The sequence below is a fragment of the Canis lupus genome, chromosome 2 (assembly GCF_011100685.1).
Source record: "Canis lupus familiaris isolate Mischka breed German Shepherd chromosome 2, alternate assembly UU_Cfam_GSD_1.0, whole genome shotgun sequence".
NCBI classification, from domain to species: Eukaryota; Metazoa; Chordata; class Mammalia; order Carnivora; family Canidae; genus Canis; species Canis lupus.
Window position 1 is genome coordinate 76,783,625 of NC_049223.1, and position 1,134,811 is coordinate 77,918,435.

Sequence of the window (1,134,811 nt, forward strand, 5' to 3'; positions counted from 1 at the left end):
GTTTTGGCTCACAACAGGGGATGCTTTGCCTGCGAGGTCTTTTGCCTGATTTAAGAGATAAGCTGGAAAGAATATAATTAATTAGAAAATACAGACTGAGGTCAAAATGGAAGTAGTCGAAGTCCTCTTTCATTACTACTGTAATTACCAACTTAGCAACTTATAATTCTGGAGGTCAGATGTCTAGAGAGGGTTTCTTTGAACTAAAATCAAGGTATTGTTGGCAGGGCTGCAATCCTTGTGGGCACTCCAGGAGAGAATCCATTTCTTTTTCTTTCCCGGCTTCTAAAGAGTGCCTGCATTCCTTGGCTTGTGACTCCTTCCACCTTCAAAGTCAGCTGAGTAACATCTTCTCTGGCTCTGACCATTCTGCTTCCCTCTTATAAAGACCCTTGTGAGGGGATCCCTGGGTGGCCAGCGGTTTAGCACCAGCCTTTGGCCCAGGGCGTGATCCTGGAGACCCAGGATCGAATCCCATTGGGCACCTTGCTTGGAGCCTGCTTCTCCCTCTGCCTGTGTCTCTCATATTCTCTATCATGAATAAATAAAATCTTAAAAAAAAAAAGACCCTTGTGGTTACATTGGGTCTATTCAGGTAATCCAGGATAATTTCCATATTTTAAGATCTTTAAATCTCATCTGCAAAGTCCCCTTTGCCACATAAGATAACATATTCACAAATTTTGGGCACATTTGTCTTACTCTGAGCTTCCATAACAAAAATACCATGTTAAAATAGAATAAAAATAAATAAAATACCATAGACAGTGTGCCTTAACAACATAATTTCTTATAGTTCTAGAGGCGGGGAAGTTCAAGTTCAAAGTACTTGAAGATTTGGTCTGGTGAGAACTCAGTTTCTTGGTTCATAAAAAGCTGTCTTCTCAGTGTCCTCACATAAGTAGAAGGAGCAAGGGAGTTCTCTGGGGTCTCTTTTATGAGTGCTAATCCTCCTTCATGATCTAAGCACCCCCAAATATCATCACACTGGGCATTAGGATTTAAGATGTGAATTCTTGGGACGCCTGGATGGCTCACTGGTTGGGCACCTGCCTTCGGCTCAGGGCGTGATCCTGGGATCAGGGATCAAGTCCCACATCGGGCTCCTTGCGGGGAGCATGCTTCTCCCTCTGCCTGTGTCTCAGCCTCTCTCGGTCTCTCATGAATAAATAAATAAATCTTAAAAAAAAAAAAAGATGTGAATTCTTGGTAAATGAAAGCATTCAAAATATGTCAATAGCTTTGGGGGAGGGCATTATTCTGCCTACTATAGTCCTATAGGTCATGAAAAGTTTAAATTTTGTCTAAAGTGTGAAAGGATGACAGAGTGACATAATCTGATTTCTTTTTCTTTTTGTTTTTTTGTTGATTGATATAGAAGTGGGTCCAGGACAAAGGCTGGCAAAAATCCAGCTGTGCTTTATAAGAAATACTTGTTTAGTCTTCCTCCATTCCCAAAGTTTCTAAACCCTTGAAATTTCCTAGAGTGATAAAGTTGTCTTTTGTTATTTGTAACAAGCCCCTTCCAACCACACCTGACTTCCTGTTAAGGAAGTGGCTTTTGGAAAGCCCCTGGGTAATAATCTAAGAATGGAGACTAATTGCCAAGAAAACCAATCATGTTTAGAGGGCTGGAATTTTCATCCTCAGGCCCATCCTCCCCCCACCCCTGGGGAGTGGAGATAGCGATCAATAATCAATGGCCAATGATTTAATCAACTCCCGCTGCGTAATGAAATCTCCATAAAAACCTAAAAGGATGGGGTTCAGAGAACTTCTGGGCTGGTGAACAGTGGAGATGCTGGGAGTGTTGTGTGTCCAGGATGGGTATGAAAGCTCTGTGTCCCTTCTTACATACCTTGCTCTATACCTCTCTTCTATCTAGCTGTTCCTGTGTTACATCCTTTCCTTTTCTTTTTTTAAAGATTTATTCATGAGGGACACAGGCAGAAGAAAAAGAAGGCTCCTTGCAGGGAGCCCGATATGGGACTCTATCCCAGGTCCCGGGATCACGCCCTGATCACGAAGGCAGATGCTCAACCGCTGAGCCTCTCAGGCGTCCCCGATACATTCTTTTCTAATAAACTGGTAGTTAGTATGCTCTCCTGAGTTGTGAGTTGCTCTAGCTAATCAGTCAAACCTGGGGAGGGGGTGATGGGCACCTCTGACTCAAAGCCAGTTTGTCAGAGACACAGATGAGAACTTGGATTTGCCATTGGTGTCTGAAGGGGTGTATGTGTATATACAGTCTTGAAGGTCTGAACCCTTAACCTGTGTGATCTCAAGGTAGTCACAGAATTGGGTTAAATTTGTAGGACATCTGGCTGGTGTCACAGAATTGCTGATGCGTGGAAAACCCATACATCTGGTGTGAGAAGTGAAGTAGTAATGTCATGTAGAGAAAACAGGGAGAAGTTTTTATTTTATTTTTTTAAAGATTTATTTATTTATTTATGATAGAGCGAGAGAGAGGCAGAGACACAGGCTCCATGCTGGGAGCCCGACGTGGGACTCGATCCCGGGACTCCAGGATCGCGCCCTTGGCCAAAGGCAGGTGCTAAACCGCTGAGCCACCCAGGGATCCCGGGATAATATTTATTATTTTATTTTATTTTATTTTATTTTTTTTATTATATTATTTTTTTATATATTTTTTTAAGATTCCATTTATTCACTCATCAGAGAGAGAGAGAGAGAGAGAGAGAGGCAGAGACACAGGCAGAGGGAAAAACAGGCTCCATGTCAGGAGCCCGACATGGGACTCGATCCCAGGTCTCCAGGATCACATCCTGGGCCGAAGGCAGCGCTAAACCGCTGAGCCACCAGGGCTGCCCAAGTTTTTATTTTAAAATAGCATTTAGAAAACCAACAGAGGAGGAGGCAGCAGCAAAGAAGACAGAAAAGGAATTGCAGCTGAGGAAAATGGAAAACCAGGAGAGGATAATGTCCAGAAACCAAGAGAAGGACATTTCAGGATGGTAGGAGCAGTGACTGTAGAGAGCTGAGGACTGAGAGAGGACCCCTGGATTAGGTAACATGGAAGCTAACCTTGATAACGTAGAGGAGTGATAAGGTCAAAGGTCATAGGCCAGATCGGAGTTGGTTGAAGAGTGAATAGGGGGGAACTGATCCCGGGACTCCAGGATCATGCCCTTGGCCAAAGGCAGGTGCTAAACCTCTGAGCCACTTAGGGATCCCCAAGGGTTAAGTATACTGTTAAAGTGAACTTCACCTCTTTTTACTTTTTATTTAAAGATTTATTTATACTAGAGAGAGAAAAAATACACATACACACACAGGCATGTGAAGGCAGGGGGAGGGGCAGAGGGAGAGGCTCCCAAGCAGACTGTGCTGAGCTCAGAGTCCAATGGGGTCTCAGTCTCAAGTCCCCAAGATCATGACCGGAGCCAAAGTCAAGAGTCAGATGCTCAACGAACTGAGCCACCCTGGCATCCCAGATTCTCCTTATGTCTAACAGTTGTTTCTTCCGGACCTTCCTTCTAGGGTCCTTCCCCTGTTCCCAAAATGTATTAGGTGAAGGAGCAAGCCGTGTGGCTGTGCACAAGAGAGTTCCAGGCAAAGCAAGCCGCCAATGCAAAGGTCTTGAGGCAGAATGGTGCTTGGGTAATCATGCACTGGGAGGAAGGCAGGGTTGGTGGAGCAAAGTTGGGGTGAGGGAGAGTGGTGGGAAATGAGGTCTAGGGGTTAAGTTGCAGAGGAAAGGGCCCTTGTTTATTATTAAGGGAGACAGGAAGTTTAGAAGGTTTTTAAACCAAGGAGTGTCCATCTGGCTTATGTGCAGACTACAGAGAGGCAAGGGTGAAACCTGGAGTCCAGTTAGGAAGCTTTCTAATCCAGGTGGGACCAGGGTGGTAATGGTAACTGCAGAGTGGTTGTATGTATTTTGATGGCACAATTGACAAGATTTGTGAAAGGACTGGATGGGGGTGTAAGAGAAAGACAGGTTAAGCCTGCCTCTAAAGTTTCTGGCAGGATAGAGTTGCCACCTGCTGAGATGGCCATGTTTTAGAAGGGTATTTGGGGGCAAATGCAAGTAGAATAAGGTAGGTTTTGGACATGTAAAGTGCAGAATACCTACTGCACATTGGAGATGCCAAGTAAGCAGGAGGGGATATACAAATCTGGCATTTTAGGAGGAAGGTCAAATCTAGAGAAATGAATTTGGCAGTCATGAGCACACAGCTGGTATTTAAAGCCACAGGAGGAGATCAGATCATCCAGGGAGTAAATGTATTAGAGGAGCGGTCCAAGGACAACCCTATGCCACTCAAATTTACAGATGAGAGAGGAGAACGGACCAACAGAGGACACTAAAAAAGAATGACCAGTGAACCATGGGAAAAGCAGGAGAAAGTGGTGTTCTGTGACTTAAGGAAAAGGTTCCAGGGCAGAGGGTGAAAAATGAGTCAAAAGCTTTGGATAGGTCAAGCAAAAATCAAGTGTGAGCCTACCAACAAGATTTCACAGTGTGACCTTCATATGAGTGGTTGTGCGGGTATTAGAGGCAACAGCCTGATTTGGAATGGGCTTACCGGGGATAGGAAGAGGGAACTGGAGAAAAGTATAGACAACCCTTTCTGGTTTTGCTATAAAGGGAGCAGAGAAATGGGACAGTAGCTTGAAGGGGATGTGGGGGTCAAGAGACGGTTAAACTTGGGAGAAATCACAGCATATTTGAATGCTGACGAGAATCATCCAGTAGAGATTGAAAAATTCATAGTGTAGGACAATATATCCCACAAGACTCAAATTCCTGTCTGCTGTTATGGCATGTATGTCCCTGATGGATTAGAAATCGCCTAAAAAGCATGAAGTTGAATAAAAGTCAAAATAGCTGCACCAATGCTTCGGCAAAGCTCAATTTTAAAGTAACTTTCTTCCCTCTTCCATAAACCTCCCCTACCACCCTAAAGACAGGATGAGGAGGCTGGCAGCACAACACAATTCCTTTCAAAACCAGCTATAGCCTGTATTTCCCTATAAAACACCCTAGCCCCTTCCTCTGGGAGGACTTCCAAATTTTTTTTTTTTTTTTTAAGATTTATTTATTTGGGAGACTGAGAACATGAGCTGGGGGAGGCAAAGAGAGAGAAGGATAACATTCCCCGCCAGGCTTGGAGCCCGCTATGGGTCTCAATCCTAGGACCTGGGCACGATGACCTTGAAATCAGACACTCAACCTACTGAGCCCCTACAGGCCCCCTCGAGGGCTAGTAGTTTTTGAAGGCCGTAGCCCGCTGTGGGGCCTCCTTTGCCTGGCAAAGCAAAAAACTATTGTTCCTCTTTATCCCTAACTCTGTCTTCCTGTTATATTTTGGCTCTGAATCATGGAAGTCTCTTTTCGATAACACATCTAAAATGCAATACAGTTGACTCTTGAACACAGATTTGAACTGTGTGGGTCCATTTATACTTTTCTCGATAAATACAGTACTATTTTTTTTTTAAATAATTTTTTATTTATTTATGATAGTCACACAGAGAGAGGGAGAGAGGCAGAGACACAGGAAGAGGGAGAAGCAGGCTCCATGCACCGGGAGCCCGACGTGGGATTCGATCCCGGGTCCTCAGGATCGGGCCCTGGGCCAAAGGCAGGCGCCAAACCGCTGCGCCACCCAGGGATCCCTAAATACAGTACTATAAATGTATTTTTCTCTTCCTTATGATTTTCTTAGTGACATTTTCTTTTCTAGCTTAAGAATACAATAAAAAGGGGATCCCTGGGTGGCTCAGCGGTTTGGTGCCTGCCTTTGGCCCAGGGCGCGATCCTGGAGTCACAGGATTGAGTCCCACGTCGGGCTCCTGGCATGGAGCCTGCTTCTCCCTCCTCCTGTGTCTCTGCCTCTCTCTCTCTATCATAAGTAAATAAATAAATATTAAAAAAAAATACAATAAAAAATACAGTCTAAAATACATAGAACATACAAAATGTGTTGTTATCGATAAGGCTTCTGGTCAACAGCAGGCTATCCGTAGTTATGTTCTTGGAGAGTCAGAAGTTATACCCAGAATTTCCACACCACCGGGGGTCAAGGTACAGCACATGGTTCAAAGGTCTACTGTATATTAAAAATTGAAGCCATCTCTCTTCTAAACCTGCTGCTGCTTCTGTAGTTCCTATTTTACTAGGGATAAACTCAACTACCAGGTTAGAAAACTGCATAGAGTAGTGACAGCATGGTGACTAAGATCACTATTTCATCATGTGCCAAGGAAAGGGCTATGACCCAGAATTGAAAGTCAAATAACAAGGTGACTAGACAAAAAAAAAAAAAAAAAAAAAAACCAAGGTGACTAGACACTGATTAGACCAACATCAAGTTATAGCAATTCCACATCCTAAATATCTTTCAAATTTGTCTCCTTATGCCATACCTATTATGAAATAGGACTACCTCCATTTTGACCTTAGTCTATACCTTCTAATTAAATTTGTTCGTTTATCTTTCAACTCGTGCAAAAGACCCTGAGGGCAAAGCATCCCCTGATGTGAGCCAAACTATCCCCTCAAGCCACAAGGACTGCCCTGGGCCAGCAAGATCCAGAGTGATCCAGGTTAAGATGGATGTGACCTTCACTGCCCGCCTGGATGTATTGAGCACTGTCCCACATATTCCTTATATAAACCTGGACGTATTTTCAGCACTTGGGAGACATTCTTGGAGACACTAGTCCACAGTGTTCCCGGTGTCGGCCTCACTGATATAAACTCCTTTCTTATTTCACCACTACTCATGCTCCTGCTTTGGATTTTGTCAATGGTGAGTGGCTGCACCTGGTCTGTATGGGTCCCCTAGAGCCCAGGTGTTCTGAAACCCCAGCCTAGTTACATCTCCCCAGTTGAGGCCTTCATTATCTCAGACCTGTGTTACTTCAATAGTCTTAGTAGAGGTTTCTCTGCCCTTGACCTTGGCTGAGACTGAGGAAGCCGTACAAAATGCAAATCTGCACTTTTATCTCTCACCAGCTTTAAACATTTCAAGGAATCTCTTAGATAAAAGCAAGGTCTCAGCCTGCTTCTCATAGCTTACTTCTCCCTGTCTCAGAATTTGTTTTCTGACACCAAGAAGTTTCTTCTGTGCCTTTTCTCTTTGTGGTTCCCTTTTGTAATGGTGCCTTCCCCGCCCCGCCCCCCCCCCTTCCTGGCTAAGTTCTACTCAACTTTTAAAGATGTACTTAGACAAAAAAAAAAAAAAAAAGATGTACTTAGAGATAAGGTCTTCCGGTAAGCCATTTCCCGAGTCCTGCAAACTTCCAAGGCTGATAAGGGGATCTCTCTTTCTACTGCACTCCCCTCGCCCACCCCCCAAAGGCGGGGACCACGTCTTATCTACGTCATGCTTTCTGCAAATGTTTGTCACTTTAAGCATCAAGTCCAAGGTTATCCAGCTGGTAATTAGTGCTTAAACCCCCGGCGGGCTCTCATTCAAATGCAAAGTCCCCCAAAATCTTCCCTCTAGCAGTGCTTTTAATAGTTTGCAAAACACTTCGATGAGGCTAGTCTTCATATCCTGGGGCAAGACTTGTAAAGAGGAAATGTTTCTAAACCCGGGAGCTTCAGGAAAGTACTAAGCAGTCATCAAGAAAGAGAGAACAGCAGCCGGGAGGGTCGGCCAGCTGCAAAGAAGACCCTCCCAGCCTGAAAAACCGCACCCAGCAGCCCTCACCCGAAGCCCCCTCCACCTCCAGGACTATAAATCCCAGCATGCCTAGCGTCCAGTGAGTGACAGCACGCAACGCACGCCGGGAAACGTAGTCCAGCCCTAGTTCAGGAAAAGGCCAGAACGTCCCGTGACGTCAGGAGGGCTCGGGAAAGGGGTCGGAACCGGTCCAGGCTCAAGTTTAATCATTTTGTAGCGAGCCGGCCCTGGTTTTCTTTTCTCTTTTTTTTTTTTTTTTTGGTGACCCGGTTTCAGGTCCTACCCCCGCAGTCCAGCGGCCCTATGTGCGTTGAGTAGCTTCTCGCGTGACTCCTTCAAGGTTAAAGGGGAAGTAGCAGAGAGCAAGAATAGGCAGCCTTTTGCTCTCGACGCGCCGACTCGTTAGGATAGTGGTACTCAGGACGCTGGCCTGTGCGAGAGCTGAGACGCTGCTTCCCCAGCAGCGCCGGTGAGGACGTGGCAACACTAGCTCGAGCGGCCGCTTCCTTTTCCTCTCGGCGCGTCCGGCGAGAGGCGCGAGGAGGCGCGAAGGCTGCTGGGAACGCGCATGCGCTCACAGCGGCGGAGAGTACACCTCCAACGTCTCCGGGCGCGGGGGGTGTCGGGTGTCGGCGGCGGCGCTTTGCGGCCGGTCGTGCGGGTCGGGCGCGGGCGGGCGGGCGGGCGCGGCGGCAGTGGCGCGCACAGGTGATTGACTGGCCAGCTGGCTGAGGAATCGCCTGGTCCCGGTTGCTGGCAGGTGGCGGAGCCCACTTGGGCGGCGGCAGCGGCGGCAGCGGCGACGGCCCGGCTCGGGAGGCGCTCCTCGGGCCAAGGCCATGGCCCCACGGCTGCAGCTGGAGAAGGCGGCCTGGCGCTGGGCGGAGACGGTGCGGCCCGAGGAGGTGTCGCAGGAGCACATCGAGACCGCCTACCGCATCTGGCTGGAGCCCTGCATCCGCGGCGTGTGCAGGTGAGGCCGGCGCACCGGGGCCTGGCGCCCGTCTGGCTCCGGACCTTGGAAAACTGGGCTGGGGCCCGGGGGTCTCGCCGGGGGAGAGGACGAGGAGAGGACGGCGGGCGGCTGTGCGCTTCCAGCGGGCGCGGAGAGGGGGCAAGGCGGAGGCTTCCTTCCTCCTTGACGCGTCCGGGCGACCCGGGCTCGCCGCTCGGAGGTGATGCTGCTGAAAAGCCCTTTGGGAAAGGTTCTGGCTTCTTATCTAGAAGATGGCGGTGGAAATGGTTGCAGGCAGGAGCGGAGAGCTTAGCAGACGTTGTTGGCTGTTGCATGTTGGCCACGGCTCGGCCTTTTCCATTGTAGGAAGGGAACTTGGAAGCGAGTTTCATCCCCCGGTATCTTTTATTACTGTGGACGCTGGGCTTGGTCACCTTCGTATTAGTTTTGGAGACGGCAGGTTTAGAAAAACGTCTGGGCAGCCTACGTCATCGGTACCCTTCACCCCCAGTTGACCTCCCCTCTCTCCGTTCATCTGTTTTAGCCCTTTTTTTTTTCTTCTTTTTTTTTGGGGGGGGGGCAGGGGGTTGCGTTCCGAGTGCGCCACTTGACCCAAGTTCGAAGTTTGAGCTGTGTTGGTTCTGCCCTTCACGTCTGCTCAGCCCCCTTGAACCTTTGCCTTGCCTTTTAGTTGGAATTCTCAGGCATTGTTCCTTGTCTCTTCGGATTTCTCTGCCTTCTTTTAACGCGGGAACTATAGTTTTTTTTTTTTTTTTTTCTTCTTCTGGAATGTCTTGTTGAATCGACTTGGCCGAGCCGGGCATGCTCAGTAGCCTCACTTCAGCAGGCGTTTAGCAAAGGCTTTCTGGAGTTTTTACACTCCGCGGCGGGATCCGGAAGGCATGGAAGTCCAAGGTCTCAGCTCTGGAATTTATAAAGTCGGGTTTGAGAAGTGATTCCAGGTAGGGAGCTTTCATAAGGCAAACGAGTAATTCCGAGCTCTGGGCGTCCGGCTCGCTAGGAGGGCGCATCTGACTCCCAACAGTAAGTACTGGCATGACAAGAGTCTGTGCGTAATAGAATGTATGAAGTTGCAGTTAGTTTCTCAACGTAATTAGATTCCAGAGTAACCAAAGAAACAACAACAAAAAACAACAAAACTTTTACACTGTTGCGATCCTGATTTTTTTTTTTTAAACACAGGTGAAGGAGTAGAAATGGGCTGGAACCACTATAAGAATAATGTCAGTTTTAAGTTGCAGTTGCAAGGTTTATATCCAAGCAGGGGTTTTTTTGTTGTTGTTGTTGTTGTCGTTTTGTTGTTTTGGCATTGAGATAGAATTCATATATTGCGTGATTCACCCATTTAAAATGTACTGCCCAGTGTTTATTTGTATATTCATTCACAGGGTTCAGCTATCACCACAATCTTAGTTTAGAACACCCCCCCCCACCACCGCACCCCTAACTCTTTAGCCGTTAGGTTGGCACTTGCCCATCGCTGTGCACCACCACCCCAAGCTCCAAGCAACCACTGATCAACTTTCTGCCTCTAGATTTGCCTGTCTTGGACATCTCATGTAAATCGAATTATAAAACAGGTGGACTTTGGGGGATTCCTGGGTGGCTCAGCGGTTTCGCGCCTGCCTTTGGCCCAGGGCGTGATCCGGGGGTCCCAGGATCGAGTCCCGCCTGGGGCTCCCAGCATGGAGCCTACTTCTCCCTCTGCCTGTGTCTGCCTGTGTCTCTGCCTCTCTGTCTCTCATGAATAAATAAATAAAATCTTTTAAAAAGTCTGTAAAATATGCAACAAAACTTACTAAATGTATAATTAAGTGGCATTAAATACCATTACAAGTTGTACAGTTGTCACCATTGTGTAGTTCTAGGGCTTTTCCATCACTATAAAAGGAGACTATCCGTTACACTTTGCCTTTCCCTCCTTGCAACCCCGGGCAACCACTGATCTTTCCATCTCTGGGTTTCTGTATTCTAAATATTCCATATAAATGGAATCCTACAATATAGCTTTTTTGGTCTGGCTTTCACGAAACCTGTTTTTCATTGTCTTCCATGTTGTATTATTGATCAGTACTTTTATTCCTTTGTGTGGCTGAATAACGTTCTGTTTGAATATATACCATATTTTGTTTACTCATCAGTTGATGGACTTAAACCCCCCCAACCTTTACTGAGAAATAGTTGACAAATAGAATTGCCTATTTTTTTTTTAATATTTTATTTATTTATTCATGAGAGACAGAGAGGCAGAGACACAGGCAGAGGGAGAAGCAGGCTCCATGCAGGGAGCCCAATGTGGGACTCGATCCCGGGTCTTCAGGATCACGCCCTGGGCCAAAGACAGGCACTAAACCGCTGAGCCACCCAGGGATCCCCCAGAATTGCCTGTTTTTAAAGTGTATTTGATAGACCTATGTAGTGGAATGAGTACTAAGATCAGGGTGGTTAAACACATGTCACCATAATAAACTCGATGAGCATTTTTGTTATATCCATTTGGCCTGTTGTGCTGCTATGAATATTTGGCTCAAGTTTTTATTAGAATACTTGTTTTCAGTTCTTTTGGGTGTATACCTAGGAGTGAAATTGCTAGGTCATGGTAATTATGTTTAACTTAGGAACTGCCACACTGCGTTCTACAGCTGCTGTGCCATCATTTTAAATTCCCACCAGGAATGTATGGGGGTTTCAGTTTCTCTCCATCCCTTGCCAACATATGCTATACTTTCTGTTTGCTATCCTCGTAAATTTTTTTTTAAGTTTTTATTTATTCATGAGAGACCCAGGGGGTGGGGGGCAGAAACAGGGAGAAGCAAGGCTCCATGCAGGGAGCCCGATGCAGGACTTGATCCTGGAACCCCAGGATCACACCCTGAGCTGAAGGCAGGCGCCAAACCCCTGAGCCACCCAGGGATTCCCCCATCCTAGTGAATTTGAAGTGGCATCTCGTGTTTTTGGTTTGCATTTTCCTAAGGACTAATGAATTGAACATCTTCTCATGTGTATGTTGGCCATTTTTCATTTATTGCCGAATAATCCATTTTATGTATTTTCCACATTTATATATCCATTCATCAGTTGATGGACATTTGGGTTTCCACTTTCTGGCTACTATGAATAATGTAGCGAAGAATATTTGTGTAGGGGTTTTTGTATGGATGTATTCATTTATTATCTTGGGTATGTATGTAGGAGTGGGATTGCTGGGTCATAAAACGATGTTTAACATTTTGAGGAACTGACAGATTATTTTCCAAAGTGGCTGTGCTATTTTACAGAGCATGAAGATTCCTATTTCTCCAAATTCTTGCTCCTGTATTTTTTTTCTCGCAGCCATGCTAGTGGGTGTAGGTGGTATCTCATTGTAGTTTTGATTTACATTTCCCTGCTGAGTATAAAGTTCAGCATCTTTCATGTGCTTCTTGGCCTTTCGTGTATTTTTGGAGAAATTTCTCTTATAAAATCCATTTTAAAATTATGTTTTTCAGGTGTTTTTGTTGTGAGTTTTAAGAGTTCTTTATTAGATACAGGGATCCCTGGGTGGCGCAGCGGTTTGGCGCCTGCCTTTGGCCCAGGGCGCGATCCTGGAGACCCAGGATCGAATCCCACGTCGGGCTCCCAGTGCATGGAGCCTGCTTCTCCCTCTGTCTGTGTCTCTGCCTCTCTCTCTCTCTCTCTGTGTGACTATCATAAAAAAAAAAAGTTCTTTATTAGATACAAATTCCTAATATTTGCAAATACTTTCTCATTTCTCTGGGTTCATATTTTTGATGGTATTGTTTGTAGTAAAAAAGCTTTTAGTTTTGTTGTAGTTCAGACTGGTCTTTTTCTTTTTTCTTTTTTTTAAAACTATTTATGATAGTCACACACACACACACACACACACACACAGAGAGAGAGAGAGAGAGAGAGAGAGAGGCAGAGACACAGGCAGAGGGAGAAGCAGGCTCCATGCACCGGGAGCCCGACGTGGGATTTGATCCTGGGTCTCCAGGATCACGCCCTAGGCCAAAGGCAGGCGCTAAACCGCTGCGCCACCCAGGGATCCCCATCCACCTGTTCTTAATTGATGTTCAGTTCAGCGGCATCTTCTTTCTTAGTTGGTTCACGTTTAAAGACTTAAGAGAGTGCTTGTGAGTGCCCAGGGAGGGGCAAAGGGAGAGGGAGAATCTGGAGCAGACTTCCAACTGAGCAGAGCCCAACCTCCTCCATCCCACGACCCAAGATCATGACCTCAGCCGAAACCGAGAGTCATTAGCTCAACTGCCTGAGCTGCCCAGGTGCCTTTAAGGCCAATTTAAAATATGCATAGTAAGCTGAGAGGATGGTACCCCCCTGAACCCTCTCCCTCATTACCCAGCTTTAACTTGTTAACTGATGATCTCAATCATTTGTTTTATTTTCACTGTATGTTTTTTTATTTACACAATTTTAAACTACAAATTACCAATTTTATGCATCTTATTTGTTTAAATAGGTATTTTTTGTTCTGTGAAACTTGAGTCTATTTTTGTTCATGATTACAGATTTTTCTGCTAGCATTTTAACACTCGGAGAATACTTAGTCCTTAATTTTTGTGCAAAGTCAAAGCCCCTCCTTAATCTCAGGCTAACTAACCATTGTTAAAACAGTATAAATAGGGACACCTGGGTGGCTCCATAGTTACATGTCTGCCTTCGGCTCAGGTCCTGGTCCTGGAGACCTGGGATGAAGTCCTGCATCGGGCTCCCTGCATGGAGCCTGCTTCTCCCTCTGCCTATCCCTATCCCTATCCCTATGCCATTCTCTCTCTCTCATGAATAAATAAAATCTTTTTTTAAAAAAGTATAAATATTGGTATTTTTTTATCTTTTAAATTCAAAAAAATTTTAAATTCAGATATTTAGTGACTTATACCTTCCTGGAGTAAATATTCTTTTATTCAACAAATAATTTTGGCACTTACTATGGGCTTGTTGTAGTAGTCTAGACTGGCTCTGGGATAAAGCCCCAGAAGATGCATTTCCTTCTTTCAGGTGCCATGTATTTTACAAATAAAGCAGAATATGATTAAACAATGTAATTGTTTTAGAAAAAAGAGCAGTCACACTGCATACTTTTTGCAACTTGTTTTTATTTGATAACATTTTCCATATTAGTGGATCTAGAAAATTTACCTTATCTTTAATACGTATGTAATATTTTCTGTAACTGTAGATGTATTATAATTTAACCATTTCCCTGTTGATGGACCTTTGAGTTTTCAGGTTTTGATACTATATAGACAGTACTTCTGTGAACATCCCTCTATGTATCTTGGTTGAGTGAATGTTTTCACTTAGGTTGTAAGATGAGAAAACAGAAAAAGGTCACTATAACTATATACAATTTTGGTAGGCGATAAAAGGTTATACTGTTTAACACTGCATCCTATATTCACCCTATTTCCCACTCTAGCTAGGCATTCTTAACTGCAAACACCAACGTTAATAGTGAAAAATAGCAAGTTATTTTCATGTGCCTTTTAATTTTTGCTAGTGGCATTGAGCATCTTTTATATATGTTGGCCATTTGTATTTTTCCTTTGAATTTTGTGTCCGAATTGATTGTTTTCTTACTAATTGTCAAGAGTTTGAGTATTTCTGCTGAACATCCTTTTCCTACATTTTTTAAAAGATTTATTTATTCAGAGAGAGTGAAAGAGAGGCAGAGAAGCCGACTCCATGCAGGGAGCCCGACATGGGACTCGATCCTGGGTCCCTGGGATCACACCCTGGGCTGCAGGCAGCGCTAAGCCGCTGCGCCACGGGAGCTGCCCTTTTTCCTACATTTTTTAACTTGACTTCGTGGTGTTTTTTTTTGTTTGTTTGTTCCTTTTGGTACATTAAAACTCATGTTTATGTTGTCAGATTTATCATTGTTATTAAGGTTGCTGGATTTCCCCATTCCAAGATTATAGAACTATTCACTCATTTTTTAAAAAAATGTATTAAAGATTTATTCATGAGCAAGAGAGAGAGGCAGAGACACAGGCAGATAGAAGCAGGCTCCATGCAGGGAGCCTGACCTGGGACTTGATCCCAGGTCTCCAGGACCAGGCCCTGGGTTGAAGGCCGCACTACCAGGCAGCACTAAACCGCTGAGCCACCTGGGTTGCTCTCATGTTTTAATACTGATGGTTTTATCCTGTGTATTCAATCTTTGTGCTCTACAGTTTAATTTGATTTAGGGTGTGAGATTTGGATCAAGCTTTATTTTTACTTTTTAACCAAATTAGCTACTCAATTTTCTCCACTTATTTATAAGATTTTTATTTATTTGTGAGAGGGAGAAAGCAGAGACCTAGGCAGAGGGAGAAGCAGGCCCAAGGCAGGACCCCAGGATCAGGCCTTGAGCTTCTGGAAGGCAGACACTTAACCGCTGAGCAACCCAGGTGTCCCGGCTACTCAATTAATTTAAGCCATTTATTGAATAATCTAGTCTTCGCCCTGTAGTTAAAAAGGCCACCTTTATTATATGACAAGTTATTATATGTACTTGGGTTTGTTTCTCACCTATTGATTTGACTCAGTATCTTGGTATTATGACCCCAGTTCAAATTACTTAGTATTTTAAAAATATCTGATAAGGCAAGACCCTCTTAATTCCTCTTAGAATTATTCTACTGTTCTTAACATACAGAAATGAACACAAATCATAAACATTACTCAAGGTGAATTATCACAAGGGGAACATATCTGTATCTACCACCACGGTTAAAATGTTGCTGGCATTCCAGAACACACCCATCTTGAGTTTATTGCCTCTCACTGGTTATTAACATCCTCCTCAAGTAACCACTACCCTTACTTTGGACACCAGAGACTTTGCCTATTTTGAACTTTGTATACAATTAATTATACATTGTAGTTCATTCTGTGTCTGGCTTTTGCTCAGCATTGTGTGATTTGTCCACATTTTGGGTAGCAATGTGCTCATTTTTAATGCTGTGCAGTATTTCATTGTGTTACAGTATACTTTATCCTTTCTGCTGGTAATGTTCATTTGGAATTTTTCCAGTATTTGGCTGTGAGGAATAAAGCTGCAGTGAGCATTCTTGTACATATATTTTGGTGCCATATATAGACATTTTTTTCGTTATATGCCTTTTTTGATAAAAGAGGACTTGCTGGGTCATAAATATTTAGCTTATTAGATAATGCCCAAACTTATCAAAATGATTATATTTATCACATTCAACTTTCATGAGTACTATGTGAGAGTTCATTTGCTATGTATTGTCACTATGATCATTTTAATTTTAGCTATTATGGTGGGTGTTGTGGTATCTCATTTGCAGTTTTAATTTGCATTTCTCAAATGACCAATAAAATTGACCTTTTCGTATTCAACTGTTCACATATCCTCCAATGAGTTACTTTTTTAAGCCCCATTAACAATTTTTTCATTTATTTTTTAAAGATTTGATTTTTTTTTTTTTTTTTTAATTTTTTTTTTTTAATTTTTTTTTTTTTTTAATTTTTATTTATTTATGATAGTCACAGAGAGAGAGAGAGAGAGAGAGGCAGAGACACAGGCAGAGGGAGAAGCAGGCTCCATGCACCAGGAGCCCGATGTGGGATTCGATCCCGGATCTCCAGGATCGCGCCCTGGGCCAAAGGCAGGCGCCAAACCGCTGCGCCACCCAGGGATCCCAAAGATTTGATTTTTAGGTAGTCTTCTCCATACAGCATGGAGCTCAGACTTACAACCCCAATCAGTCATGCTGTCAACTGAACCAACCAGGTGCCCCACCTTATATATATATATATATTTTTTTTAAGATTTTATTTATTTATTCATGACAGAGGGGGAGAGAGAGAGAGAGAGAGGCAGAGACACAGGCAGAGGGAGACGCAGGCTCCATGCAGGGAGCCCGACGTGGGACTAGCGCTAGAAGGCAGCGCTAAAACCGCTGAGCCACCAGGGCTGCCCTAGCATCTTTCGAATGAACCATAAGTACTGATTACAGTATAGTCCAGTTTATCAGTATCTTTCTTTGTGGTGATTGCTTTTTTGTGCGCATCTTATTTAAGAAATCTTTACCTTCCTCTAGGTCCTAAAGATACTATCCTCTGCAAAGTTGTATTTTCTTTCAGAATGAGATTTACAGTCCGTTTGGAATTATTTTATTCTTGTCATTTGGGCAGTAAGGGCCTGGAAGAATTTAAGGGTTTCCTGTTATTTAGCAATGTAGACTTGTTGAATGACTACTAGTTGTAAAGATCTGTGATAGAAAAAGTAGAGGTTCCAAGGAAAGGGAGGACATACATAGGGGAAAAAATAAAAATTAACCAAACGAGACATGCTTTTTGTGAATCTCCTATATTTCTCCTGGTTTACAGGGTAACGATTTAATTATTAAGAAAAATTTTTTTGTATTTGGGACAATTTTACAAAGGAAATAGACGAAAAAATTCATGGATTTAATTCGTTTTCTGTGTAACATTAAAAGAAATCCTTTAACTTTTTAAAATTTTTTTTTGTAAAACAAATTGAAATTTAGAGTCCAGGATGGCACAAGATGCTTTTCTTGTGGCTTTATTTATTTATTAATCCTTAGCTGATGTGAGTTCCAATTTGAGAAGTATGGATAAGCTAAAATGAAATGTAGTTAACAATGGGCTTCTAAGGAGTCTGAGCTCACTGCTAACTTGAACTCCTCTCAAGTAAAAGCCACCACCCAGAGAAATATGTTGTAATATTTTTCGTAGTAATCCCTTTTGATTTTTCTGCATGTACATAATAAAAACAATGCCATCAAAAAAAAAACCCACCAAAAAAACAATGCCATCATGTTTTATGTGCGTTTTGAAAAGTTACTTTTGAACTTAATACTAAGAGTCCCCAGGGCATTACAGAGTTTATAAAATACTAATTTCTAATCGTTGAATATATTCCATTTTACAAGCCTGAAAGTATTTTTCCTATTTGCATTTGCCTACTTATTCTCCTTCTCCCCTTCTACTAATTTCTTTAAGTTTTTTAGGAGCTTCCTTATAAGGAAGTATTTTTTTCTATTGTTCATTTTCTTAAAATAAAAATTGTAGAAGTTTTATGAAGATTCCTTTTTTGGGTAAGATTTTATTTATTTGAGAGAGTGAGCCAGCAGAAGGGAGAGAGAATCTGATACAGACTCCCTGCTGAGCTTAGAACCTAATGAGAGCCTCCATCCTATGACCCCTGGGATCAGGACATGAGCCAAAAGCCAGAGTTGGACGCTTAACTGACTGAACCCCCCAGGCACCCCAAAAGTTAGATGAACATTCTTAAGGTTCTTTATTTACTCCCATCATCTTTGTACAGTACCTGAATATCCCTGTCTTTGTGTCCTTGCCATCGAGTATGACATTTTAAAGACTTGTGAGTTTAATAATGTATCAGTGAAGTTGGAAGGTATTTTTTTTTCTCCTTTTTTAAAGATTTTGTTTATCTATTAGAGTGTGCACAAGTGGGAGTTGGGCAGTGATGGAGGGAAAGGGAGAAGCCCCACTGAGCAGGGAGTCTAATGTGGGGTTCGATCCCAGGACACTGGGGTCACCACCTGAGCCAAAGGCAGATGCTTAACTGGCTGAGCCACCCAGGCACCCTGGAAGGTATTATTTTTTTCAAACATGAAGCCATTTCCCAAATTGTATAAAGAAATGTTTCAAGTCGTCCTCCTTAGAGAACTAAATCCCACTGTAAGAGGGGAAAATTCTGAATTGTAATGGTTCACTAAGCCTATCCACATAGGGAAAGAGTTGATTTGCCAGTCAGCCCATCCTCTGTCTTACCTCCCAGGGTTTTTCCTTTAATACCAATTAGGCGGAAAGTAGATTCATTAGAAAGTAGAGTCATAGTATTTCTGAGTTGGCTCACTTTTTAAATCCATTTTGCTTGGCTAATCTCTTTCTCTAATAGAAGTTTGAATTTCAGGCCAACTGATTTAATATGCTTATTACAAGAGTATTTGGTAAATTGGTAATTTTTATAGGGTGCAGTGTTTGAATCCCAATTTAGTGAGGTATAACTTAGGGTTTGGAAAAGGAAGATTTTTCACTTTTGTTAGGTGGTAGAGCCTCAAAGGTTGATTGGATTCTAAAACTTAGAGTACATACTTAATTTTAAAAAATATCCAATAAACTATTTAAAGGATGGCTAACACTATAGGACAACTTCCATCTGGAATATTTAACGTAGGTTTGGTGTTGAATTTTATTGACTTTGTCAGTTGCGTCTCAAACTTTTTTTGCCTAAGTTCTAGAAGAGGGGCACACATACCAAGGGACCTGGTTATAGTTGTTTTTTTATTTTTGCCTACCTGGTGTATGTATAATACCCTGAGACCTTGATACAATAATGCCATGAATAAAAACACTAACATTTTCAGTCATTAGAACCTGGAGTTTAGATTATCTTGTTCCTCGTTTATTTTCACTGCTTCAGGAAAATAGGTACTTTAGTAACATAAGTAAACAAGTTTGCTTGGTAAAAATTTAAAGTAAAATAATTTTATGTGAATAGTTGACAGTCGTATAGTTTTATAGGAAAATGATTTTCATTTTTATTTCTAGGTATTTTGTTAGGAAAATGATCTTTAAAAAGTATGCATTGAGGGATCCCTGGGTGGCGCAGCGGTTTGGCGCCTGCCTTTGGCCCAGGGCGCGATCCTGGGGACCCAGGATCGAATCCCACATCGGGCTCCCGGTGCATGGAGCCTGCTTCTCCCTCTGCCTGTGTCTCTGCGCCTCTCTCTCTCTCTCTGTGACTATCATAAATAAATAAAAATAAAAAAAAAAAGTATGCATTGAGAATGTGTATTCCCATGGCTGCCCCCATCATCCCATTCTTTCATATCCTCTGTAAGGAGCAACCTTTTTCTGATTCTTTTCAGTGTTCATAAAAGCAGCCACAGACATTTTCTTAGACAACATAGCATTGCATACTGTTCTATACTTGTGGAGATTTTTCTATCAGTAATTAAAAGCTTCCTAGTTTTTATTAAAGGAGTTGAAAGCTTTATAGACAATTGAGGTAAAAGTATACATTGAAATGTTCCTGTTCATTCAGGTTTTTCAGTAGATTTTATTTTTGTGTTTTGTATTTAGGGGCTCCTCTTTGGTTTTTGTTTCAAGTAGGCTCCATACTCGATGTGGGGCTTAAACTCCTAACCCTAAGATCAAGAGTTGCATGCTCTTATTTACTGAGCCAGCCAGGTGCTCCCTAGACTTTTTTTTTTTTTTTTTTAGAGAAGTTTTAGGGTCACAGCAAAATTGAGTAAAGTACAGAGCTTTCCCATGTACCTCCTGCCCCATACATGCCTAGTTTCTCCCACTATCAGTGTTCCCTGTCAGAGAGTTTCTTCTTTTTTTTTTTTTTTTATTTTTCTTTTTTTTTTTTAAGATTTTATTTATTCATGAGGGAGAGAGAGAGAGAAGCGGAGACACAGGCAGAGGGAAAAGCAGGCTCCAAGCAGGGAGCCTCACCTGGGACTCTAGGATAATGCCCCGGACTGAAGGCGGACCGAAGGCCGTGCTAAACCACTGAACCACGAGGGCTGCCCACATTTGTTATTTAGAGATGGAGGGAGGGAGGGCCAGAATCTCAAGCAGGATACCCCTCCTCGCCCCCCAGATCATGACCTGAGCCAAAATCAAGAATTACACAACAAAAGCAACTGAGCCACTCAGGTACACCCAGAGGGTTACATTTAAGTCCATGAACACCTGTTCCCTCCTTATTAATCACCCAATGTCTATGGTTTTTTGTTTTTTGTTTTTTTAATTTTAGGTTTTTTTTTTTTTCTCTTCCAACACTCAGTTACTTAAACTGGTGACACCTGGGTGGCTCAGCAGTTGAGCATCTGCCTTTGGCTCAGGACGTGATCCAGAGTCACAGGATCAAGTCCCACATTGGGTTCCCCACAGGGAGCCTGCTTCTCCCTCTCCCGGTGTCTGTCTGTCTCTCTCTCTCTTATGAATGAATAAATCAATAAATAAATCTTTAAAAATAATAATAAAAAAATAGTAAACTCTACACTCAATTTGGGGCTCAACCCAAAACCCAGAGATCAAAATTTACATGCTCCTACAACTGAGCCAACCAGGTGCCCCAGTATTGTTTTCTAATACTGGAAAAAAATGTGGCATATGGTAATATTCCCATTCTTTCCTGCTGGACTTTTTTTTAGGTTTTTATTTAAATTCCAGTTAACATGCAGTGTAATATTAGTTTCAGATGTACAATATAGTGAAATAATTGAACTCCTTAATCCCCATCACCTATTTAACCCACCGCACCCCCTGTCTCCTAACTTTCTGGTAACCTTCACAATGTCTGTAGTTTACATTAGGATTTGTTCTTGAGTGTGTACAGTCTGTGGGTTTGGACAAATGTATAATGACCTATCGGCCATTATAGTATCATGGAATAATTTTCACTGGTTAAAGTCCTCTGCCTTGAGCATTCATCCATCTCTCCCTCCTGCCATCCCATAACTATATTTTTACCGTCTCCATAGTTTTGCTTTTTCCAAAATGTAATATAGTTTAAAATAGCACATAGCCATTTCATACTGGCTTCTTTCAATTAGTAGTATGCAGTTAAGCTTTTTTCATGGCTGGATAGCTCATTTCTTAGTGCAGTATATTTCATTGGATGTACCACAGTTTATCTGTTATCACTTACCCTTTATCACCTACTTAAGGATTTCTTAGTTACTTCAGAGTTTGGCAATTAAGCCTAAAGCTGTTTTTTTTTTTTTTTAAGATTTTATTTATTTATTCATGATAGTCACAGAGAGAGAGAGAGAGAGAGAGAGAGAGAGAGAGAGGCAGAGCGAGAAGCAGGCTCCATACACTGGGAGCCCGACGTGGGATTCGATCCCGGGTCTCCAGGATCGCGCCCTGGGCCAAAGGCAGGCGCCAAACCGCTGCGCCACCCAGGGATCCCCCTAAAGCTGTTTTGTAAAGATTTGCAGGCAGGCTTTTGTGTGGACAGGTTTTCAACCCTTTTGGATACCTACCCAGGACCACAATGAGCATGATTTTTGTATGGCATAAGGAGTATGTTTGAAATTTTAAAATTTTCTGGTATTCTGCCAATGTATATAAAATAATTGCTCTTGTGATACAGAAATTTGTGAAATGAATTCAGAGAGGTAGATGTTAAGGACTGACAAAATATAATTTTTCTTTTTTTTTTAAATTTTATTCATGAGAGACACAGAGGCAGAGACATAGGCAGAGAGAAGCAGGTTCCATGCAGGGAGCCCGATGTGGGACTCTGATCCCAGGTCTCCAGGATCCCACCCTGGGCCAAAGGCAGGCGCTCAACCACTGAGCCGCCCAGGTATTCCAAAATAGAAGTTTATATAGTATGGCACGTGTTCTAGGGATAAGCTTTTTTAAAATAATTTTTTTAAAGAAATTTTATTGAGAGAGATAGTGCGAGTGCACAAGCAGGGGGAGAAGTAGGACAAAAGGGAAAGGGAGAAACAGACTCCCCACCGAGCAGGGAATCAGACATGGGACTCGATCCCAGGACTCTGGGATCATGACCTAAGCTGAAGGCAGATGCTTAACTGACTGAGGCACCTGGGCACCTCTAAGGATAAGCTTTTGTACAGGCTACAAATTTAAATCTTTTAGATATTCACTGTTTCATGAAGAGTGATGTAGAAAACCATCTGAAGATTCAGTTTACTACAAAAAGGAACAGACTTTCTGATGTCTGAAGGGATTCATACTTGAAGATACCCAGAGAGCAGGTGGTGTGTTGGGCATTCTGCAGACAGAACTGTTTCAAATCTGCAAGCTGTCTGGGAAACCTTCACTCCAGAAAGAACTGTTGAACCACTTACTTAGCAGCGATGCTGGAGGAACCAGACATGGTGCCTGCGAGAGTGGGGCAGGTTCAACTGTGTGGGGATCAGTGGAGTCGTGGGTCCGCTGGGACAGACCATGGAGCACCCCAGAGGGTGTTTCATTTTGTAAAACTGAACAGAACACCAGACTGTCTTTTCATAGTGGCTGTATCAATTTGTATTCCTTCCAGGGACCAAAGTTCCTGCTGATCCACATCCTCACCAGTGTTTGCTATTGTCAGGGTTACGGATTTTGGCCTTTGTAATAAGTGTATGGTGGTATTTACTTCGTATTTCCTTGCTGTCACATGACAGGGAGCATCTATAGTGATGTGTCTAAGATTTTTGGCTCATTTTTTGAAATTGGGTTGTTTTTCGTTATTTTTGTGTTTTAAGAGTTCATTGTATGTTTTGAACAACATCCTTTATCAGATGTCTTTTGCATATATTTTTCTTTTTTAAAAAAAATTTATTCATGAGAGACAGAGGCAGAGACAGAAGGAGGCTCCCCTCAAAGAGCCATATGAGGGACTATCCTGGATCCCCGGATCACACCCTGAATGGAAGGCAGGCACTCAACGGGTGTGCCACCCAAGCGTCTAATTTGCATATATTTTTCTCTCAGTCTGAGGCTTGTCTTTATTCCCTTGACAGAGTCTTTCATAGAAATTTTAATTTTAATGAAGCCCAGGTTATTTCTTTTCATGGATCCTATAGTGGTGCTATATCTAAAAAATCATCACGAAACCCAAGATCATAGATTTTTCTGCCTAAGTTATCTCTGAGGAGTTTTATTGTTTTTTGTTATTTATGTCTGTGATCCATTTTGAGTTAATTTTTGTGAAGGGAGTTCACTAAATTTTAATATGTAATCACCAGCCTAATCAATAGAACATTTCCATCACCCCAGAAAGTTCCTTCATAATTCTTTTCCACCTAGTTCCCATCTCCCTTTAGGATCAGAATCATGATTCTGATTTCTTTCTACATAGATTAGTTTTGTTTGTCCTTGAACTTCATATTGATGGACTCTAGCTTTATTACCTTATTTGTCGGGATTCTTTTGCTCAACATCACACTTTTGAGAATCACCCATGTTTCATGTGTCAGTAGTTTTTTGAGGGTGAGGGGTGGAGGGGTATTTTATCATAATTTGGACGCCTGGGTGGCTCAGTGGTTGAGCTGCTGCCTTTGGCTCAGGGCCTGATCCCCGGGGTCAGGGATCAAGTCCCACATTGGGCTCCTTGTGGAGAGCCTGCTTCTCCCACTGCCTATGTCTCTGCCTCTGTCTGTGTCTCATGAATAAATACATAAAATCTTTAAAAAAAAGAAGTTATCCTAATTTGTTTGTTCTGTTGGTGGACATTTGGATCATCTACAGCTTTTTACTGTTTAAGTAAAAATTGCCTATAAACTTTCATGCATAGTGTTTGGATATTTGCATCCATTTCTTTTGGGTCCTCTTTCTACATACATTTACATTGTATGCTATATGGATTTTCCATAGCTTATTCAACCAGTTCCCTATAAAGGACACTGGGCTTATTTTCAGTCTTGCTGTTAATAACAATGCTTCAATATATTACTTTTATTTTAAATTATTTTCCATGTGTGCAGACAAATCTGTGGAATAAATACCCATGTGGGATTACAGGCTGTCAAGGGTAAGTGCATTAATAATTTCAATAGATGCTGGAAATTGTTCTCCATAGAGATCATTCCATTTGTTAGACTCAGTAGCAGGGTATGAGAAACTGCCTGTTTCCCCATGGTCTCGTCAGGCTCTTTGACTTTGCCAGACTGATAGGGGAGATGAGACATATCTGGGATGGGGCTAGGTTATGCTGTGGGAATAAATAACTCCCCAGTCTCAGTGACTTAAAACAACAAAGGCTTATATCTGAGCTAAGCTATGTGTGGATTACAAACTGGAAGTAGGTTGAGTGGAGGTGAGGTGGCTCCTCTTAGTCACTTGGATAACTGACACTGGGTAATAGCCGCCATTTGAAACACTCTCTGTACCACTGGAAGGTTTCAGTGTCCTGAAGTTAAATGCAAGCCTTAAAATTACACACATCATTTCTGCTCACAAATCATTGCCCAGAGCTTGTTTCTTGGTCCCACCAAAGATCCAGAAGGTAACTAGGAGGAGAGGATTGGTAGGTAAAATGCTCTTGGTGGTAACCAATTAAGGTGTCTCAGTCTAGTTTCATTTTGTGTTCCTCTTGCGGCAGAGGTTGAATGTCAGGGCCATTTGCATAGTTTTGAACTTCCTGTTAGGTCATTTCTGTGTTTTTATATTTTTAGTTTATCAGTTCGTAGGAGTTCTTTATGTAATGAGATTTTTGTGTGTGTGTGGCATGAGTTGCAAAACTTTTTCAGTTATTCTTTTTCTGCTTTGCTTATATGTTTTGTATACAGAAAGATTTTTTTTTTTTTTTTAAGATTTTATTTATTCATGAGAGACGCAGACAGAGGGAGAGCAGGCTCTGTGCGGGGAGCCCAATGTGGGACTCGATCCCGGGACTTAAGGATCATGCCCTGAGCCAAAGGCAGATGCTCAACCCTGAGCCACACAGGCATCCCATGGAAAGTTTTTTAAGATTGAATTAATGTAACTTTTATAGCTTCTGAGTTTTGAATCCTAGAAAAGTCTTTCTCATGCCAAGATTATAAAGAGATTTGTTGATGTTTTCTGTGTTGTGGTTTCAATAAACATTTAAGTCTTTGAGTCATTTGGAATTTGTACTGAAGCATGCTGTGAAGTGTGTGCCCAACTTGATCTTCTTCCAGATAGCTACTGCTTGTCCCAGCCGCTACTTATTAAAAATTCTATCTTTGAATTCCCTCCTGATTATCCTTTTAGGGGTTTCATTTTTGAATTTTTGCTCTAATCCATAGTTTGCTTGATTTGATGAAATTCTAATCATTGTATAAAACTTAAAATCCATGAAGAGGCACCATGTGTATTCCGTGGCTGAGAATAATGGGAGGTGACGTGTGTAATGAAGTTTAAAAGATTTTATTTATTTATTCATGAGAGACACAGAGGCAGAGACACAGGCAGAGGGAGAAGCAGCCCCCTTCGGGGAGCTCAATGTGGGACTCCATCCCCGGATCCTGGGATCAAGCCCTGGGCTGAAGGCAGACGCTCAACCTCTGAGCCACCTAGGTGTCCCTTTTTTTCTTCTTTTTTACAAGCAGGAGCTAGTACCTTGAGGTTCTCCCTACTGCCTTTCAGTTTGAAATCATGATGATGGAAGGAGGAGGGGCTCTCTTCAGGGGTCTGGTAGGCTGCCCTTTGGCGACTTTTGACCCTCTGCTTGGACACTGAGCTATACTTCCTACAAAAAGATTTACTGACATTGTCTTAATTATTTGCTTTGAGGGTTTTTTTTTTTTGTAACTTGCCCTGAGAAATTGAAAACTTTGGATGAATGGCTATTTAATAGCAGCTTGCATCTTAGTGGGATGAAAGAGATAAAACTTTTGGGTACAGTCTAACCTTAGGACTCTCAAAGGAAAAAAGCTACTACAGAGCCAGTAACCTCACCTTAGAATGGTAACTGCACATTACAAAACATGGTGAGCAAGGATACTGAAGCCTTGTCTGTCCTGTTTGCTGCATGCTGATTATCTCTTGGATCCTTTTGGTCAGATTTCAGAATTTCAGATGAATATCAAATTGTTAGATGAGGGGCGTGATCCCGGGATGCTGGATCCAGAGTCTCACATTGAACTCCTGGCGGGAGCCTGCTTCTCCCTCTGCCTATGTCTCTGCGTCTCTCTGTGTGTGTTTCTCCTGAATAAATAAAATCTTTAAAAAAAATTGTTAGATGAGGGAACATTTCCCGAATTTCTAGATGTGAGTATTCTCAAAATATTTATTTCCATTCTTCCTTTGTTTTTTAAGGTTTTATTTATTTATTCATGAGAGAGACAGAGACCTAGGCAGAGAGAGCAGCAGTCTGATGCCAGACTCCATCCCTGGACCCTGGGATCACACCTTGAGCCAAAGGCAGACACTTCAACCACTGAGCCACCCATGTGTCCCATCCATTCTTCCTTTAAAAGAAAAAAGGTTTTAAATAATCCTGCATTCATAAAAACCTGATTTCTTTTTTCCCCTGACTCCCCTCACCAAAAAATGATCAGTAACAAGTGCTATTGATTTGAATTCTTACCTGTACTAACCTCTTATTTCTCATTCTCATTTGTTATCTCTTCTATTGTAAAAGCATCCCCTTTAAATTTATCTTGGTGTATCCCCCCGCCCCCGCTGCTGTGCATGCACACACGTACATGAGAACACGAGTCAAGAGATTATACTTTGAAAAAAATCTCCTATTAAAGAAAAATAACTTAGAGGCTTAAAATTTGTTAAGCAGCAGGAGGAGGGGCACCTGGGTGGCTCAGTGGTTGTCTGCCTTCCATTCAGGGTATGATCCCTGAGTTCTGGGATCAAGTCCCACATCAGGCTCCCCTTGGGGAGCTTGCTTCTCCCTCTACCTGTGTCTCTGCCTCTCTCCATACCTCTCATGAATAAATAAAATCTTATAAAGCTCTTCTTTTTCTTTTTTTTTAAATTTTATTTATTTATTATAAATCTCAAGAGTCACAGAGATAGAGAGAGAGAGCGGCAGAGACATAGGCAGAGGGAGAAGCAGGCTCCATGCACCGGGAGCCCGATGTGGGATTCGATCCCGGGTCTCCAGGATCGCGCCCTGGGCCAAAGGCAGGCGCCAAACCGCTGTACCACCCAGGGATCCCTCTTTTTTTTTTTTAAAGAATGTTGTTCATTGACAAAACTTGGGGAATCTTCAGGTGATTCTTACAAGTCACTAGTAGGCATAATTAGAGGATCTTTTAAAAAGTGCAAATCTGATTATTTTTCTTTTAAAAACCTTATGCTGGCTCCTTGTTGCTTCCTGGATGAAGTCCAAACTCTTACCACATTTTTTTTTTGCAGTGTTCTGTGAACTAAGCTAGCCCCTGACTTCTACAGCCTCATTGTTCCTCCTGCCTTCTCCAACAGCTGCCAGTGGCAGGAAGACTTCTTCATGCTGGAGCATGGCAGGAGAACCTGCATTTATGTCCTCTGGCTTGCTCCTCCAGCCTTCTTTGTCCATAAAGCTCTCTGCTGCAATGATCTTTAGTCCTCCTCCCACATGGATTGAGTTCCTGAGCGCCCTGGAGATGCTCACCTTCACAGCACTGCCACCCTTCCTGTGGCATCTCAGCTGCGGAGCTCCGTGCTTGATGCCACACCGCATTTGTCTCTGAAGCTCTTTTACCTGTCGCCTCATGAGCTCTGAGCCCGCTTTTGATGCTTTTGATGAGTTGGTCTTTCATTTCAGGATGCTTAGGCCCTATAATTATCTAAGCATCTGGTGATAGAATGTGTCAACCTTGTGAAGTCTGGTTGCTTTTATGAGAGGGTAGGTTTGGTTCTATAAAATGATAGTGTTTACTGTTAACTCATGTTCGTTGTGACCTATCTAGTAGACATTTATTGATAGCAGTTTGAAACTGCCATGCAGCAGCCCTTTGAGCATCCTGGTCTCAGTCAACATCTAGGACCCAGAGCCTCTTCCAACTTGTTTGCATTAACTTCTGCTCTGGCTAGAGGTTAGAGAAGCAGAATGGTCTTATTGCCATGTGTATTACTCAAATGTTTTATAAACCTGAGGCTTTTTAAAGGATTTTATTTATTCATGAGAGAGACACAGAGAGGCAGAGACACAGGCAGAGGGAAAAACAGGCTCTATGCAGGGAGCCCTATGTGGGACTCAATCCTGGGACTCCAGGATCACACCCTGGGCTGAAGGCAGGCGCTAAACCACTGAGCCACCCGGGGATCCCCTAAACATGAATTTCTAAGGGGATTCAAATTAATCATGAATTACCAAAATATAAAGTATCTGTCAAAATTTGGTTTGGTGTTCCTGATATTTGTGATAACAAAAACTGGGGTAAATATGACTTGACACCAGTTTTGGTTTTTTATTTTAAGTAAACTATACCCCACACATGGGCCGCAACTACCACCTTGTGGTCAAGAATCATATGCTCTACTGTCTGAGCCAGCCAAGGACCCAGAGGCTGATTTTATATATATCTATACTTATCTATCTACCTAAGCTTTAAATGCCATAATTTCCCTTACAAGCACTAATTTAGTTTTATGGTTTTCAAAGTATATTCTAATTTCTCTTGTGAACTCTTCTCAAACTTTTTGAAAAATATATAAAAAATATCACTCCTGGAGCACCTGGGTGGCTCAGTGGTTGAGCATCTGCCTTCAGCTCAGGTCGTGATCCCAGGGTCCTGGGATTGAGTTCCATATCAGGCTCCCTGCAGGAAGTCTGCTGTCCCCCTGCCTATGTCTCCCTCTCTATCTCTCATTAATAAGTAAATAAAACTTAAAATCACTCCCTCTTTCGAAAAATCAGTCATAATAGAGTTCTAAATCAATAGGATAGAAAGTTGTCTTGAGCAAGGTCATATGTCTCAAAGTATTGCTTGAAAAGAGTTTTATTTTTTTTAAAGATTTTATTTATTCACAAGAGCGACACAGAGAGGCAGAGACCTAGGCAGAGGGAGAAGCAGGCTCCCTGCAGGGAGCCCAACGTGAGACTCGATCCCCTGGGACTCCAGGAACACGCCCTGGGCTGAAGATGGCGCTAAACCACTCAGCCACTGCTGAGTCACTCTTCAAACCACTGCCCTTGAAGAGTTTTAGTGGCTGCATAGTATTCCATCATGACTGTACCGCTGTGCCATGGTTGAACATTGTCCCTGTGGTTGCTCAGGTAGCTTATTTCTAAACCAGCCATTTTCTCTTATAGAAAATACAGATGACTTTCCTGTGTTTGGGCAGATAGCTTATTTAGTGATGATTACCTTTGAAAGTATTTGTTTATCTATGTTGGCTTAGGATATGTTCTTTAAAATGGTGGTTCTAGGTCAAAGGACGTGAAGACCACTATTTTTTTTATAGTATTATATGTATACTCAAATCGTTTTTCAGAAAACTTGTGCTGCTTAAGCAAAGCTTCGGTATAGACAGATCTTCCCTCAAAGCAGGAAAGTTGGCATGCCTGGGGCATCTGTGTGAAACAATGTCCTAAGAGCTAAGAAACTAAGAGATGATGAGGAAAAGCAAAGGAATAGCTCTTTAAATGGGCTGGGAGCTCTACCGCTTGCATTCAAATAATGGTTTTTCTTTCAACTGCATAGCAACTATGAAATGTTATGAATTTTTGTCCATTGTGTTGTGAGATAACTCTTAAATGGCAGATCCTTGGAGATCTGTCAGAACAGCTCAAACTTCATGCCACTCTTTTAAAAAAGATTTATTTTTGAGAGAGCACATATCCCCTCCTCCCCCAGTCACACACACAAGGGGCAGGCAGAGGGAGAAGCCAGCTCCCCACTGAGCAGGGAGCATGATCACGACCTGAGCAGCCAAAGGCAGCCACTTATGAACTGAGCCATCCCACACGCCCTCAAACTTCATCTCTTAGCTGTGGTTAATACTGAAGGAACGTAGTGGTTTGTACCTTAGATATGTAGTCTGTTTTCCAATCCTTTAGCTAAATAGTTTTTGATTTGTGGAAAATTGTTTCCTTTCTTTACAGTTTTGGGCATTACTGCAAACCCCCCCCCCCCCCTTTTTAGATTTTATTTATTTATTTGAGAAAGAGCAAGCGCGAGTGACAGGAGGGGCAGAGGGAGAAGCAGGCTCCCCTCTGAGCAGGGAGCCCAACTTAGGGCTTGATACCAGGCCCCAGGGATCATGATCTATCTGAGTCAAAGGCAGACGTTTGAAAGACTGAGCCACCCAATTGTCCCTTTCTTTCCCTTCTTCCCCCCACCATCTAAGGGGTCCTCAAAGTATTGATTTCCTCTCATAAACTTGAGGTTTCTTGCATTCTCATTGCCATTAATCTAGTTTAGGACATTATCCTCCACTAGGATTGCTGCCAAGGTGTTTTGCTGGCCTAAAATCACGCAAGTCCTGTCACAGCTGCTTAGCATGTCATACCAAACATTTTGGAACCTATCCCTTGTCTACCACTTTAGCCACTTGGTGTTCTTCTATCACATGCTTCTGGAAAAAGTATCTGTTGGGATTCATCATTCTGTTTAATTGCCAGAGTGGTGGTGTGTATTCTGTGGATATATGGCCAGGAATAGAATTATTGAAACAATATATTGGTGTCATTTAATATTTTGAGACATTTTCTCAAGTTTTTCCAAAAGGGTTGTTTGCACTTCCTGTAGTTGGTGAGTGCACAGTGGCTCTCACTTTATCTTGGCTCATCATTGGAAAGTTTTTGCTGATTGTGTAAGAGAAAACCTCCTTCATGACTTTTAACCTTGCATTTCTTTGGATCTGAGTGTTTTCTTCCTCTGTTTGTTAACTAGTCTAAGAAAGTTCAGAGGAAGAGAGCAACCATTTTTAAGAATTAGGTCTGGGATCCCTGGGTGGCGCAGCGGTTTAGCGCCTGCCTTTGGCCCAGGGCGCGATCCTGGAGACCCGGGATCGAATCCCACGTCGGGCTCCCGGTGCATGGAGCCTGCTTCTCCCTCTGCCTGTGTCTCTGCCTCTCTCTCTCTCTCTGTGTGTGACTGTCATAAAAAAATAAAAAAAAATAAAAAAAAAAGAATTAGGTCTGACAGAGACTGACGTGGTTTTTGGAGCATTAACCGGAAAAGCTTTAGTTCATGTTTGTTACTCTGAGACACAGGTGAGAGAACTTGAAACCAGCATAGCTGAAAGGAAAGTAGCTTAGTTAAGAGATCTAGAGAGGTTTTTTGTGATTTTTGTTTTCAATTCAGGAAAGTTTGGACAAATAAGTCATGGTAAGGCAGGGATCTAGGTGGGCCAAGGAGAGTTTCATGAACTTCCTTCTGTTTCTGCTTCTCAAGCAAATCAGCATGTTGATTCCTTCTTACACAGTCAAGTTTTCCAAGTCCCACACCATCCAGAGGTGTCTGCTGCCACCTGAGAGGGACCATTGTTGTTTTTCTTGCATCCCTCACTTCCCATTTGGAATATCTTATGAGATTTTTGTTTGTTTTGGTGATGGATTGGAGCTGCATTTTAGCTCTTGCTAGTGTAGCCAGGACACGGGTGCAAGAGCACCTGGCTGCAGGGATCCCAGACAGACCAGGTTTGGCCATTCGCCACCGACAATCCAAAGGCAGAGACAGTAATGGTAAAACGAGAAAGGAATTTAACTGAGGCCAACACTGGGAAGTCAGGGGACTAGCAACTCAAAAAATTCTCTCAAGTACCAAAAATACTCCCCAATTTCTGTAAGGAAGATAAGAGGCAAAGATTGGTGGGTACCTGCAGTGGGGGTGAGATTTTATTGCTTAGAGAGGGGCTGTGGTTCCCATCAGGGGATGCTTTTCCTATAAGATCATTTACCCGAGTTAAAGAGATAGATGGAAAGAAGAATTTTATCAATTAGAAATTTCAAGGTCAAAATGAAGGTAGTTGAAGTCCTCTTGCCAGAACCACAGGACACGAGGAAGTTTGTTCTCCTAGGAGGCCACTATAGGGAAGAGGTAGATGAATGTAGAAACTTAGCGCATACAATAATACAGCAGTAGGCATCTGCCACATAAAATAAGCTATTTTTTCTTTGGTCTCTAGACCCAGTGTGGGGCTCAAACTCAGAGCGTGAGGTTGAGTCACACTCTCTACTGACTGAGCTAGCCAGGCGACCCTAGAAACCTGTTCTTAAGCCAACCGATGTAGAAGTGTAAATCAGATGGAAGAGTAGGAGAGAGCCAGAGAAGAGCCAGGTTGACTGCTTGCTCTTACTTGGTTTTTGTGATTCGTTCTATGTTCCCCCTGTAGGCAGGAGGGATTTCTGAGAAGACCTGTGGCGAGTGGGTAGAGGATACAGTTAGTTATAAGGTTGTAGAAGTTTCTGTTACAAAGAATCTTAGTGGCATCACTGTCTAGTTTAAATCAGGGACACTTATGATCTTGAAAAGAGTTAACCTGATTTCTAAGTCAGCGGAAGCACATCCTGCTTTCTTTGGCCAAGCAGGTAACATAAATGAGTCAAATTGGCTGGGGTATTTACACAGTAAATAGGTGAATCTTTCCAGGCAAATGTATACCTGTCTTAGATCGTAAAACGCTCAGCCTTCTTGATTTCTTTCTACACAGGCTGATAGAAGTAAGTGCAGAAATTTTTTCAGTGTGAGAAAATTGATAAAAACATGATGAAAAATGATACTTGACACCCGTGGCCTACTCCTCCTGTGGATAAAATGAAGTTTGCAGTATTGGAGTCTGATGAATGGGAGAGGTTTTCTTCTGTAGGAGGAGTCTAGTCTTCTGTAATGGTATTCTGTTCTGCTTCTTAGGTTGGCTTGGGAGTAATAGCTTGTAATTAGAAATGTTTTTACAATTTATACTTCTTAAATAGATTCTCTACTTCTCTAAAAAAGACAACAAACAAACAATACTGGGCTCATGTGCAAAAGGCATAGCCACTATTTGGAAAGCTTTAATCCATTAGCTTAACTGCTTTTGTTGCAAAGCACTGCCACTGGTTTTTTTAGTTCTTATCTGAAAGTGTGGCCCTGGAGACCCATAAGACATGGGGCTGGTGCTTTTTCACTGCTTCATCTCATCTACGTGGTGATGGTGTTCTAGGTATTTGAACACTTAATTCAGTAATAACTAGCCAGCAATTAATTTAAGATGTGTACAAATAATGCCAGCACTCTAGAGCCAAATGATACAAATTGCTTTCAACTTCTCCCATCTATTTTGAAAGTCTTTTCAAAGTTAAACCCTATTTTCTGGAATTCTTAGGCCACAGCTGGAGCCAACTTTGGACCAAGTTGAATGTTCAAGATTTTGGGGTGGGGACAAAGAAAGACTACTTTTTTTTTTTTTATAAGTTCAGAATCACCAGAGCGAGAGAAGGAATGAATTTTTAGCCTGGAAGCACAAAATGTTTCTGGAGACAAATTGAGGTGTTTTTAAAAATTATTTAAGTAAACTGCCCAACATGGGGCTCAAACTCAATACTCCAAGATCAAGCATGATGAGCTCCTCCTCCTGAGCCAGCCAGGCATCCCAGGAGAGCCTACTTTCATGTTTCTCTTTTGCTGCTGGGAATAGGAGACTAAAATCCAAATGGTTGCATAAGAACCATCTTCTGAGAATGTGTCTGTTGAAGTCACAGGAGAGTGCCTGTGTGTTATTGTGATGGATGACAAATGGTGGTTTTCTGATTTACTTCTAATTTGTGAATTGACTTTCTATAAGGAGGGAATTTTCCCATCCCATGTCCATCCGTTTCACTATGGATTCCTATTTTATTCAGTAGATCAGGATTCTATCATTAATGTTTCTTGTTTCAGATTTTGCCACATGGAATTTCCTTCAAGTTATCCTTTTAACATGCCACCCCCCCAATCATTCTTTGAGTACATCCTTATTTGGGGGGCATACCAAGATGTTCCAGGCTCATCCTGTACTCTATCCAGCCTCAGAACCACGGTTTCTCCAAGGAGTCATGGATTCTTTGGGGAATACTTAGAAATCAAGACCTGGTTGCTAGGAGTGCTCATGTTAATGCTCGTAGTCTCTTAGCTGAACCATCTCGTTGGCCTGCCCAATTAAATTTAATTTTAGACAACATGTATTATTTGGTAAATATATCTTTTTTTCTGAAATTCAAGTAACTAGTGTTCTGTGGTTTATCTGCCTACAAGTTTAGACTTAGGTCTTTTATTCCTGATCCAGTACTGTAGGCTTCTTTTTCTTCCATTATTATTATTATTTTTTAATTTTGTACTTATTTATGATAGTCACACACAGAGAGAGAGGCAGAGACACAGGCAGAGGGAGAAGCAGGCTCCATGCACCGGGAGCCCGACGTGGGATTTGATCCCGGCTCTCCAGGATCGCGCCCTGGGCCAAAGGCAGGCGCTAAACCGCTGCGCCACCCAGGGATCCCCTTCTTCCATTATTTGTAACTCCCCAAGTCTACGTTTCCTTTATCCCCCATATATTTACTTATTTGTTTAAATATAGAATATACAGAAAGAAATTTTTTAGAATTGTTCAATTCTAAGGGAGAAGAAATGTGTGGGAAATGTCAGAAAGGGAGACAGAACATAAAGACTCCTAACTCTGGGAAATGAACTAGGGGTGGTGGAAGGGGAGGAGGGCGGGGGTGGGGGTGAATGGGTGACGGGCACTGAGGGGGCAATTGACAGGATGAGCACTGGGTGTTATTCTGTATGTTGGTAAATTGAACACCAATAAAAAATAAATTTATTATAAAAAAAAGAATTGTTCAATTCTCAGTGAAAAGGAAATTAAGACTTGCTATTCCTTTTATCTTTTGCCTGAGGACACTTCTGAATGAGCTTGCTAATTAATGACTGAGATCTGGTTGTTAGTTCCTCATCCCCCTTCCCTTCATTGGGATATGTTATTTAATTGAAATGTGTTTGTTGGGCAGCCCCGGTGGCGCCACCTCCACCTTCAGCCCAAAGGTGTGACCCTGGATTCCCAGGATGAGTCCCTCCTTGGGCTCCTTGCATGGAGCCTGCTTCTCCCTCTGCCTGTGTCTCTGCCCCCCGCCAATCCTCTCTGTCTCTCTGAATAAATAAAATCTTTAAAAAAATGTGTTGGTTTTGGGCTTAGGGTCCCCAAAGTGTGTGTGTGTGTGTGTGTGTGACATTCACACAGGCCCTCCCACCCCCATTCAGCGGTGTATGGAATGGTATATTCAGGAAAGTGTCACACACCCCTCCAGTTTTTATGTAAACCCACTCGTGTTCTGAAAGTAACCACTTTTAGTCTCTGGGTAACCCTTTTGCTTTCTTTCTCTTCATATGAGCAGATACATTCATATATTCTTATCCCCCATCTTTCTTATACCAGAAATCGCCTACTAAAAAAAAAAAAAAGAAAAGAAAAGAAATTGCCTACTATACTGTTTTGCACACTGCTTTCTTCTGATACATCCTGGAAACAACTCCAGAGGTTTGTCATGTGGTTTTCACCTTAGACTTGCATAGTACTCCATTGTGCCGAGAGATAACCATGTCTGCTGTGGGGTCATTTGGCTTTCCAGTTGTTGACAAACAGTGCTGTAATAAATATCTGAGACATTATTTATACATAGGTTTGAACTTTTAGCGGTGTATCTTCAGGGTGAATTCTGAAAGGAATTGCTAAGTGAAAAGGTATGTGTTAGTTTTGTTACAGATTACAAAATTCCTGTCCCTAAAAGTCCCACCAGTTTGTATTCCCTCAGGAGTAAATGAGTTCTGTTTCCTGACAGCTGCACAAATTGAGCGTGGTGTTATACCTTTTACCTTGTCAGTTCTCTTAATTTTATACATACATGAGAAATAGATGAAATTTGGTATATCATTACAGCTTTAATCTGCATGTTTCTTATGGAACTAAGACATTTCTTAATCTATCAATTTTTTTTTTTTTTTTTTTTTTTTTGTAGACGAAACTGCAAAGGAAATCCGAATTGCTTGGTAGGGATTGGTGAGCATATTTGGTTAGGAGAAATAGATGAGAATAGTTTTCATAACATTGATGATCCCAACTGTGAGAGGAGAAAAAAGGTAAGCCATCCTTTTAAAAGTGATTACTATGTGGTATTCCTCTGGGGTTTTGCTGTTTTATTTTGCGTCTGTCATCAGAAACTATTACTGATTTGGAGGATCCTATGCAGTTTGAGGATAAGGAATAGAACTTAAATTGCTTGCATTGGAACGGTTTTTTTGTTTTATAGTTGGAACAGTTTTTAATGGTAATGCTTTAAAACAGGGATCATGTAATCCAGCAAGCCTTCAATTGATAGTTGTAGTTTATTTTTTTTTTAAGATTTTATTTATTCTGAGAATACACAGAGAGGAGAGAGAGAAGCAGAGACACAGGCAGAGGGAGAAGCAGGCGCCATGCAAGGAGCCTGACGTGGGACTCGATTCCGGGTCTCCAGGATCCCTGGGCTGAAGGTGGCGCTAAACCACTTTAGCCACTCGGGCTGCCCGATAGTTGTAGTTTAAATGCTGATTTTATGTTTGCTTTCATACTGCATGGTTTATTTTGAACTCATTTTTAAAAATCTCTTTAAAGGAAGTGATAAATCAAGGAAACAAGCTCCCATGATACTACTTTGGTGTCCTAGGCTTGTATTTTTATATACATGTTGTGTGTGTGTGTGTGTGTGTGTGTGTGTGTTTGTGTATACACACACATACATACATTTAACAAAACATATGTGTATATATATATATACATTTTAACAAAATATTTAGCAAAACATATTGTTTTGCCTTTTTAAAAGTACACATTAATATTGTATAACCAAAAAGCCTGGTGTCTAATATTGTCTAACGAAGTAGCTACATTGATATTTTGTGCATTAAAATGAATGATTCTAAGTTCAAGAATCCTCAGTCGTTAGAACAAGTTGCAACCAATTCCCCATGCTCTATTCCTTCCTGATCTATGGGATAAAAAGGAACTTTTGTGGAAGTTTTACTATGTCATTCTCCTTGATTTTAGGACTATTGCAAATGAAAACCCTATGTACACATGTTTGGAACAGATTTGTCATTGAGCCCACCATTTTAGTTTTAGCTATAAGAGGCCAGAGAAGACTAGAAGATTGGAGATGAGCTGTCCTAAGACTTTTCCACTCCTGTAGCCAACCCAGATGGGTATTGCGTAGAATTATGTTCTACACGTGGCCTTTTATAATTTTTTGTGTAAAAGGAAATTGATCTTGTAATTGTAAATTTTGTATTTTTGTAGAACTCATTTGTGGGCCTCACTAACCTTGGCGCTACTTGTTATGTCAACACATTTCTTCAAGTGTGGTTCCTCAATTTGGAGCTTCGGCAGGCACTATACTTATGTCCAAGTACCTGTAGCGACTACATGATGGGAGATGGTATCCAGGAAGAGAAAGGTTAGTGGGGTGGATGTGGTGCGGGCTCACTTCACAGCATATTGCCAGCTAGAACACTCTGCAAATGCAGGAAACAAACTTCTGAATGCTCAGTATGTGCCAGACATGATGATAGGTGTTTCATAAACATTGTAAGAATTCAAAATAGTTCCCCCCCCCCTTTTTTAAAATTTTTATTTATTTATGATAGACACACAGAAAGAGAGAGAGAGAGAGGCAAAGACATAGGCAGAGGGAGAAGCAGGCTCCATGCACCGGGAGCCCGATGTGGGATTCGATCCCGGGTCTCCAGGATCGCGCCCTGGGCCAAAGGCAGGCGCTAAACCGCTGCGCCACCCAGGGATCCCAGTTTCCCCTTTTTCTATAAATTATTTATGCACTGAAATGGTTCATATTCAATTGAAGGAAATACATTTGATTATTATGTAATTTATCACTACAGTGTCTCTATGTAATGTGTTGTGATTGTAGTCCATTTAATTTATAGTGATTTATTAAAAACCAGTCAATAAAGCAGAAGAGTTTGAGAGACTTAATACTTCATTGTGACCACAGACTTTTGTCTTGATACCCAAATATGCTGGCTACATTGATAGCCTCTATAAATTCACTAACCTTGGCAAAAATCAATCACCAATAGCAAAGGCACTCATTGCAAATTTAGAGTTGTTGTTTTTTTTTTTTAAAGATTTTATTTATTCGAGAGAGAGAGAGAGAGAGAGAGAGGCAGAGACACAAGAGGAGAGAGAAGCAGGCTCCATGCAGGGAGCCCGACGTGGGACTCAATCCCAGGTCTCCAGGATTACGCCCTCGGCTGAAGGCAGATGCTGTCTGCTGAGCAAACCAGGGATCCCAGAGTTTTTGTTTTTAGATAGAATCAATTTCAAACTGTTTCTAATGGAATTACTTAGTTTATTTCACATACAGTATGTGGATTAGTATTCCTGAAAGATACTATCTATTTAGAGATTCTCTTTGAAGTGGAACTTTCCTGGAACAAATCAGATCTTATCTTTTTTCAAAACGGGATTGAAGGCAACAAATGTCTGAAATTATGTAGGTCTGAGAGCTCTAAGTTGGGAGCTTTGACTCTTGCTCCCATCTATAAATCCTGTATTTGAGAAAGAAAAGATAGAGGACTCATAAGCCCCACATCTTCTGGTAGCCCCATAGACAAGGGTAATGTGTTAGAGTTTTGGTCCTTGTTAATAGTGACCTTTGCTTCAAAAACACTGTGTTTACGGGCAGCTGGCATAGAGCATGTGAATATTCATCTCGGTTAGAGACCCATGTTGGGTGTGGAGCCTATTTAAATAAAAAGCAAACACAGGACTTAAAGTTTTTTCCCACCTCCCCATAAAATTATTTCCCCCAAACATTATTTTTATAGTTTTGAATATTTAAATCTAGATTTAAAGATGAAGGTAACATTGTGTGTAAAGGATGATTAATGTAAAATTGATCCTTTTTGATGTTTAGCATTATTTTGCTAAAATATAAATTTACCAGGGATATGACAGCTACATAACAAGTGAAAACTAAATTTCTGTTTTATAAAATGATGTGTCATGGCCTTTTGGGTATTGTGGCTTTAACATAATCTTGAAAAATCTCTCTTTTTTTAATTTCTAAGTGCATGGATTTTTAATATTTCACCAAAATTGTTCCCTCACTTCATTCTGAGTGCACATTTCTACTACTATTTTAATAGACACAGTGCAGTAGAGTGCAAAGGCTTTGTGTTGGATAATGATGGAATCTGGGTTCTGCTCACAGCTCAGTCACTCCCTTATTTTATACATGCGAAAGCCAGGGGCACTTGGGTGGTACAGTCGGTTAAGATTCTGACTCTTGGTTTTGACTCAGGTTGTGATCTTGGTCATTAGAACAAGCCCCACATCAGGTTCTATGCAGAGTGTGAAATCAGCTTGAGATTCCCCCACCCCCACCCCCACGCTCATACTTATGCTTTCTTCCTCTCTCTCATTTTAAAATAAGTAAATCTTTAAAAAATAAAGGAAAGCCAGCAGAGGAGTAGTTATTATTATTAATATTATTATTATAATTTTAAGAGCATGAGAATGGAGAAGTGCAGAGGGAGAGAGAAACTCAAGTAGACTCCACACTAAGTGCCAAACCAGTCACAGGGTTTGATCTGACAACATTGAGATCATTATCTGAGCCAAAATCAAGAGTTGCACCCTCAACCACCTAAGCCACTCAGGTGCCCCAGAGGCGTTGTTATTTTGGAGTTATAAGTATGGAGTGTCTAACCTGTGATATAAGAGACTTGCAGTAGAGATAAATTTACTTGAATTGATTGAGGGTCCACAAAACCTTAGTACCCTAGGAAGTAATATTTTTACATTTATTTTATAAACGAAATGTTGACTTCCTGAAAGTCACAGTTGTTAGTAAAGAAATAAACTATTCAGTGTCCAAATAGGAGACAGAAACAACACAATAGGTTTGAACATAAAGAACAAGGAATTACTATTTTATATATATGTATCTAAAGTTTTTAAAATTATTGTTAAGTAGTCTCTACAGCAGTGTGGGGCTTGACTCCCAAGATGGAGTCATATGCTGTTCTGACTGAGCCAGCCAGGTGCCCTGGATTAATATTTTTATAGCATACAGGTAGACTTTTTATTAATTTTTAAAAAACATTTATTACTTGAAGATTTCTTTGTAAGGAATCTTATTGAAGTATAGTTTGACAAAATACATTTAGGGTGTACTGCATAGTGGTTTGATAATTATATACAAGGTGCTCACCAAGAATACAGAATTATTAATAAATAATAAATATTAAATAATAATTATCTAAATATTAGAGTAATGGAGGATTGGTTAGTGAGAATTAAAGAGGAATTGAAGAAAACAAGAATAGGAGATACAGGGAGCAGCTGCTACCTCCAGGGCAAAAGAACAAACACCCAAGGAGGAGTCTCACTCCCCATTGCGCAAGTCTGAAATGACTTCTGAAGAATGCCCTGCACAGGCTCACTTGATGGCTGAAAAGGTCCTGGGCTGTTTCCTCAGTGGGGAACCCTCCTTGAAAGTGTGTACAGGGAAATCCTAGGTGTCAGAACCAGGCATCATAGTAAGTGACCTCAGAGGGTCCCTGCGGGGTCATTCACATAGTGGTCATTTGAGAGAACGTGCTGCACAAAAGACCACTTACCACCGTGCCACCAGAGGAGGTGCTGGAGGAAGTTGCTAGACGCTGTTGGCTGCCCAGGCCTGGTGGGGCATGCACAACTGAGCCCTCCAGTGCCCTCTGCTGACACGACTGAATGTTGCACAGGCTGGTGAAAGAGAGGTGGGCCTTAGCTGATGGATGTTATCAAAGAGCAGGCAATGCAGTGTGGTGACTGACACAGAAGATAATGCTCAAGTCCTTTGGGGCTCTTGAGATGCACATTTCTTATTTACAGTACCTTGCCCTGACCCACTAAAACTTGGCACTCTAAAATACTAGGAGCTTAAAATTATTCATTCAAGTTTGAATCGTATCACTGGCTTAATGTGTGGCAAGTTCACATTAGTGAGATTAAAGTATTTGGCCATCTTATGTAAATGGTAAATATAGCCTGCGGTTTTTATATTGCACTCAACATTTCAGTGTGATTTGACCCTAGAAAACTAGTCCTGGTTGCTGTTGTACATATAACTCTTGCCTCTAGGGGATGTATATGGAGAGTCATGGCGTCATTACTTCCGAAACAAATGTGATTACTAATTTGTTTCTATTAAAGTCTTTAAAAATAAGGTGTTTAATATTCTGTGAAGAAATACATATTTTAAATAAAAGTAGCAGTTTTTTAAAAACAACATGTATTTTCCAATAGATTATGAGCCTCAGACAATTTGTGAGCATCTCCAGTACTTGTTTGCCTTGTTGCAAAACAGTAATAGGCGGTACATTGATCCATCAGGATTTGTTAAAGCCTTGGGCTTGGACACAGGGCAACAGCAGGTAAGAACTTTTAAATTTTATTTATTTATTTATTTATTTATTTTTTTTTTTAAGTTTCCTTATCTTTTTTTTTTTTTTTTTTTTTTTTTTTAATTTATTATGATAGTCACAGAGAGAGAGAGAGGCAGAGACACAGGCAGAGGGAGAAGCAGGCTCCATGCAGCGGGAGCCCGACGTGGGATTCGATCCTGGGTCTTCAGGATCGCGCCCTGGGCCAAAGGCAGGCGCTAAACCGCTGCGCCACCCAGGGATCCCTTATTTATTTTTTTTAAAGACTCTTTAGAGTAAGAGAGCACAAGCAGGGGTGGGGCAGAGGGAAAAGGAGAGAGAGAATCTTCAAGCAGGCTCCCCACTGAGAGCAGAGCCCGATGCAGGGTCCAATCTCAGGATCCTGAGATCATGACCCGAGCCGAAATCAAGAGCTAGATGTTTATCTGACAGCCACCCAGGTACCCCAGACACTAATTTTTTTTTTAATAAGTGGTACCAAAGTGTTCTTTAGAATGTTTGTAGGAGGAAATTAAGTGAAATGCGCCTTTTTTAGAAAAAGATTTTATTTATTCATTAGAGGCACAAAGAGAAAGGCAGAGACACACGCAGAGGGAGAAGCAGGCCTCCAGCAGGGAGCTTGATACAGAACTCGATCCCAGGACACCCAAGATCATGCCCTGAGCTGAAGGCAGACGCTCAACCACTGAGCCACCCAGGTGTCCCATGAATTAGAGCATTTATTTACTGTCCATTTTACATTTTACTTGATCCGATTTCTGAAAATTACATATGTGGGCACAAACTGGTTCAGCATAGCTCTAGTCCTTATCTGAAAATGCTAAGTTCAAAATGGAGAGTTTCTGGAACATTTCACTTACTGCTGTTTGTATCAGAAGTCGAAAAGCAAGGTATTTTTCTTATTAATCCCAACGTGTGTTGTAGGATGCCCAAGAATTTTCAAAGCTGTTTATGTCTTTGTTGGAAGATACTTTGTCTAAACAAAAAAATCCAGATGTGCGGAACATTGTCCAACAGCAGTTCTGTGGAGAATATGCTTACGTAACCGTGTAAGTGTGTTTCAGCTTCCCGAGGTATACTGTATTCTAAGACTGTTGCTCGCCTGCTATCTGATTTTTCAGTTCATGTTACAGCTCTTGTGGGCTGTCATGGGGCCTGTAATATTTATACTAATTCATTTCCATGGGAACATGTAAACAGCTGACGTGGTAAATGTAGTTGAACTCATTCAGATGTTGAGAGCTGTGTGTGGTTGAGCTCTCACCATGTAATTTATGACTGTGTTGCGAGTTCAGAGAAGGAGATTGGAGTCCATGGAATACTGAAGTAAATGTAAAATTCCTCTTGAAATTTTTCTTAATCGTAAGCTACATGCCTCACCAATCACTTTGTTTTTATTTTTAATATGTAGCGTAAATAATTTCCCTGAAAGAAAACCAAGGAAATAAATGCGTCCTTCCATAGTTCTGAAATGTAATACAATGGAACTTGATTGTTTTCCCTTCTTAATTTTATCACTCTGTTTTATTATAGTTGCAATCAATGTGGCAGAGAGTCTAAGCTTTTATCAAAGTTTTATGAACTGGAGTTAAATATCCAAGGCCACAAGCAATTAACAGATTGCATCTCAGAATTTTTGAAGGTATTCAAATTTTGGTGTATGTTGTTTCTGCTCATTATCGTTAAGTACTATTCTGAATGGTTTTGTTATTTAATGGCCAAATTCATCATGTTAGCCTTTTCTACATATGAAGTGTCTATTTCTGTAATGATCTGGAGAAAACTTTGTAAATTTTAAAGTGGTGAAGCAGGCTATGTGTTAAAAACAATTTGGGGCAGTTTCAGTTATGTAAAGTTATGTGTTAAAAACTTGTATAATTAGGGAAAAGAAACTTGTATAATTAGGAGTGGCAGAGGGTTTTAGGAAATGTAAGCTCTACTACTACCAGGTTAATTTGAATTTGATTTCAGGAGAACGTGTGGAATGTGTGTTTGTTTTTTAAAGCACTACTGTGGTCTTCAGATCCTCCACTCCATATTTCTCCTTTCAGTGTATGTAGATGCATGTGGAGGAAGGGGGGTGGCTCCCTTTCTTTCTAAGTTAGAAAAGCTTTTAGGGGGAAGCCTCTTACCAAGTGGGAACAGGCACGTGGCATGATAGATGAGCTTATCCTATAGCTTCCTTTCTTAGCACAGCCGTTAGCCTGCTTTAGTCATTTACTGAATTCAGTCAGCTAGATATTGGTTGAGTGCTTAACTGTGTTCAGCCACTGATTCAGTGGTTAGGGATAACCCTAGTGGTTGAAACAGAAAACTTGCCCTACAACATAGTATTGTGGGGGACCGGGGAAGACAGTACAATACATCTAAGTAAAATATTTAGTGTGTCAAGTATTATAAGTGCCGTGGAAAAAAATAAATCTGGGAATGGGGATGGAGAATGTGGTGGGGTGAGAGTGGGATTGGTTGCAGTTAGAAATAAAATGACTGAAAGTGAAGGAGTGAGCCTTGTAGGAAATGGAAGTACAGCTGCTCCAGACAAGAATGTGCCTGGTGGTTTGAGGAGCAGCAGGATCTGTGTAGCTGAAGTGAATAAGCAAGGGGAGACAGATGTTGTGGAGGTAACCAAAGAGCATATCAGATGGAGCCTGGTGGGCTTTTGCTAGAGGCTTGACTTCGAGTGCAGTGAAATGCCATCAGGGAATGGTAAGCATAGGAGACTTATGGTCTGCCTGTAGGGGAGAACTGAGGGCCTGTCTTGAGAATTGGCTGAAGGTGGGATGGGGCAGACAGAGGAGTTGATGCTGGCTTTGACCAAGGGCTAGATAAGAAGGTGATAAGTAAGTAGTATTCTGATTTTTGATATATTTTCAAAGAACTGATACAGTTTACTGACTGGACCTGGAAGTGAGTCAAGGATTACTAAGCTTTGGCCTGAGTTCTAGGTAGGATGGAATTGCCAAAACTGCTCTGAGAAGGGCTGTGGGAGAAATAGGCCTGGGAGAGGGATTGGGAGTTTGTTTGGGGGTGTGTTACATTTGAGACATGGTTCAGGGGAGTTGGGGCTGGATGAAATCGGGATTGAGAGAGACCAGGACCAAGGATCAAGCCCTCAGACACTGAGAGGCTTAGGGAGGTAGGAGTTGCTGACAAAGGAAGCTGAGGAGGAGGAGGACTGGCCAGCGAGTTAAGAGGAAAAATTTAAAAAGAAACCACCAAGCTATACCACTGAATTTCTCACAATCTTTTAGCTTTACCTCATCAGCATGATTCAGTAATTTTAACTGTGTGATTTTTGTATATATGTAATTTTGTATTCTGGTGGCCATGTGTAATTTCAACCCATTTTTCATTGTCCTTAAGTTATTTTTGTTGCATCAAAGTACATAATGGTCTTTGTTTTTGGTAGAACCTGCTTTATAGTTCTTATAATTCCCAAAGTGGGATTATCAGGGAAAAGTTTTTTCAAAAGTATTTAAAAAAATTCTACATCTTAAGAGGCACATCAATTTTAAATCATTGCATACAAATTAATAATATCACTGCTACGTAGTACCTTTTATCTTACGTATCCTTCATTACTTATAGTGGCTTGATCTTCAACAGGTGGGGGGTCTGTTACTTGAAATTATTCTTTATATCATAGATTAGGATCTTTTTACTAATCTTTCTTCTAATTCTTTTAATATAATGTCTTATTTGTAATCAGGAAGAAAAATTAGAAGGAGACAATCGATACTTTTGTGAAAACTGTCAAAGTAAACAGAATGCAACAAGGAAGATCAGACTCCTTAGCCTTCCCTGTACCTTGAACTTACAGCTGATGCGTTTTGTCTTTGACAGGTAAATATGTTTGAGCAGCAGTATTTGTTCATTTGTTCATTATGGACTAATGTGGACAGATTTTACCATAGATCAAGTAATAGAACACTTTGAGACTAGATTTGGAAATGAAAGTTGTAAGTGGGACTTGTCATTTTGAAATGCCAATATTTCCTGATTTTATCACAAAATTCTTAAGGATGCCACCAATATATTAGTGACTAGAAATTAGTGAAAGAATCCTTGTTTTAATTCTATCAAAAACGGCAAAGGAAAACAAACATAGGTAAGAACTGAATTATCTTCAATGTTTATATAAGAAATAAATTCCTACTTGTTAATCCTCCACCCCTAACCCACCCCTAGGAATAGATTTTTATACTATAATTAAAGGAAATGTTTGCATGAGCACATTACTTAAAGCAAGGTCAATGGCTCTCTTGTGATTAAATTAAAACTTCTGAAAAGTTCGGCATCAACCATTTAAATTCATACTTTTAACCTATTTGCCACCAATTGTCACAGCACTATGTTGACTTCTAATTATACAAGTTTTTGAGTAAGATTGCTGAATGAAACTTACCTAGGTGCCATTGAGTTCATTAAAAATAGCTGATAGAGCTTATGCATTGTTTTATGATTGTTTTATATATAAATGTAATTAGCTTTCTTCTTGGTTAGGCAAACTGGACATAAGAAAAAACTGAATACGTACATCGGCTTCTCAGAAATTTTGGATATGGAGCCTTATGTGGAACATAAAGGTAAAACTTTTACCAGGCAGTGATAATTAAGATGCTCAGAGACTGTAACTTTTGGTCAACCTTTGAATACAGAATAGCAGCTTATAACTATTCTTTGCTAAACTCTGTCTGGGAACAAAGACTTTTTAAGTGAGCTGAGATGTTACTTCCATTTTCTTTTTTTTTTTTTTTTTTTTTGTTACTTCCATTTTCCATGAGTAAGTATACCACAAAGATTAGATGGCTCATCAGTATCTACAAAAGAATATAAAGGGGAGAAGGTACTATACTGTATGAACCCAAAAGTGGTCCCTTAGGTCAGTGCCATATCTGTAATCCCTCATAAAATTAAATCTTTTTGAGCTGCCTCCATGTGTTTTTTTTTAACTTTTTATCAAAAACTTTTGTTGGCATAATTCCAATACTTACACTGTAATTCTTCCCCTCTGTGACCATTGATGAATCCTAGGATGGTGTGACATATTTTCAAGAAGAAATCATTGATTCCCTATTCCTCTTGATGGTCATCAGCTTACCATACAGGGCGGTGCTTAATAGAGAAAAACTTCTGGCCCTTTTGTTTCTCTTGCCCTAATGTGGAAGGACTGCTTCACCTCTTCCTTAGATTCATCTTCCTATTTATTTAATATAGAAATTACATCATAGTTTTTTTGTCTCTCTCCAGAAAAAGCTTCTGGAGGCAACTTAAAATAGACAAAAACCTTAAAAACTGTTGAAAGAAATCGTTGGGGGGCTGCCTGGATGGCTCAGTGGTTGAGCATCTGCCTTTGGCTCTGGTGGTGATCCCGGGGTCCTTGGATTGAGTCCTGTGTCAGGATCTCTGCAGGGAGCCTGCTTCTCCCTCTGCCTATGTTTCTCCCTCCCTCTGTGTCTCATGATTCAAGAAAAAAAAAAATTTTTTTTTAAAAAAGAACAGTCTTTGGGTTGCCTGGGTGGCTCAGCAGTTATGCACTTCCCTTTGGCCCAGGGCGTGATCCTGGAGTCTCAGGTTCAATGCTGAAGTCCCTTTGCTCATCTAATCTTTAAGAACCTGATATATGAAGACCAATCTAATACCACAACACCCCCCAATACTCTTTCTGTTGCTCTGTCCATGGCTAATCAGTTTTCTTTATGGTTTCATGAGGTTGGGGAGATGGAAAGGCTTTTTTTTTTTCTTTACTGGTTCACCTTTACTGTGAAGTAATGGGAGAGGGCTGTGGCAGAAAAAACAGTAGGTAGGTGAGTCTTCGTAAGCCCTAAAATGTGGACTGTGGACCAGCGCACAAGGCGAATGCAGGTGGGCTGTTTATATCGCTATTTTATTCTTTCTAATTAACCTAGAAATTAAAATGGGCACATTTAACTCTGGAGTTAATATCTACATCTAAATTCAGTACATGGGGCACCTGTGTGGCTCAACGGTGACCGTCTGCCTTAGCTCAGGGCATGGTCCCAGAGTACTGGGATCAAGTCCCACATTGGGCTCGCCTGAGAGCCTGCTTTTCCCTCTGCCTATGTCTCTTGCTCTCTGTGTCTGTCTCATGAACAGATAAATAAAATCTTTAAAAAAATAAAAATCAGTACAAGTACTGTGGGGTGCCTGGCAGTCTTGCTTGGAAGACCACATGCACTTTTGATCTGAGGGTTGTGCATTTTAGCCCCACATTGGTTGTAGAGATTACTTAAGTAGGAACTTTAAACAAGGCTCTCAAACCACTGAAAACTCAATCTTCTCCTAACTTATTTTTAATATGTATTTTTAGTTCAGCTCTTAAAAATTAAAGGAGGACTTCTTGTTTGTACTACTGTTGGTGTTCAGTTTTTCAGCATTTTGGGTTTATCCTTCATTCCAATTTGCATTCTAGACCTCCTATCTGCAGTAACTTTTTTTTAAAGATTTTATTTATTTATTCATGACAGACACACAGAGAGAGACAGAGGCAGAGAAACAGGCAGTGGGAGAAGCAGGCTCTGCGCAGGGAGCCCAACATGGGACTCGATCCCAGGTCTCCAGGATTACACTCCGGGCCAAAGGTGGCGTTAAACCTCTGGGCCATCAGGGCTGCCCTGCAGTAACTTATAAATATTGAATTAGAGCTTATAAAATTCTTATTGAAAGGGCTGCTGATGGCAGATTGTTTTCACATGCCACTATCTGAAAGTGTCTGTATTTTGTTCTTGAAAAATTTATTTCCTCTGATGTGGGCAGTTATTTTCATGCAGGACATTAGAGACTTGTTGTCTCTCAGGGCTTCTGTTGCTGGCAAGGAGTTGGTGGCTAAGTCTTTTTTTTTTTTTTTTTAAATTCTTGTGAGCAACACAGAGAGACAGATATAGGCAAAGGTAATACCAGTTTCCCTATGGGGAGCCTGATGCAGGACTCGATCCCACGATCTCAAACTGAGCAGACAGAGCTCAATCACTGAGCCACCCATGTGCCCCCTTAGTCTTTCTTGATGTGTGGCCTGTTTTGTCTGATTTTCTTCCTTTGGGTTTTTGGGGTCTTGCACTGTCACGCTTAGTTATTGGGGTAGGTTTGAAACGTGTTTTTCTTCCTGGGAAGGACAGTAAACAATTCCTTGTCAATTACCTCTTAAAATGTCGTTTCATTCATTTTGTTTGTCTCCTGAAATTCTGCTAGGTGTGGGTTAAGACAGTTCTCCATGTCCCCTGACTCACTCGTTGCTTTCTCGTTTTGTCGCTTTCTCCTTTCTACTTTGTTCAGCTCTATCTTCTACTTTATTGATTCTCCATTCAGGTGTTGACTTTGAGTTGCTTCAGTTTGGTTCTTTATCATATGATTGTCATGTTTTATCCTTTTAATTCTAATTATTTATTTAAACATACTTAAGTGTTCACTTGTCTGTTTTCCAGTAGCTGAGGAGAAAAATCCTTATGCGTTTTGTTCCACTGTCTGTTGGGTAGGCTGCCTCTCAGTTGTAGTGATGCATGTTTTGTGTTGCAGTGTGTGACCGCATGTGTTTGACAGAATTCACCTTCCTTAGAACCGTCACTCATCCCAGGACCACATGTAAATAAACTCTTGTGCACTTTTTAGACTTTGTAGGTAGTGTGAATTGTGGTAGATAGAAACATGAGTCTAGCATCTCAAGAACGTGTAATATTTGGGGTTTTATCTCCCTTCCTCCTCCTCCCCAGTGTCAGCTATAAGGCAGATCATTTTTTCCTGCTATTTCCTGTGCTTGACAGGTTTGTTTTCTCCACATTTCTTGAACTGAGGAACCCTAGTTTCACCCTGGGAGAATCTGGCTAGATTCCTCTCAAACGGACTTCAACCACTCTCTTTGGCCCCATGTGCATGTGCAGAATCATTCTAGATTTCTTAATGTTTTCTCTCCTGATAGTTTCTAGTTATCTATGCCAGTACCTATTTTGACAGCAATTCGCCTTTAATGACGTTCCTCCAGTTTTTCCTAAAACATTTTCTTGTTTTATTCTAGAAACAATAGCTTTTTAGTTTCACTCTCCCATCTGGTTAGTTTGTGTAATTTTGTAACGAGTAAGAGCAGCTGATACTTGCTAAGGATATAGCTGATAGGCAAAGTCTACAACAGAATAGCTTTGTAATCATGACTTGGGTGCCCAGAATGTCAGAGCTTTCCAGCTGTATATTTTAGAGAAGAAACGGAGAGTTAAGGTAGCGAGCTGCTTAAGACAGTGTCGGCTATATTACTGTGTAAAACTAGATTTTTTTTTTTGGTTAAGTGACGTTCTTTTTAAGGTGACAGGCCTTTAATTCTATGAGATGTGTAAACAATTTTAATCATTATAATTCAGACTGAGGATATAAGAAGAAATATTGTTCTGCAAACCATCTTTCACTTTATCCCTTTTTCTTTTCCAGGTGGGTCCTATGTGTATGAACTCAGTGCAGTCCTCATACACAGAGGAGTGAGTGCTTATTCTGGCCACTACATTGCCCATGTGAAAGATCCACAGTCCGGTGAATGGTATAAGTTTAATGACGAAGACATAGAAAAGATGGAAGGGAAGAAATTACAACTAGGGATTGAGGAAGATCTAGGTAAAACCTTTAAGTTGTGAGTGCCCTTTTAAAATATAAATTTTTCTTAATGGAAATCTTGGTACTAAATACTTAGGGCCCAAGATTGTTATGGGTTATCAAGGATATTTGCATTTCTTAATCACATAAAAAACATCTTAAGGAATTTTTCTCCCAGAGATGATTTTTGTAATAGTTCAATGCAGTTTAAAGGCAAATACTCAATTACCAGTTTAATTATGGATGGGATGGGGAGAGGATAGTGGATTTTAGGTGTAAAATGAACAGAGCAGTAGATTTAACATAGTAGGATTTGTAATCCTTTTCTTTGAGTTAGAAAATATACTTTGAGGAAATAATTTAGCAGGAGTCCTTTGCTCTTAGAATAGTGCCTACTCCTCCTTGCTAAGTATCATACCCCATCCCTCAAATGTGAGCAATGTATCTGGGGAGTGTTGAGGTCTACCCTTAGGAGTATTTGAATATCTGTTCTCCATGTTCTTGAGCCAGAGTACCCACTTACTCCCTAAAGAACGAATACGCAAGTAAGAGCTATTTCAGCTGAGCTTCTTTTCACTTTATTACCATGCTTTGATTTTTGGGTAAGGTTTGGACTGTGGGGCCTAAATAAGAGAAAAGGAATGGGAACAGGTATGTGTCTTCTGCCAGTGTTCTTGATGCATCAGAGCTACTTTCCCAAGGTTTCAGGGAGGAGCATGGCCTTTGGAGTTGGCTTTTGATGTGTATAAGGGAACCTTTCCACAGATGTTTAAGTGAGACCGTATTGTAATTTATAGAGAGTTTGTATTTTTAAATCATGATTAGGTGTTTATAGATATTCAGCAATGTTATTTCCTCATTAATAATCAGGTTCTTAGCATTTTCTTATATATATCTTTATTAGACTATTTCTCAGAAGAAAACAGATGTGTCTTTAGGTCTTCTCTACTGAGGTTTACTATAGGATTAAAAGCATTGCTAAGGTGGTCTTATCTTCTACATATAGATAGTCCTAAATTTTAAAACAGTTCAGGAGAAAGAGACTCCCTATCACCCTATCAGGATCCCATTCCATACTTTTAATGGCTCTTATGCTGTATGCAACATACACTATAAGTGTTATCTTTCGTTTTCTTACCAAAAATAGAAAATCCTTGTTCATTAAATTCTGTAAGTCTTTTATTCTTGTATTCTATCATGCACTTTGAATTGTTTTATATTCCATCTTACACAAAGTATTGAACATGTTGGGCTTGTATGGCTCATTCAGTTGAGAGTACAATTCCTGGTTTCAGCTCAGGTAACGATCTCAGGGGTGAGATCAAGCTCCACATGGGACTCTGTTCGGCATGGAGTCTGCCCTTTGCTCCTCCCCCTGCTTGCGCATGCCTGCTTTCTTCATAAAAACTCTTTTAAAAAATATTAAACATGGTAAATCTTAGTACATTTTAGTTTGAAATGCCTGACCTCCTCTTCACTGTACATGCTCATGCATTTTTAAGTCCACGGTAGTCTTCAAACTTTTTACTCCTGTGTTCTCTAAAGAATACTGAACAAATTTGAGTTCCTTGCGTGTGCATACACAAGTGGAGAGTAAGAGAGAATTCTAAGCAAGCTCTGCACTCTACCTGGCTCAGTGTCAGGCTCAACCTTAGAACACTGAGACCATGACCTGAGCTGAAACCAAGAGTCAGATGCTTAGCCATCTGACTGAGCCATCAAGGTTGCCCCTCCTTGCACTTTAAAATCCAATTTTTTTTAAAAATCATAATTTTAGCTACAAATAATGTGATTTCTGACTTAAATAGGAAAACTATTAAAGCATAACTCTTTTTAAGGACATCCAAATGAAATTAGAGTCAGTACCAACTTTTCAGAGACACATAGATGGGTCTTTCTTTAGAGCAGGACATTATTAACTGTTGCCCTTTCTTCCTTGGTAGTATTTCCACTATAACTGACCATATGGGATTTTGTTCTTATGGAATGTACTGAGGATGTCTGTAACCAGAAATCTCTAACTAGTTTTTTTGGATTGAGCTTTTTAAAAAATTTATAAATACCACCACATAATCAACCAATATAAATATGTTAATAGACTTGATTTAAACATAAAGCAAAAAAATTTATTGGAAATATTTCTTCTAATGACACAGCAAAAACCTTTATTTTCTGGGTGAGAGGTTATATCTTTTTTTTGTAAACTGGGCAGATGACTGAGAAAGGCACAAAACATGAGTGGAATCTCACCCTTGAGGCAGATGGATTTTAGAAAAGAACTTATTGAATCGAAGGGGGTCTGGTCCTTGATTTCCCCAGAACTAAGTAGGAACTCCTCTCCTCACAAGTTACTCTGGGATACACAGCACCATTTTGAAGATCACATTCAAGGACAGACTTGACATGGAAACACTTAACATGTCTACTTGCTACTGAATTCATAGATATTAGTGACTGATCTTTATGGTCATTAGCATTTCACTTTATTGAACATGCCATTTTGTTTGGGCAATTAAATCTAAATTTTAAGAATTATTAAATTTTTATTTTAATTCCAGTTGATTGTGTTATTAGTTTCAGGTGCACGATATAGTGATTCACCACTTCCATATGAAACCCAATACTCATCACACCAATGCACTCTTTAATCCTCAACACCCATTTAACCCATCTGCCTCTCTGCTCTATTCTGGGAACCATCAGGTTTATTTCTATAATAATCTGTATTTATTTTTATAATTTAAGACCAACATAGAAATACATGGATCAGTAATACCTTTTTTCTGTTTCTAGCCTTGTTTTTGTGAAAAATAGTACTTTCGTAACATCTTTTAAAAACGTATTATGGCACACAATGGAGTTAGGGTACTAAACCTGTTCAAATATTCAGACATCTAATGGGCCTCCTGAATTTGTATTACCTTTTGGTGTTTTAGATCCCTCATAACATAACTTGAATGTGGGGTGCTTGGGTTGATCCGTTGGTTGGGCGTCTGACTTGATCTAGGCTCAGGTCTTGATCTCAGGGTCATGAGTGGAAGCTCCGAGCTGGGCTTCACACTGGGTGTGGGTCCCTACTTAAAAAATAGTTAAGTGAATTAGTATCTTAAATGTGTATTGTAGGAATTATGTTCTCTGGCCTTCCTCTTGTCCCTCCCCAACAAAAGCATGAGTGGACTATAGGCATTCTAATTTATTTTATTTCTCGACCTCAGCAGAGCCTTCTAAGTCCCAGACACGTAAACCCAAGTGTGGCAAAGGAACTCATTGCTCTCGAAATGCGTACATGTTGGTGTATAGATTACAAACTCAAGAAAAACCTAACACAACTGTTCAGGTACCAGGTAAGCAATTTTCCAAGATTACATAAGGCAAATACAGTAGAATTAAAATAATGGAGGCTTAACAGAACTGTTCCACTGTCCCCTCCTAAAGAAAAGCAAAAATATTTTTAAAATTCTGTAGGTAATCAAAACATGTATTTTAAAGAGCCATTTGGTTTTATTTATAAAGCATACAAATGTATTTTAGCCACTTTTAATTTTATAGATATTTTTTTCAAGGAATAGTTGCAGGGTACCTTGCTGGCTCAGGTGGTAGGGCATGTGACTCTTGATCTCATGGTCGTGAGTTTGAGCCCCACCATGGGTGTGGAGCCTAATAGAGTTACTACTGGCCTAAAGGCGATCTTCGTTGGTATTTTACCTAATACTGCTCTTTGCTCTGTGGCTTCCTCTTTTGAGTGGTATTCCTAAGCCATTTGATGGCTCCAGTTGGCTGGTGACATCATGGAGAACCAGGTCGGACATCACCCGGTATTGTTCTAGTGGCTGTTTTTTCAGTTTTATTTTTGCCTTCAGGGTGGAGGTCTGTCCCTGAAAGGGAGTCTTCAGGAGAAAGTTGCCACCACAATCCTAGCCAGTCTTTGGTATAACTCAGAGATTGGCATGGTTGTGTTTTTGAAAACAGGAAGACGTTATTTTCTTTCTTTGTGTTGAATAGCCTTTCTTCAAGAGCTGGTAGATCGGGATAATTCCAAGTTTGAAGAGTGGTGTATTGAAATGGCCGAGATGCGCAAGCAAAGTGTGGACAAAGGAAAAGCAAAACATGAAGAGGTTAAGGAGCTGTACCAAAGGTTACCTGCTGGAGCTGGTCTGTAAGATATTCTGGGACAGCACTGTTGCCATGATGTGCCTTTTTTCTTTCATGTTCACAGATGTATATGAACAAACTTTCTCCCACCCTTTCTTATAATCCACTTAATGCCAGCTCAAGCACTACAAAAGTATTGTGTAAACCAGCAATAATTTGATGTGTAGCATTCCATATAATTTTCATTTTCATGTACTTTTAAAAACGGGAAGCTCTTAATAAATTACAAGGTTTAGGTCAGCACTCTATGTATATGTGAGTCCGATAGATGTTTTTATTTTGTGAGATATTTGTTCTTAAGGAAAAATCTGATGGATTATGGAAGCAGCTCACTATGTTGTTTCCTTCTGCACTTTGTGCCCTAACAGTATTAACAGGCATTGTTTTCTATGAATTCTATTTTTATGATACTATTACCCTAATTTGAAATTTAACATCAAATATTATGCTAAGAATAGGAGAGTTTACTGCTGACACCTAATTTCTTAAGAATTATCCCACATGAGCCAGCTCATCCCGTTACCGTGTGTTTATTCAAGTTTACCTAGGGCCTTAGAGAAAACCCCACCATTTCAAGGTTGCTAGGCCATTAGTAATGATACACTGCTGTCTTTTTCGTTTCAAAGACAGAAATCCCCATGCCCAATTCCTGCCTAAAGAGGCAATTTAATCCTAATTTTAGAAAATAAATACTCAAGCATAACTGTACTTGTTTTGTCTATTTCATATTATCAATTACTGATACGAGTATAAATTGCTAAATATGTAAGAATAGGTCTTAACAGTTCTTTCTGAACGATATCTTACTTCATTTTGATCTTTTTTATAACCTGTTAGTGTCACTCTGTCCTAAGGTGTGGGGTTATTCTAAAAAATTAGACTGACCTTACCGGAAATGATTTGGAAATGAGTATGATTCAAATCTCCAAATTTATTAAAAGGAGTTGAGACCCAGAAATCTATTTTTTGAACTGTATTCCCAGTTTTCCTGCATTCACTGAACTAGAGGAAGGGACTTACTGAATCTAACATTAAAATGCTGTTTTTGAACCACTCTTTAAGACTAGGGCATGGCCCAAATATGTAATGTTTCAGATTAACACATACTTGGGCCACCTTAGCTTTTTTACTCAGTCTATAAGAACCTGTGCTTATGTCTCTTTGTTAGCAATACTTTTACCAACTATGAACTTACAATTTTTTTCCCATTTGAAGTAAACTTAAATAGAAAATCTGTTATGCCAAGATGTTGAAAAATCCCAAAGTAGATAAAGAAGGTTTTGTGCTGCCAATCCAAGTCTTTGTGATGCGTTTTCTAAACCTTACCTGTGTTTGTGAACATATTTAAAGCAGACTCACTTACCCTAAAATATAGGCCTCATAGGGAACACAAACACTTTTAGCCTTTTTTATTGAAATGAATTTTCTCTAAATCTTAAATTATCTATAGGTGGAGTGTTGAAAGTATTTTTGATGCCACAGTCTTTCTACGTTTTCAAAACTTCACCAAAGTAAATTCCTTATGTTCAATCCAGGCATTTAAAAAGTTACAAGTAACTTTTAATCAAAATGTACATTTTCCTTAATAAATATTTTAACATGCTTTCCTGTTTTACCAAATGCTGGGATATTTTACCCTTTGATATCTCCAAATTTGTGAATAGAGTTCTCATTCCTTTGCGGTGTTCATTACTCATGCCTTCAGAAGGCAGTGCTCAGGTGATTTACAGGATCACATGTCTTAGAGAACCTGCCATGAGTCTATCTCTAGACCAGTAACATCTGTAGTGTAAAAACTATTCAGCAGATCTGCCTTAACTGTTGAGCCTTGAGCTCAATCCTGATACTCGGGGAAACTCTTGTCAGAGATTGACATAACTCTTTACAGTAATGGAGATTGAAAAATGGAGACAGACCTGTGTGATCACAGTAACTCGTCCTCCAGCACACTAAAACTGGCACCCTGAATTTAGAAATATGGCAAAATAAGTAATATGTATGGTATTACATCAGAATCCCAGGCCTGCTCTCTGCTGTCTTTCTCCTCTTACTATAAAATCAAACATGATTTTTCCTATCTTGTATCTTAACATTTAATTCCTATGAAATTGCTCAAAGCCCAAATAAGCTTAACTTGGAAGTTTTCTGTGGCACACTAGTAGGGGATTGGAAAATGTTGCGTGGAACAGACTGCCTTAAGCTTCATTGTTGTCAGGCATAGCCACCCGAGGATTTGAATTCCAGCAGACAGCCCAGCCCTTGCTTTTGTGCATTTGCAGTTTTCTTAGGTTCCTTTTCTTGTAAGAGTCAGGGTCCTTACTGCTTTTTCTTTCAGTTAGCAATGGCAGGTGTTGTCGGTTCTGCTCCCATTCCCAGGTTCTTGGGGAAATGAGAACACCTGCTGAATCATTCTTGAATGTTGCTCCTTGTCGCAGTTCTGTTTTGCCTCTTTTGATGGCCTTTAGGTTAATAACAATTTTAATCTATGTGACTGTATTTGGGAAGATATTAGGTAATGCTAAAACTCTGATTTTCCTTTCTTGGATAGAGATCGTTTATCTTTTCATAAGATACACAGTGTACTCTATCCCTGGCAGATTAAACTTGATGAATGGCAAATAAAATTGGGAGGTATTTTGAATTTAACCCCACACCATTATATATTGTAAAGTGCCATTACCATGTTACCTATACTGAATCTTAAGGTCTCCTCTTTATATATTATGTGAATGTATGATTAACTTTTCTATATCTCTTTTCTTCCAAAAAGCTCAAAATGCTTCACATATCTTATCTTTTACATTCAACAACATCCCTGTGAGGTAGGTAGAAGGCAGGTATTATTACCTTCATTTTACAAATTAAAGACCTGAAGCATAGAGAGTTTAAGTGACTTGCTCAAGTTCAGTTTCTTGGTGGCAGAACTTGGATTAGACCTTGGTCTCAACTTGCAGTCATGAGCTCTTCCTCTGCAGCTTTATTAGGGCTGACCACTCTGAAGGCTTTCAATTGACAATGTACAGTCTTAGCACAAATAAGGGATGTGACTATGCTGAATTTTGTTATTGTAAAAATTGAAATGTTTCAAACTAAAAATGGAAATTAGCTTTTTGGACGTGTAGTATAAAAGTGATCAAAATGGGCTTTGATTTGAATTGTCTATCCCTCAGATCTCATCAGAAGTAGTACATAATACAAATACGTAAATTCAATCTCTGTATGTTTTCTTCTATGTTTTATGCTGGGACTCACTGGAGATCTTTGTAAGTAATCAAAGCTGGCCCTTTGTCTTTAATTTTGACTTTTAGGGAACTCTGGGACTGTTTTCCCAAATGAAAACTCAATTTGAGGTGGCTTGGTTTTGTCTTAATTTTTGCAACTTCAAAATCAATAACAATTATACTGTACTTCTTCCTGAAATTTGTTTTAAATACCTTACTTTCTTGAAATAACAATGTAATGAATAGCTCATGATACAGATTGGGGTGGGGAAATCAAATACGTTTTAATTGACATGATTATTAACTTGGATGAAAAAACGTTCAGCGGTTGATACTGGCTTATAAAAATATGATTTCACCGATGAGGTTAAATTCTAACTTGGAACTCAAGAATTTTCATTTTCATTTCCAGATGTGTATCACATAATCCGTGAAAAGTGTTTATGAAAATCATTTATGAAAAAGCATAATAGGGAAAGAGGTTATGTGATTTGCAAGCCATTGTGGAGCATGGCTCGGAGTTAACGGTCGTGGGTGTCCTGATCAGAGCTCTGCTGTGCTGTCAAGCAAGACACTTCTCTCTGTGGATGCCTCTTTTGTAGAATGTGGTTAATAATACCAGCCGATCTCATAGGGCACTGTACAGTCTCGTCCCTATCGTGCACTGCTCCTTAAACCAGAAAAGGGGTAGTTACATGGAGCTTTGTTGTACTCCTGAAACATTTTCCCCGAACAGCGATTCGTCTGATTGTGCTAACTTTGGACATTTTGCATTGTTTAGGAAACTGAATGTATCGCTGAGTCATAATCTGTAAAAATACATAGACTCTTTAATTTGCTTTCTTGCTCAGAGCCCTATGAGTTTGTGTCTCTGGAGTGGCTACAAAAGTGGTTGGATGAATCGACACCCACCAAGCCTATCGATAATCATGCCTGCCTGTGTTCCCATGACAAGCTTCATCCTGACAAGATCTCAATTATGAAGAGAATATCTGAATATGCAGCAGACATTTTCTACAGTCGTTATGGGGGAGGACCAAGACTTACTGGTAATTCTGGGTGTCTTCTCTGCTTACTAAGTAACATGTCAAGTCCTCACCCTGAAGTCTCTAATTGACTGAACCAAACTGCCAGCCAGACCAAATGTTCTGCATACTTTGCAGAGAGGATTTGCTAAGGAAAGAAGTTATGTAGCATTATACACCAATTTTTGTTCCATTTTGGTGTTTTTTTATTTTCCCCTCTCCAAGTAGACAATTTTCTTCTTTTGAGAAAACCATATGGTAGTATTTTGTTACTTTGTGCAGTAAACTTCAAAGTACATGAGCAACAACAAAAAATACTTGAACCTTGGTCTGGTCAATTGCACATGTATTGTAGATTGTTACCTAGCTTATAAAAGGAAGCTACTTGATTCTACTTTGAATATAGAGCTATATAATACCACCCAGTATCCATAGTCTCTTTGGTTCTGGTTTTCTTTCCTCAAAACCTTTTTCTTTTTAATGAGCAACTGATAGCACAAGCCCCACCTCCAATCTATAGGTGAGTCTATAGGTGCTGTCACCCTCCTATCTTTTCCTAAATTAAATCTTGTTTTCTGAAAGTACATTGTACTGCATAAATACTGGCGTTTAACTGTATGATCCAGGCCTTCTCTTAAACACATTTGGAACTTTGCTTTCTAAATTTGTTTTTGATTCTTGATCAATTAAGTAGAGATAAAAATCTTTCAAAGAATCACATTGCATATGATTCCTACAACTGAGTTTTAAATTGGCCCACAGTGGATAGTACTGTGCTTTGAACTGTTCCAATATGTGATACTCTTAAGAAGATTTCAATTAACATTATTTTTAGACTCCCCCACCTTAGAGCCTTAATTATTGAACTCTAATCTTGCACAATATGCATCTAAACCCTGTAAAACACTATACCTGAGGCATAAGCAATTTTAGCATATTATGACATTTCACCTCTCATTGTTCTTTATGCAGATAGCAGTATTGATGTCTTGCAATTGGTATCATTAAATAAATTAGGATGTATACCAGTTTTCTGTTTTGTTAAAACTTGTGACTTTGGTTTAGAAATCTGTGTTCTGTGAACTTCTAACAGTTTTGTCACAGGTAATCTGTGTGCAGGAACTTCATTTGCTCTCCTCTCTCCCCTCTAGTGAAAGCCCTGTGTAAGGAGTGTGTGGTAGAGCGCTGTCGTGTGTTGCGTCTCAAGAGCCAACTAAATGAAGATTATAAAACTGTTAATAATCTACTAAAAGCAACAGTAAAGGGGTATGTTACACAGTGTATACTGTTGATGATAAACTGAAATGGTTGCAAGAGCTAGTAACCAAATGACAAAGGAGTTAGCGTTTTTCAAAGAAAGATTAATGACACGCACTACAGGAAGGTTAGATTTTTGCAGTGATTGCCACTGTGGCAAAGATGAAGAAAGCCGAGTCACCCAGCCTTTGTGACTGTATTCCTTCCATAATTAGAAGCAGAGGTATGCTTCCGACCAGGGCTGCACGTTAGTTTGTGTTCTGGCATAGGGGTGTCCCCTTTAGAAAGGCTGAAGTATGTTAACAAATGGTATCCAGGGGAGCATCCTTGGCATAAATACCCAGCATACTTGAGGTATGTCAAGCACCACTGTATATGAATATAATTTTAAGATTTTATTTATTTATTTGTGAGAAACACACAGAGGCAGAGGGAGAAGCAGGCTCCCTCCAAGGGACTTGATGTGGGACTCGATCCTGGACCTCAGGATCATGCCCTGAGCCAATGGCAGACGCTCAACCACTGAGCCACTCAGGCGTCCCACATTTTATATTTTCCAAATAAAGATCAATTAAGTTCACTGCTTTTTGATCATTCTGCAAACAGCCTCATGACTCCTTAAATGTATGTTTGTATATAGGCATGGATCTATGTATGTGAGGACCTGTCTGCATGAAGGCACAGCTGTATGTCATTAGGAACAGCAGTCAGCTGAAAGAAAGTAGCCCATTGAGTTGTGTTTGGCATGAATGTAATTTAGGAAATAGGATAAGATTTGGGATGGGAAAAGAATCTGAGATACCCACATTTCAGTAGTGAAGAGTAAAAATGGCCCCAAAGAGGGAGTGGGTTAAAAATTGTGTGCACAGTAGCAGTTATTGAATGTTTCTATTTCATTGTAGTTGTGGGCTTTACAAGTTAAGAAGGGTAGAGTAGGTATTAGGAAATGATTTCACACGGTCTCTATTCCACAGCAATGATGGATTTTGGGTGGGGAAATCCTCCCTGCGCAGTTGGCGCCAGCTCGCTCTTGAACAGTTAGATGAACAAGATGGTGATGTAGACCAAAGCAACGGGAAAATGAACGGCAACACATTGAGTAAAGGTAACATGTAATGCCTGTGTGTTTGGTCATGTCTGGTCAATTCTGTGCCGCAGAATTCCCATCTGTGCAATTTCAAAGGCCATTTTTATTAAAGCTCCCACATATGTCTGAACAAATAAGATTTTTAAGTTCTTGAAATTGAGCAAGGGGTCCGCAGGCACACAAATGAATTCCTTTGACCCTGGCATCCGTTTTGCTCAGTCTCTAGTTCATCACGTCCAAAATTCTGTTTAATTCTGCTCTAGGCTAAAAATTTTTAAGGTGAGTCTGCTGCCAGTTACACGGTATATTGTCAGCTTAGTGTGTTTGGTTAAAGATTATCCGCAACACTGAAAAGCCGCCTTTGTCAGAAAAAATGGAGCCTGTCCTGCATTGTTCATCTAGGAGAGAAGGCAGCTTATGAATAACATTTAGATTATAAATTCTTTGGAATTTTCTGAAGCTAGGAAATTATGTGCATATAGGTCAACTACTAAATTGAATATTATAATCATTGTTTTAAAGATACAGTGAAAATTAGGGCTCTAAAATTATTTGTAGGTTTAAAATGGAAGCTAGTGGTTTGATCAGTCTATTTAGCTGCTGTTTTCACCTAATTTTCTTATTCAAAAATCTACACACACACATATTACTTACTGAAATATTCTGAATGTTCATGGTTTGGCTCTCCCCAGATTACTACCTTTTAATATTGTGTGTCTGTGTGTGTATATATTTTAAGATTTTATTTATTCAGGAGAGACACAGAGGCAGAGGAAAAAGCAGGCTCTCTATGGGGAGCCCTATGTGGGACTCAATCCCAGGACCTTGGGATCATGCCCTGAGCCAAAGCAGACATTCAACCACTGAACCACCCAGGCGTCCCTATTAATTTTTCTAATTTTATTTATTCGTGAGAGACATAAAAGACAGAGAGGCAGAGACAAAGACAGAGGGAGAAGCAGGCTCCACGCAGGGAGCCTGATGTGAGACTTGATCCCAGCACTTCAGGATCACACCCTGGGCCGAAGGCAGGCTCTAAACTGCTGAGCCACCCAGGGATCCCCGGTATTTTATTTTAATAAATGTACTATAGTTATTTTCTGAAGAATAATTAACATACAATATCAAGTTAGTATCAGTTGTACAACACAGTAATTTGACAATTGTTAAGAAAATATAAAGTCTGAATCCACTATTTGTTTTATGCTGTGATTTTCAACGTTTTTAAATTTGAAGAGCGCTGTGGGCAGCCCAGGTGGCTCAGCGATTTAGCACCACCTTCAGCCCAGGGTGTGATCTTGGAGACCCGGGATCGAGTCCCATGTCGGGCTCCCTGCATGGAGCCTGCTTCTCCCTCTGCCTGTGTCTGTTTCTCTCTGTCTCTCATGAATAAATAAAATCTTTAAAAAAAAAAAAAAAAAAAACTTGCTGTGCTGCTCAATTCACAGACATCATGTTAGTTGCAGTGTTACTGACCAATCATTTAAAAAATAAATGTTTAACACATTGCGTCATATGACCCTTCTAAATGCTTACTTGGTGCTGTTTTAAGCTGCTTTATGTATTAGTGCCCCCCCCCCCCACCTTTTAAATAAAAGCCCAAGTAATCTCTATACCCAACACATGGGGCTCAAAATGACAACCCTGAGACTGAGTTGCATGCTCCGTCAGATGAGCGGGGCAGGCACCCCAATGATCCTCCACCTCACTTTTAAAGATTGTGTTTACTTATGAGAGACACACAGAGGCAGATTCATAGGAAGAGGGAGAAGCAGGCTCCCTAAGTTAACCTGGACCCTGAGCCCGAGGGAGATGATCAACCACTAAGCCATCCAGGCGCCGCAACCCTTCCTTTTCAATAAAGTCAGCTCCGTAGTAGAAAGTATTTTGATGTTGGCGTAGCTTGAAAGTAGTTTGAAAGTAGTTTTCATGTTGCTTTGAGAGGTATATGGTTCTCTTCTCTCCCTTCCACCATTCAGAGATTGTAAGAGCCTAAATCAGTATAGAGGTAACAACAAAGTAAAATCTTCAGGCTTTCCACCAGATTTAATCACTATAAATAGGGTTGTTTTTTTGAAATAACGGTACTCCTATAGATGCAGTTGTACATTTTTCTGTTAGAATAAATAGTTCTTTTTATTTAGTGGCTATATTTCAGCATATGGAGGTATTATATTTAACTGATTCTTTTCAGTTTTGTTCAGTTATTAGATAAGAAAAGATAAAGTGAGCATATTCTTAAGCTTGTATCAGCTCTTTGCGTAAAATTCCAAGAATTTTTGGATCACACAATTCAACCTATTTATGTCCTGACACGTATTGGTTTTTTCCAGAAGGCATATTGGGGTTTTCTTATTGTATGCTTTTGCCAACATAAAGAGTATCCTTTTCACATCAGTTTTAACTATTCTGACGTGAAAAATGACTTACTGGCAAGGCTTTGCCTTTCAAAATCATCGATCAACCATGGTTGTTTATTTGAGAAGTTGTATTTATGAAAAAAACTTTTTTTAAACTTTTTTTTAAAAAACTTTTTTTAAAGTTTTAAAGTTAAACTTTTTTAAAAGTTGTATTTATGTATATGAGCATATCCATTCTTTGCTTGGTTTTCTACTTTAGCTTTGTAATGATTAGTAGTATTCTTTAAATGTTCTATTAAGTGTATTCAAAATATCTTATGTGAAAAAAAAAAAAAACAAAATATCTTATGTGCTTAAACTGAAACCATGATAACTATTCTACTCTCCTTAGACTTAAGGCTTTCATTTGATTGTTTTCCTGGCATATACAACTACAAATTCATGGTGACACAGTGTAGACAAATAGGAAAAGTGGATATTGGAAAAGAAATTTTAACGGGAAGTTTTAAGAATTCTTAATATACATGTTCCATGTTAAAGGTTAAGTCCTTATTTCTCAATAGTTTTTTTCTGAAGCTTTCTGTTCAACCCTTAAAAGAATCAGTGGGTGAAAATGACATGACATGTAGATGATTAACTTGGTTTATGATCCTGTATTCTGAATAGCTTGACTAGAATTAATGGAAGGAGATGTATTTTTCAATTAGACGAAAGGAACATTTTCTTGCATAATCTACATCTTGAAAAAGTAAAGCTTGCCATTCGAGTATTTTTCTTTCCTTTTAAGGGAAAGAAATATAACACTTCCTAGCAGGAGAATAGGAATCACGTGGGTCTAATTTTTAGAATGTTTTTAAGTTTTCTTTGGTCAAAATTATGCACTGTAGTGTCTCTGCTACTTTGAACTTCAAATACAACAGCTAGAGTGGCTATTATTCATCTGTATTTCTTTTGATTAGATGAATCAAAAGAAGAAAGGAAAGAAGAGGAGGAGGAATTAAATTTTAATGAAGACATTCTTTGTCCACATGGTAAGCTAGAAGCATTTTTTTTTTCAAAGTTTGCCAGTCTGACTTTGGCATATCATAAATGTTTTGTTCATTGTTTAATGTGTTTCTTAGGGATTGGGCCCTGATATGGTCGCCATGTGGAGTATCCACTTTTCTTAACTGTGCTTGAATTTTAAAGTTTGTTCTCTTATCCTTTTTAACAGTTAGCTGCTTAATGCCGGTTTTCATTCCAGTGTCTCACATATCTTTTTGTCTTTCCTTGCAAAAAAAGTTTAAATAGGATATTTTGATATTTAGAGAAGAAACTTTTTGTCACTTGCCATATTGAAGGACTGTGTTTAAAAGCAAGAATTTCAATTATGTCTCATGACTGAGTCTTTATTTGACTTATTTCAGTTTTTTTCAGTTAATATATTAGAAAGATATATACAATGTATTTTAATATAATGTATAATATATATGACTTATGTCAGTTTTGTTCAGTTAATATAAGAAAAGCATTTTCAGAATATTGTTTACATATTTCTTAATATTATCAGGGTTATTTCTTGTTTCACTTCTTAGGCATTTATTGACCAGCTACTTTGTGCTGCGTACTCTTAATAAAGTCTGGTTGTTTATTAATCCTATATATTGTTTATGTATTTCTTATTTGTGTCGGAGTGCTGACTTCTAATAAGTAACTTTGCAGGGGAATCATCGTATATGTGACATGTTTTTCCATTCTGTTTGTGCTCTGCAAGTCAAACAGGCATCTACATCTCAAAGCCATGTAACTGTTTAAATCCCCATCTCCCCTACTGTATCCAATTCTTATTTCACTAGTTAATTACTAACTGTGCATCGTATCTCACACCTACCCTCATGCACACTAGTCCTTTTAGATCATTAGTCCTTGAGGTCAGTAGTGATAATAGCTCTCACTGGAGTGGTACTTGTATACTGATCTTTGGGACATGACTCCACTGTCTTCAGCTTATTAGTTGAGTGACTGAGCTTGCTTGCCTACTGGCCATACAGTGGTAGGAGGGATCATGGTGGGATGTGGATTTGGGTCTCTGTTGGTCCCAACCTCATGTGTCCTTCCTGTCACTTCACTCCCCCCCCCCCCCCCCCCCCCCAGTAGTAGCGCACAAGAGAAGTCCACACAGAATACATGAACTTGAGCGGTGGACAGATCGAGTAGGTACAAGAAGGTAAAGTGACTAGCCAAAAGTGGATCAGGTTTTCTCATGATGCTTTCATACCTTTTTTGTTTTGTTTTGTTTTTTGTTTTCCTTACCTGTCATAGCATGCTATAGACAGTGAGGTATATTCCTCCCTTTTGAGAGTTGAGGATTCTGTGGCACAATGTTGAGTTTCCTGGTGACTATTTAGAGGCTGCTTGAAATAGTGTTAGATTGTCATCTTACTCCTTACCTCACTGACTTATGCTGTCTTCCCACCTCTTGTATCATCTTGTCATTTCAGTATTACAATTGGGACAAAAAGCATGGCAGAGCTGAATGTGGTTTCAGAATTTGAGCTGCGCTCCTCAGCAGAAAACTTGAGCATGAGCTGTTTTTTAGTGCTTTAGCTTGATCTTAACTTAGTGGCTGTACTTTATCTTGTATTTTATTATCATTTTTCCCTGTATTTTGTACAGTCACATGGAGCTTGAACCCAAGACCTTGAGATCAAGAGTCTCGTGTTCCATTAACTGAGCCAGCCAGGCACCTCCACTTTAGTATTTTTAAAGAGTTTCTCAAAGCCTCGGTATATAATTGTTTGAAACCATTTTTTTTTTTCAAAAACCATAAGGAATGCTTTGTGTTTTAGTAGACCATTTCTCTAAAGCTATTCTTTTTAGAATACATTTTTTCTTCCATTTCTGACAACATGTAAGATTCTTGTCTCCTGCATTGTGACATCTCACCCCAGTCTGCCTTGGTGCAGACTCTACCTCATGCATTGTGTTGAATGCTCTTTGGCTGCCGTGTGTGTGGCAGAGGCTGTTGAGGCTGAGCTTTTTGCTGTTAGGGTGCCCTGGCGGGCCCGTTGCTCTGGGGTGTTCCTATTGTTACCTGCCCTTGGGCCACTCAGATTTCTCCATGAACATTTTCCATTTTCCTGCTTGGAAAGTGCAGACTGGGCTGTAAGTGCTCTGGGGTCATGAGAGACAGGGTGCCTGGGAGTCTCTCCCTTCTGTGTGGAAACATGTACTTGACTCAATCTCAGCTCCTGACCATATTCATCTATGCACCATATTCATCCCTGGCGCAGAGGCCTGAAGTGACCTGTCGGCAGCAAAAGCCTGTGGTATTCTGTGGTTAGAGAGGCCGTTATCTAGAGGGCCTAGAGAAAGGAAATGAGAATTTTAACAGCCTCCTAAATACAGACTTGGTCTATTCTCTTGTGATTTAATCCCTTCTGTACTTGTGTGCTCCCAATTCCTGGGCTAGTGGGGGCCGTTCTGCAATTTAGTAAATCTGGTTACTACCTGACTTTTGCTAATTTTAAATTCATTTTCTTCCGTCTCATCCATTTCTTCCTACGTTTGAAAAATTTTTGTTGGCATTGCTCCTTCTGTGTTGTCTTTTTCATCGTTATGATTTTAGAAATTTTTAAAAATCCCTTTCCTCGGGATCCCTGGGTGGCGCAGCGGTTTGGCGCCTGCCTTTGGCCCAGGGCGTGATCCTGGAGACCCGGGATCGAGTCCCACGTCGGGCTCCCGGTGCATGGAGCCTGCTTCTCCCTCTGCCTGTGTCTCTGCCTCTCTCTCTTTCTCTCTGTGTGACTATCATAAATAAATAAAAATTTAAAAAAAAAAAAATCCCTTTCCTCTGGGGGGCACCTGGGTTGCTCTGTCATGTAAGCAAGCACCCAACTCTTGATTTTGGTTCAGGTCATGATCTCAGGGTTGTGAGATAAGAGACACTGTTGGACTCTGCCCCTGGCAGGGAGTCTACTTGGGATTCTCTCCTTCTGTCCCTCCCCCTTCCACTGGCACAGTCTCTAAAATCTTTTTTAAAAATCCCTTTACTCAGGTTTAATGGTATTTGAGGAGGCACTGAAACTCCAGTTTGAAAGTGTCATTTTTATCTGGAAACCTTTATTTTCAATTTGGATGTTTTCATAGTAAATCCCAATGTATCTATAAAGCCCTATGTATATTTAATCAGAGATTTATGTGAAATAATCATCAGATTATACTGCATTGGGAGATTTACTACTGATACAGACTTTGGTATTGATTGCAGAGAGAGACAGAGACAGAGAGAGAATGTGCGCTAATGAGCCGGGGAGGGGCAGAGGGAGTGAAGCAGACTCCCTGCCGAGGACAGACTAATTCCCCACTATATGCCCCATGGGACTATAGATCCCAGGACCCAGAGATCATGACTGATCTGAAGTCAGGTATGAGACAGTTAACTGAGCCACCCAAGTGCACCTAAACCTTTCTAATTATACAGTTTGCTTAGCCGTTGGGCAGTTTTTGTGTTTTTATGTGTTCTTCAGAGGTTTTGTTCCCCACCTTATTATAGTTTGAACTAGTTTTTTTTTGGATGAGGGTATTTATACACATTTAACCTCCTTGTTTACAAGATTTCTGTGTTTAGCAGAAGAATAGCTGTGTTTAGGTTCTCCAGGACTGTTTGAATTTAATCTTTCATGACTGATTCAATCGAGTGTTGGGAGATGAATTTAGGTGATTGGCTTTTTTTCTTTTATAAGTTAGGAAAGTGATACTAATTACAGGATACACATCTAAAATATACAACAAGTGAAATTTAATGATCATGAGATCATATAAAGTTTCAGATATGTTCAATCATCGTGTTTTTTAAAATGTTATGCTAAATTTAGAAACATGATAAAAAGTACAATGGAAAGCCTTGTTTCTTACCAGTGAAAGTGCAATAAAATGATTCTGACTTCAGAAATATATTTTTCTTTTTATACATCCAGCATTAAGGCTAGTAAAAATACCCTCTCATCACAACAAGGGCAACACATCCCTAGTGACAGCAAATCCTATTAAAGTGTGTGTGTTTGTGTTACTGTTTCCTCTGTTCACATACCTTTTCTGTACCACGCACATACAGGGATAGCACATATATACTCTTCAGTCATTTTTAGGTAGGGTGAGGTGGGGGGAGAAAACCAGTTTAAAATTATAATTGCCTCGGAGTTCTTTCTAAATCAGATTGTGGAAATCCGCTGTCCTCTTTGTTTACGGCGGCATTGTATTTCACCATAAAGATGCAATAAATTAGAGTCTGGTAATCCAATAAACCTTAAAAAAGTTCCCTGCTTGTATCTGAGGATAGACGTATTGGAGTAGGTCTTCATGACCTCCTGAAATTGAAGTCAACAGCCTACTCAGAAAGAAATTTAATTTTTACCGTGTGATCTGTTTTTCTCTGATAATTTTTTCTAAAGCGAAGTAATCTTGTGATTATTCGAAGCTGAAAAAGAGAGGGTAAGCCAGTGCCTTTTGAGGGGTTAGAGGATTTGAACAAGACAGAACTGAGGTTGTATCCCAGCATCATCATAAACAAACTATAGTAGGGACTCATTATGTCAATTTTTTTTTTCACTCAGTTTGTTTATTACATAGAACCTATAAAGTAAAAAATGATATGGTATTTTGAAAAGTTACTGGCTTTATTTTTCTTAATTAAAGGGGTAGAAACAAATGTATGGCCTTGAAACCTTAGAGATGGTTTTTAAGGTAATAACTGCACATAAGTACAGTTCACTAATTTATCAACTGGGAGCAGCTGAAACAACAAGTAGAAGGATAAAGGGAGAGAAGGGTAGAGAAGGGAGATGGACCCCCGAAAGCTGGATGTGAGTATGAAACTATAAACCGGCGTTGGGCCCATGAGATGGTGGTCACCACTGCTTGGGCATTGCTGTGGTCTGAAAAGAGCAAGAGTGGTCCTGACTAATATTCTCTCCCTCTTGGATTTTTTTTATGATTTAAGTTATTTATTCATTTTTAAAGAATTACTTTAGGAAGAAAAAAAACGAGCATGGGGTGGTAGTTTCCCACAGACTCCCTGCTTGAGTGAATAGCCTGACTCGGGCTCAATCCAGTGACCCATGAGATCATGACCTGAGCCAAAACCAAAGGTTAGAGTCTTAACTGAGCCACCGGGGCATCCAGGCCTGGGAGTTTTAAAGATCCTTAGGGATTGGGGTGAGGGCTGTAGCAAGGAAACCATTTGGATTTTGACTCCGAGATGGTTTTCTGATTGAATGGAGCTTGCTTTATTAAACTTTGATAATGTACAACAATGATTCTGGTAAGATTGGACTCAAACTTGAAAATTATCTCTCAGGTGGGACAAAAGAAAACGTGTAGATAAGTGTGGCATTTTGAGTGTGACTCGAGGTACATTGCCCTTGAACAACAACCTCTGCCCTGGCAAAGGTTACTAGGATCCCCAGAAGCCCCTTTAATTGCTTCCTTCAGTGGCAGGAAGAAAGATGGGAAGTGCATGGCTCTAGTCCCCTGTATTTTTAATTGCTTGGTTTTCAATCACAGATGTAGATTAAGGACCTATGGCAATGGCTAGCTTCTTTAGAATTAAGAACCTTAAAGGTGAAGTTTTGACATTTTTGAAACTAAGGAAACAGATAATCATAGGAAAGAAGAATACATTTTTTCTTAGTTCAAAGGAACAGGAAATAAAATTTTAGAAGGGTCTATACTAACCTTGTTGAAGTTTTAATTTATTTAAAAATTTTTTTTTAACTCAGGGGAGTTATGCATATCTGAAAATGAAAGAAGACTTGTTTCTAAAGAGGCTTGGAGCAAACTGCAGCAGTATTTTCCAAAGGCTCCCGAGTTTCCAAGTTACAGAGAATGCTGTTCACAGTGCAAGGTACTGGATGTTGAGCTGCCCTGTGTAGGAATCACATGCCGCCCCCTGGATTGACTTTCCCCCAGAGAACTGACATTGTGCTTTTGTAGGGAGGAGTAGGGAGGGGGCAAGTCCTTTAATGTCGGTAGGGGGTGGCTGATTGCTTCTTGTTTCATTCTCTTGCAGATTTTAGAAAGAGAAGGGGAAGAAAATGAAGCCTTACATAAGATGATTGCAAATGAGCAAAAGACTTCTCTTCCAAATCTGTTTCAGGACAAGAACAGACCCTGTCTCAGTAACTGGCCAGAGGTATAGTGATCCTCACAAAGGAGGATGGAATGAATACATTTTACGTTTTGAAGGTTCTTGCCAAATTCCCAGTGAACTATTGCAGAACAACCAAGAGCATCTCTCTGATTCTCATGGTTTAGTTTTCTAATTGGGGGATTTATTCTAGACTTTGGCCTCTTGACAGAGGTCTATATTTGGGCTAAATTTATAAAACTTGAATAAAGGGAATCATAGTATATGAAAAAACATTTTGCCTAAAAGATTTATGCTAAGGGTACAGTGAGATAATGGGCATTTGTGTGTGGTTCTGTTCCAGGAAACGGATGTCCTCTACATTGTGTCACAATTCTTCGTAGAAGAATGGCGTAAATTTGTTAGGTAGAGCTCCAAATTTTCCATTTTTATTGTTGTTTATACTAGGATTTTTAAGAATTACAGATTCTGATCACAGTAACTTTGGTTACTTTTTAAGCATGTACTAAAAGCTTTCTTTTATTTACATTAAATGAATGTTCTTAAGAAAACACATTTAACTACTAGACTATCCTTTTAAATATATCTATTATTTAAAAATACCTTAAACATCTTGAGTGATTGCTGTAGTGAAGCAATATTGCTCCTCTTTGTCTCACTTGAGTAGAAAACCTACAAGATGTAGTCCAGTGTCATCGGTTGGAAACAGTGCTCTTCTGTGCCCCCATGGGGGACTCATGTTTACATTTGCTTCCATGACCAAAGAAGATTCTAAACTGTGAGTTTCTTCTCTTGTGATTTATCTAGTGAATTAGAATGGTAATTTTGCATCTGACACAGTGTATGTGCGGGATCTAAGCCTTTGCTGAATTGTGGGGTTTGTCCTTTGATAAGCTCTGCTAGAGTGAGCACTTCTCTAAAAAACAAAAACAAAAAAAACCAACTCCTCTTCCCTACAGAATGCTAGAAGCTGCCCAAGGCAGCTTTGCTCTTGGTCTCTACCTTCCCAGAGCCCTGGTTTTCTTCATCCAAGTTGTGGACCTTTTGCAGCATCCTGTAATCACCATGCTCTCTGTCGTACTTGCTTTTCCTGCAGCCGGCAGAGCAGAGCCAGTGAGATGGTCATCTGCAATTCTGGGGTCTTAAAGTTAAAATATTTGTGCCACCCACTGTTCAAGTGCTTCCAAAAGGGCTGACATCTGAAAGTCACCTGATGTTCCCATTTTACCTTTTCAAATAATTGAAAACTATGTAAGAGAATATATAAACTCTCTCTGACATTGCTTATAAACAGTGAATATTAAGAACACAAGTAACAGTTCCTTTGGGACTAAGCTCAGAGGTAGGGTGTTTACGATTTATGTTGATAACTGTCTCATAATTTAGGGAAGCTTACCATTAATTTTTCCTTGTAAGTTCTCCATTAGCTCTTTTTTATCCCTTCCTTCCTCTTTGCAAGGAGTGTTGTAAATGGTAGACACCAGGAAAATATCTATAATACTCAGAAAAATGTATGTGCCAGCTAATTTAAAAAGTTAAACAATTCAGATAAAACTGAAGGCCCCTCAGTCTTAATATATCTTCTCTTCCTCCTCTTCTCTATGTTCTCACAATAACTGAGTCTGAATTTGAGGGTTATCCTGCCCAGAAAGTACTACTTAAAAAGTAATATTTTGCATATTAAAAATGTTTGCTATAAATGGACATCGTACAGTATTTGTCATTCTGCAACTTAGTTTACTTTCATATTTGGGATTTAGCCATGTTGATTCCTATAACTTGAGTCTTGCATTTCACTGCTATAACACCCTCTTATATGAAGAAAACTGTTCGTTATTGAGGATGATGCATCTTTAACTTTCTGTATTAAATATTGGTCTTGGGAACTTGGGATTGCTCTCAAGAGACTAATGGATTATGTTAGTTGTCTTAGTTTCCATGTGTCTTAAGGCATGTTGTGTTTTTTTGCACAGTATAGCTCTCATATGGCCCAGTGAGTGGCAGATGATACAAAAGCTCTTTGTCGTGGATCATGTAATTAAAATCATAAGAACTGAAGTGGGAGATGTAAACCCTTCAGAAACACAGTATATTTCTGAACCAAGTAAGTTTTTTCATAAGGAGAGTATGTCACTGTTGTCTTCCCTACTTAAAATTAAAGATCATGTGTGAGTCCAAACTCATATACCCTGGTTGGAATTACGTATTAGACATCCTATTATTTGTATGTTCATTAGTTGATAATAAATGAATTTCTTTACTGGTATTCTTTATATACAAAGGAATAAAACAATAATAGAAAATAAGAGTAATAATTATTGAATACTCACTGGTAACTTTGCTGTGTGTTTATAGACTTTTGGTTTTGTGAAATTAATTCCTCAGCCACTTCTGTTTTGTTTTTTAGAACTCTGTCCAGAATGCAGAGAGGGCTTATTGTGTCAACAGCAGAGGGACCTACGTGAATATACTCAAGCCACCATCTATGTCCATAAAGTTGTGGATAACAAAAAGGTACCAGTCCCTTTCATGGCCATGACTAGTAATAATTGAGGCCTACCTGGGCTCACATTTTTATTTCCTTTGAGCTACTCGACTTAAGAATTCAAACTGAAGTTATATGATTTTATGTGGATTTGGTCAGTTATTAATTTGATACACATGACAAAGAATGTAAGCTGTGTGCCACGAACGGTCTTGATATTGAGGGACTATGGTGGTAAAGCAGAGACACCAGGTACCTGACCTCAAGAATGTATGTTTCTAATGAGTAAGATTAAGAACAAACCCAAAAAAGGGTGGTGGTTCAATATGGCAGGATAGGAGGATTCTGAACAGAACCTTTTCCCAGGATACAGCAAATCTACAGCTGTTTACTGAATAATTATCTCTGAAAAGAACTTGAACTGAATATACAGCTGTTCCACAAAGGATGAAGGAGTCACATCAAGATAGATAGGAGAAGCAGAGATCTCAACAAAAACACCACCCCCTATTACTAGCACAGCAACCTGCCATGGGTAGGGGTCTCAGAAATATGGAACTCCTTCTTGAGGAGAAAAGGCATTGTGAGAACTATACCAGAGAGAATTCATTTTCTAAAAATTATTATTTTTAAAAGTTTTTATTTATTCATGAGAGACGCAGAGAGAGGCCAAGACCCAGGCAGAGGGGCAAACAGGCTCCCTGCAGGGAGCCTGGTGTAGGACTCAATGCTGGAAGCCCAGGATCACAACTGAGCCAAAGGCAGATAGATGTTCAATCACTGAGCCACCCAGGTGCCCCTCATTTGTTAATCTTAAAGTATCTGTCAAACACAAATGCTCATTGGGACTCTTCAGGAACTGGGGCCCCATGTCAGGACTAGTTTTTACTTTCTCCACCTTGCTATTGCCCACAAGAATTCTTTTTTTTTTTAAGATTTATTTAGTAATTTCAGAGAGAGACACAATTCATGTTCAGAAGCAGGGAGCAGAGGGAGAAGCAGACCCTTCCTGAGTAAGGAGCCCAATGCATGGCTTAGTCCCAGGACCCTGATAGTATAGCTTGAGCTAGAGGCAAATGCTTAACTGACTGAGCCACCCAGGCACACCCCCCCCCCAAAAAAAATTTTTTTTTAATTATACCAGACATTCAGGAAGATTTAATACTAATCCTTCTCACATTCTTCCAAAAAATTGAAGATGAGGGAGTGTTCCCAAACTTACTTTTCAGCCATCATGGGTACCTCCTTAAAAAAGTTTCAGGCCAATATCCCTTGTGGACGTCAATATAGAAATCACCAACAAAAGATCTGCAAACCAAATTTAACAGTATATTAAAATGAACTTCCGCTGTGATTAGATGGGAATTATTCCAAGGATGATTCATCTGCAAATCTCTCAACATGAAGCACCAATAAATAAAATGGATAAAATCATGATCATCTCCATATATGCAGAAAAGGAGTTGACAAAATTCAATTTCGCTTTATATTAAAAGCTCTCAACAAATTCCTTAGAGATGGAACGTAATCCTATATGATACAGGTCCCATATTACCCGCCCACAGCTAATATTATACTCAGTGGTGGAAGGGAAACATTAGCCTTAAGATTAAGAACGAGGATGTCCATTGTCACGGCTTGTATTCAACATAAAATGGGAGGTCCTTGCAAGAGCAGTGAGGTGGCAAAAGAAATTTAAGCATCCAGCATCCAGACTGGAAAGGAAAAAATTATACTCACTGTTTGTACATGATTTGATTTTATATATGGAAAACCCTAGAGTCTTCACCAATAAGTACTAGAAGTTATAAACAAGTCAGAGGAAACAAAAATTAATACATAAAAAAATCAGTTGCAAAGAACCTACCCTGGTTCATTTCCAGACCATGTGACTCTTGATCTCAGAGTTGTGGATTCAAGCCCTACCTTGAGCATAGGGAAAAAAAAAATCAGTGGAACCTGGATGCCCTAATCTGTTAAATTTCTGCCTTTGGCTCATTTAATGATCCTGGGGTCTTGGTATCGAATACCATGTTGAGCTCCCTACTCCACGTGGCGCCGCCTCCTGCCTAGTGCTCCCCCTGCTTTTTCTCTCTCACTTTGTCAAATAAATCTTAAAAAAAAAATCTTACTCTTCCTTTAAAAAAGAATGGCTGCTCTAAAATAAGTCGTGCGGGATCCTTGGGTGGCCAGCGGTTTAGCGCCTGCCTTTGGCCCAGGGCGCGATCCTGGAGACCCAGGATCGAATCCCACGTCGGGCTCCCAGTGCATGGAGCCTGCTTCTCCCTCTGCCTATGTCTCTGCCTCTCTCTCTCTCTCTCTCTCTCTCTCTCTCTCTCTCTCTCATAAATAAATAATAAATAAATAAATAAATAAATAAATAAGTAAGTAAGTAAGTAAGTAAGTAAGTAAGTAAGTCGTGGGTATATAGAGCATGTAATCTATGTATATAGTGGTAGCTATAGTCAATAATATTGCATAATTGAAAGTTGCTTAGAAAGTAAATCTTTAGCGCATCCCTTTGGCGCAGGGGGTGATCCTGGAGACCCAGGATTGAGTTTCTCATCACGCTGCCTACATGAAGCCTGCTTCTCTCTCTCTCTCTCTCTCTCTCCCTCTCCCTCCCCTCCCCCCCCCCCCCCCCCCCCCCCGTCTCTCATGAATAAATAAAACCTTGAAAGAAAATTTTTATCACAATAAAAGAATTTTTAATGGTAACCATTACTCTGGTGATCATTTTACAGTGTACACAAATGTCACACCTGGAACTGGTATAGCCTGATACATTAATTATACTTCAATTTCAAAAAGATGTAGAACATCCCGTAAAATAAACAAACAGGAATATGCTCATAAACTCCTAAGATGACTAAACAGGAATGAATGTTTTTGAAGGAAATCTAGCAGGGTAAAGTGGGGAGAGACTAATCAAGGTGAAGGTGGAAGTGTTAGATGGGAAATGGAAAAGAAATGCATCTTGGGAGAGTTATTTTACTCATTTCCATAATTTCCCCTCTGTACCTTTAATGGACCTCTGTACTTCTGGTAGAGTGGTAAATCTAATGTACTGAAGCAATAGAGTTATGTGTAGAGCAGCACTGTCCAATCCAGCTTTCTGCAGTGATAGTATTCTGTCTTCGCTGTATGCTGTGGTAGCAATAGCCACAGATGATGTGAAGCACTGAAAATGTGGCTATGGTGACTGAGGAACTGAATTTTTAATTCATTTAAATTTAAAAAGCCAGAGGTGCCTGCCCCGGTTTATGATCTTCAGGTCTTGGGATTGAGCCCAACATCAGGCTTCTTGCTCAGCTGGGAGTCTGCTTCACTGTCTGCCCCCCCCCCCCCCCCCCCCCCACACACACACAGTTCCCCACTCCTGTGTTCTGTCTCTCTCAAGTAACACTACATTACACTAGTATTCACGAGTGTTTTTCCAATGAAGGATAGTAAAATAGGGCAAGGACTAAAAGCTATCATAGTTTGTACATCATACCAAGGATTCTAGGATTCTGAGTTATAGATTCAAGTCACTGGAAAGTTGCAAGGAACGTCGTGGTGCGAATGGTTTTGTGCTCTAAAGATGTCACCCTCACTGTGTTTGTAATTGGCAAGAGCAGAACAGGAATAAGAAAGGCCAGTTTAGAGCCCCTTGTACTCTTCTCTCAGAGTAGATGAAATAGACAGATTTTGGTGTATTTTGGGAGCCAGTGTGTTAAAACTTGCTGTGGGGCAGCCACCGTGGCGCGGTGGTTTAGCGCTGCCTGCAGCCTGGGGTGTGATCCTGGAGATCAAGTCCCACATCGGGCTCCCTGCATGGAGCCTGCTTCTCCCTCTGCCTGTGTCTCTGCCTGCCTCTCTCTCTCTCTGCCTCTGAATAAATAAAAAAAATCAATCAATCTTGCTGTGGATTGAATTTGGAACATTTTATTATATATATTAAGAATGGATCTTAGGTAGATCCTGACCCAGATCTCTGGGCATGTCATTAATTTGATTCTAGGATTCACGGAATTCAAGACTAGACTATATTGTATTTGATGACTGTTAACCAAACACATTGTTTTAGTGGGATAATTCATAAAGTGTGCTCTTGAAGCTCTTTGGTTCTGCTTCACACATTGAACTTTATTTCTTTCCTGCTTTGCTGAGAAAATGAAGTTAGTGTCAATGACTAGTCTTGTGCCTATTAGTCCTTGTATATATTGGTATCTAAAATCATTTCCAACTTATGAAAGGTTTTATTATTTATTTTGAGTTCTTTGGGGAAAGATTGCATTTATTTGAGAGAGCTACCAAGAGAGCATGAGCAGGAGGGAGAGTGGGTAGTAGGAGAAGCAGACTGCCCACTAGGCAGGGAGCCCAACATGGGCTTGATCCCGGGACCCTGAATCATGATCTGAGCTCAAGGCAGATGCTTAAGTGACTGAGCCACCCAGGCACCCCTATTTTGAGTTATGTATTTCATAACATAAATGAGTCTTTCCTCCATCCTTCCCTTTCTCGATCTTAAGGAAATATTGTGGTTCCCAATGTCTAAATGGTTTGATAGTTCCTGTGCTGGGGACTTCTTTGAACTTCTGCAAAATAACATTGTAAAGGCCTAATAATAATAATAATAATAATAATAATAATAATAATAACTTCTGCACATACTGCTTTTGTTTATGGCGACCACATTACACATGAGCAATTCCTAGGATAAAAAGTAAATACGAACATGTTAAAAGACAAGAACCAGCCACTGGGTCTTGAACTTCTGCCCGATATATTATCCCACCATTGATAAAGCTCCCACACCCTGCAAGTGTCTGACCCATCTTCTCTTTGTTTGCATTCAGGTGATGAAGGATTCAGCTCCAGAGCTGAATGTGAGTAGTTCCGAAACAGAGGAGGATAAGGAAGAAGCTAAACCAGATGGAGAAAAAGATCCAGATTTTAATCAAGTATGTGTCAAAGCTGCTTTTCATTGTCCTACCTTCTGCCATTCTGAAATCAGCCACTTTGTGTCCCTAGACATCTCTCTGTACCTTCCGTGGGACTTTTGATTCTCTGCTCCTTTCTTTGTTTCCAGTCTTTCCTTCGTTTTGATGGCACACAGTTGTAACCTTGATTTCTCTCAAGCATCTATAAGCTGCATTATTCCAGAATTAATATATTTGTTGCCACTGAGTTAGGTTAACATGTAATACAATGATTAGTCCTTTAGCTGGGAAAGAAGACTAAAATGAGAATCCTATATATCTCGGTTTATTGTTCAGCCATGGATTATAGAAGTATGAAAAAAAATTTTTTTTTTATTTTTTATTTTTTATTTTTATTTATGATAGTCACAGAGAGAGAGAGAGGGGCAGAGACATAGGCAGAGGGAGAAGCAGGCTCCATGCACCCGGAGCCCGATGTGGGATTCGATCCTGGCTCTCCAGGATCGTGCCCTGGGCCAAAGGCAGGCGCCAAACCGCTGCGCCACCCAGGGATCCCAGAAGTATGAAAAAATTATCTTAGTTTTCTCATTACAAGCAAAATATATTGTTATCTTACTAATGGAGTTTATAGAAGGGATTTCTGGGTCTCTGAAGTGTCAGTTAAATGACCAGCTTAGCATTAGTATTTTTGTATTTCATCATGATAAATTTTTTTCTGTTAAAATTGCCTATTTTCTGTGTATTTTGTTAATATTTTTGTAATGATTTTCCTATTTGGTTGCTTGATTATATTCTGTGTATTCATAGTGATATTGGAGAAAAGTATCTTAAAAACATGAAATAACATGGGAATATGGTTAATATATGGTGTAGATATGTTTCAGCATCTCAAAGTCAGATGATGGTGGCCTTTTTTTTTTTTAAATATTTTATTTATTTATTCATGACACACACACACACATAGAGGCAGAGACACAGGCAGAGGGAGAAACAGGCTCCATGCAGGGAGTCTGTCGTGGGACTCGATCCTGGGACCCCAGGATCAGGCCCTGGGCTGAAGGTGACACTAAACCAATGAGCCACTGGGCTGCCCGGGGTGTTCTTTTTTTTTTTTTTTTTTTTTTAAAGATTTACTTATTCATGGGAGATACAGAGGCAGAGACATAGGCAGAGGGAGAAGCAGGCTCCATATAGGGAGCCCAATGTGGGACTCAATCCCAGATCCTGGGATCGTGCCTTGAGCCAAAGGCAGCTGCTCAACCACTGAGATACTCAGGTGTCCCTCCAGGGTGTCTATAAATACTTTAAATTTCATCAAATTTCTGTCCTAAAAAGAGTGTAGTTTTAACTGATGAGACAATTTTCTTTATTTACTGCTAAAATGCAGTAGTCACGTTATGATTAACTTTCTTCCTAAAGGAATAAAAGTGTTATACGGGCCATCTGCTATCTCCGTCTCTGTGCCCGAGGCAGAACTATCTGGATTTGTTGTGCTGTCTGTATACACTGATCGTGTTACTTAATTTTCAACATTTAAGAAAGCCTGAAAAGCCCTCTTATCTTGAACCTTGGTCTCTGTGATGTACTTGTTACTAGTAGTTTTCCAGCTGGTACAGAGGTATCCATATTTTTATTTCCTGGCTTTTTGGAGCTCCTAAAATGCTCCCTGTGAATACCTCTGGAAGGAGAGTAACAAGCACTTTGTGCATCACCCTGCTGACCAGGACCAGCCACTCCAGTCTCCTTTGTGCTGCGGGTAGCACTGGACTCCCCCTTTGCTTTAGCAATAAGGCAGAACCATACGTTTTACGGTAACGCAGACCAAATTTTGACGACATGTTATAAATACTGTGCTTAATCAGACCACTGAAGATGTAGGTCTTCAGTTTTTTGGGGATGGTTTTTGAGATTTCTTTTTTTAAAGATATTATTTATTCATGAGAGACACAGAGAGAGAGAGACATAGACAGAGGGAGAAGCAGGCTCCAGGCAGGAGTCCCAATGTGGGACTCGATCCTGGGGCTCTGCAATCACGCTTGAGTTGAAGGCAGAGGCTTAACCGCTGAGCCACCCAGGCATCCCCCTGAGTTGATTTCTTGATTGGAGTTTGGAAACATATCTTTTGTGGTCAGCTTCTAACCGTGTTTGTCATCAACTCTTCTCATGTCCCCATTGTCCCAGCCCATCCATCTTGCAATTCACAGATCCGCAGACTCATTTTGCTCATTTTAGTTGCTGCATTAAAATCATAGGCATGGGCAGCCCCAGTGACTCAGCGGTTTGGTGCTCCCTTCAGCCCGGGGTGTGATCCTGGAGACCCGGGATTGGGTCCCACGTCAGGCTCCCAGCATGTAGCCTCCTTCTCCCTCTGCCTGTGTCTCTGCCTCTCTGTCTCTGTCTCTCTCTCATGAATAAATAAATAAAATCTTTAAAAAAAATCATAGGCATGTTGGTTCATGAACATATCCATCTTCTCTTTCATTGCTTGGCTGGCAGTATGATACTGTTTCAATGATTATCTCTTGGAAGTATGGTTTAATAATTTGGAAATCTCATCTTTTTTCCAAGTCCGTTGTCAGTGACTCATTTTCTGTTCTTCTGGTAAACTTGGTAAATGTTCACATTGTCCTTAGCTTCTGTTATTTCAAGCTTTGCTTTTCACCCTGAGTTGTTTAAAACACTCTTTATATTTTCAAGTGATTTAGATTTTTGGGAAGCCAGTTTTTTTGAATGTCTAGTTTTGTTCATTGTGGTTATAACCACAGCAATTTTTACAGAGTGGATGTGGAATTACTTTTCTCAGTTGTGGATGACAACAGATTTCATATTTACAAATAAGACAGAGAATGTTGGGAAACATTGCTTTTTATGCTGGCATTTCTTTTAAATATACATTATAATTTTCTCCTGTCTTCTCTCTCCTTGTTTGGATATTGTAAAATACTCTGGAATGTTTTAAATATTTTAGTCCTCAAAAAAAAAAAAACTGAAGTGTGTCCTTCCTTTAGAAGAGGAGATGGTCCCAGAAGAATGTCATGCCTTTCAGAACTTCAGCATCCTGACATTATCTTTGTAACGTGTTACAGTATCTTAGTGCGTGGTGACTGCAACTGCTGTTTTAAATCCCCATGATAGGACATGGTGCATCTCTGTGTATCCTTAATGGGGAGAAACAAATCCCCCTCCCCTTTTTTCTAAGCTAGATCAACCCAGTCCCTTTGACTTGGACATTTTCTACAATACAGGTTAATGATGCATCCGGGGTTGGATATCACTTAGGTAATTGAAAGCCATCTAAAAGCAGTCAGCTGTTTTTTGTCAGATAAGTTGGATTTAAATTCTATGTGGTATTTTTTGTTTTTCTTTTTTGGAAAAAAATAATTCTGGGAAAAGCTTTTAGACCTGTTTAAAGAGCCATTTAAAAAGTATATATCTTGCTTAATGTCCAGGGATTTGTCATTTGGTTGTGTTTTGTATGTCTACAGTACAATTTTGTTTTGTTGCAGCTATTTTTATCCTTCCTAATTGTGGGATTAGTTGCAGCTTCCTTTCAACCATTGAGATTGAGGAAAATGATAATACCTTTTTGTTTATTTTTAATTCCCCCTTCTGCACAACTTTTTCTTAACAAATATTAGAACCATTTGCGACCCTCTATATAGCCAGGGCCAAAGCCAAACCTATCTTTGTGCAGTGAATAGCCAGCGGGTGTCACCCTGAGCCAGTGCTCTTCTGTGCTTGCTTCCTGATCCTCCTCTGCTGTGTAAATCTCTGGAGCTCTGTTAGTAATGAGGATGTGGCATGTGTGTCCATAATGACCCCTAAACCGCTCTCCTTATGCACAGCTAACACTCAATGACAACTGCAAAGAACAGAGCCATGGCCTGGGGGTTACCTCATCCAGATTTAATTAAAGCAGGGGAAAAAATTTGTTTAAAGAATCTTGTTTCTCTCATTCCTTGGCCTGGTTAAAAGAAGACTCTTGACAATGAACCTCTTTATGGGAGTATTTTAGGAAGACAGTTGAGTCTTTACCTATAATTTTTTTTTTGGCCTGCTACATTTTGAATTCTGTACTCATGTATACCTGTACATTTTGTATATCTTTGGGTAAATGGTATTCATCATGACTTTTCACTTTTAAATACTTATATCAACCTGTAACTAACCCAGTGTTCTATATTACCCATATTCAGATATTTGCAACTATCACAAATATTTTCCTTTCAAACCAGCATCCAGTCAAAGTATATGTTCGTTATATCTAGAATATTGGTCCTACCTCCTCAACTCCTTTGTTTTCCTCTTTGTTATTTAAGTAGATCTCAGTTTCATTTTTTGTAGATTGTCCCACTTCCTGGATTCAGCTGATTGCCTCCTTATATCACTGATGTTAATTTCTCTGTTCTTTATATTTCCTGTCCATTGGCAATAGAATATAAATGTTTGATTAGTCTCAGGTTTCGTATTTTCCAAGATTTCACAGACAAAGCTACTTGGTGATCCTGTCAGGGAACAACATGCCATCCTGTTTTTAGTTAACCAAGTTTGATTCTTTATTAATACTGTCTTTTGTTTTCAAGTCCTCAGCTGTTTACACTTAGTTTCCATGCCACTCTCAAAAGGGAAGGAGATTTTGATACAATGTTAGGATTCACAAATCAAATTTAATAATCTTAAAGGTTCTTTAGTTTATCAGATGTATGTTTTTCTGATTTAAGGTCAGGCTTAGCATTTTGCTTTTAAATGTCTTCTTGTAATGATAGCCTGGAGCATACATGTAGTGAGGTATATCTCCCTCAACTTTTTCCCCCTCCAATTTTGTGTGAGCTGGCTAAGTATGAAACCACCAGTAAGTTTCTACTCCTTGTTGACACTGATTTCAAATGGTCGAGACCAGTAAGTAAACTGCTATTGCCTACGTAATGAACTTAGCTGCGTGGGTCACAGAGTGGGTAATTTCAGTGCTTTGTTTGTTTTGGATCTTTTATTACAGAGCAATGGAGGAACAAAGCGACAAAAGATCACCCATCAAAATTATATAGCCTATCAAAAGCAAGTTATTCGGCGCAGTATGCGACATAGAAAAGTTCGGGGTGAGAAAGCACTTCTTGTTTCTGCTAATCAAACGTTAAAAGAATTGAAAATTCAGGTGAGGAAAATACAACTTTTGTTTTAAATATGCTCTGGACCCTGAGGACCTTCATGAGTTCCTGCTTTCCCCTATGTTTACGTATTTCTCTCTGTTTTCTTTCACAGTCGGCCGTGTTAACCTCTGTCTGCTCATGGTATTAGTCCACTCAAAGGGGGTTCTTTTGATTTCACAATCATGCCTACAGGGCCCCTAAATTGGAATAACCCTTTCTTTTAGAAAGACTCAAAGTTTTAAAAATATCCAAGAATCAAGGGTGCCTGGCTGGCTCAGTCTGTAGGGCATGCGACTCCGGGTCTCAAGGCATGAGTTCAAGCCCTTTGAGTGTAGAGATTACTTGAAAAAATTTAAAAATTGTTTAAACCACACAAAATCGCCAAGAATCTTTCTGTGAAGGTGAAAGTGATTTGAGTTCTGAAAACTTGCACAAGTTCTGAGTAGCTTTCAAATCATGAGAAACATTGAGATTCATTGCACTTGCTGCCCAGAGTGTGTTTCCAGGATAGTCGGTCCCTCAGTCCTCATGCTGTGTGTTTTCCTTTGACCAATTGATAGGTATCAAGCTGATTACCATGATGTGCTGTGAAACGTAAGGGGAATTAAAAGGCAGCGACTTCATTGTTTATACACTCCAACGAGTCTGGAATTGTCACAATATTTTTGGTATCAGATAAATCTACTTGATAGAATTTTATTTTTATTTGATTGATTGATTATACCGGGAGTGGGGTAAGATTGATAGAACTTTAAAGTTACCTTTACCTTTCTTTGCAGTGGTGTTCTCCAAATAGTGTTTTTAAATACTCATTTTTGATTATTTACCTCCTTACTCCACCCCCCACCCCACAAAAAGCAAGCGTTGGTTTCCACATCAGTTCACTGAATGCAGTGTAGGCATCATGAAAATGCTTCATGATGCACTAATTCCTTGGTATCAATACTGAAGTAGAATAAACGAACATGGCAACGATATGTCTCAAGACCTAGGCAAGAGGGGCTGATAAGTTCAAGATGTCCATGAAGAAAATTTGGCTCCTAATCTGTTTCAGGCACTGATATATATCCAAAAAGTTGACCAAATTTCCCTCTTTGCTACTTTCATGTGGCATAGTTTACTGTTTCTGCATTTTTTTCTTGCTGATATTTATCATTGTAATTGAGGCAAAAGTACAGGCTTCCTTTGAGGGTGTTATATGTTCCAGATTGTCCTGGGAACAGTATTTCCCTTGGTTGAACCCGTAGCTCTGAAAATAAACGTGTTGGCATAATATCTTTACTCTGTTATTGTACCTTTTACATCTGAGAAAGCTTGTTTCTGTCACCGGCCTTTTGCCTGTCAGTGGTAAACCTCGAACATTCAAAACCTTTAAATTACAAAAAGAGCCCCTGTGGATAAAGACATTCAAAAAGCCTGTGCTGCTTTCTGCTTTTATTATGGGCTGCCATTTTTAAAGAACAAATCAAAAGTCAGCAGAAATCTCTGTGTAGGAGCATGTTACCTGCACCGAGTTGCTATGAGAAGTAAGCAATAGCTCAAAGGAAACCCCCGATGTGCTCTTCTCAGATGGGTCCTTTCAGTGTCCTTCCTCTCGCCCCTCGCCCGGGCTTTGAGGTCACTGTGATCCAGACTCAATACAAAGGACCATGCAATACAATTTTCTGTCGCCTCTTAGTAGTGGTAGCTTTGAATGCTTGCACTAGATGTGGCCTTTTACCTGGCAGCCTAGCCAGCATTGGGGTATGTAATGGGTATGCCTGTGACCCTCAGTTAGCAGTGGTGGGTGATTTTTTTTTTTTTTAAGTATGTAATGCCCTTTTTATATTTGATGGAGCCTTTCCTCTCAGGGATATTGCATTTCCAAATTAATAAGAGGACAACCTTTATAAAATTGTAAATGTTTTATTCTAGACAAGCCCATTTACAGTTGCTTAAAACCTTAAGACGCTTGCTTTGCCTGATTATTAATTCATCCACCTCTTCTACCGTAAAGTTAATGGAAGTACAATTGATTCATCTCCTTTCACAGATGTTCAGTGTTTAATTGTATTATTTCATTTTCCCAAAGATAGGTTTTGAGCGGGTGTTGATGCGCGTCTTATGGAGGAGGAAACGTTAGCACCGAGGTTAAACGGCTCCCAGCTGAAGCTGCTGCCTCTGTGTTTCCTTATTTTAGCCTCCACCGCCTCCCTCACCCTGCTCCCCAGCATTATAGCAAGCAGGCCAAAGCTGCTCTCCTTTAGGGAACCGGGTCTCGTTCCTGGTGTGCTCCATAGATCATGGATGCTGCCCCTACTTCACAGACACACATACGTAATAGTGATTATACTTGGGCATTTTTATGATTTTTGAATTACCAAAAGCCTCCAGGCCTTTAATGGTCCTGTACCTCATTCTGAAAGAGCGTTTTCTCCTTGCTTGTGAAGACTTGTGTATCTTTCGTAGCACCTCTGCTACAAACCTGTCTCAGCCTTCAGCTGTAGAACTGATGCTTTCCTCTTCTCCTCCTCAGATCTGACAGGTGCCTTCCTCTGTCACCATCTCCATGACATGGTTTGCCCTTGCCGTCTATACCCCCTCCAGGGTGGGTTTACTCCCTGACTTTCCTATTTCCAGCCTGAGGAAAGCATTCCAACTCACAGTGGCCTTTTAATAAAAGCTTCAGTAGTTGTTGAAAGAAATTAAATGCCCTTGTGTGTATGCTCAAAACATAAAGTACTGAGCATGAGCCCCACAGTGAGGGTGCTGTCTGGAGGTATTATTTGCTTTATCCAGCCTCATAGAGGTGATGTGGAGAAACTTGGAAAGTGTCCCCACAGTCCAGTAGCTGTGACATTGCCCACATTCAGTTGGCACTAGACACGTCCACTGAAACTCTTTCTTCCTCCCAGGTTCCATTTGATAACCTGGGGCTGGTTACTTTTGCCTGATGCCTTTGCAATGGCCTGGCTTAGGTAGAAGTGTCCTGTTAGTACTAATTGCTCAGCTGAAATACTTTAGGGATTCACAGGCAGATCATTGATATCAATGCACATTAGCCATAGATCCATCTGTTTGTTTCATGGGAGCTGATGTCATTTTGTGAAGTCCGGTTAAGATTTTCGCCTAACAGGGAGGAGAGGCCAGTGTTTGTTGTCCTGGTTCTTATTTTTCTGTATGCCATCATTAAAGTCGCTTTTTTGGTCATAGTCTTCTCAGCATGGAAAGCTCTTGAGCCCTATTATTCACACAGTTGGCTCAGGGCTGCTTAATCCTTTGACATTCTGAAGAGTAGAGGAATAGGGCGTGTATAAAGTTAGAATAGTTTTCCTACAACATCATGGATATTGGGGTAATAAAACATACATGTAATAAAATACATGAAGCAAGACATTTTATAATAGGGTACATGGTCCCTTCCCTTAATTCCTATTTGGTTCCTGGAGAAAAGACTGAGAAGTTACAGCGTTCCCAAGGTCTGAATTATATAGTCCAGGCTTGATGACGGAATTAAGACTGAAAGAAGAAAACAGATGTCCTGCTGGTTAATTTAAAGATGGTTTTATAAAAGAAGTTGGACTCGACTTGATAATAGAATGTGGGATCTGGGCATGATGAGAATGATAGTGATGTCCTTGCCCAAATCTTAGAACCAGAGGAGATATCAGCCTGGTCCACCTTCTGCTCCTTGGACAGCCCACACCACCACTCTTGGGGAGGTGGCAAGGTGCTGAACCAAGGTTCTGTGGGTATAATTGTTCTCTACCAGACCTCCTAAGGATGTTCCCACATGGGCTGGGATTAACTCCCTTTTTTTTGGGCGGGGGGGATTAACTCTCAATGGGAGTGTTGCCAGTGTGCTGAGAGTAGTGTCTTTTGTACCCTGAAGACTTGTTTTTTGTTTAAAGAACCCATGTGTTCATTTATTCAAATAGGGTATAAATATCAGTGTTTTGCCTTATACAGACTTTCTTTTGTATTGGCACAGATCATGCATGCCTTTTCAGTTGCTCCTTTTGACCAGAATCTGTCAATTGATGGAAAGATTTTAAGTGATGACTGTGCCACTCTCGGAACCCTTGGTGTCATTCCTGAATCTGTCATTTTGTTAAAGGTAGGTAACGGCTCCTTACATGAGGAAATTCTACAAGGTTTTGAAGACCATGCATGTGTAGACGCTGGTTAAGATCGCATCTAGTCCTCGGCAGGGTGTGGTAATGAGTGACTGCTGGGAGTTTCTGCTGGCCTCTGGATTCCAGCACTGGCTGAGCCACAAGAGACTGAGAGGAGGTCCAGATATCGTTGGTTCTTGTGGGGTTTTCATAATATTTGTTAAAAATCATAGATGTTGCCTCCACCCAAACTTCTGGATCAGCAGAATTACTTAACCATACTTCTGTTAAAGCATCCTCTTTCTTCCTTTGGCTCAGTGGTACGGGCCAGTCAAACTAGGAAATAAATGTTAGACACGAGGTTTGGCTACAGCAGTCAAAATACTTCTGGTTGTCTTAATAGGATTTTTGTCCAAGGCATGGAAATAGGCTTTAGGTAGAGTAGATTTAGGAGTAGTGGGAAGTGTTTCAGAAAGCAGGGGCTTCGAGAGTTCATCAAAGAAGAGTCACTGAGCAGGCTGCATTAGGGGCTGCGTTTCGCCGCTTCCCTCTGCCTCATTGGTTTCTCGGTGGCTAGAAATATCCCTACTTTGAAGTACCAAACATTACTGCATCAAATTCACACTGCTTCCAGTGTCATCCATGCAGTAGAATATTTGTCAGGTATTTGAACTGCAATATGTACTTTTCCTACCCTGGACCCTCAGTTCTGGTGGCAGATCCAGTTAGGCCCCTCAGTGAAGCACATCCATGCCCAGTCCTCCACACATCCATGTACCCTCCTCCTAACCTGCCCCCTCCTCGTGTTCATTTTTTGCTTTTCTTGGCAACCGTAAGTTCTGTGGAATTCTTCTAAAAGCCCAAAGTTGGGGCACCCCTGTGGCTCAGCGGTTTAGTGCATCCTTCAGCCCAGGGCATGATGCTGGGGACCAGGTATCAAGTCCCACATCGGGCTCCCCACATGGAGCCTGCTTCTCCCTCTGCCTCTGTCTCTGCCTCTCTCTCATGAATAAATTAAAGCCTAAAGTTGCCCCGTCCTTAAGGACTCTACGTCCAAAAATTCTCCAAGCAGCTCTTATCAGTGTAAGCATTTGCAGTGCCGCCAGGCAGGTAGAGTCCAACACTGGTTGTTGGCCTCTTTGCCCATGCAGCTTCTCCTGCCATAAGCTTGGACAGCTGCTGACTTCTGTCCTGAAAGGGGAATGGGTGTTTTGTTCCTTGTGGCAAGGGGGAACAAAATGTCTTTTTCAGCTAACCTGTTTCTAGGGGACCGGCCTGACTTGGTTTCCACCTAATTCACACTCACTGTCACCACTGGCTTCCTAGCTCCTATAATTCAATCTGAGTTTAATAATCTCTGTTGATCTAAACATATCCACATCGAAAAGTGTTTTTAGGAGTGGGAAAACAACGCCACAGATAATGTGTAGTTTGGGCAGTGATGAGTCTACAAGTGCGTCATTGTTGGGATGGGCATCCTCTGTTATTCCTGGACGTCACTGGCTGTGGCTTGAAGCCCATTCTCTACTAGACAGTGCTTACATCTGTGTCTGATTGTAAAATACTCATTGACTCAGGTCCGACCCGTGTGAGGGTCTGGCATGCTCCTGCTCCAGGCTCCCGCTTCTTAAGGTTTTGAATTGTCTTCCTTTGTCTTTCTAGGCTGATGAGCCAATTGCGGATTATGCCGCAATGGATGACGTCATGCAAGGTAAAGAAACTTGTTTGAGGAATGTGTTGCTTAACGTGTTAGAACTAGCTAACATCTAACTAAGCTTTTAACTTTGAAAAAGGTTCTACATATTGATAGATAGCCTGATATGTTACATCATTTATCAGAGAAGCTCAGAAAAAGAGAAATAGGCCTGTAACAATTGGGGAAATGGAAAGCGGAGAAAAGAGTAGTAATTAACTGCCCTGAGGAAATTGAAGTACAGGTAAGTCTGCTGATGGAAAAGGTCTGCAAGGACCCAAGTTAATTCAGACTCCAGAGCCTGAGACCAGAAGTAGTGAGACCGCCCCTCCCACAACAACAATCACTGCTCCTGTCACACCTGTGTCCCGGCTCTTTGAACAAATTAAACCACAAAGGTGAGATTGAGGCTGTTTATAGCAGATAGAGCTCCCTTAGCTTTTTGTTCAGATGCTGGCAGCCGCTTCTGCCTCACACAGGAGGGCGGAAAATACCACTTGGGAATATTGGCCAATTGAAGAAAGTCACCTACAGACGGGTAAATTTCTAAGTGCTTCATCCTGCAGGTACCCTTCAGGAAAGCCTTCTGGTGCCCCCTGAATAGTCCTCACACGTTAGTCGTTAGAAACAGGCAGCTCCAGACCACCAGACATGGAATGAGAGCACAGAACTGAAAGGTGTCTGTCAGCAGATTAAAATAAGCAACCCAGAGAAAGCAGTTGATTCAGGAATCATAAGAAAGTTTAAGTATTACTATAAATAATACGGAGATACCACCTAGGTAGGGAACTAGATAGAAGGAACATTCAGGGAACCGAAAGGGATTCACAAAATTAAAACGATTACATGGACTAATGTAGTCAGTGAAAACCTAGGGATTCAAGGATCCTAAAAGCATCCTTAGAGGTGAAGGAAAAGAGTCCCATTCACAGGATGAATAAAAAGGTAGACTGGTGGATTCAAGCTGTTATCCACAGAATTCTAGGAACATTGAATTCCGGTCTAGAATCCTACAACTAGACAGACTTTGTTTTACCCTCACACTTAATGGTTTTTCGAGAACACATGTGAGGCCTCAAAACATTTCTCTCCCATGCACCATTTGCCAAGATACTATGGAAGGGTGTGCTCCTCTTAAACAACAGTGTAAGTCAAGATGAATTATAATGGTTCAACCAATTAATAGAGATCCAACATGGGGAAATGCCCTAGGAGACGGTGAAGGGATATCCCAGAAGAGAAGTTCTGTGTAGGCAAGGTGAGCACCCCATGTCCAGATCGAAGCCAGGGGCACAGGCTTTGGCAAAGGATGTCCATGGGGGCAAAGTGGAAGTGATGGATGGCTGTCTGCAGGTTTACCCATCTTTAAAAGAGCTTATGATTGATTTGGAGATGGTACAGAGAAAATGGAAGACATAAATAATGCAGCAGTTAACAACTCCAGAAAGATGAGACAAGCCCCACCAGACAGGAAATATAACCAAGACGCACGAAAGAGTCCCGACTGTCAGCACTGTTCATGGAATAAAAACAACGTGAATATCGGAGCCTGACTGGCTTAACAGAGAATATAATTGTCAGGAGGATAGATGGTCTGGGGGGCAGGTCCTATATAAGCCGTGGTAGAAGAACTGGATTTTTACTTTTCTTTGAGGAAGGTATTAGATAGCATCTAAGTAAGGAGATAACAATACAGTTGACCCTTGAACAACATGGCTTTGAATTGTGCAGGTCCACTCATACATGGATTTTTTTTCTTTAAGTGCACGTACAGCATTGTAAATGTATTTTCTCTTATGATTTTCTTCATAATATTTTTCTTGGGGTGCCTCGGTGATTTAGTTGGTTAAGGGTCTCTTAACTTCATCTCAGGGTCCTGGGATGAAGCTGTACTCAATGGGTTGTCTGCTCAGGATTCTATCCCCCGCCCTCCTTGTCTGCACTCTCTCAAATCTTTAAAATGAAAGAAATAACACTTTTTCCCTCTAGTTTACTGGATTGTTATAATACTGTCTGTAATACGTGCAACATAGAAAATATGTGATGAATGACTATCTTTGGGAAAGCTTCCAGTCAACAGTAGGGTATTAGTGGTTAATTTAGGGGAGTCCAAAGCTCTGTAGATTTCCAACCATGCTCTGGGTCAGTGCCTCCATCCCCACGTTGTTCAAGGGTCATCTCAACACATTATCTGGAAATAAAAACCAGAAGAAAGCACTATCCAAATCACAAGTGGTTCCTTCTAGAATGTGGAAATGGCAGGAAACGGGAGACTCGGCTCTCAAGGACACGGGTCGCCTGGTTTTCTCCAGGCCTCCCCCAGTGTCCTGCAAAAACTGGCTCCAGTTACTGTGTTTGGACTTTTTTAATGATGGTACGTGTGCTGCTTTGATAAAAATAAAAATCATCATCTGTTTATTCTCACCCAAAACTTCAGAGGTAATCATTATGGGTGAATATTTGTCTTTAGACATCGAAGTGATCTTACTCTTGTGTATCCCAACAGTCTTTTCATTTTGGAATTTTTTTCTCTTTTTCTTCTTCTTTTTTTTCTAGTATGTATGCCGGAAGAAGGGTTTAAAGGTAAGTTACATTTGTCATGTTTTGCTCATGAATGTCAGAGTCCTACTGTAATTTTCTCTTAAAGCGAAGGCTGTAATTTGATTTTAAAATTTAATTCAATCTGAGTCTCATGACTGAAATTAATTTTAGTTAAATGCATTTTTTATTCAAGCTTCTTCATTATCTTTTTCAGCACTCAGGCCTCAGATAGGGCCGTGTGTTCAAAGTATCTACTGCCAGATGTCCGTCTTACTTTCCCTTTCTCATTTGGTGGAGGGGGGCGGGGTGGGAGTTTAAGGGATTAGCTAGTGGTGTTTTGACATTTACATTTACCTTTTCCCAGTTCCTTCAATCAGTCCCATCTTAGCGGAAAACAGATTGTGTATCACTGTTAAGAATTAGAGGAAAGGAATTTGCTGAATTATATCTGGTACAGTGAAAAGGTTTCGTTAATCTATTAAGAATGCAGGCATTTCTTGGATTATTACTTTGGATGGAGACACAGTGGTGTGTTGTCACATCATGGCCACTATAGTTCGGTGCAGCAATACTTATTAACTCATCAGATACAGACCTTTGACATCTACAGATATAACTGTTGCCATCATGATTCTTTTTGGCCTACTCCAGAGGTCCGAGGCAGCTGGTGATTCTGCCAAGAAATGAGCTTGAATCAGATACCAGGGGTTATTTGCTAAAGCAAATGAGTGAGCAAAGATACTGGCCTAAATAAAACCCTCCTCTCAATGCAGCTTTGTTGTCTACACGTTACTACTACAAAGAAACTCCTGATGTGGTTAAAACAAAAACAAAGCAAAAAATTTCTTTATGAAAAATGGCCATCAAATGAAAGCATCAATAGAATCTGATTAACATGTGTGAAGATACCACGTAGGAAACACATGGCTTTCAACAGAAATGTGATTTAGCTGAAAGCCTGGAGTCTGCTGATATTTTTTTTTTTATCCTTCAACGTCAAGGGGCTGCTGTGATCATTTATTAAGTTGGATGTTCCCTGTTGATGATGCATTCTTGGCAAATGGAATTTTCGGTTCCCAACTGTACCTCCACGTGTGTTTCTTTTCCCAGGTACTGGTCTACTTGGACATTAATCTCTTGAACAATTGCTGACTGCTAAAGAAATGACCAGAAGGGAAGAGAGGAGTTTGGCATGTTAGGGCATTAACAATAACGAAAAGGTGGATTTAAGAATCAAACCATTCTATGACTCTTCCAAAAAGGCGGAGAACTATTTCCGAAGTGACTGTCCCAAATGCCTTATGTCAAATAAAGCAGATTGCACTGAAGGACACCAGACTTGAAGGAAATGTTTCAAATTTTATATTTAAGGGAGGGTGGTGGGCGGGAGGGGGGCAAGTGAAGATGGAACCAGTTTAGTAGCAGTAACCGTAAATCATGTTTACATACGAGATTTATAGTCACGGGAGGGAATAAAGTTCTGTTATATTTCCTTGCTCGAGTTTCATACCAGATGCATTGGTCCATAAAGGATTTGTATCACAGTAGATGGGACAACATTCTGCTCTGAACTAAAAAGTAATTCTTAGAGACATAACCTGCTTACCAATACCTGTCTTTGATTCATATTTTACTTTCAATAAAGCATGAAAGTGAAGAACTTGCCGTAATTGTGGAAAAGTGTCTTCAGATTAGATGCTCCGTGTTGGCTCCAGCGTACCCTCCTTACACACCGTCCCATGGTCTTAGTGTTGGGTCCAAGAGGAGGCACCTGCATGTCTCCTCCAGGGAGCGAGGGATTGTGTCTCAGTTTGGGGTTCAGTGCCTTGGCTTTCATGCATTCCAAAATGATGGCAAACATGTATTGCATGTGACATTCCTCTCATGCAGTTTTGCTATTAATTCAGAATCAGGAAATCAAGTACTCCTTGCACTTGCGAAAAATCTGACCACCTTATCAGAAGAGGAAAGTGGACTGAAGTACATTTGGATAACATGAGGTTTTTATAAAAGTTATTTCTTCCCATCCTCTGAGTCTACCATTTCTTGGATCTCGCTTCCCTTTTTGAAAGCATTCTTCTGAAATGCCCAGAAAGGAGCTTTCAGATCACTTTGTTTCAACAAGAAGGAAAAGTGTGTGGAGGAGGTGTATTTTATCCAACATTCTTAAGAATATTGGGGTGCTTTTAAATGGAACCTAAAATGTGTTGGTTTCACTGTTTTCTAATGAGTATGTACAGGTTATGGCAGAGATGCTGACTCCGGGTGTCTCTCTTGTAAACACTTTTTTAAAAAGCCTTGGGGTCAGTGCTATACTCTCACCGTTTGTCCCCCTGAAAATTTAAACTCAAATGTGTGGGGGAGGTAGGTTTCAATTTGAGGACTGGTAACCTTGGCAGATCCCTTTTGTGAATAGCTCCATTTATGAGAATAATTGTGGCTGTTTGGTAAAATTACAACTTCTTGTGTTTTCCCCTCTGTTTACAATGTCTCCAGTCTGTGCCCCCTGATGAGCCAGGGGGCGTTTAATGAGCCTGTGTGGGAGAGTGAGAGCCGCACACAGGACCCTTGAACGCCATCCTAGCAACCAGCTGCTAACGCCTTGTCGGTCAGCACAAGGAAGGCACTCAGTTGAGATTGCCGATAGCTAATTGTGAGTTTTAGGTCTCCGTCCTTTATTTCACTCCAAAGAAGTGAAGCTGCAGCATAAAACTTAATACCAAGCAACTTGTTCTTGCCCCAAGGTAAAGACTTGTGAGCGAGTTCACTTCATACTTCACAGAGCAGTTTCCCTTTAACCTACAAAGACAGAGACATGTCTAGCCCCAGAAATGATTTTTCCCCCCAATTTGCTGTTTATGACAGTTTTAAAATATATTACTTGAGTCTTTTCCCCTTATGCTATGATACAAAATATGGCTTTTGGGGAGTCTTTCAATATGAATAATCCACTCTGTGCTGTAGTGGCTCCTTTATTAACTCTGCCCAGCGTTGGGAGTGGGCCAGGTCCAGCAGGAGCCAGCAGTCATGCAGACGGCGGTCGTCTTCCTGCCCTGACAACTTACCTTATCCGACCCGCACTACTCATCACAGCAGCAGCGCTGCAAAGCTTTATGAGAAGTGCAGGAGCTCAGGGTGGCACCTGGCTGGCTCTGTTGGAAGAGCATGCGACTCGATCTCACAGTCATGATTTCAGGCTCACATTGGTTGTAGAGATGACTTCTATATGAAAGGAAATGTAGGAGTGCAGGCCCCAGACACACAAGACTTGCATCCTCACCCACTCCTGTGGTCTTAGGGGTTGAGAAACCTTGGGCTGGGTCCTGGGACCTCTTTCCCACCCACAATAGGGATTGTTACCAAGAGACATATGCATGTTAGTGTCCTTGTATTGACCCCCTCCCCACTTGGCACAGGGAAAACAGGTGCAAGGTATAATGTAAAACCCAATTCTTCCTGTGTACTTAACAAGTATTTGGAGACCAATTGTCCGGGCTGTGACCACACTGAAGCACAGAGACTCCCATCAGATTTTTTTATGCCATGCACGAGTGATTCTTGGTAGAAGGGAACATGAAGCCTCAGATCCCCCCCCCCCCCCCCTTATATTTCTGACCGCTCCTTAAGCCCGATCTCATGTGTACTACAGCCCTGCTGGTACAGTTTGTTGACATTACCTGAAATACAGCTTGCCATTTGGACATCTTCATTCCCTGGGGGAATATTTCTGTGTATTAATAAACCTTGTTGTTTAGAATTATTCTTACCTTTCTGCAAAATTAAAAAGAAATGAGTGTCCCTTTATTTCCACGAAATCCTAAGCCAGAGTGCATTTGTTACCTTCAGTTTCCAGGCAGTGGTCTGTGCGGTCACGGCCTTGTTGATCAGACCCTGGTTAATATTTGAAGCTGATGCTGGTACTGAAGAACCTGTTTCAAATGCCCGAGGGATGATTTATCTCTGTCCAAACAAGCTGCTGAAGTGAAATGAGCATTAAAGCCTGTCCTTCCTGTTATGGAATCATGGAGTACCCCATCCTTTCTCTTTGGCATTTTAATGTTCTGTTTGCTCAGTGTTACAGGGGACTGGGAACAGAGTTCAGTCCAAGAAAGCATTTTCATTTTAAGGAGATTCTCCCCCTTTTTCCAACACCCTGAGCCCCACACCCATCTCCAAGGCACAGCGTTGTCACCAGCCACATCTCTGATCCTGAAGGCTAACAGTTCACCGCCCCCAAATCCCAGACATCGTGCAGATACCAATATTGCTGGGGATTTTAAGTCTGGCTGTTGAGTTAATTGGGCTAAGGAGTGCGCCAGCTGTTCAGTATGGCACATGTGTGTGTGGGTGGGTGTTGAAATGGCAAGTTTGGGATGTCAGGTCACCTGGTAATTCTACCATTTACCTTGTAACTAAGCAAGGTTACTTTGCTTTGTCTTAGTTTCCTTGTCTCTCAGAAGGCGGTAGTATTTGCTGCCTCGTTTACCCTCCCACACCAAAGATCAAGCAGTAATAAGTGTCGTTGGGGGTAAAATACTTTACATCATTCTTTGTAATTAGAAAAACCCCAGTCTTTGTGAGGGAACGCCATGGAACCTTTCCTGCAAGTCTCCCAAAAGGGGTGATGGAACCACACCCACACCCCTTCTCTCGGAACTTTAGCGTGCACCTTATGCCGGAAACCCTTAGAGCTAAAATCATGACTGGACAGGTGTTCAACCATCCTGTTACATAAATCTTTCCTGTTGGCCGGTAAGGAAAATGAAGCTAATGGCCAAACCGTAAGCTGCCTTGATTCCGTTTGTTTGCAGGGTCATGTTGAAAGGTATTTGAAACACGTTCAGAATGCGTGTGGAGGGTTTATGTCTTTGTGATGGGCAGGTCCTGCCCTAGAGGGGAGCTGCCGATGTTTTGATTGTCATTGCCAGGATCATCAAGAACAGGTGCCGTGAGCTCCAGAAGCCGAGCTCTGTGGGCCCCGGGGAGCACGGTGCAATGCAGAAGCATCACGTGCTTTTCATTTTTTATTTACCTATTGAGACTTTAGTGAAAAATATTATTCAAGAGTAGAGTATGTGAGACCGGCGTTTCTGTGCTTCCCCTTCTCTAACAAATAAACCACAGGACCAGTTTTATCAAGTTACTGCTAACCAAAGCACATCACTTTTTAAAAAATGCATACGTTTCAGACAAATTGGTGACATTTCTTCATATGGTAAGATTCAAGTATCTCTTCATGAGATTTTGGGAAGAAGGAGGTCGCAGCATTCATCTCCTGGTGACCAGCCAGGAGTGGTATGACCTCTTGTAGTTGACACTGGTTTACCTTTAGAACTGGGATCTCCCGTCACTGCCTGAGCCTTTGCTGTAACCCACCCAGGAGAGGCAAGATCATGATCCCCAAAGAGGCAGATCCTACTGCCAAATGGCCGCCATCCCACAGGCATAAGTGACATGTTGGCTCTTCCCATACTGTGTTTTCACACTTTCTCATTCATGAGAGGCTGTCTGATTTTTCCTGAAGTCAGTTCTTAGAGCTTGTCCAACATAATTACTGTATTGATTTCAGAGGGCATCATCTGTCCCACCCTCCCCCACCCACCCAACAGACCCAAGGGGCTTGGGGGCATCCCTGCTTTTCCAGGACTTGGCTAGGACTGCCTGGGTCAGGGCCTGTGGAGTGAAATCATCTCAGCCAGAGCAGGAGCCAGGCTTCTGACAGCAGCTGGAATGGCAGCTTGATTTCCAGATCTGTGTTAGTACTGCCAGAGGAGGCAGGCCCTGGGCCTCAGGAAGTGGGGGACACACCCCAGGGCAACCATAAGGCCTAGGCAGCCACCGCCTGGGTTAAATCATTGCTAGTTGGCACATTGACCTCTGCACACTTGTATCTTGATTCCCCTCCTCCCCTCCATTCTCTGGTTTATTTGTGTTTATAACCAAGGGAACACTTAACAGCTATGAGCTCTTTTTATGTTCCTGGACAGATATGTTCCCCTTTGGGCCCAAGTGTTCTCTCTGAAAGGAAGTTGGATGTGTAGAAGTTGTCAAACATGAACTAGGCGGAAGGAAACACTGGGGCCTCATCTCTTGGGCTCCACTCCCACACCCACCTACCCTCTTGAGGAAGCGCTAGGGAGTGCTTTGGGAAAATCCCCCAACTCTACCGCCTTTAAGGACGTCTTGTCTCGTTTTATCAGTCTGCGTTGTCACCTCTTTGGTTTCTGCCTATGGTTTTTGCCGCATCTTCTCCCACCTGCAGCACGCACTGGTTCTCTGGAGGAGAGAGAACTATGCCAGACTATCTCAAATTCTAGAACTAGAGTGAAACATTTATTTTTGTCTTACTGGGAGCTAGAGTTAGAGCTGGGCTGGATCTTAGGTCTGCATCAGAAAGCACTCGAGTCTCTCAGAAAAGGCATCAACCTAGTTAGTACCAGACTCCAGGCTCCTAGGGGCTCTGGCCACCTTTTTCTTCATCGTAGCCACAGTAGCCACATGATAATGTTTGCAGCTAGGAAAAATGAATGAACAGCTCAGGATCCACTAGAAGCTCTTCTGTGACAGTAAGACCCCTGGAGCGAGCTTTCTAGTGCTTTGGTATGACCAGGGCTGCCCCCACCTTTGGGCTTGCCTCTTTTGTCCTCAAAGAGGGACTCCCTAGCTATGTTCACATTCATGATCCAAAGACTTCTGTAACCCAACACTGAGTCCCTCAGGGCAGCCTAGCATCAGCATGGCAGCCTTCCACCCACCCTGTCTGTCCTCTCTGGGCTGGAACTATCCCACCAGCCACCCTTGCAGGCCACCCTCTCGTTCCCCAGCCCCTCCTAGAGCTTACTCAGTGCTCCATGGATAGCAGACCTTGGGGACCCGCCACTTTTGAGTTTTCTTCCCCTGCTTCTGCTGGGCCACCCCATCCCCATTTTAGGGGGCGCATTTTAGGTTGGGGGGGGCACAGAGTTCTTTCAGGAGGCAGCTGCCCAATATTTGGACTCCCTCGTGCATTATTCTGAGTCTAATGTGCCACCCACATATTCATTCTCCAGGCTTCTTAGATGTCAGATTTTTTGAAGCCAGCTTTCATTTTTCAGCACTTGGGAGGGCAGGGGTGGTGGCTAGGTTGCAACGTATTAAGTGTTTGAAAAAGAAAAGGCTTGTGCCCAGAGGCAGCCATGCGTGAGCGGTCAGTCCTGAGTGGTTTGGATTGAAATAGGCCAGGGAAAGTAAAGCTCTGGGGCCTTTGTCCAATCTTCCCTTCAGTACCTAGGCTCCATGCCAGGCTGCGTGCCCAGCCCCCTACGGCACGTGTTGCCTTCACCCCAGGAGCCCTGACAGTCTCAGAATGGTGCCCCCCAGAACACACTGGAGATTATAAGCCTCTTGCGTTGAGGTTTTCTGTAAAGAGGAAAATGCTGTAATCGAAAGCTCCTTGATTATAAAGAAGGACTAGAGAGGCTTGGCACGGAAGAGCCTTCGTTCTTTGGCCTGCTCAGGGTCGGTCACGTTCAGTCCCCCAGTGCCAGTAGGCCCTTGGGCCCTTGGGGATCTTGGAGTCTGCTAGCCCAGACCATGAAAGGTCACAGCTGTGACTGCTTGCTTCGTGTGTTTTCGCGCCACTGCTGCCTCTGCCTGCCCCTCTTGCTCTGGTTCAGTTGGGGCCCCTTTGTGTCCACTCACGGTCTGGAGTGGTACCATTAGGCAGAGTTGGGAGCCCATGGTCTCTGCCTCCCAACATGGAGGGGGAGAGAGGGCTCTTTGTGGGAGTATTTGAAGCAGGAAAAGACACTGGGATTGTGATTCGAATTGAATTCAAGGATCCATCTGGCCCAGCGTACAAAAAAGCAGGAGAATGTGAGGAGATGTGCCTCCCGGAGCTCTGGGATTTGTGTGTCCCTCCTGAGATGTGTGAGCCCAGGCCTACTGTAGGCAAGCCAGCCGAGTGCATGCTGCCCTAGAAGGCTGTTAGGCTTTCAGCCAGCCTGTCTCAAGTGGGATTTTATTCCACCAAGCATCTCCCAGGACCAGTGCCCTAATGAGCATACCTGTCTGGGGCAGTTGGCACAATACAAAATCCCTTCTGCACCATCCCCAGAAGTGCCTTGACCAACCTCATTGAACTTTTCTCTCATTACAGCTTTGAACCAACTATATACCCCGGGGATCCAGGCCCAGGCCCAATGCTGGGCAGGAAATGAAGGGGTCCTGCACCCGGGGCTGGGGGCGTGAGGGATGGCTCAGAGTAAGCAGGTGGTGTTCCAGGTTTCTGGCCTCTGGCCTCTGTCCCAGCAGTTGTCTTCTGACTGCCCGACAACCTCATTGTAGAGTGCCGCCAGAAGTGTAGTCACTCTGTGGCCCGGCAGCACCAGCAACACCGCGTAGCTTTATTAGAAATGCAGGAGCTGGGCAGCCCGGGTGGCTCGGCGGTTTAGCACTGCCTTCAGCCCAGGGTGTGATCCTGGAGACCTGGGATCGAGTCCCGTGTTGGGCTCCCTGCATGGAGCCTACTTCTCCCTCTGCCTGTGTCTCTGCCTCTCTGTGTGTGTCTCTCATGAATAAATAAATAAAATCTTAAAAAAAAGAAGAAAAAAAAAAAAAGAAATGCAGGAGCTCATCAGACCCTCTGCATCAGTATCAGGCCACTCCTATGCTGTTCAGAGTTTAAGGAGCCCTAGGCTGGGGCCTCTTTCCCACCCATGGCTGGCGAGGGCTTGCAGGAGGGAGAACTTGACCCAAGGACTGGAAAGAACTGATCCACACTTCCCCTCTGCCTATTCGAATGTGCAGATGGGACTGGAGGTGGAATGAGGGTGAGGCATATCCTGTTATTCACCATTAATTTGAAGCTCTTAATTTGAAGCTCTTCTTGGTTGGGTGAGAGTCTTGGTGGAGAAACATGGCCCTGGTCCCAGCCCTCATGGCACTGAAAACTCAGGGGGCTGCATGTTTCCTGCAGAGGCTGATGTAAGGGATGCTGAGGTCCCAGATATTTTCCTTAATGAAATGCAGTCCTGGTGGCTGGAAGGATGGTGGGGGACTGGGAAGGGGTTTTGGGGTGAGGTGGGGAGGTGGATCTGACAGTCCCTTGTTAAGCACAGCAGGTGCTTAATAAATAAGCTGAATAAGTGAATAGAGGCTTGAGTCCTCCCTAACCTGTCTGTGAAGTGGGCCAATTGGACTCTGACCTCAGAGGGTCCTGCCGGCTTGATCCATTAATTCTCGAGGGTTGGTTAGATGGGACGCTTGTCTCTACCTCTTTTGCAGACTCAGTTTCCCCAGTTATTAGAGCAAAGGAGTGAGATCCAGAGGTCTCAAGGATCCCCTCTAACATCAATGTTATATGTGGCTTGGGACATGGTCACGGGGCCACCAAGCATACCCTCACCCATCGTCGCCCAGAGCTCTGGCCCTGATGACACCCGGCCACTTCCTCCTGGAGGTGTGTGACCCCCACGGCGTCCCCCTCGGTGAGGCTGGCTTGCATGTGACCTTGGGCAAATCTCTTCCCCTCTCTGGGCCTCAGCAGGCCGGCTGGAGGGATCCCCGTGGCTCCGGCCTGGGTTTCAGCTCTTGTCCTGACCCTCCTGCTTCCCGCCGCTGTCCCTCCCCCCACCCTCACCCCCACCCCCGCCCCCGTTCCAGGCTAGGCTGGGAGTGGGGAGCCAGCCGCGCAGCCCGCAGCCCGGGGCGCAGGTCCAGAGGCGCTGACCGCGGGGCGGGGGGGCGGGGGGGCGGGGGTGGTCACGACGCGGCTCCTGCTCCTGCGAGGACTCCGGCAAGCTCCCCGGCGCGGGGGGCGCGCAGTCGGGGCTCAAGCCTTTTCCTTCCTCGCCGCCCCTGCGGGCCCGTGTCCCCCACCTTTCGCGTCGCCCCCTCCCCCGTTGCCCCAGAAGCTGTCCCCCTCCCCTTGGGGCGCAGGCTGTTAGCCGGGCCGCTGGGTGCTCGCCCGGGGCGCGTCCTGGCGCGCTCTGGTCCTCAGTTTCCCCACCTGTGAAATGGGGGCACGGGCGGGCGCGCGGGGGCCGGCAGGGCGGGGGCCTCCGCCGCTCCCGCCCGCTCGCCCGCGGCCCGGGCTCCGCAGTGACGGGGGGAGCGGCGCCGGGAAGGAGCGCTCCGCGGTCACGTGAGCCCCCCCCCCCCCGAACTGCGGCGGCGGCGGCGGCGAACGCGGAGCGGCGTCCGGGCAGAGCTGCAGCGGCGGCCGCGGGCACCGGAGCGCGGAGCCCAGGACGCCCGGCGCAGGCCCGCGGTGAGTCCGCCCCGCCCGGGGGCTGCGGGGGGCGGCGGGGGCGGGGGCAGGCCTGGGCCGAGCCCTGAGCACCCCTTCCCCGCGGGGCTCGCTCGGGCCGGGGCTGGGGCCGCGGGTGCCTCCCCCTGCGCGCAGGCCCGGGGAGGGGGCGCCTCGGGCGCGGAGGGGTGGGCGCGTCCCCGTCCCCGTCCCCGTCCCCGTCCCCGGGCAGGGACCCCCCCCCGCCCCCGGCGCTCCGGGCCTCGGAGGACGACGCGGGGGTCCTGGGGGCAGCGACCCCGGCCGAGAGGCGGCGACGTCCTCGCTTCCCGGGGACGGAGCGCGCCCCCACCCGCGGCGGAGCGGGGCTCTCGCGTCACGCAGCCGGGCGCCCCCTCGCCGCCTCCCTCGGGCTCCGCGGGGTCTGAGCCCCCGGGGGAGTCCGCAGGGCGGTCCCCGCGCCCCGCACACGCCCTGCCGCCAGCCTTGGGGTCCTGCGCGTGCACACACACACACACACACACACACACACAGGCGCGCGCGTGCACACCAGCCCCGGAGGCCCGCGCCGTCCCCGCTCCGTGGTGAGACCCCCCAACCTGTGCGTGACCTTGTTGGGCAGTTGTTGGGGTCCTTGTTGGGGTCACAACACAGGCCTGAGGGTGGAGTCGGGAAGGACACCCCAGCCTCACGCCCAGCGCATCGGCATCTGTCCTGGAGCGTCATTCCCTCCGTCGGGGAGTCAGGGGCCACCAGGAAGGGCCACTGAGGAGCTGGGTCAGGACGGAGCTGGAGAGAAAGGGGAAATGAGGCGGGAGGTGTTGTTTTCTTCCAAAAGGGAGCTGGGGCCCGGGGCCCTTAGCCCACCCTGCTGGGGGCACTGGTGTCTCCCTCCTGTGTGTCTGTGCGGTGCGGGTGGGGAGGAGGGTCTGTTTTCTAGTAGTGGGAGGAAACACCACCCCAAAGTTGCCCTTGAATGGGGAGGGGGCAGCCGCTGCGTGGGAGTGGGGGTGGTCCTGCCCAGCTGGCCACAGAGGTCCCCCCATTTCTCCATCCAGGGCCTCAGCCACCCTCTGAGCTCCTCTCTTGCATGTGGAGGGTCCAGGGGAGTGGAGGGGCGCCTGAACAGCCTCAGAAAGGATTCTAGGTAAGATTAATCCCCAGGTGGCTTGAGCACCTTCCCCACGCACAGCAGTATTTCAGGTGGGGTGCGTGGGCATGTGCACGCGCACTGAGCTCTCCATTGCACAGATGGGGAAACTGACGCTTAGAGGGGCTACGTGGACTGCCCAAGGTCACGGCGTCGCCCTCTGCTGGGGCTAACATCCCTTCTCGGACCCCTGATCTGGGTAGATCTTTGTGGGGTGGGGAGGGGGGTCTGTGACAAGTGGAGCGGTCTACAGGTGACCCGCTCCCTGAGCTGCTTGAGGAGGTGAGGGTGCCTCTGGGTGGAGGTGGGGAAGGTGACTCAGGTTAAGGAGAAGCCCTCCACCTCGCTTCAGGGTCCAGAGCTCAGACCTTCCTTCCTCCTCTCCCAGAGCCCCGTGCTTGCTTTGCTGCCCCTTCCCACAGCCAGGATGGTAGTTCCCACCCTGGGACTCAGCTTTCTTTGGGCAAAGGCCGCTCCTCTTCCCCGGGTGCGGGAGACCCCTCTCCTGGCTCTATGCACCCTCCACCTGCCATGATGCTATGAGACCAGAGGGAATCTTCCTTTGGCCTCTTGAAATGTAGTGTCTCCTTCTTGGCTCGGAGATCTTTACTGCTCAGGCCTCAGGACCCCGCAGCCTCCGCCCAGGCCTGGAGTAAGGGAGCCCGAAGCCCCTGCCTTAGCCCTTAGCTCCCTCTCCGCCGGCCGCACCCCTTGCCTGGCTGCCACGTTCCAGAGCTCAGAGGCCCTTTGAGGACTCCTGAGGCAGGTCTGTCTTCCACACCACCTGTCTGTCTAGAGAGGCTTTTGTCCCGGCTGTCAGAGGCTGCCGAGCAGCCAGCCACACATGCTGCAAGAGCAGCCGAGACCTGTGCACAGCCAGACACAGACGAAAACACCGCTCGACTCACAAAAACCCCGAGCCTCAAACACAGGCACACGCAGGCACGTGCAGGCCGAGACCCCCGCTACAGACAATGAGGCGCACACCACCCAGTACGGGGATGCACAGAGGTGGAGGTCGTGGTCCACACGAAGAGCCTCCTCAGAAGCCCTCATCGAACTGATAGTTCCTGGGCACACGCGTGACCCCTACATACATAGGAAAGGGCACACGCGTGACCCCTCCACATGCAGGAAAGAGCACAAGAAAGCCCCACGCCCTTTTTAAAAATTAACCTGGCAGATATGCACCTGTACCCACCCACACCCAGGCCACCACAAGTGCACACACGTGTGCATTACATCAGCTTCCTGCGTGTGGGATGTGAACTCCTCCTCACCCTGGGAGGAGGTGGCACAGGCCCCTCTGACCTCCCCCAGCAAAGCCTCACCTTGTTCTGCTTCACGTGAACCCAGGACCCTGAGACTCCTGGGAAAGTGCCTGGTGTTACCCCCCTCCCTGGACCCTCCTCTCCCGTCTTCCCCCCACCACCTGCAGGGCGGCCACAGGAGCTTCTCCACTCTGCTGCCCCCTGGTCTCTGGAGGTGCTGCTCCACCGGCCCCTCCCCACACAGGACAGCCCCCAGCCCCAAGCAGCCCGGGGTTCCCTTTCCTTTGCCACTTTGCCAGGAGGCTTCACCAAGTCCTGGTTTCTGCTTTGCCCTCCCAGCAAGGCTGGGGGCCAGCTGGTGTGAAGGGAGGGAAATCTCTGAGATCCTCCACCAGGCTGCGCCCTGGCACCCTGGTGGTACTGGCTGTACCCCCTGTGAGGCTAGTATTGCTGGGAAACAGCTTCTGAGGGGTGCTTCTGTGGGCTCTGATAAAGTCTCCAGGGCTGACAGATGCTAGAGCGGGGCAGCGAGAGGCTCTGGGCTTTGCCATTCTCATTTGGGCATTCATCCTAGGCTTGCCGGAGTGCTGGTTCTGAGTCCAGGCCTGGCTGTGCAATCCAGGCAAATCATTTCCCTTCTCTGGGCCCATCTCCAGCTCTGGGAGGCAGCTCAGCCTGGCCAGCAAGTGCAAGGTGTAAGGTGGCAGCCCTTGTGCCAATGAGGAAAGGAAGTTTGGCTCTGCTGCACATCATGGGGCAAGGAGGGTGGTTCCTGGCTAAGGATGTCCAGCAGATTGAGAACCCTAAGTCCACACTGGGTGAAGCAGGGACCATCAGTCCTGGGACTTCATGGAATGGCCACCCTGGGGTCATCAGAGGGGGGACTTGAGGGCAGGGGGCGCTGACGCAGTGTAACATCTGCAGGTATTTCTATGCCCCCAAATGTGCTCTATTTTTAGGACTGAAGACTAGCACTTACAGGCAGTGACTCAGAGAGGAGGAAGGGAGAAGCAGAGGGGTGCTAGTGGAGAGACTCCCCAAAACAGGGGGGTCCCTATGGTGCTCATGCTGTGTGCTGGTACAATGGCAGGGACCTTGGTGGCACACTCGGTAAGCATTTGTTGAGCGTAATGTGTGTCTCATGTACTGTGACAGGCACCAGGGACAACAGGGATGAGCTGGGCGTGGCATCATTTGGTCCCTTCCACAGCCCAGTGTGATGTTACTGGGGCCACATCTCAGGGCAGGGAATGAGGCTCGTGGAGGTGAAGTGATGTGCCCAACCCCCTAGTCCATACCTCTGCCGACACGAGCCACCCTCCCTGGGCAGCCTTTTGGAAGCAGAAGGCCTGAGTTCAAATTTTGACTTCGCCACTGAAATAGCTGTACGATTTAGGGCAGATGATTCTATCATCTCTGAGCCTCTGTTTCTTGATCTGTAAAGTGCGGATCCCCTACTTTATTTGCCTGATGGGGGTGTTTCAAAGGTTTGGGAGGCTCACGGAGGCAAGTACCCAAGGCAGCAGGCAGCTTGTGGTGGGGATTTGTCAGAGACCAGAAGGAGATGGGCTGGGAGTCGTCAGGGATCCAAGTCCAGTCTCCGAGATATGACTTCGGAGAAGCCACTTACCCTCCGTGTGCCTCTTCTCCTTCTCCATCGAACAGGCATGATGCGCCCTCGTTCGCCTGCCAACCTGGGAGTGCGGTCTGTGCAGATCAGACCTGATGGCCAGGGGGCTGCTTTGCAAAAACACAGAGCTGCACTCAGAGATAGGAATGCACAGAAGGAAAAACAAACAGCAGAAAAACACGAAGAAAAATCTATTTGAGAAACTTCAAATGTTTTATTATCGCGAAAGAAAAAAATAAGCCTTTTTCTTCAATGTTTTGAGGTCATGGTGATTTTCTTCCCCATAACTTCACATTCCCAAGGCAGTTGGCATTGCGATCGCAGGAGATGGGTGGTTTCCTCCTCGACGGGGCCAGTGCCTGGCACACGGCAGACAGTCAGGGGTAATGGGGGCTCTTCGTGGGATTACGAGCTGCGCGGTGATGGGGAGTGAGGGTGCTTCTGGTGACGTGGCTGGCGACAGCGTGAGAGGCGGGCATCTCGACACTGGCTTGGCTCTGGTGCAAGGTGTGTGTAGGGACCAGCTGGAGTCCTCTCCTGGACGGCCTCGAATGCCAAACTGAGGAGTTTGCCTTTCCCTGAAAGCCAGTGGGGAGACCATCAGAGGGACCAGCTGAACCCTCTGTGGGCAGGCCTTGGGGACCCGCTCACCTGTGCAGAAGGAGGAGCTAACCTGGCACGGTTCTCTGCCCTGCCCCATCGTGGAAGAAAGGCTCCTTTGCCTGTTTCCCTGAGTCTCCTTTTCCTCATGTGTGCAAAGGAGCGTCTTCTATTCGCAGGACAGGCGAGAGGACCGAGGCACCGGCTGCTCAGGGAACTAGGGGGCTGCCATCTATGCTGGAAATCAGGAGACCTATTTCCCCCTTCTCATGCCACCCCTACTCGTTAGGTGACCTCAGGCAGGTCACTGGGCTCTTCAAGCCTCTCTTTCCATCCGTGGAATGGGTGGATGCAGTTTCTGCCTTCGTAGTGTGGGTCCGATCAGACTTAGCTGGTGACGGTACTATATGTGGCTCAGGTGTGTTGTGTCTCTGGGGGAATCATGCTGTTTCTTGTAGCTACTTGTTCCCCAGGCTCTGCTGAGAATTTGGGGCTGCTAAGATTTGGGGTAGACAGCGGACGAGGATGGATTCCTGAATTTTCCGGTCACTGGCCGGAAATGCTGTGACCTGCTCAAGGCCACAGGGGCCACACGCCTGCTAGGCTGTTGTGGGAAGTGGAAGGGTGGGACTTGTGGGTTCAGCCCTCTGCCCTGCTCCTGAGTTCTTGGCCCCAAGTCTGTGAGGGAAAGATACCCTGAACCCCAGCTCGGAGGACAGCCTTCTCCAAGGTCCCGCTCCTCTAAGTCGGGGCTTTCGCGGTGGGGTGGAGGTGGCTGATGGGAGGTGACCTTGGGAACTTTTCTGCTGCTTGTATGCTCAGTGCCAGAACTGCTGGGCCTTGATTCCCCCAAAATAGGGTGTGTCATCTCCCTGCAGGGGACTGCCAGGACGAGGCCCATTGGTAGTGGAAAGCTTCCCATCCTTCTGCCTCTTCGAGGTCCAGAGAGAGTCCATCCACCCCTGGCAGACTGCCACAAGCCCTCCCGCCAGCCCTGACAGCAGGCTGTGGATACCAGGGCTGAAAGCTCTGTGTATGTGGGCTCCAGCCTTGTCCCATTCACCACCTGCTTCCACCTGAGATACTGGAGCGTCTCTAGGTACATACATGTCCCTTCCCCAGGACCTCAAGCCCCCAGAAACAGGACTGGACAGACACTTGCGGCAGAGCCTTCCCCTGTCCCCCTCACCAGGCAGGCCCCCAGACTTCCCCGGCTGGGGCAGTATGACCTTTTCTGGTCCTCTGATGGGCAAGAGAAACCTGGGACCTGTCTCCTGTCCCTACACCCATGCCCCATTGTTGGGAACTAGCTGGCTAGCTCAGGGATAACATAACAACCACCTGGAGGGTTCTGGCAAAGGAGAAGCAGAATAGAGGCTGAGTGATAGAACACAGGTCGGTGGGGGGGGGGGGCATTAATTGAGTACTTGAGTATGTGGGCCTCTATGCTAGGCCCTTCTCATGGATCTCATTGAATCCCCAGAACAACTGTTATTAGACCTATCGAGGTTCAGAGAGGCTAAATGGCCTGCCCAAGGTCACCAGCTGGTGCATGGCTGGAGCTATTTGAATTATGGGCTAACTCCACTTTTCACCACTTTGGCCTACTGCATGCAGAATTAGATGGGGTTAGGGGAGGGGTGCAGTAAGGAGGAAGAGGCTGAGCCCTTAGGGAATGACAGCAGTTCTGGGCAGGGGTGGAGAGGGGGTTCACACTCTGGGGCTGTCCCCGCACTTTGAGGACATGGCCCTGAACCTCCTCCTCCCCTTCCCTGTGGCCTTCCCTCAGCCCCCAGGCTGGCTTGGGAGAAGAGGATAAATGGGGAGATTCTTTTGCAGAGGTTCCAGGGTATGTAGAAGCCCACAGACCCTGGCTTCTCCTGGCCTGTGTCTCCCTGGCTTCTCCTGGCCTGTGTCTGCATAAATTCCCAGCTTGGAAACCGAGAAATCCTCAGCATCAGAGCTGGAGAGGAGCCCATGGGATCAGCTGGTCCAACCCCCTTGTTTTACAGATAATAATTATTATGATTATGCCCGATGGTAGCAATTCACAAAGGGCTTCCACATCTGGGTTGCCTCTTATGCGCGCCAGAGCCCTTGGGGCTGGCAAAACTCGGGTGGTGGTTGTTATTCACCTCCCCGCTTGGCAGGCGAGAAAAACTGAGGTTTAGAGAGGCTAAGAGATGGGCCCCAGCTAACTTTGGTCCTGTGCTCCAGACCCAGATCTCTCCTCCCCCTGGGCCCCTTGCACCATCCTGGGACCCCCGAGGCCCAGAGCCCATGTGGTACGAGGACAACCTCTGCATTAGGGGCAGGGCAGGGGGCAGTGTCTGGGGGGGTGTGGCTGGTTCTGTTCTGAGATGTGTGGAAGGGGGAACAGGACAAGTTGCAGTGATGCCCACCTTCCTCCCTGCATGGGAACGTACTTTCCTTCTCCAAGCCAAGGGACAGAGCTGTTCCCCAGAGACCTCCCGGCCAATGTGCCAGGCTGCCCCAGAATATCAGACTCAGAAGGTGCCTTGGAGAGCCCTCATTATACAGAGAAGGAAACTGGGCCCAGAAGGGTAGAGACCTGCCATAGTCACACTGAGCCAGCGACAGAGCTGGGCCTTGGGCACGAGTCTCATGACTCAGTGTATGGCTGTGCTAGCACATGTCCAGCAACAGTACCAAAGAGAATTCCTACTTACTGAATGCCTACTGTATGCCAGGGCTGAGCACTTTACACTGAATCCTAAGAACGACCCTATCAAGAACTTTTACTATCATTACCATCTCTTTTACAGATGGAGAAAATGAGATCTCAAGAGGTTGTGAATGTGGCCCAAAGTCACAAACCAGAAAGTGACAGAGGCGAGGGTTCAAACACAGGTCCATCCAACCCATGCCAGTGTCAACTCCCATATGTAATAGGATAGGAATAAAATTGATTTTATCTTTCTTCTTGCTCAACAGCCAACGTAGGACATCATTCATTCATTCACTAAACATTTACGGAGTACCTACCATGCTGAGGAGACCAGGAGCTGATCTGGAGTCTGAGGTGGGGAGTTGAGGGTCAGAGATGAGACAGTGAGGTTGTGGGTCTCCAGACATTCCTAAACCCCCACCTCCATGTAGGATGGCTTCCTCTCCCCACTCCTCCTGCCCCCTGACCCAGCTACAGACTTGCCTATGGGGTACGTGGCAGCCTGATTTACCCTGTGGAAATGGGGACATGACTCAGCAGGGGTTTCTGGATTTTGTACGTCCCAAAGAAGACCCTCCCTGCTGACAATGGCATTAGCAAGCCCTCTGTGGGCACAAGGCACAGTGCTAAGTATGCATCACCTCTTGTACTGTGCATCAGCACTCTGTGAGCTACCAGCTAGTGTATCTCCATTCTCTGGATGTGAGAAGGGAGGCTTAGAGTCACACAGCTCAGGACTGGACTGGAGCCCCACTCTCTGGCTCTCATGTCTGTCCCCCACCCCGTGGCTCATGCTGCCCTGCTCCGTGTCCAGGCTCTGTGCCCTGGCAGTTGTGGCTTTGCATTTAGAAACCTGGTTCCTGGAAGGCAGGACTTCAGCCAAGCAGCAAGTATTTATTAAGCACCTAATCTGTGCTTTGGGGAAATGCTTTGTGAGGCTAAATTTCGTGAGGATGGGGAGATAGGAGTTCTTCTGTGAGGAATGGGGGTTCCGTGCAACCGCCCCACCCAACTCCTGAGGTACCGGAGGTTTTTGGGCCTCCAAGGGTGTCACAGCAGGGCAGCAAGTGGTGTTTGAAGGGCTTTCTTCTTGACAGGAGCGTTCCTGAGAGTGACTCAGAGCATAGTTCACACCTCGGAGAGTCTTTACAGTCGACTTCTGCTCCTATTAACCCTCGGGCAAGCCCCTCAGGGGCTCGGTTTCCTGGTCTGTGAACGAGGGATGATAATTGCACCTAATTTACAGAGTGTTCACGAGGACTGAACCAATGAGAGTGCCTGGTACAGGGCCTCCGGGACTAGTCGCTGCTCTTGCTGAGCTGGGGTGCATGCATGTGTGATGGGGGCTGAGGCCTTGGGGAGGGGGCGTCAGAAGCCAGCTCCACTCTGTTTGCGAGCCTCAGTTTCCCCATAAGTCGTCGCTGACATAAAAGTCTTGCATGATCTGGGGCTTTTGTGGGGATCCCGGAGGTCCCAGGGCGCGTAGGTGCGGCCCTGTGATCTGAACACGGAGAGAAAGGGTCCCAGGGGGAGAGGGGGCGGCGGGAACACGGTGGGCGGCGGCACAGGTGCCACTATTGTGGCGGGCAGGTGTGCCATTGGGGGCGGGGAGAGGCGCGGCCGGTTCGCGCTAGGGGGAAGGGAGAGGGCAGTCTCTGGGGGCCGCCTCCGCACTAAGGGAGGAGCGAGGAGCGCGGGGGGTGGCGACTCGGAGCCGAGGACGCAGACGTTGCTCGGGGCGCCTGCAGGGTCTCCCCTCGCGCCGGGAGAGGCGCCGGGGGTGCGGGCCCGGGGCGCTGTCCCTGGTGCTGGAGGCCGCCGGGCCCTCGCCCTGCAGTTCCTGCGATGGCCAGCTGGGGGCGCCCGGGACCGCGGAGGACCCCAGCTTGGTTAGAAAAGGATTTAAAAGCGCGTTATTTTCCTGTGACGGTATTCCTAGATAATAAGCCTACCTACACGCCTAATTCAAAAGCCAAACAATATACTACCCTAAGAGGAGTAAAAGCCCTCACTTCCATAGATAAATCCTCTGGCATGATCACACCACAGGACCTAATGAAGTAACCAAATGCTTGCACCTGTTTATGTATAGACATAGATATAGATAGATAAGTATATATATGTGTGTGTGTGTATAGGTATAGACATGTGTGTAAATATATGCATACGTATTTACATTTAAGGGCAGAAAATATCGCTATACTTGATTTCGGAATGGCTTCAGTAGTTGCATCTTTGGAAGACTCAGTATGTATTAAACCCACACTAAAAATACTCAAATGTAGGGGTACCTGGGTGGTCCAGTCAGTTAGCCTGACTTGATCTCAGCTCAGGTCTCGCTTGATCTCAGGGCATGAGTTCAAGCCCTACATTGGGCTCCACCCTGGGCATAGAGCTTACTTAAAAAAAAAAAAAAAAAACCCACATATGTAAACTGGACTTAGGTTCTAGGCTGAGGGTTTTCACCCACATGAATGTTTGGAAGGATATTTGATGCATGACAGGTTTTCTTTAGATGAGAGTCTCCTGACAAAGCTCTCCTGGCTGCTACCCACTGAATGAATTGCTAAAGACCAAAGCCACCCTTGTGTATTTCTCTATGGCTCTTTAGGGGGTAGAGCCACGGTTGTTGAGAATCACTGTCATTGTGAGGACCTTGGCCAGGTGAAGGGGGGTTCACAGAGCCCCAGACTGGCTCAGTGGGGAGGGTTGGCACTTTAGGGAATCTTCAGGGCACCCTATCCCCCATCTTGGGACCAGTGGAAGTCCCAAGTGGGAAGGAGTTTTGCTAGGCAGAACTGGGGGGGGGGGGGGGCTCAACCCAAGTCTCCTCCTGGCACAGGGTTCAGTCAGCTCAGCTGCCCTGGGTGGAGCTCTGGGCATCAAGCAGTCTCCCTTCCAGTTCAGCCCTCCTCCTCCTGAAAATGCCCTTAGCAGGGGGGTAGGAGAGGAGGCTGGCTGGATTCCAGCCTATAATATGTGAGAGGGGCCTTAGCCTCCCCTTTCCTTCAGGATGCAGCAGTTGCACACCTCTGGACCCATGCCCCCCCCCCAAAGCCATCCTCTCTCCAACCTCTATTTCTTCCCAATAGTTAGCTGGGCACTCTATGTGTGTGTGTGTGCTGTGTGCATGTGTGTCTGTATATCACACGAGCAGAATGTGATCTAAGGGTGTGTGGGCCTGTGACATCTATGCATGAATCTGTTGTCATTGGTGTGTGTTCACAAACACACACATGTGTATACAAATGCAGCCATAGTCAGTAAGTGAGTGCACACTGATTTGTGTGTGTTTGGGGGGGCTTGGCAATATAGAGACTGATGTTTATGTTAGCACATGTGCGTGCATTTGATCTTGATATGATCTGTGTAGGTGTGAGTTAGATGTCTCTAACTTGCATAGTACAAGGGCAAGTGCATATGTGACCTCATGGAATTTCTGTGCAGGGGTGCATGCAGGTTTACCACAGATCTTATCTGTCTTGTTCATCCACTATCACTAGTGCCTAAACAGGGTCACTCACACAGTAGGTGCTCAATGTGTATTTGCTGAATAATGGAAGGAAGGAAGGAAGGAAGGAAGGAAGGAAGGAAGGAAGGAAGGAAGGAAGGAAGGAAAGAAGGAAAGAAGGAAAGAAGGAAAGAAGGAAAAGGAAAGGGTACCTTCACATGTGCCTGTGTTTCCAGAAGGACTTTGTTTTCAGGCCCCTCGAGGCACATGGTCCATAGGGTGAACAGAGACACATCCTCAATGATGGGGGTCTGGGTGAAGGCATTTATTTTGGTCATTCTGGCCAGGCCAGATCTTCCTAGTCTCAGATGGGGACGCTTTGAGTAGGCAGGGGTCTCAGGAACCTATTGAATGAGACCGGGGTCACAAAGCCAGGATAGAGGATGCCTGGGTCAGAAACCTCCCTGGGAAGCTGCTTGGAGAAAGGGTGTGAGCCAAGCCACACACACTCTTCTCTCTCTTCCCAGGACCAGGGGACCCCCCAGGAGACTCCTCTGGGAGTTCAGGGCTTAGAGCATCTTGGAATTGGGTGGGTGTGGCTTGGCTAGAAAAGCCTCGAGCTAAGGATAATGATGCCTTGAGTCCATGGAATTCTCTCAAGGCAAGTGCATTTTTCCATTATTATGTCTTTAACCCATCAAAGTGAGAGTGGGTGTTTTAACAGATGAGCAAACTGAGGCCGAGGGAGGAAACCTGATTAATGCAGAGCCACACAGGAGGCTGCCTGGCTGGGCAGAAAGCCCAGGACCGCGCTGTCTCCTGCCCAGGAGGTTCCAGGCAGATAGCCTGAATGGGAAACAAGAATGGACCCCGCCAGCTCCATCTGGAGCCTGGGCTAGAGATCTTCCCAGGAGGCTGCCTCTTCCTATTCCCTTACATTTCTCTGCTGATGGTTGAGAAGTGGGAGGTGGAAGCAGGTAGGTGGAACTCCCAGAGGTCAACCCTGGGTGGACTTGGAAAGGGAGCTCTGCAACCCTCCACCCCTGCACCCTTCCCTCCTCCTTCGCACAGTCTGGCACCTGTTTGAACAACTTGGGTGCAAATCTAGGAGGCCCAGAAGTGGAAGCTTCCTCCTGGAGGGAAGGCCTGAACCTTGGGGGGGGAGGGGGGAGCCTGGCTCTGGTTTCTAGGCGAGAGGCTGGAGGGAAAGGAAGAAGGGAGCTCTGTCCCTCCCCAGAGGTGGAAGGTCCTTCCGGTCTCAGTCAGGGAGCACTGGCTCTGTGCTGCCCTCAGAGTATTGAGTTCTCAGTGGAGACCAGATGTCTGGGGGGGGTGTTACATAATGTGTTTGGGGTCACACAGCTAGGAAGTGTCAGAGCCTGGTCCAGCACCAACACCCTTACTGCACTGCTTCTGTGTGTGTGTGTGTGTGTGTGTGTGTGTGTCTTGGAGGTCATCCCACGTGCCCACACACAGATCTGCCCCATTCTTCCCAACAGCTGCATGGTACTGCATGGTATACATAGACCTTAATTTACTTATCCGGTTCCCTCTGGATGGCCATCAGTTTGTTGTGGAATTCCTACTAATAAATCTTCACCACCTTTACAAAAATAGTGACTTCAGGTTCTTCAGACTAGTGAACAGTGACACTGCAGCAAGTGTTTTATGCAACAGACACTAGCTCTTCAAAGACTATTCCCAGTACTTATATAACTATTAACTTAGTTAATTTTTGGCAAAACCCTTTGAGCTGGGTACTGTTATTTTTGTCATCAGCCCATTTTGCAGATGAAGAAAGCGAGGCACAGAAAGGTTAAGTGACTTGTCCAAGGTCACACAGCTGACAAGTGGGTGAGCTGGGACTTGAACCCTGGGAGAGTTGAAGGATGGAGAAACAAGCACCTGCCTCCCTGTCCCTTTGTCCCTGGCCATCCATCCATCTTCAGGCTTCCTTGCCGTGAAGTGGCAGAGGGTAAATTCTTGGAAGTGGTCCTACAGGTTAAGACAGCACATTTAAATTCTGCAGTTGCTTGAGGGACCTGAAGCTGGCCAGGGAGTGTCCTGCACATCCCCGGCAGAGGGACTGTGACCCCCACCCCCACCCCACCCCCAGCTCTCTCCAGTGAGGCAGCTGCAGCTGGTCAGAACCCGAGAGGCCGGAGCCCACACTGAGCTCTTTGTCTTCGGTGGGAATCCTGCAGCCCCCACAGCCCCTCTCAAGGGCCCACTGTCCCAGCACCAGCAGGGCCTCCTGGGGGCCAGGCCCGGCTGGGAAACTTGGCACATTGGAGACTACTTGGCCACCCTGCCAAGTGGACATGGAGAGCCCACTCAGGAATCATTCCCACTGAAAAGACAGACTGAGGAGGCTGAGTGTCATGACCAAGGGGGTGCAGCAGCCGTGGGTCCCAGTCCTGGCACTGCATATGCCTCCCCCGCACCATGGCCCAGGCCCAGCTCCTGGTCCCCCATCTCTCCCAGCTTTCTGGGCACCCATGTGCTCCTATCACTGAGGAAAGGAAGACTTTCCCCTACTCGGGCCAGCCTGCGTGTATCTAGGGCTTGCCCCTCGGGGGCCCTCCTGGAGTGCCCTGTGAAGAGGGGGCTTCCTACACTGGCGTGGCTGGTCCCTCCACCCAGGAATCTCTGGCCCTGCCCACGCAGAAGGGACCCAGCCCTGGCTAGCACCTTGCCAAGAGGGAGCCAGACGCTCCTCTAAAAACCAAACCAAGGGGTTGGTTCTGGGCCTGAGGGAGGGGATCTCCCTTGCCCTGCTCGGCCTTGGAACAAGGGGCTCCACTCATCAAAGTGTGTGGAGAGAAGGGGTCCAGGGCAGAGGCAGGGAGGGGAGCTGGGGGCTGGCCCCCCAAGAGAGATGTAATTGCTGTGAGCCAAGGTCTCGGTTTCTTTATGTTTGAAATGGGGAGACCGGGGCATCACCTCCCTCGGCCCGCCCGTGTGAGGTGAACTGTGAAGGTCGGTACCCAGACACTCACTTCCCAGGGGAAGCTGGAGCGAGCCGAGCCCTGGCCCAGGGCCCAGGTGGAACAGTTCCTGAAAGGCTTCGGAAGAATCCCTGCCGCCCTGTCGCCCTGGCCTGCTGGTGTACCCTCGCCCTGGCCTGCTGGTGTACCCCCGGTCGTCCTCCCCCGCCCCCAGTGTACTGCATCCCTGCATCCGTCCTCTGTGCATTCCCTTAGAAAATGCCATAGAAAACCTCACTGCTCTGAGCGCCTCCCGTGGGGTAATCCCTTCCTCTTTGGGGGCCAGAGTGGGCATTCTGGACGGGGGGAGGGTGACCTAGGGGCAGGACCAAGGTCCTGTGTCTCCTGACACATCTTCAGTTGGGGGTGGGAGAGACAGCTTCCTGTAGGGTGGAACACTGGAGGGTCAGCGCTGGGTGAGCGGCAAGCGGAGGAGGGGGGCAGAGTGTCGGTGAGCGCGTGAGTGACCTGCTCTAGGACTCAGAGCCCGGTTCCTCCCCCCGGAGGCTGCTGAGCCCGGGCACCTGGTGGCCACCTCCATTCCTGTGCGCCTGCCCCTCCGCTTCCTCACCGGGCTGTGGGGGGCACCCAGAGAGGGGGATGAGAGTGGGCAACAGCAGGGCGTTCTGGGGATTCTTCACTCATCCTTCTGCCAGAAGAGAGGAGCTTTTGACTTGCGGGGAGAGACTTGCAGCAGCGTTTATTGAGCGTTTGTTGTGTGCCAGGCCTGGGCCTGGGCGCTCGCGTGAATCAACGCCATCACCCCAGGGCCTGCATGTGCGTGTGCGTGAGTGTGTGTCTGTGTGGGGGGGGTTGTTCCATTTTACAAATGAGAATTTTGAGGGACAAGCGAGGGCAGGGACTCGCCCACAGAGCAGCCCACTTTGACCCTGGTTCCCAAGTTCTTGCCGGGCCCGCTGCGTGCTCCCCCTCGCCATGGGGGCTGGCGGGGGGGGGGGGGGAGGAACAGGGTGTCGCCCCCCGAAGAGGGTCTGCAGCCCGGGCCCCCCTCACCCACCGAGGCCCCGTGCGCCCCGCGTCCCCCGCCCCCGGGACCCCGCTCGGAAAGTCCCGCGAACCCCCGCCCCCGGCCGCGGCGGCGCGAACAAGCGGCCCTTTCTGCGCGCGGCGCCCCGGCAGCTGGCCCTGGGCCCGCGGGGGCGCGGACGGTCCCGGGCTGGTGGCCGGGGCGGGGCGGCCCGAGTTGCCAAGGTGACCCGGGCGCGGGGAAGGCGGGCGGCGGCGGCGGCACCATGAGCGGCCGGAAGCGCAGCTTCACCTTCGGAGCCTACGGCGGGTAGGGGCGGGCGGGGGCGCAGCGGGGCGCGGGGCGGGGGGCGGGCGGGGGCGCGCGGGGGCGCAGTGGGGGCGCGCGGGGGCGCAGCGGGGGCGCGCGGGGCGCGGGGCGGCGCTTCTGCACGTGCCCGGCGCGCGCGCTCCTGGGGCGGGGGAGGCCGGGCAGGAGCCCCCGCTCGGCCTGTGCAGTTGGGCCCCTCCAGTGAGGCGTTGGAAGAAGGGAACCTAGAAGCCCGCCGCGGGCCAGGCCCACCTCCCCGCCAATTCCAGGGCGCCCCGGCCGCCCCTGTCTCCTGCCACCCAACTCTCAGAACCCCCCCCCCCCGGGGGGCTGCTTGCTGCCTGGGCTTGGAGACCTAGGGCCTGGAAGGCAGAGCGGTGGCTGGTCCATCTTGGGGCACTGTCGCTCCCGACCCCAAGTGTCCACCGCAGAGGGGGGCCGAGGAGGGCTGGGGGATTCTTGCCTTGGGCCGACATTCGGTCAGTCGGTCAGTCGGAAGGAAGGCTGGGTAGAGAGACTGGCGCGGGAGCCCCTTCCCTGGCCAGCCAGGTAGTTGGATCACCTTGCACTAGGCCCTGCCTCCTGGTGCTCAGGACTCACCTTTGGGGTGCAGAGCGATTGAAGCTCACACACACATGTCGTTCTGCTGCTGCTGCTCTCTGAGGTGCAGGGGTTGTGTCAAGGTGCCACCCATCGCTGACTGCCCTCCCTCCAAAGGCACCCTGGCAGAGGGGCCAGGTGGGGTGGGAGACAGGCTTCCCTCCCTGTCTGGGGCCTGCCGGCCACCAGGTGATGGGAGGAGGCTGGGTACGCCCTGAGACCGCAGGTCACTGACACGGAGAGGCCGCCCAGGGGGTGGGGGAGTGGGGCTGGCTTCTTGTAGGAGCAGGGCAAGCCCCGGCCTCTCTGGCCTCACTTTCCTTGTCTGCAGAGTCCACAGCAGTCCCTAGGACACCCCAGCCCCGCCTCCCCAGCTGGCAGCGTCTGGTTCCGGGCCCCTTCCCCACTCTCCTCTGGCCTCTGGGCAGGAGGCAAGACTTGTTTGTTGTCCCAACAGCTGCCCTGCCTCTTGGCCCCCAGCTGGGCGGGATGGTGGAGTTCTCTCCAGCCCCCACCCCAAACCCAAGGTGCCCTCAGAGGACTATGTCCACCCCCTCTCTCTGACGCTGGACTTGGAGGGATTTGGGGAAAACGAAGCCTGGGGGTGGCCCCTGAACTCCGGGGCTTGCGTTCTTCCTCTGGCTCTGCTTTGAGGGCCAGGGTGGGTGTGTGCTGGGGGTGGGGTGGGAGAGGAGGGTCCTCACGATCTACTCCCAGATCCCCTGGGTGGATATGAGTGAGCTCCCGCTCTGGGATGGAGGCAGGCTGCCAGGAAAGGCGGCCTGGGGGGGGGGGGGGCGGGGGGAGGGTTGATTTCTTCCTGCCTACCATAAACTGTAAACACCCACATCCTTTAATCCTGGCTGAAAACACTCTAAGCTGGCCTCTGCTGCACCCGTAGGTCCCTGCTCTGACCCCAAGCTGCTGTAGTCAGTGTCCCACTTCGCCTGTTCCGAAACCTCCCACAGTGACCCCCCTTCTGCTGCACCCCGTAATCTAGTCCTGGGCCCCTGCTCCCCTATCCCTGTGCCCCCGTTCCTACCTTTTTTCCTTACTGTCTCACTCTACACCTTTCCACGTCCCTAACCTGATATCGGGGGCCCCCCGCAGCCTCTGGGGGATGGTGACAATGCATCAGGCCCCCAAGAGGCAATACCTCCTGCAGCCCGCTCAGGATGGGTGGTGGGTCGTTGGGGTTGCCCTGATGTGCCAGGCTGGCTGAGAAAGGGCTGCCCCCTCATTTGCTGCCCCTCTTGCTCTGTTTCAGAGTGGACAAGTCTTTCACCCCTCGCCGGAGCGTGTGGTGAGTACTGGGAGCTCTCAGGAGGGGCTGGGCTGCTTGGCTGAGGACACTCCCAAACCATTACCACCCCGTATCACAGACCAGACCCCACCAGTCTTTTGGCCGCCGTCCCCAGGTGATGGGGTGGGCAGACCCTGTTACCGGTTCTTCCCCCATCTGTCTTCCCCAGTTCTCTCTAGAGCTCCAGCTTGGAGTCAGGCAAGTCAGGTTAAATCTTAGCTCGGCCCAGTGCCTGCGTGACCTTAGTGATTCACTAACCTCTCTGACCCTCGGTGTTCTCATCTGTGAAATGGGGATGAAAAAACCTACTTGACAGAGTATAAGATTGCAAAAAAACCCGAAACACCTAAAAAGCAAACATAGGGCCTGTTATACTCTAGGCCCTCACCGAAGGTGCTTCCTTCCTCTCTCCCTTCCCACATCATGGCCCCTGGGGGGGCTGTGCGTGCCCTTCGCCTTTTGGCTGACCCACAAGTCCCCGAGTTCCACCCCATATGTAGCCTTCAGGACCCCTTCCTGCAGCCCATTGCTGAAGTCTGAGGCCTCCCTCTCTTTGGAGGAAGAGGGGGCAGCTGTGTCTACAGCTTTCTCAACACCGAGAGCAGTGAGTGGAGGTGCAGCCTCACCTCCAGGTTCACAGCATCCCTGATGCCCTGCAGGCGGGCGCCTCCCAGCTTCCCCAGCACCAGCATCACACGGGCCCAGCTGGCTGCTCCTGCTGCTATTTCAACTCCAGCGGGAGAGCTCATGCTTCCCACCCCCGCTGGGGGCTTCCTGGGGTCCCCGGGCCCCGCAGTATGCCCCCCAGCTACTAGACGACCCCAGTCTGGCACCATCGCCTCACCAGCTGCAGCGCTGCCCCCTCTAGGAGGCCACACCTGGGGTGCAAAGCACATGGGTGCCCAGGCTGAGCTTCAGGGCCTGCCCTTTTATCTTCCTTTGATGCTCTCTGTGCAGCTTAGGGCCAGTTTCTCCCCCTCTCTGGGCTTTATCTCCTGCTGCTGTGCCCAATTTGAGCCTCCACCAGTGCAAGACCATGGACTAAGCCCAGAGCAGGGTGGACTAGGGGAGATACAGGTGGGTAAGTCGAGGAAGATGCCATCCTTTTCTTCAAGGACTTTATTAATAATCTCCTAGGACCTGCCACTTGTCAAGCACCTGCTGCATACCAGGTACTGTTAGGTGGCTGAACTGTATCATCTCACGTCATCCTTACCACATCCCTGAGTTAGGGACTCTCATCTCTAATTACACTTGATCTTAGCCAAAAGGCCGAGAAGCGATTTCTCATCTCTAATTACAGATGAGAACAGTGATGCACAGAGTTGGGGTGAGTGACCTGCTCAAGGTCATACAGCTATTCGGGAGCAGAGTTGGGATTTGAATCTAAACCTTCCAGACTCTGCAGAGCCCAGAGTCTCATGCACTTTGTCCCAGGGCCTCCAGACCACACGGTGGGTCTGAGCACTTGAAGGGAGACTTGAAGATGGAGGGGTGACCCAGAAAGCCTACTCTAGGGAGCCCTGAATGAAGCTTCAGCGATGAAGGCCCGGGACTTATGGTAACTGACCAGCTGTGTGACTTTAGGCCAGTCCCTTCCCCTCTCTGGGCCTCAGTTGACTAACTTCTGGAGTAGGATTTTGGAATCACCAGGATCTGTCCATTACCCACAGGGCCTTGCCCCAGGCCCTCCTCCCCGGAGATGCTGTCCAAGGTGCTAACCCCAGTGGCCCTCCCTTCTAAACCAGTTGCTTAGCTCCCAGCCTGTACCTGGCACATAGTTACTGCTCTGTTAATGGGAGTCATTTTGATTATTAATTATGGTTTCCTGGTCTGTGATTCGAGGCCTATACCCACCTGTCCTTTCCAGTCTGGAACTCACTTCTCTTGTGAGCTGCATTTCTGATCAAAGGGACTATGGCCCCTGAGAGCACCATCTCCATACCTTTGCTCACATTTCCCCATCCCCTTGGCATGGCCTCCTCTCCCGTTTCCACAACCCTCACCACGCCTCCAGCCTACCTTTATTGCTGTCCGTTGAGTGTTTTCTTTCCCGATTCCCGTGCTCTTTCTCTCCTTAAAATACCTCCCTCTGCTTACCATGCCTGTAGAGCACATATTCGTGCTCGTTTCTGGGGTCGTGGATCTGCCTCTGCCACATGATAGCAGTGTGACTTTGGGCAGGTCACTTCCCCTCTCGGAGCCCCACTTGATGCTCAGTAAGTGTTGAGTTGGATTTCTGAGTTGAGTGTATCCATGTACCGCTGTGGTATAAGGCAGGCTCTGAGGTCTTTGAAAGCGGGGGTTCCTTGAGTTACTTTTGACTTAGGCCCATTTTCTAGCACGAGTCACCAAAAAGTTGGGCTCCATTCTTCTCATGTCTCTCTGTCCTCCACACTGTCTTACACAGCTGCCCAGTAAATGCTTAATAAATGCCTGTGAATTGAACTAAATGGGTCTAGAGGGTAGAACAGTTGAACCTTGTCAGGTAGGCTGGGAGAGCTTCCTGGAGGAGATTTGGTTTCCTTTTTTTTTTAATTTATTTATTCATGAGAAACACACACACAGAGAGAGAGAGAGAGAGAGAGAGAGAGGCAGAGACACAGGCAGAGGGAGAAGCAGGCACCATGCAGGGAGCCTGACATGGGACTTGATCCCGGGTCTCCAGGATCACACCCTGGGCTGAAGGCGGCGCTAAACCCCTGAGCCACCTGGGCTGCCCGAGATTTGGTTTCCTACACCCCTTTTTAAAAAAGGATTAAGAAGTTGGGGCTTAGCTTGGGGAGCAGCAAGGCCTGGTGTAGGCCAGATGTGATCATGGCTGGATTCCCCTACCCCTCCGCCTCTGAGCAGCAGGTCATCTGCATTGCAGAGGCTCAGAACAAAAAAGGATGAGGCCCAGTGGCAGGATTAGGAGCTAGTGGGACAGGTGGTGGCTCTGGTTCTGCAGACCTCACAAAGATTGGACATTTAGGGGGGATTCAGGTGCTGGGTCGAGGAAGGGGGGTGGAGCGGTGCCAGCGTGGGGGAATGGCTAGGTAGAGTTGTGCAGGGGAGGGGTTCTGGAAGAGGACTTTGAGGCTGGGAGCCTGGGAGGGGGAGGCAGGACCCAGCAAGGATTAAGTGCCAGGCGTCGTGTCGGGCACTTTCGTACCCGGTGGTCTCAGTTGTGATGATAGTCTTGTAGGTTGGCCTTAGTGTCTCCATTTTGGAGACAAGATCCAAGACAGAGCAGAACTGGTGAGGGCTGGATTTTAATCCAGCCTTTTCTCCTGTCAAGGAAGGGCCGTTGGCCAGACAAGGAAGCCATAGCAATGAGGAAAGTTCTGATTATGGGGTGAGGGAAGAGAGGGGGATGAGATGAATGAGCACACCGAAAACGGGTCACTGCCCAGCCCATGTGTCCCACCAGGAAAGCCCATCTGGTACCCAGATACCTCCAGTTGACAGTAAGGGTACCAGTTACTCACATACATGAAGCTTTTCCTGGGTCTCGGACCCTGGGCCGAGCTCTTCATCTGAATTATTCATCCCATCCTTATACCAGCTTTACAAAGTAGAGACTATTAGAGACTATTACATCCATTCCCCATTTTACAGATGAGCAACCTGAGGCTCAGGGAGGGGACGTGGCTGACCCAGGGGCACAGTGAGTGGTGATCCAAGACTGGCGGTGTGGTCAGCCTGAGCCCGTAACCTTAGCCCTTGCCCTCCTGGATGCTGTGTGTGCTGCGTGTGGGTGGCCCCTGTCCTCAGGTGGCTCCTCTCTGTAACCACTGAGCTGGAAGCCCTGGGGGCCCGTGTGCTGCTGCAGGAAGCATGAGGCTGGCCTCATTAGTGGCTCTGAAATGCCAGGCAGGCACAGCCCGCTGGGCCTCCTCATCTATTATGCATCTGGTGGGCAGGCCCCCGGCGGGCAGCTGGCACAGCACAGGACGGGGGAGCCAGCAGCTGCTTCCTGAGCCCACACCTGCCACCATACCTCTGGGCAGGGATTCCCCCAAGGCATGCCAAGGCAGCTCCTGCCTCATTGCCCCGGCCCCCCTTGGGTAAGGGAGGCCCACTGTGGACGGAGGCATGGGTGCTGATCCCCAGCTCGTTAGCCTGCCCATCCCAGCAGCCACTTCTGGGACTGCGCTGGGGGTCAGTAGGGGCTAGGGTGGGCAGAGGCAGGCTGAAACAGAATCTTAGGCGCATGGGCTCCTGGCTACACAGAACCTCAGAGCGATAAGGTTGTGGTCATTTATTCATTCAGCCACAAGTAACTAGTGAGCAACTACTGTATGCCAGGGACATTTCTAGGGACTCCGATTCACTAGAAAATGGGACAGGCACAGTCTCCATCTTCAGAGAGCTTGGTGAGGCCAGAATTTCACCACTTGGAACCTCAATTTCCTCATCCATAGAATGGGGGCTAGGGGAGACCTAGTCTATAAATAGATAAGAAACGAACCTCAATGGTTGTGCTGAAATTTAAGGATTTTATTTTTAGGCGATCTCTGCATCCAGTGTGGGGGTCAAACCCACAACCCTGAGGTCAAGAGTCGCACGCCCACCACCTGGCCACCCAGGCATCCCAGTGGTGCTGAATTTTAAAGCAAGGGTTCATGCTACCAAGAGCTGATCCTTACCTAGGTCTTACTGCGTGCGGGGCTGTTCCAAAACACTTTCCACAGATCGATGGATTTAATCCTCACAACCGCCTCATGAGGCAGCTACAGTTCCTGGTTTAGGGCTGAGGAAACTGAAGCAGTAGAGGGGTTAAGTAGCCTATTCAAGGTCTCTTGGCAAGACTCAGATTTGAACCTAAGCAGCTGGGCTCCAGTTTGCATATCGCCCGGTGCCGTACGGCAGGGAGGATGATCGAGGGAGTGATGGAAGGGCTTTCCGAGGAGGTAGCATTTGAGCCAAAACCTGAAGAATAAGATGAGCTGGAGATGTAGGAAGAGTTAGCCGGGGGAAGGAGGCGTTCTTGACAGAGGGAACAGCAGGTGCAAAGGCCCTGAGGCAGGAACAAGCTTCGCGTGTCTTGGAGACAGAGAGGAGGCCCGTATTGGTGGAGGGAAACAAGGGAAAACGAGGTCGGGGTGGGTTTGCAGACAGGAAGAGGTAGTTTGCAGGAGGAGATAGATTGAGCACTGCCTGGTAGGAGTATGGATGTAATGTCAGTGACTGACGTGCAGAACGATTGTGTCTCAGACTCCTGGCTTTGTAATATCTTAGAATCAGAGAATTTGGGCCTTCTGGAGTCTTTGAAGATGGAAGAGACCTTTGAGATACCGTCCTGTGATCTCCCTCTTAGCAAGGAACCTTTGCCTTGGTACATGATCCCTTTGAGTATCGATCGGAATGAGGCTTTGGGGGGTCTCCTGAGAAGAATGCACTTTTAATTTTTTTTTTTTTTTATGATAGTTACAGAGAGAGAGAGAGGCAGAGACACAGGCAGAGGGAGAAGCAGGCTCCATGCACCGGGAGCCCGATGTGGGATTCGATCCCGGGTCTCCAGGATCGCGCCCTGGGCCAAAGGCAGGCGCCAAACCGCTGCGCCACCCAGGGATCCCCAAGAATGCACTTTTATTTTCAAGACCCTCTGAAGCCCTCCATCCCTGGTTGAGACCATCATGACCTCTGAGCAGCTCCTTAGCTAGCTCTTCCTTGCTCACTCCTCATGACAGGAGGCTCACTACCCTCAATGTAGTCCATTCCAGTGCTGGATATCAAAAATTCTTCCATACTTAAAACCAGCTGACTAAGCCTAGATATAGCCTCTGGGTCCTCCCATCGCCCACAGTGGCCCTTTGATGAGATAAGGACAGGGATCATATCTCCACCAGCCTGTTGTTTCTGGACTCAACAGCTACTTGCCCCAGCCCTTTCTCATGTTTACCCTCTGATCAGCTCACTCTTACATGTGTCGAAGCGCTTTATCTTCCTAGATAGAAGGGGGCCAGGCAATGCCCCCTTCTAAGGAAGGCCATGTCCTTCTGGGGAGGATGCAGCTGGCGGGGGGCTCCTGGGAGCGACCCCAGACCAGAGAGGCCTCCTCTTCCAGGAAACAGCCCCTCTAGCTTCGGAGATAAGAGAAGATCCCCTCCAGATGGGTTTTGGTCCTGGGACTGCCACTGTTTTCCTGTGTGACCTTGGGCAGTGAGTCCCCATCTCTGGCTCATTCCCCCATGCCTGCCTTCGGCCCAGTGAAGGGACAGAGGGGGTCCCTAAGGACTCTGAGGTTCTCAGTCTGGTGGGCTCTGTCTGCCTCTACATCCCCAGCAGTGATCAGCCTCAGGTCCCTTCGTCGGTGGTGCATGGAAGGATTTGGGCTCTGTTTTTAGGCAGACTTGACTTCAGATTCCAACTGCTCACAGTTTCTCTTACTTGCTGTGTGGCCTTGAAATTGCCAGTCCGCCTCCCCGAATCTCAGATTGTCCACAACAGTGAGAGCTGTCTTGCTTACCCCACGGGAGTCTTAGAATGAAAGAAGTCCAGTGTGTGTGCTCCGTGGATGTTTTCCCTCTCCCTGAGCATTTGCATTTTGAGAGAAAAGCCTCATTAAGCCAAAGAGAGACTCATTAAGATTCTAGTACTACAATTTTCAGCACTATTGAGGTGGTTTGGTGGAGGAGCAGTGGTTATCAAGGGGACTCTTCTAATATTCCCAAATCCCCTAAAGGCTGTCCTCAGTTCAGGGTCCTCCCCAAGATAGTCATTCATTCATTCATTCATTCATTCATTCAGCAAATTAGTTCAAACAAATATTTGGTGTGGGGATGCCCTCTGAGGGCCAACCAGACCCTGGGGACATGGCACTGGAGATGACAGACAGGGCCACTCCCCTTGTAGAGTTCCCGGTCCAGAGCAGGAAATGAGAAAAGAGGTGGTTCCAGTGGAGGGATAAGTGTCAATTGCAAAGATGTGGGGAGTTCTGAGGAGGACTCCTCCCCTACACCTAGGTATCAGGGGGGGCTTCCTGGAGGAAGCGACCCAGCTTCAATGTGGAGGAGAAAAGCATGTGATGGCATGAGCCAGATACAGGACAGAACTGGACCTGGCAGCTGCAGGTGGGAGGGGTGGCCATCAGGTCATGTTGCTGCAAGCCCCACTGGACTTCCTGTGGGGCTTGCAGGGGCCTGCCCCCCACCACCACTGGGTAGAAGCCTGCTGGGACCCCCATCACCCACTCTCCTTCCCGCTCCAGGAACTGCTCTGTGCTGTGACGTCTAGTGCTGGGTACACCGTCGGTTCCCTTCTCTGGGTCTTGTTTTTTTCACCTGTAAAATGAAGAAAACGAAAGCACCTACTTCAAAGATTATTGTGCATATTAAATGAGATAACGTGTGCCAAAGTGGAAAACCAGGGCCGGGCCCGGAGCGAAGCCAGCGATCGTGGTTATTGCCATGTCGTCCTTATCTGCTGGGCCCCACAGAGGGGCAGATTTGGGTAGACTCTGCCCTCTGGAAGCTCACCAACTGCCGGGAGGTGAGAGCTGCTCATGAGCCTGCTCCCTGGCCAAGGGCACCAACCTGACACATTGGCCCTGAGAACACTGGCTTCTGTAGCCAGACAGGCCTGCACCAAGTCCTGGCTGGGTGACCCCCTGCGGTGCCTCTCATCACTGATCCGTGGTTTCTTCCTTTGTTCAGTGGGGGTATTAGTATTCAAGCCACATGCTCCAGGAGGGACAAAACATTCTGGGCCCAGGTGACCTGGAGAAACCCTCACTCTCTGAGGCTCGTTTCCCTACCTATAAAATGGGAAGATTGGCTACAAAACACTCTGATGTGCTGGGTTTCTAGCAAAGTCAGATAGTCCCTAATCTTGACCTGGTTTGACTGTTGGCTGCGTGATCTTGGGCTAGAGACTTAACCTCTCTGACCCTCAGTTCCCACACCTATAAATGGGGACAATCTTCACTTCACCATTCTTTCATGGCTTCCATTAGCCATGTGTTCGTTCAACATTCATCGAGTCCCCACCATGTGCCAGGTAGTGTCTAAGAATTAGGGATACAGCAGCAAATCTTGTGGACGTGGTATCTGGCCTCATGCAGGTTACCATCCAGTGCAGGAGACAGATGCAAAATGAGCTGACAAATTAAGTAATTTCATATGAGTAATGGGTAATGAGTGACGGGGCAGGTGGAAAGGGTCCCCTTTTTGCTAAGAGTATCAGGGAGGGCCTCTCAAGGCCTGAGTGGGAAGGAGCTGGCCGTGGGAAGGGTAGTCCAGAAAGAGGGCAGAGTGAGTGAGTGAGTGTAAAGGCTTTGAAGCAGGAACAAGATCCCTTGCCCTACCCCAAATCTGGAACATTCCAGATCCTCTCTTGGCAGCAGGTGGAAGGCAGCTGAGCAGCCAGGGGCGATGGAGGTCTACCTTCTCTCAGATCAAGAATGGCTGCTCAAGAGGCAGGTCTAGAGGAGGGGGTGGGCACTGTGGGCAGGCATGCAAGACCAGGCTTGGGTTGGGCCCCGAGTGAGCAGGACGTCCTCTGAGCTGGCGGGGTGGAGCCCTGGTGCCCACCTGGCTGCCCTCCCGCCCAGAAGTATTCTGGGGTCTGGCACAGAGAGTCTGGGCCTGGCTGTTTGGGGAGGGGTTCGGGGCAGGGGAGCAAGGGAAATTATGCTTACTTTCTCTCTCACCCCAGCCACCCTGGGTCTGGGCACTGGCCCAGATCTGGCCCATCCACAGGGCCAGAGTGCTTTGAGATGACCCCGTCCTATGCACATGCATGCGCACACACACACACATACACACACACACGCACACTTTCCATACTTATGCTCATGGACTTGCTCATGTCCAGACAGCTTGGTCATGAACCGAGTTCTGTCCATACAGTCACTCCTGGAGCAGAGTGTAACTGACCCTCGACTAAGTGCTAGGCCCCCAAACAGATCCAGTCCTCACCTGAGGAAGCTCCGTTTCTAGAAGGAGAGATTGACAGTGATCTGGGTCACAGCAGGACATGTGCAAAGCAAACTGGTCAGTCCACAACGGCCCAGGCCCCGGACAAGGCCTCTGGGGAAGCCCGTCAGGGTGGGCGTGGCCCGACCCAGCGTGAGGTGGGGGCTCTAGGAAGACGGGAGAAGCGATGGGGGGGACAGGGAGAGCGTAACAGGTGGGGAGCGTGCTGCGTGCAGAGGCCCGGAGGTGGGCCAGGCGCGCGGGGTCTCGTGGGCCGCGTGAGGCCTGCATGCGGTGAGAAGCCACCCAGGGCTTTCAGGCGGGCGGATGACGCGACAGATACAAACACGCTCGGAGCTCGGATGCGAACCCCCACACGGCCCAGACACGAACGCTTTCTCTCCCACCCACATTTCACGTTCCTGCCAGGCCTCCATCTACATCCTCCCCCGCAGAGACACACACCCTTTTGTACCACCAGGCAGAGCTGCAGAAACTCCTGAGCAGGCTACTAGCAAAGTGTCAGACGTGTGCCCCGCCCGCTTGTTGATTGTGTGTGGCAGGGGGAGGGGGAGGCTCGGATCCAGCCAGGATTGACCGTGGCTCACTCCACATTTGCACGGCCGTGTGCCTGCCTGCCCCCTGCACGTGGAAGGTGGCTTCTAGCTCAGGGAGTACTTCTACATGCATTATTCCGCTGAATTCTCCCAGCAACCCTGCAGGAAAGATTTATCAACACCCTTTCACAGCTGAGGAAACAGGCTCCAGAGAGGTGAAGTGACTGGCCCCAGGTCACACAGCTAGAGTACAGCATTGTCAGGATTTGAACTCAGCTCCATCGAACTTCTAGATGTGTTCAGTGGCCCATCTGAACTCAGGCACACGTGGATGTGCTTGCCCCCTTTCTAGGCTGTCACAGAGAATGTAGCAAGTGACCCTTTAATGACAGATTCTTCCAGAAACAGGTGGATCAACATGGAAAGTTATTTAGAGCTGCCCCCACCCCCGCCATGTGTGCCCACCTGCCCAGTGACCCTGCAGCCTCTGGGGGTAAGGTCGGTGGTGGGGCTGGGCACCTGCCAGGCTGCCAGGCTGGGGCAGCGCAGGGCATAGAGCTGAGGCTAGGAGCCCGGCCTGCATTTGCATTTGCAAATGAGGCAGACAGCCCTGTCTCTGAACTGGCTAACTAACCCCAGCTGGCCTGGCTCCCGGGACATGACAGCTGAGGTCCCGGGGCACGGCCCTGTGCCCAGCTGCCTGGGGTGCTTTTCTCCGGCCTTCTCTCTTCCCTGACGCTCAGAGAAGGTTGCCTAATGCTTAATGTAGGGGAAAGAGCGTGGGCTTCAGAGTTGGCCAGAACCGGGGACACAGCCCAGTACTGTCACTCCTGGCTAAGGGACATTGGCCACGATGCTTAACCTCCCTCAGGGTGTGCTTCTCCTCCTTGGAATAAGGAGTGAAGAATATCTCCTTCTCAAGATGATTGAGAAAGGTTAAGAGTCAGCTACTTAGCTGACTCATAGTAAGTGCTCAGATTTTCTTAAAGAAATCTCCACCACCCCCCCACCGTCTCGATTACAAAAATAATACGTGTTCATTGTAAAAATCCAAACAATGCAGAAAAATACATCCTGTAGAAGGCAGGAGCTCCTTGTGGTCCTGCTGCCCAGAGATAACCCATGTGAATTTTAATTTTCACAAGTGAGCTTTCTGTTGTACAACCTTGCTTTTTGTAACTTAACAATATGCCTCAAACCCCTTTTTCCATCAGGACAAGAGGCCTCCTTTGCGATCACTGTGTGGTAGTCCATGGTTTGCGTGGGCCCTGATGCATTTATCCAGCCTCCTTTTAGTGGACGTTGGGGTGGCTTCCAGATGGTGGCTATTGCGAACGCTGCTGCAGTGAATGCCATTTGTTCATATATTTTTGTGCATTTGTGTATAAATGTCTAGAAATGGAGTGGCTGGGCTAAAGAGTATACACGTTTTCGTTTGTTAACAGGAGTGGCCAAAACCCCTGCAGAGAAGTGGTAGCGATCCATGTGCCCCAACAGACCAGAAAAAGTCCACTTCCTCAAAGTCATGGGAATTTACTCACTGCCTCTGCCGCCCACCACAGGGACCCTAGAGCCATCAAGAGGCATAGATTCCCGAGAAGGGAAGGCCAGGAAATGCTCAGGGTTAATGTTGATATACTTTGCATGGATGAACTGACCCAGTCCTCATGACAGCCCTTTGGAGGTAGGCATTGTTGTTACCTCCATTATATAGACTAGGAAATTGAGGCCCAGAGATGTTAAGTAACTTGCCCAAGGTCACACAGCCATTAAATGGCAGAGCTGGCTCCAGAGCCCACCCCTGTGATGTTACACGGCTTCTCCGGGCAGGAGCTTGTGATTTAGTGAGCACTTACTATATACTCAGCTGTAGGCTAGTCAGATGGTGCATGTAACCTCTGATTTATTCTACACAACCACCTGGTGAAGTAGGTCTTACTATTTCATGTTGCAGATGAGGAAGCAGGCTCAGAGAAGAGAAGCAGCTCGAAGGAGCCAGAGGCCTCCTTCCCAAACCCCCCCGCCCCGGGGGCAGAGCGAGCCCACCTGGCTGCTGGTGCACCCGGTTCTCAGCTGACTCCTCCTGGAGGATGTCAGAGCTGGGCCTTAGCATCATCTAAGCAGAGTCCCAGTTTCCAGTGGAATCTGCTTGGAGGTGACTTAATCCTGCCATGTGGTGATTTAGAGGCAGAGCCAGGGCTTCTCCTTGTCACTTGTGGTTAGGAGATGGCAACCCTGTCCCTCCTGAGCAGGCTACTAGCAAGTGAGGGGTTTTACCTTGGCCTGGACAGGGACTTCTGCTCACCAGCTGGGCCTGGGGCCCACACCTGGTGAGCCTCTCAGCTAGAGAGGGAGAGGGATGAATTACACAAGGTCTAAGCACTGGAAGGTTCCATGTCTGGGCGTTGGGACCCAAGGAATGCCGAGAACAGCTAGAGAGCAGTGGGGAAGGTGTCCCTGGGGCTTTGCTTGGAGGTGGGGGAGGCCTGGCTCACCCTGCTCAGATGCCAACACCCCACACCACCGTCTGGGCCAGAACAGGCGGCAGGGTGTGAACCCTGAATGAGTGACTAAGCGTAAGAGAGGAGGGCCAGTGGGGGAGTGGGTAGCTGATGGAGCGTGTGAGCGAAGGAATGTGTGGACCTCGGGAAAGGGAGACTGACTCCCTGGGCTGCAGAGGCGGGGAAGGACAATGAAGTTAATGACGGAGACGGGGTGTAGGTGGCATCGGGCCCCAGGCCGCGGTGCTGGGAAGGGCCCTGCTCACAACCTCCTGGGCACTGCGCTGGGGCTGGCGGCCTGTGGCAGGCTGGTCAGTGGGGCTTGTCCTGCCCATGGGGAAGGAGTGGAGCAGAGGGCTCGAGCTTCAGGTGCAGTACCTCGGGCATGCCACCATCCCCATCTTGGCCTCAGCTCTCTTCCAGGTGGAACAGAGATAACGTTATCTGCTTTAGGGGCCTTGGGAGGCTGTTGGGAAGGCCTAGCGCGAAGAAGGCAGTTTGTAAAGTACGAGGCTGGGTCAGCACACGTTGTCATTACCCCAGCGGGAAGAGGCCCCGTGGCTAGGTCATCTCAGTGTCACCCCCCGCCCCACGCCGATTTCAGGGAGGAGCTGGTTCCAGGGAAGCGTGAGGGTGGGGGTCAGGCCTAGGCCACAGCCGAGCTCTAGCCACCTGGGCAGGGCAGGCCCTGGCATACAGCAGGTGGATAGGAGGCCCAGTCCCTAGGTGCCGTGCCCCCGGGTGGGGGCCGGTCCCATGACCTCCTCTCGGGGCTGCCAACCTGTTGTTTGCTCAGGAGGCCACTACCTGGCCCGGCTCCGGCATCCGGGTGTCTTGGCGCTCAGCCAGTGTGGAGTGAGGGTGGGGGCCCCCAGTGCTGCCTTCCTGCTCAGCCCCTCTGCCCAGCCTGGGGCCTGAGGGCTGCTCCTCCCCCTCCAGGGTGGGGGTGGCCCTGCCAACTCTACTGTGTGGTGGTTGTGGGTCCCCTGGCCCATCTTGCAACCTCGCTGAGCCTAGGCTTCCTTGTTCTGCAGTGCTTGATAACGGCAGCCCTGTCAGGGTTGTTGTAAGGACTATATGACCTCACAGCGTGTGGCTCCCCCACCCCCAGGTTCCCTCTGGAGTCCTGGTAGAGGTCAAAGGCGCCTGGGGAAAGGAGAGCCAGGAGTGACCATGTCTGTGTCCCTGCCCTCCCTGTGGGCCTTGCGGGGAGGGGGCCAGGCTCCCTGGGCCTGGCTTCAGAAACTTGCTCGCCGGGCTGTCCTGGCCACCTTCCCTGGCACCTTGGCAAGCCAGGGGCAAGTGGTGGTGGGCGGGGTGGGGGGGGGAGCAGCAGCAGTGCGGGGTGGTTGAGCACTGGAGACAATGGGCCTCTGTGGCCCACGAGGGAGGGGGCAGCCCCAGGGCAGCCTCTAGTCTCCAGTTTCAGGAGATTAGAGTCCCCTCAGACCTGATACCACAGCCAGGAGACCTAGGCAGCCCCCCAGCCCCACCCTGAGGGGCCTCTCTTAGGGGGTGAGGGCCCACCGGCGTGGCCCTCCACACCCGCGTTTCACCTTGAGGTCTGTATCCTCTGCTGCCCCCCACCTGAGTCATGAGGTTGGTAGAACCAGTTGTTTTCATGGAGACCAGGGAGACTGAAGGGATCCTGGCCTCTGATGACCAGCGCTGAGCTGGTCTGGACCCCTGAGGCCCTGTCCTGGGCTAGCCCCCCACAAGTGCTTCTCAGCCCTATGTTCTTTGGCTAGCTGAGTAGCTGCTCTGCCCTCCCAGCCCCCCCAAGTCTAATTTCTCAACTTGTGTGTGTGTGTGTGTGTGTGTGTGTGTGTGTGTGCCATCCAGCACCTGCCCAGCACCCTGCTCCCCGTCACAGGCTTTCTACCTTGATGGCCATGTGTCACCGGCTCTGGCCACCAGGGTTTCACCATTTAAAATGAACTTTAGGGGCGCCTGGGTGGCTCAGTCGGTTAAGTGTCCACCTTAGGCTCAGGTCGTGATCCTGGGGTCCTGAGATGGAGCCCCATGTCGTGTCAGGCTCCTTGCTCAGCGGGGAGCCTGCTTCTCCCTCTCCCTCTGCCCTTCCCCCTGCTCATGCTCTTTCTGTCTCTCAAATAAATAAATAAAATCTTTAAATAAATCAACTTTAAAGCACGAATAGTTTTTACCAGGATGCAAAGAATGAAAAGGGAGCCCCCAAGCAGAGGAAACAGCCTGTGCAGAGGCTCAGCAGGGAAACAGTGTGTCTTCTTTGGAAAACTGCTGGCAGCCCAGCCAGGCTAGGACAAGGCCACAGGGCAGGACAGGAAGGGGGTGTGTGTGGAGATGCGGCTAGGAGAGTCACAGGGGCCACAGCGCCCTGGGGACCTCCATCCACCCAGGGCACCCATCTTTGGGGGGCCATAGGGCCAAGTCGTACCCACAGGACAGCCCAGCCACTGACTGCTCTGGTGCCCCGAGAGGGTGGAGTTCTCCAGGAGAGTGGCTAACAATGAAAATAACAATAGCAAATGCTTCTGTAGTGCTTACTCTGTGGCTCACAGCAGCCTTATGAGGGCGTCTATCGACTGTCATTTTCAGAGGGGGAAAAAGACAGGACCCTCCCACCAACTCTCCAGCTGGCTAATAGGGGGGAAGCAACCCAGGAAGGCACCTGGGCAACTGTCCTCAGCCTTACCCATCTCCTTCCACGGTGCAGGCATCTGATCTGCAGTTTGGCAGTGGGTGGAGACACTGTGAGATGCCCCCGGGCCCCAGTGCGGCCTCGGGAGCCCCTCATGGAAGGCCTAGGTTCTGGTCCCGGTCTGCCTCTGCCTTGTTGGGACACCTCCAGGGTGGTGGTTTAACCTCTCTAAGCCTCAGTTTATCCTTCTGGGAATTGGGGATCCTAGCGACTGCCTTATCTCCCTCTCCAGTTCCGGTGAGACTCCCAGGAGTGAGCAGATAAAGAGCACTTTTGAAAAGTACAAAGAGCTGTACTCACGACAGTGAGATTATTATTGTTACCTCGATGTGGAGATAAGGGATGGGAGGAGGTGCACTGACAGTTGCCAAGAAACCTGGGAGCTGTCAGCAAGTGGCTTCCGGCCTGGCCCATCCCACTCGGGAGCTGGGCCACCGGGGCCCTCCCCCACTCCCCTGCTATGCCCTTTCCCTGGGGGAGATGGGTGCTCCGGGAGGGTGGGGAGCTGGGGCCAGCTGGCTGGCGGCCACGTACCTCCAGGGCCTGAAGGTGACCCTGGAATGTGCCTGGTCCAGACGCCAGCTTGGCTCAGACTTTCTGTGTGACCTTGGGCAAGTCACCTCCTCTCTGACTGACACCTTTTCCTGTGTACAAGTGTCCTGTACCTGGAGGCAGGTGTCCAGGCCAGACAGAGCAGGATTGGAGCGCTGGGCCTAGGGAAGATGCTTGGTGGTGGCTGCTGGAGCCGGGGGAGGGCTGCCATGGGGCGGCCACTGGGGGTCAAGGTTAGGCAACCGGACTGACTGGGTTGAGAGCAGCTGTGATGTGTGTAGTAGAAGAACCTTGGGCTGGAGTTTATCCTCTGCTCTGCCCTTTCCCTGGTGGGACCGTGGACTTCTCACTTAACCTCGCGCTGATCCTTAGTTTTCTTATCTGGAGAAAAGGTGAATAATATCCAACCTCATGAAGTTGCCATGGTGCCCAGATGAGACAATAGACTGTAGAGTGATATGCAGATAGGACTTTGGTCACAGCAGGGTGAAGGGAAAAGAGGGGAGAGCTCCCCATGTCCCAGCACGCTCCCAGCACCCCTCTAGCTGCTGTGTGTGCAGAGAATCCGAAGCATTTTAAGCTGAGCCAGGCCATAGGGTCAGGAAGGTTTTCAGAGAAGTGGGGAGGGACAGACCCCGTGGGAAGAGAATGGTGAAGACCAGGAGGAGACCAGGGTGGGACAGAGACTGTCGGGCGGGCGGGGGGGGGGGGGGGGGGGGAGGCAGTGGAGAAGTTCAAGTTTACAAGAGGGAGGGAACCAGCCAAGTTGGTGGGGGTCTGGAGAGGCCAGAGGCAGGAGGGGAATGGGGGAGCCAGAAAGAAGGGGGTGAGATGGGTACGAGATGCGGGAGGCTGAGAAGGGGAGGGAAGGCAACAGGACTTGGGGGGGGGCAGGAGACAGGCTGAGTTTACTCATCCCTGCCAAAGTATTTATTGAGCAACTAGTATCTAATCAGAGTCAGGAGACTGTGGCATTAGGGCACCTAGACCCAGATGGTTGAGGGTTCCGGTCCTCTGTGTTTCACTTGCTGTCAGTGTGACCTTGGACAAGTTGCTTAACCTGTCTGAGTCTTAGTGTCCTCCTTTGAGAGACTGAATCCAAGCAAAGCAGTTAGAGCAGAGGCTGCCCAGGGCACATCCGGTATCAGAGGTGGCTGTCCTTGCTATTACTGTTATCATTGCCTCTCAGATGGGACCTGCTGGGTCCGCCCATGTTATGAAGTTCAGATCTTGGGCTCTGGAGTGACAAACCTGGATTCCAGTGCCTGCTCTGCCTCCTTCACTGTGTGACCTTGGGCAAGTTAACATATCTTGCTCAGCTTCAGTCGCCCCATGTGTAAAGCAGGCAGTTTTGGGGCACCTGCCTCCCTGGGTTGCTGTGATGATTAAGTGAAATCAAACAAGGCAGGCTGGCTGTGGCTTTTGTGATTGCCATCCTTCTGTTCCCTAGGGCTGGGATGGATGGGGGCAGGCAGGGCCAGAGCCTCCAATTCCTGCTCTGTCCCCTGCCCTTTAGGGCCTCGAAATGACCTTGTAGGTGGAGGAGTCGCCTGGCAGGGGGAGGGGGCTGGGTACTGCCTGGGAGGGGCCTACTCTAGCCAGCCAGGGACTAGAGAGTTGAGGGCCTTGGGGCAGGGTCCCTGATAGAAGTCAGACCCCTATTTCCCCCTTGTCTTGAGAGGCCTCCCTAGTCCTGTGCCAGCATGAACAGTCCTGTGTGTGGGATGGGTACCCGGACATGCAGAAGCTCAGACCCAGAGGTTCTGGAAAGGGAGTGTGTTAGGGAGCTGTTGCCAGACTGACCTGCAGCAGCCACTGTCCGAGCCTGGGGGCTGAGGGGGCAGATAGAAGACCACCACCCGAATAGCTCCACCGGGCCACACCCAAGACCACTGTCCCCGTGGCCCCACCACTAAGGGGACCCAGCTTCACCTGGGCTGCAACGCCAGCACTTCCTGCCCCTGGGCAGCCTCTGCTCTCCTCTCCACCCCGCTGGCACTAGCCTTGCTCATTCCAGGGCTGGGGGGGGGGGGGGCGGCACTTTAAATTCAGGCTTTGGCACTGACCTGGTGGGGGAAGTGGCTTCACCTCTCTGAGCTTCAGTGTCTCCATCTATAAAAATGGGGATATTATTTTTATAAATAACTCTCATCTCCCAGCACTGAAGTGAGGGTGTAAAAATGCTTGACACAGTTCCAGGCACGTGACCCAGGTCTCAACAAAAAGTCCTCAGGGCAACCTCAGTGGAATTTGCCTGGACCACGTCTGTGGGCCTCTCTCTACTCCCCCGGCTCCCATCTCTCCCCAGGTCAGCACACCTTGCAACCTGCAGGGACCTAAGTTTGGCTATTCCGTTGCTCACAAACCTCCAGTGCCTCTCTGCTGCCAACCTTCATTCATTCCTTGATCCATTCAATCATTTCTCCGTTCAACAAATACTTGAGACCCTAACTTGGGGAGCCAGAGTTGACCAGGAATGAAGGAATACCAAAGAATTCACTGAGCAAATACCTATGGGCTGCCCAGGCTCTGTGAGTTTTTTTGGAAGCAGAGGCTGGGAGGGGTGTGTCCCCAGCTCAGGGTCACACAACAGGTAAGTGTCCCGGAATATCTTCCTCGCACTGCCACACTGATGCCACGGCTTGAAATGCCACTGCCACCATGTCTATTTTTCTAGGTCAAGCACTGCTTTAGTGTAGGCCCCACTTTAAAGATGCCAGGAGCCCGGAGAGGCAGAGAGGTATCAGGTGCCTGCGGCAGGGCTGTGGAGGGCTCCTCTGGGCCGTTTCTCCTACTGGAGAGGCTGGGCTGAGGGGAGTCAGCATGGGGGCTCGGAGGGTCCTGGGGGCAAGGGGTCTCCTTTCTGGGCCAGGTTCCCCAAGGCTCTTCTCCTTTCAGGGTGTGGCAGGCCCGTCTCCGCCTGACTCAAGCCCGCCGCTGTGGGCCTGAATGACTCACCCTCTCAGGACCAGCCTCAGTGGATGGGACTGGGGCGGGGGTGCAGCCACGTCAGGGTGGCCCTAGGCAGCAGGCGGAAGCCAGGCCTGCTCGCCCGGCCCCAGGCTCCTGGGTTCCAGGAGCCACTGGGCACTTCCTCTCCCTGACCCCCGAGGTGGCCTCCCCAGCAGGCTTTCTGGGGTGACGGGAGCTGACTTCACCCTCACCAGACCTGCTTCCTTTCCTCAGGGAGGGGTGTGGGTGTGGGCAAAGAGTCAGGCTTCATGAAGATGCTGGTTCTGCCCCTGACCAGTTGTGTGACCTCTGCATGCCTCTGAGTCCTCATCTGTTAAGTGAGAATACCAGTGTGGTGAGGAGTCTGTGCCCTCAGGCCTGGAAAGAGGGGCTGGCACAGGGCCCAGCACACAGTAGGCCCAGTGGGTGTCTGCTGTTGTTATTGTCATTAAGAACAGCAATAGGCCAAGTGTTCTCTCAGCTGTCTCCCTGAAGGCTCAGGGAGGGTTTATAAAGGTTCAGCACCCTGTTTAGTACAGAAGTCAGAGGACTCAGCCCTCTAGATAGCAACTCTCGCTGCCCCCTGCCTCAGTCTACCCATCTTGAGAATGGGCTGTGGACATCCTCTTGGCTGGAGTACGTATTGGGGGATGCCCAGTGGAGAATTTGGGGAGAGACCCTGTCCACATCTCTGATCTCTGGGAAAGGAGAGCCTGCTTGGCAACCTTGCTCCCAAAGCCCCTCCTCTCCTACCATGAAATCTCTCCCCCAACTCTGAGAGCCTCTCTTTCTCCCCAAGCTCACTGACCTCCCAGCTTGGGGCTCTCCCTGACCACAGACTCTTTCTCTCTTCCAGGAGGAGTGATGGGCAGAACCAGCGCTTCCCTCAGGCATTAGACCTGCCACGAGTGGACTTGGTTCCCTCCCATCCTGCTTCACGCTACCCCAAGGTCAGTGCCCCCTCCCCATTGCCCCTGGTCTGGAGACCCCTGGGACTGAGAGATCATTAAGAAGGACCACTGGACAGTGGTAAAACATTCATGCAGATGATGCTTAGGGCTTAGCTCCCAATGGGACACCACTGGGTAGGTTGGTCTGGGGTCTGTAGCACTGTTGGTGAGGGGATAGAATGGCTGCGAATAAATTGGCCAAACAGTTATTCTACATCACCCTCATCATCAACATCACCATCAGCTTCCTCATCTGTAAACCAGGTGTAATGAGAGCACCTAGCACAGAGCTATCATGAGGTTTAAATGAAAAAAAATGCCAGTAAAACATTCCTTGCATGATATCTGGCACAAGGTAAGAGCCCTATAAATAAGATCATTAGAATCAAACATTTGCCTGGCATTTGATTTGGGTCAGACTCCGTGCTGGGCGCTGAGGGGCCAGGAATCAGTCTGGTACAGACCCTGCCCTCCAGGAGCCAGAGTCCAGGTGAAAGATAAATAACCGAACAACTTAGCAGAATAGCAGTGACAACCACCAGCATTTATTGAGACTTATTATGTGCCAGGTGGGCACCTAATGCTTTATAGGCATTATTTCATTCCATCCTCAAACTATAAGTATTATGCGATAGCTACCGTCATTAGTCCCATTTTGCAGATGAAAAAAATCAAGGCTCAGAGAAGTTAAGCTACTTGCTTAAAGACACACAGGTTAGGATATGATGGGGCTGGGACTGGAACTCGGGCTGTGTGACCAGAGTGCCTGGCCTTGTGGCCTCCCTGATACAGAAGGTAATAAGCCCTCACTTTTGCAGTACACTTTTTGGTTTCTAACAGACAGACATCATGCCTCTTGGTCATTTCATCAAACCTTGGGGTAGGCATTCTCCAGATGAGGATCCAGATGCTCAGAGAAGCTTCCCCAAGGCCACACAGCTAGGAATTAGGAGATGCAGGGCTGGCCAAGCTCCTTTTCCATCACTCTGGCCTGAAGCAAGAGCCATGTATCTCTCCTCAGCTGGGAAGGCAGATGGCCAGGGACCATAATCCTTGTGGGGGACCACCATCTCTAAGGGGGTCCCATGTGGATGTCCTTGGGCAGCATCAGCAGGTTCCTGAGACCCTCTCCCGTGCTCTGTGCCTGGAGAAAAGCCCAAGACAGGGCCATGTGGATCATGGGGCTTGGCAGGAAGGGAGCAACTCGAGGGCACCTAGGTTCATGAGGCCCCCAGCCCATCTCCCCCGAGGCATACAGGAGGAATTCTTGGTTCTCATCAAGGGCTGTGTGCCCTTGGACCATCGCTTCCCCTCCCTGGTCATAAGTCTTCCTATCAGGAAAATGAGGGTTGGAACAACCCATTGTCCTGAGTCCTGCCTGCTTAGACAGCCTGGGGCTACCTTTCATGGGTTAGCTCTGAGCCACCTCCCCTCAGGCTTCCTGGCCTCCACCCAGTCGGCCAGAAGCCTCCATTTGTGCCAACACAGCTCAGACGGCGGGCTCCAAACCACTCCATCCTGACAGCCCACCCCCACTCCAGCAGAAGCAAGACCCTGTCTGTAGATCATCCTCCTTTGACAGCGAAGGAAACCAGACTACAGACAGATTGAGTGATCCCCCTGGATGCCCAGCAAACCAGTGGTGGGGCTGAGGACACGCCCCTCCTCCAGCACCCCTAAGTCTGTGCACATTGATCATGTTGACGCAGCCAATCTGGGAGGCAGGTCACCTCCCTGTGCCAGTGGGCAAGTCCCTGCTCCTCTCTGGGCCTCAGTTTCCTCATCTGTAAAACAGAGGTGACAGTTCCTCCTCTACCCACCTTGCCAGCTTCTAGCTGGGTAATGACTATGAAACTAACTTTGGAAAGTAGAAATCAGGAAGCTGAACTGTATGGGCAATGTTACATTCCCAGGACAGGATGGAACATCCAGAAGGGACAGTCCCCTCTCATTGGAAAACCACATTTGTACAGACACTGAGGTATTGAGGGCCCCCTTGTAGGCATTTCTATACTCAGGGATTCAGAAATCTGCACACGTGTACATGCACAGTCTACCCACACCTGTGTCCATGGACACACTCACATGTCTGCAAATGTATTCAGAGACTTGCAATATGTACACATGTATGTATATACAGACACACGTGCACAAACATGAATACAGATACACAGGATGCCCGTGCACACACACATCTGGTCCCAGAGTCACACACATACAGCTGCATGCACATGTGTGTACACTCGCTACTCTGCCTGTCACACAGACGTCTCCAGTGATGCGAGCAGTTCTCACCTCCTCCCAGTGTGGGAATGGATGTTTCTCTGGCTGCATTTTGATGGGTGCCCGGAAGCGCTCAGGCCTGGAAGTGCCTGCATAAATCAATATTTGCTGCTGTTAATTATTAAAAACAAAGCTACACCGTGTCTGGAACACACATCTCCAGGGTTCCCACCGGCTCCCGGGGCTCCAGCCTGACCCAGGGCTAGGTCTGGAGGAAAAGAAGGCCCAGTGCCTTCCTTTCAGGAGCCCTTGGCCCTGGAGATGGAGGGTGGTGGGCAGCTGCTGGCAGCTACTCGGGGAAGCTGAAGAGAGATTGTGCGCTGAGCTGGTGGGCAGCCCTGCCCCTGCAGGGTCCAGAGCAGCTGGTGTTGACTTGGCCACACACAGCTCAGGAAGCAATTGCTGCTTTCCCAGTTATCTGTCTGGGGAGGGGGTGCCGAGGTCCCTGCCCCTACTGTACAGTGGCGGACGCAATGCAGGGTCAGCTGGAAGGGCCTGCAGAGGTGGGAAAACCGAGGGCCTTATATTTTACAGATGGGGAAAGAAGCCTACAGAGATGGCAGGGCCTCACTCAAGTCCACTCGGCAAGTTGTAGCAAGGCCAGCGCTAGAAGCCTCAGGTCCTGAAGTCCTTGGCAGCGTCTGTTCCCTCCCTCCCCCAGGGTCGGGGCAGTTAGGGTCCGGGGTCCGCATCGGACCTGGGGAAGGAAGGAGACAGGCCAGCCACCAGCAGGCATGGGGGGTGGGGGGATGAGGGAGGGGCCGTTCCCTGGATTCCCAGTTTCTGCCCTTCCTAGCTGTGCGAACCTGAGCATGACACTTCACCTCTTCAACCAGTTTTCTACTGCGTAATATGGGGCTGACTCTCGTACTCCCTCCTGCATTGCGGGGAGAGGTCATCCTTGCCAAGCGTGCAACATTCAGTAGCTGCTCCAGGAGAGCCCCGTCTGCGGGGTAACCCTCTCCTCTTCCTGCTCAGCTTCGCAGCCTGTGCCGAGAACCTGGTTCTTGAGGCCCTGGGGCGGGGTAGCCAGAGTCTGGGAAGATAGAGAAGGGGGGTAGGGGCGCGCTGAGTGCAGCCCGGGGGCTCCCGGGGGGCCTCGAGCGCGGAAGCCTCACGGCGGGAGCGCGCAGGCGCAGAGTCCGGGGGCCGCGGGCCGGGCCGCGCGGGGGCGGGGCCTCCGCGGTCCCCGCCCCCGGGCTCCGAGGCCACGCCCCCGCGCCGCCCGTACCTGGCGCCCCGCCCCCTCCGGGACGGGACCCGGCGAGCCCAGCGCAGGCAGCGCGCCGCCGGGAGCCCGGGGCCGGGAGCGCGGAGCTCGGCGCTGCGGGGCCCGGGCTGGGGCGCGCGCGCGGGCGGGGGCCGGCCGGGCCGGCAGGAGCGCAGCCGGGGCGGGGGCCGGGCCGGGCCAGGCTCGGGATGGCGCAGCCGCGGCCCCCGGCGCCCCCCGGCCGTCCGCGGAGGGGCTCGCTGCCCGCCGGGGCCAGCTGGCAGGTGAGGACCCGGGCGGGGCGGCCTGGCCGCGGGCGTCGCGGAGCCCGCTCAGCCCGACTTCCTCGGGGCCGGGCGGGCTCTGCCCCAGCCAGGGCGGCGTGCGAGGCTCCGCCATGGAGGGCGTGTGAGCTTCTGGGCTGACACCGGCCCGGCCCGGCGGCCCCGGGGCGCAGCCCTGCCCTGGGGGCCCTGGCCTCGGGCTCTTCCTAGAGCCGGCCGGCTCGAGTGGAGTGGCGGGGTGACACCGCGCCTCTGTCGGCCTCGGGACCCTTCCTTCCCCGTCCCCCGCCCCCTCGGGAGCTGTCTGAATGTCGCCCTGTAACTCTGCGTGGTGCTCCGGGCCACTTAGCTCAGGTCCTCCGTGTGTCCGGGGCGTCTGTGAGGCTGCAACTGCGGGCATCACTTGTTGCCGTGTGTGCTCTCTGGGTGACAGTACCATGTGTCAGTGCTGATGTGGCTCTGACTCCCAGGGCATTGTTCCTGGCCATTGTTCCCTCAGGTCACCCTGAGTCGGGTGCTCTGGGGGCCACTGATGCGCCCACATCGCTGCTGGGACTGTGCTGGGCCGAGGCCTTGTGCTGCCCAGGCAGAGAGCCCCATGTTGCTGTTGTACAGGATATGGAGTTAACAGGTGTATTTGTCTACCTGGACTGCAGGTGTGTCAGTGTTTTCTGCTGTAGCTGCTGCCTGGGGGATTGTCTCTCAGAGGGTTGGGTGTGGCCGTAGGTGTCCATGGGTCAGTGTCTGCCGTGAGCTCTCGTAGTGCATTTGCAGGGTGGGTTTTGCCTCTGTGGGCAGGCCTCCGAGTGTGCACATGGGGTGTTTGTGGTTTGTGGTCTTCAAGCTGTGTGTGTGCACATGTGATGTACCCATCATGTGTAAGGGGGTGTGTGTGAGGGTCGGACCTCTACCCTTCATCCTTGATTAACCACTTCCACAGTTGCGGCGTACTTGTCCCCCCTCAAAAACTCTCTTAATGTTGTGGTCAGGTCTGTCATGTCTGTTGACAGAGGTGAGCAACTCTGTTAGAGAAGGGTGAGCTTGTACAGGGGAGTGGGGTTTTGCAGTTAAGTTTCCGGAAACAGAGCTGCCAACATGTGAGTGTGTGTTATTGTGTCTCTTGGCACACAAATGTGAACGTGACTTTGTAGAGTTTGTGTAGCTTTATGTTCAATGTGCGCATCTGCACAGGAACATGGACCTGTGTGTGATGTGAGTGGGTGTGCTGTTGTGTAATTTAGGACAATGACATGTGTATTTGTGTGTTAGCGTATAGCTCTGCGGCTCAGAATTGGTGTGCACAGACCCCCCCCCCCCCGGGTTTGTGGGGGGGGGGCAGTTTATGTGTGTTTGCTTTCTTTGGTACAGTGAGAGTGTGTTTAAATATTGGTGTACAAGGCTGTGTGTGTTCAAGCAAGAGAGAGAGAAAGAGTATGTGTTTTCTGGTGCACAATCCCAGAGCACATGTGTGTGAGCTCAGGCGGTGCCCCCACCGGGCGGCAGGAGCCAAATGAGTTGAGGCCTTGGAAGTGCTGGGGGAGGGGCATAATTGTGGAGACCCTGGGGGCTTCCCAGGCCCAGCCCCCAGCCCCTCCAACCGGCAAGGATGCCGCCTTCCAGGAAGGCTCGTAGGGAGTTGGCGCTAGAGAGGCCGGAGCTGCCAAGCACAGCTGGCAGATGCCCCGATTAACCCTGTGTGTGCCCTGGCTAGCCTTGGGAGAGGCTGCCTGGAGCGGGAGGGGTAAGGGGATGCATGTGGACTCATGCACTGCTGTTGAGCCAATGGGACATCCCACGCTCTCTCCCCCAACAGCCCCCAGCCCATACTGCTTGCAGGGGAGGGTGCTCTTCCAGGAGAGGTGGATAGAACCACAGACCCTCCTGAGGATCCCAGCCGTTCATCTCTGGGGCAGGAACCAGGGATACTTGGCCGGTTCTAGCACTGCCAAACTTGCAGTGAGGTGGGGGAGATGAGTCTCTCCCTGAGGGTCACATCTGTCTATGTGTGAGAAAGCAGCCTCTGGGAAGGGGGCTGAGTGGGGTGGGCTGCCTGGGGAGGGCCCTGGACTGGCTTCACGAAGCAGTTGGTCAAGCCCTGCTGGTCCTCTGCCCAGATCTCCCTTCTACAGTGCCCTCTCCACTCCCTCTTGCTGCTCAGACAGGCCCATAGTGACTGGTGAGCGTTGGGGGGGCCCAGGAGGGCAAAGAAGGGTGGAGGCTCTGCGGGGGCATAGCAGGGTCAGCTGGGCCAACCCTGAGGACTGACCTGCCATCCTTCATCTCTGTTGCAGAACACAGATCTGTTTGAGATGATTGAGAAGATGCAGGTGAGGTTGGCTCTGTTGCTCATTCTGGGGAGCCACAGAGGGGGCTGGGCTGGGGTGGGGGCCCTTGCTATATCTCTAGCCCTACCCCTCACTGAGGACGGGCCAGGAGCCCTCAGCTGACTATTCTGGGAGGAGGTGGTGGCAGTGCATTGTCCTGAATTCTCGGTCTGGGGGTCAGAGTAGAGGATGGAGACTGGGAGTGCTAATTCCCTGTCCGACCCTGGGCCCAGACCCCACTTATGTCTCCCCTGCTCCCATCCCTGTGTAGGTCCCTGGCAGGGCTGGGATCAGTGCCTTATCCAACTCTCCCATCCCCCCCACCCCACACATCCACACATACACACACATTTCCCATCCCCCAAGAGGCATCACAGGCTCTATAGCGTCCCCATGTAGAATGGGAGGAGGTACAGATGCCAGGGCACAGGGCAACCTGAGGCTGTGCTTCAGGCTGGGGATGTGCCCCGTCCCCTCTGCCTGAGCCCTGCCCACCTCCCTTCCACTCCCAGCCCTGGTCTTCCAGGCCTCTGTCTGGTGCATGGGTAGGTGTGGGAGGTGCGCAGAGGGTGGGGCAGCTTGAACAAACCTCAGGAGCTTTCCCTGATGTCGATGTTGGTGTGCCCTCCAAAGCCTCTCTTTATCTGTGTGTCTCCACCTCTCCCCTCCTTCTCTCTCTTTCCCTCTGTCCCCCCGCTTCTCTCTCTCAAATACACACATCTGTGTAGATGCAATGGCCTCCCCCCACACTTACACACTAACGCGTGCAGGCCACCCCTGCCCCCGGTCCCAGCGGCACACGTTCCCGCACAGAGCCCCCAGCCCACCCCGCAGAGGCCTGAGCAACTGACCCACCCAGCACCCTGGCCTGGGAGTACCCCCAAGTGGCCGGGCTTTCCCCTCCTCGTGAGTGTGAAGCTCCTGTAGGGTGGCAGCGCTGGCAGCAGGTATGGGAGGGGCACAATGGACATGTCACCTTCTCTTTGCAGGGAAGCAGGATGGATGAACAACGATGCTCCTTCCCACCACCCCTCAAGGTAGGTTGGAACCACGGCCCGGCTCACCTTTCTGTGGCTGCTTACCTGAGCAGCCTCTCCAAAGGGATTGGGACCTGTAAGAGGTGGGGGGACTCTCTCCCCAGGTGTGAAAACTCAAACCCAGGACCCAGGGATCTTCTGCCTGGGAAGGCTGATGGGGCTCCCCGGGGAGGAGAGGGAGAGATAGGGGGTGGCTGGGTTGCCCCCTACCCTGCTGTGAGGAGTTTGACGGCACGCAGGGATGGAAGGAGATGGGAGGAGGCTCTTGTTTAGACTCAGGATTTTCTTGGGGTGAGTGTTGCACTTCTTCTCCCAATAGGCGTATGGTTCTGTGGTTGATTTGGGATCTCAACAATCCCAGAAGGCTGATGGCTGGGCCTGGCGGGGGAGGGGGAGGTGAGCCCAGGGCTTCAAGGGGAAGGTTGGAGGGGGCGTTCTTGTGCATATGCCGATACTCTGTCCAGAGCATAGGTTCTCAGGGTGTGGTCCTCAGACCAGGAGCGTCAGCATTGTTAGAGTTTGTTAGAATGTAAATTCTTAAAAAAAAAAAAAAAAGGTTGTATATTTTGGGGCTACAGCCAGACCCTGAGAAACTGGGGGTAGGGCACAGCAATATGTGTTTTTAGAGCCCCCCAGGCCATTCTGATGCTGCTGAGAACCACTGGTCCCAGGGTTTCTTCTGGGGAGGCCATGAGCCTCCTTTTCCCCAGGCAGAAAGAGACCCAGAAGAGGCTGCCAGCACTCAGTGAGCTAAGTTTGCCTCAGCCCCTGCCTCGTGGGGTCACCCCAAGGCAAGCCCTGGGGAGATGGCACAGCCCTACTCACACTCCCAGCCCAGGTGGCTGGCTGAACGATGGAGCCTTCTGGGGAGGCTGGAAGTAGTAAAGGGTGAAGACCCCACCCCAGCTGGGTCTCTGCCCTGTTTGTGTTTTGTAGACGGAGGAGGACTACATTCCCTACCCGAGCGTCCATGAGGTAACTGGCTGGACCCCCTGAGCCCACCCCCACCCTGACCCCCAGCAGCACTCACAAAGCGAGTCTGGACTCTCAGGTTCCCTCCCTGCCAGGAGCCTGACCGCAGGCCTTGCTGTGGGCGCAGGAGCCTCAGCTTACTGGCCCACGTCTTCAGAGCCCATGTGAACTCTTAGGCCTCTAATCCAAACATTCCAGCTTTTTGGTCAAGGTCATGCTCCCAACTCTACCTTCCCCCAAGTCCTCATCCTTAGAGACAGGAACACGGGTTTCCATGCAGTCTGGGTCTGTGCCTGCAGTAGGAGGAAGAGGGCCAGAGCAAGTCTGCTGGAAGGGGGTGGATGCAAGCCCGGGGCCCCCATAGACTCTGGCTCGTTCCCTAGCACTCCTGAGCCATAGCAGAAGTGACCCAGTCTGAGTTGGGGGGTGTCCCGGGGCCCTGGTAGGGTGCAGCATGGGTGGCTTTCAGCTGAGTCCTCTTTCAGGTCCTAGGGCGAGAAGGACCTTTCCCCCTCATCCTGCTGCCCCAGTTCGGGGGCTACTGGATTGAAGGCACCAACCACGAAATCACCAGCATCCCGGAGACAGAGCCGCTGCAATCACCCACGACCAAGGTGAAGCTTGAGTGCAACCCCACAGCCCGCATCTACCGGAAGCACTTTCTTGGCAAGGTGGGTGGCCCACTGGTGATGGGGGCTGGGCCTGGGAGGCAGCCAAACCCATGGGCTGGGGCTGGGTGATAGTCTCGGGTCTCAGAACATTTGTGGTGGGTTCACACATTCATTCAACAAACGTTCATTGCAAAAGGCAGTGTTATGACATAGTGGTTAACAGCAGAGGCTCTACCACTGGCTCTGTCACTTGCTACATGACACATTGGGCAAGTCACTCACGCTCCCTGCACCTCTGTCTCCTCATCCATAAAAACCGAGATGGTGATGACACCCATCTCCCAGGGTTGCTGCAAAACTTTAACGAGAATGATGCTTATAAGGGGTTTAGAATGGTGTCTGGCCTAAAGCAAGTGCTCGGTCAAGGTTGGCAGATAATGAGCACCAGCCATGGGCCCAGCCCTGTTCTAGGCACCAAGTATGCAGCAGCCAACAGAACAGACCAGGCCCTGCCCTCGGGTAGCTTGAGGTTGGGGCTGGGAGAAGAGTGCAGTGGTCCGATGCAAAACCCTGCCCGGTGACAGCTTGTCACTGTCACCCCGTAGTGTCCCTGGCAAGAGTTAGCAGGTGAGACTGGGGGGGTGGGGGGAGGTCACATGCTGCAGGCCCCACGCCAGGTGCTCTATCTCTGCCAGTTTACAGCCCAGGTGATGGGGAAGGGTGTGGCTCTGGAGTCTCACGGCCTGGGTGTGCATCTGGGCTCTTCCATTTCTTGATGGTGTGACCTTGGGAAGTTATTTAACCTTCCTGGGCCTGTTTCTTCATCTGTAAAAAGGATCAGAAAAGCACATAGAGAATCATGCCAGGCACAGAGTAAGTCCTTAATCAGTGTCAGCTGTTACTACATCTGTCTAGCTACTCTGTGAGATCAGGGTCATCCTGGTTTCTACAGAAGAGGAAACTGAGGCTTATAGAGGTCAAATGTCTTGGTCACGGTCACACAGTTACCGAGCTGGGAATTGGACTAGCCCTGGCTGACATTCCATTAAGACACGCCGGGAGGGTTCATGCTCCTAGCTCAAAGGACTTGAGGACCTCAGTGCAGTCCTTGTTGCCAAGTGCCTGCTACTTCCTATCTGCAGATGGTGCCAAGCATTTGAGGATTTCGGTCACTGTGCCCAGGGGGGACTCAGGGGAACCCTCAGCTCCAGGTCCACTCAGACCACCCCCGAGCTGTGGATTTGCCCCTGCCTCTTTTCTCCTCCTCTGAGCACAGGTGTTCACCATTTGACAGGACTTAACTTCCAGGATGACTCCTGGGGCGGGTGTGGCCGGGAGCCAGGCCCACTCCCAGGGCCAGCAGAGGGAGCCAGGGCCAGGCAGGGGTGGAATAAGTTATCGCTCCTGGCCTGCCATTGACTTCAGGACTTCCCCATTCGGAGGTGCCAGCCCTGGGCTCCTCTCTGGGGGGGACCATTCCTGCCACAGCTTCCCCTTGGGCCCTCTGTAGTATTTGTTCCCAGCTCTGGGGCTCCTCCAGGTGAGGCAGGAGGGTGGGAACCTGCCCGGCCAGCCGCCCAGTGTGTTTGTGAGATGTTTCACTTCCTGTTTCTCATGGGTCCTGGCTTCAGGGGCCACAGAGCCACAAGCTGAGCAACCAGTCAGAAGATTTTTATTGAGCACCTACTGTATGCCCAGCTCTAAGGGCAGGGGCTGGGAGACAAGTATGCAGGTACAAATGTGGTCCTGACTTTGGTGAGGACCCAGATGGCCAAAGTAACTACAAACATTCATTGACCACCTACTCTACACTAGGCTGTTTATCTCTTTCAGTCCCTGCCACCGTCCTACAAGGTAGTTGGCTTCCGATTTTACAGAGTGGGACACTGAGGCACAGAGTGGTGAGGTGACCTTCTTAGGCTACCCAGCTGGCAGGTGGCAGAGTGGGGATTTGAATGCAGGCCTATCTGATGCAGAGTCTGCCGTTAGCCACGACACCTGCTGCTTGATGAAGGACCCCATCCGGGAGGGAGTTGGCTTTCTGGTCTAGTTTCCGGAAGCCCCGAGCTCAGCTCTACCCTCTCTCCTGGCCCCCACCTCCCACCACAGGAGCATTTCAATTACTACTCACTGGACACTGCCCTGGGCCACCTTGTCTTCTCACTCAAGTATGATGTCATTGGGGACCAGGAGCATCTACGTCTGTTGCTCAGGTAAGGGTGGGGTGAGGGGACCTGCAACAGCAGGGAAGGCTGAGGTCTTACAGTCTGAAAGCCCATCTCATTATACCCACTGTCCTGATTATAGCCCAGCGAGGGTAGGGATTTGCCTCAGGTTGCTCAGCAAGTTAGTCCCCAGGCCAGGCCTGGGCCCGTCATCACCTCTGGTCCTCCCCAGGGTGTGTCCCCTCCAGTCTTACCTGGTGTGGAGGGGCTCCCACCTCTCTTTCCCACTGCCTAGCCCCTCAGCGTGGGCTTTCTCCTCCCAGGACCAAGTGCCGGACACACCATGATGTCATCCCCATCTCCTGCCTCACTGAGTTTCCCAATGTGGTCCAGATGGCAAAGGTGAGACCTGTTTGGGCACCCCAGGTAGGCGCACAGTTGGCTGCAGCTTTGCCCATGTGCACCGTCATCTTTAGCCCCCAGGTCCTTGCCCTGCGTGCGCAGCCCTGCCTCCGAGGTCCCACGTCATTGGCGTGCTGCTGTGTGTTCTGGGCTCCTGTCCCCGGCCCATGTGCTTTGGGGTCACTTTAGAGCATCTTTGGATATAGGAGACCCCAGTGCTCTGCACCCCATCCTGAGCAATGATGAGCCCCCACCCAGTCCTGCTGCAAACTTGGCTGTTCCCTCTCCTTTCTGCTCCCGTGCTCCCCAGATGGTGGCTGGGGAGGCCCAGATGCCCTGAGGCCCTCCCCTCAGCCCCTCCCTTCTCCCTGCAGCTGGTGTGTGAAGATGTGAATGTGGATCGATTTTACCCTGTGCTCTACCCCAAGGTATGGCTGCATCTGGGTCTCGCTCACCGGGCTGGGTGGCTGAGCATTTATGGGCCACTTGTTGTGTACAGGGTACCCCCCCGCCAAGTTCTCTCATTTCATCCACACAACAACCGTACAAAGTTGGCAGTTTGCAGAAGAAGAAGCAGAGGCCCACAGTGGCTCTGTGCCTTATCTGGCAATGCACAGCAGACGGAGGCCTGCCTTAATCTTAGCGTCATCCACCTTGGAGGCAAGCCTTACTTCCCGGAACTCTCAATGCCATTTGGGGACCCTCCCTAGGGCAGTCGGAGCTCCTGAGCCAGGGGATGCCACTGGCCTTGCCATCTGCCCTAAGGGGATGCAGAGAGAGGGAGTAATACAGGGGCCTCCATTAATGCTGCCCCCCACACAGCAGCTGTGCCCCCCCCAGCTCTGGCTTGGCTTCGAGGCACTGTGGCCATGTGGGGAAAAGACAGGGGCTTGTCTTCAGTGAGATAGGGGTGCTTCTAGGAAAAGGCCCTGAAAGACCTGTCAGCCCTGTGGCTCTGACTACATTCCAGGACAAGGTGAGGCCCCCATGGGGTGGTGTAGTCCAGGAAAGGTCCCCCAAAGGAAGGGGCCTCAGAAATCAGATGTTACCGCTCAGGTACGAAAGAGGAAACAAGCCCCAAGGTAAGAGGATCGTCTCAAGGGTCTATAGCAAGTTGGTGGGACTTGACTTATTCTAGAATGATGCTGTGGGCTTGCAGAGGGGCCGAGGAACAAGTTGGGTATCACAGAATGGAGTCGGGCAGGAACCTGTGGGCAAGACTCTGGAGCAGTGAGCTTAAGCTTCGGTTGTGAGTTCGAGGCCCAGCTCTGCCACTTGCAAGCAGTTGACCTTAGGCAAGTCACACGTTACTTAAGCTCTCTTAAGTAACCAAGGTTTCTTCATTTGTAAAATGGGGACAGCCGCAGTGTCTCCCTCACGGGCTTGTCGTGGAGGTTAAACGAGACGGCACAGGTACAGTACCCAGCATGGCGCTGCGCACAGAGTCAGAGCAATAAATGGCAGCTTGTAAAGGCGGCCTGTTTCATCCGTGCACCTCTCCCCCCAGGCTTCTCGCCTCATCGTCACCTTTGATGAGCATGTTATCAGCAATAACTTCAAGTTTGGAGTCATTTATCAGAAGCTTGGGCAGGTGCGCTCACCTCCTCCTTCCTGCTCCCCTACCTGCCTGGCTGTGGGTCTGGGGCCTCAGACCTTTGCCAGCGAGGGCACCTGCCCAGGGACTGTGCTTCCCAGGAGCTCAGGCGCCCTGGAGGTCCTCCTCCCAGCCTTCTCTGGGTGTGAGTGGGGGCGTGCAGGGGCAGTGGCTGCACCAATTTGGTGACCTCTGCCCTCCGTGTGTCCCCAGACCTCTGAGGAAGAACTCTTCAGCACCAATGAAGAAAGCCCCGCCTTCGTGGAGTTTCTTGAATTTCTGGGCCAGAAGGTCAAGCTGCAGGACTTCAAAGGGTGAGCATTAGGTGGGAAGAGTATCACTTAATTGGACCCATGCCCTCCAGCAGGGAGGGAGCCCCCTGTCCTGGCCCTGTGGAGGCCTGGCTGGGGCTGGAGACTGAGCCGTGGCCTGGGGGGCCTGGGGCAGGTTCCGAGGAGGCCTGGACGTGACCCACGGGCAGACGGGGACCGAGTCTGTGTACTGCAACTTCCGCAACAAGGAGATCATGTTTCACGTGTCCACCAAGCTGCCCTACACAGAAGGGGACGCCCAGCAGGTAGCCTGGGCACCCACCCACCTGCTCCCTACCTGTCCTCCTGTCCCCCTACCTGCCTCTCTGTTCAGTGTTCACCACACCAGGTTCAGGGGGTGCTGGGATACAGGCATGCGGATGATCCATTCCTCCCACTCGTGGGCTCTAGTGGAGGCAGGATGACACTACAGGGTGCTGTAGTGTCTGGAAAGTGTTTCCACATCCATGAAATGGGCACGATAATGGCACCTACGTCATAGGTGAGCGCACATGAGGGAATGCATAGAGTGGCTAGAACAGTGTGTGGTACGTAACAAGAGCTAGATAAATGTGAGTTAGTGTTTTTAAGGGGAGGGAGGGACACTGTGGGGTCACATGGGGGCACTTAAACTTGGCAGAGGTAGGAATCAAGAAAAGCTTTCAAGATAAAATGATTTGTAGGCCACAAAGGAGCTGGGGGGGCGGGGAATGTTCTAGGTGGAGAAAATGGCTTCCACCTTCTGCAAAGGCCTGGCTGCAAGGACGTACAGGGCATATTCTGGGAGCTGAACTCAGAAATTTGTCACCTGTCCTAAGCTTCCTGCAGGGCTGCCCCCTGACCCCATGCCCCCACCCCAGAGGAATCCAAGAATAATAAGAGAAAAATGGAAACTTTTGGGTTTAGTGTCTTTTAAGTTTCTTGTAAGAAGATCCTGTGTTCACCTGCACAACGTGACTGTATACCGAGTGGAACTTGTCTGTTCACGAGGGGCCACGTTTGGGGTACTGAGACTAGGAGGTAGAGCCTGGGGACCAGGAGCCTGGGTTCAAGTCCTCTGCTCACAGCAGGGTCTTGCAAGTCACTTCTCTCTTGGCCTCTGTTTCATCTGTCCCAGGATTCCAAGAAAACTAAAATATGTTGCAGAGTAGTTTCTCATGACATTTTTGGGGGGAAAGCAGATCCTTAGACGCACCTCCCACAGTCCTGCGGGCACCCTCCCTTGCACCCGGTGAGCCCCCCTCTAGCCAGGTGGTGAAGGCTTGTGGCCCTCTGCTCAGTTACAGCGAAAGCGGCATATCGGGAACGACATTGTCGCTGTAGTCTTCCAGGACGAGAACACACCCTTTGTGCCTGACATGATTGCATCCAACTTCCTGCATGCCTATGTGGTGGTACAGGCCGAGGGCGGGGGGCCTGACGGCCCGCTCTACAAGGTGGGTGATCGCGGAGCCTCCCAGGGGTATCAGCCCAGCCCCAGCCCCGCCCTGAGTCACTAGGAGACCTCTCTGAGCCTCGGTTTCCCTACCTGTAAATAAGGGGACTGTCCAGAGGGCTCTGAGCCCCCCTGTTGCTCTGTTGATGGAGGATTCCTATCTTGCCTTCTCTGCTCCCCCGCCCCCCCACCCCCGCCAGATTATCCACCTCAGAGGAGCTGGTTCCCTCCTCTACCCTTCAGCCTTCTGGGCTTTCACTATCCTCCATGACCCCTGAGATCCTCCACCTCCTCTCAGGACTGAGGATAGGGGGGCTGAAATCCTGGGGTTCACGTCGGCAGTGACTGACCTTTCCCCAGCAAGGGGCAGGACACAGATGAATTCAGGGTCTGTGGTCTGGGTGGCGACTCCACAAAAACTCCTGCTTTCCCTTCCAGGTCTCTGTGACTGCTAGAGACGACGTGCCCTTCTTCGGGCCCCCCCTGCCAGACCCCGCGGTGTTCAGGAAGGTGAGGGGTAGCCCCCAGCCCCGGTCATGGACAGAGCAGAATGAAATGGGTGGGGACTGGGAGGGGCGCACAGTCTGCCCTAAGAGGTCCTGAAGCCCTGCGGGTGCCTGGGCTGCTGGGCTCCCCTGACCCTGCAACTGGAGCCTGGCTTTTAGTTCAAATTGATAAAAACTGTGATCTTTATTTGTAGAGTCATGGAGCAAACTTGCACCATTGTTTTAGATTTCTCAGAGCAGACTCTGGCCTTTCCTAACTTCGATTATCTTTTTTTGGCAATTAGTCTTCTTTCTTCTAAAATGTGTGGGAAGGGAGCACCCGTCTCTCTCGCCTCTCTAGAAGCCACGCTTTGAGCCCTGGCTTCAGACCCCTCCTCCCCCAGACTGAGGCAGTAGGAGACCCCAGGCAGCCCCTCCATCTGTGAGGTTTGCTGTCCCAAGGGGCGGGCACAGGGGCTGGTCACAGGTACCTAGGCTGGGGAGCTGAGGCCAAGGAGATGCCCCTCTGGGGGTGAAGAGGCCGACAGGGGCCCCGCAGGCAGGTCAGGTCGCAGCTCGGGAACTCTGGCCCCTGCGTCACTGGGGCTCAGCGCCTTGCCTCTGTGCTCATCTGCACGCCTTTCTCCTGTCCACACCGTCCACACCGTGGGCTCCCAGGGGCCTGAGTTCCAGGAATTTTTGCTGACGAAGCTGATCAATGCTGAGTATGCCTGCTACAAGGCAGAGAAGTTTGCCAAACTGGAGGTGAGGCTGGGCTGCAGGGCCCAACCCCTCCCCCAACCTGGGGGGAATGTTCTGCCCGGACTTGGGCCTCAGGGAGGGCCGTCCGGGGTGGGGGCGGATGTGCCGCGCAGGCTAGCGTCGGGGGAGGGGAAGCAGGGCTTTCCTAGGCATCTGTGAGTAAGGTCCCAGGAGGCGCCTGCGGGGCGCGGGCAGGTGGGCGGGCAGGTGGGCAGGCTGGCCCCCGGGGCCCGGCGCGGGAGGGGGGAACGGGAGGTGGGGGCGGGAGGAGCCCGGGGGCTGCTGGAGCTGCAGCGGGGCCCCACCTCCCTGCTCACCCCGAGGAGGTGGCGGATCGCCGCGCCCCTCCTGACGGCCTCCGCCTGGCGGCCTCCACCTGGCGGCCTCCACCTGACGGCCTCCGCCTGGCCCGCAGGAGCGGACCCGGGCCGCCCTCCTGGAGACGCTCTACGAGGAGCTGCACATCCACAGCCAGTCCATGATGGGCCTGGGCGGTGACGAGGACAAGATGGAGAACGGCGGCGGCGGCGGCGGCTTCTTCGAGTCCTTTAAGGTGAAGCCAGGGTCTACCTGCGGCCGCGGCCGATACCTGTCTAGGGTGGAGTCGGGGCGGGGTCACGGGCCGGGCGCCGGGGTGCGGCCGGGGGCGGGCTCGCGTGGGGGCGGGGGCGGGGTTAGGGGGTAGGTGTGGGGTTAGGGGGTAGGTGTGGGGTTAGGGGGTAGGTGTGGGGGTGCGGCCGGGGGCGGGCTCGCGTGGGGGTGGGGGCGGGGTTAGGGGGTGGGGCGGGGTTAGGGGCTAGGTGTGGGGTTAGGGGTAGGTGTGGGGGTGCGGCCAGGGGAGGGCTCGCGTGGGGGCGGGGGCGGGGTTACGGGGTAGGCGTGGGGGAGCGACCAGAGGCAGACTCGCGTGGGGGGTGGGGTCGGGGCGGGCTCGCGTGGGGGTGGGGGCGGGGTTAGGGGGTGGGGCGGGGTTAGGGGCTAGGTGTGGGGGTGCGGCCGAGGGCAGGCTCGCGTGGGGGTGGGGGCGGGGGCGGGGTTACGGGGTAGGCGTGGGGGTGCGGCCGGGGGCGGGCTCGCGTGGGGGTGGGTCGGGGGCGGGGTTATGGGGTAGGCGTGGGGGTGGGGCGGGGGCGGGGTTACGGGGTAGGCGTGAGGGTGCGGCCGAGGGCGGGCTCGCGTGGGGGTGGGGGCGGGGGCGGGGTTACGGGGTAGGCGTGGGGGTGCGTCCGGGGGCGGGCTCGCGTGGGGGTGGGTCGGGGGCGGGGTTATGGGGTAGGCGGGGGGGTGGGGCGGGGGCGGGGTTACGGGGTAGGCGTGGGGGTGTGGCCTGAGGCCGGCTCGCGTGTGGGGGGAGTCGAGCGGGGCGGAGCTCGCGTGGGGTCTGGGTGCGGGGTTAGTAGACTCCAGGCTGCGATGAGCCAGGAGCCAGGTGGCAGGCGCCCGCGGTAGAGTCTGGACACAGGCGAGCCTCAGGGAGGATCTGACTTGGGAGGAGTTAACGGCCGGAGGCGGGGCCTACCTAGGCTTGGGGGTGGAGTCCACCTGGGAGGTCCGCGAAGGTTGGAGCCTTCTGGGCGGCGACCCGGTGCCTCTGGGGTGGCTACCAGGTCAGGAGGCAGGGAAGAGAAGAGGAGGTGTCTGTCCTCAGAGGGAAAGAAACAGAAGTCTAAGGTGCGGTATGTGGCCAGAGTGGCCACAGGAGAGGGACCTGGCCTCTAGGACTCTCGTGGCCGTGATCTGGCTGATCTGGTTTAGCTTAGAGTTAGGAGAACTGACACTCTGGGTTCAAATCCCAGTTCTGCCACTTAACCAGCTTGAGCACTCTGAGCCTCAGTTTCTTTACTGGATAGAGGCAGTTTACCTCTTATGACTATTGAGAATTATTTGTAAAGGAGTTAGATGACTGCAATGTAAGTTCAAAAGTAAAACACGAAACCCTGTTCATCTACCTCAGCCTCTGCTGTCCAAAGAGGCAGAGGAGGGGGGAGCTCCTCTTTCCCCCACTGGTCCTGGACTCCCCCAGGTTGCAGGTCCCCAGGCCATGGCTCCCTTGCCACCTTCTCCCCCCTGCACAGGGGGGAACTGCCCATCCTCCAGGTGCCTAGCCAGGGTGTCAGGCCTCACCCTCACCCCAGGGCCGGCAGCAAAGCTGGAGATGTGGGTTTGCAGTGGGTTTGCATAAGGGCATTGGCCCAGCTGCTGGGCCTGCCCTGGTCTTAGGCAAACAGACTGTCTTTGAGAAAAGGGGCCTGAGAAGAGCCCTGCCTCTGCCCAGTGGAGTCAGGGAATGGGTGGGGTGAACATGGGTCTGGGGTGCCTGAGGGGGGCTGTCCAGTGGTCCCACATCTCTGGTAGGTGTGGACAGTGGACCTGGATCAGGTCAAGGACTTCTCAGAGGCAGCAGAGCCCACAGTTAGGGGCCCGTGATCTGGCATATGGGTTCCAGGCTTGTCTTGTATGTGTGAAATGGGCGTGATAATAGCGCTCCCCTCTCAGAGTGGATCGAATAAGTGAATGTAAAGTACCTAGTCTGTAGGAAACATTCAGCATAGATTGGCCAAGGAAAGCAAGAAGAAAAGGCAAAAGAGGGGAAAGAAAAGAAAGTAGGATCTATGGAACCCTAAGAGCAAGAAACTGAGGTTTCTGGAGGGCTCTCTGTGCACACTCTGGGTCACACCCCAACATCTTCTGTAGTCCTTTCAGTAGCCACAGGAGAATCATAGGAGGCTCAGAGACGTGAAGTGGCTTGCCAAACGTCACCCAGCAAGTTGGTGGTATAGCCAAGGCCCAAACTACCCTTAGGCACCATGTGGACTTGCCTCTCCTGTGGCCTCACAGGCAGAGACTTCCTGGGGTTACTGGAGTGGCATTGGTGGGGAGGGACCAGGTGCCTGGGCTCCTGGGTTTCCCATGGTGGGGAGGACCTCATAAAGTCTGTGCCTCCTCCACCCCCACCCCACCTTCACAGCGGGTCATCCGGAGCCGCAGCCAGTCCATGGATGCCATGGGACTAAGCAACAAGAAGCCCAACACCGTGTCCACCAGCCACAGCGGGAGCTTTGCCCCCAACAACCCTGACCTGGCCAAGGCAGCTGGAATAGTGAGTGCCCTGCCCCAGCAGCCCTTGGCTCACCCCCACCTCTGAGGCCTGCCCCCCGCCCCATTGCCCTGCTGAGTGCCCATCCTGGGTTCTAGACTCAGTCTAGCCACTGTTCTCCGTGGGAGTCCAATGTCCAGGCCATAATAGTGGGGTGCTCAGAGCCTGCAGCCCCCTTCCAGCTCCTCAGCCCTTCCCTCCTCCTGGTCCCTTATTCTGATGACTTTCTGCGGGTCAGCTCTGGGGCTACCTCTCTATGACTTTCCTTATTGAGCACCTACTGTCTATCATGTGCTGGGAACTGGGCTGCTTTGTGGGCACCTACTGTCAAGCCTTGAGTTGCTGGGGGCACCTACTGTGTGTCAGGACCTGGATTTCTATGTGAGCACCTGCTGTGTGCCTGGCTCTGAGATGCTGGTGGGTACCTACTGTGTGTCAGGACTCGGGCTGCTGTGTGAGCACCTACGTGTCAGAACCTGGGTTGCTGTGTGGACATGTACTGTGTGAGCATCTCCTGTGGGCCTGACCCTGAGTTTCTGTGAGCACCTAGTGTGTGTCAGGTCCTGCTGTGTGGGCATCAGCTCTGTAAGTATCCACTGTATGCCCAGCCCTGGGTTATTGTGCGAGAACCTACCGTGTGTGAGGAGATGCACCCCTGAATGAGCACACAGTATGTGCCAAGCCCTGGATACCGGTGGCTCTTCACTATGTGTCAGGTAGTGGGCTGTGGTGTGAGCGTTTACTCTGTGATCACCTACTTCTGTGTGCCTGGCCCTCGGCTGCTGTGCGAGCCCCTACTGTGTGTTGGGGCCTCTGGTTGTGGCTCCCTATTGTGTGTCAGGAAGTGGGCTTCTGTGTGAGCATCTCCTGAGTGAGCACCTACTGTGTGATTACCTCCTGTCTGCCAGCCTCTGTGGGATTCTGCTGCTAACACTCGGGGTGTGTGCTGGGCACGCAGGGTGGGTAAGGCCTTCAGCTGCGGGTCCATCTGCTTTCTTCTACTGCCTAGTGTCCGCCCCTGGCGCTGCACCTGCAACTCTGCTCCTCCCCATCTGGCCACTCTCTTCCACCCATCTGTCCGACTGGCCTTCTGTCCCTCATTGACTGCGTGCTGCATGCCAAGCCCTGTGCTCAGTGCTGTGAAGCTGTGTCCCATGGCAGGAGGTCTCCCCCACCCCCCATCCCCAGCCACCCCTTCCCCGTGGTCTGGCCTGACCCCGGGGAACAAGGCGGGGCCTCTGCTGTCCTGTGGTCCCCAAGCCCACTGTCACTGGAGAACCAGGCCCACCCCCCCCTTCCCGCCGAGTGGCTCAGCTTCCTGTGGGTGCTGTAGAGGGGCCCTGGGGCCGGGCCAGGCCAGCAGCACCACGGCAGTAACCAGACCCGTTTCTGTTTTTGTTTTTGTACATCTCTCTTCCGTTACTCCTTCTCCTTCTGCCGTCTGCATTTTCCCGGATGTCCCTTTCCTCTCTGTCCCCCCACCGACCCCCGACCCCCGTCTCTGCCCTCCTCCCACTTCCACCTGTACTGTTCTCTCTCTGCTTTCTCCTCTCGGCCTTCCTGGTCTTCCTGTCTGTCTGTCTGTCTGTGTTTGTGTTTGCCTATCTGCTCTGTGACCTCCTGTGCGCTCCCCCACCTGTCTGCCCATGCCCCTGTCTGTTGGCCAATCTCTCGCCTCTGTCTATCCATCCATCCGTCGGGTTGGTCCGTCCACCCACTGTGCCACCCCTTCCTGGCCGCTGTCAACCCCCCTGCCTCACTGCGGGCTTTGTTTCTGTCTGTCCCTCTGTCCTCCCCCTTTCCCTGTCCTGCCCCTCCCACCACCTCCATCTCTCTCTCTCTCTCTGCCCCTGCCCTCTGCTGCTTGCCAGTCATTGCTTATTCCTGGGAAAAGCGCGAGTAGATTCGGACGCCGGGGCAGTGCCATAGGCATAGGAACGGTGGAAGAGGTTGTCGTCCGCGGGGCCGCCGGCTCTGGAGGCTGCCTGCACGTGCTGTTCTCTGCTCGCTCTCGGGACGGAGGCCATATTGGGGACGTGGCCCCCCCTTGCCCCTGGGCTGGGCCCAGGGGTGTGCAGGATGGAGTGCCGGCAGCTCTGGTGGCACCAGCATCTGCTTTGGGGCCTGCTACCTGTGCCAGAGCCAGTGCCCCCCGCCAGGGGCTTCTGGCCCTGCCCTGGCCCTTGGGACCCTGGCTGAGTCCCTGCCAGGATCTGGTACCCAAAGACCCTATGCCCAGCCGCACGTCCCCCAATATCGCCGGTTCTGCATGGAACGCCATCCCCTCCTCTGCCCTGACTCCCCCTCCGCACCGTGAACTGGCCTGGGGGTTCCTGGCCCTCCATGCCTCCCGGGGCCCACCTTCCTGCCTCCCCAGATAAGCTGGGTGGGGGGGGCATGCTTCTGGTGCCTGGGGCTTCCCACCCTAGTATGTTTAGAAACTGGGGGGGAGGGAAGGTATCCTTCAAACTTCGGAGCCGGAATCTCGCCCAGCCAGTTTGGAGGTTCCCAGGTGGGGCAGGGGCTGGTGTTGCTGTGTCCACTCTCGCCCCGCGGCCCTGAGCCTGCAGGCCTCTGCCCAGCGCAGCCCACTCAGGTTGCTGCCTTCCTCCTGGGCTGAGATTCCAGGCCCTGCGCTGCTATGTAATGTTGGGGGCCTGGGCCCTCCCCAAGCCTGTTTCCCTCTCTGTGAACCTAGAAGGCTGTCTCTGCAGATGGACATTGCCCTCATTCTTTCTTATTCCATTGCCTCTGCTTCAGGGCCTGGGGCAGTGGGGCAGGTGGCACGTGGGGGACGGTGGCTGTTCCAGGGCAGGTGGGCACTGAGTTGGGGCCTTTCCCTGCAGTCACTGATCGTCCCTGGAAAGAGCCCCACAAGAAAGAAGTCGGGCCCGTTTGGCTCCCGCCGCAGCAGCGCCATCGGTATCGAGAATATACAGGAGGTGCAGGAGAAAAGGTGGGTGGGGCGGGTCCCCTGCCTCCTCCCAACCCTTCCCTGACCACCCCTGCGGCAGGGTTAAGCAAGCGGGAGGGAGCACCCATTTTTCTGCTCCCGTCCCTTTCCGGGGACAGCTGTACAGGCAAGTACCTGCTGTGTGCCAGGCACCAGGGCCAGCTCATCACCTCAGTGGGATGCCTTCCTCTGCCGGTGGTTCTGCTGGCTCGCCAGGGGGTCATATTTTGCATGTCAAGATGCTGTAAGTGAGGGGGCTCAGGGGCCTGCCCCGTCACACTGCCAGTGAAAGGCAGAGCTGGGATTTACGGCCTGTTTTGTGGGGGTCTGCAGGGGTGCACCTGCGTGGGCAGGGTGCAGGCAGCACACATATTAGCAGCAGGACAGCCCCTGGGAAGCAGAGGATGGTTCCTGAACGTGAATCCTGTCTCTACCACGCTGGGGCTGTGTGACCCTGGAAAAGTCACTGTACCTCTCTGAGCCTCACTGTCCCGATCTGGAAAATGAGGATAAGAACATGGGGCTGCTGGAGAGGTGCGGTGCAGGGCGTGATGCAGGGCAGGTGCACGGAGTCCTCAGGAGTGGAGGAGGTACTGTCCTTATGGCCACGAGAGCCCAGAACCCTATGAAGCCTGGATTCAGAGCTTGGCTTTGCCATGACCTAGCTGTGCATCCCTGGGCAGATTCCTTCCCATCTCTGGACTCCAGTTTCCTCACCTGTAACAGGGATAAGGAGGGAGGACCTGAAGAGTGTCCTGTCTTACGTAGGTGCTCCCACACTGCTTGCTCCTTTCCTCGGCCAGGCCAGCCAGGGAGCTGCAGGGACTGCTCTGGGGTTGGCCCCCAAGGATATAGGGTATGGGGACGAGGCAGGAGGCGCCCGTGACCTCACCACCTGGGCCTCGTTCTACCCTCAATGCCAGGCCTGGTGCTGAATCCCCCTGCTGCCCCCGTGTGCCCCGCAGGGAGAGTCCCCCCGCCGGCCAGAAGACCCCAGACAGCGGGCACGTCTCACAAGAGCCCAAGTCGGAGAACTCATCCACTCAGAGCTCCCCAGAGATGCCCACGACCAAGAACAGGTTGGGGTTCGGGGCACGCTGAGCCAGGGGGCTTGGACTCACCCTTTCTAGTCCCTGTGTGGGCCTGGGGCTGCCCGGGAGCATTGGCACTGCCACACCAGGGCATCAGGGAGGCCCGGGCCCTCTCCCAGGTCCTCCTTTGACACACACCTGTTGAGAGCTTCATTCATGCCAGGCCCTGTGCCAAGCTCCAAATCCATCAGTGAGCTGGGCATACATGGCCCCTGCCCCATGGAGCCGACAGTCCAGTGTAGCATGACCACGTGGGCTATTTCTAGATGGTGACGCAAGAGGACAACAAAGCAGGGGTTGCAATGAGGACTCACTGGGTGTGTGTGTTGGGGGGTAGTTGGTGCTCAAGAAAGACATCTAGAAATGAGGGAGGCTTAAATTGAGAGCTGAGTGAGGAGCCAGGCCTGCTAGGACTGGCATGGCAAAGGGAAGAAGACTCCAGATGAAAAGCACAGCAAGTGCAAATGGCCCTGAGGCATATGCTTGAAGGATAGAAAGAAGAGTGGTGCGGTTGGAGCCAAGTGAGTGAGGGGCTGGGCCCAGGCAGACATGTGCTGGGTGCTGCTGGGGATGAGGTCAGAGAGGTGGGCGGGGGCTCCATCCTGGCTTTAGAAGCCATATGAGAACTTTGCATTTTATCCTAAGAGGGGCCAGGGAGGAGCCTTTGGGATTTTAGTTAAGAGGAGTGATGCTTTCAAACCTGGCTGTGGTTGCCACATGAAAAGGTGGGGTGGGGAAGAACGGAAGTGCCGAGGCTCAGCCCCCTCTGCGCTGGCTCTGGGAGGGTCTAGACTCCCAGACTGTGCTCCTTTGAGGAGTCAGGCAGGCGAACAGAGAGGCAGGAGAGGCGGGCTCGCAGACCCAGAGCGGAGAGCTCCACTCCCACCTCGAGAGGAGGAGTCAGGGAGGAGGAGATCCTTGGCTGAGTTTTGAAAGATGAATTTGCTTTTTGGGATTTGAGGGAAGGAGTGAGACACGAAGTCCTGAGCATGGAGTGAAAGTGAGAAGGTTGAGAGTAGGCTGTGGGGTTGGGTTGGAAGGCCTGGGGCCACACCCCTGTTCTCCCACCTGTGGCTGGGTGACCTTGGGCTGGGTGCCCACCCTCTCTGAGCCTCGCCGTTGCCTCATCTCTAAGATGGGCCTGTTAACGATAACGATGAGATAACTCAGGTCAGAGCACTTGAAACAGTGCCTGGCACGGAGCAAACATACACTGGACCGTAGTTTTTTTTTGTTTTTGTTTTTGTTTTTTTTTTTTGCGGTTAACAGTTCTTATTACCAAACACCTCGCCAAGGAGATGAGACTTTATCTGGGGCAGTGGGGAGCCGCAAGAGGGCTTTGCTCGGGGGAGGGTGTGCTCGGATCCGTGAAGTAGGAAGGACAGGGCGGGGAGGCTCCGAGGCCCGGGCAGCTGTCCCGGGCTGCAGAGGTGCGGGGGTGGCTGCAGGCTGGGCCTCGCAGGGCCGGAACCGGGCTCGGCGCAGGAGGTGCCCGGAGCCCACGCCGGCTGACGGTGCTGTCTGTGGCAGAGCCGAGACTGCGGCCCAGAGAGCGGAGGTGCTGAAGGACTTCTCCCGCTCCTCGTCCAGTGCCAGCAGCTTCGCCAGCGTGGTGGAGGAGACCGAGGGCGTGGACGCGGACGACACAGGCCTGGTGAGAGGCCCAGGGGCCCGTGGTGCTCTCCAGCGGCCCGGAGGGCGGCTCCTCGGTCCCTGTAGATACTCGGGGCAGAAGCATGAGCCTGGTGTGGCTGAGATGAGATCGGGGGACTCCGCCGCAAAGGAGTACTGCAGACTACCCCTCCCTTACTCCGAAGCCCTCCGTGGCTCCCCAGCGTCGCTCACAGAGAGCCCCGTCTCAGACCGTTGAAGATCTGGTGCCTCCCCAGCCTCATCTCTTACCGCTTCGGTCGTTCTGGGCTTCTCTGCAGTCCCCTCAACACACCAGGCTTACCCCACCTCTGGGCCTTGGCACTTGCCGTCTCCTCTGTCTGGAACACTCTGCCTGCCTCCTCTTTGCCCCTTTGTCTGACTGACTCCTCCTTATCCTTCTCTGCTCAGCCTCACATCACCTCCTCCTGAAAGCCTTCCCTGATTCTATAGCTAGGGTAGGTTGGGAACCCCCACTTCCATGCTCTCACGGACCCCCGAGGTGTTGCCCTTCGCACCCTTGTGTCATTCTTCATTCAGCAAACCTTGCCACGCCCGCTTCCACGTGCTGCAGGTGCAGCAGGGAACGAGGCGGACCAAGGCCCTGCCCGATGGGGCTTAGAGTCTGGGATCCCAGTGGTCTCTCCACAGCCTGTCTCACCTCCTAGACCTCACTGCCCGAGGGCAGGGACCCTGCCTGGTTTCTCTCACTGGCTTGGCCGGGAAAGCATCGGTGAACGTTGGCTGAATGAATGAATGAATGAATGGGAGGCTGTGCTGTATGCCTGGGTCTGTGCCTGCTCCCACCCTGTCCTCCCATGGTCTTCTGGGGCAGACATTGCTGGGGGGCGGCCAGGGTGAGGGGTTGTGGGGTGCAGCAAATGGAGGAGGCTGGGAGATGGGAGGGGAGCCCAGCGGTGCCATGGATGGGGGCTAACCTCCCTTTGTCTCTTCCCCCACCCCCAGGAGAGCGTCTCGTCCTCGGGGACACCCCACAAGCGGGACTCCTTCATCTATAGCACGTGGCTGGAGGACAGTGTCAGCACCACAAGTGGGGGCAGTTCCCCAGGTACCAGGCCACAGGCGGCTTCCCCTGCCAGGCCAGGCTTGTGGCGGGAGGGGAACAGGCATAGGCACAGAGGGTCGAGACCACCTCTCAGGCCCCAGGCAGTGGGTGTGTGACGGGACTGCCACTGACATTGGAGACAGTGGGTGGGTCATTATCTAGCCTAAGAAGGTTGAGGGCTGATAGCTTCTGGAAGGGTCTTGGGGGATGATGGGGTGGTGGTGGTGGTAAAGAAGGGAGTTAAAGGTGGGGTTCCCTGAGGGAGGGACTCTGCAGGGTTGTGGGGCACCAGTGCCTACCACCCATCCATGTGTCCGTCTCCCTGGGGCCTCCCCGCGGCCAGTGAGGTGGCTCCCTCCTGCCCCCTTCCCCAGGCCCCTCGCGGTCACCCCATCCCGACGCCGGCAAGTCGGGGGACCCTGCGTGTCCCGAGATCAAGATCCAGCTGGAAGCATCTGAACAGCACACACCCCAGCTGGTAAGCGCAGCTGCTGGGGGTGGAGGGGGGGGGAGGGAGGAGGCCAAGGCGGATGTGGCCAGCCTAGAAGCTGCCTTGTGGGACCGCTTGCCCAGGAGGTGTTAGGTGTCAGGGAAAGGGGACGAGGTGTCCACAGGGACCAGGGGTGGGTGCCAGATCAGGAGGCCCCCTGAAGCCAGGAGGGGTTGGGTTCATCTGGCCCGGGCACAACCGGTGTCTTCTGCTTGCCCGTCTCTCCTGCCCCATGTCATCTGTCACCTGCCTCTGGTCACTCTGTCTCTGCAGGGCTGTTAGCCAGGCCCCCTCTCTGAAGGAGAAACTGAGCAGGTCAGAACCAATCCTCAGCTCCTGTTTGGTGGGGAGAGGGTGGGCGAGGGCGGGAGTGGGCAGGACCAGGGGGTGGGGTGGCGGGGTGGCTCCTCCCTGTTCCTCTGTCATTGCCCCGAGCTAAGAGCTGTGAATTTGGATTCGAATCCTCTGCCACTCAGATGCTGGGGGACTCGGGGAGCTCACTGGCCTCTCTCTGAGATGCAGTTTCCTTATCGGTGCAGTGGGGCCAATAGGTGCTGGGAGGGTTCCGGGGAGCCTGCAAGGGACTTGGGAATTGCTGGGAGGAAGGGGCCCGGGGGATTCCCAGTGGGATGGAAACACCCCGGTGGGGAACTCCAGGGTGGGCCACTCCCTCTCGTGTCCCCCTGCTTCTCCGTCTGTTCACCCCCCTCTACCTGCAGATGAGGCCGCAGAAGCACAAGGTGAAGATGCCGTGTCAAGTCCAGGTGGCTAGGACCTCTGCCCCCAAGGCCAGCACCAGCCTGTGGGCTGCCCCCTGCCCCCACCTTGGCCACCCATCTGGGCTGTCTCTGCAGGGCGGAGCCATCCAGACCTGGGAGGGGGAAGCTGCTGGCATCATCCCCACCCCCGAGGCTGGGGCAGGCAGTGTTCCGTTGAAGCAGAACTCCAGCCTGGCTTGCCCCCACTCCGGGCCCTTCATCACACCCCGGTGCCCCTCTGGACTCATGGGGAGCAAGGTGGGAGGGGAGGTTTGAGATATCTCAGTGCGTACAGAGCCTACCGTGGAGGCAGTGAGATGTGAAAATGGTGGAATGAGCACTGGGCTGGGAATCCTGAGTCCTGGCTTCCAATTTGGTTTCTGCTCTGTGACCGTGGGCAAGTCACTGTCCCTCTCTGGGCACCTCTGCTGCAAATGGACGAGATTATTTCAGAGGTCGCTGAAGACTGTGATTCCATGCACCTGCCCCAGAATGGGAGGTTTTCCTCCTAGGGGGCCCCCATTGCCCACCCTTGCTTCTTGGGTTCCCTGGGGCTGGGCTGAGGGGCTGGGAGCTGGCTATGCCCGTTACCCCTCGTGGACCCTCAAGCTCACCACAGACCTGCCGATGCCCTGTCTACTGCCTCCACCTGACAGACAAGTGCCCCCCTTAGGGGGAAGGGGGCCTCCCTGGCTTCTCAGCCAGCACCCAGCTTAACCCCTGCCATCCCATGCTCTGGGCACTCCAGGTCGAGGGGTCTCAGCTGGCCTAGAGTTACGGGCCTCGCCGCTGCGCCCTCCCCCAACTCCCATGGAGGGGGCAGCCAGGCACAGCTGCTGTGAGCCCACATCCTTGTGTGTGTCTGTCCACACTTTTTAGGCACCATGCCAAAGGCCAGCCTTCCGGCCCCAACACCCATTTTGGAAGCCCCCGTGGCTGTGTGTATGTTGGTAACAGTTGTACAAAATAAATTCTATTTATCGCTATTGTACCCCGAGTTGGGCCTGGCTCTGCGTGAACCCTGCCAGACCGACTCCAGGCCTGCCCGGCCCCCTCACCCACCCTTCGGAGCTGCTGGGCTCGGGGGGACCTCCACGGCCGGGCCACGGGTCCTGTGACCGCCAGCCGTGCTTCCTCCCCCGCGTGCTGCCCTTCGCTGCACCCTGTTCCCCTTCTCCCTCGGGAGGGGAAGGGGAAGAAGACAGCTCTGGGGCCGACGTGGGTTGCAGTCCTGGCGCCATCCCTTCCTAGCTGGGTGGCCTTGAGAAGCTCGAGTCACAGCTTCCACTTCTGTGAAACGGGAGCGGCCGTATCTCTCGCAGGGGTTTGTGATGAGGGTTCATGAGGCCGGTGGATATGAAACACCTGGCCCAGGGTCTGGCACTCGGAGGGGGCTCAGGACGGGCTTCCCCTCGGTTCTGTTGCTCAGCGAAGCCCAAGGATGTCCTCGATGTGGCCAGCAGGGGGCGCCAAGGGATCGCTTACCAGGGGCAGATGGGGGCCAGGGAAGGGGCTCGGGAGCTGGGCAGTCACAGTAGAGTACGGCGTGACCAGGGCGTGCACAAACCGGGGTCCGGCCTGGGTGAGGGACACATGGAGGAGGCTCCACAGCACTGGTGCCTGAGCATCCTGGAAAGGCCTAGGAAAGTGTCCCTGGGGCGGGGAACTGCAGGTGCAAACGTGCAGGGGGGGGTGGGGGGCCCTGGAACTGGGAAGGTAGCAAACAGTTGTTTTTGTTTTAAAGATTTTCTTTCTGTACTGAGAGTGTGTGTGTGTGCAGGAGCCGGAGCGGCAGAGGGAGGAGGAGAGGGGATCCCAAGCGGACTCCCCGTGGAGAGCAGACCGAGGCTCCATCTCAGGACCCTGGGATCGTGAGCGGAAATCCTGACCTGAGCCGCGCAGGCGCCCGCCCACAGCTCTGGGTGATGGGAAGTGACAGGGTGGCGATGAGGCCAGAGGCCACGTGGCCTTGAATGCCGGACCAAGGGGCCCAGAGGACTTGAAACCCAGACTGCCATTGAGAGAAGCTGGGGTTGCTGGTGGAGAGCAGCGGGGCAGCGTCGGCAGGGAGGGGAGGGTCAAGGAGGACAGTGGGCAGGCCTGGAAGGAAGGCGGGAGGGGGGCATCTGGGTGTGGGGCTGAGGGGGGTCCAGCCCCGGGACGGGGTGAGGCAGCCCCCCTCTGAGGTAGGAGTGCAGGGGGGAGAGCAGCTTGGGGTGGGCACATGCCCTGGCCTCCCCAGGACCGTGGTGAGCGCACCCCGGGGCTGCCCTGCTTTTCCTGACCTTGGCGCTAGGCTGTCTGGGGCCACCCAGGGGCGGTGACTCACACCCCGTCCCTAACCCCACCCACCCGGTCTGGCTCCGGGCTGCCCGGCTCCGCGGTCCCCCACCAGTCGTCCCCCTCCCCTGCGCAGCCCCCCCCACCCTGTCGGGTCTGCGAGCCCGAATGCGCCCCCTTCCTCTTGTCTTCGTCTCCCCTCGGGCTCCTGCCCTGTCTCCTCCCGCCACCGCCACCGCCGCCAGCGCCGCCGCCGCCACCGAAGGGCCGCAGCCACAGTTCAGCACCAAGGTCAAGAGCTTCGCGCCCAGCTGCTTCACCTCCTCTCTCTACTTGGGGCGCGGGGTTTGGGCTCTCCGGCCTCGGTTTCCTCATCCGCACAGTGGGGTCGCCAGTAGTTCGGGCTTCGCTACCCTGACCTGAGGAGTCGGGTGCGGCCCCAGCACGCCGTGTGCTCCAAAAATACTGTGCGGGTCGGGGGGCGCGGGCAGGGATTAGTCATTAATGGGGACCATATCCAAGGATGTGGGGTCGGCTTTCGTGCGGAAGATGGAGTAACCGGTGCCGGCCCGACAGATGTCCGGACTTTGTGTGGTTGCCAGTTGCTCCCCTGAGCCTCAGCGCCCGGCTTTGCTGGGATCCACGGTCCTTTCATCAAGAGGCTTGGGCACCCCCACCCGTGTCCCTTTACTCCCCGCGCACGCATCACTGCTGCTGGAGCCCTGGGGCCGTTGTGGCGGGTGCACAACCTGCCTTTGCCCCTCTGCCTGCCCAGTCCCGCCAGCACCCCATGGGGGGCGAGGCCTCTGGGCTGGGCCCTGACCCACCTCGACCTCTCGGGGCTCTAAGGTGAGGCTGAGGATGACTCTGGCCTCTGGGATCAAAGTGTCTAACGCTGTTTCTCTTGTGCCCGAGCCAGCTGCATGCTCACTCCGGGTTCTGAGGTGGGGAGGGCAGGTCAGGACACTGACCTGAGGCTGGAATTAGGGCCCGGGTGGGGGGCGCCGGGCTCCGGGAAGCACTGGACTCTACTTAGGAATGACTCCGGTGGTGGAAATGGCAGCCAGAGGTTTCTCCAGACGCAGGAGGCAGGAGGCCTCCCGTGGAGGGCCTTGGGCATGTGGCTGACCTGACACCCATCTCCCCTGCCCCAGAGCTGGTACCTGTCCCTCCAGGTCCCGGGTTCATTGCCTGTAGAAGGAGGACAAAGCCCCACCTATTGCTGTGAAGAGGCTGTCATGGCTTCTAAGGTGCCTGGCATAAGACCCATGCCCACTAGGAAGGGTCCTCCCCTGTCCCCCAGCAGCTGGGATGTCCCTGAGCATCCATGGCTAACCCAGAGGTGACTTTGCCAAAGAGACGGCCACAGGCCCAGGCCCGCCCAGCGCCGGGGGACTGGGACCTGGATGTTCTCTACTGCTTGGGCCACAGGGGGTACTTAGCCAGGGACCCTGGAATGTAGAGGTCCCTCCCTCCCTCCCTGTACCCGCCCTGCCAAGGGGACAGCCAGGGACGGAGCCTCCTGAAATAACCAGATCTGGTTAGTGAGGCTAATTTTAAAAGCCACTCTGGCTGCCCCATGGGCCTTTCTGGGAAGCCATGAATGTCCCTGTGTTGCCCCTGGACACGGGGTGAGGGGGGAACAGCAGGAGCTGAGGATGGACTCCCACCCCTGACTGTGAGCACAGGAGACCCCCAGCTGCCTGCCACAGGGCCTGCCCACCCCAGGACCCAGAGCCCCGGGTCCAATGTTGGGGCTCAGGGGCCCAGCCTCTGCCCCGGTCCACTCAGGGCAAACCCTGGTGGGCTCTCTGGACCCTGCAGGCCCTGCGCTGGTCTCCACAAAGCATGCTGGGCAGGGGGCCACACGTAAGCTCTCTGGCTCTGACTCGCCTCCCTCCCACGATCTCCACTGCTCACTCTCCATGTCCCTTCATCTCCGGATCTCTCTCTCTCTGTGCATGACACCCGAGGTCCCTCTTTGCAGGGGTGGCTCCGTCCGCCTCTCTATGGGCCCATCACAAAGGAGGTCAGACAGCATTCCTGAGGAGCCATAGGCTGGACCATGCATACCAACTGGGAGTCATGTCCTCCTGAGCGCTGGGGACCCGCTGGGAAGGACAGCGGTCCTGGAGGCAGACGGGAGCTGTAGCTGGGCAGGCAGGGGCCACGTCCAGGCACGACGTGGGCCATCTGGACAGGCCAGATGCCAGCAGAAGGAATGAGCTCCAGGGGTAGGGTTGCCAGATTTAGCAAGTAGAAACACAGTGCCCAGTTAAACTTGAATTTCAGATAAACAAGAAATAATTTTTAGTTTAAGTATACCTCATGCAATATTTGGGACATACTTATACTAAAAAATCATCCCTTGTTTATTTGAAATTCAAGTTTAACTGGGGCATCCTATATTTTAACTGGCAACCCTAGCCTGGGAGGCTCCAGGAGTGAGCCGAGAGGTTTCTCAGGAACAGCGGGCTTCAGAGACCGCGGGAGCCCCAGCCTGGGGGGCATAGCATGACCGTGCCCAGGCTCACAGTGGGGCACACCTGCCCGCAGGGAGATTTCAAATTTCTGGGGGTAGGGACCGTCCTTGGGTGCCTGGGGGCAGGGGGCCATGACCCTGACACCAGGCACCACCTATGCAACCATAGACCTCAGAAGGGAGGGGCTGCGTGCATTGTGCTGACCCGCAGTGCCTCACCCGGCCCTGCGCATAGTAGGGGCTTCATAAATATCTGCTGAATGAATGAAGAATCCTCCCGACCCATCCCCATGAGGACCGATGCTTGGCCAGCAGGGGGCTCCAGCAGCCTACCTCCCCAGCTCCTTGGTGCTGACGGGTGTGTGCAGCGCCCCGACCCTGGGGGCTCCCCAAAGTGAGCTGCAGAACGGGAGTGAAGGGCAGAGGGGACCCGGAGACGGGACCCATTTTTCTCTGTAGCACCCCTGTCCCGGACTCCACTCTCCACTCAGGGGTCAACCTGGGCAAGAGCGTGGTGGCGGGTGGGGACTAGGGAAAGGTGACATCTGGCTTCTGGCATTGGGGGGTTGCCTGGGACTAAAGTGGAGGGGCAGGCCACAGAGGTATGTCAGGGCTCCTTCGAGGGGCACTCGGCAGCCAGGGGGAGCTGCTGGCCTCATCCCCACTGCAGGGATGACACGACCCAGGTCCCGCCCCATTCATTCTTTCATTCATTCACTTGCTGACTCACCTTTTGTCACCATTTGCTGAGATGACCTCACTTGGGGTCTTGTGCAAAAGGACCTGAACAATTTGTCTGGGCTCAGTGGGAGCACACCTGTTCCACGGCCCGCACCACCCCTGGCTCTCTGTGCGATCCTGGGCAAGGGACTGAGGACCTGGGTTGTGTCATCCCTGCAGTGGGGATGAGGCCAGCAGCTCCCCACTGGGGTAGCTGAACAGGGAGCCGGGGCCTGCCCACAGCAGGTGCTGCAGGAGGCGGGCCGTCCTGGTCACCGTTATTATCAGTGTCCTTGTGAGGTCCCCGAGTGCCGGGCAGGGAGCTGCCACCGGCCCCCGAGGCCCTGGCTTCATGGCCAGTGTCACACTGAGGTTTCATCGTCTAACCCCCTGTCCGTCTTTCTCAAGGAAGGTCATCTCTTTCAAGCATCTTCTGGCTTCTAGATGCAGCAAGGAATCCTTCGGGGGCGGTGGGGGGCGGGGTGCGGCCAGGAAGCAAGAGGTAGGGATGGAGCTTGGAGCGGTCATCGGAAGGCAGGGCGCGCGCCTGGCCCCCTCTAACTGCAGTGTGAGCTGGAGCTTGTCTCTTCCTGCCCCCGGGCCTCGGTTTCCCCAGTGGTACAGCAAGGGTGTAGGGCTGGACACCCTCCATGCCCTGGAAGGGGCCTTTCTGTGTGTCATCCTGTTAGTAACGGTTTAGCCTGTAATCACATCTGCCCTGGGAAGAACTAACACAGCGTTTCTTTAAATGGGGCTCTAATTGCGGCTTGTAGTGGAGTCAGATGCTCCCCATCCCCCAGCTGGTCTGAATCAGGGAGGCTGTCCCGACCTGCCCTGCCAGGCCCAGGAGTCCCCTGGGATGGCTCTAGCTGTCCTCCGGTCGGTGACGGGTCAGGGACTGACCTCTCCTGAGGACCTACTGTGCGCCGGGCCCTTTCCATCCTAAGGGCTCTGGCTCATCTCACTACGGCTCTGGGAGGTGGGGGCCACTGAAACCACTTTTCAGAGAGAAAAATGTGCGGGGAAGTACAGTCACTTACCCGAGGCTGCTCGCTAGGATGCGGCAGGGCTGGGATTTGAACCCAGATCTGTTTGATTCCAGGGCTTTGTTCTCAGCCTGAAGCTGAGGAGACACGCCCCCCACCCCGGCTCAGTCAAACCTCCCTCCTGGGGGGCTCTGAGGGAGCACCAAGCACCGCCCGAGGCCCCTGCCAGCGCCCCTGTCGCAGCTTTCTCTGTCCGCATGTGACCACAGCCATTCTGCTCCTTCCCCAGTGGTTCGGACGGAGAACAGGGTGTTAGTGGACGTGGCCAGAGGCAGCTCCCCTCTCCTGGGGTGGGGCAGGGGCCTGCGGTTTCCCTGTTTGTTCTGGAGATCCCAGCCGCTTCCCCGAGGAGACAGCTAGCGGTTCCCAGGCCGCAGCCCCTCGGGTGGAGCCAGACCACGGCTGGCCAGCCTGGGAGCACTGCCCGCCAGCCCCACTGGGCTGTGCCAGGCCCTGGCGCTGGGTGGTCTGGGCAGGGGCCAGGGTGGGGGGGCTCGATCTGGGCTGTGCGACAGGAGCCAGGACAGAAGCCAGGCTCGGGGCTGCCCTGCCAGGGACTTGGGGCTGGGTGGGGGGGTCCTGAAGGCTGGGGATGGCTGGCCAAGGGGTAGAGACAGGCATGGGGCAAACATTGCCTTGTGGGGAACCCAGGAGGGAAGGCCCCAGCCCCCAGGCCCCTCTGAGGGCCTCAAGAGAAACATTCACCCTCCCCAGGATTGTCTCTGTTGGATGGTTTCAACCCAACCATTGAGTTGGTTGAGACAAAAGCCTACCTGAGAGCCTGGTGGAGAAGTCAGGGTGGCAGGCAGAAGACCTAGATCCCAGCTCCACCCTCCTCTGGACCTCAGTTTCTCCATCTGTACAACAGGAAAGGGACAGGAACCCATGCTTGACCAGAGCTCCTCCGCCTGGGTAGGCAGTAGGTGAGGGGTGGGTAGCCCAGGCTGGAAAGATTGCAGCTGTTCCCAAATTCACTTCCAGAAGCCTCTGGCACCACCTCCTCCCTGCCCAGCACACACCTTGGACGAGACCCAGAGGTGACACCTGCCGGAGTGGAAAGAGCTCCTGTGGGTTTTGGAGTCTGACAGCCCCCGGTTCAAATCCTGGCCGCTGGCCGTCTGTGATTTGGGCACATCCCACTCTCCCTGTGCCCTACAGCTTTAAGTACCATGGTGACCTCCTTCTCTCTCCAGCTGGGCTCTTCCACGGAACTCCAGACTCTTCCTTCCCAGCGACCTATGGGCACGTCCGCCCCCAAGTCCGATGGGCATCTCTAAGCTAACGTGGTCCAAACCGCGTCTGTATTTTCCCTCCACATCTGTTCCCCCATATCTATAAATGGCACTCCACCCAGGTGCCCAGGCCAAAAATCAGGGGGCATCCCTGCTTCCGCTATTTCCTCTGCTCCCCACAGGGAGCCCATCAGCAAGCCCTGCTGGCTTTAACTACCAAACATGTCTGGGATCCAGCTGCTTCCCGCCACCACCACACTTCGCCGGTCCAAGCCACCGCCACCTCCACCCCAGCAACAACTGCCCTCCGGCATCTCCTCCTGGCGTTCCCGGTCCCTTCCCTGCACAGCAGCCAGAGCGATCTTTCCTAAGCGTAAACCGGACCACATCACCCATTGTGCTGTGTGACTTCAACTTGTTGTCTGACCGTCTCTGGGCTGCCTTCCTCCCTGGCTTCCAGCCCTGACCTTTGGCAGAGGGACAGTGCAGCCCCAGGAGATCCCTCAGGAGTGGGGGGCAAAGGGCCCACGAAGCATCAAAACCTGCTGCGAGGTGGACGTCAGGACCTGCTCGTGCCCAGATAGCAGGCGGCAGCTGCTCGGCCTTGGCCCAGAGCTCTGGCAGGCAAAGGGGTGACTGGTCACATCTCAGGCTCCTCCGGATCCTGCCTCCAGACCCTCCCCCACCCCAGCCCAGCCAGGCGTCCACAGGGCACAGCCTCTCCACTGCCCTGGTTTCCCAACCAGGTGACCTGAGTCAGGCTAATTCCAGGGCCCTAAGCCAGAGTGTACAGGCCCAGGCTGACCTCGGAGACCCCGGAGCCAGCAACCCTGCACGGGCAGGTGCAGGCAGGGGTTCTGCTGGAGGCCTAGGGTCATTCCCCACCAGGACGAGGGCACAGGTCCCGCAGGACAGGAGCTCCACCAGTGAGGTCTCTCCCCTGCCACCTTCGCAGCGTTACATTCCTGAGTCCTCCTCGCTGCTCCTTACCCTGCTATCGGGATGATGAAATCCCCCACTCGGGAGCCGCAGCGCTTGGCTTCCCATCCTTCACCCCTTGTTAGTGGTGTGGCTTTGCTTAAGTCACCAATTTCTCTCTGCTTCTGTTCCTTCATCTGGAAACCGGGGATAGAAACAGGCCCGCCCTCTGGGAGTGGGGGGTGGTAAAGGGCTAGGTGCCCTGTGAGGCAGTAGGAGCAGTGCTGGCACTGAGGACCCCATAGAAATGTTGGCCAGTGTGCCCGCAGCTCGGGTTCCGATGATCCTCGGCTCCCGCTCCAGCGGGTAGGAGGGACAGGTGGCTGCGGCTGGTGGCGGCTGGTGGTGGACCCCAACCCAGCCTGCCCCTCGGCCCCCGCTGCTTGCCTGGTGGGACCCATGTGTCCCCGCCCCCCATCCTAAGGCTGAGGAGCCAGAAGAGGGCCTGGAGCCATGGTCGTGGCAGCAACACAAGGAAGCCACCCAGAAACTCGGGAGACCAAATCCCCTTCTGAGAACTTAATCTCCCAGGCCCCCCACCCCCAACCCTCAGATCGGCTGGTGCTAGATCTCACTGGGAGGTCTTGGGTTAGCCACCAGGGCTAATTATAAACTCCGCGGGCTTGGGGCTCTTACTACCCCATCGAAGGGCTTCTGCGGCTCATGCGACCTGGGTTGTTGGCCTTGGAGAGATTAGCACCCAGAGGCCAGGGAGGGGATACGGGCTGCGAGTCCGGCAGGCCTAGGTGCAGCCTGCAGCTGGCACTTTCAAGCCGTGGCCCCAGCAGGTCCCGCTCTGCCAAGCCTCTCCTTTCTCATATGCAAAACGGAGATGGTATTTTCTAGCTCACAGGATGGTGGGGGGCTTATATGTGACAAATGTACCCTCAAGGTGGCAACTTCACTACCATGTCTTGAGTGCTTTGGTGGGTGTGCGGTGCAGAGGGGGTATGTTACTCTCTCCTTCCCTCAATCTCAGAGCAATTTGCTGATGACCTTTTCATTCATGAGCTGGTCCAGCTTCTTGACAAACAGGACTAGGACTCCCAGGCCCATACTTGGGGTTTGTCTCAAGCCCCCCACCTGCTGTCTCCAGGGCCCCAGCTTCTTCTGCATGGTCTACTGTAGTAGATTCCTTGGGCAGCCAAGATGATCTTTTAAAAAATGATGTTTACTCCCCAGCTCCAGAACCTTCCATGGCTCCCCAGGGTGTTCATGGTCTACTTCCAGCTTCTTGGAATGGCATTTGAGGCCCTCCTGCCCCCACGTCCCCATGATGTCTCCTTCTGCAGTCTCCTCTGTACCCTCACGTCCCACCTCAGGGTTCCTCGGCCTGTCAAGCCCCAGCTCACTTCTTGCCTTCTCTGCCTCTATGCCTGTCCCATCGTGCCCCCTCCCCTGTTAGGTAGGTGCCCCCTCCCTGCCCCCATAGCTTCTTGCTTTTCTGCTGCACTGGGACAGCTCCTGGAAATCTGGGTCGTGAGATAGGAGCTTTCCCAGGACAGAGGCCTTCCCGTTCATAGCCATCTCCCGGGCATAGCACGGAGTAAAGCAGGGGCCCTGAGCTCGTTACCATCTGTCCGAAGGGGCTTAGTGCCAGAGCACCGGAGTGCTGGGGACTGTGCAAACAGGGGAGCCATATACCCTGGATGGGCAGCCATCTCTTGGCTCTGATCACCCATTGCCCTGCAGAAACGTGGGGCAGTACGTTTTTTGAAAAAGCCAGAGACTTCATTTCTCAGCCTCTTATGCATCTACATGGGGTCATAAGACTAGTTCTCACCAATGGATCATGGGTGGAATTGATGCGTGTCACCTCCAGGAAGAAGTAGTTAAAGAGGAGCGCCCCCCCTCCCCCGCCAGCCATCAATGTGCTGCTTGGACAGAACTTCAGTAGCTCTGGGGAGACAGAGCAGGGCATCCAGGACTTGGAGGGCAGAGCCACAAGGTGGAAAGAACCTGGGTCCCTGTCACCTGACCAGAGGCACCACCGGATGTTTGAGATAGAAATAAACTTTTTTTAAACAAATTTTATTGGGAAACCTGGGTGGCTCAGTGGTTGAGTGTCTGCCTTCAGCTCAGGTCATGATCCCGGGGTCCTGGGATCGAGTCCTGCGTTGGGCTCCCTGCAGGGAGCCTGCTTCTCCCTCTGCCTGTGTCTCTCATGAATAAATAAAAATAAGTAAATAAAAAATGAAAAACTTTTATTTATTTAACAGAGAATAAGGGAGCAGAAGCCAGGGGAGTGGCAGAGGGAGAGGGAGAAGCAGGCTCCCCACTGAGCAGGGAGCCCAACACAGGGCTCGATCCCAGGACCAGGTCCCAGGACCCTGGGATCATGGCCTGAGCCAGAGGCAGACGCTTAACCGACTGAGCCATCCAAGCACCCAGAATAAACTCTTATTGTGTTAAGTTCTGGATTTATCTGTAACACAAGGCAGGATTATGTGGATGAATAGAAGTGGATTTGTCAGCCCCTCTTTTTTCTTCTTCCTGAGAAAGCAGCTGAAGGCACTGGAAACCCCTGTGTTGTGGGCAGATGGTCACCACTAGCTTCTTTTTTTTTTTTTTTTAAGATTTTATTTATTTATTCATGAGAGATACAGAGAGAGGCACAGACACAGGCAGAGGGAGAAGCAGGCTTCATGCGGGGAAGCCTGACGTGGGACTCGATCCCGGGTCTCCAGGATCACACCCTGGGCTGAAGGCGGTGCTAAACTGCTGAGCCACTGCGCTACCCACCACTAGCTTCTAATGGGGGTGGTGGATGGGTAGGACCCATCCTGGGCTGGGACCTCTGGCTTGCCCTCTGGCATGGATTATAGTTACAATAAAGGTGACAAGTGACATGAGAGCACGGGGGGCCCAGCTTGGGTGAGCGGGGCAGGGGGTGTCTGAGCACCGTGGATTCTTCTTGAAGCTCATGGCCCAGACTCAAGGTGGGAAGAGCTTTCTGCTCTGTGGGATAGAAGTGCTCACTACGTGCTTGACACTGCTGCCCTGGGCTCTCTACCTTCAGGTGTAGGGATGAAGCAGCAGCAGAGTTAAAGAACTTGCCCTGGGTCACAAACACATGCTCCCGCTTGTCTTGGGCTCCTGGGCCATACTTTCCAACCCCCTTAGTGTGTCCCAAAGTTTAACAGATGCTGTGGGTGCCCTGTTTGTCTCCTCTGAGCATCTCATGTTCCAGAACATGCCTGGGGGCTTTCTTTCAGTCCTCAGAGGCAAGTTGGAAGTGCCAGAGTATTCTCTTTCCGGGAAGCAGCCCCCATCCAACAAGAGTAGAGTTGGGGAATAAACGTCCCAGCTCCCTCGCCTGGCAGTGGGAGGATTGAGGCACATCCTCTACTGGGTCTCCCCATGGCCCAGGGTGGGCTTGAGCCCTACCTGCCCCTGATGGCAATCTGCTTCATAACTTACCTTTTATCAGCTTCCTTTCTCTGTCCTACCTCCCCGCTTTCGGCCTGGCTGGTGCCTTCCGTACTCTTTCACAAACCACTTGTACACAAATCTCAGGGTCTGCCTTTGGAAAACCCAACCTAAGACACAAAGTATGGGTTTGTACCCTGAGTCGCGGAAGTTGATCCCAGGTGGTACTGGTGAACTTTTAAAACTTGACTGCTCACCTGTGAATTTGAACCAGTGTTAGGAAATAATAGTAGAAGTAGGACAAACATTGTGACGGTGGTATGAGGGCATCTCTTCGCCCTGGCAAGAATGTAAGAATGCAGTTTTTAATTTTCTATCCCGGCATTAGCATGGCTGTGTTTTTTGCCAGGACTGCTGGGAAGTTCAGAGAGAAAGGCTGCTCGATTGCATTTTCTCCCTGAAGGATGGCTCACTTCTGACATGGTCTCTCATCTTTCCGAGCTCACACTTGACTGTGTGTTGAGTCACTAGCATTGGCTGCGTCAGAATTTTGTTGGCAGGAGGTTGGAAATGTATTATAAGCAAATAAAGAATGTCATCAAGTATAGGAGCTTTGGAATGGAATGTGCTGGAATTCGAATCTAAGCCCCACAGCTTAGGGGACCTTGAGCAATCACACCACCTCTTGGACTCTTGATCTCGGCATCTATACATGAGGGTGACGGGAGCCTACTACCTAGTGAAGGTTAAATGAACCGAATCCATAACAAGCATCAAGCACAGAGCTTTGGCAGATGGTAAATGATCACTGTGAATTGTTATGATGGTTACCATTCTAGGGACTGTCATCCCAGTTGAGGAGCAAACCTGTATACCCCAATGTCAGGTGCAATCCTGAGTCTAGTACCCAGGCCTGATCATCAGGAAGAGGAAAGAGATCACAATGGCCAAGCGAGGTCGAAGCTCTGTGAAGGCAAGGAGTCGGTCTGTGTTCTTTGCCACAAAATTCTTAAGACCTGGTACAGTGCCTCGCTCACACTCAACACAGCTGACCCTTGAACGCAAGGGTTAGGGGTGCCAAACTCCTGCAGAGGCAAAAATCCATGTATAATATTTGACTGCCCCCAAATTTAACTACAAACAGCCTCCTACTGACTGGAAGCCTTACTGATAATATAGTCAATTAATACATATTTTGCATATTGTATGTAGTCTAGACTGTATTCTTACAATGAAGTCAGCTAGAGGAAAGAAAATATTAAAAATCATAAGGAAAATACAGTTACAGAACTGTATTCATCCAAAAGAATCTGCAAATAAGTGGATCCATGCCATTCAAACCCATGTTGTCAAGGGATTTGTCGAATGAATGAATGAATGAATGATCAGACAGCCCCACTGGGCCAGGCCATGTGTCTCTGTGCGTAGGCGCCGTGCGGTGAGGGTGTCACAGGGCCCTGGGAGGGTTTCTTGCTGTGGGTTTCAGGGCCCAGAGGCATTCTGTTGGATTCTCACAGAACTCAGGACTGGATTGTGTCCCATTTTATGGTTAAGAAAACTGAGACACAGAGACACGAAGCACTTTGTCCAAAGTCACGCAGGTAAGGAGTGCTGAAGCCCCCAGGTCAGCAGGCGGCCCCTTCCTCCCGGCCCGACGCAACCGGCACTCCTGGCCCAGAGTCCAGCTCTTCCCAGAGAAACAAGCTTGTTTCTTTCTCTTCCTCACTGACCACAAAGACTCAGTTCTGTCCTCAGAAATATTTGGAAAGTTTTATTTAAATGTTTTGTGTTCCCTTTTAACCAACACCAAAAAGAGGGGAAAAAAATTTTGCCGTCCCAAACAGGAGTGTTCCTTCAGAGAGGAGTGGGCAATGCATGTTAAGAGCTGAGAAATGTCTGTCTGTCCAGGCTGCTGCTCTTCCCAGCCCAGGAAGCCCTGGGGTCGGATGGCCAGTCCCAGTTCACTTCTTGGGAGCCCCCGGCAGCCTTGGAATGAGTGAGCAAATCCCCTTCCTGTGGAGAACCTGGTCTCCCCTGCAGTAGGGACTTAGCATGATGGGGCCTGGTGGTTCCAGGAGGGGAGGGGAGTGGGAAGGTCAGATCCGGAATGTTCCATGGAAGCTCTGGGGCCTCCAGGTCTGGAGAAATGTGTTTGCTAGAAAAATAAGATGCTTTGAGAATTTCTGCAGTCTGTATTCTCTGCCTGCCCGAGAGAAACCTACTCTGTTGGCCAAAGGGGGCAGCAGGGAGGGAGCGGAGGCCGGAGGCCAGGAACTCGGCTGGCCCTGGTGGAGGATTCCAGAGGGGAGTGAGGTGGGCAGCAGACTTTGGTTTCCTGGGTCCTCTTTCTGGCAGCTGCAGAGGCTGTGAAGGCCTCCGCCTACCTGGCCCTTGAGGTGTGGGCTCCCAGGCGGTGGGCAGCACTGAGAGAGGGAGGCTGGCCATCTGTCATAGGTGGTGGGTGCCCAGGTCCTGGGCCCTCAGAATAGGATGCCCACGGGGAGCAGGGCCAGCAGGAGGAGCAGGGGACCTGGAGAAGAAGGGCCACCTGCCGAGCTGGCTGAGGCACAGTGGTCCTGGTTGGCACCGATGCAGGCCGCATAAGCCATCACGTGGGGGATGTAGTTCTGCTCGTGGACGCCGTGCAGCAGGTGTGCCATGGGACCCTTGGCGAAGACTGCTACGTCCTCCCCACCGTGGGTCTCGTGGCGCAGGGGCACCGCGGACTGCGCCTGGTAGTTGTTGTGAGCTGTGGGCCAGAAGAAACGCTTGCTGAAGGGCTGCCAGGGGACTGGCACTCTGCAGCAGCCGCCCTGCCCTTCCCGGCTGGCTGGAGCGCTCGCATTTTATAGAGGAGGAAACCGAGGCTCAGCGCGGGGACGTCATTTTGTGCAAAGCCGCGGGATTTGGGCCGGAGTCTGCTCCCTGCACCCCCGGACCCTCAGAGGAGAAGACTCAACCTCATCTAGGCTGTTTAGATTAGAAGCAAAGAGCCAGCTCAGGAGAGCCTCTCACCATCGGCCGCACGGTCAGACCCGCGAGGCCCAGTGGGGCATCGTGAGCAACCGAACAGTCAACAATATGGAACTAGACAAACACTGAGAAGGGCTCCGGCTTGAGGGATTATACAGCCAGCAACATGTGCCGGGCGCCAGGGTAAGCCCCTCAGACCCAGTTAGGCGGTAGAATCTTCTAGGGAAGAAAGGGAAGCCGAGAGAGGCAGAGTTCGCATGCCCAGGGCCACAGGGCTGCTCCGCAGAAGGGGATTGACTTGAGGTCCTTCTCACCCAAGTCCTGGCCGTTTGGAGCCCTCCCCGCCACCCCAGCCCCGGATTTGGGCAACCTCACCGTAGTCCACCATGGAGACGTTCTCTCGCTCACCGCCCACCACCTTGTAGCCAGGCCCGTTGCCATACAGGATGGCCGTGAAGGGCTTCTTGTCCGTGTCACTCACCATGGGGGCCAGACCTGCACAGGAAGGCATCGGCCCAGGAGTCAGGTTGGAGAACCAGGAGGAGAGTCCCGGGCCCTCGCTTGGAAGTCCTGAGAGCGCCTTTGAAGAACCTTGAGCCACTCCTTGAAGCCACCTTCCAACCCTGGTTTATTTCCAACTATTCCTCAGTTTTCACTGTGCCTACAACCCTCCCACCTGCTGGTCCACCTGTGTGTCCACCCATCCATCAGGCCATGCATCCATCCTCCTCCCTCGTCCTTCTATCCACCCATCATCCAGGTAGCCACCCATCCACCCACCGGAGCGCTCACTTCAGTCCGTCCCCTTACCTTGTGACCACGCGCACCCCTACAGCACCTTCACTTTCTTATCCGATTCTCACGGAGTCCCACATGGGCCAGGCCCTGAACTCACTGGCTCTCCCACCCTACTCCCGCTCCCGGACAGGCGGCCCCTGGGAATGCCCAGTGCCCACCCCAACAGAGGCCCACCTACCAAAGATAGAGTTGCCCCGGGGGGTGTACCCGCCAAAGGTGAAGACGTGGGAGTGGTCCGCAGTGACGACGGTCAGCGTGTCTTCCAAGGAGGTCATGACGCCTGCCTTCCCAATTGCCCGGTCCATCTCCACTGCCTCGTGCAGCGCCTGCTTGGCCTTGCCCTCGTGATGCCCGTGGTCAATCCTGCCTCCTTGAGACACCAGGGTGAAGGCCTTGGGTAAGAGGGAGGCCTGCACCCCCAGGTCCTGCCACAACACTACCGCCGGATTAGCTGTTCTCTGACGGGGAACGGCCACGGGCCAAGTACCGTGCCAGGCATGTTATGCTGCCGCTCAACCTTCACAGCAGCTCGGGGAGAGCAAGTCGTGGACTAAGGGCCCACACACGGCGAGGGCAAAGCCAGGATTTAAAGGAGATCCGCCTGACTGAAAGCTTGTGCTCTGTCCGCCACCCCACACGGCTCTCCGTGCGGCTTCTTCACCTGCTTGAAGGCGTCCGAGACCTCAGACAGGTAGAGACGGGAACCAGCGTGCCTAAGTGCCTACTGGGTGGTGCCAGGCATAACAAGCTGGTGTCTTGTTCCCCCTTCACAACAATCCTGGGCAGAGATGGGCACGATCAGTCCCGTTTACCGATGGAGCAACTGAGGCCTCAGGTACCAGGGTGATGTGCCCAAGGTGGGGGGACTGGGATTTGAACTCAGGCATAAATGCTCATTCTCAGTGCCCAGGGCGTGCCCAGGCAGGCCTTCATAAAGGACTCTGAAGCCTGTGCCACCTCTCCTAGGTGAGGAGCTTTGAGCCTGGCGAAGGGCTGCGTGACCCAAGGTGACCCCTCCTGTCTCTAACAGGAGGTCGCTGCCGGAGTGGACACTCCCAGTTCTGAGGGTCCTGAGCCTGGGCGTCCTCCCTTTCCACTGGCCTGAGCCTCACCACTCTGGCCTGGCAGGCTGGCAGGGTGGGTCCTCCCTTTGTTGTGGTTCTGGGAGCAGTTACAAAGAGGACTGCTCCCGGGGGAGCCCGTGTGCTCACCACCACTGGTTCCTGGCCGGGTCCCTGGCGTCAGAGGCCCATTTGGGCCAGGCTGAGACCGCCATGCTGGAGTGGGAACCCCGGGGTTTGGCAAGAAAGTGGCCAAGCTGAGCTGGCGGCCGTTGGCCTCTGGAAGGCAGAGGGGCCTGAGTGTGTATTGTGTGTGTACAAATATATCTTTGTGTGTGTGTGTGTGTGTGTGTGTGTGTGTACAGGGAGAGTTCAGTGAGGCAACATCAGGAACCCTGGGAGACAATGGCTGTTAGAACTTTGAAAGATTCCGGAAACTTTATCACTTCCTCACACTTCCTATTGTTACTGACTTAGCTATTGTGTAATCATAATAATGGTAATAATAGAAACATGGAATATTTATTTTCTGCTGGGCCCTGTTCCAGGTACTTTATGTCTCTGAACGCAATGGATGTTAATAACCCTTCTAAGACTATTTTTTACTTCCTCTTACAGAAACGTACGGGTAGAGGTCACACAGCCAGGATAGGGCAGCACCAGCAAAGAACCCAAGCCTGACTCCAGGGCCCCCCACCAGCGCCGGGAAACCACGTGAACGTTGGCGTAGAGCACTGCCAACTCCCAAAGGGACTGGCTCTCCCAGTCTGGGGGATCCCAGGATATCCCAGGACCTGCTCCGGGCCTGCTCTCAGGTGTAGGACTCACGAATTGGACTTGGCCCCACAAGTAAACACACGTTTACTCTTCTCATTTCTTTCTTTATTGAGGTTTACTCTTAAACTGTTAAGTTGGAGATAATTTGTTACCCAGTAACGAGTACCTTATACAATCTCCTGGTAAGAGCAGATGCCCACCACCCAGCCGAGGGCTCCTGCAGATTGATAGGCATCTGCGGAGGAGGACTCTGGGCCTGTGTCCTCGAGCCCAGCCAGGCAGTGGCTCAGAAGCAGATGTCCACCAGGCCTGCTGACTTGTCCTTTGGGAGGAGTGAAGCTGAGAGGCCTCAGGGAGGGACCCCCAAAAGGAAGGCTCCCACCTCCACTCCTGGGAAGCCTTCCTGGATTAGTTGGCCTGACAGGCTATCTTCATGCCCACAGGAGGACAGCTCGTTGGGCTGGGAGCTTCAACACCATGCATGACCCATCTTCCCCAAAAGGAATTTCCCCTTCTCTTCAAAAGTGGACAGCTGCCTTTGAGAGTTGGAGCACCCAATCCCCTCACCCCAAGGCTAGATACCCAGAAGTTCCCAGGGAAGTGGCCCTGCAGCCAGGCCTGGGGCCCTACCTTCCACCAGCAAGAAGAAGCCTCTGGGGTTCTTGCTCAGAATCTTGATGGCTATTTCCACCATCTCGGAGAGTGACGGGTCAGTCACGTTGTTCCTGTTCAGCTCGTACTGCATGTCCCCCGGCTCAAAGAGACCTGAGGAAGATGCAAGGAGGACGTGGATGGTGAGCTTTCCCGTGACCCTGTCAGGGGGAACCCCCACCCACCCAAGGAGCCTGGGCTGTCTCAGGGAACACAGGTTCCCCACATACAACTTGGGGTTAGAGCGAGCAGGGAGGAAGCTGGCCACAGGGGGCCCCTAAGTGTGCCCAGAGCTTTGGGAGCACTGCCTCCTTTCCCACATGCCGTTCTAAGCGGTTTGGAAGCACATATGCACCAACCTTCAAGATGGTACCCAAGAGTCCCTGCCTTCTGGAATTCACATACTTGTGTGTCCCCTCCTACACTAAGACTATCTTGTGCATCCAACAGAATGTTGCAGAAATGACGCTATGTCACTTCCAGGCCAGGGCATACAGTATTACAGCTTTAGCCTTACATACTCTTCTGGGGGAAGCCAGCGCCACGTCCTAAGGACCAACTCTGTGGAGAGCTCCATGTGGCAAGGACCTGAGGCTTCCTGCCATGCAAACAAGCCATTGTAGAAGCCCACGTCCCAGTCAAGCCTTCGGATGACTGTAACCTCATGGGAGACCAAGCTAAGCTCCTTGAAATTCCTGCCGCCAAGAAACTGTGTGAAGTAATAAACGTTTACTCTTCTCATTTCTTTCTTTATTGAGGTTTACTCTTAAACTGTTAAGTTGGAGATAATTTGTTACCCAGTAACGAGTACCTTATACAATGCATTGGCTCATGTGTACTCATGACAGTGCCGGGGTAGGCCCTACCATCGCCGCATCTTACGGAATAGTTATTATTCCTACTTTACAGAAAAGAAAACTGAGGCACAGAGAGGAATCACTTGCCCAAGGTCGCACAGCTTACAGGTGATAGAGTGGGAAGATCCACGAGTGGGCCTGTTGTGCTACATGGGAACATGCACAGCTCTACACAGCCTGTGTGTGTGTGCGTGTGTGTGTGTGTGTGTGCATGTACACACGCGTGTTGTGTCTGGGGGATCCTCCTCCAAGGGGCCCAGCTTTGAGCCCATAACCCCTAATGACACACCCAGGACTAGGGGCTGTGCTCCTTGGGAAAGGTTTGCAGAGATTTTGCCACCACTCGCTGGGCACAGCAGCCAGGTGGGACAGGGGACCCAGGTGTTGGCAAGGTGGGGCTCAGGGCCTCATTTCACCAAGCCAGGGCCCCTCCCCTGCTCCCCACTCCCGGGGTACCGACGCCCAGTCACACCAGCAGAGACAACGTGGTGGGCTTCTGCCTGGGTCACACAGCAGGGCTGGCTCCAGGCCACCTGCCCCAGCCAGGGGTCAGATTTACCGGGGCCATGATGCTAATGGGCCCAGGAGCCCGCCGCAATCTCTTCCCCAACCTGAGCGTCTCTTTCCCTTTGTGTTCAGTGGAACCATTCACTCTGCACAGGCAGCAGATTTCAGGCCCAATTCTGTGAACCAGAACCCCCCTTCCTCACCTCTTCCAGGTCCTAGAGCCTGAGAGCCAAGGTCTCTAAGTACGGGGAAGGCTGGGGCCTGGACCCCCCAGGTCTGGACTCACAGCCCCAGCCCCAGGGCACCCAGTTGGGTGTCCTCCACTCCACCCACTCCACTTACCCAAGAGGTAGTCCACGGTGTAGGGGTCGAGGGCCAGGAGTTCCGTGCGGTTCCAGACGTAGTGAGAGTGCTAGGAAGAAGGGCCTCTGTCAGCCACGTGGGGGCTGGGTGGTTGGAGGGCTGACCCCAGAAGGGCATGTATTTGTTTCCTTTAGCCATTTACTAATCCCTCCCTGAGGATCTACTATCTCTGCCTTCAAGGCATGACAAATAGGCAATTCAAATGCAGAGGTATGAGAATTGAGAGACAGGGTGTGTGTTTGTTTGTTGTGAGCCCAGAGGCAAGATCGAGGAGGGCCTCCTAGTGAAGGTGAAGTCCTAATGCGGCCCTAGAGGACAGGAAGCCCTTGATCAGTCTAGGGTCAGGAAGGAGAGTTTTGAGCAACAGGGGAGGATCGTGGGGTCAAAAAAGCTGAAGATATGGGTCGCCAAGGGGCCTTGGGTATCCACCAGGTGTGGGTTGAGTCAAGGAGGAAGTGAAGCCTAAGCTCTGCCCCAGGGACCCCAACCAAGAGGGTGACAGAGGAAGTGCTGCTTCCCCAGGACAGATGGCACCACTTAGCGCCTGGGGGTGGGGGTGGGGGCATGGCACTGCCGGGAATCAGCTGTGCAGCCTCAGGGCAGCCCCTATCTGGATTTGTGGTTTTGCAACCTCAGAGGCTGTTATGGGAAAAAGGGCGGGAAGGCCGAGGAGGTGGGGCTTCCCCTGCCCTGCCCTGCTCAGCAGGTCCCGCTGTGTTACCTCATCCGGTTCTCACGTTGGCCCTGGTGCTCACATTGGCCCTCTGAGGGAGGTACTGTTACTCTCATTTTGCAGACAAGGACACTGAGACACTCAGCGGGCAGGGGAGTCTGACTCCAGGATGCACTGTTAAGGTACGATCTGAGGCATGTACGGCCTGCCTGGGACCCTGTCCGGCCCAGTGGTGTGGGTCCAGTCTCTCCCTCTTGGAGTTGACACCGAGCTCCAGGGCTGAGCACTTGCCCAGGCCAGGAGGACTAAACCCTGGCTCCAGGTTCTACGGAGAGAAACTGAGGCTGGGAAGAGCAGTGTGTCTCTGGCCCTGCCGGGGCTGACTCAGAGCAATGGAAAGGGTTCACAGAAGCTCAGTCCCACCCTCACCCACCCTGTGGGGGCCATCCTCAGGCCCCTGCCCCCACCTTGCTTTTGGCCCGGCCTCATCCCACAAGGCCTCCCCAGGGGCCGGTCCTGGAACCCTCAGAAACCCAACCCCAGAGTGACATCAAAGCGGCTCCCAGGCTGCTCCCCACTGTCTTCACTCCTGACCACAGTCATTTCCAGACCCCATCTGCTCCAGGCCCAGCGGCCGCCAGAGCTTCTCCAGGGAGCCGGTGCTCAGGCCCTTCCAGCGCTCCAGCCTCCCAGCCCCAGCACGTGCCTCGCCGGGGGCCAAAGCCAGCTCACCATGGTTGGCTTCCACCTCCCACCATGGCTCACACGCTCCCCCCCCACCTCCACACTTCCTCCTCCTCCCCAGGGCTCATCAGCTCCTTCCTTGTGGTCTGATCCCTCTGGGTTCCCGTAGGTCCTGGGCTGCCCGCCACCCGAGCACACAGTGATCCACAATCCCTTGACCATCTGATTCATCCTTTGGCATTCACGCCCAGCGAGCGGCCCTGCACACAGTAGGGGCTCAGGTGGCCTGAATGTCCATGCAGGCCCACCCTCCCCACTGTCTAGCTCTCCTGGCGGGGGGAGCCCTCCTCTGAAGGGAGGAATTGACTGATCACCTACTGTGTGCCATTCATGTATCAGTTAGACCACTTGGGCCCATCAAGGTAAGAATTACAACCCCATTTACAGAGGAGGAAACAAACTGAGATTCAGAGAGGGGTCCTCCAACCCTTCCCACCACAAGCCGTCCCTGCAACCAAGCCAGCTGGTTACCTTGTGTCTCGGTTTGAAGTTCTTCCAGATGTCGATGAGGTTCAGGCCATCCAGCCTCGTGCCCCTGGACTTCTCGTCCATCTCATACTCCACATCTGTTCTATTCTTGGGGAACATGTACTTCCGGCCGCCCCCCATGATCACCTACAGGGGACAGGAGCCATCAGCACCCCAAGGGTTCCAGGCTTCAAGAGCTGGACTCCTGGAGGCGCTGGGGTCAGTGTGGATGCCTCTCCAGCTTGGAGAGTCTTGGGTTTGGTCCACACTGCCCACCCTGGGCTTCTGCTTTTCCACTTGGGGAGATGAAATCATGAGTATATGGGGACCATGGTTTGGGGCTTCTGGGTGAAATATTGGCGGTACTGACAATTCCTCGTACCTGGCTTTCCAGAAGCCTGACTCAGCTCCTACTCGTGTAAGAATAACACCATCTAGGGAGCACTCACTGCATGTCAGGCACTGAACTCTAGATACGTTATCTTAATCAACTTCGTTACCAAGGCCGCAAGGGAACCTGTGTCCCCATTTTCCAACTAAAGAAATGGGAGCAGCAATATGGTTTTTCTCCCCCTAAGGGCACACGGCAAGGGGCACAGTCAGGATTCGAACCCGAGGCTTCGCTGCCCCCAGCACGGGCGCCTGGCGCATCTGCAGAGCTCCCTCTCCCCAGTGGGAAGCAGCGGGCCACAGGCCAGAGGCCTCTGCCAGGGAGGTCTCGGGGCAGCCCAGCCGGGAGCCTGGGCAAACAGTGGCCAGCGCTCACGTCTGTGTAGTCCCCGCCAGGCTAATTTTACTCACCACGGCTGGCGTGCGTGGGCGGACGGACGCGGGACTGTTTGTTTTCCTTGGGAGCCCATGTTTGAAGTCCTGACTATTTTTAAAATGGGGCCAAGAGCATAACAGCCACCGCCTGCGGTGACCACCACACCGGTGTCCTCCTGTCACCGCAGGCGCCAGGCCAGGCCGCCGCCCCTGGACACCTTGGGCGAGCAGAGCGCTACGGCTGGCCTCAGGTCCTCCGTCCCCGGCCTGGCATCGCCCAGGTTCCCTTCTGTCCCTTCCGCTTGCTTCCCTCCTGAGAACCCAGGAGTCCAGGCGGGGAAGGTGCCCAGGGCCAGCCAGGGCCACAGGGACCCAGAAAGGGCACAGGCCTGACTTCCAACTTGGGTTTGACTCCGACTGTCACCTACGGACCAAGGGCCTGGCGCTTAACCCCTCTGAGCCTCAGTTTCCTTATCTGTAGGATGGAAGGAACGTCCACCCGCGGGATGGCTGCAGAAGGAAGTGCAGGAATAGGATGGGGTCCCGGCGCCCCGCGGCCCCAGTGCAAGGTGTTCTCAGCGGCAGAAGCGGCGGACACCAGGGCTTCCAGCGAGGCCACCGTGGGCCCCAGCCAGGAGCTCTGGGGGCGGGGTGGGCCGTGAGGGGAAGGAGAGGGGACCCCGGGTCACTGGCCCCCGGCTCCCCACCCCCGTTCCCACAGAACCTGACCCCTTGGCATTTTCAGAGTGGAAAATGAAGCCCCCAATCTTCTTGCCTGGAGCCTCATCATTTCCAGCTCCAGCAGGGACTTCACACGCTCATTAAACTCCCAAATAACAGACTTGCTGTTTGGCTTTGGGGTTTGGGTTTGTGTCTTTCTTTCTTTCTTTCCCTTTTTTTTTAGCAAAAGATATTTATTTTCAGGGCGGACACCAGGAGTTGTGTTTCATGTGCAGCCTGGGGGCTGGGGGGCTTTGGGGCGGTGGAGGTGCAGAAGTGGACGGGAGGGCAAAGTGGGATGGAAGGAGAGAGTGGGGGGCAGTCTTCACCCAGGCCCAGCCCAGGCCCATCCCCTCAGTCACACCCCAGCTCGTCCCCCAGGGGCCCGAGGACCCCTGTCCACCCTCACCCCACGGAGACATCTTCCCTAAGCTCCTGTCCCCCTCTCAGGCTGCTCCTGGCACATGTCCCCGAGTAGCAGCCCCGTAATTACACCCTGCACTTGTACAACAAATGTTCTCACATCCATGACCTCATCTCGGCCTCCAGCGGCCCTGGGAGGGGGGCAGGTGGGGCTTGCTATTCTTGTTGCACAGGTGGGGAAACTGAGGCTCAGGAAGAGGAAGCAGCTTGCGCCAGGTTGTGCAGCAGGTAGAGGCACAGTCAGGACAGAGGTTTGCCTCGGATGCATGCTCGCTTGGAGGGGTCACCGCAACTGTGTGTCTAATCCACTGCTTGGAAAGGGAAGTTATGGGTGGGTAGGGGGGCCTTGAAAATGGGGTGGGGAGGGTGGTGCATGGGGGACAGAGGGTGGGTCTGGGAGCCAGTGCGTTTGGCTGCAGGTGGTAGAAACAGGTGAGACCTGGGGCTTTCTCTGAGCCTCACTGAAACCCCACTTTAGTTTCAGGGAGCTAAGGTCCCTGTGCCCCCTCGCCAGACCCCAGCAGCGGGTAACAAGAGCCTAAGAAAAGGAAGAAGCCAGAGGTCCTCAGTTAAGAAGACAGTAGGGGCCCCTCTGAGTACCACGGGAACGGTGTCTGGGCTTCGGGCGTGCACCTGCACACTCGAGCCTGCCTGCTAGGACAGGGATATGTGGCTTGTGCATAATGCTACCGTTTTCTGAGAGCTCACTAGGTGTCAGGCCTCCCTAAACTCTCAGGATTATTTGATTTGGATCTCGCAATGGGCTTGTGAAGGAGGCACATTTCGGGCTGTAAAAGGGAAGCTATAGAGGTTAACTGACCCAAGGTCACACAGCTAGCCAATGGCAGGGCAAGGGTTTGAGGCCAGGAAGTTTTAAAAATGAGAGCTTGTGCTAACCACTGGCCACACCACCTCTTCTCTGGGCTTAACTGGTCGAGCGCACGGGACATGGGCCTGTCTGTGCATGTGGGAATGTGCAGGGCAGGTCCTCCCCTTGGAAGGCCACTGTGTCACCCCTACCTTCCCATGTTGGTGGGGGCGGGGGGCAGAGGGGTGCTGTTGGTGCAGCGCCAGATTCCAATTTACGGAATAATCCTTGGGCGCCTGATTCTTGGGGTGTGGTGGCAGCTACATCAGGGCTTATCCCTCAGCCCCACCGCGGAGAAAGCCTCCAGTGCTTCCCTGCCCCAACCGCAAATCCCCTAATGGGCTGGGAGCCTCCCAGGTGTGTGGGGAGCCAGGCCGAGCTGCTTTTCCTTCTCCTGAGCCAGCAGAGGCCTGAGGCCCACCAGAGGCCCCGCCTCACAAGCCTGCCCCTCCCTGATCGCCCGCACCCCCACACTCGCCTCGATGTCCTTGACGTTGTGCATGAGCTGGTAGGCAATGTCCTTGCAGCCCTGGCTTAGGGCCTCCGGGGGCATCTCGTTGTCCGAGTACCAGTCCCGGTCAGCGGAGTGGGCGTAGGCGGCACTGGGGGTGGCGTGGTTCACCCTCGTGGTGGTCACAATGCCCACAGATTTCCCTGGGGTGTGGGAGAGGACGGTTGGCTTCATCTGGGGATGGGGGGCTGTCCAAGCTGTCTTCTCCTTGCCTCTCCTGACTAAAGACTGGCCTCCCATTGCTTCCACGGACTGCCTGGACCTTGGGCTCCCGGCAGTACCTGGGGGCGGGGGGGGGGGGGGTGATGCTGGCTTCCAACTGCCCGGCAGCACAGCTCACTTTGCCTCTGTGGCTTCCCCTCCATCATCTGCCCGCAGGGTCCCCTCCTCAGGGCCCTCTGATGGTGTGGCTCTCTCACCTTGTCAGTCAACCTCATACCCTGACCCCAAAGTGGACCAGGGCCTCCCACTTGCAGGGAGGAAGGGAGAAGTAGATGCTGAAGTGCTATGGGGCCTGCACCAGGCTACGTTCTCTACCTTCCTCACGCCATACCTAGGAGGGGGCCATGTCTTCATGTCCATTTTATTGTCAGATAAATAGACTCAGGGAAATGAGCCGGGACCAGAACCCACATCTGAGTAACCCCTAAGCCACTAGCCTTCCCTGCTGTGGAAAGGATTCCAGGAATATCTCCCAGACTCCCAGACATCAGAGCTGGAGAGCATCCTTCTCTGCCCTCTCCCCATTATCCAGTGGGGCAGACTGAGGCCCAGACAGGTCATGGAGCCGGGCCCCACTCCCTGCCACTTCCCCACTCACCAGCGTCCTTGGCCCAGCGCAGGATGGAGGTGACCTCGTTTCCCTGAGTCGTGTTGCACTGGGTGCGCTGGGTCGCGGCACTCACGCCCACCGTGCCCTCGTTGGCCTTCACTCCACACAAGTAGGCGGTGGCAGTGCCTGCGCTGTCAGGGACCTGAGCGTTGGTGTTGTATGTCTGCAGGTGGGGGAAAGGAGGGTCAGGGATTGGCCAGGCCTCACGGTGGCCTTCACCCCAGCCCCCCTCACACCATGAGGACTGGGGCATGATGGAGACAGAGAGGCCTCCTGTGGCCTTGGCCAAGCCCTGCTACCTACCGAGGTCCCCCCAGAGCCACAATATCACCTAGCTGCCTGCTTCCTGTACCCTGGCAGCCAGGGCAGCGGGAAGGGGTGAATGCAACCCTACGGCATGCGGAGGGCTGGGGTCCAGATCACTGGGACCTCTCTCTGGGTCTGGGGTTGTAAGATCCAGTAAGGGAGCGGGGTAGGCAGGTGAGTCTTGGAGAAGGAAGGAGGAGGTGGTTCTTGAAAAAGTGATGTGGGGAAGCTATGGAAAGGGAGTAACTGGGTGAGGGAAGCAGGATCTAGGATGGGGAAAATGGGGAAGAGGCTCCCTTCTCTTCCCCATTCAGACCTCTAGTTGAGACCCTGAAACTATTTGCCTGTCTTCCTTCACACCAGACTGAGAGCCACAGAAAAAAATCCCAGTCCCTGCCATTCCCCCAGAAGTGAGCCCTGGGCCTGACCCAGAGTGTCCAGAGGATCTTTATTATATAACGCCTCCACAGTCGCCACCGCCACCACCAGGGACCCCAATAACAAGAGCTGCAGTCACTAGGGACCCCTGGGTGGCTCAGTGCTTGAGTGTCTGTCTGCCTCTGGCTCAGGGCTCAATCCCAGGGTCCTGGGATCAAGTCCTGCATCAGGCTCCCTGGGATGAGCCTGCTTCTCCTTCTGCCTGTGTCTCTGCCTCTCTCTCTGTCTCATGAATAAATAAATAAAATCTAAAAAAAAAAAAGAGCTGTAGTCACTAATCTAATCCACTTGGAGGTGCCTGGGAGGGGATGACGGCAGCAGGACTGGCACAGAAGCATATACACCTGCGTGATTCCGTGCATAGCAATGACAAAAGCCGAACAGCTTCTCTGTGGTGTTGGAAGTCGGTGGGGGTCAGGGGGACAAGGGGCTGGAGGGGAGCTGGGGGCCTTTTCTGGCTGCTGTCACGTTTAGCTTCTTAGCCTGGACGCTAGCTATACAGAAACATGCCGTTTGCAAAAATTCAAGGTGGGCTTGGGCACATGCATATTATACCTCAATTGATTTTTTTTTATGATAGTCACAGAGAGAGAGAGAGAGAGAGAGAGAGAGAGAGAGAGAGGCAGAGACACAGGCAGAGGGAGAGGCAGGCTCCATGCACCGGGAGCCCGATGTGGGATTCGATCCCGGGTCTCCAGGATCGCGCCCTGGGCAAAGGCAGGCGCCAAACTGCTGCGCCACCCAGGGAACCCTCAATTGATTTTTAAATCCATGACTAAAACCCTCAAAAGCAAGTCTTGAGTCCTCATTTCACAGTGGGGCCCACAGAGACCCCAGGAGGGCTGACCGCCTTGCCTGCAGGCTCGGCTCCCCGACCCTTCCTCGCTGCAGCCGAGAGGTGGGAGGCTTGGGCGTGTGGGGCCGGGCTCACCTTGGAGAGGGCCACGTAAGGGAACTTGTCCATCTCCAGCCTGGTCTCCTCCCCGGGGTTGTGGTGGAGCTGACCCTTGAGGATGCGAGTGGCCGTCACCGTGGAGACACCCATCCCTGCAGCAGGGGATGGAGGGGGAGGCTCAGTCCCCTGGGCTCCCTGCCTCTCCACCCCGGGCACCTACAGTTTTCCAGTTTGGTGCCAAGGCTGGCTGGGTGGTGGGCACCAGAGCGCAGCTCAGTAAATGTGACCCTGTGGCATCTTTTCCCTTCCTTCCCCAGACCCTCAGGGACTGCCTGGGAGAGCAAACCTCTTGGGTCCGAAGCCAGGCCCCCCATCCCAGGGCCCCAGCCTCATCCACATAGCCTGGCTCCCTGGGCCTCCACCTAGATGCCCCCACCTGGCCACATCCTTGGGGACCCCAGGTCTCACCATCTCCCAGGAACATGATGACATTCTTTGCCACGTTGGTGTTGAGATTCTGAAGCCTGAGGGCGTATTTCAGGGTCTGTTGAGCTTGGTCTCTCCAATACTTGGGGTCTTTCTCTTTCTCTGTATAGACAGAGAGGCAGTTATCTGGCAGGGGTGGGAGGCAGCTCCCCATCCCCACACATCACAGATACCCCAACTTCTCATGCCTGAGGGCAGGGCAGGGCTGCCTGGACTTGGGGGAGGGAGCGGGGCTGTCTCAGCCAGCCATCGTTGGTCTGTAGACAGACATAGGCCAGTCCAACCCTCTGAACAAGCCTGTGGACCCTGGGCCTTCTTCTCCCCATGTCTCAGACTTGAAGAAACCAAGGCTCAGAGACACGAACCAACGTGCCCAAGGCCACACAGTTCTGGCGCCACCCTCCAGAACCCACGCTGTTTCCTTCCACCCAGTAGAGAGAGACATTCTGCTAAGGCAGCAAATGAATTGTGCAAGCACAATTAAGAGGGTAATGTTTAATCTGTTCAAGAGAACAAACTACTTTCACCTGAAGGAGTCCCCAGAGGTATCCAGCCATCAATTATAAACTCTGCTTGGCTTATTCATTAAAGTCAACAGAAACCTGAGTTAGCAACAGCATTGATAGCAGTACTGGAAAACAAGACAGCCTTTTGTTTAACGAATCAGATTTAAAGTAGCCACGCACAATCTCACTCCTGTTAGGATGAATTAGCAAAGAGGATGTTCTGTGTCCCCAGTCTTGAGAAAAACTGGGAACCAGAATGCTCTTCTCTGTCCCTCACACCCCCACCGCCCTCCATGTGCCGAACAGTCAATCCTCCAAAGGAAAGAACACAGCTGTAGTGCCCGACAGACCTCATTACAACCACAGCTGTGCCAAGTACCCCCCAGGGGGCGGGTCACAGCTCCCTGAACCTCCATTTCCTTCCCTGTCAAATGCAGTCCTTTGTAGATGCCTCTTGGGGTCACTCTGAGGGCCAGATTCAATAAATGACACACCTGACTACGGGAGGTCACCATCCCCCAGGCCCAGGAATTCCTTGCCGGAGCTGGGATCCCTTGTGCCCAGGTGACTGTCGGCCCCTCGCCCCCGACAGCCCCCAGCCACCACTCTTCTGAAGGTGTCTGCTGACTTAAACTGCAGACCTCTCGGGCAGAGACCCAGCTGGAGTCTGGGGAGCTAAGGCCCTCCCATCCAGCTGTGTACCTTTAGGCAAACCCCTTCCATCTGAGTCTCTGCCTCCAGGAAAATGGGAGTGCATGGCTACCTACAGGCAGTTTTAGGATTGAGATCAAGTCTCAACAAATACCAGAGCCAGTGGTTTTGATCAGGGGGTCCCACTGCCTCAGGGCTGGTTTCTATCTCCTTCCTGCCTTCCTGCACACACACCACAGTGGCAAGGCGTTGGTCAAGGAGCTACTCTGGCCATTTGGGTGCCATCTGGGTGGTGAAGATGGCACCATCATTCTTCTCGTCCTGATTTACCTACCACCAGGCCCTTCTTCCCCCTCCCCCAGCATTTTGGCAGCCACCTCCAACCCCCCATCCAACCAGGTGCTGCACTGACCCCAGCCTGCACTGGTCCTTCTTCTGGATTTCAGCTCTGATCCCAGTTCACCAGGTTCCCTACTCTGGATGCTCCCGGAGACTGGAAAAGACTGGCGAGAGCCCTTGTCTTTTTCCACCAGTGCCCCCCCAGCCTCCCCCCAACCCCAGCCCCCCGCCCAGGGCCTGACCCTGAGAAGGGTTTAGTGGATGTGAAGCTGACTTCATTGTCAGGGGACTGGCTTAAGCAATCATGGCTTTGGACAGCCGAGTCTCAGAGGCCATTGTTTTTAGAGAACATTAAATGACACGCACAAATGCTCAGAATATAATGCTCTGTGAAGAGTACTTGCCCATATGTACGTACTGTATAATTCCATTTACATGAAGTTCAAAACAGGCAAAACTCATGTCTGGTTGCAGGAGTGAGCCTGTGTTGCTTCCTTTGGCCTGGGGGGCAGGGTTGGTTGGGGAGTGCATAGGAAAGCCCTAGTGTCCCATGCCTGGAGATGGGTGGTGACTATCTCGGCATAAAATATGCAAAAACTCACGAAGCTACACATTTTGATTTGGTGCACTTTACTCTAAGTTATACCTAATCTTTTTTTTTTTTTTTTAGATTTTATTTATTTATTCATGAGAGACAGAGGGTGGGGGCAGAGACACAGGCAGAGGGAGAAGCAGGCTCCATGCAGGGAGCCTGATGTGGGACTCGATCCCAGGACTCCAGGATCACACCCTGGGCCAAAGGCAGGCACCAAACTGCTGAGCCACCCAGGGATTCCCCTCTAATTTTTAAAAAAGAAGAGAGAATGTAACACCACTACACACCCATCAGAATGGTTAAAAAGGAACAAATACAAAGGACTGAAGCGCTGAATATTTGAAGATTTTTCATGTTGTTGCTTGTTCGTCTTTTCACTTTTCATTCATCTGTTTACCTTTCACTTAGTAGGCTGTGAGTGTTGAGAAGGTAGGGCTGTGGTCCCACAGAGCGACTGCAGGTCCCCAAGGGGGCACACCAAAAGGCATCATAGGATCACAGGGGGGCGATGGCCTGAGACTCCAGAGGCCCAGGTTCTATCTCCCCAGCCCTGACTTGCAGTGTCACCTGAGGTGGGCCAGTCCTTTCCCTGCATCCTAATTTCCCCATCTGTTGGCAATATTCTTCCTAAGAACACCCCACTCCCTGCCCAACACTGACTATACTGTGTGATTCCTACAACACAGTCCTAAGGAGGACGACTTAATATCTCCACCAGACAGGTGGATCAACTAAGACTCTGGGAGATCAATCGGGGACTTCTGACCACATAATGGATTGAGCCAAGAAGGGCTCCCCTCTCCCACTGGGGCTGGCACTGAGCAGCCCTTGGGGTGTCAGACCAGATACAGGTCTAGGCTGATACGTGCATGTGTTGTTAATTGGAGCTATAGAAGGGATGAGGCAAGAAAGCCAATCTTGAGAAATGTGAACACAATTCCAAATCTGAGCCAGGTTGGAGTGGGGGTCTGAATTTACAGCTTAAGAACCCTAAACTGAAGAATTAACATAAAAACTTGTCTAGAATTAAAGAATCAACACAACACTGCACCATAGAAACACTTCCATGTGAATCTCCAATAAGAAACAAAAAACAGGATGCCTGGGTGGCTCAGTTGATTGAGCACCTGCCTTTGGCTCAGCTAGTGAGCCCAGGACCCTGGGATCCTTCATCTGGACCCCTGCTCTGCAGGGAGCCTGCCTACCTCTGCTTATCCATCTCTGCCTCCTTCTCTCTCTCTTTCTGTTACTCATGAAGAAATAAATAAAATCTTTAAAAAAAGGCAAAAAAGAAACACAAAACTCCGGTTGAATTCACTGACAAAAATTACAAGCCGCAGGAAAACGTTATCACCACGAAGGAAAGTTAAGTAGACAAAACCAACAGGAGACTTAGCATCCCAAGACTTGAAATATTTTATATGCCAATCAAAGAATAGGATAATATAAAGAGAAAAGGAGTGGTCTGTCCACATCCTACTGCATGCAGCAGCCGGGATCTCCTGCTCTGGGAACATTTGTTTCCAGCTGTTAAATAATTTGTATAGTTCTATGACCCTGAATGTAGAAATTGCCCTCCTCCTATCCCCCCGCCCCCGCATCAGGTTGCCCCACCCTTCTACCTGGGTCCTCCATCCTACCTGGCACTAAGGAGTTGGTAAGGCAGGTGCCAATGACCAGCACTAGGAAGAGAGAAATCATGATGCCCTCCGAGACCTGCTTTCTCTCTCCGGCCCAGAGGTATGACCAACGTGGATGGGAGGGGATGGGCTGGCAGTAGTCAGATGTTAATGGATGTTCCGATCCTAGAAATTAAAAGGGGGAAAAAAAAAGACACGTGGGCCACAGCTCCAGAATTCATTTGTCTATCCCCTTATACATTTACTAATTTGTTCGTTATTTGCTGAGCATTTATCACTGGCCTGGCATGGGGCTGGATGCAAACCCAGGCGTTCCATCCCTTAGGAAGCTTACTCACACAAACAGTTGTGGAAGTTGAATGAGTTCCATGGTGCCAAGTGGTCCCATCCGCATCTCCCAGGTGAACTCCCACTTTCAGCCCATCTGGAGCCCAGAACCCACTAGAGCTCGGTCTTCCTGTGCAGTGCTTCCCCAACTTCGGCATGCACCAGAACCTCTCAGAAGACTTGTTAAAATAGTACAGTGTCCACCGGCCCCCACCCAGGCTCGAGCACTGCTCCTGTTCCTGAGTCTGACTTGTCTACAGCCTTTTAATTACCTGTGTCCCAAGCACATCAGAGCCACAACAGGCCCAGCCTTTCTTACAGGGACAACCATATTGCCACATTCCCCTCTGGAGCTTGGTATTTATGGTGAGATATAAAAGCTATAGGAGTGATGCACAGGAAGATTGGCTGCTAAGGGTGCCCAGTTCTGGGTGGTGACATTCCAGAGGCCTTGATTGATCGCTTTTTCACTGTCTTTGCATTTCCCAAATTTTCTTCTGTGTTGAGGTGTTACCGTTATAATTTTAAACAACTGTTAAACACACACACACACACACACACACACACACAAACTAGAAGGAAATGCAACAAAACGTTAACTGGTTTTCTCTGGGTGGTAAAACTGCATGATTATTTCCTCTTCTTATTTTTAAAAAAATTTTCCAAATTGCCTAAAATGAGCGTGTGTTAGAATAAGAAAACGGCGTAAGAAAGTTTTTAAATTGTGGTCATCCTGTCAGGATCACAAGGGATAACCCCAATTGCAGCTGAGAAATGTACTAACCCCATTGTGCATAAATATTGGTGGAAGAGGAGAAATTTCAAATTGCTAGAGTTTCACAGGAAAATATATTTCCACCAGAACCCAGATAAAAATGATTATGCCATTAGTTGCAGGAAATGGCAGTGATGCCCAACATTCTACTGTTGACTGTGCTGTCAGATAAGAAACCACCTGCCACTAAAAATGGGGATCTTGATTCAACCTTAAACGTGCACACTGGGGCACATGGGTGGCTCAGTTGGGTGGTTAAGTGTCTGACTCTTGGTTTTGGCTCAGGTCATGATCTCAGGGTGGTGAGATCAAGCCCCCAGCCGGGCTCCATTCTCAGCCTCCATGCTCAGTGGAGAGTCTCCTTGAGATTCGCTCTCCCTCTCCCTCTGCTCTTCCCCTGCTCTCATGGGCACATGCACTCTCTCGAGAATGTGCATGCACACCCTCTCTCCCTCTCTCTCAAATAAATAAATCTTTTAAGAAAAAATAAGTGCACACTGCATTTCAGTGCCCAGAGGCAAGGCACCTCACCCAGAAAACACCCAGCATTGACATAAAGCACCATCCAGTTTTTACCCTTATTCTTCTCTGTCCCTTTCTACACCCAACTGGATGTGGTGTGTGTGTGTATGTGTGATGGGTCATGAACAAAGAACTGAACAAAAACACTACATCTGACATCTACCAGCACTTAACTCTGAGAGGTATGATTTATTTTCTTTTCTTTAAAGATTTTTATTTATTTATTCATGAGAGATACAGAGAAAGGCAGAGATATAGGCAGAGGGAGAAGCAGGCTCCCCGTGGGGAGCCTGATGTGGGACTCGATCCCAATACCCTGGGATCATGACCTGAGCCAAAGGCAGATGCCTATCACTGAGCCACCCAGGTGCCCTGAGAGGTATTATTCCTGATTTCTTTTTACTCTACTTTTTTCAAATGTTTCTAGAGGAAACCCTAACATCAGAAAGAATGCTATTAAGTTGATATACAATATTAATACATTATAATATTATTCCAAATAACTTAAAAACCGAAGTCACCTCTTTTAAGAAGCCTCTGGGATGGACACTTATTGCAGTTTGCTATCTCTGGACTTCATACCACCTCCATCATTGTGTGTATGTCTCTGTTTCGAAAGTCATTCCTTTCTGGTCCGTTTCCCCCACTACACCAGGAATTTCTAAGAGTGGGACTTTGGCTTGTTTGTCGAGGCTCCAGTGTTTGGCACAGTAAATACTGACACCAGTTGAAAGCCAGTGCTCTAAGGAGGGAGGCAGGGGGACAGGGAGACTTAGCCCCCAAATCCTTCCTTTGTTGTGTGCAGAAAAGTGCAAGTGTTGGCAAGCGCATGGGGTCTGGCTAGGGTATCCATTCACTGCCAGGGGGTGTAGATTGGTACGACCACTTCGGAAAACTGGCAGCATTTACCAAAGCTGGAGTGTACATATGCCCTCTGACCATTGTCTCCCACAGAAATGTACACACACAAGTTCACCAAAAGAGGAGCAGGAGAATGTTCGAATCAGCCCTGTTCGCCACAGCCTCAGCACTGCTCCACCTGCAGCAGGACGGATAAACACGCTGTGCGGGTTCACAGAATGGAAGTCTACACAACAGTGAGGACGAATGATCGACAACTCCGCCCAACACAGATGAGTCTTGCAAAGGTAGAGTCGAATGAAGGAAGCCCACCCAAGAGTACCTAGAGAGTGATTCTCACGATACAAAGTATAAAGACAGAGCTAGGTGTTAGGAGACCAAGATAAAGGTTACACTTGGGGGTGTGAAGAATGAAGGGGGGTGCAGAGGACTTGTGATTGATCTGCGGGCTGGTTACATGGGTGGATTCCGTTTGAAAATCCAACAAGCTGTTGATGCAGGACATGGACACTTTTCTGTATAAATGTGGGTGTGTTCTACTTTAAGAAGATATAAACACTGAGAGCTCAGGTAAACAATCTATAAACACAGACAAAATGCAAATGACCTGTGTACTGCACTTCACTGTTTATGAAGACTTCCACCATGATTTCTCACTAATAACCTTGACAGTGGCCGGGGGGTGGGAGTGGGGGGCTGTGATCTCCTTTGCAGGTGAGAAAAGCAAGATTCATGATAGTACACCCATGAACTGAGAGACAGAACTTCATGCTCTTTGCATCTTGGGCCCAATACAAACAAGGGAATAAGGACAAATCAAAGTGAAGTATGACCCAAGGAGATCCAAAGGGCTCATCCATCCTGCATGATTATTCTTGTTTCTCTTCTCTGTTAGCCTGATGCTCTCGGAGAGAGAGTAAATACCATTTTCCCCATTGTTGAATCCCCAACCCATGCATAAGGAAGCAGCTCTGTAAATGCTAACTTAACGAAAAGCCTCAAGATTCAAGATTCAGGCTGGAATGCTCTGAATTTTGACCCCAGGGCTGTGGACTTGAGACCTCCTATCCTAGAGAGAGACAGGTGCCTTCTCCAACTGCCTCTGCCTAAAAAGGAGAGGGGGTTAGAATCTAGGAAACCCTTCACAAGCCAGAGTCTGCTCTGCTGGCTCCTCCTCTTGGCCCTCACCCTCACCCAGAGGCTCCAAGCCTCTTGCAGCCCTGGTGCTGGGCTCCGTGGGGCCCAGTCTGGGGCTGCAGGGGCCCCGGCTGCCACCACCCTCTGCCAACACTCTACTAGCTCAGAATGGAGCTTCCGAGTGTGTGCCAGCCCCACCACCCCCCACCTCCCAGCTGGACCGTCTCTGCCAGGCTCCCAGCTACGTGCTCTGATTATTCATGACAAGTATGCAGAAGCCCCAGCTGGGCTCTGGCACCTGGAGAAGGAGCAGCTACTTGGCAGGTCAGGAGAGGGAGCAGAGGGGCTGAGCCTCTGCCCTGAGGACTGACTCAGCGTCCTGGGGCAGAGGGCATGGGAGCCCCCTGGAGTCAGGCAAAAAGCCAGTCCTGGTGGCTTGGTCTCAAAAGGTCCAGGGCAATTGACAGATAAAAATCACTACCATTTCTTGGGCACTCATGTGGTAGCGAACACTGTGCTAACTACTGACATCTGTGATCTCGCTTAATGCTCACAGCAGGTGTCATTAGCCTGTTTTACGGTGTTGGTCCTGGAGACTGAGCAAAGGATCTCAGCTAATGCGTGGCCAAGTGGGACTCAATCCTAGGGTGACTCAACCTCTGTGGGCCTTAGTTTCCCCACCACGGAGAGGGAGAGAGACCAAGAGCTGCCCTTTCTCTGTCCCACAAGGGCAAACTGTAGCCAAATGTAGCATTTGGCTACAGGACATCTGACGGGGAGTGGGGGGAGTTGGGCCCGAGTGAGCTTTCCTACCTGAGTGGCCTGGCCAGGCGGCAGGTGAAGAAGCAGAGCAGGCCCAAGGCCAGCAGCAGGAGGAGAAAACTGAGGAGCGCCGTGAAGACGGTGCCCAGGGTGGGGGACAGAAGAGCCATCTTAGGGCAGAGAGGGCCTCACGGAGCACCGTGTACACACCCAGACACGCTAGCCTTGGATGCTCGCCCCAAAGCCCCAGGTCAGCAGCTGTGACCTGGCTTTGTTCCTTGGGGTTAATCTTTTGGGGATTAGCTCAGGGGGGATGAAACGGGAGGGGTGGGGGGGACAGCCCATGAAGCTCCCCTTCCCCCAGCCAGGCCTTCCCCACCTGATGATGCCTGTTCATTCAACTTTGTTCATTCACTGCTCATTCCCAAACATTTAGCGAGCACCAGTTGTGTACCTGGCTCTGTGCTAGGTACTAAGGACTCACTGGGGAACAGGATAGACACGATCGCTGTCCTCTTGGGAGATTCCTGACCAGCCAGGTTTTTTTTTTTTTTTTTTAAAGCACCTACTATGCAGCAGATATTGTGCTGGTCACACTGTGGGATAAAAGTGCAGAAGGAAGGGCATCCCCCAGCTGGCCAAGGCCGCAATCGGTTATTCCCCTGAAGCAGCAGCAGTGGCTATTCCACCCCATTTACAAGCCCAGGGAGGAGAGACTGCCCTGAGTCAGCCACTCAGGGGCGAACCTGTGTTCAGAAAGAGAGGGACTGTGCGCCTGGCCCGTGAGATAGGCATTAGCAGTCCCGCTTACAGACGAAGGAAACAGGTGCTCGGAGGTACACTGTTAGAGTTGGGATTTGAACCCAGGTCCACCAGCCTCCACAGCTTGTCACCCCAGCCCCTGCACTGCCTCAGAACTGGGAGAGCACCGGCCCTGCAGGACAGCAAGCTTTGGTAAAATCACTACCAGCCGCTGGTTCGAAGCCACCTATTGCTGGAGACTCTGCACACGCAGGCTGCAGGTAGCTGAGCTGCTGCCTGCCCCGAGGATCCCCTCTGCTTCTGAAGCCCCCCTACCCGTATCCATCTCTCTTGGGTCCCAACAACATCTCATCAAGTCAGGATGGTGTTATAATTCCCATCTTAAAGATTCAGAAACTGAGGCTCAGAGAAGCGAAGCCACTAGACATACCCAGAGCCCAGATGCAACACCAGCTGTGTGCCTATAAGACCAGGCCTTTCCCAATTATGCCTCCTGCCACCTGGGACCCCCTCAGACCCCACAGAACAAAGCACTCAAGTCAGGGGAAGAGGCTTTTACCCTCCCATGCCAAGAGAGCTCCTCTTTCTGGTCCCAGAAAGGCCACTAGGCTCACCATAAAAATAGGAGATCCAGGGGTATTACTCCACGAAAGTCTTTTCTCAATAGGCCCTTTACTCAAATTGCATCAGACCCTCACAACATACCACTGATACAGGCGGGGTTGGTTTATTGGCCCCGTTGACAGATAGGGAAGCTAAGGATCATCAGTAAAGTCATTTGGTCCAAGCTGTCACAAAGCCAGCACGTTTGAGCCAGGCCTCAGCCCCATCTCCCTCAGCTATGTGACGTTGGGCCAGTCCCTGTACCTCCGAGCCTGCTGCCTTGTCCCCCTAACACCCATCGCCCACTCAGGAGAGCACCTGTGGTGTGTACCAGACACTGAGTGTGACACACCTGACTTTAGTCCTCATTAACAACCCTGAGAGCTGGATCATTTGTCCCCCTTCCCAGGTGAGGGAAGGAAGGCCTGGACATTAGAGGCAGGGGGGCAGACACAGTGATGGAGGTGATCCAGGCTCACACAGATGGAAGATCCTGAGCCGCACCCTGCATAGGACCCCTCAAGGATCCTACCTGGAGGTCACCCCTGCTCCAGGCTCTCTCTCCCACCACTCAGCCAGAGACCCTTCCTGCCCCAGCCGGCTCTGCGGGGCTGGGACAGCTCTAAGGCTCCCCGACCCGCCAGCCTCCCAATTCAATAGGAGACCCAAAGGGTGTCACCTTGTGCTCCCTAGCCCTACCTGGGTGGACCAGAGGGCTAGAAGTCACAGCCCAGGAAAGTCTGGGCTGGGGAGGGTCCTTTGAGCAGATTTCCCCAAACCAGGCCATAAGAATGACTTGGGGCAAATGTGGAAAAAAAGTCCAATTCCCAAGTGGTTTCCTGGGGAGGAGGGACAGGCCGGGAAAAGTGTGAGAGTGATGGAAGTGTTCTTTACAATGACTGGGAGGTTGTGTATCTGTAAAACCCCAGCCAGGGGCTCAGCCTCCACCCCCACCCACCCCACCCCACCCCACCTGTATTGCTAGGTACTGAGGACCCGATGAGCTTTGGGTGAAGGAAGCATAAAGATGCAAAAGGTGTGGCTTATTCAAATTTAAAAGATTAAAGAGACACCAACCCCCAAATCCCCATTCTCCCCACAGGACCTGCCGAATCATTTGTGAGCAGATTAATATGGGAAACATGGCTTTGCAGATTGTCCCATTGCCCAGATGGGAAGACTGAGGCCCAAAGAGAAAAGACTTAGCCCGGTTGCCCAGCTCCTCTTTCCCATGGACGCATGCAGGGAACAATCAGAACAGGCGGAAGCCAGCGCCCTCTGGGCGGTCAAGCTGGGCCTTCCTGGCTCTTTGAAGGAGCTGTGGCCACAGGAAGTGCCTGGCGAGTGTCCCCTGAGCTCCCGCGGGCTGGGGACTGGGGTGGGAGTTGGGGGCCCTGCCAGAGCCCCAAGGCGGGCTGCCGCAGCTGCCCAGAAAGAAACATTTCAGCTGCAGGGTCAGAGAGAGGGGACATGGGATCCCTCTCCCGGCCAAGTCCAGCGGCTCTGGCAAGCCTTGCTGGCCAGGACTTTGTTCATTCACTGACGTGGGTTATTTACGGCTGCCACGAAGCAGCCTCTGGGTGTAGGGCTCAGGAAGGAATGTGTGGTGGTCACAGTGGGCTGCAGGTCAGACCCAAGGAGGGACTTCCCCGGAGGGCAGTGGGCCAGATGCTGGGGACAAGGCAAGACGCAGACCTCCAGCTGCTGACAGCACTCCATCTGGGCAGAAAGCAGATGTGCGAGTGCCCGGGGAGGCACGGCGTCAGCCCTGCTGGCTGCCAAGCCATTGCATCTCTAGGGCTCAGCTGAGACACCAGCTGTCCCCTGAGTGCTTCCAGCCTCAACGTCCCTGTACACAGTGTTCCTGGTCTAGAATGTTCCTGGTCTCTGCTGTCCACTCCACCCACCCATCTGCTCCACGGAGTCTTCCCATCATCCTTCCACCTTGACAGCTCTGCCGAGCTGCCCACACCCCCCGCCTCGGCCCACGCGGTAGTTATGGCTCCTCCTCAAGCTCCCAGAACGTGGGCACCTCTACCAGAGTCTTAGAGAGCCACTGGTTGTCACCTCCTTAGCACAGCACGAGCCCTGTTGATGGTGGCAGCTCCGTGGTGGTCGGGGACTGTCGGTAGGTGGGTGAGTGGGTGCTGGGGTCAAGGGGTGAGTGGCTGAAGATGCAGCCCAGCAGCAGTTAGAGCGAGCTGTGGAGCCAGGCCACCTGGATCGAATCCTGCCTCTGCCCCCCCAGCTGGGTGGCCAAGGGCCACCGACCCGACCCCCACCCCATGTCTCAGGCTTCTCATCTGCGAAGTGCGAGACTAATAGAAACCACAGGCTTGTCCTAAGGATTGTAGGAGTTAATAGATGGACAGGCTTACAACAGATCCTAGGGCATGGAACGTGGGGGTAGGAGTGGGGGAGGGCGGGCCCATACACACACGGGATGGGCAAGAAGAGGGGTACATGGGGGTCTGGGGCAGAAACGGACAGTCTGTTCTCTGCTCACTTGGCCAGGCAGCTATTTACCCTTGGGGCTTCTCCACAGACCTGCTTGTCTGGAAGGCCCCACAGAGGCCAGCAGCACACCTCCATGTGGCGGGAGGAGGGGGTGGTCAACGAAGGGGAAGGGGTCAAGGTTACTGCGCTTCCACTCGGGCAGAAACCACCCACCACGCAGCCTGACATGTTCTTTTCCCCTTGAAGGGGAGAGAGAGGACATCCAGGATCAGCCAGGAAGGTTCTGTGGATGGAGTGGGAGGAAGGCCAGGCTGGAAGAATGGTGAGGTTGAGATGAACAGGAGGACAGAGGGGCGGCCCACACCGGCCGCAAAGGGCTCTGCTCGCTGAGCTCAGCCTTGGCCGAGGGCGCGCCCTGCGTGTCCCTGCGTGTCCCTGCGTGTCCCTGCCTACTTACACGCCAGCCCATCGCACAGGCGTGGACGCTGCACCCAGGCGGTCTGCCATTGGCCCAAGGCCGCTCAGCGGGGCTGCAGTCAGAAGCCCCAAAGGCCTGAGTTCTTTCTGGAGCCCAAGCTGTTCTGAGGCTTCTGGATGCCACAAGCTGGCTCTGTGGGCATAGGACTGAACCAGTCAAGGTCCAACTGGTGGGAAGAGACCTAGCAGGGGTGGCAGTGGGGTGGCAGTTGGGGTGGGGGGGGTGGGGGTGATGGTAGGGCCCAGAAACCCATGCCTGGGGCCCGAGATGGCTGAGTGGCAGGGAGAGGAGGGCCAGGGATGGCTGCTGTATGGGCACACAGGCTTCCACCATCCCACGGAGGGGACATGGGGGCGGGGGAGGGCATGTACTGTGTGTCTGTGAGGCGTGTGCCACCCTGTCCTTGGGTGCTTCACTCAGCGCGCCTGCGGCGGGAGCCCCTCTGCCACCAGCAGACAGGACCGTCCCATCCTTGCTCTCGCTCTCACTATCGACAGCGCGGAAAGGAAGGCACAGGGAGGGCACACGCCTCCCCGGGGTCACACAGCGCACAGGTCTCCACAGTCAACCAGCCCCGATTTGAGGGCTGTTACCGGAAGCACAGGGCAATCTCCGAGGCCTAGCGTGGGTGCCAACGTCTCAGAGTTCCAGACATTAATGATTTGTGTCAACTGAAGAGAACAATTCAGAGCCCGTTCTTAAGAAGCCTCGTTTCACACTTTGTCACTGTATTCTGAGTAACAGCAAACCTTTCACAGCCCTTCCCGCGTGCCAGCCATTGTCCTCACTTGGGCTGCACCTCCGTTAACTCATTTGATCCCTACAACAACCTACCACGTAGGCACTACTATTACCCTCATTTCACAGATGGGGGTGGACAGAACAGAGGCACAGAGAGGTTAAGTCCCTAGCCCAAGGTCACACAGCCGGTAAGGGACGGAGCAAGATTTCAACATTCCTTGTGGAAGTTTCTGTCTCCCTGGGCCAAGTGTAAACTCCTAAGCGCAGGCGAGCCTGGAAAGGAACCGCATCTGCCCAGCTGCAGCACGGGCGTTACGTGTTTGTGGATGAATGGACCACGTGCAGCTACTGCTGGACTCAGGCTCCCTACACACTCATCCCATGTCACCCCAGGCCCCTGAGGGAGGGCTTCCCCTTGTCCCCACTTACAGAGGGAGGTGAGATGAGGTGACTTACCCGAGGCCACACAGCGTGAGTGACCCTAGACACACACCACCCCTGCTCCTGTGGGTCCTCATGCGGGTCCCCGGGCCACCCCGGCTCTCCCACTCCCCGCCCCCGAGGCCCACTCACCCTGGCAGCCTCGGCCTGGGTGGGGGTGGGTGGGAAGGGGCCATTCCACGGGCCCCACGTGGGCCCTGAGAGGCCGCCACGGCTCTGGATGGGGGAAGTAGGCAGTGAACTTGTAACCCTCTGGGCAGCGGCCAACACAAGCAGCATCCCTGGGTGGCATGTGCAAGGGGCTCGCAAACACAGTGCTCACGTCAGAGCCGGGAGCACACGGATGTTCCCAGAGACAGCGCTCTGCAGCTGGCCCTGGAGAACCGCCTTCCTCACATTCCCAGAGAACCTTCCAGCAAGAGGTGATGGCTCCTGCCCCTACTGCACTAGCCAGTGACCCCAGGAGGTGCCAGGGCAGGGGTACTGTCCAGCCCTGCAGGAAATCCGAGCCCACAGACACGAGGGTCCCACCCAAGGGTGCACAGCTCAGCAGAGTCCCCATCGCTTACTGGTTCCACGACCTCGGGCGCATCACTCCACCTTTCAGGGCCTTGGTATCCTTGCGGGTCCAAGGCCTGACCATCCCAGAGCGTGCCTGGGTCATGGTATGATCGTAAGCTTGAGAATACAATAAGCCAGGAGATCAATGCCCAGGACCTGGCACAATAAACACTGAATAAATGTTAGTTGGTAGTAACGGGCACAATGAGCATGCCAGGCCCCATTTCAAGTGCTTCGCATGCCCTGACTCGCCTGACCCACACAGCAGCACTCCCGGATGTGTCATCACTGCTCCCGCTGTACAGAGAAGTTCGGTAACTTGGCCGAGGTCACACAGCTGTAAACAGGACACGATGGGGATGGAAGGGGAGAAACTCTTAACGGAGCACCTACTATGTGCTGGAGCTTTGGGTTCCACCTTCCGAGGATCCTGTGAATTAGCAGCTCAGGGTCAGAAGACAAAACCGAGACTCAGGAAGTGGGAGGGAGCAGCAGGGTCACACAGCTATCGCGTGGGAGAGCTGGGATCTAGGCCAGGCCTGGCTGGCTCTACATCCAATGTACTTGCTACCCCCACCCCAGGCATCTGCCAGGACAACTTCCATCACTGAGGGCAAGAGCCGAGGCCTGAGCCACCCCAGGTACGGGAAGCCCCGTGTCAGTGTGCCGCGTGATCTCATTCCGTCTGTGTGTGTGTGTGTGTGTGTGTGTGTGTGTGTGTGTACACTGGAGTCCGGGCAGCGGGTGCTGCAGGATGTCCACTGTATGTGTGTGCCTGGCCACTGTCCCCACCACCGCACCACCGGTCCTGAAGTCAGGCTGTTCCCTCCACCCCCTGGCCAACTCCCCTTGGCCTGCCTCCATAAGAGGAGGGACCTCAGTTGGTCACATTGGCTCCCTCCCTTGCAGGTCAGCCTTTCTGGGTGTATAACTCCTCGGAGAGACTGAGGTGGGCAGGGGCAGCCCAGGGGTACAAGTCAGAGTGCTGGCCAAATATTCAAGAGCTGTTTCTTCATCTGTGAAGCAGGGATGATAAATGCCATCCTGCCTCCAATACCAGCTTCTTGGGAGGGAAGGAACTTTGCAAACTGTAAAGTGCTACACTGATGTCCCTATGGCTTTCCACATCTCCCCTTCTGATGACCAGAGAGGAGATCTGCTGTAATCTCTGGCCACTCAGAATCCATTGCCCCCTTCCTGACAATACTGAAGTTTCCCTGGACAGCAACCCTCCCCCTTTCAGCTGAGTGATTTGGATGGGATTGATCCCCACCCCCAGCCGCTCTAGGTGGGTCCTGATTGGCTTAAACTGGAAGACTCTCCACCTGGATGGAGTGTTGTAACCGTGAGGCAGTGGGAGGAGCACTGTAGAGCCTGAAGATGGAGCAACTTGTTGGAAGGTGAATAGAGTCTGCAGTTGGGTAACAGTGCTTCGGTTCCTGGATGCAGCCATGCCTGAAGCTCGCCTCTGAACATCCAGATTACACAAGTCAATTAATTCCCCTTATTGTTTGCCTTGAATTTCCTGTTACTTGGAACACAGTTCAGTGAGTTTTTCTGAGCCTCTCATAATGTAAGCAGTCACATCGTGTCATGCTCAGCCAGCTGTTCCTACCAAAGGAAAAATCTTGCAAACAAGCTAGAGATAGGTCAATAAATTTCAAGTGCATGGTTAAATAAGAGTCCAGCTGAATACAAGTTAAGGTTTTCTTTTTAGAATCTATAAACCCTTAGAACCATAGGAGGTCCTTGGACAGGACCTAACAACCCTACCACGAGCAGGATTGAGACCCTCCCCTCCCAACAGCTGTTGTCATGGAGTTTAACTCTTCGACACGCTGCAGGTGTCTCCTGTGTGCCTGGCCCTCTGCTCAGAGCTACAGGTGTAAGCTCTGCCTTGCAGACCCTTCAGTCTAGTGAAGATTGCTCATAGTACACATTTTTACTGGGTTTTTATGCAAAAGCCCAAGAGGTTGGAGTACAGGGGGAATACAGCCACACCCATTTCCTAGAGGAGGGAAACAGAGATGCAGAGAGGTAAAGGGACCTGCCCAAGACCCTTCGGCTAATGAAGGGCAGGGCCAGGCCGTGCTCTGGGATCTGCCTGCCTCCAAACCCAGTGCTTTTTCTCCTAGCCCTTGGGGTACAGGGTTGGCACTGGGGCTGTCATTTCTCTGAGGTGGTCTGTTCTGCTTAGAAGTCAGAGTGGTTTAAGGAGCCGAAGAGGGGTGCCTGGCTGGCTCACTCGGTAGAGAGTGTGACCCTTGATCTCAGGGTCATGAGTTTGAGTGTCATGTTGGGCGTAGAGATTACTTAAAAAATAAATAAATGAAATTAAAAAAATCTAAAGAAGAAAGCCAAGTATCATGGCCTCCTGTTTGCCTGAGGCTCTTGGCTCTGTGAGAAGCCCTAGTGCTCAGGCCCATCCAGCTTGACTCTCCACAGGCTGTGGCTGGAGAGGGACCAGGCGCCACCCTGAAATCTAGGCCCCAAATGCTTTCACAGGCAGCCCTGGGCACCCCAAACGAGCTGTTCCAGCCTCTACCCTGCATCTCCAAGATCCAGCTGATACTGACTGAACACGCCCTACCCATGAGGGCCTTTGCTGTTTGTTATTCAACCACCATTCAGTTGACCACTGTTTATTGGGCACCTACTATAGCTGGAGGCTATTCTCTCTGAACAGAACAACCCAAATCCCTGCTACTGGGCTAAGCAGACAACAGAGAAGGAAGAAAGTCAACAGGGTGCCAGGTAGTGCTAAGCCTATGACAGAGAAAACGTGGGCAGGGAGGAGAAACTGGAGATGGTGTTTGCAGTTTTAAACAGAGAGGTCAGAGAAAGGCTCACACAGAAATCGTCTCACTGTGGCCTTACAATAATCCCATCCCTCGCAGCTGAGCATGTGATTCCCAAACTGCAGATAAGAAAACTTCAGGAAGCTTCAGGATTAAATCTGATGTCCGCCTACATATGCTAATCTAACCTGGAGCTGCAGGGCTCCTCTGTGCCCTCTCCCCTAACTCCACCAAATGGCACTAGCAGCTCTTTTGCATATGATGTAAGCAAGGCTCTGAGAGGTGAAGCCACATGCCCAGGCCCGCAGGAGCACAGAGAGGCCGGGGTTCAGCCCCAGTGCCACCCTCCACAGCTGCCTCTGGGCAAGGCCCACATCTGCTTCCGCACATTTTGCCTTCCATCTTCAGCTCTGGACTTGTTGGGACTCAAGCCTCCTCTTTGCTGATTCCCTGTCCTCCAAGAGTTCTCCTCCCTCTCCCAGAACCCCTTTGGCTTTCTACCCTAGGTCTATGAGCCCCTGATTAACTTCTGGCCCATCGCTAAACCCACATTTGCGTGAAACCTACAAAAGACAGCTTGTGCGGATGGCCAAGGGGAGACAGCTCATGCGGGTGGCCAAGGGGATGGTCAAGGGGATGGTCAAGGGAATGACCAGACAGCTGGGATACATGTGTAAGGGGGTGGGGAGCTCCTCATTGAGCTTTCCCATCTGGATTTGGCCGGTAATCCCCCAAGCCCCTATCCAATCTTTCTGAACGCTGGAGCACAGTAGAAAGACCTTGGCTATGGAAGAGGCGGACATGGGTTGAGTCTGTGTAGCTTCGCAAGTGACTTTGCGTCTGGGGCTGCAGGTTCCTTATCTGTCAAACAAGGTTAGTCATCCCTGTCTTGCAAGGTTGTTGTAAAGATAAGATGCATGGAGAGTCTCTGTTAAGAGATAAAATTCAATAGAAAGTGTATTTAGAAAACATTTAGCAGGGCCTGGCAGACAAACATCAAGAATTTGTTGAACTGAATTGACGAAGGTTGTATAATGGTGAAGGACCACCAGCAGCAGAACAATAGCTCCATTCATTGTGCTCCTACCCTCTGAGGTAGGCATCCATAGCATCAACTCCATTTTACAGAAGAAAGGCGGGGGTGGAGTGGGGTGGGGGGAAGCACAGAGAGGTTAAGTAACTTGCCTATGATCACACAGCAGACAGTGGTAGGGCAGGGTGTAGGAATCCAGAATGAAGTACAAACTCTCAACAGTTGCCAGGTTAGTAAATTGAGGCATTGAAATACAGTGATTACGTACTTGACCCAGTAGGGATCATAGGCAGCCCACCCCTTCCAGAACCTTCACTCTTAACTACCCCATCAGCTTGTCAGAGCTGAAAAGGACTAAGAATAATCTACCCTGACACTCATTTTCTTTCCCAGCAGGATCCTCAAATCCAGAGAGGTAGCATGACCCTCCCAAAGTCAGCTAGCCAGTGAGTCGAAGAATGAGGACAAGCAGCCAGGGTTCCTAACTCCAGAACCCCATGCCATCACTGAGTATCACACTGCCCATGAGGGGCCATCAGAGGAGTCTCGAAGGTGCACCAGAATTCTTCCAGCAGCAGTAGAGGGAAGGCAGTTTTAGCAGAGGGAATAGTCCATGCAAAGTTCTGGGGGACTTGAGAGTCTTATTTGGAGAACAGTGAGCTGTGAGGTGCATGTAAACGTTGGGGCAGGGGCAGACGATGAGGCCGGTTTTTCACATTAAATATTTCCACTTTATTCTTTTTTTTTAAAGATTTTATTTATTTATTCATGAGAATACACAGAGAGGAGAGAGAGAGGCAGAGACACAGGCAGAGGGAGAAGCAGGCTCCATGCAGGGACCCCGATGTGGGACTCGAACCTGGGTCTCCAGGATCACACCCCAGGCTGTAGGTGGCGCTAAACCACTGAGGTGAGCCACCGGGGCTGCCCTTTTATTGTTTTAACACTTATTCTGTTCTGTGTTGCCAACATCTTCCCTTATTTCTTTTGCATTGCTTATTTAAAATCTTGGTCCAGGGGTGCCTGGGTGGCTTAGTCAGTTAAGTGTCTGCCTCTGGCTCAAGTCATGATCTTAGGGTCCTGGGATAGAGCCCCCTGTCTGGCGCTGCCCCTACCCCTGTTCCTGCTCAAAGCGTGCATGCGCTCGCTCTCTCTCTCTCTCTCTCTCAAATAAATAAAATCTTTAAAAATATAAATAAAATAAAATTCTTGGTCCATCTGTTCTAATATTGCTGCTTCCAGTGGCCCTCTAATGAGTGTACTGTTTTTCTATTGAAGCCACTATGCTCCAGCTGATGGTCCACAGGCGGCGGTGCAGTGGAAGTAGGGATGCCACACACAATCTTAAAACAGTAAGGGGAAAAAATTAAAAAACAAAAAACTAACAGTAAGGGAAGACATCTGGCTCCTGGACCCTCTTCCTCAAATTAACACCTGAGTGATAAAACAGCAAAATATCACCAAGTCTAGGAAATTATGGAGAAAATGGAATCTCCTGGGGAGATCGAAGAGGGTTTTAAATTGTGTGTAGGGGGTTGGCGGTGCAGCCAGGAGAAGGAGGAGGGCATAATCTTTAGGGTGGTAGAAAATATTAAAATAGAAAAGAAAATCAGGTTTGAGTTCTGGTCTTGCCTCTTTGCATCAAGCCTTACCCAGTATATGCTCCCTTCTCCAGCATGCTCACTGCCCTGGAACAACCAAAGCCAGCACTCTCACTTGGACATGAGTCTCTGTTCAGGCAGATGGCACAAGTGTCTGCTGGCATGAGTGTTTGCTAGAGTAAAACCAGGGCAAGAGGCACCTGGCTGGCTCAGTCAGCAGAGCATTTGACTTTTGATCTCAGGGTTGTGAGTTCAAGCCCCCAAGTTGGGTGTAGAGATTACTTAAAAATAAAATCTTAAAAAAAACACAAAACCCCCAAAACCCCCACACAACAACCTTGGAGTGAAATCAGGGCAGTGCAGCAGGCAACATGGGATTGCAGAAAGACAATCTGTCTTTCCTGAAAGACAGTTTCAGGAGGAAACTGACAGGCCTCCAATCGCTCCGCCACCCTTCCTTTCTAGACCTCATGGCTCATAGATTCTTATCTAACCAGACAGCCCCCTTCCCTGGCTACTGCTTCCTGGGGTGATAGAAGTGAGCCCCAGTTCTGGGATGTTGGTTACTTGGGGAGGGGAAGTGGCAATGCTAAACTGATGGTCTCCACTGCAGGACTGTCACCTCCTTGGACTCATTGGTGCTGATGGAGACTAGCATCAGGCTTAGATTCCCAGCCCACTAGGCAGTACCAGACAAAATCACCGAACATCCTCCCACCCCCGGCCCCCAGAAATATGAGATCACAGGTTAAAGAACGGAATTCAAGGAACACAGTGGCTTCAAAACAAACTGATTAGGAATACCACAGGAACCAGCTGCATTCGACTAAGAATTTTAAATAAGCACTAGAAACACACAAAAGAAGGAAAGATATTAGCGATATAAAATAGAACAATCAAGTGTTAAGAGGACCCAAGTGGAAATATTCTGTATGAAAAACCAGTTGAAATAACAAATGTAATAGGTAGAGTAGAAATAGGGAACAGATATTAGACAGAGGAACACTTCCAGGAAGAAGTCAGGAAGGATTAAGAAACAGAAAAGATAAAAGGGAGGGTAAAATATCAGTTAAAAGTTAAAACATCAACCCTTACTCCATTAATTTGAAATGGATCATAAATCCAGTTATAAAAGCCAGAACCACAACGCTTCTAGAAGAAAACACAAGGGGATATCTTTGTAACTTTGGGGAAGGCAAAGAGTCTTAACCTCATAAAAGAAAAAAAAAAAAACCTGATAAACTGGACTTCATCAATAGTTAAAATTTCTGCCCATCAAAAGATATCAGGAGAAAAAATAAAGACACCATTAAGAAATTGAATAGATGGGGAAGGGGGGCACCTGGGTGGCTCAGGTCATGATCAGGGTCCTGGGATCGAGTCCAGCATTGGGCTCCTGCAGGGAGCCTGCTTCTCCTGTCTGTGTCTCTGCCTCTCTCTGTGTCTCCCATGAATAAATAAATAAAAATCATTAAAAAAAGAAAGAAAGAAACTGAATAGAAGGGGCATGCCTGGGTGCCTCGTCCATTAAGCATCTGACTCCAGTTCAAGTCATGATCTCAGGGTCGTGGGATCCAGCCCTGCATTAGGTTCCGTGCTCAGGGGGAGTCTGCTTCTCCCTGAACCCACTTTTCCTCCTCTCTCTCCCTGTGCCCCTCCCCAGCTCGTAAATAAAATCTTAAATGAAAAAATAGACAAGACGCATGTTGGAAAAGAACATGCATAGTACATATAACTGACAAAGGACTGTATCCAGTAAATAAAGAACTACTGAGGTTGACAATCAAATGAATAATTCCCCCACCCCCACACCACACACACACACACACACACACACAAACTGCTCAGCAAAAAGAGGTGTGAACAAAGGATACAATAGATGCATTTCAAAAACGTTATCCTAAGTGAAAGAAGCTGAACATAAAAAGAGTACATACTGTGTAATCCATCTGTGTGAAACTCCAGAAAAGACCAGTCTAATCTATAGTGAAAGGAATCAGATTAAAGATTGCATTTAGGGGATCCCTGGGTGGTGCAGCGGTTTAGCGCCTGCCTTTGGCCCAGGGCGCGATCCTAGAGACCCGGGATCGAATCCCACGTCAGGCTCCCGGTGCATGGAGCCTGCTTCTCCCTCTGCCTATGTCTCTGCCTCTCTCTCTCTCTCTCTGTGTGACTATCATAAATAAATAATAAAAAAAAAATTAAAAAAAAAATAAAATAAAGATTGCATTTAGGAGGCAAAATGGACTGGAGAGGGCATGAGGGAACCTGCTGGAGAGATAGAAATGTTGTTTTTTAAAATCTTGGTTTGGGATCGTGCTTATAAGGTAATGTATACTTGTCAAGCACACTGAATTGCACACTTAAAATCTGTGCATTTTATTATATGAAATTATACATCAACAAAAAGAGAGAAGTATAAGTGCCAACATCTACATATTTCAAAAAATAATGAAGTTAACCTTGGAACTAAAGATGAAAGATCTCCTTTGATAGGGCACCAAATATACCAAACAGGACAGAGAAGAAAAAAATGCACACTTAGGAATATTATAGTGAATATCAAAAGACAACAAGAACATTCTAAAGTCTAAAGAAAAACAGGTCCCTTACAAAGGAATACATATTAAATTCAATTGACCAAAGCACCAAAAGAAAAGAATTTGAACCAAGAATTTTATATCCAGTTAAACTGTCATTCAGATGCTAAAGACTGATGAAAGGCAATACATTGAAGGGGTCACATTTATCCAAGATGACACCCTCTAAAACTTTTTTGAAGTAACTACCTAATAGAAACAAAGTCCACCAATGATAATAAAGATATATGAAGGCAGAGCAAATAACAGAAAATTTAGTGTTTAAAAGAACAAGAACATATATTGAAAAATCACTCCATGCTAAAAATATATAGAAAATTTTATAATGTGATTACACAGAGGCTGAAAACAAGTCAGTGAATATGAAGGCTTAAGAGGGAGACCAAGAAATATAAGCAAATGTTAATTTGGTCTTCGTATGGAAAAACTACAGCTGACAATCTTTTTCAAGTAATAAAACATTAAAATGAAAGAAAAAGCAAGATAAATTGAAACAAAAATGTAGGTAGGCAGAAACAAAAGTACATAGACACTTTCTTTTCAGGAACACTTATCAAACTTTTTTTTAAAGATTTCATTTATTTATTCATGAGACACACAGAGAGAAGGCAGAGACACAGGGAGAGAGAGAAGCAGGCTCCCCACAGGGAGCCTGAGGTGGGACTCTATCCCAGAACTCTGGGATCACTCCCTGAGCCAAAGGCAGATAGATGCTCAACCGCTGAGCCACCCAGGAGTCCCTTATCAAACATTTAAAAAGTTGATCACATACCAGGCCATAAAGCAAGTCTCTTATTTTTATTTTTATTTACTTCAAAGATTTTATTTTTACGTAATCTCTACACCCAACATGGGACTCAAACTCACAGCCCCAAGATCAAGAGTCACATGCTCTACAACTGAACTAGCCATGTGCCCCGAGTCTCTCATTTTACTTTATCTTAAAGGAATAAAGGATTTTAAAGGATGCTTTATTTTTACTTTTTTAAAGATATTTATTTATTTATTTATTTATTTATTTATTTATTTATTTATTTGAGAGAGAGAGAGACAGCTCCCAGGGAGGGGCAGAGGGAGAGAGTGAGAAGCAGACCCCAGTAAGTGCAGAGCCCCACCAAGGACTTGATCTCACAATTTGAGATCATGACCTGAGCTGAAATCAACAGTCATGTTTAACCAACTGAGCCACCCAGGCTCCCCTAAAACCTCTCATTTTAAATGACAGGTTTTCACATAGCCCACATTCTCTGACAATGGTACAATTAAGTTGGAGTCATGTTCTTTTGTTTTTTCTTTTAGAAGTCATGTTTGTTTTGTTTTTAAGATTTATTTATTTGATAGAGAGCAAGTGAGTACTAGGGCACAAGCGTGGGAGAAGCAGTCTCTCTGCTAAGCAGGGAGCCAGTCGTAGGGCTCCATCCCAGGACCCTGGGATCATGACCTGAGCCAAAGGCAGATGCTTAAGAAACTGAGCCACCTAGGCGCCCCAGAAGTCATGTTTTTGAAAGGATATACAATTCCCTATACACTCAGATATTAAAAACATCTGTAAACAACACATGGATCAAAGAAAAGTCGCAGTAGAAATTTAAAATTACTCAGAACTGAGTGATAACAAAAACATTTATGTATCAAAAAGTATAGAACACAGCAAAGAAAGGACAAAAATTAATGAGTTAAGGGGTGCCTGGGTGGCTCAGTGGGTTAAGTGTCCAACTCTTGGTTTCAGCTCAGGCCATACTTTCATGGGTGGTGGGACTGAGCTCCTCGTCGGGTTCCACTCAATGGGGAGTCTGCTTGAAGATTCTCTCCCTCTGCCCCAACCCCTGCTCTCTGCCTCTCCCAAATAAATAAATGGATCTTTAAAAAAAAATTAGCCAGTTAAGCATCTAACTTAGGAAGTTAGAAAAAAACAGCAACTCAAAGAAAATAAAAGATTATAAAGAACAAGAATCAACAAAACAGAAGACACATATTCATATGTCCACAAGTATTCCTTTAAAAAATTAATAAAAAAATACAAAATAGAGATAAGACAATTATTATGAAAAGGGGATACAATCTTTCTTTCTTCCTTTCTAGTGGGTTCCATGCTCAGTATGGAGCCCAGTGTGAGGCTTGAACTCATGACCCTGAGATCAAGACTGAGCTCAGATCAAGCCAGATGCTTGGGTGGCTTAGTCAGTTGTGTCTGACTCTTGGTTTTGGCTTAGGTCCTGGGATTGAGCCCCGCACCAGGCTCATTGCTCAGCTCAAAATCTGTGCATCCCTCTCCCTCTGCTCCTCTCCTCCCACCCACCCACTCTGCTCTCTCTCTCTCAAAAATAAATAGATAGATAGATAGATAGATAGATAGATAGATAGATAGATAGATAATTTTTAGATGCTATACAAGCAAGGATATCTGGGTGGCTCAGGGATCGAGTGTCTGCCTTGGGCTCAGGGCATGATCCCAGAGGTCCAGGATTGGGTCTGCATTGGGCTCCCTGCAGGAAGCCTGCTTCTCCCTCTGCCTAGGTCTCTGTCTCTCTCATGAATGAATAAATAAAATCTTTTTAAAAATGTCATATGCAGCCTTATGCCAGTAAATTTGTGAACATGTAGATTAAATACATACATTCCTAAAAATAGGACTTACCAAAACTGACTTGAGAAGAAATAAAGAACCTGAATTAAAAACTTGAAACACTAATTAAAATCTCACCACAAAGAAAACAACAGGCCAAGGTGATTTTATAAGTGAGTTCTATCGGACTTCAAGAGACAAATTATCTCAAATTTACCCAAACTTTTCCCAGAGGAAAGCAAAAGAAAAAACATTACCATCTAATTCTATGAGGACGTTATCATTGCAATACCAAGGCGAAAACAGTACAATATAAAAATGAAAATTACAAGCCCTCTTTATTCATGAAAACTGATATAATGATTCTAAGCAAGATATTATCAAACCATAACCAAACACACACATAATGAACAAGTCAGGTTTATCCTAGGACGCAAAGATGGTTTATTAGAAAATCTATACATGTAAGTCAATTCATTAACAGATTAAAGGAGAAAAACCATCAAACAGGGCTTCCTGGGTGGCTCAGCGGTTTAGCGCTGCCTTCGGCCCAGAGCCTGATCCTGGAGACCTGGGATCGAGTCCCACGTCGGGCTCCCTGCATGGAGCCTGTGTCTCCCTCTGCCTGTGTCTCTGCCTCTCTCTCTCTCTCTGTCTCTCATGAATAAATAAATAAAATCTTAAAAAAAAATAAAAATCTACAAGACACTGGGGCAGTTAGTTAAGCATCTGCCTTCCACTCAGGGCATGATCCCAGGGTCCTGGGACTGAGCCCTGCATCAGGCTCCCTGCCCAGTGGGGAGTTTACTTCTCCCTCTCCCTCTACTCCTCCACCTGCTCATGCTTTCTCTTTCTCTCAAATAAATAAAATCTTAAAAAAAAATTTTGTTCTAGTCCTGGTAGTGGATGATGGTTCATAAGGGCTTAAATCTACTTACTTGGGGCACCTGGGTGGCTCAATCTGTTAAGCATCTGCCTTTGGCTCAGGTCATGATCTCAGGGTGCTGGAACTGAGCCCAGCATCCAGCTCCCTGCTCCACAGGGAGTCTGCTTCTCCCTCTCCTTTTCCCCCTACCCTCCACCTCCACCCCACTTGTGTTCACTCCCTTTCAAATAAATAAATAAATAAAATCTTTAAAAAGAGATTTATTAATTTAATAGTACAAGCAGGAGAGGGGCAGAGGGATTCTTTGTTGAGCATGAAGCCCAAAGCGGCTGGATCCCAGGACCCTGAGATCATGACCTGAGCTGAAATCAAGAGTCAAATGCTTAACTGGCTGAGCCACCCAGGCTTAAGTTTATTTTTAACAATAAAATAGACAAAGGACCATGAGGACCAGTGATGAGAGTGCTTGATACAAGGATCACGATTAATCTATTGAAAGATCCAAGGGTCCATACAATCACTTATACAAAAATAAAACTGCTCAGCGCCAGATGTGTACTCTCATTGCATCCTCAACAGTCTATGAGCTAGAAACCATTACTGTTCCCATTTTATAAGTAAATTGGGGTTTATCCATTTGGCCAGGGCCAATTATAGGGAACCCAGGTCTAAATGATCCTTAACCAGGTCCCTGTACTGCTCTGAGCCTCACCTTCCTCCTCAGACTAGGCAACATATGTAACTTTCTTGGCAAACACTAAGTGCTTAATAAATGTCTACCTTAATTCAGAAGGGCTGTGTGGGCATATTGGTTAAAAACTGGTTGGTAGCTATGCGACCTAGATCTAGTCCCACCACCTCCCTTTATGACCTCGGAAGGGTCATCTTCCCTCTCTGGGCCTCAGCCACCCCATCTGTGCTCAGAGAGGGCGGGCAATGGCAAGTCCCAAAGGACATTCCCACTCAAGCTTTTTAAGGGGCCATCCAGCAAACGGGAGGTCACCCAACCCCTTATTTGTCCTGGTCACCCTGCTCATTCTTCCACAGCTGGTGGGAGGTCTACGAACTCTGGGTCCTGCCCACTTCTGACATCACCTCCCAAACCCCACCCTGCACCATTCCTACCTTCTCTGCCCTGCTTTCCTCCCTTAGGGCTTTTGCACTGACTCACCCTCTGCCTGCAACACTCTTCCCCCAGGACTATGCTGGGCTCACTCCTGCTTCTTCAGGTCAAAGGTCACCTCTTTCATCCTTTCCTGCCCTGCCAAGTGAAGAGGCCTCCACTCCTCTCCAATCCCCCACTATTTCACAATCCTATTTTCTTCTCAGCATTCCCACAGTCTGAAATTAACTTAATTACTTTATGGTCTGTCTCTTCCAATACCATTGAGCTCCTGGAGGACTTGACGGCGGTCGCTGCTGTATCCCAGCACCTAGAACCACACGTGCCTATAGAAGATACTCAGTAAATATTTGTTGGGGGAGGGAGAACAGATCTAATGCCACCTCCTCCAGAAATTCTGCCCAAGGCTTGGTGAGGTGGCCTCCTCTGGGCCCATGGCTCTTGTACTTTCCTTCATCCTACACCAGCTGGGGCTCTGTAGGGGTCTGTTTACATGAGGATCTCCTCAAACACTGGATGTTCTCTGAAGGCAAAAACTAGATCAGATTCATCTATGAATTTTAGCACCTAGACCCGTGCCTAATGGGCAGTTGGGATAAGAAAATATTTGTTGAATGAATGAATGTTGGCCTCCACATTCATCTTTCTCCCTTCCTGGACTCTGCTTCCTCCTTTCCTTACCCTGACAGGTGCCAAGAAGTTGACACCCAGGTGAGCAAGGCCACTCCAGCAGGAAGATCCTGAGCAGGGAAAGCCCCTACTTCTCCCACCAGGAGCCACTTCAGGCCACGAGAGGACACAGCCCAAAGCCAGCACTGCCTCCCACAGGAATCATCCAAGGCCCGACCTGGCCAAACCAATAAGATAAGCGTTCTCCCCATATTTCACCCTCAGTGACGGCTGAGGAGGTTGACGGGCCTGCCTCAGAGCCCCAGCTAGAGGCCTTGCACAGCTGAGCTCTCAGTGACCAGGTGCCACTTAGGAAACACCCAATTATTCAAACCACGTAGCTACCCAAGATGAAAGGATCCACTTGCCTCCAAAAGGGAGAAGGGGGACAGGCAGATCCACCCAAGGATTTGGTGTTGAAGGAGGAAATTTCAGTGCAAAATTCTCATATAAGCCAGGGCTCTGACATTTTCTGCCCCAGGAAGACTTTGGAAGGCTGGGATAGAAACCCAGGACGGTCAGGCCTGAGGCCAGATCCCCGGACCGAGGCTGGGGCCAATCTCCCAATGAGGTTTCTGAGTTAGCAGTGGCTTCAGCCAGGCTAATTGCCCTGGCCTCCCCCTGACCCTGGTTCCCAGAGACACCAGGACTGTCCTGCTGTGCCCCCCACCCCCAATCCTCCCTTTCCCCAGGAATCACACAGGGGATAGATAAACTTTGCACTCCTCAGCTTAGGGGGCCGGGAAGTGTCGAGGAGTCTGTTCCTGCCTTGCACCTCCTCCTCAAGTCTGGCTCCGGAAGAACCAGGAGGTTCAGGAGGAGTTTACACATCTGGCCTGCAGAGATTTATCTAGTACTAAATGATTATGGGCCCATACTCTGGAGCCAGGCTGCCCAGGTTCAAATTCTGGCTTAACCTCTAACAAGCTGCATGACCTTGAGCCCTCTTCTGTGCTTCTATTCTTTACCTTTAAAAACAGAGTTTTGAGGACTACTCTGCGGGGAGGTAAAGATGACCAGAGAAGGGTATATAAACACTTACTTAGCAGGGCACACCACCCAGAGGGATTCAGTGAAAGACCACTCTTATTATCATTATTAAATAAATTGAGATTGTTTGGAGCCAGGCCTGGAATACTGGAACCAGACATCCCCAGATAGACACAGCAGAGCCAAAACCAATCTGTTCAGCAGATTGGGAGGGAAAGGGGAGAGACTCCAGGCTCTCGGTCCAAATTCCTGCTCCACCACCTACCAGCCCTGTGACCCTGGTCAAGTTATTTAACCATCATGAGAATCATTTTTGCCTCTGTACCAGATCACAGCAATACCTCCCTTGGAGCGGTCATGGTCCTTCCTCACCTGGAGAGGTGCTAGTCTCTGCGGCTCTTGGCTGTGGGTCATGATGGGCAATTAGGGAGCTGACACACACTGGGGCTAATTCCAGGCAGGGGTGAGGTAACAGGTTGATTTCCCTTCCTGGAAACTTCTGTTTAGGCCCAGTCTCAGGGTATGATGCACGAGTACCCATTCATTCACCAAATGTGTATTAAGTGTGTACTCTGTGCCAAAAAGCATGGTACACAGAGATGCAGTGCATGACGGCTGTTACTATTATTATTAAATAAATTAGTGTTGTTTGGCACTGAGGGTACATCTGGGAACAAAACGGACAAACAGACTGGTGAGAGAGGTAATTGCTGGGGGAACCCATATTTGACTCAGGGCCTGAGCCACCAATGGGAAACTGGCTTGTCCTGATGCCAATCGCTATCAAAGTATTTATGAGTTGACATCATCAGTGAAGACACCAATGGAAATGTAAGAAGAGCAGCCAGGCTCATCCTGAGGTGGCTCAGGGGTTGAACCCAGCAGGACAGCCTCCACGGGGTTCCCTATGGTAACAGAGTCCAGCTGGGCTGGGGAAAGGCCCGCCAGGTGTGGCGGCCTTTCGTTAAGCCAAGGACATTGTGCACTTGCTGAAGGCAGCACCCTGCTAGATGCCAGAATTCACAAAGGATTTGGATGGGGTTCTTTCCCTCCAGGAACTAGTATTCTGGGGCAGATACTACTTAGATGATCAGATTGCAAGAGTCTAGGGGAGCCATCTGGGGAAAGATTATTAACTGGCCTGGGATTCTGACCTGAGTTTGAGGGCTGATTTTCCCATCAATTTGACCCAAGCCTCAGTTCCCACTTTTGCAAAATGCAGACAATATTTTTTCAGGCTGTTTTAAGGATTCAGTGAGTTTATGAATAAGAAGGGGCTTTAAAGGGACGCCAGGCTGGCTTAGTTGGTGATGCATGTGACTTTTTTTTTCTTTTTTTTTTTTAAGATTTTATTTACTTATTCATGAGACACACAGAGAGAAGCAGAGACACAGGCAGAGGGAGAAGGGAGCCTGACATGGGACTTGATCCTGGGTCTCTAGGATCACAGCCTGGGCTGCAGGTGGCACTAAACCACTGAGCCACCAGGGCTGCCCTGACTTTTTTTTTTTCTTAATTTTATTTTATTTTTAACTCTACAGCCAATGTGGGGCTCAAACTCACAACCTCAAGATCAAGAGTTGCATGCTCCACCAACTAAGCCAGTCAGGCATGAGACTGGAGCATGAGACTCTTGATCTCCAGGTCACGGGTTTGGGCCCCATGTTGGGAGTAGGGATTTTAAACAAATAAATAAATGGGCTTTAAAAATGGAAAAATAGGAGGGGAGCTTGGCAACTGAAGTGGGGAGTATCAAAGTGACTTGTCCAGGGTCATGTGCTTGGTCAGAACAGGAGCTAGGACTGGGATAGGTGGGTTTGGTGGGCCAGGATAGGTGGGCCAAGCCCCACCCCATCTCAGTCAGGGGTCAGCTCCCACTCCTCCTGAGTTCCCACCTCCCACTCCTGCTCCCCGGGGCCAACATTTCAGCAAGGCCCAGGGAACAGACTTTAGAACACTAAATCCCCTGGTGCAGGGATTACCATTTCTTCCCTTTGGACCCCAGGCCCAATTTTTTAAACTGCCAAAGCAGAGATGCCATTTGCTGGGCTGATCCCCCTCAGGATGTGCAAGGTGCTGCATGGGGAAGAGCGCTCTCTACAGGTAAAGGAGTGTCACGGTCACAAATAAAAGTGAGGATGGTGAGCTGGGGAAAGGCAAGTGCAGTTGGCCAGTCTCCACACCCAGCCAGGGAGGGAGTCAGCTGCGGGGTTGCACAGATGTGCAACTCAATGGGTTGACCCACTTGAGTTTGCCTTCCCCGGGCAACTCAGGCCAATTGCTTCACCTCTGAGTCATTTCCTTCACTTGAAGAATGAGTTGCTAGAAGGATTAAAAGTGTATATACATAAAAAACGTAGCAGAATGGCTTGGTGCATAATATTTGTAAAACGTTAATAACTCTCATTACCACCACTATTACTACTATTGGTACTATTATAGAGGATAGGGGAGGAGTGAGCCTAACTCTCCAGGATGATCCGCAACCAGCCTCTTTCTTTCCATTCTCACTTTATTCTTTTTTTTTTTTTTTTTTTATTTGAGATAGAGAGGGAGAACGAGTGAGAAAGCACAAATGGGGAGAGGGAGAAGGAGAGGGGAAGCAGGCTCCTCGCCCTCGCTGAGCAGGGAGCCCAAAGTGGGACTGGATCCGATGCTTAACCGACTAAGCCATCCAGGCGCCCTTCACTCTCACTTCAAAGCCTGGGTAGTCACCAGCCCTAAAAACCAGCATCACCCCCCTGAGAACTAAACATGAGCACACCAGTGTGCCCCAGTAAAGGTCCCCACCCTACACCAGTGGTGAGTTCTGGCCCACTCTAGCTCGGAGCACCTCTTCTTTCCTGTACAAGGATAAGGAAACTGAGGAGTAGGATGACACTGACCTGGGAGCCACCCCGGGCCTGTCCCTTCTCCACCCTCTACACAATGACAAAATCTAATTTGGTTCTGGGATCTCCTCTAGTCTTGTACACTGACTCTAATTAGTTGACAACAACTGCCTGGAGGACTGATCTAGAAGGAACTGGAGGTTCAGAAGGAAAAAGGGCAGTGGTTGACTAGTGTCTGACTTGAGTGTAAGGTAGGCAAGTGGCAACATGCAAGCCAACTACTTGCCATCCATTAGCTAGAAAAGCCCTAAGCTCTTGCCTCACTCAATACAAGCCATGGTTGGCAGGTTGGGTAACTGAAAGCCAAGAGGAAAAGGGACTTGCCCAAGGTCACACAGCATGAGAAATGGCCAGGCTGGGACTCAAATTCAGGCTTCTCTGGCTGTCCAAGGATGCTTCCTGCCAGGACTGTCACTTCCTTCCTCTGGACTAGAAGAGGGGGTGTCCAGGCCCCAAAACCAATTGTCTGAGAGAATAGAAGCTGCCACCCAAACAGGGCCCAAACAGGACCATCCACTTGGTTCCTCATCCCCATCCCTCAGGCTTCCTACCACAAATCACTGTGCAAGCCCCAGAGGCAGATGGTTCCAGTGAAAACAAATGTAGACAGCACCATCCCCTGAGGGCTTGTATCTTGTATCCAAAGATTTGAATTCAGATGTTAATCTGATTAAGCAAGCCTGCGTGAGACCTCGATTTGGTTCTCTTTCCACTTTCCAGCTGTGTGTCCTTGAAAAAGTTACAGAGCTTCCCTGAGCTTCAGTGTGCTGCTTGGTAAAATAGAAGGGAGAACAATACAAGAAGGTCAATACAAGAAAAAATACAATAAGGGCATTCAAAGTGATTAGCTCTGAGTTCCTGACGCAGAGGTAATGATCAAGATTAGGTAAAAGGGGAAAAAAAAAAAAAGATTAGGTAAAAGGGAGGGGGAGGCAGGGAACCCACAACATTTTTACATAAAAAAATATTCGAGTGATCCAGGCATGGTTTGGACAGGCTGCCAAGAGGAACCCTGTCCATCTTTGATATCTTCTTGGCTAACTGAACTGAAATATTAATTACCAAGTTTGATGATTTCAAAATAAATAAGGAACCAGATTCTTCTAGGAAAATGGATTATGTCATTGATGTCAACAGAGAAGGAAGCAGCCCTGAGTGGATGGATTGGCGATGGTAGGGGACAAACTGTATGCTTCCCACTTCCCAGCTGGTTGACTTCGTGCCTCAGTTTCTTCCTCTGTAACACGGGGATCATAGCCCTGGACACACAAGGCTGCTGTTAAGACCAAATGAGCAATACCAGATGAGGCACTGGGCCACCACCGCTGGCCTGTCAATCAATGTTAGCAGGTATTATCTGCGGACATTTAGTTAGCAGCAGAACATGTAGGTGTGGGGTGTGGAGGCAGAGAAAACAGCAGCTACAGCAGTGCTAAGCAGGAGTGAGGGGGGGGCAGACCCGGTGACTCAGCGGTTTAGCGCCACCTTCAGCCCAAGGCGTGATCCTGGAGACCCAGGATCGAGTCCCACATAGGGCTCCCCGCATGGAGCCTGCTTCTCCCTCTGCCTGTGTCTCTGCCTCTGTCTCTCATGAATAAATAAATAAAATCTTAAAAGAAAAAAAAAAAAAGGAGTGAGAGAAGGGAGGAAGACTGAGGCACTTTCTGCCCAGAATGGTGCCAGATGGTTAGTTATTATGTCCTGCATGTTAAGAAGCCAGTAAGTCAGGGTGGGGACAGGTGGAAGGAGAAGTGGACAGATAATACTCAGAAAGGCCAAGCCTAACACAGTTCAGTGACAGCTGACAAGAAGCCTGGGGGATTACAGGACACAGACCAGGGAGCCTCAGCCTGACATCTGAGAGGCCACCCACCCTGTTGTTTCACAGACAAAGTGAAAAGGTAGATCAAAGAAGGCAGGAGATTGACTTAACAAAGTCACATGGTAGATCCTTTTAAAGGTTGGATTCATGGCTTTTCCAATAAAAGCCACCTAAACACTTTTCTCAAGAACATAAAATGTTTGCTGAGCTTTGCCCAGCAGCCTGCACACCTGACCTGGTTAAGCTCACTCACCTGAATCACAAACTGAGATCTGGGGGGAGGGGGGTGCTTGCCAGGTCATAGAGGTCTCATTCCCAAAAATAGCCTGCCAACTTCCCCTCCCCTCTCTTCCCTTCCCTGGATCAGAAGTACAGTACAGGGGAAGGGTTTGAACTTGACATGACTACCCTCTGAACTTCAGTCTCAACTGCAAAATGTTGGGAGGTGGGGAGGAAGTAAGGGATCAGAGATAATGTTGAAGGTGAAAGGTACCCTGCAGGTACTTAAATGCATGTCTCTGACTCCTCCACAAGCGCAAATACAAGGGGGCCTGTGGTACTGTCAGGAATCGAGGCTCCTCTTTATTCACCTTGTACCCCTACAGCAAGGTGGACAACTTCTAGAATCACAGTGACTTGGAGGTCTGTGCTGCCACGATGCCTGCCTATCACAGCTAGGCTTTGGCACTCAGCAAAGGGGACACCGCAGAGCCATGGGTTCAGAGTGCAAGATGATGTTTCCTGTCTAGGAAGTGAGTGACACCAGCACACAGTGCTGCTGGGAGCATCAGCTGAGCTGGTGCTAGTCCAGGGAGTCCGTTTCCTGAGAGAGCCGCATATTCTGTACACTGAAGCACCCAGGACTGCCCATCCCCAAGTAGGTAGGCCCCAGGCCCAGCTGTCTAAGTCCCGACAGGCTGAGGCTGTCACCTCTAGACCTCGAAAGTCCTTAGATTCTTTCCAGGGACCACCAGAGCAGGAGGAAAGCTCCCTCCATGTAGCCACAGAAGAGGGGCTGATGTCCACATGTCCCACATTCCTACTGTGAGCCCCCGGAGGGAAGGCCCAAGCCTCATGCAGTCATTTAGATGAGATCTGAGCCCTCCTTCCAAGGCCTCACTGCAAACTGGCCCAGAAACTGCAAACTCAGAAGGCAGGCAGGTGATGTCCCTGAGGTTAGTGGGCGTGAGGGCGAAGAGAGCCATGGGGACTGTGGTAAAGTGGACAGAACAGCTGCTAATCAGCTCCAGCCACGGTGGCCAGGCCGGGATGTGGCCCAGTGTGACCACATCTTCTGAGCTTTCAAGAGAAGCAAAATGAAATCACTTGGCTGAACAGCAACATCTAAATCAATGTTTTTAAATCACTGCAGAAGTCAACAATCTGCCACAGCTGTCCCCTGCCCCATTTGGAGGGCAGTCTGTGACAGACCTGCCATAACCAAGGCCATAAATATTGGAAGGCCAATTGACTGAACCAAACTCATTCCTGATCTTGCAGACGTTAGGCATTGTGGCCTACAGACAGGACATGGAAGCTCAGAGAGAGAAGTGACTTGCCCAAGGTCATATCGGGTCACATATCAACAGCTCAGGACTAAAACTCTGCTCTCCTGAGTTGAAGATCCTTTTCCTACCAATCCACACCGTCTGCATCCTCCCTGAACAATTCTTTCTTGTCAAAAAATAGATAAACTGGGCAGCCCCGGTGGTGCAGCGGTTTAGCGCCGCCTGCAGCCCTGGGTGTGATCCTGGAGACCCGGGATCGAGTCCCACGTCGGGCTCCCTGCATGGAGCCTGCTTCTCCCTCTGCCTGTGTCTATGCCTCTCTCTCTCTCTCTCTCTCTCTGTGTGTCTCTATGAATAAATAAGTAAATAAAATCTTAAAAAAAAAAGATACACTATGGATGTACTATGGAAGTGAGACAATACCAAATTCAAGACAATGGTTACTTTTAGAAAAGCCATGGACCGACCTTTGAGCCTAGAGACTGAATTCCCAGTCCAATTCTGCCCTAAACGGCTGGGTGACCCTGGGCAAGCCCCTTCCCTTCTCTGGGCCTCAGTCTCCCTGGTCTACAAAGCAGCCAGTTGACTGAGCTAGCTTCTAAACACCTTCCAGCTCTGAAATCCCAGGCATCTGTGAGGTATTCTCACCGCTTAGTACTTTGTGGCTGCAGATGAATATAAAAGAATAATAATAATAATAATAATAGGGAGGGCAAGCCCACATTTGCTGGGAAGGAACACTACAATTTTTAGTGAAACCTGACTCCTGGTTACTGGAATCCAGAAAGAACCATGGTAATGCTCAGGCAGTTTAACCACTATCCGACAGTTAAACAAAAACACATCTGGTTTAACTTCGTTTTCCTCATCTCCTCCCCCAACCCCCTACCCTCATCTCAAATTTTACCCCTTAATTTGAGAAGTCAAATTAAATGCAAACAATTGATTTCATGCCACAGTGAGGTTGAGAATTTCAGCATGGAAAACTTTAAGCATGAACTTTTTCTGGGAGCAATCATGAAATGTTGGGGAGGTGGCATGAGGGGGTGGAAAAATAGAAACTGTTCTTGAATGTTCTGTGGACAAAGTTGCTAAGGGCCTACTGTGGATCCAACACTCAGAGGCCAAGTGACTTGCCTCAAGTCACACAGCAAGGACTGGAACCCAAGATGCTGAGCCCAGAGCCAGGATTTCCCCTGCTGGTTATTTAGGCCTTTGAACCTAAATAGGGCCTCTCTCTCTGGCCCCATATGGATTGCTTTCCAGTGCTGAAGGAAAAATGCCCTGGGAACATAGACCTTCTCAGCTACCAAGCCTGGTTCATCCCAGTATTGGAAAACCATTTATGATCTTGCTGGCCCCTCATAGCAGCTGCAAAGTACACATTATTAACCCACATTACAGGTGATTTCCTCATCTGAGGCTCAGAGAGGGAAAGTGACTCATTCAGGGTTACGTAGGAATGCTGGGAATAAACCTCCAACCCACGGCCCCCAGCTGCCCTCTAAAAGTCAGGATACCTCTGGAAGGAAAGGGGGAAAAAAAATGAAGCCATACTGCCCAGCCTCGCTCCAGTCTGTGACTACGATGCCCTGGGAAAGCTGAGTCAGCATTCCTGTGGCCTCGCAGATTTCTGAGCACTGGTCCTTAGCCCAGCTGGCTCAACTCTCCCTGCTACGTTCCCTCTCTCCGAGCTCCAGGGTCTATACTAATAACTTTTGTGGGGCCTATTTCAAGGTGAGAACTCTGGGCTGTGCTGCTGGATCCTACTCCTGGATTAAGTGGACCTCTTCCCCAGAGATGTGTAGAACACAGATCGCCTGACTTGGGATTCCCGCCACCTGGTCCCTCATCCCAGCTCCCCAGGTAGCATCTGTGCATCCTTGCAAAAATCCCCTCCATCTCTAAGACTAGTTTCTTTATCGGTAAGGCGAGGACAGCATCTAACTTGTAGGTAATGTCGGATAGGTAAGCTCCTGGACAGGAAGGGCTTGAGCTCTGTTTCACTCCATTTCCAAGCTGGGACACGGTAAGGTATGATAACAGGCAGAGGGCGGGAGGCCCTGGAGAGGTTAACAGCCCCACACTTGTGCCCAGCACAAAGCTCCAGGCTCCTGATCAAGGCTGTGTCTAGGACGGTAGGAGGTGGCTTCTGAGTATGGGCAAGGGCACCGTGCCATCCTCTAGGGCAGCCCATTGGAGAATGGGCAGAGCCTGGGTGAAGGTGGGTGACCTGGGTTCAGGGGCAGTTAGTGACATAACCATACGCCCAGGGTTAGTACTGCATTTTTTGCTGAGATTAGAGCTGACGGTACCAATATTTTCTTAAGCACAGGCACCAGCTAAACACCTTGCACGCATTAGTCATATCCACGTCTCACCACCAGTAAGTAGTTTATTGATGTCCTCAGCTTAAAAAGGAAGACACTGAAGCAACAACAGGACCCAGAACTCATCTCAGGTCACACAGCTAGGTTACCTTTCCTATTAGTGAGAACAAAACGTTGGCCAACCAATTTTACACGTGTTATTGCATTTTAATCTCCTACCTTCTGAATTGATTCTAATTCTATGCAAATGTCCAAATATCGCTTCGCGAAGAGGGATTGTCTGTTCTCTACTGCTGCGTGGCCAGCACTTAGAAGAGGGCTTGGAGCAAAGCTTCATGGGTGTTGAATAAAGATAGTATTTTGTTGCTGGCCTCAGTTCAGTTATATTTCTCACAACCATCTCCTGTGAACCTCGTGTGAACGAGGCACACTCCCCATTTTACAGGTGGTGCCACAGACACAGACGCTCATGCTGGTCTCACTCCAGGGGCAGGGAAGTTGGGGAGCTGTGTCAGAGGTCTATTCTACTTAGTGAATCCAGATGCATGAAGTTCAGCAAAAAAAAAAAAAAAAAAGGGACAGAGGGACAAGATGGACAAGGGAGTAGAGTAGGTGGCATGGAGGGGGCTAGGGGGTGACCCAGGTGGGGAGGAGCGAACGTTTGGAGAAAGCAGGTTTGGAGGGTGGGTAGGAGTGGAGTCCTGGAACTGAGGCTCTGCTCCTTCTCTCTTGGGTAGCACAATGGAATCAGGAACCTAAGATCGTTTGGATTAGACTCTGGGTTCAAGTCCTAGTCTCATCACTTGCTTAATTTCTCTAAGCCTCAGTTTCCCCATCTGTCAACCAGGTGATGCATGTCAAGTGTTGGAGCAGGCCTGGCACACAGCAGGCAATCAATGAACAGCTGTCACCCTCACTAGTGTGGGAACCAACCCTTGCTTCCCTGGGAAGTCTGCCCACCTGCAGTTCTCCCCAGTTCAAAGCTCTTTCTGGCCTGAGAATGGCCCCCTCTTCTGATCTCCAGTGTTTTCCTCCTCCACCCAGAGGCCTTTGTAAAGGCCACCTCCCCATTATGTGTTGGGAAGGGGTCAGAAGAGACAATGATGGGGCTTTTCTCAGCTTCCACCCCCATCATTGTGACAAGGCATTTAACTTTTTTTTTTTTTTAATTGAAAATGGGCATGGGAACCAAATCTGGGCCACTCACCTGAGCACTGCCAGAGGTCATCGCACAGCCCGAGGTGACTGCACAGCCAGAGGCTCCAGAGCTTTGCCCCCTCGGCTGCTGTGCCCACCCCAACCCCCAGACAAACACCCACTGGCCCGACGTCCCCTCTCCCCATCCCCCCACCCTGCGGGTCTGAGAGCCCCCTCCCCCAGGGCCTCCCTCCCTCCACCTATCCCAGCTCTGGCCCAAACCACTTGGGACCTCACAGGGACACACTGGCCCCCTCCCCAGGAGGCAGTGGCGTGATGTCGAGGTCCGCAGGTGGGAAGCATGGCAGGGCACCAGGTAGGGCGCTGGGGCTGGCAGCCTGATCTCCCACGAAGGGGGTATCCTCCGGGCTGCTCAGCCACGGGACACCGGGGAGAGGAGCACGATGGAAGGTGTTAAGTCGTGGGCAGAGACCTGGGAGGCAGGACACCCCAGGACTACGTAGTGGCGGCGCTCCCCGCACGGTCCCCTTGGCCAGCGCTCCCCGGGGCGCCACGTCCAGCCCCAGCCCGGCCCAGCGCGCTGCGGGAGCCCGGCCCAGCGAGCGCGGGAAGCCGACAGGTGCTGCGGGTCCCGAACCCGCTGCCCGGGGAGGGGGCGGCGCAGAGCTCCGCGCGCTGACCCTTCCAGCCATGCTCGCCGCCACCCCCGGAGCCGCGGAGGATGGAGGAGGGACCGGGATCCACCGCGTCCCGGGGGGTCCCCGAGAGCCGGGGGCGGCACCGAATCCTTACCTGAGCAGAGTTGGTGGGCGAGGGTCCGCCCTGGGGTCGGTGCGCCGGGACCGAGGGCGCGGAACGGCGGGAGCGCGACGCGGCCGGGGCCACCTCCCCCGCGGGCTTATAAAGGCGGCCGAGGGGCCCGGAGAGCGGCCGGGGCAGCCCGCCCCCGCCCCCGCCCCCGCCCCCGCCGCCGGCCCCGGCCCGGTCCTCCCCGCCCCCGCCCCGCCCCCGCCGCGCCCCGCCCCCCCAGAGCCCGGGCCGGCACCTGGGCCACGCGGTCAGGGCGCCCCCTGCCGGGAAGCGGGGTGCCCCCGGCCCCCGAGCTCCGGCTGGTGCGGGACGGGATGCCGGGCGGGGGGGGCGGGGCGGCTGGATGCAGGGGGCGCTGGATGCAGGGGGGCGCGGCAGCTGCTGGCACGTCCCCGGCCCGCGCTCCCGGGCCCCCTCGGCCTCCTGGCTTCCCGCCGGGCCCCTGGCCCTGCCCCCTGCGAGGTCGGGCGCACTCCCGTCTCCGCGCGCGGATCCCACTCGTCTTTGGGGCTCCAACTCCGTCCCGGGTCTCTTGGGGTCTTCCTCCCGCCCTCAGCCTTGCCTGCCCCTGTCTGTGTCTGCCGGCGTCTACCTGTCTCCCTTCGGGTCCCTCCACATCTCTATCCGTCTGCATCCGCGTGTCCTCCGGCCACTGTCCCCCTGTGTTGTCCGACTCTCCCTGCGCTCTCCCTTCCCACTTCAGACCAGCGCTGCCCCGCTAGCCCTCGTCCCTGCCCTTGGACTCTCTGGACTAGGCCCGGAGGAAGCAGAGGGTGACCTAGGAGGGGCGGCTTCTGGAGGGGAGCCTCCGCTGGACGGGGGCTCTTACCTCTTTTATCCTGAGAGGGAAGGGGCCCGGGCAGCATTCATGCTGACCTGTCCCAGCCGCAAGCCTCCCTGAGTGACAGGAGGAAGCCACTCTTCCTAGCAAGGCAATCAGCCAGCCCAGGTTCAAGACTCCACCCTGGTGACCTTGCACAAGTCACTTGGCTCCTGTGGATCCACCTGCTTCTTAGCAAGCAGATACTGTCCACTCTGGCTTCCCTCACGACGGGCTGGGACAGTCATATGAGACAGTGGTTGGAAAGTACACAGGAAACTCTAAAATTCTAGATAAATGTGAGGGGGGTGGACAGGAGCAGATGCTGAATGCTACAGGCCCCATCCCTGCTCCCCGGGGACCAGCACCCCACGGACAGGTGGGAGGGGGTTGCCCCCCATCCCTGAGACCCAGACTGAGTTGGAATTCTGACAATCTCCTTCCAGGTTCCCAAGCTCTGTTTGAATGTCTGTAGTGACAAAGAACTCACCACCTCCCAAGAAAAGGATATTCTTAATGGCCTTAGGGCTGCCTGGAGCAATTTGTGCCTCTAACCCACAGCAGCCAGAGATTTGAAGGCAGTGATCTTGGGTCCCCCAGATCCCTGCCATCCTCAATATCTAAGCCCCAATCTTCCTGCAGTCACTTTTTCCTGATGGGAAGAAGGGGTCAAGTCCAGAGCAGATTGGAAACCATGTCAGCACCAGGAGAACCACTAACCAGCCCAGAACTCTCTTACCTGCTCCACGGCAGCTCAGGGCCAGGCAACTTGCATGTAATATCTCCCAACAATCCCATTTTACAGAACAGAAAACAGAAAGAGCATATGACTTATCAATAAGACTGGAGCCAGAACTGGGACCTGGCTCCCATTCCTGGAAGAATGTCTTCCTATTTGTTTTTCTTCCTGTTGTTTTAGCAATTGGTACAGTTTCTTTGTTTATCAGAGCGATACAAAGTTTCCTTTTGACATACGTTCATGTTTTTTAAGAAGTTAATCAAAACATTGAGTAAATATTTTTTATTTATGTATTTAATGGGTTAGGTTATTATGGCAAAAATCATGGAGGTGGTAAATGAGTGAATTTTAGGAAATAACAACACTTTTCCATGAGATGTTGTGGATGAAAACATCCAGAACTGAGCCTAGAATCTGAGAGGGGGTCTGTCATTGCTTCCCAATGCCAAGGAAGGGTTTAAAGATACCAGGAGGCTTGAGATGGTGGCTCATCATCAAATGAGCCAACGGCAAACCCCCCCAGGCATGGAAAGTCTGCCTGTTGCAACCTGGACAGAGGCTGGGAGGCAGAGCCAGCAGGAAGTTGGGGGAAGCCCATCCCACCTATCATGAGCCCCCAACACCTGCCCCTGACTTCTGATTTCCCCAAAGCTATAGGGGACAGCTCTTCTAGGTTGTACCACATGGGCAGCATTGGGGCCTCTGTGTCTGGGTGATTTTCCCTAAAATTCCACCCCACCTTGGGGGTCCATTGATAGGTTATCAACAAAATGAACTGCTGCCTGGGCATCCTCGCCACCTTCCTCCCTTACCTCTCCTATCCTGCTCCTGGCCTTTGTCCCACAAGGAAAATTCAACTTGTGGCAGGGGACACCCAGCAACTATCGCTGCCCTTGCTCCCTAGGTATCTCCCCTCCTGGTGCTATCAGCATAGCAGGAAGGAGGCATGGATAGGAAACTAGAAACCCCACCCTCCAGCTTTGCCCTAGCATTCTGGGGACCCTGAGAAAGTCACTCTCCCTGCATCCGTTCAGATGCCCTGTGGCTGGTTGGACCGACAATCTCTAAATCCAGCTGAGATTCCAGGATTCTAGGACCACTCTGCTGGTAGAAGGCAATTCATTACATTAGGTTTCTCTACAGCTATACATACCTTGTCTCTGGGGTTCTGTTTCTTATTGGAAAAATAAGCAAATTGGATTGTTTGACCTCCAAGCTCTCTTTGCTCTAAGAACTAATGATCTCATGATTCTCACAATAGTTTTTTTTTAAAGATTTATTTATTTTTAAAGATTTCATTTATTTATTCATGAGAGAGAAAGAGAGGCAGAGACATAGGCAAAGGGAGAAGCAGGCTCCCTTCTGGGAGCCCGATATGGGGCTCCATCCCAGGACCTGAGGGATCACAAACTGAGATCAAGGCAGCCGCTTAACCACTGAGCCACCAGGTGTCCCACGGTTTATTTATTTTAGAGTGACCAAGAAAGATGGAAGAGAGACACAGAGCTCAAGCAAGGGGAGGGGCAGAGGGAGAGGGAGAGAATCTCAAGCAGACTCCCTGCTGGGAGCATGGAGCCTGATTCAGGGCTCTATCCCAGGACCCTGAGATCATGATCTGAGCCGAAATCAAGAGTTGGATGCTCAACCGACTGAGCTAGGCACCCCTTCACAAAGGTTTTATATGGTGCCCAGGGCAGGTATTTATAATCCCCACACGAGATGAGGAAACTGAAGCCCAAAGATGTTATTTACCTAAAGGTCAGGATCAAAGCTAGGGCTTTTTCTACTTTTTTCTACTCATCCATTTATTCCTTATTTATTTATTATTATTTTTTTTATTCCCTATTTATTAAGAGCATACTATGAGCCCCCTGCTTTTAACAAGGCCTGAAGTTTACCAGGTAGTAGAAGCCAAGTTTGAGATGAAAAGGCCAGGAGGTCCAGAGTTGTAATTCTCACTTCCACTGCCCCTTCCCTGGGGAGCAGTGGGAAATGCTATGATGGGAAATGCTACATGGAAATGGAGGGCACACGTGGGTCAGGCCCTGGGTGGAGAGGAAGGAAGGAGAAAGAACAGAGAGAGAAGAGACAAAGCAATGAGGAGTCGGTTCTGCCCCTCCCCCCGGGGGTGGGGTGGGCAAGGAAAAGACTGCCTGGCTGGGAAAAGACTGCCTGAGGTCTAGGAGGATATTTAAAGGGGACGGGGTCAGGAAATGCTTTGCCTGTTTTGACCCTTGTATTCGAGGCATCGTTTTTTTCTCAAGCCCAGGCATGACCAAAGTTTCATTTACTTGCCTCCCATTGCCCCTCCAGCACCCCCTTCAACTCCATAGAACAATGAACCAAGGAGACTCAGGACAAGGCACTTTCATTAAACCAACATGAGGCCCAACATTAGCAAACACTGACTTCATGATAGGCTCCGGTCTAAGTCTTTTGTACCTATTAACCCATCTACTCCTCACAACAGCCCTACAGAGTAGGACTTCAACCCCACTTCACAGATGAGGAAATGGAGGCATATCATTGGCGCGGTCATAGGCAGAAGAGCCCGCCAGCCTAGTGGGAAACGAGATGTCACTTGTTCCTCTCTGCAACACTGAGGCTGCATCGTCAATGTCCCTCCTCAATTTTCAAAGGAGGAAGCTCTCAGATCGGAGAAGTTTAACAACTTGATTCATCCAACAAATACTTATTAGATGCCTGGTCTGCGCCAGGCACTGTTCTAGGAACTGGGGACACAAGTGAATAAAAGATTTCTGTCCTTGTAGAGCTGACATTCTAGTTAGGGAAGACATAATAAATAATGAATGTTATAAATACACAAATTATACAGTACGTTAGAAGATGTTAAGGGAGCAGATAAACAGCTACAAGGAAGAACAAGGGTGCCAAGTGGGACAGATCATGGCAGTGAATAAGGTGTTCAAGGGCAAGAAGATGACACTGGAGCAAAGACGAAAGGCGAGAGAGCCCCCAGCAGGATCCCCCCTCCAGGCAATCAGAGGAGAACCTGAGCTGCCTATGTCTGATGCCTGGGCTTTTGAACTATGTGTAACATGCCCTCCCAGGACAGTTCTTCTACCCTCCAAGCCTCATCCCACCCCTGGCTTCAGCCCTAGTCCTGAATTTACCCCCTAATCCCGCCCCAGCCCCTGTCCTAATCCCATCTGAAGCCTAGCCCTTGCCCTAGCCCTTATCTTCTTTAGTCCAATGTTTTAGGCAGTACTAACCCAAGGTGTCCCTTTCACATGTACAGCTTCATCCCTAGGGTTCCAGGTCCCTCCTAGTAGTCAGCTTGCAGCTCAGTACCCTAAGAACTGGCCAGTCCCAGCTGCTCTTAAAGGGAGCCCTCCTCACAAAAGGGGAAGCCCGCTTGTGAGAAACCCCATTGTCCAGAGAACAACGTCCCTATTTTGTCCTTTATTTCTAAAAGGATTTATGAGCAGGCTCTGAGCTCCAAGCTCCCAGCTCTGAAAGGGAGCACGTTGCTTCCTATTCTCAGCCCTGGAGAAGGCGGTAGGCCAAAAGGAAGGGTCAAGGCCATCTTCTGGGGGCTGGATTCCAGAGGCCAGAGTAGATTCAGGAAGGCCCAGCCATAGCAGTTTCATGGCATTTCCAGAATGGAGGGAAGAGAGACACCATCCCGAATGATTAGGAGAAAGCTGGCTCTACCCAGGATAGCAAACCACCCCAACACAGAGGGTTTTCAACATCTCTGATAAAATCTTTCTTGACGATTCTCCCATCCTCCTGCCTGTGCATTGACCTACCTATCCACCTCCCTGTCTTCTATGGACACATCTGAGATGGGCCTTGGAGATGATCCTCCTGGAGGCTGCACGACTTTGGCCTCTCGCTTTCTGTCAGACGCAGTCAGGGACCTGAGGATGCTTTGGGGTGTACATGATGGCAGGCCGACATTGGTAGATTGAGGATTATAAATAAGCAATAGTCTTAAAGGCTTAGTAGGTAGATCTAATTTATTCGCTTTTAGTCAACTACACAGACTAGTATCTAAGCCAGGGACTGCCACATCTTTGTATCCAGAACATGGCCTGAGAATATCTATCTCCTGTCAACTGGCCTTGAGCTCCATGTATCCCCTTGCCCTTGGTTTCATGGAGGGCCTTTACCTTGACATGCCAGAGCCATGGCAAGGGTGGAGAGGTACCACTGATTGGCCTCTTGTCCCAAGTCTGCATACCAGCAGAAGCAAAAGAGTGGGAGTTGGGTGCGTTTGTCAGACAAAGAATGCCTGACAGGATATGCTTGTGAGGGACCTGAGGGGTGTTTGTTTTATCTCCTGCCAAGGCTCTTACTTCCTGGCCTCTGCTTGCACTAAATACAGCTTGATGTAGAAAATTCTGCTTTCGACAGGAATTCTGGACTCAGTGTCAACTTGGATTGCAGACCTCCAATCCAAGATGCAAAGGGTTTCTCTTAGCAAAGCTTTCCCCCTTCCTCCCCTCCTTTCAAACAGGCCTATTTCCAAGGAGTCCTATCTCTCTTGCAGGAATTTACTAATGACTGAAAGAAATGAATGGCCATTCCAAAATCATGAAATTTTCTACAAGTCTCTGTACAGAGCAGCCTTAAAGGCACCTGGCTTGAATTCTGAGATTCAACCGACTACAGTATAAACCAACTCCTTCACCACCAGCTATTTGAGAATGGCCAACTTCTCAGCCACCTATCATCTGGGGTCCACCTATCGTCTCCCTACCTCCTCAGCCCCACAAGCTCTCAGCCTATTACTTACAACACCCCACTTCTGGTCCCAGTTTCTTTATTAGCTAGAAGTTGTAACTGACAGAAAAATCCAGGTCCTCAGACTGGTTTTGAAAACGAAGAGAATTTACTGGCCCGCAAAATGAAAAAGTTTACATTCAGGAGAGAAGCTTTGCTCAGTGGCTCAATGATGTAATCAGGACCTGGTTTTTCTTTTTCCATGTCTCAGCTCCTCTTCCTCCTTCTTGTCCTGGTCCCATTCTCACCCAGGCCAATATTACCAGCTTACAGAAGTCACCTTTAATATATCCACAAGAGTGGAAATCTATTTCCCCAATCAGATACAAGTCTTCGGATTGACCCAACCCTCCATTGTAGGCTCCCTAACACAGTCACCACGATGACTGATTCAAGCCAATCCAGGCCCACCGGTGGAGATGGGATGGAATTCAGTTCATCCAATCTGCTCTGAAAGAAGGGGAGAGTGAGTGTTGGGGAGGCAACTCACAAATCTCCCCCATGCAATGGCTTTAGGACTTAGGCAACTACTCACACTCTGGCATTTATGGAGTACTTCGTACTTGCCAAAGCACTTAGAAGAAAATAATAATAAACATATTTTACATGTGTAAAATATGGTATTTTAAAAAATATATAAACCATTTATGTTCATGTGAGAAAGTTTAAATGCAAAAGGAAAAAGAAGATCAAAATACCTTGGCATCTTAACACACAGAAATATCCCATTTAACACCTTGGTATTTATGCTTCCAGATTTCAAAACAAAACAAAACAAAAATTCTAAAAGAACAGGATCATAGGATATAGACGGAGGGTCCCTGCTTTTCTTATGTAATAACATAAACATTTCCCCAATCCCTCCCAGATTTTTAAACCTTCTGGATGCATTATCTCAGCTTTTCCTCTGGATGGAGGTTATTAGGATCCTCTTCTACAAATAATTAAACAGAGGCTTGGAGAGCAAATCAAGAGCAGGCAGCCAGCATGCAATTCCCAGCCCCTCACCATGGGGCCTCACGGTCTCAGAGTGGGAGAGGAAGAATGCATTGCTGCCTGTTTACGAAGTGACCAGCAAGTGCTCCTGGAAGGTGAGAGTGACCGTATGCCAACCCTCAGGACAGTTCAGTCTCCTTTCCAGCCTCCTCCTTGGTGGTTCCAGAAGGCTCTGGGCACTGAGGAAGGAAAGCCAGTGGTTTAATCTTTATCACCCCAAAGTGCAGTGTCATGGAAACCCAGGGACTCCAGACTCTTCCTCTACCTCTAAGGGTAGGGGTGGTGTTAGGGTAGGACAGAGGGCAAACACTTCACCTCAGCTGTCACCTCCCCCAGCCTGCGTGAGAGTTCTGTATGGGTGCAGCACTGGAGTTAGCATGTGATAGGTGGCCTCAGAAGGCCTGAGCCTATCTCCCAGCAGCTTCTCCTGAAAAGGCTGTAGTGATAGATAGTGACCCAGACTCTGAATCAGGCTACCTGGCTTCAAATCTGGCTTCCTTGGCTCTTGTGACCTTGAGCAAATAAACCGTGTGACCTGAGTGCCTTCTTCTGTGAAATGGGCATGGAATTGTTGAGAAGTTTAAGACAGTTTTTTGTTGTTGTTTGTTTGTTTTAGATTTTATTTACTTATTTGAGAGAGAGAGAGAGAACATAAGCCAGGGGGAGGGGCAAAGGGAGGAGGAGAAGCAGGCTTCCTGAGGGGAGCCTGATGTGGGGCTAGATCCCAGGACCTTGAGATCATGACCTGAGCCAAAGTCAGATACTTAACCAACTGAGCCACCCAGGGGCCCCAAGAAGTTTTTTGTTTTTGTTTTTTAAGATTTTATTTATTTATTCATGAGAGACACAGAGAGAGGGGCAGAGACACAGGCCGAGGGAGGAGAAGCAGGCTCCATGCAAGGAACCTGATGTGGAAATTGATCCCAGGAATCCGGGATCATGTCCTGAGCCAAAGGCAGGTGCTCAACCAGCTGAGCCAACCAGGCGTCCCGGGGCCCCAAGAAGTTTAAGGCAATCTATATAAACCTCTTTGTAAGAGTGTATCATACATCATAAGCACTCAATAAATATCAGCTATTGCTATTATTTTATTAGCCATCTGTACTGAGGATCCTAGCTGCAGGTAACAGAAAACCACTCCTGCTGTACTAACAGGAAAAAGGAATTTACTAAAAGGAGTTTTGTTCTTTTTTTTTTTTTTTAAGATTTTATTTATTCATGAGAAACACACACAGAGCGAGGCAGAGACACAGGCAGAGGGAGAAGCAGGCTCCATGCAGGGAGCTCGATGTGGGACTCGATCTCCCGACCACAGGATCACGACCTGAGCCAAAGGCAGATGCTCAACCGCTGAGCCCCCCAGGCATCCCAGGAGGTTTGGTCTTGACGGCCAAAGGCAGGGAGGCTGCTGGACCTCCAGAAGAAATTAGAGGCAGGGGATTTGATCAGTCACCAATCCAAACCACCTCCTGTCTCTGCGTTTCTCTGCACCTGCTTCACGTTCTTCTCCCTGGGGACCCTCTTCCCCGCTTCCCAGTCTTTGCAGCATGACCTCGCCTCCCTAGGGCTGCCCACCAAAGCGCAGAAGGTGGTGCAGCCAGGGGTGCCCAGAAGAGAGGACCGGATTGGCCCGGCTGGGTCACATGCCCCCCCCCGAGCCAATCAGCTCCGGAGGGGGCGGGGCCACACTGTGCCAACATGGCCGGTGGTGAAGAAACAGGGACCGGCTTGTGAGTGGAACCAGACATCCAGGTGATGGGATTCTCTCACCCCACTTTCTTCGTCGTAAACCACGTGTACTCCTTGATTCTCAAAATGGGAAGCCATACTCTCGTCCCCGCGACCTCCTTACGTCGAGGGCCTGCTCGCAGCTTCCATTGCCCTCGGGGAGGCCTGACCGCAGTACCCGCTGCGCATGCGCACATGTGCACCTGTGGACACAGCGGACTGCATCGAGTTCCGCCAGAACCTAGACTCGCCTCCTAGCACCACGTGAGCTGAGAAACTCCGCGGGGAGGGCAGCTGTCCATCAAGAGAGGCAAGGTGAGATCCTCCGGGGGGGGGGGGGTGGAGCCATGTGGAACCTGAGGACCTGGAGCATGACCGCGGAGGGAGGAGGGCGCAGCTACTCAGAGGGAAACTGAGGTAAGAGTGACCTGCTGCCCTAGCCGCTGAGCAAGTAGCTCCAGCCTCCGCCTCTCCAGTCTGCGCTTTTAGCACAAAAGGCCTGGCAGAGCGTGATTTCCAGGGCTCCTGGAGATTCCCTGAAATTTCCAGCTACAGCCTTGACAATTCCCTCTTTTCCCAATTTTTGTTCTGTGTCACCAAAAATGCCCTGCCAGGAACATTTACTTCCTCATTTCTCCCTAAAATGAGCCACAAAGCATCCAGCTTCCTTATTTCTTCAGGGAGAGAAGACGCAACCCACCCACCCCTTTATTTCTCCGGCTTAAGGCCTATGGGGGATGTGCAGGCCTGTGCCCATGTGTGTGCCTAGAGCGTGCACCAGAATCACATCCATTTAAGGACACTTGAAATGCTGGTGTCACACCACAATACTCTTCTTGTCTCAGTATCACCTGATCTTCCCAGGAGGGAGGGGATAGAAAGCAACTTGCCCAAAATGGCCTGTAGAAATGAACATTATGGCCTCCCACTCCAGAGCGTGGGCACTGCATTCCTTAGGGCAGCAGGGAATGGTCTTTAGGATGGAGAAGCGTCCCAGGGCCTCAGAGTTGGACTGGTCATGACACGTCAAAGTACGGCTGGAGTACGACTTCCAGGAAGCTATTTCCTTCAGGCATCAATCTCAGTGCTTGATATAGAAGCTACTGTACACCAGGCAACCATTCACTGGCAAACATTCCATCTGCCTGGGAGTGGCCCTACCTAGCTCTCTTCCTCCCTCAGTCTCCCCACTGGGCCTAAGGAGCTCAACCTAGACCTGATTCCACTCTCTTCTCACTTCAGTAGATCTTCACTGAAGATTTATTCAGATTCAGGGAAGACTTTTTTTTTTAGCACCTACTATGTGCTAAACCTACTATGTAAAACCTGTCTAAAAAAAAAATAAAACCTGTCTATAACCAAATTATACATGTACTTATTTCTTCTCTCTCTCTTTCTCTTTTTTAAAGTAGGCTCCATGAGGGTTGCCTGGGTGGCTCAGTTGATTGGGCATCTGACTCTTGGTTTTGACTGGGGTCACCAGGTCGTGGCATCGAGCCTCAAGTCAGTTCCCAAGCCTCAGCGAGAGTCTACTTGAAATTCTCTCTCTCTCCCTCCACCCTTCCCCTTGTGCACATTCTCTCTCTCTAAAGTAAATAAATCAAATCTTTAAACAAATAAATAAAGGGGATCCCTGGGTGGCGCAGCGGTTTGGCTCCTGCCTTTGGCCTAGGGCGCGATCCTGGAGACCCGGGATCAATTCCCACTGTCGGGCTCCCTGGTGCATGGAGCCTGCTTCTCTCTGCCTGTGTCTCTGCCTCTCTTTCTCTCTCTGTGTGACTATCATAAATAATAAATAAAAATTAAAAAAAAAAAACAAATAAAGTAGGCTCTATGAGCAGCTTGGGGCTTAAACTCATAACCTCAAGTTCAAGAGTTGCATGCTCTACTGGCTGAGCCAGCCAGACCCCCCGAGCCCTTCCTTTTCAAGAGCCACTGGTAACACAAATCTTATTTAGGTTGGGGCTGTGCCTGGATGGCGTGCGTAGTCAGTTACGTGCCCGACTCTTGGTTTTGGCTCAGGTCCTGATCTCAGGGTGGTGAGATCGAGCCCCGAGTCAGGCTCCGGTTCAGCATGGAGTCTGCTCGAGATTCTCTCTCCTCCTTTTGCCCCTCATGCTTGTGCTCTTTCTCTAAAATAAATAAATCTTAAACAAAAAAAAGACAAGTTGGACAAGGCATGGTCTAGGGCCCTGCCCTGCTCTGATAGACTATGAGGTGTCTTGTCACAACTCTGCATTATGATAATAACTGGTAGACTATTTCATTTCTTATTCTACACCTGTGTTTCCTGATCTCTCCATGTCCCAAGCACAGAGGGTATGTGTGGAGTAAACTGGGATTGTTTGCTGAGAATCCAGCCAAACCCAGGAACAAAAGGCCAGTTCCTGACTGGCTGGCTAAAAGGCTGATGTCAGATTAACAGCACAGAGTGACTCTGACAAGTGACACACCAACATTCTGATCCTGGGTGCAGCAGCAGTCCCCCTGGGCAGGGCTGGGTGATACTCCCACCCTGTCCCACCCTCCCTTAGCAAGCAGAGTGGTTGGGCTAGTAAAGTGCCCAGGACACCAGCAAAGTAAGAGAGTCTCCTCAAAGCCAAACATAACCCAACAACAAAAGTCCATTTTGACAATCTTATTCAGAACTTTACGATCAGTAAATTTAAAATACAGAAGTATAAGATAATTTTAATTGTGGTATACCTGTTAGGTATATGTTTGTGGTTTGATGTTATTTGTACTTCGAATCTCATGAGAAGAGGTTGGTATGGGACACCACAGTGCTCAGACATCTAAAGGGCTAAGATAGGTCCCGATGGGACTGGTGGCCTCAAGTCATCACCTTTCTCCTAGTGGAAGGACTCGTCTGTTTTCTTATCACTGTCTCTTAAAATATCTTAAGACCTTCGTTGCAAAACAACGCTCAACTCACGTGGTATCAACTGAGTCTAAGTAGTTTTGTTTATATTATTTTTTTCCTGGGGTGGGGAGATGAGAGGGAGGAAAACAGTCCCCAAAGAAAACAATAACAAAGTTGTTAATTATTTTTTTTTAGCCCAAGCTGGTCCTTTGCCACTTGATCCTGGACCAAAAGAAAAATACATTAATCTCTAGGGTATTTTGGAAATAGGTGGGGACAGATGTTCCACAGGATAGGTTTGAGTCTATGGCACTGGCTTGGGACAGTGTGTTTCATCTGGCTTACCGCTAGATAGTTGCTGGAATGCCCTGTGTCAACACCTGTACCATTACTGGTTGATATACTTCTTCAAGTAGATGCATTTTTACTTTTTTCTTAAATTCAAGTTATTTTATTTATTTTTAAAATGTCTATCTATTTATTTATTTATTTATGAGAGAGAGGCAGAGACACTGGCAGAGGGAGAAGCAGGCTCCCCATGGGGATCCTTATGCAGGACTCTATCCCAGGACCCCAGGATCATGACCTGAGCCAAAGGCAGATGCTCAACCACTGAGCCACCCAGGTGCCCCTCCAATCAATTTATTTTAGAATGAAATCTCTGTTGTAAATGGAAAACTGATCTCATTTGCCCTAAATAGAAGGTAACCATCACCATAGATTCAGTGAATTCTAGCTTTAATCTGTTGCCTGCCAAAGGCTTTAAGTAGGGAGGTGTTGGAAATATCTTGATTGATAGTCTGAAATAAAATTGAAAAAGGAAAGCCTTCTCAATATGTGATTCAAGGTTACTTAAGACCACAATGTGGGTATTACCCCAAATAGTTGCCTACTCTGGCTTCTTTGGGGCTGCAAGCTCCCTGAGGGAGAGTGATAGGTGGATGCTGTTTGTTACCATGGCAGCCCTGTACCCCCACCCCACCAGCTCTTCCATTAGGAAGCCTGGTTTGCTGATGGGTGGGGGAGCCTGTGCAGAAGAGTGGGAGCAGAGTTTCACTGACTTGGACTGCTCCAAGTACTGGGATCTTACAAGCAGGTTGCGACTAGGAACTTGCATCATCATCATAGTCTGAACCAGAGGTCAGGGTGAGAGGCAGAGAGAGCTCTTCTCTGGGAGCACAAGTCCTCAACACAGTCCTGGAATTGGCTTATTGATGCTTGTAATTCTAAAAGAACAATAATTTGTTGCTACTTCCCCCATGACCCCTAGCCAGTGTGTACTTTCCCCTATTTTCAGCATTCAGTGCTAATTACCTTTGGGGGCAAATTGCCAAGGATTTGAATGGGATGTAATTATTTTCCCAATTTAGGAATTTTATCCCCTCCCCATCTTTGGGTGCTTTGAAATTCAGCTCTGCCAATTATATCAGCATCAGTTTTACTTTTTCAAATCCCGAAAGCATGAGGGATTTCAGAACCAACCTGGATCTAATGGTTCTGATGTCAAACCTTGCCTGAGGGATTGGACAGCCAAGTTGGAACCACACATTTGTCACTTGCTGGCTGTGTGTCCTTGAGCAAAAGTACTTCTAAACAAAAAAAAAAAAAAAAAAAGTACTTCTCTTTCTGAACTTCAAATGGCAATTCATTTACTCTTCAAATCAATCTAGTAAATAAATCCTCATGATAGCTGTGAATGTGTCCCTGACACATGGTAGGTATTCAAAAAAGTTCACTTTTCCTTTCCTTTTTGTCTTGACACCTAGGTTTTCACAGTTAAGAAAGAGACACTGTTCCTAATTTGATCCCTGAATCTGAGGTAGACAAGGGTGAATGAGTGAGTAAAACATCACCTCCATGGTCCCAACCTTCAGGTGCTAGGCCAGCATCAGCAGTCACTGGTTGCTGAGCACCTACTGTCTGCCACACACCCACACACTGTCAGCAGGATGGCTGCTTCCCAGAATATTTTTGTGCTTTCAGGAAACAGTTTTTTGGCTTCACTCTTGCTGGCTCTGTCTTCCATATGAGGTATGAAATCCTTTCCAGAATGCCCAGACATGGATGTTCCCAGATCTTAAGTAATGGGGTATTTCTAACCACCACCTCCACTCCCTGTCACACACACTAGATGGAAGTTTCCTTAGGATCAGCAGGTTGCTCAGAACAGCACCACTACCCCTTCCCACCACATCCAGCTGCCTGGCCATAACCAGTCTTTCTACTTCATAGAACCTCAGTTTCTTCAACTCAGTGGAGATAACAGTACCCAACTGTTCCCCCACACCTCAGTCCTGGTCCCCTGAGTTCCCATCTCACTGGCACGGCCTTTCATCCATGGTCATCAGAAACCCAAATGTCCTCCTTGTCTCTCCCTCCCTATGTCCAGACCATCGCCAGCTCCTGTTTTGTTTTTTGTTTTTTTTTAATAAGAAAGTGTATTTTCACTGTTCAACGGTTGGCTGCCTTTTTTTTTTTTTTTTTTTTAGATTTTATTTATTTATTCATGAGATACAGAGAGAGAGAGAGAGAGAGAGAGGCAGAGACACAGGCAGAGGGAGAAGCAGGCTCCATGCAGGGAGCCAGATGTGGGACTGGATCCCGGGTCTTCAGGATTACACCCTGGGCCGAAGGCAAGTGCCAAACCGCAGAGCCACCGGGGCTGCCCCAGCTCCTGTTTGTTTTACATGATAAATCCTTAAGTATTTCTAAATTCTGACCACTCCCCTCCATCTCACCACCCAGGACCCTACTCAGAGCAACCAGTTCCTCATCAGGATGACTGCAAGGCCTCCTCATGGTCCTAGGATATAACACTACTCTCTCTTCTAAGGACAAAGCTGATCACATCATGCTTCTACCTCCAACCCTGCTGAAAGCCATCCTTGGTGCCTCCTTGCTCTTGTGCTAAAGAACTGATTTCTTCCTTTGGCTTATTGGGCCTTGAAAAGTCTGGCCCTCACTACCTTAGCTTCACTTGGCTCCTTGCTGTGGCTACCTGAGCCTGCCTTTGGTTCCTTGAATGCATCATGTTCTTTCCTGCCACAGGGCATTTGCATGTCCTGTCTTTTCTGCCTAGAAAGCCCTCTTGACTCACTAAAAGCCTTGCATTTCTCTCCTGTTTACTCAGTTTTCAGCTAAAGGGTCATCTCCTCTCAGATGCCCTCCCTGATTAACAGCTCTGAGAGAGTTTAGGTTTCTGTTATAACATTTTGGAGAACCAGACCCATGTTACTAACATTAGTATAGTTATTTGATTAACACTCATCTTCCAGGGATCCCTGGGTGGCGCAGCGGTTTGGCGCCTGCCTTTGGCCCAGGGCGGGATCCTGGAGACCCGGGATCGAATCCCACATCAGGCTCCCGGTGCATGGAGCCTGCTTCTCCCTCTGCCTGTGTCTCTGCCTCTCTCTCTCTCTGTGACTATCATAAAAACAAAAAACAAAAAGCACTCATCCTCCATCTTTCTCTCTTGACTATAATCTTCAGGTAGGCAGCGACAGTGGCTATTTTAATTCACATTGTTTCCTCAGAGCTTAGCACCTGATGCATAGTAGATGCTCAAAAAGTATTTGTTGAGTGAATAAATGATTGAATAGAAGTTGTTTTGAGAATTAAATAAGGAAGAAAGAAGGTGAAATGGAGAAGGAGTTAATATTTGGTAGGTGACCCATGGTCACCATGGTAGGTGTTTTAGATATGTTGTTCTAACTAATTTTCACTAATGATACATTTTACATTTGAGAAAACAGATTCAGAGATACTGGGTAACCAGCCCATGGTATACAGCTAATAAATGGTAGACTTAGATAAGAGCAGGGTCTGTCTACCACCAATGATCACAATCTGGTGCTTTCCCTAGTCTGCCTCCAAGTTAAAAAAATGAAGGGAGGGGAACATGGGTGACTCCGCTGGTTGAGTGGCTGGCTCTTAATTTCAGATCAAGTCATGACTTCAGGGTCTTGGGGTCCAGCCCCATGTCAGGCATCATGCTCAGCATAGATTCTACTTGAGTTTCCCTCTCCCCCTGCTCATCCCCACCGTGGTCTCTCCCTCTCTAAAATCAATCAGTCAATCTTTAAAAACAAACAAACAAACAAACAAACAAACAAAAAACTGCTAAAACTGAATTAAAAAGAAAAAAAAGAATATCTGAATAGACATGTAAATGTGTAAAAAGAATGTGTCAGTAGTCAAAAAATTCCAACAAAGGAAAGCCCAGGACTAGATGGTTTACTGGTGAATTATATCAACTGCTTAAGGAAGAATTAATGGTAGTCTTTCCAAAACACTTCTAAGTCTTTTCAAAACACTTGAGGAGGGAGCATTTCTCAACTCATTCGGTGAGACCAATATGAACGTGATACCAAAGCCAGATGAAGATGTTATAAGAAAACAACAGAGGCAGGGGCCTGAGTGGTTCAGTGGATAAGCATCTTCAGCTCAGGGCATGATCCTGGGGTCCAGGATCGAGTTCCACATTGGGCTCCCTGGAGGGAGCCTGCTTCTACCTCTGCCTGTCTCTGCCTCTCTCTCTCTCTGTGTCTCTCATGAATAAATAAATAAAATCTTAAAAAAAAAAAAAACAGGCAATATCCCTTGTGAATATACATACAAATATCCTCAACAAAATAGTAGGACTAGGGGCACTTGGGTGGCTCAGTCAGTTGGGCATCTGACTCATGATTTCAATTTAGGTCATGATCTCAGAGTCATGAGATTGAATCGCAGGTCAGGCTCTGCACTCAGCAGGGAGTCTGGGATTTTTTTTTTTTTTTCCTTTCTCTGTCTTTCCCGCTCCCTCTGCCCCTCCCCCATCTTAAATAAATAAATAAATCCTTAGAAAATCATAGCAAAACCAAAAAAAAAAAAAAAAAAAAACGAATAAAAAATGGCAAACCAAATATAACCAAGCAAGACTTACTCCAGGAATTCAAGACTGATTTAACATACAAAAATCAGGGACACCTGGGTGGCTCAGTGGTTGAGCCTCTGCCTTTGGCTCAGGGCATGATCCTGGGGTCCTGGGATCAAGTCCTGCATCAGGCTCCCTGTAAGGAGCCTGATATCCCCTCTGCCTATGTCTCTGCTTCTCTGTGTGTGTCTCTCATGAATAAATAAATAAAATCATTACAATGAAGGAACAAAAGTATAGGATCATCTCAATTGATGCAAAAAAAAGAAAGAAAGAAAGAAAGAAAGAAAGAAAGAAAGAAAGAAAGAAAGAAAGAAAAGCAAGCATTCTAAAAGATCCAACATCATTTCATGATAAAAACACTCAACAAACTAGTAAGAGAAGAGAACTTTCCTCAACCTGAGAAAGGGCATCTATAAAAAAAACCCAGCTAATATCATATCAGTGATACTTTCCCCCTAAGATCAGGAACAAAACAAGAATATCTGTTCTCGCCACTTGTATTCAATATTGTACTGGGGGTTCTAGGCAGAGCAATTAGACAAGAAAAAGAAATAAAAGGCATCCAGATTGGAAAAGAAGAAATAAAACCATCTCTAGTCTCAAATGTCATGATCTTGTATAGAAAATTTTAAGGAGGGATCCCTGGGTGGCGCAGCGGTTTGGCGCCTGCCTTTGGCCCAGGGCGCGATCCTGGAGACCCGGGATCGAATCCCACATCGGGCTCCCGGTGCATGGAGCCTGCTTCTCCTTCTGCCTGTGTCTCTGCCTCTCTCTCTCTGTGTGTGACTATCATAAATAAATAAAAAATTAAAAAAAAAAAAGAAAATTTTAAGGAATCTACTTAGAACTAACAAGGGGCCCCTAGGTGGTTCACTCGGTTACACATCTGCCTTTGGCTCGGGTCATGATATCAGGGTCCTGGGATAGAGCCCCAAATCAAGCTCCCTGCTCAGTGGAGAGCCTGCTTCTCCCTATTCCTTTGCTGTTCTCCCTGCTTGTGCTCTCTCAAATAAATAAATCTTTTTTAAAAAAGAAGAATAAACGAGTTTAGCAGGATAGAGTTTTACAGGATACAAAATACCAATATAGAAACATAAATAGTGTTTCAAAGCACTAAGCAATAAATACTTCAAAAGTGAAGCTATTAAAATAATCCCATTTACATTATCATTAAAAAGAATAAAATACTTAGGTATAAATTTAACCAAGGACATGCAAGACTTGTACCCTAAAACCTACAAAACAGGGGCATCTGACTGGCTCAGTGGGTGGGGCATGTGACTCTTGATCTTGAGATTATGGGGTCAAGCCCCATGTTGGGCATAGAGTTTATTTAAGAAAGAAAAATAACAAAACAAAAAGAAAGAAAGAAAAATAACATACATATATACTACAAAGCATTGTTGACAAGAATTAATCCCTAAATAAATAGAAAAATGTCCAACGTTCATGGTTTGGAAGACTTATTATTTATTAGATGGCAATTTCCTAGACTGATCTTAAGATTCAGTGCATTCCCTATCAAAATTCCAACCACCATTTTTGCAGAAATGGACAAACTGATCCTTAAATGTATATGGAAACTCAAGGGACCCAGAATAGCGACACAATCTTGAAAAAGAACGAAATTGGGGGACTCAATTCCTGATTTCAAAACATATTACAGGGGTGGCTGTGGGGGTCAGTCAGTGTCTTAACTCTTGATTTCAGCTCAGGTCTTGATCTCAGGGTCATGAGTTCAAGGCCCACATTGGGTTCCACGCTGGGCATGAAGTCTACTTAAAAACAAAGACAAAAAGTTACTACAGAGTTACAGTGTTCAAGACTGTGTGGTACGGCATAAGGATAGACAGAGATCAGTGGAATAGAATTGAAAGTCCAGATATAAACCCATAAATCTATGGTCAATTGATTTTTTTCCAAGAGTGGCAGGACTATTCAATGGAGAAAGAATAGACTTTTCAACAAATGGTGCTGGGAAAACTGGAAATGCACATGCAAAAGAATGAAGTTGCATCCTTTCCTCACATCCTGTACAAAAACAACTGAAAATGGATCAAAGACCTAAATGTAAGAGCTAAACCTGTAAAATTCCTAGCAAAAAAGCATAGGGATAAATCTTCATGACCTTGGATTTGGTACTAGATTCTTAGGCATGATATCAAAAGCATAAACAATAAAAGAAAAAGTAGATAAATTGGACCTCATTAACATGAGAAACTTTGGTGCATCAAAGGACACCATGAAGAAAGTGAAAAGACAACCCACAGAATGGGAGAAAATATTTGCAAATCATATATCCGAGAGAAGTTTTAGTATCCAAAATATATAAAGAATGCTTACAGGGGTGCCTGCGTGGCTCAGTTGGTTATGTGTCTGACTCTTGATTCAGCACAGGTCTTAATCTCAGAGTGGTGAGTTCAGGCGCTACGCTGGGCATGGTGCCTACTTAAAAAATATATATTCTTACTATGCAACGACAAAAAGAAAACAACCCAATTTTAAAAGTGGGCGAAGGACTTAAATAGGCATTTCTCCAAAGAAGATATACAAATGGCCACATGAAATGATGCTCAGTATTATTAGTCATTAGGGAAATGCAAATCAAAATCACAGTGAGGTATCACTTAAACATCAGGATGGCTAACAGGAAAAAGAAAATAAGTTTGAGGATGGAGAGAAATCAGAACTCTCACATTTTGTTGTGGGGCATGTAAAATGGTGCAATTGTTGTGGAAAACAGTTGGACAGTTAATCAAAAAGTTAAGCATAGGGGCACCTGGGTGGCTCAGGGTTGAGTATCTGCCTTTAGCTCTGGTCATGATCCCGGAGTCCGGGGGGTTGAGTCCTGCATCGTGCTCCCTGCAATGAGCCTGCTTCTCCTTCTGCCTATGTCTCTGCCTCTCTCTTTCTATCTCTCATGAATAAATAAAATCTTAAAAAAAAAAAAAAAAAAGAAAGCATAGATGGGCACTTGGATGGCTCAGTGGGTTAAGTGGTCAGCATCATCGAAGGGGTCATGAGATCAAGCCCCGTGTGGGGCTCCACATTCAAAGTGGAGCCTGCTAGGGATTCTCTCCCTCCTTCTCCCTCTCTCCCCACTCCCCACCACTCACGTGCTCGCTCTCTCTGTTTAAAAAAAAAAAAAAAAAAAAAAAGTTAAGCATAGAATTATGATATGACCAGTAATTCAAGAGAATTGAAAACAAGTGTTCAGACAAAAACATATACACCAGTGTTTATAGCACCTTTATTTACAGTAGCCAAAATGTAGAAAAAACCCAAATGTCCATCAGGTCATGAGTGGATACACACAATGTGGTGTATTTATGCAATGGAATATTATTCAGCCATAAGAGAATGAAGTCATATATGCTACAAGCTGGATGAACTTTGAAAACACTGTACTGAACAAGGGAAATACAAGGAGGCAGGCATGAAAAGCCACATATTGCATGATCCCATTTCTATGAAATGCCCAGGTAGGCAAATCCATAGAGATAGAAAGCAGATTAGTGGTTGCCTAGGGCTGGGGGGCAGGAGGGAATGCAGAGTGACTGCTTAACAGATATATGGGGGTGGAGGCCACCTGAGTGACTCAGTGGTAGAGCGTCTGCTTTTGGCTCAGGTCATGATCTCAGGCTCCTGGGATGGAGTCCCGCATAAGGCTCCCTGTAGGGAGTCTGCTTCTCCCTCTGCCTATGTTTCTGCCTTTCTCATTAATAAATTTAAGAAAACCCCCACACACATAAAAGGATTCTTTTGGGGGTGATGAAAATTTTCTGGAACTAGAAGTGGTTATGCCCAGCATTGTGAATTTACCGAGAGCCACTGAAGTGTATAGTTTAAAGTGGTGAATTTTATACTATGTGAATTTTACGTCACGATTAAAAAAAAAAAAAAAAAAGGAATGATGTTCTGATACTTGCTACAGTATGTGTGGACCTTAAGAACATTATGGTTTTTTTTGTTTTGTTTTGTTTTTAAGAACATTATGTTAAGTGAAAGAAGCCAGTCACAAAGGGCCACATACTGTATAATTTCCATTCATGGATGTCTGAAACAGGCAAATCCATAAAGATGGAAGGTAGACTGGTAGTTGCCTAGGGCTGGGGTTGACAGAGGAGGAGGTAATTGGAGATCAGAAAGGGAAGTAACTGCTAATGAGTACGGGTTTCTTTTTAGGGTGATAAAAATGTCCTAAAATTGATTGTGGTGATAATTTTGTCAGAGGGGAAGACCTCCCTCTGCCCTGTGGTCCTTCTAGCTAGACTTAGAATCAAATTGACATGAGATGAATTAATAGGAGAAAATGAAATTTAACAGGTTTAGGTAAGGGGGGAATCCACATGATGAAGTTTTGGGATGAGGTCCAGAGCCGATGACCAAGAAAGAATTCTTGAAACATCCTTGGTGCAAAATGGTGGTTTTATTAAAGCACGGGGACAGGACCCATTGGCAGGAAGAGCTGCTGCCCCAGGCCTGTGAGAAGTGGCTGATTGATTATATACCCAGGAGCTGGGGGAGATAAGCAAAAGGAAGATTCCAAAAGGATTGTCATAACTAAGGAGGACCTACATACAAGACAGTGGAGGCCTTGCCATTGTCAAGGTGATGATTGTTTTTCCCTCTAGCATTAAGACAACTGGAAGCCTCCTGAGGAATGTCACACATATCCCACCCTGGGTGGGGGGTTGTTTATGGGATATCAGCTGTGCCTCGTCCTCTGCTAGCCCTGCTCCCTCATCACACACAGACATGGAAACTCCAAAGACAGTTTGGCAACCTGAAGCTTATATGAGTTCAGGAGAGGGATAGGGGCCTGTGAGATACAAAGAGGAGGAAGACCATTAGTAAGAAAATGAAGGTAGGAGCACCAAGGTGGCTCAGTCAGTTGGGAGTCTGCTGATCGCAGGACCCTGGGATGGAGCCCTGCATCAGGTCCCTGCTCAGTGGGGAGCCTGCTTCTTCCTCTGCCTGCCACTCTTCCTGCTTGTTCTCTCTTCCTCTCAAATAAAATCTTCAACAACAACAACAACAAAAAAAGGTGAAGGCAGATGTTTGGAAAAACAAAGTTTGTAGATAAGTTTCTTAGGTAAAGGGGAGTCTGTTAATAGCTCTCTTCCCAGTACAGGCTCTACTTTCCAATGTAAATTTAGGCAGTTGAGGGGGAGGCAGAGAGCTTTTTCTGCATCTGCTGGGTTTTTATTACTTTTAACTCAAAATAATCTTTATGCCAAAGTAGCTCATCTTGGGGCAGCCTGCCCTGGGCCCCTACAGTTTCACAACTCTGGAATATACCAAAAAATACTGAATTGTGTACTTGAAGTGAGCGTATTGTGTTGTATGTGAATTTTATCTCAATAACTTTGCTGTAAAAAAAATTCTCAGTTGTGATATTGGTATCCTATTTATATAGGAAAATGTCCTTGTTCTGAAGGAATATAAACTCAAGTATTTAGGGGTGGAGTGTCATGAGGTCTGCAACTTATTTTCTTTCTTTCTTTTTTATTAAGGTTTTAATTCCAGTATAATTAGCATACAGTGTTATATACTTTTTTTTTTACTGCAGCACTTTATTTTCCTCACATAATGACACATTGTTCTCACGTGACATTAGAAAACCAAAATTTGTTGTCATCTCTTAAAGAATTGAGAATTGTGTACAAAAACTTTACATAAATTAAAAGGATGAATAAATTTACAGTTGTAAATGCAAACCATTTTCCAATCAAGGCAATTAACAACCTATGGTATTCTGGCAGGAAAACATCCGGTAAGAAAGGAAAGTGGGTCCTAAGGTTCGACCTTCCCAGTGCTGTCAGATTGGCAAGACAGAAATGACAACTGATTCAGGACTCCTGCCAGCATCTAGAGAAATCCTATAATAGACAGCTTTTACACATTAATACCCTCCACAGATCAAGAACCTCATGTTCTTACAGATTCTCCAGTCAGTGGATTTCTCTTCCATAAACATGTTCTTAACCTTATCCACAAAGTGACCAAGCCAAGCTACATGTGCTAAGTGTTTAAATCAAAGATTTGTCCAGGCTATTCAACATACACCAAGGGAACAGTTAGCTTGGAAAAAGGTCAAGATCATCAACAAGTTCTACAATCCAGGGCTAGCATACATGTTATATTAGCTTCAGATGTACAATATAGTGATTTGCAGCTTATTTTCAAGTGGTTCAGCAAAAATAAAAGAATGTTTACATAGAATATGGGAAACAAAGGCAGAAAAAGTTATTGAATGTTCTTACTACTTAACAGCCCATTGATAAGTCCTTGAGACAGGCTGAATGACATTCCTCTAGGGACTCAAGTGACTGCCTTGATGATGACACTTTGCTAAGGGCAAAAGGCAATCTTAGCCTGACTCTCCAGGATCCTGTGAATCTACTTTAAACCTTTGGAAGCTCCTTTTATCTCTACCCCACCCCTCTAGGTACACATTAGGAATCGTCTTCCAAGCATATGGCCCACTGATGTACATCTGAAAGGTCTCATGACTAAGGGTTTACTAAACAATAATAAATGACCTTTTCTCACAATAGCTAGCCCCCTTAGGATCCTAGAAATCTTGTTTCCAAAATATCTGGGTTACACTATCCCTAACCCTCTCCCAACTTGAAACTCCTCACAACTCCAGTGCAACTCTTTCTGCCCACGGGTCCTGTCCTGTGCTTTAATAAAAACACCTTTTGCACCAAGGGCATCTCAAGAATTCTTTCTTGGGCCATGGGCTTCGAACCCTAACATCTTTCCTACATGGCATGGAGCCACCCAAAGCAGTAGCCACTGGCCACATGTAGCTCTTTACACTTAAATTTAAATTAATTAAAAATAAATAGTTCAGTTCCTCAGTTATACTAACCAAGTGCTCAGTAACCACATGTGACTAGTGGTGACAGTTTCAGACAGTGCAGGTATAACACATTTCCATCTTCATGGAAAATTCCTATTGGCCAGTGCCAACATATAAGAGAGATAAAACAAATGTAGTCAAAGGTTAGCGAATGATAAATCTTGGTAAAACATATATAAGGGTTTCTGTGGGGCAGCTGGATGGGGTGGAGGCCAGTGGCGTGGGTGGTGAAAGAATTCACCCAAGGCAGAACAAAGGACATAGAAGTTTATTGAATACACTGTAAGGGAGCAGTTGGCAGGAGAGACTCTGCTGGGAGGCAGTGGTTGGGGGCTATAGCTTAGAGGGGCAGTGAGGAGGTATGCGGACGTATGGAATTTAATTTTTTTGGTTAAAAATATCTGTGCCTGGTTGTAAGTAGCCCATTGGTCAGCTAGGGCCTATGGCTATTTTAAGGTGGGTCACCTAATGAGCCTGTTTGCATTCATCAGGGTTATCACTATGGACTCTTAACCTTCCGTTGCTCAAGCCTGTTGCCTAAAAGTGGCCTCTACAGCTTCTTGTATTCTTTCAGTAGAGAGAGTAATAACATAGAAAAGAATTCCCAATATGGGCCTAACCACCATGTGAATCCAGTTCTTTGGAAATTTCTAGATCCTTGTCTCAACAGCCTATTCTGCTTTGTTCAACACTTTGTTCCTAGGATCCTCTTCCTAAAGTTTAGTACAAGATGTTCTCCATACCTCTGTTCATCCACATTTCTTGGGAGAGGTATTACAGGGTAGTAGTTTTAGAGCTAAAAAGACTCACATTAAAATCCCTGCTGTCACTTAGCTGTCACTTACAACATGAGGCTGAGGATAGTGATTGCCTCTCACATTATGGAAGGCTCTTATCTTTGGTCCTAGCACAAAACAAGCATTAATTACAAGCAGCTAAGATTGTTCTAGAGTGAGGAAGAGTTGGCTGGCTGAGACTGCAGGGTAATCAGCCTAGTTTCTTACTTTAAAGTAGTTTCCAGTATAAAATGGTCAGCCACCTGCTGGTGGCCCAGGGTTGCCATTCTGACAACTGTGGCTCCCTTGTGTCAGCAACAACAACAAAAGAACAAAGAACAAGTGTTGTGGCTATTCAATAAAGTCAAGTGTGCCCCTATTCTGCTGTTAAATGTCCTTAGTGTCAGGAAAGATGGAGTGTAGTTGCCAGGAATTGTGTGTTTTTTTTTTTTTTTTAAAGATTTTATTTATTCATGAGAGACAGACAGAAAGAGAGAGAGAGGCAGAGACACAGGCAGACAGAGAGAAGCAGGCTCCATGCAGGGAGCCCTGATGTGGGACTTGATTCAGGGACTCCAGGATCACACCCTGGGCTGAAGGCAGGCGCTCAACCACTGAACCACTCATGTGTCCCAGGGAATTGTGGTTTTTAATGCTCTTAGTGGCAATTCTACATCCCTCCCTGTGACTTTTCTTTTGATGGCATTCAGGTTTATGAAACCCCATGTCTGGGAAACACTGATTCCAAGAGACACTTGGAGTAGGAGTGGGGTGGGGGTAGTGTGGCCAGAGAGAGCCCAGCCTAAGAGTAAATAAATTGAATTGACCCAGACATTTGCATTTTTTTTTTATAACTAGTCAGGGTAGTGATGGACATTTGCCTTGGAGAGTTCCTGAGAATGTATTTGCATTATTTTTTGTTTAACCAATTGTCTGGAGTGGTGGGGAGCTGGCATATCCTTCCTGTGCCTGCTTGCTCCTTGTTACAGATTTGGGATGGAGAAGGGCCAGGGTGAGGTGAGGCTCTAGGTAGCCAGAAAGAGGCAAGGTAGGGGGGATGTAGGTTGGGCTGGACCCATAGGGGTGCTGGAGTGCTCTCTTTCCAAGGAAGACTGCAAGAAGGCTCCGGATCCTGTCCTGTTGATGCAGTTTTGGAATATAGGTGAGGTCTGGAGCTGACAACCAAGAAAGAATTCTTGAGACGTCTTTGGTGCAAAATGGTGGTTTTATTAAAGCATGAGGATAGGACCCGTGGGCAGGAAGAGCTGCTGCCCCAGGCCTGTGAGGAGTGACTGATTGTGCATCTGGGAGTTGGGAGGGCCTTGAAGATAGGGTACTCTCTAAGGAATTTTGAGGGGATCCCTGGGTGGCTCAGCGGTTTGGCGCTTTGGCCCAGGGCGCGATCCTGGAGTCCCGGGATCGAGTCCCACGTCGGGCTCCTGGTGTGGAGCCTGCTTCTCCCTCCTCCTGTGTCTCTGCCTCCCTCTCTCTCTCTATGTCTATCATAAGTAAATAAATATTTTTTTTTAAAAATAAGGAATTTTGAAAGCAAGGTTTCCAGGGCCTTCAGGGTATTATTGTTGGGAAAAGGTCACTTATTACCCTCTAATAAAACCTTAGTCATGATACCCTTCAGATGTATACCGGTGGGCCATGTGCTTAGGGGATGATTGCCAACATGGATCTTGGGGTTTAGAGATAAAAAAAATTTCCAAAGGAATTTTTATATGTTAAAGTAGACTCACAGGATCCTGGGGATCAGGCTAAGATTACCTTTTGCCCTTGGCAAAGTATGAATATCGAGACAGTTGAGTCCCTAGAGGAATGTCCCTCTGCCTGTTTCAAGGACTTGTCAATGTGCTGCTCTAGGCCCAAGCTTTGTCCTCAGCTAGCCCTGTGTTCCCCCATCACTATGACTTCCTTGCTTTCTAACCCAGATCAAATCATTTCACCTCTCTGAGCCTCCATTTTGTCATTCATTAAAATAGCATCTTTTCCCAATGTCAGATAATTTCTGCACTTATGCTCAAGCTTAAGGCTCAGTTACCTCAGCTGTAAATGGACATAAAAATCACACCTATTTCATAGCATAGAGGTGAGGATTAACACCTAGTACAACTCCTGGCACATAGTGAGTACTTAATAAATGCTAGCTAATACTGGCTATTAAGCTTTGTTAAAAAGAAAACCACAAACCCAAAATGGTGTTCCTGGGGCCAGGCCCAATTACCAAACCAGAGTTTAGTACTTAACATAATGGCAGTTTCAACTTCCCGCAGAAATGTAAATCTTAACTCATCAATCAAGAATTTTCTGATAAGCTGGGATCTCTGGGTGGCGCAGTGGTTTGGTGCCTGCCTTTGGCCCAGGGCGCGATCCTGGAGACCCGGGATCGAATCCCACGTCAGGCTCCCGGTGCATGGAGCCTGCTTCTCCCTCTGCCTGTGTCTCTGCCTCTCTCTCTCTCTCTCTCTGTGACTATCATAAATAAATAAATAAATAAAAAGAATTTTCATGAATCATTTGATAAAGCCAATTAGATCTTCAAATTTACTTGGTAGAGTTTTATTTTTTAACAGGTCTTTCTACAAATCTACAATCCATCAGCTGCAGTCTGAAATTTATAAAGCTCTGAAAATTCAAGTATTTTTGTAAGTTTGCCATCAAAACACATTTGATAGCAAAACCTAATCTAAACTGATGCCAAGCTAGAATCGTAATGGGCTCATTACCATGAACATGTTTTAATTAGAGATAGAGCAGGGGGAGGAGCAGAGGGAGAGGGACAAGCAGACTCCAAGCAGAGTGCCATGTGGGGCGGAGCCCTGAGTTCATGACCTGAGCTGAAACCGAGAGTTGAATACTTAACTGCTTACTCGACTGAGCCACCCAGGTGCCTCCATTTATTATGAACGTATTAATGTAGTTGATTACTGGATATGGGCACAGAATATGCACCAAATCACCCTTATAAAATCTGAAAAATTTTTAATTCTGAATCACCCCTGGCCAATAGAGTTCTGGATAGAGGACTTTGGACTTGTTTTAGGGGCATAAAATGACATAGCTGTGGTCAAAGCCAGGGCTACCTGGCTGCAGGGAGTGGATATACCATTGGTGTTTCAGGAGCCTTAGAGGTGAGAGAAGAGGAAGAGGAAAGAAGACCTATCAGAGGAGGTCTTTGTCATAACAGAAACTAACTGGCTAATTTAAGCAGCAAGGGACCTTGTTGGAAGAGTACTGGGTTTGCTACAGGGTATTGGTATGTGGGAGAACCAGGTTCATGGGCCTCAGGGCCAAGAAGCCACTGCTAGGGAGCTAGAATTCTTGTGCCCTTGAGAGTCCTTCTAGCGGGACTAAGAATCAGATTGGAGCAGATGAACAGGAGAAAATCAGATTTAATAGAGCATGTACAGGGCATCTACACAGACATGGAAATTCCAAAAACAGGCAAAATGAGGTATGTGTGTCTTTCTGAACTAAGAAGGGAGTAGGGGTCTGGGATTTTAGAGGAAAGGAATGCACTTCACAGTGCAAGGAGAGCAGATATTTTTTTAAGTAGATGTTTGTCCTGCCATACAGATGGGTCACTGAAATAAAATTTATCTTTAAAATTTATCTTTTATAAATAAAATTTATATTTAAAAAATAAAATTTTTCCTTAAATAAATAAATAAATAAAATTTTCCTTATTCCAGGATAAAGCCCCCAATTTAGATCTGACTATGTAGTTATGGGAGAGACAAATTTCTTTTGAGCCTGCAGGGGCTCAAGTGCCTTCAGCTCTAAATAATCCACTGCCAAAGTGGCACATTTGGGAGTGGGGGAAGGCTGACTTGAACCCCTTCACTACCAAAGTCACCCATGGAACTGGTCCGGTGAGTAACACCCAGCCACAAAGCCACAGCCTGCACTGCTAATCCTGATCCACAGCTGATCCCAGTTGACTGAGACCACCTTCCACCCAGCTGCTGCCCCCACAGGGCACTGTCTCTCTGTCTCTGTTTTGAATTCGAAGTGGTAATGTCTGATCGGGAGAACCAGTGTCACATGACAATGCCCAATCTGCAGTGGAAGCTGGGAAAACAGAACTCTGAAGCTTTTTGCCTTTAAAATGGGGGGGAATCAAGTTGGGCTCCCTGCCCAGCAGAACCTACTTCTCTCTCTCCCCCCTCCTCTTCTTCTTCTCTCTCTCCCTCTCACTCCCTCACTCTCAGATAAATAAAATCTTTCAAAAAAATAAATGGGAGGCATTGGGGTGCTTGGGGTTCAGTCGGAAGAACATGCATGCAACTTGATCTCAAGGCAGTGAGTTCAAACCCCACATTACATGTAGAGATTACTTAAAAATAAAAAACAAAATAAAATGGTGGAGGGCAGGCCTGAGTGGCTCAGTTGGTTAAGGGACTGACTCTTGATCTCAGCTCAGATCTTGATCTCAGGGTTGTGAGTTCAAGCCCTGATTTACGTTCCACACCCGGTGTAGATCCTACTTAAAAAAATAATAAGGGATGCCTGGGTGGCTCAGCGGTTGAGCATCTGCTTTGGCTCAGGGTGTGATCCTAGTCTGGGGATGAAGTCCCACATTGGGCTCCCTGCAAGGAGCCTGCTTCTTCCTCCTGCGTCTCTGCCTCCCTCTCTGTGTGTCTCATGAATAAATAAATACAATTTTTAAAATAATAATAATAAAATAAAATGGGAGGCATTTCTGCCTCTTGCTATATGACTCCTAAAGAAGAGATTCCTCTAGAACAGGAACCAGAGTGCAGTTGTCAGACAGTGAAAACAAACCAGAATAGACAAAGGCTCAGTAGTGACAGCTTCTCAGAGGAGGGATTCTACTAGGGCCATAAAGGGTGTGTAGAAAAAAAAAGAGGGGGCGGGGTGAGTAGACCTCAGGTAGAAGGGTAGAGGAGTTCAGAATCCGGACAGGGGCCTGTATGTCTGTCTAGAGGGTGTTTACTAGATGACAGTCACTGAGCTAAATTCATTCATTTAATTTTACAATTGCAGGTAGCAGAGGAGCTATTATTAGCATTTTGCACACCAGAATCTGAGAATCAAAGAGGTTAGGTCAACTTGTCCAAGATCATGCAGCTAGAAGTTGGGGGAGCTGGGATTTGAATGCAAACATTGAAACCCTGTACTACCCTCCCTACGGCCCCTAACCCCTACACTGTATAGGAAGGAAGTAGATTTCATATGGAGTGCCCACTCCTATCAATTGATTGTGGCTGCTTGGAGCCCTGCATAGAGAAGAGTTCTGAGGTTGTCTCTGAGATATAATGTAAAAAGGGCTATGATCAATTAGTGCTATCTTTTAACCAAATTTGACCTAAGAACTCAAAATTCACATTTTTTCAAGTGGATATGCACATTTACCCAAATCGAGCATAAACTGAGCTATAAAAAAAGACAGTGCATTTCAAAAGATTGGAATTGTTCAGACTGTATTCTCCAACCCTCAAGGGAACAAAATTATACATGAACAAAAGAAAAACAGAAAATCCCTAACTCCCTAGAAATTAAACATTAACACTGGTCAAAGAAGAAATCAAAATGAAAATAAAAAACATTTGAACTGAATGATAATGAAGATATGCGTACTGAAATTGTGGGATGTAGACAATACAACTCTTAGAGGAAAATCTGTAGCCTTAAAATGTATGTATTAGGGGCGCCTGGGTGGCTCAGTTGGTTGAACATCCGACTCTTAATTTTGGCTCAGGTCATGATCTCAGGGTCGTGAGATTGAGCCTTGTATCAGGCTTCATGCTCAGTGCAGAGTCTGCTTGAGATTCTTTTTCTCCCTTTTCTTCTGTCCCTCCCCCTGCTCATACTCTCTCTAAATTAATTAATTAATTAAATAGTTTTAAAGAAGTATTAGTCAATTTAATTTGAACAAGGTCAAAGAAACTGAATGCTTAAGGGATGATGAGTAACTCAGTTTGGTTGGTGTTAAAACACTATAAAGGGATATGAATTAATCTGGACTCTGTTGTAAGTGACAGAAGAGCCCAAATCAAATTGTCTTAAGCAAAGACTTTATTTTTTTGTGTCACTGAAAATCCCAAGGGGAATTCTGGCTTGAGACACAGTTGACCATACGTGTTCAAATGGAGTTGCAGCAATGGCTCTTCATGTGTTTTCTCCTTTTTCTATATTCACTGAATTCTCAGGCAGGCTCTCCAGCCTAGGCTGCAAGTGCAGGCTACTCCAGTGTTCCCATGGTGATGGCAGCAGTGCACAAGGACAACAAGCTCAACTGCACAAGCCTTTTTCATGAATCCACATGTGTCTCACTTGTTCACACGCTATTGGTCAAAGCAACTCACATGGCCAAGCCCAACATCTAGGACTGGAGAAATTCTCTCTGCCCATCTTGAGGATATGACAAGGATATAGAGTGAGGAATTGAAATCATTATTTAATCCACACAGATACCAACTCAGTGTTGGGCTTTCTGGGTCATAGGGTACACACATGCTTAATTTCCCTTACATACTACCTGATTGTTCTCTATTCCCTCCTGCAATTCCCAAGGGTGGGTGTTTCCCTAAGTTTTCACCAATGCTCAGCATTGTCCAGCTCTCTTGTTTTTGCCTGCCTGATGGATGTGAAACGGCATCTCGCTGATGCTTTACTTTGTGTGTCTCTGATTATGTATGCATCCAAGCATCTCTTCACATCTTGTTAGTCATTTGGATTTCCCTTCTGTGAGTTGCCTATTCATATCCTTTGCTCATTTTCCCTTGTGTTTTGGTTCTTTTCTTGTTGATTTGCAGGAGATCCAGCAATACAGTCTAGGTATTAATTCCTTGTCGGCTTTAGACATAAAAATCTCTTACAAGTTTCTCAACGGTTAATTTTGTTTTTAGGATCCTTCATTCTTCAGCAAAAATCTTTGAGATAATTAAATCCAGCATTTCTTGCCTTAAGGCTTGTGCTTTGGGTCTAATTTAAGAGGTACTTTCCCCATCTTTAGTTCACAAAGATAATCTGTGTTTTTATCATTCACATTTAGGTCTTTCATACATCTAGAATCTACATTTGTGGTGGGTAAGGGTATGAAGCCAGATTTGTTTTGTTGTTTCCCATATAGTGAGCCAGTTTTCCCAGTACCATCTATGAAAAAGTATGCTACTTTCTTCTTTGAATTATGGCACCACCCTTGTTATAGATAGATTTATCTACCTACCTACCTGCCTACCTTTCTATTATCTGTTATCTGTCTTTATATCTATGTTTATCTATCTTTCTATGTTTACATATCTGATAGGAGGTATCTCTCTCACTTTCTAAAAAAGATTTTATATATTTTTTCATGAGAGACACAGAAAGAGAGAGGCAGAGACATAGGCAGTGGGAGAAGCAGGCTCCGTGCAGAGAATCTTTTTTTTTTTTTTTAAGATTTTATTTATTTATTCATGAGAGACACAGAGAGGCAGAGACATAGGCAGAGGGAGAAGCAGGACTCCTGTGGGGAGCCTGACGTGGGACTTGATCCCAGGAGCTCGGGATCACAACCTGAGTCAAAACATGCAGAGAATCTGATGTGGGACTCCATCCTGAGACTCCGGGATCACACCCTGAGCAGAAGGCAGATGTTCAACCACTGAGCCACCCAGGCATCCCATATCTCTCCCATTTAGTTCTTCATTACAGATTGACTTAGTTCTTTGTGGACTTAATTCTTCCATATATAATTTAGAATAATCTCATTGGTTTTCTCCTAAACAACTTCCATCTAGAATTATCCTTAGGATTGTACTGGATTGTACCCAGATGAATTTGAAAAGAGCCAGAAATTTTATGATGTTAAGACTCCCTAAACACAAGTGTGGAATTAGGTACCTATTTATGTCTTCTTTTATATCCTTTAATGGAATTTTTTTAAGATTTTGTTTTTAAGTAATCTCTACACCCAACATGAGACTCAAACTTAGAACCCCGAGATCAAGAATTGCTTGCTCTATTGACTGAGCCAGTTGGGCATACCTGTTAAATAGATTTTTAAAAATTTCACCTTAGGGATCTTCTCCATTCCTTAATTTCTAGATACTTTACTTTTTTAAAGATTTTATTTATTTATTCATGAGAGACCCACACAGAAAGAGAGAGAGAGAGGCAGAGACACAGGTAGAGGGAGAAGCAGGAGCCTGATGTGGGACTCGATCCTTGGTCTCCAGGATCACACCCTGGGCTGAAGGCAGCGCTAAACCGCTGAGCCACCCAGGCTGCCCAATTTTTAGATACTTTAATGTAAAGTTTAGGGTTGTGGGATTTTTAAAATATTTTATTTACTTATTTATTCATGAAAGACACACAGAGAGAGGGAGAGACATAGGCAGAGGGAGAAGCAGACTCCCCAGGATCCTGGGATCATGACCTGAGCTGAAGGCAGACACCCAACCACTGAGCTACCTAGGCGCCCAAAGTTTAGGTTTTTAAATTTTTTTTTAGGTCTTTAAAAATTTTGAAACAATTTCAAACCTGCAGGAAAGTTGTAAGAATAATACAAAGACGTTTTCTTCTTAAAGCATTTGAGGTTGCCAATCTGATGCCACATTATTCCCACTTACTTTATTTAGTATTTATAAACAAGAACAGTCTCATATATGGCCACAATGTAACTATCAAATATGGGATATTGACCTTGATACTTTACTACCATCTTATCCTCAGATCTCGTTCAAGTTTCAATAATTGTCTCAGTAACATTCTTTATGGCAAAAGGACTCATGTGTTCAAGACCACATCTTGTGTTTGGTTTTTTCTCTTTAATCTCCTTTGGTTTGGAACAATTCCTCAGTCTTTCTTTGACTTATAGGACCCTGATACTTCTGACGATCACAAGTAAGTTATTTTACAGAATGTCCCTTAATTTCAGTTTGTCTGATAGTTCCTCACGATTAGATTCAGATTGTGCATCTTTGGCAGGAACATCACAGAAGTGATGCTGTATCCTTCCCATGGCATCCTATCAGATGGCACACAATTTCAATTTGTCCCATTGCTAATGGTGTTTACTTTGATCACTTGATTAAGGTGGTATCTGCCAGGTTTTGCCATTGTCAAGTCATTCTTTCTCTCTCTCTCTTTTTAAGAGTTTATTTATTCATTTGAGATATATATATATAGAGAGAGAACATGAATAGGAGACAGAAGGAGAAGGAGAGCAGACTTCCCACTGAGCAGGGAGCTGGACGCAGAGCTTGATCCCAGGACCCTGGGATCATGACCTGAGCAGAAGGCAGACGCCTGACCAACTGAGCACCCTAATCCAGGTGCCCCTAATTCTCCAACTTTAGAGTTGAGACTCTGATACCCAGAGAGAGGGGTGGATTTGACAAAGATCAGGGGTTAGGGATATTTTCCTGAAAAAGATCCCTCTTGGAGATAACACTCAGCCTGGGCTCCGTGTCAGGCAACAAGTGCTCCAGACACTACAGGGTTATCTGTTCTTAGCTCTGCCAATCAGGGAAAAGAACACTGGGATCTCCAGTTTGAGTCTTGGCTGTGTCACAAGACTTTGCCTCTGTGATCTTGTGCATTGGTTTCTTCCTCTGCAAAATGAGGGCATGGAATCAGGCAGCCCTCAAGACTGCTCTATCCTGAACAATTGAGGCCTTTATCATCCTTGGGCACCCTCCTGGGGGTTTAGGCCAGGCTTCAAAGGCACAAATAGAATCTGGTGAAGAGGAGTACATGGTGGGAGCATGGTCCACACAGGCAACAACCTTGGCCTTGTTTTAATCCTAGTCTTGGCCGAATTTGCAGCCTGGTGTAGATCCCCCGTGTCTGAGAGAATAGGCTCTGGGATGTCTGATATGTCCACTGAGACAACAGGCAGGGGAGCAAAGGGGGAAGGGGAGACAAAGAGGAAAAGGAAGAGGCTACCTTACCACCTACTGGCAGGAGAGTGGTGCATGGAGACCTCCCTGGTTCTACAGAGGCTTCATCTGTGCAGAGGAGCATGTGAGGCTAGCGCAGCCTGGCTTGGCTGCTGGGTCTGAGACTCTGACAGGGGGTTGTGTCTGTGCCCCCGGCTCTTCTAGAGTCTGGTTCTCCCCATCCTTCCTCCCTCAGCTGCCTCCCCACCCCCCATGGGACTTCTGTGCCCCCAGGTCCCTACTCTACTTTCTAACTCCCACCCCACCAAACCCTCATAGCTGCTTCACCCCCCAACTCAGCCTGAACCCCAGCCTGAACTCTGTCCTCTTCAAGCCAGCACAGTTCCCCTCCCTTCCCTGGGCTCATCTGAGTTCCTTCTTTTTAAATTTTTTTAAAATTTTATTTGTAAGTAATCTCTACATCCAACATGAGGCTTACACTCACAACCCGAGACCAAAAGTCACATGCTCCACTGACTGAGCCAGCCAGGTACCCCAGCAAGGCTGCTTCTCAAGCTGGACTGGGCTCTTCATCCCCTTCTTTCCAGACCATCCCTGGTCACCCTCATGGTCTGGCTTTGGGTGCAGGAAAATTGATAGTATCAATTTGTCTATTTTCCTTTTGGCTCATCAAGGCTGTTGCTCCCTTCTGCTCATAAAACTGTCTTTACTGTTGCCGGAGACATGCCGTGAGCCCACACACTGCTTGCGCCCCATCCCACCTGAGCTGGGGCACCCCACCCCACTCCTAACCCTAGTTCCCACCCAAATGGGGCTCCATTTGCTGGCTCAGGTGCCTTGACCCAGTCAAGCACCAAGTCCTTCCCTGCAAGAACATGCTGCCCTCTGCTGGTCTGTTATAAAACCTGACAGGTTTTCTGGCCCCAGGGAAGGGCCACCCTTTGCTGCACTCTTACAAGTTGTAAGCACTTAACACACTTTATCTAATTGAATCTTCACAGCAAATTTATGAGGAAGGTTCTGCTATTAGCTGCATTTTACATATCTGAAACTAAGACAGAGATGGCATGCCACTTAACTAAGAGGGAGAGCCAGTTGTGAACCCCATATGATGAATGACAAGGAGAGCAGCTCATGACCTGGCTCTTCCTTAGGATGCAAGCTGCACTGGGCTTTTTAAATAGGTCTCTTTAAACCCTTTCTACAACCTGGTATCAAAGTGATCAAGGTTCTCCATTAGCCCCACGCTTTCAGCACTCCTTCCACAAACACAGCCTGCAGGCCTCCCCTCTCAGCTGGGGATCCTTGACCCGCCCACAAAATGGGCAAAACTCCCCACACCTGCCGCCTTCCCTACCCACCCCCCCACCTCCCACCACCCACTACTGGCCAGGCTGTCTCAGCCCTTGGTCCCATTCCTTCCTGTCTTCACCTAATTATCCCCTCTCTGCAGCACATTCCACCCTCTAAGTCAGACTGGCCCCCAGATGTTTAACATGCTTAACTTCTAAAAGTGTAGGCAAACAACCTTGCCCCCCCCCCCCCCCCCCCGCCCCCTCAAGCCACCATCCTATTTCTCCTCACAGCAAAAGTTCAGGAAGAGCTATCTGCTTGCTCACTGGGCTCACTTCCCTGTTTCCTCATTCTTCTACAGCCTGGGCCCTTTGGGGTTTTACCCCCTCCCCCTTCTTCACCAAAGCACCCTGAGGTCACCGCACAGTCCAAGTCACCCGATTCAGTGGACGTCACTCAGGCTCCGGGCACTCTAGGTCTCTCAGCAGTGCTCCTTCTGGAAACACCCCCTCACTTGAGTTTCTGGCTTCTGGTACTCTTGATCCTCTCTGTTCCCAGGCCTCCCTTGACAGCCTGCAATACCAGTACCTGGCATTAAGTGCTGGTGCTCCTCAGCACTGGGTCCTGGGCCCTCTTCTTCTATCCCATTCTCTCTCCTTGGGCTACTGTGGCCACCACCCACGTACATGCTGATGACTCCCAAATGGACTAGAGTAGCCCAGGGTGTCTCAACTGTCAAGGGCAGCTGGGCCCTCCAAAGGACCTTCCGCAAAGCCTGTAGACATTTGTGATTACCAATGCTAGGGAGGGTACTACTGCCATCTAGTGGGTAGAGGCCAGGGATGCCGCTAAATATCCCACAAGGAAGGGGGCGGGGTGGGGGGGCTGCTGCGACAATTACCCCCTCTCAAGTGTCAGCCATGCCAAGATTGAGGACCCCATTCTAGCCCAGCTCCTCCTCTGAGCCCCAGGTCGGAACACCCAGCCACTTGTTCTACATCTCCATTTGGGTGTCTCAAACATACCTCAAGTCCAACCTGTCCAATGGAATTCATCATCTCCCCCAACCCAATTGACTAGCAATCCTCTGCACCATAAACCTGGGAGCCATCCTGGGAAGGACCCTGTCCCTCACCTCAATATGCAGTCCATCACCAGGTACTGTCCATTCAAACAGCATCTCTCCAACACTACTCCAGGCGCCATCATCTCTGGCCTTGGCTTTTCTGAGAAAACATCCTGCCTCATCTCCTGTCTCCCAGCGTGGCCTCAAGGGCCCCCTCCAGACTTCTCACCATGCAGCAGAGTGCTCCGTGTCACAGTGCAGATCTGATTATGACATCTCTGTGTTTGAAACACACGTCTTCCCATTGTTCTTTGGACCAAGACCCCAAACCTTAACACAGCCTGCAAGGCCACATGTTCTGGCCCCTGGTAATTCCCCAGTGTCTCTTAGAGCCCCTACCCAGACCCCTCTTTGCACTCCAGCCACTGGACTCCTTCCCACCCCTGCGCCTTTGCATATGCTCTTCCTCCTTCTGGATTGTTCCCTCCCACCTCCACTCCTTCACCTAGTTAGCTATTATTCACCCTTTAGATCTCACCTCAGAGATCTCACCCTTTAGTCTCACCAGTGAAACCTTAAATGACTCTGGAGTCTAGATCAAATCCTAGACTGGGATGCTTGGGTGGCTCAGCAGTTGAGTGTCTGCCTTTGGCTCAGGGCATGGTCCCAGGGTTCCTAGGATCGAGCCCTGCATCGGGTTTCCTGCATGGAGCCTGCTTCTCCCTCTTCCTATGTCTCTGCCTCTCTCTCTCTCTCTCTCTCATGAATAAATAAATACAATCTTTTAAAAAAATTCTACGATAAACCTTCTCAAAAAGCCATGTCTCAGGGTGCCTGGGTGACTCAGTAGGTTAAGCTGAGACTCTTAATCTCAGCTCAGGTCTTGATCTTGGGGTTGTGAATTCAAGCCCTGTGCAGGGCTCCTTGCTGGGCGTGGAGCCTACCTTAAAAAACAAACAAACAAAAAAAAAAAACGCCATGTTTCCTTCCTGCCGGAAACTTAGTTCAACTTGTAATTTGACTCATTCATGCAATGAGTTGATTGATGTCTCCTGACTTGACTCTGTGCCCACCAGGACAAGGCCGCATCTGTGCCTGCTCACCGGCCCCTAAGTCACATAGAGGGGGGTCAATACAATCTTTGAAGGATAGAGAGAGTGAAATCCAATCTTTCCACCTGGCCACACAATGATCACACCAAGAACATCTGAGTCATCACATTCCCCACCCCCCCCACCCCCACCCCCAAAGGCTTTGAAGCCATTACATTTGCTTGCTTGTTACCAAAGCAATCCACGCTTGCTGTGGAAAACCAGAAAACAAACAAAAGGAGGAAGATCTACTCTGATCCTATTTTGCAGACTGCTTTTTATCCTAAGCAATCAAACATGACCAATAGGTAGAGATGGGCTTCAGGAGGAATAGTTCTGTAATGTTTTTCTGGCAAAGTCGGCTATGTATAAAGAGCCGAGATTCTCTCTCAAAGGGCCTGCTGCATTAGAACAGATGGGAAAGCATGTTAAAATACCAATTTCAAACTCCATGCCCAGGAGACTCTGACTTGGGTCTCAGGTATTGCTATGTTTTAAATTTCCCTCAGAGATTCGGACAGGTGCACTCGGGGTTGGAACCACCGACTGAACCAAATCCTCTTTTTTTTTTTTTTTGGTCACAAAGGGAGGATCCAGTATTTTGTTACTTCTTGTGCAGCGATTAGAATCTTAGTTAGGGGGATCCCTGGGTGGCTCAGCAGTTTAGCGCCTGCCTTTGGCCCAGGGTGCGATCCTAGAGTCCCGGATCCCGGCATGGAGCCTGGTGTGTGAATAAATAAATAAAATCTTAAAAAAAAAAACAAAAAAACAAAGAATCTTAGTTAGGCCTGCCCTAGCATATGTTCTAGAGTATTTTGGAAGCTGATTCTCGAGGTGGCCTTGCACGCTGATGAGTCCACTGAGCCATACTGCCAAACTGCTTTGAGTTTTCATGCAACTAGGTCTCTTCTCCCTAGTTGAGTTAGTATGGATTGGATCCCGTGGAGGGAGGCAGTAGGTGGAGGAGGCAGGATTTTCATCTCTTTACTTTGTGCCCTGCAGTCCCACTTACGTTGAAATCCAAATCTTGGGCAGCCCAAGTGGCTCAGCAGTTTAGTGCCTGCCTTTAGCCCAGGGCCTGATCCTGGAGACCTGGGATCAAGTCCCATGTCGGGCTCCCTGCATGGAGCCCGCTTCTCCCTCTGCCTGTGTCTCTGCCTCTCTCTCTCTCTCTCTCTCTCTCTCTCTCTCTCTGTCTCACTCTCTGTCTCTTGTGAATAAATAAATAAAATCTTTAAAAAAAAGAAACAAATCTTGTAGGTGGCCCACCAGGCCCCACAGTGTCTGGCCCCCTGCCTGCCTCTCCTGCCTCACCTCTGTCTGAGCAGTGACATCTCTGGCTTCCATGTGACTCCCCATGACAGGCGGTGGAGCTATTTCCCTCCTGAATGCCTTCACACATCTCTGAAACATTCTTTTCACCAAGCCTCACCTTCCTTGGGTCTTAATTTGTTTTTTTTGTGTGTGTGTTTATTTTGTTTCTAAGATTTTTATTTATTTACTTGAGAAAGAGAGAGAACACAGAAAGAGAAGCAGACCCCCACTGAGCAGGGAGCCTGACTTGGGGTTCATTCCCAGGATCCGGGGATCATGACCTGAGGGAAGGCAGACGCTTAAACCACTGAGTCACCCAGGTGCCCCACTTTGGGCCTCAATTTGAAAGTCCCTTTCCAGAGGGGGGGTTCTCTGGCTTAATCTAGGGTAGTCTTCCTCTATCCTTTCCTATAACTACCTGTGCTTTATACCCTTCAGGCTCCGTTTGTAATATATTTAGGTGTGTGATAATTGGCTGTTACTGGTTTCATTGGCTGGAATATAAGATCCCTGAGAGCAGAGGCAGACATGGCTCTTTGTTCATCGTGAACCCAGCACTAGCACAACGCCTGACATGTGGTAGGTTCTTAGCACATATTCACTAAAGGGATGCAAAGAACAGAGGTAAAGGTATTACTCTTCCAATTTTTAAAGAGGGTACAACAGAGGCCTGAAGTGTAAAGGGGCTTCCCCGATGTCACCTAGCAAGTCAGAGGAGCTCTGGGATCCCACCCCCAGTCTGTAGACCCTGCATACAGTGATCCCCCACCTTCCCCTACTGAGGTCTCCTAGCTTGCCCAAAGTCAACAACACTGGATTCACATCCTGGCTTCCCCATCTGTTCTTTCTACTACAACAAACTACGGCACATTTTTGTTGAGTACCTCTTGAGTGCTGGGCACCGCGCCAGAAGCTGGGGAAGCAGAAAGAACAGGCAGACACATTGCTACCCTCCTGGTCCCCACATCCCTGTGGGAAGAGGAGGACACAAAGAGAAAAGACCAGTAATAATTATGAATCCTGATATCAGGGACACCTGGATGGCTCAGTGGTTGGGCTCTGCTTTTGGCTTGAGACCTGATCCTGGGGTTCAGGGATCGAGTCCCGCATCGGGCTCCCTGCATGGAGCCTGCTTCTCCCTCTGCCTGTGTCTCTGCCTCTCTCTCTGTGTGTCTCTCATGAATAAATGGATAAAATATTAAAAAAAAAAAAAAAGAATCCTGATATCAGCCTCAGAAATGTAGCAAAGTGTCCTAGGTGTCACCCATGGTATTCCCTGCTTGCAAGCATTTGGAAGTTCCCTCTGTCTCCAGCCTGTGCCCGAGGCCTCCCTAGCTGGCTAATACTGGCCCCTTTGCCCCACGCAGACCTGGGTAATGCTGGCCCCTCCCCCCGCCCCCACAGACCCCTCCACCGCGTTCCCGAGCGCTCCCTTCAGGTCACCACCAGGGGGCAGCTGTGTCCCATCTCAAACGGTTCCCACGCCGGCCCAGCAGGGGCCGGTTCAAGGCAGAGTCTCAGACTTGCGCTGGTGGGCAGGGGGCTTCGGGAGAGGAGCAGAAAAGGGGAGAGAAGGAGACTAGAAGGTTCCCTGGGGACCACAGCTGGGGTGTCTTAGGGAATCAGCTGTGTCCAGACTTGGGGAAGTTTCTCAGATTTTTTTACCTTCCCTTATCTTCCTCCTACCTGATCAATCATTCATTCAATAAATTTTTTAGATTTTATTTATTTGTTTGTTTGTTTGTTTATCAGAGAGCATGAGCAGAGGGAGCGGCAGGCAGAGGCAGAGGGAGATGCAGGCTCCCCGCTCAGCAAGGAGCCAGATGTGGGACTCTATCCTGGACCCTGGGATCATGATCTGAGCCTAAGGCAGATGTGTAACCCAGTGAGCCATCCAGGGACCCCTCGATAAATTTTAAAATAGCTTGAATGTGGTAGAATTTATGTGCCATGAAAAGTCACCCTTAAAGTAGGTAATACGATTTCTAGTACACTCGCAGAGCTGTGCATCCATTGCCATAAACCTATTGTGGAACACTTCCATCCCCAAAGAAGCCTCCCATGCAATCACTGCCCAGCCCTCCACCTTCTGCTGCTCTCACTCCTCAGCTCTAGGCAACCACTAATCTATTTTCTGTCTATGGATTTACCTATTCTGGACATTTTCTATGAATGGAATCATAGAATATATGGTCTTGGGGGCCCCTGGGTGGCTCCGTTGGTTAAACATCTGTCTCCAGCTCAAGTCATGATCTCAGGGTCCTGGGATCAAGGCTTTTGTCCAGCTCCTGCTTCAATGGGACGTCTGCTTCTCCCTCTGGTCCCCTCCCCCCAACTCATGCGTGCGCGCTCTCTCTAATAAATAGCATCTTTTTTAAAAATTAGGGAAAAAAAGAATATGTGGTCTTTTGTGACTGACTTCTTTCGCTTAATATCAAGTTCTCAGGGCACCTGGGTGACTCAGTAGTTGAGTGCCTTTGGCTCAGGTCATGGTCCCAGGCTCCTGGGATTGAGTCCTGCATCAGGCTCCCTCTGCCTGTGTCTCTGCTTCTCTCTCTCTGTGTCTCTCATGGATAGATAAAGTCTTTAAAAAAAAATCAAGTTCCCAAGATTCACCCATGCTGTAGTATGTGTCAGTACTCACTACTTTTTTATTACTGAATAATATCTCGTTGTATGGAGAGACCATACTTTTGTCTATTCATTGATCAGGTGTTAGACATTTGGGGTTTTTCCCCTACTTTTTGGCAATTATGAATAATGCTGCTATGAACATTTGTATATGAGTTTGCTTATAATTCCTAAACTATAAATTTCACCTTTATTTCTTTAAAGATTTTATTTATTTATTAGAAAGGGAGCATGAGTAGGGGGAGGGGCAGAGGGAGAGGGAGAAGCAGACTCCTTGCTGAGCAGGGAGCCCAATGTGGAGCTCAATCCCAGGACCCCAAGCTCATGATCTGGGTTGAAGCAGACACTTAACCCACTAAGTGACCCAGGAGCCCCAAAGTTCACATTTTTTAAGATTTTTTTTTTTTTTAATTCATGGGAGACAGAGAGAGGAAGGCAGAGGCAGAGGAAGAGGCAGGGTCCCCATGCAGCAAGGAGCCTGATATGGGGCTTGATCCCAGGACCCTGGGATCACTACCTGAGCTGAAGGCAGACACTCAAGAGACGGAGCCACCCAGGTGTCCCAAAGTTCACCTTTTTAAGGAATACAATTCAGTGGTTCTTAGTACATTCACAAGGTTGAGCAACTGTCACCGCTATCTAATGCCAGAACATTTCGTCATCCCAACAGAGACCCCATACTCATTAGCGGTCACTCCCCACCCTGTCCTCTTCATCCCCCCCCCCCACGCCCACGCCCTGAAACCACTAATCTACCTTCTGTCTGTCTCTATGTATTTTCCTGTTCTAGACGTTTCGTATAATGAAATCATGTAATAGATGGCCTTTTCTGTCTGGTTCCTTTTACTTCGTACTACGTATTTTTGAGGTTTGTCCGTGTTATAGCATGTATCATTACTTCATTTCTTTTTGTTGCTAAATAATATTGCATCGTAATGATATGCCACATTTTATTTATACATTTGTCAGCTGGTAGACATTTGGGTGTTTTTCACTTTTTGGCAATTAGGAACAGTGCCGCTATGAACATTCATGCACAAGTTGCTGTGTGGGCATATGTTTCCATTCCTCTTGTGTATGTACCTAGGAGAGGAATTGCTAGATCATATGGTAACTCTATGTTAAATCTTTGTGAGGAACTGACCAACGCAAAGCGCACCATTTCATATTCCCCCCAGCAATGCATACGAGCTCTCATTTGCCTACATCCTCAACTTTTTCTTATAGTAGCCATTCCAGCAGTATGAAATGTTATCTCACTGTTCACTCAGTAAACTTGTGCTGAACACCTACAAGGTGCCAGGCCCCATTCCAGGTCAGAGATGGCTCTGCCCTACAGGGGCTCAAGAGCTACTGTGGATTTGGGTATGAAAGAGTAATGCATGCCTTCTCCTGACTGGAGAAGTTCAGGAAGCAGTAAGTGCTATAAACACTGGAAATGGACTAATGGATGGCAGGGGAGGGGCAGCGGAGGCAGAGCTACATCTTCCAGGGGATTAGGGCAAGGGCCTCTCGGAGACAGTAACACAGGTGTTGGTAAGAAGGAGCTGTCCCAATGAGCCTGAGGGTGAGCATCCCAGGTATGGGGACAGCAGGGACAAACACCCTGAAACCTGATTAGTTTGCCATTTTCTGGGAATATCAAGAACACTGTGAGGGCACCTGGATGGCTCAGTGGATGAGCATCTGCCTTTGGCTCAGGTTGTGATCCTGGGATCCTGGGATTGAGTCCAGCATCGGGCTCCCTGTGATGACCCTCCTTCTCCTTCTGCCTGTGTCTCTGCCTCTCTGTGTCTCTCATGAATAAATAAATAAAATCTTAAAAAAAAAAAAAAAGAAAAGAACACTGTGGCTGGAGCTAAGCGAGCGGGGGGTGGGGGGGAAAGGATGGCAGAGGTAGGTGGAGGTGGGTCTCGCAGGCCTTTGGAGGCTACAATGAAGAGTTTGAATTTGCTTCTGAACTTGGTGAGAAGCCACTGAAGCAGAGCATCAAAGTTCTAAAAATCTCCCTCTTTCTGTGCATAAAGAAGAGGTTCTCAGAGACAAGGGCAGAGCAGGGAAATGGTGAGGAACCCACAGATGCATCCCAGGTGAAGGACGGGGGAGGCTAGGAGGAAGGTCTGGGTCTGGATATGCTTTGCATGTAGAGCAAAATGATTTACCAGTGGACTGGACACAATATCTGAAGACAGGAGAGACAGCTTCTTCCTCATGGCCCCCCTCAATTTAGCAAACATGCAGCAAGGCCTCCATGTACTGATCAGCCTAGAGACCCAGGACGCCCTCCCCATAGGAAATTGCAGGGTGGTGGCCAGTCCTTATCAAGCTCTTGTGGTTTCCTAGGTTCCTGCTGTGGTGCTGTGGCAGCTCAGAGAAGACCCTCACGCAGCCCTCTCATGTTCACGCCTCACGCCAGCTCTGTTCCCACTGCTGCAGGTCCCCCGAAGCACTGCCCCATTCATTTCCCTGAAGCCCCGCTCCGGCCAGCTCACCCCTTCCCCAGCCTTCATTAGGCCGCCGTGCCCCTCACAGCGTCCCCCACACCTGAACGATGTATAAACAGGCTCTCCGAAAGGAAGAAGATCCTCACTGCCAGACAGTGTGCAGTGGGATTGTTTTTATTCCGCCATTCCTTACAACATAAAGCTAGGTACAAACTCCTCTGGCTTCTGTACAAGTTATAAATGAATCACCAGCACAGCTGCAAACCCCATAACATTCAGATGAATGCCATTCATTTCATGCACTGGATGATGATGCTTTGTGGAATCAAAATCACGCCTTGGAAAATTATGAGGGTTTTACTGACTCTGCTGTGCATTGTGTTGTTTTTTGTTTTTTAAAGATTTTATTTATTTATTCATGAGAGACATAGAGAGAGAAGCAGAGGACACACAGGGAGAAGGAGAAGCAGACTCCATGCAGGGAGCCTGATGTGGGACTCGACCCTGGAACTCCAAGATCACACCTTGAACCAAAGGCAGGCACTCAACCGTTGAGCCACCCAGGTGTCCCTGTGTTTTGTTTTGTTTTTTTCCTGTTGGCTTTTGTTTTTACTTTGGAGTTTCTGCAATGCTGTGTGAGCTGACTCAATTAGACCACTTCTTTTCCCATTTGGGCAAGGGGAGTGCTCTCATGAGGTAATAAGCACGTGGGCTCATCATTTGGCTTTCCTTGCTGAGGGCATGTCATCCTTCTGTATTTTAAGATTTAACCAGGACTTTTTTTTTTTTTAAGACTTTATTTATTTAAGAGAGAGAGAAAGCATGAGCAGGGGAGAGGCATAGGGACAAGCAGACGCCTTGCTGAGTGAACCTGACATGGGGCTCAATCCCAGGACTGTGACCTGAGCTGAAGTCAGACGTTTAACCACCTGAGCCACCCAGGCACCCCAAATAGATTTTTTTTTTTTTTTTGCTTTGAAAAGGAATTTATTTTTATTTTTTGTTTATTTTTAAATATTTTATTTATTAATTTGAGAGATAGAGCAGAAGCGAGAGGTGGAGAAAGGGAGAGGGAGAAGCAGACTTTCTGCTAAGCAGGGAGCCTGACTCGGGGCTTGATCCCAGGACCCTGAGATCATGACCCGAGCTGAAGGCAGATGCTTCATCAACTGAGCCACTCAGGCGCCCCAGGAGCTTATTTTTATAATTCTGCAATTGAAATTACTTCAGCTAACAGGATATGTGTGTTTGTGTGCGTGTGTGTTATTTTGGTTGTTGTTGTTTTAGAGTTAATAAAATTTTTTTTCGGGTCTGAAAATCTTCCAGGCCCTTGGAAATCCACCAGGCCCAAGGGCTGAGCTCATGGCACTGGAAAATAAACTGGCCAAGCTGAGGCCTGCTTCTTTCTCTCCTCATCAGCCTGAAACAATTAAAGTAGGGTTGTTGGCACTCACCAGGCCCTGAGCATAGACCAACATGGGTACTAAAATAGTGTTGGCAGCTCTGGAGTATGAGGCCTGGGTCATTTGGAGGAATTAGATTATGCTTATACTCGTTGTCTTTTCCTTATTACTAAAATGAAATTATTAAAATCCTGGGGGAATCAGAATCCTGGGATGACACCTAAGGCTCCCAGTGGCCAGAGAGCCCAGTGTGAGGCCCCGTGGCCTACATGAGCCCTGAGCATCCTGAGGCTCCTGAGTCCTGTGTGTTGTGGGTAGTGCTCCTTTCTGGAGGTTTTCTTCCTCTCTCTCCCCTATCTGGTGCCTGAATGTGCTAGGAGCTTCTCCACAGGATCCTTTGGCCCTACTCTTGTCTCTGCCCAGAGTGCCCTTCCTGCAGGTTTTTAGACTCTTATTTTCCTTAAGGGTTTAAAACATTGCACAATTAGGGGGCCTGGGTGGCTCAGTCAGTTAAGCATCTGACTTCAGCTCAGGTCATGATCTCGGGGTCCTGGGATGGAGCCCTGAGTTGGTGGGGGGGGGGGCCCACTCAGCGGGCAGTCTGCTTGTTCCTCTCCCTCTGTTGCTCCCTCCACTTGTGCTCATTCTCTCTCTCTCTGTCTCTCTCTCTGTGTGTGTGTATGTCTCTCAAATAAATAAATAAAATCTAAACAAACATTGCATAGATAGTACATGTTTACTATAGGAAAATCAGAAAGTACAGATATAGGAAAATAAAAAGTCAGTGATCTCATCAAATGGAAATAATCATGATTGATTATTTTCTATATATATTCAGTATTCTTTACATTTTAGTTTTTACCATATATATATAAGTATACATATTTATATATATATTTAAGATTTTATTTTTTTAAAGATTTTTATTTTTTAAGTAATCTCTGTACCCGATGTGGGGCTTGCACTCACATCCTTAAGATTAAGATTTGCTCTCTCTTCCTACTGAGCCAGCCAGGCGTCCCATCCCCATGGATCTATTTATATTAACAAAACATAATGAATGTTGTTTTTTTTCTTTTAAATATTTTATTTATTTATTTGAGAGAGAGAGAGAGCACAAGCAGGAGCAGGGGTAGAGGGAGAAGCAGGCTCCCCGCTGAGCAGGGAGCTTGACATGAGGCTCAATTCCAGGACCCCAGGATGACTACCTGAGCCGGAAGCAGACGCTGAGCCAACTGAGCCACCCAGGTGCCCCTGAATGTTTTTTTATTTTTTTTAAAGATTTTATTTATTTATTCATCAGAGGGGTGGGGGCAGAGACACAGGCAGAGGGAGAAACAGGCTCCATGCCAGGAACCCGACGCAGGACTCGCTCCCGGGTCTCCAGGATCACACCCTGGGCTGAAGGCGGCGCTAAACCGCTGAGCCACCTGGGCTGCCCTGAATGTTAGTTTTTAAATGAAGTATAGTGAGCAAACAAAAATATAAATAATACCATAACATACACTTATACTCACAACTGAGTTTTGTCAAATCTTAACATATTTAGTCCATTTGCTTCAGCCTCCCCCTTTAAAAAAGAGAACACCTAACAGATATGGTTGACACCCCCAGGTGTTCCTCTGAATTCCCTCCTAGGAACCCCTTCCAGCCCAAGTCTGGGGCTTGTCATTCCCATGCATGCTCTGGATATTGTTAAACTTCAGAGGAATAGCAGAGTTCTGCTTACATCCTTCTGCAGCTTGCTTCTGGGTTTATAATATTTTGTTACAGAGGTGTGTTCATGTTGATCCCTGTCACCCTTGCTCGTTCGTTCGTATTGCCATTCCCAATTCTGGGGAATGAATTTAGACCAGTCTCTTTACTTACCCCACCAATGGTTGCTTTTGCAAACCATGCTGCATAACATTCTGGTACAAGTCTTCTTGTGTATGGAAACATAAGTCTCTCTGGGATAAATACCCAAGAAAGCGTTGCTGGGTTACACAAAGGCACATGCAGTATCATAACCTTCCTTTTGCTTAATTCAACCACGAATCACGAACAGTTTTTCATTTCAATAAATATCCTACATCAATACATTTTTAATGGCTATAGAGATTCTGCCAAAAAGTTCTCAACATAATTATGATAGGCATAATTAGTTCCAATAAAATCTCTGCGAAGTAATACCTTTACAGCTACATTTTTGTGCATATCTTTAATTATTTCTTTAGGAGAAATTCCTAAAAGGTAGAATTTCTGGATCAAAAGGAATATGTGTTTTCAAGACCAACTTCCCTGAGAATTCTTTTTTTTTCCTCTGAGAATTCTTGAACCAATTGCTCCTTCCACCAACTTCTACTTCCTACAAGGGTAAGAGGGCCTGTTTTTTGCAAATCTAGCTTACTTAGCTCTTTACAAGCATTGGCCTCCAGTCTTCTTACCTGTTCTTATAGCCTTGCCTCTCCTGCCCCTTTTCCTGGTCACTGAGTGAAACTCTGACCAGCAGACTCCTGAGCCCTTAATGACTCCTGAATGGCATCCATCACATTTCCTCTACAGTCACAGTGTGTGATTTATCTTTCCCTCCAGATGTAAACATTTTAATACCAGGAATTCTGTTTTCTTCATTGTTATTCTTTCATAATTTATATGCACCAAGTGACATTTATAACACCTACAGTAAACTACACAGACTGTTAAAAATTTTTAAAAAAGAAAAAACATGGACCGCTGGAAATACTTGATAAAAATGTTCTAAGTCAATGAAGTGACCGCTTTCCATTTCATTCTACCCAGTGAGCATTTGCTGAGAAAGCTCCCTGGGCAGGGCTGTGCTGGGCTCCAGGGGACCAGAAGCGAGCAGTCTGGGGCCCTGCCCTCCCAATGTAGACCCAATGCTGCTCTGAGCATCCTCTCAGTCAAGGCAAAAAAAGGAAACATAATGTATTGTCTCTGATTCACAATTGAAGAATGAAGGCCATTTCAGTCAGGAAAGATGCTTTCCCTTGGTGTTACAGTACGAGAATGATTTGGCACATAGGTGCTGCCTTGTGGACCTGTGTTTGGGATGATTTCTTTGGCAGCCTTTTACAGACAGTGCGGAGATGCTCTATTCTGGGTGGTTAATTCCTCCATCATCTTCCAGAGAGCTAAGGGCATTATATTAAGACATCATTCTGAAAGGGTCCTCCTTGGGGGCGAGAATGGGGGTTCCACCAGTGTAGCCTTGGTAGAAGGAGTTCTGCTTGTTTAATGTCAACCCCAGAGGAGGACAGTCAGTGGGAGCATCACACAGCCTCCCAAGCACTATGATCAGCAGTGTTAGACTCCTCATAGGGGCCTAACCATATGCTGATTCAGCCAGCATTCATTTTATTTAGTACTTACTATATGCCAGATATTCAGGCTACACTGTGGGGATATTTTGGTTAAAGAGAGAGAGAGAGAGGGAGAGAGAGAGAAACATGGTGCCACTTCATACATTGCTAATGGGAACATAAAATGATATAGCCACTTCAGAAAACTGTTGGGTTGTTTCTGAAGAAGTTGCACATACGTTTAGCATATAACCTAGCAATTCCACTCCCAGGTATCTAGGTACATACCCAAGTGAAATGCAATGTCTGTCTACATAGAGACTTGTAGGCAAATGTTCATGGCGGCATGATTCTACACGCAAAAACTGGAAGCAATCCAAAAATCAAAGAGGTGAGTGAATGGGTAGACAAAATCCACATCCATATCATGGGACGGCAAGCAGCCAGCTACTGACACGCAACAACAGGATGAAGCTCCAAGACTTCGTGTGAAGAAGCCAGACCCAGCTCACATACGGTATGATTCCGTGTGTGTGCCATTTCCAGAATAAGGGACAACCGGGAGATAGAAAGCACATCAGTGATTGCCTGGAGGTGCAGACAAAAGCAAGGATGAACTGCAAGCAAACTGATGGAACTTTTTGGGGTGAGAGAAATTCTAAAACTGGATTGTGGTGATTCTCATGCAACTCCATTAATTTACTAAAAATCATTGAAGTACACACTTAAAGTGGGTGAGGTTTTTTTTTTTTTTAAGATTTTATTCATTTATTCATGACACAGAGAGAGAGGCAGAGACATAGGCAGGGGGAGAAGCAGGCTCCTCATAGAGAGCCTGATGCGGGATTTGATCCCAGGACCCTGGGATTGTGCCCTGAGCACAATCCCAGAAGGCAGACGCTCAACTGCTGAGTCACCGAGGCATCCCAAAATGGGTGAATTTTGTGGCATGTAAGTTATGCCTCGTGAAGAGACATAACAAAACACAAAAGACACTGTCATCTCTTCATGTGTAGGCTTTGTAGTCTAACCAGAGAGAGACCACAGGTATGTCTTGGATGGCTAAGCATGGAGTGATAAATTCTGGCAAATAGAATGAAGGAAGGACAGGGGGTATAGCAATAGAGAATAAAGGGGGGGAGCCCCTTCCTTGATGGTGGCCAGAGAAGGGCTTACCTGAAGGACAAAAGTGGGACTCAGGCCTACAAGGAAGAGAAAAGGGGAGGTGCTCCAGATGAGGGACTGGCACAGTCCAGGGGCTGGTGGGCACCCTGTGGGCTGTGCTTTTACACACATTTGTGGTGTTTCACAAAGGTGCCCTGACCCACTGAGACCATGTGGCATCTGAGTGTTAGGGTGGGTGTTTAAAGATTTTTTTTTTTAATTTGAAAGAGAAAGAGCATGAGTTGGGGGAGGGACAGAAGGAGAGCGACAAGCAGACTCTCCACTGAGCGCAGAGCCTGATGAGGCTTGATCCCAAGATCCTGAGACTGTGACCTGAGCTGAAATCAAGAGTTGGTGGCTCAACTGACTGAACCACCCAGGCTCTCCAGGGTGGGTATTTATTTATTTTAAAGATTTTACTTATTTATTCATGAGAGACACAGAGAGGGCAGAGACATAGGCAGAGGGAGGAGAAGCAGGCTCCATGCAAGGAGCCCAATGCGGGACTGGATCCCAGAACTCTGGGAACACGTCCTCAGCTGAAGGCAGATGCTCAACCACTGAGCCACCCAGGTGTCCCCCCAGGGTGGGTGTTTAAAACAAGGTCTGATTATGCCTTAGGCTGACATCAGCCTCCCTACCAGCATGTTCTTGCAGCCTTTGCCAACACCCTCAGCCACACATAAGCTGTGTCTGTCCACACTGGCCCGTCGCTGCCCTGGGTGTGGGGCATGGTGGCTAGTGGAGGTGCCTGGGCACGTGCTAGGCGAGGAGATGGCTGAGGTATGGCTGACTTCATGCTGCCCCAACACCCACAGCCCAAGCTGTGAGTCATGGGGCAGGGAAGGCTTCAGGATCCCCCTGGTGGGCCCCACCCAGGGCTCAGGCAGTCCAGGATGCCAAGGCAGCCACAGGCTGTAAGTGGACCTACCCACACCTCCTCTGCCTGTCCAGGACCAAATGTTCCTGAGGGAAGTAATGGATTCAGACCCCCACAATGCCACTGCCTGGCTGCATGACTTTGAACTTCACTGGGCCTTGCTCTCCTCATTTGCTGGATATGGATGTTGGTGTACGGGAAAGAGCAGATCTGGGATTAGAAACCACATCTGCTTGGTTCCAAAGCCCTTGCCAGACTGAGTGGCTTCTTGCAACAGGCCTCAGGGAAATGAGCAATCGAATCGTGGGAGTTTTATAAACTTTGGGACCCACTCTCAGAGATTCAGGTCTAATTGACCTGTGAGGCTCAGGCAGTGGTACATTTTAAGAGCTCCTCAGACAGTTTGAATAGGGCTGAGAAGGTTGAGACTGAAGCCCAGAGAATCTGAGTGACTGTCCCCATCCCTAGGGTCCTCTGGCCCTGTGCAGCTGCAGCTGGAGCCTCTGCACTCTGCCCTCTACGAGGAAAAACTGCAGTGAGCATGCATGGAGCCACAGCTAAGAGCAGGATTTTTTAAATCAGAGAGAGGTGGATTCCATCCTGGGTTGTTGCTTACAGGCTGTGTGATGTGGGGCAAGTCACCTCACCTCTCTGACCCTCAGGATATTCATCTATGAAAACACAGGTTATGTGAAGGCTAAATGAGACAGGGTAGGTAGGAGGGAGGTGCTCATTAAACAGGTTGCATTCCTCAGCAGAGACCTTCAATATAGACATTTATTGAGCACCAACTGAACCTGGTTCCTGTTTCCGGGGTTGCAGAGCTGGGATCAGACAGGGAGACCAACAGAGTCCATTCACTGGGCAAGACAGAGAGGGAGGTGCCGTAGCAGCAGCAATGCGGTGTGGGAGTGTGGATGCGGGAGCCCTAATCAGACTCAAGACACAGAAGGGTCTTGAAGTGTGCAGCCCAGGGGTGGTGGCATCAAGGGCCTCCTCTCTAGTCCCCTGGATTTGGGGAATGAGCATTTATTTACTACTTTATGCTTGCTAAATCTTTCACTTTTGTTAACTCACCTAAACTTCAAAACATGCCTTCAGAAAAAAAAAAAAAAACATGCCTTCAGGGTGGGTAATACCCCTTTCATTTTCAGAAAAAAATTTAATCATGCATTTGAGAGAGAGAGTGAGAGAGAGCATATGAGCAGAAGGTGCAGAAGGAGAGGAAGAAGCAGACTGCCTGCTGAGCAGGGAGCTCCATTCGGGGCTTGATCCCAGGACCCGGGGACCATGACTTGAGCCAAAGGCAGATGCTTAACTGACTGACCCACCCAGGTGCTCCATCCCTCCATTTTAGAGATGGAGTTCAGAGAAGTAAAGAGACTGGTCCAGGCTCACATGAGGCCAGAATCCATTGAGAGAGTTTAGAGTTTAAATCTAGAGTGGAAGCTCATCCCATGGTCCCCAGCCCTAGTCGGATGGTCTTTTTGTGGGTCCGGGCCCACCCACTGGTCTGGTAGGAGCCCTGAGTTTTCATCCATGGTTCTGACTGCCTGGGCAGCCCCTGGTGAGTTCCCACATGAGTCTGCAGAGCTGAGCAGCCAGGGTCTGTTTCAAGGATCAATGCCTTTCTCCTGCCCTCACCCTCACCCCTGGCCCAAAGGTTGTAGCTATGTCGGACAAAGACACTCAGGGGTGGCATACAGCTCCTAGCCTGGGACTGCCAGGCCCTGCCTTGCCTCTGAGGCTAGCTCCCCAGGAAAGCTCCTAAGAATGGGAATACTCAGACTCAGGATGAAAGCCACTTCACTGAGTAGCAAGGCCTGGCCTGGCTCACCCCAGCCCCAGCCTCAGCTCACCCGTTGTCCTCAATGCCCTTGGCGCTCCTGTGCTCCTGTTCCCTTCCCATGTCTGGGTCTTTGCACAGATCCTTCCTACTTGGAGCACTCTTTCCTTCCCTGTTGACCTGTACACTCCTTCCTTCACACTCAGCTGTTCTCTTTAGTGCCCTTGACCTCCCACCAAGTCAAATATCTTTAGCACCAAGCACTTCTCTATGGAACTGATCACCGTTGCTAATTTGTTCCTGCCATCTTCTCCCTCCTCCCTGACCCACCTTCCCCCCACCTTGGCCCAGTCCAACGTCTTATGCTGTTCCTCCACCAGCTTTCTCTAGCTGGGAACCAACAAATTTGCATTACAAAATGTTTTTGTTTATAACCAGTATCTCTTCCATTTACAAAAATGCAATGAGGTAGCTGCACAGTATTAAAGCAAATATTATAAAAAGTGAATTGAAAAAGAGAGATTGAGGGGTGCCTGGGTGGCTCAGTCAGTTAAGCATCCAACTCTTGATTTCACTCAAGTCATGATCTCAGGGTTGTGAGATCAAGCCCTGAATGGGGCTCTCCACACTGGATGTAGAGCCTGTTTAGGATTCTCTCTCTCCCTGTCTCCTCTCTCTTTAAAAAAGTTTTTTTTTTTTTTAATAAAAAGGGAGATTGAAAGCCATTAGAACGAGATAAGGATGGGCAGCCCAGGTGGCTCAGTGGTTTAGCACCACCTTCAGCAGAGGGCGTGATCCTGGAGTGCTGGGATGGAGTCCCACATCGGGCTCCCTGCATGGAGCTTGCTTCTCCCTCTGCCTGTGTCTCTGCCTCATGAATAAATAAATAAAATCTTTAAAAAAAGAAAAGAAAGAGATAAGGAGAAATTTACCATGTGTCTGAGCTGAATTAGTTAATGAGGTGAATATATAACTTACCTAAGAGCTTCCTAGCAGACAGGGCAAATGAGGTAGCTGGTCTATTAGGTCTATTAGGTTGTAGTAGTCTGGTTCTGGGGTAACTTGGTTCTTTAAAAAATCCCCACATTCTTACTTCCTTAACTGACAGGAGCTGTGTATCAAAGTGCTGCTATTGGCAGGGAAGGCCTTTGAGGAAATGGTTTTCACTCTCTCTGCACTCCTGTCCCCTCTGGCAGTCTCCCTGTGTTCTTCTCATCTAATTCTCAGGCATTTCTTCTGCTTCGCTGCTCCAGCCTGGCCTACTTTCTCAGCTGTTTCCCTCTGGGCTCTGCAAAAATAGTGGATCTTCTATCAGTAGAGGTGTTCAGACTTGGGCCAGGTGACCTCAGGGGGGCCAGGGCGGTGGGACCTGCCAAGGAGATGCATAAACTGCAAAAGGGACTAGAATAGATCACTTTTCACATCTTGTTCAGGTCCAGCCTTCAGAGTCTGTGAATTTGTGCCCGGGTAACTGAGCCTCAACCCAGTTCAAATCCCATGACACCACTTAAAAGTCATCTTGGCTTAGTGACATGTCCCACTCAGCTTCGGGAGGAGTACTTAATGTAGAAAATGCTGGTGATACCACAAGGAATTGGGGGTGGGTTCAGTAGCACTGTGTGCCTTTGTTTATGTGTATCCCTACCTGATTACAAGCAGAAAGGTTTTGAAGCTGCTTATGGGGGAAGAAAAACCCAAAACAGGGGCACTGGGCTGGCTCAGTCAGTAGGGCATGTGACTCTTGATCTTGGGGTTATGGTTTTGAACCCCACATTGGGTATGGAGATTACTTAAAAACTAAATCTTAAAAACAAAAACAAGAACAAAAAACTCCCCAAACCCCAAACAAAACAATTACATTTACTAGAAGATTAAAATAGTTGACAAGCATCTCATCTCAGCATCCTCATTTGCAGGCTGTGTGACCTCAGGGAGGTTGCTTCATCAATCTGAGCCTTAGTTTCCTCATTAGTAGAATTGGATACTAGAAGTACCTACCCCCATTAGCTATTATAGAATTAAATACATTAATATGGAAGAGTATTTAGCGCAGTTCCTGGCATGTAGTAAGTAGGCAATATATGTTAGCAGTTATTATTATGTCATCTCATTTTTTTGTTTATAAAAATGTAATCTGGGAAAAGCTGCACCACTTTGAGGCTAGTCTCGGCCTCCTATTGGATTAAAAGCGCCAGGTCCTCCTCCCGAAAAAACACTGAAAAACAATTTTTTTTTTTTTTTGAAAAGCAATTTAGGGATGCCTGGGTGGCTCAGTCGGTTAAGCATCTGCCTTTGGCTCAGGTCATGATCCCAGGGTCCTGGGATTGAGCCCCACATCGGGCTCCTTGCTCAGCGGGAAACCTGCTTCTTTCTCTCCTGCTCCCCCTGCTTGTGCTGTCAAATAAATTTTTTTAAAAAGCAATTTAAATATGTATTCAATTCTTTCGAAAATGTTAGAGGAGATCTGATTTGTAATCTCTATTAAAAAAAAAAAAGATTTTGGGCAGCCCGGGTAGCTCAGCGGTTTAGTGTCGCCTTTGGCCCAGGACCTGATCCTGGAGAGACCTGGGATCGAGTCCCACGTTGGGCTCCCTGCGTGGAGCCTGCTTCTCCCTCTGCCTGTGTCTCTGCCTCTCTCTCTCTCTCTCTCTCTGTGTCTCTCATGAATAAATAAGTAAAATCTTTAAAGAAGAAAAAAAGATTTTATTTTAGAAAGAGAGAACGAGTTGTGAGAGGGGCAGAGAGAGGGAAGAGCAGATTCCCCATGGAGCAGAGAGCCCAGGACCCCAGAATCACTACATGAGTCGAAGGCAGACACTTAACCAACTGAGCCACCCAGGCACACCTCATTTATAATCTCAGTAAAGCTTGCTAACATTCACTTTCCTCCCTGTCTTTTCCGAGCCTTCCCTCTCTCCCTCTGCACAGCACAATGGGCCCCACATCTGTGTTCTGATTCCCTCAAATGCTCCCTCAAAGCCTAGCCTGTGCTAGTTCTCACCTCGCTGACCCCTGCGCTAGCCTCTCCCTATCTCTTTCCAATCCAGCAACCTCTGCACCTGCTCTCCTAGCTTGTTTTCATCCCCTCCCTCCACCTGTTCCCCAGATCCGCAGGACGAAGCCAGGCTGCAGCTGCCTGACCTACAGTTTCCTTCCTCAAAGTAGGGGAAGTGTGGATGCTATGAACAGGTGGACAACATTTTTCCTTTCACAAAGTGGACGTGCATCAGTTTATACCGCTCCAGGCAGAATCACATCAAGGAGGTAGCAAGTGGTTAATATCAGAGGAGTGGGAAACGGGGGACTTTTTTCTATTGTATTCATTTCTGCATTATTTGCAGTATTTTAAAATGAGTGTGTATTTGTGAGATTTAAAATCAGAAAAACACAGTTTATTTTATTTTTGAAATTAAGTAGGGAAATCAGGGCAAAGGGAAAAAAATAGTAGAAAAAGTAAAGCAAACGCAGGGTTAATGTGAGTATCCCAAGTATATTCTGTTGGTCCTGTATTTTAATCATGTAAAGTACCTAGTAGGGGGCCCGGCACACACACATAAATAGCACCTATTGTTGGTAAGGTCTTAATGGACCTCCAATTCCTCGCTGAAACTCAAACTGCCCAGCTGAATTAGAGTAGCTGGTGGCCCACGGGGAAGAGGTCAGGCTGGGACATCCTTGTCCCCAGGCGACCTCTCTGCAGGGTTTGATGAGTCAAGAAATAGTCTAATTGGGTCCGACAAGCTCCGCCTGCCCCTTGCCCTGCCAGCATCCTAATGGGCTCCTTCCAACGTGTTCCTGACCCTATCCTCTCTGCTAGGCTGGTGTGTGCGCATCAGAAGTCTGTTCCTGGAGAGTTTGGTGTTCTCCCCGGGGAGCTCTAGACTGTCATTTCTGTTCAGTTATGGAAGAAGAAACCATAAAAATTTAAAAGCCCTCATAACGAGTCTCGTTCTGAGTGCCTGTGGGCTGTTCAGTTTGTCAGACTCCATTTGACTTGGTCCATGGTATCAATTAAAACACACACGCGCGAAATCAATCAACTGCTAAGGATTCTTTGAGCACCAACCATATACTAGACATCACTGAACTCTTTTCTGTACATGATGATGACTTTGACAAAGCAGAGAAAAATAATGCCAGTAGTGATCATTGCTATTTATTGGAGGCCTGTGTAATGTAAGCCTCTCCACAGATTCCAGGGCCTTCTTCTTGGACTCTGGTGAATCTTGAAGGCGAGATGACTAGAAACCACAGCCAGACTCAAATGCCCGGTACCCCTGAGACCCTCACTATCTGTGGCCTGGCCAGTCAGAACCCTTGGCCACAGTGATTGGCAGAGGAGCGGACACATGTCTCAGCAAGAGCTAATCAGACTCAGTTTGGGGAATTTTGTTGGAGCTCTTGAGAAAAGAGAGTCCTTATTTCCGTTGGAGTTACTGAGAGGCTAAGGTGCATGCCTGGTGCTGCTGGCAGCTGTCTTGTGATCATGAGGAAAGAGAATGAGGCCGGCAGAGAGGAAAACAGTCTTGAGACATGGGTAGTGACATTGAATCCTGACCGCCTCATCTGAGTTCCTCAGTGCAACCATGCCTAAAGCTCGTTCTATCTCTATATTCCGGTTTAAGTTGGGTTTTCTGCCAAGGTTTTGAGCCCTGATGCTCTGACTGAGCCATCCCGGTCCCCAGAGACCTGAATATTCGGAGGAAACCCCCTCACTATAGGAATCTGACAAGGGCAACGTGTTCTCCTGCCACAAAACCACTCAGGTCTCTGTCGGAGAGCACAGGGAGCCCGTAAATGCCAATGGAGCAGCAAAATGCCAGCAAAGGAGCAAATCCCCTCTAGCTGTGCCTCCTTGGGGAAGTCACTTCCCCTCTCTGAACACTAATGTTTCTCACTCACAATGTAGGTAAGAATCATAACATCTACTGTATAGAATTGTTCCCAGAAGGCTGTTCAGAGGAGGTGAACTCTGGGGGTCCCTAAGGAGTTGGGGGTTAGGGCCAGAGTTCGCAGCAAACGTTGTTCCTTGTTCTCCCCTGGGCAGCATAAGACCAGAGACTGCCTCTCCTGGTGGAATGAAAAGGACTCAGCCACAACATGGGAGTCTTTTTTTTTTTTTCTTTTAAGATTTCATTTGTTTATTCATGAGACACACACACACACACACACACACACACAGAGGCAGAGACACAGGCAGAGGGAGAAGCAGGCTCCATGTAGGGAGCCCGATGTGGGACTTGATCCCGGGACTCCAGGATCACACCCTCCGCAGAAGGCAGGCGCTAAACCTGCCTGAGCCACCCAGGGATCCCCAGAGTCTTCATTTCTAGTCCTGGTTCCGCTACCCGCCCACCCACCCGGGGAGTGTGAATTGGGGCAAGCTCCTCCCTGCTGCCAATATGTTCCTTTCATAAGTGAGGAAGCCTTGACAGCTCTCTTCTGTTTTTCTTCACAGAGCCAGGATCACATCTTGTTCACTGCTGTTTCCCCACAGCTCAGCCCAGCTCCTGACTCGCTGATAGAGAATTTCAGAAGGCCCGTGGCGTGACTGAAGAAAATGTGGTCAGGATATGTGATCATTCTTTTCTGTTCTCGGAACATGTTGTTGGAATATAATATACAGGCTTACCTCATTTTATTGTGCTTCAAAGATACTGCGTTTGTTTTTCTTACAAATTGAAGGTTTGTGGTCATCCTGTGTTGAGCAAGTCTACAGGCGCCATCTTTCCAAAAGCATTTGTTTACCTTCTGTCTCTGTGCCCCATTTTGGTAATTCTCACAATATTTCAAACTTTTTCATTAATTAATTAATTAGTTTTAAAAGTAGGCTCTGTGCCCAGCATGGAGCCCAGCGTGGAGCCCAACGTGGGGCCCAAACTCTGAGATCAAGACCTGAGCCAATATGGAGCTGGACACTCAGTCGACTGAGCCACCAGGTGCTCCTATATATTTTTAAAGTTTTATGTATTTAAGTAATCTCTACACCCCACGTGGGGTTCCAGCTCATGATCAAGAGTCACATGCTCGGAGCAGCCCGGATGGCTCAGTGGTTTAGTGCCACCTTCGGTCCAGGGCGTGATCCTGGAGACCTGGGATTGAGTCCCACATCGTGCTCCCTGCTTGGAGCCTGCTTCTCCCTCTGCCTGTGTCTCTGTCTCTCTCTCTCTTTCTCTGTGTCTTGTGAATTAATAAATAAAATCTTAAAAAAAAAAAAAAAGAGTCAGATGTTCTTCTAACTGAGCCAGCCAGGTGCCCTAGTCTTTTTCATTGTTATGTCTGTGATGGTGAATTGTGATCAATGATCTTTGATGTTTGTTGTAATTGACTTGGGGCACCTGGCTGCTCTACTTGACCAGCCATTTCCCCATCCCTCTCCCTCTCCTTGGGCCTCCCTATTCCCTGAGACACAACAATATTGAAATTAGGCCAATTAACAAGCCTACAATGGCTTCTAAGTATGCAGGTGAAAAGAAAAGTCACACATCTCTTAATTTAAATGAAAAGCTAGAAACCCAGTAACTAATAATACAAGTACATATTAACCAAATTGAATTTAAATAAATAATTTTAGGGGATGCCTGGGTGGCTCATCGGTTGAGCATCTGCCTTTGGTTCAGGGCATGATCCTGGAGTCACAGGATTGAGTCCCACATGGGGTTCCCTGCATGGAGCCTGCTTTTCCCCTCTATGTCTCTGCCTCTTTCTGTGTGTCTCTCATGAATAAATAAATAAAATCTTAAAAAATAAAGAATTTTTAAAAATAAATAAAATAAAATAAAATTAAATAAAATAAAATAAAATAGCTAGAAATGATAAAGCTCAGTGAGGAAGGCATGTTGAAAGCTAAGATAGGCTGAAAGGTTGGCTTTTTGTACCAGTTAGCCAAGTTGTGAATGCAAAGGAAAAATTCTTGGAAGACATTAGAAGTGCTAGTGAACACACGAATGATGAGAAAGTGAAGCAGCCTTATTGCTGATAAGGAGAAAGGGTGAGTGGCCTGGATAGAAGATCAAACCAGCCATAGCATTCCTTAAGCCATAGCCTCACCCAGAGCTAAGTTCTCACACTCCTCGGGCCTATGAAGTCTGAGTGAGAGGAGGAAGTTGCAAAAGAAAAGTCTGAAGCTAACAAAGGTTGATTAATGAGATTTAAGGAAAGAAGACATCTCCATAGCATAAAGGTGCAAGGTGAAGCAAGTGCTGATGTAGAAGTTGCAGCAACCTTTCCAGAAGATCTAGCTAAGCTATTGAGAAAGGTGGCTACACTAAACAACAGATTTCAATGTAGATGAAACAGCCTTCTATTGGAAGAAGATGCCATGTAGGGCTTTCATAGCTAGAGAGGAAAAGTCAATGCCTGGTTTCAAAACTTCCAAGGATGGGTTGACTCTCCTGATAGGGGCTAATGCAGCTGGTGACTTGAAGTTGAAGCCGATGCTCATTTACCATTTTGAAAATCCTACATCCCTCAAGAATTATGTTAAATCTACTCTGCCTAACACTCTACAAAGGGAACAACAAAGCCTAGATAACAGCACATCTGTTTACAACACGCTTTGCTGAATATTTTACTTTATTTTTTATTTTATTTTTTATGAATTCCTGAATATTTTAAAACCACTGCTGAGTCCTATTGCTCAAGGGGAAAACAACTATTCATTTCAAGATATTACTGCTCATTGATCCAAGAGCTTTGATGGAGATGTACCACAAGATTAATGCTGTTTTCATGACTGTAACATCCATTCTACAGCCCGTGGATCAAGGAGTAATTTTGACTTTCAGGTCTTATTATTTAAGATTATTTAATGATATTTAATATACTTATTTGATATTTAAGATTATTCAATGATACCCAAATTATTTGGATCCATGCAAAGTAAATTGAAAACCGTCTGGAAAAGATTTGCTACTCTAGGTGCCATTAAGAACATTCATGATTCATAGGAAGAGGTCAAAATATCAACATTGGGGAGCCTGGGTGGCTCAGCGGTTTGGTGCCTGCCTTTGGCCCAGGGCATGATCCTGGGGACCCAGGATCAAGCCCCGAGTCAGGCTCCCTGCATGGCTTCAAGCTCCTCTGCCTGTGTCTCTGCCTCTCTTGTCTCTCCTGAATAAATAAATAAAATATTTAAAAAAAAACCAAAATATCAACATTTACAGGAGTTTGGAAGAAGCTGATTCCCACCCTCATGGGTGACTGTGAGGGGTTCAAGACTTCAGCGGAGCAAGTACTGCAGATGTGGTGTTAACAGCAAGAGGGAACAAGAAGCGGAGCCTGAAGATGGGACTGAATGACTGCAATCTCATGATAAAACTTCAACAAATGAGACATTGTTTCTTATGGGTGAGTAAAGAAAGTGGTTTCTGGAGATGGAATCTACTCCTGGTCAAGGTGCTGGGAAGATTGTTGGAAAGATAACAAAGGATTTAGAATAGTACAGAAATAGGGACACCTGGGTGGCTCAGTCAGTTAAGTGTCTGCCTTTGGCTTGGGTCATAATTTCAGGGTCCTCGGATCTAGCCCCACATCACATAGCATCAGGCTCCCTTCTCAGCAAGGGCCTGCTTTTCCTTCTTCCTTGACCCCTTGCTCGTGTTCTCTCTCTCTCTCTCTCTGTCAAATAAATAAAAATTTAGAACAGTACAGAAATATTATTTGGTTGATAAAGCAGTGGCAGGTTTGAAAGGACTGACTCCAATTTTTCTTTAAAGATTTCGTTTACTTTCTTGAGAGAGAGTGAGAGAAAGAGCCCACAGGGAGAGGGAGCAGCAGACCCCTGCTGAGCAGGGAGGCCAATGCAGGCTCAATCCCAGGACCCTGAGATTGTGACCTGAGCCAAAGGCAGACATTAAATCCTTAAATCCACTGAGCCACTCAGACGCCTCTGACTCCAATGTTTTTTTTTTTTTTTTTTTTTTTTTTTTTTTTGACTCCAATGTTGGAAGAAATTCTACTGTGGGTAAAATGCTATCTATCAGCATCGCATGCTACAAAGAAATCGTTCATTAAAGGAAGAACTGATCAATGTGGTACACTTCACCATTATCTTATTTTAAGAAATCACCACAGCCACCCCAGCCTTCAGCACCCACCACCCTGATCTTTTGGTAGCTGTAGACATTGAGGAAAAACCCTCCACCAGCAAAAGACTACTACTTGCTGAAAGCTCAGATAATGGTTAGCATTTTCTGACAATAAAGTACCTTTTTTTTTTTTTTTTTTTAAATTGGCTCCATGCCCAGCGTGGAGCCCAACAATACAGGGCTTGAACTCATGACCCTGAGATCAAGACCTGAGCTGAGATCAAGAGTCAGATGCTTAACCAACTGAGCCACCTGGGTATCCCAAAAGTATCTTTTTAAAATTTACTTTAAAAAAAAGATTTTTTAAAAATTTATTTGATCTCTCAAATATTTGATCCCTGGGTGGCGCAGCAGTTTGGCGCCTGCCTTTGGCCCAGGGCACGATCCTGGAGACCTGGGATCGAATCCCACGTCGGGCTCCTGGTGCATGGAGCCTGCTTCTCCCTCTGCCTGTGTCTCTGCCTCTCTCTCTCTCTCTCTCTCTCACTGCGTGCCTATCATAAAAAAAAATTTATTTGAGAGAGAGAGAGTACGAGCTGGGGGAGGAGCAGAGGGAGAGGGACAAGTAGACTCTTGCTGAGTACAGAGCCTGATGTGGGGCTCCACCCAGGGTTCAGTCTCATGACTGAGATCATGACCTGAGCCAAAACCAAGAGTTGGTGGCTTCACTGGCTAAGCCACCCAGGTGCCCACCCCAAAAGTATCTTTTAATGAAGGTACATACACTGGGTTCTTTTTTTTTTTAAGATATAATGCTGTTGAACACTTAATAGACTATAGTATAAACATAACTTTTATATGTACTAGGAAACCAACAAATTCACATCAGTACAGGGAGGGGGGCAGGAATTACAAATCCCATTTTACAGAGAAGACTGAGGTCCAGAGAAGAGGAGGAAATCCCCCACATCCCACTACTGCTAAGTGGACCCAGCATAAGTGGGTTCCGTTTTTGTGTCTGCCTGGATCTTAGAATGTTCTTCCCAGTATCAGGCTACAATTCCCAGGAAGACATTTGGCCAGGAATCTGAAACTAGCCCAGGCCAAGGCAGCTGATGATGACACGTTACCTGACCTCGGGGATGGAGGAGACAGTGTCAACGACAGAGAAGATCTGGTCACCTTTAGGGCAAGGTCCAACCCTCTCCTGTCTACCCTGCTTCCTGTCTGCTATTTTGTGACTTTTGACTGGTGACCCTCCTACACATGTCTTTCTCTCCACATTAGGAAATTCAGAGTGCTGTTGAATGGCAAGGAGGAGATTTATTTCCACAGAGGCCCTGGCTGCCTCTAGGTTGCCACACACACTGCCCAGGAACAGATGGTGCCCTTTGGAACATGGCACTGTATGCTAGACCTTCTCTCTTCTGCACACCCAGAGTCAGCTCCTGAGCAGGGGTTGCTATAAGCTGTTCCTGCTCCCCATCCTGGCAGTAAGTGCCCTGTCTCCCAGAATCCACTTCTCCCCGGCCCATTCAACTCCCTTACCCCCAATCCCACGCTGGTAGGCAGGATTTCCCACATCATTCCTTTTTTATTTTTTTTATGAGTTTATTTATTCATGAGAGAGAGAGAGAGAAAGAGAGAGAGGCAGAGACACAGGCAGAGGGAGAAGCAGGCTCCCTGTGGGGAGCCCAGATGTGGGGCTTGATCCCAGGACCCCGGATCATGACCTGATGACCCAAAGGCAACCACTGAGCCACCCAGGCATCCCCATATCATTCCTTTTGCCTTATGAACGCTTACACCTCCTTTAAAGCCCAAACTCCATCTCCTGCAAGGAGGGCTTCTTCTCTCCCGAACATACACTCATTATGCCTCTTGACCTCGTTGGGGTCTCTTTCTCCGCACGACACAAATATAAGTGATCACAAGTCACACAAATAAAACACGTCCATCACACGCACAAGTGTTTCCTGTCTTTCTCACAACCTAGGCTACCCCCCAGTGTACCAAACCACAGCCATGCCCCCCGGGGGTGCGTGCACCTGCACAAGCACACCACGGGGGTTTGCTCTCTGTTGCAGGGGCACAAGGTCTCTTCCTGCCACACGGACATGCATGCACGACAGGCCCATAACGCACAGGTCACAGGTCGTACAAATACAGACAACACGCCCTTGCTGCCTCCCCCCCTCCCCGCTTCACTCCCTTTTACACAAGACACGGCAGAGACAGTTTCTCCTCTGGACGCGGAACGCGCAGGCACGGGGAGAGCGGGTCCTTCTCTGCTTCCCTCCCGCCGCCTTCCCCTGCCGTCACACACACACACACACACACACACACACACACACACACACGCACACACACGCACATGAACACGCGCAGCTGCAGCGCCCTGGGTCACACTCCAGAGCAGGCGCCAGGCAGGAGACAAAGGTCGCGGAGGCTCCCGGCGCCGCACACCCGACGCAGCCGAGCCGCTCCCCGGGCTCCGCCTGCCCCCGCAGCCGAGCTCGCCGAGGTCGGGACCCCGCGCCCCCCCGCCCCGGGCCCCGCCCGCGCCGGCCGCGGGGTCCTCACGCTCCGCGCTCCAGGCTCCAGCCCGGCGCGCCGGGGGTTAAGGAGGCGCGGGGGGCGGGGCCGAGCCCGGGCTCGGAGCCTGATTGGCTGCGCGGCCCGGCCCCCGCGCCCCGCCATTGGCCGCTCGGCGGCCCCGCCTCCCCGGGACCAGGCGCCGGAGCCGCGCTCGCCCGCGGGGAGCCGAGCGCGCGGCCGGGGAGCTGCCGAGCCGTCCGAGGAGCGCGGCCGGAGGCGGGAGCCGGGAGCCGGGAGCCGGGAGCCGGGAGCCGGGGGCCGGGAGCCGGGAGCCGGGGGCCGGAACTATGGTGAGTTCTACGGGAGCCTCGGCGGGGCTCGCGGAGGGCCGGGCGCGGGCTGCGGCTCTCGCTCGGGGGGCGCGCGGGCGGGCTCGGAGGGCCGGGCGGCGCCGCCTGGGTCGGCTCGGGGGCGGCCGCGCCGAGCTCGCTTCTGGGCAGCTGGCCGCGGCCGGGTTTGGAGGGCTCGGGGTGCCGATTCGTCTCGGGGACAGTTGGTGCAGTTCTGGTCTGGGGCGTCCGGAAGTCCTAGCGGGGAGCGGAGCCCCCGGGCGTCCGGGCTGGGTCCGGTACCGGGGTCGGGGCGACTGCGGCGCGGCTGGATCCACCTGCACCTGAATGTCCCGCGACGCCGAGCTCGGGCTGGGGCTGGGCTGGGCTGGGGCTGGGGCTGGGCTGGGCTGCGGCTGGGCTGGGGCTGGGCTGGGGCTGGGCTGGGGCTGGCGCACCGTGGGTGGCCGAGCCTCGCGCACTCTGAGAGCCCCGTGGAAGTCGAGGCACTCGGGGACTGCCTAAGGAGCCGAGAGTGGAGGCAGCTAGGTTGGCGCCTGTCAGAGACCGGGGAGCACCTGGGGACCCTGCTTTCAGTGATCCGGTCTCCCCAGCATCTCCCAGCAATGGTCCTCAGGAGGGGACTGCCCAGGGCGTTGGTCAGAGACATCAGGGAAAAGGGACTTGGCAGAGGGATTTCATGGGGTTTCAGGAGCCCCGGGAAAGAAACCCATTTGGTCGAGGCTGGGCTTGTTTGGGGGCTGTTTTAGGGAGGGGTGTTGTCTCTGGAGGGAAAGCATGGACCTTGCGGGTGATCTCCCCAGGGCCTCATGATCGCTTCTGCATCATGGGGGTGGAAGCCACCTATTTCTCTTTGCTTTCTTTCCCCTGGAGGAGACTTTCTGGTCCTCTCACCTAGTCCTGTTCTGTGCCCTGTGACGGGTGTACAAGTCACCACATAGGGCACGTGCCAGTGATGATGGCTGCCAGTCCCAGGGACACAGCCACCTCCATTTCTCTGTGATGATGCTGTCAAACCTGAAGGGGCCCAGGCAGGGGCAAGATGGGACCCCTGTAGGCATGAAGAGTCCCCCAGTGCTGCCCCGGGACCAACCTCTGCCCTTCCCAGAGCTGGAATCCCCTTACCAAATCCCTTTTCCCTCCTCTCTCCTATCACCTCCAATATCTGCTCCCCTTCTGCCATCCCTTGCCTGTCAGGTCATTAATAATGAAATTGTGTCTTAGAGACTATCTTGGGCCTATCCTACCTCCTTGGTCAGGAATCTCCCCTGGAATGCTCCACTTGGACAGTTCCAGTGGCAGGGAGCTCACACCATGTGGCCTGGCCCTTGATGTAAGATCTTAGCATATGAGCAAAAGGGGGTGAGACCTTGATGTCATATCTTTCACTCTGCCTCCAAACCCACCCAGACCTAAGTTACTTAGAAAGAGAACTTTTTCCTCCTTAGAAACCACCAAAGAGAGAGAGGGCACCTTGCCTCGGAGATACTTTTCTAAGGCTTACAACCTCAGAAACCTTCCAGGCTTCAGCATCAAACAGATTGAGGTTTGAAGCCTGGCTCTCCCACTTGCCCACAGGGACTTGGGTCAAGTCGAACCCTCACCTCTGACCATCAGTTTCTTCATCTGTGAGAAGAGATGAAAGGTCTTGGTTACACAGGTGGTGTGGGAATTCGGGGAGCTAACCCAGTGAGAGTGCTTGCTCAAATACAGCTTTATTTCCTTTCTTGTACAACCTCAGGCTCAAATTGGGAAGTTCTGTGTGACATCTAACCGATTTGCTAGTCGGGAAGAAGGGTTACAGGACGTCATGACAGGAGAAGAAGGGGACAGTGATACTTAGAGAATCATTACTATGTCCATCATTCAGCGAAGATTTGTTGAACACTTACTCTATGCCCTAAGCTAAGGAGGAAAAACTGTCATAAACACTGTTAGGGGAGCCACTGCCAGTCCAAAGCTGTCTGTAAGGATCCCCAGGCTAGATGCTGTATCTTTGGGAGAGGCAGGTTATCAGGCCAGGCAAGGACTTCCTCCTGGCTGGAGAGATGAGAGAAAGCTTCATTGAGCAGGTGACATCTGAATTGGAAAGAACTTCCAGGTGGGGGAACCTCTGTGTACAGAGGCCCAGGGACATGAGAGCAAGGAGCAATGCTCTCGGAAAAGCCAGAATGGGGCTTGCCTGGCACCTGAGCATGAGAGAGCCAAAAAAGAGGAGAGAAGGGGAGCAAGGGACATGGCTAGGGCCAGATGACCTGATGCTTAGGCTGAGGAGCTGGAGCTCCACTGTGGATTATCGACTCACCATGTGTGGGGCCAGGGGTGGAGGCTGACGTCAGGCCTGCTTGGCCCCTGTCATTTTGGTTTCCCCTAAACACTAGTCCCTGTGCTCATTCCTGAGGTGGGGGCGATTCAGGGTTACTAAAGAGTTTATTTCTTGGATCTCCTGTTCCACGGGTTTTAAACAAATCCTGTGTTCCCTCCAACATGGCCAAGTTTGCCCTGGTCCCCAGGGTCCTAATGGGGCTCTTTTGGAGAGCGGGTGGAGAGAGGGGACAAGTGTTCCCTCTTGTCCTGGCTCAGTGTCCTGAATGGTCCTCAGCTCCCCACCCAGGGTGGTGGTGGGATGTCAGCACAGTTCTTAAGGCCTCCAGTGGACCCCCCAGTACAGGCTTGGGGTGAGGGTTTTCAGGGGGCTTTTTATATCTCCTGTCTTCGCTTGTCCTCATATCACCCAGCAACAGGCAGAGAGAGGTGAAGGAGATTGCCCTGGGTCACACAGCAAGATACGGTCAGAGCAGGCACAGGCCTCCTGTATGTTTAGAGGGTTATCAGGCAGACAGGTTGGGAGAAAGGAGGCCCAACCCAGTGTTCCCAGTCTGCTGTTGTGGCCTCTTGAGAATGTTCCTCCACATTCCAATGTAGGGACTGAGCTTAAAGCCATGGCTGAGGGCTGGGAATCATAAGTGTAAGTGGCTGAGTTGAGGACAGCGTCCACTGCCTAGGTTTGAACCCCAGATGTACCACCAGCTTGCTATATGACGTTGGGTCAACTCTTCCCCCTCTCTGCACCTCCTTTCCTACCAAGTGGGGCAGATTTGCATCCTTTGCAAGATGTCATGAGGATACAATCTAGGCTACAATGTAGAAGTGCTTAAGAACTTGAGGAAGGGTGTTGCGATTTGAAGATGGGAGGGCAGCCACATACCCCCTGCACCAGTCCAGTAGGACTCGCTCTGGCTTCCCGGAGCCCGGCAGTACCTTTCCCTCTAAGGCCAGCATCTATGCTGATAGCTGGGTCACTCAGTGTTCCTGACATTGCTTAGTTTTTTGGTAAACAGGCATATTGTTAATTGTTGTTAAAGACTAAATAGATTGTTTCCTAGACAGAATCGGAGAGACCAGGCCCTGTTGGGAGCAAAAAGATTTGAGGAGTGAGAAGACTGCATACAACGTGGGTTCAGCAGAAAGTTTCAGGCATTAGCCATGACATAACCCGCTTGGCTAAAGTCCACGCTTTGATGGCTACAGCAAGGGAGGAGCCATCAGCAAATGTTTATGACTTTTTGTGTTTCCACTCCATTTTTTTCTTTTTAGTTGACTAGGTAAGCACGCTGCCACAGTCAAAGTGCTGTGCTCATTTGTTCATTCAGCAAACAAGTCTGCCCGGCACAATACCAGGTGTTGGGGCTGCAGTCAGTGTCAAACAGGCCGCTAGGTCTCTCTTCCACAGTCTGGCGGACAGGCAGATAAGGAGCAGGAAATGAGAAGTGCAACTGCTGTTGCCAAGGAGACAGGTGGGGTGCTAGAGAGCAGATAGGGGAACCTCACCTGGGGATCAGACAAGGTTCCCTGAGGATGTGGCATTAAAGCCATAGTCTAAAGAATGAATGGTCTAAGGAATGAATGGGTTCCAGGCAGAGGGAGCAGTATGTGCAAGATGGGACGAAACGTTCAGGAATTACTTTGTCTGGAGGCTAAGAAGATGATGCTTGGGAGGTGACCCTGGCAGGTGCCTGCAGGGAGGGGCTTGTTAAAGGTTTGGGGCTTAGGATGCTTGGGTGGCTCAGCGGTTGAGCCTCTTCCTTCGGTTCAGGGTGTGATCAGGGGCCCTGAGATGGGAGTCCCACGTCGGGCTCCCTGCATGGAGCCTGCTTCTCCCTCTGCCTGTGTCTCTCCCTCTCTCTCTCTCTCTGTCTCTCATGAATAAATAAAATATTTTTAAAAGGATTTGGAGGTCAATCCTAAGGACAGTGGGGAGCCACTCTGGAGTTCAGAATGAAGGGAGTGATGTGTTCAAAGTTGTGTTTTGAGACATTCTACAGGCTCCTTTGGGGTAGGAGGAGTGAGGCTGGGAGCCAGAAAACCAGTTAGGAAGCAGGTAGAGTGGCCCTAGGAGAGACACTGGTGTTCTAGACACTAGTTACTGCCCCTCTACCCCACCACATATCCCCATAATGCTGCCCAGAATGGGCAGTGGAGAGAGGGGAGGCTGTGGCCCTGGAGGTTGCACAAAGCCCCTTCCCCTGTAGACGTTGACCATCCTCTCCACATCCTTTCATACAAACAACCAGTATGGCTCCTCGCCTCAAAGAGTTTTGATCTGATAGGGAAGGACAAATTTCAAAATGCTCTAAAACAAAGTAGAATATGGTAGTGCCAGTCTGGGGATATAGCTCTAGGGTCACCCTGGCCATGAGTATGTATCAGGGAAGGCTTCCCAGAAGAGGTGGCATTTGTGCTTCTACAGTGAGTGGAATGGAATGCTTCCTAAGAGCCACATTTTAGAGAAATGAAAATAAGGAGATATTCTCCTGTCCTTAAAGAGTTATAGTCCGGGGGGAGGGTGGTGAGGTTTAATGAACAACCAGTGCTGATTGAACCCCACTATCAGTGAGTGGCACTAGGGGTCTAGGGCCTCGGAGTTTTGCCTTTTTCCCAGGGGCCCCCAAGGGCAAGGGTGACAGAAATATCCACAGGCCTATCTTGGCTCATTGACAGGCCTTGGAACAGCTCCCTCCTCCCCACAGAGATCTGGGGTGGGGTAGATGTAAACAGAGGAAGAAGTTTCTGGAGAACATTCAGGAAATTAGCTGAGGGAGGGTCTAACTTCAGTTCTCAGAGACAGAGAGGGGGCCCTGGCTGCTAGATCTTAAGCCTGTTCGAGTGCTTGTGTTCTAACCATCTGATTCACCTCCCCCATTTCATAGGTGGGAAGACTGAGGGGGCAAAATGAGGATCTACCATGTGCCTGGCACTTAAATGTAAACCTCTCTGACCTTCACGTGAACCCCACGAAGTAGATTTATCCCCATCATAGAGCTGTGGAAGCCGACACTCAAAGATCACATAGGGAATTAGGGACTGGACCCAGGCAGCGGCCTCCTCATTCCTCAAGATTCTGGCTTCGGTCCCAAGCTGCCACCCACTTCTGCAGAAATTCTGCCTTCCCAGGAAAGCCCCCTGGGGACAGGGATGGGACCGTCTGGCAGCGGCCAGAGGCATGGGGAGCTAACTGGGGCTGAAATGTTGTTATTTATCTTTCACCTTTGCACAGTGCACAGCGCTTGACAGTTTCCCGAGCCCTTTCCTCCCCATTCACCGACCATTCTTGGGTCTCACTGCCAATCACTGGCAGAGCTAGGACTGAAACCCAGGCCTGTGACTCCCAGTTCAGACGCCCTCTCCCTGGCTCCTGCCCTTGCCCTGTGGGCCGCAGCCCAGGCGGTGGCAGCCCCCGACTGGAGATGTCCCGGGCTTCCTGCCCACCTGCCTCTGGGACCAGGGGGAGCAGCCTTGGCCCCTAGGCCTCCTCCCCCTCGTTCTCCTCCCAACAAGCCCCTTTTCCTCCTTGGCGGGCGGGTGTGAGGCTGCAGCCAGGAGGAGTAGGGTTACAGTGTAAACACCATCATGTCAATATTTACCTCTGCCTGGGACCAGGCCTCCCTGCTTCCCACACGTGGCCCATCCAGGTGCACGTGGCCTGTTCCGAGGCTCTGGTCATGGAAAGCCAGGCCAAGGCTAGAGATGTGGCTTCCGGGCCAAGCCCCGCCCCTAACTTTTTGAGTGGCCCTGTGTACGAGAGTCTCCCTTCCTGGGCCTTAGTTGTGCCATCTGTAACCCCGTGTGGCTGGGACGGACCTAGTCAGGGGGCGCTTTCGGCAACAATGTGCAGGGTCGCGGGCATAATGCACTGGTCTGGAAGCTGGGAGGACCTGGGTTTGAATCCCCCTGCCACCACTTCTCCTCTGTGAGGCTGAGCGAAGTCCCTTAACCCTCCCGAGCTTCGCTTTCTTTCTGTGGACAATGAGGGATCCTCCCCGTACCTGCCTTGGAGGGCTGGTGGTGAGGATTCACGAAACACGCGATGGCTCTTGGCCCACATTGAGAACTGAGCAAGCAGTGGTGATGGTGGTGGTGGTGGTGGTTGTTATTCCAAATAAACATTTTATGATTCTCCGAGTCCAGACACTGGGTTACGTCACTCGTGAAGTGGAGCCAAGGGTGGGGTCTCTAACCTCAAGCCCTCCTGGCATCGTGGGGCCGCAGACTGGGTCAGGGGAGGGGAGGAGGCTGCCTGGTGAACACCATCACTCCCAGCTCATCGCTGCCCCTGGCCCCCTGCTCACCGCTGCCCAGCTGCTGGGGCTCCCTCTCGCTGGGCGGAAGGCCAGGGCTGCAGTGACCTCAGAGATCTGTGGCAGTGAGGGGGTGAGGGAGGGTGGAGGCAGCGGAAGGCGGAGGAAGAGCGCATTTCCTAAGCTGCTCTTTCACGGAAGTCCAGTACACAGGCACTGTTCCCTTCAGCCCTGGAGAAGAGGCGGCCGCCTGGGACCAGGGACTGAGGGGACCAGGGACCGGCCAGCTCATGGCATGGGGAGTGGAGAAGGGGAGGGAGGACTGCTCCCTCGCTCTTTACTGTGTCCCTTTGGACACCACATCACCTCTCTGAGCTTCGATTCCCTCACCTCTGATGTGGAGGTGTTGGGGCCTCAACCTTACAGTGGTTGGAAGTGTTAACCAGATGCTGTTCTCAAAGAAACCAGCTCCATCCAGCACACAGCAGGGCTCTGCTGGTACCAGCTTCTTTTAGGATCCTGATTGTGAGAACCATGTGCCAGTCCTGTTCTGCGGGTCTGCGTGCCTCCAAAGGGCAAGGTTGTAAGTTTTTTAAAATCCGTGGTGTGATTTCCTTAAGTAAGATGGGCACACCTTGTGCAGCTCAGTTTTCACAAATGTATACACCTGCATAACCACCACCGAGATCAACACTCATAGAACACTTCCACCTCCCCCGAAAGTTCCCATGTGCCCCCTTCCATCACTCTCCGTGACAGGTGGCTGCCCACCTGCTTTGTCACCCTAGTTTTGCCTGCTTTTGAACTTGATCTGCATGAATTCATAGTATGTATTCTTGGGTCTGGCTTCCTTCAGCTTCAGTCAACAGTGAACGGTTCTCAGTTTGCCCGTGTTGTTGCCTCTACCAGAACGTGCTCCTTTTCAGGTTGTGTGGTGTCGCCCTGGGCAGATGCATGCCTGTGTCCACCGACGGCATTCCTGTCTGGGCCGCTGGACATTCCTGCGTGGCTGTCGGTGGATCCGCACACTCATTTCTGTTGGGTGGGGACTGGGACTGTTCCTGCTGGGTCAGAGGGTCTGTGTGTCTTTAATTCTCTAGAAACTCCCAGGCGGTTCTCCAGGGAAGTGTCCATTTCCCAAGTGCGTTGCTGTCTCTGCCGATAGGGCCGAGGTCTAGCCTAGACTCTTGATGAATGTTCTATGAAAGGAGGAAGGAATTTGAGTCCTTTCTTTGTCTTAAGCTTCAGATCCACTCTGCTGGCCCTGCCCCTGCCCTCAGGGCCTGGCATCTCTGGCAGACACTCTTCCTACAACCTGGGCTTTGGGTCTCACTTGTCATTTCTCAGGCCAAGGAGGGGTTCCCGGATCTGGAGACCACCGGCCATGAGGCTTTCCTAGTGACCTTAGGTAGATCTCTTCCTTGCCCTGGTCCTCAGTTTTCCTTTCTGCACAACATTGAGTGAATTGAAGGTTTTCCTAGCCCCCCAGTTTCTGGTGGGCTCCCCTCATTTGGGAGGCATTTGCTCATGCTTCTTCACCTCCAGGGTTGTGCCTGCCCCACTACTGAGCCCCGGTTGCCCTGTATCTCTGAGGAAGGACCATTTAGAAAGTGGACAGGCCTTGTATTCTTGATATCCTTGCTAAGAGTCTCACTGTGAATCAGGCCTGTCTGGGTGAGAGCCCTTCACAGTGGGCCCCCGGCTGTGGGAGCCTCGTCCATGGAGGCTTTGCAGAAATGGCCTGAGTATTAAGCAGACCTGGGTCTCAGTCCTGTCACTTCCTGGCTGTGTGACGTTGGCGAAATCGGTCTACCTCTCTCAACTACAGCATCCTCACCTGCAAAGGTGTAAGAACAAAATGAGGTCCCCCTTTATTGTAGGGACCAAAGTGGATGGGGCAGCAAAATCCCGCCCTTGAGGAGATGTATTATAGGGGAGGGAGCCAGAGACTACACAGGGAAACCAACCACCAGAAAGATCACTTCAGAGAAGGGAAAGAAAACAGAGTGATGTGATGGAGAGTTAGCTGCAAGATGGGAAGGGAGCTAGTCAAATGGGTGGGCAGGGAAGGAGGTGACATTGAGCCAAGTCCTGGAGGATGAGGAGAGGGCAGCTGGGCAACGATGTGGGAGAGGAGAGTTCTGAGCAGAGGAACAGGGATGTGGGGTTTGGCATGTTATGTGGCTGGGCAGAAGGCTGATGCGGCTGGGCAGAGGGAGCATGGGGAGAAGAGGTAGGAAAAGGTAGACGTGGAGGGGCCAGGTCATGCAGGGCCCTGTCAGGCATGGGGACGGAGCCTGGGGGAGTTGGCATTTCTGAGAGTGATGGGAAGCCACTGTGGGGCTCCAAGCGGGGAGGGGGGCAGGGATGACTGGTTGAGGTTTTGACAAGGCTCTGGCTGCCGTGTGGAGGATGAACTGCAGGGGGCAAGAGTGAGGCAGGGAGGCGGGCGTCAAGTAATGGGGGAGTGGGACCTTAGTACCCTTCACCTGTCCTGAGGGGAAGGCTTCTCTTACTCCAGGATCTGGGATTTTAGCAACTACTTCAGAGGATGGGAGAGAAGGGGACAGGGTATCCCAGATGCCACAAGACTTTCCAGCCACAGCGCATGGTGGGTGAAAATTGCTTTTGGAGCCCAGCAATAATTTTTGTCCTAAAATCTCCACTTGAGGGGACACCTGGGTGGCTCAGTGGTTTGATGCCTGCCTTTGGCCCAGGGCATGATCCTGGAGTCCTGGGATCAAGTCCTGCATTGGGCTTCCTGCATGGAACCTGCAGGTTCTTTTCCCTCTGCCTGTGTCTCTGCCTCTCTCTATCTCTCTCTGTGTGTCTCTCATGAATGAATAAGTAAAATCTTTATTTTTTTTTAGTAAAATCTTTAAAAAATATAAATAAATAAATACATAAATCATCCACTTGAATTTGACCTTTCCAGAGTGAGCTCGGGATTCCCCCAAAGTGACCACATTCCCACCACCGCCAGCCATCGGAACCCAAAGAAATGGGCCAGAAGGGCACAGAGCCAGAGCCTGGCTCTCCCACTTCCGCATACACTGCCGAGAAGTGAGGGCAGCGGAAGTGGTGGCTGCGAGGGGTTGCCTGACCTCTCTGCCCTCTGGGCTCCCACTCCCATGATCCGGCTCAAGGGAATCTTGTGGCTTTGTGGTTCTGGGTCTCCTGGCTGGTTTGGATCACGAGGCAGCCATAAGAAGACAATACTTCATGTTTTTCTGTGGGTGTGGAGTGGGTTGCTCTTTGGCATCCTGCTGGGCTTCCTGGAGTGGTGGGCTGGGAGAGGGCAAGCGGGCATGGCAGTTCAGAGTCACAGAGGGTCTAAGTGGAAGTGGAACTTAGACATCATCTAGACCAACCTCTTGTGGGGAGACAAAGGCTCAGAAAAGGAAGAAGACCTGCCCGAGGCCACACCGGGAGTTAGAAGCAGGGCTTAGATCCTGGACTCCTAATCCAGTGTTCTTTCTGGTTAAGATGTGGGTGTCAGAGCCAGACAGACCTGGGTTCTAGTCCCAGGTGGGTGACCTTGGGCCAGCGACACTCTTCGAGCCTCAGTTTTCTCCCATGAGGAATGGGAGAAGAGTCACTAACGTCTTTTTCATGGTGGTGTTATGAAGAATGGTGGAAATGATGTAAAGCTGTAAAGCCCATAGTAGGTCCTCAGTAATGGGAGCCGTGATCGACATTATCAACATTATTACCGTCGAGGTTCTGCTATTTTAAGCCTCGTGATGCGCTGGAAGGGATGTCTACGTGCCTGCCTTCACATCTGCTGATTTTTAGTTCTGGTGAATGCACTAGGCAGGGGAGGTGAGGAAATTGCCTCCGTCAGTCCATCCCACTGCTGCTTGATTATTTCACTTCCCCTTATAGTTGGGAGACCCTTTAACAAGGTCCTTAATTACCAGCCCCGCCACCCCAATGCACACCCACGGCTCAGGCAGGCTGGAGGGGCGCACAGACAGCAAGTGCAGGCCTAGGGTGGAATGCAGCATGGCTCCCCGTCTTCTGCATCAGGTCCCTACCACACACTCACCGGTTCCTGTTTGCCAGTGTGGCCTGAGGCCTAAGAACAGGGGTTGTGGAATTGACTTGAACTTGAACCCAGGATCTACCACTTAGGTGTTGTGAAGGACCTTTTAGCAGGTAAGTGTTCCACTCTGGGCCTTGGGCCTCCTCCCTCTGAAGTGGGGGTAACAACCACCTCCCTGGGTGATCACTAAAGTGAAATGAGAGATGACGTGATCAGAGCACGTGTGGTGCATATTCAGTGCTCCACACAGCAGAGGTGGGTGTCACTGATAACGACCTTGACCTATGGCCCACGCCCATTAGGCCTGTTTCTCTTTCCACAGCTGTTCTTAGAAATTTTCTTGATCACCCCCCACCTATCTGTCATGCATTCCCACAGCCCCCTCACTTCTCACCCCAGACTGCCTTCTGTCGGGGCACAAGTCACTTCGGATGAGATTTCTCACCCCGTCATGTCTCCCTGCATGAACACAGATCAAGAGCTCGAGCTTGAGGACCAGCTTATGTAGATTTGGATGCCAGCTTCGCCATTTACCCAAGTAACCTCAAGCAGAGTCCTTAATTCTTAGCCTTTGCCTGTGCCTGAGGAAAATGGGAGCAATAAAAGTACCAGACTCATAGAGTTGTTTAAACAAGCAACATAATTCCTATAAAGTGTAGGATCCATGTCTACCACATGGAAAGTGTCTAGTATATGTGAACTGATTTTACCTCTAGAAGGAGTCTTAGCAGAGCCTCTGCCTCTTCCTCTCTGTATTCCCAGCACCTGGGGGGATTGGAAGGGATTTGGGGGGGTCTCTAGGAAGGTACGCTACAGGCAATGGGGGAGTTGCCTTACCATTGAAATGGGCCTCCCCAGAAGGACTGTGCTTGGGGCCTTGGTCAAGGACTCAGGTTACACTGTGAGCTTGTTTATTTGGCAGACATTCCCCGCAACTCTGCTCTGTGTCACCCTGTGCTGCGAGAACGTGCAGACAGAGCTGTTCTTAGTGAACCCACGGCCCATGGGTGAGACCAGGAAACATGGTCGTGATCAGCGCAGGGATGGGCACGCTGCTCCAGAGGAGACTTTCTGCAGCCGCTGACACCTGACGATTCCTTGAGGGAAACGATATAATATTAACTTCTGCCTACATTCGAGTTTTCTTCGATAGTCTTTTCAGTCTTCGCTGCCAGCAGAGTTTCCCAGGCTTCGCTATTGTGTGATAATAATGGTGTTCATGGAGTTATTTGCTCTGTGTCAGACATAGTGCCAACCGTTTTGTGTTATAAGTTCACTTAGTCCTCACATCAACCCTATGAGGTACTAATTATTATTACCCTGTTTTATAGGGGGGAAACCTAGGCACAGAGAGGAAATGTGTCTCTCTCGTCAGTGAGTGGCAGAGGAAGATTTGAACCCCAGACAGTTTGGGCACAGAGCTGGAATTGCTTCATCAATAACTGATTCTCCCCCACAGTCCCTGTGACCAGGCAGTCTCATGGACTCTGAACACTTCACCTTCCTTCCGTGGGAGTCCTTTGCAGTCAGCATAGGTGGAGAAATGAACATTAGGTCTCTCTGTGCAGCCTTCCTTCCACACCAGCGATGAACAGGTTCAGACCTTCAGGAAAAAGGGATCTGGAAATTAAAATCCTGGAGGATAAAGGGTCTGTATCAGGGAGAGGGAGAGGCAGTAGAGTGGGAGGCCCTTAGTGGGGGAAAGGAAGGCAACTCAGAAGACTGAGAAAGTTGGAGTTCAAACCAAATCAACCTTTAGCTGAATACATCTTCTGTGCCAGAAATGCGGGTGCCCTCAAGGAACTCCCAGGCCTGTGGGAAAGATAGACAAGGCAACAGGTAAATTCCTGAATAGTATTTGAGTGTGTGAGCAGGAGCTTTTGAGGGCCCAGAGGAATGGATGACTAAGTTGGCCCCGGGAGGTGGTAACTTCATTTGGGTCCTTTTTTTTTTTTTTTTTTTTTAAGATTTATTTATTTATTTTAGAGAGAGCATGAGCAAGAGAGGCAGAGGGAGAGAGAATCTCAAGCAAACTCTGCTAACATGGGGCTCGATCTCACAACCCTGAGATCATGACCTGAGCTGAAATCAGAAGTTGGACGCTCAACTGATTGCACCACCCGGGCGCTCCATTTGGGTCTCAAAGGATGAGTAGCAGTTTGCCAGCCAGGTGGAGCCCAGTAGTGGCAGAGCCAGAATCTAAACCTGAATAGTCTGCAGAGTCTGTGTTCTCACCCACCATGGCGTGCTTGGCTCCACTGCCCTGCAAGGCCTGACCTTGGGAGAGGTGATTCTGCTCCTAGGTCCCTTAGTGTAGCCCTGGACAACTATCCAGTCATTTCCCATATAATCCCTGCTTCTGCTCCTTGCAGACCCGCCTGATTGCCCCTTCTGCAAGGGTCCTAGGTGGTTCACCAGTCTTTCAGGGAGGGTCTCTGCTTCCTCTGGATGGCCAGAAATTGTGTTGTCTGAGAAGGACACACAGATTCCAGCTCCAGTGCACTTGGGACAGCAGAGGAGGCATGGGGAGACAGTGAAACACTTCCTGTTTGGTTTTTCACCCTCCCCTCTTCCTCCCGCCTAGCACCTAAAATGTGCTTTGCATACAGCACTTCCTCAGATTATCCCAACAACCCTGGCAGGTGGAGGTTGTTTATCACTATTTTAAAATTGAGGAAGGCAACTCAAGAGAGGTTGGGCCACTTCTCTAAAGTCCCGCAGCTAAGCAAATTCATAGAAGGACCAGAATTTATACTTTGATTTGTCTAATCCCGAAGCCTATGCTCGTGTTTGTTTTGTTTATTTTGTTTTTCTTTCAAGATTTTATCTAAATTCAAATTAGTTGACATAGAGTATAATATCAGGGGTAGAATTTAGTGATTCATCCATTGCATATAATACCCAGTGTTCATTCCATCAAGTGCCCTCCTTCATGTCCATCACCCAGTTACCCCATCCCTCCCCCAACCTTCCCTCCAGCCATCCTCAGTTCATTCCCTGGAGTTAAGAGTCTCTTATGGTTTGCCATCCTCTCTGTCTTTATCTTATTTTATTTTTCCTTCCCTTCCCCTACGTTCAACATACATTTCCGACAAGCTCCCTGATTCTGGTGCTGAATGGGCCACAGATTACACTTTGGAAATCCTGATTCATTACATATCTGCTCTGGGCTCAGCATTGTCCTAGGCATTTTATTTTGTCCTTTCAGCCATCAGAACATTGCGTGGTAGCAGAAATTGATGCAAAAGGAGGCAGGGAGTCCTGAAAGACATTTCTACCAGTTATAATGAGGGCATTTGTAACCAATCTGTCTAAAGTATTAATTTAATCTTCACATTAACAGGATTAGGGGGGCGCCTGGCTGGCTCAGTAGGTAGAGCATGCGACTCTGGATCTCAGGATTGTGAGTTTGAGCCCCATGTTGGGTAGAGGATTATTTTAAAAATTTAATTTTTTTTAAATAATAAATTTATTTTTTATTGGTGTTCAATTTGCCAACATACAGAATAACACCCAGTGCTCATCCCATCAAGTGCCCCCCTCAGTGCCCGTCACCCATTCACCCCCACCCCTGCCCTCCTCCCCTTCCACCACCCCTAGTTCGTTTCCCAGAGTTAGGAGTCTTTATGTTCTGTCTCCCTTTCTGATATTTCCTACCCATTTCTTCTCCCTTCCCTTCTATTCCCTTTCACTAATTTTTTAAAAGATTTTATATATTTATTCATGAGAGACACACAGAGAGAGGCAGAGACACAGGCAGAGGGAGAAGCAGGTTCCATGCAGGGAGCCCAGTGTGGGACTCGATCCTGGGTCTCCAGGGTCATGCCTGGGCCGAAAGCAGAGCTCAACCACTGAGCCATCCAGGCATCCCTAAAATTTAATTTTTTTTAAAAAAGACTTTATTTATTTTGAGAGAGAGAGATAGAGAGGGAGAGGGCAGGTGTGGGGATGGGAAGGGGCAGAAGGAGAGGAAGAAGAAGAGAAGTAGATCCCAATGCAGGGCTCCACCTCATAACTCAGATCATGACCTGAGCTGAAATCAAGAGCCAGACACTTGATCCACTGAGCCACCTAGGTGTCTCTAAAAATAAAATCTTAAAAATATAAGAAAAGAAAAAAGAAAAAAAAAGAAAAGAAAAGAAAAAAGAAAAAGATCAGGAAACCAAGGCTCAGAGAAGTTAGGTGACTTGCCCAAAGCCATACAGCAGAGCTATTATAACCCAGATTCCTCAGCTGCCAAGGCTGGTGTTCTCTCCAGTACCTCACACTGCCTCTTTTTTTGCTCTCACACACAGATTCTTAGAGGTGCAGAATCCAGCTCCACTAAGCATATGAACATGGAAAGGTAAATATGGGAAGGTTGATGGTGACAATAGCTACCATATATTGAGCACCCACTATGTTGAGGCACAGGGTGGAGACAGATGTGGTCTTAGGTAGTCTCATGGATCTCTAATTCTGAGAAGGATGCTAAGTGAGCTTAGGTCAGAGAAGCTCATACCAGGCAGAAGCTCAGAGGAGACTAGGGTCAGGGAGGCCATCTGTGAGGAAGAAATAGTTGTGAATAGATCTGAAGGATGGGTTAAGTGCTAAGCAGGTAAAAAGATGGAGAAAAAAGATTCTAGGCCACAGGGATAGCATGTGCAAAGGCCCTGAAGTGGGTCACCTAGAACATGTTCAGTGTAGCTGGAGTAGAAAGCAAAGGCAAGAGTGACCCAAGGTGAGGCTCAGGGGTAGCCAGGGCCTCACAGGCCATTGTAAACCAGGTGACAGATTTGGACCTTATCCCAAGAGCAGTGGAAAGCTGTGTGTGTGTGTATGTTTTCAAATCAATAAATCTTAGGCTCTATTTTATTTTATATCAAAAGACCCCCTTTAAGTTGGCAAAAGAAAAAAAGGCAAAAATTTATAACCAGTGGGTGGAGGGCTCAGCAAGGCCTAGAAGGGGTACCAGGAGGGAGGTGACAGGATCCGACTTGCCTTATATTAGGTCACTCTGGCTGCCCAGTGGAGATGGACTTGGGGGAAGGGACAGGAATGAGGGTGGGAGGTTGAGGTTCAGCCCAGGCTGGTGGTAGTGGTGAGGGAGAGGCAGAGGCACTGGGGGGTATAGGTGACAGTGATCGATTGGGGTGGGACAGGGGATCCGAACCAACACTTTGATGGCTGAGAACAGAACCTACAAAGGTATGTGAGCTGCTCTGGGCCAGGGTCACATAGCTCAGCATCAGAACTCACATCCCGGGCCTTCCATAAAATTCTGACTCAGGGCACAGATTCCTGGCAGCCGTGCCTGCACCGTCCTTCTAGGCCTTCTGGTGTCCATGCCTCCTCCCCCCAAAGAATGGTGACTCCTAGGGAGGGGGATGCTTTTTGTGCACAGATTCTGTCTTTGAAGCATCTGGGGGGGGGGCGGTGCTCTGACCTCCAGATTCTTTCTCTGTGACCCCTGTGCTGCGGCCCTCCCTGGGCTTTGAAGGAGCCCACAGAAGTGGGGCCGGGTCGGGGCTGGCAACGCTGCACACAACAGCTCCTGGGCGGGGTGGGGGGCATTCCAAGCCTCTGAGGAGATGCCCTGCCATAGAGAGAGGGGCCACAGGAAAGCCTGGGCCTACCCATTGCCCAGCGGGGTCTCCCCAGAAGCAGGAGATACCCCTTCATCCAAACCTCCTCAAGTGGGGGCTGCTGGCTACCATTTTAAGATTTCTGGGCTTTTTTTCCCCCCAGTTACCTTGTCTGGCAGATAAAACCACTTAGATATTCAATTAAATGAATGTCTAGGTCTTCAGGGCTCTCCCCACCTCCCACCCTGGGCTAAACCATGCCCCTCCTGGGATCCCTGGGATCCGTGAAACTCATCCCCTCTGTATCTGAGCCCCCATTTTTCTTAGGATTTGGAATCTCTTTGGAGTTGAGACCTCTATTTTCTTACTAGGTTCTAGAGCCCACTCACTTCACCCTTCTCCCTGGGCATTGCCCTGGACCTTGGACCCAGGCCTGCTCTCTCTCTGGGGATTGGCTCCCCTGCTCTCCTGGAGACCAGCCCTCCCTCCACCCTCACAGTCTCCTAGGGTTCTGTCTCCCCCACCCCACCCCTGCCACAGTGACAAGGCCCTTCTCACCCTGACACATAGTAGGCATTCAAGAAATGTGCTTTCTTCCTCCTGCCTCCCAGGCTGCGCCCCCCTCCCCCGTGGCCCCTCCTTAGCCTCCCCCACCCTCCCCCGCATGGGTATTTTTGCTTGGTGAGTAATGTGCTGTGTGGCAACCGAGCCTGGGAAGCAGCTATTGTTGGCTCAGAACCTTGGATGGAAGAAAGATGAAGGCTGAGAAGAGGCAGGAAAAACAGTGCTACCGCTCAGCCCCCTGGCCTGAGGGTGAGGCAGGCTTAGGACAAGTCTAAGAAAGTTCCCTTCCCACGGCAGGGAGCCCAGTTCTGGTAATCATGGCACTAGTGTGAAATGGGCAGCAGGTTTGGAAATGAGGTAGGTCGCTGTAAGAGCCCCCAGCGGCTTCATGGAGACGCCAGGAGCTCCCTGAGCCTCTGGCCGACGCCAGGAGGACAGTACCGGGACCCCCATATAACTCTTTCTGACACCTGTTGTCAGTGTTCTTGGACCGTCTGCTCCATGGAGCGGGACGTGGAACCACAGTTTAGTGAGCATTCACTCTGCGCCAAGGCCCCAGGGTGAGCCGCGTGTGCGTTGACTCATTTTGTTAGAATCGACCTTCAAGAGATGGGACCTATGGTGTCCCCATTAAACAGATGAGGAGGCTGAGGCTTGATGAAGCAAGGTGACTCCACCAAGGACACACTGCTTTGAAGTGGCAGAGCCAGGATTCTGGCTGACTCTAGAACCGGGGTTTCTTTCTTTTATCTTTTTAAAAAAGATTTTATTTATTTATTCATGAGAGACACACAGAGCAAGGCAGAGACACAGGCAGAGGGAGAAGCAGGCTCCCTGCAGGGGGCCTGATGTGGGACTCGATCCCAGGACCCCAGGATCACGCCCTGGGCTTCAGCAGACACTCAACCCCCGAGCCCCTCAGGGGTCCCAGGGCTGGGGTTTCTTGCAAGCTCCTGTGAAGCGTCCAATATCAGGGTGGAGGCTGGCTGTGCTTCTGGCTCAGAGGGCCATTGGCAGGGACGAGAGAAGCCAGCAAAGGAGGAGGAGCAGAAGGGTGCTCTGGACCCACCCACAGGTCCTCTGGGGTGGTGGGGGGGAGCAGGTGGTCCCTCTGGGGAGGGCCGGCAACTGCAGGCACCCTTGGAGCTGGGTGAGGAACTGGCACTGTTGTCCTCGGGGCACTCACGCTCTTACTTCTGTCCCCTGGAGGGGAAGTCCTTGAGGGCTAGACCCTGGCGGTCTCAGCATACCTGCCCCCCTGCAGACGCCCACTGAAGCATGAGTGGCAGGAGGGCACGACCTCATAGGGCTGAAATAAGGAGGGGCTGGGGATAGAGGACCAGCCATCCTGCAGCCAGTTGATTGTTCCTATTGTCACTGGGGCCACGGTTCTAAGTGTTTAACATCAGCTCCTGGAGAAGAGGGATTGAATATATAAAATTACACTTCACGATCAGTTCGGACCCCCAGCTATTATTGTTCGATGTGCTGCTTTCAAGAACAAAACCTGAAACGAAATGGAAGTGAGCATTGAGGCTCATGATCCTTGATCCATCCATTGAAGAGATTGCGGAACCGTTTTTTCCTTCTTTGGTGATTTGTTAATTCACTTGCTGTCCCCAGGTGGCTGTGAGTCAGCCATAAAGCTCGTTCAGGAAAGTCCAGAGGAATGTTCTTGCCCATTAAGTTCCATTTGAGCAATGCTGGGTGACACCCAGTGACATGCTCAAGAGTGGATTGGGAAGATCCACTAGCCATTTGTCTCTGCCATGTCCATCTCCATTTGTCCCCTGCCTTCCTGGGGCCCAGAGCCACCTCAGCCAGGGCAGGCAGGCAGATTAGGGACCCTCGGGCTCCTCCAGCCTGACTCAGCCCAGCTCTGGCCCTCTCTGGGGAAATATGAGTCATTTCTTCAAGCCTAAAATGTTTCTCTTTATGTGGGAAGAAAGGGGAAAGGCTCACGGGTGGGGAGACCTCTCCCTCTGCCTTGGTCTCCTCCAAACTTATTTCTCAGCTGTGGAGAGTAGTCTAGCCATGGATGGATTGTTGGTGGGGGTAGAGCGATTGTTGGTGGGGGGGTAGCCAGACGCTGTCAAGTCAGTAAATCACGTCCCTGACAGCCATCGGGGTCACCCTGGGCGAAACCATGCTGGGCTGAGCTGGTGGAGGGTCCCTCCCCTTGACCACTGCCCCCCCTTCCTCTGCCCCTGCCCCCAGCACCCTCTGGGGGGATGTGCTGGCCCATTTGACCCCTTAACCTCTTGAACCTGATCAAGTTGAGAAGGTACATGGAGGGGAGGTGGAGCAGCACCCTGCTGCTGAGTTGGAAGGGTTTGGAAATCAGGCCTCAGTGAGGAAGTGAGCCATGGTGTCTGCAGGGGCCCCGAGGTCCTAACCACCTTCCTCGGAGAGGAGCGAGGGCCTGCTTCCTGTCCAGTACCCTCCCCCCACATCCCCATTCTCTCCTAGGTGACCTTAAGTCGATTGCTGTTCCTCTTTGAGGCTCACTTTCTCATCTGTAATGGGGCAAATAAATACCACCCACAGTTGTGAAAAATAAATGAGAAACCATCTGCAACGCAACCTTGTTTCCTTGGAGTCTTCACTTAGCTGTCACTTTCCTGGCCACTCTGATGAAAAATGCCCCCCACTTCCCATCTTCTGTCCACCTCCGTCCCCCTGACCACCATCTAGCATACTCCCTGTATTATTTATTGTACTTGCCCTGTCTCCTCCCACAGACATAGAAGGATTTGGGTCTATCTTGCTCTTCGCCGTGTCCACCTAGAACAGCACTGGTACAAGGTAGGCATGTAAATATTTGTCAGAAGAATGAATGAATGTGAGTCCCTGGCACGGTGCCTACCTTGCTGTCTGATGGGCCACAGAATTTCGGTCCCCCATCTCTGCCTCTTTGCCAAGTTAGCTTATCTTCTCTTGAGGTGTCAAGCCTAATTTTTATTTATTTTATTATTATTATTTTTAAGTAACCTCTATGTTCGACGTGGGCCTTGAACTCAGGACCCTGAGATCAAGAGTCACGTGTTCTACCAACTAAGCCAGCCAGGCGCCCCCATGCTTAATTTTCATGTTTGAGCGTTTCATACCAGTACATGAGGCTGCCCTAGGGAATATAGTGGGGTACTTTTATAGCAAAACCAAAAGATACTATTTTGGAATGGAATGTAGAATTGGCATGAATTTTATTTTATTTTGTTTTGTTTTATTACTTTTTAAGTAGGCTCCATGCCCAGTATGGGGCCAACACGGGGCCTGAACTCACGACCCTGAGATGAAGACCTGAGCTGAGATCATGAGTCAGATGCTTAACTGACTGAGCCACCCAGGCACCCCACCCCATCATGAATTTTTAAGATTTTTATTTAAGATTTTATTTATTTATTTGAGAGAGAGAGCATGAGCTTGAGAAGGGGGAGTGACAGAGGCAGAGGAAGAAGCAGACTCTACTGAGCAGGAAGCCCAACATGGGGTTTGATCCTGGGACCCTGGGTTCATGACCTGAGCCCAAGGCAGATGCCTAACCAGCTGAGCCATCCAGGCGCCCCTGAATTTTTAAGATTAAAAAACATGAGGATCCTGGGATCAAGCCCCACATTGGGCACCCTGCTCAGTGGGGAGCCTGTTTCTCCCTCTCCCTCTGCCTGCAGCTCCTCCTGCTTATGTTTTATCTCTGTCAAATAAATTAATAAAATACTTTTTAAACAGTTTTTTAAAAAATGAGGCTTCTGGGATAAGTGGGTGGCTCGGAGTTTGAGCATCTGCCTTCGGCCCAGGGCATGATTCTGGCGTTCCGAGATCGAGTCCCACATCGGGCTCCCTTCAAGGAGCCTGCTTCTCCCTCTGCCTATGTCTCTGCCTTCTCTCTGTGTCTCTCATGAATAAATAAATAAAATATTTTTTAAAATAGTAAAATTAAAAATGAGGCTTCAGTGAAGGCTTTTATCTGTGATCTCAGACTTCTCTGAGCACAGATTCGCTCTCTGGGAGCCTTCGGAAAAATGTGAGGAGCCTTGGTTTTGGAAACGACCACAGCTTCGGAGCCCCATCAGGGATTTCAGGAAACACATGATTTCCACCAGGGTCCAGATCCAAGTGTCATTGTGTCTGGGGCCAACTCCCCTTTTTGACACCCACCACCCGCTACCCTGTTTCTTTTTTCTTGGGAAAATCAATCTGTAGGACCAGGAATCCTGCAACTTATTATTTTATTTTATTATTATTATTATTTTTTAATGAGCATCTTGTTTTGGAATAATTTTAGATGGACAGACAAGTTGCCAAGATGAGACTTCTGGCAAACCCCTCCACCTGGTTTCCCCTGCCAGTCACGTACACGTGACCATGGGGCCTCCATCAGCGCTCAGCAGCCAACACCGCTGCGCTGCCATTAACTAAACCCCATGCTCTGCTAGGATTTCACCAGTTCTTGTGCTGTGGTCCGTTTTCTCTTCGAGGACCCCATCTCAGCCACCCCATCACATTTTGTCATCATGTCACCTTAGCTCCCTCTGGTCTGCGACTATTTCCCAGACTCTCCTTGCAGCGGTTTTGAGGAGGCAGGTGTTCTGTAGGGTCTGTGCTGTGGCCCGTCTGTGATGCCCTTCCTCCCCGTCAGCTGCGTGGCCTCTTCCTCTGTCCCCAGGCCCTGCGGGTCCTCCAGTGTCAGTGCTGCCCTTCGCTGGTGAAGGCCGCCTCTGCACTGACCCTCCTACCTCCAGGCCTGCAGTTTGCCTGCCCCGCTTACCTGGGTGACACCGGCCCGTGCTCAGTGGCCTGAATGGAATTCGAGGTGGCGCCCAGACCCCTCCTTGATGAAGTTCTGTCCCATATTCTGGCTCCCTTCCCCTTCCCCCTACTTCTGGTCCTTGCTGGCCTCTGTTGGCCACCTTTGGCTGGATTGAGGCAAAGCCTCGTTCTTGGCCTCCCTGCCTCCAGCCTTGCCCTCCAACGTTTCCCTCACTGCAGCCTCAGCCACCTTTCTGAAACACATGGCTAGCCCCGTCCCTGGCCTGCTCCAAACCCTTCCATTGCTCCTCCATTATCCTGGGAGCAAGTCAGACTCCTTGGAAGGAATTCTAGAGTGTTCTGTATCTATTTCCTTGCCTTGTCCTTGCATATTTCTCCAGCCTCATCTCTGGCTATCCCCAGCCTGTCCTCCATGCTTCAGCTGCACAGACACAGCTCCCCCATGCAGCTTCCTCTACATTCCCACCTCTGCCCCTTTGCACCTTTGCATAAGTGGTGCCCTCCTCCATCAGTTTCCTGCCATCAGACTGAGTTCCATGAGCACAGAGACCTTAACTGGCTTGTTCTCCGTTGGCCCTATAGTACTTTGGGTAGGGTCTGGCACATAGTAGGTGTTAGTCAATGTGAGGAGAGCATGGGGCAGGTAAACTCTGTATCAGATAACTCCAGGAAGCGTGAAATTGCAGCAGTGACTAATGTCAGGAAGTCCTGGTGCTACACATGCTTGTAAGGGCAGGGATTTGGCTATCGAGCCAGGACCTCCTACTTTGCAAGGTTGTTGGGTGGATGAAGTGCAGTAAATGTAAAGCCCTTTACCCTGTTACGGTGCAGAGTTGGGTGCCTGACAAATACCAGGTTTCCACCCCTTTGCAAGCAAGCCGCGAGAGCCGTTGACCTGCCCACTCTCAGCTCACCTGTCACCTCTCCCCTTGGCTCAGTGTCCTTCCCGGTGCTTCTCTTTCTCCCTCTCGTCTTGGCAGCCCAGGGCTATTCCTGCTGGTCACCACTGGCCTCTGCCCTGGAGGGAGGGCAGTGCCCGATTGTTCCTCCCATACCAGGCCCACCTCCTGCTCTAACCAGCAAGACACTGGGATCCCGACAGCCTGTTTCTCCCTGAGTCCTGCAGGGACCAGCGAGCTGCAGGAAAGGCGGCCGGGGTGGAAGGGATGTTCTGGTAACTCGTGGATCTGCCCAGCCCCATCCACCTGTTGGCTTGCCCTGTGGTGGGCAATGGCAAGTTGGTAGCAATGGCCACCAAGTCCCAAGTACCCGGCTATACATACTCTGTCATCATTACCCTGTTCATGCCATAGGCAGTCATACAAGACATGAGTCAATCAGTATCTCCTTTACACAGATGAGGATACTGAGGCCCAGAGAGGTGACATGATATCTCCAGGTTCCCTTAGCTTGTTGGTGGCAGAGATGGATTGAAAGCAGGTCTGTGTAACTCAGAGGCCCACCACCCTGCATTGCCTCCTGTTGGGACTTGGAGATCAAGGATCCTGGGACAGTCTTTTGAGATTACCAGCCTGTTTGTTTGTTTGTTTGTTTTTTAAATATTTTATTTATTTGAGCAAGACAGCACAAGCTGAGGGGAGCAGCAGAGGAAGAGGGAGAAGCAGACTCCTCGCTGAATGGGGAGCCCAATACAGGGCTCGATTCCAGGACGCTGAGATCATGACCTGAAACAAAGGCAGACGTTCGACCACTGAGCCACCCAGGCACCCCAGGCCTGTGTTTTTTAATGCAGGTGCTGTTGGCACTTTGAGAGGCAATTTGTGTTATTTTGCAGGACTGTCACACACACTGGGAATTTAACAACTGTGGCTCCCAGGATTACTAACCCCCATCATCCAACAACTCCAAATGCTCCCACATATGTACAGAAACTCCTTATAGGGGCAGAACTGCCTCAGATTGAGACCCACTGATAGTCCAATAAAAGGTGTGGTAACGTTAATACTAGCTAATGTTGAGAGCCTCATATGGGCTAAGTGCTTAGCCTACATATTTCCTAATCTTATCAGATGTAGGTACCATTAATAGACCCATTTTACAGATGAGGAAATTGAGGGTCAAAGAGGTTAAGTGATCTGCCCAAGATCATACATCTAGTTAAAAGTAGTATATGAACTTGTGCTTCTATCTTTCTTTTTAAAGATTGATTGATTGATTTGAGAGAGAGTTAGCAAGCGTGCATGAGTGGGAGGAGGGGTGCAGAGGGAGAGAGAGAGAGAAAGTCTCCAGCAGACCCCCACTGAGTGGGGAACCTGATGAAATGGAGCTTGATCCCAGGACCCTGAGATCATGACCTGAGCTGAAACCTGAGCTGAAACCTGAGTCAGATACTTAACCAACTGAGCCACCCAGGTGCCTGTGAACTTGTGCTTCTGTCTTTCAGAGAAGGCCCAGGGAAGGCAGATGATTTGCTTAAGGTCACATACAAGTGAGCATCGGGGATGAGATGAACTCAGCACTTGCGGAGCAGTGCTCTTTTCATCCCACGTGATGCTTAGAAGGACAGGGAGGAGCCCCACTGGCTGGCTGGACAGTGTACAGGATCTGGTGACAAAAGCAGAATGAAAGGACGCCTGGGTGGCTCAGTGATTGAGCATCTGCCTTTGGCTCAGGTCGTGATCCCGGGGTCCTGGGATCAAGTCTCACATTGAGCTCCCCGCAGGGAACCTGCTTCTCTCTCTGCTTCTGTCTCTGCCCGCCCTCCCTCCCCCCCCCCCCCCCCGTCTCTCATGAATAAATAAATAAAATCTTAAAAAAAAAGAATTGTGAAGAAGGTGTCATCTTGATACCAGTCATGTCCCGCAGACTCAGGAAATGTTGCTAATTCTGAACCCCCTTGTCCTTCCTGACTCTGTTCTCTGTCCCTCTGTTTGTCCTTCTCCTTGGATTCTCCTCACCGTCTCTGGATTTTTCTGTCCTGGCCTGCCTAGCTCTTCGGGCTAGCTCCTGACTCCCAGGGCCAAACAGCACCACTTCCCACTCTCCTATGCCAACAGTGGGCCCTGCCATCTTTGTCACAGGCCTGAGGCCTTGGGGTGGGGCGCATGGGAGGAGCCCAGCTTGTGCCCTTGGGCTGCCCTTTGCACTGGCTCAGTGAGACAGGCTGGCTGGTCTGCCCTCAGAGCATCCTCTGTGTTTCTATGGCAACTGTGCAGCCAGGATCCCTTGGCTTCAGCTGGGCCAAGGGCTGCCACATTCCCCACAGGGTGCCCATAGTCGTGGAAATGAGGCATCTGTTAGGAGGCCCGAGGTGAGCAGCACTGGCCTGTCCCTAACTCGGAGGGGGCAGCAGCCCTCAGCTCAGCTAGTGTGTGCGGTCTCCTGGTTTCACCCCCACACATACCCCTGCCCCCAGCCCATCTCACTCGAAGCTGCTAAGCTATGGCTAAGCTCTGAGCCTCTGTTTCCTCATCCGTAAGTGGAGCTACAGTGTTGACCTCAGAAGCTGTCCAGCTGCCCCTGGGAGTCATGTGGGGGCAGTGGTCAGTGAACCTGGGGAAGCTGCCCTGGGAGTCTCAGGGAGGGGGCGGGGTCCAGACCAATGAGAGGTAGCTAGGGACTTGACTCTGTTCCATTAGGACTTGGGAATCAGGCCGAGCCACCCCTTCTGAGCAGAATGGTTTTGAGGAAACAGCCTTCTCTCTCTACACCTCAGGAAAATAGAATAAGATAGTAGTAGCAGGAAGCCCGGTGCCTGGCCCAGTATACAGCAGGTGCAAATTCAGTGTTGATGACCCATGAAGGCACTGACCAGCCACGGCTGCACAGGGAGGCGTATTTCCTGTGGCCAGCCCTGTCTGCCCAGGCTTAGGTCCTTAACAGATCCCCCTGGAGGGCATGGCTGCTGGGTGCGCCCAGGGCATGTGTCTCCTGCGAGGAATTCCTTCTGTGTTATTCACACAAAGATTTCCCCAGGAAGGCTGAGGCCCTCTCTCTGTACATGTCCCAGCCTATTATCTGGCCTTCCCTGAAGGCCCTTATCGATTTCTGGTTTGTGTTAGGTTGTTTGTGTCATGTCTTATCTCCCTCAGGAGACAGGAGCAGCCTGGTGAGTCACAGTGGCCTGGGTTGGAGTCCCCAGCTCTGCCACTGACTGGCTATGGCGTGAGCTCTCAGAGCTTCGGTCTCCTCTGTAAAATGAGTATGATAATATCTCGGACACAGGATGGTCGTGAAAATATCTGTTGGAACCTGCAGGGTAGGTGATACGTCTGCAGTGGCTCCTCCCCCTTCTCCAAACCAGGAGGCCCAGCAGCAGCAGCAGCAGCAGCAAGACCCTAAGGGCTCTGACCCGGGGCAAGAGGAGGGCATCACGTCGATCTGTCCTAGGCTTTGGGACAGTGGTGTCCACACAGCTGAGCTCCAGGCTGCTGGCAGCTCCTAGTACTCCCATGCCTGGAGGAGGCTGAGACTTCAGGAAGAGACGTCCCCAGAATGGAGGAAGGGCAGAGGGAAGACACCAGTGAGGCTCCCACAGGGACATGGGGGAGTGTAGAGGCCAAGAGCACAGGCTGTGGATTAGACACACACACACACACTTCCTTCATCTACGGGGCTGTGTGACCCCGGGTAAGTGACTCAACCTCTCTGAGCCTAAGTTCTCCACCTGGGAAGTGGGGGATAGTAATGCACCCTGACTCCCGGGGCTGCTGTGTGACATGATGAGATAATGCATGGAGAGTGCTTGGCACAGTCTGGCCAAGAATTTCCTTTTTTTTTTTTTTTTTTTAAGATTGTATTTATTTGTTTCAGAGAGAGTGTGTGTGTGCAAGTAGGGAGAGGGACAGAGGAGGAGGGAGAGGGATTCTCAAGCAGACTGCATGCTGAGTGCAGAGCCCAGTGCAGGGCTCCACATCAGGATGCTGAGATCATACCTGAGCCGAAACCAAGAGTTGGACACTTAGCCAACTGAGCCACCCAGCGCCCTCCTATTATTTTTAAGATGTGCTCTCAGGTCCCACTGACTTGCTGGCCAAATTCCTCAATTAGCCATCAAATAGTAATAATTTAAAAGTTGATTTTTCCTGCACCTTCCATAAGCCAGGCACTGTGCCTAATGCCTTCCTCACACAACCCCGTTTGTCCCCATTTTGTAGATCAGGAAACCAAGCCTCTGAGAAGCGGGGTGGCCTGTCCACGCCAACACAGCCGCCGGAGCCTGGCCCCCTCTCCCCTTGTCCCTGCTGCGGAGATAGTCGTAGACTGGCTTAGGGGATCTTGCCAGCTAGCAGCTGGACGCAGCAAATCCCAAACACGATTCATGGGGAGAATCTGTAAACAGCGGATCTGGAGTGGGGTGGAGGCCTGCGGAATGAAGAGCAGCCGGGAGGCAAGTGGTCCTGGGGGATCTGGAGGCGGGAGCGGTGACCGCGGTGTTTATTCAGCCCTCCCCGCAGCCGGGGGGGGGGGGGGGGGGGGGGGGGGGGGGGGGGGGCCGGCTGGCCGTGTAAACATCCGGACTGCTTGCCGGCCTGGCGGGGGGCTGAGCCAGGGGGGACCGGCAGCCAGGGCCTCCTGGTGCCAGCTGGGTGCCAGGGGCGCCGTGGAGATGGGCAGGGAGGCAGCCTGCAGCCTCCCTCACTGAGCGCCTGGTACGTGGGTCGGCGCCTCCCCGCCTCGCACTTTCCAGCAGGCCGTGTGGTCTGTCGGGTTACTTTGACTCCTCCGATGAGGAAACTGAGCCCTGGGAGTTGTTCGGGCTCAGCTCTGTCAAAGCTCGCGAACTCGGATGTGCTGGGGGTGGGGGGTGTGAAACAGGTGGACAGCATTGCCCGCACAGCCTCCTCTGCTGGGGGCACGCCCTCCACGCGCACGCGGGGACCCTGCTTCACTTTCCTGCGGAGGTGCGCCCGCCCGCCTGGTGGCTCTGGTTCTGCTGTCATTGCCTCCCTCGTTCGCTTTTGAGCACATACTGTGTGTGCAGGCCTGGCCAGGCTGAGGAGGGCCCCGGTACCAGGATGGGGGATTTTGGGGTTTTTTTTGTTTGTTTTAAAGATCTTATTTATTTATCTATGAGAGACCCCCCCACACACACACAGAGGCAGAGACATAGGCTCCTTCACAGGATATATAGTGCAAGTGTGGGCCAAAGCTCAAGACATCCATTGGTATTTCCATCCACCATACAATCCCACTGCAGCTCAGTTGATAGAATGCATGAGTGGACCGTTCAAACAACTGGACAAGAAACTGGACATATCACCTGTCAACAGCTATTCGGACATTAAATAAATATGCACATTCCAATTGAAAAAAAAAAGAAAAAGACAGACATAGGCTCCATGCAGGGAGCCTGAAGTGGGACTTGATCCTGGGACTTCAGGATCATGCCCTGGGCCAAAGGCAGTCACTAAACTGCTGAGCCACTCAGGGATCCCCAGGACAGGGGATTTTGGGTGCTGGTTATACAGACATGCGGAGCAGGTCTGTTAGACTGGTAAGGCCTTCGATGTCATCCCATCCATTGTGCAGACCGAAGGGAGAGGTCAGCTCCCAAAGATTCACAGCGAGTAGCTGAGGCAGAGTGGGGCCTGGGTCTGCGGGGAGGATGCCCCCAGTCTGGGCAGCTTTTTTTTAAATTTATTTATTTATTTATTTGGCAGAGAGAGAGAATGCATACACAAGCAGGGGGAGCAGCAGGCAGAGGGGGAGAGAGAGAGGCAGGTTCCCTGCTGAGCAGGGAGCCCGATATGGGGTCCAGTCCCAGGACCCCACATCATGACCTGAGCCAAAAATAGACCCTTAACCGACTGAGCCACCCAGGTTCCCCCAGGCTGCTCTTTATTAATGGGTGTGAGACTGGGTTAGGACAGGGCAGGGATGAAGTCAGAATGTTCCCCAGATGCGGGAACATTCCGAAATCAAATTTCACAGCCACCTCCGCTCCCTTTGGCCACCCTCTTGGAGTTGTGCCCCAGAAATGCCCTTGGGCTCTCAGGAACTCAGATAAACTCTTGGGCTCGTGCCAGCAAGGGTAGCCTCGCTGGGCTTGGGTGGCTGAGAGCCCGTGTGGGGGCTCGCTCCCTGCTCCCCTCTTCCTGCCACTTTCTGCCCAGGCCCTGCCCTGCCCTCACCCCGGGTCATCTTTGAGTCCAGCAGGACTGCCACTTAGGTTGTGCCAAAGTTGAGAGGAATCATTTAAATACATGACTTGTTAAATATACTATGACAGGACCCCTGGAATGTGCCATTGATGCCTTTGGATGCATCTTTGAGGTGCAGACCCTGTCTGCAGATATCCTCTATCACCGCTTAGAGAGAGAGGTGGTGGTGGCCCCAGTTTAGGGTTGAGAACAGTGAGGTCCCACCCCGAGCCTGGACTTGAACCAGGAGACAGACGCCTGGGCTCCATGCTCTGGACCACACCTGTCAAAGCCCAGGATCCGGAAAAGTTACTCCAGAGGGTTTATTTGGATATAAGGTGGCTGAGACTCCCCCTTGAGAGTGAGGAGCAAGGTCTCAGGAGAACCAGGAGGGGCCTCAGCTGTCCCGCCCAGTTCACAACAGGCAGGGGTCCCCAGAAGCCCAGGAACAGAGTTTGAGAAGGGAGGGGGATGTGGGAGGGGGAGTCCAGCCAGCCCGGGCCTGTGACTTTATCCTGGTCAAGGGACCAAGATTGGCCAACTCTCAACGCCCCAGATGTGTCACCAGTTAAGAATCACCGAAGGCCGCCCTGGGCTTGGGACAAGTAACGCACACCCCCCCACCCCCGCCATCTGAGGCCTGTGGACCGATGCTCCTCCACTGCCTGTTCATTTTCAGAGATGCCCCCCACGGCAAGAGCAATAGCAGCCGCCGTGTGCCAGGCCACCCTACTGTGCACGGCCTTACCAACACAGCCTCAGGGGGGTTCTCAGAAGAGTCCTGGGGGCCATCACGATCCCCACTTCACAGAGGACAGAACTGAGCTCATACAATAGCAAAGCGTTGGTCTGGCTTTAAATCCCAGTCTGTCTGCCTCCACAGCACATGCCTTTTTTTGGTGTGTGACACAGTATTTCAGGCATATAAAAAGCACAGAGATCAGTAAAAACAAACACTGGCGAACCAACCATCCAGTTTAAGAAAGAGAACATTCCAAATGCAGTCTGATCCCCCCACATGTTCCTACCTGCCCCCATTCCCTCTTCCAGAAGAAACTGCTTTCTTGAATGACTTGCCTTGCTACCTTGACTGGATGTTTCTGCCTCCCCAGGCAATACATAGCATTGCTCACAGGCTTTAAATCTATAAATTGTTGGTAGGAGGCCACGTGTTTGCTTCTGCAGCGGGCTCTTCTCCCTCGGGGCTGTGTTTGAGTTGTATGTGGCTCATTTTCAGGGCTGTGTAGAATTCCGTGGCACGGACCGGCCAGGGTCTCTCCAGGCTGCTGCAGACAGTCATTTAGGTGTTTCTTTGACTGCTTAGATTGATGCTGCTGGGGGTGGGGGGCTCCTTGTCCATGTCTCTTGGTGGCCACGGGAGAGTTTCCAGGGTGCATATATATTTAGGTTGTGGAGTGGGATCAGATAAGCTACCATATCATAGGACTCTTTACTGAGATAACTGACCAACAATCCGAGGGGGGTCGCTGCTGAGAGTTAAAGACCTAAGGTCAGGAATATTGCTCTGTGCTGTTTGCTGTGCTAAGAACAGTGTGCAGCACATAGTAGGGGTGCAGTGAACATCTCTCGACTGAATGAGTGGATGTGTGCCCAGCACTGTATAAGACACTTGACCTTCATGATCTTAACAATCCACTGTGAGGATGTAGGGATGTTCTTCCCATTTTGCAGCTGAGCTGGCTGAGCTTTGGAGAGGTGGAACTCCCGAGGTCCCATGGCCTGTACCCAAGCTGGCCGACCCCAGAGCCTGCACTCTTCCCCAGCCCAGGTCTTCCCTGAGTTGCCTGTGTAGACAGGGAGTGTGTTCTCAGATGTCTGGAAGATGGAGCAAACAGGAGCTGCTCCTAATGCTTGGTTGCCTGGATACAAGTATTTAGGGTTTTTGAAGTCATCCTGGAGGCTGCCTGGAGGCAGTTGGTTGTCACTTTTGGCCTGAATGCCACCATGGGGTTGGGGGTGAGTGGCACCTCACCTCCGGGATGATCTGTGGGGGCGACTTCAAATGTTGGGACCATGTTAGGCTTAGGATCCAGATGCACTGGGTGGGAGAGACCCATCACGCAGGAGGCAACCTGACCCAAGTGAAGAATCAGTCATCTGCTCGGAGCACAAGCAGAACTGTCTTCAGATCCCTGGCCTCCTATTTTGTTAGTCTGTCAAGCTCTCTGAGCTTTATCACCTCCATCTGTTAACTGGGGATATTGAGTCTCTCTTGCAGAATTATCGATAATTTTAGAATTGAGTGAAACAACCTTAGCACAGTGCCCAGAAGGTAGTTTATTTTAAAGGTTTATTTATTTATTTGAGGGAGAGAGAGAGAGACCACGTGTGCACCTGCATGCAGGAGTGTGGGGAAGAGGCAGAGGGAGAGGGATAGAGAGAATCCACAAGCAGACTCCCCGCCAAGCTCAGAGCCTGACATGGGCTCCATTCCAGGACCCTGAGATCACGACTTGAGCTGAAACCAAGAGTCGGACGCCCAACTGCCTGAGCCACCCAGGCGGCCCTGAAGGTACAGTTACGGAGGGAAGGATACTCTGACTAGACATACAGACAGATCACTACAGGTGCACATAGTTGGAGCAGCCTAGGACACAAAGGAGGACTTCATGGAGGCGGAAACATCTGATCTGGATTCTGAAGGGCGAGTAAGAGTTCTCTAAGCTAAGCAGTAGGTTATGGGTCAAGCAGCCTCTGTGTGTCCTGTATTAGACTGAGAGACCTACTGAGAAGGTTACAAAAACAAACACACAAATGCTAGTTACTTACAATTCAATAGAGATACACGATCCTGTAAAGGTGGTGTAGACCGGGTTGCTGACTAAATAGACGAATGGAGAACCAGTGGTGCCCAGTGGCAGAGGACCACGTGAACACTCTGGGCTGGGGCATTCGGGAGGTCTTCTGGTGGGGGTGAGGGGTAGGACTTAGATAAGAAAGGAAGGCAAGACAGAGAGGAGCCTCCTGACACTTGATTTCCTGGCTGGGCTGGGTCAGCCTGGCAGGCCCTGAAGACAGACCTCAGGGATTCTGGCAGCAGCCCCACTGTGTCCTTGTCACCAAGGTTTGTGCTATTCTCTCCCTTAGAAGAGAAGAAAAGTTGTTCCCAATTGTTAATTGTGCAATTGCAAATTGGCTCCTGGGCTGGCTGAGCGGGAGCCAAGCCGCAGCGTGGGGAGGAGGGAGCTGGGCTGGATGGCTATCGAGCCAGGAGTTCAGGGGCCCAGGAGGGGGTTTGGGAATGCCGCTGGGTGCTGGGTGCCTGTCCCAGGCAGGGACGCCTCCGGCCCAGAATTCCCACTCCAAGCTGCAGGATCCTGTGGCGCCTAAGAGCTAGGTAGACTGGGGTTTAAACCACAGCCTCCCACCTAGCTGTGTGGCCTCGGACTGGTTAATTAACCTCTCTGTGTCTCCACTGCTTGTCTCTCACGCGGGCCGTGCTCAGCACTGGGCCTGGAATGAAGTCCTTGCTCAAGAGATGGTGTTGGTGGCTGCCGCCGTGGCCGCTGTTACATATTAGCCACAGCAGGACCATCGCTGCTGCCATCTCCATGGCACAGGCCACATCGTCACTCAGGTTGAACCTCAGGGTCACCCCCGGCCGCTCCCACCCAGGGGCCCCTCCAGAACCTAGAATGTTGCTGTGTTGTCGTGTTTGTGTCCAGCATCGCAACCCGTGCCCTTAGGAGGCCCTTATGTTTTCATGGCTCATTTCCTTAAATCTCACTACAGACCCATGAAGTAGGTTTGCACGCCCTTGTGATATAGATGAGGAAACATGCTCAGAGAGGTGAGGCCACTGCCCCGGGTCACACACAGTACATTACAGGGATTCACGCCCAGGTCTCTGCCCCACACCTTTGCTCTTCCCACTGCTAGATGGGGGGAGAGCCTGTCCCATGGGATCATAGCCTGGCACCTTCCCACCCTCAGTCACCCCTCCATGCCCCCTGTCCCTGGTTTCTCCACCTCCTCTTCAGCTCTGCTCTGCGCCTCGGGACCACTCTGGGCCAGGATTGCAGATGGGGCAGCTTGTGTCCTCTGGAGCCAATACAGCCCCTGCTCCCCCACGGTTAGCAGGAATCGGGCCTCCTCTCCCTGCTCGGCATTTCCTCCCAGGCTCCCCCAGCCTCCCCGGCAAGCATGACACATGTGTGGTGAGGGGGGTAATGGGGACCAGATGCGAAGCTGAGCCCGGGGTGGGCTTTGTTAGGCGGACATTCCTGGTCACTGAGGCAACGCCAGCTCAGTAGCATCTGGTTTGGCAAGGGTCCACCCTGATTGGCTGGGGCTGGGTGTGGGGAGGCGCCAGGGTGAGGGCAGGTGGGGACCAGCCCTTCATGCTGAGACAGGAGGGAATATGGGGGGGCAGAGGGGTGGAGGCAAAAACAGGGAGTCGAGAGGCAGACAGACCTGGTGTCTGGTCCTTGCTCTGTGCAGTTTAATCATTGAAATGGGAGCCATGGGGATCCCCGGGTGGCTCAGCGGTTTGGCGTCTGCCTTTGGCCCAGGGTGTGATCCTGGAGTCCCGGGATCGAGTCCCACGTCGGGCTCCCTGCATGGGGCCTGCTTCTCCCTCTGCCTGTGTCTCTGCCTCTCTCTGTGTGTCTCTCATGAATAAACAAATAAATCTTTAAAAAAAAGAAAAGAAATGGGAGCCAGTGCTGGTACTTCCCACCGACGCAGGACGGAATCGAATGCACAGCCGTGCCGGGGGTCACCGCGCTTCCCGGGCTTCCACGCATTCTCGTGCCTCCTAGCGGAGTGGGGCTCTATCATCTCTGTTTTACTGATAAACTGAGGCACGGAGCGGCCATGCCACTTGCTCAAGTCAGACAGGTAGTCGGAGGCAGAGCTGGGATTTGAACCCGGGCAGCCTGGGTCCTGAGTCCACCACACTCCTGCTGCTACGTTGTCCTGCGTCTCAGTGACGCAGGTGGCACCATATGGGCAAAGTGCTGTGTCAGCTGGTCGTGCGGCCTACCCCCGAAGCCCATGCTTGGGGGCGTGTGGGATGGGCCTGCCGGGGTATAAATGGGTGAACGGAGGAGTGGATGGACGTTGGGAACATTCCTGCACGTGGGCGGAGGGAGGCGCTGGGGTTATGACCCTCCGGGCCCTGCCTCCTGGGCAGCCAGCCAGACCCGCGTGGCCCCGAGCAGGCCAGGGAGCCCAGCTCTGAGAGCAGCAGCCCCCCATTCCTCCGGTGCCCCCCCCCCCCCCTGCCCCACAGCACGCCTTGTCCATATTCTCTTGTTAATCCTCGCCACTGCCCGGGTTGCCCTCGATCGTAGCCTGTGTCTTTGGAAGAAGCTGGTTGGGACATAGATCCAACTGAGGGCAAAGCCAGAGCCCGTCCCCACAGGTGTACCAGTCTGGGGGGCTCTCTCCTGCTTCCTGAGGGGTGGGTTCCCCTCTCTTTCTCAAAGAGAGTTGCGGGATTTTTTTTGGTAATAAAAACGCATGAGTTTTTATTAGAATTGTGTAATTCGCATACTAAATATTTACATAAAAGTGAATACAGAATTGCAAACATATTTGTTTTATCCTCCAAGTCATTAGCTTCATGAAATTACTTACTGGGATAGATACAAGATAAAATTCTCAATTCTGAATGTTAGTAAGGCAGGAAAGATAGGAGCAATAGGAGAAAAACTTAATTCTTCCTTTTGAGAAGCAGTGAAAAAGTAACATAGTTGTGCCTTGGGGATTGTCAAAGCTTTCCTAGAACTCCGGGGAATAGATTCTTTTGTAAAACAGACCTAAAACTCCATTCCGTCACCAACACACAAACCTCTTGATGAGCTTCCTTTTCCAAACATACAGGTGCTCACAACTGTGAACTGAGCTAAAATGTCCCTACCATCCATTTCTCCAAAAAGGCAATTCCAAAGAGGGGGAGAAAATCTATTACCATTTTCTTCCCACTTGAACAACTTGAACAAAATTTCAGAAAGGTTTGTTTAAAGGTGATTTTGATGATTGTAGGCAGAGGATCTGGGTGAGCTCAGGGTGTGATCAAAAGAGCCCAGACTAAGATTCTTCTAGTTCTTGGTTGGCCCCTTGGGCAACTGCTTCTGCTGCTGCTTCTTTTTTTTTTTTTTTTTAATTATTGTTTAAGATTTTATTTATTTATTCATGAGAAACACACAGAGAGAAAGAAGCAGAGACACAGGCAGAGGGAGAAGCAGGCTCCAGGCAAGGAGCCCGACATGGGACCCTATCCTGGGTCCCCCGGATCACACCCTGGGCTGAAGGCAGCGCTAAACCGCTGAGCCACCCGGGCTGCCCTTCTTTTTTTTTTTTTTTTTTTTAAGAACGTGACCTACCTACCTTTCTTTTCTTTTCTTTTCTTTTCTTTTCTTTTCTTTTCTTTTCTTTTCTTTTCTTTTCTTTTCTTTTTTCTTTTCTTTTTTCTCTTTCTTTCTCTTTCTTTCTTTCTTTCTTTCTTTCTTTCTTTCTTTCTTTCTTTCTTTCTTTCTTTCTTTCTTTCTTTCTTTCTTTCTTTCTTTCTTTCTTTCTCTGTTTGAAAGAGAGCTTGACAGCACGAGCAGGAGGGGCAGAGTCAAGGGGAGAGAGAATCTTGAGCAGACTCCACACTGAGCATGGAGCCCAACGTGGGGGCTCAATCCCTAGACCCTGAGATCATGACCTGAGCAGAAACCAAGAGTCAGAGGCTCAACCAACTGAGCCACCCACGCACCCCCTGCCTCTATTTCTTGAGTCTTGTTTTCCTCGTTTGTTGAAAGTTTATCTTCAGTGTCAGAGCTGAGTGCTGGCAGGCCAAGATGACTGGAGCCTTGACCCTTTAAGACTGCCTGGCCCAGTGGGTGGGACAGCCACATACCCAGTTCCAAGTCATCCGGCAGGATGGTGGGATCTAGTGAAGGGGTGTGCAGGGTACCGTGGGAGCATAGGTGAAGGAAATCTTGCAGAGCCAGGATGTCAGAGCATGGGATGGACACAGATTGTGTCTACCCAGCTGCTCTTCCCTCTTCTCCCTTTGGGAGTGGCTGGGTGCACATCACAGGTGCCTTTGCGCCTTCACAGGAAGGTCATAGGAGCCAAGCCTGGCCCATCAGGATTGTTCCTGAGGACTATTTATATTTCTTTCAAGATCTGATTTATGTGAAAGAACGAGGGAGCATGCAAGAGAGATACAGAGAGAGCATGAGCAGGGGGAGGGGCAGAGGAAGAGGGAGAAGTAGACCCCTCCCTGCTGAGCAGGGAGCCCAACGAGGGGCTCAATCCCAGGACCCTGGGATCATGACCTAAATGAAGGCAGATGCTTAATCAACTGAACCACCCAGGTGCCCCCCCAGAACTATATTTCAACACAAGGAGAAAGAGGGGTTCTCTTCTCCAGGGCTATCAGCTGCCGGGAGGTAAGCCTGGCCCACTCTAAACTTGGGAGACGAGAGCGAGGGTAACACACAGAGGGAAGGAGAGGGAGGGGGGCAAACCCAACAGCTCCCTCTGAGCTCCTATATCTCTTCCTGTCCCTGGCCTGGCCCTTCATCCCCTTCAAGCAGTGCAAGTCAGGCTGTTCCCTTTGTTACCCAGGCGAGAGCTAGGTTTCTGTCACAACCCTGAGGGTCTTGATCAGGGAGGCTTCAGAGAGGAGGTGGCATTTGAACCAGGTGTTTAAGGAATTTTTGGGGACAAACACAAAGGAAGCTGGTGGGAGAGACATGATCATGACCGGCTGGGGGGTGGCAGATGATGATGTCTACACAGATATTAAAGGGTGTCATGGGACGCCTGGTGGCTCAGTGGTTGAGCATCTGCCTTTGGCTCGGGTTGTGATCCCAGTGTCCTGGGATCCAGTCCCGCATCAGGCTCCCTGTAGGGAGTCTGGTTCTCCCTCTGCCTATGTCTCTGCCTCTCTTTCTGTGTCTCTCATTAATAAATAAATAAAAATCTTAAAAAAAAAAAAAAGGCCATTGTGAGCCATGAGGCAGAGCTTGGAAGCACTGACTCATCCACCCATCCATTCAGCTAACCAATCCAGAGCTAACTGGGTGCCAGGCACTGTTGTGAACACTTCATAAAGAATAAATTGCATCCTCCTAACAACCCAGTGAGGTAAGTACTATAATTTCACCACTTTACAGGTGGGAAAACAGAGGCATAGAGAGGTTGAGTAAGTTGCTCAAGGCCACATAGTTGGTAAATAACAGAGCCAGAATTTGAACCCAAGCAGTTTGGCTCTAGAGTTTGCTTTCTTAACCACAGAGGAGGAGTGACACCCACCCCCACCCCCAACTCCAGCCCAGAGTTCTCTATGTGGAACACTGTGCCTTATGCCCCAGTGAGGACGAGACATCCCATGCCCAAGATGTGGCCCCAGAGCCCCTGGTGTAGCCTGGGTGATGGGCATGGGAGGGCAGGAGGGTCCCGTGGATTCTCTCAGAGGCAGTGGGGTGCTCCTCTGGCTCAGTGCTAGTCCCAGCTGGCCAGGAGCTAGGCCAGGCTTCTGCCAGGCCCCTGCTGCCCTGCAGTTTCTCTAGCTATGATAACCTCCAGAAACGGTCCATGACGGGTTCCAGCTGGGTCTGGCTAAGCCCTCGGCAGGAGGTCAGTACCATGAAGAAGCTCTGGCTTCTGGCCCAAGTACTGGAGAGTCTTAAAGCCGCTCCTGACAGAGGAGGCCCTGGGTGGCAAGAAGGGGAGCGGTGGTGGAGCCCTGGGGATCCCTGGGGATCGTCAGCATCAGTCCATAGCTCCAGCTTGCCTCAGGCTCAGGCACCTGTCATGAGCCAAGGACTTTTACCTTCTATTTAACAGAGGTATTGAAAATAGCCCCATTTTCAATGAGGAGGTTGTGGGGATCCCTGGGTGGCTCAGCGGTTTGGCGCCCACCTTTGGCCTAGGGCGTGATCTGGAGACCCGGGATCGAGTCCCACGTCAGGCTCCCTGCGTGGAGCCTGCTTCTCCCTCTGCCTGTGTCTCTGCCTCTCTCTGTGTGTCTCTCATTAATGAATAAATAAAATCTTAAAAAAAATTTCAAATGAGGAGGTTGAGGCTCAATGAGGATAAGTGACTAGTCCAAGGTCTCACAGCCACATTTCCTAGGTCCCTGTGACAGGCTCTGGACAACCTCACCCCTGCCTCTTCAGCCTCACTCCTGACCTAGGGGTTCTGGAACACACACCAGAACTCAGGTCTCCTGGCCCTTCCCACAGGACACCTTTCCTCATCTTATCTCCGATGAGAGTGCTTTTCCATTCCTCCAAGGCAGAAGCCCAGCAGCCCCTGGGAATCCTACACGAGTGGTCTCTGGGACAGGGGACTAAGGGGATTAAGGCTTCTGACTGTGCTCCTGTGTCCGCTCTGGCAGGATATTTGAGAAAGGAAACCAGCCAGGCTTGAGAGACTCCATAAATGCTTGTAAAAGTAAAGCACTGAGGAAGGAGCCACTTCAGCAGGTCCTCTAGGAGGAGGAGACAGCGTAAGCAAAGGTCCAGAGGTGGAGAAGTGGAAGATGTACTTTAGGGGAAGGGTGGCGGTTCCCATGTGGGTGGCAGGAGCTGGGTATGGCTCCAGGCACGAGTGGGGCGGGCACATTTCTAGAGGTGACCCATTCTGGACCTTCTAGGGGGAACCAGAAGGGATATGACCCAATGGGGTATGAAGAAAACAGTAAGCCAGGCTCTTCCTCTCTTCTGAGCCAAGATCTTCCTCCCAGATCTCTGTCCTAGGAGGATGCTCAAGCAGGGCTCAGGCTTCCAAGTGCTTGGGGCCCTCTCCCCTGTGCCTGGTCACCTTCCACAAAGGCTAATTGTTCCTTCCCATTTCCTGTCTGGAGCAGCAGCCCCCGAGGGGGTGCCACCATCGGAGTAGGTTTGGACTGGGCTTGAGGCAGAGCTCCCACTTCCAGCCTTCAGTTTTTTTCCTCAGTGGGTCAAAGAATGCCACACGCTGTTCTAGAACCAGAGCCAGCGGGGATGGTGACCAGAATGGCTCCCAGGGTGCAAAGAGAGGTCTTCTGGTGCCCCCATGCTTCCAACATCCTCACGTCAACGAGCATAATGATGATGTTTGAACGCTGCCTTTTATGAAGCACTGCGCATGGCACTTTCCACACAGCGTCTCGTGGGCCACTTCTGACAACCCTGCAAGGAAGCCACTACTATCCTCCCTGTACATGGGGCTCCAAGAGGTGGCACGACTCACTCAATGTCACAGTTTCCAAACAGCTAAGCTGAATGTGTCCGACTTCAAAATATGTGTTTCCACCCGTGGCCTGGAGATCCTGATTCCAACCACTCAGAATTGCCCTGAAGAGAAGAGTGAACTAAGGGGAATGTGCCCCCCTACCCCCCAGGAGAGATAAAGTGAGGCTGTCAGTGTCGCATGACCCCGGCTGCAGAAATATGGACAGAAGTCCTGAGCAGCAGGTGGTCCAGGGGCTGACACACTGGACCTGCAAGGAAGGGGAGGGCCTGGGTGCCAGGAAATGACAGGCCGTCAGCTGCCCATGGCCATTCTAGGCCCAGGCTGGCTCAGTTCTCACTGTCTAGCCCTTAGCAATCATGGCAAAGGCATAGGAGGCTTTGGAAGGAGCATTGGACTGAGAGTCCAGAGGCCCATCTTCTGGTCCTGGCTCTGCCCCTGATTCAGTTCTAAGGGGGCTTCCTCTTGGGAAATGAATTCCTCTCAGTTAATTCATCTGTAGAATGGAGTGGGTGGGGTTCAGACAAGGTTCACTCCCCTCCAGTCACATGTCCTTCCTCCTGCTCCTTGCACACTACACTTGTCCTACCTCTGGGGCTTTGCTCTTACTGTTCCCTCTGTCTGAAGTGACCTTTTTTTTTTTTTTTAATTTTATTTATTTATTCATGAGAGACACAGAGAGAGGCAGAGACATAGGCAGAGGGAGAAGCAGGCTCCCTGCAGGGAGCCAGATGTGGGATTCGATCTTGGGACTCTGGCATTCCCTGAGCCAAAGGCAGAGGCTCAACCGCTGAGCCACCCAGGCGTCCCTGAAGTGACCTTCTGACAGCTGACACCTGTCATTCTGGTTTCAGTTTACATGTCACCTGTTCACAGAGGCCTTCGACTCCTTCCCAGGAGTTCACTAGCACGCCGCCACCCTGCTATATTTTCTTTATGACACAACGAGGCAGTCCCTGCAGTGAGCATACAGGGTACTGGGTCGGGTTAGGGACTCTAGAGTCAAATTGCCTGCATTCGGGGCACCTGGGTGGCTCAGTTGGTTGAGCGTCTGTCTGCCTTTGGCTTGGGTCATGATCCTGGGGTCCTGAGATCGAGCCCCACATCGGGCACCCTGCTTAGATGGAAACCTGCTTCTCCCTCTCCCTCTGCCTGCCGCTCCCCCTGCTTGTGCTTTTTCTCTCTGTCAAATAAAATCTTGTGGTTTTTTATTTTTTAACAAAATCTTAAAAAAAAAAAATCCCAAATGTCAGCACTTAGAGCTGCATGATCTTGGCCATAAGCTCTCTGTGCCTCAGTTTTTTCACATGTGAAATGGAGTCAATAATAACACACATTATTTTTGTAAGGATTTTTTTTAAAGATTTTATTTATTTATTCATGATAGACAGAGAGAGAGAGAGAGAGGCAGAGACACAGGCAGAGGGAGAAGCAGGCATCATACAAAGAGCCTGACGTGGGACTCGATCCCGGGTCTCCAGGATCGCGCCCTGGGCTGCAGGCGGCGCTAAATGGCTGCGCCACCGGGGCTGCCCTATTTTTGTAAGGATTAAACAAGAAATGCATTAAAAGTGCTTATAGTGCTCGGCACACAAACACTCAATAAACATTAGATGCTGTTATTATTATAACTCTTCCGAACGTTGTTTATTGTTGGTCTTACCGATTAAAATTTAAGCTCCTGAGACAAGGACTTTGTGATGTGTATCAAGCTCAGAGCCCATTTCCTGGCATACAATAGGTGCCCAATAAATATTTGTTGAATGAATGAACATCCCTCCTCTTCTAAGAGGCCCCGTGTGGCTGGAGATGGAGAAGGGTGGGTGCTGGGAAGACAGGGCTGGGCCCTGAGCAAGGTGCCCCCTCCGCTCCCAGCAGCCCCCATGGAGGGCCCTATCCTGGCCTGCCCTGATGGGGATCCACACCCTGCAGGACAGAGGGGTCTCTCTGGGGATCGAGGTGGCTCCCTGTCCCAGCCACCATGACCACAGCAGTATTTGTGTGTGTCTGATGCTGTTCCTCAGCTCAGATTCCAGCCACCAGGCATGGGGGCCAACGTAGATTTTTCCCTGTGCTCAGCAGCCCTCCCTCCTGAACCCGCAGAGTTGCTTTCTTTACCACTGCCACCCCCTCCCCCAGTTTCAAAAGCTGCTCTCACAAATAGAAACGCCCCCAAGGATCCCTCCGGCCTCTCATGCCTCCCACCTGTTCTAGAATCCCCTGTGGGACCGCTGGCACATCAGTTCTCCTGCAGGCCTTTTCTTGGTCCGTGGTGCTCTCAGCACCTGAGGACATGGCCTTGTGTGCCCAGGCCTGAGACAGAGGGAGAGGTTGCTATGCCGTCATCTCTGACGACAGCATGAAGGCTCAGAGGGGGAGATTCGCTGGAGGCCCCACAGTTGGCAAGGACCAGAGTGGGGTTTCAAACCCAGGCCTCACTGTTTGCTTCTTCTCCCTCCATTCGTTCGTTCAGCTCGTGTTTCCTGAGCGCCTCCCCTGTGCCAGGCACTGCGGTGATCACGATGCCTGCCCCGGCAGGTGATCCAGAAGTGAGCCCGGCTGTGTAGCTAGTATGTACGCCAGTGCTGCTCAGTAGAACGTGCTGTGGTATGTTCTCGATGTTCTCGATCTGTCATGTATGGCTGTTGAGCCCTTGACATGTGGCTAGTGCCAATGAGGAATTGAATTTTTAATGTATGAAATTTAATGAATTTTAATTTCAGTAGCCACATGCGGCTAATGGCCACTGTGTTGGATATCATGGGTCTGTGTGGTTCTTTGAAGATCAGTCACAGCCTCAGACTCTAGGTCTCATCTGTGATCAGGGAACCCGGCTGATGCTCCAGGGGCACCTCAGGCTCTGTCTTCGACCATTGCCAGTAAGTTAAACTCACAGGCGTTCTCTTCACACCCAGGAAGGAGTTAATCACTCTTCTTTGAAAGGTGAGACCCTCCTGACCCATGTTTCAGTTTTGGCTTTTTTTTTTTTTTTTCTTATCAAGGTGTGAGTTAAATCTAGTGAAATGCACAGGCCGGAAGCAAACAGTTTTGAGTTTTGACAAACATAGACATGCATGAAAACACAGTGGAATCAAGATACAGGACATTTCCAGAACTTTTCCATTCCTCCAGAAGGTTCCCTCCTACCTCTTTCCAGGAAGTCCTATCCTCAGAAGCAGCTGCTGTTCCGATTTCCGCAACCATAGATTCGTTTCCCTATTTCAGCCTCACATAAATCATTTTCCCACTTTGATTAAGATGAGGGGACAAGAAATACTTCTCTTTTCTCTTTATTATAGAAACCAGAGCACTAGCATGATGACAGGTGGCAGCTGATGCTGGGCTGCAGGGAGGAGGAGCCAAGGAGGAGTGTCGAGTGGGGTGGGTGGGCCGTGGAGCCCTGGGGACTTGTGGCCCGTTCGCCATGGGGGCAGCCCTCCTTGGCCTCAGAGGAAAGCTGAAAATACTGACTTTCATGTCGAATCTCCTAAATGCTGGCATTTCAAAACCTTGTACAGCACTGCAGGCTGAATAATTCACATCTGTGGGCCAGACTCGACCCGTGGGCTGCCAGTTCGCAAGTTCTGCCTTGGGCTAAATCAGACTGTTAGCAGTAACAATTGCTGATATTTATTAAGCGATTCCTTTGTTCGAGGTCCTCTTCTAAGCGTTTGATGTTATAAAGTCATCTAATCCTCCTAACTATTTATTAATAAATCCATTTTACAGATGAGTAAGCCACGCCGGAGACAGGGATTAGGGGACTTGCCCGAGGTTACAGAGTCAGGACAGGGCTGCGCTCTGAACCCTGACTGGTTCTGAGCCCACACTGCTAACCCCTGCGGAGTCGTCCCCTTGGGAGGGAGAGTGGAGGGAGAGGCCTCCGGGGTTGGTCACACCACTTGGGGTGCAGCATCATCGGCTACCAGGGTGCTACCCTCCTGAACAGGCGATGAGAGCCGCCTCAGTGCTCAGCCCCGCCTGCCAGGACTGGCCCTGGCACGGGCACTTTGCAAGTTCAGACACCTCGGCTGTCAGTTGGTGGAGTCCCGGTGTTAGGAGGTGCTGGGAGAGCCGCCAGGGGTGGGGTGGGGAAGATAGAAGCCTGGCTGATGCTTGACGAGGCTGTCGGGGAGCACGGGGCAAGTGTGGGCAGAAGTAGCAGGAACCTGGCAGGGGGAGAGCCCAGGCCCAGGGAGGGAACCAGGGGAGAAGAGAAGGAGCAGCCACAGGGGTCCAGGGCCAGGCCAGGGTGCTGCTGCCAGGGGCGCTGGTGCTGGAGCATCCCCGCCAGCGCCCCCAGCACTTTGTCCAGACAGGCCTGTCACTAAGGGAAGGTTGGGCAGGAGAAGATGGGAATCATCAAGGAAAACAATACCACATTTCTAGCATCCCCTCCCACCTGAGGGAGGGGGGGCACAGGAGGAAACAGGCCCAGCGAGGGCACAGCCAGATCCCGAACCTGGACTCATGGCCTCCACCCCAGGGCCCTTTCTGCTCCACTTGGCTGTGTCCTTCGGGACCAGGCATCGTGGGGAAGGAGGGTCTGTGGTCACGGGCAGGAAAGTGTCCCAGAAGCCTGAGGGGAACGGCAGGGACAGGCCAGACCTTCCCCTCTGGCTCTGCCCTGTGTTCCTGAGCCAGGCTGGCATGAAGTAAGCGCTTAAACAACCATTTGCCGTTGTGCTTGGTTTTTTTTCCAATTTGATCTTCACACCCACCTTTGAGATATGTGTTATTATTATGTATCCCTCATTTTACCAACGAGAAAGCCCGGCTCGGAGAGGTAGAGATTATCACCCAAAGTCATTAGCAGGAGTAAAGGAGGGAGGTGTATAGAGTGCTTAGCCCCATTCTGGTGCACAGCAAAGGACTGTGGGCCATCGGCCAGAGGAGGGATAAGGTGGCAGGACCGGTTAAGGAGGTCCTCTCAGAGGAGGTGACATGGGCCTGGGCTTTGGGGAGTCCAGCCTCTCAGGCTGCTGGTTCCCTTAGGGTTAAGGCTGTTTCCTGAGTAAGACATGATGCTGGTTGGGTCTCCTCACTCTGAGGATGCCACCTCCCACTGGAAGACCAAGTAACATGGGTTGGTACCCTAGGCCCTCACCAGCCTTCTGGAAGCCTCCAAACCAGGGGAGCCCTCCGGCCTGGTTCCACATCCTGTGCATTGTGAAGGGGCATTCTGGCTTTGGGGTGGTCACGGCATCTCTCTGAGCCTCAGTTTGCTCATCTGTCAAATGGAGACAGTGCTGCTTACCATGCAGAGTAGTGGTGATGGCCTGGCATGCGATGGGTGCTCAGCAAACAGGCACCACAGGACCTCTAGGCAACGGCTATGGAATTGAATTGGAGTTTTAAAGTCAAAGGACAGACACATCCTCATCTGGCTTGATGCGCACTTGAGCACAGAACCACAAAATCCCAACTACTGCGTCTGAAGCCACATGCTTTAGAGGATCACCCACCTACCCCCCTTCAGCTGTGTCTATACTGGATGAGGGCAGTAGGGAGCAGATTTGCCTTGGGTTATTATTCCCCCAAACTCCAAGGCAGCCAGCACTTATCGAGCGCTTGCTGTGTGTCAGGCACTATGCTGAGCCCTTTGTGTTGAACATTTTATACAGGAGGAAACAGGCTCCGTAACTGAATGCTGGGTACCCTGCCGGTACATGGTGGAGTAGGGACCTGAACCCGCGTAGTCTGGCTCCAGACTCCGCTCTCAGGAAGAGATAATAATCTACTAGAAATAAGCAGAAAACATTAACGTGGGGAAGTCTTTCACAGATGCAAAGGCTGTGTGCGCCTGTGATTCAGTTCTGTCCTGATGTCACCAGGTAATGGTGTTATCGTTCCCTGTCTTACAGTGAGGCCCAGACAGGTGTGATGACCTGCTCGTGGCCAAGTGGCTAGGCTGGAATGTGGGTCCCATCCTCTTCCCCTGGGTTCTCAGCCACCTCTTGGGGAGACAGTAGTCCAGTGCGAATGGCAACAGCCGGCAGGTCCCAGTGACTCCACTATTGGTGTGGCCCAGTGGCCCCAGTGCCCACCCCGTGGGGCAGGCACCACCATCCCAGCCCCATCCCGGCCCCAGGCCACCACTCCCAGTATCCACCTTGCTTCAGAGCCACTAGTTCTCAGGAAGAAATGTGAAGGAGTGGTTTTCAAACTCCATTCCTTGGAACCCTTGAGGAAGCCAGTTTGGGGTCAGGATATGGGGTCATTGGATGCATACGTGGCAGCTCCACTTACATCTCTTTTGTATTTTGGGTTGCCATGTTAACTTTGTAAAATAAAGGACTCTGTGGGATTAAAGATATATGTACTTGTGAACCACTGTCCGAATGCAGCAACTAGCTCCCCATTTTACAGATGGAAAAACTGACTTCAAAGCCCATGTTTTCCCCATAAATGATAATATTCAGGCATTGTGCTAAGGTTTTCTAAACTGGTTTAACCCTCTATCTCTGGGAGGGCAGCCCCTTTGTGTCCATTGTACAGATGAGGACATAGGCTCAGAGGGAGTGGTTTGCCCTAAGATTGGGATCCGGGGAGCCCAGCTCCTAAGTCCACACTTTCAATCACTCCCAGCCTGACAGGCACACCTTCTGTTTGTGTTCTGGAGCAGGGAAGTCACTTGCTGAGGCCCAGCATAAAAGCAGCACAGGACCTGGGGCCAGAATGTAGATCTTCTGCCTCCCAGCCCAAGCCCAAGCCCAAGCCCAAGCCTGCTGTCCACAACATCCCTGGGGCCGGGTGGGGAGACAAGCAGCCCTGTGCGAACCCGGGATCTGTTCTTCACTGGCTGTGTGGTTTGGACAAGCGAATGGACCTCTCTGAGTCTATTTCCTCACTTTACAAAAGGGAGACTAGGGCCCACATCAGAGAGTCCTCATGAACGTTAAACAGGATCATCCACATGGGTTGGTTGGCATGGGGTGTGGCACAAGATGGGAGGGCCCCAGCCACCCTCAGTTCATGGATCCAGGGAGTCACCACCCTTCCTACCTCATCCGCTTCCTCCTCCCTCTTCCTGGGCCGCACTACCCACCTGCACAACACAAATACTAATTACAACCATTTCCACGAGCTGCTTCCTGGTGGAGCCTAATTAGGGGGCAGCTCGGGTATTACCATCCTAAACATCAAGTGAGACAGATTAACTTTGTCCTAAGTTTTATGTGATTAGATCAGCAAATTGTTCGGGCACGCGCTGTGTCCTCAGCTTGGGGCTTAGGCAGACTGGTCACCCTGCACAGCTCGGGGCCAGCGTCAGGCCTCTGGTCTGTTTTTTTTTTTTTTTTCCTCTGGTCTGTTTTGAACTTGGTGCTCAGAGAAGACCAGAGTAAGTTGGCCCTTTAACGCAGTGGGAAGATGATGCCTGAAGTGGGAGGGGTGGACCAGGTTGGGGCTACCATCTTCTTTGTTGTCAAGGCAAAACCGCAAGCTTTGGGCCTTGATACCGCTGGGCTGCCACCCGGGCTTTGCTGTCTACCAGGTGTATGACTCTGGGCATGTTCCTAAGCCTCCCTGTATTACGGTTGTTTTGTACTATGCGGCGGGGAAGAGGCGAGGAGGTACCGTGTGCCAGCAAGTGCCAGGCCCAGCACCTGGCATCTCATAGGTCTCCTAACTGCTCCTTCCCTTCCCATCTTCTGTCGTTCCCTGTAGGACAGGAGTCAGCATATTCTGAACCACCGCCCACATTAGCATTTCCTGAGTGCGGCTTCTCTGCAAGCACTGGACTGAGGACGTCATGTGTGTTATTTTACTGGATGTGTATAAAGACCCAATGGAGTAGATACCACTGTCATCCCCAGCTGACAGGCAAGAAAAGCAAAGCACAGAGAGGAAGGGGGATGACTTTGTCAGGGTCACACGGCTGCACTTGGCTGCCAGTCACTCTGTGGGGATGAGATGCTAGGAGGTCATGCAGGGAGCTGCTGGGGAGCACAGAGGACAGGTCACCGAGAAGTCCTCTCGTGGGTGGAGGCAGCAGGCATGCAGGGGGCCCAGCAGCAGGAAGCACAGCAGGTCTAGGGGACTAACCGTACACATTTTACTGATGTTCCAGTGTGTGAGGGCAGACTGGTGAGTGAGAAGCTCAAGAGCAACCAGGAGCCAGACCCTAGTAGGGAAGGGAGGTTGGAAGCCAGAAAAAAGCGCTGCTTTTTTCCCCAGCAGTTCCAGGGAGCCAGCGTGTGAAGGAGGGGAGTGACTGGACCATATCAGTTAGTTTAGAAAGTTCTGCTTGGAGCCAGCTGGGAGAGGAGGGCCTGGCGTGCAGGGCGGGGTGATAATCGGACATCTAGCGGGCCAGGGGGCTAACCTGGAAGGCTCCCAGGGGGAGGAAGGGCAGAGCCTAGGACGCACCCCCTACCCCCAGAGGGGCAGAGGTGACAGATGGAGGCTGGGCAGGGGGCAGGGGGCAGGGGAGAGGTGTGGGCAGCCGTGCGCTGTGAGCAGCAGTGTAATGTGTGGCCCGTGTCAGGAGTAGGGAGGAGGCTGCGGGCCAGGCGTGGGCCTTGGGCCTGGGCTGGCCTCCTCAGCAGCACTGAGGTGGTTGGTTGGCAGCACTAGGTAAGGCTCAATGCCTCCCAGGGCCCCCAGGCAGGTGAGTCAACATCGGGCCAGGTAGGGGAGTGTTTCCCAGCTCCAGCGTGTGTGGGCCTGCCTCCTCTGCCCGGACAGCAGGGGAGCACGGCCTGGGGCTCTCTGGTCTGGACCAGGGTGATTGACTCACGGGGGGGCAGAGCTGCTGCCACCTCGGAGGAGGTCTCCTGTGTACTCTCTGTGGCTCTGTGCCCTTGGCCTCCTGCCTGTCCCTGAGTCTCACCTTGAGGCCTCCCCTGCCCCCAACTCCTGTCTACCTCCCCCCTTCCCATGCCTGGCCTCCGGCTCCATCTGACCCCTTAGTGTGTCAAGGGGAGTCTCCCTCCCCAACCTCCTGCCACCTGGTCGGCCTGAGGGGCCAGGCCTCAGGGAGGTGGCCCAAGAAAAGAGGAAGAGGCTCTGGGAGGGTCGGGAAGATCTGGGTTTGAGCTGTTGTTTTGCCGCCAGCTGGCAAGCTGCTTCCTTTCTCCAGCCTCAGTCTCTGCATCTATAAAATGAGGGTCCCAGGGCTTGTTCCACAGGGCGCTCAGGAGACACAGATGAGATCAGGATATAACAGAGCCTTGAGAACTGGGCAGTGCTGGGCTGGTGTCCGTGTCGATGGCTCTGCTTTCTGTTTTAGGGGGTGGTGGTTGTGGTTTTTTTAAAAAAGTGAAAATTTTATTATAGAACAGTTTAGATTTATAGCATTATTGAGAAAGTGGTTCAGAGAGTTCCCTTACGTCTCACACCCAGCTTCCCTTTTAGGAACATCTTATATGGGCCATTTGTCACAATTGATGAGCTGATACTAATACGTGATTACTAACTGAAATCTATATTCAGATTTCTTTCATTTTTACCTAATGTCCCTATTCTGTTCTGGGATCCCATCTAGGACATCCCATTGCATTCAGAGTCATGTCTCCTTAACTCCTCTTGGCTGTGACAGTTTCTCAGACTTGTCTTGTTTGATGACCTTGACAGTTTTGAGGAGTACTATCCGGTGTTTTGTAGAATGCTTCTTCATCAGGATTTGTCTGCTGTTTTCTTCCTTATGAGCCTGGGGTAAATGCTCTGGGGCAGGAGGCCACAGAGGTAAAGTACTACTTCTGTCACATATCAAGCGTACCTACTCTCACACTGGACTTATCGCTGTTGATGTTAACCTTGATAGGCAGGGAGTCTGTTATTTTTTTCCTGGGCACAGCAGCACAGCCAGAGTCAGGCCAGTGTTTCCTGAATGAAGGCCAAGATCAGATATATGGGGGGAGGGCAGGGGCACCTGGGTGGTTCAGTTGGTTAAGCATCTGAACCTCCGCTCTGTCTCAGCTCAGGTCTTGATCTCAGGGTCATGAGTTCAAGCCCCACATTCAAGCCCAGCATGGAGCCTACTTAAGTAAAAAAAAAAAAAAAAAAAAAAAAGGAAAGAAATATGGGTGAGGACAGAAGTAAATGGGAAAGGTGGTAGAGGAAAATAAAGAGGGATGCCTGGGTGGCTCAGCGGTTGAGCTTCTTCTGCCTTTGGCCCAGGGCGTGATGCTGGAGTCCTGGGATCAAGTCCCATGTCGGGCTCCCTGCATGGAGCCTGCTTCTCCCTCTGCCTGTGTCTCTGCCCCTCTCTCTGTGTCTCTCATGAATAAAGTCTTTAAAAAAATAAATAAAGAGAAGCAGGGATGAAGTGGGTTCACTTGGGGCTGGGATGTGGTGCACTATCCCAGACAGTCCACAGCAAGCCTTTCTGCAGAGACGGAAAATGAGGTCCCAGAGGGGAAATGACGTGGGCCCAGGAACCTGGGGTCGGGCCCAAGTGTGTCTTGACCACCTCATCCTCACTACTGAATAGGTACCTTGACACTGCATTCCCTAGGGAGGGGGTTAGGGAAGGGGCATTCCTGCTATGGGTTGCTTCTAATTTACTTTATTCTGCAAAGGATTCATGATGGGTTATGAATTTTATTTACTTAATAAAATAATATGCAATAGAAATGGAAAATCAGGATCAGTTAAAACAGACCGAAAAATGTGGACAAGGAAAAAGCTGAACATAAAGACCAGGAAAGTTGGGGATCCCTGGGTGGCTCAGCGGTTTAGTGCCTGCCTTTGGCCCAGGGCGCAATCCCAGAGTCCCAGGATCGAGTCCCGCGTCAGGCTCCCGGCATGGAGCCTGCTTCTCTCTCACCTGTGTCTCTGCCTCTCTCTCTCTCTCTCTCTGTCTATCATGAACAAATAAATAGATCTTAAAAAAAAAAAAAAAGACCAGGAAAGTGTCCATAAAAGAGTGTCTGATTTGGCTGTCAGTTTCCTGGCAGCCAAGGGAAAAAAGGATCTGGGCCAATTCCTGAGATTCCTATTATCAAAACGCAAAGAAGCAGTTCGTTCTTTTAGGAACGTTGTGATAAATTTAAAAAGAAGTTAATCAAACGGAAATTTCTCCTATTAAAAGCTGAGTAACGTAATAATAGATGACATAATAGTAATAATAAATGTCATGTGGTACCATCTTCAGGAGTTATAGCCATATTTTTATTCTCTTGTCCTTTGCCGGAAGTTGTTCTATTTGATTTTATGTGATTGTCACGAAGCAACTAAACTCTATTATTGGGGCGCCTGGATGGCTCAGTCGGTTGAGTGCCTTCGGCTCAGGTCGTGATCCTGGGATCCTGGGATCGAGCCTCATGTTGGGCTCCCTGCTCAGCAGGGAGTCAGCCTCTCCCTCCCACTGCTTTTGCTCTCTCTCTCTCTCTCTCTCTGTGTGTCAAATAAATAAAATCTCTTTTAAAAATTAAAAAATAAACTCTACTATTTCTTCTTTGTTGAAGTCACAGGTGCTTACACCCTGGTGAATACCCAGGATACAAATTAACTAGTTATCTATATACCAGGTTGTGCGCTGGGTGCCAGGGCTGGAAAGTAGCAAGATGATTGTTGCCCACCCCCAGGTCCTCTCCATCCCAGAGGGCTAGAGATGCCCAGACAAGGCCTGAATGTACTGCAGGTGCCACACAGGGGGCACACCACGAGGAAGGAAGGAGGGAGGGCTTCGTGGAGGAGGAGGTAGGCCAGAGATAGAGAACAGTGGCGGGGAGGGGGCTATGAGCCTCTGGTCCCTTGGGGGTGGAGGCCAAGTCCTACCCGGAGCCTTCCCCTCAGCTTGCAGCACAGGCCTGATGTGCATCAGGGACTCCACGGACTCCCACTGAGTGGTCGACCCCTGCGGGGCTGGGTCAGGGTAGGGTGACGACTACACACCTGAGGGGCATAAGGAGGGTGGACCCGGAGAGGGAGGAGTTTGGAGTCTGTTCTCTCAGCGGTGGGGATCGATGGAAGGTTTTTGAGCCTTGCTGTTTGTAAGTAATATTGAAGAACAGCTAACGGTGAGCACGTGCCGTGTACCCAGCACGGCTCTGAGCACTTCGTCTTCATCCGTATTAACTCCCTGAAGTAGGACAGCAGTCCTGGGAGGGAGGTACTGTGATGATCATCCCCATTTTCCAGACGAGACCACTGAGGCACAGAGAGGCTGTCACTTGTGCCAGGTCACACAGCTGGGAAGTGGCACCCTGGGCATCTGAACTGAGTTTCGGATCTAGAGCTTTTACCCACTCTTACGTGCCTGTTGAATAACAACAACGGACTCACATATGATGTGGGTGCATGTGAAGTGACCCCTGAGGACTTTACGGATCCCAGCCTGGTCACAAACCCCCAAGGCAGGAACTGACGGAGCCCAGGCTTAGAAACCATGTGAAAATAGCTCGGAGGGTGTGGCCAAGGAGTCACAGGCCTGCACATTTCACTCGGGACTGCCCTTCGTGCCTCTGACATGGCTTCAGGGTTCCTTGAAGATCCCCCACCTTGGGCAAAGCCCTGGCGAGGGCCATCTGGGTGAGTAACGCAGCCGGTGCACATAGGATCACGTCCAGGTGTCATTGGGCCAGAGGCCTTTGTTGTCAGAAACATGGAAGCATTTCTAATATTTCTCATTTCTGCTCACCCAGGCCTTTGAGTTCCACTGGGTGGGGTTTCCAGAGCGGGGACCGTCACACCCGCCTCTGGTTCTCATCACCTTCTCTCTCTGCAGCCTGGGGCCTGGGGCCTGGGGCCGAGTTGTGCTTCTCACTTCTCCATGCTTGGTCTCCACCTTCTTGTGGGCATCAGGCTCCGAGGGGCCGGGGGCAGAACAAGCAGATCAGGGCAGAGTGCCCCCAAAGCAGCTATGGTCTCCTTTCCCTAAAGCTCGTGGGGTCAGGAGTGACACCCACACTGCAAACCAGGCAGTTAGAATGGGCGCAGGCCACCCAACCAGCTCGGTGCCTGGAGTCCTTGAGGGCCCCACTAGAAGAACCCGCTCCCCCTTCCGCAGGACCCGGGTTCAAGGCCTGGCTCCGGTACTTCCTAACTGTGTGGCTGGGGTTCTCGGAGACATTCACATCCTGGGCCTCTTGCGTTCCAGCCAGGCGGCCTGGGTGGCTCGGGAGGGGGGTATCGAGTCCCACCTCGTCCCTCATCCTCCCGCTTCTCATGGGGAAAGTAGAGGTGATGGTTCCTGTCCGGCAGCACATCTTGGGGTCAGGAGGAATGCATTTTGTCAGGCAGCACAGACATTTCTGCCTGCCTAGTGCCCTCCCACTTCTCCTATGACATGGAACTGATACCCTGCCAAGGCGGAGGCCCCAGGTGGTGTGGGGACCCACAAGACAGGGAATGGAAGGTCCCTTCGGGCTCTGGGTGGGTACAAATATAGGGCTGCCGCTGTTGTCGGAGTGGCACTCACTCACCGACTGGGGCCTCTGTGCTCCTCGCTGAGCCAGCCATGCCACTTCCACGTCCGAGATGGGTTCTGTTAGGATGGGCACCTCATCTTTTGTGTGCTGAAAAATAAACAGCTCTCCATCTGACCGGCTGTCTGCTTGAGAGGTATGTGGGCTTCCTTCATCATCCATCCACAAACGGGCTGTGGCGGGACAGACGCATCACTGGCCTGGCCTGGAGGATGGTGAGGAGAGCTTCCTAGAAGGGGTGATCTCTGAAATGAGGCAGGAGGAGGGAGGAGCCGCTACCTCTGCACTCAGACAGGTTACTTGCCTGAGCCTCAGTTTCAGGCTCTGTAAAAGGGGCCCGATAATACTCAGAGGGAAGGGCGAGGAGGCTTAAATGGGATGATGGATGTAAGAAAACTGACAAATGCCTCATACCTCTTCGGTGTCTTGGAAGTAGCAGCTACTGTGCCAGGCTGGGAAGCTGTGTGGTGAATTGAACTTCTTTTTCAAGGGTCTTTTCCTTGGGTGGTTGACACCTGTTACTTAGTATAACCGAGTGTCCCGATTTAGGAAAAAGTCCAGCTGTAACCCAGCGTGAAGTGAAGAAGCATTGGAGTCCTTTCTCTCTGTCTCCAGTGGGTAACGGGAAGGCCTTTACCCACGGGAAATGGGGCAGAAGACCCCAGAATGAAAATTCTTCCCATGTACCCCACCTCCCCCAGGGCTTATGCCTGTTAGATGGGTTTCCTTTGTCCTTGGACTTTGCAAAACTAGATAGTGAAGGACTTAAGGGCACTGCCCCAGAGTAAATTTCACTTTCCCTCCACTGGTGCCATCATTAATTTTTAACTGTGTGTTGAGCACCTACAGCATGCGAGATGATGGAGATTCTCTGTGCAGACAGGGTCCCAGCCCTGGTAAAGCTCATAATGCTTGTGGGGTGGGGGAAGGGATCAACATAAACAAAATAACAACAGACTGCAGTACCATGAAGGGAGGGGCGCCTGGGTGGCTCAGTCAATTAAGTGTCCACCTTTGGCTCAGATCATGGTCCCGGGGTCCTAGGATAAAGCCCCATGTTGGGCTCCTTGCTCAGTGGAGCATCTGGTTCTTCTTCTCCCTCTGCCTGCTGCTCCCCCTGCTTGTGCACGCTCTTTCTCTCTCTCTCTCTGTCAAATAGATAAGTGAAATCTTTAAAAAAAAAAAATACCATAAGAGGAAAAATGGAGTGTATAACAGAGACTTTGAGGGGCTACTTAAAGCAGTCGGGACACTGGAGGACGTGGTGATTTAAGCTGAGTTCTGAAGCCGGAACTGGCCACGGGAGGAGTAGAGATGAGGAAAGAATGTTCCAGATAGAGGGGATAGCAGCTGTAAAGATCTTGAGGGAGGGGAGAAACTTGAGAATCTGAGGAACTGAGTGAAGGCCAGAGAAGTTGGGGCCTGAGTGAATGGGGTGGGGAGCAGCATGAGATGAGGGTCAGGGGTGGGCAGGAGCCATGGGTGGACGGGTAAAGGGACTGTCCTTGCAGAGTTTCAAGCAAGAGAATAGCAAGATCAGAATTTCCTTTTAAAGGTTCGGTCTGGGCGCTGAGAGGGCCAGAGCAGAAGCAGGAGGCCGCCAGGAGCTGTCGCTGTGACCCCAGGCAGCCACCTCACCCCTCTGAGCCAGTTCCTGCACACATGTGTGTGGCCGTGGGAACCAAATATGGGAATGAACAGACGTGCGCTGCAGGAAGCTGCAAATTGTATAAACGCAGGGGATTCCAGATCCCACTGGAAGTGGCGGGTCCTCTGGGAAACTTCTGGGTTAGACTTCTCCGAGGTGGGGAGGCAGAGCGCTGGGTACCTGGAGTCCCCACCTGAGCGCCCCACATCTGAGATGGCCTGCGGCCTGCTTTTCCAGCCCGGATCCCAGCTGCTGGGGAGAGGGCACCTGCTTGACCCCCTTGCCCCTTGAGACTGAAGGTGGAGGGATGGGTCACCTTCCTGGTGTTTGACTAGCCCTGAGCCTCCGGAATCTTCTGAAATGCTCTGCCTTAAAGAGGAAGGCTAAGAGGAAGGGGAAAATGAGACAGGAGACACCTGCTCTTTTTTTTTTTTTTTAATCCCACCTCCCCCCACCGCAATCTTTCTAGCGCGGATGGGGAGACTTACTTGAGGCACCTAAGGACCCCTGGAGGGGAGGGGAGGGGGACCTCTCTCTTGACAGGTGTGGTCCAAATTAGGGGCAGGAGCCTAATCCCCACCCCCGCTATCTGGCAGCTCTCCCTGATGGGAGACTCGGGCTTCCCGGGAGGAGGGGCTGCGCGGGGGGCGGGCGGGGGGGGGGGGGCTCCACCCTCCCGGTCCCGGGCCTCCCCGCGGCCCATCAGGCCCCGCCCGAGGTGGCGCGTCGTGGGCCCGCCCCGGCCCGCCCGTCGCGGTGGCCTTGGTGGCCGCGGCCCGGCGTCGGGGCGCAGCATGCGGAGCGGTGGCCGCCGGCGGGGGCTGGGGCTGGGGCTGGGGCTGGGGCTGCGGCTCGGGCTGGGGCTGCGGCTGCGGCTGCGGCTGCGGCTGGGGCTGGGGCGTCGCGTTGCATAAGGGATGCGGGGGAGGGGGCGGAGGGAGGCGGCCCCCCTCCCGCCGCGGGCCGGTCCTGGGCCGGTCTCGGTGTCCCGGCCGGGGCGGGGCGCGCGGCGGCGCCGGGGCCGCTTCCCCCTTCTCCCCATTCGCGCGGGAGCCATGGAGGCGCTGAGGGAGTCCGTGCTGCACTTGGCTCTGCAGATGTCGACCTACAAGCGGGCCACGCTGGACGAGGAGGACCTGGTGGACTCGCTGTCGGAGGGCGAGGTGTACCCCAACGGCCTACAGGTAGGACCCGGCCCGGGCATGCGCGCTGCGGCGCCCCCATCCCCCCATCCCCCCCATCCCTCCCCCATCCGGGGAGGACCCCACCCTGCCGCCCCGCTCTGGGCTCCGTGGGGCCCTAGCACCTCCGAGGTGCCGGGCTCCCTCCCCCCCCGGGGCCCTCCCCAGCCCTGGCTGTCCCCCAATCCCCTGCCACCTGCTAATGGGACTAGAGCCCCTTGGCAGAGCTGAAGCGCCCTACAGAACCAAACCGGACCGATTACCTTTCCCATGCAAGGCAGCCCCTGAGTGCTGGGGGACTTGCCCAGGGTCACACAGTCCAATAATGGCAGAGTTTAAAACTGTCCCCGTTTTAGCGTGGAAAACTCTGTGTCCCGGGAAACCTCAGTTCTGAGCAAACCAGGATGGTTGGTTACCCGCTCTGGTGGGCGTGACCCCATTCTTCCCTTTGCCCCCAGTACCTGAATTTCCTGCCATCTTCTGCACCCCCCACCCTTTTCCCTGGCCCTCTGCAGCCTATTCATGAAACCCAATTCCTCCCCTCCCCAGGGTCTGTCTCCGGGTGGGACTCACACATGCCACCGCCTCCCTACCTTGTGGCAGAGCAGTGAGCACAGCTGCTTCCTGCTCTTCTCTCCCTGCGGGGCTGAGCTGGGACAGTATTGAACGGGACCTCAGCCCTGCTGGGGTTTGCACCCAGGCAGGTGGGGGGGATGGAGTTGGAAGTGTCAGGGACCCCAGGGGGGCCCTTGAGCTGGCTCCTGAGAAACCAGCACAGAGAGAGGAGCAGGACATCTCAGTCCAGGAGGACTTCTGCCAAGATGACCAAGGGAGGCGTTGGGGAACGTGTTGGGGCCACCCGGTGAACTGACACCACATCACAACTCACCCAGAGGATAAGCTTAGGGCGCGTGGAAACTCAGGCTGCCAGGCCCAACCCTACTCAGGCATACCTCTTAGAAGCTGGAATAATAATACCAGTAAAGGAAAGCAGCACTGATGGAGTCCTTCCTCCGGGCTAGGTAAGTAGGCCCAGGGACATCTGAACTCACGACTCCAAGTGGTCTGCCCACTGGGATATGGCACCCTTACCCATCTCATCTCCCTTAACTTTCAGGACCACCCCCATGAGCTGTAAGGATTACTGTTCCCATGAGGAAACCGGGGGTCTGAATGGGGATACAACTCGCCTTAGGTCGCAGAGCTAGAAATCTGGGAGTGAGAGATCGACCCAGTCTGTCTAGAACCTCTTCCCTGGGACCCTGCTTGAGAGGCTAAATCCAGCAGGAAATTAGATTTCTGTGGCAGGCACTTTTCCCTTCGCAAATCAAAACAGAATCTAATCAGCGATCTTTTCAGTGTCATCTTGCACAGAAGGTTCTAAATATATCAGCACAAAAGCATTTCAGAATTCACAACAAAATAATAGGCCATGTTGTCATCACCATACCATGACAGTAACCCACATGGGGATAGCCTTTTTCATGTCACTAAGTGTGTTCATCTGCCCTGGGGCTCTCAGCAGAGTGGAAGCAGCCCAGTCTCTGAAGCTGGGGTCCCCGGTGTGAATTCTGACTCTGCTCATGGTCTTGGGTGAGCTGGTTAATCACTAAAAGCACAGTTCTTTCATCTCTAAAATGGGAGTTAGAAAAAGTAAATGTAGTGCCTCTTATGGGGCCTGCTAGGATTATTGTTTTTATGACCCATGAGGAAAGGGCCCCTTGGCTATATTACAGATGATGAAGCTGAGTGTCAGAGAGGTTAGGGATGTTCCGGTGGTCACGGGGCTGTCATGTATTTTGGAGCGCAGTGTTGCTGTTTCTACACCAATCTGCCAAACTGGGTACATTGTCCACTTTTTATACAGTCAAAGCCAAAAAGGTTGCCCCAAGGACTTGGGGGCATTTCTCTGGGTACCCAATCTGACTTCCCTTGAGCCTCCGTGACTTCCCCAAAGCAAGTGTGAACTTTGACTCTAGAACTTGTTCACCTTATTAAGAAGCAGAGTTTTCTATTAATTCTGTTTTAACTCATGGGAGTGTTTTTCCTCCCGGTATAAAAATGTTGCATGCTTATTTGTGGGGGGAAAAAAAGAGTCAAGTGTAAAAAAAAAAAGACTTAAAAAGAAACTGTAATCCCACCACTTGGAGATAACTCCTTCTGGTTTTCCACATTTGCACATGTATATTTATAAACATAATTGAGCTCACTCTTAAGTACATGATGTTGTGCTGCGCTTTTTTTCATTTAATGCCACTTCATGAGCATTTTTCTTGTTGTTTAAAAATTCCCAAAACATGCTGCCATTAAAAATTATAATGCCATGGGGTGCTTGGCTGCCTCAGTCAGTAGAGCATGTGACTCCTGATCTTGGGGTCATGAGTTTGAGCCCCATGTTGGCCATAGAGGTTCCCTAAATAAATGAATGTAAAAAAGTGATAGTGCTTCACAGTACCAGTATATAAAAATATATGTACTCAGTATGCTAAGGTTGGACAATAGGCCCAGTAACTAAAATTGTAGGTAACCATCGTTTAGCATTTGGATAATTTCCTATAGGCTGATGCTAGAAATGCAACTGCTCCTTCAAATTTAAGATTTTTAAAGTGGCCCCTCAATCCCCTCCCCCAGATCTCCCTCTTTTACAGGCAACTATAAAAATAAGCTACTTGATTTTTCATGATTTTGAAGCTGGTTCTGGAACTCCAAAGTTAATCAATCATACCAATACCAGTAAATGAAAACCTCCATCTCTCCACCAAATTTGCCAGCTTCATTATTAAATAATGCTGAGCAAGTACCACATTTAGCTGGAGCCACACTCTACGGGTGCTGCACCTTAAAGGCTTTTTCTTTTCCTTTTTCTCATATTTAGGCCCAAGTTAATTGTGATCCACTAAAATTAGTCACAACAGACCGACCGCCAGATTTAAAGCCAGATAACCCCAAGGCCTCAGCCTGGCCTCTGATGGGCTGTGAAACCTGAAAGCAGATCACGTAAACAGCTTTTTTTGTTGTTGTTAAATGGGGATAATATTACTAATCAACAATTGTTGCCAAGATTGAAATGAGGCCGTGTAAGTGAAAACATTGTGCATGGTGCACAGAAAATGGATTTCGTTGCTGTTGGGATTATTACTGTGACTCACCAGGCGGGAGGTCTCAGCAATGCCCTAAATATAACCGCTTTACGCTCCGGAGCCTCTGCTCTGCTCACACCAGCTGCCTGCACCCCCCCACCCCCCACTACATCCCCCAGCACACACCATTTCAGTGGCTCAGAGGGAATCAGCTAAGGTGATACCTGCAGCCCAAGCTGGGGAGCAGGCGGCCATGACTGCTACCAAAGCCTTTGAGACTCATCCTGTTGCTTGTAAAAATGAGCTTCTTCAAGAGAAGGGAAAGCTGGGATATTTCATCTTAGTGGTGTTTTTTTCTCATCCCCTCCCCCTCTGCCACACACAGGGGTGTCCTTCAAGAGTGATTTCAGGGACGTGACCACTTAGTACTTTAAGAAGACCTCTGTGCTCACCAGGAGGCTGTTTGGGCTACTCCACCTGTTTGAGCCTTATACTCCTGGCTTTTGAATTTTTCTAGAATCTGAGATGGTCAGACCTGGGTCCTTATCTAGCTTCCTCATTTTAAAGATAAGAGACTGAGGTCCAGAAGTGGCCCAGCGAGACACATACGGGGGCTTGATAAAGTCAAGGCTGATCTTTGACCTCCTTTTTCCCATGCCATGGGCAGCTGGGTGTTCCTCCTGGGAAACAAAGAGAGCTGGAAAGTACTTCTTCTAAAGTACTTCTAGACTGGTTCCTGTGTGGATGGAAGGAGTTCCTCTCCCACAGCAGGTACTATTTAATGGCTGTTGTTGGTCATTGGAAGAGAGGCAGGCTTGGGGGCCAGGGGACAGGTAGGCCTCAGGGAAGAGGTGGTGAGGACAAGACATTATAGTATTGCTCAGCTGGGAGTCCACTGTGTAAAATCTTTACTGGGGGCACCTGGTTGGCTCAGACAGTTAAGCATCTGCCTTCGGCTCAAGTCATGATGCCAGGGTGCCGGGATTGAGTCCCACATCACGTTCCCAGCTCAGCGGGGTATCTGCTTCTCCTTCTACCCGTCCCCACCAGTTTGTGATCTGTCTCTCTTTCTCACACTCTCCCTCTCAAATAAACAAATAAATAATCTTTTTTTTTTTTTTTCCTGGAAAAAGTGCCCCCAACCTAACCCTTTCATGATGGCAGGGTCCTGCACTAGGCTGAGCTGTCATGGTCTATCTGCTCTGAGAGGCTGACTTGAAGCAGCAGCCTGGTCTCCCTGCCAGCCCTCATGGGGTGGCCAGGCTCTTGGGCTGCAGGAGGTGGGCTCCCTGCCAAACCCTTGGCCAGACTGACTCCTGTTTGCCTCTCTACACAGCCCAGGTCGCTGGGGGACCTGGCAGTGGCTCAACCAGAACCTCTGCCTCTCCTCCCAGCCCCCTGCTTCCTCTGAAAACCAAGCTTTGCCCCACTCCCCACCAGGCTTATCTCCTGGGCCTCAGGCAGCTGTGTCCCATGTCCCGTCCTTGCCTGCAGAACTCGTTCTTGCTGTAAGCCTAGGTGAGCCAAGCACTCACTTCTGTAACCGAATATTTATCCCTCGTTAGGGCTTTGTTCCCTTGGCTCTGGAAGCCCTGGGAACCCCCAGGCTGGACAGCTCAACTGTTTCTCTGTCTCTGTCTCTGTTTCTCTCTCTTTCTTTGGCTCTATGTCTTGCCTCCTCTGTTCCCTCTCCACCTCCCTCTTTTGAGGGCATCCTTTCCCTTTGGTCTCGTTCTTTCTCTGCCTCACATGACAATAAATGGGATATTAAGCCCACCCGTGAGCTGAGCATTTACAGTAATTCTCAGCTCCATCTCCCAAGTGTGAGCTCTGCTTCTTGGCTGATGGCCACTCCCAGTTACCTCTCCTGAGACAGGCAGAGTGGGCTGCCTGCCACTAATCCTCCCACCCTCGGAGCCGCTGTAGACCAGTCTCTGGTGATCAACATGCCCTCGTTTCCAAAAGGAAAGTGAGAAGCCACTTGTGTCCTGCCCTTGCTGTGACCTCATCTTGCTGGATGCTCTGAAGGAGGCAGGGCAGGGACCGCGGGGCTCAGAGAGAAATGCCTGGCGGCCTGGGCCTGTCCACTGCACCAGAAATTGGTTGGCTTCTACCAGAGAGGCTCTGGGGGGCTTCTCCGGCCACAGGGGGATGCCTCTGGATTCCTGTGCCCTCACAGAGGAGGCTTGTCAAAATACCAGCAGGCCCTCAGCCAGTCCCTACGAGCTGAGCAAAGAACATTACAAAGGTTAAAAACCCTTTTTTCAAATTCTGTTTGCCATTTCTTCCAGGAACTGAATTTCTAATTTAATTCGGACTTAATTCTGATTCCCTTTTGCAGTGAACACCATCTGTTTGCTTGACACTAAACAATGAGGCTCAACTTGACTTTCTGCTCCTCCGGGGCAACACAGCCTTTGGGCCGAGGCTGCGGGTTCTGGAGAGACATGGGTTTTCTCACTGTTCTCCCTCCTCCCCCACTTCCTGTGTTTCTTCTGGAGCTGATACTGGGACCTGCTCTGCAGGACCTCGTGAAGACAGAGTACCATCATCCAGCAACAAGATGGAGTTAACGCAGCACCACGCACATAGAAAGCACTCGAGTGTTAGCTACCTTTATGCCTCCTCTTCCTGCCCTCTGTTCCTTTCATCTTCTCCCTTCCGCTCCCCTTTCCCTCCCTTTCACCTGATTCCCTGTACCCGGGTGGTGCTCCCTCGGCAGATGCAAAAGGTGAGGTGTGCCTGCCTTCCCAGGCCTGACAGCTATGCTCCCTGGCTTCTGAGAGCCAACACCAGGTGGAGGGTACCCCGTAAACCAAGGTCCCTCTCCCTGCCTCTTTGCCTGTCACCCCCTCTCCCCCGGCGCTGGGTCATGATACGGGGACATGAGGGCCCTTGGGAGGAGGCAGCCGGGGAGACAGGCCAGGGGCAGGGTGGCAGGAAGAATGTAGTCAGTACCTGTCTCACATCCTCTGGGACGCCTCTGAATAGCAATTCCCAAGGGGAATTGTGGGAGAGATGGATGCTGAGGAAGAAGCGCTTTAGAAACCTTCCGGTGCTGGGAACATGCTCGCGCCGCCCCAGGTGGACTCTGCACCCCACCTCCCAGCCCAGAGTTTTAACTTCCCAACAGTAGCATGGGCAGAAGCTTCGTTGCTCACTTTTTGTTTGTTTGTTTGTTTTTCCTATTTCTCACATTTTTTAAACTGTTCTTTGGAAAGGGGTTTGGGTCAGTGGCAACCTTTCTTCTACCTGACACAGCTGTCCAGGTATCGGAGCCCCCTGGCCCTCCTCGGAAATATGACTAGGCCCCAAGTTCCTTTTGTTGGTTTTAGAACATGATTTTTTTTTTCCACAAAACGTTCTCATGTTCCCCTTTCTCTGGTGCGGCAGTTCCCAGTCATTTCCGGCCCAGAAAGTAAGTACGTGGTGAGGACCACGAGGCCGCAGGGTGCCCTTCCCTAAAGGGACCGACCTCAGATCCCCAAGTGCCAGCGTGAGGCTCCCTTAGGGCTGTGACCTGGCTCCCGGGGACAGCCACCCCTCGGCTTTGGGTGGGGGGCACTTGCTGGTCAGAGGCTGAGCTTCCTCATCTCCCCTGGTGGCTCCCCGTGCCCGACCCCCCGGGTCACCCCGCCTGCATGCCCACACCCCCACGGGGTCCCTTAGGATCTAGCCTCACCTCACCTCCCCTCCCCTCCCCTTCCCCGTTCACCTGGCCAGCTCCTGCTTACGCCTCGAGACCCAGCGCAGGCCTCCCCAGCTCCAGGAAGCCTTCCCTGACTGCTGGGCTGTGAGCAGCTGAAACCAGGGAGTCAGCCTTCCTCTCAGCATTCCCAACATGACCTTGACATGACTGCGATGTCACTGAGCCGAGCCCCACCTTCAGGGGACCCCTCCTGCCCTGCGGCCCCAGCTTTTGCAGGAAGCACCTCTTGCGATGGAGGCGAGCCCGGAGCTGGCCTCGGGTGTGGAGGCCTGGGCTGAGGGCTCTGAGTGCCGTTGGCCAGTGTGTCCCTCCTCGGCCTGGAGGGCCCTGCCACGCCCTCCACTTCCTCTCATTGTGCCTCCCTTCCTGTTTAGCTAGACTGGTAGGCTGGGGACATTTTTCCTCCCTTTGAGGACCTGCCTGAATGGAGGGCTCGCTCCACTGCATCTCCCCTGGCATCTCCCAGACCCAAGTCTCTGATCCCCTGCTGGGCTCCAGGATCGACAGACTTGGGTTCAAACCTCAGCTCTCCCATTTAGCTGTGTGACAAGGGGCAGGGGCCTCACCCGTGAACTCGTTTCCTTATCTGTAGAGAGAACCAGTAACACAGCCCTCTCAGGACTGGCAGGGGTAATGAGCAAAGGATGTCCGCACGCCTGGGAAGCGTGAGCTGTGGCTGTGTCATCCCGGCCCGCCGGTGTGGGGGCTCCGAGAAGAGCCCAGCTGGACGCTCACTGGATGCCTGCAAGCCCAAACATCCTGTTCTTTTTTGAACTCCTTACTGGAGAAACAGGGAAAAGCTGTTCCTTTTTTTTTTCCTTCTACCCATATCGGGTAACACAAAAAACACAAGTCCGGCTGGGTTGAGCTGCTTGAGTCTGGTGTTTAGGAGCTAATCCGAGCTGCTGAGCAGGGTGGCGGTTCCTTTCCTGGATTAGGACCGATCTGTGGGAACCGGACCACCCCTGAGGCAGGAGGGCGGCCCTGATGGCTCCCCGGGGCCTGGGCCTGCCGCGGAGCCCCTTGCTCCTGGGGAAGGGGGGCCCTGGGTTCACGTCATCCCCGCCCCTCCTGCCTCCTTCCCTGCAGGTGAACTTCCGCAGCCCCCGGAGTGGCCAGAGGTGCTGGGCTGCGCGGACCCCGGTGGAGAAGCGGCTGGTGGTGCTGGTGGCACTTCTGGCGGCAGGACTGGTGGCCTGCTTGGCGGCGCTGGGCGTTCAATACCGGACAAGTAGGTGCCTCTGGGTTTCTTCGCGGGCTTGACTCACCCCTGCCCTCGGCTCTGTCCACCTGTGCCAGGGGGCTTCCCTGATCAAGCTGGGACTGGCCTCCCGGGCCAAGGAGAGAGCGAGGTCCAGATGGCCCGGTGCTGAGATGGACAGAGCCATAGGAGGAGAGCGTGGGTGGTGTAGAGGGTTTGGACATGAGTCCAAACAAACACTGGCCCAGCAATGTATTGTCTGTGTGATCTTGGACAAGTCACTTAATCTCCCAGAGCCTGTGTCTTCTCTACTGTGAATGGGGAAGATGGTGCCCCCTTTGGGGCTGGCTCTGAGGATTAGAGACAATGTCTGTCACATATCTGGTGCCTACCAGGACTTCTTTAATTAGCTCTGGGTGCTGTTGTTGTTAGGACGTGAGCTGATGAGACACACAGTCTGGCACTGTCTGCCATCAATCGTAGCTTCTGTTTACTTCATACTTTCCATGGACCAAATACTACACCTCTTCTTTACAAACATAATCTCATTTCCTCCTCACAGCAACCCTATGAAGTGTGGTTACTTTGGGCCCCATTTTACATCTGAGGAAGCTGAGGCCGGGAGACTAGGTGACTTGCTCAAGGTTACGCGGCTGGTGCACAAGGGAAGGGGCAACTGGATTTCAACGCAGGCTGGCAGGCCCCACCTGCCTTTGTAGTTGTGGTGTACCCCGGTGTGTGTTAGGATCCCTAGAAGAGCTGGCCGCTGTGGGCCGCATCTGTATGCGTTGTAACCACATTTCTGTGTCCTGCCTCGTTGAGCAGTAAGATGGGACCCATCTGGTCCTGCCGCCGGGGGTCTGAGGCTGGCTCTCTGTGTCTGGCTAGAGTATGCAGCCGAGTACCTCGTGTAGAGTTGATGTTCAGTAGGCACTTGTGGAACTGGGAAGGGCAGAGCCAAGCTAAACAAGGATGGGGAGTCCAGCCAATTCCAAGATCTCTCACATTCTTGTGCCCCAACATCTAGCTTTCCAATGGCAGGTGGCCCATCTGGTGGAGCAGCCCTGGGGCCTTTGCTCAGGGTCCAACCCCACTGACCTGGTCACCTGGCCACTCATCCCATCAGAGAGATTATTCCAGGATCTGGGAACATTCACCCCAGGCTGCACTGAGCCTTCCCCATTGTAAAGTTGCGGGCCTGCAGGTAGTCATGCTAGACCAGGAGGGGGAAGGAGTTTGAGGGCCTGGAGAGAGGGCAGGGCCTCACCTCAGTCATCCTTACATCCCCCGTGTCAGGCAGCCCAGCAGCCAGTGTTGCCCTGATACTGCCACAGGAGATCCCACAAACTAGAAGGGAGCTCCCGAGGGCTGGATCCTAGTGCTCGGGCCCACAGGTGGGCCGACAGGGAGCAGTCTTGCTTCGGCCTCTATCTCAGCCCCCTCTGGGGTGCAAGAGGGGTTTCCTCAGCCTAGACTGGGATGAAAGGACCGTTCCCCGCTGGGTGACTCTGAGCCAGGGATCTGCTGAGCCCTGAGCCAACCATGTGTCTTCATTGGCTGCCTAGGCCTGGGAAAGCAGTGGCCACCCCAGAAATTGCCAGTTACCTCATGACTGCCAGCAGTGCTGCCATTGGCCACACCTGAGCAAACATCAGGCTGGTCAAAGCACATTCTCCGATGATTCTGAAAGACCCGTCTCAAAGTCATGTCTCGGCCCTTAAACATGTATTTATCTGCTTTCCCACTGCACCCCCTCTCCAGAAACTTGCAGGTCCTTTACAAACAGCGGCAGTAAAACACAGATTATCTCAGAAAATATTCTTAAGTGTCTTACTCAGTGTTGAGGCCCAGTACTGTCCAGACAAGTGTCTGAACTAGATCTGGGGCTGTTCCTTCCTCTTGGCTGGCCATGCACATCCTTAAAGGAAGAAATACTTTCTACCTCTGCAGGTGGTGACCAAGTGCTGGACGAGGCTCATTTCATTCACTCTCTCATTTGTTCTGCAAACACATATTGGACAGCTGCTAGGTGCCAAGGACAGTGCTGGGCAGAGGAAATGGAAATGCAAGTAAGGTGCTGGTCCTGCCCTCGAGCTCCCGTTCCAGCCTGGAGGGAGACAGGGAGCCAGCCATGACACAGCCCGGTCTGTCCTCATAGAGCACACATCCAGGCAGCTAGCACGGAGCCCAGCGAGCAACGAGGGTCTGGGGAGGTTTCCCCAAGGAGTCTGAGCCTGGGCTGAGTTTTGAAACCACTGACCTTGATGTTAGATGAGGAGGGCCTGGAAACAATTAATTGATCAAATACTTGTTAAGCCCTTGCTGGGTGGGAATAGCTGGTAAAGGATCTACAAACCACTAAGCAGTTAAACAACCAGTTATTATTGAAGCACCACCTCCGGGCCTTGCCTAGCGAAGTGGAGGCTTTGTGTCTAAGCCAGACAGAGAGCCAGCCTCAGACCCCTGGTGACAGGACCGGATGGGCCCCATCCTACGGCTCAGTGAGGCAGGACACAGAAATGTGCTTATGGCATGTACAGATGAGGCCCACAGAGGGGAGCTGGGCAGACCTCTAAGAGAACCACTTAGTAGGCCTCCATCAGGCCCTCAGCAGAACTCCTGGAAACTGGCTTCTTGTTCTGTTTTTAAACCCAAGTCCCTGGGCAGCCCCTGTGGCGCAGCGGTTTAGCGCCGCCTGCAGCCTGGGGTGTGATCCTGGCAGCCCGGGATCGAGTCCCGCGTCCCGCGTCGGGCTCCCTGCATGGAGCCTGCTTCGCCCTCTGCCTCTCTCTCTCTCTCTGTATCTCTATGAATAAATAAATAAAAATCCTTAAAATAAATAAATAAACCCAAGTCCCCTTTTGATAACCTCAAAAATCTATCAACCATAATCCCTCCCTCTATCCCCCTCTCACACACATGCACACACACCGGCACACCGACACTGACATGTCTTGTTCCCTGAGGATCACCCTCTTGCAGTCTTTCTTTGGGGCATTCCCAGCAGCCAAGGTTTCGTCAAGCCCAATTTCCTGCAGTATGTTGTGTAAAAACAATAGGTATTCTTTTCCCTTCCCAAATATGAAGTTCTATCATAATAGTGAATAGACTTTTTTAAAGGGCACAGAAATTCTCTCCCCCCACCCAAGCCACACACACACACACACACCTGCCGCCATAGATTCCAGTACATTCCACAGGTGAGGAGTGGGCCGTGCAGCTCGGCTTGAGACGGTCTCCTCTAGAGAGCTTCAGGGGCACCATATCCCTGCTAGTGCTTTTCTCTCTTTCATGCCTGCCAGCTCAGTATTTGTGATTGTTGTAAAGTCCGCTCCAAACAAGCGATCCCCTCAGAATAAAGTTACCTTGATTTTTTGGCGCCACATGGCTCCTCTGAGCCTTTCATCAGCGTGCCAGACTTTGTGCCTGTCATCAGATGTTAAAAAGCCCACAGGCCACCCCAGCCCCGCTGTGCTGTGTTAACCATGCATCCTTTCCTGCTTTCTGAAGGTTGGCCTGGGGACGTCAGGCCCAGCCACGAGGGCATCCATCATCACTGTGAAATTAGGCCCACCATGCTTCCTCGCCTCTAGATTGAGAAGCCCAGGCTTGAGGTCAGCTGCCCAAGGCCCACAGCCAGAATCAGAAAGCTGGGATTTGGGGATCCCTGGGTGGCGCAGCGGTTTGGCGCCTGCCTTTGGCCCAGGGCGCGATCCTGGAGACCCGGGATCGAATCCCACGTCAGGCTCCCGGTGCGTGGAGCCTGCTTCTCCCTCTGCCTGTGTCTCTGCCTCTCTCTCTCTCTCTCTCTCTCTGACTATCATAAAAAAAAAAAAAAGAAAGAAAGCTGGGATTTGAACCCGGGTCTAAGAGCCTCTGGCCCCTGCCCTGCCACACTCCTCTCTGTGCAGTAGGGATGCTGAACTTGCCAGAAGGGCCACACCCGCCCCTGATGTGTCCAGCAAAGACTCAGTGAGAATAAATAGAGGGAACCCGGCCTTGGAGTTGCCGTAGCAGGCCAGAGCTGGCTCAGCTTCCCTCGCAGCCATGTGGCCGAGCCCCGTTCATGCACACAGAGCCTCAGTCTCCCCACCTTTAACTAGGGCATCACACCTGTCTCTGATGTCTGCAGTGAGGCCTGAATGAGATCACAAATGTATATCTAGTAGCCAGCATAGCCTGTGTCAGCTGAGGATCCAGCTGGGCCTGCATCCTTAGTCACAAAGGCTGGATCTCCTGCCACCTTGGGCTGGGCCACTGCCAAGGCCGCCCAGTTTGGTTTCTTTGCTGGAGCCCACTGACCAACACTGAGGCAGAGGTTGGCCCCTCTTGTCAGTGGTGTTTGAGGAGCCCTCCCCCGCTCTGCCCTAGATCCTATGAGAACTGGCTCAGAGGAAGCGGATTCGTGGGGGACACTCGTAGTATGTGGCAGCCCTCCCCACTGTCCACCTGCACTGACTACCATCCCTCCTTAGGGAGGCGCCTGACCGGTGGGGCTGCCCTGGACCCACCTGGCATCACTGGGATAACACCCCTCCAGGCCATGGGAGACAGAGTGGAGGAAGGATGGGGCTCCTACCCCACTGGCCATTGAACAAGCTACTTAGTTTCTCTGTGCCTCAGTTTCCTCGTATATAAAAACAGCCTTGAGCAAAATGGCCACTTTGGTTTGTTTCGTCTTCATTTCTTTCAGAGTCAGTGAGATAACTCTCCTGCCTTATTCTCAGCAGAAATGATTTTTCAATCTCTTCTGTACCTAATAGGCTGTCCTTCGCCCTAAGTCCTGGCACCAAATTGTCTGCATCACCCATTTGTCGTGGATTAAATATACTCAGTTTATGTTTGTAGAATGACCACCATTTCTCCTCCTCTTTTTTAACCTTTTTAAAATAAAATATCTGTATCCCCAGTGAAATTATTAGCTCTTGAAGGAAAGGATTATGACTTTTATATTCCTCACCCCCCCCCACATACACACACACACAATCAGCACTCAGTGAAGAACCTAGAAGATAGTAATTATTTTGTTGAATGAATGAACACATGAACAAATGAATCAATTTGTTGAGCATCAGGGAATTAAAAAAAATCAATGAATATTTGTGAATATTAATGTTCAGAGAAACACCTTGGTTCTTGGTGCTTTTCAAGCCACAGAAAGCATTTTAGGCAGCTAAACAGAAGTCTTATTTTACAAGCCAAGAAATTGTAAATCTACTGAAATCATTTCTCCGTAGAAGTCTCGCAACCATCCAGTTCTGTGTGGTCAGGGCTGGGGTAGAGGCATGGCACCCCAGGCCACCTGCGCTGTATTCCCACGGCCTTCTTCTCCCTGCCCATCACTGGCCTTTTGTCCTTGACCCCTGCCAGGAACCCCCCCAGTGTGCCTAAGTGAAGCCTGCATCTCAGTGACCAGCTCCATCTTGAGTTCCATGGACCCCACGGTGGACCCCTGCCAGGACTTCTTCACCTATGCCTGTGGAGGCTGGATCAAAGCCAACCCCGTACCTGATGGCCACTCACGCTGGGGGACTTTCAGCAACCTCTGGGAGCACAACCAGGCCATCATCAAGCACCTCCTTGGTAAGTACCCAGCAGGGAGACCAGCAAATGGGCTGCAGAGGAGAGCGGCCAGCTGGACTTACCTGGCCAGGCCTGGTTAAAGGAAGAGCTTGATGCAATGGGCAGACCAGAGGCTTTGGAGTAAGTGAAGCCCAGTTAGAATGGCTGCTCTGTCAGCTGTTGTGTGGCCCTGAGTAAGTCACTTGTATCTGAGCCTCAGTTTCTTTATCTATAAAAATGAGACTAGGGCAGCCCCAGTGACGCAGCCGTTTGGTGCCGCCTGCAGCCTGGGATGTGATCCTGGAGACCCGGGATCGAGTCCCACATCCAGCTCCCTGCATGGAGCCTGCTTCTCCCTCTCCCTCTGCCTGTGTCTCTGCCTCTCTCCCTGTGTCTATGAATAAATAAATAAAATCTTTTTAAAAAATGAGACTAATACACGGGGAGGAAGGAACAGCACAGGGAGTATAGTTAGTGGTGTTGTAATAGTGTTGGGTGGTGACAGGCGGTAGGCACACTTGTGGTGAGCATAGCACAGTGTATAGATCTGTCGAATCACGGTGTTGTACGCTTGAAGCTAATATAATGTGGTGCATCAAATATATGTCAATTAAACATTTTTTTTAATGGGACTAGTAATACCCAAACCTCAGAGTTTTGAGATCTATAGAGCACATGTGTAAAGGGTTCTCATGGTACGTGTGGCTGGTAGCTGTGGTCCTTTTGTGGCTTCAAGCTGTGGCTTTGTTTTGACTGGCTTTGGCGATGAGCTTTGAAAGCTGTGAGCCCGGGCACCTGAGTGGCTCAGTTGGTTAAGCATTTGCCTTCCATTCAGGTGATGATCCTAGGATCCCAGGATCCTGAGATCAAGCCCAACATTGGGCTCCCTGCTCAGCGGGGAGTCTGCTTTTCCCTCTCCCTCTGCTGCTCCCCCTGCTTCTGGGCACTCTCTCTCTCTCTCTCCCCCTCTGTCAAATAAATAAATAAAATCTTTTAAAAAAAGAAAGTTGTGAGCCAAGGGAATCAAGGCTGAGCACACTTGATCAGATTTTAAGGTTGAGAGTGGATGAAGTTAACACAACAGTTTATGTGAGAGTTGTCCATTACAGGCAGGAACATCACTTGGCCTCGTGGCCTCACAGTGATTAGACTTGCATCATAAGCCATCGAACTAAAGTTCTCCTCTTTGCACCTGGTTAGGCCTTCGGCACCTCTATTTGACCTTGGTGTTGGTGGTTTCATCCTTAGATTAGAGCCCCATGTCTGTCTTATTTGCAGGGTTACCCCCACTTAATGTTTGTTGAACTAACACCTGCCCATTGGGGTCGTGTTTCACAGAAGTCACAACACTGCCCCCCCGCTAGCAACCCCCAGCAGCCCCCAGTAGCCTCCTCTGAAGCTCCCAGCAGCCCGTCCGTGGGCTTGTCTCCCTGAGGATCAGAGCCCCATGGTACACGGAGGCTGAAGGAACTCTGTAAGTCCAGAACAGCAGAGCCCCTGCTTGCATTATGCTATCCAGGTGCCTTTGAAAGGGGACACAGCCTTCCATTTCAGAACAAGAAGCTTAACAGGCAGATATATCTGTGGCAGCCAGACTAGAACTCAGGGATGTCCCTCCTCTATCACCTAAGGGACCAATAACTAAAGCAGGAGGGTAGTCCAAGTAGGATAACAAGGTGGGCTAGAGCCTCTCCTTCGGTCACCCGGACCTGGGTTCAAACCCTGCCTTTGCCACTTCCTGAGTGGTCTCGGGTCAATGACATGACCCCTCAGGATGTCTTCTCTTATCAGTAGAATGGGAACCGGGCCTCCTTCAGGTGATGAAAATAAAATGGGAAAAAAGGTATTTAAGGTGTGTTGACAAGCTGTGTGACCTCATGCCAGGTGTGCGCTGCTGGCTGCTATGTACACAAGTGTTATGGCTATTATTCCCCCTTGACCTTTGCACAGCACTTCACAGTTTACAGAGCTCTTTTTGTAGATGTCATCCTATTTGATCCTGTAGGGTAGGCGAAAGGAAGGTATCATTCATCCCATTTGAGAGATAAGAAAATTGAGGTCCAAAGCCATCCTCAAGGCAGGCTAGCAGGTGGCACAGCTGAGACCTACTTGACTTCGGGCACTGTGTCCTTTCCTCTGTCTCAACCACCTCCTTCAGACAGAAGGGGCAAGTATGGCTCCCCTCCCATCCTGCTGGCAGCATGGACCTTTGGGGATCTGAAGGAAAGAGGGGAAGAAACTGATGTTTGTTGAGTGTCTGCTACTTGCCATGCTGTGTACCAGGCTCTTTATATCCGCTGCCTTCTTCATCCTCACAACCTCCCGGGGACTTAGGAACCATTGGTCCCATGTTGTAGATAAGGAAACAGGCTCAGAGAAGTTAAGTGACTTTGTTGAGGGTATACTACCAGTCCTGAATGGAGAGGGGCCCCAGCCCTGGGGAGCAGTTAGCACACAGACAGGCCCTCAAACTCTCCAGTTAGGCCCAGGCCTGGGCCTTGTGTGTGATGCCTGCAGGTCCTGCTCCTGCCAGTCCTTATCAGAAGGACCTTGGGTCTTTGCCAGGACTGAGTCCATCCCGTGGCCCTCCCTCCAGCTGGCAGGGCCCAGGAGGAGTGGGCTCCAGTCCTGAGCTCTGGCCTTCCATCCATCCCATCCCTGAGAGTCAGGGTGAAGGTGGGGAGCTGTCCTGAGCTGGGCACAGAACAGCCAGAACCATGCGTTCAAGCCCTTGCCCCTGGGACCAGGGTCTTGTGGGATCAGGAGGCCAGACTGCAGGGTATTGAAGTCAGGCAGCCCTGACATGCTAGCTTATCACTCATGTAGCCTTGGACAAGTGACCTGGCTCCTCTCCAGCTTAATTTCATTATCTATAAAATGGGGCCTAATAATACCATCTAATGCAAGGTTGCCACGAGTGCTGATTTGTATGTGCTAGGTCAGCAGGCTTAGCACAGAGCCTGGCACCTAGTAAGTGCTCAGCAAAGCAGAGCCACCCTTCTCGTTGTACTGAGTGAGCCCAGAGGCCCAGACCTCTCCCTGATAAGCTGTGTGACCCCAGAGAGGCTACCCAGACTACTCGGCTCTTCGTCTGTAAGGTGGGAATTAAGAGCATTGATGTGGATGACCTCAGGCTTAGTGGGGTGGTTGAAGAAAACCTACGTATTGCTAATCTTACTTCTCATAGAGGTGTTGATGTGGACCTAGTAACCAGGGAAGGAGGTGCAGGGCATATCCACGACCATACTAGGCTCTTGTATTATTTTATTTAAGCCATGGATGTATATCCCCATTGTATAGATGAGGTTCACAAATATCTAGGCAGTGATGGGATTTAGCTAAATTTAGCCCCAAAGCTGTGGAACCTCAAACCTGCCCTCTTTTTCTACCGACTCCCCTGAGTCACATTCACCATGCAGAGGCCCAGAAGGGTGGCCCAGAAGCACGATTCACCAACCTCCTTCCCCAGTAGCTGCTTGATGAAGCTCTCCGGTCTAGATGGGATCTGGCTGGGGCCTGATGAACATAGTAGGTGAGGTCAGCCCCAGGTCATACTGACCAGGAGCTTCCCCAGAAGGCATATCCTGGAGTCCCCTCCATGCCACACTCGCTTCTGGGAACTAGTCTGGAAATGGCCCCTCACCTGTGGGCCTTGATACCTGGGACTTTGACACCTGGAAACCCTTGAAGGGGCAGGAGGCAGGTGAGTGGGTGATAAAAAAATGCAGGAACACAGGCCAGTGCATTCCTGGGCTCAAGGCCAGGCCGGTCTCGGCTTCGCCAAGACAAGGGGTCAGCCAGCAGGTCTTGGGAGGGAGCTGGAGCTCGTAGGGTTGTAGTGTGCAGGGGGCTGCCAGGCTGTCCAGGCTGGCCTGGGGTGGGCTTCTCCGGAAGGAGAAGGAATGTTCCGAGTGCTGATGAGGACCGTGTCAGCTGGGCAGGTGGAACAGCTGTTACCATCCACTGGCCGCGTGACCTTGGACGAGCCAGTCCTTTCTCTGAACAGTGAATTCACAGGGTCCCCTCAGAGGAAATCCGGGTGGATCAGAAGCTGGTGGATTGAACTCTGCGGTGCCACTGGACACATCCTTGCAGCCCACTGGCTGGGAGGCATGGCCTCAGCTGTGTGAGACAGAGAGATATGTCACCCAGTAGACACTCTGCCACCCACCGGGGTTGCCAGCTTGGGCTGTCCTCATGGACTTTGGGGAGACAAGAGCGTGGCCTCACTTCATTCAGGGCAAGGATCCCCTGGATCTCTCACCCCTAGGCTGGGCCTTCCCTCAGGCTTTCCAGCTCTTGCCCTTAGCACAGACTGTTCTGCCCTCTACACTACCTGCCTCACCTCTTCCAGTCCTGTGGGGTGGACTTTCTTTTCTCAAACCTGCTTCCTCCACGATGCCCTCTGGGGTTACCAAAGGGCTGCCCTGGGCTTGAGCTACTATTATGTTTATGTGCCTGTCATATATACTGTGTTTTCTATTACAAGATTAATGCGGGATCCCTGGGTGGCGCAGCGGTTTGGCGCCTGCCTTTGGCCCAGGGCGCGATCCTGGAGACCCGGGATCGAATCCCACGTCAGGCTCCCGGTGCATGGAGCCTGCTTCTCCCTCTGCCTGTGTCTCTGCCTCTCTCTCTCTCTCTCTCTCTCTGTTACTATCATAAATAAAATAAAAAAAAATTTAAAAAAAAGATTAATGCATGCAAAATTAGTGCCTGGTTTTTATAACCATTTGAACATCACGGATTCCATAAGGAATTCGTGGTCTCCTTTCCTTTTACCCCAGCGCCAGTCTGCCTGAGAAATGGAGACTGAATCATTCCATCAACATTACATTTGTCCATGTCAGTGACTTGGCAATTAATCATGTCGCCCTGTGACTCGCTCGTACTTTTATTTTGATTTGTTTTTCCAGTAGTTGCTGTCTAGCTTCATTTCAACTCCCCGTGCACATGGGAAACCCTTTGGACAGGATCTGTGTCTGACCTGCTTCCCATTTGGTGCCGTGTTTGCACTAATGTGCCCATCTTTCACGTTGGGGGAAAGGGAGTGGGCATCCAGGGCTTCTCTGGGGTGGCTGGACCTCTCATTTTCTGAGCCAACCTGCCAGAAAGGAAAGGAGCACAGAGAACGTTCAGGCCCCTGTCCTAGCCTCAGCTGCTCACGAGTGTGACCTTGGATGCGTGTCACTCAACCTCTTGCCTATAATTTGGGCACAATAGCCCTAGTAGCACTCCCTGGTGGAAACTGTAAGGACAAGATGCGCACAGAGCCACACCCACACACAGAGGAAGCAGTTCGTTTTCTCGAGGAGGTCTAAGAATGCTGGGGTTCAAATTCCAGCACGTGGCTTTGCCTCCCTAGATAAGTTCCTCTTCTCACCGGGCCTCATTTTCTTTCCCTGTGAAATGGGGTGATAGTATCACCTCGGGCTGTTGGTGTGGCAACGAGAAGAGCTCAGCCAGGGCTGGGCCTGCAGTAGGCACCCGTTGTGGTGATGGTCCTTATCATTATTTTTGTTCTACAGAAAAAGATGCCTTGTGTATCAGCTCTCCCACTTACCCTCACAGGATGGGGCTCCTAGGGCCTGTGACTGCCTGAACCCAGTCTATGGTGTTCTCTAAAATGAGTGCTAGTCTTGCCCTGAGGTGGAGTCCTCCATGCTCTTGGCCAGATGTGCTGCCGCAGCACAGGGAGCGCAGGATTCCCAGGAACCCCCATCCCCGCAGCCCCTCCAGCTGCTGGGGATTTCATTTCCTCCCAGGGAGTGGTGTGCAAGAGGGTGTTCCAATGAAAACTCCCAGAGGAAGAAGGGGGCCGATTAGATAGTATGCTGTCTTTCCTCTTTGGGACTTTGGGGAAGTGACTGAGGAAGTTTCTGGAACTCGGGGTCCCTCGAAGGAAGTACCCAGCAATCAGGAGCCCTGCTATCTGGCCCTGGGCTGCCAGATTATTTTCATACCCTGGAGGCACCAGACTCAAAACTCAGCCCCCGGCTCAGTCCTGGATGCTGCGCTGCTGATGGCACCTAGCCTGCTCCCGTGGAACCTTCTTCTGGGAAGTAAGCGCAAGCAGGGGAGTCTCTAAGGAGACCAGGGATTTCCTTATGAGAAAACTGTATGTGGCTGATTTCACTTTGAAACCGAGCCTCCTCCCTCAGGCTGATGTGATTGGTATCTTTCTTCCAGGGAGGTCCCAGAACATTCCGTCATTCATTCCTTCGTTCAACAATTATGTATTGTACACTAGCTATGTGCCAGACATCACTCGGTGCTGGGGTTGCGTGAGGAATAAGACAGCTTTTCTCTACGGAGCTTACATTCCAGCAGGGGAGACAGACAGTAAACACCCCCTACCCACCAACTCTGGCAACCACTAATCTGTTCTCTATAAGCTTGGTTTTTGTTATATATATATATATTTTTAATTCCACAAATAAGAGAGATCATACAGTATTTGTCTTTGTCTTTCCCTAACTTTACTTAGCGATATATCCTCAACGTTCTTCCATTTTGTCACAAATGGCAAGATTTCATTCTTTTTTATGGACAAATAATGTTTGTGTGTGTGTGTGTGTGTGTGTGCATGTGTGTGTGTACACAGGCCACATTTTCTTTATCCATTCATCCGCCAGTGGGCACTTAGCTGGTTTCAGTATCTTGGCTATTGTAAATACTGCTGCAGCAAACACGAGGGTGCAGAGATGTTTTTGAGTTAGTGTTTTTGTTTTCTTTGGGTAAATACCCAGAAGTGGAATTACAGGATCATAGGATAGTTCTATTTTTAATTTTTTGAGGAGCCTGCATACTGTTTTCCATAGTGGCTGCTCAATTTACCTTCCCACCAACACTGCACAAGGGTGTCTTTTTCTCTGCATCCTCGCCAACATTTGTTTCTTGTCTTTTTGATAGAAGCCACTCTAACAGGTGTGAGGTGATATCCCACTGTGGTTGTGGTTTGCACTTCCTGATGACTAATGATACAGAGCATCTTTTCTTTCTTTTTTTTTTAAAGACTTTATTTATTCATGAGAGAGACAGAGAGAGAGAGGCAGAGACCTAGGCAGAGGGAGAAGCAGGCTCCATGCAGGGGTCCCGATATGGAACTCGATCCTGGGACTCCAGGATCATGCCCTGGGCCGAAGGCAGGCGTTCAACCGCTGAGTCACCCAGACGTCCCCAGAGCATCTTTTCATGTACCTGTTGGCCATCTATATGTCTTCTTTGGAAAAATGTCTATTCAGATCGTCTGCCCAGCTTCTAGTTAGATTTTTTTTTTTTTTGGCTGTTGAGCCAGATGAGTTCTTTATATATTTTGGATACTAGCACCTTATCAGACATATGATTTGTAAATATTTTCTCCTACTCAGTAGGTTGTCTTTTCATTTTGTTGGTGGTTTCCTTTGTTGTGCAGAGGCTTTTTAGTTTGATATAGTCCCACTTGTTTATTTTTGCTTCTCTTGTTTTTGCTTTTGGTGTCAGATTCAAAAAGTCATCCATAAGACTTATGTCAAGGAGCTCACCATCCACGTTTTCTTCTAGGAGTTTTATGGTGTGAGGTTTGATGCTTGAGTCTTTAATACAGTTTGGGTTCATTTTTGTGCATGGCATGAAACAGCTGTCCAGTTTCATTCTTTTGTGTGTGGCTGTCCAGTTTTCCCAACACTGCTTATTGAAGAGACTATGCTTTCCCCAGCACATATTCTTGGCTCCTGTGTCATAAATTAATTGACAATGCATGCATGAATTAATTTCTTTCTATCCTATTCCATTGATCTCTGTGTCTCTTCTTATGCCAATACCATAATGTCTTAGTTACCAAGCTTGTAATATAGCTTGAAGTCAGGGAGTGTGACGCCTCCAGCTTTGTTCTTCTTTCTTAAGATTGTTATGCCTAGAGGCACCTGGGTGGCTCAGTTGGCTAAGTGCCTGACTTTGGCTCAGGTTATGATCTCAGAGTCCTGGGATCAAGCCCCAGTTTGAGCCCTGAGTTTGGTTCTACACCCAGTGGAGAGTCTGCTTGTCTCTCTCCCCTTCTCCCAGCTCATGCTCTCTCTCTGTCTCTCTGTCTCTGTCTGTCTCTCAAATAAGTAAATAAAATCTTTTAAAAAAAGATTGCTGTGGCTATTCAGGGTCTCTTATGGTTTCACACAGATTTTAGTATTGTTTATTCTAATTGTAAAAAATGCCATTGGAATTTTGGTAAGGATTGCAGTGAATTTGTCCATTGCTCAGGTAGTATGGACATTTTAACTGCATTAGTTCTGACAATCTGTGAGCACAGAATATGTTTCCATTTATGTGTCTTCTTCAGTTTCTTTCACTAATCTCTTGTTGTTTTCAATATAGAGGTCTTTCACCTCCTTGGTTAAATTTATTCCTAGGTAGGGGTGCCTGAGTGGCTCAGTCGGTTACATGTCTGCCTTTGGCTCAGGTCATGATCCCAGCCAGGGTCCTGGGATCGAACCCTGCCTCAAGCTCCCTGCTCAGCAGGAAGCCTGCTTTTCCTTCTTCCTCTGCCTACCACTCCCCCTGCTTGTGCTTTCTCTCTCTCTCTAATAAATAAATAAAATCTTTTTTTTTAAGATTTTATTTATTTATTCATGAGAGACACAGAGAGAGAGAGGCAGAGACACAGGGAGAGGGAGAAGCAGGCTCCACCCAGGGAGCCCAACATGGGACTCGATCCCAGGTGCCCAGGATCATACCCCGGGCTGTAGGCAGCACTAAACCACTGCGCCACCGGGGCTGCCCTAAATAAAATCTTTTTAAAAAATTTATTCCTAGATATTTTATTCTTTTTGATGTAATTGTAAATGGATTTGTTTTCTCAATTTCTCTTTTTGATAATTCATGATTAGTATATAGAAACACAACAGATTTTTGTGTATTGGTTTTGTATCTTGCAACTTTACTGGATTTGTTTATTAGTTCTGACAGATTTTTGGTGTAGTCATTAGGGTTTTCTGTGTATTATATCACAAATAGTGACAGTCTTACTTCTTCTTTTCCAATTTGGATGCCTTTTATTTCTTTTTCTTAACAATTGCTCTATGATCTCTATGATTCTTAGTGCTATGTTGAATAAAAGTGGCAAAAGTGGGCATCCTAGTCTTTCCCTGATCTTAGAGGTAAAGCTTTCATCATTGAGTATGATGTTAGTCATGGGCTTGTCCTGTATGGCCTTTAATATATGGAGGCACATTCCCTATATACCTACTTTGTTGAGAGTTTTTATCTTAAATGGATGTTGAATTTTGTCAGATGCTTTTTCTGCATATGTTGAGATGATCATATGATTTTTATTCTTCATTTTGTTAATGTGGTACGTTACATTGACTAATTTGTGGACATTGAACCATCCCTGCGTCCCTGGAATAAATCCCACCTGATCGTGGTGTATGATCCTTTTAATGATTTATTGAATTCTGTTTGCTAATATTTTTTTGAGGATTTTTCCTTCTATGTTCATCAGGGATATTGGCTTATAATTTTCTTTTCTTCCGGCATCTTTGATTTTGGTATCAGGATAATGCTGGCCTTGCAAAATAAGTTTGGAAGAATTCCCTCCTCTTCTGTCTTTTGGAAGAATTTGAGAAAGATGGGCATTAATTCTCTGTTGAATGTTTGGTAGAACTCACCAGTGAAGTTGTCTGGTCCTAGACTTTTGTTTGTTGAGAAGTTTTTGATTACTGATTCAATCTCCTTACTAGTAATTGGTCTATTCAGATTTTCTACTTCATCATGATTCAGTCTTGGTAGGTTGTATATTTCTGGGAATTTATCCATTTCTTCTATGTTGCTCAAGAAGAATATAAAAGATAATGCTTACCTGTTTATGTACTGTATGTACACATGAAAGGGTGAGATGTTTCGGCTACCTAATAGCTAATTCTCTCCCCCTTTGGGGTCAACATTGCCCCTCTTGAGAATGCATGATATAGGGTCTTATCAGTAATTTTAAGGAATCTGTGTACTCCAGAGCATATTAGTTAGTTAGTTTTTTTTTTTTTAATGATTTATTCATTTATTTTGTGGGGGAGAGGCAGAGGAAGAGAGAGTCCCAAACAGACTCTGTGCTGAGTACAGAGCCTGATGCAGGGCTTGATCTCACACTCCTGATACCATGACCTGAGCCGAAATCAAGAGTTGGACGCCCAACTGACTGAGTCACCCAGGTGCCCCTCCAGAGCATATTTGAACTCAAAGTAGTTCAAGACACTAGCTCTATAAACTCCACACCCAGGGTTCCACTAATGTCTAATAGATGTCTTCAACTAAAAATGTCGAAAACTGAACTGCTTATCCCATTCCCCATCCCTTGTCTTCCGCATTTCAGATAGCAGTGACCACCCCTTGCTCTGGTCAAGGAAACTCGGCAGCATCTAGGCCCCTCTTTCTCTCACAGCGCAACTGCTTCTCACCCCCTCTCTGCTGTCACCCTGCCCGAGCCTACATCATTGCTCACCTCACCTGTCACAGTGGCCTCCCACCTGGCTGTCCTGCTTCAGCTCTTGTACCCCCAGTGCCTGCCAGGTCATAGGTGCCTTATGGGAGAGGATGAAGGAGAGGAGGCGGGATAATGTGCTGGGGGTTGTCCCAGTGGGCCCCATGAACCAGAGAGAGGTGGGGGGAGAAGTGGAAGAGCTTGATGTCCCAGAGTTCCTGCCCCAGCCAGTGTCAGTGTGGGAATACAGGGGGTGTGAACGCCAGTTCCTGGGGAAGCCTACATTCTTGCGCCTTCCTGCCCCACCTGCCTCATTTCCTCCTCGTGTAAATTTCTGTCAGGCTCTGACCTCGGCACCCTCTCAATGCCCAGAAATGGCCCCCTTTCTCATCAGAAGTGACACTGGGCTCTGTTCTTCTGAGGGCTGCTGTGTGCTTTCTGGGTACAGACCAAGAAGCAGGGACAGCTGGGACATGAACTAGCGGGTGAAGCGGCCCAAGCACAGCCCCCCACGTCCACTCCACCACAGCAAGCTCAGCTTTCAGCCCAGAGTTCAGGCAAGGGTTCCCTGGGGCCTCCCCTTGCCATCCTTTCTCAGGGCCTCCTGGACTTTGTCCGCAGCATCAGATGCTCCCTGCGTCAGATGCTTTGTGACCATCTTACGCTGTCTGTCTCGCCCACCAGGCTCCAGGCCTGACGTGGGCAGCCCCGTGTCCATGCGGCCTGCTACATTCTCCCCCAGCCCAGCAGCCACCAAACCACAGGAACTCAATAAACCTTGGTGGGAAAACAAGTGGATGTTTGATCCAGGGTGTGGAGTTCAGGGGAAGGAAGCTTGAACTCGTCAGGAGCGGCCTCTCAGCGAAGGAGAGAGGGGCCGTGTGTGCCTGAAGGACGCAGTCACGTCATAACGCAGGGATCCTGTTGGGGAAAGATGGACGCCTGGGACTCCCTCTCCTGAGCACAGCCAGGCCGTTCCCCCGGAGCCTGGCCGTGGGCCTCTCATCTCAGTGGCCTTGGCCAGTGGGGGAGGGAGATGCCAGCTCCTCGTGGGCCAGAGCACACAGCGTACGCAACCCGACCTTGGCCTGGCATTTCAGGGGCACGGCCAGAGCCACGCATGGACGGCGAGATGCCGCTTCCAGGCTCTGGCAAGCCATGGTGCTTCTTGCGCTTTTCCTTCTAGGAGCTTAGCTGCTGGGGGGCATTGTTAGAGAAACGAGGCACCTGGGAGGGGGGTGGAAACTCCCCCTTTGCTTTCCCTGAAGTTCTGCTTCCCTTCCCCATTTCTACCCTCCCTCCCTCCCTTCCTGGAGGCCTTGTCTTATGTTCTGGAAAGCTCTGGGGCTTCACACCACACTTTTCCAGGCCTTGGAGCAGCATGGCAGCTGGTGGTCTCCAGGGCTGTGTGTGCCCTCCACAGACCCTCGTCACCTTTGCCCCTCTTGGGCTTCCCTTGTCTCTGCATCTCCATTCACACTCACCCAGGCTGGTCGCATGCTGTCACCCTGACTTCAGCAAGACAGGGGTTGATGCTCTCTGACCAGAGAAAACCACGATCCTGGTTATGATAAGACCTGGGGGCTGGGCAGGCGGGCTCTTGGGACGAGTGCTGGGAGAGCTGAAGGACCCTTCACATCACAGGCCGCACCAAATGGTATCTTTTCTCCAGACAGTACGCCTTCCTATGCTTCTCGTGTTTTCCCAAACTCTCCAAATCCCTCCAAACCCAGGGCCCTTCCTCCTCATTTCTACCTGGTGAACAATTTCTTACCTTTGAAAGAACTGCGTTGGGGCCCCTGGCTGGCTCAGTCCATGAGCCTGTAACCACTGATCTAGGCTTTGTGAGTGTGAGTCTCATATTGGGCATAGAGCCTACTAAAAAGAAACCTTTTTAATTAAAAAATAAATAAAAGGGGCAGCCCCGGTGGCCCAGCGGTTTAGTACCACCTTCAGCCCAAGGCATGATCCTGGAGACCCAGGATCGAGTCCCACGTCGGGCTCCCCTGCATGGAGCCTGCTTCTCCCTCTGCCTGTGTCTCTGCCTCTCTCTCCCTTTTTCTGTGTCTGTTATGAAAAAATAAATAAAATCCTAAAAAATGAATGAATGAATGAATGAATGAATGAATGAATGAAAGAACGAACAAACCGGCTCGGAACTAGAGCACCCCTGACCCCACCTCACCCCACCAAAGCATGTGACTTTTCTCTGGGTTCCACAACCATTTGCATTAACCAAAGCTCTTTCATGTCTTCTGGTCGTTTCTTTGCTTGACTCCCTGGAGGCAGAGAGCAGGCAGGTCTTATTTATGTCTACAAAGCTCCTAGCCCAGCCCAGTGCCTGGCACTTGGTAGGTCCTCCATGGAAATCTTCATGAAAGAATATCTCAGGAGAGGCTCCATCGGAAAGATGGTCTCTGAGAAAGGCCTTGGAGACGCTGGGTCTCAACAGCAGCCCATACTGGAGGGCCAGGATGAGCTTTCCTTTATGTGTTTTCTTGTTTGATATCTGTGTCCTCACACTAGCAAGTAAGCTCCATGGGGACAGGGGGGGACATTGTCTTTCGAGTCCCTGAAGCTTGCACATACCTAGCACAGGGCAAGCACCTGTATCTACTTAGTAGATGAATGGATACGGTTCTGCCAGCGAAGTGTTCATGGAGGAGAGGGGGCTTGGGGGGGGGGGTCTTTGGGGCAAGCAAAGGAAAGAGTTTCAGGGTCCAAGAGAAGTGAATTTGAAATGAGGAAAAGGAGCTGGAGCAGTGAGGAAGGAGGGCCTCAGGGAGGGAGCAAGGTGGACAGATAGAATTGAGGGATTCAGGGACCCAGGCGTGATCTGGAGCAGGTCTCTGAGACCAAGGCTCAGGCACAGGAGCCCTGGCACATGATAGGTCCTACATGACCAGAACCAGCACACAGTAGAGCCTTCATGGCGTGAACAGGCACACAGTGGGTCCTTCATGACCCAAACGGGTACATAGTGGGTCCTTCCTGGCCCGAAAAGGTACATCGTAGGTCCTTCATGGCCTGAACAGGCACATGGTGGATCCTTCGTAGCCTGAACCATAGGAAGTGGTCACCTTCCCTGGGCACAGGCAGGCCCCTGCCCCAGGCTGGCTCTCAGCAGGTGGCACCTAGACCAGAACACCAGGGACAGGGAGATGGTGATGACCAAAGACTCCCAGGCATCCTGGTGTAAGGATGGAGATGCTGGCTGCCAAGTGAGGAAGAGAAATGGCAACAGCACTCTAAATCACCTGTAAGTCTGATGAACAAGCTTGGCCCTTTAGAGGAGGAAGGGAAAAGTTAACTCCTAGTGCACAAGGCCTTGGAAGCTTCCATTCAGCTCCAGTCTATCACAGAGAGGACATCTGAGGTCTGAAAACCAACACAGGCCTCTGTTCCTCACACCAGGGAGGGGTATTTGGGCCACACTTTGGCCAGCAGGGGATGCAAGCTGTCCTGCCGGGTGGCCCATGCTGCCAGCCAAGGGACACATCTACAAACTTGACCAGCAGACAGGGAGAAACATGGTATGCTGTTCTTATTTTGCAGTCAGCAATAATTAGGAAGCACCTCAGTTTGCCAGGCTCTGCCCAGGGCAGTCGCGTACCCGCTGTGGTTGAGTCCATGTGACTGTCCTAACAGGCAGAAGTCCTAGGTTGTTTTTACAGCTGAGCACCCTGAGGCTCTCAGAAGGACTCCCATCGGGCCACCTGCACAGCAGATGGGGGCACACTGCAAACCACTATCTCTTGTCATTCCAGAAAACTCCACAGCCAGTGTGAGCGAGGCAGAAAGGAAGGCCCAGGTATATTACCACGCATGTATGAATGAAACCAGGATCGAGGAGCTCAAGGCCAAGCCCCTGATGGAGCTAATTGAGAAGGTGAGTTCCTGGAGCAGCCTTTCCTGGATCTCCTCTGGCTGCCACCCCAGCTGTCAGGTGTCACTGGGTCTGCCTACCTCACACCCCAGCCACCTCACCCAGCTGGATTATAGAACCGGTCAGGGCTGAGTGTGTCTGAGTGTGTGTATGCGTGTGTGTGTTTGCGCTCCTGTGCATGCACGTGTCTCTATGGGTGGGAATATCTGTATATGGGGGTGTATGCGTCAACATCGTTGTGGATGTGCACATGTATGTGCATCACTGTGCATGTGCATGTGGAATGGGGCCATATTTACAGAGAAAATGTTTCTGGGGACGCCTGGGTGGCTCAGTGGTTGAGCCTTGGGCTCAGGTCGTGATCCTGGGATCCCGGGATTGAGTCCTGCATCAGGCTCCCCGCGGGGAGCCTGCTTCTCCCTCTGCCTGTGTCTCTGCCTCTCTCTGTGTGTCTCTCATGAATAAATAAATAAAACCTTTAAAAAGAAAAGAAAAAAAATGTTTCTCTACCTTGCTGCTTCCTTTTCCTCCGAGGGTATGTCTATGTGTGAGGAGGGCTATGTTCCAGAAGGACCAACAGAGAGTCTTGTATCAGAAGCAGAATAGCCCCTGCGTGAGGAGGGCCCACATACCCCAGGCCTCCTCATCCTCCTGCAGAGGAAGAGCCATTCTTGCTGAGCATCTCCCAGTCAGCCTTGGATGGGCTCTTGGGGGCTGCCCATGGCTGGCCAGGGTGCCTGACGCCCACAGAGGGTGGCCATGGGTGTTTTCTGGCTGTTCCAGGTTCCCCCAATGCCCTGCCTTGTAGCTCGGCTCTGGGAAGGCATTACAGCAAGGTCGAGAGCTGTGGGCACCGGGGATTGGACAGTCCTCCCCTCTGGCCCAGGCCCCACATACCAGAGCGTGCCAAGCCAAGGAGACCAAGGAGATTACAGAAATCCCAGCTCTGCAGTGCCTGGCTGGCTCAGCTGGTAGAGCATGCAACTCTTGATCTCGGGGTCGTGAGTTTGAGCCCCATGTTGGGCATGGAGCCTGCTTGAAAAAAAGAATCCCTGCTCTGAGAGAAACTAGACCCCACTGCTTTATCAACTTTCATTTATTTTTTTTAAGATTTTGTTTGACAGAGAGCACAAGCAGGGTGAGCAGCAAAGGGGAAGGGAGAAGCAGGCTCTCTGTGGGGAGCCTGATGTAGGACTTGATCCCAGGACCCTGAGATCATGACCTGAGCCGAAGGCAACCATTTAACCCACTGAGCCACCCAGGCGCCCCTTTATCAACCTTTTCAAAAAATATGGAGCCTTTTTTCCCCATAAGCACAATTGAATTTATGCATTAGTAGAAATTATATCACATGATTCAGAATCCAAAAAATGAAGAGGGTACGAGAAAAGTCTCCTTCCCATCCCCATCACATCCTTGAGAGAGCAGCTGCCCCATGGATTCATGGCTGGCTTGCTCGGATAAGTCTCGCTCCATGGGTGTCTCCTGTTTGCTGGTCAGAAACTCTGATGAAGACCATCCCGGGATCCGGGATCAAGTCCCATATCGGGCTCCTTGCAGGAAGCCTGCTTCTCCCTCTGCCTGTGTCTCTGCGCCTCTCTCTCTCTCTCTCTCTGTCTCTCACGAATAAATAAATAAAAGTCTTTAAAAAAAAAAAAAAGACCATCCCTTTCATCTGCTCTTGAGGCTCAGAGAGGTCAGATGACCGCTCCAGGGTCACAGCAGGTTAGCAGCTGGAGCAGAATTCACACCCAGGTCTCCCTGCCACCTCTTCACCTCCCGTTCCCTCTCCCTCCCCACAGCTAGGGGGCTGGAACATCACAGGTCCCTGGGACAAAGACAACTTCCAGGACACTCTGCAGGTGGTCACCTCCCACTACCGCACCTCTCCCTTCTTCTCTGTCTACGTCAGTGCCGACTCCAAAAATTCCAACAGCAACGTGATCCAGGTGAGCTGGCCCGGAACCCTAGGAAGAGGAGTGGGCATGTTTAGCGTTTAACCTCATGACCTGTTTTGAGTTTTGCAAGTGGCAGAGTAGGGGCAACTGGCTTCTGGTTTCTGAGCCTGGATTATTTCGGAGGCTCTGAACCATGAGATTTGTACAGGTAAGAAGTCATGAAAGAGTAGGCTGCCATTCTTGAGGGGTGGGGGGATGTCACCATGGCACAGATGAATCTCTGGGATTCTCATTGGTCACTGTGGATGTCAAGTCCTAGGCACAGCTAAAGCCACCTCCCGGCCCCCTAGCCTCAGCCTCCGTCCTTTGTGGCTCTGCTTAGAATGGCTTTGAGTCCATCTCTTCCTGGCGGAGCCTGCCCTAGACTTTGTATCAGCACAGCCAGGGCAGCCCCTGCTCTGCCCACCCTCAGGTGCAGAAGCAAGGAGCCCAGGGTGAGCTGAAATCCCCACCTAGCTCCTTCTCTCACCCATTGTGTGACCTCCGGCAAGTACTTCAACCTACCTGCGCTGCAATGTCCTTATCAATCAAATGAACTGTAGTAACGCCTGCTCTCCGGACAGCAGGGTGTGGCCACAAGGCTCTGCTAGTTGCTGCCAGGAATTGACCCTCCCCTACCTCCCAGACCCTCTGCACATCCTCCCCTGGCAATCTCCCCTTGAATCCTCATTCCAGCTCTGAGGATGAGATACTATTTCCCCTGTTTTCTAGAAGAACCTGAGGATCGGAAAGGTTCAATAACTTGACTAAGGCTCTGCAGGCGTCAGTGGCCCTTAACCACTGCACCTTCTTGGGAAGTATTTAGTTAAGTAGAAGCAGTGTGCCAAGCCTCAGAGGTGCTTAGTGGGGAGGGTGGCTCTGACCTTTCAGAAGGACCCAGAATCCCCATGTATGGGCAGGTATGCAGCCAGACGTGTGTCTGTCCCTGCCCTGGGTGGCGGACCCCAGAGGCGACCTCTGCTGCCAGCTTCTGCTCCTGCTGGGGCCCAGGCTGGCTCTGTGTTGCCATGTCCCCACTGTCCCCACGGCGGGCAGTGTACACGTGTGACAGTAGATCCCCTCTCACTCCTGCCTTTCTCTCCAGGTGGACCAGTCTGGTCTGGGCTTACCTTCAAGGGACTATTACCTGAACAAAACTGAAAATGAGAAGGTGAGTGTGCTTCAGACAGAGTGGCTCTCAGCCCACACCCCACGACGTGTTACCCCCATGGTGTCCCCTCAGTGTCCACACCTGTGTGGGTCTTTGAGGCTGGAGTTGCATAGAGGTGACACTTACCTGACGGGTTGTAGGTGGTCCCTGGCAGAGGAGGCTGGCTGTTTCACATTCAGGCATCACGGGCATAATCGGCAGGTATCCTTTGTCCCCACTCTAGAGCGAGACAGCAGTAATGGCCATGCCATGTGTGGCTGCCAGGCCTCTGGTCCTCCCAGTAACCCTGCAGGTATAGCATATCTCTGAACTTCATTCACCGCATCTGCCACATGGGTATTATTTTTACCTTGCCTTTTACAGAGGAGAGAGCAAGGCTCAGAGACTCTAAGTGACCCACTCAAGGTCCATCCCACAGTGGTGAGGCTGAGATTCACTTCCAGACCCGCTAACTCTGAAACCCACACCTTGTCTGAGGTTCATCGTCTCTCTGTGCATTATCCCACCCATCTGTACTGAGTAGCCACCTGCTAAGTGCCTGATGTTGGGGGGGATAGTGGTGACTAAGGCAGGCATGGTCCCCACTCCACAGGGCTTAGAGTCTGGCAGGGGAGGCAAATGTTAATTAACTAACCAGTTAGAGGCATAGTGACAAATTGTGATAGCTCGAGGGTGAACTGAGGACGTTGAACACAGATCTGCAGACACGGTAGAGAAGGGCAGTGCAGAAAAAATGTGTCTAAGAACTGGTCTGCTGGTAGCTTATATGTGACGAGCATTCAAGAGGGAGTGTGGCCCGGGAGCACAGGGACCCACCGCCGGGGTCCTGTGGGTTTTGTCCTGAATGCCCTGAGCAGCCATGGAAGCAGCGCAGGGCCAGAACCATCCCTGCAGTGGGTTGGCAGTGGTTTCCTGTGTGGGACTGGCTCTGTTCTGCCCACTACCCTTGTCCAGTGGGTGGTGGCACCCACTTACAGAGTGGGTGCCATCCTGCAGGTGCTGACAGGATACCTGAACTACATGGTCCAACTGGGCAAGCTGCTGGGTGGAGGGGATGAGGACGCCATCCGGCCCCAGATGCAGCAGATCCTGGACTTTGAGACGGCACTGGCCAACATCACCATCCCCCAGGAGAAGCGCCGGGACGAGGAGCTCATCTACCACAAAGTGACAGCTGCTGAGCTGCAGGTAATGTGAGCTCCGGTTGACATGGGGCCTGGGACAGGCACAGGGCTTTGGGACAGGGTGCTGGGCTGAGGAGGTTGTTATACCCACTTCATCAGATCCTCAGAACAACCCTATGAAGCAGGGATGATTATTGCCCCAATTCGCAGATAGAAAAACTGAGGCTCAAAGAGATTAAATTTCCTGCCGAGGGCCACACAGCCTTTCTGTATCAGCATTGACCTCAGGAGGCTCTATGGTCATGATGACAGTCCCACACCCTGATTGGGCATTTCCAATCTCAAGCCCCGGTCACATGGAGTCTGGTTTTCAGCAAACAATAGACCTGAGGAGTGGGTTCTGTAGCCACTTCTCCCTTTTCCAAGCCAGGAAGTGAAGTGACATGTTCAAGGCTCTGAGGCTCCTGAAGTATCAGGGAAGCTGAACATTGGACTCAGCTTCACTCGCTCATGGGATCTCTGCTCTTGACCATGACCCCTGGCAGCCTCCTGGTGTAATGGGGTTGCTCCCTGTCACTGGGTTCAACCCATCTGCAGAGTCAGTGGCCCCTCTGCCAAAGGCTGCTCCCTGGTGATTCCTTGGGACTTGCAGGTGGGGAGTTGAACCAATGGCCTGCCAGTTCCATCTTCTCAGTCCACTGTGTGCTGGGGTCTGGTATTATCCCAGGTCCTCAGTGGCTTCGGCCAATCTTCCTGTTTCCTGCCATTGCCTAGAATGCTTGGTGAGGCCTGCTTCCCCACTGGGGAGGACGGCAGGGCCCTTTGTGTTCCGCTTGTGTTGGGGTTCCACCAAGATGTCTCCTCCCTCCTCTGCCTTGACCAGCCAGGTCCTGCCTATCCACTTGAGTTGGCTCATTTCCTCTCCTTTCAGGATGAACACCTAGGTCCTTGTCCATTTTTTTTCCCTCTGTTCCTCCCTCTGACAAGTATATATGGGGCCACCCTCGGGGCCTTGCTCTGGAGGTTCTTCCAGGTGAGGGAGGAACGCCAACGTGGAAACAATCCCAAACCCATTGTTGAATGCTTTGGGCAAAAGAAGGATGGCACGAGGACAGGGATAGGGCAGGGGAGTCTGGTGAGTGGGTGAGCAGTAGCCAGGCCGGCCAGGTGTCCCAGGTAGAGGTGCAGCCCAGGCAAAGCTGAGGGTGAGGGCAAGAGAGGCTCTTCTGGGTGCCAGCTGCCCGATAGGTCCCCAATAGTTGGCATCAGGGTGAGTGGTGCTGCGTGGGTTGTTACGGAGATCAGCAGACTGCATTGGCTACCATCTGGCACTGTTTTTCTGCTCTGAGGCCCGGAGGTCAAAGGAGATGCTGTTTGTACAGTGCAATTTGTCTTGTTCCAGCTGCCCACTTCTCAATGCAAGAAGGGCACTAGCAGCCTCCCAGCCCCCCACAGTGGCCATGATGCCAGCTGACTACCCCAAGAGTGGCAGAGAAGACGCAATAGCCCTGAGCACATCCACCCCAACGTGGCTTCCAGGTTCTACCCCGGGGTGGCCTGGGGCACATTACATTTGCTCTTTTCTTCCTCCTTCTCCATTTCAGAGCTGCCAGGGCTGGGGGATATAGGGGAGGATTTTAGCAGAGGGACGAGCCCTGGGCTTGGGGTCAGAAGACTGGTCTGGTCCAGCCGCACTATAAGCCGTGTGACCCTGGGCAAGTCACAGGATCCCCTCCTTGCACCTTGACTTCCTCCCTTATAAAATGGGGGCTTTGCTCACTCATGCATACCTGCTGTCTTCCAGAATGCAGAGACAAATGAGAGGCAGCCCCTGTCCCCATAAGGTGTGGTTCTTTAGCCACAGAGTTCTGTGAGAACAAGTTGAAAACTATGAAGTGTCTCCCAGAGGAACAGGGCATATGTACATATAAAAACATTATGTCTAACATATAAAGATTGAGTCCTGGATCCGTGAAGCCTAGCATCCTCAAAAAGAATCTCTACTTGGGATTTCAATTTATAAACTGACATGCACAATTCAAATGTATTATAGTAAAAGCAGTGACGCCAGCCCACGTCTCCAGCACTTAACCAATTTGATTCATTCCAGCCTTGGACAGAGAATATCTTGCTATTACCTGGTATCTGGAAATTTGGTTATTTTCCTGTACCCTAAGTGACTCTGGGGAAGTTGCAGCAGCCTTCACAGTATGGTTCCAGGCTAGCCTCACCATAGTACAGAGTGGTTCCAGGCTAGCCCCTAGCAGAGTCCGAATTCAGACCCGTGAATCAAACATCCTTCTATTGCTTCTCTCGAGGGGCCTGAGGACCTTCTCATTCCTTTCTTCCTTCCACATCAGAAGTTGTTTGGTAATGAGTCCTATTCTCTGCTCTAAATTCTCCAGCTGAGATAAAGTCTGATAGCATCTTTCTTTTCTCTTATTCGCAAGCCTACTTGAGCTGGTTGGTTGGAGACCAGCAGTACTCTTTGGCTGCAGGTCTGGAAAATAGAACCGACTGGTGGGCCCCAGAGGATTTGAATCACAAGTGGAATGTCCTCATCAGTTAAAACAGCCATCTCCATGGAGACCGTTCTAGACGCATACATGTCTAAGTTAGGCGTTCACTAAAGCAAGATTGAAAATGTGAAAATTCTGGTATTCAACACACACCTCGTCTGGGTTATGGGAATTTACCTGCACAGAACACCTGCTCTCCCTAAAAAAACAGGCTTGTGTTAAGTACACAGGGATATGTCACCACCTGATGGCTGTACCCTAATTAGAATATTCCAGTTGCCTGCAGTTTGTGAAGCTCTCGTTAATTGTATAAACAGTGACATTTTGTAAACTTGATGAGTTTCCCAGGCATCTTTGCCAGCAGGTCATGCAGGCAGATGTCTCTAAGTGTTGAGCCCCATCTGACCATCTCACCTGGACACTCCCAGTTTGACAGCCACAGAAGCGTTATGGAGAAGCCCCAGAGGTTACCGACCCTAGGGGCTCCTGCCAGGAAGAGAGAACAAATGGACCAGCTAGGGAGAGAAGCATCTCAGGATTGATGAGCAAGCTGTCCCCACGAGGTACAGAGCAGCCGACCGTGGGTGGTAGGGGCAGGAAAATTGTCCTTGTTTCAGAGCAAGGCCACAGAAATGGCTCGAGGCCCCAGACCTGGTTCATGGTGGGGACTCTGATCCATGTCTTCTCACTCTGAGACTCACTCAGGTCATCTTGTTGCCGGGCAGGCCAGGATGTGTGAGAGCACACGGGGCACAGCTCTTCCCAACTACGTGGGTGGTTTGAGTAGGTCATGGTGCAAATATGGAACCTGCACCCGGCCCCCCAAAAGCCAGCAGGCCACTACCTGTGGGAGCTGCCCTCCTCTGCCCTCTGAGGTCTTGTTCCCCAGCAGCTGAGCTACCCTTTGAAACCGGAGAGACAAGTGAGCCTGGATTTTAGATGTGTATAGTCACTGGTTAACTATGTGACCTAAGGAAGGTCACCTTAGCTCATCTGCAAAGTCAGCATCTATTAAGTGGAGGGTTTTATGATTGCTCTCTCACTGAGGGCATCATAAGTATTTACCAACAGGTTACAAGATCATCAGATATTATGGTTTGATTTTACACTATTGATCGATCTTACCACATGAAGGCCATTTGTAATGCATCTCTTACTTCCTTTGTCTTTTTCAAGAGAATAGAGAACAGAATCTGGAATCGCTCAAGCCCAGACCCACGCTTGGGAGACCTTGAGAATGATTACAATAGCTAATATCGATTGAGGATTGAGTGGTTGTTACATACCAGGTATCATTCTAAGTGACTGACGCACAGAAGCATTTTTGCTGTTTATTTTTTTATTTTTTATTTTTTTTATTCATGAGAGACGACACAGAGAGAGAAGCAGAGACCCAGGCAGAGGGAGAAGCAGGCTCCATGCAGGGAACCCGATATGGGACTTGATCCCTTGATCTCCAGGATCACGCCCTGGGCTGAAGGCGTCGCTAAACCGCTGAGCCACCCGGGCTGCCCCACTTTTGCTGTTTAAACCAGTATATGTATAGTGCTGGAAAACACTGCATTCTGGAAAAATCACAGGATAAAAAAATTAACTAAAAATAACAAGACATATGGGAAAAATAGAACTTAGAGCCAGTCGCCTGCAGTTTCTGAAGCTCTCATTAATTGTATAAACGATTACAATTAGATTCAAAAGTTGTGCAACTTTAAGGACTTTATGCTGAGTGAAATAAGCCACTCACAAAAAGACAAGTACTGTATGGTTCCACTTATATGAGGTAGCTAGACCCATCAAATTCAGAGAGACAAAAAGGAGAATAATGGTTACTGGGAGCTCGGGGGATAGAGCTGGAGGGATTATTGTTTAATAGGTATAAAGTTTCTGTTTTGCAAGACGAAATCTGGAGACGGATGGTGGTGATGGTTGCACAACAGTGTGAACATCCTTAATGCCACTGAACTTGGCACTTAAACATGGTTAAGATGGTACATTGTATGTCTGTGTGTTTTACAACAATTAAACCCAAAAGTTGTGCAAGTTTGTAATCAAAGCAATAATTGGAACCTGGAGAAGAGAGCTCAGTGTGAGTGGAGAGGCTGCCTGGTGAGAAGTGGAAAATCTGGCTGTGGACATAGCGACCCTGCAGATGGACCAGCCCTGGGCGGTGGGGCCACCATTAGGTGAGCCAAGAGCAAGCTGGCCGTTCGTAGTGGCCAGTTATTCCAAGCCGGCCAGGGCCTCTTTGGGGAGGAAGCTCCGGTACAGATGCTCATTTTAAAATATCTTAAAATAGAGCTGACCAGGGACACCTAGCTGGCTCAGTCAGTCAAGCGTCCAACTCTTGGTTTCAGCTCAGGTCATGATCTCAGGGTCATGACATTGAGCCCCACATTGGGCTTCCCGCTCAGCACAGAGTCTGCTTAGGATTCTCTCTCTACTCCTTTCTCTGCCCCTCCTCCCAATAAATAAATAAGTAAATAAATAAATTAAGTAAATAGAATCTTATTTTTAAAAATGGAGCTGACCAGCCCAGCTTCCTGTGCATCAGCTGAGCTAAGGGCCTTACCTCCTTTGCTGAAGTTGTCCTTCTGAGTTGCTTTCTCCATGCCTGAGAAAAATCACCTATGGACCAAAGCGCTTACCCTTGATACCACTATCATTCTTGAGTTTACCGGTCGTATAGACTAATCCCATAGAAGCTAATTGGTATTACAGAAGCACGTGTTGAGTAGAACAGACAGTTCTTTTATGATGAGGAGACCACTTTTCAGATGAGACCCCGAAGGATGGAGAGATTCATCCATTAACTCAAGGTTACACAGCTAGCAAGTAAGAGAGATGGAATATGAGCCCGGGCAGTTTGGCTCTGGATGCTACACAGTTTTCCATTACAGGCCTGTCTGGGCTCAGTCTTATCGTCAATAAAATGGGGATTATGGCCCCTACCACGTAGGCCTGTCCTGAGGTCCAACAGAGAGAAGTCCTGTGAGTCATGTGCAGGGGCACCTGGCATAGGGGGGGCTTGACGCTCTCCCCGTGTCCCCTTTGTTCCATCCCATCTCCACTGCAAGTTGAAGTCAGAATTCTGTCTACAGCACCTCTGATGGAAGCCAGCCAACCTCGGCTTGACGTCTGCCCAGTGCACTGCCCAGGCGTGGTTCTTTGGAGGCCCAGTGCCACCTACTTGAGAAAAGCTCCCTGGAGGCCCTGACGCGAAGCAGACCAGCTGGAGTCACGCTGTCTCTTCCCTTCCAGGCCTTGGCACCTGCCATCGACTGGCTGCCCTTTCTCAATACCATCTTCTACCCTGTGGAGATCAATGAGTCTGAGCCTATCGTTGTCTACGACAAGGAGTACCTAGGGCAGGTCTCCACCCTCATCAACAACACTGACAAATGGTAAGGGACGGCCAGCGGCCTGGCACCTGCCCTTGGGGTCACACACAGCCCTATCCTTCTTGGGCCAGACAGGGTGAGGGCAGCCGGGGACAGAGTGACTAGGGAGAGTGGGCCCTGGGAGAGGCAGCTGGTTCGGATCCCAGACCCTCCGTTCCCAGAGCTGTAGCCTTGGGCAAGTTTATCCCCCTTTGTCAGGCTCATGCTATCTGTCCTAAGGTGGGGATGGAAATCTACCTACCATGTAGGGATATGAGAACACAGTGAGAGAATGACAGGGAATGGAGCTCAGTAAATGTTGTAGGTGTTATATATGATTTTTTAAATAATTCTAAAGATTTGCTGGGGAGGTTTTAAAAAACTACAAAAAAAAATTAAGATTACCCAGACACTACTGTTGATGCTGTGGGGAGCATATGTGTGTGTTTGTAAAGAGAGAAAGTGTGTTTGTGTGGGGGGGGTTCTAATACATGGTTCCTTTCGCCCCCATCATTGTGACCACATGTGTAATCTGCTTTTCCCTCAACTTTCATCATAACATTTTCCCCATGTTATCCGCACTCCCTGTGGACCTCATTCTGTGTAGCTATGCAGTAGTCCATCAAGTGTACATATGATTATTTACTCCTTCCCCTATTGTCAGACATTTATTTTTTTAAAGATTTTATTTATTTATTCATGAGAGATACACACACACACACACATACACACACACAGAGGCAGAGACAGAGGCAGAGGGAGAAGCAGGCTCCATGCAGGGAGCCCGATGTGGGACTCGATCCCAGGTCTCCAGGATCACACCCCGGGCTGAAGGCGGCGCTAAACCGCTGAGCCATCAGCGGGGCTGCCCTATTGTCAGACATTTAGTTGGTTCCACTTTGAGGCTAGTTCACAACAGTGAACGTCTCTTGGTGCTAGGTGACTTCTTTGCAAGGGTGACAACAGCCACAGTGATTCCCTGTGCCCTGACGGAGAGGGCAGTGAGCTCTCTTCCTTGGAGACCTTGGCGTGGTGGCCAGAGCTCCCTTTCCTGCCCCTCCTATTCTTAGGCCCCCTTTCCCATCTCTGGCCTTCTGGCAGGGACATCTCCAGGCTGTGGAAATGGCAGCCTCCTCCCTGCTCCAGCCCAGTAGCACACACCATCCAGGGGGAGTCTCCCTGCGGCTGCTCCGGCTTCCAGACAAAAGGCAGCTATGCGGACAAATGTTTATTGAGGTCTTGTGGCATACAAGTCACTGCACTAGGCACCAAGGGGTTTTCAAAGAAGACCCAGGCTCCACCTTGAAAAGCTAACATTCCAGGGATGCCTGGGTGGCTTAGTGGTTGACTGTTTGCCTTTGACTCAGATCATGATCCCGGGGTTTTGGGGGTTTTGGGATCGAGTCCCCTTATCAGGCTCCCTATGGGGAGCCTGCTTCTCCCTCTGCCTATGTCTCTGCCTCTCTGTGTGCATGTCTCATGAATAAATAAATTGAAAAGAAAAGAAAAGCTGACATTCCCTGTGCTTAGTGAGCAGTAACCCACCAAACTGGGGCAGGTAAGGGGTGGGGGGAGAGCCTGCCATCCGAAGGCCAGGTATGAATGCCCCCTAAAGGTCAGTGGGGGAAGTGCTGTGATGCTCCCAGCTTGGGGTGTTCCTGAGTTGTCTCACCTCCTCTTGCCCCAGCCTGCTAAACAACTACATGATCTGGAACCTGGTGCGGAAGACAAGTTCCTTCCTTGATCAGCGCTTTCAGGATGCCGATGAGAAGTTCATGGAAGTCATGTATGGGACCAAGAAGGTGAGCCTGTTACTGCACATTCCCGTTCACATGCTGAGCACCTACTGTGAGCCTGGCCCTGGGTTGGAGGCTTTTGCAACCTTGGTGTCCCCACAGGGCCCTGGAAACTTGTAAGGGAGGTAGAGGGTAGGCAAAGAATCTGATCCAGGACTGGATCCAATCTAGTTGGGGGGTGGACAGAAACTTCCAGAAGGAGATGATTACACTGGGTCTCTAATGAGTAAAGAGGAGTCTTGGTTACCTGGCTGGCTCAGTAGGAAGAGCATGCGACTCTTGATCATGAGTTCGAGCCCCAAGATGGTTGCAGAGATTACTTCAATTTTAAAAACTTAAAAAAAAAAAAAAGAGGAATCTTAGAGATTTACCTTCTTTACAGCAAAAGATGGCTTCTGTTTTCTCCCAATCGCTTCTCAATGGTAATGATTATAAATAATTTCCTGTAACTCCTATGATCTTGTAACTGAAACTTTCCTGTAACTCCTATCCCCGTGAGGTAGGTGTGATCATCATCCCTGTTTTATACAGGGGACCCCCAGTAATATTGCTCCTTCCCCATAAACACAAAACAGTCAGTATAGCACCTGGACCACACAGGTGTTCACTGCTATTACCTTCCTAGGCCCCAGAACAGGTGGATTCCACCTACCTTCAAATGCCCCCATCATGCCCCCTGAGGGTCTGTTCTTCCAGGGTTCCCAGACCCCTCATTCCCCTCCCGCAGGACTCCACCCCAGACAGGAAGCTCCCTGGCCACTTCCACTTTTTCTCCAGAGGTGGCGGTCCCCCTCTCATTCATGCAGCCAATAGACAGGACATGAGTCCCATGTGGGAACACTGAGACAAGTAAGGTGGGGTCTGTGCCCCAAGAGCCCACATCTGCCATAAGAGGCCCTCCTATGTGCTGATGGGCACAGCATGTCTGGGCCCAGGGAAATGTCCCAGCTAAAGAGCAGTAGAGGCCAGGGTGCTGAGCCCACCCAGCACACTCAGCAACCCCCCGCCCTAGGACAGCAGCTAGCAAGACCCTGGGGGACAAGCAGAGCTGGCTCTAGCCTGCCCCTGCCCCCGTGGCCCTTCCCAGAGTTCAGTGGAATGGACAAAGCCAGATAAGGGCTAGAAGAGAATGACAGGATATGGACTCCTCCCTCCAGTCCTGGAGTTCATCCTGGAAAGAGTTCTCCTTTTCTTTCCTATCCTGATGTACACCCACCTGTGGCAGGAAGGGGACTAAAGGAGAGGGTGGCTGGGGATAAGAGCCTTCTGAGGGCATCACGGGGCCTCAGCCATGAGAGTCACCTGGCCCTGCGGAGAAGGACCAGGGGAAGAGTTGGCTGTCCTGCTCAGTTGACCTGCCTTCCTGCTCCACATGCACCTACCTTGGGCCAGCCCTGGGTGAGCCCATGTCACAGACATGACAAGGCATGGACTCTGTCCCCTGGAGCATTTAGCCGCCCAGGGGACTTTAAACGGGAAAAGTTTGACTAGGACCCAGGATGATAGTTACAGAGACACCTCTGTGGAGCATGCACCTGCATCATTGCTCACCCACCTGAGTGCAGAGGGAGAAACAGGCTCCAGGCAGGGAAGGGCTTCCCAGGGCACCCAGCAAGAAGGCAGCCAAGCTCATATTCAGACCCAGCTCTGGATGACCATGACTTCTTGGCTCTTTCAGCCACTCAATAATGATAATAACAATAATAATAATAAAAGATATTATTATTCGCTGTCTGCCTTTTATAGGCATTATGTCACCAAGTTCCTATAACAGCTCTACGTTAGGAGCTATTATCATCAGCCCATTTTATAGATGAAGAAACCTAGGCTCTGTGAGGGGAAGGGACTTGTTCATAGTCACACAGCTCATAAATGGGGAATGTGTTCTCAATCCCAGCACATCTGATTCCACAGCCACACCTGAGCCCTGCCCCACTCAGCCTGTGCTCCGCAGGAGCCAGAAGTGAAAATTGAGCTTCCTGGTGGTTGCCAGGGACTGGGGACAGGGAGGGGGGGCATGAGGAGTTGTTAAATGCATATGGAGGTTCACATTTGCAAGATGAAAAGTTCTGGAGATTGGTTGCACAGCAGTGAGAATTTGCCTAACATCACTGACTCATACACTTAAAAGAGTTAGAATGGTGGTAAATCTTACGTGTATTTTACCATGATAGGTAGGTAGACAGACAGACAGATAGAGCAAGCAAGCGAGCTTCCCTGGGCCAGGCTCAGAGTGCGGGGTGCTGCTCTAACCAGTGGGATGCTAAGAGCTGGCAGGGAGGCCTTGGCAGAAGCAAGGGCAATTGGGAGACCCCAGAGGTGGCAGGCTGTGGGCAGGGTCACCGTATGCCCCGTGCATGGTGTAAGGAAACAGCACAGAACTTTGGGTCAGAAGATCTGTGTTTGAAATGCTTCTTCTAACCACACAACCTCGGGCAAATCACTCCATTGGAGCAGAGGGCTCAGTCTTCCCAGATGTAAAAAATCAGTAACTCATCCTTGGCCTGGTGACCAGGGGGCTGTCTGGGAATTACATAAAGGGATTCCCCCCAAAGTCTATCCTAAAGGCTAAAGCACCCACCGCCATGTTCTTTATCTGCAAAAAGCAGCACAGGGGGTACCTGCCTCGTGGGGTTATCATGACGATCATATGGGCTAGGGCCACACCTAGTAAACACTCAGCAAGCATGTACTGCTGCAGCCTTGCTGTTTTGGGGTGTCTTTCTCTCTCACTGGGTGCTTTCGATTGAGCCCCTTGAGGGCAAGGCCCATGGCCGATTTGTCTCTAGGTTCCAAGCACATAGCCATAGTCAGGGTGCAGAGGAACTGTCCAGAAGACGCAGGGTATATGAAAGAGAGAAAGAAAGAAGAAAGAAAGAAAGAAAGAAAGAAAGAAAGAAAGAAAGAAAGAAAGAAAGAAAGAAAGAAAGGAAAGAAGAAAGAAGAAGGAAGGAAGGAAGGAAGGAAGGAAGGAAGGAAGTAAGGAAGGAAGGAAGGAAGGAAGAAGAAGAAGAAGAAAGAAAGAAGAAGAAGAAGAAGAAAGAGAGAAAGAAAGAAAGGAAAGAAAGAAAGAAAGAAAGAAAGAAAGAAAGAAAGAAAGAAAGAAAGAAAGAAAGAAAGAAAGAAAGAAAGAAAGAAAGAAAGAATGAGTGGGCTCATGCAAAAGCTCTCCTGAGAAGGCAGGAAGACTCAGCTTCTGACTCAGCCATCAGGGCCTAGACCCCACGGAGCCCATGAGTTCGAGGTCCCCTGGTCCTGACCTTCTGCATGGGCAGCCTCAGCCGGGTGTGGGCGCAGCCTGTGTCCAGCTGTAGGTGGGCAGGTTGTGGGAAGGCATCTAAATGGACACATGGGTGGGGAAAGCTTGAAAGAACTTGGGCCTCCAAACAGAAGGAAGGCCAAGATGCCCCTTTACGTCCTTCCCTTAGTCCTGCTTTCACGGAAGACATTTCTTTAGCTGAGGTATAATTTACACACATAAAATGTGCAGTATACACTAAGTACTCAGTCCAGTGAGTTTGGACAAAGGAAATGGCCCACAAAACCCACACCCCACTCAAGGTAGAGACACTCCTGTCACCGGTCCCTCCAGCATCCTGGGAGCAGAAGGTTCCCTGAAGCCCCTCGCCCGACGGTCCCACAGGTGGGTGTGGATGGGCATGGGGGGATTGTACCCCCCCTCGTGTGCTCTTTTGTGTCTGGCTTCTTGTGCTCAGCTCACAGCTGTGAAATTCAACCATGTTGTGTATATCAGTAGTTCACTCCTTCTTGTTGCCAAGTAGTATGCTGTTGTATAAAAATACCACATTTTGTTTATCCGGCTGCCTGTTGGTGGGCATTTGGTTGTTGTCAGTTGGAAAACTGTTCTGGAGCCGGCCACTCTGAGCCTGGTGATTTATGCCACCTGTTCTTTGGGGTCAGGAGGCCACACAAGAGATTTACGGATTGACAGGGCAGGGCCACCCCAGGTGGTCACACAGGGCTTGCCCGGGGCAGGGAAGCCAGCGGGGCCGGAACCCGGAGCCACACTGCATGAGGCTGCACCCAGCAGGGCGCCCGCTTCTGGCTCCGCAGAGGTGTCCTGTGGGCTGGCGGGCTTGTGGGCGACACTGCGAGTGGCCATAACACTCATGCCCTGATACATTCCTGCGCCGGCCCTTCCCCTAGGAGGCTTTCCATGGGGTTGGGTCCTGGCCTTCCGGGGAGGTTTTCCTGTCGTGCGTGGGTAGATGAGGAAATTTCTCAAGTCTTGGCCACCAGGATTCTTAGCTTCCCCCAGGGCAAGGTAGGGGTAGGGGCATGGGGTGCACGGTCAGGCCTGTCAGGCCCCCTCACTCCCCGTGAGACCCTGGGCCGGTGACTTCCCCTTGCTGAGTCTCTGCCTCCTCAGCTGCAAGGCCCACATCCCTGCCTTCCAGGTTCATTTTCATGGCTCGGTGAGACACTGTTCATGACATGCCACGCACGGAGCCTGGCGTTCAGGAAATAGTAGATGGCAGCCATGAGCAATATTCTGTGGCCTCTTGGTCCAGTGCCTAAAATAACTTCCACTGCATCAGAAAAGTCTCCCTGAGGTTCTGGAAGGAAGCACAGGCTTCCAGCTACTGCCTCCCAGACAGACGGGGCTTAGGAAGAAGAAGGATGGGGCCCGGTAACTCCTCTCCCTTGTGTTTCCAGACCTGTCTTCCTCGGTGGAAGTTCTGCGTGAGCGACACAGAGAACAACTTGGGCTTCGCCCTGGGCCCCATGTTTGTCAAAGCGACATTTGCCGAGGACAGCAAGAGCATAGTGAGTGCCTCCCCTCGCACACAGGCCCTGACGGCGCCCCTGCTCCAGCCCCTCCTGAGCTTGGCAGCCCCCACTCTGCTCTGCCCTGGACCTTTCCTGCTCCGGGCCAGGGCCCCAGCCTTAACCCAGAGGTCCTGTTTTCTGAAGCCTTGCGTGCTGTGAGTTCCCCAGGATGGCTACTGTCATTGAGTGCCAGGCACTCTACTGTATTGTCATTAACCCGTTGCGAGGCCGTCTCCACCTCCACCCCCAAGCAGAAGGAAGGGCCCAGCGAGACCCTGTTGGCAGAGCAGTTCTGGCCTAAAGGGTGGCATTTCTCTTACCCTGTGGCGTAACCCCGTGTTGTGGACAGGCGGAGGAACATCACGGCTAGGTGCGTGAAGGCAGCCGGGCCCCAGTTCAGATCCTGGATCCGTGCCTCCTGGTTGGGTGATTTGGGACAGTTTTCTCCCATCACCGTTACCTCGGAAGCAGGGCTGCCCATCCCGCAGTGGGACGGGAAATGAGATGCTACACACAGAGAACACCTGGCACAAAACAAGGGCTTGGTAAATGGCAGCTGTTATATTTTTGTTCCAGTTTTTATTACTGATTTTAATTACATAGATGCTCTCTGCAGTCAAATGTTAACAAACGGAGACTCCTTTCTCTTACGTGACTTACCTGTGAGTGGCTGGTATGGAATCTTTGTCCAGTTCTGTCGGCCATCAGCCCCTCTGCTCTTTCTGCTGCACGACTTCCTTACTCTGCTGTACAACCTTCAGGCTCCGAGTCTGCCTGTGACATTATAACCCTCGAGAACAGCTGCTTGTCTCCAGCCGGAACACCACATTTATGAAACTGCTTATCAGAACTCGGGTGCTCTAGATTTTAAAGCCCATTCCATCAAAAAGAGATCCTGTGGTCCAGTAAGTCTGAAAAAGGCTCTGAATTTTACTCCCTCCAAAAGAATAAAACTTCATGTTACACACTAAAGGCTCTGAAAAGTTCTGCAGAGAGACTTTTTCAGCTTTCCCAAAGCTTATCCTGAGTGTCTGCGGTGCCAAAAGCTCTGTTTATGGAAGTTCCAGTCTTCTCTTGCAGGACTTTAGTGTTCTGGGCACTGAAGAGCCTGAGGCTTTGAGCTGATTCCTGAATTTAGGCTCTGGCCTCCTCCTGCATGGGGTGCGCATCCAGTGCCCAGACCTCACCAGTCAGCTTCTGTCTTCTCAGGCCAGCGAGATAATCCTAGAGATCAAGAAGGCATTCGAGGAAAGCCTGAGCACCCTGAAGTGGATGGATGAAGAGACTCGGAGATCAGCCAAGGAAAAGGTGAGGCTGGCGCGGTGCTGTAAGGGGTGTCTAAGGCTTCCCCTCCAAGAGCTGCAGCCACGGATGGAGGAGGGTGCATGAAGGGAGACCAGTCACATCTGGTGAGCAGTGTTGGTGCTGTCCTGCCTTCGGGGGTGAACATTCCAGCAGGAAGGAGGGTCAGCCGTGAACACATGATTGCATTAATGACTAAAGATAAACTGTGGTGAGTGAGTGATGGGAAAAATGCAAGGAGATGTGACATGTCTAACGGAGAATGAAGGATTTGATATAGTCCAGCAGGCGGCAGCCAGCAAAGGCTTCCCTCAGGAAGTGATGTTTAAGCAGAGACCCAAAGGGTAAGTAGAAGTCAGGCAAGAGAGGAATCTTTCCAGAAAGAGATGTGGAAGCCCATGGTGGGAGGACCTTCCCGTTTCCCTTTGGCCCAGAGCACTGCTGGGTGCTCAGCATCCTCTGTATCTCTCCTATCCAGGCAGACGCTATCTACAACATGATAGGCTACCCCAACTTTATCATGGATCCCAAGGAGCTCGACAAAGTGTTCAATGATGTGAGTGGCTCCCACCCTGCCCCCTTGCATTCCCGCATGTCCCTGGAGGTCCCCCACTTGGGGAAGAGCAGAGGCAGGCTGGGTCCAGCTGGGAAGCTAGAAGTACTTTGACCGTAAAGACATCTCAAGATGCGGTGGCGTGGGGCTGAATCAGGCAAGAGGGAGCTCTTCTCTGCCCCTCGTCCTGGGCTGGAGGAGCCTGCCTCTCTCGAGCCACTGTCAGGGCCCAGCAGTCAGTACCAAGTAGTGCCATGTGCCCTGCCAGATGCTCCATTTAATGGGTGGGAAATAACAGAGGTGAGCAGACCTTAGAAGAGACAGATTGACGCCCCTAAAACAGCAGGAGGTGGAGTGACAAGTGGAGCCCCTCATACTGCCTCTTCCTTCCCCAAGATTGCCTCCTCCTCTCCCCAGGGTCTTCCCCCACCCTCCCAGAGAAACCTGGACCTCATTTGGACCTCAAAATGCTAATGGGGAAGAGAGCATGAATCCCAAATGCACGGTTAAGCTTAATTGAGGCAGCAAACATACTTGATATATTCCTGGTGGTTAGAGCTTTTGGCAGGTCATCCCTGTAAATGGATTATGCTTCTGCCCTGAAAGATAGTTTTATATCTTCTTGTGATTGAAATTTGTGAAATTCAGGCATTTTTGCAATTATAATAACCTCTCATCGTGGCTCTATTTAAAACCTAAGAATATTAAAATTACTTCTGAGAATATGGGCCTGACTCATTCCACAGCCTTTTTCCTTGAGAATAATTTAAGATGCTCCAGGGTGTCACAACACAAGATCCAGAGGCTCCTGGGGACAGCCCAGGCATAGCCCATAGGATCAGAGTCCTGTCCCCAAGGGCCCAGAGTTTTACCAGAGCCCTGATGAGAAGCCAGAAAGCTCTGGAGCAGATCCGAGGGAGAACTTTGTCCCTGAAAAGAGCCAAAAGGCTGAGCTGAGTGCTGAGGAAAGCTTGCAGTGATGCCTGTCCCCTGATGTTTCAGAGATGGATCCCAGCTTGATTCGTGTGCTATGCAGTGTGGTAACTCCTAGCCACTACTGTTTAATTAATTAAAATCTAAGTTAATTAAAATTTAATTTAATTTAAAAGTCACACTAGCCCCATTTGAAATGCTCGGTAGCCATGTGTGGCTGGTGTCTACCACAGTGGATAACACAGGCTTAGAACTAGCCCATCATCACAGAAAGTTCTATCAGACAGAGCTGGACAGACCTCCTGCCTGAGGCTCGGGCTCTGAGGTGGGCCTGTGACCCTGCTGGGTGATGAGTGGCCCCCGTGAAGCTCTTGGTGTGTCCCCACATGGGAGAAGGTGCCAGGCCCCAGCAGGGTCAGGGCCGAGGTGAGAACCCGAGCCCTCCATCCAAGCTTCTGACCTGGGGACCAATCCCCTAACCCCATGGGGTGTCAGCTTCCCTGGGTTTAGAAGGAGGGGTTTGGCTTTGAGGAGCCGAGGCCCTCCCGTCCGGGTGCGCTCTGATCCTGTGACTCTGCTTCCTCTCCAGTACACTGCAGTGCCCGACCTCTACTTCGAAAACGCCATGCGGTTTTTTAACTTCTCCTGGAGGGTCACTGCCGACCAGCTCAGGAAAGCTCCCAACAGAGACCAGTGAGTCCCTGGGCCTGGCTAGGAGGGTTCTGGCTCCCAGCACACAGGGGCGCTCTGGGCAGAGCCTGCCTTTGTCACATATGCACCGTGTGCCAGACATGTAACTGTCAGAAGTGCCATGTGAGGAGTGGGTACCGTTGGTTTCCCACTCTTCAGATGAGAAAGCCATGGGCCGAGGAAGTGTGCCTGGCTAGGAGCTGGGACCTGCCCAGAGCTGTGTGCCCCCTCAGCACCCAGCCTATTGGAGGAATAGCCTGGCCTCATGCCCTTGGCTCCACCACTTCAGCGTTGGGAGCCTCTGCCTCAATTATCTGCAGATAAGATGGGAGGAGCCATGTGACAGTCAAGTATGACTGGGCAGTATCTGGCATAGAGGAGGCCCTCAGCTAGGGAAGATTCCAAATGGGCTCCTGACAGCTGTGCGTCCCAAACCTCACTGCACATCAGGACCCTCAAGGGAGGGTCTTTTTTATTTTTTTAAGATTATATATTTATTTGAGCGAGAGAACAAGTGGAAGAGGCAGAGGGAGAGAGAATCTCAAGCAGACTCTGTGCTGACCATGGAGCCGTCACTGGGGCTCGATCCCACAGATCCCACAACTCTGATTCGTGACCCAGGCCAAAACCAAGAGTTGAAGGCTCATTTACGCGACCCAGGTGCCCCCTGGGGGAAGTTTTTTGAAATACAGCTTCCTCCTGGTCCTCAAAGTTTCTTAAAATAATCTGGAATGAGCCCTGGTGTCTGTCTTTTTTTTTTTTTTTTTTTTTTTTCCTTTTTGAGCAGTCTCCTTGGAAAACTCATATTGTGAGCCGAGCTGTAGCTCTCAAAATAAGCTCTCTGCACGCCTAAAACATTTTGCAGAATAAATCTTAGCCCAAGATGGAAGCAACTTCTCTTTGCTTCTTGCTCCCCCTCGTGGCCAATGGGGGGTTTGACCATCTCTGTTTTCTCTTAAGATCCTGTCTTCCTATCAAGGAACCCCCTCCCCCAAATGTGCGGGAAGTGTTTTTTTTATCCCCAGAATCTGGCACAGGTACTGCCACAAGGTTCTGAATTTATCTGAAGTCTTTTAATTTAGCTTAAACTTTTTCATTTAAATTCTGCTTCCTGGGATCACCTGCGTGGCTCAGTCGGGTCTGCCTTCGGCTCAAGTTATGATCTTGGGGTCCTGGGATCCAGCCCTGGGTTATCTCAGGGTCCTGGGATTGAACCCAATGTCAGCATAGGGGCTCCCTGCTCAGCAGGGAATCTGCTTCTCCCTCTGCCTCTCCCCTTACCCCTGCTTATGTTCATTCTGTCTATCTCTCTCTCTCAAATAAATAAATAAAAATCCTTTTTAAAATAAAAAATAAATTCTGCCTCCCGCCCATTAATGTAGTCATGATTATTTGAATATAAATATGATCTTTTCGATTTCTATCTTCCCATGGCTTCAGGTACCCCACAACACGTCTCTGTGGGGCTCACCCGGAGGAGACAGTGACTAAGCACTTAGAAAAAACATCCTTTCTGGGATCCCTGGGTGGCGCAGCAGTTTAGCACCTGCCTTTGGCCCAGGGCGCGATCCTGGAGACCCGGGATCGAATCCCACATCGGGCTTCCGGTGCATGGAGCCTGCTTCTCCCTCTGCCTGTGTCTCTGCCTCTCTCTCTCTCTCTGTGACTATCATAAGAAAAAAAAAAAAAAACATCCTTTCTGTCTCACTCCTCTCCTCACTGACCTTCCCCTCTACATCAGAAAGAAATATCAAGTGGACAAATGTTTCTACCATCAGGATCCCTTCAACATTCTTTATTATTTTATTTTATTTTATTTTATTTTTATTTTATTTATTTAACTAATCTTTGCATTCAATGTGGGGCTTGAACTCACAACACTAAGTTCAAGAATCACATGCTCTTCCAACTGAGCCAGCCAGGCTCCCCCTTCAACACTGTTGAAAAGTTATTTGACCTCAAAGAGTCTTTTTGTGTATGGAGATTGTATGAATTTAGTGTAAATTTTATGAAAAACAACCATTTTTTAAAAGTTTAGTGAGAAAAGGGTATTTTACTTTTTGCATATTTCTTTAATATCTGGCTTTTTTTTTATAAGGCTTTACTTATTCATGAGAGACACAGAGAGAGGCAGAGACACAGGCAGAGGGAGAAGCTCCCTATAGGGAGCCCGATGCAGGGCTGGATCCCAGGACCCTATGATCACAACCTGAGCCAAAGGCAGAAGCTCAGCCACTAAGCCACCCAGGTGCCCCTAATATCTGATAATAGAAGATATCTGGAGTCTCATATCTGCTTCTGTGTTCAATCTGTTGCAGTATATTATTTTGAAATATATAAAGAAAATCTAGGGGCTCCTGATGGCTTAGTCAGTTAAGCATCCAACTTTTGATTTCAGTCCAGGTCATGATCTCAGGGTTATGAAATCAAGTCTGCATCAGGCTCCAGGCTAGGTATGGAGCCTGCTTAAGATTCTCTCTCAGGACCGCCTGGGACGCTCAGTTGGTTAAGCACCTGACTCTTGATTTCGGCTCAGGTCATGATCTCAGGGTCATGGGATCAAGACCTCTGTCAGGCTCCATGCTCAGCAGAGAGTCTGCTTGAGATTCTCATTCTCTCTCTCTCCCCTCCCTTTCCCCTTTCCCCTCTCTCCCCCTTTCTTTACCCCATTCTCTCTCTCAAATAATAAATCTTTTTTTTTTTAAAGATTCTCTCACCCCTCTTCAGCCACTCCCCATGGCAAAATGAAAATCCAGCCTCATGCAGATATGAAAATGGAAAAGGAAGGGATGATTTAGTAGCTTTTTCTGATACTGTGTACATTCTTCATTGATACTGCACCGAAACTCAGCACGTAATTTATTAAAGGTTAATCACACTACAGAACCTGAACCCCTAGCCATGAACTCTTCATACAGAGAGAGAGGCAGAGACAGACAGAGGGAGAAGCAGACTCCTCATAGGGAGCCCGATGTGGGACTCAATCCTGGGACCGGGATCATGCACTGAGCCAAAGGCAGACACTGAACTGCTGAGCCACCCAGGTGTCCCTGTCTCGCACTTTAAATGGATCATTGACCCAGCCATGATTTGTAACATTATGCATTGGTCATTCGAGAAACAATAGCTTGCTGACTTTTATGCAACCTCTAAATAGTGACATTTTCATTATACAATATCCAAAAAAATCCGCCTTTGTTCATATCACTGTTGATCTCCTGAGAAGTCTTTTAAGTATCAGGAAGCTGTCAGGGCACCTGGGTGGCTCAGTCGGTTAAGTATCTGACTTTAGTTCAGCTCATGATCTTGGAGTCCTGGGGTCAAACTCCATGTCAGGCTCCCTGAACAGGAAGGAGCCTGCTTCTCCCTCTCCCTCTGCTGCTCCCCGTGCTTGTGCTCGCTCTCTCTCTCTCTCTCTCTTTAATAAATAAAATATTTTTTTATTTATTTATTTTTTTATTTATGATAGTCACAGAGAGAGAGAGAGAGAGGCAGAGACACAGGCAGAGGGAGAAGCAGGCTCCATGCACCGGAACCCGACGTGGGATTCGATCCTGGGTCTCCAGGATCGCACCCTGGGCCAAAGGCAGGTGCCAAACCGCTGCACCACCCAGGGATCCCTAATAAATAAAATCTTAAAAAAAACCCCACACAATATCAGGAAGCTGTCACGTTTATGGTGACCTCTTGCAAGTTCTTGTAATTAATTTTACTAATTAATTTACTAATTAATTAATTTTGCTTGAAACTTTATAGATTTTTGAATTTTTCATTTTTTTTTAAGATCTTATTTATTTGAGAGAGAGCACAAGCAGGGGAGGGGCAGAGGGAGAGGGAGAAGCAGACTCCCTGCTGAACACAGAGCCCAACACGGAGCTCGATCCCAGGACTCCCGAGAGATCATGACCTGAGCTGAAGGCAGATGCTTAACCAACTGAGCCACCCAAGTGCCCCTATTCTTATTTTTTAAGTAACCTCGATGTCCATTGTGGGGCTTGAACTCACAACCCTGAGATCAAGAATCATGTGCTCTAACAGCTGAACCAGCCAAACACCCCCGAAATTTTTTTTTAAACCTTGACTTTTTGTCACAGGCAACAAATGACGGCAGTTGTTTCCCTTGAGGTGATAAGCTCACTTCATTTTCAGGAAGATGTCTGCCAAATACCCAAGTCTGAAATGCTAGTTTGCCAGTCATCCTCACAAGTACAAATGGGGTCCTGTGAGAAAAGCACAGGTGCTTATGTGGACTTCCCATCTGGTCACACCAAATATCAAAAGATTTTTACTCCATTTCGAGTCCCATATTGGGTGTGGTGATTACTTAAATAAATAAAACTTTAAAAAAAAATTAAGTAATCATGCTACTTCATCAACAGTGTTCCTAAGTGAAATGGGTTTATCTCTCCTGGTGAGGAACACGGTGACTGGAATGACGGGTGCCCCTACTTGATTCACGCGTAGGCTCCAAGGCTTATGAACCATTGCTTTCACACCATCAGGGCACATGTCAACAAGGTGGAACAGACAAATAATGTCTTAATATTATTACTGAAGACAGTTTTGACCTCACAGACCCCCTAGAAGGGAATTAGGGACCCTACCAGGTGTCCACAGACCACACTTTGAGAACTACCTGGCAGCAGTGGCCTTTCAGTATGTAATGGTTCTTTGTAAGAACCTTCTTGTTCCACTACGTGTGTGATATCAGATCGAATTGATACCTTTACCTTTTATCGAATTGATACACGTGGGTGTTTTCTGGTTTTCCCCTCAAAAACAGTGCTGCTAAAGGTGTCCTTGTGCCTGTGTGCACTTGAGGCTGGGTTAAGGCCCTTGACACCTGCCAGATGGGCTGACCCCACTTGCCTCCCTACCCACTGTGCCCGAACTTTCATGTGTGTGTTACTTGCAGGTGGAGCATGACCCCCCCCATGGTGAATGCCTACTACTCGCCCACCAAGAATGAGATTGTGTTTCCTGCCGGGATCCTGCAGGCGCCGTTCTATACCCGCTCCTCACCCAAGTAGGATGCTTGTGGTGCTCCCACCCTGTCTCCTTCCCCCACCCCTCCATGGACACCCAGCCCAGCCCTGTGGCCCACGGCTGACCACACAAGCCAGCCAGTCTCACTGAGTGCTTCTGGTCCCGCTAGCCAAGGAAGCTTGGGACTTTCGGTGATGTTGCAAAGAAAACAACATCCTCACTCCTTGTGCTTCCCTCCAGGGGTGCCTGGGATCCAGAAGCCCCTGCACAGTGGGAGCTTGGGGGCGTGTCACCTGAAGTCAGGTGCCTTATCTAGAGGAATGCCCCTCTAGTGGTGTTTTAGAGCAGTCACAGCTTGGGGGGGCAGGGGTGCAAAGTGTGAGAGCAAGGTCTCAGAAAGGAAAGGCACATGGCCCTGGGTTTGAATCCCAGGTCTGCTCTTTACTGACTGTGTGGCCTTTGGGCAAAGTGATCGAACCATTCCAAGTCTCAGTTTGCTTATCTTTAGAGTCCATCACTAATGCCAAACTCTTTTGAGGTGACCAGAGAGGATAGTAAAGTTCAGTGGAGCATCTAGCACAGTGCTTGGCACCCGGTGGATACAGGCTGACTACAGCCTGCTTGCTCAGCCTCTGACTAGCCTCCAGGGCTTAGCTGGAGGCTCAGGCTGTGGCTACGTCTCCACAGAGCCCCATGGGACCCTGCTGTGTCTCCAGACCCAGGAAGCGGCATCACCCTCACCTTTGTGTCCTCCCCTCCAGGGCCTTAAACTTTGGTGGCATTGGTGTTGTCGTGGGCCATGAGCTGACTCATGCTTTTGATGATCAAGGTACGACTTCCTGGGGTCCCCTTCAGAGAGGGAGCATCGAAGCCTGGCCCCGCTGCTTCTGCTTTGCTCTTGTTACTTCCAAAAGTCTGGAGACAAATGGATCTGGGTTCCATTCTGGCTCTGCCTTCTGCTGATTGAATGAACTTTAACAAGTCCTGTCATTTCTCATCCTTGTCTGTAAAATGGTCATGATGATTGCAGCCTCGTGTGGTGATTGTGGGGACTGTGTCAGACACAGGAGGTTGCTGGAAGGTGTCCCCTACTCAGAAGTGGGTGTTAGGAGTCAGAAGGGAGCTCACATTTCTCCAGCGCTCTGGAGACTTCTCTGGGCCAACTGCCATCAGAAGAGTTGAGGTCACTTTCCTCCTCATCAAAACATCCAGAATTCTCATTCCCTCCTACCTTGGGGACCCCAAGGCCAAGAAGGAGGAGGTGGGACCTTAGAGGCTGGGGCCTGTCCTGTGATCCCAGTGCTGCTGACTCTATTTCCCCCTTCCTAGGCTCAGGGTCCCAGGCCCTCAGCCAGCCCTGACAATGAATCCAGCTCCACCAACACCGTAGACACTCTGAGCCTTTCCCCACATCACCTTCCTCCATCTTCTCTCCCCCACCCACCACCCAGCCAGCCTGGCTCATTCTCCCAGCAACTCTGGCCCCCAAACCAGCATCATGTCTCCAGTGTTGCTAGGGAGCCGGGGGATGGGCCGGTGGCTCCACCTCGGCCTCCTCCTCCCCTTCTCGCCCTTGACCCTATGCTTCCCTCTGACCCCACAGGACGAGAGTATGACAAGGACGGGAACCTTCGGCCCTGGTGGAAGAACTCATCCGTGGAGGCTTTCAAGCAGCAGACGGAGTGCATGGTGGAGCAGTACGGCAACTACAGTGTGAACGGGGAGCCTGTGAACGGCCGGCACACGCTGGGGGAGAACATCGCCGACAACGGGGGCCTCAAGGCGGCCTATCGGGTAAGCCTTCACCTGCCCCCCACTGCCCACCCCCCCACCCCCCCACCCCCCCCCCACCCCCACCCCCGTCTGGGTCTGTGCTGGGGCCTCCTGGGATGTGGAGGCAGGGGAAGGGGCGGGGAGGAAGGGCCTGTCCAGTCCAGACAAGCTGGGACAAGCTGCAGCCGCTCCTTTCTGCCTCCTCATCTGCGACTGGGTGGTAGCAGCCTGACACGGGGCCCTGCAGAAACCTCCGCACAGAGCGTGGAGCCACCTGACCGCCTGCCTGTTCCTATCCTTGCGGGGATAGGTGTCACCCATCCAGGCAGCAGCAGACCCAGGAGGGGAGGGAGGGTTGATGGTCATGGAGTCGGTTCCGGGTTCAAGTTCTGGTTCCGGGTTCAAGTTCTGATTCTGGAGCCTCCTTGGGCTGCAGTGAGCTTGGCCATGAATACCTACTCCAGCATCCGTGGGGTGTCGGAAGGGCGACAGACAACTTGGGCACAGGACCTGGTCCGGGGAGATGCTCAGAAAGGTTAGCTGAGTGGGAAGGGAGAGAGGAGAGGCCACAGGAAGAGGAGGAGGTGTCTATCAGACAGCAGGACAGAGCCACCTCCTCATCGTGATGAGAACAGAAATACTATAAGGTACCAGGTCTTGAGGCCTTATTATGTGCCAGGTTCTGCTCAGCACCCCACAACTTTACCATTAGGTATACAAGCTCCACTTAACAGGTGAGGAAACTGAGCCCAGAAACACTGGGCCAGCCCGTGCCTAAACAAATAAGATAATTTCAGGTGCTGACAAGACAAAGAATATAAAATATGAAATAGAGCAAAGTAATGCAGAACAAGGGGAGCGGTGGTCAGGATAGGCCCTCTGGAGGGAGTGACATTTAAATTGACACTTGGATGATGAGGAAGAAGCTGGTCTTCCTGTCTTTGACCGTGCAGCCTGTGTCCACGGGTGAAGTGGAGGGAGGGAATGTTGGAAGAGTGGCTGGGGCCAGAGCTCACAGGGCCTCTGTCGGCTGATCAAGGAGCTTAGGTTTTGTTCTGTATAATGGGAGCTGCCACAGGATTTTTAAATAGAAGAATGACATCCTCTATTTTATCCCTTAAAACCAGGATCAGCAGGGGTGACTGGCTAGCTCAGTCTGAGGAACGTGCAGCTCTTGATCTCAGGGTCATGAGTTTGAGCCCCATGGTGGGGTGTAGAGATTACTTAAATAAATAAAACTTCAAAAAAACAAAAAACCACGGGTTAGGAAACCTACACCCTATGGGCCAAAACCAGCCCTCAGCCTGTTTTTGTGAATAAAATTGTAGGGGGGCCCCTCCAGGCCCATTGGCTGCCATTGTCCACGGCTGCTTTCACACCACAAAGGCAGAACTGAGCAGTTGCACCAACACCATTTGGCCTCCAAAGCTAAAAATATTTACTCTCAGGCCCTTTGCAGAAAAGTCTGCCAACCTTGCTTTATGAGGATGACTTAAGATGTTGTGTTGAGAAGGGATTGGAATTGGACCAGCTCGAGTCAAGGAGTCTAGTTAGCAAGCTGTTGTGAGATTGTCCAGGCAAGAGAAGGGGCAAAGCCATGGCAAGGGTGAGAAGTGGCCAGATTTAGGTGGTTTGGATAATTGAACGAGAAGTTCAGGGCTGCCTGGCTGCCTCAGTCGGAAGAGCGTGTGATTCTTGGTCTTGGGGTCATGAGTTTTTATTTACTTAAAAAATAAAATCTTCGGGGATCCCTGGGTGGCTCAGCGGTTTAGCGCCTGCCTTTGGCCCAGGGCGCGATCCTGGAGTCCTCGGGATCGAGTCCCACGTCAGGCTCCCTGCATGGAGCCTGCTTCTCCCTCCTCCTGTGTCTCTGCCTCTCTCTCTCTCTCTCTCTCTCTCTCTCTCTCTCTGTCTATCATAAATAAATAAATAAGTCTTTAAAAAAAAACTCTTAAAAAATAAAATAAATTTTTTAATATTTTATTTATTTATTCGTGAGAGACATACACAGAGAGAAAGAGAGAGAGAGAGAGGCAGAGACAGGCAGAGGGAGGAGCAGGCTCCATGCAGGGAGCCTGACGTGGGACTCGATCTCAGGTCTCCAGGATCACACCCTGGACTGAAGGCGGCGTTAAACCGCTGAGCCACCCGGGCTGCCCCAAAATAAAATCTTTTTAAAAAGAAAAGAAAGAAATAGAAGCTCAAAAAAGAACTCTGAGGTTGGGGCCCAAGGAACTAGGTGCCATTTACTGCGGTGGGAAAGTGTGTGTGTACGTAACCCCTCTCCCCGCTTCTGTCTGTAGTGTGTTAAGTCTGGATGCATCTTGGAAATCCAATTGAAGCCACTGAATACACAAATCAGGGAAGAGGCTGGAGCTAGAAGTATGCACTTGAGAGCCATGGCCACGTAGATTATTTTTAAGGCCCTTTGGAATGAGTGCAAGTGAAGATTGTTTCTCTGGGCTGAGCAGGGCCCAGACTCCCCAAAACGAGTCGCTGCCCCAACAGGGTAGAGCTTGCCGAGATCTCCTGCATTGGCTCCCCATTGCCGCCCTGTTTGCTCCTGTGTCATGGGAGCCCCTGACCTTTGCTTTCTCTCCCCCAGGCCTACCAGAACTGGATAAAGAAGAACGGGGCTGAGCAGACGTTGCCCACCCTGGGCCTCACCAATAACCAGCTCTTCTTCCTGGGCTTTGCACAGGTGAGTTCATTATAGGAAAATATGCCAAACCCAGGCACATTCTGCAGGAGCTCTGAGAGCCAAAAGGCAAGTTCCCCCAACTGAGAACCTTCTAGCTCATTGGATTGTTCATAGGGCATCTACTCTGTAAGAAGGCGAGCTTCCTGCCAGTAGAGAAATCCCATTAAGGACCACAAATGCCATTGAAAGGTTTCCCGTATCAGTTAGATGGGAGGACAAGTGGGTCCTAAGGGCCCTTCTGGTTCAGGGGTTCTAGAAATCTCCTAAACTGAAGATGCCCCAGGATGTCCTTTGAGTTGGCATTAATGTATAGTTTTCTGTTGGTGTCCAGAGCCACCAGGCCACTAGATAGTTTTTGTTCTGTCCAGGAAGTGAGTGACCTGGACTCAGGTCAAAGTTTTCAGACTGGATTTTAGGCAGAATCCTTTGTTCAGATGAAGTCTAATGCAGAGGCCCAGGCCAGACAAAGGTGACTGCAGTAGGGGAATGCCGGGGTGGGGGCATACCAGCCCCCGGTTTCTTCCCTACCCACCTAGTAGCCCCCCCTGACTCCCAGGGGTCTCAGAACCGGGTGGGGGCTCATTCTCCTGCTGTTGTGGATGGAGGGGGCAGTCTGCTGGTCTCGGGGCCCCACAGTGACTCAGCTTCTCCCTTGTTGCCTCACAAAGGTCTGGTGCTCTGTCCGCACGCCTGAGAGCTCCCATGAAGGCCTCATCACCGATCCTCACAGCCCCTCCCGCTTCCGGGTCATTGGCTCCGTCTCTAACTCCAAGGAGTTCTCAGAACACTTCCACTGCCCCCCTGGCTCACCCATGAACCCTCATCACAAGTGTGAAGTCTGGTGAGGGTGGAAACACCTCGAGCCAAGACAGGATGAGCCCCCCGGTGGGGCCCACAAAGCCGCCTTTCCATCCAGCACCCGGGGTGTCGCCCCACACCCTGGCCACCCAGGGCCCCCCTACCCTGCACTGGAGGGTTTCCAGCCGGAACTGAGCCTATGATGTGGGTTCTCAACATAATCTGACGTTTGATCCCCTGTGAAGACTCTGTCATCCCAGGCACGTGTGCGTCAACTCTCACGGGCATTTGGGGGTCAGACTGGTTGCCTACCAGGCCCGGGCCCCCTACTGACAAGGGCAGTGGGACACAGCCCCCCGCCCACATCCAGCGCCAGAAACACCACAAATACCACTGTGTCAAATGCTTTAAAGATATATTTTTGGGGAAACTATTTTTTAAACATTGTGGAATACACTGGAAATCTTCAGGGAAATGATGCATTTAAAACACTTTTTTTTTTTTTTTTTAAGGAAAGGATTGGTATATTTATTATATTCTGTTTTTCTACATAACCTGTGGATAAGGGAAGCCCCACTGGTTCTCCTGTCCCTTCCTCCCTCGCTGTGAGGTGGCCCGAGGACGTCCCCCCGCTGAGCACGTCCCCCAGGGGAGAGCTGCCCCGGCGCTTGGCCCTTGCCCTGGCAGCCGCTGTCTGGGGAAGAGCGGGGCGGGGGCGGCCCACAGGGGGCAGCTCGCGGACCCTGCCCCTCGGAGCCGGCCGCCTCTGTCCCCAGAGGCCGGCAGCGGGAACCCCACCAAGGACGGGCTGGTCCCCAAAGTCGCAGCAGGAAATCGATGGCTGTCGCAGGAGGCGGCCGGGTGGTGGCCTTCAAGCCCGGCCCCGGGGCCCTAGAGCGCTCCAGCTGCACGGCAGGAGCCCCGAGAGACCTGGTGGCCTCGCTGGCCTCCTCCTGGCCTCTCCCGCCCGGGGTCTGCCTTGCTGACCCCCCTCCCCCGGGAAGGAGGAAGGCGAACGCCACTGTCCTGTCCCGCAGCGCCCGGCCCGGCTCGAGCTGGGTCCCCGCCTGGGGGGCTCCCGGCCCGCGGCCGCCCCCCCTTCAGTGCCTTATCTGAGGCCGCCCTTGCCTCCTCAGTGAAGCCTTCAGGCGTCCGCCCGCAGTGCCAGGCCACCGTGCAGGACCCCGCCCCGCCCCTGGGGTGCACTGAGACAATCCTCGTAGTTAGATGGACTCCCCGGTGGAGGGTTGCAGCCCGGAAGGCGCCGAGGGAAGGCCCCCCACGGCCCTGTCTAGCCCGTGGCCGCAGGCGCCTGTGAGTGAGGCCCCCGCTCCCTCAGGCACTCGCCCCGCTGCTGGCAGCCTCCGGGATGGGCCTGAGGCGGGCTGGGCTCCAGGCGACCCGCCTCACAAGCAGCAGGCCTGGTAGCTCTTCAGAGGAGTGGGACGGGAGCCAGAGAAGTCTCTAGAGTCGGGCTGCCACGCGCACCTTGGCGCCCCGAGGTAGGCTTCCCGGGGCCCCTCCGTGTACCCCCCGCCGCCCTCCTCCGGGCCTTCCCCGCGAGGGCCGCGGGCCTCAGAGTGTCCCCGGCACCGTGGACCGCAAGTCCCCTGGCTGGAAGCAAGTGTCCCTGGCTGTGGCTCGGCCAGAGGGGCTGCGGACTGCAGTGATGTCTTCAGGCGTCCTGAGAAAGCGGGGGGCTGGGGGCAGGGCTCGGGCCCAGGGATGGGCCTGCTCCTCCAGAGCTTGAAGGCTGAGAGGCCCCTCCCGTCGGCCGGGAGCCCCAGGGCCGGCTTCTCGGTGCGCCTGGACGTGGGGTGTGGAGCTGGGAATCTATTTTTTGTATTATTATGTTTTGTGCTACTGTAGTTTGGGTGTGGCACTATCGTAACTCAAATAAAGTCCTTGTACCGAGTGGCACGTGACCGCGTGTGTGCCCGGGGCGGGGCGGTGTGCGTCCTGTGGTCCTGTGGGCTGCGGGAGGGCCAGGGCCCGGGCAGAGCTTCCCATCCCAGCCCCCGGGCTAGCTGTCTCCTCCCCCTCCCCGGGGCAGTGGCCTTGGACCCTGACAGATGCTGGAAGGTTACTCAGTGCTGGTGCCCATCGGGCCATTCTTCCTTCAGCAACAGATCGAGTGAGCACTCCCTGCTGGGGAGAATGATACGTGCCACCCTGTCCCCAAAGGGCATCCTGGTAAAAATTATTTTTCCATGATCTCGGAGCAAAGGGTGTCAGCAGTGGGTTTCCAGGCCTCAGATGCTTGGCAGGGCAGACAGGAGTAGGTAAATTCAAAGAAGTTCAAGGAAAAGTGTCTGACATGCACTCACGCCTCCCCTTCGGTTTTGCATATGCTCTTCCCTCTGCCTAGAATGTTCTTCTCTGACTTCTCCGCCTGATAAACTCCTACCCATCCTTCAATGCCTAGCTTAGCATTACCTCTTCTAGGAAGCCCTCCCTGACCTCCAATCGGGTACGAAGACACAGGCTTCCCTCTCTTACCAGAGTTTTTCAGTGCCAGGGCTACCATAACAAGTCTCACGAACTTGGTGGCCTACACAGCAAAAATTTATTGTCTCACAGTTCTGGAGGCTAGAGTCCAAGATCAAGGTGTCAACAAAGTCGATTCCTTCTGAGGGATGTGAGGAAGAATCTATTCCAGGCATCTGGCCTAGCTTTTGGTGGCTTGCTGGCCATCTCTGGCACTCCTTGGCTTGTAGAAGCATCAGCGATGTCTGCCTTCATCTTCATGTGGTGTTCTCCCGGTGTGCACATCTGGTATGTGTCTGAATTTCCCCCGTCCCTCTTTTATAAGGACATCAATCATGTTGGATCAGGGCCCACCCTCATGACCTCATTTTAACTAATGACATCTGCAGCAATCCTATAAGGTCATATTCTGAGGTCCTGGAGGTTACAACTTCAACATATGAATTTGAGGAGACACAATTCAACCTGTAACACAGAGGTTCCAATATCTAGGCTGTGAAAAGGCCTGTATCATGTCTAGCAGCCCAGCCTGGCAAAAACCAGCCATGGAGTAGGGCTCAGTGACTGCTAGATAAGTGGCTGGGTGGGTGAATGGGTGGACAAGTAGATGAGTGGGTGGTAGGTGGGTGGATGGGTACATAGGTGAATGGATGGATGGATGGATAGATAGGTGGGTGAATAGAAGGGTGGATAGGCAGATAAGTGAATAAATGGAAGGATGGCTGAATGGACAGATAGCAATAAATTATGTGTTCTCAAGGGAGCCATTCCCAAATATACCAATGCCAGAGAGAATGAGCTCAGTGGGCTGGGGTAACCTGGAAAAACTTTCTGGAGGGAAGAGATTTTAGTTGAGCCTTGACTAAAGGGGGAGAATTGGGGTTCATACTCTGAACTGAACAGAGTGATGACCTGAGCAAGCACCTATTCAAAGGGCAAAACTCCTCACCCTGCCTTGCTTGAAAAGGAGTAGTACATCATTTCTCAGTTTCTCCAGATGTAAAATGGACATTTATCTCTTTCTTCTCTTTGTTGTGACCCACAAATATTGGGGAGATATGAGGATGCTTAAGAACAGTGATGCACTCTAAACCCCTCAGAACACCCACACTACATGTGTGCATGAGCCCATAGCCCAGTATTTCTCACTCGGGCAGCTCAACTTCATCCCCTCCAACTAACTGTCCTCGGGAGAGCAGCCTATTTAAAGATCACATCACTCCCCTTCACCAGCTCCCCACTGCACTTATCTCCCCTAGGACCTCGACTCTGCCCTAACTGCCCCCAGTGGACCTTCCCCTTGCCACCTTGAACCTCCTTTTTGCACCTTACACAGTCCCTGCCTGCTTTTTAGATTGGAATGTCTTCTAGACACCCTTGCCAATGAATGAATGAATGAATACATGGCTTTTTTCTTAAAGCTTCCACATACTGTGTGCCTACTGCAAATCAGACTTGTGCTGGGTGCTCACACATCCTCTTCCTGAATGCTTACAGCAGTTTTTGGAGACAGCTACTTTATCACCCAGGTCAGAGGGGAACAGTGGGCAGAGCTGAGTTCTGAACCCAGGCTGCTAGCCACGAGCTGCTTGGGAAAACATGAGAAGCTCCCACAGAACAGTGATGTTCCTGGGGGCCACACACACACACACACACACACACACACACACACACTGAGATATATCAGAGAGAGACACCATTTTTCCCTGCATTTTTCCCTCTTCCTGATGTTCCCCTTTTCCCAATGACCAAATGAACAGGCCCCTACCTCTCCCTTGCTCTGAGCCTTGGAGTCACAACCAGGAATTAAAACCTCAGCCAAAAAAGGAAAAAAAAAAAAAAAAAAAAACCAGCCAGACCCTTTAGGGGTTTACCTACAGCTGACATGCAAATATATGCCAGCTGCCACTAGAGCACAAGCAGAAACTATACAGGAGTTTTAGTAATAAGTGTGTAATGTAAGCAAAGGGGTCCAGCAAATGTTCTCTGGAAGAGTTGAGAAACTGCAAAAGGAAGGCACCAGAGAAGGTATTAAAGAATCTAGGACAATAATAAACCCAATTTGAAATGGTCAAGACCTTTGCAGAGAGAACTATAACACTTTACCCAAGAACATATAAGAAGACCTGCATAAACGCATGACAGCCCTGGTCATGAATGGAAAGGTTCACTGTAATTCAAGGTATTGATTTTTCCCCAAGTTAATCTGTAATTTCAGTGTCCTCGCAACCAGAGTTCCAAGACATGTTCTCATTGAACTTGATAAGCTGATTCACAAGGAGGAGAAAATGCACCATGGCCAAGACGATTTTGAGGGAGCCAGCCCTATCAGAATCTAAAGCTGTGGTAAATAATATAGTGTGGGGTTGGTGTCAAGAGAGAGGAATTGAACAACTGGAATTTCTAGAGAGCCAGAAACAATTCTGTGTATAGGGGATGCGTGGGTAGGACAAAGGAAGCCCTTTAAATCAGCTGAGAAATTGATAAGCCATGAAACAAATGGTGGTAGGATATCCACTTGGGAAAAAATGGATCTAGACCTCTCCTCCCTCATAGTTCTCACACATGTTACAGCAATAAATATACCAGAGACCTAAGCATATAAAAATCATAAAATTAATAGATAAAATATCACAGAATGCGTTTATAAATTTGGATAAAGCCGTCTTTAAAAAGACAAATAGGGGGGCACCTGACTGCTTCAGTCAGTGGAGCATGTGAGTTTGAGCTGCACGTGGGGTGTACAGATTATTTTAAAAAGAAAAAAGAAAAAGAAAAGGAGGGGCACCTGGGTGGTTCAGTCAGTTAAGCAGCTGATTCATGATTTCAGCTCAGGTCATAATCTCAGAGTCCTGGGATTGAGTCCCGAGTCAGGCTCCGTACTCGGCAGAGTCTACTTGAGGATTCTCTCTCTCTCTGTGCCCCAACTCCTGCTCATGCATGAGCTCTTTCTCAAAGAAATAAATGAATCTTTAAAAAAAAGAGAGAGAGGGGCACCTGGGTGGCTTAGCGGTTTGGTGCCTGCCTTTGGCCCAGAGCATGATCCTGGAGTCCCGGGATCAAGTCCCACATCAGGCTCCCTGCATGGAGCCTGCTTCTCCCTCTGCCTGGGTCTCTGCCTCTCTCTGTGTCTCTCATGAATAAATAAATAAAATCTTTTTTTTTTAAAAAATAAAATAAAAAAAGAGAAATACAATTCAGAGTATTTCAACTGATAAAAATTCTCCACTCAAAACCAAGCATAAAGCTAAAGAAAACTATCACATGATACTTTAAACTGAATTAAACATCCTCAAATAAGCATTTGAGGATATGGGAAAACACCTCAAATCAGAAATACAAAATCTAATAATAGAAACAGACTTTAAAAAAACGGAAGAAGAAAAAAAAACAAAAAACAAAAAACGGAAGAGATTAGATGAGAATTGACCTCAGAGAGGAAAATAAAGTTATATCATAGATGAAGTTTAAACAAGGAAGTGTCCAAACGTCTGAGGGAAAGTTAGATTCAAATGAAAAGTTTACAGAGGAAAAAAAAGAAAAGTTTACAGAGGACATTGAAGAAAAAGCAGAGAAGCAACCAAGAGAATGAAAGCTAGATAAAGAGGTAAAAATGGTGAAGAGTTAATGTCTCGGCCATAATCCAAGCAGACTTTCCAGAAATGAAAGCTCTGGACCCACATACACATTTAAAGGGCTCACTGGCTACTATATGAAATTGACATTGAGTCATCAATCCTTAAATACCTCCATCCAAGTAAAGCTACTACAGATAGGTTGCCTCCAAAATCCAAAAGGGACCTGCTAGGTGTTATGCCTTTTTTTTACTAAAATACTAAATCCAGAATATTTGTTTAGTGGACTCATACAGCAGAAGTTGTCAAACATTTTCTGTAGATAGCCAGATAGTAAATACTTTAGGCTTCACAGACCAATCTGTCTCTGTCACAACTAGTTGATTCTCTTACTGGAGCACAAAAGCAGCCATAGACAATCTGTAAACGAGAGTATATTCCAGTAACATTTTCTCTATGGACACTGAAATTTGAATTTCATTTCCTTTTCATGTATCATGAAATATAACTCTTCTTTTGATTTTTCTCAGTCCTATAAACAATGTAAAAACATTCTTTGTTTGCCAGTTGTACAAAAACAGCAATGGGATAGATTTGGTCTATAGCTATAGTTTGCCAATCCTTGCCTTAGGGTTTACAATATGAATCTTTCATTAATCCCAATCTGGTTTCAAATAATATCATGCTACTTCACTGTAGTGAAAGAACCTTACAATAATATATTCACAATTCTTCCCTCCCACCTTCTATGTATTATTGTCACATATTTAATTTTTTCATACACTATATAAACTTTTTAAAAAGTTTTATTTATTGAGGGGCATTTGGGTGGCTCAGTTGGTTGTTAAACATCCAACTCTTGATTTCAGCTCAGGTCATGACCTCAGGGTTATGAAATTAAGCCCCTTGTTGGGCTCCACACTGGGCATGGAGTCTGCTTAAGATTCTCTCTCACAGGTGACTGTATGGCTCAGTCAGTTAAGCGTCTGTCTTTAGTTCAGGTCATGATCCAGGGTCTGAGGATCAAGCCCCATGTCAGGCTCCCTGCTCAGTGAGGAGTCTGCTTCTCCGTCTCCCTCTGCCCTTCCCCCAGCTCATGCTTTCTTTCTCTCTCAAATAAAAAGTAAATAAAATCTTTAAAAAAAAAAAAAAGATTCTATCTCTTCCTCTCTCCCCCCATCCCCCAAAAGTTTTATTTACTTAAGTCATCCCTGCACCCAGTGTGGGACTCAAACTCACAACCCCGAGATCAAGAGTTGCATGCTCCTCTGACTGAGCCAGCCAAGTACCCTTATTTGTCCCTACACTATAAATCTCCACCACATTGCTATTATTTTTGTTTTAGATAGTTAATTACCTTTTAGGGTGATTAAAGATAATTTAAATGTGTCTTTTCTATTTACTTTCATTTTCACCATTTCTGAAAATCTGTATTTCTTTGTGTACCTCCAAACACCTATTAGATATCCTATCTTTCCACTCAAAAAACTTAAAGATATGATAGTATAGCTCTGCCGATAAAGAAATTTCAGCTTTTGTTGATTTGAAGAAGTTTTTCATTTTTTACTTTTTAAAATATGTATAGAGTAAAATTGAGTGTATTTGTGTACAATTCTGAATTTTGAGACACAGGATACAGAATATTGTGCTTTCAATTAAAAAGGAAAAAAGCTATTTATTTTGAAAGAATTATAGACTCGGGATGCCTCGGTGGCTCAGTGGTTGAGCATCTGCCTTTGGCTCAGGTCATCATCCTGGGGTCCTGGGATCAAATCCCATATCAGGCTCCCCACATGGAGCCTCCTTCTCCCTCTGCCTCTGTCTCTGCCTCTTTCTGTGTGTCTCTCATTAATAAATAAATAAAATCTTTTTTAAAAGGAGAGAAAAAAAGAAAGAAAGAAAGGAAAAAAAGTTATAGACTCACATGAAGTTACAAAAAATAGCATAGAGTCTTGTTTACTCTTCACCTAGGTTTGCCCAATGGTAGTAGCATCTTACATGACTATTATAAATATCAATATTCTCAATTCAACAACTTTAGGGTAACATTATTAAGCAGACATTTTCATATCCTATTTAGATTTTATCAGTTTTTACATACACATAAGTGTGTGTGTGTAGTTGTATGCAATTTTATACCATGTCTAGCTAGATTCATGCTACAAGCACCTATATTTTTCTAAGTAAACTCTAAGTGTACAATGTGGGACTCAAATATGATCCTGAGATCAAGAGTTGCTTGTTCTACTAAACCAGCCAGACACTCCTAGCACCTTCAGTTTTGAAAGATATTTTTACTGTATATAGAATTCTGGATTGACAGTTTCTCCAGCACTTTAGAGATGTCAATTCATGGAATGACTAGCTGGCTCAGTCAGTAAAGCATGTGACTCTTGATTCTGGGGTCATGAGTTCAAGCCCCATGTTGGGCCTTGAGCTTACTGAAAAAAATATGAACAAACAAATAAGCTGGTTCATTGTCTTCTGCTTACATAGTTTCTAATAAGAAGTTGTAATTCTTACCTTTTTGCTTCTGTAAGTAGTAATGTCTTTTTTTTCCCTCTCTGGCTCCTTCAGGATTTTCTCTTTGATTTTCAGTAGTTTGACTATGATGCATTGGATGTTCTTATTTTTGCTTTTTTGTGGGTGGTAATTTATCCTACTTGGTGTTCTCTGATTCTTAAAGACCTACGGTCAATGTCTTCCACCATTTTTGGAAAATTATCAGCCATTATCTCTTCAAACATTTCTTCTGCTCATTCTCTCTCTCTCTTTTCCTTGTAGGGTTTCAATTACATGTGTAATAGATAATTTTATATTTTCCTGTGGTTCTTGGGTGCTTTGTTCTGTTTTTTTTTTTTTTTCAGACTTATTTTTCTCTATGTTTCAGTTTGGATAATTTCTGTTGATCTATCTTCAAGTTTACTGGCTCTTTCCTTAGTTTTGTTGAGCCTACTGAGGAGCCTGTACAAGCCATTATTCAGCTCTGCTACTATGTTTGTTTGTTTCTAGAATTTCTAGAATTCCACTTGACTCTTACACCTTCCACCTCTGCTGAAATTCCCCATCTGTTTATGCATGTGGTCCATATCTCCTACAGACACTTTTAACGTATAAATCATGATTATTTAAAAGCCCTTATCAGAGTGCCTAAGTGGCTCAGTTGATTAGGTGGCCGACTCTTGATCTCAGCTCAGGTCTTTTTTTTTTTTTTTTTTTTAAAGATTCTATTCATTTATTCATAGAGACAGAGAGAGAGAGAGAGAGAGAGAGAGAGAGAGGCAGAGACATAGGCAGAGGGAGAAGCAGGCATCATACAGAGAGCCTGACGTGGACTCAATCCAGGGTCTCCAGGATCACGCCCTGGGCTGCAGGCGGCACTAAACCACTGCGCCACCGGGGCTGCCCTCAGCTCAGGTCTTGATCTAAGGGTTGTGAGTTCAAGCCCTACATTGGGCTCCACACTAAGAGTGGAGCCTACTTGAAAAAATAATAATAATAAATAAATAAAAGCCCTTGTCTAGGGGCACCTGGCTGGCTTAGTCAATAGAGCATGTGACTCTTGATCTCTGGGTCATGAGTTCTAGCCCCACATTGGGTGTTGAGTTTACTTAAATTTCTTTTTTCATTTTAAAAAGCCCTTGTCTAGGGCAGCCCCGGTGGCGCAGTGGTTTAGCACCGCCTGCAGCCCGAGGTGTGATCCTGGAGACCTCGGATCAAGTCCTACATCAGGCTCCCTGCATGGAGCCTGCTTCTCCCTCTGCCTGTGTCTCTGCCTCTCTCTCTCTCTCATTCTGTCTCTCATGAATAATAATAAAGAAATAAAATCTTAAAAAAAAAAAAAAGCCCTTGTCTAATTGTTTCAACAACAGAATCATTTCTGAGTCTGGCTTGTTTGATTCCTTTGAACATATGCAAACAAGTGTAAGAAGGCCAATGAAACTGGAGTTGGGGAAATTGCAGAGAGAGAAAGCCAGTGGGCACAGGGCAGTGTCCTTCCAGCCATAATGAGGATTGGGCTTTATCCTAAGAGCAATGGGAAATATTGGAGAGTATAATAAGCAGGGCAGTCATATGATCTATTTTGTGTTTTTATTTTTATTTATTTTTTAAAAATATATTTTATGTATTCATTTGAGAAGAGACAGAGCATGGACATGAGCAGGGGGAAGGAAGCAGAGGGAGAAGGAGAAGCAGACTCCCCGCTCAGCAGGGAGCCTGATATGGGGCTCGATCCCAGGACCTTGAGATCACAACTGCAGCCGAAGGCAGAAGCCACCCAGGTGGCCCAGTTTGGGTTTTTAAAAGCTGTTTTGCTGGTGCGCAGAGAATGGATCATGTAAGGGCCAGAAGAGAAGCAAGGAGACCAATCAGAAAGCAGAGAAAAAAAAGGGGAGCATGGCACATCCAGGACAGCAGAGTGCCTGTACCTGGACCCTGTGTACATTTCCATGTCCTCCCAGTCCCCGGAAGTTGAAAAAAACTGGTTCTGGAGAGAGTTTGAAAGGGAGTTAAAGCGCGAGGTTTCTTGCTAGTTTTCACATATGACCACCAGAGGGCGCAAAACCCTAAAGAGACGCTGGGAATCGGACCTGGTTCCCTGACTCTTCCCCCCCCTCACCCCCCACCCCCGCGACTGCGTCCTGGGGCTTGTGCACATGAACCCGTCTCCTTGCCCAGTTAGATGACTGACTTGGGGCTCACAGGAGCCAGCAATGAGTAAACTGAAGAAATGAGTAAACTGAAGGAATCCTGCACCGGGAGCCTCAAAATGTGAATTTCTAGCCCCTTCCCGGCAGCAACTTGTCTTAGGCAAGTTATATCACTTCCCCCAGCCCCATATCTGCAAGAACGGAGATAATTTTTGCCACTATTTCCCCTTTTGCTTCCCAATCTGGCCCAGGCCCTCATTCAGAGACAGGCTGTGTAATGTAGAGGCTCAGAAGCTGGTGTTTGAGCCACCTGGGGTTCTTTACCATTCCAACCACAAACTAGCTAAGCTACCTTGGCCAAGTGACTTCATTTCCTGAGAGCCCCACTTAAAGTGGGAACCCTAACGCCACTTGCGAACCGTGAGATAATGTGCATAAGTACTTTGCACAATTGCTGGCACATAATAATTGTTCAATGTATGTTTATTACTCAGCTAGAAACTGGACTCACATTCATTTCAGTGCTCACTTGAATCTCCAGGACTGAGCCTCTGCTAGTAATTCCTTCAGTGGCTTTCAACAAGATCTGTTCCCTTTTCTGAGCCCTCAGTTTGTCCAACAGAAAAAACGGGAGGTTGGATTAGATTGGATTCTCAGCAGGAGCCCTTTTAGCCTTCAAGTTCCAGGCTGCTTATATCTTCCTCCTTCCCGCACTCCCTCTCTTCCTTTCTTTCTTCCATTTAACCATCACATATTCATTCATTCAACAATTACATATTTATTGGGTATCTACTATATTCCAGGTGCAGGAAACAAAACAGACCTATGCCAAAACAGGTGAAATCCACAGAGAGCCAGCCCATCGGAAGCATGTTTGTTCAAAACCTTCTTTGCTTTTTCTTCCAGCAATCAATCCTTGCAGGTTATTGCGTGTTTGCAACAGGAAAGAATTGTGCCAAGAGTTTATTTCTGTGCATCTCTGTGTGGCTGTGTACACACACACATTTATATATAACATTTGCTGCAGGGTTGTCATGGGAACCGGTTTTTGGTCTCTGGGCCTGAGGGCTGCCTGTGAGTGGAGGAGCTTTTATGGAACACCCCCTGCATGCACTTTTGTGTGGTGCGCAATCCTGCTGGGAGAGTTGCCCCAAGAGCCTTTGTCGGCCCTTTTGATCATCGCTGCCTATTTTTCTCATTGATCTTGTCGGATGTGAGCGAATTTGACTGAGGGAACTAAATGTCAAGCTCAGTGATTGGCAGTGCAAGATCCTCTGGGACATTTGCCAACTAGCAGCGTGGATAGGTCAGCTTGGGCTTTTTTGTCTCCTTAAACCCTTGATGTGGGAATGTTTAAGGCTTGGGGGAAGACTTGGATGATAAGACAAAAGCAGCCAGGGAATGTGTTTTCAGAACGACAGCTGCAGCGGCCACTTTTGGACTTGGCAGGCGGTGCCAGAGTGGGGAGGGGTGGGGTGCCAGCTGAAGGGAGGGAAGGGGCTCGCTATTTGCCAGCAGCTTCTCCGGGTCTGGCCCCATCCTGGGCGCTTTGCGTATGTTATTTCCTAGATTCCTGGAATCCTGGAATCCACCCTGTAGGACAGACATCGTGCTTCCCAGCAGGAGACTGGTGTGGGAGAGGGAAAGAGGCCTAGCTAGGGAGAGGCAGAGCTGAGATTCGAACCCAGGTTGAGCCTGACCCCAGAGCTGGGCTTTATCCACTCTGCTGTCCCACTGGACAACTTTCTGCCTCCAAGTTCTGGGCAGGGAATGGTGGTCGCGGGAACAGAGCCTCGCAAACCCCAGGTCACTGTGGCAGGCCCAGTGTCATAAGCGCTCGGAGAATCATGGGACCAAACCTACCCAAATGGTACATTCACCTTGAAAGTAAGAGCTGGCTCATGTTTTGGTTTCCTGTGGGCCTGCTGTGTACCAGGCACTCTTTCGCTTACTCATCCCAAAGTTTTTTCAGATGGATACTGCATTATCATTACTACCTCACAGATAAGAGGCCGAGGTCTAGAGAGGTTAGAGGTTCACCCAAGGTTGCAGAGGTGATGAGCTGAGATTTGAACCCAAGCAACCTGGCTCCAGAGAGTGAGTAATACACCACCATGCTTTTCTGGCCTGTGAGCCCTACGTATGAGCAATTCTACATCTGATCCATATGGACTCCCCCTGCCCCAAAGAGCTGCAGCTGTATGAAGAAGAGCTAAAGGAAAGAGGACCCCATTTGTTGATCTCCTATGTTCAAGCCTGGGCCGAGTCTTTCCACCTCCCAGCTCTTCCCTATGAAACTACTCTAATCCCCACACAGATGAGAGAAATTGAGGCCCAGAAGGGTGAAGTGATTTAACTAAAGTCTCAGAACTGGGTTTTGAGCCAAGGCAACTGTTTTCCAAAACAAAAGGTGTATAGCATTGCTCTAGGCCTTCTCTCACATTTCTCAGTTACTGTGCCAAAAAGAGGTATGTAGGTGTTCCTCTAAGAGCAGGAAAGGCCATTCCAGACAAACCATGTATGGTGGAGAACTCCAACCTGCCCAGATGGTGCTCCCCCAGCCCACCAGAGTAGGGTTACACTCAGTAACTCAGTCAACGTCCATTTCCTCCACCATTTATGGAGCACCTCCTATGTGTCAGGCTCGGTCTGGGTATGGGGCACAGAGCGATGAATGTGAAAGTCATGATTTCTGCTACTGGGAGCTTACTCTCTAGCAAAGGGACAGCCACACAAGACAAGCAAGTATACGTGTGAGAAGGTCACTGGCACTCTGGGTGTGAACAGCAGGGACTGCTGGCCTGGGTTGACGTGGGTGGTTTACATTACTTAAAGGAAACTTCTTGACACTTTGGCTCAAGAAGACTCAGAATATGACCAAGTGTTGAAAAGTCGGGCGTCCTATGGCATGAAATGAAAGAAGTTCCTATTTTCCTTTCCTTCAGATGTGATACTTGTCCCCAGGCCATTTACAGCTTCATTGATGAGATAAATAAGTTAACAAGTAATGACAACTTACTACATGCCAGGTACAAGGCTACAGAAGCCCCCTGGAATACAGTGTGATAGAAGCACAAGAAAATAATGTCCCAACACAAAAGTAGCAGAAAGCAGGGGTGCCTGGGTGGCTCAGTCAGTTGAGCATTTGACTCTTGATTTTGGTTCAGGTCATGATCTCAGGGTTGTGGGATTGAGCCCCATGTCAGGCTCTGCGCTCAGTGTGGGAGACTGCTGGATATTTTCTCTCTCCCTCTGCTTCTCCCCCTGCTTGCTCTCTTTCTCTAAATAAACAAAATCTTAAAAGAAAAAAGTAGCAGAAGGCAGCAGCAATTAAATCTGTCTGTGGAAGGAGCAAGAGGAGAATCAAAAAAAGTTTGTCCCAGCAGAGGATACTTGATGTGGGTTTTTGAAGGATCAATAGGAGCTTGCTAGGCAGTCCATGAGCCAGAGACACTCCAAGTGGTGGGAACAGCAAAGTGCATGGCTGTTCAGGGTGCATGTACATGGGAAGGGGCAGGAACTGGGGGTGTAGAGATTGGTAGGAGCCAGATGCAGTAAGGCAGGTACTCCTGTCAGGAATCTGGACTCTATCCAAACCCCACTTGGCCTGCATAAGGGCAAGAACCATGGATCTTCTTCAACTTCTCTATTTCAGTGGAAGAAAAGGCATGTAATGAGGGTAGGGGAAAAAAAATGATTGCCAAATTAGGGAAACTGAAAAATGTCCATCTGCAGAATTAATTCTAAATTGCTGCTATTTTCATTCTCATGCTAGCGGGAAAGGCAGAGCCTAGCAACGCGCCCCAGCCTCTTTTCAGGTGTCTGGAGTGCCAGCAGGCCAGGCCAAGCTAGTAGGCTGGCTCCTGTGGAGATCACTGGAGCCAGTTCAGTGCTTGGTGCCAGCTGTGGGCATCTGGAAATCCAGCTTCCTCTTCCAGTCACTGGATAGGGGGAAAGCAGAGTCCAGGATTTTCCCAAGGCAGCAAACTTGGCAGGATGATTAAATAGCATCCGGCTTGACAAGAGCCAGGGGGAAGGCTGGGCCACCCAGGGTAGGATATGGTTTCCAGATTCAAGATGGGATATGCGGGTGATTATGTGAAGTCCCTTGGTTTAGAGAGGGCTGGAAGCTTGCTAGGCGGGTATTAGAGACCTTTCACTGGGCCAGGCCCAGTGGCAGTACAGGTTAACCTCAGTAGATTTGGTGTGGGGGTTCTAATAAGGCCTGGCATCAGAGAGGTCAAAGGCTATCTTGCCCCCAGACCCAGCAGCCACCTCCAGCCATCTCCTGAATATGTTGGGTGCCCCTGTTATATGCAGGCAGTATTAGCACTCAGAGCTCTATCAGAGTGTTATGGGGATTCAATGAGTTAATACATATGAAGCATTTTGCCCATTGCCTGGCTCAAAGTGAATGCTCAGTGTCAGTTGTTTTTATCAGCCAGACACGCGGATGGTTGGTTCCTGCTTGCTAGCTTACTTAACACTCATCACAGCTCGCAGAAGCAGAAATTAATAGGTTAAAAAAATCATTGTTAGGGTTGGGAAAACTGTGGCACAATGGGGTTATGGAACTTTCTCAAAGACACAGAGTTAAAAGTTAGAAGAGAAGAAAGAACTTATGCACCTCAACAACAATAACAAGACACAAACAGGGAGGGGTGCCTGGGTGGTTCAGTCTGCTAACTGTCCCTCTCTTGATCTCAGCTCAGGTCTTGATCTCAGGGTTGTGAGTTCAAGTGCTGCACTGGGGCTCCACAGTGGGTGTGGAGCCTACCTAAAAACAAACATCAAACAGGGAGACACCTGTTTGGTGTAGACACCTACAGGCTGGCTCAGTAGGTGGAACGTTGGACTCTTGATCTTATCAGGGTTGTGAGTTCAAGTCCCACCTTGGACATAGAACCTACTTAAAAATTTCAAAAAAATTTTTTTTAGGGATCCCTGGGTGGCGCAGCGGTTTAGCGCCTGCCTTTGGCCCAGGGCGCGATCCTGGAGACCCGGGATCGAGTCCCACATCGGGCTCCCGGCGCATGGAGCCTGCTTCTCCCTCTGCCTGTGTCTCTGCCTCTCTCTCTCTCTGTGACTATCATACATAAATAAATAAAAATTAAAAAAAATTTTTCTTAAATCGTGAAAAGATGCTCAATATCACTAATCATTAGGGAAATGCAAATCAAAACTATGAGTTACCACTTCATACCCACTAGGATGGCTATTATCCAGAATGAAAAAGGAAGGAAGGAAGAAAAGAAGGAGGAAATGAAAGAAGGAAAGAAAAGTATTGGTGAGGATGTGGACAAATCAGACCTCTTGTGCATTTGCTGGTGGGGCCGTAGAATGGTGCAGCCATTGTGGAAAGCAGGATGGAAATTCCTCAAAAAATTAAACAGAATCACCATATGAGGCAACAATTCCACTTCTGGTATATACCCCAAAGAATTGAAAGCAGTAACCTTTTTTTTTTTTTTTAAGATTTTATTTATTCATGAGAGGCAGAGACAGGCAGAGGGAGAATCAGGCTGCCTGCAGGGAGCCCAATGCCGGACTCGATCCTGGGATCCTGGCATCACGACCTGAGCCGAAGGCAGAGGCTCAACTGCTGAGCACCCAGGCGTCCCAAAAGCAGTAACTTGAATAGATATCTGCATACCCGTTCTCAAAGATCCACCGATCTCTGTATGGATGAACAAAATGTGGTATATCTATGTAATGGAATATTAGTCAAACTTAAAAAGGAATTATGTCCTGATACCCACTGCAAGATGGATGAACCTTAGAAGCATTATACTAGGTAAAATGCACCAGCACAAAAGGACAAGTATTGTGTGATTCCATTTATATGAGGTCCTAGAGTAGTCAAATTCGTAGAGACAGGAAGTAGAATGTGGTCGAGTAGGAGAATGGGGAGTTTCTGTTTAATGAGTATAGTGTTTCAGTTTGGAATGTGGCAGATGTTCTGAAGATGGACGGTGGTGGTGATTGCACAATAATGTAAACGTCACTTAGTGCCACTAGTTGTACACATAAAAATGATAAAGGGGGGGGTGCCTGGGTGACAAAGTTGGTTACGCACTTGACTCTTGGTTTTGGCTCAGATGGTGATCTCAGGGTCGTGGGATAGAACCCCACATTGGGCTCTGCACTAAATAGCAAAGCCTGCCTGAATTTTTCTCTCCCTCTCCCTCTGCCCCCCTGAGCCTGTGTGCCCCCGCTCTCTCTTTCCCAAATAAATAAATCTTTTAAAAAATGGTTAGGGCAGCCCTGATGGCCCAGCGGTTTGGCGCTGCCTTCAGTCCGGGGTATGATCCTGAAGACCCAGGATCGAGTCCCACGTCAGGCTCCCTGCATGGAGCTTGCTTCTCCCTCTGCCTGTGTCTCTGCCTCTCTCTGTGTCTGTCATGAATAAATAAATAAAATCTTTTTAAAAAATGGTTAAAGTGGGGATCCCTGGGTGGTGCAGCGGTTTAGCTCCTGCCTTTGGTCCGGGGCGTGATCCTGGAGACCGGGATCGGATCCCACATCGGGCTCCCTGCATGTAGCCTGCTTCTCCTTCTGCCCGTGTCTCTGCCTCTCTCTCTCTGTGTGATTATCATGAATAAATAAATAAAATCTTTAAAAAATAAATAAATAAAAAATAAAAAAAATAAAAAATGGTTAAAGTGGTGAATTTTATGTTGTGTACATCTTCCACACACACACACACACACACAAAAGGTTGCAAGAAGGAGGAAAAGAGGAGGAGGAAGTAAAAGAAAGTAGTAGAGTTGCAAAGAGGACCGGGTTCTATCTATCTTGAGAGTCCCCTGGGATGGTTCCAAATGGGAGCCTGCTTGTCCCTTTGCCCCTCCCTCCAAACCCTTGTGTATGTGCATGCACGCTCCCTCAAATAAATAAATAAAATCTTTTATTTTTTAAATTTTAAAAAAGATTTTATTTATCTATTCATGAGAAACAGAGACAGAGAGAGGCAGAGACACAGGCAGAGGGAGAAGCAGGCTCCATGCAGGGAGCCCGACGTGGGACTGGATCCCAGGTCCCCAGGATCACACCCTGGGCTGAAAGCAGCGCTAAACCGCTGAGCCACCCAGGCTGCCCAAATAAAATCTTTTTTTTTTTTTTTCCAAATAAAATCTTTTTAAAAATGTTAAAAACCCAACAACTGGCCAGCAAAGAGAAAAGAGGTATCTTGGTGATGATGGATACACCCAGATATAACAACTTCTATTTAATTCAAAGTATTTGCAAATGATATTCAACTTGAAGGGCAGTCCTAATTTTGCTCTAGTGAGATCAGAGAATTTAAGTGCTGAGGAGTCAGAACGTGATAACTATACTCCATCCTCTCCATGCGGCACCCGCCCCCACAACCTGTGTTCCCATAGCATTCATTATTTTGTGTCCAGGCGACAAACATTTATGGAATAATCCGATTTGTGTTTTTTTATTTTTTTTTAATTTTATTTATTTATTCACGAGAGACACAGAGAGAGAGGCAGAGACACAGGCAGAGGGAGAAGCAGGCCCCTCACGGGGAGCCTGATGAGAGACTCAATCCCCGGACCCCCGGGATCACACCCTGAGCTGAAGGCAGATGCTCAACCAGTGAGCCACCCAGGCTTCCCTGATTCGTGTTTTTTTTTTTTTTTTTTTTTTTTTTAAACACCACCAAGCAATTCTCAGACACCAGCTGGGTGTCCTGCAACTTAACTCAGTTTTGATGCCGTCGACCTGGAGATGGCATCAGATCCCACAGTTGAGGGCTCAGTCCTTTAGGACTGCCCACCCCCCCTTTCAAATGCTAATTGCAAGGCCTGGTTGTCACCTGTGCTTTTGACTTACTGGCTAGAGAGCAGAGGTTCCTATGAGCCCTTCCTTGGGTTTGATTAATTTGCTAGAGTGGCTTACAGAACTCAGAGAAGCATCTTCCTCCCTAGATTATCAGTTTATTATGAAAGGATGTAATTTGGGAACAGCCAGGTGGAAGAGATGCAGAGGGCAAGAGTCTGATCATCCATGTCCTCTCCAGGAGAGCCTCTTTCCCAGAATCTTCACATGCTCACTAGCCTAGAAGCTCTGTGGACCCCATCCTTTGGAGTTCTTACAGAGGCTTCATTACACAGGCATGACTGCATAAATAATTGTAACTCAATCTCCAGCTCTTTTCCCCTCCTCAGAAATCCTGGGGTGGGGCTGAAAGTTTCAACCCTCTAATCTCAGGGTTTGGTTCCCCTGACAACCAGCCCCCCTTCCCCATCCTTAGGTGACCTAGGGGCTTTCCAAAAGTCACCTCCTTAACATAACAAAAGATACCTTTATTATTCTAATCACTTAGGAAATTCCAAGGGTTTTAGAGGTCTCTGCTGGGAACAGAAGACTGAATATAAATTTCTTATTACAAATCACAATATCACAAGCCCATAACACATGGCAGGCACTATTCTATAGCCTAGAGATACACCAGTGAACAAAACAGACAAAATCCCTCCTCTTCTAGGGCTAACATTCTAACAGGGGAGAGCTAGACCACAAACTCATAAACATGGCAATGTCACACATCAGATGGCAACAGGTGTCACGAAGGAAATTCAAGCAGGCCAGGGTGTGCTGAGGAGGAGGGTGGCTTGTTAATTTATATGGGACGTCTGGGAAGCCTTCTCTGATAAGGTAGCATTTGAGCAGAAACATGAAGGAAGTGAGGGAATGTTCAGGGCAGATAGCCCAAGGACGGGGCAACAGGAAAGGCAGAGGCCCTGAAGTGGGGGTGTGCTTGGGACAAAGGAACATCAAAGAAGCCAGTGCACTGAGGAAGGAGAAAGAGCAGGACAGCAGCTCAGGGAGGTAAAGGTGAGATGGGGGGTAGGGCTCATGGAACACCTTGTAGGCCATTGAATGGCTTTTTTTTTTTTAAACTTATTTGACAGATAAAGTACAACCAAGGGGAGTGGGAGAGGGAGAAGGAGAAGCAGGCTCCCCGCTGAGCAGGGAGGCCGATGTGAGACTCGATCTCAGGACCCTGGGATCATGACCTGAGCCACCCAGGTGCCCCTAGCTTTTTTGCTTTTACTCCAACTGAGAAGGGAAGACAGTAAAGTGCTCTTAGCAGAGAACTGATATGACCGTAACTTTTTAATGTAAATAATTATGGGGATTGCTTAACTTGTAGGTACAGCTACTTCTCTCTAGTGCCCCAAAGAGGAATAAGAGACCACAGCTATCTAATGGGGCCCAGCATGGGGCCTGGCACATAGTTGTCACTCAGTAAATGCCAGTTACTGGATTCCTGAGGATCCCTGGCTCTGGAGGCATGCCGGCGAGGAATGGCCAATGCTGGAATCAGGACAAGGCCAGGGGGGTGGCCGCAGACTTCTTAAAGGGAGGACGGTATCAGTGACAAAAGCCTTGTCCTAGCAGCAAGGAGAAGCTGGGGTTTCAGTGTCTGCTCTGCTGCACCCTTGCTGTGTGACCTTGAAAAAATCCTTTCCTATCTCTGGGTTCTATTCCTAAAACCAGAACACTGGGTAAGGTCATCATCTCTAAGGAGTTTTTAGGACAGTATTTTCAGGACTCTAATTATCATGCTTAAAAAACAAATGGTGGTGGGGATCTCTGAGTGGGCCATCACTCCCCTTCATGTTTAGCGCCTGCCTTTGGGCCAGGGCGTGGTCCTGGAGTCCCAGGATGGAGTCCTGTCGGTTCCTGGTGTGGAGCCTGCTTCTCCCTCTGTTTGTGTCTCCCTCTCTCTCTCCCTCTCCCTCTCTCTCTCTGTGTGTCTATCATGAATATAAAAACAAAAAACAAATCGTGGTAAAATACAAATAACATAAAACTTACCATCTTAACCATTCTGTGAGAGTATCTTTCCCCCCTTCTTGTATCCTGGGGAAGCCGCGCTATCTGCAGCCACCAGTGGCCGGCGTGGGCTGGGATCACTTCCAGAAGGAGTAGCTGGGCACTGGACAGCCACCCCCCACACACTGTGGCCAAAGGGGCAGGACAGCGTCGGTCCTGGAGAAGAAAGCTGCACCCTGCCCCTGGGGGGAACAAGGGAGGAGCTAAGCTTTGTTGAGATGCTTCTTAGCCCCAGGCCCTGGTGATGCTCTATGGCCCCTTTAAGTCTTGCTTTACTTCTTTAGAGGCCGACCTGAGGTGGGGAAGGGGGGGTGTTAGGGAGTTATTTTGCAAATGGCCCAGAGAAGTTAGAAGACTTGCTCACAGTAGGTAGTACAGCTGGTCTGTAAGGTTAGAATCCAGATCTCTGTTGAAGTTTCAAACCTTTGCAAGAAATTACCACCCTCGCATGGCACCTGACCATTGGGCCCTGTGATGTCTGGAAGGGCCCTGCTGGTACAGCTCTTCACTGAAGAACATTCATGGCTGATTACAAACATGCTTATTGTAGTACAGGGAACAGGGCAAACAATTTCTTTACTTTTCCCACTGGGGCCTTTCTCCTTCCACTCACATCCACTTTAGATGGGTGCCCTGAGGCGTCTCCTTCTTCAGTCTTCAATCCTCCTTTTTTATTTTTAAAACTTCTTGGCCTCCCACCTCTAGGTCTTAACTGATGAGGGTCTATGGGCCACCCAGTTTCATGGCCAGCTCTACTCTTGGTGGGTGTTCGCATGTTGCTGAGTTGAACAGCAAATAACATACAAACCCCTCTGTGTCTACTGAAGATGGCATCTGTTGGCGTAACATGGCTTGTCTTTATGCTAATAGGCCAGTCCCCTCCAGGAGGAAAAATGAGGGGAGAGAGAGAACTCCAGCTTGCAACAATACTTTCAAGTTTTCTTCCTTTCTTCCTTCCTTTCTTCCTTCCTTCCTTCCTTCCTTCCTTCCTTCCTTCCTTCCTTCCTTCCTTCCTTCCTTCCTTTCTTCTTTCTTTCTTTCTCTCTTTCTCTCTTTCTTTCTTTCTTTCGTCTTTCTTTCTTCTTCTTCTTCTTCTTCTTCTTCTTCTTCTTCTTCTTCTTCTTCAAGATTTTATTTATTTATTCATGAGAGACACAGAGAGAGAAAGAGAGAGAGGCAGAGATGCAGACGGAGGGAGAAGCAGGCTCCATGCTGGGACTCCAGGATCACGCCCTGGGCCAAAGGCAGGCACTAAACCGCTGAGCCACCCAGGGATCCCCTACTTTCAAGTTTTCAATTAAGAAATGAAGGGATCCCCCCAAGTTCAATCTCCAATTCACTCAGAGGAACAGAGCACCGAACCCACATGATAACAAATAGGAAAAAGTCTATCACCCGGCCATGAGATATACAAACCAAGTTTTCACGTGTCTGCTTGCTCTTTGAACGAGGATGGAGAGATATATTTATTTGGGGTGGTGGTGGTGTAGGTCTGTGTTGGAGGCAGCACAGTGGGCTTTGGGAGCAGTAGAGATCAAAGGTACAACACTCCTGTGGGCTGTTGGTGCCTGCTCTGGGGTACTCTTGGCCTTTTCTTTCTTTTTACAGGGAGGCCCAGCCTGGGATCTGGGGTACCCAGGACTCCAGGGTAACATGAAATCCTCTGATGATTCACAATTATCCTGTCCTTCAGAAAGTCTCATGTCCTATTTATTGAGTGCTAGATATTCAGGATATTTTAAATGACTAAGTAATATATCTGACAGTTACTATGAACCAGGGACTGGGCTAAGTGCTTTGCATTTGTTGTCTTTTAAAAATCATTATTACGGACGCCTGGGTGGCTCAGCCGTTGAGTGTCTGCCTTCGGCTCGGGGCGTGATCCCGGGGTCTGAGGATAGAGTCCTGCATTGGGCTCCCTCCCTACAGGGAGCCTGCTTTTCCCTCTGCCTATGTCTCGGTCTCTCTCTCTCTCTGTGTCTCTCATAAACAAATAAATAAAATCTTAGGGCGGCCCAGTTGGCGCAGCGGTTTAGCGCCGCCTGCAGCCAGGGGTTTGATCCTGGGGACCCTGGATAGAGTCCCACGTCAGGCTCCCTGCATGGAGCCTGCTTCTCCCTCTGCCTGTGCCTCTGCCCCTCTCTCTGTGTCTCTATGAATAAATAAAATCTTTAAAAAAATTAAAAAACATTATTAAAACATTAAAAAAAGATTTTATTTATTCAATTGAGACAGAGAGATAGAGAGAGCATGAGCAGGGGGAGGGGCAGAGGCAGAGGGAGAAGCAGGCTTTCTGCTGAGCCGGGAGCTCAACGTGGGGCTCCATCCCAGGACCCAGGGATCAGTGACCTGAGCTGAAGGCAGACACTTAAGCATCTGAGCCACCTAGGTGCCCCTATTAAAAAAAAAAAAACAAAGAGTTTAGGGATGCCTGGGTGGCTCAGGGGTTGAGCGTCTGCCTTTCGCTAAGGGTGTGGTCCTGGAGTCCTGGGATCAAGTCCCACATCAGGCTCCCTGCTTGGAGCCTGCTTCTCCCTCTGCCTATGTCTGTGCCTCTCTCTCTGTATCTCTGTCTCTCATGAATAAATACATAAAATCTTTTAAAAAAATAAAAAAAATTAAAGGACTTAAAAAATTTATTTGAGAGAAAGAGAATGTGAGTACAAGCGAGGGAGGGGCAAGAGAAGTAGACTCCCCTCTGAGTGTGGAGCCTGATATGGGGCTTGATGGGAGGATGGACGTGGGGCTCGATCCCAGGACCCTGAAATCATGACCTAAACTGAAGTCAGATGCTTAACTCACTGAACCACCCAGGAGGCCCTGTATTTGTCTTATTTCTCATGAGAAGAGGTAGAACCTATTTTTACAGATGAGAAAACCGAGGCTGGGAGAAGGTTAAGTGATTTATTCAAGGTCGTCCAGCTAATAATAAAAGGCAGGGCTGAGATTCAAACTCAGGTAATTGGATCCCAATGGCTGTACTTTGTCCAGAGAGCAAAGCATCCACTGCCTTGGGAGCCTGGAGGAGGGGTGCCTCTTTCACCCTGGGCAGTGAGAGAAGGCTGCCTGGAAAAGGTGAGGCCTGAGATAACTCTTGAAGCAGGAGAAAGAAGGAACCAATGGACTGAGGAGACTGAGGGTGGTTTGGGGTTATTGGTAGTAGAAGTAGAAGCACTCTGCGTATAGGTCCCAGAGGCAGAAAGAAAATGACTTTGTTTGCGGGAGATCAAGGTGGTTCCTGAGCTGGGTGTGAATGGCAGGATAGAAGCAGAGCCCAGGTTCTGAAGGATCTCCAATTGAGACTGGGTCCTGAAGACAGTGGGGGAACTTTGGAGGGCTCTCAGCAGGCAAGTTCACAGAGCCAGCTTTGCTTTTGACAGCGCCTCTGGCCACAATGGGGAGGTTGCTATGTTGAAGGACATGTGGCTTATCTGACCCGTGGTTACATGCCTCGGATTTGTATACCTGCCTTCCCACTTAAAAGTTCTATAGGTTGAGGGGTGCATGGGTGGCTCAGTCAATTAAAGATCTGACTCTACATCTCAGCTCAGGTCTTTTTTTTTTTTTTTTTCCCCCAGCTCAAGTCTTGATCTCAGAGTGGTGAGTTCAAGTTCCCTGTTGGGACGTGAAGCCTACTTAAAAAAAATAAGTTAGACAGGTTACTTCCTTACATATTTGAGCCTCAGTTTTTTCATTTTTAACAGGATAAAGTAACACCTTGTATAGTCGTTGAGGTGAGTAAGAGTTGATCTCAGCAAACATGTTCAGCAGAGTTGTATCCTGGCACATAGTAGGTGTTTAATAAATACTAGCTGCTCTGTGAAAGGGGTATTGAGCAGGGCCATGGTTTGGGATAAAAGAACATTTTACATTTTTGACTTGCTCTCTGGAAGCCTCCCCTCATTGATTGCCTAGGGGCAGAATCTTATCAGGACTTTTATATTATTTTGCCCAAGGTCTTTCCGCTTTAAGAGAGATAATACTCACAAAGTGTTTAGCAAAGATCAGGCACACGGTAATCACCTGATGCTTGTAGCTATTATTAAGTTAGAAAATGAAACTGGCTTAGAAAAAGAATAGCAATTAAGCAATTATCAGTCTGTTATCACTCTAGTGTAAATGAGAAGCCAAATTCTTTCCTGGGAACAGGTTTTGACTGGGAAAAGGAAGTCTGAGAACACCAGGAAGGAGAATATAGGCAACCGAACCACTTGGGAATTGTTCCTGGAGCCAGTCATGCCTGGAGAAGAGCAGAAGATCCAATCCTAAGTTATTAGATATAACATGTCCAAACGGTTTAAGATTCCAGCATATGAAGAAACTCTTGTCTTCCAGTCTGAAGATGGGGAATGAGGCATATGGAGCTCCCAGGAATTGTCAAGAATTGGGCACCCACTGTGTGTAGAACTTTATGTGAACTAAAAAAAAAAAAAAAAAAAAAAATCAGTATGAAGTTTAGCAGGTGTCATAACCATGAGAAAGTCTGGTGTCTGTTTTCTGCCTCAGTTTCCTCAATGCTTCTGTCGTGTGATGGTATTGTGCCAAGCCTCAGTTTCTTCACCTGTAAAATGGGTACTACCTATTTCACAGGACTCTATGAGATAATGTGTATGAAGTGCTCGGTGCCTGGTAGCCAGTCCTACTGGGATCGCCCCGTAGATTCCTGCGATTCCCTTTCACTCCATCACCTGTACCCAGGACAAGGCCCCCGGTCCGGATGGGGTGTGCGAGGAAGGGCTGGGTGATCTTGGTTTGCCCAAAGGGGAGCAAAAGACAAGTGCTATTTTAAGAGCTGCTGGTCAAGGGGCGCCCTCGTAATGGGGCAGGCCTTGGACCAATCCGTCCCCAGAACCCTCAGCCTAGGGCTGGTTAGATGAAGAGCGTCGCAGCAGGTCCCCAGGCGACTTGGGAGTTGGCAAGGCTCCTCCCGGTGAAGGTGGAATTAGGCTCCAGGCTTGGCTCTGCCTCTTCCCTGCTGGGTGACCTTGGGCCAGTCACTGTTCCTCCTCGGGCTTCAGGATGCTCTAGAAATGAGGCTCCTCAGGGTGCTCTAGAAGGAGGCCGAAGTGTCGACACAATGGACGAGGGTGGCGTTGGGGGCCTGCGAGTGCTATTTATTATGCTAACAGATGCACGCAGCGGGTTCCTTTCCAGCGGTTTCACTCTGGTTAAGCGGTTCCTTCCACTGTAAGTGAGGTTTCTCGCCTCACCGCCTCCCGCCCCTGCGGGCAGGGCTCTGCGGACCGCAGGCTCCAGGGCCGTTGCCATTGTTCTTGGAGGCTGGGCGGCAGGGGAGGGCTCCGGCGGGCCAGACCTCGCCTCTGGTCCGCGCCTCCTCCCCGCACCCCCGCCGCAGCGAGCCTGGGAAGCCCCCTGGCCGATCTTTCCCGAGGAGGCGAGTCCTCCCCAGAGCTCTCCCGAACGGCGGCCGAAGACGCCCCCGAGCGTCTCCGAAGAATCCCGACCGCTCGCAGTCTCCGGAAAGAGCCGAAGGCTCTTCCCACTCTCGGCCTCCCGAGCCGCTCCGAAAAGGCCCGAAGTTTTCCGAGCGGCCGTCCTGCCGGACTGCTGGAGGCGGCCGCAGCGCCATGTTGGATGCTCTGCTCGTTGAGTGAAGAAAATCCGCCGGCATCGCCTGAGCCCCGCTACCGAGAAGGGCGCCGCTTCCCCCGGGGAGGGGGATAAAGACCCCCCGCCGCCGGCCCATGAGGATATTGCCGTGAAAGGTCCGGTCTCTCCGCCTCCTGCCCCCGCCGGGTCCGGCCCCCCCCCCTGGGGTCGCGTTGTCACGGAGACCGGCAGCCGGTGGTGCTGGCCCGCGGGGCGGCTGCTGCTGCCGGCGGCGGCGGCGGCGGCGGCGGCGGGCGTGTGTGACCGGCCCCGGCCCCCTCCTCCTCCTCCTCCCAGCCTCCCCCCGGCCCCCCGCTCCCGCCGCCTCCCCGGGTCTGCCCCCATCCCGCCCCCCCGCTGCCCCCGGCCCCTGCACCCCGGCGCGCCCGGTCCCGCTCTGGGGGGGTTGGTGGCTTCGCTTTGCCATGAGTTTACCGCAGAAACCGGCTCTGAAATCAGGCTCAGCGGCTGCAGCAGGAACCGGACCCGGCACCGGAGCGGCGGCGGCGGCGGCAGCAGCGGTACCGCCTCCTCACCCGGCGGCAGCAGCAGCGGCGGCGGCAGCGGCGGCGGCGGCGGCGGCAGCGGCCCCTCCTCACCCGAACATCAGGGCCCTCCAGACCCAGGCGCCCCAACAGTATCCTTTTCACCTTCCTGCCGGCCTTTCGGCTTCTCGCCGCAGCCCCGGGAGTGGGGGTGGGGGGATGGGGGGGGGGTGGGCCGGCTCCCCGGGGACCCTCCTGCCGGCCGCCACAGCCCAGTCGGGGAAGGGGCTGCTGCCTGAGCCCCCGCAGCCGGCTCGGCCGGAGCTTTCGGGGTGCCTCGGCGGCCGCAGCCCCGCGGGGGACCCCGGGACCCTCTGCAGTACTGTGAAAACTAGCTCGGTTCGGCCTGGCCTCTGCAGCCCTTCCCTTTTAGAGCTGGGGGACCCTTCCCCCCACCTCCTGGCCTCCCCCCGCCCCCCTTTATTAGGCCGAATTTGCTGGTGCCTGGGACCAGCCCTGCAGGGAAGGCTTTTCTCTGTTGTGAGGACTACACCCTCCTCCTGCTCCTCTCTCTCCTGCTCCCCCTGCAGCGGGGCCTGGTGGTCTTCCCTAATTGTTATTATTAGTACATAATAAACTTTATGGGTAGATTTCCTGTCTGAAAGTAAGCTCAGTTCGTTTTTGAGGTAAGTCGGATTTTAAATCTACCGTGAAAATGTACGAAAAGCACCCCCCTCTCTCTGGCTAATGTTGTTTAGCGATGCGGGGGGGTGGGGGGGAGTTGTGATGTGGTTTGTGGTGGAACGCGATCTGAGGAGGAAATGTTACACCGGACGCTTCCCTGTCTTTGACCTTTTTAAAGGAAGAGGAAGTTAACTGACATTACCCATCACCCCCAAAAGTCTCACTTCTTGGAAGGCTTCTGTTACGGATATTTTCAAAGGCTTTAATTTCCTCTTCTTAGGCCTGATGTCTAGAGGGGATCAGGGCTTCTGGAGGACAGTCTGGTATTGAATGTATCTAATTTCATGTTATTTGCTCGATTGTAGAATTTTTGGACAGCTTTGATTGAAAAGACTTGATCACGAGGTATTTTAGTCAGAAACTAGCCGGTGAAGGTAAAACGTTGAATTCATGAATTCCACGGAGATTTAGAAAGTATTACCTACCTGAGAATAACGTTTCGTCATGCACCTTTCCCTCCCCCATCCGTTGTATTTGTGTAAATCAATAAATAACCATTGGCTGTTAGATGTGTTGTGTTTTTGTATTTGTGTCATTTTGTGTTTGACTTCCAGAGAGAGTAGGGTGTTGGAGCAAATAATTGCCGTGAAGTCCACGGATGATTTCACAGTCTGTAGTTTGATTCCTGTCTGTATCGATTACTTTGAGAAGGGAAAGGTATCTCCCTTCTAGAGTCATTTCAGGTCACCCTTTTGGTTTCTTTCAAGTGTCATTTTCTCTGTTCTTTAAATATTGTTATTCAATCCAGGCAGTGTGGTGCAGAGTAAAGATAAATTCCATTCCAGTGTGATGTGTGTACTGATTTCATAATGTTTTTATCCTGCATGATTCTTTTTCACGGATGAGAATGCTTAATGATACCTTAGTGTTGCTCATGGAAAAAGCTGGTTAGTGTTGATCTAGATCCCTAGTTGCTTTACTTTGGGGGGAAAAAAGGGTTGGCTGATTTGCCTACTTACAGGTGGAGGTCACTGCTGGATCTCTTAAACATGTCTTCACTTAATGCTTTGTGAGTTTGAGTTCCTTTCTAATTTCAGTCTTTTTTTTTTTGGTCTTGATTGCCCATACTTGGTTAGGGCCGTAAGTTTATATACTGTGCCACCAAGTAAATTCTTCATTACTTGTATCTTGGAGCTATTTTGGCAATTAAGCATTGAAAGGAAGCCCATAGCATCTGTGCTTGATGTACAAAGTGGTAAGTGACCAGTGCTTCACCAAGTGCTTGGAGCTTTATTTGGACGCAGAGCTGTGATTTAAGTGTTCACGTGTGCTTTTTCTCAATGCATTTCACAAAGGAAGGACTTCTACAAGCTCTGAGTTGGTTGCAACACAGAAGTAGTTACCAGTACTGCAACAGTTGTTAAAGGGCATACATTTAAGGTGTAATTTCCGGTGGCAATGATACTTACACCCATTTGTAGTAATGTGGGATAGTTGGTTTTATGTGGCTTTAAGATTTTACATGGTCTCATGTCATAGAATAGATTAAAATTCTTAATGTATTTCACAATTCTGTTATCTTAATGCTTCACTCACTGAGGTTTCAATTAGTGAAATCTAAAGGTTTGGTAGTTAATAAGGTATAGGTTACAGATTTCATTAGAACATACTAATATGATGAAATGTTACGAGTGGTAGTGGGGAATAGGTTAAGATGGATTGAAACAGAGCAATTTCTGCTTTTCTACCCAGAAGGAGTGTGGGAATTGGCATTTGTTTGATGAAAGTAGTCATCATGTGATTAGTTGATACACATGAAGCTTTGAAACTGAGGTGCAAGACTGGAGTTGCTTTTTTCTATGGCTTGGTTAAATCTCCGGTTCCTCAAAATATATGGGTACAATTGTGTTTGAATTGAATTAATAAATTCATATAGCTTTTTAACTTTATGAAAATATTGGAAGGAGAGTCACCTGACAGTGTTTTTGGTTTGTACTTTGTGTTCAAGTGACAAATTAGAAATGGAGAATGTTGGCAATAATAAATTGAAATATAAAGCGGAACCTATGTCTAAGCATCATTATTGCATGGCGGGCCCATAAAGCCATTTCAGTTTCAGGTAGAGGCCTTTGACTGCAAAGAGACCGAGAATGGGGCCTGGCAAGGAATGGGACATGATGGAGGGTGGCAGGGATGGTGGGGGATGAAAGAGGATAAACCCTACTGTGAAAAGTGCTACTGTGAGGGAGGAATATGCTTAGAGTTTTTATAACGTAATCCAATATGAATAGTTTATGAAATTGGCACTTCAAGATACTTGCCTTGAGATATGCTCTCCCCAGCTTCCCAGTATGAGCTTCTGAAGCTCTGAGCATTTTAAAAGTGATTCTTAACCTTTTCTGGGTAACAAATAACTTTGACATTTTGATGAAAGCTTTTAGACCCTCTCCACAGAAAATCGTTGCTTACATTTTCAGAGGGTTCTTGGGCCCCCGTTAAAAGCCTAGCCCTTTAGATGGAAATTGCTTACCTTTCAGATTAATTAAAGATAAATTAGTTTGAATTTAGGTGCCCAAATAGTTCTGACTTAGAGCAATTTTGCAGTCTGTTATGAATACACAGTGTTCTATTTATATGGCAAGACTTCAGGGTGTAATTTCTCTCCGAGCTGCTGACACTTCTGGGGAGTCTAGTTACTGTTTTGGGGCAGCCAGTTTGGTTAAAATCAGGGCAGTGGGTTCTTTGAAGGAACTAAATTTGGTAAAGGCCTGTGGCAACAGGAAAATGACCTGTGTCCTCAGCTATTTTGTCTTGGATATGATATATTAAAAACAAATATGCCAATTGAGGGTTTTTTTGTATTTAATTCTTTTTTTTGTTTTCTAGGTTGATTTTCAGTTTTATAGGTTGAAGCCATAACATTTATTTCCCTCTTTTTTGCCTCTTGACCAAAGCTAAATCTGCATAATGTTAATAGTATTCATTATTGAGTGCCTACTGTTCTAGTACCATACATGCATGATTTTATTTAGTTTTTTTTTTCTTAGTTTTCACAAGAATCCTAATAAGGTAGGTACTGTTTATATTTTACAGATGAGGAAACTGAAGAGTAGAGAAGTAATGTTCCCAAGGTTGTCCATCTAGTAAGTGGTGGTCCACAGCTCAGACCGTGGTATGATTGGCTCCAAAGCTCATGAATGTCCTTTCTACTATGCCTTGTTACTTCTTTGTTTTTAAAGATTTTATTAATTTCTTCATGGGAGACAGAGAGAGAGAGAGGCAGAGACACAGGGAGAGGGAGAAGCAGGCTCCATGCAGGAAGCCCTATGTGATGGGGATCCCTGGGTGGCTCAGCGGTTTGACGCCTGCCTTCGGCCCAGGGCATGATCCTGGAGACCCGGGATCGAGTTCCACATCGGGCTCCCTGCATGGAGCTTGCCTCTCCCTCTGCCTGTGTCTCTGCCTCTCTCTCTTTCTGTCTATGAATGAATAAATAAAATTAAAAAAAAACAAAAACAAAAAAAGGAAGCCCAATGTGAGACTCTATCCCGGGACTCCGGGATCATGCCCTGAGCCAAAGGCCAAAGGCAGAGGCTCAACTGCTGAGCCATCCAGGCGTCCCTGCCTCGTTACTTATTTCTTACCAAGTTGGCATATGAGAGTGGGAGGTAGTTAGGGTAAGGTCTTTATGCGGTACAGAGGCTCTGTGGAGTTATTTAGAATATTATGATACTGTATCTTGTTTTAATTAGTTCTCAGCCACATATTGCAAGACATGTATGTTATCTTTACCTCATTGACTCTTAAAGCATTAGAATAGGCCTGCACCATTTGATTCAGTGCATGTTTCTGCTTGTTCAGAAGTTAGCAAGGCCTCTAGCAAAATACTGTTGTAACTAGCAGCTAGAACTCTGTAGCTCATGAAGCGGCCAGCAGTCTCTCCACTCCTATGCCCCACCATCAACAGAAATGAATGTGTGTTCTTAAGGGTAGATCCTCTTCTAGGAAGGAGATGGGGAGACTGATGGAAGATGAAGATTAGGAAGGAAGAATGCTACTCAGGTACCTGAATCACTGCTGCTGCTGCTATTCCTTGTCCTAGGCTTCTAGGTCTTCAAGTGAGGTCTTTTCTGTCAAACTGAGGTTAAACCACCGAAGGACTGATATGTTTTTTTTTTCTTCCACATTGGAGTTTTCTTTTCTTTCTTTTGTTAAAGATTTTATTTATTTATTCTTGAGAGACAGAGAGAGGCAGAGGGAGAAGTAGGCTCCCTACAGGGAGCCTGATGTGGGACTCAGTCCCTGGACTCTGGGATCACGCCTTGAGCCGAAGACAGACACTCAACCGCTGAGCCACCCAGGCATTCCCTTATAGACACTTATTAATGTATTCTTTGTCTGATGCTCAGTGACATTAGAAGCATACTAACATGGATCATGGGGAAGGCAACTTGATTGTATAAGAGGCTTCTGGGTTTTGGCTTATTAATGTTAGATTTAGTCAAACAGACTGAAATGCCTCTATGACTTGGGTAGTGAAGATCGTGGCATGGCTTGAGACCATAAAATAAGGTTGCTATGGCCAGCCAGATGGTGGCTTGCTCTGTTTGATGATACAGTTAGTTCATTATGAGGATGAGGGAAAGTAAGTTCTGGAATAAACTCTTGTGATGAGATACAATCTATTTTTACTTTAGGAGTAATAATTTGAGCTAATAGGAAACTTTTCCTGGTTTTTTAGCCAGGTGCCTGACTTCTAGCAGTGTATAAACTGCAGCTGAGATTAAATCAATGAAATATTGCGAGATCCCAGGCTACTTCTGAATTCTCAAATGGTTCCTAGTTCTTTGGCTTGCTGCCAATGAGGAGTTTTTCACTCTCTTGTAGCCTTAGCTGAAATTTGAGACAATTTTAACTATTTTAAGTACATTTGGAATTTGTCAGTTTTTATGACCTTTATTAACTAGTGGTAGTTTTGTCCTTTTTCAAGCCCATGTGTGTTGCCTCTTAGGAGATACTGAATTCAGTCAATATAATGTAAGGTCCATAAAGGCAGAGAATTTTGTCAGTTTTGTTTGTTGTTGAATTGCCAACCTCTAGAGCAGTACCTGGCAAATAAGAAGTCTGTAAATATTTGTTGAAATGTTAAGTTAGAGTCTGGGAATCAGTTTTAAGATAAGTTGTAGGGCTAATATAGATGGCATCACAACTCACATTTAGCATTTAAGGCTGCCCTAAAATTGTTTTTGCGTTGATGTGTAATTGAATTGATGATAGTTTCATAATTTTGTTTGATATGGAATAGCATTGACCTAGTTTACAAAGTCAAAGTCATCTATGTGGCTGAGTTACCTTTGAAGTATAGATACTGATGATTAATTAGCGTTGGTATGAGACCAAAGAGGAAAAACATTTATAGTCAAATGTTACTATTAAAGATTTTGTTTTATGATTATAATAACTAACATACAATTAAATCAGGATTACAGAAAAGTTAAAAGTCACCCATAGTCTTAATATGTAGAGATAACCACTGTTAACATTATCACGTATTTCTTTCCTGCACTTTTTTCTATGGCCTTTATTATTTATTTTTATTTTTAAAAATATTTATTTATTTATTTATTTATTTATTTATTTATTTATTTATTTATTTATAATAGACATACAGAGAGAGAGACAAGAGAGGCAGAGACATAGGCAGAGGGAGAAGCAGGCTCCATGCACCGGGAGCCCAATGTGGGACTTGATCCCGGGTCTCCAGGATTGTGCCCTGGGCCAAAGGCAGGCGCTAAACCTCTGCGCCACCCAGGGATCCCCAGTAAAATATTTTTAAAAAATAAATAATAGGGGATCCCTGGGTGGCTCAGCAGTTTGGCGCCTGCCTTTGGCCCAGGGCATGATCCTGGGGTCCCGGGATCGAGTCCCACATCGGGCTCCCGGTGCATGGAGCCTGCTTCTCCCTCTGCCTGTGTCTCTGCCTCTCTCTCTCTCTGTGTGACTATCATAAATAAAAAAATTAAAAAAAAATATTTTACTTATTCATGAGAAACAGAGAGAGAGAGGCAGAGAAATGCAGAGGGAGAAGCAGGCTTCTTGCTGGAAGCCTGATGTGGGACTCGATCCTAGGACCCCGGGATATGACCTGAGCTAAAGGCAGATGCTCAACCACTGAGCCACCCAGGTGCCCCTCTTTGGCTTTAATGGGCTTAAATTCTGTCCTTCTGTTATAACATAACTTAAGGTCAAATTACATGTATAAGAATAAAAAAAATCATCTTGATAATTGTATTGCTGTAAAATGTCCTTTGGAGTGACAGCAGTGTTTGTCTTGATCTGCCTTATCCTGGCAGGGTCTCCAGTGTTTCTGTCACTGCAGAGGGAACAGAGGGACTGGGGACAGGATGAGACTACACATATAATTTTGTGTCTTGCTTGCTTTGTTACTTATCTGCTAACAGTAACTAGGCCTTAGAAAATAACATATAAGAAACAGAATTTGAACTGAAAGATGAATTTAAAATATATTAAAAATAAGAGCTTAAGACTACAGTTTTTTTGGATGGGTAGAGGGAGTGGATTGTGGTAATGATAATTAGCATGAGCAAAGGTTTGGGCTTGAAATAGCTTTCTATATGCTGGGTTGTGAGGATCCTCATTAGTGTGCTTGGAGTGGAGGATTATTGTAGAATATTTGAAATAATGGATCCATATTGTAGAGGGCTTTGAATCCATACATGAGAAGGTTAGGCTTCATTTATGTGAAGCTGTTACTTTTCTTTTTTACTAGCTTTATTGAGATACAGTTCACATGCCACAGAAGCCAAGTTCACATATCACCCATTCAGAGTATACTATTGAGTGGTTTTGAGTTATATTCACAGTTGTACAGCCATCACCAAAATCAATTTTAGAACTTGTCTTTTTTTTTTTAAGATTTTATTCATTTATTTAGGAGAGAGAGAGAGGCAGAGGCAGAGGCAGAGACATAGCCAGAGGGAGAAGCAGGCTCCATGCAGGGAGTCTGATGATGTTGGACTTGATCCCGGGACTCCAGGATCACACCCTGGGCTGAAAGCAGGTTCTAAACCGCTGAGCCACGCAGGCGTCCCTCAATACTTTTTTTTTTAATTGCTGAATAATTTCACAAATATCACATTTTATTTATTCATCAGTTGATGGATATTTAGGTTGTTTCAACTTTTTTATTTTTTTATTTTTATTTTTATTTATTTATTTTTTAAATTTATTTATTTATGATAGTCACACAGAGAGAGAGAGAGAGAGAGGCAGAGACACAGGCAGAGGGAGAAGCAGGCTCCATGCACCAGGAGCCCGACGTGGGATTCGATCCCGGGTCTCCAGGATCACGCCCTGGGCCAAAGGCAGGCGCCAAACTGCTGCGCCCCCCAGGGATCCCTGTTTCAACTTTTTAAAAAAGATTTTATTTATAGGGGATCCCTGGGTGGCTCAGCAATTTAGCGCCTGCCTTTGGCCCGGGGCGCAATCCTGGAGTCCTGGGATTGAGTCCCGCGTTGGGCTCCGGCATGGAACCTGCTTCTCCCTCTGCCTGTGTCTTTGCCTCTCTCTCTCTCTCTATGTCTATCATGAATAAATAAATAAAATCTTAAAAAAAAAGATTTTATTTATATTAGAGCAAGATCAGGGGGGAGAGAGATGGGAAAAGCAGACTCCGAGCTGAGCAGGTAGCCTGATGCAGGCTTGATCCCAGGACCCTGGGACCATGACCTGAATTGGAGGCAGAGGCTTAATGAATGATCCACCCAGGCACCCCATCAACTTTTTGACTGTTAGGAGTAATTATACTATGAATGTCTTTGTGTGGATGTAGGTTTTCATTTCTCTTGGGTATATACATTGGGATACAGTTGCCGGGCTTTATAAGGTAACTCCATGTTTGTTTTATTTTGTTTTTAAGATTTATTTATGAGAGAGCCTACACACATAAGAGCAGAGGGGGGCAGAGGTAGAGGGAAAATCTCAAGCAGATTCCTTGCTGAGTGTGGAGCCTGTTGCTGGCAGATCTCAGGACTCTGAGATCATGACAGAAGCCAAAATCAAGAGTCAGACACTTAACTGGCTAAGCCACCAAGGTGTCCCAAGGTAACTCCAAGTTTAACATTTTGAGAGACTGCCAAAGTTTCTCCTAAGTGACTGCACCATTTTACATTTGTATCAGCAAAGTATGAGGGTTCCAACACTTGTCATTATCTTTTTTATCATAGGACATCCTAGTGGGTGTGAAGTGATAGCTCATTATGGTTTTCATTTGCTTTTCCTTGATTGCTAATTGAGTATTTTTTCTTGTGTTTATTGGACATTTGTCTTTGGAGAAATGTCTGTTCAAATCCTTTACCCAGTTTTGTTTCCCCTCTACCCAGTTTTTAATGAGGTTGTCTTTTTATTATTGAGTTGTAAGAGTTCTTTATCTATTCTGGATCCAAGTCCCTTATCATACAACATTTACAAATATACATATTTTTTATTATTTTAAGATTTTATTTATTTATTTTAGCAAGAGAATGAGAGAGCATGCAAGTGGATGAGGAGCAGAGGGGGAGGGAAACGGAGGGGGAAAGAATCTCAAGCTGAGTATGGAACTTGACCTGGGGCTCAGTCCCACAACCCTGAGATCATGACCTGAGCTGAAACCAAGAGTTGGACAATTAACCTGACTGAGCCACTCAGGGGCCCGTGTGTGTGTGTGTGTGTGTGTGTGTGTGTGTGTGTGTGTGTATTTTAAAGATTTATTATTTGAGAGGGAGTGCTTGTGTGCCCACAAGGTGGTGGTGGTAGGTAGGATGGGTGGTAGGCAGAGGGAGAAGGAGAGGGAAAGAGAATCTCAAGCAGGCTCCCTGCTGAGTACAGAGCCCTGCCCTACATGGGGCTTGACCTCATGATCCTGAGATCATGACTTGAGCGGAAATCCAGAGTTGGAAGCTTAACTGACTGAGCCACCCACACACTCCTACAAATACTTTATCCCATTCAGTGGGTTGTCTTTTCTTCCTCTCTCTCTCTTTTTACAGATTTTATTTTTAAGGAATTTCTTTTTTTTTTTAAGATTTTATTTATTTATTCATGAGAGACACACAGAGAGTGGGGCAGAGACATAGAGACATAGGCAGAGGAAAAACAGGCTTTCTGCAGGAAGCCTGACGCAGGACTTGATCCCAGGACCCCAGGATCATGCCCTGAGCTGAAAGCAGACACTCAACCGCTCCCTGAGCTACCCAGGCGTCCCTTTAAGGAATTTCTGTACCTAGCTTGGGGCTTGAACTCAAAACCCCAAGACCAAGAGTCACATGCTCTACTGACTGAGCCAGCCAGGTGCCCTTCACTTTCTTGATAGTGTCCTTTGGATTTTTTTTTTTTTTTTTTTTTTTTTTTTTTGGTCACTTGTGCTTCCTTAGTGTGTCTAAAAAGGCTTTCCTTAACCCAGGGTCACAGGAATTTACTCTTTTCTAATTTTAGCTCTTAAATTAAGATCTTTGATCCATTTTGAGTTAATTTTTGTGTATGCTGTGAAGTAAGGATCCAGATTTATTCTTTTGCATGCGACTATCCAGTTGTTTGAGCACTATTTGTTAAAAGAATATTTTTTGAATTGTCTGGGCACTTTGTCAAAAATCAGTTGTGTTTTGTTTTTGTTTTTTATTTACTGGGAAACTGACATGATGGAAACTGTTATTGAAAATTTGTTTAAAAAAAAAAAAAGAAAATCCTTTGAGTGCAGCCCTGGTGGCTCAGCGGTTTAGCGCCCCTTCAGCCCCGGGGGTGTGATCCTGGAGACCCAGGATCAAGTCCCACGTCGGGCTCCCTGCATGGAGCCTGCTTCTCCCTCTGCCTGTTTCTGCCTTTCTCTCTCTATGTCTCTCATAAATAAATAAATAAAATCTTAAAAAAAAATTGTTGAGGTCTGCAGATTGAAATAAGGAACAGGAAAGATTAAGAGACTAGCAGTGATATCACAGAATTACATTTAAAGTTTTATCAACCGGGGCAGCCCGGGTGGCTCAGCGGTTTAGTGCCCGCTTTCAGCCCAGGGCCTGATCCTGGAGACCCGGGACCGAGTCCCATGTTGGGCTCCTTGCATGGAGCCTGCTTCTCCCTCTGCCTGTGCCTCTGCTTCTCTCTCTCTCTCTCTCTGTCCCTCGTGAGTAAATAAATAAAATCTTAAAAAAAATAAAGTTTTATCAACTGGGCAGCCTGGGTGGCTCAGTGGTATAGCGCTGCCTTCTGCCCAGGGCATGATCCTGGAGACCCGGGATCGAGTCCCATGTTGGGCTCCCTGTATGGAGCCTGCTTCTCCCTCTGTCTGTGTCTCTGCCTTTCTTTGTGTCTCTCATGAATAAATAAATAAAATCTTTAAAAAATAATAAAGTTCTATCAACCATTAAGTATTTGAGATTTAGTAAGGTGTGCTATTTATAAGATATGGCCTACTGAATACATGAACTTTGATCATTTTCACCTTTTGCATAATGCCTGAAAAACAGGAGAGCTACTTAAAAGAGATTTTGCCTATCTCTATTATTAAGATAATTTTCTATGAGGCTGTGATATGTGATAGCTTTGTGAAAAATAACATGGGCATTTGATTATTTTGCTGTGCTGTGAAGAATTGAAATTGTAAGTTACAAATTCCTGGGTTATTGTATTTCACATAGAATATTAGTTCTGCCTAGATCATTTATATAATTTTCAAGATAAATTTGATTTTTTTTGTTTATTAGGCTATATCCTCAAGCTATCCTAATGTGTACATTTTTATAAAGAAATAAAATTGGAAAAAAAAAGAAAATTGGGAAATAGTGCTCACCGCTAACAGCATTCTTTCTGTTCCTGAGGAAAAGACCACATTAATGAAGAGGCTTTTTATAACCTTTCAAGTCTCTGCCTGTCCCTGCCCCTCTCTGTAGGTCTCATGAATAAATAAAATAAAATCTTTAAAAAACAACAGCAGTAGGTTTTTTTTTTTTTTTTTTTTTTTTAGGATTTATTTATTTATTCATTAGAGACAGAGAGAGGCAGAGATACAGGCAGAGGGAGAAACAGGCTCCATGCAAGGAGCCTGATGTGGGAGTTGATCGTGGGACTCCAGGATCAGGCCATGGGCTGAAGGTGGTGCTAAACCACTGAGCCACCCAGGCTGCATGCAACAGGGTTTTGGATGAAAATTTTCTACACACATACACATGCAGCGTCTCTTCAGTGACTTGAAATATTATAGTGTGGGAATGGGGTTGCTGATTTTTTAAGATTATCTGTACTTTTGGGGGATTCCTGGGTAGCTCAGCGGTTCTGCGCCTGCCTTTGGCGGCCCAGGGCGTGATCCTGGAGTCCCGGGATCAAGTCCCGCCAATATTGGGGAAATCTTAATTTATTTATTCATGAGAGACAGAGAGAGAGAGAGAGGCAGAGACACAGGCAGAGGGAGAAGCAGGCTCCATGCAGGGAGCCCGACGTGGGACTCGATCCCGGGTCTCCAGGATCACGCCCCAGGCTGCATGTGTGGGGAAATCTTAAAAAAAAAAAAAAAGTCTCAACAATATTAAACAAGTACTTGAGGTCTTTAAAAAATTATGTAGGTAATTAGGACCTACTTCCTTGACATATTTAATGAGCTAAGCTAAAGACAGGCATACTAATTTATAAAACTTGAAAAGTAGAGATATCTTTTTTTTTTTTTAAGATTTTATTTATTTATTCATGAGACACACACACACACACACACACACACACACACACAGAGAAAGAGAGAGACAGGCAAGACACCGGCAGAGGGAGAAGCAGGCTCCATGCAGGGAGCCCGACGGGGGTCTCTATCCTGGGTCTCCAGGACCACGCCCTGGGCTGAAGGTGATGCTAAACCGCTGAGTCACCTGGGCTGCCCTATTGTTGAGACTTTGAGGCTATTATATCATGCTCATCTGATAGTTCCAATATTATATTGTTGGTCTTTTTTAGAAATATTAGAATTTGGAACCAGTCCAACTTCCTGAGGTAACTGCTGTGTTTCAAAAATAGACAGTGGAGGGGATCCCTGGGTGGCGCAGCGGTTTAGCGCCTGCCTTTGGCCCAGGGCGCGATCCTGGAGACCCGGGATCGAATCCCACGTCGGGCTCCCGGTGCATGGAGCCTGCTTCTCCCTCTGCCTATGTCTCTGCCTCTCTCTCTCTCTCTCTCTCTCTCTATGTCTATCATAAATAAATAAATCTTAAAAAAATTTAAAAAAACAAAAATAGTGGAGTACTTGACCTTAGCTTATTACCTTTTGTGTTGTGACTGGGTGAGTGTACTTGAATGTGGTACGTTTTAGGCAAGGCAGTGAGAGCTGAATACTGCTTTGGAAAGTCAATGATTTTATTCTTGAGTTTCTTCTGAAAGTCATAATTAAAAGATGCAAACATGTTAGTATGTATTGCCTTATTTTCCATTTTCATAATCTTTCTTGGTATCTCTGGTCAACCTTTCTGGTCCCTTGCCCCTAGAGGCATTTTTTTCCTGAGGTTGAGGGACATGCTGGTGACTTTCCAAAGCATCAGGTTTGTGCATAAACTGATTTGATATCTTTATTTATTTATTGTAAAAAAAAGATTTATTTGATGCAGAGAGAGTACACAAGCAGTGTGAGAGGCAGGCTTCCCACTGAACAGAGAGCCTGACATGGGGCTTGATTCCAGGACTCTGGGATCATGACGTGAGTCCAAAGCAGATGCTTAACTGACTGAGCCATCCAAGTGCCCCTGATTTGAGATCTTTAATATCAGAATGCACTTTGACTTACCAGTAGCATGACCAAAGATCTTTCTTCTGCAGTTGTGGTATGGATGCTAAATTATGTATTCATCCTATCTAGTAACCATTATATATAGTTTAGAAAATTAGCAGTCTTTATGCTACTTTTTTTTTTTTCCTTTATGCTACTTCTAGATGTGTTCCTAAAATACTTTGGAAAGCAGCAAAACAGTTTATACCCCTTGTTCTAGCAATTTGCATTTGATCTTGTAGTTATAAAGGTCTCTGACGTTAGCATGTGAACTAAGTAGGAGCAAAGTATCCTTAGCCTCTTTAATACAAAAAAGAAACTACTTGAACTGATTTTAGACCTACAGAAAACTCGACAAAATGGTAGTAAGAGTTCTCTTTAGCCCCTGTCTCCTTCCCCTATTGTAAACATCTTTCATTACCACAATATAATTATCAAATACAGGAAATTAACATTGATACAATATTATCAACTAAAGTGCAGATCTTGTTAGAGTTTTTAGCAGTTTTTCCACTGTTCTTTTTTCTGTTTCAGGATCGCACATTGCATTTGGCCATTATTTCTCCTTAGCTCCTCTAGACTGTATAATTGTTCCTTTATTTAATCCTATATTTATCAAGTCTGCCCATTCTTTTTGTGAAATTGAGGGCTTTGGTCTGTTCATAAGGGTATCATGTGTAAAGTTGGTGTCAATGATAAGGACAATTGTGAGAGCCCTCCAGCTGGCAACATAGCCTTCAGAAACCTATTGCTGTTCACCCTTCCTAATTTTTCTTGAATATTTGGAGAGAAGGGTAATTTTTTTTTTTTTTTGTATTTTAGAATCATATTTATGAAAGTAGCATAGTTACTATTCAGTTGAATGCTCAACTGAAGGGAACTGGTTAACCTGTAGTGGCAAGGTTAGAATGCTGAAGGGAGAAGGAAAAAAATAATGGAATCTTGAGATAAGAGAGGAAGTAGAAAACAGAAGGAAAATTTTGGTGATTGTTTTGATTCCACAGATTAGGTTAATAGTTCCTGATGCTTAGTAGACACACAATAATTTAAGTGGCCAAAGAAGGAAGTGTTAATTAACTGCATGTGTTAGCTGTTGATGGAGCTACAAAAGAAACCTGAAGTGGGGTCTCTGCTTCTTAGGTGCTTCAGTCAAACAGTTAAAGAATTTAAGGTGTTTTCTTTTTTTTTTTTTATTTTTTATTTTTTTATTATTTTTTTTAATTTTTTTTATTTATTTTTTATTTTTTTTTTTTATTTTATTTTTTTTTAAGGTGTTTTCTAAATGGACATAGGAGATCAGAGACCTGAGAGATCAATGAGGAATGGAGGAGTTAGGAAGTAGGATTTGAGTAGATGGAAGAGGAGGGACATTTACAGTTGAGGGAAAAATTCATTTATAGCAGTTAGGAAGTGTGGTAGATGGTAGTCAGGAGACATGCTTGACTAAAATGGAAAACCGAATGTGCAGTACATGTGACAGTTTTGGAAACTTTTGGATATCTGTTCTTTTATCTTGTAGCAAACAGTTTTTGCAAACCTGACACATATGAACACTTTTGGTTCTTGGAGGAAGATGAAGTTGGTGCTGGACGGATTGAGATCCATACGAAGCATGGAGACTAATATGCTAAGCTCACTGCAGGCTTTCTGAGATTTTGCTGATATACATCTAGTCTGGAGGGAGATGAAAGGGAAAGGGTGATTTTATAATGAAAACTCTCAAAGAAAGCTAGAGATTTGAGTATCCTTGGTGAAAGAATGAGAAGAGCTAAAATTACTCTAAGGCTTTGAGACTAGAAAATAATACTGTTTGTGATCAAGTAAGAAAGATGTAGGAGGGGATGCCTGGGTGGCTCAGTGGTTGAGCATCTGCCTTTGGTTCAGGGCATGATCCCAGGATATGGGAATGAGTCTACATCAGGCTCCCTATATGGAGCCTGCTTCTCCCTCTGCCTGTCTCTCATGAATAAATAAATAAAATCTTTTTTTTTTAAGATTTTATTTATTTATTCATAGACACACACACACAGAGAGAGAGACAGGGGCAGAGACACAGGCAGAGGGAGAAGCAGGCTCCATGCAGGGAGCCCGACGTGGGACTCGATCCCGGGACTCTAGGATCGCGCCCTGGGCCAAAGGCAGGCGCTAAACTGCTGAGCCACCCAGGGATCCCCCCTTTTTTTTTTTTTTTTTTAAGAAAGAGCTTGAGTGGTGGGTGGAGGAGTAGGAGGGACAGAAGCTGAGGGAGAAGGAGAAAGAGTCTTAAATGTGCAGCCCGACTGGGGGGGTGGTAGTGGGGTGGGTCGGTGGGTGGGGGGAGGGTGCTCAAGCTCACTACCCTGAGATCATGACCTGAGCTGAAATCAAAAGCCGATGCTCAACTGACTGAGCCACCCAGGCACCCCTAAGTTCACATTTTTAATGAAAGATCTTTATTTATTTTATTTTATTTTATTTTATTTTATTTTATTTTATTTTATTTTATTTTATTATTTTATTTTATTTTATTTTATTATTTTATTTTATTTTTTAAGGATTTTATTAATTTATTAGAGAGAGAGAGGCAGAGAAACAGGCAGAGGGAGAAGCAGGCTCCCTGTAGGGAGCCTGACGCGGGACTTGATCCCAGGACTCCAGGATCACACCCTGGGCCGAAGGCAGGTGCTAAACTGCCAAGCCACCCAGGGATCCCCTTAATGAAAGATCTTTATATGCTGATTAGGAATTCAGCATAGCATGATAAACTCATTGTTACCACTGGGTAATTTTTAAGCAGAAGAAAAGAACTGATGTTTCAGTTGGCCAAGCTTTTTCTCATTATTGTGGGTTGACTTATAATTTCTTAGGCTTTTTGAAATAGTGAAAATAGCTTGTGGATGATGACTTTCTGGACCTAAGGAGACTGGCTTACAAATTGGGATCTGCTTAGTTCAATATTTGTACTACCTGGGAACTTATTCATATGGAGTGTTAAAACAAAGCAGAGTTGGGATACTTTCTCCATAGGTTTGTTTGTTTGTTTATTTAAGATTTTATTTATTTATTCATGAGAGACACAGAGAGACAGAGGTAGAGACACAGGCAGAGGGAGAAGCAGGCTCCATGCAGGGAGCCAGATTTGGGACTCAATCCCGGGTCCCCAGGATCACGCTCTGGGCTTAAGGTGGCACTAAACCTCTGAGCCACCCAGGCTGGCCTCTCCATAGGTTGGTTGGTTTGTTTATTTACTCCATAGGTTTAAAGAAAAATTAGTTTTCTAGCTTAAAGATGTTTGTTGAGCACTGATGAATTAGAAATAATAGTTTTTGTTTTTGTGAGAAGCTTACTAGTGCAGGAGACCTATAAGAAGGCCCTAGTGCAAGAGACAGATATATAAGAAGGTAAGTAAACAGGAATCAACAAGCACAGGGCCCCAGGGAGCTCTGAGGAGGGTCAGTGGTCTTTGGAGTTGGGGGTGGAAGAGTATTGGGTAGAATGAAGGGACAGGCTTCCTGGAGAAGGGGAAACCTCTCAATTGAATCTGGAAGTTTGAGCCATATGAAATATAGTGGTAGGAAAAAGGTGTTCTAGCCAGTAATCAGCACATACAGACACTCAGGACAGTGAAAAATGACTTGTTGACTATTGGTAGGCTAACAGTTTGGAGGGGAGCAGTGGAAAGGTAGAGGCCACAGAAAGGGTGTTATGAAGGCTAAGTAGCTTGTCACCCAGATGACAGCAGGGAGCCATCATCTAGAGTTGATCATTTAGAGTTTTAGAAGGACCATTCTGGAAGGTTATTAGGAGGCAGGATTGAGATATGTATTTGTAGTAAATAATTCAAGTCTGGGCAGCCGGGTGGCTCAGTGGTTTAGTGCCGCCTTCAGCCCAGGGTGTGATCCTGGAGACCCAGGATCGAGTCCCACGTCGGGCTCCCTGTATGGAGCCTGCTTCTCCCTCTGCCTGTGTCTCTGCCTCTCTCTCTGTTTCTCATGAATGAATAAATAAATATAATCTTTAAAAAAAATAATTCAAGTCCAAGATTGATGTATGAGTTATAATTTTTACTTGGGATTTTTTAAAAATTTATTTATGATAGTCACACAGAGAGAGAGAGAGAGAGAGAGAGGGAGAAGCAGGCTCCAAGCACTGGGAGCCCGACGTGGGATTCGATCCCAGGTCTCCAGGATCGCACCCTGGGCCAAAGGCAGGCGCTAAACCGCTGCACCACCCAGGGATCCCCTACTTGGGATTTTAAAAGTAGGTTGTATATATTTTTCCTATGGATGACTTCGACTTTGTTTACTTTTTATCTGCAATTTTCTGGATTATGAAACATGCTTAGGTATTTTTGTTCAAGAAAACTTGGAGCTATATAAATTTCCATGGTCGTTAACCAGTGTGCATTTAAAGATCACTTGTACAGGGCAGCCTGGGTGGCTTGGTGGTTTAGCGCCGCCTTCGGTCCAGAGCCTGAGACCCGGGATCGAGTCCCATGTCAGGCTTCCTGCATGAAGCCTGCTTTTCCCTCTGCCTTTGTCTCTGCCTCTCTCTCTCCGTGTCTTTCATGAATAAATAAATAAAATCTTAAAAAAAAAAAAAGCAATTGGGAGATATTTTTGAATTCAAGTCTATCATTAGAGATGATAGCTTTGAAAAATATATTTGGAAGGGATCCTTCTTATGACAAAAGGATTCTTAAAGATCAAACCCTTTTGGTTCTGAGCAGTGAAACTGAGTTGAAAATACTCAAAACTGGGCAGCCCCGATGGCTCAGTGGTTTAGCGCTGCCTTCAGCCCAGGGTGTGATCCTGGAGACTCGAGATCGAGTTCCGCATCGGGCTCCCTGCGTGGGGCCTGCTTCTCCCTCTGCCTGTCTCTGCCTGTCTCTCTCTCTCTCTCTGTGTGTCTCATGAATAAATAAATAAAATCTTAAAAAAAAAGAAAATACTCAGTATTGAAACAGGAGAAGGTAATTCCATTGAGTTTCAGGTTGCTTGGCTTCTCTAGCTGTCAGATTAGCAATTCATATTTTGCCGGTTTATTTTCACTTCCTTTAAAGAAGCTCTGAACAGTGCTTTAAGGAGTTAATAGTAGTGTGTGTGTTGTGTGTGTGTGTGTGTGTGTGTGTGAAATGCCTTTGTTTTTCTTATTGGAAGCACTTTTTTTTGTGTCTGAGCATGTATCACTATTAGTAAGTTGTCTTTGAAGAGACCTGGGTTATTGTAAATGGAGGCACATTCCTAGTTTCAAGAATGGTTTTTGAATGTTCTTTTAGGCACTTATATTAGTTGTGCTTTGAGAAAAGAGATTGTTCACTGTGCTTTAGGAGCTGATAGCTAAGTCTGATGCTTCTTAACCCTTAACTAAGAAAAATGGGGCTTGCTGACAATAGGTGGTTTTACAGGCCTGTGAAAACGACAGCATGTTCAGCAATGTAAACAATGGCAGCTGTCTTTTGCTGGCTTCTCTGTTGTTGGAAGTGTAATGAAACTGCTTCTCACAAATGGCTTCACCTGCTGACTCATCGTTCAGCCCCTACACAACTATAGTGTCCAGCATTATTTAATGCTGGGATTGAGAATAAAAGGAATCAGAGTCTTAGAATATGAGGGTTGGAATGGATCATGGAAAACTTTGAACTCAGCCCCTTCTCAGATGGCCTCAACTATCAAAAAGAAATGTCACATGCAAAGAAAATTGCTACTGTGGCAGATGCCATAGTTGATAGTTTTAAGAATTAGTTATTCTGCTCTTCACAGTGCCATTACAGTCTTCTGAATGATCAAGGACTTTTTCCTTCTGTCTAGAAATCCTTGAGATGTGCTTTTTAGCTTTCTTTCAAAAATAACACATTATTAAAAAAAAAAATAACACATTATTCTGAAAGTGGCTATAAGTGATTGCTACAGGGGCAGCATACATTTATTTATTTTTTTGTTTTTTAATTAATTAAAAATTTTTTTTTTTTGGAGTTCAATTTGCCAACATATAACACCCAGTGCTCATCCCGCCAAGGGCAGCATACATTTAATTCCTGCTACAGACTTCAGGAGGACTGCGTGAAGAAGTAAAAAGAAAGTGGCATTGCCCCTGTTAACTTTCCAATCTAGTTAGGAAACAGATATGTGAGAGAAGTGGAGAACATTTAGGAGCCAATTCATTTTTTTAATTTTTATTTTTTAAAGATTTTATTTATTTATTCATGAGAGACAGAGTGAGAGAGAGAGAGAGAGAGAGAGAGAGAGAGAGGCATAGACAGATAGAGGGAGAAGCAGGCTCCATGCAGGGAGCCTGACGTGGGACTCGATCCTGGGTCTCCAGGATCATACCCTGGGCTTAAGGCAGCGCTAAACCTGCTGAGCCACCTGGGCTGCCCCCAACTTATTAAGTATATAAACTGATTCAGCTGATACATTGTGAAGGAGGCTTATATAAATTTATGCGAGCTCTTACAGCAGTGATTTAGTTTTTTTTTTTTTTCTTTTTTTTTAAGATTTTAAATAATCTCAGGCACCTGAGTTGCTCAGTGATTGAGCATCTGCCTTCTGCTCAGGTCATGATCCTGGGGTCCAGGCATTGAGTCCCATATCAGGCTCCCTTCGGGGAACCTGCTTTTCCCTCTGCCTGTGTGTCTGCCTCTCTGTGTCCCTCATGAATAAATAAATAAAATCTTAAAAAAAAAAGATTTTAAGTGATGTTACGCAGTATGGGGCTTGAACTCACAACCCTTAAATCAAAGGTTTTTGACTGAGCCAGCCAGGTACCCTGGTCATTTAGGATTTTTTTTTTAAGATTTATTTATTCATGAGAGACAGAGACCTAGGCAGAGGGAAAAAGCAGGCTCTGTGCAGGAAGCCCGACATGAGACTCGATCCCGGGTCTCCAGGATCAGGCCCGCCCTGGACTAAAGGTGGCGCTAAACCGCTGAGCCACCCGGGCTGCCTGATATTTAGTTATTGAAACAAAATTAAAAATATTCATTCCATTAAATAGTAATAACAAATGCATTATGTTAGCATAAAGTTTGACAAGTGAAAAATAACTTTCGAAACAAAGTGGTAGCATTATTCTTGCAAATCTCTTTAATGTCTAGCCTAGTGGAAGATAACTGGATTCTCACATCTACTTCTGCATTCTGCTCTACATTTTGTTTGAACGAAATCCTGTCTAAGATAAGGAACTGGGAAGAAGAGGTGTGTTTTAATGTTATTCTTAGATTATTGTGGATACTCTTTATTTCTACACCAGAATTAGGGTGTTGTTTCTTTTTTTTCCTTTTTTTTCCCAGATTTTGTTTATTTATTTGACAGCACAGCAGGAGGATTGATAGGGAGAAACAGGCTCCCCACTGAGCACCAGCCCCCTATATGGGGAGGCTGATCCCAGGACTCTGGGCTCATGACCTGAGCCAAAGGCAGATATTTAACCAACTGAGCCACACAGGTGCCCTAGAGTGATTTCTTAAAGGTTTGTTTCAGTTTGGAACCTGAAACCATGTCCATGAACTTTTCATGCAGTTAAATGTATTGGTCTGATGGCACTTTGAATAGACCTTTTTACCTGTGTGTGGTTTTTCGCCATGCATTGGTCATTTGAAGAATAATGGTTCATTAAGTTATGCAGATTTTTCAACTGTGGATTTATTTCATTATGCAATAGTATAAAATCACATCAGTTAATATCACTACTTACCTCATGAGAAAGGCTTTGGGGGCAGTTCTTGAACTCATGGTGGTAGATACCATGAGCACTAATGAATGGTGGAAAGGTGATTGAAGTTGAATTAGGAACTAGTCTTTGGGTTAGAAGGAAGTGAACTTTATTTTCATAAAGAAGCTCCACGTTGAACACCCTGAAGAGAGGGAGTTTTATTGTCCTGGTTCCTTTTCCTAGTGTTAGCAGGCTTGACTAATTTCATCTAAGGAATACAGAACCAGAAATAGTCTTTTCAAATAAATTTGTTAACCCAAAGCAATCTCTTGCAGAATGTGTAGTTATACTTTTAAGCATGACTACTCTGAGTAGTGTTTGGTTCTCTGTTACTTACAGATCTGAGAGTCTTTAGAACCTCTTCTGAACCTTTAATTTCCCCATCCTCCAATCTGAAGATGGACCTCAGAAATGTCCTATTAGAGTCCCAGATGGGTTTTACCTCATGGCATTGCTTTCAGTCCTTCCCCAGATTTTGCTACTGTCTTGTTTGAACTTAGTGTCATTTACTAAACCAGTATCTGGGGTGAGACAGAGACTAAAATTAATCTCTTTTCCTAAGTAGGAGGGGTGGATGAGACAGTTCGGTGTTTATTGGTTTTTTTTGTTTTTTTTTTAAAGGATTTTATTTATTTGAGAGAGAGTGAGCACAAATGGGGAGCAGCAGAGGGAGGGGGAGAAGCAAGCTCCCTGCTGCTGAGCAGGGAGCTTGACACAGGGCTCAATCCCAAGACCTCCATTTCATGACCTAAGCTGAAGACAGATGCTTAACTGACTGAGCCACCCAAGTGCCCCATGTTCAATTTTGTTAACGTCCTTTTTTTTTCTTTTTTTTAAAGATTTTATTTATTTACTCATGAGACAGAGAGAAAGAGAAAGAAAGAGAGGCAGAGACACAGGCAGAGGGAGAAACAGGCGCCATGCAGGGATCCTGACACAGAACTCGATTCTGGGTCTTCAGGATCATGGCCCGGACTGAAGGCAGTGCTAAACCGCTGAGCCACCCAGTTTTATTAACGTTCTAAGGAATATTTCGACATATATCCAAGGATTATCTTGAAATTAACCATTTTGTTTTTGTTATACCATCTGGTTTTGTAGACTTGTACTTCTAAAGTTGGTGTTTAAATAAAATTCTAATTGTTGTCACACCATTTATAATAGTGGACATACTTTTTTTTTTTTTTTTAAGGATTTTATTTATCTATTCATAGGAGACAGAGAGAGGGAGAGAGAGGCAGAGACACAGGCAGAGGGAGAAGCAGGCTCCATGCAGGGAGCCTGATGTGGGACCTCATCCAGGGACTCCAGGATCATGCCCTGGGTCAAAGGCAGGCGCTAAACTGCTGAGCCACCCAGGGATTCCCAATAGTGGACATCTTTAAATAGGCTAAGGCCCTAGTAATGGGGCTTGGGGGGAAATTATGGGTTGTATATGCACTGAAATATTATATATCCCTTAAAAATGTTGCAGAACATTAAAAAAGTTCAGAGTAACTTGGCTGATTCAGGCAGTAGAGGATGTAACATCTCTTGATCTCAGGGTCATCAGTTCTAGCCCCATGTTCGGGGTGGAGCCTACATAAAAAAAGATAAAAATAAGTCCGCATTTATTTTGTGGAAGCCAGTTAAAAATAGCACATCTGATCAAATTTTACCTTAAAAATAATTTTAAAGTGCTTGGTTAAACAACAGTGTTCATTGGATTATTTCTGTTTGCTGATGAGATTGAGGGATTTTTATTTTCTTTAACCATTAATTTCAGGGTTATGAGTTCAGACCCCATGTTGGACAGATATGGGGCCTACTTAAAAAAACAAAACATAAAGCCCCTCCAGGTATCATTTTTGTAATCAGGAAAATAAAGCTATTTCTATTTTCAGAAATGAAACTAAGTTAAAATGTGACTCCTTGTAAGTTCTGCATTCAGCAAAAAAAAATGAAATTATATTAAGAGTAGAGAGGATTTAAAATGCATTTTTAGATTTTCAACTGGGAATCAAGGGAGAGAGAGGGCACGTTTTTGGTTAACAGTTAAGTAAAAAGGAATTATGAATTGTGTGCTTCAAGGATTCTGATTAATCTTTGTTTTACCATAATAGCAATACTAGTGCCCAGCTCCCCAGATTTGTTGGCATGACACCAAGAGACATGGTTTAAACTACTTTAAAAGAGTTATCATTAAAAGGGGGGGAAATCTTTTTAACCATGAGGCAAACTGATGCAACATTTTCTTAGGATGCCTGTTATTTGTTTAAAGTTTTGCTCTTTAAAGTCCTTTGCCATCTTGTTCTTGCTGTCCTTGCTTTCATTTGGGGCTGTAGCAGTGTTGAGCCAAAAATGGCTGCTGCTGCCACAAGTGGCAGGCATAGTACCCGGAGTTAACTGCTGTGGTTCCAGCCATGACGCAGGAAGGAGCAGGCTGGGGAACCTGGGGAATGGGATCTGGGTCAGGATTCTCTTAAAGGTTGTTGCCCTGAGAATTGGGTTTTTCTTGTGAAAGAGTTACTGTGTTGCAGATTCTGCCATTGGGGGATGGGGTTAGAATTTATAGTCTTAGCAGGAGAACCATCCTTTCTCTGTAGAAGTAAGAAATCTTAGCATATGCTATTATTTGCTGAGCAAGATTGGCTATTTTCAGAAAGCAGCAAGGCTTACCTGTCTGTGTCAGTTGATGACAGAGAAGTGTCCAGCATGACAGTGCTTTCTGACTTGGGTGAATTTACTGAATGAAAACCATTTCCCTCAGATACAAAGTGGGTGGTGTATAATAGAGGATTAAAAAGGCCTGCCTCCATGCCCAGCTCCTGTGAGGAATACTATCCACATCCAAAGTCAACCTAGAAGGTTGAGGTGAGAGATGGAGAATGGTTTGAATATAGAATTGAAGTTGCTGCGTGTGCTGCTTAAGCCACTTCCTAGAGTGAATGCGCTGCCCTTTGGATGGGGTATGTTTGTGCTTGAGTTTCTGTCTTTTCTACTTGTGACCAGAGATTGGTATGATCAGGACCACTAGGATATGCTGCCTCGCAACCAGTGAGATGTGGTATATCCGGATGGACGGTGACACAGTACTTCATTCATTACTCTCTTAATATAATGAGAAAAAAGGCTTTTCTGCTTTAGAAAAAAAAAAGTTCCCTTCTGCAGAACAGCCATGTGATCATTGTAATAACACACAGGAAAAATATTATAACTCTACCATCCATTGATAACTGTGGTTAATATTTTTATTTATTTTCTTGAAGGAATTTTTGCGTGTATATGTACATATTTATGTATGCATGTGTTCATGTATCTATGTACATGTATTAGCATAGCCATTAATCATTCTGTAAATAGTTTTATTATTTTTTTAACATTGATCTGTTCCCATTTCAGGAAATATTTGGAGTGCTTTAATGACTTCATAATATTTCTATATGTGGCTGTGCTACACTATACTTAAAACAATCCATATCATTGGATTATTAAGTTAACAATTTTTTTACTTAAAAATAGTACTAACAACTTTGTGTATAACATTTTTCAGTATAGCAGATATTTCCTTGATAAAGTAAAAATTACTGGGTTAGCAGGTGTGAACATTAGGATAATTGATGTATATAGCTGTATTTTTACCAGCATTAAATATTCTAGTTTTTCAGTTTTTGTTAATTTGATAAATGAAATGATAATACAATTTTAATTTGCATTTTTTTATTACTTGTAAGATTTAGTTTTTTCTCCCATGTTAGCTTTTATTTCCTGATTTGAAAATTATCTGCTCATATCCTAGGCTCATGTATTTACTGAAATCCTTTTTTTTTTTTTTTTTTTTTTATTTACTGAAATCTTAAGTGAGGTTCAAAACTTAGTAAAATAATGCATGTGTACATGTATAGTATAAAGAATATAAATCATACCATTTTATGTATTTATGTTACATACTTAAAAATATTAAAAACTCATTTCCACTACCATCATTATAAGTTATCACCGTTGACAGTTTGGTGTGTCTGTTCTTATAGACCTTTTTGTATGCATTTATAAATACAGAGGAAGAGGGGAACGGAAAGAGGGTGGAGGAGAAGGAAAGAGGTGAAATTTTTAGAGAATGGTCTCTGGAGGTGGATGTACTTTGTGGTTTGGATCCTGACTGCTGAAATGTGAAGTGTGATCTTGGGGAATTTAGAATGCTGTAGATCATAGTCCCAGATCCCATGGTGCAGGAAACATTTTTAAAAAATTTCTAATTAGTACCAAGGGAAGTATTCAAAATAATATTTTAATCATAAAATAGAATACAACTGCTACCAAAAAAGAGAATGAGAAAGCAAAAGTTCTTGGATATTAAAAAGAATTAAATTTTTGTTACGTTTTATTTACATACCCTTCAACTTACAGGACTTCCATCCTACTAAATACACATATGTCCAAGGAAAGGCACTAAAAATTTTAATGCAAAAAAAAAAAAAAAGAAAAAGAAAAAAACCCCTAAAAATTAAACTAATTCCCATCAATAGCAAAAAAGTTAAATAAATGGTGGTACAACTACACAACAGAATTATCAGCATGTATCAATATGGCAAAGATTTATAAGATACATGACAAAGCAGTCACTAGCATGTGCAGTATAATCTCGTTTTTTTTTTTAAAGATTATTTATTTATTTATTCATAGAGACATACACACAGAGAGAGAGAGAGAGAGAGAGAGGGAGGGGGAGAAACTCAGGCAGAGGGAGAAGCAGGCTCCATGCAGGGAGCCTGATGTGGGACTCGATCCAGGGTTTCCAGGATCACGTCCTAGGCTGCAGGCAGCGCTAAACCGCTGCGCCACCGGGGCTGCCCTAATTTCATATTTTTAAGGAAAACATATAATAACAGTAATAACCATTGCTATATTACTCTATTACACAAAGTGCCAGGTACAATTTTAAGCACTTTTTATGCATGACCTCATTTAATCCTCACAACCATCTGGGGTACTATAGCCTATAATTACCCCTTTTTACATATGAGGATATTGGGCCACAAAAAGGTGAGGTCACTTTCCCAAGGTAAACAGCCATTTCTCTGCTGCGTTATGTTTTTTCTTCTTGGTTCTTTACTTTTTTTTTTTTATTAATTTATTTTTCAGTAATCTCAACCCCCAGTGAAAGTGGAAACCATTTCTCAAGGTAATTCATGTTAACAAGTTTGCAATGTATTCAGTTTTCTATATTTTTGAGTAGGGGGCTCAAACTCATGATCTTGAGATCAAGAGTTGCATACTCTCCTGACTGAGGTAGCCAGGCGCCTCAGTTCTTTACTTTCTTGATGTCTGGTGATTGGTAGTTTCCATTCATATTTATGAATGATGAGGTAGATCAGTAGTTAGCTGGGGAGTTGGATTTCTTGCAGCTGGGTAATAGGCCTCTCCATAATTGAATGTTGTCTTCAGGTTTGTGAGTGGGGCGAGTGGGGCCTGACACTTAGGGACGGTTCACTGTATTTATGCCTTTATTTTCTCTTGGAATAAGTCTTTTTAAAAATATTTTATTTATTTATTCAAGAGAGACAGAGACATAGGCAGAGGGAGAAGCAGGCTCCACGCAGGGAGCCTGGTGTAGGTGGGACTCGATTGGGGGACTCTAGGATCATGACCCGAGCCAAAGGCAGACACTCAACCACTGAGCCACCAAGTGTTCCTCTTGAAATAATTTTTAAAAATTACTTATTTGTTTGAGAGAAAGCATGTGTGAGAGTGGGGGATAGGGGGCAAAAGGAGAGGGAGAGAGAGAATCACAAGCAGACTCTGCTTCATACAGAGCCTGAAACGGGGTTCAGTCTCTGAACCCTGAGATCATGATCTGAGCCAAAATCAAGAGTTGGTTGCTCAACCAACTGAGCCACCCAGCACACCTCTTAGATTTATTTATTTATTTATTTATTAAAAATATTTTATCCATTTATTTGAGAGAGAAAGCAAGCACAAGTCAAGGGCAGAGAGAGAGGGAGAAGCAGAACCCCTGCTGTGCAGGGAGCCTGACGTGAGGCTTGATCCAGTGACACTGGGATCATGACCTGAGCTGAAGGCTGACACTTAACCCACTGAGCCACCCAGGCCCCCCAAGTTTTTTAAAATTTATTTATTCATGAGAGACACAGAGAGAGAGAGGCAGAGACATAGGCAGAGGGAGAAGCAGGCTCCCTCTGGGGACTTGACGTGGGACTCGATCCCAGGTCCCCAGGATCACACCCTGGGCTGAAGGCAGAAGCTAAACCGCTGAGCCACCTGGGCTGGCCCTCTTAGAATAATTTTTAAAAGGAAAGTATTGCTAATGAAACTGGAAATCATTTCTCTTAGGATAATTCATGATAATTCTCTTAGGATAATTTATGTTTGCATGAATTATGTATTTGCATGTTTATGTATTTGCATACAATGTATGTTTTGTGTAATTTCTCCTGCACTGTATTTTTAAAATATATTTTATTTTATTTTTTAAAGATTATTTATTTATTTATTTATGATAGAGCAAGAGAGAGAGAGGCAGAGACACAGGCAGAGGGAGAAGCAGGCTCCATGCTGGGAGCCCTACGCGGGACTTGATCCCGGGACTCCAGGATCGCGCCCTGGGCCAAAGGCAGGCGCCAAACCGCTGAGTCACCCAGGGATCCCCTCAAATATATATATATATATATATTTTTTTTTTAATTTTTATTTATTTATGATTGTCACAGAGAGAGAGAGAGAGAGAGAGGCAGAGACACAGGCAGAGGGAGAAGCAGGCTCCATGCACCGGGAGCCCGATGTGGGATTCGATCCCGGGTCTCCAGGATCGCGCCCTGGGCCAAAGGCAGGCGCCAAACCGCTGCGCCACCCAGGGATCCCCCCCTCAAATATATTTTAATTGTGATTTTAGATCCATAACTTCTCCTCACAAATAGCTTGTGAAGTGGAAATCCTAAAATTTATAAAATAGTATTTCGGGGATTTGTTAGCTTTTGAAGAATTGAAGCTTATTTTGGATTACCATTATTGCATTATACTTTCAGGCTTTCTAGTTGAGATAAAAAACTTGAGATTATTTTTCTCATGGTCATGTTATTGGATGACAGCTATTGTCTTCATCTCTTAGATCATTTTAACCTATTATTTAGAAATTATATCGGGGCACCTGGGTGGCTCTCTGGTTAAGCATCTGCCTTTGGCTCAGGTCATGGTCCCAGGGTCCTGGGATCAAGCCCCAAGGCAGCCTGCTTCTCTCTCTCTCCCTCTGCCTGCTGCTCCCCCTGCTCATTCCCTCTTTCTGTCAAATAAATCAATAAAAAGTCTTAAAAAAATAAAAATAACATCACCTTTCCGATTTGTATGCCTAACTTTTAAAACTTTATGTTTACCTTTTATATACTATAATTTTTAGTATTCTTTCAGAATGTCATGAAATTGCCTAGGTTTTGGTTTGAAGACCTGTTATGTAACCAAACTTTAGCTATAGTATTGAATACTAGATACTGGAATAGTTTTATTGTGATCTTACCATTCAAGTTTGAATATATTTCCCTCAATTCACATCACAATGTATACTTACAGTTTTGCTGCAAATGCATTAATTTGATAGAATATGAGGCATAAAGTATAGTAGGTGCTTTAAGAGATGTTGGTCATGAACACTTAGAAAAAAGGAGCAAAACTGTAGAGTTGAAGATACCTAGGTTCTGGTTCTTTCATTTATAATCATGTGATTTTTGGCAATTCTCTTAATTTTATTATTTATTTTTTAAAAAGATTTTATTTTTCATTTATTCATGAGAGACAGAGCGAGAGAGAGAGAGAGAGAGGCAGAGACAGAGGCAGAGGGAGAAGCATGCCCCATGCAGGGAGCCCAATGTGGGACTCCATCCCAGGTCTCCAGGATCACACCCCGGCCTGCAGGTGGCACTAAACCGCTGCGCCACCAGGGCTGCCCTCTTAATTTTATTTTTAAAAAAGATTTATTTATTTGAGAGAGAGAGAGAGACTGAGCACAAGCGGGAAGGGCAGAGGGAGAGGGAACAAGAATCTCAAGTAGACTCTGGAGTGTGGAACCTAATGTGGAGCTAGATTCCATGACCCTGAGATCCTGACCTGAGTTGGATACTCAACTGACTGAGCCATGCAGATGCTTCTCAGTGTTTTTGAATTTCAGTTTCCTTGTCTGTAAGAGGCGTTTTAATGGTACCTCTCAAGTTGTTCTGTGGATTAAATGAAATCCTCTCTACAAAATACCGAGTATAGTATCTGGCACATAGTTGGTACTCAAAAAAAAGAAAAAAAAAAAGAAAAAAAACCGCTATCGTTTAGTCTAGCCAGTAGAAAACAAAAATCATTTTCTAAAGACTTACACGAAAGGTTACAGTGTTTATCAATACTTGTTTAAGCTCTTCTTGTGTTGATATCTGTATACAGGATTTGCAGTTTGAGAACCCTGTTTTTCAAGGCTCAGGAGATAAAAAGCTGGTGAGAAATAAGCCTAGGCCGATACAGATGGCTCTTGGTGGAATTTTGTAAAGCCGGCACCCATTCTTTGTCTTCTAAAATGTTGTATTTTGGGATGCCTGGGTGGCTTAACGGTTGAGCCCAGGTCTGGGGATGGAGTCCCACATTGGGCTCCCTCTGTGTCTCTGCCTCTCTGTGTGTCTCTAAATGAATAAATAAATCTTAAAAAAATAAAATGGCATATTTATTATAATGTATTTCATCAAAATTTATGGGCTGATATAAAGAGATTTTACTTTATACTAATTAGGCACAAATGAATCTCATTTTTGTTTTTAAACTTGTCAACTACCCCAATATACCAAGGTGCTTTTATTCCTGGAGTGCCCTATTTCATATATAAAAATGTTTCAAGCAGATGCTACAATTTTTGAGGGAAGGGATATTATCTCTAAAAGATTGCTCATAGATATTTCGGCCTTTATTTGGAATATCAGAATCATCTCTCAGCCCAAGAAATTGTTTCATTTTCTGGTTTAGTTGCTTTTTTTTTTTAATTGCAATTTTTTTTGAGATTTTATTTATTTATTCATGAGAGACTGAGAGAGGAGAGAGAAAGGCAGAGAGACACAGGTAGAGGGAGAAGCAGTCTCCATGCAGGGAGCCTGATGTGGGACTTGATTCCGGGACCCCAGGATCACTCCCTGGGCTGAAGGCGGTGCTAAACTGTTGAGCCACCCAGGCTGCCCTTTAGTTGCTACCTTAAAAATATTTTATATCTTTATTTTTTTAAAAGATCTGATTTATTTGAGAGAGAGAGCGTGTGCAGAAGCGAAGGTAAGGGCAGAGGGAGAGGGATAAGCAGACTCCCTACTGTGTAAGGAGCCCTGTAGGACACAGGGCAGGACCCTAGGACACTGAGATTATGACCTGAGCTGAAGGCAGCCACTCAACTGACTGAGCCACTCAGGTCCCCCTATTTTGTATATTTAATAAATGTTTAGTATTGTGAGTTTTACTTACTTTGTACTAAAAAAGCCACAGATGTATTTTGTACGTTATTGAAATACATTGGGGATTGCTTGGGTGGCTCAGTCGGTTAAGTATCTGCCTTTGGCTTGCATCATGATCTCAGAGTCCTGGCATCAAGCCCAGAATTGGGCTCTCTGCTCAGCAGGGATCTGCTTCTTCTGTCTTTCCCCCTGCTCATTCTCTTTCAAATAAAAAAATAAAATACATTGATAAGTAAAATTCCCATGTGGTTATCATCCTCCTCAGTTAACCCTGTTGATTATTTTCTATGCCTATTTAACATTTTAAATTTTAACTAAAATTGGATTGCATTATGTATGTGTTTTATTGTTTCCTTAATGTATAGTTTATATATGTAATACATGTCAATATATATTTAAGTGAAATAATGCTTAACATATATAGTTTCCGTAATTAAGTTTCCTTAATATGCTAGAACAGTTCTCTATATCAATAATACATATGTATCGTATTTTTTTGAAATGATTAGAATTCTTTTTTTTTTTTTTTTTTTAAGAATTCTTTATTACGGATGTTCCTTAACTTACTTTTACTCAATTCCCTCTTTTTTTTTTTTAAAGATTTTATTTATTTATTAATGAAAGATACAGAGAGAGAAGCAGGCTCCATGCAGGGAGCCCGATGTGGGACTCGATCCCAGGACTTCAGGATTATGCTGTTGGCCGAAGGCAGGCGCTAAACCGCTGAGCCACCCAGGGATCCCCCTACTCAATTCCCTCTAATCTTGGTTATTTCCACTTACTCTTGTTAGGAGATATTACCTCTCTCTTTCTCTCTCTCTCTTTTTTTTTTTTAAAGAGATTTATTTATTTATTCATGAGAAAGAGAGAGAGAGAGGCAAGAGACATAGGCAGAGGGAGAAGCAGGGTCCTTGCAGGGAGCCTGATGTGGAACTCGATCCCGGATCCTGGGATCAGGACCTGAGCCAAAGGCAGGCTCCTAGCCACTGAGCCACCCAGGTGTCCCGGTATTAAACATTCTTACGCAAATACTTTTTGTAGTTGAATAGGTATTTTTGGGGATAAATTATAGAAGTAGATGAAAAGGCACAAGAAGAATATATCAAAGGATGAAATAGACCAAAGGTTACCAACATTAAATACTTACTATTGTGAATTTTAATGGTTTGCTTCCTAGTTCTATTTAGATCTTTATTGCTTTTCTTTTTATCTTTTATTTGTATTATTTTGCTTTATTAAGTATGTTCTAATTAGCCACTGTGAAATCCTCTTTATAACAAAATGGAATGACATTCGTTTATAAAAGGGAACCAAGACTATCTATCTATCTATTTATTTATTAAAGATTTTATTTATTTATTTATTCATGAGAATACACAGAGAGGAGAGAGAGAGGCAGAGACACAGGCAGAGGGAGAAGCAGGCTCCATGCAGGGAGCCCGACATGGGACTCGATCCTGTGACTCCAGGATCATGCCCTGGGCTGAAGGTAGCGCCAAACCGCTGAGCCACCCGGGCTGCCTGGGAACCAAGACTTTTAAAAAAACAACATAATTTCCTGTTTGGCCAATTAAAATCTTGAAGTACATAGTAACTTACTTTTTTTTCTTGTTAGCCAAAATACTTTTTTTTCATGTTTTCTGTTTTTATCAAACTTACTAATTTAAATTTTATTCTAAAAGAAAGTAACCTTTAAAAAATAATTTAGCAGCAGCTACTGATAAGAAAAGCTTGAGTAAATTTTAGGTGGTAGCTAATGAATTCCTGAATTTGTGCCTAAATTGAATAGAATTTGGTCCATTGGAGTAGAGTATGCAAATTTAGCTAAGTAAAATTTGTACTTGTTAAAGTGTGATCTTATTTGAAAGAATCTAGATGACTACTTTGTATGTCAGCTGTATTGATTATCTTAATTCTTCACACATGCCTGTGACAAATATAGGTGAATAAAAGATGATGGAATTATTAGGGCAGACTACCTGCCTTGAGTCATGCATCTGTTAATGAGTATAAGTACCTTTTTTTTTTTTTTTTAAAGATTTTAATTATTTATTCATGAGAGACACAGAGAGAGAGAGGCAGAGACACAGGTAGAGGGAGAAGCAGGCTCCACGCAGGGATCCTTATGTGGAACTCGACCCTTGGACCCCAGGATCAGGCCCTGGGCCAAAGGCAGGCGCTAAACCGCTGAGCCACCCAGGGATGAGTATAAGTACTTTGAAGGGAAAAACTGTTTTCTTTATCTGAGATGACGTTAGCAAATCACTGGTAGATTTTTAAAAATGGTAATTTTCTTGAAAATGTGTTTTCTTTATTCCTGACATTGTAGGCTATTTTAAATATTGTAAAATATTCATAATCTATGGGTCTGCATAACACATTGTCTTAAAGTTTGTCATTAAACCATAGTTTTTTAAAATACTTTTTTGAAACCTCATACTCATTGTGAGATATTTATGTATTTATTTATGTATTTTTAAAGATTTATTTATCTATTCATGAAAGACAGAGAGAGAGGCAGAGACACAGGCAGAGGAGAAGCAGGCTCCCCGCAGAGAGCCCGATGGGGACCTGATCCTGGATCCAGGGATCACTGCCCGAGCCGAGGGGGGACGCCCAACCACTGAGCCACCCAGGAGTGCTTCATTGTGAGATAGTTAGACAACATAAGAATGTATACAATAGGGATGCCTGGGGGGGTTGGTTTAGGGGTTGAGCATCTGCCTTTGGCTTAGGATGTGATTCCGGGGTCCTGGGATTAAGACCCACATCAGGCTTCCTGCGAGGAGCCTGCTTCTCCCTCTGCCTGTGTCTCTGCCTCTCTCTCTGTGTCTCTCATGAATAAATAAATAAAATCTTAAAAAAAAAATATATAGAATAGTGTATTGTAGCATCTTAGGTAAGCATAATCTTGATTTTTTTTTTTTTTTAAGTAGCCTCTATGCCCAATGTGAGGCTTACATTCACAAGCCCTAGAATAGGAGTTGTGTGCTGCAGTGACTGAGTCAGCCATCATCCCCCAACCTGCCACTTTTTCTTTTTCTGGTAGGGAAAAAAATTGTATACATACAGAAGGGAGTTTTCATTCTTTTGGTTTTTAGGAATTTTATTTCTTAAAATGGGATTGAATTATTCAAACACACATACACTATTCTGCAGCTTGCCTTTTGCATTTAGTGTCTCCTTTAAAAAAATATTTGAAAGTTAGCAGGAGCAGGAGGGAGAGGGAGAAACAGGCTTCTCTCTGAGCAGGGAGCCCAACATGGGGCTCAGTCCTGGACCCTGGGATCGTGACCTCAGCCAAAGGCAGACAGTTAACTGACTGAGCCATCTAGGTGCCCCACATTGTTTCATAAATATCCTATAACATTACATAGAGAATCAGTTTCGTGTAAAGTTAAGAGCCTTGATTCTTGGACCTGGACTATTGGTGTTAAATCCTAGCTTTCCAGTTACATAGTGTGATGTTGGGCATACTTGTTGCCATGTACATTAGTTTTCTATTTTGAAAACTGGAAATGATAATTGTTCAAGTCAGTATTAAAATGTAAGGTGCTTAGTATGTTTGGCATATGATATTTTGCTTAATGTTAGCTATAATTGCTTTTCCTCATTTAAAAAATATATGTGATATGGATTTAACACATTCATTAAACCATTCTCAAATTGATGGGCAGGTAACTGTACTTCAAAAAAATCGTATGTTTAGGGATGCCTGGGTGGTTCAGCAGTTGGGTGTCTGCCTTTGGCTCAGGGCATGATCCCAGGTTCCTGGGATCAAGTTCCTGCATCGGGCTTCCTGCATGGAGCCTGCTTCTCCCTCTGCCTATGTCTCTACCTTTCTCTGTCTGTGCCTTTCATGAATAAATAAATAAAATCTTAAAAAGAGAAAAACAACAAAAACACCTTATGTTTAAAACCCTGGATTTTTTTTTATCTTTATTTTTTTTGAGAAAACACACTTGTGCATGAATGGGAGGGAGGGGCAGAGAGAGTGGGAAAGAGAGAATCTTAAGCAGGCCCCATGCCCAGAGTGGTGCCTGATGTGTGACTCCATCTCATGACCCTGATATCATGACTTGAGCTGAAATCAAGAGACAGATAGATGCTTAACTGATTTAGCCACCCAGGTGCCCCTCCCCTTGATGATTTTTAAGTATTTGGTTTTTATTTTAGTAATGCAAGAACAGTTTTTTTGCTCTTGGTTCCTTAGCTGAAGGGTTTAATTGAAACTTCAAAGCTTTCATAAAACAAGGAAGCAATTAACCATCTTTCAGTCCTAACCCTCCGATCCTATTTTGTGTAGATTAGTTTCATTTTCAAATGGTAGTATTAATGTCATCCATTGCTTAAAATGGTTTTCTTCTTATTTTTATCTTTTTTTTAATTTTTTTTTAATTTTTATTTATTTATGATAGTCACAGAGAGAGAGAGAGAGAGAGAGAGAGGCAGAGACATAGGCAGAGGGAGAAGCAGGCTCCATGCACCGGGAGCCTGATGTGGGATTCGATCCCGGGTCTCCAGGATCGCGCCCTGGGCCAAAGGCAGGCGCCAAACCGCTGCGCCACCCAGGGATCCCTATTTTTATCTTTTTATAATCTGCCATGTAACTATTTCTCTTGCCCCAGCTATTGGGAACTTGAATTTTGGTGACAGGAAAAACATGTTGTTTTTCTACTGTGCTATTATTTTGGTTTAGTTTCATCTCTGCGATTAAAAGATTAAAAAATCAATTTGATATAGATGTCTAGAGACATTGTATTTGCCTGACAAAGACACATTGTGATACCCTCGTGATCAGAGAAGTCAGCGTAAAATGAATTAGGAGAGTATATGTAAGAATGTTAGAAATAACAGGGGTACCTGGGTGACTCAGTTAGGCATCTGATTTCTTATTTTGGCTGAGGTCATTATCTGATGGCTTGTGGGATGGAGCCCCATGCTGGACTCTGCTTAGTGAAGAGGCTGCTTGAGGTTCTCTCTGTTCCCACTGACCCTCCCCAACTCACATGTGTGGGCATGCACACATGTGCACACACACTCTCTCTCTCTCTCTCTAAAATATATAAATAAATCTTTAAAAAAATGTAAAAAATACTAATTTTTAAATTATTGAACGAAATTAACATTTTCATAGACTTGAGTGATCCAAGTAATTTTTTTAATTCAAGAAAATGCCTCCTTAATTAGCATAATTTTAGGCACATGGTAAGGATAAGATAGTAGTACTCAATCTTGGTTGCTTGTTAGAATCAATTTTATAATTAAAAAAAATACATAGACCTTTTCTGAACCAAATTTTGGAGTTGGGGGTTTAGATATGCAACTAAAGTTAGGGACTCTTGGTCTAGAAAACTGAAATAGTCGGGATCCCTGGGTGGCGCAGCGGTTTGGCGCCTGCCTTTGGCCCAGGGCGCAATCCTGGAGACCCGGGATCGAATCCCACGTCAGGCTCCCGGTGCATGGAGCCTGCTTCTCCCTCTGCCTCTCTCTCTCTCTCTCTCTCTGTGACTATCATAAATTAAAAAAAAAAAAAAGGATATTTAAAAAAAAATAGAAAACTGAAATAGTCTATTGTGAGGTAATTAGGTATTGCATAATACTTAAGGGATATCGTATTAGTATTTGCTTAATTATTTGGACAGTGCCTTTTCTAAAAGCTTCGAGTGTTACTAGCATGACGCTTATTGTTGGATTTGGTGTTTCTTCCTTGTTAAGATTCTTGATTTATGATGATCACATAATGAATGCTTCTCAGTGGATGTGTCCATTAAGATTCTTTTCTTCTGAAATAGAAGTTGGCAAATGAATAGAGGAGAATTTTTTTTTTTTTTTCCATTTTAAAATAGCTTAGTTCTGGGACATAGTAAAGTGAAAGTGCAAATCAGGTATTTTGCACCTGACTTCCTCTTAGAATTTGAAATATTTTATTACCAGTATCTGATTAGTCAAATTGACAAACTAATGGACACTGACAGCCTTTATCTGTTTTCTTTCCTGCTGTAAAGGCAACTTTCTTAATTCAGCAAAGTTTATTGTGTACAGGGCTTTGTGCTAGCCATGTGCAAATGAGTAAGGCATAGTCCTGCCCCTATTGTTATTACTGAGGATTATTTGGATTACCATAAGCCTACCTAATATTTAAAAAGAAATGTGTGCTACAGAAGTACATGTGTTAACATATGCTTCGATGTGTAATGGAGAGACTCCTTGATTTTTTTTTTTTTTTTAAGATTTTATATATTTATTCATGACAGAGGGGCAGAGACATAGAGGGAGAAGCAGGCTCCCTATGGGGAGCCTGATGTGGGACTTGATCCACGGACCCTGGGATCCTGCCCTGAGCCAAAGGCAGAAGCTCAACCACTGAGCCATGCAGGAGCCCAGAGATTCCTTGATTTTAATGTGAATTCTTCCTTTAACTAGCATATTACCAGGTCCTAGCCATTGTTGCACTCAGAGGTGTCAGGGATCTAAGTTTCTGTCTTTTGATCAATGCCTTGTGTTGGTCAAGTGAACCTTGTGGTTCGGGGGCCCTTCCAGCTTTAGGCTGTAAGTTTGCAGGCCAGTTTGAAAGAAGGAGAAGGGAGAGGACAAAGAGATACTTCTCTTAAAGGGTACTTTCCAGAAGATTTATACATCACCATTTTTATTGAGGAAAGAGAGGAAAACAAAAATTGTAGGGCAACTAGCAGCTTCTAGCACATGTAGATTTTTGTTTCTTTTTAAAGATTTTTTTCTTTAAAATTTCATGTAATCTCTACACCCAACATGGGACTTGAACCCATAGCCCTGAGACCAAGAGTTGCTCCCTCTACCAACTGAGCCTTCCAGGTGTTCCCTAGCACAAATGCGTTTTTTTTTTTTTTTTTAATTTTTAAAGATTTTATTTATTCATGAGAGACAGAGAGAGAGAGAGAGACAAAGACCTAGGGAGAGAGAGAAGCAGGCTCCATGTAGGAAGCCTGATGTGGGACTCGATCTTGGGACTCCAGGATCACGCCCTGAAGCCTCCAGTATCATGCCCTGGGCTGAAGGCAGGTGCTCATCTGCTGAGCCACCCAGGCATCCCACACATATGTTTTTTTTGAGGATATGCCCAGAGTATTGTTGGGCTCATAAGTGGTGTTTAGTCAGTGGAGTTTATAATGTTTTAAAATTGTTTTTTCAGTACTTACCATTTGCTTAGTTCTTTACTCCACTATATATACCTTGGACCCTTATGGAAGAGAGGGTGACAGCTACACCTTTTAAGACAAATAGTATCTTTCCAAATTAGCTTTAATCTTTTTGAACACATTCACATGAGACAGTTGAACAGGATCATTAAAACTAAAAACAAGTCTGTCACACATTTGCTAGTGGTTGAAAAGAAAGATAGTAAAAGTAAATGAATTGGCTTTCTTAAGTCAGTTGAGTCATAACCCAAATAACAATTAAATTTTAATAGTATATTCATTTAAGGTATTCAGTAATTATGAGTAAAATCTTTGTTAGCTATGTCAAAGAAGGGTGAAATCCCAAGTAATGAATTTTTAAAAAAATATTTTATTCATTTATTCATGAGAGACACAGAGGCAGAGACAGTAGGCAGAGGGAGAAGCAGGCTCCATGTAGGGAGCCTGATGTGGCACTCAGTCCTGGGACAGTGGGATCAGGCCCTGAGCCAAAGGCAGGCGCTCAATCACTGAGCAACCCAGGAGTCCCCCAAGTAATGAATTAAAAAAATAGTGGCAGTGAAGGTGGAATGAATCTTCACAGAGTTTCATCTACTTGTTCTCCCCACCTCCCCTGTTTATTATTGTAAAATTACTGTTTTACTTTGCATTTTTATAAAGTTAATATTTTCGAAATATAGTTTTCCATTTAACATGTCTAAGTAGATATGAATATTGTAATGAACTATAGAAATAAACATGGAGGATAAAAATATATATGTAACAAAATGTTTATGTTGCTAACCATTTATTTCCTTTGCCTTTTTGTATTATTATAAAGTTCTCATATCATTTGACGTATTTCATAGAAAGTTCACCTCTAGATTTGGTATTTTCTGTTTTCACAGTGGAACAGATTTAAAAGCTTTCTTGTATCTTTAGAGAAAAGAAATTACATACATAGAATCTCTACAAAGAAGGGATTTGTGCCCTTTGAAACAACAAAATTCGATATTCACCTAAGAATTTTAGGCTGAGGACATGGCAAGCTACCTAAGTAAATGTCAAAACCTTACCAGTATAGAGGCTTGTGGGTGGCTGAGTTGGTTTTGTGTACCTCTTGATTTTGGCTCAGGTCATTATCTCAGGGTTGTGGGATTGAGCCCTGCTTTGGGCTCCATCCTCAGTGGGGAGTCTGGTTCTCTCTCCCTCTGCCCCCCTCCGCCCCCCCCCCACTTTCTCTCTCTCTCGTCCTTTATTAATTTTAAGTGTTTGTTGTCAGTCGTAGTAGTTTTGTGCTTTAATCCCGAACCTTGTATAGAATTAATAGATCTTTGTTTGTGATGAAATTAGCTTTCTCTTGTGAAAATCCCGTATAACAGAATTATAAATCATTAGGGTTGCAGTTTGGCCAAAATGGTTAATGTTTTTAAAAGATTTTTATTTAATTATTTAGAGAGAGCATGAGTAGGGGGAGATGCCTTCGGAGATAGGGAACAGAGAGGAAATCTTAAGCAGACTCTGCTGGAGCCCAAACAGGGCTTGATGTCATGACCCTGAAATCATGACCTGAGGTGAAATCTGTAGTTGGATGCTTAACCGACTGAGCGACTAGGCACCCCTAAATTCAGGGTGTGCAGTTTTGGGCAGTTTCTAAGGCCATGTGTTGCCCTCAGATAACATTTTGTTTATGTTATGAAGTAGTGACATGGAGATTGCCTTGGGTCTGTGATTCTTGGCCATATATATAGCATAGGTCCTTGAGGTCAAATTTCCAGGGCTCTAGGGCTTCTAAGTAAGAATGATTACTGAGAAGAGTAACAGTTCTTTTTTTTTTTTTTTTTTTTTTTAAGATTTTATTTATTCATAGAGACACAGCTAGAGAGAGAGAGGCAGAGACACAGGCAGAGGGAGGAGCAGGCTCCATGCAGGGAGCCCAACGTGGGACTCGATCCAGGGTCTCCAGGATCACGCCCTGAGCTGCAGGCGGCGCTAAACCACTGCGCCACCGGGGCTGCCCAAGAGTAACAGTTCTTAACAGCTTCTCTAGGACTGATCTTTATGGGAGTTCTTACAGAGATGAGGAAATGCCTAGTTACTTCTTAGGGCCCCTGGATGTCAAGATCCATTTATAGTCTCTTTCATTTGATCTCTTTAGAACCTTCTCAGAGCCATGTATATCTCCTTGGCTTGGGGAAGGAGGGTATTAAGGATTCTCAGAGCACCTGGGTCGCTCAGTGGTTAAGCTCAGGCTCCCTGCAGGGGGGCCTGCTTCTCCCTCTGGCTATGTCTCTGCCTCTCTCTCTCTCTCTCTCTGTGCGTGTCTCATGAATAAATAAATAAAATATTAAGAAAAAAAGGATTATCTGTCTTTGATCTTACACTGGTCCTCATTTTCCTTCAGCTCACTCTAGAGGAACTCAGGTCACTGTGAGTCATGTACCTTATGAATTAATTGTCATAGCTTTTCTCTAAACATTGAAGAGCAAGAGCTTTGGCTTTAGCCTCAGGGGAAAATGTCTGTAACTATGAACTTAAAGGTAATTTAAATGGGTTGCATTCATGGGGCACTTGGCTGGCTCAGTAGAACACGAGACTCTTGATCTTGTGAGTTTGAGCCCTACATTGCAGGTAGAGTTTTCTTAATAAAAACTAGAAATAAGGGACACCTGGGTGGCTCAGTGGTTGAGCGTCTGCCTTTGGCTCAGGTGGTGATCCTGGGGTCCGGGATTGAGTTCCGTATTGGGCTCCCTGCATGGAGCCTACTTCTCTCTCTTCCAGTGTCTCTGCCTCTCTCTGCCTGTGTCTCTCATGAATAAATAAATAAAGTCTTAAAAAAATAAAAATATGAATCTGTTGCATTCATCAGTAACTGTCTTGTTTCCAGTTTATGTCTCTGTCAGTCTTATAAAAAGAGCTTGGATTTTGATGTGGTATGATTTTTATTTTTAATTTTTAAAATTTTTAAAATTTTTAAAATTTTTAAAATTTTTAATTTTTTTTTTTTTTTTTTTAAAGAGACACACAGAGAGAAAGGCAGAGACACAGGCAGAGGGAGAAGCAGGCTCCATGCAGGGAGCCCCATGCAGGACTTGACTCCGAGACTCCAGGATCACTCCCTGGGCCAAAGGTGGCGCTAAACCACTGAGGTACCCAGGCTGCCCGATGTGATATGATTTTGATGAACTGTAGTACACTGAGGTTTTTTTTTTTTTTTTTTTTAAGATTTATATTTAGAGAGATTGTAAGTGAGTTGGGGGATAGAGATAGAGGGGCAGAGAGAATTCTAAGCACACACTGTATTGAGTGTAGAGTGCAACGTATGGATTAATTTCAGGACCCTGAGATCATGAGCTGAGCTGAAACCAAGAGTTAGAAGCTCTACCAGTTGAGTCACCCAGCCACCTCCACTGGGCTGATCCTAGTTGTAATTCATTGTAATAGGAAGAGGAACAATTTTACTGCATATCAATCTAGGAAAGTAGAGTTTGTGATTTTAATTTGTTGGGTTAATGAATTTCATTGTCAGACTGTAAATACATATTTCAGGTAATTAGAATTCTGACAGCATAGATCTTCTTTAGATTTAGATTCAACTAACACTCAATGCTTTTGAAGTACATTATGTATTATTTTGTTTTTTTTTTGTAGATCATTTATTTGTTGGTAGAAATGTGTGAACCACTTATGTAGTTTTAGGTTTCTTAGTCGCCATATTAAAAGTAAAAAGAGGGATGCCTGGGTGGCTCAGTGACTGATCGTCTGCCTTCGGCTCAGGGCATGATCCTCTGCCTTCGGCTCAGGGCATGATCCTGTTGTCCTGGGATCGAGTCCCACATTGGGCTCCTTGTGTGGAGCCTGCTTCTCCCCTGCCTATTGTGTCTCTGTCTCTGTCTCTCTCTGTCTCTCATGAATAAATAATTAAAAAAAGGTACAATGAAACAGGTGAAATCAATTTTTTTATTTTATTAAAATTTAAAATTTATTTATGTAATCTCTACCCCTAATGTGGGGCTTAAACTCATGACCCCAAGATCAAGAATCATACTGTCCTCTGACAGCCAGCCAGGTGCCCTGACATCAATTTTAGTAACATACTTTAACCCAGTATATACAATATATTATCTTTATAAAAAGATTTACTCATTTTAGAGAGAAAGAGAGCAGAGGGGAGGAAGAGAAAGTATCTCAAGCAGATTCCCTGCTGAGCATGGACCTGATGCAGGGCTAGATCTCATGACTCTGAGGTCATGACCTGAGCTGAATTCAAGAGTCAAATGCTTAATGGACTGAGCCACTGCGGTGCCCCCAAAATATTATTTTAAGTTGTGCTCATTACAAAAATTATTATTTTTTTAAAAGATTTTATTTATTTATTCATAGAGACACAGAGAGAGAGAGGAGAGAGAGAGGCAGAGACACAGGCAGAGGGAGAAGCAGGCTCCATGCAGGGAGCCCGACGTGGGACTCGATCCAGGGTCTCCAGGATCACGCCCTGGGCTGCAGGCGGTGCTAAACCACTGCGCCACCGGGGCTGCCCCTCATTATAAAAATTATTAGTGAGATACTGTATTTTACATTCTTTGTACTAGATTTTTTTCACTCCACTGTGTATTTTACGTTTACAGCGTATCTTATTTAGTAGTATCCATATTTCAAATGCTCAGTAGCTCCATGCGGCCTAGTGGTACCCAGTGAAACATGCAGTTCTGTAGTGTATCTGTAGGATAAATACTGCTTTACCCACTGATTTCAGAGAGGACCAAGACTAGCAGGGCTGAGGGGAGGGGATGAAGAAGAGATACGTGGCAAGGAGTACCAATCAATGCGGTCATGCTTCACACCTCTTCCCATCTGGGTTAGTTGCTCTACAAACAGCTATGGATAGATTTATTGATTTATCTGTTTTCTCCACTAAACCAACTGCTTAAGGTGGGAACTATGTTTTTTTGTTTCTATTTCCCTAGAGTTTCTCAGTGCTCAGTACTAAGACACTAATACTTACTAGAAGTCTGTACTTAAAATGGCTTTACACCCTGCCTGGGAAGATTTGTAGCATGATTTATTGCATTTCTGGAAGTTGGATGTATTGATGTCACTCATATTAGTTACACATATAGCCATTCCTTACTCTACAAATTGGGAGCAGAAGAAAATGATAGTGTATACATCAGGAATGAGTCTACATGCGAAGATTCTACAGTTGGTAAATACTTTATACAGTGTCATATTTTTTGCATTTTACATTTTTTTGCCATTAATAATAACTAATATTCAATGAACGTATTCTATGTTGCCTGTACATTTTTTTGTCCCATTTGCTTTTCATAAAACTGCGGTGAATAGGTAGGTGGTATTGACCTCATTATATAGATGATGAAAATGAGCTATACTATTTTCTATTACAAAAGGCGTTTACTTGTCCTGAGTGGAATTAGTGCATAAATTTAGTGTGTGGGATTGGATATAATTTTCCTTCTAGAATCCATAGTAATTGTGTGATTGATGATTATATTTTACATAAAATACAGATTTGTGTCTAGGGAGATGCAGAGAGTACATCTGCTTTGAAAACTTAAAAAGAAACTATTTTGAAGGGCACCTGGGTGGCTGAGTGGTTGAGTTGTGATCCTCTGGTCCTGGGATTGAGTCCTGCATCAGGCTCCCTACAGGGAGCCTGCTTCTCCCTCTGCCTCTGTCTCTGCCTCTCTCTCTCTCATGAATAAATAAATAAAATCTTAAAAAAAAACTATTTTGAAATAACTGCAGATATACAAAAGTACATTATAATACAGCAAACCCGGTGTTATGTATTCATCAGCCAGCTTCACAAATTAATTTGTTAAAATTAATCAGATTTAAAATTAAATTTAAATAAAATTTATTAAAATAACAATATAATTAAAGCCCTCAGCATGTTACCCTCCTTGATCACTTGCTCCTCTCTTTCATCAAAGGTAACTGTTATCCTGAATTTGAGATTTGTTAGTCCAGTGTATTTCTTTATATACTTATTATATATTTATATTTCATTTTTAAAATTTTTTTTTTAATTTTTATTTATTTATGATAGTCACAGAGAGAGAGAGAGAGAGAGAGAGAGAGGCAGAGACACAGGCAGAGGGAGGAGCAGGCTCCATGCACCGGGAGCCCGATGTGGGACTCGATCCCGGGTCTCCAGGATCGCGCCCTGGGCCCAAGGCAGGCGCTAAACCGCTGCGCCACCCAGGGATCCCTATATTTCATTTTTTAAAAAAGATTTTATGTATTCATGAGAGACACAGAGAGGCAGAGACATAGAGGGAGAAGCCGAGTTCTCCCAGGGAGCCTATGACAGCATAGATCTTCTTTAGATTTAGATTCAACTAACACTCCATCCCTGGACCCAGGATCACACCCTGAGCTGAAGGCAGACGCACAATTGCTGAGCCACCCAGGTGTTCCCTATATTTAATTTTCTCAAATCGTTTTAGTTTTAGAGTGAAGAAGTCCGAATTCTTTTTAAGATTTTGCTTATTTATTTGAGAGGGAGAGAGAGAGAGAAAGAGTGCACAGAGAGAGAACCAGATTCCTTGCTGAACAGAGAGCTTGATGTGGAGCTCAGTCCCAGGACCTGAGATCATGACCTGAACCAAAGGCAGACGCTTAACCGACTGAGTCGCTCAGGTTCCCCAGAAATCAGAATTCTTAGGTCATAATTCTTTTGTGTATATTTTTTCAGCCTGTGAAGTGTTTTCTGAACTTCCAACTTTGTATTTCTGGATAGAATCATTAAGTTTCATTTTGAGAAATAAGAACATTTAGTTCAAAGAGCTTTTCTAAGTATTATTGGCTAATATTTTGAACTCCTAAGATTTTAATCTCCTAAAGGGTAAGGACAAGATCATTTAAAATTATTTTGCTCAATGACGTAAAATTATTTTTTGAGGTATTATTAAATATGATTCTTCACTATAGATAGGCATAAGCAGAGAAGAAGCAAGTGACATTGGAACACAGTGGAAATCAAGGAATTTAGTTCAAGAACTAAGGATAATACAGATTATGACAGTGGTCTTTAAGGATCTAAATTCTGATATTCCTATTTCCTTAGGCATAATGGGAATAGTGGTACTTGTGTTATTAGGATAATGGGGAGGACTAGAGTATTTAATGTACCTTGAACCATTGCAAATGCTTTATTGTCAGCATATCAAATATTTTTCAGAACTTGGTATTTGTGGTCTTTAGGTTTAAAAAGCTGCCTGAGGACGCCTGGGTGGCTCAGTGGTTGAGCATCTGCCTTCAGCTCAGGTCATGATCACCAGGTCCTGGGATCAAGTCCCACATCAGGCTCCCTGCGGGGAGCCTGCTTCTCCCTCTGCCTGTGTGTCTGCCTCTTTCTGTGTGTCTCTCATGAATAAATAAATAAAATATTAAAAAAAAAAAAGCTGCCTGAAAGCTCAGCCTGTTTTTAGCCTCTTTTTTAATTGTTGAAGATGATTAGGAGTGGATTATGTAAGCTAGAAGGTGTTCTTTTCCTTTTCTTTTCTTTTCTTTTCTTTTCTTTTCTTTTCTTTTCTTTCTTTCTTTTCTTTTTTTCTTTCTTTTCTTTCTTTCAAAACATAATTTTGAGTGACAATATTTTTTTTAAAGATTTTATTAATATATTCATAGAGACAGAGAATGAGAGACAGAGACACAGGCAGAGGGAGAAGCAGGCTCCAAGCAGAGAGTCTGACGTGGGACTCGATCCTGGGTCTCCAGGATCACGCCCTGGGCTGCAGGCAGCGCTAAACTGCTGCGCCACTGGGGCTGCCCTAGAAGGTGTTCTTTAAAAAAATTTTTTAAACTATATTCTCTGCCCAGCGTGTGCTTCATGTAGTTAGAGTTGCATGTGCTACCAGCTAAGCCAGCCAGGTGCCTCTCCTTTTGATTTTAAATACTCCGAAAGGTAGGGGTATGGTAGAAGGTATGCCTGTTTTACCTGATTGGTTTGCATTCACTTTTCTGTAAGTAGTGGTGATACTCCAAGCTGGTGTGGCACAGACATCAACCATGAAGAAAGAAGGGTTTGTACTTAAACTCATCCCTGTCCATAAAGTGCAGTATTACTTGATTCTGGTAGATTGTTATTTTTAATACGATTTTTTCCATCTGAAACAAAAATAATGTTCATATAGGAAATTTGCAAGCTTTAAAAGATGTGAAGAAAAAAATCAACCATAATTCCATTATTCAGAAAGAATAGTTTTTAGGATTTAGCATGTTTCCCAAGGTTTTTTTAATTCCTCTTAATTCCTTCAGTTTTTCCATAGCCATAGATTGAATGAGAAGAGTTAACAGGAAGGGTTTTTAGTAGGATGTTAAGGAGATAATAAACTTTCATTTGAATGGTGAGGGAAATGTTTGAATGTTATGGAAAATAACCTCTGTTTTTCAACCCTATTTTGGGAGCAAAGACACTTTTACTATATTTATTGCATTTCAAGTAAAAAAGACCTAGCACTGTTTATCTTTATTTTTATTTATTTATTTATTTTTAAAGATTTTATTTATTTATTCGTGAGAGACACAGAGAGAGACACAGGCAAAGGGAGAAGCAGGATCCATGCTGGAAGCCTGACGTGGGACTTAGTCCCAGGTCTCCAGGATCATGCCCTGGGCTGAAGGCAGCGCCAAACCGCTGAGCCACCCAGGCTGCCCGACTGTTTATCTTTAATTTGGCATGGAGAACACTATTTGTATTGATAGTAATCTTAATGTTGCCTTCATTATGAAAAATATTTTCCCTGTGTATAGAATTCTGGGTTGACAGTTTTTTTCTTCTACTATTTTGAAGTAGTGAAAAAAGCCCTTGTCCTCTGGCTTGCATAATCTCTGACAATATAACAATTTTTATCTTTGTTCTTGAGTATATATTTAATATCCAGCGTTGCAGCCTATTAGCTGCCTTCAAGCTGTTTGACTTTAATGTGGCTAGACATCTGAGTTTGTTGATTGGTTTTGTATTTATTCTGCTTGGGATTTTTCTAAACTTGTTGCATCTGTGGTTTGATATCCATTATTTCTGGAAAATTCTTTTTTTTTTTTTTTTTTTTTTAAGATTTAAGAGAGAGCATGAGCAGAGGGGGAGGGACAAAGGAAGAGCAGTCTCCCTGCTAAGCGGGAAAGCCTGACAGGGGGCTCAGTCACAGTATCCCAGGATCTCAATCTGAGCCAAAGGTAGACAATTTCAGGTGACTGAGCCACGCCCGTGCCCCTGTTTCTGGAAAGTTTTTGACCATTCTCTCCAAGTATTTCTTCTACCCTAGTCTCTTTACTTTCTCCTTCTGAGACTTCATTTTATATGTATATTAGACCATTTGATAGTGTCCCTCAACATTGGATGCTTTCTTTGTTTTTTCTCAGTGTGTGTTTCAGTTTGGGTAATTTTTATCAATTTGTCTTCATTTATCTTCAAGTTCTTTGATTCTTTCATTATCTGAGTCTACTCTATTATTGAGTCTATTGAAAGAATTCTTTATGTCTGACAGTGTATTTTTTTATTTCTAGCATTGCCATTTGATTTTTAGAAATATTCTCCCATCTCCTTCCTGAAATTATCTCCGTTCATATATGTTGTCCATCTTTTTCACTAAGTCCTTTAACATACTAATCATCATAATTAAAAAAGAATCCTGTCTGTTGGGGATCCCTGGGTGGCTCAGCGGTTTAGCGCCTGCTTTTGGCCCAGGGCGCAATCCTGGAGTCCCAGGATCGAGTTCCTCATTGGCTCCCAGCATGGAGCCTGCTTCTCCCTCTGCCTGTATCTCTGCCTCTCTCTATCATGAATAAATAAATAAATCTTAAAAAAAAAAAAAAAAGAATCCTGTTATTTCCAGTATCTAAGTGATCCTACTTGTATTGATTGCTTTTTCTCTTCAGTATTGGTGGTTTTTGGTGTGTATATGTGTCTCATAATTTTTATTTAAGTGTTGAGCATTTTGTATAATATAGAAGAGACTGAGGGAAGTAGTATTTATGTTTGAAAATTGGTATGCCTCTTCTATTGGGCCATTGTGGTGAGTTTTGAGTCAAATTTATCCTGAGTTGAGCTAGTCTGGGGGTATATTGTTGCTGTCATTATCTTTAGTGTGCCACAGGCTTCAGAATCTTACGGTGGTGGCCAATGTTAGTCCGGTGGTAGAATGCTCTTGCTGGCTACTTGGTGTTAGGATTGTGGATGTGGTTATCCCAGTCCAGCCTTAGTGTTAGGCAGACCCTATGCACCTTTGGGCTTTATCATTGTTTCCTTTCCTTTTTCCCTTGGCAGTCAGTGTTTACCTTGTATTTCTGGTCGTTCTTGGATGGAGTTTTTTGCCCCTCACCCAGCAATAGGAGACTTGTGCTTGGTATATCAGTGTTGGGTCTTAGACCCAAAATGATTTCTTACCCTTCCCCACAGGGTTGGAGGAATTTGCTTTCTTCTTATCCTGGCAACAGTAGATATCTGCCAGTGAACTGGCAGTGCGAATGTTCGTTGCCTCTTTTCCAGTGGCCTGAGGTTTTTGCTTCATACGAAAAAGATCTGGGGAAGCTAGTGGGTCTTTGTGCCTGTTCTCAATGATGGCTGATCACTTCCTGCACTCCTGTAATATTGAGTGGGACTCTTTTTTTTTTTTCTTTTCCTCATGAATGTAGTCTTTCTTGTGAGGACTAGTGCAGGCCTTTGAAAAGAGCTGGCAAGTGAGTGAGTGTAGACACACATTTTATCTAGGGCACTCAGTTGGGAAAGTGTTACTCTTCTACACTTAGCTTTTAGGAACTGTTTTTTTTTTTTTTTCTTTTTTCTTTTTTTTTTTTTCAAGATTTTATTTATTTGGGGGATCCTTGGGTGGCTCAGCGGTTTGGCGCCTGCCTTTGGCCCAGGCCGTGGTCCTGGAGTCCGGGGTGGAGTGTCCTGCACCAGGCTCCCTGCATGGAGCCTGCTTCTCCCTCTGCCTGTGTCTCTGCCTTTCTCTCTCTCTCTCTGTGTGTCTCACGAATAAATAAATAAGATCTTTAAGATCTTAATGTGGGATAAGAGCATGATGTTGTGGGACTCAATCCTGGGACTCCAGGATTACACCCTGAGCTGAAGGCAGAAGCTCAATCACTGAGCCATCCACGCATCCCTCTAATGATAATCTTTAGTTTATCAATCTGTGCTAAACTTTATTCCAAGGATTCAGTGTGGTTTACAAAAATACTTGTGATAATGCTAGGTAAACAAACTAGATAAGGAAATCAAAGCAAAGGGAAAACAGGATAGGGATAAACAGAGCTTGAGTATTCGATTGAAATAAATGCCAAAGACTCTTGATGGTTGCTGGATGTGGGTTGCAGATATGGATCTGAGCCTCATCAGGATGAAAGCAAAGTTACAAGATTGACAATGTTCAAATTTTTAATATAAATTTATTTTCATGGGTGCCTTTTATTTTTTTATTTTTTTTGTGTGGGTGCCTTTTAAATGTAGGAAGAAATAGTTTTTACTTTTATTGGCATAAATAGTGAAGTATGTAATACTTCATAGTGAAGTATGTAATAATATGACAACTGTTTATTTATTTTAAACTTTTATTTATTCAGTCATGAGAGAGAGAGAGAGAATGAGGGGCAGAGACACAGGCAGAGGGAGAAGCAGGCTCCATGCAGGGAGACCGAAGTGGGACTCGTTCCTGAGTCTCCAGATCACGCCCTGGGCCGAAGGCCATGCTAAACCACTGAGCCAACGGGCTGCCCAGACTTCTGTTTTTTTTTTTTTTTTTTTTTTTTTTTAATTTTTATTTATTTATGATAGTCACAGAGAGAGAGAGAGAGAGGCAAAGACACAGGCAGAGGGAGAAGCAGGCTCCATGCACCAGGAGCCCGATGTGGGATTCGATCCCGGGTCTCCAGGATCGCGCCCTGGGCCAAAGGCAGGCGCTAAACCGCTGCGCCACCCAGGGATCACCTAGAGCAGGTTTAGAAAGATAGTACTAAGTATGTCAAGTCCTATGGTAATAAGTGCTGTGTGGAAAAATAACGCAGGGTATAAAGACATTGGAGTTGTTAGGGTGATCAAAGAAGTCTTTTTTAAGGGGAAAATTGAACAGAGATATGAAGGAAGTGGAGGTTTAAGTTGTGGGAATGTCAGCATATCTGTGGGTAGTGTCTCAGGTAGAGGGAACAGCAGGTGCAAGATCTATGAAGTTTATACCATCCATACACATTTGAAGCAGCTAAAGGAGGCCCGTATAATTAAGATGAGGAAGTTAGGGGCCAGTACAGGTATTCCCTCATAGGAAATCGGAAGGATTTTGGGTTTTATTCTGAGAAGAGAAACTGTTAGAGGGTTTAGAGCAGAGATGATATTTATATGACTTTTGTTTTGTAAGAATTAGCCTGATTTTACATATACTTACCCCCCTAGATTCTGTAATTAACATCTTAATCTACTTTACTAAATTGTTCCATTTGACTACTGATACCAGGAAAACAGTTTTCTTCCAAAATACTTATTCTGTTTCCTAGAGTATCTTAAATTTTACTTTCAGATCATTTTTTTTATCTTAAGTAATTTATTGTTGTGATAAAATCATAATAATTCCCGAAGTCTGAATTATTTTTGGTGACTTATTTATTAAAGTATATTGTGACTGAAATTCATTCTTTTACTGTTTTCAGCGATGCTATAGATGCTTGGTGCCTATGAAGGAAGGAAGTAGAATGCCACTAAGGGAGGCAAAATTGGTTAGGGTATAGAACTGAGAATTCCAAAGGCAAACTCAACTACTTCATCAGCTGAGCTAGAGTCATCTCTGTTAATGTTATTAACTGTGATACCTGATGCCTTTGCTTCCCGTATGTTGATGTAATGCTTAAGTCTCTTCTTAATTAATACTTTATATAAATGTAGCGTGGTATTGTGGCTAAGACTATGGATTCTAGAGTCAGAATATTTAGGTTTGAATTCCAAACTTCAAGTTTTTTGTTTTGTTTTTGCTTTTCTGTGCCTCAGTTGTCCTCCCTGAAATGGGACAAAATAATGGAACTTCCTTCTAGGTTTCTTTTACTGTGCATAGAACAAAGGCTCGTGTAGTAAGTGCCTAATAATGTGAGCTATTCATATTATATGGAATATGTAGGTAACCATAAGCCTTTGTTTTTAAGGCCCTTTGTCATAACAAAGTGAAGTGTTTTTACAGTGTGTTAACACTATTTCTAGGTCTTCCCTATTTGTTTTTGTTTCAAAGTAGTTTTGTCAGCAGCTGAATGATTCTTTTGGAATGTGCTATCTCCTAGATCATCAAGATATGCCTGGTTTGGTTTTCTATTTTGGAATAAACTAGTGACCATTACAATTTTAAGTGTTAATATGTCCCTGAAATTGGTCTGATACTAGTATACAGAAATAATTTGTGTTTGAATAATTAAGCCAGTCAGATTTGTAGGCTAATGGAGCATTTTTATTTTAAGACTTTATTTATTCATGAGAGACACACAGAGAGAGAGAGGCAGAGACACAGGCAGAGGGAGAAGCAGGCTTCATGCAGGTAGCCCGATGTGGGACTCGTTCCTGGGGCCTCCAGGATCATGCCCTGGGCTGAAGGTGGTGCTAAACTGCTGAGCCACCTGGGCTGCCCGCTAATGGAACATCTTTATATATATTATATTACGGCTTTTATACTATTTTAAAAACTTAGTGGATTGCCCGAGTGGCCGACTTGTTTAAGCATCTTTGGGTTAGGTCTTGATCTCAGGGTTCCGGGATGGAACCTTGTATTGGGCTCCCTGTTCAGCAGGGAGTCTGCTTATTCCTCTTCCTCTGCCCCCTGCTCATGTACTTTCTCTCTCTCTCGAATAAAATCTTAAACTTTGTTAGTTAGGTCTGTAATTATCAAAAGCTTTTACATTCCAAGAGCTTAATTCTTTAAATGTGATGAACTATCATACTATCTTGTTTGCTAAGCTGACCACGGTATTATACTTCTAATTGTGTGTCTCTTTTAATTTACTTTATTGTAGTGTAGCCTTGCTTAGTTTTTATTTCAATTGCAGTTGGTTAACAGTGTTAACCAATATAACAATGTTATATTAGCTTCAGGTATACAATATAGTGATTCATCAGCACTTGCATACAACACCCAGTGCTCATCACAAGTGAACCCCTTATAATCCCCTCACCTTTTTAACCCATTGCCCCCATGTGGCCACCTCCATTCTTGTAACCTTCAGTTTGTTTTCTGTAGTTAAGAGTCTGTTTCTTGGTTTGCCCCCCCTCTTGATCTTTTTATTCTATCTCCTTTTTATTTTTATTTTATTTTTTAAAGATTTTATTTATTTGTTCATAGAGACACAGAGAGAGGCAGAAGACATAGGCAGAGAGAGAAGCTGGCTCCATGCAGAGAGCCCAATGTGGGACTTGATCCTGTAACTCCAGGATCATGCCATGTGGGCTGAAGGCAGGTGCTCAACTGCTGAGCCACCCAGGTGTCCCAGTATCTCCTTTTTAAAAAAGCTGTTCTCTAGATCTCATAAACTCCACATGCATAAGTCAGATTTGATCATTTGCATTTTAGCATTTTAATGTGTATACAGTTATTGAGAAATCAGTGGCTCTAAAAGTGAATATGTAATTAAATAGCCTCTCTTTCGAATTTTGATGCTGCTTGGGTACAGTTTTTGGTAATGTGTTTTGCTTTGGATGTAGACTTGCGGAAATTGTTATTTAAAGTAGGCTCCACATTACAGGGTGGAGCTGAACATGGGGCTTGAACTCATGCCCTGAGATCAAGACTTGAGCTGAGATCAAGAGTCTGAGGCTTAACCAACTCTGCCATGCAGGGGCCCCCACCTAAAATTTAAATTAAACAAAAATCATTTAGAGCAATTTGTTTCCATCACTATTCTTTTCTTTTTTACTTTAGTGCCAGTAAGTGTTAAGCCAAGTTTTTGGCCCAGATCCTCTGTTCTACTTCAGTTTAAGTGCTAAAGTCATCAATATTTCCTTTTTGTTTGATTCCTTTTTCTCCCCTCTCAAATGTCTTGTGTTACATTATTTAATATGTCATTATTACTTTATTTAGTTATTCACTGGTTCAGAGTCATTGTGGGCTAGGGCAGATAAAAAGAATGCAGATCTTTTGAGACTTGTTAAATGTCTTACAATTTTAAATATTTTGATAATTCACCATTAAGAGAGAATGAGGAGGGTCACGAAGACATCTCAATAGCAAAAGCCTGGTATCAAATGGAATAGCAGTTTCTAGAGGATTTTATTTTTAATTGGCATTAGATTTATATGACTCTTACATTCTATTTCCAGCTATGCAGTTTTGCCTTCACAGTGGTTTTGGCTTGTAAATTTCTAGCCTCCAAATTCATCATGATTTAAGTCATGCCTGAGTCTGAAACTCAGCATTGCCACTAGTGTAAGTGCAGTTACACATTATTCACATGTGTAATGCAAACTGGCAGACTAAGCTTCCAGCTGATGTGTTAAATGCAGTGGAAAGAAATTTTTCACACATTTAATTCGTGTTATTTTCTTACATGAAAGTGCTCAATAATATTGGCCTGGTCTGAAGTAATTGAATCACAGTTGAACTTGAATTAGCCCAAATTGAAAAAGAAAATATTGTTTGACCTGGCAGGAAATTTGTTCTGTATCTGTATACAGATACAGATATACTTAAGTGTCTTAAGTATTAAAACATTAGGTATCTGAAAGCATATTAAATAATGAGATGTTTATTTGAAAAATAACAAGCTTAGGGATCCCTGGGTGGCGCAGCGGTTTGGCGCCTGCCTTTGGCCCAGGGCGCGATCCTGGAGACCCGAGATCGAATCCCACGTCGGGCTCCTGGTGCATGGAGCCTGCTTCTCCCTCTGCCTGTGTCTCTGCCTCTCTCTCTCTCTCTCTCTCTCTGTATGTGACTATCATAAATAAATAAAAATTAAAAAAAAAAAAAAAATAACAAGTTTACATTTGTGACTAAATTCCAACTAATTTATGGCATTCACGAAAAAGTCCTTTTCCTTCTCTCACCCTGTACTTCGTAACTGGTAATGAATCAACAGAAAAAGAGGTTACATGCCAACTAATTTATGGCATTCACGAAAAAGTCCTTTTCCTTCTCTCACCCTGTACTTCGTAACTGGTAATGAATCAACAGAAAAAGAGGTTACATGGTTTGAATTAGTCATTTAGATTTTGGTTTTCCAACATATAGGGAGGTAAAAATTATTTGGTATCTTAAAAATGTTCACATAATTTTGTCTTTAATAATTAAAATTTATTTTTTGGCATAGAGTAGTTTTCTTATAATGTAGTGGAAGAAGTACTATCATTAAGAGTTTACTAAAACTTCTGTATCTTTTCAAACTGAAATATAGCTTTGGTTCAGCTGCTCGCCAATCCTTAAGTCCATTATTTATAAATGCATGAGTTCATTATAGGGGAAAATAGGATGGTGGCCATAGAATTATTTGGAATTGGAAGTCAGGTGACCTGGGTTTAATCTCTGCTCTGACTCTTACTAGCTGTGTGATTGTGGGAAAGCCACCACATATCTTTGTTCCTTAGCTTCCTAATCAGTAAAATGGGTATAATGGCAGTTACTTCACAAATTGTTTTGAGCCTCAAATGAAAAGTGCATATACATGCTTAGTGTGGAGCCCAACTTTCAGGGTGTGCTCAATAGTGTTGTGCTATTATTGTTGGGTTTAATTTTCTCATTCTTCCCGCAATGCTCTGCCGTTGCTGAGAGTCTCTTTTCTCCAACATGGTGCCTTTCTCCTTACCTTCAGCATCTCTCTTCATCCCAGGAACAGATCACGGTAGAACAATTAGCCTTTGGTTTTTATAGCATAGGTGCATGCTCTTACTGAGCTTCAGATTTTAGGATGTGAAATTTTATCTCCATCCCCCTTTTTATGCTATTTACCTAATTCCTTGGTGGGGCATTGAAGTAGGACTTTGAAGTGGTAGAATGGTTTTTCAGTGGTCAACTAAGTATTCAGAATATGTAGAAGATCCTGTGTGGGGGGGGGTATCCAATCGGAACACTCCTATTGTTACTCATCTGTGTGACAGATTAATGGATGGACCTAATAGTTTGTAAATTCTACTTAGGTTATTGTGTCTTCTCTCATGTACTGGGGAGCATGTGGGAGAAGTGAAACAGGATTCTTTTAAGGTAAACAAAACAAATATATACATTAATAATAAATTATGTTATTGTTTAGCTGTTCTGTGTAGTCAGTAAATATAGTTGATTTTAGAAAAGGGAGATTTGAAGGTAAGACTGGTCATAGAATAATTGTTAGAGAGGAAGGATTTACCTTTGGTCCTGAGAACTAGTTAGGATTTGTGTGAGTTAGGAAAAGCTAGGTGATGAGAGTGAGGCAAAGGGAAGTAGAGGAGGGGGGGAATTGGAGGGGAAATGAATATGGCATATTTAGAGAGTTCTGAAGGAATAACAGTAACCCCAAAGCTAACTTTTTTATTGAGTACTGAGTCTATGCCAGCTACTATGTAAGGGATTGACTCAGTTAATTTTACCAGCAACTTCATTTTATAAATGGAGTTTAGAAAGTTGGCCATAATGTTGCCTCCTAAGTTTGTTATAATGGAAGAATTGTGTTTGTGCATAGATGCAGTTTATTTGTTGCTTTGTAACAAACCATCCCAAAACAGTTGTTAGTGAACAGCAGAATAATTTTCACAAACTTAAAACAATGATGTAAAATAGGAAGAAGTGGAGTATTTATAGAACTGAACCACAGAAGATTCCCATGTTTCCTTCTAGTTAGTATCTGCTTCCACTGACCTACTTCTAATAGCATAGCTTTTTAAACTTTTTTGGTCAGTTCTTGAACTTTGTGTTAATGTAATCACACAGAATTTTCTTTTTTGTGTCTGGTTTCTTTTACTCAGCATTGTGTGATTCATACCACACAATTTTTTTTATATCTTTGTTTTTTTTTTAAGATTTATTTATTTACTTATTCATGAGAGACAGAGAGAGAGAGAGGCAGAGATGCAGGGAGCCTGTTGTGGGACTCGATCCCATGTCTCCAGGATCACACCCTGGGCCCAAGGCAGAGCCAGGGATCCCCAATTAAACTCTTACGAAACAAAATTGAAAGGTTTTGTAGGACAATAGAATACAAATGGAATTGAAGTTAAAAGAAATTTTTAAAAAGATTAGAGAGGGAGAGAGTACACAAGGTTGGGGAGGAGCAGAGGCAGAGGGAGAAGCCAGACTCTGTTCTGACCTGGAAGCCTGATGCAGGACTCAATCCAGGACCCTGAGATCATGACCTGAGCTGAAGGCACATGCTTAATTGAGCCACCCAGGCACCCCAACTTTAAAAAAAAAGAAGCATTAAATGTGTGTATAAGATTCTAAGGGGGTCCCTGGGTGGCTCAGCAGTTTAGCTCCTGCCTTTGGGCCAGGGCATGGTCTGAGAGTCCTGGGATCGAGTCCCACGTTGGGCTCCTGGCATGGAGCCTGCTTCTCCCTCTGTCTCTCTGATTCTCTCTCTCTCTCTCTTGACCCCCTCCTCTCAGTGTCTATCGTGTGTGTGTGTATATATATATATATAAAAATAAAAAAATCTTAAAAAAATTAAAAAAATAAAAATAAAGATTCTAAACTATTTTGAAGAGCAAGTTAGTGACATAATCTGAAATTTAAAAAAAGTATTTATTTATTTTAGAGACAGTGTGCGAGTAGGGGAGGAACAGGGAGAGGGTTAAGCAGACTCTGCACTGTATGTGGAGCCCCACTTGGGGCTGTATCCCACAACTCTGAGATCACAACCTGAGCTGAAATCAAGAGTTGTAGGCTTAACCAATTGATCCACCTGGTGTCCCTGAAATGTCAGTCTTTAAAATATTCCAGTTGAGGTGCCTGGGTGGCTCAGCCAGTTAAGCATCTGAGATAGCCTCAGGTCATGATCTCAGAGTCCTAGGATCCAGCCCTGCTTCAGCATACCTGCACAGCAGGGATTCTGCTTGTCCCTCTCCCTTTGCCTTTACCCCTGCTCGCGGATGCACTGTCTCTCTCTGAAATAAAGTTAAAAAAAAAATTCCAATCATGTAATTGTGGTCAATATCCACACAAAAAGTTTTCTTTCTCATTTTTCCTTGGAAAAACCAGCATTAAAGAACTTTATGGGGCAGCCCAGGTGGCTCAGCGGTTTAGCTTTGCCCTTCAGCCCGGGGTGTGATCCTGGAGTGTAATCCTGGATACCCGGGATCGAGTCCTGTGCCAGGCTCCCTTCATGGAGCCTGCTTCTCCCTCTGCCTGTGTCTGTGCTCCCCCGCTCTTTCTCTGTGTCTCTCATGAATAAATAAAATCTTAAAAAAAAAAAAAAAACCTTTATGAAGAAAAACACTGTATGATTGTACGTCTATGTATAATCTAAAATAAAAACAAAACCCCCAAACAAAATTTATAGATAAAGAGAACAGATTGATGGTTGCCAGAGTTATGGGGTAGGGGTGGGCAAAATGGGTGAAGGGAGTCAGAAGGCACAGATTTCCAGTTATAAAGTAGATAAGTTATGCCATGTACACCGTGATAACTATAGTTAATAATACTGTATTGCGTATTTGAAATTTGTTAAGAGAGTAGATCTTAAAGGTTCTCATCACAAGGAAAAGCACTATTGTGATGGATGTTAATTAGAATTATCTCAGTGATTATTTGCAGCATACACAGATAACTAAATCGTTGTTTTACCTGTAAAGCTATTATAATGTTCCATGTCAGTTATACCTTAAGTTAAAAAATGAATTTTATGAAGATGGAGGAGTACAGGGATTAAGTAGGTTTAGTGATGATCTGAGCTGAGGTAGAAAATCTTGGAATGAGATTGAAATTAACTTTGTCCTAAACTAGACAATGAATACCAAAATGGCCATTTTATGTATGTTAGGGATGAGTGTTTTTTTTTTTTTTTTTTTAAGATTTATTTACTTATTTTAGAATGAGAGGGTGAGTGCAGGGTAGGGGGAGGGGCAGAGGGAGAGGGAGAATCTGTGCTGTATCTTCTGCATATGGTACCTGACCATCAATCCTGGGACCCTTGAGATACGACTGGGGCTGAAATTTAAAGTCGGTAGCTTAAACTGACTGAGCCACCTAGATGGCCCATAAATGAATGATTTTTAATTAGCTTGGTTTAGGTGCCACAGAATTGCATATTTATTTTTTTATTTTATTTTATTTTATTTTTTTGATTTATTTATTTATTTATTCATGATAGAAAGAGAGAGAGAGAGAGGCAGAGACACAGGCAGAGGGAGAAGCAGGCTCCATGCACCAGGAGCCTGATGTGTGGGACTCGATCCCGGGTCTCCAGGATCGCGCCCTGGGCCAAAGGCAGGCGCTAAACCGCTGCACCACCCAGGGATCCCGCATATTTATTTTTTTTTAAAGATAGATTCATTCATTCATTCATTCATTCATTCATTCATACCTACCTACCTACCTAGAGAGAGAGAGGCAGAGACACAGGAGGAGGGAGAAGCAGGCTCCATGCCAGGAGCCCGACGCGGGACTCGATCTCGGGTCTCCAGGATCACACCCTGGGCCAAAGGCAAGTGCCAAACCTCTGAGCCACCCAGGGATCCCCAGAATTGCATATTTAAAAGTGTGTTTTTTTTTCCAAGGCAGATTTTTGTGGGTGTTGTCAAACTTTAGCATAATGGAGTTGATGCCTTTTTTTTTTTTTTATTTGCTAAAAAAAAAAATGAGAAATGGAGGTACACACATCCTTATTATTAATTAGTATGATTTTGAAAATAAGAGTGTCTGGGAAATCAGTGGTAGAGAGCATAGGAAAGGAAATTCTGCAGTATCTCCTCCTCCTGTTTTCTCTGTTAAGATATTTTACATGTATGTCAAGCGTGTAGTTTCCCCTGTGTAGTTCTTCCTGTATTTCTTACCAATACATCAAATTTCACTGTCTCAGCTAAGAACAGCAAAGCAGTGAGTATGTAAGGTGAGGAAATAAGTGTATTAAATCTTCCTAGTTCTTTTTTTTTTTTTTTTTTTTTAAGATTTTATCCCTTTATTCATGAAAGACACAGAAAGAGAGGCCAAGACACCTATAGGCAGAGGGAGAAACAGGCTCCCTGTAGGGAGCCCGATGTGGGACTGGATCCCACAACCCCAGGACCATGGCCTGAGGCAAAGGCACTCAACTACTAAGCCACTCAGGCACCTCTTTTCGTAGTTCTTTATGAAACTATTTCTATGTTGATGTTTTCATCCAACTTCATTGGAAAGTTGTCTTTCCTTTTACAGATAACTCTCACTTTCTTTTTGGTCTTGTTTCCATTTCCTTTCATCTCTCTCAAGGTTCCTGTTCCATTACGTACTCTGGCCTTTTCTTTTTCAAATGCACATACATTTTAAAAATATTTATTTATTTTGGGGGGGTTGAGCAAAAGTTGGAGGAATGATGGAGGAACAAGCAGACTCCCCACTGACCATGGAGCCTGACATGGGGATCCAACCCAGGACCCTGAGATCATGACCTAACCTGAAGTCAGATATTTAACTGACTGAGCCATCCAGGTGTCCCTCATATGCGTGTTCTTGGCTTTGTTATGATACCTTCCTTTGTGCCTGAGACTTGTTCAGAACTTTTCTATACTAACCATATTTGTTACAGTTTTTTTTTTAAAGATTTTGTTTATGAGAGAGAGGAAGAGAGAAGGGGGAGGAACAGAGGGAGAGGGACAAGCAGACTCTGCACTGAGTGTTGAGACCGACTTGGGGCTTTGAGATCCTGACGCAAGCCAAAACCAAGAGGCCGAAGCTTAATTGACTAAGCCACCCAGGTGTCCTCTAATATACTTTCTTGAGCTGCTGGTAGTAAAAAAGTGTTTTGGAGAAGGCCCAGGTGTCTCCATGGTTTAGCGCCACCTTCAGCCCAGGTCCTGGTCTTGGAGACCTGGGATTGGGTCCCGCGTCGGGCTCCCTGCGTGGAACCTGCTTCTCCCTCTGCCTGTGTCTCTGCTTCTCTGTGTCTCTCAATAAATAAATAAATAAAATCTTTAAAAAAAAGTTTTTTGGCTGTTTCTTGAACATTTAGTGTTTGTTTTTATTATAAGTACAAAATTGCTGCAGAATTATTCTTTACTTGCTGTTTCCATGTTCATGACTCATTCAGAAACCTTAAGAAGCATTTGGCTTCTCTTGTTTTATGTTAGTTTTTTTTTTTTTTTAAAGATTTTATTTGTTTATTCATGAGAGACACAGAGAGAGAGAGAGCAGAGATATAGGCAGAGGGAGAAGCAGGCTTCATGCAAGTGGCCTGATGTGGGACTTGATCCCGGCATTCCAGGATCCTGCCCTAACCGAAGGTAGATGCTCAACCTCTGAGCCACGCAGGCATCCCATGTTAGTTGTTCTTAACCACATCTGCACCTAGAGTTACTTGGAAAGAGTTAAAAACCTGACTGTCACTTTAAGGTTTGGTTCTCATTTAGCTCTAAAGTGCAGCCTGAGCATTGGGATTTAAAAAAAAAAAAAATTATTTATTTATTTATTCATGAGAGACACAGAGAGAGAGAGAGAGAGAGGCAGAGGGAGAAGCAGGCTCCATTCAGGGATCCCGACGTGGGACTCGATCCTGTGACTCTAGGATTACACCCTGGGCTGAAGGCAGATGCTTAACCACTGAGCCACCCAGGGATCCTCAGAGCACTGGGAGTTTTAAAAGCTGTACAGGTGATTCTGTGTAGCCAAGGTTGAAAACCAGTACCTTTTTTTTTTTTTTTTTTAAAGATTTTATTTATTGATTTATGGGAAACACAGAGAGAGGCAGAGACACAGACAGAGGGAGAAACAGGCTCTTTACAGGGAGCCCAATGTGGGACTCCATCCCAGGACTCCAGGATCATGCCCCGAGCTGGTGGCAGACATTCAGTCTCTGAGCCACCTAGGCATCCCGAGAACCAGGACCTTGATTCACATCACTGGACATCAAATTGATTCCCTTATGAATGAGTTCTTAGAGCCTGAATGAGTATATTCTTGGGACTTCCTCTATCGGTAAGAAGCCTTCTGTGCTTCTTGAAAGTCTCAAGTGAGAACGGCGTTAAAGATTTGAAGGTCTCTTCATACTCGTGGCTCTTGTTTTATGTTCTCTGTATTCCGCAAAGTAGCTAGCTAGGTAAATGTGTGTTCTACTCAACCAGCTGGAATATTTTCTACTCAAGTCCCAAGATCTTGGGCCAGTGGAAGTAGGAAGCGCATTTTATTCCTGGGCACAATCTAAATTCTTTAGGCTAGCTTTTATCAGTAGTAAAACTGGCATTGTTATTTCTCTCTGACAGTTTTTTTTTTCTTTTTAGAACTTTGAAGTGGTAGAAAGATGATCACATTGGTTCCCTCAAATCCCAAAGCATGCTGCTGCTTCTTCCCTTCTAACTTCTTGTGTTTAACATAGTCACCAACGGAACATGCGACATTTGGAGTCTAGGTCAGGGCTTGTCTTGCAGGGCTTACTGCTTGGAGGAGAGGCAACAAAAATGGCCTACCTACCACAGGCACAGTGACACCATGTCACATCCACTGGTGTGACAAAATGGTAGTAGTAGTGTTCATTCTGTGAGCTAAAACAGGTATGTGGGGGGAAGAGGGCATAATCTCTTGTATAGTTTTTCAGATTGGTCTTTGGCTTTTGTTTTCTTCTGTATAATTCTCCAAGATTTCACCTGTCCCTTTAAGTTTAAACCATATTTTTAAGATAACAAATCCATACTGTTTCTTCACCTGGACCTTTGCCTGAATATCTGCTGCATGTTTTCTCTTAGGTCATTCTGCGCTTACTTCATACTCAGTAGGGAGATAGTGTTCAGTCATAAACATCAGCAAACCTAGATTTTAATCTTAACTTTGCCATCTACGTACTTTGTGGCCTTATTTGGTGACTTTCCTGAGTTTCACTTTTTTTCATCTGTGGAGGAATGTGGGTAGAATTGGGAGCCCTTTCTGGTTCTTATGTCCTATGTCTTTCTGGTCTTATGTAGACCTCCTCTTTACTTAGATTACCCATGTCAGTCAAAATATGTAATGATAGAGTATTCCAGGTACATCCTTGTCTCTATGTTTGTGTTTTCTTTACTTAGAAAGCCTTTTGGTCTTTTACTTCTCAATTTTAAACTTCCTATACAGTCCATTTTAGTCATTTTTTCCTTGTGGATGGTTCCTGATCACTGTAGTCCACAAATAACTTGTTTTCTGAAGTACTACACAGCCACTGACATTACTGATTGGCATTCCTTAAAACATTTCTTGAATGGTTATTTGTTATACATGTACATAATTTAACTAAATTGTAAGCTCTTTGAGGATGAGACTGTGTTTTATAGTCTAATGCCCAGCATGGATGTACATTTACTAATTTCCTTTACCCTTTTTATATCCTAGTTGCCTAGTATGTGCTTTGTCCATAATAGCCATTCACTATTATGTCCATGTGGATTACTCTGTGGTCACTCTTGTTAACAGATTGGATAACTATCACATTTCAACATGAGATTGAGATTTGATAGCTTATAAAGGGAAAAACCTGTTTTTTTCCCCAAAATATATTTAGTGTGATAATTAATGCAGATTACATTGTGAATCTGTTCATATCATTTAATGAAAAAGTCCACACCCCTCTTTTTTTTAAAACTTTTTTAAAAATAATTTTTATTTGTTTAGTTTTTTAGTATAGTATAGGAGGATTAAAGTCTCAGGATGAAAATGTCCTTACCAAGATGTTGACTTACTGTTAACTGGTTTTATATAAATTCCAAGAGGGTGGGGACTTAGTGTTGTTAATCACTCTTATCTCCTGTTCCTAAAAATCTATGGCATGAGGTCGCTCTTCGTAAATATTTGTGAAATGAAATGAGTGAGTGAATGAATAAATCTTAAAGAGTACTGAAAGTATTTATATTCTCTGTAGCTCTGCATTGTATTTGAGCTTTATATAAGCTGAAGAATGTCTTTTTGTATGGGTTTCTTTTGTGTGGGGAAGACCAGATGAGTAATGGGTTTGAACCACACCTGAAATTTGATTTGCGTCTGTTTTTCAGATGGTGTGAATATGACTGAAGGTCAGATAGGATAGACTGGGATGGTGATCCCAGTGATGTTGTCAGTTAAAGGATTTGGCAAGCAGCAGGATCAATGATATTGGGTCAAAATAGTGGTAGGAGGTGTGTCATAAAACTAGGAGTGCTGAGAACATATAATGAAGTGGGCAAATGGTAGGTGGCCTGGAGGAGCTTTGGAAATGAGGTATGGATAACCTGCAGTGATTATTTTTCTGGGCTCTGTAACCGACTTGAATGATCAGATCAGGATCTGTCAAAAGGGTAACATTTTTATTTTTATATTAGAGTTGCAATTAGAATATACACCAGTAAGAAGGAAACACTAATAAAAAGGAATGTAATGTGTCTTCTGCTCCTTTGACCTTAAATGTTTCAAACTTGAAGATTTTGAGAGAGGGAGAGTGCCCCCATGCATGAGCCGGGGGAGGGGAAAGAGGGAGAATGAGAGAAATCCTCAGGTACACTCCTCACTGAATGTGGAGCCCAATGTGTTTATTGATTCCAAGACCTTGAGATCATGCCCTGAGCCAAAACGAAGAGCCAGATGCTTAACCAACTGAGCCACCTGAGATTTGTAGGTAGTTTTAAAAGTTTATCTTTTACAAAGTTTTGGTAATATGCTTATAATATGAAAATCATAAAAGAATTAGTGGCCTCTTTTCTTGGGTAGTATTTTTAAAAATATATTTTATTTATTTATTAGCACAAGCAGAGTGGAAGGGCAGAGGGAGAGGGAGAAGCAGATTCCTTGCTGAGTAGGGAGCCTGTCGTGTGGCTTGATCCCAGGACCCTTGGATCATGACCTGAGCCAAATCAGACACTTAACTGACTGAGCCACTCAGGTGTTCCTTGTGTATATATTTTAATTGGCTCCATTATGTGAAGTTATATGCTGAAAATGATCTTTATAGATGGAAAATTAGACTGAATGGTGCCGTTAGTTAACCCTTGTTAGGTTAATTTTCTCTATTTTATAAGTTTTCTCTCATGTAATAATCATGTTCATAATTGTGAATGACTCCTGTTTACGAATTTCATTCTCCTTTCTTAACCCTATAGTGATCTGACATTTTAGATTAATTTAGAAGACTTTTTAAGAGTTATTAAAAATGATAGCATATGTTTATGTGTAGAAAATTTGTGGAAAGATGCATTAGAAACTTGACTGGTTACCTGTAGGAGAAAAAGGGTGGATGATGAAAGGTACTTTGGATCTGAGATCCATCTGTACTGGTACTTTCTACTTTAGATACTCTGTACCATTTGCAAATTTTTTTTTAAAGGGTGATCAAGTACTCTTATAAAAACTAGTATATTTAATAGCTCAGAAGTTCTACAGATCTGCCGACTTTGGTTGTATGTATAGATTTCCTTGTCTTATTTTCAGAATATGTGATGTTTACTCCTTCCTTTTTATTGACTAAGTAAATTTAGCCGGCATTCTTTGTTTTTGTTACATGTTTTTAATTCTCACTGAAGTACCATTTTATTTCAGAATTCATTATGGTTTCCAGAAAATTGCTTAGAGGCCCTTTGGGACCAGTAGAAGATTTATTCACTTGCAAATTATTACCTAGTAAAAATGAAGTTGCAAACTATATATGAATTTGACTTTTTTATTCTCCACACTCTGTGTAAAAGGCATTTATTTAGCTGTGTGACCTTCAGCATGTTACTTAACTTATGAGTATATCATTTTCCCCTCTTTGTTATTAGACATTCATTTTTGTAAGATTGTCTATCAGGACTTTTCCAAATCTCTGATTTTATAATTTCATACTCATTTCAACTCAAAAGACAGAATTCAGTGATTCTTAAAGTAGTGTTACAAGCAAAATTCTATTTAAGAAAAACCTATATAACTTTCAGATTAAATGTTAATTATTAAAATACATTTGCAATCTGATTTGTCTCTTTGGAATGCTAAACTAGTGCTGCTTAAAGTCATCCATATGCATATATAAAATCTTAAGTACTGTGGAATGGTATTTTGAAATGAAATTTTCCAGCACTGAAGGTATATTAACTCTATGTGTGTGTGTCTTTTTAAGCAGATCAAATTTTTTATTTTTTTAAATTTATTATATTTTATTTATTATTATTATTTTTTTTTAGATTTTACTTGTTTGAGAAGGAGTGTGAGAAAGAGAGCACAAGTGAAGGGGTGGGTAGAGGCAGAGGGAGACAGAGAAGCAGACTCCTTGCTGATGAGGGAACCCTGAGATCATGACCTGAAGTGAAGGCAGATGCTTGTAACTGCACCACCCAGGCTCCCCTCAGCATTTTCATTTTTAATCTTAGTTCTAGAAAATGAACCTTTTCTTTGTTTAGAACCTCAAAAGATGTGTTTTATGCCAATTGTAGCTTCATAGATAATTATACAATGAGTTATCAATCAAATTTAATTAAACTATGACAGCTTCTTTCATTAACTTTCCTTTAGTCCATGAAGTTATAATATTGAGGAATATGCTTATGGTCCACGCCGTGGGGGTTTATTGTTTTCACAGTAAGTATTGTAAGCAGAGTGCACTGAAACTGACTTGTGATCCTTCTTTTTTTTTTTTTTACTTGTGATCCTTCTTGTGAACCTTGAACTGTTGCCTTTTTTAGAGAACCTCTGCTGGTTATTTGGCTTTTTAAAAAACATTTGAGCAAAAAAATGAAATGTCTTTAGTTTAAACTTTTCTGATGCCTCTTCCAGCTACAGATAGATTATTATTGTTGGAGTCCAAATTGGAAGCCAAAACACTTTATTTCCTCTGTGGTTTTCTGAATGAACTAGATTGAAAGGGTTAATGTGAAACAAAAATGCAGGTCCTGGAATTTTGTTCACTGGTAAAGTAAGATGTAGTGTAATCAGGGCATATAAGTGCTTTTTTGCTGGTGTGTGTTAATAGGCAAAGACTGGGTAGCTGCATGCTTGGAACCTTTTCTGTGCTTTTGCGGTCTTCATCCTTACTGTAGCCAGGCAGCTGGGGAGACATCCCCTAAAGAGGCAGAACTCCCATCCTCCCTCTTCTCCTGCCCGCCCACCCCCCCTTTTTTAAACTATATACTGGGACATTCAATGGTCTTGCATTGACCAAAAAGACAAAGAGTGCTTTCATAAGAGGGAGTTTAGCCCTACCCGGTGTGCTGGGCCTTTGTTAGGGCTTGCACTAGGCCTTTCTCTTTCACCACCCCCAGTTTCATTGTTCATACTTTGCAGCAGCAACAGGATCAGTTTTAGAATTTTACCTCCTTACTTTAAAATAAACAGTTGCAAAGCAAAATCCAGTATCTTGTAATGAAAAATGTAAAGAAAAGCAAAGTTTCATTTCCTTTGGTGGTTTTTTGATAACAAAAATGCCATTACTGCTTAAGTGCCATCATGCAAGAATTGCCTTGTTGAAGTTATTCTTTGTCATTATAAGTCAAAAGGAACTTTCTTTTTTGTGTGAATTAGATGTATCCCATCTAATTCATTTTTTTGGTTTTTGTTTTTGTTTAAATTCAATTAGCCAACATATAGTACATCATTAGTTTCAGATGTAGAGTTCAGTAATTCCTCAGTTGCGTATAACGCCCAGTGCTCATCACATTAGGTGCCCTCAATGCCCATCACCCAATTACCCCATCCCCCCACTTGCCTCCCCTCCAGCACCATCTAACTCACTGTTGATGCTTGATATTCTTTTTTTTGGGGGGTTTCCAAGTTTTATTCAAGAATTCATACAAAATATTTGAGATAAATGAGTTTTAATCCTCCTTTTCCTCCTCTTCCTCGTCCTGGTTAATCTGGAAGTAACGCAACTCGTAACTCTCTTTGCTGTTAGCAACTACGCGCAACCAGTCACGGAGGTTATTCTTCTTCAAATATTTTTTGGTGAGATATTTCAAATACCTTTTGGAAAAAGGCACCTCAGAAGTTACAGTAATTTTGCTCTTGCTTCTTTCGATGGTTACAACCCCTCCACCGAGATTCCCAGCTTTTCCATTCACTTTGATTCTCTCTTGAAGAAACTGCTCAAAATTGGCAGCATCCATGATTCCATCTTCTACCGGGTAGGTGCAATCAAGGGTAAACTTCAGAACTTGCTTCTTTTTTTTACCCCCCTTCGCCACAAGCTTTTTCACGGGCGCCATGGCGGCAGCCGATGCTTGATATTCATTCATGAAATTCAAGAATCTTTTTCACCAATGTCAGATAGTTTTTAAATTACTCAGTGTTTTTGTTTTATTAGATAATATGAACTCAAGCCTTTAGACAGTTAAATAGGTTATTCAAAGAATGCCTCTTGCCCCAATTAACAAGAAAAAAGTTAATAGTGTTGTCTTTGCCTTACATTTTGATTATATAGAAGTAAACCATCAATATGAAATAAGCAAAAGTTATTTTTTAAATTTTTATTTATTTTTTAAGTAGGCTTCATGCCCAGCGTGGAACACACTGAACTCACAACCCTGAGATCAAACGCTGTTATTAAGTGTGGTGGATGCTTGACTGACTGAGCCACCCAGGTACTCCCCCATTTTTTAGAAAAAGATTTATTTATTTATGAGAGCAAGAGCATAGGAGGAAGAGAGAAACTTAAGTAGACTTGCCCTTAGTGTGGGGCTCTATCTGACAACCTAAGATCATGACCTGAGTGGATAAACCAAGAATCAGACGCTTAAATGACTAGGCCATCTAGGCACCCACACCCCATTTTTTTTTTTTTTTAAAGATTTTGTTCTTTTAAAGATTTTATTTATTCATGAGAGAGACAGAGAGAGAGGAAGGCAGAGACATAGGCAGAGGGAGAAGCAGACTCCATGCAGGGAGGTCAATGTGGTACTCGATCCCAGGACTCCAGGATCATGCTCTGGGCTAAAGGCAGGCTCTAAACTGCTGAGCCATCCAGGGATCCCCAAGATTTTATTTTTGGTGGCACTTGGGCGAATCAGTCTTGAGCATCTGCCTTTGGCTCAGGTTATGATCCTGGGGTCCTGGGATGAAGTCCTGGATCAGGCTCCCCACAGGGAGCCTGCTTCTCCTTTTGCCTATGTCTCTGCCTTTCTCTCTGTCTCTCATGAATAAATAAATAAAATCTTTAAAAAAATCAGGATTTTATTTTTTAAGTAATCTGTATATCCAATATGGGTCTTGAACTTATATCCATGAGATCAAGTGTTACATGCTCTTCCAATTGTGCCAGCCAGGCACCCCTAAGCAAAAGTTATTTTTTAAGATTTATTTGTTTGAGAGAGATTGTGCATGTGGGAGCAAGTGCACATGTGAGGAGGAGGGAAACAGAGAGGGAGAGAGAGAATCTCAAGTGGACTCCTTATTACACATGGAACCTGATGTAGGCTTGATCCTTCCACCCTATGATCATGATCTCAGGCAAAATCAAGAGTCAGATGCTTAATTGACTTAGCCACCAAAAAGTCCTTTTTAAAATAGCACGTTTGAATGTGGAAACTATCAGAGAAAGCTGGACTATATTTTACAATTTTTTTTTTTTTTTAAGTAGGCTCTACACTGGGCTCAAACTCACAACTGTGAGATCAAGACCTGAGCTAAGATCAAGAGGCAGGCACATAACCAACTGAGCTACTCAGGCACCCCTACAATTTTAGTTTTAATTCCATTTTACTTTTAATTTTGAGTTATCTCTATTATTTTTGTTTTACATAGGTGATTCATCTTCCAATGAGATATTTTATGCATAAAGTTATATACAGAATAATGTAACAGTAGAGCATGTACCACCCAGATTTGTTGTATTCGTATTCTGGAGAGATTTGGGACAATTTTATTGAACCCTAAAATATCTTTTAATCAGTGATCCTGTGAAAGTTTATGATTCTTTATTTCCTTATCTGTCACTAATTTCCCTCTTAGACAAGTCATTTGTTAAGGTAAACTTAGCGAGTGTCACAGTTTGTTAACTTTGCCACTACACAGTGACTCCTAGAAAGTATTTGTAAATACTTATTGAAAGTATTATTTTAAGTTCTGTTTAATAACCTCAGTATTAAATATGTGTACTAAATATTTAGATGCTAAAGCTTGGTAGTCGCATATCCTGTGAAGAGAATATGATATACGACTCGGTGAAAATTAACTCACAGTTAATGTTACTTAAGCTGTTACATAAATATGAAGTTGAACTCTGAGGGAAATTCTCTATTGTTTTGTCATTGGTTCTGCTGTTACTCTGATTTTTTTTTTTCTTGTGAATTTGTTTTTATTGGGATACAAGGGATGGGTTGGGAAATGTAATGTGGGTTATGCCTGACCAGGTAGATGTTCATTCTGATCTTCCTGGGATAGCTCTGGAGCTTTTCTTTGGAGTGAGCTGCTGTTCTTGCTCCTGGCAGCCTCTTCAGGTCCACTGCTGAGTGGCTTCTCTTTGGAAGAGAATTTCCTCTTTTTTCCTGGGGATGCTCCTATTTCCTGCCTTTTCACCATAACTAACTGGTTCCTATTTGGGGAAAGATTTCTTCCTCTTGGGAAGACTTATACTAACCAGCTCTTCCTTGGAAAAATACTTCTTTTTCTTGGGTTTGGAGACAGAGACAAATGGGTCTTCCATTCCATTTTCCTGTGGAGTCTCCTGGGGCTTTTGCTTTTTTCTTCTTTTGGATGTTTCACTTGTCTCCACACATACCTCCGGGATACTACTGCTGTTTTCTGAAGACACAAGGGCAAGGGCAGCCAGCCATTTCTTCTCCTTCAAGTTTTTCTTCTGCTTCTCCAGCTTCTTAGCCATCTCAGTAGCTATTTCTTCTGTCTGAACCATTGCCTCCTTCATGATATCCAGATTCTTTACTGGAGTCTCTCCTGTCTCATAAATGGACAGTTGCTCCTCAGCTTGCTCTCGAAGCTTCTCCCCAAATACACTTGTGGGCACCGCAGAGAAGCAATCAGTTTGTACGGCAATACTGCATTTGTTTGTCAGGTATTGGGAGATGTGGCCTTTGTTCTGGGCAGCTGCTTGGCCAATGAAGGTGGAGTGGAAAATAAGCTCATATTTTGGGGTGTTACCCCTTGTCTTCAGGGCTCTGGAAATCTGGTCCCTTTGCTGGGACCTGGGAATCACTCAGACGGCAGTGCTATTCTGATTTTTATACTAGAAAGAGAAATTGCTCTTGGAGGTCAGTATTAGTAGTAGTTTATTGTATGTCCAACATAGACCAGGCACTGGGTTAAATGCCTTAAGTAAATCCTCTAATGTGTTTATTGACTCTATAAAGTAGGTACTATTATTGTACTCATTTTCCAGGTGAAGACGTTAAAGATGTTAAGGTAACTTCCTTAGAAGTCACACAGGTAGTAAGTGAAAGAAATGGAATACTAAAATCATGTTTGTGCTCTAGGCTGTGATATGAATAAACTGCCTTCCTGAGTTCAGTGTTTTTAGAACTGTTGTAATAAACCTCTTTGACACATTCTTAATTGATCTATTTCAGTTAAATTCTGAGTTTCTAATTGAAGTATGTTCAAGTTCTTTGAAACCTAGATTTTGGCTGAAATTATTGGTTCTAGTTTATAGATTAAAGGGCTTTGGTGGAATGTGTGTGATTCAACTCGGAGCTCTTGATCTAAAATTGGAACCACTGGCTTGGTCCGTCTCAATTGCTCTACCTATTACAGACAGACATCTAATGAGGTGTGGGTGTTTAGCAACTTAACCTGAAGCTAGAGAAAAGGAAAAAAGTTTTAGGAGAAGCGAAGAACAAAGAGTCTTTGTTTTTCTAGTGGTTTGACCTATGCTGATGAGTGAGGCAGTGTTGGAAGGGCCTAGAGTGTGAGATCCTAAGGATGAGGTGAAGATGGAGAGCTGAATGATGTGGGCTGAGGCCTCGTTGGAATGGCTACCCTGGGGAAACAGGAGTAAAGGCTGCCATTGCTACATTTGTTTTAGCATTTTACACTAAATTTGAGCTAATGGAATGCATTCCAGCATAAATACCAGTTTGTTCTTTTTTTTTTTTTTTTCAGAAAGAACATTAATGAGTAATCATATTTCATTTCTCAAATGCACAGTAGTTCTCTGTCAGTGTGAATGAAAAGCCCTTTGGATTTTTTTCATGACCTCATTTGAGGACCGTTTTTGCATGAATTTAGCATAACTACATTTATGGGATTCTCTGGTGCCCTTACTTACTTGGAGCAGTGTGCTTCTGGCCTGCTTACCTAGATTTACAATGCTCTAGGATTTTTATTCTGGATATTAGTGGTGTTCAAATTCTGCTCCTGGCATCTGTGGGCCCTGTGTGAAAGAGTTTTCATAGGATAGCATGTTATTTAGAGGCTGAGGAGAGGTCAGAACTATTTTAGTAATTGTTGTAAGATATTTTTTGCCTTTTTCACTTTATTGACATTTTCACTAATGGTACAAAATTATGGGAGGGTCACACTACTGGTGCCTTAGCACGAATCAAAATAATAGTACCAAACCGCACTTGTAATTATTGTGTTTTTCACCAGCCTACATTCTCAAAAAAAAAAGCAAAAGTACCAGTTTCACTTAATATCTTTGTTTTACTTAATATCTTTCATGAAACAGAAAACTTTCTCATTTTGTTAAATCTTGACCCTTCAGGGTTGCCTGGGTGGCTCAGTGATTGAGCATCTCCTTTTGGCTCAGGTCGTGATCCCTGGCTTCTGCGATCAAGTCCCACGTCAGGCTCCCTGCAAAGAGCCTGCTTCTCCCTTTGCCTATGTCTCTGCCTCTCTCTCTCTGTCTCTCATGAATAAATAAATAAAATCTTAAAAAAAAAATCTTGATCCTTCGGTAGACATCTTCTCGATGTTCTGTGTGATGGAAGGGGAGGAATGCATAAAGTACTTCTGTTAAATAGTTGCCTAGTAGTTTTGTTTTTTTTTTTAAAAGATTATTTTAGAGAGCACAAGCGGGAGGGGCAGAGGTTGAGGCCGAAAGAATCTAAAGCAGACTCCATGCTGAGCGCAGAATCTGATGTGGGTTTGATCTTATGACCTTGACATTCACAGCCTGAGCCAAAACCCAGAGTCAAATACCTACCTGACTGTACCACCCAGGCACCCTTCTACTAGTGGTTTAAACCACTTGTGTGAGTGAGTTGCAGGTAGAACTAACCACTTTTTAAGAATATGAATATGTTTATTTTTTAGAGAAAGCATGATGAGCAGGGAGAGATAAAGGGAGAGGGATAGAGAGAGATTTTTTTTTTTTTCCCAAGATTTTATTTATTCATTTGAGCTACACAGAGAGAGGCAGAGACCTAGGCAGAGGGAGAAGCAGGCTTCTCACAGGGAGCCCAATGTGAGACTTGATTCCCTGGACCCAGGATCACACTCTGAGCTGAAGGCAGACGCTCGTCTGCTTAGCTACTCAGGTGTCCCTGAAAATCAGAATATTGGAAACTTCTATCTGCCACCATGATTTAGCTTCCCAGTACTTAATAGACTTTTCTGAGGAATTCATTGGTAATATTAACAGATTTTATTTTTAATACTATACAATGAAATGTGCCAATATTTGGAAAATCTGCAAAACTTAATGTACCAATATTTCTATCAATGCAGATGTTACAAAATTATGCATAGGTGAAAGATCCATTTAAAATGCAATATAGAACAATTAATTTTAATGTAACTGTGTATGAAAAGTTAGTTAATATGGTTTCAGTTTCCATATTGCATGTAATCTTTAAGAACTACCACCTGTCAAGTTTTGGTGTATACCAAAAAAGAATATGCACAGTTGTCAGGAAAGGCTGTTAATATACTACTCCTTTTCCAAACCACACATGCATGAGATTAGATTTTATTCATTGACTTCAAAATAACACGTTGCAACAGACTGAATGTATAAGCACATATTAAGAGTTCACCTGGTCTTCTAGTAAACGAAATATTAAAGAGATTTAGAAGATTTGCAGAAATTTAAAACAATGTCACTATTTCCCCTAAATTAAAATAAAAAATGTTATTTATATTAACATATAATTGTTTTATTAGTAGTACCTCATAATAACTTAATATTCAAAATTTTTCTTAGTTTTAATTTTTATTGTGGTATAAATACATGGGTATAACCCATTTAAGCCAAAGCTCTTTAGGTTCCATAATAATTTTTATGTGTAAAGGTATTGCAACCATAAGGTTTAGAATATTGAAGTAGATCATTTCAATGAAAGCTGTCCTTGTTAGTTCTTGTTATTATTATTTTTAAAAAGATTTTGTTTATTTATTCATGAAAGACACAGAGCGAGAGAGGCAGAGACATAGGCAGTGGGAGAAGCAGGTTCCATGCAGGAAGCTTTATGTGGGACTCAATTCCAGGACTCCGGGATCATGCCCTGAGCTAAAGGCAGATGCTCAACCGCTGAGCCACCCAGGTGTCCCAGTTCTTGTTATTTTAATGAAGTCATTCTTTTACTGGAGAAAGAAAACTTTAACTGTTGTAGTTTATTTCGATGTTACAGTTAAATTATTTGTTAGGGATTATACCCAACACCTCATATGTATTATTTAATTTTCATTGGTACCTATGAAGTATAAATAACTATTATTATTCCCATTTACAGATAATAAAATAAAAGGGTCTCAATAATTTTAAGTAACTTGCCAGAATCGTATAGCTAGTCAGGATTTGTATCTTGCATCTTGATACCAGAGCTCTTTTTTTTTTTTTTTGCCCTGAGAGTACATGCGCATGCTGAGGTGAGAGAAGGCAGAGAAGAATCTTAGGCAGGCTCTGTGCCCATTGTGGAGCCTGAGTCAGGGCTAGATCTTTGGAACCTGAGATCATGACCTGAGCTGAAATCAAGAGTCAGATACTCAACTGGCTGAGTCATCCAGACGTCCCCAGAGTTCATATTCTTAATCACAGAAAATGTTTGTCTTTATTTTTTTTTTAAGATTTTATTTATTTATTCATGAGAGACACAGGGAGAGAGAGAGGGGCGGAGACACAGGCAGAGGGAGAAGCAGGCTCCATGCACGGAACCCCACACGGGACTCGATCCCGGGTCTCCAGGATCACACCCTGGGCCGAAGGCGGCGCTAAACCCCTGAGCCACCCGGGCTGCCCAATGTTTGTCTTTATTGTCTGCTTTTTTCTTTTTCTTTTTCTTTTCTTTTTTTTTTAATTGTCTGCTTTTTTCTTAGATTTAATGTCAGTTAGTAGTTGTATCTAAGATGATATTTACTTACATAATATTTTCATATTTTTTATCTTTTCTGTTTTCATAAAGTTTTTCTTCTGTACTTTGTAAAGAATAGCATGGAAGTCAAAGACATAGGGGATAGAAACAGTGTCAGTTGAATGCCATATTCTAGGAGGTGTACATCCTACTTAATCATTGTCATAATCTCATGAGATAGCTGTTGGGATAGAGATTCAAAGTTAGGTCTTACTCTTCCTAAAAGTGGTTATTTACTTTGCATTCTATCTGCTTCCTCCCATGCAACATGGTTGGGTAGGGGAAAATGGGGGGCATTCAGCTCTTACTTTTTGCCCAGTTTTGTTTTTTTTTTTTCTTTTTCTTTTTCTTTTTCTTTTTCTTTTTCTTTCTCTTTCTCTTTCTCTTTCTCTTTCTTTTTCTTTTTCTTCTTTTTCTTTTCTTTTTCTTTTCTTCTTTTCTTTTCTTTTCTTTCTTTTTTCTTTTTCTTTTCTTTTTCTTTTTCTTTTTCTTTTTCTTTTCTTTTCTTTTTCTTTTTCTTTTTCTTTTTCTTTTTCTATTCCTATTCCTATTCCTATTCCTATTCCTATTCCTATTCCTATTCCTATTCCTATTCCTATTCCCCTTTCTCCATATTACCTACTGGAGTCGTCTTCTCCTAAACACGGGTTATCTGGGATGTTGGTGGCCTCTTCATAGATTGTGTTCATTGCTGCCTGTATCTAGGTAGGTTGGCTAGAAGAGATGCAGGGTATCTAGGATTTAGGTACTTTGATTTAATATTTAGGTACTTTGATAGGATATTTGAAGGAGTATCTGTACTCTTGGAAGATGCTAGGGCTGGCTGGAATGCCATGTCCTTCTTTCTAGTCTTCACCTGAGAAAGTGATCCTTTTGGTCATTCAGACCAAGACTTACTTTCGAGAGTAATCCCTACCCTAACAGCCTTTTTCAAGACAAAAAGTGAAGCAAACAGCTTTGCATTCTAATAATTTTGGAACAAATTTGTTTGGTGAATTCTTCAGTGATTTTATAAAAAAGTCTTTTGTCTAGTTGGATAAAGGATGTTAACGTAAGGAAAATGAGAAAGTGTCTGGGAGCGTCTGGGTGGCTCAGTCACTTAAGCTTCTGCCTTCAGCTCAGGTCATGATCCCAGAATCTTGGGATTGAACCCCGCAGTCCCACTTTCCCCACTTTGGGCTCTGCTCAGTTGGGAGGCTGTTTCTCCCTCTCCCCATGCTTGTGCTCTCTCTTGCTCTCTCTCTCAAACAAATAAAATCTTTTAAAAAATGGAAAGTGTCTGAGTAGTGTTCTCTTGTATCAGATACCATTTATTGAACACCTAGTATGTACTGAGTTCTTTTTTTTTTTTTACTGAGTTCTTTATGAAGATTATATATTGTATTTAATCCTTAAAACAATTCTTTGAGGTATTTCCTGTCTCCTTTTCCAAAAAATAATGTAACAGACGCTAAATGAAAGGAAGCAACATGAAATTTCTTACAACAGAGTAGGAAAGCCAGGAATTTAATCCATGTAGTAGTTGGGAGTTGAAAAGATTCAGATTAGTGGAGGGTAGAGGGAAAGCATTCCAGGCATTGGGAGTTGCAAGATCAGTCAGCAAAGAGCCTGTTACTTAGGCAAGATTTCAATTTATTTAAGGAATGAGAAATAAAATTTAAGTAGGAAAGCTCCCAGGTAGTGGTGGTGGTAATCAAATCACAGGATTTGGGTTTAGACATAAAAAACAGTTGAGTGATTTATTGTTCATTGATGACCAGTGTTGTTCAGGGTGATTGAGCTGATGATAACTGTTGTGAATTGAAGGGGAAGAGACTCTAGTTAGGAAAATGTAAGCAGCTGCTGTAGGTACAGAATGATTTGAATTGAGGAGATGGCCCTGGCCTTTAGAAATGGAAGGTGAAGATAGCTTCTAGAAAAATTACAAAAATGGCATAGCAAGGAAATTGAATGAATTTACTGGTTGAAATTGTATACCAGCAATTAGCTTGCACATTAGTTAATTGTACTGTTGCTGTGTTGAAGTAGAATTAGTATAGATTGATCCATTTTAGCCAGTAGGATTTTAATACAAAAAATGTTTAATGCAGTAGAATTTGATATATAGCAAATTGACTTTGTCTTGGAATAATTATATGCATCTTGGCGGAGGGGAATATAACCTAGTGTGGTACTGTAACATTTGGAAATTGAGTGATAGGAGAGAGTGGTTGGGATGTTTTGTACATGGTAGTGTACTGATAGTGGTCAGATGGTTAATTCTGAAGTTGCATAGTCAAAATTACTCACAGAAGTCTCTCTCAAAGGAGTCCTGTCAGATACCACTCTACTGTGTCTCACTAAGTTTGGTATAGTCCCTTTTTCTTCCCGATTGTGTTTCTTTCCTGTTTGAGCATAGGATAATTCAGTGTTATTTGGAGGCTAGGTTATATAATAAACAGATATTTAACATTAAAGTTACACTTAAAACTTTGAGAACCAAAGATATTAGTCAGTTCAGATCTTGGATCTTATGCTGATTCTGAAGCATATGCTCCTTGAATGAAAAGGAAAATGACAGCACTACTCACATTTCCTTGCATTTCTCTTCTCTGCCCTCCTTGTGGCATGGTTGAATTTGTGTAAGTTAAATGCAGGAATGATGAGACTATATAAATACATACTTGCACTCATAAATGTTATATTTTGTTTATATATGCTAAGAAACTTGGAAACTGCTAATTTCTATGGCCTCAATTCTAACAGGAATGTTTTTTCATATGTTTTTTTAAACACAAGTTAAATTTGAATTCAAAAGTAATTTATCACTTTTGCATTGTCTTACTATCTTGATCTCACTTTTCCTCCTAATTAAGTTGAGCACTAACACAATAAAATGATATATTTGGGGCAAAGCATATTCCAGGTATCAGCACAGACACTTTCTACATATTTATACAAGTGAAAAGTATAATATTTCTGTTAGTTTTATGTTCACTAAGCCTGTGATAAACATCTTTTAACTTAGTACTTTATTTTTTTAATTTTTTATTATTTTAAAGATTTTATTTATTTATTCATGAGAGACACAGAGAGAGAGAGAGAGAGGCAGAGACACAGGCAGAGGGAGAAGCAGGCTCCATGCCGGGAGCCCGGGAGCCCGACATGGGACTAGATCCCAGGTCTCCAGGATCATACCCTGAGGCAAAGGCAGGCGCCAAACTGCTGAGCCACCCAGGGATCCCCCTAACTTAGTACTTTAAAAAATATGTTTATAAAATAGTGTTTACAGATGATGAAAAAATTCAACAGGACAAAAGACTGTATATAGCAAAATTAAATCTTTTCATCCTTAGTCCCTAGTTGTGATTCTCAGAGGCAGCCACAGTTATCAGTTCCTAAGGTGTTCTTTTATTTATTTTTTTAATATTTAATTATTCTTGAGAGACACAGAGAGGCAGAGACATAGACAGAGGGAGAAGAAGCAGGCTTCTTGCAGGAACCTGATGTGGGACTCGATCTGGGGACTCAATCCGAGGACTTCAGGATCACACCCTGAGCAGGAAGGCAGACGCTCAACCACTGAGCCACCCAGGCATCCCTCTTATGTGTTCTTTTAGAGGAGTTCTGAACATAGGCAATCATGTAATATAGCTTCACAAACATTTAAATTTCCCAAACTATCAAATTTATTAAATATTTCTAGGTACCAAGTGAGAGAAGAAATTAAATTGTTCCCAGTCCTTTAAAAATGTAACAGGAATTTTTTTTTACTTTATAAATAGTTTTATTTTATAAGGCTCCATGCACAGCATGTCCTCAACATGGGACTTGAATTCATAACCCTGGAATCAAGACCTGAGCTGATACCAAGGGTCATATACTTAACTGAATTAGACACCAGGTTGTTAGGCATAAATTTTAATGGAGAACCAGGTTACAGATTTTTAATTCTGATTTTGTGATTTCCAAGCCATGTAACTTAGGACAAGCGGAATTAATCTTTATATAAATTCTTTTTTGAGGCCTACTATGTATTTATACAGTTTTATGCAACTTTTTTTAAATAGAGAAATCATATATAGTATTATTAAATAGTTACAGGCAAGGGATGCCTGGGTGGCTCAGCGGTTAAGCGCCTGCCTTTGTCTCCGGAATTCCAGGATCGGGTCCTGCATCGGTCTCCTGCAAGGAAGCCTACTTCTCCTGTCTCTGCCTCTCTCTGTGTCTCTCATGAATAAATAAATAGAATCTTAAAAAAAATTAGTTACAGGCAGTAAATCTTTGGTTTGCTGTTTTCATAAGATTTTTATTTAAATAAATAGACGTTGGAGTGCCTGCGTGTTGTAGTTGGTTTAGCGTCCGACTCTTGGTTTTGGTTCATACCATGATCTCAGGGTTGTGAGACTGAGCCCTGCATCAAGCCCTGAGTTAGTCTCCACACTCAGCCGGGAATCTTGCTTGAGATATTCTCTCTCCCTCCCCTCTACCTCTCTCCCTCGCTCTCTCTAAAATAAATAAATCTTAAAAAAAATTAGCAGACCTAGAAAGTATCGACAGTCCTTAATTGACATAATCATCAAGTATATTTATTTTTAAAAATATTTTATTTATTCATGAGAGACAAGCAGAGACATAGGCAGAGAGAGAAGCAGGCTCCCCACACAGAACCATGCGGGATTTGATCCTGGATCCAGGATCACACCCTAAGCTGAAGGCAGACGCTCAACTACTGAGCCACCAGGCGTCCCAGTCATCAAGTTTGGAGGGAGACCAGCTCTACTTTAGCCTGACTTGGGAATGTATTGGTCTGGAACCTTGATGTAAAGAGAAGGGGGTACTGAGATAGGAAGCAGCAGGTGCAACCAGAGCACCTTTCATGAATTTAAAATATTCATAATGTGGCATTATTTGGTTTGAAGCATTATGTGAAAGTTCAGAAATTCTATATACCTACTTGTGCTTGAATGTTAAGTGTCAAAATATACCAGACCACTTAGAAGTTACTTTTTATTAAAATATTATTTCATCTTTATACTAAGGCATGCCATTTGTGGATAAAGAAAAGTTAATCTGTTTAATTCTAGGAGTAAGTGTTTAGATACTATTCTTGGATTTATGTTCATACTAATCATTGTGTGCATTTCAGATAAGAAAGGAGCGTAAGCTCCTTTGTTTTGGGAACCTCATTAGAAAGATAAGAGCAGGTTTTTGGTTTGTTTTTTTTTAAGATTTTATTTATTTATTCATGAGAGACACAGAGACAGAGAGAGGCAGAGACACAGACAGAGGGAGAAGCAGGCTCCATGCAGGGAGCCTGATGGGGGTCTGGATCCCGGGACACCAGGATCACACCCTGGGCCGAAGGCAGGCGCTAATCTGCTGAGCCACCTGGGGATTCCTGTAAAATTTTTTTAAGTAGCCTTTATGCTTATCTTTGAGTTTATTGTGGGGCTTGAACTCACAACCCTGAGGATCACGACCTGAGCTGAGATCAAGAGCCGAAATTTAACTGACTAAGCCACCCAAGTGCCACTATTTTTGTTATTTTTAAGGTGTGTTTTTTTTTTTTTTTGTAATTCTCTACACCCAATGAAGGGCTTGAACTCACCACCCCAAATCAAGCATCATACATTCTACCATCTGAGCCAGCCAGGCACCCACCCTTCTATTTAATAATTTTTATTATAACATTCTTCACTTTCAGAATTTTTAAAAGGGATTTATCTATCTATCTATCTATCTATCTATCTATCTATCTATCTATCTATCTATTGAAAGAGAGGGAATGAGCTGAAGGAAGGGCAGAGGGATAGGTAGAGAAAATCTCAAGCGTGGAGTCACTTGTGATGTTTGATCTCAGGACCCTGAGATTGTGACCTTAGCCAAAACCAAGATCTGACACGCAACCTACTGAGCAACCCAGGCACCCCCACCTTTGATCTTTATAAGATTATTTTCTTTGGGCGAAAAATTAGATTGTCTTAAAAAATGTAAGTGGGCAGGGGACTTTGGAGATAAGTTTTGTTCCTAAAAGGGTATTGATTTTTCTGTATAGGTCTTCTTGATAGCTAGCTTTGTGTGAACAAGTACTTTTAATAATCTGACTTCTGCCCTGTGATAGTTGGGTGGATTAATTTCGCTAATGACCCCAGTTGTTCACATGTAAGTTAGGAAAGCAGTTTCTTCTCCCTGACTCTTCCATATAAACTATGAGCTGAGAACTATTAAATTTGTGTGATAACTTATTCACTTTGGGGAGAATAGTTAGGTCAGAATCAATAAGTTTCACAGCAGAGAGAAAATATTTGAAGAGGTGAATTAATGTCTGTTTAGAAGTTCACTATCTAAAGTGGCAAAAGTCAATCAGTATCTTTCAGAATTGTATTAGATGTGGAAAGGATTGCATTCTTTCTACCTTCTCTTTTCATCTCAGGATATGTCAGAGGCTCCCAAAGACCTTTTCCTTACCACATCTTTCACCCTAGCTTTTCTAAGCTCTGCAGAGCGAAGTAGGAGAGTTCTTGAATGGTTAGCAAGTTGATGGGAAACTGAGATAGCTTTCTGAAATACCTTGCCATCTGAATGGTCCAGAGAAAGGAGCATCACAATTTTAATGGGAGAGCTATTTATAATAATTAATGTCTACTCTATGTGCTGTTCAGATTATGAACCCTATTTTGTTAAATCTTTGCAGCATTCCCACAAAGAATAGTTGAGGAAACTGAGGTTTGAGGAGTTCAGATCATTGCTCCCAAGATAATCTAGCTAGTAAATGAGGAAGTTGGAATTCAAATTCTTTTCTTTCACACTTCCAAAGTACTTGTCCTTCCTACTATGTCACGCTTTTGTCATTATCTAGGGATATATTACGCAGTCCAAAAGTAACCCAAATAGTTAATTTTTTCCTAAAATATATCTTGTGTTCCATTCAGTGACAGATTAAGGGTTTTATTGCCTGTAATGTTAAATTTTCATTACCTGATTTATGGCATACTTCCTTGGCTCAGTCTGAAGAGCATGAGACTCTTTATCTCAGGGTTGTGAGTTTGAGCCCCATTTTGGGTGTAAAGATTACTTAAAAAAAAAAAAAAAAGCAGTCAAACTTTAAATTTTCATTACTTGATTCAATAGGAGCCTGAAAGCTCTTGCCTTGAACATTTTTTTCTGGGAAGATAATTCTGTAAGATTGATTCAAAATGTTAGTTAGTCTTAGGTAAAGTACTTGTATTTTTTTCTTCCTATATTTGTATTCTGTGCTTTTTCTAGTTAAAAGAGAAAATCAAGTGTTGAAGCACAGACTGGGTATAGACAGTAATGAAGAAGAAAGTGCATAGTAGTTGTGGTGGTGAATAATATTTTGAAAAAGTTAGTCTGTGGGGTGCCTGGGTGGGTCAGTTGGGTAAATATCTCCCTTCGGCTCAGGTCATGATCTCAGGAACCTGAGTCTGCTCCCTGCTGAGTGGGGAGTCTGCTTCTCCCTCTGTCCCTCCCTTCAACTCATTCTCTGTCTCTGGTTCTCTGTCAAATAAATAAAATCTTAAAAAAAGTATTCTAAAATCTGTGCTAAATTATAGCATTTGAAGTTTTTAGTAAGAGCTCTTTGAAGAGAATTGAGTGATTTGAATATCACTGTTGAATATAGAAGTGAATGAATATGAATTGACCTATTTTCATTATCATATTTTCATTTTTAAAGATTTTATTTATTTGTGAGAGAGGGAGAGAATGAGTGGAGGGAGGGACATAGGAGGCAGACTCCCCGTGGAGCAGGGAATCTAACTGGGGACTTGATCCTGGGACCCCAGGAGCACAACCTGAGCAGAAGGCAGACACTTAACTTTCTGAACCACCCAGGCACATTCAAATTATCATTTTTAAAAATTGAAAAATATATATAGGCTACCATTATGCCTGTGTGGTACCTTTGTTTTACATTAAAATTTATTATAGTCTGAAATGGGCTGTACACTTTTTATTTCAATATTGTGTTAGTTTTTATTTATTTTTATTTTTTTTAATTTTTATTTATTTATGATAGTCACAGAGAGAGAGAGAGAGGCAGAGAGAGAGGCAGAGACACAGGCAGAGGGAGAAGCAGGCTCCATGCACTGGGAGCCCGACGTGGGATTCGATCCCGGGTCTCCAGGATCGCGCCCTGGACCAAAGTCAGGCACCAAACCGCTGCACCACCCAGGAATCCCTTGTGTTAGTTTTTAAAAATGTTTAATTCCTAGAGGAATTTCTACATACAGATACCTCTCTGTTTTTTACAGTTAAAACTGAGAATTATGTAACTGATATTTCTCTTTGTACTCTGGCCACCATGAAGCTCAAAGTCTAACTTTTGCAATATTGTGGGACCTTATAGACTGCAGTCTTTGTTATATTTGCACTTTTACTTTCATTTAAATATTCTGTGATACATGTATTTTTTTGTAAACTCCCTCAAGTCTATGGTGGGCTACAGCCAAGGCATAAATAAGATAAAGTAATGAGAAAATAAACTCTATCATGGCCAGAACTAAAACAAAATAAGAGAATAAAAGCTTTTGCAGTTTTTAAAAGAATGGTGATACAAATTTCTTTAATGTATGTATGAATTCACATTTGTATGTGTATTTAAGCCTTTATATTCATAAAATCATACTAAAATGGGATATTCAGCTTATTAAACTTTAATAGTGTCCAACACTGGAGGGCTGTAATGGAATAATAAAATTGACAGCCAGACAACCTTTTTTATTCCCCACTCCTCTCTCCAGTAATCTTACTAATGAGCAGTGACATAGACAAAGGTAGAGAAAGTTATATTTATTTATATGTTACGCTCAATAATATGTACATGTAAACTACCTAATCACTTTCTGAATGCTAGAGTCAATTGTACATGTATTCTATATACCCAGGATTATTTTAGAACCAAGGTATGGCTATTATTTAAAAGATGGTTACTTAAATAGCAGGTGGTCACATTTCCTTGTTTTTTCTAACATTACATCTCTTTACAAGATGCTGTATTTGATTAAATAACAAGAGGGTCTGGGCGATGTTTCTGTACTTGTGGGAGAATATATTGCAGTTTTTATTTAATCTTATTTTAGTTAGTGATTTTTTAAAAAGATTTAATTATTTATTTTAGAGAGAGAGCCAGTGCATGGAAGCATGAGTGGGAGAAGGGGCAGAGGGAGAGAATCTTTAAAGTAGACTACCCACTGAATGCAAAGCCAGTTGGTTGTTTTCATTGCTCAGTTTTGTGGTTCTGTCCCACAACCCTGAGAAGAAGACCTGAGCTGAAACCAAAAGTCTCAGAGGCTTTAACAGACTGAGCCACCCGGGTGCCCCTGTTTAGCGAGTTTTAATTAGAAGTTTCATACTACTGGGATTTGGTGTTTGGCATACAGTAGTAGGGTTGGTTTATATACTTCATTTGGACTATGTTAACCTTTTCTCTACCTACCTATTTAGGTACCTACTTCAGAGGTCAGAGAGAACCTTGACATGTAAAACTGAAGTCAGAGAAATGTAAATAACTTATTATAGCTGTATATATAGCTGAATCAAATTGACCATAATTTTGCTTTTATCCAGTCCCCCTTTTTCTACAGTAGGAAAATATTGATCACTCCCCTCCTTCATATAGCTGTGATAATTCTCTTGCTAATACTATCATCACTTGTTTCGTTAATAAAACTATATATTTGACAAACACATGAAGAGTATAGCTGTCTTGTGGAGTGCCTTACCTGCCCTGCAGCCTCAGAACTCAAAGTCTTTCTTATGGACAAGACTTGTGACTGTAAACACTAATTAGTTTTTAAAATATTTTATTTATGCATTTAGAGCACAAGCGGGGGGAGGGAAAGGGACAAGCAGACCCTGTGCTCAACAGGGAGCCTGATATGTGAGCCCCCTTCTCTGACTCCAAGATCATGACCCCAGATGAAATTAAAAGTCAACCATTCAACTGGCTGAGCCACCCAGGTGCCCAAAATTAGTGTTTTAAATACCTACCATGAAAAAAAAAAAATACCTACCATGATAGCTAACCTTATTGAGGTTTATTATATGTAAGACACCTTAAATATATTATTTCCATTTTGAGAAATAATCACCATTTTATTCAACTTAAAAAAAAATACTGAGACAGTTTTAGCAACAGGCTAAGTATAACAGCCTATGTGGTCTGAATCTTTTGATTCTCGGGATTTTTTTGAAGGTCTGCAGGTTGGTTACCTTTGTCCTGATATGTCAGCAGTTAGAGGGTAAAGAAAGTGTTATGGATTTAGTGTTCACTTTCCTGGATAGTGGTGTGGCTGGCCCTAGGGTACTCCAGTACCACTGCATCTGTGGGGTTTCCTCCCACCTCAGTGGCTAAGGGCAGGGTCCTTTGCTGATTTTGCCTTTGTCTTACCCTCAGGGCTGTGGTCCTTTTCCTTCTTTCTCTGCAGTTAGTTAATTAATTAATTAATTAAAAAGATTTTGTTTATTCGTGAGAGACACACAGAGAGAGACAGAGACATTGGCAGAGGGAGAAGCTGGCTCCATGCAGGAAATCGGATGCAAGACTTGATTCTGGGACTCCAGGATTATACCCTGAGCTGAAGGCAGACGCTTGACTGTTGAGCCACCCAGGTTTCCCTCTACAGTTTAAATATTATGTTAATGAACTTTGAATTCTGTATCCTTAGATCAAATTTTTAGCCTCAATTGTGTATTTATATACCCAGTTTGTGTATTTTTGTCTCCAGTAGGCATTTCAGACCTCCTGATTTTCTTCTCACTCCTTCTTCCACCTGTTCCTTTCTAGTTTTGGTAAATAGTACTATTACCTAAGTAGCTGCTCAAGATAAAGCATCTATAAGCCATTCTTTGTTTATACCTTTTTTTCTTTTCTTTCTTTCTTTCTTTTTATTTTTTGAAGGGTCTGCAATTTTACTCTCCTTGCAAGATAACAAGTTAATCTGTTACTGTTTATTGGATCCTGGAACAACACCCAAAACTCCTGAGTCAGAGACAAAGGACTTTATTATTCCTAGCAAAAGTAGTAGCCAGTGCTTCATATTAGCTTGTATCTATTCTTGTCTCATATACTTTCCTTCTTAAAAAAATGTATTTGAGAGAAAACAAGTCAGCAAAAGAGTACAAGTGATGTGCGGGGCGTGAGGGAATGGGGGTGGGCAGAAGGACAAGCAAGTTGTCTGCTGAGTGCGGAGCCGGTCTCTAGGCTCAATCCTAGGACCCTGAGATCATGACCTGAGGTTCACCTCAGATGCTTAACAAACTGAGCCCCTCCTTTCCTTCTTACTGCAGTAGTAAATCCTGTTGATTTTTTTTTTTTAATCCTGTTGATTTAACTTGGCTTTTTCTCTCCTATTTATTTCTTCTGCAGTCTTCTAAATCTTAATCATCTCTTACCTAGACAATTGATATAGTCCCTAACTAGTCTTATTTCTTCTTCTACCCTCTTCCAGTTAATTCTTCATAAGGAATCAGAGTGGTCTTTAAAAACACTACTAATTTTATTCTCCTCCTCTGTTTAAACTCTGGTATTGCCCAAGACCTTAGATTTCACACTGCTTACCAGATGCTACACAGCTCTGAAAGATGTAACTCACACTTAAATTTTTAAACTCTCTGATAACCATTCCCTACACACTTCTTCCTTCCTCTAGTCTCGTGATCCTTGAACACAGTCCTTTCCCACTTCAGGTTTTTGCATTCAGTGACTCTCTTCCTGGAATACTCTTTCTCTTGCTCTTCTAGGATTTCCATCCTTCAAATCTCCACTCAGATGTTACCTCTTCTGCCTTATTGAGAATACTATAATCTACCTCTGATATCATTCATTTTCTTTTTGAAAAATATTTAAATTCAGTTTGGAGCAGTCCGGGTGGCTCAGCGGTTTAGTGCCGCCTTCAGCCCAAGGGGTGATCCTGGAGACCTAGGATCGAGTCCCGCATCAGGCTCCCTGGATGGAGCCTGCTTCTCCCTCTGCCTGTGTCTCTGCCTCTCTCTCTCTCTCTCTCTCTCTGTCTGTGTGACTATCATGAATAAATAAATAAAATCTTAAAAAAAAAAAAAAGAATCCAGATCTGCATGATAAAATGAAATAAGCACCAATGTAAAGTGTTCTGTATACATTGAAGTGATTGGTTATTATGCACAGAATACCTCAAACCTACCTTTGTGGCAACGTTATGTGGAAGGAAAACACATGGAAAATAATTTATCACAGACAATGTGAATTAGAAAGCAGAGTTATGAAGTAAAGAAAGTTTATATAATCTGTGGTTCTTTGATAATACAAAAGTGTCTGTCGTACTGCTTTACTCTCACAGGATTATGCTACATCCACCTCTTGTTAAGTGGTCCAAGTATGTCAGTCTGTTTCACTGGAAAAGACTAAAAGGAGACTTAGTAACAGTTCTCAGATATTTGAAGGGTTTTCCTATAGAGTAGTGTCACTGGGTATGTAGAATCCTTGCATTTGATGTTAGCTTGAATAGTGAGGCACTTCAACTATAATGTGGTATGGCTTTTACTGTTGATGAAGTAACCATGAGTTTTTACCTTGCGAAGTTATTTCTACTGGTCACTTTTTTTTTTTTTTTTTTTTTTTAAGAGGGCAGCCCCGGTGGCGCAGTGGTTTAGCGCCGCCTGCAGCCCGGGGTGTGATCCTGGAGACCCTGGATCGAGTCCTGCGTCGGGCTCCCTGCATGGAGCCTGCTTCTCCCTCTGCCTGTGTCTCTACCTCTCTCTCGCTCTCTCTGAATGAATAAATAAGTAAATCTTAAAAAAAAAAAGATTTTATTTGTTTATTCATGAGAGACACAGAAAGAGACAGGGAGAGGGAGAAGTAGGCTCCCTGCAAGGAGCCCTATGTGGGACTCAGTCCTGTATCCCCAGGTCATGCCATGATCTGAAGGCAGACGTTCAACTGCTAAACCATCCAGGCATCCCTCTACTGGTCAGCTTTTATCTGTGTTACCGTTTTTTTAGCATACATAAATACTTTGACTCATTTCTATGTACTGTAATTAAATCTTTCCTTTGGTACATGTACAAGCAGTATTGACCCGCTTGTTTAGTATTAAGGTGCCTCGGCTTGGAGTTGTTGAATATGAATAGAAAGGAGTCTTTTCCAGTTATTACTGAACATAGAAGTTTGCTAAGAGTATTGTTAAAACCTGGCTGGACAAGTTTCCATATTGCTAGATCAATAGACTGGGTTTAAGAGGATCCTTACACTATTTAGATCTTATATTGCTTTCTGCCATTGAAAGAAGTGCAGTTTGCTGAGGAATCCCAACTATCCCATTTTCCTGTTGGCAGCCTGTTTTGCTATTATGTTGCATAACACTTTTCCTTATTTGCTCTGTGGATGAGACATTTCTTTTTAGTTCATTGGACTAGATCAGGTTGATGAAACATTTTGAGTACATGAATCCTTTCTGCAGTATTCTAGATTCTGGGGATAGAATGGTAGACAAAACAGATAAGGTACTTGCCCCACTGTGGAGTTTAATATTATTATTTTAAAAATTCATTATAAAACTACATAAAACGATACTCACTTTTTGGATAACAGTTTTATTGAGGTATAATTGTACACAGAATTCATTTAAAATGTACAATTCACTGGTTTTTAGTATATTTATAGACTCGTGCAATCATAATCACAGTTTCAGAACATTCAGATTACCTCACAAAGAAACACATATCCTGAAGCCATCATTCCTCCTTCCCCCATTTTCATCAATCCCCTCCAGCCCTAAGCAACCACTAATTGTTTCTGTTTCTACTTTTTGTCTATATATTTGTCTATTCTGGGTAGCTCACTTAAGAGGAATTGTACAAAATGTAGTCTTTTGTGACTGGCTTCTTTCATCTAACATTATGTTTTCAAGGTACATCCATGTTCTAGCATGTCTCAGATCTTCCATTTCCTTTTTTTGCCAGATAAAACTCCATTGTATGGTATATTTCATTTGATGTATCCATTTTTCAGTTGATGGACATTTAGATTGTTTTCACTTTTTGGCTATTGTGAATAATGCTGATATGAACATTCATGACGAATTTTTATTTTTTTTAGAACACCCAGGGGTGAAATTGCTGAGTCATATGGTGACTCTGTTGTTTAACCTTTGGGGAAATTCAGTATTCACTTATTGTAGGTATATATCAGTGAATTCTGATAAATGTGGAGTTTTGTAACTTCAACACACTGAAGATGCAGAAAAGTTCCATCACTTGATTATAGTCCTTCAGTGCTCTTTGTAGATAACCTTTTCTCCATGCCCTAGCCCCTGGCAACCAGTGAGTTTTATTCTATCCTTTTAGTTTTACCTTTCCCAGAATGTTGTATAAGTGGACTCAAAACCTTTTTGAGTCTAGTTTCTTTTACTTAATTAGCAGTTGATATTCATTCATGTTGTTCTCTCAGTAATTCATTCTTTTTTAATGCCTAGTGGCATTCCTTATATGGGGGTATCAAATTTTATCTATTCACCAGTTATTCACAAGGTAATTGGACTGTTTGCCTTTTTTGGCCATTATGAATAAAGATGCTATAAATATAGTGCTTAGGCATTTTGGTTGAATATAAGTTTTCGTTTTTCTTGGGTAAATATGTACAAGTGGGATTGCTGGGTCATAGGATAAATTTCTTTACCTGTGTAAGAAATGCCAAGTTGTTTTCCCAAAGTGGCCGTACCATTTTGTACTGTGCCAACAACAATATGTGAGATTCCCAGTAGTACCTTATCCTCAGCATTTGATATTTTTTTGTCTTCCTCTCTAATAGATATAATGATAGCTCACTGTTTTATTTTGCATTCCCTAATAACTAACGATGCTTAGCATTTTTTCATTTGTTTGTCTGTCATCTGCGTATCTATTTTGGTGAGGTGTCATTTGTTCAAAACTTTTGCCCATTTAAAAAAAGGTAGTCTTACTGTTGAGTTTTGATACAAGTCCTTCTAGATACAAGTCCTTTATCAGATATGAGATTTTGCGTGTATTTTCTCCATTCTAGATCTTTTCATAATTATATCTTTTACAGAGCAGAAGTATTCATTTTGAGATCCCCAATTCATCAATTTTTTTCTTCTTTTACAGAGCATGCTTTTAATATCATGTCTGAGAACTCTTGGCTTAATCCATACTAGCAAATATTTCTTCCTAAAGGTTTTTCAGAAAGTCTTAGTATTTAAAATTTTGCATTATATCTGTGGTTCATTTTGAATTAATTTTTGTTTAAGGGGTGAGGTACATGACAGTAGTGATAGCTATTGTTTTGTATATGATTTTCTAATTGTCTAGCACCATTTGTTGAAAAGAGTGTTGTTTATTTAATTGCCTTTGCACATTTGTGAAAAATAAACTTACTAGGTTTGTGTGGCTCTGATTTTTCTAGTCTGTTCATTGATCTGTCTGTCCTTTTTCTGACACCACACTGAAATTCATGTGTTTTAAGGTTTGGATATTTCTTCTATGCTCCCTTCCATTTATTTATTTATTTATTTATTTAGTCAGTCAGTCAGTCAGTCAGTCACAGAGAGAGAGAGAGGCAGAGACACAGGCAGAGGGAGAAGCAGGCTCCATGCACCGGGGGCCCGACGTGGGACTCGATCCCGGGTCTCCAGGATCGTGCCCTGGGCCAAAGGCAGGCGCCAAACCGCTGCGCCACCCAGGGATCCCCGCTCCCTTCCTTTTGTTTAGTCAAAGCCAGAAACTTCATTTTTCCTATCATTAAAAAAAAAATTATAATTTTCTTTTATATAGGAATAACATTAGAGCAGTATCTCAAATTCATGAGTCATTTCTTCCTTCTTATTTGGATTTGTGAGCCACCATTTGACCCCAGAAATAGAGGATTTACCATGTGGTGATAATGTGGGAGATTGTGTACTTTCTTTCCTAGGAATATAGACTGAAAATGATTGCGTTGCATGCAGGTATACCTGATAACCATTTTCTGCATCATCCTCGTGTACTGCACCATGTCTTTAAAAGAAAAGAAGATTACAAAATCAGAAAGAGCTAGATTCATTGATAGAATCTCCATACATTTTGTACAGAATAATAGTGCCAGATGTTAAGGTATCAAGAAAATCCCCTGTAGCTTTTGCATAGTCAGCAGTTTTTCATTTACTTATTTTTAAATTTTTTATTTTACTTACTGTAAAGATTTTATTTATTTATTAAAGAGTGAGTGCTTGAGAGAAAGTATGAACAGGAGGAAGGACAGAGAGAGAAGCACTCCCCACTGGGCAGAGAGCCTGATGTGGGGCTCATCCCTGAACCCTGGGATCATGGTCTGGCCAAAGGCAGGCACTTAACTAACTGAGCCACCCAGATGCCCTAAAATTTTTATTTTTTAAATTGTGGTAACATATATACATAACCTAAAATTTACCATTTTAACCTTTTTATTTTAATTTTTTATGATTTTTAGTAATCTCTACATCCAACATGGGGCTCAAACTCTTGAACTTAAGACCAAGAGTCACACATGTTCTACTGATAACGAGGCACCCCCCATTTTAACCTTCTTAGAATGTAGAGTAGTGTGACATTAAGTACATCATGTTGCTATGCTGCCATCACCACCATCCATTTTCAGGACTTTTCCTAACTTGTCATAGTTCCTTTTTTTTTTTTTTTTTTTTAAGGACTTTATTTATTCATGAGAGACAGAGAGGTAGAGACACAGGCAGAGGGAGAAGTAGGCTCCCTGTGGGGAGCCTGATGTGGGACTCAATCCTAGGACCCCTGCCAGGATCACAACCCGAGCCAATGACAGACGCCTAACCACGGAGCCACCCAGGTGCCCTGTTATAGTTCTTTTTAAGCCTAAATTCTGTTACTAGAATTTCAGAACATTGTAATTATGATCTCATCTTCATATTACATTTTAAGAATGCTCTACCAGTTCAGGTAAATGTCAAGTCCTTGAAAATTTTCCAAAGCATGGAGTTCTACCTATTAAAAACTTGTAGCCAGCAATACAATGTTTTTTGAAGGATAGCATTTAAAATCTGTCGGATATATGTTCCCTACCTATTATTGTCTGGATCCATATCCAGAGAAATCTAGCATATTTATTTTTTGTTATCGAAGACCATTTGAGTGATTCAGATGTAGGATACAAATGGAATTGCTGACTGTTCTTCCTCTTTCTTAATGAAATTTCTTTGAGGTGGGCATTTTTTGAAGGAAGATGGATACTTTGTTGCCTTCTGCTTTTGCTTTGTCACATGGATTATGTTTTAATCTGAATTCGGAGTTAGTATAACACTTAAATATTTGTCTTAGAATTAAAAACTTAGAGAACTAAGAGCTTGGTTTGAAATTTGTGAGTATATTTTTCGTGTGTATATCACTTTGTCTCATAGAAAGTTGATATTTTTGTCTTGAGTAGAAGTATTAACAGCATAGTCAGCAGCTGTTTTCTTTGGCTATATATATATATGTATATGTGTATGTATATATATATATATATATTTTTTTTTTTTAAACCTTATCTAAGCAGTGCATGTTTCTGGGTAAACTTTTTTTTTTTTTAAAGATTTTATTTATTTACTTATGAGAGACACACAGAGAGAGGCAGAGACATAGGCAGAGGGAAAAGCAGGTTTCCTTTTGGGGAGCCCAATGCCAGACTCTATCCCAGACCCCAGGATCAAGTCCTGGGCCAAAGACAGATGCTCAACCACTGAGCCTCCCCAGTACTTCTGTCTGGGTAAATGTAAATGTGTCTGTCAGGAAATCAATTTCTGAGTTAGTATAAATCCAGAATTCTGAGTCGAAAACCAGAGCCATAGCAAGGGCTTTTCTGGCTAAGCACTTTGAAACCAGTTTTTCCAGATTTGTAAAACAAAACAAAACAAAACAAAAACCACCCCTCAGTATAATGGGCCTTAGTTGTTAACATTCATTTGGTGATTTCTAGAGATATTTATTTATTTATTTATTTATTTATTTATTTATTTATTTATTTATTTATTTTTAAGATTTATTTATTTATTTATGATAGACATAGAGAGAGAGAGAGGCACAGAGACACACAGGAGGAGGGAGAAGCAGGCTCCACGCTGGGAGCCTGACGCGGGACTCGATCCCGGGACTCCAGGACCGCGCCCCGGGCCAAAGGCAGGCGCCAAACCCCTGAGCCACCCAGGGACCCCCTCTAAAGACTTTTAAAGCCAAAACAGGATAGGAAAGAAAGTAGGCTTTTTGCCATTTCTAATTTCAATATCGGGATCCCTGGGTGGCGCAGCGGTTTAGCGCCTGCCTTTGGCCCAGGGCGTGATCCTGGAGACCCGGGATCGAATCCCACATCGGGCTCCCGCTGCATGGAGCCTGCTTCTCCCTCTGCCTATGTCTCTGCCTCTCTCTGTGTGTGTGTGTGTGTGTGACTATCATAAAAAAAAAATAAAATAAAAAAAAAAAAAATAATTTCAATATCAAAAGAGTTCAGAAAACTCATTTTTTCTGGTAAACTAGCAAAAACTCTGGACAGAAGGCAGAAGTTAGAATATATGTTTTGCAGTAAAGATATTAATGTGTTTAATTAAGGGGTGGTGCCTTAGGCCCTGCTGGAGGTGTTATATAATGTAACAACTCTGTTAGATTTCTACCAGTGGAAAAATTCTGAATTCCAGTAAGCGACTTTGCACCTAAATTTATAGTCCAGCGTTCAATTGAATTGAAACAAAGAATAAAATTGGCCAGTTTTATTTCCCTGAAGTTTCAGTGGCAAAAGATAGAAAGCAGTGAAGAAAATTTTGGCTTTCTTAGAACATTGGTATCTTTTTTTAAAAAAATACATTTCCATAAAAATAAAAATAAAAAACATTTCCTTGTGGTTCCTGGGTGCTCAGTCAGTTAACTGTCTGCCTTCATCCCAGGTCATAATCCCAGGTTTCTGGGATTCCACCCCTCAGTGGCTGCAGATTCTCTGCTCAGGCAGCAGCCTGCTTCTCATTTTGCCTGCTGCTGACCTTGTTTGTGCGCATAGGCTCTCTCTCTGTTAAATAAATAAAATCTTTTTTAAAAAAAACATTTTCTTACAGACTCCAAAGTTAAAGCCAGGAGTATGTTTTGTCATAGTGTTTAGGTTTAATCAGTTTCTGTTTTGCTTTTGTCCATTCAGAATTACTAACATTGTGACTTCTGCAATTTCTATAGTTGCTGGGTAGAGACATTCAGGATGTTGTGCTTTGTGGGACATTTTACATGCTTGATGTTTATGTTTGACAACTTCAATTTATTCAGTCATGTCTGTTTCATCTTTCATAATAACATGCATTAATCTTAGCACAGTTTTATGCTTGGGTTTGAGATGAGCTCTTTCTCTGGTACCACCTAGGTAAGTAGTAATTAGCTGAGGGTTCTTTACTGTTTCGCTGAGTGTTCCATTCTGGAATTTGCTTGTCTTACTGATCTATAGTTTCTAGAGTAGTACAGCTCTAGCCCGTATCTTTTTTGAAGCTTTTCCCAGTGTAGGAAAAGGTTAATTTAATTTCAAAGATATTATTTATTTATTCATAAAAGACACAGAAAGAGAAGCAGAGACATAGGCAGAGGGAAAAGCAGGCTTCCTGCAAGGAGCCCGATGCACAACTCGATCCCCGATCCCGGGATCAGGACCTGAGCCAAAGGTAGACGCTCAACCGCTGAGCTAGCCAGGCATCCCAGAAAGTGTTAATTTTAAATTAAATGTTATTGTGATAAGATATGCTTATTCTAAATTTGACTCATTTAAAGTGTACAATGTTTTTAGATTCATGCATTCATAGATATGTGCAGCCATTACCACGGTTTTATTTCTTTTTATTTTATATTTTAAGATTTTATTTATTTATTCATGAGAGACACAGAGAGAGGCAGAGACACACACAGGCAGAGGGAGAAGGAGGCTCTATGCAGGGAGCCCAATGTGGGACTCCATCTCAGAATCCAGAGATCATGTTCTGAGCCAAAGGCAGATGCTCAGCCACTGAGGCATCCAGATGTCCCACCACAGTCAATTTTCGAACATTTTCATCATCCCAGAAAGAAACCCTGTCCCTCTTAGCTGTCACCTCTCTCTCTCTTCATTTTCCCTAGTCCTGAGCAACTACTAGTCTTTCTGTCTTTATAACCTATTGTGAATATTTCATTTTTAAAAAATATTTTATTTATTCATGTGGGCAACAGAGAGACAGAGACACAGGCAGAAGGAGAAGCAGGCTCCATTCAGGAAGCCTGACCCAGTACTCGATCCCAGGTCTCTAGGATCACACCCTGGGCCAAAGGCAGGCGCTAAACTGCTGAGCCACCCAGGGATCCCCATGTTTTCAAGAATTCATCCATGTTCTGGGATGTATTAGTCCTTCATTTCTTTTTATTGCTAAATAAATATTTTGGTGTATTCTTCTATTCATTAGTTGATGGACAGTTTAGTTCTTTCTGTTTTTTGACTATTATGAATAATGCTGCATATATGTAAATATTCAAGTGTAAGATTTTGCAAGGACCCATGTTTTCATTCTCTTGGGTGTATATCCAAGAGTGAAATTGCTTAGTCTTATGGTAACTCAGTGTTTAAACTTTTGAGGAACTGTCACAGACTCTTTCAGAGTAGTTGTGTTGTTTCACATTCCCACTAGCAATCTATGAGGGTTCTATTTTCTCTGCATCCTTACTGAAACTGGCTTTTTGATAGTAGCCATCATAGTCGGTGTAAAGTGGTATCTCATTATAGTTTTGATTTGCATTTCCCTGGTGATTAATTATATTGAACATCTTTTCTTTTTTTTTTTTTTTTTTTTTTTTTTTGAACATCTTTTCATGTGCTTTTTGGTCAGTTGTATATCTTCTTTGGAGAAATAATGTCTTTTCTGGTCATTTGTCCATTTGAAATAATGGGTTATTTGTGTTTTTATTACTGAATTGTAAGAGTACTTTATATAGGGATCCCTGGGTGGCACAGCGGTTTGGCACCTGCCTTTGGCCCAGGGCGTGATCCTAAAGACCCGGGATCGAGTCCCACATCGGGCTCCTGGTGCATGGAGCCTGCTTCTCCCTCTGCCTGTGTCTCTGCCTCTCTCTCTCTCTCTCTGTGACTATCATAAATAATAAAATTAAAAAAAATTAAAAAAGAGTACTTTATATATCCTAGATATGGATTATTTATATGACATATGACTTGCAAACATTTTTCCCTACTTTGTCAATTGTCTTTGCACTTTCTTGGTAGTATCTTTTGATCCACAAAACTTTAGGTTTTTTTGAAGATTGATTGATTTACCTATTCTTTCTGTTGTTTTTGGTTTTGTTGCTGTCTAATAATCCATTGCCAGATATGAGGCCATACAGATTTATCCCATTTTTACTTTTGAAAATTTCTAGATGTAGTCTTTATATTTATGTTTTTGTCTCATTTTGAGTTAATTTTGTGAAGTAAGCCTTCCAGAATCATTCTTTTGCGTGTGTCTATCCAGTTGTGCCTGCGGAGGGGGATAATTTTAATTTAAATTTTTAGATTTTTATCTTTTTAAAAAGATTTTATGAATTCATTTGAGAGAGAGAGTGAATGGAGGGAGAAGAAGAGGGATCCTGAAGCATCCTCTGCTTTTCAGGGCAGAACCCAGCTAGAGGCTTGATCCACAACCCTGAGATCATGACCCGAGCTGAAACTAGGAGTTGGTTGCTCAACTGAGCCACCTATCCCCTCATTTTTAAATTGAGTTTCTATAACTAGTCAGTTAATGAGTTTCCATGTGCAGCAAATCTCAAACATTTTAATGAGTATAATTTTATACTCTTAAAATATTTCTTGAGACATTGTAAATTAATCTGGATAATTTTCTATATCATAAATAGTGACAAGATTTTTTTAAGAGTTTATTTCATATAGGCAGTTTTTAAGAATGAATTTCAAATGGACAATGTGTTTATTCGTATTTCTTAGAGAGAATGAGAGAGGGGCAGAGGGAGAAGGAGAGAAAGAGTCTTAAGGAGGCTCCATGCCCAGTGTGGAGCCTGATGTGGGATTTGATCTGAGATCATGAGATCAAGCGTTGGATGCTTAACTGACTGAGCCACCCAGGTGCCCGCTTATTCAGTTTTGACTAGTTCATTTCCTGTAAAATGCTAAGTTAAATTTTGTTTTGTAGGGGTAATTTTCAAAGTATGCTAGTTTACTTAAATTGGATTTCTATAATTTTTAAAGTACATATCCCTTAATGAGTCAGAATTAACATTAAAGGGAATATAGCTATTTCTAAAGCAACTATATTTGAAACAGTGCTTTTTTTGAGAAATAATGTTTGATATCATTATGAAACAGGTTATAGTGTAGAAATTCTGCCCTTATTCTTATATCCTATACAAGTTCTCTTCCTTTTTCATTATCATACCTGTTTTGATTTCATATATCGAAAGAAGAGGGGTTCCTGGCTGGCACAGTTGGTAGAACATGCGACTCTTGACTTTGGGGTTGTATTTTTGAGTCCCACATTGGGTGTAGACATTATTTAAAAGTAAAATCCAAATTAAGAAAGAGACAGGGAAAGGAAGGAAGAGAAAAAGGTATAAATTAATGAGTATTACCATATTGCCATAAAGCTCAAATAAGAAATAATGCAGAAAAAGATCTTTTTCATTTATTTGTCTTCATTTCCTGAAATCAATTGCCTGTGTCTTCTCTAAAGTAATTTCTACAATGAGATTTTTGTACTCTTGCTTTCCTTTTCAATGAAGCAGTAATAACTTGAGGCTGTCACTTTAAGAATATTGCTTTCGCTGAGTATTGATCCAGGATAGTAGCTTTTCTTACAGTAGACTAGGGCAAAGTTTGGGAACATTCAGCTGGGGTCTATAAATGGAACATTAGTGTTTCAGCATACGGAGAAAGATTTCTGTTGACTTTAATTGCTTGTTTTCTGATTCCTTAAAATATACCTTTTGAGGAGATACTGATTACTGGTCAAACTCAGGGTCTGATATGTCTTTGATCAAGAGGCTTTTTTCCTAATGAGAGAGTTTGTCATTCATGAAATTTCAGTACACACATGTGCTTAAAAAATTATCAGTTCCTTTCTGTTTTTTTGACATAGGTAGGAAACATTCAGATTATTATGTAATCTCTTAGATCTTTGGATTTCTTTGAAGAAATTTGATCTTTGAAAATTTTTTATCTGCCTAATTGACAATGTGGAGGGTATGTAGTAAGTAGCTTAATAATTTAGAGTCTGTTATATTTTAATACTCTTTAATCTTCACATTTTATTTATTTCTGTTAATTTTTTATTAGAAAAAGAAAGTGGGGAAGTAAAATATTTTGCATTTGTATTTGTAGTTAGAGTCTTAAATTCAATTGTTACATACCATCTGTCTAGATTTGCTAATGATTTTCTTGTAATTCCTAATGATTTAACTCATAGCAGTTTGAACTACAGAAGTGTCAAGTGGGTATGCCTACTATATTTTCAGTTATGAAATTTAAAAAATAAAAACATGCTCTAGAGCACTGCCCATGCATATTACTCTGCTTATTGATTGAATTAGAATTTTAAGTGGTACTATAAGAAACCATTTGCTTGCTAACTTGAGCTCAAAGGTTAAATAGGTAAATATCCAATGATTTATGCTGGTGATACAGAGCTTGATGAAAGCTGGTAATAAGCTTAATGGCAGGCAGAATTAGGAGGAGATGTGTTGTAGTGAAAGAGCTTTACATGCCTATCATTTCTTTGAATTCACTTATTTATGGCTGGAAGTGCCTCTTTCATACTGATTTATTGAGCTGGGTTTCAGTGGAAATGGGGCAAAACAACTTATTTGCAAATTAATAAGGTTAATTTTTATAGAAGTATTATTTATATACGATAAAATTCACACTTTTCGAGTGTACAATTCAGTAGGTTTTTTTTTTTTTAAGATTTTATTTATTCATGAGAGATTCAGAGAGAGAGGCAGAGACACAGGCAGAGGGAGAAACAGGCTCCTTGTAGAGAGCCTGATGTGGGACTCAATGTGGCGCTTGATCCCTGGATCTAGGATCACACCCTGAACCGAAGGCAGACACTCAATAGTTTAGCCACCTAGGTGTCCCTAATTCAGTGGCTTTAGCATATTAATGAAGATAGGTTATCATCATCATTAAATTAAAGGAGAAAATTGCTCTGTAAAATAAGCTCACTTGGTTTGATACATTACCTGCCCAGTACTAAGTGTTCATTTACTATTGGGCAGATGATTCAATTTGGGCCAAGAATTTGAGACTTTCTAGAATTTTCGGGTGACACACTTCATTGAATCGCCTATTAGATGAACTTATCATTTAGTTCTGTCATGTGGATGGGGGCAATCATATTTTGACCAGATTGTGATACTGTTTTTTACTTTGCTGTAAAGTATTCTGTCTCTGGACACAATGATGTAATAGGAAGAGCGTGGTCTTTAGACTTTAGGGCGACATGGCCTGACCACTTAGCCTTGTTAACTTGAGAGAATTACTTTTTGTTGAGCCTCATTTGACAGGCAATACTGTAAAATGATTCAGTGAAGACAACATAGTTGGTTAGACTTGGAGGCTACTTTAGATTCAGATCTCCTGACTTCTATTTTTGGTTTTCTTTTTTATAGAACTATGTTTTTATTTTAAAATAAATAAATTTTACTCATAACTTCGTTTTAGGAAACAGTTTATCAGTCTACAATATTGTGTTAGTGGTTACAGAGAATAAAATAAACAAAATCAACATTCTGTATTTGTCGCCCAGGAGAAAGAATATTTGTTACTTGGACTGTTGACCATAGATATGTGATTGCCTCTTCACAAATCTTGTAATTATATTGTTAGCCAATAAAATAACTACTAGAAATCAGGAACCCTAGCCTTCTTTTGTAAGGTTAAATGGTGTGGGCTCAGCTTCTGGGGCATAGTACTGAGAACTCTCATTTGAGAACTTATTCTCATAGGGTGAGAATTAGCCCTAGCTAGCAAAAGCAATAGCAGTTGGCTCTGCAGAAGAAAGATCGTCTCATATTTTCCACCATTCATGTGACCACAATGCAGAACTGTAATTCAAGGAAAGTTTTATGTCAGCCAAGGGTAATCTTCATTCTGAAAGAATTAACAAGCTCATAATTAAGGACTTTTGTTTCGGAACTTGTTAGGCTTATGTTTTCTACATTGCAAGCATATCTGTAGCTCGGATGAAGTAGTTTATGAAATGCCTTAGCTTTGCTATTTCTTGCCGCATTTTATTTTATTATCTTTTTAAACATTCCAAATACTGTTTACTTCCTTGAAATCCTACAGCATTTTAGATCCGTTGTGTCTAGGGGTTGATGACAACACGTTGAACTGTGGTCTGAGGTTGCTAGTTTTAAGAATTGTCTAGAGACTGGTACGGTGTTACTGATTTTGAGTGACTAATGCTTTGAGGGTTTTTGCTTTATTTTTTCTGTTCCACTTCAATAAACTGTTGCTACTTAAGTATAAAGAATTTCTCTTATTGATTCAGATTTCTGTAATTTGTGGTCATTCATATAAAATTATTATTTGTAGCTGTCATTTTGTGTTCCAAAATGTTTCACTGAATTAGGAAGTAATATGATATGAGAAGTATGAAGTATTTGTTAGGTTTAAGGAAACATTCAGTTTCATTTTGCATTTATTATATTTATAGTCCTTTTAAAAATACATTTAAATTAGTATAAACACACAATAGAGTTATGTAATCTTATTTTCTGGAGAGAATTGCTATTAATCTTTTGGTTGTCTAGTTGGGTTTTTTTTTTTTTTGGGTTGTCATTCTTAAAGAGGTAAAATATCATTTTGCCAGGTAGATGGAGCTCATGTCATTTGGTTTTGAAGCTGATTAAAATGATAGTCTTTTGTCCTTTGATAGACTATCCTGGCAACATGCTGAAATATTTTAAATATTATGCTGAAGAACCTTTATGGTAAAAAAGAATGAATTAATTAATTTGAGAGAGAGAGAACGTACATGATAGAGCACAGGCAGGGGGAGAGCAGAGGGAGAGGGAGAGGGAGAAACAGGTTCTCCACTGAGCAGAGAGCTGTTGTGGGGCCTGATCCCAGGACCCTGAGATTATGAGTTGAGCCAAAGGCAAGACACTTAAACCCACTGAGCCACCCAGGTGCCCCGAGCCTCTTTTTAATTTATAGTTGGTGGGTAGATATGGGGAAAGTAGCAGCTAAAATAGAAAAACAAGGAAACAATTGTATTTGCCATTTCTGAGTAATTAGCAGAACAGACTGTGTCTTTTTCAGTAATTTGCATGCATCTTCCTGAATATCCTGTTTATACTTCTTTAGTCTTTTTCTCTAGAGAGTAAAGGTAGATTCTCATCATGGACCTGAAGTGTGGAGGCTTGTGTAATTTTATTTGTTTTGAGTTGCCATGGAATGCTTATCTTGGGAATCACTTTTGGAGAGATTGAGCTGATTACTTTAAGAAATTTGAAATATTTGTTTTCCAGTTTTGTGGAGAAGTAAATGAGTAACCTTACTAATTGGGTGACGAAAGTTGGGTCATTGACAGAACCTTATGATGGTAAATTTCTGTTAATGCTAAAGGAAGGCATTTTTGAGTTCTCTTATCCTTAACTCGCTCTTCTAGAATCCCTAGAGGACCTGTGCAGCAGCCTCTCGAGGACCGAATCTTCACTCCTGCTGTCTCAGCAGTGTACAGCACGGTGAGTACCTCAAGGACTGCTGTCGCAGTGCCTGACTTCTTGCACATGAGCCTTTGATATCACAGCAATGTTTGTTTGATTGGCATGTGAAGGTTTGGTAAATGGTTCATTAAAATACCAATTTAAATTAGGTGTATTTAAGAAGGGTCACTAGGCCTTTTTCCTCATCATCTTAATTTAATAATTGGGTGTGAAACAAACATTGTTTTAAGATAGATTGGCTCATACATATGTGATCTTATTCCTCCTTTTTCATCTTTCTGTAATTCCCCTGTGGCCTTGTCTTATAATTCTTTTAGGAAATTGAGTTTTAATTTTCTTTTTTGATGTTAAAAATCTTTTTTAAAAGTTTTAATCTTTTCAAAGTTTAAATTTTTGAATGTAGAGGATGAAGGTCATAAAATTAGAAGCAGATTTCAGGTGTCTCACAGTGATCTAAGGGAATTTAGTGAAAATGTAAGAGTCAGATATACCTTTTTATTATTTCAGTTCATCATACCATTTATTCCTCATCCTACAAATAGGGTATGATAAAGCACTGATTCTTATCCTTTTGGGTTGTGAATTACTTTTAGAATCTGAATGTAGTCACAATACTTTCTTCTCAAAAAAGAGCATATACCCAGTGTTTATGTATAATTTCAGAATTTCACAAATATTCATTAGGCCATTCATCAGCCCAAAGTTAAGAATTTTTGATTAGAGATACAAACATGATATATATGGGAAAGGAAGAAGTCCTTTCATTATGGAAGTGACACTAAGCTGAAAGATATAGGATGTCTCTAGGCAGAGTAGGGAATAAAAGACCTTCTAGGAAGTTAAATTCAGAGGCATACTTAATGGAATGAATGGCCGCTAGTCAGCTTACTATGGCATGTGTGTTAGGTTTTGTAGCAGAAGCAGAGATGAGCTAGTAGATGGGTTTTGAAAGTTTTTTTTTTTTTTTAAGATTTTATTTATTTACTCATGAGAGACAGAGAGAGAGAGAGAGAGAGAGGGGCAGAGACACAGGCAGAGGGAGAAGCAGGCTCCATGCAGGGAGCCCGATGAAGTGGGACCCAATCCTGGGTCTCTAGGATCACACCCTGGGCTGAAGGCCGCACTAAACCGCTGAGCTCCCCGGGCTGCCCGGGTTTTGAAGGTTTTAAGATTGTCATGGAGAGTTAAAACTTTATTGTACAGGAACGGTTAGGATGATTTCCCTGAAACAAGTCTCAGTTTACAGATTATAGATTAACACTTGTAAATTATTTTTTGAACCCCCTGACTCTTAAAATTGATTCAATTTGGATGACAAATTGCCTGATCATTCTAATAATTAAGAACCTTCAATTTACATTGAAGAGCAGCCTTTAGTTTTTTTTCTGACATAAACTTTCTATAGGCCAAAGGGTTTTTTTTTGTTTTGTATTGTTGGTACTGACCTTAAGGACAGCTTAATTTTTGTGTGGCATAACTCTTAGAATATACATTTCTTCTAATGATGAAAGTACTCTTTAACATTCAATTATTATTTTCAAGAATAAGATAGAAGAAAATGAAAATTTCTAGTAATCTGATTTCTGGAAGCAACTACTGTAACGATTTTTTGGGTATAGTTTCCTTTTTTCTTTCTGTTTTAGGCTCTGTATAAGATATTTTATTCTAGTTTGTCAGTTCATATTATAATATTAGCTTTTCCTGTGCTATTGAAATATATCATAAATAATAGATGGCTGTCTATTTTGTCATAAGAATTTAATATACACTGAACAGTTCACAAATATTTCTTGAGCTTTTAAAGTGTATCAGGTACTGTTTGGTGTTGTGGATGTAGTAGTGAGCAAACCAAACCCATTGTACTCATAATAGAGTTTATTTTTTTTTATTTTTTTATTTTTATTTTTTTATTTTTATTTATTTATGATAGTCACAGAGAGAGAGGGGGGCAGAGACACAGGCAGAGGGAGAAGCAGGCTCCATGAACCGGGAGCCCAATGTGGGACTCGATCCCAGGTCTCCAGGATCGCGCCCTGGGCCAAAGGCAGGCGCCAAACCGCTGCGCCACCCAGGGATCCCTCATAATAGAGTTTATAACGTTCTGTCGTTTAGAAGAAAAGTAAACAAGTGTATGTGAAATATAGTAGTGGGTAGGAATAGGGCTCTTGATGAAAATGAGACAGTATAAAGGGATAGAGAATGACTGAACAATCCTACTTTTCCTAGGGCTCTTGGGACATTCTGTCTAAAGGCATGATTGAAGTAGAAAGCTAAGAAGTGAGGGAGTGAGCCTTGCATATTTCTAGGGAAAGCATATTTCCAGTAGAAGGAACAGCAGTGCAAATGCTTAGGGATAGCAATGTGCTTGATGTGGTCTTAGAACTGCAAGGAAACTAGTGTGGTTGGAGAAGAGAGAGGTTAGGGAGAGAATTCAGAGAAGTCTCTGAAGCATGAGATTATGTGGGGCATTATTTACCATGGCAAGAATTTGGATTTTATTCTATGTGCTGGAAAACCATTAGAAACAGGAGCAATAGGTCTGAATTTCCTTTTAAAGACCACTGTAGCTGTTCTATACAGAATAGACTGATGAGGGCAAGTGGCTGTGGTGGTGAAATAGAAGCAAGATGACGAGTTAGAGATTATTATAATAAAAAAGGCAAAAGATGGTGGTGGCTTGCTCTAAGTTGGTACAGAAAAAGATGAGTAGTGGAATTTGGTGTATATTTCGAAACTCAATAGGATATCGTATTAGCTTGGATGTGAGATGTAAAAAAAGAATAAAGAGTGATGTTATGGATTTGACTTGAGTAAATGAATGAAGGTAGTACTTTTTATTCAGAACACTGGGTGAGAAGCAGGGTTTTTGTTGAGAAAAATCAATAGTAGATATAAATATTATTTAGGTGAGAGGTTAAACATTGTTTCTAGTATTTCATTTTTTAAAAAATTTTTATTTATTTATGATAGTCACAGAGAGAGAGAGAGAGAGGCAGAGACACAGGCAGAGGGAGAAGCAGGCTCCATGCACCGGAAGCCCGACGTGGGACTCGATCCCGGGTCTCCAGGATCGTGCCCTGGGCCAAAGGCAGGCGCCAAACCACTGCGCCACTCAGGGATCCCCTGTTTCTAGTATTTCATATTGGAAATAACTTACTTGAATTTAAAGCCTTTCCTGAATTTTGGATTATTTTGCAGAACAAATTCTAGAAATGATATTACTGAGTTAAAGTGTAGCTATCTATGTTTTTGAAATGCCTTATAAATGAAGACATGTGACTTCTTAAACTTAGTACTTTGGAGAGGAAGTTATCCAAATCCCACAGTGTCTGCTACAGAGTTTACATGTCATGTTATGAAGCAAAAGGTTTGAATTTATTTTTGTGTTAGATCATATTTGACTTTTCTGTTTGAAGCCACTGCCTTTTATACAGTCCTTCAGTTAATTAAAAAAGTAGGTGCATCAATTATATATAATGCCTATTCTGGAATGACAAGAAATTTTATTTTAGGCAATAAAAGTTACCTTCAAATTTGGCAGTCTTCACTTTTTTTTTGATCAGTTGTTTCCATTGGTAGCAATTTTAGTCTCTGCCTCACTTTTATAGTGTTGTACATACTAACTGAATGAATAGGAGAGTAGTTGACCAGGTGCTTTGACATTTTTAATCCCCCTTCTCAGCCCCAGGAGTATGTATTGGTCACTATTTCTCTAGTGTCTGGGTCCATTAGCATCATTTCTGTAGCATGAAGTAAAGGCTAACCTTTATTTGTTCACCTACTCCTGCCTCACCACATGATGCCCATATGTCTCTTGAATTGAGTTGGTGAATTCCTTGAAAGGTAAAAATGAATCCTGGCCAGTTTTTAAAAATTATACAATCAAAGATTTTACTTTTTTATGTCTGTTTGCAGGCTTTCTACCTTTATTTCAGCCATTATGGATAGGTTTTCTGCTGATAAAGTATCATCTGCAGTAGGAATTTTTTTGGTTTTTGTTTAAAAAATTTTTTTAAAGATTTTATTTATTTGTTCATGAGAGACACACAGAGAGAGGCAGAGACACAGGCAGAGGGAGAAGCAGGATCCCTGCCAGGAGCCTGACCCGGAACTCGATCCTGGGACTCCAGAATCAAGGCCTGGGCGGAAGGCAGGTGTGCTAAACTGCTGAGCCACCCGGGGATCCCAGACTTTGTTTTTTGAAGGTCGATTTATTTATTTTAGAGAGAGAGGCAAGTGGGAGAGTGGGAGAGGGAGAGACTCTCAGGCAGACTCTACACTGAACATGGAGCCTGACATGGGGAACAATTCCAGGACCTTGGAATCATGACCTGAACCGGAACCAAGAGTTGAATGCCAAACTGGCTGTGTTAGACACCCCAGGACTCAGTTTTTATAGTGCTGTGATATTACATGTTTTAGCCTGATTATCATTCATTCATTCATTCATTTTAGCCTGATTTATAGAAGTTTCTCTTTGGGATATTTATCAGGGATGGGAGAGACAAGTTTGTCATTATTCGTTTTTAGCCATAATTTCATTGAGAGTGATTGATTATGTGAACATAAAAGGAATAAAGCCAGTAGTTTTTAAGCTCTAGTAAGAGAAATATATACTATATGGACGAGAGAAAATGGTACAACTGAAGAGGGATGAGCTAATTTGATGTATATTTATTAGTAATTGTCATGCTTCTGAAAACAAAATGAAATTTCACCATGTTGTATATTTTTGGCTTACCATTTTATTTAGAGAAATTAGATTTTATGGCTATTTTTTAGAAAGATTTTTATTTATTTATTCATGAGAGACACACAGAGAGAAGCAGATACTAGGCAGAGAAAGAAGCAGACACTAGGCAGAGGGAGAAGTAGGCTCCCCACAGGGACTTGGATCCCCAGACCCCAAGATCACAACCTGAGCCAAAGGCAGACCCTCACCACTGAACCACCCAGGTGCCCCAGATTTTATGGCTATTAAATATTTTTCTTTTAAAGTGAGCTCTGTACCCAGTGTAGAGCCCAATTTGAGGCCTAAACTCTTTACCCTGAGATCATGATTTGAGCTGAGATTAAGAGTTGGTTGCTTAACTGAGCCACCCAGGTGCTCCTAAGCCAGTATTTTTAATATGATTGCAGAAATGAACTTAATACAAAATTTGCTTGGAATAATGACTCTACTACAAGAAGCAGCAGTCCTATATTTTGGTGCATTGGAAGAGTTATTAACTGCTTCTTCAAAATTCCAATAAATAAGGTGAATAAATTACTCCTTAATAGTGTAACATTTCATGATCCTGTTCAGCCAGCTTATACTTCTAAAGCCTTGATTCTGTCATCTTGTAGTTCTGTGACATCTAAGTAGAAAATCATGCTTTTATTTTAATTTTTTTTTCAGGTCACTGATAAACACTGGGTAGACCAACATGTCAATGGAGGTACCTGCATAGGGACAAAATTTAGTATGGGTTGATCAACACTTCTTAGACAGTTGTATCCAGCAAGATGTAAATCTACTTAATTGTCCAGTGATCTATCATAATAATAATAATAATCATCATCATCATCATCATCATCCATTTTTCTCTCCAGTGGTAAATACACCAGATGAATTGATTATTTATGTAGACTTTATTTTTAAAAATAGCTTCATTGGGGTATATTTGATACACTAGATAGATAGATAGATAGATAGATAGATAGATAGTCCTAATGGTTTAGATGTATCTAAAATGTACTATTTAAAGTATATAATTTGGTAAGTTTTTTTTTTAAGATTTTATTTATTTATTCATGGGTAACTTTTAACATATATGTATACCCATGAAACCTTAGCTACAATCAAAATTAAGATATGCATCATTCTTAAAAGTTTCTTTATTTCTTTCGTAAATTTTTTTCTACTTTCCCCCGGACCATTGTTCTTCTTTCTGTTATTAAGGATTCATTTAAAAATTATAATAATAAAAAAAAGTATAATAGGAAAAGGAATAATGCAGTAGATACTGGTTGTTTTTTGTTTTTTGATTTTTCTTTTGTGACTCAAGTTAATTATTTCAAGATACTTCTTTTTTTTGTTTTTTAAAGATTTTGCTTATTTATTAATGAGAGGAGGCACAGAGAGAGAGAGAGAGAGCGTAGAGACACAGGCAGAGGGAGAAGCAGGCTCTATGCAGGGAGCTCGATGTGGGAGACTCGATCCTGGGTCACCAGGATCAGGCCCTGGGCTGAAGGCGGCGCTAAATTGCTGAGCCACTCGGGCTGCCCTATTTCAAGATATTTCCATGTTGTGTTTATTAGTAGCATCTTCTTGGGAGGAAAAGTAAACTTTAGGCTTAAGATTTAGGGCTTCATAATCACATGTCCTATATATTCTTTTCCCCCCTACGGTAGAGTTTGGTTTCTTCAATTGTATAATCACATGATTATACAATTAGGTTGTTTTCTTTTTTTATATAACATTGTATGTTAAATCATCTCCCATGTTATTACATAACAGAAACATACACATAAGTTTAAATATCATGTCTGTGAGGTGAACCATAATTTATATAATCAGTAAATAATTTGTGGGGCTCCTGGGTGGCTCAGTGGGTTAAGTATTTGCCTTTGGGTCAGGTCATGATCCTGGGGTCCTGAGATAGAGCCTGTTTCTCCCTCTCCTGCCTGCCACTCCCCCTGCTTCTTTTCTCTCTGTCTTTCTCTCTCCCCCTCTGTCAAATAAATAAGTAAAATCTTTAAAAAAATAATTTTGTGATATATACATATGCATAAATAAAATACATATATGTGTGGATTTTTTTATCTATTTCCTTAGGCTACGATTCTCAAAAGTAACCTTACTATGTTAAAACACAACATACTTTAAAGATAATTAATATTTTTGACATATAGTTATGGCAGGGTATAGTTATGGTATAGTTAGGGATATGTTGCTGCAAACAGTACAGGAGCATATCCATTTCATTGTATCTTGAGTTTCAGGTGTTTCTATTTTTTTTTCTTTAAAGATTTTATTTTTTTATTCCTGAGAATACACAGAGAGGGGAGAGAGAGAGAGAAGCAGGCTCCATGCAGGGAGCCTGACGGTGGCACTCGATCTTGGGTCTACAGGATCATGCCCTGGGCTGTAGGCAGCACTAAACCGCTGAGCCACCTGGGCTGCCCCTATTTTTTTTTAATATTTCATCTATTTATTTAATATTTCATCTATTTTTTTAAATATTTCATCTTATTTATTTATTTATTTATTTAGAGTGGGAGCAGGAAAGAGGGTCAGAGGGAGAGAGAGAAAAAGAATCTCAAGCGGATTCCACCCTAACCATCATGCCCATTGTGGGGCCCGATCTCGTGACCCTGTGATCATGACCTGAGGTGAAATCAACTGATAAAGCCACCCCAGCACCCTCAGGTGGTCCCTGAGAGTGTATTTTCAGTTGTATTTGCTAACATAGGTCAAAAGTGCTATTTCCCAGTTCGCAAAAGAGAAAATTAGCAGATTTTAATTGGCTGTGGAAGAATGCTTAACATTGGTAAAATAATGATGTTATGGTTTGTCTAGAAAATTAGCAAAGTTTTAATTATTACCCATTTCTCAGTTGTAGGAATGTAATAATTAGGAATGTTTCGGGACTTTTTTTTTTCTTTATTAGAGACACACAGAGAGAAAGGCAGAGACACAGGCAGAGGGAGAAGCAGGCTCCATGCAGGGAGCCCGATGTGGAACTCGATCCCGGGTCTCCAGGATCACACCCTTGGCTGAAGGTGGCCCTAAACCCCTAAGCCACCCCGGGCTGCCCAGGACTTTGTTTTTCAAAGCCTTTTAATCTTTTTCCCTGTTTAATATTTTTGCATTATGGAGTATGGAAAAGGAATGAAGTTTTCCTATTTGTTGGGACACAAAGGATTTTATTGTAAGAAGACTGTAGAATTTACAATTATTATTGTTGTCACTTTTCTCCAATAGCATTACTTATGTGTGACCACAGTTAGATATCCTGATTTTTGTTTTTGAAATTTAAATAAAGGATGAAAATCATATCAGATACTTTTTTAAAAATGAAATTATAGAAAAATATGTATAACATAAAATTTGCCATCTTAATTATTTTATTTTTAAAAAAGTTTTATTTTATTATTTTTTAAAGATTTTATTTATTTATTCATGAGAGACAGAGAGAGGCAGGCTCCATGCAGGGAGCCCAATGTGGGACTCGACCCCAGGCCTACAGGATCACGCCCTGAGTTGAAGGGACATGCTCAACCCCTGAGCCACCCCGGCATCCCAAAAATGTTTTATTTATTTAAGTAATTTGTACACCCAATTTGGGGCTTAAACTCACAACCCCAAAATCAAGAACCACATGCTCTTCCAACAGAACTAGCCAGGCATCCTCCATTTTAATAATTTTAAAGTATACAGTTGGGGCATCTGGGTGTTTCAGTGGTTGAGCATCTGCTTTTGGCTCAGGTTGTGATCCTGGGATCGGGTCTCGCATCAGGCTCCCTGTGAGGAGCCTGCTTCTCCCTCTGCCTATGTCTCTGCCTCTCTCTCTGTGTCTCTCATGAATGAATAAATAAGAAAAACTTTAAAAAAAGTATACAGTTAAATGGTACTAACACATTCATCTTGTGCAGCCATTATCACCACACATCCACAGAACTCTTCATTTTAAAAACTGAAAATCCGGCTATTACAACAACTATAACTACTCTATAACAACTCTTCATTTTCCCTTATCTTGAGTGTTCTGGAACCAACCTAATTACTTCCGTCTTCCTTCCTTCCGCCGACTTAATCCAAACTTCGCACCACTGCCTGAAAGAATGTTTCCGAGCCCCATCTTCTTTCACTTACTTTTTTCGGGAGTTGGTATTCTTACTGTACGTCTTTTTTTGTTCTTTGGCCTTCTTCGGTCTTCTGTCTGTCTTACTTCTTTCTTTCTTCTTTTCTTTCTCTCTTTTCTTTCTTTCTTTCTTTCTTTCTTTTTTTTCTTTTAAAGAATTTTTTAAAAATATTTTTTATTTTATTTATTCATGAGAGACACAGAGAGAGAGAGAGAGGGGCACAGACACAGGCAGAGGGAGAAGCAGGCTCCATGCAGGGATCCCGATGTGGGATTCGATCCTGGAACTCCAGGATCATGTCCTGAGCCAAAGGCGTACGCTTAACTGCTGAGCCACCCAGGCATCCCTTTATTTTATTTTTGATATGTCCTTGCATATCTTGAATAAATAAGTACCACTTGGTCATGATATATAATCCTCCTAATATGCTCTTGGGTTCTGTTTGCTGGTTGGTTGGCTTTTTGTTTTTTATTTTTTAAATTATTTTGAGGAGTTTTGCATTGATATTGGTCTTTCGTTTTCTATAATGCCTTTATCTGGCTTTCCTGTCAAGATCATGCTGGCCTCATAGAATGATAAAGGAATATTCTTCATTTTTTTGGAAAAGTTTGAGAAGAATTAGTATTCCTTTTTAAATGTTTGGTGGCATTTCCCAATGAAGCCATCAAGTCCAAGGCTTTTCTTTTTTTCTTTTTTTGAGTATGGATTCAGTTTCCTTACTAGTTACATGTCTATTCAGATTTTATTTCTTTGTGATTTAGTCTTGGTAGATTTTGTGTTTCTAGGAATGGGTCCATTTCACCTAGATGATCCAATTTGTTGTTGTTTAGTTATTTTCTTAATATTGGCTGTTGATTTAATGTTCTACTCAGAATTCTCTAATCACTTGAAAAAAATCTAGGTCAGTGATTCTCAACTAGAGATGCTTTTACCCTCCAGAGGACATTTGGTAATGTCTGGAGACATTTTTTGTTGTCATAATTTGATACAGGGGTAGAGAAGGAGTGCTCGTGGCATTTGAAAGCCAGAGACCAAGGATGCACTTGAACATCCCAAAGTTAACAGGGGAGCCTTGTAGCAAAAGTTATTCTAAAATGTCACGAATGCCATGGCTGAGCAACCCTGATATTTATCTTACCTAATGTTAGCAACATTATTAAGATTACTTAAAATTGTTAACACTCAGTCCAGCTAGTATTTGTTGAATACCCACTAGGTATGACTTACTGTATTACTTCTGGGAGAAAAACATTGATTTGAAAGTAAAAGCTAATGAAAATTGTAGTAAGTGCCTTGAATGAGATATATAGGCTATAAAATTGATAACTGAGTACTTCTTAATTAGGTATGAGTGGTAGGCCAGATAAGGTGGAATTTTAGGATATCTGAACCAGGAGGAGAACTCAGCCCTTCACGGATAGGGATGAAATGTATGAACCTTCCAGATAGATTTGCAGCAATTCAAAGGCATTTTAGATGAATAGAGCTCTCCTGTTCTTGGAAGCTCAGTGTTTTGGAGACAGCGCTACATGGTAGTCTGGGATCTGGTGCTGTCCATTAAAATGCTTGCTCAGCACTTGGAATGTGGCTAATGTGACTAAGGAGCTGAATTTTTAATTTTATGTAATTTTCGTTTATTGATGTTTAAAAATTACTAGTGGTGTTCATATTGGGAACTGCAGCTCTGTGACAAAATCTAGATCATGCTAATTTTGTAAGGTTCTGAAAAGGCATTTAGATTTTCTTGGCATACAGGAAATCCATTGAAGGATTTCAAGTATGGATATGACATGATTAAGATGTAAATTATAAAAATGCTTTGATATTTATGGTATTGCTGGATAAATTAGAATTTACATTTTACGTGGGGATCATAATGGATAATAGTTGAACATGGCTAACTGGCTCCTGAATGCTACCAGTTGAATTCAGAGCCTTGTGCTTTCACATGCAGTTGTGTGGGTCATTGAGCAAGTTGCTTAAAACTCTTTTGTACCTCAATTTCCTTCCTCATTAATAAAATGGAGACAGTTATAGTATTTATCAAAAGGTCATTATGAAGGTTAAATGAGACAAATCCATTTAAAACTGATAAAACCTGATATGTAATCATTAAGGGATTTAGAAGCAACTGCTGCCACTGTTACTACTCTAGTTTTATCAGTATTACAATAAGAACCAGGGAACTACCAACTGCTCTTAGCATCTGTTTTTTTTTTTTTTTTTTTTTTTTTTTTTTAGCATCTGTTTGAAGTGACATTTGCACAGGCTTAATGTAGTGTTAAATAAAATGCTTATTTGTGTTCCATTTTAATAGTGTAGATTTTAAAACTTTAGTATTTATCATAAACGTCATACAGGATAATCTCTGGAATGTCTAACTTTATTAAAGTAGGAAAGTCAACTCTTTTAATAAATTAATGTACATTATAGAAAACGAAGAAAATTAGGGGATAAAAGACTTGTTGTGTCATTATCCATGTATTAAATACTGTTAACTCTTTTTATATTTCCTCCTTTTAGTCTGTAACTACCATATTGTTAGATATGTTGTTTTATTTTTAATAATTCCATACAATTGTTTTTAGCTAAAATCTAATTTTAACAATGTTGCCAGTAATTATTGTAATTCTAGATTATTGTCACCTTATTTTTATAAATTGGTAGTAAAATAAGTAACAAAAAATTGGTATTATAGAAAGGTAGTCAGTTGAGGTAAGACATGTATTACTTTTCTTTCCATGTAGTTTACTTTTTATTGTAATATAATTGACATTTAACATTGTAAATTTCAGGCATACATCCTGTTGATTCGATATACTTACATTTTGTACCGTGATTATCACCATTACCTTAGCTAACCCCTCCATCATGTCACGTAGTTATTCTTTTTTGTCGTGAGAACATTTAAGGTCTAGTGTCTTAACAACTTCCAATTATATAATACAGTATTGTTAACAATAATCACAATGCTGTACATTACATCCCCGGAATCTTTGTTCAACATTTCCCAAATTCCTCAACCTCCAGCCTCTGATAATTACTATTCTATTCTTTGTGTCTAGGAGTTTGTTTTATATTCCACATTTAAGTACTATCATGAAGTATTGGTCTTTGCCTGTCTGATTTATCTCACTTAGTGTAATGCCCTTAAGGTCTATCCATGTTATCGCAGATTTCCTTATGGGCTGAATAATCAGTGCATGTGTGTATGTACATCAAATCTTCTTTAATCATTTGTCTGATGTGAAGTTGTTTCCATATCTTGCTTATTGTGAATAGTGCTGCAGTAAACCTGGAGTGCGCTTAATCTTTTCTTTTTTTTTATAGAGAGGAAGGGGGAGGGAAGGAGAGAGGCTCTTAAGCAGGCTCCACATCCAGAGCGGAACTTCACACGAGGCTGATCTCACGACCCCTAGATTATGACCTGAGCTGAAATCAAAAGTTGGATGTTTAATTGACTGAGCCATCAGGCACCCCAGATCATGCTTATCTTTTTGTTATCTCGTTTTCATTTCCTTTGGATATATACCCCGATGTAGGATTGCTGAGTCATAGAGTCCAGCTGAGTGTAAGCCTTGTATTATTATGTCTCCACACAACCTGGGGCTCAAACTTATAACCAAGAATCAGATGCTTCACTGAATGAGCCAGCCAGGCACTTCAAGCTTTGTATTATTTTGAGGGATCACCTTGGATTGAATTTTTAAAAATTTATCAGGTACCAAGATTGAGTATGTTTCATCATTTCCTTAATTTTTCCTGGGCTCTCCTTTTACTAACATCTTCAGGATGTTTTATAAGGCAGCTAATTCTTAGGGCATCTGGGTGGCTCAGTTGGTTAGTGTGACTTTGGCTCAGTTTATGATCTCGGGGTCCTGGGATCAAGCTTCTAGTTGAGCTCCATGCTCAGTAGGGAGTCTGCTTGTCCCTCACCTTCTACCCCTCTCTGTGCTTCTCCGTGCTCTTTCTCTCGAATAAACAAACAAATAAACAAATAAATAAAATCTTTTAAAGAAAGCTCATTCTTCATTATCACTAACATCACTCTCCTTTAGCCAATTTTACAATCAGCATCATTAAATACTTTTGAAATGCTGATTCTGCTACTGCTGTATTTTGTTGTTGTTACAAATAAGCCTTTAATTAGGTCTAGTCTTTTTTTTCTATATTGTTTTTCTTTCTAAATATAGAATAGATTCATTTATCTGTTGTAAAATTTAAAACATGTTTGAAGTTACTTTTCTGTGGCATTATAAATATAACTGAAAAAGACTGTCCTTTTGGTGCTTGCTATCAGATCTTAAATATTGGAAATATGACAGTTATAAAGGATAATTGAGACAAACTCAGTTTAGTAAATGTTTATTGAGTGATAACTGTTCAAGATTTTGTGTCATAATATGGGAAAATGATGGTAGATATGATGATTCTTGTCTTAAAGAGTTCTTATTTTGTCAGGCACAATGACTATATACTGTTTTAAGTATACTGGAAAATGAGGAGGACATATTAATGACCATATAAATTAGGACAAGTAAATATAATTAAATAGTAACATTTGTTGGTAGAGTTATCATGAGTTCTCATTAGGCATAAGTACTTAGAGGAATAGAGCATAGCTATAACTATTCATGAGAGAAATAACAGGACTAGATGAATTTTCAGCTATCAAATGCAGATGGACAGATTTGGACTCTATCTTAGGGAAAGTAGGGATAAGTGAACATATTCTAGTTAAGTACTTTAAACTGGATGATGAGAGTACTACTCCACAGTGTAATAAGTCATGAAATTTATAAGAATTGATGACACCTGATCAGAGGAGTGGACGATGGGGAAATTAATAGTTTATAGAACATTTTCTTCATCATTGTTAGTTACTGATGATGTAACACTTAATGAGCACTTACTATGTACCAGACACTATTCTAAGCACTATACTTGCCTTAGCTCGTTTAATCCCTATAGCAAAGGTATGAGGTAAGTATAATTATATCCCCTTTATTAGTTGGGAAAACAGATACAGAAAAATGATGAAAAATCTTGCCCAAGTTCATCTAGCTACTAAGTGTAAGGGCTGGGCTTGAATTCAGCTGGATATTTAACATTTATTAAGTGATAATTGTGTCCCAGGCACCATCCTAGGTGTTATACAGTGCACTGCACTGCTTAATCCTTAGGACAGCCTTCATTTACAAATAGGGAAATGGGTTCAGAAAAGTTGGATAATTTGAATACAGGTCTGTCTCTTCACAGCTCATATGTGGAAAGCTGCCTTTTTCTTGAATTCTCACAAGGTAAAAAGCACTACAATACTCAGTGTTTTTAGGATCGGGACTCTTAATCATTTGATGAAAGCTATAGATCTACTTTGCAGAACAGTGAACACATAAACATACATATTTTTATTGCAGTTTTAAAAAAGTCCAAGGATTGTTTTAATGTAGCTAAAAGACCCTCACTTGTAAGATTCATTGCTCTAGCCTAGATTACCTTTCCCTTGCAAGGGTGCTCTGTTACACTCTGGTCCTGATTCTTGATATAGGGAAGTAGCCCAGCTGTTACTTTATATATCATATGTTCAGTGGACAAGCCTTATTAAGATTTTTGCCTACTATCCATCATGAAGTACCTTTTTTTTTTAGTTTTTATATATAGGAGTTCAAACCCCCTTTTTTTTTTTTTTAGCTTGACAACTGCACTATGTGCAGTTTATTTATATCTTGGTTTTTAAAAATTCTGGGTCTGCTTTTCTGCCTGTCTTGTTATATACTGAGTAATGACATTTATGAAAGTTAGGATTTCTTATTAATATTCAGTATGAAAAAAAAAAGAAAAAAATATTCAGTTTGAATTTGCTCATAAATTGTTAAATCACATACTTAATTAAAATATTATTTAATATGTATTTACCTCATTTTTCTCCTTCAAAAGAAGGATTAACCTTAAAGATATAAAAGTTGTTCTGTAGTTAAATGTCATTTATAAATTGCTTTTCAATTTCTCTGATAAGAAAATAGTAGAATAATCAAGGCCTTTAATCTCAAAGAACTTTGAAAATGTGTTGCATTTAACTCTGGGATATTCCCCCTCAGGTCCATTTATAATACTATATGTACTGTTGTTAAAAACAAAACAACTGATAGGGACCAATTTAAAATGAGAGGAGTCCTGAGAAATTGGACTGTCATAAGCAACTGTGTGGTAAATGGAGTTGTAATTATTTCAAGAAAAAAGAAAAAATATTATTACTTAAAGTATGGATTTATTATCGCTGTGAAGTTGGTGGCATGAATAGCGAGGTGATTTTTTACTGCAATCTTTGATAGACATAAAAATGTTTAACTTCCACCTCATACACCCTTTTTATCTTTTATTTATTTATTTATTTATTTATTTATTTATTTATTTATTTATTTCCTTTTTATCTTTTAAAAGCACATTCTGGCTGTCAGAAATTCTGTAGGTAAGAGATTGGAAGGATTACCATCTTTATCCATTGTGTCATTCTCTGTTTAATTGCCATATAGTATGTGGAGTGTTCAGTAGAAGGGTATTTAATTTCTTTAACCGTTAAACATCCAAAGAACTTTTGTGTTGGGAATTTGAAGATTTGCAAAATCAGCAGTACATTTTAGTCTTTATTTGTTCAATAAGTTTTATTTAGTAATTTTTTAGAAAATTCAGAAAAGTTAACCATGTAGTAAATATTTCAGATCTTTTAAAAGATTTCTTTATTAATTTGTGAGAGAGAGAGAGTGCTCGTGCACGGGTGGGGGTAGGGTGACAGGGAGAGAATCTCAAGCAGACTGCACAAAGGGTAAAGCCCATCACGGGGCCTTCACCCCACAACTCGAGATCATGACCTGAGCCAAAACCAAGAGTGAGATGCTTACTATATGTGCTACCCAGGCACCTCCTTGTTTGAAACATTTAAAGTCCCAATTCAGAGAGTTTTCCCTTGAGGAAGACATGTATTAAAAAGAAAAGGAAAGAGATATAATGGTGAAATGTATGACTGAAAGATTATTCAACTGTTAATTCCAGAAGAGGTCTTGAGGCCAAAGTCCTTTTGAATACTGACCAAGCATTTTATTACGAGTACTAAGTATTTTCCAGAAGAAGATAATAAATTACATCACAAAAAAAGGGTTTGAGGGCAGCTTACTTTCCTCATGCTCATGTTTTGGGCTAGGTTCTCAGGGGGAAAAAGTGAAAAAGAGAGAGAGAGGTCACTTAGTTTGTGTACTATGATGATCTTTGACTCTTCTAGGGGAGTATGGATGACATGCCTCACGTGCCTTGGGCCTGTTCCAGGGCAACTTAATATTGACTTTGATAATGTAATTGGATCTGTGCTTATATTTAGTTGAATACCAAGTTCTAAGTTCTAATACGTTGGGACTAAAAACAAATTCATTTATTTTGGTTAGTTAGATAAATTGTTCATTAGCAACTGAGAGATCAATAAAAAGAAAAGCAAACCAGGGTAGCCCAGGTGACTCAGGGGTTTAACGCTGCCTTCAGGCCAGGGTGTGATCCTGGAGACCTGGGATCGAGTCCCATGTCGGGCTCCCTGCATTGGAGCCTGCTTCGCCCACTGCCCGTGTCTCTGCCTCTCTCTCCCTGTGTTGTTTCTCATGAATAAATAAATAAAATCTTAAAAAAAAAAAAGAAAGAAAGCAAACCAGAGTTTAAAAGAAATTAAATTGCAATGCCTAGTGCCATTGCTGTTGTTAAAGCTCTACCAGTAATCTCCCTACTGACATACAACCTTGTGCATAGTGGAAAGCTAAGAGTTACTAGTTTTTTTGTTTTGTTTTGTTTTTGAGTTACTAGTTTTTATTTGTGAAAATGGTTTTACTAAATGGTTACAATATCTGTAGATACTCCTTACCATTCTTTGTAATTTTTCTCATGACAGCTATCCCTAATTGATTAAGGTTTTACTACTGACTTGGGAAAGGACCTTCAAATATTCTTTTTCTTTTAATTCCACTCCATAACATAGAGTGTTAATATTAGTTTCAGGTGTACAGTATAGTGATTGAACAATTCCCTTGTCTGCTGTCATCTTCCCTCACAAAAGCAGGACCTTGGAATCTTAAGACAGTTCTCCAGGCTAGTGTTAACAATGAAAAAAGTAAAAAATCCATTTGCTATCTTAGCCTACTCCTTTTCTATACTATAAGGCAGCTCTGACCACTTTACCTGGTATTTATGAGTTGATATTCCAAGTCAATTTTACTGTCAAAGAGCCAAATTAAAAATAGTGAGATTTAGTGGAATTATACAGTATTTATATATACTCAGTTGCCTGAGTGGCTCCTTGTCTGCAGGCACTGTCATAAGTGCTTGTTACATCCTGTTCCTTTCCTTGAGTACTACAAGCAGGCAAACAGATAATGAGAATGACAGTGATGATTGATTGCTCTGAGTGGCAACATGGGCAGAGAGGATAATGTGATCCTTGTTTTCCTTGGCTACATCGTTGGTGTAAGTAGGATTTTATAGGTCAATCTGGAAACCTTGTCAACTAACCAAGTTTCAAATAGATTTTGTTCACTATAAAATTAATAAATGCCTGCTTGAAAAAAGTGAAACCCAGTGTAAAGTATGAGTGAAAAAAATGACCTATATTGTTGCCACAAAAAGAGTCATGCCACTCATTTTGACATATTTCTTTCTTTTATATATTTTTAAAAGATTTTATTTATTTATTCATGAGACACACAGAGAGAGGTAGAGACAGAGGGAGAAGCAGACTCCCCACAGGGAGCCTGATGCAGGACTCGATCCCTAGACTGGGCCCCGAGCCAAACTCAGATGCTCAACAGCTGGGCCACTCAGTTGTCCCTGACATATTTTAGTTGTTTTCCTGTACACTTAAAAAAAAATCTTTTGAAATTAATGTACCTTAATTTCATATCCCTCTTCCTTACCTTAAAATTATAAGCAACTTCTCATAAAAAAAATCTTTCCAAATATGTAGTTAAGGATGTAATTACCCATTCCCCAAGGGATAATATATTTTTTACTGTTATAAATATAATGTTTAAATAATATTTAAGCAGCTGACTCATAGCTTTAATTTTTTTCTGGCTAAATAATGGCAATTAAGAAAAACAAAATGAAAGTGTGAAGAGATTGAATGTCTGCTAGAGAAATACCTATATATAGAATTTTTCTAGATGCTATATATTTTTATACATATATATAAAATAGAAAAATTTAAAAGTAATCCAGATACATTAAAAAACCTTTGTTCATACTTAATGTATAAATTATAATTACGTTTTTTGTCTTAGCATATCATACATATCATTTCATGTCATTATAGAATTATATATTATAACTCCTATGGTATTTTCACGACAGCTTCTTTTTTTTTTTTTTTTAAGATTTTATTTATTTATTTATGAGAGACACTAAGGGAGAAAGAGAGAGGCAGAGACACAGGCAGAGGTAGAAGCAGGCTCTGTGAAGGGGGCCTGATGTGGGACTCGATCCCAGGACTCCAGGATCACGCCCTGGGCCGAAGGCAGGTGCCAAACCCCTGAGCCACCCAGGGATCCCCTATGATAATTCTTAATAGCTGATTAACATTTATCTATTTAAGGAAACTGGAGAATGCATATCATTTTACAAAAGCAAATAATTGGGGTGCCTGGCTGGCTCAGTGGGTAGAGCATGTAATTCTTAATCTTGTGATTAAGAAGATTGTGAGGGGGTTGTGAGTTCCAGCCCCACGTTGGGTACAGAGATTATTTAAAAATAAAAATCTTAAAAAAGATTAATATGGGGCAGCCCCGGTGGTGCAACGGTTTAGCGCCGCCTGCAGCCCGGGGTGTGATCCTGGAGGCCCGGGATCGATGCTTCTCCCTCTGCCTGTGTGTCTCTGCCTCTCTCTCTCTCTCTGAATAAACAAATAAATTTAAAAAAGAGAATAATATGGAGGAGTTTATAATGAAAAGAAATAGTCCCCTGCTTATTCTTCACCCTCTAGTCTTGCCCTTCAGGGGCAGTTTGTTTTTTGCCATTTTTGCTTTTAGATACTCTGGCATTTCCTCTCTATCTCTAAATAAAATGGTTTTCTACCAGTGTTTGATTTGTCATTACCTATTGACTCTGCTTTGATGAATGATATTTCAGTTTTCTTAAAATCCTCTCTTCTTTCCTCTGTTTACTCTCAATATAGTTAAGTCATTGTTTTTGGTCCCTTAACAACTAAGCCAATTTTTAGAACATAAAATTTTGGTGCTTGATAGAAATCATATTCTATTCCATTAATTAATTTTGGGAGAGAAAGCTGAACAGGAGGAGGAATGGTGGGAAGGGCAGAGGGAGAAGGAAAGCATGCAGCCCTGAGATCATGACCTGAGCCAAAACCAACAGACACTTAACCCCCTGAGCCACCTAGGCACCCCAAAAATCATAGTCTAAAATGACACAGAACAATGTTGTTTAATTTTATGTCTTGTTTCCTTTTTAACTATTGCTTATTGAACATTTATTCTTTTTTTTTTTTTCTGGTGTCACCTTTAAGAGAATTTCTAATGTGAACCTCTATATTGAAAGAGAATGATAATCTCCATGGAATCTTTCCTGTGAGGTTGCAGGTGTTTTCATCTGGCTTCTGAATAAATTAAACTTTAGGAAAACCTTTGTTTCTCATCCAAATGTAGTTTTAGGTATGGTGTCAATTTGTTCTCTTGGGATTTTCCCCTTTGTATTGTTTAAACCTGAATTATGTTAAGAGTACTGAAAAATATGTTTTTAAAGATTATGAGTTTTCCTGTTAGAACCAGTGATCATTTCCTTAAAGAATCTTCATTAGAGGGCAGCCAGTTGGCTCAGCAGTTTAGTGCTGTCTTCAGCCCAGGGCGTGATTCTGGAGACCCGGGATCGAGTCCCATGTCAGGCTCTCTGCATGGAGCCTGCTTCTCCCTCTGTCTGTGTCTCTGCCTCTCTCTCTATCTCTGTGTCTCTCATGAATAAATAAATAAAATCTTAAAAAAAAAAATCTTCATGAGAGGATATAGGAATTTATTTCATTATACAATTTGTGAATTGGTCCATTTTCCACTAACCAGTAATTCGGTATTAAGTTCCATTTTATTTGTTCCATTTATTTCTTGACAAGGGTTTCATGATTTACTTTTAGTTTTGCTGCACTTTGTGCTGATTTGTTTTTGTGGCCATATCAATGAAGCAGATAGAGTGATTTAAAGAGTTTTGTTACGTCCTGCTATCCCTGTAGCTTATACAGTTCCTTTGTATACTAACCTTGCTAACCAAAACTGATCTAAAACTCATTTCATTTATTTATTTATTTATTTATTTATTTATTATTTATTTATTTATTTATTTATGATAGTCACACAGAGAGAGAGGGAAGCAGAGACATAGGCAGAGGGAGAAGCAGGCTCCATGCACCGGGCGCCCGACGTGGGACTCGATCCCAGGTCTCCAGGATCACGCCCCGGGCCAAAGGCAGGCGCTAAACTGCTGCGCCACCCAGGGATCCCCCATTTATTTCTTTTTAATTTAATATTTTTCTGTTCTAAGAATAATCATTTTTTGTGTATATATGTAATACAACTCATGTACTTCATGCTTACAGATGCCCTATATACCAAGTTAAATTGTATATTTAAAAATAATTTTTGCACCTGTGGCTCCGTCCGTTAAGTGTCCATCCGTTAAGAGTCCGACTCTTGGTTTTGGCTGAGGTCGTGAACTCTGTGTTGGGCTCTGCCTTCAGTGTGGGGTCTGCTTGAGGATTCTCTCTCTCTCTCTCTCTCTCTCTCTCTCTCTGTCTCCCTCCCTTCCTCCCTCTACACCCCCTTACTCCTTGCTGCATGTGCACGTGTTCTCTCTTTCCTTTTTTCTCTCTCAAAAATAAAAGTAATAATTTGTATGTTGTTATAAAGATTTTTATGAACCTAATGTTTAATTTGTGGGTAGAATATTAGTAGCGTCAAATTTTTTTTTGTATTAGGCAATATATTAGGTACATACCTAATTTTATCTATAGTCTTCATTACATCCCTCTAAAAGATTTCCTTATTTTATATGATGGGAAAGTGACACATCGACTTATTTGCCCATAGTAATACACCTGCTAAATGATGGAGCTGAAGTTAGGTATGGTTATGTTTTTTCCTGTCATATTTTTGGTACCTCATCTTATAACATATGAAGGAATAGGAAAAAAACCAACATAAATAGTAATTGGTATGTTAGAAATGTTGCTAAGTTTGCTGTTGTTTCAGTGAAGCCCATGATCGAAGTTCAGATTTGGTGAGTTAGGAGAAAGTAACTTTGCTACCTCTTTTCCTGCAGTCATAGTTGATTCTTTATTTTCCCTGTTGATGTCTTTAGTTACTGTGATGTATTGCAGTTAGAAACTATAAGTCATCTCTGATGCTCTTGATTAAAGTTATTGTTATTTTTTAAAATTTTGTTTTAATTGAATCCTATGTGAAAATCATCTCCTTTCCTATTACCTATCTTGTTTCCTTAGCTCTTGCTTCTGTCTCTTTCTTTCAACTTTATTGAGATGAAATTCAATTATCGTATAACTCACCCATTTAAAGTATGCAATTTAGTGGATTTTATTATGTTCAGAGTTGTACAGCTATAACCACAGTCAGTATTTGGACATTTTTGTTACCCCCCAAAAAAATCCTGTGTGCCTTATTAGCCTGTCACCCCCAGCCCTAGGCAACCACTAATCTACTTTCTGTTTTTTACAGATTTTCCTATTCTGGACATTTCATATAAATGTAGTCATAAAGTATCTAGCCCTTTGTGATGAGTTATGTCTCTTTAGCATAATATTTTTATCACTGAATATCTATTGTATGGATATACCATATTTATTTTATCTGTTGATAGGTAACTTCAGATGATTGATATTTGAGTTATTCCCACTTTGTGTAGCTAGTAGGGGTAATGTTGCTATCAATTTTTTCAAAAAGATTATTTATTTATTTATTTATTTATTTATTTATTTATTTATTTATTTATTTATTTGAGAGAGATAGCAACAGAGATAGAATAGGAGCAGTGGGGAGAGGAGAAGCAGGCTCTGGGCAGGGAGCCCTATGTGGGACTTGATCTCAGATCCCAGGACCCAAGGATCATGACCCAAGCCGAAGGCAAATGCTCAACCACCTGAGCCACCCAAGCGCCCCCCCCCTTAAGATTATGTATTTATTTATTTGAGAGAGACAGCAAGAGGCTATCAATTTTATGTACACTTTTTGTGTCAACATTCTAGCTTCTCCCTTCTTCATCACAAAATACAAAAGAGGTAAGATTTTAAAACTTTCAGTGGCTCCTCTTTGCTGAAAGCAAGAAATTAAAATGTCTTACTAAGGAATATGTAATTCTTCACAGCTTGGCTATAAAATCAGGCTGTGGTTGTACCAATCCCATTTCTTTCTATTGAACTCTATCTCTCTCTCTCCTCTGCAGACCCTTTCTAAAGAGAACCCTTTACCTGTTTGCAGAATATGTTTTGCCTTCTTACCTCTGTACCCATTAAATTTCTTTTCAATATCTTGCCTCTAATTCTTGGTCTTAAATGATGCTTTTTACTTCTCAAGGTGCAACTCAGATGTCACCAAACCTTTCCAAAGTTTCAGACCTGAAACTAGTTTTCAGCAATACTTTACATATACATCAAATAGCAATTATCACATGATTCATTTCTTTATTTACCTGTGACTCCATAATGGAGCTCCTTTCAGACAAAGGTTATTTTATTTCTATAGCTTAATACAGTGCCTGACAGAGCATTGAATGATGCTTGCTGTTGACCTTATGACAAAGGAGGTAAAATTACGGTTTGTATCAAACTGGTCTGTATTATGATCACTGCATGGTATCTCTTCTTTCCCTTATATTGTGTTTTAACACCAGCAGACCCAGTATTTTTTTTAATGTTTTTTATTATACCTCAAGTATGTACAATGATGAACCAACCTAAAATAAAATCTGTTGTTGTGTCGTCTCTTTCCCTATGGTCCTAGGTTTAAATTGATCCAAGGACTGCTGAAATTGGCTTAGTCACCTTTTGCCTTTCTAATTCTGAACTTTTCTTTTCTTGCTTTTTCTTTTTTTTTAAAGATTTTATTTATTCATGAGAGACACAGATCAAGAGAGGCAGAGACATAGGCAGAGGTAGAAGCAGCCTCCATACAGGAAACCTGATGCGGGACTCTATCCCGGGTCTCCAAGATCATGCCCTGGGCTGAAGGTGGCAATAAACCGCTGATCCACCTGGGCTGCCCGGAGAGAGAAATTCTTAAGCAGACTCCATGTCCAGCACAGAGCTGGACAGGGACTTGATCTCACGACCTTGAGATCTTGACCTGAGTTAGATCAAGAGTTGCATCCTTAGCTGACTGAGCCATCCTGGCACCCCTCTCTTTCTTGTTGATGGGTGGACATTTGTAGTGATAATGTCAGAGAGAATGTGAAAAATGTCATAATAAGTGAAGTTTTCTATATCCAGTATGGTGCTCCTTTTTAGTTGAGTAGACCAGCTTTTATTTATTTCCCGATATCTGTAATAAATAAATATCTATAGATAGTGGGAATGAATGATCTGAAGGAAATAGTAGGATGATATAAAAAACTAAGGGGGAAAACTACTTACTTATCTAGCTTGTAGAGGATCATAATATTAAAAGTAGCCAAGTAAGGAAAGCTTTGGAATCTTTCCAGCCTACCCCACCCACATTGAACCTGGTTATTTCCATGTGGGAGCTGAAGCTTTTGGAATGTTTTTAGATGACCTCACTAAATAAACTTTATCATAATATTAAAAGAAGTCAGAGATGGCTTCTCAGACATAAACCATATGCTCTTTTTACCTTTATATGAATCGTTTATTGTTGAAAACATTAATATTACTTGATAGGAATTCTGAGTTTTGTTTTGTAGTCCTTTTAGTAAAGATTTAATTATGTGTTTTTAAGCACTGTTTTATTCCATATATTCCATATTAGGCATATTATATATATGCAATAAATAAAACACAGTACCTCATACATGTGTATAACATTTATCAATATATGCATTCAATCAGTGCCTGTCTAGAATCCAGTCAAAATTCTATATGGGATTGCTTCTTTAAGTTTAGGGATGCCTGGATGTCTCAGCAGTTGAGCGTCTGCCTTCAACTTGGGGCGTGATCCCGGAATCCTGGGATTGAGTCCCATATTGGGCTCCTTGCATGGAGCCTGCTTTTCTCTCTGCCTATGTCTCTGCCTCCCTCTGTTTCTCTCATAAATAATTAAATAAATAATAAACAAACAAATAAAAGCTTAAAAAAATAAAATAAAAAGTTTAGGAATGCCTGGGTGGCTCAACATTTGAGCGTCTGCCTTCAGCTCAGGGCATGATCCTGGAATCCGGGATCCAGTCTGTCCCACATCCATCTCCCTTTGGGAGCCTGCTTCTCCCTCTGCCTTTGTCTTTGCCTCTCTCTCTGTCTTCTCTCTCTCTGTGTCTCATGAGTAAATAAATAAATAAATCTTAAAAAGAATAGTTTATATTTCATGATGATCTTGATGAGGGTACCGCTAGAGCCAGATTCATTAACTGGCTGCCTATGTACTTAATTTGTAGATGTGCTTTTGCCTTGTACAGTGTTTTTGAAGTCAGGAAAATTTCCTTTTTTTTTTTTTTAAAGATTTATTTATTTATTCAGAGAGAGAGAGAGAGAGAGAGAGAGAGAGAGGCAGAGACACAGGCAGAGGAATAAGCAGGCTCCATGCAGGAAGCCCAACATGGGACCCTATCCCAGGTCTCCAGGATCACACCCCGGGCCGCAGGCGGCGCTAAACCGCTGCACCACCGGGGCTGCCCGAAGTCAGGAAAATTTCATTTAAAAATCCTTATTTTTGGGTTTCTCTTGAAAACTTGGAAGATAGAACATTATTTATCTGGAATTCCTGAATGGTAGGACTTTGACTACAGCTGAGTGTCTGTGTATTTATTGCTTTGAAGGGTGAACATTCTCCCAGTTCACCCTTTGAAGGGTGAACAGTGTCCCCAGTTCTTCATAATTTCCACACCCTATTGCTTACACCTGGCCATTCCCCCCACCCCATATGTTTCCTGCATGGTATTTCCTTTGTTTTGGGGTTATGAAAGAATGATCATGTTCAGGAAACATAAATGTTTTCTATATTTTCATTATTTGAAAATTGTAGTTTATATTTGTTAGCTCTTAGTTGCCCAGAATCTTCTGTCAGATCAGCTGATTTGGGGCTAAATAACCTTTATAAACCTGATTAATCTTAGTTTACATTATCTTTATGGTTTACCTTCATATTTCAAAAGATCTTTCAATTTATATTGGTCAGCAACCACCAAATAATCGTTTTTTTTTTATAGGAAATTTTTAAAGTAGAAATCTTAAACATTTACTAGTGAGCTGAAGTTTTCACTACCTCATAGTTTTTTTTTTTAATTTTTTTAAATTTTTATTTATTTATGATAGTCACACAGAGAGAGAGAAAGAGTGGCAGAGACACAGGCAGAGGGAGAAGCAGGCTCCATGCACCGGGAGCCCGACGTGGGATTCGATCCCGGGTCTCCAGGATCGCGCCCCGGGCCAAAGGCAGGCGCTAAACCGCTGCGCCACCCAGGGTTCCCACTACCTCATAGTTTCAGAGGTTCCTTCTCATGGGCCAATGTTTATTTTTTTCATATACTTTCTGGTTTGTAATGACCGATATAACTAATGCTAATATAGGTAATATTTTACTTCACCTATTGGGTAGTTTGCTTCTTTACATTTCTAATCTTTAGGGAGTGGAAGGAATTAAAATGTACATGTGTAAACGTGCAGAAAACTAAAAGTAGAGTTTAACAAGTCATTTTAAGGTAGAAATTTAGTCAGATGTTTTCTGATTTGGAACTTTTTTGGGAATCATACTATTTTTTATCGTTCATGAGAGTCATACAGCTTCTGTTGTATTGTTCTAGTTTTTCATTGAATTTCTTTATAGGAAAATATTGCATTATTGACCCATCCTCCTGTTAATGAACAGGTGTATTATTTCTAGTGTTTGCTTACTAAGAGCAATACAACCCTGAACACTTTTGTACATGTACCTTGGTGGACATTTCCCTATTTCTCACAGATGTTTAACTAGGAATGGAGGAACTGGATCATAGAGTATGCCAGTTTTCATGGTTACTAGCCGAATTCTTTCCAAATGTGGTTGTACAAATTTCCATTTGCACCATCAAGTGAGTGAGAATTTTAGAAGCTGCCCATTATTGCCAATGCAAAAATATAATATCTGTACAAAATACAAAAGTTCATTAGGCATATTATCTTTTAAACTTAAATACAACACACTAGTGTACTTCAAGAAATTGTTGATTAATTTTGCTTTGGATTAATATTATGTGAAAGACCATAATCTTTTTAGCTTCAGAATTGGTTAAGAGTTGTCATAATCAACTATTTCATACCTCTCCTCCCTGTGACAGTAATATGTTTGAAATAATGGGGAATCATGTTTTTTTCTTCATATGAAAACTTCCTGCCTCTACCTTTGAAGTACATGCATTTTAACAATATGATCTGAAATGGTGTAATTACCCAGAGGAAAAACACTAGGATAAAAAGTTTCAATAATCATTAATTTAGGAATATTTTGAAAGAGGTATTTGAGGTTTTGTGTAACTTTGATTTTTATCCCCAACAGCTTCATTAATCCTTTGCCATTTACTTGGGTTAGGCTTGTGTTAACTATTTAGATTTTGTATAATTTCTCACTGAAGCTCGTATACCTTTTTCCCTGGCAAAGATACTAGCTATAGTACACTTAAAAGCAAACATGTAGTGTGTAATGCAGTGTGACATTTATGATGGGGGTCTTTTTTGCATTGAATAGAGCACAGTTGCAGATCAGAGACATATTGCATGTAGCAGCTTGTTTCTAGGGAAAATTGTTTATAATATCATTTTCATGGTTCTCCTATTCCTTTTTTATTTTTATTTTTTTTATGGTTTCTCTCAGAAGCAAATCACTGGAAACCAATGCATTGTTTTGTTTTGTTTTGTTTTGTTTCCTGGTGGGGAATGGGGGTGATTTGTCACCTTCCAGAATTCAAACATGTATCCTTATCCTTTTTACTTCCTTGTTTGTAGATAATGCCTACCTATGTGAGCATTTTTATTTCCTTCAGAGGTTCCTCTGAGGGGGCCCTTCGGCAGGCCCCAGGCCTCCGAGGATTTCAGGCTGGGGTCTGAGATTTTTCCTGAGCCCATTGGCCACATGAGTCACTGGGCCCTGGTCATTCTGTCCTCCCCTAAACTCCTTCCCGTCCAGGGCAGAGAGATGCCAGCCAGCACTGCACACTTGCTGCTCCCCCTTTCCTATTACTTGGATACAGATTTATTTTCTTCGACTTACTTTATTAGTAGAAAGCTTCAATTTTGGGAGGGAGTACTCTACTAGAATATATAGTACCAACGGACCTCTGTAGTTCGGAGTAGCCATTTATGAATGGCAAAGGATGCACACCTCAGCGATATTTGCCTGTACAAGTTGATTTTCATTGGTGCTTGCTTTAAGGAAATTTTTAATGTAGTAATAGCACAATACTTTTGGCTTTGGCAAAATACCTTTTCTCTTTCAAGTATTTGTATTTATTGACTGATACAATACTCTTAAAAAGTATGCTGAAACAGTTTTCAGGGAAAAATAAACCAGATGAACACTAACCTTTATCTGAAATCATTCATGTGGGTTTTTTTCCATCTTTGTCAGTATATAGGATCTCTTCACAGTTCTAAGGAGTATATTATTTCTTTTTTATTCTTTATTATTTTTATGTATTCATTTCTATTGATAACAGTCCACATCTATATATTTTTTATGTCCTTAGTCCACTTATGTTACTTCATTTCCCCATTTTTTTGCTATTTCTGCCTTTCTGCTACCGTATATAGTGCTGCTGAATAAATCTTTAAATTCCTAATTTTTGAGGTGAGATTATTTTCTTTAGGATTGTATCCCAATTTGAAATTGTTTTTTTGGGTATGGTTTTATGTATGTGTTTATTTATTTGGGTATGGTTTTAATGCAGTTATGACGCATTGCTCTGTAGTTTTGAAGACTCATTCACAGTACCTACCTGTATCTTGTTTCCTAGATACCTGCCAATAGTGGGCCAAGTTTTTTTGTTTTTTGATTGCTTTTTTTTTTGGGGGGGGGGGTAAATTTTACTTGTTATTAATGACATGCATGAAGTAATATATTTTAATATTTATTCTGAATAGCAATTTATGTTTACATTTCCTATAAATAATTTAAAAATATATTAATTTTTATTATCCTCAGCAAACTCAATCTTTGGTTGTTTTATCAGGATGAATTGGAGATTTGACCTAACATGGATTTTACATAGCTAACTTCTTTGCTCTCACCTTTTTTCATTGTTTGAATTCCATTTTTTAATGTTAAAAATATATATCCATTTTGGTGTTTTACTTTAGTTATATATTAAAATAATTTATTCTAAGACATGTGATATAAGAATATTCATTTTATAAAGCTTAGTCAAGGAGAAATTTTGCTTGCAAGAACACTTCATTTCTATTTACTGGTTTTCTAAAGTAGATGTTTAAATAGTAGTCCGATTTTTGTCCTTTGAAAAATTTTCCTGAGATTTATAAATGCAGTATTTTACAGTAAACCTTGAGCCCATATAAATGTAATTTTTGCTCCAAATTTGAAGCAAGGTTTTTAAAGAAAATCATAGAACTATTTAAGAAAAATTAAATATAATTACTTTAGGTCTTAAACTTTGATTATATTTTAAGATCATTCATTTCTCTTCTAGCCTGTAAGTTTTTGCCTCTAGTTAGTTCTCTGTGAATCCACTTAATTCAGCACTGGGGTCAAGGTGGCTGAGGCTATAGGTATTTAAAACTGTATTAGATAGATATAAGGGATTCTAAAGTTAGATTATCGAGGAGTAGACTTTCTTCAGAGCTTCTGACTAATTGAAATCCAGGAAAAGATAATATCATTGGAAAACACTTTCTGTTCGACCTTGTGAAAAATTTTAAGTGTGGGAGAAATCAGGGGATCTGAGAACTAAGATGGAAAATATCTAATTGAATGCGGTCTCTCTTTGAATTATGAATGTAGGCAGCAACTGTTATTAGTTCTTATTTTTTGATACTTTAGTGTAGAACACATATGTTAACTGTATCACAAATTTATCTTAGTATCTTAATATCTGTATTTCAGTGTAATCAGTTTTGTCATAATCCCCTATGTATTTTATGCATTTAAAAATATGATTAAAGGAGAGATCTGTAGTTTTTACTAGATGGTAAAAGGTTTCATGGATCCCCCAAAATTTGAGAATCTTGTCTTAAGGAGAATGGATTTTTTCACTATAGAATTACCCCCATTCATGAACATTTGCCAAACTGTCAGTGCTAGTCTGGGTTAGATTGTAGTAGAGAGGAGCTGGCTAGGATTGATTGCTGAACTTTAGGAAGGGGCCTGGGTAGATTGTTTTGTTTTCCTTCATAGGCTTGTGAGCAGTTAATTGCCAATAATAAGTGGGAAAATATAATTTTTGTTTACTTATATATTTTTCTTTTTTTTTACTTATATATTTTTCTATATAAGTTCATGATTATTGAACTATATGAGAAAATAAAAATGAGAAAATAAAGAAATAATTGGGATCCCTGGGTGGCTCAGCTGATTTAGCACCTGCCTTTGGCCCAGGACATGGTCCTGGAGTCCCAGGATCGAGTCCCACATCAGGCTCCCTGCATGGATTCTGCTTTTCCTCTGCCTGTGTCTATGCCTCTCTCTCTCTCATGTGTGTCTCTCATAAATAAATAAATAAAATCTTAAAAAAAAGAGAAATAACTGTAATGCTCTCTCTTAAGATCTTTGTGTGTCTCCTTAGAGATCTTTTTAATATGACACATTATGTGTATATATATATTTGTGTACATATGCATAGAATGTATGCATAGATATATGTATAGAAATATACACACATGACTACACATGTATATTTAGGTGTACTGTTTTAAAAATGAGGTTATACTCTATGAGTTGCACCATTTTGTTCGGTTTTATTGAGTTATAATTTATATAACATAAAATTTTCCTTTTTAATGTGCAGTTCTGTGTGTTTTGGCAAACAGAGACATGTAGACCCCACTACAGTCAAGATATAGAACAGTTATTTCACTCCAAAAACCACCTCATGCCCCTTCTGTAGCCATCCTCTTTCCTTTGCAATCATTTATTTCTGTTTTGTATTATAGAATGTCATATAAGTGGCATTCTATGATATGTAGTTTTATGTTTACCGTCTTTCATTTAACATAATTTTTCCTTTAAGGTGTTCGTTGTTTTTTTTTTAATAAGGATTTTATTTATTTATTTGAGAGAGAAGGAAAGGGTATGATCAGGGGGGAGAGGTAGAGGGACAAGCAGACTGCACTGAGTGTGGAGCCTGCCTGTGCTCAATCCCAGAACTCTGAGATCATGACCTGAGCCAAAATCAAGTCAGATGCTTAACCAACTGAAGTACCCAGGTGCCCTTAGTTTTATTGGTTTTAGATTATACTTCAAGAATCTTTTGTCAGGATACCTGGGTGGCTCAGCGATTGAGCATCTGCCCTTCGGCTTAGGACGTGATCCCGGAGTTCCAGGATTGAGTCCCGCATTAGGTTCCTCCATGGAGCCTGCTTCTCCTCCCTTTGCTTGTGTCTCTGCCTCTCTCTGTGTCTCTCATGAATAAATAAATAAAATCCTTTAAAAAAAAAAAAGGTTTCCCTGCGGAAGTGTTTCCTTTATTTTTTTTATTTTTTTAAAAAAGATTTTATTTATTCATGAGAGACAGAGAGAGAGAGAGAGAGAGAGGCAGAGACACAGGCAGAGGGAGAAGCAGGCTTCATGCAGAGAGCCTGACGTGGGACTCAATCCCAAGTCTTCAGGATCATGCCCTGGGCTAAAGGCAGGGCTAAACCGCTGAGCCACCTGGGCTGCCCTGAAGTGTTTCCTTTAAAAAAAATAAAAAGAATTGGGCAGCCCCGGTGGCACAGCGGTTTCGCGCCTCCTGCAGCCCAGGGCGTGATCCTGGAGACCCGGGATCGAGTCCCACGTCGGGCTCCCTGCATGGTGCCTGCTTCTCCCTCTGCCTGTGTCTCTGCCTCTCTCTCTAGCTGTGTCTCTATGAATAAATAAACTTAAAGAAAAAAAAAAAAGAATCTTTTATCAAACTGATAATAGTCTTTTTTTTTTTCCCTAAGCATTCTCTTGCTTCATTTTGAAATTTTAAGTCTTTAGTTGGTCTGGCACTTATTTTAGTATACATTGTGAGGCAGAGAATTAAATTTTTTAAATCAGCCAGTCCAGCTGTATTTATTAAGACTGAGTTACTAGTATAAAACTCTTACTAAATATTGATTTCCTCACAGGTAACACAAGTAGCGAGACAACCGGGACCCCCGACCCCTTCCCCTTATTCAGCACATGAAATAAACAAGGGGCATCCAAATCTTGCGGCAACGCCCCCGGGACATGCATCGTCCCCTGGACTCTCTCAAGTAAGAAAAACTTCTTTATTGCTAAGGAAATTTCCATATAAAAGCAGTATTCTATTTTTTAAAGCGAACTTCAGAGCAGTAACATACAACATTACTTGAAGAATAGTTTTTATTGTATTTATTTAATTGTTTGGTATTTTTTTAGACACCTATCATAATTGTGGCTACTGACAGTTTTATACAGTTTCATTTATGGAGTCATTCAACATGAACTGCCAGTGATATTGCTTTTCCTTTTATGTTGTTTAAGGAATTAGAGTATGATTATAAAGTCCATTTAAAACACCACTTGTTTGCTTTCTAGTGTGTAATCTGCTAGTCTTCCTTTTCTCTCGTTTTGGTGGAGTGTTGATGGTTATTTTCTACTTAAGAAAAAATTGTAGTGTTTTTACTTCAGAGCAATTGCAGTGGGCTTCTTTGTTGGTTGGTTTGGTTTTTGATTTCATAAATAGGTTATTGGTCTTGATTAGGTTTAAAATTATTTGGACTGTTAGGGAATAGTGAACTCCAGTGTATTTCCGATGAACGGGCACAGGGGATATTGAAACACTGTGATAAGAAATCATAGTGGGTCCCCTTCATTTTAAGGCATTTCTCAATATATTGATTAGCTTATACCAGTTCACCATTTTTATGCTTGCTTGGGCTTCGTTGTGGTAAAGAGCATGCTAGAACTGTGAAGTGTCTTATTGCAATGCAGAGAGAGTCAAGCTATTTGACTCATGCTGTTTGAGACTGTCAGTGTTTATACATAACAACTGTTCCTTTTAATAATGAAAATATTATTTTCGATTGTTGCCTCCATATTTTAGGGCTTTTAGAAGTTACTTAATGAGAGAGATAAAGTATTATTTATTTAAAAGAATGATAAAAGTTGTTGATTATAAGTAAAATGGCTGATACTGTTTGTTTAAAGACAGTAGAACATTTGGAGACGGAACGTACAACTTACCAAACCATGATTGATATTTTAAGAAATACATAATTTAATTTGGACTTAGTTTTATGCTTCAGTTTGGTTTAAGTCATTTAATTTTGAGTTTTCAAACTAAAATGTCAAAATGAACTCTTACTGTTTAAAATGAGGTTCTTGTGTTGATTTTCATGGCACTGAGGAGAACCAAGTTACTAACATTATAGGTTAGTCCGATTCTAACAGGAGGGAAAAACTATGTAATAATTTGAATAGGGAAAGTTTAATATAAAAGATTATTCAGGGAGCACCTGTCTGGCTCAGTAGGTAGAGCATGTGACTCTTGATCTGGGGGTCATGGCTTTCAGCCCCATGTTGGGTATATAAATTACTTAAAAGAAGTCATTATTCAGTTTAAGAATTGGAGCAATCAGGGACTGGCTTATTAATGAAAGAGAACTCTAAAGAATATACAGGTAGCAAAAATAAGGAGCAGATGCTTATCCTGGGGCTGAGGCAAGGATACATATGAAAGAGCCTTCTCCAGGGCTGATATTGTAGAGTGCATTGCTGTGGCTCACCTAATAGTATAGAAGTTAGTGTATTGTTATATACATGGAATATGCTAGAAATCCTTCCTCTGGAACTTGCTAGAAATGCACCTATGGAGTGTTGGGGAAAGTTGGATTTTCTAGTGCCAGTCTTCTTTAGCAAAGAACTGCTGCTGTGGTACAGTGGCTAGAGGTTCCTTATATAGCATCTCTGTTTACCATAGATTTTTCAGATAAACTTGGATATGCTAGATTATAAGTCCTACATGGTAGAGCAGCCTGTATCACAACTTTCTGCAGTGTCTTCTTTTATTCTGTTCTTCACTCAAGATTCGAAATTCCCTGCGTGTCTTTGTAGGTCAGTCAAAGTTTAGCGTTCTCAAATATAGTGTATGTTGTTTTTAAAATTCATAAGAAGACTACTAAACCTTGTCTCTCTCTCTCCTTTTTTTCCCATAATAATTAGTGTTAGGTTAGAGACTTCTCCCCCATCTTGGGCTGAGATCAGATCAGACTTTTTTGAATAGGGCATGATGTGGCTCACTGAATGGTAGAGAAATTGTTGTGGTGACATGCCAGTGGAACTTACTAGACACCCACCCTCTGTAACTTGTGAGGATTCTGCCCCCTAGGGTAGTGAGGGAAAGCTCTTCACAGATAGATTTCATAGAGGAGGTATTTTGTTGAAAACTACCTAAAATGACCATGGGTAGCTGTTATCCATTGGGTACTGCTGGCTTCTCTACATTGCTATAGAAGCCTTGCACTGAAGATGCTGTGCAGGCCAGGGCAGCTGAGTACTAGAGAGGCCAGATTCTGGAAAAGCTGTCCGTACTACAGGAGCTTGACGTGCAAACCAGATAAGAATCAGGAATCAAAAATCTTTCTGCCTGCCGTATTTTTATAGGGCCCTCTATTGAGAAAGCTTAACATTATGTCAACTGAAATGGAAAAATACTTAAAATATTTAAATATTTAGGAGCTCAGATCCATTTTGATTGTACAGACAAACACTATAAATTTTGAGCTTAAAAGACAAGCAACTGATTAGTGGCACATAAAGGGAAAAACTTAGTTCTCAGCTTCAAATGCTTATTATTTCGAGTTATGATTTGATGTAGGCAATTGGCTCAAAGCACTTAAGTTTTCTGAAAGACCTTACTGCTTAAAAATGCATAGTTTGCATTTAAAAAAGAGTGATCTCGCTGTGGTCTCATGTCTTTATGTATACGATTTTATTAGTAGCCTTTAGAAGTCAAAGTACATGAATCCCAGGAGAAGGGTCACCAAGTATTATCTATCTTGCTTTTCTTTGTGGTCTCTTTGCTACCATATTGCCTATTTGATGAAGGAACCCAGTAAAACATACCTGTTTCATAATCCCCTTTTTCCTTTCCCTTTCAGGCAGAGGCTGGATTCATTTGTTTCCTAACAATGTCTTAACCTCTGTTGATAGAGTGAGGAATTTTTTCTGAGTTGGCATGCTTGGAAAATTGAGGAGTTTTGTGGGAACCTCAGTCTCCTTAGGTTTAATAATGGACATGTTCCTGGATCATAATGGAAAGCAGAGCCTTCAAAATAAAGAAAAAGGATTACATTTGGACTCAAACAGACCTAGCTTTTGCGGGCTTCGTCTTTCACTTTCTGGTTACGGTTACATGATGTTATGTAAATTATTTAATATTTCTAGAACATGGTTTCATCATTCACTATATAGGTGAGAATCAGAATTCAACTACCCTTCAAGAAGATTGTTATGAAGATTATATAAAATTCTACCTTAGAATAGGACATACTAAATGCTTTCAGTAAGTGGCATTTATTTTCATTCCTGTCAGACTTGGTTCTCTTCAGGCTTTATAGATGTGTGTGAGTGTGTGTGCCTGTGTGTATATGTGTGTCTAATTCATCTAATTTAGCTACATGACTGGTATTAGTGTGAAATTCAAAAGCTCTCCCCAAGAATTTGAGATATCCTCCAAGTCTTTGCTTATCTCATGTCTTTGCTTTATCATTTGCAGGATAAAAAGAGGAGGTCAATCTTGGTCATTTTCTTTTAGCAGTAGTGTGGTTTATTCTTTTTTTTTTTTTTTTTTTTGATTTTTTAAAATTTATTTATTCTTGAGAGACCCACACACAGAGAGAGAGGCAGAGACACAGGTAGAGGGAGAAATAGGCTCCTTGTGGGAAGCCCAGTGCTGGTATCATCCCAGGACCCCAGGATCACCCCCTGAGCTGAAAGCAGACACTCAAGCATTGAGCCACCCAGGTGTCCCAGTGTGGTTTATTCTTTCGTAGAAATAAATTGAAGATAAGAATAAAGAATTTCTTTTAGCCATATGCCCCCCCCCCCTTTTTTTTAAAGATTTTATTTATTTATTCATGAGAGACAGAAAGAGAGGTAGAGACACAGGCAGAGGGAGAAGCAGGCTCCATGCAGGGGCCTGACGTGGGACTCGATCTCAGGTCTCCAGGATCACACCCTGGGCTGAAGGCAGTGCTAAACTGCTGAGCCACCCGGGCTACCCGCCGCCATATGCCCTTTTTGATGAGTTAGCACTAAACCGCTGAGCCACCCGGGCTGCCCGCCATATGCCCTTTTTGATGAGTCTCCTCTGCTTCTGTGTATTAAGTCTTTTTGACCCAAGTAGCTATCTATGTCTGTGACTTACTGTTTGACAGTAAATGAATCTGTTAGGGTCTAAGTGAAAATAGCTAAGTTGAAGAAAAGTGAATTTCATACCTTTGAAACATAAAATAGGCAAAATATAGAGAACTGTTTGTTTCCAGTCTATTTCTTAAATAATCAGAGGCAACCTCTTCATCTGCTTCTTTCCTTTGTGTACATGCCAGATTTTAGGGCTTTATTTGTATTTTCGTTGTTATGACTTCTAAATTTTCCCAATCCTCTCCCCGCCGGAGGGTTTTTGTTTTTTTGTGGGTTTTTTTAGGAAAAGGGGGTGGGCCAGAGGGAGAGAGAGACTCTCAAGCAGGTTCCGTGCCCTTTATCTCATGACCCTGATGTCATGACATGAGCTGAAATCAAGAGTCAGAGGCTTAATCAACTGAGCCACCAAGGTGCCCCCTCTGGAGGTTTTGTTTAATCAGAGTGAAAAACTTTGGACTATTAGACTGTAAGAGATTAATAGTTAAAATGTTATTTTCAAACACAGTTTATTTGAGAGACATAGAGCCTTTTTAGGTGTGAATTCTTTGCATTTACCCTGAAATGCCAGCATTTTAATAGTCTCTAAGCCCAAAATGCCCTTACTTGGGAAATGGTGAAGAATGTGGAATTTAAAAGTCTCTTTTAGAGAAGATTTCAAAGTAAGTAGTAAAATGTACTGTCCCAGGAGTCAGGAGACCTGAGTTAAGAGTCTTAGCCCTGCCAGTATTATTTCAAAGTTTGATCCAGAGAATATTCTTATTAATGAGCAGTTTTTCTTTTTGTAAACGAGAGGCTTTTATTAATGAGATTGGAATTCCCTTTATCTTCATGGGTTTTAGAAACTTCAGAGTATGCAGTTCTTAATATTAAAATCTTTTGAATGTTATATTTTTAATTAAAATTAGGCAAACCTTTATATTTTATTTTTTAATCTTTTTAAAAATATCAGAAGTTTGTTATTTGAATTATTTTAAATTACTTAAGCAAAACAAAAGTGTTTCCTACCTATTGCTTAATTGTAGTTACACATTTGCTTTAACTCAGTTAAGTTTTGCAGTTGAGCTAAATTACCAAACAAGGAGGTCAGACTGGCATTGATTACCAGGTTCAACATCTAGTCCTTTTGTTTTTCTTTCTCTTGATGTCACTGTGTGGCTGTGTGACTCCTAAGCTTTTATTAACTGTTGTTAGGAGAAGGCGTGTCAGAACATTGCTGAAGAAATGGAGCGATAGATGTTTTCTGCCTTCTTTTCCTGGGATTTCTTTTCGTTCCTCTTTCTTCTGAGAGATCAACTCATTATGTTTTATAATGGACTGAGAATGGTGAAGGTTTATGATTCCCTGGTTCAGTTCTTCATTATTTCTGGAAATACTAAGCAAAGGACTCCTGTACTGAGGAATAGTGATTGGTCATTATATTTTTTCTTTTTTAAAATTTTAATTCCAATATAATTAACAGTGTTTTACTAGTTTCAGATATATAGTACAGTGATTCAGCATTGCTCAGTGCTCATCGTGATAAGTGTTTAAAAAACTTTAGTACATTTCAGTTGACTCATGGTCCCTATAATCTTTCTTCACTTTATCCAAATTCCAGACTTCAGTTTCCTTTCAGAAGTCTTATTTTACTACAGAAAAATTCTCATGTTTCTTTGCAGTTTTTGAGCAATTATTTCTGAGTTCGCAAACTGCTTTTTCTTTATTATTAAGATAGTGATTTTTATTTACTGCATGCAAACTTTTATACTTTTTTGTGTGTTTCTTTTCTTTTATGAAGAAAATAAATTCTGATTTGACAACTGACAATTTTGCTAATAAGTAGAATAAAATAGAGGAAGCTTAGGAATTTTTTTCACATTTCATTATTGTAATATAGGAGTATTGAGTTTCTTTAAAAAAAGAAAGAAAAGCAAAATTTATTGCTTTTTACTCCCTTCCTCCCCATGGAACACATCATGGCTATCTAAGGCAGCCTTTTTTTTTTTTGAGATGAGTGGTGCTTGGAAGCTGCACTCCTGGCACATAGGGATTTGATAATGGGTTCAGAAACTTGTAGTACTGACTGTATTTTGTTGGTCCTCATGGTTTCAAATCATTTGTTTTTGACACCCAGTTGGTAATATATGTATTTAAAAAATTGAAAACTTCTTCAACACATATTGTCCTTAAGCACTTTATCAATTTACATACCTTTACAAATGTCATTAGTACAGAAGTTATAAGGACCTGTAAAATATCCAGATCATTTATTTCTATGATTTTATTTGGTATATACTAAATAATTGTGGTAAGCATTTTCCTCTAATTGTTTAGAATTGTTTTCATGTTGTCATAGCTGGAGAATTTCAGTTGTTTTGTCTTTTTTGTCTTTATTATTAAAACAATTGCACCTGTATTCCTAAGGGAATTCACTATGTTTTCCTACCAGGTGAATTTCATTTTTTATGCAGTCTTGTAACTTAGCGTGAAACATGCATGCCTAAAGTAGATTTTATATGCTTGATTATACTTTCCATTGCATGTACCTAGAAAAAAATTGCAGTGATTTTCTTTCAAAAAGTCTTTCATTGGGTTAAAATTTATTCCAGTTTTATATTTATTATTATTATTTTTTAAAGATTTTATTTATTAATGAGAGACACAGAGAGAGGCAGAGACCTTGGCAGAGGGAAAAGCAGGCTCCCTGTGGGGAGCCCGGTGCAGGACTTTATCCCAGGACTCTGGGATCTGGACCTGAGCCAACCACTGAGTCACCTGATTGCCCTTTGTTAGTTTTTTTTTTTTTTAACTGTTATTGCAGGGATGATAGTTACGTTGTAATTATTATTCAAATTTTTGTCACCCTGAACTTCAGGTTCTAGATTCTGTTTGGCAAATCTGTAAGATGATAATTTTTATTTTGAAATATTAAAAATTTTAAAATAGTGAAAAATTTTAAATCCTACATTAATTAAACATTGTTTTGAAAAGCCAAAGAATTTTGAAAGAATCAATCTGTAAAAACTGTGATTTCATAAACATTTCTTAGGTTGTCTTTGATATAAGCTCAGGTTTTATTGATCATGTTTATTTTTATCCAAACTCTGTCAGTGAGAAAAAGGTTTAGGATTCTCTCTTTTGGGCAGCCCTGGTGGCGCAGCGGTTTGGCGCCGCCTGCAGCCTGGGGTGTGATCCTGGAGACCTGGGATCAAGTCCCACATCAGGCTCCCTGCATGGAGCCTGCTTCTCCCTCTGCCTCTCTCTGTCTCTATGAATAAATAAATAAAATCTTAAAAAAAAAAAAAAAAAAAACCAAAACAGAAAAAAAAAGTACAGGATCATTTTTTAAAAAAAAGGATTCTCTCTTTCACATCTTTAGAGTTGCTCCCTCTGGACATATCCTGAGGGGAGTGTTGCTTCCTCTTTCTCCCCTTCTTCACTGAGGATAGTTGACACACAGTGTTACATTAGTTTCAAATGTACAGCATAGTGATTAAGCGACTCTATATTGTGCTCACCACAAGTGTAACTGTCACCTGTCACTATACAATGCTATTATAAACTGCTGACTGTATTCTCTCTAGTGTAACTTTTATTCCGATGACTTATTCATTCCCTAACTGGAAGCCTTTGTCTCCTACTTCTTTTCACCAATTTTGCCCATTCCTCTACCACCCCCTTCCCTTGGGCAACCATCAGTTTGTTCTCTGTATAAGTCTGATTCTCCTTTTTTTTTTTTTATTTCTGTGGGTACTACTCATCTGTTTTAATAGGTAGTGCATTCTCTCAGCATTTTCCTTGCAAGTTTACCACTGTGGAATTTCACATTTCCCTTATTTCCTCTAGTTTTAGAGAAATTCATTTCAGTGCCATCAATCTGTTTTTCACCTGGCTGTGACATTCAGATTTTTTTAGATTTTTATGGTTCTGAAAATTGCAAGTTCAGTTCAGCTACAGAAATTAGCATTTGCCAGTAAATTTTGGTATAAAAAACTGAACAGGTGAATTTTAAAGAGAATCAGGAGATGGAGCAGCCTTACGATTTAATTCAAACTACTTGTGATATTTCCTACAGAAATTCATATTCCATCTGTCCTCGTCGGCCTGGGCTGCTATAACAAAATACCATAGACTGGATGGCTTAAACAACAGAAATTCATTTCTCATTTATCTGGACACTGGGAAGTCCAACCTCAAAGTACTGGCTTTTTTGGTTCCTTGTGAGGTCATGTTTGGGTTGCAGAAGGCCACCCTCTTGTTATATTCTCACATGGAAGAGAAAGAGACGTCCAAGGTTCTGTGGTGTATCTTGTAAAAGCACTAATGCCATCTTTATGGCCTCATCTAAACCTAAGTGTCTCTTCAAAGACTCTATCTTCAAATATCACATTGGGGATAGGACTTCAATATATGAATTTTGGGGATGGGTGAGGGAGACACACAGCTCCATCCATGGCACAATTTATGTGATTCAGAGAGCTGTGAGGAAAGTGGGCAGATAGGACTATGGAAAAAAGGTATTAGATGGTGTAAGTACCAACAATAGGTGAATATTCTCCTGATTTTAATTGTATGGATAGGTATATGTATTTATACCTCAGATTAATGGGGAGGGAGAATCAGTTTGCAAGGAATGAAAGAAGGGAGAGAAGAAGCTTATTCTAAGAGTACATTTGGCCCTTAACTCAGGTTTGATCAATGTGGGTTCAGATTTTTTTTTTTTGATAAATGCAATACAGTCCTATAAATGTATTTTCCTTGATTTTCTTAATATTTTCTTTTCTCCAGCTAACTTTATTATAAGAATAGTATATAATATATATAACATAGAAAATGCATGATAAGTCACTGTTTATGTCATTGGTGAGTCTTCTGGTCAACAGTAGACTGTTAAGTTTTCAGGGAGTCAGAAGTTACATGTGAATTTTCAACAGTGAGGGAGGGTCTTTGCCCTCTAATTCTTGAGTTATTCAAGGGTCAGCTATATTTATTTATGGATCAGATGATTATTCAAAATGTTTTGTTAACTACAAGGTATGGTGTTTAAAAGCCAGCATCTTAAAAAAAAGCTAGCATCTTCATAGAACTGGTTGTGAATTTCAGTGATTTGTCAACGAAAAGCAGATGACATGCATCATATAACTTTGCAGTAATTTTAAATTCTGTCAATGAATGGTGAAGGAGAGGTTAAGTTATATTTAAGGCAAGTAGAATTGGGGTGCCTGGCTGGCTCAGTCAGAGCAGTATGCAACTCTTGATCTCAGGGGTAGGAGTTTGAGCCCTATGTTGGGTATAGGGTTACTTAAACAAACAAACAAACAAACAAATAAATAATTTTTTAAAGATGTAAAGCAAGGAGAATGAAGTAACTTTCAACAATGAATATTATACATTGATTTATACAGTGACTTTTATTTTTTAAAAAAATATTTATTTATTTATTTATTCATGGTAGACATACAGAGAGAGCCAGAGACACAGGCTGAGGGAGAAGCAGGCTCACTGCGGGGAGCCTGATGCGGGACTTGATCCCAGGACCCAGGGATTTTGACCTGCGCCAAAGGCAGATGCTCAACCATTGAGCTACCCAGGTGCCCCTAAAATGACTCTTATGAAAATAAAATGTTATAATTCACTTACCAAACAAATTCCTTTTTCAGTGCATAAATTTATTTAACATTCCTTTTTCTCACAAGTTTAGTCACACTGATTAGATGTAAGGAAGAGCTAAATCTGAGTGTAGGCTTTTTTTTTTTTTTTTTTTAGTTTATAGGTGAGCTTTAAAGTTTATTTACTTAACTAATCTCTTTTTTTTTTCTGTGAAGAATCATAAACTCAAGCTATCTGAATTCTCTTTTTCTTATATTATGTGTTTTTGTCTGCCCAGTATTTTGTTTCATAGGTACCTAACTGGGTGATACGTACAACAAAAATAGTGTTGCCAATACTTTGTTTTACTTCACAGGCAAAATAAATCTCTTAATTTCCCTCCCAGTGATACTACATTTTCATATATTGCATTGTATTATTCATGACTCTGTTTATTATTTCAATATTTAAAAAGATTTTTATTTATTTATTTGAGAGAGAGAGAATAAGGGGGAGCAGCAGAAGTGGTAGGAGAAGCAGGCTCCCTGCTCCATAGGGAGCCTGATGCAGGACAGGATCCCAGGACTCCAGGATCTCGACGTGAGCTGTAGGCAGTTGCTTAACTCACTGAGCCACCCAGGCACCCCTCAGTTCTTATTCTTGATCACCATTAGAATTGCCCATTTTCTTTTATAGTTCATTCCCAAAATTTAGACCTGCCTGTTAAGTACAGTTGACGTGACAAACTAAATAGTTTAGCACTTCAGCTCTTAATATTTTGTCATGGGAAAGAAAACAACTGTACTAAATATTTCAAATAGAGGAGATTTCAAACATAAATTTTTTATACCAGCTGATTGATTATTAAGGGGATGCTGAGGTAATCCAGAGATTAATAACCACAGGAAGCAGTTAACAACCCTAATGCTGGAGGAATGAAAGAACTGGTGGTGTTGCCAGACCTAGGAGCTTGGAGGAAGGGTCCTGTGGGACTGTTGCTCACACTTCTGAGAAGAAAGTTATTGCCAATTGGTTCGTGGACAAAGAAACTGTACGTGAGAGAATTAGGTGAGGCTGGTACTTGGAGTATCAAGTGTGCGTACCTGTTGGCTGTTGGCATTTCTAATGGCTTTGAGAGGGTGGCATCTGAATGGAGCTGGCGTTCTGAGCCATGCTGACAGGAGATGAAAGCACCCTCCTACTGATGGGGTAGGTTAGAGCAGAAAGACAATAGATAAGTAACTGGCCCATAAAATGGTAAAAGGATATATATAATTTCCTTACTAATAAAGAATAGGGTGGAACCAGTAAACCCCAATGAATCTAACAAAAGGCAGGAAAGAGGATAATGCAAAGTAAATGTGATAAAATAGTAGGACTGTGTATGAAACATGCTAGTCACTATAATAATAATGAAGTTAAATTCCCTATTAAATAGTAACTCAAATGGTCAAAGCCCAGAATTTAGGTATATACATTTAAACATGACTGAGAAAGATTGAAAACAAAAATGTAGAACCATTAATAGGAAAATGCTACTGAAAAGAAAGCAGAGTTATTAATCAACCTTTACAAGTCAGCATGGAATTCAAGGCAAAAAAAACAGTGAGGGAGATAGAATTCCTGTAGTGAAAGATGTAATTCCTAAAAGATGTAACATCACAGACTCTTATTTTCTTAACTTTGTTTGGAATATATATAAAACAAATGTAAAATAAATCGAAATTGTCAAATCTATAATTAGTGTGGGTGAGTGACATCTCAGAGAAGTGGACAGATTAGTAAGTGTAACCATGTATATCAGGTGTAGGCAAACTATGACCCAAGGCCCTAATCTTGCCCTTCTACTGTTTTTGATAAATAAAGTTTTACGGGAACACAGCCATACTAATTTATTTATGAATGTTGTTTTTGTGGCACACCTGCAGAGTTGGAGAGCTGCTAGAGATTGTATGGCCTGCAAAGCCTAAAATATTTACTACCTGAAGAAACAAACTGCCAATCTCTCACATAGATCAGCACCCTTAAGTTCTAAAGGCCAGTTTGTAAAAATATGGGTTTTGTCGGCCAGATAGTAATTTGCATATTAATCTCCTCCCACTCGTCCTCCTATTCCTCCTTCAGTCTCCTCAACACCCGCTTTCCTACCTTTCCCTCTCTTTCTTCTTCTTCCCTAAATATGTAAAAGTTTTGTTCAGCGGGCCTTAGAAGAACACATGTAAACGGGCATATTTTGTCAACTTCTGCTATAGGTAAATGACACAAATAGTTAAACTTGTTTTATGTAAATAATATATATTAGCACAAGAATATGTATGCGAAATTTTGTACCTGTTTATAGTTAAAATGAGGATATCAGTGATTTAAACATCAGAAGTATCAAACTTTAACAACATGTAGATAACTTTTTACTGTTCCACCTAAAAGATTTAGAAAGCTACTGATAATTTCATTGAAATAATAGTTATTAAACTTGTTTAAATATCATTTTTCTTGTTCAACTAACAGAATGCTTTTTGTTTATCAAATACTCAAAGGGCATTTACAAAATTTGATCATGTTATGATAAGAGAAAAATGTTAGATTCCAATCATATTTATGTTCTTTTCTGAATAAATGACAGAATTTACCAACAAAAGAATAATAAAATCTAAATTAGTTTAAGCTAAAATTGTACAGAACATAATTACTCCTTTAAAATGCTTATCAGAATTATGATTTATTTTAGTTGAACATAATTTTACATTTTTCATAATCTTAAACCTAATGTAGGGTAAATCTATTTGGAATTTTAAAAATAGCTCAAATATAGATAAAACCAAAACAGAATGTTATCTTGGGAAATGAATGAGAAATATTTCATTTAAGATTTTGTGGATCTTATTCATGTGAATAAAGTATTCAGAGGAAAATGTTAACCTTAAAGGCATATAGAAGATAAAAAAAATTGAAAATAAATGAACAAGTGATCTGAATGGAAGATTATTATGTACTTTGGGATGGCAGGTTTTCTTTAATTCATATCCATACGTGGTGTACTTCTTGTTATGATGGCTGATTGTAAGCACAGCTATAAATTATCGCAGTTCTTTATCTGTTTTAAATACTAAGAATCAAGAACTTTTGTGTAGTAACTTTCCTTTTAATATTTTCATCTTTGAATTGGTCAGCTTATGTCTACTATCATTCAGAAAATGCTTCTTTAATAATGTCAAACTTGATGATGGGGTCAAAAAATTCACATGCCTGTGTGTGTGTAAGAAAGAGAGAGAGAGAGAGAATATATTTGCATGTCACTAATGATTAGTGATATTGAACATCTTTTTGTGTGCTTATTGGCCATTTGTATATATTTTTTGGAAAACTGTCCTTTGCCCATTTGTTAATTAGGTTTTTTGTTGTTGTTGAGTTGTAGGAGTTCTTTATATGTTCTAGAGCTCAATTCCTTATCAGATATGTGATCTTATCAGTTGCCAACACTACTGTTGGTAGTGTTCTTTGCACAAAAATTGTATTTTTTTATTTTTAATTTTTAAAAGATTTTTGTTTATTTATTCGTGAGAGAGGCAGAGACACAGGCAGGAGAGGCAGGCTCCCTGTGGAACTCAATCCCCGAACTCCAGGATCACGCCCTCAGCCAAAGGCAGACCCTCAACTGCTGAGCCAACCAGGTGTCCCTGCACAAAAATTTTAAATTTTGATTAAGTCTGATTTGTTATTTCTCTTGTTGCCTGTGCCTTTGGTGTCATAACCAAGAAGCCATTGACAAACCAATTATTTTGCTAAACTAAATGTAGTGTTGACTATTGCATTTCTTACTAACTTTTAAAATTTTATATATGTATAAATGTCCTTTTGGAAAGCAGTATCAGGTTTAGAGAAAAATGTCTTGGGTTACCAAGAGGAAAGGCCTGTTTATAGGGGATGATAGATATACTTACTAGTATATGAGCAACAAGTGTCAATCAATAACAACCCTATCTGGGTGAGAAAAATCCCTGAAAGTCCCAACTGCTATGTTCAAAAAGACACTGAAAAATTTCAAGGGCTGTTAGGGGCTCATAGAGCATACATATTAAGGTTCACATTGGGAGTTAGAGAAGTTGGATATGGAAGTGATGATTCAGAAGCCAGCTGGCTTATTTACATAACTGTTTGGCAACTTTTAAGAAGGAAGGGAAGTAACAGAAAAACTGGAGCTTGCCCAGCAGGGGAAGAGAATAAGTATCGAGGATCTAGAAGGCAGTGTTCTATCTCTTTGGCTTTATCTTTTAGCTTCCATAACAGTGAAATTTTAGGAAGATATAAAAAGAGTAAAAACAAAACAAACCCCCAAACCAAACCATTGTTGAAATACATACTAGGAAAAAAAAATACATAACTAGGAAAGGGGATTATAAAGCTTTGTCCAATTTATAGAAAAGATTAGGGATCCCTGGGTGGCGCAGCGGTTTAGCGCCTGCCTTTGGCCCAGGGCGCGATCCTGGAGACCCGGGATCGAATCCCACGTCGGGCTTCCGGTGCATGGAGCCTGCTTCTCCCTCTGCCTATGTCTCTGCCTCTCTCTCTCTCTCTCTCTATGTGACTATCATAAATAAATAAAATTAAAAAAAAAAAAAGATTAAAGCTGCTAAAAACTGGTTGCATACAGAAGGCACCCTTCACTGAATGTGGTTTGCTTAGTTTGACTTCTCCATAAGCCTTAAGAAATACAGATTTCTTGGGGCCCCCCTGGGTGGCTCAGTTGGTTAAGTCTCTGCCTTCAGCTCAGGTTATGATCTCAGAGTTCTGGGATTAAACCCTGCTTAGAGTCCCTTACTCAGCAGAGAGTCTTCTTGAGATCTCCTTTTGCTCTTTCCCTCAGCTCATGCTCTCTCTTTTGCTCTCTAATAAGTAAATAACATCTTTAAAAAAAAGCAATACCAATTTCTTGAAGAATGGCTATCCTTAGAGGGTTTTTGAAAAGACTTTTCTTAAACGAAAAGCTATTGCTATAACAAGCTCTCTGAGTAGATCTAATGCAGTAGGTATCAGAATAACAAATTTTCAAAAATTTCAACTCTTGAACACATAAAGGCAGTGGTAGGAAGACCTGACTGTAGAAATATTTAGAGATAATCTTAACTAAAAGCTGTCCTTCTTGATATAACATGAATTATAACAGTGTGAACTGTTTGTGTTTATTGTGTATTTCTCTTACCAGATTATAGTATTTGAGGATAATATCTGGGTGGTAGATTATTTTATAGGCTAGAGTTTTCAGAGCATTTCTCATTCACTCTGTTTATTATTATAAGAACACTATAAGATAGATCATTCCATTTTATATATTAGGATGCTTGAGTGGGAAAAGTGAAATGATTTACTTTAGGAACTTAGGTAGGATCAGTAAGGGACTACTAAGTCCATATCCCTAGATTCCCAACTCTTGGCACTCTTCCTTGTTTTTTCGTAATTCACTATAGTACTTTATTTCAGGTTTAGTTTAAACAAACTCTGCTTTCACAAATACTTTTGGGAGTATAACCACTACTTAACAACATTATTTTTATGAAATAGTAAAAATAGTCACTCAAAGCAAGTTAAATTTGCAAACTTGGGGCTTTATAAAAATTCAACCACACAATATTTAGGCTTCTGGTTCTTAAATGCAGAGCCACACACTAAATCTGGAATTCAAGAAATTAATGGAGGAGGAGGAAGTAGTCTTAACAGATTCAGTAGGACTTAGAGCAAAGATTCTGTCCAGTGTGAGAAATGAATGGAATGGGGACTTTGGTTAGGAATGTTTTAGATGAAAAGTAGAAGAAAAAAATCAGAAACTAAATAAAGATGGGAGTGATGCACAAAAAAAAATGTAGTAGAGATATAGAAAGTATAGGAGGTGTGATGAATAGCGGATATGGACATTGGAAGCACAGACCCAGCAGTGCACAGATTATAGAATACCAGTGCCTGGTTCACTGAATTCTCCTTTATAGGCAGACCAGTGCTTTTAGTCCAGGAGCCTGGGGAAACTGGTACTGGGTTGTTAGTCTGTGTAGGGAAAAGCTAAACAAAGAAGAGTATGGTATGTAGTTAATTTTGTGAGAAAGCAAGTAGCCTGTCAGATTTAGGTATATTGTGAAAGCCATTCTATCAATGAGTCCATCATTGTTTAGTGAAAGGCGAAAAACCAAATCATTTAAATGTTGAACTAAGTGTAAAAGAATACAGGAATAGTGGTAAATTTAGGGAATGTTTTCCTGTTCCATATAATGTCACAGCTCAGAAATGAGAAAAGTGTCAGTGGTTCTTATCCTGGCTGCCATTAGAACCTTCTGATGCCTGGGTCCTATTCCTCAGAGATTCACATTTAACTGCTGGGGAAGGGGTCCAAGGTAATTCTAATGTTGAGAAGAAAGCTGTGGAACTGGAAATAGCCACTCCCTTAAATGACACTTCTTAGGTCTTTTTTGCTGGGAGTAGTTTCAGTGCAAGGAGCACTTGTAGACAACATACAAACATAATGAATTGGACTATTTCTTAATTTTATTTATTTTTATTAATTATTATTTTTAATAAATAGAGAAGGTGGCTTTGAGAAATCACTTCTATCTAGTGTCTACAGGAAACTGTAAATAATTTTACCAGCAGTATACTTTGAGTCACAGTCTATTTTCAAACAGTTTTTACAGTATTGTTAATGCATACTAATTTATTTTGATGTTAGAACCAAATCCTGTCCCGACAGGTGTTGTATAATTGGGCCTTTTAATACAAGCAGAGTAAGAGCACATTGGTTACAGGTGCTTTTGGTGTCAACTCTTCCTAGATTTAAAGCTGCAGTACAGTTGGTTTCAAATTTTAAATAGCAAGACTTTGATTCTTCCATATAATTAATTATAATAATTAATTATGTACAGTGTTTGAACCATAAGTAAGTCCTTAAGTCTTTGATGGATAAAAATAGACCTAACTGAAAGTTTCCAGAAGTGTCACTTTGTGGCTGTTTGCGTAGTGTTTTGGTTGGCTAAACAGACAAGTTTTGTTCTCACTGGTACCTTCTACTTTGTACAATTCAGCAAAACTATTTTACAAATACAAACTTAACTTAAAATTAAGAGCCAAATACTCTGTTGTTGCATCTTTGTAGAGCTTGCTTTGAGGAAATGTGTGGAAATCTTTTCTCATTATTCCAGCTGTACTTTTATCATGAATTAAATGTTTTTTAAAAGATTTTATTTATTTGAGAGAGAAAGAATGTGCAGGGCCAGGGAGGAGGAACAAGCAGAATCCCCGCTGAGTGTTGATCAGGGAGTGGAGCTAGACGCAGAGGCGTGGCTCCATCCCAGGAGCTGAGATCATGATCCCCACCGAAGTCAGACACTTAACTGCCTGAGCCACCCAGAAACCCCATGAATTAAATATTTAAGATTGGATTCCTAAACTGGAAAAATCCTTGGTCAGGATGGCATGACAGGGATTTAGGTTTTTAAAAATTGGCTCGGTACTATATTGAATATAGAATTTATTGATTTTTTTTTTTTGAGCAAGTGATTTCATTTTCCGGTCTGAATATTCTCTGAACATAATCCAGAAATAAGCTTTGTATAGACTTGTGGTGTTTAGGTACAGAGAAATACAGTCTCTGAGTAACTGATTTTATATGGTAAGATATTTAAAGAAATGTAATATGAGAGATTAAGGTTCATCATTTTTGTGCTGATTATTTCAGCTTGCAGAATATGATGTGAAATCAGTTTATGTGTCAAAACTGTCTCAGTCTAGAGTTCTATTTATTATGGTAAGTATTTTTAGTATTGGGTTGTTTGGAAAACTGGCATAACAGGTACAGCTGTTGAAATGGGTGATGGATGATAGTTCAGTACACCTCAGTTTTTGTAGAGTAATGCTCATTAAATATCTCTTTGTGAGGTAAGAAATAGTAAGAGTCATTGGATGGTCCGGATGTAGAATGAAACACTTATTAGGACTTAATGAATAGTTGAATTGCCTAAAACATTCATTTAAAAATGTCCAAAAGCCACAATTAAAGTAAGAGCAGTGTTTGTGTTAGGTAACATTTAAAATATAGTCCTTTTAATTTTCTAACAATCATGTCTCTGGTGTTGAAAAGGGATTCCATTCAGAAATGAATACTCTCTGCTGGAGTTCTTCTGAAGAGTCCTCAAGTACAGCCCAACAGTTGAACAGTTACAGATTCCCATCAAGATTTTCTCTATTGATTTAATTTTAAAAAAAGATTAATCCTATAGTCTTACCATTTCTTCTAAGGCAGTGAGCTCCACCCTTGTATCCAAAGTATAAGCCATAGGAAAGAACTCTGCTAGAGTATAAAGGCTGCATTACAGAAAGTGGAGTTTCTTTTTAAAAAGTATAAACCAGGGACTCCTGGTTGGCTCAGTCAGTTGAGCCTCTGACTCTTGATTTTGGCTCAGGTCATGATCTCAGGGCCCTGGGATCAAGCCATGCCTTGGACTTCACACTCGGCAGGGAATCTGCTTGGGATTCTTTCTCTCCCTCTGCCCCTGCCTCCCTCCCTTCTCCTCCTCCCCACCCCACCTCATGTGCTCTCACTCACTCTGAAATAAATTTTAACAAAGAATACAGATCACATTATGAATTCCAGTTCTACCTCTTATTAAATATGAGAACTTGAATAATAAGTTAAACCTCCCTCCAAATGGAATTTTTTTTTTACTTTCGTGTGCCTATACAAGTTGTTTGTACTATACTGTAGTCTGTTAAGTGTGCCATAGCATTATCTCTAAAACAATGTATATAATCTTAATTTAAATATTTTATTGCTACAAAGAATTCTTAACCCTCCTGAGCTTTCAATGAGTCACAGTCACTCATCACAGATTACTATAACGAATATAATGATGATAATGTTTGAAGTATTGTAATATCAAAAAGTGACACAAAGACATGAAGTGAGTGAATGCTGTTGGAAAAATGGTGTTGGTGGACTTGCTCCATGTAGCATTGCTGCAAACCTTCAACTTACAATAAAAGTGGTATCTACCATGCGAAATAAAGTGAAACACAGTAAGTGAAGTATACCTATACCTATATCACAGGATGGTGTGAACATTAAATCAAAAAAACAAATGCAAAGGTACTGAAAGCTCAATAAATGCTCTTGTGCTATCGTAGTTTTAGACTATTTAACATTGTTTTTTAGATTTGTTTTTGTTTGCCCACTGCTACAGTATATTTTTAACAGTTTTTATTTAAATTGTAGTTCCTTAACATACAGTCTAATATTAGTTCAAGTTTACAGGATTTCTGTACACCACTGTGCTCATCACAAGTGTACTCCTTTATCCCCATTGCCTATTTTACCTATCCTTTTCACCTCTGATAACTGTTCATTAGTGCTGAAAATCAGACATTGCTGCATAGGCACTTATCATTAGATATGGTCTTATGTTGTTAAAAGATTTAATTATTAGTTTGACTGTCACTGTATTTATTATGTCTGCTTTATTTCCTCTGCAATATTGTTTAAACAACCCCCCCCCCCCCCACACACACACACAAATACTTACACCTCAGGCACAGCTGATATTTAGAGTGGTTTAGAAATCCCACGGTAACCAGTCAGTAAGCCATGGTAATGAACTTGATGTTATCCCAAAACATAGTGAGGGTCATCTGTGAACTTTTCCAGAAATCATTCAGCATTGTTAACTGTCAGGCAAGCAGTATAGTACACAAAAAGGAAAAATTCTGTCTAGTAGGCACGTCTATTATTTGCTTTGAGAAGCAGTCCTCATTGCATTATGATGTATTTGGAAAAAAGTTCAAGTACACAGTTTCTGGTTTATGCATGCTCTGTTTTATTTTGTGAAGTATATTATGGCCTCTCATTCATTCTTCTTTACCGTCTTCTCACTCTTTTTGCTATTTGTTTAGTGCTCTATAGGCTCCTGGGCAAAAGAAATTAAAGGTGATGTCAGGGGCACCGACTGATGGCTCAGTCAGTTAAGTATGTGCCTTTGGCTCAGGTCATGATCTCAGGGTCCTGGAATTGAGCCCCACGTTATGCTCCCTGCTCAGTCGGGGTCTGCTTCTGCCTCTCCCCTAGCTTGTGCTCTCTCTCACTTGCTCACTTTCTCTCTCTCTCTCTCTCTCTCTCTCTCTCTCTCTCAAATAAATGAATAAAATATTTTTTTAGAAGGATTTTACTTATTTATTCATGAGACACACACAGAGAGTCAGAGACATAGGCAGAGGGAGAAGCAGGCTTCCTCCAGGGAGCCCAGTGTGAGACTTGATCCTGGGACTCTGGGATTACACCCTGAGCCAAAGGCAGCCGTTCAACCACTGAGCCACCCAGGCGTTCCTAAAATATCTATCTATCTATCTATCTATTATTTATTTATTTATTTATTTATTCATTCATTCATTCATTCATTCATTTATAAGATTTTATTTATTCATTCATGAGAAACAGAGAGAGAGAGAGGCAGAGGAAGAAGCAGGCCCCATGCAGGGAGCCCGACGCAGGACCCAATCCTGGGACCCAATACCGGGTCTCCAGGATCACGCCCTGGGCTGAAGGTGGCACTAAACTGCTGAGCCACCCAGACTGCCCAAATCTTTATTTTTTTAAAGACAAAAGTTATGAAAACATGTCTGGGAGATGCTACTATTTCATGTCTGTCATTTTACTGGATTTGCATGAGAATGAAAAATTGTAAGAAATTAAATTTTTGCAGGAAAACAACCCTGCTGTAATCCCAGTTTTATGGCTATAAGATAGTGACCTAAATAAGACATAAGTCTATATAGATTTATTGTGGTAAATAGGATTTATGTGGTTTAATTTTTCTTCAAACCTTTTTAAAATCTCTTTTATTGACTGTATGTCCTTCATTCTTTCCAGAGTTTATTATTGAGATGATCCGGTTGAATAAATAGCAAAATTTTCTTAGAAAGCCATTCATCCTACAAATAATTTGGATGACAGATACTTTGTACGATGTATACTGTGTCCTAAGCATAAAATGAGTGTTTTTGGAAAAAAGCTGTCTCACAAAGTTAAAGATAGTTATTTTCTTAAAAACTTTTAATTCTATATTTAGCTACTTCTCTTTGAGAGGATTAAATATTCCAAAGTTTATGTCATTATTCGCTAAATTCCAGAATAGTTCTAGAATCAGGAAGCTTGCCTTCTTTTATTTATTTGCTTATCTGCTTATGCTTTTATTTCATAGCCTTTAGAGTACTTGTAGAATCTTTGCTACTGGACCTTTCAGAAAGGTCCAGTTATCAGGTATCTGACTTGGCACGCTTACTTCTAACTTTCTCAGCCTTCCTCTGTCTCCTTACTTTCTGGAAATTTAGGCGACTTTCCTAGAAATTCTTTCAAGTAGATCTTTTTCTTTTTAATTTATTTATTTGAGAAAGAGCACGAGCAGAGGGGAGACGGAGAAGCAGGCTCCTCATTGAGCAGGGACCCTGATGATGCAAGGCTTGATCCCAGGACCTCAAGATCATGACCTGAGCTAAAGGCATACGCCCAACCGATTAAGTCACCCAGGCATCTCTTTCAAGTAGATCTTACTAGTTTTCTTACATTCTTTATATCTTGAGAGGCAGACTTAATTAACATTGTTCTGATCTTTCACTGCTTTCTCTATGTCCTTGTCCTTGACCCATGTGCAGTAAAATGCATATATTGCTCTCTTGTTGTTAGCATCCCTAATTATCCTGGGCAGATTTCCCCATTCTTTGAGGACTTTAGCATTTGGCTCACAACTTTTCCACGTTGCTTTCTGCCATCTATCATGAGCACTTTCGGAATTCATTTTTGGCCCGTCCAGCCATTGCTGTGGACTCTTAGATTCAGACTTCCTTCTATCACTTGCCCAGAGCAAACATATTTGGGTACATATGAACACAATCTAGACCTGTATTGCCCAGTACAATAGCCACTAGAGCCACCTGTGGCTTTTTAGCACCTGAAACAGCTAGTGCAAATGGAGATGTGCTAGAATGTGTAAAATACACCGTATGTCTCAGTTTTTATAATGCATGCAGGTTGAAATTTTTGGTATATTGAGTTAAGTAACTATATTATTGTAATTAATTTGCCTGTTTATTTTTGCTTTGTCCAATATGGCCTCTGGAATATTTTATTTTATTTTATTTATTTTATTTTATTTTATTTTATTTATTTATTTTATTTTATTTTATTTTTTATTTTTTTGGAAAATTTTAAATTACTTACATGGCTTGCATTTCCATTGAAGAATGCCGGTCTCTATCTGCTCTCTACATAGAACTCTTCTGCTTTTGAGTTTTGGAAAGTCTAAAAATGATCTGACCACAGCCTTCAGCTTCTGCCTTTCCTGTGTTCAGTCCTATTGTACCTGTTTTGCAGCTTACAACCCTTCAATTGCGTAATCCTTTTCTAGTCTCAATATGACGAACCCCTTCTTACCTTCACGTTCCTCTTGTTTCGTTTTTTAAAAAATATTATTTATTTATTCATGGGAGTCAGAGAGAGAGGGGGGCAGAGACATAGGCAGAGAGAGAAACAGGAAGCCCGATGGAGGATTCGATCCCAGGACCCCCTGACTGTCAACTGAGCCAAAGGCAGATGCTTAACCACTGAGCTGCCCAGGTGCCTCCCTTTTGTTTAATCTTTATCCTATCATTAATCATTATGAACCCCCAGGTCTCTTTCTTTCCTCAGTTTCTTTATTTTGCAGTCCCCATCCTGGAATCAGTCTAAACCTAGCTTGTGTTTTCCTCGATTCTGACTCTCAGCACGCAGGATTCTGCTGTAGAAATTCAAATACTTGTGTTGATGTCCTTTGTAAAAGATGTCTATTTCTTAGTACAGCTAGACTAAGCTAGAGTAAGCTGTAATTTAGTTGATTGGTAGGTCTTTAATCATCACTGACTGACTTCTAGTTACATCCTGCACTGTACTTTCATCTGCACCAGTTTTCCTGCCAATAGCCTGATAGGCTATACACTGTATAGCTCCTGAAGTCATGCATTGTGGTAGCCCACCCAGCTTTACCATTTCTAATCCTTCAGCCTACTTTTGTTGGAAGCTCCTACTGTTTTAAAAATTATTTTGAAATACATAATCTTATAAGAGTTGTTATGACACATTCAGTTTGAAAGTACAATAATAAAACAACTGAACACCACTCACCATAAGAAAATAATTACCAGTATCTTTGAAGCCCTCATGGGTTTCTCCTTTATGTTAATCCCTTCCCTCCTCCCTACAGGAACCATTATCCTGAATTTTATGTTAATCCATGTTTTATTTTATTACATTAATCCATGTATTTAATCCAATACAATACCACTTGTATTGATTTCCTTATACTTCATATATGTCAGCATTTTGAAGTTCACATTCTGAATTAGCCATTATATATGTGACCTTGGACAAGTTACTGTCCTCTGAACCTGTTTTCTTCATATTTTTTTTAAAGTAACCTCTACCCTCAATGTGGTGTTGGAACTCACAGCTCTGTTACAGAGAGTCACATACATGCTCAGTAGGTTGAGCCAGGTGCCTGTTTTCTCATTTTTAAAATGATTTACTGGGGGTGGCCTGGGTGGCTCAGTGGTTTAGCGCCACCTTCAGTCCAGGGTGTGATCCTGGAGACCCAGGATCGAGTCCCGCGTCCAGCTTCCTGCATGGAGCCTGTTTCTCCCTCTGCCTGTGTCTCTGCCTCTCTCTTTCTCTCATGAATAAATAAATAAAATCTTAAAAAAAAATGATTTACTGACTCAGTTAGTGAAGCATCTGGCTATTTATTTGTTTGTTTATTTTTGAGCACCTGACTCTTGATTTTAGGGTCGTGAATTCAAGCCCCACATTGGACGTTGAGGCTAACTTAAAAAAATAAAATATTTACTCCCTGGGAGTTGTGCATAATTAAAGTAGATATGTGACTGGTAATAAACAATCTCAATAAAGCGAGTTTAGGTCCCACCTTTTAGAAGCTCCATCTTTGTATTTTAAAGATTCATTTCCTGTTTCAATATGTTTGTTTTAAATTGTTTTCTGGGGCAGCCCCGGTGGCGCAGCGGTTTGGCGCCGCTTGCAGCCTGGGGCATGATCCTGGAGACCCTAGATCGAGTCCCACGTCGGGCTCCCTGCATGGTGCCTGCTTCTCCCTCTGCCTGTGTCTCTGCCTCTCTCTCTTTCTCTCTCTGTGTGTCTCTATGAATAAATAAATAAATAATCTTTTAAAAAAATAAATCAATTGTTTTCTGTTATTTGGTCTTGTATCCTGAGCGATCTCCTCTACTCTGGCTGCAAGGACTATTTGTTGGTCTTACACTGCTTGTTCCTAGATCACTCTGTAGATGACTATGCTCTGTACATGTGTAATTACTCTATGCATTCGTGCCTGAGAGTTTATTCAGCAGTTAAAACTAAACATAATACAATTGAATTTCTTACTTTTTCATCCAAAGCAGAGAAAAAAGCTAATGAAAAGAAAGACATTAAATGAATATAACCTTGATATGTTTGAGGGAAATAAATATAGACTTTATGGCTAAAGAGTAATGAGATAGGAGGTGAGGTCCAAGAGGTGGCCTGGGGCCCAGTTAGTTTTGGCTTTGTAAGTATCCTTATCCACCCATCCTCAAACCTTGGAGTGTCTGCTTCCTTACTTCTTATATCTAGTTGCGAAGAAAGTCTTGCTATTTCAGTATACTAATTATTTCTCAAATCTGTCTCCTTTGTCTAGATTCTTTGTGGCAGACTAGATTATTTTTTTTTTTTTTTAAGATTTTATTTATTTATTCATGAGAATGCACAGAGAGGAGAGAGAGAGAGAGATGCAGAGACGCAGGCAGAGGGAGAAGCAGGCTCCGTGCACCTGGAGCCCGAAGTGGGATTTGATCCCGGGTCTCCAGGATCGCGCCCTGGGCCAAAGGCAGGCGCCAAACTGCTGTGCCACCCAGGGATCCCTAGATTAGTTTTTTTTAAGATTTTATTTATTTTTTTGATAGCACGAGTGGGAGCGGAGTAGAGAGGGGGGGAGTAGAGGCAGAGGCAGAAGCAGATTCCTTATTTAGCAGAAGCCCCACTCCAGGCTCAGTCCCAGGACTCTTCATGACCTGAGCCAAAGGCAGACACTTAACCAACATAGCCACCTAGGTGTCCTGTGGTAGACCAGATTCATCATGTACCTAGACTGTGACTGTTGCATTAGTTCCCCTACTCATCCATGATGCAGATCTGTTTTCCAGGACTAGTTTCCTTTGTAATAGTTCTTTTTATTTAACAAATCTAGTGATATTGCTGCCCATTTAACATCTCTTGGGGATCCTTTCAAGGTAAAATCCTTACTTATCTTTAGTCTGGTCCCAATCTAATTCTGTGGCTTCATTCTTCACCTGCCACTTTGTTCTGGCATTCTGGACCAGTTTCAGATCTCAGCAGATAAGCCCTGCTTTTCCAAGTCTTCATGCTGCTTGTTATACTCATTGTTTTGCCTGCATGTGGTGCCCCTCTCCTCATGTGCGTGACTCCTCTCACTTATCCATCCATGGTTGAACTGTTATCTGGGGAGGCTCTCTGGAAATCGTCTCTGAGGAAGAGTGAATTCATTTCTGCTTTGCTTCTTGACATGATTTTCACACTCCTTATAACATTTTCTATATTCTCTTACTTTGAGTTAGGTAAATTGTAAATCCCTTGAGTACAGGAACCATGACTTTTTCAACTTTATTTCTAGGATTCCAGTTGATGCTGAATAAAAAAATCGAATCACTGCATTTTAAGTAATGTATGTTTTGAGAGTTTATTTCACTCCAATTTGTCCAGTTTGACTGAAAAGGTTTTGTGTGTTTAATATTTTCCATTGATGATAATACTAATTAGGATCCTCCAAGGAAAGGAAATCTAAAGCAGTTTTGCTTTGTGGCCTTGTTATTTTTTAGTAGGAGACAAAAATGTAGACCACTCCATTCAAGGATGCTTCCAAAGGAAAACCTAGGATATGTACTGGCAAGTCCAAAATAAACATAAGCTGTTTGGACAGTGCAGTGATAACTACTTTCACCTCCTGGTCTACTGGAAAGACATATTTTTCTCCAAAATAGACCTGACCTAATTGAGTCAAACTTACTAGCCTAATTAGCCTCCTGTTTTTGCTTGTCTTTGTTTTTGTATTGTCAGGAGCACTTGGCATATTGGTTGGGGTGGAGGTAAAACCATGTGATTCCTAAAATGAGCTTTATCATAAGCTGGTTGGGAAACCTTTCAGGGAACTGTAACTTATTAGTGGGAATGGGAGAAGACGCCAAGTGTTGTGGTAAGACAGAAATTTCCACTGAGTTACTGGGAGCAGGAAGACTATTGGTAGGTGACTCAGCTGTTTTCTAAAACTGTCTCATGTGATTGAGTGTGCATGATGTCTGTTTATTCTCGGCAGAATAAGTACTAGGGGAGTCACATTACACAGCAGGCATAATGTTTATTTAACGAGATCTATGATCTAAAAATAGCTTGTAGGGGATTTTTGTTTCATCATAAGATAGAAAATAAGGGGCTCCTGGGTGGCTCAGTCGGTTAAGTGTATGCCTTGGGCTCTGGTCATGATCCCAGTGTCTTGGGATCTAGCCCCACATAGGGCTCCCTGTCAAGTGGGAGACTGCTTCTCCCTCTCCCTCTTCCTCTAGCCCAGGTTGTGCTTGCTCTCTTTGTCTATCCTTCTCTCTCAGTCACTCACACTCTTTCTCTGAAATGTTAAAAAAAAAAAAAAAAAAAAAGAGAAAAATCATAGTGGAGACCCAATGGTGAGGGTTTAAGTAAATAGTTGGCCAATACTGTTTCAGTTCTTTCCATGTAAAGATAAATGCCTTGGCATAAAGGATAAATACAAGGTTAGGAAAATTAGAAAGTCTTTTGATTATCCACAAAATAATTCTGCACAATCACAATTTAGCTTGTATTCTGGACAGATAGGCATTTAGGGTTCTTCAGGTATTTATGTGCTAATGGTTTACATAGGAAATTTGTTTCCTTTTTGAGAGGTTATAGCAAATGTCTTTTTGAATTGGAAATGTTAGTGTGGTATATATTTGCTGGATTTTTATGTTAATATTAAATTATGATAGCAATATTTTTGCTTTGATTTTCTTGTTTTACTCACCCTGTACTCAAGATTTGTGCCATCATGTACTGTAGTTGGGTTGTTATTATTGCCCAGTGTACCTATTTATGTGTTTGGCTCTGAAAGAGACAGCACTTGGAAGTCTCACTGTATCTAGTAATCATAATCTGTTCATTTGTCTCTGAAGCAGTGAGTCACTGTGATTTATTCTTTTTGACATCTGAGTATGCAGTATATGAACTGTGAGATTATTTCCAAGGGGAAAGGGAAACTGGATTTATTCAAAAGAAATAAATGCCAGCATTCTATTGACAATAATGTTTAACTGAGTGGGAATATTTGATAAGTCTAATAGCTTGTAAAATTATATTATTTATGATGATTAATGCTCTATATAAAGTGAGAAATACATACTTTTTCCATGATTGATGAAAAAATGACTTATGCATCAAACAGTGATTGTACTGTATTTGCTTCATTCTGTGTTTCAAGAATTATTAGGCAAACATGGGAGGATTTAAATTTTTATTTTCAGTATTACAATGTTTGAATATTTACTGCGATTTCTATTTTGGCATCTTTTTACCTGGTGCTTTCTCTAGAAATTTAATATACCTGGAATGGTATATTGGAATACATCCCTTCTAATTTACTGTAAGTGGAGCCTGACTTGAACACCATTTGAAGATAATTCCAGTAATTTCACTGGCTATATATGTGTGATCCCATACCTGCCTTTATTGTGATAGATAAATAACAAGTTAGTCATTTCTCAGAAGTATTCAAATTATCTGGTCTTGAAAACCTAAGGACCAGCTCTGATGTTTGGGTATGTTCCCAAGAACAAATGAGAAAATGATTTCAATTGAACTCATATTCCACCGGAGATAAATTCAGATTTAGCAAAAGAGAAAGTACTTCTCCAGTTCCTGTCATATTGGCAGTTGCAACATATTCCACTGAACCCTGATTGACATGCAGACACAGTGTTTTCCTCTGCAATGTAGGATTATTTGTTTCCTCTAGTCACTGGTAGTGTTTCTTGATGTCCATGGAAGGGAGGCTGTTGTTTTCTAATAACACCTCTCACTTTGTGAGATAGGAAAATAAGGTATTTTGGTTGAGTCTGATTCTCTGTGTTACTCTCCTTTCTTGGAAAAAAGAGATAAGAACTTAAGTTTTTCCCTTCAATGAAATAGGGGAAAGGCATTGTGTTTTATGCAGACTAAGTAATTTTCAGATCTGTTAGATGGTTTTGTATAGCTAGCTACCATTGATGAGTTTCAAGTTGATTACAGTGCTATATCAAGTCCTTAGTAGTTTAGATATGTTGCTTTACTAAGTACTGCTTAAAATGCAAGAAGTTATAAGGAAGTAAATGGAAGTATATGTAAGTATGTATGTATAAATATGTGTGACTCTGACAACTTAATGAGGTTGAATAAATGCTGTTGAAACAAATTTCTTTGTGATCAGACTTTGAGCTACAGTAATGTTGATAATTTAAAAGGTTGATACTTAAAAATGTATTGATATATAAAATTTTTTAAATTGTGAGATAAACATATAATTTACAATCTTAACCATTTTTAAGTGTATAGTTTAGTGATGTTAAGTACACTGATGTTTTTGTGCTGCCATCACTGCCATCTCTCTCCAGAACTCTTTTCATCTTGCAAAACTGAAATTCTGTATCCATTAGATAATTCCCCATTTGCCCCTTCCCAGCTGCATCTGTCAACCTCATTTTCTGCTTCTAGATTTGAGTAGTTTAGATGTTTTATAAGTGGAATCATACTGTGTTTTTTGTAACTGGCTTGTTTTATTTAGCATAATGAATAGCCTCAAGGTTCATTCATGTTGCATGTGTCAAAATTTCCTTACTTTTTGTGACTGAATAATATTCCATTGTATGTATATGCCACATTTTGGTTTATCCATTCACCTGTTGGTGGACGCTTCTTTTGCTTGCACCTTTTGGCTATTGTGAATAATGCTACTTTGAACCTAAGTATAAAAATATCTGAAAACCTTGCTTTCACGTCTCTTAAGTATATATCCAGAAAAAAATAGAATTGCTGGACTATAGAGTAATTGATTTTTATTTTTTGAGGAACTGTCATGCTGTTTTTTATAGTGGCTACACCATTTTACATTACCAGTCATAGTGCATAAGGGCTTCAGTGTTTTGTACATCCTCACCAATAGGTGCTACTTTTTGTGTTTTCTTTTTTTTTTCAGTAGCGTCCTAATAGATGTGATGTATTAAATCATTGTAGTTTTGATTTGCATTTCTGCAGTGGTTAGTGATATTGAATATCTTTTCACATGATTATTGGCTATTTGTTAACCTTTGGAAAATGTCTACTCAAATGTGTTGCCTATTATTAAGTATGGTTGTTTGGGTTTTTTTGTTTTTCATTTATTGGATTTCTTTATATATTCTGTATCTTAACCACTTATCAAGTATACTGTTTACAAATAATTTCTCAATTTTGTGAGTTTCTTTTTTACTTGATTGATTGTGTCCTTTGATTTCCAGAAGTTTTGTTTTGTTGTTGCTGTTGTTTTCTAACTGAAGTAGACATGCAGTGTTATAGTACTTTCAGGTGTTAGAGCACAGTGATTTGATGATTCTATACATAATACAGTGCTCACCAGCATAAGTGTAGTCATCTGTCATTATACAAAAGTCTTACAGTATTATTGACTATATTCCCTATGCTGTACTTTTCATACCTATGACTGACTTATTTTATAACTGGAAATTTGTACCTTTTAATCCCCTTCACCTGTTTTGCCCATCCATCCCAGAAGTTTTTAGTTTTTTTGTAGTTTAGTTTCACTATCTTTATGTTGTTGCTTGTGCTTTAGTGTCCTATCCAAAAAATAATTGTTAAATCCAGTATCATAAAACTGTTTCCTATATGTTGTTTTTTTCCCCCCCAAATTCTTAGGTTGATTGATTGATTGATTGATTCATTCATTCATTTTCCCCTCCTTCTCCATGCTTTATTTTATTTATTTTTTATTGGAGTTTGATTTGCCAACATATAGCATAACATCCAGTGCTCATCCTGCCAAGTGCCCCCTTCAGTGCCTGTCACCCGGTCACCCAATCCCTCGCCCACCTCCTTTTCCACTACCCCTTGTTGATTCTTTTTCTTTTCCCCTTGTTCATTCTTAATAATATTTTTATACTTTGGTTTTGGTGTTTGATTCATTTTGAGTTCATTTTTTTTAAGATTTTATTTATTATTCATGAGAGAGAGACACAGCGATAGTGAGAGATGCAGAGACAGAAGCAGGTTCCATGCAGGAAGCCTGATGTGGGACTTGATCCCGGGTCTCCAGGATCAGGCCCTGGGCTGAAGGCGGTGTTAAACCGCTGAGCCACCGGGCTGCCCAAGTTCATTTTTATATATAGTGTGAGATAAGGGTCCAGCTTCATTCTTTTGAATGCAGTTATTCAGTTGTTGTTGTTTTTGTTTTTGTTTTTTTAACATTTTTTGTTCAAAGACTGTCCTTTCCCTTTCCCATTGAATAGTCTTGGCACCCTTTTAAAAATCATTTGACAGTACATATGAAGGTTTATTTCTGGACTATCTGTTCTCTTCTGTTGGGTCTGTTTGTCTTGTCTTTATGCCAGTATCATATTGTTTTGATTTGTATAGACCTGTAATAAGTTTTGAAATCAAGAAGTATGAGACTTCCAACTTTGTTCTCTTTTCCAAGATTGTGTTAGCTATTTAGGGTCCTTTGAGATTCCTTCTTAATTTTAGGATGGGTTTTTGTATAACTGCAAAACATGTCATCAGGATTTTGATAGGGCTTGCCTTAAATCTGTAAAATGCCTTAGGTAATATTGACTTCTTTATTTTTCTTATTTTTTATTTTTTAAAAGATTTTATTTATTTATTCATGATAGACATAGAGAGAAAGAGAAGCAGAGACACAGGCAGATGGAGAAGCAGGCTCTATGCTGGGAGCCTAATACGAGACTCGATCCCAGGACTCCAGGATCATACTCTGGGCCAAAGGCAGGCGCTAAACTGCTGAGCCACCCAGGGATCCCCAATATTGACTTCTTTACACTATGAAGTCTTCTAGTTCATAAACATGGAATCTCTTTTTGTGTTTTCTTTTATTTCATTTAGTAGTGTTTTGTGGTTTTCAGTTTACAAGTCTTTATCCTCCTTGGTTAAGTTTAATTCTAAGTATTTTATTCTTTTTTATGCTGTTGTGAATGAATTTGTTTTATTAGCTCTTTAGATTATTTATTTTTACAGTATAGAAACACAACTGATTTTAGTGTCTTCATTATGCTGCAGCTTTGGTTAATTTGCTTAATAGTTCTAACAGTGTTTTGTGGAGTCTTTAGGGTTTTCTAGATCGTGTTGTCTGTGAACAGAGATCAGTTAGCTAATTCAGATTCCTTGTATTTCTTTCTCTTGTCTGATTGCTCTGGCTAGAATATCCAGTACTGTGTTGAACATTTGTATTGAAAGTACACATTTTGGGGATCCCTGGGTGGCTCAGCGGTTTCGTGCCTGCCTTTGGCCCAGGGCGCGATCCTGGAGTCCCGGGATCGAGTCCTGCGTCAGGCTCCAGGCAGAGCCTGTGTCTCTGCCTCTCTCTCTCTCTCTATCATAAATAAATAAAAATAAATCCTTAAAAAAAAAAGTACACATTTTTGTCGTTGTCGCCACCTTCTTCGTCTTCATCTTCATCTTTGTCTTCTTCGTCGTCTTCTCTTTGTCTTCTACTTCTTCTCTTTGTCTTCTTCTTGATCTTAGAGGAAAAGCTTGTAGTCTTTCAGCATTGAGTATAATGCCACATGTGGACTTTTTATATATGGCCTTTGTTATATTGAGTTGCCTTCTGTTTCTAGTTTGTTGAGTGTTTTTATCATGCAAGTGTGTTGAAGTTTGTCCGGCTTTTGCCCATATCAGTTGAAATGGTCATGTACTATTTTCCCTCCTCTTCATTCTGTTAGTGTGGTGCAATTATATTGATTTTTTTTTTCTTTTTTTATGATAGTCACACACAGAGAGAGAGAGAGAGGCAGAGACATAGGCAGAGGGAGAACCAGGCTCCATGCACCGGGAGCCCGACGTGGGATTCGATCCCAGGTCTCCAGGATCGCGCCCTGGGCCAAAGGCAGGCACTAAACCACTGTGCCACCCAGGGATCCCCAATTATATTGATTTTTGTGTGTTGAGCCATTCCTGCATTCTAGGAATAAATTCCAGTTGTTCATGGTGTGTATTTCCTTTCATGTGCTGTTAGATTCTGTTTGCTAACATTCTGTTATAAAATTGCCTATAAATAAGCACTCTTAAGTGGTGGATTATAATGGCTCACTTGGAGTTTTTTGAGCTTCCTGTATTTGTGTGTCCTTGTCTTTCTTTGAATTTAGGGTATTTTCAGCCATTATTTTTTCCCATAGGTCTCTGCCCCTTTCTTTTTTCTCTTTTCTTCCATAATGCGTATATTGGTGTTTTTTTGTTTGTTTGTTTTTTGGGTTTTTTTTGTTTTTTTTCCCAGCGAAGTCCCTTCTATTCTTTAGGCTCTGTTCTCTTTTCACCTCTTCTACTCCTTCCCTTTCTCCCCCTTCCCCTCCCTATTTCTCACTCTTGGAATTTCAAGAGTTTTCTGTTTAAGGTCACTGATTCATTCTTCTGCCTATTTAAATGTGCTGTTGAACCCGTGTAGTTAATTTTAAAAGTTGAGTTATTGAGTTTTTCTACTCCAGAATTTCTATTTGATTCTTTTTTTTTTTTTTATGATTTCTCTTTTTTCATACTCTGATTTTGTTCATATATTGTTTTTCTGGTTTTCTTCAGTCTCTCTGTTTTCTTTTATTTTAATGAGCATATTCAAGACTGTTATTTTGAGGTCTTTGTCAAGTAACTCCAAAGTTTGTGTTTCTTTAAGGTTGGTTTCTAGAGATTTACTTTTGTTCCCTTGAATGGACAGTATTTCTCTGTTTATTTGTTTGTCCTATAATTGAGCAATTGAAAAACAGCCACACATCTTAGTATTTGGGGCCTGGTCCCTTGCAGGGGAAGACCATCACTTTTCAATACAATGTGAAGTCATAATGGTATTCTCAGGAATTTTCAGTTGATACATGTTCCCTGGGCCAGTGTGTATGTTTTCCTTCCAATTCCACTATATCCATGACTACTTTTATTTTATTTTTTTTTAAAGATTTATTTTTATTTATTTATGATAGAGAGAGAGAGAGAGAGGGGCAGAGACACAGGCAGAGGGAGAAGCAGGCTCCATGCCGGGAGCCCGACGTGGGACTCGATCCCGGGACTCTAGGATCATGCCCTGGGCCAAAGGCAGGCGCCAAACCGCTGAGCCACCCAGGGATCCCCGATCCATGACTACTTTTATATGTCACAGTTTCCCAAAGAGTCTTATCCCTGTTTCTTCTTAAGATCTTAAGTATTCTGTGTGTTCCATTTTCTATAATCTCTTGCCCCAGATGCCTGCAGATCTGAAGTCTCCCTGCAGTTCTCATGTAGCTCAGCAGGTACCACTGCTTTCTGTGGGACTCCAACTATGCCACTGTTCCCATTAGTGCTCTGAGTATGGTGAAATAGAAACCAGTCTCATAGGCAGGTAATTGGTAAGCCAAGTTAGAATGTTACAAACAAGTTCCATTCTTTCTCTTCTGTCCCAAGGGAAAAACTGGGAATTGGGTTGGCTTCTGCCAGACTGTGCCATGCCAGGGAGGGGTTTAAGAAAGGACAAGCAAAAATACAACTTCGTTTCCTATCCTTTTGAATGTGGCTATGTAGAGCTCAGGAAGACAGTTTTCACAAGATTGAAGGTTTCTGGAAGTATTGTGGATGAAAAATTATTGTAGCTTCACAATAAAACTTAAGACCTGTGGAAATAGGGGGAATGAAAATAACTGTTCCTGGGGATCTCTGGGTGGCTCGGCGGTTTGGCGCCTGCCTTTGGCCCAGGGTGCAATCCCGGAGTGCTGGGATCGAGTCCCATGTCGGGCTCCCTGCATGGAGTCTGCTTCTCCCTCTGCCTGTGTCTTTGCCTCTCTCTCTCTCTCTCTCATGAATAAATAAATAAATCTTAAAAAAAAAAGAAAAGAAAAGAACTGTTCCTGTAGTCATCAGGAATGGCAGATGTGGGGGTGTGTGTGTGTGTGTTGTGTGTGTGTGTGTGTGTGTGTTTAGGATAAATGTAAGCATAGGGAAATAAAGTAAGTCTTTCAATATTTTCATAGCAAGAAGAGGTTCGCCTTTTTTTTTTTTTTTAAGATTTTATTTATTAATGAGAGACACACACACAGAGAGGCAGAGACACAGGAAGAGGGAGAAGCAGGCTCCATGCAGGGAGCCTGATGCGGTACTCGATCACGCCCTGGGCCGAAGGCAGCACTAACCCGCTGAGCCATCTGGGCTGCCCGAGGATCACTTTTAACTTTAGTATTAGTCTAGCTGTTTCCAAATGTTTTGATTCAGTACCTCTTTATACTCTTAAATAACCCTGGGGTTCTAAGTGGTTTTTTTCATGTTATATCTATTAGTATTTGCTATATGAGGAGGTCAGACTGAGGAATTTAAAAATACTTATTTTAAAGTAAAAATTAAGTTTTTTGTACACATCTATTTTTATGTAAAAATATTTTCCAAAACAAAATATTGTTGAGAAGAATTGTATTGTTTACAGTTTTGCAGTATAGAAGTTAGGTGGAGGAATCTCATATCTGTTTCTTCACTCAACTTGTTGCAATATATTATTTCAACTGAAGTCTATGAAGAAAATGCAGTCTTACACAGGTGTGTAATTGGGAAAGGGAGACATATTTTATACAATCTTTTGCAAAAAATTGTGGTAATTCTTTAAAACTCTGTCACATTCAATAAGTGGTCATTTCTTAAACATCAGTTGCATTGTGGAATTTGAATCCATATTAGTTAACTTTTGGTACTCTAGTATGTTAAAATCTGGTGTGTTGCACTTGAATTAATGATTTACTAGATTTGATTTTTTTTTTAATTTATGATAGTCACAGAGAGAGAGAGAGAGAGAGAGGCAGAGACACGGGCAGAGGGAGAAGCAGGCTCCATGCACCGGGAGCCCGATGTGGGATTTGATCCCAGGTCTCCAGGATCACACCCTGGGCCAAAGGCAGGCGCTAAACCACTGCACCACCCAGGGATCCCACTATATTTGATTTTATAACATCACACATGTCATTCAAAAAATACTGCTTCACTGAGATACACACAAAATTTATTTTTAAAGATTTATTTTTATTTATTAAGAGCGCGAGCACGAATAGGAGGGAGTTGCAGAGGGAGAGTGACAGACTGCTTGCTGAGAAGGAAACCCATAGGACTGAATCCGAGGACCCTGATATCATGACCTGAGCCGAAGTTGGACACTTAACCGACTGAACCACCCAGGCGCTTTATACACAAAGCTTTTTATTACATAGTATAAAAAAAAAAAATCACATTCTTAATCAGAAAAGTCTAAGTATTGGGGCAGTGCAGTGCCAAGCTCATGGCGACAGATACGTATTTTCAACACTCTAAGTTTTATTTGAAAGCTTTAATTTAAAAGTAAAAGTAAAAAAAATTTTTTTAAAAGACTTTATTTACTTATTCATGAGAGACACGGGGGGGGGGGGGGGGGGCGGGGGGCGGGCAGAGACACAGGCAGAGAGGGAGAAGCAGCCTCCACGCAGGGAGCCCGACACAGGACTCGGTCTTGGGTCTCCAGGATCACGCCCTGGGAGGAAGACGGCGCTAAACTGCTAAGCCACTGGGGCTGCCTGAAAGCTTTAATTTTATTATTGGTAACACATACTTTTCTTTTTCCTTGACATAACAGTCTTATTTTATTCACTTTTACTAAGATATCTGCCATGTACCAAAGTCTTCATAAGCATTGTTCGTCTGTTATTTATTCTTTCAAATAAAATGATTTTGCATGAAAAGAGCATGTAGTTCAGGTTGTGACTCAAGTGGTGGCATAAATGCTATTTCTCAGTACAACCGTCTTACTCCAATATACTCATGAAGTGCTCAATTGATCTTCTCTTATTTGGTCACACCAAGTATTAAAAAGATGCGTGCTAAAGGTTTCTTACTATGTGGTTCCAGTTTTATAATGTTATATGTATATGACCAAATCATAGAGATGAGAATAGATTTGTGGTTGCCATGGGTTAAGTGCATGAAAGCTGGAAGGAGGAAGGAAAGGTGACTATGGCTGTGATAGGGTGGTCAAAGGGCTTGTGAAGAACCTTTTCTATATTGTGTCTGTAGTAGTGGTGACAGAAATCTATACATGTGATAAAATTGCCTATAAATAACAAATGTGTATGCATATAAAGATAAATTATAAATAAGACCGATGCGTTGAATCAGTGTCATTTTTCTAGGTTTGTTGTACTGTAGTTACGTTACCATTAGAGAAAACTAGTTGTAAAAAGCATCTGTATGGGAACTCTGCATTATGTTTCAAAATCCATGTGAGTTTTTAATTAATCAAAATAAAAATGAGTAACTTTTACTTTCACATAAATGACATTCTTAAGTACTTTTTTTTTTCCTTTGGAGTACATAGAGTGTGGAAGTGAAGAATACAAAGATTGCCATTTTCTTGATATTATTTAGACATTAGTAGTTTTACCCACCTTGATTTTCTGTCATTAATGCAAGTGTCAGCACAGGCTAATAATATCTTAGCATTAATATAATGAAAATTTTTTTACCTCACAGACCCTCAAATTGAGGTCTCAGGGATGTCCAGACATCTGTAGTCCACACTTTGAGAATCAGTGGCATAAAGCTTTGGCCTTTTTTTTAGCAATGGAAACAAGTAATGGGCTTAAGACTGTGTATGGGTATCTGGTCCTCTCTCTAGTGTCTTATATTGTACTTTTTTGCTCATTGGATATTATTGTACTTCTGTGAAAACAGAGTTATGGACATTTGTAATGATATAAATGGTAGACAGAATGCTAAAACTTTGGAATTAACAGTTTCCTACACCTATACCAAGCAGTATGGTAGCAACTAGTCATAGCTGGTTAGTTAAGATTAAATTCTAAGAGATTAAATGTTTAGAAATAAAATTTAAGTGGAATTAGTGGTTATGGAGTTCTAGCTTTACATGATGAAAAAATCCTATGGATCTTCTGCACAATGTGCATATAGTTAACACTACTATACAATTTTAAAATGGTTGGCTGTAAGTTGCATTATATACGTGTTTTCTACCACAATAAAATATTTTAATTAAAAAAAAGATTATTCATCCTAGAGAGAGAGAGCACACGTATAATCGAGCACAAATGGGGTAGGCAGAGGGAGAAGGAGAGCAAATCTTAAGCCGATTCTATGCTGTGGAGCACCAGGTGGGGTTCAATCTCATGACCTGAGCTGAAAGCAAGAGTCAGACACTTAACTGACTACACCACCCAGGAACCCCTAAAATATTTTAATTTAATAAATTCATTTAAATAAAATAACAGATTCATGTTTTCAGTTGCATTAGTTAGATTTCAACTATTCAATAGTTCCATGTGGCTAAATGCTGCCATTTTGGACATTTTAGGTAGAGAAAATTTACAGCAATTGCAGAAATTTCTATTTACATTGGTTGTGTAGCACTCAAGATGATAGTTCTCAAGAGGTTGAGGTGCTTGAAAGCATTGTGGGTGCCAGCATAGTCAGAGTGCTGGTCTAGACTTTACCTTAAGGTATTATATTTGCCTTTTCTGTACAGATTAAATAAAGTGTCAAACATTTGCTTATGTGGTAGAAGAGTTTCTCACTATAATAGCTAGTAATAATCATGAAGGAATACATGTATATGCACATGCATATACTTATAAAGAAAAAATTTAAAACAGTTAAGAACTTTTATAAATTAATAATAATCTGTTTTAAAAATTATTGCTGTATCTGTAGTCTTTTATTTAGATTTATTTATTTTTTTTTTTTTTTATTTTTATTTATTTATGATAGTTACAGAGAGAGAGAGAGGCAGAGACACAGGCAGAGACACAGGCAGAGGGAGAAGCAGGCTCCATGCACCGGGAGCCTGACGTGGGATTCGATCCCGGGTCTCCAGGATCGCGCCCTGGGCCAAAGGCAGGCACCAAACCGCTGCGCCACCCAGGGATCCCTTTTATTTAGATTTAAAAGGTATTCCCAGCTCTGAATGATAGAAAAAGATTTGCCTGTAGCACCTTTACAGTTTAATATTCTGTATTCCAACATTTTTAATCAACATGCAGTTTTTTGGTACCATGAGTTGAGGGTGTATATTCACCTTTCACCCAAAATTACTCTCCAGTCATCCTAATATATTTTATCAAGTAATTCTGTGTATTCTCTTACTGACTTGAAATGCTACCCATACCTTCTGTATGTACGTGTGCTTTTTTCCAACATTCTTTCTCAGTACCATTCATTATATACCATTACACGTTCCTCTGTATTTTTTTAATGATTGAAAATATTATAGTCTATGGCTGAGGAAATAATTCTTTCATCTATATCTATCTTTTATTGGTTAAATTGTGAAGTTTTTTTTTTTTTCTCTTGATTTTACTCATTTGAGAAAGAGAGCACAAGTAGTGGGAGGGAGAGGGAAAAAAAGAAGCAGACTCCCTGCTGAGCAGGGAGCCCAATGCAGAACTTCATCCCAGGAGCCTGGGATCATGATCTGAGCCCAAGGCAGATGCTTAACCCACTGAATCACCCAGGCACCCTGTGAAATTCTTGAAGGTTGGGATCCCTGGGTGGCGCAGTGGTTTAGCGCCTGCCTTTGGCCCAGGGCGCGATCCTGGAGACCCGGGATCGAATCCCACGTCAGGCTCCCGGTGCATGGAGCCTGCTTCTCCCTCTGCCTGTGTCTCTGCCTCTCTCTCTCTCTCTCTCTCTGTGACTATCATAAATAAATAAAAATTAAAAAAAAAAAAAAGAAATTCTTGAAGGTTAAAAAAAACCCATAACCATAAATCCTTAGCCTCATTTATGTACGTAGGCCACAGCTATCTATATTCTCTTTGTGTTAGATTTCAGTAAATATTGTTGACTTGATTTAATTTTAAAAGATTATATTTATTTATTCATGAGAGACACAGAGAGAGGCAGAGACGTAGGCAGAGGGAGAAACAGGCTCCCTATGGGGAGTCTGATGTGGGACTGGATCCCAGGACCCCGGGATCACGATCTGAGCCAAAGGCAGATGCCAAACCGCTGAGACACCCAGGTGCCCCTTGTTGATTTAATTTTAATTGTGATCATGAGGTTACGTTTTATTATGTGCCAAGAATATTTAGAACTTTGCAAAATACAGAATTCCTAGTGTATTTTCTGGCCGACTTTGTTTTTCCTATCATAGGAAGAGGATAGAGGTTATTTTCATTTTGGATTTATTATTAAAGTAATCAATTCTTTTGATCCTTGAATAAGGAAAAACTTGTAATACAGAATCGTGTAAAATAAAACCACAAGTTGTATCCTATATTTTTCATTTCCCATTCTTCTAAAGTAGCTGATGCTGTTTGCTTAGCAAACTTAACGTTTGCTCAGGAAGACATCTTATATAAATTTATAAATATATTACATTTTATGTATCAAAAAATCTACACAAGTAGCGTTCATTTATATTCTCTCACTGACTGACTATAGTATATTTTCACCTCTTCCTAGAAAAACATGGAAATTTATCATGTTCCCCTCCTCCCCCCTTTTTTGGCCTTAGGTATATTTTTGTTCCTTAAAATGGATTTGTGTGTCAAACAGATAAGCTTATTTAAAAGGTGATCAGGGGGATCCCTGGGTGGCGCAGTGGTTTAGCGCCTGCCTTTGGCCCAGGGCGCAATCCTGGAGACCCGGGATCGAATCCCACATCGGGCTCCCGGTGCATGGAGCCTGCTTCTCCCTCTGCCTATGTCTCTGCCTCTCTCTCTCTGTGACTATCATAAAAATAAATAAAAATAAATAAATAAATAAAAGGTGATCAGGATATGAAAACACTAATTCAAAAGGATATTTGCAGCATTATTTACAATAGCCAAATTATGGAAGAAGCAGCCCAATGTCCATTGATAAATGAATGGGTAATGAAGATACGGTAGAATGGAATAGTATTCAGCCATAAGAAGAATGAATTTTTTTTTTTAAAGAATGGAATCTTGCCATTTGTAACAACATGAATGGATCTAGAAGGTGTTTTTTTGTTTTTTGTTTGATCTAGAAGGTTTAATGCTAAGTGGAATAAGACATACCATGTGATTTCACTCGTGTAATTTAGGAAACAAAACACAACAAAGGAAAAAGAACAGATTCTTAAGTATAGAGAACAAACATATGGTTACCAGAGGGGAGGTGGGTGGAGGGTGAGTGAAATAGAGGAAGGGGATGAAGAGTACACTTAGCATTTTTTTCTTTTCTTTCCTTTTCTTTTTTTTTTTAAAGATTTTATTTGAAAGAATGTACCCAAGTGTGCGTGTGAGTGGGAGGGAGGAACAGAGGGAGAGGGACTAGCATACTCCCTGCTAAGCAAGAAGACTGAGATGGGCTCAATCCCAGGACCCCAAGATCATGACCTGAGCCAAAGGCAGACGCTTAACTGAGTGAGACACCCAGATGCCCCATATACTTACCTTGATGAGCAGTGAGTAATATATAGAATTATTTGATAACTGTATTTTATACTTGAAACTAGTGTAACACTGTGTGTTAACTATACTGGAATAAAAAAAATTTTTTTAAGGTTTTATTTATTCATGAGAGACACACAGAGAGAGAGGCAGAGACACAGGCAGAGGGAGAAAGAAGGTTTCATGCAGGGAACCTAATGTGGGACTCGATCCAGGGTCTCAAGGATCACACCCTGGGCTGAAGGCGGCGCTAAACCACTGAGCCACCCAGGCTGCCCTAAAAATTGTTTTTAAATGAAATTTGGTAGGTATTATCTAACAGCCCTTCGTAAAGTTGTGGCAACTTAATTTTTTTCTTTTTTCTTCATAATTATTTGAGAGAGAGCAAGCATGGGAATGGCAGAGGGAGAAGGAGAGAGAGAATCTTAAGCCAACTTCATGCTGAGCATGGAGCCCCACATGGGGTTTGTTCCCATGACTCTGAGATCACAACCTGAGCCAAAACCAAGAGTTGATCTCCCAACCAACCATGCCACACCTAGGTGCCCTGCAACATAACTTTTCATTCAGATTTGCATGTGTATGCACACAGGTTCACAATATTGAATTTAGTAAATTTTATATATATGTATTTTTTAACACTTTGAACTTTTTTTTAAATTTATTTTTTATTGGTGTTCAATTTACCCAACATACAGAATAACCCCCAGTGCCCGTCACCCATTCACCCCTACCCCCCGCCCTCCTCCCCTTCTACCACCCCTAGTTCGTTTCCCAGAGTTAGCAGTCTTTACGTTCTGTCTCCCTTTCTGATATTTCCCACACATTTCTTCTCCCTTCCCTTATATTGCCTTTCACTATTATTTACATTCCCCAAATGAATGAGAACATATAATGTTTGTCCTTCTCCGATTGACTTACTTCACTCAGCATAATACCCTCCAGTTCCATCCACGTTGAAGCAAATGGCGGGTATTTGTCATTTCTAATAGCTGAGTAATATTCCATTGTATACATAAACCACATCTTCTTTATCCATTCATCTTTCGATGGACACCGAGTCTCCTTCCACAGCTTGGCTATTGTGGCCATTGCTGCTATAAACATTGGGGTGCAGATGTCCCTGCGTTTCATTGCATCTGTATCTTTGGGGTAAATCCCCAACAGTGCAATTGCTGGGTCGTAGGGCAGGTCTATTTTTAACTCATTGAGGAACCTCCACACAGCTTTCCAGAGTGGCTACACCAGTTCACATTCCCACCAACAGTGTAAGAGGGTTCCCTTTTCTCTGCATCCTCTCCAACATTTGTGGTTTCCTACCTTGTTAATTTTCCCCATTCTCAGTGCTGTGAGGTGGTATCTCATTGTGGTTTTGATTTGTATTTCCCTGATGGCAAGTGATGCAGAGCATTTTCTCATGTGCTTGTTGGCCATGTCTATGTCTTCCTCTGTGAGATTTCTTTTCATGTCTTTTGCCCATTTCATGATTGGATTCTTTCTTTGGTGTTGAGTTTAATAAGTTCTTTATAGATCTTGGAAACTAGCCCTTTATCTGATATGTCATTTGCAAATATCTTCTCCCATTCTGTAGGTTGTCTTTGAGTTTTGTTGACTGTATCCTTTGCTGTGCAAAAGCTTCTTATCTTGATGAAGTCCCAATAGTTCATTTTTGCTTTTGTTTCTTTTGCCTTTGTGGATGTATCTTGCAAGAAGTTACTGTGGCTGAGTTCAAAAAGGGTGTTGCCTGAACTTTTTTTTTTTTTTTTAAGATTTTATTTATTTATTCATGAGAGACATACAGAGAGACAGAGAGAGAGGCAAAGACACAGGCAGAGGGGGAAGCAGCTCCGTGCGGGGAGCCCAATGCAGGACTCGATCCCGGGACTCCAGGATCATGCCCTGGGCCAAAGGCAGGCGCTAAACCACTGAGCCACCCAGAGATCCCCCACAATATTGAATTTAGTAATTATGGCAATATTTGTTTCAGGTGAAGAATGAATCTTAAACAGAAGAAATAAAATAACCTTTCATTTCTGAGTTAAAAGTGAAATGCTTTAGAATAGTGCCTAAAAACATGGTAAGAGATGTAAATGTTTTGTTATAATTTTTTAAAAAGGATTTGTTTATCTGTTTTAAAGAGAGAGTGAGCAAGGAGAGAGAGAAATGGAGAGATTCTCCAGCAGATTCCTGCTGAGCACAGAGCCCAACACAGGGCTTAATCCCAGGGCCCTGAGATCATGACCTGAGCCGAAATCAAGAGTCAGATGCTTAATCAACTGAACCATTCAGGCACCCCCCTGTTAAAATTACTTTTGTTGGCCTGAGTCCATTGTATTATATTGTAAAAATTGGAAATCCTTATTGTTTTTCTTCATATATTCATAGTTTTTTTTTATATTCATAGTTTTTAAAAGCCATCATATCTGGACCTAAGATGCTGTGTTAGTGGATTCTGTCTTATAATGGAACGTACCCTCAAATTTTTATCTTTAATTACCCAAATCACTATTTCTTTCTTCTTTTTTTTTTTTAGATTTTATTTATTTATTCATGAGAGACACACAGAGGCAGAGACATAGGCAGAGAGAGAGGCAGGTTCCCTGTGGGGAGCCCAATGTGGGATTTGATCCCAGGACCCCCGGATCACTACCTGAACCACTCAGGTGCCCCCCAATCACTGTTTCTTAAATAGTTATTTTGGACTTAAAGGTTATGTCTGCATCAAAGAAACTGTTTTCGTTGGCTTATCTTTATTGGCATTCTAACAGTTTGTCAATTAACACCATTTGCTTGTTTTTGTTGTTACTCTTGTGTTCTAATTTCTCCAAGTAGATTAAAAGGGCTCAGTGACTTCCCTTCCAAAGGAAGTTTCACTGAAACATAAAAAATGAGAATGCAAGTCTGTAACGCTTATAAAGTTGGCAGTTTAAATAATAATTCATGTATATACATATACTTTGATAAGTAAGTCTTTGTAATATCTTTGAGAAAGTGCAAACAAAACCTCTGATGACTTGGGCAGCCCGGGTGGCTCAGCGGTTTAGCGCCGCCTTCAGCCCAGGGCGTGATCCTTGGGACCTGGGATCGAGTCCATCGTTGGGCTCCCTGCATGGGGCCTGTTTCTCCCTCTGCCTGTGTCTCTGCCTCTCTCTCTCTCTGTGTATGTCTCTCATGAGTAAATAAATAAAATCTTAAAAAAAAAAAAAAAGCCTCTGATGGCTACTGAAATGATACTTTCTTGATTTGTACCTAGTTCTCTATTTATTTGATATTATGAAACATGTCTGTAGAATATTACAGTTCAAATACTTGTAGTATTTTTCATCAAGTATGGTAGTATATTAAGCAAGTTATTCCAGAATGACTTAATAAACTTCATAAATCATGTCATTGCATGTGGAGAGGAGAGAAAAAAACCTAGATGCATCTTTCACAATTGGACTCTTTGTAGCATCGACAAGTACAAGTTATATCATCATCAATATGTTTTAAATAAGGTCAAATATGGCCATTGTGTATATATTTACTATCAACTCTGAAAACAAAAATGATCTACTTTTCCTTTCTGTAGTGCTCTAGCTGTGGGAGGACAAAATTGTCACCTAACTTCTTGAAGGATAGAAAGAACATTTCTGTATGATTTTAGAAGTTATACATCTGAATGTTGTATTTAGTATCTTGATATTCAGAAGCTTACGCTTCAGCCAACATCACTAAATGTTGAGAATAAGGTGTCAAGATTTCCTAAAACCAATGAGCCTTACCATGGAGAATAGACTTTCTTAACATTTGATCTCTTTGTTTAATTTGATAAAGATTGAAATTAGTGCTGTATTTTACACCTATATCAAAATATCATAATCGAATTTGATGAAATACTTTACAGCCAGAGTTGGTAAGAAATCCATTTTCCTCTCTGAAGTTGAAACAGTTAACTTGAATTAGAAAGTTAACTTTAAGTTGAAATAGTCAACCTCCATCCAGCCTTCCAGAGTTTGAGTTTGTGAATACATACTTGTGAAAACTTCATGTTTCAAATAGTACTTTTAAAAATTATCTTTGGTGAGAAATCTGTGAATACTTTTGGGTTGTATTTGAAGCAGTTATCACCTATTTAATAGATGTGAGATACTTGCTGTCCGAATTTTCAGTTTGTGGCCAGATTTATTACACCTACAGTGAAAAGGAATATTAACCTGATATGGAGCCTTATTGTTGGTTATAGAGATGAGTATAAGGTTATCATGTTGAAAGATTGGAAATTATCCTCTGTGTCCAGTATGAAGTTGTTTTGTTTTTTTTTTCCCATTAATTTTGTTTTGTTTTCATCGTTTAAAAGTTTTGATGGGGGATCCCTGGGTGGTTCAGTGTGTTTAGCGCCTGCCTTTGGCCCGGGGCGCAGTCCTGGAGTCCCAGGATCGAGTCTCGCATCGGGCTCCTGGAATGGAGCCTGCTTCTCCCTCTGCCTGTGTCTTTGCCTCTCTCTCTCTCTCTCTCTATCATGAATTTTAAAAAAAAGTTTTGATGAACTTTTTAAACATTCGCTCTAAAGATTTATTTTTTTAATGTACTCTCTGCCCCTGATTTGGTGCTTGAACTCATGTCTCTAATATCAAAAGTCACATGTTCCATCAACTGAGCCAGCCAGTCACCCGTCAGACATTTGCTTTAAATTGTTAATCCCAGCTGAACTATCACTAAATGGTCAACAGATGACAAAAAGTTGTAGAATTTTCTTTTAAGTCAAAATTGGAGTATTTTCTAGAAATACCTTTTACTTAGTTACCTTGGGTAAGATACTTGAATTTTCTTTTTCTTTTTTTTTTTTTTAAGATTCATTTATTTATTTGAGAGGGAGAGAGAGAGAGAAAAGCTAATGAGTGGCTGAAGGGGGTACAGGGAGAGAATCCTAAGCAGACTCAATTTCTTGACCCATGAGATCACAACCTGAGCCAAAATCAAGAGTTGGACACTCTACTATAACTAAGCCACCCAGGTGCCCAACACTCAAATTTTCTGACCTTTGATTTCATTTGTAAAATTAGCACTGTGGTAATTAAAAGGGGATCGTATGGTAATTAATTTTTACATCATTTAATCTTAGCACCTTCCTTATGAGGTAGATTAGTTTTGTTTTTTTTTATATATACATGGGCAAGATAAATTACTTACCCAGGTAAGTGGCAGTTGTTAGGATTTGAAGCCAGATCCTCTGATTCTGTGTCTATGGCTATTGCCAGTATTTCATTTTAAACATGTTACAAGTTTTTTGCTTTTTTATTTTTATTTTTTCTGGAGCAGTAGCATATAGACTATTAGTCTCTAGTATTTAACATGGCTTCATAATGAAAAGCTTATACTTTTGGGAGATTTGGGTGGCTCAGTGATTGTTTGCCTTCAGCGCACAGCATGATCCTGGGGTCCGCGGATCGAGTCCCAAATCGAGCTCCCTAGAGGGAGCCTACTTCTCCCTCTCCCTATGTCTCTGCCTATGTCTCTGCCTGTCTGTGTGTGTCTCATGAATGAATAAATAAAATCTAAAAAAAAAAAAAAGCTTATTCTTTTATTTTCAGAAAACCTATGGTAAGTTAGTACATAATGCTACTTATCCCATGGTTTTATCTAAAGTTCTTATTGACTGTAGATTTTTATGTAAAAAAAGGTCATCATGAAAAAGAATTAAAATGTAAACAGAGGAAGAGAACAGCAATAGTATAGTGGTTAACCTAGTGAACTGCTAATCTGGCTCTGGGATATCTTCATCTTCCTCAATGGTTTTCTTTGCTTGTAGGTACTTTGGAAAGCTCACCACAGCAGTCACAAGTTCTCTCAGCCATGTTTGATTTTGTTTGTGGCATGTTCTGTCCGTTTCAGAAATAGATGAATTGACAGTGAGTGTTCTCTGTACTTCAGTTATCAAATCATTGTACTTAGGTTATTGGCTTGCAGATGTCTCCTTATCAGGAGGTTTAAGGTAACCTTTAAAAAATGTTGTTGTGATTCTGAATTACTGCATATAGTAGTAAAGATAAATTTTTAAAAGTAGAGCTGTGAACCACACTAGTAAATATTTCTATAAATTTCTTTTTAATACTTCGAGTTACCATGCCATATACATTCAGTATATGATAATGTTCTTGCCATTTTTTTCCTTTTGACAGACCCCATATCCCTCTGGACAGAATGCAGGTCCAACCACGTTGGTATACCCTCAAGCCCCTCAGACAATGAATTCACAACCTCAGACCCGTTCTCCGGTAAGTAAGCAGAAGCTTGTTCTAGACAATGGTTTCCATTCAAGTTTGTTTTTAGTAGCTTAGGTTCCTTTGGCTAAAATTTTTACTTGTTTTTGAAAAAATTTTCCCAAGGATTGATTGATTGATTATTTATTTATTTATGATAATTGGTTAGCATTGCATTTTCAGATTTTTAATATAGTAATACTTAAAATTTATTGAAAAAAAGAAGAAATGGAGCTTTTTATCTTCTTTTACTTTTCTGTGGCATGATTTTTTAAAAAAATGGTTGCATTCAAGTTCATTTCAGCTCTTAATTTGTTGTACTGTTCAAAATTCAGGAGGAGAGTAAAGCACAGTGATTTTAAAAGTAAATTTTATTATTTGGATTCTCAAATTTCAGTGGTTTGGGAAGTAAGATTTCTGAATCGGTGTCACTAGATCAGTTCTAACCATTTGATAGTTTGGACATATGCATGAAATACACCAATGGTGTATTCATTTTTTCAGATAGTAAATAAATTGTCATACAAATTAAAATGTTATCATCCTCTTTGCTCATCCTTTACATGGATTGCAATAAATATTGCAAAACTGAGAATTTACTCAAGGTTCATCCTTCTGTTTTACGAAAGTATTTAGTGGCTTCAGCTGTCCATTCCTTAGAACGTCGTTTCCTTCCCTGCATGACTAGTTTTTGCCAGAAAGTGCTTCTGTAACATCTCACATTGTATCTCACATTCCTACTGGTGTCTCAGCTTTGTGTTTTCCTCAGAATACAGGTATCTTCTTTTGGTTCCCCACCCGTGCTTTTTTTGCCTGTAGTATAGGGGTATTTTCATTGCATTAGCTCCTCTTCATTTGGTTTTATGCATGAACTAAGAAATGTTGAAATGTATTAAAGATTGCTCAAAGAACTAGAGATCATGGACTGCACCAAATTGTAATCTCTTTCTTACCCTCTTCCTGTCTTCCTTTTCCCTATTGCCCTCTTCTCCAATACCTACTCTTAGATCTTTGTTCTCCCCAGGGGGTAGAAGAACCTTTCTAAAGAGGTGGGACTTTGGTCCTAGTTGCTTGTTTGCTTGTCTTTTTTTTTTTTTTTTTTTTTTTTTTTTTTTTTTGCTGAAATGATCAACAAGAAATATCTGATGCAAGTTGTATTCTGAGAGTGGTTTGGGGATGTGGATACTTGACTACTTGGAGTGGGCCTGAGATCTCACCAGATTAATTTAGATAGGCCCTGCTTCTAGTCATTAAACATGGGACATTATGGTAAGCTCTTATTGCAAAGAATTCTATGGCCCTCTTCATCCCCTTCTCCCTTTTATAATTATTGAAAGAAAAGAAATTTACATGGTTAGAACTGGCGCAAAACCTGACTGAAGAGCTGCATCTCTAAACCAGTTTTTTTGACAGCCCAGCAGAACAGTGCCAATACATTGCACAGACAACTGGAAGAGGAGGAAGGTTTTGGAACAGACTCCCGTTTACAGGTCCTTGGCTGGAAGAGGCTGGATAAAATACTGCATTGTAAGCAATATAACAAACTGTACTTCTTGCAGGCAGTGGTGCCTCTGGCACTCATTATTTTTGACCACATCCATTTATTGGCTGATGAACAGAAATGCTTTGATTGCTTCTTCTCTGAAAGTCTAAGCTAGCATGGCAGTTTCTGCCAGGCATAGTGGGAAAAGAATAACAAATTGGGTGGGTCCTCTTGATTGGGAATTAGACAGGAGTAATTTGGGACTTAGATTTTTCTTTATTTTAAACTTGAAGAGGGATATCCCTTTCAGAAAATTTGATTTTAAAAGATAAATTTTAAGGCTCTTTTTCCCTCTTTCCATTTTATAATTGAATATCAAAGAGGAAATTGTCTGTAGTTGTCAGCCATTTTTCTGTGGTCATAAACTCTTCAGATACTATCCTCTATGCAATTTTTGCCATCTGCTCTGCTAGTGACCATTACCACCCCCATTACTAAAAACCACACACATAACATTCCATTACATATCCCAAAACAAGTGCAAGACTAGCAAACCCTGGACTACTCTTGCTTGTTGTTTTGGGTCAAGTTTTCTTTATTTCATTTGTGTTGGTGCTGGGAGGGTGAAGTTGGGATATGAAATTTGACAGGATTGCATTTTCTTTTACATCCCAAGTTGCCATAGTCTAGTCTCATCCATCCCACAGCTATCCCAACTGGTGAGGAGAGGTAAGCTGTTGCACTAAGGAAGGGACCCTTCCCATGGCTTGTAGAGCAGCTAAAGCTTACTCCATTCTATTTCTGCATTAATGGGCCATTGGCAATTGCACAGTTTAGGCTATTCTGTTCTTCCCTGGACAGCTGCCTTTGCAATCCAAGTGGCTTCAAGTGTTCCCCCTCCCTCTTTCAGGTTATCTTTGTGTCCATATTTCTACTTGATGTATAGTATCTTAGTTAAAGTCACATTATTGAAAATCTTGTTTAAAAGCAAAAAGGTACTGATTAGCTAGCTACCTCTCTATTCCATTTTCTGGTTGTACTGGAACTCTTTAAACAATAGTTTATTTTTAAATAGCCTCCAAAATAGCTATTAAATGCCTAATTGGAAGAGGGAGAACAGTTTGGATTTTGCAGTAACCTGTACCTACTGGTTATATTTTGTGGTGCCGAGTACCAAAGATACATCAGTGTTATGTTGGCCATGCCCTGTTGCCAACTGCACAGAAGAGTGAGTGGGTTGGTGGGTGGGTGGCATTAACATTCGATTCAAGTTCACAGAAGGCTGCTTTCCTTAATACCTACAGTCCTCACCATCTTAAAGACCCCTTAAAAAAAAAAAAAGAAATGAAAAGTTTCTATTTTTAATATGAGCCAGCAGCGACTACAGTTTGTTCTGTTGCTTACAGTTACCCTAGGATTAAGATTGTTGTCATTCCAAGTGGAAAGCTCAATAGCCAATGGTGACTAGTGCAAAATAGACTAGGGTACTTTCCCACTAACTTGTGTTGTAGTTGTTGTTGTTTAATATATGTGTAACTTTATAAGGTACTCCTCTTGCTCATAGAAAGTTCTCTTTTGACTGGAACCTTCCAAGTATATGAAGTTGCAACTTTTATTTTAGAGCCTTAGAAATGGCACCTTTCTGTGGAACAGTGATAAGACAGGTACTGCTATATTCAGGTTAATTTTTTAACATGGCCCTTCTCTCCCATTTTCTTCAAAAGTGTCATGAAGAGACATCTCACTTCCACCCCCTACTTTCATACCACATGGGTGATATTGCCTATTCTTGAAACTTGATGTCCATGGTAGAGGTATGATCTGTTTTCTTTTCATAATTGGAAAACTGAAAATATAAGACCTCAGTTTCTATGAAGAGAAAATATTTTGCAAGAAGTATAGCTGTCCTTATCATCATTCTGAAAATCTCTTTTACAATAGTTAGCAAATAAAATGGCTGACCTAACACACTGTAATCACATTCAGTTATGCTGAATAACTTTGAATTGTTTTTAAGACACATTTCATTACTTGAAAAATAGGTAATACTTTAGCTTCTAAGATGAATTCTTAATAAAGCAGGCTTCAGCAGAAAACTCCTATGTTATGGTATGTGCTCCACTGCAGTTTGTTGAAAATTATTTATATGAAATAATGGCAGTTGGGGAAATAATTCCACATCTCTTGCATGTAACTCAGAAATTCTGAGTGTGAGGGATTGCTTCTTAGTTAATCTTCAGTCTGATTCACCTGTAGTGTGAGTTGACAGAAGGCTCTCTAGCAAATCAAACAACTGAAGACATATTTTAGTTTCTTAAACGTGTTATGTTAATGCCCTGTGTGGTTTGTGTTTACTACTGCTTTGTAAATATTTTCTTTTCACTATTAAAAGAGGGTGGTTAACATTTTGATAGTTAATTAGTAGCCAGTACATGACGCTATGTCCCAAATAGTTTTTCTCTGTCCTTTTTAGTGAAATCACATTGGAAGTGATGAAGAATTAGGTGATCTTAGAGGTTTAGTATTTAAAAAATTTTGTTGGTAGAAAGATTTTTCTTTCATTGTAAGTTAGGGAGAGGGAGAGTTGGAGTATGTATTACCTGCTTTCAAGCACTGTATTGGGCTAAGGATTTATATATTTTCTGTTGTTTTTATTATCCTTATCAGATAGCAGTAGGTACATATGGACAGTGTTGTGCTGTTGTGTATAGAAATTTGAGTTCTTTCACTCTTTTTTCTTCTTAAGCTTGTAATAGTACCACTTTGATTAATCATGTTAGAGAGTGATGTTCATTACCAGCTATTTGCTTTAGTATGCTAATATTCTACTTTACTAGTTAATTGTATTTAAATATATAGTTATATATATATTTAAATACATGTTTATATATTATAAATATGCCTGTATATTTATAGATATATAAATGAAATTTTATTCTTTAAGAAATAAAGGAAGATACTGAAATTTCCATTTCATGTGTGAGATACCCCATTAAACTTAAGTAAATTTGAAATCAGTCCTGTTAACATTTTTTATTTCCTGTGGGACATTTTAATTACTTCCTATTTCTTGTAATATAAAAACTTTTCTCATTTTCTCCCGCTATATCAATTTGCATAAGCACCCTTGACCTTTTCCTGTTTGTCTTAATGTAACCACTTAGTATTTCAAAACTCCTTCTGCTTTATTTTTTTATTTTTATTTTTTTTTAATATTCCTATCAGAGAGGTACCCTTATGTGCCTAACAGCTTAGCTGTTTCTCTCCCAGCTGATAAATGGCAAACTATACCTGGTAGTGGTGTTAACCTGTTGAATCTTAGTACCTGTCTGTCACTGTCCTGCAGCAAAGCTTTGACTGTTTGTGTTTTTTTTTTTTTTCTTGTGGGTTTTTTTCTTTTGGCATATTGTGTGACATTTGGTTTTTGTTGTGGTGTTTCTGACTCTTTGTGCCTTTCCTTTTGTATTTGTTTTCCCTCCTTTTCTCAGTTTGCAGCGGGGCCTCGACCTGCCCATCACCAGGTACTGTACTCTTGCCCCTTCACTATCACCCTTAACAATAGGTGGGGGCTTTAGTAGCTTCTGACCCTTAGAATGCTGCCATTCCAGGGAACTGCCCAAACTGTGCTCTGCAAGAGTAGCCATAGTCTCCTGTGATTCTGTTCTTTTGTCCTTCACTAATTTCACAGCGTTTTGTTATTAACAAACCCTATCCCTTCTGTTCATGGCACAATTTAAAAATAATAGAGTGGTTTTTACCCCAAAAAATAATTGCTCTGAATTTAGAGAACCCTGAAAAATTTTAGATATAGTAAGCTCTCACAGATTTTGTGGATATCTCTATTGTTTTAATTTAACTGGAATAGGCAACATTCTAAGGGTTTTCTGTTAACATTCTGATGTAACTTGCATTGATGTGTATAAAACAGCGTTAGTATTTCTAAAACCACTTAATCTCATTTACTAACTTAGATCTAGTATCAAATTAACAGTAATACATACTCATTTGCTGCATAGAATTATTCTCAGGATACATAGAAAATAAATACCTTATTTAATTTTAATATTTGTAGCCTGTTCTTTTTAAATGAAGTAACTGATTAAGTTAAAATTTGAAAGTGTATATGCTGACACTAATTTATTTAGCAGGAATATAGTAGAAGAGGTGGTTTGGGAGAAAGAAAAGCCCTGCAGGGTTTTTCCCTTCAAATAGCTTTTTAGAGAGTGTCCTAAGACATTTTCTCCTGCCACAGTAGAAAGGGCCTAGGCCTTACAGATCTGGTTCATATTACCAGCTTTTTTACTGTGTAACCAATTAGGTTAAGCAGATCTTTTTCTGAACTCCAGTTCCCTTGTAAAGTGGGGATAAATACCCTCTATATTAGAGATGAGATTCTTTAGGCATCTGACATAAAGTAAGCAGTCAATAAGTAGTAGCTATTTTTTATACTATTATGCAATCTAGTATGGTTTGATAAAATGAGAGAAATGTTACCCATTGTTTAACCTGTGGTTATCATAGTTAGAATTCTTATTGAGTAAATGGAGATGGTTTAATTGCAGAATTTCATTGTCTACCATTGGTTTAATACAAGGCTCTATTTCTTAAAGTCTTTTCAATTTAGACGGTATAAAAGCCAAGCAAATTCTGCTAAAGACACTTTGCAGAACTCAGATGTGGTTTTATGAAATGGAGGGCAGTTCTTTGGATTAGGCGAAGAAACAAAATTTGCATACTTTTTAGTATCAACAGATAGTGTTGTTAAAGTACTTTAAGAGCTTGCGGTTTGGTGTCAACTAGACCTAGGTTTGACTCTTCCTTATTAACTGAGTCATTTTAGGCAAGTTACTCACTGGGCTCAGCCTCAGTTTTCTCATCTGTAAAATGGGGACAGTATTAGTACCCATCTTAGGACTGATATGAAGAGTAAACGAGGTAATTGAAAGAAAATGTTCAACAGTGTTTGGCACATAGTACTAATCTATGGGACACGATTACTAATAATTAAAAAGAAGATAAGCCTTTAGGTAAAAAGATCGACTATAAATTTTTAAAAATATTTAGTCAAGGGTCATATAGGTAAGGCTTATTTTAGTTAGGAATCAAGCCAGAGATATAGTCCTAACAGAGAAACCTGGGAGCAGAGAAACTCTGCTCTAGAAGTGGAGTAGAAAAAAAACTAGTGATTAAGAAAAACAATATCTGAGCTCCTTCATATAAGGCTGAATGTTTCTATAATTTCTATTCAGTCGCAGTGGTTCTCAAATAAGGATGTTGTACTTAAACCTTTTATAAATAGTCTTTTTTAGGAAAGTTTGTTTTCAGAATTTTCTTCTGAGCCTAAAGGTTTGTGATACACTTTATTTTTCTTTAAATTCCAAAAACAAAGGAAAACTTAAAGGGGTCTTTGTGAGAAAAGGTTGATTTCAATTCTGAAATCATTTTTCCTGTGTAATATGACTTAAGAAAGTATTGGCAGATTGGTCCTTTATTTAGCTATGGGGTGATGCTTGTGAAATTATGGTATGTTTCAACTATAAAAAAACTACATACGGGGAAGCCTTGGTGGCTCAACGGTTAAGCATCTGCCTTCGGCTCAGGGCGTGATCCTGGAGTCCCAGGATCGAGTCCCACATCAGGCTTCCTACGTGGAGCCTGCTTCTCCCTCTGCCTATGTCTCTGCCTCTCTCTCTCTCTCTCTCTCTGTCTCTCTGTCTCTCATGAATAAATAAATAAAATCTTAAAAAAAAAACTACATATGTGTATATACTTAACTACTTCTGTATTAGCAAGGAAAATAATTACTTTTTGACACTAGTTCTTGAAATGCAGCATAAATCCAGAGCATTGTTTTTGGATACAAAAACTTCAGGTAGCTGGCTACTATTTACTCTGGCATTCTTCCTTTCTAAATAGCAGTTAACATGTTTTCATTACACCAGAGAGAATTAAGTGAGTAAGGAAACATATAACTTTGGTTGAGGCAGCAGCAGTAATTCGTTACTATGGAGAACTAGAGGAGGGAGGGGTTAGGGGTTGAAGTGGCACTGCTGAGCAGGAGCTAGCTGAAGCAGTGGCATGGTATAGAGCAAATTGTTAGGAAGAGTTTGCTCTTCTGTATCCATGGATGTACAGACCAATTTGATTTGTTTCACTATGGGATAGGTATTGTCATTTTGGGTTATGAAAAACTTCCCTGTAAATTGCACTTCATTTAGCAACCTTAGGACTCTAAATGCCAGTAGAATTCCCCTAGTGACAATTAAAAAAACAAAAAACACCTTCGTACATTTCCAAATAGCCAATATGGAGGTGATACTATTTCCTATTTGAAAATTACTGATTGAAGTCTGCATTTAAGACAGTCTTCTCAAATCTAAAGTCATGTAGAGGGGCACCTGGGTGGCTCAGTCAGTTAAGCATCTGACTCTTGATTTTGGCTCAGGTCATGATTTCAGGCTTGTGAGAGGGAGCCCTTTGTTGGGCTCTGGGCTGGGCATGGAGTCTGCTTGAGATTCACTCTCTCCCATTTTTTTTTGCTCCTCTCCATCTCTCTCTCTCTCTCTCTCTCTCTCTCTCTCTCTCTCTCTCTCTCAAAGAAAGAAAGAAAGAAAGTCAGGTAGAGGTTCATAGAGACATTGAGACAAAGCAGTATTATAAAACAAAATAGTAGATAGAGACTAGTATAATGAGAGCAAACATTAAAAAAACATTGAATGGTATACCAAGAATACATTTTTAAAGGGGAAAAACATTTGATGTCCTAGGTTATTTTTGGTTTGTTGTGAATTGAAGGCACAAATGGTTTTATCATCTTTGGCCAGAAAGAATTAAATCAAGGGTTAGAATTAGCTTTGAATAGTTAGACTTAGTCAATAGATCTCTCATTTCTCCTTTATTGCATTGTTCATCAGTGGCTGCCTTGCTGATCATATATCCTTTTATGCTTTGATTTTTTTTTTAACATAACAATTTGATGCTGGGTGATGTTTCCTATGATCGTTGTTTCTAAAATTCAACAGTAAATACATAGCTTTTTGTGAATGCTTACTAATAGTTCCTCCTATAATAACATTACAAAGGAAAAAAATACTGTTATTTAGATAAGTTAATTCCTTGTGAAATGAAAACACAGTTGTCCAGTTTAGTAATCTAGAACATATATTTTTTCTTCTTTGTAAAGTGAAGTTTACTGAATTGAAATGAAGTAAGTAAGATTTTAGATAGTAGTATTTTTAGTTTAATAGCACCAAGAAACTGTTATAGAATTATTACTTGGAACTACTTTTATTTAGAATATCTTTCTGTGTGGCCAGCCAGAGCTCTTACTGAGTCCCTCCAGTCAGGAATACCATGCTCCAGTTAGAATTATGTCAGCCTTGTCTTCTTCTAGTACCATTAGTTTTTGACTTTTGCAGAGATTCTTCACATTAATTGATTAGAATGTCCTTTTGCATTTTGGAACTTGAAGGAAGCTTCAGATTAGAATAAAAGTTTTCTTCAAAGGTAAAAGAAGAAGCACTACGTAATTTTATATGCAGACACCTTTGGCTTTAGAAATATGTCAACTATTTTTACTCCGATGTTTGAAAATCCCAAGGTAATTAGAAACTGAAAGAACAGAATGTACACTCATAAGTAAAAACAAGTCACTTAGTATAATGTAGATTCTGGCTTGTGTTAGTAATTTCATGTTTAGTAGTTGAAATTTGTGTAGTTGTGGTTTAAAGTTACTTGTGTTCCTGTCCTTATTTCACTTTGGGGTTTCATAACAGAGATCAAGTGTTGGTTAAATACTATAGCTGTAAAAAAAAAAAAAAAAAACTATAGCTTTATAGTCTTTGCATTTTGAGAAAGACCAGGGAATTGGTATTTAAAAGTGTTCATAAAACAAAAACATTTTTGCAGTGTGTTGATACATGATTTTAGTTCAGTTAGTATTCACAAATGTTGAAGAATATGCCACATTCAAAACAATCTGATTTAGTGTAAACAAAAGTTTTGTAAAGCTTAATAGTATTTCACAGCAAGCAATATGTTACCTGGTGGCAAGCAGCATTGAAACTGCTTGTTTTCCTGTTGTAGTTTCCTTCTTTTTGCTAAAAGATTAAAAGAAAACAGCTGCCTTATGTTGATTTTTTTCCCCCATTATGACCCTTAGAAGTTTTTGCACTCAAGTTGTACTGTTACATTTGAAGCCTTAGTTTCTGGTAGAGAAATATTTGTATTGCTCTTGGCAGTTTCTTAGATTTGGAAAGTAAAATAAATGAAGGCTTAGGGCTTGCCTCTGCGGCCAGACCTCGCATATCAGAGTCTAGTGGATATTACTTGGAAATCTGTAAAGCATTTATGCACTCTTATGACCGTGCTCTTTGATTTTTCAGAGCTTAATGTAAGTCAGTCATGGGCAGTTTTATCTGGTACCTTATTCACCAAAGTCTCGTAGAGTTACAGCAGAGATAGTAAACACAGATTGGGAGTCAGCTTAACTGGGAATCTTAGCTTTACTACAAACTAACTTTGAACCTCAGGTTTTTTATCTGAGAAATGGATAAAATATGCTCATAAATGATAAAATATTAAAGTGTTGCAATACAGCACCTGGTCCCTAATGGTGTTGTGAGGATCAGAGTACCTGCCTTCACAATCCCTGGCACATAATAGGTTCTTGGTGAATGTCAGTTTTCCTTAGCAGTGACACAGCCTGTCTTTCCCCCCTTTTTTGAGCTATTTTTACCTATGAGTGAAGTATTCTAACAAGGTTGCCTATTTCTCAGAGTCTACATCATAATCAGACTGTTCCTGAACAGTTTTTACGTTTTTTTTTTTTTTTTCCATCTGACAAAATCCTCCATAGCATTACTGTCTGATAGAATGTTCTGTGTGGTGGTGATGTTCCGTGTCTGCCCTATTCACTATAGTAGCTACTAGCCACATGTGGCTATTGACCACTTGAAATGTGCAATGCAACTGAAGATTAAATTAATTTTAATTTAAATAATCAAATATGGCTAGTGACTGTTAGATACTCTGCTCTAGGGCTTACATCTTCTAAATCTTTTTTTTTTTTTTTTTTTTACATCTTCTAATTCTTAAGGAAACATAAATTATGTGATCCTGGCCATGTGCCAGGAAAGAACAGAAAGAACCTAGAACATAATAGCCTTCATTGTAAATTGTTGTAAGCAGTAGAATATCTGGTTGGTAATTGAGTGGTATTCCATTATGTGGACTTTTCACTGCTTGTCCCTTTATAACTTGTGAGAAAATTATAGCACTGTTATTTTTCTTGAGTACTCTAGAATTTTTGAAGATATTAACCTAAAAAATTCATAATTGCAAGTCTTTACTGTTCCTCTTAGTAGTCTGAACTGTGTATTGCAGAAAGGTAGGGATATCAGAAACATACTTTGATATAGTTTTTATTATTTTGCAAATTAATAAATATTTAGTCAGGTTTTTTTCCACATAGGAAGAACTAATGTGACTGAATATGATTTTTCAAATGCTGAAAATGAATAGGTAGTTTTCACGGAATGTCTAATTAAATTTTTTTTTTTAGAGATAACTGTCTTTTGATGATTTTAGAAAGAGTGAAGTCATGAGAAGTGATATAATTACCAACATCTTCAAAAAGCATTTATTACTAATGTTATTAGCCAGGAAACTTTAGGTAATGGCATAATTATCACACCTTTAGAAGGATTTTCTAAAATGCAACATTTTCCTTCTGGTTTCTAGAGTGTTTTAGTGAAAGTCAGCTATCATGAGTACTTTAAATTCAGCCTCTGTTTTAAATGTACCCTAGCCCTTTGGGAAAGCTGCCCAAAGTACCACCTCAAATGAGGGCTGTTGCTTTCCCTTGCCATTCCCCTGGCATGCTAGTGGACCATTGTAAGATAAAAGACTTAAAACAAATTGAAATCAAGATTGGAAATGATACTTCTCTTATACATGATTCCTCCCTTCTCTACCTAGCCTTTTTCAACATTTTTCATCAATGACTTGGGTTAGTGACATCCCTGTCAGATTTGCTGATGGTTATACAGTTTTGACATTGTATCATACATTTGAATCCAGAAGTATCTGTACAGTCTGAAATGATGGGTTTAAATTAGCTAGATATGTTTTCTTTTTTCTTTTTTGTTAGATATATTTTCAAAGGAATAACATACAAGATTCCCTATCTGAACCTGATTACATAACTCTAAGAGTACATACAAAAGTGAAGAGCATGACTTATTGCCAGGTTGTATATAAAGAAGACTTAAGGGTTTTACAAGATTGTAACTCAGCACCAATCAGTAGTAAAATGTGGTTGACAAAAGAGCCTCTGTTATTCTTGGTTTTATTAATGGAAATGTAGTCAGCCAGAGTAAGAGAGAGATGTTGCTCTTTCATTTTGCACAGATAAATTTATTGAGTGAGTCCAGGTACATTCTGGGCAGACACCATCTGGATGTTTGTGTTTGATTTTCTCTTTAGTGAAACTGAACTGTGGGACCATACTGAGAGAAAGCTGAAGAGGGAATTCAACATCTTGGTTGGAGGGACAGGGCATGGATGGTAGTGATTGGCTTAGAACAAAAAAAAAGACATTGGTATAAAAGTTGGCAGTGATGGCTGTCTTCACATAACTTAGAGATCTGTCACTTCTGTAGAAGAAGGATTTGACTTTGATGTGTTTTTAGGACTATTTATTGGACCAAAGGGAAGGTGATGCAAAGAGAAAAATTTGGAGCCAGTAGAAGGAAAGTCAGAACACCATTTAATAATATACTGGAATTTGTACCTTCAGTTGTTCAGTTGTTCAGTTGTAACCCAAAGGGCATGTCAAATAAGAGATTTAAACTGTAGATATGTGGTTAGACTAAATGTCCTGTACTGTCCTTACATCCAGTATCCAGGAGAGTTTGATCAGTGAAGAGAAAAAGGAATTCAGAAGCATTGCAAACAGTTTGAGAAGGCTCATTCACGTTCATATGTTCTTTTTAATAACCTGTAGTTTGCTGCCATGCCTACCCACGGATTTTTAATTTCCTGCATCATTATTAAATCTAATGCTAAATTCACAATTGAATGGTTAAGAGAGAATACAAAAAAGAGAATCCATTTCTTTTGATTTCTTTGCCTTTCCAGCCATTACACCTTTTCTAGCCCTATATATTAGAATCTCGTGTAGTTATATGTGTGTGAGTGTGTGTGTGTGTGTGTGAGAGAGAGAGAGAGAGAGAGAGAGAAGGAGGAGGGGTTGGGGAGAAGGAGGGAACTTCTAAAGGGGAAAAATAAGCTCCAGAGAGCCTGTCCCTATAAAAATCTTACTACAGTGAGTTCGAGTAATAGTAGTTCTGTTGTACCTAGGATATAAATGTTGTTCCAAGGATGTGAAGCATAGGAAAAGGTGTCAGTTACTTTAAGGGAGGTAAAGAATTACAGTCTTGCAAGAATTAGAAATTTATTTTCCTTAATAATAATCATGGATTCTATAAAGTAATTGATGGAACATTTTTCTTACTAGGAATCAGCTATGATTGAGGGATATGCCACTCATTAGTGTAGTTGGATAAAGATCTCACCATATCCCTTCAGCCTTAGAAAACATTTCTTCTTATTGGCAACAATTGTTTGAAAATATAAGGAGTATTCCATTTTATGAGAAGTAGAGTGTGTAACAGTTAAAGTTATAGACCTAAACCTGACTGTGTTTAAATTACAGATGGGAGACCTTTAGTAAATTAGTCTCTCTGTCCCTCAATTTCCCCATATATCCAATGGGGGTGTTAATAATACTACCCACCTTAGAGATTTGTTGTGAGAATAATTTAGCATATATGTAAAATGATTAGAGCAGTACCTGGTAGCTAGTAAGTGCTGTATAAATCTTCAGTATTATTTAATGTACATATATGAATACACTTTTCTTCATTGCTTCAAAGCTGAAGTCTTAGTTTTTTTAAAAAAATTGCATGTCCATGTAACCATAAATTTGGTATTTTCCTGGATTCAGGTGTTTATTAATATTAGCCGTATCATCAGAAACACTTGTTTTTCTTTCAAAACAACTGAAGAAAACAGGCTTCTGAATCCTTCTTGAATAAGCTGTATTCTCAGCTGTGGTAAACAGGAGTTAAAAACCCTGGTGGAGGATTTGGAAACCATTGCCAGGAAAAGGATTCACATATAGTAAACTGTTAGACTTGTGGGGAAACTTTGCCCATATATGCTTTTCTTGCTCTACACAAGTTAATAAAACCATGTCTATTCAGTCAGTAAGTACTCTGACAAAATTTAATGATAATATAAATACAGTGGATCTTCACTTGTGTTTGATACTCTCCTTGTCTTGGCTGCCCTCTAGAGTTGGTGGAAAAGTATCTTACAGGAGTAAGATTTCTGTCCACTGCATCCAGCATGGAGTAATGCTCATGAAGTTGAGCAGATGAATGACTGTCCTCTCCTTGAGGCCTGTAAGAGTTTTGTGGCTCCTGCCATATTAACCAAGTTATAAAAATGTTTAAGTTCATTCATGAAATGTGTTTACAGCTCATATGAATAATAGGTTGATGAATAATAGATTCTATCTGCTGTGTACTTATGAGAAGTGAAGTGTAGGGTGGAAAGTTTACTAGTTCAGTGTTCTTGGTTGCAGCCAACAGAAATTCTTGTGTCTGTTACCAAAACTGTGCCAATGGAAAAAACATGACACTATTGCTGTGTATGTCTCTGCTCAGGTTCCTGTGTTAGCAACTTTGCTTCTTGTGTCTTCTTTTCATCTCCATCAACTACTACTCTCTATGGCCTTCCCCATCTGGTTCCCCCATCCACTCCATTCTCCTGCTGTACTGTCTGTTGCTTTTCTGTGACTTAACTCTTTAGGGCTTTCTTTGTCCTGGGTTGTGAAGGCCTTTCAAATGGGGATGAGCCTTGGATGTTGGATCCTAATTCTTCCAATTCAGCATAAGATAAAAAATTATTTCTTTTACTATGTATGGGTAGCTTGACACTCAAGATTAAGACAGACTTGAGTGGGCCCAAAGCTCATCCTTGCCTTTATTTGGACCAATAGCAATGCTCATGTCTGGAATTGTGAGACAACTCAAGAGATTTTGGAGCTAGACCACATTTTAAGACTAGTTTTATATTTCCCCATCTTAAAGCTTTAAGTGGCCTTTTATACGCTGTGTTAGTTGAGAAGAGCAGGTTTCTGTCCTGAAGGGTCTGATATATTTTCAAAAGTTTAGTTATTTCTTAGGACATTTACAAACTTTAAAATAATGAATGACACTTTGATTATTAACTCTTTTCTCCATTAAAGATGGAGAGTGGATCATAGAGAAGCTAAAAAACTAATGCCAATTCACAAAATGGATGTCTGTGTAGCCAAGAACAGGAATCTGACATATCCTTTCAAGCTTTATAACTTGTGGCTACTATAAGAATATTTTTGCCACTGGGTTTATTTATATTCAATTAAGTGTGATTCAATTCTTCAATTCCATGTGTCCTTGAATTCTCAAGTGGAGAATTGTCATTCTGATTTTCTAATCTTCCTTCTTCTCCTATTATTACTAAATAGAAAGATATTTTTGTTGAGCTGCATGCTATGTCCTACCCCTTCCTACTGATCTATAAGCTTTTCCATTGGCTTTCTTTCTGTTTCCTGCTGCTTTCTTGCTTCATAATTGAAGGGAGGATTCAGACCCATCCAGGTAACAACTACTGGTTCTGCATGGCCTCTTTTATTACTCTATTCCCTTCTTATTATTACAATGAGATTGACTGTTTGCTGATGAATATACGTGCATTCACGGTGGGAATTTACTTTTGGTGTATTGTTTCAAGGCTTTTAAGCCTGCAGTGAGAGCCATAAATAATCAGATACTGGCCGCCATTTGATAAATTTGACTTCTGCTCCTTCCAGACCATTCTTGAGTCTATCTAGATTTTCCACTTTTATTACATACTGTTATTCACGAAAGCAAAATTGGGTTCAGTAAATATGGGTTTTCCATGTTTTAGAAAAAGGAAGGCCATTCCCATCGTGTGACAAATCAGAATGTGGCAACTCTACTTATAGTTTTAATTTAACTTGACTCTGATAGACTGAGATGAAAATCCTTATGTCCAGAAATATTTTATAAATTACTTAAATGGTAGTTTTTAAGGGGCTGTTTTAAATTTTTAATAAGTTCTTATAAGCTACCTACTCTTACTGAAAGAATAAGTGCTTTTATACAGTAGAACAACTTTTATTAGACATAAGCTACTCCTTTTGTTATATTTTATCACATACTTTAAAAATAGTAATTATGGTATATAATTTTTCATTTAAATTAGCTGAGACTTCATTTTGAAAGTGAGACTGCCCTACCGTTTTCATACGTGTGACAGCATGGAACAAAACTTTATTTAGTGTGCCTAGCGTACAATATTTTTAGTGATCCCAGCCACAGGCAGTTTAGTCTCTTTTCATGTATAATGTATTTCCAATTCAAGTTGGTAATGAGAAAGCTCAAAATAGTAAAATTTACATATTCCTCTTTGTAAAAAAAATAAATAAATATTTCCCCCCTCCTCAGTTTTTTCAGAGGCCTCAGATACAGCCTCCTAGAGCTACCATCCCGAACAGCAGTCCTTCCATTCGTCCTGGTGCACAGACACCCACTGCAGTGTATCAGGCCAATCAGCACATCATGATGGTTAACCATCTGCCCATGCCGTACCCAGTGCCGCAGGGTCCTCAGTACTGTATCCCGCAGGTAAAGTATCTCTCAAGTCTGTGTGGTCCAGCAGTAGAGTGGGGATTAACCCAAATTCTCATCAGAGGAGGCAGGGATGGTGGATGATGGCATTGGTTTTTAGTGATATGTGAACTTTTTTGTTGGTTGTAAGTCTAGCCATTTTGTCATTTTCCGAAATATTGTAAGGAGATATTTCTACATCTAAGTTTTTCTAAGATGTTAGAGTAATTATTTTTATCTTTTAGCTTTTACCCCAATCCTTCCCCATATCCATCTGCTCTAAAACAGACTCAGTAATTATGCTGTTCCTGTGATATCTTTCAATTTCATTGAAAACTATCACCTTAAAATAATTTTACACTGAGAAGATGTCTGTCTGTGCATTGATTTGCTGTATGATTTTACGTAATGCACCTCTTTCTCTTTGTCCTTATGCATCTGGATCGCAAGCATTTTTGAAAGTATTTAATCAGATGTTTTTACCTTATTTCAGTTAATTCTTTTCTATATATACACACACACAAAACTATTTTTTTTAATAGTAAGCTACTACCACATTATTTATAAATGTCTTTAACTTCTCTTTTCTAGTACCGTCATAGTGGTCCTCCTTATGTCGGGCCCCCACAACAGTATCCAGTTCAACCTCCAGGACCCGGGCCTTTTTATCCTGGACCAGGACCTGGGGACTTCCCCAATGCTTATGGTATGTATGAAATATTGGGCAATATTTGGTAGTTTGTTGTGTTTATTTCTTTTTCTTGTTTGGCCAATCAGTTTAGTCAGTGTTATAAAGGATTTTTAAATGTTGCAAACATTCTAAATGGAAAGCATTTTAGTGACTTACAAGGAAAGAGTATTACAGGAGTATATTTAGTTAATGAATGACTCCTGAAAGAGTTGGTAATTCTGTTGCAAAAAACCCATGTCTCAAGGTTCTGAATCTGCAGCCAACTCATCATTACCTGGATTTTTGCTGATGGAATAAATATAAAACTGTTGAACATCACTGGTTTGAACTGTGTGGATCCACTTATGCACAGATTTTTTTATATAAATATAGTACAGTATAAACATTCAGCACTATTTACCAAAATGTTTAATGTTTTCCTAGTAGAATGTACTATCCACAAAAACAAGGAATTTCATTGTTTTGTTCACTACTGCCCTGTCACCTGAAATAGTAACTGTAGGCTGTTGAGGTGGGATGACTGAATATAACTCAGTATCCCTATGATTCCTTTTCTGTAAAATTGTGACAAATCTGTCATATGATGTTTTTGAGGGGCAGCCCAGGTGGCTCAGTGGTTTAGTGCCGCCTTCGGCCCAAGGCCTGATCCTGGAGACCGAGGATCGAGTCCCACATCAGGCTCCCTGCATGGAGCCTGCTTCTCCCTCTGCCTGTGTCTCTGCCTCTCTCTCTGTGTCTCTCATGAATAAATAAATAAAATCTTTAAAAAAAAGGATGTTTTTGAGGATTAGTGAAATGAGAATGCCTTGAAAAATCACAGATGTTTTTAATATAGAGAAGTAAGTGCCATGTTTGTACTTTGTTTATGAACCTGTACTAAGTTAAAGAGTAATAAAAATAACTTATTCAATAAACTTCTCCCACATATTACACTTCATTATTACGTAATCTATTACAGATAAACAGGTGTCCACTAACCAATTTCCTAACTTTGAGATTTAGTGTCTCTGTTAAAAACCTTTACAGCAGAAATAATTGCTATTAGAAGAGCTCACAAACATTTCCTTTAGGTTTTGAGGTGAAATAGGCCAAGGGACAAAGTGTTATCTGGTTTTACCACTTCTAGAAAAGGGAAAACCTTTCTCTCACTTTGGCCACAATTGCTTGTGAAATTGCAGATGCAAAATGATGTACTTCATTATGCCATTAAATATCTCAAGTGTGTGTGTGTGTGTGTGTGTGTGTGTATATGAAACCTGGCTTTACTAAACTTGTTATTTTACTTGGAAATACTTGATTTTTCAAAACAACATGTTACATATATGTGTTTTAATGTAAAATAATACATGTACATCACCCAGCTTTGATTTAGAATATTATCATTACTGTTGAAGTGTCCCTTGTGTGTCCCTTGAACTTAGTTTGAACTTGGAGTTTTCATGCCACCTTAGTGCTTTTGTATTTGTACTTATTCTATAAATTTAAATCCAATTACAGTGATTTTCTAATTTTTAAAAAGATTTTATTTATTTGAGAGAGAGAGAGAGAGCACAGGGGGAGGAGCAGAAGGAGAGGGACAAGCAGACTCCCCGCTGAGCACAGACCCCGAAAAAGGGCTTGATCTCAGGACCCTGAGATCATGACCTGAGCCAAAATCAAGAGTCAAGACACCTAACCAACTGAACCACCCAGTCACCCCCAATTAAAATTATGTTTAATTGTAAAATTGTCTGTTGATATAATCAAGAATTAATCTAATAGAAAACTGTAAATGAGATTAGCTGTCAGAGTAAACATACTGAAATCCACATTTTCTCTTGAAAATCACATTTTCTCTTTCATTTCCATGTTGTAGTGGGAATGTAGTTGTATCTTCTTACATATAAAATAATTTTGAAAGTTGCCTCGCTGAATCCTACTCTTATTTACACATTATATAAATGACTTTTTGACTCAGAAAATATTGTCCTTAAAATTCTGTTAGGAATCTGTGCCAGCCCTCTTTATTGTACTTTAATACTACTGCAGTATATATAGAAACGATATAGATGAGTTTAATGGCAGGACAATATTTTGCTGATTTGTATATACAACATTATAACATATTTGGCGTTATTTCTATTACATATACTGTGTTTGTTTTATTTTCACAAAAAGCAGGATATTGAGGGGCACTTGTATCTCAGATATTGTTGATGTTTGTTTCCTTTGCTAGATATTCTTTCTTCTTAGGAAAATTCTTACACAGATCCAAAATCCATCAAGTAAGCAGTTTGCCATCTAGATTAAAACAGTTTACCTAGTTTCCTTAAGATGAGAAAAGCAATCTTAATTTTTCATTATGAAAATAACCAAGTTAGTGAGAAAAATGCAAATAATATAGAATGTAAAAAGTTGAAATAGCCAGTTTTTCTCCCTTTCTCCATTCCTATAGAAAAAATATAACAGATTAACACATATTTTTCACTTATATTTAAACAATTTTTAATAAAAATGGGCACATACTATTTGTAATGTTCTAAAACTTTCTTGGAAAAAAAAAAATAAAACTTTCTTGGTTTTTCCCTCCATCTCACAGTATATTCCTGGACATCTTCCCATTTCATTAGCTATAGAATTCTTTTTTTTTTTTTTTTTAAAGATTTTATTTATTTATTCATGAGAGACAGACAGAGAGAGAGAGAGAGACAGGCAGAGAGACAGGCAGAGGGAGAAGCAGGCTCCATGCAGGGAGCCTGACGTGGGACTCGATCTGGGGTCTCCAGGATCATGCCCTGGGCTGAAGGCGGTGCTAAACCCCTAAGCCACTCGGGCTGCCCAGCTATAGAATTCAATCCACATAGTATTCCATTTTAGTAATGAATCATAATGTATAATCCAGTCCTCTATTGATAGGAGATTCAGACTATTTTCCTTATTTGGGCAGATATTTCAGATTTAAAGTGTATAGTAGTTAATATGCTTTTATCAGACTTAAAAGTTTTGATCCAGGGATCCCTGGGTGGCGCAGCGGTTTGGCGCCTGCCTTTGGCCCAGGGCGCGATCCTGGAGACCCGGGATCGAATCCCACGTCGGGCTCCCGGTGCATGGAGCCTGCTTCTCCCTCTGCCTGTGTCTCTGCCTCTCTCTCTCTCTCTGTGACTATCATAAATAAATAAAAATTTAAAAAAAAAGATTTAAAAAAAAAAAAAAAAGTTTTGATCCAGTAGTTCCCATCAATGTGAGATCCTTCAGCTATACTACTTTCGGGCAGCTATTCTGGCCTTATGGTCTAGAAGCCAAGAACACCACTTTCATATTTTTTCCTTGGAATCTCGTCTTCTCTTACCCCTCCACTTTAGTTCTTCATTTCCTTCTGATCTTGATGTCCCCCCTTTACTCTCCCTCCTCTTCCTTCCTAACCTTGGGTTCAGGTAAAAAAAAAAAAAAAGTATAAGGAATGAAGTCCTAGTTCTGTATTCTAAAGCACTGCAGTCCTCCACTCTAGGGCAGAGGGCCTTCCTCTAGCTGAACTGATAAGGAACAAATCCTAGTCTTGTTTCTTACTGCCCTAGTGGTTGAGTTGGTAAGTTAGACTGACTGTTTTACAGAATTCTTAGTTCTTTGTCCTTAGCTTACAGTTCACTCTGGGGCACTAGCATTTTGCTCCTCTGTTCAGTTTAAATCTTGAACAGTGATTCTCAAACAATATTTTTACCTATCCTAAAGTTCAATAACCAAGATCATAAAATTGTATTTGTGCAGTATAATTCTAGTGGTGTTTCTATAGTGTTGAGAAAAAATAATGAATAGTATTTGATCAATTTTTCAGTTTTTCTCTCATCAGTGTTTCTTAAATATTTTGATGCCTATTATATTAGAAAAATAAATACCTCATGAAGACTGACATTACTTCCAGGCAAACACTAGGAGTGGTGGCCCAAGTTGTAAAAAATTGGTGTTTGGTGGGAGCAAAGAGGTGTGGTTAGTAGTGACAGTGATACTGAGAAAGGAAAAGAAAAGCTTGAGAATTTACATTGTTATAAAGCATCCCGTTGTCTTTTCCTTCAAACTAGTACACTCTCCCTTTTTCTCACTCTATCTTGTGATTTCTACCTCCCCCTTTCATTTTATTTTCCACCCTTCCTGAGTTTTGTGGGGCTTGGGCACCTTATTCACCTCCTAAGAGCTGAAGGATTCATCCATTGTTCCCCATGGTATGTGGAGTTGGGAAGTGTTCAAACATCCAAAGTTGAATTTGATTGTGTTTTCATGGAGTGTTAATACTGTGATTGTTGGGGTGCCTCAGTGGTACAGTCAGTTAAACAACAGATTCTTGGTTTTGGTTCAGGTAATTATCTTGGGGTCCTGAGATTAAGCCCTTTGTTGGGCACTGTGCTCAGTGCGGGGTCTGCTTGAGATTCTGTCTCCTTCTCTTTCTGCCCCTCCTGCTTGTGCTCTGTCTCTCTTTAAAATAAATAAATAAATAAATAAATCTTAAAAAAAAAATACTGTGATTGTTGACATGCTTGTATACTGAGCTTATGATTATTATGGGATATCATGGGATAAATATGAGCTTTTATGTGCTGACCTGCATATTTAACCACCTATATTTGTTTCTATGGAAAAATTCAGTTTTGATAGGTTTTTAGAAGACTTGCAATGTATAAGACCACATGATGGGTATTTTGTAGAATGTAGATGTTAAGATAGTCTCCTTGCCTTTCAGGATCTTACAGTACATTTGTTTGATATTTGTGCTGGGGGCTTTACCATTGAGAAGAAATCTAAACGTTGTCCAGACCACTGGTTCTCAGATCTTTCAATATCCTGGTCAAACAAAATTAAAAAAAAAATAAATAAAGTAAAATAAAGGAAGAAACATATAGGACTATTATTTTTTAAATTTTGCCACAAAGACTTTCAAAGAAAACTGCTATTTAATATCAATAGCATTTCATAAAGGAAGGCTGTTTCAAGAACAAAGGAACAAGACTGAAATAATTTCAAAATAGTAACAGACCTTTCCAAAATGTCAAATTGGCAAGCCTATAGTTGTGGCTCGATTTGTGCTATTATAGTAATATTATTATTGTATAAATTTTGCCATATATCATTGACACATTCTGTATAGACTGAGGTTTAGAGAACCACTGATTGAGAACAGGGATCGGGGAAGAAAGGATCAGCCTTATTTTTTATAAAGGGCAATATTACAGGTTTTGCAGGCCATATGGTTTCTGTTGCATCTATTCAACTCTGCCATTTTAGTGAAAGAGAATCCATAGGTAATAGATTTTATCTAAATACTGTATGTGGGTGTATTCTAATAAACTTTGTTTATAAAATTGCACTGGATTTATTAGCCTTATGGCTTTAGTTGACATACCCCTGATCTAGATAAACCTGGCTACATTCTATTCATATGAGGTCAGGGTCATTAAGTAACATGCCTAATTGATAAATAGTATGCAAAAGTATTCACATTTTTTTTTAAATTTTTTTTTAGTATTCACATTTTTAATTAAAGTTTTTATTTTAGTTTTTAAATATTTTATTTATTTATTTGACAGGGAGAGAGAGAGAGAGAGCACAAGCAGGGTCAGCAGGCAGAGGGAAAGAGAGAAGGGCTTGCTCCCAGGGCCCTTAGACACCTAACTGACTGAGCCACCCAGGAATCCCAAAATAAATGTTTTTAAATGTCTTTGACTATATAAGAAGTTGGATTAATATTTTATAAAAGATAACCATTATTTGGTAGAAGGCTCACTCTGCTGGGGTCCACAGTTGACTTGATATTTTGCTAATTATGTTTAACCCCATTATTGAGATATCCTATGCTGCCAGGTATATTCAGGTGGTATTTATTGCATGTGTATTATATGCCAGTCTCTACCCCAGTCGTATTGACTGAAAAATGTTTCCTTAGAACAATCTGATTTTTTCTTAGCGGGATGATTCACCTTTTTAAAAAAAAAAAAAAAAATTTTATTTATTCATGAGAGACGGTGGGGTTGGGGGTGGTGGCAGTAGAGACACAGGCAGAGGGAGAAGCAGGTTCTGTGCAGGAAGCCCGAAGTGGGACTTCATATTTTTTCCTTGGAATCTCGGCAGGATCAGGATCAGGCCCTGGGCTGAAGGCAGCACTAAACCGCTGAGCTGCCCTGGCTGCCCTGATTCACCTTTTGGATCTTATTTCACTTAGTTTAAAGAATATGGCAAGATGAGCAGATTGTATTACTTACCTGGCAGTATTTGAAACCAATTTTAGAGGATTGTTTTCTGAGTTTTGGAATTAGTGATATATAGGATAGTATAGAATTGCTTATTTAAGTTTGAGTTTGAGAATAGTTTATGTACTACTTGAAACATGGCTAATGTGTTTTTCTCTTTTTACATTGAATTCATTGAAATCCTAGCTGTGCCCCCTGTTTAGATCTCCAAATTTGATTGAGACTTGCAGGGTTCTGATACTGCAAATCATACTGCTTCCAGGAAATTACCACTTGAAAATTATTGTGAGGATGGTGGGGATGGTTTGATGTTGATGATGACGAGTCTTAATATTATGACGAGTCATAATAGAGCCAGTATTATTTGACTGTTTACTAATGTACCAAGGATTTTGCTTGTTAACTATTTTCATACCTTTGTTTTTCCTTCTTGTTATCAAAGCTCAACTGTCACTGCTTCTACCAAAGCCAATCTTATACTTGTGCACTGGATCCAATCACGTACACATTTATGGCTATTACTCTAGCTGTTCTCTTCTCTGTTGCTGGCATTATCATTTTTTTTTTCTTTTTTACTAGATTAGTCCCTTTGGCATACAGGTATATGCAGTTTAATTCCCATCTTAAAAAACAAAACAAAAACCATTTTTCTGCTTCCCTTTATAGCAGAATTTTGAGAAAAGGAGTTATCTATGCTCAACTGTCTTCATTTCCATCTCATTCACGGTTGAGCCCACCTTAATTAGGATGTACTTCCCTGCCCCTCATGCACATAACTTTTGTCAGGGTTACCTGTGAATTCTACTTTGCTGAGTCTCCGTTGACCTCTCAGCACCATTTTACATAGTTATGCACACTCCCCATTCCTGAACCATTCTTTTTACTTCAACCGCTGCTTTGATTTTCTTTTTCATCTCCTTTGCTGGTTTTTTTCTTCATACCTGTAATTTCTGAACAGCAAAGAGTGCCCCAAAATCTCATCCTTGGGTTTATTCTCTATTTGTACTGATTTCCTCAGTTACCCAGTCTCATGGTTTAAATTTTGTCCATACTCTACTAATTCCAAAATGGATACCTATTATCTGATTCCAGACTTGGGTCCCTTCCTGCCTACTTGCTATCTGCCTTTGAAGGTCTAGTAAGAAACTCAAACTTTACATGTCCAAAATTGAACTCTTTCTTGATTTTTATCCCTTAAAACTCTACTCTTCCTCTAGTTTTCCTCATCTCAGTAAGTAAATAAATAGCACAGTAAATAGCACTTCCATTCTTCCACTTGCTGCAACAAAAAAAAAAAACCTTAAGAGTTTTCCTTGACACTGTCTCATAGTCACATCCACTCTATCAGCAAATCTGTAGGTTTTACTTAATGTATCCAGTATCTGACCCTTCTTCTCATCACCTCTACTGCAAGTACTCTGGCTTAATAGTAATTATGATAATAGTCAAAGTTTCAAAAGTTAAAGTATTCATTAAGAATACAGGGGTGGGCAGCCCCAGTGGCACAGCGGTATAGCGCTGCCTGCAGCCCAGGGCATGATCCTGGAGACCCTGGATCGAGTCCCACGTCGGGCTATCTGCATGGAGCTTGCTTCTCCCTCTGCCTGTGTCTCTCTCTCTCTCTCTCTCTCTGCATCTCTGTGAATAAATAAATAAAAAATCTTAAAAAAAAAAAAAGAATACAAGGGCTGGGTGGAAGAAAATAATTTCAGATAGAAGGACAACATTGTCAAAAGGTGAGAACAATGTCAAAGAGACTAGTGTCCTCAAGGGATAGTAGTAGAGATAGATTGTAGCTAGAGCAAAGGTATGGAGCTAGGGAGTGTGGTACATAATGTAGTTAGAACCCTGGAACCTGGACTTTTAGTATCAGATTTTATTTTTTGACTGCTTAATCTCAGCCTTTTTTTCTGCTCCAACAGTATGACATTTGGTAAGCCTAAATGGTAGTTCCCTATGATATGACAGTGGTTCTCTGTAAGTAGGGAGAAGAGTCAGATTGCTCCCACTCCACAAGATGATCACATATGTTCTCTTGCCTCTGACCAAACCCACACACAACATTAAGACAGACCCTTGCTTGAGAATCATATTGCAGGAAATGGGAAATGGTCAGGCTCCCCAGAATAGATTTTTTAAGATTAGTGCTATAGTACGATTCATTTTTTTGAAAGGTGACTCTGGTGGCAGGCAGTCTGCAGGGGTGGTTATTTAGTTGTTTTCATATTGGATGCTAACAAAAAGTTGTTTATGACTGTTTGGGAATCATTCCTTGACCACTTCAGTAAATAGAGGGGAGCTAGTAAATAGAGATGATTAAGAGGAATGTTTTTGTTACTTTTTTACCTTTTTTTAATTAACTTATTGTCCAAAGCCACAGGGCTAATAGTATTCTTATAGTGGTTGACAAAATAACTGAATGCTTCTTTTCATTTCTTTCTAATTCTTTAGGAACGCCTTTTTACCCAAGTCAGCCAGTGTATCAGTCAGCACCAATCATAGTGCCTACACAGCAGCAGCCCCCTCCAGCCAAGAGAGAGAAAAAAACAGTAAGAGATATTTATTAATTTTTTTATTTTAAAATAGAATGTCCACCCCCTTGTCAAATAAGTGTACACATAGTTGTAATCATTACCTCTCAGTTCACAAATGACTGCCATTTTTTGTTGTTTATATCCTTATTGCTAGACCCAGACAATTTATATGGACATAATAAGTAGAAGTTATAAAAAAACAATTTGCTTAATATCATTTTTCAGCATGCACTGAGCTAGATATGCTAGATGACATCATGCCTTCTTTAGAACTAGGAGGTTTACTCTGCTAAGATCTTACTAAGTGGGAGAAATTTGAGATCTATTTTTACCCTACTGATTATTGTCCTTTAACTTCAGTCCTGATCAGCTCTGCACACAAATATGAACTTAAAGGGGAAAAATCAGCACAGTGTTAAGGACAATAAGAAAAATCCTCCCTGTGAAATAGATTTATTTTTAGAAATAGAGTTTAGAAAATGTATTCTGTTTTTAAGAAGTTACAGGGGCTTTGCCTTTGTCTACTAAGGCAGGCCCAAGAAAATTAGAGTGCAGTAATATAAAATTCACATTGCCAGAAGAATGGCTTGCAATCTCTTTACCATTAGGAGGTATATCATAGCATAAAATGAGATTCACGAGGATGAGACAGGTAGGAGGGATATGATAGCAATCAGTACCCTTGAAAGTGCTCTTATTTAATAAAAATAAAGTTCCAAACATGGGCTCTTTGATTATCAGATACAAGTTTCTTATGCACACATTAAAATAAACAGGACATTCTTCCTCTGACCGTCTCTCCCTCTGCAGGATGGGGGGACAGAGGCCTGAGGCCAGGAGGGACCCTGCCATCCCCTGCATGTGTACCTGTCTCCCCAGTCCCATTTTTTATATTTAAAAAAAAAAAAAAAAAAAAAGAGCTACTTTGGAAAAAAAGAAAAGAAAATAAACAGGACATGCCAGTGTCAGGACACTGATGTTGAGAAAGTATGCTTCAGAAATATGGAGATAGCATAATAGATGTTGAATATGACAAACACCCAGAATGTAGAAACATCATTACAGAAGATGATGAAAATGGAAGGCATAATATATTTTACTGAACAAGAAAGTAGAACAAAAGCAATATTTAAAACTGTAGTAGAGACAACTTTCTGTACCTGAAAAATAGCTGATGTTAGAAATCTTACTTAAGAATTCCCAAAACAGGAAAGGAAAGAAAATGAGTGGGTAAAATCAGAAAGGTGACAAAACATGAGAGACCCCCAACTCTGGGAAATGAACAAGGGGTGAGGGGTAGTGGAAGAGGGGGTGGGCAGGGGGATGGGGTGACTGGGTGATGGGCGCTGAGGGGGGCACTTGTTGGAATGAGCACTGGGTGTTATTACTATATGTTGGCAAATCAAACTCCAGTAAAAAAAATATACCAAAAAAAAAAAAAAAAAAAAAGCCCAAAACAGCTTCCAGATCCAGGTGTTTTATTAGCAAATGCTTTGACATTTCAAAGAAGCTAGAGCTACCTTGGTTTCCTTCTGGAGGCAGTAATAGTAGAAGGGGCCTTTGTCTCAGCACTGTCACAGGATGGAAAGTCAGACCCCCCAGGTGCTCCATCTCCTTTGCAGCACTATTTCCACTGACAGCTGTAAGCATAGGTAGCCTTTAAAAAATTGAAAGAATACCATACATACTGTTCTGCATCTTGAATCTTTTTACCTACCAATACACCTGAATGATCATTCCATATCAGTACATATAGATCTATTTCATTCTTTCTACTAGCTGATATTTAATTTTAAAGATGCAATATAATTTTTAAATTATTGTGTCCTTGATCAGCCTTGAACTTGTTTCTATGGCTTTGCTCAAACAGCTACTATTGCAGTCAACATTCTTACATATGTAAGGTATCTGCAACATAAATTCCTATTCCTAATTACAAGGATATGTGCATTTTTCATTTATTAAAGAACCATTTATGACCCATAAAACTTTATTCTACAGAATAATATATATTCTAAAACAGTTTTACTTATGAATCTTATGTTAAGCAGTGTAAATAAAATCAACTAATTTGTCAGTGCTTACAAGATAAGCATTAATATTTTGCCTTTTTGACCTAGAAATTCAGCCAACTAGGTCCCATTTGTTATTCTAATTAGTTCATGTCAGAAATAATGTCCTAAATTTCTTTGAATGACCCCATACAGTTCTGTGATAGAAATAAAGTCATGTGTGGTGATTATCACTTTGATATTTGATAGGCTTCCCAGTTTATATCGTTAACACATCATTTGTCTATAGATATACATAGATACCCGTCTCTAAATATGCCATGTTATTCTTACCTTGTAGATAAGAATTCGGGATCCTAACCAGGGAGGGAAAGACATAACAGAGGAGATTATGTCTGGAGGTGGCAGCAGAAATCCTACTCCACCCATAGGGAGACCCACTTCCACACCTACTCCTCCTCAGGTAAGACAGAGTGAGTCATGAGGGATACGCTGTATATTTGTTTGCTAACTTCTGCTGGGCTCTTCTTTCTATAGCCACTTTTGTACTTCTCATATCCATCAGTTGTCTCATAGCCTTGAATATCTAAATGATATTTAAGCAGACATGTTCTTTCTCATTACAAATTGTTACAACTTCTAGATTTGTATTCATTATATTTCTATGTATTGTCTCCACATTCAGAGCATAGCTACTGCCACTCTTTTCCTAATGAACTATTTGCATAACACCAAAAGGAGCTGCAGTTCCTATAGAAACCTCATCAGTAATTGAGTATTTCATGTTTCAATATGGAGTCTTAGGGATTAAATGCTGTACAATATATTTGTGAAAACTTTAAGATTAAAAATTTAAACATTGTTATTTAGTAGTATTGTCTGGGACAAATGCCTATGCCTGTGTAATTCAGAGTGTTTTAGTGTTTTAGTTATACCTCGTACTTTTAAGGCTGCATAAATGATCTTTTTTAATTGGAGGATGTCTCCTTTCGTTATTTACATGGGTTATTAGGAAATATTGTCAGCTAAGCACCTTTTTGTTCCTGTTGCAGAATGTGGTTATTATTATCTTCTAAAAGTTCACTTTCTTGCTTTTAGAAATTAAGACATTCCAGGAAGAACTGGAGTTTAGTAAACCACAGTAGAGACTGGAAGTCCCCAAATTTGCCAGGATTTTTATTTCATCACTTGGTCACTTTAAATTTTGATAAACCATTCAGAGGAGATGAGTGATTTTCTTTTTTTTTTTTTTTTTTTTTAGATTTTTATTTATTTATTCATGATAGTCACAGAGAGAGAGAGAGAGAGGCAGAGACACAGGCAGAGGGAGAAGCAGGCTCCATGCACCGGGAGCCCGATGTGGGATTCGATCCCGGGTCTCCAGGATCGCGCCCTGGGCCAAAGGCAGGCGCCAAACCGCTGCGCCACCCAGGGATCCCATGAGTGATTTTCAAAGCTTTAAACTGAGAGCTCAGTTTATAAAACAGATAAAATGAAAATTATTAAGGAATAGGTGGTTGCTTGCTTCCTCACTTGTAGCCCAGTTTATGACAGGTAATAGGAATGATTAAATATCATTTCAGAATGATGAACTAAAAAGTTTTTAAAAATGTTCTTAAAAATTGGGATCACAAATACATGGCTGAGTTTAGAGCCCCTCGAAAATGTGCGAATTTATTTAATTTCCAACCTGGAAGTGAACATGGGATAGGTAACATTTATACATTTTAAGCTATCTACTTTATGTGCACAGTTAGATAAGGGCATACACTACAGAAAAACCTGGAATTGGTTGTTTAGGGCAATAAAGTTTGGTCTGTGTTTTCCCACATATATATGTGTGTGTGTGTGTGTGTTTTACATTTTATTTATTTGACAGAGAGTGTGCAAACGGGAAGTGGGAAGCAGAGGGAGAAGGAGAAGCAGGCTTCCCACGGAGCAGGGAGCCTGATGGGGGGCTCAATCCCAGGACCCTGAGATCATGACCTGACCTGAAGGCAGACATTTAACCACTGAGCCACCATGCGCTCCTGTGTTTTCCCACATTAATTAAAAATATTTTTGTTGATTCGTATTTGAATTCTCAACATGAACATGTCTTAGTATATCTTCTTGCATTTTAATTCCCTGTGGTTTGTTTTTTTAATGTTAACCAGCTTGCTACCCTACCCTCTTTAGGCTATAGAAATCCTTTTGCTGTTTATTTTTCATCAGAGATCCCTGCATTTATAGTAAAGTATAGCATGGAGTATACATAGGGATGTTTGAAGAGGGGGTTAATGAGTTTCATTTTGGCAAGCATTCAAGATAAGGAGTTAATTTAGAGGAACTGTAGTAGGTGTATATGACAAGAAGGGAGAGGAGAAACAGGGTTTGCTGCTACTGTGTTTGCCCTAAAGAGTAGATTAAATTTAGAATTGTCCTGCTTTGTAAGTTTTAAAATGATCTATGGAATAACTTCTAAAGATTTTATATCTCGAATAAATAAAACATATTTTTATATGTATGCATGTGCCCATTTAGGTGATCACACAATACAGATGGAGGTGCATGGGTAGACCTCTTTGAGTGCTAGAACACTTGCTGCAGGTCTCCATTATGTCACTTAAATTTATGACCTTAGGTCAGAACGTTGTCCTTTTAACCCCTATTTTTTTAATAAGTAAAATGAGGGAATTATAGTAAGTAATCTCAGAGTTCCCTTTTATCTTTTAAATGTTAAAATGGGAAAGAAGGGGGATGTTTTTGTTATTTTACCTCAGCAACACAGTCTCTCACCTATGTCTCTGTTGTTGATAGCGATCAGGCACAAGGAACATTTCTGCATTAAGAAATGTGCTAGATGCCTTAAAGTTTTTAGGGGACCCTTTAGGGTAAAAATAAATACATAATGCTATATAGGCAAGGCTTCCAAAGGCTGCTACTTCCATAGTCTACTTCCAAAGGCTGGGGTGGGGAATCAAAATCACTGAATTTTTTTAAATGAACTACTTTATATATATTTCTTCCTCTCCCTACTACCTTCCCCCCTCCCCCCGTTTTACACATTACTCTTATATTGAAGTACTATTACAACATGTGAGAGAGTCCTATGCCACAGGGTGTAGGGATAGAGTAAAGGTTGGAAACTTCAGATTGCTGGCATATCTTAGGAAAGATATATAGCCTCTCCTGTCATTTGGGAAAATTGCCAGAGTCAGCAAGTCATTCAGTCTTTTAAAGAGCTTCTTATTAACTTGATATCTGGAAACCTTAAATTCTGACCATTTGTTAATTAGTTCTATAGTTTTAGCAATAATAGTTAGGTTTTGGAGTGGAACTCCTGGGTGGCTCAGTGGTTGAGTATCTGCCTTTGGCCCAGGGCGTGATCCTAGGTCCAGGGATGAAGTCCTGCATCGGGTTCCCTACGAGGATCCTGCTTCTCCTCTGTGTCTCTGCCTCTCTCTGTGTGTCTCTCATGAATAAATTAAATAAAAACCTTTCTTTGTTTGTTTTTTAAAGTTAGGTTCTGAAGCTTAGACAATGATACAAGTAATCTGTATATAGTAAGTAGGTAAGTTCTTGCAGAAAGAATTTCGAGGAGACACCCATATAATATCAACAAACCCAGTGTTAACTTTTATTTTTTAATGTATATATTTCAGAGAGAGTGAACAAGAACACGGGCACACACAAGAGGGGGGAGAAGAGAGAGAATCTTAAGCAGAGTCCCTGCTGAGCACAAAGGCCCATACCAAGTTCAATCTCTCTATCCTTAGACCATGACCTGAGTCAAAGTCAAGAGTCAGATGCTTAACCAACTAAACTACCCAGGCGCCCTCAGTCTTAGCTTTTATAATGTCATTTGTTGGGACTCCTGGGTGGCTCAGTGGTTGAGCGTCTTGCCTTCGGCTCAGGCCATGATCCCTATCCCCTCCTTATCGAGTCTTGCATGTGGCCATCAAGCTCCCAATAGGGAGCCTGCTTCTCCCTCTGTTTATGTCTCTGCCTCTCTCTCTCTGTTTCTTGTGAATAAATAAATAAAACCTAAAAGAAATAAATTTAAAATATCATTTGTTGACTCAGTCATAGCACTAATGAGTTAATATCCTTCTCTACCTTGAAACATATGGTATGTTTTTGCTTTACTGCTATCTGCAATAAAGAATAGTGGTCATTAAATTAAATCACATCATTTTTCATCTTTAATAAAACAATTTATCATTAGTAATTTCTTCTGACTTCAATAACAATACTTTTTGAGGTTCCTGGCTGGCTCAGTCCATAGGACACATGATCTTGGGTTTATAAATTTGAGACCCAGGTTGGACATAGAGTTTAAAAAAAGAAAGGAAAGAAAAAGATATACCTTTCAATAGTATGGAGAGTGTTATAAACTTTAAACAGGTATCCAGGTGGAGCTTGATTTTCTTAAAAGTTTTAAATAAGATGTCAAAATGAATAAAGACCCTTAGTAGCTAGTGTTAAGCTATTTTTTTGTTGAAAAGAAATTTGAACATGGACAGTCAGGGAGTCCTACTTAAGAGTTATAAAGCAGGGTTGTTGATTTAATCAAGCCTGTCTCCAACAGGGTTTGATAAACACCTGAATTTTTAATAAAACTAAGATTCTCCGGCTTTAGTGCCTATGGGAATTTCCTAAAGTCAGAAAACAAAATTTGACACAAGGTGACTTTTGAGATACGATATCTTTTTGGAAGCTGGTGGAGCAAATATGTTTTAAATTGTTTTTGACATCCCAATGAAGATCCACTTATGAGACACATTAATGTTCAATTTTATGTTTTTGTTCAGTGATTCTTCACTGAACTTGAATGATGTTTTTTTATAGTTCTTCACTAAATTTTGTTAAAGTTTTTGCTGTTACAGTGGTGTGATTTAATCTGAATCCTAATTATAATGAAAATGTGACTTGAGTTTGTATATGTGTAGTACAATTCCTATCCCTTACTACCTACTCCCAGTCGGACACTGAACAGTGGTATTGCAGCTTGCAGTCATCCAATAACTACAATGTCTGTAGTTGTAGATGTCACAGGAAGTTCTATAAGAAATTAACAAGAAACCGGGCAGCCCTGGTGGCCCAGCGGTTTAGCGCCACCTTGGTTTAGCCCCGCTTTCGGCCTGGGGTGTGATCCTGGAGACCCGGGATCAAGTCCCATGTCAGGCTCCCTGCATGGAGCCTGCTTCTCCCTCTGCCTGTGTCTCTGCATCTCTCTCTCTCTCTCTCTCTCTCTCTCTCTCTCTCTCTCTTCTGTCTTTCATGAATGGATGAATAAAATCTTTTTAAAAAATTTAAAAAAAAAAAGAAATTACAAGAAACCATCAAGCTTTACTTCTGTTATGGAAAATACATTTTCAGAGTTAAAATACTTCAGTTTTGTATGTATATAAATTATAAATCTTCATTGGAAAAGAATAGTAAAGGAAGAAATTGTAGCCTTAAATCTTACTACTGAGAGTTTGTTAACTTTTCGGTGAATATCCTTTCAGACATTTGTAGTGCATATATGCACATCAATATCTATAACTTAATATGTCTGGATTCATTCTTTCCATTTTATAAATACCATTTTTTCAGTGGTCATTAGGAGTGTTCATGTTTGACTACAGGTTACTATTACAATTTTTAATGGCTACATGGTATTTCTTTGAATATACCCTTGTTTATTTAATGAATGGGTATTTTCCTGTTTGTCACTAATACTAACAATACTGTAACGAACAACTTTGTGGACTTATTTTTGGGTTATGATGTTATCTATCCTCCAGAAATTTACCAATTAATCTCTGACCAGCAGTTTTAAGGAAGAACCCTTTTCCTTATTTGATATATTAAATATAATCCCATTTCATTTTTATTTATTGATTTATAGAGCTGAGAATTTTGATGTTTGCTGGTTATTTGTGTGTTTATGAATTATTATGTATTTTGAACACATTTGTTTTGGGGCGATGATTTTTTTTCTGATTTTTAAGTGTTCATCAGAAATTTTTTTTGACTTATGTAATATTTTTTTCCTAGTGTGATGATTGTGTTTTTTTTTTTTAAGATTTTATTTATTTATTCATGAGAGACACAGAGAGAAAGAGAGAGGCAGAGACACAAGCAGAGGGAGAAGCAGGCTCCATGCAGGAAGCCTGATGTGGGACTTGATCCTGGGACTCTGGGATCACACCCTGAGCCAAAGGCAGACGCTCAACCACTGAGCCACCCAGGCATCCTGATGATTGTGTTTTAACCTTTTTTTTTTTTTTTTAACCAATGGCTTGTCCTTTCTTTCAGTATTATTCATTGAATACTTTGCCATTGCTTCCTTGCTTAGAGAGATTATTTTATATACTATAAAATATACATAATAAATATACATTTATTTATATATATCATTATATAATATATTTTATGTGTATATATTAAAATTATATATTATATAGTTTATAATAAATATATATTAAATAAATTATATATTATATATAAATATACACCCACATCCATACATACACACACCTCTGAGTTTGTTTCCGGAATTCTACATTCCACTTATTTTTTTAAGATTTTATTTATTTATTTATTTATTTGAGAGAGAGTGAGGATGCACAAGCTGGAGGTGGAGCAGAGTGGGAAGTAAATGGAGGGGAAAGAATCTCAGACTCTGCATTAAGTTTGACGCCCCACGCAGGGCTTAATTCTCACAATCCTGAGATCAAAACCTGTGCCAAAATCGAGAATCAAATGCTTAACTGAGTGAGCCACCCAGGATCAGTGTTTCTGTTTTCTTTAGCTAAATACCCAAATGTTGAATTGCTGCATCATATCTTAGTTCTATTTTTATTTTTTTTTAATGGTTTTATTTATTTATTTGACAGGGAGAGAGCTCAAGCATGAGCAGGGGGAGTGTCAGGGATAGGGAGAAGTAGGCTCCTTATGAAACAGGGAGCCTGATGTGGGGCTTGATCCCAGAACCTTGGGATCATGACCTCAGCCAAAGGGAAAGGCTTACCTGAATGAGCCACCCAGGTGCCCCTATTTTTAATTTTTTGGGGAATCTTCAAACTGTTTCCCATTGTGACTATACCAATTTATATTCCTACCAGCAGTACACAAGGGTTCCTTTTTGTCCACATCTTCACCAACAGTTGTTATTTCTTGTCCTTTTGATAATAGCCATTGTGACTTCTGTGAGGGGATATCTCTTTCTGGTTTTGATTTGTATTCCTCTTTTTATTTATTTTTGATAGTCACAGAGAGAGAGAGAGAGAGAGAGGCAGAGACACAGGCAGAGGGAGAAGCAGGCTCCATGCACCGGGAGCCCGACGTGGGATTCGATCCTGGGTCCTCAGGATCGTGCCCTGGGCCAAAGGCAGGCGCCAAACCGCTGAGCCACCCAGGGATCCCGGAACTAGGATTTAAATAGCATGTTATCTCAGTCCTTTCCCATAAATGTTTATACACAAATATACACAAAATCTTCCTAGTTCTTTTTTGTTGTTGTTGTTGTTGTTTGTTTTTTAAAGAATTTATTCAGAAGGGTGGGGGTGGCAGAGACACAGGCAGAGGGATAAGCAGGCTCCATGCAAGAAGCCCGACGTGGGACTCGATCCCTGGTCTCCAAGATCACACCCCGGGCTGCAGTCGGCGCTAAACCGCTGTGCCACCAGGGCTGCCCTCTTTGTTAATTAAAAATGTTTATGCAGTTGTCTCTTAAATATGATTCCAGATATTTTAATCTGACCTTGAAAAACTCTCTGATCAATACAGATGTATAGATATCAGTAACCTTTCACTATCTTAAACATCTCATTTTATGTATGTATGGCTGTCATTCTGATGACCTGCTTTTAACAACTACTCATTTTTTTGTTATTAATTTTCCAGGCAACTGGAGTAGTTTATATTTTCTTCCTTTTAGTTAAATAATATAATTTACATGTCTTTATTTCCTGTTTAATAAATGCTATATAACTTTTAGATCCTTTCCTAATTTCTAGAACTATTTCCAGCCATAGAACTAAACAAATCTGTATTTTCACTTATACCTATGAAGAGGTCCTAATTTCTGAATTTTAATAACACAACTTTTTTCCCACTGGAACTAAACATTCAGAGCAATCATGGCAGTACTATTCATTTATTTGGCTATGATTCAAAGTGAAAACAGTAACTGTTCATTTTTTTTTTTTTTATAATTTCAGTATTCTTCATTTGGAAATAATTTGGAATATGAGCACTGTCATAGTCTAATGAATTAGGTGCATTTTCCCTATTCCTGTCTGTTACTCTATATAGTCCAGATATAATCAAATGTAAATTACATGTTGTAAATTTTGAAAATCAGTTATTTAAATGATATATGGTATGTGTCTGATTTATTTTATATTCCTATTCTCGGTGAGACTGATTTGAAAATATTTTTTATTAATGCTCACTTTTTTAAGTGGCCCTACTCATCCCAGATTCATTCTCACCTTAAGTCTACTTCATGTCTAAAGCACCACACACGCACACACACACACACACTCACACACACAGTCAGAAAATCAGAGTTGTGCAGGGACTCTGTTCTGATAGCACTGATAGAATTCAATGTAGGGGAAATTATAGCTAACAAAAAAATGACCTGAGATCTCTGAGAAGAGACATTGCTTATTTTGTGGCTTTTTTGTAACCCTCAAATCCAGAGCACCATAGCTGCATGGAAAGTGATGTAGAATGAGTGTTCTTGTCCTTCCTTGTGCAATTCTTGTTGCTTACTAAGATGAACAATAGCTGCAGTTTTTTCAACCAACTCTACTAGGATTTCATGGCCATTTTTGATTCTCATAAAGTGGCTAAGTGAAAATGAAGAGTTTCCTCTTAACTCTGAAAAACAGATATTTTACTCAGATTTCTGACACTGAAAAGATACCGTCCTTGTTCCAGAATCTGAAGATATTTTGAGGTGAAAATGCCATTAGATACTTCACAAGTTCCATTTCACCTGTGTAATTATATGGACAGATTACAAGAATCATCTTTCAGTATTGTTTTCTTGAATCAATCAAACCGTGACTGGTTTTAAAACCCATCGTGTTTAGTTTGTCTAGCTTTCATCCAGTGAACTACTTTGCTAGGTAGTTAATAAGTGAAGTTGACCAGATCCCTTTGGTCTTTGACTGGGAGGAGGTTAAATTCTCTCTTAGATGTGATGTATCTCCCATTAGGTGGAAAGTGTGTTTGTCCTTAGAAGGAGCCCCAAAGAATTCATTTATATTAATGATTTCTGTGCTATTTGTTCTTGTTGTGATTAATAGTAATCCTCTCTTTTCCTTCCCCTCTTCTGCTGCCTCTTTCCTTTTCCTCCCGTCCTTTCTGAATTATTAAATTGGCCTATATATTTTTTCCTTGCTTTCCCTTTTTTTTTTTTTTTTTTTTTTTTAATTTTATGATCTGTTCTACTCTGTGTTCCTCACTTGCTTGGGTTCCATGTTGCTAGTTTTTATGTTCGCACGCTCATTATCACCCTTTTTTGTACTTCAAATCCCAGCAGCTGCCCAGCCAGGTCCCTGAGCACAGCCCTGTGGTTTATGGGACTGTGGAGAGCACTCATCTTGCTGCCAGCACCCCTGTCACTGCAGCTAGCGATCAGAAGCAAGGTTTGTATATAACTGTTTTCTTTCCTATTTTTTTTTAAATTAAATATATTGCACTCAGTATTTAAGGGCAGGAGTGAAACATTTGAGGATTATTTAGATACCCACTTGTAAACAAAGTGTCAAGATGGAAAATAAAGTGTTCTACTTTTAGAAAAGTAAAATAGGGTTGATTAGTAAAATTTTTCCCTATATTTAATTAATACCTCACTTGATACGTATTTATAGGTAAAACCTAATTTGCTTGAAACTGGTTTTGTTTTTTGGTGGTGATGAGAACAAGGTTGAAGAAATAAATCAAAGTATATATTCCTTTACAAGAATAACACAGTTTTATTTATATATTTAACATGTGTATCTTGCTATTTTTAAAAGCATGAAATATTTCTTCATGTAAATTTGGCTTCTGTAGCTTCAGTTCTGTAGTACTGAGTTTATCCTGGTTCCATCATGCACTAGTATTTGGTCTTAATGAGTCATTATGCTTTGTGTCTTCATCATACTGAGGGCTCTACTCCCATTTACCTAGCAAGTGTAAAATGCTTGTTGAAATAAACACACAACATCGCCTTTTGAATTATAAATAGAAAACTGTAAGGGAAAGCTCATGTCAGAAAATGGGATATCACAGCCTTTCTTTGTTATGTAGTTGGACCTTAATCAGAATTGGGAAACAGTTCTTATTAGGCACAGGGAAAGCATAGAACTCAGAGCATGCTTTTACAACGTTCCTGACTTCATTATAAGAGTGAATAGAAAGCATATGTGATTTCAAATTTTTTGAATTATTCATTCCTCCAGATCCCTTCATATATGATGTTAGTTAGTAAACGTACTTTCTAAAAATTATTCTTTAAAAGGTACTTGGGAATTGGCACATAACCTAAGCAATATTATATATTATTGGGTGTTTGGTTTTTTTTTACAGCTTTTCACACTTAGAAACATATGTTTGATTTCAGGATTCTAGAGCATACAAAGATAATAGGTTTTTTCCCCTTTAGTATTGAGGAACCTAGTAAACTTGAATAGAGACACATCCTATATTTTGTTTTTTTAAGATTGTTCCAAACCAAAAAATAGATAACAAACCATAACCTGCCATCCTTCTAAAAGTTGCTCTGTCAGATACTTGAGCAGTACTCAGACATAAAGACTCATGCATACTTTGAGTTAAATTTTTTAACATGAAAGCCATTCACCTTGCAGCAGTGCACGTGGTGTAGGCATTGTGGAAGATCACTTTCTGCCTCCAGTGATAGAGCGCTTTTCGATCAAAAGTCAGAATATTTTCAGAGTAGAGTATAATTTTCAAGGTGTTCTCTTCAAAACATTATTGTTTACAACTGTGCCAACTAATCTTTTTTGCTAGTTAAAATTATGATAAGCACATTGAATACTTAACATCCAAAGAGACCTCATGATGTGTATCCATCCTATATGCAAACTTCAGCTGGAACACAATATAGAGAATTCATAAGATGTCTTAATATGATAGCTGTGCTCTGCTATGATTTTTAGATTATGAAACTACTCCATTTTGCCATCTTTAGGCCTTGATTTCCATTAGGAAGAATACAGAACTCTTGGTTTTCTCTCAATTTTTTATGCTTAGTAGAAATTTGAATAATAAACATTCCACATTGCTGTTCGATGTAGATATGAGTGCATTGAAAATGTTTTCAGTTTCCTTGATGGAAAGAAAAACTTGACTTTTAAATATATTTCATAGTGCTTATAACGAACTCTGGGGGACTTCTGCCCTTTCCCTCTTAGTACCAGTTACTTTCCAGAAAACTCAGTTAACTATGTTTCTAATTGTGCCCATAGCTAACGAACATATAGAATAGTTTTCAGAGTAATTTTTAAACCAAATGTGTGTAAGCTCAAATAACATTAGAAAGGGCTCACCAATTTTCAGAAGAATTTTTTACAGTTAAGAAATTTTAAAAGTTTCTTTACATTCCTTTTGAAATTAAAGTAAGATGCAAAAATATACTGTTTTAAAGAATGCTGGATTACCCTCAGAAATAATAGACTCTTGCATTCTAGGTTGGTTGGTTTTTCTCTCATATAAATGTGAGTTTTAATTGGGTAACAGTATCTCATGTTAGCTCCAAAGTCTCCTGCCAGCTTTCTTTACCTAAATACTTCTTTTTCCATGTACCTTTGTTTTTTTCCTCCTGAACTGGAAAAATGTGGGATTTGGTCATCTTATTGTTCAGACTTAATCTATAAAATACTCAGTTTCCCCTTCTGTAAAATAGGAACATAATAGTTTCTATCCCAGCAGTGATTGCAAGAATTAAAGAATATGGTGTCTGGCCTGATTACTACCATATGAGAAGTGCTTAGTAAACGTTAGCTACCATTATTACACTTCTGGTTTTCTCAGAGTTTATAATATGAACAGCTGAAATGTACATGAACATCATGTTGCCAGACAAATATGACATTTCCCATTTGTTTGGTACTTTATAAAGATATAAAGACACAGGGAAGACCTTCACTGTGGTGAGTAGAGAGAAAGCCATTGAATGTTGAGTGAATTTAAAATCATCAGTGGGCATTAATGATGTCTAGACACAACTTGATTGTTGACATTGTTTGAGTAGGTACATTCAGCCCAGTGTGCGGAGGACATGATATGGACAATGAAATACAAATAAAAGTTATTTGTGCCTTAGTGCCTTTCGAAAGCACTTAGTATAGAGTAGGTATTCAATGAGTGATATTCTGTTGTAATTCAACCATTTATAGCAATGTTGTTCAACTGGGGCCCCCTGGCATTTAGGATAGGACTGTTCTCTGTCAAGTGAGACACAGTCCCTTAAGTTGCAGGATGCTTACTTTCCATTCCTGGTCTCTGCCCAGGAAATGATAGTATCACCTTCTCAATCACGTGAGGCTCCTGACAACCAAAAGGCATCCATCTGGGCAGTTGGTTCCACTGCCATTTGAGAATAAAGGGAGCAGTTTGTCCTTATAAATATGGCATTTATTGTAGAAACTTGGATAAGTGGAAAGAAAAAAAATATCTCTTGTCTCATTATCTAGAGCCACTGTTAGTAAATTTGATTCCCGACTTTCCCATATGCATATGTTAGTAGTGTCTGTGTGTGTGTGTGTGTGTGTGTGTGTATATATATATTATATATATATATATATATATATATATATATATATATATATATAACCAAATTAGGCTTATGCTGTACATAGAGTTTTGTGCCCTGCTTTTTAAAAAACATCTTTTATTATAAATAACTTTCCAAATCCTTTTTCTTTTAAAAGCCTATTTTATATGATCCCATTATATACCATTATATGGCCCAGGCTATTATTTCTTTAGTAAATCCCTCATGTTAGACACTTAGTCTATTTCTGTTTTTAATTGCTATTATAAAGTGTTAATATAAATAACCTTAAATCTTCCAGACCTATATATTTGCTCGCTCTTGCATGATTATTTCTTTAAAAAAAATTCTTAAAGATGGAGTTCCCACAATTTCCTAGAGATGACCAAATGGTAGAAATATTTGTAATGCAGTATCTTAGATTTCAAACTATCATGGCTTTGCAAAGCATACTCTTAATAGTAAAAGTTCTTAGATAAAATCAGTGTTCTTTATCTTTATTTAGATTTACTGTAGTATACTTTTCAGCTTTTTGTATTAAAACTTGAATGAATTAAAGGAGTTTAATTTCAGAATGAGGACCTCTCAAGTTTTGTTTGTTTGTTTGTTTCTTATTTCTTCATGTTAGATTTTTCTCAAGAATATGTCGAAATTTCTATAGTTCTGGGTTTTCTTTTGTTTTTTAGTATCAGAAATTTTACTGTTCAAAGTTAATAATAGAATTGACATACTCTTACTAGGTTATTAATGTGAGAATTACTTTTTACTATTTAATGCTTCTAGTTTTCATGCAGTGTTTATAAAGAGTGTTGTTATCCTGGTGTGCTTTCATGTAATGTAGGTGACCCATGTGGCAGTTACTCTAGTGATTTGGAAATTATGAGTGGTATTTTAATAGATGCATATTTATCATATATATCTTACATATTTATAACAAATAGGCAGATTTCTTTGAAATCTGACGACTAAATCTGAGGGATTTGACAGAGAGCCTAATCTTATTTCTCCTGTACAGTAAATAAAGTTCAATTTAAGAAGCACTAATCTCAACACCCATAAATTAAAATAAATTTTAAGACCAAGAACAACAATTAATGAATGATGAATGATGAATTATATTAAAGGATGAATTATCCTTTAACAACTTTAATGGTAATATTTACCATCTGTTTCTCTGATTAACGAGCATATTTTCGATCACAAACTGAAATACAATAATTTATTGTGAAGACTTATTTTCACTGATGGATAAAGATTTCACATAAAGTGAAGTCTCTTTCACTTTAGATTATCTTTTAGTAGTGCTTAAAATTCTTGTTTGCATTTGATGAACATGCCCATCAGTGTCTGTTTTTCCAGTGGAGCCTGTCATGCTACAGAAGCACCAGGGCTGAATCTCCTTTCGCTTCATCCTCCCAGGAATGAATTACCTATCAGTTTACCTAGAATTTTAGAATATGGAAATTTATGTTTCTGGTTTACCTTTATTGTGATTATCAGTTTCTCTTGCACTCATTCTTTTTCATCTATACACAGATAAGCATATTACACATTCTCAAATATTTCAGGTGTATATATTATGTTTCTTTTTTATTGGACTTGATTATCTGAATATTAACTTGGTTTCTCCTTGAGGAATGTTTTTTACAAGATAAATTTTTATTTTTATGTTTTCACATTATTTCTGGCTATATACATGCATCTTTTGAAAAAGGAAAGCTAAATATTTTTTATTGTGTATAATGGTTTAATCTACTCTTATTTGTTCTTGAGCTTTTCTGCCATTATAGTGTATCCTTGGTAGAAAAATCTTCTATAGGGAGAAAGGTATAGTAGAAATAAAAGTCTCTACTTAAAAAAAAAGTTCCATTTCTGGAACGGTTTAGCTTCAGTTTTGATGAACTTTGCCGTTGTATTCTTTTTCATAGAATTATTTGGTTAATTGTTGATTCTTTCTTTAACTCCATAATAAACTATATTCATTGGTGACCAATTAACACAAGGTATAACTAGAAAATATGACAGTGTTTTTGGAGTGGCAGAAGAATTCTAATAATTTGGTCTGTCTTCTGTTGCCCATGATTTTGAGTAAGAGATGAAAAGAACTGGCCCAAAATACTATAGTATAATCTCTGATCCAAGAATTATTCTTAAACTCTTTTTGTTTTTTTCTTCCCTAGAAGAGAAGCCAAAACCCGATCCAGTGTTAAAGTCTCCTTCCCCAGTCCTTAGGCTAGTCTTTAGTGGAGAGAAGAAAGAACAAGCGGGCCAGCCATTGGAGACAACTACAGTGGAATCCATGCCAGAACTTCCTCTGCCTCCATCACCTACCACTGTTTCTCCACTTGCTCGAAGTACAATTGCTTCCCCCACCTCGGCTGCTCTTAGTAGCCAGCCAATATTCGCCTCTGCTGTAGATGACCGGTGTGAATTCTCCTCCTCAAAAGAAGACACAGTTCCTATACCCAGCCCCATATCTTGCGCAGAGACATCAGATCCATCACCAATAGATGTAATTGATGATGATATATGCAAGAAATCTTGTAGTGTAGCACCTAATGATATTCCACTGATTTCTAGTACTAATCTAATTAATGAAATGAATGGAGTTAGTGAAACATTACCAGCCACAGAGAGCATTGTGGAAATAGTAAAACAGGAGGTGTTGCCATTGACTCTTGAATTGGAGATTCTGGAAAATGCTCCAGAGGAAATGCAAGTGGAGTGTGTCCCAGCTCCCATTACCCCTTCCACAGTTCCTTCCTTTTCTCCATCTCCTCCAACTCCTCCAGCTCCTCCTCCTCCCACACCAGCCATTGTTCCTGCTGCTGCCACTAATATTGGTACTGCTGGTGTTCCCACCACAGTCCAGAGGGTCTTAGAAGAGGATGAGAGCTTAAGAACTTGCCTTAGTGAAGATGCAAAAGAGATTCAGAACAAAATAGAGGTAGAAGCAGACGGGCAAACAGAAGAGATTTTGGATGCTCAGAACCTAAGTTCAAGAAAGAGCCCCAGCCCAGGTAAGCTGTTGTGCCATTAATTATTTTATGCTTGCTGAACATGAAAAAGAAGCAGTGTTTGACTTATTTTTTAATTGGCTACTTTCCTTGACTTCCAGAAACATCAAATGAATGCTGACAGTCGTAGTCTGATTTCTTCAATGGTGTGTTTATGTTTTAGTGCAGCCTGCAAAAGAGTTACTCCATTGTCTAAAAATGCAAATGAAATTTCAAATATACAAAATGCCTCCAAGGTATATGTCACTGTACATGTGTTTTTTTTTTGTTTTTTGGTTTTTTTTTTTTTTGTTTTTTGGGGTTTTTTTTTGCCTCGTTCATATGAATCAGTTCCTCAGTGGTTAATTTTGTCATTTTGGGGCTGGAAACCAATTAAAACAAGCATACTGTCCTTAATCTTCTCAAAATTTTAGAACCCAGTCTATCCTAAACTTAAAGGAATTCATCTCTTCTTTAATCTGGGATTTAGAAAAATAGCAATCACAACAGTTGTTGTTTATAACTACTTCTGAAAAATGTGCTTTCTCTGATTAACTCACAGAAAAGTTTAATGCTCTTCATTTTTTGCTTTTACCCTTTAATAATTTTATCATTAATATTATTCTTCCCAGTCCAAAATTATTTAATTATTTAATGTAGTATCACCTAGAATCTTAGGAACTAACCATTGGATTTTTATAAATTTTTTTAAGATTGTATTTATTTGAGAAAGAGTGAGAGAGTGCACAAGGGGGGGGGGGGGATAGAGGGAGAGGGAGAAGCAGAAGCAGACCCTCTGCTAAGCAGGAATCCTGATGCATGGGGGCTTGATCCCAGGACCCTGAAATCATGACCTGAGCTGAAGGCAGATGCTTATCTGACTGAGCCACCCAGGTGCCCCCACCTTTTTTTAGAGATGGAAAGAGAGAGAGTACCAGTGAATTGGCGTTGGGGGGCGGGGGGAGGGAGATGGAGAGAGAGAGAATCTTAAACAGGCTCCACACTCATCACAGAGCCCGACCCAGTAGTTTGATCTCATTACCCTGAGATCATGATGAGCAGAAATCAAGAGTCAGATGCTTAACTGACTGAACCACCCAAGTGCCCCTGAATTTTTATAATTTTAATCAAAAATTATCTGAGGCCTATCAGCTAGAGTCAGTAGCCCACAAGAATATGGCTTTTAACAAGTCAGCATAGATCATCTGGTGCAGTAGTGCCCCACACAATATAATTTGCTCTCACTATACCTCACAGGTTAAATTATACAAATAGAGAATTGTGTGCTCCCCCAGCATTTATTCTAGAAATGGAGTGGATGGGAAGGTTTTAGTCACCAACATCCTTGGTGTTTGTCTTTTTTGAGCTGTCTAATGGATAGTGAAACTTAATAAAAACCCTGATTCCTACTTTTAAGATACAACTTTCCCATACAGCTCAGTTCTTGAGGCAGTTTCCTCCTGAATATCTTAGGGGAGTTGTCTGGTTTCCTGGAACAATAGAACATCTAGTTCAACCTGGTATAACAGTGCAAGGTGTGGTGGGGACAGGGAGTAATGTTTCATAAATGATTGTAAATCACCTGTTCTTCGAGATGGGCCTCTATCAAGTTAGTATATTCACAGTGTCATCACTGTTTTAGGAATCTTCTTTCTTGGTGGGGTGATGACCTCGGGCTTTATGAAAAAAACAATTTGGACCTGACTAAAGGTGAAAGCCCTCCAAGGAACACTCCTTTGTTGGAGAACAATAGTTTGACCTTTCATTGTCGCCTTTCACATACTCACCTGTGAATTGTTAGCCAACAGCTATTGATGTGGTAGTTCCACAATTAGGAGAAGCTATTGAAGACAAATGTTTAAAAAAACAAATAACAGAAAGACAAAGTAATCATAGGGAACCTCACGTGGTGCTCAATCCCAGAACCCTGGGATCATGATCTGAGCTGAAAGGCAGATGCTTAACTGAATGAGCCACCGAGTCACCCCTCAAGTTCTTTTATATGCTGCAGATTGAGCCCACCAGACACCTGATGGTGGAATGTACTAACAGAACAGACTCAAGTGCCAAGCCTTCTGGCAAGCCCCTTGTACAATCTCTCATCTCCATATGATATACGCTTTCCTACTATTTATAGTAGTTCATTTCTTTGCAACATGATCTCAAAAGTTTCATTCATTGGATATTGAGTCATACATGTCTCCATGAATAGACATGGATTCTTTGTTTAGAATTTAGCCCACTTTTCCCGAGACTTACTCATTTACTTCCAAAAGAAACCATTGCGCTTACCTGCTTCCAGACAGAGTAATCCAGACAGTTTAGGGGGAATGCTTTACTCTATCGGACAAGAGAACTCTTTCCAGGATAACGTAGCCTTGCTAAAAGCACTTTCATTTTCCGGTGCTGACCTTTACCTTGCACACAGTAGTCTTTTTTTTTTTTTTTTTTAAGAAAAAATTTTATTTATTCATGAGAGACACAGAGGCAGAGACACAAGCAGAGGGAGAAGCAGGTGCCCTACAGGAAGCCTGATGTGGAACTCGGTCCTGGAACTTGGATCATGCCCCGAGCTGAAGGCAGACACTCATCCGCTGAGCCACCCAGGCATCCTGCGCATGGTAGTCTTGAGAACTGTTTCTCAATGGCCCCCAGCCATTCCTTTTATGACTTGCCTTTTATAAAATCCTATCCTTAGCCCAGCCCTCTGCACCCTCAGCACATGACCTTGTATCTTTGTTTAGAATATTGAGTGCATTAAGTATGCCTTTTTTTTTTTTAGCCTTCTGCTGTAGCTACCAACCTGGCTCCATCCAAACTTTCATTGGAGTTTATTAGTTTAATTAGTTTATTAGTTGTCCCTTGCAGTCTCCTATATATTCACTGCCTTCCCAGTGACTTCTTTGTCATTGTTAATCTGCTGAAGTCTATCTCATAGTGAAAACACTCCCTTAATCCTACACGTCCATTTAGCTGTCATTGAAACTCTCCTTTCCTTGTCTCACTCAGGCTTCCCAAGAATAGTCTATCATTTCTTCTCCTCTCTTCACTCTTCAACTAATATCATCTGCTTTTTGCTCCCAGCTTGCTATCTTACGGTCTTTTCACCACATGTAACACTACTCATTGCTTTCTCTTTTTATTTCTATAGTAAGATTTATTGCATATAATTTCTTTGCAATTAAATTCATCCCCTTTAGCATTCATTTCTGTGAATTTTGACAGACATATAAAGTCATATAATTGCTACCACAGTCAAAATACATAACAGTTCCATCACCAAGAGAATTCCCTTATATTTGGATCATGTTCTAATTCTGTTACCATTTAACACATTCTTCAGGGTTGATTTCATCTACTCTGATGGTAGATGGCTCCCAGTGGTATATGCAGGTAACTTGTAAGTTTTTTGTCTCCATCCTCAACTTCTTTTCTCAGTTTCTGTCTTCTGTTTCCTTGTGCCTGCCAAATCTCCATTTGGAAATAGCAGAGCCATCTCTAATTGAACATGTCCCCTATTGAACTAATCACCTAGTTCCCTAAACCTGTTCCTTTATCTCAGTTAGTGGCACTGGCTTTATAAGCTAAAATCCTGAAGCCACTGTTGATGGACTTATTCCTTGAATTACTTATCTTTCATGCAAATCATTTAAACAAGGTTCTCAGGGATCCCTGGGTGGCTCAGCGGTTTGGCGCCTGCCTTTGGCCGAGGGCATGATCCTGGAGTCCCGGGATCAAGTCCCGCGTCCAGCTCCCTGTGGAGCCTGCTTCTCCCTCTGCTGTGTCTCTGCTTCTCTCTGTGTGTGTGTGTCTCATGAATAAATAAAAAAATAAAATCTTTAAAAAAAAATAAACAAGGTTCTCTGATTTTACCTGAAGCAGTTGTTGAATTTGTCTGTCCTCTCCTCTTCATTTCCTGCTCTCATTGCCTTAGGACCTCTCATGTACCTGGCATGTCCAGTTTTGCTCCCCTTCAGGTTCATTCTCCACCAAACAGTCATCTCTTTAAAGTATAGATCTGACTTTACCACTCCTTTTTCTTTTCTTTTTTTTTAATATTTATTTATTCATTCAGAGAGAGAGAGAGAGGCAGAGCCACAGGCAGAGGGAGAAACAGGCTCCATGCAGGGAGCCCGACGCGGGACTCGATCCCGGGTCTCCAGGATCACACACCCTGGGCTGCAGGTGGCGCTAAACCACTGCGCCACTGGGACTGCTCCACCACTCCTTTTTCATATCTCTACTTAAACCCTTTAGGATGTTGAGTGGCATTGCGGGACATTCACCTTTCAAACAAACTCTACCCTTCTACTCTTTACTACAAGATCTTCATTATATTTAGTTGTAGTAGCAGTTTTCTGAATATTTATGCATAGGACTTGAATGTTACTTTTTGTGTATTTGGTTAATCTCAATACTATCAGTAAAGTGTAGTGGTCAAGACAACAGAGTCACACACTCCAGCACCTTAGCCTTTCCCCTGTCTCTGTGAACATGGACCAGTTTCTTAACCTCTGAATCTGTTTTCTTGTCCAGAATTTGAAGATGATAATTGTATTTACTTCATAAAGGTGCAATGAACATAAAATGTGATATATGTAAAGCACTTAGTACAGTGTCTGACATATAATAAGCACTCTAAATATTAAATATTATTAATAATTCTATTTTCAGCTAGTGTTAAGGGACCAAATGTTCCCTTTTTGGTTTTTTTTGTTGTTGTTGTTTTTGTTTTTGTTTTTGTTTTTTCAAATGTTCCCTTTGAACTGTACTAATACTATATGGAATAAATGGGTGTCATTATCGCTGTCCTTAGGAATTTATATTCCAAAGAAGAGAAGCTCAACAAAATGATACCATCTCAAAAGTTCTTCATTAAATCTTGAGTATGAAATGGTATAAAGTCTCTCACAATAATCCCTTATGTGTGTATAACTTGAGTAGAGGCTTTTGTGCCCATGTCATTTAACCTTCACAGTGGTCAGACACATCTTACAGTGACCTTTGCAGTTATTTGGAAGGGAGGAGGTATGCTTAGAACAGCGAATTTTAAGGAAAATATGTACCATTGAAAAGCTTTAGGCATGCATTTAAGGAGAGGATACTAATAACATTATTAACTTCCTGCTTAGGTCATGAGTAGGAAAATTAGGAAGAAAGGCAGAGAGAAAAAAATGAATAGGATAGCCCTAAAGTGGAAACAACCTAAATGTTCATCAACTTACAAATGGATAAACAAATTGGGGGGTTTGGTGTATATATATATATACAGAATATTATTTTGCCATGGAAAGTCATAATGTATGGATACATGCTACAACATGGATAAACCTTGAAAACATCATACTAAATGGAAAAGTCACAAAAGACCACATATCATTGATTCCATTTATGTGAAATATCCAGAATAGGCAAATTCTTAGAGACACAAAGTAGAATCATAGTTGTCAGAGGTTGAGGAGAGTGGAGAGGGAGTGTTTGGGCATAAGCTTTCTTTTTGGGATGATGAAAATGTCTCAAGTTAGATAGTGGTGATCGTTCCACAACTCTATGAATATGCCATTGTGAGATAATAGGAAAATATATATGTATATTTTTAAGAATTTATTTGAGAAAGTGAGCAAGTGAGAGAGAGAGCACATGAGCAGGGGCGTGGGGAAAGAGGAGAAGCAGACTTCCCTGTTAAGCAGAGAGCCTCATGCAGGGCTCAATCCCAGGATCCTGAGATCATGACCTGAGCTGAAGGCAGATACTTAATAGACTGAGCCACCCACGTGCCCCAGTAGAAAAAATATATTACTCTCTGACCCCTGTTACTGGCACAGAGCTCCTAAAACCCATGTAATTTACTAAATAAGGACACTAGGAGCATCTCTTGTTCTAATATTGATCTTTTACCTCCACTGATGACACAAGGCTCCTAAAAGCTTTGTAAAATTGTAAGTGATAGCACTAAGATCGTCTTAGTCTCTTGGTGACTCTAGGTGGGCTCCTGGATGGGGGCTGGTAACCCAGAAGGACCAAGTCACTGGAAGTTTGGAATTTGTAACCCCATCCCCCATCCTCCTGAGGGAAGAGAGGGGATACAAAGAAATTTAGTGTTTGATCATGCCTGTGTAAGGAAGCCTCCATAAAATTTCAGGGGTAGGGGTTTCCGAGAGCTTCCAGGCAGGTAAACGTGTCCATGCCAGTAGTGAGTAATGTACTACAACTCCAGGGATGGAAGCTTCTGCACTTGAGACCCACCCAGACCTTGCCCTATCTATCCCTTCTCATCTGGATTTTCATCTGATCCTTTATCATATCTTTTAATAAACTGGTAAATGCAAGTACATGTCTCCCTGAGTTCTGTGAGCTGCTCTAGGAAATTAATCAAACCTGAGGAGAGGATAGTCCTTTTGGACTTTCGATCCCAGGATCGAAAAAGTTCCAAAGGATTGGAACTTTTTTTTTTTTTTTTTAAGATTTTATTTATTTATTCATGAGAGACACAGAGAGAGAGAGAGAGGCAGAGACACAGGCAGAGGGAGAAGCAGGCCCCATTCAGGAAGCCTGACGTGGGACTCGATCCCGGGTCTCTAGGATCACAACCTGGACTGAAGGCAGCGCTAATCCGCTGAGCCACCCGGCTGCCCGTCATTGGAACTTCTGATCTATACTGATCAGTCACCTGGCTTTCAACTGGCATCTAAAGTAGGAGTGAAAAGAACAGTCTTTTGGGAACCAAGCCCTAACCTGTGGGATCTGACGCTATCTTCAGGTTGATAGTGTTTGAATTGAGTTTAAATTGTAGGACACCCATGTTCTCACAGAATTGCTTGTTATGGGGGGGAACCTACATATTTGATGCTAAATGTCAGAAGTGGGGACAACTCTGTCGCTCAGCCATTGAGTGCCTGCCTTTGGCTCAGGGCGTGATCCCGGTCCAGGGATCGAGTCCTGCATCAGGCTCCCTGCATGGAGCCTACTTCTCCCTCTGCCTCTCTTTCTGTGTGTCATGAATAAATAAATAAAATCTTTAAAAAAAAAAAGTCAAGTGAAGTGTTCCAAGTGGTAAAGGAAACATACAATAGGGAATAACTGACTTTTTCCCTACAAAGAGAAGTGAAAAGACTGAAGCTTTTTCATTACAGTTATAAACAAGTAAATTGAATACTTTAAAAAGGTAGACTTTAGAGTATGTTAACTATTTCTCAATAAAGCTACTATTTTTTTAAAAATGAATAGGACTTCAAGCATATATAACGATCTGTCAGAGACATCAGCTTAAGAACTTAATGCTAAAAACACTGGAGCTTGAATTGAATCCAGTTAGGGAAGTTACAGCTTAGAAATTTAAATCATAGATTTCAACAAAAACATAATCAGCAGTACCAGATATGGAGGAATGTTGAGGTACAACCAAAAGCCATACTGTCTTTTGATGTATTCTATGTCTGAATATGTATTATTTTTACTCTTACTGTTTTACTAGTAGCTACGTCTTACCTAAGTTTGAGAGGGTGTTCTCAGCTAGGTAGTGAATGCACCACTGTAGTAGCCGTTCTAGGGGCATTGTTTGATGTCACAAATACAGAACCCGTGACTGGGCTGTGTGAGGAATGTCAGCATTTATGCATGAAACACATAAGGAATATGTGTGTTAGAAGTAATGATTCTGCATTTCCTTAGTTCTTAGTTAGCTTAGTTCTTGCATATTTTTGCCTCAGTTGAGCCACCCTCGGTAAGTCCTCCTACAGGTTGGCCTTTCTTGTCCTTCCAGCTCTCCATCCCATTCATTTGTCCACCCAACTATTCAATCCCCTTACCTTTCTAGTACATTTCATAGACTAGCAGATTATTATCCCAGCTATTGCAGCTCTCTCTGCTTTGAGACTTCTCTTGGAAACTCTCCAGTAAAGTCTTCCAGAGAAGATAGGTTCTGGCTATATCGGTCCAAGAGTTGTATAGACAATTGTTTCAAAGGTCTAACATCAAGACTGGAGTTAGCCTTCAGCTAAGGTTCTTTGTTAATCCTCATCTCTCCCTAGTTTTACGTTGTTTTGGCCAGTCCTTCACACCTGTTTAATAGGTGCTAATTCCCACATCATTGCTTTGATGCTCTCTTCTCAGCCTACCCTATGCTAAACTTCTGACAATTCTTTCAGTATGCCTTTCTTTTTTTTTTTTTTTTCAGTATGCCTTTCTTCACAAAGTTTTCCATTCTGATAATTCCTTGACTCTTAACACCTAAATATAATTCTATCAGTTCACAGTATTTGGGAACTCAATGATCAGAAGGACAGATGTGTAAATCTAGGGATGGGTAAGGTGAAGAAATGAGGAAGCACGTGTGTTAGTGTGTGTGGTTTTTTTTTTGTTTGTTTGTTTGTTTGTTTAAGATTTTATTTATTCAGGGATCCCTGGGTGGCGCAGCGGTTTGGCGCCTGCCGTTGGCCCAGGGCGCGATCCTGGAGACCTGGGATCGAATCCCACGTCGGGCTCCGGGTGCATGGAGCCTGCTTCTCCCTCTGCCTGTGTCTCTGCCTCTCTCTCTCTCACTGTGTGCCTATCATAAATAAATAAAAATTAAAAAAAAAGATTTTATTTATTCATGAGAGATACAGAGAGAGGCAGACGCAGGCAGAGGGAGAAGCAGGATCCATGCAGTGAGCCCGATGCGGAACTCCACCTCAGGTCTCCAAGATCATGCCCTTGGCTGAAGGCTGCGCCAAACCACTTAGCCACCAGAGCTGCACTAGAGTGTGTTTTATTGCCCATAGTGGCTCCTCCAGATTAAGGTTTCAGTAGTCTTGAGCACTTGCAAAGCACTGGCAGTGTGGTCTCACTGATGATCAAATGGAAGGTTTTTTTTTTTTTAATCCAGTTTTTTTGTATATTCATGTAATTGAGCCTTAGCGTTGTATTTAGAGGTGACAGGCATTGAGTAAACAGAAAGATAGCTATTTGTGTTACAGTCTATTGTCTAATTATCCATTTGTGCTGTAGTGATTGACATTTCTCCATCAGTTGCTGGACTTACCTTCAATTGCAGGCTATTTTGATTATGGTAGAAGGGATACAAAAGCATTTATTAAAATGCAGAAATATCTAGGTTTATGCAGAAAGAGCAGTAAAATACAATATAGACACTTAGAAAATATGCTGATGGTCTCATTGGAGTCTTCTTTGCTCTTACTGTTGACAGAATTGCATAGTGCACTATTCTCTGCCTTTTGGGATCAAATCTTCTCCTTAAAGTCACTTTGCCATTTTATTTTCCTCAAGACTTGAGGTACTATGCCATAGTGGTGACAGACAAATGGTTTTTCATACTACCCTCCCTTGTTTAACTCCTCATCCTCTCCTGCTAGAAAACAAAAGACTTCTTAACCAAAATGTAAATGAAATTGAAATTTAGCAGAGAAGGTGCAGGAACAAGGCAGAGTTAAGAGGCAGGATGTTATTTTGGGAAGACAAGTGTTTTGCAGTTACATCTGTGTTTTAATTGTAGCTCCAGCCTTTACTGTTTATGGGGTTGGGGCAATTGAGTTAACCTGTCTGTATTTCAATTTTCTCATCTCTGAAATGGAAATAATATAATACTTCTTACTGCACAGAAGGAGCTGAACTGGTGTTTATTGTTGTAGAGAAACATTAACTTTGAATTGAATTTTGATTGCAGGGCATTCATTCATAAACACATTTTCAATGAGTGTCTACCATGGTTTAGACGTTATATTAAATGGTGAATATACAAAGGAGACCAATAAGATGCAGTCCTTATCGTCAAAGGACTGATAATAGAGTCTTAATTTGTGTCCATGTCTTTGATTGTGTACAATAGCAAAGGCACATTAAGTGGTAGTAAAATTTTTAGTGCTGGTGGGGCAGTAAATGGTCCTGTTGTTGACCAGAAGGTCTAAGCTAAAATCCTAGCTTTAATATGCTTCAGAAACTAGAGAAACGTGTGGTTTTAAAGATTGTGAAGTAGATTGCTAGTAGTACATTTATTCTCATCCAAGTAAATCCTTTTTTTTTTTTTAAGTTCTATTTATTTCAGTAATGTCTACACCCAGGATGGGACTCAAATTCACAACCCCTAGTTCAGGAGTCCCATACTCTTGACGAAGCCAGCCAGGTGCCCTCAACTAAAATCATTTAAAAATCTTTGGATTTGAAAGTTGCATATTCATAAGTTTTTGAGTCATTGCCTTAATTTCAAAATAATTAAAATGTGTGTTTTCTTTCATGGTATTTTTTTTTATATTGTTTGAAAAAAGCAACACATATTCATTAGAGGAAGTTCATTATAAAATTTTGAATTTTGTCTTCGTAAAAAGAAACAGGACAGTATGTAAAAGGTTAACAACTTGTTTGCAGGGTATCTGTGAGTTTAAAAAAAAAAAAAATAGCCAACATCCTAATAGAAGATTGGGTTAAAAAAAAAAATCACAGAAAAGAAAGAACAAATAGCCAAAAAGAAAGAGCGAGAGAAGATGCTCATCCATTATTGAGTGTGGAAGTACATTTTTTAGCTGTAATATCAGTATCAAATCAAGTACCTGTAAGAAGGGAGGAAATACAACCCTCATGTATTTGTGTAAGTGTGAATTACTTTTAAATTTCTGATACTATATCTGGCAAGAAAAATAGCAAAATATCTTTCAAGAGGAATTGTACATATCTACTCTGGAATACTATACAGCTAATATATGAATGAGATAGAACTGTTTGATAACCTGGAGAGATTTTCATAACAAATTAAGGGAAAATAAAGCATTTTGCAAAATAACTTTTAGTATGACTCTATTTTTCTACTTAAAAATAAACGTATGTATTGTTTTTTTTGTTTTGTTTTTTTTGTTTTTTTTTAAACGTATGTATTTGATTGTGATTATTTGTATGAGTCATTAAGGTGTGGCCGACTATGTATCAAAGAGTGTTAATGTTGTTTACCTCAGGGCACTAGAATTAGCTAGTTAGGGGAGGGGGATTATTACCTTTATATTTGTTTCAATTGATATTTTTGTCATTTAAAAAAAGATAATAGATAAAAAGCGACAAAAGTTAGGAAAAGAGAAAAAGCCCTTGGAGTCCCATTGCTTGCATGTATAGATACATATTTCTTCTTCTTTTTTTTTTTTTTTTTAGATATTTCTTTAACATAAATGAAGAATACTATACAAGCTATTTCAAAGTCTTTAAAAAACACTATCGTTTTTTAGCAGGTTTGTAATAGATACATGGATATGCTTATGTTTTTTCTTTTAGAAACCATCCCCAGGCCATTTTAACACCTTTATTGAGGTGTAATTCACATAAAGTTCACATTTATATATTTAAATATATACATGTATATATTGTGTTAGTTTGACATCTTTATATATGCTCATAAAACCATTACTAGCTCAAGGTAATGAATATCTTACCCCACAAAGTTTCCTCATACCTGTTTATAAATCCCTCTGAGCTGTACTACCCTCACTTCATTCCAACGGCAAGCACTCATCTACTTCCTGTCACTGTAAATTAGTTTGCATTTATTAGAATGTTATATAAATGAAATCAGAAAGTATAAATTTTGGGACACCTGTGTGGTTCAGCGGTTTAGCACTTGCCTTTGGCCCAAGATGTGATTCTGGAGTCCCAGGATCAAGTCCTACATCATGCTTCCTGCATGGAGCTTGCTTCTCCCTCTGCCTGTGTCTCTGCCTCTCTTTCTCTCTCTCTCTTTCTCTCTCTTTCTTTCTGTCTCTCGTGAATAAATAAATAAAATCTATTGATAGACACTTGAGTTTGGAGCTATTAGAACAGAGTTCTGTGAACATCTGTGTACAGATCTTTTTATGGATATATTTTGTCTTTTGAGTAAATACTAGTAGAATGTCTTGGTTCCATGTAATGCATATTTTAACTTTTTAAGAAGCTGTAAACCATTTTCCAGATACTTGTGCCATTTTACATCCCCACCAGTGCTGTATGAGAATTTCATACAGGCTGTCCTTTCTCTGGTGAATTTTCTTAACACCTTTACCCACAATATGTTATATATATTATATGTGGGTTGATTTCTGGATTCTCTGTTTTTCCATTGATTGATCTAGTTGTTCTTTCTTGATGCCACACTGTTAAGATTTCTTTTTAAAAGATTTTATTTATTTATTCATGAGAGACGGAGACAGAGAAGCAGAGACATAGGCAGAGGGAGAAGCAGGCTCCATGCAAGGAGCCCGAGGTGGGACTCAATCCCAGAACTCCAGGATCAGGACCTGAGCCAAAGGCAGACACTCAACTGCTGAGTCACCCAGGCGTCCCCGCACTGTTATGATTTCTGAGGTTTCTAATCATATAGTATGACGTCCTCCAACTTTATTATTCTTTTTCAAAATTGTTTTGGCAATTCTTGTCTTTTGCTTTTTGTTAATTTAATTTCCTGCATTTTAATTAAGTTTTTATCTTAATTCCAGTATAGTTAAAACTATGTTAATTTTAGAATCAGTTTTCCCTACAAATTTTATCTACAAAACCTGTTAGTTGGGTCATCTGGCTAGCTCAGTCAGTAGAGCTTATGACTCGATCTCATTCAAGTCCCATGTTGGGCATAGAGCTTACTCTTACAAAAAAAGCCTATTGGAATTTGATTTGGTTTGTGTTGAATTCAGTTGATAGAGTTGACATCTTACAATATTGAGTCTTCTGACCTAGGAAAATGGCATATTTTCACAATTTGTCTTCTTTAATTCTCTCAGCAATGTTTTGAAGATTTTAACGTACAAGTCTTTTGTAATTTTGTCAAATTTTTATCTTTAGATGCTATTATAAGTGGTATTTTTCATTCCAATTTTTAATGTTTATTACTAGTATATGGAAATACAGTAGAGTTTTCTTTTAGTCTCTTATATTGCAATCCTGCTGAATTTCATTTACTAGTTTTATTAACATTTTTTGTGCTAGAGATTTCATTGGATTTTCTATGTAAGTACGTCATTCCTGAACAAAGACAATTCTATTTCATTTCTAGCAGAGGGGCACCTTTTATTTCTTTTTCTTGACTTCTTGCCCTAGCTAGTACCTTCAATATATTATTGACTGGAAGTGGTGAAAGTACACATTCTTGTCTTAGTCTCAATCACAGAAAGAAAGCATTCAATCTTTCACCATTTTTAAAAAAGATTTTATTTCTTTATTCATGAGAGACAGAGAGAGAGAGAAAGGCAGAGACCCAGGCCAAGGGAGATGCAGGCTCCACACAAGGAGCCCAATGTGTGACTCAATCCCGAGACTCGAGACTCGGGGATAAGGCCCTGAGCCGATGCTCAACCAGTGAGCCACCCAGGGTTTCCTCAATTTTTCACCGTTAATTATGATGTTAATTGTAGGTTTTAAAATTATTTGAGGAAATTCTTTTTTTTTTTTTAAAGATTTATTTATTCATTCAGAGAGAGCGAAGAGAGAGGCAGAGACACAGGCAGAGGGAGAAGCAGGCTCCACGCAGGAAGCCCAAGCGTTTCCGTAGTGTAGGGGTTATCACGTTCACCTCACACGCAGGAAGCCCGATGTGGGACTCGATCCTGGGTCTCCAGGATCACACCCCAGGCTGCAGGCGGCGCTAAACCACTGCGCCACCGGGGCTGCCCTCTTTTTTTTTTTTTTTTTAAGATTTTATTTATTTATTCATAGAGATGCAGAGAGAGAGAGAGAGAGACAGAGGCAGAGACACAGGCAGAGGGAGAAGCAGGCTCCATGCAGAGAGCCCGACGTGGGACTCGATCCAGGGTCTCCAGATCACGCCCTGGGCTGCAGGCGGCGCTAAACCTCTGTGCCACCGGGGCTGCCCAGGAAATTCTTTTTTATTCCTAATTTTCTGAGAGTCATTTCAATCAGGGAGAGAAATTGAATTTTACCAAATGTTTTTCCTACTCATCTTGAGACAGTCATGGTTTTCTTTTGTTTACTACTTGCTTTATACTTGGTATTTAAATATTAGACCAACTTTGCTTTCCTGAAATATAATTTATCTCCGAGGTGGGGAGAGTTTTTTGTGGGGTCGCTTTTGTATTGTTGAATTTGGTTTGCTACAGTTTTATTTAGTTTTTGGGGGGGGGGCATCTTAAGTTAATGAAGGATATTGCGCTGTGGTTTTCTGGTAATTTTCATATTTGGGCATCTGGGTAATGTTGACGTCATAGAATGAAATTAGTAAGTAGTCCTTCCCTCCTCTTCAATATTCTAGAAAAGTTTGTATAGAATTGATATTGTTTCTTCCTCAAATGATGAGTAGAACTAATGAGGTTATGGGAAAAGTATGTTCCAAAATGAGCAGAAAATGAGCCAATCAAAACTGATTTATAACTGACATAGCTGTTAGAATTTGCAGACAAAATTGTTATTAAGTTATTATAACTGCATTTCACATGTGCAAAAAGTACTGACATCCATCCATGGCATAATTAGAGAAATAATTGATAGAAGCAGTAGACAGAAATTAGACTGTAGAAGACTTTGGTAGCACAGTCAACCAACTTGACCTAATTGACACAAAACACTCAAACAGGGACGTCTGGGTGGCTCAGTGGTTGAGCATCTGCCTTTGGCTCAGGGGCGTGATCCCAGGAGTGGGATGGAGTCCCACATCAGGCTTCCTGCGAGGAGCCTGCTTCTCCCTCTGCCTGTATCTCTGCCTCTCTCTCTCTTTCTCTGTCTCTCATGAATAAATAAATACAATCTTTAAAAAAAATAAAATAAAAAGACACTCAAACAACAGATACATGAGTGCAAATGGCAAATTTACCAAGACTGACCATGTTATGACTTACAAACAACTTTTGATCAGAAGATTCAAGTCAAAGCATGTATGTTCTCTGACCACAATGCAATTAAACTGGAAATGAGTAAGAAAAATATCTCTGGAAAATCCCCCAAATATTCAGAAACTAAATTACACACTTCTGTATAACCCAATGGTAAAAGGGGAAGTCAAAGGGAAAAAAGTATTTTCAACTGAATGGAAATGAAAACCCAAAAGAAAATTCTATGCTGCTATTCATTCCTATTGGTGTTTAACAAATCACCACAAACCTATTGGCTAAAAGACAACACAAATTTATTATGTCATAATTTGGGAGGTCCGAAGTCCAAAATTAGTTTCATTGGACTAAACTTGAGATAGCAACAAAAATGTATTTTTTTCTGGAGACTGGGAGATACTTTATTCCCATGCTTTTTCAACATCTTTTAGAGGCTACTTACATTCGCCTTGACTCTAGTCTTTTCTTCATGTTCAAAGCCAGCAGCATAACATCTACAAATGTCTCTGATTCTCTTGCTTCCTCCCACTTTTATGGACCCTTTTGATCACATTTGGTCCAGTAGGTTAATTGAAGATAAAAGTCTCACCATTTCAAGATCGCTTAAGTTAATCACATCTGTAAAGTCACTTTTGTCATGTAAGGTAATCTATTCATAATGTGCAGGGATTAGGGCATGGATATCTTTGGCAGTACATTGTTCTGCCTACTACACAGCTAATGTAATATCGAGGTGGCAGTTTACACCACTGAATGCACATATTAGGAAAGAAAAGTGGTCTTAAATGAATGAACTCAGCCATGTGAAGAAGCCGTTCAAATAAACTAGGTAATATCAATAAGGTCTGAAATCTAATGTAAAACATGGTGCCTATAGTTGATAACATCATATTGTATAATTGAAATTTACAAAGAGAAAAGAACTTAAGTTTCCTTACCACCACCACCCGGCCAATATATATCTGAGGTGATAGATATGTTAATGAACTAGATGAAATCTTTCTACAGTGTGTGCATATCTCAGATCACCACAATGTACACTCTAAATATCTTATTTTAGATGTCAGTTATATCTCATAAAGCTGAGGTTTTTTTAAAAGAGGAACAAATTACAACCAAAAGATTTAAGATAACAAGTTTTAAAAACAGAAAACAAAACAATTAGGAAGAAAGATCAATACAATTAATAAAAATATTGAGAACATTAAAAATATTAACAAACCAAAATTTAAAAATGAACAAGTCAAAAAAATAAAAAAATTAAAATGAACAAGTCTACAATTTGACTCTTAACCTTGAAAGTGCGTAACGTTAAACCTGGAAGTAAAAACATTTATTTTTCAACTTTACATTTTTATTTTAATTCCAGTTAACCCGCAGTTAATATAATATAAACTATTATATTAGTTTCAGATGTACAACGTAGTAATTCAACGTGGAAGTAAAAAGTTTTAAATTGTGTTATAGATATTATGTTTTTGGTAGAATTTAAGTCTAGAATTCCCATTTTGTTTTCTTTTTTGGTTCTAGCACTAGACCATGGGCAGACTAGCTTATACTATTTAAATTTATGTGAAGATGTTGTAGAGCATTTTAACATATGATAGGAAGCATAATCACCAAGCCATCCATCCATTTTAAATACCCCTGAGAAGATGCTGGAAAACAATGATAGACTTACTCCCTAGTGGTTTCTTTTGGTTGATATCTTTCAGTGACCCATCATTCTTATGTATTTGATTATCATTATTAGTTTTTCTAGTTCATGTACATCTCCACTGTAAAAACTTACCCTTCTCTCAACTGGGTTTTTTCTTTTTCTGCCCCAGTTTCTTAGATCATCAGATTTTCCTAGATTTTCATAAGCATCTATGGAAGAAAAAAAAAGACATTAGGATCCCCAGCCTCAAGAAACTGGAGATAAAATTCTTGAATATGATGTAAACAGAATGATTTAATGCCAACTTTAGGAATTTAAAACCACAATCTAAAAAAAAGTCAATAAAATGTGGGAAAAAATGATAGGAAAGAGAAGAGATTAGAACTGAGTGTGAAGTGTGGGAATTCTGATTGGAAGTTCCATTATTGGAACATTCTACTCTTTATATTCAAGCCTGTGACAATGTAAGGAGGCTCTTCCCTTACCAGTAGTGGGGTGTCTATTCTTAATAAGTCTTCATAGTGTTGTGTCTCTTTGGTCTGGAGACTCAGACTCTGAATACACTCATCTTAAATCTTAGAGCTAAGGAGTTCATGTTATATTCCAAAAGAATGGAGAGCTAGAAGGGAGACTTTTTATAATTCTTGGTCTCTTATCTGGGTGTTATGTGACCACAAGATCTTCAGCTGATTTGTGCCTTTTAGGCACTTAAACCATCTCATTCTTGTTACTGAATTGTGGAGGTAAAAATTGAAACCTCCTGCCAATCCAGAAAATGCTCTTCACAAATGCAGAAAAGAAAGAAAATAGTTTTATTATTGAAGAAGCATTATGTCTGCAGTGAGCATCATAGGCAACCCACTAATGAGATTACAGATGAAGGAAATCCCACCCTTTCCTAAAGCCAAACAAATATAATTTATCACGTACATGTTCTCAATATAAAGATAATTTGTCTTCATGTAGCAGGACTGTACCAGCACCATTGCTGTTATATCTAGTTCATCCTTAATTCTCTTGGTAGTTGAGGTGTCCATCTGTTAGTTCAGTTGCCTTTATCCAGATGAGAAATTAAACTTCACATATACTTATGATGAGGTACTTGCCTAGAGGAAACTCCCATGATGACAAAGAGATGGTTCCCAGACTCTTAAGAAAAACATTCCTGAGTTATAAAGCTGCGAAAGAGTCTTCTTCAGCGTTTAAAAAGATTTACACAAAAAAATAAAAAGATTTACACATATGTCACATGGATAGAGGAAGAATTTATGGTTACAAGTTTTCTTTAGGCAAAGATCTAAGAAAAGGGAAAGTAGAAAAGATCTTTTTCCTTTTTGGCATCAGAAAAAAATTGAAATTTTATTAACGCTTAACAGTTTTCTGGGCACTTAACTTGATTACACTGGAGAAATAAGTAATAGAGAGTGATCTAGTAAAGATAAGCAAGTTTACCAACATGGTATCTTTACTGAATGTTGTTTTCAGATTTATATTACATAGCTAATAGAATACATTAGGAGTAAAAGTTTACCTCTCGTATGTAATCACCTCTTTGACATTCTTTTAACCTCCGTGTAATGATGATGTTCCCACGTTTTTGTTTAAAACAAATGGTGTTAAAGAGCTCCATGAGTTCCCCAAGTCCACTGTAGATCAAAAAACATATGTAAAATTCTAACATCTTTGGTAAGATTAACAGTTTTTAAAATTTATTTCAGGAGTATTTTTATAAAGAGCAGTTCTAAAATCTAGAACAAAATGCCTCCACTTCAATCATACAGGATTGAAACAATGAATAAAAATCAGTTTTAAAAGCTTCACTCTTTTATTTTCTTCCAATTTTAAATTATTACTATAATATTGAAGAACAGAGGACAGCCTGCTACTGTTCAAATATTGTGGTCTAAGTCTTAACATAACACTTTTCCTTATATCCTTCCAAACTTAACAGAAGTATTTTACATGGTTATAAATGTAATAATGGGTCTAATTTTTTACTTTGCCCTTTCTTTTTTTTTAACCTAATCTCTTTTTAAGCCTTTAGCCTAATCTCACTAGCCCAAAGCCAAATCTTTGCTGTGACTTGGTCCTGGTCAGTTGATTGACACTTCAGCAGTGTAATTCTATCTTAAATTGGACTTCCTACAGACTGGTCAAGAAGCTTTTCTTTCTTCCTCCTTACTCTTAACTAAAGTGACTTAATAAAAATCATGTACATCTAGCTCTTTGTAGTTCTTCACTGCCTATTATATTTTATCTTTTTTTTTTTAATCAAATACCAGTCTGTGAACTTTTCTTTTACTGTTAATAAAAATGTAATAGATTAAACATAGAGGGATTTTGACTAAGTTGATTTGTTACGACAGTTCCTACTGAAAGATAAGAAGTATAAGGTTTACATTTGTGTTTGCAGTTCAGTTTAAAAAACAAAAAGATTACAAAACTATATAGTGTGCATATACTTGTGTCTTTTAAATGCTGGCAAGAAATTCAGCCAGAGTATTCACAATATCTTAGAGATATTTTTTCCAAATTGATATCTGTCTAAATTTTATAAGTGTTCTTCATTGGATGTATCTTACTTTTTTCCTAAGATTTTATTTATTTATTCATGAGAGACACACAGAGAGGCAGAGACAGGCAGAGGCAGAAGCAGGCTCCCTATGGGGAGCCGGATGCGGGACTTGATCCCAGTACCCGGATCATGCCCTGAGCGAAGGCAAATGCTCAACTGAGCCACTCAGGTGTCCTATGCATATATTAAATAAAATTTAAAATAAAATGTGCATGTGCCCCAAACTCTTTAACTTTTAAAATAGATTCTGTTGTGGAACCAGAATTAATCACATCATTTTGGAGAGAGACATATAAAACAGACTGGTTATATAAAATGAGAAGATCCATAAAAAGTGAAAAGAGACCACTACATACATACATACATACATATACATATTCAATATAAGACTCTGTGGCAGTAGGAAATTTAAACCCATGTGTGGTTACCATAATTTTAGTTCCATTCTCTGAGAAAGTAGTTGATTTGAGTAAGTCAGCAAGGAAGAATAACAGCGGTCTAATGTTTTCTTGTTCATTATAGTCTGTGATGGGATGGATAAAAAAGAATTGAGGTGTGTGTAACAAAGGAGATTTACAAGAGTATTTATGATGGTGCAATAATTTTGAGAAGAATGTTAAATGTTTCCTTTTCCTTGTTCCTCAGAACAGTGTAAGTGTTCATATTCTACTGTTCTGAAAAAGAGTAGGCTGTCCAGAGAAATTGGTTGGTTTTGTCTTGAATGAATGATCTTATATTTCTATAGAGAACCAGTACATGGTACCTTTTAGTTTCATGTTTATTCACTTTTGACAATATCTTCTATTTGTTAAGTCGCCTTTCTTTGACTCTTCTCCTTGCCCATCTTCCTGTCATTCCTCACTTCTCTCTGTTCACTCATGTATAGACTTCTGTAGGATCCTTTTACTATATTCTATTTGCTATCTGATTTTTAGTCTTTTGTACATCCAAATTGTACATCCACATGTGGAAAGATTTTGTGGAATTTGCAAGCCAAATGAATATTTAAAAATCCTTTGTAGGCTTAATTTTCCATCTAGAACTAGTGATACAATATAATCAGTAAAAATTAGGTTGTCTTTTTCCCCAGCAGTATGAACGAGTAGATTGACAGTATTGATCTGAAATGAGAAGTGAATGTTGTAGAAGTTCTGCCTAGCTAATGAAATTTTTTTTATTTTATTTATTTATTCATGAGAGACAGACAGAGAGAGAGAGAGAGAGGCAGAGACACAGGCAGAGGGAGAAGCAGGCCCCATGCAAGGAGCCCGATGTGGGACTCAATCCCAGGACTCGATCTGGAGACTCCAGGATCACGCCCTAGGCCGAAGGCAGGCGCTAAACCTCTGGGTCACTCAGGGATCCCCTAGCTAATAAAATCTTAAAGTGTACTTTTGTTGTCTAGAAAGCTTTAAAAAACAAGCTGGAATTTTATACTTTTTGTAGCTTAAAAGAACCTTAGATATTATCTAATCTCACTCCTCCTTTTATAGTTGAATGTGCATCCACTGAGAAGTGTTAGTAGTTAGTTAATAATAGAAGCAGACCCAAGTCTAGAACTGGTTGGTAGGCCAATTTCTTTTTTTTTTTTTTAAGATTTTATTTATTTATTCATATGAATACACAGAGGAGAGAGCGAGACAGACAAAGACACAGAAAGAGGGAGAAGCAGGCTCCATGCAGGGAGCCTGACGAGGGACTCGATCCCGGGTCTCTAGGATCATGCCCTGGCGCTAAACCGCTGAGCCACCGGGGCTGCCCGGTAGGCCAGTTTCTTATATAGATAACGCATACTGAATTATGTGTCCTAACCATGAAGCAGGAGGAACCTAGGGCACTGGTTGTAAGGCTATATGTGCTGATATGCACAATTTGTGCCTAAGACTTGTTCCGCTGTAATCTCTGGGCCATAACCACACAGTTGTTCATTTGATCATTCAGCTGTTTCTTCCATATGGGTGAAGCCCTCTTTTGTTCTGCTAAATTTGAATACAGGTATCATTTTAGACTCAGTATTTCCAAACATGACTTTACAGTGAGAAGTAATGGCACTGATCTTGTATTTCAGCTCAGACAGTTGTAACTGCACCAAAGATGTGGAAGAAACCAAAAGATCGGACCCGAACCACTGAAGAAGTGTTAGAGGCAGAAGTGGAGGTAAGCGGAAGAGTAAATCTCTTTAGTTTATCTTCAGAGTAGTGGTGCTATTTCCTAAGACAAGTGTGGGTTTATATATCCTTCTTGAGATACTGTTTTTCAAACAAAACATGGTACATTGAGCTCAGAGTCTGTTTTTAGTCCACCTATAGAATTTTTATAAGATTTGTGATAGCATCTTCAGTTTCATCGGATTCTTGTCTCTTTCAAAATGCCGATTCTAAAATGGCAAAACTAAGTTATTGTTTAAATTTTGATTAGTCCCCACCCCCCTCAATTGAATTTTTCCTTCTGTTAACTAGATGGAAAGCCTAATCTGGTTAAAAAAAAATGCAAACAAATTTGTCAAATACTCATTAGCAATGGTGGTAGAAATCATCAAGTACATTTTAAGTAAATTAATTTTGGATCTGTCATCTTTTAACTGCATCCCAGTGTAACATAACTTTTCATATATGATTTGCCTGTTTTGAACTAAACCATGCCAGGTTTTGCTATAGGTTACAGTACAACAGGAGACCATGTGAGGAAGAAACAAAGGCATAGCCCTAAGAGTGTTCTATCAGTTTCATGGTCTATAATCTCAATATCTTTAGTGCTATGTACTCTAGCTTATAAATGAAAAGTAATCTAAAAGATCTGTATATTGCTTTTTTATTTTTTGAACTCTTAACATCTACTTTATTAAAATAATATTTATTAAATGTATATGGTGATAACATTAGAATATACAAATTATTTTAAAGTGACTTTAAATGCATTTATTTCAAAAGGCTTTTCTATCTAGTATAATTCTTACCTTTCCAAGCAGTTCACAGTACCCCTTTGTTACTTCCCCCTGTCCTGTCACTGCTCTTACATGCTCTACTGATGTCACAGTTAGTCCCTTAGCAACCACCAAAATGTTTCATGGAAGTGCTTACAGTGTGGTTATCAGGGGGTAAGAATTGGCAGGAAGTTGTAGAGGTGCAAATAGTTGCTGCACTTGTCTTGCAGCTGAACAAGAAAATGTTGCTACTACAGAGAATAGAATACCTTCCAGAGGCAGGGGAATTTCATACATTCCTGGTATGGCTGCAAGAGCTTCATAAACTGTTTTCTCTTTAGATTCTGCTATTTTTTATTTGTTTTCTTCTATTGTACTTCATTAATCTTTGCTCGTTTCTAGGCATTACTGAATATTAAATGGGTAGGCCACCACTCCTGCAAATATTCACCCTCTCCTTTTTTTTTTTTTTTTTAAAGATTTTTTATTTATTTATTCATGATAGTCACACAGAGAGAGACAGAGAGGCAGAGACACAGGCAGAGGGAGAAGCAGGCTCCATGCACCGGGAGCCCGACGTGGGATTCAATCCCGGGTCTCCAGGATCGTGCCCCAGGCCAAAGGCAGGCGCCAAACCGCTGTGCCACCCAGGGATCCCCACCCTCTTCTTTAGGTCATGGGCTAGCCAACATTTCCTGTAACAGTCCACATAGTAAATAGTTTAGACTTTGTAGATTATATGATCCCTGTCACAGTTTCTCAACTCTTTTGCTGTACCCCAAACACAGCCATAGACAATGTATAAAAGAATGATTGTGACTACATTCCAGTAGAAATTCATTGACAGACACTGAAATTTGAATTTCATATAATAATCATGTGTCATAAAATATTCTTCTTTGGAATTTTTTCAGTGAGTACAAATGCAGAAACCATCTTTACCTTGCATACTATACAGAAATGGAGGATGAGTCATATTTGGCCCATGAACCATAGTTAGCTAAAACCTTCTTCGGATTGTTATTCTTCATACATAAAAACTGTTTTTACTCGTTTTGAATCCATTTTTTCCTCAACCGTATAGTTTATAATAAAGAATTTATTTGCACACAGACCTTTTATCCCCCCAGAAATCCTAGTTCCAGTTTTTCCTATAGTTGTGCATTTATTACAGTACTTCAATGCATAATGGGTGTCATTATCTTTATTTTCACTGATCCTCAAACTCTCTTTTTCTCAATAGATTTTTCTCAGCCTTTAAAAGAATGTGTTTCAGATATCAGCATGTTTTAGGTTATATATTGGTTTGTTATGTCATTGCAAATATTTTAACAATTTCTATAAATTATAGCCTAGAAAGTTAATGTGAAATGTGATTTATCTTAAAATTGTTGATCAAAGGATCTTAAAATTTGTTTTAAATTTTTAGGATATTTCATTAGTTACTACATATAGTTGTTGGGTCTGATTTTCTTGGACTTTAAAAACTCATAAATTAAACAGGCAGTTTTATCAACTAAATTCTTCTTTTAACAACTTCCTATAAAAGCTTAACCTTTGTTTGACAGTCCAGCCAATAAGGTGTTTTCTTTCTTCCGTCTGGTTTTCGTGGTAAATAGTTTAGGAACTGTTAAGATGCTTATAAACTAGTTTAATAGAGCTTCTTGAAGCTGAGAGAAAAATAATCATCATAAATATTTAATGCAGCTAATTTGGTGGATTCCCTTAAAAAATATCCTTCTAACAATGTTCCTCAGACACTTTGGTGATTTTTTGTTCTCTGAATAATGGTTTGTCATTCATGGAAACAAGTTTATTTATACTTCTTTTTCCAGTTAGAAATTAAGTTTCCAAGTAATACATTCTCTGCTTATGTCCAGTAGATTTTCTGTGGTCAATTTTAGGTCCACAAAGAGGACATAATATATTTTTTTCTCTAAAATAACATTTTTCTTCATTTTATAACCCCTGAAATATGAATGGTCTGTAAATGTATAATGTAGTTATACTGCTCTTTAATAAGTTTAAGTATCATTGACAGACTCTCAAGCCAAATTATTCAAGATCTTGATGTATACTTAATTAGAAGGTGATATTACACGGTCGTTATAAGTTAGACTACAGTAGAGTGTAGAATAAGAAAAAGGTTGTTGATTCATGATTCAAACTTGATAGATCTTTTTTTTCCTCAAAGTCACTCTGTGCCACGTTTTAAAAAGAAATCATCTCAGCCATTATTTTCTTGAAATTTTTATGTCTGTCTTTCTTTTGATGGTTTCCATACTATGTTTTTCTGTTGGGAGAGTGGGGAAAGCACATGTCAAAATGAGTGGTAGCGGGAGTGTGTGTGTCTGTGTGTTTTCATGAACTTGTTTTTCATTATGTAAGCCAGTCCTGAAAACCTATCTATTTCTATTGACAACATTCTAAAATGTTGTCTTTTCCCCGTGATCTGATGAAGATAATTGACTAGTGTTTTACTTGTTACAATATTTTACAGTATTTCACTTATATAAGAAAGTAGGGGACAGCCCGGGTGGCTCAGCGGTTTAGCGCCGCCTTTAGCCCAGGGTGTGTGACCCTGAAGACCCGGGATCGAGTTTCGCATACAGCTTCCCAGGAGGAGCCTGCTTCTCCCTCTGCCTGTGTCTCTGCCTCTCTTTCTCTCTGTGTCTCTCATGAATAAATGAATAAAATCTTTAAAAAATAAAAAATAAAAAAAATTTAAAGTAGGATTTGTAACTGATTTTTTTGGAAAAAATATACTTTCATAAATCAATTGAGGTAACCAATTGATATGACATTTTTTTTTGCTCTCTTAGCATGAATTTATCACTTAGAATGTCTACTTCCTCTGAGTGCTTCTTCCAAAGGTTTGTTTTTAGAGTGCTTACCCTTCATAATATAGAAAGACATAAAGTTCATGGAGAACTTACGTCAAGAAATTTTGATGGTTCATATATGGCCCTCAAAAACTTTTTAAAAGATTGTATTTATTTCTTTAATTTTTTAGAGAGAGAGTGCATGCGGGAGGAGGAGCAGAGGGTGAGAAAGAAGAGAATCCCAAGCAGACTCTCTGCACTGAGCAAGGAGCCTGTCATGGGGCCCTATCCCAAACCCTGAGATTCTGACCTAACCCGAAACCAAGAGTCAGATGCTCAACCTACTGAGCCACTCAGGCACCACAAGAAATTAATCTTTTTGATATCTGAATTATAGTGGTCAAAAATCATCTGGTAAATAACTTCCACTCTATTTTGCTTTTTAAAAATAGGATGCACCAAGGGCGCCTGGATGAAACAGTCATTTAAACATCCCACTCTTGGTTTCAGCTCAGGTTGTAATCTTAAGGTCACAAAATCCAGCCCTGCATCAGGCTTCATGTTTAGCCTGGAGTCTGCTTGTGATTCTCTCCCTCTGCCCCTCTCACTTGTGTTCTCTTTCTTTCTCAAAGTTAAATAAGAAATAAAGGTTTGGCTTTTTTTTTTTTTTAAGATTTTATTTATTCATGAGAAACACAGAAGAGAGAGAGGCACAGACACAGGTAGAGGGAGAAGCAGGCTCCATGCAGGGAGCCCGAGGTGGGACTCGATCCCGGGTCTCCAGGATCAGGCCCTGGGCTGAAGGCTGTGCTAAACTAAACCACTGAGCCACCCGGGCTGCTCATAAATCTTAAAAAATAAAAATAGGATGCACCAGAACCCGGATTTCTGCCTCTGTAGAGGAATATATGCCAACCACTTTTCCACATACAATTTGAGTAAGGTTACAACCACAGAGAATTCTAAGAACCAATAAACAAAATAGATTTTAACTAACAAGAGCCCTCCTTGTAAAATGAAAGATGATCAGCTTTCCAGGACCTAGGTACTTTATTCATCAAACCCTCCACTTAGCAGCAAGAGAAGCACAAAAGTCTCCCTCTAATGTTTCTTTTTATACCTGCTGAGCCTTAGTGGCAAGAGTAGGAGTGCTTGATTTAGATTTCTGACTAGGCCTTTCATGTTCAACAAGTGCAAGGATTAACAGTTCTTTCCATTCTAACCTTTGGTACATTTAGATTTCATTAGTCATGTTAAAGCATTTCAGTAGCCATGTGACCTGTCTTCTCTCTGCCAAGAGATGAAATGAGAAAAGTGTTTTTAATAAACTTAGCATTCTAGTACCATATGCTGAGCACAGACATCCTTTTTTTGAGTGACCTGTTTTCCTATGCTTTTAGAGGGGATAGGTGTAGGTTTTCATGCATATTTACATGGTAAAAATGATGTAACCTCTGTGTTCACTTACGCTTTAGCCTAAAGCTGAAGAGGAGCTTTCAGGTGACAAAGTACTTGAATCTGAACAGGATAAAATGAGCCAAGGGTTTCATCCTGGAAGAGACCCCTCTGACCTAAAAAAAATAAAAACTGTGGAAGAAAATGGAGAAGAAGCTGAGCCTGTACGTAATGGTGCTGAGAGTATTTCTGAGGGTGAAGGAATAGATGCTAATTCAGGCTCCACTGATAGTTCTGGTGAAGGGGTGACATTCCCATTCAAACCAGGTAAGTGTATCCCTGCCTTCCTCTGTAGTTCTTTCCTTTTCACCTTCACTCTGTTATAACCTTACAATAATGTTGGCTTGTTGTGGGAAATATTGGATGAAAGAAAGAGGCTATCACAGTATAATATTTACAGAATAGATTAGTGGGTGTAAGTTAGTGACTAGCAAATCCAGGGAGTTCCTTGTTGGCGGAAGTGATATCTGATGCTGGTGTTCTGCTTTACTGGCATTGGAAGATCAGCTGGCATAGGATGTCAGTCAGTGCTAGACTGGTGGGATTTGACAAGAGAAATTTAATTTTATTTAGTTTAATTGAAAGGGCTGTTTCATTGCTTGTTTGTGCTTACCATGTCACAAGCCTTAATCACTTACCCTTATTACATGTAACACACATTTTTTATTCTTTTCTCTTTATAAAATGTTGGGTTATGACATATCTGGCTAGCTCAGTCAGTAGAGCTTATGACTCTTGATCTCAGGGTTATGAATTCAAGTCCCATGTTGGGTGTGGAGCCTATTTAAAGGGAAGAAAAGAAAAAAGAAAAACAAAAGAATTTTAAAATGTTGGTTGTAACTCACTAATTTCACAATAGAAACTTGTTGACAACTCTGTAGCCCTGAACTATGATCATCACAAGCAGTGTGACTAGGTTATGAAGCACAGGCAGTATGAGACGTGCCCCGTGAAATACATGATAAGCCCCAGAGGCTCTTTCATCTTTAGGCACCAGCAAGTCCATTAAAGCTCTATCCCAGTCCTGTATAAACTGTGGTTGCCTTTGAGATTTTTGGAGAGATTTGGCATGGATATGTGGGGAAAGATGGTTCATTTGATAGAAAATCTGTGATAGGTGCAATGTTTTTCTTAGTCTGCCAAATCTGAGTGACTTCTGTGTAACATTGGGTTTGAATATCAAATATCAGACTTGAAAAATAATCTACACAGAAATTAGTGATGTACAACCAACATTTTAAAAAATAATTAAAAATTGTCAGTGCATTACAAAAGTTAGGGTAAATGCTGTTCTAAGAAACATTTTTTTTTAAACATTTCTTTTACATATTTATTTGTTTTGAATCATAGAATCATATTTCTTATTGTGAGTTGTAGTAAGAAATGTTTGAAAGTAACTGATTGATACTACCTTAATATACTGATCTTTTCACTACCAGTAAACTGTGGCCAGTGGGCTTTGTGAAATTGTAGGGCTTTGCTATAGTAAAATTTTTGTTTAACTTCTGGACTCAGTATACTGAGATTACTTCTAGAGATCTAGGCTTGTCTCATATCATGAAGTACTTGAGGATACCACCAGTCCTTTAGAAGATTGAGACACTGTTGTCATTTGTAGGACTGTGTCAATATATTGGGGTGTGTGTGTGTGCGCGTGCACACACATGTGTGTTTCTGTTTTTTGAGTAAGCTCTGTGCCCAATGTGAGGCTCAAACACATGACTCTGAGATCAAGAGTCACATGCTGTACTGACTGAGCCACCCAGGGGCCCCCATCAGTTATATTTTTATCCTTCAGTCTGGCAAGGTACTTACCTGAACTATATTGAACAATAAACTGTAATATACCCTAGCAATAATTGGAAAAAAGTCAGTTTAAAATTTAGATCCAATAAACTGCCTTTTAATGAATATAATAAGGTAATAAGGATTTTGTTGAAAATATCCCAGACCAAAATAAAAAATTAAAAAAAAAAAAAAAAAAGAAAAAAAAAAAAAAAAGAAAATATCCCAGACCATCAAGAGTCTATCACTTACATATTAAGAACCACTAATATAAAGAAGGACCTAGAGTACTACCATGAAGTGATTTTTTTCACTTGTGACCTGATTTTTTTTTTTAAGATTTTATTTATTTATTCATGAGAGACTCAGAGAGAGAGGCAAAAAGACACAGGCAGAGGGAGAAGCAGGCTCCCTGATGTGGGACTTGATCCCGGATCCCAGGATCACGCCCTGAGCTCAAGGCAGATGCTCAACCACTGAGCTACCCAGGAGTCCCCTGGGGCCTGATTTTGATGAGAATCTTGTCAATTAAAAGAAAAATACTATGTCATGTTTTTATTATCCTATAAAAATTTTAAGAAATTCTCCAACTTTATATAATGAGGTAAGGAGTGTGAGAAATGATAACTGTAACAATAGTCATAGTAGCAAAGTAAGTGCCATAGCACTTACTATTAACTTAAAATTTGGCAGCCCCAGTGGCCCATTGGTTTGGCACTGCCTTCAGCCCAGGGTGTGATCCTGGAGACCCAGGATCAATTCCTGCGTCAGGCTCCCTGCCTGGAGCCTGCTTCTCTCTCTGCCTGTGTTTCTGCCTCTTTCTCTCTGTCTTTCATGAATAAATAAATAAAATCTTAAAAATAAAATAATATAATAAAAATTAAAATTAATATTAAAATATTAGCTAAGAAGCATCTGGCTGGCTCAGTCAGAAGAATATGTGACTCTTGATTTCTGGATTGTGATTTCAAGCCCCACATTAAGTTTAGAGATATTTAAATAAAACTTTATGTATTTTTATATATATATATTAGCTAAGAGTGTGTCAGGATATTTGAAGAAGGATATATGTGCGTTCCCTATTCAGTTGTTTCAGCAAGTACATAATTTTATTTTCTCCAGATTAAGCTGTAGTCAATAGTGATAAAGGGTTATTATCCAAAATGTGTAAAGAACTACAAGTCAACACCAAATTAAAAAATCCAATTTAAAAAATGGGCTGAGGACCTGAGTAGACATTTTTCTGAAGGAGACATAAAGGTTGCCACCAGACAAATGAAAAGATGCTCAACATCACTATTTGTCAGGGCAATGCAAATCAAAAGCACAATGAGATATCACCTCACACCTGGCAGAATGGCTAGTATCAAAAGGACAAGAAATGGCAAGTGTTGGTAAGATTGTGAAGAAGAGGGAACCTTCATGCACTATTGGTGGAATAAAAATGGTGCAACTACTATAGAAAACAAGTATGGGGGTTCCTCAAAATTAAAAATGGAAATATCTTATGACCCAGTAATTCTCCTTTTGGGTATTCACCCCTATGTTGATTATAGCATTATTTACAGTAACCAAGATATGTAAGCGCTCTAAGTGTGCACTGATAGATGAGTGGGAAATGAAGATGTGTGTATATATGTGTGTATGTGCATGCAAGTGTACACACATGGTAGAGTATTACTCAACCATCAAAATGAATGAAATCTTCCCATTTATGACAATGTGGATGGACCTAGAGTGTATTATACCTAGTGAAATAAGTCAGACAGAAAGAGACAAAACCATTAGATATAAAACAAACAGGGCAGCCTGGGTGGCTCAGTGATTTAGCACCACCTTGAGCCCAGAGCATGATCCTGGAGACCTGGGATCGAGTCCCACATTGGGCTCCCTGCATGGATCCTGCTTCTCCTTCTGCCTATGTCTCTATCTCTCTCTGTGTGTGTCTCTCATAAATAAATGAATAAAATCTTTAAAAAAAAAAGTATAAAACAAACAAATAGAAAAACAGAAACAAACATAATTTCAGAGAACAGCCTGTGATTGCCAGAGGAGAGGTGGGTAGGGGGTGGGGAAAAAAAGGTGAACAGATTGAGAGGGTCAGATTTCCAGTTAAAAAATAAATAAGTCACAGAGATGAAAAGTACAGTATAGGGAATATGGCTAATAATATTGTAATAACTATATGGTGGAAGATGGTTAATTGCACTTAACCATGGTGAGCCTTTTGTACTGTATATAGTTATCAAGTCACTGTCTTGTATATTTGAAACTAATACAATATTGTAAGTCAACTATGCTTCAAAAATAAACCATAGTTGGGAGAAAAATTTAAATGTAGCTGCTTAGCCTTTTCAGAATCTTTTTTTTTTTTTTTAATTTTATTTATGATAGTCACAGAGAGAGAGAGAGAGAGGCAGAGACACAGGCAGAGGGAGAAGCAGGCTCCATGCACCGGGAGCCCGATGTGGGATTCGATCCCGGGTCTCCAGGATCGTGCCCTGGGCCAAAGGCAGGCGCCAAACCGCTGCGCCACCCAGGGATCCCCGCCTTTTCAGAATCTTAAAGAAGTTATTTGTTTTGTTTTGTGTCCTTTTGCCTTTTTTTCCCTTCCAAAATAACATTTCCAAGTGAAGAGCCAAAGTATCCCTCTTTCACAGGAAACTAATGAGTATAATAGATCCCTTATTTCTGAGCTATTTAAAGGCTTGGTAGTTTATTTTAATGAGTATTATTGCATGTTTCTGGCCAAAGGCTGCTTAATGTGTATAATAATTGGTTTCTGTAGAAATGTCAGATTACTATCCAAAGGTATCTTCTGGGATAAAGGAACATATGACAGTTTAAAATTTTTACATGACATTTTCTGACAGTAGCTCTATGTTTACTTTGTGTTTTAGTCTATGACAGGATAAATACCGGAATTTCATTTATATTCTGATTGGTTATACATATAAATGATCCCAAAGACACTTGTCTGCCTACATCCCTTTTTCTAGATTCCTGGAAGCCTGCTGATACAGAAGGCAAGAAGCAGTATGACAGGGAGTTTTTGCTGGACTTCCAGTACATGCCAGCCTGTATACAGAAACCAGAGGGCCTGCCTCCCATCAGTGATGTGGTTCTTGACAAAGTAAGGTGTAAACTCAGAGAAAGCTATCTTTTTTTTTAGGGAACTGGTTTCAGTTATCAGTACAGATATGTGAAGTATGAGCAATTTTTAGGAATTGCTAGACTAAATATATTTGAATTAAAGTATATAATATTTAAATACTAGCATTTTCCTACATAATGTTGGATTTAGGGTTTACTGTAGATTACTCTAACCTTGGGGTTTGGCCCTTATTTAAGTGGTAACATTTTAAAATTCATTAATTGTCTGCTTATTATTATGGCTATTGCCTAGTGATATGGTGAAAAATGTGTATCTGCTGGGCTAATACGACAAAAGCGATATGGAGCTCTTTCTTCACTGGTCTAAAATTTCAGTATGGAATTAGAATGGCTTTGAGGACAGGTCAGAAACCTGAGTATATTTGGCCAATCAAACTGAAATGGGTAATCAGCATAATTCAAGTAATGTTAAATCTCATAATTCAAAAATACATACTTCTAGTGATTACTTTTCAATTTTGGCAAATAGGCACCTTTTCTCTTTACTGTTCTTAATGGTCCATACAGAAAATTAGTGCAGTGTTTATTTTGTCTTTATTAAGTTAAAAAGAGTAGAGTCAGATATGTATCTGCCCAAGTAATTTTATGTATATCAATGATGAACCAGTGCTGATGACCAAGCTTAAAATATTTTTGTTTTGAAGATAAATTATTAATCCTAATTGAAGTGTAAAGGATAGCTCTCTCTCACAATGAAATCCACCTCTTTTTGAGATTTTTAGCACCTGCTTATCCATACCATATGTGTATTATTTTCTTCTTTTATAGCAACAGGGTTCCTTATTTCTCTTGATCTCTAAGTCTTCTCTCTTAGGTACTTTAAGTGGCAGTACTAATTTGAGGCTACTTTAGAGGGTAGCTTTTATATACATTAAATTAGATTTAAAAATTAATAAATAAATAAATTAGATTTACATTCACTAAATTAGATTATCCTCTAGAAAATATTCCTTCTTATCTTCCTACCTTATTGGTTTCTGACTTTACCCAATTATTAGTTGATTTCTTCCTGAGCTACTTAGTTTTATTTAGTCTATAGTCATATTACATTCCGATACAAAGCCAAATACCTCCAATTAACAGGACAGATCGAGTAAGATTTTAAATGAGTGATCACACATGAAAATATCTCTTTTAGAGACTTACTGTTCACTCAGAGTATATGCTTTGCTAACTATAAGACAACAGCAACAAAATCGACATGTGCGATAGCAGGATTCTTCACGGTGAATACTCTGATGTCCTGGTGAATATCCTGGGGAAAAAATCCCCAAATTTGTCCCCTAGTTTATAGGATCTCATAGCTTTTCTTGTGTCATTCTGCCTGTCCTTGAGTGTCCATTTAGCCAATCTAATGGTTGTATCTAGCTTCCCCTCAGGAATTTTAGGCCTAACCAGTCCCAGGGCGCCAGAAAACAATTGCTGGTCTATTGGGAGAAGTTCAGATTGGTTCAGATTCAGATGGTTCAGATTGGACTTTGCTGCCTCAGAAAGCCAATGCTCATCATTTTAGCTGACAAAACTTTTCAGTCTAAGTTTTTACCTATTTGCCACTGAATGCTTTGGAACTTGTATTAAGCTTTCCTTTGTTTCTTCATGCAGATCAACCAACCCAAATTGCCAATGCGAACTCTGGATCCTCGGATTTTGCCTCGAGGACCAGACTTTACTCCAGCCTTTGCAGATTTTGGAAGGCAAACCTCTGGTGGAAGAGGTGTACCTGTAAGTGCAAGTTTCCTATAACCTAATTAGCTAGAAAATGTCATAGACTTCATGACATCTTGTGTCCAGTGGCAAGAGAGCTGCTTTTTTTCATTGGTTCCTCTAACTAAGAAGAAGTACAAGAGTGAAGACTTGTCCTGTTTTCCATACTAATATTAAAGCAAATAAAGAATACACTTGAGTCATTTTTACTTGTGAGAAACTGGTCTGCATTAATTTGGTCTTGATTTTTTTGCATAGTTTTTCCAATTGAAATGAACTGCAGATGGGTTAAAAATTTAGTCAACCTTAAATAGGACTCCTGTTTTATTTTGAGGTGTCCTGATATAGTTGAGATCTCTAATGACATTCAGCTAATGGCCATCTCTTTGTCTTTCTTTCTACAGATTTGCAAAGTGCAGAGCAGGCATGGATTGCCAATTCTGGAACAGAGCAAAGCCCCAGCTTGTACTCCACTGGCGATGTCGCACCCACCCCTGAAGAGCCTGCCTCTAGGGGTGCGCTGAATCCTTTTTTTTTTTTTTAACGGTAGTCTCTGGTGTTATGATATTTTCTGTTTTGTTCTTCTCACTTACTGTAGGTTGTGAAGTCAAAATATGAACAAATGACATGTACAAAAGAGTGCAGTATTGGTAAACTGCAGGTTGCCTTTACACCCCCAGTGGCAGGCTCTTCAGCGGTAGAAGTGACATCACCAGTGGATTTATGCTGGGGCACTGCACTGTGCAGGATGTGGCAGGCTGTGCCTACTTCATGCTTTGTAGACTTGCAGAAAGCATGGGGGAAAGTTGCCAATGATGTGACTACCTATTTTTCCCAAGTTGGAATGGTATAGAGAGTGCTTAATTTAAACTTCTGGAGGAGCTTGGAGTTTGTGCATTTGCAGATCACTCTGTTAAGACTACCTTATTTTATGTTTGTAAAAATTTTTTTATTTAAGGTGACAGTTTTTATTTCCCTATCACCTTTTTATTTCTGAAATGGCAACTTTTGAAACCTGCTTTGAAATGAGACTGTACCATCAGAAAACAAATGTCACTTTGTAGATATTTGAATTATTTGTTGTTTGCCTGCAGCCAAACACTAATTAAAAATATTTAAGTGCCTACAATGTGTTAAAGGCTTTGTAAAACCTACAGAAAATCTCCTTAATTTGAAGCATATTATTTATTGAGCATTACCATCTTAACAATATCTCTGTGTGTGATATTCTGTTCTCACACAGGTTGGAAATTTAATCTTTATTTTCTGTAAATACTAAATTAAAATTTTTCTCAAGTTTGAATTAACCTTACCAGAAAGTCTTAGCAGTTTCTAGAAACCATTTGATACGTTATTTTTCAACATTATTTCCCTTTTTGGTGGTGTAAAGTTATATTTCTTGTAGCTTTATTTTTGTTTTTGTTTCATTTTTGATTTATATGTTTGTTTTGCCAAACATTGGAAATAATGTTGATGCCATTTTATTAGTCTCTAGTTAACAGCATCTGTCATCGTATTGGTCTGTTTTATTCGTATGTCGCTCACAGAAGCTATGGTTTTCTGCGTCTCCTATTCCAGTGTATACTGCCACTTCTCATCACCAGCTTACTATTGTTTAATAATTAGGTATAGCAGAAAGGAAGTGCTGTAAATTGAGGATAAGCGATGTATTTTTCAAAATATTGAAATCAGAAAATGAATTTTTAAATTATCACAATGTATGCCCACTAATCTATGTGCTTACATATGTAAATGAGTTGGTGCAAAATAATGTGTTTGTAAGTGAGCCATTATCAAGAATTTGTAATGTCTCCAAAAAGGTCAGCTTTAGTTATCTTATTTTCTTTAAATAGTTCTGTCATATGCCACAAGCTAATTTTTAAGTAAAATTGTGATTCATCAGAGTAATACTGGTATGGTAAGCTTAATACAAGTTATTATTCTTCCAGCACCTCCCATAGATAACAAACATTCTCCATTAATTTGTCCTGCTTTTCTTGGTATATTGTTGTGGATTGAGTTGGGAATTTCATAGAATGTAGCTGTGTAACATATAAAGGAACAGTTAATAATGCTCTTTGGGGAAAATGCAGAAGTCCTACTCTTCATCATTTTTGGCTCCATACCTCTAATCATTTTTCCCAGCCTCCCAATTGGCTTATAAATGATTACCACCCAAAGATATTAAGATCTTACTAGACTTAGACTTCTTGATATGGCTTAAGTAACTATGACTCCTACTATTAACTTCCCTTCAAAAGACTTAACTACAAAATATGTTGAATGAATAGCAGGTGTTTCAATATGTCATATGCAGTTACATAGCATTTTCAAACATAAGGGTCTATATCTACTGGAAGCACTCAGACACTATCCTCTCTCTACTTTTTTAAAAGTCAGATTACTGGGACACCTGGGTGGCTCAGAGGTTGAACATCTACCTTAGGCTCAGGGCACTCATGGCATGATCCCCAGGGATCCCAGGGTCCAGGGATAGAGTCCTGCATCAGGCTATCTGCAGGGAACCTGCTTATCCTCCTGCCTGTGTCTCTGCCTCTCCTTGTGTCTCTCATGAATAAATAAATAAAGTCTTTAAAAATAAATAAACAAAAATCAAATTACTTAGCAATTGTGATGTTGATTTTAATAGTAATGTGGTCAGACATCACAGAAGGTGCCCCAAAAGAAATGTATTGAGAGAGAGACAGTGGACCTATACTAGTAATTTGCCGTTTATATTTATTTCAGTTAGCTTTGAGATTAGCTGAGCTATTATAAAATTCCTAGGGGCAAAAAGGTTTCCTGAGCTTAGATCCTCCTTCCCTTTGTCCTTTAAAGGAATATTTGGCTCTCTCTCTTTAAAACTTGGTAGGATGAATATTGGTTCAGTTTTCTTCGGTTATTCAGGTAAGCAGTATGTTTAAGGTTATAGTCTATGAATGAGGGAAGAGCAATGTAAACTGAATTCTAAAACAGATGGGTATGATTTCTTATTTAATACATTGAAGAAACATGAGAGTGGGTAAAAAAGTTTAAACTTCAGTTCAAAAAAATAAAAAATAAAAAATAAACTTCAGTTCACCTAGAAAAAGAAATTGCAACTCACTAGTTAACACAAAATTTTGATGTTTATTTGAGTTGTCACATTTTTGGACCCTGAGCACATTATGACTTAAAATTGCTCTGCCACCCAGGAAGTTCCTCTTCCAATCAGATTGTTCCTTAAACAAAGAGACCAGGCCTCATTTATATATATATATATATATATATATATATATATATATATATATATTCCATAACTCTAACACAGGATCCTAGATTTTGTGTGTGTTTATTTAGTAAATGATTCATTCATTATATATGGTGCATCTTTTGAAGGATGCTGTAAATTTGACAATTTGTACTGAGTTTTCCATACACCCACCAAAAGGACATGAAATAAGCATTTTTTATTTCATGATATTAAGGTTAATTCTATCAATACAGATAACACTTTTTAAAAAGTTCTTTTTCTTCTTTGGTATTAGTAACTTACTTGTTTTTAAGGTCCTTTTATATGCCTTATATCCTTGATCCTTATAATTACTTTTGTAGATAGGACTGGCATTAAATGTATTAGAAAGCCTAAGTTCAACAAAGTTCAGAGACTTGCTCACAGTAATTTTGCTCATAAATAGCAGAATTGAACTCAAAGTCCACAGTCCTTTTGTCTTCTATCTGCCTCTTTTTTTTGTCTGCTTACAATAGTCCTTCCAGACATTGACATTCCGGATAGTGAATTCATTTTCAGAGTATAAGCATGAGTACATTAGAAATTAATTTATTAAGTGTGTTAAGCATTTATAAGTATAATCTGTTGATGACTCAGTATTCTTGGTTAAATATTTGTGAACAATACCTTTCTTAGTTATATCCAATGAACCAAATAATAATTTTCAAGGTTCTCTTGAGAGCTTGCCACATAGGTTATCATACCAACCTTTTATTTGGGACTAGCATCTTATGTTATCTTTTCAAAACTTATTATCCTTCGAAACGTTATTACCTACTTAGTAAAAGTTTTCATAGCCTTATGCAGTTCATTTGAAATCCATACGTACTTGTCTTGGAGCTGGTAAAGAGATTTGGCATAAGTCATATTTAGTTTCTAGATGCAAATCTCACTGCATATTCATTGATGTTTCCAGTACTTTTGGGAAATTTTGTATTTCATTCAAGCATGATTAAAATTATATCCCCAAATTATGATTACTATGGCTCTTATCTGATTTTGATATAATTACCTTTCATTACATTCAGTGATCTTTGTTCTTGACAAATTTTTATGTGCAAATGCATGGGTAAATTTAAATGTCTTGTGATGCAGTTGTTTAATTGAGCTTTTCCAAGCATTGAAAAAGATTTTAACCCACACTAGTTATCCATTCTAGTTTATAGTAGAATATAACCTGAATTATAAAAATCAGGTAATATTTGATTACTGCATGCACTCTTTTATCAGCTTATTTTGTCTGGGCTATTATATCAAAGTTTCAGTTATAAATAAATGTTTATATAGTAGTCCTATCCAGTCCCTGTTGGTACTTTTCCAGTGGTGTTCTCTTCATTTCTTTTTTAGTTATATTGTGTGGTACCTCAGGTTTTTTAATGTGTACCAAATACTCTGAGATCATATCATTTATGCTGAGTGCTTAGCCGCATATATTTGACAAGATTGGTGTGTATTGTCCAGAAATTTTATCTTTTGATCCTGATACATGCTTGATGCTGCTATTACTAATTAGAGCAGATGGTGAAGTATAATTCTGAGAATGAATATTATTATTTTTTAAAAGACTTTCAATCTTATCAGTTTCAGCCTCAGACCATCTATCTCTTAAAACCTGTTTATATATATAAAGCATGAAATTTAAAGTTTCTTCTTCCTTCTCTGCAGCTTCATGTAAATTCAAAAAGGCAGCATTGGGATATTGAGATAAAAATTCTGATCTATATGTCTTCTGTGTTTTCTTTTCTTCCCTCTTGAAGCTTAATTACAGTATTTACTCAGCATTTAGTAAATGGTTTATTGGAGGCACCTAGGTGGCTCAGTTGGTTAAGTGTCCATCTCTTGATCTCAGTTCAGGCCTTGATCTCAAGGTCATGAGTTAAAGCCCTGTGTTGGGCTCCATGCTGTGGAGCCTACTTAAGAAAAAAAGAGACAGGGACGCCTGGGTGGCTCAGAGGTTGAGCATCTGCCTTTGGCTCAGGATGTGAACCTGAGGTGCAGGATCCAGTCCTGCATTCGGCTCCTTGCAGGGAGCCTGCTTCTATCTCTGCCTTATGTCTCTGCCTCTCTCTTTGTGTGTGTCTCTCATGAATAAATGAATAAAATATTTAAGAATAAAAAAACAAAATAATCAGAAAAGGCTGTCAATATGCAGCAGATTCAGGAGGAGCAGAACTTACTATCAGTTCAAATGTTTAATCTTTAAAAATTACTTCCTAACATTTAGGGTAGTGACTATTAAAGATATTTTAATACAAAGAATGCAACTTTTACTTCATTATGTCTTGCAGTAATTATTTTTCGTTGATGACCATTATGACATACCAGCAAGTGTTTTCAACAGAGTGAGTATAGTGGGACTCTAGCAGAAACTAAGAATTGATGAAGAGAGAAAGACATTTTTTTCAGGAAACAATTCAGTTAAATCTCATTTAATAATATAAGAAAGAGGGCAGCCCTGGTGGCGTAGCGGTTTAGCGCCTCCTGCAGCCCAGGGCGTGATCCTGGAGACCCTGGATCAAGTCCCACGTCAGGCTCTCTGTATGATGCCTGCTTCTCCCTCTGCCTGTGTCTCTGCCTCTCTCTCTGTCTCTATGAATGAATAAATAAAAATCTTAGAAAAATATATAAGAAAGACTTATTTTAGTATTTCTGGCCCCAGAAATTTAGAAGGATCCATTAAAATCTGTAGTAAGGCTACAGTAAGGATTTCTACGCTATAGAGAATTTTTGTGATAAAATTATATTTGCATTTCACACTGGCAGTGTAGAAATCTAGCTTTTGAAGAAGCTTTGTAACTGCCATGGTTACGGCCTGTGAATTTTTAAAAATACTATTATTTGTTTATTTCAAAGAGAGAGAGAGAGCACAAGCATGAGTAGGGGGAGGGGCAAAGAGAGAAGCAGACTCCCTGCTGAGCTGGAGCTCAGTACAAGGTGGGGTGCTCACTCATTTGATCCAGGATGCTGGGATCGTAACCTGAGCCTAAGGCAGATGCTTAACTTACTACACCACCAGGCGCCCCCTGCCTGTGAATTTTTATGAGTATTCAAGTGAGCAATCCAAAGTCAAGCAACTAATAAAAAATAAAGTTTCAGTTTGGAGGTACTCTTTTTTGTTAGGAACAATAGCAGTATCAAACAAAGTTTTCCATCACTTTATCTAATTTAGGACTTCAGGACTAAAAACTGTGTTAGTGGAGATCATTACATTGATGATATTCTAAGGTTGTCCTCTTACCTTCTCCCCCCAAAATGTCACATCTAAATTGAGTGCTTAATACCCGTCTTTGCATCTAGGAAGTGCTTGGTGTGATCATCAGCCTTGACTTGAGCAGCACCGCAATGGCAGTAAATTTTAAGTACTCTCTGTAGATATAATAAAGAATATTCTTATCCTAGTTGTTGAACGTTGGACCACGGAGATCTCAACCTGGCCAAAGAAGAGAGCCCAGGAAGATTATCACAGTCTCTGTGAAAGAAGATGTGCACCTGAAAAAGGCAGAGAATGCCTGGAAGCCTAGCCAAAAACGAGATAGCCAAGCTGAGGATCCTGAAAACATTAAAACTCAGGTGAGAACAGAAGCACATTCTAACGTTGTTTTAAAATTACAATGCTCTTGTTTTAATTTGCTTTAACTTGTTATTTTATCCTATTAGTATATCTAGAGATTTTAGTTCAAGATTTTTGTAATTTCTTTTGCTTTTAAAAGCTTCATTCTAAGATCTTTAGCATAACATGTGCCAGATAGCCTATTTTCTCGTTTCATTTTCAAAACAAAATACTATGTCTAGAGGGTTTATATGTCATAGACTTTGATCATTTAGGCTTAGATCAATACTTACTTCCCTTCAAAATGTGTTTTTAGATTCCCAATGAGTATCCTATTCTAGTTAACATATTGCTTTATGTCCCCTTGTCAGGCCTCATTCTAATAAGTTAGAATTTCTAAACTAGTCTTCTTTTGGAGTCTTTTGATACAAAATTGAATTTTCTTTTCATCTTTCTATGAATACCTGCCTGCAGAACTCCAGGGTAAATTGAATGGATTCCTTTAATCCAAACAAAATTACTTTTTTGTGTCAAATTATGTAGTCTTTATTATTCATCGTTTGCTGTACACAGTGCCATTTCCTATATTGGGTTACCTTTACTATCTTTTTTGGATTTTTTGCTTCTAGGCACCAAGACTAGAGTCTCCTCTTGAATTTGTACCTGTACTGGAGTCAGGCATTACATATCATATGCTGACTTTTCAGTGTCTCATTCTTTAAGTATCTTTCCTCTCATTGTAAATAGTTTTAACTAGGAATCAAAAGCTTCAACTCTGGAGACAGAAGCAAGTTCTATTAGGCAAGTTCTTAATCTTAACTGTAAAATTGAGATTCTAATATTACTTACCTCATAGGGCTATTGTGCAGTTTCAATAAAGTAATATAAAGCAGTTAAAGATTTTATTAAAAAAAAGATTTTATTTGTTTGAGAGAGAGAGCATAACTGGGGGGAGGGGCAGAGGAGGAGGCAGAGGGACATCAGACTCCCCGCTGAGCAGGGAACCCTTATGTGGGGCTTGATCCCAGGACCCTGACATCATGACCTGAAGCAAAGTCAGACTCTAAACTGACTGAGCCACAGAAGCTCCCCTAGTTGTTTGGGTTTATTTATTTTAGTCTTTATTTGAGTATAGTTGACACACAGTGACTTCGCCAGCTCTTTTTGCCCTTCATAACCTGGCCTCATTATCATTTGCTGACTAACCCATTGCCTCTGACCTCTCTTGTACATACATGAACTACTTCCTTCTGTGGTTCCTCATCTACCTCATGTTTACTCAGCACCTCTTGTCTCTGCAGATAATGTTCAGTGGTCTGGAAGGCAGTAACTATGCCTGATGCTTTTTTTGCACCTAATACAGAATTTGTTGGGCTGCAAGTAGATAGCAGTTATAGTGAATTAATGATTTTCAATCAAGTTGTTTTGATGCTGATTTCTTTTTTTTATTGAGATATAATTGGTATTATATTAGTTTCAGTTTTTACACTGTAATGATTACAAAATGATATTACAAAATGACCGCCACAGTTAGTCCAGTTATTAACATCTGTCATCATGTGTAGTTACAAATTTTTTCTTGTAATGAAAACTTTTGATGAGCTACTCTCATCAACTTTCGAATATGCAAATATGCAATACAGTATATTAACTCTAGTTACTTTGCTGTTCATTACTTTAATAAATTACCTTTTTTGTCCTACTTTTTCAAACTTAAATTATCATCTGAAATATTTGAAGGTATTTGAAGGTTGTTTTCTTCTTCTCTTCCCTGTTTCCTTTTTTTCTTTTCTTTCTTTCAATTTATTTACCCCAGAGGGAGAGAGGGCACATGTTGGGGCAGAGATGAGGGCAAAGGGAGAGCGAAAGATTGAGACAAACCCAAGCTGACTCCCTGGTGAGTGTAGACCTCAACACAGAGCTCCATCCAAGGACCTTGAGATCATAACCTGAGCTGAAACCAAGAGCCAGCCGCTTAACCAACTGAGCCACCCACGTGCCCTGAGGTGTTTTTTTGCTTTCTTGATTTAAAGCACAGGTTAACATCTTAAGACTCTCACCAATATTCGCAGTTGATAGATACAATTGAGAAAAGTTTGGTGACTTTCCTACCCCTAAGAAACTTATTATTTTTTTTTTTATAAAAGCAATGCTAACTCATTGCTGAAAACTTTTTTTATTAAAAAAAAAAAAGTTTATTTATTTATTTATTTATTTATTTATTTATTTATGATAGACATAGAGAGAGGGAGAGAGAGAGAAAGAGGCAGAGACACAGGAGGAAGGAGAAGCAGGCTCCATGCAGGAGCCCGACGTGGGACTCGATCCCGGGACTCCAGGATCACGCCCTGGGCCAAAGGCAGGCGCCATACTGCTGAGCCAACCAGGGATCTCCTCATTGCTGAAAAACTTGAGCATGTAATTTTTAAAGTTTAAATTGATTCATTTACTGTCTCCTTCTTAGAGAAAACTGTTAATATATTGACACATATTCTAAAAGTCCTTATATTCCAGGGTGCCTGGGTGGCTCATTCAGTTAACTGTCTACCTTAGGCTCAGGTCATGATCCAGGGTCCTGGAATAGAGTCCTGTGTCAGCTCCCTGCTCAATGGAGAGCCTGCTTCTCACTCTCCCTCTGCTCTGCTCCCCCCGCCCCCACCATGCTCTCTTTCTTGCTTGTTCTCTATCTCAAATAAATAAAATCTTTGAAAAAAATAAAATAAAAATCTGTATATTCAGATATCAATTTTTATAGGGATCAAATAAAACATTTTATAGGCCTTTTCAGTTATTATATAATGGTTTCTTGGATTTGTGCAAATTCATATTTTACTCAGGCATAATTTACATTTAGTCAAATTTACTTTTTGGTATATAGTTCTACAAATGATGAACACACAGTCATGTAACTTCACTGTAATCAAAATATGGTACGTTTAAAAAAAATATATGGTACATTTTTATCACACCGCAGAAATTTCCTTGTGCTACTTTATACTTAATCTCCCTGCATGCCCACCTTTATTAGTCACTAATCTGTTGTTTGTCCCAATACCACTGCTTTTTCCAAAATATCAAATTAATGGAATCATTTTGAATGTAGCTTAACACATTTCACTTTCATTTTACAGTTCCTATGGATATTTTGTTAGATTTTGTTAGATTTTTAACTAAATACTTAATGGTTTTTGGTACTATTATAAACAGAACAGGAATTTTAAAATATGTAATTTCTAGTTGTTCATTGCTAATGCATAGAAATAAAATTGATTTCTACGTTGACTTATATTCTGCAAGTGTTGCTAGGTTCATTTCTTAATTCTACTATCTTTCTGTAGCTTTCTTATGATTTTCTACATAATCGTATCATTTATGGATAGATAGTTTTATTTCTTCCTTTACAATCTGTATAAGTTGTAGTTCTTTTTCTTCTCTTTATTGCATTGACTAGGAAGGCAGCTATTCTCACCACTATACCACCAGTGCAGGCTTTTGAACTGATAGGACCTCCAGTATGACTTTGAAGAGGATGGTAAAAATGGACAGTCTTGCCTTCTTCCTATCCTTATAGGGAAAGCAGTCATTCTTTTACCATTAAGTAGAATTATACATGCTTTATTTCTAGTTGAAGTTTTCTTCTATTTTAATTTGATGAGAGTTTAAAACACTGCTGCCTAGTATTCTCTACCATAATATACCATAATTTAGACAGATTTTCTATTTATGACATTTAAATTATTTGCTATAAAGAGATATTGATGGAAGTCAATGTGGCTAAAATCTTTTGTACCTCCTTAAACATGAATAACTTTCTAAAAGTATAATAGCTGGTTCAAAATACCGTAATTTTAAAGCTTTTAATGCGCATTTCCAAATTGCCCTGAGAAATGTGCCAGATAATACTCCTGCCAGTGAATATACCTAGTCCTTAAAATTCTCAGTTGTGGAGAAGAAATGGTATAATTGCTGCTGTTTGGTTAAAATAGATGGATTTAATTCTGTGGTGAGTTCACAATCTTTATTAATAATTTGGAAAGTTGGGGCACCTGATTGGCTCAGATGGTTAAATGTCTGCCTTCATTTCAGGTTGTGATGCCGGGGTCCTGGGATCAGCCCTGCATGAGGCTCCCTGCTTCTCCCTCTCCCTCTCCCACCCGTCCCCCACTTGGGCTCTCATTCTCACTTGCTCTCTCAAAGAAATAAAATCTTCAACCAAAAAATTGGGGAAGTCAAACTTACAAATTATAAACAAAATATTAATCCTTATAGAAAGAATCATCCTGTCACAGTTACTATAACACTCTTTTCTTTTTTGTGGCCCTTCTAGGAACTTTTTAGGAAAGTTCGAAGTATCTTAAATAAATTGACACCACAGATGTTCAACCAACTGATGAAGCAAGTGTCAGGACTTACTGTTGACACAGAGGAGCGGCTGAAGGGAGTCATTGACCTGGTCTTTGAGAAGGCAATCGATGAGCCCAGTTTCTCTGTGGCTTACGCAAACATGTGTCGATGTCTAGTAACGGTAAGAAGAGAGGAAGGAGTAAAACCAGAAATCTCCAAGAGGTATATTCTCCCCTCACTACACATTCTTCCCAGAAGTGTTATTGGGGCAACGTAAAGGGGAGAATATATTTTTAGTGCTTTTTAATGTAATACTCTCAATGTATAAAAAGAATATTGCCTTATTAAAATGCATCTTCCATCTTTGGAGAGGATATGGAGACTGGCCTGAAATAGGTCTGTTATGGTCCTATCCATTGTGAGCAATGCTGAATAAGTTTTAAATTAGTAATGTGAAATTATTGACATGAGCAACCTACTTCTCCTGGTGTGTCTTCTTACAGAAATAAAATGAATGCTTATATTCACATTTGATTCAAAACTGGAAAATATATTGGTTCTAAATTGAGCCTCGGTGAAAATGATAGGATAGTTATGGTCATAAAAGGTTCAAAAGTGATCATGTCATCTCTTAGAAGTTATTAGATTTCTTTTTCTTTACATTGTCCACAGCCATTTAATCTCTACAGCCTGTCAAAACTAGGGCAAGACAGAATGGGAGACCAAAGAGCTTCTGGTTAGTGTTCATTGTCCTCTATTCTGCAGTCAGAACACTACCATGTACCATCTGTGTTTTCTCTGCCTGTTTCTGTTCCCAAGGTACTTGTGTCAGAAATGTGTGTCCTTTAACATTTAAGTTTTTTCCTAATTATCACAACTCATTGTCATTGTGCCTTGTTATGAAAATGCAAAATTCTGACATTCTGTGAATTTTTTTTGAATTCCTGTGTCAAAGATAGGTAAGTCTGTTATAACTTGGAAAACTTACCTCTTCTGTCTTTAACGAATTTAATATTCATATAGAAAAAAAACCCAGTATTAACAAGAATTAAGACCACTTAGAGCATATTCTGTGATATTGAAATTTGTTGATGCTTGAATGGATATTCTAGACCTAAAAATCAAGTAGAACAAAAAAGAAATGACTATGTTATTGGTAGAGTGACAAACTGCTTCTGTGAAGTAGGTAGAGTTCAGGGAGGGCACGAAGAGGGGCAGGATCATGGTGGGAGGGGACATGGAAAAAGGAAGAGCTCATGACCGAGACAGGGCAACGGCATGTGGCACAATAGTCACAGACACGGGCTTGGCGTCTCACAGTTCTGGCTTTAAATTTTAACTTGAAAATTATATTTAAGTTGCTTCTCTACAAGCTGTTAACTTTATAATGAACTGTTATAAACTTTATAACTTTATAAAATTATATTACCTGTTGAAACCTGTTTTTAATCCATAAAATAAGATTAAGGCACACAATTTGAGGCTCCTACAATGATAACATTAATTTAATAATAATGTTTATGAGATTGTGTATATAAAGTTCCTAACTTAGTATTTAACCAATAGTTTTCCCTAAATAATTCAAAATTACATTGGTAATGGAAAAGATTGCAAAGGTCTTGAAATGATGGCTGAATCAGGATGATTATATAACAGAAACTATCTAGGCACCTACTAGGTTGCATTATGGGTAGATGCTTTACATATATTATTTTTAATAGTTATTATAACCCTCAAAAGTTAGTATTATTAGCCCCACTTTACTGAACAGGAAACTGAGGATTAAAAAGGATAAATAACTTGCTTAATGTCACCTCACTAGTAAGTGGCTAGTAAGAATCCCAAGACTAGGATTATTCAGTCACTTGCCATATTGCCTTCTAATGTACCATATACCATACGTATCTGAAGGCAAACTGTTTCTCCATCTCATGTCTCTAATTTTCCTTTTGGCAGCCATGACATCTTGTAGTCACTAATTGGAACTAGGACTAGATCCCAGATCTTCTGACTTACATGTTAGTGCTCTTTACTAATTTTAGATTTAATCCTATAGGGAGGGAAGGATTGCTAATAGTTTTGTTTATTTTATAAGATATAATTTATTTGAGGGCAACCCTGGTGGCTCAGCGGTTTAGTGCCTTCAGTCCAGGCTGTGATCCTGGAGACCTGGGATCGAGTCCCACGTCAGGCTCCCTGCGTGGAGCCTGCTCCTCCCTCTGCCTGTGTCTCTGCCTCTGTGTGTGTGTATGTGTTTCTCATGAATAAATAAATGAATAAAATCTTAAAAAAAAAGATATAATTTATTTGAGAGAGTGAGCAGGAGGGGAGGGTCAGAGGGTGAGAGAATCCCAAGCAGAATGCTTGCCAAGAGAGGAGCCCCATGTGGAGCTTGATCCCACAACCTCCAGAATACTACCTGAACCAAAATCAAGAGTTGGGACACCTAACTGATTGAATCCACCCACGCACCCCTGTTAAAGTTTAATAAGAGAGTATCCTTGATGAAAGTGGCCTTTAGAAAATGGCCTGGCCACAATAGAAGTTAGATTAAAATAGAAATTATAGGAAGCCAACCACTTATGTGAATTTTGCTATTATTATTTTAAAATAAGATTGATTAAACTTTACAGGATTATTTTAAATTACAGAATAACCTTTTGGAATAAGTCTAGCAGTATAGGGGTTTCCATAGAAAAGTTACTGCTCTTTTCTTACAGTCCCATCTAGTTACACTGTTCTTCCTTCCAGGGCAGTCACTGTGAATGGTTTGTCTGTGTACTTCCACAGCCTTATTTATATTCAGAAAATTATATAAAAACATATGCATATGTATAAAGAGAATACTTTTGGGTTGATATTAATTATATGTATTTTTTGTAGTTTACTTTGTTTTCATTTAATACATTTTAAGCATACCTCTAGGCCACTACAGATAGATTTTACTCATACTTTTTTAGTAGTTGTATAATATCTGAAGATGTATGTATATCACAATTTCCCCAGCCTTTCCTCCCTCCCTCCCTCTCTCTCTCTCTCTCTCTCTCTCTCTCTCCCCTCCCCTTTTCCCCCATGTTGTTTCTAGGTTTTTTTTGGTTTTGGGGGGTTTTCTGGCAACCACAAGCAGTGCTCCAATAAACACCAAAGTAATTTACCCTTACATATTGAAGCTTTTGCTTTCTTAGTATAAATTCCCCCAGAGTTCTATACCAAAGGTTACAGATTTTTACACTTTAAAAAAATATATTACAGACGTACACGCTCTTTGAGAAAAGCGTGTTTCTTTCGTCAAATTTAATGATACAGTTTCTCCATGGCTGATTTTAAGCCAGTGACAGTTTGACAGTTAATTCACAAAATTTTGAGTGAACAGTTGGCTCCCATGAACTGGTATGAGGTAGCTTTATCATACCATTACAACACGCATATAGAAGATTGTATAAATCATTAGTGAACAGCTCAGTGTATATTAATGAAGTGAGCATACCTACCACCCTGGTCAATAAATAGAACTGTGCCCTTCCCTCTTCCTTAAAGGTAACAACTGTTGTTACTTCTAGTACCATACCTGATTTACTTTTGAGGTACTGAAGGCCTGAAATAAGAGGGGACATTGGTAATAGAGTCATTTCTACTATGTAGAAAATATAAAAATCAGTCATGGGAATAATGAAAATCTAAATATAAGCTCACCTTTTAGGGGAAAGTTGAGACTATCTTCATGAACTTTGGGGTGAATTTTCTTTAGCAAGGGATGCCTGGGTGGTTGAGCAGTTTGGCGCCTGTCTTCAGCCTGGTGTGTGATCCTGGAGGCCTGCTGAGTCCCAGGTGGGGCTCCCTGCATGGAGCCTGCTTCGCTCTCTGCCGTGTCTCTGCCTCTCTCATCTCTCATGAATAAATAAATAAAATATTAAAAATTTTTTTCTTTAGCAAGATTAAGATTCAAAATGAGTAAAAAAATAATTTGAGATTTGACTATTAAAATTTGCAATCCTTGGTGTACAAGCAAATGATACCATAAATAAAATAAAAAGATAAAGCCACAACATGGGAGCTTCTATTTGGAATATAAGATTTAAGAATTAAGGAGGAATTAAGGAGGAAAAAATCCAATGAAATAGCCCAATTAAAAGGGCAATTTATAGCGGGGGGCTCCTGAGTGGCTCGGTTCTTTAGGCCTCTGCCTTCGGTTCTAGTTATGATCCAAGGGTCCTGAGATCAAGCCCTGCATCCTGTTTCCTGCTCAGCAGAGAGCCTGCTTCTCCCTCTCCCCCTTGCTCATGCTCTCTCTTGCAATCTCTCTCTCTCGCTACCTTTCTCTCTCAAATAAAATCTCTTTAAAAATTATAAAAGAGCAATTTATAGAAATGAAAATCCAATAGCTGATGAATTTAACAAAAGATACTCATTGTTTTTCTTGATTAGGGAAATAACAAACCATAATTCTGTACAAGTCACACTTGTTAGAGTAGAAAAAATATGAAATAATTTAAAGTGTTAACAGATGAATACAGTCACTTTGGTGAGTAATTAGACAATGTTGAAGATGTTCATATACTATTCGTCAGAAATTTTACTTCTTAGTATATATCCTAGAGAAATTACCAGATGTGCACAAGGAATCCTTTTTAAGAATGTTTATTTTTTGTATTACTTTTAATAGTGAATAATAGGAAACAAACGAAGTAAGCCTAAACAAGATAATTGAGATAAACCACAATTTATTTGGCCAGTGGTTATAAATATTTGGTCAGTGATTATAACTACACACACAGTAGTTAAAATTAATGAAGTAATACTGAATGTATTAGTGTATATCAGTCTTAAAAATAGTATGGAAGAACAGTGTGACATCATTTAATAATTTTTTATAATATGCAAAATGAAATTGTTTCTATTAAGTACATATATAATAATAATACACTATTTTGGAAATACCAAACATCAAATTTGAAGTAAGATTAAGCAAAAGTACACAGGAGTAAGTATTAGGGCTTCTAGTTTTGACAAATTAGGTGATCTAGAAGACCATTCCATGGATAACAGCTAGAAAAGGTGCCTTTAGTATTTTTTAAAATTTTGAAGGACAGTAAAGAATTACTAAGGTTAAGATCTTTGAAAAGGTAGAAATCCAAAGAAAAATTAGACGTTTAGCAGATTCAGTAAAACTTCTCCCTAGACGAGGCAACTAAATGTCTTGAATAACTGTTTTTTGTAGACTTGTTGAGCTAGGGGGACAGAATTTGGGAACATTGTTCACCAAAGGAGTGGTGGAAGAGGCTCTAATAAATCCTCTTGTTTTGTTTTGTTTTTTAGTCCTCTTGTATATTAGGTTGGGATCCCAAAGTACTGCATGCTTGAAACAGAGGTGAATCAGAAATTGACCTGTTTTCACAGGAACTGTGTATAGGTCAACATCAAATAATCTCAGTGCTTGAATTTGGATTATAGTGATTTCAAATTGTGTTAGTGCCTGCTAGGTACTTGGAAGGAGCAAGCACAGATTGCTTTTAGAACTATCGTATTTTAAAAAAACTGTCATATTTGTCTTTAAATTATTTCTATGAACAATTTTTTCAAATGAAATGTCCAGCATATAGTTAGAAATAACAAAACATAAGGGAAGAAGACACCATGAATGAGAGCCAGCAGTAAACAATTTTCCCACAGGAGCTCTAGATACTGGCTTTATCAGGCATTATTATGTTCAAGGTAATAGAGATACCTTGAATTTTTCTTTTTTTTTAAGATTTTATTTATTTATTCATGAGAGAGACACAGAGAGAGAATGAAAGAGAGGCAGAGACACAGGCAGAGGGAGAAGCAGGCTCTGTGCAGGGAGCCCGATGTGGGACTCGATCCCAGGACTCCAGGATCATGCCCTGAGCCAAAGGCAGGCGGTAAACCACTGTAGCTTGAAATTTTCAACAGAGAATGAGAACGTATCAAAAGAACTAAATAGAGATCCCAGAACTGAATAGGTAATAAAATTCAGAACTTAATAGGTTGGTTTAATAACCAATTAGATACAGCTGGAATAAAGAATTATGAAGTAGGAGATGGGTCTGTAGAATGCAGAATGAAGCAGAGAGAGACCAAAAAAATGAAAAATACAAAAGGGAGGATAATAATGGAGCAGATTCAGTAAGATCAAATTTTGCTTTAATTGGAATCCAAAGAGGAGAGAGGAGAAAACGGAAAGAAAGCAATACTTGAAGAGAGTGGCTGAGAAATTTTTCACAAGTGCTGAGATGTTAAAGCCCTGATTGAAAGAATTTCCTACAAATCCCAAGCATGAATTAAAAAAAAAAAAAGTGAAAATATAGGAAAACGTTTAGACTAGTGGTAGTAAAGCTATTTACAATAAAAGAAAGTATGGGGGAGGAGAGGGAGAAATACTAAAAAGAACAACTCAGCCACCCAGGCACCCTGTTTTTTCCAAACTTTCTTTACCAATGGCACTGTTTTGTTTTCTTTTTCATAATAATTATTAGTTTGAGAAATCATACCTCCCAGTGGAATAAGAGATATTGAAGACAATTAATAAAAAATTAAATTATCACCTAAGGGAGTTGCTCTCTTTCTGTCCACGTACTCACTGAGTTATTTAAGTAACTTCTTTGTCATTATCAGTATTTTACTCAGACACCACAAGTTAAATTTCAGGGTCTTTGGCCTGACTCATAATTGTAAGAAATATATAGACCTTTGCCACTGGTCCTGGATCGTCAATGTTGGTCATTCAAAGTAAAAGATTCTAGTTAACCACTGAGTGCTGTAGTATAGCCACGAGTAGTGAGGATGAGGGGTAGTGGGAATGATAGCAATATTTTTTTTGAGGTATGTGCTAAACTTGTCACATCTAACTCATTTAGTCCTCGAAACCATTCTGTTACCACTCTTTCACAAACTTCTCTGAAATTTAGGAAATTTGCCTAAATAGGACTTTTGTACTCTAATCTAAAGGTTTTGAGTGTTAATGGTAAATCCTCAAGCATTGGCCTAGATCAGTTCTCAACCAGGCGTGGTTTTGTTCTTCAGGGGACATTGGACAATGTCTGGAGACATTTTAGGTTCTGACTCCTGGCATCTTCCTGGGTAAAGGCTCAGAATGCCTAAACACCTTACAGAGCATAAGATAGCCCCCTACAACAAAGAATTATCTGACCCAAAATGTCACTAGTGTCGAGGTTGAGAACCCTAGCCTAGATTGTTGATATTTTAAGATTCAGAAGGATACTTGTTCTCAGTTTGGAGCTGGGTTTTTGTTTTTGTTTTTGTTTTTTGTTTTTTGTTTTTTGTTTTTTGTTTTTGTTTGTTTTGGTTTTTTGGTTTTTTTATTCATGAGAGACACACAGAGAGAGAAAGAGGCAGAGACACAGGCAGAGGGAGAAGCAGGCTCCATGCGGGGAGCCCAACGTGGGACTCCATCCCTGGTGTCCAGGATCATGCCCTGGGCCAAAGGTGGTGCTAAGCCACCCAGGCATCCCCACAAAAGGGATTTTAAATGAAGGTATGTGATCCATGTGAATGACTTGGAGGCAGAAAAAAGGTTTAAAAACAGCTCCAGGGCAGCCTGGGTGGCTCAGCGGTTTAGCGCCTGCCTTCAGCCCAGAGCATGATCCTGGAGTCCTGGGATGGAGTCCCTACATTGGGCTTCCTGCATGGAGCCTGCTTCTCCCTCTGCCTGTGTCTCTGCCTCTCTCTGTGTCTCTCATGAATAAATAAATAAAATCTTAAAAAAATAAATAAAATCCCTTTCGTGGGATTCCTGGCTAGCTCAGCAGTTAAGCGGCTGCCTTTGACTCATGGCATGATCCCTTGGTTGGAGATCAAGTACCGCATCGGGCTTCTTGCAGGGAGCCTGCTTCTCCCTCTGCCTATTTCTCTGTCTCTCTTTCTCTGATTCTCATGAATAAATAAATAAAATCTTTAAAAAGTAAAAATAAGGGATCCCTGGGTGGCGCAGCGGTTTGGCGCCTGCCTTTGGCCCGGGGCGTGATCCTGGAGACCCAGGATCGAATCCCACGTCGGGCTCCCTGCATGGAGCCGCCTTCTCCCTCTGCCTGTGTCTCTGCCTCTCTGTCTCTCTCTGTGTGACTATCATGAATAAATAAATAAAATATTTTAAAAAATAAAAAAGTAAAAATAAAATCCCTTTTGTTACTTTGTAGGGATTATATAGATGAAGGCTAGAGAATACAAGTATATTGTGTGTCAGTTTTTCACGATGACCTAAGGAGTAGGCTTTTCAGAAATTCTTTAGATTTACAGAGGAAATTGATGTAATAGTTTTGGATTTCCCAAGTTGCTCTGTAAATGCCATATTTATTATGCACACAGAGACAGGCATGTATACAACTGCCTGCTTCTGTAGAGCTGTACTAAGTAAAACCTCTGGCATCTAAGGCTTATGGACATCGTAAGAAAATAGGAGACTGCCTCTGGAGTATGTTGCTGCTTCTATTAGTTCAACTAGGAGTGTCTAAAGAGGCTTACAAGCCCCCTTTTACAAACTGCAAGGCATTTAACTAGAATTCAGTACTTCTCTTAGGAGGAGGAGAATTGAACTGAATGGCAAATGGAGAACTGTGAACAAGAGAGTGTTGTCCTATATCTAAATCTGTAGTTAAAAATTTTAGTTGGATTGTTGGTAATTTTAAGTTGCTGTGTTTTTGTTTAAATCATAATTCAAATCAAAATCCATATCTCAGGAACCCCAGAAGCTTGTAAACTCCTCAGAGCAGAATACTTTTTCTTCTATTTTATTTTTTCACTGCTAAATTCCCAGTGCCTAGAATAGTTCCTGGCACATCATAGACTCTCAGGTATGTGTTGTAAGTGGGTATATAACAATAACAATTTGAATTTATTTTATGCCCCAAGTCTCTTTTGGGGGACTGGTTTTGTTTTGTTTTTTGCTTTTATTTCTTTTTTTTTAAGATTTTATTTATTTATTCTTGAGAGACAGAGAGAGAGAGGCAGAGACAAAAGCAGAGGGAGGAGCAGGCTCCATGCAGGGAGCCCAATGTGGCACCCTATCCTGGGACTCCAGGATCACACCTGGGCTGAAGGTGGTGCTAAACCACTGAGCCATGCGGGCTGCCCTATTTTTTACTTTTTATCTCTGCTTGTGGCAGGCATGTATACCTCATCTATAAAGATAGACACTAAAGACAGATTTTTGAGCATTCTGTGTCCTGTTATGCCATCTCCAGAAGTTTCAGTGTTGCCACTGCTCAAGTGCTTTAAAGCAAGACACGCAAAGAATGGCAGGATTGAGTATATAGTAAGAAATACTAAAAGAAAGAAGGAGACATACTTAAATCTCATCAGAAATGAAGCCTGGAGTACAGACCAGGAAAGTCAGCCTTGGGCAACAGCCAAGTGTCTGGAGTCCACTGGTGGAGGAGGTGGAATGTTCAATCAACCTGATGAAAGATGAAAAATGCTTTGAAGAAATGTTGAGAAATTACTTATCCATTCATAACTCTCTTTTGAATCTTGTGGGCATCTCTCAGAACTACATATCTCTTCAGATGTTTCTAACCAGAGATACAGTTTGATAGATGTTTTTGTAGTACATTCAGAGGATGTAAATTCGTTCAGCTTTAATAAGTGACTTCACTAAGGTCAAAACATAACTACTGATGGAGGATACTATGTCACCATGGACTCGTGAGTGACAGTTGGACAATTGATTTATTACTCTTCACTTCATACGTATTTTTTTTAAAAGATTTTGTTTATTTATTCATGTGAGAGAGAGACAGAGAAAGAGAGAGAGAGAGAGGCAGAGACACAGGCAGAGGGAGAAGCAGGCTCCACGAAGGGAGCCCGACGTGGGACTCAATTCTGGATCTCCAGAATCACATCCTTGGCTAAAAGTGGCGCTAAACCACTGAGCCACCTGGGCTGCCCCATCTCATATGTTAGAATTAGCATGGGGGTGCTACTACATTACACTAGTCATTCCAAATATTTTACCTCAGACCAGAACATGCTTCAGGATCAAAATGGCTCCTGAAGTTCCACTGGAGCTCCATGCGTTCCCACTAGAATTGCTATGTTCTAAGACAACTTTGAAAATCCGGAGCATGCTAAATGTGGCCAGGGCTGGTCCTTTGATTTTCTGGTCCTTTCATTTTCTAGTCTCTTATTTGGCTACCATAATTAACACACAACTGACAGCCCTTACTGATTCTCTGGAGTTTGATCCTTTTAAGGACAAGTATTTATCCTCAACACTAGCAAATATATCAGCAGTACAGGCCCTGTTGCTTAAAGAAAATGACTATGTGAGGCTGACAACATTTTTGTCTAGATTACTCGGCTACTGGTATGTGGACAGGTCTCATCCCAATATGAGATGATACACTGTTAGTTTACAGTGTAATATGTCACACTCTTAGTTTACAACTGTGTAAAAATGAAAAGCCAGATTCTCTCCAGTGTATCTAGCTTACCAGACAGCCTTCCTGAAATATTCTCCCTCTCTTACTTCCTGAGAAACCATCTCAAAGAACCCATTTAAAACATATGTCTAATAAATAAATAAATAAGTGAATAAGTAAATAAATAAAATAAAACACATGTTTTGATTGTGGACTACTGCTAAATGAAAATTATAGCTGTCTAAAGGATCTTTTTCTCACTGTTGCACATCACCTTTCATTTTTGCTATTATCCATAATTACACTGCAAACATCTACCTTGTTCATTGTTGTGGACTATATGTTTGTGTTTCCCACCCTTAATTCATATGTTGAAGTTCTACCCATCAATCTGCTGGTATAAGTAGGTAGGGCCTTTGGAAGATAATTAGGTTTAGATGAGATCATAAGGGTGGAGCCTCCAAGGTGAGATTAGTGCCTTTACAAGAAGAGGAAAAGGGATGCCTTGGTGTCTCAGTGGTTAAGGGTCTGCCTTCAGGTCATGATCCCAGAGTCCCATATTGGGCTCCCCATGGGGAGCTGCCTTCTCCCTCTGCCTATATCTATCTGCCTCTTTCTGTGTGTCTCTCATGAATAAATACATCTTAAAAATAATAATAATAAGAGGAAGAGACACTGGAGCTTCCACTGCCACTACTTGAGGATACAGGAGAAAGCAGCTGTCTGTAAATCAGGAAAGGGATGTTCACCAAAACTAAATCTACTAACACTTTCCAACCTCCAGAACTGTGAAAAATAAATGTCTGTCATTTAAGCTTCCATTCTATTGTAGTTATTAAAGCAGCCCTCACAGACCGAGACATCCACTCTTTGTGTCTCTTCTATTTCATTGGGTTTCCTGACCAATGTCCAGCAGACAACCCAGGCTGACTTAATAATGCCATGACCCTGTTGAATTTATCATCTCAAGTACCAAGAAGTTACCATGCGTCACCATTCTCATAGAATATGTTCTCACTGGCCTATTTCCATATTTCCACCACCCTATTAATCATCCCCAAGGATATTAAATCCATGTTCCAAAACAAGTCCTTAGGAGGTTGTGTAGCTAGACATTCATTCACACAAGATTTGTATAATTGCACACCTGTGGCCATTCTGCTAGTTATTTAATTTTAGTATTTCCATTTGGTTATATCTAAAAAGCTGCTCTATAATCATTTTTTAATATGTGTACATGTGAAATCTGTGATCATCATTTTGAGATAGTAGCTATTCATATCTCTTGCCGTTTGTAGATTTCTCCCTAATTTCTTGGTGGGCTGACTTTGCTTATATACATTTTTTGGCACCCATGTTATTACAATTTAGATTGCTCTTTTTAATCATAAACATGTCAAATGCAGTTCTAAGGATATAAGCATGTTAGTTGATTAGACTCTTGCAATGTGCCAGCCACTATCATTTGAATTACTTAAACTAATCTCCTGTAATCCTTCCATCAGTCCTAAAAGATAGATGTTATCATCCTCATTTTAGAAAGAAATAGAGGTTTGGTGAAACTAAGCAACTTGACCAAAGACACCTGGCAGAGCTGGGATTAGAACTGTTTCCAAAGTTCCTGTTTCAACAGCTATTTTATAATGTCCCTCAGTCTACAGTCATTGGAACATCTCCTTTTGTAGATGAAGGGACTGAAGCTCAATGTTCAGTGTTTCAAATATCCCATTCTTCTCTGTAATTTACAAAGTGCTTCTGCTCAACCTGTTTCATTGAATATAGCTGCACTCTAGGGTGGACTTTGGGCATTGTGTCTCCTTTGTTTTGGAGGATGAAACTGAAACTTGAGTTAAAAGAATTGCCTTTATTTAAAAGTAAGTCAGCATATCTTCCATTCCTTAACCCAACACTTTGAAAATACCCTTCCCTATGTAAAAGGTCTAAAAAGCATAGTTTTTTTACATCTTTTGAGTAGGAAAAGCTCTCCCTTGCTTTGTGTTATTTCTACTTGCTTCCTATAAAGCAAACTTCCTGAGTTGTATTTATTTAATTTTATTCATTTTCATTCTGGTTCCTCTTACCATGAGAGGGTGGCTTGGATTTTCATAGTGTTGTCCATATTATTTCCATTTTCTGCACAATGCCATCCATAATACAAGAAACATCTCTTTAGACTGATAGTGGCCCAGCTGATTTTTGTTGTACCAATTATGTCCATAGTATTAATGTAGATGATGCTGGTAAATATATGAAGAATCTGGATAGAACTTCTTGGGTGGTTTATTCTTATAAAGTAGCAAATTGGAAACAAATGCTGGGGATTTTTTTCTATTGATTTTTTAAAGTTTTAGTTTGTTCTGGAACCTAATACCATGTTGTTGTTCTATTGTGTACTACCTTACTCATGGATATGCTTTCTGGTTCTCTTTTGTAGTACATTGTTACATGTTCTGGGCCCTAAATACAGTCAACCTTTGGCTTTACCTTTGGCAAGCCTTTGTTTTCATGTAGTATTTCTTTTCTTGAAAGATGATTCAATGCCTGGCATCCTTTGTAATCGTGGAATAGGCCTGAGTATGAAATTATGTATAGTCACTTTAATTTGTTTGGCCTGAATTTGGAGATGAGAACATGTTAGCATTTTTATGCTTGTCAAAAGAAATATTTTACAATCTTACCCTCTTCCTGACTTAATGTTTTCTGCTGAAAAAGAGTTTAATGAAACACTTGCTTTCTTGGTTGGTTAGAACTGGACTTGTTGGAACAGCTGGCTGGCTCAGTTGGTGGAGCCAGTGACTCTTGATCTCAGGGCTGTGAGTTCAGTTCCAGCCCCATGTAGGGTGTAGAAATTACCTAAAAATAAAATCATTTAAAAAAAAAGGGAACTGGACTGTTAAATGGTCTTTCATATGTTGTAGGGAATCTGTTGGAGAGTATGTCCCATCAGTTTTAGCACAAATCCAGTATAGAATCATAGTCCTCATTTTCAAAAAGTTTCTCTAGCCATTCAACCTTAATCAGCAGCTGTCCATGTTCATTCTGGTTGATAACATTAACTCTTTTGTGAGTATAAATACAATGCATTCTGTTTTGTTTTTTTTGTTTTTTTTTTATCATTCTCTAAACCTAAGGCAAAGACCAATGCATTTCAGAACTTTGGGAGCCAGTTTATGATACCAGAAAAACCATTTTGCCGTGTTGTGTGGTAGCTGTTCAAAATTTTGCTCAGGGTGATTACATGTGTAAAATGGTAAAGTTTAGTTTGTCACTGCACCAGTCTACTTTCTTAGAAGAATATCTGTGTTTAGTTACACGTAACCTTGAAGATGTGAGCTATTGCTGTTACTAGAAAGTAGTTCTGAGACTTGAATGGAAATCTTGTGAGCATCTTGCCTGCACATGGTCTAACCCTTCCAGGCTGAGTCTTCCTGTGTAACAAAAGAATGTTTCTAAGGTGGCCATTTTTTAGACTGAACTTTTGGAAAACTAGTATTTTCTTTCGGCACATAAGAAATAATCGGGAAAAAAATAATAATAATAATCGGGGATCCCTGGGTGGCGCAGCGGTTTAGCGCCTGCCTTTAGCCCAGGGCGAGATCCTGGAGACCCGGGATCGAGTCCCACGTCGGGCTCCCGGTGCATGGAGTCTGCTTCTCCCTCTGCCTGTGTCTCTGCCTCTCTCTCTTTCTCTCTCTCTCTCTCTCTCTGTGACTATCATAAATAAATAAAAATTTAAAAAAAAGAAGAAATAATCAGTAAACATAGTGTATTGATAGTCAAATTAAGTACCAGCATCACAGTGTTAATGATGTTCCCCTGAAGAGAAGATATCTCAAAAATCCTCAAATTTGTCCTCACACCCGCCCCCTCTGCTTCTTTCTAGAATAAGGATCCCACCAACAACAGTTTTCCTATGGCCATGCTTTTATGTCATTTCTGTTTGTTCCTTTAAACAAAAGTACCTACAATGGTAGTAAGGAAAACCGAGGTAAAACCCTAGAGAGTTACAAAAGGTCTAGATAAGAGCAGAATTGTAGTTGTTATTAATAAGACATGAATTTCAAAGTCAGCTAGAGGCTCAACCAGCCATAAAGATATAATACATTTATATGAGAGGAATGTATATCTTTTCTGTATAAAATTGCAGACCTCTTACCACTAAAATATGAAATGTGTAAAGCTAAATTGTGTACTTCTTATCAAAGCTTACCTGTAGTTCAATAATGAAAATCGATGTTTTGAAAGAATCATCAAATGTCATAAGTAATCTTAATGATTTTACAATTTCCTGTATGGATACAGCTGAAAGTGCCCATGGCAGACAAACCTGGTAACACAGTGAATTTCCGGAAGCTGCTACTGAACCGTTGCCAGAAGGAGTTTGAAAAAGATAAAGCAGATGATGATGTCTTTGAGAAGAAGCAGAAAGAGCTCGAAGCTGCCAGTGCTGTGAGTATTTTCACAAAAAGGGAGCGTGCTTGTCCTCTCTTTGTGTTATTGAATAGAATTTTCATGAAGCCTGTTATATCTTCCTGCTACTTCAGTAGATGCCTGTGGCCTTTTTTTCATGTGGAAACATTATATTGAAGTTTAGAGGAATGCTTTATTCCTTTTAGTGCCACCCGTTACAGCCACTCAACCTAAGATAGGAATTTAGATCCCAGATTTCAGAGAGGTCATTGAGTTCCAGAAATCTGAAAAAAAAATGCAAAGTTTTGGGTGTAGCTCAGTTTTCTGAGGAGAAGATCTGCAGTTGCTATCAGACTCTCAGTGTACCCATGCCTCCCACAAAGGGATAAGACTGTGAGTCAGAGTGTATATTCTTAGCCTCTCCTATGGAATATGGTTGTCTTCATCAAGCTCCTATTACCCTTCCATACACAACAGCCAGAGGAGAAGACAAGGCTTCATGATGAACTAGAAGAAGCTAAGGACAAAGCCCGGCGGAGATCCATTGGTAACATCAAGTTTATTGGGGAACTCTTCAAACTCAAGATGCTGACAGAAGCCATCATGCATGACTGCGTGGTGAAGCTGCTGAAGAACCATGACGAGGAGTCCCTGGAGTGCCTGTGCCGCCTACTCACCACCATTGGCAGAGACCTGGACTTCGAGAAGGCAAAGGTGAGCACCCTGGTCTCAGAAGCACCCAGTATGGCCTCTGTCAGTTGCAGAAAAACTAGAACCATTAACAAGAGTATACCATGTCACCCTGGCAGTCTAGGCTGCTACTTTGTCTTCTTTTGCCCTTTTTTTTTTTTTTTTTAAGATTTTATTTATTTATTCATGAGAGACAGAGAGAGAGAGGCAGAGGCAGAGGGAAAAGCAGGCTCCATGCAGGGAGCCCAACATGGGACTCGATCCCCGGTCTCCAGGATCACGCCCTGGGTTGAAGGCAGCGCTAAACTGTTGAGCCACCCAGGCTGCCCTTCTTTTGCCCTTTTCATTATCAGTGTTTGGCCACTGAGCTCTGTACCATCTCTCCATCATGGTCAGAAGTGAAGAAGGTCCCAAATGATATAAAGGCCAATTTATGAATTGTTCAGGTTATATGTCACTTGTCCTTTCTCTGCGTGACCATTTCACAGATCATTTGCATGTGTAGCAAATGGCAGAAATAAGAGAATAGAATAGCTATTGTGGGTCAGGACTGAGGTGATATGGAAGTGAATATCCAGTAGTTTTCTTAAGTTTATGCCTGAATTAAGCACAGGGCTATCTAACCATAATTTTAAAAAATCATTAACAGTATTATGTCTCAAATATAACATGGTGCTCTCCAAGTAAAGGGTAGGAAAATTAGAAATGCTTCAAAGAAATATCAGATGTTTCATAAAATCTGAATCAGCTGGGATTGTCTGTAGCAAAAAAATCCAAATATCAGTGGTTTTTATGCAAGACTTAGGTTTATTTCTTACTCCTGTAAATCAACTTCATACAGAAGTGAGAAGTCTGAGGCTGGTCTCGTGGCTTAGAGATGATAATTGGTCCAGTTCCTCCAGCTTAACTTTCTGTCATCCCCAAGGTATAACCCTTGTTCTTACCATTCTCAGCAGAGAAGATTGGAAAGGGGCAAAGGACACAGCCACCTCTCTCTTAAGGAAGGTTCCAGGGGCTGCAGCATGTCACTTCCATTTATATTGTTTACCTGTGATTAGTCACAGGACTACAGCCCTTGGAATACATAACCTTTATTTTGGGCATGATATGCTCAATTAAAAATTCTACCTCATCATTTGGATATAAGTTGTATTCCTAAGCCATTTAAAACATCTATATGGTAAACTTACACTCAAATTCCTCAGGCGGGATTACAGAATGATTTTGTCTCTTGTAGCCACGTATGGACCAGTATTTTAATCAGATGGAGAAAATTGTGAAAGAAAGAAAAACCTCATCTAGGATTCGATTCATGCTTCAGGATGTAATAGACCTAAGGCTGGTAAGTAGAAAAATGTAAGGCAACTACTCTAGTCTCTTTTAAGGAATTGGGTTGGAGGGGATGTCCTAGTATGTACATGTGTAAAAAATGCTACAGGAAGGAATTCTGGAAATGCATTGATGCACTTCCGTGACAGAGCTGTGTGAAAGGATACAAAGGTAGTATACCTACCTGCCTATTACATTTCTTCTCTCTACACTCATCAAACCACATGGCATTTTTTAAATCAGCCATTCTGAATTCAAACTGTGATCACTTAAATTTAGTTTTAGGGTGCTAAATCATCAGGAGTCCTCATCTTCAAAATGATTATATTTAACTTCTCTGAGTCTTACATTTTTATCTCTAAAGTGGGGATGTTGCCTACCTTGCACATATGTTGCAAAGCTTCAATGAGGTGATTAGGTAAAGTGCCCACCTCATAGGAGATGTTGGTGTTTCGTCTCTATTTTTATTCCTGTACATTCTCCTCTTCTGCTGTTGCTGTTTCCCGTTTTTCATATACATACAGTGTTTACCACTATCACCTCTTTTCTCTCTTCTTATTTTAAGTCCTATAGGGAATATACTGCAGCTGATCCTAGAGAAAGAGAATGCAGGCCGTATTTCTTCCCTGCCCTATATCTAGACCAGATAACACTGATGGTGATTCTTTATCTTACTAAAGGTTAAATGTGACCTCAGGATTCTTCTTATTACCAAAGCCACTACCAGATGATCAGAATTTGTGTGCTAATAACTATTTGCCATCCTTGCCTCTAACAAATGTAAAACTTCTTCACCCATGCCCTCAATTACTTGTACCTATATCAGGTGTTGGAATTATGGCTGGAAAATAAAGGGAGAAGAATAAATGTGATTAAACAACTTGTCTTGTTCTTAATAGTATAGGGCAGAGAGTGGCTCTTTGTGCAGGGTATCAGAACCATGATATATGAGGAATGAAAAATGCTAGTCATCCTTGATTTAGAGCCACCATGGAATGTGATTTGAATTAGGTATTAATAACCCAGATTAAGGCAAGATGAAAAAACCCTGAGGTTTCTTGATTCCTTTTCTGACTCCTCCTCACAAATATAGAAGATAATGTTTCAAAAATACATTTGGATCCATTTTTCACTCTTTTTATTCATTGGCTATTAGAATACTCAGCATATAGTAGTTCACGTTGATTGAGACTAATTTAATTCTTTTCTTTTAAGATTTATTTATTTGAGACAATGAGAGCATGCAGGGAGTGAAAGGCAGAGGTAGAAGAAAAGAGAGAATCTCAAGCAGACTGCACGCTGAACACAGAGCCTAATGTGGGGCTCAGTCTCACGACCCCAAGATCATGACCTAAGCTAAAATCAAGAGTCTCATGCTTAACTGAGCCACCCAGGCACTGAGACTGGTTTAATTCTCTCTCCCCCGAAAAATGCACATAGTGCCATCTCTTAAGATGAAAAACTGCTATACTACAGATTTTAAAGTTCTTTTACACTTTTCCATCAGTGAGAAGTATCAAATAGATTTTCAGATTTTTGTCATGTTCATTTTTTGTTTTCTGGCTAATAATGTTGTTTTCTCCTTTTATAGTGCAATTGGGTATCTCGAAGAGCAGATCAAGGGCCTAAAACTATTGAACAGATTCACAAAGAGGCTAAAATAGAAGAACAAGAAGAACAAAGAAAGGTCCAGCAGCTCATGACCAAAGAGAAGAGAAGAACAGGTGAGGAGTGGAGTCCACTGGGTTGTTAGGGAAACTAGAGAGATGAGGGACAGATGTTTTAGAATTCTTCGTTTAGATCTGAAATGACCTCAGAAAGAATAAACCCAAGAATAGAGTGGTAATTGGTAAGTGAAGCAGTGTCAACCTAGAGCCTGGTTTTTAAGTAAAAGCCACGAATGCAGAACTCAATATGGTTTGAATACTTTATAGTCAGTAATCAACAAGACTTTACTCAGTATATTCTGTATACTCAGTATTGGTGAGGGATATGAAAAGAAGTGGAAGATACAGTTTCTTTTCTCTGAAAGCTTATAGTTTTTCTGGGAAGGCAAAACTAATAAGGGAATATTTTTCAAATAAATAGAAGATAATACCAATTATGAAATGTAATCTTTATTAGGTTTTAGGGACCCCTGGGTGGCTTTGGCTCAGGGAATGATCCTGGATCCAGGGATTGAGTCCCGCATCGGGCTTCCTATGAAGAGCCTACTTCTCCCTCTGTCTGTGTCTCTGCCTCTCTCTCTGTGTCTCTCAGGAATAAATAAATATCTTAAAAAAAAAAAAAAAGTTTTAAAACTCAGAGGAAAAATAAATAAATAAAACTCAGAGGAGAAGAAGGAAAGCTAGAAGAGATCTTTATTTGAGAAAGGCACCTTTGAGCTGGGTCCTGGTGGATGGTAAATATTTGGAAGGAAAGGAGTAATTTTAGTCATGAAATTAAAATATGTATGTAAAGAGGCAAAGAGAAGCCTGATTGGAGCAAAATTTAAGTATTCACGATCAGTGGGGAAAATGTTTGTTTGGAAGAATGGAGCCAGATTAAGAACTTTTGACTTGATAGATGGTTGACATTAAGAAGCGATCTTAAGGGATCCCTGGGTGGCGTAGCGGTTTAGCGCCTGCCTTTGGCCCAGGGCGCGATCCTGGAGACCCGGGATCGAATCCCACGTCGGGCTCTCGGTGCATGGATCCTGCTTCTCCCTCTGCCTGTGTCTCTGCGTCTCTCTCTCTGTGTGTGACTATCATAAATAAAAAAAAAAAAAAAAAAGCGATCTTAAGATCTTAAGTTTTCGAACAAAAGGATAATGTCATGGTAGCAGTATGTAAATAAAATAGGCCTATGTGTTTTAAATGATGAATAAAAGGGGTACACAACTCAAAAATGTTACTGTTGCTGAAATCATGGTAACAATAATTATAAAAGGAAGAAATGGGGGGAAAATATGAAAGGTGAAATAGAAGGCATTTTATACCTGAGAAAATAGAAAGTTCATGGACTAAATTTAAGAATAATGGACGAGGAAACCTTTTCTCAGCAGGGAAATGATCATTCTTCTCATAAGCCTTTATTTTGAGGTGGCAGGAGGGCATCCAAATAGGACCACTCATTTGTCTACTGTGCTGTTAAGTGAGCATTGTAGTTACTGGGTCATGTAAGTGTAATGGTTGAGAGCATAGACTCTGGAGCCAAACTATCTGGTTTTAAACTTTAGCTCTCCTAGCTGTATGACCTTTCACAAGTCACTTAATATGTAAAATGGATTTAATCACTGTTTCTAGGATTTGTGTGAGGATGAAGTGAGGTAAATAATATGTAATGTGTTCAGCTTAGCAACTGGCACTTGATACTCAATAACCACGTAGCTATTATTTATCACAGACAGTAGAGCTCATAGTGAAGTTACAAGAAATGAATCCTCCATGAAAGAAAGTGTACTTAAGTTTCATGGGACACCATACTTCCTCACCTTCTTCACTCTAGTACTTAGCATAGTGCCTTTCACGTAATGACTTCTATTTATTTTTGAACTAGAATGAAAGCCCAATCCACGGAGGATGTCCATAGAAGATGTCTTTTCTAATAAAAGAAAAGAACTCTTGGAAAAGTGACAGATAAAAAACAAGTGCAGTGGAAGGAGCACTAGGATATAAGAAACAGGAAACAAGTTTGTTCATGATCAATAATGTCAGCAAAAAGAGTGTCATGTATTTGAGGATCAGAAAAAATTTGGATAGATAATTTGGTCTTTCATTCCGCAAATATTAAGTGCCCATTGCTTAATAGGAGAGACAAAATCCCTTCCTTCATGCAGCTTCCATCATACCAGGGGGACAGATGAAAAATGCTTGTATGAAATACGTAATTTTGTCAGATCACTTTGTTCTAGAAAAAAAGATAAAACAGAGGAATATGAGTGGTGCCAGGTTTGGTGGGTAAAGGTACAATTTTAAATAGGGTGGTTGGAGTGCCGATTAAAGCTGGAATTTGAGTGAACACCTAAAGTAAGTATGAAAGAATTAAGCCTTGGTGGATATCTGGGGAAAGGTTTTTAGGCAAAAGGAATAGTAAGTAAAAGGCCCTGAAGTAGCATTTTCAGGGAATCGCAAGGAGGCCAGTTTGGCTGGAGCAAAGAGCATTGGAAGATGGGGTTTGAAAGACCCCAGTAATCAGTAATCAGGGGGCCTGATTACTCAGACTTTGTAGGCCATTTAGAAGGAATCTGTTTTTTTGTCTGAGTGAGATGGAGAGATTAACAGGAATGTTTTGAATAGAGAAGTGACAGGACCTGACTCATGCTTAATTAGAGTCCTGCTGGCCACCATGATGTAAATAGTTGATGGTGGAAGCAGTTGAGTTAATGAAGATGTTTTTGTACTAATCAATGAAATGTTGCTAGAGAAAACCAAAACAATGGTGTTGGTAATAATAAGATGAGCTAAATGCTGAATATATTGTAAAGGTTGAACTGACAAGATTTGCTGGCAAATTGGGTGCCAATGTGAGAGAAGTAGGAATCAGGTTTCTACCTGAGCAGCTGATAGGTTGGAGAAGCAGGCTTTTAGGGGAATGATGGAAGTATATGTGTCATTTGACACCATTAGGCGAAATAAACTTTAATGATTTCCAACTGATTTCTCCTGAAATTCTAATCATGAGCTATAAACAAGAATGGGCCCTCCTGTGTCTAGCACTGAATCTCTAATCATTAGGTTCAGTTTCTCCTAGGTCAGTGTGTCTCATGGTATTCCTATGTGATATTTTCATGTCATCCTGGGCGTTAAAAAGACTTTCAGCTTTACAATCTCTTTTGTCCTTTTCTTTGATTTTGATTGGAGCTGCTGAGTTGAAAATACTGTTTACTCTTTTTTTTTATAAATTTATTTTTTAATGGTGTTCAATTTGCCAATATATAGAATTACACCCAGTGCTCATCCCATCAAGTGCCCCCCTCAGTGCCCATCACCCAGTCACCCCCACCCCCTGCCCACCTCCCATTCCACCACCCCTAGTTGATTTCCCAGAGTTAGGAGTCTTTCATGTTCTGTCTCCCTTTCTGATATTTCCCACTCATTTTTTCTCCTTTCCCCTTTATTCCCTTTCACTATTTTTTATATTCCCCAAATGAATGAGACCATATAATGTTTTGTCCTCCTCTCATTGACTTATTTCACTCAGCATAATACCCTCCAGTTCCATCCACGTCGAAGCAAATGGTGGGTATTTGTCGTTTCTAATGGCTAAGTAATATTCCATTGTATACGTAAACCACATCTTCTTTATCCATTCATCTTTCGATGGACACCGAGGCTCCTTCCACAGTTTGGCTATTGTGGACATTGCTGCTATAAACATCGGGGTGCAGGTGTCCCGGCATTTCATTGCATCTGTATCTTTGGGGTAAATCCCCAGCAGTGCAATTGCTGGGTCATAGGGCAGATCTATTTTTAGCTCTTTGAGGAACCTCCAGACAGTTTTCCAGAGTGGCTGCACCAGTTCACATTCCCACCAACAGTGCAGGAGGGTTCCCCTTTCTCCACATCCTCTCCAACATTTGTGGTTTCCTGCTTTGTTAATTTTCCCCATTCTCACTGGTGTGAGGTGGTATCTCATTGTGGTTTTGATTTGTATTTCCCTGATGGCAAGTGATGCAGAGCATTTTCTCATGTGCTTGTTGGCCATGTCCATGTCTTCCTCTGAGAGATTTCTGTTCATGTCTTTTGCCCATTTCATGATTGGATTGTTTGTTTCTTTGGTGTTGAGTTTAAGTAAGTTCTTTATAGATCTTGGAAACTAGCCCTTTATCTGATACGTCATTTGCAAATATCTTCTCCCATTCTGTAGATTGTCTTTTAGTTTTGTTGACTGTATCTTTTGCTGTGCAAAAGCTTCTTAACTTGATGAAGTCCCAATAGTTCATTTTTGCTTTTGTTTCTCTACTGCTTACTTTTTGACTGCCAAACTGATTTGAGGTATATGATAGAGTGGCTTGCTCTATTCTCCCTGCAGGTGTCCAGAGAGTGGATGAAGGTGGATGGAACACTGTACAAGGTGCCAAGAATAGTCGGGTACTAGACCCCTCAAAATTCCTTAAAATTACTAAGGTGAGTATGACATTTAAAACACAACTTAAAACAGCTTGATAATGTAACTCTCAAAATTATTTCTTGCTCACATAAAATAGCCATATGGCAGATTTTATAGAGGAGTGGTTTTTTTTTAGTGCAGATGCTTTTCTGCACGTCAGTATTTTTTTTTTAAGATTTTATTCATTTATTCATGAGAATGCACAGAGAGGAGAGAGAGAGAGAGGCAGAGACACAGGCAGTGGGAGAAGCAGGCTTCATGCAGGGAGCCTGACGTGGGACTTGATCCAGGGTCTCCAGGATCACACCCCGGGCTGCAGGCGGCGCTAAACCGCTGAGCCACCGGGGCTGCCCTGCACGTCAGTATTGATCCCTGTTTTCTTATATAATTGTCCTGGTGTTAATCCTTTTCATTTTTTAAAGGACTTACTAAGGGGGAAGTGACTAGTTTAATTCTTAAAGTTATAAGATGCTTGCTATAAGAGAAATGATAATGAAGATGCTTCAGAAGTTATAAATTATAAGCTTTACACAATATAGCCTTAGCCTTAAGGAAAAAAAAAAAAAAACCCAGCTACCTATTTAAGCCTAACTTGAAAGGAATCAATGGTTTGCCATTTCCAAGGCCTAAAAGAAAGCACAGAGGACCTACTACTAGAAATCATTCTGTGTTGAAGATTTAATACATTCTACCTTCCTCTCTCTTGAGAATCCATTGGCAGTAAGAGGAAAGAGGTTTCTCTTAGCAGACATTTTCAGCAGAAGTTGATCACTGTCCATCAGGTGAAGAACCTGGAGAACAGAGAAAGTGGCATTATCTTTTGTAAAAGTGGAAACCTCTACAGCCAATGGGTTTTACCAATCATTTGCAAGTCTAGTTTGATCCTTTGTAAAACAACTTTCCATGGTTCTGAAAATTGGTTGCCTGCCAGTAGGATACTAAAGTCAATCTAAAGCTACTATGGAGGGATGCCTGGGTGGCTCAGCAGTTGAGTGTCTGCCTTTGGGTCATCGGACTTCCTGCATGTAGCCTGCTTCTCTCTCTGCCTATGTCTCTGCCTTTCTCTCTCTGTCCTCATGAATAAATAAATAAAATCTTGAGAAAAAATAAAGCTACTGTAGAAACATCAAATGAAAGAAGAGAACTGACAGAAAAAGAAAATTGGATGAAGATGGGCTATGTCATTTTTGTCTTTATTTCAAAGTATTGCTTCAGGATAGTACATTAAGTCTCTAGATCGCTCTTGATTTTAATTAACTAGGATCCTGTTCTCAAAGATTCTTGTCCATTCGCTGGTTATTGATGTCTCCGTGCAGAGATTCCATTGCTGAATACAGCAATGATTCCCATCCACTTCTGTTTGTAGCAAGAGACTATTTTAACCAAAATCTTAAGAGAATTCATACAACATCAACCCAACATCTTTGAAAATTACATCAGTACTTAATAATAATATTATCTGTGTTTTTAAATATTGTTTCAGTTCATGGATGCTATAAAAAACAATAGTGCTGGTAAAACTACAACATTATTAATATTTAGAAAGTTTGTTAATTTTTAATAAATTTTGTGTGTAGGTACTCTACTCAAATACCTTAGAAAAATACCCTAAAAATATTTCAAAACCATTTAAAAAATAGATTGTTAATTGGGAGAGATTTATGTGAAAGCATGTGGTGGAGCAAGGCAGCACTATTAGAATTTATGAACACTTATTACCAAGAGCTACATTTCAGCTTACTGTGGTTTGTGTTTTCTAGTTACTACATTATTATAATTCTGTTCACCTGTGGTGAAGTTTTGTTTGGGGATTAAACCTTAGAGAGGCATCTTCACTTCCTAATATTCTATGTTCACTTTTTTCTTATTCCCCTGTATTGAACACTTCCATTCCACTTTTCCATCTTTAGCCCTCACCCTGTTAAGCTTTACTGAAATACAAAATCTTTGTCCTGTCTGACCTATTTTCTGACAGTAATGTGAAGAGATTAAGGGATTAATTTTGTAACATACAAGATTTATTCACTGGCATTACTAAACAGGAGAAATTACCAAAAACTGCTTATATTTAGTTAAATGCTACACCATCTTAGGGGACCTGAATGCATTCTCCAGACAAGTGGTTCCAAACTGTTTTGTGGATGCTGGATTCCAACAAAGTAGTGCAGGTACCACCAGAATCCCATGTGAATGTGAATAGCTCCATTTTATGTTTCTTAAATTATTCCAAGCACTCTTTTGTTGCTAAAGTTAGTTTTTACTACACCAAAGGGAAAAAGAAGATAAAACATTCTAGGAGCTCCTGGGGGATGTCAGTCAATTGAGCAACAGATTCTTGATTTTAGCTCAGGTCAAGATCTCAGGGTCATGAGATGGCGTTGGGCTCTTTGCTCAGTGAGGAGTCTGCTTGAGATTCTCTCCTTCTCCCTCTACCCCTCTCTACCACTCTTGTATGCACTCTCTGTCTCTTTCTAAAATAAATAAATTTTTATGAAAAAGGAAAATAAACCATTCTAGAATTTTCCTATAATTGGTTTGTGGTCACTTACAGCCCACAATTGATGAGAAAATTCAGCTGGTACCTAAAGCACAACTGGGCAGTTGGGGAAAGGGCAGCAGTGGTGGAGCAAAGGCAAGTGAGACTGGTAAGTATGAAGTGTCCCTTCTTGGGTACTTGGATGTGGTCTATCACTATTCATTTAATAATGAGTTTAGGGAAAGATGTATAGTCAAAGCATGTGCAAACTTACTGGTGTCCCTCACTATGGTATTTTAAATATTTATAATTTTTGTTGTTCAGTTAGGCTGTTTAAGACTTTAATCTCTTATGCTCCTTTGTTAAAGTTGATGTTCACAAATTCCATAATAAGAGAAATTACTGAAAACCCAAGTGAAAAAGAAAACACTTTGCTAAGAAAAAGAATTGTAAAGGGGAGTTGTAAAAGAGAGTGAAATATTTTTCAAAATCTTTATCAAAAGTCAGATTTTGAGAGATTTGACCTTAGGACTCAAATGTTTAGACCATTACAAACACATCTTTTTAAAGCTAAGAAAGTCCACTGGAAAGTAAAAAACTTCAATGTTAAGCTCCTTTCCATATTTCCCTTCTATTAAGTAATTTTGACCTTTGATTCTTTAAAAAACTTGTGTTATGCACTTAAGCCCACATGCACAATGATACTTAATATAAATACATAGGATTTATATTAGTTAACTTCTGTAAGTGAAATATTTTGTTTTGTTTTTGCTTGCCTCCCTCCTTCCCTAAGACTCCTACCCCCCATCACTACCTAACATAAGTAATTGTTTTTAGAGCAGGAAATGGTTGTAATGTACAAAGATTTCTAAGTTTGGGGATTTTTTTTACAGACAAATTCCTTATTTTATTATTATTTAAATTTAATTAACATATAGTGTATTTTCAGTTTCAGAGGTAGAGTTTAGTGATTTATCAGCTGCATATAACCCCCAGTGCTCCTCAAGTATGCTCCTTAATGCCCATCACCCAATTACCCCATCCCTCAGACAGACAAATTCCTTCTAACATTATACTTCTTAGAGTATGGTCTGTGAACCAGGAGATTGACATCACCTTGTTAGGATTGTTAGAAATACATAGTCTCCACAAGCCACCTTCTTCCCTAGGGAGGCAGATGAATTAGAAGCTGCATTTTAAGGGCACCTGGGTGACCTAGTTGGTTAAGCGTCTGCCTTGGCTCAGGTTGTGATCCCTGGAATCCTGGGATGGAGCCCTGCATCCAGCTCCTTGCACAGCCGGGAGTCTACTGCTCTATCTCCCTCTGTTCCTCCCACCCCTCATGCTGTCACTTGCTGTTTCTCTCCATCTCTCAAATAAATAAAATCTTTAAAAAGAAAAAAAAGAGAGGCAGCTGCATTTTAGTCATGTGATTTGTATTTTTTTTTTCTCAATTCTCAACACCTATAGATGCCTTACGGTCAAGTGCTTCCAGTTTAAACAGATTCTCTGCTTTGCAACCTCCAGCACCTTCAGGGTCTACATCATCTACGCCTTTAGAGTTTGATTCCCGACGGACCTTAACCAGGTGAGACGCCCACTCTTATATTAACACAGGACCGACCTACCTGTTGATGTCTGTTCTCTATCATTCTCTCTCTCTCTCTTTCATACACACACACACACACACACACACACACACACAATGATGATCATCTCTATGATGTGGATAGCTTTTATCCCTAAGATTGATTTTCTTTTTCTTTTCCTCCTTTGATCTTCACATTCTGTGCTTTCTAAGATAAGAATATAATTGGGTGAGGTAGAAAGGTTTGGGATAGGGTAGAAAGGAAGAGCAAGTTACCTGGCAAGTTTCTAATGGTTTGTTCCTTAACAAACCAGACCTACCCAAACACCCTGGGAGGCTGGTGGAGGGCTCTCTAAAGTAATGCCTCAGGATGCTCTAGATTAACCTAACACTGTGAAGCACATGGATTTATTTTTTTTAAGACTTTATTTATTTATTCATGAGAGACATAGAAAGAGGCCGAGACACAGGCAAAGGGAGAAACAGGCTCCATGCAGGGAGCCCAGTGTGGGACTCGATCCCTGGTCTCCAGGATCACACCCCGGGCTGAAGGAGGTGCTAAACCGCTGGGCCACCAGGGCTGCCCTGTGAAGCACATGAATTAAAGGGCATGACAGCCTACCCATGTTCTTTTGTCACACTCTTCAAGTTATATTTGATGCTCTCTTTTGTTTCTCACTATTCTCTGTGTTGTACTGTCTACTTTCATTTTTATAGGATTGATACAGTGAAGTGCTCCGTTGGTTGGTTTACAGAAAATGGATAAAGAACTGTAGAATAATGACAGAAAACAACATTTTTAAAAAGATTTTACTTAAGTAATCTCTGCACCCAGCATAGGGCTCAAACTCATGACCCTGAGTTACACAATCTACCAAGTAAGCCAGCCAGACACCCCTCAAAATTTTTGATACATTGCTTTTAGAGCTAAAGTTGCTTTAAGCTCTCAAATTTTTCTCTTATATTATTGTAATCAGTTTGGCCAGGTAGACTTTCTAAACTATGTTACTTTACCTTTGGCTTCTGCAACAAAATATACTTAGCACAATTCCGCTTTTAATGATGGCTCAGATTGTCATTAAGCATCTTTTGTGCTATTGAGGTATTTGTGGCTCTTTGCCCTGCCATAAATTTCCCCTGATGGCTATGCTCTTTGCGTACTTGTGTATGTTCTTTCAGAGGTTAGATCATTATTGTGCCTCTAGTCATTTTCTTTTTTCTCTTTTAATTTGCTTCTCCTGATCTGCTATGGGCCAAGGAACTATTTGCCCAGGTGATTAGAATTGTCCAAAAAAAGAGTAGGGGGACACCTGGGTGGCTCAGGGATTGAGCCTCTGCCTTTGGCCCTTTGGATCCCAGGGTCCCAGGATCAACCCCCATCGGGCTTCCTGCGTGGAGCCTGCTTCTCCCTCTGCTTATGTCTCTGCCTCTCTCTCTCTTTCTCTCTGTATCTCTCATGAAGAAATAAATAAAATAAAATAATTAAAAAAAAAAAAAAAGAGTAGGGAGGGCAGCCCTGGTGTCGCAGCAGTTTAGCACCACCTTCAGCCCAGAGCGTGATCCTGGAGACCCGGGATCGAGTCCCACGACAGGCTCCCTGCATGGAGGCTGCTTCTCCCTCTACCTGTGTTTCTGCCTCTCTCTCTCTGTGTGTCTCTATGAATAAATAAATAATTTTTAAAAAATCTTAAAAAAAAACAAAAAAAGTAGTAAGATAGGAAGATACTCTCTTAAATAAAATGTATGACTTTGTCCATTCAAGACTACATCTGGGGCACCTGGGTGACCTAGTCAGTTAAGGGTCCAGTTCTTGGTTTCAGCTCAGTTTCAGCTCAGGTCATGATCTCAGGGTTGTAGGATTAAACCCCAGTGGGGCTCAGCTTGGAACTCTCTCCCTCTTCCTCTGTCCCTCACCCCTGCACTCTGTCACTCTTTCTCTTTCTAAAATAAATAAATGGGGGATCCCTGGGTGGCTCAGTGGTTTAGCGCCTGCCTTTGGCCCAGGGCGGGATCCTGGAGTCCCAGGATCGAGTCCCACGTCAGGCTCCCAGCATGGAGCCTGCTTCTCCCTCCTCCTGTGTCTCTGCCTCTCTGTCTCTCTCTCTCTCTCTCTCTATGTCTATCATAAATAAATAAATAAATCTTTAAACAAAATAAAATAAAATAAATAAATAAATGAATCTTTTTTTAAAAAAACTATTTCTACTACTTGGTTCTCAAAGCATTTTACTTATATTTGAAGTTTCTGAATAAATTCAGAAATTGTAAGAAATTGTAATTTGTAAGATAGTGATACCATGTTTGGTATTCTGTCTCTCACCTTTTTAGCTCATACATTCATCACTGTCTTCTTTATTCTTAAAAAATTTTTTAAACTAAAATAAAGAGTTGTCATTGGCATTTTAACATTTTAAGTAGTATCCCTTTTAACATTTTTGAAAAACGTAAAAGCATGTTTAACGTTCTCTTGGAAGCACTGATTTTACTTATGTAAATACAATTTGAAGTAGAATTGTTGCCTCACACCTTTGAAGTTATGTGTAAAAAATTATCCTGCATACATTTAGAAAGTCTTAGTATTATTTTATAATTTGAATATATAGGGGATTGGGGTGGTCTTTCTTCTGAAAAGTATGTTTTGTCTTTTAAGTCGTGGAAGCATGGGCAGAGAGAAGAATGACAAGCCCCTTCCATCTCCAGCAGCTCGTCCCAATACTTTCATGAGGGGCGGCAGCAGCAAAGACCTGTTGGACAATCAGTCTCAAGAAGAGCAACGCAGAGAGATGCTGGAGACCGTGAAACAGCTTACTGGAGGCATGGACATGGAAAGGAACAGTGCTGAGACTGACCGAAACAGGGCTCGAGAGTCAGGTGAGAGACTTGATACATACCGATAGGAGATTTGGGCCTTAAATGTGGAATGGAAAATGCAGAGGAGACCTTGTTACTACATAGATTTCAGAATGTTTGTGATAATAACACACAGGTATCTTAAAAGGTAAAAGACAGCCATGTAATTTTGTAACATCACTTTCATTTCCCAGGTTACCCTTTGTTCAACAATTTATAAAGTTTCCTCTTTCTATATTAAATGCGATGGTGATGGGTGCCTCTTGCTGTATAGTAAGCAATCTGAATTTCTTACAAGTTCTTGACATAATCCCTCACTGTGCATTAGAGTGCATGTGCTTTGTAGCGCCCTCAAATATACGGAAATTCTGACATTATTGAGCCACTGCAAGGCAAACCAAAGAGATAATATCAGATCATCTTTTGTTAACTTGATCTTGGTAACATCTGTGGTTTTTGTATGTTTAGCGTGTATATGATTAGAGGACCAACTCAGATAATGCTCTAAAAATTACTGTCATGAATGTAACCTATCTGTTTCATCTGTTAAGTGCGGAGAGTAAGTATACCTCCCCTGTAGAATTATCATGAAGATTAATTGAAAGTTAAAACAGGTAAATACTTAGAACATTATCTGATAAATACAGATTGTTCAAAAGGTACTAGATGCCATGATGATGATGACGACGACAATAAAAATAGTTTACATTTTCTGCATCCTTATAATCTTTATTCTGGTTGTTTATAATATTTTTATAGTTTTCAAATTTGTTTCAGTATTTAAATTATGTTTCCTAACTATAGTCTTTAAATGGATTCAGAGACAAATTGAAATGTCTTCTCCCAGCTGTAGACTTCATATCATTTAGCTTTAGGGACATGTGTCTTATCTATGGTAGATATTTGGGGAACATAACATGACAGACTTGAAAATATCTTATGTGTAGTGAATAATGTAGTGCAGCTGCCCTGTGCATGTTTATTGTCTGGTTCATTCGTTTATTCACCACATGCACACTGACTACCTAGTGACTTGCAGGCACTGGATCTCCACTCTCAGCCTTCAGTCTGCTGGGTCAGGAAGACTTACATAATTCCACAAAAGATACTGTATACAAGTATGAGCTGAGAAAAGTGCTATGAAGCTGAGAAGAGCAGAGTTCTAAGAGTTCTTAACAAAGGAACTATCTAGAATTGACGCAGAAGGATATCAGGGAAAGCTTCACTCACGTTAATGTTTAATGGACTAGTAAGAGTTAAAATAGGTTTACAGGGAAGGATGGGTATGGAGCAGAGAGAAAGAGCATCCCAGTGAGGAGGAGCACCATGAGCAGAATGGTTGGTAATAAGTAGGTAAAAACATGGCATGTTCAAGCAGCTGTCAAAGGCCAATGTGTTTGGAGCTCTGTGCGTGATTGTGCAAGCTTCACGTGCACTTCATTGGGGCAGAGGAGAAGAATCAAAATACAGAAAGGAACAAAAAGGCTTTAATTATAAAAGTTTACCATATCTCTGTATTCTCTTAGTTGTAGAATATGAAATTACTTGGTATATATCTATGCCACAATAAAATTTCTCTTTTCTGATTATAGGTGCCTTGCCTTATCAAATTTGCATCTATTTTAATGCTTTTGTGGGAAAAATCAATGTAACACATAAATATCGTCAACCATAATCTCACCATTTTAATGATAATTTTTGTCATTTTTATTTTCACGTTTTTTTAACTTTACTAGTAGTGAAACCAGAAATTCCAGCAACATCAACCCCTGCATTGTCAGAATTGGAGATGGAGAGGAAGTCCAAATCTATCATTGATGAATTTCTACACATTAATGATTTTAAGGTAAATGAAATTTCATAAAGAAAGAAAGGAAGGAAGGAAGAAAGAAAGAAAGAAAGAAAGAAAAGAAAAGAAAGAAAGCAACAACAGTCAAAACCCCATAAGAGACATACTAACTTGACTCTGGTCTAAGTCACTTGTCACTAAGACTTAAGAGTTAGTAATCCAAGTCCCACACAGTTTAATTTGAACAACTCTGATGCACTCTTGGAAACTACTCTCTTTTAAATTGATAAAAGAGTTCCCAAGATCAAATGGCAAGAAGGGAGCGTGGCCACCAGTCCATCCCCACAGTGGGATAACCACATTGACTTTGATACTCATGAAGAAAAACCAACACATTATCATTATTAGGCATTGTGTCTATATATTGTTGCCTCTCATGACCTTCATAGTCATTTTGTCATCATTCTTTTATTAACTTTGAAGTATGGCTGACATGAGTTTTTATTTCTTAAGTAGAAAACTGAGGCACAAAGGAGTAAGCACTGTGTCAGGTTCAGACAGCCTAAGTGAAACATTCAAGACCCAGCTTTGAATCTGCCTTCCTTTACTCCTAGCCTTCTCTTTGATCCTCATTTTAAGATGGTAGTAAATAAGATAAGACATAATGCCCGACTTCATGAGCCCTATACTCTAGTGGCAGAGACAGATCATAAAGACTTAACAGGGGATCCCGGGTGGCTCAGCAGTTTACACCTGCCTTCCGTCCAGGGTGTGATCCTGGAGTCCCGGAATTGAGTCCCACATCAGGCTTCCTGCATGGAGCCTGCTTTTCTCTCTGCCTGTGTCTCTGCCTCTCTCTCTGTGTGTGTCTCTAATGAATAAATAAATAAAATCTAAAAAAAAAAAAAAAACCTAAACAGATACCTATTTAAATTGTAGTTATAGGGACACCTGGGTGACTCAGTGGTTGAGCGTCTCCCTTTGGCTCAGGACGTGATCCCAGAGTCCTGGAATCGAGTCCTACATCAGGCTTCCTGCATGGAGCCTGCTTCTCCCTCTTTCTGTGTCTCTGCCTCTGTGTGTGTGTGTGTGTGTGTGTGTGTGTGTGTGTCTCTCATGAATAAACAAATAAAATCTTTTTAAAAAAATAAATTGTAGTTATAGTAAATACCAAAAGACCTATAGGTTCTTAGGAAGATCATATAATAAGATGTAGTTGAGGGATCTGGAGTCAACAAAAGCTTATCTGTTAAATAAATAAAATTAGTTTTCCCAAAAAAAAAAAAAAAAGAAAAGAAAATTAGTTTTCCAGGGGCCTGGCTGTCTCAGTCAGTAGAGCATGTGACTCATGGTCTCAGGGTTTGCAGGTTCAAGCCCCATGTTCGATATAGAGATTACTTAAAATTAAATGTTTAAAAAAATAATAAAAATTAGGCTTCTAGCTTCAGAGCATTAACTATATCTTATGACTTTTAGCATATTAGTATGATATTCTAACAGCTTACAGAACACATCCTATGAAAGATGTTTTTTCTAGCATCTTAGTAGGTGCTATTATTATTTAAAAATTGGGGTACCTGAGTGACTCAGTCGGTTAAGTGTCCGACTTGATTTCAGCTCAGGTCATGGTTTCAGGGTCCTGGGATGGATTATCACATCATACTCCCTGCTCAGCAGGGAATCTGCTTGAGTATTCTCTTTCTCCTTTCCTTCTACCCCTCCCCAAGTTTGCATTGTGTGTTTGTATGTCAAATAAATAAATCTTTAAAAGACAATAATAGGGATCCCTGGGTGGCGCAGCGGTTTAGTGCCTGCCTTTGGCCCAGGGCGCGATCCTGGAGACCCGGGATCGAATCCCACGTCGGGCTCCCAGTGCATGGAGCCTGCTTCTCCCTCTGCCTGTGTCTCTGCCTCTCTCTCTCTCTCACTCTCTCTCTCTCTGTGACTATAATAAATAAATAAAAATTTTAAAAAAATAAAAATAAAAATAAAAAAGACAATAATAATACAAATTAATATTTATTGAGCCTTTGTTTTGTGTTTGGCAGTGTGCCAAGTCCTTTTCCTATGTGCATTCCTCAGGATAACCCTGTATTAGGAGGTCAAGACTGAGAGATTGTGGGACACCTAGGTCGCTCAGCAGTTAAGCTCCTGCCTTTGGCCCAGGGTGTGATCCTGGAGTCCCGAGAGCGAGTCTCGCATCGGGCTCCCTGGATGGAGCCTGCTTCTCTCTCTGACTGTGTCTCTGCCTGTCTCTCTCTCTCTCTCTGTCTCATGAATAAATAAATAAAATCCTAAAAAAAAGAAAGAAAAAAGGAAGGAAGGAAGGAAGGAAGGAAGGAAGGAAGGAAGGAAGGAAGGAAGGAAGGAAGAAAGGAAAAAAAGAAAGAAAGAGAAAGAAAGAAAGAAAGAAAGAGAAAAGAAAGAAAGAGAAAGAAAGAAAGAAAGAAAGAAAGAAAGAAAGAAAGAAAGAAAGAAAGAAAGAAAAAGAAATTGTAACACTCCTAAACTCACATAGTAGTAAGTAGTAAGTAGCAGAGCCAGGATTCAAACCCGCATTTGTCTGACTCCACACCCTGTGTTTTTTAGCCTCTGTGATATATAGTTAACTGAAAAACTAAAATGTGCCAGCCACATTCTAGGGAAGACTGCCTGGATATTCTGTAGTGTATATAGTGAACAATATAGTCTACTTCTGTAGGTCATTTGTGGAGCTTACCATCTAATGGGAGATACAGAGCTGCCTAAATTTAGGTAATAAGTAAACAACAAATACAAAAAGAAAAGTAATGTTTCAGTTCAGAGAATTAAAACAAGGTGATATGATAGCTAGTGATTGGACAGTCACAGAGACTATAGGAGGTGTCAGTCAGCTGAGTACTGAAAGAAATGAGAACCAAACCATGAGAAAATCAGGGAAAGGGCACAATTATGAACTACTGTGACATTAAAGGTACCATGATTTAGGGGGCACCTGGCTGATTCAGTTGGTAGAACATGTGACTCCTGGTCTCAGAATTGTAAGTTTGAGCCCCATGTTAAGTATAGAGAAATGACTAAAAATAAAATTTTTTTTTTTTAAATTTTTATTTATTTATGATAGTCACACAGAGAGAGAGAGGCAGAGACACAGGCAGAGGGAGAAGCAGGCTCCATGCACAGGGAGCCTGATGTGGGATTTGATCCTGGGTCTCCAGGATCGCGCCCTGGGCCAAAGGCAGGCGCCAAACCGCTGCGCCACCCAGGGATCCCTAAAAATAAAATTTTTTTAAAAGAAGTACATTGATATATTTAGTTGACCCTGTACACAGATTCAGTAAATAAATTTCCATGGGAAGATATTTAATCACTTCATGGAGCACCTAGCTAGCTCTGTTGGAAGAGCATGAGACCCTTGATGTCAGATTGGCTGTAGAGATTACTTAAAAATAAAAATCTTAAAAAAAAAAAATGAAGACAATCAATTCAGGTTAAATACTAAAGATATGTGCATTCATTTCCATGGTCTCCTGAAAAGCATTATTATGATGTTAGGCTTTAAAATGAGGTAAAAACTCACAAGGATGAAGAACATAGGGAATAGACAGCAGCAACATTCTGGAAACTAGAAATTAGAAGGATGAGTAGCCATTTATTTAGTAGGCTAGGAATGTGTATAAGGTGTAGATGGGGCTGAGAAAAGAAGGTTTGATGGGTTAGAAGTGTATTAAGACAGTTTTACATGACAACTGGGCCAACTGTTTCCAAAAATGTGAATGTCGTAAAAAGATAAAAACAAAAGAAAGGACTGATCTAGATTAAAAGAGTCTAAAGAGACATCATGCATCCTGACATGTGATGTCAGGTTTTTAGTTGTATCCTGGAACAAGAAAAAGCTATAATGGACATTTGGGGACAATGTGGAAATTTTGAATATATACTATATATCAGTATACTTTTAAAAGATTTATTTATTTAGTTTATAGAGAGCAAGCAAGCTTGAGTGGGAGGAGGGGCAGAAGGAGAGAGTCTCATGCAGACTCCCTGCTAAGTGTGGAGCCGGATGCTGGGCTCAATCTCACAACCCACGAGATCCTGACCGGAGTTGAAATCACCAGTTGGACACTTAACTGACTGAGCCACGCAGCCCCCCGTATCAGATAGTATTTTTATTGACTTTGTATTGATACTAAATTTCTTACATATATGTAAAGAAAACAGTTGATGAATCTCAGTTGAAGTTATAGATGTGTACATTGTACTATTCAATTACTCTGTAGTTTAAAAGTTTTTTAGATAAAAAGTAGATGTGGGGGAGGTATGAAATAAAATAGCAGAGGATAAATAGAGCAACAGTGAGAAATCTAGGTGTGCCCTCCTCCTTCCTCAGCCAGGAGGCTGCCCTTCTCACATGCATTTTCCCCCTCAGAAGAGCTACTCTCTTCAGAGGTTCAACCAAAGGATTTTGGATTCAGACAAAGTTGAGATAGCTGAGGGCAGAGAGGCACACTGCTGTATTGGTGATTCAGCAACCCTGGCTGTCAGGCTTCAAAGATATGGACCTAGCCAGATCACCCCATGGTAAGGACCATTTCACAAGCCCCACAGTCCAAGAACTTCCTAAAAGGTGTTTAGTACTTAAGCTAACCATATTAACTTCCCTATGAAGGAATACCTTCTTTATTGAATATTTTGCAAATATTAACATCCCCAAACAATATTATCTCAGTTGCCACTTTAAGTCGTTTGACTCATGATCGTGAATTTCTGTTTCATAATATACCATATTCATTTTTTTAAATGATCATAACATGGGTAAGCATTATGTAGAAAAATACATTTTTGACTCTGCTTCTTTGAGCGATCTGTAGTAAAATTGTTAACCTAAACACTTTACTCTTAGAACAATTTTCTATTCTTTTGTTTTAAAATATGACTAATATGGCCCAGATCAGCCTGCATTTTACCAAGCTCTATTAATGTCTAAAAATATATGAAAAAAAATTAAAAACTAAAAATAAAAAAATTTTAAAAAATTAAAAAATATATGAAGACTGTCTTGTTTGTGGAGCTTTCTATTGACTGTCATATGTAAAAGATTTTAAACTTATTTTAACGCTCTTGTAATGGGATCCAGATTTTAGAGTAAGCTTTTCATTTGCTGTTTGAACAGGAAGCCATGCAGTGTGTGGAAGAGCTGAATGCCCAGGGCCTGCTACATGTGTTTGTGAGAATGGGAGTAGAGTCCACCCTGGAAAGGAGCCAGATCACCAGGGATCACATGGGCCAATTACTCTATCAGCTGGTGCAGTCAGAAAAACTCAGCAAACAGGACATTTTCAAAGGGTTAGTATCCTCCTCAAGAGTGGTAGTTACTCACTGTGCTCAAAAGTACATATATTTTTAAGTACTAATTTCCATAGAATAAAACTATGTCCAATATAATGTGTTGATGTGTAATATGTTGATAGTTTGTTGGTGGAGATTACAGCATTTGGTAGATTGTGCTAGGGAATGAAGGGTTATCTCTTGGTTTTCTAAATTTTATTGTTAGACCTGTATTATGGTGTAAATAAGGTAGCAGAGACCTCTTAACCTCGGAGAAACTCAGGCCCTCACCAGCCCATTTACATGTAAACCCTGTATGTTCTTTGAGGCAAAAGCTTTTTTTGTGTGAGGAAAATTTTGGAAAATTGACTTAAACCTTTTTAAAATAAGCCTTATCCTTTCAGTAAACCATGGTTATTTTGGCCAATGAATGCTCGTCTGTCCATTCTACCCCTATAGAAGCATGTATAACTCCAAATTGTTAATGATTTAGTCTGTTCCAGATTGGTTTCATTATGATTCTCGTTGCTGCCTGTTTTGATGAAGTCTGGCTGTCACTATTATATACTCATCAGATCAAGTTCTAATAAGTTTGTTATCATTACATGTGCATGGATTGGCTTCTTTGTGGTACAGCCCAGATTTTTACCCAGGCTTGGGTTCTGATGTTTAAGGTGAAATTAATGTTTAAGGCAAAAATTTCATATGGTAAAAAATGTTGTTTTAGGAGCCATGTTGTGCAAATGAAAAACATAGAAACACAGCACTGCCAGGTGCCCACTCTCAAATCAGGAACTAAGACCTCCTGAAGGCTGAACACCAGATTCACATGTCACATTTCATCTTCAGGGGATATGTTCATTGGGTAGAATAGCATTAAAAATTCTGCACTATTTTTCTCTTTGTGTCTTTTTGGCCGGGCTCGTAGTATATTCTTGTAAATTAAATGCACATGTGATGAAATGCAACGGTATGTCTTTCAGATATGGTTAATTCCTTAGAATAAGGTAAGGATTAAATGCCAAAGTTGAATGTATTTAGGAATATTTACTCATTTGATTTTATGAAGAATGATGATGGTCTCTTCAAGGTCCTAGAAAATATATACTTACCCCTAGGATTATTAATCTATCTTTCAGCAATAAGATAAATCGGGATGAATACACTGAGTGTGACTGGATTAAGGCCATCTACCTTAATAAGTAGTTACCTTAGTATGAAACTATGGCTAAAGTTTCTGTGATTGTTGCCCTTTAAGACCTAGATGGTTTCCCAGTTTAAAAAGAAAAAATTGATTCACTTCAATAACCAGCTAGTGTAAATAGAGCAAATGAGTATCCACATCCTCACAAATATATTGAGTTCTTTTCCTAGCCAACTTGAAATTATAGTTTCGAGCCCCTGCAAACTACAGTTGAGGTCACAATTATATTAATTTATAAATGCTTCTTTCTTATCTATTAAGATATAGTCAGTCACCAGATAATTTTAGAATTGAGAATGCTGAATAACTGTTTACCCTTTCTCTCTTTCTTCAAACTATACTATTAAGTTTATTTATATCTAGAAAGACCCCAGGAGGTACGATCTTGCTTCATTGCTTCATTGAACTTGTGAGGTGCTAACTTGATTTCTAGGCTTTCATATGTTGGCATTTCCCTTTGAGGGGGATTCCTTGAGAAAAAAGTGTCATATTCAGACATCATCTCTATAATTTCATTGGTGGTGGTGGTGGTGCTGGTGGTGTTGCTTGTGTTGATGCTGTTTCTAGCAATACACAACCACCACCTTTTATTTATACTGAAAATGAAATTAACACTTCTGTGTCTCAGTAGCTACTTCATCTTCCTCTGTCCTTACTTCCTTTTTTTTTTTTAAAGATTTTATTTACTTATTCATGAGAGACAGAGAGAGACAGAGACACAGGCAGAGGGAGAAGCAGGCTCCCTGTGGGGAGCTCGATGCAGGACTTGATCCCAGGACGCCAGGATCATGCCCTGGGCAGAAGGCAGATGCTCAGCTGCTGAGCCACCCAGGCGTCCCTTTCCCTACTTCCTTAAGGGGCATCTAGGTGGCTCAGCGGTTGGGTGTCTGCCTTTAGCTCAGGGCGTGATCCCAGGGTCCTAGGATCGAGTCCTGCATCGGGCTCCCCACAAGGAGCCTGCTTCTCCCTCTGCCTGCATCTCTGCCTCTCTCTCCATGTCTCTCATGAATAAAATAAATAAAATCTTAAAAAAAAGGGGGGGGGGGAGTGTGATAAACAGATGAAAAACCAGGATGGTAAAAATTGGAGTTGTCAGTAGACATACAGTATGTACCCTGTGTGTTTCATTTTAGGAAATATTTGTTGGAGAGAAATCTTTTTTTTTGTTTGTTTGTTTGTTTTTTTTTTTTTTTGTTGGAGAGAAATCTTATCTCCTCCTCAACTACTCTAGGGAACTTTTCCTGCCACTTATGGCAGTTCTATCCTGCTATTCAGAGTTTACACAGACATTCAGAGTAAGTTTCAGATGCAAATTGTGGAGGTGCCAATTTAAAAAAAAATTATAGGGGATCCGTGGGTGGTTCAACAGTTTGGCGCCCGCCTTCGGCCCAGGGCGTGATCCTGGAGTCCGGGAATCAAGTCCCGCGTCGGGCTCCCGGCATGAAACCTGCTTCTCCTTCTGCCTGTGTCTCTCTCTCTCTCTCTCTCTCTCTCTGTGACTATCCTAAATAAAAAAAAAATAATAATAATAATAATAACTTTTTTGTAGTGATCCTTTAAATATGATACTGGAGTATAAGAAGCTTTCATCTTCATTTATTTCTTCCTTTTACCTGTAAGATTCTCTTTAAACCAGTCATAATGATACTTGACCAATCTGATTTTTAGATGTCTTCACTGTGTCTCTCTCTCATTTATCTATATCATGATATGCTTTTTAATTATCACAATGAAATTGTAGGAGATGCTGCTAATAACCATTTCCAATTATGGAAGATTATTTTTTGCCTTTTCAGCAGATTTCTGAACTAAAAAAATTTTTAACTTTTAACCATGTACCCTTTTATTTAAATTTTAGATAGGAACTCAGTTTATAAAGTAAAGAAAAGTAGAGCCTTCTTGGTTGAGAAGGAGGGAGGGATACCTAAAGTCCCACCTGTGGATTTCACCATTAGAGTAGTCCATAATGGTCACTCTGTAAGGAGAAGCAAGAGTACGGTATAGCTGTTTTGTTCATTCAGCCAGCAGAAAATGTGTATTATGCAATGCATTATTACAGACTATGTAATAATCCAAAGCTTTTGTACACCATTGGTTTTTTTTAAAAAAAAAATGTACAAAAAGATTTAGGAACTGTAAGTCTGAAAAGAAATAAGCCGCTTACAAGCTTATTCTACGGAAACCCTATGCTCAGCCAAATACGTTTTTTTTTTTATCAGCAGTATGGATTTGACCAATGATTGTGTTCTACAGACTGTCCCATGATGAACTGACTAATTAAGAAATAGAAAACCAAAGGGGTACCTAGGTGGCTCAGATTGTTAAGCGTCTGCCTTCAGTTCAGGTCATAATCGCCAGGTCCTGGGACCAGCTCAGTTGGGAGTCTCTTTCTCCCCCTCCCTCTTCCTCTCCCCTTGCTTGTGCTCTTTCTGTCTCTCTCTCTCCCTCAAGTGAATAAATTAAAAATCTTAAGGAAAAAGGGGGGGAACACCTAGGTGACTCAGTGGTTGAGCATCTGCCTCTGCCTTAGGCTCAGGGAGTGATCCCAGGGTCCTGGGATTGAGTCCTGCATCAGGCTCCCTGAAAGGAGCCTGCTTCTCCCTCTGCCTATTGTCTCTGCCTCTCTCTGTGTGTCTCATGAATAAATAAACAAAATCTTTAAAAACTTTTTTAAAAAAGAAAAGAAATAGAAAACCAAGGCAAGAATATGGGTATCTTCTAGTTGTAATATGAGATGAAAATCATAAATCAACTGCTGAGAGACCCGGACAGCTACAATTGTCTCATGGGCTCATTAAACAGCTTAATCTATGCCACTAAGTCATGGAACATGAATTGACTTTATAGGATGATTAGCCCAGAAATCATGGAGTCCAGCCAGATTATATCCCATCAGTGGCACATTAACTGAGCTTAAAGTGTGCACATAATGAGAAAATAGTCAAGTTATCTGTTGTACAGCAAGTAGGTGTCAAATCATTATGAGCTGTGAGGTCAAAAAGTTGACATTAAGGATTCATGAAGTCCAGAGATAAGTAATGTCACAGAGCTACAAACTATTTTGAAATGGTACCTTCAGAAAGGTAACCCTGCCTTGTAGCAGTATCTCTTTTTATGTGCAAAAATTTTAATGACGTGTAAACTTCTATAGTAGGTACGCTAAGTGACGTACTCTAGCTAAAAACTGAACTACAGTGAAAAGCCTGTTATTTTCTGTATGCAGAGATCTGGAAGGCTGTGAAGACAAATATACCTGCCTGTGCCCCTTCACTCACTCATCCCTTCCTTTATGATTACATGTATGTCCTTGTGTACGTCCCCTTTACTTAAATTTACTTTTTTTTTGTCCTTTTTAATATGCTGTATATGGGACTAATTAACAAAGTGTTGAATTATATTTTTATACTTCTAAATGAATAGCTGTGATTTTTCACCCTAAGTAAGATTGTACTGATATTCTGTATTTGACTTGCCCAAGTTTCATATTTAAATCCCATTTATTTAATTTCACGTTGAAAAAATTTTCGGGAATCCCTGGGTGGCGCAGCAGTTTAGCGCCTGCCTTTGGCCCAGGGCGCGATCCTGGAGACCCGGGATCGAATCCCGCGTCGGGCTCCCAGTGCATGGAGCCTGCTTCTCCCTCTGCCTGTGTCTCTGCCTCTCTCTCTCTCTCTCTCTCTCTCTCTCTGTGTGTGTGACTATCATAAATAAATAATTTAAAAAAAGAAAGAAAAATAGAAAAAATTTTCGTAACATGAAAGCCTGAAACCACTAGCTTTTTTGAAAAGATACAATAGTTTTAATATATCATGATGTTATTAGTAATGTTATCAGACTTTTTTATATCCAACTGGTTTCTTTCCCTATTGTAAACTCCTCGAGGACTAGGGTTCTTGTCTTTTCTTCTCTTAGGGTCTGGTCTATTTTACACCAGATGTCCTGACTGACCCAGGGAATGTGATACTCAGCTGTGGTGAACTCATTAGATAGTGTAGGATTAGATTGTATATCTCTTCCCTCGGAACTTAACATTGACTCCCTTGTTTTCATACTGAAATCTTCCATGTGTCACCTTCATAGAGAGGTATCTTAAAACCACCCTCTAGATTGGGACATCCTGGTACCATAGTTCACATTCTTCAGATATTAGCCCTTTCTGCAGGCATGCTTTTGTTTCTGCTGTTCTTTCTCCTCCACGAATATAAGCTCTTTAGAAGAGGAATTCATTTATTTATTAGTTACTTTATTTTTTTTTAATTTTTTTTATTTATGATAGGCACACAGTGAGAGAGAGAGAGAGGCAGAGACATAGGCAGAGGGAGAAGCAGGCTCCATGCACCGGGAGCCCGACGTGGGATTCGATCCCAGGTCTCCAGGGTCGCGCCCTGGGCCAAAGGCAGGCGCCAAACTGCTGCACCACCCAGGGATCCCTTATTAGTTACTTTATGCCTGGCATAGTACCTAATACAGTGGGTGCTTTAATAGGTATTTGCTGACTGATTTTTGGTCTCTTTATTTAATCTTAACTTTTGAATTACATTTCTATGAATTTTTGTCTTGTTCTTTTTCAGTTTTTCAGAAACGTTGGAATTGGCAGATGACATGGCTATTGATATTCCCCATATTTGGTTGTATCTTGCTGAACTGGTAACCCCCATGTTAAAAGAAGGCGGAATCTCCATGAGAGAACTTATCATGTAAGTTGTACTTGTTTTTTGTTTTTGTTTTTTTGTATGTGTATATCAAGCTAAACTGATGCCAAACTTTACCAGTTGACTCAAGTGCACCGCTGTTCCCTTAGTGCTTTTGGAGGCTCTTGGATACAGCCTGTGACTCTTAAAGACTTCTAAATTCAGGAGATTAAGAAGTATAAACTGCCAGTTAAAAAGTTAAATAAGTCGTGGGCATAAAAAGTATGGCATAGGGAATATAGCCAATATTATTATAACTTTGTATGGTGACAGATGGTAATTACACTTCATTGTGGTAAGCATTTTATTTTATATATACATATATATATGTATATATATATACAAATATATATATATATTTGTCAAATCACTATGTTGTACAACTGAAACTAATACAACTATACTTTAGTTTTTTAAAGACATTTCAGTATAAAAATGTTATATTACACTGTATCTACAGTGGAGAAGTCATGGGGATATGATAAACCTGTGGTTCATTGAGATGAGCAGTGTTTATAGATAGGCCTCCAGAATCACTTAGTTGAAAAGCTATTGCTCCTGGAAACTTAATGTTAATCTGACTTTTATGTCTGTCCTTGCTCAAATGCTGTAAGGAGTTATTTCTACTTAATAGCTTGTCAGACTGACACCTGCATAGTACCTGCTCTGCTTGTAATCGAAAGAACTGCATCTTAGGTATTCCTAGATATGCACAGAAGTGGGAAATTATTGCTGCGTTGTACAGACTTAATTTTTCCTAAACTCTTTTTTACAACATTACTATTTCCCCAAAAACTGTTCATGTAGTCAAACTCCATATCTGTGTGTCCCTTTTGTTGGAGGTTCACAGCACATTAAAGATTATGAGAATTCTGTAGTAAAATAAAACAATAAAACTAACTGTGGGTGCCTGGCTGGCTCAGTCAGTAGAGTATGCGATTCTTCATCTCGTGATTGTGAGTTCAAGCCCCACATTGGGCAAAGAGCATACTTAAAAAAATAAAACATAATTTTTTTTTAATTGAGACTTGCTTAATTTAGCATTGCTTCATTTAGTTGTAGAATCCTTTTCTTGAGGAATAAGTATTCATATCCTGTGAAACACAGTGTGGGAACTACTGATTTAGACTATCAGAAAAATGGTCCCTTTCTGTTTCTTCCATATTCTGAAGAAAAACTTCCTTTCTTAAAAATACTTGATAACTAAGCTTTGCAGCTCCCTGTTACCTAAGGTGCTTTTCTCTTTTAGACTTGAAGTGGCATTTATGTAAATAGATCATTGAAACTGGTCATTGCATTGCTTCTATCACTGAGGCAATTAAAAAGGCAAAAGCCAGGAATTCTGAGGTCCCTTTCCAGCTTCTCCATGAAGCAGAAAGTGAACTTAAAGTCTGAACTACTACTACTGAACATTACTTAGAGCATGTCTTGGAGCTTTCTCTTGCCCATTATTATTTAGGTTGTGTAATATCTGTTCTTTTGGCACACATTGTTTGCCTACTATTCTAGAGCAGGGAGTTTGTTCAGAGGTACTTAATCACTACTCCTGTCTTTTACAGAGAATTTAGCAAACCTTTACTTCCTGTTGGAAGAGCTGGGGTCTTGCTTTCTGAAATATTGCACCTTCTATGCAAACAAATGGTGAGTGTTAAACCAAGTGTCAGACTCAACAGCATATTAGGAAGAGCAGTGACTTTGATCTTGAGTATGTGTGAATAGTTTAGGTATCATTGTGCAAGTATTTCTGTTGCCTTTTATTATTTGAAAAGAAGAGTGAGGTCTTTGTTTCAGTCTAGTTTCTTACAGAGGTGTATTTCTCCTTCTGTTATTACTAACTTGGGAAAGAATTATTAATCTCAACTGGATTTAGTATAATTCTAAAGAATCTCAAGATATGTTGTACTTGTGGCTAGTAATTTTATCTTCTCTTGAAACAAAATGGCTATTATTTATACTTTTTAATAGTTTTCAGTGAAAACTCCTTGCTTTCAGAGAAAGGTAAGATTCTTAAAATGATTAATTTTATTAATATTGGATCCGAGGCTAGGTAATCTGATTAGTAATATGTGTTAAAAATGATTTTACAAGATTGTGAATTGTTGTCTTAAATTTATTTTAGTTCAATAAATACTGCACATTTCTCTGCAAAGCTTTATGCCAGGATCTCAGTTTACAAAGATAACTAAGCCTTTAAAGAATTTATAAACGAGAAAAGGTGACAGACAAATCTAAACCAATACTTCAAAAGAGTGTATCAGTGCTATAGTAGAGGTATAAGGGGTTTGGGAAAGGGGGTAACAATACCTGAAGTGAGAAACATCAGAACAAAACTTATACATGAAAAATACATGAAAATTCTAGAGTGATTTCTGACTTATTCAAACTGGATCCAAAGGTAATTGGGATGATAGACTTCATTATAGGCATCATTGAAAATGTTTTGTTTCATTTCTCCCTCTGAATCTACAAAAGTCCCTTTGTATTACATCTCTGTACTAGTTACTCATGGATGGGTGTACTAAATAGCCCAGTCTCTAGCTCTAGCTGATTATTTGTTATTAATACTATTTGCTTGATGCACTAAAGTTTTTATTGAACCCTAATTGGTAGGTGCAGAATTGCTTCATCCTTTCCTAACCTACTTCACTTAAATCCTTATTAAAAACTCAAATTCTTATTAACTTTTATATGTAGAAACAGCAAATTCTCATTTCTCCCAACCAAATTCTCATAGAACATAAATTCTGGAGTCAGCCTGAGATTAAATCCTCACTCTGGGAAGTTATCAGCTATGCTTTGGGCAAGTTACTCTATGAAATAATTAATATGCATTTCATAGCTGACAGCTGCAGCCAAAGGCTGACATTTCCTTTTATCACTGTGATTTCCTACAGGCAGTGGACTTGTAGCTTCTCATCAGTTCTCTGACAGCAGCTCTTCTCTGTTATTTCCTGGGTCAATCTTGTTCTTGCCCTTGAAATATTTCTCATTCCTGATTCAGGAGCAACAACCTCCTTAGTTGTTCTTATATTAGCATGGTCATGATTTACTATGAAGAGGAAGCCAGTGAGGCTTGATGAACGGCTTTAATAGCAGATGTATATAACACTATCTAGGAAAAGAGACACTGTTGAATTTATAAACTTTGGGAGTTAGGGGCAGCCCCCGTGGCACAGTGGTTTAGCACCGCCTGCAGCCCAGGGTGTGATCCTGGAGACCCGGGATTGAGTCCCACGTCGGGCTCTCTGTATGGAGCCTGCTTCTCCCTCTGCCTGTGTCTCTGCCTCTCTCTCTCTCTGTCTCTATGAATAAATAAATAAAATCTTTTAAATAAATAAATAAATAAATAAATAAACAAACAAACAAACAAACAAACTTTGGGAGTTAGAATTTTTTTTAGGTGATTATATTCATAAATCTCAAACATGAGCTTGCAGTTCCCTAGATTAGTCATTGATAAAATAAGCTATTTTATCAGCCATTAACCGTTACATTCACATATATCCATAAGTCTTAGTGTGAAAGCCAGGAGTCCTGAGAAATTAAGGAAAGTTTTGAGTCTTCAGTCTTTGCAGTTCCACACTCGACTTCAAGCAAGCCTTTTCTTCTCCTCCTCCTGCTCCTCCTACTCCTTTTCTTCTTTCTCCTCTTCCTCCTCTTCTGCCTTCTTCTTCTGACAATGTAAAAGTAAATGGATTGGACTTATTTCTTTTTTAGAGCCATAAGAAAGTGGGAGCCTTATGGAGGGAGGCTGACCTCACCTGGAAGGACTTTTTACCAGAAGGGGAAGATGTACATAATTTTCTCTTGGAGCAGGTAAGTAAGAACAAGGTTTATACCTTCCTATTTAATAGTGGTTGGTCCGTTTCATAGAAGAAATGAAGGTAATTTTATTAGTAGTTCAGTCATTAAAATTAGACCAAAATAAGAATAATGGTTAAGATGTCATCTTAAATCCATGCTTTAGGGCCACTCCAACTATTCACTCATTATATGGATAGATAAAAAATAAAATTTAGGATTTAGCCAGGGGAATCCCTGGGTGGCTTAGCAGTTTATCGTCTGCCTTTGGCTCAGGGCGTGATGCTGGAGACTTGGGATTGAGTCCCACATCGGGCTTCCCGCATGGGGCCTGCTTCTCCCTCTGCCTGTGTCTCTGCCTCTCTCTCTCTCTCTCTCTCTCTCTCTCTCTCTCATAAATAAATAAAATATTTTAAAAAAAAATCCCACAAAGAAAACTTCAGACCCAGTTTTCATTGTTGAATTCTACCAAAGAGAAATAATACCAGTTCTGCAAAGAATTCTCTACCAATTCTTCCAGAAAATTGAAGAGGAAAGATTACTTGCCAACTCAATTCTATGAGGCCAGCATTACTCTGATAATAAAACCAAAGACATTTTAAGAAAAAACTATAAACCAATATTTTTAATAAATGCAGAGAAAAGTTTCTCAACAAAATTTGCACAGTTCTGGAGCACCTGGGTGACTCAGTGGTTGAGCATCTGCCTTTGGCTCAGGGCATAATCCTGGGGACTGGAATCAAGTCCTACATCTGGCTCCCTGTCGGGAGCTTGCTTCTCCCGTTGCCTATGTCTCTGCCTCTCTCTGTGTGTCTCATGAATAAATAAATAAAATTTTAAAAAACTTGCACAGGTCAAGTCCAACAATATATTAAAATATGAACCCATCACAACTGAGTAACATCACAGAAATATTATGTTATAACATTCAAAAATCAGAGTGTATGGAAGATGAAGGAGTAAGCAGCTCCAGAATTACACCCTCCACTGAAACAACTATTGAGCTAGCAAGATGTGTTAGAATCCGCTGTTTTGGAATTGTGGAGTTTGGTCAAACATGCGCTACCAACACCAGGGGGATGCTTGATGAAAAAGAAATCGAGTAACCTTGACATTTTGTATAGAAGCTGTTAGCTCCTAGCACTGTGGTAGACAGCTGGGGAGATGGTATTGCAGCTTTCTGGTACCAGGTTGAGAAATAAAAACCTTATCCTCCAAAGACAGTGCTGTGCCTTTTAATCTGCCTGGCAGTTTACTGAGGGTCTAGTGCAGGGCCCAGCCATTGTTTTAACTACTCAGGCCAAAGTAGTTTCCTGAGTGGTATCTGTCAAAGAATTTAAAGATACAGAGACATTTGTCTGTGGTTCCACCAACCCCCACCTCACCCCGCCCCACATTTTTCTCATTGGATTCATGCATTTGCTGAAATCTCTGCAAGGTCATTGGTTGTCTGGGGAGATAATGGATCAGAGACTGTAATGACCACACACAGGAAGGAATATAGTCTTTGTCTAAAAGTCAATAAACAGATGACTGCAACACTGAAAATCCCTCAAGAAGGGAGAGATCTGATATCCAGAGATATATATTATGATATTCAAAGTGTCTGGTTGCCAAAAAAAATTTACGACACATATAAAGAAACAGGAAAATATGGCTCATTCACAAGAAAGAAGAAATTGAAGGACACCTGTGTGGCTCAGTGGTTGAGTGCCTGCCTGCGTCACAGGTTGTGATCCTGGGGTCCTGGGATGATTCCTGCATCAGGCTCACTGCGGGGAGCCTGTGTCTCTACCTCTCTCTGTGTTCGCTCATGAATAAATAAATAAAATCTTAAGAAAGAAAGAAGAAAAGAAAAAAAATTTAAAAAAAGAAAAAAAAAAGAAAGAAGAAAAGAAGAAATTGACAGGAAGCATCCCTGAAGAAGCCTAAATATTAAACATACCAGACAAATAATTTAAATTAACTGCCTTTAATATGCTCAAATTGCTGAGGGAATCATGCACAAAGAGCTAAAGGAAATCAGAAGAATGATGTATGATCAAATTTAAAGAGGTAGAAATTACAAAAGTGAACCAAATAGAAATTCTGGAACTAAAAGTTGTAGTAGCTAAAACGAAAAGTAGAAGATTCCAATAATAGATCTGATCAAGCAGAAGGAAGAACCAACAGCCTTGAATATGGAGTAGTTAAAATCTCTGAGTCAGTCAGGGATCACTGATTTAACACTAACTTGCTGCATGAAAATCCATCTTTAATTTTTGAAATGGAATTTCTCGTTTTTTTATATGAAACTATGAGTATCGATGAATTGTTTAAATAAAAAAAATCCCCATAGTTTATTTTTAAGTAAACTTTATAATAATACATATTGGAAAATTATTTCATTAACCATACAAAGGAGCCTTTAAAAGAATTGCTCAGTTTGAGGAGCAGATACGAAAACCAATCAAGAAAAATGAACAGTACCTGGGGGCCTATGGGATACCGTCAAGCATACCAACATGGACATTAGAGAGTCCCAGAAGAGAGAAAGTGGACAGGAAGGACAGAAAAAATATCTGAAGACATAACAGGCAATAACTTCCCAAATTTGGGGATCCCTGGGTAGCTCAGAGGTTTGGCGCCTGCCTTTGGCCCAGGGCGTGATTCTGGAGTCCCGGGATCGAGTCCCACATCAGGTTCCCTGCATAGAGCCTGCTTCTCCCTCTGCCTGTGGTCTCTGCCTCTCTCTCTCTCTCTCTCTCTCTCTCTCTCTCTGTCTCTCATGAATGAATAAATAAAATCTTAAAAAAAAAAAAAAACTTTCCAAATTTGCTCACAGATAGGAATCTACATAACCAGGAAATTCAGTGAACTCTTAAGTTAGATAAACTCAATGAGATTTACTCCAAGTATATTACAATGAAACTTTTGAATGATAAAGACCAAAAAAATTTTTTTGAAAGCAGCTAGAAAGAAGTGACTTGTCCTATACAAAGAATCCTCAATAAGATCAGCAGCCAGGTTTTCATCAGAAATCCTAAAGGTCAGAAGATACTGGAATGGTCTATTTAAGAAACTTAATAACTTTTGGTGCACCTGGGTTGCTCAGTCAGTTAAGTGTCTGACTTTGGCTCAGGTCTTGATCTCAAGTCCTGGAATCGAGCCCCAATTTGGACTCTGTATTGACTGGGGAGTCTGCTTCTCCCTCTCCCTCTCTCATTCTCCCTGCTTGTGCGGTCTCTCTCAAATGGATAAATAAGATCTTTAAAAAAAAATTTTTTTAAGAAATTTAATAACTTTAAACCAAGAATTTTACATATGGCAAAATATCTTTTAAAAATGAAGAGGAAGTAAAGACATTTCCAGATTCAAAAGCTAAGTGAGTTTGTCACCAGGAGACCTGCCCTACAGGAAATGCTGAAGTAAGTCTTTCAAGCTGAAACAAGAGGACACTAGACAGTAACCCCAAGCTATATGAAGAAATAAAGATCACTACTAGTAAAAGTAACTACATAGGTAAATATAAAAGCAAGTATTACTGCGTTTTTGGTTTGTAGCTTCTCTTTTTTGTTTCTATATTGTTTTAAAAGGCAAATCCATAAAATAATAATTATAAATATGTATAAACAGACACACATGTATAAAGATGTAATTTATTAAGATAACATAAAGATGATTTCTTACACAATTCCCATATGACCCAGCAATTCCACTTCTAGGTATATATCCAGAAATAAGAAAACATATGGCACCTGGGTTTCAAATAATCGTGGATTCAGGTTCCAGTCTTGTACCATGGCCTGTGACTCTGAGCAAATTACCTGATTTCTCTAAGCCTCAGATTCGTCACCTAGGAAATGTTAATAATAAACATAATAAATGATCAAATAAATTTTAATAATGTTGTAGAATTTTATGAGGATTAAATAAGATAATGTTTAAGAAGCACTGAGCACAGAAAAGTAATCAATTATACATATGATTGTTACTAATAAAAATGTTTAAAGGGCAATTAGGAAAACGAGGTTTTAGAAAACCTGGTCTTCTCTATCCTTACTTTTCAACTTTTTTCTAAAATACTTGATTCACTGCCCTTTCTCTGGGATCTCTAGTACGTTCTGCAAGTAGTGATGAGCTGATCCATAAATTTGAAGCCCAGCCTTCTAGGCTCCAGAAAGTTCAGATAACTTACACAGAAACACAGGGGTTCTGAGAAGCAGTAGTGGGGACAGGATAAGTTAAACTGGTATTCGATGTAGCTGCTCTAATCTAGAATAAATATGGAAAATGTTTCAAGATTTTGAAAAATTGATTTCCTATTATTAAGAGAACTTATCGCCATCATCTTATGCTTTTGTGTGAACATGAAGTGTGGAGGTAGGGTATTTATTAATTTATCAACATTGAGTCAGAGAAATTAGAATACTGAAGCGTGTTCCTAATACTTTATAGGAAAATATTATTTTAAAATGCTACATAAATGGTAAAGACAAAACCGTAGAATGCATTTTTTCCCCCCACAAAATTCAAGGTAGTTTTTCCTTTGTGGATCTGGGGATAGCATAAGAATACATCAAAGTCTTCAAAGATATTAGAGAAAAGCTGTTGCTAATAATCTTTAATATTTTAATCTATGGCTTTTGCATAGTGAAATTTCATTAAGCAAAGCATACTTCTTTATCACATTGCCTTATACCCTTGAAAATTACTAGTGATTTTGATTATTGTTTTTAACTATCCCTCAAGAATTGAACAACTATGGCATGATTTCTGTTTTTTATATTTAGTATATATGTACAATCATAATTTTATGTACATGTGTCAGAATGGCATAAAAATCATCAGATTTTCAAGTATTACTTTTTAGCAATTGAGGTGAAATTCGTGTAACATCCAGTTAACCATTTCAAAGTATATGATTCAGTGGCATTTAGTATATTCACAATGTTGTACAACTATCACCCAAAATATTTTGTTTTAAAGATTTTATTTATTTATTTGACAAGAGAGAGAGTGAGCGAATGAGCGTGCATAGCAGGGGGATCAGGAGAGGGAGAAGCAGACTCCTCGTAGAGCTGGGAGCCCAATGTGGTGCTGTAATTCAGGACCCTGAGATCATGATGTGAGCTGAAGGTAGATGCTTAACTGACTGAACCACCCAGGTGCCCCCTCCCAAAAATACTCTTATTGCAAAAGAATTGTTAAAAGTTTAGTCATCAGGGCAGCCCGGGGTGTGATCCTGGAGACCCAGGATCAAGTCCCACGTTGGGCTCCCTCTAATGGAGCTTGCTTCTCCCTCTGCCTGTGTCTCTGCCTCTCTCTGTGTGTGTCTCTCATGAATAAATAAATAAAATCTTTAAAAAAAAAAAAGTTTAGTCATCAGAAGTTTTCTTTGTACAACAGCATTATATAATTGGAGATTTTAAAAAATTTTTTACAGGGGGGCAGGTAGTTATTCTCTATCAAATGAAGAGAAAGTTCTTGGGTTGCCCCTCCTTAGATGTGCCTTGTAGTTAGATAGTATTCAATTCAGGATTAAATTACCTCCTAGAAAATAGAGTATGTCAAATATGTGTAGTTTTTTTGTCCACATGTTAGTACTGTGGGGGCAACTATAATGCTTATTATAGTACTAGTATGTACTTACTGGCATAGGGATCATAAAAGAAGCTCAGATTGGTATATGAGCAGCACATTGTTAGGCAGTAGAAACAGTGCCTGATCTTGCTAGTATGGGGCTTTTCCCTTCTAGGTTAGTGAGTAGCTCTATGAGGCGTATGCTCCTAGAGCCCTATTGGTGCCTAGTGAGTTGCATATTCTTAGTGCAGTGAGTGCTTAGAACTGGCTGAGTTTGGTGGTGGTATTCCCATCTTAGAATAAGTCCTCCTGGTAGAGGTAGTAGCTGAGTCAGAATTGAACTCCATCCCCCACTCCCATCCCCATCTCTGACTCTAGTGTCAGTGTATCTGTACCTCTTGTGGAGGCCTTAGCACTTAAATACATGGTAGAGCAAGCCACTGTTCTGGGAGAATTTGAAAGTGTGTACACTTGTTTTTATGCTTTCCAGGGTCATCGTCATAGATGTGAGACAACAGCAAGATAATCCTTATCAACTACTTAAGAACAAAGTGAGAGTAGCCTTGGACTACCAGTATCTGAGGACAGGAGACGTGAAGCCAGTGCTTCTTTTTTTGCTTTTATTAAACATTTATTTATTCATAAGAGATACAGAGAGAGAGGCAGAGACATAGGTAGAGGGAGAAGCAGGCTCCCTGCAGGGAGCCTTATGCGAGACTCTATCCCAGGACCCCAGGATCATGGCCTGAACTGAAGGCAGATGCTCAACCACTGAGCCACCGAGGCATCCCAAAGCCACTGCTTCTTATAGGGCTGCAGAGCTCCTCATGTGTGTTCAGTGAGCTTCTTAGGGGTGCTCTGAAGGCTGACGCAAAGGCATTTCTGCATTGGGTTTGACCCTCACAGGCCATGACAATGTGGTTCATTGCAGTGACTACATATTTACAGTCTTTCTCCATACCAGCATATTCAGTCCTTTGGAATTGAATGAGTTTTGTGGGAAAAAGATCTTTTGTGCAATACTTATAAAACCCTTTGTTTTTGTTGTCCTTCTTACAATTCACTGGTTGTTGAGGAATTTTATAATATGACATCATTTCTCTGACTTGGATTCAGAATGGTCAGGAGGTGTTTGAAGGACTTAACCAAATTTAGAATTTTGACAGCTGTTCTGTGGTAGTACTGATTGATAAACCATTGTCTACAGAAGGAGTTAAATTGAACTGTTAATATTCCCTGCCATAGGGATACCTGGGTGGCTCAGCGGTTTAGCACCTGCCTTCGGCTCAGGGTGTGATCCTGGAGTCCCGGGATCGAGTCCCACATCGGGCTCCCTGCATAGAGCCTGCTTCTCCCTCTGCCTGTGTCTCTGCCTCTCTTCTCTCATGAATAAATATGTAAATTCTTTAAAAAATAAAAATAAATATTCCCAGCCATAGAGTTATGTCACTGCTAAGAGCATGACTGAGGATTTGGAGTGATCATAGCCACAGAGATAATTTTAGGGGTCTTGGTGGTTTGTTGTTTTTAAAGAGAATTAAGATAGACTATATAAAAAGTTGGAGAAGTATTCAGAAAAATAGCAGAGTGAGAATCTTTCAGATATCCCATGTAAAATAGAACATATAGCCCATGACTGTGTTTTCCTCTGAGTGTTACTAATACTGATTTATATTAATACAGATAACATTTTATGTTTCAGAAGTTGGACTTTATAGAGTCTGATAGTTCCTGTTCCTCTGAAGCACTTTCAAAAAAAGAACTCTCTGCTGAAGAGCTATATAAGCGACTCGAGAAACTCATTATTGAGGACAAGGCGAATGATGAACAGATCTTTGACTGGGTAGAGGTATAGAGATTATGTCACTTTCCCTGATATTTCTATAAGAACAGTTTTTATGGGATCCCTTTCATTCACATTGACAGGCACACCTCAGAGATAGTGTGGGCTCGGTTCTAGTATATGTGCTGCCGAAGCGAGCACTGTGGGCTCGGTTCTAGACCACAATAAAGTTAATATGCAAGTCAAATTAATTTTTTGTTTTCTCAGTGCATAAAACAGTTATATTCACACAATACCATAGTCTATTAAGTCTGTAATAACATTATATCTTTAAAAATGTACATAATATCTTAAAGAAAAGTACTGTATTGCTAAAAATTGCTAACCATCATCTGAGCTTTCAGTGTCATAATTGCTGATCACAGATCATTGTAACAAATACAATAATAATTTAAAAGTTTGAAATAAAAAATAAATAAATAAATAAATAAATAAAAGTTTGAAATACTGTGAAAATTACCCAGACACACAAACAAGTGAGCAAATACTGTTAGAAAAATGGTGATGATAGAATTCCTTGATTCAGGGTTGCCATAAACCTTCAATTTGTGAAAAACACAGTATTGAAGTATGATAAAGCGAAGCACAATAAAACAAGGTATGCCTATATCTTCCCTTTCACTTCGTAGGAGTATTTAACCTTAATGAAGCTAGTTATTTTTTCATATATGTGTATTTAAAACTATAAGGGTTTGTTGTTGTTTTTTTAATTTAAATTCATATAGTGTGTTTAGTTTCAGAGGCGGAGGTCAGTGATTCATCAGTCTTATATAATACCTAGTGTTCATTATGTCACATGTCCTCCTTAATGTCCATAACCCAGTGACCCCATCCCCCCATCCACCTCCCCTCCAACAACCCTCAGTTTGTTTCCTATGGTTAAGAGTCTCTTGTGGTTTGTCTCCCTCTCTGATTTCATCTTGTTTTATTTTTTTCCCTCTCTTCCCCTATGATCCTCTGTTGTTTCTTAAATTCCACATATGAGTGAGATCATATGATAATTGCTGGGTTGTAGGGTAGCTCTATTTTCAACTCTTTGAGGAACCTCCATGCTGTTTTCTGGAGTGGCTACACCAGGTTGCATTCCCACTAACAGTGTAAGAGGGTTCCCCTTTCTTCACATCCTTGCCAACATCTTTTCCTGACTTGTTAATTTTAGCCATTCTGACTGGTGTGAGGTAATATCCCATTGTGGTTTTTCTTTTTTCCTTTTTTTTTCCATTGTGATTTTGTATATAGCTTTATTTTTTTAAGATTTGCAGTCTTTTATAAGGTCAAGTAAAACTAGTCAAAACAGAAGCCACTTTTCTGGGTCTCATTAGTCTCATATACCCTACATTTTACTATTCAGAAAATATATACTTTTTTCTAAATGTACCTGCATTTTAAGTACTATTCTGGATGAAATTAATAAATAATATGTAATTATTATGAATTATATTGACTTTCATTTTCATACTAATTCTCCCTTCTGAAAATTTTATACTTTATCTTTCTTGTGGATTCTATTGATCATGTCTCTTTTTAATCTGCTACCATATTTTTTTAGTGGTTGTTCTTTATGTATGTTTTATTTGTATATATTTTCCATGGAATCATATAATCAAGTTGAAAGAAAGTCATGGAGGGTTAATCTCTTGGATAAATCCTTTTTTGTAGTCCTTGTAATTTTTTTTTTTTTAATTTTATTTACTTATTCATGAGAGACACACAGAGAGGCAGAGACAGGAGAAGCAGGCTCCGTGCAAGGAGCCTGATACGGGACTCGATCCCGGGACTCCTTGAGCCAAACGCTGATGCTCAACTGCTGAAACACCCAGGCATGCTGGGTTGTTATTTTTTTTTATCCAGTCTCAGATGTTGAGAAGTAATGAAGCTTCTGATAATTAGGGTTTTTTTTCTTAATATGATTTCCTCCATGTCTATTCTGGATAATAAGTCTATGCTGTCACCTAGTTGGGAATCTTAATTAATTGTAATAGTTTATCATTATATCCCTGTCTCCCTTTCTAGATTCTTTCACCCTTTCTTGAAATTTTCCTATCCAGAAACATAGTCTGGATTTTTAGTATCCCTCTCACAAGTGACCTCTGCAAATTGAGCATGATTGCTGGAGGTGATGCAACACTGTGGAGTTAGGCAGTGCTGTTCCATTTCTTGTTTTGGACTCTGAGCTTCTGGCAGGCTTACCACACTGAACTCAAATTGCTCTTTCAGTCATCTAGTACCCATTCTTTTATGTTCTATAATTTAGTCATTTCTCCCATCTAGAACTTTAATGCATTTGGTTTTTGAACCAGAATGGGGCTTTTAAAGATTTTTTTAAAATTTTAGTTGACAGAGTGCATGCACAAGCAGGGGGAGCAGCAGGCATAGGAAGAGGGAGAAGCAGACTCCCAGCTGAGCAGGGAACCCAATGTGGGCTCGATCCCAGGATCCTGGGGTCATGACCTGAACCAAAGGCAGACACTTAACTGGCTGACCTACCCAGGCTCCCTGAGATGGGGCTTTAAAAAATTATTTCTGCTTGTGTTCATCTTCCTAAATTAGATGCAAGTTTGTGTCTTTTGGAACATTTTAGATTCTGACTTTGGTCATAAAATTCCCTTGCCATCTTTTTCATTTTGTATCCTCTTTGCATTTCATTAACAGCCAACTTTATCCTAATTCAAGTTATGGGCAAGAATGTGTGTGAATGGGGCAAAGTAGCTTCCTTTCAGGGACAAGATCCCACCCCTACCCCCACGGACACTTCCAGCTGTTAACCTGTTTATTATTTTACATCATTCTACTGTCTTATTTCATCTTTTCACCTTGCCCACAAGCGGACAGCTACCATTACATAATTTGTCAAAGGCCTTGCTGAAGTCCAGGAAATATACACTTATACCCATCTGAGCTACCATATACTAATCAAATCCGAAAAGGAAAGGTTAGTTTAGCATCACTTGTTTTTCGTGTGCTTACGTATTCCTCTTCGTGTAACCATCTCTTTCCTAAGACTTTTAAGCCAGTTGAGTGATAGTTTATTGTAGGATTTAGCACAGAATCAGCATCAGCCTTTCCGGTATGCTACTGTATGCCTTACTTTCTGTTTTAGAAATACAGTCAGCCTTTACATGTTTAGCATTATTAGTATTGTAAAATGATGCTATTTTCACCTCTTCATGTTAGGTCCACTTTCTTATGTCAGTTATGTCTGCCTATCCTGGGCCAACATTTATTCTCCTTGCAGAGAAGAAAAAGGGTAAATTTCACTGAATATAGATTATACTAATAAAGATGACTTAGGAAAGAGAAAACAGAAATGCAACAGTGGCTGAGCTTCACAGTACATGAGGATATCTGTTGCTTTGTGTTGGTACCAGTATTATGTAAATCTGAGTTTGCTTGCTCAACAGACCCATCTTCCCTCTTGTTCTTGCCCAGTTTTGTTAAGATCTTTGCTTAATCTGTAGTGTTTTAGACACTATTCTTCAGGCCTGTTCTATTCTTAAATATTAGAATGAAAATATTTAGCTTTATTTGGTAGAAGCAATGTGTAGTTTGTTTCTTTATAGAAGAAACAGTCAAAAGGTTTGGAAGTGGTACTTATCTAATTATTTTTAGCTAATTTGTTCAATTTTTTCAGACTCTACTTGAAATCTAAGTATCTGGGAGTTTCAGGTGATACTCATTACTTGAAATAGCTCTAACCTATCTATAAAGTCTTATTGTACCAAAAAGTAATGGTATGTTTTTATTCTTCGTAAACAATTATTCAGACTTTGCAAAAGTAATTGGTCTGGGTCTAGACCAACCTGGCTTCAGTCTAAATTTTTTTTTTTTTTTTTTTTTTTTACAAAGTATAAACCAGCAATTGGCTATAACACATAAATCATCAGATCTTTTATACAGGACTCTTGCCCCATCCTATCCCCATCCTCAGCTGTTAGCAGTGACACCACATGTTTCTATTCTTTTGGAAAAGATTGGTAAGGAAACCTCTTACTGTAACATAGTCCTCTGTGCAGTGCTGCTTGTGTCCTGCAGAGCTGGCTGTCTGACATGTTAACCCCTCTTAACTCTGCTCTTACCACATGATGCTTAAGTTTAGGTATTCAACAAAGAGAGAGCTGCTAGTTGATCTGTGTCAGTTTTAAAATTCATAAATATTTAACTGATCTCCAAATATCTTTGAAGTCCTTAGCTTTCTAACACAGGTTTATAATGACATCTTAAGTTTTTTCCTGGCCAGTCATTTTAAGGCTGACCCTTTCAGTGGAAAATACTATGCTGTGCTATTAAAAGAAGCTGAGACAAGCATTAATTCTGTTCACAGGCATGAAGAACATACACTTTGAAAAGTATTTGAAATACCTGCCTAGTAAATGTCTCCTTTTGTTTGTGTTTACCTTTTGTTGTTCATCTGGTTTATTATGGCATTTTATAGCAAGATCTTTCTTTTTTTTTTAAGAAGATGTCAAGAGAAACTAAAAAATCTGAGACCCATTTACTCTATTTTTCATATCTCTAAATATATTTTTTCTGCCATCCTTAGAAAAGACTAACATCTTCCTCACCACCACCTGAAGGAATTGAGACAATGCTTGAGTTTAATCTCTAATTCACATTAAAATCAAGATGAAGAAGCAACGTTAGCACATCTAAAAATAGTTGCACACTAATCAGAAAAAAATAGTCTTTAAAACACACTTTGGTGAGATCATCTTAATAAAAGTTATTTATGGAGGAAGAAAAATGTTTTTAAATGGTTATACTTCCAAATGCATAGTACACAGCACTGTATAATTGATTGAGCAAGGTATAGGCAGTAGTAAGCTCTCTGAAAACTAAATGCTGCTATTTAGAATATTTTCAGAACTGATGGTAGCTCTAGTGCTAGATGAGGCGTGGTTTAGGAGAAATCACTTCTGATGTGCAAGGGTACATCAATATGTACCCTTTTTAATATTTTAAAAAAGTTTAAATATTCCATTTAATATTTTAAAAAAGTTTAAATATTCCATTTACTTTTGATTTCAGGCTAATCTAGATGAAAGCCAGATGAGTTCACCTACATTCCTTAGAGCTTTAATGACAGCCGTTTGTAAAGCAGCTATTATAGGTAAGTAACAGTTCTGAAGGCAACTCTTAACATCTGAAATCCCTAGTATGTTAACTGCTGATGATATGGGTCAGAGTTTATATTGTCTTCAAAATTTGCCCTGTGAAACTTATTTTCTATGCAAATGGATACCATTTCTGTCTACAATGCCTGGCTATCTCAAGCAGGAGCATAAATAGCTACTGTGCCTTTAGAAAGCCCAGATCTGAGCAGCTACTGAATGCCTTGTGTTCTTCAATTGAGCAGAAAGCGGGTACATGTCTCTTAGGTTGTTTCCTACTCTGTTGGATGTGGCTTTACCTTTGCCTTTAACCTCCAGTATGCAGAGCCCCCTCCGTCTTCCTTTAAGGAGTTACAGTGAATGGGTTGAATATTCTTAACCTAAATATCCGTGAAGGACTCATCGTCTCAACAGAAAGGTTATTTTATATAAAAACATATATGAGGAAAGAAAACACCAGTTGCTTCTTTTGCTTTATGTTGACCTTGGATGATAAGACAATGTCATTGAATGTTAATCAAATAGGTGAATAGGATTAGGGTTGGTAGAAACCCTAAGTATTTAAGCTGCATACAGCATTTAACAATATTGAATGAGATCATCCACCTAGCTTCAGATAAAAATTCACATTTCTATCACTGCTGTGGGAGAAAAAGTCCAATCTGCTCAAAAATTGTTCAGAATTTCAGGCCTATCATCATTTTAGAAGATAGCTTCAGAATTATAATTTAAGTGTTTTGTCAGATGAATGTTTTTTCACTGTTAGGTCTTTAATGAAGTGTAAATAACAAGCTAAAAGAAAGTCATCGTTCCAGCATCGTTGGACCTGTAAGACTAATGGTTTTGGTCTTTTTGGAGTTTTTTGTTTTTTAAAGATTTATTTTAGAGAGATTGAGCAAGGGCGAGCAAGGGAAATGGCAGAGGGAGAGGGACATGTGGACTCTGTGCTGAGTGCAGAGACTAATGAGGGCCTTGAACTCACAACCCTGAAATCATGACCTGAGCTGAAATCAAGAGTTGAACACTCAACCAACTGAGCTACTCAGGTCCCCTGTAAGACTTGTGTTTTAAAATCACAGTTATAGGGACATCTGAGAGGTTCAGTCAGTTAAGTGTCCTGACTCTTGATTTCAGTTCAGGTTATGACCTCAGAGTCCTGAGATTGAGCCCAGTGTTTGTTCCTCACTCAGCGGGGAGTCTACTTGAGATTCTCTCTATCTCCCTCTGCCCCCCACCTGCACACATGCTCACACTCACTGTCTCTCTAAAAATAAATATTTAAAAATAAAGTCACAGTTGGAAAGTATAAAAGCTTTTTATTTTTTTTTTTAAACTTTATTTATTTATTCATAGAGACACACACAGAGAGAGAGGCAAAGACACAGGCAGAGGGAGAAGCAGGCTCCACGCAGGGAGCCCGACATGGGACTTGATCCAGGGTCTCCAGGATCACGCCCCGGGCTGCAGGCGGCGCTAAACCGCTGCGCCACCGGAGCTACCTAAAAGCTGCTTTTTAAAACAAGATTGTGTCACACTACTAACTTACAGAGGAAATAAAACCTCATGCTCCTTGGCACTGAGGATACTTTCCTCAGCCTCTTTGTACTGTGCCTTTTTACCCCAAAGGGCCTAGATTTTACATGTTGTCTGCAACTGTCACTGTTAGTCCTTGCCCTCTTGGTAATGATAAAATGATTCTCTTTTACCCTTCTGAAAAGATGAGCATGAACTCTCACTTTAATTTCCTTTTTAATATTTCTTTTGTAGTTTGGAATGTCACAAACCACTATCCCTGTTTTAGTATGATTAAAGATAAAGAATTGGGTGTGCTCATTTTGAGGAAACACAGCACTCAAAATACATATAATATTTTTATTATTTCAAGGAGAATATCCCATTAATTTCAGAATATCTTAGATTTCAAAATCTTTTCCTTGGACCCCCTTGCTTCTGCTTTCCTTATAGTCACATGTCTTATCAACTCAGAAAATTTAAAAAGGATGTGTGTTAACTCTTTAAATGTAATGCTTAGTTCTTGTGTCACTTGTAGCCGACTGTTCTACCTTCCGAGTGGACACTGCTGTTATCAAGCAAAGAGTGCCGATCTTACTCAAGTACCTAGACTCAGATACAGAGAAGGAACTGCAAGCACTTTATGCACTACAAGCATCAATAGTAAAACTTGATCAACCTGCCAGTAAGTTTACCTTTTCTTTTTATTTTATTTTCTTTTTATTTTTTATTTTTTTAAGTTTACCTTTTCTTTATCCCAACCAGTGGGTGAGATTTACCCAAGCCAAGACTTCAGGGATGCTGTGATGGGTTTTGAACAGCGAATATAGAAAAATCACTGCTAACGAAACTCAGATTACCAACAACTTTAATAAACTTGAATTTTTTATGTACTTGACTTTTATAAGAAAACTAGTTTATATTAGAGACTTAATCCTCTCCTAGGGCAAGTCTGCCTAAGTGATGGAAATGTATGGTGTAATATATACATTGATCACTTGAATGTGGCTATTACGACTAAGGAGCTTAATTTTAAATATTATTTAATTAAAATTTTTTAAGATTTTATTTGTTCATGAGAGACACAGAGAGAGAGGCAGAGACATAGGCAGAGGGAGAAGCAGGTTTCCCATGGGGAACCCAATGTGGGACTCGATCCCAGGACCCCAGGATCACGACCTGAGCCAAAGGCACTCAACCACTGAGCCACCCAGGTGCCCCACTATTTAATTTTGTAAAAGACTTTTAAAATTTATTTATTTGAGAGAGTGAGGGAGCAAGAGAGCACAAGCCAGGGAGAGGGGCAGAGGAAGAGGGAGAAGCAAATTCCCCTGCTTAGCAGGGAGCCCAATGTAGGGCTCAATCCCAGGACCCCAGGAACACCACTCAAGCTAAAGGCAGACACTTAACTGACTGAGCCACCCAGGCACCCCAAATTTTGTTTAATTCAAATGTAAATAGCCCCATGTGATTAGTGACTACCCTTTTGGATAATGCAGAGCATCTTGGTGGTAGCATACATGCATTGCATTACAGGCTTTCTTTTACACAGATCTTGGTAGTAAAAGATGATACTCTTCAGAACCCTCAGCCAAGCAACAAACACATGAAGGTGTTTTAGACTAATTTTCACTTCAGGGTTATGATTAATTCTTTGCTAACCAGACAAACAAGGTAACCTGAACCACCCAAGTTTTAGTGATACTGGTAAATTAACTGAATTGTATTAAATCTTGAAAATTCAGTAGAAACTGGTGTGAAAGTAGATAACAGTACAGGGCAATTTTAGAGATGACATTGAAGTAGCTCTTTGGCAATTCCTTAAGTTGTGTCTGTTGCTGGGCTTTCCTTCTTTGCTAGTGCTAAGGAATCCCTCTGGGAGATAAAAGTTCAAAACAAATAATCCTCAGGCTGTAATTAAGGAGACATCTAAGTCTAAATCAGAATTAACTGATTTTGTTTTCTTTCTCAAGACCTTTGGCGGGTGTTAACATCACAACTTCCTTTTTCTGTTCTTACAGGATGAATACTCATTAACTTTTCAAGAGATGAAATTGATACTATATGCTCAGCCCATCAAATTACAGTATCTCCCATAATTATCAACTTTAATAATCCCCAGAGAGATGTTTAATTCGAGATTTACCATCAATAGAATCTTGACCACTTGTGTCCATTTCCCCATTGGACCGGCCAGGATTTAGAGAATGAAATGACAAGTGATTTCAATATCATCTTCACTAATAAAATTACAAAGATAAATCTAAAGAAAATTTTAATATGACTCATTCTAAGCCTGATATTTATTATCAATTGTTTGTCGTATTGTCTCCCTCCATTAATATGAATAGAGGCTGACTTTAAATTAATTTAAGAAAAATAAATAAATCAATCATAAATGAATTTAAGAGCCCACAATGAAAGGGATTAAAATAAAGAATATATAACTTTACCAACTATTTCTTTTTTGAACAATAACATAAGCTAAGTTTCCTTTTTGGGACCAAAACAGAATTAATTAAATTTGCCCAGATCATCTGGGCATTGAAAACAACAGACCATTGTTTCCTCTGGATAAAATCCATATGAGAGAGTTTTTACCCATATTTTCCATATAAATTATTACTCTTTCCAATTTGAAAGCAACATTAGGAGGGGGAAAGTACTTTCTGCCCTTTTCTTCCAAAATCTGTAAAAATTATATATTTTTATTGTAAAATTTCAAACAATGGAGAATGTATAAAGAAGAAAGTTAAAATTGTATTTAATTTTTGTAGAGTGTAGCTTGAGAACTAAATCATATCAAACACCTCAGGACTATCAGAAAATATTTCAAACTGAACAGAGTAATAGCAATAAAAATAATTTAGATCACTTAAATCTTTTTTCATGTTCTTTAGACAAGTCGTTTTGCTATTATACTATCAAGAGGGAGTATAATGAATTGTCATGGATGCTCTTCTATAGGGGAATTCCTGTGCATTCATTCATACATTCCTTAGAAATGCAATCTCTCCCTCACAACTAGAGCACCTCCAGAACTGATGATATGTTTTTATTTCTTTGCAGATTTGCTACGGATGTTTTTTGATTGCCTATATGATGAGGAGGTGATATCTGAGGATGCCTTCTACAAATGGGAAAGTAGCAAGGACCCTGCAGAGCAGAATGGGAAGGGTGTAGCTCTGAAATCTGTCACTGCGTTTTTCACGTGGCTGCGGGAAGCAGAAGAGGAGTCTGAGGATAACTAAAGCTTCAAATACACAAAACGAAACAAAAGAAACAATTTAAGTATTTTTTTAAAAAGTTTCACGTCTTCGCCAATCACAGTGCAGCAAGGCCAATTCTCGCAGAAATCCCCACGTGTGCACGAGTGGGAGAGGGGAAAGAGAAAAAAGGTGATCATGGAGGAAAAAGGTACTGGAAAAAAGTAAACTTCAAACCTGAGGGCGGGAGCACTAAAACCAAAATACATGTATTATTTATAGAAAATATTTTCTGTTTTAATCTTTTCTTTTTAAACAAGGACTCATACTTTAAAAAAAAAAACACATCTGTTTAGCAAAAAAAAAAAAAAAAAAGTTGAGAACTTTTAATTTATTTTAAGGACTGCAAATGCCAGTGTAATTTTTTAATTTGCAGTTTCTGTAAACAACTTGTATAATAGAAAAGCAGAGAAATAAATTTCCCTCCCCTTCAGATGCACCTCACGTTTGTTTTAAAGCATAGTAGTTAGTCCAGATTTAAGAAGGTTTGGGGTGAATAAGGTAAGAAAGATTTTTTTTTTTTTTTTTTTTTTTTGGCATCAAATCTTTCTGCCTGCCTCTCAGCTTGCTTCAGAAAATTAAAAAAAAAAAAATCACAATAGTAATCAAAACATACGTAACCTTGGAACAGAAGGAAATGCTGTGGACCAGAAAACTCCAAGAATTGTTTTAAAAATTTAAAAAAAAAAGTGCTACCCTGGGAAAAGTACTCTTAATACTTTTGAAATCTTTAGAGCAACTTTAAGGCTTGTAAATATATAGAACAAATATTTAAAAAAAAAAAAACAAAAAGAAATTGACTCAATACTATTTCTTTTCACTTTCAAAATATAAAGAACAAAATAAAGACAAACATTGCAAGTTTAAAAGAAAGTAAAATGACTTCTCCTTTTGACAGCTGCTGCATGTGCGCCCATCTCTGGGAGGTGCTGTCTGGCTATTCGTTGTCTAATCCAAATCACTCCTGAGGGTGTGTGCGTGTGTGTGTGTGTGTGTGTGTGTGTGTGTGTCTACAGTTGGAAAAGGCAAGCTACCTTGTGGGTAAGGAGGGAACTTGTGCTTGGTGGGAGAGTCCCTTGGGAAGTCCAGAGGAAGCTGTTTTCCAACATCAACTAGAAATGCATTCAGGATGGAAGCAAACCTAAGGGAAGTTTTTATATAACTTAGTGTTCCATTGTTTGTAGTTAGTTCACTTTGAAAGTACCACTACCACTAATTTTAAATCATCAATTACCTCTGATGTTAAAGAAACACAATGATGTCTTCTAAAGAATGAAAGAAACCAAAGCTAAATTATGCTTTTAAAAAGTGGGCATGGGATTTAAAATCAAACCAATACCATGTGTGAAAATCAAATTGTTCCCAACTTCAACTTCATTCAAGCCATTCTGGTGAGTATAAAACTGTGTTTTAAGCCTGTTGCTTCTACAGATACTGGAGCACTGTGCTTTTTTGTTTTGTTTTTTCTTTTATGAAGTTGCATTCTCTACAGATGGTTTTCCATTTCACTAGTTTGTAGGCCATCCCCCTACAAAATGTATTTATGAAGAAAGCCAGGGCTGCTCCCAAATAAACAGTCTTTGTATTTTGTATCTGGATAACCAAAGAGTTCTTCTGGCTTCCATCTCTGAAGAAATATCCACATTAAGAGACTTGGCAAGACTTGTGAAGCACAAGAACAAAATTTTCCATAGCAATAAAATGTTTTTCTTCAGAATGTAGTCGAACACAGTACAGCATCCTGCTACATAAGCCCACAGCTGTTCTCGAAGAACCAAGTCCTGGAAGTCTTGTGACAGACATGTGACAGCATCTGTCATAAAAAATGGGGCCTGAGAAGCTGTTTTGGAGTCTGGCAGTGGGCTCTGCCTGGGATCTCTCAGTTGGAAGAAACCTGATTCTATGATATACTAAGTTTTAACAGCTGCCAGAATCTAAGTAAAGAGGATTCTGATCCAGGAATCTCCTGAGTGATGTAGGATTTTAGGTGTTGACAGATCTCATGGGGTGCAGGTGGTAGTTTTGGGAAAGCAGGGTGCTGGCTGCCTCTTACAAATCAGTAGCTATTGTTTGCAGTGCTCTGGCCTTCAGGTAGTAATGAAGGCCTATTCATCAGTATTTTAGATGTGGACCAGGGTCAGGAATGAGGAAAGAGAATATTATTTTTGGAAAAAAAAATTCAAGGGTGAAAATGCTTTGTACAATAATAGCTAATGTTTGAAATCTCACCTGTAACATGAAGTGTGATGAACACAGAAGAGACTACAGAGCAATATGTGGGTATCTTACTGCTTTAAACATGGAATTTTATGAGCAGGGAGAACGGTTGTTAGTTAATGGCAAAATATGAGCAAAGTGGGATAATTGATCACTGCTAATATCAAGCATCATCATGATTTCAGTCCTCTTCACAGTGTTCTTACTGGAAAGCAGGGTTCGGTGGGTTTTGGTTTAAAGTAACAGGTGACATGGCCATCAGTAAGCTCTTTTACCCATTTTAACTTTGGAAACAGTTTCATTAATTTTACTTGAGGTAATTCAGGTGTTTTATGCCTGTATTCAAACCAATTAACTTATAGCTATTCAGTAAGTTAAATGAGAATTTTTACTTTTCTAGAAAAAAAACGTGATGCCAGTTTTCAAAATAAATTCATTTTAGATTCTTGCATAGATGAACAAGCCAGTTCACAGCTGCAACATAAACTTGGTTCACTCAACAAATACTTACTGAGCATCTACTGTGTACTAAGTGCAGGGAATATAACAGTGAATAAAACAGTCTCTGGTCTCATGGAACTCCTGTTCTTCATGAAAAAAAAAAAAAGAGGTTTACACATACTGCATCAACGTCCTATCCCACTAAGAAATGTCAGCCCCTTTTTACCTTGACAGATCTTTGGTTGGTTTTTGCCTTATTTTCATATTTCAAAATACATTCTAGATGAGTTACAAGAATTATACCCAAAGACCATTTTCTCTGTTCTAGAACCACTCTCCAAACAAGATATAATTCTGGTAGTTTTCAGATGTCTCCATTCAAGTCAAACAGATTGTAAGGTAGAAAAAATAGTCTTAGGCTATTGGATCTGATTTTGTATTTTCATTACTCATGTTTTGTTCTTTACAAAAAATTGTGTAGTGATTCAGATTGATTTTCATTTTGGGCATGCCATTGGTCACTAATGAACTCCTATATTCCCTATTTTGTGGAGAGGAACATTTCACATTGCTTTCTTTTTTGTTTGCATTGGTTTTTCTTTTTGAGACAATTCATGTACTATAAAATTCACCCTCTTAGAATGTACAGTTCACTGGTTTTAGTATATTCATAGTTGTGCAACCATCACCACTATCTAATTTCAGAACATTTTTTTTTCTTTTTTTAAAGATTTTATTTATTTATTCATAGAGATGCAGAGAGGGAGTGAGAGGCAGAGAGGCAGAGGGAGAAGTAGGCTCCATGCAGAGAGCCCGACGTGGGACTCGATCCAGGGTCTCCAGGATCACGCCCCGGGCTGCAGGCGGCGCTAAACCGCTGCGCCACCGGGGCTGCCCCAGAACATTTTCATTATGCCAGAAAGAAACCCCATGTCCTTTAGCAGCTCTCCTCAATCTCTACTCTCCTAAATCTCTGGGAACCACTAATCTACTTTTTGTTTCAATGGATATACTTATTCTGGCCATTTATATAACTGAAATCCTACATTCTATTGCTTTTTGTTTTGACTTACCGTCCCATATTTAGCAAATGTTCAAACTTCACAGGTGTTTGCAGTGTCAGTGACCTGATTTCAGGGTTAGACCCAGATTTCCCCCTGTCTTTTAACTTTTGTTCTCTGTTATTTGTCTTCATATAATTGGTAGTATATTTACAACCATCCACAAATTCTGAGTAAGTTCCTGAGACTTTCCTTTTGTCACCCTGTGGACTGGATGTATAGCACCTCAGACAGCTAACATCCTAGCACTGGCAACTAGGGTCTTATCTTTTTAACTTCTCAGTTATTGCTACTTGAGTACTTTTCCATAAGATTGAAATTCCTATGTGAATTAAAGGCTACTACAATGTACTCTATAAAAAGTTAAGATGTAGGGGATCCCTGGGTGGCTCAGTGGTTTAGTGCCTGCCCTCGGCCCAGGGCGTGATCCTGGAGTCCTGGGATCGAGTCCCACATCAGGCTCCCTGCATGGAGCTTACTTCTCCCTCTGCTTGTGTCTCTGCCTCTCTCTCTATCTCTAGCTCTATCTCTATCTATCTCTCTTGAATAAATAATAAAATAAAATCTTTAAAACAAAAAGTTAAGATGTAGCCTGACTGGGAGTCTGAGGTTTTGTGTGTCCTCTTCATTGAGGCACATTTGCCTCAAATATTGTGTGAGGCAATAACTTAGGCTGCTTACTTGTCATGAGAGTAAAATTATTAAGGAATAAAAATGCCTTGAGACAGAACCTCTACCACCAGTTAGTCCCAGTTCATCAGTCTTATAGAAGATTGCCTTTAGTCACCTTTAAGCTTGAGTTTTGGTCTCCATATCTTCTAGTAGTTTAGGGACAGAGATACCATGTGATCACCAGCTTCAAATATTACATTTATCCCTAACGGGAAAAATGATCATCTATTAGTATTGGGACTACAAAAAAAGAAGAGGAAGAAGAAACACACTTCTGTATTAACAAATCACAAAATGATTTATGTATCAAAGAAATAAGCCATAGAGAATCCTATACCAACTTTTTAAAATAAATGTTTTACTTTGAAATAATTTTAGACTTACAGAAAAGTTTCAGATTTAGGGAGTGTTCCACAAACCCCTCATTTTAGTTTCCCTATTATTAACATCACCATATAACATTTGTCAAAACTAAGAAACCAGCATTCATACTTGCTACTAACTAAACACCAGACTTTTTTTTTTTAAGTAAACTTTATGCCCAACATGGGGCTTGAACTCAAGACCCTGAGATCAAGAGTCACATGTTCTACCAATTGAGCCAGCCAGGTGTCCCAAACTCCAGTCTTTGAGTTTTCTTAATGCCCTTTTCCTAGTCCATGATGCAATCCAGGATACTACATTTTATTTAGTCATCATGACCCTTAGTGTCCTCTGGCCTTTGATAGTTTTTTTAATCTTTCCTTTTTTGTCATGACCTTGACACTTCTGAGAAGTACTAGAGAGATATTTTGTAGAATGTCCTTTGATTTGGTTTTCTAGTGTTTTTATCATAATTAAACTAGAGTTATGGGTTTGGAGTCAAAATACCATATAAGTGAAGTGCCCTTTTTCTCATATCAGGGAATACATGATACCCATGATATCATTGGTGATGTTTAACCTTGAACTACATGGTTCAAGGTGGTTGAACCTTCATGGTTAAGGTGGTGGTTAGGGTCTCCAGTCTAAAGTTACTTTCCTTTTCTCCCTTTCTTATTCTAGTCTTTTTGGAAGATAGTCAAGGAGTCCAGCCCCATTGGAGGAGGGAAATGGGAGGAGAGAATTAAGCTCCACTTCTTTCCTTGAATGAGGAATATCTATTTAAATTTGGAATCTTCCTGCAAGAAAGATGTCTCCTCTATTCATTTCTTAATTCAGTTGTGTATGTGTATATATGTATATATCACTACAGACTCATGTATATTTATTTTATACTTTGAGTTGTAACTGGATAGAACATGATTTTGTTGCCCAGATTGTTCTAGCTTTGGCCTTGGGAGCTCTTTCAACTTTGTTGCTGTATCCCTTGAAATTCCCTCAAACTTCTGCTTTTAGGCCACTTTGTGACATGATAAGATGCTGCAGGGATATCTTGTATTTTTCCTGCCTTAGCCTTAGAATCAGCCATTTCTTCAAGTGTTTCTGGAACTTTAGGACAATGGTATTTAGACACCAAGATCTGACCACTGGGTGAGCTCATTTCTACCGGGGTATGTCTACATCTAGGTCTGCAGCATTTTATTTATTTTTTTTAAGATTTTATTTATTTATTCATGAGAGACACACAGAGCGAGAGAGAGACATAGGCATAGAAAGAAGCAGGCTCCATGCAGGGAGCCCGACGTGTGACTCGATCCCGGGTCTCCAGGATCACGCCCTGGGCCCAAGGCAGGCGCTCAATCACTGAGCCACCCAGGCGTCCTGTTCTGCAGCATTTTAAATTCCATTTTTTACTGAAGATAAAATCTTGCCAGGTGAGTAAGCCACTTTTACAGGAACACTGTGACTTTTAGAAAATACTGCTTCATTTTTTTATATAACTCTGGTTTCCAAAAGACTCAACTATATGAATACTCCATTCTTTTGCTCATTCTACATAACAACAACAACAAAAAGATTAGAAACTATCCCCTTTTTTTCTTTCCCCATTAGCTAGCTAGTAATACTCAGTTTACCAAGGGGCCATACACAGTATTAAAATGTCCCCTGGGTGACTAGTTAATAATGGAAATTGTTAGATAACCGGAAGTTAACTGTCAGTGGAAGTACTGCATATCAAAACTTGTGCAATGCTACAGGCTAAAATAGTGTTGATTTTATTATTTGAGAAAGAGTCTGAGTGGGAATGGCGGAGGAAGAGCAGAGCGATAAGGAGAGAGAGAATCTCAAGCAGACTCTGAGCTCAGCAGGGAGCTTAATCTCAGGACCCTGAGATCATGCATGACCTGGGCAGAAATCCAGAGTCAGATGCCTAATCGACTGGGCCACCCAGGGGGCCCTAAAGTATTATTTTGATGTAAATGTAAAGTTTTTGGTTTTTTGTTTTTTTTTTTTAAGATTTTATTCAGAGAGCAGGAGCAGGGGAGTAGAGGGAGGGAGCCGACTCCCTGTTGTGCAGGGAGCCCGATATGGGACTCAATCCAGGACTCTGAGATCATGACCTGAGCCAAAGGCAGACACTTAACTGAACCACCCTGTCACCCATGTTAAGTCTTAAATGCACTTATTAGGAGACATAGAAGAGTTAAATTGGGCCATCAGAAGAACCACTTGGGGAAAAGAAATATTACCACATGGATATCAGGAGTTTCTATGGGAAGAACTTGTATGTTGTAGTGGAAAAGCGGTCTTGACTGGGGTTGGGAGATCTGTGGTCTAATGCCAATGTTCTTTCCTGGTCACTTGACCACTCTTACTCATATGGGTTTCCCTGTCCTTGCCAAAAAGGGTTCACACACCAACCATATGAGCACATCCAGAATCACTTCCAATACTATTGACCAAGCTTAACAAAGTAAGTCTTGATGATAATAGCATATTAAACTTTTCAAAGACGGTAAGAGCATCGAAGTTCTCTAAACAAATTACCATCTTGCAGTTGAATTTCTATTACCAGTGATTTCCTTTCCGACTCTTCTTATTTACCTCTTGTTAATAAATATGTCTTCTGGCCTGAAGTCCTAGGAAACTATCATTGCTCAGGCTCAAATACCTGTCCTGCCCTAACTGCTTCTTAGAATGTACAATAATGGTGCTCAGCATTGCTGCATATTAGACTCACCTGAAGAGGTTTTAAAAATACAAATCCTGGGACCCTATCCATACCAGTTATTTCAGGATCTCCGAAGGATAAGACCTGGGCATCGTTTTTTGGTGTGTGTGTGTGTGTGTGTGTGTGTGTGTGTGTGTGTGTTTTAAGTTCCCTGGGTAATCCTAATAGGAGGCAGGATTGAGACCACTGTGGAAGGCTCTGTGGTAAGGGGATGCATGGTGTATTTGAAAAACGAAAGAGTGGCAGAGTATGGTGAGAGTTCACTTTCACATGCAGAAGTGGAATTTAAATGTGCCCCATCACAAATTAATCCAGACAAATCCCTTCTGGACAAATGGCTGAAAGGAACTTTTTGAAACTTGCCTTATAATCTCAACTTAGTAGAATTTAGTAGAGACCAACCTTACTTGGTACTTTTTCTTTTAAAGGAATGGCAATACTTTTAATCCTTTCCAATCCCCAAATTGAGCCACACAGTGGACTGGAATAACTTTAGGCTCTTTGGAGTGAGCAGTTATATTAACATCTAAGATGAGAGTCATACAAAGTATGGGCCATAGACCAGCAGCATCAATATCACTTGTGAGCTCATTAGAAATGCAAATACAGGGTCACCTGGCTGGCTCAGTCAGAGAAGCATGCAAGTCTTGAGTTCAAGATCCACACTGGGTGTTGAGACTGCTTAAAGAAACTTAAGAAATACAGATTCATGGACCCCACCCTACTAAATCAGAACTGAATGAGTGGAAGGAGTCGAAGAAACAAACTCTTCAGCTGATTCTAGGAGGACTGAAGTTTGAGAACCACTGCCTAGGGGTACTGCACATCCCCGTCATCGTTTATAAAGCTCTTCACCAAAAGCGAACTAAAAACAAGCACTCATTTTGGCTTTTGTTTGCTCATATATAATGCAAAAACCATAAGCCCTTACATCACAGTTATCAATGAGCCAATATATGTTAAAACACTTTGAAGGCTATAATTTGTTAGACATTGCAGGGTCTCCTCTAATTCATCTCACCAGCCCTATGACTGCTTCCTTTCTATAGATAGGGAACTAAGTGTCATAGAAGTCAGTACCTAGCAAGTGTCAGAAGCTGAGATTTGCACTTGGTTTTCTAGGAGGCACTTATTTTCAAAAATATGCTTGCTCTGCACCAGAATACTTAATCCACGCCGGAGGGAAAAATGGTATAGTGGATATACTTTGGAGCACTAGAATTGGAAGAATAGGGGCTTTACTATATAATTCTGCTTGAATAGTTTAAACCTCGGTTTATTCATCTGTAATACAAGGATAACACCGTCCACCTCTGAGTACATTAACAAAAAGATCAATCAGATCAGGCACCCAGCATTCTACATGGAATACTTAGGGCACACCCTGCCTGTGTCCAATGTTCCTTCTACCACATTTCTACAACCTTAGTCATACTCAGCCACATACAATTAAAAACTATACTATCTTTGGAGCTATAGGAGATCATGGTTTGACTATCCACGTTTCTTTTTTTTTTTTTAAGATTTTTATTTTATTTACTTATTCATGAGAAATAGAGAGAGACAGAGACACAGGCAGAGGGAGAAGCAGGCTCCATGCAGGGAGCCCGACATGGGACTCGATCCCAGGTCTTCAGGATCAGGTCCTGGGCTGAAAGTGGCGCTAAACTGCTGAGCCACTGTGGCTGCCCTCGACATTTCTTTAATACTCTGTAGAGTTCAGATTTTTTCCATTGTTTTCCTTAGCATACACTATGAAATCTCAGGCTTAGCCTTTACTAACAAACCTGAGGAGTAGAAGCTCTTCGCTTCCACTGCAACGAGGACTAATGGTTAGTGTCCTCAGCAAGTTACACATTGCCCTTCCTAGAATGAAAAATTTGACTAGTTTTTGCTACAAAACCATAATAAACTTAAAAAATGCATACCTTGCCACCTCCAATTCTGGCCTTGTTCCTACTGTAGGAGATGCTGCTTACTTTGGATATAGAGACAAATAAGCCTGCCAGTTGATTAGATGTATTCTATTTTTTTTCTTAAGTATCATAGCCTCAATCAAGTAAAATATGAAGCTGAAACAAAAAAGTTATGTCAAATCTGAACATCATCCGGACACCTGGGTGTGAGCATCTGCCTTTGGCTCAGGGCATGATCCCAGAGTCCTGGGATCAAGTCCCACATCAGGCTCCCTGTATGAAGCCTGTTTCTCCTACCTCTGCCCATGTCTCTTTCTCTGTTTCTCATGAATAAATAAAATCCTAAAAAAAATTTTTGAACATCATCACGTAAGGCCTGTTTGGTCGAAATGTCGTATCTGGTGGAAAGAGCCAGAGGCATCACTAATAAATCGAAATACAAGTCTTAAAACTTGAACTAACAATCTTGAGTCTCAATATGTATGGTTCTCAAGAATTATGCCACTCTTTCTAAACTTCAGGTTGAAACTTTTACAGCCTTGCTGCAAGTATTTTGAGAATAGTCAAAGCCAGCAGTGCCTCAGTGGCTCAGTCAGTTAAGCTTCTGACACTTGGTTTTGGCTCCAAGTCATGATCTCTGGGTCGTGGGATCAAGCCCCATGTCATGTCAGGCTCCACACTCAGTGCAGAGTCCGCTTGTCTCTGCTTTATTCCCTCTCTCTCTCTTGCTCTCACTCTCAAAATCTTTAAAAAATAAATAATACTCAAAGCCAATACTTTCTGGTTTTCCACTTTTGAGAAGATTCCATTCCCTCATCACCATGCAGTTTCACTTTTTTTTGTAAAAGGAAAGGATCTTTTCTGTCACTATCTTTTTGGATATTTTTTTAAACAAATGGATCCAATCTCATAATTTGAAATTTTTAAAATTTTGTTTTGATTCATGTTTTCCTTTAAATTACTGGGTGGCACAGTCTGTTGGGTGTCTGAATCTTGGTTTCAGCTGTGAACTCAGGGTTGTGAGATGGAGCCTTGTATTGGAATTGGCTCAGCACAGAGTCTGCTTGGGTTTCTCTCTCCCTCTGCTCCTCCCTCCCCTCAAAATAAATAAATCTTTAAAAAAAATCACTAGGCTTTACTGCATTAAAAAACCTATTTAAAGAAACTTTCTCAGGGACACGTAGCTGACTCAGTTGGTAGAGCATTCGACTCTTGATCTGGGAGTTGTCAGTTTTCAAGCCCCACACTGGGACAAGAGCTTACTTAAAAAAGAACAAAAAAAGAAACTTTCTCAAACTACCCCATAACCACAAAGAAAGGATGTCTTAAGGTAAAAATCCATTTTCCTGGGACTTCCCTGGTTTAAAAACAAAATCCTGTGCTCACTTGGCAGCACATATACTAAAATTGGAATGATACAGAGATTAGGATGGCCCCTGAACAAAGATGACACACAAATCTGTGAAGCGTTCCATATATATTTTTTAATTTTAAACGTAAATAAAATGCTGCCTTCCATCAACTCTCGACCTCCCCCTATTAGGTTAACCAGTAGAGTTGGTCACGCTAAGTGTCACTTGATCTGATCCATAGCCATCTCTGGCCACTATCACAGGCCTGGTTGCCTTGCAGGCATCTTTCTTCAAATAAGTTAAAGCCACAAAGTAGGAGTGGAGGGAGAACAGTAGTACTGTTGACTTCAAATTATACAGTCCAAACAAAACTGGGTATGTTTTGCTTTTTTAGTAAGTCTGGCAAACAGAGTGTCTTTAGTCTGTTAAAGTGCAGTTGTCTTGCCTCTGGTATTTGAAAAGGGAAAAGACAGTTCAACACATAAAATTTCCAGAACCTGAGGCACGCCTGGGTGGCTCAGCAGTTGAGCCTCTGCCTTTGGCCCAGGGCGTGATCCTGGAGACCTGGGATCGAGTCCCACGTCGGGCTCCCTGCATGGAGCCTGCTTCTCCCTCTGCCTGTGTCTCTGCCTCTCTCTTTCTCTGTGTCTCTCATGAGATAGAGAATAAATAAAAAATAATAGCTAGACTAGAACGTGTGAGGGTACGTGTTATTTTGTAAACCTACTTGGTTTTTAGATAACTGGTTCACAATCTTTTTATCCAAAACCATTGGGACCAGACATGTTTCAGATCTAGAATTTTTTAGAGCTTAGAAAAAAGTTTTATAGTTCAATGACTGCTGGCCTGAATAAAATTATTGCCACCAGTGAGTAGAGGAGAGTGCAACATTGACAGAGGACCCAAAGCAATTGTTTGTCTCTAAACCAGGGTAGTGGCCTCAGGTAACCAGAAACAGTAAGAATACCATGGCTAGGGAGTTGGAGGAATAATCTATCTTTTCATCTCCATTTGCCCAGTAGTAAGCTGCAACTAAATTGAAAGCCATTTCTAGTCTTTCTAGCTGGACACCAGAAAAGTCAAGTGACTCCCAGCCCTGCCAGGACCATACATTCCTAAGGAATCCCCAAGCCCTGGCCTAGCTTTTGATGACTTCTGCATGAAATTGGAGTCCCTTGCTTTGATTTGTGGGAATAATAAAGATCAGCCTTGCTAGCAGTAGAAACCTCTCCCCACCAGGCAATAAAGAATTATTCCTTAAACCTCTCCTTCATAACACAAGTGGAATGTGAGTAAAGTAAGATACAACTTTCAATGTTCAGCCCCATGATTGCATTATCATAGCTCTGCTCTGGAACACTCCTGGAATCTACAATTGTTTCAACTTCCTCTGACTTTATGCCCAAATCTCCAAAGCCATACATTTTGCTTTTCTATACAAAACAAGACATTTTAGCCCAACAGACTTAAGTATCACTTAGCTTTACATCTGAGGGGCAGCAAAAACCTGTTACACTGACAGCAGGCCATCTGCAAATCTTCCATACATGCTTGTTTCAACAGGGAATTAGATGATGCAGTTGCATTGTGAGGAACTCTTAACACTTGACTTTCTAGTTCACAAAACCCTACATTTCCTTGTGTTTCTGGGACTCTCAAGTCATGCCTGTATCCCAGGTGTTTCTGGGCAGAATTGTTAAGTCATCACAGACGACAGCACATTTGCTAGAAGTTCTTTTAATCAGACACCTAGAGTTCTTGAGATTCTTGGGTTTAGAGGTGAAACAATGAATTCTCAATGATCAGTTTGAAACTTGCGTATTAGTTCTTGGTACCAGCACTTTAAAAGTGCTATTAAAGAGAGTGAAGCTTAAACCAAAGGAATGAATCTCTGAATGATGGAACTTCAAGAGCTCTAATATCAGTGTAAGAGATCTCTGAGCACCGGGGGGGGGGGGGGGGGGGGTGTCTTCTGCAGCTCTGATGATAATCTTCATACACTTTGTAAGGGCTCACCTGCTCCTCAACTTCCTAAGGTGTGTGTTCCTTCCAGTTCAAGCCAAACAGCCTTTATAGCTTTAAATAAATAGTACAAAATCCATCAGGTAACTGTTTAATATTCTTACTAGCATAGCTCAAAGAAGCCAAGTGAGGTAAGCTATAAAACCATTCCCCTATGGAGTCTTAACTCAGTTGCAACTAAGTATGAAAATCAAAACTAGTCAGATGTTACATTTAGCAGATGTAAAATGCCTCAACCAAAAAAAAAAATATATATATATATTACATATATATACACATATATACAGTAAAAATTTTAAAATTCCTTTGTAAGTAGAAAACTTAAAACTTCAGACTATAGCAAGTGTAGCTTTGGTGGTTTGTGTGTCTCACCTGAAGGAAGAATTTTAAGGTTTTTCCCTTCATGGGTATACATGTTGTCAACAATAGAATAAAGGGTGTGTGTGTGTGTGTGTGTGTGTGTTAAGCAAAAATCTGTAGAGGAGGAGAAACCTAGTTTGCTCTTAACTGGGTCAGCTTCTTGAATGAGATGGGGCTAAAGACATTTTAGAGAACAAGAACGGAGGTAAGATGTTTTAAGTACAGGAATACATAAAAATGGAATAGTCTTTAAAGAGGGATACAAAGGATAGAAATTTGATAAAGAACAAAGGAGCTGAGCAGGACAAAGAAATGGCACAAAGTGACTGAAACTCGTCGTGACAACAGTGCCAGAGCATCGGTAATGCCATTAGTGAGCAGTTTTCCGTGGTGGTGGTGAAATTTTATTACAGCTCATTTTGCGACTGATGGAGTGAGTGAATGACTATGACTGGGAAAGCTGGTGAGATAGTTAAAATGCTAATTATACAGCCTGAGCACTGGGCTAGCAAGCACTTAAATGGTTTCATAATCTTTTGAATGATTAACACATACATCTGAGTATCGGTCCCCCTGCTGTGAGCCTATGGGTAATTTTAATGTTTATTATTTCCCTGTATTCATCACCCGCACGACCTGTACCCCACCACAAAACACCTACTTTAAATACATTGGTTTTGAAAAGTCACATTTTCCAACAGTATGTACCCTGTCTAAGTCCACTGACACCAAAATAATAGGACAAATCAAAGGGAATCCCCTGTTTCCGGACCCCAGGGCCTTACTTTTGGAGAACCCTGCCTGCGTGTGCGGATCAGGAGGCCACGGAAGACCCTTTCACAGAGTTGAAAAGCAACTTTTCCAGTTCTTTTCCTGAGTCACCGCTCTGCCCTGTACTGTCTGGATACTTAATAGGTCCGTGAGGTACCGAATTTTCCGCTATCTGGTTGCTCAAGTTTCGCACGGTCATCAAAGAGAGGCCGTGTGTTCCTGCGCGGCGGCTGCACGGAGCCGCGGGAGATGCCAGGAGGCCCGGCTACGACCAGGGACCGAGCGGGACGGCGGCGAGAGCAAACGGAGCGAGAGGGGGCTCTTCGGAGGAAAGCGCAACCGCACCCAAGTCACCGGGCAGCCCCGGGCCGGGCCCCGGCGAGGCTGGGCGGGCGTCCTCCCGGCCCGCAGCGCCCTCTCGCGTCCCCGCGCGCCCGGCCGGGGAGCCAAGGCGCGCGCGTTCCCTCGGCTCCCGCCGGCTGGGGGCGCGTGCGCGGTCACGCGCGGGGGCGGGGCCGGCAGGGAGTGCGCGCGTGCGCGTGCGCGCGGGGCCGCGAGCAGGGGGGCGGGGCGGCAGAGCTCGGCGGCTGGGCCTGGAGGACAGCGGCGGCGGCGACGACGAGCGGCGGCGGGAGCGGCGCCGAGAGGCCGTGCGGAACGCGGGCGCCAGGAAGGGGGGAGTGCAGAGGTAACGCAGGACGGAACAGGCGGGCGGGGGGCGGGTGCGGGCTCGCTGGGCCCCGAAGGCGAGTGGCCAAGGCCGCTCGCCCGGGGCGCCGACGCCGCTCCCAGAGCGGAGGGGGCGGGGCGCTCGGGTCCCCGGAGGTGGCGCCTTTTGTCTGCCTCTCCGGCCGCTCCGCCCTCCGTCCCCTCTCCCCCGCGATCTAGCCCCCTGCCCCTCTCGTTGACGCCTCCTCCGGGGCCCTCTGGCGCGCGCGCTCTCGTCCTTGTTTTGTTTGGACTCTGGGGGAGGAGGGGGGAGCTCTTCCCAGGTCCAGGGCCGTGCGTCCCAGCGCGCCTGCGCCAGCGTCCTCCCGCTGCGCTCCGATTGGCTGCGGCCTCGCGCATGCTCCCGAGGCCCGCGGCGGACCCCGCCGCCGTCCCCCGCCCCCCCGTCTCCGCCCCTCCCTCTCCCCTCCCCACTCCCTCCCCACTCCCTCAGCGGTTTTCGGAGCGGGTTCGAAAGATGCCGGCGGCGGTGACTGGCTGCGGCGGGCCCGCCCCCCGGCTTCTCCGCCCCCGCCGCCGCCATTACGGAGCTCCCAGTGGTGAGTGCGCGGAGCGCTAGTGCTCGCGGTCTGTCGCTTCTTGTGTCGCGCGAGCGGCCGCTGCCCCAGGGGTGGCGTCGACCTCGGCCGCGTGCGTCCCCGAGCGCGAGCCCCGCGCCCCGAGCCGCCGGCCGCGCGGAGCCCGCGCCGCAGCCTCTCGGTGTCAGCCGCTGCCGCCGAGTCCTCCCGTCCTCCGCCGAGCTGCCTCCTCTTGGCCCCGCGCTCCCCCGCCTCTGCTCGCGCCCCGCACCGGCCGCTCCCTGCCTCTTTGTCTGGGCTGCGCTCTTCCCCGTGTGCCTGTCAGTGGTCTGGGCGGGCGTTTCCGAGCTGCCGCTGCCGCTGCCCCCGCCTGCCCCCGCCGCCGCCCCCGCCGCTGCTGCCGCGACGCGGGCCTGAGCTTTCGTTTTCCCGTCTGGCATGCCCAGAGCTGGTTCCTCACCGCACCGCCGACCGTGTGGTGTGCATTATTAGTAAAGTCGGGCTCGTGAATGAGAAAGCGCGTTTGTCAAGAGGTGGCGGCAGGAGTGCTGAAGTGAGAGCCTCACATCTGAGTTTTCATACTGAATTGGCCACCGTCTGTGACGGAGGACGGGTCTCCTCACCTTTTGTGGGGGGAGGCTTCTCTCCTGCACGGAGGACTCGACCAGGTGAACTCGACCGCCCCTTCAGCGCGCAGATTCTAAATTCCCTGTTTGGCATCCTTCCTGACTGCCCGTTACACTGGAAAGTGAGGATCCAGTCAGAAATAACGTCTAGGAATTCGCCCGGGGCTTGACGGGCAGCTCTAGGGTCTCGAGCGGAGGGAGACGTGACTGGCGTTAGGTTGGCAGAGAGTTTGATTTTCTCTGGCACAGACAGGCCTGAAGCTACTCTGAGCTCTTCTAAGTGTCTGTTGCTCTCCCGAAGAGTTCAGTTTAGTGGGTTTCAAAGTGGAAGTGACATTTTTAAAGAGTGGGGTTTGTTTGTGTGTGTGTGTGTGTGTGTTTTGGCTGCGTTTTTAAACTGACGTGGACGTTTGAGGGCGGAAAATTGGAGAAAGTATCCTCAAGTGTTAGCCAGTTAGGTTGTGATTGTGTTTCAAGGGGGGGCGGGGCATGTAGTGTCCATACCATCTGTGCCCAAGATAGGCATTAATTAGGTACATACTGATTTATTCAAGTGTTAAAGGTGTGTGTGTGTGGGGGGGGGGGTAGTTGCCAGCTAATTACCGGCATGTTTTTTTGTGACATTACTATTAATGTCACTGAATACAGTGAAAGACTTGAGGTTGGGGACAGTTTGATATATTCTGTGCATAGCTGATGATTTTATAATTTATATTGCACACATTTTATGGTAAAATAGGAAATAATAGGTAAAATATGAATATTCATAAAAATACGAATAATTTTAATAAAACAAAATATGAAATAATGAATAATAATATCCTAAAATTTATTTCTTTAAGGATATCATTAGACTGGAAACATATTGTTAAGCTCCTACTAACTTTTCTATTGCTTTCTCATAATGTAGAGAAAATTGTAGACTTTATTACCTTTTTTTTTTATTGCTTGCATTAAATTAAAACTAACTTAGAGTTTTCTTTTACAAAAGCAACTCTTTGTATAGTTCATCTAACATTAAAAAAAAAAATAAAAACCCAGATGGGAGGCCACAGGAGAGCCACATAAACCACAGGTAAACTGAAGATTGTTTTTGGCACATAAAAGAACCTAGGTGGAGAACTTTTTCATATATTCATCCTTTCGTTTAACAAATATTTGTTGAGCACCTATTCTATTCCTTGTGTGTTCTTAGGCACCAAGTATGCAGCAGTGAGCCAGCTACATAAGATCTCTTTGGGTGGGGGGGATAGGTGTGGTAGCTAGTCTGATTCAAAAGTGCAGCAGCAAGAAGTTAAATTAATAGGTACATGGTGAGGATAAGACAGTGTGAATTAACCACCCATATAGTTTTTGTTAGCTCTGTAACAAACACCTAGCATATGAAGTAACTGTTAGCCAACCTATTAAAAAGAAAGTATTGCAGAGGGAAGCTTCAAGTTCCATGACCCTTACCAAGGAAATTCAGAGCTGAGGCAAACATTTTTATTTTAAAGTAAACTCTATACCCAGTGTGGGGCTCGGACCCACGACCCCGAGATCAAGAGTTGCACCCTCTGTGGACTGAGACAGCCAGTTGCCTCTGAGGTAAACATTTCTTAATATTTATCCCAAATAACTTTGGATTTCATTTTTTAAGTGTTCTTCTCATACACTAAATATAATAATAAATACTTAAATAGGTGGCGCATGGTTCATTTAACTTTTTTTCTCAAAATTTGTGCAACACATAATGTGTTGGACACTGTTGTAGGTGCTGCAAATAGTGTGAATTAAAGGTCCTTAGCCCTTGTATATCTTACAGTGCCTTTTGGGAAGGGGACATAATAAACAAGTATACAAATTTAATGCTAAAGAAACCTGAACAATGAGAAGGATGGGAGGCTTTTCTGAGAGGAGATGTCATTGAGCAGAAACCTGATTGAACTATCTAGAAAAATAATGTTTTAGTTTAAGAGAACAGCAAGTGCAAACACCCTCAGGCAGGGATGAGCAAAGCACAGTGCAGGGGCCAAAAGAAGGTCTTTGTTTTTGGAGTCAAGAGAGTATGATGGGTAGAGTAGTAGGAGATAAGAATAATAAAAAAGTGCGACAGTAATTGAGAGGTGTTAAGCAGGCGAGTGTCAGGATTTACATTTTTTGTAGATGCAGCCAGAAAGATTGGCAAACCACCTTTTTAAAAAAATTTATTATATATATTTTTTTATTCTAACCTGGGCATGCCTCTTACCTGGCCTGATTAAAACTGTCATTCTTGTCCTTGGGTTCATGATGTCTGATGTCTTTATGGACCATGTACTTGTTGCCGTGATTTTAGTTTCATTATGTTGGTGTTAGTAGCTTTGTTTGTGTGCCTCCTCCCCTTTTGACTCATTTGTTTTAGTTTTGAGTAGTTAATGAATATAGTAGACTGGAAAGGTTTTGATGCTTTTTTTCAGTATTGTATCTACAGGGAACATATTTTTTTCAGGATATCCTATGAACAGAGACTCATGAAAGTTTTGTTGACTTCACAGTGGCATTTTCAACCTAGCTAGTGTTATAGTGAGTTAAGAAAGATGAATCCAATAGCAATATCACTCTACCAAGGATAACCTGATCGTGGTGGTTTACTTCTCTATAGGGTTTACATGTGAAAATAGCAGATTTGCTCAGTTTTTTTTTTAATTGTCAAAGAAAACATATTACTATGTAAGTGCTAGTTGCATGAATGAGCAAGTTTATGTATTCAAAGTATTTCAAAATAGACTTTTAGGTTTCACAAGCCTAAATAGTATTCCTAAGCCCAATTTGGCCCTCTCTTCACAGATCAAAAAACAACTATTTTTATTTTTGTACTTTATAGTTCCTTCAAGTGACTTGCTACTTGCACATTTTAAGTAGTTTTTATAATAGTGGATAAGTTTAAAATATTCATGGATATTATTAATTTACTATTGATAAAAAGTTTTAGTGCATCTTGAATTCTTTCAACTGCCTTAGCTTGTAGCTAATTGACAATTCACAAGTCTGGCATTGCTCTTGGTGTTCCCATAAAAAGATTTTCCCTGTAAATGTGAAAGCATTCTCTATGTTTGTATTTTTTGGATTTATCCTAATTGTTGTAGCTTGAGACTATTACCTGACAAATTGGAAGCTCTTGAATTCCTAGACAGGGTCAGAGCTTAAAGTAGAGGTTGAATGACTAGTCTACTATTGCCCCAGTTCTTTGCTAATATTCATTAGCACAAAGATCTAAACACTCAGATGATCATTTTCTTGTATTTTGGAGAGATTTTTATTATAAAATGTCATTAGGTCCCAGATGAGATTTTTTTTTTCCCAAGGACAGAGAGTATTTAATGATCATGTAAATTTGAGTGACTACATGGGTTTTATCTTTGAATATTTAATTATGTTCATTCTTCTGTGCTAGTTTTGCCTACTTTAAAAATAACATATAAGGTCTTGGAAGCATAAATTCTATTCTAGGTGATGATCTAAATTTGCTTCTCTAAGTCTGGAGGTTCTTAGAGTATCACGTTCTTCAGGATTTTTGCCCTTGGGTTATTTATCTAATGGAGAAGTAGTCAAGGTTACAGATAATTTTCCTGATCCTTTTGAGAACAATAACAACCAAAACCTTCTCTCTTCAGTAATTGAGTAAACATTTGACTAAACTGTTCCTTAGTCTCCTTATTTTTAAGGAGAGTTTTAAGGAGTTTCCTTATTTTTAAGGAGAGTTTTAAGGAGTTTCTAAGTTCCTGATGGTAGCCGGGCGGGGAATGGGGTTCCGTTCCTGAGGAGCTTTCTTGTCCTTGTTGCCTTTGTTCATGTGGAAGGTGCAACAGCTGCTGTGGCTTGTGCATTTGTCTTAGTGGCTGCTTTACATACTCGGTATTTTCGTAGTGATTTAATCTTTCTGAATGATAATTGACCAAGTCATCTGTCACTTAACTATAAGTTTTATAGTTCATTGTTTTCCCCTTAGGATGTGTATTAAATTTAGACAGTTTAGTTTTGTTTCTGTTAATCTTCACACCAGGTCTTTTCTGTGCTTTAGGTTGACTCTTCACCACACTGAAACCATTAGGAAAAGTCCTTGTGGTTAACAGCAGAGGCTTCAGAGTGTAACCTGTACTCGGGCCTAGAAATTATTTTAAATGGCGACTGATACGTCTCAAGGTGAATTCGTCCATCCTAAGGCACTCCCACTTATAGTAGGAGCTCAGCTGATCCACGCGGACAAGTTAGGTGAGGTAGGGGCTGACACATTCTTGAAGCTCACTCTTGGATCAGTCCCTGACTTCAGGCCCTGCTGGGTCCTTCTTGGTACATGTTTGTTTCCTTACTTTGGGGAGTTCTGGGTTGTGAATCTAAAAAAATCAAACAGATACAAAATTCTTTTCATCTTCCTTTTCCCCTTGAATGCCTTAGAAAACCACCAACCTTCTAAATTCATTCCAAATCAAGTAAAATACCTGTTTCCATTTCAAATTCTAGCTAAAATAAAATATTTTGAAAAGTACTTTTTAAAAAATTGTATTTTACTTCAAAAAAACTTGTTAAAAGTAATTTGCATCAGATCCTGGAGTCGACTTGAAGAATTCTCCTACATCTTCTGACACCCAGTTAGTCCCCTTGAGAAAGAGAGAAATTTTCTTATGCATATATGATTATGGCTGTCTCTTTTCTTAGAAGGTAGAAGATAGCACCATGCCGATTCGTCGAACTGTGAATTCTACGCGGGAAACTCCTCCCAAAAGCAAGCTTGCTGAAGGGGAGGAAGAAAAGCCAGGTAAGGTGAAGCAGTAGACAACTTAAAATGGCAAAAGTTTCTATTCCAATTTGGAGTATCCCATAAATTCCTTTGAACCTAATTGTTCTTTTTTCATGGCTGTTTTGGGAGAACATTGAAAGAAGTGATACCTATGGATATGTCATTTCCAGACCAAAGTAAGCAAAGTAAGAATTTCATCTTGTCTCTATAAAGATTTTTAGAAGGCAAAAATTTCGTGTTCTTGGGATTAAAAAGAAAATAGTTGGCAAGAACAGGAATAGGTAGAGGCTTCTGGGCATACAGTGTCATAGCAATGAAGGCTGTGGAAGAATGGGGGGACTTGAGCCTTCAGGATGGACAGACACTGCTAAATCACTCAGAAATCACCATGAGGCCTTAAGGGAGCAAATGGGCAATTGAAGTATTGGTTTATATTTGGTGTTGGTGCAGAGATTGGCCAGACAGAGGTGGGAACATAATCAAGAGAAATGTAGAACCATCAATCTGGTTAGTAGTGCTCCTTTATGGCATTTCTTATCACCTCTTCTTCTTTTCCTTTTCTTCTTGTGACCTTTTCCTTTCTTTCCTTTTCCTTCCTTGCCTTTTTAGCTCAGGTTTGCCAGGGTTGAGCACATGGTGCCATCCCTGTTGTGGCTATTAGAACAAAATATTTGCTGACCAGTATAGATGAGGAATAAGAAATATGTGAACCCTATTGCCTTTATCCTTTGGTGCAGCAGGCTGCTCTTTTTCCAGCTCAACCTGGGTTTTGTTTCAAGATACTTAGATGAATATCATAAGCAACTTGGGTAGCTGGCCTGAGGCAGTTAGGAGACGTTGTAATCAGCATATAAAAAAATGAGATGTACTAATGAGTTGAAGCTTGGTTATTTTGTCTAGCACTGAGATAAGCCACTTGCCTATCTTATGCCATATTGCTTCACAGTCCGCTCAAACCATTAAATCACTAATCACATCAGTTTTCAGAATACATGCCAGAGAGTTCAGGTACTAGAAAAGTCAGCCAGAATTTTAGAGTCCGTAAGTCACTGCACAAGTTCTGTGTGTCATCTCCCATTATAGTATTTTGTATATAAAAATAATTAGACATCTCTCATACTTTAAATTTGATAAATCCTGCATTTCACAAAGACAGACACAATAGTTTAATGAGTTGGAAACAGTGTCTTATACATACTACATACTCAGTGTCTCCTGAGTGACTGCACCTTTATTAATCCATCAACTATTAAGCAGGGTTTTTTAAAGATTTTATTTATTTATTTATTCATTCATTCATTCATTCATTCATTTATTTAATTTTAGACGGGGGCGGGAGGGTGGGACGGGGGGCAGGCTCCATGCAGGGAGCCCGATGGGGGACTCGATCCTGGAACTCGAGGATCACGCTCTGGGCTGAAGGCAGACGCTCAACCACTAAGCCACTGAGGTGTCCCTTAAACAGTTATTCTTAAGAAAATATGAAATTGAATTTATAGGTCTACTCCTAGAGTAAAACCCAGTAAATAGTTCTTTTCATCCTTTTTAGAATAAGGCAATGTATAAGTAAACATAATGACTAACTAACTAATAGTAAGTCCTTACCCACATGGTCAGTTCAGTCGGTGAGGTGAGAATATGTATGATTTTTAAAATATATCTTACAGTTATCTGAATTGCTAGATACCATTTTTATAATGAAGTTCTAGCTTTAATACTTTGGGAGATAGTTCTAGAAGCAATAGGATAGGCCAGAGGATGGGAATCACCCACATTGTTCAAGCGCACATATCTCCTAAACCATTTTATGCAATCCCCATGAAAGCTCTGTGAGGTAAGATTACTGAAACTTGGAGATATCCAAGAACTTGCCCTAAGATAGCAAGCTAAAAAGTTTATGAGGACTGAACTTGAATCTGTCTGACTGTAAACTCAATTTTGGCTAAACCTGTATAGGAGGATTTTCAGCTTAATACGCAAGTCTAGTTGAAGTGCATAACCCAGGATGAGATCAACAAATGATAGTTGACCATCCTGAAATTCATGGTTTAGAATTTTAATTTGTTGAAAATTAGAAATCCCTTTAGAACTGTGTATATGTGTTTTGGTTATATGAAGGAAGTGGCATTTTTTTTGTTCTCTTAGAAGTTTTCATCATGTAATTTGTTCGCATAATTTAAGTGACCAAACTGTTCAAGCCTATACTTTTATTTTTTGCCTAAGTTTTTCCACCGGAGAGTCCTTTTCTTTGAAGTCCCTACTTAACCATATCTAGGATTCTGTGTTTTATAGTAACTGCTCAAAGAGACATGCTGAGAAAAGACAGATAAGCAATTGCAGACCTCACTATTCCTCCTCTTGGATTTCTGCTCTTGCCCCAGTCCTTTAATGTGGAAAATAGGTGTTAATTTTCTGTTACTCATTTCCTTCCTAAGATTTATCTGTTGAATTATGAAGTAGCTAATTTCTTAATTATGAATCTCATCATTAATATTATAGGCAAGAGGTTTGATTTGTGGTAAGATTAGTTTCTCTTTCTGTGTAAATTTCCTGGCCCATTTCCTTTTCTCACATAACAGTCTGAATAAGCAACTCATTGAATAGGCAATTTGAGTGACAGAAGGAAAGAAAATGCAACTTACCGTAATTTGTTCATTTTAAAATACATCTATCAATTGGAGCATTTGGCTTTTCTGTTTAATAAAATAGACTTTTACCCTTTTATTGACTCAGGCTCTAATAATATATCTACTTGATGCAATTCTGCTCACCTGATTTTTTAGAACCAGATATAAGTTCAGAGGAATCTGTCTCTACTGTAGAAGAACAAGAGAATGAAACTCCACCTGCTACATCTAGTGAGACAGAGCAGCCAAAGGGAGAACCTGAGAATGAAGAGAAGGAAGAGAACAAGTCTTCAGAGGAAACCAAAAAGGAGTAAGGAGTTATGCTTCCTTGCTATTTATAATTCTACTATGTAAATTGTTTTAAGGCAATTATAACATTGGTTTATGCTAGATCTCTGCTGTACTTGGATATACTTCTTAGAATTATTGTTTGAAATAGTCTTATTATGTAGTTGTATGGCCTATTAGAGTTTGTAGTAGTTAAAATAGTGGTTTGAATAACTCAAAATTCCATTTATTTTTGCCTTTGGGATTTTTTTTTTTTTTATGCTTAGAATTCATTGTGGTAGTAGTTAAAATAGTGGTTTGAATAACTCAAAATTCCATTTATTTTTGCCTTTGGGATTTTTTTTTTTTTTATGCTTAGAATTCATTGTGGGAGTATCTGATATTTTAATCATTGACATAATTTCAGTAAGAAATGAAACATGACTCTCAAAATCTGACCTGGGAAACACTTCACCATTTTATTCCTGCCTTTGCCTCTGTGAGTTGTTTTTATATGCTTATGTTAGAAAACATTAATCTGTATCAGCCATTGCCAGAGTCACCTAAACTCTGTGTATATTTGATAGAGTATTTATTCATCATTTGGAGGGTGACTTTGAGAACTGAAAGTGAAATTTGCTACTCATAATCTGTAGACTGGTGGCAATTCTTTTTTACTTTTATTTTCTTTTAAAGATTTTATTTATTATTTATTAGAGTATGCACAAGTGGGGCGGGGGTGACGAGAGGGACAAGCAGGTGCCCTGATGAGCAGGGAGCCCAACGCAGGGCTTGATCCTGGGACCTCGGGATCATGGCCTGAGCCAAAGGCAGATGCTTAACTGACAGCCACCCAGGTGTCCCAGCAATTCTTTTTTAAAATTTTTTTTTTTTTTTAAGATTTGTTTTATTTATTCATGAGAGACCCAGAGAGAGAGGCAGAGACACAGGCAGAGGGAGAAGCAGGCTCCCTGCAGGGAGCCTGATGCGGGACTCAGTCCCCAGACCCTTCAAAAAAAAAAAAAAAAAAAATCCCCAGACCCAGGATCGCACCCTGAACCAAAGGCAGACACTCAACCACTGAGCCACTCAGGAGTCCCTCTTTTTTAATTTGAAGTGTTTTGTTTTTGTTTTTGTTTTTTGTAGGACACCTGGTTGCATTCTGTTCTTTTCATGGTTGTTCAGAACAGTTAGGAATTACTTTTTAAATAAAAGAATAACTTAGTAGTAACTATACCTTTGGGTGTAGTCCTCAGGAAATCCTTTATAGATTTAAGTTCTGTGGGATTTTTAGCAGCTACCTTGTATTTCGGGTCCATGGAGTGCTGTGGTTATTTGGAATACAATTCATGGAATACTTTACGGCTCACAAAATTGGTTTTACAAATATAATCTCCTAATTCTTCCAACAACTTGTAAAATATTTGGCCTTATATTACTGTCTGACAGCTGAGGAGGCTGAGAGTCAGGTCACCTGCCAAGGTCATGTAGTAATAAATGTTAGAGCAAAAACCCAAACCCAGGTCTTCCAACTTCTCATTTTGCTGAATGACATGTTTCCTAGAATTCATTTTGAAATTCTCATTTCTTTAGTGGACTGGCCTTTCATACCAGTGCTCATTTATCTGACTCCTCTCTCCTGCACCTAAGAGAAAACACCTTTTTGGTCCATTTTTAGTATTCAAAAATTTTTAAGGTTTTATTTTGTAAAAATTTGCTCATTTAAGGTATCACTTTAGTGTGGAAATAAAACATTATTATCCTTCCTTCGTCTATTCTTCTTTCTGACTTTATACCTCTTTCTATACAGTTTACTTTGCATAATAACAATTCTTTGTTTTAAAGTGAGAAAGATCAGTCTAAAGAAAAGGAGAAGAAAGTGAAAAAAACAATACCTTCCTGGGCTACCCTTTCTGCCAGCCAGCTAGCCAGGGCCCAGAAACAAACACCGATGGCTTCCTCCCCACGTCCCAAGATGGATGCAATCCTAACTGAGGCCATTAAGGCAAGTTTTTATTATAAGCAGTTCATCTTAGATTTATTTTGTTCGTCTTTGGATTATTTGAAAATGGCATATTCCTGTCCAGACATGAAAAATCTTGCTCTGCTTCCTAAAAGATATTTAAATATAAGAAAGCCATTATGAAGTTTATGCTTTTTTTTTTTTTAAGAAAATCACTTTCGGTGAGCGCTGTAAATTTTTTTAATTTAGATTACTTCAAATAGCAAGTATTTTTAACCAGTTTTGTTTTGTTTTGTTTTGCTCAGTTTATTGGTTAAATATGGTATTTATTTGAAGGCTGAACCTTTAATTCATTCAGTAAGCATTTAAGGACTAACTTCTCTTTATCAGTAAACTTGATAGGGAAATAGTGGAGAATGAAACAAACAGGGTCATCTTTGCCCTTAAAAGGTCTGATTGTGACTGAGTAATTGAATAGCATAGAAGATTTTTATTTTAAAATAAATACACTGTGTTTAGCTCCATTTCAAAGCTGAGTGTCTAATACTGGTAGTAGGTAGCTTTCTCACCTGAACTCTAAGATACCCTTTTAGAAACCTTACTACTTTGCTTTGTCACCAAAAGTTCTTCTTGCCCAACTTCATGACTTTGCTGTAATCTACTGACTCCCATTAGCTTATGAGTCCTAGCTTTTTATTTTTTTTTAAGAGTTTATTTATTCATGAGAGAGAGAGAGAGGCAGAGACACAGGCAGAGGGAGAAGCAGGCTCCCCACAAGGAGCCCGATGTGGGACTTGATCCGGGACCCCAGGATCATGCCTTAAGCCAAAGGCAGGCACTCAACCACTGAGCCACCCAGACATCCCTAGCTTTCTTATTTTAATTTTTAAGGTCATCTTGTAATCTGACCTTGCCTTTTTAAAGTTTTTCTGGTTACTTTTGCCTTGTTAATTCTCATGATGAGGTGATAATCTCACTAGCTCTTCTTATCATCTCATCATGCAAATTAACAAGATGCCCTCCTTTTAAGGACCTTGTTGCTAGGGATCTGAGTCAAAATTGGGGAAAGAGGGTTAAAGACCAATGTGAGCCAGGGTGGTGTACAGAGGAAGAAGCAGCCTAGTGGACATTCTCAGAATTTGAGAACACACACCACTGACACATAAAACTGAAAAAGGGTTTGCCTTCAGGCCTCTCCGTGTACTCTTTCAAGTGCTCTCAACTCCTTAAGACTTTTTGGTCTAGATAGCTTGACTATAGTGAGATCTTGTTCCTTTGTATAGCCTTTCTCCCAGGATTTCAGATCATGGACCTCTCAGCCTAGGTCTGGAGGAGAGTAGGGTAACAGTGAGGTTGGAGAAGGGACTAAAATTTTAAAATAGTGAAACAGAAATTAGAACAGTATAATTATGCCTAAAGAATAGTTTGAACCTGATATGCATATTTGTATAAAACAAGGGGTATATGTGTGTGTGTTCCATACAGTGTAACAAATCATGATTTTAAACCATTGATACCATTTTGTGAATAAATCGGGAGTCCTGATGTCTTCTTCCATCTCAGTGTCAGTTTGGTGGTGCATGGAATTGTTTGTATCTTCTTAGAAGATCAGGAGTAAACTTCAATAGGTTGTGATAGATCAGAGATACTTACTTGAAGTAAGTAGATGAATCATATTAACACAACTTTGTTTTATCTTGTACAGTTTTTCTTTGTCATCAGAGTATATAAAATAACATTCAGCCAGATTTTTTTTGAAGGTTTTATTTATTTATTCATAAGAGACACACGGGGGTAGGGGTGGGCAGAGACATAGGCAGAGGGAGAAGCAGGCTCCCTTCCAGGAGCCCAATGCAGGACTCGATCCCAGAACCCTGGAATCACGCTCTGAGCTGAAGGCAGCTGCTAAACCGCTGAGCCACCCAGGCGTCCCCAGATCTTTGTCCAATAAGAATAAGTGCCACATTCAGTTTATAGACAATGCTAATACAAAATTGGTGGACTAGCCCATTACACAGATAATGGATGCTCCTTATGTGGGCTTCAAAATGTGAAGCATTTGAAAAAAATTTGCCACTTTCATGACTTAATGACCTACTTAAGTCTTCATGGGCATTAATCAAATGGAATATAACTAAATTAGATGGAAACAAAAGAGGGCATTTTACGTCTCAATCGAATGCTCTCATTGTTACCCAGAACTCTGGTCAAGATTTTGCCATCTGTAAACCAGTTTTATGCCATTTATTCAGATTTTCTTTGTTTATATTCTTTGCTGACCTTCACACAAAGCCTACAGAGAAACATTGGTCCTAGTTTGCTAAAGCTCATTCCATAAAATGAACCAGATCTGTAATCCTACAAGTAATAAAAAGGTTCTGTTTTCTTCCTTTCAGCGCTGAAGATGTCTTTTAAATATAGAATAGAATTAAAATGGAAAAAGATTCTTCCTTGATAGACAAAATGTTGTTCACATGTTGTATTTTCTCTTTGCCTGTTTTGAACTAAGTTAAAATTATTGTTCCAAAAATACTATAATTGTGTTTTTCAACAGCTATGATGAACAGAAGTTACCTGAAATACTATTCGTTCTTCCCTGCCATTTTTATCATCCTTTGTTGAGTTCACCTCCAAAATAATTTTGAAAACGTGTGTCAGATTCTCTGTCTAATGAAAAATGGCTAGTATAAAGTAATGTATAGTTTGGTAAATCTTTTTTCTAGGCATGCTTCCAGAAGAGTGGTGCGTCAGTGGTTGCTATTCGAAAATATATTATCCATAAGTACCCTTCTCTGGAGCTGGAGAGAAGGGGCTACCTCCTTAAACAAGCACTAAAAAGAGAATTAAATAGAGGTGTCATCAAACAGGTATTAAAACAATTATTGGGGATGAGATCATTTCAACATCTATTAGCTGTAAGTTCACAATAATATTTAGGCTTTTTATGTCTTGAGATCATGACCTGAACTGAAATCGAGAGTCAGATGCTTAACCAACAGAGCCACCTAGGTGCCCCATAATTGGATTTTCTTTGGGCCACTTATGCTTGAGACATGTAGTACTGAATATGAGAGATGGGGTTAAGGAATCATTTTATTGCAGCAGCAAAAAAGAATTACTCTTGTCTTTGTTACTTTTAAAGGCTAACTTACATGACTAGACTTATTGCCGTTACAAATTTGTAAATAGGTTCACATTAACTTTTTTTTTTTTAAGATTTTATTTTTATATTCATGAGAGACAGAGAGAGAGAGAGAGAGAGACAGGCAGAGGGAGAAGCAGGCTCCATGCAAGGAGCCCGACGTGGGACCCGATCCCGAGTCTCCAGGATCACGCCCTGGGCCGAAGGCAGGCACTAAACTGCTGAGTCACCTAGGCTGCCCCAAGCTCACATTAACTTAACAATATCTGAAACTGTTGAAACTTGTTAGGAGCATCAGAGAAACCTGAGTAAATTGAGACTAGTACTGAAACCAGTATTGATTTGAGGCATAAATCCATATTATTTTGCATAGTACATCAAAATATTACTTAGAATTATAAAGACTTAAAAGTTGGAATGGACTTTTATCTTAAATCATCTTCAGAAATCAGTAACTACTGTGATTCCACAGTAGTGGCAAAAATGGTTCAGAGGACCTAGTTAACTGCATTCCGAGAATCCTGTTGCCTTTCTTTCATACTTTTCTGCACAATTTGATTAATACAGAATTTTGTGCAACTCAGGCATTTAAATTCTGATTAGTAACTTTCAGCAAGTACTTCATTCCACAAATATATATATTGTTCCTGGGTGCCAGGTGTTTCAAGACCCATCAGTGAGGAAAGCAGATTCCTGCTGTGGAGCTTGTTAAAGCTTTCTCAAAATGTTGTATAATTGATATTTATAGAGCCTTTAAAACAGTCACTGATTAAAAGGTATTATTTTAACCAATGTAATTAAAACCATAGACTTGTCCTCTGTCATAGTGTATGTCAGCACAGCTTGAATTGGCTTTGTTTTTCTTTATGAAATATGCTTTATGACCTGTTCTTGCCTTGTAGGCTGACCTCAGTTTGATGCTTTAAACAATAGTTTATAGGCTGAAAGCATTTCACCTTGATTGCTACATTCACAGTAGCACAAAGCTAAGGTGGGGAGGACTCCAGTTAGTGCAAATCAGCTTTAAAGTTGTATGAAAGTGCTTTGTAAACTGGAAATCTGTATTAAGACATATATACCATCGTATGGGGTGGCTAAGGATTAATTACATAGCTATTCCCATGTGCAGTAATAATCACTGATGGGCGATCTGGGAAACAGTAGTAGGCTGTAAACTTGTGCCAAGGAATGACCTTCCTTTCAAGATAGCGGTTTTCTCATTTTCCGCAAGAGATTGTCCCTTTATTCGTGGTACTTTCTTGGGGGGTGGAAAGTTCGTAGACTATTTAACCTGGTATCAGAGTAGCATTCTTTCCAGTTTTGTAGATGAGGAAACAAAAGCTCAGGAGCTCTTCGGGGTTGTCCAATATTAAATGGCTAGATGGTACGATAAATAGGATTCAATCCCAAGTCTTTCAATCTATCCATTGTTTTTTTCTCTGAAGGGTTGAACAGCACTTTACATCAGTTCTTTTATCACCATGCCCTGTACTTTGCTTAGACCTAGTATTAATTAGTATTAATAAATATTAATACCAGAATAATTTAAAATAAAAATATTGGTTATTGTAACTAAAATTAATTTACCTTAGGTAAAAGGAAAAGGTGCTTCTGGGAGTTTTATTGTGGTCCAAAAATCAAGAAAAACACCTCAGAAATCCAGAAACAGAAAGGTAAGAAGTCCATACCACAGTTTGAGCACTGTAAAACTATTTCTTCTACTAAAAATAGTAGCATTGAGTATTCACTGTGTGCCAGGCACTATGCAGAGTGCAGCCTTTCTACTAAAGCCCAAAGAAGTTGTAAATGATTTACTCATTATCAGCCAGCTAGTGAGTTGAAAACAGGCAGTGTATAAATCCAACCCTGTGTACTTAACTGCCATACGTTGAATTGTGAGCAGTTGTATGAATTAATATTACTTTTAATGAAATATCTTCTAACTAAAAAGGGCATATAAGTACCTCTTTACCCAATATTAGACCCCAAAACTATATCCAGTGCCACAGCCTGCCTGCCTTTTTTTTCTCTTTTATTTTATCTTTTCTTTTCCTTCCTTTCCCTCCCCCCCTTCCTCTCTTCCTCTCTCTCCTTTTCTTTCTTTCTTTTTTGTACATACTAACACTTTTCCTCCTTGAGATCCATTATTTCCTTTATGGAAAGTATTTGTACAATAATAAAGTGAAATATGTAGTATTTCCTCTATGTCAGTAACTGAAATCATGACTATTCCTCTACATCTATGTTTTTGCAACTCTAAAGATTTTTGTACTTTTCTCCTATAACTTTGAATGAAATGAACTTTTGTATCGTGCTTTTTGGTGCTGCATGATCCTCTTTATTCTTTGTTACTGAAGGCTAAGAATAAACTAGGACCTTTAAAGTCACTTTTTTAAAAAATTGTTTTTATTTAGAGACAGGGAGAGAGTTGAGGGGGGTATTGGGAAGGGGCAGAGCAAGAGAAAGAATATTAAGCAAGCTCCACACCCAGTGTGGAGCGCCATTGGGGATCAGACTCACTTTCTTGAGATCATGACCTGAGCCAAAATCAAGAGTCAGGCACTTAGCCAACTGAGCCACCCAGGTATTCCTCTTTTCATTTTTAATACATATTTTTAACTTACAGTCCAAAATTCTTATCTCCAGTTGCCACACAAGTGCCATTATACCCCTGTGTCGTATTTATTTGCATGTGGAAAAAAGTGATAGTTTTCTACAAGTTAGTTGATTGGGCAGTCAGTCCTAAATTAAGAAGGCCCTTGAGTTGAAATATAGAAGCATTTGAACAGAGAACTCTATGTTCTGTAATAATGATAATTTTTGATATTATATATTTCAGAACAGAAGCACTGCAGTGGATCCTGAACCACAAGTAAAGTTGGAGGATATCCTCCCATTGGCCTTTACTCGCCTTTGTGAACCTAAAGAAGCTTCCTACAGTCTCATCAGGAAATACGTGTCTCAGTATTACCCTAAACTTAGAGTGGACATCAGGTATGAGCTGTTGGCCTAGACTTTAAAGTACAGATATCTGTTATTCCCTTAGCCCTTTTCTCATGAGAAAGGAGAAAGAGTAAATATTCAAGAAGGAGAACATGTAGCTGAACTAAGAATAAAAGCCTTTTTGTAGGGTTTGGTTTTTTTTTTTGGGGGGGGGTTCATTATGTTTTCCTTTTTGTATTTCCATTATAGTTTCTTTTTGAAAAAAATCCACAGTAGAATATGTTTGGGTTCCCTGCGGGGAGTCTGCTTCTCCCTCTGCCTATGTCTCTGCCTCTTTCTCTCTCTGTATCTTCCATGAATAAATAAATAAAATTTTGAAAAATCCACATGTTAACCAGGCGTCCAGATGTTAACTCTTATAAGAGCTTGCTAGAGTAATTCTTTTCACCATGTCAATTGCTAGAATATTTAGCATTAAATTTTATGTCCTCTTAGCTCTCATTATTTTTTAAATTTTAATGTTTTCTTTCTTTCACTGTGGTAAAATACACATAAACACAAGATGATGTACTATCTTAGCCATTTTTAAGTGTATAGTTCAGTGGAGTTAAATATATTTGTAATGTGCAAACATCACCACCATCTATTTCTAGAACTCTTCTTGTAAAATTGCAGCTCTGTACCTCTAAAATAAGAAATCCCTTTTCCACCTGGCCACCACTATTCTACTTTCTGTCTCTATGATTTTGAGTACTCTAAGCACTTCATGTAATTGGAATCATACAGTCTTTACCTTTTAGTGACTGGGTTATTTCATTTAGCATAATGTCCTTCAGAGTTCATCCTTATTGTCACATGTTAGAATTTCCTTCTTTTTAAGGCTGAATAGTATTCTTTTGTTATATGTACTACATTTTACTCCTCCATTTGTCTGTTAATGAACACTTAAGTTGACTTTCACATTTTGACTATTGTGAATAATGCTGCTATGAACAGTGTAACATCTCTTTGAAACCCTGCTTTCAGTTCTTTGCAAGTATATACCAAGAAGTGGAATTGCTAAGGTGATATGATAATTCTAGTTTTTATTTTTTGAGGAACTGCCATACTTTCCCCCCCAGCGGCTATATCATTTTACATTGCAGCCAACAGTGCACAAGGGTTCTAATTTCTCCATGGCCTCATCAACCTCTGTTTTTCTGATTTTTTGATACTAGTTATTCTTAATTGGTATGAAGGTGACTGGTATACATTCTTTTTTATTTTATTTATTTATTTTTTATTTTATCTTTTTTTTTAATATTTTATTTATTTATTCATGAGAGACGCAGAGAGAGAGATGCAGAGACACAGGCAGAGGAGGAAGCAGGCTCCATGCAGGGAGCCCTAACATGGGACTCAATCCCGGATCCCCAGGATCACACCCTGGGCTGCAGGCGGCACTAAACCCCTGTGCCACTGGGGCTGCCCTATTTTATTTTTTTTAATATTTTATTTATTCATGAAAGAGAGGGAGAGGCAGAGACACAGGCAGAGTGAGAAGCAGGCTCCATGCAAGGAGCCCGACGTGGGACCCGATCCCGGGTCTCCAGGATCATGCCCTGGGCCAAAGGCAGGCACTAAACCGCTGAGCCACCCAGGGATCCCCTACATTATTTTTTATTTAGAGTTTGAAACATAAGAGAATACAGGTTTCTATAAACGTCTACAAAGAAACAGTATAATATTTTCATCATTTAAACATTTAATGTAAAATTCTGGGAGAATTTTGGTAGTAATTCATTTCTAAAAAGTTGCTACTTGGAGCACCTGGGTGGCTCAGTCAGTTAAGCATCTGTCTTTGGCTCAGGTCATGATCCCAGGGACCTGGGATCAAGCCCCACATCGGCCTCCCTGCACAGCAGGGAGTCTGCTTCTCCCTTTCCCTTGGCCCCTCCACCCCATTCATGTGTGCACACTCTCTCAAAGAAATAAAATCTTTAAAAAAGCGGGGGGGCGGGGGGAGGCTGGCATTTGGGTGGCTCAGTGGTTGGGCATCTGCCTTTGGCTCCGGGCATGATCCCAGTGTTCTGGGATCGAGTCCCATGTCGGGCTTTCTGCATGGAGTCTGCTTCTCTTTCTGCCTGTGTCTCTGCCTCTCTATGTTTCTCATGAATACATAAATAAAATCTTTAAAAAAATAAAAATAAAAAGTTGCTACTTAAAAATATCTAGACTGATCATTTAGACTGTCCTATGTGCTAATTTGTGGATTCGGGCAGGTATATTAATTTTTTCAAATTTATAATTCACAGACTTTGTAGTTTGTTTATGTGAGATCTCTTTTTGTTTTTGTTTTGTTTTTAAAGATTTTATTTATTCATGAGAGACACAGATAGAGAAAGGCAGAGACACAGGCAGAGGGAGAAACAGGCTCCAGGTAGGAAGCCTGAGCCTGATGTTGGGACTCGTCCCTGGGCTGAAAGCGGCGCTAAACCGCTGAGCCACCCGGGTTGCCCAATTCCTACAATTTTTATATTGCATGCACATTGTCCTGATACTTGCTCAGTACCAATATTTATTGGCATTATTGAGGCATGCAATTATAATTGCTGAGGTTTCAGCCCAAAAGCCACATTTTCAGAAAAGCACTTGGTGCTCTTCAGAGCACCCAGTTAAAGAGTCAGTGAAATGATGCAAAAGAAAAGGGAACTATAAAAGCACAAAGTTTGAAATTAAATCCTGATTTTATTTGTGTTTTATCTGCCCTGAATATGACCCACAGATACAGCTCTGAGCTAGAAATGCATGTAGGATTCATTTAAAGATGGAAACATATGTCACTTTTACCAGTCTTTACTCTGGTAGCTGGAGACCATATCTTCTCCCATCTTTTTTCTTTCCTTACCATACTGCTCTCCTCAGAGTAGATGATGCTTATTGCTAAGCAGCATATTTTCACTCCAGGTTTAATATTTAGGAACATTTCCTGGAATTCTCTTTTTTTTTAAAAAAAAAAGATTTTATTTATTTATTCATAGACACAGAGAGAGAGGCAGAGACACAGGGAGAGGGAGAAGCAAGCTCCATGCATGGAGCCCGATGTGGGACTTAATCCCAGGTCTCCAGGATCACACCCCAGGCTGCAGGTGGCGCCAAACCGCTGCGCCACCAGGGCTGCCCCTTGTTTTGTTTTTTTAAAGGTTTTATTTATTTATTCATGAGAAATAGAGAAAGGGGCAGAGACAGGCAGAGGGAGAAGCAGGCTCCATGCAGGGAGCCTGAAGTGGGAATTGATCCCAGGTCTCCAGGATGAGCTCCTGATGAGCCACTCAGGCTACCCATTATCTTTTTTTTTTTCTTTTTTCTTTTTCTTTTTTTTTTTTTATTCATAGAGAGAGAGGCAGAGACACAGGCAGAGGGAGAAGCAGGCTCCACACAGGGAGCCCGATGTGGGACCCGATCCTGGGTCTCCAGGATCATACCCCAGGCTGCAGGCGGCGCCAAACCGCTGCGCCACCGGGGCTGCCCGCTACCCATTATCTTATGTTGCAACAGAATTTGCCTGATAATAGATAGGTTATCAACCTGTAAGTGGTAATAAGCCTGAAGACCTTTTTCTATAACCTTATTAATGGTTAACTTTTTCTTTTGAAATCCTTTTTCCTTTTACTTCTGTGAAACCATATTAATTTTCTCTACCTCTTATGGTAGTAGAATCCTGTCATACATATAATTAACATGACAATTTAGCTATACTAACAAAATAACAAGAAAAATGCAGTTTTAAAGTATGAGTTATTTGTAACTTGCTATCTACAATCTTCCCCCGCCTGCCTTTTTTTTTTTAATTCTCCTTAAGCTCTATACCCACTGTGGGGCTTGAACTCATAACCCTGAGATCAGGAGTCTCTTGCTTTACTGACTGAGCCAGCGGGATGCTCCTTTCTTATTTTTTTAAACCCACTTTTGTCATACATTACTCTCAACCACCTTACTTGAATTACTTTACCTGTCAGTGTCACCAGTGCACCTCCATATTGTAAATTTTAGTAGTCCATTCATAGTCCTTAACTTACTTGTTAGTCTTCCACTCGCATTTGACACTGTCAAGGACCCCTACTTGCCTTGGACACTTTCTTCGCTTGTCTTCTAGGTCAGCACATCTTCCTGATTTTCTTCCAATGTCACTCTCCATTTTTTCTCAGTTTCCTAAGGGTTGCCAATCTCTCATCTCTGGATAATGTTACAGTACCCCAGGATTAGACCTTAGGCCTCTTTTTTTCTTTTTTTTTTTTTAAGGCTTTGTTTTGTTTTGCTTCTTTTGTAATCTGTATACCTGATGTGGGGCTCAGACTCATGATGCCAAGATCAAGAATCTCATGCTCTTCTAACTGAGCTAGCCAGGTGCCCCTCTTGTCTTTTCTATCTACATTTCACTTGGTAATTCTTTTCACTGTCAAAGCTATACTAATTTACAGTCTATAAATTTAGCCCATACTTCCTTCCTAACTGCTCGTTCCCATAGATACTTATTTGGTGTCACTACTTGTGTTTCTAACTTGACATATTCAAAACTGAATTCTTGACCTCTTCCCCAAGACACTTTGTGTCTTCCATATCTTCTCCATCTCGGTTAATGGCAATATCATCTTGCTAGTTGCTGAAGCCAAAAACATTGGTTTTGTGCTGGTCTCTTCTATTTATCCCACCCCTCCATCTAATCTGTAAGTAATTAGTTTGGCTTTGGCATTAAGATACACCGATAAACAGACCTCTTATCATTACCTCCACTATTACTGCTTTCTTCCAGGCCACCACTGTCTCTCACTCGTATTACAGCAATAATTTCCTAACTGTTCCTCTCATGCTTCCCACCCTTCAGTGTGTTCTTTGAACATAGCAATGAGAGTGGGCACCTTTAAAAATGTAAGTGAGATCATTCAAACCTTCCAGTGGCTTTCCAGCCCTCTCATAGTTAAAGCCAGAGTCTCTAAAAACAGTTGTTCCCTTTGCCTGGATGGTTTTCCCCATAACCCACTTTGCTCACTCCTTCACTGCCCTCAGGTTTTTACTGTAATGTCATCGTTAGAGTGCCTTGATGTCTTCCTGTTTTTTAATCATTTTATTTTGGAAACTTTCAAGCATACTCATAAATGTAGAGAGAACATAGCCATCATACTAACATTATTTTCAACAAAAGTAGTAAGTCCTTAACATCCAATATGCAGGCCATGTTCATATATCCCCAGTTGTCTCCAAAATGACTTTTTTTTTTTCCCAGAATTACTTTTTATAGTTGGTTTGTTTTAGTCAGTGTCCAAACATGGCCCATACACTGCATTTGTTTGATGGAACCACCTAAATTACATCTGCAACCTTTCCCTCTTCTAATTCAGAATTCTACCTCTCTGCCTTATTTTTCTCCATACCACTCATCACATTCTAACATACACTGTATCCACCTGGTCTTTTAAAATTACCTATCTACCCCATTAAAATGTCAGAATCCTGAAAGCCAGAATTGTTTATATTCATTTCTATTTCCTCTAAGCCAAACACATGGGTAGATGCTCAATAAATATTAGTTGAATGAGTGAATGAATGAATATGGGCATTTCCCCTGGCCATTCCATAAAAAGCATGTGTCCTGGAGCATGTGAAATGAGACGTGAATCTCTTCTCATATACTGGAGGCTTGAGAGCATTGTGGTTAAGAGCACAAACTTTGGAACCAGACCACTTGGGTTTAAATCCTGATTCTGTCATTTGCTAGCTTTGTATCACTAAATAATCTCTTTGTGTCTCAGTTTCCTCATTGATAAGCAGTGTATCAATAAGATTGTTAGGAGACTTATCTCTTAGTACAAGTTAAGCACTTAGAACAGTGCCTGGCACATAGTAAGTGTTCAACTAATGTTAATATTATTATCAGTCTCAGATCCACCATCATTCTCATGGTATGAGCATTACACTGTGCTAAATATGATTCTAATGTTTAAAGAATATTTTTTAGGGGACCTGTGGCTCAGTCAGACAAGTATCCCAGTTCTTGATTTTGGCTCAGGTAACGATATCAGGCTGGTGAGATCGAGCCCCATGCTGAGCGTGGAGCCTGCTTAAGATTCTCTCCCTCTCTTTTGCCTCTCCTCCACCCATTCTTTCTTAAAAAAAATAAATAAAAAGATTATTTTTTATATAAAATTCAAGTCACCTCCTTAATCTGGTGACAATGATTTTTTTGCAACCCTAAATTAAAAACCAGGCATGTTGGGTTTACATAGAGACTTTGGGTTCACTCTAAGAAGGTACCTTTAGAAACTTTTTTTTTTTTAATTTTATTTTAAGATTTTATTTATTCATGAGAGAGAGAGAGAGAGAGAGAGGCAGAGACATACACAGAGGGAGAGACAGGCTCCCTCTGGGAAGACTGATGAGAGACTGGATCCAGGAGAGTGACCTGCTCAGACAGATGCTCAATCACTGAGCTACCCAGGTGCCCCACCTTTAGAAACATTCAAGGGTAATTTTATCTCATGGCATTAGGAATCATTGTGTCTGGTATAACTCCGTCATACTCTCTTTGTGATTTCCTCTTTCTGTCTCCACCAAAATAAGAGCATAGCCCAAGATCCCATTGTATATCCTATACTTTTTCTTTTTTTTCTTTTTTTCTTTTTTTTTTTTATAAATTTTTATTTATTTATGATAGTCTCACAGAGAGAGAGAGAGGCAGAGACACAGGCAGAGGGAGAAGCAGGCTCCATGCACCGGGAGCCCGACGTGGGATTCGATCCCGGGTCTCCAGGATCGCGCCCTGGGCCAAAGGCAGGCGCCAAACCGCTGCGCCACCCAGGGATCCCTACTTTTTCTTTTTAACCTCTCGGTGACCCTTAGATTCTTAACATTTTCAACTCAAAGTAATTTCAATTTCATGAGTCTTTTTTTTGTTTTTTGTTTTGTTTTTGTTTTTGGTTTTTTTTTACAGATTTTATTTATTCATGAGAGACACAGAGAGAGAGGCAGAGACACAAGCAGGCTCCATGCAGGGAGCCCGATGTGGGACCCGATCCTGGGTCTCCAGGATCAGGCCCTGGGCCAAGAGTGGCGCCAACCCACTGAGCCACCCAGGCTGCCCTTCATGAGTCTTTTGATCTTAATTCCATTTATGCATTTCTAACAGACTGATCTTTTTTATTTAGCTGCTTGCAATTCAGAATCCTTGCTACTATTAGTTGCAGTTTTGTTTTCCATCCCTTACCTTTGATTCTCTGTGCATGGCTTTCATTTCTGTATGGCTTAGTGAAGACTGATTTTTCTCCACAGTTGAAAAATATGGCCATCAGTAGTCCCCCATTATTTCCTGCTTCTAATTAAACTTGACGTGATTATCTAATTAAAAACAAAACTTGTTATAATAAGTCTCTTGAATTTGTATAGGACTTTTTAAAACACTTGTTTTTTTAAAAATTTTTATTTATTCATGAGAGATACAGGGAGAGATGCAGAGACACAGCAGAGGGAGAAGCAGCCACCCCCCTCCCCGCCCACCAAGGAGCCTGATGCAGGACTTGATTCCAGGATCACACCCTGAGCCAAAGGCGGACGCTCAACCGCTGAGCTGCCCAGGCGTCCCTAAAACGCTTTTTTTTTTTTTTTTTAATTTTTATTTATTTATGATAGTCACACACACACACAGAGGCAGAGACATAGGCAGAGGGAGAAGCAGGCTCCATGCACCGGGAGCCCGACGTGGGATTCGATCCCGGGTCTCCAGGATCGTGCCCTGGGCCAAGGGCAGACGCCAAACAGCTGCGCCACCCAGGGATCCCCCTAAAACGCTTTTGTATACACTATTTTCCATAATTAAGAGAGACAATATTTTTTCCTGCCTCAATTTTGCTTACCCAGGGTTACCTGACTGTTCACTGGTAAAGCCAAAACTTTATTTTGTTTTTCAATTTCATACCTCTTGCTTTTTCCCACTGTTCCGGGTTGTCTTATATTGGAAAGTGCAGGCATAGCTTAGTGAGTAAGAATGTAGGAGTCTGGAGTCAGACTGCCCAAGTTTTAACTGGTTCTTTCACTGCCTAGCTATGTGACTTTGGAGAAATGACTTTTCTGCGTCACTCAGCTTTTTCCCATCAGTAAAGTATGAGCAATAATAGTACCTATTTCTTGGGTCTGTCTGTTGTATTATCTGTTTTTTTCCACGCATATAAAGGATTTCAAATAGTACTTGGCACCGTGGTAGATGCTAATGGTGTGATATAGACTATAGAATTTTTCAGAACGGGGATCTGTGCCTGAGACTTAGCAGTAAGTTAGAGATGGAGTTTGATTAGATCTAGAAGAATGTAGAATTTAAATGGATGGTAGAGTGGGGAAGTCATTCTTAAAGGAGTTTCATAAGAAAATTTCAGAAGCGAGAGTTGACATTCTTTTTGGGAACTAAAAGGAGCCTGGGTCTAACTGCATTCATGGGAGGCTTTGAAGTGGGTTGAGGCATTAGGACCTGACACTTGATCTTTTGAGTAACACCTAAAGTTGACCTTTGTAGATGTATTGACCTAATGGTGGTATGCATTACGAAAACAGAAAGCAGCACAGTGCCGAGAAGGGGCAGCGTGGTGCCTTGTACTAAAGTTATAACAGTGATGAAAGAATGGGCCAATCTGAGAAATTTTGAAGCAGTTGGTAAATATGGTTTTACTGAAAGATAGAGGAGTGATAGAACTCTGATTTCAAAAAGCCCAGGACAAAGGGTATGCTAGCATAAAGATTGCTGAGAAAACAGAAATGTTGTTAAAGAAGGGAACCGATTTAACTGATCACTCATTCTGGGAGCATCTGAACCTCAGTTAAGAAGTTCTCTTCACCTGGGGTGTCATTGTTTTACTGAAGCTGCATAATCTCCCATTGGAAACCAGTTTTTTGTTTTGTTTTGTTTTGTTTTTTTAAGATTTTATCTATTTATTCACAAGAGACAGAAAAAGACAGACACAGACTGAGGGAGAAGCAGGCTCCCTGCAGGGAGCCAGATGTGGGACTCAGCCCTGGGGCCAGGATCTCACCCTGAGCCAAAGGCAGATGCTCGACTGCTCAACTGCTGAGCCACCCAGGCATCCCTGGAAACCAGTTTTTTTGTTTTTGTTTTTTGTGTTTTTTTTTTTTTTTTGTAAAGATTTTTATTTATTTATTCATGAGAGAGACACAGAGGGAGAGAGGCAGAGACACAGGTAGAGGGAGAAGTAGGCTCCATACAGGGAGCCCAACGTGGGACCCAGGTCTCCCAGGTCTCCAGGATCACACCCTGAGCTGAAGGTAGCACCAAACCGCTGAGCCACCCAGGGTACCCAGGAAACCAGTTTTTAAGCCTTCTGTCTTACAGAGCAACTAATAGAAAAAGTGTGTGGCAGTTAAATCACTCCCTCAACTGTGTTCCCAAAACTCTATGCACGTACTTCAACCTTGAACTTTACCATGCCTTATGATAATTATTGTGTATTTATCATCTCTTAAATTCCTAGAGTTTAGTGACCAGGTCTCTGTATTTATTCCTGTAAAACTATAAAAAATACTCAGTAAATGTTTATGGGATGAAGGACTTTGTGTCTCTATGTGTTTTGGGCATGGCATAAATCATACTCATCCTGAAGGGAATAGCACTGGCTTAGAAATATTTTCATTGTGATATTTTTTTAAATTGGAAGTTTCTTCATTTGGATTGTCAGGGATGTACAAGATTTGTTAAGATAGTTCCCACTCTTTAGCATCCTGTAGGAACATGGGATTCCCTCTGTTCTTCCCTAAGCATATAGATGATGTCATTAATTTTAGTGTGGGGATGCCTGGGTGGCTTAGCAGTTGAGCGTCTGCCTTTGACTGAGGGCAGTGAGATCCTGTCCCACATCAGGCTCCTACAGAGAGCCTGCTTCTCCCTCTGCCTATGTCTCTGCCTCTCTCTCTCTCTGTTTCTCATGAATAAATAAATAAAATCTTTTTTTTTTTTTTAATCTTAAAAAAACAACTCTAGTGTCAGCTCAGCCTGTAATACCTCAGTGGTTAGATACAAATTGAAAATTTCTCCTCCATAGAAAAATATCAAACCTCAGTGAAGCATCTATGATAGTTTGGCCCTTACTGTTCTGCCCCTCAGTGGGCTGTTCCAATTATCTTTTTTCTGCCTACGAAGCAACTAACCAACTAACTCATGCTGTTCTGCTGATTGGGTGCTATTCTAGCAACTCTTGAGAGTTATGACAGAACAAACCTCCAGACTTTCAGATTATGATTCACCCTTTCTTCAGATGTCCTATTGTTGGCCTGAATGTACAGCTTTCCATTTGATTGTCGTGTTCCATGCTATAGTTCCCTTTAAGCCCTGGGTCAGCTTTAATGATTTGTCCCTGCACCCACCTCTCAGTTTACTGCTCCTTGACAGGACAGTCTTGGACTTGGTCTTATGTACGTTTGTTTGCTTGTTTTAAAGAATTTATTTATTTATTTGCTTACTTATTTATTTGTTTATTTATTAGATTTTATTTATTCATGAGAGACACAGAGAGAGGGGCAGAGACACAGGCAGAGGGAGAAGCAGGCTCCATGCAGGGAGCCCAATGCAGGACTCGATCCCGGGTCTCTGGGATCAGGCCCTGGACCGAAAGTGGCACTAAACCGCTGAACCACCCGGGCTGCCCTAAAGATTTTATTTTTAATTAATCTCCACCCAACATGGTGCTTGAACTTACAGTCTAGAGGTTAAGAGTTTCAGGCTCTTTCAACTGAGCCAGCCAGGCCATCCATCTTATGTTTTTAATGATACTCCATTTCTTCTTTCTGCTTTTTGGTTTTGATGACCTACTAGCCTGGTTTGTTTCAAACTGTAACCCCCTTAAGACAGAGACACTATGTTTAAGAGCAACCAATTTTGGGGACGCCTGGGTGGCTCAGTGATTGAGCATTTGCCTTCGGCTCAGGGCATGATCCTGGAGTCCCTGGTTCAAATTCCACATTGAGCTCCCTGCATGGAGCCTGCTTCTCCTCCCTCTACCAATGTCTCTACCTCTCTCTCTCTCTCTCTCTTTCTCTCTCTATATCTCTTGTGAATAAATAAAATCTCAAAAAAGAGAAAAGAACAACCAATTTTCTTTTCCAGTGAATTGTTTTATTAGACTAACCTCAGATACTAGTTTGTGAAAAATGAATCTGTTGGTTTTTGTCACTGTGTTACTAACTTTTTAAAAAATCTAGGAATTTTGCCTCAGAATTCTAGAGTTGGGTGGGAATTTAAACATACCCATGCTTTGCTTGATTACATATTTTGGTTGCCATTGTGGTTGATGGAAATAAATGGAAGGTGTTTGGAGTGCCCTGAAGTTCGGAAATTGGTTCTGTGTGGTACATAGCTCTGTGTGGTATATGGTTCTGTGTATCCGGGTAAGGACTTCTTTGCTCAAGGAAAAAGTACCACTTGTTTTAGGGATGCCAATACTTTATTTTATTGTCCATTTTAATAAAGTACTACATATAATAAGAATCAGAACTTTAGTTCAGGAAATAACCCTGGACTTTTTTCTTTAAATCTCTCCATTGATATATTTATTGCTATTCTTTTGTTTTCTCTGCAGGCCTCAGCTGTTGAAGAATGCTCTGCAGAGAGCAGTAGAGAGAGGCCAGTTAGAACAAATAACTGGCAAAGGTGCTTCTGGGACATTCCAGGTTAGAGGCTGAAAAGGATTATAGAGAAGTGGTTCTCAGAAGTTTTGGTTGCAGGACCTCTTTTATACTCAAAATTTTTTGAGGACCCCAAGAGGTTTTTTTGTTTTTTTTTTTTAATGTGGGTTATACCTATCAATATTTACCATAATAGAAATTAAAACTGAGGGAAATTTTAAATATTCATTTATTTAAAATTTTTTCACATTAGCATAAGTAACTTTTTTTGTGAAAAATAACTATATTTTCCAAAACAAAATTGAATCAGAAGAGGGGTACTATTTATTAAAATGTTACTAGTCTTTGATGTCTTGCTTAAGAGAAGACAGCTGGTATCTGTTGAACACATTTAGGGTTACATCTGTGAAGAAAATGTACCACACACAAAATTATAGTTAGACAAGTGTGGAATATTTTAAGATAATTTTCAAATAGTTGTGGATATTATTCTTTAATACTATACAAAAACTCAACAGAGGATCATTTAAAAAAAATTTTTTTTATTTATTAGAGACAGCTGTTAAGTGTGGAAGGGGTGGAAGGAGAAGGACTGGCAGACCTAGCAGACTTCAGAACCTGACCCAAGGCTGTCTCACCACCCTGAGATCATGACTTGAGCCGAAATCAAGAGTCAGAACAAATGATAATTTTTTAAGTAGCTTTATTGAAGTATTGTTTATATACCATAAAATACATTCTTTTTAAGTTACAGATTATAATTCAATGATTCTTAGTAAACTTGCAGAATTGTATAACCATCATCACAATCTAGTTTTAGAACATTTTCATCATCCAGAAAGATCTCTTGTGCCCGTTTGCAGTCTCCCCATTCTCATCCTTAGCCAACCTACTAATTGACTTTCTCTTTCTATAGATTTGCCTTTTCTACACATTTCATATAGGTAGAGTCATACAACATGTGTGGTCTTTTGTGTCTGGCTTCTTTCACTTAGCATACTCTTGTTTGAGCCTTGTCTGTTGCCGCATGAATCAGTCCTTTCATTCCTTTGTACTGTCGCATAGTATTACATTATGTGAATCTAACATTTATTTATTCACAAGTTGATGAAAATTGGGCTTATTTCTACTTTACTCTTAGGAATAATGTGCCTATGAACATTTACATCCAATCTTTGTGCAGATACGTATTTTTTATTTCTCATGGATATATAACTAGGAGTGTGGTCTTGCTGGACTGTGGGGTAAATTTATGTTGTAAGAAACTACCAGACTGGCTGCATCATTTTACACTCCTAGCAACAAAGTGTAAGGGTTCTAGTTCCTCTATGTCTTTGCAAACACTTGTTACTGTCTTTTCAAAATTCTATCCATACTGGTGGATATAGAGTGCTATTTCATTGTGGTTTGGGTTGACATTTCCCTAATGATTGCTGATGTTGACCATCTTTTCATGTGTTTAGTGAACATTTGTTTATTCTTTTCTGGTAAAATGTCTATTTAACTCCTTTTCCTGTTTTTAAAGTTGGATTATTTGTCTCATTATTGAGATATAAAAGTTATGTAACTAGATAAAAGTTCTTCACAAGATAAATGATTTGCAAATATGTTCTCCTAATCTGTGGCCTATACGTTCACTTTCTTAATGGTATCTTTTGAAAAAGTATAAAAGTATTTAATTTTAATGAAGTCCAGTTTATCATTTTTTTTTTTAAGATTTTATTTATTTATTCATGAGAGACACAGAGAGAGAGAGAGAGAGAGAGAAGAGTAGAGACACAGGCAGAGGGAGAAGCAGGCTCCATGCAGGGATTCCGATGTGGGACTCCTTCCCGGTTCTCCCGGGATCACCCCCTGAGCCAAAGGCAGACGCCCAACCGCTGAGCCACCCAGGCATCCCCAGTTTATCATTTCTTAAAAATTGCTCCTGCTTTTGGTGTTATAGTCAATAAATCAAAGCCTAACTTATGACCACAAGATTTTTAGGGTTTTTTTAGAAGTTTTTTTTTATAGTTTAGCTTTTACATTGAGGTCTATCCATTTTGAGTTTTGTTTGTGGTATGAGGTAAGGATATAAATTCATGTTCTTGCATGTGGATACCAAATTGTCCCAACATTATTGAAAAGACTGTCCTTTCCCTGCTGAATTGCCTTGGTATCTTTATTTAAAAAGAAAAAAAAAAAATTGACCAGAAGGGTTAAGGGCTTATTGCTGGACTCTTAATTTTGTTCCATTGATCTATATGTGAATTTTTTTTTAAAGATTTTATTTATTTATTCATGAGAGACACACAGGGGGGCGGTGGGGGGGGGGGGGGTCAGAGACATAGGCAGAGGGAGAAGCAGGCTTCCCGCAAGGAGCCTGATACGGGATTTGATCCTAGATCCCAGGATCACGCCCTGAGCTGAAGGCAGACACTCAACCGCTGAACTACTCAGGCATCCCTCTATATTTTGAATTCTTAGGTCAAGATCACACTATTTTGATGACTAACTTTGAAAACTTTGCAGTAAATTTTCGAACTGGGAAGTGTTAAAATGTAATTAAAAAAAAAAAAACTGTTTTGATTATTCTGGGTCTTGGGCATTTCCCATATGAATTTTAGGATCCATTTGTCAGTTTTCACAAAAAAGCCTGCTAGGATTTTGGTAGAGATTGCATTGAACCTATGTATCAATTTGGGAAGAATCATTTTTTATAATGCTGAGTTTTCTAGTTCATAAATACTGACTGTTTCTTTGTTTATTTAGATCTTTAACTTCTCTCAGCAGCATTTGTAGTTTTCAGGATAAAGGTCTTACATTTCTTTTGTTAAGTTTATCCCTAAGTATTTTATTCTTTTTCCATGTTATTGTGAATGGAAATCGTTTCATTTTTTAGATATTCCTAGCCTATAGAAATACAACTGATTTGTCTACTGATTTTATATTGATTCAGTTTTGCTGAACTCATTTACTAGTTCTAGGAGTTTTTTTGTAGGCTTCTTAGGATTTTTAGTGGCTTCTCTAGGATTTTCTACATACAGTGTCATATCGTTTGCATATAAAGACCATTTTACTTCTACCTTTCCAACCTGGATGGATGTTTTGTTTTGCTTTTTTCTTGCCTAATTGCACTGGTTAGAACCTCTAGTACACTGATGAGAGCAGACATCCTCATCTTGTTCCCCATCTTAAAGGGAAAACATCAAGTCAGCTGTAGGTTTTTCATAGATGCCTCTTATCAGGTGGAGAAAATATTTTCCTTTATTACTTGTTTGTTGGGAGTTTTTATTATGAACAGCTATTGGTTTTGTCGGATGATTTTTCTGTCTCTTGAGATGATCCTGTGGTTTTTGTCCTTTATTCTGTTAATATGGTATATACATTAATTGATTTTGTGGTAATTCTTTAAAGATTAGTTGTCATGTGGAGCCTGAGGCCATATCAGTGAACTTTTTGTACTCATGCCTTAAAATTTTTGGTCTTAAACTGAGTGGATCTTTTAACCATGCGTAATTTCATAACATGGTCATTTGGAAAATAGTGGTTCACTGAATTATGCAGATTATTAAAATACCACATTTCATCAAACAATAACAAAAGTAACATTAATATCACCCACTGGCCTCATCAGAGCAGTGTTTAAGTACTAGGAAATTACCAAGCTCACCATGGTGTAAATACAAATGTTCTATGATTTACATTTTTTCTTGAAAATTTGAATTTTATACTTGGCAACAAATACAGTTAGTTTTCCTTGAAGGGAGAGGCTTATTTAATACATTTCCAAGAAAATGTCTACCAGATGCCCAAGTCTGAATAAGTATAGTTTATCTATTAGTTGTTCCTTCAAGGAAAAGGGGGTGTTCCATGAATAATGTAGCTGGTTCTGCTCACAACTCAATCACTCAGGTGCTTTTCCTTGAGACCCACCATCTTACCTCTATATCAGTTGACGTGCTTTATGTGTTCTTCCCATCTCATCCCATAAAATATCAAAAAAGAAATGCACTGGCATTGAGATTTAATGAAATAATTTTGACTACTTCATCAAGGACATTCCTAAGGAAAATTGACTTTTTTCTTTTTAATCACAAGTGGATAGCAGTAGAGAATACAGTAACTGCTGGTACATTTTTGTGTCTCCTCCTTGATTTACACTAAGGTGGCGGCAGTTTTACCCACCATTGCTTTTCTACCGTTAGTGCAAATGTTACCACAGTGAGAAAGGCACATCACATCTTAATATTATTATGAAAATAGTTTTGACCTTGCAGATCCTCTGAAAGAGTCTCAGGAACTCCAGAGGGTTTACGGATCACTCTGAGAATCTCTAGACTATACCTGAGTTTGTCCTTTTACCCTTTTTGTTTATCGGTTCTGATCTTTCTTCCCCATCCTTTTATCCTTGGAATATGCTATGTTATTTTCTGTTGTATGATACCCTGCATATTTATCAAGCTTTTTGTTGTTGTTTTCCTTACAAGATTAAAAAAAGTTCTTATTTTTGTAACTATTACGTTTTTCAGATTGAGACAGGGAAGTATTCTCAAAAGTGTCTTATTTTGGGGGGCATAACAAGTTAACTTGCTTATTGGAGTAGAGCTGTCACTCTGAGTTAGTGTGGCTGTTGCTGTTTTAGGTTGGATAGAGGGGTAATTGGAAAGAGGAAATATCCTTAGGAGGGTTGGGACTCCTCAGTTTGATTGAATACCTGATGAGTGGGAAGAGAAAGTCCCTAACCTGACAATTTATTGTAAAACATATCTGTGCTAATGCAGGAACTCCGACCCACCTGGTGCAGAGGAGTCTTGTCTTGACCTGCTTTGGGAGAGTGTTGTCTTGATGCTTTTCTCTTCCTCCTTGGAAAACAGCTGAAGAAATCAGGGGAGAAACCCCTGCTTGGTGGAAGCCTGATGGAATATGCAATCTTGTCTGCCATTGCTGCCATGAATGAGCCGAAGACCTGCTCCACCACTGCTCTGAAGAAGTATGTCCTGGAGAACCACCCAGGGACCAATTCTAACTATCAAAGTAAGACTCAGAGTTGTGCGCATTAACTGGGATCAGAGGAATTATCTTGTGAAAGATTTTAGAGCTCATGCTATTAATGACAAGGCATTAAGTACTGACTGTGAAAACCAAGAGGGGACAACAACTTGACAAATTTCTTATATAGGGATCCCTGGGTGGCGCAGCGGTTTGGCGCCTGCCTTTGGCCCAGGGCGCGATCCTGGAGACCCGGGATCGAATCCCACGTCGGGCTCCCGGTGCATGGAGCCTGCTTCTCCCTCTGCCTGTGTCTCTGCCTCTCTCTCTCTCACTGTGTGCCTATCATAAGTAAATAAAAATTTAAAAAAACAAAAACAAAAAAAAACCAAATTTCTTATATATAGAAAGAAAAACAAATGATCAAGGTTCATCCTTAATTTACAATGTCTACTGAAGAGCAGGATTTGGTTGTACTTTGCTGTAAAGGTTTTTCTCCTATATGTTTTTACTGTAATTTAGATAAATCTTTTTTGGTTTAGAGCACTCTCAGGTATAATAGCTTTTTGCCTTTCTGAATGTTTACCAAAACATCTAATTTCACCTTGAAACTGAGCTGGTGTTTTAAAACACGGCTTAGGTTATTTCTCATTGCCTTAAGCCCTAAAACAGAAAATACTTTTATTTAGTAAAGTGTATCTACCCTATAAGGTGGTGATTTGAGATGAAAAACCTCAGCCTAACAGCTCTATCACATGCGGATTAGTGAGGCTGGCTATTTTCTCAGTGGACTACTAGAAAGAGTGGTGTAGGGTAAGGAATGTGGAAAATAAGTAACAAAATGCAAACTGGACTGTATAACTTTAATTTGAAAGTCTTACTATTGACTTTTAGCATACATGCAGTATGAATTTTTTAATGTTATGAGAGATTGCTTTCTGATAATTTTTTTCATGTTACAAAACAGCTCTCTGTGCCCTTTTTTTTTTTTTTTAATCTGTCCTTCCTTAAGATATGTATTGTGTTCAGTGTGCATATTCACCCTTATAGACCATTTCGTGATTTTCCCTTTTGGTTGAAAATTAGAAGAGAAGGTGAAGGTGGTTATTAACATTTCAGTTTCACTGATACCGCAGCTATGTTTTGGACACTGAATCGTAAGATGTAGTTTTGATGTGTCTTTGTATGAAAGATGAGAATTGGTGAGGCCTTTAGAAGCCATGGTATTGTTCTGTTACTGTTTGCTGATTCATGAGAAATCGGTTTTGTTGATATTCTGCTAGATGATTTTCCTAGTACAAAGGGGTATTCAGTGGATGTTTCAATGAATGGAGAGGAGAGATTTAGTTTTAGGTTGGCTGTTAATCATTTAGTTGCCTCTGTAGGGCTGGTCACCACTCTGGGCTCTTGTTTTCCCTCCTGTGAAATGAGGAATTTAAATGGTCTCTAAAGTCTCTTGCCGTGACAATTTAACTCTTTTCAAATTTATGGATGTTTAATTGTTAAGTGAATTTTCAGTCACTTTGACCACAAAGAATTCCTTTTGCACATGTCAACTAGTATCTGACAGGACAGTAAATTAATGTATAACTGATTGTGGTTGAGGTAATTATCAAATTGAATAAATCACTTTCTTCATTTCTGAATTTTTTGTTCAGTGCATTTGCTGAAGAAAACTCTGCAGAAATGTGAAAAGAATGGGTGGATGGAACAGATATCTGGCAAAGGATTCAGTGGCACTTTCCAGCTCTGTTTTCCCTATTATCCCAGGTAAGCAGCTGGCCCATAATGTGAAGTGTTGATCATTGTAAAATTTAAAATCTGATTTTAGGTTACAGGCTTGGGTTTCATGTACTAACTTACTACTGTTATTATACTTGAAGATAAAGACTACTTAAGGCAATGTTGCTTTTCTGTTTTGGGTTTTGTTTTTTCTTTTTAAGTTTTATTTATTTATTTTTGAGAGAGCGCATAGAGCAGGAGGGGGAGAGGGAGAGAGAAATCTCAAGCAGACTCCACAATGAGCATGGAACTTGACACAGGCTCTCATGACCCCTGAGATCATGACTAGAGCCAAGAATTAGATGCCTAACTGACTGAGCCACCCAGGCACCCCTAACTAAGGTAGTATCGTTTATAGAGTAAGAGCTTTTCATGTAGGAATGGGGGATTTTGACTAGAGCTTACTGTTAGCCATCTATTCCTAAAATCAAGCATTGAATTCTATGAGACCGTTGGCCATTTTTATATTCATTCCTTTTTTATTACGTAAATGATAATGACAAAAAGATTATTAGAGGATTAGATATGTTTTAACTGTCCTTCATTCAAGGAGGGAAAGCATTGGCTGTTCCCAAGAATCCTAATCTATCTTCTCCATACTATAGAAACAGGGAGGGCCATTTCCTTGAAAACCTCTTATATCTATAGTTTATTTATTACTGAACTAAAAAATATATTGAGCACCTCCTGTGGGCCAAGCATTATCCTGTGTACCCATGCAATGGCCTTCTTATTCTTTGATTTCTGGTAAAGTTCCATGATCTGTACCACTAAAACCCTATTTTAGCAAAAGTATAGTATAGTTTCTTATATTGTACCTTGTACACAAGCCTAGGTGTTATTTGGTTGCATGTTATTTGAATTTTTCAAATTCTTAAAGCCAAATACATAAAATGTTAAAATTTAAGGACTTATTAATCAATGGGATCAATATTTCTATCAGTAAGGGGAAAGAAAATTAGAAAATACTTACTGAATTTCTCTAAAACTTAGAAGAGATTCAGCCTTTACATTATTTTGAGGCTTTTTGCCAATATCATGAGGGCAAAAAATGTATACTCCTCTGCAGACTGTTTGCTGCCTTATAGATAATTCACTGCTTTATATTCAGTGGCAAGTACAGTGCTGGACACACATCAAGAGCTTAAATAATTATTTATTAAGTAAATGAGTAAAAATTGGTTTTATTAAATGGCAAGAGGAAGGGAAAGAATTATGGTCTGGGACTTTTATAGATTTGTTACAACTTTGTGTGTTCAAAATAGGTTAAACTGTAACCTGATAGGGCAGCCCAGGTGGCTCAGCTGTTTAGGGTGGCTCAGCTGTTTAGCACCACCTTCTTCCCAGGGCGTGATCCTGGAGACCCGAGATCGAGTCCCACAGCAGGCTCCCTGCATGGAGCCTGCTTCTCCCTCTGCCTGTGTCTCTGCCTCTGTGTCTGTGTGTGTCTCCCTCATGAATAAATAAATAAAATATTAAAAAAAAATAGACGTGTAACCTGATACTTGTAACATAGTATTTGGGGAGGGCAGGCAGATGTGTAATGTCCAGGAAAGAGCAGCTAGGTTCACATTTTTCCCCTGTCCTCTATGGGACTTCTCTTTTACCTAAGTTTTCTTTTTTCTTTTCATAGCCCAGGAGTTCTATTTCCAAAGAAAGAGCTAGATGACTCAAGAGATGAGGATGAAGAGGAGGATGACTCCTCAGAAGAAGACTCTGATGACGAAGAGCCTCCACCTAAGAGGAGGTATGGATGTGTGGGAGGCCTTTCTACCTTAGAGCTAAAAATGGCAGTAATAGTAATCGTGTCTTAACAACTCAGGATCCTTCTCAGAAAGTTCTTTGTGTAACATTTGAACTTGTCTTCTTGAAAATTCAGGGACTTTGAATTTAGGAAGCCTTGTGAATATATAATTTGCCATTTGGTCTGTTTGGCTATCCATAGTTTGTTATTCAAAGAAAAATAATGCCATATTTTCTTAGGAAAAACATGAGTTATGTATAGACTTTCATGAATTGGTTGAATTTTTACACAGTTTTAGTAAAGAGTCTAATCACATTCCTATCCTTTACATAGGTGACTTTTACCTACACTAGATCTTTTCTGGCAAAGTATCTGGTCATCCTGGCAAAGTGAATCTCTCCAGTACTAAGTCATAGCCTTTGCTCTTTGGTTCTCACAGGTTGCAGAAGAAAACCCCAGCCAAGTCATCGGTAAAGGCTGCATCTGTGAAGCAGAGAGGGTCCAAGCCTGCACCTAAAGTCCCAGCTGCCCAGCGGGGAAAAGCTAGGCCCCTGCCCAAGAAAGCCCCTCCCAAGGCCAAAACTCCTGCCAAGAAAGCCAGACCCTCATCCTCAGTCATCAAGAAACCTAGTGGTGGCTCTTCAAAGAAGCCTGCAGCCAATGTGAGAAAGGAAGTGAAGTTGCCCAGCAAGGGCAAAGCCACCATGAAGAAATCTTTCAAAGCAAAAAAATAAATTTTATAGGAAAAAAAGGGTATCATGATAAAATTCAGAATCTTATTTTCTAAGGTCAGTGTGCATTTGTTTTAGTTTTGATGCTTTTAAAATTACATTTTTTTTCCTCCCCCATGAACACTGTGGGGAGGGAATATAAATAAACCAATTTAGGCATTTGTTAGCTTTAGGTGCTGTTCTTGGTGCCTGCCTCTTCCCTCAGTCATTTTAATTTCTTCGATAACTCCAGTTTTCCTGAACTGTATAATCTACATTTGTCATTTTTTTCTCCCTCCACCCCAACCATCTTTCTTTTTTTATGGTCAGCTTTGGCTTTTTTTTTTTTTTTTTTTTTTTTTGCCTTCCAGCTTTATATAAACAGCTGCAGAGATTTTTATATTTGTAGAAAGCATCAAGAATAGGATGCTGGTCAGGTGCTGGAAGTAAACAAGAGGCAGTATATATAGCACTGACTGAATTGTAAAGCCTTCTGCCTGGAGACTTCAGTTATAGCTATATAATAATTAATCTTATTTATAAAACCACTCCACTAACCCTTTCTCTCCAACTGTGTAATTACAGAGACATCTTAGCTTTGGGAATAAGCCAAAAAAACGTTATAATTTCATTAGGTTCTGAAGACCTATAACTCCTTTGGGCCACTTTCACATTGGTCAGTTTCCAGGTATTTTTCACTGGCCCAGGGCATTGCGTTCTCTCAACCGCAAGCACAAATTCCCTCCACCACTTGATTTTTGAAGGGGAAATACAGGAATATATTGAATTTGTGAATTCCGGTGTCACCTGTGTTACCAAAAACCAAAACATGCAAAATCTCCTTGATCAAATGTTTAAATATATTTTTTAATATTTGGAGCATGAGTTGTCATTTCCAGTTTGCCTTTTTTATAAGGAAATGTTGGAGAGTTACATCATTGCTAATGTAGAAATGTTAAGTGGAAAAACACACAATTTCCTAAAATAAACTAAATTCCAGATCATCTGTGGGTTTTTTTCCCCCTCCTTTCTTTCCATAGCACTTTTGATATCAAGCAAGTGGCTTCCTTTCTGAGATATTTTAAAAGAAAAGAAAAAAAAAAGCAAATGAAGCCCAACTACCTAACCCTTTCTCATTTGTATTTGTTTTAGTATTGTGCAGTTGTGTTAAATAGTATTAGCTTTCTACTTGGGAAATACTGATTTCCAGTTATCATTTATCTTCCCTGTGGCACTTGACATTTTAATTGTCTTAAACTTTTTGGTGTATACCTTCTGGCCCCTTTGAGTGCTGCCAGAGGCAAAAGACGTTTGTTTCATTCATTCCACTTGCATTGTTTCCTGGGATCTCATCTGCAGCCTAACATGTGGCTGGGAAATGGACTTGAGAAGATTGGCTTGAAGTAGATCCTTAATCATGTGTGATCCCATCATGAGCTCATTGGAATTTGTGTTGCATGTAAGGCAATCTTTCCTGTTGTAAATCTTCCTTTTTTTATGTACATATATTTTGAAAAATATGAATAAACATGAAATTTTAAAGCTGCTGAACTGTAGCTTATATTTAAAAAATTCTAGTATATCCTTAGAACTAGCTAAGGTGCAGTCACTTGAGTCTTTTCTACCCCTTGGAATAGCTGCCATTCATTTTCCTTTTTATTTTCAGTTTTTAAATTTCTTTAAATTAAAAACAAAATTATAGATTTTATTTATGAATAATCTCTACACCCAGTGTGGGGCTTGAATTCACAACCCCGCGAGAGTGCAGCTCTACTGACTGAGCCAGCCAGGGGCCCCCATCTTCCTTTTTAAATACAAGCTCCAGTTTATTTGCTTTTGAATACTTTATATGGATGGTAAATGATGTTTCTAGGTATATTGAACCTGATTGTTTAATGAACAAGAGGTTTTAAAAAATCATTCTGCGTTTTACATTAAGGTCCTTGTTTTCAAGATCATAGATTCCAGTTTTTTATGTTTTTAATGTTAAGATATATCCTTGGATTAGATAAAAAAAATACAGCACTGCCAAAGGTTTGATAAACCCTACAGATCTAATCTTAGAAAGTAATTCTCTTTTCTGTTATGCTATTTGGCAGGTAATATATTATGGTGTTGGGTACCTGTGCTAAGAATTTGTCTACTCTTCTGAGGTCAAAAGTTGGAGGATTTTGTGGTTTTCTTTGTTTTACAGTACCATTTTTAAAACGATATCCTGAACAATAACCTGGTAGCTATATTGTACATCAGGTGCTCCAGCATAGGGTAAAATGTTTGGACCAGATCATTTGAGATCCTTTCCAACTCTGACATTGTGTTAATTGTACAAAGTTTAGGTAAGGACAAAATTGTCCTTGCTTCAGAATCATGTAAAGGGAAAAGACAAGATGTTCACTACACTCTTGAGTGAAAATCCCCACCATCAAAGACATGCACCTTACTTATGTTAAGATAAAGGAATGTTTGGTTTTTTTCTCCCTTCCAGGCATTCTAAAGGAGCAGAACACATATATTTTACTTCCATGTTACAGAAAGGAAAACAGCAAACTCAAGAGGTAATCCCAGCAAGTTCCAGCATGGATCAGTGGCTTCAGTACTCTCTGTTAGTGACTTACTGAGTTTAGTTACAGTGTTTCATGCATTCTTAATCCACCTACAAACCACCTTTGGTAAATGAATCTCAGAAAGTACTGGGAGAGAGATTGTCAGCTGCTTAACCTACAAAATGAGAAAGAAGAGCTACCATTGCAAAATCGTGGAGAACTTTCCTTAGTAATATGATAAAAGTACTCAATACAGATTCTAACCATCCACACAGACTTAATGAAAAGAAGCCTGGTCCCGTATAAATCTTAGGAAACAGATCTATGTTTTAATCATGTCTGTTGGGTATAATTAACCAGAAAATAACATGAAACGAGCTAGTTAATATGCCAGTACCTTTAACATTTTCCCCATCATTCTTAAAAAGTTTGTCAGCCCCACTCTAGGTTTGCTAACCTCTTTTTGTACTTATTGTAAAGAACCTGTGAAATTATTCTTGCTCAGGCTGTGGTAACTCTTGCCATCCTGATGGATCAGGAGAAAGAGGTGAAGCCAGCCATATTCATGAAATGCTGTATTTAGTCAACTAAGAAAAACTTAAAATTTAGGATTATTGTTGAGATTTCTCATCTTTGATACCTGCAAAATCCTGTTAACGATTTTATTTCTCTCTGGGGTAAGCAAAAATTCTAACTTTGTCTATGGCAAGAAATTCTATTCTTAATTGGAAAAAAGATCATTTTTAAGCTATTCCCCAGAGGTTCTGATTGACTTTACTTCCCAGCATGCAGAGTTTGTTTTGCATTTTCATGGTAGAACAGATGGCCACTCAGTTCTACAGAGCTGAAGCTAAAGAACCATAACTGTTGAAGCTCTTGGTTTAGGAATTGCTTGACAAAACTGTGCCTAGAAGCCATAAGAGATCACTAACCGGTATCCCTCAGCTGCAGTGAAGTTTGCCTTTTTTAAGAAACTAATTTCTAACTATTTTCCTATATTATTTTCTTTTATTATTTTCCATAAAATTCTTCACTGGTTTTTCTGCTGGAGAAATTTTCTACCTTTGATCATTTAATTTATTAGCCTAGTCTGAATTGTTCCTAAGCAGTTTTGTCAACAACTGATATGTCAGAGGCAGCTTCGAAAGGTACCTTCTAAGTCATTTTCCTCAAAAATGGCGATTTTCTCTTGATACTGTACATAAATGTGTAATTAACGCTATTTGGTATTAAATCTGTTTAACAAAGAGACCTTTCTTTATGGTGCCTTGAATGTTCGATAAAGTGTAGTTTTAAATTCGACCTGTTACCATAAATAATAATGACAATCATAGCAAACACTAATTGAGTTTCTTCTACAAGTCAGGCTCTGTACATAGATTATCTCATTAATCCTTGGAACCCTATGAGATGGTGATTGTGTATTATCCCGTTACAGAAGGGAAAAACTAAGGTACAAAATGTGGTTCAGAAACTTGCCCCAGGTCATAGTAAATGGCAAAGCCAGAATTAAACCCAGTCTCTCAATGCAGAGCCGTCTCTATCTGTTCTGCTCTGTTGTCTCCCCTTGGTGGTTCTTCAGCCTTCTGAATTCTCTTACCCTGCAGCTCAGTGATTCTGTGTTCTGTTCATGGCAAACAAAGGACTTTAGAGAAGATTTGGAAATGAGATGAAACTGTTACATTTACTTCTAGAGGTTTGCTTAAGGTTTTTTTTTTTTTTTTTTTTTAAGATTTTATTTATTTATTCATGAGAGACACAGAGAGCGAGAGGCAGAGAAACAGGCAGAGAGAGAGGCAAAGCTCCAGACAGGGAGCCCGATGCGGGACTCAATCCCGGGACTCCAGGATCACGCTCTGGACCGAAGGCAGACACCCAGCTGATGAGCCACCTAGGCATCTCGCTTAAGAAGTTTGATAAGAACTATTACAATTAGATCTTGGATCACTGAGGAATGTTGCCTAGACTGCCCTAAGTTGTGTTTTGGATACTGTACTTGTACAGTACTTGGTCATTTTCAAATCCTAGCCTTGGGATACTTTTCTGGTTTCCTCCCAGTTTACTTAACACAGGCCAGTTCTTTCAGTTTACCCGGTATGGATGCTCGTGAGAGCATTTCCTCCAGGAGCCTCAGCTTCTGTGAGAACTTTGACATTGCTCAGGAAGCATCTGTCCCACTCTATCAGCCCTAAACTTGTACTTGAAGAGGCCTACCAAGAGCAGTGCCAAAGGGGGACTACTTGACAACTGAATCTTTTGGACCGGGTATCTGCTGAGTAATCATGAGCTGGAATGTTAGTAATCCTTGCTTTTAATACTCATGATTCTGAGAGAAACCTCATCACCTGGTCTCCCCTGCTGTCTCTGTCTGCTTTGCCCCCAATACCAACAGATGCTCTTTCCTAAAACCCAGAGAGTTCATTACACAGAGATCAAGGGTCACATGCTCTTCCAACAGAGCCATCCAGGACTCCAGTTTTTTATTATTTTTTAGCTCCATTGAATACTATTACCAGCTTCTTTAGGTAGTATTTGCTATTACCTGCCTTTCTCTACTTTCCAAAATGTATCCTGAACTCCCCTAATTCTTCTGTCTCTGGCAGCAAGGTCTCTAAGTGTTTCTGGAGAACGGTCCTCTTCAGACCTATACTTTTCAGTTGGGAAGGTACTAGGAACCATTCCTTGTTCCCTGCACAGATGGGGTACAGGTAGCAAGATAAAGTGCCTATTTCTAGGGCATCCGTTTTTTATTCCACAGTATTGGGAGGGGTGCCACTATGTTAATGGTAACATTGAAACAAATAGAAGGAAGTGCAAAGTCCACAATAGTTAATAGGGTAAATCAAGATTTCTAGAAGTAAAGCAGCAGCAGCACTTTGGGCTCTACCAGGTGATCTTCAGGGGGAGTGCCCATTCACCCTTCTCTGGAAGCATAAGCACTGCCCTAACTGGGACCCTCCAACAGGTGCCTACAGTCTGTATCCCATTTGGAACTAATGGTGCAACCTCAGGCAAGTCACTTCACCTTCTGGTTCTCAACAGGAAAAGTGGTAACATTTCTCTGATCCTGTAACCTCTACACTTTGCCAAACCAGAATACATGGGAAGAGGAAACTATCTGGCCACATAGTGTTGTGGTCCTCCACTTTTTGAAGGAATCTTAATCATTGTATTGAGTTGGCTTGGGCTGCCATAACAAAGTAGCACAGACCAGGTTGCTTAAACAACAGCAGTTTGTCTAGGAGGTCTGTAGTGTTGAAGCCCAAGATGAACGTGTCAACAGGGCTAACTCTTTCTGAGAGCCCAGGGAAGATCTGTTCCAGCCCTCTCTTCTGGGCTTATGGATGGATGGCTGTCTTCCTGTGTGTCTTCACCTCGTCTTCCCTCTGTACATGTCTGCATCTGAATTTCCTCCTATAAGGACCCCTGTGATATTGGATGAGTGACCCTAATGACCTCATTTTAAGTTACCTCTTTACAGACCTATGCTTTGACTAACAGTCACATTCTGAGGCAGTAGGGGCTAGTAGTTGAACAATGAGGGATTAAGGGAGAAGATACAGTTCAGCTCGAAACATGTCTCTGTTTTGTTGTTGTTTAAATATTTTAAACATGAGAGAGAAAGAGCATGAGCAGGGGGTAAAGGGAGAGGAAGAAGCATACTCCCCACTGAGCAGGGAGCCCAACATGGGGCTTGATCCAGGACCTCGAGATCATGACCTGAGCCCAAGGCAGACGCTTGAGCAACTGAGCCACCCAAGCACCCTTTGTTGTTATTTAATTTTTTAAAAAAGATTTTTTTTATTCATGAGAGACACAGAGAGCGGGGGGTGGGGGGCGGGCACAGAGACACAGGCAGAGGGAGAAGGAAGCTCCATGTAGGCAGCCTGACGTGGGATTCGATCCCGGGTCTCCAGGATCACGCCCTGGGCTGAAGGCAGGCGCTAAACCTCTGAACCACCCGGGCTGCCCTTGTTTTTTAATTTGTGTTCTAGGTCACTTACTTTGGGAGAGTGCAATATTGAGGGTACATTGCAGGGACAGCCATTAGGACTCACCTTAGAGAATGGAATGATGGTGCTCAAGGTTGGAAAGTAACTCTCAGCATGGGGAGGTGTTGCCGAGCAAACAGAGGGAAGCTTGTGTGGTGAAAACCAGGTGTGGAGGAGCTGCTGGGCCAGGCCTGTTGCAGGCTCACCACCTCGGTGATCAGATTTGAAATGACGTGGTGTTACTTCCCACTCACATTCATCAGCTGGCAACTCCAGTTAAGATTCTAGGATTTTAGAGGAAAGGGGAGATTGTGAGAGCAAGCTCACACCTGTAGTTCAGTAAATGTCATTGACTCATCAGGAAATAACCATGACCCAGCCGTGAGCCCCAACATGTCCAGGGCTCATGAACCCAGCACCCTAGATTGCCTTTTTTTGTCATTTCTTGCTCTGCTGAATATAGGTAATTCCCCTGGGCTTCCTGCAGAAGTGAGTCATAAATCCAATGGTTGAAGTTCTACCCTGATGGCTCTGGGAGCTGTGTTGTCATGAATGTAGGATTAGACTCACAGGGCGGATGAGGATGCAGCAGTGGCCCGTTTTATGCTGCTGTCCCGCAAGGAACTAGGTTGGCTCGCCCCGGAGATGGCTGACACCCACGAAGTCTGTTTCCTTTGATGCAAACGTCAGCTTTGACATCTAACATACCTTTAGTAAGGCTTCGTGCACAGTAGAAGCATGGAGTTTTTATGCTTTTAGTGGAATTAGATCACCTGGATTCGGAAACCTGGGAGAATGGCTCAGATTAGCAGTTACATCACTTTGATAAATAAAAATGAAGGAATGAACTTCAAATTTATAACTGCATTTTTTTTTTAAGATTTTATTTATTCATGAGAGACACACAGAAAGAGAGGCAGAGACACAGGCAGAGGGAGAAGCAGGCCCCACACAGGGAGCCTGACGTGGGACTTGATCCCGGGTCTCCAGGATCACGCCCGGGGCTAAAGGCGGCACTTAACCACTGAGCACCCTGCATTTTGTTTTGAAACACTTTATCCCTGAGTAGGGATGAAGACCAGTAAAAAGGGGATCCTCCAGTCAGGAGCCAATGTAACATATTTCACATATTATCTTTGCAGATCTGTGGTGTTTTGTTGTTAATCTCCCTATCTCTGGGACCTAGCACAGTGTCTGCCACTGAGACTGGCCTGTCCCCTTATCCTGAGAAAGGCTTAGAAAGCAGAATTCTCTCTTGCCTATGTCACCATGATTTTAATTCCCTGGTCTTGTTTCATTTTGACCTGAAACAAATTACTGTCCCTATTTTAAAAAATGTAGGATCCAAATTAATTCTATGCATCAGAAACTTGTTAGAGCCCGTAGTGAATACAACTGTATTGCTTTCTCTGAAGAGTCAAAGAGGGACTGCGAACCTAGTAATTGGCAAGTCTTCTCTATTTAAAATTCACACACCAAGCTCCACACTCAGCACAGAGTGCTTGAGACTCTCCCTCTCCCTCTGTCCCTCTACTTTTCTCTCTCAGATAAACAACCTTTATTTCTAAAAAAAAATTTTTTTAAATAAAAATAAAAATTTTTTAAGATTTTGAGAGAGGGAGAGAGAGCACAAGGGGGACAGAGGCAGAGGGAGAAGCAGGCTCCCTGCCGAGTAGGGAGCCCGATGTTGGGCTTTATCTCAGGACCTTGTGATCATGACCTGAGCTGAAGGCAGATGCTTATTAGCTGACAGCCACCAGGCGCCCCTCAAATACATAATCCTAAAAAAAAAATTCAGGGACGCCTGGGTGGCTTAGTGGTTGAGCATCTGCCTTTGGCTCAGGTAGTGATCCCGAGTGGAGGGATCACAGGTCCCACAGCAGGCTGCCAGCAGGCAAGAGGAGCCTGCTTCTCCCTGTGCCTATGTCTCTGCCTCTCTCTGTCTCTCATGAATAAAAATCTTAAAAAAAAAAATTCACTTGTTTTTAAAAACTAGTTAGAATTAACCCTTTATTTTTTGTGTACCCTGAGCTTCATATATTGGTATTTCCAAAAAAGCAACCAGCAAACCATCTAGATCTTTCTCCTCACTGGACTCAAGGCCATCTCATGGTTTCAGTGAAGAGTTTCCTAGAGCCCTTGATAATGGGGAACTCACTTAACACCTGCCATTCAGTCATATACAAAAGAAACAAGGATAAAGGCAAAGCCTAACATCAGCTAGTATTAATTATCGAGTGTCTCACTTACTGTGGGTCAGGTACTGTGCCAAGCATTTTGCCCACATAACTCATCCTGACGTCGCTATGAGTCAGGTGTTAGTGACACTTTAACAGATGAGGCATTCCAGATTAAAGTGATTAAGGTGTTTGCAAGGTCCTACATCTAGTAAGATTTTGTGCCCAAATTTGGGAGCAAGCCTCTAACCATTACACCCCCTTGCTGCCTCTGGAAGAGCATGCCCATGCTCTGAGACCAAGGGAATGGCCAGCACACAGGTGTGGGGCTCAGACCAGCCTCCTCCAGAACTCACCTGAGGCTCGAGGCCCCTAGACCCTGTTTCTCTGCCTCGCTCACCCCTGTCGGGGTGCTCCTCCACTGGACCCGAGCGCCCGTGTCTTATTTTCCGAGGAGTGGTGCGTGGGCAATTTCTGGTGTTTCCTCTCTGCGGAACTCACACTTCCATACACCACCAAAGGCTGAGCTGAATCGGGTTTGCAGGGTTTTTTTTTTTTTTTTTTTTTTTTGGCACCTACAAGATGCCCGGCCTGATGGGAACAAAAGTGCTTTCCAGTTCAAAGCTGGGTCTGCACACCAGTCTCCCCCACCTAAGCGGATTTGCGAGGCCGAAGGAGAGGGACACGGTCCACGTGCAGTGACCGACGTTGACGCCGAGCTGGGCAGACGCGAGGGACCCTCCTACGGGACGGGACGAGGAAGAGGGTGCGTGATACCCACTACCTACGGAGGGCGAGGGGCGGAAGGTGACCCTGGCCCGGTTGTCCCGGAGGTCCCGGAGGCCACGGGGGCCGGGTCCTGAGTGCATTCACTCCCTCGTCGCGACGACAGTCACTGAACGAAGCAGGCTCTGTCCTGCGCACTGGGGATGGAGGCCCCTCCTGGTCAGAGCCGCCTGCACTCCGGTAAGAGGACTGGTGTCGTACGTGGTCCCGTAAGCGAGAGTCACGAGGGCTCTGCAGGGGGTGGAGGAGGCACCGGTGGTCTGGGAAGGCTTCCCGGAGGAGGAGGAGCTAGCCAGGGGGCCAGAGGGGAAGGTCTCCTCAAAGAGGGAGACGTCGGCGAGGCCCTGGGCGCTCAGACCCCTCAGCGCGAGGAGACAGGCCCGCGGGGGGCAGGCGCGACCCCTCAGGCCCTTTAAGGCGGAGCTCCGGGGCGCGAGCCGGCGGGGGCGGGGCCAGGACCCCTCGCGGCCGCTGATTGGGCGGCGCGCCCGAGCGGAGCCGCTCCGCGGGCGGCGATTGGTGGGCCCGGGCGGGCGCCGCCGCCAGGTGATACGGGGTGCTGCTTCCCGCGGCCACGTGGGGGGCGCGCGGGCGGGGGGTGCGGGGGTGCGGGGGGTGCCGGGGGGCGGGCGGCGGGGACGCGCGGGGCGCTCCGGGGAGCAGCGCCGAGCTGCGGCGGCGGGACTCGGGCCGCGGCGGCCGCGGTGAGTGAGCGCGGGGGAGCGGGGCCGGGGCCGGGGCCGGAGGGTCGCGGGGAGGGGGGCTCGGTCCCCGGGCGCAGGGCGGGCGGGGGGCGCTGGGGAGGAGCGTCTCGGCCGCTTCCCTCCGCCACCGCCGTCACCTCCGCCGTCCCTCCGCCAGCGTCCTGCCTCGCTCGCCCCGCGGTCGGCCCGGGGACTTTCTCTGCCCAGAGCGCGGTCCCTCCCCGGGAATGACAGGAAGAGCAGGATGACGACCCGCGCGGGGCGCGCTCCGAGCCGCCCGGGCGCCCGCCCCACTTAATCTGGAAGGCAGCACTTTCCGCTCCATGTCGTCTGTTTGGAGAGGCCACCCTCGACCTCTCTGCATTAAACACCCCCCCCCCCCCACACACACACACACATCACATTTCCTCCTCACCCCACTGCATTTTTCTCCAAATCGCTTAAGTCCCTTGTGATGCTGATTCTCAGTACGGTCCCCCTGACCCTGCTTGCGCGCTCCCCGAGGACAGGGACTTTGTTTTTGTTCACCTGGCACATGTTGGCGCTTGGAATATTTTCAGAAGGAGCAGATACATGAGCAACCCTAAGAGGCAGCTGCTATTACCGTCCCCACTTTACAGGTGAGGAAATGGAGGCTGAGGAGTTAAGGGACTTGTCGGGGGCAGGAGTGTGTCGGGTCTGGGGGTGGAGGGATGGAGGGGGGCTTCTTCTGTATGTCTGATCCAAAGGTAGTGGAGGTGATGCAGGTGACCAGAGTGGCTCAGGCCGCCCCAGACCATCTGGACAGGGAGACAGACTGAGAAAGCAGCTATTTTGCTGATAAGATCAGCCCTCAGCACCTGAGGTGTTCAGGGTAGAGGGGACTCACCACACTGCCATGGGGGACACCCTGCTTACTTGGGAGGGGAGCGGGAGTGGAAGGACACTGCCATGGCCTAGGGGAACAAACTCCAGAGCCCCAGGTTTGCTTCCCAGCTCTCCCTTATGCTGTGTGACCTTGGGCAAGTGGCTTCACCCCTCTGAGCCATGCTTTGCTAAGCCCAGAGTTCAGACTGACTGGTCTCCCGGGATGCTCTGAAGATGCCTCCTCCCCCCATGACTCAACTCAGCAGAGTGCTTCTGTCCTTGACCCTCGTAAGGCAAGTCAACCCATCCAGTACCCTGTCTCTATGCAGGACCACCTGGAAATTCTCAGAGGAGCAAAAGAAGAGCCCTGGCCTCATTCCAAAGGAGTCCCCCTAGAAAGGTGCTGGCCCAGCCAGGCTGCTGCATAAAAACCTTGGAAAAAACAAGTGTGCTCCAAAATAAGTGGGTGTTTGCACCCAGAAGGGGTAAGCAGGTCTGGGGTTAGGGTGAGCCTGGTAAACCTCACTGGTCCCTTGGTTGGCCCCCAAACCCAGGCTTGGGGCTGAAATGCACTGGGAGGGAGGGAGAGGAAGAGAGAAACTTCCAGTTTCCTGGGGGATTGGGGAACGATCAGGTGATGATGGCAGGGACAGTGGAGTGTCCCCAGGAAAGCTGCCTGCTCCAGATCTGGAGGGAGGAGGCAGGAGGCGGTTCGCAGCCCTGGACACAGCTGCCTCGGCATGTGGGCATGTGCGAGAGTGAACGTGAGTGTGCCTGGAGACCCGTGTGCCTCTTTGCTGTCTTAGCACCTTGTGTCTGAGGGGCTGTGTCAGCACAGGCAGGATGGGAAATGTGCTCCTGGTCTCTCCCTCCTCCCGTCCCTCCTCTATCTCATATTGTCTTCGCATCTCTGTTCCCACTTCTGCTGGCTGCCTTTCATCCTCTCCTCTTTCCCTCTCTCCCTCTTGCCCTGTTTTTGTTTTGGTCTTTGCCTCCTCCGTGTCCCACCACCTGTGGGTCCAGGGCATCTGAGCCCATAACATGACCATGAAATCAAAAGTTGAGTTCCCTGGAAGCCCAGTCTCCGTGCCTGGAACAGCGGCCACAGAGCTTTTGCGCCCGCTACACATCTAGCTTTGTTGTATTGAAACATCAGATGGACAGTAGGTAATGGACATGATGTGAAAAACGATCAGGATTAAAAAGTGGAGGGTGTGAGGTCAGAAAAGCAGGAGGAGAGAGGGTACAGGAGGGAGGGACCAGAGGCCGTCAAGGGGACCGTGCAGCCTTTATTTCTGGCTCTCCTACCCACCCCCCGCCCCCGGGAAAGTGACATAGTGGGTTCTTGCCCACAGACTGTAGTGGTGGCTGCTGCTGCCCCCACCCTGGCTGAGCTGGGACTGGAGGTCTGGGCGGGCAGGGGTAGCGGCTGCTCCCCAGCTCCTGGCGTGGGGAGTGTCGGTTTCCAAGCATCTGCATGAAGGTGCGTAGAGCCCACACCGGAAGCCCCCATTTCCTACCCAGCACCCCGATACCTGCTTTCTCTGGTGGAATTGTGGCTCCCAGGCAGGTCTCTCCTGCCGCCTCGCTGTCCTCCCAGGCTCCCTCCTGGATAGCAGGCCTTGGGGTCCCCCCATCCTGTGTGTAGACCTGTTAAATTGTCCCTCCCACCCCACTGGCATCATGCAGGTACCCGCTCCTCTGCTCAGTTCTAGTCTCCTCCCATTACCCCAGGTTTGGGGATGAGGAGATGGCAGCTCTGAGATGTGGGGCCATTTGCCTGAAGTTACGCAGCATTTGGACCCAGGACTCCCTGATCCTAAGTGCAGGGATGGGAAGGAGTCTGGTGAGCTAGAGCCAGGCAGGATGGGGGGCAGGGGGTCTAAGCCACCCAGGAAAGACTGGAGGAGCTGAGTCGGGGGGACCCAGGCAGAGGGCAGTCAGCCCTTCTTTCTCCAGATGCCTAGGTGCCACGGTCACTGTGCACCAGGGGTCATGAGCTGAAGGGGAACTGAGCGCTCTCCCTTGAGGATGGTCTAGTCGGGGAGGTTTCCTTCTCTCCAGGAATGGATCTGAGAGAGGGGCCCCATGAAACACCAAAACCTGGGCTGAGTCGGGGGCAGGGCTCCTCAGCCCCCTGGGCCTCGCAGCTCAGGCCATCCAGTTCGTGGGCCACTCCCAGTATCTCAGCGCTCCTGCCCTGGAACCTGCAGTGGCTCCGCACTGCCCCCAGGGCACAGCCTGAAATCCCTTGGTGTGACATGTAAGGCTGATCCCAGCCTGGCTCTGGCCCACTCTTCTGGTAGGCTCTACCCAGGGGCTCGGCTGCTCTCTTCCCTGTGCCTCTGCAGACTGTCCTGGGAGCTCCCATACCCCTCCCCTCAGGTGGTGCCTTCTTGGGCTGCCCCCCTTCCTCTGGCACCTTGTACAGGCTGGTACGTGTCCCCTGCCCCCTCCCCCTCCCCAGGGCACCCCAGGCCCTGAGCACAGAGGTGTCAGTGTTTGGCCCCGGGCGTGGCCTGCCACAGCCCTACCTTCAGCTCTTCCCCCAAACCTCGCTGCAGCAACCCCAGCCTGCCTTTCCCCACCCCCTCATCACCGTCTAGCATATTCCATATCTGACTGATCTGTTCCAGCGGCCTTCCTCCACACTAGCACGCCAGCTGCCCCGGGGCAGGAGGGGGTCTGTCCTTTCCTTCGGGGCTGTGTGTATTCCCTGTGTCCTCAGGGCCCTGGACTTCGCCTGGCACACAGCAAGTGCTCGGAAGGGTTGGTGGAAAGGGGCTCACAGCCTGAGTCCCCGGGAGCCATCCTCTCTCCCCCGCCCTCTGTAGAAGCCTGGGGGCCATGCAGAGGCCCGGGGCAGGGGGCCGGAGGGCCTCGGACTGCGGCCCCGCCCCTCACCGGCCCAGGTGCATCACCAAGTTCGCCCAGGTGGGTGGGGCCGCCCCCACGGGGTGGTACTCTGGTGGGCCCTGGCTGAGGGTGGTCCTGGGGAGCAGGGAGCACCTATTTACTCTAGAATGTGTGTGTGTGCACAGATGAGGAGATGGCCTCAGGGGGGCAGAGGCTTGACCGAAGCCACCTGCTGGGAAGGCAGCAGAGCCTACTGGGCCCCAGCTCCCTGTCCGCAGCTTACCTGGCAGGGCAGAGCATGTCTAGGGGGCAGTGTGGAGGACGGGGTCAGGGACCATGGTCCTGACTGCCTTGCCTCCCTGCTGTCCCCACCGCACCCCCAAGCAGTACGTGGGTTCCTTCCCCGTGGACGACCTGGATACCCAGGAGGGTGTGTGGCTCGTACAACAACAGTTGTGGGCACTGAAGGTAGGGCGCTGGGGCGGGCGCATCCCTGGCCGGGGTCACAGCCTTGGAAGGTCAGGCTAGAATGGCCCCTGAAGCCACCTGATCCAATCCCCCCTCCCCCCCATCACGGAGATGGAGCAAATGAGGCCCAAGGAGGGGCGGGACCAGAGCCATTCTGAGAAGTGGGCCCTGGAGGGCCACAGCCAGGCTCCTGGAGCCATGTCCCTTGTGCCCCCCCACCCCGGGACCCCTTCCCTTGGGCAGTCATGACCAGTGTTCCATGTGAGGAAGCCACAGATGGGAGGTAGGGGGATGGTCAGAACATGGGCAGCGCTGGCCCCGCTGGGGGCTGCCTGCCAGGACCCAGCCACAGTTCCCCAGCTCCGGGGGAGTCCACTCTCCAGGGCCCAGTCCCTTGGCAGCTGGGGTGGAGTTGGCTGCCCAGCTGGTGGTGGCTGGTCCTGAGGCAGGGCAGGGCCTGGAAGGTCATGCCTGCCCCCAACCCACTCTCTCCCATACAGGATTATCCCCGACGTCGGGCCGTCATCCTGAAATTCAGCCTTCAGGGTCTTAAGATCTACAGCGGGGAGGGCGAGGTAGGAGCCTGTATGGGTGCAGGTGAGGCCTGGACTGGACAGGTGTCCAGCTCCCTCAGAATGCGCCCGGCCCCACGCCGCCCTTGAGCATCCCTGCCCTCCCAGCCTGCTCTGGGCCTGTGGACATCCTGTCTCCGCAGGCCCTGCCCTCAAGGCAAGCTCTGGCAACGCTTTCTCCTCCATCTCACCCCCAGCCCGGGCCCTCCAAAATCTCCGGGGCCTGCCTCCTGGCCTGATGTCAGGATCATCAGCCCCGGTTTTTTGCAGGCCCCTGGGGCCTCCGTGTAGGCCTGCCCAGAGATGGCCAGGCAGCTGTGGCCCGACTCGGGCTGGAGGCCAGTAGGGAGCACCGGCTTCATGGCTCATCCCTCTCCTGCCACAAGCCTGTGTGTGTTGAACACCAACCTTGTGCCAGGCTGTGCACCCACAAACCCAGGGCCATGCTCCTACGACTGTGGTGCAAATCGTGTCCTGGACATGTGCATCGCAGGGGCCTGGGGGTCAGGTCCTGTGCCACTTGCATGAAGTCTCACTGATCCCCACCCACAACCCCATCAGAGCGGGGGTACCATCCCCACTAAATGAGTGTCACAGGGCGCAGAGGGCTGTGTTTACCTGCCCAAGTGACCCAGAGAGTATGCAGAGCCAGGATTCAAACCCTGGTCATCTGACTACAGACACCAGATGTGCAACCTGAGGGTCCACTGCCACGGCCTTTCTCTGTGACCCTGCCAGCCGTGAACACCTTGCCCTCAGTTCTGTAGCATGACGGCAGCAGGGGCAGGGGGACGACAATCCCAACCAGCAGGTTGGCAGTGGGAACAAGGGACCAAGCCCAGAGGCAACGGGAAGGATGGGAGTCCCACTTGAAGCAGGGTTTGGGCAGCCTGGAGGGAAGGAAGAGTTTGTCCCCTGGAGCTAGGTGGGCCCTAAGCCGGGCACAGGCTGGACAGCGGGCCCTGGAGCCCAGCCTGCAGGGGTGTGGGGCCCACAGGGGCAGGGCTGGCAGCCACAGGCCGCAGTGAGGTCTGATGAGGCCGTCCTTCCCGCGCTCCCCAGGTGCTCCTGATGGCTCATGCTCTGAGGCGCATCCTCTACTCCACCTGGTGCCCAGCTGACTGCCAGTTTGCCTTCATGGCCCGAAATCCCCAGAGCCCAGCCAGCAAGCTCTTTTGCCATCTCTTCGTGGGCAGCCAGCCTGGAGAGGTATCTGGGGCCCAGGGCGGGGCGAGTACTGCTGAGGCTGGGTTTGGCCATGCACCAGGCATCAGCATGCGCTTTGGGGACCAAGGGGTGGGCACTCCTTGCTACGCCGGCTCCTTCTATGGCTCTGTCCACGGAGGGTTCCACAGAAGCACGTTAGTGGCCTCAGCATTCCCCGGGGCCTGGAAGTGGGGATCAGGCCAGGTGCTTAGAAATTGGATGGTCACACTACTAGGCCTTTGCTCATGCTGTTCTCTCTGCCTGAAATTCACTTCCCCTCTGGCAAAGTCCAGCTTGCTCTTCAAGGCTAGTCCATGTGTCTGTGAAGCCTGCCTTGAGTCCTCTAGATCACTCTTCCCCCCCTTTTTTTTTAAAGATTTTTACTAAAAAATCCTGATGCAGGACTCGATCCCAGAACCCGGGGATCACGCACTGAGCCAAAGGCAGACACTCAACCACTGAGCCACCCAGGCGTCCCCCACTCTTCCCTTCTGAGGTCTTGTGACATGAACTATGCTCTGTCATCCGTCTGTCCCTAATTACAGATAATAGAATTCTTTGAGAGCAGGAAGTGGGTCCAGGTCTTGAACTGCCCTGGTGTGTGGGCCCGTGGGGCCCATGGGTGAGTGGGTAGATCCCGGCAATCAAGCCGCTATGGGCACCATGAACAACAGAGCTGTGGCAGCCGACTGCTCAGCAAGCAGAGGCTGGGCGTGGTTCACCCAGCAACATTTGCTGTCACCCCTGCATCTCAAGCTGTGTGCAGGCGGTGGGAATGGCAGGTGGCTGAGACACTGCACCTGATCTTCCCGCACTCACGGTTCCATCCTGTCGGGCTGGGTAATGAGTGTGGTGGTAGAGCATAGTGGCCCTGGAGCGGTGGGCCTATGCGGTGGGCCTATGCTGGGGGCTTTCTGTGCTCCACTTCACTGAAGGAGCACAGGGAAGTGGGGAGGAAACTGAGGCACAGAGGTGCCATGCTCTGCCCGGAGTCACACAGTAGCCCCTAAGTGATGGAGCTGGCACTGGACCCCAGGTTGCAGGGCTGGAGGCCTGGGCTCGTAGCCACTGCTCTAAGAGGGTGACATAGGGTGGGGTAGTAAACCCAGGGGTAGGAGTGCATGTGGCCCAGGCATTCCCAGCTCCAAGCAGGATGTCTGCAACAAAGCAGATGCTCAGGATTTGTGAAATGAACGAAGGAAGCTGGTAGGAGGGACAGCATGGTGGTGAAGTTTTGCAGGATGAGAGGAGTTTTTCCAGGAAGAATGGGGAAAAGGGGCTCCAGCACTAAGGGTGACTGGGCTGATGTGTAGGGTTCCTCAGGGAACCTCTCCCAACTGAGCCCGCCCCTCCTCCTTCCTAGGTCCAGATCCTGCACCTGTTGCTCTGCCGTTCCTTCCAGCTTGCTTACCTCTTGCAGCACCCTGAGGAGCGGGCCCAGCCTGAGCCCAGCCTGGGGGCTGCAGGGGACATGCCCCTGAAGCCACAGCCCAGCCCCGGGGGGCCCTCTGGCCTAGTGCGGGAACCCTTCAGCCGGGATCAGCTCTCACAGAACGTTCACGCACTGGTCTCCTTCAGGCGGCTGCCAGCAGAGGGGTCTGTGGGCAGTGGGGTACGCAGGAGCCCCAGCCAGGGCAGGGGCTGTGGACAGAGGGACCCCGGGCGAGGGTTTGGGGGTCAGTGTGGGGGGAGGGGGTGGTGGACATCAGTGGGAAGGGGTTTCGCCTGACCTGACGTGGCCGAGCCTGAGTCGGCCTGCCCCTGTGGGCCCCTCTTGGTGCCTTAGAAGGAGCTACCAGAGTCAGAAGGCCGTGGGGGCGCCCGCCACGCCCGCCTGGGGAACCCTTACTGCTCGCCCACACTGGTGCGCAAGAAGGCCATTCGCAGCAAGGTGATCCGCTCTGGGGCTTACCGCGGCTGCACCTACGAGACTCAGCTGCAGCTGTCAGCTCGGGAGGCCTGTGAGTGGCAGGGGCGCAGGGGCGCGGGCCTGTGTGTGCCCCCGTGAGTCAGAGAGCTAAGCCTGAGCGGCTGTGTCAATGCAAGGCTGTGCCCGTGTGTGGCTGTGCCCTTGTCCATGGGAGTGTGCAGAGGGGATCGTGTAGCTGTGCGTGAGGGGGCTGTGTGTGTGTGGATGCACCTTTGCCTGCGGGAGACCTGGTGAGGACACCAGCATGTGGGTAAATGGGGGTGGTGGCCTCTCTCCCTCTGACCCCTGGGTGGTCTCCACAGTTCCTGCAGCTTGGGAGGCGTGGCCCCGGGGGCCTGGTGGCCGGGCGTGCCTGGTGGAGAACGAGGGCAGCCTGACGGAGAACATCTGGGCCTTTGCTGGCATCTCCAGGTAGGGGGGCCTGCCTGGCTGGTGCGCAGGCCCTAGGATGGGCAGAGGAGTGGGCTGTGGGCTGCCCCCAGCCAGGGACTAACCCCACTGGGTGCGTTTTCTCAAATGTGAAATGGGGATAATAAGAGGTCTACGGAGAGGATCAAACCGGGCAACTCTGGGACAGCCTTCAGCACGCGGCCTGTCACAGGGCAGCAGCTTCCTCACCGCCCGCCCTTCCCCAGTCTCCCGGTTGGGTCTTGAAGCCATCAGCGGTCAAGAACCCCTTAGACGCCTCCAGGGAAGGAAGGTCTAAAAGCTTCCCCCCTGGAGGGCCTACTCTGGGTCCGCCACCGCCTCCGGTCCTGCATCGCCCCGGGGATGCCAGGGATGCCAGCCAGGTGGCGGTCGCTCCCGCCTTCAGCCTCTCCCGCCGCCCTCCCAGGCCCAGCGCCCTCGCCCTGCTGCGGAGAGACGTGCTGGGCGCCTTCCTGCTGTGGCCCGAGCCGGGCGCCAGTGGCCAGTGGTGCCTGTCGGTGCGGACACAGTGCGGCGTGGTGCCCCACCAGGTCTTCCGCAACCACCTGGGCCGCTACTGCGTGGAGGTGAGCGTGCGGGCGGCCGGCCCGGTCCTCCCCGCCCCAGGCCCCGCCCCGGCCCCGCCCACTCTGACCCGGGGCGGGAGCGCACGCCCCCCATCACGGTACCCCATTGGCTCCCTCTGGCCACGCCCCTTAGTCAACTAACTCTCCAACCAGTTGTCATTGGCTCTGCTGGCCCCGCCCTCGGGCCCCCGGCGGAGGCTTTTCTTTTTCCCAAAGATTTTATTTAATTATCTGATAGCGCTAGCAGGGGTAGGAGCAGGAGGGAGAAGCAGACTCTGCAGGGAGCCTGAGGCGGGGCTCCATCCCGGGGATCTTGCGATCTCCTGAGGTCATGACCTGAACCACCCAGGCGCCCCCAGAGCGGGTTTTTGGAGGGGACCTCCAGTAGCCTTGGGCCCCGGTCAGGCCTCCCATTTCTGAGGGAATCCAGGCTTTTAAAAGTGGCTTTCCCACATCCTAGCCCATCTTTTAGTGGAGCTGGAAAGTGACTCAGGGCAGAAGTTGGCCTAAGCTCACCCGGCCTCCCGGCTTCCAGGTCTGGGGACCCGGCCTGCCCACAGGTCTCCAGGGACCGGATGGGTGCACTTATTACAAGCTGAATGCCTCAGTCCTGTTCAGGCTGGCAGGAGAGGAGAGGAGACAGTGTCTGGCTCTGCGGTGAGCAGGACTGTGCCCTCTCTGAGCTCCAGTTTCCCCCCTTCTGAAGGGGGGCAGGATCCCTTGGGAGGGGTATGCTGGTGCCCAGAGTGGAGCCATGGGGAGGGGACGCTGGAGCTTCAGCCCTTTCGCCCTAGCACCTGCCTGCCGAGTTTGCCAGCCTGGAGGCCCTGGTGGAGCACCATGCTGGAACCGAGCGCAGCCTCTTCTGCTCCCTGGACATGGGCCGTCTGAACCCCAGCTATGAAGAGCAGGACTGTGGGTCTGAGGGCAGACCCCCCCGGACACTGCGGCCCCTGGGCCATGCCAAGTCCGAGGCAGAGCTGCAGGGCCTGGGCTAAGAGGTAGCCCACTGGCCCTACTTCACCCTGGCTTCTGGGCCTCACTTGGCCGCCCTGCCCTTCTGCCACCCTGCTGGTCCCCAGTTCCATCCAGTCACTCTGCCCCTTGGACCAGCTTTCCATCACTTCACTGCCTGTGGTAGGAGGGGAGCCCTGATGCTGGGGATTGCCAGTGGCTTCTCACAAGACAGGTGGCCCTGCCGAGATTGTAGGAGGGGCAGGCGGAGCTCCGGGCTTCCCTTAACTTGCTGGGTGACTTTGGATGCTTGTCTCTGGGCCTCACTTTCTCCTAAGAGGGGAGCTTTCTGAGGTGGACAGGAAGGTTCGATCATGAGGGATGTGGCCGTCTTGTAAGGAGGCCAGGCCTCGGGGCCCTGACTGGGAGTCTTCCGAGAGTACCTGACTGAGGGAGGGAGCATGTCTGGGGAAGCAGAAGCATGAGGGACATGAGGGAGCATGTCTGGGGAGGCAGGAGCATGTCCTCACTGCGGGCAAAGACCTGGGGGCGAGCCCCTTGTCCATGGGAGAAACAGAGAGACCCTTGGAGGAGCTGATGGGCATGGTGGCTGGGCCGAGCTGTACCCAGGCTGACAGACACACAGCCTGTTTCTCACATCACGTGAGGTAAGGGAGTCTTGCATTGAATTCTGAGGAATGAGGGTTAGGAGGGCACAAAAGGGCAGGCTGGCGGGCACAAAAGGGCTGTGCCCGCCACAAGGCCACACACAGACGTGTGTGTGAAAGGGACGTGAAAGGACAGGGAAAAGAATCCCTGTGCTGCTTAGAAAGGCTACTTTGTCTCCAATCAAATCCACAGGGTGGTGATTCCTGCCTTCTGGAGAGGGATGCCCCAGCCTCATCCCCTCCCCCACAGCCCTGAGGACCACCAAGACGGGGACCTCCCCCAACCTCTGACCCACACACGGGGTCACTTTCTTCATCCATTTGACTGGGAGGGGCCAGCAGTGAGCCATAGGAGTAAGGGGTGACGAGGGTCCTGTTCAACTCATCCTGCAGGCCGGTCTGGCTTTAGGGGCTGCCTGGGAAGCCACCGGATTCTGGCCCACTTCCTATGCTTGTCAGGGCTAGCTCACTGGCCTGCCCCACTGGGGATGGGGTCAGAGTAGAACCATCCAAAGGTAGAACTGATGTGGGGCCCTGCCAGAGGGCCCTTGGCCTCAGCGGGGAGTGGGGGTAAAGGGAAATGACTCTGATCTAAGGCGTTGGCCCTGCAGTGATTGACAGATCCAGGTGCCCCCCCCCCCTTTAAGCTCGACAGATGGACACAAACACCGAATTATTTAGGGAGCAAGTTCACTTTGGATGAACTTCTATTTCTGAGGCAGAGGCCGAGTCACGAATCTGGGGGCTGCCCTCTCCCCCTTCTAGGAGTGGGATGTGACTGTTCTGAGCCTTGAAAGATGGATTTCTGACTCCTGGAAGGGAGAGGGGGTGCCTAATGGGAGAGAAAGAAGGGAGGCTCCTCAGGAAGTCAGGCCCCACATACCCAGCTTATAGCCTCCCGCCCAGGAAATGGTCTGGCCTGGGGACCCTGTCACTCTCGTTACAAGGGACAACAGGAGGCAGCTGGCCTTTGGGGGTTCTTCTCATTGGAACGACAGCACTGATTTTATATTGAACGTGAGTGGGAACTGGGACTCATTTTACAGCCATTTCCAGCAGAACTGATGGTCCCTGGTCCCCTGGGAGGCCCGGTCTCACCTTTCCCTGGCAAGCAGAGAGGTTTGCTGACACAGTGTCCGGAATTACAGCATCCGAGACATGTGTTCAAGACCTGGTGACTGGCCCAGGCTGAGGAGGCCAAAGCCTCCCTCGGTGAGAGAGGGGTTTTGCCGTGCACACCGTCCATGTGGACAGGGCATCAGGAATGTTCTCAAAGCACGTTACCATTCCTTCACACAGTATTCGTCACGTGGTATGCACAGGGCAAGGGTCTTGACTCCTGTGCAGATGCTTCAGTGTCTTAATCATAGATCAGTTTTCTCTTTGTTCCAACGGGCACCACCTGGGTAGCCAGCTCTCCTCACTGTGTGGACTTGAAACAAATAAAATGCGTTTCTTCAGATGGTCTAGTACAGACTTTTCCTTCCGAAGGCAAGGTCTTCTTCCAGGCCGCCTCACCAGGTTTGCCAACCATACCTTCAGCGGGCGCCCAAGGGTGAGCCACACAGAGATCCTGTCCTCAGGGCTCAGGATGTCCTGAAGGAATAGGGTCGGTAGATTTGTCCAAATCATGTCTGTCCTGTTAAAACCTTCAATGGGTATTTCAATGGGTATTTCCTACTGGAAAGTGACAGCTGCCTGGGCTCAGCCGGGGATCTTGGCCTGGCTCAAGCCAACAGTCAAAAGGCTTTGGCTCTCAAAAATGTGTTTTTTTTTCCTTTGTTTTTTAACCTGCGTCTTAGAAAAATGAGGGCGGCATTAGAAAGCAGCTTTGCTCTGTGGGGGGGGGGGGGGGGGGCGGGGGGGCGAGGGGTAGCCCTCCCCGGAGTCCGTAGAGGGATAAGAGGCAGCCTGTCTCAGTCTGGAGGCCCCGCTTCCTGCGTCTCCGCGTCCTGGCTGGGCTACGTCGGGCAAACTGCTTAACCTCTCTGGGCCGGGCGGTGGGGAGGAGAGGAGGGAGCTGACGCCCCAGCACCGGGCCGCCCCGCCGGCCTCCCACGACCGAGCGCCCCCAGCGGCCGGTGGCGAGGACGCGCGGGTCCCCCGGAGCCTCCGGCTGTGATGCCACCGGCGTTGCCCGGCAACCGCGAACGCCGCGGCTGCGCGCTGGGGAGGCTCCGGGGCTCGGGTCCCGCGGCGGCGCCTGCAGCGCGGATCCCTCCACTGCCCGCTCCCCGGGCCGGGCCTCAGGGACGGGCGAGCCCTGGCGCGGGAGGAGGCGGCGGCGGCCCCGGCTCCGGTCCTGCGACGCGCCCCCGCCGCGCCCCTCCTCTCCGGGCGCCCCCGCAGCGGTCCCGGCGCCAGGCCCCGCCCCGCCGCCAGGCCCCGCCCCCGCCGCCAGGCCCCGCCCCCGCCGCCAGGCCCCGCCCCTCGGCGCTGGCCCCGCCCCCTGGCCCCGGCGGCCGCACATCCCGGCCTCGCCGCCCCCCTCGGGCCGCACCCGGGAGCCCCCCGCCGCGGCGCCATGGCCTCGGAGTCGGTGAAGGTGGTGGTGCGCTGCCGCCCCATGAACCAGCGGGAGCGGGAGCTGAACTGCCAGCCCGTGGTGACGGTGGACTCCGCGCGCGGCCAGTGCTTCCTGCAGAACCCGGGCGCCGCCGACGAGCCCCCCAAGCAGTTCACCTTCGACGGCGCCTACTACGTGGACCACTTCACCGAGCAGATCTACAACGAGATCGCCTACCCGCTGGTGGAGGTGAGGGCGCCCGGGGGCCTGCAGGGACTGTCCCCGAGCTGGGCGGGAAAGCCTTCTGGAGAACGTAGGTGGACACCAGCAGGTGGGGCCCAAGTCCCCGAAGTCCTGTCTCCCGGCAGGAGACAGCTGGAGCTGCCCCTCCTTGGCCTTGCTCGTGGGTCCCTGCCTCATCCTGGAAGTAATCCCCCCGAGCAAGCCTCCCTGAGCAGGGTCCTCAGGAAACCCCAGCCCAGAATGGGAGACGCCAAAGACCTGGTGGGTGGCTCTGTCACCTCTCTCCTCTAGCTCTCCCTGCCGTCCGAGTTCCACCTCTACCCGGGTTCTCTGCCATTGCATCTCACAGAGCCTCCAGCTCAACACGACATAAGTTCATTTTCATTCATTCATCCACTCAGCTAGCAAGGAGCATGTCCATGCCAGGCCCACCCTTGGCGTGGGGAGCACAGCCCCGAAGGAGGCGGGAGCTCCTTACCCAGTGAGCTCATGGTCAGGGGGAGAAGAGCTAAACTAATGGCTCCGATCCAAGGCGATGGAGGGGCCGAGAAGCCCGAGACACACGTTGGCAGCTAGTGAATCTGGGCTTGGAGGGCACGGAGGGGAGGGGAAGGCCCAGCCGGCTTCCTGAAAGTGGTGAGGCTTAAGTGGAGGAAAGGGCATTTCAGGCAGAGCCCTGCATTTGACTCTGTGGACATGCATAGAGCTGGAGTCCTCGTTCCTGCTGGGGAAACTGAGGCCAGGAGTATCAGAGAATGAGTTAGGGGCGGTTTTGATACCCAGCACAGTGCCTGGAACCTGACTCCATCCTGCTGCCTCCCGTTAAGTGAGCAGCACGCCAAGCACAGCTCAGGTGCCTCTGAGCCAGGAGCAGCTGCACCAGTAGGGCCAGGGGGCTGTGTGTCTGCCCTGCGGGGCCCTGAGCCCACTTCCAGGCTCTCCAGGGGGTTGTGCCGCCTCCGCGGGGCCTCCTGTCCAGGCCCTTACCTTTGGGTCCTATTGCCCAAAGCCCCCAGCTCTTCTGACCGCCTCTTCTGCCCTTTTCTTTCCTGCTTCTCTCGCCCTTAAATCCAGTCCCTGTTCCTGATCTTCTCGGTCACAGGGTGACCTCTTTGGCTTTCCTGGGTGCTGTCCACCCCAGTCCCACCCTTCCGCACACTCAGCACCTTCTCACCTGCACGCCTGGCCCATGGGCTCTTTCCCAGCCGGCGGCTTTGCCATCTGCCCCTTCTCCCTGCTTCACCCCCATGGCCTTAGAGTCGCCTCTGATGAGCCACCCCTGACCCACCCGCAGGCCGGGTACGGTGGCTCCTACCATGTCCGGACATCAGTCCAGTAAATGCCATAGGATTCGGTCCCCAGTTGGGATGTTCAGCAGTTTGCGTGGGAAGGGGCAGAAGGGGAACGTGAGGCAATTTAGGACAGATGTTTTATTTTATTTTTTTTAAGATTTATTTATTCATGAAAGAGAGAGAGAGAGAGGCAGAGACACAGCCAGAGGGAGAAGCAGGTTCCATGCAGGGAGCCCGACGTGGGACTCGATCCCGGGTCTCCAGGATCACGCTCTGGGCCAAAGGCAGACGCTAAACTGCTGAGCCACCCGGGGATCCTCTGGACAGATGCTTTTTTAAAAAAATAAGATTTATATATTTATTTTAGAGAGAGAGAGAGAAAGCACAAGCTAGGGGAGGGGCAGAGGGAGAAGGAGAGAGAATCCCAAGCAGACTCCCATTGAGCACAGAGCCCGCTGTGGGGCTCAATCCCAGGACCCTGAGATCCTGACCTGAGGGTCGGACGCTTGATCGACGGAGCCACCTAGGCGCCCCAGGACAGTTGCTTTTTATTTCAGTTGCAATAGTTACAAGTTTAACGGAAAGTAGGAAAAATACTTAGCACATCCAACCTGTTATTACTGAGGATAACAGTGAGTTAAAAAGAGAGCCCGTTAGCAGTTAGCAGATTTCCTGAAGGTCAGCTCGCAAGTAAGAGAACAGGGAGACGTGCAGAAGCCGGGGTGGGCGTCCAGAGGGGCCGACATTTAGGACCCGTTCCCCATGCAAGGCCGTCCCTTGTAGAGCTGGAGGTGTCACTTGGTGGGTGAAACCTTTTCTGAGATCTTATGTTTTGCCTCAATGCTTGTAAAATTTTTTTCTACTTTACTCCAGAACAGTGTTGTTCTGTAGAACTTTCTACAACAGTGGAAGTGTTCTGTATCTGGGCTCTTTGGTTAGGTGCCACCAGCCGCAGGTGGCAGGTGGGCACTGGAAATGAGGCTAGTACTACTGAAGAACTGGATATTAATTTTGCTTAAAGTCAAGTTAAATTTGAATAACTGCAGGTGGCTAGTGGCCGCCACAGTGAACAACACAACTCTTGAGCACTGATTGCCGATACAAATGTAACAAGAGCCACGTGCTTAATTTAAATTTTCTAGTAACCATATTTTGTTTTATTAAAGTATTTGTTTTATATATATATATATATATATATATATATATATATATGATTTGGGATAAGTGTGATTTTTAACTTTTTAATTTATTTTATTTATTTTCAAAAGGTTTTATTTATTTGACAGAGATAGAGTGCAAACAAGCAGGGGGAGCGGGAGAGGGAGAAGCAGGTTCCCTGCTCAGGGGCTTGATCCCAGGACTCTGGGATCATGACTTGAGCCAAAGGCAGGCATTTAACCTACTGAACCACCCAGGGGCCCCTAATTTTATTTTTTAAAAATATTTTATTTACTTTTTTGAGATACAGCACAAGTCGGGGTTGGGGAGGAGAAGCAGGCTTCTTGCTGAGCGGGGAGCCCAACAAGGGGTTGATCCCAGGACCCCCGGATCGTGAGTTGAGCTGTAGGCAGATGCCTAACAAATTGAGCCATCAGGAGCCCCTTAATTTTATTTTTTTAAAAATATTATTATTATTATTTTTAGAGAGCATGTGAGCAGGGGTGAAGGACAGAGGGAGAGGGAGAGAGAGAATCATAAGCAGGCTCCGTGCCCGGCACAGAGCTCCCACATGGGACTTGATCTCAGGACTCTGAGATTATGACCTGAGCCCAAACCAAGAGTCAGACACTCAACCAACTGAGCCACCCAGGCGCCCCTCTTGTAGCTGCATTTTAAAAAGTGAAAGAAGGGGCACCTGGGTGGCTCAGTCAGTTAAGCGTCTGCCTTCGGCTCAGGTCATGATCCCTGCGTCAGCTCTCTGCTCAGTGGGGAGTCTGCTTCTCCCTCTGCCCCTCCCCCCTGCTTGTGCACGCTCTCTCTCTCTCTCTCCCTCTCTCTGTCAAATAAATAAATAAAATCTTAAAAAACAAATAAAAAGTGAAAGGAAACAAGTGAAATTAGCTTTAATAATTGATTTTAGTTAACCCAGCATATCCAAAATATTATTTCAAAAACAAAAAACAAAAAAAATATTATTTCAAGAAAACATACTACTAAATGTTATTATATAGTAACAGTGAGATACTTGACATTCTTTTTTCAGGCAAAGTCTTTGAAATCAGTTTTTTTTTTTTTTTTTTTTTTATTTATGATAGTCACAGAGAGAGAGAGAGAGAGGCAGAGACATAGTCAGAGGGAGAAGCAGGCTCCATGCACCGGGAGCCCGATGTGGGATTCGATCCCGGGTCTCCAGGATCGCGCCCTGGGCCAAAGGCAGGCGCCAAACCGCTGCGCCACCAGGGATCTCTAAATCAGTTGTGTGTTTTACATTGTAGCATGTCTCTAGGCAGATGTTAAAGTGTCAACAGTTAAAAGATAAAGCTCTGTTTAATGGGAAAAAAATTATTTTAAATTTTTTTTTAAAGATTTTATTTATTTATTTATGAGCGACACAGTGAGAGAGGGGCAGAGACACAGGCAGAGGGAGAAGCAGGCTCCATGCAGGGAGACCGATGCGGGACTCGATCCTGGGTCTCCAGGATCATACCCTGGGCCGCAGGCGGCGCCAAACCGCTGCACCACCAGGGCTGCCCTTTTTAAATTTTTTTTTTAAAGATTTTATTTATTTATTTATTTATGAGCGACAGAGAGAGAGAGGGGGGCAGAGACACAGGCAGAGGGAGAGGAAAAAATTTTTATACTGCCGCAGTTAAATGTAAATGAACTCAAATCAAATCAAATAAATTCAGTCTCTCATTCTCCCTGGGCCCATTTCTAGTATGGCTGGTGGCTGCCCTACGACAGTGAAGCCATCTGTAGTTTTGTGTGGAATACCTTCCCCGGGTTTGGGTGACACTGATACTCTGGGCCCCGCACCATGTCCATCGCAGAGCATCGTGTGTCCCTGGCTCTGAGGAGCCCAGCGGTGGCTTCGGGCCGGGTGATGGGTCTGCCCTGGCCTCTCCCCCATGCAGGGGGCCCTGTCCCCGTGTGCAGCCCTCCCTTTCTCCCCCACTCCGCCCCCCCGGCCCTCTGATGATGTGCAGCAACCCGCATGTGGTCAAGGCTTCCGTGGACACAAGAGAGGTGCTTGTCCAGTTCTGCCATAAAAATAAGGCCTGGTCCCCAGCGAAGCTGTCAATTGTGACTTCTGGTCTCCTTCACCAGCCATCCCCGGGGATCCCGAGCCCCACGGTGGTCCGCAGGGTGGGCGTGGATGCCAGGTGGGCCCTCGGGGCCCGGGAGCAGCTCTCCTGTTCTGACTCAGGACTCGCCCGCCCCCACGCTGAGTTCTGGACTTGATGACCTCGTGGGCTCCACGAGGGCAGGGGCTGGGTGGTGCCTTGTTCGTCACTGTGTCCCCAGCCGCAGCGTGGTGCCCACGCCCATGGGATGAATAAGTGTCCTTGCGAATGGAAACCTTTCCTTCCTTCCCTCCTCTCGCCCCTGTTCCTCCCACCCTCAGCCTCTGACCACTCTGCACCCCTCAGCCTGGCAGGCCCCCCTCTTCCTACAGCTGTTGAACCCGAGCCACCCTTCAGCTACCCGGCCCGCACCCCCTCCCCTTGCCTGCTGCGTGGCCTCCTGCTGGAGGATCACTTGTGGGTGTGGGTCTCCCCCTCCAGGACGTGAACCCCTTGAGGACAGAGCTGTGACTTGCTCATGTCTGCGCTGCCGACCCCGTGCCATCGTGGCAACAGACCCAGGGCGCGGCCCTGAGCCTGGAGGTTAGGAGTGGGCCCCTGGCCCGCTGAGCACCCATTTGGGTCCTCCCACCAGGGTGTCACTGAGGGCTACAATGGCACCATCTTCGCCTATGGCCAGACGGGCAGCGGGAAGTCCTTCACCATGCAGGGCCTGCCGGACCCACCTTCCCAGAGAGGCATCATCCCCAGGGCCTTCGAGCACGTTTTTGAGAGCGTCCAGGTAGGGGCCTCATCGCGGAATGGGGCAGGGCTGATGCTCAGGGCCTCGGGGCCTCCCAGATGTCAAGGGGACTGGTCCTGGGCTCCTCTGCCCGAGGCACGGACCCTGAGCACTTTGGAGCCTGCAGTGACTTGGTGCAGACAAGGCAGCCGCCCTGGTTCTGACAAGGGGAGGGGAGGGGAGCTTCACACTGAGAAAATCCTGCTTCCCGGTTCCATGGTTTTCTCCTGCCGTGTTTGGGCTTTAGCATGTCCCTTGCTGTCCCACGTGGACTGATGATCCCAAGCACCAGCCCCAGAAGCGGTGGGAACAATCGAGCCTCCTGTTTTATTAAGCAGTTGCTACAGACCGATCCCAGTAGTGCAAAGCCCTTTGCATGAGTGACTCACAGAACCCCCCACCCTGGCCCAGGACATCACTGTTGTCCCCATTTTCGAGATAGGGAAGCCTAGACCTATAGCCCTTATGTGCTGGGCAAGACCAGTTACCCCAGTGTCCAGGCTGCAGGAGAGAATTGCCCCGGTGGCCGCTCGTGGCTGCGAGCGAGATTCCTGCATCTGGGAAATGGCAGAGCGTGGACTCCGACCCTGCTCAGCCTCAGAGCTGCTGCACCTGCTCCCACGACTCATTTTGGTGCCCCCAGGAACACTAGCGACAAGGGGGGAGCAGACCATAGCCAGTGCTTGGTCCTTCCCTGTGGCCTCAGTTTCTCTGCCTGAATGACGGGCAGGCCTCTCCCACTTCCTTTCCCACGAGGCTGTGGGGCGAGCATGCGACGGTAGCAATACGAGAATTACGCAAGTCAGAGAAGCCCAAGGGCCCACTGAGCCTGAGAGGAGGGGCGGACAGCTTGCTAGGCAGGCAGGCAGGCCAGGAGGGGTTGGGGTCTCCCCTCCCCCTTGACATCACCTCTCCTGCCGCGATGTCCTTTCGTGCAGTCCTGGCTGCAGAGGGCTTAGGTGGCAGGATCAGGTCTGGTGGCGGGTGCTCAGGTGTCTCTGCTGCCCTGTCCACTCCTGCAGTGCGCAGAGAATACCAAGTTCCTGGTCCGGGCCTCCTACCTGGAGATCTACAATGAAGATGTCCGTGACCTGCTGGGGGCTGACACCAAGCAGAAGCTGGAGGTGAGTGTGGACGTGGCTTGGGCAGGTAGGGGCCGTAAGTGGGGAGGCTGGTGTTGGGTGGTGCTCCCTCAGAAACACAGTGAAGGTATCCTGGGGGCACAGGTGCGGCTCAGACTAGAGCGGGGACTTCGGAACTTGAATTTTGGAGGATCCTCAGAGTCCCTGTTGTAGGGGAGGGGCTCAGAGGCCTACCCCCAACCACACAACGGGGGGCTGGACCTTACTGGGGTAATGCCACCTGTATCTGGTGAAGTAGATGGAGTTTTGTGATAAATTGCATTTGAAAAATGGGTTCCACTTCTTTTTTTTTAAGATAGATTTATTTATTTATTTATTTATTCATTCATTCATTCAGAGAGATGTAGAGACACAGGCAGAGGGAGAAGCAGGCTCCCTGCAAGGAGCCCAATGCAGGACTTGATCCCAGGACCCTGGGATCATGCCCTGAGCTGAAGGCAGATGCTCAACCACTGAGCCACCCAGGTGCCCCTGGGTTCCACTTTTTTTTTTTTTTTTAAGATTTTATTTATTTATTCATGAGAAACACAGAGAGAAAGAGAAAGGGGGAGAAGCAGGGTCCACGCAGGGAACCCGACGTGGGACTCGATCCCGGGTCTCCAGGATCATGCCCTGGGCGGAAGGCGGCGCTAAACTGCTGAGCCACTCTGGCTGCCCTGGGTTCCACTTCTAAAACATTATTTTGAAAGTTTCTAAGAGCCCCAAAAGCTAGAAAGAGGGTAACAATGATTATCATTTATCGAGCCCTGTTTGCTGACTGCTTTATGCACATGATCTTATTACGAGTCCCAGTGATCCTGTTGGGTAGCTGCTATCTGCATTGTCCCTGCGTAGGAAGGGATGCTTAGAGGTGTTAATTTACTTGCCTATGTTTGTGGCCCACAATGGACTTAAACCCAGGTCTGTGTGACTTCAAGATCCTGAATCTCAAACCTGCCATTTCCCTGCTGTTCATGGCTTCAGATTCTGAGACTTTGTTTATCTTCACAAAGGGCCTGGTGTGGGGGCTCCCAAGTACCAGCAACATGACCTTATAAAGCAAGGGTTGAAGAGGGTGGTGAGGACAAGCTGCTCACAGGGCCTGGCACACAGAAGGCATCCAACAGGCAGTGGCATCACTTGCCGTGAGGGGGTCACACAAGATGGGCAGAGAACTTGGCTGACCCTCTGGGGAGCCCAGTGAGGTCAAGGGACCAGCCAGGACTGGACAGCCGGTTGGTGGCAAGGCTGGACCTGGTTCTAGGCCTTAGTGTGAGCCCTTGATTATGTGTCCTCTCTGGGACTCTTTAAATGCCAGGTGGGCCAGGTCAGGTCCAGGGGGGCCAGGCCAGTGGAGGGAGGCTGAGCTGGTTCTGTGGCCAGAGCGCCGGCGGCTGCCCCTCGACTCCGGTGCTTCTTATCTGACCACGCAGCCAGCGGACCTCCCAAGAGGCCCACGGCCAGCACTGGGAGTGGGCCCAACTCCTTCAGAATCAGTGCCCGAGCTGAAAGAGAAGGTGCCTAGGAAGCCACAGAGTCAGAGTTGGGTATTTTCTTCCTTTTTTTTTTTTTTTTTAATATTTTATTTATTTACTTGATCAAAAGAGAGTAGGGAAGGGCAGAGAGTGAGGGGGAAGAAGAGGGAAAGAATCCAAAACAGACTGCACTGAGCACACAGCACAACGCAGGGCTCGATCTCACGACCCTGAGATTGTGACCTGAGCTGAAACCGAGTCAGACGCTCAAAGGTCAACCAACTGAGCCACTCAGGTACCTCCCCAGGGTGGACACTTTCTATGACAAACTTCTTAAGTCTTTCCCAGGGCACGTGCCTTAACAGTCACAGGAAGGGGGGGGGCAGAGCCAGGTGAAGGGGCCGCAGCCGCCGCCTCCCAGCCCTCCTGACCCTCGATGACCCAGGATGGCTCAGGATGTCTGAATTGCCTGGTTCCCCCCAGTCCCTACCCATGTAGGGGGCAGGGCTATTTCCCTACTCAGCTTGAGCCTCCCAACTTGTCCCCTGATCACCCCCTACTGGCCCTTGGGAGGGGGTGTCTGTGAGTTCCTCTGACCCTGCAACCACTCGTGCAAGTGAACAAACCAGACCTCAGGGAGCAAGTGTCTTGAACAGTTTGTTTGTTCTGGCCATATTGTAGAAAACTCCTGAAATATTTGATCTGGAAAGCCCCATAGAGAGCTTCTAGTGAGCCCTTGCCTAGTACAGATGAGGAAACTGAGTCCCGCAGGGGAAAGGACTTGTGGCCCTGTGTGCCAGGGCCACACAGCTAATTACCTGTAATAGTGTTGGTACAAGAGCTTGTGGGATCTGAACAGTCAGGTGCTTTCCTCCCAAATTTTGGGGGATCAGCTATAAAGAAAACCCCTAGGGCAGTAAGAAGCCAGTAGTGGGTTCCAGTCAAGGGAGGCACATCCATCAGACGATCCCTTCATTCAGCAAAGACTGGGGAGACCTCTGGGTGCCAGGGGCCGGGCCACTTGCTACAGCAGGTCCGTGCGGGTGTGGCCGCCCTTCCTCCCAGTCCCCATTCTGCCGGGATGGCCTGGCCCCTCCTCCTCAGCTCACGACAAACACAGCAGTGCTTTGCCTTTTCTGTGCAGGAACCTCCAGCCCCCACCTGGAGGCTTTCTACTGTCTTCTCTATCCCGGAGCTGGAGCAGCTGAGTCATAGCTCAGCCCCCAGACCGGGAGACGCGGAGGGGAAAGGCACGGGCCTTGCTCCCACACATCAGTTCCCAAAGGCCAGCCTGGGGGTTCGGGGGCCCCTGCTGGCCCGCACGGGGCAGCAGGAGGCGCTCCTCCCCTCCTTCAACCCCAGGCCCTGAGGGCTGGCAGCTGTGCCCTTGCCCCAGCTGGGCCCCAGGCCTCAGGCTCGGTGGGTCAGGCTGCCCCTGGGGGCGGGGGCGGGGGCTGCCAGTGACAGGTGCTCTCTGAGACACTCCCCACCCAGGCACTGGGGGGCGTGACCCGCTCTCTCCCGGAGAAGGTGCAGATGGGTGCTCCTGTGAACCTCAGAACAGCCTTGGGAGGAGGTGCGGCTCTGCTCCTTCATTACGGAGGAGGAAACTGAGGCTCAGTGCGCCTGGGTGAGCCAGCCCCGGGGTACGCAGTCAGGAAAGGGTGAGGCTGGATTTGAACCCAGGTGGCCAGGCCCCGCAGCCCAGCCCTGAACCCGCGCCTCACACAGCACCTGATGGTTTGGGGAACTCGAGGTGAGTAGAAGGGCTGCGCGGTGGCTCAGCGGTCTAGCGCCGCCTTCGGCCCAGGGCCTGATCCTGGAGTCCCGGGATCGAGTCCCGCATCGGGCTCCCTGCGTGGGGCCTGCTTCTCCCTCTGCCTGTGTCTCTGCCTCTCAATCTCTCCCTCTCTCCCTCTCTCTCTCTCTCTGTGTATGCGTGTGTGTGTCTCTCATGAATAAATAAATAAAATATTAAAAAAAAAGAGGTGAGTAGAAGAGCTGGGCGGGGGACTTGGGGAAGCAGTTTCGCTCCGTCCCCCAACCACCACGCACGGTGGAGGTGAGGCCCCCGGGGTGTCACTGTGGTGCCCCGGCCCCGGCGGGGTCGCAGGGCGGAGTGGCTGCTCGGGCACTCAGAGCCTCGGTGGGAGAGCAGGGCTGAGGCCCAGCCCCAGCGTGGAGGCGGCTTCAACCACCCTCACTTTGTGGGGTCTCCTGCTTCTGTCCTTTGAGCTCCATCCTCACCCCACGTCCGAGTCCGGGCCAGCCCTGGCCAGCTCCCCTCCATCACCGGGGGGCACTCCAGCCTCTCCCCGCGCTGCTCCGCGCCGAGTCGCCCGTGACCCCGCTGCTGCCCTGCTGGTAGCCGGGGAGCTTGGGCAGCGCCCTCCCCAGCTCAGCGGCCGGTGGCTTCTCCACCCCGCGAAGCCCTGTCCTTCGGTGGTCGGGGTCTGGGTGCTTCTCGGCTCGAGCAGTGCGGGCGAGCGGGTGAGGCCACCCCCGGCCCCGGGACCCCGCCGCTGCCTGGGCGGGAGCGCCTGGGCCTTCTGTGGCTCGACCAGCGGGGACCCGGCCTGTCCTAGTTCGTTCTGCTCTTGCCCGAGTGGCTTTACCTCCTCACGCTGGAAAAACACTGCATTCAGAGCTCCGTGTCCGCCACACAACGACGTGGCTGCCTGGAGAGGAAGCAGGGAGCAGTCAGACAAATTAGTTTCCCCGCTGCCGTCACCCGAGGCCTGCAGGCCTGTCTGAGCTGAGGGCCGTGGGCGTGCTGGGCAGCAAGCGGCCCTTCGCTGGCCATGATCCGAGGGTCTAGGAACGTTCCCGTTTCCCCGGAGCCACAGCAGAGAGGTGACAGGAGTCGTGTTGACAGGGCGAAAGAAGCTTTCAGAGCCTTTGGGTGACTCCAGGGTCAGCCCCCGGGAGCTGAAGGTCCCGGTCTAGAAGCCACCTTCATAATCATAGCACCACTACCAACGACAGTGAGGACGGCAGCTGGCATTTATGGGGCACCTGCCCCGTGCCGGGCGCTGTGCCAAGCATGGGATGGGCCGTATTTGCCTGGATCCCCGCCGCCTCCCTACAGGGACGGGTATCTCATACCCATTTTACAGATGTGGAAACTGAGGCCCAGAGAGGTTAAGCTACTGGCTCGGGGCCCCACACAAGGAAGAGGTGGGGTGGGTTTGAGGCTGGTTCCCCCCGGAGCAGAGACCCTGCCGGTTGCAGGGAATTTGAGGTGCCAGCCTGCACTGCAGGAGGGCGGGGGGGCCTGAAGTGGGCCCTTCCCTGGGTTCCTTGGGGGTCCCCGGGCCCAGCCGGCTCTGAGCCGTGCCCGCTGCCCGCAGCTGAAGGAGCACCCGGAGAAGGGCGTGTACGTGAAGGGGCTGTCCATGCACACGGTACACAACGTGGCCCAGTGCGAGCGCGTCATGGAGGCCGGCTGGAAGAACCGCTCGGTGGGCTACACGCTGATGAACAAGGACTCCTCGCGCTCCCACTCCATTTTCACCATCAGCATTGAGATCTACGCCGTGGGTACGTGGGGCTGGGTGGGCCGGGGCCCCCGGAGCCGGGTTCCCACTTCTGGATGACCCCTCGCGTCCTGAGGTCGGGCGGGTCCCATCGGAAACTGGGGGAAGATGCTCGAACTGCCTGGAGGCAACCCGAGGACCCTCCTGAGCCAGGGCCCATGTTTCCGGGACAAACGGCCTCGCCGACGGTGGTACCGGCAGCTCCCACTGAGCACCTGCCACGTGCCCCGCAGTTGACATGCCGCAGCTCACGTCCTCCTTGCAGCGCCCCGGGAGGTGGCGGCCAGCATCACCCCCATCTTACAGATGAGGACACCGAGGTCCTGCAACCAGAAAGCATTGGAGCTGGGCCTCGATCCCAGGGCTCCATCCAGCGTGTACTTCCCAGGCCTTTAGGATTCTCCTCTTTCTCTGCAGTGCTCCCCACCCTTCCCTTTCTGGAAGAGTCCCGAGGAAGGGAAGGGGAAGGGAAGCAGCTGGTATTTCTGGCCGCCAGTAGCGGCTGTGCTGAGCACTTCACGGGCTGCCTTCCGTTTACACCCCGTGGCCGTCCTAGAGGCAGGCATTCTAATCGCCAAGTCACAGATGGGGAAACTGAGGCTCTAGGCTCTGCCGTGGCTTGCTTGTGCAGGGTCCCACTGATGAGCAGGGGAACTGGGATTCAAACTCGAGTCAAGCGATTTTCCCCAAGTTTCATAGCTACTAAGACATGGAGTCAAGATGGGGCCCCCCCCAAATCTGCCTTCTAAGCCTGTGCTCTGAGCCCCTGCTACCAGCAGTGCGCGACTCCTGTCACCCTCCGCACCAGCATTTGCCACGTCCCTAGGGCCTCGGTCACCGCAGGACCGGGGTTGTTCTCGGGGACGGACCCCTGCTGTGTGCTGGGCCCCGGGTCATCTCTGTGAAACTGCTCTCCTGCGCACTCCTCCCAGCACCCAGCCCGAGTGGGAGCTGCTGTTAGTCTCCTTCTGTGGTTGTGAGAATTGAGGATCAGAGAGGTGCATGGCTCTGCTGAGGTCACACAGCGGGGAGGAGGCAGGGCTGGGCTGGGAACCAGGTCCCAGGGCCTCCAAAGCCTGCAAAGTCTCTTTTGCAGTGAAGGATACAAGGCCCCGGGGACCCAGTCACCTCCCCCCAGCCTTGGCCCCACGGGAAATCTGGAGGAGCTAATGTGATCACTGAAAGAAATCCCGCTGCACTCAGAGAATAGTCTGGACCTTCCAGCCCTGGCTCCCCGAGCCAGGCAGCCCTGTGTTCTGATCTGGGGTCCACCACTTAGCAGCAGCGTGACCTCGGGCAAGTAACATGCCTTCCTGAGCCTCAGTTTCCTCTTCTGTAAGATGGGGACAGGGGATAGCACCTCCCTCAGGGGCTCCTATGTGGTGGAATGAGGCCCTCGGTGGTGGGAGCGCCCAGCGCCTGGTGACTAGGTGCCCCCCGTGGGGCTCACCCAAAGACCCTCACCCTCTGCCGGTCCCTCTGCAGATGAGCGGGGCAAGGACCACCTCCGGGCGGGCAAGCTGAACCTGGTGGACCTGGCGGGCAGCGAGCGGCAGTCCAAGACGGGTGCCACGGGGGAGCGGCTCAAGGAGGCCACCAAGATCAACCTGTCGCTGTCGGCCCTGGGCAACGTCATCTCGGCCCTGGTGGACGGGCGCTGCAAACACATCCCCTACCGGGACTCGAAGCTGACGCGGCTGCTGCAGGACTCGCTGGGCGGCAACACCAAGACGCTGATGGTGGCCTGCCTGTCGCCCGCAGACAACAACTACGACGAGACGCTGAGCACGCTGCGCTACGCCAACCGGGCCAAGAGCATCAAGAACAAGCCACGCATCAACGAGGACCCCAAGGACGCCCTCCTGCGCGAGTACCAGGAGGAAATCAAGAAGCTGAAGGCCATCCTGGCCCAGCAGATGGGCCCCAGCAACCTGTCAGGTGGGAAGCGGGGGTTGGAGGTGGCAGGGAGGGCCCGGCCTGGGGAGAAAGGCCCTTCTCCCGTGGCCTCCTGCCGCGGGCCGCCCACCCGAGAGATCAGAGGCGCCGCCCCATCTCCTCTCCTCCTGGGAGCACAGCTTGGTGATGGCCACATGGTACTGCTCCCTGCTGGGCTCAGGAAGCCGTGTGTGTGTGTGTGTGTGTGTGTGTGTGTGTGTGTGTGTGTGTGTACGCGCGCTTCCCGCCTCCAGGCCGCGCATCCACCGTCCCAGCCACCTGCCTGCCGTCTCTGTGGCAGCATCGTGATGCTGTGCCGCTGAGCAGCAGGGTGACTCACCCCCCACGTCCCACCCCCACTCCCACTTAGGCACCTTGTGATCGCAGCTCTCACACCCAGGTGTTTGGCTTCAGCTGGCAAGTAGGAATCCACCTATCCGTGCAGCTCAGGCCTTGTGGGGGCCTTGCAAGCTCCAAGGTGTTATTTACTTGAAAATCCCTTGGGGAAGGGAACTCAAAAGAGCCTGAGTCCATCTATTCACTCCTCCACCTCCCTTCCCACCTTCCTCTGTCCATCCATTCTACGTGCCTGTTCATCTGCTCACCCATCCACCCATCCATCCACTCATCCACTCACCTATTCACCCATCCATCCACCAACCCATCCATCCATCCACCAACCCATCCACCCACCCATCTACCCATACCCCCACCCATCCATCTATCCACCCCTCTATCCATCTACCCACCTACCCATTTATGCATTCATCTACCTACCCTTCTGTCTACACTCACCCTCCCACCCACTCCATTATTTATGCATTATCCATTTATCCATTTAATCCACTCATCCCTTCACGCATTCTATCTACCCATCTCATCCGTCCTGCCATCTATACATCCATCTATTCGTTCACTCCATGCTGCCATCCATCTTTCTGTCTGTGCTTCCACTCATCCACCCATCCATCCATCCAAAGCCCCCTGCGTGTGGACCTGCTACGGACACCGGCATATGGAGATGGATCAGATCCAGGCTCTGCCTCCTGGGCATCCAGTCTCCTGGGGGAGAAGGACACTCCAGCAGACCATCAAGTACATGTAGGCCAGAGAGAAGTGGCCACTGCAGGGCAGAAGGGAGTCCAACACCAAGTCTGTCTGGCAGTAGGGTGTGGTCAGTCCGGGAAGGCTTGGAGTGTGAGCTCGATGGTGGGGGGGCGACGGGGGTCGGGGTGGACTCGGCATTGCTCGGTTGGCAGGTGAAAGGTGGGCTAAGAGCTTGTTTCTTTCTCTAGGACTTAGCTGGCCCTCCGAGGGGCCGCCTCTCCCTGGCCAGCAGTCCCCCATGAAATCAAACATCACAAAATACAGAAAAATTTTAAAACAGTCGCTACACAGCATCTTCTGGACTCCAGATTTGAACATCCAGCTGTGTAGCAGTCCTTACCAACCTAGCGTGTCTGACACTGAGCTCCTGACCGCCCCCAACCTGCTTGTCCCTCCAGAGGCGATGGCTACACTCTCCTTCCCAGTGTCCACGTCCCCAACCATGGGGTGGCCCTTGGTTTCTTGTTTTTGCTCAAACCCATACCTGGAGCTGTTCACTGCTGTCCTGAGTTGCTAGCAGGTCCTACCTGAATTACTGCAGATCACCCCCCTAACAGGTTTTGGGGTGTCTGCCCTTGTCTCCCTCAGTACGTTCCCCACACAGCACCCAGGGAGGTCTGTTCAAATGCGAGTCCTCTGATGGCCCTGCGCAAACCCTCAGGACTGGTTTGTCTGAATCAAAGGCAAAGCCCTCAGCACAGCTTCCAGCGTCCCCACGATCCACCCCATTCCTCTCTGAGCTCCTCTGCACCCATTCTCTCTCTCCCTCCCTCTGCTCCAGCCATACTGGCTCCCCGGCTGTTCCTGGCCATCCAGGCTCACACCTGCCACAGGGCCTTTGCACACTGCTCCCTTCTGCCTGGAAAGCTCTTCCCCAAGATCCCTGCCTGCTTCTCTCTCCCACTTCCTTCAGGTTGCTGCCTCTGCCTTCCCTTATCTAAGAGGTCCTCCCTGAACACAACTGTTTACATTGCAACCCTTCCCCTTGGTTCTACTCCTGAGCACCCTCCCTGCTCTCTTACTAGAACGCATCCCCTTGTAACATGTTAGCATCTCGCTTATTTATTTTGTGTGCCTTCTTCCTCCCACTGAAAACTCAACATGGGTGTGGGGTTTGGTCTGTTTTGTGCAATGCTCGGTCCTCAGTGCCTAGAACATGCAGGTGCTCAAGAGATATTTGTTGAATGACTGAGTAAATTAGTATTTTATGTAGAGACGTGCTTGAAAGAAATCCAATCCTGTGACATGTGTTTTGAATAAGCCTGTAGTGTTTTCTTGATGGATTTCTGATTGGTGCCTGCAGAATGTGTGCGCCTTGGTCACAGCCCTCACTTCTGTCCTTCTCTCAGCCCTGCTGTCCAGTCAGGTCCCCCTAAACCCTGTCCAGAGTGAGGAGAAGCTGGCGCCCCCCTCTGCGCTCCAGTCTGACACAGAAGCCGAGAAGCAGCTGATTCGGGAGGTGAGACCCCTGGCAGGGGGACCGGGTGGCAGGCAGGGGTGGGGAGGCTGGGAGCCATGGTGAGGCTGTGGGGGCCTGGGGCCCAGGCTGTGGGGGGCAGACTGGGTAAAGCCTGGAGACTGAGTCCTGTGGGCTGGAGGGCTGGGAGAAATCGGCCAATGTCCCCAAGGGCTGCCCATGACAGGCAGAGGCTTTTACTGTTTGGGGAGGGGCTCAGTGTGGTCTCCCAGATGGACTTCGTCCTGGCCCCTGCGAAGGTTCTGGGAGTTCAGCTGCTCCTTGCCATTCCTCTGCCTGCCTGGAGGCTCCCAGATGGGGCCGATGTCAGGTCATCTCTGGAGCCCTGGGCCTGGCTCCTGGAGAGGTGCGGGGAGAGGACCTTCAGGGATGGCTGGGCCCAAGCCCACAGAATGAGAGAAATCATGTCTTAGGGGTTCAGAGTGGGTTCGGGATTCAGGTAGCAACAGGTGGACAACAGTCACAAAACAGTAGGGCTTGGGGGGTTGGCCAGGGGCTGGGATGGAAGCTTCCCGCCTGGAGGAAGCCTGGTTGGATGAGCAGGGACCCTGGCCTGGTCACCAGAGAGGAGACCTGGTCCGGCCTGGCTGCTCCAAGGACCCAGTGGTTGGTGGGTCCTTCTGCCCCAGGGATGGCGTGGCCTGGTCTTCATGGTTTAGCTCTGTGGACGCCCCGTCCGAGCATGACCACCTGCTGTGGCCACCAAGGCTTTCCTCGGGCCCTGGTGTTTCTTCTGGGAGCCACAGCTGGAGGAAGAGGTGTAGGTGTCTGTCTCCCCTCTCTCCTTCCTTCCTTCCCATTTCACTTAGGACTCTCCTATTTACTGAGCACCTATGTGCCTGGGACCGTGCTTTCCTTTCCACTCCAGAACCAGTCAGGGCACTCGGGGTGGGGGTGGACCCTGTGTGGAGCGATGAGGGGCCCGGGCCAGGGATGGGCTCAGCTGTGAGCCGCAAGTGTGACTCTGGGCTTCAGTCTCCTGACTGCACCAGGGAAAAGGGGGGATTTGGACCAGAAGATTCCACCCAGCTTTTACTTTCTGCAAGTCCAGCCCCTGGTGGGCTCCGTGCCCTCAGGCAGGCTGCTGAAGCTCTCTGAGCCCCTGGATTGGTGCAACAGCAGCTTTCCCGCTGCCGTGACAGGGGGAGCGGTCTTCTCACCACCAGTCCACAGAATTGGCACCAAGCAGGACTCGGGGAGGTGGGAGGGAGGCCTGGGTTTGCAAGCGTTTCTTGAGTACCTGCTGGCGTTGGGCCCTGCAGCTGGAGGGGGTGCCGGGGGGCCACGGAAGAGTTGTTCTCTTTCGAGTATTGGAGGTGACCGAGCACGTTGTGTAACTGCTGGAGGTGATCTAGCACCTGAGAGAAGTCGGCGCTCCAGGAGGGAGAAGGGGGTTGGGAGCAAAGTCGCTGAGCCGGTGGCTTAGCTTCATGTGGCTTGTCCCCTATCACAGGAGGACGAAGAGGTTTCGGGCAGGCCTGTGGGTAGTCGGGAAGGTGAGGGCGGGGAAGGTGAGGGCAGCTCAGTGTTCTCTGGGAGGCAGGTGAAATGGGAGGGGTGGAGGGTTGCAGAGGGAGGGAGCGCGGAAGGACCCAGGAGGGGCACAGGGGCACTTAAGAGGCCCCCTGTGGTTTGGGGCCTCACATTTACGACTGGGACTGGAAGTTGGCACTGCTGTACGTGTGCCTGTATGTGTATGCATGTGTGCATGTGCCTGTGTGTGAGCATGTGCATGTGTGTGCATGTGTGCATGTGTGAGCAAGCATATGCATGTGTGTATGCATGTGTGCACATGTGCCTGTGTGAGCATGTGCGTGTGTGTGCATGTGCCCATGTGCATGTGCGTGAGCATATGCATGTGTGTATATGCGTGTGTGCATGTGCCTGTGTGTGAGCATGTGCATGTGTGTATGCGTGTGCCTGTGTGCGTGTGTGTATGTGTGCATGTGTGCCTGAAGGAAGCTCACAATCCATGCAGTGGAGCGGCAGAGTGGTGGTGGGTCTCCTGAGAGGTGATCAGGGAGGGCCTCTTGCAGGAGGTATCACTGAGCGGAGGCCTGAGGGAGAGCCTGCTGGGGGGCGAGGACAAGGGCCCTGAGGCGGGGGTGGGGGGGCATGGGCCTGTCCAGCGAGCAGCAAGTGGCCCATGTGCCCCATTTGGCAAAAATGAGGTATAGTCACGGGGTGGACCGTCTGGATTGCTGGGGACTCGGGTAGCGTCGAGAGGCTTGGGTTTTGTTCTCGAACATAGGAAGCCGCTGAGACGTGGTCTAGCGGGCAGGAGTGAGGGTGCGTGTGGGGCAGGGGCAAGAGGCGGACGGGCCGGGAGGCTATTGGGACCAGCGCTGGGGTGACGGCAAAGATGGAAGGAGAAGCAGAGGAGTAAAAATGTATTTCGTCCTCGACAGGTTGAGGATCATCTGGTTAAAACATGTTTATTGACGAGCAAAGGTGTTCGTGATGTATCGCTGTGTGGAAAGTCATATATTATTAGTCCATTAAAGATGCAGAGCAGGGGAGCACCTGGGAGGCTCGGATCGTTGAGCATCTGCCTTTGGCTCAGGTCGTGATCCCAGGGTCCCGGGATCGAGTCCCGCTTCGGGTTCCCGGCTGAGCAGGGAGTCTGCCTCTCCCTCTGCCTCTCCTTCTCCCCCTGCTTGTGCCCTCTCCCTCTGTCTCTCTCTGTCTCAAATGAATAAATAAAATCTTTAAAAAAAATGCAGAGTAGGGGCGCCTGGGTGGCTCAGGTCGGGCGTAGGATGGAGCCTCGCACTGGGCTCTGCGCTCAGCAGGGAGTCTGCTGGAGATTCTCTCCCTCTCCCTCTGCTCCTCCCCCTACACTCTCTCTCTCTAATAAATAAATGAAATCTTTTTAAAAATGCAGAGCAGGGCAGCCCCAGTGGCTCAGCGGTTTAGCGCCACCTTCGGCCCAGGGCCTGGTCCTGGAGACCCAGGATCGAGTCCCACGTCGGGCTCCCTGCAAGGAGCCTGCTTCTCCCTCTGCCTGTGTCTCTGCCTCTCTCTCTCTCTCTCTCTCTGTGTCTCATGAATAAATAAATAAAATCTTTAAAAAAATGCAGAAGTAAAGTTCAGAAGGGTCTTCACCCGCCAATATCGTCCTCGTGTTGTGTAGGAAATTTTGACTCTATTCTTTTGACTTCTTGGTATTTTCCGGGTTGTTTGATTGACAGCGGAGGCGAACCCAATGATGTGACGCTGCCAACCCCCCGTGTCCCCCCTGCCCCCCCGCCCCCTCCCAGGAGTACGAGGAGCGCCTGGCCCGGCTGAGGGCCGACTATGAGGCGGAGCAGGAGTCCCGGGCCCGGCTGGAGGAGGACATCACTGCCATGCGCAACTCGTACGACGTGAAGGTGTCCACGCTGGAGGAGAACCTGCGCAAGGAGACAGGTGGGCGCCCGGCCCGGGCTGTCACGAGGTGGCCGGCCGGCTCCCCTCCCCATATTACTAACGGATGTTTATAGAGCACTTCCTGCACGCCAGGCTCAGTTCTAGTTACGCCTCACGGCAGCCCCGCAAGGCAGCTACCGCAATGATCCTCATTTGGTAGGTAAGGAAACTGAGGCACAGAGAGGGTGAGTAACTTGTCCATGGTCACACAGCTGGTAGAGTCGAGTCAGGATGGGAACCCAGGCAGTGTTCTTATCCACACAGCATTGCACCCGGGAAACCTTGGCCGCAGGCTGGGCCCTAGCCGAGGCTGAGCTAGCCTCACAATGTATCTCCCATATTTCATAGGTAAGTTCCTTCCCCCAGTTCCTGCCTCTTCTGGTCTCCTCTCCTTTCTGAGACCGCCTGTTACCAAAGCAACCACATCCCAAAATAAGGATTCAATTATTAGCAAGGACTTTCACCTAGCTGAAGGTTTTCGTTGTGTTTTGTATATTCCGGAATGTTCCTCCCTACCATTATCATCCAAACACCTGTGCTGCCAGGCAGCTCCGACTTCCTGGTACTCACATAAATACTGTAAAATCCATCTTTTTTTTTTTTTCAATTTTTTATTTATTTATGATAGTCACAGAGAGAGAGAGAGAGGTAGAGACAGGCAGAGGGAGAAGCAGGCTCCATGCAGGGAGCCTGATGTGGGACTCGATCCTGGGTCTCCAGGATCATGCCCTGGGCTAAACCGCTGAGCCACCGGGGCTGCCCCACAGTGTTCATTTAACTCCCACGGATCTAGCATAGCCTGTGGACGAGAGCCCTGAGCTGGGTGCCGCTGTCTCCTTGCTGATCAGGAGCTCTCGGCCTTGGAGGCAGTAAGACCCACAGGGCAGTCACCTTATGTATTAAGAGCAGACCCAAGGCAGGGTGGGAAGAGCCCAGCAACTAATGGCTATGGAGGCCAGAGGATGGAGAGCTCCTGGTGCCAGTCAGGGAAGACTTCCTGGAAGAGGAGGAAGGAGACAGAGTCTGAGTTCTGATCGAGGAGATGGGAGGCCAGTATTTGGGGGCCTGGGAGGCCCTGACTCTTAAGCCCATCCCTTAGAGACAGCGCACTTGGGACCGGCTCCCAGGGGGTCGCTCATCCCACTCCGTGAGGAGCTAAAGGGAGTCTCCACTCGCAGAGGCTGTCCTGAAGGCGGAGGTCCTCAAGGCGCAGGGCATGTCCAGGGCCGAGTTTGCCAACAGGTCTGAGCACTCCCCCGGCCTTCCACTATGAGACGGCCGTGAAGCCTGAGATCTACTCCATGGCGCACACCCTGCCCGGCGAGGATGTCTCCAAGACTGAGGTTTCTCCCGGGTTCGAGGAGCTGCCCAAGGCGGAGACCTCCAAGTCTGAGCTGTCTCTGGGGTCTGATGAGTTGTCCGGGTTCGAGGAGACCTCCATGTCCGAGGCCTTCCCCGGGCCTCGGGACGAGGCGGAGGCCAAGGGCAGATACTTCCCAGACCGGTGCCTCCACGGGGAGGCCACAGAGCCGCTGCAGGAGGGGCCTGTCCCCCAGGAGGAGGAGGAGGAGGAGGAGGAGGAGCAGCAGCCCCGGCTGTCGGCCCTGGAGCTGTTCCCCAGCCTGCACGACCCATTTGCCGAGGTGGAAGCCAAGCTGGCCAGGCTCTCCTCCACAGTGGCCGGGACAGAGGTGCTGCAGGCCGGTGGACCCAAGGTCCCCTCGCAGGTAACTGATGTCCAGAAATCCAGCAGGCAGAGCTCAGCTGGGGGCACACAGATCACTGGGCATGCACAGACGTCCAGCCTGCGCTGCTCTGGCACCAGCCCCACCGTCTGTGCAGTGGCTCTGGCTTGGTGGTGGCAGGCTCACGGGGACTGGCCTTCAGGGGTCCGGGAGAGAGCAGCTCTCTCATGCTCTGTAAATCGGCAGGGGAGAGGGATGGAGATAGGAGGCTTTGCCAGGTGGCCACCTGTTCTGCTAGTGGAGGGACACCTACCTGGGGGCTGTGCTGAGTTGCCATGGTTACACCGAGCTTCCAGGCCTGGAGATGCCCAGGAGGCCTTGGTCAGCCTTCTTGCCCTGGCAGGCTGGGGTCTGCGGGAAGGAAGGCAGCTTCTTTCCAGGCACCATCCAGAGATCCAGCTGCTTCTCCCCTCTCCACCTACTTTTATGTTTTAAATTCTCTTCTGCTTCTCTCCCTTTTGTTCTTTTCCCTCTGCTTTGCTTCCTTTCCTGTGTGTATGTGTGTGTGTAAAGAGCGCAGGTCTTTGAACCACACAGACCAGGGTTAAACCCCAGCTCTACCCTCACATAGTTGTGTGACCTTGGGCAGTCACCTCTCTGGGCCTTTGGTTCCTCTCTACAAACTGGGGGTGCTGAGCATGATTTATGGGAGGTCATGCAGGCGGCGCTCCCAGAGCACACTTCTCCCCGGTTCTCTCAGTTCTCTCTTCCCTGTCCTCTCCTCTCCTCGCCCCTGCTCCCCATGGGTCCCCTCAGCAGTGACAGACAGGAGGAGGTGGTGGTCCTGGGGCTTGGGGCACTGAAGGTGGGGAGGACAGGGAGCGGAGGATGATTCCGGCCTACTGTCCCTCTTCCTCCCCCGCCCCGGCCTCTCTCCCGCAAGCACCCTTCCCTGACCGATCTGCTGGGGCCTGGTATTGATGTCACTGGGTCTGAAGCTGAGACAACTGCCTGCCTCCTGCCCAAGACTGTGAGTTCCTCCCCCGGGCCAGACCCTCAGGTCGAGGGAGGAGTTCCCAGGAGCCTGGGTCTTCCTGTAACACTTGGGGCCTCCATGTCCTCTTCCACGAAACGGGACGACGGCCCCAGTTTATCCGAGTTGGCCTGTTGCAAAGCATTATTATTACTTCTTATTACTGATGTGATTGAGAGGCCACTATTCAGCAATATTCAGACTTTCCTTGGCCTTGGAAGCCTGTTGAAAGCATGGAGGCCCAGCGTGTGCTGAGGGTGAGGGCAACAGGGCAGGGGCTGGGGTCCCCGAGGTGCTGGCAGGGAAGCCCCGGGGTCCTGTGAGAGCCCCTTCCTCTTCTCTTCTGCTTAAGAAAGCACAACAGGCCACAGGGAACAGGAGAAGGGCTCTAAATCCACCCACATGTGTGGAGAGAGAACTACGTGCCAGCCTCTGGACTGGATCACGGGGTAGGAGCTGGCACCCTCGAGGCTCTCAGTAGATGGGAGATGGGGTGGCCAGGGGCAGCCTGGCTGTCAGGTGACACTGAGATGGGCCCCAAGCAGGGAGAAGGGGCCGCGGCCGAGCATCAGGCCGGGGGTGGCACGGGCCAAAGTCTCAGGGCTGGGAGGGTCTGGACTTTCTCAGCAATGGACCAACGAGGCCAGAGAAGCAGCAGGGTGGACGGGGTGCGGGCAGGGGAGGCAGGGGGAGGCAGGGAGGGCCCGAAGGCCGCGGGAGAAGCTGGATTTTACCGCAAACGCACTGGGAATCCACGAAAGGGTTCTGATCAGGAAAAGGCCGCGAGTGGTTTCTATTTGGAGAGAATTGCCGTAGCTGCCGTGGGAGCCTGGGTCCAGGGGCAGGAGAGCAAGACGGAAACTCTTTTGGGGTGTTGGAGGAAATGGTGGAAGTGGGAACCTGATTGGGTGCATTTTTGTAGAACTGGGTGCCTTCAAGGCAGAAGTGACCCGTCCCAGGCTGCGAGGGGCCCGGATGCTGCCGTCGGGGATGGAGGCGCCGTGAGCTCCTGTCCGGGGGGCCCGGCCTCTCTGCCTCCACCTTGGTTTCTCTCTGCACGCAGGAGGCTGGCCAGGGTCCCGAAGTGGTGGCCCAGGCCGCGGTGGCGTTGGAGCCTCCGCCTGAGCCCTTGCTGGCCGTGACAAGCGTGAGAAGGGACAGTGTGGGTGTGGAGGTGGCGGTGCTGACCGACAAGCTGCTCCCCGTCGTGGACCAGGAGCGGGTGCTGGCCCGGTGAGTGCTGGGGCTCGGGGCGGGTGGGACCCCGGGGCAGGGCAGGAGGGCGCTGTGTCCTGGGCACAGCAGCGGGGGTGTCCACAGATTCTCCACTGAACCTCCACTCCTGATGAGGCCCAAGAGGCCCTGATCCGCTCTAGGAGCGGGGGGTGCGGGGACAGTGCTAGTCAGCTGGGTGGCCAGGGCGCTGCTCGGGAACCGTGCCCCCAGCCCCTCCAGCACCTGCTTGGGGAGCAGCCTCTCTGGGAGAGAGGGAAGGGACTGTTGTCTGCCTGGCATTCGCAGGACTCCCAGGGTGGGTGGTGCGGGCTCCCCTCAGCTCCCAGAGAGCCTGCAGTGCCCCCACCCCGGGTGTGAGACCTGCTCGCCCTAGGGACCAGGCTCCCTGACCCCCTCAGAGGCTGCCCGCCTGGGGAGCTGGGCTTTCTTCACTCTGTGCAAGTCACTTAACATTCCTGAGCCTCGATTCTCACTCCCATAAATGGGAATAACGTGAGGCCCACCTCTGTGACAGCCCCTGGCTGGCGGGTCAATCACCTCCGGGCCGTGGTAAACTCAGTCCCACAGGCCACAGGTCACGTGCGAACCGAGCAGGGACTGTTGCCAGAAACCAGGATGCAAGGATGAGTGAGCTGCCCCGTTGGCCTTCAAGGGCCCACAGTCTGAGGGGAGGCAGCTACCCAGGCCCAGGGAGGACCAGCCTCCATAGCCTGAGAAGCCAGTGGGTTGTGCAGTCGACTGTCTGGGCTCCCATCCGCCTCCACCCTGCCTACCTCTACCACCTGGGCCAACTCTAAAGCTCCCTGTGCCTTAACTTCTCATCTACAAAACGGGTGATAATAAGAGCTCCAGCTTGAGAAGCTCGTCATGAGGGTCAAGTGAGACCATGCCTGCCGAGCGCCAGGCACCGAGAGAACTCTGGGCCCACGTGGCCGTGTTCAGGGGGTGGTCTGGAGCACGGGCAGGGAAGGCTTCGCAGAGGCCTCCACTTTCCGTGTCTCGTGGTAGCTTTGCTCAGCTCCACCTGAATGGGGTTTGCAGGACAGATGCCCCAGGTGGCCTCTGAGATACAGGGGGCACAGCCTGGCTGCTGGGAGAACAAGCAGCTTGGAGCACTGGAGTGAGCCGGGCGGGAGGCTGCAGAGGGAGGGGGTGAGGTACGGTGCCCCGGTGCACTGCACAGCCTTCCCCCCCAGGGCTGCTCTGGTCATGCAGGGTGTGGGGACCCTCAGCTCTGGGAGGCCCGTGCTGGCAGGTGGCAGGTGGCAGGCGGGCTCTGGGCCCGTCCTGTTGTGCCGATGAGCTCACAGGCTTGGGTGGATCTGCTCGGAGCCCCGATCCTGACCCCAGCCAGAGGCCTCCCCTTTCCGAGCCTGCGTCCATGTCTGTGAGGGGTTGTCGCAAGGACCCCACGACATCCTTCTGGACACCAAGCGCGCAGTGACAGCCGCCTTCTCCGTGCTGGCAGCCTGCAGCTGTTGGAGCAGCAGGTGGTTGGAGGGGAGCAGGCCAAGAACAAGGACCTGAAGGAGAAGCACAAGCGGCGGAAGCGGTACGCAGACGAGCGCAAGAAGCAGCTGGTGGCGGCCTTGCAGAACTCGGACGAGGACAGCGGGGACTGGGTGCTGCTCAACGTCTACGACTCCATCCAGGAGGAGGTGTGGGCTAAGAGCAAGCTGCTGGAGAAGATGCAGAGGAAGGTGAGGCCCCAGCCCACCCTGCACCCCCCCATGCCCGGTGCATTCATTGTTGCGCGCCAGCATCTAGTCAGCGCCTGCTGTGTGCCATGCTGGCCCTGGAGGCAGTCACAGTGACAGACGTATCTGCTGTGCAGGGAGCGTGTATGTGACAAATAGCACAGCGGAGAACTAAGCGACGGTGCCAGAGAGTGCTGTGAAGGGAATCCTAGAGGAGGATGGTGATGGAGGGGAGACGTTAGGGTTTGAAGGCCATGGCCAAGAAAGAATTCTTGAGACGTCTTGGGTGCAAAGAGGTGGTTTTATTAAAGCATGGGGACAGGACCCGCGGGCAGGAGGAGCTGCGCAGGGGTCATGAGAAGTGGCCCATTCTACACTCGAGGTGGGAGGGGGTTAGGGAGAGCGTGCGGCTCTAAGGAATTTTGGCAGCGACAGTTTCCTAGGACCTGGAGGGGACCTGGCTGTTGTTGGGAGAGGTCATTCACGACTGTGTAACAAAACCCTGAGTCCCTAGACCCTTCCGATGTATGTCGGTGGGGCATATGCTTGGGGGATGACTGCCAGCAGGATCTTGGCCGGGGTAGAGATAAAGGAAGTTTCCAAAGGGATTTTTATGTGTTAAAGTAGATCACAGGATCCCGGGGTTGGGGGAGCGGGCTGATATTGCCTCTCGCCCTTAGCCAAGTGTCACCATCAAGGCGGCTGAGTCCCTAGTGGAATGTCCCTCGGCCTCTTTCAAGGACTTGTCAGTGGGCTGCAGGCAGTAAGGAAATTCAATAATTTTTTTCTGCCTCTGTTTCCCACATCAGTGGCTTTATTTTTTATTTTTTCATTTTGATTTAAGTATACACATGTGCACATCACAAGTGTGCAACTTAACTCACTTGCACGGAGTGCACGCTCCCATGACACTGGCACCCACATTGGGGGACTGAGCGTTAACAGAACCCCAGAAGTTCCCAGGGCCACCTGAGGGGGTGCAGGAGGTCCTCCTGGAGGAGGCGGTGACTTCTGTGGTGGGATCTGAACCTCAGGTAAGGCGGGGCCGGGTCATGCGTGACCTGAAGGAAGAGCCTTCCGGGCCCAGGGAGGGGCTGGTGCTGAGTGTGAGATTAGTGGCACCAGGAGCAGAAGGGAGGCAGTGTGACAGAGCGCGGGGAGTGAGGACAAGACAGAGGAGGAGCTGCCATCCGCTTCCCTGGGGGCTCTGGGCCCCCCATGTCCCCCTTGCCCGGCCGCAGGACACCCCTTGTCCCCGCCTGACGCTGCCAACCCAAGCATCTCGCCAAAGCAGAAGTTGATGCTTTTTCCTCTTTGAACCCCTGTCATGTTTACATTTTCTTGGATATTTTTGTGCTTTTTCTTAATACCCCTTTTTATGTTTTCAGCCAAATTTGTTCTTCCCGAGATGTCTTCTAATGTGGTCTACGCACCTAAGTCTGAAAAAGAATTATTTCTGGAGTTCCGTTAAGGTCCCAGTTTACATCTCTTTTATTTCTGTCCATTTCCACTTTAAGGCTTTTGGATTGCTGATTTAAATGTTCCTACGTGTGAATTTAAGGAAATTGTATTCACGTCAGGATGTTGGGGTACGCTTTGGTTCTGCGTGCTCGTGCTTTGGGGAGAATTTTCTGCTGCTGAAGTGTTTTGATTTTCATTTCCTGGTTCTTATAGTAGCTTTGATTAGCTACTTCTGCTCTTTTCTGTTCTTTTTTGTTGTTGTTGTTCATTTTTTAAAAAAGATTTTTATTTATTCATTTGAGAGAGACACAGAGATAGAGAGAGCACGAGCTGAGGGAGGAGCAGAGGGAGAGGGAAAAGCTGGCTCCCCACTGAGCAGGACCCCAGGATCATGACCCGAGCTGAAGGCAGATGCTTAACCGGCTGAGCCACCCAGGCGCTCCTCTTTTCTGTTTATTTTGCAGTGTCTTGTGTTTCTGCATTTTCAGTACCGGCTGAAAGCAGAGGTGAAGGTTTGGACGGCTGGCTGGGTTTGCTCAGTCCACAGCATGCTCTTCTGTTCATATAGGGAAGTGCAGTGTTAAATAGACTGTCCCCTACTGCTGTGTACTTAGCATATCACCACAATGGAGTTGCCTAAAATAACACACATTTCTTATCTCACAGTTCTGTGGGTCGGGGTCCAGCTCCAACATGGCTGGTTCCTCTGCTTTGAATTCCAGAGGGCTGGAACCAAGGTGCAGGCAGGGCTGCGTTTCCTTCAGAGGTTCTGGTGAAGAATCCATGTCCAGGGCCATTCGGGTTGTTGACAGGATTCAGTTCTATGTGGTTGTAGGACTGAGGTTCCCAAGTCCTTGCAGGCTGTCTGCTGGGGTTCGTTCTGTTTCTAGAGGCTGCCTGCCTTTCTAGGCTCATGACCCCCCTCAAAGACTGCCAGGGCCAGCCGCTCCTAGGCTTCAGCTCTCTGACTCGACTCCTGTCTCCTTCCTCTGAAGCATCTCTTCTAATGCCTGTCCTCTGCCTGGCTCTCTGCTCCCCTGTGTAAAGCCTGTGTGGTTACACTGGGCTCACCAGATGATCCAGGATAATCTCCCCCATTTTAAAGCCAACAGATTAATAACTTCAATTCCATTTGCAAAGTCCTTTTTGCTGTGTAAGGGAACATAGTCACAGGCACATACCAAGGGGTGGAAATCATAGGGGTCAAGACCTTCCTTCCAAATTTTGTTCTCACTTTTGGGTTCTCTCTCTCTCTCTTTCTCTCTCTCTCTCTTTCTCTCTCTCTCTCTCTCCAGGTGGGAGGGTTCAGTGTGTCCTTTGTAATTTTCTTTTGTTTCTTTTTTAAAAAATATTTATTTGAGAGAGAAAGAGAGAATGAGCAGGGGGGAGAGACAGAGGGAAAGGGAGAAGCAGACTCCCCTCTAAGCAGGGCCTGAGGACGGGCTCAGTCACAGGACTCTGGGATCATGACCTGAGCTGAAGGCAGACGCTTAACCACCTGAGCCACCCAGGTGCCCTGTGATTTCCTCTTGTTTCTGTAGGACTTTTTATTTTGCACCTCAAGGGGTCTCCCACATCTAAACACCCCCCAGAAGCAGTGCCTTGCAGAGACTAACCCCTCGGTCTCTATAGAGACTTGCAGAGAAAGGTTCATCTTGGAGAGAGTGACTCACATTCCAGTCTCTTCCATTGGTTTCACAGTATCAGATCTGTTGTCAGTATTTTCCCACTCAGAGTGAGGCTTTCTCTCTTGGGGAGGTATTTTATCTGCTTCCAGCACCTTGCCCTTCCCCTTCCACCCTTTCCTGGGTGCTTTCCACTCATCCCCGCTGTGGGGCGGGCCCACCAGTCTGCTGGACTTCTGGTATTTTGGACCTGCTGGTGGAGGCTGAGCGGAGGGTGGTTTCGTTTTCTCTCACTGTTTTATGTGTTGTTTTAGAGGGTCTCCCTGGAGAGATTCAGATATGGGTAGCTTCCATTATCCCCAGGTATCTAGAACTGAGAGAGAGAGAGTGAGAGAGCACACAAGCAGCGAGGAGGGGCAGAGGGAGAGGGAGAAGCAGACTCCCCACTGAGCAGGGTGTCTGACAACAAGGGGCTCAATTCCAGGACCCTGAGATCATGACCTGAGCTGAAGGCAGACACTTAACTGACTGAGCCACCCAGGCACCCCAGCTTTTGTTTTTGAATATAAACAAATATGTGTGTGTGGACAAATCCGCCATCCACACATGTACATACGTGTATATACAATCTCCCTTCTTAGATCAAAGTAGCTACAAACACACTTTCCTCTGCCTAGACTTTTTTCACATAACGATACGTCCTGGAGGTCACTGGGTAGCAGTCTCTAGAAGTAGTCCTCATTCCTTTTTATAGCCACGTGGCGCTCCATTGTGGGGGTGTGTCATTGTTTATTCCAGCAGCTCTCTCTCTCTTTCTCTCTCTCTCTCTTTCCTTAAGTAGATTCCACACCCAGCGTGGAGCCCAATGCGGGGCTTGGACTCCCAACGCTGAGCAAGACCTGAGCTGAGATCAAGAGTCGGACACTTAACCATCGGGCCACCCAGAAGCCCCTCCAGGAGCTCTCTCCTGATGGGCATTTGGGTTGTCTCCAGGCTTTTGCTATGATAAAGAGCTCTGTAGTGAATAATCTGTGCACGCTACTTTTAGATTTAGGGTGGGTTTCTTTAGAATTGATTCCTCCAGCTGGGACTGCTGAGACAGAGTGAATGCCTATGTGATTTGGATAGCTGTTGCCAACTTCTCCCAGGGTCGGGGGGGGGGGGGGGGGGCGCTGAGGGGAATCCTTTTGCATTTCCATCAGCATGTATGAGTGTGCTTTCTTATAGCCTCGCCAGGTTGCATTTTTCTTACTGTTGAGCAAGGCTGAGACATTTTTTCATATGTTTTAGGGATGACTGCACTTCTTTCCCTCTGAACTGGGTTCACATCTTTAGCCCATTTTTCTGTAAGGTGGTGCTTCCTCTCCTTTCCCCACTTGTAGAAACCTTAACAGCAGGAGTATTGTAACTAATATTAGGAATATCAATATTCCTTGGTGTGTGACCTGTTTATCTGTGAAAGATGTTGGAAATATTTCTATTTCACTTGCATTTGTCTTTTTACTATGCTTTATGGTATTTTGGCTAGACAAAAGAATATTTTTAAGTTTTATTTTGTCAAATTATCAACTTTCTATCGTTGCATGTAGATTTGTAGTCAGTTGAGAAAGTTCATTTATGTTTCCTTCTAGAACTTGTATAGTTACTTTCTTTTTTATTATTCATTTATACTAAAAAGTATAAAGAGAGAGAGAGAGAGAGAGTGAGTGGGGTGAGGGATAGAGGGAGCGGGAGAGAGAGAATCTCAAGCAGACTCCCCATGAGTGAAGAGCCCAAGATGGGGCTTGATCTCACAACTCTGAGATCATGACCTGAACTGAAATCAGGAGTCAATGCTTAACTGAATGAGTCCCCAGACAGCCCATCTTTATTTCTTTTTACATTAAATTTGATCCACTTGGAATTTATCCTGGTGCATGTGTGGGGAGCTGATTCAATTTTATCTGTTCCACATGGCTCTCCTTGTTTCCTAGGAGAAACTTTTTGTTTTCAAAAAGTCCATTTATTCTTCACTAACTTCACCTGTTGCCTTTATTGTAAGCTAAAGTTCTATAACCATTTAGAGATGTATTTCTGATTTTTCTACTAATTTCTCTTGCTCTATTCATGTACCAGTGCCAACCACTTTATTTGATATTCAGGGACTTTTTTGTTTTTTGTTTTTTGTTTTGTTTTCAGGAGGAAAGATATACAATTTTTATTTGATGTTAATATTTTTACATCGTATGGGGGTCTAAGAGAAGGAAGTGAAAACCCTAAAGAGATAGACCTGGAGGACTTATATACTATTTTAACAAAGGGCCATAAACTTGTGGTGAAGTGTCAAAAGAAAAGTATTTTGAGCTTCTAGGGGCAGCAAATTGTGGGAAGGTAAGTATATGGGGGAAATTAATGCAAGATAAGTGTTCTTTAAAAGGTTTATTATGCAGATTCCTCTTGATGCTGTCACTGGGATGATAAATCTAGCATCATCTCCAGTGATTAAGAGCAGTTCCACCCCTCTTGTTGAGAGAAGGGAGGGGGAATACCTTCACAAAGAGAAATTTATGCCCTTTATGCCCTGCTTTTAGGCAAATGGGGGAGGGTAAAGAGCTTTTTTCTGTGTCTGCTGTTTCTCAGTTGCCTTCAGCTCAAAGTAATTCTTATACCAAAGTGGAATATTTTGGGGTACCATATTCTGATCCCTTTCACCTCTCAGTGGCAACCCTTAATCAATAGGAAGCTAGAAGCTAGCAGACAAATGCCCTAGATACCCTCCTAGGAGGCATTGTGTAAGGTTTTTCATTGAAAGCAGTGGAATCTAGCTCCCACTGCCTTCAGCAATGACTTATATAAAACACCTTTAGAGTGATTCTCACTTTTGTCTTTTCCTTACCAAGTTTCCTGGCTTCATTTTCCATGTAAATTACTGCCTTTAAATTCTCTATTAGCCTTTGTTTTTAGGGAAATCCAAATCAAGACAATCTTCTTTTTTTTTTTAATTTTTTTTTATTTATGATAGTCACACAGAGAGAGAGAGAGAGAGGCAGAGACACAGGCAGAAGGAGAGGCAGAGACACAGGCAGAGGGAGAAACAGGCTCCATGCACCGGGAGCCTGACGTGGGATTCGATCCTGGGTCTCCAGGATCGCGCCCTGGGCCAAAGGCAGGCGCTAAACCGCTGCGCCACCCAGGGATCCCCAAGACAATCTTCTTGATTTTACTTCTTCTGATCAGGGACTTTGTAATATGTTTTATAATTTCATAGGGCTAATCTTCTGTCAATGATCTTCTATTCCAGGTTTTCTGTATATTCTTACTTGTTTGTTTTTTTTCAAAATGAATTATATAAATGACTGGGTTCTAGGGCAACAGTAAAAAGGGGAGAGAAGTACAGAAAAAAAATTGGTGGAATTTTTGGGGGAATCACATTATATCTATACATTAACTTGAAGGTATTGATACCCTCATGAGGCTGGATTTTTCTGTCCAGGATCGTGGTATATCTTCTGTTAGTTCAGATCAATGTTGGTGTCACTCAAGAATATTTTATAAATTTCCCCCCATCGGCTTTGAACATATCTTGTTAATTTCACACCTAGGTATATTTTATTTGCTTTCTTCTGTGGGGTATCCTGTTCCATTGTGTCTTCTCACTAAGTTTTATTTGTAAAATGAAGACTATTGGCTTTAAAAATATTTTTTAAAAGATTTTATTTATTTATTCATGAGAGACAGAGAGAGAGAGAGAGAGAGAGAGGCAGAGATACAGCAGAGGGAGAAGCAGGCTCCATCCAGGGAGCCCGACGTGGGACTCGATCCTGGGTCTCCAGGATCAGGGCCTGGGCTGAAGGCGGCGCTAAACCTCTGAGCCACCTGGGCTGCCCTTAAAAATATTTTTAAAAAATTGTGAAATAGAAGGGAACACTTCTTAACTTATTCTATGGGGCCAATATCACCTGATACCAAAACCATACAAAGACATAACAAGAAAACTATAGACTAATCCTTTTTATGAATACCAACACAAAATGCTCCACAAAATACTAGCAAACCAAATCTATATCATGCCACAGTGGGATTTATCCTAGGAATGCAAGGTTGGTTTAGTATCCCAAAATCAATTAATCCAATATACCATTTCAATAGAATAACAGACAGAACTCACATGATCATCTTAATAGATGCAGAAAAAGTTTTTGAAAAAATTTAATGCCTGTAGTGATAAAAACACCCAGGAAACTAGGAATAGAAGGGAGCTTCTTCATTCTGATAAAAGGCATCTATGACATGTCATACTGTAATGGTGAAAGATTGAATGCTTTCTCTCTAAGAGAAGAAACAAGACAAGAATGTCTGCTCTCACCACTTCTATTCAACACTGGGCTGGAGCTTCTAGCTAGGGCAGTTAGGTAAGAAAGTGAAATAAAAGGCATTGAGATTGAAAAGGAATAGGTAAAACTATTTCTATTTGCAGACGACATGATCTTTTATGTAGAAGATCCTAAGGAATCCACTAAAAACAAAACAAAACAAAATCCAAACCCTAACTACGAGAATCAATTAACAACTTCAGCAAGGTTGTAGGATACAAGATCAATAAGCAGAAAACAATTTTATTTCTACATACTTGCAATGAACAATCCACAAATAAAATTAAGAAAACAATTCCATGTCTGGCACAGTCTGTACAGCATGTGACTCTTGATCTCAGGGTCATGAGTTCAAGCCCTGCATTGAGTGTGGAGCCTACTTAAAAAAAATGTATAATATCCAGGGATCCCTGGGTGGCGCAGCGGTTTGGCGCCTGCCTTTGGCCTAGGGCGGGATCCTGGAGACCCCAGATCGAGTCCCACATCGGGCTCCCGGTGCATGGAGCCCACTTCTCCCTCTGCCTGTGTCTCTGCCTCTCTCTCTCTCTCTCTCTGTGACTATCATAAATAAATAAAAATTAAAAAAAAATGTATAATATCCAAAAACATTAAAAAAGAAAACAATTCCATTTGCAATACATCAAAAAGAATAGAATACTCAGGAATAAATTTAACAAAAGAAGTGTAAAGCTTATATTCCAAAAAACTATAAAACATTGTTGAAAGAATTTAAGAATATCTAAATAAATGGAAAGATATCCCATGTTCATGGATTGGAAGACTTAATATTGATAGGATGGGAATACACTTCAAACATCTACAGATTCAAGGCGGTCGCTATCAAAGTCCCAACTGGCTTCTTTGCAGCATTTGACAAGCTGACCCTAAAGTTCATATGGAAATTTGAGGGACTCAGAATAGCCAAAAACAATCTTAAAACGAACACAGTTGGAGGACTCACACACAATTTCAAAACTTGTTACAAAGTTACAGTAATCCAGACTGTGTGGTACTGGTATAAAGACAGCATATAGGTCAATGGAATGGAATTGAGAGTCCATAAATAAACTTTTGTGTTTATAGTCAGTTGATTTTTAACAAGTGTGCCAAGATGATTCAGTGGAGAAAAGACAGTCTTTTCAACAAATGGTGCTGGGATAACTAGATGGCCAGCATGGCAAAGAATGATGTCAGACCCCAACCTCACACCATATACACAAATTAATTCAAAATGGATCAACAGGGCAGCCCAGGTGGCTCAGTGGTTTAGCGCCTGCCTTCGGCCCAGGGCGTGATCGTGGAGACCCGGGATCGAGTCCCACATCAGGCTCCCTGCATGGAGCCTGCTTCTCCCTCTGCCTGTGTCTCTGCCTCTCTCTCTCTGTGTGTATCTCTCATGAATAAATAAATAAATAAAATCTTAAAAACAAAACAAAATGGATCAACAGACTAAACATAAGAGCTAAAACTGTAACACTCAAAGGTGTAAATATTTGTTACCTTACATTAGACATTGCTGGGGTGCCTGGGTGCCCAGTCAGTTAAGCAGCTGCCTTCGGCTCAGGCTATAATTTCAGGGTCCTGGGATCAAGCCCTGTGTTGGGCTCCCTGCTCAGCGGAGAGTCTGTTTCTCCCTTTCCCTCTGTGTACTCTCTTTTGCTCTCTTTCTCCCTCACTCTCAAGTAAATAAAAAAAGTCTTAAAAAAATTAGACACTACTTTCTCGGGTCTGATATCAAAAGCACAAGCAACAAAGGAAAAAATACATTGGGCTTAATCAAAATGAAAACTTTTGTGCTTTAAAGGATACTGCAAGAAAGAGAAAATACAGCCCATAGGATGAGAGAAAATATTTGCAAATCATCTATATCCCAATAAGGTGCTTATATCCAGAACATATAAAGAACCCTTACAATTCAAGAATAAAAATACAATCTAACTTAAAAATGGGCAAAGGATCTGAGCAGACATTTCTCCAAAGAAGATAAACAAATGGCCAGTCAGCACAAGAAACTGTGCTCAACATCATTAGCCACCAGGGAAAGGCAAATGTCTACAATGCAAAACTGCCATCTATGGTATAGAGATACCACCTCACGCCCGCAAGGGAAACTGTAATAAAACAGATAGATGATAACCAATGTTGGTGAGGATGTGGAGAAATTAGTGCCTCATACATTGCTGGTGGGAATGGAAAATGGTGCAGCTGCTTTGGAAAATAGCCTGGCAGTTCCTCAGTGGGTGAAACATAGTGTTAGCCTGTGACCCAGCAGTTAACAAGCAAGAGAAATGAAACTATGTCCACAGAAAAACTTGTACACCAAGGTTCATAGCAGCCTTATTCATTGAAGCCCCAAAGTGAAAACAGTCATGAATGGAAAAATAAAATGTGGTATAGTCACATAATGGAATATTATTTGGCGATAGAAAGGAATGAAATCTTGGGGCTCCTGGGTGGCTCAGTCATTTAAGCATCCAACTCTTGGTTTCAGATCAGGTCGTGATCTTGAGGTCGTGACATGTGTCGGGCTCCATGCTCATGGGGAAGTCTGAGACTTGTTGCCTCTCCCTCTGTCCCTCCCACTCTTTCTCTCAAATAAATAAATAAATCTCAAAAAAAAAAAAAAAAAAAGGAATGAAGTCCTGAGACCCAGATAAACCTCAAACACACTGTATTAAGTGCAAGAAGCCACACACAGAAGACCGCATATTGTATGATTACATGTATATGAAAGCTCTGGAATGTGCAAATCTGGAGTGACAAAGTAGACTGTGGTTGCCTAGGGACTGGCGGTTGGGGAGAAGTGGAGGATGAGTACCTGTGGGTTTGAGGTTTATGTTTGGATGGTGAAATGTTCTAAAACACACTGTGGTGACAGTTGTGCAACTCCAAATAGGCCAAAAACCGTTGAATTGTACGTGTCAAACGGGTGAATTGTATGACCTGTGAATTATACCTCAACAAATCCGTTACAAAAGTCATTGTGAAGGATTCTGGATGTATAAAAATATAAAGCTGCTTACCATTAATACCACATATCTATCCGGCTTAAGAAATGGAGCATTAATTGCCCCCCTATGTCCTACCTCTGTTCTCAGCTGGTTACATGTGATGACCATTTCTGTGAACCTAAAACACCCTTCTTTACTAATCAAACAGTACCTTCCAGGCAACAGGCCACTTGCCAGGGGTCTTGGGGCTCAGGGAGAGGGCTCATGGATAGGGTTGTAGCTGGGAGTCACCTGTGCTTGGAGGGCTCTCCCTTCAGGCAGACCCGGGCAGGAGATCAGAAACACCTGGAATCCCAGGTCACATCAGGGTCACATCCAGGTGGGTCTGACTCTGAAGGCCGATGGCTGTCACATCATAACTGACCGTGGTAATGGGGGGGCCGGAGCGCTACTGAGTCTGAGAGCTTACACCCTCGGCTCCCCTTAGGGAGAGGATTTATGCAATTTTCTTTTTTTAAATATTTATGTATTTATGATAGACATAGAGAGAGGCAGAGACACAGGCAGAGGGAGAAGCAGGCTCCATGCAGGGAGCCCGACGCGGGACTCGATCCCCGGTCTCCAGGATCGCGCCCTGGGCCAAAAGCAGGCGCTCAACCGCTGAGCCACCCAGGGATCCCGGGTTTATGCAATTTTCTGAGATCTTTTAGGACATTGAATGCCGAGGCTCCTGGTTAGGGTGTTTGTGTGGGATTGCCCCAGAGGGCCGGCAGGGGGCGCCGGCGAGCAAGTTCTCGCCCTGTTTTCTGCGGGAGCGCACAGTAGGTGCTCATCTAGGGCTGGGGGCAGCCGGGAGGCGGGCGCGGGCGGATGCGCGGGTGCGCGCACGGATGGCGAGCGGCCGGCTGGAGGCCCAGGCGGCGGGCGCGGGGCGCGGGGCGGGGGCGGGGGGGGGGGGCGCTCACCGCTCGGCCGCCTGCTGCCCCCTGCTTTCAGCTGCGCGCCGCCGAGGTGGAGATCAAAGACCTGCAGTCGGAGTTCCAGCTGGAGAAGATCGATTACTTGGCCACCATCCGGCGGCAGGAGCGTGACTTCATGCTGTTCCAGCAGCTCCTGGAGCAGGTGCAGCCCCTCATCCGTCGGGACTGTAACTACAGCAACCTGGAGAAGATCCGCCGCGAGTCCTGCTGGGACGAGGACAGTGGCTTCTGGAAGATCCCCGAGCCCATCATCATAAAAACCAGCCTCCCAGTAGGTCAGGTGCTCGGCTGTCCCCTCGGCCTCCTCCGCGGGGCTGGCCCTCCTGCAGGCTGCGCGGGAGCCAGGGGTCCCCACCCTTGCTGGCTGTGCGTGCAGCAGCCCCGGGGCTCCCGCGGCTCCCGAATGGTGGGGACCTGAGAGACAAGTGGTGTGTCCCGGGGTCAGACAGATGTGGGTTGGAATTCTGGCTCCACTGATGAGGTTTTGGAATATAGGTGAGGTCCGGAGCTGACGACCAAGAAAGAATTCTTGAGACGTCTTTGGTGCAAAATGGTTTTATTAAAGCCCAGGGACAGGACCCACGGGCAGGAAGAGCTGCTGCCCCGGGCCTGTGAGGGGTGGCTGACCATGCACCTGGGAGTTGGGAGGGGCTTGAGGATAGGGTACTCTCTAAGGAATTTTGGAAGCAAGGTTTCCAGAACCTTCAGGGGGCTATTGTTGGGAAAAGGTCATTTATTACCCTCTAATAAACCTTAGTCACGAGACCCTTCAGATGTATATGGGTGGGCCGTGTGCTTAGGGGATGATTGCCAACATGGAATTTGGGGTTTAGAGATAAAGAAAATTTCTTTTTTTTTTTTTTTTTTAAGATTTTATTTATTTATTCATGAGAGACAGAGAGAAAGAGGCAGAGACATAGGCAGAGGGAAAAGCAGGCCCCATGCAGGGAGCCCAATGTGGAACTCGATCCTGGGACCCCAGGATCACGCCCTGGGCTGAAGGCAAGTGGTAAACCGCTGAGCCACCCAGGAATCCAAGATAAAGAACATTTCTATAGGAATTTATATATGTTAAAGTAGATTCACAGGATCCTGGGGGTCGGGCTAAGATTGCCTCTGGCCCTTGGCAAAGTATGAACATTGAGACAGTTGAGTCCCTAGAGGAATGTCCCTCTGCCTGTTTCAAGGACTTGTCAGTGCGCTGCCCTGAGCTCGTGCTTTGTCTTCAGCTAGCCCTGTGTTCCCCCATCACCACCACTCCCGGTGTGACCTCTTTGGGACTCAGTGTCCTCATCTGTGAAATGGGGGTTAGTGACCGCACCTTCTGGCAAGACCACTGGGTGGCTAAGCATGTGTTCATGCGTGTGAAAGCCTTAGCGCCCTGCCCAGCCCATGGGAAGTGCGTGGTCTGTTTTATACCCGTCATGACCATCACTCATGACATCCTCCAAAAACCCTGTGGCGGACACCTGAGGAGATGGAATCTCAGACAAAGTGACAGAACTGGAGTCCCAGTCAGAGCAGTGAGTCAGTCGTAGGACCAGGGACAGAAACTGGCCTTTCAGCACCGATCCCCCTGCTCAGAGAATGTTCGTTCAGGTCTGAGTTTATGGAAGGCCAACCGGCTCCGTTTCCCCAATGCCAGCATCACCAGCAGGGTGTCTGTCTCCTGCCCCCCCACCCCTACCCCAACCTGCTGGAAGCAGGGGAATGGCTGCTTTGACATCTGAGCTCTCCAGTTGTCTATTTCCCAAAGTCAGCCTTTGGCTTGGGCTGGGAAGTGTAGTCCCCAGGCCCCAGGCCTGTGCTGGGCCTGACCTGTGAGTCTGGGGGAGTGCTGCCGCCGGCCTGGGCCTCTGGCCTGTGGACTAGGAACTAGGCACCAGGCGGGGACCAGGGACCAGGCCAGAGCAGGGACCAGGCGGGGAACACGGACCAGGTGGGACCAGGGACCAGGCGGGGAACAGAGACCAGGGGGAGACCAGAGACCAGGCAGGAGCAGGGACCAGGCGGGGACTAGGGACCAGGCAGCAATGACTTCAGCTTGTATTTGTCATAGCAGTTCCAACAGGGCCACAGAACAAGGCGGTCCTGCAAAACCTCGGCAGCAGACAACAGTGAACCGGGCACGGTAAGGCCTCTGGGAGAAGGGGAGTGAGGCTCGGGGAGCTGGCAGGGCCTCGCACCCACGGCATTCGTGGGTCAGCATTCCTACAGGACACTGGGCTACTACGTTCATCCCACCTGAGGACCAAAGCAGGAGGCCGAGCCTGGGTCTTTTCCATGTAATTCTGTTGGACCCTCCACCTGCTCTGGCCCTCAGTCAGGGGCACTTCTGGTCATAGAGACCAGAGGGGACGTAGGTGGTTCGAGGTAGCCCATCCCAAGGCTGCGTCGTCAATCCCAGAGGCCAGGCCGTAGGTTCGGCTTCCCTGGGCCCTTGCTGGGATCCTCAGACCAAAGGGCCCTCCAGGATCCACAAAACAATAATTGGGCTTTTAACGTCACTTTGTCCTCATATATCCCGTGTTTTGCGTTACACAGAAATACACCTCCTCAAAGCAGAGGTCAGGAAACTTTCCAGCAAAGCACCACGTTTTGCTGTGTCCTTCCTCACCTCTGGCTCTGCTTCCCTTGGAGTGCTGGCGTCAGACTCAGGCAGGCCTCCTCAGGGAGGCAGGATGGCCGCTGCCAGTTGGTGATCCAAGAGGAAGAGACCCAGTGTCTTCCCACATCTTAAGCCCACCCTTGTGGAGAGATTCTGGTCAGCTCTGCCTGGCTCAGCTGCCCGCCCTCGGACCAATGACTATGTCCAGAAGGAAGACCTAGTGCTCTGACTGCTTCAGGCCGGGTCACATGCCCGGTTGTGCAGCAGGGGGTGGGCGAGGGGGAGTGGCGGTATTAGGATGCTGTGAACCAGATCGCCTCACCAGGACCCTGTCAAGGGGGAGAAGGGCGGTCCCCGAAGGAAGATTTCAGGCTGAGGCGAGCAAGTCCCTTAGAGTGGTGCAAAAGTCACAGTCTTTGTTGTTAAGAGGCTGGGGCCCCAGTTCTAATGACCTGGATGGTACCCCTGGGCTGACTACTGTATTATTCCTTCTATGAATATGTCAGGATGGGTTTGGCCTAGGTGGTGGTAGAACGAGGAAGGGGGGCGGCGTGGGCTTGGCCGCCGTTGTGACTCTCCTGCCCTGAGCTGCCTGGCTCCCACTCCAGGAGTCTGGGGTCTGCAGTAGGGTCCACAGAGTGGGACCCCCACCAGGCTTGCGGGGGTAAGAACTGTACAATCACAAGGGGTCTTGACCCACGAGGATCTGGACTCCCAGCAGGAAGAAGACCGCTACAGGCTGATGCTCAGTCGGAGCGACAGTGAAAACATTGCCAGTAACTACTTCCGGTCCAAGCGAGCCAGCCAGATCCTCAGCACGGATCCCATGAAGAGCCTCAGTGAGTGCCAGGCCCACCTCGTCCCCCAGCCCCTCCCCGGGTTCTCTGCCAACAGGGAGAGGCACGATGGGTGAATTGGGGTCGGCCCGGGTTAAAACCCCCTTCCCGTCCCTGAGCCTCGGTTTCCTCAGCTGCACCTGTCGAGGCATGCCATCTCTCCAGGGTTGGGTGAGAGGAGGCGGGAAGTGGCCCAGCCCAGTGCCTGGCACATGGTACCTGCTCAGTGCCCAGACTCCCTCCTCCCTGCCCCTTGGCCTCCTGGCAGAGAGCTGTGGAGTTTGGTTCCCCCCCACCAACCCCCTGGCACATGGGCGGCCTGGGACACACAGCTGGGGTCCTGGCATGTGCGGCCCTGTGCGGCTCAGGGGCTCATCAGCTTCCGCAGGTGCCAGTAGGGTGGCTCTCTCCCACCAAGCCAAAGGGGGCAGACAGGGCCACAGAAGCAAAACACTTCTAAAAGCCGGAATTGAAAATCACTTTGCTCTTCCATTTCTTTTTTTAAAGATTTTATTTATTTGAGAGCGAGCAAGTACAGAGGGAGGGGCAGAGGCAGAATCTTTTTTTTTTTTTTAGTTTTATTTATTCATGAGAGACAGAGAGAGACACACAGAGAGAGAGAGGCAGAGACACAGGCAGAGGGAGAAGCAGGCTCCATGCAGGGAACCCCGACGTGGGACTCGATCCCGGGTCTCCAGGATCACACCCTGGGTGAAGGCGGCGCTAAACTGCTGGGCCACCCGGGCTGCCCCCTAGAGGGAGACTCTTAAGCAGACTCCCTGCTGAGTGCAAAGCCCAACTCAGGCCTTGACCTCACAGCCCTGAGATGATGACCTGAGCCAAAACCAAGAGTTGGACACTTAGCCAACTAGGCCATCCAGGTGTCCCCATTTTCTAAAAGCAAAATGAAAGGCCACAGAGCTCATAAAATAGCCATGAAAAGCAGATCAGTTCTAAGAGGAGGTGCCGGAAGAGGAAACGAGGCGTGCCGGTGAAGGACCTGGTACTGTCCCGTGTTGCAGATGAGGAAACTGAGGCCCCCTGAGGCCACACCTGCAGGCAGCGGGCTCCATCCGAGCCTCTAGAGCTCCGAGCTCCCGGCCCAGGCCCTTGGGGGGCCCGGCTGCTCGGGGTGGGGGTGGGGAAGGGCTGGGGGGGGGCTCCCCATCCCGGCTCACTGGCTCTTCCGCCCCCTTGTCCACAGCGCGTCACAGCTCGCCGCCCTGGCCTCAGCTCCCCCCTCGGCAGCACCTCAGCCATCTCGCCCACCCAGGCCCCAGAAATGCCCCAGCCCCGGCCCTTCCGCCTCGAGTCCCTCGACGTCCCCTTCACCAAGGCCAAGCGGAAGAAAAGCAGAAGCAGCTTCGGCAGCAGCGAGCCTCTGTAAGCACGGCCTCCTCCCACCTGCCCCCGCCGGGTCTGGACGCCCCAGGGGGCCCCCCTGGAAGAGGCTTTTCCTTCCTGATCCCCAGGCCGTCAGGAGGCTGGGCCTCCCTTGCAGAGGTGCGCCCCTCCTCCGTGCCCCCCAGTGTTGCTCTGGCCTCGATGGGCTCAGAGACCCCACAGCTTTCACCAGCAGCCAACACCGGGGGCAGTGACAGCATCTTGGCGACGGACAGTTGTGCCTCTGTCCACCAGGCCCCGACCCGGGGAGAGGCCGGGCGGTGCGGGCCCAGGAGTCCCGGAGCAGCTGTACCACGCTGCTAGGTCTACGGCCTAGGAGCTGCCCCACATGAAGCCGCCCCAATAAACTGCCTTTTACTGACGAGCTCTGACAGTGTCCTGGGGCCCCTCCTGCCACCGCTGCCTGGCCTTCGTGGGGAAGCTCTTTTTGGAGCGGAGTTTCTTAACCACCTGATGGGTGTATGCGTGTATTTTATTTATGAATGAGCAAGCACGTGCACACACACAAGCAGGGGGAGGGGAGGGGCAGAGGGAGCCGCAGACTCCCCATTGAGCAGGGACCCCTGATGTGGGGCTCTATCCCAGGTGCACGGATCATGACCTGAGCCTGAAGGCAGACACTTAACTGATGGAGCCACCCAGGTGCCCCCACCTGATGCCTTTAAAACAAACAGGCAAAATAAAATAAAATAAAATAAAAAATAAAACAAACAGGCTCCAGGGTTCCCGCAACTCCCTACACTCGTGAGCACAGGTGCATTTTATTGGGGAGAGAGTACCTGAACTGTCATTAGATTCTCAAAAGATCTGAGAGTCAGGAGAGCAGAGCTCTTGTTTTGGAAAATTGAGGTTGTGTCTTGCTGAAATGCAGAAAAAGGCCAGGTTTTCACAGACCTCCGGGGCTGTGCAGGAACTGGATGCCCTGACCCTGCCAGAGATGAACCCAGGCGGTCCTGGCTCCGGAGGATACACCCCTGCCCTTGCCCGTCGCATCCCAGGCCTGCCCTGCGGGAGGGCCCCACGGGCTGAGGGAAGAGTCTTGGCCTTGGGTTGAAGAGGAGACTCATTTCACCCTGGGCACCATCTGTGAAGGGAACACCGGCCTCCTGGGGGTATCGTGAAGGCGCAGCGAGGACGTGTGTTCCCCTCGCACAGCAGGTGCCCTGCCTTAGCGCCCTTGCTCCTTCTCCGTAGTTTGCGTTAATAACTGTGGTGGGTACCACATGCCTGGGCCAAGCTCACGCCCTGGAAGCAGGTGGAAGGTGCTCGGGTAACTGATCAGCCTAAGGACAGGCCGCAAGACACCTTGAGCGGAAGAAAGATGGGGTCTTTGTGGGCGACAACGTGCCCTTGTGCAGGGTGGGGCTGTCCTAAGGGCCGGAGAAGATGCCCGGAGGCTTAAGATGCGAATGGCAGGGGCCCTGCCGTAGAGCTGCGCGCGCAGAGGCAGGAGGCAGGGAGTGTAAGGGGGGATGCTCGCTGCCTGTCGGTCCTGAGCGGAGCTGAGTGAGGCTTGGGTGTCCCGAGCTGTGCCAGACCCGACCCACCAAACGGCACCACTGGGCCCGATGCGGGTGCACGGCGGTGGGATCGCAGGCGGAAGGGCCGGAGCGCGGGACTGGGGCACAGGCGTCGGGGAGGCTCAGCCCGCAGGGGGGCCGGTCCGATGCGGAGGGGAGTGGGTTAAGGAGCCGGAGGGAGGTTGCGGGGACGGGGGCGGGGCCAGCGGCGGGGCCAGCGGCGGGGGCGTGAGAAACGCAGCGCGCCCGCCCGTCCACGGGGCTGCGCGGGGCAGGCCGGTCTCTAGGCCCCGGGCCCCTGCCTCCCTGGACGGGGGGGCCGGTCCCCAGGGCCGACTCTGCCCAGCACCTGCGAGGACCCCGGCGGGCAGCTCGGAGGAGGTGCCCCCCCGCCGCCCCTCCAGGTCCGGTCAGGGACCCGCCGGTCCGAGGAAGAGGCGGGATGCTGGGCCCCGGCGGGAGTCCGGCCTGGGCGGAGCCTACGGGCGCTCGGCCTCCTCGATTGGCTGCGGCTGCAGAGCTGTCTTTCTAGGATTGAGCCTTTTCCTTCGGGGAGGCGGGACCTCTCGGCCCTTTCGCCAATAGGGTTCAGAGGCTCCGCCTCTAACCGGGGCACTTCCGGTGGTGCACCCCGCTCTCCTCCGTCCCGGCGGCGGCTCCGGACTCGCGGGCGCGGCGTGCCCGGATCCCTTCTGGGTGTTACTCCGAGACCGCGAGCTGCGATTGGGCGGCGTGGGGGGCACTTCCGGTGCCCGGGGGCGGGGGTTCTTGGCCGGAGGAGGAAGATGGAGGCCGGCGCCGCGGCCCGCGCTTGGTCGCTGCTGTGGCTGCTGCTGCCCTTGCTTGGCCCGGTGTGCGCCAGCGGCCCTCGCACCTTGGTGCTGCTGGACAACCTCAACCTGCGGGAGACGCACTCGCTCTTCTTCCGCAGCCTGAAGGGTGAGCGCGGGGCCCGAGGGGGCGGCGGCGGAGAGGCGGGTGGGACAGGCCCCCGCGGTCCAGGGCCGCGACCGCCGCCGCTCCCGCTGCTGCTCCGCGAAGGGGCTGCAGCGCTGGCCGCTCCTGGGCGGGCGGGGGCGGCGGCCGCGTCTCCGCGGCGGTGCTTTCCCCTGGCGGCCCGTCGGCCTCAGCCGCCTGCCTTCCGCTCGTCCAGACAGGGCCTTCGAGCTGACGTTCAAGACCGCAGACGACCCCAGCCTGTCCCTCATCAAGTACGGGGAGTTCCTCTACGACAACCTCATCATCTTCTCCCCCTCGGTGGAAGGTGAGGCCTGCGCGTCGCTCCCAGAACTGGGATTCAGGGCCCAGGATGGATTGGTGGCGCTCTTCTGGGCCTTGTGCGTCCTCTGGGTGGTGGCCTGGGTGCCCACCCTGGGGAAGAGGGAAATGGGGGCGCCTCCTTTCTGAAAGACGCAGCTGAGGGACGTGGGGGCAGGTGTTGCGCAGACGTGGAGCCGCAGGCCCTGCTACCCTGAGAGGGAAGGGGCCTGATGGGAAAGATGGAGACCCCCTGCTTGTTTTGGCCTGTGTGGGTGGGAAAAAATGGCAAGCTGTTCCCATAGTCTGTCTGCAGGGGGCATTGTGATGGTGGAGCGCAGGAATTCAGGTGGATTTACAGCCTCATAATCGAGAAAGAACATTAGCCATCATCTAGGCCAGGCCCCCGTCGGAGGCTGGACGGGTGTATCCAGGGCCTAGTAGAGGGCTGGCCGTTGAAGAGCATGAATGTCCCCGCTGGATTATCCAGCAGGTACTTCAGTATTCCTGTGACACAGAGCTTACGAGTTGTGCTCAGGTGGATGGCAGTGTCACCGAAAAGGAGGCAAGCTGTGGGTGAGGTGGGTTGGCAGAAGGCGGAGCCGGGGTCTTGCTCTGGGAATGTCTGATAACCTAAACAGTGTTTCTCAGATCTTGGTTGTTTGCATACCTCCTCCTGAGCTTTGCGGCGTTCCATATCGCCTGTCAATAATTACTGAATTCTTTAAATTGACCCTCTTTTTAAAAATCATAACATCTTGGGCAGCCCTGGTGGCTCAGCGGTTTAGCGCCGCCTTCAGCCCAGGGTTTGATCCTGGAGACTCAGGATCGAGTCCCACGTCGGGCTCCCTGCATGGAGCCTGCTTCTCCCCCTGCCTGTGTCTCTGCCTCTCTCTCGCTCTCACTCTGAATAAGTAAATCTTTAAAAAAAATAATAATAAAGATACGACTATGAGAATGGCCTTCCTTCCTGAAGGGTAATTTTCAGGAAAAGGCAACTTACCTTCAGGCACAGACAGGACACCTTGTACCTGGGAACTTTACCTCTTCTACTACATTCAGAAAGCCGTCTATCCACCCTCCTACAGAGAGGCCAGAGTCCTAGACAATTCATTTTTTTTTAGTCGTATCTTTAAAAAGGCATATTACGGACTTATTTCCAGCTGCCTCATGGATGTACAATGGACATATATCTGGTTTCAGTACATGGCAGTTCCACCCTTGCTGTCGCTGGGGCTGGAAATTTTGGGGTTGTCCTTAGCACGTCTGTCTCTCTCACACTCCCTATCCGGTCTGTCACAGGCCCTGCTGAGTTTGCCTTTAGAGTAGGAGCACAGGCCCACCTCCCTCTCCCCTTCCTCCCTCTCCGTCTTTTTGCTCTTCACTGCCTGGATTATCACAGTGGCCTCCTAACCCACTGCTCTGCTTCCACCCCATACCGGATTCTCCACCCAGCTGCCAGAATCGTCCTTTAAAAATATAAATCAGGTCATGTTGGTGTCCTGTTCAAAAGCCTCCAGTGGCTTTTCCTGATGGCCACCCTCTCTGGGGCCTGTAAAGCTTGTGAGCTGCCCTCCCTCCTTCAGCACGGCCTCATTTGCATTTACCCCTTCATACTGCACCTGAGCCACACTGGGCTCCTTGCTGGGACAGGCTCACCCTGCCTCGGGAACCTTGCACCTGTCCTTCACCTGTCGTTCTGGATTGCCGCCCCAGCCCCCGCCATGGTGCCTGGACCACTCTCACACCTCAGATGCTACTTGCCCCAGGTCTTCCCTGACCAGCCTTAGTATGTAGCTCCCTCTCCCTCTCACTGCCCACCCCGGTCCCCTGCCCGCAGGAAATAATGTTCCTGTAATGACTGAGTTCCTGAGCACCCCTTGCATTGCTTTGTGTTAAACATCATGGTGCACTTTGGGGAAGACGCTTGATCTGGTTCTGGATGCTCATGGCAGCCCCCTGACTGGATCTACTGACCAAAGAAAGATACTGTCTCGTTAGTACAAATGTTGGAAGTTAATGAGCTTTTTGGTGATTACTTTAATAAAAGCAGTCTTCAGGGTGGTTCTGTTCTGGCTCTTATGGATCTAAATTATAGGATTAATAGGGGAAAAATTATTTGTGTTGGCAAATGAGTACTAGTGTCAAGTGGCCGCATCGTCCTCAGATTCAGAAGTGCTCGATCTCTGTTAGAAGTGAAATCGATGGGTTCTGGAAAACTTAGCATGAGTGGCTCCAGCGACGACAGAGGTCCTGCTGTGAAAGGTGCAGGTGATGAGTTGGAGTCAAGGTGTGCCATGAAATGGGGTGGGAAAAGGCAGCAGCATTTCTGAACATAGATCTTCTATGTGACTTAAAATTTGCGTGACCAACTTGACAACTCTAACTGGTAGGTGTTGACTATGTCGTTTATCCCTCTGAAAGTTAAAAGTTTATGAACTCAAGGCATTACTGTTGGATCTTCAGTTTGGGAAAACGGGCATATACGGTAAACGGCCATCTCGTTTTGGGCCTCCGAGGGCTCTGTGGCTGCTCTGTGCCCCCCCCCCCCCCCCCCCACTCCTGGCCCATGTGCCAGAGGAGCAGTGTGGCTCACCGCGTCTGTCGCGCCTTTCAGATTTCGGAGGCAACATCAATGTGGAGACCATCAGTACCTTCATCGATGGTGGAGGCAGTGTCCTGGTAGCTGCCAGCTCAGACATTGGTAAGTCTGACCTGATACTTTCCACCATTTCTCCAGTAAGCTTGGCAGGTTTTATAAACGGAAGCTGCCGGATTGGCGCCTACTGGACGCCTGGGCAGGGGGTGCGGGAACTACAGAGCCGTTCTGTCCCTCCTGTGCTTTCCTGTGACCAGAACCAGGTTGACGTGGGGCCTGGTCAGCACTTAGGATCCTGTTTTTTTTCCCAGTTTTGTCTTTTCCATTACAAAAAGTAGGGGCTACTTGGGCAGACCCCAGAGCATTTTGATTATTTTTGTCCCTGGAAGTAGGGAGAGAGCAGTGTCCTGAAGCCTGCACACATATCAGCCAGCTTCAACAGGTGTCCTTGCCTCGCCAGGCTTGTTTTGTTTTTCTTAGCATTGACAGGTGTTTAGTTTATTTTTTTAAAAAAGGTTTTATTTATTTGAGAGCACAAGAGTGGGAAGGGGGAGGGAAAGGGAGAAGCAGACTCCCCACCAAGCAGGGAGCCCTGAGACCAGGACCTGAGCCAAAGGCAGTTGCTGAACCCACTGAGCTGCTCAAGTGCTCCAGCACTGACAGATGATTAAAACCGTTCTGGGTGGGCTTCTTACTGGGGTGACGACGAGAAGAGAAGTCCTATGAGGCCAGGCTCGTCCATGTTAAATCTGTTTGAGGTAATTATTTTGCCTCATTGGGAGTTTCTGTGGCTTGTGGGCGGAGAAAGGCAGGCGGTGGTTTGTTACTGAGATGCTGACCCCCCTGCTCAGAATACCGTGCGGTGGTCAGAGGTCCGGCTGGGGCTGAGCGCACGGGGGAGCTGCAGGGCTTGGGGTGACTGGGAGAGCACGAGACCAGGATACCAGTGACATTGCTGGGCCCAGGGTGCACCTGCCAGGGCTGAGCCAGGCATTTCTTGGGTCTGTGCAGGTGACCCTCTTCGAGAGCTGGGCAGCGAGTGTGGGATTGAGTTCGACGAGGAGAAGACAGCTGTCATTGACCATCACAACTATGACGTCTCTGACCTCGGCCAGGTAACCAGGCCCCGTCCCTTCCAGGCTGAGGGAGGAGGGAAGCAGGGAGCCCTCCGCATGTGGGCATCTTTTCCTGACCTCCATTTTTTGCCCTGCTGCTGCAGCATACGCTCATCGTGGCCGACCCCGAGAACTTGCTGAAGGCCCCAACCATCGTTGGGAGGTCATCGCTGAACCCCATCCTCTTTCGAGGTGTTGGGTGAGTGAGCAGGCACAGGGTGCTAGAAACCTGGGAGGGACAGGATCACTCTCTTTTGTTGGGAGACTAACGCAGACGCGGTGATTTGGGGACATTCCTTTCCCTAGAGGATGTGGGCAAGGTTAGTGGAGGACACACTTGAGTCAGAATCATGGGTGCAGTGAGAGAGGAGCTACTGGTGCAGCAGGGTTCGGCTGCTGAGTAAAGCGGGACTCATCCTGGTGAAGAAATGGCCCTTGGGGACCCCTGGCCCCTGGGCTCAGTCCTTGGCATCAGTGTTGGGTGTTTGCTTTTCCTTCCCAGGATGGTAGCTGATCCGGACAACCCTTTGGTATTGGACATCCTGACAGGCTCTTCTACCTCTTACTCCTTCTTCCCGGACAAGCCTATCACCCAGGTGAGGGGCCTGTGGCAGCACTGAGGCCTCCAGGTCGTGGGCCTGGTGGTACAGCACTTTATTTGAAAATGAGAAGTGGGGCGCCTGGGTGACTCAGTCAGTTAGGTGTCCAACTCTTGGTTTTGGCTCAGGTCACGATCCCAGGGTTGCGAGATGGAGCCCTGTGTTGGGCATGGAGCTTGCTTGGGATTCTCTCCCCCTCTTGTACCCCCTCTCTCCCCCACCCCCAGTGTAACGTGAGGCAAGCAGGAGCGTGCCTTTCGCAGAGGCTGGGCAGGGAAAGGCCGGTGGGAGTGGGGAGGGGCAGAGGTGGTAGGGCCCGGGTGGTTGTGGTCTAGCCGCCGTCCTCTTGCCCCGGCTCTCCTGGATGACTGTGCCCCATTGCTCACAGTACCCCCACGCCGTGGGGAAGAACACCCTGCTCATTGCTGGGCTGCAGGCCAGGAACAATGCCCGGGTCGTCTTCAGTGGCTCCCTGGACTTCTTTAGTGACGCCTTCTTCAACTCTGCAGTGCAGAAGGCGGTGCCCGGCTCCCAGAGGTTGGTGCGGGTGGGCTCTGGGCCGTGCGGTCTGGTGCTGGGGAGGGAGGAGCCTGTTTAGCTGGAACTGTCCAAGGCTAGCTGTCTTCAAATACTTTAAATTATCTAAAGACTTGACCTTATTGCTGTGTCGTTGGTGTTGGCACTCTGAACTTTTCAAAGCAGTGATGGCTTATGTGGAGGTATTTCGATAATCGTATTTGTTGTGCAGGTGAACCCCAAAGCCACACCACCTCACAGCTTCTCTGTGTTCTCGTGAAGCAGGATACCTTGATATGTAACGCCCCAGGCAGAAACTATAGTTTTGTGCAGTTTAACTCTACAGATAATGAACTAGTCTTGCCAATCAGGCACCAGTGGAAAGAAGTTGGTTCCGGTGCTCTAGGCTCTCGTTCTCCCTTCCTGCAGGTATTCCCAAACAGGCAACTATGAACTAGCTGTGGCCCTCTCCCGCTGGGTGTTCAAGGAGGAAGGTGTCCTCCGTGTAGGGCCTGTGTCCCACCATCGGGTGGGTGAGACAGCCCCACCCAATGCCTACACCGTCACTGACCTCGTGGTAAGAGCATCTTAAGAACCCCCTGGCGTTTTGGCCAAGTTGCTTCAGCTTGAAGGATTTACTGAACGTCTCTCTGATGGGCTTAGCAGCCTCAATACGGAACGATAAATTTATCTCTATCCCTAAGAAAGTAAGTCAGCACGGGTGCAGAGAGCCTGGCACATAAGCTAATGTCTAAGGAGACCTTTGTAAGGGGTGTGGTTTGCTTTGGAAGTGCCGAAGTAGGAGGGCTTTGCTGGTCACACTGCTGGGGGTGGGAGTCACAGAGAAACATTGGAGTAGGCAGGAGGAAAAGCATAGGCGGGAGAAGTGGGGGAGTGGGGTGGGGGGCAAGCTGGCAGTGAAGGTGGTAGCAGGGAGGCCCAGAGGGCCCACTCGCCAGTGGAGTGTGGTCTGGGTATGGACCTTGATGGTCCTGTGAAGAGCCGTGACTGGGAGTTCCTGTCCCAGGGCGGGGGCTCGCCCTGGAGTTCCTGCCAGGGTCACGAGTGATTCAGAGCAACTCTGAGGCTGGTCCCACACCCCCACCCCCAAACCGGCCTGTTGTCTCAGGAGTACAGCATTGTGATTGAGCAGCTCTCAAATGGAAGATGGGTCCCCTTTGATGGTGATGACATTCAGCTGGAATTTGTCCGCATCGATCCTTTTGTGAGGACCTTCTTGAAGAAAAAAGGCAAGTAGTGTTCTTGCACGGGAGAGCTGCAGGGTGACAGTCCCACTGTGGCTCCAGTGAGGCAGGAAACCCCTCCTGGTTATGGTCTCGGATCTTCCCCCAGGTGGCAAATACAGCGTCCAGTTCAAGTTGCCTGATGTGTATGGGGTGTTCCAGTTTAAAGTGGATTACAACCGGCTAGGCTACACGCACTTACACTCTTCCACTCAGGTGAGCACAAGTCACAGTCCCCTTTTTGGTCAGAGTGGCCCTCCTGCGCTGCTGAGTGGCCGGAGCCCATCACCTCTGTCCTGTGGCAGGTGTCCGTGAGGCCGCTCCAGCACACGCAGTACGAGCGCTTCATCCCCTCGGCCTACCCCTACTACGCCAGCGCCTTCTCCATGATGCTGGGGCTCTTCATCTTCAGCACAGTCTTCTTACACATGAAGGAGAAGGAGAAATCTGACTGAAGGGGCAGAGCCAGGGACTCCTGACGACAGGCACTTGGGAGTTCTGCGGGCCTGCGTCTTCCTCACAGCGGGCTTTGTTCTGTTGTTAAAGCTGTGGGACCGTGGCACAGCCTTACCTCAGGGGAGATGCGGCACTGAGTACCGAGGGAGGGGGGTGGGGATGAATTTTCTGTGAGTTTTTCCACCTAATGCTAAGTGGTATTTTTCATATGTGGTCACTCTCATTTCTAAGATAAACATTGCCCTCCAACTCCATCTGGCCCATGTGCTTTCCTGTGGCGGGGGTGCTGTTCACCACAGTAAGTGGCCTCTCAGTGTTGCTGACCAAAGTGTGAAATCCTAGAGCTTCAGGGGAGAGGACGTGGGGGAAATCCGGGGCTTGACTTTATAATAGGATTATAGAGATGAAAAGTACACCTTGCTTTAGGCAACAGTTGGGATTCCTAAGACGCATGTGTAAGAGCATATGTGAAATCCCTTCCCCATTGTTGATCTCTACTCACAGAATTTTGTCTTTATTATGGTGTAAGAATCACTCTTAAAGCCACATATTCAATTCAAAGCAAATACGTGTTCTGCAGTTGCAAATGTGTATTTAATTCTTCACAATTCCTGTAAGAAATGCTAATCAAGGCAAATCAGCAAGTAAAACACACTGTTAATTTCCACTTCATCATTTCATCATTGCTCTAGCTCTGCTCAACCCGATTCAGTAGCTGGAGGAGCTCTGGGAGTGCTTCCTCAGAGACATTCTAGAGCTTTCCAGGCCTCGCTGGCTGTCTCTTCTTTCTGATACCTGAATATACTGACCTGGGCAAATGTCTGCTTAGCTCAGAAAACATGCAGACCGAGGCCCTGGCTGCCACTTTCAAACAAGCCGGAATTCCGTTTCCAGAGTCCCGCCCTGCCAGCCCCTGCCTTGCCTGGAGCCCCCCCTCTAACAGACCCGCTTGGCTATGGACTTTGCAGAGGTCTGTGAGAAGGGGGGGCTTTGGGGCCTGCCCTTAACCCCTGACCCTCTTCTCACCTGCAGAGAACTCACTCCTGTGGATCTGTACTCCGATCTCAGCACATTTTGTTAGCAAACTATGTCTTAGGGGCAGTCTGGCCCACTGCCTGTTTTTTGTATGGCCTGCAAGCTAAGAGGGGTTTTCATGTTTTTAAATAACTGAAAAAAATTAATATTTACTGACACATGAAATTGAAATTTCGATATATTTACGAATTTCCGACTGCTTCTGTGCTACCACAGTGGATTAGCCGGACTGGAGTATTTACCGTCGGGCCCTCTCTGCCAGCAGCTCTAGCTCTGCCCTAGTCCAGCTTCTCACATCACAGGTGAGAGAACCTCACGCAGTTAGACGATGGACCTAAAGTCGCACAGCTAAGGGGAGTTAGCTACAGACTGTGAACCTGGCTGCCAGCCGTCCCTTCCATTTGCCAAACCAGAGGCCTCCTGCAGTGTTCCCCTGCCGCCCACCCTGGCGCCTGGGAGCCCCGCCCCGCCTGCAGCACTCACAGACCAGCACCACACAGATGTTGCTAAGTTCTTTTAGTAAAATGCACCAGCTACAGCGGAGCCCTCACGGGGCTGCTCTCCAGGAGTAGAGGAGCAGGGCTGCCTGGCACAGCGCTTCGTACTCCAGGTTGGCTAGAAATAACATCTTCATCTTGGTTTCCACGCAGCTCTTCTCCGTGAGCCGGTCAGCCAGCAGAGTGGCAGCTGACTGCTGGAGGAGCCAGCCAATCATCTTGTCTAGTTTTAGATTCTTCAGGGCGAGAGTATGTTCACCCCAGAGGCTTAAATGAAGCACATTAGCAGCTACTCGGGCAGATGGTCTCTGCAACAGGCAGGAAAACAAGCTTAGAACCTCGACAGCAAAGCATTCGGCCCACAACCCGATCTGTTAATGAATCCTCATTTTAGGGTCTTCCCTTCTGTGGCCCCAACCAAATTCTTGTTCACCCCTTTGTCTCTCCTTCCTGCAATTCCGTTCACTTCCTGACACCTGCTGGCTGCGCTCTACCCATGCCCCAGCTTTTCCAGGGACACACACGTGCTCCGGGCCATCAGCCTCCCCACTGTGGAAGGCCCACAAACTGCCTGGGTTACCAGCAGGCTCTCGAGGGGCCGCCTCTCACCGGCTGTGGTGCTGACAGCATGCCCCCAGGGGGAGGGAAGTGGTTGAGTAGTTTGAACCCCGCCTGCCTTTGTGCTCTCCCACTAGGCTTACCACCTGACCTGGGCCCGCCACTCCCAATTACATCTTCAAATACCTTAGCCTTTCTATTCCTTTATGTCAACTTCGAAATGTCCACATCTGTTTTTGGGAAAGGTCTTCATCTCTCATTACATGCCAGCTGTTCCTCTAAGCTACAACTCCATTAAACATTTCTTAAAAGTGCATCTTCTTCCCTCTAAGTAACTTAAGCCACTAGAGCCAAGAAGAGTTGCACTGCTGGAATGCTAATTCGGTGCTAGCTCCTCTACTCCCAGTTACACTAAGGTTTCTTCCCCTGTACTTGGCCTTTTCTTTGTAAGACAGAGTTGCTTGTGTGTCACTCTCGTCTTGCCCAAACTGGGTCTTTACTCTGGAACATAAACTTCCACAGTCCCTGTAAAACCCAGGACAGCCTCACCTTGCTGGCCTCTCGCTGGAGCAGTGACCTCACCAGCTGTCTTGCATCCAGAGGGACTGACTCGGGCATCGCGGGCAGCTGAGCCTCCTGGTAACTGCGGCTTTCAAGGTGGGCCCTGCCCTGGCCATAAAAGGGATTGGGGAGCCCGAAGATTTCATAGGCAAGCGTACCCACGGCCCAGGCATCAGCCTTACTGTAGTCGATCACTGCCCTGGGGCCTGGGCAGGCAGTAGACACCTGTTTGGAAAGCAACAGGTGAGCTTCACACTGCTGGCATTTCTAACGCATTCATCTGCCTCGACGGCACCTGGGCTAACCTGAACCCCGTCCTAAGGAGCCTAGAATTTGAGTGAGTTGTGGCTCAGACCCAGAATCTGCGTAGGCTGCCTACTTTGCACCCACAAGACACGCATCACCTGGGAACATTAGGGAGGGCCAGATGAACACACACGGACAAGGGACTTGTGCCAAAATAAGGTCAGAAAAGATGGAGCGAGTCTCGTCCTCTCAGCTGAAACAAGATGGAGAAGTCTGCTGATGGCACAGGACACGCTCCGCAGGACTCACCTCTGGAGCCATCAGGCAGCCGTTTCCGCCCCGATCCACATACCAGCTGGTGAAAGGCAGCTGCAGGCCGGTGCGCTCGTCAGCCAGGCAGCAGCCAAAGTCTGCGATCACCAGCCAGGGGCAGCCATCTGGGGAGGGGACAGGCAGAGGGGAGTGATGGATTCCTTAGGATTCCAGAGGCCTTCCTAAGCCCTCCTGCAGCCACCAGGACATGGGTGAGGGGTAAGGGGCCTCAGTGCCAGCCCAGGGCTGCAGGCCAGCAAGCCTGGCTGGGTGCCCGCTCACCAGAGCGCGCTGGGAAAGGCGAGGCAGCTACAGGAGCTACAGGAGATGCCTCCGGAAAATCAAAGCCCTCAAGCAAAGAACTGGATGAAGTTTGGCTCCTTGTAACTGATCAGGTAATAGGAGCTATCCCAACCCTGAAGGGGCTGCTCACGGTCTACTCAGTGGATGGCCCTTGGCCCTAAGAGCACTTCTGCCCCAAGGACCTTTGATCTCAACTTGAAACCCCAAATCCAAACCCAAGAAACAGGTATGTTAGGATTGTAAAAGGATTCACACAGACTTCCTTTAAAAAGCTAGTTCCTTTAGCAATTTAGTGGCACGTTACTTTAAATTTTCTACTTCAAAATTTATGAGATCTACGACTCCTTCATGGTATTGTGGGTTAAGTGGCCATCCAGCCTCTACGTCACTGCTTCCTGTGTGGGAAACGGGCGCTCATCGTTTCCAGGGGCAGCTAGGCTTACATTCGGGCAGCTCTCACTGTTTAAAAATTCTTTTTCTACTGAGCTAATTCTTCTTTCCTTTGAGAAAACTTCCACCACCGAGGTTTTTATTCTGAAAGTGGGCAACACAGGGACTATTAATCATCACCCTATAAGCCCCATGAAGAGAACGAAAGCCTCTATTTTGAAGGGGTGAGAGCTCATCTCTGACGTACAGAGCTAAATTAAAACACAACTTCTAATAGAACACAAAACCCGAAAGGACTGGAAGGGTCCTAGACGCCTGCAGACCTGAAGTCTGGTACCCCAGGAGAGCTGGCAGGGTGTGGCCGGGACCCACCTGCATCCAACTCCACGAGAATGTTGTCAGATTTTAAGTCTCTGTGCGCGACGCCCTGTTGAACCAGATGATCCACTGCCTCCAGCAGCTGTAAGATCATCACGGTGGCGAGGCGGGGACTTGGGGTGTTCTCGCAGAGGTACTGGCGCAGCGTACAGGGGTAGCTGGTGGAGAGGGTGACAGGGCCTCTGGCTGTCGCACATCAGTGGTCCCCAGCAGCTTTATTGCTATAGGATGATGGCCCTTTCTCTTCTGGAGTTTTTTTTCTCTTTTTCCCCAAATATCCTTTCTGTTACCACCCATTACCCTGAAGTTAGGAAGAGCTGGGGCCCCACATGATGGAAGTAATGGTACAGGTAACCCCTTCTTCACCATGCTGGTGACAGCAATGCCAGTAGGTGCAGAGGGTGAGGAAGGAGAAGTGTTTTTACACAATTGGTAAGGCAAGCCACAGAGAGGGGGCAAGAGTCAAGTGTACTAAAAACACTAGCGAGAACTCCATTTTCATGAAAAGTCACCCCAAAGGGACCCTCTTCTGTGGGGCAGTATGCCCTCAGCACAGGTGAGGGTCCCCCTCCCCTGCCACCCTGGGGCTCCAGGTGCAGAGGCAGGACCAGTCCTACTTACTTCTTCATAACGAGGAAGAGCGTCCGCCCGTGGCCCAGGCCTTCGGGGTGAAGACGTGGGGGCAGCACATCAGGGTAGTCAACCAGGGCTCCTGGCAGCAGTGGTACAGAAGAGGTGAAGGCACGAAAGACCCGGATGATGTTGGGGTGAGGGGCCAGCTGCTTGGGACCACCCTTGGATTTTCTAGTTTAGCCAAATGGGACGAATGTATGAGTCCAGTATCAGATATAACAGTTGGAAAAATAATCATGCCACAATAAATACTGACATTTATTCACCCACTTTTTTAATCAAATATTTACTGTAGATCTGCTATGTGTCAGGTGCAGAACCTGGTGCTAGAGCAAAAAGATAGACCCATAATGATGAATCATCACACTGATGATGCCGGCGGCCCATTCGTCTGTACATCCATCGACCCCATGCAGTAGAATACAGAGGTTAGGAGACTCTGGAATCAGACTAGGTGGTTTGAATTCCAGGTCTGCTCCTGAAGCCCCAGCCCGGTTACTTCTCGGCTCAGTCTCAATTGCCAAAGGAAAGGTGGTAACATAACTCGTAAGGTTGTAATACTTCTATAAAGGATCTAGAATCTCTGGTGGCAAGTTCTAGTTAACCCTTAGCATGAAGTATGAACTCAATTAAATCTTTGTTGAATGACTGGATGGTCACAGATACAGTTTGTAGTACAGAGGTCACCTGCCTTCCCCTCCTCCCCAGGGGCCCCACAGCCTTGCTGTGGCACAATGGCTGGGTTCTGGGTGGACTGAGTCAGCCTCTTATGTATCGGCCCCACCTGTCAGGGCAAGGAGCCTGCAGTCACATCTGAGATACAAATAGTTGGGGGGGAAAGGGATGGAAGCCAGTTATATTCTCTTTGAGGAGCACTAGTGAAAGAACATGGTGGTAACCTAGCAGTCAGTAATGAAGGTGAAGGACGCCTTGAGACTTGACTGGGGCCACGGAAAGCCAAAGAGGTGTGGAAAGCAAAGGCACACAGAAACGGAAGAGCTGGGGCACCTGGGTGGTTCAGTGGTTGAGCATCTGCCTCAGGGTGTGATCCGGGGTCCTGGGATCAAGTTCTGCATCTGGCTCCTGGTAGGGAGCCTGCTTCTCCCTCTGCCTATGTCTCTGCCTCTCTCTCTGTGTCTCTCATGAATAAATAAATAACATTTTGCAGGAAAAAAAAAAAAAAAACACCCAGAAGAGCTATGGGGTGAGAAATACGGACCCAGGGTGGTAGAGAGCAGAGAATGGAACAGAAGCCCAGAGACATGAAGACAACACCAAGGGGGCAAGATGCCTGCCCCCGTCCTAAGATCAGCCTCGGTCCCGAGCTCTGTGGAAACCGTCCACGTGCGGCCTACTGCTTTCCCTTGAGTCCATCTGAGTGCACCCCTGTAAGCAATCAAGGGCGCTCAAGCATTGTTCCTAGCCTTGGGCCACTGGGGCTAGTGGGAGCGTCAGGATCGCAGCCCAAGGCCCTCCAGCCACAGTGGGAAAGCAATGCCCTGCTGCTGTGAGAGCCCAGGGGATGGTGCGGCTGTGTCTGAGCGGAGGCCTGGAGTGGGGCAGGGGGCTGTGGGGAGGGCAGCCCTAGGAGCACTAACTGCATGCAGAAGACAGGCGAGGAGGAGCGTGGCGCAGGTAGGGCTGCATGTGGGGGAGGGCAGTTATGAATTCAGTAGGGCGGAGCACAGGGTGTAAAGGGGACAAGATCTGAAATCAGGTGGGAGAAGTGGAGGAGCCGATCACCAGGCTGAGCCTGAGGCCCCTGGATGAGCAGGGGCTAGGTAGGAATGTGCCCACAGTGCTCTCAGGGGCTGAGACACTTTCTCCTGCGTCACTGATGTCATCAGCACCTTAGGTAATAGACCTTCCGTCATACTCATGGACTCATTGGACGGACATTTACTGAGCTGTACGGTACTCAGCAAACAAAACAGGAAAGCCCTGCCCTCAGAGAGCTCACAGTATGCAGGAGAGACAGAGACAAAGGCAGCTATGAGTTAAGGTCATGGGGAGAAGTGCGAAGAAAAAAAACTCCCTCTCTGACAGGGAGCACTTCAGATGGGAGGTCTGGGCAGCCCCCGCAGCAAGGCGTCAGTGCTCCCAGGGACGCCACAGCCCGCCAGCAGGCGAAGTGAACACACAGCCACCTGAGGACAACTGTCCCCGCTCTGAAAGCAGCAGACACTCCCTCCACAGCGGACCCACTCTTCCCTACAAAGGGCTAAGGAGAGGAGGACGAAACCAAGCTCACCAAGCAGCTGTCTCTGCTGGCCTGCACGGCCCCCTGTCAGGAGAGCCTCCTAAACCTCGGAAGGGGCTTTCCATGTGCTTTCTCAAGGCCCTATATCTTCCCTCCAGCTTCTGACTGCACCAGGTGTATAAACCAACTCTCTATTAAGTCGCCACGGTGCAGCTCTTCCTGTGGTCTACAAACATGGAAGTGAGCACACCTGTCACACTTAGCGTTCATCGTCGCCGCCACACACCGGCTCCTACAAAGAGGAGCGTGGGCTGCCAACCACCCCCTTCCCTCTGTGGAGAAGGCCTCTTCGCCTACTTCTCTGCCCAACTGGTACCTAGTCAACCCTTCAAGAGGCCTTTCCCAATGGGCTCCCCAGCACTGAGCATCCATGATTCTAGCACTTACCATCCTGGCCTCTGCTCCCGACTCGTCTGGCTCCTCTGCCACATGCAGAACTCTTAGGGAATAGGCCACATTTTTTTTTTTTTTTTTTTTTTTAATGCTGAGACTGGAATGAGAGCTACCTGCACTGGGGACAGAGTTCAGTTTGTATGGACAGGTGGCTTTCCACCTAGACATTACTTAAGAAGAATCAGAAGCCTGATCAATTTTCCAGAATTCTGAATTGGGCATTTTTGGATGGCCTTCTCTCTCTGCTCCAGTGTGAATCAGCCCCCTGCACCTTTAGTTGGAGTCAGATGATCTGCAATCTTCCCCAAGCTGAATTATCCAACAACTACAAATCTACCACTAACTAAAGTTAGTGAGCATTCAGCGAGCATTTACTATTACATGTCTGTCAGACACATGAGAACACAGGTGAGGAATCTGCCCTCCAAGAACTCACAGCCAGTCTGGGCAGATGAGTGCTTACCTGTAAGTGACCGCTCCGTACTCCCCAGCCAAGGCCACTCGACTAGCTGGGACGAGTTCCTGGCTCATTGTGCTAAAGATGGCTTCACTGGAGGAGCCCGCCTGAAACACGAGCACGAATTCAGGGTTATACCGACCTGAGCACATCCAAGTCCTCCTTGTAATCTGGACCACAGAGCTACCGCCTAGAATTGTTTGGTTTCTTTTTTTAAAGGTTTTGGGGATCCCTGGGTGGCTTAGCGGTTTAGCACCTGCCTTCGGCCCAGGGCATGATCCTGAGTCCCGGGGTCGAGTCCTGCATTAGGCTCCCTGGAGGGATCCTGCTTCTCCCTCTGCCTGTGTCTCTGTCTCTCTCTTTCTCTCTGTCTCTCATGAATAAATAAATAAATATTTTTTAAAAAAGGTTTTATTTTTAAGTAATTGCTACACTCAACATGGGGCTTGAACTCAATTCCAAGAGGTGCATGCTCCACCAACTGAGCCAGCCAGCCACACGCTCCTAGAGTTGGTTTTGACATTCAAGGTAAGATAACTCTCTGGGGTGCCTGTGTGGCTCAATCTGCTAAACATCTGACTTTGGCTTGGGTCATAATCCTGGGGCCCTGGGATTGAGCCCCGCATCAGGCTCCCTGCTTGGTGGGGAGCCTGCTTCTCCCTCTCTCACTGCCCCTCCCCCTCAGAGCTCATGCTCTTTCAAATAATGAATAAAATCTTTTAAAAAGGAAAAAAAAAAAAAACTCTCTGCAGCAGCAAGCCAAGCTAGTCTCTCCTAGGAGAGAGGGGGTGGAGATGTTATCCGTGCCAACCCCTACAGGGCTTCAACACCACACCTCAAACTTGGCAGCTCAGGGGCCCAGGGAAGAAGAGATGGCAAGTTAGGGTGAGGGACCTTTCTTCCTGCCATCGATGCTACTGGCCCTGGGTCACTAAGACTCCCCCTTGCAGGCTGCCTGCAGCAGACGGCAAAGCAGGACAAATCTACCCTGGATAAGTTGTGTTGAATCTCAGGATGACCTTCCCCAGCCTCCCCGTAAAAAGAAACAACAGCAAGAACCAAAGACGAGGACAGGCACCCTCCTTTCCTTGTTTCATTACAAATGGCTCTCAGGTCCTATGGAACCTATTAGGAACCCTCTAGGAGTCAAGTCATTTAGCTTTCACAAGTGTAAAAGTTGTCACGCCCATCAGGAAGTTTTGATGCTAACACTGGGTGGTTCACAGGCAAAGGCCTTGGCTACTTGGTAGCTAGTAACCCAGCGTGGAAGGGCAACAGTCCAATAACCTTCATCCCCGAGATCAAAACCAGAAACTGTATTCTTCAGCGTCCAACATGAGCTGCCACGGCTGTGCCCCACCTTAGACTTGGGCGGATGCTCTGGGCAGGTGAAGGAACATCTGGTCTTAATTTTCTAAACCCACCTACAGGGCATCCCTGGGTGGCTCAGCGGTTTGGCGCCTGCCTTTGGCCCAGGGTGCGATCCTGGAGTCCCGGGATCGAGTCCTGGGATCGAGTCCCACGTCAGGCTCCCAGCATGGAGCCTGCTTCTCCCTCCTCCTGTGTCTCTGCCCCTCTCTCTCTCTATCATAATAAATAAATAAATCTTTAAAAAATAAAAAAAAAACTTTAAAAAAATAAAAAAATAAAATAAAAATAAAAAATAAAAAAATAATAAACCCACCTACATAGTGAGAAGGGAAAGAAATTACTCTAGACGAACTCTTTGTTTTTGTGGAGAAAAATATTCAATTTCCCTAAGCCTTGAGTCCTCCCAGAGGGGAAAGCTGGGAGATGACAAGCAAGCCTTTCATCTGGAGGGGAGCTTGAAGAGTGAGTCTGGAGGACAGGAGGCCCTCCTCTCCAGGCCCTCCTCTCCAGGGAGGCAGGTCAGGAGAAAGAGGGAGGATGGTGGGAACCGCACACCTGAATCCAGCTAGGTGGGTCAGCACCCACACGAGAAACCTGCTGTGATGTGTGTGGACCAGACCAGAAGCAGAGGCATTGCCTGGGAGCTGATCAGAAAGGCAGAGACCCAGCCCCCACCCCAGGCCGGAGGACTGGAATCCGCCTTTTAACCAGATCCTCAGGTGACTGGCAGCCTATCACGACCTGAGACTCCTGTGTGAGCGGGCGAGGAAGCCTAACCATACAAGAGCCCATCTGCCTCCTGGGAAAAAGCACTAGCAGGTCCACCAACATTGGGGCTTTTTTTTTTTTTTTAAGATTTTATTTATTCATGAGAGATACACACAGAGAGGCAGAGACACAGGCAGAGGGAGAAGCAGGCTCCGTGCAGGGAGCCCGACGTGGGACTCATCCCAGGACCACGACCTGAGCTGAAGGCAGACGCTCAACCGGTGAGCCACCCAGGCATCCCAAGGGGCTTTTTTTTTTTTTTTTTTAATAAAGATCTTATTTATTTATTTGAGAGAGAGAGAGCATGAGCGGGGTGAGGAGCAGAGGGAGAAGCAGGCTCTCCGCTGAGCAGGGAGCTCATGTGGGTTTTCATCCCAGGACCCCGAGATCACAACCTGAGCTGAAGGCAGATGCTTAACCAAATGAGCCCCCAGGTGCCCCTAGTGTTTTAAGAAATGCCTAATTCCAAGATGAAAGGCCCCCTCCTCACCGAGATATTCCACATCATCTTGATGGCTAAGGGAAAGGTAGGGGCCTGTGAAGCTGGCTCCTCTTCTCGTGCATCGACATCTGGGCCTCGGCCTGGAAGAGGTCTGATGCTCTTCACCACCTCCCGGTTCTGGGGCAACACAGGCATGGTGGCTTCATACACAGCAGCACTGCAACCCTTGCCAATGGACTGCCCTATCAGATACTCCTCCAGCCGGAAGCCCTGCCAGCGTCTAGTGTCCAAAGGGTCAGGAAGCAGCTTGTTTTTCTGGGTGAAAATTGCCTGTGTGGAAGAAAATATGCACAATGAGCAGGATGCCTAGTGGGGGAGGGAGAGGTAGAGCCAGGCAAGGTCTTCACTGACAAGCTCAAGAGCTAATAAAAACACAAACCAAACTGGGTTTTACTGCTCATCCTGGGCTTAGGCGATCCTACCTCCTTTCTCTCCCTTTATTCAGAATAATTTTTTCTCAAACTCTGTACCTGCATTGAAATCAGAGACAGCTGAACACAGAACACTGCATTGGTTAATAGGTCAAAACTTCTAAACTTTGCAGCCAGCACACCTCGCCTGTCAAGCTCCCTGCACAACCTTGGAGGCTTCTGATTACAGAGACAGCTCTTTGTGCAAGGGCCTTGGCAGGCAGCTACTAGATGGTTCTCGAGAGCTGTGGATGGCAGCTCTCCTCAGGTCTTCAGAGGAATACTAGGATTGATGTTTGGTTTAGTCTATGACTCATCTGCTACTAAAGCCACTACAAAGGGTTTTGGAGTCTTTGTGTGGGCTGCCAGCCTGGCAGCTTGATCTGATTGTTCCTTTGGGCAATCAAGCAGCCCCATTTCTGGTGTCCTTGGCTGCGGACAACAGCTACCTCCCTGGGTTCCAAAGCAGCTCTAATAATTCTAAGATATCTGCAGGCTACCTCAGATTGTCTAGCTTCAGTCTGCAAGGCTTCCGGAGAAAGAGCAGTTTTAGGGAATGGAGAAAATTGGAAACCACAGTTTGGAGAATCATAGCCACATACTGGAAGAAACCAGAATTTAGGATCCAGCCCGGTTTTAGAGGCAAACAACAAACACCCAAAGACAGTGAATCTACTATTCACAAATGTGTGATTTTTCTCTCTAAAATCACCCTCATTTCCACCAAGGATAGCCAAATCAAGACTTCGGTTCTAACAATCTTGGCCTAATTATTTACATAAGCGCTGCAAGAATAGTGACTGGCTATATAAGGTTTGCTTTATTTTTAAACAGAAAATCTGCTTTGCTGGAACTTCTCATAAGGAATTTCAGACTGAACTTTTAATAGATCCTCAAGGCTAAGAAGCCAAGCCAAATAGTTGCCATCAGACTTTGCCTGCAGGTATTGCAGATATGAATAAATTCCTCTCTTCATGAGGTCCCCCAAATATCCTGAGGTTCCCGCACCTGCCAGGAAGTGACCTCTTTATTCACCCAGTAAGGCTGCTGGGTACCCTGTAAGTAAGGTCCTAGGCTGATTTTTTCCAAGGGGCTTCACTGGCTCATAAAGTCAACCTCAGTTCCTTAACGCTGTCTGGTCATATCTGAGTCTATGCATGTCTCGCTCAAATAGGATATTCCAGTCAAAGCCTTTATAATATAACCAGTGTTTCTAATTGTGTCCTATGATAATAGATTCTTATTGGTCTTATGCAAATAAATACATTGCCATGAAAATCTGATAACACTCACTGAGAGTTTCTGAATCTAGAGGGACCAGGTGGGGAGAACAAGATAACTGTTTCATATTTGCTTACAAAGAAATATTTTACCAAATTTCTCCAAGTCCTAACAGCTTAAGAGAACAACAGTTTCTTTAAATCTGGAAAAGCCAACATTAGAGACTGAGCAATGTTTCAAAGAGGAGTAATCATCATCCTCAATTCATTGAGTCCCATGTTACTAACTCTTGTTCTGCTTGAATGCAGTTTTCCTGTTACTTCCAGAAATTCTTACTCAGTTTGGTTTTACGACCTTGAAGGTATCAAAGACCTATACTTGTCAGAAGTCCTTTCCATGAATCCCCCTTGAAGCTGAACGCATCCATAACAGCATGAGAGTAAAACAATGACTATAAATGACAAAACACTCAAAAATGGCCATGGTTTCCCTGTAGCACAGAACATGTCAGTAATTAGAATTACAAGCAATGACATTACACTAGGACCTAACAAAACCTTAGGAATTTTACATAATTTCTGGAGTGGTTATAGCGTTCACCCATATAAAATAATCTAAGAAGGTTTATCATCACTTATTTGACAATGCTTCCCATGTAATTTGACATATCAAATGAACAAGCCTCATTAATAAAAACATTTCATTTAGAAGTTGAATCTTGGGAATTCGGTCAAAAATATTGTAAGGTTTTGAAACACATGCCTAAATAGGATTACAGATTACCAAGGTGCCGCAAGATTCTAAAGGCAAATAAAGGATTATGTAGTTGTTAGCAAAACTTAGCCTTTTAATATTAAGATTCAACTGTTTGAAATAATCAAAGACCTAAAAAGACAAAACATGGCAACTTTTCTTCTAGGAAGATTAAAAAAGAAAGCCTTTGTTTATAACTTCTTACCAATCTTGTACTGATGTACTTTTTAAAAAAGATTTTATTTATTTATTTGAGACAGAGAGAGAGAAAGAGAGAGAGAGAGAGAGAGAGAGAGAGAAGAGCATGAGTGGCAGGGGGTGGGGTGGGGGAGGGCAGAGGGAGAAGCAGACTCCCCATGGAGCAGGGAGCCTGATACGGGGCTCGATCCCAGGCCCCTGAGATCACAACCAGAGCCTAAGGCAGACACTCAACCAACTGAGCCACCAGGTGCCCCGTATTGATGTACTCCAGAGAGTAAAATTCATTCCAACAAGATGAAGGGACACAGGACACATTGTACTTTTTTTTTGCAACTTCTTGTGAGTCTAAATTACTTCAAAGTTAAAATTTAAAAAAATATATCTCAGCTTCTGTTGATAATCACGGCTTGACCGCAGCCTGATCCTGTTCTCTTAGCCACCTCTCTTCCCCGCTGTCGCTTGTTCCCTAATACACTTCTTTACTAATCTCCATAATCTTGGTCCTGACCATGCACAAAATTCCCTTCCAAAGATTCCCTTCTCAAAGATCATCTACAACTTTTCTTTTACAGCCAGTTTCCTCCCATGGTGATGTCTTATAATTCAATGCAAGTCAAGATCAAAACCAGGACAGTGACTTGGCACACTGCCAACTAGATTATAGAACTTACTCGGATTTTATCATTTTTTTAAACCTGCATTCATTCATTCGTGTGTGTGTGTGTAGCTCTATGCAACTTTTTTTGAATAGGTAAAGTTCAATATAAGGAATTAATTGACTTAAACGGCAAATTGAAGGAACAAGGGATTCACTGGTACGCCGCTCTCTCGAACCGCTGGGGTTGGGGGTGCCAGGGAAAGCTGCTGGCCGCCTGGCCCCTCAGGAGCCATGTGCTGGGGAGGCCTCGTGCAGTGCGGGTGCCCTGGAGCAAGCACACGGGCAGGGAAGCACACAGAGCAAGCACACGGGCAGGGAACCAGGAAACAAAAGCCTTTCCTCCCGTGATCTCTCAGGCACCCTCTATCGACAAACCTCATCATGTCACTTGGCAAAGGAAAACTATTTCAAAGGCCTACGTCAATTTTCACAGAGCAAACGAGAAAGCTGCATTTGGAGCGGAGTCAACTGATAAGTGGGGAGCACCATGGGACCTGGAGTGCCACGGGCGTTTAGTGAGTGTAGGCCAGGAACGCTGTAGCAGTGAGAGCCATCCCCGCCACGCCCAGCAGCACCTCTGCATCAGGCAGGGTCCCAGCGGGAAACAGCAGCACACTCAAATAAGGACACTTTGAGAAGAGTTTCTGGACATGGCAGTGGGCAGGGCTGGGAAACCGCAGGGGGAGTGCAGCTTCCTGGGGCTGCTTATCTCCCCACCACCCCCAGCCTGAAGCAGCAGAAGGGGGCTGCTGGAACCCAGGAGAGAAGCAGGTGGGAAGAGCTGCCCAAAAGGATGATAGGAGCTGGGTGACCTTTAGCCCAGGGTGCAGCCAGCCAGAGCCCCTGAGGTGGGGAATAAGTGCCTCAGCCTCATGCTCTCCCTTCTGTCCTGCGGGTGCCACATCCTTCATCCCACCCCAACCCCCATGTTGAGGGAACCCAGGTGGAGGCCAGAAGTATGGAGAACTGTGGGACACTCCACAGAGCCCTGCTGAGATCCGGCCTGATGGGGAAGGGGCCGAGGGCTAGGCAGCCGTGGGGCTGGCCGTGTCCTGCGACTGCTCCTCTGGCCCCAACTTGGGCCCAGTCAGCCCTCAGAACCTGGCAGTTGGGCAGCATGTCCTCCAATAAGATCCGAGTTGGACATGGCCATGTTGGACTCGGCAGGGAGGTCGTGGACGTCCAGCCTAGAGAGGTTCAGAGGCTGACCAGGCCTTGGTGGTTGGTGGCATAGCCACTGGCATCCACTACTTCTGTAAACTCCAAGAGCCTAGAACTCCAAGAACTCAAGAGAGAAGTGGCCATGTTCATTTGACAGGGGTATCCACTCCTTGCCTGGAAACTTGCCTGTGCCTCCCTGCTTCAGGATGAAATAGGTACCCCTGAAGTATGGGCCATATGGCTCCCTGATGTAGGTCAGGGGTTGATCTTTCTGGTGCACCTTCAACACCTGCTTTTGGAGCAGTACTCTCTCAGAGCCTCCACATCACAGAAGCAGTCAGCCAGGAACTGGGGCAGTGACCTCCCCTTCTTCTGATTGCCCTCCGGGGCCAATGCCCTGCCCAAGCCACAGATGCCACCGTTACCCCCATTCCAGACCAGGGCCGCCTTGTGCAGGGACTCTTAAAGCCCCCAAACCCTTCCTTCAACCTCCCTTCAGTCTTCTCTTAGCTGCCTCCAATCCTGGCCCTGGGCACCGCCATCCTAGCTGGTGTAGTCCTAGCAGGATAAAATCTTTTAAAAAACAAACAAAAAAAAACTTTAAAAAATTTTTAAAAAGAAATAGAATCACATAGTATGGACCCTTTGGGAGACTGATTTTTTTCACTAGGCGCAACACCTTTGAGATTCATTTAGGTTGCTACCTGTATCAATAATTGATTCCTGGTTATTGCTTAATATTTATGGACAGATATACCAGAGTGTAACAATTCTCCTGCCAAAGGATGTCTGGGTTGTTTTTAATATTTTGCTATTATGAATAATGCTATGAACATTCATGTACAGGATTTAAAATTATTTTTAAGAATTGTAGTAAAATACGCATAACATAAAATTGACTAAGTCATTTTATTTTTAATTAAAAAAAATTTTTTTTAAGATTGTATTTATTTACTCATGAAAGACACTGAGAGAAGCAGAGACACAGGCAGAGGGAGAAGCTGGCTCCCTGTGGGCAGCCCGAAGCGGGACTCGATCCCAGGACCCCGGGATCATGACCTGAGCCAAAGGCAGACGCTCTACCACTGAGCTTATCCAGGTGCCCCTTTAAGTCATTTTTAAATCTACAGTTCAATGGCACTAAGGACATTCACACTGTTGTGCAATCATTGCCACATCCGCCTCCAGAACTCTCTTCATCTGGCAAAACTGAAACTCCATACACACGAAACTCTAACTCCCCACTCCCACCTCCAGTGCCTGGCGGCCACCATTCCACTTTATGTTCTGTGACTATGACTAGGTACCTCCTATTAGTGGAATCAGACAATATCTCTCCTCTCCTGACTGGCCTATTTCTTTTAGCCAAAGGTCCTCAAATGTCATCCCTGTTGTAGCCGGTGTCAGAACTTCCTGTGAGGGCCAAATACTTCTCCACCGTATGGAGATATCACCCTTTGTTTACCCATCCATCCATCCATCCATCCATCCAGGGACATCTAGGTCGCTTCCACCTTTGACTATTGTGAATAATGCCTATGAACTTGGGCGCACAAACATCAGCTCAAGTCCCTGCTTTCAGCTCTTTGGGGCATAAACCTACAAGTGGAACTGCTGGGTCAAATGAAATTCTATTTTTAATTTTGAGGGGAGGTGCCCTGCTGTCTTCCACATTTATATCTATGCTCACAAGGACAGCAGCTGGGGACAAGACCAGACGTCACCTGTCTGTCACCCAAACTGGCTAGAGCTCAAGCATGAGACACACTGGTGACGAGTAAGAAGAACGGGAACGAGGGCTGGAAACCAGGAAACAGAGGGGACACTGCCCAGGCAGGCCTTAACCAACTGTGTCCTTGGGCAAGTCACTCCATCTTCCCGGACCTCAGCCCTAGGCACTACGACGCAGGCGCCGTGCTAACTCACTGGGTGGTTTCAAACCCCAGAAGACTGACCTCCCTGGAAGAAACGGGAATTCAGTCCGCAGATGGCCTTCAGACTGGAACCTCCTGGGTCTCCAGCTTGTCTGCCTATCCTGCAGATTTTGGGTTTGCCAGCCTCCCTAACTGCAGAGCCAATTCCTTAAAGTAAATCTTTTTATCTTTTTTAAATAACCACATGCTATTGGTTCTGTTTCTCTGGAGAACCAGAATACAGAATTTGGTTGGGTAGAAACACAGGCCTCTGAGCTATTTCAAGCATTTAGGAAACCTACCCTCCCCCATACCCAGTGACTCCTGACAGCTTTACACAGGTTAATTAAAAACTGTTAGAGGTCTTATGTTTTCCACTGCTGTTCACAGTTTTTACTCTGGCCTCGGCTATGTCACTAACTGGCTACGCTGTGGAGGCTTTAGGTTAAAGGCACAGCCTTGGGGGGGTCCCTGGGTGGCTCAGCGGTTGAGCGCCTGCCTTCGGCCTGGGGATCAGTCCCACATGGGGCTCCCTGCATGGAGCCTGCTTCTCCCTCTGCCTGTGTCTCTGTCTCTCTCTCTGTGTTGTCTCTCATGAATAAATAAATAAAATCTTTAAAAAATAAATAAATAAATAAAGGCACAGCCTTTGCAGAGTCCAACTCTGAGTACCGTCCTCTAGCAGCTGTGCGACTTCGAGCAAATGACTTCACCTCTCTGAGTACTCCTCCTCATCCGTAAAATGGGCATGACAACTACCTCGGGAATACAAGCGTCATGAGAGCTTAGAAAATGTACGCAGAGCCATCAGCGGCGGTGCAGCGGGGGCTAAGATGGGCAGCACGTCTTCCAGAAGACGCTGTTTGAAGGAAGGGGAAATGTCGAGGTGCTGGGCCCACATCGGGAGTCCCGTGACACCGCGAATAAACCTCAACGCGTGATTTCCCACCAATCTCCTGCTGGGACCCAGGCAGCGCTCCATCGCACGGCCCCGGCAGCAGGTGACGCCCCGCCCCCGCCGCTCACCTGCCCCGGCCCCGCCTCTTGCTCACCTGCCCCTGCCCTGGCCCCGCCCCTCACTTGCCCCGGCCCCGCCCCATATGCCCCGCCCCGGCCCCGCCCCCTCCGCTCATCTGTCCCGCCCCGGCCCCGCCCCCTCCGCTCATCTGTCCCGCCCCGGCCCCGCCCCCTCCGCTCTCCGGCCCCCGCCCCCCGTCGCCCCGCCCCGCCGCTCACCTGGATCTCCCGACAAGCCGCCGCCGCCCGCCGGCCCTCCGCCTGCTTCTCCTCGATGAGGCCCAGGCCCAACCCGAAGGCCAGAAAGACGGCCCGGCCGCAAGGGCCCGCGCCACCCCGGGCCCGCACCGCGAACTGCCGCTGGAGTCGCGCCGCCAGCCCGGCCACCGACTGGCGGAAGAAGCGGTAGCGGTCGGGGAGCCCGAGCCCCAGCCTGCGCCGCTCCGCGCCGGGTCCCGCGGCCTGGCCCGGGCGTTCTCCGCGGCCCCAGCCCGCCGCGGGGCCCGGCCGCTCGGGCCGCCCCCAGCCGCAGGCCGGGCCAGGCTTGGCCGTGAAGCGCAGCAGCAGCGCTCGGCCCAGCTGCAGGCCGCGGCCCAGCGCCTGTCGCACCGCCATGGCGGCCCCGCACCCGGCTACTCCGCGCCAGCCGCCTCCGGCCTCCCGCCTCCCCCGCCTCCCGCCTCCCGCCTCCGGGACGCCCGGCCCCGCAACAAACTTCGGGGCGGGGCCTCTGCGCAGGCGCGGGAGCCGGGGGGCGGGGCCGCGGCGCGGGCGGTTCCCCGGCTGGGCGCGAGGGGGCGCCGTGCGCGCACCTGCGCGGCGGGGAGCGCGCTCGCCCCGGGGCGCTTTGCACCCGGCGGGGAGGGGCCCTGAGTGCTCAGAACGTCGTTTCAGAGGTTTGTCCCGCAGGAGTGACCTTGGGAGCCTGCTTAGTTTAAATTAGCTGGCCTCCGGGTCGGTACCAGCCCTTCTGGGGGCGCCTGGGGGACTCAGTTAAGTGGCTGCCTTTGGCTCAGGTCATGATCTCAGGGCCCTGGGTTGGAGCCCCACATTAGGCTCCCTGCTCAGGGGGGAACCGGCTTCTCCCTCTCCCGTTGCTCCTCCCCCCGTGCTTGTCCTCTCTCTCTCTCAAATAAATAAAATATTAAAAAACAAAAGAAAGAAAGAAAGAAAGAAAGAAAGAAAGAAAGAAAGAAAGAAAGAAAGAAAGAAAGAAAGAAAGAAGAAAGAAAGAAAAAAGAAAGAAAGAAAGAAAGAAAGAAAGAAGAAAGAAAAAGAAAGAAAGAAGAAAGAAAGAAAGAAAGAAAGAAAGAAAGAAAGAAAGAAAGAAAGAAAGAAAGAAGAAAAGGAAAGAAAGGAAGGAAAGAAAGAAAGAAAAAGAAAAAAGAGCCATTTCTGGTCTGGACATCAAGAGCTATAAATCTTGCTTTACATCCCCTTTGGCTCCAAGCTCTGCTGGCCCCCCAGAATGAAAACCAGGAGGGGAGGCAAACACACCTAGCGCAAGCTCCTTGAAGATGGAAAGACATGGTAACATAGAAATGCAGCTCTCTCCAAACTGCATGTAGGCAAACAATGTTTAAATTCAGACCCCATCATTGGCCCTGTAAATACGGCCCTTATGGGGATGGTCAGTTGGAAGTCTTACATGTGGGGCCGGTGCTCTGCCCCGGTCTCTCAATCCGGACTCCAGCCTGGCTGTCTCCATCGGGCTTCCCCAGCTAATGAGGCTGGATGTTGTAAGTACCTGGTCTCATGTAACTTTGCCTCATTCTCCTTTACTGCTTATCTATGTATACCCTTATCTATGTATACATTGCTTTGCTTTTTCCTTTCCATTTCTGTTTCTACTAGGTTTTTTTTTTTTAAGATTTTATTTATTTATTCATGAGAGACACACAGATTGCGAGAGAGAGGCAGAGACACAGGCAGAGGGAGAAGCAGGCTCCATGCAGGGAGCCCCACGTGGGACTCGATCCGGAGTCCCCAGGATCACACCCCAGGCTTCAGGCGGCTCTAAACCGCTGCGCCACCAGGGCTGCCCTCTACTAGGTTTTTATAATAGCAATAACGTTTTCCTTTCTTGAAACTGAAACTATGACTATCCATGAATTCCTTTTTCAAAACACCCACCTCAGCCCTCATGTAGGCTCCTCTCTACAAGCCCACAGTCCTCTTCCCTTCTTACCACACCCCCCAAGAGAAATCTCACCCAAAGTCCAAGTTTTTCCGATGCCTCAAGACCTGGAGCAACTTGCCCAAAGTCACACTGCGGGTTAGTAGCAGAGCCCTGTACCCAAGCCCACTGTTAGGAATGGCTGATAAAGGGATTTGTACTGAGTGATTTCTTTTTTTTTTTTCTTTCCTTTTCTTGATTTTAATTTTTTAAATTTTATTTGTTTATTTTAAAGATTTTATTTATTTATTCATGAGACACATGAAGAGGGGCAGAGACATAGGCAGAGGGAGAAGCAGGCTCCCTGAGGAGCCTGATGCAGGACTTGATCCCAGGGTCCTGGGATCACAGCCTAAGCCAAGGGCAGAGGCTCAACCACTGAGCCACCCAGGCTTCCCTTATTTATTTATTTCAGAAAGAGAGAGAGTGAGAAAGCACACAAGGAGGGAAGGGGCAGGGGGAAGGCAGGTTTCCCACTGAGCAGGGAGCCGCCCATGGGGCTCTATCCCAGGATCCTGAGATCATGACCCGAGCTGAAAGTTAATGTTCAACTGACTGAGCCACCTTGACTTTGTTTTTAATGGAAAATTTCAAACATACACAAAAAATAGAATAATATAGTGAACCCCAAATACCCATCACCCAGCTTCAGCAACTACTGACAAATAGCCATTATATTATTCATTTATACCTTCCGACTAACCCTCTCCCCCATTACTTTCAAGGAAATCCCAGGCATTACAGTTAATTTATAAATACTTTAGTATCTATCGCTAAGAGATAAGAATTCTTTAAAAAAAAAAAAACATAAACCGTGATTACCATCTCTAGAAAGAGTAACATTAACTCTGTAATATCATTTACTATCCAGTTGATATTCAGATTTCCCCATCATTGTATTTTGCTTTACAGTTATTCAGATTGGGATCCAAACAAGGTCTACATAATTTATTTGGGTCAGTGAGTTATTGTTGAATAAGAAATACATCCCTCAGGATGTAGATTTTGTGGTACTGTCAGTTTAAAGATCCCTATAATCCCTGGGTGGTGCAGCGGTTTAGCGCCTGCCTTTGGCCCAGGGCGCGATCCTGGAGTCCCGGGATGGAGTCCCGCGTCGGGCTCCCGGCATGGAGCCTGCTTCTCCCTCTGCCTGTGTCTCTGCCTCTCTCTCTCTCTCTCTCTCTCGACTATCATAAATAAATAAAAGTTTAAAAAAAAGTACAGCTACATGCAACAGCATGCATATATTTTATAAATATACTGATCAGTAAGGAAAGCAAACATAAAAAAGGAATAAATATTATGATTCCATCTGCAAAAGTTCAGAGGCAGGTAAAACTAATCTATAGCGTTAAAGGTCAGGAGAGCAGTTGCCCTTGGGAGGTAGTTACTAGAAATGGACTCAAGGAGGCTTTTGGGGCCTGGTGACATTCTCTTCCTTGACCTGGGTATGTTCATTTGATGAAAATTCATCTAGATGTACCCTCTGGCTTACGCAGTTTTCTGTGTGTCATATCTCAATAAACATTTTACATAAAAATCTTTTTAACATAATGAAAGCTTTTTTGAAAAGTTCTAACTCATTTATGGTCTCAGATTTTTAAAAAATGAACTTATTTTGAACAGTGCATGAAAGTTCGTGAAGTTTATTCAACTGTCTTTGAACGTAGTGGTTTCCAACAGCAGATACATTTTAATAATGAGCTTCTCTGTATCATAAACCAGGAGTTGAACTTTGCTCTGCAGTAGTGCGCAGCGCACAGCTGAGTCAGCCTATTTCTGAACCATATATAGAGGATGAGACTTAGCATTTTTTATGGCCCACTGACATTAGGGAGCATCTTCACTCCCATTCTCCTGATGCTGGTGTGGCAGGAGAGGCAGGACACCAAGAGAGAGCAAGGAAAAGATTTCACATCCCTTTCTTCTGCCTTAAATATGAAGTCAAGGGACATGTAAATGCTGGAAGGAGTCTTCAATCATCTAAGGAGTTCTGGCCACCAGGCTTGCTGGGCCATGGGGTGGACCCCTAGCTAGGAACAGGTAGTCAACTGTTTCAGCAGAGTGTGTGTGTGTGTGTGTGTGTGTGTGTGTGTGTGTGTGTGTATGATCTCTTTTATTGGGAGAAACTGCAGGGCCCCGGTGATATCCCATCATATTTATTTGGGAGAGACATACATAGATAAATGGATGAGCTTCTTTCCTATTTATAGGGGCACATAGAAAGCAGATATTGTCTTTAATTTTTTTTGGATAGATCTCAGAGAATTTTAAATTACAATTTTACATGCTCCACTGAAATTGTCCTTTGGAGAAAGCTAAGAAAGAAAAGGTTGGAGAAACTTGACACTCCAATAATCTCAGGCTCATCCATGGAAACCTAGTCAGGGCAAAGATCTCATTTAAAGTTTAAATCTGGGGCAGCCCTGGTGGCTCAGCGGTTTAGTGCCGCCTTCGGCCCAGGGTGTGATCCTGGAGATCCGGGATCGAGTCCCACGTCAGGCTCCCTGCATGGGGCCTGCTTCTCCCTCTGCCTGTGTCTGTGCCTCTCTCTCTCTCTGTGCCTCTCATAAATAAATAAATAAAATATTTTAAATAAATAAATAAATAAATAAATAAATAAATAAATAAATAAAATTTAAATCTGGGATGCCTGGGTGGCTCAGTAGTTGAGCATCTGCCTTTGGCTCAGGTCGTGATCCTGGGGTCCTGGAATCGGGTCCCGCCTCAGGGAGCCTGCTTCTGTCTCTGCCTCTCTCTGTGTGTCTTTCATGAATAAATAAATTTTTTAAAAAAAGTTTAAATCTATTCATCTGCTGTGTGTCACTGTCATTAGAGCACTTCTCTTTAATGTTTACTGAGAAGGAACAAGAGGTTCTCTGAGAGATTTAATGTTTTCACTGCAAAGGTTTTCTTTACTCTCCTAGAAATGTAACCTTTTACGTAAGGCTTCTGATGATTACACTTATAAGTGTATTATAAGCTTATAAGAGGTACTCGCTAACGAGATATTTTATTAGTGTTTTTGAGTTAAGGGGGGTATTTGTTATCAGCCGTTGGTTTTGTTCCCCTAAGCTGCAAATAACCTTGCCAACCCTTGATGCTTAACCCACCCACCTGCAGAAACCAATTCTCCAGAATGATGTTAATTAGCCCTCCACTGGAGGCTGTGGCAGTTTCTTGTTCAACAGAGAACTCTCGACTGGTACACTTCTCCTGTTAAAAAAAAAAAAAAAATCTAAGTTTCTTCTGACAGGTCTGAACCAAGCATAGCACAAAACTTGATTCTTCCGCAGACCTCTGTATGGAAAGGGCAAGCAAGTGGATTTCTAAATGGGAGAGAGGCTTCTAGCAGAAATTGCGGGGGTTTCATGTTCTCTGTTCTCAGGGCAGAGATAGACCCTCAAGCAGTGGGGCACAGCAGCTGCCTTTCTTAGGGATCACGGCCCTGATTCCACTTGTCCCCGTCTGTCCTCCTGGGAAGGAAAAGTCCCCCTATAGTGGCACCAAGTCTCAGGTCTCAGGTCATCCTCCTGAAACATCTTCCGTGTCTGTAGGGCTATCCCAAGAAGGTGAAGAGTTGGAGGTATGATATATGGTTTTCTGCCGAGATGACTGTTTATGCTGCAGAATTAATGTTCTTCACAAGAGTCTTGTTCATCCCTAGAACATTCATTACGTATCACCTATGTACTAGGCAGGTTTTGCTGTGCTCAACCATGGGAATTTGAGGAGAACAGAGGGAGTCCTTGGAGAGGCCCCAGGACTCTTCTTTGGCACACACCGCTCTACGGGCATCCCTGTCTTCATTATACCCTCTTCCCTCCAGGCAACAAGACTGCGTAGTTTGGGTGAAATATGTAATATTCCTAAGAAGCATCATTTAACCTTCCCCCAAAGGACAATAGGGGGTTTGGGGGGGGGGGAGAAAGTGATACTGGTGTAAAAATGGAAAAAGACAAGACTAAAAAAAAAAAAAAAAAAAGAACCATTGAGGGATGTTTGACCTTCCCTTGTAGACAGCGTCTGTTGGCAGCATTTCCATGTTCTTTGTCTCTTCCTGGCAGGAGACAAATTTTCCCAGAGCAGCAACATCCTTTATCCACAGACCATTTCAGAAATGCTATCTCTAAATTGCCAGCAGAGGTGGAGGAGTTTTCGCTAAAACTGTTGACAGAGCAAAGCTGCTACGAGATCAAAATCCGGCTCCTTGAAATTCCTGGGCTGCAATTTTTGCAAGTTAGAGCCAGACAGTGGTGGGCAGAGAGATTTCCTTGGGAGGAAGGGTGTCTGCTTCGCCAAGGTGGAGGAAAACATGGTGGTGGTGGATTAGGGAGAGGGTGTGCAGCTGAGAAATTCAGACAATCTGTGGCTCAAGCCGTCCCATAAATTTGCTGCCCTGCAGTGATTCCTCAAAGTAGAAACATGGCCATATCACCTGCTATTAGAGTCCTTGACAGGCTCTTTGCCCTGCCCTTTGCCCCCTAAGGCCAAAGATCCTTAGCCTGGCACAGCAAGGCCTTCACTACTTGGCCCTGGCATCTTTCTTGCTGCCCCCTTTTCTTGTTGCCTTTTATGATCCAACAATACTGGGTTACTTGCCGTCATCCCAAGCATCATGTTGGTTCCTCTGTCGTGATTGACCTCTTTGAAAGAATCCCCCTTCATACTTAAGATCATCTAGTTCGTGGGATGCCTGGGTGGCTCAGCGGTTGAGCCTCTGCCTTTGGCTCAGGGCGTGATCCCAGAGTCCTGGGATTGAGTCCCACATCGGGCTCCCTGCATGGAGCCTGCTTCTCCCTTGGACTGTATCTCTGCCTCTCTCTTTGTATCTCTCATGAGTAAATAAATAAACTCTTTAAAAAAAAAAAAAAAGATCATCTAGTCTGGGAAGACTTCTTTGACCTTTTCTAGACTGGGCTGGATGCTTGCTCTCTGTCTCCTCCTCTACAGTTAGTTCTGTTAGGACATGGATTGTGATTTTGAAACCTTAGGTCCCCAGCACCCAGCATGGGGCCTGCTGGATCTCTAGCCCTTGCCTGAGAGCCATCTGGGAACACAAGCCCTCTGTGGGCAGCCTCGCTCCCAAGGGGGAGGAGAAGGAGAAGGGGCTGGGCTATCCTTCTAAATTCCCTAAATTCCGAGTTACAAGACTCACTCCTCCCATAAATTACAAGACTCTTTCCCCTCCTGGGAAGAAGGGTAGGGGTGGGGAGGAGCCTAAAGGTTCAGAATGTCAAATAGTTCACCCTCTCCCCTAGCAGGACCAACTATTGCAATTGCTCTATAGCATTTATGCCACATGATTGCTAACTGAATTTCTTTTCTATGACTTGTCTATAGTCTCTTTGTGTTTTTTTTTTTAATTAAAAAGTCTTTAATTTTATTTGTTTATTTATTTGAGAGAGATAGTGAGAGCGCAAGCAGGGGGGGTGGCAGAGGGAGAAGAAGCAGGCTCCCCACCGAGGAAGGAGCCCAACCCAGGACCCCAAGATTACAACCTGAGCCGAAGGCAGATGCTCAACTGACTGAGCCATCCAGGCACCCCTTAAAGTCTTTTAAATAAAAGTAATATGAATATATGGTTCAAGAAAACACTACTGGTACATATGGATGGCCTCATCATGAAAAACAATAATATTCTGTTCCAGTTCCCTATAAGCCCAGAGGTAATGATAGTTCACTCCTTTGGGATTTCTCCTAGTTTCCTTCAACTCTCTAGTATCTCCCGATTTGGAAGACTGAGCTATTTAAAGCACAAAGCTGACCAAATCACACCCCTTGCCTGAAACTGATGGCTGCCCTTCACAATTAGGTCAACCCCTTTCCTGGGCCAGGCCTGCTTGCTCTGACCCTCCAGCCATTCTTGTTTTGTTTTTTTTTTTTCTTTTCTTTCTCCTCATGCTACTTCTATTTCTACATCTTTAGAGTGACCGGGCCTTTGTGTAGTCCCCTCCCCTTGACTGTGGACTAGACTTTAGTGGCCTAAGGAATAGAATTTGGCAGAAATCATTGGATATTGGCTTCATGGTTGGGTTACAAAAAGACTCTGGCTTCTGTCTTGCTCACTCTTTCCTGCTCTCTTGCTTGTTTCTTCTGGGGAAAGCCAGCTGCTGTGTTGTAAGCTGCCCTGTGGAGAAGCCCATGAAGCAAGGAGTAGTAACAGCAACAGCGCACTGGAACTGGATCCTGCCAACACCATGTGAGTGTGCTTTGAAGTGGATGGTTTCCCGGTCAAGCCCTCAAGTAAGACCACAGCCCCAGCTGACATCTTTTTTTTTTTTTTTTTTTTTTTATTCATAGAGACAGAGAGAGAGAGAGAGAGGCAGAGGGAGAAGCAGGCATCATACAGAGAGCCTGACGTGGGACTTGATCCAGCGTCTCCAGGATCACGCCCTGGGCTGCAGACGGCGCTAAACCACTGAGCCACGGGGGCTGCCCCCCAGATGACATCTTAACTGCAGGCTTATAGGAGACCTTAAGCCAGATAATCCAGCTCTGCCCAGAGTCCTGGCCTGCAGAAACTGTGAAATAATAAATCTTTGTTTTCCTAAGCTGCTACATTTTGGCATAATTTGTTACACAGCAATAGATAGGTAATGTAGTCACTATTCCATATTTTTTCCTGCTCAGTCATTGAGTTTTTAATCCCCTTTCCTTAAATCCCCCCTACTCTACCCCTCAAAAACAATGTTAACAGATTGGATGTTCCTTCCGTGCTTCTTTCTGTGCTCCTAGCCATGCACAAAATACTAAGTGTGTGCGAGAGAACTACCAGGCCATTCCACTTTTTAAATTAAAGATTTTATTTATTTCTTCATGAGAGACACACAGAGACACAGGCAGAGGGAGAAGCAGGCTCACTGCAGGGAGTCTGATGGGGGACTCGATCCCAGGATCCCAGGATCCCGGGATCACGATCTGAGCCAAAGGCAGATGCTCAACCACTGAGGTACCCAGGTGCCCCTCCATTATTTATTCTTGAATAGCACTTTCTAGCTTTGTTTCTAACATAGGCACCCAAAGTACCCCTAGTGCCTGTCAATTATAGCTGTGCTTTCCTCCCTGCTGAAAGGAAATCCTAAAGAATCTTGTATTTTACATAAGCAATTAGCAGCAGCTGGCAAAAGCAGCAGAAATAAATCCATGCTTCTATTTTTTTCCATGGGAATCTGGGACTCTGCTTTACAGTCCTAAAAAACACAGACAGCTCTGAATAACCGAGCATGTGCTGCTCTGAAATTATAGGTCCTCACAACAGGGGACAAGTAATTAAAAGTCCTTTTATTTTAAACAAACATCCCAGCCTCTCTCTAACCAAATGGGTGACAGCGTTCAAATAATTCTGGAATCCTTGAGGATTAAGTTCCCCAGTCTGTTTCCGCCAAGTATAGGAACCCTGGGCTTAGCGCTTCAGGCAGTCCTCGTTCTTTGCTCCTCCCCAGGTTCTGTTCCCATTATTGTCGCTGCCTTCCCCTCCTCAGGCAAGCTCCACTCCTGCTGCTCCCAGATCGCTGTCTTCCCCCTTGGTGACACTTGGGTCATGAAGTACTATAATCTTTAGATCTCATTTTCCCACTGATAGGCTGAGAGCTCCATGCAGGTAGGATTTTATCTGTTTTATTCACTGCCGCATCCCCAGGACCTGGCTCCAGCCCTAGAATATAGTGGGCATCTGATCAATGATTGTTAAAGGAATGGATAGATCAGCTTGTTGGTAAAAATCAAATCCATCCTCAAAGGACCGACATTTGTCACCTTTAATAAAAGTAATGGCTGATTTTATCAGACGAGCTTATTGAGGGCCCACCATGGGACTCATGATTTCATTCATCTGCACAACAATTCCATGGGGTGGACGCTATCATTTTGTCTTATAGAGGAGGAAATTGAGTCTCAGAGCAATGGAACAACTTGCCCAAAGCCACACAGTTTGGAGGCTGTCCAGCTCCAAAGTGGAAACCCATTGTGCTCTCCCTTTTCTTTTTCTTATTAAATTTTTAAAACCATTTTGGAAATTTAAAAAATTCAGATGTGTACAGAGAAAACAAATGACAAATCGAGATTCCCATCGACCAGAATTTTAACAGATGTTAACGTCTTGGTGTATTTTCTTCCAACTTTGTCTTTTTTTCCTTCTTCATCTCGCTTTGCTGAGAATATTCAGAAGACTGTGCTGAAGACCCCAATGACCCTTTCGAAAGAAAGGCAGAGTCGACTTTTGTGCCGTGCAGCAATGCTGGGATCACCTTCCTGCCTCCGAAGACGGCGGCAGGTAGGTCTGGGGGTGTGGTGGCAAAGCCAGACAGCAACACCTGCATGCACTTCGGACCTGAGTAGAAAGGACTCACAGGGAAGGGGTGACTTACCTGTCCACTTCCTGTGTCCCCAGCAACCTTCCTCTTTCCTCGGAAATCTATGCTCTATTCTTACCCCAGCCAGTGAGGCTGGTTCCAAGGCCAGCTTCCAGGGAGGACACCCAGAGCCATCAGCCCCCTCTAGAGGGCCAGCCTGTCTCCTTTCCTTACTCAGTCCTCCCCTTCCTCATTCTGTGTGTGTGTGTGTGTGTGAGAGAGAGAGAGAGAGAGAGAAAGAGAGAGACTCTGAGAGACAGAGGCATGAAGACAATGTTTGATAACCAATGCATCAATGAAATAGTCCCCTCCCTGAGCCTCCTCACACCCTAGAAGGCAGCATGGCACCTCCGCTGCACCCACCTTGCACTTGGTACTTGCCTGGATCACCATATATATTTCTGTGCATTTGACCTGTTTACACCTCTCTTCCTGTCAGATTGTGAGTTATTTCAAGGGCAGAGGCTATTTCTTATCCATCTTTCACTTTGCACTACTTGCCATGTAAAAGATACAAAGGCAGCCAAACATCAGCTGTGGGAGAATGGAAAAAACACTTGCAATCGGACAGACCAGATTCAAATTCCAGCTCGGCCACATATTAGCTGTGTGGCTTTGGGCAAGCGACTTTACCTCTCTGAGCTTCGATTTGCTCACTGGTACCTTGAGCTTGATGAGTGGGGATTCACATATGGCTTCATATGTGTTACACGCCTCAGCACAGCTCGAGGCAAAGATCATGCACTATTTCTAGGCCACGGTGGGAGCTTTGGGACCTGGATTCGGGTCTGAGCTTTGCCATAGTCCTAGAGCAAGTCACTCAATGTCTCTGAAGTCCAGTGCCCTCATCTGCAAGAAGGGGGAGATACCTTGAGTTGGTGAGCACTTTAAATAAAGAGAGTCCATATGAAAGTACTTGGCACACAGTCTTCAGAGATACATTTCTATCCTGTCTAGACAAACTCATGCTTTTCCCTTTAGACTTTGTTTTTTTTTTTCCCTTTAGACTTTGCAATCTCTCAGATATAACCATGGAGAGGTGGACAGCTCTGGTGCTCTGGTCTACCCCGAGCCCCAAACAAACTCTAGAAATGGCCATTGGCAGTGGGGCCCAGCCCAGAGGGGCCTCCCACCTGGAGGAGGAAGGAGCCTAAAAGCTCAGCTCTCCACGCCAAAGGGTACATAGTTCCCCTCTCCCCCAGCAGAGAGTGCCCAGGTCTTTGTATAAAGACAAACCCACCCAGTCGCCCTAAAACTTGCAAACAACAATGGAGACAGTAAAATGCGCACTCCCAAGTCAGATGTTCTGTGTTGTCTATAATTAGAAAAGTTGCTCAGAACAGGATAGAACCTTGGGAAGGCTGACGGGGAAGCAGTCCAGACTTGCTGGAATTTTAAAGAGGGCCCCGAAGGAAGGAAAGGAAGGGATAGGTGCTCCTGTCCCGGGAAGGACAAGGTGGGTTGCAAGGAGGGATGCTGGCCCGGGCCAGAGTGAAACCTTTTATCGCTTCAGTGAAGACCGCCGTGCTTGACTGTGTAACCTGGAAGAGCCATCTCTGCCCAGCCCAGCCCGCTTGGCAGATGTCTCCAGGTCTGTGAGAACATCTTCGTCGAGTTCTCTGGGCAGCAATCCCCTTAGGTACGCACGGAAAGCCAGGCTCTTCCAGGCTGTGGCTGTTTCCCAACCTTCACTGGACCTTCTGCCAGCCTATGGACCCGAAGGGGGCAGGTAGCAGCTCCAGCACTGTACTGACAACATACGTGCCATCCGGCTTGGTCATGTAGACAACCCAGTTGCTGCCAAACTGGAAAAGAAGCAAAGCCAGTGTGAGGGAGGCCGCGTGATGGAGGGGTGAGGCTCTAGCTGTCTAATGGTTCTTTCTGTGCCTCAGTTTTCTCATCTGTAAAATGGGGATGACAAGAATCACACCTGGACCAGCGAGTTAAGGAAAGAGCCAGCAAAAGGCCTCCTGTCGACAGCACCAGCATGGTGCTCAGCATGTGTGAAGGGCAGTCAGCGCTCTGTTCTGTGCTGAGAGACTCACCTGGGGCTTTAGAGGAATAGTATCGACCCCCCGCCCCAGGGCCAGACCTCCTCCTGCTGCAACAAGCTTCCTTACAGCACCCCCTCTACTCCTCCCAAGCATGAGCGGATGCACACCTGCCTCACTACCCTCCAGGTATTGCCCACGCAGGATTTCACTCTCTGCTACCATTACCCCCATTTTAGGCTTAGGAGGGTGAAGCCAACAAAGAAGAAATCTATCTCCCCATCCTCTTCCGCTTTCAGGAGCTACCACCTGCTTGCGGTTTGATCTTGGGCAAATGATTCGACCCCCTGGGGCTCAGTGTCTTGATGTGTGGAATGGCTTCAAGAACAGAAGAAGGAAAAAAAAAATGAACAGAAGAAGGTGCCAGGTAGGAAGGCAGGTGTGTGCCATGCGGAGCTCCAGGGGCTGGAGTCAGCAAACCAGGGCTCTGCCCATGGGAATCACGATGGACGGAGGCACTTGTGCGCAGTGCCTGGCACGTAGCAGGTGCTCAGGTGAGGGAAGCCCTTCGTACGGCCTCTCTGCTGGTTAGTGACCGCTCCGGCCTGCAGCCTGCTGTTCTTCCAACTTGTTTGAATCACTACATTATTACTGGGTACGACCCATCCCTGGATTTTTTTTTTTTTTTTTTAATTAATGCTTTAAGGAAGGAGATTTTTCTGCTTGGCAGGCTCTGCCTGAGGCTATGGGTGAAATCTTGGTGCTGGTGAGTCTGAGTCCCAGGTCCCCTGCCCCCAAGCTTTGTCTTGTTATTTGCATTTTGGTTTTGGTTTTGTGTCTCCCTCCTTCAGCTTTTTCAGTCACCTCTCGTTTGCCAACATCTAATCTGTTTGGAGAAAACAGCAATGAGCCATTGGACCAAGCCAGGGCCTCGGGTGCCAACTCCCTGGCTCCCTGAAACCCTGACGTGGATTCCTCATAGGGCCTTGGACATGACAAGGTGCGGGGCAGCCCTTTCTGCCCCTCTAAAGTGCCCTGCAGTCCCTATTGTGAATTCAGTGCCTTTATGGTGACATTTGCATCTGAATTGGGGAAATGTGTTCTGCTAACCCTGTCTGGTTTGCAGGCCTGGCAAGAAGCAGAAAAACAATGGAGCTGTCTGCATGTTCAGCAGATGCTTTGAAACCCCAAGGCACAAAAGCAAAGGAAAGGAAACAACCTGTTCCCCTGGATTTAAACAACTCCAAAAGCAGAAGCCTCCATGGAACAAGCAGCTCCTATTCTGCAAAGCACCATTATGTCTCCTCTATGGCTGAAGAAAATCTGTCTCGTTTACAGAACCACAAAGGCAGGGAGGCAGCTGTGAGGAGCGTGGGCCTTGCAGTCAAGCCTGAACTGGCCATGAATGCCAGCTCTCCACCATCTGGCTGCACGTCCTGCAGCAGGTCATCTTACTTCTCTGGGAAGTGGGGGTAACGGGTCCCACTTCGCCTGTAGCCTGGGGTGGGGATGAAGTAAGACACTGTGTTCAGGAGGGATGATGATGTCACATCCAAGCTCAGGAGCCTGTGGGATTCTCCAAGATGGTGGCTTTAACCTTTTGGGGACTCTGGAGGACACAGATGGCTTTGAGAGTCTGTGAAAGCCACTGATGCCCCCCTTCCCAAAATGTACATTTACTCATTAAAACAAAACCTAAAAAAAAAAAATAAAAATAAAAAAATAAAACAAAACCTCCACTGAGTCCAGATTAAGAACTCATTGAGTCCATTTTTAACTTTTTTTTTTTTAAGGATTTTATTTATTTATTCATGAGAGACACAGATTGAGAGAGAGGCAGAGACACAGGCAGAGGGAGAAGCAGGCTCCCTGCAGGAAGCCCGATGCAGGACTCAATCCCAGGACCCTGGGATCATGACCTAAGCCAACAGCAGACGCTCAACTACTGAGCCACCCAGGTGCCCCCACTTTTAACCATTTTCAAGGGTACAATTCAGTTCCCTTTGTTCTTAGATTACAGTGTACCCTCTGTCCCATGGCCTATAGGGCCCTGTCCCATCATTCCCCCCCGCCCCCCCTCACTGTGTTCTAGCCTCTTTGGCCCTCTTACAACTTAATCAAACTCACCAAGTGTATGGGGATTAAACTTGCTGGTTCCTTTGCCTGGAAATCTCCTTCTCTAGACCTTTGTCTGCCTCATTTTTTATTATTTATATCTCTGCTCCAATGCCATCCTCAAAGACAGACGCCCTCCAGGGGTGCCTGGGTGGCTTGGCAGTTGAGTATCTGCCTTCAGCTCAGGTCATGATCCTGGGGTCCTGGGATTGAGTTCCGCAAGGGGTTCCCCGCAGGGAGGCTGCTTCTCTCTCTGCCTGTGTCTCTGCCTCTCTGTCTCTCATGAATAAATAAATAAAATCTAAAAAAAAAAAAAAAAAGACAAGCCCTTTCTGACCATCTAGCAGCAGGTAGCAAACTATTTTTCTGTAAAGGGCCAGATAGGAAATATTTTAGGCTCTGCAGACAGAAGGACTTTGTTGTAATGGTTGGGCTCTGCTGTTGTAGGGTCAAAATGGGTACCTGCAAAATGTGAAGGAATGGGTGTGGCTGGATTTGCCCTGGGCCAATGTCTGTTGACTTCTGACTCCTTTCTCTGCATTCTTTTCTCCATAGCCCTCATTACTCAGAAACTCTATTTTGCTCCTTTTTGGTCGTCTGTCTCTTGCGCTAGTCTATGACCTATGAGGAGGACAGGGTCTGGCTTGTCTTTGCACTGCTGTCTCCCCTGCACTAGCTCAGTGCTCAGCACACACAGATACTCACTCCAGAAGCTGTCATATGAAAGAATAATTTCCAGTGATTCATGCCAGCTTGGGAAGGCTCAGATGTGGGCCAACAGGACACACAGGACACTAGCTGTGTGTCCTGGCTGGCAGCCTGGCTTTGCTCCCAAGGCCTGGGAAGGCAGGAAGGCACCTGGTTTACCTTTCCAGAAAGTCAAGGTGCTTACCTCTCTCATGAATTGTCTGCAGGCCCCACATGGTGAGATAAAGTCATCTTGCAGGTCACTGTGGAAACAGAGAATTGAAGGTGATCCGTCTCTTCTGAGGCATGAGGACAACTGCTGAAATTCAGGCCCTGAGTCCCTCCCCAGCTCCACATGAAGTCAACCCCCTCCACACACACACACACACAGTTTCCAATTCACAGACACATGGTGTCATGGAGGCTCAGAAGAAATACAAGGTGGCTTTTTACACTTCCAAGGGGCAAGGCCATGGGCAGTCATGTTGTTTTTCTTTTTCTTTTTAAAAATTATTTATTCATGAGAGACACATAGAGAGAGGCAGACACACAGGCAGAGGGAGAAGCAGGCTCCCTGCGGGGAGCCCAGTGCGGGACTTGATCTCAGGACCCTGGAATCACGCTCTGAGCTGAAGGCAGACGCTCAACCACTGAACCACTCAGGTGTTCCTCTTTTTCTTTTTCTAAAAAGATTTTATTTATTTACTTATTTTAGAGAGAATGAGAGAGAGTGCACAAGTAGGGGGAGGGCCAGGGAGAGAGGGAGAAGCAGGCTCCCCGCTGAGCAGGGAGCCTGATGAGGGGACCTTGGGATCATGACCTGAGCCAAAGGCAGACACTTAACAGATTGGGCCGCCCAGGCACCCCATGGCATGTTGTTTTCATCAGAGCATTTGGGAAATGTTTAGTGAGCACTTACTGTTACCCACACTCCAGGGACACAAAGGTTAAGAGGAATTTGTCTCTACCTTTAGGAGTTTGCTCAGCCCAGTGGACAAGTAGGCAACTAGATGAGTTCTTATTTTAAACAAAATGTGTTGTGCAGCCTGGGTGGCTCAGCGGTTTGGCGCCACCTTCAGCCCGGGGCCTGATCCTGGAGACCAGGGATCTAGTCCCATGTCGGGCTCCCTGCAAGAGGCCTGCTTCTCCCTCTGCCTGTGTCTCTGCCTCTCTCACACTCTGTGTGTCTCTCATGAATAAATAAATAAAAATCTTTAAAAAAATAAACAAAATGTGTTTGGAATGTACAGTAAGAAGAGACAATCTCTGACTGAGGAACAATAGGGAATATTTTTGTGGAGGAGGTGGCATTTGGTCTGGTCTTTGGAGGAAATGTAGAGCCCATAAGTCACCACTAGTGAGCACCTACTAGGTGCCAAGCACTCGATATACATTATACATTATTTCTTTGAATTCTCAGTGCAACCTGAGTGTCAGAATGACCATTTATGTGCAAGAAAACAGATTCAGTGAACTGAAGTAACTAACGAAGGTGCTAGACTGAAGCCTCGTGGTTTTCTGTGCTGCAGGCAAAGGGAATGATATGTGCAAGGGCCCTGTGGCTTGAAAAAAAAAAAGACCTGTGAGTCAAAGAGAAAAATGGGCTCTCTGCATCTCCTGTTTAGACAGGAGACATAGCTAAGGGCTTGCCTCTCAGAATGGAGGCACTGCAGGCAGTCCTCTAGCTTTGAGCAGGATAAAGGGTAGCGCTTCAAGAAGGTGAATTTAACAGTAGGAACTGTCAAGCCTGCTGGAGCATGAGAGGTTATGCCAGCTACTGCCAACATCCTTGCTCTTCTGGACCCCCCGCTCTGTGAAATCTCTGTAACAGCACAGGGCTTCAATTTTGGGTTTTGGTCCGCTCCTCCTTTTGCTAATCATATGTGCCTTTAACCAAGTCATTTTAACCCATCCAACGTGCATTTCTTTGCCTGCAAAATGTAGGGAATCATGTCGCCTACTTTGTAGGAATGCTAGAAGATAAAATGAGATAAAACGCACAAAGGGCTTTGCACACTTTAGAATGCTCTGCGCTATCACTATTGCCGATACTACTGGGCACTTGTTCCTTTACACATATAAGCTCGGTCATAATTTTAATACTTCATCATATACAGATTTATCATATATAATTTATATATAATAAAGTTCACTTATGTATCTTGACAATGATTGTATTTAATATGTGCCTAGAAGGTTCCAGGCATCCTGCAAAGCATTTAAATGCATTATCTTATTTTAATTGATAAATATTTATTGGCAGCTTATCATGCCAGGCACTGTCGGTGCTGGGGATACAGCAGTGAGCAAAACAGACACAACTCATTGCACTCAGGAGTTTTTGACTAGTGAGAGGAGCCAGATAATCAACAACAAACCAATTAACAATGCATCAAGTGGAGACAGACACAGATGGTATGAATTGCATAAAGCAGCTGAAGGGAGAGACAGTGATGGTGTTATTTTATTGAATTCTCATGATAACTCCTTTTATATGTGGGATTCCAAAGAAAGGTTCTGCTCCACGGAAAGGTGGGTCTTCTCTGAGCATGCTCCCAGCCAATGGCGGCATGAGAGAGTGAGGACCCCTGCCCAGGATGCACACCGAACCAAATCAACCCTTATGATTACCAGGCGACAGGTGTTACAGCCACAGCCTTCCGTAAGCTCCTCGGAGGCTGGATTCTGTGTTTTTACTTTTTTCTACAGATGTTGACCATGCTAGGCAGTCATGGGAAAGGAGCAACAAAGACCAATCAGAGAATGCCTGCCTTCAGGGATCTTACTGTCTACAAGGGGACATAAAATCTGCATGTTAATACCCCAACACAGGAAGACTATAGGTGAAGGCCCTGGGAGAGGATGGGGGCACTTGGGTGGCTCACTTGGTTAAGCATCCGACTCTTGATTTCAGTTCAGGTCTTGATCTCAGAATTGTGGGATGGAGCTCCATGTCAGGCTCCATGCTCAGGGGGTAGTCTGCTTTAGATGCTCTCCCTCTGCCCTTCCCCCCACTCTGTCTCTCTCTAAAATAGATAAATGAATCTTTACCAAAACGACAACAATAAAAAAGACCATAGGAGAGGTGCTGAGTGAAATTCAACCTCCCTTCCATGACCTGTAAGGCCCTGTATAATCTGGTCTCTGCCAAGCTCACCACTTCCCTTCTCAATCTTGTGACATGCATGGCCAACTGTCCAAAGGACAGTTCCCTGGACAAGGTGACCCACATTAGGGTCTCCCAGGGGGTGGGGTGAGCATGCGTTCCACTGGGGAGTTGGATTTGGCTTAGGCTTCAAAAGTCACAAGAAATTGCTCCCAGGCACCCTAGCTGTTAGGCTGAGAGACTACATGATAACAATACTGGCTCACCCTTATAATGCACTTCTCTGTGCCTGGCACTGTGCTGAGGACCTTAGGTACAAGAACTCATTTACTCCCCTAACAACTCCATAAGGTAGGGGCTATGTAGATATTCTTATCACCCTCACGTTATAGGTCGTGAAAAACCTATAAAAAAAACCTACTTCTTTTTTTTTTTTAGAAAGATGACATGACTTGCCCAAGGTCACAGAGCTCGTAAATGCCAGGACCAGGACTTGAACCCAGAATCTGTAGACTCTGCCTTTGGTAGTTAAGCAGCTCGCAAAAATCATAAGGGTAAGGTTAAAACAATAGTTTTAATTTGTTGCATACTTTGTCCTAGGACCTTTACAAAAATCACTTCCTGTGCCCTCACGACAGCCCAGGGGGCAGGTGTTACTCTCCTTCACTCTACAGATGAAAAGCTGAGCTCGGATCCTTGGGCAACGGTGGAGCGGGATCTGAAACCAGGTCTCACTAACCCCAGGAGCCAAGGTTTTTAACCATTACTCAACATTCCTGCTGAGAGTGAGAATCAAAAGCTTGGAGGAAGACGCATCCCAGAGCGCGCTGGGTGCAGCAGGACGCCTACCCCTCCTGCCTTGTGCTGGATCCACAGCTTCTGTGCTTTGTGCTGCTTCTGGTCACACGCTGGGGCCAGACTCATCAGACGCGACGGGCTGGAAACCTATCGCCTTGGATGCCTTCACTGGGGCCCCCATGGGACAAGCTTAGCTCCCCGTTAGCAGAACCCCATCCTGGGCTCGACAGTCTGCATCCTGGAGATCTCAAAGGGGCTCTCCGACACCGTTCACACCCATCAGTGTTAACAAGGGAGCTGGCACGTTCCACTCATCCTGTAAACCCACGCTCCCAATTTAACAAGTCATTAGCTCAATAATGACCGCATTTCTGGCTCAAGGATGCTGGTGCACTGCTGAATCCCTAGAGCAGAGCAGTTGGGTGCTAGAAAAATGCAGGTTTTATGTAAATAAGGACATTTGCTAATCATCGCCAGCAATACCCAGTCCTTTTTAAAAGTAGATAATGACCAGGAGAAAAAAGCCTTTCGTTTAGAACATTCTAAACAGAACAAAGCTACCGTGCCATTATCCTTTTTGTTGACGTTGGCCTCTTTTTCACCCAGAATATCATTATTTTCTTGGATCAGCTTTGTATTTGAGTTATTTCCCACCTCCCCGCTTGTAAATTAAGTGTATTCCACATCCTGAGCTCTGCTCATCGGCACAAAATGTTCTCAGCATGGCCTCATTTATTCCTCCCAAAGCTGAAGGGAGGCCAGGACACACCGTGGTGACGGGGAGGGCTCTGGGAAGCTGGGCCCTTCTCCGTTAGCGCTCCTTGGCTCCAATCACTCAGGAAAATAATCTTCAATAACCTGGTCCACTTGGGGGCCAGATGGAGGCCAAGGTTAGGATCTTACAAAGACATGGGGGCTTGTTTCTATCACCCAGCCTCCGTGGGCCTAGCGCTAGGTAGGTAGGCCCCTACCTTTCTGCTGCTTGCATCCGGACATCCCATCCCAAAAGACCAACGCTTGGTCAGCCACGCAGTCACTCTCCTGTGGCCTGCACCATTAATTTGCTAAGAAAAATCCCTCTCAGGGGCGCCTGGGTAGCTCTGTCGGTTAAGCATCCGACTCTTGATTTCAACTCAGGTCATGATCTCAGGGTCTTGAGATCAAGCCCATGTCGGGCTTCATGCTCGGCAGGGCATCCTGCTCGAGATTCTCTCTCCCTCTCCCTCGGCCCTTCCCCGACTCACACTCTCTCTCTTAAAAAAAAAAATAAATAAATAAAATCTTTAAAAAATAATAATAAGAGGAAATTCTGAGACAATGCAAAGGGACACACAAGAGCAATCTGCCATTAAATCGGAAGCGTAACAGGGTCCAAATTGGTAAAAGAGCCCATTTACCTGCTCAAATCCTAAAGCCACTGAGCCTGGGTTCAGAGCCAATGAGAACTCAATGAACATCCTGTGAGGGTTTGCACTTTTTATGTTGGGGCATGTAGACAGAGCTGGTACATTTGTTTAGCCAGGCCCTGGGCTGGAATCTGATTCGTGTGAACCCTAACCCAGGTTTACCTGGCTGTCACCCTCCCCAGCTTGTCTTTGAAGCCTAGTACTTGGCACTTAGAAGTGGGTGATGCCAAGTATAGTAGCCCCCTCTCCCAGTGAGGGATCCCAGAAGGGAAGAGTGTTTGGTTTCCTGGCACAGCATGGTGTTGTGGAATGAGCCCAGAGGGAGACTCCGGAGATCTGGGTTTGTCCCAGCTTGGCCATGAATTCCCAGGAAGGTTGCTCAACCTCTCTGGGCCTCAGTTTCTTCATCTGTAAAATGGGGCAGTGGCCAGGGAATCTATACCAGGTGACTTTTAGTTCCCTCCAGTTTTAGGTTTCTATGCTGCCTTTCTATTGTGTCTTGTAGGCATCCTGTCGTAGTTTGTGCTGTTATTAGAACAAGAAGCACACCTGCCCTTGAGCTGGAGGTGCCTTGCTTGTTTGCCTGCTCTGTGGGCTCCCTGAGGGCAGAGTCCACTTCTGATTTGTCTCTTTATCTTCAGCATTCCGCCAAGCCCGATGGTGCCTGGCACATAGGAAGTACAGAATACATAGGTTGGATGAATGAACGGCTGAATAACACTTGTGTGGTGAGTGTTGGCGGACTAGATGGATGAGTACAGCTGCAACCTGCCCTTCCTTCCACTTACCTGGAGATAGCAATTGCCCTGAACTCTCTGTGCCCTTCTGAGATGGCCTTCTGGATGGCTGTCCGCTCTGCACAGACGCCCAGCGGGTAACAGACATTTTCTATGTTGCACCCTGAGAAGAGAGGAGAACCCAGTGGCATTTCTAGCACAACATTTCCCATAGCTGGTGTTGAGTAAGAGGTTGCCCCACTTCCAGTTCAGGGAGGGCCCTATTACTCAGGGCACTTTGACAGGAAGCGCTAGGAGACTCCATGACCTGCTGCTGCCGTGGCGCTTCCTAGAAACCTCACCCTTGTAGGACCTTTCCCAGAAACCCCATGCCTGTCACTCATCCAATGAGTTCTGTCTTGAAGCACAGCCTGGGAGCAAGGGCAGCAGAGCAGAGGAGACGAACCCAGCCCTAGCTCCCCAGCAAACATCAAGGCCAAGAGAGATGTCAAGGCTTAAGAGGATGAGGAGAGCTCCAGCCCTGGATCTATGAGACAGAATGTTCAACGATTGGGCCTGGGCAAAATTTTTGGTGGTGTTTACTAACTCTCAGAGTTCACGTGAGTCCTATGTGAGTCGTGTTGCAAAACAAACCGTCAAAACCAACAAGGAACTCCCAAGCTTTGCAAAAGGTGTCTGTGATTGTGTAAGCCTTCAGGCAATCCCAGCCCTCCAATGGGAGGCAGGCTGCTAAGGTGGCAAGGCCCACAGGGAGTCCTCCCCAGTGTCCCTTTCAGTAGTGTCCCTGGGGGACAATGGGCAAAGCCTGTTCCAGGATACAAAACACTGGCATAACCAGATTGGCTGACTAACAAACTCCCCATTTTCAGGGAGGTAATGGCCACAGAGGGTGGCCCCCCATCCCAAACGACCGTCAGGATGTGATCTCCCTCATTCTTCATAGCTTGCCTTTCTCTCTGAGGCAGAAACATCAATTATTCCCCAGGATTTATTTTCTCCTTTCTGCTTTTTCTTAAGATTTTATTTATTTGAGAATGAGAGAGTGCACATGCACAAGTGGGGGGAGGGACAGAGGGAGAAGCAAGGTCCCTGCTGAGCAGGGAGGGGCTCCACCCCAGGGCCCCAAGATCATGACCTGAGCTGAAGGCAGACTGAGACACCCAGGTGCCCCTCCTCTTCTTCCTTTAGGTCTTAAAAGTGGCCCCTATTCCCCTTCACGCTTCACACATAACTGCTCAGCCAGAGACCATATTTCCTAGATTCCCCTGCAGCAAAGTACGGCCAGGTGACTAAGTGGAACGTGGCCCAAAATGAGGTAGGAAACTTCTGGATCACATTTTTGGTTAAAAGATTGATTGCCTTTTACTCTCTTTCTTTTATGCTCTACAGGAGGTGGGACAGCTCTGACCACGTGGTTTATGGTCATAGGGATGGAGAAGCAACAAGATAGAAGGTACTTGGGACCCTGGTCCAACTCATGGAGCAGAGCTGAGTTATCTATTTCCCTGGGTACAACTGCCTACTCTGAGTTGTTATGTGAGAATAAACAATTCATGCTGGAGTCATTGTATTTTGGGATTTTTTGTTATAGTAGCTTAACCTAGACCTAACTAATAGAGAAATTGGGACTGAGAGTGAGATACAGCTTTGACAAAAAACTTCTAAAGCACATGGCCTTGGCTTAGCAGTTGGGCAACATGAATGAGAAAATACAGACATGGCCCGGGGGCAAGCTGGTGGCCCTTGTTACTCTGTGGCAGATTATTTGGTAAAGCCCCACCCTGCAATAACCTGGAAAGCAGATTGTGCTACCTACCATGAGGATTTTCTAACCTGACCCTGGGATTCAGCCCCGTAGCAAAGATCTGATGAAGGGTGACACCTTCTCACTCAGTCTATTGTTCTGGGGCCTCAAGGTAGCCACCATCAAAATGACACAACAGGGGATCCTTGGGTGGCTCAGCGGTTTCGCGCCTGCCTTTGGCCCAGGGCACAATCCTGGAGTCCCGGGATCGAGTCCCACGTCGGGCTCCCGGCATGGAGCCTGCTTCTCTTTCTGCCTCTCTCTCTCTCTGTCTATCATGAATAAATAAATAATAATAATAATAATAAAGATTTTTTAAAAATGACACAACAGGGATGGCCCAGGCAGGGAAGCCAGTTAGTAAAAAAGGGAGTTGGCAGGCTAAAGAACCATGGCCAGAAAGGACCTCTGGGTATGGTACTCCTGTACAGAAATGACTGGAAGCAAATAGACCAGAAGGTTTCTATGTTTTTCATAGAATCGTCTAGCTAGAGAAGCCAAAAGTCCAGCCTGTAAAAATCCTGTGACTGTTTACTACTGAAAGGAGCTCCTGGGTCCCCAAAACCCTATCATCAGAAGGGAGTTGAGAGAGATGTGTACCCCCGAGGAGGGCATCTTCCCTAAAACCCACATCAGATGTATAGCTAAGGTTAGGATAGTCAAGGAAAAAGCTCCTAGAAGACAAAGGCTGGGGCCCCCGTGCACAGCAGACAGGGGGTTACCCCCAGAGCAGAAAGGGAAGACAGAGTGTGTGCCAGGGCAAGGAGTCTTCACACGTCTTGCCCAGCAGGATTGATAACTGCACGGATTGGTGGCCACTGTGTGTTTCCTTGTTCTTCCCTTTTCCTATTGGGAGAGTTGATGATGGTTATTCTTTCCTACTCTTTCAACTGCTCCTACTCCACACTGACTACTGGGGGAGTGAGTATGAGCTGGGGAGTGGGTGATTAGTTTCTAGTTTTCAGGCCACTCGGCCAGCAGGACCATATCTGCACTTCAGGAAGGAGACTGAGGAGCCCCAAAACCCTGCTCTCAGAGCTGCATGCAGTGACTGGGTGGGACTTCGGGTTGCCTCCCTTAGGAAGGTGGTAAGTGGGTCCTATGTGTGGAAAGAAGGATGTAAAAAAAAAGAAAAAGGGAAAGAAGGAAGTACCCAGATACTTAAAGGCCACAGGCAGTCCTGTGACAAACACTAACTGTTCCCAGGGTTCACTGTCCCAAGAGTAGCCATCTGAGTTGAGTGGGGCATGTGACTACCCAGCGAGAGACCACATCCCAGACTCCCTCAAAATTTTGACTGACTCGGGATCCCTGGGTGGCGCAGCGGTTTGGCGCCTGCCTTTGGCCCAGGGCGTGATCCTGGGGACCCGGGATCGAATCCCACATCGGGCTCCCGGTGCATGGAGCCTGCTTCTCCCTCTGCCTATGTCTCTGTCTCTCTCTCTCTCTCTGTGACTATCATAAATAAATAAAAATTAAAAAAAAAAATTTTTGACTGACTCAAAATTTTGTGTAGTCTTGTAGTTTTAGCCAATAAGATATGAGTGGAAATGACGGGTGCAATTTCCAGATGACATTTCGATCCGGCCATGGCTTGTTCCCCACTTCATCTTTCCCTTCCCCAGGGGCTTGAACATGGATGTGATGACGTGTGGTAGTTTTGAACACATGGATGTGGACACCACTCTAGGGGGATGGCAGGATATCGAGACAGAAGGAATCTGATGTCCTGAACAAGCCTGTGGAACACAGCAGAGCAGAATGGTCCATATGCCCAGGACTTCAGTCCGCCCTTGGTCTGTTAGATGAGAGAAGCAAGCAGCCATCTTGTTCGAGCCACTATGTTTGTATTTCTCATCACCTGAGGCTGTTCCTTACCTATGGCACTCCTCCCACCCTTTTTTTAGATTTTATTTATTTATTCATGAGAGACACAGAGAGAGAGGCAGAGACATAGGCAGAGAGAGAAGCAGGCTCCATGCAGGGAGCCTGATGCTGGAGGGATCCCAGGACCCCGGAATCACGACCTGAACCGAAGGCAGATGTTCAACCACTGAGCCACCTAGGTGCTCTGGCACTCCCTTTTTCTATGCGATTATGCAGGATTTGGCTCCTCTTGTAGTCATCAAATTTGGAAATTGTTTGGTCATTATTTCCTTGTGTATTTTCCCCACGGAATTTTCTGTTCTTGCATAATTTACACAGACGTGTTAGGAGGGGTTCAGTTAATCACTTAATCCATTAGTCATCATCATGGTTCTCAAGATCACAGGCATTCACGTCCAACTGATGGAGAAGAATGGATGTCACCAGACTGGCCTGTCCCCATTCCCCTACGAAGTTCAAATGGGAGTTGCCATCTTGTCTTACAAGACCTTTCTGTTGGTCTGAGAGTGTACACCTAACTCACTGGGCCCGTCAGAGCTGGCACCTTACCCACACTGGGCCAGTCAGAGTTCTCTGTGCAGGAACTTCAGTTCCTCTCGGAGAGACTTAGTGTGGCCTTGGGCACCCCTGATAGCCTGGTTTCTATTCATCATGGAGGAGCCCGTCTGGGGACAATGTAATGGACAGTCAGAAGAACAGATGGAGATGAGATGAAAGATGGCCGGAAAAGAGTCTGGCCTGGTGCAGTTACCCTTGAGGCCCAGCTACACACCAGCTCTTCCCACAGTTTTAGGAGCCAATACACCCTCCTTTTGTCTGAAACAGTCTGCATGCATATCTATTGTTTCCAACCACACAGAAGTCAGGACAGCTGGGATATGGGACAAGGAGTGATGAGGGAGTTGCAGCCCTGAAAGTTATGGCTGACACTTATCAAACACCAAATGTTTTTGACTTTGGCCAAGCATTTGTTCACATTCACATGTGAGTCACTATTGCCGGGACGCCTGGCCCTCTCCTGAGGTCAATGAAAGTTGAATGAATAAATGAATGCAGCTGTCTTGCTCCCCACCCAGTTTCCCCAGCCACGTTCCTGATGCCTGCCTGAAATGACTTCCTCTAAATATGCCTTTGCCTGGTCTGCCCATCTTTGCTGACTCTGGTCTGGCTGCATTTGACTTCTGCCTTTCCTAGAGTTACGTGAGATCCTTGCTAGCCTTATCCCCCCCAGTTCATTCTCTGTCCGGCAAGCATCCCAGCCCTGTCTCGTCCCTGACTCAGGGGCACTCTCCCTGTTAAACATGATTCACATAAATCTTGGGGTTTTGCAGAAAGCTTATTGCCCAGGACCATTGCCTGTGTCTGCATTTGAAATTCAGAACGCCCTCATATAGAGAAACCGTCCTTAATTGGGGGGTACAAACTTCAAAGGGCCAGTTAAGGAAGAGAGATTGTTTTAGAAGAGAACCCACTCCCACAGCCCACTGCTCAGAAGGAGCTTGGCAGAAAGAGCCCCAAGGGTCTGTTCTGCCCTGGGACCCTTTGCCCTACTGACTCCGAGAAGCCGGGGAAGACACTAAAGGCTCAGTATCTTCATTTATAAAGTGAAAGCTATCGTACTTCCCTCGGAGGACTCTGGTGAGAATGAGTTGAGATCACACAGGTAAAGCAATTAGCACAAAGCCTGGCACAGAGCTAGTGCTCAGCAGCGGCCAGCTGCTGTTATTAATTGCACAAAAGTCAAGGTTTGGGTGGTGGAGATAAAATAAGATGAAATCAGAGGGGGAGACAAACCATAAGAGACTCTTAACTCTAGGAAACAAACGGAGGGTGGCTGGAGGGGTGGTGGGTAGGGGGATGGGGTAAGTGGGCGATGGGCATGAAGGAGGACACTTGATGGAATGAGCACTGGGCGTTATATGCAGCTGGTGAGTCACTAAGCTCTACCTCTGAAACTAATAAAACCCTATCTGTTAATTAATAAAATTTAAAAATAGTAAAAGCAAGGCTTTGGTAGGCCGGTGTGTCTGAGCACCTACCTTCTAGACAAGGTGTGGCCCTGCCTCTATGCTCCAGGCACTCTGAAATCCTTTCCAGGACGACAAGGCCCCACATCATCTGGTCCCAACCTGTCTACCTCTTGGATTCATCTCCTTTTGCTCTTCAGGCCCACTGGCTTGCCAGCTGTTCTTCAAGGACGCCAAGGACTCTCCTGCCATATGGCCTTTCGCACTGGCTGTTCCCACTGCCTGCAATGCTTTTCCCCTATGTGCATATGGTCCACCCTACTCCTGTCCCTGCTCAGATGTTCCCTCCCCAGAGAAGCCTGCCTACCTTATCTCAAATTGTTGCCTCCCCGCCCCGGCCTCCCACCCTCTCAATCCACTTATCCTGCTTTAATTTTCATCACTGTGCTTAACACTTTCCTGAAAGAAATGTCTTTATTGTCTAATTCCCCTGTCACAGGGGTAAACTTCCTGAGGGCAGGGACTCTGCTTGCAGTGCCACTGGGGTCTGGAACAATGAAGCCAGCCAGGCTCTCAGTTACTTTATAACCAAGGAGTAGAATTTCCTACTTTGAGCTAGATCTCTGAGATACAAAAGAATAACTTTATTTGGGGCCTCTAGCAAATTCAAGGGGAATTTCCTGGTCTTATTAAAAAATAGAGAGAGGAGAAAAAAAAAAAAAAAAAAGAGGAACAAAGCCCTTAGTCACGTACTGTGATCCTCAAAGGCCAGACCATTTTTTTTGCTTCCCTCAGCTCGGAATAGGGCATCATCCATCCAGGCAAAGCAATGCCATTCCCAGTTTCCGCCTTTGCTCACTCTAAAACACACGCGAGAGACAGACCGGCGTGGTGCCAAGTTAGGGACCCACTGTAAGGTTGGACCGGCTAATACTGTGATGACAGGGCTGTTATTACTAACTGCTTTCTTTTATTCTTTGCTTTCATTGTTTTTCTTTTATCTGCCTGGCACTCGGCGTGGTATACTTCCATCTGTATTATGTCGTTGACCCTTTTAACAACTCTATAGGGCAGAGACTATTATAACCCCATTTTAGAGAAGGTTAATGCTGAGGCTGCTGGCGGGGAGCCTGGACTCACTTCCTGACCCATCAGGTACAAAGGACTGTCCTTTTTCTCTGTGGCATTTCAGCGAGGACATGTTTCAGAGTTGGTTTGGTGCTAACAGTAGGGCGAGGGTTAGATGTTATCAGGGCATCGGCAAGGAAGGAAGTGCCCAAGGAGGTGATCTGGGCTTGGCCGACCAGAGAAAAAGAGCAATGCTCGAAATCACTGCGCCTACTCCCTCTTGAGGGATCTTAGTACAGTTAGAGCGATTCTTTCCACACTCACCCCACGGGTGTCATCTTCTGGACGGCTTCTTAAAAGAGATTTCTGGGATTTCCTGGAGTTTCTACTTGCAAGTAGGCCTGGGTCAGACCCCAAGAATTCACATTTCTCGTAAGTTCCCGGGAGGTGCTCCGACCACAGGTCTTGGGGACCATATTTGAGAATCACTGAACCAAAGAAATGTCATGTCCACGTGCTCCGAGAAATACTACACTTTTTCCACTTTCCTACCTCCCTCTGCCCACTGCACAGGCAGCGCACAATGACACATATGAATTCTATTCGAACTCAACTACAGAGTCCCGGGGTTTTAGTGTGAAGCTTATCTTTGTAATGAGCTGCTTTTGAGTGACCACAGCCTGAGGGTGGGGGTGAGGGGACAGGGTGTGGTGGGTGTAAGGAGGGCTGGAGGGACAGGAAGGCAGTTAGAGATGCCTGCTTGGACTCACCGAGAGGTGCTGTGGGGAGAGGGGTGAGGCTTGGAGAGCGGTCCTGGATAAGAAGGGTAGCCCATGGGGGAATCAATCGAGAAGCCAGGGGCTGGTCTGGGGAGGACGATGAAGGATCAGATTTAAAGGTTAAAGCCAAGACAAGCTGGATTCAAGGTGCCCAGGACACCTTGAAGTGTCTTTTTAGAAATGTGGTTTGTCCCTCCCAGAATTCATTACAGCCACATCCAGTAAAGTGGCTTTACCCCTATAGGGTGCTCAAGTCCCTCTAGGGAGAGGGGGTGAGGGAGAGAGAGCATTGTCCCAAGGACAAACTTGCCCATCTCTTGGGAGGTGTCAGTGAAGAGCGGTCTCCTCGACTCCTCCACCACCTCCCGTCTGGTATTGCACAAGCACTGGCTGCCCTGGGCTGACTCCACTGCCCCAGCCAACCCCCCCCCCCGCCCCCCACCCCCGCTGCTGCCTCATCTCCTCTGTGTCCCCCCACACACCGCAGCTCTTCCTTCCCCAATGGGCTCTTCCTCTCCCCCTCTCCCTGCAGCAATCACAGAAGGCAACTGTTGCCGTGATTAATCGTGATTAATCACCATCCTGGTGGCCCATGCTCGAGGGCCATGAGACCCTGGCCAGGGTCAAGGGGAAGTGATCGTTATGACAAGATCGTGACAGCAAGGGCGTCAGACTTGTTTTTCAACTGAATGGGGCACCAACCGCCTCTGAGGAGGGAAACTGCACAGAGGCTGGCCTTTGGTGCAGCTGGAGAAAAGTCACGGAACTGGGCAGACCCATGGGGCGCTAAACTATAAGCTCACAGCATCTAAATTCAGCTGCGCCCTCTCTGCCTCCTGATTGTCTCTAATTCACCCCCATGGTGCCCCGTCTGGTTTCCCCTGACTGTTCTAGGTCCCCTCCTCTCCAAGCCCTCCCTTCCCATCTATAGGAGACCCAGGGATTCGGGTAAATGTCTTCCATTCGTCCCCCTCTCCCAGCACCCTCTCTCTGCCCGGCTCTGCATGTGCACCCTGTGACAAGGGGCAGCACAAAGAGCATGGCCTCAGTTATCTCATTGGTACAGTTGTGTTTGACTTCGGCTTTGGCACCTCCAGCCTCCTTCTTGTGACCCCCCTCCCCCCTATGGGGAATAGATGTGGGTGTGATCCAGCCGGACCAATCACACTACTCCACCATGACAACAGTGATTGCCCAGGGGTGTGCATGTGATTGGAGATGGACCAGTCAGAGCCCTTCTCTGGAATTTTACCGTCTCCAGCTAGTGGGAACCAGTTCTTGCCTCTCTGCTTTTGAGGCTGTGAGAATGTGAACCAGAGGCTGCCTGCACTCACGTTCCCTGAGGCCTGTAGAAAGCCCACCTACGGGATAGGGGAAAGCAACAAGCACCCAGAAGGATAGAGAAAGGCATTGGGACATTGGAGTTCCTGGATCCAGCTGTCCCTGAGCTAAGATCTACCCTTGCTCATTATGGTTCTGGTTGGTTTCTGTCACTTACAACTCAAAGTGCTGACCAATGCATGTGACGCTCGTTGTCTCCCTTCATGTGGTGGCTGTGAGATCTTCCATACGAAGTGCTTAGTGAATGATCAATCACTGAATGATCAATCAATCCACTGTACCTGTTGGTCCCTGCCCGTGATGTCCTCAGCACCATTCATCTCTGCCTTCAGCTCCCCACCTAGGCCAGTGCCTCGTCATTCCCCTGGTCTACCCAGCTAACAATCTAGAACCATATTCCTTTCCTTCATTCGAGTACTGCTCACCCCAAGTCCAGTCCACTTGTCCCATAGAGTTGCCCTCAGGTCTTTCCTTCATCATCATTCCACCTGCCACTGTCCGAGTCCGAGTCACTCATTCACACATTCAACAAGCTTTAACTGAGGGCAGATTACAGGCTGGGCAATGGGCTGGCCCTGTGGACAGGTCAGCAGGCAAGACAGACATCATCTGCCTGGCACTCTTTCCTCTGTCTTGGCTTTCCTTGAGTACCTGTCAGGCTAACTGACTTTGAATTCTACTTTCATGTTACTCTTCTTTTTTGTTTTTTTTTCTTTTTTAAGATTTTATTTATTCATGAGACACACATAGAGAGAGAGAGGCAGAGACACTAACAGGCTCCACGCAGGAAGCCCAACACAGGACTCGATCCTGGGCCTCCAGGATCATGCCCTGGGCTGAAGGCGGCACTAAACCACTGAGCCACCCAGGCTGCCCTCATGTTACTCTTCTTAATAACATTCCTGGTTCTCCATTTCCTAGCTCATCAAATCTCAGTGTCAATGGTTGGCCTTCACAAGTCTTCCACAATCTGCCTCCAAATACTATCTATGTATATAATAATACCACTAATAGTAGAAGGAGAAGAAGCTGCCACCATTTGTGGCGTCCTTCCTGTGGGCAGAAACTGTGCTAATCGCTTTATAGGCATTAGCTCACGACCTGAGGATTCTATGCCTGATCAGCACAGGCACCAACTATCAGGGAGGACCCTGATGTCACGCTGGTATAGGCAAACCAGCTCTGTTCACAGCCATCCAGAAAGGTGGGTGCATGACCCTCAGTTTACAAATGTGTGAGACACATTAGGGTGAAGGGTCATGCCCAGGATCACAGCTGATAAACAGCAGCACCAGGATTCAAACCCAGGAGTCTCTAAGTCCAGAGCCTTCACCCCATCCCAGAGGGCCTCCCTAAATCCCCACTGCACACCTGGGTTCTTCCCTGCAATTTAAATAGGCCACACTCCTGCTCTCCTCATTCATTCACTCCTATAGCCATTGGGAGGCTTCCCTTTCGAACCATAACCTGTGTAAGAGGAGGGACCTCCATGGGGGCAGAGACTACGTCATTTCTGCCATTGCAATATCCCTGGTACTTGGCACATTATCTAGGATGTCATGGTGCTCAGCAAATATTTGTTAGATGAATGAACCCATGCAAAGAATCATTGGAAAGAACCAGTAACTGATTCCACAGTCAAGCCCCTGGAGTCATGGGGCAGTGTGGGGTGCAATATTGTTTGTGGCGGTGGTTAATATTTAATACTCATCTGAGCCACCAGGCCAGGCCTGAATTCCCACGAGACACACCAAGAATCTTGATTCCCTGCAGAATAGCTGACCTGGAGTCAGGGGAACACGGGGTTCGAATCCCAGCTCTGTGATCTTGGGTGTGTTTAGCTTCTATGAGCCTTAGTTTCCTTCCCTGAGATATAAAACTGCCTTGAGGGGTTATAAGGGTCAATGGACAAAATTCTTCACTATCCTTTCACATACTAGCACTCATTCAAAGTTCCTTCTCCGGCTCAAAGAGGTTGAAGACCCAGGTGATTCGTGAAACCGGACAGAACCTCAACGATGGGACACAACATGAACAGCAAGGAGAGCCCAGGAGGGCCCCCACACAAGGGGAGATGAGGGCCCCCAGCCAGCCTCACAGCTGAGCAACAGTGGGGGCAAGTGGCTCCCCACTGGAGGTTATCGATTAGATGTACACACATGAACCTCTGTCCCTTTAAATAGCTGTCATTGCCAAGTAGAGGCGGATTCTGGGCAGCAGGGCTGGGTGTCCCCATCCGTCCCCGCTGTGCCAATCCTCATCTGCCCTCCGAGTGGTGGGGAGGGGCATGGTTTCCCCGGCCACTTCCTCACCCTGCTCCCCACTGTTTTGAATGAGAATGCCTCTTAGCCTAGCAAAAACAAGTCTCAACTTTTGTTCAAGGAAGTTTTTCTATAAAACCAACAAACCAAAGAAGAGGAGCTTAGGAACAGATCAGTGCTGACTCCCATTCCCACCATCCGCACTCTCGCCCTCCCCAGGCCAGCACTCATTATTGCTGGTCACCTAAACTTCGCCAGGCTTCTTTCCCCCAAGATCCCCTGTGAGGCTGGAACTCCCGCTAACCAGTCACCCTCTGCTGGCCGTGGGCTCTTGAGTTTCTTTCCTCTCCCAGTAGGTGGTGGGAAGAAAGCAGGGTTTGGGGGACGCCAGCCTTGGGTTCCACCACCAGTGCCCCCGCGTGACCTTGAGCAAGCCGTGTCACCCTCTCTGGGCCTCAGTTTCTTTATTGAAACGTGAGCCTCACACGGAGGTGAGTGGGTGAGAGGTGAGGACTCGCTGATGCCACCCGCAGGTGCCACCAGGTGGAGGTGGGGGGGGTGGGCTCAGAAAGTATCAGCCCTCTCCCTCCCCGCTGGGACTTGTGGCCACCACCCCTTTCAGCTTCCCTCCCCGTCCCACCTCTGGCTTCCCAGTCCTCTTAAGAATTGAAAAGTCGTTGGGACGCCGGGGTGGCTCAGCGGTTAAGCGTCTGCCTTCGGCTCAGGGCGTGATCCTGGGGTCCCGGGATCGAGTCCCACATCTGCCTCTCTCTCTCTCTCTCTCTCTCTCTCTCTCTCTCTCTCTCTCTCCCCCCCCCCTTTCTGTGCCTCTCATGAATAAATAAAATATCTTAAAAAGAGAAAAGCATTGAAAAGCCGCTGCATCTGAGCAGCACCTGCACCCCCAGGTCCGGGCCGGCAGCAGGCGGGGGTGAGGGGCGTGAGGGGCGCTGCCAGCGTCCCCGGGGTGCGGGCCCGGGCACCGGGGAGCCCTTACCGGAGAAGATCCTCCCGTCCTGAGTGAGGATCGCGGCCCCCACGGGGAAGTGACTGTAGGGGCAGTAGGCGGACTTCTTGGCCTCCTGGCAGGAGAGCAGCAGCCGCTGCACGAGCTCGGGCTCCAGGGCGCTGGCGGGACGCTCGTGGGCCATGTCGGTCCCGCGGGTGGCGGAGGCGCGGAAGCCCGCTCGCTGCTGCTGCCCGGCCGGCGGCTCCACGCTGGCTCCTCCCCCGGGGCGAGCCCCTGAGCGGAGGGGGGTGTGGGGGTGGGGGTGGGGGTAGGGGGAGGAGCCGCCCCCAGCCCCACCCCCGGAGCGCCCCGTGATGTCACCGGCTCCTCTAACCCTGCTCCCTATACGCACATGACCTCATTCCATCCTCACGACAACTCTGCAAGACGCGGTGAGCGCACCCACTTTACAGATGGGGAACCTGAGGCTGCAGAGACAGGTGGTGATTAATCTCCTAAGGTCACATGGCTAATCAGCGGAAGAACTGGAAGGACGCGACTGTGCTCGTGTGCTCACCCTCTGCCCCGGGACCACTCGTGTGTGTGTCACGGTGCCCACGAGGGCGAGTGGGTCAGGGCGTGGCTGCCCTCCTCCCCCTCGTGTAGGGAGAGACTGTGCACACGTGCTCCTCAAGGAAGAGGGGGTCAGTGTGAGGTCTGGGCAGTCCAAGCCCCAAGGGTTGAAATGCCCCTCAGTTTGTTGAATGACTCTCCTTCACTGGGGGATGTGATGAGGCTGAAAGGGCAGAGCTGGGGCAGCCACTCTGGCTTCCTGAGGCAGGGAGTGTGAGACAAAGCAGTAAGACCAAATTGCTTCTTTATTTTCACCCATTCTCCTTCTGACTCCTGTCTTAACCCAGAATTTAAAAGTATCTCAGGTGGAGGGAACCTCTGAGGTGGACTACTCGGGCCTCCTCATTTTTCTGTTGGCAACATAAGCATTGGGTTAGTGGCTAAAGAAATGGGTTTGCATACCGGCACCGCCGCTTTCCACATGTGCAACCCCTGGCCGGTTCTTTGACCTCTCTGAGCTAGTTTCCTATCCCTACAGTGAGGATAGTGACCATCTCTGTTCTACTTCCTTGGATTATAGGAGAGCTTGAACTTTGGAGTTTAGTAGACTCTAGTTTGAATTCCAGTTCTTCCGCTGATTAGCCATGTGACCTTAGGAGATTAATCACCACCTGTCTCTGCAGCCTCAGGTTCCCCATCTGTAAAGTGGGTGCACTCACCGTATCTTGCAGAGTTGTCGTGAGGATCGAATGAGATCATGTGTGTATAGGGAGCACGGTTAGAGGATCCAGTGACATCATGACAGGACCGCTCTTTATGACTTCCTGCAGACTGTCACTAAGGGACTTGGCCCAGATCACATAGGAAATGCAGAACACCAGCTGGAGCGTCCAGAGGCGTCTGAATGTCTGAGACACCCCCACCCCCACCCGTAGCAAGTGGGGGTGAATCAGCGCTTCTCTGAGGGCTCGGATGGAGGGCGGGGCAGGGCAGGGGGGTTAGGTGGCACAGGGGGAGAAATGAGGCAGCGGGTCCGTATCCTGCATGCTAACATCTCGGGCAAAACAGGTGCAGCCCAGCATCTCTGTGTCCTGTAGCCTGGAGCTCTCGCCCCGTAGAGATATAGGCAAACACCCAGCTGGGCAAAGTCGGCTTCATTTTCCTCTCCCTCCCCTCCCCTCGTCCCATCAGCCCCCCCTTCTATATATCCAGCCCCCAGAGAAGCAGCTGCTTCCTTCCTGCCCGCTGTTGCAATTTGCTTCTGGTTCTACACACTTGGCATCTAGAGCAGCTTCCTGGATCTGAAGCAGGGCTGGCAGGGAAACCAGCTCTAATGTTCCCCCAGCTTCTCTATTGCTGCACCACCCAGCTACCCCAAAGGTCCATGTCCTGAGTTTCCAGGAAAGAAAACAAAGGCTGTCTGGGGAGCATGTGCACCCACTCCACATGGAAATAATTCTGAAGCTTTTGGAGCCAAGTATAATTGCAATGGGAAAAGAAATACAGGTACTGCTGGCCTGTCAAGCCTGAGACCTCCACGGGCAGTGCTGTTCCTGTCCCTGTCCCCTGCCCTATCTGGACTCACTTTTGCTAAGCCCAGCCCTACCCAGGACTGGGGCTGGACTCCTTGGCTCCATAGCATCAGGAGAACTTGGGTGGCCTCCATGAAAATTATGGCCTTGGCCCCTTCAAAGCTCTTTCCCTACACTTGATCACACATGGGGACAGTGTCCATTGCAAAGCCAGCTGAATGGGGCTGGGGAGCCAGTAGTAATTCTAGAATTCCTGACACAAGGAGCTTGGAGTGACCATCTGGAAGGGGAGAGTGGGTCTGGAAACATTTACAGAGCTAAGTTTTAGATCAATAATATTAACAACATTTTCTAAACATGCTCTAATCTCCACTCAATGTAAAATTAAGAAAAGTTAATTCCCCAGCTCAGAGAATAGGAATATGTAAGCAAGGTGTTTTGAGTGGTGGTGGAGATCCTCAGGGCCCAAAGCCTTCCCTCCAGCCCCAAGCCTTTCCTCTGTGAGGAGAACCACCCAGAGTCCTCTGTTAGAGTTCAGATACCATTAACTCACTGCTTTGTTCAATGACTAGTTACTCATAATAACAGCTAACTCTTATGAATCTCTTTACATGTGCCCAGCCCCGTGTGAAATGCATGATTTGAATCATTTATGTTATCCTCACCACAAGGTAGATGCAGGCAATACTACGTGCCATGTTTTACAGGTGGAGATGAGTAAGGGATAGGTGGGGTGAGGTAGGGAGGGATAGGTAAGGGACTACACGATCAGCCTCACCCCAAATCCCAGAAATGCTGAGATGTAAGAAAACCAGAGATAAGGAAACAAACCAGACCACCTGCCCTGGGCCTCAGAGGTGGCGTCTTTTTATGGCAGTCACATCGTGGCCACAAAGAATAACCAAACCCCAAAGAAAAAATAAGCCATTCAAGATGTTGTCAGCAGTCCTTACTCAAACCAGGACATCACAAGACTGTTAAGGCCACAAGCTCCCTGGTCAGTTCTAAGTAAAAGACTGCTGGTGGAGGCTCAGGTTGGCAACCTGGTCAGGACCCTGTCACTGCTGAGAACTTTTTCTGTACCCTTGGTTCATAAAACTGTATGGCTCTGCTCACTCTCCTTTGTCTGTGAGATTCATTCTTTGATTCCATGAGACAAGAACCTCACTCTCTTGATTCGAGGACACTTGAACTTATGGAGATCAGAAGGGAATCTCAAACATGAGTCTGTTTGCCTCCATCTGAAGGGCTATAGTCTGTCCCAGAACTCACAGAAAACTGGCATAATAGACCAACTAGGGGTGCAGGCTTCGACGTCCAACCAGTCAGTTTGAATCTTCCTTCTGCCTTTTATTACCAGCTGGGCACCTAGGCTGGTTAGCTCATCACTTGGTGCCCCTCTTTCCTCATTTATACGAGGGGCAGCTCTAGTATCCACTGTGGTGGATCATGGTGACTGGACTCATGTTCTGCTCAGATAGATGTCTCATTTCCTTCATTGTGGTTCCTTTGGAGGAGACCTACTGGTGGGTTGCCAGTCATGGTGCTTCCGCTCCCTGGTAGGTATGGGCAGTTGACACAGGGTGGCCAGCCAGGGACTTCGCTTTCCGGCTGAGTCAGCGGGAACATTGCTTTCTCCCACCATGGTTACTAAGCTAGGATGATCTGATTATTGCTGACAGCTAGCTTGCCCTCTGGGTAGAGAAAGCCTACTTGTAAAGTGAAGCCAGGTGGAAAAAAGCAGAGCTGAGAGATGGAGGGGAAAAAAACCCTGATTTTTCTCTGGGCATCTGGATTTGGCCACGAAGACACACTTCTAGACTTCCTTTCATTTTTTTTAAAAGATTTTATTTATTTATTCATGAAACACAGAGAGAGAGAGAGAGAGAGAGAGAGAGAGAGGCAGAGAGACACAAGCAGAGGGAGAAGCAGGCCCCATGCCGGGAGCCTGATGTGGGACTTGATCCCGGGACTCCAGGATCACGCCCTGGGCCAAAGGCAGGTGCTAAACCACTGAATCACTCAGGGATCCCCTAGACTTCCTTTCAATTGAACCAATAAACTCACTTCTTGCTTAAACTTGTTTAGGTTTTGTTTCTGGCAACCCCTTGGCATCTAAGCTAACATACTACTTCCTAGGATTGTTGTAAAAGATCAAGTTAGGTGCTATATGTAAAGCTCTTAGTTCAGTGACTAGCAAGTGTTAGTTCATATTATAAGAAGTACTGTGTGCCAGGCCCTGTGCAGGGCGCTGGGGAATTAGGGGTGAATAAGACCTGGAAACGGCCCTGGAGGACTTCATGCTATAGCAAAGTAGACAGATGAATCAGTGGATGGGTGTAAAACACTCTAACACACAAGTAGCTACTGGGGCTTGTGGCAAAACTGACTAAGTGTCTGGAGGGAGTGGTGGTAGGTGGGTTGGAGAAAGCTTCCTAAGCAACAGGAGTATTAAATGGTGGGTGGATGCAATAGCCAAACTATGGAAAGAGCCCAGATGTCCAGTACCAGATGAATGGAGAGTGATATGGTATATATATATATCCAATGGAATACCACTCAGTCATCAAGAAAAATGAAAGCTTGCCATTTGCAACAATGTGGATGGAACCAGCAGGTATTAAGCTAAGCAAAATAAGTCAATCAGAGAAAGACAAGTATCATATGATCTCACTCATCTGGAATTTAAGAAACAAAACAGAAGATCACAGGGGAAGGGAGGGGAAAAATAAAACAAGATGAAATCACCTCCAGCTTCAGTGGGCAGTTCCTGGACATACCTCTGGCTTCCTACATTAAGCATACCCTTGAGTGTACAGGAGTGTGCTCAGCCCTGCACAGGGTAGGCTAGAAGTGTAGGGGAGCTAACGCCTCCTAGAGGGATTAGGATCCATAATGTATCAAGAATTCCTAAAACCAGTAGGGAAATGGCAAGTATCCTGTAATATTTTCATTTATAGTAGGAAATACGTACTTGGTCTTTGACTCTGTTCTTGGCACGGAGCCCTGGAAATCCTTGGAATTTCCTAAGTGATGAGAGGTGTCTTTGATTATGTTAATGAGGTGACTTTGGGACCCTACCTGAGAATGAAGCCTGCTTGCGGGGGTGGGGAGGGTGGGGGTGGGGACTAATATCATGATTAGAGGGTTAGAGCTTTCAGTTCTACCCCCTGACTTCCAAGGAGAGGAGAGGGGCTAGGGGCTGAATCAGTCACCAATGTCCAATTATTTAATCCATCTATATAATGAAGTGTCTATAAACACCTCAAAGGAAGGAGTTTGGAGAGCTTCAGAGGTGGCGAATACATGGAAGTGCAGGGAGAATGACTTACCTGGAGAGGGCATGGAAGTTCTACATCTCTTTCCTCACCCCTGTGCATCTCTTCCATTTGGCTGTTTTGAGTTATATACTTTGGTAATAACCCAGTGATCTATGAGTACAATGTGTCTCTGAGTTCTGTGAGCCACTCTGGCAAATTAATGGAACCTCTGGATCTGTAGCTGGTTGGTCAGAAGCCCAGGTGACAATCTGGGCTTGCAACTGGCAACTGAAGTTGTGGGGATGGGGGGGTGTCCTCTTGTAGGACTGAACCCTTAACCCGTGGAATCTGATGCTATCTCCAGGTGGATAATGCCAGAATTGAGTTAAACTGTAGGACACCCAACTGGAGTCTGAGAACTGATTGTTATTGGATGGCGTGGGGAATACACCATCCCCAATGTTGGAGTTGGGTGCACACACTACCCTATATTGCAATAGGGTAGTAGGCAAAAGATTTGAAAAGGTATTTACAGAAGAAATGGAGATGGAAAGAACTTCTGTACAAATTTTCCAGTCTTCAAAGTTAGCCACATACAAATGGAAGAGTTTTGTTTAATTAAAGACTTCATAAACAAAGCTGGCAGAAGGTTGAAAAATTGAGAGGAAAAAGTTTTTTCAAAGGCTAGAGCATTAGCAAACAAATGGTGTAGTGACTAAGTAAGGAGCTCATGGCAAATCAACAAGAAAAAGACAGAAAACTCTATAGAGGGATGGACGAAGGATATGAACAGGCAATTTCAGAAGGAGAAATGTGAATGGCCAAGGAAGTATTTGCTCGACTACTTTACAGTTACAGAAATGGAATTAGGACAAGGCGATGTCCCTTTACACCTTTAGAATGGCAAAAAGCAAAAAAAAAAAAAAAAAAAAAAAAAAAAAAGAAGCATGGTAGTGATAAGTGTTAGTAAAGATAACACTTTAAGATAAGGGGAGACTGGAATCTTCATGTGCCGCTGCTGGGGTTGCAAACTAGTACAGCCTTCCAGAGTGTAATGTAGCAGGACTCAGTGAAATCAGATGTGTGTTTACCTTGAGATCCAGTGACTCCAGCTCTAGGTAAACAGAGATACTCTCATATGGATCCATAAAAGGATTTGTATGAGGATGTTTTCTGAAAAGTTTTTTTTTTCTGAAAAGTTTTAAAGTTTTGATGTTCACTTTTAAGACCTTCATTCATCTGGAACTCATTTTTATTAATTCTGGTGTAAAGTAGGGGTCCGATTTAATTTTTTGTGTATAGATAGCCAATGAACGCAGCACCACTAAGTGAATGGTCCTTCCTTTCTCAAGAGACCTGCAATGCCAGCTAAGTCAAATTGCAAATTTATATGTCAGTGGAAATGATTTTGAACTTTCTATTATGATCTGTTGGTGAATATTTCATTCCTACATCCCTATCATACTTGTCATTATTTTTATTACTTTATTAAGTATTAATTTTTAGAGGCCCAATATTCCTACTTTTACTCTTTCCTTTGTGTTTTTGTACTTCTATATACATTTTAGAATCAGTTTTTCAATTATGTCTGAAAACTCTCATATTCTAGCCTCTGGAGGAATTTGTAGAAGGTTGGAATAATCTATTTCTTGAAGTGTTGGAAGAATTTTCCTGTAAAACTATCCTGAGTCTCATGTTTTAAGAAAAAAAAATTAAACTATCAATTTATTTAAATATTGTTGAGCTATTTGGGTTTTCTATTGCTTTTTGAGTTCATCTTAGTAAACCAGTTTTGTGTGTGTGTGTGTGTGTTTAAAGAATTTCACCTAAATTTTCAAAATTGTTGGCTTAAAGTCATATATGGTATTCTGTTATTATCTTTGAAATTTCTGATATATCAACCTTTATGACTTAGCAAATGGTTGATCTTTGTGTGTGTTCCATGGGTACAGAAAAATTTGTGTACTTTAGGTTTGTTGGGTATAAAGTTCAATATGATATTTGGAACTTAATTCAAAAAACTTTACTTTTTTATCTGTATCTAATTGATCTATTAGTTTCTGGGAGAGATTTTATTAAAATCTCTACAACTATTCATTGTATATATATCAGACATGTATATACACTTTTTAATTTATTTTTTATTTTTAAAGATTTTATTTATTTATTCATGAGACACAGAGAGAGAGACACACACACAGGCAGAGGGAGAAGCGGGCACCATGCAGGGAGCCTGACATCAGACTTGATCCCGGGACTCCAGGATAACACCCTGGGCTGAAGGCGGTGCTAAACCGCTGAGCCACCCAGGCTGCCCCTATATACACTTTTTAAATATATTTTTTCTCATGTGTTCCTATTAGTTGTTGCTTTATTTTTTTTTTTAATTTTTATTTATTTATGATAGTCACAGAGAGAGAAAGGCACAGAGACACAGGCAGAGGGAGAAGCAGGCTCCATGCACCGGGAGCCCGACGTGGGATTCGATCCCGGGTCTCCAGGATCGCGCCCTGGGCCAAAGGCAGGCGCCAAACCACTGCACCACCCAGGGATCCCTTGCTTTATATTTTTAATTAAGTTTTTAATTTTAATTCTAGTATAGTTAACATGCAGTGTTATATTAGTTTCAGGTGCACAATATAGTAATTCAACAATTCTATACATTTCTCAGTGCTGATTGTGAAAAGTGTACTCTTTAAACCCATCACCTGTCTGATCCATCCTGCCACCTACCTCCCCTCTGGTAACCATCAGTTTGTTCTCTATAGTTTGTTTCTTGGTTTGTCTCTCTCTCTCTTTTTTTCCTTTGTTTATTTTTTTTCTTGAATTCCATGTATGAGTGAAATAATCTGATATTTGTCTTTCTCTGACTGGCTTATTTCGCTTAGCATTATACTCTTTAGCTCCATCTATGTTATTGCCAATGGCAAGATTTCATTCTTTTTATGGCTGAATACTATTCCATTGTATATTTATACACCACAACTTCTTTATCCATTCACCCATTGATGGACACTTGGGCAGCTTCCATAATTTGGTTACTGTAAATAATGCTGCAATAAACATAAGGGGGCATGTATCCCTTTGAATTGGTGTTTTTGTATTTGGGGGGGGTGGTAAATACCTAGTAGTGTGATTACTTGATTGTAGGGTAGTTCTATTTTTAATTTTCTGAGGAACCTCCATACTGTCATCCACAGTGGCTGCGCCAGTTTGTATTTCACCATCAGTGCGCAAGAGTTTGTTTTTCTCCACATCCTTGCCAACACTTATTGTTTCTTGTGTTTTTTATTTTAGTCATTCTGATAGGTGTGAGGTAATACCTCATTATGCTTTTGATTTGCATTTCCCTGATGATGAATGATACTGAGCATCTTTTCCTGTTGGCCATTTCCTGTTGGTCTTTTTTGGAAAAATTGTGTCTCCTGCACATTTTTTAGTTGGGTTGTTTTTTTGGTGTTGAGTTATGCCAGCCTGTTATATATTTTGACAACCCTTTATCAGATATGTCATTTGCAAATATCTTCTCCCACTCAGTAGGTTGCCGTTTAGTTTTGTTGATTGTTTCCTTTGCTGTACAGAATACTTTTATTTTGATATAGTCCCCATAGTTAATTTTTGCTCTTATTTCCCTTCCAATAGGAGACATATCTGGAAAATTGTTGCTATGGCTGATGTCAAAGAAATTACTCCCTGTGCTCTCTTCTAGGATTTTTATGTTTTCAGGTCTCACATTTAGGTCTTTGATGTATTTAAAAAAAAAAAAAGATTTTCTTTTTTAAAGTAATCTCTTCACCCAATGTGGGGCTTGAACTCAAAACCCTGAAATTGAGAGTCACATGCTCCAACTGACTGAGCTAGCCAGGTACCCCTCTTTATTGCATTTTGAATTTATTTTTGTGTATGGTGAAAGAAAGTGGTCCAGTGTCATTCTTTTGCATGTAGCTGTCCAGTTTTCCAAACACTGGAAAACACAGTTTTCCCAACATTTGTTGAAGAAACTAGTTGTTTTATATTTTTTTGAAGCTATATTGTTAGGTGCATGTATGTTTGTGATCATTATGTCATTTTGATTTATCAATTATTTCATTTATATAGAATGTCCCTTTTTGTTTCTCACAATCAAAAAATATATCTTTTTTTAAAAGATTTTATTTATTTATTCGTAGACACACAGAGAGAGGCAGAAACACAGGCAGAGGGAGAAGCAGGCTACATGCAGGGAGCCCGATGTGGGACTTGATCCCGGGTCTCCAGGATCACACCCCAGGCTGCAGGCGGCGCCAAACTGCTGTGCCACCCAGGCTGCCCTAAAAAAAATATCTTTTTGAAAGATTTTTTATTTAAAAAATATATCCTTTTTCCTGAAATTAATGTTAATAACCTGGGAGCACCTTTATTTTAGAAGTTCTTAACTTTTGTTGTGCCATAGATCCCTTTAGGAGCCTAGTGAGACATTATTCAAACATTATTCAAAATAATGTTTTTGAATGCATGGAATTGGGGCATCTAGGTGGCTGTTTGTTAAACATCCAACTCTTGATTTCAGTTCAGGTCATGATCTCAGGGTCCTGGGATTGAGCCCCACATCAGGCTCTCCACTCAGTGGAGAGTTTCCTTGTGCCCCTTCTGCTCATGCACTCTTTCTTTCTCTCTCTCTTTTTTAAATAAATAAATAAATAAATAAATAAATAAATAAATAAATAAACAAATCTTTAAAAAAATAAATGCATAGAGCTAGAAAGCAAACCAATTTTATTAAAATAGAATAGTTAAAATATTTGTGATATTAATGTAATTTTTTATTAATGTATCAAATAACAAGATCTAACAGTAGGTCTAACAGTTACTGTGATTTTGAAGTAGTGATAGGAGTAAAAGATATTTTAGTATACTATGATAAAGTGATATGAAAATCTTTATGATTTACATTGGTGACAAAGTCACAGATGTGCTAATGTTTCTGTGATTTGTTGTCTACATTTATAAATAACAGGAATGGTAAGTTTTAGTTAGAGGTGAAAATAAAGGCATATTTTTTTCCTTCCAAGTTCACAGATTCCTTGAATTTTATCCAATGACTCACTGGAAAGTCCATAGGCCTTAAGGGAAGAACCCCTGCCTTATTCTTTCTCTTTCTTTCTTTCTTTCTTTCTTTCTTTCTTTCTTTCTTTCTTTCTTTCTTTCTTTCTTTCTTTCTTTCTCTTTCTTTCTTTCTTTCTTTCTTTCTTTCTTTCTTTCTTTCTTTCTTTCCTTCCTTCCTTCCTTCTTTTTTTTCTTTCTTTCACAGAAAAAATCTTTTTTAAAAAATATTTTTAAGATTTTGTTTATTTATTCATGAGAGACACTGAGAGAGAGGCTGAGACATAGGAAAAGGAATAGGCAGGCTTACTGCAGGGAGCCTGTGAGACTCGATCCCAGGACCCCGGGATCACAACCTGAGCCAAAGGCAGACACTCAACCACTGAGCCACCCAGGCGTTTCTTTCTTTCCCTTTCTTTCTTTCTTTCTTTCTTTCTTTCTTTCTTTCTTTCTTTCTTTCTTTCTTTTCTTCTTTCTTTCTTTCTTCTTCTTTCTTTCTTTCAAAAGCGTGCAGAAGGGGCAGAGGGAGAGGGAGAGAGAATCTAAAGTAGGCTCTATACTCAGTGCAGAGCCCAATACAGGGCTCAATCTCCACCTTGAGATCATGACTTGAATTGAAATCAAGAGTTGGATGTCCAACTGACTGAGCATCCAGGTGCCCCATTCCCTGCTTTATTCTTAATCTTTTGGTCCTCTGTTGCAAGTGAATCTGTTATAAATGACATATTACTAGTGATTTAAAAAACTGTTCTGGAAGTCTCTGTCTTTTGATCAGATACTTCAGTCCATTTACACTTATTGTAATTATTACTATGTTTTAGATTTTCCTCTGACATCTTATTCATTATATTGTAAATATATATCTGTTAGAAGTAGGTTAGACTTGTATTAGAGAAAACACCTAGTAACAGAGGTTTAAGTAAGATACAATTTTAACTCTCTGTTAGTCTAGGACCCCACAGCCATCAGGAACCCAGTTTCTACCCGCTTAGCTTGTAATTTCCATCTTCAAATTCCTCTTGTGACCCAGGATAGCTACTGGGGCATTAACCTTCACAAACTCATTCCAAGCAGCAGAAAGAATGGTAGAAGAGTAATAAGGGTGCACTTCTCTACTTGCATTTCATTAGGTAGAGCTTAGTTATAGGGTCTCACCTGGTAGTAAGGGAAGCTGGGAAATACTTTCTTTTGGATGGGTACTTGGATGGCCTGAACAAAATCAGCATCATTTTACTAAGGAAGAAGGGGACAGGTGGATATTGGAGGACTGCTAGCCATCTCTCTGCTTAAGTTTCCTCAAAATAGCTTAGGGCCAACTGTTAGCAACTCTGAGCCTTCAATACGGTATCTGATCTAGAGAGGACCAGCCTGCCATCTGGTGGCAGGTTGATTACATTGGCTTCCTTTCATTATGGAGGCAGGATTGATTCGCCTTCCCTGGAATAGGCATTTATTCTGGCTATGGGTTTACATTCTCTGCCGATCATCCTTCCGCCAGCATCATCATCATCAGTGGGTTTACTGAATGTCTCGTTCACAATCATGGTAATCTGAATAACATTGCTTCTGACCAGAGGCCTCATTTTCCAGCAAAAGTAGTAAAAAAAAAATTGGTTGGTGAGCATGAGATTCACTGGTCTTGCCACATGCTCTTATCACCAGAATCATTTTGGTGACTTCATTACATTCAGCCAGAAGACAACCTTGTATGAATCTGAACTGCTGGCCCACAGTTGGCATATGTTCTGAATTGGCAACCAATGCAAGATGATGTTTCTCTCTCTTCCAGAATTTGTAGATTGGGGAATCTTGGGCTAGATAACTTCTAAAATTCTTACTCCCCAAGACCTTGGGCTCTGCTAGTTTAGAGGTCTTTGTATGTTAGGAAGGATGTTTCCACCAGGGCAAACCACAGAAGTCCCACTTATTTGGAAACTGTCATCTGGCAATTTCAGAGTCCACATGTCCTGGTTAAATGGGTGGGTGGGGGGCATAGGGGAAGCAGGGCTGGGGTGGGGAATGGTTCTGTGTTGGCTAAAGTAATTGATTCTGGTTGTTAAGGGAGAAATATAGATGGTGCTTCACAGTGGGATAAGAGAGATGTGTGTCTCTGGATCCCATGAAATCCTCTGGGGTGCCTTCTAATTCCATGGTTGGTGGTAAAAGTTAATGGAAGAGGACAGCGACCCAGAATGAGCAGGACAACTGTGGGCTCAGTTTCCTCCTGAATGAAGCTTGGATCATCTCACTAGGTCAAAACCTCTGACCACATGAGGTGCTTGCTGAAGGCCAAGGGAACATGGAATAGACTCTAGAGGAAGGATATTATACATGCCTCATGGCCTGTGACAGAAATAAGAATTATAGCACTTATTTATGTGTTCTCTCTTACTAAGTCACGTATATGTTTATTGATCTTGCCAATTGCCCCTCCTACCTCTGCCATTTTAGATAGTGTGGTTTGTTGGTGGTAAAATTCACAATTAAGTGCACAGGTTACGGGATATCAAGATAGGATTGTGGCTAGAGAAGAGGAGAACATTACCCAGGCTCCCTGGGGTGGGAAATGGATGTGGCTACTGCCACATTTGTTTTTCTGAGGAAAGACTAAAGATGTCCTCGTTTGACTGAGACACATTCACCTTAGGTTGGGTGGTGACATGTTGTGGCTGTTTTATAAAAGATTAAGAATGGAAAGTAGGGTGGAAATGGATGTTGAGGGGCTAAGGAGTGGACCGTGGTCAATACTGAAGACCGACCCTGCTTGGCATTCCTCCAAAGCTCCTTCCATCATGGCTTATGCTGTGGAGGTTGGAACTGGAATGCTGGACGGGACATTTCCAGACTCTCTTGCAGCTAGGATTTCCATAGGTCACTTGGCTTCTGCCAGGGAGATGCCAACCAGCCAGCAATGGAAGGTGGGGCCCTGGGTGGAGGTGCCACATGGCTTTTCTGGATGCATTGTTGGAGGTGTTTCAGTTCCTTTGAGGAACCTGCGGTGGAAGCCTGAGTACCAGGATGGTCTTTGCCTTCTTGGTGGAGAGGAGGAATGTCAGCCGCTTCCTGCTTGGAGGCTTTCCTGACTGGAACTGGCCATGAGGTTCTTTTAAATATTTTTTTTAATTTTTATTTATTTATGATAGTCACAGAGAGAGAGGCAGAGACACAGGCAGAGGGAGAAGCAGGCTCCATGCACCGGGAGCCCGATGTGGGACTCGATCCCGGGTCTCCAGGATTGCGCCCTGGGCCAAAGGCAGGCGCCAAACCGCTGCGCCACCCAGGGATCCCGGCCATGAGGTTCTTAATGAGCGGTGGTGGTGGCAGTGACAGAAGGTCCCCCACACCAGGCTAGTTTTGCAGTGAGATTTGGGGGTTATTCCTGAAATAGAGTCTGCTTCTCAGTTCTTCATAGAAGTCTGAAGCCAACCTAATCACTTAGTCAATCCCCCTCTTATATATATATATTTTTAAAGATTTTATTTATTCATGAGAGACACAGAGAGAGGCAGAGACACAGGCAGAGGGAGAAGCAGGCTCCACGCCGGAAGCCCGATGTGGGACTCGATCCCGGGTCTCCAGATTCACGCCTTGGGCCGAAGGCAGGACCTCTGAGCCACCCGGGCGTCCTCCCACTTTATATTTTAATTGAGGTATAATTGACATACTACCGATAACTAGTTTCAGGTGTACAGCTAATGATTTGATATTGGTGTAGATAGTGAAAAGACCACCACAAATCTACTTAATATCCATCACCGTATATAGTTACACACTTTTTTTTCTTGTGAGGAGAACTTTTAAATCTACTGTCTTAGCAACTTTCACACATGCCTTATAGTATTAACTATAGCTGCCATGCTGCATTTTACATCCCCAGGACTTATTTATTTTATAACTGGAGGTTTGTACCTTTGATTCCCCTCATCCATTTTATCCAGCCCCATCCCTTGCCTCTGGCAACCACCAATCTGTTCTCCATCTATGAGCTCATTCCACCCCCACCCCACCCCCAATTTTTAGATTCCACATATAAGTGAAATCACACGGTATTTGTCTTTCTGTATGACTTATTTCACTTAGCATAATGCCCTCAAGGTTTCTCTACACTGTTGCAAATGGCAAGGTCCCTCTTTTTTATGGTATGTATATACCTCATTTTCTTTATGCATTCATCCATCAATGGATACTTGCTCCATATCTTGGCAGTTATAAATAATACTGCTCTGAATGAGGGGTGCAGATATCTTTTTGATTTAGTGTTTTTGTTTTCTCTCCTCCCCACCTTTTCTTTTTTTTTTTTTTTTAGCAAATTTCAATTTGTTTTTTTTTTAAATTTTTTTCTTTAATATTTTATTTATTTATTTATAGAGACACACAGAGAGAGAGAGAGAGACAGAGAGACAGAGAGAGAGGCAGAGACACAGGCAGAGGGAGAAGCAGGCTCCATGCAGGGAGCCTGACGTGGGACTCGATCCTGGGCCTCCAGGATCACACCCCAGGCTGCAGGCGGCGCTAAACCGCTGCGCCACAGGGGCTGCCCCTCCCCACCTTTTCTGATGCTTATGAAATCTATACTTTTTCCCTATCACTTTGAAAATTATTATTTTTCTTTTTAGTGGTTATGCATAATTAGCATGACTCATGCTTATGCTAACTTCCCCTGTCAATTTCTAAAGCTTATCAGTATTTCTATTTTCCTTCTGAACAAGACAACACCTTAGCATGTTCTCATTTCCTTCCATCACCACTCCACAGCCACGTTGGTTTTCTGTGGCACTCCCAGGGCAGCATTTGAGGGAGGGAGACAGTGGACTTTCTTAGTTTGCAATTATCATTAGGAACTAGAAGTCAACCATTCCTGACATGTATTTTTAACTCTTTAAAAAAATTGTATTGAAGAAAAATACATCCCCCAATGTTTTCAATTTAATTTTTCCATAAGTATGTTAATACATAGGAGAGTGCCAATGATTTTTTTTTTTTTTTTAAGAGAGAGAATGTGAGCAGGGTGATGGGGAAAAGCAGAGAGAAAGAGAATCTTAAGCAGATTCCATGCCCAGCGTGGAGCCTGATGCAGGGCTCAATCTCCTGACTCTGAGATCATGATCTGAGCCGAAATCAAAGAGTTGGATGCTCAAACTGACTGAGCCACCCAGGCGCCCCGGTGACTTTTTAATGGGACATAATTAACTTGTTCCTTCTGTAGACCTGGGAATCAAATTTCCACTGCCTTCTCTGTGTATACATTTGATAATTCAACACATATTTATTGAGTAAATACTATGTGCCAAGCCCTGTCCCATGTTCTTGGGATGCGCCAGTGAACAAAGCAAACAAAGACCCTTGCTCTTGTGGAGCTTTCCTTCTAACAGGGGAGAAAGGTGATAAAAATGATCATAGTAAATGTATATATTTTATAGTGTGTGAGACAGTGGTATTTTTTTTTTTTAAGACCACACCTCTTATGGAAAAAAAGAGCAAACAGAATAGGGTCGGGGGAGGAGAAGGGAGAGGCAGGTTGTGGTATGGAATCTGGAAATCAGGGTCGGCCTCATGGAGAAGCAAAGACTTGAAACAGGTAAGGGAATGAACACATGTCACAGGTGTTTTCTGGGGAAGGGAGTTCCCAGCAGAGAGAACAGCTGCAGCAGGGGCCCTAGAGCCTGGAGCAAACCTGCTGCATTTTCACTTCTTTTCAATATGTCATTGATAAGCACCCTTTCTTCTTCCTGAATTTCTCAAATTTCTGCCTATGTGCAATTATACTACAAACCATCACTATACATACGCTACTATGTAGCGCCACCTACTACGGCATACCCTACTATACCAGAGCACCACTACTCAGCATGCTTAATTTAACACCAGGCAAGTCTTGACTGTTACTACATAATTAAAATGTGTCCCCAGCACCACAGTGGGCTGGATATTGTCCCTTGGCACTTGATATTCATTCTGACTCCTCCACTCTGCCCTCTATTATATGGGTGAAATGACCGAACACTATTTTTTTCAGGAGCCCCTTGTAGCTAGGATCTGGACGAGATGTAGTTTCTGCCAATGATACTCACTCATGTATGATATGGAAGCCCCACATGGGACTGAACTATCTCTCTGTGATACCAATAGCCCCTGGGCAAGTTTTGCCCAGACTATGTTCCAGAGTCTAGTCACCAGCGTCATAGGTACAGGACAGTTGGGCAGCAGCAGAGGTAGCAGTGACCTTGGCACCTATTATTGTATGACCTTGAGCCCCCTGACTTTCACTACTCTGGTCCCCCAGTGATTTTGTAAGCATCGGTTCCCTGTATTAAATTCCTTTCTGGGCAGCCTGGGTGGCTCAGCGGTTTGGCGCCTGCCTTCAGCCCAGGGTGTGATCCTGGAGACCTGGGATTGAGTCCCACGTTGGGCTCCCTGCATGGAGCCTGCTTCTCCCTCTGCCTGTGTCTCTGTCTCTCTCTCTCTCTGTGTGTGTCTCTCATAAATAAATAAATAAAATCTTTAAAAAAAAATTCCTTTCTGCTTGAAATACCTAGATAGACTTCTCTTCACTGACCCCTGACCCCTGAGTGAGACGGTTTTATAACAGCTGGTGACCTCTTGTCTAATGTGCATATTATTTCCAGTGGTACGTCTTTAATACTCCTGACCCTTTTCTCTGCTAGAAATGTAACTTTATTTATTTATTTATTTATTTATTTATTTATTTATTTATTTATTTTAAGAGAGAGAAAGAGCGTGCAGGCTGGAGGGTGGGAGAGAGAGGGGCAGAGGCAGAGGGAGAGAGAGAATTCTAAGCTGCAGGCTTAGTACTGAGTGCAGAGACTGATGTAGGATTCAATCTCACGACTCTGAGGTCATGACCTGAACTGAAATCAAGAGTCGGACACTTAACTGACTGAGCTACCCAGGTGCCCAGGAATGTGAGTAATTTTTAGATGACAGATTTGGTTTTTTAAAATAGTTTTCATTTTTCATTTTTAGAGATGTTATTTATTTATTCATGAGAGACACAGAGAGAGGCAGAGACACAGGCAGAGGGAGAAGCAGGCTCCCTGCAAGGAGCCTGATGTGGGACTCAATCCCAGGACCCCGGGATCACACTCTGAGCCCAAGGCAGATGCTCAACTGCTGAGCCACCCAGGCATCCCTGATAATAGATTCATTTTTAAAACAAAATGCCTATCACGCCTCTTTTAAATTTCTGAATCAGAACAATTAGAGAGTATTCAAATACTGCAGGTGGACTCTTCAGAAATGGTTACCTTCATAGCCACTTATCCGTGAGAGTGAGGATTTTCTAGATCCTGCCCATCAAGGTCTAATGAATACTAAATCTGCTGTAAGATTGAGAGATCTGCCAAGATCTCCAGCTCAGGATTTTCAAAATATTACAGTGGCTCATGGTTCTCAGTGTTTGGCTTAAGATTAGGTAAATGTATATGTTTGAACCAAAAAGATTCATATGCTAATAAAGTACTGATCTTTTCGGTTTAATAAAGTGCTGATCTTTTCTGTTTAAATAAACTTACAAGCTTATTTAAAAATGGGGGCGCTTCAGGCAACAGTGTCATTATTTTCTTGTTCTGCCTTTAGCTTGATGATTTAACAGACAATTCTGGTTAATACCAAATGGCCTTAGTTGTTAGGCTTACCCAGTGGGAAACATGAAGCCATTAACAAAAGCCATAATTAGGGGTGCCTGGGTGACTCCGTCGGTTAAGCATCTCCCTTCAGCTCAGCTCATGATCCCAGGGTCCTGGGGTCGAGCCTCATGCTGGGCTCCCTGCTCAGTGGGGAGTCTGCTTCTCCCTCTGCCCGTCCTCTGGCTTGTATGCACGCTCTCTCTCTCTCACTCACTCACTCTCTCCCTCTCAAATAAATGAATAAAATCTTTAAAAATGGGGCGGGGGGAGCTACTGCTAAATCAGCTGGGGACCAGTGGACTAGCTGTATGAAAATGATCATTACTTAGCTTCTCTCTGAGCCTCATTTTCCTTATCTATAAAGTTGGGGCGACAACGATACCTTTTTGGTGGGTTAACATGAGAGAAGGCACTTGGGGCCCCTAGCACGAGGTCTGACACACAGTGAATGTTCATTGACTGCAAGCTATTGTTGTTATTGATGCTGATGCTATACTTATTATAAACCTTGGGGTTTGGGGGACCTTCTCGGCTGAGCTATGGGGAGGGAAATGGAAGTGTAGCAAGATGGTGGACAGTACCTCTGAGCCATTGCACAAGCTTTTCCCTCTTCTTGGAATGCCTTTCCCTGCCTAACTCACTGGCTGAGCCACTGAGTAACTATCTTTCTTGCCTAGGGCCCAGGGACAATACTCCCATGCTCCAAACATCTCAGGGGAGCTCCCAGGCCAGTCCATCCCCTTCTCCAAGCCCTAGGGACAGAGGAGCAGGACAGAGCTGGTGGGGAAAGGACAACTTCTTCTGGAATTCTGCAGAGTGGCCTACTCAGGGTAGCATGAAGTCCTTGTGGATTAATTTTTAACATGGCCCAGGGTCCAAAGGGCTGAGTTTCCACCTCTGAGACTATGAATCCCTTTCTCTTCCAGGGATCCCTGGGTTAGGTAGAGGCTGACCTGGGGGGCAGGCAGCAAGGGAGCTACTGAAGATGCTCCCTCTGTGCTTGGTCCATGCACGTGTCCATGCACATCTGACCAAGGGGAGCCAAGATGTGTCTCTGCAGTGCTCCCTACTCTCATGGGTCAAGGCTGCAAGGAGGGATAGTAGATGTCTGCCTGGGGAGGGGACAGCAAGAAACTCCCCCACCAGAGGAAGTGCTAGTACAGCTGGAGCTTGAAGGATGAGTAGCTCACCAGTGAATTAAACAGGGCATTCCAAGAAGAGGGAACAGCTTGTGCAATGGCTCAGAGGTGCTGTCCACTGTTCTGCTACTACCGTTTCCCTATAGAGATTAATGGTAAAATCTTCAAAGTGTCAAGGGTATGTGGGCTTGTTCCGGAGCCTGCAAAGGAGGATGCTGGGAGAGCATTCTAGGCCGTGGCTTGTCCCAGGGAAAAGACAGCCCAAGTGATGGACTGGATCAAGCAGCCATGAAAGAGGGGGTAAAGGGCACCTGGGTGGCTCAGTGGTTGAGTGTCTGCCTTTGGCTCAGGTCACGATCCTGGGTTCCTGGGATCGAGTCCCGCATTGGGCTCCCCTCAGGGAGCCTGCTTTTCCCTCTGACTATATCTCTGCCTCTCTCTGCATCTGTGTCTTTCATGAATACATAAATAAAATCTTTAAAAAGGTGGGTATCAGAATTTGATGAGTGCCCACCAGGTGCCAAGAGTTGAGCTGGGTGCCACACCTGCCCATTGCATAGATGATGAGATCGAGGCTCTGAGAGGTGAAATCCCTTGCACAGAATCCCCCAGCAAATGAGAAGAGGGTCCATGATTTTTATGACCCTAGATGCCATTAAGGAAGAGACTATGTGACAAAAATAGGCAGCTGTATTTTCTTCTGAGCATGGGCAGCTCAGTTGAGGTTATACCACTCCAGTGGCAAGCCCCGGTTCTCTAAAAGAGGAGACTCCTGCTTTCCCTGGGGTGGGCTCTGGTGAGTGGGTTCGGGGGGTGCAGAAGGCCCTTTCAGTATGGCTATGGGGTCAGGTGTGTAGGCCAGGCCCTTGGAGGGCTCAGGGCTCCGTGTGCCCCCCTCCCCCCAGCCATGATGCTCAGGGGGACCCCAGGGGAAGCCAGTAAATGGGAGAGGGACAATGAGAGGATCCCTGGGCAGGGGCTCATAGTGGAGCAGGGAAGGGGGGCTGTGATGGCCCCATCCTGCCTGCAAAGATTCAAATGGGGAATTTATATGGTTTTACCCACAGTGAGGCCCATCCACAGGTCAAAATCTCCCCTGGAGTAGGGTTTGAAGAGGGTTCAGCGACTGCTAATTTAAGGACCAAGACCTATACACAGTAGGGCCTGACCTATCCCCTCCTGACCTCCCCTGAAGAGCAAGACCTCTTCCCTTTTCCTCTACCCACTCCCACCCAGCTCAGCGGTCCCTTACCACTTCTCTCCCTGTTGGCCTTTTTAAGCCACATTCTACCTACAGAGGGCAGGCGTGCTGCCCCCTGGACCCTGGAACCACACAGGGATGAGGAGGTGAGCTGTTCCTTTTCCCAGGTGTTAGCTATGAGGGTAGGGCAGACTGGCAGGGACAGGGATGCTACCTCCTGACCCCGTGCCCCTTCCAATCTTCTTCCCTCCTGGCTCCACCCAGCTTCGTTCATGTCCCTGACAGGCTGTTGCTCTCAAACTGTCCCTGTCCTGGTTATGCTTCTCCAGAGCCTACTTTCTATCCTTCAGCTCCTTGCTGCTTCAGGGCCTTTGCACCTGCTGTTCCCTGAGTCTGAGCTGCTCTTCCCTGAAATGCACTGTCCTTTGGGGCTTGACTCAAATGTCAGCTCCTCAGGAGGCCTCTGACCACTGAGGCTAGGTCAGAGCCCCCTGTGAGAGGCTTCTCCAAGCACTCGAGTATTTCTCTTTTGGGGCCAAACCAAATCGTTACTCTAGTGAGCAAATAAAGGGGGTAACAAGTCATCAGGGTCAGTCTCCCCAAAGTGGCCTTGAATTTCATACATATGAGCTGGATCTGGCACAGAGATTAGCCCAGGGGCCCCCCCTGTGGGCAGAGGAATTGAGAAGGCCTCTCGAGGAGGTGGCTTATAAGCTGAGGCGGAAGGAGGGGACTGTCCTGCTCCCCTGGGTCCCCAGGGCTCAGTGCCTGTCTTTCTGGTGCTTCGGGAGCCACGTGCTGGGAGAGCGAGAGGCTGACAGAGAGAGGGCTCCGCACCCATGCCGCCAGCCACCCCGGTTTAGGAGCTCTCAACAGAACTCTCCCCCATCTGGTCTCACTTCTCTCTTTCCTGCCGGAGGCCCACTGGCTGAGGTCACCAGCGACCTCTTTCCAAAGCCATTTAGTCAGTTTTCTGAGGTCATCGTCCTTGGCCTTGCAGTGTTGTCTGACACGTGGATGCCCTCTTTCTTGCTCAGTGTCCTTACTCGGCTTCCTGGACACCCCGTTCTCAGGGTTTCCTCCTGCCCCTCTGTGTCCGCAGCCTGGGCTCCTTCCTGCTCCGCTCGGCCACCCAGCGAGGTGGGGCCTCTTGGCCTCTGTCTACACCCACCCCTCTCCTCTCCCAGGTGGCTCCATCCAGAAGTATGGCTTGGAGTGCCATTTAGGATCATGCCCCCAGCCTTCACATGCCTCCATCCTGGAGGCAGTCTTGCCTACCCAGCTGCCTCCACGGCCTCCTGGCCTCTTGGCTGAGATGTCTGTTAGCATCGGAATCCAAGGTGGTCTGAACCAGAACTGCTTCTCCCTCTCACCCCGCCCTGACTTGCTCTGCTCCCACCCCATCCGTGCCTCCGTTAAAGGCATGGCCAGTCACCCAGTCACTCAGGCCACGAACCTGGCAGTGACCCCCCATGCCTCGCTTCCCCTCATCCCCAAACTCACTGCAGCACCATGCCCAGGCTCTTCCTTCCAACGAGGGCTGAGTCTAGCTGCTTCTCCCCGTGCTCACCGCCTAGTCCTAGCCCAAGATATCCCTGGTCCCCGGTTGCATCTCTAACTGGTCCTCCTGCTTCTTCTGTGTCTTCCTCTCCCAATTCCATCCTGTGAAGAGTGGCCTGAGTTTTCAAAGATGTAAGCCTTCCAGAAGCTTCCATGACTCAGAAGAGAACTCCGAGTCTTCACTGTGGCCTAAGCGGCCCTGCTCCTCCCTCTGGCCTCAGGCCCCGCCAGTCTTCCATCAGCTGTCAGCCTCATCAAACATACCTAAATTCTCATGCTAGGACCTTGGCACAGGCTGTTCTCTCTTCCCGGATGTCCCTTCCTTGGGGTCCTTATATGGCCCCTGTTTCACGAGCCTTTCCTGACCATGTTTCCCCATCACTCTGTACTGTTACCTTACCCATGTTCCTTCAGAGCACTGATTGCTGTCTGACAGTGTTAGCTCTGGGCGTCCTGTCCTTAAGCCTATAGACCGATGGTTGTCTGTCCTGTGCTCTGCTGTGTCCTGGGCCCCTAGACCAGTGCTTGACACAGGGTAGAGGTTCAAAACACAGACATGGAAGGGAGGGAAGAAGCCTCCAAAGTACAGTTCAGGGCAAACTCCAGGGCCCCAGAAAATATCTAGGAGTCTGTAATAGACTTGCCAATCTTGGTTACTTAACCCGAAATAACTCTCTGTTCGGGCCATCCAATCTCTGCCTGAAATTCCTTTCTTTCTTTCCTTATTCAAGAGTAGTCAGGCTAAAGTCCACCCAAGGTAGCCCTTAACCTCCCAGGCTGTAGCTACCACAGGCAGATTTAAGCAATCTCACAGAATTCTCCAGAATCAGTTCACTTTACACTTGGGTAACTGAAGAGGCCTACACGGAGGGTTCTTGAAACTAACAAACTTGGCTCCCAAAGATACGGAATTAATACTAACTGCATGCTGTTGAGTTATTGTTTCATGCTAAACAAGATTTTATTTTATTTTATTTATTTTTTTAAAGATTTTATTTATTTATTCATTCATGAGAGACACAGAGAGAGAGAGAGAGAGAGAGAGAGAGAGAGAGGCAGAGACACAGGCAGAGAGAGAAGCAGGCTCCATGCAGGGAGCCTGATGTGGGACTCGATCCCGGGACTCCGGAATCACGCCCAGGGCTAAAGGCAGGCGCTCAACCACTGAGCCACCCAGGCATCCCCTAAACAGGATTTTAAATGTTTTCTGTGCATTTTCTCATTGAATCCTCAGAAACACGCCCTGAGGCTATTGTATCTGCAAAACAATCCACCTTAAACCTCATGGGTTTAAAAGAATAACCATTTTATTTGCTCATACTTCTATAGGCCAGCAAATGTGGACTGGCCTCAGCTGGCAGTTCTTCTGATGGGCTTGCCTGGGGTCACTCGTGTGTAATCATGAAAGGGCACAGTTGAGGCTAAATGGTCGAAGAGGGACTCACTCGCGTGTCTGACGGTGGGCACAAACTGTGGGAGGCCACATGCATCCCGCAGGCCAACCTGGCCCTTCCTCCGTACGACGGCAGGGTTCTGAGATGGCAAAGCCCCATTATGCAGTTTTCACACCTTCACTTGAGTGAGTCAACTTTGCTCAAGTCTCATTACCAAAGGAAGTCATGTGGCCAAGCTCAGCGTCAACATGAGAGGGGACCACACAAGGGAGTGGGTACTGGAGAGAGAATTTTCGAGAGGCCATTATGGAGCAAGCTGCCACACAAATTAGTAGGTTATTACTTATGGTTTACAGGTGGGGAAACTGAGGATCAGAAAGGGTAAGAAACATGCTCTAGGCCACTCGGCTGCTGAGAGGCGGTGTTGACCTAAGTTCTTGGCTTATGAGCCTCAGAAGCTCCACTGCCTTGTGTAGCAATTAAGTTCCCACCTTGTGAAATGACAAGATGGCAGATTTGTCTTTCCCAGGATCCCAGTTGCGCTTTTATTTGTAGTTGGCCAAAATTAAATCCGGTTAAGTCACTTAACCTCTGTTCCTCAGGCTGCTCATCTGTAAGATGGGTTTAGTAATAGTGCTCTCTATTCTTACTATTTTGTTTATTGTCTGATTATTGGTAGATTGGAGAGAATGGAAGCCCTTTGGGGGCTGGTATTTCCATCTGCTTTGCTCACCGCTATATCCCCAGTGCCCCGAACAGTGCCTGGAATATAGCAGGTGCCCAATAAATATTAGTTGAATGACTAAGCAAATGGATGGATGAGTGGGGGATGTGGAGTAGGACAGGCGGGAGACAGTGAGAAACAAAGAGAGCTGTGGCTTCGAGAAGTCTTTCCAAAAGATCTAAAAATCCCTGGCTTCTCTTCTCTGCCTGAAATGGTTTGCAAACCACCTTTCTGGTCTTGAAGCCCCGTGGTGAACCCTCTTTTCCCTCATGCAAAGTCTGATTGAGGGGTTGAATCTCTTCAGGAACTCTTCCCTCCCACCCCTATTTTTAGGGAGCCAGCCCCCTTCCGCCTGCGGCTGTGCTGCCTGCTAGCTCCGCAGTGTCCTCTCCATGCAGCTGGCAGATGGGGAAAGCAAAAACAAGGCTGTGTTCAGGCCAGGTTCAGGCCTGAAAGAGCTCATATGCTATTGGCTAGAACTCAGTCACATGGCCACACCGGGCAGCGTGACAGGCTGGGAGACCCGTAGTTGGGGTCCAGGATGAAGAGGTGATGGGTTTGGTGACCTTCTCACCAATCTCTGCCACCATGGCCATTGATTGCTACCCGGGAAATGTGATAGCCTTGGAATCTTCCATCTCCCGGCACCAGGGGAGGGAGGAGGCACCCACTTTCTTTCCGCCACTCTATTTTTTTTTTTTTTGCATATGTGCATCAGCTTTTAATAGAACTTATTCATTTATTATGATTCTTGTTAATTGTTGGCCTCTTCCCCACTGGGATGTGGGCACAAAGATCTTTGTGTGTTTTGTTCACTGCTCCTCAGCACCTAGGACAGTGCCTGGCATCCAGGAGGCACTCAGTGTTTATCAGAAGGAAGTTGAATGGATGCGGGGTATGGATCCCTGGTCTGCAGCCCGATCTCTGGAGTACAGGAAGCCCTAGACAAACGGTCAGCATCTCTTCTGCCTGCTGGGAAACCCACAGGGAGGCCAAGATTCCAGCCGGGGAGATGGGGAGTGACCTTGGACAAATCTTCCTTTCCTCTTGTAAACTGGGGGATTGGCCTGCAAGTTCTAGGGACCTTCCAGCTGAGATATATCCTGGCACCAGGAATTCTTGTCAACTCTCCTTGATCCTACTTATTTTCAGCCGATGTTGGATATGCACACTTCTGCTCCTTCTTCCTAGATCTCACCCCTGGGAAGGGGCTTCTCCGGCTCAGTGGTGCTGGGATGTCTCTGCGAAAGGGCTCTTAGAACTTGTGGTTTGTGTCTGGGAGGCATGGTCTGGAGATCTGCAAACAGCAGGCATTTATTAAGTGCTTTTAAAAACACGAGACAGGGGCCACCTGGGTGGTTCAGTGGTTGAGCGTCTGCCTTTGGCTCAGGTTGTGATCCCAGCGTCCTGGGATCGAGTCCTGCATCGGGCTCGCTGCATGGAGCCTGCTTCTTTCTCTGCCTGTGTCTCTGCCTCTGCCTCTGTGCCTCTCATGAATGAATAAATAAAATCTTAAAAAAATAAAATTAAAACATGAGACAACCTAAATACCCATTAACAGAAACGGTGGACTGTACTGTCGCTATTGAAAGAGAAGGAGTTAGACTCAAATCCAGGGAACTGGAGCGCATGATGTAAGTGAGAATAAAGCTCGTTGCAGAATGTGTTTGAGAATGACTCCATTTTTGTGAAACCAAATGGCAAAATCTCTATATATGTGTATGTGGGTTTATTTATGTTCATAAGTAAGGAAAACAGCGGGAGAGAGGAGCCCCCGGTCTGTACCGTTAGTTATCTAGCAGTGTGTGCATGCTGAGGGCATGGGGATCAGGGAATGGAGAGGGGTTGGAGGACAGTATTCATCTTTTCTTACATCTTTGTCATTTGACTAGTTTCAAATAAAAATGTGTTACTTTTCTAATCTTAGAAAAAGAATGCAATGCATCTCTAAGGAGTCAGACCACTCGGGGACACATCCTTGCAGACGTCTACTGTCACTGACAACATGAGCTGCCCTGTGGGCAATGCTTAGCCCTCAGTAGTCATCCCCCCGTGCACTTTCCCTAAGGACAGCAGACTTGCCAGGGTCCATCCTGCCGTCTGCACCTGTGTGTCAGTGGAATTTGGCAGAGGGGTGGCTATGATGCAAGTCTCCCATCCTTTGGAGACTGAGTGAGCAGGGAGCGTCCCCTGTGATCTTAGTGGAACGTCCCTTCTCCCCTCCCTGTATCCACATCCAGATGGATCAGATCTGAGGCTGGTTTTGGAGGCCAGAGACACACTGGGGCTGTCCAGGACCTGTGGGTAGGAGATCACAGGTGTGGTTACGCTCTTCCCCGTTCTTGCTTTAGAGCTTCAGAGGCAGCTCCAGCTGCAAGGGTCTTTGGGGGTCCCCTCTGACTGCAGACAGGGGTGTACCACCCATCCCCCAAGTCCTGGGGCGGGGGTGGTGTGTATGCACACGCGGAGTTGGGAGCTTATCTTTGGAGCTCCACAAGCTGTTTCCTGGCCATGTGGCTCTCGCCTTCAGGAAATCCCTGCAGATGCCTATTTTAAACCTCCCTCGCTGTGCTCAGTTCTCATTTCCTTTGCTGTGGGCTCCTTCCTCCGAATGGGAGCCCTTCAGCCTGGATGTTAGGGAGCTGCCTCCATCAGCTTTCTTGTCCCGGAGCCAGTAAGGAAGCATCCTGCCCCAAACTCTTTGATGGTACCCGATGCTTTTCAGAGCTCTCTGTCATTCCATCCCATTTGGGTGGCCCCTTAGAATAACCCTCTGAGGCAGGACTGGCTCGGGGTATCACCTCCATATGACAGAGAAAATGGACATTTGGAGCAGTTAAATGACTTGCCCAATGTCCCAGAATGAATAAAAGGTAGTTCCAGGCTTTGGCCTTCCGGATCAGCCTGCTTAGCCCCGGCTCCACTGTCAGAAGTGACCGTCCCCATGGAAGGTCCCAGAAGAGATTGGCTGAGTGGGCCCAATTTACACCTGGTGAGTCCACTCCCCACTTGCAGTGGAGTGGACCAGGGTGGACTCGTGATCTGAGGTGACCATCCAGAGACTGGGGTGCACCCATCTGCCTCGTACTCTAGCACTTGAATGAAGGCCACAGGCTTTGGTTACACCGAAGAGACATGTGAAGTCAGAGTAAGAGCCATATGCCAGTCAGAGGCATGGAGGCACCGGAGCTATGTAAAGGGAAGGAAGCCGCTCCACAGAGAGGAGACTGGGAAGGTGTGTGAGGGGCAGCCAGGATGGAAGACCAGGTGGCCCCCAGAGAGGGAAAGGGCTTGGGGACTTTTGTATTCCCTTGAGCCAGCTGGCTATCCCATAATCAGACCTGACCTGTGACAGACCCTGAAGCCTTTCAATGATCCCCCTTTTCCAGAGCGGGGGACCTGATTAGAACAATGATGGCAGGACCAGGGTTCTCCCTGACTCCAGGGATAGAAAGCCCAACTCACAAGTGTACTTTTTTGGCCTAAGCAAAAAAGTACAACTTATTGGGTCGAAGAACTGAAAACACCAAAAGCAGAGCTGGGCAGGTCTGGTGGGAGGGATCAAGCAAAGCCATGGGACTTCGGCTTGCACTCTCTGTGTCCCCTCTGCTTTTCACTGTGCTGGGCTCTCAGGCTCTCCTTCCTCATGGTGGCAAGATAGCTGCCACCGATATCAGATACACCCCCCACCTCTCAGCATCTCTGGCAGAAAGTGAGGGTCTCTTTTCCCAAGTTTCAACAATAGCCCCAGAACTGAGTTCTACTGCTCTGATCACTAACACCCAACCCAGAGCCAATCTCTGGAGCTGAGGAGATGGGCTATTCTGATTGGCCAGGTTTGAGTCACATGCCTTCCCAAGGAGCCCACGTGTGTGAAGTCAGCTCCACTAGAAAGAATGCCAGGAATTGAGAGTGGGGTATGGTGGTTTCATGGGAGCCCCAGGGCAGGGCAGTGGGTCACAGGAAGAGCATCAGTCAAGGTGAGATACACCTGCAACAAAACACCCTTGACATGTTTGTGGCTAATAAAAAAATTTTATTTCTTGCTCTCCTTGGTGGCAGTGGTGGGGCTCCAGTTCATGGGGTCATTTAGAGACCCACGGCTGGTGGAGGCTCTGTCGTTGTCAACACATGGCTTCCAAGGATACCTTGGGTGATGACATCCAGCAGACAGGCAGGAGAATAAAGCAAAGGTTATATTTTGTGGCCTGGGCCCCGCTCACCCAGGTGACATTGGTGAATTGTATTGGCTAGAACTCAGTCACATGACCACACCTCTGTGCAGATGGAGAATGGGAGAGTTTAGCTGTGCTCCCAGGAGGCAGAGGAAGCAGACTCCACCATAGATGGGGAATGGGGGGGATGCAGGACAGGCAAAACCAAGATCTGCCTGAGTTTTCTGTACCACCGAGCTCCTGTGGCTCTTTGCCCAGGTGTCCCAGTGTGCAGGTACTGGCCCCGCTCTTGCCAGCTGAGGCCTCCCTTATGGTGGTGTGACAGCCAGCTTCCCCTTCAGTCTCCTGCCTGCCCAACTTCCTGTCCACTCCTGAGTAGAGGATGATGAAACTCAGTTACTCTGCATCTGTCAACAGACCCATATGTGCTCAAGGACAGGCAGGCGGTGGAGCAGAGGGAGAGAGGGACCTCTCTGGCTCAGAGACTCCCCACAGCTGCATTTCAGCCCCCTTGATCCTTTCCAGCTGTGCTCTCCTGGGGACCGCCTGGTCCCTAAGCCAGCAGCATTTTCCTCCCCTTCATAGCCTGTCGCCAAGGACACACAGGGGTGGGGGGAAGGGAAGCTGAGCCATCGCTCACAAAGGAATGACCTCTCAGCTTTCTCAAGACCTTGGCTGGGAAGGCTCTGTGTCAGCACCGCTGCCTGTAGCAGCTAATCATTTACTTATTCACTCATTCATTCATTCATTCATTCATTCATGTCAGCGTGCTTTGCAGTGTGCCTGGCATTGTGCCGGGTGCTAAGGCAGAAAGGAAAGGATATACAGAAAAAGCATAAGATATTAGGTCTAATCTAGTGGTAAGGTGATCGGGCTTATGTGGGTTGAACAACTAGGGACAAAACTGAGACAAGCTGTAGTTGAATCTCCTCCCATGATTTAGAGATGATGGGATTTTCGGCGGAGAGCCACCCTGGGGTGTGTGCAAGCAACATGTTCAGCATCTGGGAGACCAGGCATCTGATCTCCTCCCAGCGCTGTCAGTCAGCGGTGTCAGCTAGAGGGGAAACGATATACAGAGAGCAGCGGCTACTGCTTACTGCGTTCGTCGGGCGCCGCGCTAAAGAAATTACCCAAATGCAGCGCCTTATATCATCCTCCCAACAACCATTTAAGACCTAGACTCATCTATCCCTGTTTTTACAGATGGAAAACCAAGGCTCCAGAAACCTTTGGAAACCTGCCCAAAGTTATGCAGCCATCCCAAGGGCAGCTCTGGGCCTGGCATTCAGGGGTGTCTGATGCCCAAGCCCAGGTTCGGCCGCCTGTGTGTTAAATTAGAGATTGCAGCTGTCTGCATGGTCCTCCTGCTGCCCAGCCGGCATACCTGGAAGGTGGCTGGTGTCACCACCAGGAGCTGCTCTGGACTATGAGTGTCAGCCCTGTGCTGGGTGCTGGTCTAGTCTAGAGCGAGAAGGCCCAGTCCTGGGGCTCTGGAAGCTCGGAACAGACCCCAGGGATGGCAACTTTGGTGTCCCCCAGTGGTCTCATGTCGGGCTTCTGAGTTTCTCCCCAAGAATAGCCATCCGTGGAACAGGGCGTCTGAGGATAGAGTTCTCCTTCAGCATCTCCAGGCAGAAGCTTGGCAGAAGGAATGCTTCTCCACCCACTTGGTTTCCTATCGTGTGATGGCTCTTCCATCTGGCTCATTCATGCACTCATTCAACAAATTAGTATTGAGCACCGACTCTCTGCCCCGCTATGGTCAGGGTACCGAAGGGGGCGGGGAAGTGAAAATGGATCCATATGAGAGACAAGACACACTTACATAGAAACAGCAATCCCAGGGAGGCCCATGGATGAGAGATTGCCCCCAGAGCGGGTGGGTGTGGAGAAGGGGTACGCATTAGGGCAAGCTTGGAGGAGCTGGGATTTTGAGCTGGGCCTCAAAGAGAGGGTAGGATTTGAAAATGTGCATCTGAGGAGGACATTCTGGGTAGTGAGAACAGGCACAAGCCTAGGGGTGGGAGCACAGGGCCATGTCTGGGGAAGTGGGAACAGGACCACGTACACAAGAGGAGCAGTGGGAATCAAGATGGCATTCATAGGCAGGCCAGCAGCTTGACCCTGGGAGCTGTGTGCTGTGGCACAAATAACATTTGTCACAGCCTAGCCACTGTGGAGCGGTGATCGGAGAGCAGAAATAAAAGGCCCATGAGGTCCCAGGAAGAGTTTTGACACTTGAGTGCTGGCCTAGCTGAGACACACACTTCCCACAGCATCCTTGATTGTCTGTTCTTGGACAGGCCCCACTGTCACCCTTACACACGCGGCATTACTTCTCAGGCCTCGTCAGCCCGTTGGACCTTTGACACATGCAGCGTCGGGGCTGGAAGGGGAGCTTACAGAGCAGGTCACCCAGTGATTTAAACCTAAAGAAGAATAATTGGGAGGATCCCCTTATTCAAGTGGAATCACAGAAACCCCAGAGAGAAAACAGCTAAGCCGCTTCAGTTAAATCGGGTTGGGAATCTGAAGTCTGCAGGGGAGAGAAGGCAGGGGTACCAGACAGCTTGACCAGTGGTTCAAGGCTCTTCTCCATCTTGTGCAAAAGCCAAGCCTCTGTGCAGAGATGGAGGAGGGAGTGGTCCCCCTCCGTTGGTGGCAGTGATGCCCGGGGCCTGTGGCTGGAGCAGCCCGAGATCCCTCTCTGTAGCCTGGTGGCAGTTGGTGCTACACTGTGGCTTAGCTCATCCTCAACCTACCGACGGACAGAAGTTGTGCTGTGTCTTCCACCCTAAGCACCGAAGGTGATGTGGCTTGGAAGACAACTTATAACCACTGCTGGTGGGTGCTGGAGTGGGGTGGTGGGCAAGTACGCTGAAGTCCTAAAGATAAGGACCCTCTGGGTACCATGGCTGTTCTCCTATGTGCTGGGTGCCTTATTATTTACCAAAGCGTTTTGGGGTAGGATTCTATTTCATTCTTGCAATTAGCCTGTGAGGTACATATTATCCCTATTTTTACTATTGATAGAGGTGAGACTCAGAGAGGCTGAGTGAGTTGCCCAACGTCACACAGCTGGTAAGGAGGCAGAGTCCCCTCGCCCTGGTCTTCTAGCCTCAGGTGTAGAGAATAGTGTAAAGGAGGGAACGAGAGAGGTGGTGGTTGTGTGTACGCGCATGTGTGCGTGTTTCTGTTTGGGGAGGCTGCTAGAGAAAAGTCGAGTAGGAGCTGAGGCTGAGAACATGCTTGTGAATTATTATGCAGCCACTACTCCTTAAATCATATGCGTCCCCTCTATGAGCCACAAGGGAGGGACTCCTGGACCCCCAGAGTGCCTGTCCCAAGACAGGTGCCCAGTAAGCATCTGCCTCATGAGTCTGATTGAAGACATTGCACATGTGACCTTGATTTGGGGTGAGGTTGTCCCAAACACCAGTGGCTGCCTGGCCCACAGCCCATCCTGGTCTCCCAGGTCTGACACCTTCCCATTTCCTCTTCTGCAAATGGGGAGCTGGCGACACAGAAGAGGGAAGCCGTGAACATGCAGGGCCTCCTGGCCGGGTGGGTCCTTGTCATCCTTCTTCCCCAACACGTAGAGTCAACCCCAGCTTCCCCCTTGGAAGTGACCTGACCCCGCCTGGGCTCTGCTGCCTGAAGTGGCAGTGGTACCCTCTGTTCCAGCAGCTCCAGGAAACAGAACACTCCTGACCGCTGGCCACTGCAGAGGCCACTCTGTCTGGGCTCTGGAGAAGTCTGGGATCAGTGCCCAGCTCAGCACAGGAATAAAGAAGATATCCAGGCTCGAGACTCACACTGTCACAAAGCCTGGACAGATTTCTCTAGCTCCTCTGGAGGAAAAATGGGTGCCCACCCCTCTTCTTTACAACCTGCCCGTCTCATCCCCAGGGAGACACAGTATTTGGACCCCAGGCTTTGACACACATGAATCTTCTCAAGGAGTCAGGGCTGATGAGAAGTCCCCAGCCCCATACCCCCTCCCTGCCAAATATCCCAGAGACACTTGCATCTGAGTGCCCAGGCAGACAGACATTCTGCGAGGCAGACAGACAGCTGACACTCCTCCAAGGCTTGGCACGTGCGATTTCACACCTGCTCCTGTCTCCTTTCCTGACATTAAGGACACAGCTTCCTGGCAGCAGCCCCTCCCCACTGATCCCACCGCTTGGCTCTAGGTGCTATAGGGGGCCACTTCCTAGGGTCTCCTCCTGTCCCTTAGGGTTCTGATGATAGTCTATTTGTCCCCAGCGGGTCTGGCATCCAACAAAACACAGGAGTGGAGACAAGGATGAAAAAGCAGGTCCACTTTATTTACAACGATCAGTTGGTGACACATAGATCTTTGGGCTTTTTGTGGCCTTGTTGAGAAACACCTGGGTAGGGGCCCCCTCCTTCTGTTGGGTTACCACACCCCCCCTTCCTCAGCCGGCTATGAGAACCCAAGTGCTGTCAGGACCCTCCGGCTCTGACAGGCCCCGATTGGGGTGGGGCGGGGTGTGTGTGTGTGTGTGTGTGTGTGTCCGCGTCCCTCCTTTGTCCACTTTCTGGGTAGTCAGTGTCCTCAAGCACCTGCCAAAGGTTCTCCTTACCTCCTTTGGAGCCATCTTGGTCCTAGTGGGAGGCACCTGGTGGGGAACCACACACATCTGTCTGCAGAGATGTGGGGTGGGTGAGGAGTCTTGTGGGGGGTGCCAGGTGCCAGGGCACAGTCTTGGGCAGCTGCCTGGTGCAGAGGGCTGTTACCTGGTCTAACCTGTTGTCTGGGTTGGTAGGACCAGCCCAGTCTTCTCCAGAGGCAGAGCAGGGAAGTCCAGAAATCCTCTGAGGGGTAGAGAGGCGAGGCATAGGGCCTGAGAATTCTTGCTCGTGTGTATGGCGGCGGCCTCAGTTCCCACCTTGGACCTGGCCTCAGTTCCCAGGAGCCACTATTCTTCCTCTACAAGAACTGGTCCCATCCCAGGGGAGGAAGGCCTGACTGGCCAAGGGCGGGACCACGGCTTCCACCTGGCCAAAGTCCAGGGCCACCCACCCTCTTGGATTTCTGGAAACTTCTTCCCCCTTCTTTTGAGAGGCTGTTTTGGGAGGGAGGGGGTGGTCTATGGGCAAAGACCTGTTGTAAAGCTGACGGGCAATTCCACGATGGAGGAGGGCGCTCGGAAACTCCGGATGTGGGGGGAGAGGGGGGCGTCCAATGCTCCTGCTCTCCCCTCCTCTGTCCCCCGGTAATCGAGGGCGCATGGGGCGTCACCCTGAGCCGGGACGAGACGCGGGGCAGACAGCGACGGAGACCACGAGGGAGGCAGGGGCCGGGGGGCCAGAGGGGAGCCGGAGCGGGCGGGGCCGGGGCCGGGGCCGGGGCGGGGGCCGCGAGTCCTGCCCCGCGCTCTCAGCGCGCCTGGCCCGCCCGCTCCCGCTCCCGGGGGCCGGCCTTCCAGCGGCGGGGCTGCGCGGGCGGCGGCGGCGCCGGGGCGCCCCGCAGGCTGCACGTCCTCAGCTCCCGCGCCAGGCTGAGCACCTCGGGCCGCTCGCGCTCCTCCGCGCCCGCGTCCGCGTCCTCCTCCTCGTCCTCCTCCTGGATGCTGCTGAGACGCGGCGCCCCGCGGCCGCGCTCGGAGGCCGGCGGCCGGTAGGCGCACTTGGCGTTGAGCAGCCGGCGCAGCGGGGCGCGGGGCACCGAGGCGGCGGCGCCCCCCGCGCGCAGGTGCTGCTGGCGCACGTGGCGCGCGTCGCTCTGGCGCTGCAGGCGCTTGAAGTCGCTGAAGGCCGCCAGCGCGGTCTGGCGGAGCAGGCGGGCCAGGGCGCGCGCCTTGTGCGCCCGCGCCAGCAGCACGGCGTGGCAGCGCAGCACCACGGCCTTGTGGCGCGCCTGGTGGCGGTAGACCCAGGCGAAGACGCGCGGGTGGCGCCCGTCCGCCGCGCAGTAGGTGATGCGCGGCAGCAGGTAGGCGTGCGCCGGCCGGCGGCCCCCGGAGCCCCCCGCGCCCCGCGACGCGCTGCGCTCGCACGGCTGCATGCGGATGCCGTGCGGCCCCAGCGTCAGCTTCATCTTGGTGCCCCCGCCCGGCCCGCAGCGCGCCCAGATCTTGCCCACGGCGTCGTCGGTGCAGCCGTCGCCCTTGGCGTGCAGGGTGACGGCGTTGCCCAGGTACCACACGGTGTAGGTCGGGTCCTCCTTGTTGAGCTCCACTTTCTGGCGCCGGCTGCGGAACACGCGGCCCAGGCGCTCCAGCGGCCAGTCGGGCAGCAGGTCGGGGCAGGAGCGCAGGAAGCTGGAGAGCAGCGACGTGTAGGCGAGTCCGGGACTCAGGCTCTTCGCCTTGCACTTGGCCTCGTCCTCCACCAGCACGAATTTGTTGCGTCTCCAGGGCAGCATCGCGGCGGCGGCCAGAGGGGCCGGGGGCGCCGGGAGCTCACGGGCGTCCTGCCCGGCGGCCGGGGGAGGGCAGGGCGAGCCGCAGCCGGCGGCCCCGGGGTCGCGAGCAGCTGGGCGGCGCCGGCGCCAGTCGGAGCCGGGAGATGCCCGGTGCGCGGCCGGGCTGGCAGCCGAGATGCCCGGGCGGCGGCCGAGCGTCCGGGAACAGCTTCCCCCGGGAGTAGCTCCAGCCGTCCGGGAAGCGAGGAGAGGAGGGGAGGGGGCTGGGCGTGGGGGAGGCGCCCCCGGGCCCTAACCGCGGGGGGGATCCCGCAGTCCCCGCCGCCCAAATTGCGGCGGCAGGAGGTCGCCGGAGCGGGGCTGGCGGCCGGCGGCTGGCGGCTCGGAGGGGTAGACCGAGAGCGCGGTAGCGGAGGGGACTCCTTCAGGCGTCGCGGCTCCACCTCCCCGGGCTGCCTACATCACCGGGCGGGACCGCTAGCGCTCTTGTCCCCTCCCCTCGCCCTCCCCCCCGCCCCCCCCCCCCCCGCGCCGGCTCGCGCTTCTCTCCGCCCGGGACCCGGCACAGGCGCGGTGGAACGGGCTTAATCATTATTACTGGAGGGGTGGGGACGGAGGGGCAATTAAGGAGTGGGAGTCTTGGAAAATGTACCGGAGGGCCTTGCTGAGCGCAGACTTCTCCGACCTCATTGGTGGTCTCCGCGCCCCGCTGGGCACGGTCGGGATCGCCCTCCTCGCTCCGGGATTCCCGCTGCCTGGCTCTACCCCCACCTCGGAGAGTGCTTTTGGGTGGGTTCCTGATGGGGCCGGCCCGGCGCTCCTTGCCTCCTGTCTGCACAGCAGAAAGCCAGCTGAGGTGGCCGAGCCGTGCAGTGGAAAAGTACTGTCGCTTGGGTGAAGCTTTCTCCTCGCTTCTTCCAAGGTCGTGGGCCAGGCTGCTGCGCCTGAGCTCTGAGAGCAGCCGCGGCTCCAGAGGCTGGTAGAGGCCCTCGCCTGGACCCAAGCAGGGAGGGTACTTTTTTGAGGGCCAGGGAACGTTCCAGAGCAGTCCTGGGTCTGTGGGAATTGCAGATGAAAAGCTCCTTCTGGCCAAAGGGCTGCCTCAGGGCCCTCTGAGGATTAAATAGGTGAAACTCGTGTTTGTGAACTCCAGTCTTGCTCCCCAAAGCCCTGGGTTTTTTTTTTGTTTTTTTTGTTTTTTTTAATTTATTTGTTATAGTCACAGAGAGAGAGAGAGAGAGAGAGGCAGAGACACAGGCAGAGGGAGAAGCAGGCTCCATGCAGCGGGAGCCCGACGTGGGATTCGATCCAGGGTCTCCCAGATCGCACCCTGGGCCAAAGGCAGGCACCAAACCGCTGCGCCACCCAGGGATCCCAAGCCCTGGGGTTTTGCATTCATTATCTCATTTAATCCTCAGAACAGCCCAGGCTCAGTTAAGTGACTTGCCCAAGGTCACAGGGCTAGTAGGAGGTGGGACTAGTGCTTTACTCAGGTTTGGGTGACCCGTAAGCAGGCCCTCACCCTTCTAGGAGTTGACAAATGCTGCATAGAAAGGCATTTTCCATCCTCCCATGGGGACCATCAGTGGGGGCTTTCACTACGGAGAGGGTCTCAAGTACTAGGAAAGAGACAGTTGTCCCTGGGTGTCAGGACCCATTTCCCCCTTTCAGGATTTGTTAAGCCGCACATTTCGTAGAATCCCAAGTCTGCTCTGATGGGTCTCATGACCTTGGGCTCTCACAGGGCCAACATCCAGGCCCTTTCCTTGGCTTTGGAACAGGTTATCTGGGGAGTTTTCCAGGTCAAGAATGAGCTCAGAAGCTCGGGCTTGGCCAGGCAAACCACTCTGGGAGTGGGGGCAGTGGGGGCAGTGGGAAGATTTGTGTGTTCCACCCAGGCACCAGTAGTGAGTGGCTGGGTTCAGAGTTCTTGGGAGAATAAGAGCCAAAAAAAAAAAAAAAAAAAAAAAAAAAATCGCCACCCCCCCCCAAAAAAAAACCCCAGCACAACTAGGCTGCATCATTGAATGCTCCTAAAATGACATGTACTGAAATGACATGCAAATAAAGAACCGGAAATTACTTAGAATTGCAGAATCTTAGCTCTGGAGGGGGCTTCACGGATGATCTGATCTACTGTGGCCTCATTTTATTTTCAATATGGAAATGTCTTCTGGGTTTAGTGATTATAAAACTAATACGTGCTTGTGGTAAACAATCACACAAGAAGGACTCGGAAGCCTCCCACTGTTCCCGCCCTGTAGATGTGGCCTCATTTCCCTCACAAGAGAACAGGCTCTGAGAAGCACAATGAGTGCTTCATTTGAGTGCTTTTCGTGGTGCTAGATTTGTCTCGGCCCGATGGAGACATTAATTCAACCAACTCCCTTTATAGAGAAGACTTTAGGTGGTTTTAATTTGAAGGGAAGCTCATTGAAAAATCGTGCTGTCTCCTGCCTTGGGTCTCCTGTGTCCATTCTCTGGACCTTACTGCCTTGGGTGAGGGTGCCTTGTGTCCACTCGTGGTTGATAGGGTGCTGGTGGGAGTGGCCAGCAGTGAAGTGTCAATTTGCAAAACTGAGATACGGTCCAGGCCTCTTGAGGTTGCTAGGTTCACATATAAGGATGCAGGACTCACAGAGTTAAATTTGAATTTCAAGTAAACAACCCTTTTTTAGTATAAGTATGTCCCCAGGATTGCACGCATTTTATCTGGTAGCTGAGCCTCCTGCTTCCCAGAGAACAAGAGATCAAGGAGCTGCAGGTCCGCGTGTGCTGCATGCGAGAGCCTCCACTGCCTCCCTAGGCTTGCACACCTAGTCCCGGCAGCGTGGCTTCTGTTCCCATTGCCTTTGGGAAATCCTCCCTGGAGGATGACCCGGGGCTGTGTGAGATCACAGTGCGCAATAGTCCACTTTTATGTTTAGCCCCCTGGACCTCAAAGCAGAATTTGACATTGTGAGACTTTTTGTTACCCTGGTTGGCAGGGATTCCCGCCTCACCCAACTCCCTGGGATCACTCCTCACTTCCAGGACTCCTCCTTACACCCCCAGACTTGATCTCAAATCTTCTGCACATCCACCAAGGTAGTTCCTTTAATGGCTGGTTTCACTCAGGGCTCCACTGTCTTTTCTTTTCCTTTTTTTTTTTTTTTTAAAAGATTTTACTTATTTATTCATGAGAGACACACACATGAGAGAGAGGCAGAGACACAGGCAGAGGGAGAAGCAGGCTCCATGCAGGGAGCCCGGTGTGGGACTCAATCCCAGGTCTCCAGGATCAGGCCCTGGGCCGAAAGCAGGTGTTAAACCACCGAGCCACCCGGGCTGCCCTCCACTGTCTTTTCTATTCAGGTCTCCCTCACTCTGGTCCTCGGTAAGAGCTCTCAGCTTTGCATCAGCCATCGCTGCTTCAGGGACTGGTATGCAGTCAGATTTTTTCCCCTCTTTTTCCAATCATTTGTATTTCTATCATATTGATACTTGTATTATTTTTATTTTATTTTAATTTTTTGGATACTTGTATTATTTTTAGAAGTCCAATAGCTGCCTTATAGGTAAAAAGAGATAAATCTCTCACCTCACCCTTCCCCAGTCTCAATTCTTCTAAACATAACCACTCTTTTACACATTTTAGATGGCACTATTGTCATATGGCTCGTGTTTTTAAATAACACATCTAATTCAGATTTTCTAGTGTTTAAAATGTTATCTATTGCCTACCTGCTGTAGAAGATGAAGATTTAATGCCTTTCGATCTACCCCATCACACATTTTTCCTCCCTGCTTCCTCCCAGTTTTGTCTGAACATTTTATTGTCATTGTACCATTGGTGGTCAGTGCTTAATTATTATGTTCTTGGGATGCCTGGGGGGCTCAGAGGTTAAGCATCTGCCTTCCACTCAGGGCGTGATCCCGGAGTCTCAGGATCGAGTCCCACATCGGGCTCCCCACATGGAGCTTGCTTCTCCCTCTGCCTGTGTCTCTGCCTCTCTCTCTGCCTCTCATGAATAAATAAATAAAATCTTTAAAAAATTTATTATGTTTTTGCAGATATTCAAAGCTGAGCCTTGAAGTGTGTTATGATTCCATTTACCTTATTGGACAACTGTTTTGCTTTTCCAGAAATATGTAACTGCATTATTTAAAAAAAAAAAAAAAGCTTCCTATGTACCTATTACTAATTAAGCCCCCAGCTGTCCAACCTGGCTGAACATACCAGGTCGTCTTTCAAACTTTTTTTTATCATTTTTTAAAGGTTTTATTTATTTATTCATGAGAGACACAGAGAGCAAGGCAGAGACACAGGCAGAGGACGAAGCAGGCTCCATGCAGGGAGCCTGATGTGGGACTCGATCCTGGGTCTCCAGGATCAGGCCCTGGGCTGAACGTGGTGCTAAACCGCTGAGCCACCCAGGCTACCCTGGAAATCATCTCTTTTAATCCAGAAACCAATTTGAGGGACATTTCTTTGTGTTAACACCTTCCATTCTGTTTTCTGTTTTTGTTTTGTTTTTGTAGAATTATATTAATTGGATATTGGACCCCTTGGACTGGTCTTCTCATTTTTCAAAATGTTCTTACAGTTTTCCATTTTTAAAAATGTTTCTTCTATTTTCTGGGACATTACCTCCACTTTATCTTCCAACTTTTCCATTAGAAATTTTTTTTTCATATTTCTTCTCATAACTTTTCACTTCTAAAAGAGCAATTTTTTGTTCTTTTTTATAGCATCTCATTCTTGTTCATGTCTCAAAGAATGGTAATTATAGTTGTTTTAAAATTTTTTATTTTTATTTGTGGTAAAATACACATTACATAAAATGTACCATCTTAACCATTCTTAAGTATTATTCTTAAGTTCAGTTCATTATTATTAAGCATTCTTAGTTCAGTATTATTTAGCATATTCACATTGTTGTGCAACCAATCTACAAAACTTTGTCATCTTGTGAAACCAAAATGCTATACCCAGTAAACAACTCCCCATTTCTCTCTGTCCTAGCCCCTGGCAACCTCCATTCTGCTTTCTGTCCCTATGATTCCATATAAGTGGAACCATGCAGTATTTGTCTTTGTGACTGGCTTATTTTGCTTTGCATGATACCCTCAAGGTTCATCTGTGTTGTAGCAGGTGTCAGATTTTCCTTCCTTTTAAAGGCTGAGTAATATCCCATCATATGGATACACCATATTTTGTTTACATGATCATCTGTCGATGGTCATTTGGGTTGCATCATCCCTTTGGCTATTGTGAATAATGCTACGACCATGGGTCTACAGCTATCTCTTCAAGGCTCTGCTTTCAATTCGTTTGGATCTATAACCAGACGTGGAATTGCTAGATCATATGGTAAGTCTATTTTTTAAATATTTCAAAGAACTACCATACAGTCTTCCATAGCTGCTATGCCATTTTACACCTCACAAGGGTTTCAGTGTCTCCATCTACTCACCACTCGTTATTTTCTATTATTATTAAAAAAAAATATATAGTAACCATCCTGATGGCTGTGAGGTAATATCACATTGTTGTTTTGACTTTTTTTTTTTTTTTTAGATTTTTATTTATTGTCTCATGAGAGACACAGAGAGAAGGCAAAGACATAGGCTGAAGGAGAAGCAGGCTCCTTGCAGGGAACCCTGATGTGGATCACACCCTGAGCCAAAGGCAGCCGCTCAACCTCAACCGCTGAGCCACTGAGCCACACAGGCCTCTCCACATTGTTGCTTTGATTTGCATTTCCCTAATTAGTGATGCTGAGCGGTTTTTTTTTTTCATATGCTAATTGGCTATTTGTGTATCTTCTTTGGGGAAATATCTATTCAAGTCCTTTGCCCATTTTAAAATTGTTTAATTATAGAAGCTCCTTATATATTCTGGATATTAACTCCTTATGACTTGTAAATATTTTCTCTGTTCCTTAGGTTGCCCTTTTATTCTTTTGATTATGTCCTTTAATGCACAGAGTTTTTAAATTTTGCTGTAGTTAATTTTATCTATTTTTACCCTTATTGCCTGTGATTTTGGTGTCCTATCCAAGAACTCATTGCCAAATTCAATGTCATGAAAATTTCTCCCTCTGTTTTCTTCTAGAGTTTTGTAGTTTTAGTCTTACTTTTAGGTCTTTGATTCTTTTTGAGTTAATTTTAGCATATGGTGTGAGGATCCAGCATCATTTTTTGCATGTGGATATCCAGTTTATACAACACCATTTGTTGAAAAGACTGTCCTTGGGGCAGCCCAGGTGGCTCAGTGGTTTAGCACTACCTTCAGCCCAGGGCGTGATCCTGGAGACCCAGGATCGAGTCCCACATCAAGCTTCCTGCATGGAGCCTGCTTCTCCCTCTGCCTGTGTCTCTGCCTCTCTCTCTCTCTCTCTCTGTTTCTCTCATGAAAAAAAAAAAAAAAAAAAAAAAAAAGACTGTCCTTTCCTTAGTGAGGGGTCTTGGCACCCTTATCAAAAATCATCTGACCATATATGTGAGCATTTATTTTATTTCTGGGCTTTCCATTCTATTCCATTGGTTTGTATGTCATTCTTTGTGTCAGTACTACACTGTTTTGATTACCATAGCTTTGTAGTAAGTTTTGAAATCAGAAAGTGTGAGACTTCTAACTTTGTTCTTTTTCCAAGATGGTTGTGGTTATCTGGGATCCCTTGAGATTCCATGTGAATTTTGGGATGGATATTTTTATTTCTGCAAAAAGTGCTGTTGGAATTTTGATAGGGATTGTATTGAATCTGTAGATTGCTTTGGGTAGGATGGACATTATATCAATATGAAGTCTTCTGGTCCATGAACATTGACATTTATTTGTGTCTTCTTTAATTTCTTTCAGCAACATTTTATAGGTTTTAGTGTACAAATCTTTTGCCTTGTTGGTGAATTTAATTACTAAGTATTTTGTTTTTGATGCTATTGTAAATGAAATTGTTTTCTTAATTTCCTTTTCAGATTGTTCATTGTCAGGGTATAGAAATGCAACAGATTTTTGCATGTTGATTTTTGAATCTTCTAACTTTGCTGAACTTGTTTGCTTTAAAAGTTTTTTATGTGGAATCTTAGGGTTTTCTGAAAATTTCTAAAATTTTATTTATTATTATAATTATTTCTGGAGAACACTGTAATTTTTATTCAATTTGGTATCCTGATTAAAATAAGAGCAGTAAGAATTATATTTTATAAACATTGTGTTATTACCACATCATTGTGATATGACTTCACTTTGTGTGAAGAGAAAAAAATAACATTGAAATTATAACTATAGTTGTTTTAAAAAGCCTTCTTCAGGGGATCCCTGGGTGGCTCAGTGGTTTGGCGCCTGCCTTTGGCCCAGGGCACGATCCTGGAGACCCGGGATCGAGTCCCGCGTCGGGCTCCCGACATGAAGCCTGCTTCTCCCTCTGCCTGTGCCTCTGCCTCTCTCTCTCTCTCAGCCTGTGTCTCTCATGAATAAATAAATAAAATCTTAAAAAAAAAAAGCCTTCTTCAATTTCAGGCATTTCTCTGTTCCCTGGGTTCCTTTTTCCTGTTCTTCATTTTTTCATAATTAATTTTTAGAAATACGAATCTCTCTTATGTTGACAGCTTTCCTCTAATGTCTGGGAATCCTTGTTTCTTGTGTCTGAGAGACACGTATGCAGATTGGAAACTCTTTATGTCTGGGGAGCGGAGGAGGATGAACAGGACTTGTGCATAGGCCTCAGTATCTGATGACAAACCCAGCCATCTCATAAGGCAAATCCAACAAAGTCTCTCCCTTGACAGAACTTGAGTCAGACTCTTCTGGACCCTTTGCTCTGTGGCCCCAGTCCTGCATCGCTTGGTTTTAGCAAGAATCTTGGTAAGTCGGTTTACTGATAAAGTAGGCCTCTGTCCTCTATATCTGGTCACCCTCAATATCTGATCCAACTCCTCATCCCCCACCATCTACCAGGTGATATCTGATCACCTTCAGCAAGAATTGGGTGGAGTTGTTTTAGCAAGAATAACCCCTTACCCCTGATGTATCCTCTTAATGATTTTCCACCCACTGCTTCCACTCTATTGCTTGGCTATAAACCTCCACTTGTTCTTGCTGTATTGGGAATCGAGCCCAGTTCTGTACTGAGGTCTCTTTTCCCCATTGCAATCTTTTCTGAATAAAATCTGTTTTTACCACTTTAACAGTCCAGCTCTGGTTTTTCTTGAACAACCCTCACCATATTGAGGTCTGGAGGTCTTTTGTTTTGGGCTGGCCACTGGCCCCAGAGAGAACTCCTAGAGTTGCCTGCACATGGGGGAGGGGTGTATAAACAGGGCTGCCAGCATTCTAGGGGAGGAGTGGAGACAGGGCCTCCTGCCTCCCACCTCCCTGTCAGCATGCAGGCTGCCAGTGCATCCGTGTTCAGCATGGTGCCTCCCTCACCCCAGCTGTGCCCGGTATCCTCAGGCCAGAGGCCCTGGGGACAGTCCCTCTAGAGAGGAAAGCTCCAGTCATCTAGCCAAGCTTGGGGGGTGGGAATGTGTGTGCTTCTCAGGAAAGGGGATGGCATCTGGGGCTCTCACTGAAGGCTTTCACTCGGCCCTCGGTTTTTACTTACCACTCTTATCACCAGAGATATCTGGTGCTTGGAATGTCTCGGTTCCAGGCTCCCCAGCATGACTCTTGTGAGGTTTCTGTTTTTCCCACCTTGTTATTCCTTGCCCGTATGCCATCCGTCTTCCAGAATGTTGTTGACACTTCTCAGCTTCTGTCATCACTTCTCTCTTTTCCCTTGTCGGTTTATGCCACTTTTATTCTTTTATTGTCATGTTGGTGATGCTTGGGGAAAAAATGAGGAGTTTACTTCAATTTTCCATGTCGTCCAGAAGTTTCTCCTCAGTAGTTTCAGATGCATCATTATTTTTTTTTTAAGTTTTATTTATTTTAGAGAGAGAGAACCAGGGAGGGGCAGAGGGAGAGGGAGAGAAGCTCAAGCAGACTCCATGCTGAGCGAGAGCAGGACGTGGGGTTCAATTTCACCCTCGTGAGATCATGACCTGACCTGAGCCTGAGTCAGAACCCAACCAACTGAGCCACCCAGGCGCCCCATAGATGGACCATTACTGTGCTTGAGAGTCATGTGTCGTATTCTCGTGATCATTTGTTCCTGGGATCATAAAAGTACCTCAATGTATATCAATTGATTGATTAATCCACACTTATTTATATATTCATTCAGCAACGTTTTTCTGCCAAATGAGAAAGTTGGACTCATCAACATAGTCCCTTCTGCTTTGGACATTCTACCATCATAGGAATTGTTTTGTTGAGTAGGAGCTGAGTTCAAAACTAGACACCACAGGGGACACTGAAGAAATGCATGAGATGTTCCTGCTGTCGCCAGCCACTGAGAGGCTCCTGCTGATCCCCGTCTCCTGGTGTTCATGCCTGTGCATAGTCCCCTCCCACATTGAGTAGGGTGTCCTACTCATGGGTCAGGCATTGGAGAAAGGACGTGATGTGGTTTCTGAGGCAAGGACATAAAGGACATTGTGGGTCACCATCTCTGGCGGAAACCAGCTGCTGGGTCATGAGGGCACTTGAGCATCCCTCTGGAGAAGTCCACATGGGGAGAAACTGAGGCCTCGGCCAACAGCCAGCATCGATTCACCACACATGTGAGGGAGCCACTTTGGAAGTGACCCCGCTGCCCAGATCAGACCTTCAGATGACTCTGGCTTCACCTAGTTTACATCTGGACTGCAACCTCATGAGAGGCCCTGCACCAGACCATGTGGCTCACCTGCTCCCAGTTTCCCAGCCCACACAAACTGGGACATAATACATGCTTGCTGCAGTCTTAAATTGCTAAGCTTTGGGAGGATTTGTTTTTAGCAAAAGATAACGAAGACAATCCCTAATATGCCAACTGACCCCCAAACCTCTGTGTGATTGCGCTCCACCCTCACCCCCAGCTTCCCTGGGAGACCTTCTCTTTGCCTCAGCCACGCTACATGAAGCTCCTTCCAGTTCCTCTCCGTCCCCAGCATGGTCACATCCTTTCTACAGGTCATTCCTGCTCATCCCATCCTTCCTCTTCATCTTGTCCTCTTCTAGCTGATTCATCTTTCAAGCCAATGCTTAGGTGTCATCGTTCCTAAGGAAACAGTCCCCTAAGCTCTCCTGGCTTCCTTTGGTTCTGCCCCTCACAGCTCCCTTTAAAGCATTTATCAGAATTGTCATCGTGTCATTATTTGTGTAATCATTTATTTAATGCCTGTCTCCCTCTACTCCTACAGCTCTGAACACTCTCAGAGCAGGGAATGCATCTATCTTTTATGCTGCTGAACTCCAAAGTGCCCCGGACAGCATCTAGAACATAGTAGGTTCTGCAAAGACATTTGCTGGGCAGCCGAATGAGATATGCTCCTGCCAGCTGACTCAGTGGTCGTCCTCTCAACCATGAGAGAAGCAGCTTACAGCAAATCCCTAACAGTAGATCAGTTCATTATTCTTAAAGGACAGCATACACTTTAATTAAAAAAAAAACCCTCACTTCCGACAATGACTCATTTTGTGACCTTGGACTGCTTGTCTTTCCTCTCTGAAAAAGGTAGATGGTAATTGGTGCAATATTTCTCTTGAAGGCTGGGAACTGTTTCATTTAGAGAGGTTTTGGCGAGGTTTTCAAAGCTCTTAAAGAACACTTTTCTTAATATCCAGGTGGTTGTAAGTGATTACGTAAATGATGAATAGAAATGAGCTATGATCTACCGTGTGGAGGCATCTCAGTTATAGGTGTGTGTGTGTGTGTGTGTGTGTGTGTGTGTGTGTGTGTGTATGTAGGTCTTTTGGTGCTAAACTGGTAGACATTTGTGTGTACATTTGTTTTAAAGAAGAATCTATGTTTGTTCTAGAATGCTCATGAACATCCAAAATTCTACAGATTTGTTTGAAGCTGTATTTTTAAAAAAGATTTATTTATTTATTAGAGAGAGAGCATGAACAGGAGGGGCAGAGGGAAAGAGACTCTCAAGCAAATTCCACAATGAGTGCAGAGCCTCACGACCCTGAAATCATGACCTGAGCTGAAACCAAGAGTCAGATACCTACCTGACTGAGCCACCCAGGTGCCCCTGCTTGAAGCTGTATTTGAAGCTGTATTCATTGCTAAGTCATTTGGCTCTATTCATTTCTAATAATAATAAACCCATATTTACTGAAAGCTAACTATGTGCCAGGCATTATGCCAAACCTTTTCCTTCATCAAGCCGATCCTCACAATCTGTTTTGCAAGGCAGGAATTATTTCTTAATTCCCCCATTTTATAGATGAGGCAGCTGAGGCTCAGAGAGGATAGATAACTTCTCTAAGGCCATGCAGCTGGCAGAGCAAGGACCAAAATCTGGCGTGCTCTTAACTTTTGGAAAAATTGCACATGTAGATTTAAGATTCAGGAATAAAGAAAAAGATGGGTCCCTGGGTGACTCAGTTGGTTAGGCCTCTGACTCTTGATTCTGTCTCAGGTCATGATGTCAGGGTCAAGGGATTGAGCCCCACGTCAGGCTCTGTGCTCAGTGCTCAGTGCAGAGTCTGCTGGAGATTCTCTCTCTCCTCGGCCCCTCCCCTGCTTGCTCTCTCTCTCTAAATAAATAAATAATTTAAAAAAAGAAATCAAGAAAAGAGGAACAGGACAAAAATTTCTATTCATTCTGGAGGATTTTAAACATCAGGGAGCCTTCAGAATAGCGTTGGTCTGCAATCAGATGCCCGCGTGCTGAGTGGTATGAATGTAAGAGATGAACAAGGGTGATGGATGAAATGTTATTTTCAGTGCACCTGTGTTCATGAGATAAGCTCCTGGTGCATCCATCAAATTTGGTCCGGTTCAAAGCAAAATCATGTTTGCATAACAAACAGAAGAGTCTAAAGAAAGGCCAATATTTGGATACAGCTGGATCTCAGGAATGCAGACAAGAGGAGACACCTGCGGCCCACCAGGCCCGGAGCCAGAGCAGGTGGGATCAAAGACAAGGCCAGAGGAGGGGATTTGGCTCCATTTTGTCCCGAAACTGATCTCAACGGGGCTTCCTCCACTTGACCCCCTAACCTAGCCAAATATGGTCAGTCTTCATTCACTCAGCCAGCCATTCAACAAATGATTTCTGAATGCTTGTAATGTGGCAGGCACTGGGTACAGAGGACCACAAGCAAGGCATGTGCGGTCTGTCTCTAGAACCTACAGTTTTGTTTGGGAGAGGGATATATGTCATAGAAATATACCTTAAGTGAACTATTACACAAATCATTATTTAATTATGTGATGAGAAGAATGGAGTGCTTTGAAAGGGGGTTGAGGCAACCTGCCTGCAGAAGTCATTTCATTTGAAAATTAGAGGTTTCTAACTTTTTAAAAAAAATTTTTGAGGTTTCTAACTATTAAAAAAAAGCACTAGTTTATTAGTTATCTACATTACAAATCACCCCCAAACACAGTGGCTTACAACAATTATTATTTGATTACATCTCAGGGTTTCTGGGGGTCAGGATGTTGAGAGCAGCTCCACTGGCCAATTCTCAGGGTTTCTCTTGAGATCTCAGTCAGATGCTGGCTGGGGCTACCATCATCTGAAGGGTCGACTAGGGCTGGAGGGTCTGCTTCAACACAGCTCACCCTTGTATCTGGCAAGATGGCACTGGCTGTTGGCTTTCTCTCCATGGGACTGCTTGAGTGTTCTCATGGCATGGCGGCTGATTTTTCCCCAGAGAGAATGAGCCAAGAGGCCAACGTAGAAGCTGCAAAGCCTTTTATGATTAGTCTCAAAAGTCACAGATCTATTAGTCACATGGGACCAGTCTTGCTCCAGGGTGGGAGGGACTACATCAGATTATGTGTGCTGGGAAATTGGGCCCCTGGGAGGCATTTGAGACGCTGGTCACAAATGACAGGTCAATAGGGGTTAAGGAATGGCACTCCTACACAATGTTTTCCTGTAGCCCTCGCAATGGGTGGGTGGGTCCTACCCCACACCGCTCAAACCACTGGACCAGCAGGGTACACATATCCTTGCTGTTTCCCGTTGCTGCTCACAAATCAAAATCCCTTTCTCCCCACTAAAATCTCCCAGGTCACTGGACCATGCCACACATATGCTAGGGTCATTTGCCAGCTCAGGAGCCTTCTTCCCTAAAGATTTTAAGTCCTGGCTCATTGTTCTTGGCTGTATCTCTCCTGCTTACTTCTTGGTGATCTTGATATAACCACAAACATGATCCCTTACCATTCCAGGCCCACTTCCTCCTCTGAGGATCCTGTCTTCTGCCACTTCTTAACACTCATTCCCATTATCATACCCTTGGCCTTGCCATTATCAAAAGCTGTAATCCCATCATAATGTCAATTCACAGCATCCCATAGTGCAAGAATTTACCTTCCTGCAATTCTTGGACCCTACATGGTCTTCTAATTCATTGATTCTTACTACCTTTTTATCATGCTCATAGCTCATTTCACTTCTCACTCTGCATAAATGCCTGCTGTGATTTCCTCGAATATCCCTGTATGCATTTCCCACTGCTGCTTTTACAAATTACCACAGACATAATGTCTGAAACCAACACAAATTTATTCTCTTACAGTTCTGGAGGTCTGAAATCTAGAATGGGTCTCACTGGGCTAATACCAAGCTGTTGGGAGGCTCAAGGGAGGACTGACTCTGTTTCCTTGTCTTTCTAGCTTCTAGGGGCCACCTGTATTGTTGGGCTCACTATGCCTTCTACCATCTTCAAATCAGCAATGTTAGGGCTGAGTCTCACGTGACCATTTTTCCGGTTGTCTCTTTCTGCCCTCCTCTTCCACTTATAAGGATTTCTTGGGATCACATTTTGTCTGTCTGGACAATACAGGATAATCTTTCCATTTCATGGTCAACAGATTGCCAGTCTGTTTTTTATTTATTTTATTTATTTATTTATTTATTTATTTATTTATTTATTTATTTATTTTTTTAAAGATTTTTTATCCGTTTATGATAGACATAGAGAGAGAGAGAGGCAGAGACACAGGCAGAGGGACAAGTAGGCTCCATGCCGGGAGCCCGATGTGGGACTCGATCCCGGGACTCCAGGACCACGCCCTGGGCCAAACGCAGGCGCCAAACTGCTGAGCCACCCAAGGATCCCCCCTTTCTTTATTTTAAGATTTTATTTATTTACTCATGGGAGACACAGAGAGAGAGACAAAGACACAGGCAGAAGGAGATGCAGGCTCCCTTTGGGGAGCCCGATGTGGGACTCGATCTCAGGACCCCCGGATCACACCCTGAGCCAAATACAGACACTCAACCACTGAGCCACACTGGTGCCCCAGATTGCCAGTTAATTCTATCTGCAACCTAAGTTTGGACTCTTTTTTGCCTTGTAATCTAAGATATGCAAAGATTTCCAGGGATTAGGATATGGATATCTTTGGCGGGGGGTCATTATTCTGCCTCCCACAGGCCCCTCAAGTGCTTCTCTTACCCCAGGTCATGTTGCTTACCTGAGCAGAATCCCAAATCTCACTTCATCCAGCTGCCCCCCTACTCTGCGTCTGCACCCCTGCAGCTCGGCCCGGCTGGATCGAGGCAGAAACCACAGCTCAGTCTCCACTCGTGACCACTCATCTCAAGTAAACCTCAGACTGCCAGCCAGTTCTACTATGTGTCTTGAGTCCATTCACAGTCCCTCTCTGTGTGATGACTTCACACCTCCTCTCTCCAGACCCCCACACCTCCTTTCCTGGTCCTCACTCTCAGCTGCAGCTCTTGCTTCCTACTTCACAAGGAAAATTGAGGCAATAGGAAGAGAACATCTCAGGCTCTGAAGCGCATCCACGCGCCCACCTGCATCTGTGCTCACAGGCCGCTTCCCTCCCGCTGCCTTGGGGGAGCAGCCGAGAGCCCCCCTCTGCAGGGGGGGAGCCCGCAGGCCCCCCCAGCCGCTTCCTCCTGGTCTTCACTCTGTTCTTAGTTCCCCCCTCTCCTCTCTTCTGGCTCATTTTTCCATCAGCAGACAGCATGCGGTCATTTTCCGTCTCCTACAGAACCAAACCAAAAGGAGGGCCTCTCTTGATCTGACATCGGCTCGGCAGCCAGTGCCTCCTTCCCCGCTGTTCTTCGCAGCAAAACTTGAAAAAGTGCGCTCTGCTTCTCGGGGTCCGGTTCCTTTCCTCCCACCCTCTTGGATCCATTCACATCTGCCCTTGGCTTCCGCCGCGCATCTCAAGGTCACCGCGCATCTCAAGGTCACCGCCGACTGCCAAGCTGCTAACTCCCCTTACCGAGCTCCCGGCCGCCTTGGGCACAGCTGGCCGCCCCTTCCTCCAGAACACACGTCTCGACGTCCTCCCTGGTGTCCTTGTCGCTCCGTGGCCACGCGCTCAAGCATCTCTGCCAGCTCTCCTCCTCGCCTTGACGTCGGGGTGCTGGAGTCCCCCCGCGCTGCCCCGGTGATCCCGGGTGGGCTCTTAGCCCGAAATGGCCATTTCATAAGCCAGTGCCCTCCCAAGTCTGTCACCTGGACCTCTCCTCTGAACTCCAGACTCTTCCCTCTCCTATCCTTGCAGGTCAGACAAACTTCTCCAAATGACAATGAGCCCAGCCAGGGATGGCCAGCCGCCCGTTACTCGGGCAAGAATTTAGCATCAACCTTGACTCCTCTCTTTCCTTCACACCTTCATTCCGTCCTTCCACCACTCCTCGGCTCTTCCTTCTAGAACATCTGGGATCTGGCCCCTTCCCACCACGCCCACTGCCCCTACCCCAGTCCAGTCTGTCTGTCTGTCTCATTCCATGCTGTCCCTCACCTCTGTCCTGCTCAGCTATTCTCAACACAGGGACCCATTTAGAAGGTAAAGCCAGTCGCATCCCATCCCTGTTCAAAGACCTTTGGTGGCTCCTGTCTTACTGTTTGGGCTGGCATGACAAAATGCCATGGACTGGGTGGCTTATAAACCACAGAAATTGATTGCTCACAGTTCTGGAGGCTGAGAAGTTCAAGATCAAGGCACAGGAAGGTTTAGTGTCTGGTGAGGGCCTGCTTTCTAGTTCATAGATGGCCACAGCCTCATGTGTTCCCAGTGGGGGCAGGGGCAAGGAAGCTCTATGGGGTCTCTTTATAGGGGTGCTAATCCTATTCATGAGGGCTCTGCTTTTATGACATAATCATCTTGCAATGGCCCACCTCCTAATGCCACCACACTGGGGGTCAAGTTTGAATACATGACTTCTGGGGAGACACAAACGTCTGATCTATAGCACTTCCCATGTTCTCCTAGGCCTTCAATGAGCCCCTCCTCGATGGAATCACACCACACCAGTCTCCTTGCTGATCCGCTAATGCACCAGGCACGCTCCCACCTAGAGATCTCCCCACTGGCCATTCCCCTGGCCAGGAAAGTTCTTCAGACCCCCACTCCCCTCATCCTTTCCTTCATGTCCTCGCTCTACCACCACCTCCTCAGAGCAGCTTGCTGACCACTCATTTCATACCATGACCTCCTCCCCTTGTGTCAACACTCTCTGCTTTCATTCTCTGCTGTGTTTTTCTCCCTTGACATGTGTTTCCATCTGTCTCAGTTTCCTGTTGTCACTGTGACAAATGACTACAAACTGGCTTAAAACAACACAAATTTATTATTGTGTAATTCTGGAGATCAGAAGTCTATAGGGCTACATTCCTTTTGGAGGCTTGGGGGATAATCTATTTCCTTCCCTTTTCTACCTTCTAGAAGTTGCCTAAACTCCTAGGCTTGTGGCCCCTTCCTCCATCTTCAAAGCCAGCAGCATAGCATCTTGTTTATCTTGGGTAAACCAGGATAATATACACATCTCAAGACCCTTCACTTAATCACATCTGCAGAATCCTTTTTGCTTCTTAGGGTGAAATAGTCACAGATTCACAGGGTTTAGGACATGGACATCTTTTGGGGCATTAATCAGCCTACCTCACCTTCTGATACACCATATTTTCCTTCTGTATTTGTTTATCATCTGTCTTCCTACAAGATTTAGGACCCTTTGAGGAGGGTTTTTGGTCTGTATCCCCCAGTGCCTAGGACTATCCATGGTTAATAGTAGATGCTCAATAAATATTTTTGTGGCATGAACACCTGTTGTTTTGGCTGTAGCTGTATTCGCCTGTTCTTGGGATAAGTGCCATCAGTGACCATGACTCCTGCTTGAAAGCACCTGCCACCTATGTGGCAGGCAGTGTTGGTGGTGCCTAGGGTGGTTTCGAGGAGGGCATTGGGCAGCCCCCCAACCCAGCCAGGCTGACAGGAGCCACATTCCCCTTCCATTTTCTCGCAGGCTGCTTCAGTGCAATTCGATTTAATTCTTTGATGATTTTTGAGTCCTGAGGTGGAAGGCTCAGTCCCGCCCCGCCACACCAGGAGATGTCTAGAAAGAGCCTCCCATCTCCCTCAGCTTCAAGCCAGAGATTCATCTTCAGTCTCGCAAATGGTATTTTGTTACCATGGCAACTGAACTTCTAAAAAAACGGATGTCAAGCAACATGCGGATCCCAGTGCTCATGGCAACCACCATTCTGCATATTTGGGGGAGAAAATGTGTCTTGCCTTCTTCCTGCCTGTGAATTGAAGAGGGGGAAGGTGAGCTTAGCAGCACTGGGTTTCCTTCCAGAACTGATGAGACACTGAGGTTTTGGGGGAAGAGGCCAGACCCCTCCCCCAGCGTGAAAGCTGAGCTTTTCCACAAGGTCACGTAACCAATGTCTTCCCCCGACTCTGGGAAGGAGATCTGGCTTCTGCCCCTCCCTTCCTTGATGCTGTTCAAATCCCTGGAGCCCTGCTTGGCTTCTACTAGGCGTGTACATGGGAACACCAGCCCCTCCCCATAGGCTGAGGATCTGATAGATGAAGGCATAACCCTTCACCCATTGTTCTGTTTATTTGCTCCTGGGTTCATTCATGCATTTCCTCAGTAAACATTCACTAAGACCCTACTATGTGCCAGACCCTGTGCTGGGGCAAATAGGACACGATTCAGTGATCCTCACTCTCCAGTCCAGAATCTTACAGAGGAGATAAGTAAACACATAAATTACACAGTGGTTTGAAAGAAAGAGGCGTGCATAAGCCATGGGGAGGAAGGGAGTGCTTAACTCTGGCGTAGATGTAGGTGGGGGTGGAAATCAAAGAACCTGGCCTTGTTTTAGCTTCTTTTATGGAAAGACTTGGCCACACTATATTCATTCGAGGAAGGCTTAAGAAAAATGCCTCCAACAGCTTTTTCTCAAAGGCATTTTGGTCACTTGAAGTGCCTTGAAGCTAAGATGGACATTTCCCCATTATAATGTTTCTGAAATCAAGATGTCTTAGGATCAATGTACCTAATGAAGTGTTTCTTTCCCCACTCCCAGCAAAATTGATAGTGTCTTATAATCAGTAGTGTCTTAGGATCAAGAAAACATTGTTCACAGTATTCATTAGTAACTGAGCCTCAGACCTTAGAGAATCTTCTTGGCCTTGGATTCCTGCTCATGTTTTCTCCTTGACAAAGTATAGCCTTTCCCATTAGAAATAAGGTATGAGGGGCGCCTGGGGGGCTCAGTCGGTTAAGCATGTGACTTCAACTCAGGTCATGATCTCAGGGTCCTGGGATGGAGGCCCAAGTCAAGCCAGGCGCTGGGCTCCCTGCTCAGCGGGGAGTCAGCTTTTCCCTCTCCCTCTGCCTGCCCCTTCCTGCTGCTTGTGTACTCTCTCTCTCAAATAAATAAATAAAATCTTAAAAGAAAAGAAATAAAATGTAGTATCCAGTTAGAATGATTTTGAGGGGCTTCTCTGCATTGGGTGGTAGCTGAGTTAGTGTTTAAGAGCCAGATGGGGGACATTTGGGTGGCTCAGCGGTCGAGTGTCTGCCTTCAGCTCGGGGTATGATCTCGGAGTCCCAGGATCAAGTCCCGCATCGGGCTCCCTGCCTGGAGCCTCCCTCTCCCTCTGCCTCTCTCTCTGTGTCTCTCATGAATAAATAAATAAAATCTTAAAAAAAAAAAAAAAGAGCCAGATGGCCTGGTTTACTTCATGTCCAGACTCCTAGCTGTGAGACCCTCTCAGACCCTTATCTGTAAGATCATTGTATTATGTCACTTTATCCTTCAGTTTATCTATGCAACAAGTTTTTATTGAGCATCTACTATATGTCAGGCACTATAGAACTGGGGATGCAGAAGTGGAATAAACATAAAATCTCTGTCCTCATAAGCTTTACATTCTATTGGGACAGACTGATGATAAACACACAGATTATTAAAATATAGTACAGTAGGGGATCCCTGGGTGGCTCAGCGGTTTAGCGCCTGCCTTTGGCCCAGGGCACGATCCTGGAGTCCCGGGATCGAGTCCCACGTCGGGCTCCCTCCGTGGAGCCTGCTTCTCCCTCTGCCTGTGTCTCTGCCTCTCTCTCTCTCTCTCTGTCTATAATAAATAAATAAATAAATAAATAAATAAATAAATAAATAAATAAATCTTTAAAAAATATATATATAGTACAGTAGATGGTAGTAAGTGCTTTGGAGAAAAATGAAGCAGGGAAGTGGGTGAGGACAGTTAGTGTAGGGGAGTTAGGGTTAGCAGTTGCAATCAGGTTTAAAGGGGAGTGACAAAAAAAGGCCAAAACAATGGTGGCTTAAAAAAAAAACACAACAAAAGTCCACTTCTCTATGATAGTTATAGGAAGTCCAGAATGACTTTGTATCCACTGGGCATCCAGGACCATCCCCAACGCCTGGCCTCTCCCTCATGATCCAGTATGGCTGCTGGAACTCCAGCTCTCTTGACTACATTCCAGCCAGCAGGAGGAAAGGAGGGAGTGTGGGAGGATGTGCCTCTTTATACAATCAGGATGTGTCTTATGATCACTATATATATTTATTGAAGTGTTTCTTTCCCTATTCTTTTTTTTTTTTTTTTTTTTAAATTTTATTTATTTATGATAGTTACAGAGAGAGAGAGACAGAGGCAGAGACACAGGCAGAGGGAGAAGCAGGCTCCATGCACCGGGAGCCCGATGTGGGATTCGATCCCGGGTCTCCAGGATTGCGCCCTGGGCCAAAGGCAGGCGCCAAACCGCTGCGCCACCCAGGGATCCCTCTTTCCCTATTCTTAATTAAATTGAAGATGTGTTGTTAAGAACATTCTCTAGAAGCTTATGTGACTCTTCTGCTTCTTCTCATTTGTCCAGAACTCTGTTGCTTAGATGGTTATACCGTTGCAAAGAGGGCTGGAAAATGAAATGCAGTTTTTATGTGCCCGGCTAAAACCCAGAGCTTTCATGACAAGGTGAGAATGGATGGGACGAATATTGGCATTCAATTAGCTATCTCTGCCCCACGTTGTCATGCAGATTTGATTAGATATAATGTGTACAACGGATTTGGCATAGGATAAGCACTCAGTAATGTTAGCTGTATTTAGATGCACAGTTTTTTCAACATCTGTGTGCTTGGGAGCTACCTGTGCATGGTAAACATTGGGGAGATGGGGGCTCGGGGGTCTTAAGTGACTGCCCATGGCCTCGGGACTGTCTGCTGGGGACTGAGTGGGTCTGCCTGGGAAAGAGCAGGGAGTCATATGGGGGAGAGAGGTGTCAGGGATGACTCTCAGGAAGTCCTCTGAGTTCAAGGGGACCTGCCCCACACTATGCCACAGCACGTGGGACATGGGTAAGGTGTTCAGTGAGTGCTGGCCACTGGCTTCTGCAGACTGAGGTCCTCTCCAGCACGTGGGCCTTGTTACCCCTCCTCCCATCTCGAGAGGTGTTGGTCATACAGTTTGGTGGCTTTTCAGAATGGTTTCTCTCACTCCGACGTGCCTCTGCTCTGCTCAAAAACTCCTTGCTGCTGAATGGAGTCCAGACTCCACTGTTCAGCAGGCTTTGATACAAATTTATTAGTAATCAATTAAAGGACTTCATTGATCTGGCTCTAATTTATTTTTTTCAGCCTCTTTTCCCATGACCTCTTCCCTGCCCCGAGTGGAATCTCTTCTTCTTTAACTCAATTATTGCCTTTTTTAGGAAACTCGGGTTATGAAACTGTTATTTAAAAATAATTGTTTCAGGGTGCTTGGGTGGCTCATGGGTTAAGTGTCTGCCTTCGGTTCAGGTCAGGATCCCAGGGTCCTGGGATCCAGCCCCACAATGGGCTCCCTGCTCAGTGGGGAGTCTGCTTCCCTCTCTCCTTCTGCTGCTCCCTCTGCTCGTGCTCTCTCTCTCTCAAGTAAATAAATAAAATCTTTTTTTTTTAAGATTTTATTTATGTATTCATGAGAGACACACACACAGAGAGGTAGAGACACAGGCAGAGGGAGAAGCAGGCTCCATGCAGGGAGCCCGATGTGGGACTCGATCTGAGGACTCCAGGATCACCCTGGGCTGAAGGTGACGCTAAACCACTGAGCCACCCGGACTGCCCAATAAATAAAATCTTTTAAAGATTAAAAAAAAATATTTCAATGGAAGAAACAAACAAACAAGGGCTAGAATATTTCAGACTTATAATACTAAGAGTTGTCTTTGCCCCTTTCCTGGTCTCAATCCTTTCCTGGTCTCAGACCTGGGGCCACAGGAACAAAATACATGTCCCAGATGAGGTAACCCTATTATCCCACCTCTTGGCTCCAGTGATTGGTCCAGGCATGGACATGTGACCCAAGATAACCAATGTGAGATGTTCCCTGAGATTTTTCCTGAGTGCAGCTGTTGGGAAACTCTGCTAGGCAGCCCCCCTCCCCACCCATATTTTGCTTGTAAGACAAAGAGCTTAACCTGGTGCTGCTTGCCACTATGATGTAATTGTAAGGAGAGGGACGAATGGTGCTAGGAGAGATGGAAGCAAAAAGGCAGAGGAACAAGGAAGAGGGAGAGGGGAAGGGGAGAAGAGAGGAGAATAAATAAATACAGGTGCATCTGAGTTCTGGATCCATGTGCCCTATAGGCCAGTTTCACCACTGTACCTTTACTAGTTAGAATATTGTTCTGTAAACAATTTTTCCTTTTGGGCTTCAGCTAGTTTGAGTTGGGCCAGGACTAGGACTGGAACAAGGCAAGCTTGCTTATAGGTACCTGAGAATGAGTGCCTCCTTAAATTTGCATCCTAGAGTGCTCACTAGCTCACCTTTGTCTTGGCCCTCCATTGAGTTTCACTGACTTGTAACTCAATGGATTTTTGGCCAAAAAAATTCTCCTTGTATTTTATAGTTGCAAGTTAAAAACATTATATTTGTTGTTCAAATTGGCCAAGTACATCTAGATATTAATGAGTGCATCCTGAAGAACAAAGACGACTGGATCAAAGCCAGTGGATGTCTAGGCTGAGAAAGTAAACTATTCCATTTCACAGCTGCCAACGACTGGGTGGGATGTAACACAAGTTATTACGTCAAGAATGTGGTTGTGTTGGTCAGTTGTCACTGTAAATTTCTCAGAATTCTTGTTGCTCTGGCTTGCCTTATGGTTGGCAGAGTGGACACTAATCTCCCCTTCTTTGGGTTACGGTGCCTAGAACAGTGTTTGTTGCATAGAAGGCACTCAATAAATATTTGTTGGATTGGACTGAACAGCACTCTGATCTCTGGCCAATTCTCACACCATAATGGATCTAATAGTGGCTACGCCATTCCTTCTTGGCTAGTCAGTGTTTTCTTTCCCTGACCTCAGTGATTAGCTCGTGGATGGATATGTGACCCGAGGCAGTCCATGGGACTCAAATCCCATGAACTTTGTTGAAACTGTTGAGAAAGAGAAATCCTCTTCCGCTGTGAGGATGGGGGTCTAGGGCTCCCAGTGACCATTTTATGACCTGGGGACTGACTGCCTACGAATGGAACAGAGGAGAGAGATAGAGAAAATGAGTCCTGATAACATGACTTGTGTCCTGGAACCAGCCAGCCCTGAATGTTTCATTTTATGAACCATTCTATTTTTTTGCAAAAGCATGTTTAAGTTGAGCTTCTGGATTTGTCCCTGAAAGAACCCCCATTAATGCAGTTGTCTTTTTTATCTGTGTAGCTGTTAGAATGCCCTTGGCGGTAGTACTTACCAATGACCAATTCACTGGGATTACACTGTAAGGTTATTATTCCACTGACAAGAAGTTCAGGGGTGGAGCGCTTTCAGGCACAGTTTGATCAAAGTCCCAGCTCCACTTCTCTGTGATTCCCTTGGATTTTCTTTTTCCCATGTATTGGTCTTGGTGGCAGCAAGAGGACTTCAACAGTTGTATCACATCCAGATCCTTCGGTCAGAGGTAGGAAAGGGACCAGCTCTTTTAGTCTGTACTTAAGAGAAGACTTTTCCTGAAGCCCCCCCAGCAGACCTTCCCTCCCAGCTTATTGGCTAGAACTGGGTCTTGTGCTCATTCCTAAGCTAACCCCTGGCAAGGGGACCAAGACCACCATGATTGGCTGAGGCTGAGGCCACAGTCCACGTCCCGCAACACATGGTCCCATAGGGGGTCCTATGTTTATCTCCTCCTCTCCAGTGTTTACAGTCTGTTTCCTCTTCATGGTCCATCCCATCTGCTTCACACATAGACATCTTGTACACTTTATTTCTTTTTAAAAGATTTTACTTACTTATTTGAGGGAGAGAGAGAGAGAGAGAGAGGGCATGAGTGGGGGAGCAGTAGGCAGAGGGAGAAGCAGGACTTGATCCAAGGATCCCAGAATCATGACCTGAGCCAAAGGCAGATGCTTAGATGACTGAGCCATCCAGGCGCCCCACCACCTTGTACTCTTTCTAGCCACCATCATGTTTCTCTACTTCCTTCCATTAGTGTTAGATGGGCTTGGGGTTGGTAGAACTCAAAGGAAGTTTCTGAAGTGCACAGAGGGGCCCAATATCCAGCCTCTTCCTCAGCGTGGTCAAAGCCTTGGGATGGCAGGACCAGGGCCAAGAAGGTGAAGTGTCAGAGATACAGATGGCTGCCCATAGACTCCTGTGAGGTAGTGAGTTCTCCACTAAGGGAATTATTCAGGTGAAGGCTGGATGACCCTTTCTGAGTCAGCATAGGAGGGCTTCTCCTACTGGGAGTGAATTTGGACTGGGTTTGCTCATTCATTTATTTATTCAACAAGTATTTATTGAGCACCTGCTGTATACCGGCTCCTGGGCTAGATACTGAGGATGCAGTAACAAGAGGTATACAGCTCCTGTGCTCATTCAGCTTAGAATTTAGGAGGGGAGATGGCCCATAAATGAATCATTATACATGTAAACATACAATGGCAGGTATGCTAGGTGACCTCCAGAGTCCCCTTTGAATCCAAGATTGATGATTCTGTGTGTACGCTGCTTAGCTGAGTGCCTGGCACATAATAGGTGGTCAGTAAATGTTACTGCTCTTGTTAATCCCTAACCATAGAAGCCCGCTGGCAATACTTTCCTTATCTGATCCTCTGTGTTATCTGTGTCTGTGTGTTACGTATTTGATTTTGGCCACACTTCAATTTTATTATTAAGCTTTTAATTTATCGTGTGACTAAATACGTTCCCCCCCCACCCTGAAACTACAATATTAATCTACCGAATGATGCCAAACAGATCCAACTAGTTAAAAAACTAGAATTGTTCAAATGTATCAACCTCCTTGCCTGCCTTTTGCAAGCCAAGAACACAAACACTAATTAAAAGGAGAACAATCCCTAACATGTCCATAGCAGTTTCCCACACATCAGCTTATGTGGGCTGACAGCAGTCCTGGGTGCAAGGCAGGTGATATCACCCACTTTTCTGGCTAAGAGAAAACAGGCTCAGAATGGGCAAATGGCTTGTCCAGTACCTGGGGGAGGAGAATGTTTCTTTCTCCAATTTTTTTTTAATTGGTAAAAGTGAGAGAGCAAGCATAAGCTGGGGGAGGCGGGAGGCAGAGGGAGAAGGACAAGCAGACTCCCTGCTGAGTGCAGAGCCCAACACAGAGCTCCACCCCAAGACCCTGAGATCATGACCTGAGCCGAAGAAGTCAGTGGCTAAACCAACTGAACCACCCAGGTGCCCCTCTTTCTCCTACTTTTAAGTAGCTTGAATTTAAATAGCAGAATCCAAACTGGAGGATAATCTGGGGGATCATCTACTTCTATTTTCCCATTTTACAGATGAGAGACAGGCCCAGCAAGGTGCTGGGACTTGACAAAGACGACATTGCTAGTAAATGGCAGAGCCTAGGACTCACAGTGCTTGAGTCCCAAGCTTGCCTGATTCCCTCTTTCCGGATACTCAGGGTGCTGTTAATAACTAAGGGGGCTCCTGTACTTCCCAGGTGAGGCTGGGGGTAAAAGCAGCAACAGGTGAGGGTCATGGGCCCTGACTGCGAATAGCAAGGCTGAAGCATAGTGGGGCCGCTGGAAACAGCCCAGCCTGGAGCCACAGTTAGCCTGAGCCTTCCCTCCCCTTTCCATCCTCTCACCTCCCTAGACCCCAGTCCCTTTGATCCTCCTATTTTTCCGGGCACTTTCTTGTGCTCCTCGCGCCTCCTTGTGGCTAAAAGTGTCCACTGCAGTACCGACTGCTCCCGTTCCTGGAAAAATCCCTTAAATCCTGGCTTGTGGAGATTGAAGGAGCCTTGGAGATCATTTTACAAATAATTTCCTTTTTTTCCCCCGCAGTGGTAAAACCAACCTGAGTCGGGATTAGAACTCAAGAGTCCTGGTTTCTAGACCATTTTCCCAAATTGACTGTCATTGACTAAATCTTTGAATAGGAGTAACCTGTGGGGTTCCAGGTAGGACATGACCGATCAATCACTTAAGTTGTTTTTAGGGCCAAACCCTACAACTTTCATATCACCGAGCCTCAGTTCCCTCATCTGAAACTGGGAAGGAAAATAGTACCTACCGACCTTGTAGGGGAAGGTGAGGATAGCATGAACTGGTGCACAGAAATCTCAGTGCCAGGGGCACCACATAGGCAGCATGGATGGTAGACCTAAATGTAACACCGAAAACTAAAACTCTGGAGAGAAAACAGGAGAAAATCTTTGTGATCTTCGGTTAGGTGAAGATTTCTTAGGTGCAACTGAAAACATGGTCCAGAGGAGAAAAAAAATGGATATATTAGACTTCATAAAAATCAACTACTTCTGCTCTCCAAAGACAATTTAAGAGAAGTCAAGACATGACATTGAAGAAAATACTTAGAAATCACATATTTGATTGGGGATTTCTATCCAAAATATAAAAAGGACTCTCAATAATTAGATGATAATATAACCCAACAAAAAAAGGGGGGGGGAGAGTTGAGCAGACACTTCACCCATGAACACAGATGGTGGGCAAATAAGCACATAAAAATCTTCAACGTCATTAGTCATTAGAGAAATGCAAATCTTAACCACGATGAAATGCCTCTGTGCACCTATTAGGAATGTCTAAAATCAAAAGGCTGATTGTCCCAAATATTGGTAAGGGTGTGGAAGATCTGGAACTTGCATACACTGCTGGTTGGCATGTAGAATGGTATGACCATTTGGGGGAACTGTTTAGAAGTTTCTTAAAAAGTTGAATGTACGGATGCCTGGGTGGCTCAGCAGTTGAGCACCTGCCTTTGGCTCAGGTCATGATCCCAGGGTCCAGGGATCAAGTCCCGCATCGGGCTCCCTGCGAGGAGCCTGCTTCTCCCTCTGCCTATGTCTCTGCCTCTGTCTCTGTGTCTCTCATGAATAAATAAATAAAATCTTAAAAAAAAAAAGTTGAATGTGCGCCTACCATATGACCCAACATTCCAGTGCTAGGAATTTACCTGAGAGCAAAGGAAGCTTACGTCCATACAAACACTTGAATGTGAATGTTTGAAGCAGCTTTATTTGTAGTAGTTGAAAACTAGGGACAGCCCAAATGTCCATCAACAGGTCAACAGGTAAACAAATTGTGGTGTATTTATACAATGGAATACTATTCGGCAATAAGGAAGGGATGAACTATATTGATACGGGCAACAAGGCGGGTGAATCTCGAATGCTGATTCTGAGTGTGAGAAGCCAGGGAAGGGAGAGGACACGCTGTGTGATTCCATTTATAGAAGATTTCAGAAAATGCAAACTAAGTTATAGTGACAGAAAGCAGACCAGTGATTTTCTGGGGGTGAGGGATCCTGGGAGCAGAAGAGAGGGATCGCCAAGGGATATTAGGAAACTTTTTGGGGTGATGGATCTGTTCAGTATCTTAATTGTGGTGATGGTTTCATGGGTCTATACAAATGTTGAAACTTATCAAATTGTACACTTTGTTTTTATACTTTTTAAAAAGATTTTATTTATTTGTTCATGAGAGACACAAGGGGTGGGCAGAGACATAGGCAGAGGGAAAAGCAGGCTCCCCACAAAGAGCCCAATGAGGGACTCGATTCTGGACCCCAGGACCATGCCCTGAGCTAAAGGCAGATGCTCAACTGCTGAGCCACCCAAGCGTCCCAAATTGTACACTTTAAATATGTGCAGTTTATCACATTTCAATAAAGCAGTTTAAAGAAAGGAAATTATAGTGCTTGGTTCATAACAGACTGAGTTGAAGAGTTTCAAAGGTCAGCCCCACATCTAGAGGCGGGTACTTCTCCCGTGGTTTGCGGTGCTGATGAGGCGAAGGCTCACTCCTCCCTCACAGGCCATTTTGCCTTCCAAAGACTTCCCATCGGTGTGCTGGAGCCTTTGATCAGTCAATGGTAAGTAGGAGCCTCTGACCCAAAGAAGACTGAAAGAAAAAGTGAACCCTCTGGGCTTAGACTACTACCTCTGTCCCCACCCTCAAAGCCTGCATCCTTCCATGAGCTTCTGATGGCAGCATCCTCAAATGGACTGTGGATCAGCTCGCTGACCTCTAGACAACTTGGTCCCTCCCTCTTTATCAGACTTTTTACCAACTGATTTGAGTTGATCTTTCAGATGCTTGGACCATCTTTTCTATGAGATCGTACCCCAACACATTTCCTTTTTGCCATGGCTGTTGGGAGGCTCACGATCAAGGATGGTGTCCAACCGTAAGGATTAATTCGTCCTAGGTGCCTTGTACCAGGTAGTTTTCCGCTCCTTTCAGCTGGTTTTGTTACTGATTGATTTCTATATTTGTTTTTAATATATCTGTTTTATGGTAGGTTCCATCTTAGGAAGTCATCTCGGATTCTTTTCACAAATAGATGGGTTTCAACCATTGTAAAAAGGAAGAAAAAGTCTCACCTGTAGCCTGTGAGTGGTCGGGGGCATGTCCTGTACATTATCCTTGTGTCCCACCATATCTGGGAGAGTAGATTGCATGAGGAAAATGCTCATTAAAAATGTGTTGAAGGGACGCCTGGGTGGCTCAGTGGTTTGGCACCTGCCTTTGGCACTTGATCCTGGAGTCCCGGGATCAAGTCCCACATCGGGCTCCCTGCATGGAACCTGCTTCTCCCTCTGCCTGTCTCTGCCGATCTCTCTCTCTCTCTCTCTCTCTGTCTCTCATGAATAAATAAAGTCTTTTAAAAAATGTGTGAATACCTTATATAATTCCTAATACTTATTATGTTAGGGGCTCTCCCAAGGGAAAGTTCTATAAGGACACTGAGTCTCAACCAGATGAGATTCTTTTCTATTTTCCACCTCCTGTGGCACCTGTCTGGTAACATCAGTGCAGGTGCTAAGATGCCTGCTTCTGTATCAGTTTGGACCCTGCTAAGTGTCTCCCTGGAGGGACAGCCTAAGAGAGCATTTACCCAGTGACTCACGGGGGATTGTTGCTCCTCTGAGAGGAAAGGAATGGCCTAAGTCTGGTACTCGACATTTCCAGGGGTGGCATTGTCCTTGGTAGCCCATCTCTCCCAGGTTTGCCACCCCCAGAGTCTCTGCCTGGTGCCTTAGGAACTTGACTCACTTTCTTCAAATCAGAGGCTCATCTTTACCTTAGGAGTCAGTGAGGACAGTCATTCTGAGCTGGGAATGGCTCCCTAGAGACATCTGGCTGCAGCTGAAACTGCCCATCTCTCATCCTTCCTAACAAGGGCCACACGATGTACATTTCAAAATGTTCCAATAGGACCATGCTCAGCATGGCTAATGAAGGATTTCAGCTTTTGGCAAAGAAATGGCAGGGTTAGTTAAAACCGAACTATTTTGTTGAGGAGTGATGGGTCTTATGTTTGTTTTTTTGTTTGTTTATTTATTTATTTTTAAAAGATTTATTTATTTATTTATGATAGACAGAGAGGGAGAGAGAGAGAGAGAGAGGCAGAGACACAGGAGGAAGGAGAAGCAGGCTCCATGCCAGGACCCTGACATGGGACTCGATCCTGGGACTCCAAGATCGCGCCCTGGGCCAAAGGCAGGCGTCAAACTGCTGAGCCACCCAGGGATCCCTATTTAATTATTTATTTATTTAAAAGTGTTTTGTTTATTTGATACACACACACACAGAATGAGTAGCAGGGAGACAGGAAGGGGAAAAGGTGTAGCAGACTCCCCGCTGCGCAGGGCCTCCACTCAGAGCTTGATTCCAGGACCTGAGCCGAAGACAGGTGGCCAGGAGGAGTGATGATCTTTTAACAAACTACCAAGGAACCCATGAAAGAATGTAGAATAAAGCAAGAGGGCCCCCCAAAAGTGAGAAGCCATAAACAAGGACCCCTCGTAGTGGAGACATCACACCTGTTTTCATTTTCATGACTCTTTTTTTGTTCTTTCCCCTGCTGTGTGCTAAAGATACAAGAATTTTGATGATAAGAAAACAGATTAGATCATGCTGTGCTGGTTCTCAAATGGCTTTACTAGATTACATCCCCAAAATGAGGGAGTTTATAAATTTTTGGTTTGGCTTTTAGGAGCCTACAGGATCTGATTGCAACCTTTCTTTTTCATTACTTGCTCCCTGTTCTTTGTCATCACATGTCCTGAACTTGGACTATATCAGCCAGCTCTTGGTAGCTTTGCACTTTTGCTCATCATCTTGTTCCCTCTGCATGAAAAGATTTTCTTATTCTCATCTCTCTACTCCACCCTTTGTTCTGTTTACAGAACTCAAATTCCTTCCCTAGGGAGGAAAATAAACTGCAACTCCCTGCACTGGTGGTGCTTTGCTTGCCCTAATTTCACTGGGTCTGGATAGTAGATAACTGTCCATTTCTGCTTCTCCTCGAGACCCTGAAGAGCCAGAGGGCAGAGCCTGGCTGTATATGGTTATATTTTCTAGTGCCCAGCCAAAGGCTCAGATGCAGGAGGCTCTCAGAATCATGCGTTGGGGACTAGCATGTTCTTCTTGTTCTTTTAACTCAAAATATGCCATATATTCATGCTCAATAAGTATAAAAGACTGAAAAGTCACTGTTCTTTAGCCACAAGATTCTATGTGAACAACCAGTATTATCAGCTTTTTATGAATCCTTCTAGATATATATAAACATACATATTTTTCTCCTTCCTTTTTAAAATAAATGGGATCATACTGAAACAGTTTCACACTTTTTCACTTTACTGTGCTCATATACATATGAGCATTTTTAAGTATACATATACATGTATTTTTAGATTTTATTTAACCAATTAACTATTGATAATGTTTCAGTTGTTTTTATTCTTTTGTTATTAAAAACAATGCTACAATGAATAATCTCATATTTGTCTTATTCAGATATGTACACATTTACGTAGGAAGAATTTCTGGAGGTGGAATTGCTAGGCCGATAGGTGTGGGCACTTTTAATCTTGATCCTCATTGCCTGATTGTTCTCTATAAAGAATGTCCAGTTTCACACCCATCAGCAGTATATGGGAGTCTCTGTCCCTGTACCTTTTTTTTTTTAAGATTTTATTTATTTATTCATGAGAGAGAGAGAGAGAGAGAGAGGCAGAGCCACAGACAGAGGGAGAAGCAGGCCTCACGCAGGGAGCCCGATGCAGGACTTGATCCCTGGACCCCAGGATCACATCCTTGGCCGAAGGCAGGCACTAAACCGCTGAGCCACCCAGGGATCCCCTGTCCCTGTCCCTTTGCCAACACAATGTGTTATTAACTTTTGGACAAGTTCCATTAAAAAAAAATAATAAAGTTAGGTTTAACTTTAAGTGTATGTGTGTGTACCAAATTCATGATCACCTCTTAGTTGAAAACCATCAAAAAGTATCTGGGGGCAGGAACAATCTGGAGATTCTAACCCCACGTTCACAGAAAAGCAATTCTCATTGGATTCCAAGGATAATTAAGGAATGTGGTAGGAAAATGTCACGGACAACCAATTTCTTTAATAAAGAGACTTTACTTTTGGGGAGCAACCTACAGATGTCAGATGCCTTTTACATATATATTGCTTTTGACCAGCGGGTACATTCCTACACCTCCAAGAATTTTTTTAAAGCGTAACCAGGAGGAGCTAACTTGGATGAACACCTTGATGTTTTGGGTCAGGTTTTGGGTTATCTTCTGATTATTTCAGTAAGGAGATCACTAAAGAGGTCAGAAGATAGTCTGAAATCGGCTCCACAGTCGTGGTGTGAGGATTAAATAGGATGTCTGTAAACACAGACACAGAAACAGGCACCATAAAGCAGCTGTAATTATTAGCTGACAAACAATAGGTTGTTATATGGGGGTGATGACAGATTAAGGGGCTACTTTGGTGATAAAATCTGCCTTCTTGGCTGTAAGGGCTCTGGGAGCCCAATAAATTCCTCTCTTGCACTCACCAGCAGTGCAACTGTGAGCACATCCCCTAATGTCCCCGGCCTCACTCTTCGCATCTGCAAAGTGGGAAGAAAAAAAAAAAAATTCCAAGGCTCAAGGTTTGCCCTGAGCTTAAAGGTGCAACACTCCCAAGGGCTTGCTACACACTAGTCCTCTTCTTTTCCTCCCCCCCTAAAGAGGCGGAGGTTTAGGAGTCTCATTAGTCTCGGTGGAGCCATCACGAGCCCATCAAACACCCCAACAATAACCCCAGGAAACCAGAGCGACCCGAGCACGACCAGCGCGGCTCCCAAGGGCAAAGGGTCACCAGAGACCCGCGATCTCGGACTTCCGGTCAGCCCCCTCGCCCCGCCTCTCGGCGACGGAGACCCCGCCCCCGCGGAGGCCGCCGCAGCCGGGCGGTCACCCGGGCAACGCCGCCTTCCGGTCCGCGCGGCCCCGCCCACTTCCGGCCCCGGCGTCGTTGCGTCAACGCCGGGCGACGCGGAGCGGGTCTCCGGAAGGGCGGCGTGGGGGGCGCGGTTCCGGGCGGAGGGCGGCGGAGCGTGAGGGCGCGCGGCCTGACCTCGGCGTCGCCGCGGGCACCCGGGGCTCCGCGCCAGCCATGGAGAGCGGGGGGCGGCCCTCGCTGGGCCAGTTCATCCTCCTGGGCACCAGCTCTGTCGTCACCGCCGTCCTGTACTCCGTGTACCGGCAGAAGGCCCAGGTCGCCCAGGAGCTCAAGGTCAGTGCTGGGGCCAGCCTGGCCTCCGCCGGCTCGACCCTGCCCCCCGGTAACGGTGGGCCCGCCCTTCGCCTCCGGCCGGAAACCGCCCCAGGGCGGAAACCGGCTCCTGAGAGGTGTCGCCCCGCCGGTCTCGGTGGGGGCGCGGCGAGCAGAACTCGGGTCACGTGATAACCGCTCCACCTGCCCCTCTTCCTCTCAGTCCCTCTCCTCACCCGGAATCGCGACTGGATTACATCATTCGACAAATTCTTAGCGGGCCGCCTGCTCTGCTCCAGGCCCTGGGGCTCCTGCACGGCTAGAAGAGACCAAAAGTCTCTGCCCTCATGGAGATTCCAGTCTGGTACAGACAGACAAGTACATCGGATGGGGTGACAGATGGGGAGGAAAATAGGACAGAATGAGGCGGGGAAGAGAGGAAATGCGGTGCCGGAGAAAGGGAGGTGTGCTATTTTAAAGAAGGTGACATTTAACAGAGCCCAGGAGGAGGTGAGGGAGACCGTGCAGGTGTCTGGGGGGAAGAACAGTTCAGATGGAGGGAACAGCAAGTGCAGAAACCCTAGACTTTGCCCATTTATGTAACCACTCAGTTCCTTGTTCCTACAGACTCTTCCTTTTTTGATGGTTTAGTTACTTTAAAAATAACACTTTCTTTCTTAGTCTGCCCTTTCCAGCTTAGCACATTCTCATCTTGTTTTTTTTTTTTTTTTCTCCTTCACAATCATTTTTTTTTTTTTTGAGGTATGGAAAATGACAGTCATCTCCAGATTGCAAATGGGGAAATTATTGAGACTCCCGGGAAAAGTCTTAACAGCTCCTCAAGTTGGAACTTAGGTCTTTGGATTCCAAGTGTGGGATTATTATTATTTTTTCTTTTCTTTTTTCCTTTCCTTTCCTGATTGACCGCATTGCTTTACTGTGACGGTCTGACTGGCCCATGAGAGATGGACCTCTTTAGGTCGGAGACAGGGTCTTACGTATGCTTTTTCTTCTAGGTTGTAAGTCAGTGCCTGACAAGTGGTAGACGCTCACCGAATGTTTGTGGATTCCTTTTGGCTGAAATGTCACGATACCACAGTTAGGGCTTCGCTTGACGTTTATTTGAAGGATTCCTAAACCTGGCTTAGTTCATTATCACCATATTGTTTTCAATAAAAGGGCTCAGGAACCAATGTGTGAAATCCCTGCCGTCAAGGGGAGTTTGGGAATGCATCTGGATCGAACCAGGTTACCAAGCAGTTAGATTTGTGGTGCAAATGGCGTCCTAGTGAGATTCCAGCTGCCCAGTTGTTTGATTATAAACAGGTTACTGCTGAAGTCATGTGCCAGGAGTGTAACTGATACTCCACTTTCTGACTCTAAAAGTCTGAAATCAGGTTGGCATCAAGCTGGCTGAATGTGGGACCTTTGAAGCAGTGAACTCTCCAGGATCTATTTTTGGGTGGCCTTAAAAGTTTTGCCAGTTAGTTCCCAAATGAAGTTGAAACAGCCCCTTCCTGGAAAGAGTTGGGATTCCTAATATTTTAGGTTCTGTTTTCTTGATCAGATTACAAAACTCGCAGAGTAGGTTTGAGTCTTAACCTTGTGCATCTCTCGTAGTGATGGGAATGCATATTTATTGCCTGCCTATTATGTGCCAGCCCCTGGGCTAGATTCCTTCACACCTTACACATCATTGAACACACATAAAAATCCAGTGATAGTTTTATCTCCATTTTTTTTTTTTTACAGCTTTGGCAATTGAGACTCAGGTAAATTAAGTTGCTCAAAGTCACAATAGATGGACTGAAGGTTGATTCAAGTGTCTTTCCAACCGTATTCCCTCTCCCCTTTAAAAAATTCTAACTGGCCATCCTGTGGTGGATGCTGTACCAGCTGTGTGACTTGGGGCAAAGCATTTCATATCTCTGAGCCTCAGTTTCCTTATCTGTAATTGGGGCTAATAATGTCTGCTGTATAGGGGTGGTAGGAGCATTGCATGAATTTACGCGTGTAAAGTGTTTAGCGTAGTGCCTGGTACATACAGTTGACCTTTGAACAACATGGGTTTGAACTGTGCAGGTCCACTTACACGCAGATTATTTTCAACAAATACAGTATTATAAATGTATTTTCTTATATTTATTTATTTATTAAAGATTTTATTTATTCCTGAGAGATACAGAGAGAGAAGCAGAGACACAGGCAGAGGGAGAAGCAGGCTCCCTGCGGGGAGCCCGATGCAGGACTCGATCCCAGGACCCTGGGATCACAACCTGAGCCAAAGGTAGACACTCAACCACTGAGCCACCCAGGGGCCCCTTCTCATGATTTTTTAAAAATATATATTTTTTAAATTTTATTTACTTATTCATGAGAATACACAGGAGAGAGAAGCAGAGACACAGGCAGAGGGAGACACAGGCTCCATGTAGGGACCCTGATGTGGGACTCGATCCCGGGTCTCCAGGATCACACCCCGGGCCGAAGGCGGCACCAAACCGCTGAGCCACCGGGGCTGCCCTAAAAAATATTTTCTTTTCTTTAGCTTGTTTTATTACAGGAATACAGCATATAACCTACAAAATGTGTTGATTAACTGCTTATGTTATCAGTAAGGCTTCTGGTCAGTAGGCTATGAGTAAAGTATTTGGGGAGCCAGAGGTACATGCAGATTTTCAACAGTGTAGCGGGTTGGTGCCCCCAACCCCTGCATTGTTCAAGGGCCAACTGTAGTCTCTCTAAGTGATTATTCATTCACTAACTTATTCATCAAATACAGGTCGAGTGCCTGCTGTGGGTCAGGCACTGTTCTCACCACTAGGGGGACGGCAGTGAACAAGACCTGGACGCCCAGGAACTGTTCACTGGTTTTATTAATTCTCTTATTTTTGATGCAGCAGTGCCAGGCTGGGCTGGTCCCCAGGCACAGCAGGTGGGAAACTGAATCGGAGGGGGTGGTAGGAGCAGAGAGGCGACAGCAGACTTCACAGTGCTCGCCTGCTTGTCAGAGGGTGGGACAATGAACTGGAAAATAGGAGAATAGCTCCAGCGAACAGAGCCTTGTCCCGCAAAGGTGAAGGCTCCCCTTTACTGTCGTGTACCAATGCAGAGCATGGAGTGATACAGGCCCGCTGAGGGGAACACCTACCATGGCCCAGCCCCCTGCCATGGCCCAGGCACTGGTTTTGTGCTTTACACATAAGCTCTTTGGATGCATGCTTCTGTGTCGTCAAGAAGACATTAAATTGTGTTCAGTCCATGGCATGGAAACGGATAAGTACCTTTCCAATTTTCACTAAAAAAAGCTAAATGAAGAGGAGGGTATGTTTCCGTTAACTGAAGAAAGAATGTCAGTGGCACCCCCATTCTAAAGGTGGCAGATGCCTGATTCTATGGTGAAACTTCTGGGGCACAGCTTGGGAATGTGATTCTCTATAATCTCCTTCCTGCCTGATTTCCTCATTCTCTCAACATGAAAAAAGTAAATAGTCTTTTTCTTGTTGGGCCTGTAAGTGTGATAGAACATGCAGTATTCAGCAGCCAGTTGAATGTGTCGTTTGCTTTTAGGGAGCTAAAAGAATCCACCTGGGCGAAGACTTAAAGAGCATTCTTTCAGAAGCTCCAGGAAAATGTGTGCCTTATGCTGTAATTGAAGGTATGTTTGTTTATTGGCAAGATTTAAAACTTCCTCTTCTCAAAGTTTGATAAAAGTCTTGGCTGATATGAATGGCCTTTTGTGTGGGGCTGTGGTCCAGAACTTGGACTTTGGGATCAGAAAGACCCAGGTTATTACTCTGTGATCCTGGCACAATTACCCAACCTTTCTGAACCTCCCTGGTCCCAACTGAAAAAGAATTCCTATTTTTTAGGGTGGCTGTAAAGCTGAAATGTTGGATCCATGTAAAGTGCTTAGCAGAGTACCTGCAAACCATAACTTACTGTGATACCATTTTCATCATTTTGATTAACTGAACTCAAGCTAAAATCAAAATTTAAATCACCTTAAAGGGAAGGACAGAGCAATTCTTCAGAAATAAAATTATTTGTTTCCATTTAGGAGCTGTTCGATCTGTTAAAGAAACACTTAATAGCCAGTTCGTGGAAAATTGCAAGGGAGTGATTCAGCGGCTGACACTGCAGGAGCACAAGATGGTGTGGAATCGGACAACCCACCTTTGGTACGTACCCTTTCTCCCCTGGCCAGGCCTCACAGCTGGTCGGCTCAAATGCTGGTGTCCGGGGCACTGTTTCCATGTTTTCAGATTCCCTTGAGACAAGGCCCAGACCAGTTTCTTCATGCTGACGGTATTCTTGCCTGCAGTCTGAGGACCTCTTATATCAGAGTCACCTAGGCATCTTGTTCAAATGGAGATTCCTGGGCTCCATCCCAGACCTACCGAGCCAGAATTTCTGGGATGGGAGGCCTGGAATCTGTTGGTATGCTCACTGAAGTGTGAGAACCCCTGATTTATGGCATGGATTAATGAATTCAGTATTTATTAAAACAATGGAAAACCATTTTTCCAACCAATCCTAGTAGATTTTTTTTTTGTCTTTTGTATTATAGTAAGAATGCTTAACATGAGACCTACCCTTTTATTTTTTTTTAAGATTTGATTTTTTTTATTAGCAAGCATGAGCAGGGCGGGCGGGAGGGCAGAGGAAGAGGAAGGAATAGACTACCCACGAAGCAGAGAGCCCAATGTGGGGCTCAGTCACAGGACCCTAGGATTATGACCTGAGCTGAAGGCAGACGCTTAATGGACTAAGCTACCAGATGTCCCACGAGATCTACCCTATCAATAAATTTTGGAGTGTAACATACAGCACATCTCTAGAACATATTTATTTTGTATAACCAACACCTTGTACCCACTGAACAGCAACTCCCATTTTCTTCCACCCCAGCCCCTGGCAACCACCATTCTGCTCTCTGTTTCCACAAGTATGACTATTTCATTTTATTTTACTTCATTTTTTTTTTTTTTTTTAAAGAGAGAAAGAGAGCATGTACCTGCATGCATGAGCAGGGGGAAGGGCAAAGGGAGAGAGAGAATCCACGCTCAGCACAGAGCATGACACGGGGCTCTATCTCACCACTCTGAGATCATGGCCTGAGCCAAAATCAGGAGTGGAACGCTTAACAGACTGAGCCCCCGCCCCCCCCCCCCCCCAGGCGCCCCTGAGTATAACTATTTTAGGTCCCTCATGTAAATATTTGTCTTTCTGTGCAGTGGCTTAGTTCTCTTAGCATAATGTCCTGCAGGCTCCTGCCTCTTGTCACGGTCACATATGTAGATTTTCCCTTCTTTTTTATGGCTCAGTAATGTTGCACTGTTGTGTATCACATTTTCTTTCTTTGCTCATCCCCTGATGGGCAAATAGGTTGTTTCCATGTCTTGGCTCCTGTGAATACTGCAGTGAACACGGAGGTACAGATAATCTCCTGAGACCCTGATTTCAGTTCTTCAGGATGCACACCCAGAGAAGTGGGGTTGCCAGATCATATGGTAGTTCTGTGCTTAATTTCTTAAGGAATTGGATACTTATTTGAAAGTGGCAAAGAGAGATAAATGGTAGGCTGGTCTCTGACAGCGTTTATTGGCCAGTGATGCTGCCTGGGATCCTGAGCAATGGATCTGCCTTATGAGGAGGCATTAGGATAACAGTGATCAGTGCATACTCTTGCAGTTCTTTCAGACTCTGTCCTGTCCTGCATTTAGGCCATCCCCTGTCTGCTTGGGCTTGAGGTGTTTGCTGTCCTTTATTTTTACCTTGGGTTCTCTCTTTGTTTTAGGAATGACTATTCCAAGATCATTCACCAGAGGACCAACACGGTGCCCTTTGACCTGGTACCCCACGAGGATGGCGTGGGCGTGGCTGTGCGAGTGCTGAAGCCCCTGGACTCGCAGGATCTGGGCCTGGAGACAGTGTACGAGAAGTTCCACCCCTCCATCCAGTCCTTCACCGATGTCATTGGCCACTATATCAGCGGCGAGCGGCCCAAAGGCATCCAGGAGACCGAGGAGATGCTGAAGGTTGGTGCTACCCTCACAGGGGTAGGCGAGCTGGTCCTGGACAACAACTCCGTCCGCCTCCAGCCCCCCAAGCAGGGCATGCAGTACTACCTGAGCAGCCAGGACTTCGACAGCCTGCTGCAGAGGCAGGAGTCAAGCGTCAGACTCTGGAAGGTCCTGACACTGGTCTTTGGCTTTGCCACCTGTGCGGCCCTCTTCTTCATTCTGCGGAAGCACTACCTGCAGCGGCAGGAGAGGCAGCGCCTCAGACAGATGGAGAAGGAGTTCCAGGAGCACGAGGCCCAGCTGCTGAGCCGCGCCAAGCCCGAGGACAGGGAGAGTCTCAAGAGTGCCTGTGTCGTGTGTCTGAACAGCTTCAAGTCCTGCGTCTTTCTGGAGTGTGGGCATGTCTGCTCCTGTGCCGAGTGTTACCGCGCCTTGCCAGAGCCCAAGAGGTGCCCCATCTGCAGACAGGAGATCACCCGGGTCATTCCGTTGTACAATAGCTAATGGTCTTGAAGCCCCACAGGTGGAGGTGAAGGGACCCCACTCCCCCTTCTCAGGAATGTTTGTCTTGAGGCCTGTAGAAGAGCAGCGATGGGGATAGCTCTTATCCCAGGTACGAATGAGGGAGGAGGCTGGGGAGCCATCCAGGTCTCACACCTCCAGCACTGGGACGTTGCCGCGCCACCACAAGAGGGGACTCCCCACCTCCGGCCCTGCTTGAGAATCACAGCCCCACGCTGGGGTGGGTGTGGTAGCCTGGCATTCCTTCCTGCAACCAGAGGAGTGTGTGCGTGTGATTGACAACACCTCATCGCTTAGGGCCCGATCTTTTGGTCCTTTCTGGGGAACTGCTGGTTCCCGTGGACTTAAACTTTGAGTGACTCAACCAGCTGGGAGGCAGAGTCGGGCTCTGGGTGTGGGGTATGCTTCACAGAGCTGTCTCTGAAGAGTCGCCTCTGAAGAGGCTGTCGCACAGCCTTTCTTCCTTTTAATGATACCCCACGTAAAAGGCCGGGCTGGACATGTCACTGTGTCCCTTTCCCCTCACCTGCTCACCTCGTAATGTGAGCACATGTCTGTCAGGACCAAAGAGTGAAGCCTGCCATCTGCCTTCTACGGAAAAGAAGGAACTCTGGTCAGCAGGCGGAAGAGCGGCCACTTGAAGAGACAGTGGGACTATCCTCTGGTCCGCAGTGGCGAAGGTGGCAGCTTGGCTGCAGCCCCCCTGGAGTCTCCGTGACCTAGAGGGAGGGCCGTCTGAGTGCACCTTCGGCCCTGATTGGGAGTTCTCGGGGCCTGAGCGGTGAGCACCGGGCCTGGCTTTCCCTGCCTGAGGTCAGCCTGCAGGGCCTCACCGCCTCAAGGAAGCAGTGAGGCTACCTGTCCTGGCCTCTTGGCCATGTTGGCTTCCCTCCCAGGCTGTCACCGAGGCAGAGTAGCCAGCCAGCACCTTGGGCACCAAGCCTTTTCTACAGTCCCGCCTCCTCACATAGAGAAGTTAACATCCTGTGGGTGGAATCACATCGCCCCTTCCTGGGTTGCTGTCTCCCCCCCCCCCCCCCCCGCCCCCCTGACCTGCTCCCCTTGAGTTTGTGAGTGAAAGAAGTGGAGGAGCCCTTCTCACCTCCGACTAGTCCGAGGTCTTGTACACAGCTCTCATCTCCCTTCCCTGGCTTTGAATATTCATCCCCTATCCTCCTTTGTGTGGGGGAGGCGGGGGTGCTCTCAGGGGGCTGACACCTGTTCTATGCAGTGTCCAGTGTGGACAGCACAAATTAAACACGTTATAACCAAGTGGGAGCCTGTTTTTTTGTCAATAAAATTTCGGTGGCTTGGCTGAGGCTTGCCCAAGATGGAATCGAATTTCACCGCGGTGGAATGATCTAGAGACCTTGAGGCCTTGTGTGTGTCTTCCTCAGCAGAGAGGTGGTCTGGGGCTCCTACAGGTGGCGTGTGGCTTGGTGAGGTGGAGGCCTGGGGGCAGGTGTCCTGGAGAGCAGCCTGTAGGGGGACCTCACCTCACTAAGGACGTCGTCTTTTTTTTTTTTTTTTTTTTTAAGATTTTATTTATTTATTCACGAGAGAGAGAGAGGCAGAGACACAGGCAGAGGGAGAAGCAGGCTCCATGCAGGGAGCCCGACGTGGGACTCGATCCCGGGTCTCCAGGATTACACCCTGGACTGCGGTCGGTGCTAAACCGCTGAGCCACCAGGGCTGCCCTGAGAACTTCATCTTTGAAGAAGTCCCGAACGGAGGGGCGGTGAGAGGCCCTGGGTGGAGTGCTGGGGGACAGCAGAGAGGAAAGGAACGTTTGGAATATTGGACTGGATGTTCTTTCAAGCTATAATTTCAAGGTGGGTTAATCCTCACAACCTGCCGGCTCCCCTGGTGTCTGCTCCTCACAGATGAGATGGCCCACGAGGGGAAGTTTGCTGGGCTAGGGGTATGCGGCTGGTTGGTGGTGGGTCCAAATTTAAACTCTCCACTGTTTCAAAGCCCCTGGCCCTCCTGCTCGCTGGCGGTGGCCAATTTCCTGCATGCACAGGAATACCCCACGGGAGTGTTGCTCCCGTTAGTGGAGGGACAGTACTGCGCCCCGGCTGGTGCAGGGGAGAGCTTGGGTTCCCATAGCGCTGCCTTGGCTGGGCAGGGTGAGGGGGTGACAGAGTGCCTCCAAGGCAGCAGCCCCTTCTTCCTTGGCCTTCAGCTTTGACATGGTCAGAAAGTCCAGCTTTTAGTAGAGGACGAATGAACCGCCTATGGCGGGTGTCTGTGATGATCTGTCAAGAATTCAGCCCTCGGCGCAGATGTCAAGAGTAGGTCCGACCAGAGGGGGTGTAAGGGGAAGGCAATCTGCTCTACCCCAGCCTCGCTCAGATCTGGGCAGACCCAGTCTGTCTCGAGTGCCCCTCTCCAAGCAGAGGCAGGGAGGTCCAGTAGCAGCACATGGTCCCCGCCACAGGAGGTGATAGCCAGTGGGGAACACAGGCACGCAGGTGCCCAGGTTCTGGATTTGAGGTCCCTGCTCAGTCCTAGCCCAGGCGGGGCTGGCACTCACAGCCCCCTCCATCTGTGGCCACTCCCACCTTACGTCCTGGGACTCACCTCCAGGAGGGCTGAACAGGAGGGAGGTACACTGAGGCAGGTGGGACCAGGCTGGGGAGTGGCCATGGCAGGGAGGTGAGGACAGAGGGCGGTAGTACTCAACTGACCTCGGGATAGTTGCGAGTTAGCAGTTCTTTGCCAATTCAACCCTTCTGCTCAGTCACTTGAATCCTAGGCAGACAGCTTCAGGAGGGGTCACTTGGATCACTGCTCCTGGTGTTTTGAAGGTCTCCTGGGCACTTTATGTGCATGGGGGGGGGGGGTCTACAGAGTGTTATCTCCACTTGACAAGTGAGGCTCACGGGGTTCCGTGTTTGCATCTGGCCACACAGCATCGTGAGCCAGCCAGTGTTAGGTTCCTTGCAGGCAGTGTTTCTAAGACTTAGGGCAAGCAAGCAGGGGAGACCGTATTACCCCACTTATAGGTCATGGGATGTGCTCAGGGGTACCGAGGTCTGACTAAAACTCCTCCGCCTTTTGCCTTTTATCACTTTAAGCCTGGAGGGGAAGGGAAGTTGTCCAACAGACAACTGAGTATTGCAGACTCAGTGTTTTCCCCAGCCAGTCATCACCTCAACAATCACCAGTCACACCCTGGTTTTACGAATCACAGGAGGGGACTTTGAGGTTCCCTAGCTTATCTTGATGGAACAAGAGCCGGAAGGCAGGTCTCTGGAATCCTAGCTCTTTCAGAATTATGATAGAAAGTTTGAGAAGCAGCAGTATGTGAAACAGTTAAAAAGCAGATAACACGACACACGTGGCCAATCTGGCACCCTTTACAACCTCTGCCCCAGGCCATGAAAATCCCAATTGGACGATGGGTCTGATGCTGATGATGATGATGAATATTCATGATTCCACAGGTCCTCCAGAATGCTCAGAGGAAGAGCCGATCATGTTCGATGTCATTTGATGGGCATTTATTCATCAAAAAGCATTTGCAATCTCTGTGCCTGGAGATGCAGAAATGAGTAAGACACAGTCTCTGCCCTCAGAGGGCTCAGAGTTGTCTTAATACACCCTCGTTGTTTGAGAGGCGGTGGACCGTATCAGGAGCGGTGACTCGGTTGTTGGGCATATTTGTGGTTCACAGAATAGTGTAGCTGGGATGGGCCTTTGAAATCGACCTGGTTAGAGCACATTCCCTGACCATTGACAATAAACCAACCGGGGCCAGTGCATCCTTGCAGAGGGGAGCCAAGCAAAGAAGACGTAGCCCCCAGAGCCTGGAACGACCTACTTGAAACACCACCCGGACCGCGTCCCTCCTCTGCTTGAAGCCTTTCCCCAGGCTCCCTGTCATCTCCAGGGACATGACTCTTCCCTGGCATCTGGAGGCCTATGTAACCCAGCCCTGGCCACCTCTCCAAGCCTCTCTTCATCCCTCTGTCTCACACTTGTGGCTCCGACAGCACCTCCCCTTACGTTGTGAGGTTCCTTAAACCTGCCAGGCCCAGTCCAGCCTCTGCAGTCTTGGCTCTTCACCTGGCTACCCTTTAAAACTCAGTTTTAGGTGGTGTCTCCTCCATTCCTAGATGCCTCGGTGGGATTAGATGCCCCTCCCCTGAGATTCCATAATACATACATTCCATAGGAGATTCTTCTTATTCCTGCCCTTAACCATATCACCCATGTCTTGGGCAGGACCTGCATCTTACTTTTTCTCAGGACAATTTTTTGGCACTATACACTAGTTAGAACTAGCTCCAAGTAGCTCTTTGCTAGGTACTAAGTGCTCTACATGATTGATATTTAATCTGCACCATGAATTATGTGTCTGTATTGTTTTTCCTTTTTAAAAAAAAATTATTTGAGAGAAAGTGAGTGTGAGAGCAAGAGCGGAGGGGCAGAGGGAGAGGGAGAAGCAGGATCCCGACTAGGGGCCCCATCCCAGGACCCTTGGATCATGACCTGAGCCAAAGGCAGATGCTTTTCAGTTGGTTAACTGAGCCACCCAGGTACCCCTGCTCCCCCCAACCCCATATTATTCTTCCTTTAAAGAGAAGGAAACCAGGGCCCTGAGAGGTGAGATATCTTGCTAAGCTCACAAGAGAGTCAAGATGGAACCCCAGGTAGTCTGAGTCCAAGCCCAAGAGCTTAGCAATGAATGTGTGGAAGGAGCAAATTGACAAGCGAGGGAACTAGACATGGGGTAAGCAGTCCTGGGAGGCTGCCTGTGGGGGTTGGACCAGAGATGAGAGTCCATGACTTGGTTGTAAGAATGAGGGAAGGGCCTGTCTTAGGGCCTCGAGCCAGTGTGGATAAGCTGTTGAAGAGGAACATCACATCCAGCCAGCTAACCAGAGCTTTGAGTTCTCCACACAGGAAAGGTGGGGACAATGTCACTGTGGCATAGGAAATAATCTGGACGGGCAGCCCAAAGGCTGGCCTGCCTCAGGTCCTGGCTCTGTTGCTGTGTGATCTTAATGGAGTGCTTTGACCTCTCTGGGCCTCAGCTCTGTCTATACACGGAGCAAGTTGGATCAGAAGCAGGTTGGATCAGAAGCCCTCCGATGCTCCATCCAGCTCTGACGTTTTGCATGTCTAAGAGATGCGAGTGGATGAGGGAGGGAGGGCAGTTTGGAGGCACTCTTTGGGGCTGCAGGTCTAGCAGATGAGAGGTGGACCCTCTTCGGAGGGTCCTTAGCTGACCCCCCACAGCTTCAGGACCACATTCCCATAATGCCAGAGAGATGAGCACATTTTCTCTAATTAGATAGTGTTAACTTATCGATTTTGAATGAGCCAAGTTTCGATGTATGATGTCCTGAATTGCTGCCTGGAGTGCTCATTAGTCACTTCCCCTGCAGCTGCCTTACTGTTTTCCAGATGCCAGCCGAGGGACCTGGCATTTCCCTTCCCCAAGAGTGAGGCACACGAGGCCGAGCCAGTGACACTGGCGTTGGTCAGAGGAACTGATGGAGCCTGGGCAGGGGCTGGGGGGGGGGGGGGGGCTCCACTCTTGCTCTTTACCCTCTGTCCTTGCCAGAGCGATCGCCTCCCCTTACGTTCCTCCAATTCAGATCCCTCCAGGATTGGGCCATGCCTCTGGAGGGCCACAAGTGAACGCAACAAGCATTTATTAGGCGCTGAGCGTGCCAGGCACCTTGTGTCCTAACTTGAATGTTCTCGAGGGTGGGGGGAGGGAGGTACACAGAAAGTTGTATTGATATCAACGTCCACATTGCCACAACGGCAGGCCTCCCACCCCCTAGTCATCTTCCCCGGGTGTTTAACATGCTTCACAGGGTGGATCTTCGTCCACGTTTGCAAGAAGTAGGTCCCTAGGCTTTGTTTCTTCCTACCCTTCGCAGGGCAGGATCCCTGCTCGGCTTGCAGTCTCCGCCGTGACCTCCAGGTGGCGCTGTGCCCCCGCGGTTGAGGCCTCCGGAGCCACCCAGGTGGTGCTAGGAAAGGTCTGTGCAACTTTCCCTTCCCTGAGGGGCGGGGCACAGGCCTCGGAGCATCCCGGGCTGCTGATCCCGGGTGCCGTGGGGCACAGCCTGGAAAGGGGAGAAGCAGGGATTTTCTCCCCGGCTCCTTCCTTTCTCTGCTCAACTCACCAGCAAGCTGGGTGCAGATGTGAAAGTTCTGAGAAGCCCAGAAACTTCTGGGAGGAAAAAAAAAAAATCCCCCCTTTCTCCCCCGATAATGTCCCAGGCATTCACATCTTTAAATATACTAACCATGATTTCTTTCAACAAAAATGAGATATGCATAATGCATCACATGTTCTTAAAATACCCAAATGACTTCATACTGGTAAAAGATGCTTAAAAAAAATTGTATGGCATAGATTCCGATCCCCCCCCTCCCCCCCCAGGAAGCATTTTCTCAGCAGAAGACATCCTGCTTCTCTCAGCCTGGCCTGCTGTCCTTGCTCTGGTCTCTTCTGCCCTGTCTTTGCCTTTTGTCCCCTCGTTCAGCTCCTCCGTCCTCTGCTGTGTATTGCAGGGGACGAGCTGTCAGTGACTTTCCTTGACAGCCCTGCCTCTTCTCTGCCCCGTTTGCCTCTTGCCTCCCAGTGTGTGTAAGAGTTTCTTCCCCTGCGTGTGCATCTGTTTTCCTCCCTGAGGCTTTCTTGGGTTCTCTCTGCTTCTGTCTGCTTCTGCTTCTGGAGGGGAGGGGGTGTCTCTCTCTCTTCCCATCCTTCTCACCTGTGCATGGCACCTGCCCTCGCAGCTGGAGGATTTCCTTCTTCCCCACCCCAGCTCAGGTAGGGCAGGATGGGGAGGGCCTCTGTGACCATGCAGTGGCTGCTCCTCACTCTTCCCCCGTTTCTATCACACAGAGAGTTCCTTTCCTAGGGAGAAAGGGCCCTGCTGTCCCCCCCTGGAGGGCTGGAGATGGTGGGACTCACTGCTTGGGGCTGACCCCTGCTGAGGCCCAGCAGCACCTCACCAGGTCTGTACACTCTCCCTCTGAGGATGCTCTGCTTACCCCCATTTCAGAGCTGAGAGGCATTCTGGCTCAGAGAGAGAGGTGACTGCATCCTCACACACAGGTCGCTGGGATTGAGCTCGGGTCTTCTGGTTTACCCTCTTTGGCCTGCTGCCCTTCACCAAGTCAAGTAGACAGATCTCTGTGCTGGGAGACCAGGGTCTTGGGCCTGGCTCTGTCCCCAGTAGGGCAGCTCATCTTCCTTGTCTGAGACTCGCTTTTCCCTCCCTGGCAGTGGGAAAGTACCTCTTCTCTGCCCTGCCAGCCTAACCCGTTCTCGTGGACATGAAATGACATCGCATCCACCGGATGGGCAAGTGCTCGCCTAACAGCCTATGGAGGAAGAAGGGTGCAGAGCCGAGCACAGCCCCTCAGAGGGCTCAGAAGTCAGTGGCCACGTTCCTCTGCTCATGTTTGAGCCACCACAGGTCTGGCCCCGGGTGTGGGGGAGAGTCAGGGCTGAGGGCCTCTGGGCTTCAAATGTACTAAAAAGCCCTTCTGTTGTCCCAGGAGACTGGGGAGGGGGGCGGTATTTGTAGGATCTCGTCCCGTATTCTTTATCCAAGGGGCCATAGGGGTTCAGAGATTCCCCTGGAAACTGTGTATACAATATTCTGCTTCTGGGAAAGAGAACCCATCTCTTTTGTCAGAGTTCCAAGGAGTCCTCAGCCTGCAAGAGGTTTGGACTCTTCCATCTACACGCCCTCCACATCTGTGGGTAGGCCGAGATGGAGACCGGAAGAGGCTTGTCCCTGGTTTCCTCAGGGAGGCAGTGTCGCCCAACAGTTGGGAGCTCAGCCTTGAGTCAGACCTGCTGTCTCCCCTGGGCGCTGCGGCTTTGGGCTTGGCACTCCACTCTCCCGGCCACAGGCCCTTACAGATGGTATAAGATAGATGACAGTCCCTCCCAAGGTAATCATGAGCGTGGTTGTGTCTAGAGCCATTAGCATCATCTGGGACATGGTAAGCTCTCAGTAGTGATTGGGTAGTAGGAGTTTGGGATCAGAAGGTGGCAGTGGCCCTTTCTGAGCTTGCTGGGGTCAGCTGGGGTTAGTCCCCTTTGGCTCAACTCATTGCTCTGGTTGGGTCAGGGGCTCTTTAGCCAGTGGACTTTGGGGCTCTTGGGAGATCTGGACAGAAGAAGCTGGACAAGTGGGTCAAGTATTCAGACAGAGCCCAGCATTCAGAGCCAGCTCCAGTTCCCAATCTCCCGAGCCTCCCCCATTTGTCCACAGGGCTAAAACCGTACCTCCCCTTGTCTGTCCCCTAGGGTGGTGAGGATGGGCAGGAGCACCATGGTGCCTGGCCTGTCTGCTGCTCTCTTCTTTCCCGGGCCCAAAAGAGGCTGTTGTTTCTCAGGGTGCCACAAAGCCCCAGTGCCCTACCGGCTGGATCTGGTTTGGAGGCTGTAGGCAGAGCTGCTCTCTGAGAGTTCCAGGACCCCTCCCTCCCTCCCTCCTCCACCGGAGGATGTGGAATGATGAGAGGTGGGGAGAGCGACTTCAGGACACCAGTTATCCCCCTTTCACGTTCAGGTGACATTTGACTCCTCAGCTCCTCCCAGTTGTCCTCACTGTTCCTTAGGTTTTCCCCCAAGAGCCGGTGGGACTCTTACATTGTGGGCTGTTGGTACAATAAAAACTTAAAAAATCGCCCTCTGATCCTTTTTAAAATTTTATCTCAACATGGCAAACTTCCTCGTTGAGAAAAGCCCTTTTATTTTCTGACTAATCATGCGCTGCTGCAGCTCCCCGCCCCCATACAATTCTGGGTGTGCCCCGCGATGCGGTGGAGAGGGGGAGCCCTCGGTTCCGGCAAGCCCTGGCGGGCCCCAATTTCCCCATCTGTAACTGGAGGAGGTTGGACTAGATGAACTCTTCCTACAGGTGTTTTCACACTGAGCTGTCTAGAGCTCTGGGGGTTCTTTGGAGGCCTAGGGGGTAGGGGGGTGCCCCGAAGTGTGGGCTTGAGCCCCTAGCTCCCCAGCACCTTGCCCTTTACTTATTTTTTATTTACTGAGGTTCCTTGTAAGATATTTCCAGAAGAAAGGGTCTTGAGGGTCAGACAAGGACAAAGGAAGGGAGACAGACAAAGGAAGGGAGGAAGCTAAGAGTCCTTGAGCTGTCCTGGGGGAAGGACCGGTGCTGCCACAAAAGTCCTCAACACACTTTTGGGGAACGAGTGAAAGGCGAATGAATTCTTGTCTTATTGTTCTTTGATCCGAGGCTTAAAGCAGGTCCAGTCAGTTGACACGGGTCTCTCATAGGAAAGTCTGGGCCCCTGTGTGTGGGTGGTCGGGTGGGGGCAGAGGGCCTGCCCAGCAAGGCTGCGCCCAGGTTCCAGTCCATGAGTTGAGAGGGCCGGGGGTGCTGCGGGTTTGCATCCAGCCTTGGCTCAGAGTGGTGGTGCCCTGCTGGGAGGCCACTTAGCCTCTCTGGAGGTGACCAGCTGGCCATTGACCTAGCACAGTGTCTTGGCCTTCCCTGCTGCCGGAGGGCTAGGGTCGGAGCCAGCCCTGGCAAGGCTCTGTGGCTCCCGCGCTCCCCCTCTGCTGCCACGTACCTGGGGCAGAGGCATCCCACAGCCACCTCTTCTCTGAGTCTTGCCCTCGTTCTCTGCGGCTGCTCGTGCCTCGGTCTCCCCATCTGGATAGGAGAGAGGGGGAAGGCAACAGAGGGAACCACTGGGCGCCAAGCGTCTGTTTCGTGCTGGGGGCTGCGGGGGCTGCCTTTCCCCTTCTCTACCCCACCCACACTGGTGTAGGGCTCAGAGCACAATAGGGACTTGCCAAGACCTACTACCTCAACCCGAGAATGTCTGTGCCCAAGGGGCCATGGACACAGTCCAGTCCCGTGGTGCCCAATTCGGTGGGGTCCTAGGGTCCGATGAAGTTTGAGGGGAAAAATCCCTCCCCCACTTTTGCCTCAAGCAGGTTTTGTCTACTTTAGATTTGGGAGAACTGGCTGATTTTGCAGCTGAGAAAGGAAGATGTGATTTTCTTCAAGTTTCCTATTTTATGATACCGAGTCAGAGGCCTAGGGGAGGGAACCAGCTTATTCAAAGCCACAGAGAGCCAAGAGTTGAGCATGAAAACTACGTTCATCCAGGACTCACTGTGTACCAGGTGTATGATGCATGTATGACCTTCCTCAGAACGAACTCGACTAAATAGGAATAATTATCAGCCCCATCCGACAGATGAGAAAATTGAGGCACCATGAGGTGAAAATAATCACGGAGTAAAGAAATGACAGGTTAGGGATTTGAATGTGGCCGCCCTAGTGAAGGCTGCCCCCTCCCCACTGGGCTACTGCACTAGACCGTGCATCACCCATCTCCCTTGCTGGGTAGCAGTGAGGGCAGCTTCCACTCCCGTCTTACTTGGTCCATTCCTCCATCTGGACCTGGTGTCCTCAGCACAGCCCTGAGCAACGGGCTCAGAGCCAGCCCCTCAGCCTTGGAGGAGAAGGCAGGGATTCTCCAGGACGCATCTGCATCCAGGTCTAGCACCCCGGGGGTTAAAGGGATGCCCCACTTTAGGCTGGAGAGAAGGGAGGATTGAGTGTGGCCTTTGTAACCAAGACAGCTGCTTCGAGGGGTAGAGGTAGAGGAATGCCACGCTGATGGAGCTTGCTCTTGCGGAACAGCCGCGTGAACTTGGAGACGCCAGTCAGCCTCCAGGTGCCTTATCTGTAAAATGGGCCTGTCTGGGTCCTGCAGCTTCTAAAGGCTAAGGGAAGGCTCCAAGGAGGTCATAGTCATGGAAATGCTTTTCTCACCGTCAAGTGGCTGCGGGTCTGAGGTGTGTGTGTGCAGGGGGTGTGCTTCAGGAAGAGGGAGGGTACTGACTTGGGAAGGTGCAATGGGGCCACCTTTAACCTTATTTGGAACGCGGCAAGGGAAACAAAACCAGGTGGGGTGGAACAGCCGGCTCATCCCCTTCCTCTCGCTTGCTGGGTGTGCAGGGATTCCTCAGCCCTCCCTGTGTGGTGTGCTTACCTCTGTGCAGGGGGCACTGGGCTAGATGCTCAATGTGTGAACTGCTTCATAACTCGGCAGAAAGGAAGGAACCAGGTGGGCAGGGTGGTCCCAGCCCCGCGTGGGGCGTCCCCTATGAGGACCTGGAACCACAGCTGGGAAGGGTGGCTTCTCCTAGCTCCATCACTAGCCTGTGACCTTGGCAAGTCAGGTCTCTATTCTCTCTGCGAACATCAGTTGGGCAGGGATGCAACGTTGCCTCTTTCTACCTCTGGAAGGTATTTATTTTGAGAAGCAAGGTCAATAATGGATGTGAAATGCGTTGGGGGGAAAATAAAAAAGCAGGTTACAAAGGCAAGAGCTTCTTGTTGTAACTTGATCATCCTGCTCGTTAGGCTTTTGTTTTCTCTTCCAGCGTTTGGCCTGGTGCTAACCTCAAAGCAGACACTCTGCAGAGCCTTCATGAATGGGAGCCGGCGGCTTGTGGAGGGAAGCAAAGGGCAGCCGCAGACCTGCATTGACAAGCCGACAAGCTGTGGGATTTGGGGCGAGCCCCCGAGCCTCTCTCTCTTTCTCTCTCTCAGGGCTTTGGTTCCCCCGCCTTTGGCAATGAGGAGGTTGGGCTGGATCGTCCCTAAGGATCCTCCCAGCTCTGACAGCTCTGAAGTGGGAATGAATGAAGTGCTAGTGTTCTTTCTCACTCATTAAGCACCAGGAGCCTGATTTCATTTTGTTTTGCTAACAGTCCTGTGAGGCGCACAGGCAGCTAGCCAGCCACATGCCCCATTTTCCAGCTGAGATTATGGAGTTCAGAGAGGGGACGTGACTTGTCCCAAGTCTCACAGCTAGCCAATGACAGGATGGCGATTCAAACCCAGGCCTGACTCCCATTCCACACCCACCCCACGGGGCCCACTGTCTTGGTCTCCCACTTCTCAGCCCCCTTCCTCCCCTGCCCCCAAGGTGCCTGGCCTCCAGGTGGGGGACGCTTTGGCACAGTGGGAGAAAGGGCTGGGCTGGCTCCTCTCAGGTAGCTCCTCTACCAGATGTTATATGTCACTAAAGAACCACACCCCTTTTCTTCCAGCCTGCCCTCCACCAAGAGAGTTCTAGAATGAAGGGGAGAGTGAACCTGAGGGTGCTCTTTCACTAGGGATGGGGCCAGGGGCAGGGCAGCAGGCTGAGCCAGTGGAGACCTCACTGGCCCACCCAGCTGTGCCCCCTAGTCCTGCCTTCGGCAGGTTGCATGACCTCGGAATGGGTGACCCTCCCGGTCGTCAGGGGGGCCCTGCCGGGCCAGTGAAGGCAATCTCCAGGCGGAGAGCAGGTGCTGCTGGCTCTGGGCGTGGATAACGAGCCCTCCTCACGCACCTTGCCCCCTCGGAGTTGCCATCTGCTTGGCAGATGCGCCTCCCCAGCCTCTGGGGCCGCCCGGGTCTCCCTCCTGGGGACCGGGAGCCCGCTCCACGCCTCCGAAGCCACAGCCTCTCTCCGGAGCTGGAGGCTGTTGCTGGCAGGGAGGTCCCCCAGGGCAGAGGGCTGCAGGCCCGGGGCGTCCCCGAGGAGGAGGCAGCGGACGCCGCCGAGGGCTGGGCATCCCGGGCGAGCCCGGCGTAATGAGGCGCTCCCCTCTCCTCCGGGAGGCGGGGCTGCCCCTGCCCACCCCCCCCCCCCCCCCCCCCCGCCTCCACCCCGAGGCCCCGCGGGAGCCCGAGTCCTGAGCCTCGGCCGGGGAGCGGGGCCTTCCAGGGCGATCGCAGTGGGGGAGGGGGGGTGAGGCCCGAGGGGCCGGGCCCGGGGCGTGTGAAGTGGGGCGCCAGGGCGGGGGTGGGGCGCCCGCGGCCGGACGGGGAGGCTGCGTCCTCAGGTCGCCCTGACGCCCTACGACCTTTCCGCCCCAGCGTCCGGCCTCCGGGGAGACCGCGTCCATCTGTCCTTCCCGGCGTGTGGTCCTCGGTCCCCCCGCCCCCTCCGCGCCCCTCCCCCCAGCTCCCCGCGGGAGGCCGAGCGGGCGGCGGGGCCGGCGCGCACCGGCTCGGGGCCGGTAAACACCCCGCGGGAGGCGCGGGCGGGGGGGCGGCGGCGGAGGCGCCCGGAGGCCGCCGGGCCGGGGCGGGGCTCGCGGGGGGCCCCGGGCGCGGGCGGGCGGGCGGGCGGCGGGGGCCGGGGGCGGGGGCGGGGGCGGGGGCAGGAAGCGAGCGGCGGCCCGGCCGGCCCGCGCGGCCCCGTGACGTCGCGCGGCTTCCAGGGATCTCTCCCCGCGGCCCGGGTCCCCTCGTCCCCGCCCTCCGCCCGCCCCCTCCCCGAGCCCGCCGCGCCGCGCCGCGCCTCGCCTCCGCGCCGCGGCCGGCATTTGTCGCTCGCAGCTCGCTCGCGGGCCGGCTCCTGCGTGCAGACCCCCCCGCGCTCCAGCCCCCGCCCCGCCCCGCCCCGCCCCTCTCCCCGCCGGCCCCGGCCCGCTGCGCTCCGCTCCTCCCCCGGCCGCGGCGCGCCGGCCCCGCCGCCGCCTCCCCCTTCTCCCCGGCCTCCCCTCCGTCTCTCCCTGCCGGTCCCCCTGCCTCCCTCTGCCTTTCTCCTCCGCGCGTCTCCCCGGCTCCCTCCCGGTTCCGCGCTCCCCTCCCTCCCTCCCTCCCTCCGGGCATCCTCCCCCCTCCGCCCCCAGCCCTCCCTCCTCCCGCGCTCCCCTCCCCCTCCGCCCCTCGCCGCCCCGCCGCCCGCCGCTCCCCAGTCAGCCTCCCCGAGGCCGCGCCGCCGCCCGCGCTCGCCCAGGACCGGCCCGCCGGGCTCCCCGGGGTGCGCCTGCCTCGGCCCCGCGCCCCGCGGGCTCGCCGGGACACCCCCTCCGGCTCGCGGCCCCGCCCGGCCCGGCCCCCGCCCAGCGCCCGGGAGCGCCGAGGATGTGAGTCCTGCTCGCCGGCGCCGGAGCAGCAGCCACTCGCGCGCCGAGCCGGAGCGCAGCGCAGCGCAGCGCCGGGCGCTCGCCGGGTCGCTCGGGCGGGCGGCGCGCTCTCGCCCCAGCGGTGCCCCCCGGGCCCTCGCCGGCGCCACCGCCGCCGCAGCCCGCGGGCCGTCCCCGGCCGGCCGCCCCCGGCCCCAGCGCCGCTGACCCTGTCCGCCGCGGGCGGGGACGCGGGCGGAGGAGGCGCCGCCGCGGAGCCCCCGGACGCGACCATGTCGGAGGTGCTGCCCTACGGCGACGAGAAGCTGAGCCCCTACGGCGACGGCGGCGACGTGGGCCAGATCTTCTCCTGCCGCCTGCAGGACACCAACAACTTCTTCGGCGCCGGGCAGAACAAGCGGCCGCCCAAGCTGGGCCAGATCGGCCGGAGCAAGCGGGGTGAGTTCGCGGCCCCCCGGGCGCCCCTGTGTCGGGCGCGCCGAGGCCGGGCCCAGGTTGGCGGGGGCTCCCCCGCAGGCCCGAGCGGTTCCGACCCAACGGAGTCCCGTCGCGCGGCCCTGGGGGGATCCCGCACTGCGGGCCGGGCAGCCGCGGGCCGCCGAAACCCCTCCCCCTCGGCCTGATTCCGGCGGGGGTCACCCGGGGGGCGTGGCGGCCTCTGGCTGCCGCGGGGGCTGCGGGGCTCGTCCCGGGTCCCCTCCCGCGCCAAACTTTGCTTTTCGGCGTCTCACCCCCTCCCCTTTTGCGCAGTGGAGTCGCAGCTGCACTGGCTCCGGAGCCCGGGGTGTGTGTGTGTTGGGGGGGTCCCAGGGCGCCCCGAGGGACGGCGTGGAGGACTGCGGGGGGGGTTGGACCCGACTCCCGCGGGAAGACTAGGGGCTTTCGGGGCGCACGGGCTTCTCATTGTTACTTAGGGGGGGAGGGGGAGGGGGCCGAGTCCGAGCGCTCGGCGCGGGAGCTGGAAAAGCCCCGGGGAGACTGGGACGCGCGGAGGCGCGGAGAGGAGCTCCGGAGGCGCCAGGACAATGAGGGGGGACGACAGCTGCCCGGAGAGACCGCGACGCAGAGATGGGGGGGCGGGGGCAGGGTGCCGGCGGGTGGCGGTTCCGGGGAGACCGCGAGGGGCCGGGGCCGAGCGAGACAAAGCTCGGGAGAGGGAGCCAGGGCGGGAGAGACGGCGGCCGGGGACGCCAGTCGGGGGAGGACAGAGAAGCAGCTGCAACAATGAGGGAGACCGACACCCCGGCCGGAGAGAGCCCCGGAGACCTCGACAGGTGACGGGCACGCCGGGAGACCGAGGGCGGGACTGAGGCAGGCGAGGCTGGGGGGGGGGGGGGGCGAGGCGGGAGGCCCTGACCTCGGCGGGGGGGGCGCGCAGGGGGCCCCCCGCCCTGCACCCGCCCTGCACCCGCCGCGGCCCCCGCGAGCCCCCTTGCTCCTCGCCCCTCCGCACCCGGAGCCTCGGCCACCCGCGCCGCGCTCGGGGCACCCCCGAGGGTCCCCGGCCCGCGGACCTGGTCTCCTCCCCGCCCTCTTCTGCCGGGGAGGCTTCTGGCTCAAGAAATGCGCCCGGGGAGGTGCGGGGGGCTGAGGACGCGGCCAGGGCGCGTCGGGGCTGCGGCCGGGCCTGCGGGGTTTGCGCCCTCTCTGCAGCCTTTCCTGCGAACCGAGCCGGGACGCAGCCTGGGGGGGGGGGGGGCGGTTCCGAGGGACGCGGCACGGGGTCCCCCCCCTCCCCGCCCCCCGGCAGAGGCGGAGTGGTTGGGGCTGTGTCTGCGCGCGAGGAACCCCCCCCTCCGCCTCCCGCGCTTCCCAGCCCCCCCCCCTCCCCCCCGCACCCGGGGCGTAACGGGCGACGTCGGAGACCCCCGGCGAGGCCCAGGCGCGCTCACGTCTCCTTCTCTCCCCTTTTTCTTGCAGTTGTTATTGAAGATGATAGAATTGATGACGTGCTGAAAAATATGACAGACAAGGCACCTCCTGGTGTCTAACTCCCCCAAAGACAATGAGTTAAGGGAGAGTAAGACCGGCGGTAACAGTTATTGGCAAAAAGAGCATGAAAAGAGAAAGCACTTTGAAATCTATTACTAGCTTGCTACCTACGATGAAATCAACAACCTGTATCTCATGTCAGGCCGGGAGACAGACGAGGCGTGAGAAGGAAGAGGAGGAGGAGGAGGAGGAAGAGGAGGAGGAGGAGAAGGCTCTGGGCTCCTCAGCAAAAATAAAAATAAAAAAAAAATTTTAAAAATTTAAAAATCACTATATACACACATATAAAGAAATAAAAAGTCTCAGTTGCAGCTATTTGTCAAAATTAATATCCATTTCTTTTTATATACAGTGAATATTGCGCAATTATAGATCTGGATTTTTGAACCACTTAAATAATGAAGCGGCAACACCGGGTGTTTTGAGGTGTTGGCATTCTTCGCTGATTTGGCTGTTCCCAATGTTTACATTATTTAATCTTGCAAAAATGGTTCTGTGCACTTGGATGTGAAATGCTGTCCGGTTTTATTTTTTTATGTTGTTATCCTTGGATGTACAAAAAAAAAAAATCAGCAAATGATCTCTATAGATATTGTTTTATTTTGGTCCTCTTTTGAAGTTATCGGGAATGTGTTTAAAACAAGCAGAGAACTTTTCTAAGGAATGATACAAAGGAAGAATCCCTGTTTTACTTTAAAATGACTTGTAAAGCTTGTGTTTCTTTGTTGCTGCAAGCTATTTGCCCAAGTTAATGCAAATGGACACATTTTATATGTCAGGAAAAAAAACCCCACAAAAACAAAGAAAAAAATGCTTGAGCTTTTTCTAACCTCTTTCCTGCAGTCTGTTGTGTGAGCAGCCTGTTTTTTTCTCTAATATTGTGTCAGTTTATTCTCTTTAATGGGCTGTAAAAAAATGTAATCACAAGAGTGCCAAATATCTTGAAATGCCAAAAGGCATTTTGGTTTCTTTTCTTTTTCCCTGTGCTCTGAGTCCACGTAAAGGAATGCTTGGAGTGTCTTTTCTGTTATTTATAGGGGTTCTCTTAAGGCACACCAGCTGCCTGTTTTGCATGGTATTTGCAAAAACGCCTCTTGCGTGAGGAAATCTTTTACCATTTTTTTGTTTGCAACTTTGGACCTCAAGAGGTTTCTTCCCTACCCTGTTCCCTCTTTTCTTAATTCGATATTCTGGATGTTGCACCTTTAACCAGCACACAGGGCTATTTCTCCAATGTACAATAAAAGAATATTCCTGTGTCTCACTCCTCTCTTGTCTCTGCTTTGGTTCCGGGGACTTGCTTTTTGTCTGCTAGCTGCAGACAGGAAGGAGGGAACGGTAGCTTTGGTCTGTGAGGCAGCAAGACAGTGTGGAGGGCCCTGTGGATTGGGGCTCAGATGGCAGGAAGGACAGTGGACTGGCCCAAGGGAGAGTGAATTCCCTTTGGATTTTCCTTGGGCTCTCCCTGCTTGCCTGTCGTCTCTGCCATCCCTCGCGGGCTGTGGAGAGAAGGAGGTCGCCTGTGTTGGGAGGCAGGTGGCTTGTTAAGAGCAATGTTTAGAGGCTGGGAGACTTGGATTAAAAATCCCAGCTCCTTCACTTCCCAGCTGTATGGACTTGAGCAAGTGTTCCCGCCTGCCCCCTGAAGCCTCAGTTGCCAAATCGGGAAGGTGGGGATCGAATTGTGGGAGAATTAACGCAACACTCAGCGGGTGATCGCACTCGGTATCAGGCCACTATATGCCCATAGAATGCTTCACCCGGGGCCAGCTACCCCCACCGTTGCCTTCTAGAGTTCACAGGTCACTGTATGAGGGATGAGCCCCGTCTTCGGGGGGCCCCCAGCCTGGTAGGTCTCTGGCTTCCCCCAATCACCCCTTGAAAAGGCTCGTGATGAAAAAAAAAAATCTCAGTCTTTTGTTGGGTTCCGGGGTAGTTAATGGTGGTGGAGCTGGTCCTGTGGGAGGATGGATGGGGAGGATTTTGGCTGAAGAAAGGCCTGGAGAGGTTTCTGTTGGGGGCTGTTCTCCAGCCAGGAGCCTCAGTGCTGGGAGCTTTTAATGTGTTTGTTGTAAAACTGTCAGCTGGGGAGTCACAACACAGCTCACGGTGACAGGATCCTGATTGTGACTCAGACATCAAGGTAAGACAGGCCCCAGGGTGGTGGCGGCTGGGGGAGAGAGGGGCTCCAGAGGGCCTGTGGGGGAGGGGGTGATGTCTCATTTCCCCTTCCCAGTCAATGGGGTGTTGAGTCTCAGCAGGGCCTAGCAGAAGGCTGGACATCCTATCAGCCATTAGTAGGAATGGTTGGCAAGCGGGATCTGCTGGTGCCAGCAGGATGACAGGGGACGCCAGCGTGATTTTCCCCAGGTGTGCGATTCTGTTCCTGAACCTGGCTCTCCGACCCCAGAGAATCCCAGTGTTTTGGAGCCTCTGGGCCTTTAGGCACCATGGAGCCTGACTCTCTTCTCCCCTGTGCTTGTCCTGCACACTGGGAGTTAGGGGCAGGCCCCACCTTCTGCTCGGCCTCAATCTGCAGGGAAGGTTAGGAGCCATATGAAAAGATTCTTTCCGAGGACGCATCTCTGCCCCTACCAGGGGTAATTACTGCTTAACTGCTCAAAGCAGAGCTGCCCTTCTATTCTCTCGCATAATCGACCCGGCAACCCTGGAAACCCACAACGATTAACTCTCTGGTAGGTGAAGAAATGGATGCCCCCCAGGGGCTAGAAGGTACCACAAAACAACCCCATTAATTGAGCTTTTACTGTATGCCAGGCTCACGATAGCCCTAGGAAGTAGGCATTATTCTTATCCCGATGGTACCAGGGCTCAGAGATATTAAGTAACTTGCATAATAAGGTCTCTCTGCTAATAAGTCAGCTGGGCGGGAGTAGAACCCAGAGCCCTTGCTCCAGGACAGGGCTGCAGAATCATCTGACCCCAGACCCCGGCTCAGTCCCAGCTGTAGCCAGTGTCCTTCAGCCTCAGGATCCTGCTGTTGGTTCATTGTTTGGAGGTTATGGTCTCTGCCATTCTGCATAATGGACAACGGAATAAGGGGTCAGGGGGGAGGCAGGGCTCTGACGTGTCAGGGAAGGCCTGGAGCTGCCCTCTGCTGGGAAGGGGGGAGCACGGGAGCCCTCTGCCAAGGCTCTGGGTCCATTTTAATAAGTGATGTATTAAAATGTTCTTGCTGGAGGCCACCTCATCAGCCAAGGCAGGATCCTCTGGCTGGGAAGACAGAGTCTGCTTTTCCCGAGGACTCCATTCAGCAAAATGGAATATAAATCTTTTAAACATACTCCAGCATCGGGGCAAACGTTTGTTGAGAAGGCACTGCGGGGACTGGGCAGATACCAAATCACACCAAGCGCAGAATATGTTTGAAGTATCCGGTTGGGTGGTAATAAATATGGAAAAGGCCATTACAAGTCCAAGGCAGGGGAAGGGGGGTCTCTGAGCCCCCGTGCATCGATCCAGCAGCCAGGGCTGCATTGTTCAAACTTCACTAATTGAATGCTTGTAATAAGCATCCATCTCCCTGGATTCTGCTTCCGTGGCCTGTCCAGGTTGACAGCCCGGAGGAGTATCTAAAAGCACCTCTAAGGGGAAAATTGGCAAATTGAGTTTTAAAGGAAAGAGACTTGAAGATCAGGGCTGTCTGGACGCTGCAGAGGAAGGAGTGAGCGCAGGGGGCCTCCGTGGACAGCAGGGAGCAGATGCCCAGGCCCTCAGCCCACTGGAAGGGGAAGGCAGTATTAGGGTGGCTGGTTGGAGAATAAGAGGCATGGGTGTAGGTCTTGGATGACTCGGATTTGAAACCTTTACCCTATACTTTCTAGTCGTGCTTTGAGGCCTGTTTCTCAAGTTCTTTGGACCTTTGTTTCATCTGTAAATGGGGGGTGATGATAATGCCTACGCCACAAAAGAGGAAATAGGAACTCCTACCTCCTCCCCGCTCCCCCACTTAGAACCTGGGGCATAATAAGTGGTAGCCATCGATATGAACACATATGAAGTGCCTGCTGGGTGCCAGGCAATGGACTTTCAGAACCCAGCAAACAGATCCTGTTGCACGAAGCGTTGTCTTAGTAGAAGTACCCACTGGGGCTACTGAGAGGCAATGCAGGGACCACAGGGCTGGGGAGTGGGGGCTGGGGAGCAGTTTGGAGGAGTCCCTTGACTATTATCTTCATCAGCTCCTCAAAACTCCGATGAGTGCAATCCTAAGTAAATCTGAATGCTTGTTCCCCAAAGGCTGTGTTAAGAGAAATCTCCCACCCACTTCTAACCAGATTGCTGGAAGCTGTCCTTCTCTGAATGGGGACTTGCAGGTACTGACTTCTTGCCCCAGAAAGGGCAGAGCACGGCTCTCTGCTTGGATCTTCTCCTTCAAGAAGTCCTCCAGTTTCATTCTTTTGACAAATACCCACTAAGCACCCGTGGTGGGCCAGAGACTGACTAGACAGCAGTGAGGAAGTGGGATTTTTCCTGGGGCTTGAAAAGGATGGCAGTTCCATGGCAATGGGGTTGGGACGGGGTTACCACTAAAGTCAGCAGCTCAGACCCTGGTTCGGGCAAAAAGAGGGAACCAAAGAGACCTGGGCCTTGGGTGTTGCCTGAAACCTATCTTTTTTTTTTTTTTTTTTTTTAGTTTTTATTTATTTATGATAGTCACAGAGAGAGAGAGAGAGAGAGAGAGGCAGAGACACAGGCAGAGGGAGAAGCAGGGTCCAGGCACCGGGAGCCCAACGTGGGATTCGATCCCGGGTCTCCAGGATCGCGCCCTGGGCCAAAGGCAGGCGCTAAACCTCTGTGCCACCCAGGGATCCCTGAAACCTACTTTTAACAAAATAAACTTTTACTTAGAACAGTTTTAGATTCACAGAAAATTTATACAGATAGCATGGGTTTGTCAAGATCCCTGACTCAGTTTCTCCTATTGTTAAGCATCCGACATTACTATGGTACATTTTTCTTTTTTGGATTATATTTATTTAATTGAGAGAGAGAGAGAGAGGGAGAACCCACAAGAGCAGGGGAGGGGCAGACGGGGATGGAGAGGAAGAGAGATTCGCTGAGCGCAGAGCCTGACTCTGGGCTCCATCCCAGTACCCTGAGATCATGACCTGAGTGGAAACCGAGAGCCAGACACTTTACCGAAGGAGCCACCCAGGCTATGGTACATTTTTTCGCAATGGAGGAACCCACAGTGGTACACCGCTATTAATGAAACTCCACGACTCATTTGGATCTCACTCACTGTTTACCCAATGTCCCTTTTCTGTCGCAGGATCCCATCCAGGACACCACATCCCAGTTAGTCATCGTGTTTCCTGAAGCTCCTCTTGGCCGTGATAATTTCTCAGACTTCTCTGGTTTTTGATGGGGTACTGGTCAGGTATTTCGTAGTAGACTGTCCCTCAAGTGGGGCTTGATGTTTTTCTCATGGTTCAACTGGGGTTATGGGTTGTGGGAGGAAGACGGGGGAGGTGAATTGCCCTTCTCATTGCATCATATCAAGAGTACATGCTATCAACCTGACTTAGCACTGTTGATACTGACCTTGATCACGTGACTGAGGTGGCATTTGTCAGGGGTCTCCACTGCGAAGTTACTCTCCCACCTCCTTTCCACACTGTCCTCTTTGGAAGGAAATCACTTGGGGTGTATGGAGTTAATTTGATGAGCAGAGTATCTCCGTACATCACCTGGGATTCTTCTGTTCAGTTCCTGTGAATGACCCACTTTTTAGCCGTTCAACTTTGCCCTGTGTTGGGCAAGCCCACTGTGGTTTAGATGTAATCATTAATTCCAGGCAAAAGGGGGGGGGGACAAAAATGCCCACAAGGCCCAAGGTGCTGCCTGGTGACCGGTAGATGGAGCCTTACAAAAAAAATCAGATTAAAAAAAAAAAAAAAAGAAACATAAAAACCCAACAACCTTAATAAAAGCAACTTCCTGTGGAGGGGAACTGTCACCCTGGTTAGAAACTGTGCAGAATTTTCTCTTGGAAACCTCAGGCAGCTGCTCTGGTTTATAAAATCTGCCTATTGGAGGGAAGCAGAAGCGAAAAAAAAAAAGGTTGTCGTTATTCCAGCAACAGAGATTCTCCCAAACCATATGCAAAAATAAATCCGAGGACCGGGCTGTATCCGGGGAAACCTGGCAGCTGGGCTGGAGCTGGTGGTGTGGCCCCTAGGGACAGAGAGCCTGTGCCCAGGGGCCCCAGCGCCTTCTCCAGCATGACCCAAAGTCCCAAAAGGGAGCCCGCCTCGGGGCCCCACCACCCCACTTGTTCTGGGAGGAAGATTTGGTTTATTTTGTTACCTTTCCCATCAGAGGGTCTGTCCTTAACCCGGGGCCGTGCACACCCACAGGCCTGGAGGAAGGTCCTTGACCCAGAAACAGCTGTATGAGGACAAAGGGTCACCAGAGGGAAAGGGACCTCAGGGAGGACAGGCTAAAGGGGGAGAAGGATCTGGGAAACATGCCATGGGAAATCCTAACAGGATGGCAGTGGGGGCTGGGCAGATGGGGGGCAGGCAGGGATGGCTGGAAGCTGCCCGGGAGAGGGGAGTCCTGGGAGGCAGAGAGCTGCTGGCCAAGGCCTTAAGTGGCTGGGTCTGGGAGGGTGTTGGGGCTGAGGAAATGAACTAATTAATGAACTAAATCATGTTCCTTTAAGGACTCATCTGCCAAGGATGGGGGTGGGGTGGGATAGTGCTTGGCTGGCACTGGGGAGGGCCTTCAGGGACCTTACTGGCTGGTCAATGACCCTTTGAGGACAGTGCAGCTTCAAGAAGTTGGGAAGGGGTGGTGGTGTCACAGGAACCTTAGGAAACCCTTGGGGGACCCCAAAAGCCAGGGGCCAGCACAGGTGGTGGCCATTGCATTCCAACCCCTATTGGGCCCAGTGTGACCATCACCGTGGGCAGGTATTTGCCCCCCTGGGGCTCCTTTTCCCCTTGTGAGGAGCTCACTGGACACCAGGAACCCTTCTACATCCCTCACGTCTAATTTGTTTAATTTTCACAATCACCCAAGGAGGTAGTGACGATGATTATTATCCCCATTTTACAGATAAGGGAAACCGAGGCACAGAGCTGTGGGATCTCCTGCAGGCGGCGGGGGCGGCACAGCCAGAGAGTCGTGGAGCTGGGCCTGACCCCTTGGGGCGCTGACCCCCAGAGTCCCCGGTTTCAACTGCTCCAGGATAAGGGGGGGTTGGGCTCGGCCTGCGCCCAGAGCCTGGAGCCTCAAACGCCCTTCCTCCGGGGCGGGCGGGGGAGGCCGAGGGAGCCAGGAGCCCGCTGGCCGTGAACCCTGGACCCAGCCAGCGGTTGCCATGGGGACGGCGGGTGCAGGCGGGCGGGGCCCGGGCGCCCCGCGGGGCAGTTCCGGGGAGCCCCCCCCCCCGCGGGGAGCCGCACCTGGGGCCGCGGTAGCGCTGGTCTCCGGGGCTGGGGAGACCACAGGCCCCCCGCCGCGCGCCTCCCGGCCTGAACCCGATCCCCCGCGAAGCCGCACTTATCTCCAGTTCATCTGTGTGAATTATTTACTGCGCCTGGCGGCCTCCCCGGCGGCGGCGCCCCCCCCCCATCTCGTGCAAGAAGTGCAAATGTCAGACCTCCCGGGCAAGCCCGTCCCCTCCTCGTGCAAGAAATGCAAATGTCAGACCTCCCGGGCGCGGGCAGGAGCGCCCCGCCTTCTCCCACCTTCACCCGGGAACCCGCGTCCGTCCGTCTGTCCGTCTGTCCGTGTCGGGGACCCAGAGAGAGCACTGCGCACGGAGTGCTCCCAGCAATCCTCCCGAGCTGGCTCGCGGGCAGTCATCCCCGTGTCACCTGTGAAGCCACCGGAGGCTGGAGGGTTTGCAGAACCTGCCCTGTCAGTCCTCAGAAGGAGCCAGAAGGACGGACAGTCCGAGTCCGGCTCGCACTCCTTAACCGCCCCAGAGCGGGCTGCGGAGCTGCCTCCCGGACCCAGGGCCTCTCCCCAGCATGGCCAGTAGCTCGGATGGGCCAGGTGCACGGAGCAGGGAGCAGGGAGCAGGGAGCCAGCCCCCGTGCCTGGCCCCGCCCAGGGTGCGGGGACCCAGGGATGAGTCAGGCACAGCCCCTGCCCTCAGGTGGCTCCTGTCTGGAGTTGAGGGTGGGGCCCCGGGACCGGGAGCCGGCAAGGCCAGACACGCTGGTGACTAGGTAGGATACCAGGTGCAGAGCTGGGCAGGAAACAGTGAGTCCTGGGCTGGGGCCCATTCAGGGAGCAGGTGGGCTTGGGCGGGGCCTTGGAGATGGGGGTGAGAAGGGCAGTCTGGGTGCAGGGAAGAGGGAGCCAAAGACCAGAGGCTGGCAGGCGGGGGAGGGGGGGGTGGGAGTGGGTGGGGGTGGGGTGCTTGACAAAGGGACCGACCTGCTGGCCATGGTTGGGCAGGGCGTTTCTGGTGGTGCCAGCAAGGTTGGAGGAGGGGGCCTCCGGTCAGGGCCTGAAAGTCCTGGCCTCTGAGCTCAAGGGTTGGTTTAGGGTAGCTTCCCGACAGGGGCCACCTTTGCCGTCCAGGTGACATTGGCTATGCCTGCAGACATTTCTGGTTGTCGAAAGGTGGGGAGGAGGGTAGAGCCACTGGCATCTAGTGGTAGAGACCAGGGAGGCAGGGAGGCTGGCGAGCACCCTGCGAGCGCCCAGGTCAGGGCCCGCAACACAGAAATTATCCAGCCCCAAATGCACTGGGGTCGGGGAATCCTGAATTGGGGTGTGTTTAAGAGCCTTTTCCACTAACCAGAATGAGACTGTGGGCAAGTCACTTGACTTCTCATGCTTCAGTTCCCTTCTCCCTAAAATGGGCTGATGGTATCGCCTCACATTTGAGGAAGTGGCTGTTTTTATTTTCATGCTTGCTGCAATGCCCGTCTCACCGTAAGCGCTGACTTAATGGTATCTCATCCAGTCCTTAAGCCCAGGGACAGACACCGCTGCTACTAATAACAGTGTTTGTGGGGCACTTCTTCCCCCCCCAAAGATTTTATTTATTTATTCGAGAGAGTGAGCAAGAGCCTAAGCGGGGTGGGGATGGAGGCAGAGGGAGAAGCAGGCTCCCCACAGAGCAGGGAGCCCTACCCGGGATCCCAGGACCCCAGGATCATGACCTGAGCCCAAGGCAGACACTTAACCCACTGAGCCACCCCAGGCACCCCTTGTGGAACACTTCTTAAGCTCCAGGCCCTGTTCTAAGCTCTTTATGTATATTAATGTATTTAATCCTCACAACTCCATGAGGTGGGCACTATTATCATCTCTATTAAACAGGGAAGCAGGATGGGAGAGAAGATGGAAGTTTGGGGATCCCTGGGTGGTGCAGAGGTTTAGCTCCTGCCTTTGGCCCAGGGCGGGATCCTGGAGACCCTGGATCGAGTCCCACGTCGGGCTCCCGGTGCATGGAGCCTGCTTCTCCCTCTGCCTGTGTCTCTCCCTCTCTCTCTCTCTCTCTCTCTGTGACTATCTTAAAAAAAAAAAAAAAAGAAGAGAAAAAAGAAGATGGAAGTTTCCGGAGGGCTGTATCTTGTTTTCAGCTGTCTCCCCAGCATCTAGAATAGTGTTAAAATAAATGTTTGTGGAGAAGGAAATACATAAACTCTCCGTGGACTTTGGTGGGCTCCCAAGCCTCCTGCAGCTGGGAAGACACTGGGGCACAGAAAGGTTGAGCATCTTGTCTGTAGACACACAGCAGGACCTTCACCCCCTTGTTTTCTGGCTGAGGCCTCAGGAAAGCCCCTGAGTGGTTTCTCTGGGCCACTGGGACCTCACTAGGTTCCTGTTACTGGCAGAAAGGGACCCCGGGGCTTTTCTGAGATGCTCCGAGGGCCACGGGTCTTCCTGGAGTGCCATCGGAGCTGGAAAGGACTGGCATCTTGGATTCTGACCAAACCTGCAAGTCTATCAGGTCACCAGTGTGTCCAGTGCCTGGGATCGGATTTATCTACTCCTCTGATGAATGCGGAGAGATTTCAAGTTCAACCCGGCCCTAAGTCCTGACCTCAGGGAGATGGGTGCCTGCAGGACATGTGGGGGCGTCAGACGTGGTATCAGGGAACCACTGCAGCTGCTGTGCCGTCTACACACCACAGGCTTTCGGAACACGTCTCAGCAAGGCCTCATGGCAGCCCGTACAGCTAGTGGCACCGTCCTTACTATACAGACAGGTGTGAAATTAGGATTTAAAGAAGTGGTAATCGGCCCCAGGGAACCAATGGGGAGGCTGCAGACCAGTTATTCCAACCTAGCATCTCCGATGCCTACATTGACCTGAACCCCAAGCACAGGTTTCACAAGTGGCTTGGGCCTATTGCTTCCCTTCCCTGACCCTCATCTGTGAAGTGGGACCAAGAATCCAGGCTTCAGAGGATCGCTGGAAAGATTTTTTTATAAAGATTTTATTTATTTATCCATGAGAGATACAGAGGGAGAGAGGCAGAGACATAGGCAGAGGGAGAAGCAGGTCCTCGAGGAGAACCTGATGTGGGACTCGATTCCAGGACCCCAGGTTCACGCCCTGAGCCAAAGGCAGATGCTCAACCACTGAGCCAAATCGCTGGAAAGATTTAAAGGCAATAACAAAGTTGGAATATCGAGAACCTCATAGATTCTTTCCCAGAGCTTCTTGGGGATCCATGGAGTCTGAGCTTTAGGGTAGCCCCAGTGGGGTGCAGTGGAACCCGTATTGGAGGAAGTGAGGCCAAGGCCGGGCAGAGGTGTGGGGGGAAGCCTTTAAAGACTGCCCTGTGGGCAGCCCCCATGGCACAGAGGTTTAGCACCGCCTTCAGCCCAGGGCGTGATCCTGGGGTCCTGGGATTGAGTCCCACGTCGGGCTCCCTGCATGGAGCCTGCTTCTCCCTCTGCCTGTCTCTCTGCCTCTCTCTGTGTCTGTCATGAATAAATAAATAAAAAATCTTAAAAAAAATTAAAGATTGCCCTATGGGTCTATGAAGCACAGCCCCACCCAGCGACTCCATGGGTCCCTTCCCTTAATGCTGTGATGCTGCTCAGTCAACCACGAGTGTGCCTGGTGAGCTTGCCTTCCTGGGGAGCGGCTCGTTGCACCCTCCTCATTCCCTAAACAGTTATAGGATCACTGGTGGTAAAAGAGCAGATGGGGGTGTGTCTACACTGTAAGTCTCTCCTCTTTCCACTTTTTTTTTTTTTTTTTAAAGATTCTATTTATTCATGAGAGACACGGAGGGAGAAGCAGAGACATAGGCAGATGGAGAAGCAGGCTCCCTGCGGGGAGTCTGATCCAGGGACCCCGGGATTATGCCCAGAGCAGAAGGCAGATGCTCACCCACTGAGCCACCCAGGCGTCCCTCCACTGCTCTATAAACCTGCTATGCCCTGGTCATACTTTCCTTCTAGAATGTCGTGCTTTTTATGCCTCCGCAGTTTTGCATCTGCTGTTCTCTCTGTCTGCCACCCCTTTCTGCCTAGCCAAACACTGCTCATCCTCTAGGTTTCAGCTGAGATGTCACCTCCTCCGGGAAGCCTCCCCTGAGACCCCCCCACCCCCGAATGAGCTCCCTCACTTAGGCTCCTGCAGTGCCCATGCTTCCCTCTGTTCAATCTCTTGTCCAGCTGTGTGTTATTGCTGGTCTGTCCTCCTCCATCAGACTGTGTTTCCCTCTTGGGCGGCACTGGGGCTCTCTTGGGGGGCCTATTTCCCCAGGGCATCACACAAATGCCTGGCATACAGCAGCTCCTCAGAGAATGTTTTTGAATTAATGTTATAATAATAACAATCCCTTGCATATGTAAAACTCTTTTCCAGTTTCAAAAGCTTTTTTTCTGGCAGTTATGTCATCTGATCCTTGCAGAGAACTTGTGGTTCGAGGTAGGCAGGGTTGGCATCGGTGGTTCTGTGTTATAAGGCAGAAAACAGGCTGGAAGAGGTGGAGGTGTGCTTCCCAGGTGGCCGGCGGGCCAGGTGCACTGCCCACACTGTCTGGCAGGCGGGGATATATTTGTGATATATTTGGTGGGAGCCTTTTCAGAGTTCCCATTCCAGGCTTTCCATCTAGGGAGTGGGGCGGGGAGTTGGGGGCTAGGAGTTGCTGCCCTCAGGTCCTCGGGTGCGGAGTCGAGGCCAGCTTTGCGTGGCTTTCTTCTGTCACTGTGCTGCTGCTGCTGCTGTGGGACACCCAACGTTCAGTAAAGAGAGATCCGAAACAGGAGAATGCCCACATAAACTGTAGTCCATCTACTTGGAATATTTAGCAACCATTAAAAAGGATGTTTCTGCCATTTGTGTGCTGACGTGGGAAAGTGTGGATGTCACAATGCTCAAGGCAAAAAGGAGACTATAAATTGGACCCACGATAGAACAGTGTTGTGGGACTGATTGAACCCATCTCTGCCCCCGAGTGGCTGTGAACTCAGGCAAGCTAGCCTGTGGGTGACTTAGGTTCCCCACCTGTAAAGCAGGTATACTCACGGTCCTACCTCGGAGGGCCGCTGGGAGGATTAGAGGAGTTAATACACATAAAGCACTTAGAACAATGCCTGCCATATATTAAGATATAGTTATTATGTTAATTTTTATGATCATCTCAGCTATTGCAAATACGTAGAAGAGAAAAAATGGAAGAAAGGATCAATGGTGTTTTCTTTGGGATGAGGCTTAATGGATGATTTTTACTTCCTTTTTTTCCACTTCCCTGAATCCTCTAAATATTTTTACAGTGAGGTGCATTACTTTTATTATCACTAGAGGATAAGCTATTTCCCCCAAGTCCACCATAGTGGGAAGGCAGACTCAGGAACACTTTCCTGTTGGATTCAAGAGGAGTGGCCACAGGGAGTCGCCTCCATAATTAATACCTGGGATGCCCTGAGAACTCACTCGTGTCAATATTTTTCCTCTGCCCGGGTCAGCAGCTCCCAGGTAAGCCTTCCCCAAACAGATCACACTGTCCCTTTTGCTCTCATCTGCTTGGTTAATAATTTTTTATGATGCCTATTGAAACAAGTAGCTGAGCTGTTCAAATACCCGCAACCATAAACTGTCACCACCTGATGACAATGAGAATTCCCCAGGCAGGGTGCATCAGAGCTGAAACTAAATCATTCTGACCACCCCTGTCATCATCACACTCTCCCTCCATCTAGGGAGACAAGGGCATTTACAGCGAAGGAAACACCAACTGCTGTGTAAGCTGATATGGGCTTTGTGAGTCGGCTGGCCAAGCCCAGGCCGCCAGCCAGCCAGAGGGAGGAAGCCAACCAGCCGGCCAGCTGGTCAGCAGAAGACTGTGTCGAGCACACAGTAGGTGTTCAAATATTACTCCTTGTCAAATTCAGTTGGAGTTTTGTGAGGACTGGCCAATGCGCCCGGCTCTATCCTGGGCACTGTCCTGTGTCCTGGCATAGGCAGGGGTGCTAAAGGACGGTCTTCACTTTTAGGGAGCAAAGGCCCGTAGATCCTTTCAGGCCCTTCTACTGAGGATGGCATGAGTTCTGGGCTTTTGGGATGGTGGCCCCTGATTCAGGGGTCTATGCTAGACCTTGATTCAATTTTTTCCTAATCCGTCTTGGAGTATGACTCTAAATGACCATGACTGCCACTATTGCAACATCTTACCACCTCTCATCTCCCATCCTCCTATTTTTTAAATTCATCCATCCATCATCCATTCATCCATCCATCCCTCCATCTCTCTATCCATCCACGATCTATCCCTCCATCCCCCATCCAACCATCTATATCCATCCATGATCTATCCATCCGTCCATCCCTTTATCCACCTATCCATCCGTGGTCTGTCCATTTATCTAACCATTCACCCAGCCATCCACTGTGAAGCAGTATGATGGATAAGTGATTAGACCTTTAGGGTCAGACTGCCTGATTTTAGATCACTTTGTGCTCTAGGAGGCAGACGGGTAACCAAACACTGAGGTGGCAGGTGAGTTCAGGGCTCTGAAGCTACAGAGAGGAGGGGTCTGACACCCAACTGGAGCCTCAGTGGGGGAGCAGAGAGGCTGCAAACTGGGTACCACTATTGCCATCATCATCATCACTGGGATTCCTTTGACCAGTCGAAGGGCCGCAGTCAAATGGGTCACACGGGAATCACTGGCCGGGACCTTGGCTGGTCCTTGGCATGCCTCCTCCCCACCAACACACTGGCCATTCCCCCTCCCCAGCCCCTATTTCTACTCTGCTGCCTTTCCTGGCTCTGTTCCCCACTCTCCCCTGAGTCCTCCAGCCCGGCTCCCTACCTGTCAAATCCATCTGTTTCCAGAGCCCTGATTCTTGCTGGCTGACAACTAATTGGGTTGATAATCCAGCTTGTGTAAATGGGCCAATGGGTGTTGATGCGTTCCTGTGATACCCCCACCACCCTGGTAACGTTTGTCAACACCATCATGCATCTGATAATCGCATTCACTGTGCCGTATTGACTGCATTATTCAACACCGACTGCGTGCAAATGTCACGATGCAGAGCACCAGATGTGTGCGCCGACTGCATTATCCAGCATCTCATGTGCACTTCTGGTGTGCACTTCAATGGGGGTCCAGACTTCAGCTTTCTTCAAAAGACAGCATGCTGGAGTGGGAAGGGTGAGGTTCCAGTCAGACAGGCCTGGGTTCATATTGTTAGCTCTTGGGCAAGTCATTTGACCTCTCTGAGCCTCAGTTTCCTTATCTGAAACAGAGATAGGAGTACCTACATGCATGATGTACCCTGGGTTGTTGCAAACCGTCAGACACCATGTGAGTGTGAGAGTCACGCCAGAAGGTCTAAAGCTCTAGCGATCTCCCCCAACCCCCAACCCCACAGAGGCAGAGGCACCAGTGGCTGGAGATCCAGGGAGCCTTCCGAGTGGCTGGCTGTAGCCTGAGACTGGTTGGTCTCTGAGGGTCTTGCAGGGACTCTTACAAGCTGAGGGTGAAGATTGTGTCTCCCAGAGTTTCAGCCGCCATAGCTGGGTGCCCTCCCTCGCAGATTCGTGTCATCCACCCCTGCATCTCCGTGTTCCTTGCCTGAAGCGGTGCTTTGGCCTCCCCCCAAGCACTGCGACCCCCTTCCTTGGGTTTTTAAATCCGCGCTTAACCCTGTACACCCATTGATTCAGGTGCTAATTCATTATGTATTTATTAAGTCCTACCACTGAGGCCTGCGAGTGAAGCAGGGTGCCGTGGGTGACTGGTGCAGAGCAGGGACATATCTGGTGAGTGGTTATAGGCACTTGTCTCCCTTCCCCAAGGTCTGTTCTCATGGCTCAGTGTCAGCGGGGTGGGCTGGACTGGCACTTGATAATAAAAAGCATATGCTTACAATTGGCCACACCTACTACGGTGTGAGTCCACATACTGTGTCAGTATGTCACAACTCTCACAGGCCATGGGGCAGGGGGGGCGTCAGGACACTGGGTTTGAAGTTATGACTTTGGTGGCCGTGATGGTTCCGATGATGGGGGGAATGTTCTTGCCTGGGCAGAGGCTAGGGGCTGAGGCCACAGAGAGACATGTGAGGAGAAGGAGAGAAGGGAGAGGAGGCTGAGGACAGAATTCGGGCAACAGCTGTTGGGAAGACCAGACATGCTCTGCGAGGTGGGAGCAGAACCGGCAGGGACCAGACCAGGAAAGGAGGGCGGTCAGTAGCATCAGAGGAGAGCCAAGGCTTGGTGGTTCCCCTGGCACTGGTGACCTCGGGTATGGCTACTTCTGGGAGCACAGGGCAGGAACCAAAATGTAGGGAGTTGGGAGTCAAGAGGTAGGGAGCCTTGGCCATTCTATGGAGGAGGTGGGCAGTGAGGGGGAGGGGGGCTGTTGGGGTGGGAGACAGCTTTGGGTGGGATGCAGTTTGAGACAGAAGGGAAGGGTCTCCTCATGCTGGCATACACTAGGTGTGCAACCAGTGTTTGTTGGCCTGTTGGCCTTTTTTTTTTTTTTTTTAAGATTTTATTTATTCATGAGACACACACACACACACACACACACACACACAGAGGCAGAGACACAGGCAGAGGGAGAAGCAGGCTCTGTGCAGGGAGCCTGATGCAGGACTCGATCCCAGGACCACAGGATCAGGCCCTGAGCCAAAGACAGACGCTCAACCGCTGAGCCCCCCAGGCGTCCCAGGCCTGTCGTCCTTTTATGTCTACAGCACCTTCTTTTTCCTCGAGTCCTGCCAGCTAATGGTAGCTGGTCCACCCCTCAGGAACCGCTGAGCACCTGCTATGTGCCAGATTCTGTGGCGGGCACTGCGGATGCAGCCGTGGAAAGATGAGCAGGATCCTCCCGAGGTCTTCCCAGGTAGCGTGGTGAGAAAGAAAGGAGCATGTTGTACCCAAACTAACGTTCAGTGCCGACAAGGGCTAAACCGGAGAGGGTATCCTTCGGATTTTCATCAGAGAAGCGGCGTGGTTACCACCGGCGGGCCAGAGGCTTTGCTGCTGGGGTTAGTGCGGGAACTCGTGTGCGGGAGCAGCCCCTGCATCTGGGCTCAGGCCTGAGTCCCTACAGGCCGGGAAGGAAAGCTGCATGCAGGCAGGGGGAAGGGGAGACTGGACCCCGCGTTGTACTCCCCCTGCCTCCAACCCGTGCAGGGTGACCTCCTAGACAAGCTGGCACCCTTCGCCACGGAGCTGCACACATACCTGGCCTGGGACTCGGAGAGATCTAAGGGGGATCTGGAGGGGCTGCAGGCCTGGGTGCTACCCCTTGACCACAAGGTGGGCAGGAGGTGGGTGACCAGGGTGCACCCTGCCCCCCACCTTCAGAGCACATGGCTGCTACTGCTCACTCCTGGCCTCCAGATCTCACAGGAGACAGATGTCTCTTGCTCCCCAGCGCCTGTCGGAGGAGGGGACTCGGGGGACAAGTCATTTTGGCTTAGTTGCACCATGTTAGCTCCATGACACAGTGGCCGGTCCAGAGACAAAGGGGGGTAATGTGGCAGGAGTGATGGGGTGGAGGGATGAAGGGGAAAGGGGGGATGGAGGGGAAAGCCCCACTGAAGGAAACCGTGTTTGTGCCAAGACCTGGGGCAGAGAGCTGCTGTGTCCCAGGGCCAGGGAGAAGGGGGTGTGGCCGGGCCTGAAGACGAGGGCAGAGGCCAAGAGGGGTCTGATAGTGTGCAGGAGCCCCCAGGGGGCCGTGGCTGGGGTTCGACCCTGGTCTCAGTGGGAAGAAGGGCAAGTGACGGTGGCACCGCTCATGCTGGATGGAGGGGACACTGTGGGTGGTGGGGTGGGAAAGACTGGGAGCAGGGGGGCAGCTGGGTTGGGGGGCTACATGGTGGTCTAAAGAGGAGATGACGTCAGTGAGAAGAGAGAGGGCTGGTTGGATAGTGGGTCCATCTGGGGACAGAGAGAGGACGGAGGAGGTGGCCCTGCGATGAAGGATGGGCAGGAATGAAGGTCCTCAAGAATAACACTGATTCTGAGCTTTTCTGGTCCTTGCTTGTGGGAAGGGCTCTCCTTTCTCTGGTGCCTTCCTTGCCAGTGGCCCCTGCCCTCAGTGGCTGGTGGAGTCCATCCCCCGTGTCCCCTCCTGCCTCCTCCCCGTCCCCAACACACAGGGCCACCACCTCCTGCCCCCCTTGGCAGTTCCCTGCCTCTGGCCTCCACCCAGCCCTCAGCACCCCGGGGTCCTGCGCCTTTAAGACCAGCAAAGGGGGGCCCAGTGAAATCTGTCTCCTCAAAGTCCTGCCCGTAATGAGAGGCAGAGAGAGAAGATAATAAAAGCAAGAACCAGCCTGGGGGGAAGAAAAGAAAAGATTTTTATCCTCCCAACCCTGCAAGTTCCCCTCTGGCTCTGAGAAACCTCAGAAGATTTCTCTCCGAACATATGAGTAATACCCAGCAAAAAACGCTGTCCTCGGAGCAGAGGGAGAAGACGGAATGATTCTGTCTTTGATTAGAATTTATTTCCAACCTGCAGCCTCCCTGGTGCCAGCCTCCCACATTCCGCCCCAGCAGAGCTCGGGCCAGGGAGGCAGGGGGCAGGGGGGACGGGGAGGGAGGGACCTGCTGGCTCCCGAGACCTCCTGAGTGTCCTGCTGGTGGCAGGGGCTGGGAGAAGAGATGTGTCCTCCCCTGCTGCCCCCAGAGAGAGGGGCCAGCGGGGCTGGGGGTTTAGCCCAACTTTGAGGAAGAGCAGATGGGATTTACCGAGGCCGAGGGACGGCTGGGGGACCCAAGTGGCCGGGCAGGCTCTGCCACCAGCCAGCTGTGTGTGGAATTTATGTCGCCTCTCTGGGTCTCAGTTTCCTCATCCGGCTTTGACAAATTTTCAAGGACCTTCGTGGCTCTGATTTTAGGACAAATGCAACATGCGTGTCCGGGAGCCAGCTTGGTGGTCACTTGGGTTGGGTGGGAGTTGGGGAGGGTTCCCTAGATGGATGTCAGATTTCGGAGTAATGTGGGGCAGAGGGGCAGGATAAGACTTCTGGGTCATCTCTAGGGGACTGGGTTAAATCATACCATCAACTCATTCATTTGTTCATTCATTCACTATTTAGTCATCACAGGCTACAAGCCCAGGGCAGTGCTGGGCGCAGTGAACAAGACACGGTCCCTGACCTTGGCAAGGTTCCCAATGTGATGGGGGAGGGGCAAGCGCAGGGGGCTGGGGGCGCTGAGGAATGGCCCCTAACCTGGGCTTTGGAGGTGAGATGTGTCCTGAGGAAGCTGACATCTAAGCTGGGACCCAAACAGTAAATAGGGAAGGCCCGGGAGGAGGTGGGGAAGGGGAGCACCAGGAGGAGGAAGGGTCTATGCAGAGGTGCGGGTGGGCACAAGCAGGGTTTGTGGAGGGACCGGGACAGGCCAGCATCATGGAAAGGAGGCCCAGTGGGAGGGGGTGAGTCAGAGGTGGGTTCAGGTTTCATCGTGGGGCCATGGGGGCCATGGAGGGCTCTGAGCAGCATCTCTCCGGGAAGGCACCTGGCCAAGAGCACTTCAGCGCCGTGGGTGTCTTTCTGAGACCCAGGTCTCGTAAGGCCCCACGTCTGGAAGTCCTGGAAGTGCACAGTTACGGCTGAAACATGTGTGATGCGGAGCTAGACTATTTTAGGATCTAGTGCTGAAATGGATAAAAGCTTTGGAGAGACGAGACAGACTTTGGCCCCATCACAGAGTCTCGGTGCTGGATCTGGGCGCCCTGGTGGGAGTCATCTCCAATCCATGGACTCGCTGGATGGCCATCTGTCCAGCTCTGGAAGGAAGGGCGATTGGGACGGGCAGACCTTCATCTTGGAGTGAAGAGGCAGGAGCGCGCATCACAGACAGATCTGGTTTTCCGGTATTGGCTCCATCATGCATGAGCTGTGCATCTTTGGGTAAGTGAATTAACGTCCCTGAGCCCTAGTTTCCTTAGGTGTAAAATGGTATTAATATATCCACTTCCCAGGGTGGTTTTGAGGGTTAAACAAGGTGATGATGATGGTGATGATGATGAGGAGGATGATGTTAAGAGCTAATATTTATTGAGTCCTAAACCCTTTTAAGTGGATAATGCAGTGCATTGTCCAGGTCCCCCCGCAGGGTAGAGGCACTCATACCCGGTTCCCAGGAGCGTTGCCAGCTAAAGGCTCCCTGCTGGGTGCCTCCTTAGAGTTGTCCTCAGCCCGAACCCCCTCCCCTGGGTGCAGCCTGTGGCCTCAGTGTGGGAGAACTCGGTGGGGGCGGGGGTGACCCAATCTCTGCCTGGAGCTGCAGAGTGGGCCACACTCTCCCTCTGTGGCACCCTGCCTCCCGCAGCCCTCCCCGGGCTCTCCCCACAGCCCTCCCTGACGCAGCTCCTGTGTCCAGTCTTCATCTCGGGTCTGACGTAGGACAGCCCTTGGTCCCCTGTCTCAGGTGATCCGCCCCACAGCCCTTGGTACGATTAAAGCCTTTGGACAGACAAGGGAATTGTGGCGTTACGGGATTAAATCTCCGCAGCCACGCAGGTGGGAAGGAAGTGCCAGAACTTGGTTTGTGCACTGGGCACCTGGCTTCGAAACCCAGTCTATAGGGACTCTCTGGAGCCTGGCTCTGCACCCCGAGAGTGTGGCTGAGGGTGACTCTGGACCACCGCCATGGGCTCAAGACCCCACACCCACTCCTTGCGAGCCTCCCCGCGTGCCAGCACCACACAGGGGCAAGCAACACCTCCCCGGGCCACCCACTCCCCAGCTGCTGGTGGAGCACCGTTTTGTTAGCACTGCGAGGTGGGTCCTCACCTGTGCAAACCTCACACCTCATGCCCTGTGGTGGGTGCTGCTGGGGATGCTGCTGGAAGAGATTTGGAATCTGTTACCCTGGAGGACCAAGGTGCTCTGGCCAGGCCTGCACCTGTGACGAACGGTGTCCTGGCCATGAGGGAGACCTGGCTCTAGTCCCAGAGGGGTCCTCTGCTTTTCTGGGTGCCAGTTCCCCAGCCAAAGGTGGTCAATAGACATCTAAGGCCTTCAGAGTTAGTGTGATGGGGTTCACCTCCATACAGAGGCCCCGTGTGACTTTTTTGCGTCTTCCCAGCTCACATCTCTGAATGTCCAGAGAGAAGGGATCTTCCCATTCATCGATATAGAGCTTTACAGTTTGTCAACACTTGCATGGACACGGGCACATTTACACCCCTGCGGCCCTGCTGCGAGGCTGTACCACTTGCTTCCTGTGTCGGATGCTAAGTAGAGGGAGAGCAACTTGCCCCTTTTGAAGACTCTTGGAACCCTCTCGTTTTTAACCTACAAATAAAAAAATATATGTTGCTGAAAAGCAGAACTGGGAGCTCAGAAATCATTCTGTTGGATCCTTTTGTTTGATAGATGGAGATCAGAGACCCCCCCTCCCCCCCTCCAGTGACAGAGCTGGAACCAGGGCTGGGGCTGGGGCTCATTCAATTACTCTTGGTGTTCAGGTATTTTTCAAATTTCATGCCATGAACTCGTTCCCATTTAAAACCAAAACAAGCTTGTGGTCCTTCGATCCGTTTCCGATGGCCTGGTCGGGGGAGGGGTGCAGAGTTCTCAGGGCCCAGGATTGGATCTGTTTCCCCTTGCAACATGCTGCAGCAGGCGGGCTGGGTGGCGAGGGCTTTGGGTATTTATTTTCCTATCACAGTTGCGCAGGCGGACCAGCGAGGAGGTGAGGCTGAGCAGCAGGGACAAAGAAATGTGTGTGTTCTGGCAAATTTGGGGAATTAACTCTGAGGTTGTTCCAAGGAGAAAATGATGTTTTGAATCAGGATTTATTATACATCTGAGCTCACTGCCTTTTGAAGAACACCTTGTTTACTTAACTGTTCTGTTTACTGACTTATTTATACCTGGCTCAGTTTCAAAAAGAATTTGAAGTGGCTAATTATTAAATTAGACTGTGAGTTCCTTGAGGGCAGGAGCTGCCGTCATTATTTCTCCTCTTCTTCTGACGGGCTAACTCCTGGTGGCCCCTGCCTTCTGCATTCCCCTGGCTGAATTTTCTGCCTCTCTCTGTTGTGGTAATCGGTTTCTGTCTTTTTGTTTTCCACGGAAATGTGAGCTTCGTGATGACAAGGACTATTTATTACACATTTCAGTATCTCATGCAACCACTTATCCATCTAATAAAGTAAACATCCATCTAATCCACCAACCATCCTTCTATGTACCCATCATCTGCCTATGCATCCAACACTTATCCATCCATCCCACCACCATGATTTCATCTGTCCATCCAACCATCTATCCATTCAACCATCCATCCATCCATCCATCCAGCCAGCCAGCCATCAATCTAGCCATCCATCCATTCATCCTTTCATCTACCTATCATCTACCTATACATTCAACATCTATCCATTCATGCAGCCAACCATTCATCCATCTCTATAATAATTCATATTGTGATTGTCCATCTATCCATCTATCCATCCATCTATCCAACCGCCCACCATCCATCCACTCATCCATCTCTATAATCATCCATTTGTGTAGCCATCCATCCATGCAACCATCTATCCATTCTTTCAAAACCAAGAAAGTTGCACAAATGAAGCCAAACAGAATGAACTACAAGTAGTTTTCCTTTCTCCAGTGCTCATTTTTTCTCAAGGACTGTGCTAAGTCCTTAGCACATACATTAACTAATTGAGTAAATGAAGCTAAAATCTCCCAAGACTCCATGAGATAGGAGTACTATGACCACATTTCGGATGAAGAAAGTAAGATGGATAGTTTTAGTGACTTTTCCAAGGTCACAAGGTTGGTAAATGTCAGTGAGATTTAAGGCTAGGTATCTGACTCCAGAGCCTGTGTCTTTTGTTTCACTGTGATAGGAAACATCTCGGAGGAAGATTTAAGCTGACCTGTACACCTTCCCCCCAACAATCTAAACTTTCTCCCCTGCAATCCCCTTCTCCCTACCCTGTCCTCCCATTGTCACTCGTGGGGAGGGAGAGAGAGTGAGGAGACGCCTGAGTGGGCATTCCATCTGGGCCAGGTCTGAGGTGAAGAAGAAGACAACACTGCACAGGAAGCTCAAAGCCTTCTTTGTACATGCCCTCCCCTGGGGAGGATCGGAGCAGCATGAGGTGTGCAGCTCTGTTGTGAGTGGGTGGTGATGAGTCAGTGTGTCCAGGAGGGCCAGGAGGGCCAATCGGTGCTGAAAGCATTAGGCCTCAGAAGCCCTTGGGGCTTTGGGGAAAGGAAGTTTGGCTGTTCCAAGTTCACAGGAAGCCAAATGGGATTCCCAAAGAGGATTCCTCTTGAGCCTGATGCCCTCCTGGCAGGTTACAAGGCTTTAAAGATACAAGTCCTGAGTTCTCTGCAGTTGGTTAGAGAAAGATACCAAGATACCAGGAGGAAGACTATGTCCTGAAGTTGCCTCAGGCCAGGTTCCAATTGTTCCTGAAGTCAGCTCCACCTCTGGCTTCCCTTCAGTTTGTTCTCAGAGCAGGGGTGGGTGAGTGGGTGGCTAATACATTTGCCCTTTTCTTTTACTGTGTTTCTGTCACTTGCAATCAACGAATCCTGGTGGTCACATTGTATAAACCAGCAACTCAAGCATCTTCCTTGGTTCAGCACTCTTCTTACCTTCTCATCCAATCAAAACCAATTTTTAAATTTTTTAAAAAGATTTTATTTATTTATTCATGAGAGACACACACAGAGAGAGAGGCAGAGATGGAGGCAGAGGGAGAAGCAGGCTCCATGCAGGGAGCCCAATGTGGGACTTGATCCCTGGTCTCCAGGATCACAACCTGAGCCAAAGGCAGATGCTTTAATCGCTGAGCCACCCAGGCATCCCAAAACCATTTTTTTTTTAAACTCCACATTCTGAGAACTCTCGGCTCTGCTCACTCGTCTCTAATGTCACAGCCTCCTGGATTATGGGTTAGTCTCTCTCTGGGTTCAGGCTTTCCCCCTTCAACCTCTTGCTTTAACCCTTCAGTGTTATAAACGGCTATAAACCCTTCAGTGGTTTCCCATTATTCCCAAAATAAAGTCCTAGCCTTCCCCCCTAAAAAAACCCCCCAAAAAACAAAAAAAGGTTTTTAAAATTTTGAAGTGATTTTTGATTTACAGAAGAGTTAAAAAGATATTGCAGAGAACTCTCATATATTCTATACTCAGCTTCCCCTAATGTTTGTATGTTTGTTAAGACCAAGGAATTAGCTTGTGTAATACCATTAGCTAAGTTACAAACTTCAGTCTAACTTCACCAGTTCTTCTAGTATTGTTCTGTTTTAGCTCTAGGCTCTGGTCCAGGGTACCAGGTTACACTGAGAAGTCCTAGCTTTTTTTTTTTTTAAGATTATTTATTTATTTATTCATTAGAGACATAGTGGGAGGGTCAGAGACACAGGCAGAGGGAGAAGCAGCCTCCCTGCGGGCAGCCTGATGCAGGACTTGATCCCAGGACTCAAGTATCACGATCTGAGCCAAAGGTAGATGCTCAACCACTGAGCCACACAGATGCCCGAAGTTCTAGCTTTTAAACAGGGCATTGAAAGGTCTTCTGTTTACCTTCAAGCATGCCACTAGCCCTTACCCTATTCCTTTTGCTCATGCCACCCTGAATCACCTGCAATTCCTTAAAGGACCAGGCCTTTCTTCCTCCAGGGCCTTTGCACATGCTGTCTCCTCCTCTGTCTGAGGAGTCCCTCAGGTAGACCCCTTTTCTTGACCCAATATTTATTTACGTTTCAAGACTGTGCTCAGTTAGCTCTTTTCCTAGGAAGCCTTCTTGACCAAACCCAGCTGACCCCTGGGCTTCTCCAGCCCTCCCCACCCCTGTCCTTCACCCTCTCTATCCCTGAATTTGGGATTTGGTGACCTGTTTCCTCCTCCCCCTAGGGTTGGAGAGCCTTGGGGCCAGTGCCCTGCTTTGCTGGTCTCTGGGAACTCAGTGCAGGCTTGTAAAAGCGATGAAGCTAGGAAAAAGTCAATACCCATACAAATGTTGGCAATAGCTCAGAGGGAGAAATCGGCTGGCCAGGGCCAGCTTCGTGACTTGAGTCGTGTATGATGGAGTAATAAACTAACATTTACTGAGTATAGACTATGTGCTAGGCACTATTCTAAGCAAACCACACATTCTAATTGAATCCTCGCAGAAACACTATGAAGTAGGCACTATTATTCTCCCCATGTTGCAGATGAAGGAATAGCAGTGAAGCAACTTACCAAGATGCACAGTTATTAGAGGTGGAGCTGGGGTACACCCTGAGCTACTTCTGCTTTGCTAGACTTTGGGGTGTATGTTTACAGCATATGGAGGGGGTAGGAGGTAATATTCCAGGCTGGGCAACTGGTAAACCAAAAAAGGTTTTTGGAGGTAAGCGTGGGTGACCCAGATTCTGAAGAGTTTCTGTTGAGGGGGACGTGTTGTTACCCCTGAGGGTGACAGGTGGGGGGACAGCTGCTTGGAGATGCAGGCCTGGAGAAGGGGAGTGGCTGCTGCATCCTGGTGGCAAAGGCCACTGAGCTTCCTGGAGTGTAAGTTGGCCAGAGGCTAAGAATCAGAAAGCTCTGAGAAGTGAGAACAACCCAAGGGGAGAAGGTCTCAAGGAGTGAGGAACATAGAGGCCCAGAGAAAGGGGAGCCATCTGGGTTAAGGGATGCCCAGAGTCAGGAAGAGCCTGCTACCTGGAGAGCCTCGTACCAAATTCCTGCAAGCTGGATGATGTGGTTCCTCTGGGCGCCTGTGAACTACCACCGGGTTTATCACTTATGGCCTGAGCTTTCCTCTGGCTGCACGTGTAAAGCTTTGTACCTTAAATGGCAATGCAGCTGCTTACATTAGCAACAACTAGTATTTGCGCAGTGTTTATGGAAAAGGCCTACTGTTTTTAGTTCATCTTTCCAATGCCCAAACAAGGTAAGCGGGCAGGCATTATTTCCATGCCCTGTTTACTGGTTAAGAAATGGAGACTTAGTGAGGAAAATGACTTGCCTGAGGTCACACAGCTAGAAAGGGACCCAGGAAACACTGAATGAAAGAATGAATAAGAACTTAAACCAGGATGGAGGGTCTGGCTGGCTCAGTCAGTGGAGCATGTGACTCGATCTCGGGGTTGTAGGTTTGAGCCCCACATTGGGCGTAGAGGGTACTTAGAGATAAAATCTTAAAAAACAATAATAAAATGTCAAAAAACAACAACACCCCCCCAAAAAAAGGAAACAAACCTAAAAACCTTAAACCAGGATGATTTGAGCCTGGTTTCTGTTCTTCCTCTATAACCTCAGAGAGGGTACTTAGTGCCTAAAACCAGAGCACCTGGCACATGATGGGGGTGGAACAAATGAAGGAAAGTGGTATCAGAAAGAATGAGGTAGTAGGAGAGAAGGGCCCAACAGGGTAAACATCTACCATCTCGAACACTCATTTAAAAAAAAAATTTTATTTATTCATGAGAGACACAGAGAGAGGGGCAGAGACACAGGCAGAGGGAGAAGCAGGCTCCTTGCAGGGAGCCCGACGCAGGACTCCATCTGGGGTCTCCAGGATCATCACCCCCTGAGCCAAAGGCAGACGCTTAACTGCTGAGCCACCCAGGTGTCCCATGAACACTCAGTTTGTATCTGGAACGATGCACCTAGTACGTCACTCAATTACTCTTCCTGGCAACTTAGCTGACAAGAGTAGCATTCTCCCCATTTCACGGGAGAAGGAGCGAGACCCAAGGGATTTGGCAACTCAGCGAGGGGTCCCAGAGCCAGTCGCTCTGGGGCTGAGCAGACTGACACGGAGCCTTTGTACTTCCATCAGATGCTCACCTACCCACCCGGACACGCAGATGCACACATGGACACGTACAAACACATAGTCACACACAGACACGCACAGGTAACACAGACAGACGCAGGTGCATGCAGAGACACGCAGACACATACCAATAACACAGGTACATGCACACACAGCTACACACACACACACCCGGATGCACACGGACATATTCCTGTGACCTGCGGTCCTTGGAGAAGACTCCCTGGCCCCTTGGCTAGGGTCTTCATGTGAGTAAATCCTGAGGAATCTTCTTTTTGGGTGTTCCCTGGCCGGTTCCAATCCAATCCTTCTAAAGAATATAAAGAACTAAGCTTTCTGGAGAGAAGAACGTGTCCTTTCCCTCACTCCCTTCTGGCTTCTCTGAGGGGATGGGAAATCCAGCCGGGGACGGGCAGGAGGAAGGCCAGAGGGATGAGAGGGCACAGAACAGGGAGGCCGATCCCACGGGCATCAAGTGCTTGGCAGGGTTTTTCACTCTTTCTTAACAAGGCAGGTGATGCCTCTGGCTGCCTGGGCATGGGGTGGGGGTGGGGGGTCGGCCCCTGTCCCTCAGGGCATTATCGCCTTCCAGCCTCTACTTCCACCAGGAGCCCGGGTCTCTGTGGAAGCAGACAAAATAAATCCTAGGCCTGGAGTCAGACCCAGTTTCCAATTAAGCTTAACTCCTTTCCTGTGCTATGTGACTTTGGGCAACTCACTTTCCTCATCTGTAAAATTAGGGGAGGATTAATCCAGGCAATTTTGCTAAAATGCCGAGTACTGAGCCCAGTGCAGAACAGATGCTCAGTCCATGGTGTTCCGTTTCCCCTTCCCCATCTAGCACACCTTCCGGTGTGGCTGCTTCCTTGACAGTCACTTTGGGGTCATGTTCATACCCCCAACTTCTGGCCTAGGCCCTAGAACATAGGTGATGATCCACACATGAGTATTGAATGAATCTTTCCAAAATCCAGATCTGCCTTTTATTCTCTTGTATCCCCAAAACTTATCAGTGGGTGTTCATTTCCTTCAGAATTGCAGCCTGAGCTCTTTAGCCTGGCATTTGAAACCTCTTGTCATCTGATCCCAGAATCACCACCTCCCAGTACTCAGAGCCTGGGTGACTGGGGCCCCTTCCCTGGGCCTTGCTTTAGGAGGTTCCACTCTGGCCTTCCGGCCAGGGCCACCCCCATGGGGCAAACAGTCTGCAAGGCCAAGGGGACAGTCCACCCAGAAGCTACACCTCCTCCTCTGGACTATGCTTTGGGATCTGGGCCCCAAATTTCCTGTTGAATGGTCTCAGGTTTGGTTCCAGTGTCTACTTGGGCCTCTTGCCTGGGTCATCTTATGGCAGTTGGATCACATTTCCGGTGTGTGTGTCCCTAAGTCTGAGGGACGGCCAAGGGGTGGCCACTTGTGGCCACCTGTGGATGGTGCTTGGCCATATTTACCGGAGGCCCCACTTGTGCTCCTGAGGCCCTTTGTAGAGTGAGATGGTATCAGTGTTGGGAAGATAGGAGATGGGAGGATGACATGACCTCCATTTGTATGCTTGCCCTGGGCCCAGCAGATGTTAATTAGTTTAATTGACAGAGACAAGAGAGAGAGAGAGAGAGAGAGGAAGAGAGCACAAGCAGGGGGAGTGGCAGAGGGAGAGGGAGGAGCAGACTCCCTGCTGAACAGGGAGCTGACCCCAGGACCCTGGGATCATGACCTGAGCCAAAGGCAGATGCTTAACGGACTGAGCCACCCAGGTGCCCCCACCCCCCACCTTTTTTACTGCCCTGCAGGAAAGAAGGTGCTCAGGCACCGATGTGGAGAGGTGTGAATGTGGGTTCAGAGGCCCCTGTGTTAGGGACTCTCGTGTTCTCTGGGCCTGGAGCAGTCCTACTTGTGGGCATCACCCCTGGGCAGGAATGGGCTGTCCTGTCCATGGGGAGGAAACATTCCAGAGGAGGCATTTTCTGGCCTTGGAGTGGGACTGTAATGCCAGCTGTAGCTCTGCTCCAATTTTTGGTGCTGCCAAGGAGCTGGTGAGGGAAGACCCCTGCAGAAAGGGAGAGCAGGGACAGTGGGAGCCCCAAACCCCGTCCAGAGCCAGGACGCACTGAGTGTTGCTGGCTGGGGCACAGGGAGCAGCCCTAACGAGGGGCTTGGCCAGCTCACATCAGCTCCCAGCTGGGCTTCACTCACCAGGTGACATGAGAGGCTGGCACCTAAGAGGCCTGGACTCAGCCCCCAAGTAGACTCATAGCAAGGGTGGCATTCGCAAGAGGAAGCACAGTGGGCCTGGCACATGACCCCAGGCCTCCTCCTTTTCCCTTGTGAGGGTACTTTATCCAGGTATAATTCATATACAAGAAAGCGTTCCTATTTCACATGTACAATTTGATGAATTGTGACAAATGTCTACAGTGGTTTTACCATGACCACAGTCGTGATGGAGCACATCGTCATCTCCCTCGTGTCCCTTTGCAGGTGTCCCCTCCCTCACCCCCAGGCCCAGGTAACCACCGACCTGTTTTCCCTGTGGTCCCGCCCTTTGTGGGATTTCACACAGGTGGGATCACACAGTGATGTCTTTTGCGTCTGGCTTCCATCCCTCACCACGATTATTGTGAGACTCAGCCATGCTGTGTCATTCATTGCTGAATAGTGTTCTGTTGTGGAGAGGCGTCACACTTGGTGCATTTGCCAGTTGATGGAGGTTTGAGCTGGTTCCCATTTGGGGCTGTTACATATAAAGCTGCCGTGAACAACTGCATACAGGTCTTTGTGCGGGCCTATGCTTCCACTCCTCTTGAGTGAAGTTGCTGGGTCCCACGGTAAGTGGATGTCAAGTGTTGAGCAAAGTGGCTCTCCTATTTTGCCTTTTCTCCAGCAGGGTAGGAGGGTTCCAGTTCCTCTATATCCTTGCTAACTCTTCAACCCGGGACTCCTGCCCCCAAAGCCCAAGGAGCGGAGAGACCGTGAATTGTCGAGGGCAGGTGGGTGGCACAGGCTTGGCTGGGTGGCTTATCTCTGTGAGGATCTTAGGCTGGCGGAGTAACCTCCAGGGATATGAAGCTTTGTGTTGTCATTTTGCAGATGGAAAAGCAGAGGCTCAGAAATGGGCAGGGGCCTGTGTTCCCCCGGGAGGGGTTCGGTGCTAGTGCAGCTGAGAGGAGGCCGGGAATGGAGGGGGATTAAGAGCAGAGATCTTGGAGTTGGCTCGGCCCCAGATTCTAGTCTTAGCTTAACCAGTTACCAACCTCTCTGAGCCTCTCCTCTCGCTTCTGCAAAATGAGGACAAAAACAACCTCACAGGCTAAGATTGGGAGGAATTAAGTGCCTGGGGCTCGGTAAGTTTAAGGAACATTTATTGAGCAGCTCCTGTGTGCCAGGCACTTGGTACGGGGCGGGGGGGGGGCGGGGGGAGGGTAGAGTGGAGAATGAGATAAACATGGTCCCTGTGCTCCTGGAGCTTACAGGACAGTGGGAGGAGAAGGATTTCAAAGAAAGAAACTCACACACACACACACACACACACACACACACACAAACCCTAATTATAAATTGTGACGAGTGTTGTTTGAAGGAGCCCGCTTGTCATCTACTTCGGATGGGGCGATCAGTCTCTCCAAAGTGATGACGCTTAAGGTGAGGCCTGATGCTGGGGAGGAGCTGACCACGAGTGGAGGTGGCGTTCCAGGATGTGGGAAGAGCAGAGGCGAGGGTGCAGAGGTCGGGAAGGACCGAGCCGACTTCAGGCGCAGGAGGAGGGGTCCGGCCCGGCAGAGATCCAGGAGAGAGTAGTGTGGGGACATGAGAGGGATGTGACACGGTCCTGGTTGTGCTGAGCGTTGCAGGGGGTTGGATTTTACATGAAGAACAGATTTATTTTAAACCCAGTGAGTGTCGGCTGTTATTGTGCTTCCTCCTATTTTCCATCCCGCAGGGGCCTTAATTCCCAGTTCGAGCCTTTTCCGAAAACCCGATGCGGGCAGGTGCAAGGCTGGGGTCCGCAGCCAGCTGAGCCCGGGCCCCCACCCCGACCCCTCCGGCAGGCCTGGCAAGCCGAGTGGCACCAGCTGGCGGTGGGGAGGGTGGGGGAGACCATCTGCTGTTCTCATTGTCCATCAGCCCATTGTCTGGTCCACGCCCTCTGCTCTGAGGACAGCGGGGACAATGGGGGGGGGGGATGTGATCTGCGGGCTTCTGTTTCCCCGGCCTGGCCCCTCGCCCCCACGGTGACACCAGGAGAATGCCCCCCTGGGGGTGGAGGCAGGGTCTCTGCCAAGCAGGAGGCAGCACCACACGCATCCCTCACCATCTCCCTGGCAACCGCAGCTGCCAAATTGTTGGTTGGAGGGGTTTTTTTTAGCGTCCCGGGTGGGGGTTTTCTCCTTGCATCCCCTCGAACGGTGGGTGCTGTTGGGAGACGACGGGCTTATTGCCTCCTGAAGGCCCCAGCTCCTGGCCTGGTGACTCTGGACGCCTCGGGCCACCCGGGAGGCCAGCGCGGGAATGCGCCAAGTGGGATGGAGCACTTGCTCAAGATGCCAGCAAGATGGAGACACCAAAATAAACTCAAATGATACCCGAGACAAAGCATTCATGCTCTCATCATCCAAAAAAAAAAAAAAAATCAGAACGTGGTTAACCTTTTACTCCTTTTATGTTTTAGGGTTGTTTCTGTTCGGACATGCAGTGTGGGGGGCACCACGCTCTTCTCACCGTGTTGGATCCTCTGGAGGCCTGGACCTGGCCCTCAGGGGATGTGAAGGCAGAGAAGCAGACCCCTGGCTCAAGCTTGGCCCTCCTGCCGAGAGAGTCGAGTCTTGCAGGGCAGTTGGAGAGCTGACTCGTTAGCTGCAGTGCAGGTGCTCTGTCTGGCATCCCGGAAGCCGAGGGGGTCAGCTAGGGATACAATAATAACCGATGTTTATTGAGCATTTACTATGTGCTGCGAATTGCCTTCTGTATTTTAACGCGTTTAATCTTCACAGCCGATCTGGGAGGTGAGTATGATTGTTATCATGCCCATTTTATAGATTGGACCACTGAGGAGTGGAGAAGTTAAATACGTCACCCAAAGCCACACAGCTCTTGGGCGACAGAACCAGGGTTTGCACCCCGGCAGCTGGGCTCCCCGTGCCAGGCTCTTACGCTCTCTCTCTCTCTCTCTCTCCCTGCCACCCTGGTTCCTGGTGGGCTCGTGCATAGCTCCTCCCTCAGGAGGTGAGCCCAACCCCAGGCCCACGCCAGGCCAGACCCCTGGGGAGATAGAAATAGGAGCCCAGGCACCTCTCCAGGCCACCCCGATGACTTGGCAGAGCCTGTGGTTGGGCGCTAGCCTGCCCTAGGTTTGCGTCTCCGCTCCCATACTTCTCAGCTAAGGTGGCCTTGGGCAAGCCGCGTCACCTCCACGGAACTCATTCTCCCTTTCTGTAATTTGGGATAACAGCCCTACCTTCCTCAGGGGGACGGTTAGCGTGAGCCCTGAATGAGTTGACATATGCCAAGCACCCAGAACAGTGTGTGCCCCTTGGAATGTGCTCGGGGAATGCTAAGGGTGGCTGTTATTCTTGCTTTGCTCCCCCCACCCCACCCTTTAGGGTGATCGTGAGGACTGAGTAATGGGTGAAGGCACTTTGTACATGGGAGACAATTACACAAATGTCAGGGCTTGGTGTGACTCATATAAATACGGGGCGTTCAGTCTGGATAGCAGGAGGGGGTGGGGGCTGAGACGAGAACCAGCTTCCTGGGTGCTAGGTGCCACGTGCCAGCTCAGTGGGATGGTCGCAAGGCCATCGGCAGCTGAGAGGCACGAGAAGGCTGCCCGTCTGCGTTGCTCCCTGAGCCAAGGGAAGGCGCCTGGGGCGGGCACCCTCCAGCACATTCCCTTCCCTCGTGGGGCCTCAGGATCCCCATCTGTAGAATGGGTGGTTGGGGGACGAGCTGATTTCTAAGCGCCCCCCCCACCCCCACCCCGCGCCGCGCCGCCGGCCCCGCTCGGATCTTCTCTGACTCTGGGAGAATGAGCGAATGTGTAAAAATGAAAGTGGAAAGCAGACACGTGGTGCGGTGGATCTATTGCAAAAGTGTGCCCAGTTCTTCCCTTCTCCCTGTAAGCACGCCATCGACAAATGACTTTGCAGCTTCTCCCTTCAGGAGGTGGGGTCTGTGTCCCCAGCCCACGGGGCTCGGCTGTCCCGATGCTTTGCTTGGGCTGATGCAAAGTGGAGGGGGTGGCACTGCGCTAGCTCCGCGGGTGCCTCCCCGTCCGTCCCTTCCTCTCGCTCGCACTCTGTCCCTCTCCCTGACCCTTGGGACCGCCGTGCCTGCAATCCTGGGCTAGCCTGCTGGAGGATGAGACACATGTGGCCCAGTCACTTGTGTCATCCCCGCTGACAGCCCACCGCTAATTGTCAACCAGGTGAGGGTGAGACCATCCTCGACCCGCCAGGCCAGGCCAGGCCAGGCCAGCCGCCGGCTACGGGAGGGAGGCCAGCAGAGGAGCGCTGAGCCCGGCCCAGAGCAGCAGAGCCGCCCGCTGCCCCGCAGGCTGGTGAGAGGGGAGGAGGTGAACTGTCGTGTGCATCGCAGGCTTTGTGGTTGTCACTCAGCTTTACTGATGCTCGTCCGCAGATAATGGATACGAGGGTCGGTGGGGAGAGCGTGGCTTTGGCCCACTGCATGACCTCTGCTGGGGACTGGCTGTTGCTCTCCCTGGGGTCGGGGCGGGGGTTGGGGGGCGTGGGCAGGTGGGGTGGGTTCTGTGCAAGGCTTGGGACCTTAGGTTCTAGGTGGAGAGTCATCCGTGCTTTCGATTTCAGCTTTCCCACTTTCTAGCTGCATGGCTTTGGGGGAGTTACTTAATGGGGAGGCCTCTCTTTTCTCAAACCTGGTGATTCGTAGGAACCCCCCTTTGGGGTTGTCCTGTGGACTGACTTAACAAATGTAAAGCACTTAGAGAAACTATGCCTGTGGAAGAGTTTTTAGGGGTTTAAGGTTTGCAGTCAGGGGATGTGAGACTGGAGTCCTGTTTCTCCCCACTCACTGGGGGTGTGACCTTGGTCCTTCCTAAGCTGCCCTGCCCTGAACTGGGACTCTGATAGCATCTTCCTCATCACTGAGGTTGTGGGCTTGGCATGGTGCCTGTGCCAGGGGGTGCTCAGGAGGCCTCAGTGTTGGGGAGCTGCCTGCTGCTCCTGGTGACATGGGATCTTGGAACTTGATGTCCCCTGGAGACCAGTTCTAAGTCTGATTCTTCCGATCAAAGACAGTGGAGCTGAGACCCAGATGGGACTTGCTCAAGGTCACACAGCGTCCATGGAGGGAACCTACACATTCTGACCTGTAGCCCAGAGCGCTTTCCACGGTTCCAGGGGGGTTGTGCCCCTGAGAGGTGTGTGTGTTCCAGGCTAGGGGCTCAAAAGAGCAGACAAAGCTCGGCCCTGCAGCCTGTGCCATACAAGCCACATGAAGGAGCAGGTTCTTCCTGGAGGGCGAAGCCTCTTGCTGACCTCTCCCATGAGCCCAGCCAGGACTGGTGCAGAAGAGCTCCCAGAGAGAGGGGGGCTTGACTCCTGTACACCGGGGTCAGGATGTGTAGGTGGCGGGTGACACAAGTGACACAGGCCTCAGTAGGAGCACAGAGGGCACCAGAGCCTAGGGTTCTGCCCTGGGTATCCACAGGGACACGGGGGCAGAGCCCACTGGGACAGAAGCAGACCCAGGCCTCCTGATCCCCCATCCCGGGGATTTTGCTTAGCTCTCCTCCCCACCTCTGTTCCCTGCCACCTCAGGCTCCTCCTGCCCCGTGGCTGTGACAGAGAGGGAAGGAGCCAGGCAGTTTGGAGCCTGCCCCACCCTGGGCCTCAGCCTGGCTCAGGGAGCCTCCCTGGGTGCCTCCAGCCCCACCTCTGTCTTGGATGATTACAGGGCTGCGGGGCCTGGCTGCGGCCCAGACACTCCCTCCTGGGTCCTCTCGGGGGGAACTGGTCCCTGACCTCATTGTCTGTAGGGGACCGGCCCACAGCTGAGTCAGAGGTACCCCCACCCCAGCCGGCCTCTGCAGATGACCCTCCAGGTCTGAGCTTGTCCCCAGGGCGGAGGCCAGGGGTTCCCTGCCTCCTCTGTCCCTCCCCCGGAGCGGGCCCTGGGGGGCTGAGGGTGCTGTGGCTGTGTGCATGTGCTCTTCACAGGCACGCCCTGTTTGTTCTGTGTGCTCACTGGGGACGTGGCAGGGGTGTGTGTGAGTGTGTTCCCGTAAGTTCTCCCTGTACCCTCTTCTGTCCAACGTGTGGGCCTCCTGCAAGTGAGCTGTGTGCACAAGCCATGCGTGGTGTGTGTGCATGACGGAGGTGGGGCGGGGGCCTGTCGGGCTCACACCCCCGGCACTTCCGACTCGCGCTCTGTGCGTTGTGTGTGATCGGAGTGTGTGCACGTTGTGTGTGTGTGTGTGTGTGTGTGTGTGTGCATCATAAGCACACCATTTATTGGACATGTTGTGAGTGCACGGAACCAGGGGTTGTCGGCACTGGGGGCGAGCTTCAAGTTCCAGGGCCGTGTGTCCTGTCTGTCCCCACCAGCCTGGCTCAGATCCTTCCACGGCGCCTGCTCGCACAGCTCAGACAGGCCCAGGGAGTGGAGATCGTGTGCAGGGAGCCGGAGGGGAGGCGGATCACCTCAGGCTGGCTCCTGGGTCGGAGGCTGGTGTCGCTCAGAGACCTTGGCACCTGCATCCCTACTGGCAGGGATGGGGGGGGGGCAGGGTCCGGGGGACTCCTCTTGGCCAATCTACCCCTTCATCTTTGGCCCCCAAAGATCTTTTGCCTCTGGGACCCCTGATGTTTCCCTACATATAACAGGTCCTCGAACCTCCATGCAGGGGGGCTGTGGGATCCTGGAAGCCCCTTGGTTGCACTTGACCCTACAGCGAGGTGGCCTGAAACCCAGGTCTGTGGGCATCAGGTCCCAGGTCCCCCAGCCATTGCCCCCTCTTGCCAGAAACTCCTGCAGCCACCTGATGGGATTGGGGAGGGAACGGTAACAGTATGGAAGCATATCCATCTACCCATGTGCCCTCATGTAATCTAGGGCATAAGACACAGCATGGTCTCCTCACCCCCACTCCAGGGCTGCCATGGCAACGCAGAAGTTGGCTCACCATCTGCTGCCTGTGGGGACCTCACTCAGGCCTTTGCCATGCTAGGAATTTGTGTGGGGAGGCACCCGACCTGATCTGGGGCGGCTATTGGGCACATCTGGTGTATTTTGGCCCTGGAGACTTTGGAGATGATGCAGCCTGGGGTCCCTCTGGCTGCTGGAGGAGAGTGGACATCAGAAGAGCCCATGGTTCTCCCTGGGATTAACCTCTCCTGGTAACATCTTCTCCCAGGGGAGGGTCAAGGACTTACACTAGAGTGTAAATGACTAACTCCTTCTGTAAGAGCAGTGGGTTGAGGGAGTGTAGATAGTTGGATAGTTCGGCTTTAATAGGAATAAGAAGCTTCAATAAAGCAATTATCAGTAGAGAAGATGCAGGATGTGAGAGGGAAGTGTAGGGACGTTAAACATTTAAAAATTCAGTTGTGAGGGCTCCTGGGTGGCTCAGTCGGTTAAGCATCTGACTCTTGATTTTGGCTCAGGTCATGATCTCTGGGTTGTGAGGTCGAGCCCTGAATCAGGTGGGGAGTTGGCTTGAGATTTTCTCCCTCTGCCCTTCTCCCTGCTCGAGCTCTCTCTCTCTCTCTAAAATAAATAATAAATAAAATCTTTTAAAAGAATACAAAAATAAGAATTTAGTTGCAAAGGTGGTTCTGGGTATATGCTTCGGTCACTGTAAATCTGTATTTTTTTTAAGATATTATTTATTTATTCATGAGAGACAGAGAGAGAGAGGCAGAGACACAGGCAGAGGGAGAAGCAAGCTCCCTGCAGGGATCCCGACGTGGGACTCGATCCCAGGACCGCGGGATCAGCCCTGAGCCAAAGTCAGATGCTCAACCACTGAGCCCCCAGGTGCCCGGGGCCACTGCAAATCTAACTTGTCCCTACGAGTTGGTGGGAGTAGGGGAGAGACCTGTGCCTCATGAGGCCTTTGCCTCTGCCAGGAGCTGAGTTTTTTCTACTGGGCTCCGAGATCCTCCTACCCCCACTTCTGGCTCCTCAACATTTGTTTTCCTTGGGAAAATGTTCTCATGTTCTCCCTTGGATTCTCTACTGAGTGTGAAAAGAGCAGTGGAGAGGAGGAGGAAGTCAGGATTCCAGGAGAGGAGTGAAGTGGGGGTGGGGCGGGTGGAGGGGAGGGCTGGGTGGAGAGGGAGAAAGAGAGAAAGAGAAGGGAAGTTGAAGGAAGATGAGACCAGGTGCAGGGTCTGTTTGACTCCCTGGTCTGTCCCTAGAGGGCACGTGAGTGTGGGCGAGTAGCTTCTCCCTCACTGTGCCTCAGTTTCCTTATCTGTAACACGTGTCCATCGCTTCCTCGGGGCGGCTGTGAGGACTGGGGGAGGTGCTGGTGGGGGCCTGGCACCCTGAGAGCACACAGCATTGCTTGGGAACAGCAGTCTGCACCCCTGGCCCCTCTGCCATGAGTTCTGTGCCAGAGAGGAAAGTTTCCAGACCTCCCCCCCCCCCCCCCCCCCCCCCCCCCGCCCGGGGGCCTTCACTCTTCTTGGAGGAGGAGGAGGAGGACGAGGATACTCTGGCATTGGAGCCTGTCTCCTGCCGACCTGGGGTCCACCGTCTGCCTGAGTGAGGAACCCCCTCCCACAGGCCCTGGGCAGGTCCCACAGGCCTTCTCCTCGCCAGGCGACATCCACAGGCTGGGAGTAACCCACATAAATCGAGGTCGGTGTACTGTGCAGAGCCGGTGTACTGTGCAGAGCCGGGATGCCGGAGTCCTCCACCTCAGGGGCCCCCCCGGCCCAATCCCTGGCCCAGGAACTGGGACAACCCGGGAGATAAACAGGGGAGTCATTCTCAAAGGCGGAGCCCACCTCCTGGCCACGCCCAGCACCCCGGCCCAGCCAGGCCCCAACAGCACCCAGCTTGGCTCAGTAGGGAAGATGGGAGGGTAGAGTTCCCAGGGGGAAGGTGGGAGCGGGGCAGGATAGCAAACCCTCTCCACCAATGAGCTCCTTTCTGTGAAATTCTAGCATCTGCAAATTTATTTCTGCCAGCAATTTACCTTTTCTGCAAGCAAGAGAAATCTGTTCTTGTTTGTGAGTCACTGCTTTTTTTTTTTTTTTTTTTTTTGAAAGATTAGAAAAAGAAGCATCTGTGGTTGGGAATGAAACAGGGGGGTGAAGTTCAGTGGCAGGGCCAGTAAAAATAAAGCTCCGGCATAAAGTCTAACGGTCTCACTCCCATTCAACCAGAGAGATTGTTTTGTTGGCTGGAGGTACATGGCTTTATTAATATCCACGCAGCATCCTTCTTGATAAAGCAAACATTTTCTAAGCACATAAACTTCGAAGCTTAAAATCGAAGGCTCTATTTGACACGATGCAATAAACTGGAAAATGTGCTGTCTGTACAAACCTATGAGAAAATATTAAGCCATGTTAGAACGGTCTGGGTAGGAGTTCAGCACTGGATGCACAGCTGAGGGCTGGAGAAGGTGGCGGGCCCCTGTGTCCCGGGGTTAAGGCTGTGCCACCATCCTGTCCTCTGTAGGGGACACTGCCACTGGAAGACCCCCTTAGGGGTCCCCTAGGGACTGCACTCCTTTCCCCTGGGTGCCTTGGTCAGGCTCCTCAGGCCACACTGCCTGGAGTTGCAGAGTCTGCCACTTGTCCTCCAACGTGCCTGCTTCTCCAGCTCAAGACTACATTTCCCAACCTCCTTTGCAGTTAATCTGACCATGTGACTGGGATCTGGCCAATGGGATGGGAGTGAAAGAGTGCCATAGGCAATTCCTGAGTGTGCCCTTCAAAGGACTAGAGTGTGCTTCCCCTTCCCCTTCCCCCCTTCCTGCTGCTGGAAGACCCCTCGGATCCCAGGGTGGAAGCCACACGTGGAGGCTGGCAGGGCTGTCCTGGACGTGTACCTCTGGACTGTCATATGAGAGAGGAGGAACCTTTTACCTTGTTGAAGCCAATGTATTTTGGGGTCTATTTGTTACAGCGGCTTATTTTGTACCTCACCTTCTTTGTGTGGCAAACACAACTTGACAACTAGCCTAAATCCGGAGTTGCTTATGTGTGGTCCCAGCAGCAGTTTGTTTGGCCCGTGGTTCAAAGCCCGTGAGACCTGCCTTCAAGCCCCTGTGCTCCTAACTTTGGGCAATTTTTTTTTTTTACTTAATCTCACAGCACTGGGAAGATTTCAATAGTAAATGCCTTTTACATGGTGACCCTGGGTCCACAAGCATATGTCCCTGGGGCAGAGCTTAGCCTCATTCCATGTGGTGCCCTCCGACAGCTTCTATTCCAGTGGTTCTCAAAGTGTGGTCCTTGGGCCAGCAGCATCAGCATCACTTGGAAACTTGTTAGAAATGCAATTTCTTTTGTCCCATCCTGGACCTGCTGAGTCAGAAACTCTGGGGGGTAGTACCTGCCAGTCTGTTTTAACAAGCCTCCTGGGTGGTTCTGATGCAGCTCAAGTTTGAGAACCACTGTTTTACTGCATTTTTTAAAAAAATGCTAGTTATCACCTATTAAATTGATCTCATAACCCACTAATATGAGTCAGACTCATGTAGGCTCAACAGATGTCGGTCTGTTTTCCTGCCAAGTGTACATTTCTCTTTCTTCTTCGACTTCCAGAAATTTCAGTAGAGGCAATATCCCTAGTCCGTGGCTCCAAGGAGAGGTCAAGACCCCTGGTCCTTTGATGCCGTGGTTGGTTCAGGGATGAGCATGGGATACTTTCTGTCCAATGAAACCCGACCCTGAGACTTTTGTGGCAACTATTGAGAAAGGCCAGCTCTCTCCCCAGGAGTCGCTGAGCTGTAGGAGGGAAGCGCAGGCCCAGGTCACTGTCACTGCTTCTGCACTGGGGGAGAGGCAGCCTGATGCTGTAGGCACCTCAGGGGAGGGGAGCTGAGGGAGAGAGGAGGCGGTGTGCAGATGCTTTCGGCATCCAGCATCTCCTTAGGCCTGATCTCAGGCACAGCTGCCGGGGTCCACCTCGAGCATCTCCAGGGCTGCGGAGGTGGCCCAGCCAGAGCACAGGCACAGCTCTGCCACTCGGGCATGTCCATCCCCACTTCCAGCCAGTGTCGTAAGGGGCTGGTGGCGCCATGCCCCCCCTGCCCCTGCTCTTCAGAAAGACAATGCTGGGAGGCAGCGTGCTTCTCAGAGATTCCAGGGGAGTCCAGCCCATGTTGTTTATCGCAGCAAACGTGGAAACACACCCTTTCTATGCCTTTCCTTCTTCCTTGTCCCAATCTCCTCTCTCTCTCCCGTTCCTGCTTTCTGTAATCCCCTCCCAAATAAACCATCGGCATCCAGGTCCCTATCTCGGGCTTGTTCTTACCAAAACCCAAGCTAAGACAGATGCCTGTTGACATTTGAGCTTTTGGGTCCAGCCATACATGAAACAAACTCTACTCCTGGACTTTCCAACTGGAAAGTGAGCCAAAAAAAAAAAAAGTCCCCTTTTTTGTTCTGTGTATTAGTTACCTATTACCAGATGGAGAAGAGTTACTATTACTGTGCAACAAATCACCCCAACCTTCGTGGTTCTGGGACCACAGTCGCTGTGGGTGAGGGATCCAGGAGTGGCTCACCTGGGTCCTCTGGCTCGGGGTCCCTCATGAGATTGTAATGAATGTGTCAGCCTAGGCTGACTTGTACCTGCATCTTCTCAAGGCTCGACAGAGAAAGGACCTGCCTCTGAGCTCACGGCTGTTGGCAGAATTGTGTTCCTTGGGGGCTATTGGATTGAGGCCCTTGGTGCTTCGTTTCCTGTTCCTTCCTGTGTGAGCCTCACCCTGGGGCAGCTCACAGCACGGCAGCTGGCTCCCATCAGAGCTAGCCCTGGAGGGAGCCAGAGAGGGCAAGCCAGCAGCGCAGAAGCCAGGGTCTTTTATCACTAAATTTTGAAAGCAACATCCCAATACTTTTGTTGCATTTAAAAAAAAAAGATTTTACTTATTTATTCATGAGAGACAGAGATAGATAGAGAGAGAGAGAGAGAGAGAGAGAGAGAGAGGCAGAGACACAGGCAGAGGGAGAAGCAGGCTCCACGCAGGGAGCCCGACATGGGACTTGATCCCGGGTCTCCAGGATCATGCCCTGGACTGAAGGTGGTGCTAAACTAGGCTCCCTAGTTGCCTTTTTTTTTTTTTTTTTAAGATTTTAAAAATTTATTCATGAGAGACACAGAGAGGGAAGTGGAGACACAGGCAGAGGGAGAAGGAGGCTCCCCACGGGGAGCCTTATGCGAGACTAGATCCCAGGACCGTGGAATCACAACCTGAGCAGAAGGCAGATGCTCAACCACTGAGCCACCCAGATGCCCCTTTTGTTGCATTTTTTAATGTTGGAAGCAAGTCCCTAGATCCAGTCCAGTGTGCCCTCAAGGGGAGGGGATTACACAGGGACAGGAAGCCAGGGAGTGGAGATCATCGGGAGCCAGCTTAGAAGCTGCCACCACGGGTCCCTTGCTGTTCTCTTTAGGTAGGACTTTTCTTCCTTCTTTCTTTCTTTCTTTCTTTCTTTCTTTCTTTCTTTCTTTCTTTCTTTCTTTCTTTCTTTCTTTCTTTCTTCTTCTTTCTTTCTTTTTCTTTCTTTCTTTCTTTCTTTCTTTCTTTCTTTCTTTCTTTCTTTCTTTCTTTCTTTCTTTCTTCTTTTTCTTTCTTTCCTACTTTCTTATTTTTATTTTTTTTCTGCCTGATTTTCATCATGCTTTTATGACACCTCCTAATCTTTATTTAATGTTTATTCTATGTCCAACCCTTCACAAGACCTTCATCTGCGTGATCTCATGTAATCCTCCCCTATGAGATCAGACCCAAAGCATCCTCATTTTGTAAGATTAGGAAACCGAGGTGCAGAGAGGTTAAGTAACTTGCCTGAAGACACACAGCTTATTAAGTAGAGTCATTGGAATTCATCAGAGACAAGGTCTTTACTTGCCAGGGGATCAAAACCTCCTCAGCCGGGTGAGCATAAAAGCATCCAAGGAGGCTTGAACAAGTTCATTCACTCAGAGCCTTAATCCTCTGCCCTTTCACACGGGTCTTAAGTTCCTCACCCAAACAATTTCCTGTTCCTGAATTTTCATTACTGCCAGAGTTTGTAAATCTTCTTTGGGTCGGGGAGGCACTGGGGAATGCACTGAGGGCTACGGACCTTCCCCCAATCCAAAAAATACACTCATGCACTCAGATCTGTATTTGCCTTATGATTTCATGTGGCACCTGACTTCTCAAAGGGCCTCAGGGTGCCAGGATGGACTCTCATTGGCTCACCTTGAGTCATGTGCCCAGCCTGGAACCAGTTACTGCAGCCTTGGGAATTTGGGGCTCTGGGTGGCCAGATCCTTAGAGACCAGGACATCCCGTCCTCTCATTTTACAGATGGAGGGATTGAAGCTTAGAGGGGAAAAGTGACTTGCTTGAGGTCACACAGCATTGGTGGGCACTGGTCAGACTCATGTAGTCAAGCCTGACGGTCCCTTAGCCCTCAGGTTCCTCCCCATTGAGGAAGTGGCTGACCCATTAGTGTCTTCCCAGCCACTTGGTCTGGGCCTGGCACACAGTAGGCATTTACTTATTCATTTTTAAAAGATTTTATTTTTTTTATTCATGAGAGACACACAGAGAGAGGCAGAGACACAGGCAGAGGGAGAAGCAGGCTCTCTGCGGAAGCCTGATGCCAGACTGGATCCCAGGATCCCTGGATCACGATCTGAGCCAAAGGTAGACGCTCAACCACGAAGCCACCTAGGTGTCCCTAAAGTGGGCATTTAATAAGCACTAGGGACAGTGATCTGAAAAGCCCCCCTGAAGGGTACAGAGGCTGAATCCATGGGACTAGAAATTGAAGTAGTGTTTACCCTATGAGACCCGGAACACTGTGGATTATCCACACTGTGGATTATTAGGTATCCCACGAAAAAGAGGAGGGGCTCTATGAGGAAGTAAGTTTGTGAAACACAACATGAATTGATTTCTTTACATTTGAACTTCTCAGAATTTTTGATAAGCTCAGTGCAGTAAATCCCTCATGAGGATTTGGCACGCAGTGCTTCCCAGGCTTGTCTGACCATACAATCCTTTTTATTAAGTGGGATTAAAAAAAGATTTTATTTATTTGAGGGAGAGAAAGAGCATAAATGCAAGAGCAAGGTTGGGGCGGGGGCGGAGTAGGGAAGGGGCAGAGGCAGAGGGAGAAGCAACTCCCCGCTCAGCGGGGCTGAGATGTGGGGCTCCATCCCAGGACCTTGGTTAACCAACTGAGCCACCCAGGCACAGCTATAAATCCCCTTTTAAACCCTGCTTTTCCTGTTTTCCCCAATTTTTTATATATCCAGCTTTCATAATTATTCAAACTTTTGCCCCGTTAAGTGGGATTTTTTAAAGGATTAGTGTCAAGAAATATATTTTGGGAAATTCCAGACAGAAGGATCAGCAGGGACCAGGGTGGTAAAGGAAGGCTTCTTGGAGGAGGAGGCACCTCAGCTACATTCAAGGATAGGAGGATTGGGAGATTCGGCTGAGAGCAGGAAAGGCATCCCACATGAATCACAGGAGAAAGCACTAAATGTGATATAACACATATGAGTTGAAAGACTTATACCTGTCAAAACTCTGTTGGAGACAAGCATCAGAAGTGCAGTTCAGACTGACTTAGGCAAAATGGGAAATTCATTGGTCCATGTAACCGATTTCAGGCATGGCTGGATCCAGGTGCTTGAACCCTGCCCGTAGGGATAAATATTGGCTTTGTTCTGAGGCAGGCTCTCTTCCCAGGGGTACCTGGTATCTCTAGGCTCACATGCTGCCAGCTAGCAACCTCAGCAGGAAGTGAGATGCTTGTTATAATAATTTCAATCAGTGTCGCAGGATGGACTCTTCATTGCCTCTGCTTGGGCGATGTGCCCAGTCTGGAACCAATCACTGCAACCTAGGAGATCTATCTCGTGCTCTATTGGCCAGATCCTTAGAGATCATCGCACGCCATCCTCTCATGGGTAGATGCAGAAATTGGAAACCAGAGAGGAAGAGCAACTTTTTCAGGGCCACACAGCAAGTGAGTGGCAGGAGCTTCCAGTTCAGGGGCTCTTTTCTGTTGCAACTGGTTGGGGAGGGCGGGGTGCAGTTGGAGGGTAGGGGGGCACTTAGACCAGTGTGGACTGGTGTCTTTGTGCTTCGTGCTGAGTGCTGTGGGGGAGCTCTGTCTCCAGAGGAGGCTGGAAAGGACAGGAGTCCAAGGCCTTGACAGGCCAGCAGACTGCAGGCCCAGCCTTGTGGCTGAGTTGGCTCTGAGCACATGTGGGATCGGCTGTGGCCGGTACAGAGGTGAGTAAGGGGAACGAACGGCTCCCTGGTGGGGATGGGTTGGGGCAGGGTGTGCGTGAGGTGGATCTGTCAGAATGGTGGGGTCTGAGGCCTGGGGTGTCTCACCAACTCCTCCTTCTCCCCGCATTTCCATATCTAAGCTGTTGTTAGGCCTCTTGATTCTTCCTTCTAAATACCTCTAAACAATCCACTTCTCTCTGGTTCTACTGATCCCACTCGAGTCGAGTTACCATCATCTTGCACCTGGTGGCTGGCAACAGTCTTTTAAATGGTCCCCCCACTGGGCACCTGGGTGGCGCAGGTGGTTAAGTGGCCTACTCTTGATCTGAGCCCAGGTCTTGATCTCAGGGTCCCTGCTGGGTGTGGAGCCTACTTAAAAAAATGTCCCCCCTGGGCAGCCCCAGTGGCCCAGCAGTTTGGTGCGCCATCCTGGAGACCCGGGATCGAGTCCCACTTCGGTCTCCCTACATGGAGCCTGCTTCTCCCTCTGCCTGTCTCTCTGCTTCTCTCTCTCTCTGTGTCTGTCATGAATAAATAAAAATAAAATCTAAAAAAAAAAAAAAATGTCCCCCCTTCCATTCTTGCTCCCCTGCTGCCACCTCACCTCGATTTAGTCTCTTCGTAGAAGACTGGATGTCCTTCCAAAAACTCATATCAGATATCATCATTAAAATTTTCAAGGGGCTGAGGACAGCAGCTGAGGGAGCTGGGAGAGGGGGTTCCAGACCTAATCTCAGGGAAGACGTGATGTCGGAGCTGAGATCTGATGGACAGATGTCCCGGTACGTGTGAGATCATTCGTTTGCTAACTGAGTGAATGAACGAATCTGCACATCTGCATCTTTGAGGATGTAGACGTCAGGGGTACGTGCGTGTGTATGTGAGTAGATGTTAGAAGGGATCCATATCCATTTATGTGCAGAATACGCCGTGCATAGTATAGATGCACACACAAACAGGTGCACTCACACGAGTATTAGTATGTGAGTACAAGTACGGGTTTTCAGGGTAGACGCATCCCGAGGCAGCATCACGTAGCGGAACCAGGCTGCCTGCTCGAATTTTCACTGTCACTTGTACGTCCTGGGCAAGTTAACCTCTTGGTCAGTCTGTTCATCAATAAAATGGGGAAAAGAATATCATCTCGCTGGCTCGGTAGGGCGCCATAGAAGCCCCTGAGCCAGGCACCCAGGTGACTTATTTCAGGAGAGACGGTAAGGGAGTGAGGGAAGCAGGTGGAGCTGGAGGAGGCGTTAAGCCGAGAGGCAGGTTCATTTGAAGAGTTGCCTTGGCCTGACCCCTGGCAAGTCCTGAAGACTGAATGATACCGTGAGGTTGGCCCACCCGAGGGAAGGAGGTCAGCTCTTGCCAGTGGGCCATTGGCTGGCTGTACCCAGCCTTCCATGTGGAAGAGGAAATAATCTGTGGGGCATTTTCTGGTAAGGCCCTTTGGGCCTGCTGAGGCCAGTACTCGGAGCAGGGGGCAGCCCACGCGCGACACAGCAGCCGGGGGACCATGCACCAGCAGCCTTTACTGAGCTTCTGGGGACAGGTGGCATGGGCCTCCCCCTCAAAGCTTGTTATATGTGCAGAGTCCCCACCAGCCCTACCCCAGACCTGCTGACTCAGAACCCGCATTTTAACACGATCCCCAGACCTGAAAATTCAAGAAGCACTTGCACAAAGCAGTGACCTCATAGGGTTTGCCGTGAGGCTTCAAGGCGGTTAAGGTACAGAAAGCACTTAAAAAGCCCGTAGCACACAATGAGTGCTCTTAGCATCATGGGTACTGAGGTGTGTTGAGCTCGTTTGCTTATCCAGATACTTGTGTGCAAATAAATGTGTGCAGGGAGGAAGGCTGGCTACGAAATTTGCTGGATTCACTGCAAAATGGAATGTGGGCCCCGTGTTAAAAAAAAAAAAAAATAGACGGCAGACAGAGCCTTAACCCCAGGCGGGGAGGGCCCCTGTGAGATCGGGGCGCTGTGTGGGGTGCTCAGGTGGGTGGCCGGTGGCTTGGGGATGTGCAGGTGAGTTTTGGGGGCCCTGCGATCGCTGGTTTCCTTTCTACCCACCATCCTTGTGGTGCGAGAGGGGGCGAGGGCAGTCTGGGTGACGGGTGTAGGCTGAGCATATGGCCTGGGGGGCCGGGTCTCCTGGGTGCGCCCCTCCCCCCCAGCAGCCGGTGCGCGTGTCGAGCCGCCTCGGGGACTTGGGGGGATCGTGAGAACTGGCGGCTGAGAAATGTTCTCTCCCGTCTGCACACTGCGAGGAGAGCGTGTTCCCCCCTGCATCGTGGGCACCCGTTCCCGGAGCTCTGACTGCTCAGTAGAAGGGGTGTGAAATTTAATTTGCACTAATTACCCCGAAGTGGGGGGCGGGAAATGAGCTGGCTCCGCGCACGTTTGGCCTCTGCTTCGGTGCCAGGGTGGGGGTGGGGCGGGGTGCCGCTGCCATGGCAACCGCAGCTGCTGGGATTTGGGGATGTAGGTGGGGGAGGCTGGGGCAGGCCTGGGACCTTCGTCCCCGTGACTGTGTGTGTGTGTGTGGGGGGGGGGGGTCTGGATGGGGAGGAGGGGAAGGAGAGGGAGGGAGCCCCTCGCCCTGCTGCAGCTGGGGGAGGTGCTGGGGGGAGGTCAGCAGCTCAGTCCCAGGGGCCGGAGGGGCTGTCCCAGGCTGGAGGATTCCGTGGGGCAGGGGTGTCCCTCTGAAGGCCCCCGGGCTTGGGCTGAGCCGGAGGGCAGACAGCCAGAGGGGCAGCCCGCGGAGGGAGCACTGCGGGGGAGGATGCCCTGCGGGTCTCCTCTCGCTGCTGTCCCACGCTTTGCTCAGCCTCAACTCTCCTCCCCTCTCCTCCCCCCCCCCGGCCCTCCCTCCTCTCCCTCCCTCTCCCCATGGACTCTCTTTCCTGCCACCACTAGAGGGCGCCGAGGCGCCACGGTCGCCCTTGATGTCTCCACCTGGGCCCCGCTGTGGGCTCCTGGATGGGGTGGGCGAGGAGGGCCTGCAGCATCTGGGCCCTCAAAGAGCCGCGCTGATTCTACTCTGTTTGGAGCCTGGGGCACGTCTGTGTTAGGTCCCCAGGACCTGTCCCTAACAGCCTTAAGGGGCAGGGGGTTTGGAGGGGAAGAGGGTGTTCTGTTCCCTTGGGCTCTGGAAGGAAGAAGCCTGGATTTCCATCCCAGCGCCCTTACTTCCTCCTGCATGGTGACCTTGGGCAAGTCACCTCTCCAAACTACACTTTGGTGGTTTTTCCTTTCTATAAAACGGAGCCAACCAATTCCACCTCAGTTGTTTTGAGAATAAGACAGAGTATGTACAGGCTCACAAGTGGGAGCTCTCCTTTTCTGTGAGCCAGTCAGCAAATGTTTGTTGGGTACCTACTAGGTGCTCGGAACTCTGCTGGGCGCTGGGGACAACTGGGAACAAGGTGGGCACAGGGCTTATCACCATGAAGCTTTCAACTTAGCAGACATGAAATTGTTATAGGTAACTGCAAAAGTATTTGAAGATCTTTACAAGTTCTTAAGTCGTTATAAGTGTGTGTGATGTGTTGCAGAAGAAAGTTCTGGATGCTGTGGGAATGAGGATCGGGCAGCCTGACCGGGTCTGACATTCAAGCTGAGATCCAAAGGAAGCTCAGCTGAGTCACAAGGGAGGCCAAGAGGGGAGGGTCTTGCAGGCAGAAGGAACAGCAGGTGCAAAGGCCGGGAGGGAGGAGGAACAGGATGCATTCCAGGCTACCCATGGTGGAGGGGGGTGAGAGGGAACGGGGTGTGAGATGAGCTGGAGGGTGGGCAGGGCTGGGCACCTGGAGGAGATGAGTGCAAGTGCAGCCCTGGGACAGCAGGAGTTCAAAGTAGAAAGCCCGGGGGCCCTTTTGTGACAGAGGGGGTGAGCATTTTGCAATGGACATCAATGTATCTGAACAGGGAAGTGGATTTTTTGATTCTTCTCCAGCAGTCTTGCAGCATCTAAACATAAAACAGACACGGGGAGAGGACATCTTGGTGGTGGCATCACCACGCCGGATCTCAAATGGGGATGGGGGCGGTCATCCAAGTGGACCAGGAGGCTAAGCCAGCCTTGCAGCATCCAGGGGGAGGACTGAGAGTCAGGACCCGGGGCTCTAGGGTCTTTGCACCATAGGTGGGCTCAGTCTACCCGGCTGTGACTTGAGCAGAGCTGGTCTTGCCTGCCTCCCAGCTAGCCTGTGAAAAGCAATTGTGAACTTCTTGCCCGTATGGAGGTTTGCAAGTGCCGCAGTCAAGATTTGCCCCATTGCCCCCAGTCCTGAGCCAACACAAAGCTACTTTCTGTCTTTCTATGCTTCTTTGTTCTGGACATGTCGTATAAACTGGTCATATAGCATGTGGCCTTTTGTGGCTGGCTTCTTTCACTTAGTGTCATGTTTTCTTTCTTTCTTTCTTTCTTTCTTTCTTTCTTTCTTTCTTTCTTTCTTTCTTTTTTTTTTTTTTTTTTGAGATTTTATTTATTTATTCACGAGAGACACACACACAGAGAGAGGCAGAGACACAGGCAGAGGGAGAAGCAGGCTCCTCACAAGGAGCCCAATGTGGGACTCGATCCCCGGACCTGGGATCACGCCTTGAGCCCAAGGCAGACTCCCAACTGCTGAGCCACCCAGTCGTCCCTTGTGTAATGTTTTCAAGGTTCACCCGTGTTGTAGCATGGTCAGTCCTTTGTTCCTTTCTATACCTGAATAGTGCTCCATCGGAGAGATAAACCACATTTGGTTTATCCATTCCTCAAATGATGGGCATTTGGGGCCTTTCTGCCTTTTAGCTATTATGAACAAGGCTGCCATGAATGTTTGTGTGCAAATTTTTGTGTGGACATAAGTTTTCATTTCTGTCGAGTAACTTGTACGTAGGAATGGAATTGCTGGGTCATAGGATAGACTTGGGTTTAAACTTTTGAGGAATGGCGAGACTCTCCTCTAGAGCGGCTGCATCGTTTTACGTTGCAATTAGCAATGTATGAGATTTCCAATTTTTCCCTGTCCTTGTCAGCCTTTGTCACTATCTGACTCTTTGATTATAGCCATCCCGGTGGGCGTAACGTGATATCACTTTGAAGTATCAATTTGCATTTCTAGGGTGGCTAATACTGTTGATTATATTTTCAAGTGTTTTTGGACATTTGTATATCTCTTTGGAGAAATGATTATTCAGATCCTTTGTCCATTTTTTAATTAGGGTTTTTTTTTTAATCACCGAGTTGTACGAGTTCTTTAGATCATCTAGTCCCTCATCAGACTTATGATTTGTAAACACTTTTCTCCCATTCTGTGTGCTTTCTTTCTGCTTTGTTGATAGTATCCTTTGAAGTACAAATTTTTGAAATTTAGATGAGGTCCAATTTACCCATTTTTTGTTGGTGTTGTTTGTAGCTTCGGTGTCACATCTAAGAATATATTGCTAAATCTGAGGTCATAAAGATCTCACCCTTTCTTCTAAGAGTTTATAGTTTCAAATATTACATTTAGATCTTTGGCCCATTTTGAGTTAATTTTTTGTGCATGGTGTGAGGTAAGGGTCAAACTTCATTCTTTTGCATGAGGCTATCCAGTTGTCCCTGTACCATTTGTTGATGGGATTCTTTCTCCCTCATTGAATGGTCTTGGCACCCTTGTCAAAAATCAATTGGCCATAGATGTATGGATTTATTTCTGGACTTTCAATTCCATTCCATTGATCTATATGTCTATTCTTGTACCAGTACCACAGTGGTTTGATTACTGTAGCTTGGTAGTAAGTTTTGAAATTAGAAAGTGTGATTCCTCCAACTTTATTCTTTTTAAAGATAGTTTTAACTTTTTGAGGTCTCTTGCAATTACATGTGCATTCAATTTCAATTCTTCCACTTCTATAAGAAATGCCATTGGGATTTTTGTAAGCATTGCATTGAGCCTATAGATCAATTTGGGAGATATTGCCATGTTAATAGTATTAAATTTTTTTCTTGAAGGAGAGAATGGGGGAGGGGCAGAGAGAGAGAGACTCTTAAGCAAGCTCAGTGCTGAGCATATGGAGCCTGACAAGAGGCTTGATCTCACAACCCTGAGATCATGACCTGAGCTGAAATCAAAAGAGTTGGCCATTTAACCAACTAGCCACTCAGGAGCCCCAATAATATTGTTTTAGGATCCATAAATATAGGATGTCTTGTGTTTAATTTAGGTCTTTAATTTTTTCTTTTCTTTTTTAAAAGAAGATTTTATTTATTTATTTGAGAGATAGAGCATGAGAGAGAGGGAGTGCTAGCATAAGTGAGAGGGAAGGGCAGAGGGAGAGGGAGAAGCAGACTCCCTGTTCAACAGGAAGTCTGATGCCAGCCTCCATTGATCGATTGATCGATCGCAGGACCCTGGGATCATGACCTGAGCTGAAGGCAGTTGCTTAACTGACTGAGCCACCCAGGCACCTCTTTTCTTTTCAAGTTTTTTTTTTTTTAAGTGTTTATTTATTTATGTAATCTCTACATCCAAGGTGGGACTCAAACTCCTGATCCCAAGATCCAGAGTCACATGCTATTTTGACTGAGCCAGTTAGGTGCCTCTAGGTATTCTGTACCTAGAGGCACCTTCAGTTAAGTTTTTTTGGTTTTCAAAGTTTAAGTTTTGTACTTCTTTTGTCACATTTATTCCTAAGTATTTTATTTTTTGATGCTAACTAAATGGAACTGTTTTCTTAATTTCATTTTCTTTGAAAGTATGTAAAAATACAATTGATTTTTGTATATTGATCTTGTATCCTGCAACCTCGCTGAAATTGTTTGTTAATTATTAGTTTTTAGTGGGTTGCTTAGAATTTTCTATATATATGATCATATCTGTAGAGGTATTTTACTTTTTTTCTTCACTAAGTGCCCTGGCTAGGACCTCCAGTACAATGTTGAATAGAGTGGTGAGAGTGGATATCCTTGTCTTGTTCCCTATTAAATTAAATTAATTAATTAATTCAGAGAGGGAGCAGGAGAAGGGGGAGAGGGAGAGAGAGAATCTTAACAGGTTCCACACTTGCATGGAGTTCAACATGGGGCTTGATCTCATGACTTGGAGATCATGACCTGAGCTGAAATCAAGAGTCAGACACTTGACCAACTGAGCCACCCCAGGCACCCCTATCTTGTTCCCAATTTTAGAAGAGCAATCCAGTATTTTACCATTAAGTATGACGTTACCTGTGGATTTTTCAAAGATGCCTTTCATTGAGTTGAAGAAGTTCCCTTCTATTCTTAGTTTGTTGAGTGCTGTTTTTCTTTTTAATCATGAAAGGGTGTTGGATTTTGTCAGATGCCTCTTCTGTGTTTATTGAGGTAATTATGTGACTTTACAAAGTCCTGTTAATACTGTGTATCACATTAATTGATTTTTCAGATGTTAAACCAACTTTGCATTCCTGGGCTCCATCTCACTTGGTCATGGAGTATAATTCTTTTTATATATCGCTGGATTTGGTTTGCTAGCATTTTACTGAGGATCTTGCATCTATATTCATAAAAGATATTGGTCTATAATCTTTTCTTGTGATGTCTTTTTCTGATTTTGGTATTGGTGTAATACTGGGGTTGTCTTTATTTCTCCTTTTTTGAAAGATGGTTTTTCTGGATATGGGGTTCTTGGTTGGCAGTATTTTTCTTTAAACACTTTGAATATGTTTTCCCACTGCCTTCTAGTCCCATTGTTTCTGATGAGAAGTCAGTTCTTAATTTTGTTGAGTTCCCTTCTAAGTGATAATTTTTCTCTTGCTGTCTTGGAGATTTCCTCCTTATCTTTGGCTTTCAGCATTTTTGCTACTTTGCATTTAACCTTCTTGGAGTTTTTAAAACTTCTTAAATCTATAGTAATGTTTTTCATAATTTGGGAATTTCAGCCATAATTTGAATTTTTTTCTGTTCATTTCTTTTTCTCTTCTCTTTCTGATACTCACATTATGCATGCGTTGGTGAACTTAATAGGGTTCCTCCACTTCCCTGAAGCTCATTTTCTTTTGTGCTTTTTTCTGTTTTTTGGATTGCATAATCTCTACCAATCTATCTTCAAGTTTGCTAATTATTTCTTCTGCCAGTTCCAATCAACTGTTGAGCCTCTGTAGTGAAATTATCATTTCAATGATTGTACTTCTCAGCTCAAGAATTTCCATTAAAAAATAACTTCTGTCTCTTTTTAAATGTTCTCTATTTGATGAGACATTGTCATTATACCTCCTTTTACTTCGTTAAGCAAGACTTTCTTTAGTTATTTGAAAATATTTATAATAGCTACTTAGAATTCTTTGTTAAATCTGACATCTGGTTACTCTCACAGGCAATTTGTTGCTTGGCTCTTTTCTTGTGTGTGGGCCAAAATTTCTTGTTTCTATGCATAACTTGTAATTTTTTTGTTGTTGTTGGAAATTGAACGTCTTAAATAATATATGATAGCAATTCTGGTCTCCTTTGAGGCTATGGTTTTTGAGATCACTGCTTGAGATTTGTTCTGACCCCAAGAAGACTCTTCTTATTTGTCTCCTTCCCTGGTTCTCTCTGATAAACTGGTCAGTTTATGATTTAGCTTAAATGTCAAATGAACCCCCTGGTCTCTTCTTAATTGTTTTTCACGGCAATATTTATTAGTTTTGGAAGTGTCCTTAAGCTTTAACTTCTCCAGTCTGTTTTGCCAATGAATTCAGTGCTTTTGAGACAAGTTTTGGAAGTCTCTATTTATGGTCTCTCTCTCCCCTTGTGCAAGATATCTGAGCCAGGACTCTGGACCTGGGTGTGGGGACAGTGGCACTCATCTCTCTGAGTGACATCTCTCCTTTAGGAGCTGGGTACTTGATGGACTGGGTGCTGGCTATGGCCTCTGGTCTTCTCGATTTGCTTCTCTTGGCGTGGAAACTCTGCTTTATGAATGAGCCAGGATGAGGGTGATTGGGGACCCAGCATGCCACACACAAGGCAGAGCTTCCATCCCACTGTATGGGCTGGAAAGAAGAAAAGAGCCCCCATGCCTCAGCTGCACTCACCTAGACAGCCTGTGCAACAGTACGCTGAGGCAGGATGAGATATACCAATATCCTGCCCTTCCTGGGAAGACACTGCAGGCCTTCAACAGGGAACTGGGGAAGAGAGAACCCTGTGCTATTGACTATGCCTATCTGGAGTGGAGTTTCCGTAATGCTGAGCTGAGAAGGAAGAGGGAGGAAGTGGATCAAAGTTCAAATGCTGCAGACTCTTGCTGTTCTTACAGAGTTTTATTAGGTTTTCTTGAATGAATGTTTCTTCATTTGCTGTGTGCCCTTAGGACCATTTCCACAGACTTTAAATGGTTGTTTTAAAATAATTTTCAGCAGTTTCATTGGGAAACAGATCTGCAGAGCTCCTCACATTGCCATGCCAGAAGTGGAACTCTAGCTATCTGACTTTACACTAAGAAAGTTGAGGATTTAGCTCTCTTTGCTCCCTCCCCCATTGCCTTGCTCTTCCTGTTCTTATATCCTCCCAATAATGCTATGATTTTCCCCCCTTTCTGTGAAGATTTTTGTTTTCCCTAGAGTTACTAATTGTCTTTTCAAAAAAGTATCTTTATTTGCTTGTCCTTACAACTAAGTGGACTCCAAACTCTTGGCCAATAGCGTGAACCTCCTCTCAAGACATTTGCATGAATGCATTTCTTCTCAGTTTCATCTCCTTGAAGAAGTCTTCTGGAGCCTTGTGACCTGCTTCCTGTTGGGCTGTTTGCTTTTTGCACCTAGTGCACAGGTATTATCCTGGGATCCTTTGTTATCAGCGTGGAGGATTCCTCTGTTTCTCTCTTGTGTTGGATATTCAGCTTCCTGTATATCCTGTCTTCTTTCCTCTTGGTTTGCTCGTTTGTTTTGGTGGAATACATCCAGTAGTAGCTCCTGGAAGAAGATCCTTGTTAATGTTAATTTTTTGAGACTTTGCACATCTGAAAATGTCTTTATTCTATTCTCATCCTTTTAAAAAAAGATTTTATTTATTTATTCATGAGAGACACACAGAGAGAGGTAGAGACACAGGCAGAGGGAGAAGCAGGCTCCCTGCGGGGGATGCATGACTCAATCCCAGGACCACAGGGTCACGACCTGAGCCAAAGGCAGATGCTCAACCACTGAGCCACCCAGGTGCCCCTCTATTCTCATCCTTGATTGGCTACTAGTCTAGGTATAGAATTGCAGGTTGGAAATTATTTTCCTACAGAACATTTGAAGGTTTTTGTTCTATTGCCTATTCTATTGCCTATTCCAGAAGAAGGAAGCTGTTCTCATTCCACTCAATCTGAAATCTTAGAGAATCTTCTGCTAGGTCCCAAGAGAGTTACATTTTATGATGATGTGGCTTGGCATGCGTCTATTTTTATTTGTTGTGCTGGGCCCTCTGTAAGTCTTTGAAATTTAGACAGCTGTCTTTTGGATCTGTGAAATTTTCTTAATCTATGTTATTGATGATTCCTACCCTTTCTACACATTTTTCTATTCTTCCTAGAATTGTTATTGTTTGAAGATAGAATTCCTGGACAAGTCCTCCAATTTTCTTTTATTTTCTCTCCTTTTTTTTCTTATCTGTCACTCCGGAAAAGCCAAACATTATTTTCCAATTTTTCCTTTTTCCTTTTTGCTGTTATATTTTTAATTTTAAAAGCTTTTTATAATTTTGTGCTCTGTGTCTCTTTTTATAAAAATGAGAATCCTATTTTAATTTCACCTATGCATGTCTTATGATGATATTAACACGTTTTTTCACATTGGTGTTTTCCGTTTGTTTTATTTTTATCTTTCAGGTTGAAGGCATTCTTCCGATGTCTGGCAAACCTTTGTTATCTGTGCATATTTAAAAATAGTAAAGTAGGAGCTGATTGGAAGCTCTGAGTACGTGGGTAGGCCTTGTGGGCTGTGGGATTCTTCATCAGGTGATTTGTCAGTGCTATTTGGTTGGAAGACTTTCACTGTTGGTATCTCTAGGGTTTCTCTAGGTGTTTTCTTCTTGGTGCATTGTTCCCCAGAAAAAGCTTTTCTAGTTGTCTGCCCGGAGGGTGTAAGTCTGGCTGCAGGTGTTCTGAGAGCAGAGTGATGGGAGATGGTTAGAGTCCTGACATCCAACTTCTTCATATTCATGGAATCTCCCTGTCTTTGGTAGACCACCATCCTGTGCACTCTGGCTGGTGTCTATCAGTCTACAGGTGTCTGGGGCTGGGGGTGATAACAGTCTTTCAAAGAATATTCTTTATTTGAGCTGCTCTTTACCCCAACTTCCAGAAGTACCTGATATGGCCAATCCCTGAGTCTTCTGGGAAACATTTTTTTCCTGATTCATCTTCCTCAATTGTCCATTTATTTTCCAGCTTCTAAAATTTGTTGCTGTTGTTTCCTCCCCCATTCTCCCCATCCTGTGGGCTCAAACCTTCAAACGTTGAAAGAAGCCCCTTTACTATTGTTTTAGCACCCGAGGGGTGGGGGGAACCAAGGCGGTTGTGTGTGTTCAACCTGCCATCTTTACATGGACATCCTCGTCCAGTCCGTGGGGGCTCCATGCTTCCAGTGGCCCAGGTCAAAACTCTGCAGCCATCTTGGCTTCTCTCTCTCCCCTACATCCCACATCCAATCTCTCAGCAAATCTTGTGAGCTCTGCTTGCCACACATATCTAGAATTCAACGTCTCCACTGCTACCACCCAGAGCCAGGCCACATTGACTCTCACCTGGGCTTTTGCAGGAATTTCCATGCTGGCCTCTGTTTCTGTCTTTGCCTTCCCTACTGTCTGCTCTCAGCACACCAGCCTGCTCTGCCTGCTGCATCCTATCGCTGTTCTCCCTGAAGCTCTCCTGTGGTTTCTGTTTCATCCCAAATAAGAGCCTAGATCCCAACAAAGGCTGACAAGACCCTGTGTGATCAAGCCCCTATAGACCTTCCAAGCCACACTAGGCCACCTGGCCATCTCATAACACACAAGCCAGCTCATGTTCTGGATTTTCTTTTTGCCTGGAGCATTCTTTCCCCACATACCTGCAGGGCTCACAGCCTCTCAGTCTTTCTTTTTCTTTCTTTCTTTTTTTTTCCTCTCTGTGTTTCTTATCCCACTTCATTTTCCCCTGTAGTAACTCTTGAGACTAGACATAATTATATCTCGTTATTTAGTTGTTTATAGCTTATCTCTCCTCTCTATGACGGATGGTTTGGAGGGCAGGATTTTGGCTCATTTTGTTCACTGCTGTATCCCCAGCACCTAGAACAAAGCTCAACAAGTCTGTGTTGCATGCATGCATGCATGAAGGAATGAATGCTTGCTCCACCCTAGCTCTGTTCCTGAGACTCATCTTGTTCCAGGTAGAGGAGTTAAGGAGGTCTGGGTCTATAGCCCTCCTATTCATTCATTCATTCATTCATCCATCCCTTTATCCCTCCATGCATTATTATTGTCATTGTGAATGTTAATATTCTACAGCCAGAAAGTGGCAGAGGGGGTTTTGGCTTCAGCCTGGCTCCAAAAGTCCTGGCTGCCAGCCATGCTGCTCATAAGGCTGGAGAAATAAGACTCCGACTCAGTTACTTGTCTTGGGGTAAGAAGTTGGAGCAGCGCCTACCCCCAGGCTGCCCATGCTCATAAGCTTCTCCCTGCTAGATGGACAGTCCTTTGAAAGAGTCCTGCAAGCTCCAGCTCCAATGATGCCACCTCAGGGAAGCCCCCCAGGATGCCCAGGGCAGAGTTAGATTCTCCTTGCCTGCTTTGTCAGAGCTGTGTACGTCCTGTTACCAGGTGAGCATCAGATTTCTTATAAATGGCTGCTACTCTCTGCCCACCCCAGGACAGACTGGGTCTTGCTTAGCTTGGTGTCCCAAGAGCCTGCAGCCTGGGAGTCACTAAAGGAGCAACCGAATGGAATGAATGATGCAGAAGAGGGGTGCGGTTAAATGGGGACCTGGACTGAAAGTCAAGCCCTGTCACTCACTAGCTGTGTGACCCGGGGAAGTTTCACAACAGTCTGGGCCTCAGTTCCCTTTTATCTACAAAATGGGGAGAAAAATAGCCCCCCGTTCCTTGAGGATTTGATGAGATCATGAAATCTCTTTGCAGTACCAGGCATGGAGTAGGCATGTGATAGAAATTGCTGTTCTTGGGGTGCTTGGGTGGCTCAGTGGGTTGAGCATCTGCTATGGCTCAGGTCATGATCTCAGGGTCCTGGGATTGAGCCCTGTATCAGGCTTCCTGCTCAGTGGAAAGTCTGCTTCTCCCTCTCCTACCCTACTCATGCTCTCTCTCACTATCTCTAGATAGTGTCCTAAATAAATAAATAAAATCTTAAAAAAAAAAAAAAGGAATCACTGGGTAGGTGTCCCTGCCCCCAGCCCATTGGCTCTACACCCCACCAACAGCAGGTGCCTCCACCTGATTTCGTCCTGGTGCCCAGGGCAGCTGGTTGAGTCCCTGGTCCCCTCTGCTTGGCCCTCTGCCATTTAGGCATTAGCCTGTCTACATGTAGCGTTGGCCTCCAGATAGCCTGGCCCTGGCAAGTTGAGTCCTTACTGGTTGGCCAAACTGAATACAGTCATCTCTGGGGCAACTGAAGCCCCTCCTGGTGCAGCACCAGGGCAGTGGGCAGCAGATGAGGCATGCTGCCTGGGATGCCCACGGGACTGGAGCTGCTGCAGGAGCAAAGGCAGGCAGGGCTGCTGGGGCACATATGCAAGGGAGAGGAGGAGGGCGTCTTTACTTCTGCTGAGTTTTTAAAAAACCAAAAAGAGTTTTTCTCTAATCAAGGCATGCGGATTTCAGATGCCAATCTTCTTGGGGGCGTTAGTCTCTACTGAGCCAGGATCCTTAAATTTTGAGGAGGAGATCCTACAATTCCTTTCTTGAAGCCTTGAGATATGGGCCCGGGGGCCCAGTGTGGGCGCTCTGTGGCCTAATAGACATTTCCAGGAGCACTTCTCTCCTGTGTTGTCATGATTTGTTAAATGTCTGACTTCCCTCCGAGATGTCAGGGTCAGGTCTATTCAACTTTGTACGCCTTTTGTGTCCAGCTCAATGTTTACCATTTAAGAATAATTATTATAGTTCTCTTTTAACGAGCATTTACACCAATCCTGAAGCAGGTTCTACTACTCTGTCCACTTGGGGGTGAAGAAGCAGGTTCAGAGAGGACAGAGGGCCCATCTGATCACACACCTCCCCTCCCTGCTGGAGGTGGCAAGGCTGGGAGCCGACCCTCCAAGGCCTGCCCCCTCCACTGTTTCCTATGCCCTTTGCCATATCGAGCAATAGACTTTGTTGAGTGATTGGCAGTGATGATGGGCAGCGGTGAAGGACTGGGTCACCAGGAAAGGGTTTGAGCAGCTACTTTCTGCCAGCTGCAGTGTCTGTCAGGGACAGGACAGGAGAGGGTGACCTGGGGCCAACCCCTGTGATGATTGGGATCAGACTTGAAGGTCTAGCCGAGATGTATCTGTTTCCCCTGGTGGGAACCTGGTGTCCTGGTAGGGACTCAAGCTGCCTCCTCTTTGGGTGGCACAGACTGGTCTCCAAGGCAAGGGCTTCTCCAGCCTCTGTTGGAGCCCTTCCCACAGTGGGGAAGCACCCTTTGCAGGGATGAATAACCCATAACCCAGATTGTTAGGGAACTTCTCCTCCCCACACTTCACTTCCTGCTTGGCCCTCGTTTCTCCCCTGGGGGTCCTATAGAATAGAGTGGAGTCCATCTGATACCCGTCTACACTTTTGTTGAACAAATAATACAAAGATGCCAGTCTGGTCCTTGGGGAGTTTAATACGAGCTCACATTTCCGCCCCCTCACCTAGTGTTCCCTGTTGTTAGCATCTTACCCAACTCTGGTATATTTGTCAAAGCTAAGAGACCAACATGGGCACATGACGATTCACCCAGCCCCAGACTTCCGTAGGGTTTCACCAGTTTTTCCACTAACATCCTTTTCCTGTCCCAGGATTGCACCGTGTGTGTGGTTGAACCGTCTCCTTCATGTTCTCTGGTCTGTGACAGTGTCTCAGCTTTTCCTTGCTTTTCATGACCTTGAAAGTGTTGAGGGGTACTGGCTGGGTCTTTTGTAAAATGCCCCCTCCTTTAGGTTTGTCTGATGTTCTTCTTATGACGAGACTGAGGTTGTGGGGTTTCGGGAAGCATACCACAGAGGCGAAGTGGCCTTCTTGTCACATCGCACTGGGGGTGCATGAGGGTGATATGAACCTTGGCTACCAGGTTAGGGTGACGTTGGCCACGTCTCCCCCATGAGGGTGAGGAGCTGACATTTAAGTGCCTGACATGGGTGTTAGCTCATCTAGTCCTCACACCATCCCGGGGGAGGGGGGAACACAGGCTTACCCTGTCCGTTGTAAGATGAAGAAACAGAGGCAGAGTTAAAGTCACTTACGCAAGGTGCATCTCAATCCCAGCGACCTGGCTAGAGAGCCCAGGTTTTAACCACTCCTGAGTGTGTCTCACCTGGTCTAACCACCTCCATTGGCCTCGTGGATTCCTGCAATGGGCTCTTCCTTCCCCTCTGATCTCATCTCCTACCCCATATCCCTTGGTCACTCTGCTCCAGCCACACTGGCCTTGCTGCTTCCTGAACCTTCCAGGCACACTCCCACCCCAGGGCCTTTGCACTTGCTTCTCCTTTGTTCAGAATGCTTCCTGTCACTCTGGTGCCTTGGCTGATTTGTCTCCTCTCCTTCAGGCCTTTACTGAAATGTCTTCTCTGGTCCTATTTAAATGCAATCCCCACCTCCCAGCACTCCGTAGCCTCCGCTTTAGTTTTTCTATTGTACCTACTAGCATCTGATATTCTCTTTCTTTTACTTACCTATTGGTTGACTCTCCGTGTCCCTCAACTAGAATGTAAGCCCCACGAGGAGAGGTTTCAGTCTGTATTGTTCATGGCAGGGTCCTCAGTGCCTGGCACACAGTAGGTGCTCTGTGAACCTCTGTGCACGAATGCCCCAAGCTTGGTGGTAACCAGGACTCCTCCATCATCACGTCCTTGATGAGAAGCCCCAAAGAAAGATTCGTGTGGCGCACAGTCAGAGCCCTCCTGCAGGCTGACACTGATTCACATACTAGCACCCCTTGAACTGGGTCATTTGACTGAGTGTGGATCTACGTAACCATCCAGTCCCTCAGCCCTGACACGCAAGCTCTGTGAAGAAGGGAGGTGGGTCTGACTTGTTTACTCTTGTGAACAAAATCTATTTAATGCTTTGTCTTGTGCACACTAAGTGCTCGATAGATGTTTGTTAGAAAAAAAAAAAAAACATTGAAAAGAACCAGTAACGTGGTCACCTCTAAGGTGATAAGTAAACTATCTTGTTTTCTTATGGTGCGTACAGTTCCCATGGACCCTTTCTCAAGGGCAACACAGACAGGAGTGGACAACCTTGGCCTTGGGAAGGAACATTCATTTAACAAAATTTCATGCGCGTGCCCGCGCACACACACACATGGATTGTGGTGGGAGTAGCATCTGTTTGCATACAACTAACCTTAGTGGCCTGATTGGTGTGAAAGGAACCCAGGTGATGTTCTCCAAGGGAAGCAGTGAAAATATTGTGCAATTGGATGCATTTGTACACAAGTAGTTTGCTGTGGTCCGGGGCTCTGGGGAAGCTGGACTGAGGCTGGGAGTGGGGAGTACAAAAACAGAGGGGATCCCCCTGCCTCCCGGCGGAAAACTTAAGAAGTGAGATTTGTTTGGTGCCCACTGCCTGCCAGGCGCTTTCACCAAAGGATCGAATGATCGCGATCGCCCTCACGGTGGCCACCCCTTCTCCCAGGAGCCGAGGACACGGAGGCTTGGGTAACATGCCCAGGCTGCAGGGCTGGTCAGGGCAAGAATGGGGCCAGGAGCCCCGCCTGCGTGGCTTCTCCTGTCCATGCACCTCTCCCCTCGCTCCCCGGCCCTCGCCTGAGCTGCCCTCCCTGGCTTTGGGGCCTGCTGGCTTATGAGGTGGAGACAGTCCAGGCCCGCGACAGTGGGACGGACCCGGTGACCTCTCAGACGCCTCCCGAGTGTCCTTCCTTCGCCAGAGCCCCTTCTAGGTTCTTGACTCCTGTGCCTGGTGAGTCAGGACGGCCACGGGCCCGGGAGGCCCAGTGCCACCGTGGGAGCTGCGGGCGGGCCTGCGTGGCTGCACCACAGGCCGGGGTGGGGGGTGGGGTGGCTGGGGAGGAGGCGGGGGAGCCAGGGAGAGACACGTCCTCCATTTGCGTGTGTCAGCCTCAGCTCTGGAAATGAAAAGGCTTTTAATTTCATCGTCTGCTCCTCTGGTTTTTCCTCTGTGAGGCTGTCTGTGCCAGGAGGCCCGTGGCCACAGGATGCGTGTTTAACAAATCCAATAAAGCCTTTATTTGGCTGGCTGCTTGCTCCCGGGAGCTCCTGGCCAGGGAGACATTACCTCACCCACGCTTCTCACCTGTGCACAGGGGAGGCGGGATGGGGACCGGGAGCGGGGTCAGGGAGTGGCCCTGAGAGGTAAGAGGCGGAGGCCAGGGAGGCCCCAGGGGTGACAGATGGTGCCTGGGGCAGTGTCCTGGGACCTGGGTGCTGGTCTCAGCCCTGCCACCAATTGCCGGTTGGACCTTGGGCAATCCCTGGACACAGCGGATCTTTGTTTTTCTTCTGTGGAGTAGCAGGGTTAGCTGAGGTCAATGGGTTTGATATATTTTTAAGCAGTGAAACCCACTTTCCCCGAGTGGAATGGGCTACGGAAACCTCACCTTGGATGGCTCTGGCTCTTGGTCACTATTGCCCTGAACTTCTTGTCTTTTTTTTAAGATGGCAGGCTTGTTTCTGCCTCAGGACCTTTACACTGGCTTTTCTTTTTGCACGAAAATTCTGCTCCCAGAATGCTCTGTACATAAGTGGCCCTTGTCAATTCAGGAGTCAGCTGGGATGTTGCTTCCTCAGAGAGCCTTCTCTGACCTCTGACTGGCCTGGCTAATGCTCGTTCTTCCCTGGCCCACCCCTCATAACCTCCCTCCTCCCGCAGTCTTTGAGGCTCCTCCCTGCCCCCCATTCGGGTTTGAAAACCACTTGGACTTGATTATCTCTAATGGCTCCTTGCAGGTCTGACGATCCACAGCCAACTCTGTCTGAAAACTGGGGGACAGCCATGCAGTGCTGGGGTTTCAGGGAAATGCAAGGTGAGGAGTGGCTCCGGCCGTGTCCCAGGAGGTTGTCCTGAAACCGGTTTGGAGATTGAGGCACAAAGAGCCTTTGAGGAGGAAGAAGAGAAGAGAGGCAGAGGCCTGGGAGCGGGGGCTGGGGCCTCCCCAACAATCGGGAGCCAGCCTGCTCGGTGGAGGTCGGGACAGTGCAGGGAGATGCTGGATGTGGCCCGGTGGCCCAGGGCCCTGAAGGCTGGGGTGAGGCGGTGTGTGGAGGTGGCACCGCAGCTTTGAGCAGGACGGGAGTGAAGGGTGGGGTTAGGGAAAGGGAGCTGAGGGTGGAGGTGACAGGCGGTGAGTAGTGTGGTAGGAAAGGAAGAGGGAACAGTCTGAAGGGGTCTGGAGTTTCCAGCAGCTTGCAGGGATGATGCTCTTGTCTGGGCATCACTCTGGGTGACTGTTTCAGCAGGGGTGGCCGGGAGGAGGGCTGGTTTGTGGACTCCCCTCACCCCCTGACTCCTCTCACCCCCAGCCCCGCCCCAGGCCTGGAGGGAAAGGCTTCCTAGCTCAGCTGCCCCCCACCTCGGGCTGCCTGGGCAGAGAGCAGCGTTTGGGCTGCCCTCCAGCTTGGCTCCTCCAGGAAGGCCAGGATTAATGTGCCGATGGTCACCCAGGGGCCCTGGCAGAGAGTAGGGATGACTCAGCACCGACTCATCCCCACTGCAGAGAACAGGATACACCGTGGAAAGTGCTGGGAGCACCGGGCCAGGGGAGCTGCCTTTGACCGTGAAGGCTGGCATGTGCCCACACGTCTGGAGTGGTGTGTGCACTTCCTGGGTATGAGGACGGGGTCAATCCCCTCAACCCCAAGCCTCCTCCCCGACCCCCTTCCTCAGCATGAGCCCTGAGTGCTCCACAGTCCTCCCAGTTCAGACGGACAACCGGCTCCTGGGAAGAATCGGCTTCTTATGGGGAGATCAGAATTGAAGGGCACGTCTCTCTAGGGGCGAGTCTTAGAGTTTGGTGGGGCGGCCTGCAGATGTGCCCAGACTGCCAGAAGTGAGGGCTAGTCTGTGGGCGGCTAGAGCGGGTTCTGGCCCTTGCGGAAAGTATCCTGGAATTTGAGGACAGATTTTGGAACTCCAGGCTAGTTCCAGAACTCTGGGCTCCGGTTCAGAATCTCAGGGATGTTTGAACAGCCTCGGGCGGATTCTGGAATTCCAAGGCAGACTTCCGAGTCCTGGGGGCCCAGTGGAGTCCGGGGCCGGTTCCTCATCATTCACCTTCCAGACCGGTCTTATCCGCTGTGATCTGCTGGGACACATGGTTACAGGGAGGCAGTTGCTATGGCAACAGTAACCATGGGGTGTAGCAACCCCCAGAATTTACTCTGAGCCTGTGACATTTTAACTGGTGGAGAAGCGCAGTTAGCTCCCAAGAGCCTGCCGAGCAGGGACTCCTGCCAACCCTGTCTGTGTGCCTCCCTTCCCCCAACCTCAGATAACCTCCCGCTAGGCCCAGGGATCTGGCTGCCCGACACTCCCGTGGGCAAATGAATATTCAGAGGCAGCCAAAAAGTGTATTCAAATCTTATAAACTTCCGCCTGCCTCGATCCATTTAAATGCATCAGTATCTTCTGTTTTGCCCCATTTATCTGCCAGGAAAACGAAAGGTAATTCCAGGAGCCCAGAAATAAGTGCTTTTCCCAAGTTGCTTTAACCTCCTAAGTGGGGTGAGGGAGGGATGGGGCTGGGCTCCTCACTCTATAGATTGGGTCCCTCAGACAAGTCTCACAGAGCCCTAGAATCCCGGGCGGCATCTGCTGGGGTCTAGGGAGGGGACGCGCTAGCAGAGAAGTGGCAGAGGCAGGCCGGAACCTGCCTCTCCTCCCTGGTGTCTGCCTTGTCTCCTGTAGGGCGCAGCCCCTGCCGCCAGCTGCCCCCATCCCTGGTCTACATGAATAGTAGGCTTTCCGGCCTGAGCCCCTGCTTCTGTCTCCCAAATCACAGACTGTCATGTGTGGAGGACCCTCGAGAATCACCTGGACTCTACAGGTAGGGAAAGTGAGGCCCAGAGACACGTGGCAGAAAAGGGACCTGAATTTCAGGCTCCCGGTTCCCAGCCCAGGGCTCTTGCCATCAACTCACCTCTACCTCATATAATTTTCCAGGCCATCCCTCCATCCAATCATCGTGTATCCATCCATCCATCCATCCATCATGCATCATGCATCCATGCATCCATCCATTCAGTCATTCAGAAAGATATTAAGTCCCTGCTGAATGCCCTGCACACCTTGGGCTGAACATGAGAGGAAGTTCATGGTTGGGTCACCTGGTCCAGCTCCGCTCCCCGACCATCCACCTCCCCTGCGGCCAAGCAGGTGTTCTCCTATCCAGATCAACACATGCCCATCCCTGCCTCCCCCCGCCCCTCCCAGTGCCAACACCCCAAGCTCCCAGTTTCCGTCTTTTTGCTCATGACGTCCCCTGTCTGGAAATCCCCCACAACTCACAATTTATGCAAACCCACTCATCCTCATTCTTTAAAGCCCACGAGAAAGCCCCTCATCCTCCACAAAGCCTTTCCTCGGCACCAAGGCCATCCAAGCCCTCCTTTCTCCTATGACCTTTGGAGTAGGAACTGCACAAATGAGTCCCCATTTTCTGCTTTTTAGGTTTTGCCCCACGTTGCTCCCTGGGAGCAGTCCCTATGCTGTTTTATTACTAACAGGGCCGTCGATATATTGCATTATTACGTTCGGGCCGTGCTGTGGTGTAAAGAAAATGCCACAGGATGTGGAGTCAGACAAGAGGCCAAGTCTTAGCTTTACAGATGAAGCACTGAGGGGCGTTGAGCAAGTCATGGAACCTCTCTGAACCACAGGGATGTGCAATGCAGTTTTATAAGATGATGCCTTTGAATACTCTGAAGTGCTGAATAAGCAGAAGTCTCCCTCATTTCAGGAGCTATTTCCCCCTGTGCTACTTGGGCTTGTAGTCTTGACTAATTATTGGTAGCTTGAGGCCCAGACACCCCCCTTCCCCTATTCCTCACACCCTGGGAGGTGGGGAGGCTTCACTTCAGGGCAATTTCCCAAGAGGGATCTTGCTAAGCAAGCTTTTATTTTAACTCTTTTTTCTCCGAGTAAGACCCAAGGCAGTGGTAGGGATGGGTGGGATTCTTCTTGCCCTAGAAGGTGGGTTTCCTTTTTTATTTTTAAAGATTTTATTTTGATTTATTCATGAGAGACAGAGAGAGAGAGGCAGAGACACAGGCAGAGGGAGAAGCAGGCTCCATGCAGGGAGCCCGACGTGGGACTCTATTCCAGGCCTCCAGGATCACGCCCCGGCCCAAGGCAGGTACTAAACCACTGAGCCACTAGGCTGCCCAAAAATGGGTTTCCTAATTGGTTGACAGTGGGCTGGGGCCTGGCCAGGCCTTTGAGTACTTCCCGAGAGGACGTGACTTCCTGGGGGACAGTCTCTTGTCTGGGAAAACAGAAGCACTCGGTGGCTTGGCTCCCCCTCTGCGGGCTCCCCACTTTCATCTTCACCAGGCTTCTCTTCCCTGACTGTGGCTTTAACACTGGGGGGGGGGAGGGTTGCCTGTGGGAGGAGGCTTATGTCTCGAGCACCTGTTTTTCTTTCCTGCCCATGGATCTGTGATTCCCAGGGCTGAGATTTGTTCGCATCACAGTGGTTCCAGGGGAAAAACTCAAAGCCCATCTCTGTAGTATGTATCAGCCTCCACCATGCACCTGTGTGTGCCCACCACATGCCCAGGCCCAGGTGCGCACACCTGAAGACACATGCGCCTTCACCTCCCTGCAGGTGCGCAGCAGGTGTCCACATCCTGAGCCTTTGTGCTCGGCTGCTTCTGCCTTTCCCACTCCTAGCAGGTGTCCTTTCAGGTCTCCATAAGCGGGGAGACTTACACATGAGCCAGCATTTGGTCATGGGTGTGCATTCCTGGTGTGCACAGGCTTGCACACCCCCTCGCACCTGCCTGTGTAAAAATGCAGAGCTGTGTGCATCCACGTGCCATGGAGATAATCACAACGGCTGACAGCTGACAGGCTAGGTGCCAGGCACTGGGAACTAGGCGTGTTAACTCATTGAGCCCTTATATGACACACACATATACGGAGATCTGTATTATTATCCCCATTTCACAGATGTGGAAACTGAGGCTCAGGGAGGTTCATCCCATGCCCAAGTTCCCATAGCTAGGACGTAGGAGGGCTGGGGTGTAAACCCAGGCAGTCAGCTCCACGGTGTGTACTCGTAACCACTGTACTAACGTGGCCGTGCAAGCCCGTTCTTGTAGGCGCTGCAAGAATTAAGCCAGTCCCTCTCCGGGGTCTTTTCTTCTCGTGGGAGTGTGAACGTAGGGATGTTTTGCCCACGGGTGTGAAGGTGGGCACGTGGCGAGTTGTGCACGCCTGCCCCAAGCTGCCCTCCTTGGGAGCCACCAGGAGCGCTGCAGCTTTTTCGGGGACCAGTGCCCTGTGGCTCTGGAGCCCGTCTCCCTGGAGCTGACCACCTTCTCCTGCGTTTTCTTTTCCCACATCTCACAGATCCCAAGTCTCAGCTGAGCCCCAGCAGGCAGAGAGAGGAGAACCAAGCCCTCCGTCCGGGAAGTGCTGGCTCTTCCCCGATGGTTATGTGGTTCATAGGGCCCCCACCCCACTGTATTCCCGTCCCTACCCCCATCTCCTCTTGTCGAGATCACTCTTGAGGACAGATGCTGGCCCTGTGCCGGACCAGTCGGATGGACTTAGGGCCCCTCCCCTGAGCACCTCCAGAGTGGCTTGCGATCTCCCTGAGCCCTACTTTTGGACCTGCTGCTTCTCAGCGGTGTGACCTCAGGCAAGTCTCCTAGCCTCTCGGAGCCTCAGCTTCCTCGTCTGTAAAGTGAGGATAATATCGAGCCCTGCTGCAAGAGTTAATGGGAAGATTATTTGAGTTCATACACGGGAAGGTCCCGAACTGCACCTAGCATCCTGCTACACCATCCCTGGCACTGTTGCATTTGTCACCCTCCCCAGGTGGGCAGCGTGCTCTCTAATGATAGGGACCACCACCTTTTGCTTCTCCTGTCCCCGAGCCCGCCTTTGTCCCCAGTGCATCACTGATGCTGCTTGGCATTGATTGGATGTCTGATTGAGGGAGTCCAGTCCGTCCCTAGTGGGACCAGTCGTCCCCGTGAGTGGGATAAACCCCATCTCTCTGTCTTAGGGGGTGGGGTGAGGCCCTTGCTCTCTGCCAGGGATGCAAAGTAGGACAGGCCTCCCCAGGGGGGTTGCCGTGGCAACAGGGAAAGTTCGTTCGGAGGTAGACACACACAGGGTTGGCTGGGAGGCTTGGCGGGCGTTGCTTGCCTAGGCTGAGGAGACAGGCTATTGAAATGGCTTTCGAGCCTTGGTGACTCCTCTGTAAAACGAGGGCTAAGCTTCCAGCTCACGATGAGGGTCAGAGGCAAGGGGTCGTGGATGCTGGAAGATTTAGGAAGCTGCAGAGGGCTGTCCAGTCTGAGCTGCTTTACTACCATCCTCGCCAGCAGCACAGAAGTGTCTCAAAAGGAAGGACACTGTTTTACTCACTGCTGCACCCCCAGCGCCCAAAACAGTGCCTGACACATAGTAGCTGCTAATCAATATTTGCTAATTGAAGAATTAGTCAGATAAGAACGTGGGAACATCTCAAGGTCCTGGCCGAACCCCAACACATCCAGAATTCTAACCAAGCCCTGATTCTGAGCTGTGAGAGACCCTACATTAGAGACCCCTCGATGCCAGCTCTGACCTACCTCGGATCACCACGGATCCCTGAGGACCACCTCACCCCTGGGTGTGAACTCTGAGGACAGGCGGGGGATGCTAGGGTCCACCTGGGCCTCGAGAGAATTATCCTAGCCTACGATTCTCAGACTTGGCTGATGCCAGCAGCTTGGGGTGGGCGTGTGGGGGTGGGAGGTGGATATAAAGTGGTGGATATAAAGAATACGGTCCTTCTCAATCAGACTCTCTGGGGTGTGGCCTGGTGTTTGGGGGTGTAACAAGTTCCCAGGGGATCCTGGTGAGTGGCCAGGTTTGGGGACTTCTGCTCAGGACATAGCCTGCTGCAGCTGGAGGGGCTTTAAGGGGTGTCCCGAGCCAACCCAGGGTTTGGCGCTCCTTGTACCCCTTGGGGAGACCGAGGTCCAAGGCGGGCATGGCTAGGCCCGATCTCAGCTCTGACACTCCTTTGGCCTGTGTGGGCAGTCTGCCTGGAAGGAGAGGAAGCTCTTTACTTCCACTTCTTTGTCCACACTCCTGGTGTCCACCCGGCCGGGCTCGCTGAAGGCTGACTGCGCGGCTCTCACCTGTGCATCCTGGTCAAGACACAGAGCGGCAGGGCAGGAGCCAACCCTGAGTTTGCAGCCTGGCCCTTCTTCTGGGCTTCGGGGGCAAGTGCTTTAACCTTTTGGAGCAGCAGGTCTCTTCCCCTGAGAAATGGGCACAGCACGACCTGTTTCATTGCCAGCTGGGTTGGCGAGGCAGTTAAGAATTTGAACTCCGCAGCCAGGGTAGAGATTTGAATCCCGGCTCCATGGGGTTGACAGCTGTGTGACTCAGCAAATGACTTCACCCCTCTGGGCCTTAGCACCCTCCTCTGTGAAACGAGGGAGATGAATTCCAGCTTCCTAGGGGGTCATCGCCAGGATTAAGTGTGAGGTGCCCATGAGGCGGGTAGCAGGGGCTCAGCTAGAAGGAATGTCCTTTTAGAGAAAGGCAGGAAGGTGGTGACTCAGGTGTCCAGCTGGTCCGCCCCAGCGCTACAGAGACAGGCCAGAGGACAGGCCGAGAGCTTCGCCTCGGTATCCCAGGGGGCCCAGAGCGGGGCAGCGGAGGGGAGATGTGTTTGTTTGAACAGCCCGAGATGCTGAGAGGCCCCTGGTGTCCCTCCATTAGGCGGTTCCTGCTGAGTCGGAGGGAGCGGGGACTGGGGGAGTGATGAGCCGCGCAGCTGGGCCGTACTTTCTCCGCTGAAAAGCAGTTTCCAACTCGTTATCTTAATGTGTCCTCACAATAACCCTGGTAATGGTGAGCCCAGGGACCGGGCTTCCAGTTTCGGAGGGGAGGTGAGAGCCCAGAGAGGTCGGCTGGCTTGGCCGAGGTCACGCAGCACAGCAGCGGCAGAGGCTGTTTCTGGAGGACCTGAGAGCCGTTGGGTCATCACTCCAGACTTGCGTCTGCTCACCTGCCGCTGGCTGCCATGCACTGGAGCCACTGGTCTGAGTTCGAGTCCTGGATCTGCCGCTTCCCGGATGTGTGCCTGGACTCCTGTGAGCCTGGGTTCTTCACCTGTCGGAGGGGAGGAATAGCAGGACCGACCCCACAGAGCTGTTTTTGAGAGAAGCCCAGTCAGTATACGCAGAGCGCCTGGCACAGGTGGGCTCGCCTCTGTCTTACGCATGGCTCAGCTGCTCCCGGGTGAGATGTACCCCCTAAAGTCACGTCACCTGTCTGGGCCTCCGTTTTCTTCATCTGCCAAATGGGCATTCATCTTGCACCAGGCATGTGTGCATCGGGATGCCATTTAATACGAGCGGGAACCAATGAGGCCAATTTCTTTTAGGCCCATTTCCCAGATAAGGACACCAAGATGCGGGGAAGCAAATTGATGTGCAGTAACTTGGCTAATGACGGAGATAATCCAACTCAAACTCAGGCCTGAGATTCTAGAGCCCGTGGCCCCCAAATGTGTCTCCCTTAGGTTGCCCTCCAGGACATTCTTCAGGGCTGATATATGCTTGTCCGGGGCTGTGGAGTCTGGGCGCTGGTGCCTGTTTGGAGGCTGGAGCAGCAGGACGCAGCCTGGGGTTGGGACTTACCCCACCCCCACCTCCGGGTAGTGACCTCCTCCGCACCCCGCCCCGGCTTGGGGCTCAGGTCCTACTTGGGCCTTCCCACTCCCCGGGGGCCGGGAGGAGGTTGGCGGGCTCCAGGCCGTGGCGGGAAGGCCATTAGCTGGCACTGGAGCCGAGTGCTGGTAATGACCCTGTTTTCACACGGAGGCAGCTCACAGTCTCTCCCCACGCTAGAATCTGCTCCCGGAGCTCCCATTCCGGAATGAAGCAGCAGCAGATTATGTAACTCGGAGCAGGTTATGTAAGGATGTAGCCGGCTCTGGTGGGATTGGGGAGCAGAGTAGCACCCCCAGCCCCTGCCCCCAGGTCGCAGTGGAAGTCTCTGGGGCAGGACCAGGCTCCTGCTCCCACGCTGCTCAGCGGCCCCCCTGGGTCTGAGACCATCGGGGAGGATGGGGCAGGAGAGGGGAGGGCGAGGCCCTGGGACGGAGTGGGACGGTGCGGGTCAGGGGCCAGGAATCCTAGCTTGGGTCCAACTCTCATGAATTGAACAAATTTGTTCCCCTCTCCCAGCCTCAGTTTCTTTTTCGGGAAAACTGAAGAGGGGTGGATTGGGGAAGCCCTAGGGGCCCTCGCAGTTCCAGGGGTGCTATGTCTTCTCCGTCTTGGAGGCGAGGCCCAGTTCCGACGCTCATCGGTTCCAGCAGCCTGAGCAGGGCACCGTCTCTCTCTGGGCCCTGACTCACCTGTTTGTCCACAGGAAGATGGGCTTCACTGTCAGCCTTGCTGATGCCGGGCGTGCCTGGACTTTTGGGGTTCCAGATGAGGGTGAGACAGTGGAGCCAGGGCATTCCGTCCCTTCTCTCTCCTTTGCTCCCTGATCGAGACCTTGCAGCGAGCAGCCCCACCCCAGAAATGACAGTGACAACCGAGGAGACAACTACCGTGGCTCTGGCGGGCTGTGCTCGGGCCCCTTCCATGTGTCATCCCCACTAGCTCTCATGAGAGCCCCGTGACATATGTTCCTTTATTACCCCTATTATACAGATGGCGCTGAGGCCCAGAGGGGCAAGTGACCTACCCAGAGTCACACGGCCGGTCCGTGGCCAAGCCAGGATTGGACTCCACGTATGTCAGACTTTCAAGCCCCTGACCCTGGGAGTCTGCACAGAGTGGGCCTGCTTCTCCCTGGAGACCAGAGAAGTGGGGACGGCCAGACGGTGTAGACAGCCCTGTTCTGTGGTCCGTCCCCCTCACTGGCCACCCCCGGGCCTCTCTGGGCTCCCCACCCCCCTTGTTCCCTTTGTGCCACCCACGGTGGCCGCGACGGCATCTGTGAAGTGGGCAGCGCGGGCCGTGTGGGCACTCGGCACTCAGGATACATGGGCACTTGTATTTTTAAATCCTGGCTCCGGGCAACCTCTGAAGTCAATTCAGACAGGGCCAGGGGGCTTTCCTTGGGGTGCTGCTGACCCTGGGTGGGAGGGCTCGGGAGGCATCCTGCTTGTGAGTGGGGCTGTTGCCAGCCGAGGAGATGCTTGGTGCTGGTCGCCTGCAGTCTGTGGCCCTTGAGACCATGGGAACAGGGGGCAGGCCGGAGGCTGGGAGGATGAACCAGGGAGAGCAGGAGAGGAGGGACGGGGTGGAACGAAGGTGGAAGGGACTGTGGGATGTGGCTGAGAGGACCCTTACGAAGCTCAGCGTCCAACCCACTCACTTTGAGTTGGGGACACTAGGTTCCCGAGGAGGAGGGAATATCTGGGTCACACTGTGAATTAGAGGCAGAGTCAGAACTCGAACCCAGAATGCTTGATCCCCGAGTCAGAGCAGTTTTGGACTGGCTTCTCATCTTGGGTCCCAGGGAAGTCCTGCTCACGAAGGCTCTGCTCCTGGGTAGGGGAGCTTTATCTGCCCTGCAGGAAGGTGGGGGACGAGAGGGCCCCTCCTGTGCCCAGCGATGCTTCCCTGTTGAAGGAGTCAGGGCCAGATTTCATAATCAAGACCAGACGACAGCGGAGGACATGAATGGAGAGTGAAAGAGAACCGGCCATAGCCCCTGGGCCCCACTGGGGCTGCCTCTACTTCTCATTCTTGGCCCATTAGCTACTTTCTTTGCCCTGACTCCTTATGGCCCCTGATCCCAATGTACAGGGCAGGATATTGAGGGGAGGCCATTTACAAGAGACATGTGATAAAACTGAGGCACAGAGAGAGTGGGAAGCCTTGGCCTGGGCCCCTGGCTTGGATGCTCTTGAGCTGCGAAACTTTGTCACAGCACATTTCTGGACCTTGGCTTCTTCATTTATCAAATGGGGATAATCCCCAGCATTTACCAAGTGCTGGTTTTATGTCAGGCACTGGACTGATCCCTTTCATATGCTCATCTACTCAACTTTTCAATGATCCAATTTTCAGAAGAGGAAAGTGGGGGTCAGAGAGGTTATGTGGCATGGCTAAGGTCACTCAGCTGCTAAATGGCAGAACCTGGTCTCTCTTGAGAACTCAGGTTCTGAGCCAGTATCTGATGCCTCCTCCTGGGAAGGAGCCCATCTTTGTTGAAGGAAAGACAAATAAGAGGAGGTGGTGGTGCTGCAGAGCAGGGCTGGGGATACACACAAGCCAGTGTTTCCAGCCGTCTTGTGTCACCTCTGCCCGGATCTGTTCCGGGCCTCTCAACAGACGCCTTCTCGCCCACCCCTGCCTAACCCACTCTCCACACCACTGCCACCAGCGCTGGCTTTTGGAAGACACAAACCTGATCATCCTACTCCCCAGCTGGACTCTTCAGGGATCTCGACGGCCTCTGGGGAAAGCCTAATTGCCTCACTTGGCGTTCAGGACCCTTTCCCTTTCAAAGGCCAGCCCCTTCCTACCTCGCCAGGGTCCTTCTATTCTGGCCACATCGTACTCTGGATCAATTTTCTCCTCCCTCATGCCTTCACTCAGGCAGCTCCTTCTGACACTTTCACTTTATCCTCACAGTTCTACTCCTCCCTAGAAACCAGCCCAAAGTCACTTCCTCTGTGAAATTTTCTGTGCCTGTTCCTGGAAGAATGATAGTCCCTCTTGATGCTTCTGTTGCCCTGAGAGCGGTTCTCATCACCCAGTTTTGTAGTTAATTGTTCATGCGGTGCTCTCCCCAACTCACTTGATACCACCCCAAGGTCCCTGTGAGAAAGGAACTGTATGAGCCATGCCAGTGTCCCCAGCCCCAAGGCTGAGTGGATGAATCAAGTGGATCAGGAAGTGGCAGAGAATGGTAGGTCAGAAAAAATTCTTTCTGGGTAGAGACCACAGCTTGGATTCTGGAACAATTTTGTCTACATCTCACTACATCTCACTCACTAAGGATGGTTCAGGTTGAGAGCTAATGTCTCACAGCTGGACAGACCTGGAATTGTGATGTATGATCTTGGGTAAGTCACTGAACCTTCCTGAGCCTCTGGTTCCTCATCTGTGAAATAGGCAAACAATATGGTCAAGATAAGGATTCAGTACAATAGTGTCCAGAAAATGTCTAGAGGAGATCCTAACCTGTAATAAGGTAGGTGCTCAGTACAGGTTTATTCTTTCTTCCTGCTACCATCCTCCATCATCTTCATCCTCTTCATCCAGACATCATCATCACCACCTCCATCATCATAACCATATCATCCCCTTAGTACCCAAATCATCACCACCACAATTATTATAACCAACATCATCACTTTCATCCCAACATCATCATCCTTTTTATCTCAACATCATCATTGCTTCCATCATTATAACCAACATCATCCCCTTCATCCCGACATCATCATCCTCTTCCCAACCTCCCAACATCATCATTACCACCACTGTCATCATACTCATCACCATTGTCATCATCACCATCTTTACCATCATTCTTCAGATCTCTCTATTTTCTCAGACACTTGCCCCTATATTGGAGATTCTGCAAGTATGAGGTGCCAGCCATGTGCCAGGAATTGGGTTAAGTGCCTTCCTTTCATCATTCCATTTAATTTTCATCCCAAAATAAACACAAGCAAAAATCACTTCCCTTCTATGGAGAATCTTCACGTGTACCACACGGGTTGCTACAATGGTCCTGTTTTAAAGATAAGGTAAATTGAGGCTCAGAGAAGTAGAGTAGCTTGCCAAGATCTTCCACAGCTAGTAAGCAGAAGAGTCTGGTTCAACTTTGGTCAGCTCTTTTAGCACCAAGCTGCTTGGGGCTCCTGATTCCCTTGCCCTTATGGTTTTCTGCATTTGCTTCCGGCTGCTAGTACTCCCTACAAAGGGTCAGTATAAGTTTTCAGCTCTTTCTTGAGTTCCCTGGCCCAGAGCTAAGAAAGAGCAGCATTTTTCATTGATTTACTCAAAATCTAGGAAAACAAAATTGGGCATGAACAAGGATGCCAGGAAACTGGGTGAAGATTTGCAGGCTCAGAAGTCAGGGTCTTGGACCCTCACCAGCTTGCTCACTCTAGACATGAGTCACCATTAATCTGGACTCATAGGCCTGGCTGTGGTCTTCCTGCCTGAGGATCCAGTGCAAAGGAGCTACTCCAGAGAAACTCTACCCCTACCCCAATCTCATTTCGAGTCCCCTTGTCATCCTTATCCTCCTTCTTTCTGGAGAAGCATCACTGGCGTCTCTGAAGTTGGAATAAAAATTCCCTTGTTGACTTTTTTTAGGGTGGGTCTGGTGAAGTTCAAAGGAGAGAATTATAGATTCATTCATTTTTCAAATCTGTATTGAACACTTACCATATACTATAGTGTGCTGGGCATGAGGACCTAGACATGACTCAAACATAGCCCCAGTCCCGGAGGAGCCCCACTTGGATTATTGTGTCTAGTTATAGCTGAGACTTTTCCCACTGCTCTGCCGTTTTTCTGGGAAGGCCCACATGCAGGAGCCCATCTTATATCCTACAAACTGGGCATAGAAGAGCTTTTGGAGGACATTTGTAGAATGGAACCAAACTGAAGCCGATGGGAATCAACCTCACCTCATAACTATGACCTGACCCTCTTCCCATGGGTTCATCTAATGTCTCTGGGTAGAGGTACCCTTACTGGGGTTGGATTGGGGAGGTCTAACTGGGATAGGGGTGGGGGGAAGGGGTTGGGCATTTTGCATAAAAGTGTAAATCCAAACTTCTGTATGAGAATGTGCAGGCCTTTGTTTCTTCTGCTGACCCTGGTCAGGTTCCTGAAGCTAGTAAGAGGTTGGTTTATTAATCTGTGCCTAACAGCACCTAGCACATACTCAGTGTTTAGTAACTGTTTGTGGACAAAATGAATGAGTAGATGAATGAGGGTTTATCTGTATTGTTTCACTAATTTCACTAGATGTTGCTGACTCGGGGCCCCTCATTGACGGAGAAATATTGGAGGCTTACTCTCCAGGGGCTTTGGGTAAGTGGCTTGTGGGGAACCCTCAAGGCAATTGTGCATGGGTTTTCATGCTTAGAGGGGTAGGTCAACTGAGAGGGAAGCGATCAGGAAGTTAACATTTCATATACTCACTGACCCATCTATTCACTTACCTGTCCAGGGTTGGCCAGATATTGCAGGTTTTCATGACCAGAGGGGTGGACTCATCAGATGGGAGAGGTGAGGAGAGTATTAATATTTTATCCGTTCATCCAAATACCCATCTACCCATCCATATATATTTACCCACCCATCCATTCATATATTCATCTGTCTATCCATCCATATGCCCACCCATCCATCCATATACCCACCCACCCATCCATTCATATATCCATCCATCCATCCATCCATCCATCCATCCATCCATCCATCCATCGCTGGAGCCAGATTGTTCATTGTTGTTGAATGCCAGCCTCAGGACTTTAGACTGAACACTATCTTTTGTGACAGCTGTTAGGGAGGGAGGTTAATTTGCATGAACAGCCCAAGCGCATGCTGGAAGCTAATTAGAGCTTAAGCAGGGATAGTCTGCAGATCCTGGAGTAAGTGGGGCCTAGGCATTTCAGGAAGAGCCCTCTCCACACTCTTGTGCCAGTTTTAGAGAGAGATGGGGAGCAGATGGGACATAGCGACTCTCATGAACAAAACACCTGGGTTATGTACTTATTAACCAGTTCATACTAATTCTAGGGTATAGGACAGCAGATGGAATGATCTGGATTATCTGTTCTCAAAAGTTCTTAAAAGGGAGAGTACCTAGTTAGGCTTTCTGGCATCACTGTTACCCAAGACTGGGTAACAGATACGTTTTGAATGAATACATAATCTGGGAAGGGGTGACTTTCAAAAGCACCACAAGTATCTCCTCAGGGTCAAAGCCAAGACTGGGCCTGTGAGAACAGCTGGGCCTTTTGAAGGAACTGTCACCTTACACTTTATCTTTGCCTCCATGTTCCCCTCTCCCCATAGATTGTGCTTCATTTCTGTCTGTGCTCAGTGTCTGAGACACAGTAGATGCCAATAATGTTTACAGAATAAGTGAATGGACAAATATATCCATTGGTCACCAAATATTTGTTGAGTGCCTACTGTGTGTCAGGCACTGTCCTAGGAGCTGGGGGCACAACAGGAGACAGGACAGATGCCCCATCATCGTGGATCTCAGTTTAATGATCAGTGTATTTAAAAAACAGAAGTGAGTCATACATCTTATGGGGCAGATGCTGCCACTGTTGTTTCTTGAGTCTGTGCCAGGTGGTGCTTGCAGGTGCCAGTGGGTGATGGTTGACTTGGAACCAAGGCTCAGTGGTGTTTCTGGAAAAAAAAAGAAAAGGGTGAAGAGAGGGCAGCACCTAATGAGGGGTGCAAACTGGTAGAAAATCCTAAGGGCTGTTTATTGAGCACTTGTTACATGCCAACCCGTAGGGCATCTCTCTGACGTCTCTGAGACTTGCTCTGCTTTACAGAAGAGGAAATGAAGGTGTCGTGACTCATCCAAGGCCATGTGGGGAGGGGGCGGTGAAGCCAGGATTGGAATCCAGGTCTGTTTGGTTCCCACGCCCAAGTTCTTAACCACTTGGGTTGACTGCTGGGGACGGTGGAAGAGGGTAGCAAGAGGGGGATGCAGGAGCTGGGGTCTGGCCATGGAGAATCTTGGAGAGCTGCCTTGGATGCTGTCTTGGCCCTCATACCCTCTTGTCCTCGACTGCGAAGCGGTGACGGGTGACTTCAGGCAGACTTACCAAGCCCGGCTCCTTGCTGCTGCCCACAGAGAAGGCCATTCTGCAGTGTGGGTCATGTCTGCCCACAGCTAATATGGATCCTATACATTTACACAAGCCACTGAATACAAATTACAGATTGTTGTAATTTCTAAACACTGCCCTGCCACTCGGAGCTGCAGGGGAGGCTCTGAGCCTCAGGGAGAGCTGTCAACAGCTCTCAGCCCTGCTGGGCACGCTGCAGCTCTGGGAGGGTAGAGTGGGTTGGCACTGCGGCTGCTCCCACTGCCGCGGCGGCAGGAGGGAGAACCCGGTTCTGCTGCAGCTTCAGAGGCTGACCCAGGCCTGGCTGTTTGTCCAAATTTGCTCAGATTCCTCCCCACGTCTGGAGAAACTAGAGATGCTTATTGTGATAAAACAGTGCGGCGCGTGGCCAGCCCTCCCGGAGCACCTCCTGTAGCCCACACACTTAGTCTCACTACAACCCTTGGACGTAGGTACGTGTCATGCCCGTTTGATGAAGGTGGAAATGGGTTCAGAGAGGTTAAGCAGCTTGCTCAAGGTCACCCTGCTAGCAACTGTTGGGGAAGGTCACAAATCTAACTCTGATTGATTGAAATGTCTGGCTCTTGACAGTGATGTGGCCCTGTGCCTGACCTGCCTCCTCTTGAGACCCACTGAGGAGAGCTTACTTGGGGGAGCGTCCAGCAGCAGTGGACGCGGACAGGATCCATGGAGGGGCCAACTCACTGTGTGTGCAAAGGTCTTGCGCGTGTCCATTTCTGTTCACATACGTGTCCCGTGTGTCCTTGAGATTTTCCATGTGCCCGTGTGCTTGAAGTTGTGCTGTGGGTTCTATGTTTGCATCCTCACGTGTATTTGCATGTGTGGGGCTGGGGGATTCTGCGTCCTTGTCACAGGGGTCAATATATGTGCGTGTGTTCATGCTAACGTGCATGAAGTGTGTATCTAATTTTCACTGGGTGCTTGCTGTGCTTTACTGGCCTCCTCTAATTTCATCCTCACAATGATCCAATGAGGTAGGTACGAATCACAGATGAAGAGATTGAGGCACAGGTGGGCGGGGGAGATACCAACAGAGAAACTCTGTTCATCCTGTGTTTTGTCCTCCTCATCTTTGGTCCTCGAGGCTGAGGCATGGGTCCCCCACCTCCGGAACACCTGGGGTGGCTGTGGGCCTCAGGTGTGGCAAATCAGAGCCACCGTGATTGGTTCGAGCAGCTGAGCCAAGCGGCTCCTGAGAAGCATCTGGGGGTAGTTCGTGGTCTGCAGATGGCAGCAGCTATTCCTGGACCCAGCCCACACCCCCGGAATCAGGGATCTGCTTCTCCGAGCCCTCCAGTTGACGCTGTGCCCTTTGGGATATGGACAAGGAAGCCAACCTGCCTGAGTGGGGGCTGGAGGTCCCACTCACCCAGGCCTGAGCCATGGACACGTTATAGAGCTTTCTGTGCCTCCGTCTCCGTGTCTGCGAAGTGGCGGTGAGAGTAGTCCTGGCATTTTGGGGGACTGAATGGGTTTATACATAGGAAGTGTCGAGAGCAGTCCCTGGCATGTGACCAGTTGCTGGAGGGGTCATTGTCATCCCAGGTACAGGCAGGGGAGCCAGTCCTGCCCAGTGAGCATCAGCCCTGAGACTTCTGCTGGCACTTTGAGGGGAAGAGGCTCTCTGCTGAGACAGGGTGTAAGCCTGGGGCTGCTGCTGGTGAGCACGTACTGCCTCAGGGAAGGGCTTGCCTGAGAATAAAAGGAAGAGGAAAGTAGAGGGGAGGTGTGTCCTCTGGCACATTTCTGGAGTGCTGGGTCCGTGCCTCAGGCCAATTTGGCCTTTAGCCGCTTTGAGCTGGGCTCCTGTCACTCACTGGTGAAGGACTCCCACCAGGTGCCTAATCTGACCCAAACATTTTGCAAGGAGCCACTCAAGTGAGCTGAAAGTTGGGGCAATTCTCGAATTTCTTTTTTTTTTAAAATATTTTATTTATTTATTCATGAAAGACAGAGAGAGAGAGAGAGAGAGGCAGAGACACAGGCAGAGGGAGAAGCGGGCTCCATGCAGGGAGCCCGACGTGGGACTCGATCCTGGGACTCCAGGATCACGCCCCGGGCTGAAGGGAAGTGCTCAACCGCTGAGCCACCCGGGTGTCCCCAATTTCTGACCCCCAGTCCCGCACCTCTTCTTGGCTGTCTTGCCTTGACAGGCCTGAGTGGTTCTCTCCGGCAGGCAGCCTGCAGGTGTTTCTAGGCCAGTGTCGCCCTCCACCTAAGCCCATGTCAGCCTCATCACGAACCTGGGCACTTAAGCCCAGGGGGCTTTTGGACGAGGCCCCTTTGCCTTTTGAAGGCCAAGCAGATCTGTCCTCTGCCAGGCCCATTTCGGACACTGCAAGGCCCCAGGCCCCAAGCCTGGAGATGGGCTGAGGTCACAGGCAGAGGGACCTCGTGGACAGTGGCTGTGTCCCTCTGTTTCCTTCCTTAGGCCACATATGTGCCGGTGTCTGCCTTGGTTTCCCCAGCGTGCGGGCCTCTGCCTTCCTGCTTTGTCCTCAGCCCACTCAGGCTCTGTCTGCCTTCCGCCATCACCCCCTGGCTTTCTTCCATCTCCCCCCACCGCATCCCCCCTCAGCCTTCCCAGGTCCCCATTCAAGCTCTACTTTCTCCTCGTCTCCCCTCTTTGTCTCCCATCCCCCTCAGCTCCCGCAAGCCCTCACAGCCTCTGGGACCTCCCCTGTCTGACCTCTCCTGGGTCTGGGGGCCTCTCCAGCTCACCCCCACTCACCCCCGGGGTCCCTGTGACCCAGGCCCTTCCCTCTTCCCCGGCCTCTCCTGCCGTCTCCATCCTGTCTGCATCTCCCTCTTCCTCTCCCTGCCTCAGGCAGCGCCCCACACCTGTCTCCCTCCTCCCTCCCTCTCCTCCAGGTGGCCCGCTGCCAGTTGGGTACCAGTTGGGTTGCCATGGGAACCACTGAGCCGCTTAGAAAGCTGCCATAGATCTAATCACAGGCTGTGAGGTTTCAAGGAACAGCTCACTTTCTGGACGGAGGGCCGGCGCTGACAGCCGATTAGGCTGATGCTGGGATGGAGAGAAGGGGAGCGGGAGCCACGGAAGATGTCAGCCAAGGCCGGGCTCCAGGCCTCAGGGGCACCTCGGGGCAGGAGGCCAGATCTACCCAGCCCACAGCTTCCTGCCTCACTGGCACTCTCAGACCTTCTAGGATTTTCCTGAAGAGATCAGTGATGCTCCGCTTCTTCTCTCCTTCTCCTCCATCACTCACTTTCATTCATTCACTCACTAAACCGTCCCCCACTTTGGGTCATGTGCTCCAGAGACCTTCCCGGCACAGTGGGAGAGACGGATCCTTAGGGAGCAGCCTTCCCTGGTGGGCGGCATCCTGGGAGCCACAAGGAGGGTGGAGGTCCATGCCAATTGGGGACAGTGAGGGGACGGGGGAGCTGCTTCACAGGGGATCCTTGCACTGACCCTCGAGGACAGGGATGCATCAGCTTAGCAAAAGCTGAAGCCCTCCAGACCTGCAAGATCTGTCTCTGAAGGTGGGCCGTGGCCCCTGTTTTGGAGTACACCCGAGTGAGGCCATGAGGAGCCACTGCCGACTCCTCCAAAGGGCGGTACCTTCAGAGCAGACCCTTCTTACAGCTGTGCAGAGGACGGGTGGGCAGGGGGCAACCCAACTTCTGAAAAAATAGCCCAACGTTCCTAGCACCCAAGTCCCCTGGGGCTGATGGGTAGACAGGAGGGTGGGGGCATTATCTGGGGGAGATGCTCCCACCTGCTAATGCCCCTCCTCCTTATTTGTGGCCAAAAGGGTTGCGTCAGAGCTTTATGGCCAGAAGGGCTGGCCAGCTTAGTCTAATCTCAGATGGCTCCCCCTGGTACCAGGCTTTTGGTTTCTCTCCTCCAAGCCAGAGACTGTGTTTGCACATAATTTGCATACATTTGCATGTGGTGTCGGCGGGGCCTGGCATAACATGGGAAAAACACATTTTTCTCGCCAGGGTGCTCGCGGCCTGGATTAGAGCCCAGGTGTGTTAGAAACCAGGCCTATGAAAGCCTTCCCTTCTTTGGCCCTCTCGGGCAGTCTTTCGCACATCCCTCCCCACACTGTGGAGCTTGGACCCCAAGCCAGCGGGCTGGCGGGGTGTCCTAGTCAGGGAGCCTGGATTCTCTTGGTCCTGGCTCAGCGGCGCACTCCTCTGAGATTTGACAAATCACTTTTCTTCTCAAAGTCTCCATCTGCCTCTGTGGAAGCCTAGGGTTTACAGAAGATCAGGAAATGGAGGGTGTGCCCCTGAAGAAGTATCATGCCATGCATGCATGCATTTCACTTTTATTCATTGCGTGCTTATGATGTAGCAGGGCCCTCTGTTCTGGAATCAACAAAGCCAGCCACAGATGCCTGCCTCTGGGGAGTTCCAGGGAGACTGGCATTAGTCAAACGACCACACAAATCGATGTATAATTGCAACTGTGATAAGTGCTCCATAGAGACACGTGATGCTTTATGAGAAGCCAGAATTAGTCTGGCAAGTCACAGAAGACTTCCTGGAGGAAGTGTCCGTCAGCCGAGATGTAAAGCATATGATACTGTTTAGGTAAAGAGAGGCTAGAAGAACCTTCCAGGGAGAATAAAACACATGTGCGAAGGCCCTGGGTGGGAAGGAGCAGAGCAAGTGTGTAGAAGGGAGAGGAATGTGCTGTGTCTGAGTGAGAATAAGAATAGACAAGAAGGTGGGCCAACTGACAGCACCTTTCTGACTTATTAGGGGGCACCTGGGTGGCTCTGCAGTTGAGTGTCTGCCTTCAGCCCAGGGCCTGATCCCAGGTCTCACATCGGGCTCCCAGAGAGGAGCCTGCTCCTCCCTCTGCCTGTGTCTCTGCCTGTCTGTGTGTGTCTCTCATGAATAAGTAAATAAAATCTTAAAAAAAAAAAACCAAAACCAACAAAGCAGTGATACCTTTATTCTAGGAGCAGTGGGAGTCATCAAGCCGGGGAATGCATAAGCAGGTTTGCGTTTTGCAAGGATGGCCTGGACTGTGGTGGGAAGAATGAGTGGGGTGAGCACAGGACCTCCAGGCCACCAGGCAGGAGGGTGGGATTGTCCTGAGTGAAATCTAGGGCTTGGCTTAGGTCGCAAGGGTGGAGATGCGGAGGAGGGAAGGCTGTGAGACCAGGTAGCATGGGCTTGACAACAGGTGAGGACAGGTGGGGATGAGGCCAGCAGGGGGAGGGGGATTGGCGACGACCTCTGGATATCTTCACAGCCTTAGGAGCCATGGACTGAGGTGGTAAACGTGACCCGGGGGTGGGGGCAGTCTTGGTGATGAAGTGCAGGCGCTGAGCTATGGTTATTAGAGTTTGCATCGCCTCTGAGGCATCCTCGTGGCAGTTGGTAGAAGAGTCTGGAGCTCAGGGAAGGGGTGGATAAGGGTGTCATGTCCTCCCAGCCCCCAGCGCCAGGTAAGGGGACCTATCGGGATCCCCTCTGCATCTAGCACCTTCCAGAAGCAACCAGCCTCATCTGTCTTTAGTATTGCCAACTGATTTCCAATCCAAGTGTAGACAGAACGTTGGGGAATGTGATCAGCGTCTTCCCACATCAGCTGTATTAAGTCTGTATCCTCCCTGTATGGGGAAGGTATTTTCTGAACCCCAAGCCGGCACCCACAGAGGGATTCCAGGCTAGTTAGTTTTAGGAATGCTGCACATTCCGGAGGACATGTTTCATGCAGAAACTTTAGGATTCCTGGGATCACTGACAGTTCGTGGGGACAAGGGGACAGACTATGTGAAATCAGGGCAATCAGAACATTGAGGACATTGAGAACGGGGGAGGGGGGGACCCAGAAGGGAAGACAGGGGAGAGAGAGAAGAGATCTATTATTTAGGAACTATTGGGTGCCAGACCTTAGGCTAGTATTTCTCTTTCTTTCTTTCTTTCTTTCTTTCTTTCTTTCTTTCTTTCTTTCTTTCTTTCTTTCTTTCTTTCTTTCTTCTTTCTTTCTTTCTTTCTTCTTTCTTTCTTTCTTTCTTTCTTTCTTTCTTTCTTTCTTTCTTTCTTTTCTCTTTCTTTCTTTTCTTTCTTTCTTTTTCTTTCTTTCTTCTTTCTAATAGTATCATCCTGCTGCTTACTTCTTACAAAAGTGAGGTAGGTATAAAGCAGCCCATTTTATAGGTGAGAAAACTGAGTCTCAGAAAGATTAGATCAATTGGCTCAAGTTGCACAGATTGTGCTCTTTCTATCGCTTCAGCCGGAGTTTGGATCTGGTGTCTGGGAAGGCTTTGGTTTTCTTAAGGACACCTGGTGACATCCGGCTCGTGCACTGCCCAGCAGGAGCGCAGAGCTCAGCATAGGCTGAGGCTCCCGAGAGTTCTGCTCTCAGTCCGGTGGTCTGTACCTGGCCCCCCACCCCTCACTTAGCAGCCTCAACTCTCCCTTTGCCTGTAGGAACTTTCTGGCTAACATCTGGCTCTTCTCACTGTCCCTGTGGGAATGCTGCGTGCTTTCTCTAGAATGCCTTGTTCTGCCCAAGCCCTGCCTGCCCTCTGCACCCCAGCTCCTTGTCCTTCATGATCCAGCTCAGGGGTCTCCTCTGAACCCCCTATCTGATCCTTCAAGTAGCAATGGCCCTCTATCTCCTGGGCTAGGGGGGTGCCTGAGAGCCCCAAGACCAGGCGCAAATCCTGATCCCTCCACTTAGGAGCTCTGTGACTTGGGGCAAGTGACTTACCCTCTGAGGCTCCAGGGCAGCTCCTCTGTAAAGTGGGGATCCCTAATGGTTCCATCACCTCCACAGGCTCATGGTAAGAGTAATTTAGTAAGACAGAAGCAGAACGCTTAGCCCAGTGCCTGGTGCGCAGTGAGGCCCCCCCATGAGTGATGGCTACTATATGAGCCGGAGCCCACTCTTTTGTGAGCATTTACTCATCTGTCTTCCTCCCCAGGTTGGGAGCTCCTTAAGAACAGAGCCCTCTTTTATTTTAGTATTCCCAGTACATATGACAGGCGACAGGCCCGCTATGTGCTGGGTACTTAGTGCACATTTGTTGAATGAATGGACAGTTCCTAACATCTTTATTCTATATAAAAAAATCTTTATTCTGTGCTTCCTTTCTCCCCACTTAGCTTTTCAGGGTAACTCCTGGGTTTCACCCTCAGCTGTACCCCTTTGCAGAGCCAACCTGCACACAGTAGGTGCTCAACCAAGGTCTGTGGCTTATTTCCATAGGCAGCTCTTTCCCAGACAAATGGAATTCAGCCCCTGATCCACCATGCGTCAGCCGTCCTCTGGGGTGTAATGGATACATATTTCTTATTGCCCACGTGTCTCGCCTTCCCTGCTGAGCACCGTGTTAAACGGCTGTTCAGTAGCTCAAGTGCACAAATATTCCTTTCAAAATTATTACATTCACCTTTTGTTGGCGGAACATGCCATATGAAACATCCCAACCTCTTATTGAGTGTGGGTGTATGCTTTCTCTGCCGCCTCAGTGGCAGTACTTGAGGCCAAAAGGCCTTGTCAGGGTTTCAAGTGCCTGCTTTGCCAAGTATTCTCTGGACTCAAAGGACCAGTGGGAGCTGATGCTTGGTTAACCTGAGCTGACCTAGGCAGGGCTGTCATCACCATCAGAGAATCATTATCTTTATCTTTGACACCACTACCACCACCACCGTCACTACCACTATCACTAACATCACCAACATTGCCACCACTACCATCACTACCACCACCACCACCATCATCATCACCATCAACCTTACTGTTACCACCACCACCATCATCATAACCACCACCACCATCATCATAACCACCACCACCATCATCATAGCCACCACCATCATCATAGCCACCACCACCATCATCATAACCACCACCACCACCATCATCACTACCACCACTACCATCATCATAATCACCACCACCACCATCATCATAACCACCACCATCATCATCATAACCACCACCACCACCATCACTACCACCAACATCACCATTATCACCACCACTACCATCACCACCACCATCGCTACCACCAACATCATCACCAATGTCATCGCCATCATCACCACCCTTACTACCAACATCATTACCCTCACCACCAACATCACCAGTTACCACCACCTTGCCACCATGATCACCGCCGCCATCCACCACAGCCACCACCATCACCACCATTATCACCATCACCACCACAATGAATACTTCACTACCACAATTAATACTATTAATTATTAATATTTTTGAGAACTTTCTCTGTGATAGATGTAGAGCTAAGCGTCTTACATGCATAATTTTATCTAATCCTCAAAATGACCTTGTAGGTATGTTTTTTTATTCTTGTTTTTCAGATGAGAAAACTGAAGCTCAGAGAGGTTAAGGAGCTTACTTGCCCAATATCACACAGCCAGTAAGCTGTGGAGTCATTTAAAAAAAAACTCATCTCAGCAGACATTTAATGAGTATCTATTGGCATACAGGATATGGTGCCCCCTATTACCAGGGACACGAAAATAAGTGTGCTTCTTGACTGTGGGGGTCTTTATAGCCCTTTGGGAGAGACTGGATGCATATAGCCAATACAAAGCAGCCTAAAAGTGTGTCTTAGGCAAACTAACTGGGGCTGATGGGAAAGAAAGGTTATGTGTGGTTCAGACACATACCTAGAGATACTCTTATACCACATATATTTTGATAAAAGCTGTCCTAGGCCTTTTGGTCACCTAAGAGCTTTCTTGTCTTTATGACCGTCCTGGGAAGTCTCCAGGGAAGACGTGGCCCTCTCTACTTTCATGTCCCAAAGTCCTAGACCAATTTCTTTTGCTGCTTTAGATTTATCTGGACCCTGTGTTGGTTTCTAGCTGGAAGGGAGTCTAGCAGCCTCTCAGAGATGGGTAAACCAACACTCAGGGAAGGGAAGAAACTTACTGAAGGCTCAGAGTATATTTCCTTTTTTGTCAACTCCCTGACAGCACAGACATTCTGTGAGAGCTGTATGGACTCCAGTAGGTTTATCAAGAATGAAAGGGGATGAAAGGTACCCCCACTAAGATTGTCTTTCCTCATCACTGGTTTATATGATATATGGTGGAGGAGGTGCTCCTCCCTCAGTTCCTTCCAAGGGGACCTCAAGGCAGCCTGGTTGGGCCTGGAGTGGGAGGCTGAGAGCAATTTGTTCGCCAGTCCTTCAGGGGTTCATATTTCCCATGGCTGGCTGGAGAATCCTTCCCTCAGGGAAGGAAGGTTCCAGAGCACATGGAATGATCTCTAGATCCCTCATGAGAAAGATGGCCAGCAGCATTTTAGTCTGGGCTTCCATCCTGGAGTAGCAGACTGGCCCCTTTTCCTGGGAGGCTGGAGCAGCCCAGAGGCAGAATTGGAGGGATTTTAAGATGTTTGGTCCTGAGCGATGGATATAACCCCTACTTTTGGCATTCTCTCAAGAGATGACAGAAAGCCTTCAACTTGCCTTCTCATCATTTCTGGCTACAAGACTAATGTTTCTCTGACTGTGACTCATGCTGATGTCGACTTCAGGGAGGAGGCAAAATGGTCTGGCTCGAGGATGGCTACACTTGATTCTTTCATTTGCTCATATAGGGACAGATACTTTTACCTCCCACGACGTGTCAGGCACTGTGGGTGAACAGTGGTGAGGACAAAGTAGAAGTGGCCCTTGCTCTTATGGGGAAGGCAGACGTAACTCGGCTAGTTACACAAATGGAAACGTTATTACAAACATTTTTAAGCTCTACCCAAAAGAAGCGGGCTGCCAAGAGAAGTTATAACAGGGAACTGGAATTGGTTTTAGGAGCCAGGGCTTCCTTGAGGAAATAATGACCATTATTTTACAGATTGGGAAACCGAGGCACAGGAAGATTGAGTAGAATCCAATATATATAGCTGGTAAGTAGCGGGGTGGGGATTCGAACCCAGGCCCTCTGGCTTTGCAATCCAGCTTCTCAACCATTTTACTCCCAATGTTTCTGGTGGATGAGTGAATTTAACAAGACAAAGATGCGGTGGGCATGGGGATAAGAGTGGATTTCAGGCAGATGGAACAATGCTGCATGGAAAATGCTGGATGGTAGGAAGAGTACAGAGTGTTCAAGGAGTCAGATGAGGGCCATGGGGCCTCCTACCATGTGTAGCTGGCACAGTAGTCCCACGGTAGGAGGGCAAGGGGAGATGGGCAGGGTCAGATTGTGTGGAACATAGTAGGAGCATTAGCTTTGGGTCAGAATCCTGGGCCGAACGAGCCCTATTGGGCAGACACTGTCTTTCTCCACCCATGAGTACCCAGCTCTGAGCACACTGCCTGGCGCATAGTTAGGACATGATGAATGGCTAACTAAAGGGGAGAGAACTCCCCTCTCTCCAGCCCTCCCCTGGCTTGGCTTCCTCAGTTCCCAGTGTCCATCAAAACCCCCAGGGATCTTGTTAAAAATATAAATGCTGGGGCTGTAGCCCTGGAAAATCCAGTTTAGGCATTCTTGGTTGAGTCTGGGGATCTCTGTTTTCCAATAAGCTGCCCAGGTGATTCTGACCTGGCTGTCCCCTGGGTCCCCCTGGAGGCCAATAATTTGGCTGGCAAAGGGCCACATGAAGGTGGGATGCTGCCCCACAGACACTTGCCGGGCAGTGGGGACACCTCACTGCCTACCATTACAGTGTTTATCTACAGCATTCTGGAGAGGAACGCTCTCGGTAGGGGTCTTCTGATGGACCCAGTCCTCTTCCTTTGGGGATGCAGACATCCATTCCTGGACTGAGCCTGAACACCTAAGAACCCTGGACTGGATCATTGTTGATTTCATGTATTCATGAAATCATGAGTTTCATGTATTCCTAGAAGTCTGTCAGGGACTAGAAGAGAGAGAAATCAATCAGCCAAACCAACCAACTAGTCAATCCAGAGAAGAGGAAGAAGAGGGCGGGATGGAGATGGGAAGAAGGTGAACTAGAGGAAGAGATGGAGAGAGATGGATGATGGCAATGCAGAGGGAGAGGAGAAAGAGAGAATAGAGAGACAGAGACAGAGGGGAGAGGAAAGGCACCAGGTGGGGACGGGGTGGGTTCTGCAGGGACAGTCCTGAGCAGTGCCAGTTCCAGGCACCCCACAGCAGGGCCCTAGTTTTCCCAGACATTCCTGAAGGGGCTCTGAGGGGCCACCAGGAAACATGAGCACAGCTTGCAGGTGTTGAGGGAAGTGGTGGGAAGATCTCTGTGCCATCCCCCTATTCTCCACCAGGTTCAAGGCTTCAGGTGCTGGGAAAAAGCCTTCCTTCCCTGCATGTTCCCAGATCAAATCTGTTCAGAACTCCTTGCTTACCTGATTGGGATGGCCACTCCCAAGGGCTCCCTTGGACACAAGGACCACCCTTTCCTGGTATCCATCACTATACAGTGTTAAGGCAAGGGAAGCAAGGAAGGCTGGAGGTGGCCAGGAAAGGTGGCCATGCCAGTCCCCGTGGAGTCTAGGGCTCCACTTTGTCTTATTCAGAACTTAGCCCTGACTTGTGGTGGCCCTAGGGACCCTCTGCATCAGGATGGACCACTGGGCCATTAGTGGATGGACTGGCAGTCACATAGGGCAGAGGGGAGCCCACCTATAGGATTTCTTCAACTGAAAAATGAGGGCTTGGGAGTAGAAGATCATACCTACAGCTATTATGTTGAGCTCCCATCATGCATCCTGCTCCTTCTATAGGAATTCTAAGACCCGTCCTGACCTGGCTGCACTCCCTCCTCCAATCTTAACCCCTGCCAATTCCCACCACTCCCTGTCTTCAATCTCAGTAGCCTCATAGATGCCAAGCCCACTGCCACCCCGAGGCCTTTGCACGGTGCTCTTCGCTCTGCAGAATGTCTGCCCCTGGTCTTTGCATGACCGGCTCCTTCTTGCCCTTCATCCACGATCAGCCATCTCAAGTAGCTTCCCAATCCCTTGCCATTCTGTGACCTGGTTTTGTATTTTTTGTCACTCCACTCTTGGCAGCCCCCAACATGTGCAGTCCATTAAAACAGGGACCTTGTCCTTCTTAGTCTTGGGTATCCCACTCCTATCCCTATGTCTTGCTCAGTGCCCAGCATACATAGGCACTGTGGTCTATGTGCTGAACAAAATGAATGAATGAGCGAATGTGGGAAGGAAAGAAAGAAATGCAGCTAAGGCATTGGTGCTTAACTGGTGTTATTTTGTGTAGGTATTATGAATACTTTCCTTGGTACATGTGAGGAGACCCAGGTTCTCAGAGGTGAGGTCGCATAGCTGGGACCTGGATGAAGGACTCTGTCGCTAGAGTCCTCAGTCTTTCCATGACCCCAGGCCGCCCCACCCCTTACTGAGCTAAGAGGAGACCCAGGCAATGAAGAAGTGGGAGTTTTTATTTGCATTTAGATGAGGTGGTGGTTCAGGGTCTGTCACCCTCTCCGGGCTGGTGGCACCTCAGCACTGCCACCCACAGGCCTTTGGTGGTGATGACTTCCCTGTCAGTTCCTGGTTCCAATCCTCTGCAACTCAGTGATTCCTGGAGGCCTGGGCAGGGCTGGGAGCAAGTGGCTGCTGTGTGACCCACCCACTGCCCCCCAGAGGGGGGCTCCTGTAGAAGCCAGGGACAGATGCCCAGTCTGAATAAGGTCCTGGGGCATGGGGGAGGGCGCTGCCCTCCGAACCGTTTGGACTCGCTTCCCAGCCAGACCTGGAGAGAGGAGAGAGGAAAGAGGGGAGAGTCCTGCCCTGATTTCTCCCTGGTGGTGCAGGGCAGCTGGAGGCCTCTCACCCACAGGACAGAGGCTCCTTGCCTTTGTGGGCAGCAGAGAAGTACCACATGTGCCCTGAGCTTGCAGGGATGAGCTTCATGGGCCACCTGTTGGACTAGCCTGCACCTCTGAGAACCATTGAACTGAGGTTTATCATGGTCAAGGGGCAAGGTCATGGCCTTTAGAGCTACCCGGGTATGGATTCAAGTCCTAGCTCTGCCGCTTCCTGGCTGTGTGATGTTAGGCAAGTCATGCAACTTTCTGAGACTCAGTTTCCCTATCTGTATAGGGGAGAGCAGTTAGCAAAGTGCCTGGTCACAGGAAATCAAGCAAGAGGCATCATCTCCTCACCATCTGGTCACACTTTGACTTCAGGCCACTGCTGGCCTTTGCACATGCTGTGCTCCCCTGGCCCTGCCTTGCCTCCTGGACAAAGACCTCATCCTTCCGCATGGTGGGCACCTGATCAGGGAAGCCTTCCAGGATACTCCTGAGGGCTGATCAGCCCTGGCTTCTCTGGTGGGAGCCCTGGAGTGCTCTGGAGTGAGGGGGTTGTGAAGGTCAGTGTGTGCGTTGAGGACCCAAGCTGTGTCTCGTTCATCCATGTCCCTAGCATTCGGCGCAGGCTTCAACGCAGAGCAGGAGCGAAAGGGAGAGCACTTTGAACAAATAGATGGGAGAGGAATTAAAAATAGGAATGAATTAATGAGTAGAAGAAGAGGGAGGAGGGAAACAGGAAAACAGAAGGAGAAGAAGGAAAGAGGGAGGGAAATGGGAAAGAAGAGAAAAGAGAAAGAAGGAGAGGGGAAGATGGGTTTCAGGGCCGTGTCCCCAGGCCCCCACCCCCTGCTCAGCACTGACACCTCGAGCCTGTCCCCCTCTTCCCTCTCTCCTGCCTGGTCCTCCCTGCCTATCACTCCACGGAGAGCTTCAGTCGCCTCCGGCTCCCACAAAATATTCATTGTTCTCTTGCCTGCTCTGCTCCGTCTCTCCCTGCCTCTTAGGTGCCAGAAATGGGGGAATTATCAGAGGTAAAACACGTCTGTCACCAGGCCTGGTGAGTGGGGCTGCTGCCAACGGCTGATTCATCGAAAGACGCTCCTCTCCCAGGGCAGGGCTTAGGGTACACAGGCTGACTCAGGTCTGACTGTGTCTTTCCCAGAGGAGTCAGGGAAGGTGGCGAGGACTGTGGAAGGGGGGCATTCCTTGGGGCTGGGGGGGTCCTTGGCTGAGGTTGGGGGCTCAGAGTGTTAGAGGGTCCCCCGGGTAGGGGGCTGTGCACAGTGAGCTGGGCATCCTGGAGGAACCCTATGGGCAGCTACCTCCTTGAGCACGATTTAGGGCTGGTGGTATCTTGGGATGGGCTTTGTGCTGGGGGCAGGGGACAGACTCTCCAAATGGGGTTGGGGACAGGCTGAAGGAGCGGGAGAGGAGAGTTAGGACTGCAGGCAGAGGGACAGAAGCCAAGAATCTGAAAGGGGGCTGTGGCCTGAGCCAGCCCAGGTGTGTTGATGACGGCCACATGGAGTCCAGCTACTAGATGCTGCTTGCTGTGCACCCGCTCTGTGCCAGGCCGTCCTGGGCGCTCTGGAGGCCCAGTTCTCATCCTCACGCTAGGCGTGAGGAAACCACAGCACGGACGGGTCAAGGAAATCACCAAGCCCACGAGGAGAAAATGTCAGAGGCAGGATTTGAACCAAGGACCATCAAACCCTGTTGCCCTCAGGCCCACTTAAAAAAATGTATTAATGTATTAATCTTTCTAGAATATAATAATACATGCCAGCTGTAGGGATTTGGAAAGTAGCATTCAAAATAAGAAAACAGAATTCATCTTAAATCAGGTTTTTTTTTTCTCTATGCCCTTAAAAAAAACCACATAAACAAACTGTACAGCACACACCACTTTGGCAACTTGTTTTTCCTGCTTAGCACCAGAGCATAAGCAATTTCCTCTGTGAGAAAACAACTCTCAGTAAGTATAATTGTTAATGATTGTCGCAATATTCCGGGCTGGGGATATGTGCCCCAATTTCCTTAGCCATTCCTTAGTAGCCAAGCCAGGGACTCCAAGTTTTCCGTGTTATAAGCAACGTGGATGCATTTCTTGGTGCTCCAGTTTCTTCCTGACTTTAGGTGATTGCCCGAGCGTAGATCTCTGGAAGGGGAAATGACTGGACCAAAGGAAGGGCTTGTTCTCAGGGATGGGTAGATGGGAAGGGGACTGAGGTTCGAGGTGATCTGCCCCAGGGTGGGTGGTTTCTTTCCAAGGAGACCAACTCATGAGGGAGGCTGGCTTCCTTTGGACTAACGTGTTCCTGATTTCTGCCCATGGGATGATACCTAAAACAGAGGTTTTGATCCTACCCTTTGGCCTGTCTTTCCACCATCTCCGTGGAGCTGGTGGGTAGTTTCTGGTGGGGCGGCGGGGAGGAGGGAGGACCTTCACGTAGTCACCTAGCTACTGGAGGCATCCACCGATTCAGAGATCATCAAGATCATCCCATCCAACCCTCCCCACGTTCACACAGGTGTGTGTTTTGACAGGTGGGGGTCCTAGCAAGGACAGGTAACTTATTGGAGTCACTCTGCCCGATAGTAACTTCACTGCGGACAGGGGTGAGCCCCAGTCTGTTGCTCTTCCCATGATGCTAGATGCTTCTCCTTTTTTTTATTCCAGGCCATATAATTCTACACCCTGAGCATAATGAATAACAACCGCTTGGTCTCATGGTTACCATGGTAACGTTGGCCCCAAATGTTCTCCCAGAGGGTGCTGGGAGTGGGGCTTGGGCTGTGAGAGACCTATGGCTGGTGTTGGGGGGGGGGGGGCGGGGTTTTGGACCTAGATGGGGCTGGAGTCCACTGGTGTCTCAGGCCTGTGAGATGACATCACCCTGGTGCCCTCAGGGAAGCCCCAGGTCTGGGCCTGGAGCAGGGACTGTCACCAATGATGTTCCAATTTGGTGTTGATGTTACTCATGGAAAAAGCAAGATCCGTGTTTCGGATTTTTTTTAAGACCAGAAAATGAGAGACACAGCTGAGTCCTGGAGCAGATGAGCCACATAAGCAGGGAAGGGCCACCGGAGAGAGAAATGATGTCAGCCCCTTTTGAAGTTCCAGGGTAAGGACAGGAGTGTGGGTGAGTGACAGCCGTTGGTTTGTTCTGGAGGAACAAGACAGAAAAGTGTCCTGAGAGAGGGTGAGGCCCAGAATAGGGTTCCAGGGGTGGAGGGGCTCCCAAGACAGCCCTAGGGCTCCCCAAAGCAGGACCAGCCCCAAATCCTGTTCCCCAGGTGTCCCCAGAGCCCTTATGCACAGGGGTCCTCACCTGGGCTGAGGCTGGAGCAGGGAGGTGCTGTCACAGGAAGAGGATGGGGGCAAGCGAGGGGTCCTGAGAGGAAGGTGAGGTAAAAGACCCCAGGGTCTGGGGACTGAGGGGAGGCGTCCTCAGTTCTTCCTCTGTGCTGCTCTGTCCCGTTTCTTGTCCCCACTCTGTCTCCCCCCTCCTCTCTGCCCTTGCTTTCTTTCTTCTCTCTTCACACCCACCCCCATCCCTCTCTTCCTCTCTCTCCTCTCCCTCCCTTCTCTCCTGTCTCCTGTCCCCCACCAGGTGACTGCAAATGCGGCAGTCCTCAGCCCCCCTACAGCCAAAGCCAACCTGAACTTACATGTACACACATATACACACATGCATACAACCACACACGCGCTTCCTGCCTCCCAGTCATCACCTCAGCCTGCCATTGTTTGCTCAGGGAATCTAAACTGCAGCTCAAAGCAAACAAAATTGAAAAGGAAAATCTATTGCCTAAAATCCAAGGCTAAATAGACATGCACCTGGGACAGCATTCCCCAGACGTGGCCTGTGAACTCCAGGTCCTCCGGCAGGGAGGCAGTTCAGTGACACAACTCAAGTGCAGCCTCTGGAGCATTGGAGCATACCAGCCACATGACCTTGGGCAGGTACTTAATCCCTCTGTGCCTCAGTTTCTCTTTCTGCAAGACGTTAATAACAATAGTATCTGCTTCATAGGCTGTTGTGAAGATTAAGTGCCTTAAAATGGGAAGATCTTAGAATAGCTCCTGGCAAGTGAGAAGGGCTATATATATACATAGTATGTGTATATATAAAATGGTTTAGCTGTCCCATAGGTGTTCTATGGAAGGATGTTTGAGAAACACTGATTAGTACTTCTTGCCCACCATCTTGGAAATAATCAACACGCAATAGTGCATGAGAGGGCCCAGAAGTCCTACAGCGGAGAGATGTGTTTCAGCTTGTTTACCTTCATCATTCTCAAGCTTGTTTTACTATAGTACTTTCTTCTTCTTTCTTTGGAGGCACTAAACACCTGTCTCTTGGGACACACCCACGTTTGAGGGTCACAGCTTGAGAAATGCTGGTTTGGGATTATTCATTGTTTGGAGACCATGGTGAGTGAAGTGGAAATAGAGAGCATTAGCTGAGTCAACAAAAGGATCTGGGGTCAAACCCCAGCTTTACCCTGCCAGCCACAGGGCCCAGGAAATGATGTGATGAGGCCCAGAAGAGGAAGTGGCTTGCCCAAGGGAGAGACTCAAGACTGCCTGCACAGGACTCCCAGTCCAGGACTCTTCCACTTCCCTCCTTGCTTCTCTCTCATTGTCAAGTAAAATGAGGATGTCTTAAAGAAAAAAAGCAGAAAGTAAGTCTGTTTTGGGGGGGTGAGGGGGCATCCCTTATCTTTAAGACTAATGTGAGTCTCTACCCGCCTCCCCATTGGCTTTTCAAGTCTTGAGCCAGCCACCCTGGCCACGAAGAATATATGCTTTCCTCCCGACCAAGGGTGTGGGGGAGGCAAGAAGTTCCCACTCTTCTCTCCCCACTGAAAAGAGTAAAAGAATATAAAAGAGCTAAACTGCCACCCAAGCAGTGACCAGGCGTATTTGAGAGAGCCGGTGCGTTGTGCCCCTGTCCCTGGTGCTTGAAACGTGTCTGGCACCTGGGTGGTGGTCCCTCAACCCCAGACTCGGCTGGAAAAAACTGCTGTGGACTCTCCTGGGAGAGTCCACCAATACTGTGGTTCCCAGGTGTTGCACCTTTCTTGCTCAATCAGAATCTCCTGGGCTCAGGAGCCAGCCTCCTCGTGTTTGGCAATCTCTCGAGGGGTGGTTTGGGACCCCACTATGTTAGGGAGCATTTGTATATCCCAACCCTTGCCTGCTTCTCCCATGGATCATTGGTTTTCAGTAATATTATTTTCTGAAAACAATCTGGGATTTTGACACTCTCAGAGAAAAAAATCATTTTATGTGTTTTATACCAAAGGAGCAGATTTATGGATGGTTGGCAGTTCTATTATGTTTACAGCATAGCCATTATCCCCCACACTTAGAGCTTGAGGGTGCATATTTCCTCCTGATTCTGTATTTGTGGTGCTCTGAAGTCCACTCCATTCTCTCCCTCGGCCTGTAGGCCTGGAGATTTAGGGCACTAGAGAGGTTTTAATTATGTTTCTGTGTTCTCTGTTCCCCACGTCGCAATGCTCCAGGCATCCAATGAGATGCCTCTATTGTGGTATTTACTCTTTCAGATACTTCTCTTTCCCTCTGGACTTGGGAAACGGTTTTGCATTAGATATTCTAACCAAGAAAAGATGCAAGCAAGATGGGGCCAGATAGCTTCCCCAGCCTCTGACAACTCCCTTGGACTCTAATGGTGTGGGGGAGGGTGGACCTGACCCTTGAAGACCTCATCACCTCTTATCTGACTTTCCAGATGCCAGAGCAGCCTGGCTTTGAGGCTGGGAGAAGGTTACAGAGTAGTGATCATAATTACCAGGCTTGGAGTCAGGACCTGGGTCCAAAGTCTGCTTCTGCTTTTGCTAGCCATGTGATTTTGGACAAGTTGTTTCCCATTTCTTGGCGCCTTGTTTATTCTAATATGTGAAATATGGACAGCCTATCCATGCCTCAGCCAGATTTGGTGTGAGATATGGGAGAAAATGGACATCAGGGTGTCATCCTTTAAGTCATCTCATGAGTTATTCTAATCATATCAATGAATCTCTACCCACATGATAGCAGCAAACTTAAGCGGGGCATTTGCATATTAATATATTCTTGGTGGCCTACAAACTTCCACTTCTATCCCCCTGGAAATTAATTTCTAAGAATGAAGTTGAAAGTAGATGTTTGGGGTCATGGAAGGGCAGGGTTGTGTGTCCAGGCAGAGTAGTGGTCACTATCTCTTCTAAGGCATCTTCTTGAGGTACCTCTAAAGGGCAATCCAGTTCAGAGGAAGAAAGGAAGCTGTCCCAGGGGTTGAAGAAGGTCACTGAGTTTTCCCAGGCTCTGGGTGTGGAAGTCTTGGGGCAGTGTGGGCCTGGAGCTGCTCAGGTCTTAGGGTTAGGCTGAGGGAGAGAATAAAAAATCATGAACTGGGGTCCCCCTTTACCTCCTTTGCACGGATGAGAAAATAGAGGCCCAAGGGATCAAGTGACTTGCTCAGGGCCACAGGGTTAGCTGGCAGCAGAACCAATGGAAAAAACTGGTGTCCTTTTCATGGCACCACGTGGTCTCTTGGGCATGGTGCAGAGTCTAGCTACTGCATCTGTCTAGAGTAAAAAAGACCAGACTCCTAGGGACCTGGGTTAGTTTCTGGAAAGGTAGATTGGGTTCTGTGAGGCCCCCAGGGAGGAGCAGCAAAGCTTTGGTGAGGGGACTATAGACTGGCATTAGAGACATTGAAATGTGAACTCAGGATCTGCTATTCTCTGTTGCTATGCGCTTGACCTCTGTGAGGCTCAGTTTCTTCACCTGGGCAGTGGGACTAATGGGAAACACTACTTTAGTGGTGTTGAGAGTCAATAAGCAGCCAGTGGAGATGCATGTGATGAGGCACTTCACTCCTTTCCCAAATGGTACCTTAGTTCTCTGTCTGCGCAAATGCTAAGATGTTCAGTGAGAGTGAAGAGGTTACGGTACGGCCAGAAGGAGCCGAAATTGTATATGTGGGTGTCCAGTGATGGAGGAGCTGCTGCATCACCGGAGGTGAGCGAGCCCCTGGTGGGGATACCAGCCGGAGGACTCAGGCATCTGCTGGAGAAGAAACGACCTCGCACCTCTGATGTTCTGTGAAGCCCACTCTCCCCCTTCTCAATTCCCTGGCTCCTGCTCACCAGGGGCCTCTGTTTTCCAAAGCAGCAAGCAGCCTGCATGGTAATTACTTTTGGACTTATTAAGCATAATTATCCCCTAATCGCATACAACCAGTAATTACTGTGGCTGTTACCAGGGGCCTACCCATGCAGTACCGCCTGCAGCCCTGGGGTCCGACACCCAGCTGGGGCCTGAGGTGGAGCTGGTGCTCCCTGCTACAGGGTCAGGGGAGGCCTCGCCTGAGACGGGGCTGCTGCATCCCCCACCGGGTGCTCCTTGAGCCCGGGCACCAGGCTGGTGAAGACCTGCTCACATACCGACAGCCCCAGGGCCACTCCAAGCTCCAGCCAGGGCACACACTCTGCTCCCCATCCTGTTATGGTTGCCTGGGCCACCCTGCGTCTGCACATGCTGGTCCCTTGTCCTGGGACGCTCTTTCCTCTTTCACTCCTCTTTCTTCCCTCCAACCACCCACCCTCTCTCCTTCCTTTCCTTCAAGTATTTTTGAGGCTCTTTTACGTTCCAGACACGATTTTAGGTATTAAAGATACAGCAGTGTTGGGAGCAGGGGACAAAAGCCATGCTTTCATGGAACGTGGTGTCTGTTTGATGGAGAGAGAGAGAGAGACAAAGAAGAAAATGGGTAAGTCATGCTATTAGATTAGAAGAGGTTGAGTGTTATGAAACAATATGAAGCAGAGTGACAAGGATGAGGAGGGGGAGGGGTTAGAGAAATTCATAGTTTTAATAGGATGGCCAGGGTCGGCCTCATGGGGAATGGGACACTTGAACAAACAGGTGATGGGTTAACCTATGATGATATGTGGGGAGAGAATGTTCCAGCAAGAGGGAGCAGCTAGTGTGAAAACTCTGAAGTGGGACCAGCTACAGCTGAGGAGGCCAGGGTGGCTGGAGCAGAGTGGGGGGGGGGTGGGAGAGGAGGTCAGTGTGGAAGGGGAGTAGTGGAGGGTAGACTGCTAGGGCCTGGTGAGTCAGTTAAGGATGTCAGTTTTTCTCTGAATGAAACATTTGAGCAGAGGGTGGCCTAATCTGACTAGTGTTTTTGTGTCTCTGTCCACAGAGAGAATGGGGGACAGGGGTGTGGGGAGCCCAGCGAGCAGGAGCTATTGCAACAATCCAGGTGGGAAATGATAGGGGGTTGGCCATGGAGTTGGGAGGAGTGGATGGATTCCAGAAATATTTCCAGGGTAGAGAGGATAGGGGACGCCTGGGTGGTTCAGTCGGGTAGGTGCCTGCCGCCTTGGCTCATGTCATGATCTCAGGGTCCTGGGATCGAGTCCCACATCGGGCTCCCTGCTCAGTGGGGAGTCTGCTTCTCCCTCTTCCTCTCCTTCTGCCCCTAAACTGCTTATGCTCTCACTCACTCTCTCTCTCTCTCTCTCAAATAGATAAATGAAATATTTAATAATAATTTAAAAAGGTAGAGAGGACAGGATTCCCTACTAGGAAGGAAGAGAGGCATCGAGGATGATACCCAGGTTTTTGGCCTCAATAACTGGAAGGAGGGAGTTGCCACTTACCAAATGGGGAAGACAAGGGAGAATCAGGTTTTCTAGGAGGGCAGGTGCTCTAAGGTCTGGACATCCCAGAGAGGTGCGAGTCTGTGGTTCAGAGGAGACAGGTCTGGCTGGGGTGTGCATGTGGAAGCCCTCCACACAAGGATGACATTTAAAGCATCCAGATTAGGGACGCCTGGGTGGCTCAGTGGTTAAGCATCTGCCTTTGGCTCAGGTCATGATCCCAGGGTCCTAGGATGGAGCCCCACCTCGGGCTCCCCGCAGAGAGCCTGCTTCTTCCTCTGCCCATGTCTCTGCCTCTCTCTCCGTCTCTCATGAATGAATAAATAAAATCTTAAAAAAATATAAACCACTTAGATTGAATGTGCTCATCTAGCGAGTAAGTGGGGACAGGTAGGAAGAGGACCACCTCTGAACCCTGCGGTCCCCCAGGATTAAGAGACTGGGGGGATTAGGAGGAGCCATCAAAGAAGGAGCAGAGCCTGGGAGGAGAATCCAAGGAAGGAAGCCTGTCAGCAGGAGGCAGGGAGCTCTCACCTCTCTATCCTGGGGCATCTGATTCTGCGTTTTCCTCTCCCCTTCCTCTGTCCTCACTCCCCTTTTTGGGTTTATCGCTCTCCCTCCCTGCCCCCCACTTCCTTTTTCTCTCTCCCCAGGGCTTTTGGTGTCTTCCTGGGAGTCTCTCTCCCTTGGCCTCCTTTTCTAGGCCTCAGCCTCCACCCTTCCCTGCCCAGCCCGGCAGAGGGTGAGGCCCCTGGGGCTGCGGGGATCTCCTGCGGCCGAGGCACCTGCCAACCTCCCAGCGTCTTGGAAGCAGCTTGCGGGGCCAGGGGCCGGGCCTCCTGCCTGCGTAATGCGCTCCGATATTTATTTACCCGCCGGCCAGACTAGTATTTACCAAGGTACTCGCTGCCAGCTGCGCACCGCTAATTGTTCTTATGTGCCACCTCCCGGTTTCCCACGGCGGCGGCGCCCTCCCGGCAGCGGAAGCCGGCGCGGCTCGGAGCGGGGAAACCGAGGCCCCCAGCGCGCGGAGGCGCGGGGAGAGCGAGTGACCGCGGGGGTGCGGGCGCGGGGAGCGGCCGGGGTCCCGGAGCTGTGGCCTGGAGCGCGATGCCCGAGTCTGGGAGAGGGCGGGGGACCCCCGAGGGGAAGGGGGGACCAGGTGGGGTCTTGGAGAGGGTGGGGGACCGGAGGGGGAGGGGACCCAGGTGGGGGTCTTGGAGGGGGGGGACCCCGAGGGGGAGGGGACCCAGGTGGGGTCTTGGAGCGGGTGGGGGACCCGAGGGGAGGGGACCCAGGTGGGGGTCTTGGAGGGGTGGGGGACCCCGAGGGGGAGGGGACCCAGGTGGGGGTCTTGGAGCGGGCGGGGGACCCCGAGGGGGAGGGGACCCAGGTGGGGTCTTGGAGCGGGTGGGGGACCCCGAGGGGGAGGGGACCCAGGTGGGGGTCTTGGAGGTGGGGACCCGAGGGGGAGGGGACCCAGGTGGGGTCTTGGAGCGGGCGGGGGACCCCGAGGGGGAGGGGACCCAGGTGGGGTCTTGGAGCGGGCGGGGGACCCCGAGGGGGAGGGGACCCAGGTGGGGTCTTGGAGGGGGGGACCCCGAGGGGAGGGGACCCAGGTGGGGTCTTGGAGCGGGTGGGGGACCCCGAGGGGAGGGGACCCAGGTGGGGGTCTTGGAGCGGGGGGGGGACCCCGAGGGGGAGGGGACCCAGGTGGGGTCTTGGAGCGGGCGGGGGACCCCGAGGGGGAGGGGACCCAGGTGGGGTCTTGGAGCGGGCGGGGGACCCCGAGGGGGAGGGGACCCAGGTGGGGTCTTGGAGCGGGCGGGGGACCCCGAGGGGGAGGGGACCCAGGTGGGGTCTTGGAGCGGGTGGGGCACCCCGAGGGGGAGGGGACCCAGGTGGGGTCTTGGAGCGGGTGGGGGACCCCGAGGGGGAGGGGACCCAGGGGGGGTCTTGGAGCAGGTGGGGGACCCCGAGGGGGAGGGGACCCAGGGGGGTCTTGGAGCGGGCGGGGGACCCCGAGGGGGAGGGGACCCAGGTGGGGTCTTGGAGCGGGCGGGGGACCCCGAGGGGGAGGGGACCCAGGTGGGGTCTTGGAGCGGGGGGGGACCCCGAGGGGGAGGGGACCCAGGTGGGGTCTTGGAGCGGGCGGGGGACCCCGAGGGGGAGGGGACCCAGGTGGGGTCTTGGAGCGGGTGGGGCACCCCGAGGGGGAGGGGACCCAGGTGGGGTCTTGGAGCGGGTGGGGGACCCCGAGGGGGAGGGGACCCAGGTGGGGGTCTTGGAGCGGGTGGGGGACCCCGAGCGGAGAGTGATTGGACGCCCGGCTCTGGGCCTCGCGCGCTCGCCTGGCGGTGGGCGGACAGACGGACGACCGCGGGGCCCGGGAGGGGGCCGTCGCCTCCCCCCCCTCCCCCGCGTAGGCGGCGGCCTCGCCTCGCTCCTTCCCGACGTCAGCAGCCGCCGGAGCCGGAGGGAGCGGTTTAATTGGCAGGATTTTGGGTTAAGGACAGATGTGGCTTCGCGGGGTTTGGAGGCAGGGCGCGGGGGCGGGGAGGGGAGCGGGGAGGACGCGCTGGGAGAGGCCCCGGGCGCCCCGGAGAGAGCCGCAGAGGCCGGGGTGGGCGAGCGA

General features: G+C 46.1%; 15 protein-coding genes, 12 long non-coding RNA genes, 1 other non-coding gene and 2 pseudogenes across 101 annotated transcripts in view; 18 read left to right on the forward strand and 12 right to left on the reverse strand.

The window, feature by feature from the left end:
• Positions 1 to 8,370: 8,370 nt before the first annotated feature.
• On the forward strand, positions 8,371 to 92,850 carry USP48 (ubiquitin specific peptidase 48). Of its 9 annotated transcripts, none has more exons than XM_038531695.1 (27): positions 8,371 to 8,634; positions 36,017 to 36,137; positions 37,333 to 37,489; positions 41,344 to 41,471; positions 42,405 to 42,529; positions 43,014 to 43,122; positions 45,190 to 45,323; positions 45,984 to 46,066; positions 49,914 to 50,093; positions 53,291 to 53,416; positions 54,075 to 54,224; positions 58,297 to 58,494; positions 59,622 to 59,736; positions 60,702 to 60,832; positions 64,134 to 64,205; positions 69,933 to 70,057; positions 70,223 to 70,345; positions 70,644 to 70,705; positions 70,968 to 71,078; positions 72,274 to 72,404; positions 72,708 to 72,814; positions 77,627 to 77,731; positions 82,707 to 82,862; positions 86,828 to 86,953; positions 88,614 to 88,662; positions 91,201 to 91,227; positions 91,959 to 92,177. In XM_038531695.1, exons 1-27 carry the CDS (start codon positions 8,501 to 8,503, stop codon positions 92,036 to 92,038), a joined length of 3,165 nt encoding a protein of 1,054 aa, XP_038387623.1. In that variant the 5' UTR covers positions 8,371 to 8,500; the 3' UTR covers positions 92,039 to 92,177. The 9 variants fall into 9 exon arrangements, with proteins under 9 accessions (XP_038387623.1, XP_038387628.1, XP_038387629.1 ...); XM_038531698.1 differs by lacking the exon at positions 91,959 to 92,177 and adding an exon at positions 92,187 to 92,224 and having other exon boundaries at positions 8,372 to 8,634; positions 53,288 to 53,416; XM_038531694.1 differs by having other exon boundaries at positions 8,372 to 8,634; positions 53,288 to 53,416.
• LOC119876079 lies at positions 22,342 to 22,528 on the reverse strand (annotated as a pseudogene).
• An 8,494-nt stretch (positions 92,851 to 101,344) lies between the features above and the next one.
• LOC487387 (RAP1 GTPase activating protein) lies at positions 101,345 to 164,904 on the forward strand. Of its 15 annotated transcripts, none has more exons than XR_005356063.1 (26): positions 101,345 to 101,434; positions 118,356 to 118,391; positions 137,390 to 137,483; positions 143,552 to 143,587; positions 144,574 to 144,621; positions 145,558 to 145,596; positions 146,079 to 146,264; positions 148,314 to 148,417; positions 148,693 to 148,771; positions 149,146 to 149,199; positions 150,279 to 150,362; positions 150,579 to 150,679; positions 150,813 to 150,942; positions 151,957 to 152,112; positions 152,550 to 152,621; positions 153,275 to 153,361; positions 153,774 to 153,911; positions 156,327 to 156,458; positions 158,327 to 158,404; positions 159,302 to 159,411; positions 160,332 to 160,487; positions 162,030 to 162,153; positions 163,116 to 163,218; positions 163,559 to 163,693; positions 163,979 to 164,020; positions 164,425 to 164,904. XR_005356063.1 is itself a non-coding variant. In XM_038531703.1 (26 exons), exons 1-25 carry the CDS (start codon positions 116,445 to 116,447, stop codon positions 163,985 to 163,987), a joined length of 2,304 nt encoding a protein of 767 aa, XP_038387631.1. In that variant the 5' UTR covers positions 116,392 to 116,444; the 3' UTR covers positions 163,988 to 164,020; positions 164,425 to 164,904. The 15 variants fall into 15 exon arrangements, 5 of the variants coding, with proteins under 5 accessions (XP_038387631.1, XP_038387634.1, XP_038387635.1 ...); XR_005356055.1 differs by lacking the exon at positions 101,345 to 101,434 and adding an exon at positions 116,390 to 116,488; XR_005356056.1 differs by lacking the exon at positions 101,345 to 101,434 and adding an exon at positions 116,391 to 116,488 and having other exon boundaries at positions 160,374 to 160,487.
• On the reverse strand, positions 134,460 to 140,878 carry LOC119870440. Of its 2 annotated transcripts, XR_005356065.1 has the most exons (4): positions 140,573 to 140,878; positions 139,779 to 139,855; positions 135,648 to 135,693; positions 134,460 to 134,872 (listed from the first exon to the last, which is right to left on the reverse strand). It is a non-coding gene; the product is annotated as an uncharacterized LOC119870440 (long non-coding RNA). The 2 variants fall into 2 exon arrangements; XR_005356066.1 differs by lacking the exons at positions 134,460 to 134,872; positions 135,648 to 135,693 and adding an exon at positions 138,028 to 138,627.
• A 12,860-nt stretch (positions 164,905 to 177,764) lies between the features above and the next one.
• ALPL (alkaline phosphatase, biomineralization associated) lies at positions 177,765 to 193,008 on the reverse strand. Its single transcript, NM_001197137.1, is given in 10 exon segments — positions 177,765 to 179,319; positions 179,919 to 180,038; positions 180,520 to 180,711; positions 182,810 to 182,944; positions 184,537 to 184,606; positions 186,446 to 186,589; positions 189,697 to 189,872; positions 190,550 to 190,724; positions 192,237 to 192,352; positions 192,669 to 193,008. Coding segments are annotated over 10 exon segments (1,569 nt in total). The 5' UTR covers positions 192,841 to 193,008; the 3' UTR covers positions 177,765 to 179,050.
• On the forward strand, positions 185,258 to 188,048 carry LOC119870441. The gene is made up of 2 exons (XR_005356069.1): positions 185,258 to 185,412; positions 187,689 to 188,048. It is a non-coding gene; the product is annotated as an uncharacterized LOC119870441 (long non-coding RNA).
• Positions 193,009 to 266,298: 73,290 nt separating the features above from the next.
• On the reverse strand, positions 266,299 to 268,536 carry LOC111093682. 2 transcript variants are annotated; one of them, XR_005356068.1, is made up of 3 exons: positions 268,372 to 268,536; positions 267,674 to 267,809; positions 266,299 to 266,554 (listed from the first exon to the last, which is right to left on the reverse strand). It is a non-coding gene; the product is annotated as an uncharacterized LOC111093682 (long non-coding RNA). The 2 variants fall into 2 exon arrangements; XR_005356067.1 differs by having other exon boundaries at positions 266,307 to 266,558; positions 268,372 to 268,535.
• An 81,567-nt stretch (positions 268,537 to 350,103) lies between these two features.
• On the forward strand, positions 350,104 to 411,505 carry ECE1 (endothelin converting enzyme 1). The gene is made up of 19 exons (XM_038531708.1): positions 350,104 to 350,229; positions 351,171 to 351,257; positions 359,133 to 359,274; positions 364,615 to 364,827; positions 379,021 to 379,142; positions 380,942 to 381,088; positions 382,182 to 382,247; positions 383,244 to 383,435; positions 389,149 to 389,291; positions 390,955 to 391,069; positions 395,741 to 395,851; positions 397,064 to 397,162; positions 397,635 to 397,712; positions 399,232 to 399,335; positions 404,248 to 404,358; positions 405,080 to 405,147; positions 405,922 to 406,112; positions 408,697 to 408,792; positions 409,461 to 411,505. Exons 1-19 carry the CDS (start codon positions 350,113 to 350,115, stop codon positions 409,635 to 409,637), a joined length of 2,379 nt encoding a protein of 792 aa, XP_038387636.1. The 5' UTR covers positions 350,104 to 350,112; the 3' UTR covers positions 409,638 to 411,505.
• On the forward strand, positions 351,486 to 354,454 carry LOC119870442. The gene is made up of 2 exons (XR_005356070.1): positions 351,486 to 352,276; positions 354,130 to 354,454. It is a non-coding gene; the product is annotated as an uncharacterized LOC119870442 (long non-coding RNA).
• A 24,779-nt stretch (positions 411,506 to 436,284) lies between the features above and the next one.
• EIF4G3 (eukaryotic translation initiation factor 4 gamma 3) lies at positions 436,285 to 766,898 on the forward strand. 14 transcript variants are annotated; one of them, XM_038531720.1, is made up of 37 exons: positions 436,285 to 436,403; positions 536,943 to 537,018; positions 568,349 to 568,477; positions 615,122 to 615,217; positions 616,616 to 616,729; positions 620,174 to 620,206; positions 630,374 to 630,394; positions 631,265 to 631,444; positions 632,018 to 632,132; positions 640,784 to 640,881; positions 643,219 to 643,341; positions 652,402 to 652,510; positions 657,825 to 658,664; positions 679,733 to 679,821; positions 684,885 to 685,131; positions 689,649 to 689,782; positions 691,426 to 691,545; positions 691,932 to 692,042; positions 698,198 to 698,368; positions 702,676 to 702,873; positions 717,389 to 717,535; positions 717,974 to 718,210; positions 719,424 to 719,528; positions 721,107 to 721,239; positions 725,528 to 725,622; positions 728,157 to 728,250; positions 729,552 to 729,669; positions 732,320 to 732,540; positions 734,256 to 734,365; positions 739,461 to 739,633; positions 745,391 to 745,516; positions 747,070 to 747,151; positions 749,228 to 749,326; positions 756,576 to 756,722; positions 761,742 to 761,823; positions 763,875 to 764,021; positions 766,406 to 766,898. In XM_038531720.1, the coding sequence occupies exons 4-37, from the start codon at positions 615,188 to 615,190 to the stop codon at positions 766,585 to 766,587; spliced, it is 5,031 nt and encodes a 1,676-aa protein (XP_038387648.1). In that variant the 5' UTR covers positions 436,285 to 436,403; positions 536,943 to 537,018; positions 568,349 to 568,477; positions 615,122 to 615,187; the 3' UTR covers positions 766,588 to 766,898. The 14 variants fall into 14 exon arrangements, with proteins under 14 accessions (XP_038387648.1, XP_038387650.1, XP_038387637.1 ...); XM_038531709.1 differs by lacking the exons at positions 436,285 to 436,403; positions 630,374 to 630,394 and adding exons at positions 437,822 to 437,882; positions 542,140 to 542,257; XM_038531717.1 differs by lacking the exons at positions 436,285 to 436,403; positions 616,616 to 616,729; positions 630,374 to 630,394 and adding exons at positions 437,865 to 437,882; positions 440,029 to 440,078; positions 614,752 to 614,851.
• LOC119870447 lies at positions 458,677 to 491,063 on the reverse strand. The gene is made up of 3 exons (XR_005356071.1): positions 490,824 to 491,063; positions 482,002 to 482,171; positions 458,677 to 458,998 (listed from the first exon to the last, which is right to left on the reverse strand). It is a non-coding gene; the product is annotated as an uncharacterized LOC119870447 (long non-coding RNA).
• LOC612382 lies at positions 502,871 to 503,289 on the reverse strand (annotated as a pseudogene).
• A 10,483-nt stretch (positions 766,899 to 777,381) lies between the features above and the next one.
• Positions 777,382 to 777,484, forward strand: LOC119870614. Its single transcript, XR_005356264.1, has one exon. It is a non-coding gene; the product is annotated as a U6 spliceosomal RNA (small nuclear RNA).
• A 3,580-nt stretch (positions 777,485 to 781,064) lies between these two features.
• HP1BP3 (heterochromatin protein 1 binding protein 3) lies at positions 781,065 to 820,491 on the forward strand. Of its 21 annotated transcripts, XM_038531724.1 has the most exons (15): positions 782,185 to 782,423; positions 783,878 to 783,968; positions 786,424 to 786,619; positions 787,059 to 787,158; positions 787,311 to 787,325; positions 789,924 to 790,077; positions 791,880 to 792,039; positions 794,721 to 794,864; positions 796,732 to 796,812; positions 797,979 to 798,133; positions 809,692 to 809,782; positions 814,594 to 814,753; positions 816,367 to 816,478; positions 818,124 to 818,237; positions 818,674 to 820,491. In XM_038531724.1, exons 3-15 carry the CDS (start codon positions 786,524 to 786,526, stop codon positions 818,966 to 818,968), a joined length of 1,677 nt encoding a protein of 558 aa, XP_038387652.1. In that variant the 5' UTR covers positions 782,185 to 782,423; positions 783,878 to 783,968; positions 786,424 to 786,523; the 3' UTR covers positions 818,969 to 820,491. The 21 variants fall into 21 exon arrangements, with proteins under 21 accessions (XP_038387651.1, XP_038387656.1, XP_038387655.1 ...); XM_038531723.1 differs by lacking the exons at positions 782,185 to 782,423; positions 783,878 to 783,968 and adding an exon at positions 781,065 to 781,196; XM_038531728.1 differs by lacking the exons at positions 782,185 to 782,423; positions 783,878 to 783,968 and adding an exon at positions 781,065 to 781,196 and having other exon boundaries at positions 787,311 to 787,316.
• Positions 820,492 to 828,938: 8,447 nt separating this feature from the next.
• SH2D5 (SH2 domain containing 5) lies at positions 828,939 to 841,103 on the forward strand. Of its 7 annotated transcripts, XM_038531745.1 has the most exons (15): positions 829,079 to 829,146; positions 829,707 to 829,766; positions 830,322 to 830,477; positions 830,640 to 830,756; positions 831,016 to 831,159; positions 832,721 to 832,926; positions 833,233 to 833,316; positions 833,817 to 833,891; positions 834,951 to 835,097; positions 836,458 to 836,706; positions 836,881 to 837,055; positions 837,327 to 837,435; positions 837,860 to 838,019; positions 838,555 to 838,676; positions 838,814 to 841,103. In XM_038531745.1, exons 6-15 carry the CDS (start codon positions 832,840 to 832,842, stop codon positions 838,908 to 838,910), a joined length of 1,305 nt encoding a protein of 434 aa, XP_038387673.1. In that variant the 5' UTR covers positions 829,079 to 829,146; positions 829,707 to 829,766; positions 830,322 to 830,477; positions 830,640 to 830,756; positions 831,016 to 831,159; positions 832,721 to 832,839; the 3' UTR covers positions 838,911 to 841,103. The 7 variants fall into 7 exon arrangements, with proteins under 7 accessions (XP_038387675.1, XP_038387673.1, XP_038387674.1 ...); XM_038531746.1 differs by lacking the exon at positions 831,016 to 831,159; XM_038531747.1 differs by lacking the exons at positions 829,079 to 829,146; positions 830,640 to 830,756; positions 831,016 to 831,159 and adding an exon at positions 828,939 to 828,988.
• LOC111093710 lies at positions 840,315 to 841,736 on the reverse strand. The gene is made up of 2 exons (XR_005356072.1): positions 840,740 to 841,736; positions 840,315 to 840,473 (listed from the first exon to the last, which is right to left on the reverse strand). It is a non-coding gene; the product is annotated as an uncharacterized LOC111093710 (long non-coding RNA).
• A 414-nt stretch (positions 841,737 to 842,150) lies between these two features.
• Positions 842,151 to 883,996, forward strand: KIF17 (kinesin family member 17). Its single transcript, XM_038531751.1, is given in 18 exon segments — positions 842,151 to 842,396; positions 847,562 to 847,708; positions 848,731 to 848,832; positions 853,655 to 853,844; positions 855,326 to 855,778; positions 858,232 to 858,341; positions 861,620 to 861,767; positions 862,946 to 863,019; positions 863,021 to 863,494; positions 864,396 to 864,482; positions 865,549 to 865,718; positions 867,190 to 867,421; positions 878,804 to 879,062; positions 880,850 to 880,875; positions 880,877 to 880,918; positions 882,117 to 882,234; positions 883,436 to 883,452; positions 883,454 to 883,996. Coding segments are annotated over 18 exon segments (3,045 nt in total). The 5' UTR covers positions 842,151 to 842,165; the 3' UTR covers positions 883,619 to 883,996.
• Positions 883,997 to 885,929: 1,933 nt separating this feature from the next.
• DDOST (dolichyl-diphosphooligosaccharide--protein glycosyltransferase non-catalytic subunit) lies at positions 885,930 to 893,190 on the forward strand (the record flags this gene model as incomplete). The annotated part of the gene is given in 11 exon segments (NM_001003321.1): positions 885,930 to 886,094; positions 886,309 to 886,419; positions 889,030 to 889,116; positions 890,023 to 890,126; positions 890,231 to 890,325; positions 890,629 to 890,722; positions 891,114 to 891,262; positions 891,671 to 891,818; positions 892,371 to 892,491; positions 892,595 to 892,701; positions 892,791 to 893,190. Coding segments are annotated over 11 exon segments (1,331 nt in total), but the record flags the coding sequence as incomplete, so codon positions are not given.
• Positions 893,191 to 893,491: 301 nt separating this feature from the next.
• On the reverse strand, positions 893,492 to 911,632 carry PINK1 (PTEN induced kinase 1). The gene is made up of 8 exons (XM_038531752.1): positions 911,159 to 911,632; positions 903,594 to 903,875; positions 900,971 to 901,071; positions 897,843 to 898,025; positions 897,216 to 897,379; positions 896,148 to 896,275; positions 895,581 to 895,817; positions 893,492 to 894,781 (listed from the first exon to the last, which is right to left on the reverse strand). Exons 1-8 carry the CDS (start codon positions 911,552 to 911,554, stop codon positions 894,524 to 894,526), a joined length of 1,749 nt encoding a protein of 582 aa, XP_038387680.1. The 5' UTR covers positions 911,555 to 911,632; the 3' UTR covers positions 893,492 to 894,523.
• LOC119870450 lies at positions 911,164 to 919,668 on the forward strand. The gene is made up of 3 exons (XR_005356073.1): positions 911,164 to 911,344; positions 919,222 to 919,317; positions 919,419 to 919,668. It is a non-coding gene; the product is annotated as an uncharacterized LOC119870450 (long non-coding RNA).
• A 3,098-nt stretch (positions 919,669 to 922,766) lies between these two features.
• Positions 922,767 to 944,647, reverse strand: CDA (cytidine deaminase). The gene is made up of 4 exons (XM_038531753.1): positions 944,414 to 944,647; positions 932,361 to 932,472; positions 926,468 to 926,525; positions 922,767 to 923,274 (listed from the first exon to the last, which is right to left on the reverse strand). Exons 1-4 carry the CDS (start codon positions 944,565 to 944,567, stop codon positions 923,158 to 923,160), a joined length of 441 nt encoding a protein of 146 aa, XP_038387681.1. The 5' UTR covers positions 944,568 to 944,647; the 3' UTR covers positions 922,767 to 923,157.
• A 33,414-nt stretch (positions 944,648 to 978,061) lies between these two features.
• FAM43B (family with sequence similarity 43 member B) lies at positions 978,062 to 979,528 on the reverse strand. The gene has a single exon (XM_038531754.1). It carries the CDS (start codon positions 979,046 to 979,048, stop codon positions 978,062 to 978,064), a length of 987 nt encoding a protein of 328 aa, XP_038387682.1. The 5' UTR covers positions 979,049 to 979,528.
• Positions 979,529 to 983,423: 3,895 nt separating this feature from the next.
• Positions 983,424 to 989,254, forward strand: LOC119870452. The gene is made up of 2 exons (XR_005356074.1): positions 983,424 to 984,401; positions 988,258 to 989,254. It is a non-coding gene; the product is annotated as an uncharacterized LOC119870452 (long non-coding RNA).
• A 21,971-nt stretch (positions 989,255 to 1,011,225) lies between these two features.
• On the forward strand, positions 1,011,226 to 1,019,235 carry MUL1 (mitochondrial E3 ubiquitin protein ligase 1). Of its 2 annotated transcripts, none has more exons than XM_038531755.1 (4): positions 1,011,226 to 1,011,436; positions 1,014,986 to 1,015,073; positions 1,015,476 to 1,015,596; positions 1,017,216 to 1,019,235. In XM_038531755.1, exons 1-4 carry the CDS (start codon positions 1,011,317 to 1,011,319, stop codon positions 1,017,943 to 1,017,945), a joined length of 1,059 nt encoding a protein of 352 aa, XP_038387683.1. In that variant the 5' UTR covers positions 1,011,226 to 1,011,316; the 3' UTR covers positions 1,017,946 to 1,019,235. The 2 variants fall into 2 exon arrangements, with proteins under 2 accessions (XP_038387683.1, XP_038387684.1); XM_038531756.1 differs by lacking the exon at positions 1,011,226 to 1,011,436 and adding an exon at positions 1,014,876 to 1,014,899.
• A 5,195-nt stretch (positions 1,019,236 to 1,024,430) lies between these two features.
• LOC119870453 lies at positions 1,024,431 to 1,029,667 on the forward strand. Its single transcript, XR_005356075.1, has 2 exons — positions 1,024,431 to 1,025,417; positions 1,029,383 to 1,029,667. It is a non-coding gene; the product is annotated as an uncharacterized LOC119870453 (long non-coding RNA).
• Positions 1,029,668 to 1,032,055: 2,388 nt separating this feature from the next.
• Positions 1,032,056 to 1,035,122, forward strand: CAMK2N1 (calcium/calmodulin dependent protein kinase II inhibitor 1). Its single transcript, XM_038529647.1, has 2 exons — positions 1,032,056 to 1,032,304; positions 1,033,787 to 1,035,122. The coding sequence occupies exons 1-2, from the start codon at positions 1,032,139 to 1,032,141 to the stop codon at positions 1,033,855 to 1,033,857; spliced, it is 237 nt and encodes a 78-aa protein (XP_038385575.1). The 5' UTR covers positions 1,032,056 to 1,032,138; the 3' UTR covers positions 1,033,858 to 1,035,122.
• Positions 1,035,123 to 1,036,045: 923 nt separating this feature from the next.
• Positions 1,036,046 to 1,041,200, forward strand: LOC111093716. The gene is made up of 3 exons (XR_005356089.1): positions 1,036,046 to 1,036,554; positions 1,039,155 to 1,039,262; positions 1,040,945 to 1,041,200. It is a non-coding gene; the product is annotated as an uncharacterized LOC111093716 (long non-coding RNA).
• On the reverse strand, positions 1,039,017 to 1,042,071 carry LOC102157062. Of its 3 annotated transcripts, none has more exons than XR_005356087.1 (5): positions 1,041,542 to 1,042,071; positions 1,040,192 to 1,040,272; positions 1,039,805 to 1,039,911; positions 1,039,427 to 1,039,594; positions 1,039,017 to 1,039,318 (listed from the first exon to the last, which is right to left on the reverse strand). It is a non-coding gene; the product is annotated as an uncharacterized LOC102157062 (long non-coding RNA). The 3 variants fall into 3 exon arrangements; XR_005356086.1 differs by having other exon boundaries at positions 1,041,709 to 1,042,069; XR_005356088.1 differs by lacking the exon at positions 1,041,542 to 1,042,071 and adding an exon at positions 1,040,904 to 1,041,172.
• Positions 1,041,327 to 1,134,811, forward strand: part of LOC119870456 — a 186,438-nt gene continuing 92,953 nt past the window's right edge. For 2 of the 8 annotated variants that reach the window (XR_005356078.1, XR_005356082.1), the window contains exon 1: positions 1,051,913 to 1,053,200. Coding sequence is in view for 1 of the 8 variants with exons in the window: in XM_038531761.1 (XP_038387689.1) it covers positions 1,041,527 to 1,042,065; positions 1,052,998 to 1,053,200; positions 1,064,756 to 1,064,940 (927 nt within the window). In the remaining 7 variants the exon portion in view is untranslated. Of the gene's footprint in view, positions 1,042,066 to 1,051,912; positions 1,053,201 to 1,054,380; positions 1,054,584 to 1,062,970; positions 1,063,077 to 1,064,755; positions 1,065,029 to 1,134,811 lie in introns of those variants that run through there. The other 6 variants (XR_005356079.1, XR_005356076.1, XM_038531761.1 and 3 more) reach the window with 5 other exon arrangements.
• LOC111093718 lies at positions 1,110,134 to 1,113,605 on the reverse strand. Its single transcript, XR_005356093.1, has 3 exons — positions 1,113,493 to 1,113,605; positions 1,112,131 to 1,112,453; positions 1,110,134 to 1,110,288 (listed from the first exon to the last, which is right to left on the reverse strand). It is a non-coding gene; the product is annotated as an uncharacterized LOC111093718 (long non-coding RNA).

Coding starts and splice junctions, on each gene's coding strand:
- USP48 (XM_038531694.1), top strand. CDS start 8,501: ATGGCCCCACGGCTGCAGCTGGAGAAGGCGGCCTGGCGCTGGGCGGAG. Junction 70,706..70,967: donor GAATGGCGTAAATTTGTTAG/GTAGAGCTCCAA, acceptor TCACTTGAGTAG/AAAACCTACAAGATGTAGTC. Junction 72,815..77,626: donor AAGTTGTGGATAACAAAAAG/GTACCAGTCCCT, acceptor GTTTGCATTCAG/GTGATGAAGGATTCAGCTCC.
- LOC487387 (XM_038531703.1), top strand. CDS start 116,445: ATGAGCGGCCGGAAGCGCAGCTTCACCTTCGGAGCCTACGGCGG. Junction 145,597..146,078: donor CCTACCCGAGCGTCCATGAG/GTAACTGGCTGG, acceptor GTCCTCTTTCAG/GTCCTAGGGCGAGAAGGACC. Junction 162,154..163,115: donor ACGCGGACGACACAGGCCTG/GTGAGAGGCCCA, acceptor CCCCACCCCCAG/GAGAGCGTCTCGTCCTCGGG.
- ECE1 (XM_038531708.1), top strand. CDS start 350,113: ATGGGAATGAACAGACGTGCGCTGCAGGAAGCTGCAAATTGTATAAAC. Junction 379,143..380,941: donor TGATGGAGCTAATTGAGAAG/GTGAGTTCCTGG, acceptor CCCTCCCCACAG/CTAGGGGGCTGGAACATCAC. Junction 406,113..408,696: donor GCCTCAAGGCGGCCTATCGG/GTAAGCCTTCAC, acceptor TCTCTCCCCCAG/GCCTACCAGAACTGGATAAA.
- EIF4G3 (XM_038531709.1), top strand. CDS start 437,837: ATGAGAATGCTTAATGATACCTTAGTGTTGCTCATGGAAAAAGCTG. Junction 568,478..615,121: donor CGTCCCCTGGACTCTCTCAA/GTAAGAAAAACT, acceptor TCCTTTTGACAG/ACCCCATATCCCTCTGGACA. Junction 756,723..761,741: donor AGATCTTTGACTGGGTAGAG/GTATAGAGATTA, acceptor TTTTGATTTCAG/GCTAATCTAGATGAAAGCCA.
- HP1BP3 (XM_038531723.1), top strand. CDS start 786,524: ATGGCGACTGATACGTCTCAAGGTGAATTCGTCCATCCTAAGGCACTC. Junction 798,134..809,691: donor AAACTTAGAGTGGACATCAG/GTATGAGCTGTT, acceptor TTTTCTCTGCAG/GCCTCAGCTGTTGAAGAATG. Junction 816,479..818,123: donor TGTTTTCCCTATTATCCCAG/GTAAGCAGCTGG, acceptor TTCTTTTCATAG/CCCAGGAGTTCTATTTCCAA.
- SH2D5 (XM_038531747.1), top strand. CDS start 832,840: ATGCAGAGGCCCGGGGCAGGGGGCCGGAGGGCCTCGGACTGCGGCCCC. Junction 832,927..833,232: donor GCATCACCAAGTTCGCCCAG/GTGGGTGGGGCC, acceptor CGCACCCCCAAG/CAGTACGTGGGTTCCTTCCC. Junction 837,436..837,859: donor GCCTTTGCTGGCATCTCCAG/GTAGGGGGGCCT, acceptor CCGCCCTCCCAG/GCCCAGCGCCCTCGCCCTGC.
- PINK1 (XM_038531752.1), bottom strand. CDS start 911,554: ATGGCGGTGCGACAGGCGCTGGGCCGCGGCCTGCAGCTGGGCCGAGCG. Junction 901,072..903,593: donor AGATGATGTGGAATATCTCG/GTGAGGAGGGGG, acceptor CTCGTGTTTCAG/GCGGGCTCCTCCAGTGAAGC. Junction 897,380..897,842: donor CTCTTCCTCGTTATGAAGAA/GTAAGTAGGACT, acceptor CCTCTCCACCAG/CTACCCCTGTACGCTGCGCC.
- CDA (XM_038531753.1), bottom strand. CDS start 944,567: ATGGCCCACGAGCGTCCCGCCAGCGCCCTGGAGCCCGAGCTCGTGCAG. Junction 932,473..944,413: donor GGACGGGAGGATCTTCTCCG/GTAAGGGCTCCC, acceptor CTCTCTTCTCAG/GGTGCAACATAGAAAATGTC. Junction 926,526..932,360: donor AGGGCAATTGCTATCTCCAG/GTAAGTGGAAGG, acceptor CTGTTTCCACAG/TGACCTGCAAGATGACTTTA.
- FAM43B (XM_038531754.1), bottom strand. CDS start 979,048: ATGCTGCCCTGGAGACGCAACAAATTCGTGCTGGTGGAGGACGAGGCC.
- MUL1 (XM_038531755.1), top strand. CDS start 1,011,317: ATGGAGAGCGGGGGGCGGCCCTCGCTGGGCCAGTTCATCCTCCTGGGC. Junction 1,011,437..1,014,985: donor AGGTCGCCCAGGAGCTCAAG/GTCAGTGCTGGG, acceptor GTTTGCTTTTAG/GGAGCTAAAAGAATCCACCT. Junction 1,015,597..1,017,215: donor AATCGGACAACCCACCTTTG/GTACGTACCCTT, acceptor TCTTTGTTTTAG/GAATGACTATTCCAAGATCA.
- CAMK2N1 (XM_038529647.1), top strand. CDS start 1,032,139: ATGTCGGAGGTGCTGCCCTACGGCGACGAGAAGCTGAGCCCCTACGGC. Junction 1,032,305..1,033,786: donor GATCGGCCGGAGCAAGCGGG/GTGAGTTCGCGG, acceptor TTTTTCTTGCAG/TTGTTATTGAAGATGATAGA.